Source organism: Leptinotarsa decemlineata, unplaced genomic scaffold (genome assembly GCF_025532065.1).
Source record: "Leptinotarsa decemlineata unplaced genomic scaffold, Ldec_3_MD MMD2_tig00026336_RagTag_RagTag, whole genome shotgun sequence".
In the NCBI taxonomy this organism is placed as follows: Eukaryota; Metazoa; Arthropoda; class Insecta; order Coleoptera; family Chrysomelidae; genus Leptinotarsa; species Leptinotarsa decemlineata.
The window spans coordinates 7,858,064-8,675,179 of NW_027412692.1; the positions used below are offsets into that span (position 1 = coordinate 7,858,064).

Consider the following 817,116-nt stretch of genomic DNA (forward strand, 5'->3'; position numbering starts at 1 on the left):
CTTGACGATACCTAAATCGTACATGAAACATATGAAATACAACTAGCAGTTTTAGAATATTTGCGACAAAGAATTGCAGACAAGAACCATCGAATCATTCCGAAAATGCTTCAAATTGTGTGAAAATGTTTCGACTGAAATCTTCATAACATTAAGATAACATATAGTCAGTGGTGTCAACATCAAGTAAGTAGTTTCAAGCAGCTATACACATTTTACAAGATATGTAATGGATTCGGCCGATACTTGATGAAAATCAATAACGTATTCAAGAAAAACTTCATTGTGATATTTTCACTAAAATGCAACACGTGTTTTGTTATGAAATAGTTTTTTCGGGCGTGTCTATACGTGTATAGACTCTCTCGAAGAAGCTATGATTCGCTATACGATAGCTTCTTCGGGCGTGTATATAAGTGTATAGGCTTGCCCGAAGAAGCTATTTTTCGCTATGACAATAGCTTCTTCGGGCATGTATATGAGTGTATAGATTCGCTCGAAGAGCTATGTGTCGCTATACAATAGCTTCTTTGGGCGTGTCTATAAGGGTATAGACAGACCAAAGAAATTATTGTGTAGCAAAGCACGTGTTGCATTTTTGTAAAACTATCAAGTGAAAATATCACGATGAAGTGTTTTTTGAATATATTTTTGAAGGTTTTTTAAATATGTCTATACGTGTATGAACTTGCTCAAAGAAGCTATGTTTCGCTATACAATAGCTTCTTCGGTCGTGTCTATAAGTGTATAGACACGACCAAACAAGCTATTGTATATCGAAACACGTATTGCGTTTTTGTAAAACTGTTTTGCGAAAATCTCACCATGAAGTGTTTTTGATTACATTTTCCAATGCTATTTTTCAAAAAAGTATTAAGCGGAATTATAAAATTCGAAAAGAATTTCAACAAATTCAGAATGAAATTTAATTCAACCTCTATGTATTTTACAAATTTGGGTCGGATTGCTATCAGAAACTATTAACATATTCATACAGAATATATTTTTTTTATATTCTAATTTCTACTAATTTTGAAATGGTCAGATACTTTCAACAGTAAACGACCAGATGGTAAGTTTCTCATACCATGGAAATACGGTAAACCTGTGGTATGGAACTTCACTTGCGTTGACACGGTAGCGGCTTCCCATCTAGCCGAAAGTTCCAAGTCTGCTGGAACTGCAGCATTGTCTGGGGAGAAATTGAAAAGAAAAAAATACCAAAATCTTGGAAACAACTAAGTGTTTCATCCAGTAGCGGTTGAAACTTTTGGTGTTTATGGCCCGTAGTCTCTGTTATTCGTTCATGAACTTGGAAAGAGAATAGGCCAAGCAACGAAAGATCACCGTTCTACCTCTTTTTGATAGAAAGAATTAGTATTGCTATTCAACGTGGCAATGCTGCTTCAGTACTTGGAACTATTCCTCCTTCTCATAAATTTGATGAGATCATGCATTGCCCTAATTTCAGTACGGAACTGAAACCTCTTCGAAACAAGCCGAGATATGTGGATATTCATCAGTCTCCTATCAAAGTTAATTCACAAGTGATTGATCCACCTTCGTCTTTTTCAGTGCTGTCAGTGGACTCAGGTCATTCTTGCCCCCCAAATATGAGTTGCATGTTCCAAGTGTTGTTCATGACGAAGAATTTTAAAAACGAAGTTTCAATGATGAACGAGAACGGGAATGTTTCCTACTTATTCATCAAACTGAAACACCTGTTCATGAAGCTGCAATTTCGTAAGAAGGTATCATCTTTCCCTCCAACCGATTTCCTGGAGTCTTTGAAGTCCACTAGATACTCGTTAGGACAACAAGAGGATTGTTCCGAATTCTTGGGGTTCTTGTTGAATACTCTTCGTGAGCAAAACAATAGCAAAATCAATACTCCTGACCGCTCTGGACTGAATGATTCCGTACAGCCCATCTCGTCTTGTGTTTGTAAATCTTTTGCTGGAAAAATCCTCACTTGTTTACTTTGTGGTAAATGCTCAAGAAGTACCGAAAACTTATGTTAATTTCTGGAACTTCATCTAGCTTTTCCTAATACGACTAATTACCAGTCCGTGCAAAGCTTATTGTTAAATCATCTGAAAATGGAATTTTTAACAGGTGATGATCGACTGTATTGTCAAACATGCGCCAAACTAACTCTCTGTTATAAGGAAACAAGTATAGCTGAGGCACCAGTCAATCTAATAATAACACTGATGATTTTCAAACAAGACTCAACCTCTAACAGAAGCAAGAAACTCTTTGGAAGGTTCGAAATAGATGAACATTTCAACCTAGCAGACCACTATTATAATATCCATGCAGTCATTGTTCACTGTGGTTCTGGCGTTGAATTTGGTCATTATTACGCCTTGGTCAAAGACGAAACGGACTGGTTTAAGTTTGACGATAGTCGTGTCACGAAGTGTTCTGGCGATGCATTGAACTTATTGGAGCCTCTTGAGACACCCTACATTTTGTTTTATTATAGAGAGGACATTGTTAGATCAAGATCTTCAGATGATGTGGTACTGCAGGTTTTTCCGAGTTTTCCTGCAGCTGAAAAAGCAAATGCGCCACTGGAATCAATGAAGTCGCCCCGGAGAGCCAATTAATTTTTATTGTTGTTTTTATTTCATTTTTATCTTTTAACAGATATTCCGTTAGCAATATCATTAATTTCGTGCTCTTTCAAACCTGAATGATGTTGAATATGACTCTTAGGTCTTTATATAATACAAAAATATGAATTTGAATTTGGATCTTCATCTATACATACAATTTCCAGAATGAATTATTCATAGTATACCTGAGAACATATCAAAAACTTATTACAAATATTGTCTTGTCTAAACATTTGATCAAACATTTGAAATAAACAAGTTAGAACATGTATCTGAAACCTCGTCGAAACCAGACAAATTCCAGAAGTAACTATGAAAATATACAGTAAAATTTAATAAGATATTCGAAGACCGTCATTTACAGTTTTAAGTGAATAAATGGAAAATACCAAAACTTGATTTTTGTGATACTCTAAAACATTGATAGTCAGAAACATATTTTGAATTTGAATTTCAATTATAGTCTGAATGAATTCCCTTTCCCTCAACTTTTAGATGAAATGACTTTCTGGAACCAATTGATACGTGATAGACCTTCAATCATAAATATTGATCAATTGAATACATTCATTAAGATATGGTGTACGAGTAGGTGATTCTTTGAATCTGAATATGATTCATTCTACTCTCTTTTTTCTATCTGGGTCATATATTCAATTTTCTCATAATCAGCTGACTGGTTTCCAAGAAATAATTCATATACCTTCCGTGGGAAAACTGAAGATTACTGCGAAAAACTGTAATTTATTCGTTGAATACATGTATTTAGACGAGTCTTTAGTTTTCTAAGGTATGTTTCCTCAGCAATTTTTTTAAAGAATACGAAGAGGAAATTGTGAGTTAGTCATGTCTCCAAATTTTTTTTTTCATATAAATTTTGTTATTTCATAAATTGATGGAATGAGTGATAAATGTTGCATTTGATAACATTATATCAAAATCATTTCATTTTAAAGTTGAGGATCGGGATTTTTTCGATTGCATTATGAATCTAGAAGTATATGCACAAAAAATGTATTTTGTGTGATTATTCGAAACAAACTTCATTGAATATATCAACCATCTTTTTAAAAAAATATCTTCAACGATTATGAATAATAATATAATCTTCATTTGTAAATAGGGAGTAGAATCTCAATGAGTACATTCAACAACGATTTGAGACAAATTTCTCAGCAAGAAAGTGGGGTATAATTCTAACATTAGATACAACTTTTCAACTATAGATTTATCGATATAGTACATTAATAAGCGTATAGGGAAATTGACAACCAATTATTAATCAATTCCAGAAAATTAAAACGTCTTTTTCTACTATCAAAAATTAAAAGGATCTGTAATGGGGTCACGTTGATCACATCAATCACACTCCTGCTATATTCACCAGGAATCCTATTAGCGCATAATTGAATTATTCACAAATGAAGTTGCCAAACGATATTTTACTGATTGTATTTAAGGAAGAGTATTTTACGAGTTTCGGAAAGCAACGATCGTTTTGGTTGTACAATTTATCTCTTACACATCATCAGTGATAATCCACTCTGAATCTCATGGATCTATTGGTTGCAATAGGCAATAAAGTGAAGCTGACTATTTTGCTCGATCACTATCAAGTGCTTAATGAACCACCCACAAGAGAAGTCAATGAGGGCATAATTCAAACTTAGCCCTTGGATTTTATGTATTGCGACATGATCGTATGAAATTTATATGGTACGCGCTGGAAAAAATGTCATATTTTGATATACAGTGTCACCATTAAAGTGCGCAACATATGGTAAACTTTTTTTCGAAAAGTTTGAATGAAGTTTAAATTCGGCACACGTTTGTGCTTTAAATTCAACTTAAAATGATGTGGCCAACTGCGACCCACTGACGTTCAGTGTTTGTCAAATTCAACTTTTATTTTGAAAAAAATTGAAAAAGTGCATTTCTAGATCGAATTCAACAAAAAGTTACTTGAAAAACTTGTAACTAAGGCAATTTTATATCCATATGCAAAATTTTATGCAACTAGGATAAAGTTAACGTTTTGCTTATTTTTGACAGATAACCCCTTTATTTTAAAAAACAAGTTCGGTTAATTGTCATCAATTCATGTATACATAACGAACTCATCATGGAGTTTAACTTTTCTGATAAATTTTTACTCATACGGACATTTTTAGAGAGAAATTAAAAATGTGCTATAAAAATTTTAACATGAGTGATGCAAAGTTTCAATCACTTGGCTATTTTCTTAAACAAACGTCAGTACCTTCAATATTGAAAAAGCAGACAACTCAAAAACTGCAATAAGTATTATTAAAATTACTAGAGTTGGGAATACATTAAAATTTCAATATTCAGTATTGACAGATTATTTATAAACACTAACTAGGGCGGTAAGGACGCTTAATCACGGTGAATAAAATTTTTAAGTAGGTCTTGACAAACAAAATGCATGCTATGGTAGTGTCAAGTTGTTGATTTACTTGTCAAATGTTTAACAGATATTGTTGCAATAATGTTGTCTCTTCAGGAAAGAAAAGAAATAGTTTTAATATGTGTTGAGAATACACCATAACGGCAAGTAGCTAACAGTTTTAATGAATGGTATCCAGGAAAAAATGTTCAACATACTACTGTTCAAGGGCAATATCGAAATTCAGAGAAACAGTATGCGTAGCAAATCAATTTAAGAAAAAGCACACTCCAAGAAAATATGATGAGGAGGCCCAACTTAACATTTGTTTAAAAGTTATTGATCACAGGCAAAGGAGCATAACCGATATTATAAAAAATACCGATTACAAGAGAGAAAGTGTTAAAAAAATTTCATTAAAGAATAAATTTTGGCCTTACAAGCCAAAATTTCTTAACACATTGAAAGAACGAGATTTTGATGTCCGTTTGGGGTTTCCATTCTGGTTTCAAGGAGAGAGAGAAGAAAATGTAAAGTTTCCGTATGCCGGTGGTGTGCCCAATAAAATCCCAATTTCACAGTTGAATGTGGTGATCAGTATTCCTTTAAAACTAATGTATGGTGTGAGATACTTAACGACCAAATAATTGGGCCATTTTTCTTTAGGGGAAATTTATCATCCGTCGGTTATCTCAACCATTTAAATAATGAAGTGGATTTAGATAATATGCCTTTAAATATTGAATACGACCTATGGTATAAGCTTGATGGCGCACCAATACATCACACGGTTGCTGTAAAACAGTCCCTCCAACAAATGTTCAGAGGCAAAGTTATTGGACGTAACTGGGAACATAATTGGTCACCTAGATCACCCGACTTGACGCCTTCAGACTTTTTCTTGTGGGATTACCTGAAACTAAAAGTGTACCGAAGTAGACCATTTACTGACATGCAACATCTGGAAAATACCATTCGCGAGTGCTGTGCAAATATAAATCCTCGATTTATTAAAAATGCAGTTACAGGTGTCAGTAGAAGGACCATAATTTGTATTGAATGTGGAGGACGACATACTGAAATGTAGGCTATAATTGTTTGACAACCTCATTTAGATCAATAAGTAATTTTTTGTACCCATTTGTATTTTCTATAATATTATTGTTGTTTAAAATTTATAATAATAATAATATTTCAATACAAATTATTTGCATTTTTTTAGTTGCCTCTGCTTTTTCGAAATCAAAGGTTTGTTTAAGAAAATAGCCAAGTGATTGAAACTTTGCACCAGTCATGTTAAAATTTTTATAACAAATTTTTAATTTCTCTCTAAAAATGTTCGTATAAGTAAAAATGTATCAGAAAAGTTAAAGTCCATGTTGAGTTCATTATGTATACATGAATTGATGACAATTAACTGAACTTGTTTTTTAAAATAAAGGGGATATCTGTCAAAAATAAGCAAAACGTTAACTTTATCCTAGTTGCATAAAATTTGTCATATGGATATAAAATTGCCGTAGACACAACTTTTTCAAGTAACTTTTTGTTGAATTCGATCTAGAAATGCACTTTTTCAATTTTTTTCAAAAAAAAAGTTGAATTTGACAAACACTGAACGTCAGTGGGTCGCAGTTGGCAGCATCATTTTAAGTTAAATTTAAAGCACAAACAAGTGCCAAAGTTAAACTTCATTGAAATTCTTCGAAAAAAAAGTTTCCCATATGGTACGCACTTTAATGGTGACACTGTATGAAGTAAATAATAAATTTTGAATTACCACTTGCCGATGTTTGCGTTGTTGAATACAAAGATGAGTCACAATATTAAAAGTTTAGTTTATAAAATGTAATTGTAATGTAATAACAAGGAGCTAATATGTATTAAACAGAAACTTATAATTTATAAAAATAAAAGGAAACTTATAACAAGTGTTCAAATAACCCGCCGTTATTTTCGCCGTTATGTTGTAACCAATGAATAAATGAACATTCCGCCTATTAAAAATGCCATTGTTGGTGATCTCAGTTTCATCAGACCAAATTATTTTGAAAGGGAAATTTTCATCGTCTTGGCATTTTCTAGTGTACCATTCACAAAAGGTTGCTAGTAACCTGAACTGAGTCCACGACCAATCCTGAAATTATATGGATATTTATTTTCTCTTAAAAAGAAGTGAGCGCTGGATTTGGCTACTCCAGTATTAAGTTCAATGGTGCGAGTGGATATCTCAGGATTTTCAACAACGGCCTGTAACACATAACGCTGACTTTCTTCATTAGATTGCTTTTGTCGAAAAACCACAGGTTTTTTAAATGATCCGTATTCTTTTAAATTGAAACGTCAAAATATTTTACCAAGTTGTCGCCTCTCCGGATACTTATTAGAGTACCCACGTTCAGCATCAACACAATTTGTTTGGTACAAAATGTAACATATCAAATATATCAAATTTTTCAGTATTCGAAAAGCTGCCTTTTTCCATTTTTAACACAAATTAGGTAGGTAATGAGATGTAAAAGTAGGAACAATAATATGTCAACAATGTTACCAAACAACAGTATTATTATGACAACACAACAGTATGTGTCTTTTTTCCAAGGCATACTATCTAAAATTGAAGAAAAGCAGGTTAAGTAATCACTTTTCATTTTGCGCGAGAAATAGTTATGAAATCATATTGTGTGATACGTTGCTGTATTCACAATGAAAAATGCAGTCGTCGCAGAAAAATTATGCTTACGTTATCGTGTAGTCCCCGTGGCAAGGTGCTATTTGTTTTACACTTCCTTTAAATATAAAGCTAGGAGAAAATAAAAACGAAATCCTCAAATTTCGGTTTTTCTCGGATATCTCCGAAACTACTCGGAATTTTGAAGTTTCTAAATGGCATATCATTATGCACATAAATGCGCTATTTTTCCCTGATGCAATCGACCCCGTATCCGATATCACCATGCTGTTCATTCTTATCTTGATCACAGTGTATATTCTTTGAATGAAATTGGAAGCCTCGAAACTTCTTATCATTACGATCTGAAAAATAAACAAAGCTGAATCAATAAAGATTATGCAGAAGTGTAATAAAGGGCAAACTGATAAGTTCAACCCGAAAAGTTACTGTGTAATATAAACCACTGCGTTATATAAACCAATTAGTAAGTAACATGTGTATTCATAAATTTGAAAAAATCAATAAAAAAATAAATATTTATACTTAGCCTTCTTTAGTGGTCTACGTTTCGACATAAAATCTTTTTCCGTTTTAAAAACATGAAATTCACTATGGAAGTTTCGCCTCAAATTGTGATAGCTCTAATTCCTTTGACATACGTCAAAAGAATTAAATGTCCAGATGTTATATCATGCCATAGTTTACATGAATAGATATACTGGATTTTTTAAGAATTCAGTTGAAGTTCATATTTCCGTTATCAACTTATCTTCTAAGTGATGCAATTCATTTGCACAGAGCTGTTTGAAATACAGTTTTAACCTGCTTAAAGAATATTTGCGGATTCTTTGGGTTTTCCAATTATTTCATGAGTTTCTTTGGTGATGATTTTCGTTTCACTCCATTCTATAACGTGACCAACAGTTGATTTTAGAATATGTTAAGCTATCCCCGATCTTGCCATCTATCTTCTTCTTCCGCGGTGTTCATTTTTTCACACATCGAGGGTTCTTGAGGTTTCACCTATACGACTTTCTCCACAGGAACAAGGTATATTGTGAATACGTTTTTGGAACCGTATTTTTGGGTCTAGTTTGTATCAAAAGAGACCTCAATGTGTTGGAAGATATAATGTAAGAGCAACTTTCTGAACTACCAAAACATTGATATATCTTTTGACATTGGACGTTGAAAAAAAAACGAAAGACTATATTTAGAATATATAAGATGTGAATATATAAGAAGAAGACAGATGGCTGGATTGGGGATACCGGGGATACTGTGAAATTACCTGATGATCACGCTATATAATGGAATGAAATGAAAATGATTACGTATTTTGAAGTATGTGAAAAGAAATAAATCAATTCACAATTTGAAGCGAAAATTTCGATGTAAATTTCAAAAATTATTTTTTGAAACGTCCACCACTAAAAAAAGCTTAGTATGAATATTGAATTTTTTTAAAATGACTTTTTCAACTTGTAGGCAAAAATTAATGATACAAGTTACTGACTAGGTTAGGTTAGGTCCAAAGTGAGTTGGTCTATTCGACCCTCCACCGCAACCCGCAAGGGTTTATTGTGGCTTACACCTATTCACACTCGACCAAATAAACCCAGCTTCTTAACGAAGCTGATTAGTTGATATTTTTCGGCTCTGCCAAACTCTATAAATCGGATTCAGTCCCCAGCGGGACAGACACAAAGTATATGCTCTGCTGTTTCATCATTAATGAGGTAGTCGGATAGTCAAGGTGCAAGATTCCCACCTTGACACTCGCGACAACCTTCCCATATGAGGGTTTTTGCACGTCAGCTATACCTGACGACGAGGCGAAAAAGCACTGTCGTGCAGTGCTTTTTCGCCTCTGGTTTTGTTAAATCATCTCTTGAGCGCAAACGTTTGCTAGCCTGCTCATGGGGGGTTTGTTCCTCCACCTGAGACAGATTCTACGTTCGCCGCTAAAGAATTTGGTGCGAGGCGGTTTCATAAGGTACCCCGCTCTTGAGGAGACGACTCAGTCGTCAAACCTTTTTCTCAGGTTCAGTTATTGGATTAGGAGTTGGAGAGTTGATAATCTTTCGCTCCTGATCTAAATTTACAGGGAGGTCAGTTGGAGTCGTTAGCTCGGCATCCATCTCCTCTGTAGACTCAGCGTCAGAAAGAATTTTTAAGTTTGCTCTGTCCATAAAAGTCCCACGAGTAGCTAGGGAAAGAAGGCATTACGGCAGAGCCCCGCATTACCGTGACAAGGCGATGCTACGACGAGGAGGCGCCCGGTATCTCGAAGGTTCCGTAGTGACAGTGTCAGTGTCATTCATCCTCTCGGTATGAATACACACACCTTAGGATTAAGCCATCGTTGGGATGCCATTTGGTTAGGGAATAACCTAACCACAAATGATTCATTCATTCTTGTATCCAGCGAGGCTACGTGGAAACAGGCATCCGATGGGAGGTTTGCTCAACCTCCACATCCCAAGCCAATGCACTCGCCAAAAACAGCATGCACAGTGATTCAGGCAGTGAAAGATGAACAAGGACAGCCAATCCCCCGACTAACTGGACTCTTCGGTGGTTCAGTAACTTTTCGAAGTGAACTTTACAGTTTTCCCTTTATTCCACTTCAGCAGATTCTTTATCGATTTTGCTTTGTTCATTTCTCAGACGAACTCTGAAGTATTTTTAAACCTTTCGAAAGTTCAAGTTGTCATTTAAATCGATATTCAGAGAATCATGACTTTCTAGTATTAACCAGACCATATATTGGTGTTCATTAAAGTCATTTCAATTTATCCGATATAATGTCCTTCATTCAGCTGTAATAATATTTGACCTTATTCTAATGAAGAGTTGAAAGTAACCTTCAATACTTCTTGCTTATTTTGACTCAACAAATGTTTGGTAACCCTGAAGACAAGTTGTTGGAAAATGAAAACTGGGGGATATAAGAAATATATCCAACAAATATATCGGTCAGACTAAGTGGGCCATTGAAAATCTTTTCAAAGAACACTCAGCTCACATCCGATTTCACCATATCCTAGTTTCACCGTTAATTAGACTGGTGAGTTTTTTGTTCATTCCCATTCGGTTTCGGGACAAGCTACCACCACGTAAAAATCTAGTTTTTGACATTATCAATATATCATCAAATGATATATAGTAATTGACAGATGTCAACGGCAATGGTGTTAACGGCATCGACTAATATGGCCATTATTCTCTTGTTCTCACCAGGCTATGGTAATATATATCTTCTCGATCTAAGAAGAATCATAGTATAGTTTCGCATTACTGTTTTGTTCAACGTTTCTATTGAAATACAGGAGAAATATAGAAATATCGTTACCATGCTATTCAGTTACCGAACTTTTCCTGTACTTTACCTGTGTAATTTTCTCACACACAGTTCCCTGAATCATAAACGTACAATAAATAGTTTCTGCAGCCCTGAAACCTTTTTATATATCAGTTTTAGAGAAAAAACGGACTGATTCACAATTTTCCATATTGTTGTAAACGGTATTAGATCTGAAAACAACCCCTGAAAACACCGTCAGCTAGACATCATCTCCATACTAAGTTTTTAGACATATGTTTCGAAATATAATTCCTTTCACCGATTTCCGCACATTAATGACCCCATTACTTGACACATAAAACCCTTGAAGAGAATTCTACACTCGTTGGTACCACCGTAGTGTGGTATTCCCTTCAAGTATTTGAGAACTGAACCAAATTATTTTGTTCCCTCAGATTCTGATATGAACATCCTCCTCAGATTTGAGAACCTCTTCTACTACTCAATACTGGAGACATTTGCAAATTATTATGTGTCACCGGTATCTGGTCGTTGATGTCGGGTTCATCTTTGGGTGGACTGTGTATTTGCACTTTGATGTTGCTTTCTTTCTCTTGGATTTTGTCTTCGATTTTTGGCATCCCATTTGCGGAGGCATTTTCTGACAGAGGTTTCAAAGTGAGCTTTTGGGGCGGAGTTAATAGAGGGCACTGTAGAGGCTCTTGATTTTCACTTGGTTGAAGATTATTGTGATTTTGGCTCGTGTTATTCGCTTGGGATGGTTCTGGTGAACCTGGTTGGTTCTTCTGCTTGCTTTCTGGGTCCACCATCCTGAACGATTCGAGAAATTCGTTCAGATCTACCAAACCGTCCTTGTTCAAGTCCATCAGTTTGCATATTTCTTCTAACTGTTCCGCAGTCATCGGACAAGGCATGTGTTCCTTTATTAGATTACAAGCATCAGAGAACTCATCAAGGCTTATATAACCTGCAAAAATTCAAATATATATTTGAAAAACCTGAATGAAGATTATTATCGAACAATGAAAATGTTGTGAGTCGACCTCTTTCCGTTATGAATGAAATATTGGTTATGATAGTTATTATTTCATGAAATAACAACAGAAAAAGCTTCACTATTTTACTGTGCACTCATACCATCGAAATACATTATGAGTATGTTTCATACCAGATTTAAGTATATGTTCAATTAAAACATTAGTTCTCTAGAGAGGGAAGATATATTTTTTGAAAGCGTAGACATGAAGGATGTCCCAGAATTACGAGTTATGCAAGATTTGATTCAAATATAAAACATAGTTTCTGTTGAAATGGAATTCATAGAAAAATAGATTGATCAAATTATCTCCACGACTTCGCTAGCACATACACAATTTTTTGTCGAAATTTTCAAAGGCCATTTTGCATGAAGAAGGTCGAATTTCGTTGAAGCAGTGTTGATTTTCCTCTTTCAATTTACAGATGGAGGTAGACTTGGGTTTCTTGACTTCGAATAACCCCATGAAAAAAATTGAAGGTGAAGAGAGAGAAAGAGAATAACCTGGAAATGTCTCATGCAGTATTTAAATTGTTTCATGTGCTATATGACATGTGGTACCATCTTATTGAAACCACATAAAAATCACATCAAAATCATTTGATTTCGGCACAAATAACTGTTACCATGTCGTGATATCGAGCACTAGTCACAGTCACTGCTTGATTAGTCACATTATTATCAAAAAGGTATGGTCCAATGGGCCTCCAGCCCAAAATCCACACCAAACAGTCTTACATTGTCTATGCATTTGTTTTTCGTCAGTCACATATGGGTTTTTCGAACTCCAAATGCAACAATGTTGTCGATTGTTGTTGTGGAATTGACCGCGGTGGTAGTGCGTCCGACTCACGATCGGAAGGTCATGTGTTCGATTCCCGCCCCGACCAGATATTTTTCTCGAGAGAATTCATCTGGTTGAAGCTGGAATGATTCTTCAACCGTGTTAGGAATCACACGTTAAAAGGTAAGACCTCATTAGTCCTTAGCTCGCACAAGTTTCTCAACTTCTGAGAGCTGTCGTTCGTATGGGGGCGGCAGCTGAATAACGGAAAAACAGATTTTAAACAGATTTTTTTTGAAACAGATTCACAAGTCATCAAGATGAAAATGTACTGCTTCATCGCTTACAAAGTCTGCTAAAAAACGAAGACATTCAGAGATCTGATGACACTGTTGAAGAAAAAGGAATCTTCCTTCCTGAATATCAAATAATATCAAATATTTTTTTGGGTTGGGTCCTACTCATCTTCTGGAAATCCTAACTTGGTCAGTGAAATGCACATCGACAGACACTGCTTTCAGTTCTGGTGTGGGAAAATTATTCTATTCAGATTGATTCCACCAGAGGAAAACTACTACTTGTTCAATTTTACATCTTTAAAATTAGTCACAACTAGAACGCTGAAGTCATAAACTCACACAAACAACTAAGCTCACCAAAAATACCCCAAAAAAAACTCACCTGAATTATCCTTATCTATGATACGAAATATTGCTTCTAGACTGGTTTTATTTCTGTATAGAGTTTCAACAACGGAATGGGCTCCTTGCACAGACTGAAACGTGTTAAATTTATTATTTTGTAGTATTGTGATTTGAAAGAACGGTACAGAAACAAATGAGATCAATTCCAGAATGTGCTTCATTTTGAAATGGTCACGAATATGAAATCATATGGGGATAAATACTGAAACAAAATTGTATGATTACAGGAGTGTTTCAGCAAAGGATTCCCATCCTATAATCCATAAAGGAAATCATTCTCGATTCTATACATTTACTTAGGGCAAACGATCTTTAGATCAAACGATGATTTATCCCAGGAGTCGTGGTTGTGGTTAATGTTGCAGGTGCAATATCCAGATGGTTTGGAGGTTCAAATAGTAATAATCATGTATGAAGAATGGACAGGGCTATCCTTCAAACAACTAAATGTTTTTTAGCAAAAGGTATACAACCGGGATGGTATTCCAGGTGCAACCAAATGGGAGAAATCTAGCACGCAGACCACAGGTCTAATGAGCTAACCTACCAACGATGTTTTCGAATTAGAAGTCAAAGGAAATATGGTGGTAGAACGATGATCAGACAATTAAAAGCAACTGTGACTCATAACAGATATTGAGGAAAGATAAATGATTTGGGGTGCAGATAATACCACACGGAATGTTGTGAAAAAACGAGAAGTTTGTCGCTACTTTCGATCAGAATCTGGAATTGGGCATTTTCGTTGACGAAGCTATGTGGATCAGCAGGATCAGCAAATTCACCAACGGTAACAGTGAAGAGTATCACAACCACAAAATTATGCTTCTGAGGCCACCAAAATTGTTTCGACTGTGACTCTCATCTATCAAATTTATACTTTCATGTAGTCCCCGAGACAGCACACTATTGGTATTGAATGTATGCCAGATTAAAAAAAAAGGTCCGGCGCGAGAAAAATGGTTTTAGGTTCCAGAACGAAATAGACTGAAGAAAACTGCTGAATACCCACAACCTATTGAACCTCCAGCTCGTATTTGTTAGGAATGTTCTAAATTTTACTCCATCGGTAGAAACTTCCTGAGATCACAGTTCTGATATAATCTTAGAGGTTTTTTTTACTGAACTGTGAAATCAGAGGAGGTTTCTTTTGTAAGACTTCACGAATAAATAAACAGAATGTTTGCTGAGGTTTGGCATGAAAATACAATCCACTGCATTCTCAACAATTCAAACTGCTTCGGAGTTTTTCGAACGTTCGAATAGAAAATGAGGAGACTATCGTCAATATCATCAGGGAAATAACTCATTTGTTTCTGTTGTCCGTTATTGGGATAACATGAGGCACTCACATTCAATTTTTCACTCTTAACATCAAATGTTGTTTGATATTTGACCAGATTTGTGTCCGGGTCTATAGTAACTAATTTGTCTTTGAGCATTCTCCAAGGAAGTTGCAATCCTGTAGCCTCTTGTAAAGCTACGCACCACTGGGTTATTGATATGTAACCTGAAAACAATCAATTATATATTTCGAATTAGTCAAATGAATCTTGATAGAAGGATAACTGATACAAAAAAAACACTCAGGTGTATAAAAATGAACACTTCATGTGATCATGTTGATATCAAAATTAGTTCCAAATTCATAAATTATTGACTGAAATATTGCATTTTTTCACGGATTCGTCATTTACAATCATCTATTGGGCATGCCTGGTATAATCTAGGTAAATGCCTGAAAAGTCGTTACAGGCTAGCTATCAACAAAAATGAACTTTGTGTTACGCGCTCATAGAGTAGTATACCCGAACGCTAACTGTTGGAATGCCTTGGAGAATGGAAGCTATTTTGTATTGTCAAAGATAAAGGGGACAACATCCGACATTGAAAAATTGGTTCATTATTACCGTTAACAGTTTGCTATCGTTTAGATGTCAATTTTTCCATAATTATTGTGAAGAACAAGAAACACGCAATGCTACATTCAATAATTCATAAAGTCAAAACAAATCGTGGTATCAATTGTGAAGAACAAAAAACACTCAATGCTCTATCCAATAACTCATAGATTTAAAACGAACCGTAGTATCAAAATCAAGAAAAATACATCATTTGGAGAATTAACTAATTCTCGATGGTTTTGAGTAACATCCAGAAGTTCTACTAGACAATTTAAATAACTTTCATGAAACTAACTAATTCGCTTACTCGACTTATATCAATCTCATAAAAAATTGAATGTATACTATATTACCGTAGTCACTACTACTCTAATGGATTAATGCGACTTTAAACATGACACAAAAAATAGATATTATAATCAAAACTTCATTTTCCCTCGTATACTGTTTAGAAATTGAGTCTCATTAGGAAATTTATTCGATGTGAATTGATCTGGGACAAAATTTTTTTCATTCATTAATAAAATTTTCAAAATTGGTTTGAAAATAAAGAAAAATATTCAAGATCATAACTTAATAACATTTCAAGGTGGTCGTTTTTGTATACCAGGATGTATGAAATGTGATGGTGCAAATGTAGATTCTTGTGAAAGATGATACTGAAAAAGTTGATTTGATTCATATCTAATCATTCTGAATATATATTCGACTATTGGCAACATTAAATTGCAACTTTTGTGGGATATGGAACTATGGTTAAGGAATAATATCATAATGAGAACTTTTTCTGACATATTTGATGATTACTTTGAATTCCTGTCTAATATTTTCATTCACTAATTACATCGGCTGTTGTGAGTGTAGATACACTTCCTTCGTGAATTCTACATCAAACTAGATTTTCGTTGGAATTGGAAAATGATAATTTTTGACACATAGCATAGTGATTTATATATTATATAGGACCTTATTTTTCATATTTCAAAACATTTCAAAAGATATAGCGTAAATCAGTAGGCCTTGAGAATCACCAATAGTACTCCAACAAAAATAAACCAAAGTATTGAAGCAGCGAATTCTGGCACTTTGGTGCCAGCTTCAATCCCAGAATAATGTTTTTCGTTCTGAAGATCCAACTTTACGTGAACATATGAGAAAATATAAGTTAATGTTGTAAACTAAAATAACTCACCTGTATCTTCAGGATCAGCTTTTGCAAAAGCTTCTTCTAGCTTCGTTTTATTATTCATGATTTGCATTTTCAGTTCTCTGGCAGCTCCAGATTCAACTAATCCCATTCTTTGATAAAAAGTCAATTTTCTCTTGCCGGAATTAGCCATGTATCGTACGTAGTGTGTGTCGAGTTCTGGACCGACTAGCTTCATGTATGCACCGTTATTTGACCCAACTTCATAGTAATTTGATGCAGAAAAAATTGTTATTACCTGCAAAAGTCATTTGTACATGCAAATAAATACGTTTTCAGGTTCTCGTTTTATTTGCACATGTACCCCAATGAAAATTGTACCCTCTGGAAACTGGGGAAATGAACACGTGTATTTGAAATTAAAAAGAATACGTCAATTTTTGTATCAAGAGGGTCCAATTTGAGATCCATACACGAAACTTTACATCCTCACAGGCAGGAGCTACTTCCATATACTCTTTAATGAAAGGGACATCGTTTTAAGATGAACATTTCAGCAAAGGGTTGTTATTCCATCTATTATCTATTCATTATTTTTTGGGTGCCTGTTTTGCTGGTTAGATTTTTATAGTACTGTTAACAGTATATGCCTAACGCAAACTAAACACTGATCGTCTGTCCGACGAGAGAGGGGGAGCCAACCTTCCGCTGACGTATGCGTGAGAGAAAGGGAAGCCAGACAAACTGGCGCCGTTACGTGTTGGGTAGGGAAGCGGTTTATCCTCTCACTCCAAAAATCCAGAAATAATTCAAGCTCTATTGGTGAAAACTTCATAACCCAAAGCCGATTCAAATTTCTAGTAACCTAATCGTTTCCTTCATGAAAAATTACGACTTTGAAGTGCTGTAGAGCTCAGAGTAATTTGTCAGTGTCTATCAAATTACACTCTGAGATATAATCTGTTGTTTCTTTAGGTCGTCCTATATGACGTATACAAATCCAGGAATAAAGGTGCTACACTTATATTTGATAATTTAATTAGGTTGTTGAATAAACACAATCCTCAACTGACGTCAATTTTTATATGGAAATCGCATGTCTCGTGTGTTATAAGCTCGCTGCGCCATAATTTCATTCTCATTATCCCGAGACTGAGAAATTACAATCAGTTTCAGCTACATGCCTATTAAGCCCATTGATTGTTTGGCTGAAGGATCAAGAGTCAGGATAAAGAGATTATGTTACCCTACATATTCTGTTGAGGAGGAAAGTGGAAATTTTGAATACCGAATTCAAGGCATGTAGTTCAGTAATAATGCAAACACTGTACAGTTCGTGAAGTTGTATTTCGCTACAAATCGTCTGAAATTTCATTAGCAAGTTAGGGTCGGATGAAATCCATCCGATATCTATTATCCCTTGAATTAGTTCGGCAAATTTGATTGGTACATTTAAAAAAAATTATGAACAACTCTTTTACTAGAAACATTAACTCATCGAAAGAATAGCCGAGTGGGGTTGAATACAATGTTTGACAAATTAATTCGTTCGTTTCTATTTCAAAATCGAGTACAGCTTGGCAAATTTGGGTGTGCCTCTAAATATTGGATGCCTGCGGCGAGAGCTCATTCACATCGAGGAACTCGTGTAGTGAACATCGTGTTAGTACAGCAAGTAGAGGAATTATTCTGTGTGATAATTTGCGGGTTATTCGTTTTCTTTGGAACTGCCTCTCAGTGGACAAAGCAAAGAAATTGTGAAGAACGTATAGAGATTTATGCAAGCGTGAGAAAAAACAGATTATCATAAGTAAAATTGTAACAAATGTTGTATTTTAACTTTGAAGGTTCAAGAACTAGTAGCTGAGAGGTTTTCGTGCGAACTATACGAAAAATCAAATCAAATATAATAAATTGGTGAGAAAACCACTTCCAGCTCCAAATGAAAAGAGGTGTATCAAACATTGCAGAATTGTGATGATTAATGCTGATTTGGCAATTTTACGACGATGCATAATTAATTTCCATATCAAAGAGGAAAGAGTTCTGACGCTTAGGCAAATTCATACAACTATCATCCGAGATATTGACTATCAAGTTCATTGAGAGTCTTTGCGGAAAGAAATTCATGAACTTGGATTTCTATGGAGAGAGGTGAAAAATGAAAGGACTACTTAGGATAGACTTCTTCAAGAAAATGCGAAATTATAGAGAAGAATGCCGACCTATTATTTATATGGAAAATTTTATAGAAACTGTATATAGTGGTATGCCTAAATTGGTCAATATATCAAGCAATGTTTTGAATATTATTTACCTGCTACCTAATCATTTCTAGTAGGTTAGGTTAGGTCCAAAGTGAGTGGGTCTATTCAATCCTCCACCGCAACCCGCAAGAGTTTATTGTGGTTCACACCTATTAATTCACACTCGACCAAACGAACCCAGCTTCTTAACGAAGCCGATTAGTTTGTATGGTGAGTGGTCCGAGTCTCTATATATCATGATTCAGATGACAATGACCTGTAAGAAGGCCTGTTAGATATCGAAGTTCATCCCTACTGTAGTCCAACAACTGTTTGGTATCAAGTTTTGAAGGGTGAATAAACGCCTTTAGAGTATGCCAATCCTGGAAGATTCTGCCAGAAGTCCATAAATCTTCTTGCCATCCAGGTGTTCAATCTTTGTTTGGCAAAACCAGGAGCGATGTCAATGACAGGTTCTCGTCCGATGAAGCTGCTTGCAGGTCCAGGCCAGTATGGCCAGAAATCCAGACCAGAAGCGATCTGTTAAGTCTTTCTATGGAGGAGAGTCGTTTTTGGCAAGTTATACGTTGCTCGATAAGAGCGAAGAGCTTCCAACGCCGCTTGACTGTCCGAGAAAATTTTTACTGACTTGTGTATGAGATTGGATTCTTTCAATCTCTCCGCACACAATTCAATAGCGTAAATTTCCGCTTGAAATACAGTCGCATAAGTTCCTAGGCAGGTTGATATCTCTATCCTGGGTCTGCGACTGAAAACAGCTGCACCAGAATCTACTCTCAAAATTTCCTTCTCCCGGAGGATCCAGTCCTCTCTACTCGGGAACAGTACTTGATAAGACAATTCGTAGTTGACAGTTGGAGGCATAAAGTCAGAGGTCATTTCCAGAATGCTGTGACTTCCCGTGTCAAACAACAGTCTGTTGCACTCTGTAATTGAATTGATTTGTGCAATTGGTAATGTGCACAAGTCTAAATGCAATCCATCTAGCCTCTCTCTTTCTCTCTCCAGAAAAATGTGGAGAGGAGGTAGATCTAGAAATATCCTCATGACCGCTGATGGTGTGGTACCGATGGCACCACTGACAGCCAGACAATTCTGTCTTTGTAAGCCAGAGAGCTCTGCTTGGGCCATTTTCTGTAAAACCTTCGGCCACTAGGCAATTGCACCTTAAGTGCTCATTGGTCTGTAACTATGCATTCAATTATCTATGAATTATCGGTTGTGAATTCATCCATTTTCTCTCAATCCATTCATCTCTTATGATAATGTACATATTCATTATTTGTAATTTCATCACTCATTATATCTTTCCATTATTTTCCACCTGCACAAAAGGAAGAATTAGGGTACCCGTTCCCAACTGTGTAGTTGTCAACAATTGATAAATGTATTCAAGCCAAAAATTTTTCCCCGATTGTACCTGCTGATGAAAGTTGGTAGTGGACAATTATCATATCTCTTTATCGTTCACGCATCTTAGAGTCACAGTTAGATTTGCCTAGCTCTAATAGCTGTCATCAGTCACCTATTTTTTCACAATATTGAATATCCCGCGACATACGAACTCGTTTTAATAATTTAAAACCTGACTTGCAGGAAATAAAAAAGAAGGTAATTAAAAATCAAGAAAAACAGACCACCTATTTCGGAGGTAGAGAAGATAAAAAATTTGAAGTAGGGGAGAAAGTTCTAGTAAAAGATTACAGAGAATTAAATAAATTCACGTGGATACCAGCAGTAGTGGAAAAAATCATAGGTAGATGCACGTATATTGTTAAAGTAGTAGATATTAATAAAACATGGAAACGACATACTAATCAGATGCGAAAAACCAAAGTTCAGACTAATTGGCCTGACAAAGAAATCTCTGCTGAGAATAGGGATATCCAAGATTCGCTTGAATTACCTATCAACGACCAACCCTGTACTTCATCTGTTGGAAGTAATGAAAATATATGTATTCCAGTTGGTAGACCCAAACGATTAATTAAACCACCTGATCGTTTAACTTATGAATAATGTACCTTTTAGTATTTAGTTACTGATATCTTAATTATAATGAAGCCTAAGTATATATTTTAATTTATTTGTTTGAATTGGTGGTGGTGACTGTGATATATTCACGGTAAAATTATCATTTAGATTTGTAAAAGTATTCCTAAATAAGCATTCGGTCGAGCTGATAACTTTTTATATGTATTTAAAGGAAGAAGTGTCGAGCAGTTTTTATACATGACTTTTTTAGGATAAGGGAATTTTGTAAAAAAATATAGGTTGTTGGCAGTTCCAATTCTCTGGCGAAACAATAAAAAGGATAAAATCCAAGCTGCGTATTTTTCCTCCCGAATCATTAAATATATTACAACAATGAAGATATAAATCTGTTTTGAAGGAAGAAAAAGGCTATTCCAAGTACGACAATTGCCTTTTTCCGATTCAATGTTAAAGTTTACAATAATGACATCGTATGGAGTATACAGCAAAAAATATCTCTAAGCTAGTTCTCCTCCCGAAGTTTTCGTTAAGATTTAGGTCTTTCGAAAAAAAGTTGTCCAAATAATTCTTCGATCAACAAAAATATCCACAAATACTAGAGAAAAAAATTTCAAGTAGTAGTTTTTATTTTACCAGTTTTGAAATGTTATTATGTCATCCTTATTTTCCTTTTTTTATATATGCCAGTATCAAGTAAGACATTGTTCGAAAGTAGAATAGATGTTTATTGAAATATGGAGCTACAAAAACACATGACATCAAAACGGACAAAACTTTTGGAACAACTCCCTACTTCTTAACACTCAACGCTAAATTGAATCAAATGAGGAATATTAAAATTCCTCTCAATGTTAATTTTCCTCTTGCAGATGATTACTTTTGTTTTCAAGGACAGAAAACAAGCACTACAGGAAAATCCTTAAGACGGTCTCAAAGCGGTGCCTGTGCGAAAATAGTAATGGATTTTAATCGCTGGAGATTAAATCCATTTGGAAGAACGTTCTCAGGAAGTTTATTCCACATAAACGCAGTTCTCCAGATGAGATAGTTAGAGGTGTACTGAGTTCAACCTCAAAACAATGAGCAGCGACAGTCCGTTGCGTATTTCTGATATGTACCGCTCTTGGTGGAATCAAATGTTCCAAGTCACTTGAACACCTCCCGGAGGGAGAATAATTTGGACATAAAAATTGACCTGTTGATTTTTTTTGCATTGAGGTGAGTACTGTAGTTTCCACCAACCAATAAATAACTATTATACACGATGGAACATCCGTTCCAACTTAACGTCGACGACAACGATGATATCGGAAGGATGACGACGATAACATTCGCCCGGCTTCTGTGGAAGAGCTGAAGGGTTATATCAGGGCCGCAAAAACCAAAAAAGCCCCAAGATACAACTCAACAACCAATAGGTTGTTGAAGAGGCTCCCAGACAACTGCATCGAAAGGCTACTGAGCATCATCAATAGCTCATTGGCCCTCAGATACTTCCCCAGAAGGTGGAAGCATGCGGTCGTCGTCATGATCCCAAAACAGGCTCAGTCTGCTTTCGTCGGCGGCTAAGCTGACTGAAAGAGTCGTTCTGCAAAGGCTCAACAAAGAAGTTGAGGACCGAAATGTTCTGCCTAACTAACAATTCGGATTTAGGAGAGAACACTCCGATGAGTTGTAGGCTCTGAGACTGGTCGAAAACACCATCGAGGAGCTAAACAATAATCGCAAAGTTCACGTTGTCCTACCAGACATTTCGAAGGCCTTGGACCGTGTATGGCACGAAGGCCTTTTTCAAAAATTACACGCGTTCGACCTGCCTCGGAGCCTGATCCGGTGGATTGGGTCTTTCCTGAAAAGCAGAACATTTCAGGTTAGAGTAGAGGGCTTCCTGACTGACAACAGGGACATCCTCGCTGGAGTGCCACAGGGAGCTGTGCTCTCTCCCACGCTATACTCGCTCTACAACATCGATCTTCCGAGATCCGAGCGTGTGAGAGTACATTTATGCGCCGATGATACGGCTTTCCTCTCATCGTTCATGGTTCGGGAGCTCAGGGTTATCTACATACAACGTGCAATGGGCGACCTCTAGCGCTGGTACCTCGAATGGAAGACCTGAGTGGACACGGCTAAGACTCAGGCGCGACAAGCGCGGGTAAAGTACCTCGGTCTTCTAATAGACCGTAGGCTCACCTGGAACCCGCACATCATAACCGTAAAGGCAAAGATCGAGGGTCGGATCAGAAGTCTGTACCCTCTGATCAATAGGAAATCCAAAATGGGTCTGAAAAATAAAATTACCATCTGCAACACGCTTCAGGCGTCTGGGGACAAGTAACATCCCCATTATGGAGAAACTACAAAATGAGTTAATACGGCTGCTTGTGAATGCTCTGTGGTTCGTGCGGAATGAAGCAATCCAGAGAGATTTGCAGCTGCCTTCCATTCAGCAGTCCATTCAGTCGGGGAATCGGCGAGTTTTCGATTGTGCGGAAACTCGTCAATACCCCTCCTGATTTAGAAAGCCCCGACACTCTGTGGAATGAGGCCCTAATAGGAATGGAGCGAGGCTCTATCCTGACAGAATTGAAGATGTGGGAATATCAGTTATTATTAACTACTCACAGAATTATTGTGGCAAAGTTCATATCCATCAGGTTTGCACTCATGTGATCTGATGATGTAAAGTAACTTGTTCTGTTCCAGAAACTTTTTTGTGACATCTGGACCGAAATAAGTACCTGCTCCACGTAAACTGTTTGGAACACAACCCTTGTTTTCTTGGGGATCCGACCACAGGATATCGAAAACCTGAAATAAATTGAAAACTTGTAATATCCATAACTGTAATTATTGTGGGAAGTTTCATAATGATTGCAATTCGGTGGATGATTATGACCCCAACTCTTTTGGTGTCGAAATTGAAATATTTCGCTTTCTTAGTGTCGCTATGAAATATATGGATGAATCATCTATGTACTTTGGGTACCAATTACACAATAAAGAAAGAGATTGTGATGTTTTGAACGCGTCTACCATTTCTTCAAGTATTATCTAGAATCACTGTAGGAAATGCCACAATATTGTTTTTTGCTAGAAACTGAGTTAGAAATTAAATTTAGTATAATAACCTGTACCCAAAACCACTAATTTTCTGATTATGTTGAAGTTCTCGTCTTTGTGAAGAAAAATCTTTATGGTCTTGAAGTTCGACTATTACGTTCTATGCTTTCTTTGGTAATAACTTTTGTAATCATAAATCAGATCAATCAATGCAAAGTCAATTGTGCAATCAGCCAGTGACATTTCTGGACTCAATTTTAACTATGGCTACGATTTCAGGTTACCATTGTGACGTGTGAAACAGAAAAGGAACTTTGGTAAAGTGAAAGACGAAATTGACTATTCATTCAGTTGACATTTGGATGTAATCAGACAGATCTAGCAGACCTGCTTTAAGACAATCGGATGCCTTTCGACTACAGCGTATTCAGAATAGCTGTCTACGTTTTATTCCGTTTGATATCCCGAAATATGACGATATATTCTCAGCCGAGCAAGAATCTGGATGGTAGAAAGTTAAAGAACTTATAACACTGCGTCTACCCACCAACACACATGAAGTTTTGAAATCTCGTCAACCTGCAATACAATACAGACCTTGGCAATACAAAAATGGAATTTCTACAGCGGTTGCATTAACTAATTTCCTGATCTTGTCATCACAATGATAAAATGATATATTGTTAACTCGACTTTTTTTTTCGTTATTGTTATTTAATCATTGCTATTCCCAGGTTGAGTTAAGAAACATCCTTGGCTGATACTCCGTTAATTCACTTTTATACTGAAAGTTGTATTTTTATTTTTGTCTTTCTCTTATTTTTGTCTGTAATTCTCATGGTGACTAAATACGTATTATTATTACGATCATTATCATTATTGATATTGAAAAGTATATAAAAAAGAACTGACATTTTTTGGATTGAGTCCTGAATGAGCTTGCTTGTTTGAGAACTCCTAGTTGGCTTTATAGTGGTCTAGAAGAATGTAACAAAAGTATCAATAATTGTTATTGTAGCGCTCTTATTCATATTGTCTTTGAACAAAAAGTTGATTATTTGCTACAAAATTTGCATCTCTTTCAGATCTGTGTGACATAAAAGTTCCTTTTCTATATCTACAAGTGAATAATATTCAATCAAATACACCAAGTTATTGATGAATAGATTTTTTTGTGTGAAAATACTTTGAATTTACGCAGTAGTGAACGCATAGTGGAGAACTACGCCATTTCTAAGCATATATAAAGTTTCCTATTGCAATATTTGTATCTTCCAGATTGTGGAAGGACGATAAAAAACTCTATTTCCTTAAAAAATGACTTTCGATTAATAGTTTATGACATATTGTACATTGAAACAACATTAATAACTTTCGTTCCTAATTATTTCTAATGAGGTTTTCTTCAAATCTCTAGTAATTATAGGTATCAGCACGTTTTCTTTTGGTGACTTTTCATGATTTCGCCCAAAATTACACATATGCACAGGCACATTCCTCTGAGAGTTTTGGAAGTGTTTGAGATCGAAATTATCCTGACAACAACGAGAAAATGCATGTTCAAATTGTGTCTCCATTGATTATGGCTCGAAAAAGTTCGTTAACCCTAAATTCCAATTAAGTAATGCTATCAAATTATAAATAACGTGTTACGGAATGTAATATGTAATATTAAGTAAAATAGGTCATAAACTATTTTTTTCTGAATGGGAGACCCGTAAATTTCCGCATGGAGAAAATTGCACAAATTTGCATTAAATGACATCCGCAACGTGCCACTAATATACCAGTGAATTATATACCAATAAGTAGCTTTTACGCGGAAACTACCATTTCTTTTATTTTTAGCTGAATGGAACTGAGTCTATTGTAATCAACTTGCACACAATGTAACGATCGTATCAAATTCACAAAAACCGAGTCGGAGTTCCATAGAATCGATATTCAATTCGCAAAAAGCTTTCATTTCACGTATGTTATTTATGCGAACTTTTGTGGACATTTTCAATGCATGAGCATTTGACACAGTCAAAGTGAGTGCGTCTATTCAACCCTACACCACAACCCGCAAGGGTTTATTGTGGGCTCATACCTATTCACACTCGACTAAATAAACCCAGCTTCTTAACGAAGCCGATTAGTTTGTATAGTGAGTGGTCTTTCAGGTCAGATGGTAAGAGTACGGCTCTGCCGAATTCTAAGAACCTGATTCGATCCCCAGCGAGGCAGGCACAAAGTATGTGCTCTGCTTTTTCATCATTTTCCAAACAGAGGCAACACATACTGTCTTCCGACAGTGCGAGTCTCTGTATATGATGATTCAAATGACAGTGACCTGTTGTTAGACATCGTAGTTCATTCCCACTGTAGTCCAATAACTGTTTGGTATCAAACTTCGAAGGGTGAATAAACGCCTTGGAGTGAGCCAATCCTGAAAGATTCTGCCAGAAGTCCATAAATCTTCTTGCCATCCAGGTGTAAAGTGTTTTGTTTGGCAAAGCCCAAAGTGATGCCAATGACAGGTTCTGGTCCAATGAAGCCGCTTGCAGCACCCTCCTTTGCAAGAGAGTCAGCAGCTTCATTGCCTTCCAGGCCAGTATGGTCAAGAATCCAGACCAGAGACAATCTATTTATTGACTATTTTTATTGATTTGTTGATGGGGTTGGATTTATCCAATCTCTCCGCACACAAATTAATAGCGTAAATTTCCGCTTGAAATACAGTCGCATAAGTTCCTAAGCAGGTAGATAACTCTGTTCTGGGTCTGCGACTGAAAATACCGGCACCAGAACCGGAAGGTGTTTTTGATCCATCTGTGAACCAACAACTATCTGCTCTTAATATTTCTTTCTCCCGCAGGATCCAGTCCTCTCTACTTGGGAATAGTACTTAATAAGGCAGTTCGTAGTTGACAGTTGGAGGCATAAAGTCAGAGGTCATTTCCAGAATGCTGTGTTTTCCAATGCCAACCAACAGTCTGTTGCACTCTGCATTGAACTGAATTGTGGGGATGAATATAATGCTACCCTCCTGATATGTCCGTCCTCTCAAGTCCTTTCAGCAGGAAGGATGTAAGGCTGATTGGTCGTACCGATTTGAGGTGTGGGTCTCTCCGGCCTACTTCAGGTATATATACCACCCTTGCTGCCAACCAACTGGGTGGTATATAGTTCCACGCCAGACTAGCTCTATACAATTTTGTGAGAATAGGTAAAATTATTTCCAGTCCGTTTTGAAGAAGAGCTGGAAATATACCATCCTCTCCGGAGATTTGAAGGCCTGAAGAGACTTGATAGCCCATTCAACTGCCGGTGCTGTGATAACCTTTTTTGCGACATCCCAGTCATTCTTTTTTTGGCGTTTAGCGCCCTTGAAGAGGTCAGATTTCCAGGAAAGTGGTTTTCTATCAAAAGCTCTAACGTTTCTTTACTAGAGGTCATAAATGTTCCATCGGGTCGTTTAAGCGACCCAATTTCAGCAGTCGGCTCTCTAGAGAGAATCTTGTGAATTGTTGCGCTGCGAGGTAAATCAGAGATACTCTCACAGAACTTCCTCCAAGACTCCGGATAATCCCCCGAGCCAACATTGAATATGGACTGCTACAATTTGAGAAAAAGAATACAAATCACAGGATGTTCAATGTAGCATTCAACCATCTTCTGGAGCAATACGAAGACTTCTTTCTAGTATACACTGATGCACCTAAAATGGAAGATGGAGTAGGGGCAGCTTTCACCAGCTCTGATTTCAGCTGTTCATTTAAATTATCGAAAGAAAACACAATACTCACAGGTGAATTATACGCTATTTGGAGAGCACTAAAGTACATGGAGGAAAAGAACATCCCAAAATTTCTGATTGTCACAGATTCACTGAACGCTCTCGAAACAATTGCACAACTATACACCAATCATCCCATCTTGCTTCGCATAAAACAGTCTCTCCACCTACTACATCAAAAACATATTTGCATCCGGTTTATGTGGGTCCCTTCACATATGGGCATAGTTGGAAATGAAAGAGCTGACAAACTAGCGAAAGAAGCAGTTACTAACCCGCTTACAGATACAGTGTTACTTGCTGTTCACACGGATCTGAAATCTCTATACAAGCAAACGATCATCAATAGTTGACAATCACAATCGAATAGTTCGTCAGCAAAACTTCATGAGATAAAACAGTCAGTATCTCCTTGGAAAAACAACCCCAATGAAAGAAAAGCCCAGGTCATTTTATCTCGTCTTCGTCTAGGCCACACTCTTCTCACCCATGGATACCTACTATCTGAAGAAAATCCCCCAGTATGTGAAGTGTGTGATAGTCCTCAAAGTCTTAAACATATTCTCACCGAGTGCGTGCTATATCACAATGAAAGACAAACTTATGGCTTCCCACCATCAATAAAGGACATATTAGGAGATGAATGTGATATTAATAATCTATTAGCTTTCCTTAGAAATACCAATTTGTTACATACTCTCTAAATTTTGTTTTTCCATGTAATATATCGACAAGTCGCTAATGACCCTAGAGGTCGATGAGATTGTAAATAAATAAATAAAAAAAAGACTTCCGTTTTGCCTTTCTAATTTCCTTGTTGTATGACGTTAGAGTGGTTTTATAAAGCTCCCAGTTACCTGACTCTTTAGCTCGATTGAATAGTCGTCGAACTTCTTTTCTTTTATTTTCAAGGCTTTTGTTCCACCAAGAAGAGTTGCGGTTATCTCTTTTGACCTTCAGTAGACAGTTCTCATGATAGGATGAGATCACTGCTTCGCGAAGTTGCGTCGCTACTGTATCCATATCATTACAACTGTGAATAGAACTGATTCCGTCCTCAAAGTACGATTGGAGGGAGTTTTTATACCCCCTTCAGTCAGTAGATTTTGAGTCACGATATTCCACTACTGGTCTTAGACCTGTTTCAATATTGAAAAGAATATATCTATGGTCTGAACAAGAAGGTACAGTGGATACATATGTCATATCACGTTTAAAAATGTATTTTGATTATTTCAACTCATTATTCAATGTTTGACAAAAAGACCAGAGTTGTCAACAATACTGTTTGTTCTCGTTCAAAATATTGAGATGATAATGTTATAAATCATCTCCTGAAAAAAAACTAACGCTGGCCGCCGCTGATCTTCTACAATCGATTTTGACATGGCCTGGAAGATTCTGCCAAAAGTCCATAAATCTTCTTGCCATCCAGGTGTTCAATGTTTGTTTGGCAAAGCCTGAAGCGATGCCAATGACAGGTTCTGGTCCGATGAAGCTGCTTGCAGCATCCTCCTCTGCAAGGAATCTAGACCAGAGACAATCTTTTAAGTCTTCCTATCGGAAAGAATCGTTTTGGGCAATTTGCTACCAATTTAGACGTTGCTCGGTAGGAGCCAAGAGCTTCCAACGCCGCTTGACTATCCGAGAAAATTTTTATTGACTTCTGTATGAGATTGGATTCTTCCAATCTCTCCGCACACATCTCAATAGCGTAAACTTCCATTCGAAATACAGTCACATAGGTTCCTTGACAAGTTGATATATATGTCCTGGGTCTGCGACTGAAAACACCTACACCAGAACCGGAAGGTATTTTTGATCCATCTGTGAACCATCAACTATCTGCTCTCAATATATCTTTCTCCCGGAGGATCCAGTCCTCTCTACTCGGCAGTTCGTAGTTGAAAGTTGGAGGCATGAAGTCAGAGGTCATTTCCAGAATGCTGTGACTTCCAGTGTCAACCAACAGTCTGTTTCACTCTGCATCAAATTGATTTGTGCGATTGGCAATGTGTGCAAGTCTATATGTATCCCATGTAGCCTCTCTCTCCAGAAAAACCTGGAGAGGAGATAGATCTAGAAAAATCTTCATGTCCGCTGACGGTGTGGTACTGATGGCACCACTGATGGCCAGACAAGCCTGTCTCTGTAAGCCTGGGCCGTTTTCATTGACATTGACATTGGGAGCAAATGATACTTGTTCGAATATGTCAAAATATCAATGAAAATGTATAATTATTATATGCATATCAAAAATTTACATTATAAAGCCCCAAAATTGAATGAGAGAATATTCATCATTTGTTTGTTTAAACACAATTTTCGTTACCTGTTTCCATTCTACTTTGTTGATAACGTCAGATCCTGGAGCTGAACTCTCGCTTAAAGGAGGGCGTAGCAGTGAAGCATACTGTAATAAACAATGTATCAATATTAAAACTGATGTAAAACAAATATTAGAGTGTTTTGGATGCCAATTGAAGTAACCATTCAGTGGTTATCATTAGATCTCATTTTGCCAATGACAACTAATGACAACTAGGTGACGATATGATGACGAATTTTTGATGTCACAACAATGATGTTGACAATAATTTTTTGATCCCAGTTTTTTCCATTTTCATTAGTTAAATCATTTATTCATCCAAATAACAAACTCAATTCAAGTTTTTCTGTTTACCGTTATTCATGCTATTTATTATTATAATTTTTCTCATGGGAGTTTTCAGTTTTCAGAATACAAACATGTTCGATTCCATTGATTATTTTGTGAGTTAGCGTAAGATTTGATTAATATAGTTTCATAGTTATATTCATCAATATGATATCCCAGTTTTTTTGCAGAGTACCTTAAAAACTTGTTTTCAATACTTCCAAACATATGAATATCCACATTATATGAAGGATACCAAATTGTGGAGTTCTATTCGATTACTGATGTAACGATTGAGCAATATACGCTTTTTATGGAAGTAACATTTGCAATATGTGGTTTGAATGACATTTTCGGCTCAATATCAATTCCTGAATCTTTGATTCTATTTGTTGTTTCCAGTTCCGATTCCTTAAATTTATATGAAATTTTTATGTGATTTTTGTAACGGAAAAAAGTAAATTCATGAAATTTGTCTATATTCAAATGCAATAAGTTTATATCACACCAGTGTACAAAGTTAAATTAATCGCACTGTAATATTTCAGTATCAACTGAGTCATGAATAACTTCAAACATCTTCAGATCATCAGCAAACAAAATGAATTCACTATAGTTAATAACAAGTATAAGCCATTGCATGGGGACTGAAAGTTCTACAAGCAACGGCCATCCAAATATTATATCAAATACAGCGACTGGCTTGTTTAAACATCACAGGAGCCATGAGAACAACACCAACCGCGGCAATGGAATTACTTACTGGTCTGACCCCTTTGGACCTGTACGTTAAGGAGGTTGCGTTTATGGCCATGTCACGATTGCGCACGGCTGATGTAAACCTTGAAGTAGGAATGAATCAATTGAGGCTGAGCCTATGGTGAGAAGCGCCTACTGCGCATCCTCTGCTGCAGGCAAACAGTAAAGCAATTGAAGCCAGGTTTGTGTTTAATAAACCTCACAAAATACAAATAGAATAGAATACCGAGTCAGATGCTACAAATGCAATACGCATATATACGCACGGCTCAAAAACCAAAGAAGGTTCAGGATGTGGAGTGTACTCCAGATCACTAAGCCTAAGGATTGAATGGGGGATCGGAGAAAATACCAGCGTGGTCCAAACAGAACTAGCTGGTATCTCAACCGCCACAAAAGAAATAACCAGGAAAGGGATTTTTGACAAAAACTTAACAATCAGCATTGATAGTGGACAAGCCTTATTAGCCTTGAACAGACAACGTGTTTCCTCAGGGCTAGAGTGCCACCAAGATTCAGCCAAAGCCTCAGTAGATAATAACATTATCCTGAGGTGGGTTGAAGGGGACGACAGGAGTAAAGGTAATCCCATTGCCGACTCTTCAGCCAAGGAAGCGGCTGGACTGAGAATTTTAGGACACTGTCACACCTACGGCCTGATGAATTCGACAATTGCGGGACCAGCCAAACGTCACACCCATGCTCAATCCCTAAAGAGATGGGATGAAATCAAAGGATGCAATCTTGCCAGGATCACCTTGGGTGACCCTGGGAAGCTGGCGCCGAGAAAATATCTGGCGATGACCAGGAAAAATCTACGCTTAACAGTAGGATTTCTGACTTGTCACTGTCAACTAAAAAAAATACCTCCACAATATGGGGCTAGTGGACATACCTCTATGCAGGATGTGTGAACAGAAAGATGAAATTGTCAGGCATGTCTTATGCAAATGTCAGGAGTTATCGTCAATACGAGAGTGTGTGTTCGGCGAGTTTTGGCCTACACCTGTCTACCAGCTACCTGTCCATCTTCCTGGAAAGGACAGGACGATGACCTAGGAGGACAACTTCTTGGGAGAATGTACAATGGGTCACATGTGGCCTACACTCACCCTCCCTACTCTACAGATACAGAACAAGTCATTAACGAATAGGTTGAAAAGTAATGGTCCCAAATGAGATCTTTGCGGCACACCAGATGATTGAGGAATATATTGGACTCTGCATGCAAAGTGTTCAGTTCATGCAAAAACTAACTGTGATTCTCGATCGAATGCCTTTGAGAAATATGTGTGAATAGAATCAACCTGGTGTCTATTTTCGAAGGCATTTATTTTGAAGTGTTAATAAATGAGCAGATTTGTGCTGGCAGATCTACCTCGACTGAACTCATGTTGCCGATTTATGATTGTATGTCTATAATCCCATGATAGCTTTCTTGTTACCAGACTATCTAATAATTTGAGTAATTCAAATTGATTGCAAACTACTCGATAATTTTTGATGTCATTGTGTGATTCAGTTCTATATATAGTTTTCAATAAACTGTTTTTCTAATCGTCTGGAATGATGGAAGATTTCAAAGGAATGTTGTACATCATAAGGATGGGTTTGGCCAGAGTAAAAATGCATCGAATGAAAAAATTTACTCCCGAATTTGTTTAGGTTTCTCAGAGGTTGCAGATATTCATTTCCATGAAATAAATGTCCTGCAGTATTAGCAATTTTGATGGTAGACCCTCTATTATTTAGTAGTGCTGAATTATTAATAAACATGAACCACGATAATTCTACTGACAACTTTAGGTACCATTCACGAAATTGTATATGCTCGCTCCCTTGGCAAGTCATCATTCTTCCGTTAAATATGATGTCAGGAATAATTGACCCTAGGAAGTGATTTATTACAAAACATCATGTGAAGTGATTGGATACCACTATGCTATCAAGCTGCCTAGCTCTTCCCAATTACCCTTAATTTCATATTATTAAAAACCAATCTCAACAAGTAATATGTAGTGAAAATCGGAGCTGAAAATTCGATTTCCTCGTCCGGAAATAACTTTATTGACACGGTGATGTCGTACACCGCTGTAATTCGTGTGATCCCGTCTAATAGCTGTTTAATTTGTCAGATCCGAAGCATGAGCGTCTGCATAAATTGGACGTTAGCTCATGTGATTATTGGTTCATAAAGTGCTGAAAAATAAATTGTTTTGACTCACTGTCATCAGGGGTGGATATGTAGCTTGGATAAAAAGGGTAACACTCTCCCTTTAGACCAGAGGTGTCAAAGTCGATTTGACAGAGGACCATATATTGAATTTAGAATGTGCAGGCGGCCAGATTCGAATGAAAAAAATGTACTGAATCATTTTAACATTTCATTTATTTCATTATTCAGTATATGTATAATATATGGTTGTTAAAAATTACATCAAAGTGAAAGGTTTTGATCTCTTCGCGATTTCTAATGCAATAATAAAATTTGATTTCAAGGCATCTTCGCTCTCAGTATTAGCTTTAGTAAATAAAAAACTCACCTGGAACGCTCACTTGGAAAAAGTTTTAAACAAATCAGACTGTCCCTATGGCCATGTAGAATGATTTTTGGTAAGACTTGGGGTTTAGGTCCCAAACAAATCCATTGAATTATGTGATGATCACTTATGGTGCAATTGCCTGGTTGCCGAAGGCTTTGCAGAAAACGGCTCAGGCGAAGCTCTCTGGCTTACAGAGACAGGCTTGTCCGGCCATCAGTGGTGTCATCAGAACCACACTATCAGCGGACATGGAGATCCTTCCAGATCTACCTCCTCTTCACATTTTTCTGGAGACAGAGGCTAGATGAACTGCATATAGACTTGTGCACATTGCCAGTTGCGCAAATCATTTTAATTCATAGTGCATACGAATGTCGGTTGACCCTGGAAGTCACAGCATTCTAGAAATGACCTCTGACTTTATGCCTCCAACTGTCAACTACTACGAACTTCCTTATAAAGTACTGTTTCCGAGTAGAGAGGACTGGATCCTCCGAGAGAAGGAAATATTAGGAGCAGATAGTTGTTGGTTCACGGATGGATCAAAAACACCTTCCGGTTCTGGTGCAGGTGTTTTCAGTCGCAGATCCAGGACAGATATATCAACGTGCCTAGGAACCTATGCGACTGTATTTCAAGCGGAAAATTACGCTATTGAATTGTGTGCGGAGAGATTGTAAGAATCCAACCTCATATACAAGTCAATGAAAATATTATCGGATAGACAAGCGACGTTGGAAGCTCTTGACTCCTACCGACCAACGTCTAAATTGGTAGTAAATTGCCAAAAACGACTCTCCTCAATAGGAAGACATAACAGATTATTTTTGGCCTGGATTCCTGGCCAAACTGGCCTGGAAGGCGATGGGGCTGCTGACTCCCTTGCAAAGGAGGGTGGTGCAAGCAGTTTCATCGGACCAGAACTTGTCATTGGCATCTCTTTAGGCTTTGCCAGACAAAGACTGAACACATGGATTGCAAGAAGATTTATAGACTTCTGGTAGAATTTTCCAGGATTGGCTCACTTCAAGGCGTTCATTCACCCTCCGAAGCTTGAAAGCAAACAGTTGTTGGACCACAGTAGGGATGAACTACGATGTCTAACAGGCCTTCTCATAGGGCACGGTCATTTGAATCATCATATGCAGAGACTCGGACTGTCCGAAGACAGTGTGTGTCGCCTCTGTTTGGAAAATGATGAAACAGCACAACACATACTTTATGCCTGCCCCGCTGCGAACCGAATTAGGTTTTCAGAGTCTGGCAGAGCTGCACTTATACCATCTGACCTGAAAGACTACTCACGAAACAAACTAATCGGCTTCGTTAAGAAGCTGGGTTTATTTGGTCGAGTTTGAATGAGTGTGAGCCACAATAAACCTGTGCGGGTCGAATAGACCCACTCACTTTGGATCTAACCTAACCTTACCTAGCTCAGTAAACATGTTGACCTTGAAGTTCAGATTTTAAAGATGACAATGTGTCTATTCTTATTTTTTCAGTGTAACAATCGAATAAATAATAGTGTTTTTCCGCTTGTTGCTAAGAGATGGCGTAACTGACTATGATTGAGTTGCTTACTAGAATTAAATAGGTACCTAATTAACACTCGCTTGTCTAGGCACGCGCTGCTCTTGAAATTACTTATGAATGTAATGTGCGCATTTTGAAACTTCTGTAGAGGATTCGAGTGAAGTCTGAAAGCTCTGAAAAACATTATTCTTCTTTCTCTGATACACTGCCATCGCGGGCCATAGTGATACGGCCCAAAGACCGGATGCGGGTCGTAACTTTGACACGACTGCTCTACACGTTAGGGTTATTTTAATGAAAGCAAAATCTTCCGAGGGAATCAAAATTTTGAGTAAATGAACACTTTTAGCCGTGAATTGGCTTGTAGTCACATGTATCTGAGTATTTAAATCTGGTATTTTTATTAACAAAACCTCTATTCATAAATTTACAGTAAGATCCTTAGGATTCAAATTCGCGTACTCCACAGGTACTGATAAACATTTTTAGTTCGATTATATCGTATTTCATCCCTTTCGATGTTTCAGATATTTATCACAAGAATTTCCATCAATCATTCAAATTGAACAGATGCTATCGCTGAATTGTCTGTCATTTGATATATGCCTATATTCGAATTTGATTATTCTCGATACATAAACGATGTGATCAAATTACACGTTCTAGTATGGTACGAATCTGAACAGAGTGAGTTACACTGCAGAAGTAACAGAAAAACGAAACAGAATTATGAGAATAGCGAGTATTTTTTGAAATTCTAGTGTGAGAATAATAATAAAAATACAAATAAGGGGAATATTCAAATTTCGTGGTTTAAGTACATTCGATTAGCATTTTTTTATGTTGGTAACCAGTCTAAGAGCGGCTTAAGGATTTTCCTGTAGTGCTTGTGTTCTGTCGAGGGGCACATTTTTTCATTACAAATTTTCAGGTGAAAATTTTCAAGATCTGAAACGATGAAAACCTGGAAAGATGCACACATAACGGGTATGGGATACACAAATTTTCAGAAACTGATGAATTTCCACATATGCTTGACATCAGAAAACTCTTAGTTAGATGATAGAAACATGAGGTCGGAAAATAATCTATGACACAAAAACGACATCACTATGTTGAAAATAAACCCCGTATTAGGAATCACACGTTAAAAGGTAAGACCTCATTAATCCTTAGCCCGCACAAGTTCCGACTTCTGAGGGTTGTCGTTCGTAGGGGTGCGACAGCTGGTTAACGGAAAAACAGATTTTAAACAGATTTTTTTTAAAACAGAAACTGATTCAAAAGTGGTTTCATCACGGCAAATTCTATCACAGAAATTATGTCTTCTCTTGGATATTCCGGGTATTTCAAATTCGATTCTCATCGTTAGGATTTCGAAAAGTGTAAAATATACGAAAACAGACGGTTGTGACGAACGTTTCGATCCTGATTAATACAAGAGGCTTTCGAAAGTTTATTCCAATCAGGAAATTGATTTTGTATTGATTTCGCAACGAACATTAGACGATCATCAAAGGCCAGATGGAAGCCATAATGAAGTCAGAAAGACTGGTAAATTCGCGATTAAAACTTCAAGATAATTGACAGTACCATCGATCTACAACTCAGTTTTCTATCCAGTTACCTAAAACAGAAAGTATAAGTACGTTGGATTCGTCGAGGAAATGGGAAAACCTGACGATTGAAAGAAGGAAAGTATGGCCAGAAGAATCTGAATTATCAAATAAACACCAAAAGCGAAAGGACACAGGCTTCAAGCTACAGAGAGGATGAGAGAGATTTGCCTAGTTTATAACTATAACACATGGAAAATAAATGTGTCATATTTAGTTGACTCCAAGTGGTTTTTCATGTAAGTTTTTTTTTAATTGATTTTGAGGAAAAAACTCCATATAAAGTATGTCTTGAAAGTCCTAACTATTGATTTTCAAGACTCTGACGTTTTAAAGAGAAAAATAGCCTTTAACAAAATTTATCTGGTATGACCCTAGATATTTTTGGGAAACGTAGAATTCATCTTCTATACAAGGAAATGGATGAATTTCACGGAGAAATTAGGTTTGCTGAGGTGGGAATGAGCTTTTCAGTTTTCCAGAAAATGCAATGTCCCTTTTCTCTTTTGAATAAGTCACTTCAAATTTCCCACGGGCGTCATTGACAAAGTCGTACAACAGAAAATACCTATTGATGCATAGAAGTTACGTTCTACGTTCCACAAATCAGTATGAAACCAGAAAATCATACCAGTTATCATAAAAAATCATTTTTTTAACTTCATCACGGTGCTGTTCAAAAGTCAGGATCTTTGGGATATATATTCATATTTGTATACACACAATACGTACCTTGCCCCTATCCAAACTCCTGATCATTTCCAAATCCGTACTATCCGAAATTCCTCCGTGAACTATCAGTACCTTATTGTTGACAATCGATCCCAAAGGAAGATACCTGTATACTCCTTCGATGAGTTTCAATAGTTTTTCATGATTTTTCTGTGGAAAACAAATGATTATATTAGTCTCACCTTGAACGGGGTGAAATTCTTTGGATTTGTAATCCGATTTTCTCAAGTAAATTTGAGTTTTTATAGAAATTATATTTTAAATCAACGAAAGTCATTTTTTGTGGAGGAAAAAATCAGTTTTTTATCGACCTTTTTTTTTGAGTAATTGTTACCTTCTACAATCTGAAAAAATATAAAAATTATAATGAAGAACTTTATACAAGTGTAGAAGGGCAAACTTTTTAGTTTACCCCGATAAGTTACTGCGTAAAAATCAAAGTATTTTTCACAAAGAAAAATCTTTTATTTATCAGTAACTTGTCGTATTTAACAATTTTGCCTATCAAAAATATTATTAAGAAATAATACTTATCTTTTACGTTTCGGGGGCCAAAATCTGCCTCCGTCTTCAGAAATGGATAAAAATTCGAATATATATGCAGTTATTCCTTTTTTGAGAGCTTATTTCTTTACTTCTTCGACAGATGTCAAAGAAGTTTTGAAATATGAAATTATGTCAATGTTGTTGATTGACAACTGAAATATTCGATGTAATACAAGGTACTCTCCGATATCAGTTTGTTGCCATTTCGCCACTATCCAAAGTTTTCTTCAAGATGGGTAGCCAAGTACGGTCTATTTCTAAGGAGCTATTCGAGATACAGTTCTCTCCAGACATGAGAATATACGCTGATTCTTTTAGCTTACGTCTCTTAGAATGAGGCTCATTGGTAATCTTTCTTGTCCTATTCCATTCCACCCGATGTTCACCGTCTGATTTTAAAATGTGTTCTGATAATTTTGATCCTATCAATTGTCTATTTTTTATATAATCTCGATGTTCATTCTCACGCACTTTCAATGGTCTTGAGGTTTCACCAATGTAACTTTTACCACAAGAACAAGGTATTTCATAAATACAATTTTTTGTTTTTTCTTCAGTGTTGTTGGGTTTTGTATGTATGAGTATAGATCTCAGCTTCACAAATTCAACAACATCCAACTCAACAATTACCGACTCAACATCCAACGACACCTTTTACAACTAACGTTATACCTTACATTCCAAGACTATCTGAAAAAATATGACGAATTGGAAATAGATATGATGTTAGAACTACTTTCAAAACAAAAAATACACTGAGATCTATACTCACACATACAAAACACAACAACACTGAAGAAAAAACAAAAAATTGTGGTAAAAGTTACATTGGTGAAACCTCAAGACCATTGAAAGTGCGTGAGAATGAACATCGAGATTATATAAAAAATAGACAATTGATAGGATCAAAATTATCAGAACACATTTAAAAATCAGACGGTGAACATCGGGTGGAATGGAATAGGACAAGAAAGATTACCAATGAGCCTCATTTTAAGAGACGTAAGCTAAAAGAATCAGCGTATATTCTCATGTCTGGAGAGAACTGTATCTCGAATAGCTCCTTAGAAATAGACCGTACTTGGCTACCCATCTTGAAGAAAACTTTGGATAGTGGCGAAATGGCAACAAACTGATATCGGAGAGTACCTTGTATTACATCGAATATTTCAGTTGTCAATCAATCATCTGTCGAAGAAGTAAAGAAATAAGCTCTCAAAAAAGGATAAACTGCATATATATTCGAATTTTTATCCATTTCTGAAGACGGAGGCAGATTTTGGCCTCCGAAACGTAAAAGATAAGTATTATTTCTTAATAATTTTTTTGATAGGCAAAATTGTTAAATACGACAAGTTACTGATAAATAGAAGATTTTTCTTTGTGAAAAATACTTTGATTTTTACGCAGTAACTTATCGGGGTAAACTGAAAAGTTTGCCCTTCTACACTTGTATAAAGTTCTCCATTATAATTTTTATATTTTTTCAGATTGTGGAAGGTAACAATTACCCAAAAAAAAGGTCGATAAAAAACTGATTTTAAATCAGTTCCATAAAGTTTTTAGAGGAATCTAGACGGATGAGTTAACTGTGCAAAAGAGGAATACGTACGCGACAAAGAAGAAGATGGCAAATAAAATACAAAATACAATATTTCTTGGATATCTCTAGATAATAGAACGAAAAAGTCCAGAAAATACTGTTTTTCTGGACGAGTAGACGGAATTCTACGACGAACCGTAGACGCGTCTTGGAAGTCTACAAATCCAAAAAACCTATTTTCGGGCGGGTTGCGAACATCATTTTTTCGATAACCGTGTAGAATAAGAAATCAATAAGACACCTATATTTCCTTATAAAACAAAATTTCGATCATTCTAATTCTCGTTTATATTGATATTCAAATGCAAATTCGAACAATTGCTGATATTGGAGAGATTCAATTTGTCTTAAATGCTTGGTATATTTAAATGCCTGTTGTTGAAGTCAGAACAAGAAGGTGAAGTTTCCGTTTCACATTGATTGTTTTCATCTGATAATCTTTGTATGATCTTGGAAATTTACATTTTTTTTAAGGTGAATTGTCTATATGTCTTTCATCAACATTTGTGGAATTCCAGCCACCATGTCTCTTCAAATTTGTGATGTTTCCACCATTATCAGCAAATAACGTCGCTTAAGTTCGATGAATGATATGGCTTCTGCACTTTTCAAGATTGGGTAAATTCAAACATTTTCCGATTTTCAATTGGAGATTCCCAGAGGTGTGGATAATAAGATAAATCGAATTTTTTTTTGTAATTCACGTAATATTCAGCTGCTGCATTGGAAATTTCGTGCTGTTTTCCATAGTTTATTGCGATAATTGTGATTAGAAACCGTGCATACTGTCAAAAATCAAATCAAACAAATTTCGTATTAAATAGTAGTCAGCCGTTATTTCGATGCTACAGTAATAATCATCTGCATTTATCAAAACCATACCTTCCAAGATTTTTAAATTTACAATAATAACAAAAATATGATTCTTTTCGAACTAGTCAGGGAAGTAGGTACTTTCTGGAGGGTTGCCGAAAAAAATATTTTCGACATACTTCTGCTTACAGCTGCTATGTCAAAGTTGTTCTAGTTTTGAGGAATTCATATCTTTCTAGCATTAGAAAGTATCATCTCTAATTCCAGATGAAATCAAGTTATTGTTTTCCGAAGGCCATGAATCAGAGTAGAGTAGAGTAGTTTATTTGACCATTTTACATACAGTTGTACATTTATGGCAAGTCACAAATACAGAAATCCCTGATCAGAGATAAAATTCATCTACTATGAAATATAAGTAAAGAATATAGGTATAAATAGAATCATGAATATAAAATCTTTGGAATATGTTGCTAAAATTAAAATCTAGGTATATTGATTTAATGAGGCCTTTCGTAAGTTAAAGATCCCGCAATTTCAATATATTCCGTTATATTATAGAAACAGTGTTGGAGGAGTGAGCTTTTTATAATAAATTTAAATTTAGTGAGGTTGAGTGACTTGAGATGAATGAAGATGATTTAAAGATTTAAGATCAGTGAATTCCTTCGACTGATAGTCAGATTATGTCTAGGCAGGTTCAATAAACTTGCGGATCTCGTTTCATATGCATGATTTTCACCATGTCTTTCAAATTTGTTAACATTTTCATGGATTTCCAGGTTCACTTTATATACATTCAGTGTGGGAAGTGGCATAATGCCGAGTTGAATAAAAAGAGGACGACAATGATCTTTGTAACCTGCTTTAGCTAGAATGCCTTTGGCCTTTTTCTGGTACCTAAACACACTCAACGAGTTACTTGAATGACTCCAAATGAGAATACCATGAGAAATAACTGCGTGAAATAATCCGTAGTAGGCTCTTTTCAGCGTCATCAAGGTGACCACATCGGTCAGTCGCCTCAAAATGAACAAAACAGTAGAAAGTTTGCTGAACATAGCTTTGATATAATCAGGTCAGCTCAATCTATGGTCAATAGTGAATTCTAAAAACTTAACACTTTTAGATTAGGGAATATTGCAATTGGAAGATACGATTATATCTTGAGTTTTATCTTTATTCAAGGTGAGCTTGTTAGCAGCAAACCAATTGTAAGCCAATGTTTTGCTATCTTCCATCATTAGTTGTGAGCTAGTTAAGTCTTTACTAGAACACATTAAAGTTGTATCATCTCCAAACAAGATACATTCTGCTGATTCCATGATACTACATATGTTTTTGATGTAGATCAAGAACAATAGTGGACCTAAATCGGATCCCTGAGGAACACCACACTTCATTTCTTTGAGGTCTCACTTTACGTTGTGTTAATTAGCTTATAGAGAATGGTATTTGCAATTAACTGAATATACCAGTTTTCGTATAATACAATGGTGGTGCCAAAAGTACCCGCCCAACAAAGAAAACACAACAATTTTGAAAAAAAATAATCATTTTTCAACATAATCTCCTTGCAGCTCTATACACTTTCCCCGGACGTTCAATGAAGTCGATAGCGTTTTTATAAGATTTATCATCTTAATGCTAACTTATTATAATTAATACTAAAATAAATTTTCTCATTTGTTAAATTAGAACTAATATTGTGAAAAATAATAGAGTTGAGTTCACTTTTATTTCTACATTTACTTTGAATTAATAATATGAATTATTTGTAATATTTCAGGTATGTATATTTATCCATGTAATTAGATCAGTAGGTCTGTTTGGACACAAATAAATAAATAAATAACTGTCTTGCTCCTCAATATAGCCATTAACTGCTGATACCATTACTTCATCGTTGGAAAATCTTTGACCACTGACCCATTTTTTCGAGTGTGGGAACAGAAAAGAATCAGTAGGTGCTAAATCTGGCAAATAGGATGCATGAGGTAGCAATTCAAACTTCAATTCGGTAATTTTGGTCAATGCGATAATGCACGTGCATTCCAAAAAAACCGATGCCATAACCTTGCCTGCAGATGAAACGGTATTTGCCTTCTTTGAAGCCTGTTCTACCTTTTGACTCCGCTGTTTTGATTGTTTTTCTGTCTTAGGTGTGAAGTGATGGACCTATATTTCATCCATGGTTATGAAACAACACAAGAATTCTGCTTTGTTGCTGTGGATCTTCGCTAAACACCCAATTGAAATATCTTCACGGCACTGTTTCTGCTCGAGTGTGAGCAAACGAGGAAACCATCTTGCATACAGCTTTCTCATATCAAAATTTTCAGATAATATACGATATACCGCACATTTCGAAATGCCTACTAAGTCTACTAGCTCGCGTACTTTAGTTCGACGATTTTCTTCACCATCTTCTGGAGTCGTACCTCATTTGGTCGGTAGAATTCAGTTCAGCTTTCATATTGGTTGGGCTGAGGCTTTTCAAATAAAAGTATTGTACCACCTAATGATGACCAATTTTCTCCATTTTTACAAATTCACCAAAAATGTTCGCTATTGATGGCTGCCACACAAATACTAAATAACGTAGCGTCTTCAAACTTGAAAAATATGCTTTATAGATTTTGTATATTCCAATACAGTGATATTTTTCAAACAACTAGCACCATCTACGTCAGACAGGGTACTTCTTGAACCACCCTCGTAATTGTTAATATTGAATTTTTGCTATAGAATCAATGGTTTGGCTCTATATATAATCGGAGATAACCCAACATCCCATTGTTCAAACTTGCTATTCAAACTATGAGAATTGTAAAACCATTTCGAAACTACTCACATGCACATGTTGGTAGGAAATAGTGTTCTAGAAATCATCAAGGAATTTGAAATTTAATAGTGAAATTGTTCAAATTCCACCATCAATTTTCAAACTTGTTGATGGAATAATTTATGCGAGGGTGGAAAATAACTTTGCCTCCCAAACAAATAAAACAGATTCAAGAATTTGGTTTCGGATATGTCTGATGGTTTTTCAATTCCAACTTATAATTGTTTAAAGTCAAAACACTAGCTGACCATGATGAAGACCATCTTCATATTATTAGCGTAACATTTCATTCAATGAAAATTATAAATGAAAATTTCCAATGAAACATAAACACAAATAATATATATATATATATATATATATATATATATATATATATATATTTCAATATTAAATTTTACAAAAAAGATTTGAAGCTTTATATCTTCTATTAATTATCTGCGAGCGCTTTCGACAGTTGGTAGTACTGTCATCTTCTAGGCACTCCTCAAACTGCAGTTTGTGGAAAGCCTTATATATATATATATATATATATATATATATATATACACATCGGAAAAGTCTAGGGATATTTTTAAAAATGGCAATAATATTTTTTTAGATCGCTTTAGGGAGAAAAAGTTGACGGGTTATTATTAAACGAATGTAACTTACAACAAATTATGGCCTCCACGCTGGTTTATTACGGCCCTACATCTATCGTGCATCGACAAAATGAGATTGTCAATGTCTTGTTGAGGTACATTTGCTCATTCAGCGATTGAAAGCTTTCTCAATTGAAACGTTGTGTGAATATTCCCCATATGCGGAGTAATTCTTCGTTGAAGCATGTCCCACACATGCTCGATGGGATTCAGGTCCGGTGATTGTGCTGGCCATGGTAATACGTCAACTCCTTCGTTGGTGAGCCAGTCAGTCACTAGACGCGCGACATGTGGACGAGCATTATCGTGCATTAGGTGGAAGTTTTCACCAACAGCACCAGCAAACGGACGGACGATAGGTAGAAGAATGGTGTCAAGGTACTGTCGAGCTGTGAGGGAGCGATTTGGAAAAACGAGATAGGTTCTGCCGCCGATCATGATTCCGCCCCATAGCATTACTGTACCACCTCTGTATGTGTGGACTTCCAGGACGTGTCTCAAACGTTCATTATTTCTAGGTCGTCTCCACAGTCTTACTCGACGAGAATCTGTATGAAATCCAAATCTGGATTCGTCTGTGAACAAAACTGTAGCCCAATCATTTGCATCCCAGTTTTGATGTTCTTGACACCACTCTAATCTTCTACAGCGATTGCCTCTCGACAAAGGTGGACATCTAAGTGGCCTTCTGTTGTGGAGATCTGCTTCATGCAGTCGATTTCTGACAGTATCACGACCAATGGTTACCTGGTGCGTCTGCTGCAACACGTTAACCAACTCAGGTGCTGTGATTATCGGTTGTCTTCTTGCGGTTAAAACCAAAAATCGGTCTTGAACTGCAGTTGTAGCGCGTCCTCGCCCTGGATGTTGTTCGGCTGGACTGCCAGTTTCACGGAAACGCCGCCACAATCGACTGATAACACTTTGGGAGACCCCCAAACGAAGAGCTACATCATTTTGTCGCATGCCACCTTGAAGAAGCCCTACAGCTCTATTCATCTCAGCCAATGGTAAGTGATGGCGTTCCATGTTAAAGCACAATATTTCCAGTTTAATTGCTGAGCAAGAACTGCATAGAATGTACAAACTTGACACTTTCAGATTATCCATTTTAGCCGAAAACCTACAGTTTGTATAAAACTTGATAAAAGATTAGTTACCGTTTTTGCAGGCTTTGTTCAACCCATAGAAATCTACAGGGTGGTCGAGTGTACCAATTTAATCGAAATTAAACGACCTCATGCATTTATTTTTACCCTAGACTTTTCCGATGTATATATATATATATATATATATATATATATATATATATATATATATATATATATATATATATATATATATATATACAGGGTCCTGCAACAGTGGCGCGGTGTTCCATATCTCTATATAGGAAGCAGATAGGAATCTAATTTTCTATAATATTACCTTATTGCTCGAGCTCGATAAAATAAAAATATTGGCGGTCACACAGGGTGTTCGATTTTTTCTGGGCGGATCCCAACTGTGTCTTTTTAAATGGCAACCTATATTTTTTATCGCTTTTTCGGTTTCTTCATAGAAAATAAAATAGACTTTATGTATATCTGCACTTCGAAAATATTGACGGTTTTCGAGATATCTAGCATGACAGGTTTTTTTTCCAATATTCGTCACTCAGAATATTTGAAATTATAAAGTGGTGCCAAGTCCAGTTGAAATTTTTTTTTGGTCGAATATTCTACATTGGTAACTCTCTCAAACGATATATCTGAAATCGACCTGTGATATACAGGGTATGAAAAACCGCTTGCCAAATATTGTAAATGAAAATTTGCAAAATCTTCCTTATATTAAATGGAACACCCTGTATATTATTGATCCATAAGAAGCGCCAACGAAACCTCTACAAATTTCATTAAGTATTCCCTATGGCTAAGTTCGATAGTTTTTCTTAAATGAGCATTTCTTTCGAAAAATGGTCATTTTTTCAAAGCGAAATCCATTTGACGACTGATAAGAATATACAAAAAATACCCTTTCCTTAAAATATCGCCCATTCCTAAAATTACCTGTTGCTAGATAAACAAGTTGCGAATTACACCACAAAATGGACGTTCTTGAATAGTTACAATAATTTCAAAAATCTCGGAATTTGTGCCATATTCTTTCGGTCTAAAACAACCTTTCAGCGAATGAAATATTTATTGGAAATCAACTAGTCTGGCAAATGACAGAACAAAATATTTGGCTGCAAATGAATATTGAAATTTTTAGTCAATCGTGAAGTTGAACTGTCGGTATAATTTCATCAGAATGTTGTTATCAAAAAGTGATTTGATTGATATGATTTTCATATTAGGTGAATCAGACAGGAATTGTTTATTGGCAAGTAGAATTTATTCTCAACGGTATCCAGATAGAAGGCATCCAGATGAAAGATCTTTCCGAAAGGTCTTGGGACGATTCGTTGAAACTGGATCTATTAATTATTCCAAACATGAGCGCATCAAGCCAGCTACTAATGAAGATAATGAATTGCAAGTTCTTCTTGCTGTTGAAGAAGATCCTAGTAGGAGTCAACGACAAATTGGGGAAATAGTGGATATAAGTGAGAGATCAGTGCAACGAGTAATGAAGAAACATCGCTTGCATCCATACCACGTTCAGTTACATCAAGAACTACTGTATGCTGATTTCGAGAAAAGAGTGAGATTTTGCAATTGGGCCATGAACAAAATTCGTCGAAACGAATATTTTTTCAATAATATTTTATGGTCGGATGAATCGACATTCCATAAAAATGGATTTGTAAATCGACATAATTACCATTATTATGCGACAGAAAATCCTCACTTATTGAGACAGGTGGATTATCAACATAGGTGGTCGATAAATGTCTGGGGAGGCATCATTGGAGAATATGTAATTGGTCCATACTTTTTTGAGGGACATATGAATGGTGCAATGTATCTCAATTTCTTACGAAATGATTTACAAGGTTTGTTAGATAATATTCCTCTTGACCTCCGCAATAGAATGTGGTTACAACATGATGGTGCACCTTCTCACTATTCGGCAGAAGTGAGAGATCATCTAAATGAAGTATTTCCCAATAAATGGATAGGACGGAATGGGCCTGTACGGTGGCCCACTAGATCACCAGATTTGACGAAACTAGATTTTTTCTTATGGGGATACATGAAAAATATGGTTTACGTTGAGCCACCAACTTCTCCCGAAAATATGCGACTTAGAATAACGAATGCTTTTCGCAGCATTACACCAGCTGTCTTGCGCAGGGTAGAACAGTCTTTCAAACATAGACTTCAGCTCTGCATTCAAGAAAATGGAAGACATGTTGAACATATTTTATAAAAGTTTCATTATCAACCTTAATTAAACTCTCCCTTTTGTAGTTTTGTAATTTGCCAGTTGACAAATTTGAATATCTAGAACTCAAGCTCTGAATGAATATAATAACATGAAAAAAATAGTTATTTATAATGTTTCTTTCTTTTAACTTGTTTGGTTTGATATTGCACGATTTATGAGTGAAATTCTGCATCCAATGAAAACATAATTTTCCATTTAGCAAAAAGTGATAGGTACATACATTTATTTCGTTAAAAAATATTTGTTTGGACACCTTCTAATGTACAAAATTGAAACAAGATATCTTTCGTATATTTTTATCAGTCGTCAAATGGATTTCGCTTTGAAAAAATGACCATTTTTCGAAAGAAATGCTCATTGAAGAAAAACTATTGAACTTAGCCATAGGGAATACTTAATGAAATTTGTAGAGGTTTCGTTGGCGCTTCTTATGGATCAATAATATACAGGGTGTTCCATTTAATCTAAGGAAGATTTTGCAAATTTTCATTTACAATATTTGGCAAGCGGTTTTTCATACCCTGTATATCACAGGTCGATTTCAGATATATCGTTTGAGAGAGTTACCAATGTAGAATATTCGACCAAAAAAAAATTTCAACTGGACTTGGCACCACTTTATAATTTCAAATATTTTGAGTGACGAATATTGGAAAAAAAAACCTGTCATGCTAGATATCTCGAAAACCGTCAATATTCTCGAAGTGCAGATATACATAAAGTTTATTTTATTTTCTATGAAGAAACCGAAAAAGCGATAAAAAATATAGGTTGCCATTTAAAAAGACACAGTTGGGATCCGCCCAGAAAAAATCGAACACCCTGTGTGACCGCCAATATTTTTATTTTGTCGAGCTCGAGCAATAAGGTAATATTATAGAAAATTAGATTCCTATCTGCTTCCTATATAGAGATATGGAACACCGCGCCACTGTTGCAGGACCCTGTATATATATATATATATATATATATATATATATATATATATATATATATATATATATAATAAAATATTGCCAACAAGAATCATTTATACTCACCCTGTACTTTGACTGAACTTCCCGTATGAAACCATATCTGGAAACAAATGGTGTATTCCAATCAATAACAATTAATCTGTCAAACAAATGAATACCAACGAAACTTTATGCCTCGATTGTTTTTATAATACTATTCTGGTGATGTGATTTGTATGTAGAATGGAGAACAATAAACGGAGGGCTATCAATCTGGAAACGGTAGAACGGATATTTGGAAATTAATGGAATAGCACTGAGTGAAAACTTCTGTTTACTGTACAATCGCATTTGTTTTTTATTACCTTTGAAATGGGGTCTGTTAAAAAGAATTCATTAATGCAATTAGGTTAACATTAATTCCTTGGGGAACAGATGCCATTCATTAAGGGATACACAACATATTACTCCAATCATAGGATACTTTATTATAATTGTTACTATACCATGGGTATTATCAGAACTTCATGAAGGTTTTACTTCTCCATATCAATAAAAAAAATGTGGCAAATTTTCATGAAATAAAATGATATTATTCCTCATGATGTCGCTTCAAATCAATCTTATTTTGATACAAAGCAAACTTGAACGTACTCAGCAAGAATCATTTTCCTTCAGTATTTTTAGATTCTCCTCAGTTTCAATTTGGTTTTGTATCAGACTATTCACAGAACCATGTCGATTATACTTCAAGAATACATCACTTTTATACTAAATAGTTTTTTTCCTTTCTTTTTGAATTTGTAGCATTAAAAAAATAAAATGTTTCATTACTGAAATGAGGGCACACAATGGTTTGAATCAAAGATGAAAGCAAAATTTTCTGAATTTATAGAATTCGAAAAAAGTTGACACTGGCGCCTTCACCAAAAACCGATTTATTCCATAACAAGTTGTAAAAATGTCAAGCCATTATCTAAAATATATTCAGTAGAAAGCACTATACACATTTTTTTCCCACTAAGACTTCTTTTGGTACATTTTCGTTTGTAGTAAGCATATGGAAGGTCTCTCTGAAGGGTCCAACATTAGTTAGCCATCATTGAGACACTTATCTTTCCTGGTATCTTTTTCTATCTCCTCAATGTCTTGGTCGAATCGCTCACCATTCTCTTCACTCAAATCTAAATTTTCTGGAAAGTACTCGAGGTGGAATCAAGAAAAGGGTATCGAGCGAGAATCATTAATTTTTTGTGGAGGAAACTCAGTTATGACGTTCTCCATTATATTTGTTATATTTTTCAAATTGTGAAAGGTGGAAATACCCTAAAAGAGGCGATAAAAAAGGGTATTTTCAAACTCATTAGACAATCTGAAGCATGTTTTCAACTTTTTTTTGACCGTTAGTTTGTAGTAAGGGTCTTTTTTATTGCTTAAACATTTCTCTGTGACCTATTCGAAGAAATCCACCGTTCTCTTTGAGGATCCGTCAAGGTTGTGATGAATTGTGGATCAGCCATAAACCGTCTGATTCTTCAACTTTGCCTCTGAAAGGTCTGGAAACTTTGATATCAGGTTTTCGAAGCTAATGACTACAAATGGCTCCATCAATCCCAGCTTTATGTGAAGTGGTGGCAGAAGAACTTTATGAAGAGGCACCAAAATTTCATGCAGGACGTTCTTTTAGCCAACGTTAAGCTCTCTCAGAGGCCAACACTTTTTGGTCCAGTGAATTGCTCAGTCTCTACTATCCCACAGACACAAAAAACAAGGGAATTTGGAAATCCCAGATTGATGTACGAGCAACATGCCCAAGATTTTTAAATCACTGCACACTTGCCAACCGTGGTCATTTTATTTTAATTTGTAAAGAACCGATTCCAGGTTTTTGTAGATTTCCTTGAGGTGTACGGAAAGCAGAACTGCTTTGAGACTTCATTTTGAAGCATCTATGGAAATAAGCTGGTGTGCTGGGTCATTTGAGACATTAAATGTATTCATAAACTTTCAATATTGGTACAATAAACCAACTTGTCCGGGCAAAGTAGGGCATAGGGCGTTCTTCATTTAGAAATTGATGATAGTTATGGCCTGTATGTATATATTTAGAAGCAGTAATACAAATAAAATTGTACTTTTTTATTGATGACTTCAAGTTAGTCCAAAAAATTTCTTTTCTATCAAATGACTTGACATTCTGGACATTTTTTTAGTTTTCACAACAACTACATCCATAAAAATCAGATGTCCGAAAAAATCCAGACAGCTTTTTTGTTGCAGACTTGTGTAGTGGAAGCAGAGAAGTATGAAATCTTTTACTGAAGTAACTGAATTGCTTTTTTTCTAACTGCTCCAATTGCTACGGTAACAGTAAAAAATGAATCTGAGGGTACGCATTTTACCTTTGGTTCATTATGATGTCTTCATGATTCCCTCTATTGAGATAAACTGCTCCGGGAATAGCCAGTAGGCAAAGCAAAAGTATCAGAAACACCTCCAGACCTCTTTTTCCTCTGTCCACGAAGTCTCCGTTGAACACATAAGGATTATCCACAGACGGAAGGCCATTCTGAAAAAAAAATAGTTTTGAGTGATTGTTAAATTGCTATATCATGAAGCTACATAACTCAAACGAGTCATACACTACAGATCCTTTTAGGAAATCCAAAAGACAGTCAAGAATTCGAAAAAGTCTGGAATTTATGAAATTCAATGTAAGGACTGCGATGCAAAATATTACGGACAGACAAAAATATCTTTTAAAATAAGATATAAGGAACACTGAGCACACTTAAAATATGGAAGACCTGAAACATCAGCAGTCGCCCATCATATTTTGCAACAAAACCATTCCATAGACTTTAGTTCATTAAGATTAGTTAGACAAGTTACCAACAACAGACATCTAGATGCCTATGAGAGTGTGAAAATGAGTAAACCTAATAATATTACGAATAATGATGGGGGACCAATACCTGATAGTTATACTATATAGCTTATTGAAATAATATTTTGATTATTAAATTTACCTATTACATAAGGACACATTGTAAAATTGATTTAAGACTAGTAGATAAGGCAATATCACGAAAATAATTTAAGACACAAGTACCTAGAAGAGGTATCTATGATATAAATAAGGATAACATTGTAAGTATGTTTAGTTTGATCTTCCTCTTGCAGATGATCACTTGGTAATCGAAACACGTGTCTAGGTGTTAAAATAACGGTTTGGTGTTCCAAAAAACTCCAGTGAAACTCAACCAATAAAAAATTCGCCAAAGTGCAATGAAGGTCAAACTGAAAAATCAACCCTGAGAAGTTACAGCGTAATATAAACCACTGATGAGCCCAATTAATCAGTACCGTGTCATATTTACGAATGTTAACTGGCTAACGTTTCCGAAGTATTCTTCTTCCGTTTTTGAAGCCGAAACTTGTTAAAACACGAAACAGGTATATTTTCTTCTACAAACGTCACATTGTATAGCAACCAAGTGGTATTCTTTCATGACAATTTTTCTACCCTCCATCTCATCACGTATTTACCAGTAGAATTCAGAATATGATAGTTGATCCTCTTACTGCGTCCTTTTTATAAATTCACGATGTTCATTTTTTCTTACATCTAAGGGTTTTCAAGTTTCACCTACATAACTCTCTCTACGGGAACAACCGTACTTTTGGGTTTCTGGTGTCAGAAAATATCCCAATACGCCTGTTACCATTATGAGTGAAATATAAGGTCGTTCAAATGTTCACTACGGCTTTTCTGGGTGAAGCGCAACCTAAAAGTCCAATTCTACATGATTCCGAGGCATAAATCGCGCTGAATGTGACCGATGGCATGGCTTATGTTGGCTTTGAGGACCGCTGTGGTTTGTGGTTGATTCGCATACACCTACGACTTAAGAAAACCACACAATAAAGTCTAACGGGGTCGAATCGCACGATCTCGTTGGCCAGATCCCATCATTTCCACGTGCAAAATAGCCAATGTAGCATAAGCTGTATGGACGTAGCGCCGTTTTGTCGAAACCAAATGTCGTTGGTGTCCAGATCATCCAATTCAGGCCGAAATAAGTTGATTATAATCGATCTGTAGTGCTCGGTGTTGACAGTGATGGCCTGGGCACCGTCGTATCTAAAAAATGTGGACCTATGACGCTGCCAGCCAAAAAGCCACACAAAACCGTGACTTTTTCGAAATGTATTGGACGCGCTTTCATCTCATGTGGATTGGTACAGTCCCAAATTCAATAATTTTGTTTGTTCACATACCTATTCATTCATCTAGAAATGGGCCTATTCGCTGAAGATGTTGCTAACTGCTCTATGGTCATTAACCTTCAGTTCCTGGGTCACTTGAATTTTGTACGGGTGCAGGCCCAAGTCACGATGCAAAATTCGCCAAGTTGTGGTCTGCGAAAAGCCGATTCCTTGTGAGCGATGTAAAATCCTCGGATTTTCCTGAAAATTCTCACAGACAGCAGCGATGTTATCGGCAGATCTTGCGTTACGTCGACGTACGGATGTTGGTCGATCGTTTACTGAACCACAGATGCAAATTTATCCATCACATTGCGAATAGTCCTCTCGGTAGGATGATTATAGCGATCGGAAAATGGGCGAAGCGCGCGGTACGCTGCCCGAACACCCATTTTGGTAAAAAAAATTATTATTTACACGTATTGTTGAATGCTACATCCGCCACGGTGATTTGACGAAACAGAATAAATAAATGATAACTAATTTGACAGAGGTAGCTTCAACAAGATGGCCGGAAGTCCCTGTTGGAAGACCCTACATGAAAGTGAAACTTCAAGACCTCTAGATGTTTATTCCAACAATTGTACAATCACGAATGCTCGACAAATTTTCCTCAAAATATTTTCGAATGTCATTTTCATATCTACAGTCCTATTTATTAGCCTCTGGCAGATTTGTGCTGTTGCCAAGTAAAATATTTTGAAGTAAATAATTGAAATTAGTTACGAACAGAAAAAATTCAGTGTGCCATTGATAAATATGAATTGTCAGTCGTGGATATTTGAATTTACATTAGATAAAACACAGAAAAATTGTTCAAGCCAGAAGATATTATCTTCGCTGCTTCAATAAACAATTTTATAATGGAGCACTCCCAATTCATTATCGGATGGTATAAATCAGGGATAACTTTCGAGGATAAAGCGAATTGTGGATAATCGTTTGAAGACGCTAATAAGTCGAATGAAATTCACAATAGCTTTCCATTCCCTGCGAAATATAAATCCTTTATAAATTGCTTTCTCGTATTTTCGTTTTCCTTGGGGATAACTTTCCTCTTAAGTGAGGCAGTGAATCCGAACATGAGGGTAATTATACAGTGTGCACCATTTTCCAACCCCAAAACAAAAATACTGTTTCTCGACGCGTGTTAGCCAAATTAGCATCTCTTGATGATGGTAACTTCTCCTTTGAAAGACAGTATTTCCTCATTGCAAACTAAATTCAATGAAGGGGAACAATTCAAATATATTTGATCATCGAGCAATTATCCCAAATTCTCAAATATATTGATTTCTAAGCATTCGAAAGAGTTGAGTTTTAAACCTTCCAAATGCGATATGTCATGATCGTGCTTGAACTCGTTGTCTTCTGTCAAAAAAAAGTTTGCAAATGTTGAATTGGCTTTCTCATTCAAAACAGTACTTTACTTTACTTCTTTTGGAGAAAGTTTTTTCGGTTTGGCCACAAGTCAACTTATATACTCCCGTTTTATCTTACATCATAATCGTGATTGAACTCGTGCCCATCTGTCAAATTACGTCATGACATCAGGAATTCCATGTCTAGAAAATACTTCCTTCAAGGAATTAATATTACTTGAATATTCAACCACTTTCATTTCACAATCTTGGAACTAAGCCAGATCTACTTCTAATACTGATCAACGTTTCAGAAAAGTTCTGCAATAACCGTGTGATTTGCATGATTGTGTTGCTGTAACTTGAAATGAAGCTAATATTCCTGAGAAACCTCATAATTTGTAACTGTGACGAAATTTCTTCAATCGAGAGGAACGCATGTGGCAATAATTTCATTCTGAAGATCAACTTTATCTCTGATAGGTTTTTCGTACACTTTTTTCCAAAATTTCCCACACGCAGAATCCATTCGGATCAGGTCGGGTGATCTCGCTAGCCATTCTAGTGGACCTTGTATTCCAATCCATTTTTTAAGAGGAGCTATATCCAACAATTCCCTAACAATTAATTCTGCCCATCACTAATGTAGCTGATAATTCTAATATCTTTCGCGGTTAAGGTTAACTTCTTAACTTTCGTCGAATAACGATTTTTCATTATTCAAAGAGTATATACTATTTGAGTGAAACTAAACTGATGATTTGAAAGAGTAAAGAAATTCAATCTCAGACCAGTGGCGTTGAATAATAATAATAATGTTTATTCAGATTCAAATCACGAAAAGAAATAACTAAAGTAATACATACAGTTGAATAAACATCGTAGAAACCTCAGAAGCATCAGATGTTGCTTGTATGTGGTGAAAAGGAGATCCAAAGGAAAAAAATATATGATGAATATTCAAGTATGAGAATGATTTTGAGATTCGAGAGTAGGAGAATTCCCGATATTTTATTCGTTTTCCTGCCTTTTTTCGGACGATATTCGTCTCGCCAGGAGCTGAAAACTTCACGACAAACATCGTCTTGCTCTGCTGGTCGAGGACTAGCAGAGCAAGACGATGCTCAACCAGCTTCAACCAAATAAATTACCTCGAGAAAAATATTTGGTCGAGGCAGGAATCGAACCCAAGGTCTTCCGATCGTGAGTCGGGCTCACTACCACCGCGGCCAATTCCACAATTAAATTAAAATTAATGAAATTAAAATCATGATGAGTGATAAATCGAATTTTTCATAAAGTGTACTACTTTACATTTCCACTATCTATTATTTCACGCTGTTTTTTGTATATTGGAAATATAAATATTTGTAATACTTGAATATAATAATAATAATAATAATAATAATAATAATAATAATAATAATAAATCGTCTTTGTTCATCTTTGGACACATATGTGAAGACATAACAATAATAGGTATTCGACAAAGATAAAGTGGCGAAGTGTCACCCGTGGGTGTTTTTCAACTCAAACATGGAAATACAATATTAATTTACAATTTTCTTAATCATCTTAGCTATAATATCTACGATGAGTATAATGCTATTACATTGTAGAATAATTTTGCTGCCTGAGATCTATCAAATTAATGAGTCCTTAAATTCATAAAGTGATTGACTGGTCATTATCCGTTTTGTAGATGCAGAGTTCGACATTTCTTAATTATATTGAGCTGATAATAGGGATTTCACCTTTTTTTTGAAGTTCATCAGAGTATATGTACTGTAATCATGCGGAAGTTGATTATAGAACTTACAGGCGTTGTACGTGAAAGATCGCTGAAAAATGGAGGTTTTATGTTGTACATTGCCAGTAACCCCGAGTTACGAGTGTTATAATCACTCAGATTCCCCATTTTAATTAGTTTGTCATATAGATATGTTGGTGTTCTATATTTCAGTACTTTATGGGTCATATTTAATAAATGTAATTTTCTCATATCTAACAATTTCAGTTTTCGCATTTCCCGATATTTATGACTTATGTGCTCATATTTACGTATTCCGAAGGAAAGTCTAATACAAGAGTTCTGTATTTTTTGAAGTCGACTACTGTCAACACTCAGAAGAGCGGGTCCATAAATGTAGTCACAGGAAGCCAGTTTCGATAATATGAGGGATTCACATACACGAATTTTCAGAGCGGAACTCATGAATTGTCTACTTGGATAAAGTTGTTTGAGTGTATTATATGAACCTCGGCAAAGTTGATTGACATGTTTTGTGAACCTCAATTCATTGTCTAACCAGAGTCCGAGATTTTTCGTTTCATTTTTTATGGGAATTTTTTCCCCACCCAAATATTCGATATTATTTTTCGTGAATTTTACACCCATTAGCTGACATGAAAATCAAATTTCAGCAAACACTCACACCCAAAGCTTTTTCAATTTCCATCGGCTGCACGCAATCTACATGGCAAAAAACCTCTCAACTCCACACTCCGCGATTTTCCAGGATTTTTATTAGATTTGTCTTCACATGGGTTTACAGTAAAATCCTTGCAGCCATACGGGAGTCGTCAGAGATAAGAAGTATTGTTGCTGTGTCGTTTTGGTACAACGAAGTTGAATCGTTTTATTACCCAGCTACGACTTGAGTTTTCTGTCAGTTTACAATTCTCAAAGCTTTCCACGAACAATGATTGTGTTGGAATATCCCAGAAATTTCAGAGAATGTTTCTATGACTGGGTTCAAAAATACCAATGAGTCTTTAAAACGTTGTTTTGGTTGAAAAATTCGACATCGGTAATACATACCGTACCCCTTTTCTAATAAAAGTACCACAGATTTTTCTGTACTTCCTCCATTCATTTTAAATTAATCCTGACAATGAATTGATGGATGTAGCCGTTACTACGTGTAGGAAATCATAATGAAGAAAAGAGAATTGAATCTTTCTATGCTTTTTACCACTTTTATTTGTAACTAACGTTACTGCAGTTTCGTTCTATGAGGACATTTTCAAACTTATATATTAAACTAACAATGATTGATACCACTACTGTAGGTAATAATAGAGGTGAAAAAAGAAATGAAAATTTCTATGTTTTTTTACCACTTATATTTGTAACTAACGTTACTGCAGTTTCGTCCTATATGGACATTTTCAAACTCAAACAATAAACTAAGAATGATTCATTACATTCGCTAATATATACCATTCAGGTACTTGATTGAGTACCTGTATTTACAGTTCACAATGCGCATGTGCCAATTTAAAAACCGGAGAGTAAACTAAATCGATTTGGTCATTTAACAGGTTGCACCCGCAATGTTTATGCTTGTGAATTTCCAAGGAATGCATGCCAAGGAATGGTTTGAAAACGTCGAATCATTTTTTCCCAGTCTGAAGGACCTTTCATGTTCAGCATACCGTTTTTGGAAATTTCGTCCGCATTGTCCCACATAAACACTATTACACTCCGGACACTTAAGCTTATAACCTCCAGATTTTTCCAACTTGTCGACCTTATCTTTGGCATTGAAAAGAAAATGAGATAACCTGGCATGTGGTCTGAATGCTACTTCCAGATTGTTTTTTCTGAAGAAACCTGCGATAATTTCTGTTCTTTTTCCAAAATATGTTAGCGTTACCCATTTCTTGATTTCTAGTTGTTTGACCTGAGGATATATTAATCTGCAAGTGAATTTCCGGCTTTGTTTCCTGACTAACTTCTGGATAGTATCTGCGTTGAAGTATTCAGTTCAACAACAAATTTTATAAACAGGATTTACTCTCAGTCCACTTTTAGCAGACATATTTATGAACAGCTTGGAGACCACATAAGTAAATTCCGACCTAGGTAAAAAACATATTCATTTTTGGTACAGATATGTAGACGATATTCTCGCCTGTTTCAAGGGTACTACACGACGGCTGAACCAATTTATGACATTCATGAATAATCTCAATAGCAACATTCAGTTCACACTCGAAACAGAGATAGAGAAACAGATACATTTTTAGACCTGACCATTACACACAATCAGAATAAATTCGAGTTCAATGTTTTCAGAAAACCTAGCTATACAGACATCACCATCCCAAGCGAGTCTTCCATCCAGACAGTCATAAATTAGCAGCCTATTATTAAATGTTGCACAGAGTATTCTCACTGCCTCTGTCTGCTAACAATCTAGCTAGGAAAATTGATATAATTACACAGATAGGTCATAATAATGGTTTCGATGGATACTATCCAGAAGTTAGTCAGAAAACAAAGCCCTAAGTTCACTTATGCATTAATATAACCTCAGGTCAAACGACCAGAAATCAAGAAATGGGTAACTGTAACATATTTTGGTAAAAGAAAAGAAATAATTGCAGGTTTCTTCAGAAAAAACATCGTGGAAGTGGCATTCAGAGCACATGCCAGGTTATCTGATTTCCTTTTCAATGCCAAAGATAAAGTGGATAATAAAGTTTATAGGCCTAAGTGTCCGAAGTGTAACAGTGTTTATGTGGGACAATGTGGTCGAAATTTCCAAAAACGGTATGCTGAACATGAAAGATCCTTCAGACTTGGTAAAAATGATTCGACGTCCTTATAAGACGAAACTGCAGTAACGTTAGTTACAAGTAAAAGTGGTAAAAAACATAGAAATTTTCAATTAGTCCTGATTTTTGTTGTAACAAACAAAAACAATAACAATAACAATAAACAAATGTCACAGCAACTTCAAAGTATCCCATATCAGAAGTTGCCAAAGTATTTATGAATTGTCTTTGTGAAAAACGTGTTCTGTAGAAAAATATAATATTCGATAAAATGCTTCATCGTCTTATACAGTGTGTAACAACAAAAACTTAACAGAGCCGTTTTTGAATATAAAAAGTAAGATTTATAAAAAGCTCGGACACGTCGATTTCCAATTAAAGGGAGACAGACACCTTTCAGACTAATCAGATTTTTTGTAGTAGGTACGCACCCCCTTGGAGGGGTGCGTCCGACGACCCTTATTTAGATAGGGAAAGTAGGTCGAGTGGCACCTTGTTTTAAAGGTCTTGCGAATACCTTCACATCTCTGTTGAAAGAAAATTTTTGTAACGATTAATTTTTGAGATAATTTGAAGATTTAAAGGTATTTTTATTGAGTTCATCTCTTTTTAAAATAAATCAAATTGTTTTTAAGGTACAATTTACGTTCAGAACTTTCATAAAAAAAAGTAAATTTTTGCTTTTTATGACAACCTGCTAATACGTGTCCATTTGATTTCGTAAAAAAGTAAGAATTATTTGTTTATTACGAGGAGATTTTTTTGGGGGATGGGGTTGGTTACCACCCTTACATTTCAGGTAAATTGAGTGGCACTTCCTTATGAAGGTTGCCTTTTGACGTGGATATTTTATGTTTCTGATAAAAAAGTGAATCATACTAAAAACTTACCTACACAACGAATACAACCTGCTGATTTTCTTGAATGCTGATGACACAGAAAAGTTTAAAAAACTCTTTTAGGGTTGATAAATCACAATAATTGTTTTTAAAGCACACACAAAATAGTAACACCTAATAAGGGTAACTCACATAGGAAATTTAGAGTAAATGTTCAAAATGTGTGCCATTTTGCTCCATGCAACAATAAAGATTTTGTTCGAATTTTGCTCTTACATTATTCAACATCCCAGGAGTTATAGTTCGGCATTCATCAATAATTCTACGATGTAATTCATCCAAATTGGCTGGCTGTGTAGCATAAACTTTAGACTTCAAATATCCCCACAAAAAGTAGTCCAGTGGTGTTAAATCTGGTGATCGGGCTGGCCAATCAATTGGACCTCTTATGCCAATCCATTGTCCTTCAAAATGATTATTCAAAAATTTCGAACCTGCTGGGCATAATGGGGTGGTGCACCGTCTTGTTGAAATGGATAAATTTATCTTGACATCTTGGACCCTGTTCAATTATTTCAACTATACGAGGTTGTATTGCCTCTTCAAGAAGTTGTAAATAAGAATCACCGGTTAAATTTTCATCAATGAAAAATGGACCTATACTATGATTGCCTAATATTCCGGCCCAGACATTCAACTCTTGGGGATGTTGGGTATGTATTTCTGCGTATTGTCTTGGGTTTTCGTCCGACCAATAACGGCAATTGTGACGGTTCTCGCAACCATTTAAATGAAATGAGCTTTCGTCCGAAAAACAGATGTTATAAAGCAGCTCGGAATTTTGCATTAGTCTCTCACTCATGCCCTCACAAAATTCCTGTCTTCGGTCAAAATCATCCTCATTGAGTTCATGGACAAGTTTAATTTTGTAAGGATGGAATTTGTGGTTTTTAAGGATTCTCCATGCGCTCATATGGCTTATTCCGGCCATTGCTGATAAACCTCTGGTACTTAACCTAGGATTGGCGATAACTTGACCAATCACTCCAATCGCATTATCGTCATTCACTACCCTTCTCTAAACATTTCTTTTCTTATTTAAAACCGAACCTGTCTCCCTGAATTTTGTGACCAAATCCAGAACGTGATTTCTGCTTAGGTGTTTACCAGGGTTTTGCTCGTTAAATGAAATTGATGTTCTATTAGTATTTTGGTCGTTGCCAAAAAATAAAGCAATAACTGAAACCCTTTCAGCAGTAGTGTAATGCATTTTTAAACAAATAACAATACACGACCCGTTTAAACAAAACAATCGAACGATGTACTAATGAAAACTGGAAGAAGAGGAGTGGGTATTGATTTTAAAAAAGGGATTTTATTTAATAAAAGACTGATAAGAAGAACTGCTCGAAATTTGTTTTATTCAAGCATACAAGTTACCAAGTGATCTGTCTAATGTATTATTAACAAGGCAATTTTAACTTCAAATTATCTCGAAAACTAATTGTTACAAAAATTTCCTTTTAAATGAGTTGTAAAGGTATTCGAAAGACCTTTTAAACAAGGTGCCACTCGACCTACTTTTCTTATCTAAATAAGGGTCGTCGGACGCACCCCTCCGAGGGGGTGCGTACTACAAAAAATCTGATTAGTCTGAAAGGTGTCTCCTTTAATTATAAATCGACGTGTCCGAGCTTTATTTAAAAAATCTTACTTTTTATATTCAAAAACGACTCTGATAAGTTTCCGTTGTTACACACTGTATATAAAATAACTATTGTTTGACACCAATTTTAAAATTTCCATTAAATGTCATAAGTATAACTAATATAATAAAATCAATATTGCGTTTGAAGAATCTGGTGTATTCCATTCATTCAAATATTTCAAGCAAATTTAGAGTGAATCATCATTGTTCGTGTATTTTATTGAACTGAGATCTTTCTTTTGCATCATTAGAAGTTATTCGAAGCTGATGGCGTTATTTGAATAATTGAAATGACCGATGTTTCGAGTTGTCAATTAAAAAACTGTCTTCTCAAGTCATAAGTAACAATTACTGGTTCACATTCAATACACATCTCATATTGAATATTTCAAGAAGTCATTCTACAGTATTATTGAAACAAAATACCTTATGTAGGATAACTAGAAGATCATCAAATTTTCCATGGAGGTCTCCACACACCGTCAATTGTTTTGAAATCCCCGTTGAGGCAATGTTGATGTTGGGTAGTTTTTTCAAGGATATGATGGATCTCTTCAGAATGTCTGCTACGTCTTTTGGTGGCAGTCGAAAATGCTGAAAAAATAATACAGTAGAATAATTCATTTGATGACCGACATATCATGAATAGTATTTGATAGTATCATGTGATCCAATAAATTATATGATTTTATTACATTAGGAAGAGAAAATTACATAATTATGATAGCTTATCGGTTACTTCTTGAAAATAGTTTTCCAATTATTCGATTTCACTTGCAATCAAAGGCTCTGGATATTTTGACTAGCTCAAGAAACTGTGGAAAATTCAAGCTGATATATTGTTTCGTTCGAGAGTTATCTGTTATTTCGAACGACACATAGACAGATAGGCGGGCAGAGGAAGTGACAGACAGGTAACAAAATAAAAATATCGAATTTGAACAACTGTTTCGAAGTATTCACTGGTCTATCTCTTCAAATAAAAAAGTTGGGGCTCGCTTCGGGGACTGTAGCATACTACTCCTAACGATCGTATCATTTCCGTAAAAAAAATTAACTAATAAATAACTCAATCAAATGTGAAACAAGCTAAAATTCACCAAGAGAGATTTTACTTGCGCCTCACAGTGACGAAAATCATTATTAATTTAAGAACATTTAATTTGAATTAATTTTTTGGATTTTGTTACTCCAAAAACAGACACACTCTTTTGTCGTTCTTTCCAAAATAATATACTCAGTACTATTCTATGTATCACTCAAATATTAATACTCACTCGATGTTTTCGAAATATCTCTATCAGTTGAAGGATAGCTTTTTCCGTATAGGGATACTCCAGAATGAAGTTTGATAATTTCCTCTTTTCTTCTGGTTCGTAATATTCTTCATCTGGAGATTCATCGTCAAATTGTAAATTAAGATTTTCTGAAAAAAAAAACTCATTTGAATGTTTCGAAGCCATTTCATCTTTCAGTATCAAAAATGTTAGCAGATAACAGTAAAACTCAAATTATTATTGATAATTTTTTGAAATAACTTCATAGTCATATTCAGTTGTAATAATGGAAGAATACACATGCGCCATCAATTTGTGCATCCGACATAAGTTGAAAAAGTAATGGAGACGAAACGAAACGGCTCCAAACAACCTGATATTTTCCAAACAAGTACTTTTTCCAATCACCAGAACCGCAATACATTTCTTGACTCACGTTTAATCAACCAAGTTGGCGTTTTCAGTTTTTCTCCAACTTCTGGAGACGGGGAAAGTGGTTGATGAAACTTGCGTCGAGAAAAGTATTGCATTTCCGTGATTGGAAAAAGTGCTTGTTTTGGATTTATTGTACGCCAAAGATCATTTATTTCATTTATTTATTTATTTTTATCCAAACAGACCTACTGGTCTCATTACATGGATAAATAATATTTATATATAAATATATATATATATATATATATATATATATATATATATGTATATTATGTGTTGTTTTTCCGGGTGTTCATCCGTTGTGTATTATTCGATAGTCGACGTTTAGCCATCATCTCAAATGGCATTATCAAGACGAGTTACTGCTTCGCTTCGAGAGGTGTAACTGATGTTAGGTGATGTTTCACATACAAAATGTATGTGAAACTTCCATGGAAGATATAAAAATATAACTCGACTAAAAACTCTTCATGAAGACATCTACAGCTGGCAAATAAGTTTCTTTCAGATACAATCAAGTAAAAAACCTTTTGAAACGAAAACTTTCACATAAACTTTGAACTTCATAAAAAGTTCTTTCGGAATAACTATATGGAAAAAGCGCCTGTAAACTAACTCTACTCTTCCCATATTGAGAAACGAAAAAACAAAATAACTATAATACAAACTCTTCATAAATATTTGTAGATAACGCATAGAAGTTTCTTTCAAATATAAACTGAACATTGACTTACATGAAAGGAAAGAGTCCTTTCGTCACAACTACTATCATATTGTTGTATGCAAACGATTTGTCAGAATATCTGAAAGATTGCCACCCTAACATGTTTGCGGATGATACCACTATCACAGTTACAGAGGGAAATATTGATGTACTTCTTAGTAACGTAAAATGCATAATCGATGGTTTTAGCTCCGGGTCTCAGCGAAATAGATTAATATTAAACTCCACAAAAACTGTAATAGTAAATTTTTATAATAGGAAAAATAATGTTCCAGATGATCTACAAATTATTGACGAAATAAAGATTAGTAGCGAAGTAAAATTTTTAGGAACTTACTTGGATGAAAGCTTGTCATGGGATCTGCAAATAATAGATGTCTGCAACAAACTAAACAAGACATTCTTTGCTTTAAGGCAAATGAAATCATGCATGGGCACAGCAGGTCTACTAGAAATCTATTTTGCTATGGCATATTCACATATATTGCTCAATATCATAGCATGGGGTTGCAGTAATGAATTCATCAGAGTATTCGTAGCACAAAAGCGCATAGTTAGACTAATTTTCAGCATTGAACACCAAGACAGCTGTAAACCAGTATTCGTTAGGTAAAAATTTTTATCGGCTCCCTCAGGTAATGATCAATTTCTTTTATTTCTTTCATAATGCAATGTTCATGGAGTATTTTCTTCTATAAACGATTTCTGAAATTACCTGCAGTTTTGAATCGTACGCTTCGCATCTAGAGGTGTCATATCGTGATCTAGTGTGCTCTTCTTAGGGAACATGTTTGCCTCTCTACTAGTTATGACAGTTGACGAACCGAAATGAGTTTTCCGTTGATGTTAGGTTTCAGCAAGAAGACGTGCCTTTTCATTACGACAGGCTGGCTCAAAAGTGACCAGTGAACAGGCAAACGTGGCTCGTTAGAGCACCTGATATGATGCCCTTAGATTTTCCTGTTGATGCAATCGACGAATATCAAAAATAAACGTGGTTCTCCAAGGCTCCACGATTCATACCATAAAAACTGAGTAAACATACTCGAAATTGTGAAATGTGTCTGTGATAAATACACAAAATTTTCAAAGGAAAACACAAATATAGTCGTTTCAAAAAATCGCCGAAGAGTGCTCATTTACGACTATATAACTCACAACAATTCCCACGAAAATTATAACTGAAATTTGCAAGTTTACACAGCAGTTGTACACTATGATTTGTGATAGTGGTATATGCAGGATGTTGAAATTAGGTTTTCAAGTATTATTTTGTACAAAGCCATATTGAAATTCTCAAAGAAGTTTTTTAAACAAGCAATATTAAGGTGAACGTAGTAAAGACAATATTTATTCATGAAAATTTATATATTGGAAAGGTTTTGTCATTGCTACTTTGAAATTTAATATTCGATAATGGATTATTATCAAAAAGCATCACAATAGCATTATACAGGCTGATTCACGGTGGATGACACATTAGATGTTTCTGGTGAACCAGACAACGGATCACTTTGAAAATTTAATGAAGGGCATATTCGGACATTCTCTAGCCAACTAAAATATTTTCGGCAATGCGGTGTTGCCGCTTCTATTAGAAAGCAGTAGCAACTTTGATTTTTCAAATGGAACACTCTGTATATAATATTATTTTTGGAATCTCCAACAATTGCCCGACAACTTTTCTTGATATTTCTCTATACCTATCTGTTACCGTTTTCGAAATAAAAATTAATTTCAATTTTTTTCTTCGAAAATCATGACTTCTAAAAATGCCGATATCTTTTAGTGAAGTACTATGATATCGAAATTTGGTTTGGAGTTAGGTGATACTTGGACACTTCCCACACGTCAGCCTAATCTCCGTTACTTCAATACAGGGTGGTAGAAAAATACAGTTTTTTCGTTTGCTTGAAAAAGTTGCTGAAATTTGATTATTTTAAATAGAATACCCCGTATATTATTGAAAATTCGGAAAGCTGCTGAAATTTGCTTTCTTTCTATGTATATCATACCTATACCTAACTAGTCAAGTTTCGGACTTGTGAACATTTATTTGTGAAAATGTCCCTTCAGAATGGTATTTCCATTCGGTATTTGGTAAGCAGGCCATGATTACTATTTGACAGTAGCGTTGTGACATTCTCCTAATAATTTCGACATTTTCGTCACTTCGGAAGTTGCAAATACCTTCAAAACGATGAAACAAAACTATTCAAACGAAGTTCTTATGAATTTGATTATTATTTTTGGACAGTGTGACAAAATTATCAGCAGAACATGTAGAAAGTTCAATGAAATGTATCCGAATCTACCGCCAATGAACCTCAAGAAATTTATACGAATTCAGAACAATTTCAATATGTTTGGATAAACTTTAAAAAAGCACCAAGAAACTTGAAATTGGAAATATTGATATGAAAAATTATAAAAAAGTAAAACAATCATGTGGAATATTTCAAAATATGTTCGAATCGCTGGCCGTTCACTTCCAAGCACTTTAAAATGCGGGTGTTGACTGCTTTCGTGGTGGCAGATCTGATTTCATTGGGATCCAAATCTTCAAATGTTTGGGCAATCCTTTCTAACAATTCATCTCTCGAACGCACGGGTATTTTGTAAACTTTTTCTTTAAACATTCCCCACAAATAAAAATCTAATGGATTAAGATCGGGTGATCTCGCTGGCCAATTCCATGGTACCAAGCGCCTCATCCACCGATCGTCAAATAGTCTATCCAGTTCTGCGCTCACTTCTCTTGTGCAATGTGCAGGAGCTCCGTCTAGTTGGTACCAACAGTTCCAATAATCTTCGAGTGGCAGATTATCCACGAAACTGTCTACAGTATTCTCCAAAATATTCAGGTAGCTTCTGGATGTTAATGACTCCTCGTATATCACGTACCTCAATTTGTTATCCATCAACATGCAGAAGACATTAAAACTAAATTTTTCTTGAAATCCGGCTTCTTTTGTGACGTGAGGATTTTCACTGGACCAATAATGACGATTTTTTCTATTGAAAATCCCTTCTCTCGAAAATTTCGATTCATCAGTCCAAATAATTTTATTTAAAAAAAGTGGATCTTCTTGAATGCGTGTCAACAACATTTCACCAAATTCTACTCTCTGTTGAGGATCTTGAGGCTTCATTGCTTGAATTTTGGTGAATTTATAATCATGCATTTTATGTCATCGCAAGATTCTTTGAACCGATGAATATTTTATACCCAAATCTTCTTCAGCACTTCTTATCGATGACTCGGGAAATGCGTGAAAATATGCTAAGACATTAATCTGGTTGTCTTCGAAAGTTACGGGTCGAGGCAAGTTTCTTGGTGCTTTTAAAGTTGATCCAAATGCATTGAAATTGTTCTGAATTCGTATAAATTTCTTGAGGTTCATTGGCGGTAGATTCGGATACATTTCATTGAACTTTCTACATGTTCTGCTGATAATTTTGTCACACTGTCCAAAAATAATGAACAAATGCATAAGAACTTCGTTTGAATAGTTTTGTTCCATCGTTTTGAAGGTATTTGCAACTTCTGAAGTGACGAAAATGTCGATATTATTAGGAGAATGTCACAACGCTACTGTCAAATAGTAATCATGGCCTGCTTACCAAATACCGAATGGAAATACCATTCTGAAGGGACATTTTCACAAATAAATGTTTATAAGTCCGAAACTTGACTAGTTAGGTATAGGTATGATATACATAGAAAGAAAGCAAATTTCAGCAGCTTTCCGAATTTTCAATAATATACAGGGTGTTCCATTTAAAATAATCAAATTTCAGCAACTTTTTCAAGCAAACGAAAAAACTGTATTTTTTTACCACCCTGTATTGAAGTAACGGAGATTAGGCTGACGTGTGGAAAGTGTCCAAGTATCACCTAACTCCAAACCAAATTTTGATATCATAGTACTTCTTAACTAAAAGATATCGGCATTTTTAGAAGTCATGATTTTCGAAGAAAAAAATTGAAATTAATTTTTATTTCAAAAACGGTAACAGATAGGTATAGGGAAATATCAAGAAAAGTTGTCGGGCAATTGTTGGAAATTCCAAAAATAATATTATATACAGAGTGTTCCATTTGAAAAATCAAAGTTGCTACTGCTTTCTAATAGAAGCGGCAACTCCGCATTGTCGAAAATATTTTAGTTGGCTAGAGAATGTCCGAATATGCCTTCCTTAAATTTTCAAAGTGATCCGTTGTCTGGTTCACCAGAAACGTCTAATGTGCCATCCACCGTGAATCAACCTGTATAGTATGTGCCCATCTGCATAGTATGTGCCCAAATATAATTTACGCATATTGTAACAAATCTTACAAATCGAATGTAATGGTGAAATGTTCAGTTTGCATGCGATTTTTCCGGCATGTATGTGTTAACCTCTCAGTAGGGGAAATTTAGATCCTGTGCGAACAGGATAAGGGTTATACATGGTCTTGTTCGGGCTGCAGGAATATTGGTAGTCGGATTAATGATTTGAGGAGTCTTATATTATCATTACAAGAGGATATTAGAGCTCTGAAAGCTGAAAATAGTACTTTGAAAACCACTACTGAACCTTCGCCTATTACAGAATTTGAAGATATTATGGAGGAATTAAGTAACTCTCGAAAGATGAATTTAATATTATTTTGTTTACCAGAACAAAATCAATCAGATCAGCCTCAAACTCGTTTAGATAAAGATGTTTCCGATGTATGTGAAGTACTGAAGACAGTTGATCCAAACTTCCAACAACAGAATTTGAAACCAATTAGACTGGGTGGATTTCATGAGAAAAAAAACGTCCTGTGAAAACAGTGCTGCAGAATGAATTACAGGTCCTTGATCTGATAAGAAAAGCAAAAAACCTGCAAAACATTCCATATAAGGGAATATCTATTTCGTTTGACCGCACCCGTAGACAAATTGAACATTACAGGAAGCTGAAGGAGGAAATTAATGCAAAAAATGCCGAGGGTCTACAGAAGTATATAATTAAGAATGTTGGTAACCCCAGAATAGTTGAAGCTTTAAACTAAATGCGTCCAGCAGTTATAGGGAACGAAACCAACGCAGTATCTTATGTTATTATCAGAATGTGAGGGGTCTCAACAGTAAAATTGACTCATTCAAGGCAGCTGACAGTGATTGTGAATTTGATTTGATAGTGTTAACTGAAACCTGGCTAAGTGAGGATTTTTCAAATTGTGAACTCTTCACAAGCGCTTTCTGTGTACATCGAAAAGATCGCAAACTGGAAACGGTGGATAAGGTAACAGGGGGAGGTGTATTAATTGCTGTAAGGGACTTCATATATTCAGAAGTAATGGATATTAATACATTTAATATACAGTTTCTTTTGATTGATAGTTAAATGTCATTTGGAGCATAAAACATTCTCCTTAATAGCTTTGTAAATATCTGATACGATTGGATTAGTTGAATTTGAATGTTTTTTTGATGCCTTGAAATAGTTAGATTATTCATATGAGGGTAATTCAATTTTTTTGTCAATTTCAATGTTCCGAAGTTCATCGAAAGGGATTTTAATGATCCAAAAACGCGTATAACCCTCAACTACTTTGACATGCTTGAGTATAAACAATCAAACTGTATAACTAATTACCTGAACAGAATGTTAGATCTAGTTTTTTCACCTTTTTCTCGTTATGTTACCCATGAAAATTTGCCTTTTGTACCTGAAGATAATCACCATCCTGTATTAAGTATCAAAATAGCTGATATACACATCAAAGAAAAGAATTTCAAGTTAAACCAATCAAACATCACATATAACTTTAGGAAAGCGAACTTTCCATCTTTGTATAGAGAGATAGAGGAAACTGATTGGAGTAATTTAGGCACGTCTAAGGACAATAATAAATTATTCGATAATCTATATTCAATTTTATATGGCATTTTCGAGGATCATATACCCAAATTCAAAAATGTTAGTCATGTTTATCCTAAATGGTTTCATTCTGATATCATAAAGAACATTAAACAGAAAACTAAATTCAGAAAAAAAATCAGGAAATTTAGACGTGATGAGGATATATTTCAATTCCAACGTTTGCGTGCTTTGATTAAAAGCCAAATAAAAACCGCACATAACTATCTTGCAAACATTCAAACAATGTTGTCTAGATATTTTAGCAGATTCTGGTCATATGTTCACTCTAAGAATAATAGCACAAGAATACCAGGATCAGTAACATACTTAGGAAACAAACTCGAGAATCCTCAAGATATTGTTGATGCCTTCAGTAATTTTTTCAGTGAGGTGTATTCAAAATCTGGCTCACTTTTGAACAAAGTTGGTACAGTGAATAATAATGTTCATATTCATTTTTACCCCATTCAAGAAAATGAGGCTGTATCTGCAACTAAAAAACTAAAGGACAAACTGACATCAGGCCCAGATATGATCCCTTCATTTTTGTTGAAGGATTGTGCAGCAGCATTAGCAAAACCTTTAACGAGAATTTCTAATTCATGTCTGATATGTGGAACATTCCCAGATATTTGGAAATTAGCTAAAGTATGTCCTGTATATAAAAGTGGTGAAAAATCATATATAGAGAATTACAGACCCATATCTATTTTATGTATGTTTTCTAAAATTTTTGAGATTATTTTATATAATCGCATATATGTTTCTGTTCAACGGCAACTATCTCAACAGCAACACGGATTTGTTACTAAGCGTTCTACTGTTACAAATCTAGTCATTATTACTCAATTTATTTCCGAGGCATAAGATAACAATGGCCAAGTTGATATACACGGAATTCTCTAAAGCATTTGATAGAATTGATCATGGTGTCTTGCTCAATAAACTGATGAGTTTTGGTTTTTCGAATATTGCCTGTCATCTGATGCAATCCTATCTGACATGTAGAAAACAATTCGTCTCCTATAAGGTTATAAATCTAAAACATATATATCTTCTTCTGGTGTACCTCAGGGTTCCAACCTAGGTCCTCTTTTGTTTTTATTGTTTATTAATGACTTATATGAGCGTGTAAATCTTCAATCTCAATTAGAATTTCTTGTTGCTTGGTGTAGCAACAATAAATTGAAACTCAATGTGGAGAAATGTAAAGTAGTGAGTTATAGTCGAAAAAAAGAGGTTTATACATTCCCGTATGTAATACAGGATTCAGATCTGCTGAGATGTAATGAGATCAAAGACCTAGGGGTAATATTCGATCATAAATTAACATTTGGTAGACATATTTCACAAAAAGTTTCAGAATCTTTCAGAGCTTATGGTTTCATTGTTAGAAATTGCAGAAACTTTCATACTATTAAAGCCATGAAGCTGTTGTATTTCACCTACGTACGTTCAAAGATAGAATATGCAAGTATCGTCTGGAGTCTATTCTATGAGATTCATAACATAGCCATTGAAAAAGTTCAAAGAAAGTTTTGTAAATTTCTAATTTTCAAAATAGATGGTTCTTACCCTCAGAGAGGTATCAGTAATGATGTAATATATGAACGTTTGGAACTTTTTAGTTTAGAGCATCGCAGAAAATGTGCGTCGCTCATATTTTTATTCAAGTTAGTGAATGAGAGAGTTGACTGTCCTGAAATTCTTGAACAAATTAACTTCAATGTACCACGGCCAGCTTCACGATCTCAATCCATTTTTAGACCTCTCTGAGCAAGAACTAACATTATGCTCAATTCCCCAATGTATGTTATGTGCACAATTTTCGATAGCATTTGTGCCCATGGTGATTTATTCTTCATTAACCTTCATACCATTATTAGAATTGCTAACATGCACTTCAAGTAGGTAATTAGAATTAGTTTTTCTTTTTTGTTCATTTTATTTTTCGTTTATAGTTAAATATTGTGAATAAAATTTTATATTGTCCTGTAAATGGGTAACTGTTGGACAATAAAGCTATGATAATATGTACTCGTATATTACGATCAATTATATTATCCTTGATTTTTCAAAAGCATTATAATTTTTTTAATCGATGTGGGTCAAGAAACTATAAAAAAAATTATTATAAAATATAAATATATTCAAAATTTTTTTCATCAACCAACTCCAAACCTGAGAAAATTGTGGAATCACAAACAATCAGAATTCAAAATTAAAAATCGTTCAATCAAGGGTGTTTTTTCTTTGAATAATTTTCTACCCTAATCGACCTAACGATAATCCGCATTACTCATTTTTCATTCCATAGCCCCTCGCCCATTGAAAATCAAGAATAATTATTCTGTAAAAAGACCAGGAATTCAAAGGATGTGAACCGCACGAAACCCAATAAACAGCATTCAAATTGCAAGAGCGATTAAAAGTAACGATGTCGTGTCGGTCTTGGAAAATTTATTAGTCTTCCTTCCGCTGAATGTAGGATAATGCGTCGTGGATTCTGATGTTTGTAAAAAAGTACTCAGTGCTGGGTTCATGATTATTTTAGAGAAGATTCCCACAATTTTTGTATCAAGACGGAGAAGTAGAGGGCCAAAAACTTTCTTTCCAAGAAATTAATCCCTCCTAAAAATATACCCTTTCAATTTAAACAAGATTCCTATGGCTGGGATTCATTCAAATAAGCGAACGAATGTTATTTACATACTGTCATCGATGACATGGATGGATTCAACACATTCCGTGAGAAAAAGTCGTAATTATGAACGAATCGAGTGTTTTTTCTCATAATGTTATCCGTATTTGCTACTGAAGAGCCGATAAGGCAAGTGTCTGACGGTGAAATATCGGATGTCTAGCAGTGAGAATGACAGTGTTTCATGTAAGTGAAATTTGACTTTTTTGAATAAGTATTGTGTGTAGAAATCCTGTGAATGATATCTGATTGGATTCTATTACGAATGATTGGAAAACAAATGGAATAGAGACAAGTGTTTTTCGTATAATTCAAGATTCATATGGAAGTATTTGATTTTTCATAAATCACTTTCAAATGGAAATTTCAAGATTTCTATACAATGAGGGTTGCCTCTTATATTTCGGGATTAGAGAACAAAAACAAATATTATTCATCAAAAATCACTTTATTGTTTTTCAAAATATTCCCCATTAAGATATATACACTTTTGCATGCGTTTGAACCAATTGTCGAAGCAATTTTGCCACTCTGATTGAGGTATCTCCAAAACATGCATTCTGAATGCAGCAACAGCTTTTTCAGGTGTCGAAAAACGTTGACCTCTCAGTTTGTTTTTTACGTGCGGGAATAAAAAGAAGTCATTCGGTGCCAAGTCAGGACTATACGGCGGATGACTCAACAAATCGATGTTTTGGATGCTCAAAAATGCAGTTGTTTGAGCCGATGTGTGAGAGCTCGCATTGTCGTGGTGAAGAGTGATCCGTCTTCGGCGGTTGGTTTTCCTGATTTTTTCGAAGAAAACTGGCAAACAAATGGTTGTGTACCACTCAGAATTGAGTGTTCTACGTTGATGTTGGATTTGGCTCTTCTTGAAACACCCATACAGTCGACTGATATTTACTTTCGGGCTCATACGCTTAAATCCAAGATTTATTATCTGTCGCGATGTCAAAGACGTGTTTGAAAGTACCGCAATCGTATTTTCTGAGCATTTCCTTCGACCAATCGACACGAGCCTTTCTTTGAGCGATTGAAAAATTGTATGGGATCCAACGCGAACGAATTTTTTTGACAGTCAAATGTTTATGCAATATTCAATGTATGCTGGTCCCACTAATGCCTAAGGTTGTCTTAATTTCACGATAGGTCACATGACGATCTTGCAATATCAGTTCGCGCACAGCATCAATGGTTTTCGGAACAACAACTGATTTTTGACGACCTTCACGAAATTCGTCTTGGAGTGAATTACGACCAGGATGGAATTCACCATACCATCGATAAACACTGGTCCTTGATGGAGCTTCATCGCCAAAAATTGAATTAAGTTCAACCATGCACTGTTGCTGAGTTAACCCACGTCGAAAGTTGTAAAAAATAATCGCACGAAAATGCTCACGATTCAATTCCATTTTTGGGCCGAGGTGCATCTTTTAGGTTATTGTAAACAACACAAATAACGCGCGTATATCAAAACGTTCTGGGTACGTATAAGATAAAAAATGTCCAACTTTACGATAGAGCTGTCACTTGCCAGATTGCAACACTAGGGTTGCCAAATCCCGAAACATAAAAGGCAACCTATCGTATATATCTCATCCAGGGCCGTCGCCATGGGGGGGATGGGGGGAGCTCTGCTTTTTTGACTTGGGAAAAAGTTGGGAAATTTTGGGCCGTGAAGATACAAAAAAAAATAATAGTAAAAATGAACAAAAATTAAAAAAATAAAAATCAGAGAAAAGAAAGGGAGATGTAATAAGAAAAGGGAAAGAACCGGGAGAAGGTTGGGATTTCCCAACATGCATAACTTGGAGATCCCATACTTTGAAATTCTGAGTTGTTTGAAAATTTCAAAAAAGTTTAATTTCTACCAAGTAAGAGAACAGTCCTGAACAGTCCACAAATTTTGAAGTGAAAATTTTACAAATTTCCCAAATTTTCGCTGTTTTTTCGACTTGAAAAAGTTGAAAAATTTCGGGCCGTGAAGATGGAAAAAATAATAGTAGAAAACAATAAGCACAATATTATTTAAGTGTTATTTCCTTTCATTTGTATTGAATATTCCTATACATGGTGGATATGGTGGATGACCAAGGACCTTGGTCCAAAGTAGAATAATTCCCATTATTATTTTTATAATAACCAAAATTTATTTTGGTTTGTGCATACCCTAACAGGCATAAGCATTCAGCCAATCTTTGGATAGCTAAGTGAGAAAATTAATATATTATAGTAGTAACTAATCTTTCGGCTTTAATTTTTTCGAAAGTTGGTAAATTTTGCTGGTGGGGTTGGGAAAATTTGGATTCCCTCCCCCCTGGGGAGGCCCCGCTAAGGCCCTGATCTCATCCAATATCACACTCGGTCATATTATTACTGATCCTGCAATGAACAATTGTAAAATTTTATGTTTGAGACAAATAACTAAGTATACAGTACCCACGTTTATATTGGCAAAAAATGTAAGTGGTTTCATTTGAGAATTTGAATCAGAAAAAGATATTTCATGAAATTGATTTTTGAAAACCATTCGTGCCCAGTATGTAAAGGATTAATGTAACTTACCTAAGGAAGAGCTTCTAGAAGTTTCAGTAGAATCGATCTCTCGATCCGACTGAGGAATGTGTGTCAATAATGCATTGAAGAAGTTGTACAACTGAAACAAAAACAACTGTCAATTGCCTGAAGTAATAAAATTCACGAAGTCTCATCACATTTTAAAAACAGTCAAAGATGTATAGGGTCTTCCAACGGGAACTTCTCCGTTGGTAGACCCATTTTGTTGAAGCTGCATCTGTCAAATTATTTGTCATTTATTCAGTCTGTTTTGTCAAATCACCATAAACGCATATAGCAGTCAACAACATGTGCAAATTATGAAACTGTTACATCAAATTAGGTGTTCAGGTCGAGCAACGTACCGCACGATTCGCCCATTTTACGACCGTCATTATCGTCCTACCAAAAAAACTATTCAAGTCCACTAATTTAGTAAACGATCGATCAACAACCCTATTTCGACGAAACGCAAGATCTGCCGGAAATATCGCCGCTGTCTGTGAGAGTAAGCAGCAGAATCCGAGGCACTCGATTTCGCATCGTTAACAGGAACTTGTCCTCACGCAGATCACAACTTGGTGAATGTTTGCGTTGTAATTTCGGCCTGCACCCGTACAAAATTCAACTGAGCTGGGAACTGAAGGTAAACGACCATAGACAACAACGTGTGTTCGCGGAATGGGCTCTGGAGCAGTTGGCAACTGGGCATCTCCAGCGATGAGGTGCATTTCTGGATGAATGGGTACTGATCTGATCATCAAAAAAGAGAGTCGGTAGTTTTGTCCATTGTTTTGGTGAATTTCGTTGTAGGTTCTCTGTTATTGATAGAATCGAGGAAAATATCCAATTCATCTATGTCACGTTACCAAATATATGAATATATAGAGTGGTCCAACGAGAAGTATGCACCTTGCTTTTGTCCTTTTTTGTAACTTAACGCAAACATGCTCGGACAGGTCAATTTTTCTTTTGAGGGGGACACATTTTAGATGTATTTTTCTACCTGTGCCTTCAACCCCCTAGCGAGGGTGAGTAACAACCCTAAAATTTTAAATGGAAAGTGGAGCCGAGTAATATATCATTTGAAAGGACACAAAATTATCTTTCCAATGATACCTAATTTATTGTATTCCACTCAAACATGTAGGTATTATGAAAAAAAAAACAACTACAAACCAGTACTTTGAAATGTGTAATTGACTTAGTAGAATCCTACTTCACCAAGTGCTGAAAATGTGACCAATTTGCTTCCATACAATAATACAGATTTTGTTCAAATCTATTCAGGTGTTATACTTCTGCACTCTGCTGTAATTCGTTGGCAGAGATCTTCTATGGACTCGGGCTGCGTAGCAAAACATTTATTTTTCAAGTGTCCCTAAAGGAAAAAGTCTAAAGGCGATAAATCAGGTGACCTGGCAGGCCATTCAATGAGGCCTCTCCTTCCAATCCACCGTCCAGGAAACCGGTCATCTAAAAACTCTCTTACCGGAGCAACATAGTGAGGAGGTGCTCCATCTTGCTGGAAATGAAGCCGATCATCATTATGATTTTGGTCATTTTCAATTATTTCTGTTATGAGAGGATCAATTGTATCTTCAAGCATGTTCAGGTAAATCTCACCAGTTAAATTCCCAGAAATAAAAAGTGGCCCTACGATATGACTACCTAATATGCCACACCAGACATTGATTTTTTGAGAGTACTGGGAATGGACCTCTCGAAATAAGTGTGGGTTACTATCATCCCAGTAACGGCAATTATGCCTATTCACAGCTCCATTCAAAAAAAATGTACTCTCATCGGAAAAGTACGTCTTGAATGATAGGTGCGGATCATCAATCAGTAGCTGGCTCAGTTGTTCACAAAATTGCAGCCTTCTATCGGGATCATCTTCATTGAGTTCCTGTACTAATTTAATTTTGTACGGATGAAATTTATAGGCTTTTAATATCCGTATTATGGACGAACGGGAGACACCTGAGGCTGAGGCTGATGACTGTTATTAAAGAGGCGAGCAGAAGTCTAGCACAACTATTATGTTGATAATAAAGTTTAACAATTTCAACTCGTTCAGGAATGGAATAAACCATTTTTACAGTAAAGTTGAAATAATTTCAAAAGCAACCGAACTAAATCAATGAACGTTTGCCTAAATTCTTTTTGTACACTTATCTGCTGTTATTATTTGAACCAAAAAACGCACGAGAGAAATTGAGGAATGTAGTAGTGATAAAAATGCCGTGTTTTCCGCATTTCCATTAACACCAAAAATATCGAGTAAATGTTCTTGCTTTTTTTATAACTATTCAAGTAAATACAACAAATTAGGTATCATTGGGAAGAGAATTTTGTGCCTTTTCAAATGATATATCACTCGACCCCACTTTCCATTTAAAATTTTAGGGTTGTTACTCACCCTCGCTAGGGAGTTGAAGGCACAGGTAGAAAAATACATCTAAAATGTGTCCCCCTCAAAAGCAAAATTGACCTGTCTGAGCATTTTTGCGTTAAGTTACAAAAAAAAGAGAAAAGCAAGGTGCATACTTTTCGTTGGACCACTCGATATGAAACCAATACATAGAAAACCCCATTTTGATAAATTAGTACAACGCCAAAATTCTAATGCCAGCGCTCAACGAACAGAGAAGAAAGGAAATGAAAATATGGCATCATGCTCAATAAACCTCATGCTCAAATGTAATCTCTTCTCCTGAGAAAAGAAGCTGAACTTCGAAAATTCCATGCCATGTGAAGTTATGAACAACCAGTATATGTGCAAACTTGTCATTCAATTTCGAAAGAGCTTAAATTCAAAATTTATAAAATTGTGTAACATTTCAAGAGACTTTTAGAAGAACTCGAGGAAGGGAATAGTTTGAGGTCATGAACGTCATCCGAAGAAAGTACATTTTGAATTATAATTCATGTTTATTCGTTCAAAATATGATATAACTAGTTGACTTGTAGCTCTTGTCCAAAATTCTATATCGGACAAACTGAAAGAACTCTTCCCAAAAGAATAAAAGAGTACAGGAGAGTGGTTTCTTAAATGGAAAGACCCATTTAACATTTGCGAATAATCTTGACAATGAGGCATTAGTTCAGTCACAATTATGACATATTGCATTTGGAAGAAAAAGGTTCAAAACTCAACCTTTTGAAGTACAGTAGAATCCGGATATAACGACCTTCAAGGGACCGGATATACTATGTCGTACTAATCGGACGACGCACAAAATGGATTAATATTATAGTAGTAGCGTGTATATTAGTTCATTAGTCTTTCATTCAGCTGAGCGACTGCTGATTGATACTTGAATAAAACATTTTATAGGAATCACATGCTTTATTTCAATAGTTCTTGAATATCCTAATGTACAAACATATGTACTTACATTATGTACTGTAATACAAAGAGATAAAATACACACGCAATGCACCAAAAAATGATGTTACTAACATAGAAAGTCTGTCATTTGAGTTTGTTTTTGACAAACTTTTGTTCGGTAGTAAGAATTTCGTACAGCATTATGAATTCGCGACATCATTGTTTTCATAACATCATCCTCCAAGTTAGTCTGAAGTGGTCTGACAAACACATTGAGCCTTTCCGCAGCCTTCAGAGCTTTAGACACACTCGAAGTTGGATAAATCTCCTCTGGCGCGTCATCATCACTGTCATTATCTTTGCTATTCGCGTCGTTGGCAATATATTTTCCACAATGTTTTTATCAGATGGTTCCTCACAAGTTGCGACAGCATCATCGATACACGCGTATTGTTCAAAATCCTCGTTTGTTATGGGTAACTGATGCATATCAACATCCCTCGCCCAAATGCTCAGTGGCACGTCATCTTCTTCGTTGAAATCATCTAGGTTTGAAGTTAGGCTACATTCTATATTGTTTCGCAATGCCTTATTCAACTGCTCACGAGTAGAAGTCCTTGCACGTTTGAATTTCAAAACATTGGCAATGAACAGCGACTCGATCTCAACTTTAGCCTTTTTAATTGTGGATATTGTAGAATAGGATACGTCAAACTCCTTTGCGAGGGCTGCATTTGATTTAACTGCTTCTAATCGGTGTAATATTTCACTTTTTTCTTCAATTGCAAAACACTTTCGCTTCACAGAATTCATTTTGTCGAACTTTATTATGGAACCTCTGGCGTAAAATCAATCTATTAGTATCTGTTAGTAGTATCTATCAATAGAGGTACCTAAGAAGAGGGAGTACGCTAACAAAACATTGCGCGACGTTTAAACCGGATGTATTATCATCGTCCATAGAGAATATCTATGGACGATGGTATTATCATGAAAAACGGTCGCTTTGCTTGGTTGCTTAAACCGGAGTCGCAATAAACGGTATAGTCTCTGTAAACGGATAGTCGTTATAAGCGGAGTCGTTACTTATGAATTCTACTTATTTAGAAAACAGTAGATGTTAAAATTGGGAATGAATTACTTAATGATCAAATAGATTTGAATTGTGCCCCTGTATTGAATTTAGTTTGGAAGGAGAAAGTTGGTAAATAGGACATATTTAAAAAGTAGTAGAAATGATAGCTCAGGAACTTTTTTATTCGTTATTGTCCAGTTTTATGAGTTGTTTCTAGATAGAGGAATAGTGTAGGTAATAATAAGTTCATTATGTAGAAATTTGGCAGATAGTAATAGTCATATTGACTCAAATTACTATAAAAGCACGACACAGAATTTGTATAAACACATATATGATGAAATTGGCCGATATTTGATGAAAATCCATAACTAACGTATTCAAAAAACACTTTATTGTGAGATTTTCACTAATTAATTTTACAAAAACGCAACACGTGTTTTGCCATACAATGGCTTCTTCATGTCTTTACATGTTACATGTGTCTTGTACAAACAGTATTGTGATCGAAACACTTGTTGCGGTTTTGTAAACTTTAAAGTGGAAATCTAACATCAAAATTTATGTTTAAAAAAATATGTCTATTTAAAATCTGTTCTTACGTTAACCAGCTGTCGCACCCCTCAGAAGTCGAAACTTGTGCGAGCTGAGGATTAACGAGGTCTTAACTTTTAAAATTGATCGTTCAGCCTGGGGCTGGAACCACCGACGAACACGGCAGTCGATTTGAGTGAGTGAACAAAGCACCCACGTCGAACCGACCGGCTACCGACCGACCAGGAAAAATTCATAATGAAAAGTGTTACTGGCAAGTTGGATAAATTCATTCTGAATATTAATTCAAAGGCAGTAACATTCACAGACGAATGGTAAGATGTTCTTTTCGTTTGATCAATTTCGTTTTATTCCAGGAGAGTGAAAACCAGTAAATACCAGAAATGTACCTACATACAGATAAAACTTTCAGGCAATTATTGAATGAAAGCTGTTTTCAACTGAGAAAAAAAAGTCACTCCAAAAATCTCGTCGTTTGATTGAAATATGTTTCAGCCATTAGATAAAAATCCGAAATTTCCATTTTCAGTCGAACAGTTTTATTGTTTGATGGATTATTTCCATGGTAGAACGCCGACTGGTCCCTCGAGGGCTTCATTGTGTAGCGTATGATTTATCATTTCATTTATTCTTATGAACAATACCCTGTTTCCATGTGAATGATGGAAGCGCGGTGAGAATCTTGTTTTTCAAAGGAGATTTTCGCGTATTTCATCCCATTTGAATTGTAAATTCTCCTCTGGCCGTGAATTTTAAAACACCAGGGACTTGTCGATTTATCATCCCACACGCATCATTTCGAAAATGCCGGAATGGAGTTGATAAAGTGAAAGAAAAAACTGTATTTGTAAATAAACCATCCGAAGGAAAAACGAAGGAAGAATATCCAATTCGAATCGGAAGTAGTATATTTTCAAGAGAGATTATTTTTTGGGAAAGAAAGTTTCTGGCTTTTCTCTCCGTCTTCATACAAAAAAAGTGGGAGAGATTTTCGCGTATTTCATCCCATTTGAATTGTAAATTCTCCTCTGGCCGTGAATTTTAAAACACCAGGGACTTGTCGATTTATCATCCCGCACACGCATCATTTCGAAAATGCCGGGATGGAGTTGATAAAGTGAAAGAAAACACTGTATTTGTAAATAAACCATCCGAAGGAAAAACGAAGGAAGAATATCCAATTCGAATCGGAAGTAGTATATTTTCAAGAAGGATTATTTTTTGGGAAAGCAAGTTTCTGGCTTTTCTCTCCGTCTTCATACAAAAAAATGTGGGAGACTTCCGAAGGAAAGAAGAAAGAAATTCATAAGATATTTTTGGGAATTAGCCGATACTTGATGGATAAAAACGCTTGATGATACTCTTGTATAGCGAAACACGTGTTGCGGTCTTATAAACTGTCTAGTGGAAATCTCACAGTGAAGTGTTTCTTTACAAAGATGTGTAGATCGTGCATAGAAGTTACTTTCAGATACAAACTGGAAAAAAGCCCTCTATAAACAACTACTTTCACATAAACATTGAATAACACGCAAGAAAAAGTAATATCGAAACAACTACTTCCATACATGTGATTCACGGTGGATGGCATATTAGACGTTTCTGGGGTAAATTTTCGTTTTGAGGACACCCGGCGATTTTGAAAAAATTTTTGACTGTACTTACGTATTTTGATGCGTAAATTACGAACCCGAAAAAAGAAAGCAGCGCTCTCCCTTATTTAAAAAGTTACGGCCCTTCAAAGTTCAGAAAAGAGCAACTTTTCAGCCTTCTTTTTCACCAAATAAACTATTTAAAAACACAAGCATTTATTCACTAGGTCACTTTTACACCTTATTCCTCCTTCTTTGACACTTTTCACTTCAATAATCAACATTTTTCTTATCAAAAACTTCATTCAAAAACGAATGCTTCTTCTGGTGACACTCTTCTATTCGTAGGTTAGTTACTAGTGACATTTCAGAAAAAAGCGGTTGGTATTTGTCGTCACCTTCTATTTCAAATGCGAAGATTTGAATTTTTAGTTTGACGTGAGAGAAAAATACAAAATGAATTTGAACGAAATTCATAATTGAGTGAAAGTAAGAAATAATTTAATTCTTTATTTACCTACTATTTACTACCAAAAACCAATTTACGAGCTAAAGAATGAAGGCCAAAAACATTTGAATTACTTTAGGAATATTGACTGCATCAGTCGTACCAACCATGTCATTAACCTTAAAAACGCAAAATACAGTGATATGTAACCAAAAAGCAGCTCCGTACATTTTTTAACATTTTTATAAGAAAAATGTTGATTATTGAAAAGTGTCAAAGAAGGAGGAATACGGTGCAAAGGTGACCTAGTGAATAAATGCTTGAGTTTGAATAAATGCTTTAGTTTATTTGGTGAAAAAGAAAGATGAAAAACTGCCCTTTTCTGAACTTTGAAGGGGCATAACTTTTTAAATAAGGTAGAGCGCCGCTTTTTTCTTTCGAATTCGTAATCTACGCATCAAAATACGTAAGTACAGTCAAACATTTTTTCAAAATCGCCGGGTGTTCTCAAAACGAAAATTTACCCCCTGTATATAATATTAAAAATTATTTTTGGAATCTACAAAAACCACACGACAACTTTCCTCGATATTTCGCTATACCTATCTGTTACCGTTTTCGAAATGTGAATTGATCTCAATTTTTTTCTTCGGAAATCATAACCTCTAAAAATGCTGATATATTCGAGTTAAGGAATACTATGTCACCAAAATTTGGTATGGAGCTGAAAGCTTCCCACACTCCAGCGTAATATCTGTTACTTCAATACAGGGTGGTTAAAAAATACATAAAAATACATAAAAAATAAATAAATTGATTATTTCAAATAGAACACCCTGTGTATCATTACAAATTAAAAAAGCTGTTGAAATTTGTTTCCTTTCTGTGATAATGAACTGATAAGTGCTGCAAATTTATCTTTTCACTTTTGTTCCACACAATGCCTTCCTTTCCTTTCAGAAAAGTTGTCGATTTCAATATTAGCCGATATCATCTGACGATTGGTCTGAAGAAAGTAGAGAAAATGTCAAACAAAAATATTTTCAGTTGACGTATTCTAGGAGTTTTTCAACAAATATCAGAAAAAAGTTTCACAGAATTTATTTAAATTCGTTTTTTCTCACTGTATATACTTTAAAACTGAATTTTAAATTACTTGTACAGCATTTTATATGTTGACATTCAAGAAATGCTCATGAAACTATTATGTTTCAGACAATGAAAATCTCATTTTGCATCACTCGAATAGTGGACTGTTCAAAAAATTAGATGAATTTACATCAAATGGAAATGGAAATAAGTGCTCAAAAAACACTAGAAATATTGACACTGGCATACGGTGACTGTACTCTGGATTAGAAAAATGTTTACAAGATGTGAATGACAACGCTCACCCTGGACGCTTCAGCACATCAACAACCGATGAAAATGTTGACAAAATAAAAGAAAATTTCAAAGGATAATCGTCGAATCACTACTCGGAAATTTTTGGACAAGAAGCGTATGGCAGCGGAGTTCGTTCCGAAATTGCTGAAATCTAACCACTCAGGAATTGTTGAATGACGTCGACGGAGACCCAGATTTACTTGAAAGGGTTTGGTATATGGTTATGATATCGAAACCAAAGTCCAATCGACCCAATGGAAATGCCCAGGACTCCCAGGAGCGCTAAAACCAAAGAAGCTAGCCGAGTTAGATGAAATGTCAAGGTTGTGCCCATCTTCAATTACCGAGCATCGGGAGTTATTACCAAATGGTCGTACGGTCAATGAAGAGTATTAACTTGAAGTTATGCGCCGCTTGCTAGAAGTATTACGAAGAAAACATCTGGTAATGTGAAAATACAATTCATAGCTGTCGCATCACGATAATACACACCGTAATCATGCCTTACCCACCATATTCACCAGATTTGGCCCCCTGTGACTTTTTCCTCTTTCCAAGACTGAAGAGATCCATGAAAAGACGGCGACGATTGGTGATATAAAAACTGAATCGCTAAGAGAGCTCAAGGACAACAAAAAGTGAATTTAAGAACTGCTTCAAGGATAGAAAAAACGCTGTCACAATTTTTTTATATCTGAGGGGGACTACTTTGAAGGGGACAAAATAAAACTCGATGAATGAATAAGTATTTTTTGAGAAAAATGAAAATTCGGCTTATTTTTTTAACAGACAGCGTATATTCATGTCGAGCGAACTTCAGTTAGTTGAAAGCAAAAAATAATCTCCAGTGAATGCACAACCGTGCATACCCGTTGAAGCATATTGCAGAAAATACTTGGCAAAGCCAGTCTTTGTGCCATATATCGCTATAATTTATCGCAGTTATTCATTGTTGAACTCCTACATACTTCAGTGATAAACTCCCATTTACAAACAGAAGTTGAGATAACATAACCAGTCTTGGAATGATATAGAGAACTGCACTACAATCAATATTTCTGGAATACTTAAGGAAGCCAATAAAAGAAGAAAACAAAGCCTAATGTTCACATTGCATGGAAAGCTGTTAACTGCATTAGTGCTGTCAGCAGTCATCACTTCATATAATATTTTTATTTGTTTCAGATTCATTTAAAAGGGTGCATTCATTTGAGATGCGTAGGAAGTTCCAAAAATAGTATGAATTCATTCAAACTATTACAATATATCGTTTATATGATTAATTTTCAACAGAAAAAGTATACATCGAAACAAACAGTTGGAGTTGGAGTTGGAGTTACTTTGAGACTGTTTTGTTGTACAATATACAAATATAGTACAAGTATATCAATCAAAATTTGTACTCACTTCAGATTTCATGAGGAAATGACTCTACTTTTGAATCTTAATTGAAATATTATTCAAGGTAAGGAAAGAACGTTCTCAGGAAGTTAATTCCACATAAACGCAATTCTCCAGTTGAAAAATTTCTTAAACAATGAAGTTTGAAGTTCTCTGAGTTGAACCTGAAAACGTTGAACAGCCACAATCCTTTTCGAAAGAGACAAATCTCCAACCTTTCTTCGATGTTCCAGACTATAATAATAATAATGAATCTTTATTTACCGTTGAAATAATCCAATTCGTTCATGAATTACGATTTTTCACTCACTTCACTTAAAGTTCTTGGTCTTTGCTTCCAGATAGGCGCATTTAGCCAGCTCGATTCGGGGGGCGCAGCTGTCTTGCATGCAGCAATGCTGCCACCCCTTTTTTGTCTAAATATTTTATTATATTAAAAAACACTTAATATTTTTTGGAGACTTCAAGACTTTTTACACATAATTAACACATTTATTTGGTAAAATCCTGTCTCCACGTGGAGACAGGATTTTACCGGCCGGTCCACCCCGGCCTCCAACCGGCGTGAATGGGAGTGCTGTTTCTCTATAACACTTATAGACTGTTCACAAAAACATTAATTTAATGATGGCACGTTCTATGACGGCAGACATTCACAACACAAACTGAGTTTCGTCCCCAACAATGGTGTCCGCGTGCCTTCTTTGTGGACGGTCGCTGTCGGCACGTCCGTCCACCATCACATCAGAAACGAAACTCCCAATTACGATTTTTAATGTCACGGAATGAGCTTGATCTGCTTATGTCATCGATGACATCGTAATGACATTCATTCACCTATTTGATTTAATTACATTTGTATTTTGTATTACTTTTTCATGTAGCTGACTAGTCCGATATATTTCTTGCAGGATGTAAGTAATTTCTATTGAATTGAAGGGGTTATATTTTTAGGAGTGATTAATTTTTTGGGAAAGAAAGTTTTTGGCTTTCTACATCGGTGTTTGCCAGTGAGGGTGACAGTGTTCCATGTGAGTACAATTTATTACCATTCATTCAAAGTAGAACTCATGTGAATGATATCTGATTCTTATTTCACAAAAAATGTTTGAAATACAAACTGAGTAGAGAAAAGTATCTTCTGTATAATTCAGTGTTCATATAGAAGTATTTGTTTCGAAAGAATTATTTTCTTTCGTGTAATTCAATGTTTATATGAAAGTAGCTGTTTCAGGAGGACTTCCTTTCAGTTTGTGTCTGAAAGTTACTTCTTTGCATGATCTACACATTCATGTATAGAGTTTCAAATTGATTACTTCCTTCCTTTCTTTGGAAGATTCTCTCATCCCTTTTTTTTGTATCAGATGGAGTAGTAGAAAGCCAAAAACTTTCTTTCCCAAATAATTTCTATTGTTTACATTTGTGTATGAATTTTGTGGATGAAATAAAAATTATGATTATGATTATGATCATACGATAGAAGATCGCCTGTTGATCTTTGTTTACTTTTCTTCAACAAACAATAATGGAGGTAATTATTTTCCGTAGGTACTATTTCCAAAATTACATTATTCATGCAATAAACTAATGTTCAATACCTTTCATTCGTTTTATATAGCTAGTTTTGAATTTCGCACTAAATTATTTGCAAGTGTCATAGCGCCCGCTTAAGAAGTAACCAATTTATATAACATATATTTTCCAACTGATCAAAAAATTGATTTTTAGTACCACTTGTAATGGATAACTTCATTCGCATAACACGAATACTAAGTGAATTGTAGTGGATTATTATAAAATTCCGACCCGGCTGCTTGTTATGCTGAAAAGTACATCTACTGTTCACCCCAGCCTATCGAAAACACTCGTTTCCATTCATTCCGTTTTGTTAAATAATACGCGAATAACTCATTCATTGTAATTGATGCCCTCACAGGTGTTAACAGTAAATTCCAACGGGTAATAATTCATACCTTCACTTGGTCCTGTTCTCCCGCGTATTCCAGAGTCTGGAAAATTGTCCAGGTGTAACGCCGTCTCACTTCCAGCCGTGCCATATATCTCCTGTACCATTTCTGGATGAGTAGCGAAGCTTTTATGGCTGAAACAGATGAAAAGGAATTTTTCAAAGGAGGTCGCATAATTCAGTTCAGATGGATGTGAGTTTGCAACCCGGAGGAAAACATAATAAGTGGAAAGTTTTTCTGGGTTCTTGTTGACACAAACATCTGAGTGTTGGAGAAATGAGAAAGGAAAGTATAACAAGCGCAGTATATCATTATCGAAAGGTTCAGTAATCAGTGCCCAAGCGATTTTTCAGTACCTGCTGTACGAAAAAATCGACTTTTGACAACAAATCCTCATCGATCATTAGGTTATTTATTAAGTCCTAGAGTCTCTAGTCTGTTTCTTACGTAAATATAATATAGAGTTGTTATTATTCGAATATACCTAAAGTCTCTACCTTGTCTCACTAAAATCCCAAGTATTTATTTTGTAGAGGAAATCATTTTGTACATATGTGCCATGAAAGTCAATTCATAATCAAGAATGATGCTCAAGTCTTTGCCCTCCCTACAGGTCTTGGTATTGGTGTTTCGAATATTACAGTCATGCTCAATCATCTCACACTTCTGATAATTATCTTGATAACACTGGAAATTTAAATCAATGTCACTCTGTCTATTGAGTTGAAAATTTTGAGGTAGTCGGTATAAAATCCATTTTTTACCGATCGCGAAAGAATAGCACCTAAAGGCTGATTTTCGACCAAAAGAGGTCAGATGTCAATCTTGCTGAAGTGCCCATCAGTAAGTTGAGGACCGCTCGGAGAGCGGGGGTGGATGGAGTGGGGTAGTAGGTTCTCCTCGCTAAATAGCTGGGGGGGAAAAAGCTTCTACTTCAGGGCACTCAACCGGGAGGTGGCATGTGGGGGGGGGGTATAAAATCAGTATGGAGAAACAATGATTCGGGAAATATCGTCAATGAACCAAGAGCAGTAGGTCAAGATGGGAACCCTGTGGCATCCATGGATATTCGTGGCTGTCAATTGTGCCAAATTTTGGCACTAGTCCATGACAAATATCTTCTTGTTTTTCAAATTAAAGAATACCAATGGAATGAAGGCTGACAGAATACGAACAGAACCAAACCATATCTGCAGCTCTGACAGAAAAAAAAACTCAATACAGATGAACTCCTCGAAAATCCGAAATAGAAAGGCACGTTTTATCGACTTAGGAATTTCTGGAAGAGGAAACCAGTGGGACCTTCACTAATAATGGGCATCAATAAAGTATTTTTTAGTTTATATCAAGTTTTCATTACCCTATAGAGATTAATGAACTGACACCCAATTATAAAAGTTTCTATAACGTTCAGACGTACTCAAAAGAAATGAAAATCCATCCTGAAGGAGTTTAAATTGAACAGAATCCGAAAACGAAGCACCCACATTCCTTAGACATAGAAAAACGTTGATATCAATCAATTTTTTTGGTATTTCCATCGAAATGTATGTCACTGGAACACTAGTTGTGTACAACTTGGCTGTGGAAACCTAGATTAAATAAATATAGTTTAAAGAAACTAAAAAACATGCTTTTGAAGAACATCGTATATTTTTCGATCGTTATTGTTTCAAGCTTATTGAAAAAAAAATTATTTTCAACCTCCTAGTTCGATGTTCTTTAAAAGCGTATTTTTTAGTTTTTTTTTAAACTATATTTATTTATTTTGATTTTCTTTTGAACAACCATGGAGGAGGTTGCGTACAGCGCCATCTGCCCGCGAATAGATCAAGCAATAATGTCGATAGTTACGTTCAGCGCCATCTGACCGCGAATAGATCAATACAGATCCCGAGCTTGAAAGTTACAAACACACAAACATACATACAAACAAACATACATACATACAGGTGAAGCTAATATAAAACGTGTAAAAACTATCATTGTTCTGGAAAAACAATACTCGCATACCGCGAAATATTTCCTGAAAGTCAACTGTGAATGCGAATAAACAGCCTTGGAGCTCACATAAGTCGGCAATTTCAGGTTATGTACTTCAGAGAAATACCCAACAAAACTTTCCAAAACTAATCAAACCCAAGTAAAACATGTTCGTGGCGTCCGGGAACGAGTAGAAATTTTTCTCGTTTTTCCACTGACTGCTCAGCATCCTTCGCTTGATTAGTCCCGTTTAAATGAATATCCAGCGGGTATTAGCATTTTGATGGAAAATCTGACGAAAGAGGTTATTGAAGTTCTCCATAAAATATAAATGTTGTCTCAGAATCTGGATTATTTTGTTTCCTATAATTCCGACAAAAATCTCAAAAAAGGAAAGTCAGTTCTATACAGTAGAGCATAAAATTCAATGTTCAGCATCTGTCTTCAAAAGGAGCAGTGGGAAAGTATCAACAACGAAAACGTTTTTAGTACTGTATTCAAAAAAAAAATCAAATTTATTCGACGCACGTTTGAGAAAGTTGTTGAAACAATCATGAGCTGACATCACAAAAGCATTCTCTGGAACTGAAACTAGGGATAAAAGAGAAATGAGACTTCACATATCTCTCGAAATAGAATTTATGACACGATTTTATGACATGATGAAAAATAAGGTAAAGGAATTTCTATCGACTCTCAACGACAAATTCCCATGTATCAAATTGATTTATGAAATCAAAAACAGCAAGGAGCTATCATCCGTACGAAAATCTTTTTTTCGTAGTTGTTGGTTCGTTTTTTATGTTGAAACCAGTCAAATATTTTGATTAGGTCTTCCCCAGTTTTTGTTTTTAGTTCGCTTCACGTTTTGACCATGTATATTATTGCTGGTCATTTTTATACAGAGAAAACAGAATCGATTCAGTAAAGCTACCGAACTGAGTCATGGTCGGTGAGAGAAATCGTATTTGCGTAAAGTTTCGGTCGGTGTCGGTGATGTCAAAGAAAGTATTAGGAAAAAAGGGATAGAAACTTTTGTTTGCAATTTAACGTTTACAGCTCGAATAATCTAACAGACTGATAACAGATTTCTGCACATCTACTGCGCACGTTGAGGAAGGGACTTCTTACCGGCTATAACTTTTTATAGTAAAACCAATAATGATTGAGAGTAAAGCGCGTTGTCATATCTAAATTTTACGTTACCAGTTTATAGCAGAATCAAAATATAGTAAGCAGTAGAGTTGTAGGTTGCGGCAAATTATAGATAATGCACAATACAAGTACGATTAAAAGGTATTATTTATGACAAAAATCAGTAATGAGCTTGTAATGAGTAATACTTATTCATTTCCTGATTACTGATCAGTTAAAAGTCATTATTTTCTGTATAGTGTTAGATATTTATTACAACTAGTGGCAACGCTGTACGCAACGATATTTCTGTCTTTGTCACTTTACCGTAACTTCCATCTCATCGTTGCAGTCCTCACTAATGTACTTGCAGCCATGAGCGTATCATTGGTTTGTGAATTATACAGCGTGAATTGTACGTTTTACAGTTAAGTTAGTCAGCAATCGACGTGTTGTGATAACAATTGGTGAAAATAATAGTGCTAATAAGTGTTTAAGCGTTACATAATTATATTTTTACACCGTTCTCAAACTACTCAAAAAATGGGAGACATGGTCGGGCCTTTCACGTCGAAAAAGGTAAAACGGTCGGAGTCTCGGTCAGTAAGAGAAAAAAAATGTACTGCGAGTATTTCACTGTCTTGAAAGAGATCATCAACCACCAAAAGATGACTTTGTGCACATGTGCTGTAATTCTACGTGTGTACCTCCGGGCATTTCTACATCAATAAGTTCCACAATTACAAAAGATAAAATTAGTTGGTATGTGCTCTGATTATACCGGTGTACCAAAATCATCGATTTACAAAATACTAAGAGAAGCAGAAATTCATGGGGACGTACAAACGCCAAAAATTAGTAGCGGACGAAAAAAATCACAGTTGTTGAAGAAGCCAAAACCAATATACGCAGAACTATTCAGTTTCTTTTTCAGAAATGAGCTGCCCACACTACAAACAGTTCTGGAGGCACTAAACGATCATGAATTGGTCCCAAAAATGGGTAAAAAACTTTTAGGAAACTTGTACACGAAATGAAATTTACGTACGGAAAAGTTGACAGGAAAAGCATTCTCATTGAACATCAAGAAATAATAGCATGGAGAAGAAACTATCTAAGAAAAATTGGCGAATTTCGGAAGCTCAAAAGAAAATTGTACTTCAAGGACGAGACATGGGTTAACCAAGGACATACGGTCAAAAAAGTATGGCAGGATGGTAATATAACAAGTGCACGACAAGTCTTTATTGAAGGTTTGTCAGTTGGGTTAAAACAGCCATCTGGAAAAGGTAGTCGTCTGATAGTTACGCATATAGGAAGCGACAGTGGATTTTTACCAAATGGTGAATTAATATTTAAATCTAAGAAAACAGGCGACTATCATGAAGAGATGAATGCGGACGTGTTTGAAAAATGGTTTGAAGGCATCATTCAACTTGTGGAACCTGGGTCTGTCATCGTCATAGACAATGCCCCATACCATAGTCGACATTTAGAACCATTACCGAAACAATCATGGAAAAAAGCAGCAATTCAAGAATGGTTAATTAATAAAAACATCCAATATAACAAAGATAGTTTAAAGGCAGAACTACTTCAGCTAACAAAATTACACACAGACAAATATAAAAAATTCGCAGTGGATGAAATGGCGTTAAGTCATGGAATTACAGTTTTAAGGTTACCACCATACCACTGCGAATTAAACCCAATAGAATTAATCTGGGCGCAAGTAAAAGGATATGTGGCACGAGAAAACAGAACATTTAAATTAGTGGACGTGCAACATCACCTACAAGAAGCTATTCGAACTATTTCTGCAGAAGACTGGAAGAAATGCATGCAGCATGTTTTTAAAGAGGAGCAAAAAATGTGGGACGTAGACAACCGTATTGAACACAATATTGAACCAATCATAATTCACTTTGATGCGGTAGCAACAGTGACGAATCTGAGGTTGAAGATTAGACGAAAATTTGTACATTTACACTTATATTATGTTCTATTATCAAAAATTTGTAATTTGTATTTTCTAGTACCCCTGACGATGAGTTTAAGTTACTCGAAAGCTTGAGAATAGTTATAAAGAGTTCACTCATCAATTGCTGCAACCCAATGGTGAAAAAAGTTATATATATATATATATATATATATATATATATATATATATATATATATATATTGTGTGTGTTGGTGAAAAAAAGTTATATATATATATATATATATATATATATATATATATATATATATATATATATATATATATATATATATATATATACAGGGTGTCCCTGGACTTCCTTTTTTCCTCTCGGGAATGTATAGATGGGGTCAAAATATCACCAGTACTTCATATAACTTTTTTTCCTAAAAGTCTTCGTAACCAAGTTACGGGCCCTCGAAGTTACAAAATGAAAAATGTTTTTCTTTGATAACTTTTCAAGTGAATATTCAAAATCATCCAAATTTTGGTAATTGACTAAACAAATGAATTCCGTCGATGAGCTTTCATCGACGTATGCTAAAGTATGCTAAAATGAAGTCGTAAACAAAGAGTTCAGTACCTATATGGAAGTTTAAGTCACAATTGTGATAGCAGATATTTTTTCAAAAGAAATATCAGGTTCTGTAGATTCGTGGTGTTTTTAAACTAACAAACTACTCTACTATGAAATATCGAATTCATTCCATATTTTGTATGTACATAATACGTGTGGAATAATCACGTTTCGTGTTGATCAGTTATCTGAATCTCATGAAACTCAACATTCGAATGTTTCAAATTCTTCTTCACAGCTAAACTGTTGAGGAGTTTCACTGATAATTATAATTTTATGGGAGAAATTCTTTAACACGAATCTAAATTTAGCTGAAAAAACGCACATCGGAAAAAATATTTACTATACTAATAAAAAGCAAACGAATGAACTACAAAAACGGCTGCACATGATCAGGTGAAAAATATCCAGGGAATAATATTTCTTTCACAGATGTTGACAAAAAAACCTTTTAGAAAGTTTTGATAAAAAATGAGAAACTGGAATGCGATTTTGTTTTGATGAGTGGTGCGTTGTCATATGACTATCATTGTATTGTCAATATTCTATAGGATATTTTGAATTTTTTTGATATGGCCGAACAGTTTATATTCAATGAATATGCAGATATGCATGTATTTTATGGACGAGCATTTTGTAATGCTGCAGAAGCTCGTCGTCTGTATTCCGAGCATTTTCCCAATCGAACGGTACCGTCAAGAGAAACATTCGAGCGTGTCGATCGCAGCTTGAGGGAGACAGGTATGTAATAATTGATAATTAATTTGAGCACGTTGTTTTATTTCGATATTATTGTAGGTACAGTTTTGCCAAAACGAGGTGGTGAGGGCGCTCCTAGGACTGTACGTACCGTTGTATTGAAGGAAAATATTTTGGAAGCCGTCGCTGATGATCCTTCAATGAGCATCAGAAATCTATCAGAACAGTTCCATACATCCAAGTCCACTATTCATAGAATAATTAGGGAACAACTGCTCCACCCATTTCACATCCAGAAAGTACATGCCATGACACCTCAAGATTTTCCAGCACGACTGGAATATGCCAATTGGTTCATGGATAGGCAAAGAGAGGATATGACTTTTATTAATCGAGTTTTATTCACTGATGAAGCAGGTTTCAGTAGAGATGGAGTTATCAACTCTTATAATCTCCATATATGGGCCGAAGAAAATCCCCATGGGATATTGCTAACCAAACACCAACGGAAATTCAACGTGAATGTTTGGGCTGGTATCATAGGAAACCATCTTATAGGACCATTCGTTCTACAGGACCGATTGAATGGAGAACGTTATTTGGAGTTCATTCAGAACGATTTGAATGGACTTTTGGAACATGTTCCATTGCAAACCCGAAGAGATATGTGGTTTATGCATGATGGTGCTACTCCTCATTTTAGTTTGATTGTGCGTGACCATCTGAACCATATTTTCCACAATAGATGGATTGGTAGAGGTGGGCCATATTCATGGCCATCGCGGTCTCCGGATTTAAATCCATTGGATTTCTTTCTGTGGGGGCATCTAAAAAGCCTTGTTTACGCTACACCTATTCACACAAGAGATGCATTGTTGAATAGAATGAATTACATTGTGAAGCCATACGAAACGACCCTGGAATGCTATTTCAAGTACAGAGAGGGTGTCTTCGCAGACTAAGAAAATGTATAGAGAGAGAAGGTGGTCATATCGAGCAGTTTCTGTAGCGGATTTTTCATTTCTGTTTGCTCTTGAGGCTCTTGAGTTTCGTTAGTTAAACGTGTTTGCATTATAAAAATTCGTTATGAACATTTTACCTATCATTTCCATTTTCCTTAAAAACTAATATTTTCGAATAATGGTAGACATCTCAGGATAAATGTTGTTGAATTAACGTTATCATTATTATTTCTGCTTTGATAATTATTCATTTCAAATAATGGTGGACGAGCGGGTTTGATGTCGTCGAGTGAAACTACATTTTTATCAAGACTCGTTGCTCCGATCGACTTTTCACACGAGTTCTTTTATTCATAAAATTGTCCAAGTAACCTCAATTTGTTGAAAAATATTGAAAAATATCTGTCATTTCAAAGTTTTGGGGTGTGGACCATCGGGGGTAGTCTGTTCCTGACTTTGTAGCAAAACAACTGACTCCTGCATGAAAGTTCATCGAAGGAATTCATTTGTTTAATCAATTACCAAAATTTGGATGATTTTGAATATTCACTAGAAAAGTTATCAAAGAAAAACATTTTTCATTTTGTAACTTCGAGGGCCCGTTACTTGGTAACGAAGGATTTTAGGAAAAAAAGTTATATGAAGTACTGGTGATATTTTGACCCCATCTATACATTCCCGAGAGGAAAAGAGGAAGTCCAGGGACACCCTGTATATATATATATATATATATATATATATATATATATATATATATATATATATATATATATATATATATATATATATAAAAGCGTGTTTTTCAGTTTTTAAACTATATTTATTTTATCTAAACTTTGGGATCAATCAGCCGTATATTGTTTAGAAAAAGGATCATTGATATTTTCGGTTACGTACAGCGCCATATGCCCACGAATAGATCAAGCAATAATGTCGATAATTCTATCGAATACAGATCCCGAGCTTGAACAAACTGACATACAAACGAACATACATATAGACAGATGAAGCTAATATAAAGCGTGTAAAAAAAACTTGATTTTCCTGTTGAAGATTATCACTTGGTGATCGAAACACGTGTCGAGGTGTTAAAACAACGGTTTGGTGTTGGGAATAATATGCTTTACTGTGTTCAACTCAATTTCGATATTCTTCATGACAAATAGATTTAATGAAAAAGTTGTTTTCAAAGCCAGTTCTTTTCTCAGTTTGAATAACCAAGGATATCATGATCAAGATAGAGCCATTTACGTTATTTACTTCATATTATTATTGTATACTGTAGTAAATTTCGTGAGACTCCAATATTCGCCCTCTAGACTCAAAAAAGCATAAAACGATTTTTTCTGGTAGTAATCATCAGAAAAAATGTGGTATACATTAATCTGATTTATGGGTTGTTTCATGATCAATAAATAATGAAACAACCTGATTATGAAATATTATGTAGCGTTATTAACCTATATTGAGAGAGTACATGCCTCATATCCTAACGATCACTAAATCATTGTACTATAACCCCCAAAGACCGATAGCAAGCTATAAATATAATATCACTAGGGCCCTTTTAGTTTCATTTTGAATTTTCGAAGGCTCATTATATATATCAACCCAGAACAATTAAGATCACGCCTGTCTCACTAAATTCTTTCTCGATGGTGAAACTAAATTGGCACTTTAAGTTTACTAAGGGGATTGACTTATAAATTTTCATTTATTTCCGTGTTCGCGTCAGCTTCGCCGCAATAACTTTAGAAACTTGGATCGAAGATTCCTACTTTATATTGATTACTTAGCAAATAATAGATGAAGTTCAGAAAAACAAAATTACAAATTAAATTTTGTCCGCCTACGCTACATTGTGACTTTCATTAGGTCTAGAAAAAGAAGGAATTTTCGAAAAATCTTCCGCCATAAACTAGACAAAGCGTGTTGATTATTACCCAAGCGGTTGGGAAAAGCAGAGGATGAAAATTATTCAGAAAGTAATTAATTTCTCTAAGAGTTTCTTTAAAGAAGTAAATTAATTAATTCAGTTCTTCATTAACTTGAACAAAAATACAATTCGAACGACTTTTTACTCTCCTTCAAAATAACATTCCAAACTCAACTCGCCGTCACCAAACTGATTCCCTGCGCATCCGGTAAAATGTATACGCCAGATTGAAACTTATAGAATATAACTAGTCTTTCTTATCCCACATCAACAATCTACAATCTGCTCGTACCACTTGTTTCATTCACAACACTAACCGCCGAAGACGAATCATTCTCCATCTTGACAATGTGAGCTCTCACACATCTCGTCAAACAGGTGAACTTTTGAGCAGTCAAAACATCGATTTGATGACTCATCCTCCATACAATGCTGATTTGGCACTTACTGACTTCTTCTTGTTATCGAATATCAATGGTAAACTGCGTGGTCAACGATTTACGAGCGCCGAAGAAGCAGTTGAAGCATTCAAAAACTATGTTATGGGGTGCTTTAAGAGAAATGGATAAACTGCATCGACAAATGTTTTGAACGAATGCAGAAGGTTATTTATCACCAATTGAAATATTTTGGAAAACAATACAGCCATTTTTATTAAAACATGTTTGTTATTGTTTGCTATTCCCAAAATATAATTAGTATCCCTAGTACTATCTGAAAAATGAGGGCTATGATTTTGATGTCAAAGGGTCCTCTTATTTGCGAAGAGATCCAGCAATAGGCGTCATCCATTAGGGCGTCGTGACACCGACGCTGATTTTTTTAAATGGTAACCTAGATTTTCCGATTCGTTTTTGGATTCTGCATTAAATTCTTCTGAATTCAGCCATATAGCACACTTGTAGTTTTTCTTGAATACTTATGAAAAAAGGCAATTTTATTGCATATTATAAAGAGGGCCATGAATCATAAAATGAATGCAATAATACGAGTTTAATAAAATGAATCCATCAGTTATGATTTCATTGTCTGTTCAACTTTATCTAGCTGCGTATTTCTGTACAAATTAAAATAAATGTTTCAAATGACCAAAAAAATAGGTTACTTTGACCATAACTCGACTAACATGATGATAACGAAATCAATTAGTGATAACAAGAATCATTTCAGTGCGTGTTCGAACTGCCTCCTTTCACGTAGAATACACATATTGCATCGTTTTAGTAATTCCCGATTCGTGACAGCTAAAAGCGTCTATCGCGTTATGGAAGCACAAACATTTGTGATACTATTTCTCAAGTCCTCTACATTTTATGGACGTCGCATATAAAGTATATTCGATATATAACCACAAAAAGAAATCTAGTGCAGTAATATCTGGACTTCAAGAGCTGGCCATGGTATTGGACCCTTATTTCCAATCCATTTCTCATTTAAAGTATCATCCAAATATTGGGTAACTATTCTATTATTATGCGGAGGTGCCCCATCTTATTGAAACCACAAATTCAGTCGAGTTTGTTTTGGTAAATTCTCCAAGAGATTCGGCAACACATGTTGTAGAAAAACCAAGTACCTCTCCCCATTGAGAATTCCTTCAAAAAAATGAGGTCCAATCAAATAACCATCAATGATTCCGCACCAAACATTAACCCCTTACACAGACTGAATTTTTTTTTTTGCACCCAATATGAGGGTTCACGTCAGACCAACTATGTTTCTTTATTATACCGTTGTTATGGAAACGGCTTTCATCACTCCATAATATTTTTTTCAGAAACTGATCATCATCATGAATACGGGTGGACAACCATGAAATGAAGTTCAATCTTCTTTCAGCAACTTCTGAATATGGGAATATATTTTAGTTGTTGAAAATGAAACATAAAGATTATTACCTGGATGTAGTCCTTGCATTGCTACTTGTCTGGTAGAACTATATGGTTTCAACACCATTTAGCGCATATTCTCACTGCTTCTTTTGAATTCCTTCTTGCTTCGCCATAAATACATATCATATCCAACTTTTGTGCATTTGAAAATTGAACCATTTTTCAATTTTACGAAAAATCAACACAAAACTGAATACACTTTCGTCAAATTTGACAGGTCTTCTGACAGATCTATAAATACATTATTGCATTTATTTTGACTTATCCATGGCCCTCTTTATGATACGCAATAAAATTGCGTTTTTTCATCAGTATTTAAGGAAAACTACAAGTGTGCTATATGGCTGAATTCAGAATTTAATGCAGAATTCAAAAACCGATTGAAAAAAGTGGGTTACCTTTTAAAAAAATTGGCGTCGGTGTCGTGACGACGCCCTAACAGATGACGCCTAGTGCTGGATCTCTCCAAAATCATCTGCTTTCACGAAATATGGATATTCTTTTTCATTTTTTCAGATATTTTCCCGCGGAGTTTTATATGGGACACCCTGTATAGAAATAATCTGATGAACAACACTCATTTTCGTGAAAGAAATCAAAGTTTTTACTTTGAGTATTTTTACCTTCCAAAATTTGAGAAAATGTAATTTGTAATATATAATGTTCTCCTTTGCATGTTAATTTTTTCAGTATGTGGATGGTGGAAATAACCAAAAGAAAAACATAAACCCATTCAAAAAGTTGAATGGGTTTATGTTTTTTACTAGGACTAGAAAACTTCGAATCGGTGTAAATTATATGCCCTCCGTCCAGCTGTCCATATTCTCTTCATCTAATATTTCAGAACACAAAATCAAAGCATTTACAAAAACCTACACTATCTACAAGTTTTCAATGGAATTCCAGTAGACACAAAGTTATCCAGTTCATTAATGTACATCACGTTGCTCAAATGGAATCCACTTTTCGAATGGGGTCGATTTCACGACTGAATACGCAAAACAACTATTCACCCCAACAAACACAAACATTCGCCTATTTTCCTCTCTGGGAGTCGTCTAGCCCTCATTTGTTACTCCGTTCTCGCATGATAGGAGTCGATAAAAACCACTTCGACACGAACGTGTCCGTCTCATCCCAGATCTGAGCGAAAATTCATTTAACGAGAACTTAGTCGCATCAATAAAATGTTCCATTCGGAAGTCTTCAGCAACGGTTCTTTCCCATTTTGGTAGTGAAGTAGAGATATAACTGATCATATTGCTCAAACAATATGCATATCTATATAGAAAATTCAGTTTTGCGTGATTTTTTATTCTCCTATGGGGTCTTCCAACGGAGACTTCCAAACTTTGACAATTGATAAGGGCGATCTTGTTAACCCATAGAAGGTGAATACCCATAGAAGCATCCACTGATAGTAGTGGTTACAGAGATACACGGTGTCAACAGATACCAGAAAAAATAAAAATTAATGAATTAATAAATTTCGTACATACTAATCACTTATTTTTGCTATGTGTTGAATATTCTCTTCATCGTTATTTTAAAGGAATTCAACCTAATAGAGAAACATTACTACAATATTTGTTGAAAGAATCACACATTCTAGTAATTGGGGAGTTTTACTCAAATTTGTGCTGAAATTCGGACTGGCAAGTAATTTTCTGTTACTAGTGTTCCTGTGAGAAACGTGACGAAAAATCACTGATACTAGATTGGGTGAGTCATACCAGTTCGTTTTAATTTTATAAATAAAAACTAAGTCGGTTATTATCCTTCGTTGTTCTAGAAGCTGTATTTTGAAGTGAGATTGAATTTCGCTAATGTCAAGTGTTACATAAGTCTTCGTTATTTTGAAATGCAAGAACCTTACAAATCTGTTCTGGAGCCTTTCTAATCGTAATTTATGTGTATTATAATGTGGGCTCCATATGATACTTCCGAAATTAAGTTTACTATAAACAAATGCATAGTAAATAGATTTGATTGCAGCCTCGTTGTTGAAATCTTTGCAGAAAAATCCTAAGGTTTTGCTGCAGGAATTTATTACATAATCCCAATGGGGATTGAAAGTCATTTTTGATAATATCTTCGCCCAGGGAGTATTGAAAATGTATCGATATGTTGTTTCTGCAAAAAGATATACATGCACATTTATTAATATTAAGTTTTAATTTATTGAGGTAGCAGTATTCTAAAAAAGCATTGAAGTGGGGTGGGAAAAATAAGTTCGTACACCAAGCAGAATAATTCGGCTTAAAAAGGTGTTATTCCCCGTTGATCGGTTGTATGACAGATTGCGTTGAAAATACGACTAAGTTTCTAGACCAAGCAGAAAAGTTCAAATTAATTCCCTTTCCAAATACCGCTAAGGATCCAGAAAAACTTATTTGCAGTTCCAATACACGAAATCTACTAGAACGAGTCCACTTGCAGATGGATCCAACGTTCCTGAACTTTTTACCAGATTACTTTTTCAAATAAAGACATGTGTAAGAAACACGAGTTCTAATTATACCTAGAAAGCTACTGACAGCGCCATCTCCGCGCGAATAGGCCAAGCCAAACTATGTTGACAATTCTGTCAATACAGATCCCTAATTCCTAGCATTTACACAGGAATGAAATGAAAAATAGGTTAACGTCGATAACGAAAAGATGTAAACAAACATGATACACTGAGTATAAATGACAAACGAGGACAAACTAAAAACGAAAACATATTACATTATGAAATCACGAGCGGTAGGGAAGTTACGCTACAGCATCAAGGTCTTCCTGAATTTTTGAGCAATCTCTAATCGTTGTTAGTTTTCTGAAGATTTTTAAGTCATCAGTATATAATAGTACTTGTGAATGCTTGAAACAATCTTTCAAATCATTTATATATACTAGAAACATTACTGGACCCAGATATGAACCTTGAGGGACTCCCGAGGTTACCACAAATAGTGCAGATCTGTATCTATTTACTCTCACTAGCTGACTGCGATTGTGAAGGTAGGATGAAGCTACATCTGTTAACTGTCATGTAAACTGTTTTGCCAAATCACCATGGACGGCTATAGCATTAAATAACACGTGCTAATCGTAAAATCGTTTTATTAGAATGGGTGTTCTGTTCGAGCAACGTTCTTACAAACGCAATTCCAAACACTGATAAATCACTTCGAGCACTGGTGCAACAAGTGGCGCATCAGAATAAACCTCTTCAAAATCCAAACCATCCTATTCAGATATTCTAATACTACTACTGACCCCAGACTTAGTACTAACAACTTGCGCTTCAGACTGTTAGGAGAGAACCTCCAACTTTAGGACTCGGTATCCTACTTGGGGGTTACTTACACGAGTACCCTCAACTGGGAGACCGACCATAGAGAAACTCTGGACAAAGTCCGGAAAAGATCCAATATCCTAAAGACTCTGATGGACTAGCTCGGTAGATGCGACAGTAAGACTCTTGGAATATCCCTGTATTCATCAAGCCAATCCTTGGCAACAAAAGTAATTTTTCGCCAAAAAGCAATGCTTTATTCACACATGAAATTAATTTCCAGCCATTGTCTTCAAACTATCAAAAGTTGCTTCACTTCAAATGTTCTATCCCACAAACTAATAGTCCGACAGCTGTGAAATTCGTACACATGTCTTTCGAAGGTTAGGGTTAACTAAAAATAATATGGATTCAATACTGGTAGCGCCATCTGTGTGGTAGCCGACGAACATTTCAGTCCACCTAATAGAGATAAATTCCACCACCACCACCACTGATATACAGGTGAACTAGACTATCACAACAAATTCGACAAACTTGCCAAACATACTTAGGTATTACCTACGTTTCTGTACCAGTATGAAAAGTTGTTAATGAACTGATGATTATGAATTTCATTCTCAAGTTTATCAATAACAATTTCAGCTAGCAAAGGAAGGAAGGCTATGATGGCAAATCCGGTTATTCTCATCATAGTATTTCACTACACGAATGAAATTTCTTGCCACAAACTTCATATTGGCCAAATGGGAAGAACCGTTTCCCCAAGAATAAAAGAACATAGGACTATTTTCTTGAATATGGAGACTAACTCAATATTTGCATACCATCCTCCAGTTGAGGTTGAGAAATTTGGAAGATTTAGTGAATGATCAACTAGAAATGAATTCATCCCTACTGTCGAATCTGTTTTTTGGTGTAGACATTGCTAATTGCTTTATTACATGTCTATTTGATGAGTTGGTAGAATTTATATTGTATTTCAATTCTATTTCTATTAGTTTTCACCTAAACTCTGGCAAAATTACCAATCATTAACTACTTGGAACCTTTGGAAGATCAAACTGTTTGATCATCTTCTTGAAGATGATCACTTGGTGATCGAATCACGTGTCGAGGTGTTGAAATAACGGTTTGGTGTTGGGATAAAACTCCATTAATATTTATTTAGACATTAACTAGATAAATAGTAAACTGATTCAAATTGCTGTATTATATAAAGCACTAGATAGAATTCAGTTATTATGAACACGTGTAAGGAAGCTATTGTATAGCAAAACAGAAAAATAATCTCTTCTTCATTTATGCATTCACTGAATGTGACACAATATCTTCGTTTCATAATGAAGATAGAAATGATTTTGTTTGAATTTCCAATAATGATCAGAAGTTAATTGCATTAATAACATTAGCTTCAAAGAACAAGAACTCAAAAAGCAGTTCCTTTCCTATGACAGAGGATCCAGTAAAACAACATATTCAAAGAGTTCACTTGAGAGTCCAACAATGAAAAAGTAATGATCCGATACCTCATAAAAATGGGGTGGACAAAAACATACTCACTTAAAATCCATATGAAGATATTTGGTGCCTATAGAAGTTTTCAAATCGTTTCGACCAATCTTGACTCTATTTTTGTCTTTTATCGTTGATCTTTTCTCTAGATAAACTCGAAACATTAATTCATGGAAGGATGTGTGATGATACTGATACTTCGATAAGGTTGATAAAGTTAGGGTAGCATTTTGGGGTTGAGTGGAAGAACATTTTAATGGAGGTCTTGTTTCAAATGAAATGAACTTCGCCTTTTTATCCTGTTAATTAGATTATGGTCACAAATATGAAGTGGAAAATTTATCTGGGAAATAAGGGCGATTATTATTATTACTACTATTATTATTCTATTCGTTTCGTTGATATGCAATAATAGTTTTCATTCCATACAAATGAAATAAAAACTATGGAATGTTTTCGTAAGACATTTTTCTATTCTGAAAGGTTTCTGATTTGAAATAATATAAATTGAAGTTGTTTTTGAGGACTTCCGAGGATTGCCTGTTTTACGTATTCACTGACGCGACTATGAGGGAAAATTCGCCTAGCGAGAATGTGAAGCCTATCCGCTTGCCGCTTGGCGTGTGAAATTGGTTCCATACAATACAGCAGTAAGGAAGATAATAAACCGATACTGTAGACGTCCTGACATTCTGCGTGATTAAGCCAATTTATGTTCTGCTGGAGGTATATTGACTCCCTGACGTTAATGTACCGCCTTCATTTTCGTAATCATGGGTTTTCCAGTTATCGCTAATAACGATCTCATAGAAATATTCAAAGCACCAAGGGCCGAATATATACTATGTGTATATACAGTGTCACACATAAAAGTTCGCGACATATAGGAGTTTTTTTATTAATAGATATAATGAATGTTTTACTCCGCAGTCAGTTTGTGCTTGAAAAGTGAGTAAAAACCAGCCTCTCTCATTTTGTCATGTGCTACTCTAAACCTGTCAGATTTGACATCTATTTCGAAATTTCTCAAAATATCAGTTTGTTTTTTTGGAAAGTTCGAAAAATGCCAAAGAAAAAATAGTTCAGTTTCCAATTTTATACCCTTGCTCGAAATTTAGACTCTCTACTGTCACTTCGACTTCTTTCCAATTTTTTAATTTTTCGAATCTTTCGCTCTATCGATTCGAACGAAACATGATTCAAATTTCATAATGTTGATGAACATGAGACTTCAATGTCGTATATTGTCCAGAAAATACCCGCGTTGGCCTGTTACCAGAAAGAGAAATAAATAAACCTACAGAAATTCGTCTTTGTTGTAGCAAAGTTCATCTAGTTTTTTCATTTCATTGTTGAACTGATATGGATTTTCAATGTAAGGACGTTAATATGTCAGTAATCGAATAAACGTATTTCTCTTCATTCTTATCACACTTGTATTCCTTTTCTTCAACAGATTTGTATCCCATTAGATGCAGATGAGTTCGAAATATTTTTTACAGCAACAGTATGACTGTTGAATGTAAACTGTTATATGTAGTTATCGAGCAGCTACTAATGTTCCAATAATCTTATAAAGAACCCGAATTCATCAGTCAGTATGCCGACCTTCCCGTTCTATACAAATTAATGTCCATTCATTCTCAGACTTTGTGGCATTTATAATAAATAGGGGATTAAGTCAGTACAATTCTCTCCAATGGTATTCTCTAAATGTTCTTTGTTTGGGAATGGTCTGTACTTATATACTTCTTGTTCCAGATAACCCCCTAGAAAAAAATCCATCGGAGATAAGTCTGGTGATCTTGGTGGCCAATAATATTCCCTATCTCGTCCTATTACTTTGTCCCTAAACATCTGACTAAGACACTGTTTCACTTCTACCGTTTGGTGGATCGGTGCCACGTCAAGCTGATACCACAAATTTCGTCTGACACTTAGAGACAGATTATCCAAAACTTCAGACAACTGATTCATAATTAAATTTCTGTACATGTCTGCGTTCAAATTTCCTCTGAAATAATATGGTTACGTAATAACCCACATCACATATTGTTTATAAAATGTATTTGTGAATCATAAATGTACGAAAATCTGTACACAAAACAACTCGATTCATTAAACGCAGTAATTTGACATTAACCAAAACTAAAAATATTTTTCAAAAGCCTTCTAAGGGAAAATTGTTTTTCGATTTGATCAGTAAATACTGTTTTCTTCCTGACATTATGTTGTTGTTATGTTCAAAATCACGAAATTTTATATCATGTTCAGTACAAATCGCTAGAACGAAAGGATTTAGAATAGTTATGAAACTGAAGGTCAATGTTCAGTTGACAATTTCGTGTTAGTTTCAAGAGGAAGATTGAAGATGATCACTTGGTTATTGAAACACGTGTTGAGTTGTTGAAAATAACGGTTTGGTGTTGGAATTAAACTCCAGTAATATTAGTTATAATAATATTCATATAAAAATTCGAGCAATTGCTAATCTTGAAGGGATTCAATTCGTTTGAAATGCTTAGTATATTCAAGTGCATTTTGTTGAAGTCAGAACAAGAAGGTATAGTTTTCGGTTTAAATTGATTGTTCTCATCTGATAATTTTTTTAGTGGTCTTTTCAATTTTAATTTTGTTTGTAAGTGAATTGTCTTTATATCCTTCAGCTACATTAGTAGACTTTCAGCCACCGTGTCTCTTCAAATTTGTGATGTTTCCACCATTATCAGCAAATAATGTCGCTGAAGTCTGACAGATGCTATGGTCTGTGTAATTGGATACATTTGAAAATTCTGTGACTGTTGATCCAAAACTCCCAAAACTATGGATACTAACAAACTGAATCGAAAATTACCTTTTTTTTTGTAATTCACGAATATTATCTGTTATGTGGAGTATGGAATGGCCATAAACATGAATATTGCCTATACAACAGTAGGTTTTTTTCCCAATTACAAGAAAATTTGTTTTTGATTATTTGAAGAATTTGTTGATCTCATTTCCTAACTCTATAATGAACATTCTTGCTTCAAATAAGCTGAAATTACATCCGCTGTAATAGTTTTACATTTTTTCGTATCCATTTCATCGAGAACAAATCATTAACGTTTTTCTTACCTGTTGTTCGATTTTTTCAGGTAATAATTATGCTGTAACAGCAGCTGCTGTATTGGAAATTTCGTAATATTTTCAAACTCACCATTGATGCTGCTTTCCATGGTTTATCGCGATAATTGCGAACAAAAACCATTTAAACTTTTAAAAATCAAAATGTCTACCAATTTCATGTCAAATAGCTGTCAGTCGTTATATCGCTGCTATGGTAATGATCAACTTTATTTATCAAAACCATACCAACCAAGTTGGTTTATAATCAAAACAGGGATGTGAATTTTCCCGGCCTTTCTCCCAGAAAAAACGTCCTGGAAATGGGTACTTTCTGAAATAATTTCCATTTAATTTTAGTATTCAGTTTTTTATTTCAACGTATTTTTGACGAAACATCTCGTTACTACGTTCCTTCCACATACTCATATAAAAATAGTCGGGCAAATTCAAAATTGAAATATTCAATGTTTAATTGAATTCAAATATAAGTCATTCAATACCATTCAACTTCATATTGATAATCTGAATTCCAACGTTATGTATCGGAATGTCCCTCATTGAACAAACAGGTTCATTAATTTTCGAGAACATTGAAATTTCACATCACCAACAGCAAATAATTAAACACTTCCATCGATTTCGGCTAGAGTCTCATCTGCTTTATTCGCGTATTGAAGTAAATAAACAAAATCATTCAGCTACATGGTGGACAAATGAAAGAAAAAACATTTGATGTCGAAGTAAGTTGAACTTTCACTGAAGGTTCCACCAAACTCATCAACGACAAACAACAAATCTATCTTTATTAATTCAAATAACTGTAACATTGCATTGGAATATGCCCTTCCAATTTTTTTAGTTGCATGGAGGGTCGAGTGATACTTCATTTGAAAAGTCTTTTGTCCCTCTATTACTTCTGTAATTTTTTTCGAAATTGGTTGATTCGTTATTGAGAAATTTAATGTTGAACGTTTTATTTAAGAAAAAACTGAAAATTCGCTGTCGTTCATTTCATTGAGGAAATCAACAAAAGTAATATCAATGGCAACCCAACCAACGGATAAAGTGTTCGAAATGACGTCCATCTAATTCCATTCGATAATACAGTCGAAAGCGTTCCTTACATTGTTGAAGATGTCCAGCAATTGACATTCCCGAACAATTATCTGTCGCAGGTCATCTAGATTTGTAGAATTCATTTAATTCGTAGTGAACATTTTGAGATAGATGACACTGTTAATTTTTTCTGCACTGGTAGTTTTTGTTGAATCTAGTTGTCGCAGAACAAATAGTACTTAGTTGGCCACTGTCACTTCTTCACGAATTAAATATTTAGTCATCCTGGTTCACCGTGTTCCAACATGGTTTATTCTACTGAAGAAAAAATAGAAATTGTTGCAACCTATTATCAATATAATAAATGTGCTAAAGCTGCTGCAAGAAGTTATAATATGAATCATCCAAAACACAACGTGAGCCGTCAGTACGTTAAACAGTTAATGGATAAGTTTCGAACTTTAGGTTCTATTCACAACAGAAAACATGAAGTATCTCGTCCTGTCAGAAATGACGGAGTTGAAGTTGCAGTTTTAGGACATGCACAAATGGATAATCGACAATCTATTAGACAAGTAGCTAGAGCGTCTGCTGTATCAGCTACTAGTGTTTTTCGGATTTTGAAAGCCTATAAACGCCATCCTTTCAAAATAAGGCTAGTTCAGGAATTAAACGAAGATGATCCTGATCGTCGACTTCAGTTTTGTGAGATGTTCAGCTGGGAATTGACCAATAACCCACACCTATTATAAAATACATGTTTTTCAGACGAAAGTTTTTTAAATTGAATGGTGAAGTAAACAGACGTTACTGAAGCGATGTGAATCCTCATTTGGTGATGGAAACACATTCACAAACTCCACAAGAATTGAATGTCTGGGCCGGCATTCTTGGTAATCATATTTTTGGACCATTCTTCATTGAAGGTAATCTCAATGGAGACACATACTTGAATCTATTACAAAACTGTGTAGATACTATCATTACACAAATTTTAGAAAATGATGACAATTTAGTAGAAAATGAAATAACATTCCAGCAGAATGGTGGTCCCCCACATTTTAATGTTCAGGTGAGACAGTTTTTGGAAGAACGTTTTCCAATGCGTTGGATCGGCAGAATGGGTCCAGTGGAATGGCCGGCTAGATCACCTGATCTCACACCGATGGACTTCTTTCTGTGGGGACACCTGAAGCCTACAAATCTAGAAGACCTGCGACAGGGAATTGTTCGGGAATGCCGATTGCTGACTCCGGACATCTTGAATAATGTACGGAACGCTTTCGGGAGAAGACTGTATTATTGTATGGAGCTAGATGAAGGTTATTTTGAACACTTCATCTGTTGACTGTGTTGCTATTGATATTACTTTCGTTGATTTCCTCAATAAAATGAGCCACAGCCAGTTTTCTGTTTCTTCTTAGATAAAACGTTCAACATTTAATTTCTCAATAACGAATAAACCAATTTCGAAAAAAAATACAAAAGTAATAGAGGGACAAAAGACCTTTCAAATGATGTATCACTCGACCCCCATATTATTGAAAAAATAGGAGGGGTAGTTGGTGACCGCAGGGGGATGAAGTTTCGAGTTTGATTTCCATGTCAGAATTAGTCCCCCTAGAAATAAAAATTGACGTGTTCTTTGAAATTTTCGAATACAGTTACAGGGGGGTGGAGTTTTCATTGGAAGGCCCTATACAGGGTGTAACTAAATAAGTGTAAAACATTCAAGAAGGTGATTCTTCATCGAAAAAAAAAGAGCTTTCATATAAAGAAATTTCATTGGAGCATCCCTTGTTAAGATACAGCCCCTTAAAGGGGAGGGGTACATAAAATTTGTATAACAATTTTTTTCACAAGCACTAAAAAAGTTACAATATTGAAATTAACCTGACGTTTTGTACTACCGAAAACACACTTAGCCAGAAATTTATTTGGTTCACCCCATGGTTGTAAGGGGTGGAAAACGCAACCCCTAAAATTTATTTCCAATGTAACTTTTTGTCTTATTTGTTTACCACTCAAAAATTTATTTCCGATAGCCTGTTTCATTCTAAACAAAAAATGTATCTTGAGTTTTTGCCCAAAATAAACCAGTTCGCAGCAAAAAATTATTATTTGAGCGAATACGTGGCTCAATGCGCCGAGCTCTAGACGCATGCGTAATGTCTGAAGGTAGACATATTGAACATTTACTATGATTTCTACAGGTAGTGTGTTTGGTTATTAATAAATTAGTTTTGTTTATTACCCTTCAACCGTTTAATGCAGGTACTAACTACAAAATAACAAAAAATTCAGTTCGCATTTATGACGATGTATCTCTGTAGTTGTTCGTAAAATAATTTTTTGCTACGAACTGGTTCATTTTGGGCAAAAACTCCAAGATACATTTTTTGTTTAGAATGAAACTGGCTATCGGAAATAAGTATTTAAATGGTAAACAAATAATAAGACAAAAAGTTACATTGGAAATAAATTTTAGGGGTTGCGTTTTCCACCTCTTACAGCCATGGGGTAAACCAAATAAATTACTGGCTGAGTGTCTTTTTGGTAGTACAAAACGTCAGGTTAATTTCAATATTGTAACGTTTCCAGTGATTGTGAAAAAAATGGTTATACAAATTTTATGTACCCCCTTTAACGTGTATCTCAACAAGGGATGCTCAAATGAAGTTTCTTTATATGAAAGATCCTGTCTTTTTTTTGATGAGGAATCACCTCCTTGAATGTTTTACACTTATTCAGTTACACCCTGTATATTTGAAGCCATCAGTGGATTTGTTTTATTTTGAATCCTTCATTCTTTAGCAAACTCAATATTATTTCGAAGCTCGTGATGTTTCACAATTCATGACTTGAATCTACATTGCTTTCTTAGTTTCAATTTCAATTCAATATTTCGTCTCCCAATGTTTCTAATTTCAAAATTAAGATATAGATACTTGATTGAAAAAAAATTGATTTTCTCTCTTTCCCTTTGTTGAATATTATTCAAGGCAATCAGTCACGGCATATCAGCTCAAAATGACTCCCCAATCATAACCCTTTGGCCGCTTGATCTCTTCCTTCACAAAATATAAAATATCACCAAGAGTCCGTATTATTCCATTCCTGTGGTCATTAATTAAACCACCAGAGTAAAACCACAAATCTACCTTCGACCCGTATCACGAGGACCCGGTTCATTGTCATTCTGCTCGCTGCAAATTCTAACGATATAAAGATGCATATAGAATGGAAATTAGAATTCAGAATCCTATAGGAGGATTTCCGAACTCAGCATAAATTTACATTGTATGTCCGACCTCGCTCACAATAAGGATGAGGAGTGGGTGGTACGAAAGCCAACATTTCTCTCGTTACTAGAACGAGAAAAATATTTGTTGAGGGAAATAGCGTTGAAAATGAAGAGCAGAAATGGAACGAAGCGAGTCTTTACGCCAACAACGTTTGGTTGGTTTAAACTTAGCAAACCACTTCTCAACGGTTGATTTTTCTGGTGAAAAGTCCGAATAATGTTTCTCAAGCCTGGTTTTAACAGTATCTTGTTTCACCAAAAGGCAATGCTTGATTAACATACGAAATTCCTTTTTATCCGTTTTCTTCAAACTAACAAAAGTTGCTCCACTCATATCTATCTATCCCACAAACTTATAGTCTTATAGCTGTGAAATTTGTACACGTATCTTTTGAAGCAAAACTTCACCTCAATTTCAACTCGTTCTTACACTATTACTATTTCTTTTGCCTTACATTGCTCGATTTTCGCTCGAGCACTTCATGATCTCCCTTACGACCGAATAAAAGAGTTTAAAACCGCGTCAACCGCCCGTTTTCAAATATTATACTCTTCACAGACTCAAGCCCAAAGTCCTCGCGAACACTTTTCAAAGTCCAGAAAGACTATCTTCCAAAATATTCCCTGAACAACTTACTCCAAAAAACCGCAAAGTAATGGTACATCGTCACAAGTTTTTCGAATCATTCCTTGTTCAATCGGGAGATGTTATTCTTTCTCCAAGTTGATCTCGATTGACCAAATTTGTAATCAATGAGCCTATCACCCACCTCAGTAAGATGGTTGCTAATTATCATGCCGTTTTCAGTAACCGTGGCCCACGCGCGATGAGATTAAACAGAAAAGATTTCAACGTTTGGAAACTGATATGGTTATGTCTGTCCGTTTGGTTGTATTCCGATAAGTGAGTAGTTTTCATGACGATGCGTCTAGCCAAGAACACGCAGATAACACGCTTTTATTAACTTCACCTTTATGTATGTATGTTTGTTTGTTTGTTTGTCTGTTTGTAACTCTCGGGATCTGTATTTGACAGAATTATCGACATTATTGCTTGATCTATTCGCGGGCAGATGACGTTGTACGTAACCTCCTTGATATATCGAAATTATTGCTTGATCTATTCGCGGACAGATAGCGCTGTACGTAATAATAATAATAATAATACTCACCGCAGTTGACCGAGGTCGAAGAGAGGAGTCGCTCGATGTAAAGAGAACATTCTCATCGATAAATGTCTAACGCAGGAGTCGATACAATATAAGCGTAACCTCTCTATGGTCTGGATCATTGAACAACTAATACCACTTTGGCGAACTCGCTTCACCATTACATCTAGTCAAGCAAGAGTCCAAACAGGGTGGGCCACTTTCAGAAGAGGTGTATTTCAGGGTGATTCCCTCAGTCCCCTTCTCTTCTGCATCTCACTATTGCCATTATCCGTCGCGCTCAGAAATACTCGATGGTATAACTGTGGCACCCCCGGAAATCGGAGGCACAAGGTCACCAATCTGTTTTATATGGATGATCTTAAACTTTATGCCTCTGGAGAAAAGGATCTACATCAGTGGTGACGGTGGTGGAAGAGTACACGCATGCTATCGGTATGAAATTCAGGATAGACAAATGTACAATGTTCCATTTCAAAATAGGACGATACGGGGACTACGGAGAGGATGTGCAGCTCGTAGATGGAAGCATCCTACACCATCTGGATGTCGGAGAGACGTATACTTACCTCGGGGTGGAACAACGCCACTCACAAGGGGTAACAGCAGTGGAAAACTCTCTCCGCGGCAACTATCAGCACAAACTTCGACAGATCTGGTCATCGGAACTGTCGGGGAAGAACAAAGTTGCTGCAACAAATATGCTTGCCGTTCCAATCTTACTCTACTCGTTTGGAGTAGTGAAGTGGACTCGGGAGGAGCTGTATCAACTCGACGTAAAGACCCGAAAAATGATGCATTTCTATAGGAGTTTGCATCCCAAATCGTCCGTTCCACGGTTTTACTTCCCCCGACAATAGGGAGGCCGTGGACTTTTGAGTTTGGAGTGTCTACATGTCAGAATGGTACTGGATACAGCCTGTAAAGTCGTCAGCAGTTCGGATCCCCTTCTCTGCATGGTCAGGGACCATGAGAGAGCAGGAATTGGAGCATTTCTCCTTAGGGCAGCTGCCCGAGCAGCTGATGAACTAGGTATAGTTTTTGACTGAACGAGGTGACCACAACTTTGTCACCGAGTTGGAACCCGTTCAGCAAAAAGCTCATATAAAAGACGAAGAGATCACCTCACTTCTGCGGAAACACAAGGATGAGCCAATGCATGGGATCTTCTTCAATAACATTGGAGACCTTGGCTTATCAAAGCGCCTGACGTTCGCTTTTCTCAGGTCGAGTGGGCTGAAGTCGGAAACTGAGGAGTTCATCATGGCTTGCCAGGAGGGCGTCTTCAACACCTTAGTCTACTGCAGTCACGTGATGGGTATAGAGGTTCCTAACACAAGGTGCAGGGCCTGCCGCGAGGCGCCCGAGACCCTAATGCACTTGCTATCAGCATGTCCAGCATATGCAGTCTCGGCCTATATCATACCATATACCATATACCATATACTATAATACCATACATGGCACTCTTACTGTATTGACGAGACACCGGTGTTGCCCTTCGCTCCGGGTGATATTGAATCCGTTGCGGGGAACGAAAAGTACCGAATTTATTTAAACTATTCGTTCAATACCCTCAGGCTCATACAAGCTAATAAGCCTGATGTAGTCCTTCTCGACCACCAGACCAAAACGATATTTGTCGTGGAGTTTTCAGCTCCTGTCGGGACGAATATCGTCAGAAAAGAGAAGGAAAACCGGATAAAATATCGAGATTTTCTCTTAGAATTCCGCAGACTCTATCCAGATCACTCTGTCAAAATGGTTGTTCTGATTATTGGAGTCCTTGGTGGAATGATGTCCTCTCTACTCTCGAATCATACCGGCTTGCCGCACTAAGGCAGAAATCTTAACCGCACAGATGCAGAAGGCTGTCATTCTTGGCTCACTGCGCTTGCTCAGGGCACATGATTCTCCGACCCAATGACCACTCCCCACGGTGTGGGGAGTGGTCATTGGTTGATAATGCTGGCGCGCCCTCCCGAATGTATCGGGGGCTTTGGGGGATAGGACCTGACCAGCGCACACTACGGTGACAAAAATATAATCTTCTTCATTACTACCACCACACAAAAAAAATCACAATATCAAGTTCTAACTACATTTATGAAGTTATGGTAAAAGGCGAAGCTCAATTTTCGCAGCTATGCAAATAACTGCTGAATTGTTCTTCCACTTAACCTAAAAAAGTCTCTGCATGGGTATTAAAGAAGCATAGCATTAACATAATCATATGAATACATGAATAAAGATCAGTGACTGGCGATTATATAAAACTAAGCAAACTATTATTGGTCAGGAATCGCTCAAAGAGGAAAAAAATAGAAGAAGATAGAGAAGCGGAATGATGAAACGTTCATAATGTTGAAAAATATGTAATTTCAATTTGATTTTACATTGAGAGGGTGGCAGTTTTTTTAAAAGTCCAGGAATCACATTGAATACTTTAGCTATCTGGTAACTGAAGGAGCGTTCAAATAACTGAGTTGTGACAATGGGAGATGTTAAAGAGCCTTTGAACCTGATGTTAATACTTTGAACATCGGTTCAAAACATCAGTTTCCTATGCAGGTACGAAGGGATTTTATAAAGGAGATATAATTCGATCTCACTTTACGTGTATTTATTCATTTGCAAAAAGTATTTTTTTCAATTAACACGCGCGCCTGCTGCCTTATTTGTAAACCTCTGCTGCCTTGGGCTTGGTAGCTGATTTTCAGGCTCTCTCTCCGGAATCGGAAAATATCAATGGTCATTTTTGTAAACAATATACGCCTGATTGATCCCAAAGTTTAAATGAAGTAAATATAGTTCAAAAAGACTAAAAAACACGCTTTTATAGCATATGAATCTGAAAAATGAAAAATAAATATAGTTAAAAAAAAACGCTCTCGATGAAAATCGAACTGAAAAGTTGAAAATATTTTTTTAAATAAGTTCAAAACAATAACGAACGAAAAATACTTGTATTATTGTGAAAAAAGCGTGCGCGTTTTGTGCCATATTTTGTGTATATCAAGCGCCCCTCATTTTTTTTTCACAATAATACTAGTATTTTTCGTTCGTTATCGTTTTGAGCTGATTTAAAAAAAATATTTTCAACTTTTTAGTTGGATGTTCTTGTTTTTTGTTTTTCAAACTATATTCATTTATAAACACTCTCACGGTCTGGCCGAAGCCCGTTAAATTGTATGAGGCACAAGACCGGGCGTTTGAAAATCTGAATTGAAAGTAATCTGTGTATTCCCGAAGCTAGAATGGATACTAATATACACAGCTTTTGCTAGGTATTACATTGAACAACAATAACAATACACACAAGCAGTCTATAAAACTGCATTTTAACGTCGCAAATATTTGTAACGAAATTATTATTAATTACATTCCATTTGTTTTTCCCTGAAATTTTTTTCAATATTATCTGCAATGCAACCTATTATAATATTATTTTAATTACACATCTCAGACGTGATGCCATTTCGAAAGATACTTCAAATATCGATCATGAGCAGAGCAGGTAAGAAAAGTGTATTGGATGAAGATATCAAATTTCAAGTAAAGTAATGAACTACGTAATCCACTTTCTTCGAAGATCTAATGAATTCATCCTGAATAGATATACGTGATGGAACTAATTCAGGTATATTTCCGTATAGTCAGATGAATTGCACTATTGACTGAATGGTACGATATAGTTTATGAAATTTATGATACGATATGACAATATAGATCCAGTTCTGAAGATGCAAGAGTTAAAAATCAATATTTCAGCCCAATAAAAACCAAGAAGATATCAACAAAGCAATTTTTCAACAAAGTTTTCTGAGAAAATTTTCTTTATTGATACCCTAGAGCGTCTCAATCCAAGGTAAGAAATCGATAGTTGCCAGAGAAAAGTTTTTATGGACAGGCCGACCGCTTTATTGGCTCTGAAATAAATTGAACTCACGCCATAGTAAATCCGTAAAAGTTAGCTCTTGAATTCGCGTCCGAATAGTTGCGGACGCACGGTTCTGAGACTACAAAATAAAAGCCTCAGTTTTTATGATTAAACCCGTCAACTTTCTAGTTCGATATCAATATGGATAGTCAAACTCATGGTCATGAGTTATATATTTATATTTTGGGGACTTCCGAACTTTAACAATTGATAACGGTCATCTTGTTGAAGCTACTTATGTCAAATCAGTTGTCATTTATTCACATGACCCTGGACCACAGACCACATGACACCGAAGTACACCTTTAACACAAACTGGTATACAGAGGGATCGAAGACCAAACATGGAACGGGAGCTGGAATATATCGGGCGGAAAGAAATTTAAACTACAGCTATCCGCTAGAACTATACACATTCGTCTTTCAGGAGGAAGTGTATGCTATCTTGCAGTGTGCAAGGCTCATTAAATTGAGACCTCAAAGAAATGAGCGGATCAATATTTTAACAGACAGCAAGAGCGCACTAGGGGCTCTGACAAATCCGAAGGTGTCATCAAAACTGGAAATGGAATGCGATGAAGAACTGAATGAACTTGCAAACAGGAACAAATTAACTTTGTACTGGGTGCCAGGGGCATTAAGGAATCACAGGTAATGATAAAGCTGACAAATGCGCTAGACGCGGATCATCAACTTCATATATAGGTCCCGAACCAGCTCTAGGGGTACCAAAATCATTGACCAGATTAGGACATGGACCAATAAGAAGCACACAGAGTACTGGACAAAAGTACCTGGCAACAAATACTGTAGAACCTTCATTAGAAAACCGTCCGAGAAAAGAACCGAAGAACTACTTCAATATAGTAAGGATCGGCTCAGAATAATTACCTAAAGGGTTACTAACCGGTCATTGTCCGCTTAGAGGACCTCAGCTGCAGATCATGCAACGAGGGGATAGAAACAGCTCTAAACATCTTATATGTGAGGCACTGAATCACAGGAGGCAGGCAATATATGGACGTACGAAATTCTGGACATATGACGAACATCCAACACGGAACCTGTACAAACTAGTACAGGGTGTCATGAGAAGATGGCAGAATAAACGCAATAAGCCCAAGAGGCTGCAGTGTTTTCTGGAGACTTGGACTAAATGAACAAGTCAGACAGCTCCCAAGGTACCAAAAAAAAATTCAGTCTGTTTTTCCAAATCATCATGGACGGATATCAGCATTAAACAACACATGCAAATAACAAAATTGTGATATCAAAATGGGTGGTCTGTTCGGGCAACGTACCACGCGCGTCGACCATTTTACGCTCGCCATAATCGTCCTACCTAGAGGATTATTTGCAATGTAGTGGATACATTTCAGTCCACTGGTTCAGTAAACGATCGACCAACACCCGTATGTCGACCAAACGTAAGATCTGCCGAAGAAATAGCCACTGTTTATGAGATTGCACGGGACAATTCGAGGCAGTTGATTTCACGTCGCTCACAAGAACTCGGCTTTTCCCAGACCATAACTTGGCTAACTTTGCGTCGTGACTTGGGCCTGCAGCCGTACAACTTCAACTGACCCAAGAACTGGAGTTAACCGACCATAGACCATAGTGTATTCGCCAAATGGGCTCTGGAGCAGTTGGCAACTGAGTCTAATTTTCATGGAAACATCATCTTCAGCGATGAGGACCATTTCTGGATGAATGGGTATGTGAAAAAACAAAATTGACAAATTTGGGACGATACCAATCCACATGAGATCCAAGAGCGTCCAGTGCATCCCGAAAAAGTCACTGTTTGGTGTAGATTTTGGCCTGGTGGCGTCATCAATTCATATTTCTTTGAGAGCGACGTTGTTATATTTCACACAATAGGTCTTTCAAACCAATAAAAAATGTTGATGATATATCACACACACTTTGTTTCATTCATATATTTAAAGATAGGAAAGGCTCAATGATAGGTTCTGCTGCTGGAATTGAGCTTTTGAAAGACCGGTCAGACAGACCAGTCTGACAGAGAAGTGCTGCAATAACTTATGCATACGACAGACAATGTTAAGGAGAGAGGTAGATGTCAAATATCAACAAAGATATCGTTTTTCACAATGACTCAGTCTTGTCTTCTGAGGACTGTTGACTCCAGCAATGCATTCGTAGTTCAGCCTAGCACCACTGATGAGACCTACAGCGAATCGAAACAACGCTGTCTGGTACTGAATCGCGAATACTTTGTTTTTGGGCACAGGTTTTAACATTAACAATGATATCTTCACTAGTTATCGTTACGATTGTTTTCACTTACAAACTTATTCATCAACAACAACACATATAAACAACAACAATATACATCTTTCAATACAGGTGAAAGTCAAATTAAATATCGTACATTTTTTTCGCGCATTGATTCACACTAGAAAACACTTGTTTTGAAAAATTTCAACTCAAAAACTTTTTTCCGTTTCGGTCTCGTTAGAAGTGCCCATCAGAAATCAAAATTAGTTGGCAAACGGTGACATTCACTCCTCCGAATGTTCCTACGCAGTGGAATCTGATAGATGCCTGATTCATATCAAGAAATTTAATCGGTTTCAGTGAGGTCCTGTTGGTGTACGAACAAGGAGCATTTATAGGGATTTCGTACGTGAAAAAAAGTTGTTTTATAATTCAATATCCATTGTGGTATGACCTAGGGAATCAGTACTTTGCTGCCAGGCATTTGCCAGATCATATGGTGTTGAGACAGGTGAATCTTTGGAATTTTCATTGGAACTCGAAATATCTAAATCAAAAATGCATTCTAATTCTTTATCGTTTTCTTTTCATTTTGATACTTCATGTACTTCTCAAGTTGTAAGAGAATTGGATCTCCTAAGAACCATGTTGCTTTGCAATAGCCCCCACAGAACGATTGCTTGAAACCGAATGTCATATTCATTCTGAACATTTTTTGATCACTCAATTTATCTTTGTCTGTCACTTGGAATAAGAAGCATGTCTCCCTCTTTTTCACTCAACAATTGCCTCTTTGTATCCCTATCTACCGCATAATAATAATAGTGATACCGTGCATTAGAAACTTGAGTTTCTAACAACTTAACAGTGCCACACAACCCTCTACGGCTCTGAAGAATGATTCTCTACAGCTCTACATTCTTTGGAGGAGTAAGGGGGGCTGTAGAGAATCATTTCTCAGAACCGTAGGGGGCTGTGTGGTTTGGTTGAGTTGTTAGAAACTCAAGTTTCTAAATGCAGAAAATGGAAGTTCCATTTACCGTAATCGGGGTACTACAAAGTTACCCCAAGTTAATTAGCAGAAGCTGATGTAATGCTTCTGGATACCTGAAGGAATACTGATAATGATTATTGGAGTCCTTGATGTCCTTGAGTCTCAAATCTCAAATTGAGTAGACTTGCCACCCTAAGGCAGGATAATTAGCCGAACAAATTCAGAAAGGCTTGGAGACTGGTCATTGGTTGATAATGATGTAGCGCCCGCCCTTTAGGAAACGACCAGGGCAACCCCATAATAATAATAATAATGAATGTATCTCCAACGGTTATAGGTCCTTTTGTTACAGAAAAAAACTAATATTTCAAAATTATAAAGTATTCTTAGTTGAAAGAAAAAATACATCAATGGAATACCTTAGATATAAGGCAGCGGCGGATATAATTGAGAGACTAATCACAAGTCTGCGACAAAATAGCTGCTTGAATATTTTCAACTGATTTATATGTATGTATGTATGAAAACTGAAAAAATACTCAAAAAATTCCATAACGTCAGGTCATTTTGCAAAACGCAAAATTGTATTACCACTGTTGGACGCTTCAGATAGACCTTTCAGATGCTTCTTACAAACGGAAATGTACCAAAAGAAGTCTCACTGAGGAAAGAAATATGTTTATTACTTACTACTGAATGTATTTCAGATATAAGAATAAGTTTTGTTACGCAATTAAGAGTAAAAAAAAATGTTTGTCTTTTATTTTAAGACAAACATTTCTTTATAGCGAGTGGCAGCTTATTGCATAATTTTGGGCCAAAATAAGTTACAAATTTCTGGTTATGACTCAATCTGCAGCGTGGTATTGTAATTACTTGGTTGGAGGTCATTCGCCCATTATATTTATGTGTTATGATGTTAATGGGGTTACTACAAATCCATAATAAACATTGATAAGCGTATGATTTTCTGACTTTGAACAAACCACTTTGTTCGTAGAGTAACTCTGTAGAATATATCATATCCTTCAAGGCGATTTTGATCAGTGTGTTTTATATTACATCAGGATCATGTAGTGATGTTTTGAATAAGTCACCCTATACTAAGATGTAGTATCTAATCATCGACTCCACCAAGGAACAGTACACCGTCAGTATGACATCTCTACTTAAAATAATTCTTACTTAGTAAAATTTCCGAATTAGTTTGCGGAGTTTTTTTACTATGTGATAATTCCATTGCCAAGACTTATGCATACTTAACGCCAGATTTGTGGAAGGAGATGCCTCTTACCGAGCCATCCTACTAGAAGTTTGCGGATTACCTGTACAAAAATCACCGCAATGAATCTGCCGCAGCTCGTACCGAAACTGGTTAGATCGTGTTTAACAACAATGCTGTAATTCCAGCGTAGGAATTGGTCGATCATGACGCCTAAATATCTGATAGTATTTGTTTTACATATTCGGGAACACCCACAGTTTTGGTTTTCAGTACACGTGTATTTGTGAATCATAATGAAGTTTGGGTCAGGTTAGTCTTTTCTTGTTGAAGGGAAAGTTTTATCTGTGTTGAAACTCAATAGATTATTACTCAATCAGTTATATATCGTTTTCATTCCTTTGTTTGCGTTTTCGTATGTTTCATTCCAAGTTAGTACCACAAATATTACAGCAGTATTATCAGCGTAGGATCATAGTTTTCCTTTGAAATTGCTGATATTAAAAATATTGTTTACATGGAGCAAAAATAAAATAGGGCCTATTACTGTTCCCTGAGGTACGCCCATGCTGACGGGTATCAGATTACTGTATGAATCAGTTTGCCAATTCAAAAACTGCTCCTTCAGTCGATAAATTTTCTCTGAATCCATATTGAGATTTGGAAAGAATCCCATTTATCGTACAATAATCAACCAGTCTATTTTTTTAAATCTTTTCTAAGACAACCTAATATCATAAACAATGGACTAACCTCTCATTCGAAAATAAAATCGATTGAATAGTTGATGAGGCTATGATTATAACGCTGGCCCAGCTGTTCATACCTGGCAACTTCATAGTTGTATTTTTTCAATTCCTCGTGTCATGTTTCTTTTTTATAAATAATAATCGAAGAAGTTCATCTGATGAATTTAATGATCATTTTCATCGTTAACTAACAAATGAAACTATCTCAGACTATATCTCGAACATAAATATGGATTTGCTCCTGCTCATTTAATATTCAGCGTTAAAGCTCATCTAGTCATTCAATTATACTGGAAACCGTTATCACCTCTCACCTCACACATCAGTACCTTTGGTCTCACATTTTCATCAATTTCCACCATTCAATACAGGTAAACAATGTGTGGATATGGCGATAAAATGTCCTAATCCATCCTAATCTTTCTCACAAATAAGAACAGAGCGAGTGGGACTGCAAAAACCTGACAGACCATTCGGCTTTTTAAATTGCCTTCTAGAAGATATATGAAAAAGTTTATCTCGTTATACGGCTATACCAAATGGGATTTACCGGTGGTCTCAGTCCTTTTTTATTGTTTCAGAATTTGTTGAGGGATGATATTCGTTTAGATTGTAGGTAGTATCAACCGCTCTTCAAGAAGTATTAGAAATAATATAATTTATGTTTCTTTGTAGCTTCAGATTATTTTCTAACTACCAATACTGGTATAGTACGGTTCAATGTACGGTTCAATTTTCTGCCCAATGAACAAAAAATGAATGTAAAGAATATACATTCTTGTCAAATGCTGAAAAAAAAAAATCAGAAACTACGTTCTTGACTTGAATCGAGATCTGGTTGGCTCTCTCATTGACTAACTGACCTTCTGAATCTTATGTTATTATTACATTTTATATGGATCAATATAATTTGTCAATTCTAATGATTCACAATTTGTTTATTCACTGTTATTGTTTATTGTTAACTTTATCGTAGTTATATCTGAAACAAGTGTCAAAATGTTAATAATCAATATAAAAATTAACAAAGTGAGACCAATTCAAACCAATATTGTAAATATCAAATAAGTAAATTTAATTGTACAAATCCCACGCGCAACTTCACTTTTTAGTGGGAATTCCATGTTAATTTACTTCCCAATAACAATTAATTCTAGTGTTGATTATGTAGTTAAATTTTTTTTGGTGATTGAACTTATTATTATTATTATTATTATTATTATTTCAGCGTAGTGTGCGCTGATAGCCCCGATACATTCGAGAGGGTGCGCCAGCATAATCAACCAATGACCACTCCCCACACCGTGGGGTAAGTGATCATTGGGTCCGAGAATCATGTGCCCTGAGCAAGCGCAGTGAGCCAAGAATGACAGCCTTCTGCATCTGTGCGGCTTAGATTTCTGCCTTACTGCGGCAAGCCGGTATAATTTTAAGATTCGAGAGTAGAGAGGACATCATTCCACCAAGGGTTCCAATAATCAGAACAACCATCTTCACAGAGTGATCTGGATAGAGTCTGCGGAGTTCGAAGAGAAAATCTCGATATTTTATCCGTTTTTCGCCCTCTTTTCTGACGATATTCTTCTCGCCAGGAGCAGAAAACTCCACGACAAATATCGTTTTGGTCTGGTGGTCGAGAAGGACTACATCAGGCTTATTAGCTTGTACGAGCCTGAGGGTGGAGAACGAATAGTTCCAATAAATTCGGCACTTCTCGTTCCCCACAACGAATTCAATATCCCCCGGAGCGTAGGGCAACACAGGTATCTCGTCAATACCGTAAGAGTGCCGTGGATGGTATTATAGCACTCTTAGGGCCGCGTTATGTCGACGGATATAGGCCGAGACCGCATATGCTGGACCTGCTGATAGCAAGTGCATATGGGTCTCGCGCGCCTGGCGGCAAGCCCTGCACCTTGTGTCAGGAACCTCTATACCCATCACGCGACTGCGGTAGACTGAGGTGTTGAAGACACCATCCTGGCAAGCCATGATAAGCCCCTCAGTTTCAGACTTCAGCCCACTCGACCTGAGAAAAGCGAACGTCAGGCGCTTTGATAAGCCAAGGTCTCCAATGTTATTGAAGAAGACCCCATGCATTGGCTTATCCTTGTGTCTCTGCAGAAGTAAAGTGATCTCTGCGACTTTTATCTGAGCTTTTTGCTGAACGGGTTCCAACTCGGTAACAGAGTTGTGGTCACCTCGATCAGAGTCGAAAAGTATACCGAGTTCATCAGCTGCCCTAAGGAGAAATGCTGCAATTCCTGCTCTCTCACGGTCACGGACCATGCAGAGAAGGGGATCCGAACTCCTGACGACTTTACGGGCTGTATCCAGCCTATATTATTATTATTATTATCATTATAATGTACATATTTAGTTCGTTGCGAACCGAACCGAACGAGGTACGACACAACGTCTCATGTAATAGGCAAAGATACACGCTACATATTATCAAATAAGACTAATAGTTCATAAGATACCACACAGATGGCGCCATTAGTGTTGAATCCATATCATTCTTAGGTAACCCTAACCTTCAAAAAAAGGTGTACAAATTTCACAGCTGTCGGATTATCAGTTAGTGAGATAGAACATTTTGGGATAAGTAACTTCCGTTAGTTTGGAAAAATGGATACTGTACATTGTAGCGTTTGAAAGATGAAATCGCGGAAATACGGCCACATTTGAAGAAAAAAAAGTGATTTTTCAAATACCTTCTTCAAGTACTACCTATGAATATAAGTGCTGTATCGCCTGCATATAATATGAGATGGTCTTCAAAGTTACTGGTGAAACAGGTACTATTGATGTAAACAAGAAATAATATGTGACCTAAAACTGTTCCCTGCGGTACTCTTGTTTCAACTTTCATTGTCTCACTCAGGTTATCATCAACTTCGACATTTTGTGTTCTATGTGATAGTCTTCCAAAATAATATGTTGAGCCACGTATAATATACCCATATAATAAGAATAATTGTTTTTATTGATAGGTAAGGAAAACAAAATATTGAATGGAATACAATACATACAATCCACCCACGTACCTATCAAAAGGCAGAATTCAATATATGATCTTGCACGAATGACTCAATCAGAAGTTGTTTTTCCATTCAACCTCGAAAAAAATGAATAAATAAAAAATATTGTAAATGCACAAAATACGTACTTCCTAGATATATATCAGTGCCAAATGTAGCAGGATCATTTCTGTTAGTACTAACAACAATAAAAAACTAACTGATGCAGATAAACGTAACGCTGGGCCATATATAATATCTTATATATTATATCTGCATAGTTGGCGTGAGAGAGAACTAGGGCATCGCATAATATTTTCTTAGATTTTTTATTCAATGGCTTCCTATTTGAGTATATTGATTTAAAATTACTATGGCCACGTTTTATAATTTGGGAGACATGAGAGTTGAACTCAAGGGATTGGTCAGTTATGAGACCAAAGATTTGTCGTAGATTCTGTCAAAGGCAACTGATTCTCGTCCAGAACGATATCGATATTTCTCTCATATCTATTCCTCATTGCTGTTCGAGAAAATAGCATTACTCCTGTCATGGAGGGACTAATTGTCAGGCAATACTTCTTTGAAGTTGTGAGTAAGGATTTTAAATCTGTATTCATTTCCTCCTATGCAAGTGCTACAGAAGATTTCGAAAATCGTTTATAAATTTGGGTGTCATCAGCGTAACTATGATATTCGGTGTGATGGAGAAACTTTGGAAATTGGGATGAGTAGATTACAAAAAGCTTAGGACTCAGAATTGAACCTTGAGGTACACCTGCAAATATATTCAAGAAACTTGACATAGTTTTATCCAAAGCTACGCATTGAGACCTTCCATTCAAATAGTTATGTAATGTTTTTATGTAACTTTATCGAAGTTCAGTTGAAATGAAGTTTACACCTGAATGAAACATCTGTGGATTCTTACGTCTGTACTGGCTTCGACAATTGATAAAACACACTTCGAGAAGTTGAATTAATAATAATAAGTTCATTCGCATTAGAATGTTTACAATAATGGCATGAAAAATATGGGTGTCATTTGCAAACAAACGGAGAAAACCCATTTAGGACCAAATGGTTGCGCATGGGTCACTATTTCCCGTCTGTTGTACAGAATGTTTCCCAAAGAAATAATTACATGTATCATTTAAGTAAAACAGTAATTTAAAGATTTAAAATCATCATGAAATTTAAAAATATTTTTACAAACACTTACATAGTAACACATACATTTACAGAGTAAAATATAAAAAATAGACAGCAGTATTCAATATTCGACAAGTTAATGTATTTTATGTCTATCTGTCACATGTACCTAAGTATCCTTTTATTATCATTTTCATCATTTCGAGGGAGTTTATACGGTGGATGTAGAATTTGTATATTTCTGGTAATTAATTGTAGATTCTAACGCCAAGGTAAGTATATGACCTTTGTCCTATTTGTTTTCTGGTGAGATTTGTTTTCACGACTTGCCTTGATTTAATGGGAGTATTGTATGTATGTTCGTTCTGTTTTTATAAGTACATATTATCACATTGTATCATCTGTCATAAGTCGAATGAATACCTTTGTTTTTTCGAAAATGTCATTGGAAGAATATGTATATACTTTATTATAAATTATTTTGAGAATTCGTTTTTGTAGGATACCTAATTTTTTCAAGTGCACTCTTGCTCCTGAGCCCCAAGATAAGAAAACGTTCCTCAAGCGTGATTGTATCAATGCATGATATAATATTTTGAGGTAAGTAATATCTAATATGTTTTTTAGAAATTTGAATTTGTAAAGCAATGGTCGAATATTTCTTGTGACTTCGTTTATGTGAGTATTCCATCGTATTTTTGAATCAATTGTTACTCCCTAGGTATTTATTGTTAAACTTAGTGTGTATTTGGGTTTTTTGAGTGTTTTTGATCACATCTGGTGTTTGGCAATTTGGCAGTTTGCTTTTGTAACTAGTAAACGGAATAACATTATTCTTTTCAAAGTTGACTGTGAGTTGTTCGTGTTGAAACCAGTCAAATATATTGACGAAATCTTTTTCTGTTACCACGTTTCAGCGGTATATAAAATGGATCTATCGTCAGCAAAGCTTATTATTTTTCCATTTGTCTCTAATAGAAATAATACATCATTACCAAAATGCCAAAACTTACTTTTTTCGATTTTCGTCATACTCATTTCGTCGTCTTGCCCTATCCATCTGAGAATTGTCCTCGGTATATGCCTCTTGATTTTCCAACAATTTCTCTTCTTCGGTAAAATGAGTTTTTTGGGTGGCTCGCTCGAAACCTTCAACTCGATGTCGGACACGGATTTTGAATCACTCTCTGAGTACTCGTAGTTGATGACCGGCCTCCTACGACCTTTCATGCAGGCACATTTCGACGAAAACCAATCCATCATATTCTGAAAATAAAAATCAGTTGTTTAGTTATTTCATTGGCAATGGTAATTTATGCTGATCAGTAACGCATTAAACTATTGTTTCTGACTTTGTTTCTGCTGAACACATAAATCAAAGGCGTAGATTTCTATTTGACATACGAGGGTGGTACCAGAAGTACCTGGCCCAACATAGAAAACACAAAAATGGTGGTATGGATCTGCCACACTATACACCTACACTAAAACCTGAAAGTGTTTTCGATTCAACTATAAACCAACAGCTATCTACTCGTAACAGTTTCTCCTCCCGGAGGATCAATTCCTCTCTACTAGGAATAAGAACTTATGAAACAGTTCTCAATTGACAGTTGGAGGCATTGAGTCCAAGCTTAATTGACAGTTGGAGACATTGAGTCCAAGGTCATTCTCAGAATGCTGTGACTTTCAGCCAGTAGACTACCAAAATCTGCATAAACCTGTTTCATAGAATTAACAGAATGCACAATTATTATGTAAGTTGTCCAGAAAGAGGTGGACAGAAGGTGGGTCTAGAAGTATTTCCATGGCCGCTGACGGTGTGATGCTGATGCCACCAAAGAAACCAAGGAACAGGTAAGCAACCAGAGACCTTTGGGCCTTCAAGCAATTGCTCTGTAAGTGGCCATTGGTCTGACAATAATCACCCATAACCAAATGAAGCAAGGTTTGAAGATTTGTTCGATTGGGGATAATAGAAAAGATAAGAAGCACACTAACTGAGAGCATGCTTTGCGGAAATTGTATACAGATGGACCTAAAACTAAACAAGGCAGTTTAACCTGTTTGGTCGTTACACATACATGTTTTAGGCGGAAGTGTATACAAGAGAAAACCTGGGTAAGAGTGAACCCCATATGTGAAATCCTGAGCCAGCCATGATGATACCAATCGTTATGGTTCGGAACCTTAACAGGAATTAAGCCAATCAAATACATAAAAAGTACTTAAAAAATATACCAAGAAACACATACGAGAAAATCTTTATGAATTGATCATCCAGGAAAAATTAGGCATGTGAGTTTTTATAGTAATTGTTGAGCGGAGCTCAGTTGGAGGATAAACTAGGCACCAATAAAATATTACGAATCAACACAGTAAATCTGTTTAAAATCTGTTTTTCCGTTAACCAGCTGTCGCACCCTTACGAACGACAACCCTCAGAAGTCGAAACTTGTGCGAGCTAACTATTAACGAGGTCTTACCTTTTAACGTGTGATTTCTAATACGGGTTGGACGATAGCAAGTGAAGATCGATCGACCAACACGGTAGGCAATTCGAGTGAGTGAACAAATCACCCACGCCGAACCGCTTGGCTACCGACCGACCAAATGAGTGAACACACGATGAAACCGATTTCAAGGATTCACTTTTGTGGCGTATGGCGTATGACCTATATAGGGTATACATTTAATTTACAGACAAACTCATTTCAGTGGATAATTAAATTATGATTATTTCAAACTTCGAAAGTTGAGGGATGAAAACTGTGGTAGTAACTTCATTATATGTAGTAGTTCCTGATTGGTGATGTATTAACTGAAACGTTCTAACATTACAGCTGATTGAAGGTGTTCTTCTTTATGTATATGTATGTATAGAATCATTAGCTAACAGATTCCGAGAAAGGGACAAACACAGAAGGCTAACGAAACAGAACCAAAGACCACCCCCGAGAGTCGCTGTCAGGCGGCTTTGGTAAGTATAAAAATTTCTCAACCAGTTCGAATTAAACTCTCTTTCAGACTCACTGAGAACCAACACTCGTAAGCGATTAAAAAGACACTCTTCTCCGGTTAGTTTTTGGGGACCCCATACAAAAATTCAGTTAGGAAAGTAATGACAAAACAATTCAATAGATTAGAAAGAATATCACCTAAAGGCTGACTTTCGATCAAAAACGGTCAGATGTCAATTTTGCTGAAGTGCTCATCAGTAGGATTGAAGACCGCTCGGAGAGCGGGGGTGAATGGAGTGGTGTATTCAGTTTTCCCCACAAAATGTTACATCCCCCATGCCCGGGAGGGGGCATGGGGGGTAACAGATTGCCACTTTCTGGATTTTGAATTCTGGGTTATCCTTCAAATTGACTCCATCCTGAATTAGATTTTTACTTGACTTTTTATCGGTTTAGATATCAGAAACCATAATGGCTTCATAGACAACTTCGGTGATACCTCTGAAACGTAATTGATATAGACAATAGCAGTAATAGAGATGACATTGCAGAGACCGGCAAATCTAGAATTGGAATATCTGATTTTTCAATCAAACTCAAAGTGCAAACAAATAGAATCTCATTCAATTCCATATCGATAACCTATACTCCTACCTTCTGTAGCAGAATGATCTTTATTGCAGGTTAATTATCGTTAACAAAAAAATTACACATCAGCAAATGCTTAAACACCTTCATTTAGTGAAGTGAAGGATCAAATTCATTGGGATACATGATGGATGAATGAAAGAAAAAACATTTTGATTTTGTTGTAACTTAAAACTCTCACCAAAAAAATCCAGGAAACTGATCAACACCAAACAACCAATCTAACCATATATGAGTTTAAATAATTGTTCCAAAAACGATGTCTGGATTTTGGTAACATTAGATTTTATTTGGTTTCCGTTATCCTAAACGGAATTTTCCAAAAGTCTTGATTCGCAATTAAAAAAAGTAGATACTGTATAGATCCCTGGGGAATACCGGCGTTGATTTACAAAATAATAATTCTCCACAACACAAAGATGAACCAATGCATGGGGTCTTCGCTAACAACGACTCTTCAGGTTGAGTGGACTGAAGTTGAAAACTGAGTAGGAAAATGAAACATTTCTGATTCGAGTTGAAACATTATTCTGAATAATAGCAATTTCATGAATATCGAAAATAATACACAACATACAGTTCATGCATCCAACCATGTCACTCGGGTACCGGCTCTGCGGTCTAAGTCAAGGCACGATAAATTTCAACAATGAAATCCTTCAGTCAGTCATTCACTTACTCTGTTTATATACATACCTGTCGGTTCTTCAGACGTGAAGAAGCTGTATAGTGAAACACGGGTCCTGGTTTTGTAAACTATCAAGTGTTATTCAGATACGTCTAACATTTGAATTCAATTTCTATAGCTCAGAAGGTTCAACAATATATTAAGCAGCTCTCTTATAGAACAGCAAACACATCATTCAATGTAATGGGAATATACGATTCAATGAATTGATTTGACTGTGATGAGTTTATTTCAATTGAGTTATTTCCAAAGTTAACAACTTCTTGAGGTTTAGACAACAAAACCAAAGTAGGCAAACTCTCTCCAGAACGGCAATCCAATATATGAACAACTTTTGCATCGATTGAAAACTCTCTCAAGTTTGCTATGATACATGATTGACGAGATTTGTATGCCAAGATTCATTAGCGTTCGTGAAAAGGATATCTCTCGTGGAAAATTTGGCAAGTAATCTGGACTTTCTTTTCTTCTCAGTTCGTTGAAACATGTCTCAGAATTTCCTTTGTATGAAATTTAATTACATCGGATCTTGAGATTCATAAAGTCCTTCATTATTCATAACAGTTTCACTTTGTGAAGTTTTGATTAAATTATAATTTAAAAAAAAGCTATAACGTAGCCGTGTGAAAAGACTCTGAAAGGAATTGTGTAAATTTGCCTGAAAACAAAACACGTCTTTGCGTTCTATAATATCTTTGTGAAGATTTTGTTCTCCATTGCTGGAAAATATTTTTCATTTAAATTTTTTTCAACAGGTTTGAAACCCAAATCAACTGTGAGCCGTCATGGGACGCCTGCCAGATGTAAAACATCAATGATTATTTACGATACAGAAAAACTCAAAGTTGTCTCGACAATTTATTATCACCCTTAAATGCTTTAACGGTAAAACCATCAATCAGTACATGTTTCGAACCTATATATGTTCATCATCAGATAATTATTTAAAAATTTCACAATAAAAGAAGAACAACATAACAATATCTAATAAAATGAAGTATAAAAATACTTGAATAGAACTGGCCGATACTTGATGAAAATCCATATTTGAAAAACTAATAAATACAGTTTATTCTATGATTTTCACTATAAGGGTTTTACAAAAACCGCGAGACGTGTTTCGCTATACAATAGCTATATACATAGAATAAACTCTATTTATTAGTTTTATAAAAATACCTACATGGAGAAGAAAATATGTATAATGCAGAAAAGAAAATTATCACAATGGTCACAATGATATGTTAATAGTAATGTAAATTTTTATATTCAGTAATATGAAGAAAGTTTATAACAACATTTTTTAAAATCAAAATCAAAAAACCCCACATGAAAACGAATTCTAATGAAAGATATTTGAACTGAATTGAACAAAAAAGGAGAATCAAGTATCAAAAATATATAAGGAAATAAGGTCGAGATGACATGGGACAGTAACAAGACATCTGCAAACACAGAACACAACAGAAGAAGGACCACCACATACATATCAACTCGTGTTCTGAGCAAACAGATCCCATACCATCTATAAACGACAGCTTGTTACAATAATTTGTAATTTTGATTACATTTATTTTTATGTTAAACATGTGACAGGGCGGTTCGTTGTAAAATTGTTGAATTTTGACCAAAAAAAGCCGTCGCATCAGCATCGCTCAGGAATTGTTTAATAACGTCAACGGTGATCCAGATTTGCTCAAAAGGTTCACAACTGGTAACGAATCATAGGTATCTGGTATCTGGTCTCTATGGAAGATCCCAGGAAAGTCGTATCTGTATCTAGAGAGTGAGTATAGACTCACAGCACTTAGGCCATATGTGACCCATTGTACATCCTTCCGAGGAGTTGTCCTCCTAGGTCATCGTCCATCCTGTCCTCTCCAGGAAGGTGAACAGGTCAATAGGAGACATCTCATATTGGCAGGTGTAGGCCAAGACTCGCTGAACACACACTCTCTTTGGCAACCTTAAGGTGTCTCACGGTGGCCTCCGTGAAGGTTTTGGAAGGTCCGTGGAGGTAAGGGAGCTTTCCTGCAGGGGCAGCCGGTTCCTTGCCTTTATTCAAGGCGGAGCTCTTGGCGCCTGCCTTGGATGGTGCAATTATAGTTGCTGCCTCCTTCGCTCCCTTTCTCCTTTTGGCTTCAGCGCCGCAAATGCGCTTACGCCTCGGCCTTTCTATTACATCACGAGGTGATCTGCTGTGTCCAGCCTTATTCCAAGCGGTAGAATGGGGTTGACATTTTTGTTCATCCCCAGCCACCGCCTTAGATTGAGGTCAGCACTTCTGTCCAGCCTCAGGATTGGTTTTTGTTTTTGTTGTTTCTGATGTTGTTTCATTCATGTGTGTTCCCACAAGTAGCAAGAAAAGAGTTGGTCACCTCTGGCAGAGCTCCGCATTACCAGAGGTAGGCTGATTACAATGAGGTTTCGCCCAGTTACCCAAAGGGATCGTTCGTGACCGCATATCACCCTGCGGCCATTCAGCTGTCGGCACGACTCCTGACACCTTAGCTTGGGTAGGCTGGTTCACGGTGGCATGTTCCGCAAAAGCTTTTTGGGGGGTTTCAGTTCCCCTCACCCTACTTATTTCTGCCACTGACCAGAAGTCCGGCGACCTCGTCCGTAAGACCACATAGGCTTTCCGGACAGGGCCTCCAGTCCCCTGGCCGTTCCCCTATCCGCCACCTAGGAACGCGCCCGATAGGTAGCCCAACCCATGGGCCACATAATCGTATGATCAAAAAGAAATATTATGCGCCGCTTGCAAGAAGCAAAACGAAGAAAACGTCCATTATTGTGAAAAAACAGTTAATGACTTGCACTTGCACACTGGTCATTACATCAGGCAAGTGACTCACTTTTCGCCACCTTGAAAAATCGTCCTTTCAATCAATGACTCCTACGATAACCAATGATCCGCATCATCCACGGGCTCAACCGCCTTCCGCGCATTGTTGAGTAGTCGACTGATGATACGCAAACATATGAACGATACATTCGTCAGCACTGATTATCGGTCTTTTGTAAAATGTAAGTAGCTCTGCACACGTGATAGGTCACTATATATATTGACGAATGAAAGAAATATTTTGATACACTACTTTTATATTAGATTATTGGAACATTTTTATGTAGGTACAACATATCATATATATATATATATATATATATATATATATATATATATATATATATATATATATATATATATATATATATATATATATAAATATATATATATATATATATATATATATATATATAAATATATATATATATATATATATATATTTTGTAGGAAACCTACACAAACAAGCTCTACCATACCCGCAAGTTCAAACCATCCACCATCACACAAAATGGCTGCCTATAACGCATTCATATATAGAATGTTAAGGTTACCACTCGGCAATGAAGTCCGAAACAAAGAACGGAAAATCATATACCAAATAGCGAACGAAAACGGATACACCCAAAAGACAATAGATAAACTAGAAAACAGAATCAAACAAAAAATACAGAACAAGGATCAAGCCACCCCAACAGACAAAACAACACAACGATGGACAGCTTTTACGTACGTAGGACACCAAACCAAAAAACTAACAAACATCTTCAAACCACTGAACATCAACATCACATACAAGCCGAACACGAAGATAACACAAAAAATAAACAACTATGAAAAAGAAGACGACAAAGATCAAAACGGGATATACAGTATACAATGCTCGGACTAAAACAAATTATATATCGGCCAAACCAAGAAAAAACTGATCCAAAGGTACAATGAGCACAAAAAGGCATACATAAATCCAACAGTATATAAATCAAACCTTGCAACACACGCCATACAAAACAAACATAATTTCCCCCCACCAGAGAACATAAAACTAATAAAACAAATCAACAAGGGAAACCGCATGGACATTTGGGAAAACTTGAACATCCATAAATTCAACAGTCATAAATCACTTATCGAGGAACAAGTACAAATCAAAACACAACAAGATCTCACATTCGATATATCAAACAAAACCATACACATTCCTAGAGAAGATCTAACACGAAGAAGAGTACCTGATACAGAACAAATACAGGTAAAGTACCTGAAATACCTGAGTTAAGACACTCTGACCGTATAAAGAGACAGACAACAAGATGACCAGTTCAGTTTGAGGAGTGCTAGAAGATGACAGTACTACCAACTGTCGAAAGCGCTCGTAGATAATTAATAGAAGATATAAAGCTTCAAATCCTTTTTGTAGAATATAATATTGAGAAACTCAAAATAAAGGAAAATTAGTTGCATCAATCAAATATATATATATATATATATATATATATATATATATATATATATATATATATATATATATATATCAATATATTGAATTGCGAGGTCACCTCAAGAAAAACATCTTCTGGAATTACACTGTTCATTTCGTAGGTGTACATCTGCTACAATTCCTACACTTTCAATTTCCTCTGATTCCACTGAGCCTCTGAACTCTCTCTATACTGAATCCGTTGCGATTTCATCCGTAATTATGGTCCATTCAGGAGATCTAGTTACAGTAATCCGCCTGAAATACGCTGAAAATTCACTGTGGAGACTCGACTTTCCTTTGTGGAACCCGGATTTCTTAAGGATACTTATGTGTAGATGGGGAACTTTAACGAAAAATACACGCAGAAAAAAGTTTTCTGGTTGAATCAAGTCATTAGGCATTCAATAGAAGTATATTGATAGGGATAATAGCAACTTCTACAGAATAAAGTATCGAAAAATGTAATTTTGCATCTGACGTACTCTTTGAATTGTCTAAAAGAACAATTCGTTCAGGCCATTTCCAAATTATAGTGGAAATATACGATATTGTGTACATTTTAAGGTGGCGGCACTCTCAAAGGGGAAAAAAACAATACATAGAAATGAACCGGCAGCGAACTTGTCCACATGAACTGTAGACATGGCGATTCGTATTGGGTAATTTTTACTAACCAAGTTTTATGATTGGCTGAAGAGTCATAAAATGAAATTTGAAATCATGTTACGGTGACGAATAGAAATCGGCGAAGGTTATCGCCGTCGTGTTCAATTCAGGAACTGATCGCGATTAGAGTGTTGAAATTCGATATTGGTGCAATTATAATCACCAAAAATTTAAAAAAAAGAAAGTCTTTGGCTTTCTACTACTCCATCTTGATACAAAAGAAAAAGTGGGAATCTTCCAAAGAAAGGAAGGAAGTAATCAATTTTGAAAGAAGTAACTGTATACATAGATGTGTAGATCATGTAAAGAAGTAACTTTCCAACACAAATATGGAAAAAAACCTTCTTGAAACATTTACTTTCATATAAACATTGAATTACACGAAAGAAAAATTCTTTTGTAACAAATACTTTCATATGAACACTGAATTATATGGAAAACACTTTTTTCTACTCAGGTTGTATGTGCAAGGGTATGAAAGGAAACTATAACAGATTTTGAACTTAGGTTCATTTTCGAAATAAAGGGGATATCTGTCAAAAATAAGCAAAAAGTTAACTTTTTCCTAGTTGCATAAAATTTGGCATATGGATATATAATTGCCGTAGACACAATTTTTTCAAGTAACCTTTCGTTAAACTCGATCTAGAAATGCACTTTTTCAATTTTTTTCAAAAAAAAAGTTGAATTTGACAAACACTGAACGTCAGTGGGTCGCAGTTGGCCGCATTATTAATTTAAAGCACAAACAAGTGCCGAAGTTAAACTTCATTGAAACTTTTCGAAAAAAAAGTTTCCCATATGGTGCGCACTTCAATGGTGACACTGTATATTTGAAAAGCAACTATAAAGATTCGAATTTTTGATCATGTATGAGGTCTATCCCTCATCTATTCCGGCTTCATATTCGCCAAAGTTCTGACGCTGGAAACTTTCAGAATTGAGAGGATAGTTTGGAAACTTCAATAGAAACATTTACATATAAGACATGTGGTAAACTAATAATTTAATTATGGAGTTTGGTGACGCGGAGAATATCAGTACAGATAGAGCAGGGTAAAGTTTTACAATACAATATTCACATGGTTACACAATTCAACTGTAAAAGCTATTGTATAGCGAATCACTTGGTAACTTTTGAATATTTTTCACAGAGTATTATTATCTTTACCGATATTCAATGTATAATTTGAAGTAGGTAAGTTGTGTGTTTGATATTTTCATGTCTCATGTCTTTCTATTTCCAAATAAAATGGAAAGGAATTCCTGATGTAAGAGAGTGTATATTATGATGATGCTACTACTTAATGTGAATGAGGCCAATATCAAACTGATCATGCAAAGTTTTTGTTATTCAGGTGTCACAATCAATTATAAATAAGTTTCGTCTTTTTAAGGAACGATTTGGGACACTGTGTGTATGTGTGTGATTAAAAAAAAAAGAATTATTTCCTAACAAATAACTGACTAAAACATAAACAAAACATATATATGTATACATTTTGTGTTGAAACATTGGCATCGAACAGATGGAGGAGAAATGAAGGTGTTGATTGAGGGGACATTTGAAAAAATAGGGCTGCAGTACGAAGGCCTTAGCTGCAGACTATGCAACAAAGTAACGGAGACAGCTATCATGTTTCATACAAAGGAGAGTCTAGACAATCATCTAACAAGAGACAGTACAACTATTACAGGAAACACCCATATTTTCATGCAAACAATTGCATGAAAATATGGGGAAACGCAATGAACCCATGAGGATTCTGTTTCCGGAGGCTTGAAAGACATACAGAAGTCAGACGGCTTTGAAGTAACAGAAAAAACTGCCATCACATATTTTCTATCGATTTAAATTTGTTTACAAACATGTATATTTCACTCAACTCACGTACAGTATATTGAATTTCTTTACCTACTTGACTCACGGTCATTATTCCACCGAGTATTAAGATTTTTCTCTTTTCCTGAGGGACATTCTTTCTCAACAAGAATCTGTGAGAAACTCCAATAGTCTCTGCCAAAAAAAGAACGCGAACACCCTTCTAGACACAACAGAGATGTTATCCCTTCCTTACGCCATCCCGACTTTCATTAAAAGCTGAGAGCCCGTAAAAAGGGTATTGTCTTTCTTGAAAGTGTTTCAACGAAGACCCGCGGATAGCATTGAAAATAAACAAAGAGATTAGTTTTGCAATGTTCTCTTTACGACAGTCACTATCTACATAAAAATATCATTATATTAATCATTCAGTTTGAAACAAGGTACAGCAAAGTGAACGAAAATAATGTCCGGTACTGTGGAGAAACAATTCATGGTTTTTGCATAACGATATTGCACCTGCTCACTGGTCATTGATTTTTCGTAACTCATGCCTCGGCCACCGTATTCACCAGATTTGGCCCCATGAGACTTTTTTCTGGTCCCAATATTGAATAGACCCATGAAAGAATGGCGGTCTGCGACAACTCAGGAAATAAAAACCGAATAGCTGAGAGGGCTTCAAGAATACCAAGAAGTGCATATCAGAACTGCTTCGATAACTGGAAAAAATTCTGGCACGAGTGTATTATATCTGAGGAGGACTACTTCGAAAGGAGCAAATGAGAAATTGATGAATAAACGAATATTTTTTGAGAAAAATGAAAATTCACCTAAATTTTTGAACAGAGGGCGTAAAAAACAACAAGATGAATTGTCAAATGTCTTTTGATGGTCATGAGGATGCAGTTTCACTTCTCTTTATTTTCACTTCAGATGATATAGGTAGGTAGGTGGGTAGGTAGGTCTGAAGTGAGTGGGTCTATTCGACCCTCCACTGCAACCCGCAAGGGTTTATTGTGGCTCACACCTATTCACACTCGGCCAAATAATATATTACTATTATATGCAAATTCAATTTTATTGCATCCATATCCTATTAACAATAAATAGATTCCATGATAGGTTGCAGTCGAATTGTGTCCCTAAGGACTTTACCATTATGGATGGCTCGACTGACACTCCTTCAAATGAGAGCGGTGAATGCGAAGGGGTTCTATGTTTGCTATAAAACTCTATATATTCCGTCTTATTATGATTAATCACGTACGTGAATTTCTGGAACTTCAACTAGCGTTTCCTATATGACTAATAACCAGTCCGCGCAAAGCTTATTGTTAAATCGTTTGAAAATGAAACTTTTAACAGATGATGATCGACTGTATTAAAATAATAATAATAATATACTTTATTGTCATTAGGAATGAATCTTGTGGACAAATCTTGTGAATAATACTTACAAATGTAATACATAAAATGTGAATATAAAAACACCTCACAAAAAAGTAAAGTTAGAACATACACTATAGTTCAACATCGAAATTTTGTCTCAACATGGTGGTGTATAGACTTGTTTACAAGTATTATCAACACTTATATAATAGACTTCACGGATAAAGTATGATGAGCTGTTTTCTCGGGTTTCGCTCCGTGTTCTGTGTATTTTATCCCCATAAGGATTATTTTCACAACGTTTCGGCAAAGTCTCATTTGTCATCTTCTGGTGATGTCTGGTTTTTTCAACTAGAGTGATTAGTTCGAACTCTGTGTCTCAATTTATAGGGATGGATGTTTTCCTTTACCTGCGTTGCTGCCACTACCTGTGTTTGCTCGACTACCTGTTTTGGTCTTATTACCTGAGCTGCCTCTCCTGTCTCTGTTATTGTACCTGTATTGTCATGTACCGAGTTTTGCTTCTGCTGATTTTATCAGCAGAATTCTTCACCGACATAACATATCAACTTCTTTCGTACCAGAACGGACAATAAGGTCCATGCTTCGTAATCCCAAGGATCAGATATCACTGGAGTCACAAGGAGTGTATGAAGTACCATGCCATGATTGTGACAGGACTCACATCGGCCAGACCAACAGAAGAATCAACATTCGCAGTGAAGGGAAAAGTCACCACGTCTTCTCTCTTCCAACACGTACTTCAAACAGGACATAACATCAATTTCGATAACACAAAAATGCTAGCAAGCAACGAAAACTTTTACTCACGAACAATCAGAGAGGCTATCGTCAACAACAGAAGCCAACCGCACATTTGTTAGATGTAGCCTGGGAATTCTAGGTCTTCTAACTGGAACCACAAATGTGCTTACTTATTTTCAAATTGATGTTTTTACTATTATTCTAAACATTTTGTTGGTCAAATTTGCCTGTCTTGACCCCATCTTGACCCCATGGTAATAAATAGAATTACTGACAAAATTTGTTAAAGGAATTGGCAATTTCAACGCGGTGGAACGGGTGCTATAAGAATGGCATGAAGCCTCAAATAGGGACCTATTTTTGTAAATGAGGCAAACCGTTTCCAAAATGAAGCAATCACTGTTAAAATATTTTTGCTCAGCGAATTTTTGTGGTTCTAGCGTTGAGTCTGGTCATTATTACGCCTTGGTCAAAGACGAAACGAACTGGTTTAAGTTTGACAATAGTCGTGTCACTAAGTGTTCTGGCGATGTATTGAATTTATTGGAACCTCTGGAGACACCCTACATTTTGTTTTATAAGAGAGAGGACATTGGCAGATCAAGATCATCAGATGATGTGATGCTGCAGGTTTTCCCGGGTTTTCCTGCAGCTGAAAAAGCAAATGCGCCACTGAAATCAATGAAATCGACCCGGAGCGCCAATTAATTTTTGTTGTTGTTTTATAATTCCATGATATATGTAAATTAATTTATCCTCTTGTTTCCGATTGCATATGGAAGCAATTCATCCAAATCCATTTAGACGTTTCGTCGGAACAAATGTCACTTCACTCTTTTGAATTTAACGAAGATAATCACGTGACTTCCGCACATCCTCCACAAAATCATTAATATATACGTTTCTTCATATCGTCATGATGTGAAGGTCAGTAAATATAATCCTTAATAAGATTTTCCCTCTTCGAGCAAATAAATCCAATTTCAGTAGAAAAGTAACTTTATTGACGTTTCACTTAAAAGTTTATGATTTGCGAAAGAAATTGAAACAAAATTAAATGTAGGACGCGATTTCATCAAACTTAATATGATTTTATAAAATTTGTTGATGAAGATATAGTTGATACTTGCAATATGACACTATTTGAGTTCCATAATTGGTTTGAAAACCCGTTAGTAAGCTAACAACTCTTAAAGGTCGAATTGAATAGTGAGGATGAAGAGAAGATTTTGTTCATGGCTAACTTAGTGGAGAAAAAAATACTATTTGTTTTTCCGAAATGCAGATGATTTCTACGGTACATCAAAGTGATGACAAGAGCAAGTAATGAATAGTAATTGATAGGTAGAATTGGCACCTCTGTCGTTGAATGAATATAATGAAAATACTTTTTCCACACACCAGAACTGGAACACTAATATTTCCTTGGTTGCTCAGGAATTTTATTCCATTTAAATGCAGTTCTCCAAATGAGAGAGTTCTTGAACAGTGAAGATCGAGGTGTACTGAGTTGAACCTCAGAACGATGAGCACAGTTCGTCGCGTATTTCTTATATGAACCGCTCTTGGCCAAGACATATTGCTGACCATTTCAACCCCCAAGAAACTTATCAAAGCAGAAAGTGGAATTGTCTGACCTGACATTATTATTTCCGGTTCGGAGACATTAATCTTTTTCGAAAAAACCGGTGCCTGGGTTTTTGTGGCATTGAATTGACCCTGGTTATTATCACCCCAATTCGAAACTGCTTCTAGATCCTCATTAAGATATTCAACCTCCTGCTGCCGGTGAAGATGTGCCTCCGTAGCCGATGTCCTGGAATCCAAATGGAATGACGAAACAAGTGTGTTGTCTTAGGCAAGCAATATATTGGATTCTTGGTTTTTTCCAATGAGTCCTTGATATACAATAGAAAGAGGGTTAGAGGGTGACATACGATACAAAGTCGCCTGTTGATCTCTGTTTCTGAAAGCAATTTTGATGATCGCTCAAGATGTTGAAGCCTTCCAAATATTTAAGGATATGGTGGTTTACGACTTTCTTCATGATTTTGATATCACTGATAGCGAAGCGATTGGTCTATAGTTATTTGGAATTTTTGTCTTGTCCTTTTTTGGAATAAGCTGAAAGCGAGCAATCTTCCAACAAGAAGGAAAAACCCCTTTCTTGTAAGACAGGTTGAAAAGTCTGCAAAATATTGACACGAGTTAATTTGCGCACTTTTCAAGTACGTTGACGGGCACTTCATCAGCACCAGACGCCTTGTTGATATTTACTGTTTCAAAATTCGCCTGACTAGACGCAGTCAAAAAGTAATTTTCGGCATTGTGGATTCTAGTGTGTGGATTCTTAGAACGATGAAGGCGCAACGTATACAGTTTTTTCATGTGACTCATAATATATTAATAGCGAAATGAGCCGTGCGGAACTGACAAAAGATATATTGGTCAAACTAAACGAGTTATGATAACTCGTTCCAAGAAACACGTTTCACTCATTAGTTTTTGTAGACCAGAAGAGATTAGTATCGCGCAACGTTTTTATAGTACGTCTAAATAATGAATGAGCAATGTTTGAACTTATTGAGGTCGGTACATGACAAGGTTCATAAGTTCATCATTCATAAATGTGGAATAAAATCTACTGACACATAAGTCCTATTCCAAACAAAACTTTCTCAGGCGGTACTCATAAGTGCAACACAAGAAAATAGTAGAAATCATAAAAAGTTGTCATTAACATGACAATTAGGAAGTATGATTCAACAAATCGTTTTGTATCAAGAATACATTCAATGACCCTCACTTTGAAAGATACAGAAGGTTCTAGAATGGTTAGAAAAGAACTTTGGTCCTGACGATGCTGATTGGTTAGGTAAATGGCTTCAAGAGAAAATTATTTTCATTAGGGAATGTACTTGTTCAAATAAAAATCTATCAATGTATAGTTTGGATTATTTTGCATAATAATACGGAAATTTTAGTTCAAATTGAAGCTACACGCTCTCTCCATTCACATTATAGTCACTTATGAAAATTTCTGCCATTTATTTTAAACTTCCAAGAAAAGTGCTATATTTCTGAGTCTGTACATTCCATAGAAAACATAATACTCAAATTTGCTTTTATCATTTAAAAAATCCACATTATTGAATCAAACCTGAAAGTGTTTAATGCGATAATTTGTTTTTAACATCATCACAGTAGATCTAGCACACAGTGTTTGTCAGTGGATTGCAGTTACGGCTAAAATGAAAACCTCTCAGGTACGTGAAAATTCAATTGCATTTCCAATAGATTATGCAAATTTCGTTGATTCTATTCAAATTGGCCTGCGTTAACTCTGAGTACAGTGAAACGGAAATCATTCAGGAGGCGGAATAATGTGGCGTCTGTGTACATAACCAATTTCCATCATTTTTACAATCAACTCTTTTCTGGTTGTTTTTTTTCTCGGTGTTTCCATCTGTATAAAATCGTGCAAAGCGCTTCCGGGTCGGAAATTGTGAAGTGGGGGTTTGAGAATTTTTTTTCACAACTCTAATTACCACTTCGAGACACCCGTTTTAAGTCAATAGATGATAAAAGAATATGCAGCGAGTACTGAAGTGAATTGGTGAAATAAAAAATGTTTCGATGATTAGTTTGCTCGCGTTAACGGAAGGCGATACAATAAATTCGATTGAACAATACATATTTTGCGTGTTATAGACCAATTTCTGCTATTTTTTTGACAAAGTAGTACTCCATACAGAGAATGAAGGACTTACATTGAATCTGCTGGAGTATCTGGAAATCAATAAGACAAACATTTAAAATCCCTATTGAGTGACCAACAAGAAGTTAACATTGGAATGTAGGGTTTCGACCATGCCACTGAAGATGACTGTTGCAGTTCAGTCTGATACCTAAAATAATGACATTTCTCAGATATATACTCGAGTTCCGTCCAGGAGTTAATTACGTATCCCTGAATTCCGCCTGTAGTCTTTCTCTACAGTCAAGAGAATGTCCCTACTCTTCACTCTCGTTGTCAGTAGTAGTAGGGATAATAGGGACCGAGCGTGAGACCTTTACGCCAACTAGTGGCAAAAATCTTAACTTTTTAAGCGTACTTAGAAAGCGTTAGGTTAGGTAAGGTCCAAAGTGAGTGGGTCTATTCAACCCTCCACCGCAACCCTCATGGGTTTATCGTGGCTCACACCTATTTACACTCGACCAAATAAACCCAGCTTCTTAACGAAGCCGATTAGTTTGTATGGTGTGGTCTTTCAGGTCAAATGGTAAGAGTACGGCTCTGCCGAACTCTAAAAACCTGATTCGGACCCCAGCAGGGTACACACAAAGTATGTGCTCTGCTATTTCATCATTTTCCAAACAGAGGCGACACACACCGTCTTCCGACAGTCCGAGTATCTGCGTATGATGATTATTGCGAATTGGAGCAACATCTTGTGAGCACAGTTTTTAAGCGTCAGTTATTTACATTTAAGTATGGAGAAGCTTGGATGGAGGTGCTAAAAATCCTCTTTAAGATGTTTCTAACTTTCTGCCGCTTCAAAAGGTGGTCAAAAAACTTCTGCACTGTTTGTAAATGCAAGCCAAACGTTGAATTGAATAGAACTGGCCGATACTTGATGAAAATCCATATTAAAAAAAACTAATCAATACAGTTTTTTCATGATTTTTCACTATAAAAGGGTTTTACAAAAACCGCGACACGTGTTTCGCTATTCAATAGCTTCCTAAAGCATGCTGGTTTCGAATGTTGAATTACGTGACAGAATCAGATGAGACGCAACTCAACGGTTCCATTGAAAGACTATGCACACTGCGACAGGACGACAACATGACGGGACAAGGGCTTCGAGCGGAGACAGCACGGCATTGGCCTGGCCCGTCCTGCCATGTGCATGTCCGTGGCCTGCCTTAAAGTCTAGGCACAATGCGACAGGATGGCACCGGACGGTAATAACGTGACATTTATGTTCCCTTTCTATAGTTTCTTATAGAGGAGCGCACACTAAAAGTCTACACACACTGCGACAGGACGACACAGGACGGGAACATGACGGGACATGGCCTTCGAGCGGAGACAGTACTGCAAAGGGCCTGGCCCGTCCTGTTCCCGTCTTGGCATATGCATGTCCGTTGCCTGCCTTGAAGTTTAGGCGCAATGCGACAGGACGACACAACGGCAACATGACGACGTTTATTTTCTCTTTCTATAGTTTCTTATGGAGGGGTGCACACTAAAAGTCTACACACACTGCGACAGGACGGCACAGGACAGGAACATGACGGGACATAGCCTTCGAGCGGACACAGCACGGCATTGGCCTGGCCCGTCCTGTTCCCGTCCTGCCATATGCATGTCCGTTACCTGACTTGAAGTCTAGGCACAATGCAATAGGACGACACAGAATGGCAACATGACGACGTTTATTTTTTTTCTTTCTATAGTTTCTTATAGAGGAGCGCACACTAAAAGTCTACACACACTGCGACAGGACGGCACAGGACGGAAACATGACGTGACATGGCCTTCAAGCGGAGACAGCACGGCATTGGCCTGACCCGTCCTGTTCCCGTCTTGCCATATGAATCTCCGTTACCCGACTTGAAGTCTAGGCATAATGCGACAGGACGACACAGAACGGCAATATGACTACGTTTATTTTCTCTTTCTATAATTTCTTATGGAAGGGTGCATACTAAAAGTCTACACACACTGCGACAGGACGGCACAGGACGGGAACATAATGGGACATGGCCTTCGAGCGGAGACATCACTGCATTGGCCTGGTCCGTCCTGTTCCCGTCTTGGCATATGCATATCCGTTGTCTGCCTTGAAGTTTAGGCGCAATGCGACAGGACGACACGAAACGGCAACATCACTACGTTTATTTTCTCTTTCTATAGTTTCTTATGGAGGGGTACACACTAAAAGTCTACACACACTGCGACAGGACGGCACAGGACGGGAACATGACGGGACGTGGCCTTCGAGCGGAGATAGCACAGCCTGCATGAAAGTCTAGGCACAATGCGACAGGACAGCAACATGACGTGAAGTTTATTTTCTCTTTCCATAGTTTCCTATGGAGGGGCGCACACTAAGGCCGGTAACGAACAGGCACATGCCAGGACAGGCCTGACCAATGCCGTGCTGTCTTTTCTCGAAGGCCACGTCCCGTCATGTTCCCGTCCTGTGCTGTCCTATCGCAGCGTGCGTAAATTTTCAGTGTGCGCCACTCCATAAGAAAATACATGCTCCCGTCACGGCATGTTCCCGTCCTGTGCCGTCCTGTTACAGTGTACTTAGACTTTAATGGGACCGAGACGAAACTTGGTGTACTAACTGTCCACCGGTCGGAACTCCTGTAGTTCAAGAACTGAGATTGTAATTGTCATATCGTTCATCATCAACCAATCAAGTGAGGTAACTAAGTACTACTGTTATATATGAGTGGTCCAATGTGTACTATTACTACCGATGAAGCTACGGTGTTGGCGAAACGCGTCTAGAATCAACTTTTTTTTTGTAAAAATTGTTTGATTATTATCATGGATAGTTTTATTAGTTTTCGTCGAGTAACGGGTCAGTTCATTCAAAATAGTAGTTGTCTATTTTTAAATTAGCTTGAATTTTCCACATTCCGCTACGGAAACCATGGCAACCAAGTAATGGTCATGAAAAAGCCTACTTTTTACAAATAAAGCGAATATGAGTATCATATTCAGGCTGTTGGAGAATAAGCTCATTTCTTTCATGAAAACAGTATACGAGTATTCACTACAAATTCGTTTCTTCACAGAATCATTACCGAATATCTACAGCTTTCAAAATGCAATTTCGGATAGTTTTATAGCGAAATAAAGTTACTTTCATCTGGTCAGCACCGGTTTCGTTAAAACGGGCAGAAGCGACAGAGAATAGATCCTCGTTAAATGTCACAAATCTGGTAATTCCTCGAAGGAAAATTGCCAAGCAACGAATATTATTGATATAACAATGTAATTAAATTTGATGGGGAACTTTATGGTGGGGGTGCTGAATTATTCGACGAGCATTCCTTGATGATTTCTGTAATTTATCTGATACCCAGAAATGGTTTTTTCTGAATGGCGGAGAGAAAACTCCGAAGAAGGATAATGTTCGTGATCTTCCAGGCTGTTATTCTAAAGCCCCAGTACTCAGTAGGCTTTCAAATTAATTACTATATCTATTATTCAACTGCTAATGTTAATCCCAACTACTTACGGAAAAAATATAATGTTGCAAACTAGGATAGGATCAAAGAGTATTAGAAGCAGTTTGAAAAGATCTCTTTGAGAACAATAACACTCCACAATTCATCCAATACGACCAACCTCCGGTGCGTATATTCTTCATATATTTTTATTCCCGTTTCGTTCCGCGATCGACTAATTATTTGAAAGTACATTCAACTGCTTCGATCTATATTCCAAAACGATAGCGGTGTTGCAGAAACTCAGTTTTATTTTTACCAAATAAATATGTAAATGCCTGAACAAAAACAGCCATAATATCTGACTGATACCCTTCTTTTTACTAGGTCAGGTCTACATATGGATATTTAGCAAAAGTACGAGGGTGGTGTGATACGTTTCCGGCCTAACAAAGATTCACGACATTTTTTCAAAATGTTTTTTTATTTTTCAACATAGTCTCCTTCAACTCTACACACTCTCTCCAAAAAATTATTAACAAAGGTGACTGCCTCTTCATTCGACAAAAATCTCTGTCCTCCAAGCGCCATTTTTAGCGGAGGGAACAAAAACAAGTCGCTTGGAGTTAGATCTGGTGAGTAAGGTGGATGGTCAAGCAGTTAAAACGGTAATTCGTGGATTTTCGCCATGGCGACCACTGAGGTGTGGGACGGTGCATTATTTTGGTGAAACAGGGTTTTTTTCTGCAAATGTGGCTATTTATTCGCCAGTTCTGCCTTCACGTTCCCAGCCGAAAAAACAGTTATTGCTTTTTTGAAGCCGGTTCCCCCTTTGCAGTCCACTGTTTGGACTGTATTTTTGTTTTCGTATAGTAATAGTAATTGATGTCACTCTTAGGTAGAAAACAGATTTCATTCTTACCTCTGCAATTCCCACTATTAGTCTGAAGAAATTCTGCTGCAATTGTAATACCTAGCGCAAGCTATGTATGGTAATATATATTCTAACTTCGGAAAGAGACATATTACTTTGAACGCCGGATCTGTCTCTCATACAATGTAAAATTATGATCGAGGGACCGAGAGTTTTTATATAAACACTATTCATCGGCGTGTTTTGAAAAGATGCACAGTCAAATAGTTATATTTGTCATGTAGCTCAGAATGTAAATATGGGCATATCAATATCCCAGCATTGAAAGTTTTATCAATTCAGCGATATAGGTTTGCGGGTGACCTCCCGCAAATCTAAGGTATTTGAAATATCGAAATTTTATTTTCTCTTGGGTAGAGAAAAATACCATATTCGTAGAGTAAGATGAAGTTGAACAAAAAAAAAAGATTAGAGATCTTGAAGTTAATCTAACGAGAAGAGAAAAGTAAGTGACAACTATTCTAATCGAGATTAAAATGCAGTTAGAGCATATTCGGAATCGTTTTGGAACCATATAATGAGAGAGAACTATAAGTATGTGTACCAAATGATCAGGTTTCAAAAAGACCTCTTTCTCGTGCAAGATGCCGAATTTGAGCCACTTTCAAATTTGCTTGATATCCAAAATTTGATATGGAGAAATTCGCATCTGGTGACAGCAGCTGCCAAAATTAATTCAAAAAGAATAAATAAATCAGAAAGGAGCATTTATTACACTGGTAACAGCTGAGTGGGATTTCTCGGTTAGGAAATCTAATTCCACAACTCAGATCCATTCAATATTTGTACGTTATTACACTGTTGACAGAAGATGCTAATACCCTAATTATTAGACAATAAGCTTATGTTCGATGTCAAAATCATTATTGTTAAAAACGGCCCCAATCTGAGATGAACGTTCCATATACGGGGTGGATAGAGTACCAGATAACACTGTTGTCTAAATGAAATATGTTCTATACTGATGAGGAGTACTCCGAAACATATTTGTGGTGATTGATTTCAGCTGTGTTCTGCTGCTAGACGAACGAAAAGTTGCTGAAAAATTTTTCTCTGGTCACAAATACCGGAACCGGAAATGTAGTTATTTCCTGCTGAGCATTTGCATGACCTCACTGTTGGGAGAGGTAATTTTGTCGACTTTCAATTCAAAATATTAATTTTGTTATGTATCTCTACTCAATACAGCCATCAGACTAATTAGATTTCTCCTCAATACTACTATTTTAATTTACGACCCTTTGTTATCAAAGTCCTCTCTGTAGAAATAATTATACAGTTGTAACGAACAATTAAACGTTTTGAATGTCGAAATCATCAAGTTTCGTTTACGCCACGTTCTCAGTTGAACGATTTGTTGAAAACTTAAAATCGTCATAAAAATCGAATAAATCGGCACCTTCGCCATAAACTTCCAATAAAATTCAACGGTGTTTCAGAACTAGTCATTTTATTGTTCGAACTATGATTTCGAAAATCGTAGACGGTTATATCTTTCTCAACGATGAAATCGTGACCTAACTTCTTTATGAATATTATCGCAGAAAGTATGAAAAAATTTACATAAGAAGTAATGATATGAGTGGATGTATTATAAATTTACCGTTGCACTAGATTAGGTACACCCATGTGAACGTAGTCATTTTTTTTCTGTGTTAAGAAAAACTCTTCTCGATACGAAATGAAAAAACACTGACTGTGATACATTTTTACGTGTCCAGTACAAAGGTTGAGAGAAATAAATTATTTATGTCCGCACTATATGAGAAACAATTTCATAGAATATTTTCCATTGCGTGAAAGTTTATCCGACATTTCAAGTTCTATTTTCTAATGAAGCATCAAGTTTGTAAAAGCTTCAAGGTAACCCTCGGATCATGTAACCTGGTAAACTTGACATGTTCTGAGAAATCCATCAAACTAGCTGATGTTTGCACAACAATGAAGGCTATGACGTTAAGATATTGAACAGACTCACGAAGTAAAAACATTATAATGAGAAAATTAGAATGGTTGACGCATTAAATAAGGTAAATGTAGTATAAACAATCATAAATCCACTATCAGTGCCTCGAAAAGCTCTATAGTTGAAGTTTTTAACATATTTCAAGAGATAATATGATGAGAAAATTATTTGAAGAACAAATTGGGAAATGAATTTCAAAAGGAAGCATTTGTCATTAGATATCTATATACATGTGAGATGTCAACAAGTGTACAATATAGTGAATCGATATCGAAACATACACACCTACATTTCTGTTCTTTTTTTTCGCCATAGTGTCGCCGCATTAAATTGTAATTGTAGCTGATTGGATGGAAGAGCAATATCTGCCATGATTTATCATGTGCAGATGTTGAATTCTGGAATTTTTTAGGTTGGTATAGTATATTTTATACTAAGTAACATTTCAATAGAAGCAATCATTATTACAATCATTATTACTATTATTAAAATAATGATCCAATTACCACGTTTGGCGGGTTAGACGTCCTTGTTCATCTTTCACTGCCTGAATCACTGTGAATGCTGTTTTTGGCAAGTGCATTGTTTTGGGATGTGGGGGTTGAGCAAATCGACCATCAGCTGCCTGCTTTCACGTAGCCCCGCTGGATACGGAAAGACCACTCACCATACAAACTAATCGTATTTGTTAAGAAGCTGGGTTCATTTAATCGAGTGTGAGTAGATGTGAGCCACAATAAACCCTTGCGGTGGAGGGTCGAAAAGACCTACTCACTTTGGACCTAATCTTAACTAATTACAACGTTACATGTGATTTTTTTTTTAATATAAATCTGTTTAGAATCTGTTTTTCCTTTAACCAGCTGTCGCACCCCTACGAACGACCACCCTCAGAAATCGAAACTTGTGCGAGCTAAGGACTAACGAGGTCTTACCTTTCAACGTGTGATTCCTAACACGGGTTGGACGATAGTGAATGAAAATCAACCGTTCAGCCTGGGGCTTGAACCACCGACCAACACGGCGGTCGATTTGAGTGTGTGAACAAAGCACCCACCTCGAATCGACCAGCTACCAACCGACCATGAATAAGTATAGCGAGCTATCCTCAAATAATAGATTAATGCCATTGTAGACCTATGAAGGTCTACAATGGCATTGTAGACCTTCATAGGTAGACCATTGTAGACCTATGAAGGTCTACAATGTAGAATTCATCGTACATCATTTTCGATAAAAGCTCCTTGACTTCGCATGGGTAGCACTACAACCTCAACTTTGTACTAATAACATCATCATATTTCAAACAATGTACATCAGAGGTGTCAAACTCAATATTGCAGAGGGCCGTACATTAAATTTAGAATGTGTAGGCAGGCCAACAGGTTTGTAGTCTTCAGCTTAGTTCGAGGAATGTTACTCTGACGGAATTCGATTTTCAATTCTGTTTAAAATCTGTTTTTCCGTTAACCAGCTGTCGCACCCCTACGAACGACAACCCTCAGAAGTCGAGACTTGTGCGAGCTAAGGATTAACGAGGTCTAACTTTTTAACGTGTGATTCCTTATCGGAAATCATCGACTTTATGTTGATGATAATCACTACCTTGCACTAACGAGTGGCCAAACAGCCCGAAATCGGTCTGCAAGCGTGTTCCAATAATTGAAAATCTATTGCGGCAGTTGTATCGCCAACAGCATATGCAGGAATAACGTCAGTGAAGAATCCAGCACTGACACCTGTCGGATATAATCCAACGACCTTCGTGGTATCAGCCAGGGGAGTAGTTGTTTTCTGATAGGTGTCAGTCCATTAACCTACTGTGTAGGGTGTTGAGACTGGCCTGAACGAATTGTTCTTTTAGATGATTTGATTTATAGCCAGTCTTCAAGTATGCCCACTGACTATACGTGAAAAAAAAAAGCTCATTAATGCCAGGTATCATAGTCGTCGTAATTATTCTGAGAATTGATTGGAGATGTTCATTCGTAAGTATTGTGCGATGTTCGTTCTTATTTATTTTCATGACGGAAAACATTCAGGCTGAAAAACTCTGCACTCACTATCAACTTCACGTTTTTGTGACATTACGCCAAACTCGTTACATTCCCTAGACTTCACAATCAATACTCCGCAGTACAACTAGAATCCTTCTCCGACCGTATCACTCCGATTACTCGACTCAACATGACGTCACGCCGACGCACTACTTTTTTATCGATAAGGAAGGTTCCAGTCTAGACTCGAAGCGCGTGAAAGATTCTATTGTTCTCGACAAAAATAATAGGTTATTCCCGCTTGTGGCCTAAAAGATGGCGTTACTGTCTACGATTGACTTGTTTATGAGTACTAAATTGGTACTAACATTCTCTTGCTTGTCTAGGCACACGCTTCTTTCTGTGATACATTGCGATCTTGGGCCGTAGTGGTACGGCCCGGGGGCCGTATCTTTGAGACTACTGTTGTACATGAACTAGTTCGATTGATGATTTATTTATTTTCTGGAAATTCATATTGAATATAGCATAGAGAAAACAACTTTTGTCTTTTGTACTAAGATTTTCATTTTTTACGAACGATTTTGGTTTATTAAACCATTCTCAAGTAAACTGACACAGTTTTACAAACAAATTCTCAAATATACAATGATATAGTCAATGCAAATTTAAGTAGGTTGATCAAACCTGTACCTGAAATAGCAAAAATGTTACCTGAATCATCAATATCTTATCTGAGGTACACTTCTTGTGGATTGCTCCAAATACCAATGGATCCTAAACTAGTAGTCAAAATTTACAAATTCAAAACTCCCCTTTTGTGAATTCTTCAATATGGTGATGTGAATTGTGATTCATTTCACAAAAAATAGTCAACTATATTCATAATATAATTATACAATTTTCATAAGTCTTCCAAATGTTCGTCATGGAATTGAATCAGATATCGTTCAAAGGATTGCTACAAAATATAGTATATGAAAGAGGTAAAATTTCACGATGTTTCCTCACGATGTTTTGGAATGAGATATTTGCCTTATTTCCTCTTCAGCACCAATTTGAATAACATTACGCCATAGGAATCTTGTTTAAATTGAATGTAGAACACCAAAACGTTTCCCAAAAATTAATCTTCCTCCTGAAAATAAACCCCGTTCAATCCCACCATTTCGTTGTTTTCCAAAACATGGAATTTCAATTCGATCAAAGTTGTATCGTTTTGTTTACCGAAAATAACATTTTCGTGTGCCATGAAGAACAGTATCTACGCGTTGTAATGATACACGTAACAAAAACACCAAATCTATCGAACCGAAACCAGCCCACAATCGACATTTCGCGTGTTTTGAATTGAGCTGAGTCCAACAAAAAATGTTCGATCCCGAAGTAATTCAAGAAACAAATTATCCCTTATTTCTTTGGTTTTTCTATGCATGTCGCAGCCATTGCTTGAGAAGATCGATGAACACGCTAATTGTATACAAACATTTGTTTACCAGGAATCATCGGGAGAATCGGAAAGAACAAAACGCAAATCATTTTTCACGATATGGATCTTAGTTCGGACACACCGCAACCCTTGATATATTATTTTAAAAACACAAACATTTGAGTGAGCTTATTCGACTTGTCAGCCAAAGATTTTGTTTTACATTCACCAAAAAAGTATAAGGGATATAGTGATTCGAAAAAATTCTCAGGAATAATAAATAGTTTCAATTTTTTGATTGATTCGACCATTACTTGATGAAGATTCATAGTAACTTCATGAACGGGACCTTACGATTTGATCTTCACAAACTTTATTTTCGTAATAGATCATATATATCATATAATATATCACATGTTTCGCTATTATAGTAGATATTTCGTAGTGAATAACATACTGAAACTCGGTTCCGTTATATACTCTAATTTTTAAATACTCCACGTAAAAATAAGTGAGATATACTTACACAGGTACTACTTCGATCATAACCAGGCCCAGAGGAGGCAAGGGAGGCTTAGCCTCCCTATAAAATTTGAGGCTATTCATCGCAATATTTTAAAAGATATTGATAAATAATAATGATTTTTTTTTAAATGCTTGCGTATCATTTATTTTAACATTAATCAGATGATGTGGTGCTGCAGGTTTTTCCGAATTTTCCTGCAGCTGAAAAAGCAAATGCGCCACTGGAATCAATGAAGTCGCCCCGGAGCGCCAATTAATTTTTATTGTTGTTTTAATTTTCATCGTTGTTTTAATAAATCATTTAGTCATTTTTTATATAAATACATAATGTACCCGAAAAAACACTATCACTCACTACGTAGTACGTACCACACTATATCCTGCATCAACAAAACTCAAACGCACCGCCCATGAACGAATAACGAATAAACCATCAACCCGAAATAATAAATGCCATACGTTGCAAGAGAGCCAAGCCTCTGACCGCTTTAAAAAACACAGGCTCCACGACACCGATCCAACCAGCGACATACGTCTCGATTTGTAATTTCAGTTGCAGAAATTATAGCGTTAGAGGAGGCTAGCCTCCGGTTGGTCTCCGTTAGTGTATGACTGCGTTTGTTTTTTATTTAACTATTCAGACGGGATGCCGTGACGTACCGGGACTGAAAAATATTTCGGTAAATCGTTTTAGTGTTTCTTGATAACAGTTGTTATTTGTGTATAAAACAGGCAGTATTGTATTATAGAGGTGCTTTTTGCTAATATTTTTAATGTGTTTTTAAAGTGTTTCCTTTCAATTTCAAGGTGTTTTCAGGTTTTCACTTTTCGATAAGTTTTTTTTTAATTTATTATGGATAAGTTGGACGAAATTAAAAAATCTGACGATATAGTCGATTGGTTGCTGACAAATAGTTTTAAGTCTTCATCTTATGATAATAAATTTTACATTAATAAAACTCTGGGAAGGCCTCAACTAAATTTGATTTCAATTGAAGCGTCAGATAATCGACAAAACCGAGGATTTAATATTAGTTGGTACGATAAATGCGATTGGTTAACCGGCTCCGTTAAACGAGAAAGACTTTTTTCTTAGCCCTGTGTTTTATTTTCCGTACAAACCGAATACCAAACGTGGTGTAAAATAGGATACTCCAATTAAAAAATTTACCTCGTTCTATAGAAAGACATTTTAAATCTAATGAGCACATATTTTCGTCTTGTAAATTAAAATTATTTAGCAAACATAATATAGCAACAGCTCCAGATACAGCTCAACAAGAGGTCATACTTTCTTTTAATAATCAGGTTAGGGAAAATCGATCGAATTCAAAAAGACTTATCGATATTACGATTTATTTGGTTTCCCAAGAATTAGCTTTTCGCGGACACGATGAAACCGAAGATTCGATTAATCGCGGCAATTACAAATGGCGCAAATATAATTCACAATTTGGCACTTTTTTAAACGGTAGCGTTTTTTCGGGCACCTCAAAAACCATCCAAAATGAGCTTATAGACAGTGCGTGGCATATATTATTAAGGAAAATATAAGCAAGGAGATTGAAAGTGTTTTTTTTTTGCATGGGAAATTGATTTAACTATCGATATTACCTGTACATCACAACTTTCAATCGTGTTTAGATAGCTTGCCTGGCTGCCACGGGCGCTATGAGAACCACTCCAACAGCCGCATTAGAAGTCTTGCTGAACCTAACGCCACTACATCTATATATTGAAGGGGAAGCCAGGTCAGTCATCAGTAGACTGACCAGAGGGCAAATGCCTATAAGCATGCTGCACGGTAAGAGGTACAACGAGCTAAATAAAGAGTTGGAAAACGACCCCATAATGGGAATGCCATCGGATGAGATGCTTCCCCAGTATAGCTTCGGAAAAAACTTCAAAACAATTATAACAGGCAGAGAGGCATGGAAGAGAGGACCTCCAATAAATACAGAGATTGCCTGTTACACAGACGGCTCAAAAACTGAAGAAGGTGTAGGAGCAGGAATAACTAAACCAAAGATAAAAGTCTCACTACGCTCAGGTAAAAAAGGGACGATATTCCAAGCAGAAACGGTAGCAATACGTCACTGCGCAAAAGAGTTACTAAGGCAAGAGTTTAAGGAAAATACTATTTCAATATACTCTGATAGCCAAGCAGCTATAAAAGCAATTAGCTCCATGCAGGTTAATTCCAAACTGGTCTGGAACTGCCTACAAGAACTAGGTAGTCAAAACAGACTGTCATTAGCCTGGGTACCAGGCCACACAGGATACAAGGGCAACGAAGAGGCTGATTCACTGGCACGAGAAGGAGCACGATGCTCCCCCATTGGCCCTGAATCCTTTTGTGGTACAGCAAAAGCGCTGCGAAAAACTTGTAACAGCAACTGGAAGGAAAACAATCTCAAAAATGGTGGAATAAGGCGCCGGATATGAGACAGGCCAAAGAGTTCATTAAAGAGCCATCGCCAAAATTCACGTCGTACCAACTAACTCTGAAGAGGCGATCAACTAGAGTTCTGGTCGGGCTATTGACGGGACACTGTAGACTCAACAAACACATGAACAACATCGGACTAGCAGACACAGTCCTATGCAGGCTTTGCCAAGAGGATGAGGAAACCTCCGTACACATACTATGCTATTGCGAAGGTCTGTCAAGGATAAAGTTTGCAACATTAGGGGAGGAAAAACCACAACTCTCTCAATATATGGGGAACTTGAGGTCTGACCTATGGAGTCTAATTACAAGGACGGGCCTAGACAAGGAACTCTAGCATACATGAGGGCACACACAATAGACCTGCAAAGGTCGCAGTGTAGTGGCTGTTCAGCACAGAAGCCCCATATGAATTTAATCTAATATAATCCTCAGCAACTTCTTTTATAGTGATTCAACGATTCTCAATCTTCTCAACATTTTCAGCGGTGGTTGATATGCTGGGACGTCCAGGGCGAGCGTCGTCATTTACATCTTCTCGACCTTCTGTGAAAAGCTTGTACCACTTATAAACATTTTTCTGACTCAGAGTACAATTATCATATGTCACTGTCAACATTCCATATGTTTTGAGCACATAAATCCATTTTTGCATTGTAGTGCAAAGAAAAAAAATTTTTGACTTCTTCTCCAACTTATCGTTAATTTACTATAAATCTGATCTGACCATTCCATTAGGTCTTCATTTCCTATTGGGTCAATATTTTGATTCAGATATCCAATGAACAAGTTTATAATATACGCAACTCTGCACTCGAGTTGCGTTTCTTCTCATTAGCGAAAGATACTGCTTCGGATAAAAAATCAAGTCCAAGTCAAAGTCAAATGCAATCAGCTTGACTACATAAAGATAAACCAATGCAAGGAGTATTCTATACCAACCAATCGCCCATCTCCAAACCATATGACCTATCTAAATGATTCATCATAACCTAAGAATGGATATAGAGTTTCACATGAGGAATATGGTTGCTATTATGGTTCAAGAGATATTGGATTCATTTCGAATAATGAGGAAGGCAGATAGAAGAAAACAAACTGAATTTGATTATCTTGCTATAAAAATCAGATTTTATGTTTTTGGATTCAGGTTAGACAAATATTGTAAGAAAAGGCCAGGAATAATAATGAATTATCGGTTATTTACCCCTTGAACTTTACTGGTTCTACTAGGACTACTCTGTGGGCACGCAATTCTTGGATCGAATGATCGCATCGTCGATTGGGGAATATTTCCTCCGACAGAATCGTAGCAACCAAGTATTTGTTTTGAAGATGATAATCAACTCGAAAACTCACTTTTCCTTCAGTTGTTCCGTTATCCTTTCATTTGTTAACTCTGGAAATACCACTTCAACAAAGTTACTCTTGACAAAGAATCCACTTAAGCTAAAAATCACCAGATAAACACAATTAAATATGTTTCTGAACTGAATGGAGTCACCTGAACGTAAATACTTTGATAACTTTTATAGCTCTCTATGATTATGTTTATCAAGTTGATCATAAACGACGCACCACGGTTCTGTTATCTGTTATTTTCGATTTATAATTTCTGTGGTTTATAAATCGAATGTTTGTGGTAGCTGGAGAAAGGTAGAAAATACTGTTTTTATGTTTTTTCGGTGATTGGGATTCTCCGGCTTCAAGCCCGCCATTATGATTTTAAATTCAGGAGTTGTTTCAGAACTGTTGACAACATAAAAAAAGTTACTTTTCATCAACTTCAAATGAAAGTATTGTTATGATATTTTGGTAGAAACGAGATCATTTTTTTCTAGCACAGTTTTGAGTTTTTGACCTGCCCTTGCAAAGAAGGCAAAGCATTCGAAATCGTTCACAATAGTAACCTCTAGCTTGAAAAGATCAATAAAGGTTAGCTCCAAAGAAAAGGAGAGATTGGAAAAATCCAACCTCATATACAAGTCAATAAAAATATTCTCGGACAGTCAAGCGGCGTTGGTAACTCTTGGCTCCTACCAAGCAACGTCTAAATTGGTAGCAAACTGCCAAAAACGACTCTCCTCGATAGGAAGACTTAACAGATTGCCTCTGGTCTGGATTCCTGGCCATACTGGCCTGGAAGGCAATGAAGCTCCTGACTCTCTTCCAAAGGAAGGTGCTGCAAGCGGCTTCATTAAACCAGAACCTGTCATTGGCATCGCTTTGGGTTTTGCCAAACAAACACTGAACACCTGGATGGCAAGAAGATGTATGGACTTCTGGCAGAATCTTCCAGGACTGGCTCACTCCAAGACGTTTATTCACCCTTCGGAGCCTGATACCAAACAGTTGTTGGACTACATTAGGGATGAACTACGATGTCTAACAAGCCTTCTTACAGGTCACTGCCATTTGAATCATCATATGCAGAGACTCGGACTGTCGGAAGACAGTGTGTGTCGCCTCTGTTTGGAAATTGATGAAACAGCAGAGAATATACTTTCTGCCTGCCCCACTGGGTTTATTTGGTTGAGTGTGAATAGATGTGAGCCACAATAAACCCTTGCGGGTTGAGGTGGAGGGTCGAATAGACCCACTCACTGTAGAGCTATCCTAATCATTGCTATTTTGGTAGAAACGAAATCCATTTTTCCTAGCACAGCTTTGAGTTTTTGACCTGACCTCACAAAGGAAGAACGCAATGAAAATAAATAACATTCAAAACCGTTCAATAGTAGTTACCTCTAACTTAAAAGATCAATAAAGTAATAAAGTTTTTCTCCAAAAAACATTCGGAAGTTCTGAAGCATTTCTTTTATAATGTTCCGACATTCACGTTGACGTGAATCTAGACATGCTATTTCAGTTTTATAACTTGTAGCCTTTTAGTGAACACACAAATCATCTGACTGGTATAATCAGGAGGTCTTATAATCTCTATTCTCGAGTAGAGAGGATTGGTTTGGGAAAGAGGAAACAATAAGAGCAACTGCTTCATAAATACTGCCTTATACATGAGTTAATTGAAAGAGTTTTGGACAGCCAAGCGGCCTCAGAAGTTCTTGGCTCACGCCGAACATCTTCTAGACCATCTCTGGTCTGGGTTCCTGACCACACTGGAAAATAATGAAGCTGCCAACTCTCTTGCAAGGGAGGAAGATGCAAGCTGTTTCATCGGACCAGAACCTGTCGTTGGCTTTGCTTCAGGCACTGCCAAACAAACACTGAACACCTGGTTTGCAGAAAGAGTTTCAGACTTCTGGTAAAATATGACTGATTATAATAACGTTTTCTTTATTTTTCCCTAAAAACATATTCCTTGTAAGGAAGTTTCGGTTTCGGTTTCGGCCAAAACTGAGATCGTTTCTGAAATTCGTTTTCGGTTTCGGTCGCAAAAACCAGTTTCGGTTGGACACTAATGGTACCAAGTAATTGTGTAACAAGCCCATTTACAGGTCACTGTCGTCTCAATCATGATATCCAAAATGCAGAGACTTGGATTGTCGGGAAGGGGTGCGTATCTTCTCTGTTGGCCTCGCTGTGGACTGAATCATAGATAGATTTATTAGTCCTTTGTGCTACATTATGTAGATGGGACAGGTCATATTTCTCAGGTATAATATAAATGTGAAATATCATAAACTATCATTTGAATGAAATAAATAATGTGACACACATTGTAAAACAAACACATACATATTAAAATATAAGTAAAAAATAGAAATAGATAAATAAACGAAATGTTACGATATATACGTCACAATGACAGTGATCTGACATTACCAACTTCAAGTATAAATTCATCTACTGTGTGGAAACCTTTTTCTGATAGAAACGCTTTCAACTGTTTTTTAAAAACTTGAGGTGGCAGTGTCTTCATATCACATGGCAGTATATCAAAGTGACGGATACCAGCAAACATTTTATACTTTGCGTGACAGTGTTTTTGGGTGATGAGCATATGGTTATTCCTAGTATGATAATTATGGACTTCCGATTTCGACTTTAGATGTCTTCTATTTTCATGGATATACGTCAATGTTTTTAGAATGAACAAACAGGCAACAGTGAGTATTTTATTTTGACGAAAATTCTCTTTATATGACGCTCTGTAATCTAGATTGAAAATGAGCCTCAGTAATGCTTTCTGTTTTATGGAATTTCTGTCCACCTCAGTTGCTAAACCCCAGACAGCAATGTTGTTGTAAATAATGGACTGAAACTTAGCGAAATCAATTGATATCAGTGCTTTGATATCTAATTTATTCTTAAGGGTCAATGAGATGATACAATTGATTCAATTTCTTGGATGTGCACTCTATATGTTCTTGTCAAGTGAAATGTGAGTCCATTATTCTTAAGAATTTTGTTGAGCTTGTTAATGCCAAGGATTCATTCCGTAAAATGAAATTGTAATCATGTAGGCTTCGAGATGAATTTGCAAATTCCATGCAGACATATTTTCAGAGTTTCTATAGGTGTGAGCCATAACAAACCCTTGTGAGTTGCAGAAAAGCGTCGAATAGATCCTCTCACTTTGGGCCTAACCTAACGTAACTGATGAAGATTTCTTATTCATTAATTAGGAAGAAAAAATATCAATACGTAGTTTTTGTCAATAGGATTTAAGTAGTTTGGTAGCAAGATAGGATTGGTATTCAACCGCAAAACAAAATTTATAAAAAAATCCTCTTCTATGAATTTGCATTTCCTTATACGTCTTCTTCCTCAGTAATGAACATCATATTTCCGATAATGCAATTACATCCAATCAAGTGTTCTTTGAAGAATAATGTAACATTTCCGTTTTGAATTGGAAACCCTGTTCTCAGTCCGGAGAAATTCATCCTGGAACTTCTTGATTGAAATGGAAAACACTCCGAATTCACTCAATTGCCGGAAAAGGCATTCAACCCATTTCCGAAACGTTAATGAGATTTCAGAAAATTCCTCTATACCTACCAAGAGCTATTTGTCAATTAGGCGGCTCGGTTCACATCTGGGTTTTCGCACCAGCCCGCTTGATCTTCCGAATTAGACTTGATTAATGAGTCTTTTTTCGATTGACGAATACACCGAAGTCCAAATATTTGTAAGACGAAAATCTCTCATGCTTATATGGGGTGTTCCAACATGGACTTTCGGAGAGTGAAGGTACATAAATTTACAACAAGCTGCAAATGCGTTTAATTGTTCAAAACATAGTTAAAAATCAGATTTAAAAATTCCGAATGATTGCGATGCCTAGAAAAAAGTTTATTCGAGGTCAAAAGTCAAAAATCTCGATTTTCACGAAAACGGTAAGTTTTATCATAAAATAACCTCAACTAAAAATTATAGATCATTAAATTCTCTACAAAAAGGTAACAGAACTTGTTTTCCTTAAAGCCACCGTTTCTGAGATACGACGAATCAAAAAGTTGTAAAAGTTTTATCGTCATTATATACACTTACTTTACGATAAACTCTATGTACTGAGTGTTATTTTCTTGAATGTAACAGTAACAATATACATTTTATTTATTCATTTTTAAAGAATGCAATGGTCGTTCAATTGTTACAAATTCATTTATTTATTATTAAACAGTTTTTTCTGAGGCAGTTGAAGTTGATTGTTTCCTTCAAACCGATGAATTAATAAAAAAAAATTGAAGGATAGGCCAGCAAAACAGTTTTACGGCAAGACCTCTCACTAAATCCAATATGACGGATAACCCAACATGGCAGACCAGTTTTTTAGGCACTGCCCATGATACAGTTATCAAAAGTAAGACTTTTCTGACGAACGCCCAAGATAGCGGAATAGTTTTTTCATGCACTTTCATAATATGGGCATCAAATGGTAATATCTTATGCCAATCTTTGCATGATCCACACATCATTGTATATACTGGGTGTCCCATATAAAACTTAGGGAGCAATTATCTGGAAAATTATAGAGAATATCCATATTTCGTTCATTGCTTTTTTTCAAAAGATATGTTGACGATATTGTTACTTCCATTCCAAAAAATGAAACTGAAATAATATTAACTACTTTTCATTGTTTTCATCCAAAACTGAAATTTACTCTTGAAATGGAAAAAAATCATTATCATTTCTAGATACTAAAATAACCAAAGATGCAAACCGCAAACCAACTTTTTCTGAAAGATTTATAAATTATTTTTCAAAATATAAATATCACAGTACAATTAAAATTGAAAGGAATTTGAATTCAAAAGCAATTGCCATTTCCAATTCTGAATTCCATAACAAAAATCTACAATTAATTGAGAATTATCTAGTAGAAAATAATTATCCTAGAGCCCTTATAACAAAAATTATTAAAGAAAAAAAGTTCCCCTTCCCAAATACAGGGTTAAAACCCAAATATCACAAAATTCAATCTGTAGAAAATGTATCTGATAAACTTGAAATGCTACTCAGTACCGAACAAATTAAAGTGGCCTTTTCGAATGAAAATCAATTGAAAAGCATTTTTTCTCGAACCAAAAAACAAAAACACCACAATATAGTGTACAAATTTAACTGTGAAAGCTGGCAGAAATGCTATGTTGGTCAAACCGGGCGGTATCTTAAAACACGAGTTTCAGTGTCGCCCTAACGGATGACGCCTAGAGCTGGATCTCTACGTAAATAAGAGGACCATTTGACATTAAAATCATCTGCTTTCACGAAATATGGATATTCTCTTTCATTTTCATATATTTGCCCGTGGAGTTTTATATGGGACACATATTGTTTGATTTTTCAAATTGATTTTTTCCTTCCTTTCTTGGAAGATTTCCATATTTTCTATATAAAGATGGGGAAGTAGAAAGCCAATTTTTTTTTCACAAAAATCAATCTCTCCTGGAAATATACCTCTTTTCATCATTATATCAGACCTATGTTTTTGATTTGGTTTTCGAACGAAATTTTCTACTTCAATTGCCACTATTTGTGTTGTTAAAAAGTTTTCCAACAGGCAATTCATCTAAATTTTCATTCTCTCTTTGCGAAAATTTACTTCAGCTGTGAAATGTCAGTGTCATTTGATGCCACTCATGTAGTTATTTATGTGGGCGACAAAAAAAGAGAATATATGAAAGTTAACAAACACATCCGTTATATCTTCTAACCGTCACCATCCAAATAAAAATGTGTTTCAGCTGACATAATCTTTTCAGAGGAAAATATTTCAAAACATTTCGTGAAAGAATTTCTGGTGGCATAATGTTATCATTTTATCTAACGGGAATTGCTGAAGCTGAAATAAAACAAAGGAATCGTCCTTTGTTTATTCCATTGTCTTTCCCACGAGACGTCAACCAATTTCCATGCAAATGAAAATCATTTTCGATCTAGCTGTGATAATTAAAATAGTAGTCCGGTTCTTTCCGACCTATGAGCTTTCAAATACCATGGCGAATATGCTAGCTAGTTTTTCATATCGATTTCTGAAATCCCATTTGGCAAACCCTCCTAATTGGGTCAGTGAATACTAATTTTATTCCATGTAGACAGCCTTTCACTCGATCCACAGTTGTTTCAACCATCCGTGAATGGTTATTGTGATGGCAATTTGTTGGAGAATGATTTACCTGTTGTCAGGTTTGTATGAAATCCGATAACGTTTTTATTCATTCATTTATTTATTGCTCGACTAGGAATAAAAACAGAATAAATCCAAAAAATATTCTCATTTTACATATGAAAGATAGTGAGTAAATATGTATTAACACTAAGTATATTTCACTAGTAACGAATATGAGAAAAAATTAATTAAACAATATACGAAGAACTAATTATGAATGAAAATAGATTTCACATAGTTTTCAAGACTAAGGAAAAGTAACCTCATATTTTCAATATCAATGCAAAAAGTATTGAAGGATCTGACAATCTATACTAATATTATAAATGTGAGAAATTGTGAGGATGGATAAATGTATATATGTATGTTTGTGGCTCTTCCACGCCTAAACGACTGAACAGATTCAGATGAAACTTCATATAAACACAGCTTTTACATCAGAATAACATATAGGCTACAATTTACAAAGGTTTTGTGTAATTTTGGTCATAATATAACGATAAGTATTAAGTGAGTTGGAATAATGATTGCTTCCTGATATCTGTTTTAGCGTGCGTTGCCTATACCGTTGGAGTTACATGCAGATAATGTACGTAAGAATGTTTATCTTAAATAGTTCTAAATGAAAGTCCGCGAAAGCATATGTCTTCCTCTTATGTGGTAGCCAGTATACGCAAAATACTGAGCCATAAATACAATTATATTGGCTACTTTTTTTACAATGCACATTTTAGAATATCTGTCAAATTCTTATAAACATTGATACAATTGTCGTTTTAAGTATTTGAAATAGATAAACTTTGTTTTTTACACTAAGTAATTTAGACCAGGGGTCTCCAAACTACGACCCGTGGGCCAAATCCGGCCCGCCAGTGTCATCAATCCGGCCCGCGACAGCCAATGATTTACTGTCATCAATCTGGCCCGCGACAGCCAATGATTACCTAATTGTTGTTATATTCCTGTGATAAGTTGAAGAAGAAAACACAGAATGATAATTACTCGGTTTTATTTACTTGCAAGGTAAAACTTAACGACAGAAATGGTGACAAAGAAAACTTAACTTAAGTATCTAAGTTTAAGCATATTAATAACTAACAAATAATTGAAATGAATCACAGTAGAATAAAAACACTAATGAGATTTATGATTGTGATTTTCCGCCGACAATACTTTGTAGTTGTGGATCAATTTCACTTGTACCAATTATCAAAAGAGATTTAAAATGCTCATCGGTTAATTGAGATCTGTAAACATTATTTGTGTACTTCATCTTGGAAAACGTTTTCTCACACAAGTAAGTAGTACCAAAAACAGAAAACAACCCACGAGCAAATTTATGCAAATTATCAAATTGTTCCAGTGGAAGACTCTCATAAAATTCCAACAAAGATGAATTTTGATATTTGTTCTGCACAGTAAATCAATAATTTCCATTTGGACTTCCGGAGCCAGGGTTTCAATGTCAGAATCAAAAGGATTTTGAAAAAGCTTAATTTCATTCGCAAAATGACATCAAAATCTGAAAAACGAATATCAAAATGTATCTTCAACGCACTCAAAGTTTCGATTGCAAAATTGACGGGAAATTCAGTCTCTGTAGTGTGGCTGAATATTTCACATGTTTCAAGATCTGTGAAACAATTTTCACGTAATTGCGATTGAAATATATAGTATTATTTTTCTCCTTGCAATCTCAAATTCAGTTCTTTCATATGATTTGTCAAATCGACATAGAAGGCTAACTTCCACATCCATTCACTATTTTCTAAATCGGCAAAAGGGCGCTGCTTCTCATTTAAAAAAAAATCGATCTCTGTTCGACGTTCAAAAAAGCGCTTAAGGACTTTTCCGCAACTAAGCCAGCGTACGGCAGTATGATATGGTAAATCATTTTCTCCAATCTGTTGAATAAACTCGCGGAATTGTCGGTAATTGAGCCCAGTGGATCTGATGAAGTTAACAACTGATATGACTGGTTTTAGAACTTCAGATATATCCAAACATTTTCCGCACAAGGACTGTTGATGAATGATACAATGTAAGACTAATGGTTTTGAACCACCATCATTTTCTACAGCCTTTGACACAAGTGCAACCACTCCTTTATTTTTACCATACATATTTTTGCCTCCATCAATTGTTATAGATTTCAAATTTCTCTATCGAAGGTTCTTTTTATTATTGGCATTTTCAACTCCCTTGAAAATATCTGCCCCAGTTGTCGTGCCGTGAATACTATCAATATCAAGAAGTTCTTCATACACTTCATAGCTTTTATCGACTCCGCGAATAAAAATCAACACCTGAGCAGTATCTGACACATCCGTTGACTCATCCAATGCTAGAGAAAACCACTCATGATGTCCATTTTTGTCAGACAGTTGAGATGATATATTTTCTGCGATGTCTTGCACCCTTCGAGCCACGGTGTTTGCTGACAAACTGACACTTTTAAATAAATTTACATTTTCGGGGAATATTTCTTCGGCTACTGCAATCAAGCATTCTTTTATCATTTCTCCATCGGTGAATGGTTTGCCACGTTTTCCGATTTCAAGAGCCACAAGAAAGCTGGCGCGAGTTGCAGACTCTTGTTCAATATTCACTTTGGTAAACAAAGATTGCTGCGATTTGAGTCCGCGTTTCAAAGCTTCGAATTTTTCCTTCCGCAAACTTCCTGTATACTTGGAGTAACTTTGAAGATGTTTCGATTCATAGGGTCGTTTAATGAAATATTCTTTGAGAACAGCTATGGTTTCATTACAAATTGAACATAGCGCCTTATTACTGGACTCAATCACAAAATACTGAAAGTTCCATTTTTCTTGGAACGTTCTGCATTCACTGTCGATTTTTCGCTTCTTTTCCATACTAACAAATCACACACAAAAACAATAAGTCAATTCAAAATACTTTTATTGACGGGTATTACTTTATTTCACAATAGACAGTTTCACTTCCTTCGCCTTTCCTACGCAGACTAACTCGCAGTTGTGCCGCTAGCCTTTTTATATGCAATTATTACTGCCATCTCGAGGTGATCGGAATACGCTAGCTAGAACCAGAACTTTCTCGAACCAACGCGGTAATTCCAAATATTTGATTACGCCTAATGCCACCTAGCGGGTAGCTGAAAAAGATAGTACATAGTACCACTACTTGCCACTAGATGTCGTTAAGTGTCACAATACACAATAATAATTGAAATGCAAAAAAAGCGTAAGTTTGCTTAGGTCACGCACTTTGCGACTATCCTAGTCTAGAAATATAGTTAAGGGCAGAAATTGGCCCTTGGAACAAACTGAAAAAATCATTATGGCCCGAAGGCTACAAAGTTTCGAGGCCCCTGATTTAGACGAATCGTTTAAAAATTGTCACGATAAGATTAACTTGACGCAGTAAGCCATTACACATATATGTTAGGGGATGACTAAAACTGAACGGCTCCGTGTGGTTGAGAATGTTCTAAGCTTCTTCAGTAAGTAATCAAGTTGACAAAATAGCAAAGCTATATGTGTGTTGGTGTGTAGATACAGTGTTTTAACTTTGTCAACCTTCAATCATCCTTATTCTTGCATGGCTGAGGATATATAGTCATATTTGAGGATAGCGAACGAAATACGTAGACAGTTATTCTGTAGTCGAAGAGCATCCGATTGTATTAAAGCAGGCCCACTAATACTGTCGCATAGTCTTAACTTTTAAGTTTGTATTGAGCAAATCGCGATTTGGAAACAGCTACCTAAGAACGTTATAAGAAGTTTGGTTCAAATAACTGACATGTTTAGTGAAGCAAAGTTCTGAATCAAATCGATGCGTATTCAAAAAGTGAAAGCTCTCTGTTCTTCTTAGGTCAAAACATCATTATTGCAGATTCATCAAAATGGAGCTTGAGCTTATTGGCCGTAGAAATGTCAAAAATGACTTGAAAATCGTTATTATATATGATTGAGCAGATGTAGAATCACGAGACGAAAAGGAGAAATATAACTGCGTGTCGTCTGCATTTTTTCACGAACAGATAAATATCACAGATATACAATCTGAGAAGCAAGGGATCAAGGATAGATCCTTGTGGCGCTCATTTTTCATTTTGATACCCGTACTCTTTGAGTACGATTTTTCAGATAGTTTGCCAAAAGTGAAACTGCTTTCCGAGGGAAACCAAAGTAGACAAGTTTGTTACACAATAACTCGTGATCAAGAGTGTCAAAAGCCTTGCTATAATCCAGAAGTACCAAACAGGTCAAATTCTAATTATTTAAAGCTTTAAAAATATTGTCGGTAAGTGTCAGAAGAGCCTTGGTCTGAATCCTAATCGTACAGATGCCATGATATGATTTTCATCGACATAATTATTAATCTTTGAGTATCAATTCCCCTAATTTATAGAGACACGGGAGAATTGTAATTTCTCTCAAGTCAGAAAGCACTGTAGGTGAGTTACACTCAGCCAGAAGGATAACCAACTAACTCAAAATTTTGGAAATTGACAACTGGTAATGATAGAGTTTATGAGAAAAGTGAATTGATTTATCAAAAAAGAATCAGAGTTTGATAATTTTGAGGAATATTCCGTCTTATTCCAAATCATTACTCTTGATGCCATCACCATGCCACAGTCACCATCTCACTAGTGACTGTGATAAAATTTCAGATTTTTCCAAATCCTTTCCTTGTGAGAAACGAGAATGATGTCAGTTAATCGGGTAGACTTTTCGATGAGCTGAAAGAGATCGAACGAGTTTATAAAATCTTTGATAAGTTGAGAACGTCGATTTATTCATTCTTGTTTATATTCGCTGAAGCTTTTGGAGAGCCATATCTGTACTCTCTGCTAAAGGCCAAACTATTGTTTTATGTGACTATTGAATGAAATGTAAATTATGTAACCGTTTCTTTCTAAAACGTCAAAATCAATCATGGAACTGACAGTTCGTTTTTAAATAAATAGTTTCTAACTAGAAACAAGAATAAAAACATCAACTCAGGATGTGAAAACAAGCGTGAATCAGTAGAAATTTATAATGTTGCGAAGAAATCGATATTTTTCACTAATAAAATGAGGGTTATTAAAAACTCAAATAGTTTTATGTCGAACTACTTTGTGAGCCAGCGTTGTGGAGTGGTTGATGAACTCAATAAATACTTAGTTAGGAGTTGTTTTTCAGCCTGGAGCCATTATAAAAATAGAATTTAAAGCATCCTACGCTTTTTTACAACAAAATCAATTTTTTTGTTAATAGTTTCATTCTGATTTCAGACTTATTAAAAGTCATTAGTTAAATCAAACCATAAGACTCATTATCGATGTTAAACACAATCTTGAATAAGTTTAAAATTATTTTTTATGTTTTATATTGTGTTGCTATTGAAGCGTATTTTTTTAGTGTTTTGAACTATTATTTATTATACTCTATTCTGTAATTGGGTTCATCCTGTAGAATAGTGTAACCGTAAATAAATAAAAGCAAAACATATTTCAAACTGAAATACACGATTTTCTGAAAAATTCCTGTTCCTAGGAACTTTATTTTCACTATACCTCCACTATAATCATGAATAAAAATATCTCACATGTGAGCGAGTCTGTATGCATATAGGTTTCCAAATTTTCTCAATAGGCATTTTATATTCTGTAGAAAAATGTCGGAGATTTAAGAATTTTTATCGCTTCTACTCTTTCGATAAGTTATAACGAAAATGCTATTACTGGAACATTCAATAATATATTAAGGAATGTGGGACGCTGACGGTATAATACATGGAATCTGAACTTGTTGAAATGGAATTTCTTAGTCAGTGCGAAATCAAAATGATACAAAAATTTATATTGATGGTCTGAAGCTATTTCTGTCATTATTTAATTATATCCATGAAGAAAGAAGATAAGACTTTTGATTCTGTTTTTTAGCAAATCACAGCTATCGAGATAAATGTAGTCCCTTTTAGATAGTAATGAGAGAATTGTAGAAAAATTAGACATAAGTACAATTTTCCTTGCAATTGAACTGATAAATTCAAATGATGAATGTATATCCTATCACTACTCGATTATATTTCAAAACTCCCTAGGAACAAAACAGAATTAGGAAGTTGACATGGAATTATTAAATTATTTTATTTATGAAAATGATCATTTTATCCGTATACCTACTCTGTGTTCAAATACTGTTCTATTTATAAAGTTGGGAAATATATTATAACTACAACGTATATTATATTTCCGAAAAAAGAAAAGTTCAGTGTAAAATTCAATGTCATTCAATGAAAACCCCGAGCAAGTTATTTGTGTTCGTCCCGTACAAGAAAGTCAACACAAAATCTGTGGCTAAAACTTGCAAGACGAGATTCAACGGGACTATTGCCCAGTAGCCAGCTTCATTTTTGTGGAAATTACATTGACATAAGTATTCAACCGAATTTTTATACAATAACCAGTATTATCTTGAACGAAGACTATATTCAATAATAAATAAACTTTTTTGAGGTTAGGTTTGATCTCTCGTTTCTTCCATCCTTATTATGTTACCTTTTATTTCGCACAGATTTCCTGAGCGTTTCAACTGTTCCTAATTCACTGCATCATTGCCATAAGATGCCCTGGAGAACCAAAAATGAAAGAATGAATGTGTAAGTGTGTGGTTAGTTTGTAATTTTAGAAATATCATTTCTATATAACCTCTAATATTAAACTACAAGTATCTTTCGAAGGCTTTGGACTTATTTTTATTATTTGCATGCAAAATATTGATATTGTACTCCCATGGAAATTTGAACATTTCTGAATTCTGCCGAACAAAAGACTTTGTTTGATGTCAGAAATTCTTCCAGCATCAACAAGTCGAATCTAGGCACATTACCGCTGAGTGCCATTATAATTCCTGGTTCCATGGCTCACTTTTGATTCAAAAGCATAACAAAAAAAAGGGAACTGTGAACAATATGAAGTCGTAAAGAAAACTATAAAACACTAGTGTGGAGAATTATTGTTGTATTATACAAGATATCATATTCCTTTGTTTACTCTAATGTGACGTAATTCGCTTCATTGGCGTTCAAGATATAATGGCGGTATGCCATATTTTTCAGTTTTATTTTATCAAAATATTAATAATATTGCTCATAATAATACCGTCCCCCATTAATAGGGTCTCAAAAACTAAATATATAATTTTAGTGATTTTTACTTATTGTCATCATGTCTGTTTTTAGAGTTTATTTCAATAACGTTTCAAAACTGCAGATTGAACGAAAATGGTGGCCATCTTTGAAATTTTCACTAAAAATTTGAACGTAAATCAAGTGAATCTTTTTTTGTTTCGGTTAATATTAAAGTGTTGTAGTTGGTGACGTTTTTTGAAGGCAAATTACCGTATGAAAAATCTGTAAACGCCACCTTATACAGTTTAAAAAGTGGCCAAGAGAAAATTATTTTTGTTTTTTTCAATATCTACTTGAATCCCGCCTGAAAAAAATTAAACCAAATTGGCAAGCTTTGTTTTTTCTTGAATATCCCCAGAACTAATCGGAATTTTCTGAATTTTAAAACGGCATGCGTAAAGGATCTCAAAAATGGGCAGCTTCTTTCTAGTTTAACCGACTCCGTTTTCAATTTTGCCATGCTAACTTTCCTTACCTTGGACACTTATATACATTCGAACATTCTCGAAAGCACTAAGGAGATCTCAATTCCTCTCTTGAGTCAATTCTATGCAGTATATTTTTTCAATAATTGAATAAAACATTCAAAAACAAGTTACTCGTTATTTCAAAAGTATGAGCAGAAATAAATCATCTACCGAGCTATTTTCTGTCGAAGGTAAATAACATATGTGCAATTACCATGGCTTCATTTATCAAAAGTAGTGTTGTTTTTGTTTTTCAAATGCGAACGTGTCACTCAAACTCAAGATTCCCCTAATAATTTAATAATGAACGAACCATCGTGCTCATTCTAACGAACGGAATAAAATTCGATCGTTATAAAAATTTACGAGTCGGTGAAATTTGTGCTTGCTCTCAATGAAACCTTGCATTTTCTGTTGATGGTGGTTAAAAATAGCAGCATCAGCTGATAGCGTTCGTTTATTTTAGAAATTCTACTTTATTTTAATGTATATGTTTCGCTTCAGATCGACTTCGCTTGCCTTCTTTCCTCACCTGATTACTTCCAACAAGATTATTTTTGTTCAACAGATTGGCATTCGACAAACACGTAATTCCTCAACAAATGTACACAACAGATAAAGATTTACAACAAATCCGACGGAGATGTTAAACTGTTATCTTCCTGATAAAGAAGAAATCATTTTTGCAAAATTTTCTTTAAAATGCTTTTCATTAGGCTGATAGTAATCACAATATAGAGTTTTCAAGGCAACGGGCAATGTTGGAAGTGCCAGAATTTCCAACACGTTTAAATAATATCCCAACTTTGGTGAGTGTTAGTAACATGACAAGAAGATTTAAATAACTGATTTTTATCAAGTCCAGTTTCACCTCCTTAGAGAAAACTGATCGTTCCGTCCACACCTTCTCTATTTTCGTATATATTGATTATAAGCAGTTAAATGAATGTGTTTGTCTAATTCATGGCTGAAATAACTCGCAGCTTGCTCTAAAATAGTGAATTTGTAACCTCTCTTGGACGAACAATCAGCCCTATACCCTTCCTGTTGAAAGGACTTGAGAGGATACTGGACGGATACATCAGGAGGGTGGCATTATATGCATCCCCCTGAATAACCACCAGTAGGACTATAGCACTACCTAAATCTATAGGATCGTCTCTGGCTAGGAAAGGTATAGAATCGACCATAACTGGCTGGATCTATGCCATGTTGGTGAACAGAACTCCAACTACGACTCTTCAAGGCGAGGCCATTAGGGTCAGGGTCAGGGTCACCAGGGACTGCCCTCAAGGGGGGGGGGTACTATCTCCCCTTCTATGGTCGCTCCTGATGCCTTTGACAGAAGAAAAGTAGATCTGCAAGTTCATGCAGATGACCTTGTCATCTTGGCAAGGTCCACGTCGGCAAGGGTTAGGTTGTAGTATCCTCCAAAGCACGTTGGACGTTGTTCACAGTTGGTGCCTGAGGGAGCAGATGTCTGTCAACCCCAGCAAAACTGCGATAATCCCCTTCACCAGGAGGAGAAAATTGGACGATATAACGCCACTTTCGCTCAATGGAGAGGTCATTCCATTTGGAACGGAGGTGAAATATCTTGGCATTATCCTTGATAAAAAACTCACCTGCTACGCTCACTTGGAAAAAGTTTAACACAAAGTTAGACTGACCCTAAGGACATGTCGAATGATTTGTGGTAAAATTTGGGGTTTAGGTCCCAAACAAATCCGTTAGATTTATGTGATGATTATCAGACCAATGATCACTTATGGAACAATTGTCTGGTGGCCGAAGGCTTTATAGAAAAAGACCCAGGCGAAGCTGTCTGGCTTACAGAGACAGGCTTGTCTGGCCATCAGTGGTGTCATTAGTACCACACCGTCAGCGGCCAAGAAGATCCTTCTAGATGGACATCCTCTCCACATTTTTCTGGAGAGAGAGGCTAGATGGACTGCATATAGACTTGTGCACATTGCCAATAGCACAAATCAATTCAATGCAGAGTACAGCAGCCTGTTGGTTGACACTGGAAGTCACAGCATTCTGGAAATGACCTCTGACTTCAACTGTCAACTACAAACTGCCTTATAAAGTACTCTTCTCGAGTAGAGAGGACTGGATCCTGTGGGAGAAAGAAATATTTAAGAGCAGACAGTTGTTGGTTCACAGATGGATCAAAAACACCTTCCGGTTCAGGTATTGGTGTTTTCAGTCGCAGACCCAGGACAGAGATATCAGCCTAGGGTCCTATGCGACTGTATTTTAAGCGGAAATTAATGCTATAGAATTGTGTGTGGAAAGATTGGAACAATTTAACCTCATACACAAGTCAATTAAAACATTCATTCTCGGACAGTCAAACGCCATTGAAAGCTCTTGGCTCCTACCGAGCAACGTCTTAATTGGTAGCAAATTGCCAAAAACGACTCTCTTTGATAGGAAGACTTAACATATTGTCTCTGGTCTGGATTCCTGGCCATACTGGCCTGGAAAGCAATGAAGCTGCTGACTCCCTTGCAGAAGAGGGTGCTCCAAGCAGCTTCATCGGACCAGAATCTGTCATTGGCAGAAACTTCCAGGATTGACTCGCTCCAAGGCGTTTATTCACCCTTCGAAGTTTGATACCAAACAGTTGTTGGACTACAGTAGGGATGAACTACGATGTCTAACAGGCCTTCTTACAGGTCACTGTTATTTGAATCATGATATGCAGATACTATGACTGTCGAAAGTCAGTGTGTGTCGCCTATGTTTGGAAAATGATGAAACAGCAGAGCACATACTTTGTGCCTGCCCCTCTGGGGAGCAAATCAGGTTTTTAGAGTTCGGCAGAGCCGTACTCTTACCATCTGACCTGAACGACCACTCACCATGCAAACTTAACTTCGTTTAGAAGCTGGGCCTATTTGGTTGATTGGGAATAGGTGTGAGCCACAATAAACCCTTGCGAGTTGCGGTGGAGGGTCGAATAGACCCACTCACCCTGGATCTCCATTTTAGAAATTAGTTTATCCTCACAATAAAGCGATCAAAAGAGAATTTTCATGTTACCAGAAGCGAATCACAGTTCACTATTTCATCAAAAATTTAATACTGACATCTGGGTTTCCTCAGCATTCAGTAAATTGAGATTTATAAAATTCACCTGTATATAAAAAAGTGGGGATCTTCTCAAGGAAGAAAGAAAGCAATTAATTTCGAAATAAAGTTTATACAACGTTTTTTTCGACAAAAATTATAGCTGAAATTTGAAAAATGTTCATATATATAAGAAATGAGATGGGTCCCAATACAGTTCCTTGGAGTACGCCCCGGGTAACTAGTAGTTGGACGCTGATAGGGTCGTTCACCCTGAAAATTTGTGTTCTATAAGTCAAATAGTCCTCAAATGAAAGTAGTTGTTTCGGAAGTTTTGTTTCGTGCAAATGAATGTTTATATGGAAGTAGTTGTTTCAAGGGGGCTTTTTCAATTGCCATTATATCATTTTATAAATAAAAATCGATCGTTTTAGATTTTTTCAAATCATCAGTAACGCAAGTAGTGTATTCATTCCTTACGTTTGGACCACACTGTATAGGGTATATAAAAAATAAATTAAATCCATGACTCATGGCGACTCGCCAGTAAACCAGGTTTTTTTTCTTCGGTGTCGGCGACATCGGTTACTATGCTGATTAGCTTCATGTTCTGTGTAGAATATGTTGATAATTTCACAAGCTGTCTCAGAACCATCCTGACTATTCGAATGCTAATTATATCCATTTCTCGTTTGGTACTGATGATTTGGAATTATCTGATTCAGATATATGGTCAACTTTGATACGCCTTTTGGTCAACAATCAATAAATACATTTAATCTCGATATATTCACAATTTCAGTCCAGTGGAAAAACACACTGGGAATATATTTCTCTTCCTTCGGTATTCACCAAGTATTTGAATGTTTTTTCTAACTAAATCTTGTGCGCGTTGTTTCAAATCCCAGATCAATAAATTCTGATAAAAGATATGTGGGTGTTGGAGGATTTATTGTAGTTAACTAATATATTTGTGAAACTATGTAGGTTGATTATTTAGATTTCCTTTATCATCCAAATATAATCTATAATTTACCTTCCCCCCATTAATACAGTAGAAAACTAGTTTTGGGACGAAACGGGATGTCGATTTGATATTTTAATGAAGTAAATTGGTCAAAGATGAAGATCTGTTCAAAATCGAATGAGTAGATACGTCAAGGAATGTGTAAACCAGGCAATCTTCGAATATATGATAGAAATGACCGATACTTGATACAAAATATACACTTTAATATAAGATTTCCACTTGAAATCTTCAGATACCCCCAAAAACAGGTTCAATTTTTTCTTCAAATTTTTGTTTTTTATTTCATTCAAATCGGAAACATTTTAAACAGAATTATTTATTTGGGAAAGAAATTTTGGGAAAGAAAGGTTAATTATCAATTTAATTTTTTCTACTAATGTGTTTCCTTCTGCGTGGAAAACATCTATAGTATCTCTAATTTCCAAATCTGAAAAGCATAGGCAATATCTGTTAAGTGTGCCCCAGCTAAATTATTTGAACATATTGTATACAACAGATTGTTGAAAAGTATATCAAGACAGAGTCAAACGGTTCTGTAAGAAATAAATCTATAGAGTCAAACTTGTAACTTTCACTCACAAAGCATACGAGGTACTTGAGAACAAATCTCAACTGGATGCTATCTACACAAACGTGCAAAAAGCTTTCGATAAAGTATATCATGATATTTTATTGTTGAAGTTGAGTCATTATGGGTTAACTGAAAATATTCTCAAATTGTTCCAAAGCTATTTGGAAAACAGAGATTCACTTGTAAAATATCATGGTTCATATTCAAGAAAATTTTAAGTTACTTCTGGAGTCCCACAAGGATCAAATTTAGGTCCCTCATTTTTTGTTTGCCAGCAGTGTTGGAATTCTCGGAGTGTCTAATGTTTGGTGATGACCTAAAAATTCATTAACTAGTACAATCAGTGAGAAGTAGTGTAATGCTAAAAAAAGATCTGGACAAGGTTTATGAGTGGATATTACTGGAGTTTTATCCCAACACGAAACTATTATTTTCAACACCTCGGCACGTGTTTCGATCACCAAGTGATCATCTTCAAGAGGAAAATTAAACATTGCATTAGTTCGGACTTCCATTGTCTAATAGATATAAATTGATTTGAAAGACCTGAAAAAAAATCTATAAAAATTAAAAAGAGATTAGCTGAAAAAGAACAATTATATCAAGCAAAAAAACAGAAATTATAATGAAATAAAATACAAGCGACAATCAAAAAAATTAAAAAAATTGAACTATTAACCCGAGATGAAAATTAAAAATTATTAACAAGAAATGAAAATTAAAAGATTTCAAGCCAAGTTACTTCACGACGTTTCGATTGTTAGTATCCACAATCGTCTTCGGGTGCTAACTGGACTTATTTCTTCGAGATCTGACTATTTATAGGTGATTCGAGTGCTTTCACCTATTCCCCCTTTTCGCTTCATCGATTTTAGCGGGAGCTGACCGCTTGGCGGGAGTTGGTCATGTTCCTTTTGATAGGTTTCCATATGTTACGTATCTCTACGCTAGCTTGGCTAAATGCGTTGTTGGACAACATATATGCGCCTTCTTTGAATTTTGTCCTAAACCAGTGTTCCTCCTTGTGGATGATTTCAGTTTGAAACCACTTGATGGTTATGTTGATGAGTCCAAACATGCTCTTCTATTCCTGATTTGCTGGTTTCTCCTCGTTGTGTGTTTCTTGTGCTCGGCAATGCGAACTTTCAATGACCTCTTAGTTTCATGATTCTACGCACTCGCAGGGTATCCGGTAAATGCAGTTCTTGGAATCGCAGTCCGCGTTTGGTGGCGTAGTTTTCATGAGGCTGCTACGGAAAGTGTTCTCAGATCTGAAGCGGGTTCTGATGTTATACTTGGACCCAATTCTTCTTAATCTTTCCGATAATCCTCTGATGTAGGAAAGTACAAGTACTGGTTGTGGCGGCTTCTCTTCCTTGAGAGGCTCTTGGTGTCTTCTAGCAAAAGTCTGTTCCACCATCATTTTGGAGTAACCATTGCGTTGAAAGTCATTTTTGATGTTGCCCAGTTTCTTTTCCAGGCCTTCCTTTGTATTACAGAACCCAAAAGCACGGTCTACTAGAATCTTGATGATTCCTCTCTTGATCTTTTGATGGTGGTTGGATTCCTGGTTCAGATACTGTTCCGTGCGAGTGGGTTTTTGGTATTCAGATGTTTCCCATGTAGTATCGGTCCTCTTCACCAATACGTCTGAGAATTACAATTCGTTGTGAACTTCCTTCTCCATTGTAAAAGTGATGGAAGGACTCACGTTGTTGATGTGCTTCAGGATGGTGTCTAGTTCTACATTCCCATGATTCCATATTATGAAGGTGTCGTCCACGTATATCAACCAGACTCAGGGTTTCTTATGGACTTCTTCAATGGCCAGAGTTTCAAAACACTCCATATATATGTTGGCTATAACCGGTGACACTGGCGATCCCATTGGTAGTCCCTCATCTTGCGTAAAGAATTCGTCCTTCAGTTGGCAGCATCCTAGTAATTCCATGATTATTTGTATCGGTAAGTTTGTTCTATCTTTCAGGTCTCCACCTTCGGATAGCTTCCCTCCAACGTTCCTTCGACAGGAACGTTGGCTTTCCACGTCGAAACTAATCAGTTGATCTTGCTATTTGACTTCGATTGCCCCTAGTAGATCGACCAAATGCCTTTGAATTCTTCACAAAAGATGATGTTTTTCTTTGCAGTGGTTTTATTATTGGTAGTAAAAATCTGGACAAGTTTTGAGTCGCAGAATCTCCGGAGCTAATGATCGGTCATAGCGATCTTGTGGATTTTGGGTAGTCCATACAAGTGGGGGGAGCTTACTGTGGTGCGGTGTTAACGATGATCTCTCTTTTTCCGAAATATCGACTTGGTGTTTTTTCAAAGTCTGATACAACTTCCTTTCAATTGATGCAGTAGGGTGCCTTACGATCTTCGTTCATTTTCCTTTCTGAAGCACTTCTTCGATCTTGTGTTCGTAGAGATAAGTATCCATCACAACAGTAGCGTTAACCTTATCTGCAGGTAAGATATTAATGATGTTATCTCCACGTATGTCGTTCAGAGAACTGGTTCGCAATCTAGCTGTTCTCCGATAATTTTTAATTTTCATCTCGTGTTAATAGTTCAATTTAATAAATTTTTTGATTGTTGTTTGTATTTCATCTCATTGTAATTTCAGTTTTTTGCTAAGTATTATTGTTCTTTTTCAGCTAATCTCTTTTTAATTTTTATAGATTTTTTCATATTAGACAATGGAAGTCCGAACTAATGAAATTCACCACGAAACATTGTCAACCACCTTTAAACAAAAGGAAGATTAAACTTACTCTTGAAGATGATCACTTGGTGATCGAAACACGTGTCTAGGTGTTGAAAATAAGGGTTCGATGTTGGGATAAAACTCCAGTAATATTCAATACTACACCAAAGGTTCCAAACAGTGCATTACAAGTTTATGAGTGAAGTTGTGAGAGTAGATTAATTTTCAATATTGATGAATGTTCATTAATGTCGGTCAATGTGCAAGAAAGGCCCCTTTTCTCTTCAGTCATGAACTGAATAAGGTCTCTCTTGAAAGAAATATAGAAATAAAAGATCTAGAATTTATACATTCAACAATACATTATCATTCAAGACTCACATAAGAAATATTACAAGAAATGCAAATAAAATGTTGGGGTTTATCATCAGGGAAACTAGAAATTTCAACAATATCCTTTGGATCAAACTGCTGTACTATACATTGTTTAGAAGTAAATTGGAATTTGGATCAAATATATGGTTTGGCGAGTATCACTCCACATTATAAGAATTGGGAAAACTTCAGAACAAATTTTTAATATATCTTCACTTCAAAATATACCACGTATGGCCAGACTACCGTTTAGTAAGAATATCTCATTTGAGGAATGAATTCAGGGTACTGTCTCTCCAGGCGCAAAATATGTGTAGTATCATTTCTTTACTTGCACAAGTTTCGACTTCTGAGGGTTGTCGTTCGTAGAGATTTTAAACAGACAGACAGATTTTACTGGCTTCTTAATAATAGACTAAACTCACCTCATTGATTTATCGTTAGTCAAATTTCACGTTCCAACCAGAATGACAAGATTAAATACGATGTTTTACATACAGAATTTCTGCCCCACTTAATCGTATGTTACGTCTCACAAATGAATTGAATGTAATAATCTATATAGATTGGACAAATTCCCTAACAGATTAAAGGAAAAAAGTCATTATACAGCTAGTGAAAATGTTTTTGTGAGATCATCACACTCATTAATCGACCCCGTCAGTAACTGAATTTTGCGTTTTTTAAGTGTATTATATTGTGAGTAATAAGATCATCCTTGTAATTAGACCTATGTGACCTGTTAGGGTGGATAAATAAATAAATAAATAAATAAATACTTTTAGTACCGTTCTCTTATTAGATCTCTTCTTGAATACCTACATCTCCAAACTTTGGCCACCTTTTTATTCAAATCAGATTTCAATTGTTCAGAATGAATTTCATCAAGCAGAAATATTGTTGAAACTGAACATTCACTCAATGGAAAACGAAAAGATTCATCTTTGACCACTGCGTTCTTCAAAAAATGTTTTCAGAAAAACACATTTTCCTGAAGCTTTAGGAGAGTTTGTATTGCTTTTCTTGTGAAATGGACTAGAAATTTACAAACTTTTTAAATAGTCATTTGTCACACTAATTATACCTTCCATGTTTCGCCGAACATTTGAAACAACATATAATTTTTTCAAAATCAATTTTTTAAGTCAGAACGGTTCAGAGCGTAACACTGCAATATCGCTTTCATGAATTTATTTACGTTGTATAGAGACTTTTTAGTTTTAGTGTATTTTCCGTTACATGAAAGGATAACTTGAAATTTGTAAAATGGGTTAGTAGTTGATAAACGAATAAATAATAAAAATTTGAATTGAAGGCCAGTACCTTGAAATTTTAGCATACCTTTCAATTCGTAAGAACTTCTCTGAAAATCATATCGATGTATTTTTCCGAATAAAAATACATTATTTTCGAACGAATTTGATACTGTCTGCATTTCAATTTTGATTGAGGGACGATTAAAAAAATTACATTTTGAGACCACGCTGCATATTGGCGAATTAATCTATAACTTTCATACGGAACGTTTTTCGATTATTTCGCTCACTGTTTCAGTGCCTGCTCGATGTGATACGCTCTGTATATAGAGCCTAAAAAAACAAAACACTTACTTTAAATTTTTCTCAAAATATGTTTAAGCCATTTCCGAGGAGGCGGGGCGATGGAAGTCGATCTGGAAACACGTTGATTTTTGTAGAAACGGACGCGAAACCTCGTTCACGACATAAGCGGCGATAAGTTACTAACTGCGAGCGTCGGGACGCCCGCAAACGATGCGTCGCGTCTTAGACGCAAGCGTGGGCTGACCAGGTGCTTAGATCCCTGTTTTTGAGGTGCGATTTTCACGCTGCTGTCTTTCGAAGTTAAACATTGTTTTCGGGTGGGAGTATTTTTCCACAAAGTGAGAGTACTCTTCCACGGGGGAGTTGATAAATTAGTTTCTCGATACTTCGAAACGATTGCCGTTTGTCTAGTTGGAGCTGTAGATTACTTAGATCAGTTGTGAGAGAGATAAAAATCGAAAATAATTACATAAATTAGTTTGCTGTTTTAATGGATTGAGTCACGATCTGTCACTGTCAGTGTCAATTAAATCTAGTGGGTTTTACAAGAATTGAACGATTTAATTTCATTAAATCCCTCAGAGTTTGTCTGAAAATATTAACAAAAACTACAAGTTATTTTATGTAGTGCTGAAATTTGTTGCATATACGTCGTCAATATTTTCTTGAATTTATAATTCTGTTTTTAAAGTCGTTCCAATCTGATCGACTGACTGTACAATTGTTGTGCTGATTTTTCGTACTTAAAAATCTCTAATACGTGGACTTTTCAAAAAATAAGGTGAATGATCAATTTTCGCGGGATACGTAAATTTGATTTGCGATTTTTTAATTTTTTCATGTTAGTACATTCGTCTCGAACAAATTTCCACAGTTTCAGCTGTTGAGCATGTTCAGTTTGTTGGTGAAAGACATGAAAGTTATAAGTTTTTAGCGTGCTAGGAAATTTTCTGCAATCGAAAAAATAGATCAAAGAATTTGCATCAAATTTTGTGTTACGATGGAATTAAGTGCTTAAAACACCTGAAATGTTGACAGTGGCATACGGTGATTGTACTTTGAGTTAGAAAAATGCTCACAAGTGGTACCTACAAAATTTTCACAGAAGATCGAAAAGATGTGAATTGCGACGTTCGCCCTGGACGCCACCACACATCAATAGTTGATGAGAATATTGAGAAAGTGGAGAAAATTGTTACGGAGATTTGTCGAATCACTATTACAGAAGTTGCTGATGATGTCGCCATATCGGTTGGCTCATGTCATGCAATTTTTTCGGAAATTTTAGACGTTTGAACCGGCAGGGAAGTTAGTTCAAAAATTGCTGAATTTTGACCAAAAGATTTGGTTCAAAGGGTCATAACTGGTGACGAATCATGAGAATATGGTTATGATATCGAAACCAAAGTACAATCGTCCCAATGGAAGAGTCCAGGAGAGCCAAGACCAAAAAAATTCGCCAAGTTCGATCGAATGTAAAGGTTTTGCACACTGTCTTCTTTGATTACCGTGGCTTAGTGGATCAGAAGGTCTTGGAACATGGTCGCACGGTCAATAAGGAATATTATCTTGAAGTTATGTGCCGCTTGAGAGGAGCAATACGAAGAAAATGTTCAGCATTGTGGAAAAAAATTCATGGTTTTTACACCACGATAATACAACAGCTCACTCGTTATTGCTTGTTCGTATTTTCTCAACAACAACACCGTAGCATGTCTCAGATACAGATACAGATACAGACTTATCAAACTAGTCAAAACATATTATAGTATTACAACTTATAAAAACACTATAGAGCTCACAAGAAAATAGGAAAAACTCACAGACAGTGCATCAAACAATGAGGTACTCCTCTATTGTATAAAAAATATTTTCATTAAGGTAATTGAATAATGTTGTTTTGAAAGTATTAAATTTTTTTATCTCACCAAAGATCCTATTGAAACGGTTTTAACATAGAATTCCTTGGTATTTTGTAGAATTCTGTCCCACACTAAGCCTAGAGAATGGTAAGCGAATGTCATTTTTATTCCGTGTTTGGTGTTGGTGAATTTCACTACTTTTCATGATGTAGCTATCTTGCTCTTTTTTAATATTCATAATTAGAATATAAATATAAAGTGACGGTAAAGTTAGAACAGTGACTTGAAATAAGCTTTACAAGATACATTATTTCGAACTCCCATCATGCATCTTATGATTTTCTTCTGAGGAATGAATACTCTATCAATATGTGTTGAATTACCCCAGAAGATCAATCCATATGTGAGTGCCGACGACACTAGACCATGATATGCCATTCTGAGAACCTCTATAGATACAGTGTCCTTCAGTTGTCTGATAATAAAATTTATACTACTCAATTTCCCTACCAGATTTTCGATATGAGTTCTCCATGTCAGTTTATTCTCATCAATTGTTACACCCAGAAATTTTATGTTTGATACTGGCTCAATTGACTTATGATTTATTATAACAAGAGGGCTTGCGTCACTGCTGATATTTTTTTGTCGAAAAACCATGAAGAATGTTTTGGAAGCATTTAAAATCAATCCATTATTCAGGCACCATTGAAAGAATTCCTCAGCGAATACATTGCTCAGATGAATGCTTTTGTCCAGATTATCTTGTGATATCATATGATATGTATCGTCGGCATAAATTATGGTTTTTTGCAAGGAACCACATGATAAAATCATGTCATTAATAAATAGGATAAAAAGCAGTGGACCAAGTATTGAGCCTTGTGGTACACCCATAGAAACATTGGTTGACTTTGATTTGAATGAATTCATCATGACAATCTGACTTCTATTTTGTAAATAGGAAGAAACCCATCTATTCGCTACTCCACGAACTCCAATACGGTTTAATTTTTGAAATAGAAGCTCATGATTAACAGTATCGAATGCTCTACTGAGATCAAAATATAGTGCAATAGGATATTCCTTAGTATTCAAGCTAGAATAAATCATATTACATAATTGGTTCATAGCTGATTCTGTAGATTTTCCATCCCGAAATCCGTGTTGAGATCCTTTCAATAAATCATTATTTCCCAAGAAATTTCTCAGACGGAAATTGAAGCAATAATCGATTATTTTTGCTAGTTGACTTTGTAAGCATACATTCCTGTAGTTGTTGATGTCTTCCTTGGAACCTTTCCTCTTATATATCAGTACTGACTTTGAAACTTTCAGTTTTTCAGGATATTTTCCTGTACTGAATGATTCATTGATTATGTGACACAAAGGATAACATACTGCATCACTAACAGCTCTCAAGCACTTACCATTTATCTCATCAATTCCAGCGGCTTCTTTAGAACACACTTTATGTATTGTCTCTTTTATCTCGAGTGGAGTTGTTGGAGTCATGAAGAAAGTAATGCTTGAGAAATGTTCTAATTTTACCTTATTGAAATTGGGGTCAATACTTTGTATATTCATGCAGCCACTGTATTTACCAGATTTGACTCCCTGCGACTTTTTTCTGTTACCAAGATTCAAGACACCCATGAAAATGAAGCGTGTTTCGAGATTATGCAATATTAAACAAAATTCATCGATAAGGTCGCTAATGTGTTCAGCATATAGTGAAATCAAACATTAAACAGCTAATCCATACATTTGAATGTGAAACTTAAGTTTCACAAAACTCATAATTATATCTTACCGATAAAACGTGTTTCAAATTTGTAAAATAAGGTAGGTGAAATAAAATACTTCTGCAAACGTGAAGCACACGAAAAATTGTACGATTTTTAAAAGATGAGTGAATTGACTTCGTTTTTTATTACCGTTTAATTTTATTCTGATATTCCTGATAGATGTATCTGGATGAAACTTCAGGTATTCTATATTCATTTCACAGAAGGCAATTTTGGAGAAATCTTTTTAAGAAAAACTTGTGGCAAGGATTATTTCGAACTTAAAATATCAACCTACATGAAAAAGATGAATAGCACAAGACGATTAAAGTCGCTGTCATCTGTCAGTAAAGTCACAGTGTCATTATTCATTAGAAAAGTCACTGTCACTACTGTCAGTGTCACTGTCAACAGTGTCTATGATAGGCGTTTTGTATTGTAAATACGCCACTTTCAATCACTTAATTATAGAAGTTTTTGTAAAATAAAATATAACGCAGGCCTATTTATATAATTTTTGATTCCAAAAGGTATTCGGTGTGAGTTATTCACTTGAAATAATCAAAAATGACGTAAGTGCACAACAAGTTTTGTCCCATAACCTCTTGAAACATATGTTTCATATTTCAGATCTAAAGTTACGTTCAAAATAACACTTACATCGGACCCGAAGCTTCCTTTCAAAGTGTAAGTCAAATTTGTATTAATTCTGATAAATTTTTGGTAGTTACTGTCAGAGTTTTTATTAATAAAATTGTTTTTGTTGACAGCTGAACCGAGCCAGGTATCAAACTGACAGTAGCTATCAAGAAGTGAATAATGAGCGAAAATGCGTCTTCAAACATCAACCAGATACTAACATCCTATGACACCTTCATAAATATTCTAGAGGATCCCAACTGGCCAAAGTCTGCGAAAGTTGAAGACATTAAGATGTCTTTCAAATTAGGCAGCTTCCTTGAAAAAACCATGAAACACTTCGAATCACAGAATAGTTCAGATGAGTTTTTAGATATTTTAGGAAAGTGGTGGAAAGAGAAAAACCGAACCAAAATTTATTCTACAAGTTTTTATTCCACTGCTTGTGACGAGTTACTCATGAAGTTTTTTCGTTGTGAAAATATCTCTGAAAATAATTTAGATGTGCCAGTTCGAATATTCACATCAATTTTTCCAAAGAATCGAATGGAAAATGTCATAAGCAAGCTCATTCTAACTGCTGGTTATCAGGAAGCTGTATCTGATTTTGTGAAAATCATATCAGATGATAAAAATTTTCACGATTTGCAGTATCATTTGAAATTACAAAACTGGAGTGAACTTATGGAAACTGGTAAAGAATCTTACATCAGAGAAGAAGTCAAAGAAATTTTGACTCTCTACAAAGTGGAGTCTTTACTTCATCTCATCATAGGTGTATTGACATTGAGTGATGTATCTGAGACGGAGAAACTTGTTCAAAAGATTGCACTGCAGAGTATTTTGGACAAAATGTTAGATCGAAGCATTCTCAGCAAACAGTTCTGGACTACATTATTTAAAAATGTTGATGTACGTCATGTTAGTATCGTTTGTCAAAATTTTAAAGACTTTCTAATCTCTCTGTTCAATTTCATTGTTTACACAGGGAGTATGATGAGAAAAGAAGGGAATTTGTGGCAAACTGACTCAGAAGTGTGTCTGTGTCCGGAATTGGGATACACAGATCTCATTCTACATATTCAAGATGTGTGTGGGATTAATTCTGAAATGAAGACATATGTAATCGATAGGTTAAATCAAGCAAAAGAATTTACCAACTCAGACATTTGGACACAAATTATTGAAGAAATTGGCTGAAGTTTTTGTATAGTGGAAACTTTTTAATATTTTATATATTGTATTTTTTCATTATATTTTTGTAATTTAGTTGAATAGTTTTTTCACATATACTTTCAACCAAAATTAGAATTTGAATTCCCATATCTTCCATTAAAACAGGAATAGGATTCTGATATTTGCAGATTGATGTACACAAAGACTGGAGAGCAATAAGTAGGTATAAAATAATACATAACTTTTTTTTCAAAAAGTATCGATTTAAGGTAAAGAAGAATTTATTGAATTAGGATTCTCTAATATATAGGTTAGCTAACTTAAAATATAGTATTATCAAGAAAATTTATATAAATAATACAACTTTATATACTGAACAAAAAATAATTTTTTAATTTCCATAATGGAGTAGATTTAATTGAATCAGGTAAATCATTGAAATGGACAAAACCTTTGAAGAATAAACTTCTCATACTATTTCTTGTATTTGTTCTATTTATATGAATGTGACTAATAGCATTGTGATGAATGTGCTTATTGAAAGTTATTAATGATAGCAAGTATGGGTGGGTCATTTCATTTAATATTTTATAAATGAAAACCATGGAACAATAGAATAATCTTTTGGATACTGAGAGCCATTGTAGAGCAGATAGCATGGTAGAAATTGGTGTATACCTATTACATTTTAAAATTATTCTCATTCCCCGATTTTGTAGTTTTTGTATTTGTTGCACTTTGTTCAAATTAAGAGAGAATAAAATAGATGCTCAGTAGTCAAAATGGGGTTGGATTACTGATTTATATACCATAATTTTTGTATCTGTTGATAAGTTATTGGCAATTCTTGAATCGCCAATAATTTATTGTCCAATCAGGACTTTCCACGCCGCAACAACAGCCTACGGCAACGTTATCAAGAACTGACAAGAATGACTTCAGTTTCAAAATTAGCTGTCAAGCAGAGCACATGACTATATGGCAAGTGGGATGTCGTGATAATGTCAAAGACGAATGGATGTACACACGGGATTGGATTTGATATGATCAGAAGCAGGGAAAATTCATGGACAAAGTACTATGAACATATGCAAATCACATACACGTGTTTCTGGCTCATTAATTGTCATCAGTAAGGTATAGCCAAGTGCAAGGTTAGGGAAAACTTGGTTGCAGAAACAACACAAATGCACGGAGTCATCAACAGAAACCAGTTGCTCTTTGTGGTTTCGGTTAGGTCACCACGGGTTAGAGATCTCACTAAAGTCACCGTGAGGCAGCTTTAGCTACCTGCGTGATATCGGGGTCCATTATTTGATATAGATGATAATTCAGCAAATCGATATATACTCACACATATAACTGTGCCCCTTTTAAAGGTGTTTTCATTACCAATATTGAAATATAGTAAAGTATGCAGCATTAATAAACTCTCTTAAAGTATATAACTGTCGTTAGAAATAAAAGATCCTTGAACTCATTTTACGTTGAACCAATATTTTTACAGTTTGAGTGTACCAGAGGCTACCCCTTTCACAGCAGTATTGAAATTCGCTGCTGAAGAATTCAAAGTGCCCCCAGCAACCTCAGCAATTATAACAGATGATGGTGTTGGCATAAATCCACAACAAACTGCAGGTATTTTAGACAGTCATATAATAATCATGAAAAAACCCACCAGTCTTTGTCAATTCATATATATTACCAGTCGTGTTTAAATTTCATTTACCGCGTACTTGCTTGATGTATCGATAATGCTAATGGATAAAAAAAGTTTCGAATGAAAGTTATGGCTCCAGAAAAAACACATTCTAAAGTAAGTTTCAGATGTACGGAATGTGACATTTTTTCGTGATCGCAAATAATATAAATGTTTTAAATCGAACAACCATTTAAAACAGTAACCATGCGCCGTTGCCAAGTTATTGATTTTTTATACAATTCAGAAGTGAAGTCGGCTGTGAACGGAATAATTGTAATTGAGATGTTTATCAAAGATCTGAAAAATGTCTGGTAAACCCCAAAGTAGCATGTAATGATCTGAGCACTTTTATTTTTATTCCGGGTGCTTCAAATGTTACTTTATCTTCAATAAGGCAAAGTTCAGCTTAATCTGTTAAACAACTCAACAATTATATTTTGAAGATTATGATATTTTTTTCAATTGAAACACCCTGTATGTTAGTATGTTTTCGCATTCTACATGAAATTACTTATCCGGGGATACCAACATGTTATTTCTTTGATTATTTGCGTTTTTGAAAATATTTTTAAAAGAATTCAGAAATAAGTAGGTACATGTTCAGCATTTTAAATTTAAAACAAAATAATAGCAGTAATCACAAATAATACATTCTCAAAATGTCTTCCACCTTGTGTGGAAGACATTTGTATGTGTGTCTTCCATTTTCTGAAAATATTTAAAAAGAGAGTTCTCGCGTGGTTTACATTTTCGTGTCCTCTTGTGTAGTAACAGCAGTACGATAAATCTCCAATTTAGCTAATTCTTATTGATGTTAGGTCCGGCGACTTCGGCGGCGAAGGAATAGGTCCTTCTCGTCCAATCCCCTGTCGTTTCTTTTGTTTCAAATATTGAAATATATATATTTTTAAAATCTTTCAAAAATATTTTGAAAAACGTGAATGATCATAGGACTGGCTGGGAATTGCCTAGTTGGTATCCTCGGATAGGCAATTTCATGTAGATTGCGCGAGGTGTTCCAAATGAAAAAATTGCATAACCAAAGTTGATGAAAATCAAAGTTACGGCGCATTATGACTGAAAACAAATTCAGTGCTGAGTGGGAAATTATGGGACCATTTCATTAACAGATAAATAAATTGATTGTCCATTTGAAAAATGTCATCAATTTGTTCTCACTGTTATATTATTGTTGATGAAAAAATATTTCAAAATTGAAGTTGAATTTTATTTATTTCAGGAAACATATTTCTCAAGCATGGTTCAGAACTAAGGATTATTCCAAGGGATCGAGTAGGTTGCACCTTCTAGGCTAGGGAATTTTATTAATTTAGCTTGAATTTTGTATAACCCTATTTCGAAATTATATATCAGTGTTTCTGTATATATACTTTGTTTGACTTGTAAAATAAAATTTCTTCATGAATTTTCCGCTGAAAGTGGAAGGTGAATCTAATAATTTTGGCAGTTCCTCAAACAAAACAGGAATTTTCAACAATTGAAACTACTTCAGTCTACTATCATTATTATTGTAAGTTATCCCCTGAAAAAAAATAACACCGGCCGTCGCTGGTAATCGACTGTGACTTGGCCAAGGTCACGCTCAACGAGACTGACGCTTTTTGATCGTTCCAGATGTCGTTTCGAGGTAATTTTCTGTCGGCTTCCATTAAGGTATATAAACACTACCAACAGGCAGATGCGGCAATTGTAGTTGAAAGTGCGTTACGAAGTGATCTAATAAGTCAATAGGCATTAACAATTTATCTGACGATTCAATTAGTGTTTGCATTGTATTGTCAATGTAGCAGTGAAAAATGAAGTTGAGTTTGATTGTACGGAATAGTGAATTATTGTCAAACCCACTGGGAAAACAATTGCTGTTCAACGTTTGTGTTTCTTTAACTCAACTGCTGCCATTAAATCAGTGTTGACATTATTCAGTTTGATCCCTCTATTTTTGAATGTGTTTCATACGGGGGTAATAACCACTAGTCAGTGATGATTGTCGTGACATTTCACTATCCCCAATAATGACGATATATTGACATGTGTCTATGAATTCATTTAGTAGACCTTTAATCTAATAATAACAACTCTTCCTGAACGACAGTTCACGACATAATTTCGCCTCGGTTTAGAGTTCCACTAAACTGCATATCAGCCTCTATCAGAAAAGCTTTCCCCCAAATAAGTGATAGGGTATCACTTCTATCATTCACTCGGTCAGAATCACAACGGCCGAATTGATGGGTTAAACTCAGATTTCCGATGTGCTTTCATAGGTTTTCACTTCAAGATATGTTACAGTAATCTAATATATTAAAAATGGATGTTTGTTGGTTGGTTGGTTGGTAAGTGATAAACTTCTACATCGCTCAACCGATCGTGATGAAACTTGACATGTGTAAGTAATTTTTCATAGAGAAGGTTTTTGGGTTATCAATTTTTCTGTAACTCGCCACCAGATGGCGCTGTAGAACAATTTTTTTAAAGCACTGTTCTATAACGCTGCGCGCGCCAAAGTTCGTTGATTCTGATTCTGTCAAAACATTGGAACAGCAGCGATACAGCAATATAGTACTAATTAGTATTACAACTACCAAATTCTACGCAGGCGAAGCCGCGGGCAACAACTAGTTTATCATAGAGTAGGATAATTGATCTTATATGAAGGCTATTTTGACTTGAGTAAATGAAATAGTTGCATGGGATGAACCTAAGTGATGCCCTTTTCGTAATAAATGAACAAAAAATGCAAAATCTCACAAACTGCAGAGTAACACATACTTTTTACAGAAATTTGGAGCTAGCATTCCAGAGGGGCAAAGAGGTACACTTCAACTTTAGTTTTAGCTCAGTTATTCAGTTTGAGGTGAGTTGCTTACATGGCTTGCCAAAAAAAATGTGGAACAGATATATGTAAGGACCCTTATTGCTGTTCACAGATCACATTTCTCCAATTTTAAACAATTTTCTCTCATTCTGTACCCACTCCCTAAGACATACTAAGCAACACTAGACTTTTTTGGTCTACAAAACCGAATATGCGAAATATGTTCCTTGAAAGGCGTGTTTATAGTTCACTTACTTTGACCAACATACTATTTGTCACAATCCAGATATATCATTTCATGAATGCCAGACTTTTCTTTTTTCAACATACCGTCTTTCAGGTTGTCCAACACCTGTTGAATTGTACAAACAGCTTTGTAAGCCACCTTTATGTTCAATTTTTCAAAAATTCAAATCATCCAATGAGTATTTTCGTTGCCTTATTAAGTATGTTTGAAAGATGCATTGGACAAAAAATGAAACCCTGCCATTTTATATGTTGTGGGAGCTGTTGGAGAGAATACTAACATCTGAAAGTGCATCAGTTGTAACTAGTACATCCAAAATTGTAACTTATTGTCATTTTCAATTTCATATGTAAACTTCATATTTGGGGATCTGTGTTGAGACAAGTCACAAAATCCTCCACCCCACTTCAATTTATGTCACATTACCAAGTTTATACATTTACTCAATAACTGTTTACATCATAAACAGACATGACTCTCGAAACGAGAAAGGATGTTCACAATCATAATATGGGACAGAAGGATATAATCAATTTAGGTTCCTGTAGGTTATCAATCGGGCAGGAAAATCCCAATTATATGGAAGCAAATATTAAAAAAAAAAACAGAAAATTTAGCACAAATTTATTCAAAAACAATCTAAAAAAGTTTTGTATAGATATGCCATTACTTAGTTCCGGAATTTTTAAACAAGAATTGTGACTCGGATCACATGAACCAGTAGTCTTTAGATTTAATTTTCAATTACTACCAATAAAATTATATCCCATTTATTAATTTTTATTTGAAGTGTATGTATATGTAGTTATTTATACTATTTACTATTGATGACGATTCCCATAATGCATGGTAACTTATAATATAAATAAAAAACTTATGAATAAATTGTCTTGTCTTGTGGAACTGTAATCAATTCTTTTTCTTACAAATTTGTTTGACCCAGATGTACTTAATGTTCGACTTTTCCAATCACATAGCTCATTAATTTTCAAAAGATCCCCCAAATGATCGATAATTTTCCTTATGGAGACACTCGGAAATAATGAAGATCCATCTTTCTGATTTTGAATATTTCAGACTCATTTGTAATGTGTCCTTGAGGTGAGTGTTTCAGTGTTACTTTGACTGTTGATAACTTGACATTACAGAACACTGCGGAACTTTTATAAAATGCAACATTTTTCCATTTTGTCAATAACATCTCTAGTTTGTTTACTTTTTTGCTTTGTGAAGGTTAAGCAAAGACGGTTGTTGGTGTCGTTTCTTCTTAAATTCAAAACATGTGAAATAAAAAACTGTATTAAAATAGATAAAATATTTTTAATTTCTGAGTAAAATTAAGTACACAGCAAAATAACAAAAGGGTTAGTCAAAAATCTTATATTAAAAAATATAATAATTATGTATAGATACAAAGTTCAAATTATCACAGAATCATTTATGTCAAAAAATACCATCCTAAAATTCACCTATACAGTGAGAAAACAATTTGTTTAATTACAACTTCATAATGAGTATTATCATAATCAAAAATTCATATTCCGTTACAGGGCACTTCTCTATAGATTATTTAAACAATATGACCCAGAAACTAAAAGTTTTATCGATACCCTGTATATTTTGGCACGAACTTTGCTTGAATCGGTGACAACTATTTCATTAAACAAATAACAAAAATTCTTGCATACATTATATATGAGGATTATTTAGTTTTCTGTTCTGTATAAATATAACAAGTTACGTCAATTTAGCAAAAATAGGAATTCCGAGTAGTTTGTCTCTGGCTCTCTCTTCAGGTTTTCACATTCCAGATTCTGCTATACCTTCATCATCTAAGGAAAAAAAAATAAACATTGTTGAGTGGCTAATTAAATCATAGAAACCAGTATCAGAAACGAAATTTTCAAATCATTCAGTTGTCATGCTCCCCAATCATTGAAGTTGGAAACTGGAGTAACAGACAAAACCAAAAAAGTGCATATGGTGTGTACATTCATAAACGCCCTACAAAAAAGCACCATCATTTCTGAAATGAATCTCTTCGCAGAAACAGCAAATTACACAACTTCAGTTTAATTCAAGGAATGACAGATCTCTTATAAATATTGTTGTATTCAGAAAATATTTTACATACTCGTTAATCAACTATAAAGGATCACACATTAAACACGTCTCTAAGTTGTTAATTTTTTTGAACTGCGAATGTCAAGCAAAGTAATATTTTATTATTATGATTTATCTACATGTCGCCTATTGATTTTCCAAGATCCCATTAGTGAGAAATGAAAATGTAATCACCTTCTAATTATGTTCATTACCAAAGATTTTCACACACAGCATATTTTGTAAGTTATGGTATTACTTCAATTTCCAAACCTATACTCCTAATTATCCCATGAACATAGTATCAGCAACTTGAAAATATTTCATTTTCTCTGGAAAATCAGGCATTTAGCTGTTAATCACACCAGAAAGATTCAGTAAGCTCAAATTCTCCAAGCAACGTTAGTACCAACTTAATTCAAAATAAACTAAAAATACACAAGCTCTCAAATCACAAATATAAAAGATAAATGAAGCCCTCCAAGGAGGTATGTTACAAAGCCAAGCCAAATGAGATTCATACTTTGTCTTACACTGCAAGGTAACTAATTGAAACCAGAACACAAAAACAAAACATCCGTGATCCAACAACAGACAGCGTTGTTTCGACCCACTAGTGGTGCCAGGCTAAACCACGAATGCATTGCTGAAGTCAACTGTTCTTAAAAGACAAGTCTTGATAAGTAGTGGCTGTGCCATCTTCCGAAGACCCAATTATCAAATATAAATGAGGCTTCTCAACGGACCACCTTGGGAAGCTTTGTTTATCTTTGATATTTGTGGATTGAGTCTTGTCGATTCCATATCTGGCGTCTTAGGTGTCATAACCACTACTGTCAAGACCAGACATTCACTATTTATTGAGTATTCAAAGATTCCAAATAGAGTCATGTGAAATCATATTCCCATTTGCACTATATTTAATGATGTTGTAAATGACTAATAAAGAGATCATTAAATACAACATGATCAGACATGACGGCTAAAACCAGATATGATACTTAATGGTAATTGAACCCAAATCATAGGCTGCCTTGGATTGGTGACCAAAAAGAAACGGATGACTGCTATATTGGTCATTTGAGAATTACACCAACAGCAGCATTGGAGGTACTTTCAAATCTACCCTCTTTTCATCTTGTAGAAACCAGGAAAGCAAGAGGAAGCTAATTCAGACTGGAATATGTGAAGGAATGAACATGAAACATTTTTATTGACCAAATGACATGTCAGATGCAACATAAGTTGAAAAAAAAATGATGTAAGGCCATCATTACTTATTTGTTTTTTTTAACTGATTATCAACTCAGAACTTTTGAGCCTCTTAGAGGCTTAAAAAAATTTGAAGTGTAGTAGATGCCTCTATAGTTGTTGCCTATCTGGTATTCATGAGTCACACCAGAAAATAATTTTCATCAGATCATTCTACGTCAGACATTCCAGATAAGATCAGATCAACAGAGTAATGGTTTGAAAAGCCCACTGATAGATTTCTTTGGCACGAGTACTTTTTGAAAATTATGATTATCCAAAATACACTGTCGTTCATTGAGATTATAAAAACAATCCTTTTTTCAAATGAAGAAATACATGTAAAGTGAGTTCCAATTATAGAACCTTCTTCAAAAAACATAATATTCTAACTATAAAAATAAAATAAAAACAACAATAAAAATTAATTGGCGCTCCGGGGCGACTTCATTGATTCCAAATACACTTATTAATTAAGGAAAAATGTTGAGTAAATCACAGGTATGAACAGAACTTCTTGATTAATTCTGTAAACGTTACCAAAATAACTCCTCCAAACCCCATTGTTTATTTGATAAAGTTATTTTTTATTGTAATGTTACTAAAGAAAAGTACCTAATCAACAAATATTAAAGAAGAGGAAAAGGATAATAATAAAGAACTGTGTAATAATGAGAGTAATGAACACCTAATAAAATCCAAGTTTTAAATATTACTGGAGTAATATAACACCAAACCATTATTTTCAACACCTCGATATGTGTTTCAATCACCACCAAACAGTGCATCACAAGTACATAATGACGTCTAAGTTTCAATTTGAATAATACGAATCACACTCCTGAGGCATGCACTAAATTCCCCTATCTTTGTACAAGCAATAATCATGCAAAAGATTTTCCCACATTCATTCAATTGTTGATTCCAACATGTCACATTTACGATGCGAAATAATAGAAAAAATTTACCAATATAAAAAAGAGAAAGCAGTGCAGGTTTTTCGCAAATCAACAGCGTGTTCAAATCTACCTCAGTTTTTCCCCTGGCGAGAAAGTGGCGTCAACTGTAGCACCAACACCTTTTCCTGAACCACAGAATAGCAGCTTTTTACAACGTCTTATAAACGCAGATACCATTTCTGCTACCACAAAAATGGAGCGTGTAGCATGAAGGAAGATTATTTACAGGGGGTTGTGCAATATACGATTCAATTTGACAAGTTCAATAATTTAGGAATTTAGAATCTCCAATTTTTCATAAATACAATTATGTTCTCAATGTAAATATAGGCGGGGGCGTTTCCTGAGGAGGACCAAAAAATTCTTGGGGAGTGTCTGTGTTCAAAAATAATGTCTGTTTCGTTAATAAACAGGGGAGGATCTCAAGACATTCGTTCAAAAATTATAATCCTTGAAATTTTAACAGTAAGTTTAAAATTTTCACTTTGTAGCTTTCGAAACAAGGCAAAGCATAACTGGTTCAAAAAACCTCGTTTGGAATCAAGGATTTTTACAAAACTTGTTGAATATGGCTTAGCACAAGGATTGTGCTAGTTACTTCTCAGTATTTTTTCAGAAAGGCCTGTCTATGTTGGTTGACTGGATGTCTCCTGATTCATTAATTATCATGTCCTATCCCAGGGTTCAAAACTAGTTTTGTATCTGTATCTGCTTATGATAATATTATTCTAACTCACTTAATTTCGATGGAGTATTTTATATTCACTTGATCGGTAAAGAATTTCAAGTATACATAAATTACAATATCGCAGAATAAGTATAATTTTGAGATGCAACCTATACACATACAATATTAGTTTCATGTCAGTGAAATGCAGAGTGCAACAGCATTCTGGAAATGACCTCTGACTTTATGCCTCCAACTGTCAACTGCGAACTGCCTTATAAAGTACTGTTCCCGAGTAGAGAGGACTGGATCCTCTGGTAGAAGGAAATATTAAGAGCAGATAGTTGTTGATTCACAGATGGATCAAAAATACCTTTCGGTTCTGGTGCAGGTGTTTTTACTCGCAGACCCAGGACAGAGATATCTACCTACCTAGGAAATTATGCGACTGTATTTCAAGCGGAAATTCACGCTATTGAATTGTGTGCAGAGAGTGGATAAATCCAACCTCACACACTAGTCAATAAAAATATTATCGGACCGTCAAGCGGCGTTGGAAGCTCTTGACTCCTACCGAGCAACGTCTAAATTGGTAGCAAATTGCCAAAAACGACTCTCTTTAATAGGAAGACTTAACAGATTGTCTCTGGTCTGGATTCCTGGCAATACTGGCCTGGAAGGTAATGAGGCTGCTGACTCTCTTGCAAAGAAGGGTGCTACCAAACAAACATTGAACACCTGGATGGCAAGAAGATTTATGGACTTCTGGCAGAATCTTCCAGGATTGGCTCAATCCAAAGCGTTTATCCACCCTTCGAAGCTTGATACCAAACAATTGTTAGACTACAGTAGGGATGAACTACGATGTCTAACAGGCCTTCTTACTGGTCAGTCATTTGAATCATCATATGCAGAGACTTGGACTGTCGGAAGACAGTGTGTGTCGCCTCTATTTGGAAAATGATGAAACAGCAGAGCATATACTTTGTGCCTGCCCGCTGGGGACCGAATCAGGTTCTTAGAGTTCGGCAGATCCGTACTCTTACCATCTGACCTGAAAGACCACTCACCATACAATCTAATCGGCTTCGTTAAGAAGCTGGGTTTATTTGTCCGAGTGTGAATAGGTGTGTGCCACAATAAACCCTTACGGGTTGCAGTGGAAGGTCGTATAGATAGACCCACTCACTTTGGACCTAACCTAACCTAGTTTTATGATCGACTCAGTATAACAGAAATTTTACTTGGCAAAAATGATTTATATTTTCAAAATTCAACATGTTTGCAAACCCACGTTTGTGTTATCAATGTCTTGATTCAATATAGATGATATTTCTTCCTTTCTTTATAATTTTCTAGAGTTAATAAATAAAGCTTCTGTTTATTAACAACACTGACCTTACTGTCAATCAAATAGCACAGCTTCAAAATTTTCACGCCTAAACGCCACAAAAAAAAATTGATAGGAAAATTGGCTAATTTCTCAAAGTATTTTTCAAATATCATTACACTTCAGCCATTTCTGGAATAAGTTGATTCACTCAGAAGGGGAAGAATTTCAAAAATTAATCTGTCCCATTCTTGGCAATCAAGACGGTAAAGTCATTACATGATCAGCAAGATGAATACAGGTATGAAGACATTGACTTGATGCTTTGTAGATTTCAAATAATGGATTATTTTAGGCAAGAGATTTCAATGTTTCCAAACATTTACCTCAATTTTATCAATAACTGCTTGCAAACAAACTTATATCAGAATCAACAGTTCTTCAATCGTCTTATGCACTTATAGTTATATATTTTCTAGAGATGAAAGTGATCAATTGTTTCTAGAGAATCAAAAAATTGTTGGTTTTCTCGTCTTGGGACACCCATGAATATGACTGACTGGTATAACTTCAATATAATTCTTCATTATACACTGAAATTTTCCTTTGTTGCTACTATTCAGAATTATTTCATTGTTTTTACAACATCGATTGAATGAAAATTTGTGGCAAACAGACACTTCATCTAAATTTCTCATGATATAAAAAGTAGAACTAATTATAAACCATTTCATGGCCCCCCTCTTAAGAAACTTCAAAAACAATTCTTACAACAAACCAAGTGATTTACAAATGAGAACCAGAAACAAAATTTTCTGATCTACAAGAATGAAACAATCACGTTGTATTACAACAATATCGGTATATTGCACAACAATTCAATATAGAAAGCTTCAAAATTCTAAATGCCTCAATCTCACCTTCAAATCCTTGATTATCATGGATCTCCCTTGTAGAGGAACTCAAATCTTTCCCCTCAAGTACGGCCAAAAGGCACTGATGTATGCAGATATACTGTTGTTCTGTCTGAACCATCCACACTCTTTCTTTCCTCATTGCAAAAACTATTCCAAAAATGTCGACGTAGTCACTCACTAGGATTTGCTGAAGGATACGATCCAAACATATAAATGTACCAGATCTACCCACTCCAGCACTGAAATAATGAAATAATTGCATTGAAGATATAGGTACTTCTTCTGTATAAGGTTGTTTAAAAGTTTTGTTTTAATGCTGTGTTTTTGTAGCTCCATAACTCAATAATTATTTATTCCACTGTGTCCTGGTATATACTGATCAATAGGGAATATTGTAATCTATACATTGATGCTGTTCATTTTTATATTGATACTGAATAATATATATGCTTGAAGACAAAAATAATGAAATGAGATTTTTTATAGAATATTGACCGTTTTTTTTGACTTTATTATTTGTTGGGCTAACATTAAATTGTATCAACACAATTAAAACTACTTTCTTCTAGGAATGATAATTTTCTCTAGCTTCTACTATATGTGCTTTGCTTGTTGAGTTCCAATTTCAATATAGGTGAGTTACAGTACAACTCAGTATCTTTTCAGTTTTTTAGGCACTGCTGACCAATTCGAAGCAATAACAAACCTTTCGTGTATTGGAAAACTAATTTTAAAGTAATAATTGAAAATCTGACACAAATATGTGTTAGTATACCATAAAAAATAATTAACATATTCATTCAAGAATCTAAATAAATTGAAAAACCGAATAGCAAGCAACAACACAACTACTTTGTTTCAAATATTTCGATATTGGAAAGTAACGATACCATGACTTATTTAAAAGTGAATTTACTCACCTACAATGGACAACTATTGGTCTTTGATCAGGTGGCACCCTTTCTCGGAATGCCCTAACAAACCTCACTAAGGTATGCGGTGGATTAGGCACTCCAAAATCAGGCCATGTAGAGAAATGGAAATGCCTAACGACCCTTTGAATGTCTCCCTGAAAATATTTCATTATACATTAAAATCATTTCCAAAAATTATGTTTCAAAATTATTCAAAGTTGTTTGTAATTTCAAATACATCACCACCACCACCAATATGAAAAAAACACCCAACTGATATAAAAAATAGTGTGCTACTTGTGATTTTTCTTAATAATAATTTGGATATTGAAATCAACGGGTTCTCAGCGAACTCTCTACGAACTCGAATTTAACCAAAGCGCTGCCAAAACAACTCAAAAAATTAACGAAGTATTTGGAAAAGAAAGTGTTAATAAATGCAGTTTCGTTACGAAGATTTTAGCATCGTAGATGAGCCCCTTTAATAATCCAGGACGTGGATTTGAGGACCCTGGTGGAGACTGACTCATCACAAAACTTTTGAAACAAACTAATAATTAAACAACAGTGACTTGAAAATGTTCAGAAGAAGTTGGTTATTTTTACACTTTTCAATGAATAGGTCGATTATTGTTGATAGCAAGTTGTTCAACAATTTTGTTCTGACCGATCATGAAGTTATCAGTGTTGAACATGAAAGAAGCAGTTATTAGATAAATTAAAACAGACAAGTTATTCTACAGGATCATTAAAAAGTTTTTTACTAGATATATGTTACTACAGTTGCAAAGAATTCCTCAATGTAACTGTCAAATGTCTCTTTATTGTGGGTTTGATACGTGTATGTCTGATATATAATTATTTTATTGTTAACTGTAAATAATATGATGTATATTATATATTGTTTACTGTAAAAATTATGACGTACAATTTTGTACCCAACTGGTCAATATAGAAATGAATTGAATTGAGCATTAAGATATGCCAAGTTCAACCTTTTCAGCTTTTTTGTCAGATAATCTCAATTAGAGCTGTTACAGAAGATGGACCATTACACAATACTATAGTTTCTCTCACTTATGAGTGAAAGAATATTGTATATGTAAATATATTGTCCAGACAAGTCAATTTCTGTAATGTATGAACTAAAACATACAGTACATGGTTCGCCGATTAGTAATACTGTTAAAAAAATCACTTCTCCAATGAAACATGATAGGATACTTTTAAAATTTCTTACAAATTAACCACTTTTGACTAACGACTGTGGAAAATGTGTCTTCACAAAAAACCAAAGATATGGGTTCGAGCTGGGATTTTAAAACAGAAACCTATAACAACATAAACATGTTAAGTAAATTATCGTAACAGATTATTGGAATTTATTTCTCTCGTTCAGAATGAGTCATGAAACATTTTTTTCTAATTTCGTAGCACGTAAAGAGACTTCGAGATATAACCTTTGTCCTCGCTGTCAACACAAATACCACTGATGATGTCTGCCGCAATAGCAGACGAAACTTTTGGTACTTCAGGTTTCATTCAACCACGACCTACCGTCCAGATTTTATTGCCTTCAATTATGACTCCGGCCGTAAAAGTAAATTTCATAACATATATGCTGTGTTCAACAATACATGAACAGCAGCCATTATGGTCAAATTCAGTCAAGATTGATATATAGGTTGTTCACGTTAAGAAGAGAATAACGTCACAAGATGACACGTTACGGCGTTGCCAACATGTGCACTATTTTAAACTTTCAAATTTTTTTGTACCGTTGATATGTTTTATTGCTATTATCCTTACTTAATTTTGTTATTTGTTGGTACTATTTCGACAATGCTTTAGGCATATTGAATATACGCAGGTCTTATCAAAAGAAATGATTATTTCTGAAAAGAAAAGAAAGACTGACAGTTTTCGAGTTTTTTTCGATTCGGCAACGTCTGAAATTCAACTATCAGTTGAGCAACTTACAAAATGAAATGTTACTAGTTTCATTGCTGTTGAACGCATTTCAGTGGGAATTTTAACGTTGTTATGTTGGATATACAAAATTACCAAAAATAACGACATTCTCTTCTTAACGCGAACAACCTATATATGACATTTTGATTTGGGTAACTCGTCTTATGAAGGATATTTTCATAACACAAAAAAGAATAATAAGAAACATTGCTAATGTATCTTCAAGAACTTCCTGCAGAAGTCTCAGAGAGTATAATATTCTTTATGGTTTATTTATCGTTGAACTATTGATGTATATACACAAAAATTTAGATAAGTTCATGAAAAATGAATCGGTACATCATTATAATACAAGAATAAAAAATGATCTACATATTCCAAGAAATCGTACAACATGGTGTCAAAAATCATAACAAATAATGGGCCTTAGGCTGTATAATATATTACCTGATAAATATAAAAGATTTACCAAGTTGGAAGATTTTGAATATATCAAGGTGCTTATGTTAGATATAAGTCCATACAATATTGATGAGTTCACTAATTTTTTTAAAACAGAGTCGTTTTGATGTGTTCAAGTTCTTAAATGTTCCTAAAAGTGCAATATATGTGTGTGTATATGTATACATATGTATATGTGTGTATATATACACATATGTATATATGTGTGTTTATATCAGTCTAAGTATATTCGTTTGTATATATTATGTTTTGAATCTGTTAAAGTGATAAATTTGTATCTTTTTACTTATATGAATTGTTTCATGACTTGTCCCATAACTTGTGAAAGTTCTTTTAAATGGACCAATAAAATATATCTATCTATCTATATCTATTCAGCGAAATTAAATGGAATGTGTCCAAGATAAAACTGCCTCTAACTTACCCTGCACACCATGAACTCGCTAATATTCCAGTCTTGATAGCGAGACTCATTCAGTATTTGTACGGATATATCTCCATAGTACACTGGCATGGTATCGTAGGGCCAGTAATGATCACACTTTTCTCTGCCCTTTTCTACACACCTCGTTAGCATTATGATGGCCCTTGAATTGGATTCCCAGACCATTCTCCAAAAATCATCTCGGGTCGAATGTAGGGGACCTTGAGTTACAATAAATTCTCTTGGGGAATTGTAACCCTGAAATGAAAAACGAAAATAAAATTGGAGTCTTTGTAGTTTAACACCTTCAAAACATGAGACGACGTGGGAATTTTGTCAACTTGATCCACAACACATTACTATTTAATGAATTTAACTTACTGGTACGTAGTTAGCATTGATATAATCTGAGCCTTCTTCATCATCTACAGGCTGAAGTTTGACCCGTGAATGATCATATGGTAAAATATTGGTAAACCGATTTTTGGGTCTATTACATGGAAGATCTGAGAAGGTACATGGTTGGTCTCTTCCTATATGTTTGAGTTCCTCAAATTCTTCACTAAACCTATTAAAAACAAAGAAAATATAAGAAAAGTTGTTCATCAACATATAAACTTGGAATTTTATGACAGAACAAATAAAATAAAAATGAGTGAATGTTGAAATTATTGAAATATTCAGTCAAATTAGTTAAAACAGAAGTAATGTCCAAATAAAAAAAAATCGAGCCAAAATTTATAGCAAAAAATTGTGAGAACCCTAATTTCCGAAAAAAAATCGTGATCTGAAATGAAATTTTTTGCCTTTCATTTTTGATCAATTTTTTTTTATATTATTGCTGTTTTAACTATTATTTTAAGTATTTCCAATAATTGACCATTTCATTCATTTTTCTTTTAGTTTTTCATCCACGGTTTTCAAATCTTTAGGTAAAGGAAATCTAAACTTCTAACATACACCAAGAAAACACTTTCAAATTTTAATTATACATGAATAATCTGCATTCTGTCCATTAAATACCATGTGATATTTTTATTAATTTTTACTTTTTCTTCTTTGTAAATAAAAACAAGGATTTTGCTACACCTATAAATTGTTAATTTGTAATTATTCATCTATATATAATAATATGATTTTGATAATAAAAATAATAGTTCATTTTTCCCAAAAAACATATTATGGAGAGAAAGAATAATATAACAAATGAAAGTTTAACTAATTCGTTTGAATAAAAATATGAAATATTGATGATAAGATAGTAATTTATATCACAAGATATTTTTTAGATTTTTTTAGAACATTTTTCAAAGAATTTGGCTGATTATTAATTAATATAAAACCACTCCAATAAATCGATTGTTTACAATATTTGATCTGATACTGAATTGTAACAATATGATTTATTAAACTTTGTACCTGTCATGTAAACTTATTGCAATTGAATATAAACAAAGGTCATGAATTAACTTTCTTCCAAAAGAAAAATATAAATCGTCCATATAATATCAAGCAATGGGAACTGGAAACAACAAATACGCTCAAAGATTTAGGACTCACTCTTGAGCCAAAAATGTCATTCAAACCCTATTTTGCAAATGTTACTTCTAGAGCACTAAAAATGTTAGGTTTGACTCTCAGATATCTCACTTGAAAAGCATATATTGTTTGTTCAATTGTTATATTGAACATTGTTGTGATGTCCTTCGTATTGATATTGATATGCTCAAAAGTGTTCAAAACAAGTTCTCAAGGTACTCTGCATATAAACTGGAATATCATATTGGTGAATACAACTATAAAATTATATTGAACACCCTTAACTTGAATACTCTGGCTCATAGAAGATTAGAATCAGATCTTACACTAATTCACAAAATAATCAATGGGAACATGTTACTTTTAAAAGTATAATAAAGAAATTTTCAAAGTACCCTTTTGTCATACCGACTACAGCCAGAATGAGTCTATAGTTATAATTTTGAGATTTGCAAACGAATACAATTTATATTTAGATTTTTTCAATTCTTCTTTGGAATCATTTAAAAATACTGTGAAAAAATCGTAATTGATTGGCTTATTTTTGCCTTTCTTTGATTTTTTCCCTCACATCTAGCTGATAGTTATAGATTATTGTTACAGTACATATGTACGAATTTGTATGCTTAGAGTCATGTTGATATTATTTATTTCGAAAATATAATTTGAATGTTTCAACTTGTTTTTTGCTCTAAATCATTTTCTCACCCCTTTGTTTCTTTTCTTTCTCTCAATTATTATTAGTTTATACCGGAATTTAATTTATATCAAAATTAGTGAAAAACGCTTCAAGCTGGTTACCTGAAATCAGAATCAGCAGACATGATTCTGTAGTGATTGGCAAAATTTTCAATTCTGACTGGTCTACTAGTCTCAATCACCGAGTCAGGCAGAGACATGTTGTCATTTGATCTGGATTCTGTAGCCTTTCTCTTTCCCGCAGACCTTCTCCTCCTTATAATTATAATGCTTATGAACAGAACTGCGATGAGAACAAGTGGGATGACTATGCCAAGTACAATAGGAGTGCTATCTTGATCTGCAACATGAAGTCACTGATTTGTACCAAAATTTAGGCTTAGAATTTTAATTATAATGACTAGAGAACATTTGAAAACTCACCCAGCCTAATCAATCCTTACGAATGCATGGAATATTTTCAATCAATATTTTTTTAATGTAAATATATACTACTTACCTGTTTGAATTGGGAAACTATAACTGGTGTCTGTGAATTTATCTGGAGCAGTGAAAGCTCTGATTTTAACTCTATAAGTGGATCCGGATTTCAAGGGACCATTACAGTACCCAACATGCCTTATATCACAAGACTGTCCTCCTATCGTGAAGTCTTCAACGGAACTATTCGAGAATGGGTAGTAAGGATCCATCACTTGATAGGGAGGCCACACCGAGTATGCTTGAACATCCCGCCAACTTGGCATTTCCAGACCAGAGGCATTTTTTGAATGGTCCTCTGCCACAATGATTGCATATAACTTCACCTTTAAATATGTTATAACAATGTTATTTATGAATGTTGAATGAAGTAGTGAGAAGTAGTGGCCATATACTGAAAATATAATTGGACTGCAGAAGCATTTAACGAATGGTTCACTTTATTTCGTCTAGGCTCGATAATGATAGATAGATAGATAGATACTACATTCATGTTGTTACACAAAAGTGTTTATACATACGTCACATAAAACAGTTACAACAGAAAGTAAATATGTGAAAATTACAGCGAATAATTAAGTTATTTAAAATCCATTACAATCAACACCATTTGTCAGACAATAAAAACATATTCAAACACAAATATGTATAGCTTTGTATACTTCATAAATACATAAATTCAGTTACTTGATTACAAATAGGGTATCGGATATGAAAAGTAATTGAAATACTCTTCAAAGGAGTAGAAACATTCCTCGATCAGAATACGCTTTACTTTCTTTTTGAAGTTGCTCAAACTCAACGTTTCGTTTTTCAGATTCTTAGGAAGAGCGTTAAAAAATTTTATCGATAGATACAGAGATGATTGTTTGATCTTAGTTGTTCTAGGCTTTGGCAGTCTTATATCACTTTTTCCTCTTGTGAAATATTCATGTACCTGCTCATATTTGACGGTATCACCACGAATATTTTTATTTTTTATATAAATCAAACATTCATATATGAAACAAGAGGGAAGTGTAAGTATCTTAAATTTTTTAAATAGTGGTTTGCAATGATCATTATAATCAACCCCTGCCATAATTCTTAGAACTCTTTTCTGCAAGACAAAAATTTTGGCTGTATGACTTGATGCACCCCAAACAACTATAGCATACGTCATTGCTGCGTGAAATATTGAAAAGTAAGATACCCTGATGAATTCTTCAGTTAGCTTGCCCTTCAATTGTCTAATAATAAAAGTTGCCGTCGATAACCGTTTGGATAAATGGCTAATGTGTGACAAAAAATTTAAACTGACGTCTAGATGCACTCCTAATAAGTTAATATCATTATTAGCTATCGTATTGTTCAGTGTGAAAGAGATTCTTTGTGTTTTGTCCAGATTTAATGTCAGATAGTTGCTTTTGTTCCATATTTTCAGTAATTCTTCAGATTCCATTATATTTTGTTCGACAATACATTTGTCCCTGTTACAATGTATGATGGAGACATCGTCAGCATAACTAGTTACATATATATTATTTGGTTTGGACAAATTGAACATCATATCATTAACATATATTATAAAAAGTAGAGGACCTAAAACAGAGCCCTGCGGAACTCCATGTTTCATTACAACAAAATCCGAGATATTGTCTTGCCACTTGACTCTTGATTTCCTATCCATAAGATAGGATTTGAATAATTCCAGTTCGTTTCCCCGCACTCCATAGTACTCCATTTTATTTATCAAAATTTTATGATTTACAGTATCAAATGCGCGGGAAAGGTCATAGAGATTTGCCATACAACATTGTTGATTCTCGAATGAGTCTAATATTTTTTCATAGGCTTCGCACAAAGCAGTAATTGTCGATCTGTTTGACCTATAACCGTGTTAGAATTTTGTTAGCAAGCTATTTGTTTCAAAATAATTTGTAAGTCTGTTTTTTAAAATAATTTCAAAAATTTTTGCTAATATTGGAATGATTGAGACTGGTCTATAGCTGCTTGTGTCCTCAAAGTTTCCCTTTTTATGTATAGGTGTTATTTGAGAAAGTTTGAAAATTTCTGGAAATAAACCCTGTTCTATACAGGAATTCATCAGGTTTGTCAGTGGCTCGATCAGAAAATCCCTTATCAGATTTAATAATATGCTGTTCAAATTAAACACATCCATTGCTGGTGATTTTTTGAGGTTACTAATAATATCTCTAGTTTCACTGACAGTAACAGGAAATAGGAAAAAAAATTTTTGTGTGGATGGGGCAAACTTCAAGAAATTTTGAAAATATTGATCATTTACACCAACGAAATCTGTTAAGAGTTCTTCAATAATATTAACAAAATATTCTGAAAATTCATCCGAAGTCACGTCCGATTTGTAGTTGCTAGTCCTTTTAGTCGCTCTGTTGGCATTTATTATATTCCAGGCAGCCTTCTGTTTATTTTTAGATTGATTGATATACTCCGAATTACTTTCAAGTTTAGACTGTTTTATTTTATTTTTATATATGCATTTCAGTTTTCTGTATGCTTCCAAATCTTCTTTATTTTGAGTCGAGTTAGCAATGACTTGTGTTGCCGCTAAAGAGTTTTGTAATTGCAATTGAATTGAATTAATGTGTATGAGAGGTAGGTTAGAACGTTGTAAATCGTAATAATCGATGATTGAAGATTTTTGAACGAATCTAAAGACACAGAAACATTGTACAGATGATTAAATATAACTGCATCCCTTCGTACAATTAGTTTTGGATTCGTAGGCCTGAACAAATTTTTTATTTTCATCACTCACTGGGCCACTTCATTATTTTTCAAAAATGTTTCAGGCAAACTTACCGTCCATTTATATCACTGAAATAATTTTTCCTGAATCTGATTTGAATGGTAGTGGAACTTTTGCAAACCTCTGTTGGTACAACTTGCATACTGGGTTTTGGAGGAGCCAGAATTGGCATCCGTTGTTTCCAAACTGTCTCCGGCCCAAAACCAACTCGAGTTTCTGCTTGGATTTTAAAAACATAAGTCTTTCCAGGAACCAGCTGTCTTATAACTCCTCTGAATTCGGTGGGGTTGAAATTCCGAGATAAAGTATGAGAAGATCCCTAAAATTAGAAAATGAGTTCTAATTCTCCCATAGAAATTGAAATTCCCTACTTCTAATCCATAGGTCACAGTAAACTTCCTTATAACTCCATTTTGTTCCGCCGTTGGAAGAGTCCACTCGAAAACAATATCACTAGGCTGAATATCAACTGGTTCGAATTTGTCAACTTTCCCTGGTACAGATTCTTTGGTAGTGAAAATAGCTGAAACTGGCAAAGATCTCCTCAGGATACTTGATTCTGTACCGCTTCTCACAATAACCGTAAACGTATAGTTTCGATGAGGTTTCAAGTCACTTATGTTGATGGAGTTGTGACGAGTCAGATTTTGGATAAAGATATTCTCAGTCGTAAGGTACTGTACCTCAAATGCATTATATTCTCCGCGAGGAAAAGACCAGCTTAGGGTTATTTCTGTGTCAGATACATAAGTTGAGTTAATACCGGTAATTGGTTCCGGATCTGAAAACAACAGTTACTGTATTTGTGTTTTTGAAGAAATGAAATACTTACATAACCTATCTTGTCTCTGCAAAGGTTGGCTAGCAACGTTGTTAGATACCGTCCAAACTGTGATATTGTAGAGCCTTCCTGGTACCAACCCAGTAAAAGTAACCAATCTATCGGAATCATTAGCAGTCTTTTCTTGGTCAGGAATGTTGGACTCGGAAAGTGAGAACCTGTAGATGTCGAATTTCGACGAACTTGGCGGTGTTGGAGTGTACCGCAGACTAATAGAGTCTGTCGACTGTTGGTTGTTGACCACAACTACTTCTGATTGAATAAGTGGCACTGAAAAAAATGTTTTTGGCGTTTATGAAAAAACATATTTTGTTATCTCTTGGAGTGTCATATTGTTACGAAACCAAACCAACAATTATACCATGATAAGCAGGTAATGTTTCTTTGTGCATAATAAAACGAATTCAAATGAACATTTGCAACTATGAAAATGTCTAGTAGCAGAATTCAGAGAATGAAACTGAAATAAAATTTTATGGAAGATTAAAATTATTGTAGAAATTAGGCACAAATTTTATTATATTTCGGATACTTCCGGACGATCGGACTTTGGTCCGTCATATGTCATAACACATGATTTGTCACTAGTTATGACCCTTTAAAGAAAATCTGGATTGCCGTTGACAACATTTTACATTTTACCAACATTTCCATCGGTTGTTGATGTTCTGGGGCTTTCAGGTCGAGTGTCATCATTCACATCTTCTTGATATTCTATGAAAAGCTCGTGCCACATGTAAACATTTTTCTTGAATCAGAGTACAATCATCATATGCCACTGTCAACACAAATTTGATGCAAATTCTTTGATCCATTAAAAAAAAGGTTCATTTTCTAACAGGAGTAATCCCAATTACAAGACAAATATAATTAAGTTTACAGTTATGACCAAGTATGAGTACAATGGAATATAACGAATAGAATATAAAATCAGCAGAGTAATAGAGTAGTATATTTTACAAACAGTGATACATTCATATAATATATCAAAAAAAAACATACACTGTAGAATTCTAATAGAATTGGCAGTGTGCAGAGAGTTGAAATACAGTATTTCACTTATGGGTTGTAATTAGATTTTAGTTCGACTTCCATAAAAAATAGCTTGTTACGAATTATATACTTGAAGCGTCCAAATGGAACAACAAAAATATCACATTCTGAATAGAAACTATTATACATTTGACAGATGTTATAAACTGGGGATTTTATTAACACGTTGATCCTAGGCAAAGGCAAATAGAAAAATATTTCGTTTCTACTACTTCGTCTCGCTACGTGAAAATCTAGTTGAGATAACAAATCTGGGCAGTCAACCAGATTATGAATCAATTTATATATGAAGATACAGGCATAATATGTTCTTCTGTTTTCTAAGGATGAGAGGGCAAATCTATTTAGCAACACTCTATTATCAATACTCTAATAGCAATTCCTTGGGATGGGTAAGCTCCATCCAGCTTGTAAGCCATGTATTTAATAAAGATTCTTTGACAAGATTCGAGTTGCTGTATACGCACATTGTATATAGGTGACCAGATTAGGGAGCCATATTCCAGACGAGATCGGACATATGCATTAAAAAGTGTTATAAAACATTCTTGGGTTTGAAAGTCTCTACACGTTCTGAAGATAAAGCCAATCATTTTTTTGCAGAAGATGCGATTTGATTAATTTGTGACGTGAAGCTAAGTTTCTTATCGAATATGATGCCCAGATCTTTAGTTTCTGTGCTTTGTTCTAATATGACGTCATTTATTGCATAGTCAAACTGTATATTGTTGTGGTTGAGGGTGTAATTCATAAATTTACATTTTTAAATATTCAGTGGAAGCTTGTTTAGTATGCACCATTCATGTATCAAATTAATTTCCTTCTGCAGAATAAGACAGTCCTCGGTTGATTTAATGGGTCTAAAAATCTTCAAGTCATTAGCAAAGAGTAATATGTTACTAGAGATATTTGAAACAATATCATTTATAAACAAAGAAAATAGAAGAGAAGCTAGATTACTTCCTTGAGGAACACCACTAGTTGAAGTGAATTATTTTGATTTGTGTCCTTTGTATTCTATAAATAGCGTACGATTCTGAAGATAAGACTATAATAAATTCAACAGTTGACTATCGAAACCAACAGAAAAAGTTTATTCAGTAGAATTTGGAGGTTCAATTTATCAAAGGACTTTGAAAAGTCTGTATAAATTGTATCATTTATCATTTCTTCTGATAACAAAAAATCGTCGAACATGCAAAACAGTTCAAACTTTTATGCCTCTCATCAACAAACTAAATATCTGAAACTGTGAACATATGTTCGAGACGAGTGTACCAACATAAAGAAATATCCCATCAAATGTACGTAACCCGCGAAATTTGAACATTCACCTTATTTTTTAACAGGCCCCGTATTTCTTATCTGAACAACTTACTTGTGCGTGTTTTTAAAACAGTAACATCACTCTCCAGGTCATTAGAAATAGCTTGGATTTCAAAAATGTACTCCACACCTGGCATCAAATCCCCGACAAGTAATCTCACAGGTCCAGTTCCATTTTGGCTTTGAGTTACGTTTCTCCTATTGAACTGGGTGGGAATGGCAGATTCTCTCCATTTTACTATGTAAGTTTCAACTCGACCTTCTGGTCTAGGCCATTCTAAAGTGACGTTGTTCGAATCAACTAAAGGTGCAATATTTGATACCGGATTGGGTCCTGCAAGTGTAAAATAGGAGCATAGTGTAAGAATTGGGGTAGCTTATTTCGAGTAGTTCATATGTTACTTACTGACTGTCAGATTCAACTGCTGAGGTTCATTACTTTCCAATCCGTAACTAACAGTATTAACCTGAATAGTATACCGTTCACCTGGCGTCATGTCTGTAACTTCAGCTTCAGTGTTGGGTACTGCTGGTAATCTCACCCAGAGGTTGTCGGAATCTGTTCTATAACGAATGGCATATTCCGAAATAAGAGAATCTGTTGGTGCTAACCATTGCACAATAACAGAGTTTGTTGTTGTTTTTTCAATGGACATATTCCTAGGGGGGCGTGGAACTGTAACGGAAAATAATATTTATATTTTCGCACTATTCAAAGTGATTTTCCATCCAAATTATAAAGTTATGAACATTAAATGATTAGCAGAGTCTGTACAAAGAAGGTCTCAGAAGCAAGCAGTAAATATCTACGAGCTATAAAGTTTTTTTAAATTCACGATTATATTGCTTCTAACGCAGATACAATTTTTGAAAGAGGAGAGCGAAAAAATTAGTCAAATAACACTAATTGTTACATTCATTAATGATATAAATACTGTCAACAATTTATAAAAATGAATGGAACTATCACTTACACACTGGTTGGAAGTACTCATGAGGTTCACTCCTCAAACCATGGGAAATGGCAAACACCTTCACCAAATAACCGGCTCCTGGATACAGATGGCTCAGAATAATCTTCGAATCAAAGGTAGTCCTGATATTCCTCTCATTGGTGTCATTCCTGATCCACTGTACTTCATACTTATCTTGCTTGGAATTGACATCAGATTTCCAGCTGATGTTGAGCCCATCAATCATGGGTCGTAAGTCCTCTATGATTGGGGCACTTGGTTTGGTGGCTACATAAATAGTTTCTTCCGAAGATTGTTGATCCTTGGACTCTGACTGAACAGTGACAGAATAGTTCCTGCCAGAAAGAAGAGCTTCGAGCTCTATTTCAGTCCTATTGGTGGTAACCATGTTGCTATCGCCTGTCGTACTCTCCACTTCGTGGTACGACACAAGATATCCTTCTTGTGTGCTATTTTTATCTGGATCCCAGAAGATAGTAGCCACACCAGTTTTGTCGTCAGATTTCGATCTAAGGTGTTTTACAGGTAGAGGTTCTGTAAAGAATTAGTTTGGGTACATTTTTTTTTTGAAAAATTAGGCAAAGGCTTACTTAGAGTAACATCACTGGTGACAGGCCATGAGGTAACTTTCCCAGAAACTGTTTTGATAACAACTGAATAAGTTTTTCCAGGTTCCAGGTTGTCTTTGAACTCCCAGAATGTCGGGTCTTCTCTTGATCTTGGTACTGGAGGTGGTTTTCTAACAGTACCCAAAGATATTTGATATTTATCAAATTCGCTGAAACATTCAAAAAACGCCCATTACTATTCACATATTCCTAAAGAATTTTATTATAACTTTTCAACTCTTAGTTTCATTTTGATTCAATTCTCTATATTAATTTGTAGACGTCCTTTATCCAAATCAGAAAAAATACATTCATCACTCCTGAACGAATATAAAAAGCATGCATGTTTTTTCAAAAACATTCATATACAAACATAAAATATATAACACACCTGAATGAATATTTTACATAAATATATATTTGAGTTATGAAAAAAGACATAACTTTGAATTTAAGAATTCCTCTGGAATACCCATACAAAATTGATTTGATGGAAGAATAGAAGAATAAAATAGAATTTATTCATCATTAAAAATATCACACATATAACATATACATTAGTGGTACAATATTTATCAGACTAGTCACACAAACAGAAGAAAAAGCAGCTTATACATTCAAATTTAAAAATTCTTCGACATTGTAAAAGGCATTTTCTAGGAGAAGATCTATCAAAGATTTTTTGAATGTATTGTAATTTTCAATATTTCCTAGTAACCTAGTTGCTTTGTTATAACATATGACTCCTTGATAGCTTGCCGGGTCTTGCCCAAGGGCTAATCGTGAGTAAGGTGTCTCAGTTCATTTCCTCTGCGAGTATTGTGATCATGTATCATACTGTTTTTTGTATGGTGTGATTCGTTTCTTTTGATATTCATAGTTATGAGCCAAATATATAATGACGGTAGTGTTAAAATAGCTAGATCTTTAAAAACTGTCTTGCATGATTGTCTACAATGTATGCCAGCGATACATCTTATTATTTTTTTTTTATAACAAACACTTTTGTTAGGTATGCTGAGTTTCCCCAGAATATTAACCCATTTGAGATATCAGTTTGTACTAATCCGAAATAGGCCAATTTGAGTACTTCTAGAGATACTGTTCCATGTAGTTGTCTTATTATGAAGCAGACTCTTACTCAGTTTTGTCATTAGATAATCTGTGTGTTTTCGCCAAGTTAACTTCTGATCAATTACTAATCCTAGATACTTATATCAATTCATCTGCTCTATAGATCTGTGATGTATTTTTAGTAGTGAACAATGATCATTAGTAAGATTCTTTTGTTGATAATTCATGAAAACAGTTTTATTTACATTAACAAGTAGACAAGTTTGAGATAATTTAAAATGTTGAAACAAAAAGTAAGATATTTCGGTTGTATCTGAGAATACTTCGCTAATTAACATGTCCTTGATCGAAGAGGCAATAGAAATGCAAAAACACAGGGATAATTTCAATAGAAAAAAAAGCAATGAACATTAATAAAATCTAGCTACCTGTCCATATAGGTACACAAACGAGGTCAGATACTCCAATTAAGAGAAACCCAGCCACGCCCACTAATAATGATATAAAACCAGAGTCAAATACCAGCATCATAGTTACTGCATTGAAAACAACGGAAACAACAACTCGAACAACAACTCAAGCACCAACACGTGCACTGCGACTGTTACCAATTCGCCTTTGATAATATCTACCGCAGTAGTAGACGAAACGTTATATAGGTAAGGACGTGTTCTATTGACAATAACTTTGTGAAATAATGTCGAAGCCAATTGGCTTTCTTAAGTGTATGAGAAATGGGTTCTCTTTTCTTGATACTGAACGAAAATCTCAAACAAGAGTTTTCAACTTTTTGAATTCGTTGTTGCTCATTTTTGTTCAGAAAAATAATGATACATTACGTCACAATGTTCGAAATTAGATAGTATCAACAAATCACAAATGAGTAATTTGGTTTTTGTGCCTATGAGGGTATGATATTTTCATTTTCTCAAATGCTGTTTCAATCATTATCTCGTTCCGTTTCCGGAATTCTTAGCCGTTCCTTACCTCTTTCCACTAGGAGCTTCCCAATGCACAACAAATGAATGTGTCGTAATCTTATCCCTATCAAATGAAATTTTTTGTGGCTTCAAGGGAACAGTTCGATATTGGGCAGTAGTAGGTGTCGAAATCTCATCCTCTGACATCGTCTGTACGGAAATATTGTAAGCTCTGCCGGGTACTAGACCTTTGAAAGCTGCCTGAGCCGGACCTGGTGGCTCACCCTCCTTCTCAACATAAAGTATGCTGTCGTTAGCATCTGGAGGATCTATAGATACCTTGTAGTGGGTATAGATGGCTGCAGGGTAGGGAGGCTGCCACAGGACTAGAAGTGTTGTTTCGTTTCGAAACCAAACAATGAATTTGCCAGGGGTGTTAGGTTCTGAAACACAAAATTTAAAAATTACTTTGCTGCAACAATAAACGATCACTTGATCACATTTTAATAAACAGTTTTTTTCAGAATAGGCATTGACTAGTTTAAAAATATTTGTGTATACAGGGCTGGATGACTTTTTCTTCTCTAACAAAGTTAGCAAAGTGATCCCCAAATATAATTGCAATATCTTTATTCTCAGATACGATTTTGGATTTATTAGTTCATTAGTTCATTTTTTTTTCAAATTTTTGTATTCTCTTTGTAGGGCCGGGTATTTCTGGGATCATCCACTAAATCACTGAGTTCTAACAAATTCATAAGTAAAATCAAAATCATCGTGCTCCAACATGGTTTTAATTCTGTGTAGAAATTTCCAAGCCTAGATGCCACAGCTTCAACTCATTGAAAAAAATTAGCTTACAGTTTCAATGATTTGGTGCTTTGATATTCCGTATAATGTGTACTGCATTATGTATGTCCACGATGTTTTTTACTAACTTGCTTGAAATGTAAATTATACTTCATGTAATGAGTGATTTTTTTGCTGTTTTTTTTATCAACACTGTTTTTGACAGATCAAGCGTGAATCGTGTCTTGTGTCATTGTAAAACTTGTTCAGTTTGAATCTAAAAAAATGAACTTTAAACGCTCAAGCCAGTTTCGAATATACTTACACAGTAGGTTGAATGGACTGACGCCTATCAGAAAACAACTACTCCCCTGGCTAATACCACGAAGGGCGTTGGATTATATCCAACAGGTGTCAGTACAGGAATCTTCACAGAAAATTTCCTGCATATACAATTGGCAATACAACTGATAGAGTTCAGTTTGGTCTATAATTTAACCATGAATCGACTTACGAATGAACAATGTTTGCAAATTATTGAATTTTATTATCAAAATTCATGCTCGGTGAAGAAAGTGCATCGTGCACTTCTTCTAATTTATGGGCAATTTCGTCGGCCTACTGAGGGAGCTATTCAGAAGCTTGTGAATACATTTCGAACCCAGTTTACATTATTGGACATTAAACCACCAACACGCATATGTAGAGTGAGAACCGAAGAAAATATTGCGGCTGTATCCGCCAGTGTTCATGATGACCGTGAAATGTCGATTCGCCGCCGTTCGCAGCAATTGTGCCTCTGTTACTCCACTACGTGGAAAATTTTGCGAAAGGATTTAGGTGTAAAACCTTATAAGATACAGCTGGTGCAAGAATTGAAGCCACGCGACCTCCCATAACGTCTAACATTTGGTGAATAGGCGCTGGCAAAGTTGGAGAAATATCCACATTTTTAGCGAAACATTGTGTCAGCGACGAGGCTCATTTTTGGTTGACTGGATACGTTAACAAGCAAAATTGCCGCATCTGGAGTGAAGACCAGCCACAAGCATTGCAAGAGCTACGGATGCATCCCGAAAAAGTCACTGTTTGGTGTGGATTATGGGTCGGTGGCATCATCGGGCCGTACTTCTTCAAAGACGACAATTGCCGGAACGTTACTGTGAATGGCGAGCGACCCGTGTGATGACTGACGACTTTTTGTTGCCTAAAATGAAAGAATTGGACATGCCTGACATGTGGTTTCAACAAGACGGTGCCATACGCGACACGGCACGCGAAACAATGGCCCAATTGAGAGCCGCCTTCGGTGAACAGTTTATCTCACGTTTGGAGCCTGTCAATTGGCCGCCTAGATCGTGTGATTTAACGCCTTTGGATTATTTCTTGTGGGGTCATGTTAGGCTCATGTCTACAGGGATAAACCAGCAACGACTGACGCTTTGGAAGCCAATATTGAAGCCTTTAAACGTGAAATACCAGGCGATATGTTAGACAGAGTGTGCCAAAATTGGACTTTGAGCATGGGCCATCTAAAGCGGAGCCGCGGACAACATTTGAATGAAATCATCTTCAAATATTAAATTATATTGATTGTTCTATCGATTCCAATCAAGATTTCATCAATTTTTTAAAATTTTTTGTGTTGATTTGAAAATCAAATCCTATACCTCTTACAAAATCACCCATTAGTTAAATGAATAAATATATCTATCTATCTACATATATTCATTCATTTTAGTTTATTCTAGCATGAATCAGAGATTTTCAAAAGTCAACTGTGGTTAATTTATAAATGAAAATATATTGAAAATGAGACTTTTCTAAATAGAAACGTGTATTATTTTAAAAGAGATAAGATTTTTGGGAAAAAATTATTTGGCTTCCACTCCCTTCCTTTCTTTTAAAGTTTCACATATTTTTTTGTATAAAAATAGAGAAGTGACAGCCAAAAAACCTTTTTTCCTCATTACTTTTGTCTTGTGATCGGTCTAGCATCATATTATTTTAAAAATACTTACTTGTAGTAAAATTTCTCGAGGTATAAGCAGCACTCTCTTTATTTTCAAAAACGGTGAACGCTTGTACTTGATATGTGGCTCCTGGTACAAGATCCTTCAGGACATACATGGGCTTATCGAAGTTATCAATGATGACGGTTTGCGGTTTCTGATCGGGGATGTGAACGAGCGGGTTGATTTTGAGCTTGAAACTGGTGAAGCTGCCTTGAGAAGGAGGGTCCCAAGTGATTATAGCAGTTTTGCCGCTACGGACGTTGACTGACAGACCAGAAGGTGGGTCCGGAACTGAAAGAAAAAAGTAACATTGTTGAGATACATTCATTCGTTATGAATGACTTCAGTGAAAGATTGAAGTTTTATCTGTATTCATTTTGAGAAATGAAGTTCGTTAATTTTAAAGGTTCTAGAAATGTTCTCCATTCAGTTACAAGCAAAAAGTATTTCTTTGAAAGGATAACTGTTTTTTTTTTTCAGAAATGTGTAGACCATGTTCAGCTGAGTTTATTGGGAAGAGAAGAAAACAAATAATCGTCTGCATTGTTGTTCAACGTGTTAGGAATCACACGTTAAAAGGTAAGATCTCTTTAGTCCTTAGTTCGCACAAGTTTCTCAACTTCTGAGAGTTGTCGTTCGTATGTGAGCGACAGCGGAAAACAGATTTTAAACAGATTTTTAAACAGATAAGTTGATAAGTAAGCCAATTATGTTAATCATGTATCACAAACATTAAAACGAATTGAAAGGGGTATATTTTTTAGGAAAAATTAGTTTTTGGAAAGTTTCGCACATTTTTCGTATAAAGATGGAGAAGCAGAAAGCCAGCAATCTTTTTTCCAAAAACTACTGGTTCCTAAAAATATACCCTTTTTAATTTAAACGAGATTCCTATGGTTGGGTCTGAATCACTGAATAACCGTATGAATGTAGACATGAGTAGATTTCTTTTGTTCAGCAATATAAGTCGTAATATTATGAATGGAACCAGTGCTTAGTCTCGTAATTTTATCCAATACGGCGCTGATGAGGGAGTGGCTTGATCTAAATCTTCGAAGTACGCAATTGGGGTAAGTGAAAAATTGTATTAATACTGTGTTATATATGTTTTAAACAAAACATTTTTTTTATATAAATGAGTTTGCATGCAAAATGTTGTGACTAAAAACATCATTCATGGGGGAGAAATTTCCAGAAAATAAAAAAAAATACAAAATAATCATATCCATTAGGAATTATGAAATCCTGAAAAAACTATTACACAGAATACACTTCAATAAACATGATTATATCAATTCAAAATTCAAAATCTTTATTGGTGCTAATACACAAGAGTGTTTACACAACTCATTTCAAGTTGTACATAAAACAATTACAAAAATAATATAGGTACAAAAGAGCTTGTGAAAGAAAATAATGGCGGACATTAAAAGTCTGACAGTCATAAAATTAGGTCAAAATTTGTATAATTGAGTTGTTCTGAAATGTAAGAGTACCATTGAAAAACTCATTAACATCATAAAAGACATATTGTAAAAGAAAATGTTTGAGTTTTGATTTGTACTAAAACCATATGTTCTGTTTTCGATTCATTGACTTTTAGTTTATTTGATAGGAACCATCGTTCTATTTGTTTTTTTTTTAATTTCAACCGTGGAAATCAGGTAACTTAAATTTTTTCCTGAATTTATGAACCGTGCACTTATCAGCAAATAGTATAAACTTTGATGGTGGAGATGAATAGAGCAGGTCATTTATAAACACACAAAAAAGCAGTTGTCCTAAAACGGACCCTCGGGGACACCATATTGTATATTGAGTAGAGGAGATTTTTTTGAATTGAAGGGGTTATATTTTTAGGAGTGATTAATTTTTGGGAAAGAAAGTTTTTTGGCTTTCTACTACTCCATCGTGATATAAAAAAAGGACGAGGGAATCTTCCAAAGAAAGAAAGGAAGTAATCAATTTGAAAATGAGTAACTTTATACATGGATGTGTAGATCATGCAAAGAAGTAACTTTCACAAACTGACACAAACTGAAAGAAAGTCCTCCTGAAACTGCTACTTTCATATAAACATTGAATTACACGAAAGAAAAAAAAATTCTTTCGAAACAAATACTTCTATATGAACACTGAATTATACAGAAGATACTTTTCTCTACTCAGTTTGTATTTCAAACATTCGTTGTGGAATGAAAATCAGATATCATTGACATGAATTCTACTTTAAATGAATGGTAACAAATTGCACTTACATGGAACACTGTCATCCTCACTGGTATACACCGATGTTTCGCCTTAAGACATTTGCCCCAAGGCTCTTCAGTACCGAATTGGATAACATTATAGAAAATACACACATTTCATTCATTAATTACGATTTTTTAATGTCACGGAATAAGCATGATCTGCTTATGTCATCGATGACATCGTAATGACATTTATTCACCTATTTGATTTAATCCCAGCCAAGAGGAATCTTATTTGAATTGAAGGGGAAGGACTTTCTTTCAGTTTGTGTCAGAAAGTTACTTCTTTGCATGATCTACACATCCATGTATGAAGTTACTCATTTTCAAATTGATTACTTCCTTCCTTTCTTTGGAAGATTTCCTTATACTTTTTTTGTATCAAGATGGAGTAGTAGAAAGCCAAAAACTTTCTTTCCCAGAGATTTTTTTATTTTGGAAGCGCACGAACTGGACTCGTTTCTCCAGCTAAGGTTTCATCAAGTTGATAATTTCTTTGTGAATATTATAATATTGAAGTTTTTTGAGTAATATATCATGTGAAACGCAGTCAAACGCCTTTGTCAAGTCCAATTAATTCGCTGAGATGAAATCATTGTTTTCGAAACATTTGTTCACTATTTGTGTCAGTCTACCAATAGCCGATGTGTTTGAATTATTTTTTCTGAAACCAAATTGTTCATGAACAAAGAGATTTTCTGATTCAAAATAAGATGTCATTAGGATTTTTAAGGTGGCTTCGCATAATTTGACAAAAATTGGAATAATCGAGATTGGTCTGTAATTTGATGACTCTTTGTGTATTTTTTGTGTATGGGCACCACTTTGGATATTTTCAGAACATCAGGAAACATTTCCAGAGAAATGCATTTGTTTATTAATTTCGTTAGAGGAATAAGTATGATATTCTTGATTGCTAGTACAACTCTGAGATTTAAAAAGTAAACGTCTTTGCTATTTGTTTTTCTCAGTTCATTGATCACATCTCAATTTTTTTGTTTCAAAACTCTATTATCTCAGTGAAATCTGATTGGCTGATGCATCACAATAAACGAACAAAACTTTTGAAACAACTTAACATATTATCATCATCCTACCTGTGGTGAAGTTAGCAGTCCAAGTAAGCGTGTTATGAGTAGCATTCGAATAGTACAGCCAAAAGTCATACTTGGTCCCGGGTAAGGCTTGAGAAAATTTTATCACATCTTTGATGTCCTTGGAAGCTATAGTCGTGTTTGGAGCTGGATATCCTAATGGTGGAAAGTAATCTAACCTATAAACCACGCCATCTTGCCCTAAGTTGCCTGGAATGTGGATGACCAGCTCGGCGCCGAAAGAAAACTGTAAAAAAACAAGGTGAAAAATATTTTACAATAGTTTCATTCGTGTAGTAAGAATAAAAACTCAATATCACACAATGTATCCCAAAAAAGAATGTTCGATGTTTCAATAATAGAAAAAATGATATTTCAAAAACATTGCGAATGTAGCATATAAAAGTCACCAAATTAATTGTCATTTAGAATTGTTACAGAAAATTGCAAGACAACAAATAATTTTTTAGAATAGTATTCTCAATGGCCTGATGTCCATCATCGACATAATCCCATAATTATCTATTCCCCCTGACATAACGACGCTGATTCCAGAATGGGCTTGTTTCATGATTTTCGGTTTACAGTTCATTTGGTAGTAATTTCAAATTGAAAAATAGTGTACTTTGTTTCAGCTCTGTAAATATCGTTGTTTTCCCGCAATTTCCCGCAAATTGGATTTTCTAGGCTCGTGACGTCACGGGCCTAGTCCCGCTTCTTGTTCGATTGACCAATAGAAATAATACAAATAATGAACATTGCCAAATTATACATGGGATCCAAATAACACAAAACGCAATAAAAATGTTATTCTTGAAATATCTCCGGCAGTAGACATTTTCATGTTGATATCACATAAATTTCAATAACGGAAGTGTATATGAACCAGTTAACGTTTAAATTCATGAAAAAATTCTCGATATGAAATGAAATGTACTCGAAAATCGTGGGTTTAAATAGAATTCAACGAGCTATATTTTTAAATGGTTCCCGAAGGCTCATGAACCCTAATAAAATAAATCAATTATGCATTCATGACACCCACCAAAAATAAGAAATTCAACGTTATATATTAGCCATATTGCCACTCAGTCAGCTATCTCTCTGGAATGTATGAGACAATGTACTCTTTGTAATGTTTCATAACATCGTATTTTTGTTAAAATAATTGGCACTTGGCAACACCGCTGTAGACAAGATCAAATTTATTGGTCAGCAGACACGCGGCCCATTTAAACTCTTATTTCTCGAATTTTTCTTTTTTCTGCAAATATAAAGAGGTACTAGGACCGATTAGGCTCGATAAGTATAATATACCCCTAACTAGATCAGTCTAAAAGCAAACGAGTATCATTTTCAATAGCATGAAACAAGCCCATTGTATCTCTCAGGCTTTGAAAACCCCAGAACTAAAAAAAAACGAAGTGAGTGTTGTAAAGGAAACTAGCAATGTCAATCCTAGATGGCATATGCTAGTCCAGGTCACGAAGAGATTATAAAGCTCAAAATTTGGGATTCAATTGACGTTTTCTAAGGAGTTAAAAATAGTCTTGATAGTCAACCATAATCATACACGTATCGTTGACATGAATTGATGTCTACATCGAGAAATATCTGTAAAAAACGATCCCAGCTATTTCTGTAATATCTGTGGTAAGTATACATTCAGAAATCGTAGACTAAGTGTGTTTCGTAGTTCGTGAATGTATCTTGGTTACTTTGGATTTCCTATGGACATCCGTAACAAGTACTGGGTGCCTAATACGGTATGGTGAATATGCGTGGAGTCTTTGAGATTATGGGCGAATAAGAAAATATCCCATTTCAAATATCAAACACCAATGATCTGGAGGGATCTCTCAACCCATTAGAATTATTGTTATTTCTGCGTGGTTGATATAAACGGGATTAATAAAACAAACCGGTTGGAATGGTTTCAACCTAACATGCTATGTATTACTCAACCAGTGCCAAAAACATCTTCATCTACACAAAATGATCACTTCTTCTTCAAGTGATGGAAGTGGAACAACTTATTTCAATCCAGGACCAGGAAAAGCTCAACGCATTGGTCAGAGATCTTGATCTTTCTAAGGAAGCCTCGGAGATTCTAACTTCTCGATTAAAACAAAAAAATCTTTCAGCTCAAGAATTTCTTACTATCGGCACAGAGAGAGATTAATGATCCGAATGCGTGGCTCAAAAATCAAATATAACGAACACAAGTGGCTCATATGTGTTGATCGGACAATGAGGGAGCTAAACAAAATATCCTTTTTTTATTTATCTGTACGGCAGCTGTGCGGCACCACCGGGTTCGAAAAAACTGACCTTCCAGGCAAGTTATGGTTTCGGGGAAACTAAATGTGATAAATGAACCATCAATACCTAGGGATCGCATGATACTGCCGTCTCTCCATGTCAAACTAGGGTTCATGAAACAATTTGTGAAAGCTCTGAGTAAGGATGGTGATTGTTTTTAATATATCTCTAAAAAGTTTCATAATATGAGTACAGAGAAACTGAAAACCGGAATTTTCGATGGGCCACAAATGAGAACGTTTCGTACTTCACTACGAAAAAGCTACTGTGTTAGCGAAACATGTGATATTTTTCAAAAATAAAGTTTGTGCAGATCAAATCGTACGGTGTAGTTTATGAATTTGAAAAAATGCCTGGAATAAATCCGTGGATTGCACAAAATTTTCTGTGAAACAAAAAGGATGAAAGCTATGCTCAGCAATGAATACTATGCTCAGCACATTCAAAATATTGTGTTAAATTATCCCCTAAAAAAATAACGCCAGGCCGCCGCTTGTCGTCATAAATCAATTGTGACGTGACCAAGGCCGCGCCCAACTCAACGAGCGCTCGCGACCGTTCTACCGGCTTCGATGAACTTTGAGGAATTCTCCACCGGTTTCGGGATAGTTCGTTTGCCGTATATAAGCGCGACCCAAACCGAGATCGTAGAAGTCAAGTTTAGCAGACAGTGTGGTACAGAGCGATCTAATAAGGCGCTAGACATTTGAATACTTATTGCAGTTTTAGTTGAAGTAGTTGGTTGTATTTACAGTGAAATACAGTCAAGTTTGATTATTGTACAGTGTCGTCAATTATTTTTAAACCCCCCGGGAAAACGTAGCATTTCGGTCGGTCGGTAGCCGGGAGGTTCGACGTAGGTGCCTTGTTCACTCAGTCAATCAGCCGATGTGTGGGTCGACGGTTCAAGCCCCTCAATTTTCACTTGCTATCGTACACATTTCATGTACCCCTTTAAGGGGCTGTATCTTAACAAGGGATGCTCCATTGGAATTTTTTTATATGAAAGATCCTATCTTTTTTTCGATGCAAAACTAAAGCTGGTACAAAAAATCCGACTTCAGATCTGAAATCAGCAACCCGAAAATGTATATTAGGCATAATATTTTATGCAACAAAAACTGTTTCCTTGTGTAATGAAAATAGAGTAACAATAACATTTTTTGATGGCATATATAGCGATGTAATTAACCTAAGTTATAAATGAATATGAACATAAATTTCAAATTTGAATAAATAAAAGAAACTTGTATTGGGTGTCAGACATCCTGATGTATTTCCAAAACCAGATTAAGACGCCTTAGGTATTATCAAACGTTAAATTAATACGGATTTCTCGAGACTTCTACACTCCTTTCACTCTGCTAAATTATGATACAAAACAGGTGATAACAAAAAACTGGCTGCTCGAAACTTCAAGATCAACCAATCTTGCAATCGGTTAAGCAACTTATTGCAAATTGTCCCCATGCCATAGAAATTATATTGAACGATCTGAGTTGTAAATAACTATATAGTGAGACAATTATTTCAAGGCGTTCCAATCAATGTATCCAAATACAGAGCGTGCCGCGGTAAATTTTCGTTTTGAGGACACCCGGCGATTTTGAAAAAATGTTTGCGTGTACTTACGTGTTTTGATGCGTAGATTACGAATCCGAAAGGAAAAAGCGGCGCTCTCCCTTATTTACAAAGTTACGGCCCTTCAAAATTCTGAAAAGGGCAACTTTTCAGCCTTCTTTTTCACAAAATAAACTATTTAAAAACACAAGCATCTATTCACTAGGTCACCTTTACACCTTATTCCTTCTTCTTTGGCACTTTTCACTTCAATAATGAACATTTTTCTTATAAAAAAACTCAATTCAAAAACGAATGCTTCTCCTGGTGACATTATTCTATTTTTAGGTTAGTTACTAGTGACATTTCAGAAAAAAGCGGTTGGTATTTGCCGTCGCCTACTATTTCAAATTCGTAATACACCACCAAAAACCAATTTACGATCTAAAGAATGAAGGTAAAAAACATTTTAATTACTTTAGGAATATGGACTGCATCAGTCGTACCAACCATGCCATTAACCTTAAAAACGTAAAATACAGAGATATGTAACCAAAAAGCAGCTCCGTACATTTTTTAACATTTTTATTGGAAAAAGGTTGATTATTGAAGTGAAAAGTGTCAAAGAAGGAGAAATGATGTGTAAAGGTGACCTAGTGAATGAATGCTTGTGTTTTAAAATAGTTCATTTTGTGAAAAAGAAGGCTGAAAAGTTGCCATTTTCAGAACTTTGAAGTGCCGTAACTTTGTAAATAAGGAAGAGCGCCGTTTTTTCCTTTCGGATTCGTAATCTACACATCAAAATACGTAAGTACACGCAAACATTTTTCAAAATCGCCGGGTGTCCTCAAAACGAAAATTTACCCTCGGTACTATTATTTCTACCAAAATAATAATATTAATAATAATAACGGAAAAACAGATAAAATATCGAGATGTTCTCTTCGAACTCCGCAGACTCTATCCAGACCACTCTAGTTGTTCTGATTATTGGAGTCCTTGGTGGAATGATGCCCTCTCTACTCCCGAATCTTAAAATCATACCGGCCTGCCACACTAAGGCAGAAATCTTAGTCGGACAGATGCAGAAGACTGTCATTCTTGGCTCACTGCGATTGTTCAGGGCACATGATTCTCGTTCCCAATGATCACTTACCCCACGGTGTGGGGAGTGGTCGTTGGTTGATAATGCTGGCGCGCCCTTCCGAATGTATCGGGGCTTCGCGGGATAGGGCCTTACCAGCGCATACTACGGTAAAAATAATAATAATAATATTTATTCAAGTAGGAAAGGAGAATACAGAACAATATGATGGGAAGATAAATATGAATAAATCAGTACACGATAAGTGTCTATCATAAGTGTTTCGAGAAAATACAATGCAATAAAACATAAATAATAAATATTCTGACTGACAATTGCGTGAATATGAAAAAATCCAATGAGTATCAAACTTGTCTCAATCTAAAAATAAATATTTACAAACTATTTGCACATACGCATATACATGTGTAACTATTAATCAATAATGGTAATGGTAATAACAATTTTGTTCATTCACAAATTTTTTACATTGATAAAAACGGATCACTCTTCACCACGACAATGCGAGCTCTCACACATCAGCTCAAACAACTGCATTTTTGAGCACCCAAAACATCTATTTGACGAGTCATCCGCAGTATAGTACTGACTTGGCACCGAATGACTTCTTTTTATTCCCGCACGTAAAAAACAAACTGAGAGGTCAACGTTGTTCGACACCTGAAGAAGCGGTTGCTGCATTCAGAATGCATGTTTTGGAGATACCTCAATTAGAGTAGCAAAAGTGCTTCGACAATTGGTTCAAACGCATGAAAAAGTTTATAGATCTCCATGGGGAATATTTTGAAAAGCAATAAAGTGATTTTCAATGATTAATATTTGTTATTGTTCTCTAATCCCGAAATATAAAAAGCAACCCTCGTACCTAAGTTTGTCATTAAAATTTGACTCTCAGATATAGCTATCAGTTGTCATCTAGTTTGAAAACAGGAGTTTCCCTTTAAAAGTGTTCAATTTGTCCCACTCTGTACACGACATGACACCATTGAACAGATTCGCCAGTTTCTTATCTAAAATCGGTAGTGTCCGATAACAAATTTGTGTTTTTTATATATACCTGTCGTGCTTAATGAACACGGACTTCGTGCCTAGTGCTGCAAAAGTGCAACGAGAGTTATGTAATAAAAAATTAGCGGATGCTAATAGGATAATGGAGAGGACATTAAATTTAATATAGGCAACTAAACTGTTGTTTCCTAATGAGTGCAAAACAAGGTAATTGCGTAGCACAGACCATAAATACGTGCTTGTACATTTAATTCAAACGTTTCCTTAACGGATTCGGTAGAATTTGGTTTGTCACGTTAAATTTCGTGACTGACCATTCAAAATAAATTTATATTTTTACTTTAAAAATACAGTAACTAAAAAAATTTGCTAACTGCACGAAGTAATGAATAGCTTCGAGAATCCAATTATGTTACCTATAAAGAAATTCTCAAAACTGACACAACCGTCAACGACGTGGGCCCTCACGCGTCTGCCCGCGTTCTCGGCGATAGCGCTTCATTGCTTAGACCGTCCCTCTACCCCCGCGCAAATAAGGGAGATTTGAATAACATACTGGTTCTCGGTGTTGGTGGGTATCTGTAGGGTAGGGAGGGTGAGTGTAGGGCCACAGCACTTAGGCCACATGTGACCCATTGTACATCCTCCCGAGGAGTTGTCCTCCGAGGTCATCGTCCATCCTGTCCTTTCCAGGAAGATTGACAGGTCACTAGGAGACATCTCCTTCATATCGGCAGGTGTAGGCCAAGACTCGCCGAACACACACTCTCTTATTGACGGACATTCACATAGGACATGCCTGACAGTTGAATCTTCCTATTCACACATCCTACATAGAGGTGTGTCCACTAGCCCCATAATATGGAGGTGCTTCCTTAGTTGACAGTGGCCAGTCAGAAATCCTACTGTAAGGCGTAGATTTTCCTGGTCATCGCCAGATATTTCTTCGGCGCCAGCTTCCCAGGGTCGCCCAGGGTGGTTCTGGCAAGACTGCATCCTTTGATTCCATGGTGGGTGAAACTTTGTTCAGTTTTACCACTGATGGCACATGAAACTCTAGTTGAGACAGAAAGGAAAAACAATGATAGAAACTCAAAAACCCTAGTTTCAAGATCCAAATTATAAGATTTATGTGATATATCTCAAAATTATTAAGTTCCGAAAATTATGATTACCATTAAATATTTATATTGATTGACCGCGTTTGAGTTTCGATTCATTCATTTTTATCGGTCGAATATCGCTGTATAAGCTGTAAAAGCTGCATAGCTTTCATTTTTTTTCATTTTAATGCATTGAGGAAAATAATTATAGTCAAAAGCGTAAAAATATTTCAGAACAGAAGATGAACGTTCGTTGCGCACAAACGCAACAACTACTTGACCGATTTTAAAAATTGTTTCACCTGTATTATGAATAGACTGACCCATTACTTGATGAAAATCAATGATAACAATTACACAATTTTCACAAATATTTTCATTTCTGGACGAGTGTCGTAACTTCCTCGGTAGAAATTAATATTACAAACTGGGCTTTAATTCTTATGTACACCAGTAGGTATACAACTGGCTAGTTAGGTCAGTTTCAAGCCACAATAAACTCTTGCGGGTTGCGGTGAAGGGTCGAATAGGCCCACTGACTTTGGACCTAGGTTAGTTTCACCCATAGAAAGCTAGTAGTAATGGATCTATTTCATTTTCAAAATGATTAGTGATCCCTAGGAAAATTGCAATGAGCCAAAGGTATTAAAAATGTGCCAATAAAAGTCAATTATTTGTCGCGTGTCGCGTGCACTGTCATACCAAACAAGGCAATCACAAATTCATGTATTTTAGCCTTGTGCGTAATTTAGAACTATAGTAAACAGAACATCCGTGGGCTGTTGAAAAAATAAGTTTACTGTTCAAATTTCGCAGGTTACGTACATTTCATTCGCAACTTTTTTTAATTCTTTATTGTTGTACGCTCGTCTGAAACATATGTTGACAGTTTCAGTTGTTAAGCATGTTTAGTTTGTTGATGAGAGGCATATGTGTACAAAATGGAATTCAGTGCCCAAAAACACTTGATATGTTGACAGTGGCATACAGTGATTGTACTCTGAGTCAGAAAATATTTACAAGCGATACAAGCTTTCCACAGAAGGTCGAGAAGATGTGGAAAACGACGCTCGCTCTGAACGCCCCAGCACATCAATAACCGATGAAAATGTCAAGATATTGAAGAAAATTGTTATGGAGAATCGTCGAATCACTAGTAGAGAAGTTGCTGAATATGTGGCATATCAGTTGGCTCATTCTGTGCAATTTTTTCGAAAATTTTGGTCATGAAGCGTGTGGCAGTTAAGTTGGACCGTCGCATAAGCATCGCCCAGGGATTGTTGAATGACGTCAACGGCAATCCAGATTTGCATAAAAGGGTCGGGTTCACATGTAGGTACTAGATTTAGCTCTTTTTGGTGACATTTTTCAGCCCTGTCCAAAAATTACGACCAAGGTGTCATTCGATTCGTATTTCTGCCTAGAAAGTTTAAGGAAAGGTCCGAAAAAGTTATAAACAATTAAGTGAAAAAAATGGGGCATTAGTTTCTTCTTAATATCTCGGAAAATTTTCAAAATTTTGGAAATTTGAAAAAAGATTTGGAAAGATCAATGAATTTGCGTAAAAAAAGTCCCAACTCCCGAAACTGTATCTCGATTATTTATAATTTTTACAGAGCCCTGAAAATAGAGCCAACAGCGGGTAGTCTGGCTTCCGCGCGCCTTTCGTCACTCTCGACATAAAAACAAAAAAAATATTCAAACATATTGAATGTAAATATCAAGGAATGAAAAAATTCATGTAATGTTGGGATACATCAATAAACAATAATTCGCAGCCAAAAAATTTTTATCCCAATTTTAACGTTAATTATAAATTTGTTAATTAATAACTTTTTCTGAATTGAAAGTTAATATAAAAATCCATATAATTATTAAACTAAAACCCTGGCATTTTTTCCTTTGGTGAAGTTATCCTTGATAGACAAAAAAATAGATTACCGTTGCCAAAATAAAAAAATTGTAATTTTTTTTTTATTGACAATTGAAACTTATAGGTCGTAATTTTTGGACAGGGCTGAAAAATATTACAAAAAAAAGTGAACTAGACTAGTGAACTAGACTATCATAACTGGTGACGAATCATAGATGCATCAGGAGGTCTTGCCACGAAGTCGTTTGGTCAATAAGGAGTATTATCTTGAGTTTGCGCCGCTTGCGAGAAGCAATACGAAGAAAACGTCAGGTATTATGGAAAAACAATTCAAGGCTTTGGCATCACGATAATGCACTTGCTCACTAGTCATTGCTTGTTCGTAATTTCTTGGACAAAAACAACTCACATGTCCTAGCCACTGTATTCACCAGATTTGACCCTGTGCGACTTTTTTATGTTCTCAAAATTGAAGACTCATGAAAGGACGGTATTCTGCGACGATTGAGTGGTTGAAAACCGAATCGCTAAGAGCTCAAGGACATACCAAAAAGTGCATATCAGAACTATTTCGAGGATTGGAAAAAACGCCGGCTCGTGTATTATATCTGAGGGGGGTTACTTTGAAGGGAACAAAATAGAAATTGATGAATGAATAAATATTTTTTGAGAAAAATGAAAATTGACTTTATTTTTTGAACAGAGAGCGTATAAGGAAATTTCCTCGTGGAGAAGATGATAGTAAAGCCAACAAACACAATTGAAAATTAACCTATTTCCAAAATATCACGAGCAATGTAGATCACTTCATTATAATTTATCAGATGGAAAACTGGGTAATATTGGCAATTATCTTATCATGGTTTGTAATTATGGCAATGCACAATGATTAGTCGCGATCCTTTGTTTGCAGGTATGTTAGGCGTACACATTCTGGAACCATCAGTCCACCCTTTCGTAACTGTGTCGTGAGTGACATACCAAGTTTCGTCCAAATAGAAAATTTGCCGTTGTTCTTGTTTATATTTAGATATTTGTTCTATGTATTTGTTACGCAATTCCACTATTCTTCTGCTTTCCATAAGTGCTTGACGTTTATTATTTTAAATTTAAATTCTAGTTTCTTTATCAAATTCTGAAGGGTTTTGTCACAGCAGCTCACGTTATGGCCGGAAGTATTCAATGTCTTCCTTATGATTTCAGTTGTAAGAATCTCATTGCTTTTGTAACAGTCGTGTATTGTTTTTTCAATGAATTTCGGTCAAATCTGATGTTGCTTGTAATAGTTTGTTTCCCTCGAAACCAAACTTGAGATGTAGATTTTTATATTCATTGAAACCTACTCTCTGTGTTTCAATATTCAAATGCATCCGGATCTTATTCACTGATATCTCATTTTATCATTGTTCACCATTGTTCTCATTGTTCACCATGTTCATCAAACTTGTTCAGTTTGGTCTATACCTAATTTAACCATGAATCGATTTACGAATGAACAACGCTTGCAAATTATTGAATTGAAGAAAGTGTATCGTGCACTTCTTCCATTTTATGGGCAGTTTCGTCGGCCTACTGAGGGAGCTATTCGGAAGCTTGTGACTAAATTTTGAACCCAGTTTACATTATTGGACATTAAACCACCACTATCACGCATACGTAGACTGAGGACTGAAGAAAATATTACAGCTGTATCCGCCAGTGTTCGTAATGACCGTGAAATGTCGATTCGCCGCCGTTCGCAGCAATTGGGCCTGTTACTCTACTACGTGGAAAATTTTGGGAAAGGTTTTGGGTGTAAAACCTTATAAGATACACCTGGTGCAATAATTGAAGCCACACGACCTCCCACAACGTCTACACTGGATAAGTCTGTGTTGTTATCACACTCGTTATTACTATTAGTACTTGTCCAAGGACGCCACGTTTTAAACAAATAACAAAAGTTTAAGTAAGTGCCACCAATATCGAATTGCAACACACAAATCGCGATCAGTTCCTGAACTAAACTTCGACAACACGACTTTTATAACCATCCTCGCATTCTATTCGTCACCGTAACATGACTTCAAATTTAATTTTATTACTCTTCAGCCAATTATAAATATCATTTAGTAAAAATTATCCAATACGAACCGCCAAGTCTACAGTCTACGTGGACTAGTGTGCTGCCGGTTCATTTCTATGTATTCGTTTTTTTTTGAGAGTGCCGGCAAATTTAATAGTGCACAATATCGTTTACTTTGACTATACAGTCAAGAGAATTGCCATACAACGTAATATATGAAATTATTGTATGGATTGTATCCTTAGGTGTACCACTAGTAGTTTTCAACTATCTTCTTTGGACGTTTCCCGCATTTTTTCTTATGAAGATGAAACAGTAGAAAGCCACACAACGTCCCAAAAACTCTTTACAATATGTTTGACATGAATTTTGAGGCCTGTCACTGCCTTAGTGAAATTTTAATAAACCCCCTTATCAGATTGCTCCAATAATCACATTCGATTACGATTGATCGTCGAGGTGAATAACCTAGTTAAGCTTTATTAGCTTCTATCTAATAGTGGCAGTATTCCGAACACTTGTCAAATAAAAATAAATTGATGACGCTATAAAACGTTATGATATTGTTTAACGTAAAACAGTCGTATAGTTTCTTACGATAAATAAAAAACATTAGCAAATGTTCAACTGAAAGGGGTATATTTTTAGGAGAGATTATTTTTTTGTATAAAAATGGAAAAGTAGAAAGCTAAAACCTTTCTTTTCCACTATCAAATTTCTTCCAATTAGAATAGATACAAAAAACAGGCAATCGAAATAGCTCAGAATTTTTCGAAATACACATAGATACAGTTGGGACAATGAAAGAATACACATGCGTCATCAATTTGTGCACTCGATATCTTTACGCTCCTTGTATAAGCTCCATTGATTTCAAACGAATTCAAAAGGTCCAAAATAGTTGCTTGAGGTTAATCTATGGCATCAAAAAATACGATAGGATTTCATACACATTGAAAACAAACAAATGGCTTAATATGAGTGATCGAAGGTTCCTTCACTCTGCCTACTTCTTTTACAAAGTTTTGAAATACCGAACCCCCCCCCCTATTTGTACAATGAGATAACATTCCGCTCTGATGTACATAATATTAACATTAGACGAAAAAGTCCTCAATGTTTCACACAGACTTTTACAGACGTTCATTTTCCTATCACCAAATGTATGAATGAAATACCACCAGACTTGAAAGAACTCTCGTTATCGACTTTCCGGACGCGTATCATCAGATTTCTCGATAGATAGTAAGTTGTATTTTTATGAAGAAAAGATCAATTAAACTTTCTCTGAGATCAAAGAAATAATATACTCTCTGAAAAACCGAAAATCGCCAGGACATGATGGTATCAGAGCAGAACAACTCAAAGAATTAGCAACTGAAATCACACCCTTACTAACACTTTTAATAATTAATATATTTCAAACCGGTCAATGTCCAAACACGTTCAAAAAATCGATAGTCACACCCATTTTTAAAAAAGGAAAACCGGAGGTAGTCAGTAACTACAGGCCAATATCTCTTGTAACAAGTTTCAATAATGTATTCGAAAAAGCACTGAATTCGAGGATAACTTCATACATTGATAAATATAGGCTCATTTCTTGCAAACAATATGGTTTTAGAAAAGGTCTCTCAACTAATGATGCAATTGCTGCACTAACAGGGGAAATAAACGGACACATAGATCAGAGACGGCCGGCATTATGTGTATTTTAGACTTAGCAAAAGCTTTCGACACTGTTGACCACGATCAGTTGTTGGAGGTATTACATAAATCAGGAATACGAGGCAAAACACAACTACTTTTCAGAAGTTATTTGAATAGCAGAAGGCAAATAGTGAAAGTAAACAATACTCTCAGTTCTTAAAGAGAAATTACTTATGGTATACCACAGGGTACTGTGATTGGACCTACATTATTTTCATTATATATCAACAGCCTACTTACCATGAAGATAGATGGTTCCATTTACAGTTTTGCAGATGATACGGCCATAATTTATACTGATGATAATTGGGAAAAATTGAAAATGAAAGTTGAAGCCCAAATTAATGTATTGGAAGACTGGTTTGATCATAAGTCACTCACAATCAATTTTGAAAAAACAAAATTTCTACCCTTTGCAAGTTACGAAAATCAACTACCCAACTATAATGAAAAAAATAGAAGTCCTAAGAACAGACCATATTAAATACCTGGGAGTCACAATTGATTAACATCTCAGATGGAATGAACATATTAAAGAAATAAGTAAATCATTGAGATGTTTATTGTATAAATTCAAGTACTTGAGATCCGTTCTCGATATCAACCACATCAAAATAATATACTACGCATTGGTACAATCTAGGCTCCAATATGCTATACTCAGTTAGGGTGGCATATTAGACATCCACCTGAAAAAAGCTGAGGTATTACAAAAAAAATAATAATTAAAATTATGTACAATAGAAAGAATGACTACCCCTCTAATTATATTTTTAAAGATTCAAAGCTACTTGATGTACGACAGTTGTATATGTATAATATAATATTGTATATCTTCAAAAATAAAACATCTCTTTAGCAAATCGGTCATGATTATAATACTCACACTAAAACAAAAGGTAATGTACAGTTAAACGCAACAAAAAAGTCAACACTCTTACAAATACCACAGTGCAAAAATTTTTAATTATTTACCTGATCTGAACAAAACATACATTCATAAAATAAATAATATTAACCTGATGAAAACCGTCTTCAAAAAGTATGTATATAATACTAATAGAGATATTGTTCGTGATATACTCATGAATAAATAAATAATCCTCGTTTGTACTAAAAAAATAAAATATCTATGTTGTCATTGTTCGTTCATACTCGTTTACTGCTAAATGTATTTTCATTTATATATAAAAGATACCTTTCTTTTTAAAAAATTATTCATTCGTTTGTGTCCTTTAGTCTTAGTTTAATATTACATTTTTGTCATCGCCTTGTTTAAATGTAAAATCAGTTCTGCACATCAGTTATGCATTGCGCAACTAAAGAATTCCCACGCACAACTTCGGTTTCAGTGGGTTTCTCCATGTTTGTTTATATTGCTTTGTTTACATGTTACTATCTTGTGCTGTTATATATTCATAAATAAACATTATTATTATAATATTATATTATTATGATTTTTACCACTTTTATTTGTAACTAACGTTACTGCAGTTTTGTCCTATACGGACATTTTCAAATTTATATAATAAACTAACAATGATTCATTACATTCGCTATTATAAAACAATTATTCATTACATTCGCCATTATATAGTTTATTGTATAAGTTTGAAAATGCCCGTATAAGACAAAACGGCAGTAACGTTAGTTACAAATAAAAGTGGTAAAAAACATAGAAAGTTTCATTTCTCTTTTCTTCATTATGATTTCCTACCACGTAGTAACTAACGGCTACATCCATCAATTTATTCTATTTTTATTTTTAAATTCTGTTCATTTTTCCAACTCTTCATCTTCAGTTCGATCTGAGAATTAATAATTAGTTCCATCTGAGAATTATTAATGTACCACTTACAATGTTTTAAAAAAATTATGTATATTTCTTTGACTAATCTTTGACTAATGTTTATATTCCTTGTAACATAGGTACATTTGAAAGTAATTAATGTTTTTTTTTGTGTTTGTTCTGATTTGCTATTTAGTAGTCTGTTTTGGGTTAGGTGGATGAACAGATGTCAGTCTGTACCTTCCAGTGCCGATTGCCATACTGAATCTCGCCCATTTACTTTGTAGTTCACATGTATGAATATAACTGAAAATTAATAAAATTCCTTTATTACTATTATTATTATTATATCACTCGACAAAGTACTGAAAACCAAATGACCTAGATACTAGACAGACGCTGGAATTGAAAAGGCTGCTTCTCAAAATTTTGGAACACTGTTCCGAACCAGAAAACGGTACACACCCCAGCCACTTTTGATGCTTTACAAAGCTCAGATCAGACCTTTTTTGGAGTATTGTTCTCATGTATAGAGCTTCGCCTCTAAGCATGTCCTGAAGCTGCTGGATTCCATACAGAAAAGAGCCATCCGCCTGATTGGAGACGCGAACATCACTTGCAACCTTGATAGTCTGGAACATTGAAGAAAGGTTGGACATGTGTCTCCACTTCTATATATATTTTCACGGAAAGTGTTCAAGTGACTTGGCACAATTGATTCCACCAGGAGCGGTACATATCAGAAATACACGACGGACTGTCGCTGCTCATCGTTTTGAGGTTCAACTCAGTACACCTCGAAATTTACTGTTCAAGAACTCTTTCATTTGGAGAACCGCGTTTATGTGGAATAAACTTTTTGAGAAAGTTTTCCCAAATGGATTTAATCTTCAGCGATTCAAATCCAATGTGAACCGCTACTTTCGCACAGGCACCGCTCGTAGAGCGCTTTAGGGATTTTCCTACAGTGCTTGTGTTCTGTCCTTGAAAAACAAACCTTTCAGTTTTTAAATCCTCGAAAAAGTATCCCCGTGTTAAGATTTCCAGAAATTCATAAAATAGATCAGCACTTATTCTGATGTATTATATTTTCCAACTCCAATATCTGGCAATTTAAATATTCCAGTATGCAGACCATTCAGCAGAATCATTTGGTGTTCAAGGTTGAAATGTATAGTTACTATATAAAATTTAGTTATCTTGAAATATAAAATGCATATAGTTTATTAGCTGTGAAAACAACTATTTGTGTAGTAGCAAAAATTGAAACCTTAGAAAATTTTCAATTAACAACATGTGGACAATAAAAACTATCAAACAATAGTAATACGTCATTAATTGGTCTCAAAATCTGAGAAATTGCCGAAGACACACGTTTTTATAACATTCTTTTTTCACTTGTAGAAAAAATAATTATAAAAGTATGTTTTATCGCGTATTTCATTTATGATGCACGTGCATTCTTTCGATGTCTCAACTGCAGGTTATCCAGTTGCAGTAATATTCTGCAACCATTTTATCGATTCGGACTCTCTAGCCAGACGATGTACAGACAACCGAGACGTCAATAACGGATATACAAAATGAAGTTGAATGGGTATTTGCCAACGTCGCCGGTTTTGCCATATGTTTGCTTTTAATGCCCGTCTCTTCATGTAATTATGGAAATCGGAGATGATTTAAGCAGAATAACTATGAAAGTTATTCGATTTGAAAGAGGTATATTATTCAGGAGAGATTAGTTTATGGAAAAATAAGCTTTTTGCCTTTCTATAATTAACTTTAATAAACTCTTAAAGAAAAAGGGCTTTCCAAATAACTTCTTTCCTATAAAACAAGTCATTTGTTTCGATCTATTATCCTTAATGGTGTACTCCGAAGTTTCGGAATAACACATGTCTTACTACCTCATTACGATAACCGCAACTGTATGGGTTACTTTTTCCAGTTTGTAAAGAGTTTATTTTGGATCCAGTTGCTTTCTTCTATCCTACGGAAGAAGAAAATCTTTTTTCCCAAAAGATATTCAATATTTTTCAGTCCTGTTCAGTCGATTATTCGAAGTTAGTTCCAGAACAGAACGTTCTTAAAGATTGTAAAATTAAAATATTTATTTTTTTCAAGTTATTTATCTTGACAATTTGCCGGCCAACATTCATTTCGTTAATTGATTTTTTTTATCCTGTTGACTTTCTGTCTCAAATATTCACCTCGCATTTCACACAGTATTCAAATTGTTTTAAAATATAAGGCAGTCAACAGGATTCGTCAAGAAAAATGGCATACTCTTGAATCGCTATAGTTGATGAACTATTACTATAAGGTCAATTCTCTTCTCAATACGTGTAATATCCCAAAGACCAAGTAATACATAGTAGAAGGAACAAAAATACGAGAAATAAGGCAAACCTGGCAGAAAAACACTAACGGTATGAAGTTAGCAGTCATTTTTCAGTCAAGACATCCATGGCTTCAGGAATAAATAAAAAATTATTTTCCTTCATAAATTCATATACAGTGTCACCATTAAAGTACGCACCATATGGGAAACTTTTTTTTCGAAAAGTTTCAATGAAGTTTAACTTCGGCACTTGTTTGTGCTTTAAATTTAACTTAAAATGATGCGGCCAACTGCGACCCACTGACGTTCAGTGTTTGTCAAATTCAACTTTTTTTTTATTGAAAAAGTGCATTTCTAAATCGAATTTAACAAAAAGTTACTTGAAAAAGTTGTGTCTACGGCAATTTTATATCCATATGCCAAATTTCATGCAACTAGGATAAAGTTAACGTTTTGCTTATTTTTGACAGATATCCCCTTTATTTTAAAAAACAAGTTCGGTTAATTGTCATCAATTCATGTATACATAACAAACTCATTATGGAGTTTAACTTTTCTGATACATTTTTACTTATACGGACATTTTTAGAGAGAAATTGAAAATTTGCTATAAAAATTTTAACATGACTGGTGCAAAGTTTCAATCACTTGGCTATTTTCTTAAACAAACGTCAGTACCTTCAATTGTGAAAAAGCAGACACAACTCAAAAACTGCAATACTTATTGATAAAATTACTAGAGTTGAAATTACTTACAATTTCAATATTCAGTATTTACAGATTATATTTCAATCGAGAATGACATTCTAAATCCAACAATACTCCACTTGTCAATATTTGACAAATGAAATCTTTTTTATTCCAATTTTTATTTTTTGATCTAGAATGCCATGGATCCTGTAAATGGCATCATTCTCGATCAAGTAACATGGGAAAACTACGACTTTCAGGCTTATGACTTCACAATCGTTTTAAGAATCATTTCAGAGTCGCAAATATGAATTTTTCCAGTTAACTTGATTTTTTCAAATGGAAAGGTGATGACTCGTCGGCTTTTTGTGAAAGATCATTTTCTTACGAATAATTTGATGCCAGACACTTTTACTTTATTTTCTCTATTTTTCTAAATAATTGCAAGAAACGATTCACCAACTTGGGTAATAATATTTATTTGACTACGTTACATAATACAATATGTTTGTAGCAAGTCATGTTTGGCTTTACATTTAAAATTCACAAGTTAAAATTTACATAACATTTACAAGTTTAAATTTACACAACAATCACATATGTAAAAACTTTAAAAGTCAAAAAGAAGTAGTGATTTGTTTGTTACCACAAAAATGTGTTCTGAAGTCATTGACATAATAAAAGCGATGCCTCAACAAATAATTTCTCAATTTTCTCTTGCATGTGTTTAGATTGAGTTCTTTGAAATCTTGGGGCAAAATATTGTACAGAGAGTAATCTATGGAATGTTTTTGCGATAAGTGAAGACGAAATCGATTTATTCTAATGTCGTGAGCGTTTCGTGTGTTATATTCGTGGATATGACATTGTTTCGTCAAGGATGGTTTCATCTTATGGATTTCATTCAAAACGTAATAAAGAAATAAAGTTGGCAATGGCATAATTCTGAGTTTTTTTAAATATTCGTGACAGTGATCCCTGTATCTAATATTAGCCAGCACTCTCAATGCCTTCTTTTGCATCCTAAATATTTGAATAGAATGGCTTGAATTTCCCCAAAGTTGTAGGTACACCATAACTAATATGACAGTGAAACAGTAAAAAATATGAGGTTTTTAATATATTTGCACTAGTGAAGTACTTCAATTGGTGAAGAACAAATAGTGAACCTGAGAGTTTTCTCTTCAGTTGAGAAATATGTGCAGACCAGTTGAGTCTATTAGCTAATGTAATGCCCAGTAATGTAACACTTTAAATCAAGTGTCATTTAAAATAGAACAAATTTTGCGAATAATCGTTTTTAATGTGTGCAACAAATGCCTGAATCAATTAAATTCAAAAAAATAAATTGTTATTTGAATAAATTGAGAAAAGAATATTTGTGACAATAAAAAGTGAAACGGCGTTCCATAGATTTACATGATCCATGGCATTCTAGATAAAAAATAAAAATTGGAATAAAATTGATTTTATTTGTCAAATTTCGACAAGTGAAAATTTGTTGAATTGAGAATGTCATTCTCAATCGAAATAAGTAAAAATATATAGGATGTTCCCTTTAAAAATCTAAAGTTGAGGTCATTTCCGGTCAAACCGGAAGTACGGCAAAGCAAGTAAATACGTCAAAAAATGTAAACTGAACTATATTCCGCAATCCCCAAATTTCGTTTTACAATCTCCAATAATAAAAAAGTTATAGGGGTGAGCCACCTTAGAGTTAAAAAACTGATAAGCGTCATACAACTAACTCATTTGTTACTGCTCCTGTCGCAAGGGTCTGGTCATTTGAAACTTTTCGAAGTATACCACACCTACAAGTTCACTCCTGATGAAATGCATTTCTATAATTATTTCCCGATTCAAGTATGCAGTTTGTTATGACATCTGGAAATTGGGGATTGGCCTAAACGATGGGTTAGCGTGACTGCTAGCATCGACTGTCTGGTTTCCCTATCTTGCAGGATGTGAAATATGGTATCGAAGGTCTGGCGGTGTTTGTATAAGAACTTCTTCAATGGGAATCAACTAATGAAACAAAAAATGAAATAGCCGACCGTTCCCGGTTTCCGGGGTTGAAGACGATGTGTTCAGGAAGTAGTTTTTGCGACCGTTCTCATGGGAATTAGAAAAGATTTATACGGATCATGATGTTTACATGATACAGGATACCGATAACGCACATTTGCTGGGCTGGCATGTCGAGATTTTCAGATAGGAAGTGAATTATTAGAACTTTCAAGTTTTTTTCACAACTGGAATATCTCTCGAGTAAAAACATTTGCAGTATCACCTCAGAGTATGAATAAGATGATTTATGGATAAAAAAGGTTTAGTTTCTTCTTGAAATATTTACTTTCATGTTCTTTTCTTATTCATATACTAGCTTGAGTAAAAGTCGGTCGATAGGAACTCAATTTTTAAATCGATTGAGATATCTTAGTAATCCCAAATCATCTCAGTTCCATTTATACTCGCAGTTTTTCTTGCAATGCCGCCAAGCTCTATAACCAATTGCCAAATGAATATAATTCGTTCATTTTGTTTGAAGGTGGTTGACAATGTTTCCTGGTGTATTTCATCAGTTCGAACTTCCATTGTCTAATATAATATAAATTGATTTGAAATTCCTGAAAAAATATTAAAAAGATTAACTGAAAAGAACAATTTTATTTGAACAAAAAACTGAAATTACAAAGAAATAACATAAAACCAAACAATAACCAAAAAATAAAAATTGAAATGATAATAAAAGCTGAAAATTAAAAATTATTGTTAACAAAAAATTAAAAATACAAATGAAAATTGAAAGATTTCAAACCAAGTTATGTCACATAACTATGTGACTATGTTATTTCTTTGTAATTTCAGTTTTTTGGTTCAAATAAAATTGTTATTTTCAGTTAATCTTTTTAATATTTTTTCAGGAATTTCAAATCAATTTATATTATATAGACAATGGAAGTCCGAACTGATGATAAATCGTTCATTCTACAGAATTTGAAGAAAAGATTGAAAATCAAATTTAAAGGAAATTCGGACTGATACTCTTGATAACCACACACATCTGTTCGATTGCCTTTATAGATTTCTGTATTACGATTATTCTTGTACACTCCCTTTCTCATGGTAGGGTTGAAAAACAGCCCAGGCTGAACCCCCGCCAATTCATCATATATTAAAATAGTAGTAGTGATATGTATTCTATTGTATATTATGATGAATAAAGCGATTTATTAGTTAGTATTATTATTATTTACCAAATTAACACAAATGTATTAACGAAAAGCTTATTAGGCCAACCACACATTGGCAACTTCAATCAAGCAATTTTTTAATTACACAAATACAATACTCCTTTGATTGAAGGTGATTGACAATGTTTCGTTGTGCATTTCATTAGTTCGGACTTACATTGTCTAATATGATATAAATTGATTTGAAATCCCTGAAAGAATCTGTAGAAAATTAAAAAGATTAGCTCAAAATAATTTTATTAAGTTATCACCCGAAGACGATTGTGGATACTAACGATCGAAACGTCGTAAAGTAACTTTGTTTGGAATCTTTTAGTTTTTAATTTTCATTTCTTAATTTTTTTTTAATTTTCAGCTCGTGTTAATACTTCACTTTTTTATTTTTTTGGTTGTGGCTTGTATGTTATTTTATTGTAATTTCAGTTTTTTGGTCAATAAAATTGTTATTCTCTAGCTAATCTTTTTAAATTTTGACAAATTCTTTTAGGTATTTCAAATCAATTTATATCATATTATATAAAATGATTTGAAATCCCTGAAACAAGTAAAAAAGAATAATTAAAAAAGAATAGTTGAAAATAACAATTATATTAAGCAACAATAAACCTGAAATGAAATGATAGTAAAATAACCTACAAGTAAAAATATAATAATTGAATAAATAAAAATTAAAGGAATGCAAAAAGAAAATAATAAAAATAAAAAAGTGTAGAGATTCCAAGTCACGTTAGTTCACGACGTTTCGATTGTTGGTATCTACAATCGAAGACGATTGTAGATACCAACAATCGAAACGTCGTGAACTAACGTGACTTGGAATCTCTACACTTTTTTATTTTTATTATTTTCTTTTTGCATTCCTTTAATTTTTATTTATTCAATTATTATATTTTTACTTGTAGGTTATTTTACTATCATTTCATTTCAGGTTTATTGTTGCTTAATATAATTGTTATTTTCAACTATTCTTTTTTAATTATTCTTTTTTACTTGTTTCAGGGATTTCAAATCATTTTATATAATAGACAATGGAAGTCCGAACTAGTGAAATTCATCACGAAACATTGTCAATCACCTTCAAACAAATTTATATCATAAATGGAAATCCGAACTAATCAAATACAACACTCCTTTTTATGAAATTTCACACATATAGGTAATTATTTAATAATAATAATAATGATTGCTTTTATGGATAAGGAAACAAAATACAAAATACAACAATGTGTAGAAATATTCACGACATTACAGAAAAGTTCAGATACAGAAGTACAGCGAGGACACTCTGTTTTGAAATTCACGGACTTGGCAGGAAACAAATACAAAAGAGTGGGAAATTTAAATTTCAAGATTTGTGCACCAAATTTCATTAAATTTAAAAAACAGATATAGGTTATAAATAAATGTCAGATGAAATCAAATTGATATCTGTTATGAAAAATTGGAAAAAACATAATAAACTAATTGTAATTATTTAGAAATGATGAAAAATTCGAAAATTATTGTTGTGAACCATTTCCTTAGATACGGACATCAAGTGATGCTTTTGAAGAATATTTATATTTAGACATAAGTGAGGTTGACCATTTCTGTACAAAATTATTAAGTAAAGATGTATCTAAATTTAAGAACAAATATGAAAATCATAGAATATATAGTTTTTCTGACATTGAAGTTGAAAATTTGTAGTTATAAAAACTGAGAGGTGGTAACCAAGGAGAGTAAGAGATTTTCAATTTTTTGTCAACAAGCAGATTCTTCTCAAGGCGACGAAGGTGAACGCCACGTTAAATTGTCTGTCTCCAGAAATTTGAAAAATATTTAAAAGAAAAGTAATAAATATAATATAATAGTATTGTATACGGATAATTAAAAGAAAATATAGTGAAGGACCAACATGATAAGCTAGTTCCAGTTAAATATGCATATATAAAAGAAATTGTCCAAGAATAAAATAACAGGACAATCAAAACAAACTTTGAATCCAGAAATTTAGTTTGCAAACAAATCACAGTGACCCTGAATAATCAACTGACATTTTACAGACAAAGAGTGCTTTCCGATATTCACACTAAATTAGTTCGGTGTAGGTTTAGAACATTTTTAGAATTAAGTAATTTTCTCTTTTGGTAATTTATATATTTTTGAATTCAACATTTTTACATTTATTATTAAAATTGTTCTACAATTTCTGAAATCACTTGTCTTTTTCAAATTTCTTCACAGGAACATCTGCAAGTAAGATCAAATTTGGGTAAGTAGTCGTTGTGTTTGTGTCTGAATCCACCTGAGGTGTTGAGAAAAATCTCTATACACTGAGTTATAGGATTTAAACTCAACATAAGAGTCTAGCCGAATCAATCCATGAAAATCAAAAAATAAATATATGAGTACTTTTTGATCATTTCCATATTGATTTCATGATTTCAATTTAAGAGCCACCGGTAGACAGCTGTTTCAGCCTATTGGGCATCGTCAGTACCGGGCAGGCGGTCCTCGATTGAAGACAAAATGAGAAAAACCAAGAAAGTACTTGATAAAAATTGATGCGTAAACGCAATCGTGAGTCGGGCGCACTACCACCGCGGCCAATTCCACAACAGGTGATTATATGCGGTTACTAAAAAATTCTAACACATTCGAATTTCCTGAAATTGTTTTGTGTTCATTTGGTGGAATCTATTTTCATTCGAAGAAACTTCAAACACGACAACTATTGACTGAATGCAATTTTTATTAAACCATTATCATAAGGTTAGTTAAGTAATATAAATGTAACATTCATGTTCAAGATAAGCAGGAAATTGAGTTAAGAATAGAATAAGTTGTTGCAATTGGAAAAAAGTTAATGTAGGAATAAACAGGGGTCACCAAATATCAGTATGTCATATGTATAATACAATACGTTAATTGTTAAATTCAAACGTTGAATCACTGCTTATGAACCCATTTTTATTATAAATAAAGTTGAGGCGATAGTAGCAACTCTTAAATTTCTTTTTAGGAATGTTGCTCTGGGATGGTTGCAACCGTATCCAAATAGGATCCATTAATAATGGGACTTCAAAATCCCAGTCAGTGACTTCTGGGGTTTCTCGGGGTTCTATTCTCGGTCCATTGTTGTTCCTGAAGTACATTGAAGACTTAGCCCTCATTGGTATCAAAGAAGAATTTACTATGTTTACTAAATACACGGTAGTACAGCTTTCAAGGAACAATGATGAACTCAATAATGATACTGATACCGATTTAAATAGAGTTAAAAAGTAGTGCGATGAAACAGACTATTCCTTGATACCACAATGACCTGTATTGCCACTTTTAGTAGTGTATGAATGGAATTAAGGTAACTATCATCGGGATGTTTTTCTATGAGAATTCGAATTTCGAAAGAATTGAGTATATCCACATCGAGAGCCGTCTATTTTGCGTCCATACAATCCATTGTATCACAAAAGAAAGCTGATAAATATATTCGAAAGGCGAAATTCAGAGAATTTGTACACCACAACACAGTGATAAAAATTCATTATATATTATGCCAAGAAAATGTTCAATCATTTGCCAGTGTATATTCCATCTATATCTAGTTATAAAAAATTGTTTACCGTTTACTATACATTACAGGAATTAAAAAAAATGTAAATAATGAAATTTTATTATCACTGTGGTTGGATCTGTAAATTTAACTATTTCACTATTATATAAAAATTTTGTGATGCAACTTCCATTATATTTCTACTTATAACTATTTTCGGCCGATAATTTTTTGTAATGATGCTGTAGATGAGTCAACTTTGTCAGCAAGATATTAGGGGATAATAAAGTTTTCTCTCTCCCCCTCTATAAAAAGAGGAAAAACGAGATTTGGGGTACCAACAAATGTAGGAAAATACTTTTTTCAACTCCTAGAGAGAGAGTTACAAAAAGTGGTTAATTGATAGGAACTCAATTTTGACAAATACCCTATTGTTTTATTACTTTAATTTGAAGCAGATTTAAAAATGAGTACTCTAAAAATCCAGTTTGCCAATATTGCCCGTGTGAATGAGACATGTTTAAAAAAAGCACAGAAAAATACAGATGATATTTGGCATTCATCAGACTTTTTTCGTGGCCGATACGTTCCTTACAAATAGTCATCCATTGATTCCTCCCGGATACCTTCAGCATCAATGCTAGTGTTCCTCAGAGATCCATATTGATCCAGAAATCCGAAACATTGCTCTTCTCTCGAAACCACTCTAATCTCCTCTTTTCATTTGAATGCTGAACATCAATTGTCGGTGTACACCTCAACTGACCAGAAGTTTTATACTTATCACAATAAAAAACTGAGGAAACTTTTGGCTCAGGGTGATAGTAACCAGGAAGACTTCAATGCTGAGGAAAACCATGCAACAGTTTTTTTTCAATAAGGTGAATTTTGCAGAACCGAGCACAATTTCTCTGCATCCATTAAGTTGATGTAAACCAAGGTCTTCTTAGAACTACGTTCCCTAAATAGCAAAATCAGTTTTCTTAGAACATTATTTCAAATTGGAAAAGTGTACACAGCTCAGTAACTTTGAACATTGTTCGTATAAATGAAGCTCCGCCCCTATGCCTCTAGTTTCTATCCAGAAAAGAGCAAGCCATCCGATGGGAGTCCCAAACAACACAAGCAAAATTGCTTGTGTTGGGAACTTGTTGCCTTTATACACACTTTCACAGGAAATATTCGACTGACTGACTGACTCATCCAGTCATTTGGCTTAAATAATTCCCCGCTGTGTTTGTTCATCTCCATCAACAGAGTGGTCTGGGTCTTTCGAGAAGATATCGTCTCACTCGGAGCTAAAATTTCTATGACCATTATGATGAATCACTTTAGTGTTCAAGGACAACAATAGAACAAGCAGGTTGTATATCATTTTCCACACTGATCTGAATATCCATCTGGAGTGGAAGTAAGCCAAGACTAGTGTCTCGTCAATATCGTTGGAATGTTGAAAACCATAATAACGTACTCGTAAGGGAGCTGGATAGGCGCATTCTGGCATACTAGTTTAGATTCTGGCCTAGTAGATAAGTGCTTGGTACACTTCGGCGTTCATAAACTTAGTTATTTGTCGACCATTTCACATTCAAGTCAACCGCTATCGCCACTATGTACCGATTATGATGGTCAAGGTTGCCGTGGTGTCATACCATCTCCTCAGTAAGTCTTTCACATCCAGTTCGTATCGACTGTAGCAACTGCGTACAGAAGTTGCTATCCAGGTTAACAGTGTATGTTTTGGCGCCACCATGTTGGTAGCCTAAGTACAGCAAATATAGTAACCTCAAGTTAGATTATATCAGATTAGAAAGAAAGACTTCACCCGAACAGGTTATGATAGGTTTTTCTGTCATCAACTTCAACTCGTTTGACCTGAACCTTTCGAGAAAATTACGGATTTTACCTCATTTCTGTGTAACCGTAGAATTGAAGTGATTTCTATAGATTTGATGTAGGCCTTTTGCTGAATAGTTCACCTCTAGACGCTGATATAAAAGAATATACGAGTTCAAGATATTTATGATATATCAATGGTTCTTGAGTACATTCACATTTCAAAACTGGTGCTTTCATTATAGCAATGACCTGTAATTCAACCACATAAACGACCTGAAAGTAAACAAATAATGCACTCGCCAAGTTTGAGCTCAAACTGTATATATGTCTTTAACTGATGAATTTCTTTTAAGACACCTCAAACATACATTGTAAACATAAACAACTATTCACATTTCTCACGAACTAAAATACAAATATAAATGATCATGGGGATTTTAGGAGATTACGGTATTTCATGGCATACTGCCAGATACGTCTAAGTAAACTGATAATGAACGTTTTGCCCTTACGTCACGGCCGTTAAGGTATTTTCATTTGTAACATGTTGCAATAACATGTTCAATCGTAAATTAATGTCACTAATGTCACAAGATTTATCGCTTCATTTGAAGATTGGATTTTCTTTTCCACTAGTTATGGTCGTGGCGACGTATCCAAACTCTCTAAAAAGGGATCGTCACATTCAAGTTACATGGTATTTTCATTAATTAATAAATCTCGTGTTCCAGGGGAAACACCTATACCGCTAGTATTAAAGAGAACAAAATCTAGGAAGATATGCCGAGGTCGAATGATACTGCTGCAGATATTATCAGTAGTATGTGCATCGATTGTGAGGGCAAATGTTATATCTCCAAGGCTCATCAACGACTAACTGGCGAGCTACATGTTCACTCGTATTTAAAATTTCAGAGGGTGGAGAAGGTGATGGTGGGAAGGATGGCGTGGCCGACGGTGGAACGGTGGAGGGGGGCGATGGCGGAGCGTCCATGCAAATGCTCACTCCTGACTGGTCCGAACTGTAACTAGGTTGTTCTGATTGGTACGAGTTGTTGACAGATATGCTACTGGTGGAATTTCGACACCGTAAGAAACGGTAGAAACTAATAACAAAACTGTCCTACAGGTACAAGTACAGGCAAAATATGGTAGACCACAATGGGGAAAAATTGTTGTGTTCGGGCAGAACCAAAATTGCACAACAACAACGTGTAGCAAAAACCTTTGTGTACTCAGGATAAATTCATTTTACAGTACTAAAAAGTTGAATCAACATTTTTAATTTCGAAAATCTGTTTGCTGGAGGTCATTTGAATGACAAAACTGCAAAATGATTGCAAAATTATTTTTCACGACATGATAATGACAATCTTTCTCGACATTAATTTGATAGATTCATTATTCGATTTATAATCATTATCTGAATATCATGTGCGTTATAAACAAGTGACCCGCTGTACACTTATGATTATGTTCATGTTTCTATATAGTTTGGACATATATATTACATTACAGTGCAAATCATAGTGCATCGGTTCAAGGGCATTGATTCAAATGGAGCTTATTTCGATTAAAATGAATAAGTATCACTAATATACAGGGTGATTCAAAAGTACTTTGACAAACTTCAGGAGGTGATTCCTCACAATATTCTAATATGAATTTTCCAAATAAATAAATGTCCGGAAACGCTTCGTTTCCAAGATACAGGATGTTGAAGTTTTATTTTTATTTTTGTTTTTTCAAATAACTTTCGAAATACTGAACTTAATTAAAGAAACTTGGTAATAGGAGGTTTTTGAGGTGTCGAATTCGAACCTGATGTTCTTATTGTTCTTACTCGTAGGGGGCGCCACCTACACGTCTTTTTCTTTTTTAAAGATTCATAACTTTTTTGGGCGTACTTCTAGCACATTTTTCAGTAGAAAAATCGATTCCTCCATCATATCTACGTAAATAAGCTACCCTTGTTACTAGTCGCTGTAAGCAACCGTTTTCTAAATATTTGGACTTGGAAAACTTCAAGTCGATTATTTGATAATCGATGCATGTTGAAGTTATTACGAATATTTTGCTTTTTTCACAAGAATGCTTTGGAAATGAATTTGACGTTTTACTCGTTTGAAGAGGTCATTACTGTTGGGTACGTTCCTTTATGACATCCTTAAGCGAAATAGTTATTTTTGTATCAAGGGTGCATAATCAGTATTTGTTTTACTAAAATTTGCAAGAAATGTCAAAATTTTATTTCAGGAAATTTTGAATATGTAGAATAAACTAAAATAAACGAAACTAAATTGTATTCAAATAAATTGTTGGAAGTGTCCACCTTCAGCGAAGATACAGGCAGTCAGTCGTCTAGTCATTGAATCTCGTACCCGCTCAAAAATTATTGGTGTATTTCTTATTGTTTCACAGGCGTCTACTATTCGGTTTCTTAGATCTTCCTCGTTCACTACTGGAGTGACTACTAGTGACTTCAAATGTCCCCAAAAATAAAAAACTATCGGGTTTAGATCTGGGGACCTTGGTGCCCACGCCTGGATAGGTTCTTCTACACCCCTACCGATCCATCGATTTGGATTGACTGTGTTAAGGAATTCCCTGGCTACAACGCTAAAATGGGCCGGAGCCCCATCATGCATAAACCACATGCGGATACGAATTTCTAATGGTACATTCTGAAGTAGTCCCGGCAATTCATTTTCTAAAAAGTGTCGTCTGTAAGTTGCGCCATTCAGTCGGAGCGGAAGAAAGAAAGGACCTATCAAGTAATTATCAATTATTGCCGCCCATACATTTACAGAAAATTGATACTGATAATGCCTTTCACTAACTGCGTGCGAATTTTCGAGAGCCCAAACATGGTTGTTATAAAAGTTTGTGATAACATTTTAGATAGAAGTTTGCCTCGTCCGTGAAGAGTACATATCTTAAATATTGAGGATTTCCAGCCAATTTTCTCAAAAACCATTGACACATAGTAATGCTTTGGGAAAGTCTCGTGGCAAAAGAGCTTGTACCCTTTGAATATGGTATGGATAAAACTGTTGATCGTGGATAATTCTCCAAACTGTAGACTGAGTAGAATTGACAGCTTCAGCAATTACTCTTGTGCTTGTTTCTGGATTCTCCTCGAGAGCGTTCAAAACAGCTTCTTCCAATTCTGGGGTTCGGACTGCTCGTGGTCTTTCAATAATATCAGCTGCCCTCTTAAAGCTACCTGTTTCTGCCAAACGACGGTGGAGACTAGCAAATGTTGGAGCTGAAGTCAGTACTCGATTAGGAAATCGCTCCTGGTAAATACGTCTTGCTTCGCGCGCATTGCCATCCGCAAGGCCATAAACGAAATGCATATCGGCTAAATGAGCATCATTGTTTAAATAATCCATTTTTTCAAAATAAGTGTTTTCTACTTCTACTTACGGAAACTTCAACAAAACGTCTAACTGTCACAAAATATGTAATTACCAAAACTACTCACAAACGTCAAATTTATTTCCAAAGCATTCTTGTGAAAAATGCAAAATATTCGTAATAACTTCAACATGCATCGATTATCAAATAATCGACTTGAAGTTTTCAAGTCCAAATATTTAGAAAACGGTTGCTTACAGCGACTAGTAACAAGGGTAGCTTATTTACGTAGATATGATAGAGGAATCGATTTTTTTACTGAAAAATGTGCTACAAGCACGCCTAAAAAAGTTATGAATCTTTAAAAAAGAAAAAGACGTGTAGGTGGCGCCCCCTACGAGTAAGAGCAATAAGAACATCAGGTTCGAATTCGACACCTCAAAAACCTCCTATTACCAAGTTTCGTTTAATTAAGTTCAGTATTTCAAAAGTTATTTGAAAAAAACGAAAATTAAAATAAAACTTCAACATCCTGTATCTTGGAAACGAAGCGTTTCCGGACATTTATTTATTTGGACAATTCATATTAGAATATTGTGAGGAATCACCTCCTGAAGTTTGTCAAAGTACTTTTGAATCACCCTGTATTACAGTTTGAAGTAAACTCATAAAAACCGGCAAAACTTTCGGGACAACCTAATAATAATGAAACAATTCCCATATTTTGCGGACTTTACTGGTCACATTGTATATAACTTGCCTTGTATCTACTGAATTTGTCCAATATTCTGACCTTCACAATGCTTTTGTGTAAAATTATAATGAATAATAATCTATTCAACTGCTATTTTAAGATCTATAATAAAAATGAAACCGGAGGATGAGGAAATCCCACAAAAAACGCTTTGGGAAAAACTGCAGTTTCGTAAAATTCCAATCACGTAATCTGAACGTGAACCAAACATAAATTTTTATTTCACTCCATTTGAATACCTACCTGAAGTGATGTTCGAATAAGAAAGTCAAACCTTTGTACATTGTGCAAATTAAAATCGATTCATCGTCACGTACAATAGCCTATTTCAATAGAAAAACAAACATTCAAATTCAGAAACATGACCGTAGTGTCAAACATTTTTTCTGAGAATTTGATGAATATATTCACAAATTGCCATGCGTGAATGTAACGGTGAATTTTTTGTCACTCTAATTGTTTCTACTGTCTCGAATTCATTACGAGTATAATCATTATGTGAAACGTATCTTACGTGGGTTGAATTACCGTTAAATGAAAAAGTAATGAGTGATTTTTTTGCTGGCATCTTTTTGGCAACACTGTTTTTGACAGATCACGCGTGAATCGTGTCCTGTCTATAATTTAACCATGAATCGACTTATGAATGAACAACCCTTGCAAATTATTGAATTTTATTATCAAAATTCATGTTCGGTGAAGAAAGTGCATCGTGCACTTCTTCTAATTTATGGGCAGTTTCGTCGGCCTACTGAGGGAGCTATTCGGAAGCTTGTGACTAAATTTCGTACCAAGTTTACATTATTGGACATTAAACCACCAAACGCATACGTAGAGTGAGGACCGAAGGAAATATTGCGGCTGTATCCGCCAGTGTTTGTGATGACCGTGAAATGTCGATTCACCGCCGTTCGCATCAATTGGGCCTCTGTATTCCACTACGTGGAAAATTTTGCGAAAGGATTTGAGTGTAAAACCTTATAAGATACAGCTGGTGCAAGAATTGAAGCCAGACGTCCTCCCACAACGTCTAACATTAGGTGAATAGGCGCTGGCAAATTTGGAGGAAGATCCACATTTTTATTGAAAAGTTGTGTTCAGCGACAAGGCTCATTTCTGGTTGAATGAATATGTTAACAAGCAAAATTGCCGCATCTGGAGTGAAGACCGCCCACAAGCATTGCAAGTACTACCGATACATCTCAAAAAAGTCATTGTTTGGTGTGGATTATGGGTCGGTGGCATCATCGGGCAGTACTTCTTCAATGACGACGATGGCCGGAACGTTACTGTAAATGACGAGCGCCACCGTGTGATGATTGACGACTTTTTGTTACCCAAAATGAAAGAATTGGACATGCCTGACATGTGGTTTCAACTAGACGGTGCCACATGCCACACGGCACGCGAAACAATGGCCCAATTAAGAGCCGCCAGTTTATCTCACGTTTGGGGCCGTCAATTGGCCGCCTAGATGGTGTGATTTAACGCCTCCGGTGGGGTTATGTTGAGGCTCATGTCTACAGTGATAAACCAGCAACGACTGATGCTCTAGAAGCCAATATTGAAGCATTTATACGTGAAATACCGGTCGATATGCTGGAGAGTGTGCCAAAATTGGACCTTGCACATGGGCCATCTAAAGCGGAGCCGCGGACAACATTTGCATAAAATCATCTTCAAACATTAAATTGTATTGACCGTTCTATTCCAATAAAGATTTCATCAATTTTTTCAAAATTTTTGTGTTGTTTTGAAAATCAAATCCTATACCTCTTAAAAAATCACCCGTTATATTATGAGTAACCCTAATTTCAGTTTTAATATCAGTTTTAATGGAATAACAAAATTTCAAACATAACATTAACTTACTGAAAATGCAGGGGTAATAAAAACATTATCTAAATTAGTGATTCCAGACGACTCTGGAACTCAATGATCTCTTACCATAGATACATATATCAGAACATTTGTGCGTTCTCCCTAAAGATCGGACTGATTGACAAAATTGAAATTTCATGTTTCTCAATTGGAGCAGTTTAGTAATTTCGAGTTATTAACCAAATAACCCTCTCCGCAAGTCTGAGCATGAGCTCTTCGCATTGAGGGTTTCTAATATTTTGCCACATTTTTCTGACGCGGTGTTTCTCGCGAATAAGTTCCTCAATGTTCTGTGGAAGAAGATACCAGTAATATAGCTACAAGAGTTCTGGCTCTTTCTGGGAAAACACGTGCAAATTTAGGTTCATTCTGGACCTTTTTGGACCTCAGACCCACTTCACACGGAAGGGGCAAAGGTCAGAGCCTCGTCTCTGCCAGACGTCCATTATGTGTAAACTGAGCCTTAGCGTTCAAAGCCCACTTCAGACCACCTCCACTTTTCCACTTTTACTGTCATTCAGTCAACCAATCAGCTATCGCGCATACAGCGGGAAATTCAAACCGTTGGTGTAGAGGCTAAGGACAATGTCTACCACGCGGACGTCCTGGGTTCGATTCTCATAACTATAAACTTTTTTAATTATAATCACGTGACTGGAATGAGACAAGGGGGCCGAGGGGTGAGGCGGAGTCCCTCAGGGGCCTGAAAGGTGATGCGGAGTCCCAAGGAGGCCGAGGGGCAGAGTTCCACGATTGAATCGCTACGAAACTCATTCCATCCTGCGTCGATGATGTCACACGTTTCTCCCACTCCTGTTTGAACCAAAAATTGCAAAAAGTTTAGCTCCATAAGAAAATACATGGAATTTTGAGCCAGGAACAAGTTTGTTCATCTACTGGTTTGAATTTCCCGCTGTATGCGCGATAGCTGATTGGTTGACAGTAAAAGTGGAGAAGTGGAGGTAGTCTGAAGTGGGCTTTGAACGCTAAGGCTCAGTTTACACATAATGGACGTCTGGCAGATCCGAGGCGCTGACCTTTGCCCCTTCCGTGTGAAGTGGGCCCGAGGCCCAAAAAGGTCCAGAATAGACCTGCTCTAAATTTGCACGTGTTTTCCCATAAGGAATGAGCCAGAACTCTTGCAGCTATATTACTGATACCTGTGACTTTTAACCACGATCAATCTTTGGACTTGTCTCTCGCAATCTGAATGTTTTTGATAAACGTTTCAGTTATCTCGTTTAGATTTTCGATTATAATTTGACTCTGAAGTGTGGCGAAGCCTGTTGATCTCGAACTTGAGCTTAGTCCAGTCCGTGGTCTTATAGTCATATTTTCTTTTCACACACTTAGGCAGTTCCCTGTTGAGACTAAAGACGACCGGACAGTGGTCCGAGCTCAACTCGTCCACCACCGTCAGGTCTGTTTATCACAAGATCGATTGTGGTTGGTGATGCGCCATTCCACGAGTAATGAGTTGCCTCATCAGAGTGCTGGATAACAATATCGTTATTGAGCGAATACTCCCATAAGGTCTTTCCGTTAGCGTTTGGATGATTGAAACAGTTCCACTCGGGTCTCCTGGCGTTCAGGTCTCCTACAAGGATGATCTTATTGCATACATCAAGCAGACTGTCTAAATCGCGAGAAGTCGATTGTACACAGCACACATGCAGGTACCATCAGCGAGCCTTATGTCAGCATGTTCAATGCTACTATAGGTGCTGTGGTATCTACGTGTATGCTATGCTTCTCCTTATCAGGATAGCAACTCCTCCGCTTCTCACTGCATTAAGGCGGTCTTCCCTGATCGTGACAAAACCCCTAAGACAACAACTTAACGAAACCCGTACAAAATTCAACTGATACAGGAACTGAAAGTAAACCACCATAGACGACGTGTGTTAGCTGAAGCAGGGTCAATTGGCAACTGACCCTAATTTTCATCAAAAAATCAAGGTCAAGGGCGAGCATTGCAGGTCGATGATTCTGTAACTGTATCTGTAGAGAAGGGAGGGTGAGTGTAGACCCACATGTGACCCATTGTACATCCTCTCGAAGAGTTGTCCTCCTAGGTCATTGTCCTTCCTGTCCTTTCCAGGAAGGTGGACAGGTCACTAGGATACATCTCCTTTAAATTGGCAGGTGTAGGCCAAGACTCGCCGAACACACACACTCTTTGGCCACCTTGAGGTGTCTCACGGTGGCCTTCGCGAAGGTTTTGAAAAGTGCAGCGACATTACTGTCGTTGCACGGCTCTTTAACGTTATAGGGGTTCCCCCCGTGGAGGTGCACAGGTGAGGGAGCTTTCCTGCAGGGGCAGCCGGTTCCTTGCCTTTATTCAAGGCGGAGCTCTTGGCGCCCGCACAGGAACTGCCCTTGCTGTTGGAGGTGGAGTGGAGGAGGACGAGGGTGCACTTATAGTTGCTGCCACTCCTGCCTCCTTCACTATCTTTCTCCTTTTGGCCTCGGCGCCTTGGCCTTTGTATTATATCACGAGATGATCTGCTATGTCCAGCCGCATTCCAAGCGGTAGCCACCGCCGTAGATTGATGTGAGCACTTCTGTCCAGTCTCAAGATTGGTTTTTATTTTTGTTGTTTCTGTTTTTGTTTCATTCACGTGTGTTCCCACGAGTAGCAAGAGAAGAGTTGGTCACCTCTGTCAGAGCCCCGCATTACCAGAGGTAGGCTGATCATGATGAGGTTTCGCCCAGTTCCCCAAGGGTATCATTCATAGCTGCATATCACCCTGCGACCAATCAGCTGTCGGCACGATTCCTTACACCTTAGCCTTGATAGGCTGGTCCACGGTGGCATGTTTTGCAAAGGCGTCTAGGGAGTTTTAGTTCCCCTCACCCTATTTGTTTCTGCCACTTACCAGGAGTCCGGCGACCCCGTCCGTAAGGCCACATTGGCTTCCCGGACAGGGCCTCCAGTCCCCTGGCCGTTTCCCTATCCGCCACCTGGGGACGCGCCTGATAGGTAGCCCAACCTACGGGCAGGTCCAAGTTTACCAACTTCTTTTGACCTGAATTGGATAATCTGGACACCAACAACATGTGGTTTGAACAGGACGGCGCTACGTGCCACATAGCTCATGCCACATTGGATATTCTGCACGATCAATTTGAGACAATAGTCATCTTACGTGGAGGTGATGTGAACTGTCCACTGAGATCGTGCAATTTGACCTCGTTAGACTTTTTCTAGTGGGGTTTTTTTAAGTCGCAGGTGCAATACGAAGAAAACGTCTGGTATAGTGAAAAACAATTCGTGGCTTTTGCATCACGATAATGTACCTGCTCACTTGTCATTGCTTGTTCGTTATATTTTGACCAAAAACAACACCGTTATCATGGCTCAGACACAGTATTCACCAGACGTGGTCCCCTGTGAATTTTGCCTGTTCCTGAGATTGAAGAGACCCACGAAAGGACGGCGTTTTGCGATGATTGAGGAGATAAAAACCGAAACGCTGAAGGAGCTCAAGGCCATACCAAAAATTGAATTTCAGATCTGTTTCGAGGATTAGAAAAACACTAGCACAAGTGTACTATATCTGAGAGGGACTACTTCGAAGGGGACAAAATAAAAATTGACGAATAAATAGATATTTCTTGAACAGACTCATTACTATGTACGACACATTTCAAATATCAACTAAAAATACTGTTTTCAATTTCTTCACGACAGAATATAACCTGCTATATATATATACTCAACGAAATTTTTGAAACCAATTTATTACTTCCTGGGCACCAGCTTCACTTCTCGGAAGTGAAGAAGACAATACACTGAATTTCAATTATTTCTCAAAGAACTTGAGGTCGCATGATGCATATTAAATTCAAGGAATGAGTTGACGCACTTTCAAAAGCCGTTCTGGTTTATGGTTTATTCGTTCAGTAATCGGTTACAACACAATGTACGGGTATTTCATCAAGGTACGGATCGATAGGTACTACCGATGATTTCATTTTGATTACTGATTGATTTCACCGATGAACATGCAATATTTATTTGTGTAATTAATTCGATTCACTCTGTTACTGATAGAGTGATGTTTGTGGTTCAATAACGGTCAATTTCATCGTAAAAACACTGTAATGGAGAAACACTGGGTATATCTATTTTTTATTTGAATAAAACATGGGTCAACGGGTGTAAAGTTATCCACATCCACAAAGTACACTGAGAAAAAAATATCGAATTATTATTTTTTCATTTACCGACCCTGTACTCCTAGTATTTTTCAATATGATAAGCTTATTGACTTATTTAGTGAAAAAAAAGAACCGTCCTAGTTTATCAAACTGTCTGAAGGGGTGAAAATAGGGTGGAAATATTTAAAAAATTCGTAACATGAAAAATCGACTTTGTACACATACAATAGTGAGACATGTTATTCCTGATGATGTATTCGACAGAAAAAACTTCACGTCATAGTTTTCCAGACCGTCTGGGGAGTGAAAATTGGGTAAAAATATTTAAAAAAATTCGTAACCTGAAAAATCGACCTCAGACGGCCTGGAAATTTATGGCGTGAAGTTTTTTTTTGTCGAATTGATAATCAGGAATAACATGTCTCAATTTTGTAGGTGTACAAGTCGATTTTTCATGTTACGAATTTTTTTAATATTTTCACCACATTTTCACCCTCTCAGACGGCCTGGAAAACTATGTCGTGGAGTTTTTTCTGTGGAAAAGATCATCAAATAACATGTCTCAATTTTGTAGATGTACAAAAACGATTTTTCATGTTTCGAAATTTAATATTTTCACCCAATTCACTCCCTCAGGCGGCCTGGAAAACTATTACGTGAAGTTTTTTCTGTCGAATAGATCATCATGGATAACATATCTCAAACTTGTAGGTGTACAAATTCAATTTTCGAAGATACGATTTTTTCAAATTTCCACCCCATTTTCACCTCCTCAGACGGCCTGAAAAACTATGACGTGAAGTGTTTTCTATCGAATAGATTATCATGGATAACATATCTCAAACTTGTAGGTGTACAAATTCAATTTTCGAAGATACGATTTTTTCAAGTTTCCACCCCATTTTCACCTCCTCAGACGGCCTGAAAAACTATGACGTGAAGTGTTTTCTATCGAATAGATTATCATGGATAACATATCTCAAACTTGTAGGTGTACAAATTCAATTTTCGAAGATACGATTTTTTCAAGTTTCCACCCCATTTTCACCTCCTCAGACGGACTGAAAAATTATGACGTGAAGTGTTTTCTATCGAATAGATTACCATGGATAACATATCTCAACCTTGAAGGTGTATACATTCAATTTTTGAAGATACGATTTTTTCAAGTTTCCACCCTATTTTCACCCCCTCAGACATCCAGGAAAACTATGACGTAAAGTTTTTTCTGTCGACTTCATTATTTAACGTCAGACTTTCGTTGGTGGTTTTGACTGATTGTGATAGCTACCAATTATAATAAAATAATGTCAAGATTAGGTTACAGTGATGAAGATTTCTTGAATTTATTAATAATTTATGGTGAGTGCAATAGAATTGCAAGTAGAACATGCCGAGTATTTCATGAAAGATATCCACAACTTCCGAAGCCGAATAATAATGTGATAAATCGACTACTAAAAAACTGTAGGTTGAATGGAACCTTCCGTCCAAAAATCATTCGTAAGAAGTATAACAGTTTTGGGATACTTTCATGCATTTCCAAATGCTTCTCTGCACGAGGCTGAAAGAGAGATAGGTATACCCTACGTGACAATTTGTCGAATTCTTAATAAGCATAAATGGCACCCCTATAAGTTCTACTGTGTCCAACATTTGAAAGAGACTGATTCACCTCGTAGAGTGGAATTCTTTGAATGGTTACTTGTCAAAACTCAAGAGGATGAACATTTCCTTGACAATATCATATGAACAGATGAGGCCAAGTTCACAAAAAATGGAGTTTTCAATAGACAAAACAGTCATTATTGGGCGCCAGAAAATCCCCATGTTGTCCGCCAAAGGGGTTTTCAAGAAAGATGGCAATTCAATGTATTTTGTGTCATAAAGAATAAGTCAATTTTTTATATCGAGTTTTATGATGATAATTTGAATGCATCAAAATATGAAGATTTACTGAGGAATGGAATTCAAATGATTTTAAATAATAGACCAGGAAGAGAACGTGTATGGTACCAAATGGATGGTGCTCCACCCCATAATTCATATTCAGTCAGCGAAGCTTTAACCGAAATCTTCGAAGACAGATGGATTGGTAATAATGGACCTTTTCGTTGACCTCCTAGAACACCAGATGGCAATCCATTAGATTATTTCGTGTGGGGTTTCATTAAAAATATGGTTTACTCTACTCCAATAAGAACAATGGAAGATATGAAATCGAGAGTTACAACTGCTTTCAATAGTTTCATTTATTGGTAAAATACAGTGATCAATACGTTGAAATCCGCGTCTTATCGTGTTTGATTATGTGATATTTAATTACTCTCAGTAAACAATTAGTATACAGCGCTTCTGATCAAGACTCCAGACTTGATCAGAAGCACTACACATGACAATCTTTTGAGAGATTACATGTTTGTTTAAGTAGAGGTGGAGATGTGTTTGAACATATTCTGAAATACACTGACGATTAATTTAACTCATTAATTTATGGGTTTATTATTTTCAGTTCGTGTTTCAGCGTGTTTCGTGTTTGTTTGAAGAGAAGTTTCATTCGATGGTTGAGGAGTATTTTAATAATTATCTTTTCATTGTATTATCTGTGACTAATTGAGAAACATCAAACGAAATCTGTTTTACAAAAATGAGTGATGAACAAGGAAACCATGTCAATTTCCGTTTGAAACAGTTTATCTCGGTTCAAAATAGACATAGTATTATCTGAACAAAGTTAATCTAAAATTGGATGTAGAGCTCAAAACTGTTGAAATATACAGGGTGTTCCATTTGAAAAAATTGAGTTCCACTCATTTTTTCATGATATCAAAGTATCTGCATTTTTTGAAGACCCTGTCTGAGGCAAATGAAAATATGACTCGGAGTGAAGATCCTCATAGTATCAGTCCACTCCATTTCAAATTTGATCGTTTTAGTGCAAGAGAGTTCAAGAATATCAGCATTTATAAAAGTTCATGTCTGGTAAAAAAAATATCGAAATTAATTTATATCTTCTAAAGGGTAATAGATAGGTATAGGGAAATAGTATATGAATTTGTTGACAAAAATATAATGAATCATAATATGATATTATATAGGGGGTGTTCCATTTGAAAAATCAAAGAAGCCGCTACTTTATAGTAGAAGCGACAACGCCGCTTCGTCTAAAATATTTTAGGCGTGTAGGTCATACTGACTTATGCATACTGTGAAATTTTCAGGTTGATCTGTTGAATAGTTTGCCAGAAACTTCTAATTAACTCTCATCAAGAAAAGCCATGTATATTGGCGAATGTAATGAATCATTGTTAGTTTATTGTCTATAAGTTTGAGAATGTCCATAAAGGACGAAACTGCAGTAACGTTAGTTACGAATAAAAGTGGTAAAATTATAGAAATTCAGTCCTTCCCAAAATTAAATAGTTAAACAAAATTAGTTTTCACGATATTTCAATTATTCTCACATATGCAGAATATATCATTGGAAAATTTATGTTAATAGCCCCAGCCCGACACCTATTAATACTGTCTTTAACGCAATATGACAAAAAATACGGCCACTATTATTAAAATGGCTCGTTAGCGGCGTCCTCAAGGAACTTTGTGGATGAATTGCAGTGCCATTCGCTTGATGTACCGGCGTGTTTGCATTCATGAAATTCTTTCACTCCCAGACAATACCGAATGTACTAAAGTGCCTGTACCCTTATACGATTCTCTCGAAAAATCCTTTTAAAAAACTTTTTTTTCACACGCATTCTTTTTCGAAACTTTGCCTATAGTATGCTATTGTGTATCGAATACTTCTTTGCTTCTCCTCTTTTAAAAATATGAAAACTTGGCAACAGTCCAGTATTCAAGATGTGTGTCTAGCAAGTATCTATTTACTGATGCAGTATTGTTCTTAAAAATGTGTTACTCAACATCACGGCTTCAGAATATCAAATATTTCCTGTATACTAATTGTTTACTGAGAGTAATTAAATATCACATAATCAAACACGATTAGACGCGAATTTCAACGTATTGATCACTGTATTTTACTAATAAATGAACAGCTTTCTCTATGTAAGTTTATGATTTCTAGAATATAATAATGGGTTTGACTGCATCAATCAATAACTTCGATATTTTCTGGAGAAAGAACCGAAGACGTTATGTAGACATAATATCACGCTCAGACATTGTTATTTTTAATGTTGTGTTCGAAATTTATGAATCTGGCTATATTTTCTGCTAAAATTGGAATCAAATGGAATCATATCAGTCCCGATCCCAACAGCTGAAATAATCGTTCCGCAGTTGTTGATACAATTTATGAGGTACATACTCGATCAGGCCCGGACTAGAGCCGGACTAGATCACGTATCAAACAAGTAAAAACATATTGGAACCGAATTTGGTCATGTATCTATTAACTTCTATTTTTCAACGAAAACTTTGTTATTCAGCAATTATTTATTTCCTAGAAACTATAATGATTTGTGAAGGAAAGTATTTATACAGAAATATTTGTAAATAAATATATAACTTTAAAGGAAACTATTTCAGAATTATTCTAATCAATAACAAAAAAACAAAACAGATACGATATTGTAGATTAATGAAACATATAGTTCTTTAATGCTAGTTTGAATTTGCCTGTGTTGGAAAATTGTTTGTCGTTTGCTAATTCACTCTATGCAATTATTGCTTTGTAAAATATAAATTGTTAACAGATTATTGAGCTGTCTTATTTGATGATCATGTAAATTTCTATGTTTTATATACCGGACTGAGTCATGGCCGGTAGGAGAAATCGTATCTGCGTAAAGTATACAGCTCCTTCATTTCAAAACTTCCCACCCCTACTACTTCGTTTAGCAGGGAGAATTTGCCGTAGGCAAAAAACACGTCAATTTAGATATCGAGGGGAAGTTCAAAACCAGTGCCAGTGGTATTTTAGGTTTAACCCCCTTACCCCTAGCTATCCCCACTTAATAATTTTAAATGGCACCCCTATCTTGTAACACATCATTTTAGAGATCTTAAAAATCCTCACTCAACCCCGTTTAGAAAACTGAAATTGGTTGATCCGTTCTTGTAAAATAGATCAGAAAGAAAATTATTTATAATAAAAAATTGAATAATAGCTATTGCAATTAAATAAATGTACCTTACTTTATTAGGTGTTCAAAATATTCACCATTGGTAGCTAAACAAAAGTACAATCTATTCTCGAATTCCTGTCGGACTTTTGTAAATGTTTCCTTAGTAATTTGTCTGCATGTGTCACTAATCCTGTGTCTTAGATCTTGAATGTCCTGCGGGGAAGTTTTGTATACCATTGTCTTCAAATAACCCCAGAGAAAGAAATCCAATGGCGTTAAATCCGGAGATCTCGCTGGCCATTCCACCGATCTTCTGCCAATCCATTTGTCAGGATACCGTTGATCGAGCCACTGCCGGACATGCAATGCGTAGTGTGGCGGTGCGCCGTCCTGTTGAAAATGTAAATTTTGTTCATCCAAGAGCGGGTTGCCTTCTTCATCAACTTGGCGTTCTAAGGACTGTGTTATGAGTGGATTGATTACATTTTCCAATAAGTTCAAATACAATTGACCGGTTACATTTTCTTCAATAAAAATAGGGCCAATTATTTCGTTTTCCAGAATTCCAGCCCAGACGTTTATTTTTTTTTAGACATTACGTATGATCCTTTCGAAACAAGTGTGGATTTTCATTATCTCAGTATCTACAGTTATGCTTATTTACAAACCTATTAAGAAAAAAAAATTGATTCATCACTGAAGCAAATATTTTTTATTAAATTCGGATCATTTTGAATTCTCGCAGTCATTATTTCACAAAATTCAATTCTCCTATCATAGTCATCCTCACTGAGTTGCTGAAGAATACTCATTTTGTAAGGAAAGAACTTACTTAGTTTTGAAACTTTGAGTATAGAACCAACTGAAATATTTACTAACTTAGCGACACTCGAAATTGAAGTAGTAGGCTCAACGGCGAATTGGCCTAAAATATCAATCTCTGCGGTTTCCGTAAAAATTCTCAGCTGCTTTACTGTTTTGATGCACACAGAACCGGTTTCTTCAAATTTTTGAACAAAGTCTAGAACATATCGGGCAACTGTGTGCCCTTATCTCACTTTAAGCTAAAGCAAAAAACTCTGTGTAAAAAAGAGACATAAACATACCGTTATTGAGTCAGTGGTAGTTGTTCCATGAATTTTTGCATTTTGTTATAATTCATTTTCTTTCTGCCCTATTTTACGAGAACAGATCAACCAATTTCAGTTTTCTAAACGGGGTTGAGTGAGGATTTTCAAGATCTTTAAAATGATGTGTTACAAGATAGGGGGTGCCATTTAAAATTATTAAGTGGAGGTAGCTAGGGGTAAGGGGGTTAAACCTAAAATACCACTGGCACTGGTTTTGAACTTCCCCTCGATATCTAAATTGACGTGTTTTTTGCCTACGGCAAATTCTTCCTGCTTAACGTAGTACTAGGGGTGGGAAGTTTTGAAATGAGGGCACTGTATAGAAATAAATTGCAAAGCTATAATTTGTTTTTCTTCAATATGGATCTTTTAATTATTCAAAGAGCGTGGTGAAAGTTCCGAGCAATAATTCTATTAGCCTTAGTGAAAACCTCGTGTTTGAAGTAAATGTAATGCCACGACTTTATCGACAGGTTCATTTTCATCCCTCAGAAAGTTTCTGTTTTCACACCGGCCATGTTCAGCCATTGCTGACACAACATTGTTGTTGGGTGAATTTTTATGGAAACACTTCAATAAAATACCCAAGAATGTGAAGTTAGAATTGAAACATCAGTGGATACATTATTCGAGTCTGCATCAAATGTTCACTTCCACTCGAGGTGAACCATGTGAGTCATATTTCCGAGCAGAAGATAAACTTGAAGATATAACAACGCAGCAAACTGAGTATACTGCATATATACAGATATCGTAAAATGAATGTTATGGCACATATGTTCGAATAAATAATGTAATCCTCAAGCCGCCCAGAATTCAGCACATTCTTTATACAACGAAATGGCGAGTCCTAGTTCAATGCCGCGAACTACTTTCTCTTTATTTTGTTCCAAATCCGGCCATTTTGTTTACTTCGGCCAAGCTACGCCTTGGTTTTTAATGAGGCAGTTTGTTGAAGGAATAGACGCATTTTCTTAAGAAGGTTCATTTGTATTAGATTTGTCAAAATACATTCGGCACGCCAAATATTCATACATTTGCGACTAAAAATGTTAGATTTATCAATAAAATGAAGTAATTTTACATGTAACTACCGGGTTAGGTGTTGTCCATTCGTAATTTTCAAAGAATTAACTATTTTATAGTAAGACAATTTGTAAAGTAAAGATTTTGCTCAAGAACTTTCACTTATATTACAAATAAATCTCTCATTAACCAATATTTTAATGGTTGTTTGTTATTTGAAAGTGGTCGACAATGTTTCTTGGTGAATATTAAAAGTTCAGACTTCCAATATCTATGAGAAGAGAAAAGAAATAAAGATGAATGAAACATTAGAAATACTTGGACTGACCTGTTAGAGGTAGCTTTCATAAATGTCCGTCGGATATAATTCAATATCCAGTCAACTTGAATAAACCAAAAAAACTATTAGATTTGTCATCCTTACATAAATTCTAATCATGTACCTTCATTCATTTGGCCAAAAATAAGCTAAAACATTCAAATTTGACTTTCAAAATCAATGGTGATTAACACAACCAATTGACAAGATATTCAGGCAAGGTATCAAATTTTACAATGAGCTATGGAATGCTTTAAAAAAATGAAATGAACACAAATTCAAGATTAATTTGAAAAAATATTTATATTTGGTATAGATATATTATCTGAAGAGTACATTTATGTTCATGTTGATAATAATGTATATGAAGAAAAGAGAATTGAAACTTTCTATGTTTTTTACCACTTTTATTTGTAACTAACGTTTTTGCAGTTTCGTCCTATAGGACGTCCTCATAGGACGAAACTGCAGTAACGTTAGTTACAAATAAAAGTGGTGAAAAACATGGAGTTTCAATTCTCTTTTCTTCATTATGATTTCCTACCATGTAGTAACGGCTACATCCATCAATTTATTGAAAAATGTATATGTGTGTATACGTATGTATATTTATATTTTTTTTCAAGTTTCAGTTCTGATTTATCTTTTTTTGTGTGTGCTCTGTTCATACTTAGTTATGTTATAGTTATTTTTTATGTTTCTTGGGAAAATAAATTGTTATTATTATTATATTCATTTTCTTAAATGTATGTATCTCTTCTCGATACAGTTTTGAGACACAAATATTAAGGATACTGAATAATTACTTATAGTATCGATGAGAATGGTTTCTAAAGATATTCATAAAAATGGAAAAATTATCTGCGAGCGCTTTCGACAGTTGATAGTACTGTCATCTTCTAGGCACTCCTCAAACTGAACTTGTCATCCTGTCGTCTGCCTCTTTATACGATCAGAGCGTCTCAACTCAGGTATTTCAGGTACTTTAGGTAAATTTGCCTGTATTTGTACTGCATCAGGTACTTTTCTTTGTGTTAGATCTTCTCTAGGAATGTGTATGGTTTTGTTTAATATATTTAATGTGAGGTCTTGTGTTTTGATTTGTACTTGTTCCTCGATAAGTGATTTATGACTGACAGTCATAAATCATTGTAGAATTTATTAATGAATTACTCAAAATAAAGGAAAATTAGTTGCATCAATCAAAAATATATACATATAAATTAAACAAAATATAATTATATTTATCTTATAACAAGAGAAAGAAATAAATGTCACTTGTATAATTTAAATCTTTTTTATTCGGATAATGGTCAAAAGAGATAAAAAAGTTATTTTGAGAAACAGCTTTGCAGTATTATGTGCCCTAGTCAGAATCTGGGTAGTATTATTGAAACTCATAGTTATCTACTGACTTATTCACGTGCTCAGTCAAAGCATATCTTTGTGGAGGTAACCTGCAATCGTTCTTATGAGAAGTAATGCGGTCTTTTAGAAAACTGGATGTTTGACCAATATCAGTTCGTATAGAGAATAAAGTGCTCCCATTCGACAACGATTAATAAACATATTTATACGATAACAATAATATTGTCAACTCGGCGCTTCACAAACAAATACAAGATGGACCATTTACTTGAATTCATTTTATTTTCAGAACGACAAATCCTAATTTCCAGATGTGCATTACTAATTTTCCTTCAATCTTTAAAAAGTTGCATTTCACCAATCAGACCGTTACAACCATGCTAAATTTACGCCCAAGGATGCGTATGAAAACTTGTAACCGAATCAACGTTCATCTAAGAATTATTTCACATTTTTCATCGCCACATTAGAAGAAATGTCTTTAGATCAGCGATGAGTAGAATCTTGGATATGTGAGACGATTTATGTTTACGAAACCTCATTGTTAAGTGTTATAATTATATTAATAGAAACAAACTGCAATTGTTGGTTGAAATTTTCCGATTTAGTAGTATAGAACCTCGAGACATTTTCATTTCTCGAACTGAGAATGTAATTTCAATGTGAATAAATTGTTTAATGTCTCTCCTTCGTTAGAATTTTGTATAAATTTGTATCAGATCAAGTTGTTCTTCTAAACAATAGTTCTCTCAAATTATTTATAATATATAGGAATAGGTATAGGAAATGACCAGTGTGAAGGTGGCCATGCGTTTTCATCCATGTGTTTGGTGAAAGAGAGGCGAGCGCGCTATTCCGCCATAGGTCGTTTCACCTCAATTATTCACATGGCTAGCCGTGGAAATTTTTACATTGATAGACTCATTGCTGGAAACGAACTGATGTGATTGGAAATGATTCAAATGATGATGAAAATCCTTTTTTTTATGAAATGAACCGCATTTTATTGAAATTGTACAACAACTGATAATAATAGAAGCAGAAAAATAATTCCAAATGGAAATTCGTTGCTAGGAATATTTTTTCTGTCAATTAATTAAATACACCCCCGAGTACCGTTAATTCAATTTTCATTAGAAAATATCATAACTCCTTGCAGAAACACATTGCTGGGAATTTTTTTTCATGAAACCATCGAATTTGGCATGTTTATCAACCCCAGAAGGGTCGCTGATTCAGTCTCGCGAGAGAACACCCCCAACTACCCCTAATTCACTTTTCATTAAAAAAGGCATAAGTCCTTGCAAAAACACATTGCTGGGAGTATTTTTTCAAGAAACCAATCGAATTTAGCAAGCTTGTTAACCCCAGATGGGTCGCTGATTTTGTCTCACGAAAATACATCCCCTTCTACCCTTTATTCAATTTTCATTAATCATAACTCCTTGCAGAAATACATTGCTGGGAATATTTTTCCATGCAACCATCGAATTTGGCATGCTTATTAACCCCAGAGGTGTCACTGATTTTGTCTCACGAAAATACACCCCCTTCTACCCTTAATTCAATTTTCATTAGAAAATATCATAACTCCTTGTAGAAACACATTGCTGGGAATTTTTTTTCATGAAACCATCGAATTTGGCATGTTTATCAACCCCAGGAGGGTCGCTGATTCAGTCTCGCGAGAGAACACCCCCAACTACCCCTAATTCACTTTTCATTAAAAAAGGCATAAGTCCTTGCAAAAACACATTGCTGGGAGTATTTTTTCAAGAAACCAATCGAATTTAGCAAGCTTGTTAACCCCAGATGGGTCGCTGATTTTGTCTCACGAAAATACATCCCCTTCTACCCTTTATTCAATTTTCATTAATCATAACTACTTGCAGAAATACATTGCTGGGAATATTTTTCCATGCAACCATCGAATTTGGCATGCTTATTAACCCCAGAGGTGTCACTGATTTTGTCTCACGAAAATACACCCCCTTCTACCCTTAATTCAATTTTCATTAGAAAAAATCATAACTCCTTGCAGAAACACATTGCTGGCAATATTTTTTCATGAAACCATCGAATTTGGCATGCTTATTAACCCCAGAGGGGTCACTGATTTTGTCTCACGAAAATACACCCCCTTCTACCATTAATTCAATTTCAATTAAAAAAATCATAACTCCTTGCAGAAACACATTGCTGGCAATATTTTTTCATGAAACCATCGAATTTGGCATGCTTATTAACCCCAGAGGGGTCACTGATTTTGTCTCACGAAAATACACCCCCTTCTACCCTTAATTCAATTTTCATTAGAAAAAATCATAACTCCTTGCAGAAACACATTGCTGGCAATATTTTTCCATGAAACCATCGAATTTGGCATGCTTATCAACCCCAGAAGGGTCGCTGATTTAGTCTCGCGAAAGAACACCCCCTTCTACCCTTAATTCAATTTTCATTAGGAAAATTCATAACTCCTTGCAGAAACACATTGCTGGGAATATTTTTTCATGAAACCATCGAATTTGGCATGCTCATTAACCCCAGATAGGTCACTGATTTTGTCTCACGAAAATACATCCCCTTCTACCCTTAATTCAATTTTATTTTTAAAAAAATCATAACTCCTTGCAGAAACACATTGCTGGGAGTAATTTTTCATGAAACCATCGAATTTTGCAAGCTTGTTAACCCCAGAAGGGTCGCTGATTTAGTCTCGCGAAAGAACACCCCCGACTACCCTTAATTCAATTTTCATTAATAAAAAAGCATAAGTCCTTGCAAAAACACATTGCTGAGAGTATTTTTTCATAAAACCATCGAATTTGGCATGCTTATTGACCCCAGAGGGGTCACTGATTTTGTCTCACGAAAATACACCCCCTTCTACCCTTAATTCAATTTTCATTAGAAAAAATCATAACTCCTTGCAGAAACACATTGCTGGGAATTTTTTTTCATGAAACCATCGAATTTGGCATGCTTATCAACCCAGAAGGGTCGCTGATTTAGTCTCGCGAAAGAACACCCCCTTCTACCCTTAATTCAATTTTCATTAGAAAAATTCATAACTCCTTGCAGAAACACATTGCTGGGAATATTTTTTCATGAAACCATCGAATTTGGCATGCTCATTAACCCCAGATGGGTCACTGATTTTGTCTCACGAAAATACACCCCCTTCTACCCTTAATTCAAATTTAATTAAAAAAAATCATAACTCCTTGCAGAAACACATTGCTGGGAATATTTTTTCATGAAACCATCGAATTTGGCATGCTCATTAACCCCAGAGGGGTCACTGATTTTGTCTCACGAAAATACACCCCCTTCTACCCTTAATTCAATTTTAATTAAAAAAAATCATAACTCCTTGCAGAAACACATTGCTGAGAATATTTTTTCATGAAACCATCGAATTTGGCATGCTCATTAACCCCAGAGGGGTCACTGATTTTGTCTCACGAAAATACACCCCCTTCTACCCTTAATTCAATTTTCATTAGACAAAATCATAACTCCTTGCAGAAACATATTGCTGGAATGATCTCCAAGAAAGTTAACTCAAACACCTTCTATCTACAAGTTGAAGAGCATAGTGGTTTCGAAATAGATGATTTTTTTCTACGTGTGAATACTACAACTAAAACTTAGATCAATGGATTTGGTTTTCGAAACTTATTCAACAATATCATTGGAAACCCATTGTGAATGCTGCGAATAATATGATTCTCGAAAAAATTGATAATCTGCTTCAGTTATTGACAGAAAGTTACGGTTATGAATGAACTTTCAATGTGTTTTCGCGAAGAGTTATAATTTTTTTTAATGAAAATTGAATTAAGGGTGGAAGGGCCTTCTGTGGTTAATAAGCATGCCAAATTGGATGGTTTCATGGAAAAATTTTCCCAGCAATGTATTTCTGCAAGGAGTTATGATTATTTTTAATGAAAATTGAATTAAGGGTAGAAGGGGGTGTATTTTCGTGAGACAAAATCAGTGACCCCTCTGGGGTGGATAAGCATGCCAAATTCGATGGTTTCATGAGAAAATATTCCCAGCAATGTCTTTCTGCAAGGAGTTATAATTTTTTCTAATGAAAATTGAATCAAGGGTAGAAGGGGGTGTATTTTCGTGAGACAAAATCAATGACCCCTCTGTGGTTAATAAGCATGCCAAATTCGATGGTTTCATGAAAAAGTACTCCCAGCAATGTGTTTTTGCAAGGACTTATGCTTTTTTATTAATGAAAATTGAATGAAGGGTAGTCGGGGGTGTTCTTTCGCGAGACTAAATCAGCGACCCTACTGGGGTTAACAAGCTTGCAAAATTCGATGGTTTCATGAAAAATTACTCTCCGCAATGTGTTTTTGCAAGGACTTATGCTTTTTTATTAATGAAAATTGAATTAGGGGTAGTCGGGGGGGTTTTTTCGCGAGACTAAATCAGCGACCCTTCTGGGGTTAACAAGCTCGCTGAATTCGATGATTTCATGAAAAAATACTCCCAGCAATGTGTTTCTGCAAGGAGTTATGATTTTTTTAATGAAAATTGAATTAAGGATAGAAGGGGGTGTATTTTCGTGAGACAAAATCAGTGACCCTTCTGGGGTTAACAAGCTTGATAAATTCGATGGTTTCTTGAAAAAATATTCCCAGCAATGTGTTTCTGCAAGGAGTTATGATTTTTTCTAATGAAAATTGAATTGAGGGTAGAAGGGGGTGTATTTTCGTGAGACAAAATCAGCGACCCTTCTGGGGTTAACAAGCTTGCAAAATTCGATGGTTTCATGAAAAAATACTCCCAGCAATGTGTATATGCAAGGACTTATGATTTTTTTTTAATGAAATGTGAATTAAGGGTAGTTGGGGGTGTTCTTTCGCGAGACTAAATCAGCGACCCTTCTGGGGTTAATGAGCATGCCAAATTCGATGGTTTCATGAAAAAATATTCCCAGCAATGTGTTTCTGCAAGGAGTTATGATTTTTTTAATTAAAATTGAATTAAGGGTAGAAGGGGGTGTATTTTCGTGAGACAAAATCAGTGACCCCTCTGGGGTCAATAAGCATGCCAAATTCGATGGTTTTATGAAAAAATACTCTCAGCAATGTGTTTTTGCAAGGACTTATGATTTTTTTTAATGAAAATTGAATTAAGGGTAGTCGGGGGTGTATTCAATTAATTGACAGAAAAAATATTCCTAGCAACGAATTTCTATTTGGAATTATTTTTCTGCTTCTATTATTATCAGTTGTTTGTACAATTTCAATAAAATGCGGTTCATTTCATAAAAAAAAAGGATTTTCATCATCATTTGAATCATTTCCAATCACATCAGTTCGTTTCCAGCAATGAGCAATGTAAAAATTTCCATGGCTAGCCATGTGAATAATTGCGGTGAAACGACCTATGGCGGAATAGCGCGCTCGCCTCTCTTTCACCAAACACATGGATGAAAACGCATGGCCACCTTCACACTGGTTAGGAAATGTAGGTATAAAAAATATATTTGAGTGTAATCTAGTGAGTTTTGAAAATGGTGTAATAACCAAAACTAGTCACCAAATATAGAACTATCGTGGAAAATAGACAAAAGTGTGTTTTATAGTGTATCCTCAGTGAACATAAATTTTCACAAAATAAACCAATCGTCAATCAAAGAAGGAATATGATTATCATGTACTGTTTTGTTCATATACACGATAGTTCTTAGTATTGAGCTAATATTTGAGAGAAAACTCCATATGGACTTATGACCTAAACGTTTTAAATTTTGAACTATGTGCTGGAGTTTTATTCAAGCTTCATTTCTTTTTTAGCAAATCCGGTCTGTAGAATTTTTTTTGTTCAATTTGCAGTTTTTGTATGAAAATTTTTGATCCCTTCAATTATACGTTGTTATGATATTGGGTATTATAACGGAATCAAAACGTATTTAGTAAATCGGCTGGACTTTTCATGACTTTTCATGATAATTGATTTGCTGCATTTTTCTCCGCCTGGAATAGCAAAATAGTTATCAACATAATCAAAAAATTAAGAAAAAAATAACGATCAAAATACCTGACGACGTTCGGCTTATTAGGTTATGTCAGTTGTCATGGAGCGCGCAAAGACAATTGAGTTTATTACATTAGTGTTTGGGCGCGTATGACTAATTGTCGTAGTAGAAGCAAAAGTCAGTAGTATCCATCACAGTATCATTCACAATGCCACAACGAAACCGTAATGCAATCAGGCCGCAGAATATTGCTAATCAATCCACTGCAGATGAAGAAGAGGGCACGAGAGGAGGGCCGTTTTCGGTGTTGCCAGGTCTACTATTTTTGCAGCAGATCTCTTGTTTTGCCTCCCGAGATCCACTATGTTGAGAGATACAAATGTTTCATCAAGTGAATTCTTTTTTTTTGTTCTCTTGAGACAATGTGTAGATCATTCACATATTGTTTAACAAACAAAACAGATGGAAGATTAAAAGTAATGTTTTCAAACTTCAATGCAACGGATCAAAGTAACGTCTTTGCGACATCTCTACTCATATGTCTGGCAAGCCGGCACTCAATTCAACCAAATTTATAATTAGGAACCGATATATCTAACGCAAACACAATTTGATAATGTGAAATAAAAATAGACGTGTAACATATGTGCTGCCGGTGTAACGAGCACTTGAAATTTGATAGGCATGATTTCTTTCAGCCAGCGGATGAAAAAAAAACGAATGGATATTTTTATGTAAGTCGCATGAGAAAACAGCAAAGCGTGACGTCATAACAAATATGACACCATACGTCAATGTCTCGGTCAATGGCTTGTCACAGCAACGGGATACAAGGAAAAGAAAAAAAAATTGACACTGGTGACAGAGTGATAGTAAACAGACTTTTCTTCGAAATCGTTTGATTTCTTACATCTCTCATATCTCTAAATGAATAAGAAAAAGCACATCATAGAAACAAATAGTTTCATTATTGATTTGTTATGTTCGCTGATGAATATACAGGGTAGTCCAAATAATAATATTCTTCGCCTCGTGTATCATTCATTTTTTATAGTTTTCGAGTTACGAATTTTTATGTTTTTTGGAAATGTTCAGTAGGATCGTCTTCAATTTTCCGTTGGGTGTCTCGGGATTTTTTTGTAGCAATCTTTACGAATTGTTCTTCCTCGCGTAAAATGAACAGTCCTGTAACATCTGTTTAAAATCTATTTGGATTATTCAGCGATTCCCAGGTAATTTCACAGGTAACTTTATAAACTAAGAAAAGCATCATAATCACCCAGAAAGGGTCCTGATATAGGCTATTATTCGCTGAAAGTATATGGTTTTTGAAAAATACCCAGGTGGATATTTTCTAGGTGGGTATTTTGATTAGAAAAAAATAATAATGTCAATTTTTGTCAAGTTCATAATTAATTTAGACGGAAAATACTCTGAAAGAAATGATAAAATTCCAAAAAATCCTTCAATTGACTTAGAAAATATTAAAACTCAAAATTGACTCAGTGGGGTATCATTTCATTATTACATTATTTTTTTAGTTATTATTCACAGAGTCATTTTGAAATAATGATAATACTCGTAAAATCATTAATATTTGAACCCAGTTGACTTTTTCATAACTGAGAATAACGAAGCAGTATTACCATAAAAACTACAGAAAACAATTTTTGCAAGATATGTTAATACCTCTGACTAAATTAAAGTTTATATTTTCTGTTCTAATCTGATCCTCAATTCAAATTTTCAAATTAATTAATTCAATTGAAGGTTCGCGAAAAACTATTTTTTTTTCATATCATGGTTTGTAGCGCCGTGTATATACTAACTGAAATATGACACATTAAAAAATTGCTGCCAACGACGTGGGTTATATGTCAAGTTGAGGTTATCACTCCATTACTTGATGATTAGTTTTCAGTCATCTCCTGATGATGCTAACTTGTCTAGCGAAACGCGCGTCGAAGACAGCGTTTTTGTTCTGTGAAACTAAAATATTTATATTTTTTTTAGTTTTAGACTTGTGGAAGTTTTGGGTGAAATTTTCTTTTCATTCTTCTGCGAGTTCTTCTGTATCGTCTGTTTTTATAAATTACGATAATCAAAAATGTTATATGTGAATTTGGAAAAAAGAGCGGTAATCCATTCAGAAAATGAAGAACGGAGCTTAATGAATGTAAGAATGAAAAAGGCCAACATTCCGTATTATTAAAAACTGCCTACCTTCTTGCCACTCATTAATTATTCACGTCATTTCAAACTCATTGAAGAGTTCTTAAGAAAAAGCATGAATCATGTCATCTTGTATCAACCACAAAGACGTTATAATTCGAAAAATTTAACGTGAAAATAGCCTTCAAAACTTCTTGCTCACTTCAACAAATGTTAGGTAACCCCAACGACAAGATGTTGGAAAGTAAAAGTTCAGGGATATATGGAATAAGCTATGAGGACTGTGCCAACAAATATATGGGTCAGACAAAGCGAACCATTAAAACTCGTTTCAAAGAAGACGCAGAGAAATCTAATGTCGCTCTGAAATTATCGGGATCGGTACATAAAACTAGATTTTTGAATGCTTAAGAAAGTCTGGAATTTGTGAAGTGTGGCATGAGAAATATGCACCGGGACAAAGGTCTTATTCCAAACATCCCATTGTTTACCTTCTCATGAATCACTCTATTGAAATTAGCGAGAACTTTCATGAGAAAATTTTCCGCAAATGTCCACCCGAAATCATTGGTGTACGAGGGAGGTCCCAGAAATACCCGGCCTGACCTAGAGATGGCGGTAGTTGTATTAGAAAGTACACAATCTATAAAGCATATGTTTCAAGTTTGAAGACGCTGCGTTGTTTAGCGTTGTTTGGCAGCCATCAATAGTGAACGTTTTCGGTGAACGGCAAAACCAACTAATCAGTTTCAACGTGGAAAGCCTTTAAACCAACGTTCCGGTCGAAGAAGCACTCCAAATCATACAGAGGAAGCTTTCCGAAGATAGAACGAATTTACTTGTAGAAGTGATTATGGAATTACTAGGATGCTGTGTACGAAACTGTTATTTCCAACTGTAGGACGAATTCTTTACACATGATAAGGTACTGTCAATGGGATCGCCACTTTCAACAGTGATAGCCAACACATATATGGAGTGGTTTGAAACTCTCGCCATTGAAGAAGCCCACAAGAAACCTCGTGTCTGGTTGAGATACGTTGACGACACCTTCATAATATGGAACCATGGGAATACTGAACTAGACGCCTTCCTGAAACACATCAATAGCGAAAGACCTTCCATCACTTTCACAATAGAGAAGGTCCACAACAAATTGTCATTCTTGAACGTATTGGTGAACAGGACCGACACTAAGTGGGAAACATCTGTATACCGAAAACCCACTCACATGGGACAATATCTGAACCACGAATCCAACCACCATCAATCGACTAAAAGAGTAACCATCAAGACTCTATTAGACCGTGCTTTAAGGCTATGTATTACGAAGGAAGGTCTTGAGAAGGAGCTAGACGTCATCAAAAATGATCTTCAACGGAATGGCTACTCCAAAGCGATGGTGGAACAGACTTTGGCTAAAAGACATCAGGAGCCTCCCAAGGAAGAGAAACCGTCACAGCCAGTGCTTTCACTTCCCTACATCAGAGGATTATCGGAAAGAATAAAAAGAATTGGATTCAAGTACACTATCCGTAGCAGCCTCACGAAAACCAGGCCACCAAACGCGGACTGCGATTCCAAGAATTGCATTTACCCAATACCCTGTGAGTGCGGAAAATCCTGTATCGGTAAAATGTTCGTGAATGTTCGCATTGTCGAACACAAGAAACACACACAGCGAGGGAAACCAGCAAATCAGGAATAGCAGATCATATTTGGAAGGAACATTGGTTTAGGAGAAAATTCAAAGAAGCCGCATACATGTTGCCAAGAATGTATTCAGCCAAGCTAGCGTAAAGATACGCAACTTATGGAAACCCATAATCAAGCGAAAAATGGCTAACTCCCGCCAAACGGTTATCTACCACTAAACCGGTGAAGCGGAAAAATAAAAGACCCATAAATAGTCATCTCTTGGAGGAATCAGTCCAGTCATCACCCGAAGACGATTGTGGATACTAACAATCGAAACGTCGTGAAGTAACTTGGAATCTCTCAACTTTATATTTATATTTTTATTTTTTTTCAATTGTTCTATTTTTAAATTGAAGGGGTTATATTTTTAGGAGTGATTAATTTTTGGGAAAGAAAGTTTTTGGCTTTCTACCACTCCATCTTGATACAAAAAAAAGGATGAGGGAATCTTACTTGTATTTTATTTCACTATTATTTCGTTTCAATTTTTTTTACTTAATATAACTATTCTTTTTAAATCTTCCTTTTTTTATTAGTTCTTTCAGAGATTTCAAATCATTTTATATAATATCAGACAATGGAAGTCCGAACTGATGAACTTGGTCAGAATAGCTTCCGATACGACTCAAATTTTACTGGCTTTTTACTTGCCTCAACATATATACACATGCGAAACATTATTGAAATATTTTCAATATAAATGGGTGTTTACCGTTTTTGTCACTTAGTATAATTGTAACAAACAATACTGAAATACTGTAGATATGGAGATATCTCGGGAGATGTATACCTACTGAAAGAGATGTTAACCTCTCGGTGATTACCAATTTGACGACAATCGCTATTCAGGAAAACGTACATGTGGCTGATGCAAACGACATATTTTTATGAGAAATTTTTTGGGCGAAAATTTTCACAATATTTGGATAAAAGTGGTAGTTACTTTACTTTCGAAATGAATTTCAGAATATTAACTCCCAACTACCTACACAGTAGGGTCTGGTAAACGTCTGACGGAATGTTCCTCTAGAACAATGCATTTCTTGCTATTGATTTTCAGCCAATGAGATATGAAAAATAAATACTCAAGCAAGTGAATTTTGTGAACGTAAGATTATTCATTTTTTTTTTTCATACATTGAATGTATAACAGGTGAGTAAGAAATGAAATTAGAAACATTCACCTCTCCCAGATCTGGAAAACGATTGACAGAAAGTAACCGATTCCCCGGCTAATACTCCGATGGACAATCAATTATATCCGACAGACATTCGTGCAAGTTTCTTCATAGAAGAAAGTCATGCAGATGACTCTCTCTGAAATGAATCGAATCATCGGAACATTACTCCTCGTCGGTGCAGGGCAGCAGTGTGTCCGAGACTCGACTGACTTCATCAATGGTCTATCGTATACACGAAACTTTCGTCTAAATTATGATTTGTATGAATTGCAGTAAAGTAGTAACTGCTCCATCTTTTGAACTGAGCCCCAAGACGGGAGTACATAAATTAATATCCGTCGTGGCATTAAACATAGTTTTCCAGTAGGTATTTGTCGTATACCACTGTCGTATACGATGAGAGAGAAAAATGTTTCAATTTCAATTATGAATATTATAAAACTGAAGACAAAACTATTATCTGGAGTAACGTCAATCGATTTTCTTTTTCTTCTATTTCATCGCTAGTCCCGAATTTTCTTTTAGAAAATTTCACAAAAGAATGTTTATGCATTATATTTTAGCAGATTTCTTAGTGAAATGACAAGTTGAGCTTTATCGCACGAAATGAAACGTTAATCTAAGTTGTTCAAATTATCAATAAGATCTTTCTTTTGTATTTTCCTTGATTTCTTTGGGCGGGACGACACCAAATTTATGTTTATCAAGGTCGCAAAAAGTTTTAAGGCCGACCCTGCTAGGAGTTATATCTATTAAGTTCTCAATACACTATAGTTGTTAATCATTTCAATCAGATGATATGATTTTTTCTAGATTTTTGCAGGCAACCTTCACTCTGAAGATGTAAATTTTAGAAATGAACTAGCTTACACTTGAAACGTCTGAAATTGACGTTCCAATTTCAGTATTTTCTTTTATAAATAAGCACAGTGATTGTAAAAATGATTTTATTACATTTGGATCTTTCACACTGTACAATAGAATGGACTTATTGTAGCAATAAATCCCCAACTGACTGAAAACTGTTTAATCCTCAGAAATCATATAATTAGGTATATAAAACATTATTTTGGACATGATATGGCAATTTGAGCTATTTCAGTCCTAGTCGGTAGTTGTTATTTGAGTGGCAAAAACTTTTTGATTAAAATAACGTCGTCTTTTGGTTCTTGGCAAATTTCTTGTGATGACTTTTGACTAGCTACCAGCTACTATGAATAGCATTTTAAAAAGACTGAAATAAAATTATTAACTACTTGCAAACGCTACACAACACGAACAAAACAAAATACGCTAACATAGTACACATACCTTAATGAAAGCAATAAACAAGACACAGAATAGCCAATGGGTCCCCATAATTGAAAAGAGACAGGTAGTCAGACGATACACAGGTACACAAATAACAATAAGACAATCACAAAAATATCAAGCTACACCATTCTCAGTGACTTCATTCTTGGTCGACTGACTGAGCACATTTTCTTAGTTTCCAGACCGGACTCGACACTAATTCACATCCATTTTATTAAAATAACTCGCTGGCAATTTCACGTTTAACGTGCAATGTACAATATGATGACAGACTCGAGTCGCACGATCTGGCTTTTACCTAGCCAGCGCGAAAGCCAGAGTCAGAGCAAGTTCTTTTCAAATACGATGACGTTGAATGGGTGGGTGGAGCAACAGGTGAATGGAGAGTGGAGAATAACAGATACAGATTCCAGAGGAACACAACCAGCAATGCAACCAATCTCATTCATGGTTGCTGGAAATTGAATCTTGCACCATGAGCTGCCTTGTTTAAGTAATTATTATCAAGAAATAATTCACTTGTTTCAAATAATGATTTGAAAATAACCCGTTGTGGACAACTTCAAAATGAGTAATATGAAAGAATAATGTGGATCATAGTATTTGTAATTGATTTTGTGATGAGAAGCTAGCATGGCCTTCAGTCGACCTTGGACCGTGTCTAATCTTACGTATCAGTGAAGTTATACTAATGTATGACTTGGAATAGATATTACCATATAATGCAGATATGTTTTGTGTTTATAATGTAAAAATTTTAAAATTCATGTGAAAAATTATAACGTACTATCCGCGTGATGGAGTCAAATGTAAAATAAGATATTGAAATACTCAGGAAAAAAATATTTCCGTGTTTGGATTCATTCATTATCTATTAGAAAGAAGGTTTTGGGTCAATCAATCATTCGATAATGGCAAAAACACACATTGTTGAAAAATCTTCACAACAAAATACTTTCCAAATCGATTTTCATTGAAAATATCGATTTCTCCACGTTATTTTCAGAATAATTTCTGCACGGCTTGGTATCTAGCCATTTAAGCTCATATTTTGTATTCTATGTTTCATTTTATTTGACAAAATGCGACTTTGATATGCCATGTTTCTACTGGGTATCCTGTATATTGTAGAATATACATATCAAATGAGCCTAATGTATTGTTATCCAAAACTTTTGAACGATACAATTTTTGATATATTCGCTCCTTTATCTCAATCTTCTATCAGAAGTTTGAGAAGTGACTCGTTTTTTTTCTTGTATCAATTTATATTTTACTTATTGCTGGACATGCTCCTTAATCTCTAATCTCTAATCTGTCATACCTCTAACTGGTATGACCAACTTGTTTTCCGTCATTTTCAATTCAGTCTCAAACCAGTTTATCTGATATACATATTATTGGGATGAAAAAAAAACAGTGTAACATCTTCAGGAGTTCGCCATACTGAATTTGGAGTGCCTTGTCATTCAATGTCCATATCATGAGAGTGAATAAGAAATACCTAGTCCGCCATTTTAGCCGATCCACCATATTGTATGTACAAAGTCACGCGTGTATGCAACGTGTATGCAAATTGAATAAAAGCTTGTAAAATAACAAACCCTTCATTCATTGACCACAAATTCAGTCGAGTTAATACATTGACAGAACATGTATCCATGAAAAATATACAGCTGGAATGATCTTCTTTTGACTGTAGAACCCAGAAGGCACTTACTATGTAGGGTAGGTACCTATAAGCATTTTTGTGATTGAGGTGAATTCAATTCAATTCAATGCCACAGAAAACCAGGTATCAGTATTATCCAAGAAGATAAATGTCTCCAAACCGGATATATTAACGTTAGGTCAGACAATTCCGCTTCCTGATTCACTAAGTTTGTTGGAGGTTCAAATGGACACCAATATGTCGGCACAATTATGTCGCTGGAATTGAAAATGCTGTTTCTCAAATTCTTGGACCTTTGTTCTGAACTTTTGATGCTTTATAAATCTCAGATCAGACCTTCTTTGGAGTATTTTTTTTCATATACGGAGCTCCGCATCCAAGCATACCCTGAAGCAGCTGGATTCCAATCAGAAAAGAGCCATCCGCCTAATTACGAACAAGAATATCACTTGCAACCTTAATAGTCTGGAACATCGAAGAAAGTTTGGAGATTTCTCTTTTCTATAGATACTATAACGGGGGGTGTTCAAGTGATTTGGCACATTTGATTCCACCAAGAGCGATACATATCTACCGGTCAGTCGGTAGCCAAGCGGTTCGGCGTGGGTGCTTTGTTCACTCACTCGAATTGACTGCCGTGTTGGTCGGTGGTTCAAACCCTAGTCTGAACGATCGATCTTCACTTGCTACCGTCCAACCCGTGTTAGGAATCACACGTTAAAAGGTAAGACCTCGTTAATCCTCAGCTCGCACAAGTTTCAACTTCTGAGGGTTGTCGTTCGTAGGGGTGCGACAGCTGGTTAACGGAAAAACAGATTTTAAACAGATTTTTTTTAAACAGATATCAGAAATACGCGACATACTGTGGCTGCTCATAGTTTTGAGTTCCAACTCAGTACACCTAGAACTTTACTTTTCAAGAACTCTTTCATTTGGGGAACAGCGTTTATGTGAGATAAACTTCCTGATAACGTTTTTCAAAATGAATTTATTCTCCATCAGCGACTCAAATCCAACGTGAATCGCTACTTTCACATAGGCACCGCTCTTAGATCACCTCAAGGATTTTCATGTAGTGCTTGTGTTCTGTCCTTAAAAAAACATGTACATTTCTTAGATTGAAAGAAAGTCGGTAATGGTGTTTTGATGTTTTCCTAGAAGAGTATGAAATACTTTCAATTTCAAAGGATATTTATGCAGCACCTCAAAAACTCAGAAAAAAAACTTAAGTTATTAGGAAAAATTTATTATTGAAGTGAACCGCGAAAATAAATGCATTCACAAAGTTCCAATTCTACTTCTCGTTGATATTTTTTTCATTTCTCAGTTATTTTTATTTAACTTTCTTAAAGTTTCGAAATTTGCGTGGGACATGATTATGTTTAACAGGTCGACAGTAGAAATCTGACATCCAATTTACTAAAAAGTCACGTTACCATGGTATTAGACACGGCTCATACGATACGTTTGCAAATGTTCGGCTAACATTTGACGGTCTGACATTCATCACGTGCTTCACGCTAAGTAAACAATGAAACATAGAATGGGAGATAGTAGATACCAGTAAGTGATAAGTTGACCGGGAATCGTTAGTGTAAGTAATTATCAATGAATTTTATCAGTAATTAATGTCCAAAATTATAGATAATAAAATATCAAATAGACTATCATTGATGAAAAAACGTGAGATAGGAAATGTAAATATTAATATATTTTATTGATTTGGTGAATTTATGATATACATCATGTGATCGCGAGTTGAAAATTATATTAGCTTATCATAAGATTTAAAAAATTTATTATCTGTTTCGAATAACAAAAAATCCAAAAAATAGATCCTACTTGTATATACATAGAAACTAATACTTGGGAAGTGTAGAAAATGCTTTTGTGATAAAGTTATTAAACATTTTTTCAATTGAGAATTCTTCATTGACATTGTTGAGTTAAAGACCTGTAATTTTTTTCCAGGGATTAATCCAATTATTAGGAATATAGTATTCACAAAAAGCACTAGTTCAAGTGTTTCTATAACGCTATAATTTTTTTGTAGCACATACCATAGTGAATTTTGTGTATCCATTTGAAATAAGTCGTCAATATTATCATGAGGCTTTTATATGTTCTCAATTAATGGGTATTATTGTGCTACTGTCTTTTCATTAACCACAATAAAAATCAATGAAGCGCACATCAATAATAATATCCCGAACTTCTTAACTGCAACATGTGATATATTTTCAACAAATCAATTTGCACTATCAGGAAATTTCAGCGAATATCAAAAATTGATGCAAATCTCCACGTGGAGGTATTTTTCTAAAAAATTCCCACAAGGAGTAAATTGAAAATATTGAAGAAATATTCTCCTGAAGTTTGTGACATTTTTAGAAATTACATGAGTTGATTTCCTCGTAACTGAATTTGATAGAGAGTGTTAGAGAAACAGGCCGCTGAAGATATTCTTTTAAATACTAGATAACGTTTTCTAAAAATTCTGCTGTTGATAAACCTAATCAAACCAAAAACTCATTAATTTTTGAATAAGTGATTGTAGATATATTTTCAACTGAACACGTCTGTTCAACGTCATTTCAAACTTTCAGATGTTTCTTTTTCAAACAAGACTTTTTCAAATAGGTATAAGGTTGTTTCAAAAGTTTCGTTCATTAAAACTGTAATATCTCGGTAAGTACTTATTCAATTTGATCGAAATAAACGCCATTTGATTAATATATTTTGCTTTGAGTGAAGTCCTTGAAGGCCATTTTTGTCTGGTCCTGATTGGCAAAGATTCTACTGAGGCTAGTCGGTTGGCGAGAGGTCTGAGAAGTATGGTAGGTGAGGCAGAACTTCGACGTTCAATTCTTTTAATTTTGTGAAACGTGCGGATGGGCGTTTTCGTGGAGCGAGTTCGAATCTTTTCTGTTGACCAGTGCTGACTACTGCTAATGCAGTAGTATTCTGGTGTAATGGTTTGGCTTGGTCGCAGAACTTTATAGTGAATAATCACATCATCCGCTGACCACCATACAATAATAGCCATTGTCTTTTTTGGTCGGTTTTTGCCCATAGGAAGTGCCTGGATGGCTCATCGGTGTCCTACCACTGTCCGGAACGTCTCTTGTGGAAAAGAAAAGAAGAACAGACCTCGAAACGTGACAATTTCTTTCTATACTATAGTTCGAATCGAGTTGCCCCCACTTTTCGAGCTCTCTGACTTTTCTCATACGTTTTAAACCATCAAAAACCGCATGGGAGCTGACATCCGGTTCATCCGCCTTTCCACACACCGTTTGTGATGGGTCAGGAGGTATAGAAAAATTGACTGAAAATCCTTCAATGACATCATATAGTAATGAGCTGAAAAGAGGCCAAAAATTAAAATTTGAGGAAAAAATAATCAACATCAATCCCAGTAAAAATTCTCTGTCGATCAGTATAAACCAGGACACAGTAGAATAAATATTAATTGAGATACGGAGCTAGAAAGACACATTAACACATTAAAACGGACAAAACTTCTGAAACAACCTAATTATCTTTATTCGGAATTTGGTTTTGGCATCAATCTCTGCTTTTATTATATTACTATTGCTCATTTACTGTATAACCTACAAGCCTTAGCTGAATATAAGTTAAGCATTGCAAATCATTAGAGCGAGTAATTACAATTTCTCCCGAAAGGAATACTATAGTTTTTCTGAGTCTTATATCAGGAATATTCAAATATAAAATTCATTTGAGAAGGATATTCCGAATCAGAGTAAAGTTAAGATAACCTAGACAACCGGGTTGTGGAAAAATTTAAAAAGTAAGCCATCAGTGCGATTTGAATATGTATACAAAAATGTAGTTGTTGAGACAGAAACTTTTTGAGTTTCAATTTACTCTCATTTTTCATTTTGTTATCAAGTGAAGAACTTTTGAAAAATATCACTTTCTTCGTTACATTATGAATTTCTGGTGGTGCATATCTATTGGTTTCCACTTCACAAGACCATGTTTTACTCTTGTTTTTCTTCAGAAATATTCTATTTCAAAATGAAATGTCACTTCAGTGATAAGTTTGACGTTTGAGCATATACCATTGCGTGAATTATTAACGCTTACTTAGAAATGAAGATGGTTGAAACATAACTGTTAATTTATTCATTTGGAGGTCACTTAATTGCCGTTTTTTTTTTCAATACTAACAAAAAATAAAGTATTTTCCATTAAATCTGTATGTCAAAAAATTTTCAATTGAATTCCTATAGTTTTTAGATAAATTTTGGGATGGAATTTTATTATATGTACCTAGAATCTGCATATGTAAACATTAACTATGACGAACTCATTACATTGATGTGAGATATGTCGGGATGTGTATTTTAGTATAAATTTTGTGTTACATCAGAAATTATGGGATATTATGAATACGAATTCTGTTTCTCTACTCAACTCTCTCGAATACATAGAACTGAGTAGTGACTAAATAAATTGCGATATTGCGATGGTATAATCCTTTCCCCATTCCACCCGGGGGGGAGGGAGATTGTACCGCATCTTAAAGTATATAGAAGGGCAAAAATCTTCAACTTGTCTTTGACCCTCTATTTGTCAGTCATTTGTCAATAAGGGAACAATACCAATATGAGGAAGCGTAGAAAGAGCTTTTGAAGAAGTGCTAGGAAAAATTACAAAAGTCATAAATTGATATCAGATTAAGATATATTTCGCTCATCTTTATGTTCTAGACGTGCTTTCTCATTATCTGACGATTATCTAGAGGGATTTGCCTAATCTGAGAAAATCTAAAAAAAAAAATTTTTTTTCAAATCATTAAAATTTAATTAATTGGGAAGTTCAGGAAATAGCATGCAAATAAATAAAAGTATGTTTTTAGGTAGAATACTTGTATTCATAATAAAATAATTTTAAAAAAATGCTCAAAAAAATTTAATTTTTTATAATCAATTGATTAATTAATCATCATCTTCATCACTTACGAGTCTCTGTGATCAGCTGTGATGGCGTCATGGCTCAGAGAGGGAGCGGAGTGAGAGAGTAATAGATAGAGAAAAAGTGAAAGAGGAATAGAAACTCGGAGAGAGAAATATAGGTATCATACAGCTGCACGCATTAAACTTTATCGACAAATTTTTGTTATTTCGGCTTGCGGAAATCGTCAGATTATATATATTTCGTTATCCTTGAATTATTTCCTTCAAAATAAAAAAAATCAGCTACGCTCGAGAATGTCGAAATAACGTTATTTTTTTCAACTTTGCTGCCCTTTTCTTTCTTTACGTCACTCTCAAACTGTCAGATTACTGGAATATACACTTTTCAGCATGTAATTAAATCACCCTACCTTAATCAGACCGCTTGGGCTTCCCTATTATTTGCTAATAGTGACGATGGTTACCTAAATCATTATTACTGGCCTCCACATTTTTATTGGTTATATTGTTCTTACAGGCCTTACTCAATATGATTCCATATCAAGTAGTAACAGGTACAACTGTGCTAGTAGGAGTAGCAACAGCGGTTGCGTTAGTATATCTCTATCAAAAGAAAAAGAAAGAAATTATTCCTTGGTCCTGGGAAGAAGTTGGCACTCTGAAGCAGTTATATTTATATCCTTTGAAAAGTGGACATCGTGTGGAATTGATAAAAGCCGAGTGTACAGAATTTGGTCTGAAGCAGACAGAAGATGATGAAAAATTATTACAGATGAGAGACAGGTGAGATGATTTTTTTTAAATTTTTCTCGATATTTTGAACACCTATCAGTTGTTCTGTGTTGGAAAGGGACTAAAATGTTTAGATATTTATTTGATGCCCAGTGAAGTCATGACTAGATTACAAATAATGCTCTCTCTTTTCCTCTCCTTTTCTCTACTACCATAATTGTTTTTTTTGTCATTTATTAACTTTGACAAATGAATTCAGCACATATTCTGGCCCTTCATTTCATGTATCATGGGAAATATACTGTCTTATTGTGACTGTGTTGTATGAACCTAATTGTATCAACCTATATTTCTAAGAAAAGTCTGTCTGTCAATTGTAGCAAATTTGGATCCTCGAATTATGTTGAATGATCGATATATTTATTCAAATTGATCAAATAATTAATTTTTTTTTTCAGAGGTTTGGTTGTCTACACAGAAAAAGATAAAGAATTCCGTTCGGCACGAACTTATCCGAAAATGGTGCTCATCGACGTTGGGGTCCATGATGAAAACCATTTGGCTGTAGATGCCGCCACTATGAGAACTTTGTATGTCGAAATACCCACCAAAAACGAAGGAAATGAAATCACGATCACGTTGGTTTTTTCATTGTTACAGACTTAAGTTCAATCTGCTAATTTGTATACATTTTAGGCTCCACAAAGGAGAAAAACTGCAAGCTATCGATTGTGGAGATGAAGCAGCTCTGTGGTTTTCGAGATATATTCTGGAGAAAGACACAGGATTACGTCTTGGTTACCACGATGGCAGTTACCGAAGGGACCTAACGAAAACCCACAAAACATTACTTGATTTTTATAAGAACCTTACAAATGACTCTACTGTGAGTAATATAATGAGTAGATTTTCATTGATGTGGTATATACACTCCTCAAAACAATTAAAGGATGACTACTTTCGAATGATCGTGTAGAAGAATAAGTTTTATGACCTAACCTAACCTAACCTAACTTTTGATAGTGGACAACTTTGATAAGAAATAACAGAGGTTGTTTTTGTCTCTTGGCTTTGGATAAGTATAGATAATTTTAATTTTTTTGTGGCATGAGGGCTTGCTAGTCAAACTTCCATGCTATGGCTATGACTAAAAGAACGTTCCTGCAAGTGGCCGTCGATGGATATCTCTCAATACTTTCACCATCAACGCTGGTGTTCCCCACGGATCCATATTGTCTACAAGCCTCTTTTTATAGTATATAAACGACTTATCGGAAAAAACCAAGAATCCAATATATTGCTTTGTTGACGACAGCACACTTGTCTCGTCATTCCATTTGGATTCTAGGATATCGGCTACGGAGGCACATCTTCACCAGCAGCAGGAGGTTACATATCTTGGAACACTGTTCCGAACCAGAAAATTATATACACCTTAGCAACTTTTGAAGCTTTATGAAGCTCAGATCAGACCTTCTTTGGAGTATAGTTTTCATGTATGGAGCTCTGCCCCAAAAAATACCCTGAAGTTGCTGGATTCTATCCAGGAAGTGTTCAAGTGACTCGGCACATTCGATTCCATCAAGGGCGGTACATATCAGAAATACGCGATGGACTGTGGCTGCTCATCGTTTTGAGGTTGAACTCAGTTCACCTCGAATATCATTGTGTAAGAACGCTTTCATCTGGAGAAGTGCGTTTATGAGGAATAACCTTCCTGAGAACGTTTTTGCAAATGGATTCAATCTCCAGCGATTCAAATCCAATGTGAATTGCTACTTTCGCACAGGCACCGCTCTGAGAGCGTCTTAAGGATTTTCCTTTAGTGCTGTTTACGTAACATGACAGGTGTTAGAAGATTTCTTTCTCACAATGATGCCAGTAGGGCTGTCACATGGTTAGAAGGTGGTGTTTCTCAACGTCAGGTGGGTCAAAGGTTAGGTGTAAATCAATTAGTGGTTTCAAAACTTTGGAACCGCTACCAACAACTGGAAACTGTCCATAGGAGGCCAGGTCAAGGGCGGCGGAGGTCCACTGCTTCAGCCCAAGAGGAGAGGTATTTACGTCTCAGATGCAGATTTTTAACAGCCAGGGATCTATAAAATGAGCTGAGATTTCCGATCAGACTGTGCGAAATCGACTTCGAAAAAGTGTATTTAGATCTAGATCTAGACGAACAGTCCAGGTGTAAGTCCGGCTTACAACACGTCACAAAAGAGAAAGAATGCAGTTCACTTGGACACACAGACGTTGGCAGCTAAATCATTGGGTTAAAGTACTCTTTTCTGATAACTCTAAAATTACTCTTTTTGGTAATGATGGTCGGGCTGGAGTTTACAGAAGAAGAAATGAACGTTTTACTCCCTGCGGAGTAAAACGCACACCCTGAGGTGTTGGATGTCCAGATACGTCACATAGCAGAAGCAGGAGAACACAATTTCATTTTTATGCACGATGCGGCCTGTCCCCAGGCTGCAGGGATCGTGCGTCAGTACCTACAAGCCCACAATATCACCGCTTTGGGGTGGCCCGCTTGCAGCCCGAACATGAATCCCATCGAACGCGTCTGGGATCTAATGGGAAGAAGCATTGAAGCCGTCAAAATCAACTCACCATTTTGGATGAGATGGAAATCGCTTGTCAAAAAAAGTGGAAGCGTTTGCATCAAGAAAACCTCAGAAGGCTCATAAAAACCATGCCCCGGCGAATCCTACCTGTGATTTCTGTCCGAGGAGGAAACACAAGATACTAGCCATCAATTGTAACACAAAAACAACTTTTTGTTTACTTTTGATTTCAATAATTAAAGGGTTTTCATTTTGATTTTGGTAGTTATTTAATTTTCTCACGTATACCCATACACAACAAACAATTATTCAATAATTTAGCATGGATTTAGTAGCCATTTGCATTGATTTTCAAAATAATATAACCATTAGTAAGTTTCTTTACAAGCTCATAAAGAAGTGATCCTTTAATTGTTTTGAGGACTGTATATTGTATGCATTAAAATTCGTTAATACAATATTTTAATAAAAATCCAGTATGTCTCATCCATAGGTCAGGATGTTGAATTAATATGAAGTTAGCCACAATTTCATGGCTACACTTTCTGACGTAGGGAAAATCATATGTAGGGGAGAAGGAGCAAACGGGAGCGGTGTTGTCAGATTTTCTACTTTCTCAACTCCCTTACAAACATTTCTGATGACTGAAATCCTTCGGCGTGCGGAATACCATAATTTTTTCAATGCAACAAAATCCTCGAGGAGACTATCGGAAATCTACCCAAAATATTTCGATTGCCAAATAGCTATTTATGATATGAGTGTTAAAAGTAAGGTTTTATTTTGTGAGTGAAAAAATGAAACTTACTTTCAACACAAATATCATACAGTTTTTTGTACAACTGTCCTGTGTTCATACTAAAATAGAATAATTTAATATTTCTATAAAAACAAATTTTGACATCTCTTGTCAGTTAACTATTTTATGTTATCACATTTGCTGTGAAGTAGCCGTGTCAGGTGACGCCAAATCACCTGGTTACCAACAATCAGTATTGTTTACAGCTCACGCGTTTTATTTAAAGTCACTTTTAAAGTTCTTGCTGGTGTTCAATGTCTTGTATAATGAAGAACAATAGTGAGGAATTGTGTATTCCTGACGATAGTGAAGAGGCTGCAAAAAGAGCATCAATTGAATTATTACAATAAAAATCGGCTCAGCAGTACGATATCGCATATTCAAATTTTCTTAGCTGGTGTAGATTTGAAAACTTCGAAAGAAATTTTAGCGAAAGCGTCTTCTCAGCCTAACTAGAAGAGAAATCAAAAATATGGAACTCGTCAACTTTTTGGAGCACGTTTCCAATGATAAAGTCGAGTGCTTTCGTTAAAAATAGTGTTTCAACAAGCAAATATTTCAAATTAATAGTATTCTTAAAGCGGAATGAATGAAAGTTATAGGCCCAAAAAATCAAGCACTCCTACAAGTCTAGAAGTTTATAAATGATGATATACGGATGATATACGGAGCCTGCCGGCGTGAAGGGCTATGCCATTTATTAATAGAAGACATTAAATTAATGGATAAATTATTGATTGTTCAAATTCCAAATACAAACACGAAAATAGGTCGTTATTTTTGCATGGTTGGGAAAACATTGACTATTTTAATAAATACGTTGCATTACGCCCTTCTGTTATCAGTCATCAACGTTTTTTTCTGAAATACTCAAATTATAAATGCAGTGCCAACCCAGTTGGAGTAAACACGTTTGGGAAAATGCCCTCTACCATTGCTGAGTTTGTGAACCTCCCGGAACCAAAGGAATATACAGGTCACTGTTTCAGAAAGTTTCCAAATGTGTGTAATAAGTTGGATATATTATATTTTTCGTTGAATTTTAGATATTAAAACACATGTGTTTTCGTATGAAAAGGGAACCTTATCATCTTTCAGAAATAACCTTAAGGCCAGCAGAGCCAAGCCATTTAAAGAAAAAGTCGTTAAAATTAACTGCTTGATGCTAAGAAATTCGATATTTTGAAACATTCAACCTCATAATTCATTTCATTGTCTTTCGTTAAGGGTCGAAAATATGTCATCCAGGCTGTATACCCCATTTAGAATAAAAGTCAGAAAGCACTCAAACGTATAATAAATATCGCAATTTATCTTATGAGCTCAAAATTTAACGACATGATATAAAATGAAGCCACCCAAGTTAATCTACATATGTTTTATTCAAGACAGCAAAAATATCAAAAATGACCCTTGCAGTGACATCTATATATCAGTAGTAGTAGACTCAAGACATTAGAAATGTCGAGAACTAGACGTGAATTCTTGCGGACTTATCCGCTGGACATGTAGAGGACGTTAAGAGTACCAGTTCCGGAAATAATTTCAGACTTTCTGATTGGTGGGAATTTTTATGAGATTATTTGAATTACATCCCCTAATAGAGTTAAGGTGGAAATTTTTGGGAGAGAATTAAACCAGTCGTGCGCGGACCCCAGGGTCGTTCAGGGGCTCTTGCCCGGGGCAGTTCGCCCCTTTGGGGAGGTTGCTGGGAAAGCTATTGAAGGGACTGAGATGCTAGGTGTTTTAAGATACTGGGTCGCGAGGGGATTTCAGTAGTGCAATGAATATTCACGGTTTATTTGACTAGCTGACTTGAGGTAAAATGTAAGGAGCGTACGAAATCAGAAATAGGCCGGTTGAATTTCCTCCAGAGTTTTGGGAAATACTCGAATAGAGTGAAATACGGTTTCGAGAAGTGATCTCGATATTTAGGAGTTATTCGCGTTTTATTTGGCTAGCTGACTTGAGGTATAAAGTCAGGAGCGTACGAACTCAGAAGTAGGTCGGTTGGACTTCCTACGAAGTTCTGAGTGACTTCTGGAGGTACTGAAATACGAGGTAGTTCAGGTCACCGTTTTGCGAGGTGTTTTGGAATTGATAAATAATCGAGGTTTCGTTGATTTGAAGTAAAGGCAGTGGTGCGCGGAGATTTGGTGAATCCAGTTGAATTTCCTACAGTAGCTGGAAATTCTAGAGGAAATTTTGAGTGAATTGAAATATTGAGATATTTCAAGTCACGGTTTAGAGAAGTGATACTAATTGGGTTTTGGAAGTATTCACGGGTTTATTCAATTTAGTGATTTAGAGATTTTTTCGAGTTCCTGGTAAGTGTTTTTGGGAAAATAGTGGCTTTTGTTGGAGTTTTCAGGGGAGTCCGTCTACGATAATTTTGGTGAGCGTATTTTGAACAATTCTGATATATAGTGTAGATGTTATTGCATACGTATGTGGATTATATTTTCGACTTGGCACCTAGAGTATTAATGAACATTTTCCATAATAATGTAGCTACGAAACGGGTTCCCTTTTTACTTTATTGGGTTATTATAGGTCATAGTAATTTCCTACGTTATACAGGGAGGAGCGATTAAGTGGGTCTCTTGATAGTTTCTCAGAGTTGTATTTTAGTTGGTTTTATAGCATAGCTAGTAGAATTCAGGCAAAGCATATCTATGCCCTGAGTGAAGTTACTCAATTTTCAAAGGAATACTCCTGTCATTTTGTTTTAGTAGTTTATCCATAGTTTGCTCATGGTTATAATTATATATTTCTTTTTCTTTTATATAGTGTAAATAAGGTTCAGTATTAATTTTTGTTCATTTAATTTTTTTTTATTGTTAATCCGATTATTCTGCCAACTTTACTCATCAATAAAGTTGGTTTGTGAAAACTCTGCTAATATTATTTCATTTCTTCAAACCCTTAAAAGACCACGCATTTAAGCCGTGGCCGAATCCAGTCTTTGAGGATATAATTGGTGGCATAACCAAGTCATTTCTCCACGAAGTTTAGAAGGTAGGAAAAATTCAGCTGTTGACCAAGTTGCCTACTAATTCTCAATCCGTGTGATCAGGACGGATTTCAAACTTTTTCTGATCTGGTGGCAGCAACTCTCACGCTACCAAACTAAATTAAGAAAATAAATACCTTTGGCTGAACGATCCCATATACAGGGGGGTGAATTTTTCTGGAGCGAGTAAACTGAAATGATTATTATATATTCATTAGTAGTACTTATATAGGGATCGCCAATTCAGACCCGACGGTCGTTTATTACATGTGCTAGCAGAATCAGGAGCAAATATAACGGATATTAAGAAGCACGGAGGATGGAAGTCCACAACAGTAGCTGAAAGTTACATCGATCAATTTAATTCTTATAAAAAAACTATTGCTGAAAGAATAATCGTTTTGTTCTTGCTATTTGATCGAAAAATATCGTATTTAAATTACTTTTAACACGATATTTTATCTGATACTTTCATCTAATACTCTTGACAACCGTTAAAAATGTCACTTTTAATGACAGTTGTACAAAAAATTCTATACAACTAAAAAGTTATACTGCCATATCTTTCGATGCTGTCACGATTACAGTTTCAAGTTAACAACTGCATGATTTTTGGATGGAAATATTCGATATTTATATAAAATTCAAAGTTTTGGAATTAATGATTGCGACAAAAATTTTCGATAAAAACTACTGCTTCACTCCCATACTATACTATAATTTTTTGACAGTTGCATTTCAATTTTAGGGGCTGTATTCTGACTTGACAAGTACGAACTTGATAAACCAAGCCTCGGTCAACGACCTGAATACAAAACTCACCAATTCGAATGTTACTGTAAATAATTTCCGACCAAATTTCGTAGTCGACGGCCCTTCCATCCAACCTTACGAAGAAGAGACGTGGCAATGGGTGAAAATTGGAGATGTTGTTTTGAGAAACGTCAAGGAGTGTACCAGATGTATCATGACAACCATTGATCCAGACAGCGGTGCCAAAAATTCTGAAAGGGAGCCTCTAGAAACTTTGGAAACGTAAGTCTTGATGATTCATTATCTTTCACAGTTTGAATAACTTACAACAATGAATTCATGCTTTTTCTTTTATTATATTTTTTACAGATACCACATAAGCAATGGACCATTTCCCTTACCGGTAATGGGTATAGGACTGGAAGTTAGAAAAACTGGATTCGTTTCCGTTGGAGATAAAGTGTTGGTGTCAAAATGATGTAAATGAATCATTGAGTTGATAGTCTAAGTTAGAAAAACAATCGAATGTCCTGGAACAGGTCTAAGGCTCAGAAACAAAATCGATCATTTGAACAAGAGTGGCATATTCCTATTAATTTCCATTGAAATTATTCAAATTAAGGAATATCGTAATTATATATTATTGTTATATATTTAAGCAGTCAATTGACATAAAAAATGTAATTTAAAATAAATAATTTAGTCAAAGTTGCGTAATAGTTAGATTTTCCAATGTGTTGACTTATTCTCTCCTGAAGGCTTACTGCTGAAAATTAACAAGAGTTGCTATAGATCGATTATAACAATATAACATACTTCATGGGCTGAAAACTCTCGGGCATAACACATAGATGACGCTAGAGAGTTAGTTGACATTGTAAAGGTATCAAAAGAACGTGTTGCATGAGCATTTGACTATGAGAAAGCTCTGTTTACTAAAAAAAAGAACATCTTGATTTCTGAGAAGTGTTTGGCCATGTTTAAACATAACAAACCGGAATTTTTGGGTCGATATGTGACAATGGATGAAACATGGATCCATCACCACACTCCGGAATCAAAACGATCGTCATCTGAGTAAAGAGCAGCTGGTGAACCTTTTCCAAAGCGCCCGAAAGCACAACAATCGGCTGGAAAAGTTATGGTCTCGGTATTCTGTGATGTGCGTGGTGTAATATTCATCGACTATTTGGAGAAGGGAAATATCATCAACAGTGAATATTATATAGCGTTATTGGAGTATTTGAAGGCCGAAATTGCGGAAAAACGACCCCATTTGAAGAAAAAGAAAGTGATGTTTCATCAAGACAAAGCACAGTGTTACAAGTCAATCAAAACAATGGCAAAACTACATGAATTGAACTTCGAATTGCTCCCATATCCACCGTACTCGCCAGATTTAGCTCCTAGCGACTACTGGCTGTTCGCAGACCTCAAAAAAATGCTCACCGGTAAGAAATTTTGCTCGAATGAAGCGGTTATTGATGAAACTGACGCCCACTTTGAGGCAAAAGAAGAATCGTTCTACAAAACTGGTATTGTGTGGCTCTTGATGAATAAAGCAAATTTTGAACAAAAAAAAAACGCGTTTTTTTTCTTAGGGTCGAGGCTTTTCAGTGCAGGTTTAACTCACATAAAAATGTTCCTTAGCTACGGTTTTTTCTCCTGTCTGTTGTAGGCGTCTTGATGTAGCATAATAAGTAATAAGTAAGTAATAATTTGTGATTCTACTCTTCTTAACAATCGTTGCAACTCACTATGATAATCATTACCAATACTTGCCTTTTACAGTTTTCTATGCCTGTAATTAGGACACAAAGTACATGTAGGGCGAATCTAGATAAAAAATGGCATCCTCCATGTGTTGACTAATCTTCAATACAGCATTGTATTAGTTCTAGCTGAGCCGTCAAAGACAGTTGATTACAAAACTCCGTTATGTGTTGAATAAAACGGTTTGAATACATTATTCGTTAAGGAATCAACTTCAATAGTACGACCCAACCTTATATATTTATCCATGAAACGAACATGAGTTTCCAAGTTGAATCAGATTGTTTCTAACTGCACCGTAGGTTTTGGTAATTGTCTGTCGGAAAACAACTACTTCCTCGGCTAACACCACGCTGGATATTGAATTATATCTGACAGACATTTCTGAAAGATACCTCAGAGGTTAGTCTCGCAGATGTTCCTCGTTTATGCAGCAGCAGGACCATGCTGTGGGAAAGATCCGACCCAAATAGCAAAGCGCTTGGAACTCAATTAACAGAAAGATGTTAAGTTATAACAGCTCCATCTCGTGAACAAAGCCCCAATCGGTGAATATAATTAATATTTCGAAATAAAATCTCGCTTGGTGCTTTGTTCACCAGATGGAGCAGTTACCCGCACTTTGCTGTTTGTCCCGGATCTTTTCTGCACTGATGAGGGGAATACCCCGAAATCGGTCTGTAGGTGATCTACTCGAAAAATTTTAGCATGGCCATCTGCCAATTAGAACCTACCGTGTAGGTAGTTGAAAAAGACGAATATTTCGAGATTTTATTTCAAGAAATATGTTCTAGTCTATTTATTTCTTTTTCTACCATTTTCTCATTCTCTTCCCTTATTACTCATACATTGCATTTCAGAATAATTCTCAATAACCACAACTTTTATAATTTCGTTCAAAGCTGAATTTGAAATTAATCTGCGGACCCTTTTGCTGATCTGGGGTGGTAATAAAAGTACCAAGTAGATACACAATCAAAGCTTATGTAGCATAAATCCTAGAGACTTTTGATTAAGCCAAATACACCAATTCAATATTTGTTGCTGTGAGCAAACCATTGGATTGCGTATCACACAGCATCCTATAGAAAAACTAAACCAGTATCGCTTCAAATGAGCTTTTTTTTAAAAAAAATTACTGCTGGCCTACCTCAAGGCTCAATACTTGGTCCATTGCTAATCTTGATTGAGATCAATGATCTACTATTACCCAATGATCTCTCGAAATATGCATTTATGTTAACATCACATTTTAAGTCGGGTTCGAAAAATACCAATACCTAAGCATGATGAGCGGAAATAGAAGGACTGGTTGAAATCAAATGATTCAGTTAGTAACGAAACAAAAACGAGTAAAAGAGAAAAACAGTTGGTCATGAAGAATAATGCATTTTTAAAGAACACAAAGTATATAATTAAGTTCCCAACCTAACCTAACCTACAACCACAATACAAAACAATAAGCAAATGTAACTACTTTCTACTACAGTTTAACACAAATAAAGAATAGCCAGAATATTTCATTATGACTTTGTTCAAAATATTGTCAGTTGCAGATACTGACTTAACACGTCAAAGGAACTCTTCAGGATTACCAAAGGGGCAGCCATTCCACAGTATTGGTGAATTCCTGGATGTTGACCGTGGTAGTATGTAGTTACCTCCTATTTCAGCGGCTGGCCTATACCATGAACCTTCCATCTTTTTGTATTTTTTAATCAATTTTGTATTTTTTATCGACTTTTATATGTATCAAGAATAAAGCTTGCATTTATATCCAGCGTAGCACTTCTCATAGATACAACAGTAGTTGATACTTAAAAGTGCACACACCAGTTTTCTCGTCGGATTTCGATTTGAGGAGTTATACAGGAAGAGATTCTGTAAGAAATAAGTTCATGTATATAATTTGTTTTCGAAAACCAGTCTAAAGCTTACTGAGAGTGACATCACTGGTCACAGGCAATGAGACTACTCTTCCGGAAACTGTTTTAATAACAACGGAATATGTTTTTCCAGGTTCCAAGTTATCTTTGAATTCCCAGAAAGTTGGATCTTCTTTTGATACTGTCACTGGAGGTAGCTCATTACCCAAAGATATTTGGTATTTATCAAAGTCGCTGAAAACGATAAAAAACGCATATTACCATTCACACATTCCTTATAAATTTCATCAGAACTACCGCATTCTCATTAATAAATTACTTCATGCCCTATCAAAAATCGTTACTTAGTGGTCTTGAAATAGATACGAATATACTAATTTGTCAGACAACAAAAGATCTCCTTATAGTTTTTGTTGATATTCTAATTATTTCGTGTCAACTGAAGTTAATGATCTCTAGGGTAAATTTCATAATGGTGTAAGAAGAATAATTGATATTGATTAAACGATATACATAAACATTATTCAATTCTAAACGTGTTTTGCTCAACACCGTATGATAAAATAGAAAGATTTCGCATCAATCTACTTCACGACGTTTGCCACGACGTTTAAATTGGGTGGTGACTCACCTACACTTCGAGATTATTCAAAAGTCAATTGAGTGTTATCTTTCTTTTTCTTTATTTTTCAATTCAATGTCCATTTTTACGATTGATTAAAGGTTTCTATACTAGAATGGCTAAATGTGTCGTTGCACCATGTACCCAACTTCCTTTCAAACGCGTTTGGTGGCTTGGTGTTTGTAAGACTGCTGTGCATGGCGGTCCCGGATCTGAGGTAGGTTCTAATATTCTACTTAGAACCAATTCTTTCTTTCTTTTTCGATAATGCCAAGGAAGGAATAGTACTATTGTGGGATAGTATTCATACTCAAGCCAATAAAAATATTCTCGGATAGTCAAGCGGCGTTGGAAGATCTTGGCTCCTACCGAGCAACGTTTAAATTGGTCACAAAAATGAATCTCCTCATTAGGAAGCCTTAACATACTGGCCAGGAAGGCAATGAGGCTGCTGACTTTCTTGCAAAGGAGGGTGCTGCAAGCAGATTCATTGGACCAGAAGCTGTCATTCTGGCAAAATCTTCCAGAATTGGCTCACTCCAAGGCGTTCATTCACCCTTCGAAGCTTCAAACCAAACAGTTGTAGGACTACAGTAGGGACGAACTACGATGTCTTATAGGCCATCTCACAGGTCACTGTCGTCTGAAGAATCATATACAGAGACTCAGACTGTCGGAAGACAGTGTGTGTCGCTTCTGTTTGGAAAATAATGAAACAACAGAGCACATATTTTGTGTTTGGCCTAGCCGCACGCTTACCATCTAACCTGAAAGATCACTCAAGATATAAACTAATCGGCTTCGTTGAGAAGCTGGGTTTATTTGATCGAGTGTAAATAGACGTGAGCCCCAAAACCCTTGCGAGTTGCGGTGGAGAGTCGAATAGACCCACTCACTTTTAACCTAGCCTAACCTAACCATTGTGATGGCTTCTCTTCCTTGCGGGGCTTTTGTTATCTTCTGGCCAGGGTTTGTTCCACCAGTCTTTTGGATTGGTAGATTGCTCCGAAAAAGGGGCGAAACAGATCCTAGTCTGAAGACATCAAGAGCCCAGCAAGAAAGAGGAAAAGTCACCACCAGCGTTATTCTTCGCCTGTGTCAGATGACTGTCGGAGAAAATAAAAAGATATGAGTCTAAGTATATATCCGGAATCACCATACGTAGAAGTTTCACAAAAACCAAAGCAACGACTTCAAGAATTGTAATTGGTCATTGGTTAGTGTGGTTCGAAGCCGACATTAGCGATGGGGAGAACCACTGATTTGAAAGAAAGTTCAAAGAAGCTGTGAGCACATTGAATAACGACGCATTCAACTATGCTAGTGTGGAGATCCGCAACGTATGGATACCTTCAATCGTCCAGGAAAACGGGCAACGGTGCACTGAACCGAAGAAGGAGGAGAAAGATCTCAATTGACCTCGAAACATTCTCCAATTAATAGGAATGGGCGAGTCATCACCCGAACACGATTGAAGTCACTAATACTTTCTAATTGAAACTGTAAGCAAATCCTTACCTCTCTCCACTAGGTGCTTCCCAATGAACAACAAAAGACTGTGTCGAAATCGCATCGAACGAAATGTTCTGAGGTTTCGAAGGAACAGTTCTAAACTGGACAGTAGTTGGCCTTGAAATCTTATCTCCTGACACGGTTTCAATGGAAATATTGTAAACTCTACCAGGAACTAGATCTTTGAAAGCTGCAACACCCGGACCAAGCGGCTCGTCACTTTTCTCGACATAAAGTATGCTGTTTTTCGCATCTGGAGGAGCTATAGATACTTTATACTGAGTGAAGATGGTTGTAGGATGGGGAGGCTTCCACAAGATAACCAGATTTGTTTCGTTTCGAAACCATACAATGACTTCTCCAGGGGCGTCAGGTTCTGCAATACAAAATTGAAATCATACACATGTATGCATTTCCTTTTTTTTACGGCATATTACAGAAATGTGATATTACTATTATTGTTTATTCTTTATGAAAAATTGAGTGTCCTTCAGTCATAATATCAAGATTCATTTATTTGTACAGCCAGTGTTTCAACTGAAAAAATGCTGGCAAAAACATAGTTACAATCATATTACAGATTTTTTATAATAAAAATAAAGTAACGCCATCAAAAAATGCAAGCAGAAATCTTAAGCCTTAGAGCCAAAGCCGCTTTGCTCAGAAATTGTGCAATTCTGTGATGCCAATCAATCTACTGGTCTTATGCTGGACCATGTCACCAGATTTGTCGTCTCTTGATTTCCTTGCTTATTGAAAGTGATTTTTCATTGGTTTCATTGGCCGCTTTACAAAATCAAACTAGAAATGAATGCGACGTAGATAAATTTATTAAAAATTAACGAAACAAAATCTATTTCTCCCATTCATGGTTTCTCACTTCTCTGGAATCAAAAAACTTTTTGGAATCGATCAAATATGACGGGAAAATTTCTAAATTTATCCAGGAATAAAAATTCAGTTATGAATTTATCCAACTTGTCACTTCTTATAATAAACTATTCATTCTGATCGGCATTCTGACGGCTTCGCTCGTGTAAAATGCATCAAGAACAAGAAACACAAGGTAAACAAAGGCTGTACAAAATATGTTTTCTTATAGTGATAAATCAGAAACAATATGTAGAAACACGAAACTTATGTTATCGAGACTTGTCCAGACTCCATATCCAAAGAAATGAAGAAAGCCAAATGAAGGTACAAGATCAATAAATCTCTTAATGTATCTCGCTAATTCTGGTCTGTGAGAAAGGCAATGAGTGAAAACGTTTCTGCAACTCTGCAACCAAAAGCCACGATTGCAACTTCCCAAAGAGAATGTTTTCCCAGCTTTAAAAACAAAAAATAAACCACATATACATGTTGAGTGTTCACATGTAAATCACATGTAGCTGCTTTGGTTATAAACAAACCGTTGCGACCAATTACATCAAAGCCGAACACAAAATAAAACAATCATTCATGTAGTCGTAGGTTGCACAATCTAAAAAAAGTTCAGTCCAGACACTTAGCAGAATCACTAATAACTTTCACACCGTAATCCGAACTCCACATGCCAATTACCATCACCATCAACACTTATGCTGACTCATTGACACTGCTCTCTCTGGGCATTCTATCATTTCGTCATTACTCAGTCATTCCGTCCTTCAGCAACATACATTGCTTCCAGAAGAGAACTTCCTCAAGCCCCTTCATTCTCGTTCAAATCTTTATCACACAATCTTTCATCACCAAGTCACGATTCCTGACCAGCACCTCAAGATAGAGGGAAAGGCATACCTCAGTACCGCCGCCAGCGTCGACCTGTATATTCAACAATAGGCAACCAGGAAGGGCATCTGCGCCACACTGAATTATCTGTGTACCCTGTTTTCCTTCGTCCTACTCCCCCATACTTACACTGACACAGATTTGGTCTATCGCTCATAAATCAACACATTCTCTCCAATGTGTGAAGTCTAATATTCTGACCGATCCATCTCCTCAGCTGCCCGTTCGTTTTCCGGCATATTCATCCTATTGTTTGACAGGTCAACCGTCACGACTGAGCCTGAGCCTACCCTCTCTCCCTCTTAGTTTTATTAATTCTCTTCAACATTTTATCCACTGTCATTATAGTGTCCACCTTCAATTTTAAAACCAAATTGGTTCGGCGAGAATTTCAACTCCCTTTCACTGATCGATCTAAGATTAACGTTTCTTCTTTGATATCTATCCACTTTGTCTGCTTCCACACCTCAGGGAAGTACCTACCTAGAAGCCAGGTAGGTACTGAGTAGTTTCAGTAGACCCATTCAATCACCCTCCAAACAATTTCGTTGGATATCCCCAAGTAGTTGGTGTGCTGTCGCTCGCAGTTTCCCGGCGGTCCTCATCCCACTCCTATTATTCACCAAAAGAAGTGGGATGAATTGTAATTTCGTGTGTTTGTTAACGGATTCCATTTATTATGTACTAGTTGTTGTCCGCGGCTTAGTCGGGGCAACAATTTAGTTTGTCAATTAAGTTTCGTGACAGACCATTTTAAACAAATAGTTACAATATTTTTCATGAACCCCAAACCTCAGGCTTCCAATTTCAAAACTGACGAAATTCAATACTATCTTTGAACCACTATATTTCCCCCTTGGGGATGGTGTCTTTCTTGATGTTTATTTACGCTATACAAAGAACCTACCTGAATATTTCAAGATTATAGGTTCAGTAGCTTCAGGTGTACGTTAATATAAAAGCGGGTAACAGCTAGAAATTTATATTTTACTTTAAAAATGCAGTAACTAAAAAAATGTGCCAACTGCACTAAGTAATGAATTATGTTGCCTATAAAGAAATTCGCAAAACTAACACAGCGACCGTCTACGACGTCTGCCCTCATGCGTCTGCCCGCGTTTGGGTCGCGTTCTCGGCGATGGCGCTTCATTGCTTAGATAGATAGATATATTACAAGTAGAAATACTCAATACCAAGTTATATTTGTTCTAGGTTATATATTTCTATTCTGTTCTGACCATCTCTGTTTCGTATACACACCAAAAAAATGTATGTAATTACTATTTTACTAAGAAACACAAATGTCAGCACATGTTGTCGATTTCTCAAAACCTTTCTGAATTGAATATATCGAATTGAATTTGATTTCCGTCAGTCAGAGTAATACAACCGATCCTGTTTGAAGAAAAAGCGTTCTTGACCCCCCAAGGAAAATTATTATGAGTAATGTCAATATCATCGTTCTACCTGTGGTGCCTGCTTCAGTGTGGATCCCGAGCTCTGAGCCGGAAGAAAACTGAAACAAAAACAAATATTGCAAAAAAACTGACTAACGTGCTGTGTATTACACTCAGTTACATAAAAAATAATAATAAAATAAATAACTTGGAAAAAAATTATTACGATAATTCATCGAAAAAGTATAAATTGGCGAAGTTTTGCTTAACGTTATTGCTTGCACTTTAAGCCTAGTTTATACATTACAAAACTAACAATATTATGAATGTAATAATAATATAGTCTTCATTTCATATGAACATTTATATATATATACAACACACTATATACATATATATGGTACATACAAACATTGAAAGAAAAAACGTCAAATAAAACCAATAATTTTAGAGATTTGGTTCAAAATATTATTTTCATTTATATGGTTCCAGATTCAATAGAAGCTTCTACCTACACCTTATTCTTGAAGACCCTATACATCCTGATAGACTTGAGATTTTTCGGTAATAGAGTCTGTTTATGGGGAAGTGAGAGAGTGAGAGTCTGTTTATGGGGAAGTTAATATATTGAGTGTTTGTGCATTGTAGTTTGGATTAATGTAATTTTCTGTGAAAACCTCCTTGTGCTTTTGTAAAAATGTTTAACATTCTAATAGATATAGTGCAGGGGCTGTTAAAATGTGTGTTTCTTTGAATAAACCTCTGGAGGATTATCTGAAGGGCATTTTATAGATAGTTCTCAAAACTCTTTTTCATGCAATGAATACTTATTTTTTGTAGATTCTGTTCTGTTCCCCAAAATATAATTCCATATCTAAACACTGACTGAAAATTTGTATGGTACAGACTTTTTACAGTTTTTTCATTCATGTATTTTGATGTCGTTCTGATTGCAATTTTGCAATCAATTGCAATTGCGTTCAATTTTTGATAAACGTACCCTGATTGCTTACTTCATTTCAGGAAATTATCTGTATATACTGCTAAAAATTTTGTGTATTCAGTGATTTTTGTTTCATCGCCCTGCCAATTTATAGTCACTGATTTCTCTTTTCTACACCTGTCGGTACTAAAAATCACCAAATTTGTTTTATTTGCATTCAACAGTAATTTATTTTTATCGAACCAATTCTTCGCACCTGGCTCATAAGGTCATCGTTTTCTTCTACACCAATTATTAAATTTGTGTCATCTACATAATTTACTACAGTTTCCACAGCGTTCTTTGCAATGGTGCATAAATCATTCAAGTAAATTATGAACAAAATCGGTCCTATAACACTACCCTGTGCAATTCCTGTTGTGTTAATCAATAAATCTGATATTTTTGAAACTCCACCCTGTGTGATTGTTACTCTTTGTTACTATTTACAACGAATCATATGCCTTTGATAAATCTGGGAAAATGGAGTGCTAGGTCATTATTATCAATTAAGGTTCAACTCAGTACACCTCGAACTTCACTATTTAAAAACTCTTTCATCTGGAGAACTGCGTTTATGTGAAAAACACTTTCTAAGGACGTTTTTCCGAAATGAATTTAATCTCCAACGTGAGCGTCTTAAGGATTCTTTAGTGCTTGTGTTTTGTCCTTAAAAAAACCGAACTCTCAACAATAACAAACGCTAAAAGTTCCCATAATTATCAGAATCTACAAAAGTGATATCATAAGATATCTACATATCTACATTTTTTAGTATTTATGGAAGATTTTTAACTTTTAAATGTGGTTGTAATGGTACTTCGCCTCCACATGGTTTTCAATAAAGTGCTAAGGGAGTTTTGTTTATGGAGGAGCGTGCCATTTTTTCGTATTTATAAATTTTGTCTGCGCATGAAGTGAATGATTGGAACTTTTCATGATAATAGGTATAAGAAATCGCCAAAATTTTGTAAACTAAATATTCATATTTTAATTGAAATTGGTATATTTTTAGGAGAAATTATCTTTTGGTAAAAAAAAGGTTTTGGCCCTCTACTTCTCCATCTCTATACAAAAGAAAATGTAAGAATCTTCCCAAGAAAGGGAGAAAGCCATCAATTTCAAATTAAACTCTTGACAAAGTGAGAATAATGCAAAGATGTAACTTTCAGACACAAACTGGAAGAAGAAGCCGTTTCTAAACAATTACTTTTATATAAACATTGAAATATACAAAAAAAGCATTAACCGACCTCATACCGTTTCCGAAATAGCAATAGTGGGAGTAGCTTAAAAAACGGCCTGTATAATTTTTCATTCAACGGTAACTCGCCTACCTAAAAATACAACTCCCATGAATTATAAATAACCGTCAACCAGTATTAATGTAATAAAAATTCACCATCACATTCAGGCATGTTAGTTTGTGAATATATTAATTAAATTCTAAGAAAAAAAAGTTGATTGACACCAAGGTCATGTTCCTGAAGTTGAATCTTTGTTTTTTTTATTGAACGAGGCTATTGTTCTTGGCGATCAATCGATTTGGGTATGCAAACAAGTTTAAAAGGTTTCACTTTATCATATTTACATTTTGGGTAGGTATTCAAATGGAGTCAATAGTTTACTTTTATTATACGTCATTGGCATTCTGTGAACCTGGGGATTTTTTGAAAGTTTCTCAGTGGGAAATCCCATCTCATATTATAAATTTGAACGCATTTGAAGTTCCAACCTTTCAAAGTTAGAACTGGAGCCTCTGGGGTAGAATAAATTCAAAATAAGCACTCCAGAACTCCAAAATTCTTCTACTAACCAAGTTCAACTTCTAGTGACTCCATCTTGGTTCGTAAAAAAATGTTTGACACAAGATGTTTCGTAATTGGCGATTTAATTTTTCAAAAATATCACTTAAATTATAATATATGTAAAGAATAAATCAATAATCAGACTCATACATTGAAATGAAATATAATGTCAGCTCAGTTAAAAATACCTATACGCAAAATGTTTCATACCGATAAAATGACTATTATGTCTCAGCTTAAAAAGAAAATGAAAACGAAGATATATGGAGGTAAAATAATGAAAGATAGACATTCCATGATAATACAAATTTGCGACCTTTTTGAATTCACCAATTAGTTGCATCGTCACAAAATAATGACGTTATTGTTTTGCTGGTATCTTTTTGGCAACACTGTTTTTGACAGATCACGCGTGAATCGTGTCTTGTGTCATTGGTTGGTCTATAATTTAACCGTAAATCGACTTACGCTTGCAAATTATTGAATTTCATTATCAAAATTCATGCTCGGTGAAGAAAGTGCATCATGCACTTCTTCTAATTTATGGGCAGTTTCGTCGGCCTATTGAGGGAACAATTCGGAAGCTTGTGGCTAAATTTCGTACCCAGTTTACATTATTGGACAGTAAACTACCAACACGCATACGTAGAGTGAGAACCGAAGAAAATATTGCGGCTGTATCCGCCAGTGTTCGTGATGATCGTAAAATGTTGATTCCCACCGTTCGCATCAATTGGACTCCTGTTACTTCACTACGTGGAAAATTTTGCGAAATGATTTGGTTGTAAAACCTTATAAGATACAGCTGGTGCAAGATTTGAAGCCACACGACCTCCCACAACGTCTAACATTTGGTAAATGAGCGCTGCCAAAGTTGAAGAAAGATCCACATTTTTATCGAAAAATTGTGTTCAGCGACAAGGCTCACTTCTGGTTTGATGGATACGTTGAGAAGTAAAATTGCCGCATCTGGAGTGAAAACCAGCCACAAGCATTGCAAGAGCTACCGATGCATCCCTGTTTGGTGTGGATTATGGGTCGGTGGCATCATTGGGCAGTACTTCTTCAAAGACGACAATGGCCGGAACGTTACTGTGAATGGCGAGCACTACCATGTGATGACTGACGACTTTTTGTTGCTCAAAATGGAAGAATTGGACATGCCTGACATGTGGTTTCAACAAGAATGTGCCACACGACACGCGAAACAATGGCCCAATTGAGAGTCGCCTTCGGTGAACAGTTTTTCTCACGTTTGGGACCTGTCAATTGGCCGCCTAGATCATGTGGTTTAACGTCTTTGGATTATTTTTTGTGGGGTCATGTCAAGGCTCATGTCTACAGGAATAAAACAGCAACGACTGAAAGTCACTATTGAAACATTTATACGTGACATACCGGTCGATATGTTAGAGAGAGTGTGCCAAAATTGGACTTTGCGCATGGGCCATTTAAAGCGGAGCCGCGGATAACATTTGCATTAAATCATCTTCAAACATTAAATTATATTGATCGTTCTATCGATTCCAATAAAGATTTCATTAATTTTTTCTTATTTTTTGTGTTGTTTTTGAAAATCAAATCCTATGCCTCTTAAAAAATAACCCGTTATTTGGAGGATTCAAAGTGGATTCCAAACCATTAAATCAGAGGGATGTAATTCGGTTATTGATAGCTAAGTTTGCGCATGATGCGATTTCTCCGTAGCATGGTAAGAAATTGAATCCATTTGATAGGTTATATTTTTGTTTATATACATATTTTCTTTGTATTTTGTTCCTATCAATAAAATCAATTATTATTAATATCATTATAGTATAATCGAAAATGTACAGCAAGAACGGTCAAGTGAATTACTTTTCACAAAAATTACGTCAAGTTTGTTTGTAAGAAGAACACGTTTTGCAAAACTACAACATGGGCTGAAAAGTCTGGGGCCTCACACATAGATGGCGCTAGTCTTATTGCATTCGCAATAACTAACCTTCAGAAAAAGCTGTTCAAATTTCATGATATTCTACTCATAACCGTGTGAGTTATTGTGCTGAGTGACACTACTTTTTAATTTTCAAAACAATGGATCAAAAACAATTTCGTGTTTTGATTTTACACTGCTTCTTGATGGCAAAAATACCGTTCGAACAAAGCCATAGCTCGAAAAGTGTTACAAAGACTCTGCTCGATCAGAAACAATTAAACGTTGGTTTGTTGACTTCAAACTTTCAAACATAATCGCAGAGACACCGACGATGCAGTGGACGTCCAAATTTGACAGTACCTAGCACAAGAAAACATAAAAAACCCACAAAATCGTTATGATGATGGAAAAGTGAAGTTGCATGAACTGGCTGACATTGTAAAGATATTAAAAGAACGTGTTGGCATGCTGAGAATTTGACTATGAGAAAGCTCTGATCAGTGAGCAAGCTCACTGTTGACAAAAAACAAGACTACATTAGAGATGAACTACGATGTCTAACAGGCTTTCTTACAGGTCACTGTCATTTGAATCATCATATGCAGAGACTTAGACTGTCGGAAGACAGTGTGTGTCGCCTCTGTTTGGAAATTGATGAAACAGCAGAACATATACTCTGTGCCTGCTCCGCTGAGAACCGAATCAGGTTCTTAAAGTTCGGCAGAGCCGTACTCTTACCATCTGACCTGAAATACCACTCACCATGAAAACTAATCGGCTTCGTTAAGAAGCTGGGTTTATTTGACCGAGTGTGAATAGGTGTGAGAGTCAAAAAAACGCGTTTTCTTTCTTAGGCCCGGGACTTTTCAGCCCAGGTGTTAACTGTTTGTGCTGGGGTATCAAGCTCTGAACTTGTTCGAATGGAAATAGAGGTCGAATGGAAATGGAGGTCGAGTGCAAAGTCGCGTCACTGGAAAAGATTCTCGATTCCCTATCCATTGTTGTTTGGCTCCTGAAAGAAATATGGAGCTTATAGAAATATGAAACAGATCCAGTGGTCAAGTAAATGCTGGAAATGTCCACCAAATTGTGTGTATCATCAATCCATTGTCATTCATTTTGGAGCACTTGCGGTTACTTTACGACATATTCGTAAATATGCATTAATGATTCATCCTCACAGGCCTTAGAATGAGCCAGATGAAGTGTGACATATCTCGTTTTTTATGTGTTCCCACGAAAAAATCTTAAGGCTCGAGTCGATTGACCGAGGAGGCCTAATGCACTCCTTCGAACGATCTTGCGACTTTGAAAATTATCGTTTGAATAATTATGAACGTTTTGTGAGTATAATGTGGAGAAGCATCGTTGTTGAGACATTATTTCCTTTTCAATGTATGCATGATAATTCTCTATCATACCAATAAGAACTGGGTCGATACCATTTTGGAATGAATTCAAGTACATATTATCTGTTGAATTTCTAGAAAGAGAAATGTTACCAAGAGAATTTACAAAAGTACCAGCCCACACGTGCAACTTTTGAGGGTTTTGCTTGTTATCTATGTGAATAACCCTAGGATTGCTATTGGAACAGTAATGACAAGAATGATGGATTCAATACACCCTTCATATATTGTGATGGAATCGTTGGATACTTGGTGAAACACTTCAAGAAACACTTTATTGTGAGATTTTACCTACACAGTTTTACAAAAGCAAAGCTTGTTTCACTAATCAATAGCTTCTTCAGGAGTGTCTTTACCCAATAAAGCGTTTCTTGAGTACACCGTTCTTCATTATTTCGCAACATTGCTTGGGATGATCAAAGTCGTCTTCATTAATCGAATCGCAGGTTACTTGTATGTTGTATGGCTCTCATCCGTTGTAGTGGAAAATTTCGTTGTACTAACCGTCCATTACAATTTGTTTCAATACTGCCTATATCTTCAATTAATTCCAATTCTATTTCCTTTATAACAAAGACAAAACTTCCGAACATGTTACAAAATATCAAGTAGCGCTACAAGCATTAACTCCATATGATTTTTAGTTGAATCTAACCTTCAAAATACACGTGTACAAATTCCACAGATGTCGAACTATTAGTCTGTGGCATAGAACATTTTGTGTGTAGCATCTTTTGTTAATAAAGCATCATACTGTTAATAAAGCATTGCTTTTAGGCGAAAAAATACTGTTGAAGCCAAAATCCCACAAAACAATTTTGGTTGACCGCAAAGTGAAGTTAATCGAGATAGCTGCGGCTCTAAAGACATCAACGAAACGTGTTGGACATATCGTGCATTAAAATTTGGTTGTGCGAAAGCTATGTTTAAAGAGGGCGTTGCACGAACTTATAATCGACCAAAAAAACTACAATGATTTGTCCGCCCACAAAGAAGATACGCGTTTGCCATGTGCCATCGTGAGGCTCCGTTTTGTGTTGTGCTAGTCCTTTGTGTTCATTACGGAAATGTGTGAGTGTCTCAAAAAAAAGTGATGAATAAAAGGCCCCCTTCATTCACGCTGGTATCCAGGCCGAGGTGGTTCGGATAACCACGTACAGGGGGCTGTATATGTGAAAAAAAACCAAAAGGTCTCCCAAGCGGGAGGCGACTTCATAAAAAACAAATTGTTTTTATTATTTAAAGAATTGTTTTTATAATTAAAATAAAGTTCGAAAAAAATGGGTGGCAGCATTGCTTCGTGCAAGACCGCTGCGCCCCCCAACGAAGCTCCTGTTAACCAACAGGAGGAGCATTGGTCATATGCTCCTGAAGATAGGAAGCAACGACCATCCAAAATAGAGAGAGAGGACAATGATTTGATGATTCTGAGCAGAATTTATGCGTCGATGTCTGAGATTGGATGAAACATGTTCCACAATTTCATAGCAGAATCAAAACGATCGTCATCTGAATGGACTGCACGTGGTGAACCGATTCCAAAACGTGCAAAGACGCAAGTCAACTGACGAGGTTATGGTATCACTATTTTAGTATGCGCATAGTATATTCATCGAATAAGGCGTATAAAGAGTGTTATCTGAGAGGACGGTCATTGTAAAGTTCGATGCCGACTTCATTCTTGAGGAATGGTCAACTAATCAATCCCTATTTTTAGTATTGAAACAACAGGGTAGGTATCAATGTTTTGTATGATATTAATCAGCTCAATAAAAATTATCAGAGAGAAAAAGGTCATTTATCCTCATCCCACTTCAATAAATAATAATTAGCGTCATAGAATGTTGACATACTCTGATGAACCCACCAATAATATCGCTCGTTCTCAAAAAAAAAAATGCTCGGACATTGTTTACAGAATAAATGATGATTTAGGCAAATTTACTAAAAACAATAAAGACAAGACTTCAGTGTCGAATAGATCAGGAGTAAATGAATTGACTTGTGGTTTTTGCCCATAATTTCAATATTGGCCAAACGGGAAGCACATTTTCCCAATGAATAAGAGAACAATAAATTGATGGATGTAGCCGTTACTACGTGATAGGAAATCATCATGAAAAATGAGAAATAAAACTTTCTTCTTTTTTTATCATATGTATTTGTATCTAACTAACGTTACTGTAAATATAAGCGGTGAAAACACAGATAGTTTCATTTCTCTTTTTTTTTAATATCCGAGTAGTTTCATGAATGTGAAGATCAATTCAACGTTTGCAAACCATGTTTTGACAGAGGGGCATTCGTTCCACCACAAATATGACGAGTTACATTTGAAAGAGAAGAGTTTGAAACTCAATCTTTTGGTTGCACGAAGATTATCAAGGCTTTGGAGTTTGAGTTCGTCTTGAAAGTTGATTCGATACTGATATCATTGAAAATACAGCCTCCAAAAGAGAAGCAGTACAAGCTATTCTCCGTGTTGTACCACGACGGCTAGTCGGCTTCAACTGTTGGTTGAGGCACAGAATATTGTTTCCTATTCTGTGGTTGAGGTACGATTCCTCGGTTGGCCAAGAATACGTGCTAAAGCCCCAGGGAACGTGAGTTACTTATTGATTAACACGCTTTTATTAGCTTCACCTGTAGGTATGTATGTATGTTTGTTTGTACTCTCAAGTTCGGGATCTGTATTTCACAGAATTATCGACATTATTGCTTGATCTATTCGCGGGCAAATGGCGCTGTACGTAACCTTCTTGATAAAATTCGAACTCACTTAACATGTATTTTTTCATTTGAAAAAAGTTTGTTTTTATTAACACGCGCGCCTGCTGTTTTATTTGTAACCCTCCTCTGCGCGCCCGCTGCCTTGGGCTTGGTAGCTGATTTTCAGGCCCCCTCTCCGGAATCGGGAAATATCAATGGTAATTTTCCTAAACAATATACTGCTGATTGATCCCAAAGTTTAGATAAAGTAAATATAGTTTAAAAAGTCTAAAAAACACGCTCTTATAGCATACGAAACTGAAAAATGAAAAATAAATATAGTTTAAAAAATACGCTTTTAAAGAACATCGAACTAAAAAGTTGATTTTTTTTAATAAGCTTAAAACAATAACGAATGAAAAATACTAGTACTATTGTGAAAAAAGCGGGGGCGCTTTGTGCCATATTTATTGTATATCAAGCGCCCATCGCTTTGGTTCGTTATTGTTTTAAGCTTATTTTTTTAAAAATATGTTTAACTTTTTAGTTCGATGTTCTTTAAAAGCGTGTTTTTTAGTTTTTTAAACTATATTATTTTGTATTCTACAGTCGCAGCGGAACGATCCGACCTGAAACGCCCTCTGTTGTAACGCAATTTCTTTTTGATTTCACAATACATATACTGGAATGCTTGGAAATTAATAGATTTAAGAATTCTGAAAATGTACTGAATTTCCAAATAGAAGTGAATTTTTCCATATATTGAATCCGTTTTCTAATGTGGAAATTATAGTTTATCAAATTTACACTTGATGAGTTGAAATTTCTTTAATGGTACGTGTTTGAATTTCAGATGAGTTTATACAAAAACTCTGGTTACCATGTTACTTAAATAGGTAGGTCATATATGATTCAAATTGTTATTACATAAAGCACTAAATTATATGAGCACGCATAAGTAATTTATCTGGCGAAAAATGTTTGACTCTAACAACGTCGCCTTTTCATTCTTGGTCATTTTTTCTTATAACTTGTGTTTGGCTATCAGCTACTATACTATGAATAACAAAACATAACATAATAACAAAAACTTCAGAACACAAAAATTGCTAGCATAACAAATATACATACCTTAATGAAAACAAACAAGACACAAAATACCCAATGGGTCCCCATAATTAAAAAGAGACAGGTGCTCAAACAATACACGGGTACACAAATAACGCTTAGACAAGCAATGCAAATATCAAGCTACACTATTCTCAGTGACTTGATGTTTGTTTGATTGACTGAGCACTAATGATGGTCAAAATCGAATGATGTGAATTTATTGTTTGCGAAAAGTTGTTAGCGATTAGCAATGACCAATTACCACGCGGCATGCATTCACATCTGTGATAATACATAACCCCACCTGAACTTCTTTTGAAATCGAGTTTCATTAGTCCAGTCATCTTAGTAAGTTCGCCTCGAAATTTGAGATACCCAGCTAAGAACTCGAATTCATTTGTATTTTGACATCCTTAAAGTTGTCTCAAAACCTCCATATGGTAGGATGTAAGCGACTATTGAAATCTAAAGTCAAAGGTCACAAAAATGGATTTTTGCACATATCTCGTTTCCTATAGGTATTAATAATCAATATTGAAGAGGAATGAATTCCCCAAAACTTTTGCTCCAAAAATGTTTTCATGCTTTGAATCGTTTTCGAGAAAGAGAGCGCGCAGTCAAATCATCGGTTAAGGTCAACCGGTAACCCAGGTCAAAAACACGCGATATGACGTATAAAGTGTATTAATTATTGATAAATACACAATTATTAATAATTTTCATTTCTTATCAACTATTACATTATATTCAATGATTATTTTACTAATGTATCTAGTTTTAATGAAGTAGGTATCACTTTATTTAATAAAACTTACCTGCCCATGTAGTTATAGAATTGTTAAGGAAAATACCTAAATTATATTTCAATTCTAATGTAATTTATATTGATAACTTCTTAAATGAATGAAAAAAAGAAAGAAATAATGATTTCATTAAAAAATATTCCATATATTTATGTTTGTGGAAATTGAAAATTTTAATAAAAATTACTGAGCTGCTACACTTGGTGAAATATTTGATAACTGCACAGGTTTGATAAATTTTATAGACTTGACATATTGTGCATAACGAAGATGAGCGATACTATCCCACCGATTTTGAAGCATTATAGACTGCCAACAAGATTTCGATTCCATTCTCAAATATTCTTTGAACCGGACACTGGACATTTTTCCCCCTCAAATGCTGCTGCAAGTTAATCCAACGACAAGTAAATCAATATTTTCTATTATAAGCACACAGTTTTTAAGGTTTTCATTCGTCAATTGCTGTTTCAATAATGAGTGCAGCCTAATCATCTCTGGCCTGTTTGGTAGTAATATTGACTGACTACCGGTTATTTACCTCGAAAACAATTCAACATGTAAAAAAATTGAAACAAAATTTGTAAGAAATGCATTTCTCTAAAATATTGTTGATGAATACATATTGCGAAGAACCCATAGGAAACGAAATATTTTAGGAAATGGGATGACCTTGGATTTTAATAGTGCCGTACACCTTATCATATGTAGGTTTTGAGACAACTTTTAAGATGTCAAAATACAAGCTTCTACGAGTTTATAGCTGGGTATATCAAATTACGAGGTACTTACCCAACTAATTTTTACTAAGATGACTGGACTACGTAGTAATTTGAAGTTGAATGGAATTCCTTGAAAACTATGGAAATTTTTTGTCGTATTTTGAATAGATTCGTAATGAGACAATGACCTTGATTTTTCAGTTTGGATTAAATATGTAGTTGCAGATTCAAAAGAAATTTCCCACCTAATGTATCATTATTATTGACTCATTTTCATTTGTTGATACCTGTTGTTCAATTTCCTGTTAATGCAAGGTGGGCCATCGAAAACGTTCCTCAAGGCATAACTGACAAGCAAATAACTTTTCGCTAACATTGAAAATTGTTATGAGGAGAAACGTTTTCTAAAACGAGCTCTTAACAACTATCGTTGCTAACATAATACATTTGATTAACCTGTCGCAAATTTGTCGTATGCGCTGTCAGAACCAGAAAACTGTACACATCTCAGCAACTTTTGATGCTCTACAAAGCTAAAGTATTCATTGCTCAGAAGAAAATCATCAGATGCATGATGGGAGTTCGAAATAGTGTATCTTGTAAAGCTTATTTTAAGTCATTGTCAATTCTAACTTTACCGTCACTTTATTTTCTAATTATGAATATTAAAAAAGAGCAAGATACCTACATGAAAAGTAGTGAAATTCACCAACACCAAACACAGAATAAAAATGATATTCGCTTACCATATTCTAGGCTTAGTGTGGGACAGAATTCTCCACAATACCAAGGAATTCTATGTTATAACCGTTTCAATAGAATCTTTGCCGGAATAAAAAATTGTAATACCTTCAAAACAACATTATTCAATTACCTTAATGAAAATACTTTTCATACCATAGAGGAGTACCTCACTGTTTGATGCATATATATATGCATGTATATATATATATATATATATATATATATATATATATATATATATATACATGCATATATATACACAGCACGACCAGCTGTCGAAAGCGCTTGCAGATAATCAAATAGAAGTCATAAAGCTTCAAATCCTTTTTGTAACTTACATTAATATATATATATATATATATATATATATATATATATATATATATATATATATATATATATATATATATATATATATATATATATATATATATATATATATATATGAAATCTGAAGTTTTCACGGATAGGAATATGCTGAACTGGTTTTTCCGGGTATTTGATCCGTGTATGTGATATTATCTCTAATTTCACCGACGTTTCGACAAAATCTCATTTGTCATTATCAAGGTGTGCTGTTACGTGTTCAGAAGTTTGTTGACCTTGCTCAACTCACTTCTTACTGAGTTCTTCTTCTTCTATATATATTCTATATATATATATATATATATATAATTCTATGTTTTTATGAGTAATATATGGTTTTGACTAGTCTGATAAGTCTTGTACCATTGTGTAAAAAACTTCAACGATGAATAAATTATCTGTATCTGACCTTCTTTAGAGTTTTGTTGTCGTGTATGGAGCTCTGCCCCTAGGGATGCCATTGAGCTCCTGGATTCCATCCAGAAAAGAACCATCCGCCTGATTGAAGACCCAAACATCACATACAACCTTGAATAGTCTTGAACATCGAAGAATGACTGGAGATTTGTCTCTCTTATAGATAACTAGTACTATGTTGCTTTATCGCTGCTATTCCAATGTTCCAATCAGAAAACATAGGCGTGTGCAGGGTAATAGAAGAGTGATTTAAAAAAATTGTTCCACAGCGCCATCTGGTGGCGAGTTACAGAAAAATTGATAGCCTAAAAACCTCTATGAAAAATTACTCATACATGTCAAGTTTCATCACAATCGGTTGAGCGATGTAGAAGTTTATCACTTACCAACAAACATCCATTTTTATATATATATGATTCAACAGGGGAGGTTCAAATGACTTGCCACCCTGAGCAGTACACAACAGAATTACGCGACGAACTGTGGCTGCTCATCGTTTTGAGGTTCAACTCAGTACACCCCGAACTCATTCATTTGGAGAACTGCGTTTATGTGGAATAAACTCTGAAAACGTTTTTCTAACTAAATTTAATCTCCAGCGATTTAAATCCAATGTGAATCGGTACTTTCGCACAGGCACCGCTCTTAGAGCGCCTTAAGGATTTTCCTGTAGTGCTTGTGTTTTGCTGCTCACTAATCATGCCTCAGCCACCGTATTCACCAGATTTGCCCCCCCGCGACTTTTTCCTGTCTCCAAGATGGAAGATACTCATGAAAGGGTGGGGTTTTGCAATAATTGAAGAGATAAATACCGAATCGCAGAGAGTGAGATCAGAGATATTCCAAAAATCGCATATCATAACTACTTTGAGGATTGGAAAAAAAGATGGCACAGATGTATATCTGAGGCTAACTACTTTAAAGGTGACAAAATAGAAATTTATGAATAAATATTTTTTTGAGAAAATAAAAATTCATGTTATTTTTATATTTATTATATGTTTCCACTGGAAATTTATATACGTTTTCGGTTCTTTCCATTCTTCAACCAGTTTACAGTGTCTTTATTAACTTGATATTATATGATATATTAATTCATATTTTACAAGCTTTGTCAATAAGAATGTACTTTCTTGGACCATAAAGCATATTCTCTCTCTCTTTCAATATGCTTTCTTGCCTGGTATTTCAGCACATGCATTTATCCATATATGACCTTATTTTGCCTACAAGAATGAAAAGTTGGAAATCGCCTTCAAAATAAAGATATTTTTATTTGATAAAAACAGAGATAACAAAATACTACTCCATAATCGTTGAGATAAATTACAAAAATGTAACAATACTGCCACGCCAAAGCCAAAGATGATAATCATTATAACCATCTCCGGTTTATTAAAAATTAATTATTATTTCTCTGTACAACCAATCACATTATAATTAACATCCATTCTGTAAAAATATCAACGTTTGTAAAAAAATAAATAGGTATTATTTACAACTAACTTTGGCAGTATAACACTCAGGAGTTTATCAAACCTAGAATAGTTGAAATGATTTTTTCTCCCTTATCGTGATGCAACAAATTCAATAGAGGATCCTTTATTTTCTCCTCAAGGAGGTCAAATAATTCCTGTCTTATTAACTTTACGAGTTCAGCAATCTTGTGTTCTTCCACTTGAAACAGTATCCATCCATCTTCCAGTACCACGTAAGTGTTTCCATTTTGAACTGATATATTAAGGTCGTATCCTGAGAAGAGAACTAACGGTATCACAGGAACCATGGTGCAGTCCCTAAAAAACACCTTACTAGTTTGCACTTTCTCTTGATAAACCATGTAGGGACTTGGGAAGTGTCTGACAGTGTAGTTTATAGAACTTGGATGCATGAAGACCTGAAACAGAAAAATAATACTAAATACTTTCACTGCTCATGGCGCACAAGAAAGCCCCACAGTGAATTACTTGGCGGTTGGCTTGCTTGCGAGTTACAGGCCCGTTGAAAACAAATATGTTAGAAGATATGATATAACTGACCAATAATTGATGAAAATCCATTATAACGTATTTGAGAAAACACTTTAATGTGATTTTTTCATTAGAAAGTTCACACGTTTGTCCGCAAACCATCTTACACAATTTATATTTACATCCATATCAAAATAAAGTAGCAGCATTCAATAGTATGATTTACAGACTGTTGAATGTTTCACTTTCAGACAGCAATTTTCAAAGAGAACTGATTTTCATCAAACAAATTGCTGTCAACAACAGTTGAGAGGTGGATGTTATTGAATCAATTCATTCTGAAAAATTGCAAAAATAGGCTCTGAACCAAGTCTATCCAGTTTTAAAAAATGATATTTATAATGTCACTCTGACTTACTTTTGTGATCCTACTAATATCGGTCGTTTTTTAAAAAACAAAGAATATTGCACATCTTACAGAAGCAATAGTACTTTGAGTAAATTCATTGAAAACAATAATGATAAAACTCCAGTGTCCAATAGATCGGGAGTATATAAATTGACTTGTGGTTCTTGTCCCAAAATTTATATTGGCCAAACCGGAAAAACTTTCTCCAAAATAATGAAAGAACATAAAAGTATTTTTTTGAATGGAAAGACATTTTCAAATCATCTTTTGACAGAGGGATTCCAATTCAATCACGTTTATGACGTATTGCATTTGGAAGACAAAGTTTCAATACTCAACCTATTGGAATGTTCAGAAATCAATACATTTAAAAACTTAGGATTATTTCTAAGTGATCAAATGCGTTTGATTTGTTCCCCTTTATTGAATTTACTTTGCAGTGAGAAAATTGGTAAAACTTGCATTCGTTATTCTCCAGCTTAAGGGGCTTTTCCTAGAATGTCAAAAAAAAGTGTTTTTTGTATACAAATATGTTATTATTTAATGAGCATCAGAAAATGCACTACACACAGCAAATATATTTATTCGTTACATAAAAACAGAATCAAACCAAATCAAAATATGCTTTATTACCCAAGATCTGAACATCTTATTGGCAAAGTCTAATAAAGTAAAACATGTATTTGGGACAATTAACAAATAAAAACTATAAAATGATGCTTAGAGACAAGAGCAGAGTATATAGACAGAACAATATTAAGCCCAGCTGAACAGATACAAATATAAGTACATGAATATATGAATATTAAGTAAATGTAAATATATAATGCTACGTAATGAATATTGATAGCCATTTCATGTTCATTTCAATAACTTGTTTACACAAATCTACATGCCAATTACTCGATAGAACCTTGGTAGAATTCGTCCACACTATAATAGGGCCTCCCAACAAGGAACTCTTTTACTTTCTTTCTGAATTTCTTGTCGTTATATATTCGCCTTAAATTGAAGGAAAGGTGATTAAATAACTTCTTGCTATTGAAAATAATAGAATTTTAAGGGATAAGGGATATCGTAGGTGTTGGAAGGGAAATGAAGTAATACTGACGTGTACTATAAGTTGAAGTGGTATTAAATTGATTTTTATATTTTTTGTGGATAAGACACACTGTTTCCAAAATAAAAAGACATACTAAGGTCAGAATTTTTTGCTTCACAAATAATGGGGGGCATGAATCCCTATAGCTAGCCTTGCATAAATATCTAATGGATCTTTTTTGTAGAGAGAATACCATATTGAAACGAAATTGTGCACAATTTCCTCAGAAACGAGTTCCATAACGTAAATAGGACTCAATTTGTGCAAAATAAACTGATCTTGTGATAGTAGTGTCTAACTCTCTTGCAACAACTCTCACTGCATGACATCCTGCTGCTAGTCTTTTACATAAGTAGTCGACATGGGAATATAATTTTAGATTTTCATCAATGAAGAGCCCTAAGAATTTGTTTTTCTCCAAATTTTCAATTTTTACATTTTCCAAGTGTACTTCCCCTATGTTACATCTAAGAGTGACCATATTTCTCATATCAACGACATGAAAATTAAGAACTTTAAAGGAAAAATTACTCATTTTATTATAAAAAGTAAGTCGAGCTGAAACAGTATATACATAAAGCAGCTTTATTTTGACGAAATTGACAAAATGCTTCAACACTGAGCCCAAAATAATGATTTACAAACAGAAAAATTTGCGCAAAAACTAACGTGGATGCTGTAAAAAAGAACAAGCATGAACACGAAATAGAATAAACCCGTCAAAAGAAACTAACTAAGTTGAAGATACCTAATAAGTATACGATTTTTATTGAATCTTTCATTCATTTCTACCGAGGAAGCTACTGTGTTAGCGAAACGCATATAGAAATTGAAGTGTGATTATTATCATCTGTTTTAAAATCTGTTTTTCCGTTGCCTAGTGTTACTAATTATCATCAAGGACTGGGTCAGTTCAATCATAATTAGAATCTATCTTTAACCTATAATGAAAAGTTTTTTCGCTGACAAAGTTGTCACTTACCCTTTCCTGTGCGGTAGTGAATTTCATATCTTTGGCTTCGTTCTCTTTAGGCACAGCCCCCGCCGCACTCATTATAAAAGATTTGGATGGTGTTAAGATTTTCACTACATTGGGATAGAGGGCAGCACAGAGAACAGATGTCAGAAGTCGAATGTTCTCTCCGTTCCGATTGAACTGAAATGACAATTTTAAATTATACAACATTTGGTTTCTAGCTACATTTCCTTACGTCGGGTCCTGTAATTTCATATACGTTATCGTAACCCAGCTTTCTTCGCCGTTCAAGATTCACGGAAACGAATCCAATGTCGACTAATAGTTCTAGAAATTGATGCTTAATGTCCCCGATGGTGGTGAGAGTTTTGAAGGAGAGATAATTCTCGGAAGCGAAATTTCTTGCTCCAACCCTGGTTTTCTTGTATACGTCTAGGAATTTCTGAAATAACATATAAATGAAAAAATAATGCCAAAAATGAAACTTGGAGACCCTACAGGCATTATGTAGGGAAAGAGCCGAAGGAGAACCATCCAAATTCAAATACCCGGAAAAAACTATTTGGGAAAACATGAAATCACTCTCATAATTTATAATTTTTTTTTGTCAGAAATTTAATGTATTATGTATCTAGTATGTATATATTAAGTATCCATTATGTAAGCATATGTAAAAATCACTGCAAATATTTTAAAATTGTACACTGGCTGAAGGACTTCGGTGGATGGCCCTTTGGTATTCACCAATAAATGACATTTATTATTATTATTATTTTAGAAAATAAATGGACATCATACAAATATGTGTACGAGTATCTTTTGTTAAATGGCAGATCTGACAATAGACACTAGAACATCCATTTCAAAACTCAACAGTTTGATCAGTTCTTGTTCAATGGTGACAACATTTGAACTATTAGTCTGTCAGTCGAGCACAGAAATAATCTCGTCAACACTATACAGGAATGGAGAGGAATGCTCCATTATAGTTGATATAGCTTAATGCTTTGCCAAACAAATACTGAATACCTTGGAGTTCAACAAGAAGAGTTTAAAAATTTGTTCACTTCACATCATTTGTAAATAATACCAGAATGCTGTGGTAAGAGAATTTTTTCTAGGAGGTTGTTTTCCACTTATTTCCTAAACGTCAAGAAAGCATTTCAGCAATAACGTTTACGATAGATATCTTCAAACTTCTTCTAAACTTAATCAAGTAACACTAAGTGTCGGCCAATTCCATCACATTTCATTTGTATTTTCCCAAGAAAAACGACCGTTTGTAATACAGAAATTCTAACTAGAAATTCTTTCACTCAATTTACACTGGTTGATATAACATATATACACAATACTTACATACATCAAAGTTAAGTTATGATTTTTAGCATGGGCAAGTCAACTGAATCTGCTACTACCCTTTTTGTTGATTTCATATCTAGGAATATGGACAATAGGAAGCACGTGGCAGGAATTTTCTTTGACTTGTCTAAAGCTTTCGACTGTATTGATAAAGTGTTTATGGCTTCCAAACTGTATAATATTGGCATTAGAGGAAATATTCTTGACTGGATCATTTCATTCCTATCAAATAGACAATTCTTTGTAGAAATAGATAGTGTTGAGTCAGAAAGATATTCAGTTGATGTTGGAGTAGCGCAAGGTTCAATTCTGGGACCATTGCTTTTCTTACTTTTTCTCAATGACCTCCCAATTAATATCGATAGGCGCTTTTATCTAATCAATTTTGCTGATGACACAACATTTGCTATAGCTGAGTCATCTATGGAGGATATGATTTTATCGGTCGAACTCTGTATTAGTGAAATGACAAAATATTGTCATTCCAATAAACTGATGCTAAATGCACAGAAAACAAAAATTATATATTTCAATAAGAACAATTTGATCGATAGTAAAGTCCTACAGACACACAACTCCACTAAGTTTCTGGGTGTAATGATTGATAAATCACTCTCATGGTCTGAGCATATTGAAGGTTTATCTAAAAAACTATCCAAATCATAATTCGCAATTCTGCAATTGAGGTATGAACTTCATGAGAATATACTTATCCAAGTTTATTATGCATTAGTATATTCTGCACTATCTTTTCACATCACGTTATGGGGAAATGCTACAGAAATAAATAGGATATTTGTTACTCAAAAACGAATTGTTAGAATGATGTTCAACATTAAGCCACGTGATTCTTGCAGGGAAATTTTTAAGAGTAAAAAGATTATGACAGTTTGCTGCATTTATATTTATAAAAGTGGCTTACACATTAAAAAGCATGAAAATGAGCTAATAATAAACAATTACCACCATCAATATTGCACTAGAAATGCTTCAAATTTAATAACAATGACTCACAGAACATCCACATTTGAAAAATCGCCAACTTATGCTGGGGTAAAAATATATAATAAACTCCCTAATCTAATGAAGGCCTGTAATATCGAATTAAAAAAATCACTGAAAGATTTCTTATTGGCTAAATCTTATTATACATTACAAGAGTATTTCGCTGATTGAGTTTTTGTGGATATCTGTGTGTAAATAATCTTATTCTTTTATGTTTTAATCTTACATTTTTACACTTGTACATCTATACGTTTTCACATTTTTATTTATACATATATGTATATACATCTGTATTTTATGGTCCTATGTTTATATGTATTAAATGTATATTTACATGTTTGTTTGTTTACATATTTATAAGTATAAGTTGACATGTTCGATACCATGTAGTTGGTCCATAAATGAATAAATGTATTTATTTCTTTCTTTATTCAATGAATCTCACTTTAAGTCTTACTTAAACAAGACAACTGGTCGAGTATCTACACAAACGATTTTACTGATTTACCTTTAGCTTTTATTTCATTTTCCATAGCTTAAAAATCTAAATGTTTATTCAATTATTTTTTTGAGTGTTCATTAGAAAAGATAAACCTTTCTAATAATATTCAATAATGTGAATTGAAAGTATTAACAAATTATTTTCTCATTACCTTGTAAGCCACTAGTGTAGTGATATGATCGCTGAATCCGGAAGCAAAAGACTGTTTTTTCTTATTGGCTTCTTCCCGTTTTCCAAAAGGCGATACAAAGGGGGATTTGGAGCTCAGACATGCAGCCATTGTAAGGGCGGCGTCTACACAACCAAATATGGCTCCATACAAGATCAGTTTTCCTGAAAAACACATAAGTAGGTAGGAAGGTTGGACTCTCTCCTGTAAGGCCTGCTCCGCCATCTATGGGATCGACAGAAGACTCTATAGGAATATCGAATGGGTTGACCACCGGCTTTGAGTTTGATTATTATAGAAATGTTTTTTCAAATACCATCTTTTCTTTAAAATACCGAAACTGCTGAATAATACACCTACCTATTCTTACGTCAACTGGCAATGCTGCTAAGTGATGACCCAGAGCAGTCAGATTATCTTCTTTATCCAAGGCTCCAACGTTTTTAAGCCTCTTTATAGCAGTTACTATATTCTCTTCAGAAGGTGGTTCAATAAATGACCCTGAAATAATATTTAATTTGATTCATTTTGTCAGATTTTCAATCTGAAGGAATTAATTGACTTCTGTTGCATTGGCAAAATTGTACTGATTCAAATGACACTTATTTTGAATAAATTTAATGAGTATTCACGGAGATGTTACAGTTTAAAGTAGCCTCATAAAAATGGACAAAACTATTGAAACAACTTAATATATCTTAGCACAACGTTAGTCACATTAAAAGTACAATTATATGAGGTAAATGAAAGTTATTGCATAATCAGTCCACACTGAGTTATGTTCTTATTGTTTGGGGCAATTCTGCACATATTCAAAAGGTGTTTATAATACAGAAAACAATTTTAAGATGTATGGTGAGAGCCAACCCTCGAGAGAGCTGTAGAGAAATCTGTGTTCGTTTGAGAATTCTAACTCTTTCATGCTTATATATATATTTAATAACTCTTGAGGTAAAAAAACGGCACTTCAGTCATGAGAGGGGTTTTATGATCCACAATTATATTACACGCAACGCTAATTGTATACGTTTGCCATTCTCTCGCTTATCACTGGGACAGAATTCATATATGTATCAGGGAATTATTTGCTATAATCACACAGTCACACTAATGGGTGAAATTGAGAGCTTTAAATTATTTAAATCAAAATTGTTTGATCTTTTATGTTCAAATGCCTTTTATTCAATGGACGAGTTCTTAGCATTCTGTTCATAGTATATATAAATTGGTATAGGGTAGCTTATGCTTTTATTTTTATACTAATTGTATTTGTTGTATGTCTGACTAGTCCGATAAGTTTTAGGGAGACAAGTTTATATGCTGTATCTTGTAAAACTTCAGTGATGAATAAACATATCTATCTATCTATCTATCATGTACGATCTTACGGTGGCCTAAAAGTATATTCGAGTGGATTTTAAGTGATGAACTTTGGTTTGTCTGAAGAAAAATTTTTTGATAGTTTGTTATGCTTCTTCTCTAAATTTTGACCTCATTATCAAATTAGAGACGAAAATTGCAAAAAATGTATTCATAAAATTTCTTCAAAATTCAATGAGTTCATCAAATATTGTCATTTATTTCACTGAAATCTCCTGAACATGAAAGAGAATTTTTTTATAAAAAAGCAATGTATTTACCCAACACGTCAGCCACATCCCTATTATCGAAATTGGGCAGGACCTTGATGTTCAATACCAACTGTTCCAAAGGAATCCTGTTAATTTCCGGCACAGGTTGTGGCAGGAAATGATGCTTGAACCTATGATTCGTATACAGATGGACACACACTCCGCTCATAACTCTTCCAGCACGTCCTTTTCTCTGGAGAGCATTAGCCCTGGTCACCCAGACCGTTTCCAGACTCTCCATATTTCTGTTCGGGTCGAAGTGCTTCTCTTTCATCTTGCCAGAGTCAATAACAAAGACACAGTCGTCGATAGTGATGGAAGTTTCAGCGAGATTGGTCGATAAAACGATTTTTCTTTGGCCAGGTTTGGGTTTTCTGGAAATTTGAGGATTGTACATTCATAAAATTGTTTTGTCCTTAATTGATGAACAAGCTCAGAAGAAGCTTCAAATTATAATATTTGTTGCTGGAAAATGAGTAGTGACATATATAATAATAATAATGTCTTTATTATCTTCTAATACATTTAAAGCGAATTAATCAGGTACAGTTTATTTATTATATGAAGATAAAAGGCGAAGTTCAATTTACATTAGGACGAGTATATGTGACTGATGACTTGTTTACTTTATGGTAATTCATGATCACTTAAATGAAATGAACAAAAAACACTTTTGTCTAAATACCACTGGTAGATTTTATTTATACTACCGATAATGGGGTTGAACCCGAAACCAGTCGTATAAATAAAATCTATAATAATAATAGTGGTATTTAGACAAAAGTGTTTTTTATTCATTTCATTTAAGTGATCATGACGAGTCATCATTCAATTGCTCTTCCGCTTAATCACAGTTCAAACAGAGAACCTCTGTTTCTTCAACTTGAAATTTTGACTTTAGTCTTGATATTAATTATTCAAGAGGACCACGGACCGTGCAGATGTTGTTCACAGAGTGGGCAACATCTATGTATTATAATTCTAAGGACAATATTGGCTACTGACATTAGGAACTGTAGTTACAAATATTACAACATCTATGTATTGTAATTCTAAGGACAACAACGGTTACTGACATAAGGAACTGTAGTTACAAACATTCAAATTCTCGTGACATCTATCTATTGAAATATTCCTGCTGAGAAATAAAAACGACAAGTAAAGTAATGTTATGTAACAGAAAATGTGAACATATATAGCTATCTCTAAGAACCCTAAATACATTTAAATATATACTCAGAATCAATCAACTGATGTATGTGTTTACACTTCAAACATATAACTCTCTCCCTTTCACTCTGTAATACAACCAACAGCCCACCTGGTCTTACTTGAATATAGCTGCCTGCTCCTCACTTGTCAAAGAAGAATGTAAGGGAAGCAGTACATATTTTCCAGATCTAGTTCCAAAATCTGGATGAACAGCCAACTGATCGTACAAAGTTGTGATTTCTGCAATTCCCGGTAGAAATACTAAGATAGTACCCGTCTTTGGATAGGAATTCTCCCGAGAAACTATCCAACACAGCACATGCTCTATCAATTCATAATTTATCTTCTCAACGTCCATCATAAATAAATTCTTGCAGGTTCTGGTGCTGAAACCTAAATCATCAATTGTATCAATATTTGTATTAGCCCTCAACAATGTAATGAAGACAAAGATTTTGGGGTTGTATTCAATACAAAATAAAACTTCCGCTCGCCACATTTGATCTAGAGCAGTCAGAAGTGAACATGAGTTGGGTTTCGTCTTAAGAACATGTAAACATGTATCGAAACTAATTATTACAGTTTATGGTTTGATTTTCACTATAAAGTTTACGCTTGAGAAATCTATTGTATAGCAAAACACGTGTCACGGTTTTCGTAAAACCCTTTATAGTGAAAATCATACAATAAACTGTATTAATTAGTTTTAATATGGATTTTCATCGAGTATCTGCCAGTTCTATTCAATTATTAAACACGTATCTTCTATCAATGCTCTCAAAACATTCTACTTTTCTTACATCTAGAGTAGAGTGATATATGTAGGTCAAAACTTCATAATCAAAGCATGGAAAATGTTTTTTATATTCAACGAAAGTCATTTTTGTGGAGGAAAAAACAGTTTTTTATCGACCTTTTTTGGGTATTTGTTACCTTCCACAATCTGAAAAATATAAAAATTATAATGTTTTTTATAATCTAATTTGATAGTTATCTGTTAGGTTATTGAATTTGGATTCATTTTATGAATTGGCAATTTTTACCTCCACAAAAATCGTTTCATACATAATAATCACATGAGAATATTTCAGAAATTACATCCATAGAGACCAAAAACAGAAATTGGGAAACGCTACATCTTGCATAATGGTGAAATAATTTATAACAAGCTGCCAGACAAGCTTAAAAATATAAAATTTGACATTTCAATTTTTGGACATGTTTATATATTTTTTATAGATATTTTGAGTTTGAATTTCCCTATCATATGGTGTCTGTTCAAAAATAAGACGAATTTTCATTTTTCTAACAAAATAGTTATTTATTCATCAATTTCTATTTTGTCTCCTTCAAAGTAGTTCCTCTCAGATATAAAACACTTTGGTTTTTATCTCCTAAATCGTCGTCTTTTCACGAGTCTCTTCAATCTTGGGAACAGAAAAAAGTCACGGGGGCCAAATCTAGTGATACAGTAGCTGAGACATGATAATGGTGTTGTTTTTGTCCAAAAAATTACGAACAAGCAATGACCACTTAGCAAGTGCATTCTGAGGCGTTAAGATAGTATGATTGTAATAAATGTTAAATTAATAATAAACTATTGAGAATTGAAACTTCCAAATTCTCAAGAAGTATTTGGTACAGTTACTGTGATGTATTTTGTTTTCAACCATGATTTTATGTGTGATATCTTATAAAGAGATCACATTCGTTGCGATATTTCCATTATCTATTTTTATTTTTTGGAATCTATTCACCTTTTTCTTTCCATTATTTGAAGAGAGCTGTTTCTATCCCTTCGTTGCATAATCTGCAGTTGAGGTCTCCGTTGTACAACCCCATTTTATTCAGGTGTCCTCTAAGCGGACCATGACCGGTTAGTAATCCTGTAATTATCCCTACTATATTGAAGTAGTTCTTCGGTTCTTTTCTCAGACGGTTCCCTAATGAAGGTTCTACTGTGTTTGTTGCCAGGTACTTTTTCCAGTACTTTGTGTGCTTCTTATTGGTACATGTCCTAATCTGGTTTCTTACCAATGATTTTGGTACCCCCAGAGCTGGTTCAGGACCTATATATGAAGTTGATGATCTGCGTCTAGCGCATTCATCAGCTTTATTATTACCTGTGATTCCTGAATGCCCTGGCACCCAGTACAAAGTTAATTTGTTCCTGTTTGCAAGTTCATTCAGTTCTTCATGGCATTCCCAGACCAGTTTTGATGTCACCTTCGGGTTTGTCAGAGCCCCTAGCGCGCTCTTGCTGTCTGTAAAAATAGTGATCCGCTCATTTCTTTGAGGTCTCAATTTAATAAGCCTTGCACACTGCAAGATAGCATACACTTCCGCCTGAAAGACGGATGTGTATAGTCCTAGCGGATAGCTGTAGTTAAAATTTATATCCGCTCGGTATATTCCAGCTCCCGTGCCATGTTTGGTCTTCGATTCATCTGTATACCAGGTGTTTTTTCCAAACATGTTTTTGGAATAACTAATGGTCTTCCACTCTTCACGGCCCTTGATTTTGTCCGTGAAGTTTGTGCTAAAGGTGTACTTCGGTGTCATGTAGTCCGTGCACATATTCAATATGTGCTCCTCCACTTGTTCCAAAATTTCTGTTCGGTCCTATCTTGTATAGTTCGGTGAGTTTTCCAGTCTGAATTGGTCCATCCTGGCCTCCCACAGTTACTGTGATGTATTTTGTTTTCAACCATGATTTTATGTGTGACATCTTATAAAAAGACCACATCCGTTGCGATATTTCCATTATCTATTTTTGTTTTATGGAATCCAGTCACCTTTTTCTTTCCATTGCTTAAAGAATTAGTGTAATGGATTTTGAATTCTGATGGTATACTTTTATATTAATATTTTTTTTTTAATGAAATGATCCAAATAGCTGTAGGCTTCGGGTCTGAAACTGTAATTTCCAAGTTTCAGAATGAAAAAAATTGTTTCTGAATATTACAATATATAAAATAGTTTTCCCACTGCTAAACATAGAGAATAGAAGCAATTCAATGCAATATTTATACCTACCCTCATATCTAGCCATAACTTGAGATATGGCCAAATTCTCATCTCTAATATTATTTCTAGGCATGGCATTGGCATAATTGATTTCACTAGAAGACATCATCGTGTCAATGTCCTCAGAACCCTGTTTGAACTTCTTGCAGTAATCCGAACCTTCCTCTAATACATAGCCCGTTGTCTCGAGTATATCTTCAAGGAAAAACTGATCGACTGGAAATGTTCTTCCCGGGATATTAATAATCGGGATTTCACCAAAATATTCAGAGAACAATGAAGCATTCATAGTAGCACTCATGAGAATCACTTTCAGGTCAGGTCTCACTTGAAGTAGTTCTTTCAGTATTAATAGTAGAAAATCACTAAAAAACAAAATACAATTTTATTAATGAGGAAAAAAACTTTTTGTGGATTTCTGAAAGTTGATGAAATTTTCAAATTTGATCTTTATTGCACCATTTGTAATGAGAAATTAGGTTTGATAAGTCATAAATATACTGATAAATTTATTTTCTGAGAAACATACGTTTAGTTTGAAGAAGGGATAATTTTTGAGATATGCGATGATCTCCATTTTTAAATTGTGGATCAATAATGTTGAATATGTTTATTCAACTTGTACTAACAAAAAAAGTTACTCATGTAACTCAAAGTGAATGAAATAATATTTATCTTTGACGCACCTCTCTTCACTTCGTTCGTGAACTTCATCAACAACAATATGAGTGACGTTCGGTAAAGTAGGTTCTCCTTCGAGTCTCCTAAGTAATATTCCAGTTGTACAAAACGTCAGTCGAGTGCTGGATGATATTTTACTTTCTAATCTGATCTGATACCCTACCGTATTGCCTATTCTATCAATTCTTTCGTCAGCGACTCTTTCTGCAACACCGATTGCTGATATCCTTCGTGGTTGTGTGCAAACAATTTCTATATGGTCATTATTTTCATTGTAATTTGTCATCCACTCGTCAAGGATGAACTGAGGCACTTGGGTGCTCTTACCACAGCCTGTTTCACCACTAACAACAACAACCTGAAAATATACTGAATGAATAATATAAATATAAGTGAAATTGGAAAATCTGGCATGAAATAAATCTAATGAAAATTCTTTTTCCACACCGGAACTAAAGCACTGTCTCTAGGGACAGTGTAAGGAATCGCACGTTAAAAGGTAAGACCTTGTTAATCTTTGAATTAACATGGAACAAGGCTTGACAGCGACAGAGCGACTGTTTGGTTAGTATACAAGTACATGACCAGAGATCTACCCATTGCAATGAGAAAATTATTATGTGAACTGTAGAGTGAAAATGAGCTGTAAGACTTTATTATGTCAGTACTGTGACTGACACGTACATAACTCTAACCATAAAAAAGCATGCAAGACCCCTTCAATATGTATTGAATAATAACTTCACATTATTAATTTACAGTTACAGGAACAACTTCATATTTTAAAAGCTGCTGTTCAAAAATATTTCAACAAAAATCAAAATAAAACCGCTTCAATACTCACTTGGGATCGGCTAATAGTATTTATTATATCTTTTTTCAAATTCCAGGCGGGTAAATTTTTTCGTCCTTGCATCATCAATCTGTATTTGTCCTCTTTCACCCTGGCGAGAAAAGCATCCACGATTTTTTTGTCTTCTTTTTTCAGTTCTTCCAGGCTCTGAACTTTTTTATTGGACCTGTAGAATATTTATATTTTGTCAAAGCGAAATTTGATTTAGACTGAAAAATAGAACTGGAACCTCTGGCATTGAATTTGATTGGTACAAAAACCTCCATTTGTTGTTCTTTATTTTTCTTATTTAGGTTTTCTTTGGTGCATAAAAATTCAGAGTAGATGTTCAGAATTTGATGAAATATATTTTATAAACTTTACTTTTAATCATTTTAGTAGTTTTGTTTTGGAAGGCAGAATACCAGATTCGACTTGCCTAATGAAAAATGAAGTAAACAGATAAATAAATGTTTTTGAAGGGACCAATGAAACATATATCAAAATTTTGTACAAAATAATTATGAGTGAAATAATTTTAGGTATCATTTCGAATAAACTTTTCCCATTCCAAGTCTCATCTATAAGAAATAATTTTTGCTTTCAACAAAGACAATATTATAGATTTTTTTGGAAATATTCATATAATATGAACTATAAAAATTGAACTCTGATGGATACAGTTGAAGTCAAATGAAAATAATCACTATATATACTATAATTCCAAAAAAGTAGGCATCAAATTAGCAGGAAGTTTCTTTAATGAATAAAACACATTGTCCATTATTCTATGAGCATTTAGCTGCCTGTGTATGATTTAAAAAGAAAGTGACACAATATACAGAATGACAACCTAACAAAAATGTTTTTGTTTGAATGTAATATTTCTGAGAATGTATTGCCTAGTGTTATGGAATGTTAGTATAGTTAAATAATTTTCAATAATTCATGGATAAGCTCAATATGTTTACTAAAAATTACTTATATTTTGGTAAGTCTTTTTTGGGGTTCATACGTTTCCATTATTTTAAAAACTCTCAAGAGGAATTAACTCGTTTTATTAGGGTTCATAAAGGATTCAAAATGAGTAAAAAAATATCTCACCTGTTTGTTATTCCTTTCTCATAGTGACTGGGCCTGATAGTTCTTTCTTTTTTTGGTTCCCTCCTATCAAATAATTTTTGATTATGTTTCAAAAAGTCTACATCTTCCTTCAGATGCTGTTTAATTGCTTCTTCGTTTTGAAGTAATTCAGTGATTGTATAAACACAAGGTATTCCATCCTCAGCTAATAATTTGGCTTCCTCATACAATCTTTTGCAGATATGAAGATTTAAAAGGGGAGGGAGGACAGCGTTTGTCTTCAGAAATATCAAAGGGGGTTCGTAAGGATATTTTGTATTATGAGGAAACCTAATCTCAAGATCAAACGAATAGTTGTTCAGATGAGCATTTGGAATGACTTCAACTTTTTCTATCTCATGAGAAAACCTACATTTATTGCCAAATTTACAGTTTCCTCTCAACAAGTTTCTACATTTTTCTTTCTTTTGTTGATTATTGTCTTTAGGTTTTTTTATTTCTATCTTGTGAAAGATACTTATGAGGTAATCCAATTTCATGGTCAGGATCCATACACTATTTGTTTTGGCTTTGAATGAATTCTCGTAGATTGATTCAAGGGAACTTCTTTCATCTACTCTCTGTTCTAATAATTCTTTTTCTGATAAACCATGATCTATTTCTTTTTGCGTTCCATCCCAGTTGAAATACTTGTGATATAACAAATAAAGACAATCTTCAATGTCACCTCTACAGTAGTTGAAAGCTTCTATGCAGTGATTTTTATGAAATCCATAACTAAAATGAAAGCAATGAGAGGTTACATTTAGTTTAGATTTTCGATAAAGTCATATCTAATAGTCAAATTCATAGAACGTTGAATTTTTCTGTCTATAAGTAACATAGCTATTTCTCAGAGCAGTTTCTCTGTAAAATAAAAAATATTCTCGTATAATTTGAAAATCCATAAAATAAATATTTATATATTTGGAGTGACAATTAGATAAATGGAAAAGCAATAGTTAAAAAATATTTTTACAACAATGCGTAACTTGCATGTCTAACTATTTTTGCTGAATTGCCAAAAAAACCTTCCATTTACCACAAAAAAGACATATGTTCACTTGCTTTTGCACACACACAGAATTTTACGTCACTTTAAAATGTTTTCACATGTCAGCTGCGGCGTTATCCATCATAACTAGTAGTCGTTGGTATTGTTGGATTTTCCAGTTTTGGGAATTATTTATATGGAGACCTAACAATTTTCTAGGACTGAACTAGTTCCATTGAGTTGACCACCCATTCATTATCCAATATTTATACAATTTATTATTTTCTTTACAAAGTGGACAACATAAAGTTTCAAAATTTGCTGAACCATACATTTCGTATTGATACTGTATTTATATTAAAATGACTATACTTTTTCAATAAGAAATTACTGTTTCTTTGCTAAATAAAGTTTTCCTCTCTATCTCTTGAAGAAATGTGGAATATGGATTCAAAATATCACCATCGGTTTCAAACACTTATCAATATCCAACCTTTCTAGCCTCATGAGTCCGAACTGTTTCAATCTGTCCGATTCATCAGTGGGCTCATCTTTACTTTGGGAAAAATCAAAACCTCCTTTAACAACCAAACTTCCTTGACCAACCCAATATTTTTTTAAAAGATTTGATGTTTCTTCTTCATAAGCTGATGCATCTTTAAGTTTGAATTCCTGAAAAAGAGAACAAATTATAGAAATCACTATATTCAAAATGAAGAATCCTCACAGGGCCATGAATGTATTTCAGAGTTTCCATTATTTTTTCTTGGATCCCCTCATTAAGCCTTAAAAATTGGAGTTCTTCCTTTACGACAGTTTTTTTTAAAGGGTAGTTATCACGGCTGGAAAATAAGAAAAGCAATATAGTTCAATTATTACACAATATTGAAAAATCGTACCTAATTTTCACATCTGGAATCTCTCTAAGAAAAAAATCAGATTTATTTATAGTGTTTTCTCCGTCCATTACTCCAAATTTATGATAATTTCTGTAAGCTATTAGGTATAAAGTAATTTTGCCTAAAATTGTCTAAAATTTAAAGCCTCAACTACAAGAAAACTAAAAATGAGGTTAGAAGTTGAAATCACAGAGATGTCATATATAGGTTTGTTCTGGTTCATCCGAAACTGTTTCGAAACTGCGCAAGACATGGTGCATACAAGCAAATAATCTCAAACAGTCCGAAATAGTCTCGGACACTTGTTTAAACCAGAACGCTTTTGAGGAGACCACTGTGCCACCTATCGTATATATGAAGAGATGAAGACAAGAAAATACTATTAATCATGTCCACTTTGTTATGTAGCGTATCCCTATAGTCAGTTCAAATGTTATCTACCCTCAATCATCAATTATTCAAATCAAATAAATAAAAAACATCCTAGCAAACAGCCCAAACAAATTTCCACACGAATGCGCATGAGCAACGGGAACAGTTCAGCCCCGAGAGCAAGTACGATTCGGGACGATTCAAAACAGTTTAGGATCATTTCGCAGTCGAAACCAGAACAGAGGATTCATCAGTCCGAAATTATCCTCAATAAACCAGAACGCTCTATATCAACTGCGCATGATTTTGACGTCCTAGAACCTGAATTTTGTAGAACCAGAACAAACCTATAGATGTCATTTTCTATTCTCTCTCTCTCACTGTTTTGTTCGGGTTTTGTGTTGACTGTGGTTTTTTTTATCAGAGGATGCAGTTTGTCCCGCCTTGCGCAGTCTGCTATTCTTATTTTCTTCTCCTCTTCTGTAATATACTCATTGATGATGTCACTTTCTTCCGTTCTCTTTTGTCTTGAGTTTTGTGTGGTGGCGGTTTATTAGTGGTTTCACATATCATAGGTAGAATTTAGGACATAAGGCACATACAAATTTATATGATAGGATCTGTTTTTTTTTTGAGGATAGAAAAATCTTTTTTCTTTTCTATAATTTTATTCAGTTATGAAACATAGTTCATGTTATTTCTTTAATCATTTTTGTATTTAGATTCCTGTTTTCTATGACTGAAATTTCACTGTCGCTGTCATTCATAGACAGAATGACTATTGGACCGGCCGTCCTGTCACTTTGGTACTGGATATTTCGCGAAACTTTAGAGAGAGAGAGATACTAATGATAAAAATAAGATGAGATAATACATGACTCAATTCAAAAAGTAACGATAGAGGCTAAATTCTCGTAAGCCACAAACTATCAAAAATGTCATTAGTATATAAAGCATACATGAAGTACAGCATAGAGTCTGTTTTTATTAGAGTTCCTACTTATTGTTTTTTATACTCATAATGAATATTTTCAAACTGTGGTAGACATAGATTTTATTTTTCAGTTATTTTATTTATCCGTTATTCCATAAAATATAAAGTATACATTTATCAACACTTGTATCGCCTAACATCGCAGTTTTGAAGGTCACTGGAACAGAGTAAGCTATATTTATTGTATTCGTTTGAAAATGCCCTGGTAGAATGAAACTTCAGTAACGTTAGTTACAAATACAAGTAGTATAAACACACAGGAAGTTTCATTTCTCATTTTTTATGATGACTTCTTACCACCAATTGCCAACTTGTCCACGCTGGCCTTCCTTTTTTTGGACACATAGAGTATTTCAAAACACAATGTAGAGTAAACGTTTTGAAGTAGATATATTCTCAAGGCTTGGCTTACTTGCGATTTGACATAATTGAAACACTCCTGCAAAGTTATGAATTTGCTCATCTGTAATTGGCATATGAGGTACTTAGTGATTATGTATCTGATTAACTATAATTGGCTCGAAGGTGAGAGTTACCTACTTATCCAACAAGAAGCGGTCACATAATTGATAGTTTCTTCAGTAATAATCGTATGTTTGTTATGTTGTTTTACAACTGAACTACGGCAAATTGAAAAAAAAAACATTTTTAAATGTTAGAGGAGATCAAATTGAATTCCTCAATCCAAATTTGTCGAAATCAGTGATGATAGATATGAATTTTGAAGGTCTCTGCTGCTATATGAATGTTTTGATTCCTAGTATATATAGTGAACCCTATGAAAATTAGAAGAAAATACATTTTTTCCTAACCAGAACAAAAATAATGTCTCTCGACGCGCGTTTCATCATCGTCATCAGGAGATGACAAAAACTACAACTTACAAGCTATGCTAATGTCTTTATATACATCTAGACAAATCATTACCTTGCATGATAAGTGAAGGGTTGGATTACTTTCCACGTACTCGGATACGATACAAATGAATGATGTATTTGCCATAGCACCGAGGAAGAGGATTTTGTGACTTGTGACTTATATCCTGCATAAATTCAGAGCTTGCAAAGGTCTTCAAATATCCATTTATTATGGTGATTTCCATACAACGGTAAGTACTGAGTACCAGAGAGTAATGGAAGATATTGTTTTTTATTTTCCTCAAATGTTTTGTTTGGAAAATTTCTCAGTTTAATGCCTGCCGATATCGAGGACATAAACATTCTGACCGATTTACTCGCATTATCATGCCACTGGTTTCTAACACGTTATTTACAGATTGTGTGCATGGATTTCTTTACACTTCACGATTTGTTTTTTACGGAACTCTGGGCGGAAAAATGACACAGAACTTGCAAAAAGCGCCTTTCATTGCTATATGAGTAAGGCAGCCACGAGTGACACATACTCAACCATTCGTGGTTAAATTTTCTTCTCAGATGTGTGGCATCAATAGCAAAGTTGTGATTTTTAGGTGGTAGAGAAAGTTCTTTGCGCAATTCCATCACCTGAGTCGACAGTAGTAAGAACCTACCTACGAACCGACCGATATCATTAATGTTGCTTTCATCGCTATCGGTAGCCGAAGGATCTGTACCTTCATTTTTTTTTCATTTCCCTCGGTGGATGAGCACGGCTTCGCTGTTTCGGGTGGAAACAAAGTTCATTTCCCTCGGTGAATGAGCACGGCGTCGCTGTTTCGGGTGGAAACAAAGAACCCGAAGTCACAGCTGGACCTGTTTTATTGCTATCATCGTCACTGCTACCACTAAGTGTAGTGGTACTAGTCATTAGCACTTAATGACTCTTTCCTTTTCGTCGTTCCTGTAATAAATAAAACAAAATTTTTTTGACCTAACCCTAAAATCCAACGCAGGTCGCTATTGATGTCATAAAAACAAAATGCCAAACTTGGTTTTTCTAGGTTGAGAAATATAAACAAATACATTTTTTTGACCCATCCTGAAATTTGACGCCCATGGTCAATCTTGCTTATTAAGGTACCAATTTTTTTTATTGGGTTGACAACGTATTCAAAATCATCGTGGACAGATTAAATTCACAGCCGCTGTCGACACAAAAATAAAAAGTAAAAATTGTATATAATACACAAATTATCATTGGTACTTACCGAGATTAAAGTTCTATTTTCGAATACCCAGAATAACGTTGCTTTCAGTCAGGCATAAGACTACTGAACTGAAGAACGAAACCATCGAAACCTTCCGTAACTCCCGCTTGATTAGGTACTGTGTATGGCCACAGTATACTTATATAAGTATGTTGGGGTATCGATTTGATGCTGTTGCAAGCGAGATCTTTTTTGAATGAAGAGGAACAGGCCTTGTGGAGCCGGCAATGGACTGTAAGAAGATGGAGTACCGGAGCGTCCGCAGTGCCCTCTCTCGTAGGTGCTAGGTTCGTCTCTTTTAGTGCTGCGTCGCTGTTTTGCTATGTTTTTTTAATTTTCTACTTCTACTACATTCTACCCGCTCCGTCACAAAAGTCTGGTTTTATTTGATAGGGATCGGGACTGACATGTTTTTTGTTCTGCCCAACAGCAGCGGCACGTGTGACTCTTCTTCTAGGGAGGGGCATCCGCCTTCCTACTTCTCACCCATGGACGCCCCTGATGAGGCAGACATGATATAATCTGGCTGTGAAATAGATAGGAATAGTAAATAATGGTGGCCATGTATTTTTTGGCATTTTATTCATGTTTCCTTAGTGAATGTTTTCATAATTTTCGTGCGGTATATGTAATCAATGGAAAACTGTTCCGAACCAGAAAACTTTAAACACCCCAGTAACTTTTGATGCTTTATTAATATCAGATCAGACCTTCTCTGGAGTATTATTCTCGTGTATGGAGTTCCGCCGCAATGAATACCTTGAAGCTGCTGGATTCCATCCAGAAAAGAGCCATCCGCCTGATTGGAGACGTGAACATCACTTGCAACCTTGATAGTCTGGAACATTGAAGAAAGGTTGGAGATTTCTGTCTTCTATAGATACATTCACGGGAAGTGTTCAAGTTAAAAAAAATCTGTTTTTCCGTTAATCAGCTGTCGCCCCCATACGAACGACAACTCTCAGAAGTTGAGAACTTGTGCGAGCTAAGGACTAACGAGGTCTTTCCTTTTAAGTGTGATTTCTAACACGGTTGCAGAATCATCCCAGCTTCAACCAGATAAATTTTCTCGAGAAAAATATCTGGTCGAGGCAGGAATCGGTCTTTCGATCGTGAGTCGGGCGCACTACCACCGCGGCCAATTCCACAACTTGGCACATTTGATTCCACCAAGAGCGGTACATATCAGAAATACGCGACGGACTGTGACTGCTCATCGTTTTGAGGTTCACCTCAGGACACCTCGAACTTCACTGTTCAAGAACTCTTTCATTTGGAGAACCACGTTTGTGTGAAATAAACTTCCTGAGAACGATTTTCCAAATGGATTTAATCTTCAGCGATTCAAATCCAATGTGAATCACTATTTTCGTACAAGCACCGCTCTTAGAGCGCCTTAAAGATTTTCCTGTAGTTCTTGTGTTTTGTCTTAATAGTGAAGTGGGTCACATGGCGATACATAGAAATATAGGACTTTTCGAGACATATTACCTACCAGAGATGAGCCTCATCGTATAAAATGGAAATGTAATACATGTAATGGGTGACCATACCATGAGAAACTAATTCATGTCTTTGTGGTTTCATTGTGAAACATTTCGAATTTGGAATGCATTTTCGAATTTGGAAAGCTGATTAAGTTTATGTGCAAAATTTGCTTCAATAAATATTTCTTGAGTAACTTTTTTTATTTGAAAAAAATTCTGTTCTCCAATTTTTTTTCATAACATCATTCCAATAATCATGTTTTCTGTACTAATTTGTATACAAAACCCTTCTGGGCTGGGTTGTCCATTAAATCGCCTGTATTCTGTGATATAGTGAGTCACATTCATGTGAAACATGACTAACTGCCATGTTTTTTCGCCTATAGCTGAGGTCTCTGTTATCATGGCCTATTTTGTTCAGTTACCCTCCATTTATTCTGAGTCCAACCCTGTTTTTTATTTAAGTAGTTCTTCAGTTAAATGGTGACACAGATGAAAGAGTCAATCGACCAACAATTAAACTAAATAAATAACAATAGAACTTGCAATGTTTTTATGACTATTACTTCGGGTCAAATTTTGTAACTGAATTTTGGTGCAGTTATTTTGGATGTACATTCAGTTTTGATGACAAGTGACGCCGGTCACTATTTGGCTTACCTTGTATTTATTAGGATCAACGCCGACTTTTCTGTGTTTACCTGACTTGTTTCGTTATACAATCACCATCGATCAATCAAATGATAACCGAAAATGCTCCGAGGATATCACGATATTATGAGGATTACGGAAAATCCTCCGTGCGTTGATATTTACGTCAAAGCTGGCAGTGGAGCGCGATTAGCGGCGCACTAGATCTGAGCAAGATACCCATGGGATAGAGAGTCGAGTGAACAGCTGACAGTTGTATTCGTACCTCCGTTTTGGTAGTATAGAAAAGTTTTGCTCCAGTCCGCATGCACAATAATGACAATATTTACATCGAATATAGCAATAAAATTGTTGAATAGTTCGTAGATGTCGGCGTGCGTTGAGTTGAATCACTAGCACTTTTAGTCATAAAATCTCAAAAATGGGCGAGCGCGAAAGGATAACGAAGAATCCTATTCGGGTCGGTTTCTATGATATCGAAAGGACTATTGGTAAGGGCAATTTTGCCGTGGTGAAGCTAGCTAAGCACAGGATTACTAAAACTGAGGTGAGCAGGTCATTTTTCGTCGTTTAATTTTTACCGAGCAATCATCTGCAGTTGTCATTGTTAACGAAAAAAAAAAATTAAGTTATTTTACTTTTTGAATCGTCAAATAAGTCAATAATTTCTAATTTAATACCATCATTAGTGCCATCAATATTATCTTTCCAAATTGTCATTAAACGCATGGGATATTTGGAATACTGTTTATTATTGTACAGTGTGACATCGACCTAATAGGTGCAACAAGAATATTATTACCGTCAAATTTCTCTTACAAATCGTTCAAAATATTGACACAGATGATTTTGATGTAATGCCAATAATGAACCACAATATATAAAGCAAACAATTCAGTTTCCGTTGCGGTAGAGAAGCAGGTAGTAAGTACCCAGTGCAAACTGAAAAAACTACCTGAAATAACTCTTTTCGATTGTGAACATGAAGGCCAGTTTTCCTTAGTCAGATTGTACAAAAAACATCCACAATGGAATTGAAACATATACCTGCTATGTATGCAGTTGAACATTTATTTACTTAAAAATAAATGTCTACACCTCTGTGAGATTTTAGCAATAAAACATTCTCAAATTTTTAATATCTATGTGATTACTTTTGATGTAGGTATTATGGAGTTGGATTTTTTAGGTGTATGATAAAATATTAGATGAAATAGGTTGTTGATATTAACATCCCCCAATCAGCAATTTACCTCCGAGAGAGCAATTATATACACGTTACATATAAAAGTATATATTATACGAGTATAACCCCTGATCAGTACCTTTTTGGACATCTTTAAAAGACGATTTACTCAATTCTGACAAAAAATCTGCTCCATAACAATGAACGTTTATTAAAAATATTAGTTCAACTAGATATTTCAATTTCAGCTATATAAACTTGTTTAGTTCTTGAATGTAAATGGGCTTTCCAAAAATCAGTTAAAAAATTTCTTGTCTCGTCTTGTCTTCTTGTCATTTTATAATGCATCTTTCAGTATTTTTTGCAGTAGTTTTCTTCAGCAATTAATACGGAGGGAGCTAAGCTAAGAGCCATCAGACATTCTATGATTTCTCGAAGATTTCAGAAGAGAATGGACACAAAAATGTGAAAACCTTATCTAAACAAATGTTATGAAGCAAAAAAGATGATTTGTTCTCAATGGTTTTAAAAAACTCTTCAACCTTTAAAAAGCTAAATAATCAGGGAGTGGGGGATGCGCTGAGGTGACTGATAGAATATGACCGAATTATTTTTGCTGTAACTCAATAAGTTTCTTCATTTTCCAGTCTTGAAAGCAAACAACGATTCAGATGTGTTTTCATAGTAGATGATCATTCAACACATACGGAAAACCTGGAAGTCATTTCTTTGTTCGGGACTATGGTGACTTAGGTACTTTTATATCTACTACCTCACTCTTCACCCCTATTGATGTACCTCTCTTCAAACTTCCAAGCTTATACCATGCAGATGAACTATAAAAGCTAGTCTGGAAAAGTTGTAATTTTCTGGTAGATTTTTCAATATTTCAATATGCCTTTATACGGGCAGCTACAATGAAGCCCACAATTAAACGATTTGAGAAGACGGGCATTTGGCAACCAAACTGAAATATATTTGGTCAGACTTTTTGTCTGCTGAAACACAAAAAAACTGGATCATTGAGTTGAATCCATAGAAGTTGTAGCAGAGCTAACAAATCAAACAATAGATCAACAAGTAAATAAGTCAGATTTCAGGACAAAAACGAAACAAAGTCATCTCACACAGATCAAATAAAAGATCAACAAGTAAACAAGTCAGATTTCAGGTAGTATTATTACTTCTTCCGAACAGTCAGTGTAAAAAAAGCTGAATACCCCTACAAAGCTGAGCTGAAATGAACGTGAAGGCGTAAAAAAGAAGATGAGAATCAAGAAATACCGTTTAGGGAAACATACGTGGGAAAAAAGATACATTATGAAGAGAAATAAAAAAGAAAAATTGAAGAATATAAAAAAGATGGGTAGAATATGAAGAAAGATGAAGGCTGTTTGAATGATTATCTTCAAAAAGTTGAGACACACTGCAGACAATAGTCTTATAATTCATGTGAAGGTATAGATAGCGATGAAGATAAAAGTATTCTTTAATGAAATGAATGATAACACTTTCGTCTAACTTTCTTTTAACAGCTCAGTTAGTTTTCATACTTGATGAACAAATAAATATCAGAACTTCTTACACGTATGATACAGAATAAATTGAATATATCATATACCCAAAACGTGAAATTATGAGTTCTTGGAAACTTACTCTAAGGGAAATATTTAATGGCGAGGTTACTGTAAAAAAGAATAAAATACGGCTGGTAGGCCGTGGTGGTATGAAACCTGAAGTACTAAACATTTCATCGGACATCAACAGTAGTATACGCGCTTAAACACCCCACGTAATTTATGGACGCCCCCTTCAAATCCCTATGTTGAAGATCATTTAGAGTTATTTTTATTTAAATTATATTCATTCATAACCAAAATAACTCCTAAATTAATTACTGGAAATTCTGAAGTCGATATTTTGAACCACAATTTTGAAAACGGTTCACTCGTAATGATTAGTTTTTTAAGCCACATCGTATAATTTCTCGACACAATTTTAAATGAATCACTTTATGTAACAGGTAACATTTTTCTTTGACGGATGAATAATGCATATGTATTTTTTACTTGTAAGAGGATACAAAATAAACAAATAAATATTTGACTGCGATTCAACTGAATCCTGTTGTTTATTTTCAGAAATAAACGTGATAATATTCTGATTATCATAATAAATGGATCTTCACAGCACTTTAAAACCGGCATTTTATTGTAATTGGTTATCAAGATGTTAATCATTATGGTGTAAGAAAATGCTCTTCAATTAGTTTTTTTTTATCAAAAGTTCATTATGTATATGTTAATCAACAAATAACGTGATTGTTCAGTCTAGAACTATCGTAGATATATACAGGGTGTTATTATTGATGCTATGAATTCGGTTAAATGGAAAAACTAGTAGACCTTCTTTAAGCGGAAAACAAAAAAATGACACCAGTGAGCTATTTGGTATTAATTTACAAAACGATAAATTCCATCTTCAAGCCATTCCACTAGCAGTATTTTTTTTGTGAATCAAAATATGTCTGCTATAATAATAACATTGAGGCCGTTATTGAACGGCTGGAGCGTCATATTAATGCGGTTGGAAAAATGTATTTGATTCGATAAAACAGAATTATTATGAGTAATCAAGTTGCCATGAAACTTTGTTGAAATACTATTTGTCAAATATTCTCAATTATATCAAGATAATGTCATAAATTATTGTTACTGTCAACTACTGTTCGAATATATGTCGAAATGCCGTTTTTCCATCAAGATAAATGTGAAGTTAGAATCCTACTTGGTTTGCCAGTCTTTTGGGTCTAGCTGATAACCAAGCTACACTTGATCTCGGTTAATATACCCGTAAAAGATGTTGATGAGCAGCCGCTGAGGTTGGAGGAAGACAAGCTAATCGCACTTTGTTTCATTTCAATTTTTTTAAACGGAACATGCATATCTAAACTTATCTAAGCCCGTAGTTTTTTTAGAAGTTTCATGCATAGAGAGAAGAGAGCGAATTCCGTTGGTGATAATTTCTTGTGGAGTGGAATTACTCTTTTTAAAAACGTCAGCACATTGAACTGAATCTTCTTTCTCAAACATTTTGAAAACCGTTTTTTAACCCCTCCTGAATAATGCAGATGTCTTATCACAGCCAGTTATTGCGTATAAAACTAGTACATGATTTTGACTCTACGCAAAAGAAGATAAACTTTTCGATGAAAATATTTTCGATTGATGTTGAGCTTTTTCAATTTAAAAAAAAATATTTTTATCGATTGGATTTCCAGAAGTGAGTAATACGAGTCTACATCTTCACCTACAACTGTAGTTGTATTTGTTAAATTGAATTGCTCTATTGCTGTTCCAATCAGCATTACATCAGCAGCATTTTAGCTTGTTTTACCAAAACAGTACGAAATAGATTGAAAAATATAGGTTAGAAATAACACTTGTTTTCACTCCGGAGTAGCGCTCAAGACTAATAGCACCAGCTCGGGTATTGCGACCGTTTACACATCGCCTTTGAAAATGTCTACCGCAGCAGTAGACGAAATGTCAGGCATAAAAACCTGCAGACCACGGCCAGAAAACCCGGAAAATATCCTTCATACAGTTATCTCCGCCCGTGAAAGTTTACATTCTTGGAAATGTAATTTGTTTGTGATTCAAATAAGGCTGTTTTTACTTCGCGATGCGATGCGATAGCATAGCACCACGAAAACAATTTTCTACACAAACAACAGAACGTAATCGTCTTTAGACTGAGACGAGTCAGTAGTAGATTACCCTGTATATTCTCAGGCCCCCGCTATTTTCATTTTCGATAATATAAATGCTCACAAAACAAAACATCCTTCATGCAGGTCAACTGTGAATATCTCTGTGTGCATGAGACATGCGAATGCTCTGTCTTATTAACTAATACTGGCTTACGTCAAACATTGACGTCAGATACCTTTGAAAGGCTGTTAATATTTTGCTCAACCAATTAGAGTTATAATGTTTCGTTGACGGTGAATTTTATCGGTGCGAGGAAATGGATTTTGAGGGCTCATTGTGATAAGGCGCAGACCGTAAAATTGATTTAAATATTTTATTTAGCGACCTACTTTGAACAATTCAATTGCTTTATTTATCCGATGACTGATTCATCCGGACACTGTGACATTTCCTCCCCTGGAAATAACATGCAGCCTACTTTCACTGCTTTAGAACAAGTCATATACAGGGTTGAATGTGAAGTATTTCTTTTGTTTGTTTTTAATATTTTTTTTTTTTAACAAATTATCGTTAATGACAAAGAAAATGAGAGCTATGGGAATTAATAGTTCCTATAGAAATGTGAATATTGTCGATATATTTCTTTGTTTTTTTAAGTAACGTAATATTCTATAATTGAAAAAAAAGAAAGTTATTAGAACATCTATAGGGTGTAACATAAGTACGTTAAAACTGACGTATTCCTGAGACAATTTTAAGAAAAAAATTCTATATGAACTTGTGTCTGAAAATGCTTCCTTTCGGAGATACGGGGTGTTGAAATTGAATTTTTTTGTTCACTTTTTGAAAATAACTCTTGCAAAAAATAAGTTATTTGGACGAAATTCGGTACCCGGAGTTTTTTTGACGTGGGAAATCATAATTTCGTATTAGTTTTCATGTAACATCTAGAGGGCGCTGCGTACGCTGTCATTATTTATTTCAAATTGCCCTAACTTTTTTGACAATAAACTTTTGATACTTTTCATGAAAAAACCTAATTCCCACCTCCAGCGTTGTTGAGGAGGTCTACCTTTTTTACTTGGAAAAGGTGTGGAAATTAGGGTTTTTCATGAAACGTACCAAAAGTTTACTGTCAAAAAAGTTAGGGCAAATTGAAATAAATAATGACAGCGTACGCAGCGCCCTCTATATGTTACATGACAATTAATACGAAATTATGATTTCCCACGTCAAAAAAACCCTGGGTACCGAATTTCCTGAAAATAACTTATTTTTTGCAAGAGTTATTTTCAAAAAGCGAACAAAAAATTAAATTTCAACACCTTTCGAAGCTTGATACCAAACAGTTGTTCGTCTACAAACACTAGGGATGAACTACGATGTCTAACAGGCCTTCTTACAGGTCACTGTCATTTGAATCATCATATGCAGAGACTTGGACTGTCGGAAGACAGTGTGTGTCGCCTCTGTTTGGAAAATGATACAACAGCAGAGCATATACTTTGTCCCTGCCCCGCTGGGGACCGAATCAGGTTCTTAGAGTTCGGCAGAGCCGTACTCTTACCATCTGACCTGAGAGACCACTCACCATACAAACTAATCGGCTTCGTTAAGAAGCTAGGTTTATTTGGCCGTGTGTGAAAAGGTGTGAGCCACAATAAACCCTTGCGGGTTGCGGCGAAAGGTCGAATAGACCCACTCAATTTAGACCTAACCTAACCTAACAGTTGGCTGAAAAGTTCGGTGACTAAAATAGAAAAAAAAATGATGAAGTTTGATTTTGTTATTCAGTACAGTTGCCTTCGAGAGCGATATAACGATTATACCGGTAATACAAATTTTCGATACCATTTTTATAGTATAACTTGCCTTTAGCCTCAGTTTCGACGGTTACTTCTTCATTGGCGCTAAATTTCTTTCCAGCGAGCATTCTCTAGAGGTCTGAGAACAGGAAAAAGTCGCTGGAGGCCAGATCTGGAGAATACGGTGGATGCGGAAGCAATTCGGAGCCCTATTCATGCAATTTCGCCAGTGATTTCATTGATTTGTGACACGGTGCACTATCCTTGATGAAACATCACTTTCTTTCCTTCAAATGGGGTCATTTTTCCGCGATTAGAGATTATAACCAAAGAAGACCACGGCGATGCCCGAAAACAATCCAAAACAATATTGATTTTGTCAAAAGATTACTTTTCTTGTTGTAACCAGTTGATAACGATCGTCACTGAAACTTACAGAACTTAACCACAGTCTAGAAGAATCTCAATCACAGTGGTTGGAGTTCTATAGTAAATGAACCCAAGAAATTGTGCATTGACAGAATTAGAAGTAAACTGCTTGCCAATCTCAACGGGTCTGAATCCTTCTGGGTGGTAGCTGAGCTGTTGATCAAAACTTTACAAAATCCACAATTTCACCACTAACACAAGCGGGTGGTTCAAATGCAACAACAGCCATAGAAAACGCAAATTAACTAGCTGAACAATTTGCGTCCCACTCGACATTCGATTTTCTGGGAAAGACACCACCCACTATTCCCGTACTAGAATCCACAATGCCGGAAATTGATTTTCGACAACGTCTAGTCAGGCGAATTTTGAAACAGCTCAATATCAACAAGGCGTCTGGTCCTGATGAAGTGCCCGTCATCCTACTTAAAAAGTGCGCCACCAGTATTTTGCAGACTTTTCAACTTGTCTTACGAGGAAGGGGTTTTTCCTTCTTGTTGGAAGATTGCTCGCGTTCAGCCTTTTGCCAAAAAGGTCAAGAAATATCTTCCAAACAACGATAGACCAGTCCCTTTGCTATCAGAGATATCATGGAGAATGCCGTAAAGCACCATATCCTCAAATATTTGGAAGGCTTCAACACCCTGAGCGATCATCAAAATGGCTTTCGGAAACAAAAATCAACAGGCGACCTGCTATCATATGTCACCCATATTTGGAATAACGCAATCGATAAATATGGAGTCATTGCACTCGATATTTCTAAAGCCTTTGACCGTGTGTGGCATGAGATTTTGATGACCAAACTTCGATACTATAGCTTGTCGAATCACAGTCAGTCGCAGTCAGATTGTGAAAACGATTAAATGTTCAAACAGTATTGAAATAAATACTGGTGTACCACAGGGATCGGTTCTCGGTCCCATATTGTTCTTGTTGTATATTAACGATTTGATGAATATAAGTATATCTGGAACATTCACTCTTTTCGCTGACGACACCACTATATTGTGGCATAGTAAAGGTATAGATATACTCAATGAGACAATAGCTCATGATATACAAAAAATCAAGTGTTGGTGAGTCCAATCTCCTCTCCCTTAATATTTCGAAAACAAATATTATGACTTTCAAATGTTCACTTCAGAATCTATCTGTAGCGAGCGGTATCACAGAACAGAGAGTGTACTAAATTTCTGTGGCTGTATATAGACGGTGGACTGAAATTTGACGCTCACATCAGAAAAATGAAAAGTGAAATTTCCACAGGCTATTATGCAGTGAGAGTTATTGCTTGAGAACAGAGAGTTTATACTGCAGCAACAGCATATCACGCTTTGGTAGAGTCTCACTTAAGGTACGGTATACCTTTTTGGGGTGTGTGTAGCCTTAATTTGCTGGAGTCTGTATTTGTATTACAGAAGAGAGCTATACGATACTTGTGCAAAGCTAAACCTCGTGACTCATACGGGCAACTGTTTATAGATAAAAAAAATTTGACGGTTGTAGCTCCTTTTATTCTGGAGACAGTGTGTTTGATTAAGAATCATCTTGTGAAACTTGAGGTTACCACCCATCACTATACAACTCGTCAGAGCGTGCAAAAAAAATCAAAATTACCTATTCCTTGCAACTCTCTGGTCAAGGACTCCTTATTTTACAATGGTGTGAAGATGTATAACCACCTGCCGAATTACACTGAAGAGATAAATATTGATACCAATCAGTACAGACTGAGTTCCATACCGATCATTTTTAACCTAGCATGTTTTATGTGTATGTATGCTTCAACCATTGTTAGTGGTTTTTTATACTTGAGTTTACATTATATTTCATCTATATTTTTATATTCATATGACATTTATGTATTCTTTTATATTTATTAACTAACTTTGTCAACAATATTTTTTCTTTGGACAATAAAGTATATATTAAATCAAATTAAATTTTTGTGTATGCCTCTCCAGCTTCCTGAAAGAACGTTCCCTGAAAGTGGCTGTCGATGGATATCTCTCAAGTACTTTTACCATCAACGCTGGTGTTTCCCAGGGATCCATATTGTCTCCAACCCTCTTTTTATTTATATCAACGACTTATTGGAAAAAAACAAGAATCCAATATATTGCTTTGCTGACGATAGTACACTTGTCTCGTCATTCCATTTGGATTCCAGGACATCGGCTACGGAGGCACATCTTCACCGGCAGCAGGAGGTTGCATATCTTAATGAGGATGTAGAAGTGATTTCAAATTGGGGTGAAAGTAATCAGGTTCAAATCGATGCCACGAAAACCCAGGCATCGGTTTTTTCCATAAAGATAAATGTCTCCCAACCAGATATAGTAATGTCAGGACAGACAATTCCGCTTTCTGATTCGGTAACTTTGTTGGGGTTTAAAATGGACACTAATATCTCTTGGCACAATCATATCATTGGAATTGCAAAGGCTGCTTCTCAAAAACTTGGAACACTGTTCCGAGCCTGAAAACTGTTCACAACTGCTCAGCAACTTTTGATGCTTTATAAAACTCAGATCCGACCTTCTTTGGAGTGTTTTTCTCATGTATGAAGTCCCGCCCCTAAGTATACCCTGAAGCTGCTGGATTCCATCCACAAAAGAGCCATCAGCCTGATTGGAGACTCAAAGATCACTTGCAACCTTGATAGTTCGGAATATTGAAGAAAGGTTGAAGATTTGTCTCTTTTATAGATACTTTCACGGGAAGTGTTCAGGTGACTTGGCACATTTGATTCCACCAAGAGCGGTACATATCAGAAATACGCGACGGACTGTGGCTGTTCATCTTTTTGAGGTTCAACTCAGTACACCTCGAACTTCACTGCTTGAGAACTCCACTCTTTCATTTGGAGAACTGTGTTTATGTGGAAAGAACTTCCTGAGAACGTTTTTCCAAATGAGTTTAATATCCAGCGATTCAAATCCAACATGAATCGCTACTTTCGTACAGGCACCGCTCTTAGAGCGCCTTAATGAGTTTTCTGTAGTGCTCGGGTTCTTTACTTGAAAAAATTGAAAGGAATTTTATTATTAACCGTTAACTCGTCACTGTTTGAATAATAGTAACAGTTTTCAAATAAATTGTCATTTTGTGATTACTCCAGACAAAAAAACTGTTTGTCCTGTCACATAATATTTATAATATTATATACCTACATAAATATTATTGATTCAAAATCTTCCTGAATGAACAATTTCATCATGAAAAAGTATGAATTTTCATTACTAGGAGTGAAAATTAGATTTATCGACAATTTTTGTCAATCATATCAATGCTGAAAATGACCTAAACCCTTCAAAAGAACATTTTAGTTTGCAAGCAGTAAAAATGTTTTGTTTTTATTAAATTTGGAAGGCTTTGTTTTCAAATATAAGTAGAATACGAAGAATTATTTTTCCGGCAATTCACCGAATCGGTATGTAGTGGAATTTACACAAACACAATATTGGTTAACAGGTTATAGATACCCACTGAATCAGCAATAATGATGAGGTACTGACGTTTCCTAGAAAGTTATTGTAGTGGTCAAGAATCTAATTAACCAGAAAACAAAGAGAATCATTATCGAGAAAGTGAAACAAAACACTACACCGATAACAGTAATTTTGCTAATAATGATGTTACAACCTACATTTTAAAAATTGTACCATCTTGGTAAAGAGCATTACATATTAGTATTGTGCAACAATTTTCATTCGTAATTCTAAACAATGCCATTTTCTTTCTAAAGGTGATGACTTGTTATTTCTTTCTTTGCAGGTTGCAATTAAAATAATCGATAAGTCGCAATTGGATGCCAGCAATCTTCAGAAGGTGTACAGAGAAGTAGACATAATGAAGAGATTAGATCATCCGCATATTATAAAACTTTATCAGGTTAGTAATTTGTTCCTTCTGAAGAACATATGGAATGATCTCTTATCTTCCATAAGTGGCTCTCGTACATACATTAAAGTTCGATTAGGTGAAATTATCATTGTCTGAATTATTCATTGTCACCGTTACGCTTCCACAGCATGGATACAAAATGTCAGATCTGTGAATCTGAAATAGCAACTGTTATTTGTAGATAATAATTTATATATACATGGTGTACCAATCAGCAATTCTAATCACCGCTAGAGCTGATGTTCTACCAGTCTTTGGTACACCAATTACGGTCTTTGATAGACGAATTGAGACCAAAGAATAACAAACATAAAACCTTGAACCGTTCAGTCCATGAAATGAGAGCTTAATGAAAGTTCCAACTTTTGGGTGTGTTTGACAGACAATACATTGCTTTGCTGACCTGTCTCGTCACTCCGTTTGTATTCCAGGACATCGGCCGTGAATGCACATCTTCACCGGTAGCAGGATGTTGTATATCTTGACGAGGATCTAGAGGTGATTTCGAATTGGGTGAAAGTAACCAGGTTCAATTCAATGCCACGAAGACCCAGGCATCGGTTTTCTCCAAGAATATAAATGTCTCTGAACCGAATATAATGTCAAGACAGAATCTGCCTCTCTTCCATTCCCGTTGCCATTCTTCCCTGACACTCTCTTTAATCCTCTTTCTCTCCCCGTTCTCATTATCTATTTTTCTCACATTCCATGTAACATTCTTCCTGTCCATACCCTTAGCGGCTTCTTCATGGGCTTTTTTTGTTACCTACGTTGTTGTTGTAATGCCCCGTTCGCCATATGATCTAGGTTCATACTCCCCTTGCACTGAATCACCGCCCCCTTTTATTCTTCACCCGTCCTGCTTTTATCAGTACCACAGCCATGGCAGAGGCACTAATTACAGTCACGCTCTCATCAATGCTCCACATATTGATCACTCTTTCGATCGCAATCAGCTCTGCCTCATTCACGCTGCCCTGTCAGGTGATCCTTTCATTTCTGTGTTACCCATTCACCCTCTCGCCTTTGTACGCCCATCATATTCCAAAAATTCTAGCCTCGCTCTGGCATCCCCATGCACTACAATCATTCCTTCGTCCTTCATCCCCTTCAGCAACATGCCTTACAACCAAGGGACTCTGTCCTCAATATTTCTCACCCCATTCACTCTCCATTTTTGGTATCTGGCCCACGTTTCTAGTGTGGTCACTCCTGAGATTACACTGAGCGCGGCCAACGGCGTCGTCCTTAATGCCCCACACGAGGCAATCAGGAGAGGCATCTGTGCTGCACTCCACTGTCTCCTCACCCTGCTATCATGCACCCTATTTCTCCACAATTGCACACCAGACCCATTTATATATCAACCTCACATATCTCATATCACACAATCTCTCCTCCGTTCAGTATTCCGCCCGGTCCACCTTCCCAGTTTCCCAGCCAGTTCGCCCAGTTCTTTCTGCACTTCCTTATGGTGATCTATAAAAAATAACCCTGAGTCCACTACAATTCCGAGTTATCTAATATTAATTTTCAGTTCTATCATCGCTGAATCATCATGGGCAAAAGTTTGGTCTGTTGGAAGACAGTTCTTCGAAGGGTGAATAAATGCCTTGGAGTGAGCCAATCCTGGAAGATTCCGCCAGAACTCCATAAATCTTCTTGCCATCCAGATGTTCAGTGTTTGTTTGACAAAGCCCAAAACGATGCCAATGACACGTTCTGGTCCTATGAAGCCGCTTGCAACACCCTCCTTTGCAAGAGAGTCAGCAGCTTCATTTCCTTCCAGGCCAGAGACAATCTGTCAAGTCTTCCTATCGAAGAGAGTCGTTTTTGGCAGTTTGCTACCAATTTAAACGTTACTCGGTAGGAGCCAAGAGCTTCTAACGCCGCTTGACTGTCCGAGAATACAGAGGTCATTTCCAGAATTCTGTGACTTCCAATGTCAACCAACAGTCTGTTGCACTTTGCATGGAATTGATTTGTGCGCAAGTCTATATGCAGTCCATCTAGCCCCTTTCTAGAAAAATATGGAGAGGAGGTAGATCTAGAAGGATCTCCATGGCCGCTGACGGTGTGATACTGATGAAACCACTGACAACCAGACAAGCCTGTCTCTGTAAACCAGAGAGCTTCGCTTGGGCCGTTTTCTGTAAAGCCTCCAGCCACCAAGCAATTGCACCATAAGTGATCATTGGTCTGACAATCATCACATAAATCCAATGGATTTGTTTGGGACCTAAACCCCATAAAGACAGTCTGGCTTTGTGTAAAACTTTTTCCAAGTGAGCGTTCCAAGTGAGTCTTTTATCAAGGATAATGCCAAGATATTTCACCTTCGTTCCAAATGGAAATACCACACCATTGAGGGAAAGTGGCGTTAGATCGTCCAATTTCCTCCTCTTGGTGAAGGGAATTAACACAGTTTTGCTGGGGTTCACAGACATCTGCTCCCTCAGGCATCAACTGTGAACAACTTCCAACGCGCTTTGGAGGATATTACAAGCTACCCTTTCCAACGTGGACCTTGCCAGGATGACAAGGTCATCTGCATAAGCATGCAGATCGACTTTTCTTCTGTCGAGGGCATCAAGCAGACTATCCACCAGGGGCGACCACAGAAGGGGAGATAGTACCCCACCAGGCAGCCCCTGGTGACCCTCAACCTGATAGCCTCGCCTTGAAGAGTCGTAGTTGCAGTTCTGTTTACTAGCGTGGGATAGTTCCAGCCAGTTATGGTCGATTCTATACCCTTCTTACCCAGAGACAATCCTGTAGATTTAGGTAGTGCATTGTCAAATGCTCCTTCAATATCAAGAAATACAGCAACCGCAATCTCCTTGTTGTCAAGGGATTGGGAGATTGATATGTAAGATCACTCACAAAACAAACTGATCACCTTCATTAAGAAGATAAATTTGTTTCTCCGAATTTAGACCTATCTACCTAGAATAGGCAAAAGTGAAGAACCGCGGAACTAGGCGTCTATAGAAAAGTTCTACCTGTACTTTGATTTTAAGAGTTGCCTGGCGATTTCCAGCGCTCTAAATCAGATGCATGTACCGTCAACGCTGGTGTTGACAGTAACAACTCTAGTATTGACCTATAACATAAACGTTGATGTTGGAATTATGACCGTAGTCTGGTCGTTCTAGAGATGGGTTTAGAAGTTCTAGAAATATGTAACACGTAGAATGTGAATGTAGTCAGTGTGTCTTGCCGTCTGCTGTTGAATGGATGAGGATTAGTTGAATAACTATCAAAAGGGTGGCTAGAATACAGACAATGATTGAGGAAAGCAAAGAATGAGAAAATAGAATGATGGGAGAATGAAGATAGATAGGGGCGGATAAAGAGATATCAAAGAAATTATGAGGTGGTAGGAAAAATAAGAGATAAGAAAAAAGAAGGGAAATAAGGAAGATTGTCACATTGGATATTCTGCACGAGCGATTAGAAATCATGTTCATCTTACTTGAAGGTGATGTGAACTGGCCAACGAGATCGTGTGATTCGACCCTGTTAGACTTTTTCCTGCGGGGTTTTCCCAAGTCGAAAGCGTATGCGAATAAAATACAAATCACAGTGATCCTCAAAGCCAACATTACTCATGTCGTTGGTCAAATTCAGCCTGATGTATGCGACAGAGCCATGGTGGGCGAAAAGTTGAGTTATTGTGAGCGAAGCGAAATCGACAGCTTCGGATTCTCCTGCACACTCTCACGTACAGTGTGTTTTCGGCAGATATTGCGTTTAGCCGACGTATGGGTATTAGTCGATCGTTTACTGAACAGTGGACTCAAATGTATACACCACATTGCGAATACTCCTCTCGGTAGGGCGATTATGACGATCGTAAAATGGGCGAAGCGCGCGGTACTTTGCCCGAATAGAACACCCATTTTATAAAACAATTTTATTGTTGAAAGCTATATTTGTCCATGGTGATTTGGCAAACTAGACAAATAATTTGACTGATGTAGCTAATAGAAGATGGCCGATATCAATCTATCTGTATCTGTAGACTAGGAAGGGTGAGTGTAAGCCCAAAGCACTTAGGCCACATGTGACCCATTGTACATCCTCCCGAGGAGTTGTCCTCCTAGGTCATCGTCCATTCTGTCCTTTCCAGGAAAGTGAACAGGTCTCTGAGATACATCTCCTTTATATCGGCAGGTGTAGGCCAAAACTCGCCGAGCACATACTCTCTTATTGACGATAACTCCGGACTTTCGCATAGGACATGCCTGACAGTTTCATCTTCCTGTTCACACATCCTGCATAGAGGTGTGTCCACTAGCAGCATATTGTGGAGGTGTTTCCAATCAGAAATCCTACTGTTAAGCGTAGATTTTTCTGTTCATCGCCAGATATTTCTTCGGCGCTAGCTTCCCAAGGTCGCCCAGGGTGATTCTGGCAAGATTGCATCCTTTGATTTCATCCCATCTCTTTAGGGATTGAGCATGGGTGTGACGTTTGGCTAGTTCCACAAGTGTCGAAGTCATCAGGCCGTAGATGCCACTGGGTCCTGAAATTCTTAGTCCAGCCACTTCCTTGACTAAAGAGTCGGCAATACGATTACCTTTACTCCTGTCGTGCCCTGTAACCCACCTCAGTATAATGTTATTATCTACCGAGGCTTCGGCTAAATCTTGGTGGTCCAGCCGTTTCCTTGGCTAAAGAGTCGGCAATGCGATTACCTTTACTCCTGTCGTGCCCTATAACCCACCTCAGTATAATGTTATTATCTACAGAGACTTCGGCTAAATCTTGGTGGCACTCTAGTACTAGCCCTGAGATAACACGTTGTCTGTTCAAGGCTAATAGAGCTTGTCCACTAACAGTACAGATTGTTATGTTTTTGCCAGAAATTCCTTTCCTAGTTATTTCTTTTGAGGCGATTGAGATACCAGACAGTTCTGTTTGGACCATCTCAGAGGAGATGTTTAAACAAGTCAGTCGCTCTATTTGATATAATTTTTGGATGGCCGTTGCTTGGAGAACTTTCGGTCCCCATGCAATGGCTCCGTACGTTACCATAGGTATCATTATTGCAGTGTAGATTCAGGTGACCACACAGGGTGAAAGACCCCATGTGCGTCCCACTGTCCTCCGACATTGCTCATAAGCCACATATGCTCTTTTTGCTTTACTCTGTAGGTGAGAATTCTATGTTAGCTTCATGTCCAGGATAGTACCAAGATAGTACCAAGATATTTCACTTCGTCAGATAAGTTTAGTTTGCTTTTGAAGATTTTGGGAGGTTTTAAGCCAGATAAACTTCTTTTCCTGGTGAAAAGGACCATCTCAGTCTTTTTTAAAGTCCTTGTTGGAAGACCTGTTCATAAGGGGTTGTTAGATTAAGGTTTATTTTTTGTTTTTATTGACAAATGCTTTCACTTGTTCTTGTCTTTGTGAAGAATAAAAAATGTGGTGAATAAATAAGTGAATTTGTAACTTGCAGATTGCCACTTGTTTCCAGCCATCCCATTTTTTTACAAAAACCAAAACTGTTGTATCGCCTAAAAATCCTAATATATTCATAATCAACTGAAACAAACACTACTTATATTCAAAATATTCCCAATTTTGAAAGCTGTTGGACAGGTTCCCTAAATGCTGAGGAGGAGAATCTGTCATCCTTCAGTTACAGTTGCACATTTCTCCTGGGAGACGTCGGAGACAATCTGATTTCCCGGGGCCATATGCTGACAGGCACAAAATTATTACAAACCACAATCCAAGATTTCATTTCTTTTGTTCGAGACTAATCGATCGTGCCATAGGCGCACTCAGAAGAAGGACTATTATAAATGCGCGAATAAATAGAGTCTTTTTATAATTCTCAACTCGCACAATTGTTTTAATTTTATGACTTTTGGTGTTTAGTATTTTATGCATTTTTCCAATCCAATACAAACCCTAATTACTCAGTAATCAGTTCAACGTTCTACCTTTGATTGCGAGCAGGAAAAATTATATCTTCGATTTTTCATTATTGATAATTTTCGTTTCCTCCTCATATTTTCAGTATATTAGTTTCGGTACGTCTTTTGTCCAATATTCGATATGCGTGCCTATATGAAAATCTACGGTAAAAAATAACAACCATTTATTGGGAAATTTTTGAAAAATAGTTTACAAAACATGTTTAACAAACAATAGCTTCTGTAATACTAAACTAAATCTTTCCTACTAGTCCCTAAATATATCGATAATTGAAGATGTAATCACTTTTACTAGGTATTCAATCACTTTTTAAAGCGGTTCTAAGAACAATCACATTTCATTTTTCACAATTTCTTTATGTGGTTTAGAGGCATCTACAACGATTTTCACATTTTAATATTACTTCTTGTATCAAAATTATATTATTATAGTATATTATTAATTTGGCAATAAATTTCACTATTAGAAAATATAGAAAATAATTCGAACAGAGGAGCATTATTTATTATTTTCTAGTTATTGTGCAGTTGATCTGAATTTTTGAATCTATTGGTTTCCAAATATTCTAAAAGAGCGAGTTTCATTCTCTCTTATTCTCTTCCGAATGTGATTGTCGTGATAGAACTCATGCCCTACTGCAAAAATCAACTTCTAATAGGTTGTTTCAAAAGTTTTGCCCGTTTTTATGAATCTACTTTAAACTGTCTCACTGAATACGTATTCAGGTTAAGAATAAGCGCCATTTTAATGAGTGCAGCATAAAATTTGGTTCATTGGGATTCGAAGAAGTCGACGAAGGCCGTTTTTGCCTTATCCCGATTGGCGATTGTTCTACCGGTGAGAAAGATATCGAAGTGCTTGAAAAAATAGTCGGTTGGCGCGGGGTTTGATTAGTGTGCTCACCATTATTAAACTTGTTTTTATAAAATTCGGAAAATTAATGGTTTTTAATCAATGTACCAGTTAAATTGAAGAAACTGCTGTGTAGTGAAACGCGTCTTCACGCGTTCACTGCGTGAACATTGTTTTATTATTATCATGGATAATTCAGGATACTTTTTGAGACGTAGGCAGAACAAAAATACTATCTCTTGATGAGCGTTTCGCTAATCAAGTTAGCATTATCAGAAAATGATTGAAACTAAATATGGTCAAAAAGTGTATGTGGATGTTCTCTAAAGTGACCTACACACATGGAAGCCTGGTTCGCTGAACTTGGTACGCAGAACCAAGTTCTTGGTTCGTCACCCACTATACACAGTGGAGGGGAATATGAACCACAGTTCGCAATTTCACCATTCTTGCAGTTGGGATGAGTTCTTTGAAGATTGCAGCGGGAATTGTTATATTATATGAGTTTGGGGGTTTTACAAGAAAGAAAACGAAGCATTGGCTTCGTGAGAGAGAACTGGTCTCACCTCATCTCAGAGAGACCAGTGCGAAAGATTACACCAGTTATTTAACAATGATCGAAACAGAATTCAGTTATTTATTGGAACTTGTGACACCTTACATATGAAAACAACGCACATGAAAGAGTCGATATCGGCCGCACATCGCCTCGTTTCTACAGATCGCTACCTAGCTACTGGAAGAAACTTGAAGGACTAAAAGTTTTCCTGCGCCATATCATCACCAGCACTGGGGAAAATGGCGAACAACGGTTCCCTTCCTCCACACCTAGACGAACTTGGTGCGCCCTGCCGGTAAACCGACCAAATGTTTTCCAACCCGATGGAAAACCAAGTTCGTGAGAAATTGTGGCGATCTTGGTTCGTTAAACACCACTCACAGGGAAACAAATGGTTCGCGCGAACCAAGTTTGGCGAACCAGGTTCCCATGTGTGTAGACCGCTAAAGGCATGTTGAGCAATACTGAACTTCTCTGATCTATAAAACCGATTATATGAAGTATGTTCCTTATATCTGTTTTGTATTTTCGGGTACAGAACAAATACTTTTAGATCAAACTTTATTACGAAGAATTGTCTGACATTACAACTTCATTCCTATTTGACAGTAAACTGACAGTTCTCCAAACCCGTTTTCTAATGTTTTGTAATATCTCTGAATGATATTGGCAACTCTTTTACTATTGAAAAATATTTTATAGTCTCTCCACTACTCTCAGATTTGAGTGGGAGCCTAGAAAGTGCATCTACATGCGGCAATTTTTTACTTTCCTTATGTTTGATTTCATAATCATACCCCGAAAGTATAACTGCCCAGCGTTGTACTCTGGCAGCAGTCAAAGGGGGTAATGGTTTGGAAGGTGAGAGTAAATACTGTAAAGGTTTATGATCATTGATTAATGTGAATTTTCTGCCATATAAATAATTGATACTTTTTTACACCATGGATTATACTAAGTGCTTCTTTTTCTAACTGACTATAATTTTTCTCTGCTGATGAAAGTGTAGCAGAAACATACATTACCGGTCTTTCACTACCATCAGGTAGTACATGAGCTAATATAGAGCCATATGAGGACGCATCACAAGTCAATGTAATTAGATATACCTATAGGATTGAAAGCCATTAAAATGTTCGAGCCCAATAAGAATTTTTTACTAGTCTCGAAACATGTATTAGTTTCCCGATTCCAATACCATGAAACGCCTTTTTGCAGTAGTTTATAAAGAGGTAATAATTTCTCTGATAACTTTGGTATAAAATTTGAATAACAATGCAACAACCCTAAATATGATTGTAACTGTTGAACATTTTCTGGTTTAGGAGCTTCCAAAATAGCTTTAATTTTTTGATCAATAAGTTCAATTCCCTTTTCTGATATTATGTGACCTAAAAGTGTAACCTTTTTCAGAAAGAAATTACTTTTATCTAAATTGATACGAACATTATATTTTTTGAACCTATCGAACACAAGATTTATTCTATTCTCCATTTCCTGATGATTTTCTGCAGTTATAAGACAATCATCTAAATAATAATGCACCCCAGATATATTCTTCAGAATTTGTTCTATTACCGATTGAAATATATGCGGTGCAGATTTAACACCAAATGCAAGTCGTGTATATGAGAATAAACCAGAAGGAGTATTTATCGTTAACAACCTTTTGCTTTCAACGCTAACCTCAATTTGGAAATATGCATTTTTCAAATCCACAACTTAGAACAATTTTCCCTCGGACAATGAAGCAAATATTTCCTCAGCTGTGGGTAAAGGATAATACTGGTTTTCGATGACTGGATTGATGGTAGATTTAAAATCTCCACAAATCCTGATTTTGCCAGTAGGTTTAGGAACCACCACTATCGGACTAGCCCATTCAGACATTTCAACTGGTTGTAAAATTCCTTCTTTGACTAAATTTTCTATTTCCTCTCGTACTCTATCTTTCAGGGCATACGGTATTCTGTATGGTTTATAGAATTTTGGCGTCACGTTATCTCTCACCTTTACATTCGCTATGACTCCTTTTATATATTCATTTTGATTGAACACATTCTCATACTCATTCTTCAATATCTTTATAAAATCTTCCACTTCATTGCTACAAACATTATTATTTACCATCATTGTATCATAACATTCAAACTTTTCTCGCCAGTTAGGCATCAGAACATTCAACCATGATCTTCCTAAAAACGAAACACCAGACTCAAAACAATCACTTTCAATTCTAGACTCTTACTGCACCCATTTTTCATACATTTGACATCAACGGTAGCTTTGAAAACCAAATCATTCACTTGACCAAATAATGTTTTAAGTTTCACATTGTCTTTAACTAATTCAACTGTAGGAAAAAACTTTTTGAACAGTTCCATAGAAACAATAGAACTATCAGAACCTGTATCTAATTCAAATTCAATAATTTTTCCTTCAACTGAAAGTTTGATCATGACCGGACTAGTTTTACCATTACTCGACTGATGAACTTCTTCAATGTCTTTGATTATGTAATAAAATACTTCTTCCTCTGCGTTATCTGAGTTTTCTTGCTTTGTCTTTAGGTTTTGATCTTCAAAATCACCCTCGAATTCTTCTACAAAATGAACACGATTCTTGCACATAGGGGATTTTGACGTATGTCCCATGGTATTGCAAGAAAAACATTTCCATTGCGTTGCAGGACATTTTGAATTATTCATATGTAATCGCAAACATCGTTTACACTTCATATTCATTGACTGCGATGAACCACTACTGACTGGACTTGAACTTGACTGTTTGAATCTTGACCTAAAATGACTTTGACTTTCAACTTTATTCACCAAATCAATTCCCATGATTTTGGCTTTGTTTTCAGCGAGTTCCATACTTTGAGCTATCTGACAGGCTTTACTGAAGGTCAAAATTTCCTCAGATAATAATTTTTTCTTGACGTTTTCTGATTTGAGGCCGCAGACTAACTTATCCCGAAGCGCATCATCTAAGAATTGTCCAAACTGACAATGTTTAGATAATTTTTTCAATTTGATTATGAACGCATTCATATCTTCAGAAGACTCTTGAGTACATATATAGAACTGGTACCGTTCAGCGATAATCAGCTTTTTTGGGCAATAATGTGCTAAGAGGACATTTTTGAGCTGCAGATATGTCCTTGAACTGGGTAATTCTGGTAAAATTAGATCTTTGATAACACTATAAGCCTCTCCACTAACCAAAGTAAGAAATAAAGGTACTTTCTTCTCTTCTTCCATATTATTACACAAAAATTACTGCTTCATTCTCTAGATATAGCTAGATATTTCCGACTCTCCAGGTTTGAAAGGTTCAATTGATCCCACCAAAGACATTTTTATAGTTCGACTTGACTCAGCTTCAGACTATTGACCAGTTTATTCTCGTCGCCAATTATGTTATGTATTTTCGGATACAGAACAAATACTTTTAGATCAAACTTTATTACAAAGAATTATCTGACATTACAACTTCATTCCTATTTGACAGTAAACCGACAGTTCTCCAAACCCGTATTCTAATGTTTTCTAAATATTGAAAGTTTAGTACTTTTCAGCTTACCTTACGTGATTATAATATATGACAATAGCGAGTTATTATAGTCCGCTTCCAACATACTTCTTATAGCATTTTTCACAGCTGAATCAAGGATTTGTCCTTTTCCAAAGGAAATGTTCGTCTATTTTAAATGCGTTGCGTTTTATGAGACAATAGTCTACATCAATTACTACGGATGTTGATATTGTTTTATCAGACCTATAAATAAATCACATACCTGCTTTTCAGTATATCGTAACAATGATAAGGAATTAATTTTTTCAATTAAGTTTTAATAAGCATTAATTAATCTTGTGTCGTGAAGATTCACGGCCGGATATAACTGTCAAACCTATTTTCCGGATTTGTCTTCCGACACTCCGAGTCTCTGCATATGATGATTCGTGAGAAGGCCTGTTATGCGTCGTATTTCATCTCCACTGTAGTCGAACAACTCTTTGGTATCAAGCTTCGAAGGGTAATTGAACGCTTTGGAGTGGGCCAATCCTGGAAGATTGTCCATAAATTTTCTTGCCATCCATGTGTTCAATGGTTTGTTTGGCAAAGTTCAAAGTGATATATGTATCGTTTATTTAGCACAAGCTAATGCAGTTACAATATTAGTCTTAGTCTAGGTTAAAAATTTAAATGTCACAATTAAAATTTAAAATTTAAAATCATGTACATTGAAACATATAAATAAAAACAGCACAATAAATAAAATAAAAAGAAGAAAAAAAAACTGTATTAGCAGGTTCCTATACTAAACACTTTGTAGGTCTAAAAGGTGCACTTTTAATTTTCTTTTAAATATATTTAGAGAGGTAGCATTCTTAATATCCTCCGGTAGTTCGTTGAATGCTTGAACTCCTTTAATGAAAACTGTATTATTTGAATTGACATTACTAGTCTGACGTATATGAAAGTTATTGCGACTTCTTGTATTGTATTCATGATATTCAAAGTTATACTTTAATTTGTCACGTAGATATACAGGAACATCACCAGTTTTAATTTTAAAAATAAATATTAATGCTAAATAACGAAAGTAATTTTTTACTGATAACCATTTTAATGTATTCAACATTAATGTTATATGTGTTCTTTTATCACAAGTGATGCCAATGACAGGTCCAATAAAGCTGCTTGAGGCAGCTTTATTGGACCTTGGACCTTGGACCTTTCCAAGGGAGTCAGCAGCCTCATTTTCTTCCAGGCCAGTATAGCCAGGAATCCAGACCAGAGACAATTTGTTGAGTCTTCTTATTGAGAAGAGTCGTTTTTGGCAATTTGCTTACAATTAAGACGTTGCTTGGTAGGAGCCAAGAGTTTCCAACGCCGCTCGACTGTCCGAGAATATTTTTATTGACTTGTGTGAGGTTGGATTTTGCCAATCTCTCCGCACACAATTCAATAGCATAGATTTTCGCTTGAAATACAGTCGCATAGGTCCCTAGGCAGGTTTATATCTCGGGTCTGCGACTGAAAACGCCTGCACCAGAACCTGAAGGTGTTTTTAATTCATCTGTGAACCATCAACTATCTGCTCTCAATATTTCTTCCTCCCGGAAAATCCAGTCCTCTCTACTCGGGAAAAGTACTGTTTAAGGCAGTTCGAAGCATAATGTCAGAGGTCATTCCCAGAATGCTGTGACTTACATTATCAATTGTACTCTGCGTTAGATTGATTTGTGCAATTGTCGATGTGCACAAGGCTAGATGCAGTCCATCTAGCCTCTCTCTAGAAAAATGTGAAGAGAAGGTAGATCTTGAAGGATATCCATGACCGCTGACGTTGTAGTACTGATGGCAACATAGATGGCTAGACAAGCCTGTCTCTCTGAGCCAGAGAGCTTCGCCTGAGTTGTTTTCTGTAAAGCCTTCGGTCACCAGGCAATTGCACCATAAGTGATCATTGGTATGACAATCTTGTCATAAATCAAATGGATTTGTTGGGGACCTAACCCCAAGTTTTACCACGAATCCATAGGGACACCTATATTATTCTGTAAGAAAATAAATCAGATGTTTTACACAATACTGTTGAATCACCTAAAAGAACAATTCGTTCAGGCCAGTCTCAACTCCCTACACAGTAGGTTAATGGTCTGACACCTATCAGAAAACAACTACTCCCCTGGCTAATACCACGAAGGGCGTTGGATTATAGCCAACAGGTGTCAGTGCAGGATTCTTCACTGAAGTTATTCCTGCATATGCTGTTGGCGATACAACTGCCGCAATAGATTTTCAATTATTGGAACACACTTGCAGACCGGTTTCGGGCTGTTTGGCCACTCGTCAGTGCAAGGTAGTGTATATCATCAACATAAAGTCGCTGATTTCAGATAATTGAAAATCGAATTCCGTCAGAGTATCATTCCTCGAACTAAGCTGAAGACTACAACAAACAACAGGTTTGTCATCGCCCCCTCTGCCTGTGAACGAGGTAACCAACTGCATATCCGAAATTTGCCCAATTCCACTGACTATACGTGAAACAATACTGTTGGTAAGTTTTTGATTTCAACGATGTGTTAACCGATTGATATTGTTCTAAAGGTCAGTATCCCTGAATGGAAAATATCAACAGTATCATGATACTTACATTCAAGTTAGAGAAATAAGATGTGAAAGTTCTGTCCTACCATATTTACGGCTGCCTATGAAGAATGATCGATATCTTTTTTCTTCTTCATTTTTTTTGTCTTCTCGTTTTTTGTTTCTGAATCTTAAATTATATATAAATGAGTAAATTGAATTTAAAAAGTTATTTTATGAAATTTCTAACATTTGCAGATATTCCTTCTATTCAAAAACTGAATCATGTTGAGTACTTGAATCGCAACCACAAGAATTGGACTTCAATATTTAGCAAATGACATCTCTGGTTTTCTCTTTTTCTGATTATTAATGGAAATTGGGACTATTGTCGAAAACTAGCGCCGGCGTCAACAAAAAACTGCGGAAAAATGAATGAATAAACTAGATATTTGCTGATACATAACTGCTAACACATGGTAAAAACATGGCTGCAAAAACAATTTAGTTCGCTAATCAATTCAATCAGCTATTTCCTGATCTTCTGGAAAGTAATCAATTTTCCAGGACATAATAATTAAGTATAGGTACTGGCTTACTTAACAATATTTTTTGAATCTACAAGTCATTGAAGAAGGCTTCAAACCAACCATTTGACTGGTTGTGACTGTAGTTCCTCACGGCAAAAGTCTGGTTTCTCTGAGTTTAATATGTGACTACTTTTTTTTCAATCTGACAAATAAATTTTTATTTGTGAAATTATAATTATTCTCAACTACTTATGTTACGCCTTACATATTCTTTAACGTTGTCAAAATTTATGACAAGTACCCGATAAGATCAAATCGAAAAATAAAAAAAATCGCATTATCTCGTTGTCAATTCTTATTTTGTCAGGCACATTTCTTGGAATTTCTGTCGATTCACTTTCGATATCAAAAGAAGTTCTTAGAAATTGATAAATTTTCTGAAATTGATAAAAGTATATCGAATTTCCAGAATTTTAAATTCACGTTAAATGACGATACAAGTGCCAAATCTTTTAAGATAACTGGAACTTTAATGAAAACGTTTCAATAGCCTCGCTCACAGTTAATTTAACTGATAATGGAATAAGTGGCATATTGCCAGACCCGCGGTAGCAAAATCTTTGTTTGATGATAAAATGTTATGTACAATTGAAGTTTTGATGAATAGCTATATTTTTAGTACAACATGTAGTATATCAAATGAGTCATCGTATTTGAGGTAGCACTGAAAATAATATCCATCAAAATGGCCCACATTACTAACGTCAGTGAAAAGTGATCCCTTTGACGCTACTGGGATTATTCTTTTTTCAAATAGCTGTGACGCGAATTGAACGGATTCAAGATATGACGTCCACTAGCAGTTGTAGAAATTTCAATAATAAGGAGCTACATTTTTTAAGGTTCTCAATAGGACGATGACTGTCCATATTACAGAGTCATCATTTAAATGATACATACATCATCTCCATTTAGAAGCAGGAGAATATGGCAAATACTGTAGGAAAGGTTTTTTAATTCAAAAGTAATGTATCCAAGTTATCGGCATGATTTCATTTCATCAACAACTATTCTTAACATTTGACAATCATAATAGTTGACACATTCAGAAAGTCTAGCAAGCTAAGAATCAACGAGGTTTTATATTTCAAAATGTCCCAACAGGGTCGGCCCTAGAACTTTAGATATTCAGGACACAAAATAAATTTCCCCGATTTTTTTTTAATATTTTATGTTCTCATAACCGAAAAAAGTTCAAAAACATCATTAAACAAATTTTTCGTTGAAAACTCAAAGAACTATGGTAACTATAGATAAACATTTTTTTTGAGCTTTTATGTCATTTGTTGAGTCTTCTTATTGAGAAAAGTCGTTTTTGGCAATTTGCTTATAAATTAAGCGTTGCTTGGTAGGAGCCAAGAGTTTCCAACGCCGCTCGACTGTCCGAGAATATTTTTATTGACTTGTGTGAGGTTGGATTTTGCCAATCTCTCCGCATACAATTCAATAGCATAGATTTTCGCTTGAAATATAGTCGCATAGGTCCCTAGGCAGGTTTATATTTCTGTCCTGGGTCTGCGACTGAAAACGCCTGCACTAGAACCTGAAGGTGTTTTTAATTCATCTGTGAACCAACAACTATCTGCTCTCAATATTTCTTCCTCCCGGAAAATCCAGTCCTCTCTACTCGGGAAAAGTACTGTTTAAGGCAGTTCGAAGCATAATGTCAGAGGTCATTCCCAGAATGCTGTGACTTACATTATCAATTGTACTCTGCGTTAGATTGATTTGTGCAATTGTCGATGTGCACAAGTCTTAATGCAGTCCATCTAGCCTCTCTCTAGAAAAATGTGAAGAGAAGGTAGATCTTGAAGGATATCCATGACCGCTGACGCTGTAGTACTAATGGCAACATAGATGGCTAGACAAGCCTGTCTCTCTGAGCCAGAGAGCTTCGCCTGAGTTGTTTTCTGTAAAGCCTTCGGTCACCAGGCAATTTCACCATTATTGGAACACACTTGCAGACCGGTTTCGGGCTGTTTGGACTTCAATATTTAGCAAATGACATCTCTGGTTTTCTCTTTTTCTGATTATTAGTGGAAATTGGGACTATTGTCAAAAACTAGCGCCGGCGTCAACAAAAAACTGCGGAAAAATGAATAAATAAACTAGATATTTGCTGATACATAACTGCTAACACATGGTAAAAACATGGCTGCAAAAACAATTTAGTTCGCTAATCAATTCAATCAGCTATTTCCTGATCTTCTGGAAAGTAATCAATTTTCCAGGACATAATAATTAAGTATAGGTACTGGCTTACTTAACAATATTTTTTGAATCTACAAGTCATTGAAGAAGGCTTCAAACCAACCATTTGACTGGTTGTGACTGTAGTTCCTCACGGCAAAAGTCTGGTTTCTCTGAGTTTAATATGCGAATTGGAAAATCAAGATTACACTTTGTGATTCGCCTGAATAGAAAAAAAGGAAAATTTACAAAAAAATCGTGGAAAACCTAACAAATATATATTCAAAATATACCTTTTCTACACTTTCTTGAATGTTTGTAGTTTACGAATGAAGAAGTGTAAAATCAAAAATTACTTTTTGATAGACTTTTCCTTGTTTCGGTCCAACATTCTTATTATTTTCAAAGTTGGCGTTTGGAAAGAACAACTCCAAATCAATAAAATTACTCATTTTAGAATTCCCAGAAACCTTTCTGGGTAACCTATTCATTTAAAATCAAATGACTGTACTATCTATGTAGGCTATTACCTACTCTCCATCCCAAACTCATAACCCCAATTGCTTATCGAAAAACTCGTTTTAAAAACTTCTTCCGATGTTTTAAATGCAGGTTCCGTGTTGTAAGTTTGTTAACACCACCTTCAACTTGACTGGCCCTGACGCCGGTGGATGTTGTGACGTCACGGCGTCGCTTGGCAACTGCACTGGCTGCCGTCGTCTCCGATCGTCGGTCTGTGAAAACTCGTTATACCGAGCAGACGGATACTTTGATTTTTTGTAGGTCGCCATTGCGAGCGAATTATGCGATATTGAAATGCCTTCCAGGGGGAAACGTCTTTCACGATATGTTTTTTTTTTCTGTTATTTGGAATGTCCCAATTATGTGACTATTTTTTGATAGATGATGTCTGTTTGTTTCTAACGCAAAGAAAGTCCTTTTATGCATCTTCACAACTCGTACCTTTCAAAAGAAAATGTATTTGTTACGGTAAATGTACACTCTTGGGAAATGTACACTTTTACCGTATAATGTGTACATTTTCCTGAATATAATGTATATGTACATTTTCCGGCAAATGTGTACTCTTGCCTGCACGTTTTGGTAAATGTATATATACCCTTAACTTCATGTTTTAAGAAAAGTTCATGAATACAATTTTCTTCTTAGTTTTTCAGGACCAATACGATTAGAATCAAACGAATAATAATAATAAGGAAAATGTTTCTTTACAAATGCATCTTTTAAAACCTTGTCCACCAGTAAGGGACTGCATTCCTATAATTTCTCTTACCGATTTCTCAACATCTTCAGGAATATTTTGATATGATATAAACTTTTGTTCGCAAATAGCGAATTCATGCCTAGAAAAAGATTGTTTTAAACTCCTTGTTCAGTTCCTAATTTATATAAATTTTTTTCGTCTTTTCGTCATCTCTAGACAAAACAACGCAAATCACATTTTTTGGATCAGTTTTACCACGATCAACGTCTGGAATGGAAACTCTAACATTGTCACCAATCACAGCAGCAGAAAATTTTTCTTTCGAAAGATTACACATTTTGATAGCTTGATTTTCTAAATTTTCCCTTGCTTTCTTTCAAGCATTATCAATTAAAATTTTCTTCTCGTTTAAAACAGAATTCAACCCAAAACTTCCATCTTTATCTTTACAAAAACTAAATATGTGGTGGATCTCGTCAAAGTAACCAAAACATCTGTTTAAAATATGTTTTTCCGTTAACCAGCTGGAGCACCCCTACGAACGACAACCCTCAGAAGTAGGAACTTGTGCGAGCTACGGATTAACGAGGTCTTGGCTTTTAACGTGTGATTCCTAACACCCCCTACTTAGTGTGTGGAATCCCCACACCCTAAGGTGTGGGAATTAGGTATTTTCATGAAAAGTACCAAAAGTTTACTGTCAAAAGAATTAGGGCAATTGTAAATAAGTAGTGACAGCGTACGAAGCGCCCTCTTGGTGTTACATGAAAATTAATACGAAATTATGATTTTCCACGTCAAAAAACCCCGTATACCAAATTTCGTGCAAATGACTTGTTTTTTGGAAGAATTATTTTGAAAAAACGAACAAAAAATTCAAGCATTTTCGGACACAAGTTTATATAGACTTTTTTATTTAATTGTCACTAGTACTACCACTAGAGGTCAAACTATTTCCGGAAAATGTTCGAGCTCAGACGAGGGAAATTTTCTAAAAATATTCATGAGCGAGAAAAAATTTCCGGATATTAATTTGACCTCGCGTGGTATTCGGTAAGAAAATTCTACACCGAATCGTGGTGGAAAATCAAATATTTTTAAAATTTATTTTTCCATTCTCAACAATGCGAATTGGTAATTTCCACTCATCGTAGTTGCATGGGAATACCAATCACCAATCAAGATAGAAAATAGTAAATTCTTCAATTTTACATAAGTTTTGAGTAACTAAAAGTGGCCAAAGCCAGTGAAACCAACAAAATTCTCTGTTTAAAGGTGAATCGATTTAAAAATCATACTATATGTAAAATATGCGTGAAATTGTCTGATGTAATGATCAATCATCGTATCATGACTTATTTACTTACATTAATTAATAGAGGATTGTGGCTCCAATTTGAAGAAAAAAATTGTTCCGAATTGTCCACGAATATTTGCATCTAAACTACGCAAAATTGAAAGTACTGAATGGGAAAAAGGTGAATAAACTAGTGTCTAAATATTATATATATTTAATTAGACATAGACACTTAATTGAAAACATTCCTGCATTTTCGCCATTAAGAAGAGGGTTGGTGTCTGAAGAACATAGAAAACATCTTAGCTTTGTAATCAAAATGTATCAAAACTAAATATTATGTGAACAAATAAAAACCAATCTGTAAAAATGGTCTGTTATTGTAAACGTCAAAAAATTTCCAGTATAATTCGCTGTTGAGTATCCCACGAGAAAAAAATTTCCACTAAAATACCTCCATTGCCAAAATAACGTATTTTGGTTGGTTCAAAATTATAGGTGCGGAAGTTTCACAGGAATACATCACCTCAATATCTAAACTACTTTTTTTTTCAATCTGACAAATAAATTTTTATTTGTGAAATTATAATTATTCTCAACTACTTATGTTACGCCTTACATATTCCTTAACGTTGTCAAAATTTATGACAAGTACCCGAAAAGATCAAACCGAAAAATAAAAAAAAATCGCATTATCTCGTTGTCAATTCTTATTTTGTCAGGCACATTTCTTGGAATTTCTGTCGATTTACTTTCGATATCAAAAGAAGTTCTTAGAAATTGATAAATTTTCTGAAATTGATAAAAGTATATCGAATTTCCGGAATTTTAAATTCACGTTAAATGACGACACAAGTGCCAAATCTTTTAAGATAACTGGAACTTTAATGAAAACGTTTCAATAGCCTCGCTCACAGTTAATTTAACTGATAATGGAATAAGTGGCATATTGCCAGACCCGCGGTAGCAACATCTTTGTTTGATGATAAAATGTTATGTACAATTGAAGTTTTGATGAATAGCTATATTTTTAGTACAACATGTAGTATATCAAATGAGTCATCGTATTTGAGGTAGCACTGAAAATAATATCCATAAAAATGGCCCACATTACTAACGTCAGTGAAAAGTGATCCCGTTGACGCTACTGGGATTATTCTTTTTTCAAAAAGTTGTGACGCGAATTGAACGGATTCAAGATATGACGTCAACTAGCAGTTGTAGAAATTTCAATAATTAGGAGCTACATTTTTTAAGGTTCTCAATAGGACGATGACTGTCCATATTACAGAGTCATCATTTAAATGATACATACATCATCTCCATTTAGAAGCAGAAGAATGTGACAAATACTGTAGGAAAGGTTTTTTAATTCAGAAGTAATGTATCCAGGTTATCCGCATGGTTTCATTTCATCAACAACTATTCTTAACATTTGACAATCATAATAGTTAAAACATTCAGAAAGTCTAGCAAGCTGAGAATCAACGAGGTCTTATATTTAAACATGCGTCAACAGGGTCGGCCCTAGAACTTTTGACATTCAGAGCACAACATAAATTTCCCCGATTTTTTTTTAATATGTTATGTTCTCATAACGGAAAAAAGTTCAAAAACATCATTGAACAAATTTTTCATTGAAAACTCAAAGAACTATGATAACTATAGATAAACATTTTTTTTGAGCTTTTATGTCATTGATTGAGCTCAATATACCATTTTAGAGAACCAAAAGTATATATAAATGTAGTGTCAAAAAGTGTGGAAGTTTTTTTAAATAAAAATTGGGATATGAGATTTGTGAGAATGTTCACTTGAAAATGATTTACAAAAATAAAAAAGACGCCACTGATTTAAGTTTCGACGTAAAATTAATTTTCTTAAAAAAGCAGAACTCCGACTGATATGATAATTTTCTGATATTAAATGTTAGCCATTGTAGGCTGAAAATGAGACATTTCTTGGATTAATCTCAAATTTAAATGAAAAATGAGAAAAGCACATTCTCAAACTAATTCAGTTTATGATATTAGTTTAAAAAGGGTCTAATAGGACGAAACGTAACATCTGTTACAAATAAAAGTGTTAAAAAAATAGAAAGTATTATTTCTCACAAGTTTCTTGATGCTTATTTATGCTATACAAAGAACCTACCTGCATATTTCAAGATTCTAGGTTCAGTAGCTTCGGCCGTACGTTGATATAAGAGTGTCAGTCAATCAATAGGTACCCACTGTAATGAATAGCTTCGAGAATCGAATTATGTTACCAATAAAGAAATTTCGTAAAACTAACACAACCGTCGAAGACGTCTGCCCTCACGCGTCTGCCAGCGTTCGGGTCGCATTCTCGGCGACGGCGCTTCATTGCTCAGATCGGCCATCTGCACCCGCGCATCGTCCCTCGTCGCCTTATAGTAGACGCGACGTGTAATGGCTTACTGCGTTGCGTCAAGTTGATTTTATTGTGATAAGCTTTAAATGATTCGTCCAAATTGCTCAATGTGAAAGACAAAGTTTATTTATATTAAATACTTCAAACGACAATCGTATCAATTTTTATAAGAATTTGACAGATATTCCAAAAAGTGCATTATAGAAAACATATCCAATTTAATTGTATTTATGGCTCAGTATTTTGCATTTAGTATTGTATTTTGGCATTTAGTATTTGCATAAAAGGGAGATATTCTGAATATTTTGATTGAAAAATAATACAGCATATTTATAATACAAAAATATTTTGCGAATCGAATGATTTGAAAATAAAATTGAAACCAATGAGCCAGAATTTCCAATTTTTCTCGAATAATTTCAGTGGACAAAGAGGTCATGGAAAGGAGTAGTTCTTCATTTTCTACAACTTTCGTATTCGTCTTTTTTTTTCATTAGGAAGTCTATTTTTATAGAAATCATGAAAAACTATTTTCCACTCTTGAAATTCATCCTACTTCATCCCCCTTACCTAGGATTGATTTTGATTTATTTTTCCTGCCGGGAGGTCAATATTTTGTAAAATGAGAAATGAAACTTTCTGTTTTCTAACCACTTTTATTTATAAAAGTGGAAAAAAAAACATAGAAAGTTTTATTTCTTATATTTTATGTAACAACGGTTACATCCATTAATTTAGATCAATTTTAGGATACTCTTTCTGACAATTTTCAAGTTGTTATTTGTCTCTATAACAGGTGTTTTGTTGGTCTATATATTAGTAACAACGGTAAAACCCATTTCTGTATGTCTAATTTTTTCATTGAATCCTGTTCGTTATACGATGGATTTTTTCATTCTTTGTGAACATACAAACTATACGAAACCGGCCGAAATTCCCATCTAATTTTCTCGGCATTACGTTTTTCGAGCCCATTTGTTGTTTATTTTAATTTTTCCATTCCCGAAATTAATTATACTCTGCATTTTGTGAAACGAGCTTCGTAATTAGGTAATTATAAGGATTAGTCTGTAAGCCCATCATCACTTCTTCCAACGAAAACAAACAGAAGCAATTATATGGAAACAATTTTTTTATCGATCTTTTTGGGTATTTTCATTTTCCACAACTTGAAAAAAAAACTGAAAATTAAATTGAAAAACTTTATACAGGTGTAGAAAATGAAAACTTTTCAAATCACTGTGATGTGATACTGTGTGAATGCAAAGTATTTTTCACAACGAGAAATGTTCTTTTCATCAGTAACTTGTAGGTAATAATTTTGCTTTTCATACAAAGAGCTAAGAAACTATACTGATACTTATTTCCCCGTTTCGGAAGCTAAAATGTTTCTCCGTCTTCAGAAAAAAAAAATATAATGATACTTTTTTCGTTAACTTAATTTTCAAATGTCCTTGATATATGTAGACGCAGTTTTAGAAATGTGAAATATTTCAATGTTGTCGATTGACTTCTGAAATATTCGTTGTTGTACAAGGTGTTTAAATTGATTTCACAAATTCGACACTATTCATATCTTCCGTTTAAGACGAATCGCCAAGTATGATACATTTCTACGGAGCTGTTCAAAAAGCTCTTCTCTCAGGATTACTCTGGTCCAGAAGTGCCGCGTCTGGAAAATATGAACAAGATGATTTTTGAAAAAATTCAAGTGTCGGTTGCAAAAATTGCAAAACTTATAAACCATCAACTGAAAAAAACGGAGTTTGGCTTTTAGTAAATATCTCAAAAACTATTTGGAATTTTTTTAATTCAAAAAATAACTTCTCAATGATATAAAATATTTTTAAAGAAGGTTAATATATTTTTTCGAAACTAAAATACTTGGACTATACGAAATCCCAGTTGTTATAACATGACGAAGAGTGGAGGTTGTTTTTCTAATGGAAATTATTGTTGAATTTCATCAATGTGAACCAGTATACACTTGCTCAAAATCAACTCGAAATTCGAAAAATAAACTAAATTTCAGCAATCTCGCCAATTACCACAAAAGAGAGGTCAAAATATTACCCCTTCTCTTATTCCATGCCACTGGAAAGGCGGAATAAAATCACCTCCACCTCAAAAACACCCTGTATTTTTGAAACGAAAGATTTGCCGGGAAAATTTCATTTCAAAGGTAATTTTTATTTATTAAGGGAAATTTCCAGTTTCAATTTGGCGATGAACTTACGAAAATCCTACCTATTTTTTATCTGGTTTCGAGTAAATAATTTTGTAAATTGAAAATTATATCAGTTTCAATTCCTGCCTTATTTTCATTCTGGAATATTCAAAGTCAAAATTATATGTACTAGTCATTCAAAACATAGGTATATCATAGCCAATGAATCTTATATCTGTTGATGAAATTTGAAATTATTTCAACATCGTAAGCAATCTAGATGACGTTATTGAATAGAGATTAATAGGTTCCAAAAAAATGTGTTTGAAGTGGGTTTCTTATCAACCAACTATCGTCTCCTCACGAAGGCCAACCCTCAGAAGTGAAAACGTGATAAAGAAAAAGGTCTCTCAGTATTATGACCTAGAATATAGCATTGACAACTGTTCAGGAACAAGCGACATTGTTCTTAAAGCCTATCGTTTTTTGCTGAACTAAATTCAATAAAAAGGGGATATATTCCATGTATCCCTCTTTCTTTATAATAATAGACAGAAGAAAGTCAAAAGTTTTTTTTGCTGGACTGAATCTATCTATTTGGAGAATTTGGGTCCCATACGTGAATTGGATTATTAGTTCATATAGGAAAGTCGCGGAAGAGACCAAAGTATTCCTTCAAAGTGTCCCCCTAGGTCTAGACTATAATATTGACTTGTTTTTTCGATTCCCCATATTATTTACTGGAAGAGAGATATTAAGGGTGGGGAGTTTTCAAATTGTCACTCTGTATATGTTCTGCTACCCTTACGACATTTCTCATTGTAATATTCCAGAGAGCTTGGGTTTGTTCTGCCGTCTGTACATTTATGGCTTTTCTGTGAACTATCGTTTTTTGCTGAACTAAATTAAATAAAAAGGGGATATATTCCATGTATCCCTCTTTCTTCATAATAATAGACAGAAGAAAGTCAAAAGGTTTTTTTGCTGGACTGAATCATTTGAATTTTTGCATCCAGTATATCTATTTGGACAATTTGGGTTACATACGTGAATTGGACCATTAGTTCATATAGGAAAGTCGCGGAAGAGACCAAAGTTCCTTCAAAGTGCCCCCTAGCCCTAGACTATAATATTGACCTGTTTTTTCGATTCCCCATATTATTTACTGGAAGAGAGATATTAAGGGTGGGAAGTTTTTAAATTGTCACTCTGTATATGTTCTGCTAGCGTTACGACATTTCTCATTGTAAATAATATTCCGGAGAGCTTGGGTTTGTACTGCCGTCTGTACATTAATGGCTTTTCTGTGAACTCTCCAATAAAATGGAAATACGACTGTAATATATGGCTTCCACATGGTTTTCTCTTCTGATATATTTTTTTTGTTGCAGGTGATGGAAACGAAAAATATGATATATTTGGTATCGGAATATGCGAGCCAGGGGGAAATATTCGGTGAGTAGGTTTCGTCCGATTTTTACACACATAGACGTAGAAAAAAAATTCAAAAGTAGATTCCAAAACTATTTTCATCGGGTAAAATATGATTTTCATTGAATTAAAAAAAATAATTGGTTATGTTGAATGCTTCAAGCTGACACTGAATTGAATTCAACGAATTTTACTGGTATAGTCGAAGTAACCTTTATTGTGAATACTTAAAGCTATCGGCATCTCAAAGGCCAATAAAACCAATACATAGAAATAATGCCGCTGCCAACTAGCCCACTTGAACTGAAAAATTGGTTCGTATTGGATAATTTTTACTAACCGAGTTTTATGATTGGCTGAAGAGTCATAAAATTAAACTTGAAGTCATATTACGGTGACGAATAGAATGTGGGGATACTTATATCGCCGTTGTGTCGTCAATGTTCAGTTCAGAAACTGATCGCAATTTGAGTGGTGAAATTCGATATTGGTGCAGTTATAATTATTTAAAATTTTGTTATCTGCTAAAAATGTGGCGTCCTTGGACAAGTACTAATAGTAATAACGAGTGTGATAACAACGCGGCCTTTTTCCTGTGTAGTGATTCCAATAGCGATGGTGAACAATGCGAGAAAGAGATACCAGTGAATAAGATTCGGATGCATTGGAATATTGAAACACAGAGAGTATGTTTGAATGTATATAAGAATCTACATCTCAAGTTTGGTTTCGAGGGAAACAAACTATTACAGGTAACATCAGATTTGACCTAAATTCCTTTCTCAACTGTACGTAAAATAGTCAAAAACAAACCTTATGAACGCAAGACGCGATGTGATATGGGATTACCAAAACCTTTAGATGTTCATCTGATAAAATATGAAAAAAAAAAACAATATGCGACTGTTACAAAAGTAATGAGATTCTTACAATTGAAATAATAAGGAAGAAATTGAATACTTCCGGCCATGTTTACTGGTACTAGTCAGTAGGTATATTTTAGTTTAAGTTTAGTTTGTAGTAAGGGTCTGAGTGGAAGACCAGTTTCTCTCTTCCTGGTGTTGAGAGAAAACTGAATTCTCACCTTTTCATTACCTAGTTTTTTTTTTATTGAAACTTAATATTGGTTGTGAATTTTTGGTAAATAATAAACGTATTATTATTATTATTATTATTATTATAACGTGAGCTGCTGTGACAAAACTCTTCAGAATTGAATAAAGAAACTAGGATTTAGATTTAAGATAATAAACAGACGTCAAGCAGTTATGGAAAGCAAAAGAATAGTGGAATTGCGTAAATAATACTAAGAACAAATAACTAAATATAGACAAGAATAACGGCAAATTTTCTATTCGAACGAAACTTGGTGTGACACTCACAAAACAGTTTTGAAAGGGTGGACTAATGGTTCGAGAATGTTTACGCCTAACATGCCTGCAAACAAAGAATCGCGACTAATCATTGTGCATTGCGGGGGAGGTAAAGGATGAGGGAAAAATTTATATATTTTATATTTCCAAGGGAGCTATTGACGATTTTATTAAAGAAACCCAAGAACACAAACTTTGTTCCGAAATTATGATCAGTACCTAAATCAACCTCCCGAAAGTCAGGACAAGAACTCAATACTGAAATCAAATTATATCAAATCTGAATAAAACAATGACATCACTGTATTCATAGATATGATAATATGCATTCTGTAGGAGTGGATATCTCTTTCTGTTATTAATAGCCGATGATGAATACCGTGAGTAATCAAACTTCACTTGATATCACCATTCTCATTCAATTTACTTCAAATTGCCACGCTGGGATCGAGAGAAACGTCCTTCTAATAATCCTCGATAGAGAAAATGGCCAATTTCTTCGCCCACGGCGATAATTGTCCTTATTGTCCCCGCGTGGCGTGTGATGCTGACGCCACTGCCTGCATACGCCTACGAGGACCTTGACGGTCTGACGTCATCAGAGATGAGAGAGCGCCGGGGCGCCAGGGGTCTCAGAATCGACGCACAACAAGGAACATTGCGACCCTGGACCTAGAAAATGATGCTGGATACTAAAATCCCGCAGCCACGCACTCTCTTGTGCAATCTTTCATGACTCTATTCGTGAACGTCAGTTTCAGGGTTTTGGGGTCTATAGTTCAAGAGTAAATTGGGCTGTTGGTTCAATGATTTGAGCACTTTGATCTATCTGAGATAGTATTTGATGATACATTGAACAGGTGACTGGTTTATCGGTTTTGATTGTTTTTTAATCTCAGTCAAGTATCATCTTTTGATTTCGATTATTTGTTACACTCGTTGAACTTGAGAAATATGCGTTATCCACATTGCAACCCTTTTTTACTCTATGGAACTATACACTTTATAAATTGATAGATGTAGCCGTTACTACGTGGTAGAAAATCATAATGAAGAAAAGAGAAATGAAACTTTCAATGTTTTTTACCACTTTTATTTGTAACTAACGTTACTGCAGTTTTGTCCTATACGGACATTTTCAAACTTATACAATAAGCTAACAATGATTCATTACATTAGCCCTGTAGGTTCTAATAGAGATACTTGGCTTGATTGAGTACCTGAATTTATAGTTCCCAATGCGGATCTGCCAATTAAAAAACCGGCGAGTATACTAAATCGATTTGATCATTTAACAGGTTGCGCCCATAATGTTTATGTTCGTGAATTTCCAAGGATTCTGAATAATTGAGTTTGTAACCCTTCCTTGCATAGTGCAGATTCAGAAACTTGTGGTTGCATACCAAAAAATGGTTTAAAAACGTCGAATCATTTTTTTATGTCCAACATAAACACCATTACACCCCGGACACTTTAGCTTATAAACTCCAGATTTCTCCAACTTGTCCACCTTATCTTTGGCATTGAAAAGGAAATGAGATAACCTGGCATGTGATCTGAATGCCACTTCCACATTGTTTTTTCTGAAGAAACCCGCAATTAGCTCTGTTCTTTTTCCAAAATATGTTAGCGTTACCAATTTCTTGATTTCTGGTTGTTTGACCTGAGGGTATGATAATCTGTAAGTGAATTTCCGGCTTTGTTTCCTGACCAACTTCTAGATAGTATCTGCGTTGAAACCATTATTATGACCTATCTGTGTAATTATATCAATTTCTCAACATTGAACCTAGCTATAGCAGACATCACCATCCCAAGCGATTCTTTCCATCAAGACAGTCATAAATTAGAAGCCTACAATTCAATTTTGCACAAAGCATTCTCTCTGCCTTTGTCTGCTAACAATCTAGATAGGGAAGTTGATATAATTACACAGATAGTCCATAATAATGGTTTCAACGCAGATACAATCCAGAAGTTAGTCAGAAAACAAAGCCGTAAATTTACTTACAGATTAATATACCCCCAGACATATTTTGGTAAAACAGAGATAATTGTGGGTTTATTCATAAAAAATAATGTGGAAGTGGTATTCAGACCACATGCCAGGTTATCTGATTTCCTTTTCAATGCCAAAGATAAAGTGGACGAGTTGGAAATGTCTGGAGTTCATAAGCTCAAGTGTCTGGAGTGTAATGGTGTTTATGTGGGACAATGTGGTCGAAATTTCTAAAAACGGTATGCTGGACATGAAAGGTCTTTCAGACTAGGAAAAAATGATTCGACGTTTTCAAACAATTCTTTGGCATGCAACCACAAGTTTCCGAATCTAAACGATACGGAAATTTCGCACTAGGCAAGGATGGGTTACAAATTCAATTATATAGAATCCTTAGAAATTCACAAGCATAAACAATGCGGGTGCAACCTGTTAAATGATGAAATCGATTTTATCTACTCGCCGGTTTTCAAATTGGCAGATTCGCATTGTGAACTATAAATTCAGGTACTCAATCAAGCCAAGTACCTCTATTAGTACCTACAGGGGTGGTATATAATGGCTAATGTAATATATCATCGTTAGTTTATTGTATAAGTTTGAAAATGACCGTATTGGACGAAACTGCAGTAACGTTAGTTACAAATAAAAGTGGTAAAAAACATAGAAAGTTTCATTTCTCTTTTTTTATTATAAATTTTATATTAATCATTTTATTTCATTCAATTAATGCCATTTTATATATTTTTTCTGCTCTCTCCATTCTAAACTGATCTTTATGTGTTTGACAGCTGGTAGGTGATGGCTCATTTAGAATACACCTGTAATCTAAATTAATTGCGGCCACTTCCTTAAGAAATTGGAAAAAATGATGATGTATATAACATTATGAAAAGAGAAATGAAAATTTCTATGTTTTTTAACACTTTTAACATCCATCAATTTATATAACATTCACTCTGATAAATATGATCTTATGAATACAATTGACCAAAAGCTAAAACCAGTGAATTTTATCTCCAAATTCTCTGTAAAATCGAAATAAAAATATATTTTCAGTAAATTTATTGTTCAATAGTTTGTGGTTTGGTAATGAATCTAATTATATCCGTGAATCAACAATCACTTGTTTTAATTATAATCTATCATTCAGTATCTCGTAAAAATTCAAAATGAGTGATAACGATCAAGAAATTCGTGCTACCCCACCAGATATTACCGAACATGCAAATATTGCGATGAATAATTTGCTGTCGGCAAAATCAAGAGAAAACTACGAATATAATTTCGAAAATTTTATGAGTTGTAGAACAGCAAATAAGGAACTTGCGTTCCCTGGAGCTTCAAAACGTATTCTTCCTGCACGGTTTTGACCGAATAATTGTCGTACCTTAGCCAACAATTGTAGCCAACGTGGAAGATATCCGTCATGTAGTGTCCAATATTGGTATCTTTACCGTCGTGGTAAACAACAGCGAATAGCGTGTTTCCGACGATACCAATGTCGAATCGATTTTCAAGTCAAATCCAAACTCCGAAGCCTTGATAATCTTGGTGCAACCGTCGTGGAAAACACGTCTGAAGCAATATGAGCATTATTTGCTCCCTCGCTTCTACCTGCTCGTTAATTTTCGCACAGTCAGCCTTTCTGAACTATTCTTGGAGACGAGTACCTCAAGCGCTTCAGTGACAGTCTTTACTTTCTCAATGTTGAGTGTTAGACTGACGAAAGATTGGATATTCTCAGTAATGTGGTCTCCGATACGATGAATGTTCGACTTCTGTTGTCCCCTAAAGATGTCGCTTGTCGGTGTACTGCTGAAGTAGATCCTTCTGGTTGAAAATCCTTTGTTTTTCGATCCCATTACGTTCCATTCATTACTTGAATCACTGCTCAAAGCAGATTCAACGAGCGGTTTTTCATCTTCAGTGTAATATTCAACCAACTCCATTAGCTCAAACATTTCATCATTGAGTCCATTCGAAAGAAAACCTGGAAACTCTTCCACATCTTGTCCATTCACGATCCGGTCGGTCCGCATGTTATGCAACATTTTATAAAACCACGTCGGACCGAAAGAGATGCCAGTGTTGATGATAACTGCTCTCTTTTCTTTCGGCCTAATGTAGGAAGGTAAGTAATGAAACTGCTCCACAAAATGACACATTCCAATTGATCAATATGATAGATTCAATTTTACCACCCTCCTTTCCATCAGATAACAATGTGAGCGAGGCCGAACAACTATGGATCTCACGAACTAATCTAGAAGTACCAAGAACCAGAAAAAATCTTCAACAAACCTGGGATATTCCTCTTGAAAAAATGCCTTAAATAATTTGTTAGACTTGGCTAAATCTCCTATAGATAAGGTACGTATAAAAGCAGTGTCGTCAAAACATGCAGGGGCTTGGTTGGATGCCTTACCAGTTTCATCCCTTGGTACATTATTGGACAATGAATCTTTTAGAGTTGCTGTAGGCCTTCGACTAGGTTCCAATATTTCTGTTTAACACAAATGCAAGTGTGGAGTGGAAGTAGACACCCGAGGATATCATGGATTGAGTTGTAGATATAGCGCCGTGCGCTTTTCCCGTCATCAAGCTGTAAATGATATCATCAAACGTGCCTTAGGTTCGGCAAATATACCTTCCATCTTAGAACCCCCAGGCACTTGCAGCGATGATGGGAAACGACCAGATGGCATGACTCTCATTCCTTGGCGGAAAGGAAAACCGGTTGTCTGGGATTTCACATGCGTCGATACTTTGGCTCCTTGTCACGTTCCTTCGACTTCTGTATCCAGCGGTGCAGCAGCTTCATCAACGGAATTGTCAAAAACACGGAAATACAATTATTTGGGAGATAATTTCATTTTTTATGCAATAGGAATCGAAACATTTGGTACCTTAGACCCCCAAGCATTGGAGTTCATTCGTGAAATCGGCATTAGGATATCCAAAGAGGCGAATGACGCAAGAGCTACCTCTTTCTTGATTCAAAAAATTAGCATTCTGTTTCAAAGAGGAAATGCAGCTCCATGTTTAGGTACAATTCCTCAATCAAAAACCCAAGTGAATTACCTATGTTTCCCATGAACAAAATATATCGGCATGTACAGACAGTGCAAGGAATGGAGTTGTGCAGTTTGGTGGAAGACTCGCAGCAAAACGGTAAAGCTTTGACAGAAAAGGAACTGGGAACTCTAAATGAGGCTGAGTTTGGTCCTCTGGCTGAGCCCTCACAGTCCCCAAAAGAACTAATATCTAATTCAGTTTTGAGCAGTTTTGCTTCGAATTCCTTATCCTACCAGGCCAATGAATGGGTGAATCATCGTATCCGTGTTTACTCAGAAGAAGATAGTAGTGACAAACGTAGTTGCAACAATAAATCGGTGATACATTCTTCAGTGAAAACTCTTGGGTTCAATGGGTTAAAAATATTGGAAACACCTGTTTCATGAACAGTATAATCCAATGTTTATCAAACATGGGATGGTTGCTGGAATACCTAAAAAAGGATACATGGAAGATATCAATACTAGTATTTCTAGTATGAAAGGTGTTTTAATCAAAGCGTTCGCAGAAGTTATCAAGGAATTGTGGTCAGAAGATTCATCTGATAGAGTAATCAACACAGTCTACTTCAAAAATCAGATTCAAAGATTTGCCCCTCGATTCATGGGTTCTGCCCATCAAGACGCCCACGAAATCCTTCGATATCTTTTAGAAGGTTTACATGAGGATCTCAACAGAATTACTGAGAAACCTGAACCGATCTTAACTGAGATTGACGAAAAATTGAGCGATAACGGAAAAGCACAAGAGTCCTGGCAGAGATATTTGAATATGAACAATTCCAAGATTGAAGACTCGTTGGTCAATTAAAATCCACTATGAAGTGCACACACTGTGGACACTCATCAGTAACCTTTGATCCTTTCTGGAATTTCTCTCTTCCCATACCACAAAGAACTGGCCAATTGAGTTTGTCACATTGCTTGGATTCTTTCACAAGAGAGGAAACTCTGGATGGAGATGAAAAACCAATGTGTTCGAGGTGCAAGCAAAAGAGAAAATGTACAAAGTCATTATCAATCTATAAGTTTCCTCGTATTTTAGTAATTCATTTGAAAAGATTCTCTCCAACGGAAAGATTCAGAGGCAAATTGAATGTTTCCATTGACTTTTCTTCAGATAGATTAGATATGAGCAGTTATGCAGCAGACAATGTGGCTCCTTGTCGTTATGATCTATATGCACTTTCAAATCACAGTGGGACTACTTACAACGGACATTACACAGCATATTGCAGACAGCCATATAGTGGCACGTGGCATGAATACAACGATTCACACGTGTTCCCAATTTCGCCAAAATCACTTGTGAGCGATGAGGCATATGTCCTTTTTTATGAACAGGAGGGAACGAAGCGGCACCTTTGATGTGATTTTTTTTATAATCTTAGTTCTTTGAATTGATTTGTATTTCATGATTGTTCCAAATTTCATAATTTATTGTAATATTAAATTGTAATTGATTTTATATATTAAAAAAATCCAACTATAACCAGGGTAGATTTCCTTCTCTCGTTCGACGAGATGTTTTTGCTCAGGCCGTTCAGTAAGTTGAAGAGTGGTTGACATGTGATCAGGGCTTGCAAAATAGAGTTGATGTAGTAGCAATTGGCATTTTTTGCGCATATATTTCAAATCTGTTAACACGTTTCAAGACAGTGGAAGTTCAAAGCTTTAACAGTTACCAAAAAACATTGTTAGTCATATTCAAACGAAGAGGTAAAGTTTATGCAATTCAAAGACTACTTATGCTTAAAATTTTATTTTGTTGTAGTCATAACGCGGACAGAGTTTGATCATGACGATGAAAATCTGCTATTTTATTATTTAGGTATGGTGTTTCCATACATTTCCGCGAAATACAGAATATACCCTTAAAAAATTAAAGTTTCTATACATATATCCTGACTCCTGTTCCACAGTATTTTTCATCATGTATCTACAGGATGTTCCAAATTAAGTCGGCATCATTGCTAACTCCGTTATTATTGATGCTACAAATTCGGCTAAATAGGCAAATTAGTAGAATTTTTAATGGCCTTCTCGACGCCGAAAACAAAAAAAATGACAGTCGCGTTTTCAAAATATTTCATAAAATGATATTTTTTCAATGGAACACCCTATATTTCATCATACATTTCGATTCGTAGAAACATTCTCAACAACAAGGCTCATATCAACTTTCTTCCTAAAGTTGAAAATGAGGGATTTATGTGGAAATATTTCTCTCTTTCACTATTCGGCCATCAAGTCTATTATTTATAGTTTCAATATATTTTTTCAGTTCATCTACATTATTATGTTTAATTTTGTGCCCCTCATCTTTCATAAATTACCAAAAATAAAAATCTTGAGGTGTCATGTCTGGTGAACGAGGAGGCCACTTACTAGGATCATTTGTAGCAATCCATCTGTTTCCAAAACAGTCTCGCAACATTCTTTTTACGCCACTGAAATGATGTGCTGGTGCTCCATCTTGCTGAAAATAGATCATCTGACGAGCCTCCAGATCAATATCATCGAAAAACTCTTGTTCTGCCTCTAAATAGACCATACCAAACATTAATACTAAATCGTCTTTGCGGATTGTGGGGATGGACTAGAAATGGAATATGTCTGTACAAAAACGGCTTCAATTATAGCCGACATATTTCGATTCACAAAATAAATCACGAATCGAAATGCATGACAAAATATAGAGTGTTCCATTTAAAAATATATCATTTTATGAAATATTTCGAAAACACGACTGTCAGTTTTTTTGTTTTCGGCGTCGAGAAGGCCAGTAACAATGCTATTAGTTTACCTATTCAACCGAATTCTTAGCATCAATAATAACGTAGTTGGCAATGGTGCTGACTTAACTTGGAACACCCTGTATATCTGCCTCACTAAAAAATATCTGATTACTTTCCACAGCTGCCTGTTCACATGTATCAACGCATACTTCCCATTGTGAGGAAGATTTCAAAGAGGCGCTTGATCTGGGTCGAATTAATTTTCGATCAAGAAGCGTTCCTTGGGGAAGGATAAACTGGCAAAAGGAAATAAAACTGTGAAGTATCATCGAGAACTCGTGAACGAAATTGGATGGTAAAATAAATCGAAATAGGGGAATATACGAAGAAGTAAAGACACCGTGAAAGTTGTCGATGAAGAGATTTCGGTGACTTATCACCGGATGAGAAGAATCTTGAAGCCTGAGCCGTATAACATCTCAAAACAAATGTCTTTCGGATGACAGTCATGAACACATAATGTATGAGATATTTCATGAATACATAATTTGTAGGTTTTCTCATGAAATAACAAAATATTTCGCCTTTTTTGCATTCTTGAAATAAAATCTTCAATGTGTACTTAAAATAACGTCATTTCGGATTCGTAGTAACGTCAATCTTCAAATATTTGTTTATTTTTTGTCTGTAACAATACAAAAATAAACATGACCGGTGGAACCTCTGATGTAGTATAAATCTAAAACAAGCACTGTTTTCAAACACCAGAACTGTAAAACTTTTTGACGCGCGTTTCACAAACCAAATTGGCGACAAGAGTGTTCCAGTTCTGGTGTTTTTGGAACCATTGTTCTTTCGTAAATAAACATATTTCTTATGTTTTCAATTCATCAATAAGATTGTTATTGGGTAATAAACCAATTATTTCATCAGCTCAAAGAAAATGATGTAATAATATGCGAGCTATTTATGATGTTCAATGCTTCATCAAATATTTCAATCACGAAAAAATGTATACCGACAATAAGAATTCCACAAGAAGCCCCGAGTCTGGTTGAGATACGTTGACGACACCTTCATAGTATGGAACCATGGGGATACAGAATTAGACACCTTTCTGAAGCACATCAGCAGCGTAAAACCTTCCATCATCTTCATGAATGAGAAAGAAGTCCACAACTAAGTAGGGAATATATGTATATCGAAAACCCACTCACACAGGGCAGTATCTCTATCACGTTTCTAACCACCATCAATATACCAAAAAAGGAATCATCAAGACTTTAGTGGATGGTGCTGTAATACGAAGGAAGGTCTCGAGAAGAAACTAGGCATCATCAAAAAAGATCTTCAACGGAATGGTTACTCCAAAGTGAAGATGGAAAAGACGGAAGATGGAAAAGACAGCAAGAGACTCACAAGGAATAGAAACCGTCACAACCAGTGCTTGCCCTTCTCTACCTCAGAGGCTTGTCGAAAAGGATGATAGGAATTGGGTTCAAGTACACCTGCTTCAGATCCGGAAACACCATCCGTAGCAGCATCACAAAAACCAGGCCACCAAACGCGGTCTGCGATTCCAAGAATTGCATTTACCAGATACCCTGTGAGTGCGACAAATCCTATAGAAAGTCCGCATTGCCAAGCACAAAGAAACATACATAGGAGAGAAACCAGCAAATCCGGAATAGCAGAGGATGTTTGGTCTCATAAACATAACATCAAGTAGTCCCAAGCTGAGATCATCCACAGGAAGGAACACTGGTGTAAGGGGAAGTTCAAAGAAGCAGCAAAGAAGCTGCATCACCCGAAGATGATTGTAGATAGTAACAATCGAAACGTCGTAAAGTAACTTGGTTTGAAATATTTTTCAATTTTTTAATAGTTCAATGTTTTGCTTCTTTTCATTTCTTTTAACTCCATGGTCGTTTTTATCATTTATCTTGATTATTTTATTCGTTTCATTGTAATTTCATTTCACGTTTTATTGCTCAATATAATTGATTTTTTACCTATTCAAATTGATTTAATTTGTTCTTTGATAGATTTAAAATCACCGAATTGGTAAAATTCATCATGAAACATACCTCTGTTCTGTCTATTTAAATTCTGTTTTTCCGTTAATCAGCTGTCGCCCCATACGAACGGCAACTCTCAGAAGTTGAGACACTTGTGCGAGCTAAGGACTAACGAGGTCTTACCTTTCAACGTGTGATTCCTAACACGGTTGCAGAATCATCTCAGCTTCAACCAGATAAATTCTCTCGAGAAAAATATCTGGTCGAGGCAGGAATCGGTCTTCCGATCGTGAGTCGGGCGCACTACCACCGCGGCCAATTCCACAACATATAAGATAACAACATATATAAGATGAGATAAGATGGCTTTCATATTATATCTCATTACGAATGTAATTATGACCGATATTTTGCATACATACTTATAGCTTGAGAGATCATTGGGTAAAGGAATGTTTTATCAGTACTCTGGTAAAAACAAAACTTTGTGTGTTGCCGAATTGAGATTCCTTTTTGTTACAGATTACATCGCCAAATATGGAAGAATGAGTGAAGATCAATCCAGGTCAAAATTTTGGCAAATTTTGTCCGCTGTAGAATACTGTCATAATCGTAATATAGTACACAGAGACTTAAAGGTAAGATTTATAATCTCTTCAATATAGAAACGAAAATGGAAGAGCAGAAGTCTCCTGGTTTTCAGCGAGAACAGTAAATGTCACATTTTAATTTGTACCCTTACCCACGATCATTTACATTTATTATTTAAATCCATACTTGAGTGTTACTGACGCAACAAGATGATAAAATACGGAAAGGAATGTTTTTTTCTTCTATAGGTACTTTCACGGATATTGCTGACTCGACCCACTTGATTCTCCCGAAGGCGGTGTGAGTTAGAAGTACGTGGAAAACTACAGATGGATATTGCTGCGAAGTTTTCCTTATTCTTATGGAACAAACTTTCCTAAATTGGAACTTATGCATCTCCATAAAAAAATCCTCTTTCCCGTTACTCATTGAAGAACACACTTACAATAAAGATTTTTGTGCCGTTGAAATATTTGAGATAAAAAAACAAAACAACAATCTCTGTGACGCAAAAGGCAATGAGGAAACAAAACATTCAACGAAATATTTTGTATTTATTGGTGCTATAGAACATTGTTTAAACAAGTCATAGTGATTAGGGATATTGTTCTAAAGATAATACAATTTTAACTACAGGCAATAAAACAATTATGAACCGACAAACTTGAAATGCTGATGATGATGCAACTTGTTCTTCTTTCTCCGTTATCCTTCTTTTTGACTTTACGATCAATCCCGATTCTTTTCTCATGCTCAACTCCCTTTTTCAAGAACTCTGTGAGTTTTTTTAACTGGCAACTTCTCATTGACAGATTTGAAAATAGCTGAAATCCGAATAACTGTGTGTTCACTCAAATTTGAAAGTATACACTACAAACGGAAACTATCTACATAGTCGTATATTTTTCAAAAGTGGCATCAAGCGTTTCCATTGCTCATAGTTGGAACGTAGGTGTGTCGAAAAGGCAGTTGAGTGAATCTATCATATTCTAGTTTTTCGACTTCAAGTTCAAGAGTTCTCCGACATAACCTCTGCTAGAATTTATTTTCTGCCAAAACGAGACTTTAGACCACCTTTGGTATTTCTCTGCATCAGAGGGTCAACCTTTAGGATAACAATAATAATAATAATACGTCTTCTGATATCTGTAAAGTAGGGAGGGTGAGTGTAGATCCACAGCACTTAGGCCACATGTGATCCATTGTACATCCTCCCGAGAAGTTATCCTCCTAGGTCATCGTCCATCCTGTCCTTTTCAGGAAGGTGGACAAGTCACTAGGAGACATCTTCTTTATATTGGCAGGTGTAGGCCAAGATTCGCCGAACACACACTCTCTTTGGCAACTTTGAGGTGTCTCACGGTGGCCTCCGCGAAGGTTTTGGAAGGTGCAGCGACATTACTGTCGTTGCGCGGCTTTTTCAACCATCTAGGGATTCCCTCCGTGGAGGTGCACAAGTGAGGAAGCTTTCCTGCAGGGGCAGCCGTTCTTGCCTTTATTCAAGGCGGAGCTCTTGGCGCCCGCCGCAGGAAGAGCCCTTGCTGTTGGAGGTGGAGTGGGGGAGGAGGAGGGTGCACTTATAGTTGCTGCCACTCCTGTCTCCTTTTTGTCTCGGCGCCGCAAATGCTCTTACGCCTTGGCCTTTGTATTACATCACGAGGAGATATGCTATGTCCAGCCTCATTCCAAACGGTAAATTGGGGGTAGAAATTTTTGTTCATCCCGAGCCACTGCCTTAGACTGGTGTAAGCACTTCTGTTCAGCCTCGGGATTAGTTTTTGTTGTTCCTGTTTTTGTGTTTGCTTCCTTCAATAATGTTCCCACGAGTAGCAAGGGAAGAGTTGGTCACCTCTAGCAGAGCCCCGCATTACCAGAGGTAAGCTGATTACAATGAGGTTTGGCTCACCCTGCGGCCATTTAGCTGTCGGCACGATTCCTTACACCTTAGCTTGGGTAGGCTGGTCCACGGTGGCGTGTTTTGCAAAGGCTTTTGGGGAGTTTAAGTACCCCTCACCCTACTTATTTCTGCCACTGACCAGGAGTCCGGCGACCCCATCCGTAAGGCCATATTGCCTTCCCGGACAGGGCCTCCAGTCCTCTGGTCGTTCCTTCATCCTCCACCTAGGGAATAATACGTCTTGATTCACCATAAAAAGTTCAATCAAAACAGACGAAAAGAAGAAAAAAACGACATTCATCATAACGGTGAATAGGCGGAATAGCAGCCAAGGCTGGTTTTCAGTTCAACCTGGAAATAGTAATAATTGAAAAATAACAAAAAAAAGTCGAGTTAACAGTGATACTGTGATGACAAGATCAAGAAATTATTTAATGTTACCGCTGTGGAAAATTCTTTTTTATATTGCCAAAGTCGGGGACGGACAAGAGACTAGACAGCTGAGTAGGTCTTTATTTTTTTTAAGTTTTCAATTATATAAGATCAAAACTTTGAGTGCATTATACGAGAATCAGAGGGTGAAGATGGAAGTTTTGTGTTTGGGGATGACTAAAACTGAAATTTTACAAACAGATTTTTACAGACAGATAAAAATCACAAATATACAAGTTGAAAAGCAAGAGCCCACAGATAGATTCTTGTGGCACCTCCTTTGATACCATCCACAACAACTCTTTGAGTACGATTCTTCAGACAGTTTCCTAAGAGTGACACTGATTTCCAAGAAAAATCAAAGTAGACAAGTTCGTCACACAATATCTCGCGATCAAGATTGTCAGAGGCTCTGTTAAAAGCCAGAAGTACTAACCAGGTCAAATTCACATCGTCTACAGTTTTATTAATATCGTCAGAAATAGACAGAAGAATCGTTGAGATACTATGAACATTACACATCTTGTTGGATTACACTTCTCCATCTTTATACGAAAAGTTGTAGGAAAACTCCCGAGGAAGGAAGAAACCAATGTTTATATGGACCCAAAAATTAATCTCTCCGAAAAATATACCCCTTTCAATTTGAGTATATTATAAACATCTCAGAACAATCTACTTCTCTGCAATTTCTCCTTTTCTTCCCTAGTCATATCGCACTCGCCAAAATAAATACAAACAACAGCCACTTTGTTTTGGTACCTCTAAACAGGGCCGGATTTGGAAGTCTGGAGGCCCTGGGGCAACTAAGGCGTGGGGCCCCTAATTATTAATTGTTTTCCAAACAAAAGAAATAATTTTTTTCTGTAAAGTCTTTCAAAAATTAATTGTCAGCAAATAAAATTATTTCAACAAAGAATGAGAAGTCGTTGATGATTTCGCTGAAATCTAGCTGAACCGTCAAAATTTGAAAATTTTTTATATTCCTTTATTGTGGGGCGCCCTTTCCTGTGGTGCAAAAATCAATTGTTTGAATGTAAACAATGAAAATATTTATAATGGGCTTGTTTCTTGATTTTTGGTTTATACTTCACTTGATATAAATTTTGAATTGAAAAACAGTGCACTTTGTTTCATCTCTCTAAATACTGTAGTTTTCCAGTAATTAATTATTAAAAATCGAATGTGGTAGGGTGGTGACGTCTCGACCCTATTCCTGCTTCTTGATCGATTGACCAATAAAAACAATAGAAATAATCAACATTGCGAAATCGTAAAATATACGGAGCCTATAATTATCAATTCAATTATGGAAGTGTATATGAACCCGTTAACGTTTCAATTAATGAAAAATTCTCCACATGGAATAAAATGTACACGATAAATCATGTTTCGAAATAAGTTCTATATCTAAAATCAGTACACAAAGTCGATAGATCACAAAATATTTACCTAAACAATGATTTATGCATTATTCAATAATATACAGTTATGAAAATCAAAAAATATAACAAACTGGATTAAAGAATCATTTCAAATATTCAATTTTTTCTATAATCCTCAATCTGTACAACTGCAATTTATTACAAAAAAAAACATTCCTACATACATACCTCTTTCTAATATAGCTACTAAATTTAAGCGTTATAGGCTCCCTTGGGTAATCTGTTGAATCCTCCAAAACTTGAGAGGAAGGTTGAATGAGGTTAAGTATAGACTGAATTGATTGTACTCGACCTGATCTTCAATTAGATAATTGTAACAGTTGTATTCAACTGAGTTAACAACAATAACAACAAAAATGGCGTCTGTCAAATTGGATCATCAGATCTGTGATTGGATATTAAAAACCAATACACTTGGCAACTCCGCTCTCGACACGTTCAATTTTATTGGTCAACAGACACGCGGCCAATTTAAATTCTTGCTTTTCGAATTATTCTTTTTTCTGCAAATATAGAGAGATTTTGCAACCGATTAGGCTTGATAAGTGTAATATACCCCTAACTCCATCAGTCTATAAACAAACCAGCATCATTTTCCATAGCATGAAACTAGCCCATTGGCGGAATGATCTTGTACAACCACAATTTCGTTTTTGAAGTATGAACCCATACATCTTTTATATGTATATGTATATAGAAGTAATTCAGGCTACTAACAAATATCCAGTGTCTGCATACAATTTCTAGACAAGTTAAATTCGCTTTTGTCTTCCATCTGCAAATTTGCCTGGGGTCGTCTGAGTATACCGAAAGCGAATATTTGAATTCGAATATAATTAGAAAACTTCGGTGATGTTTTGTAATTGAAATGAAGAGCGATACAGTTCAATTATTTCAAAGTGAAATCTGCCCTTGCGATAAGCTGATTATACATCTGCTCTATATCAAAGAAATTCAAGTATTTCGCGGAGTCACAAATATAATTTACGGGATACCCAATCCCATTCATTTTATTTGACAGAAAAACCTTTAGCAATTACGGCTTTCAGGTATCTTCAGGAATTACATTTTGTGAGGGACATTTGTAGATACAATTCTGATAGTTTCCAATGGCAACTAATGCCAACTGGAATATATTTTGAAAGCAATTTAAAATCGTCCTCAAATTACTGCTGAAGAGACCAACGACTGGCAAAACATTGCTTTGATGTGTTTAAAGGTGAACAAAGGATAGGAATCATTTCGTGTTTAGAACAGATTAGGGTTATGTTTTCCACTATATTCCTGTGAACATGAATGAAAATCATACGGGTACGTAAAACTATAAAATTCAATGAATTATAAAAGACATTCGGCAAAATTAAAATTCAGAAATATGTGAAAGAACGAACAATAAACACGTTCACGGACCACATGACAATGAAACTTTCAATACAAATTTCATGGTTTATGTAACAAACTGTAAAAGGTGAATAATAAACAGTCATCTCGAGAAGATATTTGGTAAAAACATCTGGTACACAGGCAGGTCGGAAACCGAACATGGGAGAAATTTACATTTCACGTACCTACATCGATCAACATATACGAGTTCTAAAGAAATGAACTTTTAACGTTCAAGCCAGTCTCGAATATACCTACAGTAGGTTGAATGGACTGACGCCTATCAGAAAACAACTACTCCCCTGGCTAATACCACGAGGGGCGTTGGATTATATACGACAGGCGTCAGTGCAGGAATCTTCACAGAAAATTTCCTGCATATGCAATTGACAATACAACTGAAAGAGTCGACCGTCAATTTTGGTGTGCCCCTTCCAAAATTGAAGGTCGACTCTTTCAGTTGTATTGCATCCGGATACACACACCATAGAATTAAGCCATGGATGGGATGCCTTTCAGTTAGGGAATCACAGAACCATAAGTGATTCTGTCATTCCCATATCCAGCGGGGCTACGTGGAAGCAGGCATCCGGTGGCCTTCAAATATACTTTATTGTCTGAAGAATAAATTCTTATTGACAAAGCCTTTTGCGAAATATAAATAACATAAATGAACTCACAAAAGTAAAATCACTAAAAGTAAGTGATAACATGAATTGAAAATAGACATGTAAATAACAATAACAATACAAACGTTCAAAATATAAAAACGTGGTCGATAAAATTAAATAAATCAATTTAAATTAAATTGAATCAAATCAATAAAATACGGTAGATATTACAGTTAGTGTACTCAATTAAAATTCTCATCGTAGAACTCTGCTAAGCTATAATAAGGTCTCACAGAAAACAAGTCTTTCAACTGTTTCTTAAGAGCTCTAAGGTCATTTATGATTCTTATAGCTTGAGGAAGGTGATTGAACATTTTGAGACCGTTGTAAATAATGGAATCTTCAACTAGGGTCGAAGAAGGCAGCGGTAATTTGACGCTAAATCTTGGCCTGGTTTGATTATTTGGCACGTCCAAGTTGTTAAACAAGACCCTATTTTTGAAGAGAAGACAGATTGTCTCATATATAAATAAGGAGACCACAGTTCTCTGTGAGAGGCAAAAAAAGGCCGACAAGAGTCCCTAGGCTTGGCTTTGCATATGCATCGTATTGCACGTTTTTGTATTAGTAATACTGATCGAAGGCATGTGGTAGAACACACACCCCAAAAGCAAATTCCATAACGAAGATAAGATTCAAAAAGGGAATGATGAACCATTCTAGCTTCTGCAGATCCGAGCTCAAATGCAGTTACTCATATTGTATAACATCCAGAGGAGAGCTTGGATTTCAAAGTATCTACATGTTTGTTGATATATGATGGAATCGGCCGATACTTGATGAAAATCCATAACAAACGTATTCCAAAAACACTTTATTGTGAGACTTTCACTAAATTGTTTTACAAAAACGCAACACGTGTTTCGCCATACAATGGCTTCATCTGGCGTGTCTTTCAACTAATTCTACACATTCAATACTAAATATATATATATAGTTTATGGAGTACCTGAAATCAAAGTACCTGTAAACGAAGTACCTGAATTTTAAGTAGTTGATATTTTACCCGAGTTTCTAACGAATTAAATTACCTGCACTTATATTCCATTTTCCACATTTGAAAAAACATTCAGTAACGGAGAGTTATTGAGTTCTAATTGATCATTCAGTAAATTACCCGAATTCCTGAATCTATTGATTTCTAAACATTCTAGAAGATTAAGTTTCAAACTCTTCTCTTCTAAATGTAACACCTCGTACTCATGATAGAACTCATGTCCTTCTGCTAAAAGATGGTTTGCAAATGTGGAATTGGTCTTTCTATTTACAAAACTACCCTATGTTCTTTAATTCGTTGGAAACACCAAAGTTTTGTCCTTATTGTTTTTAATAAATTTACTTAGGTTATTATTCGTTCTATAAGCTACGTTTACGCCTTCTTTCTTCAAAAAACGGGTAATATTCCTGTTTAGTTCACCCACATATGTCAATGTCTTATAACTAACGTTATCCCATCTTGAATATGGGTAGACCAGATCCATGGCTTGCTTTTGTCGTTTTTTGGAAAGAATGGAGCTTACAATATCTACCTTATAACCGTTATTAATCGCGATTTGTTTGATCAAATTCAGCTCTTTCTGGAAATCCCTATCAGACAGTGGAATATTCAATAATCTGTGAAGCATACTATTGAATGCAGCAACTTTATGCTGGTACGGGTGTGTGGAGGAATTATGTATGATAATGTCCGTGTACGATGGTTTGTGGAAAATTGCAAACTCATGTTTATTGTTGTTTTTCGTAATGGTTAAGTCCAGGTAATTTATTGAATTATTTACCTCCCTCTCAGTGGTGAATTTTATTGACGGGTGGATGGAATTTTTAGCCAACAATTTTTTGTACTGGTACAGATACGTAGATGATATCTTAGTATGTTTTACTGGTACAGATAGGCAATTAGGCAAGTTCATTGAATATGCCAATTCCATCCACCCGTCAATAAAATTCACCACTGAGAAGTAGGTAAATATTTCAATAAATTACCTGGACTTAACCATTACGAGAAACAACAATAAACATGAGTTTGCAATTTTCCACAAACCATCGTACACGGAAATTATCATACATAATTCCTCCACACACCCGTACCAGCATAAAGTTGCTGTATTCAATAGTATGCTTCACAGATTATTGAATATTATTCCACTGTCTGATAGGGATTTCCAGAAAGAGCTGAATTTGATCAAACAAATCGCGATTAATAACGGTTATAAGGTAGATATTGTAAGCTCCATTCTTCCCAAAAAACGACAAAAGCAAGCCATGGATCTGGTCTAACCATATTCAAGATGCGATAACGTTAGTTATAAGACATTGACATATGTGGGTGAACCAAACCCGAATACTGCCCGTTTTTTGAAGAAAGAAGGCGTAAACGTAGCTTATAGAATGAATAATAACCTAAGTAAATTTATTAAAAACCATAAGGACAAAACTTTGGTGTCGGATAGATCAGGAGTATATAAGCTGACTTGTGGTTCTTGTCCAACACTGTATATTGGCCAAACAGGAAGAACATTTTTCCAACGAATTAAAGAACATAGGAGTAGTTTTCTAAATAGAAAGGCCAATTCCACATTTGCAAACCATCTTTTAGCAGAAGGACATGAGTTCTATCATGAGTACGAGGTGTTGAATTTAGAAGAGAAGAGTTTGAAACTTAATCTTCTAGAATGTTTAGAAATCAATAGATTCAGGAATTCGGGTAATTTACTGAATGATCAATTAGAACTCAATAACTCTCCGTTACTGAATATTTTTTCAAATGTGGATAATGGAACATAAGTGCAGGTAATTTAATTCGTTAGAAACTCGGGTAAAATATCAGCTACTTAAAATTCAGGTACTTCGTTTACAGGTACTTTGATTTCAGGTACTCCATAAACTATATATATATTTAGTATTGAATGTGTAGAATTAGTTGAAAGACACGCCAGATGAAGCCATTGTATGGCGAAACACGTGTTGCGTTTTTGTAAAACAATTTAGTGAAAATCTCACAATAAAGTGTTTTTGGAATACGTTATGTTTGTTGAATTTTAAATCATTGTCAATGAACCAGCCAAGGAAATAAGAAGTTGGTACGTTGTCAATTTGAATATTATTTAGATGTACTGCTGAAATCTGGCAACGATAGGAAACTACTTTTCTTTTCGATAAATTCAAGAGATTTGAGTCAAACCAGTCTTTCACTTTCGTGATGTCATTCTCAATAACTTCATATAACATATGATTGTCAGGAGCATGTCATAAAATTGTGGTATCATCAGCAAATAAAGTAAAAAAAAATACTACTCGTGAAATACAGGTTGTAACTAAATAAGTGTAAAATATTTAAGGAGGTGATTCCTCATAAAAAAAAAGGATTTTTCATATAAAGAAATTTCATTGAAGTTACAATATTGAAATTAACCTGACGTCTTATACTACCAAAAAGATACTTAGCCAGAAATTTATTTGGTTTACCCCATGGTTGTAAGGGGTGAAAAACGCAACCCCTAAAATTTATTTCCAATGTAACTTTTTATCTTATTATTTGTTTACCATTTAAAAATTTATTTCCGATAGCCTGTTTCATTCTAAACAAAAAGTGTCTCTTGATTCATTTGTCCAAAATGAACCAGTTCGCAGCAAAAAATTATTTTAGGAACAACTACAGAGATACATCGCGTCATAAATGCGAAAATACGAAACTAATCTATCTAGTAGATCGCTATTAGCGATAGTGACAATTAAATGACGCTGTCAGTTATGACGCTGTCAGTTATGACGCTGTCAGTTTGTGAATTTTCAAAATTGAATTAATACTTATTGTGTGTTGTTGTTCTGTTCTTAATTTGTTACTTTAATAATTCACTTGTTATCAAAATGGCATACACAAATGAGGAAATGGCTAGTATGCATTACATTTACGGTCTGTCGCAGGGGAATGGGTTAGAAGCTTCTAGAAGATATGCTGAAATGTATCCTCAACGGCAGCATCCTTCACATAGAATATTTGCTCGACTTCATCAACGATTACGAGAATATGGTTCATTCGACAAAAGAACGCAGGATTGTAGTCGCCATCGAGAAGTACGAACACCACAGCTTGAGGAAGCAGTACTTAATTTGATTGAAGAACAACCTACTAACGGTACTAGACAGATTGCTTTCCAGCTAAATGTTATACCCTTACCATCTGTATCTTAACAAGGGATGCTCTAATGAAGTTTTTTTATATGAAAGATTCTACCTTTTTTTCGATGAGGAATCACCTCCTTAAATGTTTAACACTTATTCAGTTACACTCTCTATATTATTCAGTGATTTAGAGAAAGAAAAATGTTTTGGGAACAGTCACAAAAAATCGTTCACTCCAAAAAAATTGCTTTACACAGTTTCTCAGGAAACAAATTGATGATCCTTTATCGATCATGTTTCGTCTACCGCAATAAATACAGACTCGCAAAGCATCCACTTAACACGCCTCTTCGAGACGCTATACTCGTATTAAAGAGTGGTTTCAACCTTCTTTTTGCCCCTAATAGATTACTTTATAAAAAGCACTTGAGATTTTTGAGGAGGGACCTTTTCACGAGCTATCAAAGGGTATTTTCACAATGACGACAATGTGGTTGCGTCCGATCGATTGACGCCATGACGTCACGTGAATTGTGGGAGTCTGAAGTTTGGATTTTCAGGCCAGTGAATTTCGGGTGGCGGAAGTTTTGATAGGCCAATGATGATTTGTACCCCAGATGATAAACATATCTATAGAAGTTTAAAATTGAATTATTCAATTTCCCACGAAACATCTAACATATCTTATAATTAATTGCTCACCAATTATATGTAGTAACTGTGACATTAACCTCTGGCGGACAAGAGAATTAATTTTTGGAGAGAAAGAAATGTTGGAACAATATTTATAATTTCCCCAGAGGGGCCGAAAGTTCTACAAGCAACGGCCTTCCAAAAATTATATCAAATACAGCAATTGGCTTGTTCAAACATCACAGGAGCAACCGCGGCAATGAAAATAATTACTGGTCTGGCCCCTCTGGACGTATACATTAAGGAGGTTGCGTTAATGGCCGTGTTACGATTGCGCACGGCTGGTGTAAACCTCTAAGTAGGCAAAAACATAAAAATTTGCACTGATAGTAGACAAGCCCTACTAGCCTTGAACAGACGTGTCATCTCAGGGCTAGTACTAGAATGCCACCATGATTTAGCCAAAGCCTCGGTAGCTAATAACATTATCCTGAGGTGGGTTAAAGGGCACGACAGGAGTAAAGGTAATCGCATTGCCGACTATTTAACCAAGGAAATGGCTGGACTAAGAATTTTAGGACCTAAGGCCACCTACGGCCTAATGATTTCGACAATTGCGGAATTAGCCAAACGTCACACCCATGCTCAATCCCTCAAGAGATGGAATCAAAGGATGCAGTCTTGTCAGGATTACCCTGGGCGACCCTGGAAAGCTGGCGCCGAAGAAATATCTAGCGATGACCAGGAAAACCCTACGCTTAAAAGTGGGATTTCTAACTGTGAACAGGAAGATGAAACTGCTAGGCCAGTCTTATGCGAATGTTCGGAGTTATCGTCAATAAGAGAGTGTGTGTTCTTGGCCTACACCTGCCGATATAAAGGAGACGTTCCTAGTGACCTGTCCACCTTCCTAGAAAGGACAGGATGGACGATGACCTAGGAGGACAACTTCTCAGAAGGATGTACAAAAATTGAATTTAAATCAAGATTTTTTTATAAACAAATTTATGGAATAAATAATTTGGTAAGATTTTGAATTCTGGGCTAAATTTGTTCATTAATCAATAAAGAATAAATAAGTCACGAGTTTTTTCATCGTACCTCAATTAGTTATAATAAGTTCAAACATAAAAACCAGATGAAAATGATGAAGTAAAGAACATAATTTATAAAATTCGATATAAAATATAAATAATTTTTTTCTCAAGAAATAATACATGGTTGCTTTCGTTATATTGTGGAGAAAGATGAAAAATATAATTGTTCAAAACATTATTTAGTTATCAAAGAGCAAGATAGATTATGATTTTAAAAAATGTTTCCTTAATATCAATTATAAGTAGTTTAAAAAGTTGTTAATCAAAAGATCCGTTTTCAATCAATAACATTTTTCAAGAAACATTTTTTTAAAATCATAATTCTTGTCAAAAATTATGTGTATAACAATTGTTTAACCAATATCAGATTTTTTTTTATTATTTCATGTAGCTTATTATCATGAAATAAACAGAACAATAATGATATTAAAAACTATTAATTCTTAACACGAGTAAATTGTTGATAACAAATTGAAAAATTTTTCATTTTTCCAGCGAGAATCTATTCTTAGAAGTTTCAAAAATAGTTCCAATTTTTAACAATTAGTAACAATTATCACACTTGAAATGTAAGTAGAAAAAAATGGTTAATTAACTAATGCATAATGAACTGGAACGTCACGATAAAAAACTTTTGACCGCGAATTACTGTTCGTTTAGTTATTCAGTAGGTGCCTGAATTTTTTCAATTCTTAATTTTGATATTTATTAAGTTGAAATATATTTTGAAATGGTTTTACTGTTGCTGTTTGATAAAAGTGTTATCCAGGAAATAATATATCATTCCATATTCCATTAGGGAAAATGATTTACCATCAACATTTGTCTGCTCATTTTCGAAATTTGTAATTTTAATTGGTTTTTTGTCCTAATGAGAAGGAGAACTTTCTGTGTAATCTGTAATATATTCCATTCAAGAACCTGTTTATAAAAAAACTCCCTTTCTTGGTTCACTGGGGTTAGGAAATTATAATATGTAGCTTGTGAATCGTCGGAAGAGCTTTCTTAATTTCAATATGGTGTATGGAACATGCAGGTTGGATTAAAAAATAATGAATTTTGGACATAACATAACTTTCGAGTACTCGTACATTCACTTTAAAAATAAACGATGAATGATATACATTATGTCCATTGCGGAGCCGTAACTGATTATCATTTTTTTTGTTTCAGGCTGAAAATCTTCTTCTAGACTCGAACAATAACATTAAGATAGCCGATTTCGGATTTTCCAATTACTACACGTTAGGCGGTCAATTGTCCACTTGGTGTGGTTCTCCTCCTTACGCCGCCCCTGAAGTGTTCGAGGGAAAAAAGTATGTTGGACCTGAAATCGACATATGGGTGAGTCGTTTTTTCGGTTTCCCCATAACCTAGTTTTCTTTTTTCTTCTTGTCGTTCGTGAAAACTAACTTATGCATTAGATGTAATCTAAAATGAAGTGACTTATTTCTAGTGGTTGTTGAATTGGGAAGTATACAGGTTGAATACTATCGGGCCTAATATCGAACCTTGGGGTACAGCTTGGTTATCATGAAATTGTTCCGATAAGTACGTATCGTCATTAGATACGTTTCCTTTGAATGGTTATAATATATTTTGTTATGAAAAATTGATTTTGCATTTTAACGATCTGTTACGTTTTCCCGTGGGCTCGACAATAATTGGCTACACTGTACATTCAAACTGAACTTTATTTCACTACACTGCCAATATAACAGAAAAGATTTAACTGAACTTCAGGCTAATACTCGAATGTCTATCGCCTTATTAGACCACTTCGTACCGCACTTTCAACTAGATTTGCCCCATCTGCCTATTGCTAGAGTTCTTATATCGTAATGGATGTCTCTGGAAGCCGATACGGAAGTCTTTGGAAGTCTGTTGCAGCGACGCAACATCTAGAACGATCAGGAGCCGCGAATCGAATTGAGTGCTACCTTGGCCAAGTCACAGTCAATTGACGAAGACCAGTGGCGTCCGGCGTTATTTTTTTCAATGGATAATTCATAACAGTATGATTTTAGATGACGAAAATTCCCAGAATGTTCTGCTATTATATCTCGTTGAGAACCCATAATAAAGTATCGGGATATCGGCCCCAATTGAAAGACAAATCCCTTAATTGCTTTTTTTTCCAGAGTTTGGGCGTCGTTCTCTATGTACTCGTATGCGGCGCTCTACCCTTCGACGGATGTTCCTTGCAAGCCCTTCGTGATAGGGTGCTTTCCGGTAGATTTAGGATACCTTATTTTATGAGCTCAGGTGAGTACTACGTCTGATTCTGTATGAAGAAAGATTGGGAAATGGACTTGTCAAGGATAATTAACATAACTTGAATATATACTTTAGTATGATTAATATGTATACATATCAATAAGGGAGACAACTTCATAGCAATACGTCGATCTTAGCTCAAATTGAGGAGAGATTGAAAACGTTGAATGAAATTAGTAATTCTTGTTAAATAAACCGAATGAAAGAAAGAAAAAACTTAAAATTACAACAATTTTTTTCATCGGTGTCTATAAATGATAATTCCCTTCTCAATTCCCTACTCCAGGTTTTCCAGAATTCGTTCTGATACTTTTTAAATAAAATTGGTGAAAGGTACTGGACTTCACTTATTTAGAAAGACGATTCCATGTAGATTAGACCCTGTTAAACGAAGTAATACTGTTATTGGCTCTGAAATTTCAATTCAATTTATTCAATAGTATTATTTATATAAGTGACATTGAGTATAGCCACACGCAGTAGGTTAGGTCCAAAGTGAGTGGGTCTATTCGACCCTCCACCGCAACCCGCAAGGGTTTATTGTGGCTCACACCCCTTCACACTAGACCAAATAAACCCAGCTACTTAACAAAGACGATTAGTTTGTATGGTGAATGGTCTTTCAGTGAGTAGTCTGCCGAATTCTGAAAACCTGTTTCGGTTCCAAGCGGCACAGGCCATCTAGGTGTTCAATAAATGTTTGGCAAAGCCTGTTTCTGTATCTGTAGAGTAGGGAGGGTGAGTATAAGCCCACATAACTTATGCCACATGTGACCCATTGTACATCCTCCCGAGGAGTTGTCCTCCTAGGTCATCGTCCATCCTGTCCTTTCCAGGAAGGCAGACAGGTCACTAAGTGAAATCTCCTTTATATCAGCCGGTGTAGGCCAAGTCTCGCCGAACACACACTCTCTTATTGACGATAACTCCGGGCACTCGCATAGGACATGCCTGACTGTCTCATCTTCCTGTTCACACATTCTGCATAGAGGTGTGTCTACTAGCCCCATATTATAGAGGCGTTTCCTAAGTTGACAGTGGCCAGTCAGAAATCCTATTGTTAAGTGTAGATTTTTTATGGTCATCGCCGGATATTTCTTCGGCGCCAGCTTCCCAGGGTCGCCCAAGGTGATACTGGCAAGATTGCATCCTTTGATTCCATTCCATCTCTGTAGGGATTGAGCATGAGTGTAACATTTGGCTAGTTCCGCAATTGTCGAAGTCATCAGGCCGTAGGTGCCACTAGGTCCTAAAATTTTCAGTCCAGCCGCTTCCTTGGCTACAGAGTCGGCAATGTAATTACCTTTACTCCTGTCGTGCCCTTTAACCCATTTCAGGATAATGTTGTTATCTACCGAGGCTTTGGCTAAATCTTGGTGACATTCTAGTACTAGCCCTGAGGTTACACGCCGTCTGTTCAAGGCTAATAGGGCTTGTCTGCTGTCAGTGTAGATGTTATGTTTTTGCCAGAAATTCCTTTCCTGGTTATTTTTTTTTTGTGGCGATTGAGATACCAGCCAGTTCTGTTTGAACCATGCTGGTATTTTTTCCCATTCCCCACTTAATTCTTAGGCTTAGTGATCTGGAGTACACTCCACATCCCGAGCCTTCTTTGGTTTTTGAGCCGTCTGTATATATGCGTATTGCATTTGTAGCATCTGACTCTGTGTTCTGTTGTAGGCTGTTTGTAGGGTTTATCAAACACAAACCTGGGTTCAGTTGCATCACTGGTTGCCTGCAGCAGAGGTTGCGCAGTAATCGCCTCTCGCCATAGGCCCAGCCTCAATTGACCCATTCCTACTTCGAGGTTTACACCAGCCCTGCGCAATCGTACCTTGGCCATTAACGCAACGTCCAGAGGGTAAGACCCGTAATTAATCCCATTGGCAAAGCCTAAAGCGATGCCAATGACAGGTTCTGGTCCAATGAACCTTCTTTGCAAGGGAGTCAGCAGCCCCATTGCCTTCCAGGCCAGTACTACCACTTAGACGTTGCTTGGTAGGAGCCAAGAGCTTCCACCGTCGCTTGACTGCCGAGAATATTTTTTATTGACTTGTGTATGGGGTTAGATCTTTCCAACCCCTCCGCAGCCAGATGCAGTAAAGAAGTTAATTATAGAAAAAAAGAAAGATACAGAGTAACGGTTATTAGAAGCAAAATAATTCGGGGTTACTTAGGATATATATTCTTTGATTTTGTACTTTTTTATGTTGGATATTTCCCTCATATGAAGTGGTAGTCAATTGTAGAACTTTGGTCCATAGTAGAAAATGTATCTTTGCGGATGAGTCTTCTTGAAAAGTTGTGTGTCCAGTATTTTGGTTAACGTGTTTCTAGTAATTCCAGGTTTATCAGGCAAAGTTTCGGCCTCTTTAAACGTCCATAGAAGACACTAATGGTTATATAAGTTACGAATATTAAAAACTTTTGTATTTATGTAGATTTGCTGCGTAGAGAATAGACGGTCTTTATTCAATATTATCTTCAGGATAGAATTTTGCGTATATTGTAGACTTTTTATTACATTGTTGAAGCTACCACCCTATATAACTTTGCAATAACAAAGTAACTATTCCATTAGTGACTTGTAGACTAGTAATATATTATTTAGATTATATTAGATTCTGTAAGTAATTATGAGATCTCCTCTAACAAGTCTTTTATGAAGGGTAGGTAGGGCATTACTGCCAAATGAGATTTTATCCTCAGTTCTGTGATTACGTACTCAAAATTGTAATGGAACTGGATCCTGATGAAAATCTCTCATAACGTACTCATTCAAATAAAACTTTATTTTCATATTTTCACTTGATAGTACCTATACAATAAAGTATACAGTTTAGAAAGTTGATCATTTTTCCTCAGTAGCTCAATTATATTTTTCTGTTGTACACCATAGAAAGTATTAAGATACATTATAAATAAACATTTACTTGAAAATAAATTGAGCTCCATTTCGCGACTGCTCCCTTTTATTCATGCTTGAGGATTCTTTTGGTGAGTATCTTCAAAATACAGCCTATTCAGGGCATCAGTTCTCTCATGGCACTGGATTCTTTTCAGGAAATCAGGGTACCTAAAAGCGAGATATTGCACACGTTCGATGGCTTTTGTATCTTTCACATGAAAACGTGTCGCAGATTAGGAAAAAATCCAGAATGCGTGAATAATTGGGTGTTCATACTGAGTGGCTCGGTTCAAACGATTGTTTTCAATGGAATATCTCCTCATGGGGTTATTTCTACCTAGGTGTAGAGCAACACATTCAATTAGAAGGGGTTTGTTTTTTGCTCAATTGAACACAGTACTGTGTTTGTCAAAAATTGATAGCTGGTCAACTGCACTTTCAGGGTCTGCTTCATAGAAGCCAGAATTTTATCTGAGAATTGACTCGTAATACGTTAAACGTTACCAGCAAGTTAAGTTACAAGTTATCTTTTGAAAAAAAAACACCAGCTGCAACTTAAACCTTATCATTATGTTTTGAAAACTTGACAAGGTTAGATTTCGTGCTTTTCCTGTTATTCATGTTCTTGTTTTTTCCATCAGGTATTCTTATTATACAGAGTGTTAATTAAGTATGTACCATGAATTCAACAGACGATTCTTTAGGTAATTTTAAGACGAAATGTTCATATTAACATGGGTCCGCAAATCCTTCGTTCTCAAAATAGAGGGTGTTGAAATAAAAATGAAAAAAAGTTATTCGTGAATATTCTAAATATCCTTGGTATTCATAACATTAAGGAGCTAATTTAGCCCGAACGTGATTCAATTTATCCAGTGGCGTCTCGAGCGGGATTTGAACGAATATTTTACTTAAAAATGTACGCCACTGACTTTTGTGCAATTTTTATTATTTATTTGGATTAAGCAATTTGAGATACAACTTTTTTGTCTCTTGAAATTTTTTCGTATCTTGCTTAGTTTTTAAGGAAAACCTAATTGCATATTCCTGGACTTCACAAGGAATAATATGGGGAATTGAAAGTTTATTTTGGAAATTATTATTTTTACAATTTTTCATTACTAATTATGTAACAATAAAAACAAATATTAAATAACATTAAAATCTAGACTAACGAATTGCACTAAATTAAGTGTTGGAAATGGCCTCCTTCGGCTTCAATACAACCGTCTAGCCGCCGCATCATTGAATTTCGCACTCTTCTGAAAATACCATAAATAATAATCAAGGGTTGCCTTGGAAAACGATTGCAGCATTTAATGAACAACTTGACAGTTGTTGTCAACTTTATAAGCTATTAATTTATAATTGTTATAAAAAGTGTGTATAGTGGTTATTTTTTGAACCATTTTTGTAAAACATGGTTCAATTTACTAACAGTGAAATGGCAGATATGCATTTCTGTTATGGAATGGCTCACGGAAACTCGAACGCTGCTGAACGCATTTACCATGAAAGATTTCCTCAGCGTGTAGTGCCTAATAGAAGAACTTTTGTACGTCTCCATGCTCGGCTTTCTGAAACAGGCAGCTTTAAAAGATCGACGGTTGTCATTGGGAGGCCTGCAACGGTACGAACAGTTCAAATTGAAGAAGGTGTTTCAAATGACATTGAAGTAAATCCTCATACCAGTACTCGAAAAATAGCTGAAGAACTGAATATTACCCATGTCACAGTGTGGCAGATTTTAAGAGCCCAGCAGTTATATCCGTATCACATGCAACGTGTGCAAGCTCTATTGCCCAGAGATTTGCCTGTAAGACTAGCTTTTTCCAATTGGTTACGCGGTAAAATAAGAAGAAATCCAGGTTTCCTATGTCAAATATTGATTACAGATGAAGCTTGTTTTTCTCGCAATTCAATTATTAACTTCCACAACAATCACATTTGGGCCGAAAACAATCCACACGTCTTGATAGAAAATAATTTTCAACAACAGTTTTCTTTTAATATTTGGGTTGGAATTGTCGGTGACCATCTCATTGGGCCTCACTTCCTCCCACCTAGACTTAATGAAGAAGAATACCGAAGGTTTTTAGAATTTGTTTTACCTGGACTTTTAGAAGAAATTCCAGTCATGGAAAGACCACACTTTAGTGTAGTGGCACGGCAAATTTTGGATGAAAATTACCATAATCGCTGGATTGGGAGAGCAGGCCCACACCCATGGCCACCTCGCTCGCCCAAAATGAATCCCTTAGATTATTTTCTCTGGGGACACCTTAAAGCGTTGGTATACAAAACTGCTATTCAAAGTGAAGAAGAATCACAGAATAAAATCATTAATTCATGTGACATAAAAAAAATACGCCAAGTATTTTCAGAAGAGTGCGAAATTCAATGATGCGGCGGCTAGACGGTTGAATTGAAGCCGAAGGAGGTCATTTCCAACACTCAATTTAGTGCAATTCGTTAGTCTAGATGTTAATGTTATTTAATATTTGTTGTTATTGTTACATAATTAGTAATGAAAAATTGTAAAAATAATAATTTCCAGAAGAAACATTTAATTTCCCATATTATTCCTTGTGAGGTCCAGGGATAAGCAATTAGGTCGACTTTTTTTCTTTTTAAAAACTAAGCAAGATACGAAAAAAATTCAAGAGACAAAAAAGTTGTATTTCTAATTGCTTAGTCCAAAGAAATAATAAAAATATTCTTTCAAATCCCGCTCGGGACGCCACTGGACTTAATAAATTTAATCAAGTTGAGACTAAATTAGCTCCTTGATGTTTTAAATTTCATCGCCAAATTATAACAAAATTCGGTAAAGGATATTTGAAATATTTACGAATAACTTTTTTTTATTTTTATTTCAACACCCTGTATCTTGAGAACGAAGGATTTGCTTTATCCATGTTTATATGAACATTTCGTCGTAAATATTACCTAAAGAATCGTCTGTTAAATTTATGGTACATACTTAATTAATACCCTGTATAAAATACTAGTGACCGCTCCGGCTCTGAGGGTGTGCAATATAAATTCACCCACAGGAAATTTGGTGGCATAGAGAAACAGTGATGAAAAGGTAATTTTTCATTTGTAAACGCGCCCCTTTTATTCCCAGTGGGGGAGCTCCAGTTGGAATAGGTCTTTGTGCGAGGGACCCTGCTGGTTATATTGCCCCCCTACAGAGGAGATGGATGTCGAGCTTACGACTCCAACTGACCTCCCCGTATATCTAGATCAGGAGCGATAGCTTCTCAACTCTCCAACTACTGATTCAATAACTGAACCTAAGAAAACGGTTTGGTGGTACAGCCAGGAAACGACTGAGTCGTCTCCTCAAGAGCGGGGTACCTTATAAAACCGCCTTGCAGCAAATTCTTGAGTGGCGTACGCAGAATCTGTCTCAAGTGGAGGAACAAACCCCCCCGCGAGCAGGTGAGCAAAAGTTTGCGCTCAAGTGATGATTCACCGAAACCAGAGGCGAAAAAGCTTGCACGGTTGAATTTAACGCATCGTCAGGTGTAGCTGACGTGCAATAACGATCATATGGGAAGGTTGTCGCGGGTATCAAGGTGGGAATCTTTCACCTTGACTATCCGACTACCTCATTAATGATGAAACAGCAGAGCATATACTTTGTGCCTGCCCCGCTGGGGACCAAATCAGGTTTTTAGAGTTCGGTAGAGCCGAATCTTACCATCTGACCTAAAAGACCAATCACCATACAAACTAATCGGTTTCGTTAAGAAGCCTCGGTGCTACGCGCCTCAGGATATAAAAATGCTCGGTAAATAATAGCTTTCTCAACCGAGGTAGGTATATATGGAATTTTTTTCACTACTAACATTGATATATTAACAATTTTAATTTTGGCATTAGTAATTTTCTAAGAATTTGTTGAATATATCGGAATATCAAGTAGAGTGGAGCGTGTTTCTAATCAGACTGGCTTTATTTATGAAAAAGTTTGGCATGTGTCAAGTTTTTATATGAATCTAGGAAATATCTCATTGCATTTTTGATATATTTCAATGTTCCACTTGTCTCATCGCTTCTGTATGTTCAGAACTTAGGATTTCTCAATTCTGCATTATAGAGAAAAATATTTCCTTGGTTATATGATAACCCAAGGCAGCTATGAATTGTTGCATGTCAAATTGAAACGGTACAGTTTCCATGTCGAATACGCGATGTCGATCTCACTTCCCAGGTTCTGTCTTTCCTGGAACGGCGAACTGGACGGATGTACCAATAACACCCTCACAATATGACTGGCAATATGCTAGTACAGTAATTGATGAGTACAAAATAAGATGGGCTATATCGGGCTTTTCCCCCTTCAAGTCACCAGGGCCTGACGGTATAAGACCAGCCCTACTTCAGTGGGGACTGGACACTCTTATGCCACACCTGGTTGGAATATTCAGAGCCTCTCTAGCTCTGAGGTATATTCCCAGTAAGTGGAGAGAAGTGAGAGTAGTATTTATACCCAAACCAGGTAGGATGGACTACACCCTACCAAAAGCATTCCGACCAATTAGTCTCACATCGTTTTTCTTAAAAACCATGGAGAGGCTATGTGAGCGGTATATAAGAGATGAAGTACTTGTTAACAAACCACTTCATCCAAATCAGCATGCATATACCGCGGAAAGGTCTACTGATTCGGCCCTTCACCATGTGGTTGGCAGAATCGAGAGATCATTGGACAACAAAGAATCCACCCTAGGTATATTCATAGATATTGAGGGAGCGTTTGATAAAACAACCTTTCCAACAATTATCCAGCAACTACACTCCAGGAATGTACCCCTGGTAGTAGGAGAATGGATACTCCAGATGCTCTCTAGCAGAGCAATAAGTATTAATGTAGAAGACATCACAGTTAAAGGACTGGTCATGAGGGGATGTCCACACCCCTTCTCTGGAACATAGTTCTGGATACCCTAATTAATCACCTTAACAAAAATGGATTCTACACAATTGCATACGCAAATTTGCAGACCGGCAAATTTGTAAACACACTGTGCGATAGAGCGCAGGATGGGCTCAAATTGATAGAAACATGGTGTAAGGAACACTCACTGTCGATCAATCCCAAGAAGACTGAGATGGTCCTTTTCACCAGGAAAAGAAGTTTAACGGGCTTAAAACCTCCCGAAATCTTCAAAAGCCAACTAAACTTCTCTGAAGAGGTGAAATACCTTGGTATTATCCTCGACAAGAAGCTAACATGGAACTCTCATCTACAGAGTAGAGCAAAAAGAGCATACGTGGCTTATGAGCAATGTCGGAGGACAGTGGGACGCGCATGGGTCGTTTCACCCCGTGTAGTCGCCTGGATCTACACTGCAATAATAAGACCTATGTTAACGTATGGAGCCATTGCATGGGGACCGAAAGTTCTACAAGCAACGGCCATCCAAAAATTATATCAAATACAGCGACTGGCTTGTTTAAACATCACAGGAGCCATGAGAACAACACCAACCGCGGCAATGGAATTAATCACGGGTCTGACCCCTCTGGACCTGTACGTTAAGGAGGTTGCGTTAATGGCCATGGTACGATTGCACACGGCTGGTGTAAACCTAGAAGTAGGAATGGGTCGATTGAGGCTGGGCCTATGGCGGGAAGCGCTTACTGCGCAACCTCTGCTGCAGGCAACAAGTGATGCAATTGAACCCAGGTTTGTGTTTAATAAACCCTACAAAATACAAATTAAGCAGAACACAGAGTCAGATGCTACAAATGCAATACGGATTTATACAGATGGCTCAAAAATCAAAGAAGGTTCAGGATGTGGAGTATACTCCAGATCACTAAGCCTAAGGATTAAATGGGGAATGGGAAGAAATACCAGCGTGGTCCAAACAGAACTGGCTGGTATCTCAATCGCCACAAAAGAAATAACCAAGAAAAGAATTTCTGACAAGAACATAACATCTGCACTGATAGCAGACAAGCACTATTAGCCTTGAACAGACACCGTGTTACTTCAGGGCTAGCACTAGAGTGCCACCAAGATTTAGCCAAAGCCTCGGTAGATAATAACATTATCCTAAGGTGGGTTAAAGGGCACGAAAGGAGTAAAGGTAATCGCATTGCCGACTCTTTAGCCAAGGAAGCGGCTGGACTAAGAATTTTAGGACCAAGTGGCAGCCACGGCCTGATGACTTCGACAATTGCGGAACTAGTCAAATGTTACACCCATGCTCAATCTTTAAAGAGATGGGATGAAATCAAAGGATGTAATCTTGCCAGGATCACCTTGGGTGACCCTGGGAAGCTGGCGCCGAAGAAATATCTGGCGATGACCGGGAAAAATCTACGCCTTACAGTAGGATTTCTGGCTGGCCACTGTCAGCTAAGGAAACAGCTACATAATATGGGGCTAGTGGACACACCTCTATGCAGGATGTGTGAACAGGATGATGAGACTGTCAGGCATGTCCTGTGCGAGTGCCCGGAGTTATCGTCAATAAGAGAGTGTGTGTTCGGCGAGTCTTGGCCTACACCTACCGATATAAAGGAGATGTCTCCCAGCGACCTGTCCACCTTCCTGGAAAGGACAGGATGGACGACGACCTAGGAGGACAACTCCTCGGGAGGATGTACAATGGGTCACATGTGGCCTAAGTACGTGGGCTTACACTCACCCTCCCCACTCTACAGATACAGATACGCGATGTCGATGATAAGCGCGCAACATCTACTCAGGCCATGAAAACGTTTGCCGGCGTTTCCATGACAACCAAACACTGTACAATGATTATTATTGCTGTCAGTTTGCCAAATGCGGTTTTAATTCAAATTTAGATGGTCATTTTGAAGTAGTTAAAATATCTATATAAGTAAAACGTCAATATAATTAATTGAAAAATGAGTGAAAATTCAAGTGACGATGATTTAAAAATGATGTGTACCCCGCCTGTTTGTCACAATTGTACAATTAATTATAATTTCAAATAATTTTCAAGTGTATTTCCAATGTTTAATTTCCTACTTCTAGTTGATAATTAACAAATGTTTATGTGAATATCTTTAAAATTATAGAATTGTTCTCATCATTTATCTAGGTGTTTTTTTATTATCATTATTTACCAAGGGTGAGAAATATTAATTCTCGTTAGGGGAATGGAGTAAATAATAGCAATTTCTCGGGTTAGTAGTGAAGAAAGGTAATTTTCATATCTAAACGCGCCCCTTTTATTTCCAATGGAGGGTCCCCAGTTGGAATATTATTGCACATCTACAACATAAAACGAACCTTCATACAAAATTTCACAATTGCGTAGGTACAGTAGTTGATTTCACAAGGAAATGTTGAGGTTATTACAATTTTTTATTATTTCCGCATTCCTTCAACCATAAAGTAACAAAGAACAAATATAATAATTGTGATAAGAAAACCACTCCTGTGTATAATATAAATGTTGAAATAAATTCAAAAACTAATGGTGAAAACAAAACAAGGTGAGCACTTATCAACATTTACGTCAAAGATAAGTCAATGTTTATTCAGTCGGGTGTTTTGTTCGTCAATAATGAAATACAATATTTACTTTGCTTCTCTCTGTAATGATACACAATGATAGCTGACAGACTTTATATGAACGAATTATAGACCCGGATTGACGTCTTTGATTCTGCTCAAATTGAAATATTAATGATGTGATAATAAGATATCTTCTTTGTTTCAGTGATTTATGACTTACCGATTAAATTGTTTTTAACTGTAAATATATCTAATATTATAAAGATATCCAATGAACCTAGCTCGGGTAATTCAGTGAAATTTTATGGTAATATCTCAGGAACTTCAGAATAATGGTAACTCATTTGATGAACCTGTCATTGATCTATGGAAAATGTGCAGTTTCTTACTATATACTTACGCTATATACTATCTTACCCTATATATTACTTTATTCGGTAGTTAACCCACTCTACTCCCAATATGTACACTTTTTCAAAGTGGTTGTTGAAATAATGAAGAAAGCGATTAATTTCAACGACTAACAAACATATTCAATAATTAATAATAATAATAATGATAATTTCCTCAGTCCTCTCAGATATAACTGTTACACCCCCGAAAACCGGAGGTATAAGGTCACTCATTTGTTTTATATAGATGATCTCAAAGTAATCCATAGGTAACAGCAGTGAAGAACTCTCTCCGCGGCAAGTGTCAGCACCAACTCCGACAGATCTGGTCATGGTAACTGTCGGGGAAGAACAAAGTTGCTGCAACAAATATGCTTGCCGTTCCAATCTTACTCTACTCGTTTGGAGTAGTGAAGTGGACTCGGGAGGAGCTGTATCAACTCGGTATTAAGACCCGAAAAACTGATGCACCCCCATAGGAGTTTGCATCCTGAATCGTCTGTTCCATGGTTGTACTTCCCCCGACAAGGATGCCGTGGACTTTTGAATTTGGAGTGTTTACATGACTGAATGGATGGAACTTGTACAGTCGTCAAGAGTTGGGAGCCCCTTCTCTGCATGATCCGCGACCATAAGAGAGCAAAAATTGGAGCATTACTCATCAAGGCAGCTGCCTGAGCAATTCTCTCACGGAGTGGAACCCATTCCTCAAAAGACCCATATAAAAGCCGCAGAGACCACTTCATTCCTGCGGCATCACAAGAATAAGCCAAATGCATGGGGTCTTCTTCAACAACATTAAAGACCTTGGCTTATCAGAGCGTCTGATCTTCGCTTTCCTCAGGTTGAGTGGCCTGAAGTCGGATTTTGAGAGATTCATCATAGCCTGCCAGGATGCAGGGCCTGCCGAGAGGCGTCTGAGACCCAAATGTACTGGATGTCAGCATGTCCAGCATATGCGCAGAGAAATTAATAATTGATAACAAATTGTATTGACATTTTTACAACAGATCGCGACGGGCGACTTAAATACAATGTTGGTTCTTTCGGAACCTATTCCGAAATCCGTAGAAAAATGTTTATAGAATGTTTATAAAAAATGCCATCCAACATGTACAACTTTGGAATTTTGAATATGGATATGTATTTTCTGTTGAATTTTTTCGTGTTTTCTGCAGCAGAAACATATGAATTTTTGTGTTCAGTGAAACATTTAAAATTCTTTGGTTTCATCCATATAAATTGAAAATTGTTCATAGTGTCGGGACTGGTGATAGGTGAATTATCATGTAGACTAACACAGCGTTTATCAACAATAAAATTATTCAACAACAAAACTCAACGACAAACATGACACGAAGCAGAAAATTGCAGGGTAACGTCGAGGAGCTAACGCCAAGTCTTTTCTCGATCAGCGAAGAGACTCTAGAGCGGGTTAAGTTCTCGGCGGAAATCCTAGAATAACAAATAGTCGAAATCCCAGAAGAGAATGAATGCCTCGGCTAAAAAATGTGTTCGAAGTAACTTTCGAAAAATCATCACTGACAATTGTCGGGGTCATAAATATAGTCAAGAAGGGTCAACCACTTGGGTCCAAATTCTTTGTCATAATCCATAAGACTGTTAACAATGAGTACCTACTCGAAACATCCCAAATGATTCATCTGTTTTTCGGCAGTAAACTTTCGTTTCGAAAGAAGAGAGCATTTCAATGATATGCCATGAGAAAATACGAAAATGATAAGTAAATATAAAAATAAAAGAATTAACATAAACATCCAAGCAGGTGGATATTTTGGAGGACTGCTCGATAGTAGAGTTATGAAAAGTTAATTTCCTAACAAAAATTTATAATACAATATAAAAATCAATAAAGAAAAAAATGTTTCTGAACTAAGTAGTTGTAGGAAAAACACTACACTAGTTTTGTGGAAGATTTTATACCGTCAGGTGGTTTGAAACAGACTTTGTTTGGACTCTAGCTTCACCAGAATTCAAACTAGAATCCAAACAGATCAAGTCACCTTCAGAAGGGGTGTATTTATTCCATGGTGATTGTTTCAGTAACTTTCTCTTCTTCATCTCACTTTTGTCATTATTCATTATTTCTTTCATAAATACTCGTGGATAAGGCATCTTTGGAGATCGGAGGCTTAAGTTCACCTATATATTTTATGTGGACGATCTGAAACCTTTTGCCTCTAGTGAAAATGTTCCTGTTAGTCCCAAGTATGGTGCAAAAGTACACGCATGCTTTCGATATGGAAGAAGGCAATTGAGTTCAGAATAAACTCTTCACAAAGATGTGTAAATTATGTATAGAAGCTTCTTTCCTATTGAAACAACTTTCATATAAACATTGAATCACTCGAAAGAAAGTATTTTCGAAGCAAGTAGATCAATGTGACATTGAATTGTACAAATATTACTTTGAAATTTCACTTACAAGGAACACTGTCATCCTCAATGGCGGACAATGATGTTTCGGAACAAAATACTTACCTTATTACCTCATCAGCAATCTTGATGAAGCACCCGGTTCATTCATAACATGACAGTACATAAAGACAGACTTACTTTTAAATGAACTATTCATTGCTTGTTATAACAAACTTTCAGAACTTTTCAGTGCATTATTTCCTATGCAGAAAATTTAAAAAAAAGCGTAAAAAACCTTGGATAACACCTGGAATTTAGACGTCCTCATGAAATCTACGGTCCCTTAGTTATATGAGAAAGTTCGGCTTAAATCCAGATTTCCATGCCTACTTTAATTACTACCGTAGAATTTACCGAACTATTCTCAAGCTTGTTAAATCTAGCTATTTTCAAAATAGAATTTCAATCAGTGCAGACGAGATCAATGAGTTCTACTGTTCAATTGCTCGTAAGCTTAATAATAACAATTGTCCCTTACGACCCTCTTATCAATGTTCATAACTGTCACAGGAGATACTTTTATTTTATACGATACTAGTTTTGATGAAATCATCGAAGTGTTTAGGGATATATTTCAGAATCTTCCAAGAGTAGCGCTTAAAACTCTTGTCGCATTAATTAATCTTTCGTTTCGCAACGGTAAATTTCCTTCGTTCTTGAAAAAGTTTGTGATAATTCCCTTGCACAAAGGCGGTAGCTTAGATGATCCCTCTAACTATCGCCCAATATCAGTTATCCCGACCCTAGCAAAAATAATTGAAAAGCTAGTGAAAAAAAGGCTCAATGAATTCCTTATTGCTCATAAAATCATCAAAGAAAATCAATTCGGATTATAGGCTAAAAAGAACACCCAAGATTCAATTTTTTCCTTCCTGTATGAGGTATATTCAGATATAAACGCCGGAGATGTAGCTGCAGCAGTATTTTGCCTACACATGTAGCTGCAGCAGTATTTAGCCACAGTCAAAAGCCTAAAAAAGGCTTTTGACTGTGTATACCACAAAATACTTTTGCGGAAACTGCATTGCTATGGCTGTGAGGGAGTTACTTTGGATTGGTTCGACTCCTATCTAACTGGGCGCAGTCAAGTCGTAAAAAGTGATAAAACTTCAAAATATATTAATATAGATTATGGAGTGCCACAAGGATCGATTTTGGGACCCACTCTTTTTCTTGTATATATAAATGATTTACTAAGTATAAACACTTCTGGAAAAATTACCTTATTTGCAGACGACACCACCATTTTATGGCATAGTAAAACTGTTGAAGATCTGAATAATAAGATTATCAGAGACGTAAATGTAATCAAGTCTTCGTGCGACTCGAATCTTCTCTCTTTTAATATAAGAAAAACAAATATAGTTACTTTCAAATGTACTCTAGAAGATATGCCTCTAGAAAATGAGAAGATTGAAAATAAAGATTGCACAAAATTTTTGGGCCTTTATATTGACAGTAAATTGAAGTTTGAAGCACATGTCAACCAATTGAAGAATAAAATCTCCTCAGGGTGCTATGCAATGAGAATTATTTCAAGGGAACTTGGTACTGCCACGGCTATGAAGGCATATTATGCATTAATTGAATCTCAACCGAGATATGCCATTCCTTTCTGGGGGGTATGTATCTCTAGTCTGCTAGATTCAGTACTTAAACTGCAAAAGAGAGTCATAAGATATGTGTTCAAACAAGGTCCGCGCCATTCATGTAGGCAGTTATTTGCAGAGAGAAATATATTAACAGTTGTGGCTCTCTTTGTAATTAAACTGCGTGTCTTATACACAAACATAGGTCAAAATTTGAATATATTTCCTAGTGTCATAGCACTCGCCAAAAATCTAAAAATAATTTCAAATTACCATTGCCTTCTACATCCCTAGTAAAGGACTCCATTTTCTATAACGGTGTTAAAATGTATAAACACTTACCGTCTCATTTTAGAAATAGCAACGATAGTATTGACAGTTTTAGAAAATACACAAAAAACTTCTCGCGAGCAGACCCTATTATAGTTTGCAAGAATTGTACAATGACAACATCCAGTGAAATTCTGAACTGTCATCTGTAATTTATTGCGGGTACTGTATAGGATACTCGATTAGACTGTTAAATCATAAGTCGTAAAATTGACAAAATGTTCAAATGACATTTTATGATTGATAAGTGTTGTTCATGACGAAGAATTTCAAGAACGAAGTTTTAATGATGAACGATAACGGGAATGTTTCCTACTTATTCATCAAACTCAAACAACTGTTCATGCAGCTGCAGTTTCGTAAGAAGGTATCATCTTTCCCTCCAACCGATTTCCTGGAGTCTTTGAAGTCCACTAGATACTCGTTAGGACAACAAGAGGATTGTTCCGAATTCTTGGGGTTCTTGTTGAATACTCTTCGTGAGCAAAACAATAGCAAAATCAATACTCCTGACCGCTCTGGACTGAATGATTCCGTACAACCCATCTCGTCTTGTGTTTGTAAATCTTTTGCTGGAAAAAGCCTCACTTCTTTACTTTGTGGTAAATGTTCAAGAAGTACTGAAAACTTCTGTGAATTTCTGGAACTTCATCTAGCTTTTCCTAATACGACTAATTACCAGTCCGTGCAAAGCTTATTGTTAAATCATCTGAAAATGGAATTTTTAACAGGTGATGATCGACTGTATTGTCAAACATGCGCCAAACTAACTGACTGTTATAAGGAAACAAGTATAGCTGAGGCACCAGTCAATCTAATAATAACACTGATGATTTTCAAACAAAACTCAACCTCTAACGGAAGCAAGAAACTCTTTGGAAGGTTCGAAATAGATGAACATTTCAACCTAGCAGACCACTGTTATAATATTCATGCAGTCAATGTTCACTGTGGTTCTGGCGTTGAATTTGGTCATTATTACGCCTTGGTCAAAGAAGAAACGGACTGGTTTAAGTTTGACGATAGTCGTGTCACGAAGTGTTCTGGCGATGCATTGAATTTATTGGAGCCTCTGGAGACACCCTACATTTTGTTTTATAAGAGAGAGGACATTGTTAGATCAAGATCTTCAGATGATGTGGTGCTGCAGGTTTTTCCGGGTTTTCCTGCAGCTGAAAAAGCAAATGCGCCACTGGAATCAATGAAGTCGCCCCGGAGCGCCAATTATTTTTTATTGTTGTTTTTATTTTATTTTTATCGTTATTTGAAAATATCTCAAATTTTTATTTATTTGTTGACACTTATTCTATTGAATAAAACTTATAATTGATAAATGTATATGTTTATATACTGCTTGTTTATATAACAATTTTATTTTTATTTTATTTTTATTTTACATGATTTTGTGTATTTTGCCTAAATTTTATTTCTGTACGTGTATATTTTACTTTGTCAACAAAACAAGAGTTTTTTCGGAAATAAAGTATGATTTGATTTGATACGCTTACTAATAAGATTTGTTTTGATTTGCACTATAAAAGGTTTACAAAACCGTTACACGTGTTTCTCTATGCAATAGCTTTTCTGCAGCAAATTCTTCTTGAGAAGAAGATAGGTTTAAGATCGATAAAAACATTATTTATAATTACTTCAGATGAATTAATGGAAGCAGATTTTTTTCTTGTTGTTATTGTCGTCTTTTGACCTCGGCGAATAAGACTGAAGAACAATGTTATTTGAATGACGTTAGTTCTCGATAATCTCTAATCTTTTAGCAACAACTATTAATAAAAAAAATTGTTTGGGCTAGTGGAAAGCCGAAAAGATAAATCGGGAAACGATACACAATGCTTGCATGTCACCATATAATGATTCGATACTTGCCGACGATGACGCAAAAAGATATTTCAGGGTACTAATTTATTTTCATAAAGCCGTAAATAACGTTTTATCGGGAGAAAATAGATATCGCGTCGAAAATAATTTTTCGGGTAAATATCATGAAAATCTGCACTTTCAGCGTTTTGATACCGGCGTACTAATGCGAATAATGTATTTTTAGATTAGTGACGCATGATACACTTTTCAAATATTGTGAAAAAGTATGATTCTCTCTGCGAAATATTTCGGTTTAATCATGGCTGATAAGTAATATGATTGAGAGTTCTCATGTGAAAATAAAATACAGATTTCAATTTTAAAATAATTTGTGAGAAGTGAGTTACTATATGAGTTGATATTCGACGCTTTTCCTTGAAAAAAACTTATGATCTGGTTAATTTTTTTCACAATACGTAGAAACGTCATCATAGTACTCCCATTTGGGGCAATTTCAGGTACTGTATACATGTAAAATAACCTGATGAATCATATTTACGTCTTGGAAAATATGTACAAGATATGATGGAAATTTTGAGTCACATTGACATCATAAAAAATATACCTAAAAACGAAAGAAAGAATGTACAACACACATGTCATCAACTCGCGTCACTACTTCTTTTACTCATAGATTTAATTTTGCACAACCTCACAATGCACATAACCGATGCGATGGACATCATTTATTACTGAATAATTGAAGTTTAAAATAAAGTACATATAACATCCCAAAATAAACATCCTTCAGATGACGGTCATGAACACATACCACATAAGTTGTTTTATAAAATTATTTATGCATTTTTGAAATGTTTTCCAGGTGGCCTTAAAATTATAAAACGTTATTTTGGATTACCTATAACTTCAATCTTAAAATATCAACTTATTGTAAATCAGTAGAAATACAGGTTTTTTATTGACTAAAAAATACGTATTATCATCAGCTCCAAAAAATCCTTAGGATATGATATACTTAGGTATGATGTTTGGTGTTTAAACAAATCAATGCTGAAATATAATAGCTATTTTATGCATTTAGTCAGGAAACTCATGTAACCACTGCAATCTCAAGACAAAATGAAATTTCCATACTTATTGTATTCAATTTTTTTCTAATTCTGATAACAAGTGTATCGCTGTCATTGAAATTATCCTAGAAATTTCTCTATTATCGTTCGTCATACCGCTTATCTCTTTGACGTCTTATATGTAAAAGATGACAGGAGACGCTTTGCACCCTGTTATCCTCGAGAACTGCTTAAAAACGTATGATAACGCTTATGAGCATTCATTAATTGACAATTTGTATTCCAGTTGTGAAATACGTGATTTTCGTACCTGACTGATAACAAATGAACGTACTGGTTACAAAAAATTAAGACATTCGGACAGGTTTCCAAAAAAATTAAAAAGTGTCAAAATTATAAAGAAGATATAAATTTCAATCTCTACTTTATTTCACACTCATAAAAGACAACAGTCTTCTTTAGAAAACTCACTTCCAATATACAGGGTGTAACTGAATAAGTGTAAAACATTTAAGAAGGTGATTCCTCATCGAAAAAAAAATAGGATCTTTCATATAAAGAAACTTCATTGGAGCATCCCTTGTTGAGATACATCCCTTTAAAGGGGGTACATACAATTTGTATGACAATTTTTTTCACAAGCACTGAAAAAGTTACAATATTGAAATTAACCTGACGTTTTGTACTATCAAAAAGACACTTAGCCAGTAATTTATTTGGTTCACCCCATGGTTGTAAGGGGTAGAACACGCAATCCCTAAAATTTATTTCCAATGTAACTTTTTGTCTTATTATCTGTTTACCATTTAAAAATTTATTTCCGATAGCCTGTTTCGTTCTAAAATTAAAATGCCTTTTGGGTTTTTTGTCCAAAATAAACCAGTTCGCAGCAAAAAATTATTTTACGAACAACTACAGAAATACATCGTCATAAATGCGAACTGGATTTATTATTATTTTGTAGTTAGTACCTGCATTAAACGAATAAAGGGTAATGAACAAAGCTAATTTATTAATAACAAAACACACAACATGTAGAAATCATAGTAAATGTTCAATATGTCTACCTTCAGACATTACGCATGCGTCTAGACGTCGGCGCATTGAGCCACGTAGCTCCGGAACGAAATTTCACAAACCATCGTCGAACAGTTGCCTGAAAATTGCATAATCTAGAGGCAAAAAATAAAATTTGGAAAAAATGAACAGTGTCAATGTATGAGTACAAACTTTGCTATCGATCAGTATATACGGCGACACAGTAGAATAAATATTTATTGAGATATGGAGCTACAAAAACACATGACTTTAAAACGGACAAAACTTTTGAAACAACTGAATATTTATCGTTTGTTTGCAGATTCTTTAAATGAATATAAAACTGATGTATACTCGGAAACGACTGGTCTGATTTCCAAAAATGATACAGTGTTAGTACTGAATCATCAAACATTAAGAAAAAGTTGGTAACACCCTCTCGGCGACGAGCGATGTAAAACTATTTTTTTATAAAAACGTACTGAAAATGAAACTTTTTCAGTAAGTGTTATCGGACCTTCATATATTGACCCGTTCAAAACTTCACACTGTATATGAAAGTCAATTGACAGGTGTACTATGAAAAGTAAGCAGTTTAATTTTTGTTAACGATTTCAGATTTGATTCAGATTTCAGATCTATTCAGACTAAAGTGTACAAATAAAGATACATATCGATGATTATTATAAAGTTTCTGTTGGATGACGAGACTGCACTGAGCATTTTGTATGCTTGAGTCGTGCTTGTCTGCAACCCTCCAGAAACATTGTAATTGTACAGTAAATCATTGAATAATGAAAGTGTATAACCACCCAGTATATTATTCAATTGAAGGGAGAGTTAGACATTATTGAAGAGTGAGATAGTTTCAGGAACGTAGGATTAGGAAAAACCGAAAATTTATCAACTAATTTATTATTTTATAAATTTCTTTTGGATTTTCCAGAATGAAATGTTTTGTTTGTTGTTTGTACTTATGGAAATTGGTTATTATCTTCAGTTCATGAGGTAGAAGATTAGGTATACAGTTTCAGCTTAAAATAGAAAATGGTTCTTTTTGTGTGGCTCTTTTTGTACATTGGTATATACAGGGTGTCCCTGGACTTCCTCTTTTCCTCTCGGGAATGTATAGATGGGGTCAAAATATCACCAGTACTTCATATACCTTTTTTGCCTAAAATCATTCGTTACCAAGTAACGGGCCCTCGAAGTTTCAAAATGAAAAATGTTTTTCTTTGATAATATTTCGAGTGAATATTCAAAATCATCCAAATTTTGGTAATTGACTAAACAAATGAATTCCTTCGATGAGCTTTCATGCAGGAGTCAGTTGTTTTGCTACAAAGTCAGGAACGGACTACCCCCGATGGTCCACACCCCAAAACTTTGAAATGACAGATATTTTTCAATATTTTTCAACAAATTGAGGTTACTTGGACAATTTTATGAATAAAAGTACTCGTGTGGAAAGTCGATCGGAGCAACGAGTCTTGATAAAAATGTAGTTTCACTCGACGACATCAAACCCGCTCGTCCACCATTATTTGAAATGAATAATTATCAAAGCAGAAATAATAATGATAACGTTAATTCAACAACATTTATCCTGAGATGTCTACCATTATTCGAAAATATTAGTTTTTAAGGAAAATGGAAATGATAGGTAAAATGTTCATAACGAATTTTTATAATGCAAACACGTTTAACTAACGAAACTCACGAGCCTCAAGAGCAAACAGAAATGAAAAATCCGCTACAGAAACTGCTCGATATGACCACCTTCTCTCTCTATACATTTTCTTAGTCTGCGAAGACACCCTCTCTGTACTTGAAATAGCATTCCAGGGTCGTTTCGTATGGCTTCACAATGTAATGTTATTCTATTCAACAATGCATCTCTTGTGTGAATAGGTGTAGCGTAAACAAGGCTTTTTAGATGCCCCCACAGAAAGAAATCCAATGGATTTAAATCCGGAGACCGCGATGGCCATGAATATGGCCCACCTCTACCAATCCATCTATTGTGGAAAATATGGTTCAGATGGTCACGCACAATCAAACTAAAATGAAGAGGAGCGCCATCATGCATAAACCACATATCTCTTCGGGTTTGCAATGGAACATGTTCCAAAAGTCCATTCAAATCGTTCTGAATGAACTCCAAATAACGTTCTCCATTCAATCGGTCCTGTAGAACGAATGGTCCTATAAGATGGTTTCCTATGATACCAGCCCAAACATTCACGTTGAATTTCCGTTGGTGTTTGGTTTGCAATATCCCATGGGGATTTTCTTCGGCCCATATATGGAGATTATGAGAGTTGATAACTCCATCTCTACTGAAACCTGCTTCATCAGTGAATAAAACTCGATTAATAAAAGTCATATCCTCTCTTTGCCTATCCATGAACCAATTGGCATATTCCAGTCGTGCTGGAAAATCTTGAGGTGTCGTGGCATGTACCTTCTGGATGTGAAATGGGTGGAGCACATTCGAATGTTGAGTTTAATGAGATTCAGATAACTGATCAACACGAAACTGATTATTCCACACGTATTATGTACATACAAAATATGGAATGAATTCGATATTTCATAGTAGAGTAGCTTGTTAGTTTAAAAACACCACGAATCTACAGAACTTGATATTTCTTTTGAAAAAATATCTGCTATCACAATTGTGACTTAAACTTCCATATATGTACTGTACTTTTTGTTTACGACTTCATTTTAGCATACTTTGTATTATTCCTGTTATAAATGTTGTTGAATTAACGTTATCATTATTATTTCTGCTTTGATAATTATTCATTTCAAATAATGGTGGACGAGCGGGTTTGATGTCGTCGAGTAGAACTACATTTTTATCAAGACTCGTTGCTCCGATCGACTTTCCACACGAATACTTTTATTCATAAAATTGTCCAAGTAACCTTATTTTGTTGAAAAATATTGAAAAATATCTGTCATTTCAAAGTTTTGGGGTGTGGACCATCGGGAGTAGTCCGTTCCTGACTTTGTAGCAAAACAACTGACTCCTGCATGAAAGCTCATCGACGGAATTCATTTGTTTAGTCAATTACCAAAATTTGGATGATTTTGAATATTCACTTGAAAAGTTATCAAAGAAAAACATTTTTCATTTTGTAACTTCGAGGGCCCGTAACTTGGTTATGAAGACTTTTAGGAAAAAAAGTTATATGAAGTACTGGTGATATTTTGACCCCATCTATACATTCCCGAGAGGAAAAGAGGAAGTCCAGGGACACCCTGTATACTGTGATATTATCCAGTGATCTGGTATTATTTACAACTTCCATGGGGCGATTGAAACGATTTAGGTTATGAAACATCCATTCTAAGCATTGGTAGGCATACAAGCTTCTCATATCAAGGATCTGCCACTGCTCATATAGTTGTGCAGTTGAATGAAGTTTTGGTTTTGGTTTTCTGAATATTATTTTGAGGATTTTTGGAGTTTTGTTAAATTATTGCAAAATAAACCTCCCCATGCTTTTATACTATACCGTAATATGGATTCAGCTAATGAATAGTAAATTACTGTTACTGTTTTATCATTCAGAAATTCTCTCAATTCATACATTTTTCTAGTTAGCTGTCCGAGTCTGTTAGTCAAAGATACAACATGATTTTCCCACCTTCCGTTTTGGTCTATCATAACACCTAAATACTTGATACTATTACATTTCTCAATTTTCGGACAATTATATGTCCAATTATATGGCAATTATTCTCGTTTACATGAATACTATTCTTTACTATCGGTTGATCACCTGCAATCAGAGAAAAATAAATGTATTTAGTTTTTCTACATTCAAGCTAAGTAGGTTTTGGTCTAGATTGAAAGTTATTTCTCTACGCTCTTCGGATAATAATTCAAGTCAATAATAGAACAAACGCGGGGCACCTTTCAACTACGTGAAACAAAAAACATCTCGACGCCAAAAAGAAATCCTCGAAGGAATGCAGACATCGTGTGCGTACTTGGAAAGCGATCGCGTGCAACGCCGGACGACATATCCGTTCGTGCTTTTCCAAGTTTTTCATTTTTATCATTCCCTTACGTAAATGTGTCGAATTTTTAAGAAGCCCGTACGTGCAGAATTCGGCCGATGACGCACTACCGACGTCAAACGGGACGCCGCGGTTACTCCACGCGAGGGTTGGCCTGTCTACTCCTTCAAGATTAAAGAATGCCCCTGAATGTTTCGTAGGGGAAGAGGCGATTTGATTGGCACATAACGGGTAATGGTCTCCCGAAATTGGATTTATCGGATTCATTGATACGGTTCAGGGTTCAGAATCGGAGATTTCGTTCTTTGTCTGTATCGAAATATGACTTCGGCTGTTGGCGTAATGAAAGTTTAGATTGTTTTCCTATTTTAGTCAAAAATAGATATCCGTGTTATGTCCATTTCAGGTCCGGGATATTCTTGCGAAGAAAGGAATGTCCCAAGGATATTCGTGAACGACAGGCGTATGGATATGCTGAAAGAACGTTCCCTGCTTGAGGCCGACGACGAATATCGCTCGAATACTTTTACAATCAACGCCGGTGTTCCCCAGGGAACTATATTGGAATATATATGGTATATTAACGACTTATTGGAAAACAACAACAATCCAATATATTGCTTTGCTGACGACAGCACACTTGTCTCGTCATTCCATTTGGATTCCAGGACATCGGCAGCGGATACACATCTTCATCGGCATCAGGAAGTTGCATATCTTAATGAAGATCTAGAAGTAGTTTCGAATTGGGGTGAAAATAACCAGGTCCACAAAAACCCAGGCATCGGTTTTCTCCAAAAAGATAAATGTCTCCGAACCGGATATGATAATGTCAGGTCAGACAATTCCACTTTCTGCTTCGATAAGTTTGTTGGGGGTTAAAATGGACACCAATCATGGGCACAATCAAGTCGCTGGAATTGCAAAAGCCGCTTCTAAACAACTTTGAACACTGTTCCGAACCAAAAAACTGTACACACCTCGTACATACCCTGAAGCTGCTGGATTCCATCCAGAAAACAACCATCCGCCTGACTGGAGACGCGAACATCACTTGCAACCTTAACCGTCTGGAACATCGAAGAGAGGTTGGAGATTTATCTCTCTTCTACAGATACTTTCACGGGAAGTGTTCAAGTGACTTGGCATCTTTGATTCCACCAAGAGCGGTACATATCAGAAATATGCGATGGACTGTGGCTGCTCATAGTTTTGAGGTTCAACTTCACTGTTCAAGAACCCTTTCACTTGGAGAACTGCGTTTATGTGGAATAAACTTTCTGAGAACGTTTTTCCAAATGGATTTAATCTCCAGGGATTCAAATCCAATGTGAATCACTACATTCGTACAGACACCGCTCTTAGAGCGCCTTGAGGAATTTCCTATAGTGCTTGTGTGGTCCTTAAAAAAATATCTGTCGAAGTATATCTTATTGATATCAGTAGTTATACGAGAAGTAGATGCAATTTCATATCAGCTGAAATTCCACATGGATATTCTGTGGACGTACAAGTCAATGGCTTTCGAACATCCTATGGAAGTTTTAGTTCAACATTTCAGTTCAATAATTTAGTACAACAGCACTGACCCTTATCACTGATATTTTCAAGTCGTGGGATGAAAAAAAAATCACTTGTCTCGTTTTGCTTGATTACAGCAAGTCTTTTGACACAGTAGATTTTTATCTTGCGTAAAAAAATTTCAGTTTTAATAGCTGTACCTCGAACATTCATCATATTTTGCTTCATTCTATGTTGTTATTGTTTATTTCTCATCATGATGAGTTATTATTATTATCATTATAATTATATCCACATCAGGACGTATATGTAAGATACCCTATGGGGAGTTTTCTAAATAAAATAAGTGAGAATTGATTGGTTTTCTGTGCTGTGAGTAGATGTCAAAAAAGTGAAGTTGGACGGAATCACTTTTTAATTGAAAGCTTTTATTTGATTTGGCTTGTATGTATGTTAACAAATCTTGCAAGTTTAATTTGACCCACTTTCCGGTATCCGATTGATCTGAAATTTTGCATGCTGGTCCAGAACCGATGACAATGCATGTTAATCATAAACGTCACCTGATGCTGCTGCCAGCATCGGGTCCGTACGAGAGATCTCCTCGTCGGTAAATAGCAGGGACACGAATTTTTTATGCGCATTCGTTTATAATAGGCAGTTGGTAGGCCCACCTTGAAATAGATGCCACATCCAGGGTTTGCTTTAATAAAAAAATGTTTCTAGAAAAAAAAATTAAATCAAGCTTTTACCTTTAAATATTTATTTAAGTGCCCTAAAAAGATCAAAATAAAATTTTAAATCACATTAACCACATTCATTTTTGACTTTACAGAACTGTCGCTTGTCGCGACAAGCTTTTATTACAATTACAATTGGGAATGTTCCTCCTGATGAAAATAAAGTAGTTTTCATGAAAGAGCTCTAAAACAACGCATTTTAAACTTATGATTTCAACCTTTTTGTTTAAAAAATTATTCAAATACTTGAAAAAGAGGAATGAAATAATGCATTCAACAGTTAAAGGGATTCGTTTCTATTTCACCAGTTAGCAACATCGGTTATAGCTAATAAAAGACAATGAATCTGTTATCTGTATGAGACAAACAAAGATGACATATTTCAGAGGCGTGCTGTTCTGTTTACTTATGTTCCGAGACATTCTGTGACATATGACATTTTGTGCACCTAACCTATCTTCCTCTATATAAATAAATAACAAAACAACTGTTGTTTATGTGGCTTGTGGAGGTGGTATTGAACTATAATTTATATTTTGCCTTAATTGTTGATTTATAAAAATAATTTTCCTTTTTTAAAGTAGAATATCTAGGTACGTATAAATTCTAGGCGCTGTTACCAATATGTGAATTGGAAACAAATCCCTTTAAAAATCAAAACCCAATATTTGAAACATCAATTTGAATACTTTTCGAAGTGAATTTGAAAAACTCATGAATTGAACTCTGTTTTGTTCAAACTTGCATTTGCTGTAATAACCCAAATTGAGGAACATTCCCCATTCTGTAAAGTCATAAATGAATGTGGTTAATCTGATTTAAAATTTTATTTAAATTTCATCTGAATATGTAGAGATTTCTTCTAGGCATCTTCTATAATATCAATTCTGTAAAGTCATAAATGAATGTGGTTAATTTGAATTAAAATTTTATTTTAATCTTTTTAGGGCACTTGAATAAAAACTTGTTTTAAAAGTTTGTTTATAATTATTTTATTTGACTGAGCAACTTCACTTTTTTGACATCCACTCACAGCACAATCAATTAATTGAGTAACCAATCAATTCTCACTTTTTCTTCAAAAACTATTAATTCATGCTTGAAACGCAGCCTCAACGCACAGTTCCATAGTCAGATCTAACCTTCATATTTTTTGCCGAGTTTTGGGAATATGGTAGAAATGTTGGTGCAGGCGGTCCACCGAAACCAGCAAAATTTTGAAAGTGGTCTATGAAACGACAAGTTTGGGAACCTCTGCAATGAAAATCTTCTTACAATTTCTATAAAAACGGTTTATGTTACTTTATATGATTAAGTTGAAAAACTGAAATTGTTGACACTTTACCTTTTTATCTTGTTTACATACATATTTAATTTGTTATTCTTGGCAAAATGTTGAATACATTCGCTTCATATCATTATTGAATTGTTTTTTTCTCCCTGTTCATCGAAACAACTTTGAATATTATTGGAGTTTAGTCCCAACACCAAAACGTTATTTTCAACACCTCAACACGTGTTTCAATCACCAAGTGAACATTCTTCAAGAGAAAGTTCAATCTCTCTCTTGAAGATGATCACTTGGTGATTGAAACACGTGTCGAGATGTTGAAAATAACGGTTTGGTGTTAGGATAGACCTCCAGTAATATTCATTACTACACCAAAGGTTCCAAACAGTGCATTACAAATGTATGTATTTACTTTTTCGAAATTACTCTTTGACAATAACGTTCCATTTTTTTTCAGACTGCGAATCTCTCATAAGAAAAATGTTAGTATTAGAACCAAATAAGAGGTACAGCGTACAACAAATCAAGAAACATCGGTGGATGCAAATGGGCGTGCCTCCAGCGATGCCTCCAACCATTGTAGTTTCCAACTGCCAACCCAACGAACAGATCCTCCGACTGATGCAGAGCTTAGGAATTGATAGTTCAAAAACTAGAGAGGTGAGTACAATAAATGTCTTCTGAAATCCACACGAAGGTGTGAAAAATACTTTGACCTGCTGGATTTTTTGAGGTCCGTAGATATCATCTTTGAGATTAAGTTTCTGACATATGTGTACAGGACATTTCGACTCCGGGTAATGTTGTTTTGTTTTCGCCGCGGGTTTGACAATAATTAACTACACTGATGTACAATTAAACTCAATTTTATTTCACTGCTACACTGACAATATACAGTTTAATAAATCTAATACGATCTTATTAGACCTTACTTGGTCACTTTGTATCGCACTTTCAACTAAACTTCCCCATATGCCTGTTGGTAGTGTTTATATATCATTGAGGATACACTACAAAAACACACATTTGTCTATTTTCCACGATATTTTTTTATTGTTGACTAGTTTTGGCTATTACACCATTTTCAAAACTAACTGATTACATTTAAATCTGAGTAATTTATACCTAAGTTGCCTATCCTATCATAAATACTTTGGTACCTACATTTTGTATACCTGTAATATCCATGAACATAACAAAAAAAAGCTTGATACCATCGTTAATACAAGTCGTCAATCAAAGAAGTTTATATATCATAATGGAAATCTCTGGGAGCCGATAGAGAAGTCTCTGGAAGTCATTAGGAACAACCAGTAATAATAATAATAATTCTTCAATAACATTGGAGACCTTGGCTTATCAAAGCGCCTGACGTTCGATTTTCTCAGGTTGAGTGGGCTTGAAATCATACTGGCTTGCCGCACTAAGACAGAAATCTTAGCCGCACAGATGCAGAAGGCTATCATTCTTGGCTCAATGCCCTTGCTCAGGGCACATGATTCTCGGACCCAATGATCACTTACCCCACGGTGTGGGGAGTGGTCATTGGTTGATAATGCTGGCGCACCCTTCCGAATGTATGGGGGGATAGGGCCTGACTAGCACATACTACTGTGAAAAAAAAATTCCACATTCAAAAGAATACAATAAATATTAGAAATCAAGGTTCATACATGAAAATAACGGGCGAAGTTTATTTTCTGTTGTGTAAACACGACAGAAAATATTCTGTTTCTTTGTTTCTTAACAAAACTAATGTCACTATCGTAACCTTCATCCACTCACCCAAGATCTTCGACTGTTTTCCACAACCAAGTTATCGTTGAGGCAGTGGATAGCATAGCTAACTATGTTAGTATTGAATATGTTGTGCCAGTGTTCTGTTTCAGGGTCAGTGATATATTCTATGATAGGGCATTACCTACATTGATGACCTAAGAAATAAACTTTTAGTCTTAGTCAGTTATTCTTGCTGCTTAATGTCTTCATGTATCAAGTTATTTTTGAAATTCATGGGAGTAAAGAAAATGTTTAGTTTCATTCTGACATTGGGCTACTTGTGGAAGTAGTCAGACAAAGGTTGTTGAGGCTAATGAAGTATTTGTCTTTGATTTCACTGTTTTTTCAGTCTATCCGTTTGGGAAGCTATGATCACCATGCAGCTATCTACTATCTTCTCCTCGACAAACTAAGGAGTCAGTTAGTAGGCGGTGAAACCCAAACAGGTGTACGGGAGGTCCAGAGGCGGAGACCGTCAAACATTGCGGAGCAAGCTATGCGAAAAATCGGACGAGCGAGCACTAGCGAAGACTGCCGAAGGCTACTCCAGCATTCCATTACCGCTCCCACTGCCAGTAATAGTAAAATTTGCAGCATGCCAAGAAGTTGCGACACGCACGGTATCGATGCCGCTAGGTTACTGGCTGCCACCAACAGTGAGGATGCTTTGAAAATTTTAAACCAAGCTAGTAGCAAAACTACTTTCAGCATGTGCAACGAAGCCACCAAGCTAATGTCCACCCTCCAGATGTCAGCCATTTCCTCGGCTGCGGCCGATACGACCGTGTTCAAAGATTACAGTCACCAAGCACATCCATACTCATATGTTCCAGATACATTTTGTACCCAACAATTCCCGGTACCCGAGAACAGGGGTTCCATAGGGAGATTTTGTGCTAGGTGAGTTCATAATTATTTCTATCCCGATTTGTATTCATCTGTATCATATTTTTGCATTTATCTTGCTTTTTTTCAATAAGTATTTCTGTGAATCCTTTGGACCGTATTCCATTTTCCCCTTTCACATATTTACATCAGTAATTTGCCAATACTTTTTTCACAGTGGCTATCGGAGCGCCGAGATTCAAACTCAGTATTCCAGCTCAACAGACGAGGGAGTAGAGACTGATCTCGAGGAACACCAGCCTCGTTTAAGCTATGCATCGTCTAGTTCCTCAAGTGGCGTGATGACCAATTTCAACACATCGAAAAGTCTGAGCCAAAACTTAAGCTGTGATAGCAACTTCGAGAGCTTAGAATATCCCCTATCCGAATCCAGCGAATTGGCCAGTAGCTTGCCCAGCTGTACCTCGAGTGAAAACAAACCTGAGGTCACTGTGACCGGAACTCGAGCTTCCCATAACTACTCTCTGACCCCTAAAACTGCGGTGAACAAGCACAATCCGCTGGTGCACATGTCAAGTCTCAAGACCACGCGAGCCATCACAAGGTCGCCGGTAGATTTCAGAGAAGGTCGTAGAGCTAGCGACGGTCTTGTAGCCCAGCAGGTTGCGGATTCCTCTGGTAAAGTAGTTGCTTTCAACTCGCAGAAGTTTAGTGAGAAACGCAAGGCAAAAGGTGTATTGGATATGCATCTGGTACCACGAGAGACTCAAAGGCAGTATTCGCCTAGAGAAGCTGCTGAAGACATTTCTCAAAGACAGAACCAGCACAATCAGTACTTGCAACCGAGGCCAAACAAAAGGATTAGCCTTCCGGATAATTTCAATTACACGAATCCTGCCAGTGAGTCGGTTCAGCTACAAACTGCCATGCAGCATAGGTATGTATTTGATAATATTTTTTGTATGATAAAATGAGGTAGGTACACAATATTTTCTCTGAAATTTCTCATGATATTTCCTGAAGAATGGTATGGACTCATTTCCTAAATTTTTTTGCTGAGATTCCAGTTCTGTGTACTCAAGATGAAGATTGTATAACTGTTGGAGGCTTTGATTCAGAGGTCATTTCCAGAATGCTCTGACTTTCAAAGTCGACCAGTAGTCTGCTATGCTTCTATTTTATTCCTTCTTCAAACATATATGTTTCTTGGCATCATTGAATTTATAGGTTCATAGAACGTCTCACTTCAGTCTTGGAAAATATTTCAGATTGCTCCAGCAAAAGCGCCAAATCCTTCAGAAGCAGTGTGCAATGTCTCACCAACCCAGTCCCGCACCAAACTTAGATCCCAATCATTCCCTATCAAGAAGGCAGATGCTCCGACAGGCTAGTTACAAGATAGCTCAGCAACAGCCTGTGTTACCTCCTCTACCGCTCTCAGAAACAGAGAGTAAGGACTTGATGGCATTTCAAGCTCTGGTGGAGAATCCTGGTGAGTCGTGGAACTGCTTATCCAGTAATATTCCGAATGCCTGCCAGATTTCTGAACCTGTTTCTTTGCCGACTACATCTTGGCAAAATGCGGGCAACACTTGGAATCAGGTACAGGTGCAACGTTTGTAGTGCACCAAAATTTTTGTGTTAGTGCTTAGTTTTATAGGCATTAAATAGATGTTTTTATATACCACGTTCCAAAGACGTGAAAAAATATAGTTACATAAGTGAATCGTAGTTGTCTTGCTATATGATTGTAGCATGAAAATCCGGTAGGCATTGGTAGCAAATCACATCTGGCAAAAGTAATAAATTCATTCTGTATTACCAATGTTTCGAAAAGCATGAACAAATTGTAGGAAAATATTTCTTGAGAATTAAGTTAGAAAGGCATTGAAAGAAATCTACTAATTTATTTACTAATTGTTCGTTTAAGATTTATGAGACTTCAGGATCAGGGTCCCTTGCAAAGCCTAGCTTTGACATCAGCAGCCAAATGGAAATAGATTTCTGTCTCTCTGCAGCTTTCACTACAAAAACAACTAACTGGGTAAAACCCAAGAGCTTTGCGATTGTGATCGTTCGTATACTTGGAGTAATGAAAGAAAACAGATGCGTCAGCAATGTGTGTATTTTTGAAATCCACCAAAATGTAACCCATACTCCAATTCTGGACCAATTTTATCAAATTCATCAGCACTTTATACATTATTCCATAAATACATTATATTTTATATTCCATTTTTCAACTTCAATATCTAATCATTTAAATTCCCATAATAAGGTTGAAATTTATAATTTTGATATAAAAATTACTTAGTCTGAATCATCAGATGTTCACATTTGTATAGTTGTGAGGACAACAAACTATTTCGTTAGTATGAAAAAAATTGAAGCCGTAGAATCGATAGTACTGTCATCAATTTGGTCTCAAATTGCTCACGACTCTCTTTTCGATATACCGAGTATAAGCTATTATCCAAACAATAGCTCCAGCTGATCAAACACAAATGTTACTATTTTTTTATTGTCATGTTTCATTTGTGGAAAAAAATAGTGATTTATAAAGTATATTTTATTGATGAAGCTTGTGTATTCTTTCATTGCCTCAACTGTATTAATGAAAATACTGCATTGCCCCAAAAAAAACGTCTGCATAAGTTTTATCAACATGATTAATGAGTGAAAATGTGCTTTTTGTGATATCTCCCTGACATATCGAATATAAAGCAATCGGATCCGAGACACAGTAAAACGACTAGTCAACGCTTGTATCGATACTCGCAAATTTTTCTTCTTCTATGGTTCAATATTCTCGGGGATCACATGTATAATATGCTAAGCTGATCTATTGAATTGTAAATTGATATTAATCAAGAGTAAAACCTCTCTGTACTGCAAGCATTCAACACATTGGAATTGAAGGTACTTGTTTTAGACTTGACCGTGAGTTAAATGGAATACATTTAAAAAATGTCAAATAGCAGTTTTTCGAAACAAAAAATTGTAGCTGAAGAGAGATTAGCACTGCGAATCTAACATTAATCTATCATAATAAGAATCTAGAGACAGATCAGAAATTTGTGGCATGGAAAAAGAACATAGGTTAAAGTACAAGAAACCGACAATGATCAAATTTTGAGTTGAAAAAATACGTTCAAATCTTGTTTTTCTATAACCAGCTGTCGCCTCCCTCTCTCAGAAGTCGAAACTTGTGCGAGCTGATGATTAACGAAGTCTTACCTTTTAACATGCGTCGCACGCCAAAATACTAAACTGAAACATCTCATCTGTTCAAAAGTTATGAAATATTTTTATCACCTGTACATCCGCTCTCAGAAATGATTGTAAATTAACAAATTTGACGAAGTGAATGATCAAGTTATCAATAAATAAATTGTAGACACCAGTTGCACTGTTGTCTAAGTATTATAAACTAGTCCTTTTAGTTTGGTAGAAGTGAAAGTAAATGTTATTTATTAATTTTGTAGTTGATTTAAGTAGACAGTTGTATAGCTTGTTTTATTTGAATAAACTTTTTTCAAAAAATTTTGCTTTGTGTTATTTTTGTGTGATGTGTTTTGCATGTTAGTTTTGTAGGTAAGTTCTGGTCCACTTCTGCAAATTGACAAAATATCAAATTTCACTTGCTACTAAAAACGCTTTGAAACGTTCAACCATAATTTTACTTTAGATAAAAATAGGTAGAGTGAACAACCATTATTATTTACTCTACAATCAAAACAATAACTTCATCAGGGTTGGTATACATTTACACCAAGTGGATGAATGGAAAAAAAATCAGAGTTCCTGTCGATTTGTAGGGTAACATGAAAGTTTTTCACAAATTTTAAATTGCTACTGAATACATAATACTTCGAAAAATCTGGCTTTAATTTTTGTTGAATTCTGAAGAGTACCGCCAATGAAAGTATATGTAAAATAGGGAAAACGTCCAACTCTCTTGTGATGTACTAAATCTAGAGTCCTGACAGCTTTAACTTACTCAAGGATTGAAAATATATTCATTTTTATCGAAGCAATTTTACGAGTTTTTTGGCTGTGGCCTGTAGGTGTCTATGTCTGACATTTAATTTGCTACTTCAGTAGACATTATCAAAAGCGATATGATGTTGAAGTACTTGAGTTGTTAACATAGAAACAACAATGCTAATATTGTTGAAAGTGGTTTAGGACATGCTCGTGACGTGTTATATATAGACGAATATGAATCAGAAAGCAAATAAACTAATAGAGGAAATAAAAGGAAATCTCAGAAACTATTCAATTAAATATTTAATTCATTTCAGTTTTCTTGAATATTCTGTTCGATCTTCCAGGTACACTGTTGAAACAAAATTGATGGTATTATATCCCTGATCAAACCAAAGACGGACTATCATATCAATTTACTGGAGGGTCTCTCTTCAATGAGAGTCCATTAAAATGCATTTAATTCCAAAACAACCTTCAAATGCGAATTTGATTTTGTAAAAAAAATTTATCAATACGATAACTTATATGGTTTTACTTTACCTATTTTTGATACATCGCAAACAAGCCGCAAACTTTTCAGTATCATTGGTCAATAAGAAAGAGGAGATGATAATACATCAAAAGTAATGTCTTCAATGCATGAAGTGGACGTGTAGGCTAATTTTCCATCCCAATGATTCAAAAATAATTTCTTTTTTTCAATAGGGACCCCAATTTCCCGTTAATATATCCACCAGCGTATGGCCTCCATTAGTACCACTCAGGGAGAGTCCGATTTTGGAACTAACTGAACAAATGGAATCAATGTAATGATAAGTTTATTCAATTGGAATGTGAAGTACTCTTAAGATGATGAACAAAAGTATATTTGGTAGTGAATGAAATTTAAATTATTTTAGCCCTTTTAAATTATTTTTTATTGCAAGAATTATGCTTTTAGCCGTCTGTATAAATGGGGTCTGTATTTATAAATCTCTTCTGGACGAAAACCAACTAATTTATACAGAATGATTTATGCATGGACGTACTTTTTCGGAGAGATTTCAGAGAAGTGGAAGTAATGGGCATTTGCACCAAAATACAACAATAATACTAATAATCTTCATTTCGGTAGATTTGAAAAAAACAAGTATCGGATCCGTCACACGTCATATACATATATAATGGAAATTATTGTCAACAGTAACAATGGCTCTCAAAGAATAAAAAATTCTTAACAAATGCTTATATAAATATCACATTTCAAATGCTAAGTACTTAGACAGAGACTAAAAGAACTCCCTAAGAAGTTCCATCGCCTTATTTACAAAGGTTTTTGTATTCTGGATCAATTTCATTGAATTTGGTAACTTTTTGTATACTTAGTTTAATTGGTTTTTCGAATTCATGTATCTTTACGCTATAACAAAATCAAAGCATTACAAAGTACATTTTTCACTGACATAAATATTAGAATTATTCAAAAAGAAAATATGTAAGTATATAAAAAACAAAATGACGAGAAAACAATAGTGGGTATGATATTCAAAAAATAAGAACTCTAATTACTGAAGAAAATGAATCATTGTTAATATTATTCTGTGAGTTAAATAATAAGTATAAAGTCAATAAAACATACATAATTGAATAATTGAAAGAAAATGATGATGAAATGTAAAAATAATAAGAAAAAATATTTTAAACTAAGCAACTTCACGTTTTGATTGTTGGTATCCACAATCTACCTCTGGTGATAACTAAAATAGAAATAAGAACTCTACCTTCAACAATTTATATTTTTTCCGATACAAAATAAAATACCAGAGAAGGTTATTCATATTCCTTGAATAATTATGGTCGAATTGTTGTAACGGTAGTTCTTATTGTACCCAGTGAGTTCCATATCAGTTCTTGTATAATTCTCTGTATCCTTGAAGAAAAATGCCTTATTACTTGTCACTCTATATAAATTATTATTTTCATTCAGTATTTTAGTGGTAACTCCAGTCATTTAGAAAAAATTCAAAATTAGATATAAAATCTCTTCCATATAGTTATGTGTGGCGAAATTGTCAACCTTTTGAAAAATAAATCATAATGAGCCTTTTTCCTGAGAAAAGTACAGCGAACGTGTCACGAGAGGCAGCACAAGTAGTAGGGACAAACATAAATTATTCACATTTATAACACTGTTATTTACGTAATATTAATTTATTATTTAAAAATATAAATCTGTTATAAAAAATTATTTTGTGCTAGTATAATGCAAAAAAAGCATTGCTGTTTTGTGAATTGTACGTCGGATAATCGATATCCGGAAGAAAACGTGTTTTTTATACATACCATTTATAAAACCTCATATTAATACTATCAGATGTAAGAAATGGGTACATGCTTCGAGAAGAGTGCAAAAAATAAATAAATATTCATATGTATGCTCTAAATATGAAATGAATAGTAAACTTTTCATAGTTAATTACCATTGATTAGAATGAGATATAACCTCATTCGTTTATTAAACTATATTCTTTTATTATATTCAATTGAATTTATTTCATTACCATCTATATTTGATTCATATTTCACTCGGAAATAAATCTGAAATTCATAATTATTTTAAATTTCTTTTATTACAGTCTGAATCTACCGCTACTCTTTTACTAGAGTCTGTATACTAACCTGTCTATTGATTCAATTTTTTCCAGTTACTTTGAAATTACGGCATGCAAGCCATCGTTTTAATGTTACAACATTGTTATCCTTTACAGTTGCAAATTTCAGTTTTGCTCCAGTAACATTTTCTTGTGTTAAAAACATTCTTTTTTAATTGTACTTTATCATATGTTTATATGAGGATTAGGCAGTGTTTGTCCCTACCGAACTACTAGCGCTGCTACTAGTGTGATTTTTCGTACTTCAGGAAAAAGGTTCATTGACAGTGAAAAAGTGTTTTATGGAAGACAGGGTTGTTGCTTCTCTTTTTTATATATACGGGATGTCCTATAATTTCAATGCCATCCTACCTTAAAAAGTATCAAATGAAGATGACACAAAATGGGGGTCAAGACACTATTTACTAGTATTTATTATACCCTCAGAGGCCATTAAATGATTTCAGGAGTCTTTGTTTTGCAAAGTTGAACAATATTGGCCTGTCTAGAATTTAACCTCTCAACTAATGGATTTAGTTAGCAAAATAAAGCCTGTGGCGAAGTATTATCTGAATCTATTGAAATGAATCTTTAATATAGACTCCTTTCATTCACTACCAAATTACTGTCAAGCAGTATCTCATGTTTTTAGAAAGTTATTTTCATACAAAAATTGTTATATCAATGTATACCTACCGATGATGTATTCAGCAAATAAGTGGCATTAATTATTAGCGAATTAGAGAAACTCATGCAAAACGAATTTAACATTTTGGATTAAACCTAATTTACATCAGTTTCATGATTCAAATATCGATATAACTCAAAGTAAAATCAATAAGTTTTTTCTATATTTGAAATATATTATCCTAATTTTAACCAATGCCCAAAAATGTCGGAAAATAGTTCCTATGAACTTGTGAAAGGATATGAAATAATGGCAGTTTCTGAATTCAAGTGCTAATTATATGGGGCATAATTAAAAGATATTCGAAACAAAAAAATCTGAACATGTTGAGGATTATAAACTATATTTGAATCTTTTTCATTCTTTCTAATAACGTTTACTACGACCTAAATCTCTTCATTTTACATATAGTCAGTGGGCATACCTACTTGAAGACTGGCTATAAACCAAATCATCCAAAAGAACAATTCTTTCAGGCCATTCTCAACGTTGGATTATATCCGAAGAATCCTGCACTGACACCTGTCGGATATAATCCGACGCCCTTCGTGGTATAAGCCAGGGGAGTAGTTGTTTTCTGATAGGTGCCAGTCCATTAACCTACAGTGTAGGGAGTTGGGACTGGCCAAACAAATTGTTCTTTTAGATGATTTTTGATTTATTTTAAACATGTTAAAGAGCAAATTATTCATCGAGAAAAATGTAAACATTTTTGCAATATACTCTTGATGATTCGACATATGAATTTAGAAATACCGTGCAGATTTTGTTTATAGTCCAGTCTCAACAAACACTAAACAGTCACTCAATTGAATGTATTTTTTTAACTGTATGTTTAACTATGTTCCTAATATATTCAAAAATATTTGAAATTATTTTCTATTTTAACTAATACCTAAGCAACAAATTTTTGTTCAAAACGCTAATACTTGTCACGACACAATTGTGATGTCACATGTTCCCAAACAATGGTAACCTGGTAAAGCAATTTCATTCGTAATTTATTTGATGAAAGAATAGTCTTTAGTTTCATACTATAAGAATTGTAGGATAGCTCACTAATCAAGTACTTCAATTAACACCCCTGAAAATATCGTAAATAATAGTGACGTTTTCTTATTCCGCAGGGATTCCACTTTTTTGCCTACTAAATCTAAAATATATTCGTCTGAAGATTATTTCCATGTAAGTTAGTTACTTTCTCTATCACACGCCATTATTTTTCGAGTTGTGCAAGATGAAAATTGGATTGAAGGGGAGTGAATTCATGAATGAATTGTGTGTATTTTCTATGTTATCCAATTTGGTACTGAAGAGCCTTAAGGCAAGTGTCTTAAGACGAAACATCGATGTATACCAGTGAGGATGACAGTGTTCCATGTAAGGCAATTTGTTACTATTCATTTAAAGTAGAACTAATGTGAATGATATCTGATTTTTATTCCACAACGAATGTTTGAAATGCAAATTGAGTAGAGAAAAGTATCTTCTGTATAATTCAGTGTTCATATAGAAGTATTTGTTTCGAAAGGATTTTTCTCTTTCGTGTAATTCAATATTTATATGAAAGTAGCTGTTTCAAGAGGACTTTCTTTCAGTTTGTGTCTGAAAGTTACTTCTTTGCATGATATACACATCCATGTATAGAGTTACTTATTTTCAAATTGATTACTTCCTCCCTTTCTTTGGAAGATTCCCTCACATCCTTTTTTTGTATCAAGATGGGGTAGTAAAATGAAAATTGGATTTTTGAGGTTACAAAGAAAGTAGTCGGGCGGTTCGACGTGGGTGATTTGTTCACTCAGTCAATCGCCCGATGTGTGAGTCGATGGTTCAAGCCCCAGGCTGTACACTCGATTTTCACTTACTATCGTCCAACACATGTTAGGAATCACACGGTAAAAGGTAAAACCTCGTTAGTCCTTAGCTCGCACAAGTTTCAACTTGTGTTTTATAATGAAATGACTAGAAATGACTGTTTATCATGAAGAAATTGGTCACCGTAAAACAATCGTTTCCTAGAAAAATCGGATTTGAAATTGGTTTTAAATAATAATTCTAAGGATAATGTTAACCAGACAACGAAATCTTTAACAGCGATTATTTGTGAACAAGTTACGTCTTGCAATTCCATAAGAGTTAATTGTTACATGACTCTAATGATTTTTTATTGCACAACTTAATTACGTGAAAGTAGGATTTCCATTACGAAATCAATGATTTTGTATCAAAATTACATTTTTTTCGAATAGTTAACTGAACAGAATAACAGTTTTTACATTTCAAATATTGATAGCTGTTTCTACAACGGAAAACTTTTTCTGACCATTCATTCAATACGATACTTTGAAAGACTATCAAGTTTCACCTTTGTAAAAGTTTTGTTTAAATTAGAAAACTGTTCGTTTTGACTGGACTGCCTAGGAGTATTGATATTTCAATAACCAATATTTTCAACTCTCATTGTGAGGAAATCGACGAAATGTACCGAAAATTGCATCAGCAACAGCCGGCATTGGTCAACAGAAGAGGTCCGACCCTGTTCCACCACAATTCCCGTCCACACGTTTCACAAATCACCGTTCAAAAATCAAATGAATTGAGCGTCCAAGTTCTACCTCACCCACCATACCTATTCTCCAGACTTCTCCCCAATCGACTATCATCTTCTCAAGCACTTCGATAACTTTCTCACCTGTAGAACCTTCGTCAATAAGGACCTGGCAAAAACGGCCTTCGTCGATATCATCGAATCCTGAGCAATCAATTTTTATGCTAATTACAATCGTAGATTATCAAGCCTTTGATAAGCATTTTCACTAGAGTTGAAATGTAAAATGAAGCTCAACGTTTTAATAACTGAAAACTTAAGTTAGATACATGATCCCACTGACTAATGATCTTTCTCCCACTTTTTACTAAAAACTAAGACCTCTCTCTAGTTTGAAACTGCTCCATGTGAAGCTACTATGATTTCTAATCCTGAAAGATGGGTAACGACAGTATGAGTCAGATTTGTCCTCCACCATTTTTCCAATGCGGTGGATTATATATTCAACTGAATCAATAACTGCTACTCATTGTAATCATTTTTATTAATCGTCAACATTCCATTTTATGTGTATCGGAAAAAATATATTACCTCTAGTTGTTGAAACGATTTTTATAATGGACTCTCGTTCTTATATGGAATGCTTCAGCTAGCAAAACAGTTGTGAAACAACAAATCAGCATCATCAGTTGAAACATTAATTCATTATATTTTCAAATATGTCACTATGCTTTACACAAATGCACAACCAGGGATCAAAAAAATCAGCTGAAATCTTAAAGCTTGAAATTTGATATTAGTTTTTTTGAGAGTTTTTAATTTTAATTTTTATGAAAGTTGAACAATTGTTTGAAAATTACATTTTAAACTTTTCATGAACTCATTGTTACTATTTTCATTCGTGTTTGAAGGCCGCCGTAATTTGGAACAGCATCTTAACGTTTCGCCTGCACCAGTGGCTGGCTTTTTCAGAGGTTTATTCATCTGTATCTGTATGATTTACTGACCAAGCGTCTTCAGTTCATTCAGGTTGGAGCCCAGCTCCCTTACCCTTTTAGCTGAGTTTCGTCAAAAAGACTAATGAGTTCATGACTAAAGAGATAAACTGATGATTTCTAGTTTATAGGTAGTATTTATGTTGACTCAGGTAGTCCGCCTGTCTTGTTGGTGCGTTGCTATTGGCCGAAGTGTTATTTCCAGTTAATGACGTAACATTGCATTGCGATGTTGCCACTTTAGCGACTTTTAGTATGGCATTCCAAATCCGGTTAAGCGTTATCGTCTCCATCCAATACGGAGAACTACGCCATACAGAGAACTACAACAGAAAAGAGGAGGCGGTAATGCTTAACCGGATTTACTAAAAAAAGATGATAAAGTGGCAACAGCGCAATGCAATGTTACGTCATCAACAGGCAAGGCTTATTAAATTGAGACCTCAAAGAAATGAGCGGATCAATATTTTAACAGACAGCAAGAGCGCACTAGGGGCTCCCACAAACCCGAAGGTGACATCAAAACTGGTCTGGGAATGCCATGAAGAACTGAATGAACTTGCAAACAGAAACAAATTAACTTTGTACTGGGTGCCAGGGCATTCAGGAATCACAGGTAATGATAAAGCTGATGATGAATGCGCTAGACGCGGATCTCAATAACTTCATATATAGGTCCTGAACCAGCTCTGGGGGGACCAAAATCATTGGAAAGAAACCAGATTAGGACATGGACCAATAAGAAGCACACAAAGTACTGGAAAAAAATACCTGGTATCAAACACAGTAGAACCTTCATTAGGGAACCGTCCGAGAAAAGAACCGAAGAACTACTTCAATATAGAAGGTATCCGCTCAGAATAATTACAGGGTTACTAACCGGTGATTGCCCGCTTAGAGGACACCTGAATAAAATGGGGATGTACAACGGAGACCTCAGCTGCAGACTATGCAACGAAGGGATAGCCCAAGAGGGCTTATTGCGTTTATTCTCAGATACAGAACACTTCGGCCAATAGCGAAGCATCAAAGCGAAATACCTGAGTCGACATAAATACAACCTACAAACTGGAAATCACCAGTCATTGGTGAATAGTCAATATGCAGTTCCAAATAACAACGGCCTTTAAACCCGAATGAAAAGAGTAACACTGAAAGTCTCGGTCACGTAAGGCTTAACCAATTTTTCATGAACTACTATGAAGTATCACTACAAACGTTTAAATATAACAAATATAACTGACCTCGCTTGGAAAGTTCCAAGGAAATTAAACGAAATGTGTCAATTCTTTCATTACTATCGACATCGGTAATAATGAAAATATCAACTGTACTTTGCTGATTTGTTCTGAATACTGGCATAAACGAAGTAGCCCTGCCAATTGCTATGATTAGAAAAGGTAGAAAAAGTAGACCTCGATATTATGCAATCAAAGAATAATCATAACTCAGACTGTAATAATAAGATAATAAAAATTGTCAGGTAGGCCGTAGAAAATGGAGGTATCATTATAAGGAAGCTCATGTTCATGTTACAACTTGTATGTACCATGATGACATATCATTCGCATTTCAATTAAACTCGATGTGACTAGTGCAAGATGTAGAAAAGGACATTTTTTGTAGATACAGTTACGATGGCTTGGAAAGAGCATTGTGTAGATTAGCAATAAAATTTGTATATTTGTAATATGTATCGTTTTGTTTGAATCGCGGTTTTGTTAAATACATGTTTTTTTATTAAATATTATTACCTATATTATTGTTTCATTTTTTAACCAGCATCTTCGTAGACAATGAAAATCAGTCATAATCAAATCCATTGATTGCTCTGATGTTGTAAATGAAATATACTGTTTCTAAGTCATGGTTGGATTAAGAATGTGAAAAAGAAGAATTTATTGTGTGAAAGTAGCTAGTTTGATCTCACATTTGATGAAAATATATGGGGTCCCACTATAGTAACTCAATCTTGAAGTTATGGGCAAGATAACATACGACCATGTGGCAAGAACTTCTGATGCATGACACCACGATAATCGAAAAACTTAGTGAGCAAAACTTTGACATTTCATCGAACCTGGTGTGCTTTTTTGGTCTAGGCTCTTCCATTGGGTCGATTGGACTTTGATTTCGATCTCATAACCATACACCCATGATTTGTCACCAGTTATGACCCTTTTAAGCAAATCTGGGTCGCCGTTGACGTCATCCAACAATTCCTGAGTGATGCTCATGCAAAAGCTTGTTTGGTCAAAATTCAGCTTGTCATTAATTTCTGAAAAAATTGCATGGTATGGGCCAACTGATTTGCCGACATCCTCAGTAACTTCTCTTATAGTGATCAGACAATTCTCCATAGCAATTTTCTTCACTTTCTCAACATTTTCATTGGTTGTTGGTGTGTTGGGGCGTCTAGGAGGAGCGATTTCATTCATATCTTCTCGACCTTCTGTGTAAACATTTTTTCGACTCAGAGTTGGAGAGTTTTTCAATATCACGTGTAAATTTTGCTGAAATGAGCGTAGCAAACGTAAGGAGACAATTTTTAAAAGTAGATTTATTGGCAACACTTTCAACTGACAAGACATTTACTCAACTCATAACTAACTCATCATCAGAAAATACTGGAGTTTCAAGAATTTTAGTAAAGAAGTTACTCTATTATAGGTGGCGAAAGAAGGTGATTCTTTTGATGAATATCAGACAGGTATGTGTGTGAAGTGTTTTATGCACGCCAGAATAATTTATTCATTTATTCATTAATGGGTAACACTCAATTAAGTTTAAGAGATTTCACAATAAATTATGTGAATACAACAAATAATTATATCTAACTTACTTGCTAAAAGTAAAACTAATTTATTGATAAAAAAATAACAGTGAGAAAATTAATTTACTGAATTGAAATATTAATTAAATTAATGAATGATTAAGATAAGGAAAATTCAATAGTTGAGGATGTTTATGTTTATATTTACTACCATTTATAATTTATTTCTGAGCGAGCGTAATGCAAACTTAAATTTTGTTTCGTTCAATGAAAAGAAGTCCAGATCGATTTTATTACCACCAATAGCAACTCTAGACAGGGGAGAATGTTTACCATAGTTACAATGATGAAAATCTATTGCAAATGTTTCTGTATTCCTTGTACTTCTAGAAGGAACATGTAAGCCAATTTGTGCTAGCAATGTAGGGCAGTTAATAAGAAAATTTAATAATTGGAATAAGAGTTTTAAGTCAGTTTCCACTCTACGACTACTTAGCTTCATTATATCTGCAACCCTACGAATATCATCTAATGAATGGTCCTTCAAGGGCATTTTTAATTCGAACGCCAAAAATTTAAGAAATTTGTTCTGTACCCGTTCAATGTTAAGTGCAGATCTTTCATAGGTGGGTGACCATATGGAACTGCAATAATCTAAAACTGATCTTACCAGGGTGAAATACAGCATTTTTATACATTCAATATTAGAGAAGTCCTTGGAAGTATGACGAATGAAGCCTAGCATTTTTGTTGCTTTGTTTATAATATAATTATAATGTAGGTGAAAGTCCAGTTTTTTATCCATAACTACTCTTAAATCAGTTACAAATTCGACACGTGTCAAAAGTTCTCCCGATATGTAGTAATCATAGTTTACAGGTGTAAGTACTCGATAGTACGTCATACATTTACATTTATTCACGTTGAGATTCATATCATTTTGTGAACACCATTCACTAAATCTGTTTAAATCTGTCTGTAATACTAAGCAATCATCTGGTGTTTGAATTGTCTTAAACATTTTTAAATCATCTGCAAAAAGTATGATGTTAGTATATTTTAAGTTAACTCTGATATCATTAATGAAAATGTTGAAAAGAAACGGCCCTAGATGACTTCCTTGTGGTACACCTGATAAAACATTAATTTCGTGAGATATGTATTCCTTGACTTTTACATATTGAGATTTGTTACTGATATAGCTCATCAGCCATTTCAATAGTTTTCCACAAAATCCAATTGCTTTCAATTTCTCACATAAAATTGAATGGTTCACCGTGTCAAATGCTTTGGAAAAGTCAGTAAAAATGACATCAACTTGATATTTCTCCTCCAAAGCATTCAACACATACTGTGAAAATAACACTAGGCTGGAAGTTGTTGATCTGCCTCTGGTAAGCCCTGTTGTTCATCTATAAGAACTTGATTAACTGAATCTATGATTTCGTCACATACTGTGGACTCAAGCACTTTGGGTATAGCACTGATAATACTTATTGGGCAATAACAATAATGAACAAATCAGATGAAAACATTATAGTAATTATGCTGCCAAAAAAGCGTAGTACCTGCTATGTGGGTGTCATTAGTCTTTGTTCTGCAAAAAACTGGACTTGTTAATAAACCCCTTGAACATATACAAACTAATCTAAAGAGAATTGATTAACTTTGTTAGAAGCCTGAGCCTTTTCCCATTAAAAGATAAAATCAAAATTAAAAAAGCACTTTAGAAAGCATTTAAGAAACAGTTTAGTGCATAAACATAGAAGAGAACTTACCTCAATTGTCTCTCATTACACCACACGCCAGACACTAAATTTAAGTCTTCCCATACCTAACTCTACTTCAATTAAACATTCTATGTTGTATAATGGTTTCAAGATGTATAATCATCTTCCTAACTACCTGAAATGCGTAGTAAACTGTACTGACTTTCGAAAATCAACTAAGGATTTTCTTATCGAGAGGTTCTATTATAGTTTGCAAGAATTTTATGACGATACCGTTTAATCATATATCATACATATATTTGTGTTTTCATACATTATTTTGGAATTTTAAAAATTATTTTTGTGTGTATGTGCTTATGTGTTGTATGTATATATATGTTTATACATTCTTGTAGGTATGCTATTTTCTTTATATTGTATATTTCAGAAAATGTGACATTGAAAATTTTCATCTTCTAGCTTATTTTTTTCTCAAGAAAGCAATGTTCACCAAAGCTTTGTCTTTGGACAATAAAACATATTTATTATTATTATTATAATATCAGGGATATGTATAAAAGACCTCTGGTAGGTCATAGTAATGTGTGGAATTAAAGCATTTTTCAAGGTTGCAGGTAAAATAAAGAAAGAAAAAAACAACTTGTATAATAAAAATAAAGTGTATTATGACACTTCTCTATACATAAATAGATCAACAAAATGAGGATCATTAGCTGCACTGAGACACGGGGCGCTCTAGACATTGATCAACAAAAAATATATAACAACCTGTTTGTTCATTATACACGTGAACATTTGAGTGGAAGATATTTTTCCAGTTCCCCAAGTTTATGAATGGAGAAATAAACTGAAATTACTGTTAAAAAACATTTCAGACTTACAGAGTTTTGAGATATCTAAATTTTCATATCTTACAACTCCAATCTAGAAAGAAACAAATAGTTTATAAATTGTTAATCTTTTTTTATTCCTATTCAAACAAGGTATGTATAGAAGCTGCCTGGAAAAATATTCTCCAAACAAAAATATACTGACAGGGAACAGTGAGACGACACTTTTTTATGTCACATAATAATTATAGATCACAATTTCGATATGAAAAGTACTTTTCACCCATTAAAAACACTTTTCCTAAGCCAGAACAAAATACTGTCTCTGATGCACTTTTCGCTAAACGAGTCAGCATCATCAGCACTTCGTTAGTGAAACTTGCGTCGAGAAACAGCAATTTTGTTCAGGCACGGAAAAAAATGCTTTTAATACGCTATGGGTTCCAATTCCACCTACCAAGGTACTTTTTCTTGAAATTTGTTCAACATGAACCAATATACAATATTATTTCTGTCAAAAAAGTTGAAAGAGACCAAGCGTGTATATGAAGCCTAAAGGCACTATTCGGACGGTTTATAGACACATTAATACTGGTCGCTAGAGTAATCATGCAAGAAAGCAGAAAGGTATATTCATGAATTCTCACTACTACATAAGATTGTAAAGTGGGCAAAAAATAATAATCTTGGAATGGATTTTTCGAAAGCAATTATTCTAAAAATCTTGAAAGAAAATTCAAAAACATATGAGATAGTATGGAACATCAACATGAGCTGTCAATTTTTCAAACTGCCACTGAACAAGGCAATTTCAACATAATATTGAATAATATAACAGTTTGAATTTCTTGGCAGTTCAACTGAAAATCATATAAATTTACTGTAAGGGGTAAATTATTTACAAAAAAGTACACTTGATGTCTTTATACTTGGGGTGTTGAATACTTTAAATGACAGTGTGACCCAATCAGATTGAAAACATTCATTTTGATTCATAAACCGATTTCAACCTTCTTTTTTTGTCATTATCAAGTAATGAAATGTCTAGCATGCGACAAAATTTAAAATGTCTATTCCGATTGAACAATTATTATTTTCAAAAAACAAAATGGTTTTTTTGTGTCTATACTAAACACGGAAATGAAGAATTTTTATTACAAATTTTTTTATTAGATATTAGAATTAGATGTTATGAAATTTCATCACAAAAAATAAAATTTTCAAACACTCTGTTTGAATTATAAAGCTGCCTGAATACTGGTAGAAAAATAAGTAGTAGTTGAAATCAGATAAAAAATCAAATAGAAATTTCCTGTGTTTCCCCCAAAACGGATTAGGTAAATTGACATTGTCCCAATTTTCTCAGAAGATGCAGAGAAATTTGAACAAGTTCTCGAATTATCATTGTCTCACAAACTCGAAAAATCTACTATAAATATAACAAATTCAGTTTCAAGCAGTATAACTTCAAACTCCTCATACCGCCGATTCAATGATGGGGAGAATCATCACATCCGTGATTACTCGAAAAAAAACAGCAGTAGCGAACGTATCATCAACAGCTACAACAAAAAATAATGGCAACACCTGTTTCACGAACAGTATAATCTAATGTTTATCAAACACGAGATGGTTACTAGAATATTTGAAAAGGGCTGAACACATGAAAGATATCAATACTAGTATATCTAGTATGGAGGGTGCTTCAATCAAAGCATTCGCAGAAGTTATCAAGGAATTGTGGTTAGGAGATTCATCTGATAGAGTTGTGAACAGTTTCCTTAAAAAGTCAGATTCAGAGTTTTGCCCCTTGATTCATGTCTTATGCACATCAAGACACCCAGGAGTTCTTTCGTTATCTTTTAGAAGGGTAACATGATGACATTAACAGAATTAACCCTTTTGCTGTTCAAGACGAGTATTCTCGTTTGCCGTTCTATTGCTCCTGACGAGAAAACTCGCATTTTAAAGTAAAATAAGATCTGACTGCTCCAGCCGCAAATTCTCGCGGCAACTTATTTTGTAGTGTGGCGACGAGCCGGCAACGGCCCTTTTCGTGCAAATTGTCTACGGCGCGCCGATAACAACGTGGTACATATGTGAGCTTGCATTGCAGGGAAATAAATAATGCTCAACTTTAATTGTTATTTTAATAAATGATTCACTATCATAAAACATTGTTTCGGTGACGTAACATATTTAATTTCTCCCTAAGTTTCTCCAATTGGACTATACTGCTCCAGACGAGTATGTTCGCAAACGCCAGAAAAACTGTCAACTGTACGAGAGACGACTCTCGGTCTATGTGCAGCGAAAGGGTTAATGAGAAATCTAAACCTATCCTGATAGAGATTGACGAAAAATTGAGTGACAGTGGAAAACTACAAGAGTCATGGCCTTCATATTCTCTCTAACAGAAAGATTTAGAGGCAAGCTAATTGTTGCCATCCAATTTCCTCTGATGGATTAGATATGAACAATTATGCAGCGGACATACATACAGCATACTGCAGACGTCCTTATACTGGCACATGGCACAAATAGAAGATTCACATGTGTCACCAGTTTCACCCAAATCGCCTGTGAGTGGAGAGGCACACCTCCTCTTTCATGAAAAGGAGGAAACAAGTTTGCATAAGTGTTTGAAATGTTATTTTTGACATGTTAATTTTGTAAAATAAACAAACCTTTCATCATTCTTAAATACGACACTTATATTATCAGTTTAAAGTGTTTATTAAAACAAGTCTTCAAGACCCTAAAGATACAGAGGTGTTTCTAAAATTTTCTAAAAATAGGTCACACTGCATAAGTTAATATGAATAAACCCCATAAAATTGCAAACATTTTGATACTGAAAGTGTTAATGAAATGAAAATGATCAATATGAATAATTCGAAGGCAAACACAGCCCCTACTCACTAGAACTGCTTCTCTTTTCACGACAATAGTTTCACCAAACCAGCTGATGCTCATCAGGAGATGAACTATACTAAATTATCAGTAGTTCAGCTAGTTCAATCTCAACATAATAGCTCTTTCCTGACGTAACCAACTTGGTTGACTGGTGAAAAGCACGTTGGGAAAAGTATTGCAGTTCTAGTGAGTAGGAACGGTGTTTGTGTTACATTCAGTCTACGCAGAAGGTTTCCAGTTATACCTCTCAATATTAATCATATTGAGCTTACACAAGTTGAAGGAAAGTAATATTATTTTTTGCCCAATCAGAATATTGATTAAAGAAAATTAGAACTAAAAATATGACAAGCAGATCATGTAAATGAGTTAAAGTAGTATAATACATATAAAGCTAGTGTATAAGTTTGTAAAACGTGAGATAATAAAAACAAAAAATATCAACAGCCAACAGGTTTTATGATGAAATTTCGAGATCAAGTTGAAATTAGATAATAATTTCAGATCCACTGTTGATTAATTATATAGAAAAAAGGTTTTGGTTTTATTTGATCAAATTAAGTATAATATCATAATACGTTTGAAACTATTGATAATAATTTTGTAAGTATCAAATTACTATAAAAAGGTGTTTTTCAAATTATATACAAAAAATATTGTACTTTCAAAACAAAGGGTCCTCAAAATTTGAATGGTAATTATGAAATCATAGTAGCACGATTTAATTTTTATAAAACTCAATCAAAAATACGACAATTACTGCTGTACATGAAATATGATATTCTTGATATAACTTATCTAAACATTAGAGTGTCAACGAAAAATATAGTCATTTGATTTCAACTTCTTACGCTAAGATATCTAAAATTACATCAAAATATAATATTTGGCATTACAACTAAAGTAACCATTACAAGCTTACATCTAAGACTCACCTAGTTAAGTATTGACATATATGCAATGTTTACCGTAAGTACATCTCTATGAGTAATTCGTATGTTTCGCTCCTCGCATCAGGGGAACGAGCAGAGCAGGAGGGCCTGCCTGTCTCAAGAAGGGATGCGCTAGCAATTCTTGGGCAGAAGCACGCTGAGCGGGGTCTCTAACGAGCATCTTATCCAAAAACGATAGTAAACGAGGCGATACTTTGTGAGCGTTTTTCAGTTTCGGGGGAGGCATTTCTCGAATCCTTCTCATAGCTTGGAGGGGGGGTTCGTTGAAGAATGGCGGTTCTCCGTCCACCATCTCTATTACCATTATACCAAGTGACCAAATGTCAACCTTGAAGGAATAAAATATAGGTAAAGTTTTGATTTGTTCAAAGGCTGAACAGCATAGTATTTTCATAAATATACTGAATTGACATTTTAATCCTGCCAGCAGGAAATTACTCTATATGGTTTTGAAGTCAATTTTTTTACAACCTTCAATCAAAAGCCAATTAGGCATATGTCTGAAAACATTACATAATCTAACAACTCTATAATTGACTTAATAATTTATTATCTACAATCAAATATGAATGGTGACTTTTATTATTTGGAGGATGGATTACACCCCCTCATCCCTTTGCAAATGGATGGTATTAATCTGAAATGTTTTTAAGATTTCTCCCAGCACACCCTGCGAATTTCATGCAGGTAGTATTTTCATGAAAGGACTGTTACTATTTTGGGGGTGAACATGCACACACTCTTAAAAAGTAAACATTCCAAATTTGAAGATTCAGATAAAGTCAATAATATTATAAAAGTAAAGTATTAAACTTTAATATGGATTCATACAATCTGCTGCATTAAAAAGTTAAGGGTGGGAAATTAGAGGGCTATTCTTCTGAGGTATTCATCAAGGGAATAGTAATGAATACCTTTCATTAATTTGATTTGGTTTGCAAGTGTACTAAATACTTCAATTGCTCCGTATTCAGCTATTTTTTTCTTACAAATCAATTCTATAATTAGGTATATTATCATCTAATTATTACTATATCTGCCATATTCGTAGTAAAAAGAACCATGTTACATAAAGAAGGTTGAACTTGAACCTCTGGCATAAAAGAAATCCAGAACAAGTACTTTTCTCAAATACCAGAGCTGGAATACTTTTCTCGACACTTGTTTCACCAACCAAGTTGGCATCTTGAGGATAAATAAATATTACTGGAGTTTTTTCCCTCGACACGTCTTTCGATCACCAAGTGATCATCTTCAAAGAGGAAGATTAAAACAGTTTTAATCTTCCTCTTTCAAGATGATCACTTGGTGATCGCAACACGTGTTGAGGTGTTGAAAATAACGATTTGGTGTTGGAAAAAAACTCCAGTAATATTCATTACACTGTTTGGAACAAAGGTTCCAAACAGTGCATCATAAATCTTGAGGTTGAAAAATAAAAATAACGGATATATACCTTTCTCTCAATACACTGACCCGTTACTTTTGAAAAGCAGTATCCAGTCCAACAGAGGAAACAGTTGTATTGGAAAAGAAGTCTATATTGTGAAAATTATTAGTCTGTCCCATGAAAGCAAAGTTTTATTCTCCCCAAAGTATTCTTCCTCAAAATCAAATTAACAGTGCCCTTGAAGGAAAGAAGCCTTATGCTGTCCTCTCACCCTATCTACATATGAACGAACAATATAGTTCAACGCCTTCAAATATTTTAGCTAGCAATAAAGCTATTGTTACTTTACTCACCTCTGGACCATACGGCAATCTGGAAATTACTTCTGGGGACATCCAATAGGGGGTACCAACCAGAGATTTCCGCTTCGGTAGTTCCTGGGACACCTGAGCACAGAAACCAAAATCGGATAACTTCACCCTGCCATCCAGAGCCAACAGAATCGAATCAGATTTTATATCCCTGTGAATCACTCCCTGGGAATGCAAGTAGGCCAGCGCTTTGAGACACTGCTTACAAACAGTCGCTATCTGTTCCTCGTCCATTCTAGCATGTGTTACTATGTCAGTGAGAGCTCCTCCTTCTAGGAATTCCATAACAACCCACAGCTCGTCGTTCACCAAATAACTATCGAACATTTCGACAATGTTGGGATGATGGTAATCCCTCATGATTACTACCTCATTGAATAAAAGTTCTCTTCGTTGTTGTTTTCTCAGGTCCATTTTTTTGACTGCTACTTGTCTGCCAGTGTTTCTGTCATGGGCAATGCATACTGTGCCAGTGGAACCTTCTCCAATTTTAACAAATCTCTCGAGGTTTTCTCGGGGGTCTTTTGAAGAAACTACCATTTGAAGTGCTGCTCTGAACTGAAAAACAAACATCCTTATTGGTAACTACACAATTCCTGACATCAGACAAGCTATGATTTGAAACAATCATTTCTGAAGGAGTGTAACAAAAATAATACTCTATGTGATGAGGCTTGTTCAATTCCCAGTATGAATCTATTTTGAAAACACAACAGTAAATGCAAAGATAGGAATTAGATCGTAGTATCAAATAATAATAAGTCAAACAAAAAAAATCAATATGGGTGTTCTACAGGGTTCTATAGTGGGCCTGGTACTCTTCATTGTTTTCATGAATTACAATTCTTATCACAAAATAAGTATAGTCGAAGTAATCGATATTGAGAATATTCAAATATGGCGGCACTCACAAAAGCCAAAAAAACCAATACATAGAAATGAAGCAGCTGCGAAATAGTCCACAGGGACTGCAGAATAGGCGGTTCATATTGGATAATTTTTACTAACCGAGTTTTATAATTGCCTGAAGAGTCATAAAATTAAATTTGAAGTCATGTTATGATGAAGAATAGAAATCTGGAATGCGGGGATGGTTATCGCCGTCGTGTGCAGTTTAGGTAATGATCGATATTGGTGCAATTTTTGTTATCTGAATCTGAAATTCCTTTCTCAACTGTACGTAAAATAGTAAAAAACAAACCTTACGAACGCAAGACATGATGTGATACAGGATTACCAAAATCTTTAGATGTTCATCTAACAATATACGACTGTTACAAAAGCAATGAGATTTCTACAACTGAAATCATAAGGAAGAAATTGAATACTTCAGGTCATAAAGTGAGCTGCTGTGACGAAACTCTTTGGAATTGGTGAAATAAACTAGGATTTAGTTTTAAAATAATAAACAAACGTTAAGCAGTTATGGAAAGCAGAAGAATGGTGGAACTGCGTAACAAATACTTAAAACAAATAATATAGATAAGAACAACGGCAAATTTTCTATTTGGACGAAACTTGGTATGACACTCACGACACATTTACAAAAGGGTGGACTGATGATTCGAGAATGTGTACGCCTAACATGCGCAAAAAAAGGATTCCGAGTAATCATTGTGCATTACGGAGGGAGTAAAGGATGGGTTCCGAATTCTTTAAAATTATGTGAAAAAAAACTTTAGGACTGCAATGTTGACAGTCATAAGAACAGGGAAGCTAATATTTTTGAGGAATGGTTTGAAAACACATTGATCCCAAATTTGGATGCGAATAGTGTAATAGTTCTTGACAACGCTTCCTATCATTCGCGACAGCTCACCAAAATACCAAATAAAAATTCGAGGAAAGATGAAATATGAGTTTTTTAATGTATAACAATTTGTATTTTGAAGATTACTGTACCAAAAACCAACTACTTGAAGTTTAACAGACAAAAACATTTGAAAAAGTGTATGCCCTTGAGAGTATTGCTGAAAAGTATGGACACACCATACTGAGACTTCCCTCAATTAGTGTGTTTTCAATCCCATCGAGTTGAACAAAGCATAAGGCGTAAAAATAATTTTCCAAAACTTGAATAGAGCTAATTAAAGAATAATTATCTAATATAACCAAAGAAGACTGGCAGAAAAGGATTAAAAAAGTAATTTAAGTTGAAAAAGACTATATGGAGATTGGACACTTCCATATTAATGGTGGAAATAAATTCATTATTGATTTAAATGATGACAGTGATAGTGAAACAGAGAATATGGAAGAGGAATTATCAGAAGCATTCTAAGAAAGTTAGTGTTTTTGAAGCGATCGATGGTATATATATATATATATATATATATATATATATATATATACATATATATATATATATATATATATATATATATATATATAATTATAGTTATTGTGATTCTTATATAATCAGAAATGATTATTGAATAATGAAATTAGTAAGCTCCCTAACTATATTATTAAAGGGGAGCTGTTGGAAGATAGGTTGTTGCACTATATCGTTAACTTGAACTTGAATATTAGGAGCAAATGAATTCAAATATTGGTAACAATATACTATTGGGTTAAATTTAGAAAAAACGTGATTCATACAGTTTTCAAGCAGATGTTACTTGTTTTCTGGTATAATAATCTTCATGTTTCAATCTGATAAAGCTATCAATCTTACTTGTTCATGTGTGAGTCGTTGTTCATGGTGTTTGGTTACTGCTGATTGTCCGGCTGTACTAACAGGAACGTGCACAGGAGGGGGCTGCACACCGTTCTTAACATTTTGATTCTGATCAGCCCTTGGGGGATAAGTATGCTGCAAACTTTGGTGAGACCCGTGACTCAGGTGAGGTTGTGGGGCTAGGTGGGAGAGAGCCATTGGAGGTGGACCAGTAGATATCATAGAACCAGCTGGTGATATCTGTGGGTGATCTCTTGGAGGGAAACCCGCGTATGGTTCAGGTAGGTTACCATTTAATTGGGTATTTGGTACTTCATGGTTACTCAGTGATCTTTCTGCTGGGGATGTGTCTCTCACCTGCGGCTTACCTTGAAATAAAAAAATACCCAATATAACATTTTGTCTTCTTTTTCATTTCTACAACTCAGCTACAAGACGTTGATAATTCATACTTGAAGTCAATAAATAATTTACTGAAAAAGCATATTTCACCAGCAAAGCCACTGGTATGGCAACATTTTTAGTTCTTGAGCTACATAGCCTATAATTAGTTGCACGTAAAGCACCAAGAAACAATTTATCAGGCCTCTTCTTTTGAAAACACTGCAGTTAATAATTCTAGGTATTCATCCTTATTGCATATTGATGTACTAGATAATTTTCCATATTCCGAGCTATTCCACAGAAACAAATAAACAAAAGTTGCAGGGATTCTTCCAAAAATACATTTTTTCATTGATAACTCTCGCTTCAACTAGTTGTTCAGTTCAGAGACTTGGTCGATTCCGCCAATAAACAATAATGACAAAATGAAGTTCAATTTAATTTATCTGTAGAAACCCAATGATTTAAATCTGATCACAGTGACAAAATGACACATGTGAAGTTAAGGTATGTCAGATTGCAAACAGCCGTGCAAATCCCAATATTTGACTAATTTACTACCTCTCTTACAAATAGGATTCTACGAAGGATTCAACTAGATTTTCAGAAACGTGGAAAAGTTCTGAATGCTAAAGGCAAGCTAAGTATCATTTCAATTGGATTGGCAAAAGTTTGAAAACTTATTGGAATGAGATTAATCTTTTAAATACCCTTAGTAAATATGTCCAAGTAATAAGTCTGTGTTATTTACAAATAAATGAAATCGGGCTCATCACTAGGTTCTTTATGTTACCAGAAAAATTACACAATTTTTTAAATTTACTTTATATCCCTTCAAAACAATCAGAAAACCATTAGTTTCTTCTGGTGGACATGGACAATCATTGGAAAAACATCTACATAGAAAAATATACTACAAAGAAAAACTTCAATACTCACTTATACTAGGATCCCGTCTCATGGAAGAATATTGAATAATTTGTTCTTCTGGCACAGACGGAGGCACATTTGCATTGTTTCTGTTTTCACGGCGTAACCTTGGAGGGCTGGAGGACCTCAAAGAATTGGATCGGGCCACATTTGACATTTTTGGAAGAACAATTCCACTATTTGGCTTTGCCTGAGGAGCTCCAAGTCTGTTTTCATGTTTGTGATCACCTCGAACGATAGTTTTCAAGTCAAGGATCTCAGTCGGTGTTATTTCTGATGGGTCAACTAGAGGCAAAGGCCTGTTTGTTGATTTAAGTATCTGATTATTTCCAACGATCGAAGCCCACTGTAAAGGAAGCCCCACGTATTTTCCTTCTCGTTTGTCAAATCCTGTGTGCACCCTATGCTCGAAATTAATAGGCTGTGAAATCTGCGGTTTCTTCTTTTTTTTGCTGAACATGATGTTGCTCGTAGTTCTTTCTAGGTATGAGATGTTTCTCTGGAAGTATCAAGTAGGCTATCACGCCTCTTGGAAGAATTTTAGTAGCAACGGTAATTTTGTCAACAACATACGTGAGACATAACCTAATTAGGTTTTTTTGAATATCAACACATCCCAACACATTTTTCTATTTATAGTCACTCGCTTTATTGCTCCACTAATTGATGAAAATTTAATCGCGTTCATAAATGGAGCTAATGGAGAAACTGAAATAAACAAATTAGAAAACTTAACTTTTTATACACAACAACACACTAAATATAACACTTTAATCACAGAATCCTTTCTTTCTATGCTCTAGTATTTGGTAGTTTGGAACCCCTTGCGGAATGTTTATAAAACAACTGGGGAATGTATTTGACATAAAACTCTTTCTTGTTTTGTGGTGAGTAATTGGCGAAAGTAGTCAGGGAATGCAGTCAATGTTGGCACCTCGCTTTCGATTATGAACAGAAAGGAATGTACTACTCAGATTATTGGACTTCATAATTTGAAAAATTTGTTTTGGGAATTGAGCTTTCTAGCATTTCAATCATCCATAATTGAACAAAAAAATTTGGAAATTTGTATAGGGAAAAAATAACTTCAATTAAAATTCTTCATACAGATATTTATAGATCATACGCAGAAGTTTCTTTCAAATACAAACTGGAAAAAACCTTCAAAAACAAGTTTTTCCCATTCAGCTAGTATTAAAAATAATGTATATCAATACTCTTTCATGTTTTTTGTTACGTTGCGATGATATCTGTTTCAATGCGAAATTGAATGTTTGGAGTACGAAGCGAATGTTTTTCTGCAAATGAGATGGTCCCCTCGTTTCCTTACTCAGCACTGAATTAGAAGTAAAGCACTTAATTAGAAGATAATTCGTGAATTACTGAAAAAATAAATGTTCGATTCTGCCTGTTGGTATCTACAGTTTTGAGAATCTCAGAATAAGAATCACAGAATTTTGAGATTTTCTTTTACAAAGAATGACAAAGAAATGTGTCTCATTGATTTTGTTATTCTACACGGTTGCCGAAAAAATAGTGTACGTAACACGTCCGATGACAGTTATTTGGACTCGTAGACTTCCAGGACTCGCCTACGGCTCATGCCAGAATTTTGTCGACCCTAGTCAAAACAGAGAAGTCATCTCCACTGTAATGGAACGAGCTTGAAGAATGTGAACAGAGCTTCTGGAGGAAGAACTGAAACACCTTTAAATGACTTCGAGATCGAATGGATACAGTATACCCGACATAAACAAGGCCATGGAACTGAAGAGTTCTTCGGATCAAAATGGGCAGACGTCTCAGATGGTTGCACGTGCGTCTACCTTACATCTTTAGGGTTACAGACTGAATTAGAAGACTCTTGGAGAAACACAACCTTAAAACGGTCTCCCAACCTACCAAGAAATAACAAGAAAGTTACAGCTCCGCTAAATGCAGGAGAGACCCATTACCAGCAGGGGTGTATCGCATACCGTACACTTTTGGGAAGGTATACATCAAAACCACCAAATGATCTATTGGAACAACACTGAAGGAGCATGAAAGAAACTGCAGACTGGGCCAAACAGACAAGTCAGCTGTGGCGGAATATGCACTCAGTGAAGGAAACCAAATAATTCCGTTTGAAAACACGAAACTCGGCTATGATCAGTGGCGGCGCCACGGGGGGCAAGGGGGGGCAGTATGCCCCACCCGCCCTTTGCAAAATGTTGTTGTTAGCGCCCTTCCGATTTTAAATAGTTCACAAATCTATTGTTAGGTACATAACACGGAAAACCAATAAACGTGGCAACATTCGCTTTTAATACCTCGACTTCGATCAGTTGTGAAACACACTGGCAAATTGCCGAAAAGGCAGAGCCATAAGAAGAAGAAGAAGTTGTGAAACACATATCGCTCGCTGTCTAAAGGTGCTTACGAGCACGAGCGAGCAAGAGTGAACGAGCATTCTACATCAATAATCGTCTGGTGAGTATTGACAAGCGAGCGAGCCAACGTATGCTTGTTCGCGTTCAGAAAAGATCGAGAAGAAGGCGGTATTTCAAAAGGTACTCGCACAAAGTAGATAGATCAACTACGACTACAAACTTGAAGATATTCGCTCTGGTGTGGACGAAACATCAATATGTCGAGCAAACACGAGAGAACATGAGAGAACACGAGCAAATATACACGAATGCTCGCTTTTTTGGTGAATACGCACCTTAATGTGAATGTGATCATTTTCTGAAAGATTGGAAATTAATTGTATTTTGGCGTGACACTCGTAGCAGTAGTAGTAGTCTGGTTTGTTATTGTTACTTTGACGAATAAACAGTTTGTCGAGCAGATTATCGAAAGTTACGCGAAAAGAAGAAGTTAAAATATGCTGCTACATCACATTCTCAAACAAAATAAAATTTTTGTAAAACTTTCAATTCGTAAGTTCTTAATTTTCAGTTGAAGATCCGAAATCGTATTCATTATGGAAACTTATACATTTACAGAGAAACAAAAGAACAATTAATTCAAACTCAAAGTTGTGTAGAGGAATCGGTTCCAAATGAAACTGACACTACGGAGGTAACGGTCAGAACGGAGACAACATTTCTTGATGTTCCATCTAGATCAACGTATAAAGTAAGAACAAAATCCGATTTTTCATTAGGTTTTGCTGATTCAACATTCACGGAAGTAGATTTTAATTCGGATTTGGATAGTGATAGTACCTACTCAAGAACAAGACGGTTCTGATAAGATGTCTGCTGAGAATAAAGGTGGGAAAACATTTTGTTTTTACGTGGATCAATTTATAATTGATATTTTAATTGTGTCGTCGACCCATTTTCATTCAAAAATGCGTCAACTAATTCTAAAAGGACCTTGCCAACCTGCGTTATCAGATGACTTCTAAGACTTTCCAGTTTCCAATTACAAGAAATTTCACGTTTCGTGGTACAAACTCAAAAAAACGACTTTTGGACAGCTCAGCGTACGTGAATGGTTAGTTTACTCTCCAAGAGGTAATAAAATGTTTTATTTGTATGCTGGCTTTTTGATAGTGCGCATTGTTTATTATTGAAATATTTTTTCATTAGAGTTTTGTGATATTATTTCTTTTCCTAATGGGAAATACAGTATTACTTCAAATACCTGTGCCTTTTCACTGAATCTTGGCGCCTAGTTCTAGTGTGCCCCCTCGCCCTTGAGTTTTAGAATCGCCACTGGCTATGATATCCCAACCAGGGATATCATAGCCAGTGCGGATCATACAGAGATCCACAAGCACACGGATATTTTCCACAGAAAGGAAGAAGCTGCAAACCGAATATGAAATCCCATTTTAAGAAGTTCAAGAATAGCAAACAGCATAATAGTAGATAGAAAAGGGTCGACGAATGTTATTGTCAATTAACCTATTCCAGGTACAGGTATTAGCACACCAAACTACCTGAGTCAACATAAATACGCCTTACGCAGCCGTAATATCCAGTCATCGAAGATAACTCAGAAGCTAGCCAGTCGCGCCAGCGAAACTTCAGGAAGAATTTCTAAAAATCCAAGGCCTTCAAATCCGAAAAATAGTGAAAACCTCGGCCAGGAAAACCTTAACCATTTTGTATCAAATAACATACCGTTTTAACCGCTACGCACTGTATGCGCTTCATTACAATAGATAGGTAGATACCTATATTCAAAATTAGTATAATTGATCCAGTACTTGCAGAACCCCAGTATTTTCAAGATCATGTTAATTTCATTAATAACATGAACGCAATTTTTTATAGCCTAGCGAGGTTCGAACTATTCAAAAGGTACCGCCTACCAATCGGATTATTGCATTGCCAAAACGAATAACAACAAATAAATGTGGTGATTTCGCATCGCACCGTACACAGTACCGCAGTCGTATGCCGGAATGTTGTATGTGATTGTTCTGTCGATTTTTTTAGCGAAACATGTGCTCTCGTGGAAGTCGGGTACTGTTTTTGTGCCGGCAGGAATAAGAAACTCGAACATCTTGGGTTGAATTAGCAGGTATTTGATGTTTTAATATTTGAAATAATATGTTTTGTTCGGTGTCCTAACCTACGCAGGAGGGCTAATAAAGGATCACTGAAATTTTGAGAAGTCAGAGACAAGGAATGGTAAATATTCGTTTTGAGGACACCCGGCAATTTTGAAAATGTTTTTGAGTGTACTTACGTATTTTGATGCGTAGATTATGAATCCGAAAGAAAAAAGCGGCGCTCTCCCTTATTTACAAAGTTACGGCCCTTCAAAGTTCAGAAAAGGGCAACTTTTCAGCCTTCTTTTTCACAAGATGAACTATTTAAAAACACAAGCATTTATTCATTAGGTCACCTTTCCACCTAATTCCTCCTTCCTTGATACTTTTCACTGCAACAATCAACATTTTTCCAATAAAAATGTACGGAGATGCTTTTTGGTTATTAATTTCTGTATTTTACGTTTTTAAGATTAATGGCATAGTTGGTACGACTGATGCAAGCATTCGTTTTTAAATTAAGTTTTTTATAAGAAAAATGTTGATTGTTGAATTGAAAAGTGTCAATTAGGGAGGAATAAAGTGTAAAGGTCATCTGCTGAATAAATGCTTGTGTTTTAAAACAGTTTATCTTTTGAAAAAGAAAGCTGAAAAGTTGCCCTTTCCTGAACTTTGAAGGGCCATAACTTTGTAAATAAGGAAGAGCGCCGCTTTTTTTTTCGGATTCGTAATATACGCATCAAAATACGTAAATACACTCAAACAATTTTTCAAAACCGCCGGGTGCCCTTGAAACGAATATTTACCCAGATCTTACAACATACAGGGTGTAACAAAAATGTAGGTCACAAATTGAACCACATATTCTGGAGTCAAAAATAACTCGATTTGATATAACTTACTTTAAGGCAAATTTGAACACAAAAAAGTTCAGCCCTTGAAAAGTACTTAAAGAAAATAGATTTTTTCAATATTTCATGAACTGTTGAACATTATATGTAGGCAATGAAAATAGATCCATGGCTCTCTTATCGTAAGAGCGTTTCATATAAAACCACTAAATCTGTTCAGCCCATTTTAGGGGGGTATTGAACCCCTAAAACCCACAAAACGTTTCTATGCGTTACAAATAAATTATTACTGTGACACAAAGGTTTAATGCATCATTTTTAAAATTGTTTGCACTTCTGCACTTTTTCGAAAAGCCAGTTTTAATCGAGATGTATTCCCTTGATTACTGAACATTGGCAATCTTTTAATTACAAATGATAATATTGATAATTATATCCTTAGATACATCATTAGATACAAGTGTCAGTTGTAAATTAGATGGTTTTAAAAAAGATATAGCCCTTTCAACAATTGAGCTGTCTTCTCTCTGAGCTCTAACAGCCGAGTGGAAATCACAGTTAGTGTATCTGGGTTGAAGAGATGTGACAATTGATTCGCTTTCTTTTGCTGTAACACTGTTTATAATATGTTCACACCTCCGAAACAGAAAGCAGAAAATTGAATCAGTAGGTGTGACCCAGGGAAATGTTGCAGGTCCCCTGTTTTTAATAATTTATAGAGCGGACATATTGAAATCTATATATAACCAGGTGAGATGTTCAGGCATATGCGGATGATACTCAGCTAAAAGATAACCTCTTCGAGGCTCAAAAACAACTGGGATCTCGAGAAAATCGTCCACTTGAGTGCCTCGCATAATTTGAAACGAGATTCAGAAAAATTCAAGTTGATGATTTTTTCTCCTAAAACCCAATATATCTGAGCATTTCTTTGAACGGTACCCCGCTGGCATAACTTGAAACAACAAAAATTCAGGTTTAACATTCGATAAGGATCTCAGACTCAGAAGCCATGTGAAAAATGTCCTCAGAAGAGCGTTTTTCTTGTTCAAAACATCGTTCAAAATTCTTTGTGAATCTCTCGTCCTTATTTCACTTATTATGACTTCATATATGGGATTCAAAACATACAGTCTGCAACGCTGCGATCATGTTTCTGAAAAGCATTTAGCTTTGAAGTGGCTTACTATGGAATACATTTTAAAACTTCATATGTCTCTGTTCATTCAAGAATTATTTAAAAAAATATATGTTTTTCCATTAACCAGCTGTTGCGCTCCCACGAACGACAACCCTCAGAAGTCGAAACTTGTGCGAGCTGAGGACTAACGCGGTCTTACCTTTTAACGTGTGATTCCTAACACGGGTTGAACGATAGCGAGTGAAAATCGATCATTCAGCCTGCAGCCTGAACCACCGACTAACACGGTGGTCGATTGAGTGAGTGAACAAAGCCCCCACGTCGAACCGACTTGCTACCGATCGACCTGTCTATTACAACATTGATATGTTGCTGTCGAGGTCTGAAACGACATCTAGTTTCAAAAAGGCTTCACTTATATATGGCGTTGAAATTATTCAATGTAATCACAACACATGTCATAAAAATTAATTTAGGCGTCTACAAGAAATGTATCTTACCACTCTGCACCCTGCTAATACCCTTGAGGTCAGTAACTTTTTAGTTTTGTTTCTGTTACTGTCTTTTCTGCTTTATTTGCCTAACTGTTGTTTTACTTTCATCATGGCTGATCATTAGAAGGTTAGATATAAGAGCAGCCATAGGCTAAATCTCGCCTTTTATTGATCAAATATGGGGGTTACATCACAGTAAAGTGATTTATATCATGGGCATATAATCTACCTCTCCCTTTTGCTATTGTATCTCTTGTGGAAAATTTTAATTCCATAGGAAATGGCATCTGCAGAACGACAAGAAGCCTAATAATGAATGCATGAATTTGAAAACAGCATATATTCTGTAACGAATATTCTCTTTGGAATAGAACTGTTCTACATGAAGAAGTGAGAAACCACTGGAGACTTTAGAAAAATATTGAAAGCAATCGACTATGGTCGTCTTGAACGCATCTGCGCCAGCCCTAGCATTTTGATTACAAGTTTATTCTTTGCGCCTGGCCGAGGTTCATTCAAAACTTCCAACTACAGCCCTGGCCCCAATAACAACGAACTGTTAAATTGATGGACATATAAATAACCGGACACGTCGAAGAGTTATTCACTTAATTTCTTAGACATATACATCTACTCAATTTATTTGAACTTGTATTAACATTTAAATATGGCTACTGGGCTACAATTAAAACCATAAAATTAAACAGGTATCAGTAGTATTTGTTTCAATCAAAAATCATTATGCAAATGACGGTATTGCTACCTATTATAGATAATGCGGATACCATCTGGGGTTTTTGATGGCGATTTGATTTTTGATCACGAATTTGATATAATATAATGGGAATTGTGGGTGTCCTGCCAGAATCGTCCTACGAGTCACATAGTCAGAAGGTAGGCAATTAAACAATCTACTGAAAACATTTTTCCTACACCAGAACTAAAATATTGTCATCAGAATATGACAGTATGATAAGGATCATCAGGTCCTAGTTATCTCCTGATAATGCCAACGTGGTAAGCGAAACGCGCGTCGAAAGAAGTGTTTTCAATGAATTCATTTTTCAGAGAGAAGTTCCAAATTCTACATATCTAATCAAACAATTTTATTTTCTGTTGGTTTTGGTAAAATTGCTTAAGGTACTGATTGCCTTATCTAATCACTGAAGTGAAACAATAGTTTCGCAATTTCTCTGTTTGTCTCCAAAAGAGATTTGCAAAATTTCAGAAACTTTCCCTCTCAATACCGATAACAGTGTTGCCATTTCTTCAAATTTCCTACCAGAGAAACAAACGGGATCCTGGAGAAAGTTCTTTGAGAGTATTTCTGAAACTGGCAGATGAAAATTTAGTGGCACACTATTGCTATTTCGGTAACGTATCTTCGACGTTGGTTGAATTAGAAAAAAATGTACTTTTTAGAAATCAATGTTGAGAAATCCAGACTATCATGAACCCTTCTCCAAATAATATAGAAGGGAATAATAGTGAGTCTACTTTGAATTGTAATATCTCACTGAATACTTACGGCCGATTTCATAAAGAAACATAAATGTTACTTCAACTTTAAAGGATACTTCAATAAATATTTTTGATTTCATAACCAAGTTGAAGTATTCTTCAAGCCAAAAACGTCCTTCAGGGTTAAAGTGTTGATTTCTCTACACTCGCTAAAGTGTCATTTAACTACAACATAACCTCAATTTTTATAATTGTGATTTTTTGTGCTACTCGCTACGTTTGCTAGTTTTGTGTTCGTTTAGCCGTTGATTAAAATAATATGAATAATTTTGAAACGTCTATCTCAAGTTCATCTGATAAAGAATGTATTTATACTAGAAGACCAAAAGTGTATAGTAGGTATATGATGAGCTTGACTTTTACCAACGTTTTCACTTAAAAAACAAACTGTTTTGTATCTACTAGGTGAAATAAAAAAGCAAATTGAATTACCTACTAATAAGTAAGTTGTAAAATTTTTATTAATAATAGAATTATCAAAAACTTTTATTTAATTTTTAGAGGTGGGTGCATTACACCATTACTACAATTATTGTTGACTTTTAAGATTGTACGCATTAGGAAATATGCAAATAATAGTATCAGATTTAATGGGAGTTTCTAGAAGTTCAGCTAGCAGGATTATCAAAAAGGTGTCTATTGCTATTGCCTCACTAGCCAGACATCACATTCGCATGTATGAAAATAATCGAGAAATGGAAGAAGCAGTTGAAAAATGTTATGAAATAGCTTCATTTCCCAAATCCATTGAAGCAAATGATTGCACATTAGTTAAAATTGATTCTCCTGGTGGACATGATGCAAAAATATTCAGATGTAGAACACCTTATTTTGCATTAAATGTTTAGACAGTAAGTGATGCTAAATTGAAAATAAGAGATATTGTTGTGAGATAGCTAGGATCGGTGAATGACCAAACAATTTTTAATACTAGCAGTTTAAAGCAAAAATTTGAAAATGGTGTATTTGGTCAGTAAATGCTACTTGGTGACAGTGGATATTCTCTAAAGCCATATCTTATGACTAAGTTACAACAAACTAGGACACCTGCTGAAAATGTATACAATGAATCTGTAATAAGGACTCGAAATGTAGTAGAACGTCAATACGGTTTATGAAAAAGATGATATCCCGTTTTGAGGTTCAGTATGAGATTAAAACTAGAAACCACAATGGCTGTAATAGTTGCAACTGCAGTTCTTCATAACATTGCCATTGATATGAATGATAACTTTTCTGAAGAAGATGAAATAGAGGAAGACAATAAGGATGTATTACCCTCCGTGGAAAATAATCCAAATATTGCAGAAAACAAGGAATATGATGCAAAATGTTCATCATTTTGCTATATTGTAAATACTAATAATAATTAAAAATCACTTTTTTATGAGACATTTAATTATTTCAATTGTTTTTCTTTTAATTTTATTTCCAAATCCAATAAAATCATTTTTTTAATGTTCTTCTTCTTCTCTCTCCCTTCTCCTTGATCTCTCCTTTTTCTCTGCTTCTACTCTTTTTTCAAGAAGCTCCTTCTTCTTTTTATAATATTCTACTTTTTCATTTATGAAATCGCTATCCAAGCTATTATTTAAACCCACCACCGTTTTAATATTTATTACATTTTGGATTGCTTCTGTAACAGGATCTAATAAATTTTTTATTGCGGGACCACCCCCTGTTCCTGTCATGTATGATTATTGTTTTGCCATTTCCTTTCTGGCTTTTATTTTTAGATTATCAAACTGTGATTTAATCTGAGATATACTTCTTACTTGTAGATTTCTAGAGTTAAAGCTGGAAAGTACTTCGAGCCAAGCCTCTTCCTAAACCATATTCAAATTTATTATATGTTTAATTTATTATTACAAGTTGACACCATTCACCCTTGATGAAGTGTATATTCTACAATAGATAAAATACGCACAAAAAATTGGTTGTAGTTGTAATACATACCTTTTCTGCATTAGTTACTTTATTAGTAGTTTTGCATTCTAAAATATGCTTGAATTTTTCAATTTCTTGTATTAAATTCATTCCTTCCTCTCGAGAAAAATTTGACGAGCGAACTTTCTCATAATTTTTCAACATTTCCATTTCTGTTCAAATAAATCGTCCTCACAAATAACAAAAACACCAAACACCACAACTCTTAACCTTATTTATTTAAACACGGAACGGAAATACTCGCCAAATATGACAAATCTTGTCAAAATCCATGAATTCCAGGTTAACCAACATCTTGAAAATTACTTAAAAGATACTTTATGGAAAGAGCACTTTAATATTAATTATGAAACCAAATGATGGCAACACAGCTACTTTGAAGGGGACTTTAGTGTAAGTCTGCTTTCGGTAAAGTGAACTTTAGATATTGATTATGAAATCGGCCGTAATTCAATTTAATCGATCTCTATTGTCTCCGACCCCCCTTTCTATTATATACCCACGACTTGATGGAAAAAAAGAATCCAACATTTTGTTTTGCTGACGACAGCACACTTGTTTCGTCATTCCATTTGGCTTTTAGGACATCGGCGGTGGAGGCACATCTTCACCGACAGCAGGAGATTACATTTTTCAATGAGGATCTAGAAGTAATTTCGAATTGGGGTGAAACCTAGGCATCGGTTTTCTCCAGAAAGATAAATGCCTCCGAATCTGATATAATTATGTCAGGTCAGACAATTCCACTTTCTGCTTCGATAAGTTTGTTGGGGGTTAAAATGGACACCAATATGTTTTGGCACAATCATGGCGCTGGAATCGCAGATGTGTGTACAGCTTACTGTACACACCTCAGCAACTTTTGATGCTTTATGAAGCATAGATCAGACCTTCATTGGAGTATTGTTCTCATGTATGGAGCTCCGCCCCAAACATACCCAGAAGCTGCTGGATTCCATCCAGAAAAGAGCCATCCGCCTGATTGGAGACGCGAACTTCACTAGCAACTTTGATAGTCTGGAACATCGAAGAACGGTTGGAGATTTGTCTCTCTTCTATAAATACTTTCACGGAGAGTGTTCAAGTGGCTTAGCACATTTGATTCCGTCAGAACCTTCAGTACAACACTTATAAAATTAGGGTTACCAATCCTATAATTTTTCCTCTGAATAACTCACCAATAATTTGGAATAACGATGTCGTGCAGTTCCTTCTTTTCTCAAACTTTGAATCAATTGACTTGGTGGCTGAGTTATCTTCATTTCCACCAGGATTGGTTCAGCTCTTTTGGTCTCAAGCAAACCCTCAAGTAGGTATTGTAGGAGCTATTGAATATTTGGTCTGATGCCCACGAAAAAAACACTCTTCTAGGCAATCTAACAGTGAATTCTTGAACGGTTTCCTTCATAACTCCACGTGACCCCGTCATGAATTGAATACTTGGATTCCCTAATAGAAGCAGCAATGTTGATCCTGATTTATAGTTACAAAAATCAGCGACCGCAGGTATAAATATTGAACCTTTATACTTATTTGTTATGATAATGAAAACATAATCGATTTATAATAATTCCTGTAATTTATCAAAACATGACAACGAAATTCTCACCAGGTTATTCCAAACAAAAAAGTACTACCGTCAATAATTCCATAAAAGAGTTTAGTCATTTTGAGATGCCGACCTTCTAAAAGAAATCATAGTCTTTCGTTCATCCGGTCCTTTCAGTTATAATTATAATAATAGCGGTAATAACAGTCAGTGATACATTAACTACTCATGGAACAACGAGTCATTATACTTACCGTCATCAACACTGACACGTTAAAACACGTACCTTTTATTCAGCATAATTTCTTCTATAATTGAAAAATGAAGAGAACACAGTTATAGTTTGCCAAAAGAAATACCTGTATTAAAAATTGAAAGTCATCTCAGAACTTAAAAAAATTCAGAAGTATATGCCTACAGTGCCACTTGGCCAAAGATTCCCTCAAGGGTCAGTGCTTGGACCACTTATTGTCTTCTTGAATGACCTCACATACTCAAGAATTCAGAATGATCTCCAGAAATACCTAGATGAAATATAATTTGTCTCATATCTGAAAGAGAAGCCATTCTATTCACTGACTGAGTATCTAGACATATGAATATATATTTTATACTCAGATCATCCGATTTTTTGCAAATGTACTTCGAGTCCTCCGAGCTGTCTTGGAACATGTCGTGGTAAGTAAGTAAGTAAGACTAATGATAAAATACAAAAGAAATGAAGAAAGGTTATCAAAAGGTTGAAGGGGAAATGTTTAATACCTGAAAGTTAGAATACTATGAGAGAATTAATAATTTATTGGAAAACGGTCCTATAAATGATTACCAAGGAACCCATTGCCTGAGACGGTTTCGGAAGTGAAAAACACACTCAAGAAGTGTCAAAATTTGATCTCATCGGCTTTGAATATACCAACATTATGCGGAAGTTGGTTAGAACCTCGTGAATCTTCGAAGGAAACACATACAATAGGGCTGTGCACCATTTTCCATTCTTGCTCATTATGTTATTGGTTGCGGTTGTTTACTATTTATGAGTTTATGTTGTAAACATAAAACTAAAACCAAAAAAGTTTTTTGCTTGAGAAGAAGATGATTGCTTTCCAAATCGAATACAACGTTTCCTATGCATGTTATTTCACCAGTTCCATGTTTCGCCTACTACCGCAGTAGTAAGACGAAACGTCAGACACAAAAACCTGCAGACCACGGCCAAAAAAACCGGAAAATAGCACAAAGCCCCATTGTTCAATATTTCCTTTTTATCCAACAGTATGTTTAATAATTCAAAAACTATTTTTCTTTCTAACTTGAGTATAATTTTTCAGTATCCTCTATGTTGACAGTATTGGTGAAAATTAGTGACGTCTGTAATTGCCATTTAAAATGTTTAATTGATACTACTTTCAGTAATGACGTGGATCCATTACTAGTTTATGTATCAATTGTTAATTACTGTTTTCATTCAACTGGTTGATGTAATACTGACGACAAATTGTTGACCAAATCAACAATCATCAATTTTTCAAATATTATTTTGACATTAGAGTCCTTCAACGAATATTTATAGTCAATTTTCATTTATAGTTGATGACTCGGAAACTGATTATTTTTACATTTGTTACTACAAATGATAATATTTTCTGAAGCAACTATTTGACGAGGTCTGAGGATGATTATAAAACAAAATAGGGTGGTTCTGAGAACTAAACACGTCATGTGGGCTCTGATTTCAACTAGTTGCCTTGCAATGAAAGCTGCAGTGAGAAACAGAGAACGAATCTCGTTCGGCCCAATGTCGAGGCTTGTTATTGGAACGGATCTACTTTGTCTTTGATATCAGTGGAATGAGTCTTCTGTGGATATTATAGATTGCGTCTTTGTAAGCGGAGATGTCAGAGCCTTTACTCATGTCGAAATTATTGTGAAATAAAAAAAAGAAGTTGACCTTGCTGCGACTCCATTATAACTACTGGATTTTCTGTTCTTCCATTGTATTTGGTACATGCTCTGTGAAATTTCAAGAAATTATTATGTATTTTATTGAAGAAAACACAATGATGGACCATAGTGGAAAGAAAAAAAACATATGCGTATTCTAAAAACACTTTATCGTGTGATTTTCACTAGATAGTTTTACGAAAACGCAACACGTGTTTCGCCATACGTGTCCTTGGCCATACAAAAGCTTCCTCGGGCGTGTCTTAATGACACGCCCGAGGAAGCCATTGTATAGCGAAACACATGTTACGTTTTTGTAAAACTATGTAGTGCAAATCACACAATAAAGTGTTTAGAATACGTTAGTTATGGATTTTCATCAAGTATCGGCCGATTCCATAATATAACAAACATATGCTTTATCTAATGTCTCTTATCTAGATTCACCAGAAAAAACAAATTTGAAAAGAAAACAATGCATAATTTTTTAAACTTTATTCATTTCTCATACAAATTTAAAAATTCATAACTTGGTAAAAACTAAACTAAATATAGTGATTAATCAAAATAGTGAATATATCTTGAAAAAGATTATTTGATATTAACAAAATCAGTACAAATAATGTTTCAATGATCTAAAAAACTTGTTGGGGGTAAGCTCTAAGTTGAATTCAGAAGTTTGCAAAATATTTTTGGTGATTTTCAACATTGTGGTAACGGGTGAGCAAACATTAGTTGTAGAAGGAAGTGGTGTTTTTTCGAAGAACTTGAATGAGTTGAACGAGCTAGAACTCGCATCCTTAAAAAGGACAATTTGGGACAAATAATCAATAATTTCTATAAAGGTTATAATAAAAACGCAAACTGTCGCCTGTTTTCCAAGCTTATCGAATCGAATTCAAGATAGACATTATATTTTTTCTCTTCAAGAGTTGTTGATTCTGATTTTTTTCTAATGAGTGATAGTGATTTTTTAGTACGTAGCCTAGACTCTTCAGTGCTTCTTCACCAACTCGTTCAATATTTGATTTGAATAAAATTGCATAATTATACTCGACACCAAGATCTTTAACTTTGATAACAATCAGTAGTTTATCATTCGCAACGAAAAAAATCATTCTCTCTTTGTACTTGATAATATGAGACATTTTGATTTGTTGAGATGCAGATCATTTACCATTGAGACCATTCTATAATGAATCATTCTTATCTCTGATTCTTTTGGATACTTTCAGATCATTAGAAGCCAAAACCTTTCTTTCTCAAGAACTAATCTCTCCTAAAAATATAAACTCTCAATTCAAACAAGATTCCTATGGCTGGGATTGAATCAAATGAGCGAATGAATGTAATTAAGTACTGTCATCGTGAAATGGGTAGATTTAACTCATCCGTGACATGAATTCGTGCTTCATCTTGTAATTTTATTCTGATGGTTGCTGAAGAGACAATAAGACAAGTGTTTTATTCCGTAACATCGATGTTCGCCATCGAGGATGACAGTTTTCCATGAAGTGGATTTTTTTGTCTTTCATATACTATTTTGTGCAGCGTCCCTGTGAATGATATCTGATTCGATTCTATAATGAATGTTTGGAGAATAAACTGAATAGGAAAAAGTCATTTTGTACAATTCGATGTTCATATAAAAGTCTTTCGTCCCCAAAAAAAATCTCTCCTAAAATTATTAACCAATTCATTTAAAGAATAGAATATTCTTCAGATTCGGATGTTGGACTTGCAATTCTTTTGAAGCTTCTGTGAAGGCTTTCTATCCATTTCACTTCTCTATTATGTTCTACCAGCTTCTTGTAATATCTATTCAGCTGGAGATTTCTCTGTTTCTTGTTGACTCCTTTCTTCTTATTATAAAGATTGAATGGTCGGTAAATCAGTATTTTTATAATTTCCCGTCTTTGTTATTTTATGGTTGTTAAATATATAATTCAGGTATGGCAATTTATGTAAAGAAATGTTTCCTTCCTCACTTTCACTAGGAACCGAACTCATCATGGGATTCCCCCATTGTGAATTTCAAGGATAGTCCTGAGCTAATAAAGTGTTCTGCGTTTCCATTGTTTCAGTGTTCAACCAGTGTTGCCAAAGAAGTGAAAAATACTCAAAATCTGCGTATTTACAATAATATTGCGCCTTCGTTGCTCTTTCTGAATTTTGCCGATTTGCTGCACATTCACCCCCTACCGCATTGTTTTATCTCTTCTATCTCTTCGTATAAAAGTGAGAAAGAGAAAATATAGAACAAAACAGTAAACCAAATATTATTTGATAATATATTCCGTGGTTGCAGATAAAACGTCAGGCCAAATAACCTGCAAACCATGGTAATCAAACTGAAAATAGCACCGGCTGTGAAAGCCTACAGACCATTATTATCATTCGAACTATTCGTTTATTTTTGTTATTTTTTTCCTTGAATTGACTCTTGTCAAACTACAGGTAAAAAATGTATTTTCCAGCTTATGATTCAAGTATGTACCGTTTTTCCTTGGATTTATTTTTCGAGCTCTTTGATCGGATTTTCCAGACTTTTGACATCAACAGATGTATTTAGTTGGCTGCATTGTAAGGACTTGTCAACTACCCACTTTTAATAATAATAATAATAATAATAATACTTCACTTCACTACTCCTTTGGAGTAGTGAAGTGGACTCGGGAGGAGCTGTATCAACTCGACGTAAGGACCCGAAAAATGATGCATCTCTACAGGAGTTTGCATCCCAAATCGTCCGTTCCACGGTTGTACTTCCCCCGACAACAGGGAGGTCGTGGACTTTTGAGTTTGGAGTGTCTACATGACAGAATGGTACTGGATACAGCCTGTAAAGTCGTCAGGAGTTCGGATCCCCTTCTCTGCATGGTCCGTGACCATGAGAGAGCAGGAATTGGAGCATTTCTCCTTAGGGCAGCTGCTCGAGCAGCTGATGAACTCGGTATAGTTTTCGACTCTGAACGAGGTGACTACAACTCTGTCACCGAGTTGGAACCCGTTCAGTAAAAAGCTCAGATAAAAGCCGCAGAGATCACCTTACTTCTGCGGAGACACAGGGATAAGCCGATGCATGGGGTCTTCTTCAATAACATCGAAGACCTTGGCTTATCAAAGCGCCTGACGTTCGCTTTTCTCAGGTCGAGTGGGCTGAAGTCGGAAACTGAGGGGTTCATCATGGCTTGCCAGAATGGTGTCTTCAACACCTTAGTCTACCGCAGTCGCGTGATGGGTATAGAGGTTCCTGACACAAGGTGCAGGGCCTGCCGCGAGGCGCCCGAGACCCTAATGCACTTGCTATCAGCATGTCCAGCATATGCGGTCTCGGCCTATATCCATCGACATAACACGGCCCTAAGAGTGCTATATTACCATCTACGGCACTCTTACGGTATTGACGAGACACCGGTGTTGCCCTACGCTCCGGGGGATATTGAATCCGTTGTGGGGAACGAGAAGTGCCGAATTTATTGGAACTATTCGTTCCCCACCCTCAGGCTCATACAAGCTAATAAGCCTGATGTAGTCCTTTTCGACCACCAGAACAAAACGATATTTGTCGTGGAGTTTTCAGCTCCTGTCGGGACGAATATCGTCAGAAAAGAGGAGGAAAAATGGATAAAATATCGAGATTTTTTCTTCGAACTTGGCAGACTCTATCCAGATCTCTCTGTCAAGATGGTTGTTCTGATTATTGGAGTCCTTGGTGAAATGATGTCCTTTCTACTCTCGAATCTTAAAATCATACCGGCTTGCCGCACTAAGGCAAGCACACTACGGATTTGTTATTTACTATAACATAAAATATTCTTCAGATCACATAACGAGGTGAATAAATGCTAGGTCTCAGTACCAATTATTCCACATAAATCACAACGAAAATAAATAAACATTCCAGCTATAGTTACACCAGAATATAAATAGAATTCAAATATACTTAAGGAAATATTCTCAAAAAAAAAATCTTGTTTCATTGCTTCTCAAACAAATGTTTTTTGGCATTTCTTTGAAAGTGTGAATTGATGTAGAGAAATCGGGAACATCCAGGAGATTGCCGTGAAGAGATATCTGGTAGGTAAATGACCTTTTATAAATTTCTTTGTGTGCAGGAATATGGATCATATTTTTTCTCCAAAGATTGACGTTATACACTTATATCCTATATATAACTTTTCTATATAAATATTCAGTATTTTTGAATTTCAGTATTTTATAGTAAAAAGTGGGAGCGTGTAATTTGCGTCTGTTATACATACTCAACCATCACGCCGTCTTTTAGCTTATGAGAAATTCTTTCTTTCCTCTTGATGTGCTATATCATTCGAAGACAACAATTTTGAACTTTTTGGATTCGACGTATGTCAGTCACTGCAATCTATACATGAACCATACACAATGTCACAGTGATTGAAATGGGACAATATCATAGTATCGCTCAACATTTTCTTCACTTTCAAACTTAAATACATTATCTGCTGATATACCAACTTCAACGACGCGTAGGTCTTTCGAAATTTTTCCGTAACATGTGCTTTAAAACGTAATGTAGAATCTATGAGTAAATCTAAATTTTTGCAGCTGCCTCTGAAAGTTAGCATATCAGCCTCTAATATTATCTGCATTCCACTCAAAGCTTCATGTTTATGCGTATCGCTACCAAATAATACAGCAGAATATTTATTACAATTTATAGATGGAAGATGATCATTGGAAAGATTGAGGAGAATTTCTGAATCACGATTGATTTTTATATTAGCGTCCCTCATATTTTCCAATTTAAATGCACAATAAATTTGCGTGTCATCGGCAAACATGTGGTAATTGCAATATGTCAGATGATTATGAAAATTGGAGGTATACAATGTGTATAAAAGTGGTCCCAATACACTACCTTGTGGAACCCCTCGGTGAACCACTATGCTATTTGATATTTCGTTTTATATTTTGACACACTGAGTTCGGTTTGATAAATATGATTTGAGAAAAGAACAGCCAGCAAACTCAAACCAATACAATGTAAAATTGCAGTTAATATTATTGTCACTTGAACTCTTCGAGTGTGAACTTTCGATTTCCAATCAATGCTGATCCTCTTTTTTACAAAGAAGATTTCTCAGTATGAAAAAATTAATATTGACGCATTTATTAGCAGTTGTTTTGTTTGACGATATTTTAAGTTCCATTCTCAGTGTATTCTCTCCATGGTATTTGGCAATTGTATGAAGAAGATAACGTTGTTTGAGTGATTTATAAATTTATTTCGTGTTGCGAAAACAAATATTAATACTTCCATTTACAATCTTTTGTGAAACATTCGCGAATGAGCTCGAACAGTGTTCATAACTTTGGTGTTTTATTTGAATATTTGATGTAAGTATTATTTTTATTGTTTTAGGGTCAATTGAGGCAGCCTAGATCTCATTCGATGGAGTGGTAAGTCGATAATAAGTATTCTGAAATTATAGTTAACGAACGCTCTTAAGATGAGTGCTTTGAATCGGTCATCTGTTACTTTTGCAAGGCGTGGTTTTGAAAAGATTTTCAAACATGGTTGCACAAAAACACGTGTTTTGAATTTTCGACGATGATTTTCGAATCTAGAATTTATGAAGACATTGAAGATTCAAGTAAAATTCGCTTCATTCGAAATACAACAGACAAGATGCAGATATTTTTTATTGGCGAAAACTTTTTTACTCGATTTTTTTCTTATGCAAAATATTTTCTGAAGACACTTTTAGAAAGTGACAGAAACGATAGAAATTCACTATCCATGAAAATTATTGAAGAATTTTCACAATAAGTTTTATTTATGTCGCATTTTGCTAAACGGTAGCTTCATCAGTTAGACTGATGAAATAGAATAGAAATCCATCAGAAATAGTATACAAATTGAATAGAAATACAATAGGAATAGAAATAGAAATAGAATAGAAATAGAATAGAAATAGAATAGAAATAGAATAGAAATAGAATAGAAATAGAATAGAAATAGAATAGAAATAGAATAGAAATAGAATAGAAATAGAATAGAAATAGAATAGAAATAGAATAGAAATAGAATAGAAATAGAATAGAAATAGAATAGAAATAGAATAGAAATAGAATAGAAATAGAATAGAAATAGAATAGAAATAGAATAGAAATAGAATAGAAATAGAATAGAAATAGAATAGAAATAGAATAGAAATAGAATAGAAATAGAATAGAAATAGAATAGAAATAGAATAGAAATAGAATAGAAATAGAATAGAAATAGAATAGAAATAGAATAGAAATAGAATAGAAATAGAATAGAAATAGAATAGAAATAGAATAGAAATAGAATAGAAATAGAATAGAAATAGAATAGAAATAGAATAGAAATAGAATAGAAATAGAATAGAAATAGAATAGAAATAGAATAGAAATAGAATAGAAATAGAATAGAAATAGAATAGAAATAGAATAGAAATAGAATAGAAATAGAATAGAAATCGAATTGGAATGAAATGAGAATGGAATAGGAATAGAAATAAGACAGCACTCTTGCCTGGTCATTCCATTTGGATTCCAGGACATCGGCTGCGGATGCACATCTTCATCGGCAGCAGGATGTTGCATATCTTAATGAGGATCTAGAGGTGATTTCGAATTGGAGTGAAAGTAACCAGGTTCAATTCAATGCCACGTGTTTTGATCTTAAAAAAACTTTCGACTAGACAAATAGTTTCACAAACGCTATTTTTCTCAAGAGTACATATATAATTCAGATGAAAGCGGTCTGAAATAATCCGCATATATACTCGTATTTCGCAAAAAATATGCAACGAAATACGCTCTTCAAATTCAACTATAACGCCCCAGTTTCCATGAAAATAATCCTTATAGCATCTTGAAATAGGAGGAAAAAATCTCTCATGGGTCGTTCTGTTAACCTTGCTAAAATATCATTGGCCTCAATACGTGTAGCTTAATAAGGATAGTTCATAGTGTGGTATACCAATCTAGTACTCGAAATGTTCTGGTTATTCATCATAAATAATTTGAAAGGTTGTCTTGTTGCAGTTTAGATATACCGATAAATTTTGGTAATAACTTAAATCAATTAATAAGTGTCTACCTTATGCGTGTGAAAGTGAATTATGCATTATTGAGTCCATCTATCGTGTGTTTATACGAGGTCTAAAAAAATTAAGTGAATTTTAATTTTTCTCTAACACTATTTGTTTATTTATTCATTAATTTCTATTTTGTCCCTTTCAAAGTAGTCCCCTCAGATATAATACACCTGTGCCAGCGTTTTTCCAATCGCAGGGGATCAAATGTGGTAAATACGGTGACTGAGGTATGATTACGACGTTGTTTTTGGCCAGATAATTACGAAGAGTGCATTATCGTGTTACAAAAGCCATGAATAGTTTTTCAAAATACCGGACGTTTTCTTTGTATTGCTTTTCGCAAGCGGCGCATAACTTCAAGATAATACTCCTTGACCGTACGTGACCATGACAAGAACTCCTGTTGCACTACGTTACGGTGATCGATGAAACCAGTGAGCAAAACCTTTACATTTGATCAAACTTGGCGTGCTTTTTTGGTCTTGTCTCTTTTGGGCTTTTCCATTGGAACGATTGGAGTTTGGTTTCGATTTCATAACCATATACCCATGACCCTTTTGAGAAAATCTGGATCGACGTTAACGTCATTCAACAATTCCTGCGCGATGCTTATGCGACTTTTTTTGTATCAAAATTCAGCAATTCTGGAACGAACTTGGCTGCCACACGCTTCATGCCTGAACTGACCATTTTTTTTAAATTCAAAACGGGACGTCCATATAATATAACATACTTATATGTATGTATGTATGTATGGTCCATATAGTATGGACCATTCTCCATACTGCATGGACTCATTAAAGCACCTTTCAATAATAATAATTCGTCTTTATTATTTCCAATATTAGGTAATGAACAGTTTTATACAAAAATTTTTATTACAGGAAGCTAAAAGGCGAAGTTCAGTTTATTTTCATCTGAGGGCGATAAAAATAACCTGTTCTTACACTTAGCAGTAATTATTAAATTATATGCAACATATTATATTTTTTGTCGTATTTATATTTTTCGGAGGAACAAATTTGCTTCAATAAAGATGGTGATGATTTTAAATAAAAGTGAAATTCTTGGCACGTTTTGTTTATATTGATGTTCGTTATCAATACCTACGCCTTCAGAACTGAAACCTGCAAGTGATTTTCTTCAGACGTCCACAATTTATTTATTAAAGAAAATATTCCTTTTACTGGAGCATTTGCACCAGGTAGACATAAAATATATTCAATTAAAATACATAAATTTTCATGTTGCAGATTGTTGGTGAGAAAGTGTTTGAATACTTCCACCCAATGAGTTTGTTTGTGAACTTTAAAATTATTTCAGTCTGTAAATTTTGGTGGAGTTACGTAGTTTACAATTAATGAAAATTCGTCAAATACTTCTGTATCTTTAGTACTGTCAATATATCTCTTTTCAATCAATACATCCAATGCTTTTTGTACATCTTCCCACGCAGGTACTTTCCTTAAATCTGCCCAATAAAATATCTCCATTCCTCTAGTAAGAAAGTTAGTCCATTCTTCCAAATATTCACGACTTGTTTTATAAAATTCTGTAGCTGTTCTTTTCACAAAATCTTCATAAATATCATCTTTCAGTTTTATGATTAAATTACGAACAGTAAATGGAAGAAACTAATTGGTTTCTTTCTGAATCCAATTCTGAATGAGTTGATTGATTTCTTTTGCAGCGTCAATTGCCGATACAGTTTGACCTTCAAGTTGAAGGCTTCAACATTCAAAACATCTTGGCGAAAACTTGCTGACTGAGCGTGTAAAAAAAAAGCCATAATTCAGATGTAGGATCTTCAAAAAAGTCTTTTATTGATTTGGGACATTTTTTCCTTTAGAGCTTCAACTCCAACCGTATAAATATGAAAAATGAATATATTTTTACAATAATGCTTTCGTAATCTAAAGGTAGGTCGTCTGCAGCAGATTTTATAGCATTGTGAATTATATAGGCTCCACATCCGATACCTATTAACGGTTTTTTAGAGATGATTTTAGAAAACGGGACTATTTTACGTCCTAGATCATTATTTGGGGACAACGGGACAGATAGTCGAATAAAGAGACAGCCCCGTTAAAAACGAGACGTCTGGTCGCTTTATTCATGCATAAAATTTCAGAAAAAAGAGGAAGGCATGTGCCAACCAGTACGCCGACATCCTCAGCAACTCCTTTAATAGAGATTCGATAATCCCCCATAACAATTTTCTTCACTTTCTCAACATTTTCATTAGTTGTTGATGTGCTAGGGCGTCGGGGGGGTGTCGTTATTCACATTTTCTCGACTTTTTGTGAAGAGCTTTGTTGGGTCCCAAATTTGGTTTTTTGGGCTTGCTGGCCCCCGTGGACTGTATACTATTAAATAATGCGACGTAGGTACTTGAGTAAAACATTTTATTCTGTCACACCTTAGTTGAATAGAAACTTCTACCCAAAAATCATTCGTAAGAAGACTAAAGTGGATGATGATGACAATGGTATAACAGTTTTGGGATACTTTCATGCATTTCCAAATGCTTCTCTGAACGAGGCTGAAAGGGAGATAGGTATACCCTACGTGACAATTTGTCGAATTCTTAATAAGCATAAATGGCATCCCTATAAGTTCTACTGTGTCCAACATTTGAAAGAGACTGATTTACCTCGTAGAGTGGAATTCTTTGAATGGTTACTTGTCAAGACTCAAGAGGATGAACATTTCCTTGACAATATCATATGGACAGATGAGGCCAAGTTCACAAAAAATGGAGTTTTCAATAGACACAACAGTCATTATTGGGCGCCAGAAAATTCCCATGTTGTCCGCCAGAGGGGTTTTCAAGAAAGATGGCAATTCGATGTATTTTGTGCCATGAAGAATGAGTAAATTTTTTATATCGAGTTTTATGATGATAATTTGAATGCATCAAAATATGTAGATTTACTGAGGAATGGAATTCAAATTATTTTAAATAATAGACCAGGAAGAGAACGTGTATGGTACCAAATGGATGGTGCTCCACCCCATAATTCTCATTCAGTCAGCGAAGCTTTAACCGAAATCTTCGAAGACAGATGGATTGGTAATAATGGACCTTTTCGTTGGCCTCCTAGAACACCAGATGGCAATCCATTAGATTCTTTCGTGTGGGGTTTCATTAAAAATATGGTTCACTCTACTCCAATAAGAACAATGGAAGATATGAAATCGAGAGTTACAACTGTTTTCAATAGTTTGACTCCAGACTTGATCAGAAGCGCTACACATGACAATCTTTTGAACATATTACATGTTTGTTTAAGTAGAGGTGGAGATGTGTTTGAACATATTCTGAAATACACTAACGATTAAATTAACTCATTAATTTATGTGTTTATTATTTTCAGTTCGTGTTTCAGCGTTAATAAAACTATTGTTTGAAGAGAAGTTTAATTCGATGATTGAGGAGTATTTAAATAATTATCTTTTCATTGTAGTATCTGTGACTAATTGAGAAACATGAAACGAAATCTGTTTTACAAAAATGAATGATGAACAAGGAACCATGTCAATTTCCGTTTGAAACAGTTTATCTCGAAAACGGTTCAAAATAGAAATAGTATTATCTGAACAAAGTTAATCTAAAATTGGATGTGGAGCTCAAAAATGTTGAAATATACAGGGTGTTCCATTTGAAAAAATTGAGTTCCACTCATTTTTTCATGAGATCAAAGTATCTGCATTTTTTGAAGACCCTGTATGAGGCAAATGAAAATATGACTCGGAGTGAAGATCCTCATAGTTTCACTCCACTCCATTTCAAATTTGATCGTTTTAGTGCAAGAGAGTTCAAGATTATTAGCATTTATAAAAGTTCATGTTTGGTAAAAAAAATATCGAAATTAATTTATATCTTCTAAACGGTAATAGATAGGTATAGGGAAATAGTATATGAATTTGTTGACAAAGTGATAATAAATCATAATATGATATTATATACGGGGTGTTCCATTTGAAAAATCAAAGAAGCCGCTACTTTATAGTAGAAGCGACAACGCCGCTTCATCTAAAATATTTTAGGCGTAAAGGTCATATTGACTTATGCATACTGTGGAATTTTTAGGTTGATCCGTTGAATAGTTTGCCAGAAACGGCTAATTAACGCTCATTATGAAAAGCCCTGTATAAACATATTCTCAAATACTTGAGCTATATCATCAATGGATATTCATTAAAATTATAATTTTTTTTCTGATTGATTCGGCCGTTACGTAATGAAGATCCATAGTAATTTCAAAAACTACAACTCACGATTTGATCTTCACAAACTTTTGTGCAGATCAAATCGTGAGATGTAGTTTTTAAAATTATTAAAATCATGTTTACACAGTTTCCAATTATAATAAATAATCATTTATGAAAGGATTGTGTTTAAACTACTATCTTTGGCTCAAATTTAGTAATTGAAATATGACCCGGTTCCTGTTTTGACAGATTGATCTGATGATTGGTACACACATTCAGTTTTGATGACGGTACAATTGAACAAATTCTGATCATTGTAAATCCAAGATGGCCGCAGGTACAAAATGGCGGATTACATATTTTTCCACAACTACCTCGATATGGGTATCGAATGATAGGGCTTGACTAGTAGAATAGTAGTACACTTTGAAAAAGATGCAAATTCAAGATGGCCGCAGCTACAAAATGGCGGATGACGTATTATTTCACAACTACCTCAGTATGGGTATTACATATTTACTCAGGTCAACAGATACCGTAGATTGCTGAGGAGAGTGATGTGATGACTGCTACCTAGGATGTTCCAAATATTTTTTCAGATTTTAGTACATTATTTACATCATTTTCTTCTGTTTTCAATAAAACCGTTTGACGTAAAACATGTTTTACTTATTTCAATAAGTGTAAACTTGAGGAACTCCTACGTAGAGAATGCTTTTATACTATTGAAGAATTTGAATATTTTCTGTTTTGATGTAACATCAAAGTGTCTCACAATTTATGTTATTCATCATTGTAATAATTTTGCATTGTTTCGTTTTGTCTTGTTGTCGTTTTGTTCGTCAATTGAACCTTACATTGTTCTTCTAGGCAATTTAAAATTGTAACGAACATTGACTCCTATTTATTGTTATCGATAGTTGAAAGATGTTATAATCCAGGACATAGTTCCTTGACAGCGATGACATAAGATCACCCCTTCAGGGAAGCCACATGCTATCAATATTTCTCCGATAATATTTGCATGTTCTAGGCATATTAGTAAAAAAATGTGATTTTTAAACTTTTTGAGACGTATTCATGAATTTTATTTAAATTATTCACTATACTGCAAATTTTTAAAGACCAGGATTAACAGCAATTTTGAATAAACAAATGGAAACAGTTTGTTTTCAATAGGTACATGAAGTCATATACAAGTATTGAAAATGCAAGAATAAATTAACAAGAATAATTAGTTATTTACAAATTTCCTGGTAATTCTTGAAAAATGCCATTATTTTCCTTCAATTTCATTCATCTGAAATTCACTTATATTTTCAGAACTAGATTCAGTAATGCTTGAATAATATTAATTTTATGTTGAAAAGATTTGTTATCAACTGTTAAACAAGTAAATGCGTGGTATGTTGTAGGTGTTCCTTTTTTAAAATGTAAAATAATCCACCAGAGTCCTTGACGTCACGAATAGCCTGTTTGATTCAGTAAATCATGTTTCATGCATATTCACATGTTTTAATGTGCATTCGACTCGATATTTGCCTAATCCAAGGTTACGAGAAGAGTTTTATATGAAATGGAATGAAAGTGATCATGAACTAATATTAATCCCAATTTTCACATTACCTTGAATATAGATTAGAATGCTGGGAGAGTTTTATTAATAAATGGAATTTCTCTCATCGATCAACAAACAAATCAAAGTTTGATATACTATAAATAAGGTGAATTCTCATAGTATATTGGTACAGGATGTGCTAATTTTACAAAGTGTATCAGATTTCAGGAACAAAAATATTCTCATTGCTTCACTTAACATTTAATGAAATCAGTTCATTAAGCACAAAGTTAATAATAATAATAATTTTATTCCAGTGAGATCACAATTCAAATAATATTGAATAATATTGGAATAATATTGAATAATAGTAAAATAATAGTAATAAAAGGTAAAACTGAAACCTCTAATGTAGAATACGCATCCAAAACAAGAAAACCGGGACTACAGTTTTCTTCTCCATGCACCAACCAAGTTGGTGTCTTCACAAGAAATGAAGGAATCTCTTCTAGCACCATTTGGTGGACTTTGGCGATACTTTCGTTGGTAGTTGCAGTTTTTGAAGGACGTCCCGAACGTTTATCGTCTTACAAGCTATTATGGCCACGTTTGAATTCAGCTACCCAAAATTTCACTGTGGGAAATGATGACGAGAGATGACTATTTATAGGTATTCGAGCATTCTCACCTATCCCTTCTTTCCTCTCCCCGCTATACCGGTTAAGGGAGAGATGACGGTTTGGCGGGACTTGACTGTTTTCCGCTTTATTACAGATTTCCATATGTTTCGAATTTCTACGCTAGCTTGGCTGAACGCGTCATTGAGCAACATATATGCAGCTTCTTTGAACTTTTTCTCAAACCAGTCTCCTTCCTGTGGATGATCTCAGCTTGGGACCACTAACTGTTTTGTTGATGAGTCCAAACATGCTCTGCTATTCTCGATTTGCTGGTTTCTCGCGTGACCTGGTTTTTGTGAGGCTGCTACTGGTGGTGTTTCCGGATCTGAAGCAGGTTCTAATTTTGTACTTGGACCCAATTCTTCTTACCCTTTCCGACAACCCTCTGAGATAGGGAAGTACAAGCACTGGTTGTGACGGCTTCTCTTCCTTGCAAGGTTCTTGCTGTCTTCTAGCCAAAGTCTGTTCCACCATCACTTTGGAGTAACTATTCCGCTGAAGACCTTTTTTTGATGATGCCTAGTTCCGTCTCGAGACCTTCCTTCGTATTACAGAGACCTAAAGCGCGAACCACTAGAGTCTTGATGATTCATGTTTTGGTAGGTTGATGGTGGTTGGATTCGTGGTTCAGATACTGACCCGTGTGAGTGGGTTTTCGGTATACAGATGTTTCCCACTTAGTGTCGGTCCTCTTCACCAGTACGTCTAAGAATGTCAATTCGTTGTGAATTTTCATTTCCATTGTGAAGGTGATGGAAAGTCTTACGCTGTTGATGTGTTTCAGAAACGTGTCTAGTTCTGCATTCCCATAGTTCCATATTATGAAGGTGTCATCAACGTATCTGAACCAGACTCGGGGCTTCTTGTGGGCTTTTTCGATGGCCAGAGTTCCAAACCACTCCATATATATGTTGGCTATAACTGGTGGAAGTGGTGATCCCATTGGCCAGTTTCTCATCTTGCGTAAAGAATTCGTCCTTCAGTTGGAAAAAGCAGTTTGAATTTTGATAATTTTATAATCATTTCAAGTTTCATTGCCAAATATATTTGATATTTCAGCTACATTCATTTTAATTTTATTTGTTATTTCATAGATTTCGAATCATAGTGGAATCATATTAGACAATGGAAGTTCGAACTAATGAAATTCACTGTGAAGACTAATCAAAATAGTCCTCATTTTCTTTATCTGTCCGATTATTTTGAGATTTCGGAAGGTTCATTTTTTCGAAACTCTCTCTAGAATTTTTTTTAATATTCAAGGCATTCTGTAATGATTTTCAATATTTCTCGATGTAATAGCTGAGTTTGTTTATGAAAACTATGCAACGACGGAATTTTTAAATGAACTTTTTATGCTAAATTACTACATAATTTATTGCACATACCACGCACGTAGTGCTGATATTGGAACCTGTAATTAAAAATTATTGTAAATAGCTGTTGAATCGAATTAGGTTTCAATGTTTATTACATTTTACACGAAACATCATACCAAACATAATTAGTTGTAGTTCGTCAGAAATAAACAAAGTTAGGTCAATTCTCATTGGTGTAACAAATACTTACTTATGAAAAAGGTGTCACGTATTTGGATTTTGAGGTTTCAAATAATTATTCTGGCATTGAGAAAAACAGTGGCGGTTCTTATCTTTTATTATCGAAGTTACAGTTTGTCAAGAATAGGAAAAAGGGCGAAATTTTTGCGGCCTGCGCGTAACGAAGAGCTATAGTAAAACCAATAATGATTGAGAGTAAAGCGTATTGTCATATCTAAATTTTACGTTACCAGTTTATAGCAGAATCAAAATATAGTAAGCAGTAGAGTTGTAGGTTGTGGCAAATTATAGATAATACACAATACTAGTACGATTAAAAGGTATTATTTATGACAAAAATCAGTAATGAGCTTGTAATGAGTAATACTTATACATTTCCTGATTACTGATCAGTTAAAATTCATTAGTTTCTGTATAGTGTTAGATATTTATTACAACTAGTGGCAACGCTGTACGCAACGATATTTCTGTCTTTGTCACTTTACCGTAACTTCCATCTCATCGTTGCAGTCCTCACTAATATACTTGCAGCCATGAGCGTATCATTGGTTTGTGAATTATAAAGCGTGAATTTACGTTTTACAGTTAAGTTAGTCAGCAATCGACGTGTTGTGATAACAATTGGTGAAAATAATAGTGCTAATAAGTGTTTAAGCGTTACATAATTATTTCACTAGTTCGGACTTCCATTGTCTATTATATAAAATGATTTGAAATCCCTGAAACAAGTAAAAAAGAATAATTAAAAAAGAATAGTTGAAAATAACAATTATATTAAGCAACAATAAACCTGAAATGAAATGATAGTAAAATAACCTACAAGTAAAAATATAATAATTGAATGAATAAAAAATTAAAGGAATGCAAAAAGAAAATAATAAAAATAAAAAAGTGTAGAGATTCCAAGTCACGTTAGTTCACGACGTTTCGATTGTTGGTATCTACAATCGTCTTCGGGTGATGACTGTCACCCCGAAGACATCACCCGAAGACGATTGTAGATACCAACAATCGAAACGTCGTGAACTAACGTGACTTGGAATCTCTACACTTTTTTATTTTTATTATTTTCTTTTTGCATTCCTTTAATTTTTTATTTATTCAATTATTATATTTTTACTTGTAGGTTATTTTACTATCATTTCATTTCAGGTTTATTGTTGCTTAATATAATTGTTATTTTCAACTATTCTTTTTTAATTATTCTTTTTACTTGTTTCAGGGATTTCAAATCATTTTATATAATAGACAATGGAAGTCCGAACTAGTGAAATTCATCACGAAACATTGTCAATCACCTTCAAACAAACGTTACATAATTATATTTGTACACCGTTCTCAAACTACTCAAACAATGGGAGACATGGTCGGGCCTTCCACGTCGAAAAAGGTAAAATGGTCGGAGGCTCGGTCAGTAAGAGAAAAACAAATTGTACTGCGAGTATTTCACTGTCTTGAAAGAGATCATCAGCCACCAAAAGATGACTTTGTGCATATGTGCTGTAATTCTACGTGTGTACTTCCGAATAACCAACCGGGCATTTCTACATCATTAAGTTCCACAATTACAAAAGATAAATTATTTGATATGTGCTCTGATTATACCGGTGTACCAAAATCATCGATTTACAAAATACTAAGAGAAGCAGAAATTCATGGGGACGTACACACGCCAAAAACTAGTAGCGGACGAAAAAAAATCATAGTTGATGAAGAAGCCAAAACCAGTATACGCAGAACTATTCACAGTTTCTTTTTCAGAAATGAGCTGCCCACACTACAAACAGTTCTGGAGGCACTTAGCGATCATGAATTGGTCCCAAAAATGGGTAAAGAAACTTTTAGGAAACTTGTACACGAAATGAAATTTACGTACGGAAAAGTTGACAGGAAAAGCATTCTCATTGAACGTCAGGAAATAATAGCATGGAGAAGAAACTATCTAAGAAAAATTGACGAATTTCGGAAGCTCAAAAAAAAATTGTACTTCATGGACGAGACATGGGTTAACCAAGGACATACGGTCAAAAAAGTATGGCAGGATGGTAATATAACAAGTGCCCGACAAGCCTTTATTGAAGGTTTGTTAGTTGGGTTAAAACAGCCATCTGGAAAAGGTAGTCGTCTGATAGTTACGCATATAGGAAGCGACAGTGGATTTTTACCAAATGGTGAATTAATATTTAAATCTAAGAAAACATGCGACTATCATGAAGAGATGAATGCGGAGGTGTTTGAAAAATGGTTTGAAGGCATCATTCAACTTGTGGAACCTGGGTCTGTCATCGTCATGGACAATGCCCCATACCATAGTCGACATTTAGAACCATTACCGAAACAATCATGGAAAAAAGCAGCAATTCAAGAATATAACAATATATTCAATATAACAAAGATAGTTTAAAGGTAGAACTACTTCAGCTAACAAAATTACACACAGACAAATATAAAAAATTCGCAGTGGATGAAATGGCGTTAAGTCGTGGAATTACAGTTTTAAGGTTACCACCATACCACTGCGAATTAAACCCAATAGAATTAATCTGGGCGCAAGTAAAAGGATATGTGGCACGAAAAAACAGAACATTTAAATTAGTGGACGTGCAACATCACCTACAAGAAGCTATTCGAACTGTTTCTGCAGAAGACTGGAAGAAATGCACGCAGCATGTTTTAAAAGAGGAGCAAAAAATGTGGGAAGTAGACAACCATATTGAACACAATATTGAACCAATCATAATTCACTTTGATGATAGCGGTAGCAACAATGACGAATCTGAGGTAAAAGATTAGACGAAAATTTGTACATTTACATTTATATTATATTCTATTATCAAAAATTTGTAATTTGTATCTTCTAGTACCCCTGACGATGAGTTTAAGTTACTCGAAAACTTGAGAATAGTTATAAAGAGTTCACTTATCAATTGCTGCAACCCAATAGTGAAAAAAAGTTATATATATATATATATATATATATATATATATATATATATATATATATATATATATTGTGTTTTTTATTAATATTGTTAATTTATTTGGTACCTACTATAATTACCACGGTTATTACTCCGTTTTCATAAGGCCCACCTAATGACTACAACGATTAGGTAAATTACGATATTGCAAAGTTTTAATGAAATAAATGAAAAATGTGTATGAATATTTTAACTAATTGTACTAAGAATATTTCTTTCATTCTTAACCCTCTCAAAAATTAATAAGCACGCCCCCGATTTGCTGTCAACTGGGCTTACTTCTACTCTCAATCATTATTGGTTTTAGTATAGAAAGCATTCGGAGGAACATAGATGCATATATTTACGATTAAAGTTGTCTCTGCTTAGTGTAGATGTACAGTCTCCTGAATGAACTGTGAAACCAACGTACAAACTCCCCATTATTGGTCCATCTCATTATTGAATTCAAAATAATTTTGATCAAGACAGGAAATGAGGAATATGAAGATAACTTGTTTAATTATAGGATTAGTATTCTTTTGAGTTAGGAAATTATGAATAATGGTTATGCCATTAATCGGAGAAATGTTTGGAATGAATAAATAAAACTTGCTTTGAATTAGAAGGTTGCTTTTATTTTACTTTCAAATATGTACATTTTTTATACTTAAATTAAACGCAAAATACGGCGAGAAATTTCTAAGAACGTAACAATTACAAATAAAACAATACAAAGCAAAAACGCAAAAATTTAAATAAAAAAATATTTTATTTTAATCTTCGGAGGATGAATCTTCGCTAAGGTCTGAACTGATGTAATCTGGTTCAGTGTCACTATCTTCTTGCAAGTTGATTATCATATCGTCTACCATGAAATCTAATGTTGGTTCCTCTTCCATGAAAAACTGTTCAAAACTTTGAGCATACTCAAATCGTTTTTTCCATTCAGTTTCAGAAAACGTACTGAAAAATTCATCGCATAATCTTTCCACGGACTTTAAGCTTAAAATCTACATTTCTCTGTACAACATATTGCTTTTAAGACGCCCACACAACTCTAACAACTCTATAGGATTTAAGTCAGGGTGGTATGGAGGACGCCTTAGAACGGTATGCCCGTGGGCGCTTATAATTTCATCAATTTCATACATTTTATATCGCGGTTTATGAATTTTAATTAGACTATACAAATCAATTTTTAACATATCTTCTGTAAAAGGTATATTTCGTTGCCTTAGCCTTTCCATCATTTCGACCTTTCTATTACATAAAGTAGGAGACTTATTTACCTGCACTTTGTGATAGGGAGCATTGTCTATCACTAAGACACTCTTTGGTGGTAAATTAGGAATGAGCATCTCTTGTAGCCGTTTTATATAATTCGTGAAGTTCATCTCGTTATGATAATCACCTGACTTCGTATTTGATCTAAATTTCAATTAAGCATTTTTCACAAAACCATTTTCACTGCCCGCTTTCACTATTATTAGTCTTTGCCCTTTTTATACTGGTTTATTTAAACCTTTACTAGTGTTGTCATTCCAGGTTTTCATGTGGTTATGCGAGGAATGAATGTAGGTTTCATCTATGAAAATTATGGGTAAATAAGTCTCCTACATAAAGTAAGAGACTTATTCACCTGCACTTTGTGATAGGGAGCATTGTCTATCACTAAGACACTCTTTGGTGGTAAATTAGGAATGAGCATCTCTTGTAGCCGTTTTATATAATTCGTGAAGTTCATCTCGTTATGATAATCACCTTGACTTCATATTTGATCTAAATTTCAAATAAGTATTTTTCACAAAACCAATTTCACTGCCCGCTTTCACTATTATTAGTCTTTACCCTTTTGAAACTGGTTTATGTAAACCTTTACTAGTGTTGTCATTCCAGGTTTTTATGTGGTTATGCGAGGAATGAATGTAGGTTTCGTCCATGAAAATTATGGGTCGCTTTTCTTCTCGAAATGTTTTATACTTCACAAAAAATTTGTTCTCAACTGAACGATATCTGCCTTTTCCATTAATAATTTTCGATTATTTTTCGTTTTCCTCCAACGAAATCCCATGTCATGCATAACTTTTCTCAAGCTTTCCTAGGAACCAGCATAGTTATTTTCGGATTTAAATTTAAGATGTATACGCCGAAGAGTTGGAACCTTCTTATCGACAGTATAATAATTAATAATAAATCTTCGAAGCAATCCTTTATCAAAACTATCTAAGTTAGTTTTAGCTGCGGCTTTCTTCCTTTTTATATTTGATGTCAAAAAGGCAGCGGCTTCTCCATTCTCAATCGATTTCATTTCCTTCGAAATTTTCTGTATACTGATTAAACTGACGCCAGTTGCCATAGCAGTGAACTTTTTTACAGTCCTTTATATATTTATTTTCTGCCGCTTCTCGTTGCATACAAAAATTACATTGACTATAACTTCCCCCGTTTGACTTGTCAGCACGTCACGATTTAGGTTTGATTTGAAGTCCATCCTTTATTTCTGCTCGGACTGTACACTCGGTTAACCCGCGATGCTCACTGCACAACAGACAAATTCGACTGACTGGGCTATGGGCGTTTCCACTCCTATTTTCTGCGCACAGCTAAGGCGGTGTCAAATTGAGATTTTGATACTTTTTTCTATTCTTGACAAACTGTAGATCTGAAGTCGAAATCATAAAAGTTAATTGAATTGAGCATTGAGAATACTTGAGTATTGGCCAAAATGTCAAGAAACAGGAAATCAAATTCTAGTAATGGTCATCATATAGTTTTCGCGAAAGTTCCACACTCACAAGAACTGCAATACGCTTCTTGACCTGGAGAACATAAAACCGGAAGATCAATTTCAACCCACAGTAATATAGGGAATTAGAACAAAAATACTTGAATAATAATAAACAAAGTCGACTGAAAAAAGACATCCGCCTGATTGGAGACGCGAACATCACCTCCAAGAGCAGTACATATCAGAAATATGCGACGGACTGTGGCTGCTCAACGTTTTGAGGTTCAACTCAGTACACCTCGAACCTCACTGTTTAAGAACTCTTCCATTTGGAGAACTGCGTTTATGTGGCACAGGCACCGATCTTAGAGCGACTTAAGGGCTTTTCTGTAGTGCTTGTGTATTGTCCTTAAAAAAATTATTCAATAATTTTGAAGATTATTATGCTAATAGCAATTAAATTTCTGCAAGCTTCCCTAACAAATCTTTTCGAAGAGCCTGAGCCCGATGTGAGCCCTAAAAGTCTGACTTTAACATCTGTGAGTCTCATTTGAGAGACCACTTACTCTCGAGATCATTATTAAAAGATTGTCCCGAGCGATTCTCATTCTCTCCAACTCTGTTCAGTTCTATGTTCACGCGAGCTTTTTTTCTAATCAACTTCAAGTAAGAGAGAATAAAATCAAAACTGATCGAACCTGAGATATCGAACGTTTGGTCTAGAACAGTGGTTGTTCTTAACTTTATAGTCATGCGGGACCATTTGACAAAATTTCTGTCAGGTCATGGACCACCAAGTTGGTTAATTAGTTTGTAGTTAATATAAAGTACCTTACGATAACTACAAATAAATACAGTACAGTACAGTAAATAAATGGAATGGTTGTTCTAATTCATCTATAAATAAAATACGCATATTATTTAACGTCCCTTAATCATCAGGTAAAATCTGTAACTGTAACAAAAATTGCATTATAAATTAATACGATTTTTGTGATTGCATACTCTTTACTGAATTCTGAATCATAATGAAGAAAAGAGAAATGAAACTTTCTATGTTTTTTAGCACTTTTATTTGTAACTAACGTTGGTAGATTAACTGTGAGTTAGTTTATTGTATAAGTTTGAAAATGTCCGTATAGGACGAAACTGCAGTAACGTTAGTTGAAAATAAAAGTGGTAAAAAACATAGAAAGTTTCATTTCTCTTTTCTTCACTATGATTTTCTACCACGTAGGAATTTATTGAATTTATTGAAATTCTGAATCCTTGGTTCAGTGTTGCATAAACTTAAACGCATATCAGCAGTGGCATCCAACAGATTTCGGTGCTTGTTTTTAATAATCAGAAACGCCGAAAACATATATGTCGAAGAAAATAAAGTTAGGTAACGAATAGCTATGTCTCCAAGTTTTGGTAAAGAAATTGCCTTTTGGATCCAAAATTCTTCAAGATTAATTCCTGATTCGAATGTATCTTTTAAGTTGCTGTCGTGTAGCATTTCAATTACTTTTTCTTGAACTTCATCAGGCACTGTGTTAGGAATCCCACGTTAAAAGGTAAGACCTCGTTAGTCCTTAGCTCGCACATGTTTCTCAACTTCTGAGAGTTGTCGTTCGTATAGGGGCGAGAGCTGATTAACGGAGAAACAAATTTCAAACAGATTATTGAAACAGAAACCTCAGAAACGTTTACAATAAATGGATTGCGGATCAGTTTTTGAATAGTTTTGTTCCCGCGGTCGGGAAAATAGAGCTTGAATTCAATTTTTGAATTTTTTTAATGTAATATTTTTTTTTGTATTTCTCCTTTAATTTCAGCACTCTGTCCATCAATAATTTGATTAAGCTTATCAAACACAGAAAAGTTATTATTTTTGACTTTGTTGATCCATAGCTCGATTATAGCGATAAACGCACTGATTTTATCTTCATAAGCAAAAATATTGCTCATGCCTTGCAACTTCAGAGTTCCCGACCCCTGCAGTAAAAGGTTTGATTTATTCAGTTGCGCCAAATAAGCAAAATGTATTTGAAATTTGGACTCGCAGAACTGATGAAACAACTCTTTGTTTTCCTTGTTAGTTAAAATATTCTTACTTCCTCTCTTAGTTCGTACAATCTCAACAACATGTTTCCTTTGGAAAGCCAACGCACTTCCGTGTGGAAAAGCAAAGTTTCATTTTCAGAATTCATATCAGAACACAATTGTTTGAAGAGACGAGTATTAAGTGCATTCTTTTCAATGAAATTTACTCCTTTTATAGCTATTTTCATCGTCAAAGCAAAGCATTCTGGAAGCGCATTCTAGTGCTGCCAAGACGCAGTGCGTCGTAATTGCAAACGGATTTTTGGTTTCATCAATGGTGCAAGACCAGAGCGAGAACCAAGGATAGCAGGAGCATCGTCCGTACAAAATCCCGCAAACCGTTCCCACATAAGTCCATGTTTCTCCATAAATTGACTCATTGTATCCATAACAACTGCACCTTGCGACGTCGTTTCAAGTTCTTGAGAAAATAGTAACTCTCCTTCAAACATTTTAGCGGCGAGTCGCTTGTATCGTGTCGACTCATCTAACATATTTATTAGGATGGCTCCGCGGACCACTTGCGATGCTTCCAGGGACCATCAGCGGTCCGCTGACCACCGGTTGAGAACCACTGGTCTAGAAACTAGGCAGACATCATCAGTAGCATGTGCGTTGACTGCGAGGACGAAGGTTATATTTCGAAGTCTCAGCAATGACTGACTGGCGAGCTACATGTTCATTCATATTCATATTTTTAGAGGGTGTTGAGGTGGTGGTGATGATGGTGGGGCGTCCCCTGCGAATGCTCGCTCCGCATGATTGGTCTGCACTTCTGCTGAGTCGTTTTTATTGGTCCTCGTTGTTGATAGGAATGCTGCTGGTGGGATGTTTATCGAAGATGTATTCTAGTTCATTTCTGATCTGCCTAAGTACTACATACCCAGTTCTTTTGACCCGTATACCTGTTCTTGGGATGTTATAAATCTCAGTGGCCGCTGATGCTACTTGCCGCAGTAGCAAACGAAATGCGCAATGATGCAACTTAATTAGTTAACAGTGTTCGTGTTGAGTCCATTCTACTCCAGCGGTTTCAGTTCAAATTTTCTGTTTTCTATAACTGATAATAAATAATGATAAAATTTAGGAAAATAGATGTCTATCAAAATGCTAAAAATGAAAATAGAAAATTAAAAACAAATGAAAAATCTCAAAAACCAAATTGGAAGATCAATTTGAACCCACAGTAATATAGGGATTTGGAACAAGAATACTTGAATAATAATAAACAAGGTCGACTGGCCAATCTGTATTGTTACCGAAGGACATATTGTTATGGATAGTAAACGCGATATTATTATCAGTTTTAATGTTGTCGTAAAACAGCGTGCATGACTGAAATTAACCTAATATGTTAATGAGAAAGTTGTTTACCCCTTTTAGCCAGAATTGGGTTGAAATTTTGCTTCATGGTTCAAAAATAATAATTTAACGTGCAGTTTTTTCAGAAATCATCCTGGTACGCTAAATATTCCAGTATTATTTCGAGTAGCAAAATTTTATCAACAAGTAACCACACCTGAATTGAAAACTTTGCGCAATTCAAAATAATATATGGTTCCAGGCTTTAAGTAAACTGCCAGAGATGATGAATCTACTGGAGATCAGATATATAAAAAAATGATCAATTTTTACAGCTATATCGAAATTGCTGTGGACTACTTCCTTAGATAGTTGATTATTCGTATCCTCTTGAGGAGAAAAATCGGAGAAAAGGATTTTGCCTATGTGCTAACTGAATTATTCTGTTCAGAAGGAAAAACGTATTGTATCAATTCGAATCCGTTGAACACTAATAATTTAGTGAAGGCAATGACATCTCCCCTTACAAAGACGGCATCTAGGGTTTGACAGAAGACTCAATCCATGAATATCAAAGATAAACCAGACTCCCCAAATCCAACTTTCGACATCATCCGTCGAACGAGATTTGTCCGCTGTCTTTCACTGCAAGGCAGGTGTATGAAACCAGATTCCTAGAGCTCGTGACCCATCACCAGACTCGTTGTTTCGATCCGCCAAGGTCGCATCTAATACCAAACGATGTCAGCCTAGTATCACCTTGGCGCTGTCTAGTGTTGGATCATTACAGAGTATCTCGAGATCTGGTTTTGGGAATAATTTACTTGCATGAAAATGTAAAAGTAACGTGATATCTAAGTTTTGTTTCATTTATTTTGGTAAAAGAGTGTTGCAATACTTGAACAGCATTGCTCTCCAATGTCAAAGCTTTGGTACTATAAGTACTAGAATTTCCAAACACCATGACCAAAAGGAAATTATATTTCGGTGTAGAATCACACTAACGACTCTTTTACACATTTGAAATCTATCATGAATGGAGGATATTAATAACTATAAGAACCCTTGCAGGAGCATAGAGAGACATCAAAGAAATATTTAAAGATGATTTGAAGAATACCGAGATGCAGCAAATATTGGAGTTACGTTGGCATCAACGGTAAACTCTTTAGTAAATATTCTTGAAACAAATGAGTTCAGAAAGAAAAAATCTATAAGTATGGAAAATAAGGGCAGCTGTAATGAATGAATATACCAAACTGAGAAGCACCGAGTCTCTAGATCAAGGAACACTAGCTACTGACTCATTTAGAACCTATCAGATTTTGGGAATAGATAAGAGTTCGCCAATTCCCGAAATGAGATTAAGAGAGTCATAGTTACGACCGCACCGGGGGGCCTGGGGGGCCGGTTAGGCCCCCCAGACGCACCCTGGCGTTGGATGCGATCAGGTGTGGAGGGGTGGATTTTCGGGAAATCCTTGCGGGTACTGCCCCTCACCCCACACCAACAGAATTTCGCAGGGCTTCCTCCCGCTCACCGAACCCGGAATTGCTTCCTTACATCTACTTAGTGTGGCTAACCAAGAGACAGGACCATTGGCAGCGTTCGACCGAACGTTCGTACAAGTTAACTAAGCTCCTCTTTCGCCAGAGAGTGCTTGCGTCGCACACCTGCCCCCGCCAACCATGCCAAATCAATTGGGAATATGGTCCCGGAAGTGGCCGGCCGGGGTCCTAAGCTCGGATACTAGTAGCTCCGTCCAATCGGGTTCCGACACCTCAAGCGTCTGCCTTGGTGCCCTCCAAAGCTAGACTCGGATACTAGAGCCCGGAAGGACCGCGAGCTCCGACACCTCGAACGCTTGGATCCGTACAGAAGCAGGCGAGGATCACGGAACAGCATAGCCGTCCAGTGCCTCAGAATGGGGCTGCAATGCACCCATGAATGGATTACCGCAACCCTGTATCCCTTTAGCCGCTAGCGGAGCCGCTGCCCCTAAGAGGCCAACGCTAGTTGGAGATGAGGCTCACTAGCCTCCAGCCGCGAGCGGGCACTCACCTTCCCCCTAGAACTCATGTTAGGAAAGTTCCCTTTCCAACGTTTGATGAGTAACCGTCGAGGACTCTCGCGAGCATCCTCTACCACACATCATATGTCGAAGATGTCGCGCCCATTACCCGTATAGGTGCGGGATAGGGCGGTTCATCAACAACTTTTGGGTGTACGCCGTGTGGTCTGCATTACATACCCTTACGTTACCCCAAGGGGCACTCTTGTTAGGAAAGCTACCTTTCCAGCGTTGGGAATAGATAAGAGTTCGCCAATTCCCGAAATGAGATAGATTGTGGACGCCCTCCAAAAATACACGAAGAGCTCAAACGGAAAATGAAAATAGTACTGTGATCACTGAATATGGATAAGTTTGAAACTGGATAAGGCGATTTCATAATTGATAAAATGGATTCTGAAGTAGCCGAGCTTTGAATGATAGATGGAATAAGAAGCCGTCGGATAATAAATAACAGAAAGAAGTGTTTGAACCCGTGTCTTTGAACACAACAGAAATTATCGCCAGGGGCATATCTACAAGTCAGCAATGATCAAATATGCATTCAGAGAACGAATTAACGTTATCTGCTTGATAGAACTCAAATCTACTATCCAAGATTATAAAGGAAGAAACTCAGAAACATAAAGACAATTTCAACAAAAAGGAAGAGGGAATCAACAACAATGAATTGCTTCAACTTGCACTCAATACACGAATCAGACTAATTAACTCAACCGATAAAAACGAAACCACACTCGCCACCGATGAACTAAAACAGGAGACCTGTGTTATTATACCACTATGAAATTATGTTGAATGAACTAGAAATACACCGTCAAACTCAGGAAATATGATATGCCATTCAATTTATCGAGAAAAGAAATAAAACAGTATAAAAATCGTCAGGTAACACCCACTTTTACCGTCTCCGCCAATCAGCGCGCGTAACGGGGATACAAATTAAAACGAATTTCCACAACGAGAGCATCTCCACCGAGCTGCAGGCTCTGGGGCTGATCGAAAATTCCATCTCAGAGCTGAACAACAGAAACACAGTCTATCTCGTACTTCTGGACATTTCAAAGGCCTTCGACTGAGTCTGGCACGAAGGCCTACTGCATAAATTGCTCGATTTCGATCTGCCTCGGAGTCTGGTCCGGTGGATAAGATCCTTTTTAAAAGGTAGCACATTTCAAGTTCGAATTGAAGAAACCCTGTCTGCTGTCAGGGAAATCCAAGTTGGAGTGTAGAGTCTTTACGTGAGCGACCTTCCGAGGTTCGATCACGTGAAGGATTCCCTTTACGCCGATGATACGGCTCTCCTTGCCTCTTCCATGGGTCGGGCGTTGGCGGTCGTCTACATGCAACGTGCATTGGACTATCTCGAATTCTGGTACCTCGACTGGAAGATTCGATATGAATCCAGAAAAAACTCAGGCGTTAGACTTGGGGAAATGTAACGTTTCTCCAGACACAAGGGTCACGATCTCAGGCAGGGAGATCGAATGGCAAACGCGAGTCAGATACCTAGGTCTTTGGGTAGATCGCCGACTCACCTGGGCAAATCAAGGCAAGAGCAAGGTTCAGTCGAGGATAGCTAAACTCTATCCTCTGGTCAACAGACATTCAAAACTCAACCTTGAAAATAAGGTTTTACTATACAACACGATGTTCAAGCCTGTCATTATGTATGCTTCAGGTGCTTGGTGACAAACCGCCCCGTCAAATCTTTCCATTCTGGAAAGATTACAAAAAAAACTTCTCAGGATGCTGGTGGTTCGTACGGAATGAAGCCATCGCAGAGATTTGAAGCTGTTAACTATACGGCAGTCCATTCAGTCGAAGAATCAGAGAGTTTTCGAGTCAGCAAAAACTCATGATGACCCATTAGTTAGGTAAGCTGTAGACGAACCCACCCAATTCAGAAGGCCCCGCCGCACAATTGAGTGAAGGCCCCACGACGTCTGTTGAAATGAACAGTTTGTTCATCAAGTACCCCAGACAGAAAGGGGTACACAAGGCCAGAGAGGCATAGAGGTCACTGACCTTTATGTCGTCACCCAACACCTCCAGTCATGAACCATTTGTTCTCCTGATGCACCTCAATTGAAAGTTTAAGGGAACTATTTCCAACCTGATTTAAATGAAGATAATCTGCTGAACGAGAGCATTCGCTCGCTATTTGCCAGTCAGACTGTTGAGCTTGAGCATTCGCTGTTCACTAGTTGAACTTCGGTATTCAGAGCACGTTTGCACGTTGCTGTTTAAAATAGTAACGTTGAAGTCTGTTTGTTTCTCATCAAACAGATATATATGAAGTAGAATGATAAAGGAACTATTTCAATTTAGCATATTGTTGAGTCAACCAAATATAATACAAAGAACTCGTCATAACTTCAACTCTTCGTCAGAACAACAGAACATTATTCATTGAGAATAAATGAAGGAAAATTACCTGTGCCACATATTCTCAAATATTCCTGCCTCGAGGTGAAGAACTCTTGAAGTTACCAGGCCATTTGGACAGCGGTGACGTGAGGTTATGTTACTGCCCCAGGAGCCCGACGGAAGCTGTTGACTAATTTCGTCTTCGGGCAGAATTTGTCTCACAGGAACGCCTACTAGTGTTTGGATGATTGAATCCACGAAGAATCAACTATTGTAATGATATATTCCTCGTGGATTCTACCATCTACAGTGCTTAATGTACTGCACTGCGGCTGACAATGCATCTCACAACTTCGAAAATTGGTAACGTGTCTCGCAGGTCACTTGCGTGGATTTGTGTGCAGTGCTCAGCTAGGGAGCGTGGGGAACTTTTGCAGACCGGGTACCTATAAGCCAATGTAGTGTCACAAGAGGTTTTTTCGGTCAGATTCAGCAAATCATAGAGAATAATGATAATTTTATATATATTGCAACTCATCCAACTAGAGGTTTGATTCTGCAGGGATCAACTTCAACGAGTATTTGGCGATATATAGGAAAGCCTTTCCAACTGAATAGCATCGGGTGATAAACAATAATCTCGGTAGCCGAGGTACCAGATTCATGCCCCAATCATTAGATTCTCTTTTATCTAATGAACCGGAGTTGAAACAGAACACAACCCCGAAAAATGTATTATGCATTGTGACGACAATGTGTCCTTTCTCTTACCACTTTTGATAGTGACTCCTCGATTAGAGACGAAGTCTCAGGCATGGAGACATACAGACCACGGCCAACATCTACAGAAAATAGCTTTGATGAAGTCAGAAGTTGAAATAACTGTATCTTTTATGTACTCACGATGACTTCCTGAATACCAAGTGGTAGAGCCCAGACGAAATAACATAAGAGATTTCGTATAGTTCTTGTAATTTATCCAAACAAAACTTATCGCAATGTCCTCTGCTTCAAAAGATAAAAATGCATTGTACAAACCACCCAATTCAACACCATTTGAAGTAAAGGAAATCATTACTACATAATGGAGATCCACCCTGTATTAACAATACTAGCAATTATGTATGTGCGGCATTTCTAACTGTATAACCTTTCAGCATTTAGTTTATCAAAGAGAAGCACGGTGCTGCGTTATGGATGCAAGAATTCATTGATTCACATTGGTAAACAGCACTCGCTCTCGTGTTTAAATAAAACCCTGGTGTTAGTTGATAAATAATGATAACGAGAGTCGAGTAGTTGAATTAGTCGTTGGAAACCCACCGGGAATCGTAATGTCGGCTTCTAATTGGAATCGGTTGTTTACGGAGATTTTAAAAATTCGTGGTGTTGTGTTACTGTGGATAATCCGGGTGTTCTAGTTCTGTTGCACTGAAGATGGATTGTCAAGTAGAAACGTGGATGTTTTGGAATTGCGGTAATGTATTTTTCGCCACCGTTCATTTAGTTTCAATACTTGAGGCGAAAACGTAGTTACAAAGATAATGCTTTACAAAGTGGCCCACGTAAATCTTTCATGGACTGTCACAACAGAACAATTTGGTTTTGGTTCATGATAGCAAACTTTAAAAATGTCTAAGATTTTGAGGCCGCAAAATATCGTTTCCCACAGGATATGCACATAAATAATCATTATATATTTCAAGATCTATTTTTCACCTACAGGCCGTTTCTTTATCATTGCTATATTCTAAAACGTAACAGATACGAAGACTTTACATAGGAAAAAAGGTGACTGTCATCGGAAACAATACAATGGTCAAAGTAAATTTACGGGGAATGTCGCCTTCTCGAGTTATACGGGGAAAACTAAAAAACCAGTTTTTGGTTTTTTTCGAATGGAATTGTCATTTCGAAGAATATCAAAAAAATGTATTCGAAGGGTACTATGACTTTGTAATAAGAAATATTCGATGTTTCTTGTCAACATGGCCACCATCAACTTTTTTTTTCAAATACGAACCTGTCTTTCATTGCAGATATTGATGAAGCAATAAATTCACAATCCAAGGGTATATAACATTTCATAGCGTTTCATTTGAAATAACTACCATCATCAGTGACAACAATTTAAAATTACGGTCCTGTCGTTACTTTTTTGTAAATTGGTAGGATTTCTTCAAAATATAATTCAGACAATCCAATAAATTCGACAGGTAGGTACCCTAATACAATGAAAATTCATACTTTTTCGTTTTGTAAATTTTTGTATTGCCGTAATATTTGCTTACCAATAACATTTATTTGATTCCTCACACTTCCAGTAACCACACATTTTCTTGTTTTCTTTCTGTCAAATGCACCATAGTCCCTCAAATTTATTTCTAATCATCTAAACATGTGGATGTTCGGAATACGACGATTCGGGTATAGCTCAACATACATACTCCTTGCCAAAAGAAGATTTCTATTTGATTTTGCATAACTAAGTAGCATATCAGTCCTTTCATAGTTTGAATACATCTTTGATATGTTCATAAACGTCTTACAGTTCTCAACAGATTTCAACAACGCATTCATTTTTCCTGCCATAGAAACCAAGCAAAGCCTACGCGTTTAAGATGGTATTTGATCATACCAAATTATACAACAATCGAATTTTTTACTTTATTTACTTCCAGGATTGAGAATTATAAAAATATTTCGAATTATCATTGATTAGGGAGGAATAAGCCTTGAAAGAAGGATTACGGCAATACAAAAATGTTCAAAACGAAAAAGTACAAATTTTCATTGTATTATGGTACCTACATGTCGAATTCATTGGGTTGTCTGAATTATATTTTGAAGAAATCGAATCAATTTACATAAGAAGTAACGACAGGACCGTAATTTAAAATTGTTATCACTGATGATAGTAGTTAATTCAAATGAAACGCTATAAAAATATCAAATGTAATAATACCCTCGGATTGTGAATTTATTGCTTTATCAATATCTGTCAGGAAAAAGACATGCCCGTATTTAAAAAAAAGTTAATGTTGGCCTTGTTGACACGAAATATTGTATCGAATCTTATTACACCGTCATAGTAGGTACACGTCGAATACAGCATTTTTGGTTTTCCCCTTATAACTCGAGAAGGGCCAGAGTCCCCGCAAATTTTCTTCGATCATTCTATTGTTCCTGATGACAGTTATTTTTTCCCATTTAATCGTCTTCGTATCTGTCACGGTTTAGAATATAACAATGTTACCACATGATAAAAGAAACGATCTGTATATTAGATTGTTGGACATTTATGAAATTAATAATAATAATAAATATGCTTTATTGTCCAAAGAAAAGTTTTTATTGACAAAGCTTTGGTGAACATGGTCAAGTACATGAAATCAGAATATAAGCTAGTAGATTGATAAAAATATCTAGAGTCCTACCATAAATATGAAAATAAAAATTTTGAAAGTCGCATTTTCTGAAAAACATTGGATTATATATACAATATATATTACAATATATATGCAATATAAACAAAATAACATATCCATATGAATATATAAACATATATATATATATATATATATATATTCATATATATACAAACATACACATATACACACATATACATAAATATACAAAAACAAAAATAATAAAAAAAATGTATAGAGAGAAATGTGTATAAAATATGATCAAAAGGTATCGTCATAAAATTGGGTTGATATTCATCCACTTGAGTTAGCTTAACGAACTATTGTGTCTTTTTCCTGAATTCGTAATCAAATGGACCTCTACATAGACGATAAAAAGGGTAAAACCTATGATTTGTTATTTCTAGAAAAGGATTGTTCCTTCATCCGGAATTAAAGGGGTTGGGATAGCTTCAGTCATAGAAAAAAATCGAAAGGCGAGAAAAAGAAGGATAGTGAAAAGAAAATGAAAGGCATAGAATTTAAAATTCCAGTTCGCATGAATTTTTTTAAACTGTGAACTGTGTTTTGAATACATTTATCATGAGTGTTCACTTGGCAAAAGTTTAGAATATTTTGAACTTCCAAAGGCTACTTACTATATCAAAACACCTAAGTGTGAAAAGAACTGATTCAAATGAAGGAAATCGCACGTTAAAAGGTGAAACCTTGTTAATTCTTAACTCGCCCAAGTTTAGACTTTTGAGAGTTGTCGTTCGTAGGGGACGATAGCTGGTTAACGGAAAAACAGATTAAAAAAAATATTTCACACTCACCTTAAATATGATTAAAAGTTCAAAGAAAATCGGCCTTGCACTGTAACTCAAATAATGTGTCCGGAAAAATATAGTCAGACTTTCTTCTGAATTGAAGAACTCCAAGAAAATCTAATGTCTATGTCAAAAAAATATTCAACAGTTCCGATAACTAATATAATTTGAAGAACCTAGCTTTCATAATAACACAAAAAGTCTCACCTTAATAGGCGATTGTTCGCGGAAAGGACCTACAAAAATTCTGAGGTGAAAAATTTGTTGTTTGAATATTACATATTACAAGAATTTTATCGTATGTCAAATAAATATGAAAGATTTGTTTCATGGGCTTGCGGTCTATTATTTCTGCATATTGCGAATCAACTCTTTCATAAAAATATTTTTGTCTATTTTCATGTTGATATTCTTTGTTTATGTTCATTCATGTTCCTGCATATTGATTACTTCTAGTATTATTTCAATTCCTTTTATATCTTTAAATTTATCAATGGTAATTTATCTGTTAAGGCTTTGTGATTTTTCTAGTGTATAATGTACTAAAATATTTCAGAGAGCTCTGAAATATTTCAGTAAAAATTTAGTTTTTTTACAATTTTTCGAAAATTTGACATTTGCCGATTTCTCAAATTTAGCCAAACCTTAACAAAGTTAGTGCTTTATGCCTAACTTATCTTTCCAACGCATTTTTATTACCAATTGCAATTCTAAATACAACTTATTTCGCAAAAATTTAAAACACCAGAAAAAATTATGCCAAAAATGATGCAAAGTTGATACAGTTTTTAAAAACAGATGAATATTTCACTTTATTTCTATTTTTTGCGAAATAGCTTGATACATAAGCATAATTAAAAAACAATATCAATGAAAAGTCAATAATTTATTCTTTACTGCACTTTTCAAACAGTTAAACTTTGATTTACTAATCACGAAAAATTACAACGAAATTAAACTAAGGGTACTGTGGAAACAATTAAACTGAACTGAATAAGCAAAATATTTTATTGTCATATGACATTTGTTGAATAACTCAAAATAGTGTTTATCAGTTTTAGATTTAAAATAGTCTATTCGTTGTCTAGTGTGTTGTTAAAAATTCTGAATCTTCAAGAGAAAATTGAAATCGTTTTAATATGCGGCAAAATACCGGTCACCGACAAGTAGCTGATATTTTGAATGCCAGACATCCTGCAAGAAATATTCATCAGTCAACAGTTAGTAGGATAATAGCTAAGTTTAAATCTACTGGCTCGGTTGAGAGTAATTTTAGAAAAGCACATCAGCCTTCTAGACATACTGAAGAAGTAGAATTTGAAATATGTTCGAATGTCGTAGAACATAAAAAAACAAGTATTCAAGATATTGCAGATAAAACAGATGTTAACCGAGAGAGTGTACGACGTATTTTACACAAAAATAAATTTACGCCTTATAAACCGAAATTTATCAATACATTAAAAGAAAGGGACTTCGATATGCGCTTGTATTTTTCTTTTTGGTTTCAAGGGGAAAAAGAAGAAAATTATCATTTTCCTTATCAAATTTTATGGACAGATGAAGCGACCTTCTCTTCAAATGGCGTTGTGAGCTCGCAAAACTGCAGGTGGTGGGCAAAAGAAAACCCACATTTCGTAATAGAATGTCGAGATCAATATTCGTTTAAGACGAATGTATGGTGTGACATATTAAACGATCAAATTATAGGACCATACTTTTTTAGACATAATTTGAATTCTGCGGACTATCTACACTTTGTGAATAACGAACTATCTGATGTTTTGGATAATATGCCCCTTCAAGTAAAAAATGTTGTGTGGTATCAGTGTGATGGTGCACCTATTCATACTACAAGGGTGGTTAAAGAGCGTCTTTTGGAAATATTTAGGGGCAAAGTAATCAGTCGCAATATGGAACACTTTTGGCCGCCTAGATCTCCTGATATAACCCCACTAGATTTCTTCTTGTGGGGTTACTCAAAACAAAAGGTGTATAAGCGAAGACCTTTTTGAGATATAAACCATTTAGAGGCAGTTATTCGAGAATGTGTTGTAAGCACGAAACCCCGTAGTATAAAGGATGCAGTTAAAGATGTTTTAAAAAGGACAATTGATTGCATTGAACGTGGTGGAAGGCACACCGAAATGTAACTTTTTATTTTGTATTTCTATTGGTATTTACATAGGCATACGTTTCGATTTGATTTAGTGCTCTTAATTTAAATTATAACTTTATTTTAACAGATGTTTGTTAGGCAACAAAATCTAAATTGATTTCTGAAGTAATTTTGTTCATTCATACCTCATAAAAGATATTTAGTAAATGTGAAATTACTTTCGTATAATTCCTTCCCTTAGTTTAATTGCGTTGTAATTTTTCGTAATTAGTAAATCAAAGTTTTATTTGAAAAATGCAGTAAAGAATAAATTATTGACTTTTCATTGATATTGTTTTTTAATTATGCTTATGTATCAAGCTATTTCGCAAAAAGTAGAAATAAAGTGAAATATTTATCTGTTTTTGAAAACTGTATCAACTTTGCATCATTTTTGGCATAATTTTTTCTGGTGTTTTAAATTTTTGCGAAATAAGTTGTATTTAGAATTGCAGTTGGTAATAAAAATGCGTTGGAAAGATAAGTTAGGCATAAAGCACTAACTTTGTTGAGGTTTGGCTAAATTTGAGAAATCGGCAAATGTCAAATTTTCGAAAAACTGTAAAAAAACTAAATTTGTACTAGAGAGCTAAAAATTGGTATATGGGTAAAAAATGAAAAAACAATCATCTTTTCTCTCTACCGATTTTCGAAATTTCGAGCAATTACTGCTTTTCTGAACATTTTTTGGAAAAAATGTCAAATTTGACAGGGAATAAAAATCACTTGATCGGTCATATGCATGTCATTTGGCATCATTTTAAAAGCACAACCTAATGGAGATATCAAAAGTTGCTTGAAGAGATGAACAAAAAAAAATCCCATTTGATGCGGACTTTATGTGTGACACTGTATAGTATTTTTCTGAAAACTCATAATTCTAATAAATTTTTTAAAATATCTCTTTTATCGTCCATTGACAGAAAAAAAAACGTAAATTTCATTTTCAGATTGACACGTTCAGTATTTCTACTGTTACATATTACCTACTTAGACTTTTTATTCATCAGTACTTTGTACTGATGCTCTGTCTTTTTAGACAGAGCATCAGTACAAAGTTTATACTTCACCACTACTATATTGTGAGTTATTTAAGAAGCAAAAATGAAAACATGTTTGTGGCTCTTTTATGCTTTTAATATACCTGAAATTCAAACTTTAATTCAATTATTTTTTCCAGTTTCAGTGGATTTTGGTCCCGCCAGGGTGAGGACCCAACACCCTGGATATTCGGCAGGGTAGACGAAGCGTTATTCTCACCACGCAAAGAATTCGACAAATTTCATTCATCCAGAGCAAACGTTGTATATTTTCAAGAAATTATCGGCACCACCGGTATAATGCAAGACGAAGATTTACGCAAAGTTCTCGAAGAAAAAGCTAAGCGGCACCGCGATTATTACGAATCTTTACTAGGAAACGATAAATCGAAACACGTTACTTCTGCTACCGATCAAGAGATGGCGAATACTGTTACGCAGCGTGATGACATTACAAGCGATGGCGATGGTGTGAATTCTTCTGTTACCGATGATGAATCTAAGACAGGTAGTCAAGGGTCGCTTGAACGAAAATATAGGCAAAGACGACGGGGTGTCTATGAACTGACAGGCACCGTGGATGATTCTTTCACACGATTCCAAAGTGTGAAGCAACTTCGAGAAAATTACATGGCGATGCTGGAAAAGACGTACAAACAGTTATCAGTAGATGATAAGCAAACCGATTCCGTGGAAAAAGAAAAATCAGAACTGCTCGTACCACCTTCTAGTGGGTACTGCAGCTCGTCGGCTTCTGGAGCTAGTGATGACGAAAGGGAGAAAAATTGGGTTCAGAAAAAAATACCTGTAAGAAGGAGTGCAAGTTCGGATTCAGCTGTGCACAGTGATGAAGAGGGACCTATTGTTTTCAACTGGGGTGACAAAAAGGAAGAAGACGTGAGTATTGAAGGTGAGTTATTCTATCTTCTATAATTTTTTTCCACAGCAATACGGTTGCTGTGAAGTTTATGAAAGAGTATGGTCACATTTTTTTGAAACGTTTAAAGTTCAAAAAAGTGTTCTGAATGTTTATTTGCTACTTGATATTAAATACTCGGTAGTTTTATCAGTATATTTTTTTGTCCGTCCAACATTTGGAAATCAATTGCTTAATCGATTGATTAAAATAAAGTATGAGTATACTGACGACGTCATAGTGATGATAACCAGGGACTGGTACAAACCTGAATTCACTGAAATAGGTACATTCCAAGTAAAAACTGCGATATGCGCAATGCCATGCAACATTCTGTTTTTTAGTTCCGAATCTTCTGTTGGCAAATTTGATAATAATAGATACCAACACTATTGTTATTCATTAGTATGAATAATTTAGATCTGAATAATTTAGTATTATACCGAAAATTTCAACTTTATTCGTAAATCTCGCAATATGAAAGTTTCAATTTAATCCCGAAAGTTGTCTTCAGACAATGTCCCTTTTCTCTTTGTAAAGTTTTGTGACTCGTGTTAAATAAATCTCTCACTGAAGAAGTTTTTTCAGTGTGTTGGAAAAGTGTATTTTTGAAACCAATCCACAAATCTAGTGACACATCAGAATTGATCAATCACGGTTACTTTCATGATATACAAAATAATTTTGCTGCTTCAGAACAAAGAAATATTACAAGTTTCCAAAAAACACTGAAATCTTATGAGCTCACTCTCTTGCACCCGTGCTAGTAAAATAGGTATTTATTTAATTGAAGTGTACACGTGATTTTGCTCTAGGGAATAGTACCTAATACTGATAATAACCAATATGCCAACAATGCAGGCAGAGGCTTACAGTGAAACATATCTTGCTAAATTGTGTCCAATATGATGAAGCTAGACAACGATTTGAAATACCAAATTCTATGAAGGAATGTTTGAAAGATCATAATAAAAGTCTGGATAGAATTATAAAATTTATGAATGCTATTGGGCTATACTCAAAAATTTGAACAAGAAAGCAAATGATAAACAAACTAATAGTAGAAGGCCAATTACCTCGTAGTCGACGCCTTTAAACCACAAAAAAATAATGATAATAATAATGACATTTATTCGTGGTGAAAAGAAAAGCGATACAGATATATCAGATCTGGGTATGAAAATGAATAAACATAACAATATCCACAATAGTATTATACATACTAATTTGTGGAATCACAATACAGACAAACATGAATAAATAGGAATGAAACTAAGTGTAAAATAAATGTACACCAAATAAAATTATACTTTATTAAATTATATTGTTGTAAATCATGCCCTGAAAAGAATAACGCTGGCCGCCACTGGTAGCCATAGACCAATTGTGACGTAGCCAACAGCGCGCGCATGTACGATGTTCGCTGCCGCTCTAGATGTAGCGAGAATAATGCTACCGACTTCGATGGAATTCCGGCGAATTTTCTACGGCGTACTATTACGGTATTTAAACGCTAGCCTCGAGCATATCGAGACATTCAAGTGGAAGTTACAGTGCGGTACGCGAAGTGTACTAGTAAGGCGATACACATTCGAATAATAGTTGAAGTGTTTGTTGTATTTTAAGTGAAATAAAGTTGAGATGATTATTGCTCAGTGTAGTCAATTATTGGTCTACTCACGCGGAAAAACGTAACAATATCATACAGTATAAAGGAATATGAGTATACATACATTCATTTCAATAACTGTATAGATGTTATAGCTAATAAATAATGAGTCTATTTATAGGCTATTATTAATCATTTTAATCTGTGAAATGGACAATATATTTGGACAGTAGTTCAACTTTCGATCAGTTTTTGAATATCCATTCTTTCATTTTTCTCAACAAATGTTATTAATGGTTTTTTGAAAAGTTTCTGAGAAGTTTCATGCGTAATTTTTTTGGGTAAATAGTTGAATAGTATGGGAGCTAGATACCAGTAAATCCTCTGTCCTATAGATTTGGAAACCAGTGGTATACAATGGTGGTGCATATGAATTGTTTGGAGTGTTCGGTTTTGTTTTTGTATAGTTGGCATCCTATTTGAACGAAGTATAATTGTCTGATATCTAAAATTTGTGTTTCTATATACTGCAAATTACTAGCATATCTTGCAGGTTTGTTGAGCAATATTCGAAGAAATCGTCTTTGAGAGACTTCAAGAGCATATATATGAGTTTTTGATCTGAGCTGGTCGCTCAAAATTGGTAACTTCTTTATCTGCATTTTGAAGATACCTATATTTTTCATGTTTCATAGAAAAATTGTATGCAGGAAACGCCTAAATTGTTGATACCTCTTAAAGTGATTTCAATATAAAATGAATTTCAACTTGAGATAATTCTAAATTGGAAATTTATTCAACAATTTTATTTTTAAGAATTGATATTTTGTATTTGCAAAATTTATCAATAATAACAACTTCCAAGGTCTTCCATTTTTCATTTCCACCTTATCTATTCAGTTGAATTCATGGTCAAGATCAATGACAGCAAAGTCAAAATGAAGAAACGAGAGATAAGGCTTTGCATGTCTACATTATTCAAAATCATCCTATTCAATAAGCTTGCAGAAAAGATTGACGGATCATATCATTCGACTCGGTGTCATCATTGACCATAGATAATAAAACGTGAACTGTACAAGATATCCACAGGGTTACTTTTTTAGAATGTTTTCTGGGAACTCGATTGACGCAAATGGAATATTTTTATGAAACCACAGCGCAGGTGGTGTCAAGTCATGCGTTGAAATATACAAGGAGTTCCAGAATATAATTTTTTTTCACGATCATAAATTCGTCAAGTACTTCAGAAGTGTATACTTGGTTTTGGACGAGAATATGCTTCGTGAAAATTCTCATGATTCTGATTTAGATACATTAAACATTCCTGCCTTCTGTAAAATCGATATTGTTACTGCTTATTGCTTATTGCAATAAAGGCCTGTATCGACGTTCTCTCTATACCTCTAATAGGCATATTCCACTCAATTTCAACAAGTTGTGCCTTCCCTGAGCGGTGGAAAATGGCTCGAATTTGTCCTATATTGAAAAAAGGCGACTTCACAAACTACAGGGCAATTTCAATTTTATGTAACTTTTCTAAACTCTTCGAGACATATGTGCAATATGTGTCCCATATTCAAAAAGTTATTTCTCCTACTCAGCATAGTTTCGTACCTACAACAAAGATCTTGTACGACAAATATTGCATGTTTAAGTCAATATCTATCTACGTACCTGGACAAGCAAAAACAAGTCAATGTTGTTCATTTAGAGTTTCAAAAAGCCTTCGATCAAATAGACAATTATGTTCTAAGCAAATTGGCAAAATTGGGACTCTCTAACCACTGCTTACTCTAATTGAATCATATTTAGTTAACAGAAAACAATTCATCTAATATGAATCTTTCAAATCGGCTCAGTACGTAGTACCACAAGGGTCTAATCTTGGACCGCTTTTATTTTTAATTTTTATTAATGATTTGGCAACTTTTTTGAATATTCATAGCCTACTATTTACAGACGACCTTAAACTATATTATAAAATCGACGACATTAAAGACTGCCAATGTGTACAACATGAATTAGATGTAATCAAACTTTGGTGTCATGATATTCGTCTACAACTGAACGTATCCAAATGTAAAATAATATAATTTACAACAAATAAGCGAACTTTAATGTACGATTATTCAATCAACAATACTACAATCAACCAATCAACCGCGTACACGAAATAAAAGATCTTGGTATAACATACGAGAGTAAATTAACATTTACAACACATATAAGAAATATGACTGCTGATGCAAATAGGATGCTTGGATTCATTCATAGGAATGGCAAAAACTTCAAAGGAATTGCCACCTTAAAATTGCTATATTTTGCGTATGCCATATCTAAGTTAGAGTATGACTCTGTGTTATGGAATCCAGTTTACCACTACCAAAAAACATCAATTGAGAGCGCGGAGAGGAAGTTCCTAAAATACTTATATCTAAAAGTTGATGGACAATACCCCACGAGAGGCATCGATCATAACATTGTTGACACGATTTGATATGAAATCTGTGGAAAATAGGAGAGTTATCCTTGGTATAAAATTCCTGCATAAATAACTCAACAACAATATTGACAGTACAGTTCCTTTACCGGTGCAGCGATATTACTGTCATTGCGCGGCTTCTTCAACCTTCTTGGGGTTCTTTCTGTGGAGGTGCACAAGTGAGGGAGCTTTCCTGCAGGAGCAGTCGGTTCCTTGCCTTCATTCAAGGCGGAGCTCTTGGTGGCCGCCGCAGGAAGTGCCCTTGCTGTTGGAGGTGGAGTGGTGGACGCCTCCTTTGTTCTCTTTCTCCTTTTGGCCTTGGCGCTGCAAATGCACTTACGCCTTGGGGATCGTTTGTAACGACATATCACCCTGCCGCCATTCAGCTGTCGGCACGATTCCTTACACCTTAGCTTGGTTAGACTGGTCCACGGTGGCATGTTTAGCAAAGGCTTTTGGGTGTTTTAGTTCCCCTCACCCTACTTATTTCTGCCACTGACCAGGAGTCCGGCGACCTCGTCCGTAAGGCCACACTGTCTTCCCGGACAGGGCCTCCAGTCCCCTGGCCGTTCCTCTATCCGCCACCTGGGGACGCGCCCAACCCACGGATATTCAATATGTAATCGAGCACATAAACGTCTGACAGTTACTAACAGATATCAACAACTCATTCATTGTTCCTGTTATAGAAACCAAGCAAAGCTGCACATTGTTTCCGTAGTCCCCGCATCATCCTTTGAGATGGGCCATTGCACATTTGTCTATTCCGAGTGTAATACCGATAGCACCGATTTATTATTATTGTCATTTTTATTACACAAAGAATCAGTGAACTCTTTTTCAGCATACTATAAGAATGATTCTCTTTTCACCATTTTCGATTTTTATTTCAGTTTTTCGAAGGAGTCCCTACAGCCCACGATCGTCCATCGACCATTCCAATGTGCCCAGCAGGATGATCATCCCAGCTCAGTTTGTACCTCTACCCATCAATAGGAAGTTCAGTGTGGATTGTGTGAGTGTCGTGCATTCAGACGATGTTAGTGACAGTCGGAGACAAAGTTGTTTCAGTGAAGGTGATGAACAACCCCGGTATCGGTTTTGGAGAACCCCCTCCATCGTTGTAAGTGACTATTCGGACGACATCTTGGGCCTCACCTTAGAGGATATTGAATATATTCGCAGTAAGAGGAATTCTATTTCTCCGGATTCAAGTTTACACAGTTCCTGCAGTAATTTGAACTATTGTGGTTCTTCCATTAGCGGACTTGAAGGGGATTTTGTTTTGAGCAAGCCTTACAGAAAATCTTCGAATTGTTCGACTTGTTCTACTTTGAGCGACGAGGATGAAACAGGCCAGGAAGTGAATTTGCATCCACTGAGAAAAGAGGTGAGTTTATTTTGATGATCCATGAAAATAATTACACAGTTTTCACAATATTTCAATTTCTAGACCCGTTTCGCTAATACACTAGCTTGCTCGGTAGAAATTGATATTAATTACATTTGAAGCACTGTTTGGAACCTTTGGTGTAGTAATTAATATTACTGGAGTTCTTTCCCGACACCAAACCGTTATTTTCAACATCTCGACACGTGTTTCAATCACCAAGTGATGATCATCTTCCTCTTGAAGATGATCCCTTCAAGTGATCATCTTCCTCTTGAAGATGATCCCTTGGTGATTGAAACACGCGTGGGTGTGTTAAAAATAACGGTTTGGTGTTGGGGAAGAACTCCAGTAAGATTCATCAATATTATACACTGGGAAACAGTTTTTAAATACAACAATAATAGGTATCCAACTTGAGTGGTTATTAGTGAACGCGATCTCAGGTAGAATTTGTACACCAATTGCACTTTTAGTACTTGTACAACAGGTGAATTTCGAATATGAATAAACTTCTTGGTATTATGAAAAAAGATTGAACAATGGTGAGTGGTCCACCTTCTGTAGGTTGTTCATTACGGAACCCGAACGTTTACTCTTATTCATTCCCAGCAACTTCAGCAGGTTCCACTACTGTCTCTTAGCTTCTACATGGAGTATGTCGTACATAGTATTGAAATCGTGATTAGTCTTCTCCAGCTCAGAACTTCTTTTATGTCCTTAAATTCTCATTTTAACATTTATTTGAAGTCCTTCTTCCTACAAACACTTTTGGGCATGATCCACATGGTAGTTTGTAGACACCTGATTTATTATCTTCGTCTATTTGTAACTTGTTCTTATAGGTCTACCCAAAGAGTTACCAGTCTTATATGTTATGATAATATTTTGTTCATTTAGTGTGAGTGCATATCTTTACTGGCAGCAGAAGGTTGTATCTATCTCTGGTATGTGTACAGTAGGGAGGGTGAGTGTGACCCATTGTACATCCTTCCGAGGAGTTGTTCTCCCAGGTCATCGTCCATCCTGTCCTTTCCAGGAAGGAGAACAGGTCACTATTAGGAAACATCTCCTTTACATTGGCAGGTGTAGGCCAAGACTCGACGAACACACATTCTCTTTGGCAACCTTGAGGTGTCTCACGGTGGCCTCCGCGAAGATTTTGGAAGGTGCAGCGACATTACTGTTGTTGCGGGCTTCTTCAACCTTCTTGGGGTTCCTTCCGTGGAGGTGCACGGGTGAGGGAGCTTTCCTGCAGGGGCAGCCGGTTCTTTGCCTTTGTTCAAGGCGGAGCTCTTGGCGCCCGCCGTAGGAAGTGCCCTTGCTTTTGGAGGTGGAGTGGGGGAGGAGGAGGGCGCACTTATAGTTGCTGCCCACTCTCGCCCCTTTCGCTCTCTTTCTCCTTTTGGCATCGTCACCGCAAATTCGCTTACGCCTTGGCCTTTATATTACATCACGAGGTGATCTGATATGTACAGCCTCATTCCAAGCGGTAGATTGGTGTGGACATTTCTGTTCATCCCTAGCTACCGCCATAGATTGAGGTGGACACTTCTTTTCAGCCTCGGGATTGGTTTTTGTTTTTGTTGTTTCTGTTTCTGTGTTTGTTTTATTCATATGTGTTCCCACGAGTAGCAAGAAAAGGGTTGGTCACCTCTGGCAGAGCCTTGCATTACCAGAGGTAATGAGGTTTCGCCCAGTTCCCCAAGAGATTCGTTCGTGACCGCATATAACCCTGCGGCCATTCAGCTGTCGGCACTATTCCTTACACCTTACTTTGGGTAGGCTGGTCCACGGTGGCATGTTTTACAAAGGCTTTGGGGGAGTTTCAGTTCCCGTCACCCTACCTATTTCTGCCACTGACCAGGAGTCCGGCGACCCCGTTCGTAAGGCCACATTGGCTTCCCGCACAGGGCCTCCAGTCTCCTGGCCGTTCCCCTGCCCGCCACCTGGGAACGCGCCCCATAGGAAGCCCAACCCACGGGCAGGAGGTTGCATATTTTAATGAGGATCTGGAAGTGATTTCAAATTGGGGTGAAACTGAGCAGATTCATTTCAATGTCATAAACCCAGGCATCGGTTTTTTCCAAAAAGATGAATGTATCCGAACCGGACATAATAATGTCATGAGAGACAAATCCATTTTGTGCTTCGATAAGTTTGTGGGGGGTTAAAATGGACACTAATATGTCTTGGTACAATCATGTCGCTGCAATTGCAAAAGCTGCTTCTCAAAAGCCTGGAACATCGCAGAATGGTTGGAGATTTGCCTCTTTTCTATAAATACTTTCATGGAAGGTGTTCAAGTGACTTGGCACGTTTGATTCCACCAAGAGTGGTACATATCAGAAATACGCGACGGACTGTGGCTGTTCATCGTTTTGAGGTTTAACTCAATACACCTTGAACTGAACTGTTTGAAAACTCCTTCATGTGGAGAACTGTGGGTTTCTGGAATAAACTTCCTGAGAAGGTTTTTCCGAATGAACCTAATATCCAGCGACAGCGCATAGGCACCTCTCTTACAGCGCTTCAAGGATTTTTCTGTAGTGTTTGTGTTCTGTTCTTGAAACAATCTGATGTTTATTCAATAGATGTGAGTGTCTTGAAGGTGTGGGGGTATACTTGGTTAGTAGCTTGTGGAACGTATTTATGAATAATGTTCTAGATTCTATAAAAAACAACAAAATACCTCAATGAATTTTTTGCTCTTCTGTAAAATATACCCCAAAGAAAAAAACAATAATACAAACTCTTCTAGTTATTATGGGTTTTTCTTCATAGTTCAATTTGTCATCATTATACGCATCTTTCATTCCATTTAACGGACTCTCTATTCTTCACCGTTTGCCGAAAGATTAGTGTGCATAACAAATGGACGAATTATCTTTTCTATGAATACACCAGATCGTGCTGATATTCGTTAATTTGTCACTCTTCAAATTGAATTACTGCGTGTTCGGTCCTGTTACCTCGACATTGAGTTAGCACAACCTTGCTGAGCAATTTTGCTCAAAATCCAAGATTATCATCCATATTTTGTACGATCGATTCAACCTGCAACGGTAATCTCTGGACGGTTTCAACATTTTTTTCAAATCTGGGACCAAGTAAATTTATTTAATGAAAATATACGACAGTGTTGCAAGACCGACGTAAAAAGCTAATAATACCAGGAGGAACTCCAACAAGAGATGTAACTGCGGTTCCATTGTTCTTCATTTTGTTAGGATTAACTGATGATCCAAAACAAAAAGACCATTATTTTTGTCATTTACTTTTTTACTATTTTTCAAGTTAGTTTTTTGTACAAATATTTTCGTGCTATTTTCTCTATTTCTTGAACCGATACCTGTCTGTTTAAAATCTGTTTTTCCGTTAATCAGCTGTCGCCCCCATACGAACGACAACTCTCAGAAGTTGAGAAACTTGTGCGAGCTGAGGACTAACGAGGTCTTACCTTTTAACGTGTGATTCCTAACACCTGATTCGGAAAACTGAGTGTAGGTATCCGGAAAACTGTAGATGAAAAATTAATAATTCAGCTTAATGAATTACCAAAATATGTTTCCAGTTTCTAGTTTGATGTGTTGTTCAAGCGTTTTTTTATGTTTGAAAGTGGTTGACAATGTTTCATGACGAATTTAACTAGTTCGGACTTCCATTGTTTACTATGATTATAATTTGATAAGAAATCTATCGAAGAACAAATAAAATCAGAATCAAAATAGAAAAAAATAAAAATAAGCAAAAAAATAGGAATTTACTCACCGCTTTACTGGCTTAGCGGTAGTTGACCCTTTTTCCCGCTTGATGAAAGGATTCTATATATTGCGTATGTCTATGCTAGCTTGGCTGAATGCGTCGTTGTTCAACATATATGCTGCTTCTCTGAACTTCCTCTTAAACCAGTGTTGCTTCCTTTGGATGATCTCAGCTTGGGACCACGTGATGTTATGTTTGTGATATCAAACATGCTCTGCTGGTTTCTCCTCGCTATGAGTTTCTCTTGTGCTCGGCAATGGGACTTTCAACGGCCTCATTGTTTCACCGATAAATGATTTGCCGTACGCACTGCTAATTGCAGTTCTTGGAATCGCAGGTCGGGTTTGGTGGCCTCTTTTTTGTGAGGCTGCTACGGATGATGATTCCGGATCTGAAACGGGTTCTGATGTACTTGGACCCAATTCTTCTTATCCTTTCCGATAATCCTCTGATGTAGGGAAAGGCAAGCACTCTTTGTGATGGCTTCTCTTCCTTGCGAGGCTCTTGCTGTCTTCTAGCTGAAGTCTGTTCCACCATCACTTTGGAGTAACTATTTCGTTGAAGATCTTTTCTGATGATGCCTAGTTCCTTCTCGTTACAGAGTCCGAAAGCACGATCCACTAGAGCAGGAGTCTCCAAACTACGGCCCGCGGGCCAAATCCAAGTTGATAAGTTGAAGAAGAAAACACAGAATGATAATTACTCGGTTTTATTTACTTGCAAGGTAAAACTTAACGACAGAAATGATGAGAAAGAAAACTCAACTTAAGTATCAAAGTATCACTGCACCGTAAATCAATCATTTTCATTTGGACTTCCGGAGCCAGGGTTTCAATGTCAGAATCAAAAGGATTTTGAAAAAGCTTAATTTCATTCGCAATGACATCAAAATCCGAAAAACGAGTATCAAAATTTATCTTCAAAGCACTCAAAGTTTCGATTGCAAAATTGACGGGAAATTCAGTCTCTGTAATGTAGCTGAATATTTCACATGTTTCAAAATGTGTGAAACATTTTTTACGTAATTGCGATTGAAATTGTATTATTTTCTGCCTGAATGATTTGATATTGGTTTATAAATCAGGGAGAAGCTGATTTTCTCCTTGCAATCTCAAATTCAGTTCGTTCATATGATTTGTCAAATCGACATAGAAGGCTAACTTCCACGTCCATTCACTATTTTCTAAATCGGCAAAAGGGCGCTGCTTCTCATTTAAAAAAATTTCGAACTCTGCTCGAAGTTCAAAAAAGCGCTTAAGGACTTTTCCGCAACTAAGCCAGCGTACGGCAGTATGATACGGTAAATCATTTTCTCCAATCTGTTGAATAAACCAGCGGAATTGTCGGTGATTCAGCCCAGTGGATCTGATGAAGTTAACAACTGATATGATTGGTTTTAGAACTTCAGACATATCCAAACATTTTCCGCACAAAGACTGTTAATGAATGATACAATGTAAGACTAATGGTTTTGAACCACCATCAGTTTCTACAGCCTTTGACACAAATGCAACCACTCCTTTATTTTTACCATACTTATTTTTGCATCCATCAGTTGTTATAGATTTCAAATTTCCCCATCGAAGGTTCTTTTTATTAATGACATTTTCAACTCCCTTAAAAATATCTGCCCCAGTTGTCGTGCCGTGAATACTATCAATATCAAGAAGTTCTTCATACACTTCATAGCTTTTATCTACTCCGCGAATAAAAACAACACCTAAGTAGTATCTGACACATCCGTTGACTCATCCAATGCTAGAGAAAACCACTCATGATGTCCATTTTTGTCAGACAGTTGAGATGATATATTTTCTGCGATGTCTTGCACCCTCCGAGCCACGGTGTTTGCTGACAAACTGACACTTTTGAATTAATTTACTTTTTCGGGGCATATTTCTTTGGCTACTGCAATCAAGCATCGGTGAATGGTTTGCCACGTTTTCTGATTTCAAGAGCCACACAAAAGCTGGCGCGAGCTGCAGACTCTTGTTCAGTATTCGCTTTGGTAAACAAAGATTGCTGCGATTTGAGTCCGCGTTTCAAAGCTTCAAAATTTTCCTTCCGCAAACTTCCTGTATACTTGGAGTAACTTTGAAGATGTTTCGATTCATAGTGTCGTTTAATGTTATATTCTTTGAGAACAGCTATGGTTTCATTACAAATTAAACATAGCGCCTTATTACTGGACTCAATCACAAAATACTGAAAGTTCCATTTTTCTTGGAACGTTCTGCATTCACTGTCGATTTTTCACTTTTCTTCCATACTAACAAATCACACATAAAAACAATGAGTCAAATCAAAATACGTTTATTGACGGGTGTTACTTTATTTCAAAATAGACAGTTTCGCTTCCTTCGCCTTTTCTACGCAGACTAACTCGCAGTTGCGCCGCTAGCCTTTTTATATGCAATTATTACTACTATCTCGAGGTGATCGGAATACACTAGCTAGAACCAGAACTTTCTCGAACCACTGCGGTAATTCCAAATATTTAATTACGCCTAATGCCACCTAGCAGGTAGCTGAGAAATATAGTACATAGTTCCGCTACTCGCCACTAGATGTCGTTAAGTGTCACAATACACAATAATAAAAATTGGCCCTTGGAACAAACTGAAAAATCATTATGGCCCGAAGGCTTCAAAGTTTGGAGACCTCTGCACTAGAGTACCGATGATTCCTCTTTTGGTAGATTGATGATTACTTTTTGGCAATTCGTTGTGGGCTTCCTTTTCTATTTTACGTTGTTGATGTGCTTCAGAAAGTTGTCTAGTTCTCTAATCTCATGGTTCCATATTATGAAGGTGTCACTGTATATCAACCAGACTCGGGGCAGAGTTTCAACCACTCCATATATATGTTGGCTATAACCGGTAAAAGTGGCAATCCCATTGGCAATCCCTCATTAGCTTTTTTTTTACTCTGTGATCATTTCCATCTTTTATCTTGATTATTTGATTCTTTTTATTGTATTCTCATTTCAAGTTTCATTCCTTAATGTAATCGATATTTCAGCTATTCATTCTACTTTTACTTGTTTTTTCTCAGATTTCGTATCATAATAGAATCATATGAGACAATGTACTTCCGAACTAGTAAAGTTTTTTTTATATTAACAAAGTGTTTATTATTTCATGGCCACTCCTATTCATAATTGTTACTTTAATTCCCCGCCGTATCTTTAAAGTTGCGATAAGCTCTGGTGTGCAGTTCTCAGACTATGGTTGTATGTAAAATGTCAAATCGAATGCCTTATAAATTCCATGCAAATGACCTACACTTACTGAGATAATTCCGATATCCCATTGAATGTGTTCGGTTATGTAAGACATACTGTTAAAATATACGATATGGCATGTAACCTTATATGAGTCGAGTGGTCGAGCATGTTCTGCATCAGTTCTTCGAAAATTTATGGAATAAACCTCCACAAATGGAAGATCGGTTTATATGATCTTTGTTTTTAATATATTCCATGCGAACTCGGACTTTGACTGATTCAATTCGTACTTCGTTATCGGCAATTGGGACGTTAACTGATTGTGTTTTGTTCTAAGCGAAAATTAATCGAAAATAAACGGTTATCGATCATATAAATTACTGGTCATTTCACGGTTCGAGCGGTGCTGATACGAATTAATAGATATATAATTAAAAATACAATTACATGTTGGTATCATCGATTAATTAATTGTTTTTTTGTCAGTGCCGCTTAATTAAATGTCAAATGTCGTAAAAACCGGTTGCTTATAGGCTGTATTTGCATCTGGCTCTTGGCTCATTGATTTCACAATCAAAGGTGGTCAATACAAACGAAGAGTTACAGTGAAATTAAAGCAAAAGCAACAAAACTTACAATATTTATAATCTACAACAGACTTGCTTACAAGGAAGTTTATTGAAAAAAATATAAATGTGGAAAATCTATATTAATATTATGTGAGGATGGATGTATGTATGTATGTAGAGGGTTGCCTTTTATATTTCGGGATTAGAGAACGAAAACAAATATCAATCATCGAAAATTACTTTATTGTTTTTCAAAAACCCTCCATGAAAATCTATACAATTTTGCATGCGTTTGAACCAATTGTCGAAGCACTTTTGCCACTCTGATTGAGGCAATTTCCTGTAATAATCAGATCACGTTAGATAAGCATTGTAAATTGCTTGGGGTTGTTTTAGATGATCGTTTGAACTGGACTCCTCATATAGATATATTGAGTAAGAGACTATCCAGTCTCTTATTTTTGCTTAGACAGCTCTGGTACTGCCTCAATTCGAGTATGTTAAAAAATGTTTATTTTGGATTATTTCATTCTGTGATCAGCCATGGTGCGATTCTGTGGGGTAATGCTGTTGATTCCTCAAAAATATTCAGGTTACAAAAACGCGCAATAAGACTATTAGCTGGGGCTAGGTATAGAGACCACTGTCAACCACTGTTCAAAACAATGAGGATTCTACCACTCCCTTGTGTGTATATATACCAAAATTTACTAGAAATCTATTCAGAAAGGCAGAATATACAAAAAGTTTCTGGCCTGCATCATTACACTACCCGGGCTGCTACGGCTGATGATTTAGTATTGCCACGTTGCAGGTTGTTCAAATCTGAGAAAAATTCATTAGATTTTAAACTATATAATAAATTGCCCTGCGAATTTAGATCCATGAACGAGAAATTGTTCAAAATTAATGTAAAAAATTATCTTCTCGAACATTGTTTTTATTCTAGAGACGAGTTTATTCAGACAAAAATTCAATTTTGACGTGTATTACCCAATTTATGTGATTGTGATATATTTTATATTGTATACCTGAAGGCTTTTAGATAATGTTATTATATATTCATTCAATATGATATATTAATTGTGATTGACTTGCTATAAACCATATCATGTATGAGTTACATAGTTAAATAAACATCTATCTATCTATCTATATCTATCTATCTATCTATCTCCAAAACATGCACTCTGAATGCAGCAACCGCTTCTTCAGGTGTCGAAAAACGTTACCTCACAGTTTGTTTTTTACGTGCTAGTCTTATCAATAAGTTCAAAAACATAAAAAATAGAGATAAAGGTCCTAGAAATATGAGCGATGGCTCATTAGATTTGGACTCACCTCTAGAAAAATGATTTTGAAGGATTTTGGTGCAGGTAAAAATGGTAAAGAAAAATGGCATTTAGTTTTTCGTTAATAACTCAAAAAATATTAACATTTAAGCAATTTTGAAAGAAATTCGTTAAATAAGAGGAAATTTCCGATAAAAAAGTACTGACTCCCGAAACTCTATCTCCATTATTTATAATTTTAATTTGACGTTGAAAATAGGGTTCCGCGCGGCTGTTACGGCATGAGCGCGCTGCCGCGAAAGAGAGTTTATCAAAAGAAATAATTTTTTTATAACATAAAATGTCATTTTAAAAATTTGAAAAAAATCTTAACACTTGCGTGAGTCGAGTCTCGTAGAAAAAAAAGTTTTATCACCATTTTTCAAAAAGTTATTCAACTGTTAACTAACAAATTTGTTCCCAATCTCCGTTGGCATTAATAATGGGATAAAAGGTATAAATAATTGGCTTATAAATTTTAACTTGATATAAATATTCCATATGATCCTGCGATAAAAGTTCATAAAAATTTATTAATTTTTTAATTATGATTTTTTATAACCATTGCAAAATGAAATATCTAAAAATTGTCGATAAATTTTTTGTTCAATTGATATTTGCCTATGTCTGTTCTCACATTAAACAATGGCAGTTATTAACATAGGATATACATTTTTTACGTAATTTGTTTATTAAAAAGTTTTAAACAAATAGAGAAATTCAATAATTTTGAAAAAATTTGTTTGCTATTTTGTTGTCTAGAGATAATAATGATTAAAAAAATGTTTTTATCAATTTTAATTTTTTATTGTTTAAAATCGATTTTTTTATATTTCGATTGTTCAAATAATTAGTTAAGAAATAATTTTGCATTAAAAAATCGAAATTTACAATTTTAAATAGTTCAAAAAAAAATTATTCATTATTGAATTGTTTATTAGTTTAACAATTCGTTATAAACAAATATCGACCAACGTTATATTTTTTTTCTGAAGCAGAAAAAAATTATAAAAATAGCTATATATAAAAAAGTGCCATAAATTTTTTCGTTTATTATAATATTATAATTTAATTAATTATATAATTTTTTATGTCACTTTTTTATATATAGCTGTTTTTATAATTTTTTTCTGCTTCAGAAAAAAAATATAACGTTGGTCAATATTTGTTTATAACAAATTGTTAAACTAATAAACAGAAGGAATATATAATGTTGGTCAATATTTATCTATAACAAATTGTTAAACTAATAAATAATTGAATAATAAATAAAAAAATTTTTTTGACAAACTATTTAAAAGTGTAAATTATGATTTTTAAAAGCAAAATTATTTCTTAACTATTTAAATGACTCATCAAATGTTTTGGGTGCTCAAAAATGTAGTTGTTTGAGCCGAAGTGTGAGAGCTCGCATTGTCGTGGTGAAGAGTGATTCGTATTCGGCGGTTGGTTTTCCTGATTTCTTGGAAGACAACTGGCAAACAAATGTTTGTGTTCCACTCAGAATTGACTGTTCTGCGTTGTTCTAGTGGTACGGTTGCGATATGTTCAGTTTTTCCGAAAAAACAGGCGACCATTTGCTTGGAAGTGCTTCGTGCGCGAACAACTTTTGTTGGATTTGGCTCATCTTGAAACACCCATACAGTCGACTGCTGTTTACTTTCGGGCTCATACACGTAAATCCACTATTCATCACCTGTCACGATGTCATAGACGTGTTTCGAAGCACCGTGATCCTATTTTTTGAGCATTTTCTTCGACCAATCGACACGAGCCTTTTTTGAGCGATTGACAAATTGTGTGGGATCCAACGCGAACAAATTTTTTTGACAGTCAAATGTTTATGCAATATTGAATGTTTGCTGGTGATAGGTCACATGACGATCTTGCAATATCAATTCGCGCACAGCATCAATGGTTTTCGGAGCAACTACTGATTTTTGACGACCTTCACGAAATTCTTCTTGGAGTGAATTACGACCATGATTGAATTCACCATACCATCGATAAACACTGGTCCTTAATGGAGCTCGAGTACAAATTAGAAAAATATGAATAATCAGTTTTATAAGCATCTGTATTTCCTTTTGGATTTTAGTTAGGTTAATAACGAAAAAAGTGTGTATTTTCTATAATGTTATCCAATTTGGTACTGAAGAGCCTTAAGGCAAGTGTCTTAAGACGAAACATCGATGTATACCAGTGAGGATGACAATGTTCCATGTAAGTGCAATTTGTTACCATTTATTTAAAGTAGAACTCATGTGAATGATATCTGATTTTTATTCCACAACGAATGTTTGAAATACAAACTGAGTAGAGAAAAGTATCTTCTGTATAATTCAGTGTTCATATAGAAGTATTTGTTTCGAAAGAATTTTTTCTTTCGTATAATTCAATGTTTATATGAAAGTAGCTGTTTCAGGAGGACTTTCTTTCAGTTTGTGTCTGAAAGTTACTTCTTTGCATGATCTACACATCCATGTATAGAGTCACTCCCTTCCTTCCCTCATCCTTCTTTTTTTTTGTACCAAGATGGAGCAGTAGAAAGCCAAAAACTTTCTTTCCCAAAGATTTATCGTTATAAAAATAGAACTTTGCCTTTTGTTCCCAACTTATTCATATTTTTGTCCATACTGTTCATCAACTGTTGAACTTTATTTGTTGTAAACAATAAAGACATTTATTTTTTATTTTTTATTTTTTCACCGTAGTGTGCGCTGGTCAGGCCCTATCCCCCGAAGCCCCGATACATTCCGGAGGGCGCGCCAGCATAATCAACCAATGACCACTCCTCACACCGTGGGGTAAGTGATCATTGGGTCCGAGAATCATGTGCCCTGAGCAAACGCAGTGAGCCAAGATTGACATCAAGGACTCCAATAATCAGAACAACCATCTTGACAGAGTGATCTGGATTATTATTATTATTAATATATACTCTATTTTTACAAAAATAGCCCCTTTCTTTTGAGGGGAAACTTCGCATCCTAACACGTTTTGTTCAGGAATTCACTGCATTCTCTTCTTGGTGACTGAAGGTTTTGTGATTATTTTTGAAATGACGATTTTAGGATTTTGAAGCAGCATTTATCTTGTGGATCTAACAACCAATCTTCTTCGTATTGGCAGCACTGCTTAAGCCAAAAGAAGATTCAGCATTGTTCTCAGAACCATCCATGTGTTATTTCATATAAATAAATTATTCTGTAACTTTCAGTTCATACAAATATTTCTTTTGTCTTCGAAATAAACACCTGAATGAAAAAAAGCAATTTGGCTGCCATTCCCATTACAAACGAACACCCAACCGAGCGTAAATTGAAGCTGGAAATTACATTACACATACTTCATTTCTAGACACGGCTGTGAATGATTAAAAAACAGAACGTCCTATCCGTAATTTATTCTTATTTTTTGTTTCGAGATAAACATCAATAAAATATCACTGTATCTGGTATGTCGATCTGTTGGAAATACGGTTGATTACAACCTCACTTCAATGAATAAAATTGTTGAACTAATAATGTTTAATGGATGATGTTCCATTTGTGTCTGAAGTGTTGAGAACGATGTAAAAGTTCCGTATATGCTCAATAGTATGGAAGATAGCGTTACATTTTTTCTAGGAAATTTATCCCGAACGAATTTCATTTTCAGTTGTTTTTTGAATTCAACAAGTTCAATGATCAGAAAAATGTTGGAAATATTTATAAAATTCGTAACATGAAAAAGCGACTTTGTACACCTATCAAACTGGGATATGTTATTCCTGATGACCGAATCGATCAGAAAAACAGCTGAACTTTTATAAATTCAAAATATTCAAGAAAATAGTTAGTCGCACTTCATTTTGTACATAATAGCAGGGGAGCCCACGATGCAAAATGAGGATTTACTCGAACGTCATTGACACATATTAGGTTGCAAAGCTTAGATGATAAGAAGAAAAAAATGTTACATAATATATACCTTTTCATAGGTGGGGGAAGCGGCTATAGATTTTTAAATATGCAAAAATACTGTTGCATGGACATACTCGAGCGCGTCAGATATTCATAGCATAAATGTCCTATGTATTTTTAATAATGTTGGTATATTAATCTGATCATTTGCATGATGTGGGTGGTTGTACGTAAGGGTTAAAGTGAAAAGAAAAAAAAATTAATCGAGCGCGTCAGATTTTCTAAGGGGGTGTTAATTAAGTGCAACAAAAAAAAGCTCTCATTCAATAATCTGACGATTTCGATCTGACGCAAACTCGCGGTCATTATTATAATGTGCAAAAAAAATTCGCCATTTTGAAATGCTCAAGCGCGTCAGATTAAGATATATATGGTTCATCTTTATGTTTTAGACGTGCTATCTCATAATCTGACGATTATCTGGAGGGATTCGCTTAATCTGACCACAACAATATTTTTCAAAAAATGTTTTCAATTCATTGAACTTAATTAATTGAAAAGCTCAGGAAATAGCATGCAAATAAATAAGTGTATGTTTTTTAAGTAGAATACTTGTATTTATAAGAAAATAATTTTAAAAAATGCTCAAAAAAAATTAATATTTTATAATCAATTGATTAATTAATGAAGAAAAGAGAAATGAAACTTTCTATGTTTTTCACCACTTTTATTTGTAACTAACGTTACTGCAGTTTCGTCCTATAAGGACATTTCCAAACTTATATATTGTATAAGTTTAATTTCTCATTTCTTCATTATGATTTCCTACCACGTAGTAACGGCTACATTCATCAATTAATTGATTAATTAATCATCATCTTCATCTTCATCACGAACGAGTCTCTGTGATCAGCTGTGATGGCGTCATGGCAACAGAATTCAGAGTGGGAACGGACACAGTTGCACGCATTAAACTTTATCGACGAATTTTTGTTATTTCAGCTTGCGGAAATCGTCAGAATATATATTTTTCGTTATCCTTGAATTATTTCCTTCAAAATAAAAAAAATTTGCTACGCTCGAGAATGTCGAAATGGCGTTATTTTTTTAACTTTGCTGCCCTCCCCTTCCTTTACGTCACTCTCAAATTGTCAGATTAGTGGAATATATACTTTTCAGCAGGTAATTAACTCACCCTACCTTAATCTGACGCGCTCGAGAATTTCTGATGATCAATTTTTTTTACTAATCTGATCCTCTATCCCTCACATTCTGCCTTATATATGGGGCTCATATTCAATGGAGGTACTTAACCGGGTACAAGGTATCCCCATTATAATAACCTGCCGCGCTTTAGTAAATCCCGAAACCCCCGCTTGGGCCCCCTATTATAACGAGCTTTCAGAGGAAAGGAAATTTGTCTCAAGACAGCTTGTTTATCAAAACATAAAGTGGCATTATTTATTCCAGTAATACATTTTCGTAAGATTTTCATTGTACAGTTCACAAAGTCGCAAAACGTGTTGACCCATAACTTGAAATTTTTTAGGGTATATTCCCCTTTCCTACATACAATTGATTATTATGTCCCCTATTACTGCTGTGACAGCTTTTTACTCAAAAATCTTGGAGTACATTGAGGCTGGTGAATGCCCTGCTGGAATATTTTGTAATCTCAGTAGGGCATTCGACTGCGTCGCCCATACGACATTATTAAATAAATTATATTCATATGGAATAAAAGGAAATGCCCTTGGCTGGATAGAGTCTTCCACTAGAAACAGGAGTCAATTTGCTTCGGTGAAGCATAGATCTGAAAATAGTCATTATAAATGTATTTCAAATAATCAAGTTTTGACCATTGGAGTACCTCAAGGATCAGTGTTGGGACCGCTATTATTTATATTGTAATGATGTTGGGACCGCGGTTGCTGAGAATACGTGCGTTATGTTTGCAGATGACACATCACTTCTAATTTCGGACAAAGACGACACAATTTTGAAAGAAAATTGTAACATGGTGTCAAATCATTTGGTTTCATGGTGTGCCGCAAACTCACTTCATTTCAACTCTCGAAAAACTTTATTAATTAGTACGGTTTCATCACAGGCAAAAAATCTGTTCGAATCTAGAAATTAAAATCAATAAGAATGAAAACACACTTTCTTTATCCAATGAATGTAAATTTTTGGGACTCACGTTAGATAACTGTCTGAACTGGATGAGTCATTGTAATAAACTGATATCGAAACTAAGTTCTTTTTCGTATCTGATACGAAATCTTAAGCCGATATTAACCACTGAACAGTTAGTAAATTTTTACTATGCACATATAGAATCTAGAATCAGATATAGCATTTGTCTTTGGGGAAGCTCTTCATTGGCTCCAAATGCATTTATTGCCCAAAAAAAGATTATACGGATTTTAGCAGGCGTTAATCAGAGAATCTCCTACAGAGATGTACACAAACATTTGAAAATTCTAACTTTCCCGGATATTTTCATTTTTGAAATGTGTGTATTCATTCACACCACTATTAGGTCGAAATATGATCGCATTTCATTTTACCATAATATAAATACAAGAAAGTGCAGTGATTTTTACATGAATCCCGTCAAATATAATAATATATAACCGCTAATTCACCTTCTTACTTGGGGTTGAAACTTTATAACAAACTGCCCGACTCATTGAAAAGTACCAATATAATTCAGGTTTTCGAAACCACCCTTAAAAGGTTTTATTAGAATGTAATTTTCATACCATAGATAAATTTCTCGATCTTCCGTAATTTTATTTCTCTATCACATTAATTTAATGAAGCTGGAGTTGGATGAAGTTGATGTTTTTTGTATGCATGTGACAATCTTTCATGTATGTTTGGTTTAATTTTACTCTAAGTATTATTTTATGTAGGTATACGTACTTTTTGAACTCACTACTATTTTTCTTATTTTGTGCAAAAAGGTTGGTTGTTGGAAAGTGATACACAGAACACAAACAAAAGGTCCAAAAAGTTCAGTAGGGGAGGAGATACAGAAATAATCTCCCTCCCCATTTTACAATTTAATGTTATTATATTATATTATCATGAAGTGAATTATTATTTTTATAATAGGTATTTTAATTTTTTTTAGTACTATAAACATGTCCAAAGGAGCTGTAATGCCTGTATTAATGTATTTTTAATATATATCATATTCAGGGATAACGTTAATAGGGCATTCTTATCGTCACTAAAATAGCTGAGGTTGAAAGTTGTGAAGTATATACACAGGTAAAGTGTTTGTTTGAAGCACATGCATTTTTTTGTGTTGGCTACTCTGTGTATTTACTCTCAACTGTCATATATACTTTATGCCCAGTAAAATAATGACAATAATGACAAATGAATAGAGTATCCAACCAATGATAGCTACGATATGGCTGATTCAACCATATCGGAACTATCTTCTTCATTGCTATGATTTTCAGTCGATTTATACAAAATTACGCGTACATCTCCCGGGCTATAACGGTAGATAGGAAACGGGCGAATGCTTCAATTGTTGGATTAGATGCGCTGTTTTTTGTTATGTGTCGAGGAAACCGTTTAAAATTTTTGTTTATTTTGATAATAATTGACTCCAAATTGCTTTTACTGCAAAGAATGGTTTCCAATTTTCATCGGCTTTAATCAAAAGATGGTATTCATTTTAGAGATTTTCAAATCAAATAACGGTGCCTTTTTATGCTGGGTGATTCTTGTAACCTAAAACATTGCAATATTTCAAAAAATAAACATTTCCCATAATAATTTCCTGAAAAGTCATTATTTTGAAGTCTATCCACTGGTATTAATTCTGAATCTCTGTTGATCGTCGTTTACTGAAATTTTGAATAAGAACACCAATTACGCAGACGCATTTGTAAATAATAAAAAAATGTTGCTAGAAATAAAAAAACTACTTATAATTCTTGAGGTTGAAATAATTGTTTCAAATTCAACGTTTCATTGTTCTCTCATCCCTTAAAAAAACATTCAAAAGAAGAGAAAATACATAGTCCTTGAATATGGAAAAGTTCTATTGAAAGCACCGCCCTACAAGTCAAAATTTGAATAAATCTGTAATAACCTAAGAGGTGAAATGAAAACTCCACAGTGGATTATTTATAGCATACCTTTCTGAATTGAAGAGTGCTGACAAAAATTCCTCTGAATAAGTTCAATGCTTCAAGACACAACATTTTCATTGAACCTGGTTTAGCGAAAAGGGGTGTGACGTCATCAGAAATACGAAATAAGGAGCCGGCTGAGAATTGTCATTAATTTCAGACGTTTCTGTGTAAGCGGAGTGAAAGTTCTATTATTTTTTGATTGTTTGTATTCATCTCTCTGTGTTGTGAAAGTATGGAAAATGAACAGGCTCGTACTTAATTCAATAATTATACCAAGACATGCTTTTTTTTAAATCTATAATGAATAAAAATACAGTCTATGTAATATCTACGCCACTAGAAACATAATAGTGATGACACAATAATATTAGTAATAATGTACATGTAGGGTGCGGCCCAAAAATGGAATTGAATCGTGAACATTTTCGTGCGATTATTTTTTACAACTTTCGACGTGGATTAACTTAGCAACTTAATTCAATTTTTGGCGATGAAGCTCCATCAAGGACCAGTGTTTATCGATGGTATGGTGAATTCCATCCTGGTCGTAATTCACTCCAAGACGAATTTCGTGAAGGTCGTCAAAAATCAGTTGTTGTTCCGAAAACAATTGATGCTGTGCGCGAACTGATATTGCAAGATCGTCATGTGACCTATCGTGAGATTGAGACAACCTTAGGCATTAGTGGGACCAGTATACATTCAATATTGCATGAACATTTGACTTTCAGAAAAATTTGTTCGCGTTGGATCCCACACAATTTGTCAATATCTCAAAAAAAGGCTCGTGTCAGTCGAAGGAAATGCTCAAAAAATAGGATCGCGGTGCTTCGAAACTATGACAGGTGACAGGTGGCTTTACGCGTATGAGTCCGAAAGTAAACAGCAGAAATCAGGATAACCAACTGCCGAAGACGGATCACTCTCCACCACGACAATGCGAGCTCTCACACATCGGCTCAAACAACTGAATTTTTGAGCACCCAAAACATCGATATGATGAGTCATCCGCCGTATAGTCCTGACTTGGCACCAAATGACTTCTTTTATTCCCGCACGTAAAAAACAAACTGCATTCAGAATGCTTGTTTTGGAGATACCTCAATCAGAGTGGCAAAAGTGCTTCGACAATTGGGTCAAACGCATGCAAAAGTGTATAGATTTTCATGGGAAATATTTTGAAAAACAATAAAGTTATTTTCGATGATTAATATTTGTTTTTTGTTCTCTAATCCCGAAATATAGAAGGCAACCTATACTTATACAATTTCAACTCACACATTAATATATGAAAATAACAACAGGATTTGAATGGTTTCATGGAAAAACTATGGTGGCATTTAAAGGAGTACAAGTATTCCAAACGAAATATTTTTGTAGAGAAAGGGATTTTTGAATACAGTGATCAATAATTTTTGTGGTGATAACTCAACTTCGATCTATATATACCCAAATTTTCATGTTTCTTTATAATAAATCATAGATGAAGCCAATATTGACTGTAATAATTGCTAGGCTGAGGGTTTGCTGAATATGAAGTAGGTATAGAAGGACTAACCCGAGCGGGTGTTTTTTCTAATTAGTATTTCATCAGAAGGAAGAAGAAACCTGTATGCGTCAAATATTTGTAACCAAATCGCATCTTGAAGTGATAATAAAAAATGTGTGTGGAATATTCTCCTTCTTCCGTTTCTAGTTTCGAGAAATGAAAAATATCTGGGAATTTTTTATTTTTCCTTGATATTAAAGTCTGTCACCAACGAAATTTATTATTAATGCATTAACCTGTTGCTAACTTCATTCAGTAATATTTTTTTTGAATGTCGCACCAAACTCCCTGTTTTTGATTACCAGCACTAGCCATTTATAATTGCCAATTTTGATCAGTCACATGTCTACCATTCAACAACAAAGCCATTTCGTCTATAACGATGTCGGTTTAATGAGGAATTTTTATAAAAGAAATTCGCATTTCGCGGTAAATGAACAATACGGATAACTATGCATGATAAGGGTGTTAGTTTAATCCATGTGTTTACGTCAAACTATCGAATACTGCGCCGCAACTTATTTGACAGCCCCATTAGTCGAAGGTAAATCAAACATTAGTTTTTTTAATGATACGTAGGATATGTGGAAAATGTTTTCTCAGTGTAAAAAAATGTGTCAGTTCGCTGGATTTTCATTGACACTGATTTATAAGAAGCTATTTCTTATGGGGTGCAAGCTGACGGATTGTTTTTTCCCTTTTTGCCCATTTGCAGCCAACATAAGAACTGCCGTGGTGAGTTTTCACTTTTCTTTTTTTTATTTTTTATATGAAAGGAATTACTCCATTATTTCATAATTATATTTTGCAGAATCCTAGATTGAACTTTTTGTCCCATTTCTACTGTATTGGTAGAAGAAAGTCAATTTTTTGTTCCAATAAACTCTGCAGAAAATATTATAATTATAGATTAGCTGATAAATTCTTGAAATGATTAATGAAATCATCAGTAGTAATAACCTAAGGGCATAAATAATAATTATTCGAATATTTCATAAATGATTTCGAAAGCATGGGAATATACCCTGTTTCTAAGATAAGGAGTATGGAAAAATTTGATTTCGTGAGAAATACAAAGTCGGTTGAATTAGGAAAATGCCAAAAAGGCTAACTTATTATGAGTGTTTTTTTTCCGATCCATATAAAATAAAATTAGTGATGATTTCTTGGAGACCAAAAGCAGGAATGAAAATCTGTAAACGTCATCGAGTACAGCTTGACAAGTGGTGACAAGTGGTGATAAAGTGATTTTGTTTTTAAATATATTCTTAAATACTTTGGAAAAAATTAAATTAAACTGAATTAGAGATTTTTGGTTCTTTCCGAGTATCTCCGGAGTTTCCTAAACTTCAACACGCCTATAAGGGCAACTTTTTTCTAATTAAAACAACTTTTTATGCCTAACAATTCCCTCGTTATTGAACAGACAGTATATAGTCCAGGTAGTTAAGGCATTGGCGGCAGATTTTTCAGTGTCAGTATTTTTCGGATTTGAAGGCCGTCGACTTTTGGAATTTTTTCCTGACGTTTCGTTGGTACGAATGGCTAGCTTCTTCATTGGTTTATACATCCTGAGTTTTTCTCCAATGACTGGATATTACGGCTACGTGAAGCGTATTCATGTTGACTTCGGTAATTCAGTGTACTAATACCTGTACCTGAATTAGGTACATTCTTCTACCCTTTTCTACCGGCCGTCATGCTGTTTGCTATTCTTGAACTTCTTAGATTGGAATTCCATGTTTGGTTGAGGTTCACAGCTTCTGTTTTTCTGTGTTGGTTGGTTGATCGGCTATGGTTATGGCTATGGCTATGGTTTCCCTGGTTGGGGTTACTAAGATTGGTGTTTTCAAACAGAATCCTGTGGTTTCCTTCACTAAGTGCGGATTCAGCCACAGCCGACTTGTCCGTTTAGCCTATTCCGCAGTTTTTTTCGTGCTCCTTCAGCCCTGTTTCCATGGATCGTTTGGTGGTTCCGATGTATACTTTCTCACAAGTGCACGGTATGCAATAAACCCCTGCTGCTGACAGTGGATCTCTTTTATCTTTAGGCCGACCTGAAGCTTTGTTTTATCAGGACAGAGAAATCATACTTTTTTATCTAGTAAATTTTATAATTTTTTGCCGACGGACAAACATATATTACTTCAATAAAAAGACTAACTAAAAATTATATTCTTTCTTCAGAACGTAAGGCTGTCCATTCATTGTTTGAATATTAGAATATTCAATATATTTCATTCTTGTTGATTATTTATGTTCGTTACATATGTTATGATATTTATGTTTCAATAATTGTATGTAAAGCTCATTACCCTAATTTTATTACATTTACTATAATTTTATTATGTTACAACATTTTAGTGAATTATACATACTTTTATACATATAATTCTCATATAGAAATGCAACTGAACCCGATTTTAAAGTGTACTAATTATTGTCAATATTTGGAATAAGTAAATCACCCACGCTCAGGCACTGTCTTAGTGGATACTTGTTTATTCGAAAGTCTCCGAATGAAAGTGTACAATTATTATATTATTGTATTTCATTTTGAGAAACTTATTATTATTTTGAGAATAAACTTATTATTATTATCTCCTTGATTGTTTTAAAAACCGTTTAAATGTTATATTTTCCATCACTGTTGGGGAAACTCAACAACTCACACCAACAAAACGTCAGGAAGAAATCCTAAAAATCGACGGCCTTCAAACCCACAAAACATTTTCACTGAGTATGGTCCAGTTAATGAACTTTTACCCAAACAGCATCTAAGTTCATGAAAATTTTGGATTACGGTTTCACTTGAGATCTTCTTCAAAGTTGATCCTGTACCGAGGTTGCTTTTACCGTGGGCGTGGATACCACCCTTTCTCGGGGAAGTATGTTTAAATGATTACAATTATCTGAATTCGAGCAAGCTATTGAAAACTATGCATGAAGACCGTGCTCATGCTTTCTGTTTACATTCTACGATGGCGCTGAAAAGAGGTATTTTATTTCATAATCGATAGTTCGAATTGTTGACTAGCCATAGTCGATAGTGAAAAAGTCGATAGTACAACAATTCAACAGCAACATCAACTATGAGTATGAGTTCAAAGTATCGATTATTATTATTAATAGGCATGGTGGCAGATTTAGAAATATTGTTCTATAATGTTGGGAAATATATTATAATTACAACGTACCTATATCATATTCAAGCAAACAATCAAAGTTTAGTATAAAATAAATACAAGTTCACAAGTGTCATGGCGTCACTTCTGAAGTCACGTTCGATTAAACTAGATATAAACACTAAAATTTTTTACATAAATTTGGTAATAACTATTATTTAATGTGAATTCAAAAGTGTATCAGTATTGTGCAGTCCCTCAGTGGACAAATACATCAATAAAAACTCCGAACAAGTTATTTGTGTTCGTCCCGTACAAAAAAAGTACATGAAATAAGTGACTCTATCTCACAAAACGAGATTCAACAGGAATGTTGTCCCAAACTCAACTTTATTTTGTGAAGATCACTTTGACCTGGTATTCACCTGAATTTGTAGATTATAAACCAGTATTATCTTGATCGAGGATTGAATTAAAACACTTTTTTGAGGTTAGGTTTCATTTCTTGTATCTTTCACCCTTGTTATGTTCCCTTTTGGCGTGCACAGATTTCCGTCGCGTAGTCTATTGCATCATTGCCATAAGATGTCTTGAATGACCCAAAATGAATAACTCAATGTGTAAGTGTGTGGTAAGTATGCTGTTTTATAAATATAATTTCAATAGCATAACTTCTAATATTAAATTACAAGTATCTCTCAAAGGCTTTGGACTTATTTTTATTATTTGTTTCCGAAATACCTATTATTATTGTACTTACATGGAAGTTTCAACATTTCTAAATGCTGCTAAACAGAAGTTTTTGTTTGATGCCTGAAACTTTACCAGCATCAAAAGGTCGATTCTTGGCACTTTACCGCTGTTTGCATTTGTTAATCCTTGTTCCATGGCCCAAGTTATTTCACTTTTGATTCAACAACACCAACAAATGAAAACAGTCACTGTAAACAATATCAAGTCGTAAAGCAATTCAGATAAAATTAGCGTCGAATATTATTGTTGTATTATATAAGTATCATATTCGTTTGTTTACTCTAACGTGACGTAATTGGCTCTGATTGGCGTTCAAGAAATCATGGCGATTTGCTGTATTTTGTAGTTTTATTTCATCAAAATGTTATTGATCTTGCTCACGATAATACAAAAAATGCATGTTAATATTACATGAAATGATTTGAAAATCCTAAAAAAAACAATACAAATGAAAAATTAAATGCAACAGCTGAAAATAACAATTATGTTAAACAAAAAACCTTGAAATGAAATTATAGTGAAATAAAATAGGTAAAAAATAGAGCAGTTAATCAAAAAATAAAAAATTAAGAGAGCCAAGTTACTTCACGACAAAAGCACCTTCCGGTTCTGGTGCAGGTGTTTTCTGTCGCAGACCCAGGATAGAGATATCAACCTGCCTAGGAACTTATGCGACTGTATTTCAAGCGGAAATTTACACTATTGAATTGTGTGCGGAGAGATTGGAATAATCCAACCTCATACACAAGTCAATAAAAATTTCCTCGGACAGTCAAGCGGCGTTGGAAGCTCTTGGCTCCTACCGAGCAATGTCTAAATTGGTAGCAAATTGCCAAAAACCACTCTCCTCGATAGGAAGACTCAACAAATTGTCTCTGGTCTGGATTTCTGGCCATACTGGCCTGGAAGGCAATGAAGCTGCTGACTCTCTTGCAAAGGAGGGTGCTGCAAGCAGCTTCATTGGACCTGAACCTGTCATTGGTATCGCTTTAGGCTTTGCCAAACAAACATTGAACAGCTGGACTTCTGGCAGAATCCGGGATTGGCTCACTTCAAGGCGTTTATCCACCCTTCGGAGCTTGATACCAAACAGTTTTTGGACTACAGTAGGGGTGAATTATGATGTCTAACAGGCCTTCTTACAGGTCACTGTCATTTGAATCATCATATGCAGAGACTCGGACTGTCGGAAGACAGTGTTTGGAAAATGATGAAACAGCAGAGCATATACTTTGTGCCTGCCCGTTAGGGACCGAATCAGGTTTTTAGAGTTCGGCAGAGCCGTACTCTTACCATCTGACCTGAAAGACTACTCACCATACAAACTAATCGGCTTCGTTAAGAAGCTGGGTTTATTTGGTCGAGTGTGAAGGGGAGTGAGCTGCAATAAACCTTTGCGGGTTGCGGTGGAGGGTCGAATAGACCCACTCACTTTGGACCTAACATAACCTAACCTGCTTCACAACGTTTTGATTGTTAGTATCCACAATCGTATTCGGGTGATGACTATGTATATATGACTGATATAATATCAGACAATGGAAGTCCGAAGTGATAAAATTCACAGTAAATGCATTTTGTGATCTATCAATAGGGTTTCATTGAATGAAAACATCATTTTAGTGATTTGTACTTACTGTCATTATGTCAATTGTCGTTGATCATGTCCATTAGCCATACTCGACAGTCTGAACTGTAGATAATTGGTAATCGACAGTTCGTCCAATATGGTTGAAAGTGTAGTAGCTTTCGTTCGTAGGCTAACATAGAAAAAAAATCTATTTGAATTTGATGTTATTATTCGATATAATTGTCGAGGAGGGCGATACAATGATTGTAGCGGTCAATCAATTTTTCGAAACCATCAGTGCTAAATGTCTGTCCAGCGAGCATTCTCTTGAGGTCTGAGCACAAGAAAAAGTCGATGTGGGGCAGTTCTGGAGAATACGGTGGATGCGGAAGCAATTAGAAGCATAATTCATGCAATTTTGCCATTAGTTTTAATGAATTGTGAGACAGTGCATTATTTTGATGAAACATCATTATTCAATATCGCTTCGATATTGCTGTGTAATAGTAGCTGTCGATGGTTTTTCCCTTTTTAAGATAGTCAATGCATATTATAGCATGCGTATCCCAAAATACTGATACCATATCTTTGCTAGCCGTCTGTTGCGTCTTTGCACGCTTTGATTCTGGTATGAAATGATGGAGCCACGCTTCATCCATTGTCACAATATACAGCGTGACTCACGGTCGATGGTAAGTTAGACGTTTCTGGAAAACGCAAAGCATGATTTATATTTTCAGCATTACGGCGTTGCTACTTCTATCAAAAAGTCCTAGCAATTATATTTTTCAAATGGAACACCCCGTATATTAATATATGTTTGGAATCGCTTTAGTATTTTAATACTTTTTTGTTATTAATGTCCTATACCTATCTCTATCTGTTTTCGAAATAAAAAATAAATTGTGCTAAATATGGTCCAAAACATAGCCTTAATTGAGATTAAGTACATCAGTACTTTCTGAAACACATCAACAGCGTGAGACCTTCCATCACTTTCACAATGAAGAAGGAAATCCACAATGAATTGCCATTCTTAGACGTTTTGGTGAAGAGGACCGACACTAAGTGGGAAACATCTGTATACCGAAAACCCACTCATACGGGACAGTATCTGAACCACGAATCCAACCACCATCAATCGACAAAAAGAGGAATCATCAAGACTCTATTAGACCGTGCTTTTGGGCTCTGTAATACAAAGGAAGGTCTCGAGAAGGAACTAGACATCATCAAAAATGATCTTCAGCGGAATGGATACTCCAAAGCGATGGTAGAAAAGACTTTGGCTAAAAGACAGCAGGAGCCTCGCAAGGAAGAGAAGCCGTCACAACCAGTGCTTGCACTTCCCTACATCAGAGGATTATCGGAGAGGATAAGAAGAATTGGTTCCAAGTACAACATTAGAACCTGTTTCAGATCCGGTAACACTATCCGTAGCAGCCTCACGAAAACCAGGCCCCCAAACGCGGACTGCGATTCCAAGAATTGCATTTACCGGATACCCTGTGAGTGCGGAAAATCCTATATTGGTGAAACTAAGAGGCCATTGAATGTTCGCATTGCCGAGCACAAGAAGCACACACAGCGAGAAGAAACCAGCAAATCAGGAATAGCAGACCATGTTTGGACCCATCAACACAACATCGAGTGGTCCCAAGCTGAGATCTTGCACAGAGAGGAACATTGGTTCAGGAGAAAATTTAAGGAAGCCGCATACATGTTGTCCAACAACGTATTCAGCCAGGCCAGCGTAGATATACGAAACATATGGAAACCCACCATCAAACGAAAAATGACCAACTCCCGCCAAATCGGTCATCTCTCACGGAATCAGTGAAGCGGAAAATGGAAAGTAGAGAAAGTGAAAGTATTTCAACGACCTATAAAATAGTCTTCTCTCGGAGGAATCAGTCCAGTCATCACCCGAAGACGATTGTAGATACCAACAATCGAAACGTCGTGAACTAACGTGACTTGGAATCTCTACACTTTTTTATTATTTTCTTTTTTCATTCCTTTAATTTTTTTTTATTTATTCAATTATTATATTTTTACTTGTAGGTTATTTCACTATCATTTCATTTCAGGTTTATTGTTGTTTAATATAATTGTTATTTTCAACTATTCTTTTTAATTATTCTTTTTTACTTGTTTCAGGGATTTCAAATCATTTTATATAATAGACAATGGAAGTCCGAACTAGTGAAATTCATCACGAAACATTGTCAATCACCTTCAAACAAACATCAGTACTCTCAATTCATGAAAAGTTGATATTTTGATGATAATTTGGACATACTCGAAGTATTCAAATAACACCAAGAAATCGACTCCATATCATACAGGGCGTGCTGAAATTACTATTATTTCCATTGTGCGTGAAAGTAGTCGAAAGTTCATTATTTCAAATGAAACCCCCTGTATATTACTCGATAAATTGAAAGATGGTGAAAAATGCTTCACGATGATATACATGTCCCTATACCTAAATCGTCAAGTTTTCTTAATAAAGCCGTTTTTGTGGAAAAATAGTTATTTACGTTTTACCTACAAGTGTTGAAAGTGGCATTTTATTTTGTGAGTGGGGATTATTGCAAAACGAGCGTCAGCAAGTGGAGCAAACTCACGAGCAAAATAAAATCACTCTTAACAAATGTATCATACAATTTTTTTGTATTACGTTACTGCTGATAATAAAAAAATTATAGGGTCCATGGGATTTGAACACAGGATTGTGGATTACAAGGCATATGTTACAACTACATACGCCAACTCACGTTATTTTAAGGAGGATTATAAGTTCTTTTGAAATTATTCATTATACATGGACAGTGTGATCCAATCATTGCCAGAACTTGTAGAAAATTCAACCAAATGTATCCTGAATTAACACCAATGAACGAGAAGTAGTTTGTAAGATTACAAAATAATTTCCTTAACTATGGCTCCATGTTAAAAGCGCCTTCAACATTACCAAAACCTGTTACTTCAAATGAGGACAATACTGTTAACGTTTTGGCATATTTTATGCATATCCAGAAGCTTCCATTCGCATTGCAGAAAAAGATTTAGGTGTATCACCTGCTTCAGTACAACGAATTTTGAAAAATCACGGAATGTATCCGTATAAATTTACCAAAGTTCAAGCTCTAAAAGCAGAAGACTCCGAACGTAGAATGCATATTTGTGAATCACTTTTGATTCATATACAGGAAGATCGGGAATTTTTGTCAAAAATTATTTGGAACGACGAATCAAAATTTACGAGGGATGGTATTTTCAATAGAAGGAATAAACATTTTTGAGCTGATCATAATCCTCATGTTATAAAAGAAATGGGTTTTCAAGAAAAATTTGCCCTGAATGTTTTCTGTATTCTGAGAGATGTCTTCAAATATTAAGGACGACTGTAACCGATTTTCTTGAAAATTTGCCTTTAGAGGAATATAGGAACTCGTGGTTTCAACTGGATGGAGCGCCAGCTCATTCCACCCAGGAAGTTTCCAGGAAACTTGACCAACTCTTCGACGATCGTTAGTTTAGGCGTTTAGGGCCGTGGGACTGGCCACCGAGATCACCTGATCTCACGCCACTTGACTTTTTTCATGGGGTGTTTTAAAAGAAAGGGTATAAAGTACTCCAGTGCCTACCAAAGAAGAATTGCGACGGCGAATAGTGCGGAGTATTGAAGATTTGGATCCCCAGGAAATTGAAAAAGCAACCACAAGTCGCGTACAAAAAACATTTTAAAGTGTTTAGAATGTAATGGACAACATTTTCAGCATTTATTGTGAAAATGAGATATTTTGTTTACAATTTTGATATTTTGAATCATCCTATTCTGTTATTGTCTGTACTTTCACAAGTTTTAGCCCACAGAATCTCACTTTTTACCTAGAAATGACTGATTTTTGGTATAGTCGTTCCCTGGAAACTTTGAGCCATAGTTAAGGAAATTATTTTGTAACCTTACAAACTTCCTATCGTTCATTGGTGTTAATTCCGGATACATTTGGTTGAATTTTTTACACGTTCTGACAATGATTTTATCACTTTGTTCATGTGTATAATGAATAATTTCATAAGAACTTCGTTTGAATAATCGATATTTGCATTCATTTTGGAAGATGAATCGAAACACCTTCGATAACTCTTCGTAAATTACTTATAAAAGTAACCGAACTGTTATAAGCTTGATAATTCCACTGCTACCTAAATCCAAATTCTAAAAAAAAATAATGTTTCTAGAAAAAGCGACTTTATTGAGAAAACTTGACGATTCAGGTAAAGGAACATGATATATCATCTTGAAGCATTTTTCACTATCTTTCAATTTACCGAGTAATATACAGGGGGTTTCATTTGAAAAAATTTACTTTTGACTACTTTTATGCACAATGGAAATAATAGTAATTTTAGCACGCCCTGTATAATATGGAGTCGATTTCTTGGTGTTATTTGAATATTTCGAATTTGTTCAAACTATCATCAAAATATCAACTTTTCATGAATTGAGAGTACTGATGTACTTAATTTCAATTAAGGCTATGTTTTGGACAATATTTAGCACAATTTATTTTTTAACTCGAAAACAGATAGAGATGACAAAAAACCATTGAAATACCAGAGTGATTTCAAAAATGTATTAATGTACGGGGTGTTCCCCGTGGCAACGCCGCAATGCTGAAAATATTTTAGATCGATAGAATAGGTAAGGAAATGTGAGAGGTGAAATTTTCAGAAAAATAATGCTCAGAATCATCAGTTCGTTGTTGTTTTGGTCGATTGTGAGCTCGCGCGGCACCCACTTTGAACAGAGCTTTCGCATACCCAACAAGTTCCTTTGATATCTCTAGAGCCTCAGCTATCTTGATCAACTTCACTTTGCGGTCATCAAAAATTATTTTGTGGGCTTTTTTCGTCGATAACAACTTCTTTGAAGCGTCCATTGCGTGCATCTTCCTCGGTGCTTGTTTCACCAAGTTCACCTTCAGCAAAATACTTCTCAACGGTTGATTATCCTGGTGCAAAGTCCGACTAATGGATTCAATCATAGTAGCGACATCCGTGTGCTGGCCTACGAACTTTTCAGGACACTTAATATATGATCAACAGGTCGAATTTTAAATAATTGGTAATCGAGAGTTTGATCTAATGCGGCTAATGTGGCTAATCAACACTTCAAACTGTTTGAACCTAACATTATAGGACTAGGTATCCCTAGAAACATTTGAAACTGTTGATTGTCTATAATGCACATTCCAAACTGTCGGTTACCTATATTCGAGAGTCCAAACTTAAGATTAGCCATATTCGAAAGTTTCGACAGCCCAAAGTGTCGATTGAAGACAAACGCCAGTTCAAATTGTCAACATCAAAAATGCTATATGGCCCCTTTGCGTCTTCGTAGAAACCGTAGCACAAAACAACGCGGAAAAAATTGCGAATCGCCCGCTTGTTCTAAATGCCGCAGAGCCCTTCCATCGGCCCCAAACCGCCACACCAATTAGCCCGCTATCATAACGAGTTGTTTAATATTCGGTGTTGGGAAAACGGCGGTAAGTTAAACAGAAATGAGATAGGTAGGCCGTAGCATGTGTGGGAAGGCAGCTCAACGTTTAGTATTAACTTCAACTCGGCGTGGTCTGGACCGCAATTTCTCCCGATAGGTCCGGTACACGATAACTTTTCGATAAACCCTTTTCGCGAAACGGACATTGCGTCACTAGAAATTGTTTAATAATGTTTAATCGTTGACTTTGTAATTGTGTTCGTTCGTCTTTGTAATGTGTTTGTGAGCATCCGGTCGGAAATCGATTTTCCGGGGTGGTTTGGGTAGTTGCAATTGTTGATTAATGGCTTTATTTCAAACGGTTTCAGAGAAAATGAAGAAGTAAAATTAGGAAAATAATCCCTGCAAACACAATACTGGTTTGAAAATAATCCTTTTAAGAGGTTTGGACCCCTTTATGAAAAAGTAAAGACTTGAAACCTATGAGAAAATAAATGAACGAAATATAAAACACACGAATACTAGTACCGAAAGTTTCAGATGAAAAATAATTTTCAGGAAAGTAACAATGAACTCGAAATAAAGGGATGAAAATTGAAGAAAACGTATTATTGTGAAATAGAAAGCAAAAGACGAATGTGGGTTAGAAATGTCAGTAATATGGAAAAAAGATATTGATATTGCTTCACGATATTTCAATTGTTAGTGCTGGATTTTTACTATACTTATTTATTCGACAACTGGGCTCGTTCTAATTTTTTTGTCTTAAATAGAATAGCATTTTTTGACAATACAAAACAAGTAAAATCAAGTACAAAATAAATATTCACAAGACAAAATAAATACAATTACTTACTCACTTCACTTGTTGTTGAGGTTGATTATAGATCATAGATAATGAAAACGTAATGTTTCTAAAGAAAGAAAGAAAAAATACACATAACATTTAATAAAAGTATAAAAAGATATAGATTCATCATATCGACAATTATGATCAAAAGTAGTGAATATATAAGTAAAACATTAGTGGAGATCAAAAGACCAAAAGATTTTTGTTTTCTAGATGGATAAATCATGGATGGTTTTTGAAGGGGTATTTTTAATATATGCGTTATCATTTTTTTTGAATGAATTAGGTGACACATCGCCCTGGATGTCTTGAACTTGAATAATGAAAACTCTTTTGCCCAGTCGATTTCAATATTCGAGGATATTGAAATTGATTGTTACATCTTGTAACATACTTGTGGGTGAGTTTTATTAGTTCTTTCCTATTTTGCTATTGCCCGATGTTGCTGCTTTTGAAATAAAGTTTTCCAATGTCTAAAATGCCACTATCTTCATAAAGACCATCACTTGGAAATCACGAATCTTTTGACAGCATAAATTTGAGAAAACGCCTTTGTATTACTTCCAATGAATGGAGATAAGTTTTGGATATTCTTTTCCATCCGAGAAGTCCATAGATCGCTTCTTAGTGAAATACATTGAAAATTTGCCTTGTTGGTTTCATGGATCGTGAAAGGGATGAAAAATGTTTTGTCGATGTTTATGGTCATGAGTCGATGATTAAAATAACCTTTGATCATAGAAAATTAATTTTCCATTTCATATTTCAATTCAGTCCAAGTTTCACCTTTGTAACATCGGCGAAACTAATTATTCTCCCTTTACTTTGGATTATGAAGTGGTCATTTATGTAGATCAAGAAAAACATCGGTCCCAGAACTGAACTTTGAGGTACGCCCCACTGTATTACTTTACAATCACTAGAACTGTCATTTATTTTGACATATTGCATCCGATTTTGGAGATAGCTTTCAAAGAGTTTCAGGCAATTGTTTCTTATTCCAATAAATTCCAGTGTTGTTAGTAATAACATGTGACTCACGGCATCGAATGCCTTCGCAAGGTCTACAAAAACAGCAAGGCAAGGTTTGTTGATAACAAGGCACAAGCATCAACTCTTGAAGGTCCAAATTATCCATAAATCGATTAGTTCAAGTTCTTCGTATGGCAATGAAAACTCGTAGAAGCCACATTTTTACACAATCACATACAGAGGACCATTATTCATTTCTAAATTTACAATGTAGCCCAAAATGAATGATGAATGAAGTTATTTTCAATATTTACTTTTCTGCCTTCTTTTTGCAATATTTAGTATTTATGTCTCTAGATTTCAAATAACTCATGCATTCTTCACTGAAATAACGAAATGATTTTGAGCAGAATTGAAATATGGAGTAATATATAGGGTATTCTATTAAAGAAGAAGCACCTTTTTTTTTCAAGATTCTTTGACTGATCATGTATACTCATTTTTATGATCATGTATAATAATTTATTGGGATAGATTTCAAAAAAAACTAAAAATTTTGTATTTTAACATTCGCTAGCTATCTCAGTTTAATAGATAATCGACCGTTTACATATACAGTGCATTTCTTTAATGACCCCCCCCCTTTTATTTTTTGAACAGGTCAACTCAAAAAATTGTAAGTATTGTAAAGTATTCGTCAGGAGCTTCAAAATTATATGTCACAAGACCTTCCTTTCCATTTAATTTTTTTCCCAGATGGCGCCCAGTCACTATCTTGAAAGTTTTATCTATCAATTTCACTTCAAAATAAAGTATTCATGAATTAATTTCATTATTCCAAGTTTCAATTTTTTAAGTTGACCCGTTCAAAAAATAAATGGGGGGACATTAAAGAAATGCACTGTATAATGATTAATATTATTTTATTATTGTATTATTATTGTAATTATTTGAAAATGTCCTCATAGGACGAAATTGCAGTAACGTTAGTTACAAATAAAAGTGGTAAAAAACATAGAAAGTTATATTTCTCATTTTTCATGATGATCTTCTACCACATAGTAACGGCTACATCCATCAATTTATATTTCTTAATGTAAACACAAGATGGTAAATGTTTAAAACAAGAGGATTGGATGAGGCTTATTCGAAAGTATTCAAAGAACTCTAGATGAAGGTTATGTCATATGGTGTGGTGATTTTAATCTTCTTACAAAACTCAATCCATAGTCTGGCTTTCTAGATTGCGATGCACATGAGTTTTCCGGTCATTCACGGAAAGGCTTGTATGATGATGTGGAAAGAAATATGAAAGAATTTGAAAAAAATCTTACGGAATCAATGAACAGTAAAAAATGAGAAGATTGTGTAAATTTTGCTGGTGATCTAAAATCAACGATGTGTATACATTGTGGTCAATGTGCGACATATTTTGTAGAGTCACTTTTGAACTTTTCTGAGGTATTTACTTTACCGTAGATACGAAAAAGAATTTTACAATGGCGACGAAAAACAACCTTGGTCAAAGTGTGAAAGGAGAAAAGGATTCACGTTATTTTTGTCAATTCAACAATTCTAGAAAAATTTGGTAAACTGTTTTAAAATATTTACTCCGGTAAATTTTCCTTTCGAAGGTTTGCTTCGTGTTCAGATGCGGTAATGATTCTGCAAGAATGGATACCTATTTCTTTCTGTATTGTGTGTTGAACAACACTTTTAATAACATACTAATATTATTGGTTTGACTGTGACAACACCACAAACATTTATTATGCCAAGGGTTCAGTATGAATTCTCCAGGTTTCATTAGATTCATGAAATATGAACTGTTTACATCCTAGATCGCACTGTTGAAACATTTCCATTACGTTATTTATGTCAAGATAGATGAGAACTCATGAAGGTTCAAGAGCCATGCTGATAAATATGTATTGTTGTTGAACGGTTGGAACTCTTGATTAAAACCTAATTTTATTCACGTTTTTTCCATAGCCATATGATGAAATCTACATTACAATGATGAATTACATATATCTAACACTTCTGTTTCGATATCAGCCAATGATTTTATAAATAACTGAAATAACACTAATCTGAATTTGAATTGAAGGGGTTATATTTTTAGGAGTGATTAATTTTTTGGGAAAGAAAGTTTTTGGCTTTCTAGTACTCCATCTGATACAAAAAAAGGGATGAGAGAATCTTCCAAAGAAAGGAAGGAAGTAATCAATTTGAAACTCTATACATGAATGTGTAGATCATGCAAAGAAGTAACTTTCAGTCACAAATTGAAAGAAAGTCCTCCTGAAACAGCTACTTTCATATAAACATTGAATTACACGAAAGAAAATAATTCTTTCGAAACAAATACTTCTATATGAACACTGAATTATACAGAAGATACTTTTCTCTACTCAGTAGAGAGTTGAGTTGACGCTACTCAGTTAGGGTGACAGTGTTCCATGTGAGTACAATTTATTACCATTCATTCAAAGTAGAACTCATGTGAATGATATCTGATTCTTATTCCTCCACGAATGTTCGATATACAAACTGAATAGAGAAAAGTATCTTCTGTATAATTCAGTGTTCATATAGAAGTATTTGTTTCGAAATAATTTTTTCTTTCGTGTAATTCAATGTTTATATGAAAGTAGCTGTTTCAGGAGGACTTTCTTTCAGTTTGTATCTGAAAGTTACTTCTTTGCATGATCTACACATCCATGTATAGAGTTACTTATTTTCAAATTGAATAATCCTTCCTTTCTTTGGAAGATTCTCTCATCCATTTTTTTTTGTATCAGATGGAGTAGTAGAAAGCCAAAAACTTTCTTTCCCAAAAAATTAATCACTCCTAAAAATATAACCCTTTCAAATCTAACTGATATTAGTTCTACAACTTTTTGGAATACCTTTCGTCGATTCTCAAATTTTAATAGTCTCCATATTTATGATCTTCTGACAGCTATACTATTCGTCAGTAATTCATTACAAGATTCATTAATTTCTGCCATCTTTAACATATTTTCCACCGTTCTTCGTTTTCATATTACTCTGTATTATTTTTTTTTTCTCGACAACCAGAGTCTACGAATGATTTTCAATTTTCTGCCATATTTGTTTAAAAATCAACACCGTATCAAAATTTTCAAATTTTCCAACATCGTTTTTTTATTACCTCTCGAGCAGTTGATGAATATGAATTAACAAATATTATTCGGTCATTGTATGGAGTCTATCGAGAGATTTTCGAAAATCACTCAAAATATTTCATAAGAGAACCATGTGTACCATTTTGACAACATAATATGCACACAAAGTGTTGAAAAGATGATAGTCAGTTGGCGAAGGGTCTGGGGAGTATGGTGGGTGATGCAGAACTTCGACTATCAATTCGTCCAAGTTTTGGACGATGATTTGGTTGTGCGGACGGGCGTTGTCGTGGAGCAGGATCTGCTGACCAGTGCCGGGTGCTGATGACGCATTTTTCGGTATAGTCGAAGTAACCGATATAGTAATCTTAAAGGTGTCGGCGAAGTCGAAGGCCAAAAAAACCAATACAAAGGAATTATGCCGCTACGAATTAGTCCACGTGGACTGAAGAATTGGCGGTTCGTCATGTCATGTTACGGTGACCAACAGAATATAGCGATGAGTACCGCGTTGTTTGTGTTATTAAAGGGGAACTGCTGGAATGTAGGGGGCACTATATCTTTTACTTGAACTATACATTTCGTCAATTTACTCTCAATATAACTCTGCTGTGGTGGTATGGTCCGGTTGCCGAAAGTTATAGAGAATCACACCAGCCGCTCACCATCATACGGTGTCCATGGTCTTTTTTTTTTTGAGTATAGGCTTACTCTCTATTCAACCGGTTTCAACCTCTCAACGAAATTATCTACTGCTGCAAATAATCGCCCTAAGACATTATTTGCATACACGAAGCGGAGGTTTACCTCTTTCCGTAATTTTTTAATTTTTCGTTGTTTTCTTCCTTCTTTACAGAATATTATTTTTTATGGAATACATTTTTTTCAATGCAGAAAGTTTCAAGTCAACTTTAAACATTCTTGAAGGTTACATATCTACATTTATTCCAATTATACAAGAAATTAATGGTCGCAGTTAACAATATTCATGATATTATTATAATAACTTATTGTTTAAAGGCGAACTTCATAATTTTTCCAGTGTATGTTATTCTGTTCTGGCTAATTGTCTTGTGCATTGATTCACTCAAGTCGTTTTAAGTAATAAACTTCTTCAAGTGAACGAATAACATTGCAAAAACAAATAATTAACTATGGCAAGTTGTGCGTAACGTTGCTCAATCATCATTTACATCATTAGTTACGGACCAGATGATTCCCATAAAAGCTGAAAGATCATTTTCTTCTAAATGTTCCCTAATAAATAGCTTATGTTCACTTATTTGGTCACCGGAAATGTTTCATCAGAACCGAAAATAGTGGAAAGGTTCATTTCTTCAATGATTTGTTGTTTTAATTAATTTAATAATTTGAGATATTGGACAATTACTTCTTTCATTCTGTGGAAATATTATATATAATTTTTCTGTAATCACATTTGAGTCATACATGTTTTGGTGAAATATTGAAAATAATATTAAGATTAAAGACGAAGATTGAGTTTTAAGGAGGAAGATTAAAGAGGAAGATTGAGTTTTAATCTGAAGATGATCACTTGGTGATCGAAACACGTGTCGAGATGTTAAAAATAACGATTTGGTGTTGGGAAGAAACTCCAGTAATATTCATTACTACACCAAAGGTTCCAAACAGTGCATCATAAATTGAAAATAATACTTATGGAAAATGTCTCTTGAATTGTGCTTTACAAATACTGCTGATGAGGCTTTCATTTTCATCGAAATTGTGTTTTTATCCACGACATGCCTCCAGTTTGAGAGTTGAAGTGATAGCAGTCTTGTAAGTCAAAATTGTGACTAATAAGATTTCTGTTAACTAAGTATGTGGTGAAATTTCAAAAATATCGCGCAAAATATCTGTTTAAATATTAATTATTGCACATTCAAATTATTTGAAATTATCTAATTTAAAAAATACTTGTGAATATGGATATTATTAATAAATATGGGCCTTGTCAATTTTGTTTGAATTTTCTACGTACCAATAAACTGCGATGAAACTCATAGGCTCTGGGCGGAATACCATAACTTCGGATAATTTTTTCAACCTTGAATTTTGCGTAATTATAGTCAACGAGTTGCCTCCAAAAGTTGATGTACAATTTGCCTGTATAATTGCGAAAAGTTGAACGGCAATGGTTCCTCATCTATTGAAGAATATTCATCTGGTGAAAAATTAGCAGTATTTTCATCTAACCGCGAAAATTTCAATGGTTACGGATATAATTGGCACATACAGTGTGTGTCGGATTGAGCTCTCATTAGGAGTTTGAGATGTAGGAGGGAAGTTATAAGAAAATGTTTCGTATAAATGTTACAGTCTTCAATGCACTAGGCTTTTTTGAAATATTCTCTAGTATACAGGGTACTAATTAGAAGCGTGGCGTATGAAAGTTAGATTTTCTTAAATTTATTGAGATATATTGCTTTCGTACTTCATCTGAAAAATACGTTTGAATATAGGATTGCATGGGTATATTACAATTGGTCAATAAGTTGTGCTTGAATACAATTTTTTTCTTGATTTTTTCAACTGGAACATTCAATATTTTTTTACAGTTGTGTTGTTGTCTTCTTCTTAATAAGCTCTTTTAAAAATATGGGGTGATATAGGTAAAAAGGTCACTAAACCTTATCTTCGCTAATAATAGTCGCATCGTCACGAGTCTTTGCGAAAAAAAATTCATAAACTTAGATTTCGATGAAGGAATGTGAAAAATAATAGGAAAAATATTGATTTAGCGCTGCCTATTCAACTTCTTAGGATAGATAGAATTATTGAAGAAAATATGAACCTATAGCGAAGAATGTCTGCCTATTATTTATGTGAAGGTTAGAGTGATCATATCATAGATGAAGATCTATTCGGGATCTAAACACTGTCTGACGTAAACCATGTGTCAATAACAGGCGAAAAAGCGAAAATTTATATTATAATCCTGAAAATATATGAATTGTATTTATTAATATAGTGGTATGTTATTATTAATATTGCAAGCATTGTTTCGTAGATCATCTAGCTGCCATGTTTCATAATGATTTCTAGTAATTGTGCATTCAATTATCTATCAATTATCGGTTGTCAGTTTATCCATTTCTTTCTGAGTCATTCATCTCTAATGGTAATGTACGTATCTAATATTATTTGCAATTATATATCGTTCATTATCTTTCAATAATTATCATCCTGTACAAAAGAAAGAATGGGGGATTCCCGTTCCCTTCTGCTATATGTGTGCAATACTTGTCGAATTCATTTAAGTCAAAATTCGTTTCCTGATTGTACTTTGAAAAGTTGGTAGTGGCAGTTACCATCTCTTTTTATCGTTGGTGCATCTCAGAGATGTATTTTGAACGAATCTGTATCTGTAGAGTAGGGAGGGTGAGTGTAAACTCAGCACTTAGGCCACATGTGACCCATAAAACATCCTCCCGAGGAGTTGTCCTCCTTTATATTGGTAGGTGTAGGCCAAGACTCGCCGAACACACAGTCTCGTTGGCAACCTTTTACGGTGGCCCCCGCGAAGGTTTTAGTAGGTGCAGCGTCATTACTGCCGTTGCGCGGCTTCTTCAACCTTCTCGGGGTTCCCTCCGTGGAGGTGCACAAGTGAGAAAACTTTTCTGCAAGGGCAGCCGGTTCCTTGCCTTTATTCAAGGCGGATCTCTTTGCGCCTGCCGCAGAAAGTGCCCTTGCTGTTGGAGGTAGAGTGGGGGAGGAGGAGGGTGCACTTATAGTTGCAGCCACTCCTGCCTCTTTGGCTCTCTTGCTCCTTTTGGCCTCGGCGCCGCAAATGCACTTACGCCTAGGCCTTTGTATTACATCACTAGGTGATCTGCTATGAACAGCCTCATTCCAAGCGGTAGATTGGGGTGGACATTTCTGTTCATCCCCAGCCACCGCCTTAGATTGAGGTGAGCACTTCTGTCCAGCCTCGGGATTGGTTTTTATTTTTATTGTTTCTGTTTTTGTGTTTGTTTCATTCATGTGTGTTCCCACGAGAAGCAAGGAAAAAGTTGGTCACCTCTGGCAGAGCCCCGCATTACCAGAGGTTGGCTGGTTACAATGAGGTTTTGCACAGTTTTCCAAGGGAATCGTTCGTAATCGTTCCTCACACTTTAGCTTGGGTAGGCTGGTCCACGGTGGCATGTTTTAAAATCTGTTTAAAAAAAATCTGTTTAAAATCTGTTTTTCCGTTAACCAGCTGTCGGACCCTTACGAACGACAACCCTCAGAAGTCGAAACTTGTGCGAGCTAAGGATTAACGAGGTCTTACCTTTTAACGTGTGATTTCTAACACGGGTTGGACGATAGCAAGTGAAGATCGATCGTTCAGAGTAGGGCTTGAACCACCGACCAATACGGCAGTCAATTCGAATGAGTGAACAAATCACCCACGCCGAACCGCTTGGCTACCGACCGACCAAAGGCTTTTGGGGAGTTTTAGTTCCCCTCACCCTACTTATTTCTGCCACTGACCAGGAGTCCGGCGACATCGTCCGTAAGGCCACATTGGCATCCCGGACAGGGCCGTTCCCCTATCCGCCCGATAGGTAGTCCTTTCCACGGATATTTTGAAAGAAATTCAACTATTATTACAAAATATCTGCTGATCATAATGAATCACAAATACTATATATCAAATGCAAATAGAAAAAAGTGAAAATTGAGATCCGGTTTGGTATAGTTATCAAAATTTTTCCAAGATTCAACCAGTAATCATCCATAAATCATTTTATTTTTGGAAAACGAGAAGAAATTATGAACTTTATCTACCTATCCTCTCAGATTCGTTTGATAAATTGGAGTGTAATTTTAAGAAATTCAAAAAATTCAGTTTTAATAATTGTTCATGAAAATCGAAAAAAAAATTCTCGAATAACGAAAACCCAGTCATCAGTTTTCTCCAAAAACATAAATGCCTCCGAACCAGATATAATAATGTTAGGTCAGACAATTCTGCTTTCTGCTTCGATGAGTTTGTTGGGGGTTAAAATGGACACCAATATAATAATAATAATGATAATGATATCGTTTATTTTGCATGAAAATACGTTTATACATAAAAGGAAAAGGGTTAGCCAAAGGCTATCTTCCACCCCTCCCAAAAATTATACAGTGAGTATATAAAAATAATTATAAACATACTTATTTACTATAATACATCAAATAGTTGCTAATAACTCTTGATATTCTCATCATTATTTTGGTCAATTTAACAATTTCATTGTACTACCATACATTGAATTTTAAATTTTTTAAATTAGCACTGAGAAGTAAGCATCTGTGATTTCATTTCTTTCTTAAATTGATGAATATTATGATTTAAACGGGGTAAAATTTCATTCAGATAAAAAGGGGCTATATGAGAAAAACATCCTTGAAATTTGGAAGTACGGTGCCTAGGTATGTTGAATGAGTTAATTCTCAAATTGACCAAGTGTATGTCAGAATTCCTGCTTAATAAACTATATAAATAACAAGGTGTTTCAGTTTGAAGCAACTTAAACAAAAACATTTTTATCAAATATTGGACTCTGTACCTCACATTCAGCTCCTTAATTTCAAACAAAAATGGGGTGACATGTCCACCATATGGTATAAGTGGTTTACCATTGTAACTTCTGTTTGTTATATTGCGGCAATAAATTGTAATACACCGAACAACAATACTCGATATGGCGATAACCTGAGCTTCATTTCTTCTGATAACTGATACTTGAATTTATGTAGCGATTTGAGTTTGGAGAATAATACTTCGAAAATGTATGTCACATGTTCGTGGAAAGACAAAGAGCTATCTATGGTTACGCCAAGATTTTTAGCACTGTCTGCGTTATCGAGAGTGAGCCTAAAGCTACACTGAGTTTCTACTATTTGTCTTTGAGACCCTATGCATAAGGCCAAAGATTTATTTGGATTAATTTTCATTCCATGATTCTCCGAGTATACGAATGTTTTGTGCAAATCTGTGTTTATATTGGCCACGCAACTTTCTGTATCGGTGTTATGAAGACAAATATAACTGTATATCATCTGCGAATAGTTGTACTTGACAATGTGATAAGAAAGTGGGGTGATAAAAAATAAACACTGAAAACATCAAGGGTCCTAAAATACTTCCCTGTGGTACACCTGAGATTGTTTCTTTTAGGGATGACCATAAGTAGTCATCCAGTTTGACCATGTGTGATCGGCCTGTGAGATAGCTGGTCATCCATTTAAGAGAAATGTCATCGAATCCTATGAACTTGAGCTTGCTGATGAGTAAATCGAAATTAACTAGATCAAAAGCTTTACTTTGATCAAGCAGTACTAAAATGGTGACTTTTGATTGATCTCTGAATCTCGCAAGATCGTTGATTACTTTCAGACTGCTCGTACTGCTCAGATTATTCGATTTTCTTCAAGAAAAGCTCTTATTTGACGGAACACATTTTTCTCGAATATTTTAGACAGTGAGGGCAGAATGCTGATAAGGCGTAGGTTACTGAACGTGGTAGGTGAATTCTTTTTCGGAATTGAAGTTATATTAGCAACCTTCCAAACATCTGGAAAAATACCCTGTCTGAAGGACTCGTTGAAAATATATTTAACTTCATCAATAAAGTGTGGTATCACTAAAGGAATCATCTTGATATTTATATTGTCAATATCTAAAGCATTAGATTTTATTTCTTTGATAGCAGTCAAAATATCATCATCACATATATCGGTGAGGGAAACGTTCATAGGAGCGTTCAATTTATTATTATTGTAGAATGAAAGAGTGTCATTATTTACTATTGAATGTCCAACCACGTTTAAAAAATAGTCATTGATTTCTTCAGGCCTACGTAGTTCAATTGGCAGGATATTGGTTTGCAAGGATGATTTTGTGGTAACACCCTAATCTGCAAGATTTCTCCATGTCATTTTTGAATTGTTTTCATTTTTGTTCAAAACAAATTGTATGTATGCTGTTTTTTCAAGTTTTACTTCGTCATTGACGTAGTTGCGTAGAGTTACGTAGTACTGTCTAGCGGCTGATTTGTCCTGGCATAATCATCTAGCTGGGATTGTAAAAGCTGCTTCTGTTACGAACTGTTCCGAACCAGAAAACTGTACACACCTCAGCAACTTTTGATGCTTCATTAAGCTCAGGTCAGACTTTCTTTGGAGTATTGTTCCAATATATGGAGGTCCATCTCATATCCTGAAGCTGCTGGATTCCATCCAGAGTACAGCCATCCGTCTGATTGGAGACACGAACATAACTTGCAATCTTGACAGTCTGGAACATCGAAGGAAGGTTGGAGATTTGTCTACTACTTTCACGAGAGGTGTTCAAGCGACTTGGCACATTCGATTCCACCAAGAGCGGTACATATCAGAAATACGCGACGGAGTGTGGCTGCTCATCGTTTCGAAGTTCAACTTCTAGAACGTGAAGTTCGAGGTGTACTGAGTTGAACCTCGAACGTGAAGTTCGAGGTGTACTGGTGTTTAAAAACTCTTTTTAGTGTCCGACCAAAACTGATTTTTACGACCGAAACCGAAAACGAATTTCGGCAACGGTTTCAGTTTTGGCCGAAACCGAAACTTCCTTACAAGGATTATGTTTTGGGGGAAAAAATAAAGAAAACGTTATTATAATCAGTACGTCTTTATTGTTTTATCTTTAAATCATAACGTTATGGAGTCTTCGACATTATAATCAACATAACAAACCCTTATTTAAGAAAAAAATATTAATTGCACCTTAAAAATACTTAAAATAGGTGAGGTGTTTATTTGAGTAGGTATCGATCCTTCTTTTGAATATTATTAATGGTTTTTCAAAAATATAAAACATAAAATCACTTATTTAAGTTGTTACCTACTATCACAATAGGTATTTAATATTTATGTAATAAACAAAGTAAATCACAAAGTAATTCACGAGTCACAACACGATTAGGCACGTGGACGCGGCAAAATGTCTACGTCGCGTTGTTTGTATGAAATTCAACGCGCCGAACATGACCAACCACAGCGCGGGAACTCCCGAATGCAGTTTCGATTTCGGTCGTAGTTTCGGCAGGTTTGCCGCCGAAACCGAAAAGAAACCGAAACCAGTTTTTTCGCCGAAACTCGACCGAAACCGAACTTTCGGTCGGACACTTTACTCTTTTATTTGGAGAACTGCGTTTATGTGGAATAAACTTCCTGAGACCGTTTTTCCAAATCACTTGAAAATTATTACTTAATAAATAATGGCGTGTTTTGGAGTATAAATACCTGAAAATGTTTATTCTGAAATGATTTTATGAGGTACAAACATGTTTCACATTATATTTAGAACAGAAGCCTAAAATTTTATTGAAGCATTTTCACATTTGTTTCCGTTGAATAAGCCATCATCAAGTCTACCGTTATATAAGCCATTTTGAAGACTTCAGTTTCCCGAATGGTTCAACAGTCAGACACAAAAAACTAAACGTGAATGATTTTTCAACTGTTTCTTCATACAAACCCTTTATGAATAATTCTTCTAATATTTCGAACCGATTACAGTCTGATCATCGCTTCTAATTGAGAACCTGGACTATTCAAAATTCATTCAGCATATTTATACCACATTGAATGCGTAATGTTTCTTGTATACGGGTTATCGAAGAACATGCTGGTTCCGATGCAGGTATTGTCTTCTCATTATCATATTGCCTCGACCTCGACACTAGAGTACGAATCAATTATTCTTTTTTTTATTTAAGCATATTCGCATCAACCTAGTAGTTATTAGCGAGTAGTACATGCTCATAATTTTGTCATAATATCGATACATTTAAGAAATTTGATAATATTTGGAATATTACAGTTTCTGCCAATAGTGTTGTAGATATCTAGGGGAAAGTTAAAGTTGTTTCGCTGCACTCAGTATTTTGGACATTTGATGAAAATGTGTTCAACACTCAGGTTTGTTTCACATATGTCACACATTGGCTCTTTGGTGTGATTTAACAGATAACAACTGTGCGTGAGATTGGTATGACTTAAGCGTAGCCGATTGATGAGCACTTGATGCTTTCGGTTCTTTCTTTCGTCAGGCCACGGTTTCACATCATATTTGATTGTAGGTAGTTTTTCCCCGGACACTTGCACTGATTTTGCCATTTCTAGATTATCGCTGTTTTCACCATTGTTATAATGTTTGTAGATACTACTTTCGGCACTTCTTCGGATTCGGTAGAGGTAATTGCGCCAAATCAATTATTCCGATCTTCAACGAATCGCGATCTGTATTGTTTTGTGTCAAAGACTTATGAAACGATGAAGTCGTTATATAAATCGAAATTGGGTTGGAATCTTGAAAACATGTGACTTTCCATTAACTGGCAGTCGCTCACTTACGAACGACAACCCTTAGAAGCAAAGCTTGTGCTAGCTATGGATCAACGAGATATAACCTTCAACGTGCGATTCCTAGCATAGGTTGGATGTTACGCCGTAAAAATCGATCGTCCGTTAACGGCGATCCAAATTTGCTTAAAAAGTCATAACTAGTGACGAATCGTGGGTATATGGTTATGACATCGAAAGCCAAGAAAAGCACGCCAAGTTTTATCAAATGTCAGTGTTTTGTTCACTGTTTTCTTCAATTACCGTGGCGTAGTGCATCAAGAATTATTGCCAAATGGTCGTACGGTCAATAAGGAGTATCATCTTTCCAATCTGAAGCTTTAATGTTTTAAGGTATCATCAACCAGTTTGCTGTAATCGAAAATCAGCAGGTATCTTTCTCTGGTATGTCAATTACGTTTAGAATAGTCCAATCCTTTTATTCAAGCAAATGTAATTTTGATTGAACGAATGCTGAGAAACAAATCAGTCGTTATCTAACTCCGGAAAGCGTTGTCCCTACAGAAGAATCAATTCACGATGATCAAAGTTAAACGAGGCTCCCAAAAGGGCCTCAGTTGCAAAACCAAGCTTCGACACCAACAGCCGAACGAAATGTGTCCTCTATCTTTCACTGCTGTTTTCACTGCGACAGTGCTGGTATTGGAGCACGCCTTTTCAACCCACCAAGGTCTCATCAGTGGTACTCGGCTGAACTTATGAAACTCTGACAGGTAGGAACAGCGTTGTTGTGCTGCCCTTTTGGGCTCTAGTTTCAACTAATTGCCTTGCAGTTCAACTAATTGCCTTACAGTGAAAAGCATAGGATGAATCTCGTTCGACGGTCGATGAAGGAAACTTGACATTGCAACTGACCGCCTTGGGTAGACTCTTCTTTTAGTTCTGAGGACTGAGTGTTATGCCGATTTCTTCTTTTCCTGAATGCATTCTTAGCGGATCAAAGTTAACTTCAATCGCCAATTCAAACATTGTTATTCTAGAGTACTTGTACATCTTTAGTGAAAAATGTCCATAAGTTTATCTTCATCATTACGAGATTATTTCAAAATGGAAAGATTTGACAGGAACTTAACGAAATTGAAATATTTAGTTTACATAACATACTTGCTTCTTATGAAATTTCTATTCTTTCTATTCTTCCTACTCTGTCCAAAGTTCTAGAAAAAATTATGGAAATACAAATACGAGTCTTTGTTGAACGGTCTAAAATTCTACCTCAAAACCAATCGGGGTTCAGACCTGGTTACAGTTGTGTGAGTGCACTTGCAAATATAACGGATGACATTATCAAAGGTATTGATGAAAATAAAACAACTGTACTCATCCTACTTGACTTTTCAAAAGCATTTGATTTGATAAAACACGGAATTCTCCTATCTAAACTTCACTACTTGAAGTTTGACCAAAATGCTTGCAAACTTATTACTTCATATTTATCAAATAGACTTACTTCAACGTGTTACTATGAATGATAAAACTTCTAATTTTGCTCATGTATCATGCGGTGTTCCTCAGGGTAGTATTTTGGGTCCACTTCTGTTCACCTTGTTTACTGTAACATTTCATGAGGCTCTGCAGCACTGTAACTACCACATGTATGCTGATGACACACAGATATATAAAAGCTTTGAACCAGATAATGTCATGCAAACTAACAGAGAAATAAATATTGACTTACAATCTTTAAAAGACATATGTGATGAACATCTACTCAAAATAAATCCTCAAAAGTCATGTGCTATTTTGTTCTGTAATGACAATGTCAGGAATGACATATCTTATAATATTATACTGAGGATGGATAATGACACAATACCTTTTAGTGAGAGTGCAAAAAACTTGGGTTTGATACTAGATATAAAATTGAGATTCAAAGAACAGATTAATACCATGTTGAAAAGAAGTTACACTAGCTTGAAGATGATTTACCCACATAGACACTATTTAGGCCAAGATGTAAAAAAAATGCTGTGTGATTCATTAGTGCTCTCCCAATTCAACTATTGTGATATTGTATATGGACCATGTTTAGATGGCTTGGATAGTCAGCGTATTCAGAAAATCCAGAACTGCTGTTTGAGACTTATTTTTGGCATAAAAAGCAGGCAGAGAATCTCCCATAAAATTAAAGAAATTGAATGGTTCAATATGTCCAACAGGCGTAAACTACAGATCCTTTGCTACTTCTACAAACTTTTGAAATACAAGCAACCCAAATATCTCCATGATAAAGTCGTATATAGAAAAGACATACATGATAGAAATACTCGACACACTTTTTTTATCACCATTCCTCGACATAGAAAGGAAATTTTCAAACGTAGTTTTTCATATAATATTGCTAGTTACATGAATACGTACAAGATAACCGACTACAGTAGGTCGTGTTTCTCTTTGAAAAAATCAATGACTGTATGTTTGCGTGAACTACAAAAATGAATAAATAATTGAAAATATTTCCCAACTTAGAGCAAAACCATGCAACCTAGCGGTTTCACGACCTAAAGGAATCTCTGCCCTCACAAGTGAAAATAAATAATGAAAAGGGTTTCTATCTTCTCTCTCTCTCTCTCGTTTATTTTTTCCTTTTCTTTTCTCTCGTCTTCTTGTTTACTGATACTAGTCAGTAAGTGTATTTTAGTTTTAAGGTTAGTTAGTAGTAAGGGTCTGAGTCGAAGACACATAGTTTTTCTCTTCCTGGTGTTGAAAGAAAACTGAACTTTCAACTTTTATTTATCCAGTTTTTTTTATTGAAAGTTAATATTGTTTGTGGTAAATAATAAACGTATTAATTATTATTATTATTATATTATTGCATAATAGTGTTACACAGTACACCATGGATAATTCAAGTTCAAGAATTAATGTTTCTGGTGAAATTGAATTAATTTTCAATTGTGTATTCAAAATCTTTCTAAAGCGATCACGTGTGGGGTTCTAGTGGAAAAACAGATTTTTTTGTATACTTATCGAAAGAGCTGTCAACGAATTGTAATGTTTGGTGAAATAGATAACGGTATTCAAAAGATTACCCCGATGAAGAAGAAATAGTAAGAAAAGGAAACGGTTCAGAACCGTGTGTCGGGCCTTTCACAGAACTGACTTAATCCATAACTTTGCATCCTGTAAAGTGAACTTTAAGGAATGTCGGAATGCCATTTTATCAGTTAATAACCTCTAACATATTAACAACTTCTTACTGTATCAGAATTTCATGAATTCCATTGTCGTTGTTTGTAATTCTCAGTTGTCTATTCGTTAGATATTGTTTCACCATTTATCATTCTGTGTTCAAGTGTCACGATATAATCTGTATTCAACGAAATTAATATTCAATATTCCTCAGATTCTTCTCCTCACATTTGAATATTTTGAAAGCTGAAAGGTTAGAAACTCGTTATTAGTTTTTTAGAGATTGTTTAGAGTTTTCTAAGGAAGGTTTTCGGGCAACAAAGCTAAGTTTTTTATTTCCTCTAGTAAATTGAGTGGGTAAATACGATGGCTAATGTGAATTAATTACTTCTTCATGATAATACGTTTTCAGTATTGTGATTGGTGGATACATACATTTTTGGACTTTGGGTCGGCCAACTAAAAATATTTCTCTAAAAATGTGAACAAGGTTGCCGAATAGCTTTTCTTATATTAAGAAATCCGAAAAAATGAACTGTGAGGAATACACTTCATTGAATCATAACTCTGTCATTTTTTGATTGTCGGACCAGCCAATGACTAAATATATGGTCGGACAAATTGTTTTTCAATACTCTTAAATACTCTTCTTCGCATTGAATCAATGACTTTTCAGGGGTGCGAAAAACCCTGCTAACGAGAATTGTTATCTTCAAAAATTTGGATGACTCGGCGTAGAGAACAAACATATAGAATTTGTAGTGGATTATTATTTAAACGGCCTAAGGATCACTATTTAAACGGGGTTTTTGTCAAACCATCATCAAGATTTAATAATCCAACAATTCTAGGAGTCTATACCTTTAAACAAAGGCCGTCAGAATAAAAAGTTGTTTTCTCAAAATTTGTTGAACATGATATTTAACGGTGGCACACATCAACAAGTGTCCTTGTATACATTTCGTAATGGTGCAGGTGATGATAATGGCGCAGAATCAAAATCCCACAGAATTCTGTTGTCCCTGTTTACGAGGGTGGTCTGAAAAGTTCTGTTAAAAAAATCTGTTTTTCCGTTAATCAGCTGTCGCCCCCATATGAACGACAACTCTCAGAAGTTGAGAAACTTGTGCGAGCTAAGGACTAACGAGGTCTTACCTTTTAACGTGTGATTCCTAACACGGAACATGAAGATAGCAGCACTCCAAAATGAAAGCTGATGAATTTCGTTGAGCTTGATATTTCTAAGGTCTTTGACCGTGTGTGGCATGAGGGTTTGCTGGCCAAACTTCGATGATATGGCTTGTCAGATCATTTCTGTGTATGGCCTTTCAGCTTCCTGAAAGAACGTTCCCTGCAAGTGGCCGTCGATGGATATCTCTCGAATACTTTCACCTTCAACGCTGGTGTTCCCCAGGGATCCATATTGTCTTCAACTCTTTTTATTGTATATCAAAGACTTTTTGGAAAAAACCAAGAATCCAATATATTGCTTTGCTGACGACAGCACACTTGTCTCGTCATTGCATTTGAATTCCACGACATCGGGTAAGGAGGCACATCTTTACCGGGAGCAGGAGGTTGCATATCTTAATGAGGATCTTGAAGTGACTTCGAATTGGGTTGAAAGTAACCAGGTTTAATTCAATGCGACACAAACCCAGGCATCGGTTTTCTCCAAGAAGATAAATGACTCCGAATCGGATACAATAATGTCAGGTCAGACAATTCCGTTTTTTGCTTCTATAAGTTTGTTGAGGGTTAAGGCATTGCGTTTCTCGTTCCATGGGTGTTGTTGTCCTATCATAAAGTTCGACAAATGGCCCGAGTGCAGTAGCTGGTGGGTGGGTTTTGGTTCAGGTATAGGTGGGCCTGGGGTGGGAATGCGTGAATGAGTCGCGCTTTAGTGTGCTCCGGCCTGTGGGCTATCCACTATCTGGTCATCAGCGGGAACTCATTGAAGATGTCTTGAAATTGCTCCGGGTTATCCTTCTGGGCTCCTGGGAGCCTGGCAGGGGGAAACGGGATCTCCTTCTTTGGAATCTTTCTAGAGCATTTTGAGGCTTCCAGGACATTGGCGGCGGATGCACATCTTCACCGGCAGCAAGGAGTTGCATATCTTTTTGAGGATCTGCAAGTAATTTTGAGTTGGGGTGGAAGTAACCAGGTTCAATTCGAAGCCACAAAAACCCAGGCATCGGTTTTCTCCAAAAAGATGAATGTCTCCGAACCGGATATAATAATGTCAGGTCAGAAAATTCCATTTTCTGCTTCGATACGTCTTTTGGGGGTTGAAATGGACACCAATATTTCTTGGCCCAATCATGTCGCTTTATAAACCTCAGATCAGACCTTCTTTGGAGTATTGTTCTCATGTATGGAGCTCTGACCCTAAACATACCCTGAAGTTGCTGGATTCCATCCAGAAAAGAGCCTTCCGCCTGATTGGAGACGCGAACATCACGTGCAACTTTGATAGCCTGGAACATCGAAGAAAGGTTGGAGAGTTATCTCTCTTTCATAGATACTTTCACAGGAGGTGTTCAAGTGACTTGGCACATTTGATTCCACCAAGAGCGATACATATGAGAAATACGCGACAGATTGTGGCTGGAGAGAGGTGAGAGAGATAGCAGTGGTTATCAACATATCAAAGAATGTGTTTGTCACATACTGAATCAACATTTAAGCATGAGAAAGCTGTGTATTAAGTGCCGTGTTTGCTCACGTTATACAAAAAACGTGTTCAAATAAACATTTCCAACGCTCTGTTGGTGCAGTTTAGGTGCAATAAATTCGAGTTTTGGCGCCAATTCATAACTGTAGGTGAAACTTCGAGAGTAGAGAGGGCATCATTCCACCAAGGACTTCAACAATCAGAACAACCATCTTGACAAAGTGATTTTATCCGGTTTTCCTCCTCTTTTCTGACGATATTCGTCTCGCCAGGAGCTGAAAATTCCATGACAAATATCGTCTTGCTCTGGTGGTCGAGAAGGTCTACATCAGGCTATTTAGCTTGTATGAGCCTGAGGGTGGGAAACGAATAGTTCCAATAAATTTGGCACTTCTCGTTCCCCACGACGGATTCAATATCCCCCGGAGCGTAGGGCAACACCGGTGTCTCGTCAATACTGTAAGAGTGCCGTAGATGGTAATTTAGCACTCTTAGGGCCGCGTTATGTCGATGGATATAGGCCGAGACCCATATGCTGGACATGCTGATAGCAAGTGCATTAGGGTCTCGGGCGCCTCGCGGCAGACCCTGCACCTTGTGTCAGGAACCTCTATACCCATCACGCGACTGCGGTAGAATAAGGTGTTGAAGACACTATCCTGGCAAGCCATGATGAATCCCTCAGTTTCCGACTTCAGCCCACTCGACCTGAGAAAAGCGAACATCAGGCGCTTTGATAAGCCAAGGTCTCCAATGTTATTGAAGACGCCATGCATTGGCTTATCCTTGTGTCTCCGCAGAAGTAAGGTGATCTCTGCGCCTTTTATCTGAGCTTTTTGGTGAACGGGTTCCAACTCGGTGACAGAGTTGTGGTCACCTCGTTCAGAGTCGAAAAGTATACCGAGTTCATCAGCTGCCCTAAGGAGAAATTCTCCAATTCCTGCTCTCTCATGGTCACGGACCATGCAGAGGAGGGTATCCGAACTCCAGACGACTTTACAGGCTGTATCCAGTACCATTCTGTCATGTAGACACTCCAAACTCAAAAGTCCACGGCCTCCCTGTTGTCGGGGGAAGTACAACCTTAGAACGGACGATTTGGGATGCAAATTCCTATAGAGATGCATCATTTTTCGGGTCTTTACGTCGAGTTGATACGGCTCCTCCCGAGTCCACTTCACTACTCCAAACGAGTAGAGTAAGATTGGAACGGCAAGCATATTTGTTGCAGCAACTTTGTTCTTCCCCGACAGTTCCGATGACCAGATCTGTCGAAGTTTGTGATGATACTTGCCGCGGAGAGAGCTTTTCACTGCTGTTACCTCTTGTGAGTGACGTTGTTCCACCCCGAGGTAAGTATACGTCTCTCCGGCATTACTATTATTATTATTATTATTATTATATTTATTTTTGACAAGCTGAAAACAGAACTTGCGAGAAAACGGTCAAATAAAATATGTTTCACCAAAACAATGCACCGTCTCACACTTCAGCTGTTGCATGGCGAAAATTTACGAATTACGGTTTGAACTGCTTGACCATTCGCCCTACTCATCAGATCTTATCCCAAGCGACTTATTTTTGTTCCCTCATCTGAAAATTGCGCTCGGAGAATATAGATTCTCGTCAAATTGCAGAGAAAAACTCCGAGTAATATTAGGACGGGTAACAGAGATGAGACGATAGCTGGAAGGAGTCTGTAGAGTTAGAAGGAGACTATGTTGAAAAATAAAATCTGAAAAATATCTTGAATCTTTCTTAGTTCGGAAACTTTTCAAACCACCCTGGTATTCATATGAAGTCTGTTTCTCAATAATATCGTTATCAAACTCTCAGCAGATGTTCGGTTCATTTTCATTACCCGGTTTTTTTCGAGTATTTGCGTCAGTGGCGAATGTAAACTCACATGTTCCTGTTGACTTTATCTAACGATATAAGCAGTTACACATTGTTATTATTAACGTTCACGACCTGTCATTCAGGTCGTGAACACTTTTGCTTAAAGGAGACATGCGATTTCGTTGCAGGTGAATATTGCTTTTTATAAAAGAACCTGCACATTCCGTAACAATTGCCCCTGAAGATTTCAGAATATGTGGCATACTCCGAAATGCTCCCAATGGTTCAAAACGAATTTTTTCTGAAGAAATATCGATCCGGACTGAAGTGGATACTTGATTTTTTCTTTTTTGGGAGCCGTTTCAATTGTCCATCTCGCCGAAAAACTGCAGCTTTGGGCTTATTGCATTTTTTTTAACATCCTTTCAGGACACTTAATAATCTTGAACCCTTTTGTAATTCTGTGCCTTATATTTGCATAAAACATGACGACCTGTCTCTGTCTCCCTGTTGTTGCTTTTATTTATTTTTTCTTTAGAAACTATATTTTTCAAAACGAACTGTCAGTTTAATTAATAATGATGGCGTATGAAAACAATTTTCAGGTAAGACTGAAAATAATTCAGTTAGCATCATACTGTATCCTAGATTTCCAAACAAACAGTTATAAAGTCATAGAATAACAAATTCCCAACACAATCATGACATTTAATCACTGTTAGAAAGAGAGGGACACTCTCTTTGTCTTCTTAAATCACTGATGCCGACCAACATCTTTGAATGGAATGGTGAAATGTAAAATTTGTAGCAATTTTTAATATTTTTTTCCAAATTTGTTATTGCAAAACTATGCTGAAGAAACAATAGTATCTTGGGACATTGATTATTACTAAGGTATTTTGATGAATCGCACTCAGCCTTGGACATGCTACAATTGTGTTCCAGGCAGAAGTAGCGGCCCAAGTACCCAAAATAGGGTAACTCTGATCTCAATGAAAACTCTATTTTCTTCGAGGAAGTGTCGGAACCTGAGATACTAACGACGATGAATAACTTGAAAAATAAATCATCCAGTGGATTTGATGATATAACAGTGAAAGCTGTGAAATATGTTATCCCAACAGTATCGGGCATTCTAGTGAAGCCCATAAATAAATCAATATTTGAGGAAGTTTTTCCTGAAATCTGTAGAACTGCAAAGGTTACACCAATACATAAAAAAGTTTCCCAAATAGATATTGACAACTATCGCCAAATTTCATTATTAAGTGTGCCATCAAAACTACTAGAAAAAATAGTTGCAAATAGAATTGTTTTATTTCTTGAAGAATACAAAATCTTATCTGATCAGCATTATGGCTTTAGAAAAGCTAGATCGGTTGAAACAGCTATTGCTAGTAAATTTGAGTTCATTTACAATAACATTGATAAGGGAAAGTATATAGTCTCAATCTTATTTGATCTAGCGAAAGCTTTTGATTCAGTAAAAAATGAAATTATGATCAGTAAATTGTATGGATTAGGTAACTTTTATCTGACAGAAAAATGGTTGTGACTCTGAATAATGCTGCAACAAACATTCAAGATATTATGCTTGGTATACCACAAGGTTCAATATTAGGACCGCTGCTGTTTTCAATCTATATAAATGATCTCCCGAAATATATCAAACATGGTTACCCCGTGATATTCGCAGATGACACAACCATATCAGTGTCTGGTAACATAATAGATGAGTTAGAATTCAATATAAACTCAGTCATGGACGCTATGGTTTCTTGGTGTGACAGAAACCTACTGAAACTGAATGCAAATAAAATAATTCGCTTGGGTTTCTCCTTGAGAAAGACATTGAATCTTAATAACGTCCAACTATCTGATACAGCCAAACTCCTAGGTATGTACAACACAAGATTTTCTTGTCTTGGGAGCCTCATATTGATCATGTGTGTGAAAAATTGAATCAGGCAATATTTGCAATACGCCAGCTCAAAGAGTTGCGAGACTTAGATGGTATCAAGACGGTCTATTATTATTTGGCATATTCTCACATGGCTCTAAATATACTAATGTGGGGTATTTCTGCTGGTGCAAGACGTGTATTTATTCTACAAAAAAGAATCATGAGAATCATATTTGACATTGCACCGATATATAGCTTTATTTTCAAAATATAAAATATTAACTTTACCCTGTATCTATATTTATAAAGCTCTGCTTCATGTGAGATACAACATAGTTAATTTTAATCACGAGTCAGTCACTCATAATTATGAAACACGAACTAAACACTTGACCATCCCAAACACAAAATTTCGACATTCAAGGATTCTCTTAGGTATAACGACATCATACTTTTTAATTCATTGCCACATGATGTCAAGGACCTACACTTAGTAAGTTTCAAGAACCATATCAAAGAATTATTGACGATCGGGGGTTATTACAGCTTAGATGAGTTCTTGCGAAGGGATGTTTTGATATAACTTGTTCTCCCTGCTTTTCTTTCCTATTTTTATGTTAAACCTTTTAATTGTATATAATTATATTATGTTGTTTTATAATAAATTGTCTATGATTTTAAAATTTGCATCAGTATGTCGGTTGTAGTGTTTTGTATAGTGCCTGTTTTATTTGATAGGTATATATTTATTCATTTATATTTATACAGGGCTATTCAAATTCGTTTCTGTACATGGGGATCTCGTAAACGATAAGAGATAGAGTGTCGGTTAGATTTTGGCGAAGTTGCGTATTTTAGAGACCTAGTCAATGATGTAAAGAAATCGAATATAGCTCTTTTGGTTCTGGAGATATACAGGAAAAGCCAAAAAAACCCAAATTATTTTTTTGCCTATATCTTCTTTAATCGCAGACATATTGAAAATCTGTCCACATTTTGCTATTGGCACTTGATGTGGGCTCTCAGAATATATCCAATAATCTTTTATACAGGGTGTCATCTGGCTTGGGCCAACCCCATCTTTGAATTTTTAAATACGGACCTGTATTTTTGTTGTAGTTTTTGGTTCGTAGATGTTAATTTCATACTGAAAAATTAAATTAAATTTTATATTTCGGGATTTTTCGGTAATATTCGATTATAATTCTGTGAATTATTCCTTTTCAAATTACGGCCCTGGAAATTGGTTGACTGAGTAGAATAAAAACACAATAGCAACTTTCACGTCTCCCTATGTACCGTAGAGTTTTTCGAGAGTTTTTTTTCATTTTTAGGTACCTATTCATATTTTTTCCATTGCTCTGAGCGTTTTCTACAATGAACTTCGAATAAGAAAATCTTTTATGATTATCTGAAAACATATCTACATCAGTCTCTCCTTCCGTTGACTTACCGGGGCAGTATCCATGTTGATAGCTACTGATTATATTTTGTTTCACCAAAAAAGGAAATAATTTGTCACAGATACTTCTTTCAATTACCTGGGAATTACACACTGGGAATGGTTACTGGTCTATAATTATCGATTATAAGGAGATTATTTTTCTTGTATAAGGGAATTATTTTTCCAATTTCTAGTGGGTCTGGAAAAGTTCCTTCTTCAACAGATTTATTGATTATGAATGCCAGTGGTTCACAGATGAATTCAGTTATAGATTTGATTATTTTTGTGGTAAGGCAGTCCATTCCGGTGGAATTTTTATTCCTAATTTCAGTAATGACATTGAAGACCTCAGTTGGTGACTGCATTTGCTCTCATGGGATGTAATACGGTCTTTCAATAGTCTAGATTTTGATCAATGTAAATTCCGTCATATTGTATACAAGGAATTGAATATACTACTTCAGATTGGCAACTTACTGATGACTTGATAGTGTGTCATAGTGTGGTAAACGGATGAGTTTGAAGTTGGAAGTAAATCACGAAACATTTTTGCTAATGGTAACAATTGTTATATAACTGATCAATAATGAATACGAACTCCATAGACAACAAGCTCTGTCATGATATAATTTCAACTCTTTGGTTACTCACATTAACGTTACTAGCATTTGTTTATCATTATTCAATCGTTTACGGTATTTTGGAAACTATTTTCAATTGTTATCTTGTGAAATTGATAATTTCGATAGTCTTCGCTGTGGAAGAAATTCTTTCATTTCTATTAATGTAAATAGGTGCACGTAGGATATGCCAGTACTCATATAGTTGACATAACGAACGATCAGAAGTCTTTTTTGCAGTTTTGATATCAACAATGGATTCAGTAATATTTACTCTCGGAGATTCGTTCAAAGAAATCTATTTCGATCTGTAATCAATTTCTTTGTCTGAATATAAAATACGGTCAACCTTTCAAAGATGAATTAACATAATTTATTTCAATCTCAGTCAATCAATCAATTGTATGATGTAGATCCAAATATTAATTTCATTGTTCTCTCGCATTCCATAATGGTAACAGCCAATATTTAGGAAACTACTTGATGAATTTATATTAATTTTTGCTTCTTCTCTGAGAAGTTGAATATTTGGTGAACTAATTACAGATGATAAATTGGTGGATGTAGCCTTTACTACGTGGTAGGAAATCATTATGAAAGAAAGAGAATTGAAACTTTCTTTTTTTTTTAACACTTTTATTTGTAATTAACGTTACTGCAGTTTAGTCCTATAAGGATCTTGTTAAACTTATAAATTATACAGTTTAATGTATAAGTTTTGTCGCGTCTTCGAATACTTAAAAAATAATAAAAATGAAAACAAGAGTGGACTGTAAGAATTGTGGCATAAAGCGAACTCACCGAATTTCTAGCACAAATCCTTGCTTCTGAAAGGGCCCTTTCTTGGAGTGTTCTTTCTTCAGCTTCACTGGATTGTATAACAAAACGGGAAGTTAAAATGAGTTACCAAACAGTCGAAGATGACACAGAGTCTAGAGCACACACGGCGAAATAAAAAAATTAGCAAAATAATAGCGATTCACGTAGCGTACTTAGCATGAGATCGTAGGTAGGTCTCTATTCTTCTGGTTTAGATAGATAGGCATACTTCAATTGAGTTTTGAGCATGCGCCCTTAGAAGTCGCTCCATGCCAACAATAATAATAGTAATAAAAATAGAAAATTACAAATAAAGACGCAACAAGTTTGAAAATGTCCTTATAGGACGAAACTGCAATACATTAAACTTCAACGTATAAGTTTGAAAATGCCCTTATAGGACGAAACTGCAGTAACGTTAGTTACAAATGAAGGTGGTAAAAAACATAGACCGACTCTTTTCCCATTTTTCATAGTTTGGTTTGAAATGTTGAAGTGGGCATAACGGCCATAACGGCATTGAACAATGAACAAATCTTGTTGTCACACAAATCATGTGTCACTCTTGATATCAACTTCATTATAATTCACGGCTTTTGAGTCACAAATTCTCGATTAGTTCTTCGAGCAACCGCATCCTCTCACACCTTCTACCATACAATACATAGTGGTAACTTTGTGGTTGTAAAAACGAAACGTTATTCTCCAAGGTACGTGAAAGAATTCAATGACTTCTCCGAAGAACAAGGTTTCTTACCTTTTCATCTCCGTAATCGAAGCAATTTAATCTTCGATGTTAAGGTAGGCCGGATTTGTCGGAGCCTTGACATTGGTTCTTTCTACGAAATGGATTTGCATTATGTCATGGTTAAATAACCTGTAGTTACGCTGACGAGCAACATTGTTTTTTGCTGGTGAAAGGTTTGTTTTGATGTGCGATGGGAATTTTTCTATAATAGATATCATTTCGAATTGTGGTATTAAACCGAGGTTTGATTCGATTTGATTTCTTCAATGGGTGTTTCTAATCGAATCGATACCAAGCCCGCTGTGTGAAATTAACAAAAACTCATTTGACTCGTCTGATGTTCAACAAAAACCTTAAAATCCTTGTGAATGTCTTTGAGAGCATCAAATGAGTAGAATGAAGGAATAGGCGTAATACTCAGGCGAACAAAGAAATATTGACAAGTTTCTCTATACCAGTAATTTATTAGTAAAAGTCATAACATATTCTTTTACGAAGACGCCATATAAGTAATCGACCCTAAAGAAATGGGATGCCAGGATCACCCTTGCCGACCCTGGGAAGCTGGCGCCGAAGAAATATCTGGCTATGACCAGAAAAAAACTACGCTTAACAGTATAATTTCTGACTGACCACTATCAATTAAGGAAACATCTCCACAATATGGGGTTAGTGGACACACCTCTATGCAGGATATTGATTGACATTGAGGAATTCGAATATTCTAATAAGCATATTATTAATTTTTTTTGACAGCATTCGTTAAGCTGATATCGCTTGCTGTCAGCAAAGTGTCATCTGCAAAGAGGTTTATAAATTCGCAGTCCTGAATATGATTGATGTCATTTAGATATAAAATAAACAGTAACGGACCTAATACACTACCTTGTGGAACACCGGTATTGATGGCTTTTTTTGTTGAAATGTAGTTGTTTACTTGTGTGAACAGGAAGATGAAACTGTCAGGCATGTACTATGCGAATGTTCGGGGTTATCGTCAATAAGAGAGTGTGTGTTCGGCCAGTCTTGATCTACACCTGCCGATATAAAGGAGATGTCTCCCAGAGACCTGTCCACCTTCCTAGAAAGGACAGGATGGACGATGACCTACAGATACAGATATGTAATCGACAGAAGACTCAATTCTTGAATATTAAGACAACTAGATGAACTTATGACACAACACAAAACTGTTTCAACCAGCCATAGGCCTAATGAGTGGGCGCTAGAACGAACCACTGAACTGACCTAAAAAAAGAAAAGTATTGAGGTGCCTTGAAGTGAAAATCGACAGGAGACTCAATGCTCGAATATCAAGGCAACTAGATGTACTTGTGATTCAACACCAGACTGTTTCGACCCGCCATATGTCTCAGTGGTGCTAGAACGAACCACTAAACTGACCTAAAAAAAGACAAGCCTTGAGGTGCTGAATCAAAAGTACATCTGGTTGCCTTGATATAATAAAGTATGTCAGACAGTGCCACTTTCTGCTTCGATAAGTTTGTTGGAGGGTTAAAATGGACACCAATATGTTTTGGCACAATCATGTCGCTGGATCTGCAAAAGCCGCTACTCAAAAGCTGTTCCGAACCAGAAAACTATACACACCTCAGCAACGTTTGATGTTTTAGACCTTTCAGACCTTCTTTGGAGTATTATTCTCATGTATGGACTCCGCCTGTAAGCATTCCCTGAAGCTGCTGGAATCCATCCAAAGAAGAGCCATCCGCCTGATTGAAGACGCAAACATCACTTGCAACTTGATAGTCTGGAATAGACGGTAAGTGTTCAAATGACTTGGCACATTTTATTCCACCAAGAGCAGTACATATCAGAAATACGCGACAGACTGTGGCTGCTCATCGTTTTGTGGTTCAACTCAGTACACCTCGAACTCCACTGTTTAAGACCTCTTTCATTGGGAGAACACTGCGTTTATGTGGAATGAAGTTCCTGAGAACGTTTTTCCGAATGGATTTAATCTCCAGCGATTAAAATCCAATGTGAATCAATACTTTAGCACAGGCACCGCTCTTAGAGCGCCTCAATAATTTTCCTGTAGTGGTTGTGTTTTGTCCTTGAAAAAAGCTGCAGTGGAAAGCTGGGTATTTTAGCTTTCCGCAATCTGGAAAGTATGAAAATTGATACGAAGAACACGTGAAAAAACGGCAAACTTTTTAGTTTACCCGATAAGTTACTGCGTCCGTTGCATCACCGCAGTCGTAGACTAAATGTCAGGCATGGATACCTCTAGACCACGGCCAACAAACCTACAAAATAGCTTCAACACAGCTATTTCTATCTCTTCAAAGTCCATGATCAAAGTAAACAACCGAAACGCAGCAATAACACAGAAAGCGGGAGCAACAAAAGGAAGTTCTGTCCCACGGGCTCGAAATGTACGCGACTTTTCGTCAGAAAGGATGCAAAAAACTAACTATAGTATCTTCAGAAATAGGAGAAAATACAGCAATATATCTATCTATCATGTTGAAGGTTGCCCCTTTCCTCTCATGCAGATCTACGATTTTGTAGGTACGTGTGGCAGATACCCAACGGAAAAACAACTAACCTAGCTAATGCCGCGTAGAGAGTTGAAGTAAAACCATCAGGCATCTGTACAACGTCTTCGATTTGGAATATTCGTCGCAAGTTATTTCCCACTATGAAAAGCAGAAATTAATTTCTTTGGTCGGTACGACCAACCGATAGACCGGTTCTGACGGATTCGTCAGATTTGTTTACGTTAAGGAGCGTATTCACCAAAAAAGCGAGAACGAGCGAGCATTCGTGTATGTTTGCTCGTGTTCGCTCATGTTCGCTTTTTTGCTGAATACGCACCTGTAGTACCGCCTTCTTCTCGATCTCTCCTGAACGCGAACAAGCATACGTTCGCTCGCTTTCTAGACCGTACTCACCAGACGATTATTGATGTAGAATGCTCGTTCACTCTTGTTCGCTCTTGTTCGCACCTTTGAAAGTACGTATTCACCAAAAAAGCGAGCACGAGCTAACAAGAGCAAACAAGAGTGAACGAGCATTCTGCATCGATAATCAATAATGAGGAGCGAACACGAGCAAACATACACGAATGCTCGCTCATGCTCGCTCGTGCTCGCTTTTTTGTTGAATACCAAACATATCACCTACAGAAAAAACTTTTTGAGGAGCAATTTTTGATTATATAAGTTCATGTAATCACGATAAATTTTATTTAATATGTCTTTCCTAAATCCCCTCTATATTTCCAATGATAATCATATAACTACTTATCTTTGTGACTTTTCAAATCTTTATTCTTTAATCTTAGTTTGTATCCCAGGTTCCCGAGGAAGACCAGTCTTGACTGATCGGGCTCCTTTTAACCATACTATTATTTTGTTAGAATTCATACACATATGGTTAATGAAGGTTACTATTATTATTATTATTATTATACGTACCTTCAGACATATTTACCGCGCACGCACTACTCGCACAAAGTAGATGGATCAACTACGACTACGAATTTGAAGATATTCGCTCTGATGTGGATGAGACATCAATGTCGAGCAAATACGAGCGAACATGAGCGAACATGAGCAAACATACACGAATGCTCGCTCATGCTCGCTCGTGCCCGCTTTTTTAGTGAATACGCACCTTAATATTCTACTTTGATCATTAGCAACCCAGTTAAAGTCCCACTCAACAACTAAAATGAAACTGAATTCACGCTTTCCGCACTATATTTTCCCAGAATGCAGTTCACAACATTGAAATTTAAAGGTGCGTATTCACCAAAAAAGCGAGCACGGGCGAGCGAACTCTTAAAAGTTCGCATCCAGTGTAACCGTAGCTTTGGATTACCTTAAACCAAAATAGCCGACGTATCAGTTATTGGTGAGGTTTCATAATTATTGCAGTTTTGCAATATGAGTGAACTTTTTCAATATTTTGTTACTTTCGATCCAGAAAATAAAAATATTGACAAAGAATGCGGTCGGCGATCCCGTGTATCATTCACTTTTATTCATGTTCTGAAAACCTCATTTATCTTTCTGTCAGTAAATGTATTCAGTATATCATTGTACTGATCTGCATAAAATCTGAAAGTTTGATTATTTTTTGTCCTATCTTATCGTAGTGACTATAAAACCAGCTGCCACTATTGTATGAGACAAATTATAATCCAATAAAAAATGTTGAGCCGTCAATACACCGTCCATCAAGATTGGAATATTCAAGTCACCTACTTTACATAATCAAATATAGAACCAAAGAAGTGTTATTTGTAACGATGCTATCGCTACAGATTTTTTCTTCATTTTTTCCTCCAGTAATTCCTTCTGAAGACATGCAAATAGAATCGAGCGACAAAAAGTATGTATCTAAATTGATAAAAGAATACTGGCGAGATCAATTACTTTCAAGATAATAATTTACGTAATTAATTAATTTTTATACTTCGAAGACAGGGGGTCATTATTTATATGTTTAATTTTGTTGTGATAATTTTTTTTTAAAGTGTGTTGAAGAAATGAGTTCAAGGTTGACTATGAAATTACTGAAGCGTATTGGAAATTGAATATTGATGACATTTAATAATGTTGTGACTACTGTTTTTGCCGATAGTGGTGGGATAATATTTTGCTAACAACATTTGTTTTGACATAATTGAAATTGAGGATAGTGATTACATTACAAAGTTATTATACGATAATGATGTTTAAAATATATTGTGTCTCAATGAAACCTTGAGTCTTATTAACATGAAAAAGGAGAGCGAAAGAAGTCTGATATTTGGTATTTGTTGTTAGTAAATTTTGAGTTCTGATGTGAATATCGGAATGGAGGATACGTACAGTTCGTGTAAAAGCCAAATGGAATAAATTCATTATTTAGGTTACTGTACATATTTTAACAAAATCCAGAAACGCGTCAAATTTAAATTATAATTTGACATAATTCAACGGAAAAATGCTACCCCTACCTTCAACCCCCGTCGAATGACAGGTACAACCCCCAATTTTTTAAATGGAAAGTATAGGCATGTTATATATTGTTTAAAAGATATCTTCATTCTCTATTCAAAAATGTTAACGCTTTCAAGCTTATTGCAACAATTGAGATAAAATAAATCAAAATCATGTGGTTACCGAAATTCGATAAAATAAATACATTCAAAACTTATTGCAATACACTCAAAACTTATTTCATGTTAAGGTATTTATAATAAGAAAGTAAGCAAAAACCATAGCAATGTTCTTTTTAGATGATTACAACATTAGTTGTCAGTAGTTTAATTTAAGTTTGAAGTTCGTTAACTTCAAGTCTGACAAATGGTTAGATTATCGGAAATGCATAAAATAACAGTTTTACAAATGATTGGTTACGTGGATAAAACCCGAACATATCAGGAAGTAGCTCTCCCATTTCATGAGAAATTTCCTAATTTACAGGCAATATCTCAATGAACAATAAGCAAAATGGAGAAGCAGTGCAAGATAGTGACCATCATCGACCTAAAGTCAATGATATTCCACAATTGAAAATCGGAATTCCTTCAGAGTATTTCATTCCTCTTCCAACGTTGAAGCGAACATCACAGTTGTATTGCCAATTGCATATGCAGGACATTTTCTGTGAAAATTCCTGCACTGACGCCTGTCGGATATAATCCAACGCCCTTCGTGGTATTAGCCAGGGGAGTAGTTGCTTTCTGATAGGCGTCAGTCCATTAAACCTACTGTGTAGGTATATAGAGACTGGCTTGAACGTTTGAAGTTCCATTTACTTTAGAGTGAAATGTATTTTACCATTTGAAAATTCAAAAATACATTGTTAATATTATTGAAAAATAACAGATAATTATCGTGGGATCAATGTCGTGAAGGTCGACTCTTTCAGTTGTATTGCCAATTGCATATGCAGGACATTTTCTGTGGATATAATCCAACGCCCTTCGTGGTACCTACTGTGTAGGTATATAGAGACTGGCTTGAACGTTTGAAGTTCCATTTACTTTAGATTTGTTTACCCATAGCATAGCATAGCCCACTGACTAATAAGAAACATTTCACTCTGTTTGAAAAAGTCTGTTTTTCTGTTAACCAGCTGTCGCACCCCTCAGAAGTCGAAACTAAGAATTAACGAGGTCTTACCTTTCAACGGGTAATTCCTAACACGGGTTGACCGGCCCTAAAATCGTGAATACCTTTGTTGTTGATATGCTAAAAATAGATTATTGATCCCAACTGATCAACCGCGATTCCGAATATTTCAAAAAATCTGTTATGAGAAATTCATTTCAAAGGAGTTCGCCTATAATTAGGTTTTCAGCAACCGTCAACGAAGTACCTACCTATTTTCCGGACGCTTTTCCTTTGAGAAAGTAGCATTTTTTCAGCCTAGTCTAGAAAGTACGTAATTTGTTTACAAGAACAAAACACAAGCACTACAGGAAAATCCTCAAGTCGTTCCTAAAACGGTGCCTGTGCGAAATTAGTGATTCACGTTGGATTTGAATTGCTGGAGATTGGATCCATTTGGAAAAACGGTCTCAGGAAGTTCATTCCACATAAACACCATTCTCCAAATGAAAGAATTCCTAAACAGTGAAGTTCGAGGTGTACTGAGTTGAACCACAAAACGATGAGCAGCCACAGTCCGTCGCATATTTCTGATATGTACCGCTCTTCGTGGAATCAAATGTGTCAAGTCATTTGAACATTACCCGTGAAAGTATCTATATAAGACAGACAAATCTCCAACCTTTCTTCGATGTTCCAGACTATCAAGGTTGTAGTGATGTTTTTGTCTCCAATCAGGCGGATGGCTCTTTTCTGGATGAACTCCAGCAGCTTCAGGGTATATTTGGGGGCGGAGCCCATACGTGACGACAATACTCTAAAGAAGGTCTGATCAGAGCTTTATAAAGCATCAAAAGATGGTGAACTGTGTACAGTTTTCTGGTTCGGAACAATGTTCTAAGCTTTTGAGAGCCTTTGCAATTCCAGCGACATGACTGTGCCAAGACATATTGGTGTCCATTTTAACTTCTAACGAACTTATCGAAGCAGAAAGTGGAATTGTCTCAACGATTATGGACATACAGGATTGCTTACTTAGATATATCGCCACGTCAAACAAGCGCCGTGCAGATGTGACGTAACACTGGTGACACTTTTAGTAGCTGCCATAAGGATTATTTTCGGACAGTATTACATTGTTTTTGTTTATTCCGAATAAATTTTTTTTAACTATACAATTTTTTTAACTATACAATTTCTGAAACATTGAGTTTGTTATTGTGAAAGTCGTATTTTTTGTGCTTTTGGATATTTTTTAAACTGGTGTAACATATACGACTCTGTTATTTTCTTCCGTTTTGAGGTTTGTTTTTTGCCATTGTGAAACTTTTTTTTGTTTTTTGAACATTTTTAAATTAAATTTAGGTAAAAATTGGAAATATTCACATTTTGTAAATAATAGCAATAATTGTCTAATCATTAAATAACCTTGTAATTTTTAGTTAAAATGCCTGGTCGTATTTGTGCAGTGTCAACTTGCAAAAGCAATCAGATGACTTTAAAGAAAAGTGGTGTTACTGATGTAATGTAATATTTCACTATTTTCCTATTGCTAAGGATGTGGTTTTCATAACTTTGCAAAAAGAATGGATGTGTCGCTGCAAAAGAGGGGATAAATTCGCTCTCAAAAATGGATTTTCGCAAATTAGAAGCCGTGGTCCAAATGAAATTGAAATTAACGCAGACACGATTTTAGAGCAGACAATAGGATCATATTGCAATAGCTTATTTTCATCTAGTAGTTCTGATATTTCCACTAACATTCCTTCAACTTCAAATACAAATATTCCAGAAATAACAGAGGATTCTTTAGAATATATTGCTGGATATTCTGCTAAAAACACATAAAAAATGATCTACCTGGTTAGGGCGATTATACTTATAAAATAAAAGCAGAAGATCATAATTATAATATACCTTCTTGGGTCCAGTAACTTTCATTGGGAGGTTTCATTAAACCCACAGATAATTGGTTAGAAAAAATTGAAAAGTGGAACTAGCTTTTAAAAAACATCATTTGAATGAATTTAAAAAAGGGCCAGGAGTTGTAAAACCTCTTTCAAAGAAAATTGCAAAAAACGAAGATTTTCCTAATATTTTTGAATTTTGAACGACCAAAATAGGTCACTTGAAAAAATTTAAACAATTCTGATAACAGAAAAAAAAATTGAAAATTGAATAAAGTAATACATTAGTTCTTCAAATTTATTTTTCTGCATTCATGCAAAAAATTATATAAAATATATTTAGTAGGTAAAGTAGGTAATATATCAAATTGTAGATTTATTAATTTCATCATTTATGGAACAACGTTTAAGTTATTCCATCTAAATTTCTCATTTTCTTAATAAAAAATAAAAACGGTATCATGTATTCTCTGTCAGATGAATAAAAAAAAGTTAATACACCTATAAACAATTTATTACTTATATATTTTTGTTCATCAAGCGTTTATTATAAAAGATGGAACAAAAAGTTATGAAAAAATTTTTCAGATAATACTATTATCTAAAACAAAGTTCATTACAAAATTTTTGGGGGAGTTACAGTTTTCACGAAAATAATAAAAAACTGATGAATCCTCTTACTTTTGAAAAGGACAAAATACCTCGCCCTATCATCCACAAAAGAAAAATTTTTACTCATTATTAATCTATTTATATTAAGTATTCAGTCCTATAATATTCTAATAGGGGACTTGAAATTTGTTTATTTTAATTCAGAAGTGCAGTACTGAATCAATCCAGAGTCACTACTGTTACGTGCCTCCGCAGCCGGTGTCCAGGGATCCAAATTTAATGACGAGACAAGTGTGCTGTCGTCAGCAAAGCAATATATTGGATTCTTGGGTCCAATAAGTCGTTGATATATAATAATTTCTACAACTCTGAATGGTCAATTCTAGATTCCTGTTCATTATAATTTCATATACACCTGAACATTAATGTCATACGGGGTGTGAAATAAATCAGCTTTGATTAAGAGCAACCATATGCGTATAAATTCTAATGTGTCAAGAGTCGATCGAGTGAACCAAGAAATCAAATCAAAGTATAATGACTCTCATTTCGCTGACTTATGTGGTTTAATCGCCGGGTTTCAGTGCCAATTGACTTAATCGATTCACATTTATATGCAAATCTCATATCGTATGGTTCGGCTAGAACCTACCAATGAAGATTAATTAATTCTTATCGAACGATCAAACAGATTGAAATAGAATCTCCGGAGAATATCCATGACAGATGAAGCACATTTTTGCCGGAGGGGGCTGCAAGAATATTAATTTTTATTGGAGATTGATTGGCCGTTCTGAATGTTGAATTGTAACCTGATGATACTATAATATATGGTGGGGAAGTCGAACAAACGTGTTTGGGTATGACTGGTACAAATGAAAACCAATATATTTATGTCTTGCCAGACTTGTTTGATTGTTGAATAGTGTTACAAATACTCGTAGATGAAAATTGAAATATATTTCAACACCAAACACGGTCTGTTCATTATTCATCATTTACATCCAAAATAATTTGATTTCGAAATAATGAAACAGGAATATATATGCGGTGTATTTTTTGAAAAGCATCCACCTAAAGTACGAGGTCTGTTAAAAAAATAAGGTGAATGTTTAAATTTCGCGGCTACGTTCATTGGAATACCAATTTTTTTATGTTGGTACACGCGTTTCGAACATATGATCACAGTTTCAGCTGTCAAACATGTTTAGTTTGTTCGTTAGAGGCATGAAAGTTAGAAGTGTTTTGCGTCATCAAACAATTTGTACAAAATTGGTAGTAAGTGCCTAAAAAAGACTTGACATGTTGACAGTGGCATACGGCGATTGTACTCTGAGTCATAAAAATGTTAACATGTGGTATAAGCTTTTCACAGAAGGTCGAGAAGATGTGAAAGGCGACCCTCGCCCTGGAAGACGCAGCACGTCAAAAACCGGGTGAAGATGTTGAGTAAGTGAAGAAATGTGTAAAGAGAATCGTCGAATCACTATCAGAGAAGTTTCTGAGGATGTCGGCATATCGGTTGGCTCATACCACATACGATTTTTTCGATAATTTTGGGCATGAAACGTGTGGCAGCCAAGTTCGTTCCAAAATTGTCGAATTTTGACCAAAAAAAGTCATAACTGGTGACGAATAATGGGCATATGGTTATGACATCGACATCAAACAAGTAAATTCGTCCCAATGAGAGAACCCAGCACAGCCAAGACCAAAAAACAACGGCCAGTTCGATCAAATGTCGAAGTTTTCACTTTTGTTGGAAGGTGATTGACAATGTTTTATGATGAATGTCATTAGTTCGCACTTCCATTGTCTAATAAAAAAATGATTTGAAATCCCTAAAAGTACCAAAACAAAATAAAAATTAAAAAGAACAGCTGAAAGAAACAATTATATTGAGTGAAATACAAATAAAAAAAACAATTAAACAATAAGTAAAAATTAAGAGAATCCAAACCAAGTTACTTCACGATGTTTCGATTGTTGGTATCCACAATGGTCTTCGCGTGATGATTGGAATAAGTCCTCCGAGAGACAAGTATTTATGGGTCATTCGAGTACTTTCACTTATTTCTTCTTTCCGCTTCACCGGTTTAGCGGGAGATGACAGTTTGGCGGGAGTTGGCCATTTTTCGCTTGATTGTAGGTTTCCATATGTTGCATGTCTCTACGCTAGCTTTTTGAACAACATATATGCGGCTTCTTTGAATTTCCACTTGAACCAAGTGTTCCTCCCTGTGTATGATCTCAGCTTGGGACCACTCGATATTAATGGGCCCAAACATGCTCTGCTATTCCTGATTTGCTGGTTTCCCCTTGATGTGTGTGTTTCTTGTTCTTAGCAATGCGAAATTCCAATGGACTTTTTATTTTACCGATATAGGATTTTACGCACTCACACGGTATACTGTAAATGCAATTCTTGGAATCGCAGTCCGCGTTTGGTGACCTGGTTTTCGGGAGGCTGCTACGGATAGTGCTTCCGGAATCGAAGAAGGTTCTGATGGTGTACTTGGACCCAATTCTTGTTTCCTTTCCGATAATCCCCTAATGGAAGTGCACGCATTGGTTGTGACGGCTTTTCTTCAATGCGAGGCTCTTGCTGTATTCAGCCAAAGTCTCTTCCACCATCGCTTTGAAGATATCCAGTTTCTTCTCGTGACCTTCCTTCGTATTACAGAGCCCGAAAGCACGGCCTAATAGAGTCTTGATGATAACCTTGTTAGTCGATTCATGGTGGTTGGATTCGTAGTCCAGATACTCTCCCGTGTGGGTGGGTTTTCGGTATACCGATATGTCGGTCCTCTTCATCAATACGTCTAAGAATGGCAATTCGTTTTGGATTTCCTTCTCCATTGTGAAAGTGATGTGTTTCAGGAGGCCGTCTAGTTCAGTATTATGAAGGTGTCGTCAACGTATCTCAACCAGACTCGGGGTTTCTTCGATGGCCAGAGTTCCAAACCACTCATATATATATATATATATATATATTGGCTATATATATATATATATATATATATATATATATATATATATATATATATATATATATATATATATATATATATATTGGCTATAACCGGTGACAGTGGCGGTCCCATTGGCAGTCCCTCATTTTGTGTAAAGAATTCGTCCTTCAGTTGGAAATAACAACAGTTTCGTATACAGCATCCAAGTGATTCCATAATTACTTCTATAGGTAAGTACGTCCTATCTTTCAGGTTCCCGTCTTCGGATAGTTTCCTCTGAAGAAGTTTTCACTGTTTTGCTCTTGCTTGCTCACTCGTCATTGCTTGTTAGTCATTTTTGGCCAAAAACAACTCCGTAATCATGTCTCAGCCATCGTTCTCACCAGATTGGGCCCTCTATGACTTCATGTTCCCAAGATTGAAGAGGTCGAATGTATGTAGCCCGCGAAATTTGAACATTCAACGAATTTTTAGAACAGCCAACGTATATACGCAAATAATTATTTGTAACCCTTGCTGTACAACGTCAGGCTTCGTGAATTCTTTTTCGATGTCGTACCAGTTGAAACATGTTATTATCAACGAAAAAAACTGTGAAAGGAAAACTCTTGATGCAAATAGTACTTTTAATGCAATATCTTGTTTATATTAATAGCAACCAACTCTAATTATTTTGACACTGAATGTACTAAAACATGGAAACATTGAAATTTATAAAAAATCGCCAATATCAGTAACAAAATACTTCAGGTTTAACGGTACCAAAAATATTTTTGAAATATCCTCATATACGAACAAGTCTCTCAGAAAAAATGTATATAGTATTCATACAAAAATTCCACAGTCAACTCTCCACTCATTAGAGAGTCAATAATCTGCTATAAATATTTATCAAAAGCCTGGGAGAGAACCAAATTCAGATAAGACCACACACAGGTAACTCATAAGAACTAATATTAGTTAACGAGGTAATTTGGTTCTAATTCTCGAATTTTGATTAAATGTTATACATTAAATAGATCAACAGCCAGAACAAGATTTTCACATTATCTCTTCAAGAAAGAACGTGTATTATATCTAGAGAAATATTTTTCATCTGTCAGTTGAATGAAACTCAGAAACCAAAAAAACCGATTGAAAACGTTCATGATGTCTTTGAGTCGACCATTGATATCAGCCCCTACTGTTTGGTTTCTGATTTTCAGAACACACTCTGTATATCCATAACCATATTCCAACGTCGATAACATATTACTATACCGGAATCACTTCGTTCTTTAGTTCTTGTTCTTTCAGTTCATCTTTCAATCTTCTTTCTTATTCTTCCTATTCGCGTCTTTTCTTTTTCTTTCCTATTTTTGAAGTTAATACTGTATTGACGAAATGGTTAAGTCTTTCTCGGCCGTGGTTTTTAGTGTCACTATTTTTATTCGGGTTTGAAGGCCATCAATTTTTAAAATTTCTACCCGACGTTTCGCTGGTTTCGCTTCTTCAGAGCCAGCGAACAGAATCCTGTGATTTCCTTTATTAGGTGCGTGTTCTGCCACAGCCGACTCGTCCGTTTGGCCTATTCTGCAGTTTTTTCGTGCTCCTTCACCCTTGTTTCCATGGATCTTTTGGTGGTTCTGTTGTATACCGTGCAGTGCACGGTATGCGATAAAACCCTGCTGCTGATAGTGGGTCTCTTTTGTCTTTAGTCGACCCGGGGCTTTGTTGTATCTTCTGGGTTGGTTTGAAACTCATTTTGATGTTGTTTATCGCCAAGAGTTTTCCTTCAGGAACTCAAGGATATCTATCGCAATCTCGTTGTTACTATTTTTCCTTGTATTCATCATTCACCACTGAGTCTGTTTGAATTTTTTTTCTTCAGTTATATACCGTCACTGTCATCAATAGTACACCTACAGATTCTCAAATTTGTGGCAGACTTATCAATTACCCACCACAAAATTTCAACTTACACTAGTTACACTAATATTTTAGTATACTTTTGTAATGTAATGGTCTGCAGCGGTGCATTTATTTCATTGGTTCGAATATTTTTGAGCGATCGTTATCCTTCTACTCTTCTCCATCATTTTATAAATTTTCAAAATACGTTATACGTATAGATATTTCTAAATAATTCTTTCGTTAATGTTCGAAACAACAGCGCACTTTGCAATTATATAATGGGACAGAATAGAAAAATATCTTCAGTCTTACTGATTTTGACGAATTTATGGGATATAAAGTACTAAATCTATTGATGTCACATTTTGTGATATCGTAAATTATTTTAGAAGACTTCAAACTATGAACTTTCGAGTGATAACATTTCCCTTGACTAAAATTCCGAGTCAATCCTCTATTATCTCAAATCAGTCGTTTTCTTTGTGGAAACCAAAAAACAAGATAAAAAGAATGATATGCATTTGTTTGTGAGATTAAGTAAAACAGAAATGGTCCTAAAACTGCTCTTTGAGGCACAAAGAGAAGCTTTGGCATGTAGTTACTATAATTTTGTTGAACTTGATTTTATACAACTCGACACATTGCTAGACAATCTTAAACTAAATAATTTTCACACCGAAAACTATAAATAGGGTCGAATGCTCTCGTGAGTTGAAAGAATAGAGAGAGAGAGAGTTTGAAGGTGGTTGACAATGTTTCGTGATGTATTTCATCAGTTCGGACTTCCATTGTCTAATATAATATAAATTGATTTGAAATCCGCTGAAAAAAATAGAAGATTAACAGAAGATACCAATTTTATCAAAACAAAAAGCTGAAATTACAAGGAAAAAACATACAAGATACAACCAGAAATTAAAAAAAAAATGCTGGTTGTAGCTTGTATATTATTTCCTTGTAATTTCAGCGCTTTGTTTGAATAAAATTGTTATTTTCGGTTAATCTTTTATTCATTTGTAAATGTCCTCATAGGAAACTTTACTGTACTTTTATGAGGACATTTCCAAACTAATACTGTAAAATACAATACAATACAATGAATAATAATACAATAAATATTTCTATGTTTTTTTATTCCTTGTATTTGTAACTTACTTAACTGTCCCATAAAGACATTTTCAAACTAATACAATGAAATACAATGCAACAAAGTTAATTGTATTAGTTTCAAAGTGTCCTAATAGAAAACTTTACTGTACCTTTATTAGGACATTTTCAAACTAATACGATAAAATACAATACAATGCGATACAATAAATAATAATACAATAAAACTTTCTATGTTTTTCTACCCTTTGTATTTGTAATTTACTCTACTGCAGTTTCGTCCTATGAAGAACTAATACAATGAAATACAATAAAATGCAACAAAGTTTATTGTATGAGTTTGAAAATGTCCTCTTAGGAAACTTTACTATACCTTTATAGGGACATTTACAAACTAATACAATACAATACAATATAGTTTATTGTATTAGTTCGAAAATGTCTTTATAAGTCGAAACTGCAGTGAGGTTAGTTGGAGGTTCAATTTCTCATTTTCATGATGATCTCCCCCCACGTAGTAACGGCTACTACATCCATCAATCCTCCCAATGAGTGGGTTCTTCCTGAGTTATTCAATCATTTTGTTTCAAATGGTATTTTTACTTTTCCATATATTTCACAAAATACCTTTTGTGGATCACATTTTTTATGATTAAGAGTGACAGAGAGATGGCAAATTTATTACTGTATATCTCATATATCTTGACCACAAGAATTCCACTCAATGGGTGAATTATATTCTTTGATTTATAGTTCAGCAAGTTAATCGAGGATTTGGTTAGCTATACTAATTTCTGATTACATTACTGAGTTTGGCACCTAAGTGATTGAACACTTGTATTGTGCAACTCTATTATATATGCGGATTTCAAATAAGTCTTGTAACAAAATGGCTTAGGAATAATATTAAAACATAATGAAAACTTCATAAGCGTATGTCAGCAAAGAAGTGTAAATGTTGCATTAATTTATTCATTCAGTATTTTTAGAAAGGTGTTATAATTATGAAAAATATATTTTTTTGATAGAACACTGAATTTTTAAAAATTTTTTTTTCTTTTATACTGGATGGAAGAAGGTTGAATGCTTTAGGTAAAGTATATATTAAACATCTATGAACAATATTTTTGTTGCAGTTGGGAATTCTCAAGTGATGGTTTGTAGTACTTCTGGTTGTATAGTTATGTGAAGGATGGTTCTGATATTGCTTGTATTTGGAGGCATATATACATAGGCTATGAAAATATAGAGATCTTATGTCACCAACGTCTTCATTATAAAGTAGTGTTGTCTGATAACGTTTTGTTTTCCTATATATTATTTTTAATATATAATTTTGAATGACATTTAGTTTTTGTAGAGCATTTTTGTACATTCCTCCCCATACTAGAATACCATAACGAAAGAGTGACTCGGCCAGTGATTTGTAAATTAATAAAAGGATATTTTTAGAGAGGATATCTCGTAGTTGATAAAATTTATATATAAGCTTCCTCACTTTATTTGTTAGATAGTTAATATGGTTACTCCATTTTAAGTTTTTATCTATTATAACCCCTAAGTACTTGATTTCTTTCAACTCTGTGATTTCCTCCTTGATGTTCTTAATTTTTATACTACTGAAGGAGGGTCTATTAACATCTGTTGTTGAGAATGCAATATAGTGTGTTTTCTTGACATTCAGGGATAATTGGTACTTATCCAACCAGTTATTGGCAATTTCCATATCTCTTTGCAGAAAATCTTTTGTCTCAGTCCACGTATTGCCATTAAACAACATGACGGTATCATCCGCATACGATATTACTTTTGCATTTGTTGATGAAGATAAGAATGCGTTGATATATGTTAAAAAGAGAATAGGTCCAAGTACTGTGCCCTGAGGTACTCCTATTTTTATCGTTCTTGGATCACTTAAGGTGTCATTCAGTTTAACTATTTGTGTTCTATCTGAGAGATAACTGCGAATACTGTCCCACGTACTCCATAACATTCCAGTATATTGAGGAGCTTTTCATGATTCACGGTATCAAATGCTTTCGCTAAGTCAAGAAACACTGCGATACATTTCTTATTAGCATCTAATTTTTCAGTTACTTCTGTTATGACCGAGCACATTGCATCAGTGGTAGACTTACCATTTCTAAATCCAAACTGCTGTCGGTGGATTATATCGTTTGAGTCTAGAAAGTGTATTAACCGATCTTTCAAACATTTTTCAAATAATTTTCCAAAATTATTGATAACACTAATGGGTCTGTAGTTACATATATCAGTTTTATCCCCAGATTTATATATGGGTGATACAACTGATGATTTAAATTGCACTGGAACGATGTTTGTTTGGAATATGAGATTGAATATATGTACTAAAGGTGTGAGAATATGTAAATGATTTTTTTTTAATATATTTTAATATAAAATCGTATTTTCAGAAAGTAAAGTGATAGAGAATAAAACCGATGAAATAGTTTCTGTATGGGAGAGGCAAGTTTCGACTAAGATGAAATTTTGAATGCCGCTGAAAATAAATATTGGTATGCATGTTGTGGGCATGCACTTTTGGTGACTATGATGATATCTTAATTCTCTCTCGAATAAAATTATACAGTATTTTATGCAAATGAGCCTATGCATATGCACTTTAATCTCTTCAGGAATCAAGCACCGGCAAATTGCGACTCGCGATCGCTTCTGAAACTCCATGAATACGAGATTGGGAGCAATAACTTTCGACGAGATATTGCATAACGATAAAAGTGATATATCGATTCGTGTTACATGCAGCAATTCAATATATTTCTTTAATAGGCACGCATTCATTCCTGTACAACGGCGTACGCTCACAGAACTGCAGCATTCCGCGTCGTTATGATTTTATAGAATACTAGCGGACAGCATCCCGGCTCCGCACAGGTACAATGCTGATACTAAATATAAATTCACCCACCGGAAATTTGAGGGCATGGAGATATAGTGATGAAAAGATAATGTTGTCTTATGAACGTGGCATTTTTCACCCCGGCTGCCGCCCCTGTTGGAATATATAAAAACACTTTCTTACTGCACTTCTGCAACATAAAACGAACCTTTTTATAAAATTTCAGCCTCCGAAAATATATCGGTACAGAGAAACAGTGATGAAATTATATAGTGTACAACAAGTGAAAAAAACGACATATTTCTCACGCATTGTACACTGTACTTTTTCTAAGATTGCGTTGTTTTCAAGTATTGAAAATACATATATAATAATAATAATAATATCCTTCTGGAAGGATATCTATGAACACCCGCAGCCACTCAACTTAGACACTCCAGCCCTAGCGTAGTTCGAAGCTTTCAACAGAGAGCTTCGACAGCCTGAGCTCAATGAACTGCGCAACCCGATAACCCCGGATGACGTTCGAAGAGCCCTTGTGGGTTCCAAGAACTTTGCTGCTCCAGGCCCAGATGGGCTGAACACTTATTAGTGGAAAAAACTACCAAGCACCCACCCCCATCTGGCCAGAGTTTTCAACTCGTGGCTGGACGGAGAGCAACCGATTCCGGATTGGTTTGTCGAGGGGCAGACCTTTATTATCCCCAAAAGCGGGGATTTGTTGATTCCTAAGAATTACAGACCCATAACATGCTTGAATTCGTGTTATAAGTTGTTTACAAGCATCGTATATACACGAATACTCACCGCAGTTGTTCGAGTGTTTGAACGGATATATGAGCAGAGAGGGTCGAAGAGAGGAGTCGCTAGATGTAAAGAGAACCCGCTCATCGATAGATGTGTAACGCAGGACACTATACAATACAAGCGTAACCTCTCTATGGCCTGGATCGATTACCGTAAGGCATTTGATACAATTTCGCATGAGCTCATCTTGCATTTACTCAGATGCCTTGCGGTACCCGACAAAATAGTGAGATGCATTGAACACCTGATACCACTTTGGCGAACTCGCTTCACCATAACATCTGGTCAAGCAAGAGTTCAAACAGGGTGGGTCACTTTCAGAAAGGGTGTATTTCAGGGTGATTCCCTCAGCCCCCTTCTATTCTGCATCTCACTATTGCCATTATCCGTTGCGCTCAGAAACACTCGAGGATATAACTGTGGCACCCCCGGGAACCGGAGGCACAAGGTCACCCATTTGTTTTATAGTACACGCATGCTATCGGTATGAAATTCGGGATAGACAAATGTGCAACGGTCCATCTCAAAAGAGGACGATGCGGGGACTATGGAGAGGATGTGCAACTCGTAGAAGCATCCTACACCATCTGGATGCTGGAGAGACGTGTACTTACCTCGGGGGGTGGAACAACGCCACTCACAAGAGGTAACAACAGTGAAAAACTCTCTCCGCGGCAAGTATCAGCACAAACTTCGACAGATCTGGTCATCGGAACTGTCGGGGAAGAACAAAGTAGCTGCAACAAATATGCTTGCCGTTCCAATCTTACTCTACTCGTTTGGAGTAGTGAAGTGGACTCGGGAGGAGCTGTATCAAGTCGAAGTAAAGACCCGAAAAATGATGCATCTCTATAGGAGTTTGCTTTCCAAATCGTCCGTTCTTCCCCTTTTGAGTTTGGAGTGTCTACATGACAGAATGGTACTGGATACAGCCTGTTGAGTCGTCAGGAGTTCGGATCCCCTTCTCTGCATGGTCCGTGACCATGAGAGAGCAGGAATTAGAGCATTTCTCTTTAGGGCAGCTGCTCGAGAAGCTGATGAACTCGGTATAGTTTTCGATACTGAACGAGGTGACCACAACTCTGTCACCGAGTTGGAACCTGTTCAGCAAAAAGCTTAGATAAAAGCCGCAGAGATCACCTTATTTCTTTGGAAACACAAGGATAAGCCACTTCACTTCATGGGGTCTTCTTCAATAACATTGGAGACCTTGGCTTATCAAAGCGCCTGACCTTCGCTTTTCTCAGGTCGAGTGGGCTGAAGTCGGAAACTGAGGGGTTCATCATGGCTTGCCAGGATGGTGTCTTCGACACCTTAGTCTATCGCAGTCGCGTGATGGGTATAGAGGTTCCTGACATAAGGTGCAGGGCCTGCCGCGAGGCGCCCGAGACCCTAATGCATTTGCTATCAGCATGTCCAGCATATGGATCTCGGCCTATATCCATCGACATAACGCGGCCCTAAGAGTGCTATATCACCATCTACGGCACTCTTACGGTATTGACGAGACACCGGTGTTGCCCTACGCTCCGGGGATATTGAATCCGTTGTGGGGCACGATAAATTTATTGGAACTATTCGTTCCCCCCTCTTAGGCTCATACAAGCTAATAAGCCTGATGTGGTCCTTCTCGACCACCAGAGCAAAACGATATTTGTTGTGGAGTTTTCAGCTCCTGTCGAGAAGAATGTCGTCAGAAAAGAGGAGGAGAAACGGATAAAATATCGAGATTTTCTCTTCGAACTCCGCAGACTCTATCCAGATCACTCTGTCAAGATGGGTGTTCTGATTATTGGAGTCCTTGGTGGAATGACGTCCTCTTTACTCTCGAATCTTAAAATCATACCGGCTTGCCGCACTAAGGCAGAAATCTTAGCCGCACATATGCAAAAGGCTGTCATTCTTGGATCACTGCGCTTGCTCAGGGCACATGATTCTCTGACCCAATGATCACTTACCCCACGGTGTGGGGAGTGGTCATTGGTTGATAATGCTGGCCTGCCCACCCGAATGTATCGGGGCTTCGGGGGATAGGGCCTGATCAGCGCACACTACGGTGGAAAAAAAAAAAGATATTTATTTGAGATCCAAATACAATTATAAATGAAAAGTTCAAATTGAAAGTTCAAATAAATAACGAGATACTCGATAAGTAAGTGAATACTTGTATATCATTAACTCATTTTTATATTTTATTTAAAATGGTGTTTAACAGTTATATTTGAACAATTTTTTGGTAATTGAAATATTAGCTGCGGTCGAAGTTGAAGTTGATGGGGAAACGTACTGAGCTTCCACAGTATTGTTGTGTTCAGATTATGATGGCGCTGGAAGCTGAATGGATTCTAATATACTTTTTGAAACTTTCATTTCGTTAGCTATGGAGTTGTCGATATAAGATTCAGCAAAATTACTGGATTTCCAACCTCCACGGCGTTTTAAAGTTAAAAGATCTGCCCCTGTATTAACTGAAATAGTCGCAGCTGACATTCGGAAACAGTGGCCAGCATGTAATTCAGGGTTTAGTAATTGCAAAAATTTCGCTTTTTTTTCGCCATGGTGCCAAATTCATTTATCTCCACAGGCTGTTTCGTACATTTGCTATTTTTGTAATTTCAAAAAGACGTGTTTCATTGGTCGAAGCTTCGCATATTTTTTGTAAATTTGGTAGAGTTCTCCTGTGACTGTGAATTTTCTAGGAACCTTGGTTTTAGTATCGGGAAATTTTATTAAAAGGGCCGAATTAAGATCTTCCATGTCATTAATTTTTAATTTTCGAAGTTCATCACAACGGCATGCCCCTGTAAGGCCAATAGCTAAAGCAGCCTGAAATCAAAACCAAACATTCATTTTTCGATAACATTTTAAAAATTTTCAATTCATACCTTCATCAGCTGATAAAGGTATGAATGCTGATTGCATTTATTATTTCCGATGCTTATAAATATTCGATAGTACCAATGTTTCATGACATGAGTTTGACCACGTTTACACGGCATCTTGAAGTAACATTTCTAACAACCGATGTTAATGAAACCATCGTGTAAATGCCATTTTCATCGAAAGTTATCAAATCGTAATCAAGATGATTAGCGTTGAATGCAGTTTTGTTGTATCATGTAAACACTTACTTTGATCGTTTACCAATGTAGTGGCATGAGCAGTTCGTAGAGTGACAGAAAGTGAATTGAAGAATGTAAACTTTCACGGCTGAGAATGAAGAAATACGAGAGTCTGAGTGAGAGCCAGAAAAGTCCTTTACCACAGTACAACAGGCAAACCTCTCCTATCGGACACTTTCAGAAGACGAGTTCGCTAAAGATGGAAAGTTCGCCATAGCTCCAGCCAAGGTACCCTACGAGGATGTCATTGCCAATGTAGAATCAGGAATTTTTACTTTACCTAACGACATTGCTGATGAAATCTGCAGAAAAACGTCAATGATTCTAATGCGCGCAAAACTACCCAAAGCCAACAAAACCCGGCGCGAATGGGAGACGCAGAAAAATCTCAATACAGATGAGAATATCTTGGTATTGCTTGCTGACAAAGGAAACCTCACCGTCGTGATGAACACCAAGTATTAAATAAGTTAATGGCGCCTTACTCGATCCAGGGACATATAAAAGACCCGACCTTCAGGATTATGAAAAAAACAATCTTCTTATCCATCCATCAAGTCTTGGAGAGAACACGAAAAAGATCATACAAAAATCCGGAGCCTTTTTGCCATGCCATTATGGTCTACCAAAAGTTCATAAAGAGAATATGCCACTTAAACCTATCATAAATGCGATAGGTTCAGCAATTTATGAACTGGCCAAATAGTTGCCAACTCTACTGTAGCCGTTTATAGGAAAACCAGAAAAATGGGCCTTAGAGCAAGCGGCCGTGTAGCATATTGTTGCCTGCGTTGTGTTGATGATACGTTCTTGGTATGGCAAAATAGTGAGGAGACACTAAAAGAGTTTCGATTATATCTCTCTCGAGCCAAAAATCCAATTCACAATTGAATGAAAAACCAAAAGGAATGTAGCCTTCTTGGTTGTTCTTGTCACATGAAGAGGGTACGTAGAGGAAACCAACAAATACCTGAACAAAAACTCTAACCACCAGCCACAACAGAAGAGAGGGATAGTTAAAACGTTAGTTGAGAGATCAAGACGTATCTGTCATTCTGAGAGTCTTCCTGAGAAAAAAATAGATTCATATGCGTTCTTTGCATGTACCAAAAAATTTTGAAAAAACAAAACGGTTTCAGATATATTGAAAGATAAATGATTGTTTTGTTAAATTCCAATATACGGTATCTCAGAAATAAAGCTGTTGCGGACCTATGTGCATATGAAGGGTGTACATTCACAGGTATTAGCAATATTCTTCTTTGCCTTTTCAAGTATATACTCTAAACTCAAGTAGTCTTCTTACAGAAAGGAAAGTAAAACCACCTCCTTGCAGGTTCAGTAAGAATTCAATTAGAACTCGATTCGTTGGTGTAAATGTCCCTTATATCAACATGTTATTTTACAGAAAATACCAACAATGACTGATTTATAACTCGTGTTTCACGTTTCTTATGTTCGTGATTGCTGGGTGCTTGTATACTCAATTAAATTTATGATTGATGATTCAGTGAGATTGTAATGTCTTGCGACATTAATGCTCTTCAGACATGACTTTCAAGCAGTGATCCGCAAACCCTTATTTTTTTCAAGTAGTGGAATATCTCTATGAGTTATGAAGACTGCTTTAGGATTTCAAATATATATTGAACGTTGTTATACCAAGCTCAGCGTAACTGGATCGAAACGAAAAAATAAAAAAATTTTTACGTATCTCTGATTTCATAAGTATTTTATTTCTTCAAGATTATTCACGACTATTTCACGGATGGTGTCATTGAAAATTATTATCAGTTCAATCTCAAACCATACTGAACAAGTTTTAATATATGTAAAAAAGGGGCATCAAAAAGGCAGATACATTGACTTTTGAGTTTGTCCCGAAAATTGGAAATTTCGAGTTATCTTTCACGCTGGTACTTAAAGTAACTCTTTAGGAATAAGAGTGTATCCATGTGTATGATAGGTTAATAATGCTATTAATGAATGATTTTTTAGATAAATTGTCGGGGTTATATGAACAGAAGGAAATAAAATCGTACTTATACATAATAAAGATGTTCTAATTAGTAACATAGTTATTATATTTGTTGTAATGTTTCACATAATGTATGAAATTATTTATTTAACTTTCATGCGCCATCAGGATTGTGTTGATCTGAATGTGTAAAAGGCAGCATCATAGCTATTTGCCATGTAATGTCAGAATTCAAGTAGATACATTTTCGAATAGAACTGGCCGATACTTGATGAAAATCTTCATTAAAAAACCAATCAATAGAGTTTATTGTATGGTTTTCACTATAAGGGTTTTACAAAAACCGCGACACGTGTTTCGCTATTCAATAGCTTCTTCAAGCATAACAGTTATGCTTGAAACTTATGCTTCTTCAAGCATAACAGTAATGCTTGAAGCTTATGCTTCTTCAAGCATAACAGCATTACTCATGCTTGAAGCTTATGCTTCTTCAAGCATAACAGCATAATTGTTATGCTTGAAGAAGCTATAGTATAGCGAAACACGTGTCACGGTTTTTGTAAAACCCTTCTAGTGAAAATCATACAATAAACTCTATTGATTAGAGTTGATTGATTGATTGATTAGAGTGATATAATGTTTGTAACACTGGATATATGATAACCATAGCCACAATGAACCCTCGAGGGCCGAATAATCCCTCAGTGTGGAGTTGGATATTATGGATATAAAAATTCATTTTATCCAATGGATCTCTTGTATTAGTCATAGAAAACTCCAGTAGCAACATTGGAATACACAATTTTGTACAAAAACGTTTTGTGATTGTTTCGTTCATCAGTCATTCTTTTGATTTCTTCTGCTAGTTGTTTATTTCTCTGCCTTCGTTATGATTACAATTAACGATCCTTCAGATATATGGTTTATTGCATTTCATCCATATAGTCATCCATTCCTTCCTTCATTTTTTCTCCCGGCTCCTTCTTGTCTCTTCATATTCTCGATTTGACCCAATTGCTTCTTTCTAATCTGCTTATTCTATTCTTCGGTCATTACTTTCTATTGAAAACCAATTTTCTTCCCAATCCCAAATTGCTTTGAGCTACCTCTAGATTTTTGATGAGCATGTCACCGGTCACGGCATTACAGATTTCTGTTAGGTTATCATTCCGTGTTTGACGTTCCAGTTTCTGTTTCTGGCAACGTTTTTTCTGTCAAAGCTTTATTAAACTTCAAACAAGCAGCATGTATCTTTTTTCTACATTCCAGTTCTCTTGCTTATAGTTCTAGGGATCTTCAATCTCATTATATCAGTGCAGCGTTGTAAACATCTTCAGAATATTTTTTATCTGTTTCTTTCTTTTCTTTTTTTTCTCATGTGCTGGTCTACCCAAGCTCTTGTTTTCTTCTGCTAGTTGTTTGTTTCTCTGCCAATGTTTACATTCGAATTCACGATCCATTCGGCATCTTTTCTATCTTTCCCTGCATTTCCTTTCTCCCTCATGTGCTGGTCTAATCAACCTCTCTAACCAAGCTCTTGTTTTCTTATGCTAGTTGTTAGTTTACCTACATGTGTTTAGATTCCAAATTACGATTCATTAGATATATGGTTTATTGGATTCCATTCGCATATTCATCCATTTCTTCGGTCATTCTTTCTTCCAGCTCCTTTTTTCTTTATAACCTCGATTTGAGTCAGTGGCTTTTTTCTAATCTACTTATTCTGTTCTTTGGTCATCTCTTCATATAGAAACCCAATTTTTTTGTCAATCCCGAAATGCTTTAAACTACCTCTGGATTTTCGCTGAGTGTGTCACTAGTCATGGCATTACAGATTTCTGCTAGGATATCATTTCGTGTTTGACGTTCCGATTTCTGTTTCTAGCACAGCTTCTCTTCTGCCAAAGCAGTGCATCTTTTCTATCTTTCTTTGTCTTTTTTTCTCTCTCATGTGCTGGTCTAACCAAGTTCTTATTTTTTGTTTTGAATTCTGGCACGCTGGCCACTAGAGAGGTCTTCACCTTCAAACTTTTGACCAGATGAAGAGCCCAATCTCGTATCGTCATTTTTGATTCCACACGACAGCCTAGAGTTTGGATCATTCAGATCGAATTCCCGCCTGTCTTCTGTCTTCTAAATTGCTGTTTCATTAAAAATTAGTTCAATTATAATTATCTAACAACGAATTAATATTCGAATTACCTACTTCACTGATTCAAAATATTTCCGGAAAGTAATCACATGAAACCGCAGTACCTTCTTCGTCCCGTTTTTTTTTTCATTTCACACCACCGAAGATCAATAGAACATTCAGTTGGACAATACTTAGATATCTAATACCTAATTCTTTCACGGTTGATCGATTTTATTAATGGTCTTCCGAGACTGGTCGCTTGTAATCGATTCCTCTATGATCGAGATGCTTTGTGGAGAACCGCCCCTTCATCAAATACTCAACTACGTAGAACACAAACGGTGTCTATCAATCTGTCGTACATCGAATCGATTTGATTAGTTTGATTTTCTCGACTTCATGATGTTAGATATGCGGCAGAAAGAAAAAAGATGTGATTAATAGACAGTTCATAGTAGCGAAAAGGATGCCGATAATTACATAGTTATCTTGATTAACCACAAATATGTATATAAATTATTATAACTGTAGGTTGAGTTCACGAATGTTGTTTGTCTCATTGGAATCTGTGTTATTTTAAAAATGTACGTGCTCTGAGACATATTTTTTCAGTTTGATAAGAAGTAAATCAATATTTGAAAGTTTATGATTTTGAATGAATTAATGAATGAGAATCAGATATCATTCATATGATTGCTACAGAATATAGTATATGAAGGAGGTAAAATTTCACTTAGATGTTTTTATATTCCAATTTGTTTTTATCAAGATTTTAGTAAAATTAAGTAATTTTGGGAAAATTTGGTCTATTTGCATCATTTCTTAGTTTATGTTGAAGTTCTCTGGTATACTTTCGTGAAACAAAGGTACTTTTGAAGATGATTTCGCTATTTGGACTCTTCTATGATTTTTGTAGCATTTGTATGTTTGAAATATTTATGGCATGAATCGTTTTTCGTAGTCTCCAAGTTGTGATGCACTGTCTGGAACTTTTGGTGTAGTAATTAATATTACTGGAGTTTATCCCAACACCAAACTGTTATTTTCAATACCTCGAGACGTGTTTGTATACATTGAGGTATTGGTCTCTAACGTACAACAGTTCACATTAATATTTTTTAATAGTGTGCTTTGGAAAAATGATTAAACCAATTATTTAACGTCAGACTTTCGTTGGTGATTTTGACTGATTGTGATAGCTACCAATTATAATAGAATAATGTCAAGATTAGGTTACAGTAATGAAGATTTCTTGAATTTATTAATAATTTATGGTGAGTGCAATAGAATTGCAAGTAGAACATGCCGAGTATTTCATGAAAGATATCCACAATTTCCGAAGCTGAATAATAATGTGATGAATCGACTACTAAAAAACTGTAGGTTGAATGGAACCTTCCGTCCAAAAATCATTCGTAAGAAGACTAAAGTGGATGATGATGACAATGGTATAACAGTTTTGGGATACTTTCATGCATTTCCAAATGCTTCTCTGCACGAGGCTGAAAGGGAGATAGGGATACCTTACGTGACAATTTGTCGAATTCTTAATAAGCATAAATGGCATCCCTATAAGTTCTACTGTGTCCAACATTTGAACGAGACTAATTTACCTCGTAGAGTGGAATTCTTTGAATGGTTACTTGTCAAGACTCAAGAGGATGAACATTTTCTTGACAATATCATATGGACAGATGAGGCCAAGTTCACAAAAAATGGAGTTTTCAATAGACACAACAATCATTATTGGGCTCCAGAAAATCTCCATGTTGTCCGCCAAAGGGGTTTTCAAGAAAGATGGCAATTCAATGTATTTTGTGCCATAAAGAATGAGTCAATTTTTTATGATGATCATTTGAATGCATCAAAATATGAAGATTTACTGAGGAATGGAATTCAAATGATTTTAAATAATAGACCAGGAAGAGAAAGTGTATGGTACCAAATGGATGGTGCTCCACCCCATAATTCTCATTCAGTCAGCGAAGCTTTAACCGAAATCTTCGAAGACAGATGGATTGGTAATAATGGACCTTTTCGTTTGCCAGAAACGGCTAATTAACGCTCATCATGAAAAGCCCTGTATATTAATAAGTTGAAAAGAGGCAAAAAATTTAAATTTGTAAGGAAATGAACAGCATCAGTGTATACAGTACGACACTCTTCATCGAACAGTATATACCATGACACAGTAGAATAATTATTTATTGAATTATAGAGCTACAAAAATACATAACATTGAAACGGAACAACCTGATAAGAATGGTCTTCCTACCAAACACTAGAATTATAATTTATATACGGAAAATAACACTTTAATGTAACAATAGTTTCGCGAACATTTACTGGAACTGTTCGTCAGAAAGACCACTTCGTAGAAACGTGAATCGACCAGCTTTTTTTCAACCTGTTACCAATTCGGACGACTCTGCAGCTCGTTAACATAACGAGTAGAGGAAATTATTCATCCGACTTTTATTTACATAGTGTCGAGAGTCTGGATCTGCAGGAGAATTTGCGAATAAATTCTAACGATCCCGTCGTAAATACTGTTAGATGGTCTCTTAACGAACCAACGATTTATTACCCGATTTTATTAGATTTCCTCAATCAGCGGCCTATTTGAAGGTGTAACCAACATCGTAGTTAATAGCTCTAACTGATATGCCTTTTTTGTTACTCGGTTGTTATTAGCGGCAGATGAAAATTGTCGTTCGTGCTTGTCATACCTGAAAATACATTTGTCATCGAAACAGTTGATGAATCATTGTTTTTATGTGTTCGAATGATCAGAGTGTAAAAAATATTTGTTATCTTTGTGGTGTGAAATATTCAAATTCTTTTTGCTTCTTCTTCCACAGTTACTAGTTAGAAAACTACAAAAATCCCCAATTTTTTCTTTCTCTCTTTCGTGCATCAAAATGATACATGCTGCGCTCTTGATCACATCCCTAGGCAGCTGAATTCTATTCAAAAAAGAGTAATCCGCCTAATTGGTGACCCAAACCTCCTAGCCTGGAACATCGAAAAAAGGTTGGGGTCTTTTTTATACTATAATTGGAAGTGTTAGACTGACTCATTCCACTCAATTCCTTCCTGAAAGATATGTTTTAGAAGCACCCAACAAAATACAGCTGTTCTTTGCTAGGAGGTTGGAATCAGGGATGTTGCGGATGCCGATTTTTCACATCCGCGGATGTGAAAAATAAATATAGTTTATGAATAAATGATACAGTTGTTATAAACACTTAAAAATTAGTATTAAATATAATGCTTCTATTTTTTTTCAACTTCACTTAATAATTTTCATATTAGCAAGTGAAGTTAAAAATGGGAGCATTATACTCGATGAAGAATAATATTGCCGCCTTTTCTTCTGTGTCTGTAGAGTAGGGAGGGTGAGTGTAGATCCACAGCACTTAAGACACATGTGACCCATTGTACATCCTCCCGAGGAGTTGTCCTCCTAGGTCCATCCTGTCCTTTCCAGGAAGGTGGACAGGTCACTAGGAAACATCTCCTTAAATCGGAAGGTGTAGGCCAAGACTCGCCAAACACACCCTCTCTTTGGTAACCTTAAGGTATCTCACGGTGGCCTCCGCGAAGGTTTTGGAAGGTACAGCGACATTATTGTCGTTGCGCGGCTTCTTCAACCTTGTTGGGGTTCCCTTCGTGAAGGTGCACAAGTGAGGGAGCTTTCCTACAGGGGCAGCCGGTTCCTTGCCTTTATTCAAAGCGGGGCTTTTGGCGCCCGCCGCGCTTGCTGTTGGTGGTGTTGTGGGGAAGGAGGAGAGTAAACTTATAGTTGCTGTCTCTTTTTCGCCTCGACGCCGCAAATGCGCTTACGCCTCGGCCTTTGTATTATATCACGAGGTGATCTGCTATGTTCAGCCTCATTCCAAGCGGTAGATTGTGAAGAACATTTCTGTTCATCCCCAGCCACCGCTTCAGATTGAGGTGGGCATTTCTATCCAGCCTAGAGATTGGTTTTTGTTGTTTCTGTTGTTTCATTCATGTGTGTTCTCACGAGTAGCAGGGGAAGAGTTTGTCACTCTCGCAGAGCGTGGCATTACCAGAGGAAGGCTGATTACAATGAGGTTTCGTCCGTTTCCCCAAGGGGATCGCTCGTAACCGCATATCACCCTGCGGCCATTCAGCTGTCGGCACGATTCCTTACACCTTAGCTTGGGTAGGCTGGTACACGGAGGCATGTTTGCAAAGGCTTTTGGGGAGTTTGAGTTCCCCTCACCCTACTTATTTCTGCAACTGACCAAAAGTTCGGGCAGGGCCTCCAGTCCCCTGGCCGTCCCCTATCCGCCACCTGGAGACGCGCCCGCAGATATTCGTAAATCAAACCTGCGCTACTAAATAATTGCGGATAAAAATCTTTGTGTCTTCGGTGATGATATCTTACATTCCTCTCGATGAACACTCCACCACTCAAGAGGATTCTCATCCACATTTACTTTACTTTATTACTTTACCTTTTTAGGGCGATAAGACAGTAATTCCTTTCGAGTAAAGATTCAGTGCTACCATTTCCTGGTATTTCTTGAGTCTTATCTTCACTTGACGAATCCAACATCATAATAAGGTCGTTTTTTAAGCATGACTTTCTTACGCCACTTGATGTCCCTGGTCCTAGTTGTTCCATATCCTTTTCCGTGGAATCAATCAGTCTCATTAATGGAACTAAAAACGTCATTCTCAATATTTGTTATCATCAAAATATCGTTTTTAATCTTTTCCACAGGACCGGTGTAGAAACTTTGTGCTTATAGCTAGGATCTAAGTGGGTGTCTATGATATATAAATTGTTGCCTCCCAAGCTCAAAAACTTTGTTAAACTTCATTTTCCAAAGTCGTGACGGCATATCGAATCAGAAAAACTCTTGTGATCTTTGTATGAGTGGTGACATTGTTAATTAACTTGTCAGATAATCTATTCATAATGGAAACCACGCTGGAAAAATATAAAATATAAACGATAAACTTAACCTATAATAAAACGTATTACCGGTGTAATACGTATTACTAATGAGCAATTATTGACACACAATGATCACTATGTCACAATAACCCTCAAAATATTCGTCTTTGGAGTATTGTTCTCATGTATGAAGCTCCGCCCTAAGTATACCCTGAAGCTGCTGGATTCCATCCACAAAAGAGTCATCCACCTGATTGGAGACGCGGACATCACTGCGACCTTGATAGTCTGGAACATCAAAGAAAGGTTGGAGATTAAACTCTCTTCTACAGATACTTTCACGGGAAGTGTTCGAGTGTAGTTCAACCATCATGAAAGTTGACCAAAATCTTTTAATGATTTCAACTATTCCCATATTATTAACCAGTGCAGTTGGAGCACATCGGCCACCCATGGATTTCCTCTTAAAAACATCTTGCGAATAACTGTAATTAAGATAATAAAAAACTTGACTGATGACCACCTGAATTGCATATTTGGTACGCTAACTTGGCATAATTTTTAATTTCGCGAAGAGCGTTGATCATAATTAAATTAACAGTAAGACTGTTAAGTTACATGGTGAACATCTCTGCATTATCGTGACACCCTAAATAGAATATTTTCACAACCTATGGTATAAATCAAACATTAACTGAACCTAATAGAACACAATCATTAAAAGATTTGGTTTTGACTGATAACGTTAATATAGTTTCAAATGTTCATTTAACGCCAAAAATTACTGACCACTCAATTATTTCTGTCAATTTCCTCTTTAGTCAATCTAACAAAGAAAGCTCAATAAGAAAATACAGAAATCTTTGTGATAATAATTTGAGTATAATTAAGAATAAGCTCATTTCTTGTAATTGGTCTTTAAACTCTAAAGATGTTAATTTACTTTATGAAGAAGTTTTTATCAAAATTAAGAAACGGGATGATGTCTATAAAATATTTGTGACTACGGTGGGAGATGAAAATTTAAAAATAATCAGATGGGAAAATTTAAAAAAATTGAGAAACGATGTGGTTAACTCATTGAAAATAAAAAAAGTTCAGTATTATCATAACAAAATAGACAGATACAATAATAATTCTCATTTGATGTGGAAAACCTTAAAAACAATTGTTGATAGTAATGATCATACATTTGCTAACCTAATGCAATTTGAAGATGAAGGGGTAGTAAGTACTAAAAAAGGTGAACCTGACATGGCCGAAACTTCCAACCTATACTTTGTGAACAGCATCCAACATATAGCCCAAGGTATTGAGGATTCCGAACCATGGTTCAATTTGGATAATAATTTATATTTGTCCTTCAGCACCTTCAGATTGATTACCTTAAGAGATTTGAATGATATAATTGGGTCATTAGATAATAAATATAGTATCCATGAAATCTCCATCGCTCCAGAATGATCAATTGTCCGAATTATTGAAAATAAGTACCATTATACCCATACCTAAAGTTACAAACACTATAAAAGCAAGTGAATTTAGACCTATTAATACCTTACCGCCAATAGAGAAAGTTTTAGAAATAGTAGTATATAATCAATTATTAGAGTTTATTGACAAAAATCAAATCATGTTTAGCAATCAATCTGGTTTTCGAAAAAAACATTCTTGTGAAACAGCACTACAGTTATCATTAACTAAATTCACTAATGAAATAGATAAAGGTAAATATTTTGTAGCTGTCTTTTTATATTTCAAAAGAGCCTTTGAAACGATTGATAGAAGTATTTTGCTTCAGAACCTGAGAAGATATGGGCTTGAGGGGGTGGTTTCTGAATGGATAAGTAATTATTTATCAAATAGGAAACAGAGAGTACGTGTGAATGATTATTTCTCATCATATATAAAAAATCACACTGTAGTGCCACAAGGTAGTGTGCTTGGTCCCCTGTTATTCATTCTGTATCTGATTGATATTCAATTATTTACAGACTGTGAGTTCATCAACTTTTTTGGAGATGATACCTTATTGGTCTGTACTGGAGTAAATTTAGAAGAAATTCTTGGCAGAATGAATGAAGTCCTAGAGAAAGTAGAAAAATATCTGAAAACCGATATAATGAAACCTAACGTTGAAGAAACAAAAGCAATGATAATTACTACTAAATTCAAATATAATAAAATAAATACAAACAACATAAATATAAAAATTGAAGATGAACGTATAGAAATAGTAACATCAGTGAAGTATTTGGGATTTCAACTTGATAATTGCTTATCATCTATTTTATTCTCTTTTAAATTGAACAAAGTGCAACAAATACAAAAATTACAAAATTGAGGAATGAGACTAATTTTAAAATGTAATAGGTATAGATCAATGTCTATCATGCTATCTGCTCTACAATGGCTCTCAGTACCTATCCAAAAGATTATTCTATTGTTTCATGGTTTTCATTTATGAAATATTAAATAAAATGATCCCACCATAGTTGCTATCATTGATAACTTTCAATAAGGACATTCATCACCATTCTACTAGGCACAACAGTCACATTCATAAATAGAACTGCTCATACTATTTCTTGTATTTACAAGAAATAGTATGAGAAGTTTATTTTATAAAGGTTTTGTCCAATTCAGTTATTTACCTGATTCAATTAAATCTACTTTAGCTCTCTCCTCTTACAGACCCTCTCACTCTGGGAACTTAGAGAGTGTTAGATAATAATATTTTTTCACAATACAAATAAATATGGGTTCTTACAACCTACTACACTATTTATTGTTTCCTTTTTAGAGTCGGGAAGTAGGTATTTAAAGGTAAAAGCTTGGTTTAATTTTTTCCAGAAATATATTTTTTTATTGAAGCCAACCCTGAATGTGGCATCTATTTCATTTTGGGCCTACCAACTGCCTATCATAAACGAATGCGTATACAAAATGTCGTGTCCCTGCTATTTACCGCTGAGGAGATCTCTCGTACGGAGCCGATCCTGGCAGCAGCATCAGGTCACGTTTATGATTAACATGCATTGTCATCGGTTCTGGACCAGCATGCAAAATTCCAGGTCAATCGGATACCGGGAAGTGGGTCAAATTACACTTGTTTACATACATACAAGTCAAGTTAAAGAAAAGCTTTTAATTAAAAATCCTCTTTCAGAAATTAACACGATCACGAAATATTTATGATATTGATAGCAATATCCGATTCATGAACTGTTGTGATAAAATTGCAAAAACATGTAAACACTATATCCAAGATATTGATGAAGTTTGTATTTGTTGGATTGAATCATGAATGATACTCGCTCCATCTAGTAATTTTTGCTTGTTGCAAACCTCAGCTTTCATTATTATTTTCCTTTTAGTATACCTGATGAATGAAATTCACACCTAAATACAATTGGGTCGTTTTCTATATAAACCAAGTAAAAAAAATAAAAATTAACGATCCTGGCGCTTTCGCCAAACGTTAAAACAGCAGTTGGGTTACTTTTTATTCGAGATATTTGTTTCATAAATGTGAGGAGCTAAGAAATCAAGAGTGAGTAGCATTTAAATTTATAAAGTATTGAAAAAATACTTGCGATACTTGTTTCGCTATACAATAGCACCATCAGGCATCATAAAACTATTGTGGAAATCTAACGTTGAAATGTTTTTTTCAATACGTTTAAGTATTCGTTAGTTTTATTATATTTTTTAATTTACAATGGTGACCACAACACAAGTGTACAGCGGACTGTGTACGGACTCGTGTCCGTAATATTCCATGAAGATCCTTTTTTTATCTTTTGTGACATGCCATTTCTTTCTGAGAATTAATTTTCATTCTGAGTTTGGAAAGTTCCAAGAAAAATAAAATCTTAGCTTTGCTCAAAGCCATATATTGTTCGAAGTCGTTTTAATCGTCAATGTTGTTGTGTGTCCATATTGGCACTTCCTCTATAATTGATACTGTTACATGTTTGTTCGTATTGTATTGCATAATTAGATTAAAACTGTTTAGATAGGCCCACGCGTGTATTGAATTTCATATGGTGGCTACGTTTTTTCGTTGATTTGAATTTGCTTTGCATTATCATCAAGTATAAACATTATCATCATCATCATCACCTAAAGGGTTGGGGTGGTTGAACCCCGTTCCGTAACAACGACACATTTGAAGGTCGCACCTACATTACCAACCAATAACCACCCTCCAGAACGTGAGGTTACTGATCATTGTTACCGAGAATCGTGTGGTCTTAGTGGATGCAATGATCCAAGAATGATAGCTTTCTATATTTGTCCCACCAAAATTTCTGCCCAACTGCGTCCAGCCGACATGACCTTGACATTCGAGAGTAGTGAAGCCATCATTCCACCAAAGATTCCAATCTGAACAACCATGTTAGTTGAGTAGCCTATTTGTTTTTGTTTCATTTTTCGGATAATATTCCTCTCGCCCGGAGCCGAAAACTCAATCATCACCAACTTCATCAGGCGGAGTAGGGGAACGGATGGTTCCAATGAATTTGTTGGCACAGATTCCAATGAAATTGTTGGCACAGATTCCCTGATTATAAGGCAACACCGGTGTCTCGTCAATACCGTGAAAGTGCCGTAGTTGGTTATGAAACACTCTTAGTTGAGCATGGAGTTAGTAAGTACATTAGTGTCTCCGGAGCCCTGCGGCAGGACCTGCACCTGGTGTCAGGAACCTCTATATCTATCACGCGACTACGGTTAGACTAAGATGTTGGAGACACCATCCTGGCAGGCCATGATGCACTATTCAGTTCAGTTAGATAAAAGGAGACATTGAGAAAGGAAATGTCGGGTCATGTGTAACATGAAAATTTACTTTTTATTGAAACAGCTTACCTTTTCACTCTTACCAAATTGAAACTACACAATTCAGAAGTTTATTCAGAAAAATTTCACAAACCATTTTATCGAGTTGTACTATAATATAGTTGAGAACTGCAGATGGAAGTATATAAATACATATGAAAACTCTTCTCTTCGATAATCTGGAACAGAACAATGATATTTCTTGAAATTACAAGAAAGTTGACATACATTTTCTCTTTTCTCTTAGATTTTTTCACTGATGGTCTAGTCTGTCACAAAAATGAATGATTAGTGAAGAAGTACATTTTCTGAAAAGACTAGTTACTACTTACAAACCAATTCAGAATATTTTATTCACTAACTTTCAATATATCCTGTTGTTCAGCCCAAAACGAAACTTTACAATGGTAGATTCATTGACTTACTGTGTTTCGTATTTGCATTTTGCCGATTTCAAATATGATAATAATATGGCATACAACATTTGAAAGGTACAGTAGAAATTTGTGACTGGACAAGACTATGACCAGCGGAATGCTCAGTCAGTACGTATTTCAAAGTGAACTGAAACTATTCACGTAGTTTTTTATCGATTAATATTCGTCAGCATACCGCATTCCACAATACCGGACGATTTTTTCATATTTTTTCTCGCAAACGGCTCAGAACTTCAAGATAATACTCCTTATTGACCGTACGACCATGTGGTAAGATAGTCTAATCAACAAGTTCAAAAACATGAAAAATAGAGATAAAGGTCCTAAAAATATGAGCGATAGTTCATTCGATTCGGAGTCACCTCTAGAAAAATATTTTTGAAGGATTTTGGTGCAGGTAGAAAATTTCAATTGCTATTAACAAAATAAGATTTGAAAAAATGGTATTTAGTTTTTCGTTAATAATTCAAAAAATATCAATATTTAAGCAATTTTGAAAAAAACTCTTTAAAGAGGGGGAAATTTCCGATTAAAAAGTCCCAACTCCCGAAACTCTATCTCCATTATTTATAATTTTGATTTGACGTTGAAAATAGGGTTCCGCGTGGCTGTTACGGCATGAGCGCACTGCCGCTAAAGAGAGTTTATCAAAAGAAATAATTTTTTCATAACATAAAATGTCATTTTAAAAATTTGAAAAAATCTAGTATCTTCTCAACACTTGAAGGAATCGAGTCCCGTACAAAAAAAGTTTTATCACCATTTTTCGAAAAGTTGTTCAATTGTTAACTGACAAATTTTTTCCCAATCTCCATTGGCATAAATAATGGAATAAAAGGTATAAATACCTGCCCTGTAAATTTTAAACTTCGCGGAGCCCTTTCGATATATATACTTCATATGATCCTGCGATAAAAGTGCATAAAAATTTATTAATTTGTTAATTATGATTTTTTATAGCTATCGCAAAAGGAAATATCTAAAAATTGTTGATACATTTTTTTTTCAATTGATATTCAGTTATGTCTGTTTTCATATCAAACAATGGCAGTTATTAACATAGGATATGAATTTTTTACGTAATTTGTTTATTGAATTGTTTTAAACAAATAGAGAAATTAAATATTTTTAAAATATTTTTTTGCTATTTTGTTGTCTAGAGACAATTATGATTTGAAAAAACTTTTTTTCTCAATTTTGATTTTTAATTGTTTAAAATCGATTTTTTTATAATTCGATTGTTTAAATAATTAGTCAAGAAATAATTTTGCTTTTAAAAATCATAATTTACACTTTTAAATAGTTTGGCAAAAAAATGTTTTCTTTATTATTTAATTGTTTATTAGTTTAACAATTTGTTATAAACAAATATTGACCAACGTTATATTTTTTTCTGAAGCAGGAAAAAATTATAAAAATAGCTAGATATATAAAAAAGTGCCATAATTCTTTTTTATTTATTATAATACTCAATTATAATAAATAAAAACTTTCAAAATTTTTCTGACTCAGAGTACAATCACCGTATGCCACTGTCAACATTTCAAGTGTTTTTGAGCACATTATTCCACCTTCCACACATAATTTGATGCAAATTATTTGATAAATTTTTTTTCAAAAGTAGAATATCACATGCACAACATTTCTCTCACTACCTCTCACCAACAAACTGAACATGATAGTTCGTACTGGAACTGAACATGCTAAACAGCTGACACTGTGAACATAAGTTCGAGAAAAGTGTACCCACATAAAAAAAAATGAAACAAGCGCTAATTAAATGTACGTAGCCCGTGAAATTTGAATATTCATCTAATTTTTTGAACCTATCTACTCAACTAACCTTACTGAATGTGAATACCATGAAATTATAAAACTGACTTCAAATTACGTCTTTCTATACTATTTTGCTTAATCAAAATCAATAGTTTTTATTTCATCTGGACTTAAATCTATTGACACAGTTCAGGGACTTTTACTTGCAGAATAAATGTTTCTACCAACTTTAGTGAATAAAAAATATTGAGTAACTATGAAATGGACTACTAATTATTACCTGTCATATATTTTGCTTCCAGGAAATTGGTAATTTTCATTTTATGTGACCTTATATCTATTGATACCTGTCAATATGTAGAATTTACTATTTAATAGACTTCTAATTATAGTTTCGGTACTGAAATTGGTAATATTATTCCAAAGTGACAAATAAAATTTGTGATTCAATCATTTATAAAATATAGTGAAACGACAGAAAATACGTGAGATGATATCACATTTTTTTTTCAGATTTGTCAAAGGTGGAAATTTAGGGAGCACTTTGTATCCCTTTCAATTAGTTCATATAACAATGTAATAAATCTGAACAATATCCGTGAAATAACTTCCGTTATCAATTCTAGTTCTTCGCAGTTGTGAAACTTGGACGGAAAAATGATTATATTATTATTCTCCATTATTGTTTACGTGAGTTACTATCTTTACAACAGTTGTATGTCGGGAGCTGAACCTTAGTAAAATGTGTTTCCCTGGACATAATTCTCTGTGACGTACTGAATCTCATAATGCAGTTATGAACCAAAGTGTAAACATGACGGATCCTAAGCCACCCAAACGACCTACCGTCGATTGCAGTTTAAAGACGTCCAATGATATCTCCCCTAAAACACAGTCACCTAGTCCTTGCCCTCTATCTCCTTTACCATCTTCTTCAAGACCCAAGTCGCTGATGGAAACCCTACTCGTGGCCAAAATGGAACAGGTGACTTTGGGACATCCTGGCAGACAGTTAGTTAGAACTGATAGTGCTGATTCGGCTAGTTCCTTCGGATCCATCAGTTCTACCACGACTAGTGACGTGTGCAGGTGTGACGACTGTTTGTTGGGAATTGGAGATCTGTGGCAACAGGAGGGAGCTGAAGAGAAAAGAAAAAAGGTAAATTAATGATAATGATAATACATTCTCCATACAGTTACAAATATTGAAGCTTAACAACAAATAAAATATATGGAGCTTTTCTTAAACAATATCCCGAAATGTACATAGTCCTGAGTGACGAAGACAATGTTACTGTTGCTATGTATAAGCAGAATTACTTAGATAAATGTCAAAAACATTTTAGATTATCCACAATACTATACTAAACCAAGAGGTTACCCTGTTTGCACATCGCAACAAGTAGCTGAAGAATTAATGTCTGACTCGATTTACAAACAAATAATGGAAGACGAGATTGGCAGACACCGCTCCTAGATTTAATGCCCGTTTTAATTTCATGTGTTTTTGTAGCTCCATATGAATATAACTGGAGTTTTTTCTCAAAACCAAACCGTTATTTTAACACCTCGAGAAGTGTTTCGATCATTAAGTGATCCTCTTCAAGAGGAAGGCCAAACTAATCATAAGCTATCCTTATTCATACCATACAGGTATACCGTACATAGATACAGGTATCTACCTGTTCTAGGTACCTGCGGCTTGAGTGTCTTAAATTGATGTTATAATGTGTCCTTATACAGCGTGACCACGGTCGATGGTAGGTCAAACGTTTCTGGAAAACGCATGATTTTTCTGAAAATTTCATCTCTCACATTTCCTTACATGTTCTATCGATCTAAAATATTTTCAGCGTTGCGGCGTTGCCACTTCTATCAAAAAGTCCTAGCAATTATATTTTTTAAATGGAACACCCCGTGTATTAATACATTTTTGGAATCGCTCTAGTATTTTAATACTTTTTTGTTGATAATGTCCTATACCTATCTCTATCTGTTTTCGAGATAAAAAATAAATTGTGCTAAATATGGTCCAAAACATAGCCTTAATTGAAATTAAGTACATCAGTACTCTCAATTCATGAAAAGTTGATATTTTGATGATAGTTTGGACAAACTCGAAATATTCAAATAACACCAAGAAATCGACTCCATATCATACAGGGCGTGCTAAAATTACTATTATTTCCATTGTGCATAAAAGTAGTCAAAAGTTCATTTTTTCAAATGAAATCCCCTGTATATTACTTTGTAAATTGAAAGATGGTGAAAAATGCTTCAAGATGATATATCATGTTCCTATACCTAAATCGTCAAGTTTTCTCAATAAAGTCGCTTCTTCTAGAAACATTTTTTTTTTTTTTTTAGAATTTGGATTTTGGTAGCAGTGGAATTATCGAGCTTATAGCAGTTCGGTTACTTTTATAAGTAATTTACAAAGAGTTAACGACGGTGTTTCGAATCATCTTCCAAAATGAATGCAAATATCGATTATTCAAACGAAGTTCTTATGAAATTATTTATTATACACATGAACAAAGTGATCAAATCATTGTCAGGACGTGTAAAATATTCAACCAAATATATCCTGAATTAACAAAATTTCCTCAACTATGGCTCAAAGTTTCCAGGGAACAACTGTACCAAAAATCAGTCATTTCTAGGTGAAAAGTAAGATTTTGTGGGCTAAAACATGTGAAAGTACAGACAATAACAGAATAGGATAATTCAAAATAACAAAATTATAAACAAAGTATCACATTTTCACAATAAATGCTGAAAATGTTGTCCATTACATTCTAAACACTTCAAAATGTTTTTTCTACGCGACTTCTGGTTGCTTTTTCAATTTCCTGGAGATCCAGATATTCAATACTCCGCACTATTCGCCGTCGAATTCTTCTTTGGTAGGCACTGGATTACTGTATACCCTTTCTTTCAAAACACCCCATAAAAAAAGTCAAGTGGCGTGAGATCGGGTGATCTCGGTGGCCAATCCCACGGCCCTAAACGCCTAAACCAACGATCGTCGAAGAGTTCGTCAAGTTTCCTGGAAACTTCCTGGGTGGAATGAGCTGGCGCTCCGTCCAGTTGAAACCACGAATTCCTATATTCCTCTAAAGGCAAATTTTCAAGAAAATCGGGTTCAGTCGTCCTTAATATTTGAAGATATCTCTCTGCATTCAGTGTGTTTTCATAAATAAAAAAGCTAATTTTATTTTCTTCAGAATACAGAAAACATTCAGGTAAAATTTTTCTTGAAAACCCATTTCTTTTGTATCATGAGGATTATGATCAGCCCAAAAATGTTTATTCCTTCTATTGAAAATACCATCCCTCGTAAATTTTGATTCGTCGCTCCAAATTATTTTTGACAAAAATTCCCGATCTTCCTGTGTATGAATCAAAAGGGATTCACAAAAATGCATTATACGTTCGAAGTCTTCTGCTTTTAGCACTTGAACTTTGGTAAATTTATACGGATGCATTCCGTGATTTTTCAAAATTCGTTGTACTGAAGCATGTGATACACCTAAACCTTTTCCTGCACTGCGAATGGAAGATTCTGGATATGCATAAAAATATGCCAAAACCTTAACAGTATTGTCCTTATTTGAAGTAACAGGTTTTGGTAATGTTGAAGGCGCTTTTAACATGGAGCCATAGTTAAGGAAATTATTTTGTAATCTCACAAACTTCCTCCCGTTCATTAGTGTTAATTCAGGATACATTTGGTCCTGGCAATGATTTGATCACACTGTCCGTGTATAATAAATAATTTCATAAGAACTTCGTTTAAATAATCAATATTTGCATTCATTTTTGGCGATTTTTTGAAACACCGTCAATAACCATTTATCAATTACTTATAAAAGTCACCAAACAGTCATAAGCTTGATATTTCCACGGCTACCAAAAAATCATTTAGAAAAGTTCACACATGCAGTTCGTGCTATTGGTAATATTAAATCCCTGTGAAGTTACTGACGATGACGAAGTAGTATTCAGTCCAACTATAGAAAGTCCTTCATGACTAACCAATAATCCTCCTTAAAATAACGTGAGTTGGCGTATGTAGTTGTAACATATGCCTTGTAATCCAAAGATGGTGTGTTCAAATCCCATGGACCCTATAATTTTTTATTTTATCAGCAGTAACGTTATACAAAAAAATTTGTATGATACATTTGTTAAAAGTGATTTTATTTTGCTCGTGAGTTTGCTCCACTTGCTGACGCTTGTTTTGCAATAATCCCCACTCACAAAATAAAATGCCACTTTCAACACTTGTAGGTAAAACGTGAATAACTATTTTTCCACAAAAACGGCTTTATTAAAAAAACTTGATGATTTAGGTATAGGGACATGTATATCATTTTGAAGCATTTTTCACCATCTTTCAATTTATCGAGTAATATACAGGGAGTTTCATTTGAAAAAATGAACTTTCGACTACTTTTATGCACAATGGAAATAATAGTAATTTTAGCACGTCCTGTATGATATGGAGTCGACTTCTTGGTGTTATTTGAATATTTCGAGTTTGTCCAAACTATCATCAAAATATCAACTTTTCATGAATTGAGAGTACTGATGTACTTGATTTCAATTAAAGCTATGTTTTGGACCATATTTAGCACAATTTATTTTTTATCTCGGAAACAGATAGAGATAGGTATAGGACATTATTAACAAAAAAGTATTAGAATACTAGACTGATTCCAAAAATGTTATAATATACGGGGTGTTTCATAAAAAAAATTGCTAGGACTTTTTGATAGAAGTGGCAACGCCGCAATGCTGAAAATATTTTAGATCGATAGAACAGGTAAAGAAATGTGAGAGGTGAAATTTTCAGAAAAATCGTGCATTGCATTTTCCAGAAACGTCTAACCTACCATCGACCGTGAGTCACGCTGTATAATTGTCAAGTAAATCTAATAATTGAAATATTCCAAGCTATATAAAATCAATTTCACATTTTGCCTTATCTACTAATCTTAAATTAATTTTACAATGTGTCCTTATGTAATAGTTATAGGAGAATCTAATGATTGAAATATTATAAACTATATAAAGTTATTTTCTCAATTATTTGTGAAATTTTTAAAAAAATTTGTGATAAACTAATCATTTTGAATAAGAAACTAGAACACCGCTCTTTCCGATTTTCTTGAATAATGTTGGGTTATGTGAAAAGATGTTTCTACAAAAGTTTTAGAATTTTTTATTGTGAAGAAATTTTATATTTAACTTAGATTGATATCTGGGTAGCTAGCTGGAAATTGTGAAAAATAATTTTCCAACCCTATTCATTCCATTTCACCCTCGTAACTTGAATTGACTTTCCATTCTGGCCAATTTCTATAATACCCTACCATTCATTTGATCAATTAGACGCATTATGACTATTCATACTTATTCATCACTTAACTATAATGACATGTGTAAGCGTCTCAAGCGTAAATATTACTTGATTACCATTTCGAATCACGATATTCCAAAATTATTACAGACATTAACAAACCTGTTAGTTAACTTCACGTCCAATAAGCGTCGCCACACGACGGGTACGTTCATTTATAAAACAGTTCTCTATCAGACCAACTGTTCGAAGTTGTTTACCAGGGATGGTCGAAAAATAAGTTTACAGTGTGTCCTTAAGGTAGCGCTGAAGAATGATTTGCTTTTCATTTCTATCAAACTTCTCTCAAAGCTTCATATACACGTGAGTGATGTGAATTTCAGAAGTTTCAACTACCTCGTTTTCGATATATCAAAGCGACAAATGGTTGAGGCTTTGAAAAACTGAACAAACAAATTATTTGGAAAAATTAAATGGTGAAACTTGACGATGTATTATAATTACAGTATGGTATGGTGAGATTTCATTTCGTAATTCTTGAGACCTCTGATATAAATTCAAAAAATTCAAAAAACACGTGAGATTTTCACTAAAATGTGTTTCGCCATGCAATGGTTACTTCGGGCGTGTCTTTACTGCAAAGCTACGCCTGAAGGAGCCATTATATGGAGAAACACGGGTTGCATTCCGCATTCTGCTTCGATGAGTTTGTGAGGGGTTAAAATGGACACCAATGTGTCTTAGCACAATCATGTCTCTGGAAATGCAAAAGTCGCTTTTCAAAATTTCGGAACACTGTTTCGAACCAGAAAACTGTACACATCTCAGCAACTTATGATGCTTTATAAAGGTCAGATTAGACCTTATTTGGACTATTGTTCTCATGTATGGAGCTCCACCCCTAAGCATACCCTGAAGCTGCTGGATTTCATCCAGAAAAGAGCGATCCGTCTGATTGGAGACGCGAACATCACTCGAAACCTTGATCTGTTAAAAAAATCTGTTCAAAATCTGTTTTTCCGTTAATCAGCTGTCACCCCCATACGAACAACAACTCTCAGAAGTTGAGAAATTTGTGATCTTCCGATCGTGAGTCGGACGCACTACCACCGCGGCCAATTCCACAACTTGATAGTCCCAAACATCGAAGAAAGGTTGGGTTTATGTGGAATAAACTTCCTGAGAACGTTTTTCCAAATGGATTTAATTTCCAGCACAGGCACCGCTCTTAAAACGCCCCAAGGATTTTCCTGTAGTGCTTGTGTTTTGAACTTAAAATCATGCCCTAGAACAACTAGACCAATTTTCATGATTTTTGCCTTATTGAATATGTCTTTCCCAGCTAGCAATTTTATAATTTATAATGGTTGTGAAAATCTTTCTGAGAAAGAAATTATTTAACTGTATTTCTCTCAGAAATGTTTTCAATGTATTTATAAGCTATAAATAGGAAATTGGCACCGTTTTATAAAGCATTATAGTCTTTATTAATATTTTGTAAGGCCTTTCACAATCACTACTAACCAGTTTTATAAACATTTCGGCAGTTACTATAAATTTCTTCAACACTATTCGTAAAGAATCTTATAGAATAATTGAAATACAATTTTAATTAAACAATTTTTTAGTAATTCCAAGTAAGCTTCATAAAATATAATGCAGCCTAACACGATAACGATAAAATAAAAAAGTGTTCAAAATGTTTTCTTGAAGGCGCAAGAAGTAATTTTGTATTGGACAGTAGGAAAATATAATAGATATGTCAACAACTAAAAACTAACAAATAGAAAGGTAGGGGTCATTTTAATAATACCACTTTTGTACTTATAAAACTGTCAAAGACATTGTTTTAGAGATTGATATTTTAAAAATTTCATTGACAAATATGCCTATTATTAGTAAAATTTGAGCGCGCCACTCTTTTCTTAAAATTTTTGGAAAAAATTATAATTATACAAAAATCCACTTTGTCAACTTATTAATTTTCTATTCGCAAATTAACTGTGTTCGTTCTGAATAATATAATCTTATAATATCTATGTACTTTTCATTTGTAAATATCACTATGTGTGCAGTATTTCATATTTTCAACTCATCTCATCATCATCAATGTTCCGAATTGCTATCATTTTAAAATGGCGTCGTTCTATAAAATAATTTGTTATCAATAGCAAGAGTTTTCACGTATTTCAGCTTATATGTTACCCCTATAAAACTGTTAAAAAACACTTAGTTCTAGGAGTGATGGTATTACGACAGAGTCGGACTACTTTCAAAGCTGTAAATTTCTATAAAAATCAAGATAGGGTTTCTCACGTATTGTTTGTATAAATACTATCTGTTGGGATGTTTTAGCTAAGAAACTTCTTCCATCGATTATGAAGGCTGAATTTCGAAGGCGTTTTGAGCTAGTGATTAGAGTGTATGTGAACTTGGTGCTCCACTTATCATAATCACTTAATAACCGAAAATCGCTTGACATAGTAACAAGTTGAAAAGAGGCAAAAAATTAAAATCTGGAACAAATGAACAGCATTTTTAGGGGATATTTAAAGGGACAATACTTTTGAAACAACCAATACAATATCGCGAGCGGAAAAAGTATTTTACAACAAACCCGTAGTACAATTAGAATACGAAATATTGCACTGTAGTATGCAGTGTTGCCGGGTCTAGTGTTTCTGCAGTAGATCTCTTGTTTTGTCTCTCTAACGAAAAAAGTATAATCTCTGAAATATATAGCTTCGCCAAAAACTCGATGAATATGATCCCAACTTTGTGAAATTATGCAGGGTTTATATTGTGTATAAGCCTAATATACATTTCTTTGAAGAAGCATATTCCCCTATGAGTCTACCTAAGTGAATAACTGATTAGCAATATTCATTATAACTTATTGTTATGAGGAAAACCAAGAGTTTTCAAGGAATAAACGTGCCTGCGCCTATATTTTTCTAAACGCCAAGCAAAAGCACACGGAGGGAAGGGGTTTCGAAGGTCCCATCGCAATCATGTTATCATCAATAATTGAAAAAAAAAGAAAATGAAAGCTGCCCATTTTTTGAAATGTTTTGAAATGAACCCATTATGCCAATATGAATATTCGATGTTATGTTTGTCTCTTATAAAAAAAAAATCAAAAATGATATTGAAAAATCATCACGGGTGTATTTTCAGACAATGTGTGAATGTGTGAATTTTTTTATCAAAATTTCGACTTCTAAAATGAATAATTGAAGAAACAAGCGAATTTAAATCTGTGATATCCCCTAACTCAACTTTTCAATTGAAACGTTTCAAAAAACCTGTTAAGAGCTTAAAAAAGCATTGTTTGTTAGTTATAATACAGTACAGTACATACATTTTAAATGCATTACTCAAATATAGCAGACACAAATCACCTAGAAATTATGTTCTAAATTAGTGGAAAAGAAGTAACCAGAAACACATTTATTCACAATTAACATTTGAGAATTAGTGTATATCTGACTATCTGTGTTACTGAATCTTACTTGGGATTGACGTAAAATAGTAAATGTTTAATTAGTCATTCATTTATTAGTTTATAGCTATCGCAGTTTTCGTCAATATGGCAGTTTGTATCATATATTAACCGATGTGGAAACCGAAATGTTCTGATGAAGAAAATCTCTCTCGTAGATGAAGTCGTGATCTCAGATCCACTTGAAACACGGAAATCAAATGAATGTATGAACAAAACAGATAACCTATAGGATGGCAATTTAGTATATATATTGAAGATTTTTGCACTTCTGGTATTTATTCCAACGTTTCGTAAACTTTTTAAATTTTCAGCTTCTCTCAAACAAAATGACTCATAAATCAAATAAGGAAATAAGAATTATCATGACTATTCTTTGTTTAGAGAGATCTCTTCCGGTGACTTGAAGAAGTAATGTTATGAAAGAAATAGGTGCTTCGATGACTGAGAAATCTCCTGATTATACTTATATAATTTTTCTTCTGGTGAGAAAAAAGTGTTGTTAATGGATTCAAAGAGTTGGTATTGTAATTATTTTCTTTCTTTCTTGACTTTTAAACCGCTTCTGATCGGTGACAATCTAATATGGCTAATTAGACTGATCTGATAAACAATATGGTGAAAATCTAGGTACTTGCATATTAAACGTACTGAATTTAGTACAAAATGGCAACACTGGTTATTACCGGCAGGCAAGGTTTACAATCCTTTATGTCCTTTATTTCTGACGGAATTCATATGTGAAATGCAACATATGACATTTCATTTCGAAAAGACTGGCTTCGTGACTAGTTCGTGAATGTTTTGGAAAAGCTTAGAGCCTTCATAAACCACTGTTTCCCTTCAGACTTCTAACAGAAGCTCAATGTGAGAGTCATTGTCATTTATAAGATTCAACCAACACCTTTAATTGATCGTTGTAACATTACACTAAAATGTTTCAACATTGGTTTGAATGTTAGATCATTTTTCCATAAACTGCCTAATCAGCATCAATTAAAAACAAGAACAAAATATTCGATGAAAACTTTGAAATATCAAAGTGGTTCTATTTGAAACCTACTAACATCCTGACTCCACTCAATTGTTTCATTTATAATATTTTTCAAAATTCATTCCTTTTTTTTCAAATGCGCATTGAAAATATTGGATATATCATTATGTTCAAAATGAATTCTGCTTCAACTTAGAATGTTTATGGTGAACATAGGTGTCATCCTAGATTTTTATGTTGGTATACTGACTTGTATGTAACGCAAGTACTTAAAATGTCTTCTTTCCTCACCTCCATCATGTGAAATCGGTTATAGTGGTTGTCTCCTAAATGCAAGATCTTTCAACTGAAGCACAGCCATGAATCGGAGGTTCTCCGTTATAAAATGCTCCAGTAGCAAATGGCGTATGTGTTATAAATGGTTTTGATAAAATCACAAGAAGTCAGATTCGTAGAGAAAGTAACAAGAAATCATATGCAGACTGAGCTATGATTTCAATTCTATTTTTATCAGTTCTAGTGATAAAATCAAACCTGTAGATTGAAGATGATCCCTGAATTCTGTTCTGATTCTCAATTCCAAGTTTCAGTGATGGAAAAGGTACATTAAGAATTCTGTGAAACTAGTTTCTTCATATTCCCGTTTGTTCAATGGAAAGAGAAAAAAAGTGATTCAAATATCAATCAAACTATTAAACTATCTATAACCAAGGTGTGAAACTACAGAAAAACAATTCAATTTATATCATATGATATAAATCCCTGTGAAAAACTATAAAAAATTAAAAAGATAAGCTGAAAAATAACAATTGTATCAAGCAAAAAACCTGAAATTACAATGAAATTAAATACAAGCAACAATCGAAAAATCAAAAAATTGAACTATGAACACGAGATGAAAATTAAAAATTATTAACAAGAAATGAAAATTAAAAATCAAAAGATTCCAAGCCAAGTTACTTCAAGACGTTTCGATTGTACTGCAACGAAATTATGTTGAAAAATAAAACCATTTTTTCTCGAAATTTCTGTGTATTCCTTGTATAATGGCCATTACTACTGACAATCTATGGAAAATTTGAATATGGATCATGATTGTTGGTGTTGTTGAATTAACGGACTCCCCCTGTATAACTCGTTCCACCGTCACTTTTGAATGAGTTTATTGATGTGATTTTTTGCAGTTTCAAGGACGTATGGAATGTCACAACTCAACACGTTTATTTATCCATATGAACTTGAGGTAATTAGAAACAGATGTGTTGTAACATTACTCCTCAAGCTGTTCGATGATTAATATTTTAGCGATTCTTGAATGACGTCTGTCCTGATTGTTAACAATGAATCAATTATCTATTAATGACATTTTGTTTTCGTATTTATATGTATGTGACCTTATCTTTACTGGGTGCCAAACTTGTATCCTTAGGACTTACTGTTTTTTAATGAAAAGTTAACAGTGTCGAATATGTAAGCAAGTACCAGACTTCGTCTGCTTGGACTTCGAAATGGGGTGTAGAGAGTAGTGAAAAATGTGTGAGTAATGAAATTATTGAGATTGAAACCTTCACCCATCACTTTGCTTGCTCTCTAATAGAGAGCAGTTGCGCAATTTGGTAAATTTTTCGTTATGTGGACACCCGGCGATTTTGAACAAATTTTTGACTGTACTTACGTATTTTGATGCGTAGATTACGAATCCGCCACGAAAAGTGGCGTTCTCCCTTATTTAAAAAGTTACGGCCCTTCAAAGTTCAGAAAAGAGCAACTTTTCAGCCTTCTTTTTCACTAAATAAACTATTTAAAAACACAAGCATTTATTCACTAGGTCACCTTTACACCTTATTACTCCTTCTTTAACACTTTTCACTTCAATAATCAACATTTTTCTTATAAAAAACTTAATTTAAAAACGAATGCTTCTCCTGGTGACATAATTCTATTTTTAGGTTAGTTACTAGTGACATTTCAGAAAAAAGCGGTTGGTATTTGCCGTCGCCTACTATTTCAAATTCGTAATACACCACCAAAAACCAATTTACGATCTAAAGAATGAAGGTAAAAAACATTTGAATTACTTCAGGAATATGGACTGCATCAGTCGTACCAACCATGCCGTTAACCTTAAAAACGTAAAATACAGAGATATGTAACCAAAAAGCAGCTCCGTAAATTTTTTAATATCTTTATAAGAAAAATGTTGATTATTGAAGTGAAAAGTGTTAAAGAAGGAGGAATAAGGTGTAAAGGTGACCTAGTGAATAAATGCTTGTGTTTTTAAATAGTTTATTTAGTGAAAAAGAAGGCTGAAAAGTTGCCCTTTTCTGAACTTTGAAGGGCCGTAACTTTTTAAATAAGGGAGAGCGCCGCTTTTTTCTTTCGGATTCGTAATCTACGCATCAAAATACGTAAGAACAGTCAAAAATTTTTTCAAAATCGCCGGGTGTCCACATAACGAAGATTTACCCGCAATTTATATTATTTTTACTACTATGTATTGTACAGAACTCAAAAATTTTGCTAAAATTTACACTACGTGTTCTCTATCTGAAGTCAGGCACAGAGAAGACCGTTTCAAAATTTCATCCTTCACACATAGAATTTCTATCTGTTCAAAGTTCAGGCAATACTCCCACCTGTTCTATTAGTTCCGATTCTATGTATGACTGAAAGTAAATGTCTCTGTCTGTACCTCATTTCTCACTCTGCGTTATTCACTATGAAGAAGTACTCATCTATAACTGAATGAAAGAAGAAGAGCGTCAATTTTTATACCTAACCGTAACATGAATAAAAATAAACAAAATAAACAATATGCATTTTGAAAAGACTGCAGATTGCTCAGAGGAATCCCAGATCTGTGAAAATAGTAATTTTAAATTATTGTTATGTTTTAGTATACAATTCAAAATTGACAAAAAAGATTTTTTTGTGTTCAGATTGTTTCACAAACAGTATGAAATAAAAAGTTGAAAAATGGAATGTTACAGTATCAAACAACTATTTAATTAAAATTTGATTCTCATATTTTTCATCACCCAATAAGATTTATCAATAAAATTACATTTAATAAACCCTCAACGAATTCAACACAATTTTTTGAGAAAATCCAATTATTGGGAAAAATACATTAGTATTTCAACTTCATTTCTGAAAGCAACATTATGGTATAATCAAAATATATCTGTGTAGAAAACTAAGAATATAATAGGTGTCTTGATTTTGATATTATAAATAAAAAAAAGTTTCTTATAAAATATAGAAATCTCGTCACAAGTTAATGTGACTTAAGAATTTTGAAATGTAGTAAATTTTTGGGTTTCTTTTCAATGAAGTTTATTTTCTGTTTGTTTTTGGAAATGTTTCTTACCAGTAATTTATTTCTTTAAAAATGGCATTGCAAGAATATCGGTTGAAAGTTGATAAAAAACGTCTTTCTTCATGTTGACTCATAATATCATGTCTCGATATTGATTTCATCATATTAAAAAAATAGTGACACTGAGAGGCAAAGTGGGAGTATGAAAATATATTTGAAATATTTCTTATCCAAAATAAAATTCGACGACCTTGGTTTGTTTTCATTGACCCACTTTGTATACATGCATGTGCTGGTAAACGTAAAAATCTTCTGAATGATATAAGATTTAGCAGAGGCATAATTGAAGATATTACTGCAACATCTGCCAACAGCCCGCTCATCTTCAGTTTGGAAAAACTTGATGTTAAATACTAGATTTGTTACCACCTGTACATTTATCAGCTCATTTTTATCCTTCGAACAGTGAATTATAATGCATTATGCTAAATGTTTTTCTTTCATAAAAACAAACAGGATAGGTTTCGAAAGTACTTATAAGGTACTTATTTTCCAGAACAAGAACTATTAGTTTTCTCTTTATGACGACGGACGTAAACGATTACTTAATTACTTAAAATATTCAATAAAAATTGTCATCAATTAAGGCGAATGATGGCAAAACATAGAAATCGATTGTTTTTAAATCAGTGTCATGTTTTAGATCGCAGCAATAAAAGTATTTCTTTTTGAACACTGATGAATTTACTTCAGTTAGTTGATGATTATTATAAAAACCGAGTTTATTTACCTTACGGCCTCGTTCACTTGGCCAATTGTGAATGTTTTACGATAGATTTCAACAAGGTAAGAAAGACTTTCATAGATTTATTGTGAATACTGTATTGGCAATTGTGGTACTGATGATTCATGGAATAACAAAACCAAGAGATGACTTGTTTATTATTACGCTGCAGTAGTTGTAATAACAGTTGTGACAAAAAGCACGTAGGCTATTGTAGAAAAAAAATCCTCCATGAAATTTCATTTTATTATTCAATATTAAGATTCCTGCAAATGTTGTCCTCGGCTCCGCTTTAGATGGCCCATGCGCAAGGTCCAATTTTGGCACACTCTCTCTAACATAACGACCTATATTTCACGTATAAATGCTTCAATATTGGCTTCCAGAGCATCAATCGTTGCTGGTTTATCCCTGTAGACATGAGCCTTAACATGACCCCACAAGGAATAATCCAAAGGCGTTAAATCACACGATCTAGGCGGCCAAATGACGGGTCCCAAACGTGAGATAAACTGTTCACCGAAGGCGGCTCTTAATTGGGCCATTGTTTCGCGTGCCGTGTGGCATGTGGCACCGTCTTGTTGAAACCACATGTCAGGCATGTCAATTTCTTCCATTTTGGGCAACAAAAAGTCGTCAATCGTCACACGGTAGCGGTCCCCATTCACAGTAAGGTTCCGGTTATTTTGTCTTTGAAGAAGTACGGCCCGATGATGCCACCGACCCATAATCAACACCAAACATTGGCTTTTTCGGGATGCATCGGTAGCTCTTGCAATGCTTGTGGCTGGTATTCACTCCACATGCGGCAATGTTTCTTGCTAACGTATTAATTCAACCAGAAATGAGCCTCGTTGCTGAACAAAATTTATCGATAAAAATGTAGGTCTTCCTTCAACTTTGCCAGTGCCCATTCACCAAATGTTAGACCTTGTTGGGAGTCGGGTGGCTTCAATTCTTCCACCAGATGTATCTCATAAGATTTTACACCCAAATCCTTTCGCAAAATTTTCCACGTAGTGGAGTAACAGAGGTCCAATTGCTGTGAACGGCGGCGAATCGACATTTCACGGTCATCACGAACACTGGCGGATATAGCCGCAATATTTTCTTCGGTCCTCACTCTACGTATGCGTGTTGGTAGGTAAATGTTCAATAATGTAAAGTGGGTTCGAAATTTAGTCACAAGCTTCCTAATAGCTCCCTCAGTAGACCGACGAAACTGCACATAAATCGGAAGAAGTACACGATGCACTTTCTTCACCGAGCATGAATTTTGATGATAAAATTCAATAATTTGCAAGCGTTGTTCATTCGTAAGTCGATTCATGGTTAAATTATAGACCAAACTGGACAAGTTTGACAATGACACCAGACACGATTCACGCGTGATCTGTCAAAAACAGTGTTGCCAAAAAGATACCGGAAAAAAATCACTCATTAGTTGCCTTCGAGGGCGATACAATACAATAACATTTTTTGCACGATTTTTCATCGAGCATTTTGGAGATCTGAAAAGAGGAAAAAGTCGCTGAGTGCCAGATCTCGAAAATACAGTGTACGCTGAAGTATTTCCAAGCTCAATTCAAGCAATTTTGCCATTGTTTCCATTGATTTGTGGCACGGTGCATTGTCTTGATGAAACAGCACTTCCTGTTCCTTCAAATCAGGCCATTTTTCCGCGATTTCGTCTTTTAAGCCCTCCAATAACGCAGTTCAATTGTCGCTGTTGATGGTTTTCCCTTTTCAAGAAAGTCGATGAATATTATATCATGCCCATCCCAAAATTCTGCTATCACAACCTTGCCAGCCGACTGTTGCGTCTTTGCACGCTTTGGAATCGGTTCACCACGTGCAATCCACTCAGATGACGATCGTTTAGAATCTGGAATGAAATGATGGAGCCATGTTTTATCCATTGTCACATATCGATCCATAAATTCGGGTTTTTTTATAGTGGAACAGCTTCAAACGCTGCTCAGAATCATCAATTCGTTGTTGTTTTTGGTTGATTGTGATCTCGCGCAGTACCCAATTTGAATTGTCCGAATAACTAGATGAAACACTTATGTACCGACTCTGCTAAATTTACTAGTTGATACCATATAAAACCTCCTACATAAAAAATATGATTAGACCTCGTATAATATACCACACCGCACATGCAATACAAAGAAACTGCCGACGTTCGGTAACTATTCAGTTTTGGAAAATATGGTTAAGGCTTTCGCGGCCGAGGTTTTGGTGTCACTATTTTCCGGGTTTGAAGGCCGTTAATTTTTGGAATTTTTTTCTGATATTTTGCTGTTGCTAGTGATCAGCTTCATACATCCTGTATGAACCTTCATACATCAGGTTCATACATCCTGAGTTAATATCTTCGATGACTGGATATTACGGCTCCGTAACGCGTATTTATGGTGACTCCTCAGTCTGGTGTGATAATACCTGTACCAGGATTTGATAATATGCCAATAACCTGCCGTCATTCTTGTACTTCTTAGAATGGAATTCCATACTCGATTGATGTTCACAGCTTCTTTTTTTTTATTGAAATCATCAGTATGCTCGTGGATTTCTAATGCCTTCCATAGAAGTCGACAATGAGCACCTTCCCACAAGTGCACGGTATGAGATAACCCGCTGCTGCTGATAGTAGGTCTCTTTTGTCTTTAACCGACCTAAAGCTTTGTTGGTGGATATGAAAACCGTTTTAATGTTGTGTTTACCCAAGAGTTCTCCAGTTCTGTCTGTGACCCTAGGAACATGAGGTAGTTACGCGTGTGCAGCCATCTGAACCTGTCTCCCATTTTGACCGGTAGAAGTCTTCAGTTTCATGGCTTTGTTGATCTTTGGTACACCGTATCCATTCGATCTCGAAGTCATTTGAAGATGTGTCAGTTCTTCCCCCAGTGGCTCTGGTCCACATATTTTTAAGCTCGTTTCATTAGAGTGTAGATGACTCCTCTCTTTTGACTATGGTGGTGGTTCAATAGTGCGTGCAGGTACCTATCCGTGTGGGTTAGTCTAGCACCACATGCTAGCAAAGCTATCCGCTGCTCCTGTTCAGTCCCCATGGCGAACTTGATGTTTGGGTGTTGAGTTCAAGTGGTCTAGCAAAAAGTTCAGAGTGTCCCTTTCATGTTTTCAGATGACGAAGGTGTCATATGATCGTAACATAGTCACAAAGTCGGTTTTAATTCAAAGATGTTGATTGATTTCTCTGGCTATCTCTGGGCTGAGTGGAATTCCCATCGCCATGCCATCTACTTGCTCATAGAAATTTCCTCTCCATTGAAAGTAACTCCTCGTAAGACATGCTCTGAAGAGTCCGACGATATCACACGGAAACAAGTAGGCTATCCCTCTCAGAGAGTCTTCCTGTAAGACAAGGTGATAAACAAGGACACTACATCGAAGCTGACCAGAATATTCGTTAGCTACAGAGTTAAGTCCTTTATTTTACCAACGAAGCCTGTCAAATCCTTGACGTAAAAGTTTGTCTTTTCCTCATGATGCTGGAGGAGCGAGGTTAGATGCTTCGCCAGGGGGTAGGTTGGTTTAGTTTTAATGCCATTCGTATTGACTTTGTATATACTATACCCAAATATTCATGCAAGAAATATCCAACACATTCTTTTGATACCTTCAGAGTCTCAGCTTTCTTGATCAACTTCACTTCAAGGTCATCTGATTTCATTTTGTGGGCTTTTCTTATGTTTTCGTCGGTAACAGCCTCTTCAGGGCGTCCACTGCATGTATCGGCCTTGGTGCTCATTTTACCTCGTTTAAACTCAGCACACCACTTCTCAACAGTCGATATTCCTGGTGTGAAGTCCGACTATTGTTCATCAGGTCAAACCTTGACTTCAGCCGTATTTTTTATGCCAAAAACAATGCTTTATCAACACAAGAAGTTTCTCTTTATCCATTTCCTTCAAACTAACAAAAATTGCTTCACTCAAAATGTTCTATCCCACAAACTAATAGTCCGACTGCTGTGAAATGTGTACATGCATCTATTGAAGGTTAGGGCTAACTACAATTCATATGGATTCAATACTAGTATCGCCATCTGTGTGTTAGCCTACGGACTGAGTCCACATAATATTACAAGGAAGATAAACGTTGTAGATTATTCAAACAAATTGCCGACTGATCAGTCATTCGTAACGTGGTAAACTAATAGATATGATTTGAAAAAAATTTAATAAGATTCAAAAATACCAAATTCTCAGAATCTTTAGGATTGTGCCTGAAATTTACAAAGGAACCATATAGTTTCCAATGAATTTCTCCGACCACAAACACTTTTCAATTTGGAGTTGATCACGAATAAGTTTTGAATACAATCACAACCGCCCAATGAAGGAAAATTCGTGAATACTTGATGAAAAAATCTTCTAGACCATTTTTTTCTACCTTCACCATGGCTGGACATTTGTGTCAACTGATGTTTGATGTTCTTTTATAGATCATCTTTATACCATAAAATGTGGGAAACTTCTCGAAGAAAATAAAGGAAAAAAGAAAAAAACGCCTTTTTTCCAAGATAACTAATCTTTCATGAAAAATATCTCCTCTTCCAATCAGCGTGTATTTGTGAAGTGATTGAGGTTCGTTATTACATCTTTCAATTCAGTCTGGAATAAAAAATCAATATGAAGCATTATTTTTTAATGTTAATGTCTCAAACGTTCTTCTCCATCACTATCAATATGTTTTTGTTACTAATAATTGTTGATGATCAAAGTTTTCGTGATAATAGCTCAAGATGATGAATATTTTCAAATCTAACTCGCCCTGTCCGTCAATATAAATTCTTTAGAATTATTCACTTCAAGATGGCAAAAACTCACATACCTCCATTATTGAAAATATGACTACCTCTTAACTCGTAAAGTAGAATCTATTTTTATTTTAATAATTCACCCCGAAACTTTTTTTCTTACTTAAATAATGGAATTCATGAATTTGTTTATTTATTTATTTCGGAACAAACAGGCGGAGCCTAGCTATATGTTTCTTATCATCTACAAATACAGTTTTGAAACAACAAAAAGACTAAAAGGAAACCAAGTGAGCGGATATAAACGCAGTAGTGAACTAGTGAACTATAGGGGTACGTTCACACTCGTCAGCGGAATCAGGAATTGATAACCTCTCTTAGGTTAAATTTGAGTTTTGAATATGATACCTCGAAGATACCAAACCCAGGGCCATCGCCATGGGGGGGGCGGGGGAGCCTCCCCCCCTGCTTTTTCGACTTGGGAAAAAGTTGGTAAATTTTGGGCCGTGAAGATAGAAAAAAATAATAGTAAAAAAATAAAAAAAATAAAAAAATAAAAATGAGAGAAAAGAAAGGGAGAGGTGATAAGAAAATGGAAATAACCAGGAGACGGTTGGGATTTCCCAACATGCATAACTTGGAGACCCCATACTTTGAAATTCTGAGTTGTTTGAAAACTTCAAAAAAGTTCAATTGCTCCCAAGTAAGAGAACAGTCCTGAACAGTCCACAAATTATGAAGTGACAATTTTATAAAATTCCCAACTTTTCGCTGTTTTTTCACATCGAAAAGTTGGGAAATTTCGGGCCGTGAAGGTAGAAAAAATAATAGTAGGAAACAATAAGCACAATATTATTTAAGTATTGTTTCCTTTAATTTGTATTGAATATTCCTATGCATGGTGGAAGACCAAGTACCTTGGTCCAAAGTAGAATAATTCCCATTATTATTTTTATAATCACCAAAATTTATTTTTGTTTGTGCATACCCTAACAGGCATGATCATTCAGCCAATCTTTGGATAGCTAAGTAAGAAAATTAATATATTATGGTAGTATCTAATCCCTTGGCTTTCATTTTTCCGAAAGTTGGGAAATTTTGCTGGTGGGGTTGGAAAAATCTGGTATTTCTTTTCGCTACGGCCCTGGCCAAACCTAATGATATTTGCGTATTTATTATACATTGAATAAATTCTGTCAATCTGGGATTTATGTTGATTGACATGAAAAGTAGTTTGTCGCGGACGAATACCTGGCAGCAGACTCTGTTTTGATTTTCTTTGGTTTGATTCCCATATACTACTTGCATATTCTAGTTTACTTCGAATAATTGTTTTAAACAAATGTTTTATACTGTTTATGTTTTTGAATTCGTAAGTGGTACGTTTTAAAAAACCTAGTCTTTTATTAGCTTCATTAGTATCTAATATTTTGAATATGCCGGTTGAATTTCAGGTCACTTTGGAAAAGGACCCCGAGGTCATGTATTTCTTGAACTCTTTCTAAAACTTTCTAAAATAACTGAGAATTAACAAATTGTGAATGGTTTCAATTTATGAATATAGTTGTTTCTCATTTTATTTTCATTTTGGTAGAAAGTACGTATCCATCTATTATAATCTGCAGAATTCATTCTAATAGCAAAATTTTTGTTATAACTTATACTCATGTATGAAATACTTGTTTGTTGAGGAATGTTGCTTTCATGAAATTTCACTTTATCTTACCTGGTATTTCAAAACACTGCTGTAGATGTGGGTTATTACAATAAGTTTGAAATTGTATATACGCCTGGTACTTATTGCACTACTGAATATATTTTTCGTAGAAAATACCACATGATTATATATCAAAGTCAAAATAATATTTCACCACTTTTTATTGATATAGAACGAAGCAACAATAACAATAGAGAGAACATAATTAAAACTAACAGAATTTAGTCGAATCACATTTTGTTCGATGACCTTAATGTCCACCCTTCTTGTAGCCCCATTTCTTGTGGTCTTCGTGTCCGCCTTTCTTTCCGTATTTGGAGTCGTGGTGATAGTGGTCATCGTGTCCGGCAGCTTTCTTGTGTCCTGCTTCCTCATGGTAGTGGTCACCTTTCTCGTGATGGCCTTTCTTTCCGTAGTGGTCTTCGTGGTGTCCTCCTTTCTTGTGTCCTCCCTTCTTGTGGCCTCCCTTTTTGTATCCATCTTCGTGGTGGTATCCTCCGTGTTTCTCGTGGTGACCGGAGTCGTGGTCTTCATCGAAGAAGTGTTTTTCCTTCTTGTATTCGTCGAGTTTGTGTACATCGTGTCCTCCCTTGGTGCTGTGCCCCTTCTTGTATGATCCTTTCTCTCCGAATTTATGACCTTTCTCTCCTTTCTCTCCCTTGTGGTGCTCAGCGTGGTAGCCATCATCGTGGTGGTGCTTCTTCTTGTGACCTCCGTGTTCTTCGAAGTGCTTTTTGTGACCTTCTTTGTCGTGGTGGCCTTTTTCTCCTTTCTCGTGGTGGTGGTGTCCTTTGTAACCCTTGTCACCCTTCTCACCGTGGCTGCTGTGGTGGTCAGCATGATGTTCGTGGCCGCCTCCCTTTTTCCAGTGGTGTCCAGATGCAGCGGCTTCCAAGTCACTAACTTCGCGTTTGTCTCTCGATATTTCACGAGCTTGAGTTAACGAAACTCCGACTAAGGCCACTAGGGCAAGCACACAAAGCCCTTTGTAGGTATTCATTTTGAAGTGAATACTGAGATGAATGAGTTGATACTGGTTTGTTGGTAGCGGTTTTCGCTTTTATATGATTTTCAGCCGGTTTTTGTCCAAGTGTTCAGTGAAATGGACGATCTGTAATCGCAAATCGTTGGCAAATTATCTATTGCATCCTGTGGTAGACTTTCACTATTGTTGTTTTTTCTTAGTGATGTAATTCCAACAATCGGGCTAGCTCAAAATTTACTAATAATTTATCACTTGAACGGTTCGCGTTTTTTGTCTAGTTGCATTAGCCTATTTCATTTTCATAATCATCGATTTAGATTTGGAAGCTGATGCAGGTTTACTAGGTGATAGTCCGTAACAGCGTTGCAAATCGACGTTAATTATCAAAATGTCTGAGAATACCATCGAAATATGTCTAGTAAGATATTTTCTATTAGAACAAGTATTTTAGTTGTGAATATCTGGTTTGTTTCTTCATTATACATTTTTTGTTTCAGGTGAGTTCAACTGCGTTTTGATGAAAATCTTCTACAAACCAGGTATGATTTTGAAAAATATGTTCATAATTTATTTTGTTAGAGTATTTAAAAAAGATAACCGGGGTATAGTCAGTCCAAGTTTCATTTCGTTATTAACAAAATATGAGTTATTTCTGCTCAAAATTTAACCGTATCCATTAAATTGAACCTTTTTTTATTTTCCTTTCTTTCCATCACATAGACGCAGTTATTGAAATCAAATTTTCATGTTTGTCTTCTAAAATAATTGCAGATATCTACGTGAATATACAGGGTGTTCCTTAAACACATGCTAATATTTGAGGAGGTAATTCTTAGACCCATTTTAAGGAAAAAACGTCCTATGGACGTATGTCCTAAACGCTTTAACTTTTGAGATACAGGGTGGCAAAGTTTTCAAAAATGATCAGTTTTTTAATAATAACTGAGATAATTTTGTAGACATCTTTGACATATTTGGTACATATGTTCCATGCCTCAAGGCGCATTTTCTGATGTACAATTTTCTTAATTTTCTCTGCCAGTGGCGTACGTACGAGTTTTGAAATGTTTATTTTTGGCGAAAAAAATACTACGCCACTGCTTTATCTTGAAATAAAAATTATTTTTAAAATCTCCATACATTTTTGAGCACATTTGATTTGCTGGGTTTTCTTTGTCTGACGCATGGTTTTCGCTCAAAAAATTAAAAATCGCTTTACTTAAGGATAAATTCCTTAAGTAAATAAATCTGATGCGGTATCGTGCATCGACTGAAAGCAAACTAAGAGATCAGATTTGTTGCAAAATAATTGAGGATCTAAAAGGTATTTGTTTGTTGTCAGATGCACTGCTCTCAATTGAAATTACGTCATAACGCAGCACCGCTTAATAATTTTTGAAAACATAAATTTAGTTATCCTGGAATAAATGACGTGTAGCAGAATTTATTTACTGCACCTCTTGGAAATATGGAGTTTGTCGATATGTGATTTCTTTTAAAGATTAAAAGCAGAAAAAACAGCGTACCCACCATAGCAATAAAAAACGAATTCTCTGTATGTACAAACGTCAGTAGCTAATATTGATGGTTTAAAGTAAGGTGTTGGTGTTAAAAACTGTCACAGCGCGTTTTGATTGATTTTGAAGTATTATTGAAGTTATTTTGGTAGTCCGCTGTTTTTCTGAATATCAGTAAATATGGTAAATTATACGAATGCGGAAATGGCGCAAATGCATTACGTATATGGCCTTGCCGATGGTAATGCAACAAAAGCCAGGCGCATTTATCAAGAAAGATATCCTAATCATGCCTTACCAGATAGCCGAACCTTTTCAAATATTCATCGTCGACTTGGGGAAACTGGTAGTTTCAAGAAAAGGACTCCAGAAGGTAGACCTCGTGTAGTAAGAACTCCTGAAATTGAGGAAGCGGTGCTGCAAGAAATTGAGGAACATCCTGAGACGAGTACGAGGAAGATCGCTAGAACTCTGGATATTTGTCATCAAATTGTTTGGCGTATTTCGGTTGATTTTTTGGTATACCCATACCATATTTCAAGAGTGCAGGCATTACTTCCCAGAGATTTTCCACAGCGTGTGAACTTCAGTCAGTCAGGTATCTACAAAGTATTGCACTAAATCCGCAGTTTGAGACACAAATTTTGTTCACAGACGAAGCAAATTTTTCTCGGAATGCCATTCAAAATTTCCATAACAATCATGTGTGGGCTGAAGAAAATCCCCATGCAATAACCAAAACCCATTTCCAACACCAATTTTCGGTTAATGTATGGGCAGGAATTATAGGTGATCATCTAATAGGCCCATTTTTTCTACCAGGACGCCTTGATGATCGTTCTTATTTACACTTTCTCGAAGAAGACTTACCTGGGTTATTGGAAGATGTGCCACTTGCGTTAAGGAATCGAATATGGTACATGCGAAGTAAAGCGATTTTTAATTTTTTGAGCGAAAACCATGCGTCGGACAAAGAAAACCCAGCAAATCAAATGTGCTAAAAAATGTATGGAGATTTTAAAAATAATTTTCAATTCAAGATAAAGCAGTGGCGTAGTATTTTTTCGCCAAAAATATACATTTCAAAACTCGTACGTACGCCACTGGCAGAGAAAATTAAGAAAATTGTACATCAGAAAATGCGCCTTGAGGCATGGAACATATGTACCAAATATGTCAAAGATGTCTACAAAATTATCTCAGTTATTATTAAAAAACTGATTATTTTTGAAAACTTTGCCACCCTGTATCTCAAACGTTAAGGCGTTTAGGACATACGTCCATAGGAAGTTTTTTTCTTAAAATGGGTCCAAAAATTACCTCCTTAAATATTAGCATGTGTTTAAGGAACACCCTGTATATGTGATTTATCGTAATTTGTGGAAAAAAATTACGAAATCAGTTCAAACTTACAAAAAATTCAATGAAAATAATCTACATCTGAAATTATGTCATTGGTTGGAACCATAGTGACAAATAAATTGCCCTAGCAAATTTCCTGAAACTATTCGAAATAACGTCCGTATTAAAAAAAAACTAAAGTTGGTGATGAAATGTAATGAACGAAACATATCACTGCTAATTGGTTCATATCAGATTATAATAAATATGAAATAGTATTGACAGTTTCTCTGCCTTTTTTATCATTCTAAATGGAGGTGATAGAGGCAAAAACGAATTATACAATTATAGTTTTTTGCCGAATATTTCATAAACAACCACTAATATTCCTGACCTGAAAAGGTACTATTCTAATTCCACAAAGTAGGGAACTTTCGTCAGATTCAACCAACCTTGTAGGTCTTATCGTTTCCGAAATAGCAATAGTGGAATTAGCTAAAAACAGCCTGTATGGTAACCGTTACTACGTGGTAGGAAATCATAATGAAGAAAAGAGTAATGAAACTTTCTATGTTTTTTGTCACTTTTATTTGTAAAACTGCAATTTCGTCCTAAACGGACATTATACTTATATATAAGTTTGAAAATGTCACTTATATATAAGTTATATATTATTTTGAAAATGTCCGTATAGGACAAAACTGTAGTTACGTTGGTTAAAATTAAAAGTGGTGGAACACATGGAAAGTTTCATTTCTTTTTTCTTCATTGTATATTAATAAATGAAACAAGTGAACAGCCTTGACTCCAACAAGGGGGAGGCAAGTTTCCGAAGTATTGCGATCGCGTTTCGGAAAATTTTCACTCTATTGAAAATGAGTGATATATTGAGTTGTCCTCAATACAATACAAAAATACTTTCATGTGATTTTGCAGATTGTGTACCGTATAAAACACGAATCATATGTTTGTGAGCAAAATATATACAGGGCTTTTCATGATGAGCGTTAATTAGCCGTTTCTGGCAAACTATTCAACGGATCAACCTGAACATTCCACAGTATGCATAAGTCAATATGACCTACACGCCTAAAATATTTTAGATGAAGCGGCGTTGTCGCTTCTACTATAAAGTAGCGGCTTCTTTGATTTTTCAAATAGAACACCCCGTATATAATATCATATTATGATTCATTATCACTTTGTCAAAAAATTCATATACTATTTCCCTATACCTATCTATAACCGTTTAGAAGATATAAATTAATTTCGATATTTTTTTTACCAAACATGAACTTTTATAAATGCTGATAATCTTGAACTCTCTTGCACTAAAACGATCAAATTTGAAATGGAGTGGAGTGATACTATGAGGATCTTCACTCCGAGTCATATTTTCATTTGTCTCATACAGGGTCTTCAAAAAATGCAGATACTTTGATCTCATGAAAAAATGAGTGGAACTCAATTTTTTCAAATGGAACACCCTGTATATTTCAAAATTTTTGAGCTCTACATTCAATTTTAGATCAACTTTGTTCAGATAATACTATTTCTATTTTGAACCGTTTTCGAGATAAACTGTTTCAAACGGAAATTGACATGGTTTCCTTGTTCATCACTCATTTCTGTAAAACAGATTTCGTTTGATATTTCTCAATTAGTCACAGTAAAATCGAAGAAAGGTAGGAGATTTGTCTTTCTTTTATAGATACTTTTACGGGCGGTGTTCAAGTGACTTGGCACATTTGATTTCACCAAGAGCGGTACGTATTAGAAATACGCGACATTCTGTGGCTGCTCATCGTATTGAGGTTCAACTCAGTACACCTCGAATTTCACTGTTTGAGAAATCTTTCATTTGGAATAAACTTCCTAAGAACGTTTTCTGAGTGAATTCAATCTTTCGCACAGGTACCTCTCTTAAGCCTCAAATATTTTCCTGTAGTGCTTGTGTTCTGCCCTTATAAGAAAAGGAAAAACTGTAATTGTGACGATAATAATGTGTTTAAAAAAATTATGAAGTTATTACTATTGAAAAAGTGGCCTTAATTGTTTCTTTGTACTTGTATTAGTACTTAAATGAAATGAATAAAAGAACACTTTTGTCTAAATACCACTAGTAGATTTTATTTATACGACCGGTTTCGGATTTGACCCCATTAACAAGTATAAAATTGAAATATGAAGTTTGAAATATCGGTTATATTAGACTTTTCATGTATGCTGCAAGGACAGGTATTTGAGAGAAAGGTAGTTGGGCGAACCAAGATACCAACTTTTAAAATTCCACGCTGGAAATTGTGGGGGTTGTTAATCCCATAAATTCAACAGAGGAAAGCTACATAAATTGAGTTGCTCGTTTAGGGGTATATGTTTCCTGTTTTCAACAAATTAATTTTTCTCCTTTTATTACATATGTATAGGATTTTGAGATTATCTTCATTTATCTTGTGGTTTGCAGATTTTTTGTCCAAACAGACGTGTTCACGCAGTCTTATGTCAAAATTTCAACCGGTTTGGCCTGTATTTATTAGTATTCTCAAGGAATGGAAAAAAGTGTTCTTTCGAATATACTGGGAAAGTGCAGAGCAAAAATAGAGGCATATGTTTTTGTTCCGTCCCTGTTCGGAAGTCACACTTGAACGGAAATGATTCATCAAAATGGTAGTACTTCTTCTATAGTTGAAGACACTGTTTATACGGGAGTCAATAATTGCCTCCATATACTTCTCTTGGGTGGTCTAACAAGTTTGTCACTGAAGTAACATGATTTTCACAGTTGTTATCTTTTGTTATCTCCTAAAAAAGGGGTCATAAAATGAAGAGAAATGATTGTTATTGTGTTGATGGCTAGGCGAAATGGGTGCTTTGGGAGCGAAGGGTAATTTAATTTCAAACCATTACGCGTCCAAGTTATTCATTAGTGTCGTGATTCATTACTGAATCGTTTGAAACTAACCAAATCACCACCACACCAATTTTGAGGGTATTATAACAATAATACGTATCTATGTAATTCACTGAAACATTATTTTATTTCGGCCATCGGAAGATATTGAGAATTTTATGTACATGAAAGTAATGAAAACATGCGTCATAAAACAAAACTTGAGAGCGCTGACATACAATTTATCCTTGCTCTTCATGTATTGTTTTTTGTTAGCATTGCCTGCCATTTTAGTAAAATATTCTACAGATATCAAAATAACACTTCAATCAACTGTCCTGAATGTACCAAACAAAGTTTTTATCGCTAAGGGGGCCAATGTCCTCCACGGAATTGTAAATATCTAATTGTCTTACTGAATGACCTTGAATTCATTTCAAGTCAACACATTTTTTGTGATTTGAAAGATAAATGGAGAGATAGGCGAAATGAGTTTCGAAGAGTGAAGGATATTGAAGAAATATTACTGAAGATAAATTATGTGATTTATTTTACGGGGCAAACGAGATCCGGCTCGAAGGACCAAATGTTTTTTATTAAACGTAAAAACAAGGTGAAAATCGATTTTGCGAATCGATGGAAAACAAGCTGGGAATGCACTGACCTTTACTCCGTGATCTGCAGATTGCAGCTGCAAAATTCCATTGTTGTTTCCAAGCGGTGTGGGCTGTATGCGGTATATCTCCTGCCAGTTTATCACTATAAACTTTGTAAAAAAAGGTTAGCTTAAGTTAGGTTAGGTAAAAAGTGTGTGGGTCTATTCGACGCTCCACCGCAACCCGCAAAAGTTTATTGTGGCTCACACCTATTCACACTCGATCAAATAAACCCAGCTTTCTAAAGAAGCCGATTAGTTTATATGGTGAGTAATTTTTCAGGTCAGACGGTAATGGTACAGCTCTGAAAACCTGATTCGGTCTGCAGCGGGGCAGGCACAAAGTATGTGCTCTGTGTTTCATAATTTTTCAAACGGAGGCAACCACTGTCTTCCGACACTCCGAGTCTCTGCATACGATGATTCAGACGACAGTGACCTATGAGAAGACCTGTTATACATCGCAGTTCATCCCTACTGTAGTAGTCCAACAACTGTTCGGTTTCAAGCTCCGAATGGTGAATAAACGCCTGGGAGTGAGCAAATCCAGGAAGATTTTGCCAGAAATCCATAAATCTTTTCGCCAACCAGGTGTTCTATGTTTGTTTGGCAAAACCTAAAGCGATGCCAGTGACAGGTTCTGTTTCGATGAAGCTGCTTGTAGCACCCTCCTTTGCAAGGAAGTCATCAGCATGATTGCCTTTCAGGCTAATGTGGCCAGGAATCCAGACCAGAGACAATTTGTTAATTTTTTTCATTGAGGAGAGTCGTTTCTGGCAATTTGCTACCAATTCAGACGTTGCTCGGTGGAAGCCAAGAGCTTGCAATGCCGCTTGACTGTCCGAGAATATTTTTGTTGACTTGTGTATGAGGTTGGATTCTACCAATCTCTTGTCGCACAATTCAAAAGCATACATTTCCGCTTGAAATACAGTCGCACAAGTCCCTAGGCAGGTTGATATCTCTGCCCTGGGTCTGTGACTAAAAATACTTGCACCAAAACCTGAATGTGTTTTTATCCATCTGTAAACCAACAACTATCTGCTCTAAATATTTCTTTCTCTCATCTCCCAGTCCTCTTTACTCGAAAACAGTGCTGTATAAGGGAATTCGTAGTTGACACCTGGTGGCATAATGTCAGAGGTCATTTCGGGAATGCTGTGACTTCCACTGTCAGTCTATTGTACTCTGCATAAGATTGATTCGTGACTCGTGCAGTCCATCTAACCACTCCAGAAAAATGTGGAGAGAAGGTGGATCTAGAAGGGTCTTCATGGTTGCTGACGGTGTGGTACTGATGGCGTCACAGATGGCCATACAAGTCTGTAAGGCAGCGAGCTTCGAATGAACCGTTTCCTGTAAAGCTTTCGTCCACCAGGCAATTGTTCCATAAGTGATCATTGGACAATCATCACATAAATCCAATGGATTTGTTTGGGACCTAAGTCCCAAATTTTACCACATATCCTTCGACATGTCACTATTTCTCCTCCGTTCCAAATGGAATACTTCTTTTCTGTCGAGCACATCTAGCAGAATATCCATCAGGAGCGACCGCAGAAAGGGAGATAGTACGTCACCTTGCGGGCAGTCCCTGAACCCAATGGCCTAGTCTTGAATAGTTGTAGTTGCAGTTCTGTTTACCAGCATTGCATAGATCTAGCCAGTAGTTGTCCAAAAAGGTTAAAAGAAATTTTAACGAGTCTAAATAAAATTCAATTCAATTACGTAGATAAGTATTATTATTATTATAATAAGGAAGATTTGTTGATGAGGCATTTTTCATAAAATAGGCCCATTTGATGTGGTGAGAAAGCATTATTAATAACTCTTCTTGAGGTGAGGTCAGTGATCACAGCGTAAAATAATCGATGGAGAGCAGACGCAATTTTCATTGTCATATCATATCATAAATATATCTTAAGTTAAAATTGATGGAGTATATCAAATTAGCTAATCAGCTAACTTCACCATATCTGCTTTCATGCATGCGCTGGACTGAAAAAGTGCGAAATTCAACTCATACAGAGTATAGTCAAATAAAATGATGCACGCGCTTAAAATGAAGTAAAGTATTATTCCAACAATAATCAATGATTATTACTGTAGTTTAATCCCAACACCAAACTGTTATTTTTAACACGGGTTTCAATTACCAAGTGATCATCTTCAAGATGAAGAATAAAGTGTTCAATATTCATCTTGAAAATGAGCCCTTGGTGATCGAAACACGATCGAGGTATTGAAATAAAGGTTTGATGTTGGGATTGAACTCCAGTAATATTCATTACTACACCAAAGTTTCCAATCACAAGTAAATAATTAATGACATAAAATTAAAAAAAACAATACATAAAGAGCAAGGAGCGAACAGAGAAGTAGCATTCATTCGTTCATGAAGTGTTGAACCCAAATCGTTAATTTTAAAAAGGCAACAGCAAAGAGCTTGTATAGTATCGACGAAGTTTGGCACAATCAAGGAAAAGTTGAATTTTAGCTTTGTACACTTTGTATCACTGAACCACCAAATACTTATATACTTATATTATATAATATTGATATTTGTAATTAATCATAAAACTGACCTCTAATCTTTGCCCCCTCTCATTTATGAAGCCCTTATTCTTATTGAATTATTCTATAACATGTTGTAAATTGCTGAAAGTTTGCCTTAATTAACAAATCTTCATTAAAACCTCAAATATTGAATACTTCGCATGTATATTTTCATGGTAAACTAAAATTCCGTACTGACAATATTACATGAACTTTTCTTTCAACGAATTGTTTGTTAATCTATTCATCTGTGTTTGGGGAATGTTTGAAATTGTCTTGCAGACAGATATTCATTACTTCAAAATAATACCTCAAGTTGTAACAAAGTAGGACTACATATAAATGTCATTCAAATTTGTCAGGAAGTTGAATTGAATTAAACTCATGTGGGAAGATTCGAAAATCCGCATTAAATAACTTGGTTCTTGATTGCTAGAATCAAACAAGTTATTATATTTCAGTACATCATTTATAACAGTAAATTATTTTATGATGTGTTACACTAGATTATTTCACTACCACAATTTAAAATGATACTTTCTGGTTATAAATTTGAATAAATATTGAGCAACTCAAAAAATCCAAATGTTCATTCATTTCATGTACAACCTGTGTGAATGTTGTTTGTTCAGAAACGTTTGCGATAAAGATGGAAATAGACTCTTTTGGCATGTTTGTTCTCCACTTACAGCAGGTAAAAGTTTCTCGATATTTACTGACATTCAATAACCTGAAATCATGTTACTTATATAAAAAGAACTGTTAATTGATGAACATTCTCAAATTACTGGTTTCATTATTTGAAAATTCATACCTTCATCGCAAGTAAGTTCATATATTAAATAAATAAAGTTTAAAAAACTAAAGAACACGCTTTTGAAGAACATCGAACTAAAAAGTTAAAAAATATTTTTTTTTAAATAAGCTTGAAACAATAACGATCGAAAAATACTAGTAATATTATAAAAAAAGCATGGGCGCTAGATATACAGAAAATATGGCACAAAACGCCCACGTTTTTGTCAAAATAATACTAGTTAAAAGCGTGTTTTTTAGTTTTTTTAAGCTATATTTTTGTTTAATTTTAAGTTTCATATGCTATAAAAGCGTGTTTTTTAGTTTTTAAACTATATTTATTATTTTGATTTTCTTTCGTTCAACAATATCAAGTAAGTTACGTACAGAGCCATCTGCCCGCGAATAGATCAAGAAATATCAAGTAGGTTACGTACAGCGCCATCTGCCCGCGAATAGATCAAGCAATAATGCCGATAATTCTCTCTATACAGATCCCGAGCTTGAGAGTTACAAACAAACATGTATACAAACAAGCATACATACATACATACATACAGGTGAAGCTAATATGAGGCGTGTAAAAAGATGAAATTGATTTCATTTAGTCGGGACGACCACCGATAATCCGGTTTCGGCTTTCTTCAGCTTTCTGCGCGATATATGCTGAAGTGTTTTTTCGTGTTTTGCTCTGTGTTTTGTGTTTTTTATCCTTACAAGGATTATTTCCACAACGTTACGGCAGAGTCTAATTTGCCATCTTCTGGTGATGTCTCAAAATAATCCTTGTGAGGATAAAAAACACAGAACACGAAACGAAACCTGATAAAACAGCTTATTATACTTTGTCCGTGAGAACGCACGCTCAATTCGTTTGATTTTTGGACGCAGATTTGTGAAACGTGCGGACGGGCGTTGTCGTGTTTGTTTGTACTCTATACATTGATGCTGTTCATTCTTTACAAATTTTTATTCTTTGCGTCTTTTCGGCTTATTCCTATTTGATTTCTTAATGATTATCGGCAAATTTTTCTCTACGAATTCAAATTAAACCAAAGCGCTGCCGAATTATCAAACAGGCATGTGGCAATGATAGTGTTAATGTACGCACTGTTCGACGTTGGTTTGGGGTCGAAACGTAATGAAAAGCTCACGATTTGAACGATCGACAGTCTAATCTTCTTTGCTTTGGCGCAACCAAAAAAATTTTTTTGATGGGATCGCCACTTGTGATGAAAAGAGAAAAATGCCTCTACGGCAACAGGAAACGTTCATAATAGTGCTGAGACACCGATAAACCATCCAGGCATTTCCCAAAGACGAAAACCCCTCCGAAAATGGCCACGGTTACTGTATGGTGATCAGTGGCTGGTGTGTGATTCACCATCACAGCATGGTCCTATAGTGAGGAAATCGAGGGTACCGTCGGCAGTAGCAGGCACTGGTTGATAAAAAAAGTCCTATCCTGCTCCACGGCAACATATATACGCACGTTTCACAAATCATCACCACCGCCTCACCCACCATGCTTTCCAGACCTCTCGCCAATAGACTACCATCTCTTCGGCTAGGGCCGCACTGCAGGAAGTTTGGTAGGATGGTAGATATCTGCCTGGCGAACATCCTGCTATTTATAAACGTTAGTAACAGAACTACGGTAGCCGCAGTGGTCCTCCACTACCATCTAACCTCCAGAAACCATCCGAAGGTACGCCAGGCGTCTATCTAACCTAATCAGTCATGTTTGATATTCCAGCCAAGTAGCCTAGCTAGGGAGGAAAGCGTGATAAGTTCTGTTTACAAAAGAAGGGCAGTTTGGGATCAAATTTTGACGACACTGCTAATATAGCTTCTCTGAAGTTCGTTGAAGTTCTTTGAAATTTGCATTCAGTCAACTTCAAAAGTAGGTAAAAGTAAGGACATCCTTGAATACAAATAAAATTTGTCAGGATGTTGTCGTAATTTTTTTGTAGACTCTCACGAATTCTCCGTCCTGTTGACGCCTCAAATTGTAAGTATGCACCCACGATTTTTTATAACACTATTTGCCACTACAATTCTCGAATATGAACTTAGTAAAATTTTTTTCGCAACTTTAGAGAGAGGCATGATTGATACTTTTCCGCTGTCAGTTGGATACTGGCTAAATTTCACTGCGTCCAGGATGCATGGCCCTTCCACCATCCACCCTCCAAGCGACTCTCTAGCATCCTGCAGTGCAGCCCCGGGTTTCAAGCACTCTGATAATTTCCTCGCCGGTAAAACCTTCGCCAATCAAGACCAGACAAAAACAGCCTTCATCGACTTCATCGAATCCCGAGTACGCAATTTCTATGCTGACTGAAATATTACTGTTTAAAGTAGACTCATGAAAATGGGCAAAACTTTTGAAACAACTTGGTAATATGACCAGACAAGTTCTCTAAGCTCACTTTATGAATTTTCTGACGTATTTTCAATTTTTCGTTGTGGTCTGATTTGTGGTCTTCCTTGTATTGATATCTACTGTTAAAACCATTGAAATTGACTGCGTCGTGTTTACTAAATTATTGTTTGTGGTAAGGTAACCCGGAAAGTTAACTTGTGTGACATATTTCATTTCACTTGCGTAGTTGCTGACGTGAATGGGTGTGGAATCGTACCATCGTTCGTTAACAAGAAATGTATTGAGTTTCGTATGCCTTTCTAATTAGAACTCTTCTTTGGGGCTAGTGGCATTTTGTATTCAATGTACAGTTTCATTAAAATTTAAGTTTGTTCATGAACATATCGGAAACTGTGAGAGATAGAAGATAGGGTTGTGAAAAAGTAGCGTCTTTCAAAGTTTCCAACAACACATGGCCAAATTAGATTCAAACTAACAGCTTTTAATTTTTTATACGCATGTGAAATCCTGGATTAGAGAAGGCAACCAAGTGATAAACTACCCAAATCTTGTCTAGAAGAATATCACAAATATCCAACAAAAAAGCTGTCGAAATTAATACAATGGTTTTGAATGGTAGTCATAAAAAAATGGAAAGGAAAACGTAATGAGTGTATTCCGGAGATGGTTCCCAAATAGCAAAAAACTAAGCAATATACTTTCTTTTTTCGAATAATTTGGTTAATTTTCGTTTTACGAATTTATCACAACCCTTATTTCATCGTTGGAAGTACACAGTTACATAATTCATCTTTATCTTGATATTATTTCTTGGCCTTCCTTGTCTGTATTATCTAACTTTTTTATAACATCATGTGAATAGTGAGTTTCTTGACGTAGCGCAGTATTTTGTATACAGTGTATTTCTTTAATGCCCCTTCCTTTTATTATTTGAACGCTCAAAAAATTGAAATTTGGATAATGAAATTAATGCATGAATACTTTATTTTGAAGTGAAATTGAGATGAAACTTTCGAGATGGCGATTGCTTGCCATCTGGGAAAAAATTAAATGATAAGGGGGGTCTTGTGACACATCATTTTGAAGCTACTGACGAATACTTCACAACGCTAATATATGAAGTCAATATCTTTACCTACTACAAAATGGCGGAACATTTGATAATTTCCTGAAGACAAACACATTAATATCGATATTTCTAGGAATATTCCTTTTTATCTGCCATATGGCAATTCCAACAACCCGACAAGGTTTGTTGAGTTATTTTTCGTTCATAAAAATGTCAAAAAATGTCAATTCGACATTGTTCAGTTAGAATATTCTCATTTAGTTTTCGGTTTTACTAGTAGAAAGGTATCACGTCAACAATCTCCAAAATGGTCAATTCTCCTCCATTAAAAGAAAAAATTGAAGCGATTTTTATATACGGTGCGACGCGTAACTTCCACGAGACCGAAAGCATTTTCAATGAACGTTTTCCGAATCGTCCCATCTGTAGAAAATATTTGAGGGAACTTCCAAATTCACTATCCAAATTCACAACTACCGGTAGTGTAGATAACAAAAAGCTCCCAAGTCATCCGTCCATTTCGGAAGAACAGCAAGTGCAAATAATTGGTGAGATGGTAGTAAATCCTGAACAGTCTACTCATTCCGTCGCGTCGTTCCGTCATGTTTGTGAGGTGTCTCCTTCTACTGAGTGGAGACTTTTGAAGAGGAATAGGTATCCTACATACAAAATTAAAATGGAACACCAATTAACTGAAGATGACCCTGATCGAAGAACAGAATTCTGGGAAATCATGACGGAAACCATTGCAAGGCATCCTACCTATCTCGACAATATTTTAGTGACGATTGTACATTTTTTTCAAACGGCAATGTTCACAGACTCCGCTATTGGAGTGACATCAACCCTCACGTTTTCCGGGAAACACAAACCCAATATCCAGAAAAAATTACCATTTGGGCAGAAATATTGGGAAACCATATTGTACGACCTCTATTTATTGATCAAAATTTAACAGAGGAACTGTATTTGAATATGCTGGAAACTACTGTTGACCCTCTCATGACTGAAATCGTCGAAGCGAATCCTAATAAATTCGATATGGATACTGTATTCCGACAAGACGGAGCACCACCACATTACTCCAGACGAGTAAAAAACTATTTGGATACTACTTTTCCCGGTCGTCCCGTCCCGTCCCGGACCGTCGAGGTCCTACAGAATAGCCAGCCCGCTCACCATATTTAACACCTTTGGACTTTTTTTGGGGGGCTATTTGAAGCAAAAGGTGTACGAAACTGAACCTGCTTCAATATTGGATATACGGCGGGGAATAATGAATATTTGTAGAGATATTGACGTTACTGTGTTTGAAAATGTTCGGCGTGAAATATCGGACAGGTCAAGAAGTTCAAAGCAACCATTTCGAGCATCTTCTGAACTGACCTCAAGTTTATTACCTCATATTATGTAGTTAAATGTCAATGTATTCAGGCAATTATTAAAAGTTCCGCCATTTTGTAGTAGTTGAAGATATTGACATTATATTGTAGGGTTGTGAATCATTTGTCAGGAGCTTCAAAAGGATCTGTCATGATACCCCCTTTCCGTTTAATTTTTTTTTCCCAGGTGATGCCCAGTCGCCATCTTGAAAGTTTCATATATCAATTTCACTTCAAAATAAAGTATTCATGTATTAATTTTTTTGAGTTAACCCGTTCAAAAAATTAAAGGGAGGGGACACTAAAGAAAAGCCCTGTACACTTATTTTCGAACGCAATTGAATGACAAATTTGGAAAGGCCACTTCTCATCAATTCTGGTCAGTCGGATTCCAATTCGGAAACCACACATCTTTGGACTGTGACCGTGAAACCACCAATGTGCGATTGATAATTGCTATTTGCTAACAATATAATCATATTACAAATTGTTCGGTTTATGGTGACGCAAAACCATTTTTCCTAAAACGCAAAGGAGTTGTTGGAATTATAAACGAGGTGTAAATAATGAATATTATGGAATGATTCGAATACTAAAGTAATATAAAAGGATTATAGAAGTGAATAATATCAGTACCAGAAAATACTGGATGATGATAGTTATAGTTTTATGACGTATAGTAGGATAGTTCGAACAAACAAGTGATAGGATGGCGCTATACTGTCGAATAATATGTATTTGTTTGTGTCTTCTTTTTCTTCAAACAGTTGAGAACTAGATGAAATAGAATATCAACTTGAAATAAAAGAAAGAAAGGAAGTAATCAATTTTAAAAGAAGTAACTGTATAAATAGATGCAAAGTAGATCATGCAAAGAAGTAACTTTCAGCCCTCCTGAAACATATAAACATTGAATTACATGAAAGAAAAATTCTTTTGAAACAAATAATTTTATATGAACACTGAATGATACAGAAAATATTTTTTGTTACTCAGTTTGTACTCCAAACATTCGTTATGAAATTGAATCAGATATCATTCACAGAGTTTCTACACTATATACTAAATGAAGATAAAAATTTCACTTACATGGAACACTGTCATGCTCACTGGTAGACCTCGATGTTTCGCCTAAAGACACTTGCCTCAGGGCTCTTCAGTACCAATCTGGTACTTCAGTACCAGTACCAGAAAAAACACACATTTCATTTATAAATTACGATTTTTCATGTCATAGAATAAGTTTGATCTACTTATGACATCAATGCCATCGTAATGACATTCATTCACCTATTTGATTAAATCCCAGGCAAACCTGGATACCCTAATTAACCACCTCAACAAAAATGGATTCTACACAATTGCACACGCAGATGACATAGTTATCTTGCACTCCGGCAAATTTGTAAACACGCTGTGCGATAGAGCGCAGGATGGGCTCAAATTGATAGAAACATGATGTAAGGAGCACTCGCTGTCGATTAATTCAAAGAAGACTCAGATGGTCCTTTTTACCAAAAAAATAAGTTTAACGGGCTTAAAACCTCCCGAACTCTTCAAAGCAAACTAAACTTCTCTGAAGAGGTAAAATACCTTGGTACTATCCTCGACAGGAACTCTCATCTATAGAGTACAGCAAAATGAGCATACGTGGCTGATGAACAATGTCGGAGGACAGTGGGACGCGCATGGATCTGGATCTACACTGCAATAATAAGACCTATGTTAACGTATGGATCCAAAAAGTATACCAAATACAGCGATTGGCTTGTTTAAACATCACAGGAGCCATGAGAACAACACCAACCGCGGCAATGGAATTGATCACGGGTCTGACCCCTCTTGATCTGTACGTTAAGGAGGTTGCCTTGATGGGCATGGTACGATTTCGCACGGCTGGTGTAAACCTCGAAGTAGGAATGGGTCAATTGAGGCTGGGCCTGTAGCGGAAAGCGCTTTCTGCGCAACCTCTGCTGCAGGCAAGCGATGCAGTTGAACCCAGGTTTGTGTTTAATAAACCCTACAAAATACAAATGAAGCAGAACATAGAGTCAGATGCTACAAATGCAATTCGGATTTATACAGACGGCTCTAAAACCAAAGAAGGCTCAGGGTGTGGAGTGTACTCCAGATCACTAAGCCTAAGAATTAAGTGGGGAATGGGAAGAAATACCAGCGTGGTCCAAACAGAACTGGCTGGTATCTCAATCGCCACAAAAGAATTAACCAAGAAAGGAATTTCTGGCAAAAACATAACAATCTGCACTGACAGCAGACAAGCCCTATTAACCTTGAACAGACAACGTATAACCTCAGGGCTAGTACTAGAGTGTCACCACGATTTAGCCAAAGCCTCGGTAGATAATAACATTATCCTGAGGTGGGTTAAAGGGCACGACAGGAGTAAAGGTAATCGCACTCTCCGACTATTTAGCCAAGGAAGTGGCTGGACTAAGAATTTTAGGACCCAGTGGCACCTACGGCCTGATGACTTCGACTTTTTGCGGAACTAGTCAAGGGTTACACCCATGCTCAATCCTTAAAGAGATGGGACGAAACCAAAGGATGTAATCTTGCCTGGATCACCTTGGGTGACCCTGGGAAGCTGGCGCCGAAGAAATATATGGCAATGACTAGGAGAAATCTACGCCTAACAGTAAGATTTCAGACTTGTCACTTTCAACTAAGGAAACACCTCCATAATATGAGGCTGGTGGACACACCTCTATGCAAGATATGTGAACAGGAAGATGAGACTGTCAGGCATGTCCTGTGCGAGTGTCCGGAGTTATCGTCAATAAGAGAGTGTGTGTTCGGCGAGTCTTGGCCTACACCTGCCGATATAAAGGAGATGTCCCCCACCTTCCTGGAAAGGCAGGAATCTTGTTTAATTTGGAAGGGTATTTTTAGTAGTGACTTATTTTTGGTAAAGAAAGTTTTTGGATTTCTACTACTCTATCTTGATACAGAGAAATGTGGGAAACTTGCAAAGAAAAGAAGGAAGTATTTAATTTTAAAAGAAGTAACTGTATACATAGATGTGTAGATCATGCAAAGAAGTAACTTTCATACACAAATCTGAGAAAAAGGCCTCAAAATCAATCGATTTACATTAAAGTCAGTCACGAATTATTCTCCTATATACGACGAATCAATAGAAAAAGCAATATAAAAAATCAGATGATGGGGACAGTAGAGACATGGAGCCATTATTGTTTGTATATTTGATAGATTGTTTCAAAATTTTGAGTTTTCTCAGAAATAATTTCAGTTAGCTCTTATCGAATGGCCATGTTATTATATTTCAGTTCTCGCAGCGGATTTGTACTGTGAGACCTGTTTGGTTTCGGTCTTTTTTTTTCTTACGTTTTCAAAAGTGAAGTAAATGTGAGCCATAAAAAAGGAAAATGGTCCAAATCCGACTGATAGCTTCGGAGACATGTGAGGATAAACATATATAACAGTTGGGTCGATGAAACAATACACGTGGCTCCTCATTAATGAGACGTCTTTGTAGACTTTTTGATTTATGTGTTTGTTAATACATGAATAATTTTTTTACGTTGTGGCCATTAACCGATTGATCAGGTTTATTTTGGAGCTGACAAGAAACTCTTGAACAAAAATGCCGTTTTCATTTCATTTAAAAACGCTGTGATTTTTGTCGCAACGCGACCAACGACAAAAATCGCGTGCATAAAAGAGGCCTAATGATACAAATCTCTACAACACCGATTGAAGACTATAATAATGCTTTCGGTAGTGTAGCAAACTTTTCAATTATTGAAATAGATTATCTCCGCCCACGATTAATTGTTATAACACATGAACACATGTCGTTTCTCCAGAGGCGACTTTATGTAAACTCTACTCAGCTTTTCCATATATCATACGCATGCGTAAGATCCTCAGATATCGACGTAACGAATTCAAAAGTTGTTTATATGCATACTCATGTAAATGTAATAGTGTGTGTAGCACATTTCCAAACAAAATGATGTTCGGCCGGAAGAAAGTGGTTCGCTAGAGATATGAAAACGCGAACCGAGTAGGTTATGTTATGAATAAGCAGAACGTCACCGTCTTCTAGTCAAGTGAGTGAAATCTGTAGTTGTGTGGTGTGTAACTCAAAGACGAGCAAGCAATAATAGTGTTATTTATATTAAGACCGAGGGCCCGACGAAACTTCTTGTTGATCGACAAATTATGCAATTTCGACGTGGTCAGTGGATAGAATTGTATGGTCCGAAATATCGATTATTGATTCATACGTGATGTGACTGAGTGCGTCGAATAAGGATATTTATGGATTGTTGGTGAAAGTGGGTTGAAGTGCTCATTCAGAAATTGATTTTTAACTTTGGTAAATGCTGCGTTTAATACTGGTATCTTTTCATCTTGGTTGGCCTTGGTACGCACCTGAAGATGTTTGTTGCGATGACCTAAAATCGTTGTCGAATTTCACTTTGATTCAACACCCAATTCTAATGATTTTTAGCCACTGACAGTCGCTATTTTGCAGAGGTAGATAACCTAATTTCACGCTTGAATTAATAATTAAATGGAATATTCAATCGCGTTTAAAAAATCTGTTTCGAAATGTCATGTATTACAATACGCCGATAAGTTATAGAAAGGTAAAATTTTTGGTAGTAACTACCTTTAACGTCAAATTCGTGTTCACACCTTCATTGTCACACGTTGAAAACGTAACAATTTTTTTTCAAAATTTGTGAAAACAGGAGAGGATGCCACTGGCATACATATAATATACCTTTAACCTGTAAGTACTAAATGTATTGTTTAAAATCGGTATATATTTCTATTTTGTATAAGTTCTTTAAAACTATCTGTTGATCACTGGGGCAGTAACTCCATGGATTCCTAAAGGTCAACAGAAACTTCTTCGAATCATTGTCACATCTACGCATCCCTCCGTTTTAAGAGTAGTCCAGTCATCTTAGTAAGTTCAGCTCGGAATTTGAGAAACCCATCTGTTAACTTGTATTTTTACATCCTATAAGTTGTATCGAAAGATACGTATGGTACATAGTAAATAAGAAATGAAAATTATCAATAATTATGTATTCATCAATAATTAATACACTTCAAATGGCGTGTTTTTGACCGAGACTACCGGTCGATCTCAAGTTATGCTCTATCCGCGTGCTCTCCGTCCTCTGTCTCGAAAATGACTCAATATATAGAAAAAAATTTGAAGTTGTGGGAAATTTAATTCTCTACAATATTGTCGATCAATATAAATAGCGAAAAACCCATTGGAAACGAGATATTTGAAAAAAAAATATGCAAAAAAAACGATTTTTGTGACTTTGACTTCAGATTTTGATAGTCGGGTACACCCAACTACGGGAGAAGGAAATATTAAGAGCTGATAGTTGTTGGTTCACAGATGGATAAAATCCGGTTCTGGTGCAGGTGTTTTTAGTCGCAGACCCAGGACAGAGATCTACCTGCATGGGAACTTATGCGACTGTATTTCAAGCGGAAATGTACGCTATTGAATTATGTGCGGAGAAATTGGAAGAATCTAACCAAAATCCAAAAGTCAATGAAAGTATTCTCGGACAGTCAAGCGGCGTTGAAAGCTCTCGGCTCCTACCGAGCAATGTTTAAATTGGTAGCAAATTGCCAAAAACGACTCTCCTCGCTAGGAAGACTTAACAGATTGTCTCTAGTCTGGATTCCTGAAAGACCACTCACCATACAAACTAATCGGCTTCGTTAAGAAGCTGGGTTTATTTCGCCGAGTGTGAATAGGTGTGAGCCACAATAAACCCTTATGGGTTGCGGTGGAGGGTCGAATATACCCACTCACTTTAGACCCAACCTAACCTAACACCCAACTATATGTAAGTATTTTAGACAACATATAGAATGCCACAGAGTGGCAGTATACCACAGGGTTCAATTTTAGGCCCATTACTGTTCATTATATATATAAACGACCTGTTCTTCTATCTTTTTCCAAAAACTATAATTATGTTTGCAGACGACGCTACTTTGGTTAACTTTGACAAAGATATTTTGAGCCTAAATACTGTTATGGAAGAGGCAGAAAGCAAAGCCGAAACGTGGTACAATTCCAACATCCTCAAACTGAATAGAGAGAAAACCCAACATCTCACGATTTCTACAAACAACCACGTGGCAAATGGAAACCACGCAAAATTACTGGGTATAATTATAGATGATAAACTCAACTAGTCGGAACACGTATATCAGTTAAGCTCAAAAATATCTAGTTATATTTTCCTGTTACGATAACTTAAAAAGGTTATTGACACACTGCTCTCTAGTTACTATTCACTGGTGCACTCCCACCTAACATATGGTGTGATCCTTTGTGGAAACGCATCCACCGCCATCCAAATTTTTACACTGCAAAAAAAAGTGTCAGGGATAATATCTGGAGCAAATTTTAATAATCACTGCAAACCTTTGTTTGTTGAATATGGAATAATGCCATTACCGTGTTTGTTCATATACTATTCTATGATTGGTATTCACGAACACAAAACCAATTTTACACCAATGTCAGAGTCCCATACCTACAACACCCGTTCATCTAAGTCTTTTCGACTTACAAAATCAAAAAACAACTCCCCTTCTCTAGGGCTTTACAATAAAATACCGGAGAGAATAAGGCAGCTCCCACTACAGAATTCCAAAAAAAAACTAAAGTATTACCTTCTTAAAAATTGTTTCTACTCTGTGGAAGAATTTGCCTCTTCTCACATGGACATATAGAACACTGTACGTTGATATGCAGGACCCACTTATTCAAATTATATGAAGAATTTTTCTCTATTTTAAATATTGCTCTCGGCAATACTTCACGACTGTATGTACGTTTAGGTAATTTGTATTTTATTTATATACATTTCAGTCTGTATGTGTGTGCGAGTGCGTGGGCATATTTATTTGTATGATTCATTAATATAATTCATATTATGAAGGACTATAAACTGACACAGTCTTCCTAGTTTTACATTGTATAATGAATGACATGACTTGCTACAAATGTTTTCTTTTTACATAACGGAGTCAAATAAAATCTATCTATCTATGTATCTATCTATCTAATACAAGTTTATGCGAGTTTATAGCTGGGTATCTCAAATTCCGAGATACGTATCATATTTTCACTAAGATAACTGGACCGGAAGGGAAGAATCTTTTGAAGACAGGCATCCAATCACTAATACTCCTCTTTCTCACACGCGGATTTCATAGTTGAATAATTTCAGAACCCTGAAGCAGAATTTAGTTTTTCAATCAGTAGTTAGTCATTCACCAGGTTGTTTTGTTTTTAATTCTATTTTATTATCTATTATTGAGGCAATTTTATTTGAACTGAATACACTATGTGAATATACTATGTGATTAGTGTTTAATTCCTTTTCGTTATCAGATAAATATCATTGTATTTTCATAGTTAACATGCCTTCGATGTGTACACGCGAAAAATCCCTTACCTGAAAAACGTAGTTATCCGCTTTCCTACTGCTACTACTCAAAAACAACCTAAACTATGGTATTATGCATTTGAATCTTTATGTGAACCCTCGTGTATACCTCAACATTTCATGTCTCAGTTCACTCAATACTTTTTATAGCCCTGTTTTCCTATATAAGACACACATCATTCTGTTATCAGCTGTTTAATCTTCGTCAACTTCGTTCTATACGCTTTAGCGATCTCCCACAACATAATTATCTAAATATTTTGTCGTTTTTTCCCGTAACATTTATATTTCCTATTAAAAAGGAGGGTGTAGTGAACGAACTATCAAACCTATGACCAATTTTCCTTATACCAACTCTGTCGAAGCTTATAGAGGCACTCATTGAAAAGGGAATTACATTTTTTATAAAACATAACACATTGAGTAATTCCCAACTCGGCTTTCAAACATCTAAGCGTACAAGCGACACCATCTTCGACTTGCTGGACTTTAATCAGAACGAGGCGGCTGCAGCAGTTCTCAAGAATATTGTTGAATAAATTATTTGTTTATGCTATTAGGGGGCCCATTCTCGATATGTTCAGCTCCCAGTTCAGCTATTATCTCTCTGACAGAACTCAAAATGTCAAGGTAGCAAATAAAACATCCAACCTCTCCAAAATATGATGTTCACCAAAGATCTACGCTATTTACCCTTCTTCTTATATATGTGAATTATCTTTAAAATATGAATATTGATGAAGGAAATACAATATTTGTAGAGAACATCAAGTTGTTCTTTGAATAACACCGTCGATTCAGAAAAAGTTAAATATGAGTGTGACCAGAACTTATTAAGTTCTGACTTCAGCAAATATTAGGAGACGATAAGTAGGTCTTGTTTTCAAAAGAAGAGAACTCTGTAAATCCGAAATGACATACTTAACCCCTGGACATCACGATTTACCTTCAACCACTCTAACAACAACGTTAACCAAATATTTCGTGTTATTTTAGAGTCGTAAGATTTTCAATCATATTGTTTCGGTTTCTTCTGGTCAAAGCTCCAATTGGTTTATGATCTTTCTGCTTAGGGACTTATTTATTCGTATCGAGATATATGTGAATTGTTCTCTAAGTGTGAGGCTAACTAGTTGATGTGTGTGTCGATTTTCAGCTATAATATCCCAAGGACATTGATAACTAACGAAATAATTTTATCACAGTTTTCGAAAGCACATCCCTCCGAAGGCGGAGGGATGTTACCTAAAATAACGTGCTTGAGGAAGTTGTGATAAAATTATGAGTTATTTATCAATGTTCGAGGGATATTCGGTGAGAAAATTTTTTGCAATTCGAACAAAATTATTTATTGAACACACAGTTATTAAAAGAACAATTCGTATAATGATATTCCGTTGATCTTGCTGTATTTGCCTCGGTTACTGCATAGGTGTTTCCACGCATACTATTGATTATTTGGTTATGATGTTCCTGTTCAATACTCAAATAAGGTTTTATGGAATTTCCATTATTGTGCCCAGTAATTTTCAACAATTGCTGTTCTTGAACTCCACTCTTAGCTAGTTGAATGACTGCAGTTGCTCTATTAGAATGATTGGTTATTTTCCTCTGTTTCGTATCCAAGCCAATTGCTTCAGCAGAAGATTTCGTCCATCCGTTGATTATATTTCTACCCAGAGGCATATTGTCATACCAGTTATCGCTTCCTGTCTTCCAGTGACGATTTGGCCTTAAAAATAGTCTATTTGTCTTGATATATGTGCCTCGTTTTGATAATAATTTAATGAATAATCTGACAGAACAAGCATTGTTATCACTATTTTGAACTAACCATTTGCTAGAGGCGCAGTTCTTTGAACCCCCTTGGCAGGTTTTACTGAAAATTGGATTATATTCTATCCTATTAGTTGGAGATCCATTGTTGTCCTTTTCGATATGAAAATAATCAACTAAGCAAACAGCACCTTCACCACCTCTCCAAGCCAATTCCACCGCTGCTATGTGATAAAATTTGCGTAGGAGTCCTATAGGGGTATTTTCATCCCAAAAGTTTATAATTTTACTCATTTCATTTGAAGTTAATGGTACTGAGCTTGTTTTGCGTTTAGTGGGATCTGTTTGTAAATTTCTTCGTGCTGCGTCGCGTGCATTCCGCGCTTGTTTGAATGCAACACTTTTAAAGGGGTCTAGCATGATATTATACTCCTTGTAATACTTTTCTTGTAATAATTTGCTTGTTATATTCCATACGGTTTTAACAGTAGCCTCCTTAAACTCTGTGCTATCCTTTTTTCTCATATTAATCGCCCAATCCTTGAGTATTAATGCAAGCTCTTCGAGAGTACGATTTCCATCCAATTCATATTTTCTGGCGTCACAAAACTCCATAAATATTTTCCAAGTGTATTTTTTACTATTGACAGTATTTTTTGGTGTATTTTCTTCAATGATTTTGTCAATTGCCGCATCATTTTGAACACCAAAGCGAGGAAGTGACATTTTCGAAATAAATTGAATTACTGAAATGTCAAACAACTTTATTGTGTTGGTTGCTTAGCAATGTCATGACATAAGTGATAACTACCCGTGAAAACTATCCATGGGTAGTTATCAGTGTAATGATGGTTTCATTAGTTATTTCGACACACATGACTAGAAATAGACAAATTTGATAGGATAATTTTTTTGGCAAAAAATTTTCAGCTATAATATCCCAAGGACATTGATAACTAACGAAATAATTTTATCAGTTTTCGAAAGCACGTTATTTGGTAACATCCCGACGCCGAAGGCGGAGGGATGTTACCTAAAATAACGTGCTTGAGGAAGTTGTGATAAAATTATGAGTTATTTATCAATGTTCGAGGGATATTCGGTGAGAAAATTTTTTGCAATTCGAACAAAATTATTTATTGAACACACAGTTATTAAAAGAACAATTCGTATAATGATATTCCGTTGATCTTGCATGATATTATACTCCTTGTAATACTTTTCTTGTAATAATTTGCTTGTTATATTCCATACGGTTTTAACAGTAGCCTCCTTAAACTCTGTGCTATCCTTTTTTTTCATATTAATCGCCCAATCCTTGAGTATTAATGCAAGCTCTTCGAGAGTACGATTTCCATCCAATTCATATTTTCTGGCGTCACAAAACTCCATAAATATTTTCCAAGTGTATTTTTTACTATTGACAGTATTTTTTGGTGTATTTTCTTCAATGATTTTGTCAATTGCCGCATCATTTTGAACACCAAAGCGAGGAAGTGACATTTTCGAAATAAATTGAATTACTGAAATGTCAAACAACTTTATTGTGTTGGTTGCTTAGCAATGTCATGACATAAGTGATAACTACCCGTGAAAACTTTCCATGGATAGTTATCAGTGTAATGATGGTTTCATTGGTTATTTCGACACACATGACTAGAAATAGACAAATTTGATAGGATAATTTTTTTGGCAAAAAATTTTCACCATAAATGTAGCGTTCGAGACGATATGATCTTGAAAATTTAAAAAATGTTAAATTTTTTTGTATAGTTTCAAGCAAGTAACTTCAGGTGAATTTTGAGATTAGTAGTAATCGAATGACCTCATAAATATCAAATTATCATGTATCCGGTTTATAATCGTGGAATTGTTCTTCATATTCATACCAATTTATAATATCAACTGCTTTGCCTTTTCTTTATAGTATTTTAATGGTTAGTAGATTACAGTTGTTCTGTTTCCTGTGCTGGTTTCATTCAAGTTTGAAACTGATTAGTCGAACATATTTATAAAACAAATATTCCGAAAGTTGCTTCAACTGGCTAATCAATTATATATCTGTCAGGTTCGGAAATTTCACTAATTGTGTATGTGGGTTGAGAATATATTTCTTTAGTTCACATTGACTTATTTATTTTCGCAACATTACACTTCTCCGTATAATTTTTGATATCGTTGAGCGAAAAAATGAAATCTGACCAACAAACAAATTCTTGTGTAATTTATATTCGTTCAATGTTTAATTTGAAATGTATCTAATTACCACCTACTTATCGATATATGAGCAGCATACGAAACAACCAAGATGGAACGATGAACCAATAAGTTCTAACATTTGAGACTACGTTCCTACATGCAAGATCCTTGATAAATGTATGACACTTCGTGATATGTTTTTATATTCTAATCCCGAACTGTTAGATGCTTCAAAGGACCATGTGCTGATATAATTTCAATTGGCTGAATTTTGACTGAACGTTATATTTATTGCTTTATATTCCTACGAATGAAAAAATGTTTTGAAAATCAAAACAAAAATAGTTTTTTCAACTTGATATTAGTTAAAAAATCTTCTAATAATAAGAAGGTATGGGATACATCTGCAGTGTGACCAGTGTGAAGTACGCATCATGATACTTTTTGTTAGTAGCTCTATTCAAAAATTTACTTTAACATCAATTTCTGCTTAGATCGAGATGAAAAATAACCAAAAAATAGTTTAGTCACGTGATTCACATTATCTGTGGGTTTATTTCTGAAAATATGGAAAAAAGTTTTTCTTTTTTGTTTTAACGTTTGATGTTGTTTCTATTTCCAGGTCTATTTTCTTCAAAATAACGCCTTCGGAATAAGGTTGTAGAACTTCCGTCACGTGTAATGTAATGTTTATTTGTTTTCGAACCTACCATCAGCAGTCAACAAAGGTGGTAATTGTAGCCTTTTATAAAAAGTGTGATAAATTGGGTAACGGTTTTCTGACTGTTCAATCTGTTCAACAACCTGGGGCCTGAAGTTTTAGTCGTTCCAATTGTCTGTACCAGCACAATCACATTTTTTTTCAAGTATATTTCCACTGCACTAGAATCCTTGTTATTCGTTTGTGAATAGTTTTCTTTTATTTCCACCTGCCTTTCTACTTTCGAAACATTGAACTTTTCTTCCACACCATGTGGGTCTTAGATATACCTTATCTTCCTCATATTAGGTCTGGATCCTTATGATTTCTGAAAACTTTATTCTAGAAGATAGGTTTGCAATAGGGCTAATATCAGGTAAGGTTATGGCAACTATGGTGATGGCAACTCCCCCTCTCATGAAACCATTCAAGAGATCGACAGATACCTTCGGATATCAATGAAAATGATGAAAATGTTAGATATATTGAACATTTCTTGTGTCTGACCATTGCACATGGTCAAATATTTCGATCAAGTTCCTTGATTATTTCATTCCAAAGAAAAGTGGGATTTGAAAAGGGATTATCTGGTTAAGTTCACTTACTGAATCCCATAATGAATGTATCTCAAAACGTGGGTTTCCCCACATTCCACATTCACTAGGTTTTAATTAAAAAAAAACCTTCATCCCAATTACTTTTTTTTCGATTAAAAATTTTGATGATCATAAAATGTTTTACAGATATAGTTTACTTCAGTTTATGAACTGATCGATATTTAGGTTAACTTCAGCTATATATTTCCCTCTGTAGGTTTCTAGTAGGTGTACTATCTGCAAACTCGATGATACCTGAGTCCAAAAGCGTTGCATTATGCTATACCAGACAGTGTTCTTTCCATCTGCTGTAGATCTCATCATTGGTAATGATGAGATCTGGAAATGATACTGGAGTTTTGTGCTCCATTTGTAGAGAAAGGTGCAGAGAAAGACAAGTCGAATCTCATTGGGTGGTCTGTATATGTATCCGTAGAGTAGAGAGGGCGAGTGTAAGCCCACAGCACTTAAGCCACATGTGACCTATTGTACACCGTCCCGAGTAGTTGTCCTCCTAGGTCATCGTTCATCTTGTCCCTTCCAAAAAGCTGGCAGGTCACTGGGAGACATCTCCTTTATATCGGCAGGTGTAGGCCAAGGGTCGCCGAACACACACTCTCTTATTGACGATAACTCCGGGCACTCGCATAGGACATGCCTGATAGTCTCATCTTCCTGTTCACACATCCTGCATAGAGGTGTGTCCACTAGCCCCATATTATGGAGGTGTTCCCTTAGAAAGACAGTGGCCAGTCAGAAATCCTACTGTAAAGCGAATATTTTTCCTGGTCATCGCCAAATATTTCTTCTGCGCCAGTTTCCCAAGATCGCCCAGAGTGATCCTCGCAAGATTACATCCTTTGATTCCATCCCATCTCTTTAGGGATTGAGCATGGGTGTAACATTTGGCTAGTTCCTCAATTGTCGAAGTCATCAGGCCGTAGGTGCCACTGAGTCCTGAAATTCTTAGTTCAGCCGCTTCTTTGGCTGAAAAGTCGGCAATGCGATTACCTTTACTTCTGTCGTGCCCTTTAACCCAACTCAGGATAATGTTATTATCTACCGATGCTTTGGCTAAATCTTGGTGGCACACTCAATCGGTGGCCAATGACGAAGCTCTGCTTTTCAATGGACCGCCTTTGAGGCGTTAGTTTATTGCCGATATTCGCGATCTAAGTTCTCTACCGATTTCCCCGAAAGCTTCCTGCTTAGGAAAGATTTCATCGCATTTTCCTTATTCGCAAACGAGAAATGTCAGTTCTTCATTTGCTCAAACACTTGTCCTCCTTCTTTGTTCAATATATTCGTTAAAGTCGAAATTAGACGGAAACTAACCACATCTCAGCATGGGAAAGATGTTGGATGACAGAAAACTGGAATTCAATGATATGATAGAGAGTCAGAATAAAAATTAGTTGTCAACTGTAATATTAGTACCTCTTTAACTCTCACAGTAGATTGTCAGCCGATTTAAATTGGCGTTTTGTTTGAAAAGAATAAGGGTATTTGGTCAAAATGAATCAATATTATACTCGATATTGATTATTACTTGTAAAGCGGCTGTGATCAGGTTTTGAAGAAAACCAGAATAATAGTTTTTTTTCAAATGAGTTCAGCGCATGCTTTTCAGACAAAATTATTTATTGGCATCTGGTCACAAAGAGACTCATGGCCGGAAATTATTCAAGGATCTATGCAGAAGGGGAACTGTATGTCAAAATTTCACCACAAACATGAATAGATGTAAAAAACAAATTACTTTAGAGAATGTCGAACAAAAGTATCATCGTACACAACTCGACTACTATACTCAAGGACGTGAACGATTCGAGAGTGAATTCCTATGAAGATGTTGAGAAGAATGCTGTAGATTCCCTGACAATGCCAAAAAACCAGAATTGCCATTTGAATTCTCCGGAAATTCGATGTTCACCGTCACCGTGTGTATTCGACTGGGATGGAGATAATGTTAATAGATGTGGAGGTAAATAAATTCATAATCAACACATATTTTTTAGACAACTCAGTAGACTAGAATGAGATGTTTTTTCATAGATTATTTCATCAAGTTTCATAGGGTTGCTTGATACGTTTCTAGGGTTTCAAGCTTCAACACACTGGAAAGTAAACAAAGCTAAATCAAAGAGAATCTGCTGAAGTGTGATATAGGGTTGAGTGAAAAGTACACCCAAAGAGCTACTTTCAAATATAAACCACTGAAGAGTTCAGTTAGTCAGTAGCTTGGTCGTATTTATAAATTGTACCTACAAATTGAATCATCAATGGAAAAAATGAACTTAATATACCTCCTTTCTTCGTTCAGTTTGCATTTCAGAAAGAAATTCCTTTCCGTTCTCACTTATACATACAGAGTGGTCCAACGAAAAGTATGCACCTTGCACATACATTTTAGATGTATTTTTCTACCTGTGCCTTCAACCCCCTAGCGAGGGTGAGTAACAACCCTAAAATTTTAAATAGAAAGTGGGGTCGAGTGATATATCATTTGAAAGGGCACAAAATTATCCTTCCAATGATACCTAATTTGTTGTATTTCACTCAAACAAGTAGATATTATGAAGAAAAACAACTACAACCCAGTACTTTGAAATGTGTAATTGACTTAGAAGAATCCTACTTCAGCAAGTGCTAAAAATGTGACCCATTTGCTTCCATACAATAATACAGATTTTGTTCAAATCTATTCCTACATTCTGTAGCATATCAGGTGTTATACTTCTGCACTCTGCTGTAATTCGTTGGCGAAGATCTTCTATGGACTCGGGCTGCGTAGCGAAACATTTATTTTCAAGTGTCTCCAAAGGAAAAAGTCTAAAGGCGATAAATCAGATGACTTGCCAGGCCATTCGATGGGGCCTCTCCTTCCAATCCACCGTCCAGGAAACCGGTCATCTAAAAACTCTCTTACCGGAGCAACATAGTGAGGAGGTGCTCCATCTTGCTGGAAATGAAGCCGATCATCATTATGATTTTGGTCATTTTCAATTATTTCTGTTATGAGAGGATCAATTGAATCTTCAAGCATGTTCAGGTAGACCTCACCAGTTAAATTCCCAGGAATAAAAAGTGGCCATACGATATGACTACCTAATATACAACACCAGACATTGATTTTTTGAGGGTACTGGGTATGGACCTCTCGGAATAAGTGTGGGTTACTGTCATCCCAGTAACGGCAATTATGCCTATTCACAGCTCCATTAAAAAAAATGTACTCTCATCGGAAAAGCACGTTTTGAATGATAGGTGCGGATCATCAATTAGTAGCTGGCTCAGTTGTTCACAAAATTGCAGCCTTCTATCAAGATCATCTTCATTGAGTTCCTGTACTAGTTTAATTTTGAACGGATGAAATTTATAGGCTTTTAATATCCGTATTATGGACGAACGGGAGACACCTGAGGCTGCAGCAAGCTGACGGGTACTTTGAGTATGATCCAATTCAACATGTCCCAAAACAGCGACTTCCACTGCTTCATTTCTGATCGGTTTCCGTGGCTGGTGTTTCACATTACAGACAGAGCCGGTATCGACAAACTTTTGGACTAACTTGGCAACGTACGAATCATTCACAGTTTTCCCGGGATGACTGTTATTAAATAGGCGAGCAGTAAGTCTAGCACAACTATTATGTTTATGATAAAGTTTAACAATTTCAACTCGTTCAGGAATGGAATAAACCACTTTTACAGTAAAGTTGAAATGATTTCAAAAGCAACCGAACTGAATCAATGAACGTTTGCCTAAATTCTTTTTGTACACTTATCTGCTGTTGTTATTTGAACCATAAAACGCACGAGAGAAATTGAGGAATGTAGTAGTGATGAAAATGCCGTTTTTTCTGCATTTTCATTAACATAAAAAATATCGAGTAAATGTTATAACTATTCAAGTAAATACAACAAATTAGGTATCATTGGAAAGAGAATTTTGTGCCCTTTCAAATGATATATCACTCGACCCCACTTTCTATTTAAAATTTTAGGGTTGTTACTCACCCTCGCTAGGGGGTTGAAGGCACAGGTAGAAAAATACATCTAAAATGTGTCCCCCTCAAAAGCAAAATTGAAGTGTCTGAGCATTTTTGCGTTAAGTTACAAATAAAGGAGAAAAGCAAGGTGCATACTTTTTGTTGGACCACTCTATATATCGCCAAAATTCTTGGACACTCTTTGTAAATTGTAAATTAAATGCTAAATTTCACCTGTGCTAGGCACGCAAAAATGTTTACAAAAACAATTTCCTCGAATTTTAGATACCAATGTTCAAAAAGTGTTTCATATCGATTTAGCGTGTTTAAGTGATTGTTGAGTTCTTCTGCCTGGCAATAGAATTTCAGTGTTCTATAGAGCAAGAATAGTGGCTTTGCATGATGAGGGTCTGCCGAATCATCGAATCGCGAATAGACTATGGATTCCCCGCGCTTCAGTTATGCGAATAGTGTATTTGTACCAGGAAACTAACAGCGTTTACTGGAGATGTGGAACTGGGCGTCCAAGGGTAACTAATGCAAGAGAAGATCTGTATCTTACAGGATATGTACGTCGAAATCGAATGATAGCAGTCTCAGCAGTCCGATCCCATTCAAGAAGAACGTACCAGTACACGGAGCGGAGACTTACTATAGCCAATTGGCAATCCAGAAGACCATTAAGGGTACCCAAGCTAGTTGCCAGACACATAGCCGCTCGTCTACAGTGAACACAGGAACACAGAGACTGGATTTTAGCTCAGTGTCGAAATGTCCTTTTTTCGGACGAAACCAGATTTATTTTAGTTAGTGATAGTCGGCGACACAGAGTTTGGAGAGGGCCAGGGCGACGAGAAAGACTATCTTTTGCTATAGAAGTCATTCCATACAAAGGAGGATCAGTAATGTTTTGGGGAGGTATAATGCATAGTCGTCGTACGCATCTTATTCCCATCACAGATAGTATGGCAGGGGATATATATGTTGGATACATTATTGAACCCATTATTCATTCTCTCCGAAATGAAATTGGAGCCAATTTAATTTTCATGGATGACAGTGCTAGGCCCCATCGCACAAGAAGAGTACAAAGTGCACTAGAGATTGAGAATATTGAAAGAGTACCGTGGCCAGCAAATTCACCAGACATGAATCCCATTGAGCGCATGTGGGATTTTGTTGAACAAGCAATCTCAAACCGAATTGATTCTCCTAGCACCCTTCCGGATCTCACACTCGCGGCCCAAGAAGAATGGAAAAACATCCCAATGGATATCATTAACGCCCTTATTGTTTCCATGCACTGGCGAGTTAACACCTTACTATAAAACAGAGGAGGACACAGTGAATATGAATGCATTTTTGATTTCACTCTAAAATAGTTTTCTTCTACATTTCAGACTCTGGTTATCATTTTATTATGCACTATTTTTCGTTTGTATGTTTTTTTGTTCAGTTAAAATCAAATTTAGCCAATGTGCATTGGTTGCCCTCGAGCGGAAAAACCAACAGATAAAAAACGATGGTGGTCGAAGGAGTGGTACATGGTAATGATGCAGTTTTCTTGTTTCTGTTGTAATAGTCCTTGCTCTTCACTTTTAATAATTCCGGACAATCGCGATATAATTGAATCAGCAGGTTAATGAATTCCCGCTCAGAGTTTTGGGAAGCTCACTTTCCGTAGCGGACGCCATGGTTTCTACCTAGTGACTGACGCAATGCTTAATGAAAATTGTCCTAGACGGTCAACCTCCTCCTTCAACTGTCATTCAAAATATCTATCAATCACCAAGAAGCCTCGCTTCATGCGTCAAAGAGGTTCCTACACGGTCAAGCACGCTTGAGTCAATCGATTGACTCAAGCTTTTGTTCAAAATGATTTACCGTCTAGTACCTCCTTAATACACTTCTTGTCTTATGATACTATTGTCTTATTTAGACAAACGTCTAAAGAATTTTGGGTCCAAGAATTTAAGCGATGTGTGTATAAACGGCTCAATCGGAAATAGGCATTTTCCTTTGAAAAATGTCAAAATATTTAAATGTACAAGCGATACATTTGATAGTCTACATAACGTAGCCACCGTATTCACCACATTTCGCCCTCTTTGACTTTTTGTTTTTCCCAAGTACGAAGAGACCCATGAAAGGACGGTGTTTTGCGATGATTGAGGAGATAAAAACCGACTCGCCGAGAAAGCTCGAGTACATACCGAGTACATACCAAAAAGTGTATATCAGAACATTTTTGAAAGAAAAATATGTGATCTAATTGTTATTCTCTTATTCATCCTTCTGTTTTGTTATTTTTACAGTTCGATGTTCCACAATTTCATGATTGAAGCAGTATAGAATTTAAATCAACACTTATATTTAAATATTGATTACATTGGTTCATGATGTAACGTTTAATCTACAACATTCAATTAATGAATATAATTTTGATATTTTCAACCATTTTTCTGGAGATTTTCACCTTCAACATTCTGAAAAAATCAAAAATTGTAATGGAGTATTCTTATTCTATACAGATCTTGAAAGGACAAACTCGTGAAAGTGAAATATGCCAATGTTGCAATTTCGCCACTATCCATATCTTTTCTCAACAAAGATCGATAAAAAACCAACCTCAATTATATCATTTTGTCTAATTAAAAGTTAAATTTGTGTGTTTTGTACATTCAGAATATGTGTAAATTCATTTCAACTGAATGGGAAGGGTGAAAATAATACTTCAGAATTTACACAACACTAACATTTTACTATAACTCGCTTAGAAGATGACACAATGTGCCGAAACAACTGTTAGCATTGAATGTTGGTTTTGTGTAAATTGTGAAGTATTACTTTCACCCTACCCATTCAACTCCAAATTTGTGTTGGTTTTTCTTTCGTCGACAAGCATTCACAAAGTTTTAAATGAGTAATGAATCGTTTGTTGTGAAATATTTAATTTTTGATGAATTCGTATACCTTTTATAGATTATCTCCACGTGCGAGAATGTTTAAAATCTAGTTGGAAAGAAGGTGACATATTAATTGGGGGTTCGCGACAGTGGCACAAAAATTATGGTAAATATTCAATGTCGCATAGAGTTTCGAAAACTTGCATGTTGGCTTTGAGATTGCATTTTTTTAATTTTTACGTTTATGTATTTGATAATTTCAACAGTAGCTTTTTGTCAGCATTCTCAATACAAGTACAATCATGTTGCTTCATTGACAAATTTTTCATGTCAAATTGTATTAATTTATTAATGTCTCTTCATTCTCAGGAACCCACTTTTCATGAATTCATGAATTCAATTCTATGCCTTGACTATTTAATTTTTGTGGGGTCTCCTCTCCACTTTTTGTCTTTATCATTATGCATTTTTTTATTTGTTTTTATTTCATGTAAACTTTTTTTTGCTAGCAAGAAGTAACACTACCATATAAGTTAAGTCATTAGATTTTTTTCCTATAACTGGTACCTCATTATTAAGTACTTCATTTTGTTTTTGTTTGATTCTTTTCGATACCACAAATGTGATTATTTAGAACTATCAATAAAATATTAAAATATAGAATACTTATATTAAGACTGAACTTAATATATAAAGTATTCATTTGAAAACCCCCCCTTCCACGAAATAATATGGTAAAAAAACGTGTCAATTTCATTTTCAAGCTAGCTGTTATCAAAAAATATTCTCAGTCCTCGCGGTTCAATACCCTGCGAGAGGTAATTATTATCTTCCGAGTCTTCAATGGGAAAGAGGGCACATTATCTTCTTCAGCGGAAGAAGTGTACAGAGTAATAATTTTTTGAAGCATTGTTTCAATCTGGGGGAAGGGATAACCTTTCTTTTTCTTTTGAGCATCAAAAATCCCACGTAAACGTCACCGTAACGACTTCAGCAGTTTCAAAATATTTCAGAAAATACCCTGTACCCTAATCGGTCACCTTCAAGATCGCCGTCCCCATCATCCGATACTTCGCCTAGATTGGGAAGACGAGGCAGCAGTTTCAGAAGGAGTACTAGCCCATCGAGTCCTGTTTTCGGATCTAGAAGAGGTTCGGCCAGCGGATATGAGCAGTATCAAAGGAGTTTGTTGGAGGTTCCCATTTGCATCGATTATGGGGATCCATCTAGTGACGATTTGAGTTCTGAATGGGATTCGGACGCTCCCGAATCACGAAAAGAAACATCTTCGAAGGTATACCAGAATTAATGTTAAATGATAGTTGGAGGTTTGGGAGAATCACTTGAAGTTAATTATTAGTTACCATTTATCAAAAAAAGGTCGATATTTTCTAATTAACGTAATGTATTTTCAGAAATATACCCAATTGATATTTTGGCTAAAGCTTGCAAAAACGACAGGGTGCAAATCCTCCTAAGTACACCTATACCTAGAATGAATATTTTCATACATCGAGAGTTGCTTCGTTTCTGAGATACAGGGCGTTGAATTAAAAAAAAAACGGTATTTATACAATAAATATTAATTTCACATCGATTTGGTTGAAATTTGAACAAGATTGAAATTATAAGGTCCAGTGGCGTCTCAGTGGGCACCACAGTCAACACTATTGAGAAAAAAAGAGCGCCACTTTATTGTAGTTTCTCATTTTTTCAGATTAAGCAACTAAAAATACTACTTTTTCGTCGCTTGTATTTTCAATCACTTTTAAAACTACCCATGGACAACATAAAATAAAAACCAAAAGTAAATAAGTAAATGAGCAAAATGCCCATCTTCTGATAAAATACACGACTGCAATCTATTTGTCATTGATTGTTTGACACATTCAAAAATACCTGGAGTATTCCTTTTGACATTGCAATTTGTCAATTATTCGATTCCTCAAGTCATTCAAGTACAGAAGTTTTATGAAAAACATCATTCAGAAGACCCCATAAATAAAAATCTAGAAGATTTATATCAGGACTGCGAGCTGGCCAATTTTGAGGTCCTTCACATCCAATCCAGCAAATAGGGTAGGGAATGTCGAAATGTTGACAAGCAAGAACACTAAAATTAACTGCATAAACCACATGTTGCCTCTTACAAGTACCGGCACTTCTTCTAACAAAATGGGTGAATGATTCGTGTAGGATTCACCTGTTAATATTGCTGGTAGAAAAAATGGGCAAATTGGCCCATTCCTACCCAAACGTTCAGAGAAAATTGTTGCTGAAAATGACTTTCTCTAAAAATTATTATTATGTGTCATCGTATGAATCAACCACCTGCAAAACATTATTCTTGGGTGAAAATCCCGAGACAATAGGGCTTGGACCCGTTATATGTGATATTAGTATCGGATGTTTTATTTTGGAACTGTCCATACGGTTTTTGGGCGAACTTCCAGCTGGTACTAGTTGAAGGATCTTCTATTGCATCAAGTATAGCTTCTTCTAGACGTTATTACAGTTTTTGATCTTTCACCACCTGAATTTTTATTAAAACTCCCAATTTCACATAATCTTGCATGTAGCGTTCTGAATGTTTTAGTATATGGAATTACTTTCTTAAGTTTTTCGTACTGATACATTCTCCGTGCTTCTTCCGCATTTCCATTTGCCAATCCAGAAATATATGGGATGTCAGCCATTTCATTAAAATTGTTATTCATGATGAAATCCCTGCTAATTGGCAACTCACTAATATGACAACACTGTCACTGTCAGCTGATCTTCAAAGCAGGTGTTCATGATGTACAAAGTGGCTTAAATTTTTTTCTCGAAAATGAAGCTAGGTGTGAAGAGAACACAAACTACAAGTTGAATAATCTAAAAAAACAACAACAAGTCAGCTGTTGTACCGACTGAGACTCCACTGGACCTAATAATTTCAATCTAGGGCTAAATAAGCGCCTTATCACTTCAAATAACTGTAGCAAATTTCAACCAAATCGGTGTAAGGATATTAATTATTTTTATAAATACTTTTTTTAACTTTAATGCCCTGTATGTCAGAAACTAAGCAACTTCAGACATATGTTCATGAGAACTTTTTTTTTTAAACGACCTAACGAATTACCCTCTGAAGTTTTGTACCGTAGTTAGGAAACACCCTGTATAATGCGTTTTTAAAAAAACATCTGAGAATAGTGATTTTACTGTGGCTACTCGTGTAACCACTTCATGTATAATAATGGTTTCATGGTATTTCTGCAATTTGTTTTCGAATATAAAGATTACCTCAATACCTGCTATAATAACCATGAACGTCCTTATTATGCAAAATAAATTGCTTAAAATAATCCTTAGCCTGATCGTTTACAGTTGTATACTGAATGTTTCTGTTTTCTCTTTCTAGTTCAACCGTTTCGTGCAGAGTTCATAACATCTTTCATGTTTTGGCATTAACAACGGTTTGAAATTCTTCTTATTTTCCGACTAAATTGTTTAAAAGATGGGTAACGAATGAAAGGGGGTCACCTGTTTATTGAATTGATGAAATTGATTGACTGCTTACGTTCTTGAATTAAATTAATCTTTCTCGTCTGTGTTAAATTACTAGATGACTGTTGAAAACTAATGACTGCTTTGAAATGATTTCACTAGCCAATAAATGAGTAAATATTTTGACTTATAGTTATTTTTATTGTATACAAACATTTTCACATATTATAGGAAAATATAAGATTAAAACAAGAAACAAACCAATATATGTTGAGGATAACAGACTTTATTTACAATACACATGGAAAATCATTCAAATGAAGTCTTTTGTGCGTAATCTTTTTGCAAATGTTGACTTTATATGTTTCATCGTTTTCCCTCATAAGGAACCAACAATAATCCCCCATCATTGCTGCATCCCATCTGCCTTGGTAACGTTGCTCCATTGTCAGTATGTCTTGGTGGAACCTTTCCCCTCGTTCGTCACTGACAGTACCTAAATTTTCTGGAAAAAATTCAAATGGGAGTGCAAGAAATGGATTTTGAGAGACATGCGACATCCCATTCTGCAGTAGTTTTCAAGTAATTCTTCTACAAGTGTCTCGTAATTTTGTACTTTCTTGTTCCCTAAAAACTCCGAAACAATTCTTTTGAAAGAATTCAATATTACTTAATTTTTGATCTAACTTGTTGTAGTTTTCTAATTTGTGGTCCAACAAATATACCATCTTTTGAGTTTCGCATCACTTAATTTTTGAAAAACGTGTTAAAGGTATTTCAACGCATTACCTACTTTGTCTAATGCTTTTACAAATATATTTATCTCTCGGAGGCCATTCTTTCACTTGATAATGATTTTGTGTTGCCCTACTGTTCCAAAGGCAAAGAAAACAGCAAAAATTCGTAAATCTGCCCTGAAGACCTAGTAATAGTCCCATGACCTATGACTTTTAGGTCACCACGTATTTGTCACTTATACGTATTATAAATCAAATAGGTGAATGAATGTCATTACGATGTCATCGATGATGACATAAGCAGATCAAGCTTATTCTGTGACATTAAAAATCGTAATTCATGAATGAAGTGTGTGTATTTTCTATAATGTTATCCATCACATGAGTTCTACTTTGAATGAATGGTAATAAATTGTACTCACATAGAACACTGTCACCCTCACTGGTATACACCGATGTTTAGCCTTAAGACACTTGCCCTAAGGCTCTTCAGTGTGTGTATTTTCTATAATGTTATCCAATTTGGTACTGAAACTGAATATTACCCGTGTCACAGTGTGGCAGATTTTAAGAGCCCAGCAGCTATATCCCTATCACATGCAACGTGTGCAAGCTCTATTGCCTCGAGATTTGCCTGTAAGACTAGCTTTTTCTAATTGGTTACGCGGTAAAATAAGAAGAACTCCACGTTTTCTAAGTCGAATATTGTTCACAGATGAAGCTTGTTTTTCTCGCAATTTAATTATTAACTTCCACAACAATCCCATTTGGGCCAAAAACATTCCACACGCCTTGATAGAAAATCATTTTCAAGAACAGTTTTCTTTTAATATTTGACTCAATGGAGAAGAATACCGAAGGTTTTTAGAATTTGTTTTATCTGGACTTTTAGAAGAAACTCCAGTCATGGAAAGATTCCGTATGTGGTACATGCACGATGGTGCTTCACCACACCTTAGTGTAGTGGACGGCAATTTTTGGATGAAAATTACCATAATCGCTGGATTGGGAAAGCAGGCCCACACCCATGGCCACCTCGCTCGCCCGAAATGAATCCCTTAGACTATTTTCTCTGGGGACATCTTAAAGCGTTGGTATACAAAACTGCTATTCAAAGTGAAGAGGATTTACGGAATAAAATCATTAATTCATGTGACATAATAAAAAATACGCCAGGTATTCTCAGAAGAGTGCGAAATTCAATGATACGTCGGCTAGACGGTTGTATTGAAGCCGAAGGAGGCCATTTCCAACACTTAATTTAGTGCAATTCGTTAGTCTAGGTGTTAATGTTATTTAATATTTGTTGTTATTGTTATATAATCAGTAATGAAAAATTGTAAAAATAATAATTTCCAAAAGAAACATTTAATTCTTCATATTATTCCATGTGAGGTCCAGGGATATGCAATTAGGCCGACTTTTTTTTTTAATCAAGCAAGATGCTTAATCCAAAGAAATAATAAAAATTGCACAAAAGTCAGTGGCGTACATTTTTAAGTCAAAAATATTCGTTCAAATCCCGCTCGAGACGCCACTGGACTTAATATATACCATTGCCAAATTACAACAAAATTGGGTAAAGGATATTTAAGATATTTACAAATATCTTTTTTTTATTTTTATTTAAACACCCCTGTATCTTGAGAACGAAGGATTTGCGGACCCATGTTTAATGAACATTTCGTCTTAACATTTCGTCAGACCTAAAGACTCGTCTGTTAAATTTATGGTACATACTCAATTAACACCCTGTAATGACAACTTCTTCGTCAGAACTGCTAGTGAAAGACATATTTCTGTCATCGCTCGATGTCAACTGAAATTCCCTTGAAATCGAACAAACAGCACCTTCAATATGCTGGTGGTAGCTGGACAAGTGGGCGATGTTTCTATCCGTCGCCATCAGGCGACGCGACGGACAGCGCCATGCTGTGCTGTGCCGGACAAGTAGGCGACAAGCTTAATGTGTTAAGATAACAAATCACTTACAAACAATGGTATTCATACACGCAGCTCTGACGTTTAATAAACTGCAAATGGCACTCAAAGAAATCATAATAATAAAAATTACAAAGGAAACGACTTTCTGAAAAAACTGTCAATCGTTAATAATTTCTGTGACGTACTTTTGTGTTAAGTTTACTCGGTTAAGTTTACTTGACATATAACAAAGAGTTTTCTTTGTAACAGCCCAGCTATTGACTGCAACCTCACGAATTGAACCGATTTATATATATATATATATATATATATATATATATATATATATATATATATATATATATTACTTCCAGACGATTTATTGTTTCATATCTAGTAGGATGATAACACAATCTTTTGTAGAAATGCTGACAACTCAGTTTTATGAGCACCATAAATTTAGATGTTGCCAGCATTCTCTGAATAATATCTTTATTTTTAACTTGCCTTAGGTATTTTTGGAATAACTGTTTTGCTTGAATGGTTTCAAGTATACTCGAAAATCTTCTGTTACAGCGCTATATGTGAATTTAAATTATAATTTAGACGAACACAGCGTTTATCCATAACATAATGTATTAACAACAAAACACAACGACAAACAAAACACGGAAAATAATTAAAGGGTAACCTCAAGGAACTAACGCTAAGTCTTTTCTCGATCTGCGAGGAGACTGTAGAGCGGGTTTAGTTCTCGGCGGAAACCCCTGAATAAGAACTAGTTTTCGGCCTAAATCTCAGAACAGAATGAATGCCTCGGCTAAAAAATATGTCTGGCTTGCTTTTACGCAATTGTCTACCGGTGGCTCTTGAATTGAAATCAATATGGGAGTGATCAAAATAGTTCTTATCTATTTATCTTTTGGACGATGTCCAATAGGCTGTTTCAGCCTATTGGGCATCGTCAGTCCCGGGCAGGCGGTCCTCGATTGAAGAAAAAATGTGAAAAACCAAGGAAACTACCAAGGAAGTCCTCAACGGATTGCCTTTCTTGGTCATATTGGTGAAGAGGACCGACACTGAATAAGAAACATCTGTATATCGAAAACCAACTCACACAGGACAGTATCTGAACCCGAAATCCAACCACCATCACCATCAACACGGAAAATAATTAAAGGGTAACCTCAAGGAACTAACGCTAAGTCTTTTCTCGATCTGCGAGGAGACTGTAGAGCGGGTTTAGTTCTCGGCGGAAACCCCTGAATAAGAACTAGTTTTCGGCCTAAATCTCAGAACAGAATGAATGCCTCGGCTAAAAAATATGTCTGGCTTGCTTTTACGCAATTGTCTACCGGTGGCTCTTGAATTGAAATCAATATGGGAGTGATCAAAATAGTTCTTATCTATTTATCTTTTGGACGATGTCCAATAGGCTGTTTCAGCCTATTGGGCATCGTCAGTCCCGGGCAGGCGGTCCTCGATTGAAGAAAAAATGTGAAAAACCAAGGAAACTACCAAGGAAGTCCTCAACGGATTGCCTTTCTTGGTCATATTGGTGAAGAGGACCGACACTGAATAAGAAACATCTGTATATCGAAAACCAACTCACACAGGACAGTATCTGAACCCGAAATCCAACCACCATCAATCGACTAAGAGAGGAATCATCAAGACTCTACTAGACCGTTCCTTCGGGCTCTGTAATACAAAGGAAGGTCTCGAAAAGGAATTAGGCATCATCAAAAATGACCTTCAACGGAATGGTTACTTCAGAGTGATTGTAGAACAGGCTTCAGCTAGAAGACAGCAAGAGCTCCACAAGGAAGAGAAGCCGTCACAACCAGTACTTGTACTTCCCTACATCAGAGGATTATCGGAAAGGATAAGAAGGATTGGGTCCAAGTAAAACATCAGGACCTGCTTCAGATCTGGGAACACTATCCGTAGCAGCCTCACGAAAACCAGGCCACCAAACGCGGACTGCGATTCCGAAAATTGCTTTTACCGGATACCATGCGAGTGCGGAGAATCATACATTGGTGAAACTAAGAGGCCATTAAAAGTTCGCATTGCTGAGCACAAGAAACACACACAGCGAGGAGAAACCAGCAAATCAGGAATAGCAGAGCATGTTTGGACTCATCAACAAAATATCAAGTGGGCTCAAGCTGAATTCATCCACAAAGAGGAACAGTGGTTTAGGAGAAAATTCAAAGAATCCGCGTAAATGTTATCTAACAACGCATTTAGTAAAGCTAGCGTAGAAATACGTAACATATAGAAACCTCTAATCAAGCGAAAAACGAGCAACTCCCGCCAAACGGTCATCTCCCGCTAAAACCAATGAAGCGGAGAGAGGGAAGAGGGAATAAGTCCAGGTATCACCCGAAGACGATTGTGGATACTAACAATCGAAACGTCGTGACGTAATTTGGTTTGGAATCTTTTAATTTTAATTTTTCATTTTTTGTTTATAATATTTTTTAATTTTCAGCTTTAATTAATATTTAAATTTTTTATTTTATTTTCTGTTGCTTGTATGTTATTTCTTTGTAATTTCATTTTTTTGTTTGATAAAATGTTATTTTCGGTTAATCGTTTTAATTATTTTCAGGGATTTCAAATCAATTTATATCATATTAGACAATGGAAGTCCGAACTGATGGAATACAGAAGAATAAATAATCATTGAGTTATTGAGCTACAAAAACACATGACCCTAATACGGACAAAACTTTTGAAACAACGAAATATTTGCCAAAAACGAAACTCTTCAGTAATCTGTTTATTTCGCAATTTCATTGCAATGAACAACACATTTTTCCAAAAGTATCTATACAAGCCATTCCGAATCGAATGAAACCTCAGTCATAATTTTCAGTGAAGATGGTAGGATATTCAAAAGTTCTCAATGCCAATAAATATTGATATTCCACAAGACTTGTTTGTATTAGCATTAAAATGCAGTCCTCAGCAGACATCTGCGTCACAGTGATTGTTGAAAGCCGTACTGTCTATTACTTTTGACGTCAATAGACCCTGTTTGAAATCGATACCTACCTCATAAGAAACTGAAGTAGGTGCAAGACCTTCTTCAAGGTAATGAGAAATAAATCTTTGCACAGACAAGACTCTCACAATTCACCGTCATTAATTTTTGCAACCGTAGCACTCAGCTCGTAGTTAACTAATACATAAAAACATTGTGTGGAAAATGTCTCTGTTGTATTCTCAACCCATTCACAAATATGGATCTATTTTCCAGAATAAAATTGTATTCTTGAAATGTGTGTCCAATAGAAGTCAAAAGAAGTTTGTAATTTATTTATAGCGGTTTTTAATTTACCCATCTAAACATTGTTCTGCTCGTTCTTCTGCATATCATTGTTTCAATTTTTTTTGTTTTTATATATCCTGAATCTGCTTCAACAGGAAAATGAAAATTCCGTTATAGATATACCTATACAGTAGGTTGAATGGACTGACGTCTATCAGAAAACAACTACTCCACTGGCTAATACCACGAACGGCGTTGGATTATTTCCGACAAGCGTCAGTGCAGGAATCTTCACAGAAAATTTCCTGCATATGCAATTGGCAATACAACTGAAAGAGTCGACCCTCAATTTTGGAACGGGCACACTTGCAGACCGGTTTCGGGCTCCTTAGCCACTCGTCAGTGCAAGATAGTGGCCATAATCGACCTAAAGTCAATGTTATTCCATTATTGAAAATCGGAAATCTTTCAGAATATTTTATTCCTCTTCCTAAGTTGGAACGAACAACAAAATGTCACTCCATCTAGTGGACGAGGCACTAACCAACTACATATCCGAAATTTGTCCGATTCCTCTGAATAAGGAAGAAAAACTTTCTTATTAGTCAGTGGGCTATGCTTGACGACAGGCAGTAAACAAATCTAAAGAAATGAACTTCCTGCAAATGCAGGAAATTGAGGGTCGACTCTTTCAGTTGTATTGCCAATTGCATATGCAGGAAATTTTCTGTGAAGATTCCTGCACTGACGCCTGTCGGATATATTCCAACGCCGTTCGTGGTATTAGCCAGGGGTGTAGCTGTTTTCTGATAGGCATCAGTCCATTCAACCTACTGTGTAGGTATATCTGAGACTGGCTTGAACGGTTAAAGTTCATTTCCTCATATAGTGGTTAATTATATGAAAATGAACAATGGGTTGTTTTTTATGGTACCTTTGTCGCTAATCATAGTTCTCATGCTATATCCAGACTTTCGTCAGGTTACCCAACAAGTGCTTGAAGTAAACAAGCAATCTTTAAAGCTACTTCATGTTAAGTTTTTTGAAATTATGATCCAATTCATTACTATAACTCTCTGAATTAACTTACCATTTACTAACGACTCCACATGGGTAGCAAAAAATGTATGCTTACATATGAAGGAGTTTTCCATTAAGAAGTTTCCAGTTTTTACCTGTAAATTTCGCTCTCTAGAAAATTCCAGAATATTCCAGAACAGTCGGGAGAATTCGAAAGATTCCACAACATTTCGATACATTCTAGAATGTTGTGAAATGATGCTGTGATAGCTCTTTATCTACCATCCGTAAAGAAGATTTCTGTTTTTACTTTTAAAAATATGGGACCTAGAAAGTTCTAGAAGAGTCTAGAGCATTTCAGAGGGTTCTACAGCGTTCAACAATAAACCAGAACATCCCGGAACATTATGGAATATGGGGAAATATCCAGGTCATTGTTAAACATTCCAGAACAGTCTCGAGTGCTGTGGACCATTTTAAGCTATTTTTGACAAAATGGAGTTTCTTTCCGACGTTTCGCTGGCGAGAGGTGCTAGCTTCTTCAGAGGTTTATACATCCTGAGTTGATCTCCGATAACTGAGTATTATGCCTGCGTAAAGCGTGTAGGTAGTCTGGTATGATGATACATGTACCTGGATTAGGTAAATTTTACTTCTTCTTAGGTGGATTTCATATTCGGTTGAGGGTCACAGCTTCCTCTTTTCCGTTGAAATCGTCCCTGTGTTTATGGATCTCGATCGCCTCCCGTACCAGTCGGCTATGTTATCCCTGGTTGGAGTCAAGGTGTTTCAAATTTCGCAAAAAATCCGACATCTTCAGCAGTTTCTCTATTTATAAGTCATTCGAGTGCTTCCACCTATCCCCTCTCCGTGCTTCACCGGCTACATCAGCGGGAGATGACCGTTTGGCGTGAGTTGACCGTTTTCCGCATATATTTATGCTAGCTTGGCTGAATGCGTCATTGGACAACATATATGCTGCGTCTTTGAACTTCCTCTCAAACCAGTGTTCCTCCCTGTTGATGATCTCAGCTTGGGACCACTTGATGTTATGTTGATGAGTCCAAACATGATCTGCAAATCCCGAAATGCTAGTTTCTCCTTGCTGTGTATTTCTCTTGTCCTTGGGAATGCGAACTTTCAGTGGCCTTTTAGTTTCACCGATATAGGATTTGCCGCACTCACAAGGTGTCCGGCAATTCTTGAAATCGCACTTCGCGTTTGGTGGCCTGGTTTTCGTGGGCCTGCTACGGATGGTGTTTCCGTATTTGAAGCAGGTCCTAGACCCAATTCTACTTATCCTTTCCGACGATTCTCTGACGTAGGGAAAGGCAAGCACTGGTTGTGATGGTTTTCGGTCTCAACATCTTGCTATCAAAATTATTATGTTTTTCAAGTGAATCTTAATTTTTTAGTGTTTAGCCTAGAGTTGCCAGCTTTAAAATTTGTACAACAAAACAGATTGTTGTATGGCATTATTTTTATTTTATGTATTGTTAACTAATCTTGTTTAAGTTATTAAATTTTTCATTATTCCTAATCGGGGTTTTTCAGTTAGTTCTCTAATGTACGGGTCTTTTCTAATCCACTTATCCTCAAAAAATTCAATATTCCCGAGTATCTTTTCCTAGACAACCCCAATATTTCCATGTAAATATTGTAAACTACAAATAGCTACCTTTAAATTCCTTAATTGTTCCTTGTATCCCTTATATTGGGAATTGTCCGCTATTATAACCTTTAATACCTACCCAACCTATGTCTATCCCTACAACGACGAATCTGACCCCTTCTCTAACTACCGATGTGAAACATTGCCATTGAAATCATTCATTACGTTTCAAACCCTGTTAGAGTACAGTAAGAATTGGATCTTGTCTTGTCTACAGTACATCTTACCAGTTATTTTTCTCGTCCTATTTTTTCACAAGAGTTATTGTAATTCTTGTGTGCATTGAGCATTCATACTCACGACAAAACAATCGTGGGTCAAAACACGTGGCTTCTATTCCATGCCAAAGTCTGGTCCACCATTACTTTGGAGTAACCATTCCGTCGAAAATAACATTTTCATCGGTTGTTGATGTGGTGGGGCGTCCAGAGGGAGCGTCGTCATTCACATCTTCACGACCCTCTGTGAAAATAGTGATGCTTTTTTCGATAGCAGAAAATCGCCTAACACAACAAACTAACATGCTAACCAGCTGGAACTTTAAACACATGTTCAAGATGGGTGCACCAACATAAAAAAATTGAAAAAGCGCTAATCGAATGTACGTAGCTTGCGGAATTTGAACATTTACCTTATTTTTTGAACAGACTTCGTATATTGGTGACATCGTATGAGTGTTTCGTTCCCATTTCCGTTGGTATGCGTTGACGTCAATCGAGATACTGGTATCTGGAAATTTCACACACCAATTGAATTTTACCTCATTTGAATGATAAATTGCTCTCAGTTATACATTATGATCGAACGGTAACATCTCTATACAGGACGTTGTACAGGAAGTCAGAGAAATATTGTGCGTCAAAAAATATGAGGATCACGTGGGGATAGTTTCGTTTCAAAATATGGAACCGTGTTTGGGTATTCAAACTGGACTTTTCAGAAATATGTATACAGTTCTCAACAAGTTTAGGTGAAATCAAATGGGATTACGGCATTTGGAAATAAGAATGGTAATTTATTTTCATTCAGAAAAACTATAACCCATGCTTGTTTCTTGTAATTGATGTTAAGTTATGAAATCTAAAACGATTGTTGTTAAATCTGGATATTTGGGTTATCGGAAATGTTCGTTAATATCATTCAGCCGATGCCACTAATCACGATGTGTTACCAAAATAAGAGATGTTGAGCCTAAACTTACAGATCAACACGAAGTCTGAATATTTTTTGGATTGTGCAGCTATGACTTAAAATTGGTTACTAGAAAACCATCATTCATTCATTGAGATGAAAAAAAGAGATAGTGACAGCATCCATACTGACCTATCTATGCGCGACATATTCGATTATATAATAATAGATTTGGCGGGTCTGATCATAACAAAGCTGTGTGATTACATAATGTGATCAGCTTGATGAGGCATAAAAGAGCCTATCATGGATTAAATCATCTAAAAGAACAATTCATTCAGACCCGTCTCAACTCCCTACGCTGTAGGTTAATATACTGACACCTATCAGAAAACAACTACTCCCCTGGCTAATACCACGAAGGGCGTTGGATTATATCCGACAGGTGTCAGTGCAGGTTTCTTCACTGAAGTTATTCTTGCATATGCTGTTTGACGATATAACTGCCGCAATATATTTTCAATTATTGGAACACACTTGCAGACCGGTTTCAGGCTGTTTGGCCACTCGTCAGTGTAAGGTAGTGTCTATCATCAACATGAAGTCGATGATTTTCAATAATTGAAAATCGAATTCCTTCAGAGTATCATTTCTTGAACTAGGCTGAAGCGGACAATAAACAACAGGTTTGTCATCGCCTCATCTGCCTGTGAACGAGATAACAAACCGCATATCCGAAATTTGCCCATTTCCTCGTTTAAGGAAAGAAAATTTTTCACATGTAGTCAGTGGGCATCATACTTGAAGATTGGCTTTAATTCAAATCATCTGAAGGAACAATTCGTTCATTCCAGTATGAACTCCCTACACCGTGGCAGCTGTATCGCCAACAGCATATGCAGGAATAACTTCAATGAAGAATCCTGCACTGACACCTGTTGGATATAATACAACGCCCTTCGTGGTATTAGCCAGGGGAAAAGTTGTTTTCTGATAGGTGTCAGTCCATTAGCCTACAGTATAGAGATTTGATACCGTCCTAAACGAATTGTTTCTTCAGATGATTTGATTTATAGCCAGTCTTCAAGTATGACTATATGTGGAGAATATGGAATATTTCACTCAGTTATGTCATTCGGTATTCTGAATTGTGTGTGCCAGAAAAGGCCATAAGAATAATAACCAAAACAGGTTATAAAAGGCACTGTCGTCCTTTTTTTAATCAACTTCGGATTATGCCACTTCCAACATTGAATATCTATGAAGTTTTACTAGAGATTCACGAAAACTTTGATAAATATGACAGACACTGTGAAAATCATGCAAATCAAGTAACAATCAGTTCCTTCTTCAACACTGTTTTTATAACATTGAGGAATATATTGGCATGGTAGGGTCTTTAATTAACGTATTCCAAAAACACTTTATTGTGAGATTTTCACTAAATTGTTTTACAAAAACGCAACACGTGTTTGGCCATACAATGGCTTCATCTCATGTTGAAAGACACGCCAGATGAAGCCATTGTATGGCGAAACACGTGTTGCGTTTTTGTAAAACAATTTAGTGAAAATCTCACAATAAAGTGTTTTTGGAATACGTTAGTTATGGATTTTCATCAAGCATCGGCCGATTCCATCATATATGGGTCTTTAATTTGTGAAAGACCTCATTAAATCACAATTTTATTGATTTTTATATCTGTTCTTTTAATCAGCATATACTCCTTTATTTTTATTGTCTTATTTAATCTACACTCTTCACTTTTATTTTTTTTTAGTTGATGATTTTATCTTTGTAACTCTGAACAAGGATTTCTGTATTTGCAACTTGTGAAAGATGGTAAAATAAAGTACTCTACTCGTCATTGTGATGCATTCCAGTACGGAATTGGCTCCATCTATCGCAAAAAAGTCATATGTTATTTCAGTAGAACCTAGGGCATAGCCAACCGGAATTATTGCGTTATCAGAAAAGAGCTTCAAGCCATTTTGAGAAAAAGGAGGGAGCTTTCTTTTTCCTTGTGGATTCATTCGAAATATAAGCTCATGTTTTGAATGATTTGTTAGTTTATAAACGACCAATAGCAGAAAGAGCGAACTGTGAAGGAAAGCAGGAACCGAGCCCCTCCCTAGGACAGTATTGATATCCTGAAATATCTGGCTAGTTATATGTTGATATCGTGATGATGCAATATTCAGAACTTGGGATTTAATTTTCATTTATTACTTTTCCAAACTTCTATATTTTATTAGAGAAAAGCTATTCAGCTAACTAATTATCAAGTAGATACGAAAAGTTTTGTTTTATGTGTAGAGCAGTTTATGAGGAAAAATAATACGAATTGATATTTTTTTATGAGTTCCTTGCAAAATAATTTTTTATTATTTTCCGAACAAAGAAATTGTTGACTCCACGAATTTTTCTCATCGAGTATATGTCTATTGAAAACACTCTCCCAACACGATAACAAAAATTACGGTCTCCGGACGGGCGTTTCGCTGAACCAAGTTAGCGTCATCAGATCATTGTGACAGTCATAATGATCTTCTGAGATTGTTTTGTGACGTGAGAAAAAGTTTTCGTTCAATATCGAATTATAATCTCTTTTTTTTATTTGTAACGATTGTGAACAAGCCTTCGTTTTGCTGTTTGATTTGAATTTACTATTCTCGATAGACGTATCTGGACGTACAAACCTCAACAAATCTAACAAACCGTTGAAATGTGTGACCACAGTAAGCATGGCATTCGAGATTGCTTTATGGAAAATACATTTTTTCAAGAATTTCTGTTGCTGAAGGGTTTTTCAACCAAATCGTGATTTCAATTTCCAGGAAAAATCCTGAGCCAATAACCGCAAGAAATTTTATGACCTTGAAAACATTATCTTCTTGAGGCATGCTTCATGAACCTCCAGTATTTTATTTGTACTATTTAAAAGAGGAGTAACTTATAAACTCCAAGCGAAGAAAATTTCCGTTTCGAATACGCTTCGCCATGAAAAAACACAGAAAACAGTGAATAAAACATTCATTATTGACCCTAAAGAATAATATCACCATTGTCGTTGACATAGTAAAAGTGGATCAACTAATAAACACTAGTTTTTTGAGAGTGTATTTGTAAAAGTGGCTCAAACGAATAAACAGGTAAAAAAACCATTATTCAGAAAATTTTGGAACTTCAACTGCGTTGGCAAGGTGACTTGTAGCCTTTTTTTCTTCGACTTTGAACAACCTGCAGCAACGTCATATATAACTGATTTTGAGCGCTGGATGTGTTATTGATTGACCATGAATACCTAGTCCGTGGTGAAGAAATACCCCCCCTCCAATGTCTATAAATGTTCGAAGGATCACCATTTCATATCCATTTTGAATAACCCAACGTATTCGAATATATGAGTGAAAGTAGATAATTCAATGTTTATGTGGGATTAATTATTTTGAGAGGGCTTTCTTTCAGTTTGTAACTGAAAGTTACTTTTTTGCATGAAATACACAGCGTTGTCAAAAGTTTATTCTGAAATTAGATGCTTTCTTTTTTTTTAGGAAGATTCCCACTTGTTTTTGCATAAAAATGGAGAAGTAGAAAGATGAAAACCTTCTTTCCCAATTCTTTTTACGATATAAACTGTTAAGTTATCTAAAAAAGCCATCATTTAAGGACAAAAGTGGTCCTTTATGCCTAAGAAATCACCAAGCATGATGACAAAAAGCGATTCATTCATGTCCGGCGCTTCTGATACAGGAATTAGTGTCAATTATCGAAACAAATGTTGGATCTATGTGCAGAACTAACAACATTCAGGGAATCGAACTCGGTCAATGCATAATTTGTGTTATTTTTTTATTTCCAGATCGTTTGTAGTCTTCAAAGTCCCGCCCCTGATAAGATTTTATAGATTCATTAGGCTGCTTTCAATGATTCTTGCATTTATTTTTAGTCATTGTGTTTTTTAAAGTTATACACCAGATAGTGAAATATTCGTTTTTTATCACCCGAACAAAACAGTATACTAACGATTGTGGAGAATTTTAATTAGTGAAACTTTTTCACAATCATGACATACCTCCTTACTTTTTTTGCCGTACTCTGTTCTGACATTTGCATTTCAAACCTAGCTATTATTTTTACATTCGGTTCTCATAATAGCCAACTGTTTCCGAATGACAAGTCATAAAGTATCTATTCATACGGAACAACCTTGTTGCAATTTGTAATTTATTCAAACATTCAATTATTTAAATGAACACAAATACGCACATTCCTATCAATTATTTCTCAAATGCAATTTGCTAGATCAGATCAGTTGTGGTCAATATTTCGAAAAACACTGATGAAAAAAAAAATAATCGTGCCTATAATTTCATCTAATTCATTTGATAACGTCCGTTACGCAGTTGCACACACACCGATTTTGGACGGCCGACTTTGTACCGGTCATCCAAATACCAATAGCGAACCACATGTGGGAACGGGGCCTTGCACACACGCCGACCGGGGATCGTCGCCGGTAAAATACCGGTGAGCAGCCGTCCACTGGCGTACATGACTAAATACACTCTTGCATACTCACCGGTTTTTTACCGACCATTCCAGTCTCGAATGCTCGGTGAGATTGTAGTTACTACGCATTAACTTCGTTTTGGTAGTGCGTGCTAATTACGACAACAAAGCAGCTGATTGTTTGACCGATAAAAATCCGGTGAGTGTGCAAGCACCCGCTACCAATGAAATATCGGCCTATTTTATACTGGCCGTCCAATAACACACACCGCGTCCAAAATCTAGCTAGCGCTAGCGTAACTAGCGTTACGCTAGTTGCACACACACCGATTTTGGACGGCCAGTATAAAATAGGCCGATATTTCATTGGTAGCGGGTGCTTGCACACTCACCGAATTCTTATCGGTCAAACAATCAGTTGCTTTGTTGTCGTAATTAGCACGCACTACCAAAACGAAGTTAATGCGTAGTAACTACAATTTCACCGAGCTCAAGACTGGAATGGTCGGTAAAAAACCGGTGAGTATGTACGACCGGTACAAAGTCGGCCATCCAAAATCGGTGTGTTTGCAACTAGCGTTATCCGGGAAAAATACTGCTCCATTCAGTTCGTCAATTTATCTTTTGTCGTACTAGGAGGTGAACAAAAAAAAGGTACTAGATCGTATAAAACAGTACTAAAGAAGTGAACCCATGAATTATCCGTGAATTTTTTCTTGCTATAGTTTCGTGTTGATTTTAAATCTCAATTTGACATTATATAACATATAAATGAGTGTCAAGACAAAGACAAAGTGACAAAGACAAAGTGACAAATAATTTGAAAATTTTAAAGTAACCAGATTTGTTTTGTAATAATGACTGTGTGAGAATGTCGAAGATAATACATATGTGATGCGCTTCTTGAACGGTGACATTTTGGTATCGCCAGCTAGATTGATCTGACAAATATGGTGCAAAAGTACTAAAACATCAAAAGGATTACTAGAAGTATAGTCATAGGGATAAAGCCATTGTTTCATGATTCTCGTTCCATTTTTTTTTTCTGTTCAACTTTCACAGCACTGAGTTTCATTCGGAAGTTGCAATATAAATACATGGTGAGCCATCGAAAACTTGGCATGGAGGTTTTGGGTACTAATCTTGCAAATCCTAGAAAACGCTCAAACAGGGCGATTTTTATTGGGAGGAGAACAGTTTTTTTCCCCATTTACAGCGTCGTCACTTCAACCCCGAAGCAGAGGGGTGAACAACCCTTGGAATTTTAATAGGGAACTGGCGGTGGGTCGCATTTGAAAAATCTTGGAATTCTCTAAACAACGGTGTAAATTTTTTTTTTAATTGGACGAACCATATTAAATTTAGAGTTGAAGTTAGTTAATTTATTCTCATGTTAGCATATGCTCAAAATGGGCAGCTCCAGCTTCCATGCAATAATAGAGATTCTGCTGGAAACGTGGAACATTTCTGGAGTGATATGGTGACATTCATTTGTGATTCGTTGCCATAAATCTTCGAATGAAGCAGGAGGAGTACAGTACATTCTGCTTCTTCAAATGACCCCACAGAATGAAATTTAACGATGAAAGGTCTGGTTCGCGGTGGCCATTCGATAGTGTCCCGCCTCCCAATCCAGTGATCCGGAAAATACTCATCTAAATACTGTCGAACACGCAGAGCATAATGCGAGGGAGCCTTATCTTGTTGAAATATTAACAGATCCTCCCGATAATTGTGGTCATTTTCAATAATATCAGTGAGAAGGGGATTAATAATATCTTCCAGAAGCTGCAGATACATTTGTCCGGTTAAATTGCCTTCTAAAAACAAAGGGCCAACAATACGATTACCAAAAATTCCAGCCATACATTTAATTTTTGTGGGCGTTGAGTATGCACTTCATGAAAAATGTAAGGATGTGAATCAGCCCAATAGCGACAATTATGGCGATTAACTGTAGCATTTATAAAAAAAGAACATTCATCACCGAAGCAAATGTGGAAAACAAAATGTGGATTTTCCACCGCTCGTTCACTAACCAACTCGAAAAATTGCAAGCGTCGACCGAAATCATCTTCATTCAGTTCTTGCGTTAATTTAATCTTGTAAGGATGCATTTTGTGGGGTTTTAAAATACGCCGAATGCTAGTTCGTGACACCCCGGAAACAAATGCTAACTTTCTTGTGCTCAAAGTATGGTCAAGCTCAACATGGCCCAGAATTGCCACTTATGTCGCCTGATGGTTTGGTTTGCTGTTTTTTATTTGCTACAGATCCAGTTGCGCGAAATTTTGCAATTAAATCGAAAACATATTGTCGCGACACATTCTTTCCATGTTGTTGATTGAACGGTTCAGCGGCTCTCGCAGCACAACGTCTATTTCCATAGTACAGTTCAATCAACTCAACCCTCTCTGCAGTTGTGTAAACCATTGTTTCTTTAGCAACACTTTACTGCACTCACTACTAGTAATAATGTAGATAATGATAATAACTCAGTAGCACTTGTGCTAACTAAGTTGAACTTATGTTATGTCAGCAACTAGCTCTCTAATTTATTTAAATATTTGTATGTAACTACAGCTGGGTAACAATAAAGACGATTATTATTATTATTATTATATCACTTTTAAAATAAAAATGAGAAATAGAAACAGCATTTTCAGTTATTCCTCATTTGTAATAGTCCTCTTATCAGAGAAAAACTAAAAAATTATCAAAAAAGTAGCGTAAGAAACAAATGAAAGAGTTCCAAATACATTTCATATGAGCAGTGGCGTATAACAATTTGTTGCTATTAACAATATTGAAAAAGTTAATCATCGGAAAAAACTCTTTTAAATACGAGCAAATTTAAAAAAATGTACGCCATTGCTTAGAGAATTCCAAGATCTTTCAAACGAGGTGCGACTCGCCCCCTATTCCCTATTAAAATTCCAAGGATTGTTCACCCCTCTGCTCTGGGGTTGAAGTGACGAATCTGTAAATGGGAAAAAACTGTTTCCCCTCCCAATAAAAATCGACCTGTCTGAGCGGTTTTTCGGATTTGTAAGATTAGTACCCAAAACCTCCATGTCGAGTTTTCGATGGCCCACCCTGTATACACTTTGTTTTATTTAAATTTGAAGACCTTATATTAGTAAAAATAATTGTAAAAGGCAAATATTCGCTTCATTGTATTCTAAACGCACCAGTAAATCATGTTTTTAATCTTTGAGAATAATCCAATGAAACAGTCATTATGTAAATATTCCGGTATATTGAAGAATGTATTCACTCATATCGCCTTCTCGATCTATGACATATCAAACCACGTTTCCGTGAAATAAATGGCAAATGCGCAGTCCTGAATAATCTATTTTTTTTTGTAGCCATCAGGATGGAGGAAATTGAGGAATATAGTGCAATGGACACCGTTCTTCCAAACCTACAAGAAGCAAAGATATCCTTGGGTCCAGCTAGCAGGACATCAAGGAAACTTCAAGGCCGGTCCAGATCAAGGAACCATCCTGAAAAAACTTTGCGCGAAAGAAGAAAAATGTTTCAAGGTGAGGTATGAAGATGTTGAACAAGTGAAAAATGAAATTTAGTTGATGTTTTTAATAATAATCATTTAGATTCATGATAACCCTGGTATGAATACTTTTACGTGTATTTTTCTGAACTCTCGACATAAGGTCCCCTAGATTAGATGGCTAAATTGAGATTTTGTACCTCACTTAGCAAAATCACAAATATTATGATGTCATAGTGCTGCAAGTAGAGTATTGAATGTTCATCATTTGATTGAAATTTTAGAATTTGACTTGAAAAAAAAATGGAGAATAGAATGAGCTTCCCCCATTACTACCCTTCCATAAAATCGTCTTACATCAATATCACCATTCCACCAGTTGGAAAATAGCAAGGTTCAGCCAAATACTGGTTAATGAAACTTTTTTATAAATATTTGTCGTAGGTATATTATACTCAGTGAAATAACAAAAATCCTGACCAATTTTAATAAACTTGGTATCGAAAATAAAGTCGAAATGTATTATTAATTTTCGATAAACATTCCGTGACTTTAATTTTTCAATTGTGGTATCTTTCTGTAGATAATGATGCATAAAGGTATCTTTTCTTCTATAGAAAAAAGTGGCTAAAAGAATTTGTGTCAGTTTTCTGTGAAAAATGGAATAAATACGATTATTGTACTATGAGTCAGAAAAATGTTTACAAGTGGTACAAGCTTTTCACAGACGGTCGAGAAGATGTGAATGACGACGCTCGCCCTGGACGCCCCACCACATCAACAACCGATGAAAATGTTGGGAAAATGAAGAAAATTGTTATAGAGAATCGCCGAGGCATTATTAGAGAAGTTGCTGAGGATGTCGGCATATCACTGAGTTCATGCCATATAATTTTTTCGGAAATTTTGCGCATGTATCGAGTAGGGGCCTAAGACCGTTTGAGAACCTCCCCCACCACTCGACCTTGACCTTGACTGACGGCACACGACCTTCAGCTATGTGTAAAGTCATATGCATGTGGCAGGAAAACCGTCGCATGAGCAATGCTCAGGAATTATTGAATGATGTCAACAGTGACCCAGATTTGCTTAAAAGGGTCATAACTAGGGACAAGTCATGGGTATATAACATCGTTCCAATGGAAGAACCCAGGAAAGCCAAGACCAAAAAAACACTCCAAATTCGATTAAAATTCGAAGTTTATCTGACTGTTTCCTTCGATTATAGTGGCGTAATTCATCAGAACTTCTTGCCACATGATTGTACGGTCAATAAGGAGTATTATCTTACAGTTAGGCGCCGTTTGCGAGAAACAATACGAAGAAAACGTTCGGTATCATTGCGTTTGCCATAATGCACCTGCTCACTCGTCATTGCTTTCGACCAAACGCATCACCGTGAGCCTCCGTCAGCCACCGTTTTCAACAGAGTTGGCCCTATGTTACTTTTTTCTAGTACGAAAATTCACGAAACCCATGAAAGAACGGCGTTTTGCGACAATTGAGAAGATTAAAACTGAAGCGTTGAGAGATTAAGGACATACTCGAAAGTGCATGTCAGAACTTTTTCCAGGATTGGAAATATTTTTTTGATAAACATGAAAATTCACCTTATTTTTTGAATAGGCAGCGTATAGTCCGCTTAGTTTGACTAACATATTTTTTTATTACATCCCCACAGATTATTTCCTGAAAAACTTTTCCTTTTGCATCATCTTGTCTTTCGCGTTGCCAAAAGCTTGTTTAAGTGTATGGGCCGTTTTGAAAGATATTATAATATTGAATTTTTCAACAACATACAACCTCAGTTGGTATATTTTGATTAGTATTGAAGAATATAAATTTTGAGTCTCCGTCTTTCAGAAAAGTCTACTTTTCAGGTTCCATTGCTAACAGCTCTCTGTTCGTACTAATTCGCAATTACATGTTAAAAGCAGGTGAAGATTATGAATATTAGGAAATCATTTGATGACCCCCATTATGAGCGAAACACATATTTTCATTTCAAGAGATATAGTGTATTCGATGAAATGTTTGTTTTGACAAGTACTTTTCGCAGATTCTGATGAAAGATGTTCTAAGGCCTTATGTACCTGAATACAAAGGACTGGTAGCTAGTGACGACGGAGAGTGTTCCTATATACAACTACAAGACCTTCTGGGCGACTTCGTAACTCCCTGCGTGATGGACTGCAAGATTGGAGTAAGAACGTATCTGGAAGAAGAACTAGCAAAAGCGAAAGAAAAGCCCAAATTAAGAAAAGTAAGATTCTGAAATTGAAGAGTTACCATTAGTTACTTGACTCATTCGATTACAGTTTTCTATCATAAACTATTTGGAAATGTAGAAATAGATAATCAGTTTATTAGGAAAATAAGTTTCTTAAAACTTTGTTGAACTGTAGGTTACTCAAAGTATAGAAAAAACTGAAAACTGTTATTTTTTGCTATGTAGACGACGAAGCTTGATTTTCAAACAGACCCTCATTTATTTCGGGCCAGATCTTCTTAGGTATACTCTAGGTATATCTAAATAACAAAGAAATTTCAAACACGTCATGATGGTAAACTTTCAACTGTGTTATTTCAAATAGCATCCCCTGTGCTTTGTCAATCAATCTAATGTATAATATTATTTCAAATAGTGCCAGTAGGCGAGTACGGCCCTCATCAACAGCGAAATGATATCTGTTTGCTTGCTATGATTTTAAATATGGGTATAAGTAATTGCGAACGGGTAGAACATTCTAGTTGTTTCGACTAGTTACAGTTACCAGTTGAATGTTTATAGTAAACCAGAAACAGTAATACCGGAGTGAATTAAAGCAGACATCAATGAATGAAAGAGACATTGACGAGTATGGGGCAGATATTGAAAATTTAGACAAATTGGTCCACCCTCAATCCTCACACTTGCAATCTAACAAATTACGTTGTAGGGTTTGTAGCGTTAATTGAAGATGTAAAATATATCAATTGCCAAAAAAGACTCATATGCGTAACAATATTCTAATGCTTCAGAGAATTTACATTTTGAAGCTCTAATCGGATTGTTATCGGATTATTTGAAGGTTTTAATTCAACCAAGACAGTAGTGTGCCACATGAATCAGACCAAAAAAAAGTTTTTATAATTGAAACTAATCAGATATTCTCTCGTCATATCAGTGAGGGCTACAACTACTGAATGAAAGTAGCGATTTTTTTTTCAAAATGATGAAAATGGAAAATAATAATCATTAAACAAGAACAACGCTTCAACCGAGAAGTTTTATAAAAAGTTTTGATATAAAAGCGGGTACAATACAGACAAATTTCCAATATTCCACTGATGTTCCAGACTACTTGTGATATTATACAAATATTATAATATAGCCGTTTTTGCAACTAACAAAGGCAATAATTGACGTTAAGTGCAATTTTTCAATAACTAAGCAGACAGTCTGGTATATAATAATGAAGTAATATTTTATTGTCAAGAAAAAAATATTAAAAGATCCTCGTTTATACATTTCTTTATTTTATTATTATTTAAATGGTTAGTTGAGAAATTGTTTTCCCTTTTATTCAGATGAGAATTTTAAAAAATTGCACCTTATTACAGTAAAGCCACAACAACGCAACGCAACAAAAAAATATTTTTTAATATTTTTTGAAATGAATCTAAGATCAAGTTTGTCTATTATTCATCGGCTGTCAGAGCGAATTGTTTGCTCTGACGTAATTTTTATGACGATAATTTGTTGAATAATTTAAATACGTAGTGTTCGATGCTAGGTTTGGTGTTACGTTCCGGGGGCATTAGCCTCTATGGACATACGCCTCTGGAGTTTTTCTGATGCTGTTCGTTTCTAGGATATGTACGAGAAAATGTGCCAAATTGACCAGAATGCACCGACTGAAGAAGAACACAAAATGAAAGGAGTAACGAAGCCGCGGTACATGGTTTGGCGGGAAACCATTTCTTCAACAGCGACACTCGGTTTCAGAATAGAAGGAATCCGCAGTGCGGATGGTACTTCAACGAAAGATTTCAAAACTACCAAAACCAAAGAGCAAGTTATCGCTGCGTTCGAAAAGTTTACTGAAGGTTTTCCACATGCAATTGTAAGTTTGAATGTCTTTTTAGGTCCCAGAAGTACGCGACCCAACAAAGAAAACATAAAAATTCTTGAATAAAATTATTTATTTCTCAACATAATCTCCTTGTGACTCTATACACTTTTTACAGCAATAATTTCGATGTCATTTTTATAATGAGAACTGTCTTGCTCCTCAAAATAGCCATTAACTGCCGACAACACTTCTTCATCGTTGGAAAATTTTCGACACCGGGCCATTTTTTCAAATTTGGGAATGAAAAATAATCCGAGGGGGCTAAATCTGGCGAATAGGGTGCATGAGGTAGCAATTCAAACTTCCCGTTAATTTTGGTCATTGCAATAATGCTGATTTCTTTACTCGACCGATGCAGTGAGTTCGCATAATACTCACGGTAGATAGTTTCACCTTTTTCAGGATAGTCAATGAAAATTATTCCACGCGCATCCCAAAAACCGATGCCTTGACTTTGCATGTGAAGTGTGTAAAGTGATGGAGCCATGTTCCATCAATGGTTATTAAACAATGCAAAAATTCTGCCTGGTTGCTGTGAAACTTCATTAAATACTCAATTTCCTGTAGTGCAGAGTAGAATTCAGTTCAGCTTCTATATTGGTTGGACTGATGCCTTTCAAATAGAAGTTCCACATAACGATGACCAATTTTTACCATTTTCACAAATTCACTGAAAACGTTCGCTATTAATGTCTGGCAAATGAATACTAAACATCGCAGCGTCTTCAAACTTGAAACATATGCTTTATATATTATGTACTTTTCAATACAGTAATCTTTTTCGAACAACTACGGCCATCTCTGTGTCAGGCCGGATACTTCTGGGACCATCTTCGTATGTTATTCGCACAAGTCACTCTTTAAGTGCCATAATTCATTGACAAATAACTCATTTGTGTTAAAATTATCTTGATGAATTGAGATTGTGATTAGAGATTAAACATATATCCGGTAACTATTCAGTTTCTGGCTTATCCGGCGGCCTAAATGCTATCCGGCTGAGTTCCGGATAACTAGCGCCTATCTAGCCGAATATCGGTTAGAGGTAGCAAATGGTTTCGCTTGCTACCTCTTAATGCAGCTTCAGCGAAAAGTCTTTTGCTCTACGCATTGCCTCAAGGGTGCTGAAAGGTATATTCACTGCAATACAATAGGTAAATGAATGAAACAATTGTTAATATTACTCATAAACGGAAAGATCCGTATGTTTTTTGCGTATGCTTCTTGCGATGCACCAAATGGCAATGTTTCACCAGAAGGTTGGCCAAATATCTGGTTTCCAGATAAACTGCTATCCGTTTCATCTTTAGTTGTATTCATACAAATGTTCAATTATCAGAACTTTTATATACTTGGGGTTACCTTCAACTTTTAAGTTTTGAATACACACCTGTATTTTGGTGGCAATATTTTATTACGTAATTTTCATATAGTATCATATTCTGGGAGTATCTGTGATTTAATATATTCCTTGAATGAATTATTATATTTTTCATTGCTGTGCTGGTAATCGAAAACAATATGTATCACAGCTGATTCTAAAAAAATCATTGATACTTCGTTATTTTAATGAATGAAACTCCAAATATCCAAAATGTGGTGGTATATCAAGACTCTATTTCTAGTCAGGTTTTCTAGGAATTTGGAAAAAATGAAGAAGGTACATACAAGAAGTATCATTCAGTAATTTTCATTTTTTCCTTAGCAGCAACCCAGCCGCTATTCAACCGACTCTCTATATCTTCTTGGAGAACCATTTTATTTAATTTTTTTCTCTAACAGCCTTGGTAGTGTTACCAAAAAAGCATATGTGATAGTGAGATTGTGGCCTATATGTGGACCAACAACACAAACTCATATCACAAACACTATTTTACTACTCGAAGATTATTTCAATGATACGTTTTTTGTTCTAGCCTAAGTATATTCAAAGACTGAAAGCTATAAAAGCAACCCTGGAGACTTCAGATTTTTTCAATTCACATGAAGTAAGTACTTTCTTATCTATTGATTAAATGCTATTATAAAAATGGTGCATGTCTCGAATCTAGTCGTAAGAGCCGCTTTTATTTAGAAACGGAATGTTCTGTATTTGTTTTTTGTGATTTGATGAAAATCTTTAATGAAACAACGTATACCCAACAATGTGAAAGATGATCAAATTTCTTTATTGTTTGGGAAAAACATTCATTAACTCTTTTCTAACTGATGTCATGCTGTTTGCCATCCTTGAACTTCTTAGAACGGAATTCCATATTCGATTGAGGTTTACCGCTTCTTCTTTCCTCTTGAAATTATCCGTGTGTATGTGGATCTCTATTGCCTCCTGTACCGGTCGTCTTTGGTATCCTGGTTGTTGAAAATGAGTTCTATATTTTCAAACAGAATCCTGTGGTTTTCTTCACTGATTGCGTGTTCCGCCACAGCTGACTTGTCCGTCTGACCTAATCTGCAGTTTCTTTAATGCTCCTTCAGACTTATTCCCATATATCTTTTGGTGGTTCCGATATATGCAACACAAGTGCACGATATGCGATAGATCCCTGCTGCTGATTGTGGATTTCTTTTGTTTTTTGTCGACCTGAGGCTTTGTAGTAACTTCCTGCTGGGTTTGAAAACTGTTTCAATGTCGTGTTTCCCCAATAGTTTTCCAATTCCCTCTGTGATCATAGGGATATATGGTAGATACGCGCGTGCAACCATCTGGTCCTCCACCTCATTTAGAACTGTATGAATTTTCAATTTTATGGCTTTGCTGATCTCGGGTACACTGTATCCATTCGATCTCAAAGTCAATCGAAGATGTTCTAGTTCTTGCTCTAGATGATCTGGTTCACATATTCTTCAAGCCCTTTCCATTAGAGTGGAGATGACTCCTCTCTTCTGGCTAGGATGGTGGTTTGATAGTGCGTGTAGGTACCTATCCGTGTGCGTGGGTTTTCGGTACACTTTGTAGATCAGTCTAGCACCACATAGTTCGGTTAGTACATCTAGAAATGCTATCCGCTGATGATTCTCAGTTTCTATGATGAACTTGATGCTTGGGTGTTGATTGTTCAAATGGTCTAGGTCGCCACGCCATCTAGTTGCTAATAGAAGTTCACCCTCCATTGAAAGTAACTCCCTATGAGACATGCTCTAAAGAGTTCGACTATATCACTCGGAAACACGTGGGCTAGCCCTTTCAGAGAGTCTTTCAGTGGGATATTAGTAAACAAGGATACAACAGGATATCCATCACTTTGTAGATTAGTCTAGCACCACATCGTTCGGTTAGTACATCTAGAAATGCTATCCGCTGATGATTCTCAGTTACCATTTCGATCTTGATGCTTGAGCGTTCAAATGGTCTAGGAAAAGGTTCAGAGAGTCTCTTCCATGTTTCCAGATGACGAAGGTGTTATCCACGTAATGTAGCCACACGGTCGGTTTTAATTCAAATGTGTCGATTGCTTTCTCTTCAAAATGTTCCAGGAGGTAATTGGCTATCACTGAAATAAGTGTACTTTCCATCGCCACGCCATCTAGTTGCTAATAGAAGTTTACCCTCCATTGAAAGTAACTCCCTGTGAAACATGCTCTGAAGAGTTCGACTATATCACTGGGAAACACGTGGGCTAGCCCTCTCAGATAGTCTTTCAGTGGGACATTAGTAAAAAAGGATACAACAACAGGATATCCGTCAGCTCCAGCGTCAAGTCCCTAATTTTACCAACGAAATCCGTCTATTGGTTTCAGTGGCATGTTACTTTTATATACTTTAGGAACATGCCACTGAGAACAAATAGCAAAAATTTTAAATATGATTGATATTTTTTACTGAAAGATGATCGAAAAACACCGACAGTCAAAACAATCTATCTTCTTTGTATGAATCAAAAGTATACAATAAGTTAAAATCTATTTTAAATAGATCTTAAAATACAACAGCAGTTCAACAATTTATGAAAAAAATGAAATTCAGTTTTTTTAATATACATTTCATAATGAAGAAAATTCATACAACGGGTTACTTAATAACTTTGGTAACCTGTTGCTGCCCAGTGCGTCCATGAAGTAGTGCATTGGCAAAATTGGCTAAATAAACAATATCAATAAATATTACGTTTTTCAAAATGATGATTTGATACAAAAGGTGACCTACCTTCTTTGCTGTCTGTTAGTGGAACAACTACCGAACATTTCCGAAGTTATCTTGATGACTTGATTCCAAAAATGTATCACAAATCAAAAGTAAAAATTGCAGTAGAAAGTTAAACGTAAATGTATTCTTTTCGAAATAATTCATAAATAATATATACATAAAAATAATAATTTATTGAAATGCGACCATTGCATACACAACCAAAAAAATGTGCTTTCAACCGCTAAACAATGACCTACTCCAGTATCAAAATCCTATCTGGCATTTTGTAGCAAAACTGGGATTGTGTTCTACATTTGTTGCCTGATTCGGTCTTCTGAGTAACGAAAATTGTCCATTATGTTGACTCTAGATTGTAAACAACCCCATAAGTCTAAGGGCCTAAGATCAGATGATTTATGGCTACGTAGATCTACGTTTCTCGCCTACCTATCCACCGATCAGGGAAGGTTCTTTTGTATATTTGAATATCAGTAAGAGCCTGGATCAGAGAGGAATTTATTTATTTCGTGAGAAATAGACATACAAGTTGCTCCTGGTAATTTTCATTGGAAAAATATGGAACAATAATTGTATTATTGTTCCCACATCCAAAACATTAACCTTTTGTGGTCGCATGGTATACTCAAAAATGTTCGATAGTACTGAAGTCTTTCGAGTACTCAAATCCTCAGATGGTCCCCGCTCTGTATAGGGCAGATTCTCCACTGCCGACAAAATTGTATCGAATAGATAATATCTTCTCGACCAGTCCATTTTGTGCTACATTTTATTTTTCCAGGTAATTGGCAGTTCGCTCCTCTTCGTTCACGATCGTTACAACGCAAACGTTTGGTTGATCGACTTTGCAAAGACTATCGTTCTACCAGAGAATGTTAAAATCACTCACAACTCCAAGTGGAAAGTCGGAAATCACGAAGACGGATACCTCATCGGTATCAGTAACCTGATAAAAATATTCATGGCAATGCTGGAACAGCAGCCAATCACGATAAGTCCACCTTTGACCCTACATGAGCCGCCGGAAGTTGCCAAGGGGGCAGTAGAAAAGACTTGAAAGAGTTTGGTGACTCGGTAGAAAATTGTATATTCCAGAAATATCTACTACTGAGTTATATCAGAAATGTCTGGAGGGATCTGGACAATAAAATACTAGGATGCTGAATTTTGCAATGGCTATCTTTGAGTTTTAGAGAAACATAATAACTTGTGATTGGTATTCTTCAGTTGAGTCTCTGGAAAAGATATATAACCCATTTTCAAAAACATAAATTTCAGAAAACGCAAAATTTTCACTGCGTTGATAAATAGTTTGATTATCCAATCAGTTTGTTTTGTTTTAAGAACTGAATTTTCACAAAGAGTTAAACAACTTGCTCTTTATGCAACAACTGACATATTTATGGTAACCATCAAGAATATATGATTTTCAGGGATAAACTTTTATTTAGCATCCTATTATTTCGACTTTTGGTTCATTTTCGAACCAGTGAATAATTTTAAGACAGTTCCTTACCGTGTAGTAGGAAATAATTGTTATCTCAAGAGGGAGTTGATTACCTCACTAATAATTGTATATAAACATTGTATTTATTTTAATTTATCTTCTGAAAGTTCAATATATATTTGTTCATATCTGTGTGATTTCAATGCACTCATTTTATTGCCATTTTGATTTATAGAGTGTAATTTGAGGACTGGAACCTAAAAACTATAATATGCCATATAAAAATAATATTACACTATTATGATTGATGGTATGTAGTATTTAGCTCTGACGTCATTCAATATTTCTTTCACAAAGTGAAGTATGATTTTCTATTCACATTTCTCCCTGTGAAATGATGAATTCAGAAGTATTTTCAGCTTTATATAGCTTGAATGTTGAACACGTATGGTTTTTGTATTCTAAACTGTATAACGTTCACTTTCAGTCCATTTCAATAGTTAATACCAACCTATGCTGTGTGTTACACTTTGTGTGAAGAAATTTGAATTTGTAAATGAAAATTGATATGTTAATAAATTTGAGAACTTTGCACTTCATTTTCTTTATATTAATTATTTATTATGGCACAGTCAACTACAGAAACAAGTCGTGATGCGGCAATTGGAAATACCTCACATACAACAGTTGTGAGCATTATATCCAATAGAGAGAAGGGCAAGAACTTATATTTTTCCCAAAACATTGTCAACAATCAATTAGGCCTTTCTTCTTGCATGTCAACTTCAAATGAAATCTGTCGAAATAAATGAACCAATGAGTTGACATTATTCTCACAAACAAGTACGTCTCAATAAAAAAAGCCATGAACTGAATATTTTATGTCATAAATAAATGTCATATGAATGAAAAAAAAACGACAAAACATTTTTTCTTATTTTAATCGTATGTCGATAGCCTCTTTTGATGTGCAGTTGCTGCAAGGTTTGGAATTTGTTCTGCGTTTGAACTAAAAAAAAAATTATATCAACATAGGTATTATATTAACATACATATTCAGACAGAGCTGGCGACGTGATTCATAATCGTATGCATAAAAGCGCACATTCGAAACAATGAACTCTTGAATTACCTGTCGCGTCGCGTTTTGCGATTTCCCGGTGACAGAGTTGGAGAAAGCCGCGACACTGGTCACGTCCGACTGTTGCATGAAAACGCATATATAAGGCAATGCTTTCATGGTTTAATCACAGTAGAAAGCTAAATCATTTAGCTTAACGCGTCAGAATAGAAGCAAAAGCAAAAAATATAGAGAGGAGTCAACGCCTTTAGAAGTCACTAGTTTTGTTGCATCGCGACAAGACGACAATTATCACGCACGATGGAGGTCATATGTACGCGCCTTTATGCATCAGTCGCTCGTCATTGGTGTCACGTGCATGTACTTTGCGTTTCTTGTTCAGTCACGGAATAGTAAACAACCTGAGGTTCAGTTGAGTTGTTAGTATGGAGGGTAGAGATAAGAAGGACCATCTCTGTGTGTGAAAAAGTGTACGTTAAAATGTGCTAAATAAGGGTGACGCTACAGTAGCAACAGGATAAATTTAAAAAAGGCGCTGAAAGTTATGGCGAAAGAAATTCCGGCCCGTTATAGCGCACTTTTCAAAATAAGAATGAAATAATGTCGCAACTCAGTTCTCGCTTGGCTATTAACGAGAGGATTTTATTCGCTGTTTCACCCATTCATTCATTCATTCAAATAATAAAAGAACTCATTTAAAACTTAATTGAATGTTTATTGTAAAAGAAACGGAAAGAATACTTTAAATAAACTCACACTCAAATGTTAATAAGAAAAAATACATTAAAATAATCAAAAAACTTACATAATACTGCCACCCAGCAGGATTGAAGAAAAGGAGATGTGCTGCATTTCTGATGACCCAATCGATACGTAAATGAATACTGTCTGTTGACTGTTAACTGTTAACTCTTAACTCTGATGCATGATCTTGACCTCCCTCAATATTTATAAAGAATTATACGCTGACATTGCGACTTTGATCCGGTCACTGTACTGAAGTAAAATGCACAGCATGCAATCTGTGCCAAGTTTGCATATTTGGAGATTGTTTTATATTCCATATCCTGTGATCGGATCAATTTCGATGTCTATGAACTTGAAATATCAAAAGATGGATTTCTGAATACTGAGTGTTTTTGTGTTAAAATATTGAAGTGAGGTTGGAACATCTTTCAATTCATGTATTTACTTAAATGAATCTGAATAATTTCATGATTATCTTCTATATTTGACACATCTCCCCTCCACGTTAAAGCTGGCCCCCAGCTTTCTGGGTGGTAATGAAAAACAAAAAAAAACAAATTGAAATTCAAATGAAAACTCACAATTCAATAAAAATATTTTGAATAATAAAAAAAACAATCGGTTTAAAATATGATCATAAACATCAATTACAAACTACATGTCCTATAAAAGTTAGAAAAAACTATATTGTCCAATTGATTCTGCAACTATGAGTTCCCACACTTATATTGTCATAGTCCGGCACTGAACTTTATCTGTCTTTGTGTCACTCCACCAATCTGTCCGCACAGCGTTCCGTGTCTTGGTTCTGACTTTGTTTTGGTTGACGGCTGCTCGGCTACCACAACTCAACTGGATGGAAACATTGGCAACGTAACAGTGGACTGAATTGGACTGGATTATAATTACGTATTACGTTGTGCTTTGCGTTTTCTCGTATTACCAGAACATGTTTTTCTGGTTTCTGTGAAATGTATCTGTCATTCTGTTCCATGCCTATTCTCTCAATTGTGTATAGAGAAGAAGATTTACGATTTGACATGACATATGACATACATATAATTTGATGAATATGTGAATATTTAGCGCCATTTTTCGTTCACTGAAGTGATTTTGATTTTACACTTTGAAATATATTTATATCTGTGTGTTCATCGTGTAATAGTGTGATCAAGTTATTAGCTGCCCAGGAATATAGAAATTACCCCTTCGAGAGCTTTTGGGAAACTTCAAACATCATCGTCTGTGGTTCTGTTGTGTCAGCATTTATGAAACTAGCATTGTTTTCATAAATTACTTGCGAAATATTTTCTGTAGGCTGCTTGGGATTTGGATTATCCTGGTACTCAACGGTATGATGGTGATTCTGAATTGTTTTGAGTATTACAATTCTATTCACATATTATGTCTGTGGATGATGTCTGCCCACACAGGAACTGTTTATCAGCTACTCAGAACAACTGGTAACGCAACAACGTAAGTATTTGTTTCTGGTTGAATATGGCACTAGTGACTGCGATATTCCTATAGTCCATTCATTTGAGCCATGATGATTCAACTTCATGTTTCCCTAGGTCATCGTGCTGTCTATGGTACGATCTGCTGAATGTCCTGGAGTGGAAAACCGTAACAGTGGTGATGGAGTAGTGGAGTAGTGACTGCCTCGAAGTGCCTTGGGGTGTGGTGTTGCCTCCATTGCATGAAACAAGAGAGAAATTCGGCAGTAAGTTCTTTCATGATATACTTTTATTCTTATAGCTAGGTTATGTTACTATTAAATTCGATAATAAAAAAAAAATCAACAAAAATCACTGCATTCTATAGTTAACAATCATTTGACAGTTTAATCTAATTCGTTAGAGTACATATAATATACATTTAAGTTAATTTGACAATAACTTGCAGATACCTTACAAACTTTCTTTTCAACTTTGAAGCATACTTTTTGATTTATGCTTGAGCATACTTTCAAAATTCATTGGTTCTTTATGGCACACCCATTTCAACATCAATTTCTTTATGTACAATTTTTTTTTACTGATTCCTTACAGTCTTTGTCACCTGCCTATTCAATTGTCACCTCATGTGATATACATTTCACTGAATAATAGGAAATTGAAAATAGCAATAGCAATTTATTTTCTTTTCAATGAAAATAAACAGCTATTGGAAATATTTATCGAAAACAACTACTTTCCTGGCTAGTACCAACGACGAATATTGAATTATATCTGATAAATATATATTAGAAAACACATGTAAATTGCATCTCTCAGATTTTGCATATATTATTATTATTCTCTTTATACTCTTTCACCTTTTTTCATAATTACCATGATGTAGTAACTTTCTACATCTTTAAACATCATATTTGTCTTTTCTTAAGACAACTTTCTGTGTCGTACTTTCTACAACATCGTACCTGTCTTTCCTCCGAAGACCTCATATATGCGCATTTCATTTCATGCCTCATACAAAATTCATATTATAATCATCATTATTTCTCATGAACATCTAACATATTTTACACACCTTCAAAAATGAAAAGTTTCATGCAGTTTTGGGAGCGTCCTCCACAGTCTGCCTTTTCATCTTGTGTGTATAGTCTACCTATATAAATGATTCTTCTTCAATACATAATCATCAATTCTCACATTTTCAATATATCTATATGCTTCTTTTATTTCTCATAATATTACAAACTTCACTGTTTGTAGATCATCAGTCTGAGATGCTATTTCCTATTACTTTCCATACAAAATAAAAAAATTAAACTATGTGGTGACATTGAATTGTTTGTACTACTTCTGGCAAGGGGTGTGTCAATAATGCATTCATTATTATTATGTTTCTTTTCTTATGTAATTACAGCTTATTTTTCCTTAATTAATTGTATGTGAAATTTTATTTGAAAAATGCAACTGAAAAAATATTTTGTATCTGCATTTTCATTTAATTACTATTCTCTAATTATTATACCCTAATTATTCTGGATTCTTATATGTTTAAAATTGAATATTTTAATTTGACTCAGAATACTCATTCATAAAACAATTCACAGTTCTGCAATTTTTCCGTATACCTAACTAGATGAATTGATTTTTGTTTAATATTATATGTACTCTGAACATTTCTAACTACAAATTTCCATAAAGGATTTCATGTATTTGCAGAGCATAGTTTGACAATTTAATTTTGTTATAGGGAAGGCGCTTAAGATCATGCAACAAATAGTAAACAATAGTATTTGAAAACAAAACTTTTTGTGAAAGAGAGGTAAGTATGCTTGAAGTGTAACACTGCCATGTAAAACATGTTTTAATAAAATTTTTAAAGACCATCATCTTTTACTACCGCTTGATATCAGTCTCGCAATAACTACTTATAGGAAATGAATTATTACTCTTCAAACTCCAAGGAAAAAGTTTGAATATTTGGCGGTTATATTAAAATGAAACTATTTCCAGAATTCACTAAAAATAGTAAATCTGAGGGATTTTTTGAATATTTTACGTTGCGCTGTATCGAAAACAACATCATAAATCAATCGACAAGGGTTCATATTTATACTGTATGTCAAAAATGGGGATTTTTTCATGTTGGCGATCATGATGGCGTTCCTTATCTCAACAGTTTTCAAAAAGGTAGTAAAACTCAAAAATGGACCTTTTTCTTGTGTCAATATTCTTATTGATTATATTAAATATATTGATTACTTAATAAGCTGACGTTGATGACTACTATAATTTGTTTTCGAGTCATTACCAATAAAATGTTAAAGGATGATTGGAAACAAAGAATATATTATGAATCTAACTAATTGATACTACGATACACATTCCCAAGCTGATGAAACAGATATTGGTAGGTGTATCATTTATTTTTCAAAAAGTCAGATACATATGCAAAATTTCGAAATCATGTAATGGGTAATCGTACGGAGCTGGATGAACAGATATTCCATACGTTTAGCCAATTCAACTGTACAGTTCCAAGCTGATGAAACAGATATTGGAAAATGTACCGCTCATACTTTCGAAATTTACAGATGATAAATGAAATTTTTTTCAAATTATTCCATTGGCAATCTTAAGAAGCTGAATGAACAGATATTCTTTATGATTGCTCAACTTCAGTAATACTTTTCTTTCTAAGCTGATGGACAGTTATTAGAAAGTGTATTACTCATAATTTGAGGAGAAGGGAAACATGGAAAGTTGACTGAAATGATAGGTTATATTTGGATTAAAAAAAAAATGAAGCATAAGAACCAACATATTCAAAACTAATTATCAAACTATCAAAAAAAAACATTTATTTGAGGTATATTAAAAAGAAGGAAAAACTGTAATTTTACTCGATGAAACAGCTATTAAATTCTCTCATTATTGGAAAACAAAAGAAAAATACACTTTTCTGCTAATTATCACAAAATATTATTAATACTTGAACAATTCAACTTTTTGTATCAGAAAATTAGGCCCATTATGAAGAATGAAGCCCCCGAGAACGAGAGAGGCGCCTCCACCACGTGTCGCAACTCAGTTCTCGCTTGGCTATTAACGAGAGGATTTTATTCGCTGTTTCACCCATTCATTCATTCATTCAAATAATAAAAGAACTCATTTAAAACTTAATTGAATGTTTATTGTAAAAGAAACGGAAAGAATACTTTAAATAAACTCACACTCAAATGTTAATAAGAAAAAATACATTAAAATAATCAAAAAACTTACATAATACTGCCACCCAGCAGGATTGAAGAAAAGGAGATGTGCTGCATTTCTGATGACCCAATCGATACGTAAATGAATACTGTCTGTTGACTGTTAACTGTTAACTCTTAACTCTGATGCATGATCTTGACCTCCCTCAATATTTATAAAGAATTATACGCTGACATTGCGACTTTGATCCGGTCACTGTACTGAAGTAAAATGCACAGCATGCAATCTGTGCCAAGTTTGCATATTTGGAGATTGTTTTATATTCCATATCCTGTGATCGGATCAATTTCGATGTCTATGAACTTGAAATATCAAAAGATGGATTTCTGAATACTGAGTGTTTTTGTGTTAAAATATTGAAGTGAGGTTGGAACATCTTTCAATTCATGTATTTACTTAAATGAATCTGAATAATTTCATGATTATCTTCTATATTTGACAATAATAACCAAAGTTTGCTAATCAATTGTTTGCTTATCATTTCTTAAAGCTTGATCAATATTACATTTAGGAAGTAATACATAAATAAAATGACGTTAAAACTAAGAGAGATCCAATTTTTTTTCTACGAAGCAATTGAAAGAAAATTTTTCATTGGGGACTTTTTTCAAACTTCATTATATAAAATTGTTAAAAATTATTATACATACTTTTGGTTGGAAGTATGACAGAGACTGAAGTGGATTATTATTTATATTTTTCAAGTTACGCCCACTTGGACAACTTTTCAACACGCAAATTTGTCCATTATAGCTTACAATTCGTTTTAACAGAAAGCACAACAATATCACAAAAAGTATTATTCAAAGCTGATAAGAAAATTCAATCGATGTCTCCGCGTTTTACCACAGCAATACTTTTAAGTTATATTGATGAACTCAATTCATATCATACCCTGTGCTTATGCTAGGAGGATTCTTGAACTGTTATTTAGTGCTGAAAGTTGGACACTTTTTCAAGCTTCCTCTCATGTGAGAGTGCTCCTTATCTATACCCTCCATAGTTTTGTTAGTTCTATCTATTGACGTTATAATATGGACTGGTCGTTAAAGAGAATATATTGACGCCAACAACTAAAAAAGGATGTTGAGATTCACGTTTTGGCATTTACGTCACTCATATGTTCAACGTCAAATACGTCACGATGTTTTACGTGTTGCATATTTGCATTGTGAAAATTCTGAGATTCCATTTGTCACATGGTGCCTTATGCCCAACGATTATGGACATAAAAACATGTATGTCCATAATCGTTGCCTTGAGGCAGTGGCAATCGGCAGGTGAAATATATGCAAAAGTATCGTCACTCTCAGTCCATATTATTATGTATATGGTTCTATCTGTATATGTATGTTAGTGATAACATTTGTGCTGGTTCAGTTGCAATTCCTTGCACTAACTCAACATTTTCTAAAAGCTTTTACTTTTCTATTAGCTCCTCAAAAAAGCTATTGACTTCGTCTTAATTCATCATGTAGTATAATATAGTATGCGTCTCTAAATAGTTTTACAGAATTCAATGATTTAAGAGCCCAAAGCCTAATCGCTACTTTGTATTACATACACACAAACTGTAGTCGATGTGTACAAATAAACTTGCCTGATAGTGTATGGATGGCAGACAAGTCGCGGATACTAACTGCATATTTCACTTAACTTAGAGCCGGGTAACACTTGTTTCAACTCCCATCCACGCTCACAGCGTTCATTTAGGTTATCTGCCAAGTAGTTTACAGTGAGAGGATTGTTATGTGGTCACATCTATATTTGTAGCGACTAGCTTGGACTTTTTTCATTTACCAAACAATCAGATTCCTACTATAATCAATTATTTAATGTGTGCACCAAGATAATCGGTAATCATATAATGTGGTACTCAACGTAAATTGGCAAAATAAAAATGAACTTGAGCTACCTGTTTAACAAATAAAACATAGTAGATAAGATACGTAGGGAAATAAGTAAACTCAACATTGATTCATAATATTTAGAACTTTTCATTTCAGTCATGATTTGATAGGGGAATTGTGATTTTGTGCAAATTTATTTTCGGAGATTCAGAAAAACACTTTCTGTGTCTGTGGGAGAATATTAGTTACGATATCCTGTGATAGTCACTTAAAGTTTTTCGGAGAGACAGATATGTTCAAATACAATAAATAAAATTTTCCGAGTTTGTTCAACACTTTTGAACGACGAAACATTTCTCAAACTTCTACATGTTGTGTGAGAGAGTGGTGCATTGTAGGTCATAAAACGAATCTACCATACCTTTCCTCAGGAGGAAACAAAGATACAAACTAACACTAATCAGATTGAAAGTCAAAGCGCAAAGTCATCGCTTTCGTTTTCCATTATTAGCCAGCGATGATATTTGAGCAATCTATAGATTTCATCAGTGGTTTTCAGCTGATTAGATTTATACATAAAAAAGAAAATGATTTTTAGATCATGGGATTTCAATAGGTACAGATGAAAACTTTTTTAGATATTATTGGTTGTTATCAAATTACATAAGGTTATATAATTTTTACCCTTAGAATATATTAGTTTCTGGGAAAGAAAAAAAGAATACTTCTTCATCTTGATTTAATCAAATAGGCTAATGAATGTCATTACATAGTGTCATTGATGACATGAGTAAATTGAACTCATTTCCTGACATAAAGTCGTAATTTTATGTTCATATAAAAATATTTGTTTCAATAGTATTTTTCTTTCGTGTAATTCAATGTTTATATAAAAATAACAGTTTGGAGAGGGCCTTTTCTTTCAGTTTGTGTCTGAAAGTTAGTTGCATGATCTACACATCTTTGTTATAGAGTTACTTTTTCAATTATTGCTTCTTTCCTTTCTTCGGCAGGTTCCTACATTTTTTGTATCAAGATGGAGAAATAGAAAGCTAAATCCTTTTTCCCCGTTTTATACCCGTTTCAATTTATATCAGTTTCCTTATACCACAACATTTCGATTGCTGAAAAGATAATAATGCTTTTTTATCTAAATTAGGCAAAATTAATATTTCGAAATGCCTTCATCATTTTAATTGGTTTGATAACAATTGCTATACATTATCAGAAAATTGCATTTTTTCACAGTTCAAGAAAGTTTTTCAATTGAGGAACAACATCAGTAGTTTTGTGGATTTATTTTATAAAAATGTTCATTAATTAGCGGTGTCATCACAAAAACGTACACTGCTACCATTTACCAATAGAAAATTTGCAGTACAATCAGCCAATTCCATTTCACAAAAGAATAACGTTACATATTATTGTTTCACTACAGGTACATAAGTTGCTAGAAAGAAGGCATCAAAGGAATTGGACTCTTTTTTAATGAACCTCAAATAAATAGTTTCTTGCTTACATCCCTACCATTCATTTCCTAATCTTACTGGGGTGCTTATATTTAAAATAGGCACATTACTTAGAAATATATTTATAAATCACATGTACAGGAACGCCGGATAAAATCCTCAAGTAAAGCAACTGATTTCTCAGATTGAAATAAAAACAATCATTTTATCACCCCTAAAACAAACGAGTTTCATTGGATGTTAGTTTACGTTTTTCTCATTTTGAATGAAATACCGTAAGATGCATGCAATTGTTGGAGTTTTGAGAACAATATATTTCAAAAATCAATATAATTCATAACCTTATAATTCAAGGTCTAAGACTGTATTCATAGATTGAATAACCCGAACGTATATGTACATATAACAAATGTTTTGACAGTCCGAAAGTTGAATAAAATACAGTATCTGTATTTGGCCACTGTTATATGACATACCCTGTATGAATTCTTCTGTAGAAAAAGTACATGACTGAAAACTCCCGTAATGGAATTAATTTTATTTTGCTGATACACACTGTATATTTCGTTGCAGACTTTTCACTCCCTATCTCTAGCAATAATAAGTTCCCAATCAGTTCTTTTCAGAAGTCTAGTGCAATGTGTTTTGATTCCTAACTGAAAAATGCCGAACCCCTTTCCATTCAAGCTCAAAAGGTGGGCGCTAAATTATTTTGCGTTTGAAAGTGAACGCGAGTTCTGCTTCCCTCAGCTATCAAAGTTGTGAGTTAATTGAACTATAATAAAATGCATTTCAGAAAATACCCCTTACGAGTGTAGATAAGGCAGAAGTTAGGAAAAATTTAATTGGTGTTCGCGGAATCTTCCGTCAGTCTGGCAACACCGAAATTAACGGTTCAATATGTCAGATGTCAGTGTAGCCTAATCGTAACGAACAGATCGCGACAATAAGGAATAGATAAAGATGAAAAAATAAACATCTATAGATGTAGTTATTTAGCATAATTCTTATTTCAAATAAGTAGAAAGCTTTCTCGTTTATACTTTTTTGTGGAGATGGTGGCGGTGTGTCGCATATGGGCGCCGTGTGACTAAATTTTGTAACCACTATTTCAAATAAATGATAAGTGATAAGATATTCAAATTATTACCCACTTGAACCAACTTGATGATATTTCAATCTAAAATTCAGTTGCTAAACTTTATTAGGCACTACAAACGCCTATTTCGAATGTTATCCAACTCTGAATATTATCACAGTTATCGCCAATCACTATGAATAGGCAATTTTCCAGAATTACTTTCATCGTCAAAATGTGATACCACAGACTCATTCTATATACATTAGGAATCGTGTCGTTTTCGTCTATTCACTTGATTTTTCACTGGGCTGTTCACAAACGACACCAAATTGGAAGTGTTCGTAGGCTTCACTGAGAACCTTCTACCTGTCCTTCCGACACCGAATGAGTTCATTGCTTCCGATATGGGCGGGCACTGCTCACTAGGAAAGTTCAGGATATTTTCTTCTACCGGTCTCAAGGACAATCTTCTAGGTGTTGGAGTTATGTGGGAAGTTGGAATTAAAGATGTTCTTCTGTTGGAAATATGTGGCAGGATAGACATTTTCCTTGATTTCGGAGAATAATTCGGCGGAGTCAAACTTGCCGTGCCAAGTTTCCTCCTGGGTTGGTCCTCGGGTAAATTGTCCGACACTGTAATAGCACTAAGCGCTCTGATGAAATCAGCTATAGATGTTTGTTCTAAAACTTGTCCCTGCCGAATAGCCCTGATGGAGTTTCTTCGGGCGCTACTAACCTCAGGTGATACAATGGAAAATGCTCTACTCTTTTTCTCTGGGATATTTTCTTCGTTTTGCTTTTCGACATCCACATCTCTATCGTCTTTTCTGAAAACATTTTTCAGGCGTTGAATCCGTTGAAGGAATGTAGGTTTATCCTCCTCAACATTTGGTTTGGCAACAGACCATGCACGTTTGTTGCGATAGAAGTTGATGGCCTTTGCAGCGTCCTCTCCGTACCAAGTATTGAGTGTCTGTTGGCTCGAGTATTGGGGAAGGGGAGGTTTTATGTCGCTCATGGCGCGCCTTCTTTGTGGCTTGAAGTCTGGAGGATCGTCATACCGTTCGCTGGCAAGGATTTCCCTGTCTGAGAAGCAATGTATACCACCTTCGCCTGGAGTTCTGGTTGTTGCACTCAGAGCATCAACAACTTTAAGTAGAAGATCTTTTTGTTTCATAAATGCGTCAGAGGGTTTGAATGTTCTCTCTTTGTCGATTTTGTCTAATTCTGTTTCGGACTGGACCTTCTCCAATACGTTGTATTTGTAACATTCGGACATCGCTCTCTTCCTGGCCAAGGATGGAGAATCCTTCTTCCTCCAGATAGTCAAGTCAGGACAACTTTGACTTCTTTCTAGGATAGTCGGGGTGTATTCGAAATCTCCTTTGTATACAGGTTTCACTCTCATGAAAAGGAACTCGTGAAGAAGTGTACGTAATTCATGTCGGATTTTATGAGGGGTCCTTTTTATATTTTCTGATAGCATTTTTTCAATTTTTGCTATCTTTTTACTTCTCATACCTTGAGTAATAAAACCAATTACCATCAGGACGTAACCTATGCCTCCTATTACCCATACCAGTAAAAATATTTGATAACCAGCTTCTATTAATGGATCAAACCCGTGAACATTCTGAACACCTGAAATAAAAACGAATTGTCAAATAAAGCTGAGATAAATTGTTTTCAGAATAAAACACAATGAATTTTATTTAAGACGCGTTTCGACACACGGTAACGTCATCAATTGGACTGGTATATTTGAAATCTTTTTTCCGCACAGGTTTCACTCTAATGAAAAAAGAACTCGTGTAGAGAACCTAAATAAAAAAGTGTGAAAATTCTCTAATAGTTATCAAGGATAGTGTTATTATTTTTTACCAGGCCAGAGTATTCATAATAATACCTCCCAATGCATCATAAAATTGTATGGATGGAATAGAGATGGAATAGGATAGAATAGAGAGTTTTTCATTGAAAAATAACCATCCTTATTTGTTCTAAAATTCCCAATCCTCAAACTGGGTGATATGATATCTAAACAAAAGCTAACGATTCTACAAATTTTGAAGTTTTCAATAATTGAGTGTTTTCAGATTAAGAAGAGAGCCAAGACAGAATAGAACGAAACATTTTTTTCACTTCCTCAGAAAAAAATATTTTTGAATAATAGTTGACCAGGAAAAATTGAAATGCTTCTCTTCGATATTTGGAATAAAGTTATTTACAGATAAGTTCCAGGAAAATTGGTCAATTTGTTGATATGATGACATGATTTATCGTGAAAAAATAAAAATGTACAAAAGGTATCTTCAAAATGTCTCAAAAAAACTTTCACTCAGGTTTTTATGAACAGATTCCATTATATTCATATATTTCAGGGCCTGTTGACTGTTTAATGACAACATTTTTCAACGTTTCATCTACAATATGACATGCTCATCTTTTGAAAACGTGGTTATTCAACTACAAAGCTATACAGGCATGAATAGAAAAGAAAAGTTAATTCATTTCATAATCAATCAACTAGTGGCCCATTTTCTATCTGAATTTGAAATTTGACAGATGGCGAATGTATCAATTTCCATACCTGCAACATAATCTCCAAAGCCTATTGTTGTGAGGGTAACAAAAGCAAAATAAACTGCGACGTCATAGTTCCATCCTTCGAAAAAACTTATGATTGTTGATGGAAGGAAAATGAAGAAAGTTAGACCAGGCACAGCGTACAGGATGATTTGTCCAATCAGTCCTAATTTTGCAGAATTTTTCTCAATATTCAGACTCTTCCAACGGCGATACAACTTTTTGAACTGAAATGAAGAAGTAAATACTTTTGTTTGTAATTCAAGCGAAAATGTGTTTTTTCTACTCCCGTACGTGAAATAGTACTTTCACACACCGTTCACGAATCGTAAAATGTAATTTCACGCCCTTGTGCGTGAAATTATTTTTACGCCCTAGGGCGTGAAATAAACCCATAAGAATAACATGGTACATTCAAGTGTTTTTATTACCAGTGCGTGAAATATACTCATAAGAAATACATTGTGGTCTGTCTATAAGACCTAATACATGAATATTCCGCTGATAGTCGGCCTTAGTGCATCTTTTGTTTAAGAGCAGCAATAAATCATAAATAAACTGGAAAATAGCTTGATCATTATTGTTGTGAGCTCATTGTTGAGAGTTAGTTATTAATATTTTAACATTATATTATAATGGATTCTGATCATTCAGATATACGAAGTACCCCGCCGGATGTTATGGATGCAGCCAATGAGGCTAGTAAGACTTTATTACCCCAAAAATCATTGAGCGTGTAATCATGGAGGAAAACAAAGAATATCAATTCATTTTCTGAAAACGTAATATTGGCATATTAGTCAGAATTATCCAAGAACTTTAAGGCAGCAACACTTTGGAGTAATTTCTCAATGCTAAAAAGTACCATCAGCATTAAAAAAAAACATAAATATTGACTATCCTAAGGTACGTGCTTTTTTAAAAAGGAAGAGTGAGGGATACGTTCCCAAAAAATCCAGAGTTTTGGAGAAAGAACAAATACCTACTGAAGTTTATACAAGAAGCTCCTGACGAAAAATTTTTATTGACCAAGGTAAGTTTAATGTCTCACGGTAGTATTAAATAAATAGAAAATAATATCTATAAATAAAGTAGATCCTAATAAGTATAGTTGGCCAAATCAGATATATTATCTAAAACTATGTTAATGTGATATCTAACTATGATCTTCTAAATTATTTTGAATTGGGCGTTGAAAATCGCGTTTTCACACATATATTTGGTTCAGCGGTAGTGTGTCGGCCTCGCGCGCCCAAGGACCTGGGTTCGATTTCTGACAGCCATAATCTTTTTTTAGTTTCTATATTGTAATTTCTTTTTCTTTTAGGTTATACTAATATTTGGACTTGCTGGAGCTCTTAGAAGAGATGAACTGTATAAACTGAAATTAGATGATATTGAAGATTTAGGTACAATACTCATAGTAAACGTCCATGATACAAAAATCAAAATCTCAAGAAAATTTACCATCACGGAACATCTTGAATTATACCGAAAATATACGGCACTCCGTCCGCAAAAATACGCAGAAAAAAAATTATTTATTAATTATCAAGGTGGAAAATGTACCTGCCAGATCGTTGGTATAAATAAAATTGGTAAAGTTCCTTCGGTAATCGCAAAATACCTAAATTTACCTCATGCTGAACAATATACAGGCCACCGTTTTAGGCGGTCATCCGCCACGTTATTAGTAGACGCTGGAGGCGATTTGCTTACCTTAAAAAAACATGGAGTTTGGAAATCCTCTGCAGTGGCAGAGCATTATATAGAAAACTCAATTACTCAGAAAATTGATGTGGCAAATAAAATTTTATGGCCTCAAAATCAAATTTTCTCAGCCCCTATCGCCACTACTTCTATCATCTCAACTTCCAAGTCAAGAAACACACTAATAGAAAAATCAAATGCTGCAGGTGTAAGTTTTGGAATGGTCACAGGTTCCAATATCACTATTAATAATCATTATTATTCCACATCAGAATGAAAACCAAAAATAATAATCTCAGTATAAGAATTAATTGTTAATTTTATAATATAGGTACTTACTAATTATTCTGAAATTCAATAAAGCTCTTTAAACTAATGATGCCTAATTTTCTCTGTATGGTCGTAGAAAAAGTATAGTATGCAACATGTGCGTGAAGACTTTTTTACACTCGCGTTGTTTGCGACACTCGCCTGAGGGCTCGTGTCGCAAATTCCACGCTTGTGTAAAAAAGTCGATTTCACGCACTTGTTACACAATATACTATTCTAATACTGAAAAAAATTAATAAACGAGGGTGGCCCAAGAAGTACTCGGCCCAACAAAGAAAACACAAAAATTAAAAAAAAATAATCTATTTTTCAACATAATCTCCTTACAGCTCTATACACTTTTCCCAGCGACGTTCGATACCGTTTTCATAATAAAAACTGCTTTGCTCCTCAAAATAGCTATTGACTGGCGACATCAGTTCTTCATCGTTGGAAAATCTTTGACCACTGATCCATTTTTTCAAGTTTCTGTACAGAAAATAATCCGAGAGGACTAAATCTGGCGAATAGGGTACATGAGGTAGCAATTAAAACTACAATTCGTTGATTTTGTTTATTGATATGATGGATTCATGAGCTGATACATTGTCTTGATGAAACAACACTTATTCCTTAGCCAACTGCGGCAGTTTTTGCTTGATTTCTTCACTCAAACGTTGCAATAAGTTCGCATAAAAATCGCCGTTGATAGTTTTACTTTTTTTAAGATAGTGAATGAAAATTATCCGACGCGCATCTGAAAATACCGATGCCATGACCTTGCCTGCAAATAAAACGGTGTTCGCCTTCTCTGAAACCGATTCTCCCTTTTGAGTCCACTGTTTTGATTGTTCTTTTGTTTCCAATCTCTGATAGAGATTGGTAGAATCCAACCTCATATACAAGTCAATAAAAATTTTCTCGGGCAGTCAAACGGCGTTGGAAGCTCTTGGCTCTTACAGAGCAACGTCTAAATTGGTAGCAAATTGCCAAAAATTACTCTTCTCGATAGGAAGACGTAACAGATTGTCTCTGATCTGGTTTCATGGCCATACTGGCCTGGAAGGCAATGGAGCAATGCTGACTCTCTTGCAAAGGAGGGTGCTGCAAGAGGCTTCATTGGACCAGAACCTGTCATTGACATCGCTTTAGATGCCAAATAAAGATTGAACACCTGGATTGCAAGAGGATTTATAGACTTCTGGCAGAATATTCCAGGATTGGCTCACTCCAAGGCGTTTATTCATCCTTCGAAGCTAGATACCAAACAGTTGTTGGACTACGGTAGGGATGAACTACGATGTCTAACAGGCCTTCTTACAGGTCACCGTCATTTGAATCATCATATGCAGCGACACTCGGACTGTCGGAAGACATCTGACCTGAAAGACTACTCACCATACAAACTAATCGGCTTCGTTAAGAAGCTGGGTTTATTTGGTAGAGTGTGAATAGGTATGAGCCACAATTAACCCTTGCTTTGGACCTAACTTAACCTAACCACTGTTTTGATTGTTCTTTTGGCTCTGGTGTTACGTGATGGACTCATGTTTCTCCATGCTCGTGTGTGAGCAAACGCGGCACCCATCATGCACACAGCTTTGTCATGTCCACATCGCTCGCGCACTTTCAGTCGATGATCATTCAGTACCGCTTTGTGGATTTCCTTCACCGTTTACGGTCTTGTTTAAACTCCGCTATCCAATATTTTACTGTTGTAAACAAAGGAGCAGAGTCGCCCAGAGTAGAATCTAGTTCAGATTTTATATTGCTCGAGCTGCCGCCTTTCAAATAACGATGACCAATATTCTCCATATTCACAAACTCATCGAAATCGTTCGCTATTGATAGCTGCCAAACCAATACTGAACAACGCAGTGTCTTCAACCTTGAAACATATGCTTTATAGAATGTGTACTTTCCAATACAGTGATCTTTTTCAAACAACTGCCGCCATCTCTCGGTCAGGCCGGGTATTTCTGGGACCACCCTGATATGTGAAATCATTTCTCCTGCTTTATTGATTAAATAACAAAACAATAAATGCTCTGTGGTCTCAAGACTAGAAAAAAAATTCTCATGAAATTAAAACTCATGGAAATTGCGAGGATCTGTAAACTATTTCTGTAATTTCAATTTCCACAATGACTATTTGAAATATAATACTGCTTGGCTGGTGTCTTCGAAATCTTGGTTTACCGAAGGGAGTGATTCCTGACACTAAATACAGATGCCTGACACTCTTATATTCCAGAAAAGAAAGAATTGGCGCATGGGTACTGAATAGGAACCCACCTCAATTTTTTTCATGCGATCCTCTTGAAAGTACCCTACTGATGATATAAATGCATGCTGCCATGGGGCAACCCAGTGCCATATTGTTTAAACCAAAATTGTTCAAACAACTGCAAGTAATTGTTTTTTTTTTCAACCAGATAATTTTTTTATTCTGTATTGACTATGACTTTTCAAGATGAAGTTAATATTTTTAGAGATATGAATTTTTAAAGGTTCAAAAAATCTGAAATATGGGTACTTTCGACCCATGAAAAATATATAAACAAATAATCGGAACAGGTGATGTTTTTAGGGCTGTTACTATTAGGTTGTTTTCAAAGTTTTGTCCGTTGTAATGACTTGTATTTTTGTAACTTCTCATGTCAATAATCATTTATTCTACTGTATCGATAGATAATTTTGTACATTGTACTGTTTATTTTTTTCCAAATTTTAATTTTCTGCCTCTTTTCAGCTCGTGGAATGACGGAAGAATTGGGCGTCAACTACTAAGCAAAAGCAAACATTTTTTTATTGAAATAAACTATTTATATGTCCACATTCCATGAAAACCTCTATCTTAAGGAGCGAGAGCGTCTCAACTCCCCAACTCCTGATCCAATAACTGAACGTAAAAAAAAGGTTCGTTGGTGCAGCAGGGATTGACTGAGTCGTCTCCTCAAGAGCGGGGTACCTAATGAAACCGCCTTGCACCAAATTCTTGAGTGGCGTACGCAGAATCTGTCTCAGGTGGAGGAACAAAACCCCCATGAGCGGGTTTAGTCTGGTTCACATGTACTCAATGCAGCTCTTTTTGGTGACATTTTTCAGCCCTGTCCAAAAATTACGACCAAGGTGTCATTCGATTCGTATTTTTGCCTAAAAAGTTTAAGGAAAGGTCCGAAAACGCGCCGATAAAAATTAGGTGTCATTCGATTCGTATTTTTGCCTAAAAAGTTTCAGGGAAGATCCGAAAACGCGCCGATAAAAATTACAAAAGTTATAAACAATTAAGTGAAAAAAAAAATGGGTTTTAGTTTTTTCTTGAAATCTCGGAAAATTTTCAAAATTTTGGAAATTTGAAAAAAGATTTGAAAAGATCAATGAATTTGCTTAAAAAAAGTCCCGACTCCCGAAACTGTATCTCGATTATTTATAATTTTTACAAAGCCCTGAAAATAGAGCCAAAAGCGGGTAGTCTGGCTTTCGCGCGCCTTTCGTCACTCTGACATAAAAACAAAAAAAGATTCAAACATATTAAATGTAAATATTAAGGAATAGAGAAGTTCATGTAATGTTGGGATACATCAATAAACAATAATCCGTAGTCAAAAAATTTTTATCCCAATTTTAACGTTAATTATAAATTTGTTAATTAATAACTTTTTCTGAATTGAAAGTTAATATAAAAATCCCTATAATTATTAAACTAAAACCCAGGCATTTTTTCCATTGGTGAAGTTATCCTTAATAGGCAAAAAAATAGATTACCGTTGCCAAAATAAAAAAATTGTAATTTTCTATTTTTTTATCAACAATTGAAAATTATGATTTTATAAAAAATACATTACAATTTTTTTTCTCAATTTTTTATTGTTTCAATGTCTCATGGCTGAAAACTAATTAATATTTTTTTTTAATTTATAACAGCTATTGTTAATAAAATTATTATAAAACAAATACATTGTTTACAAGCAATTCCAAGTTTTTTTTTTGCATTATGTTAATGGAAAAAAATCATGATTTTTAGAAAAAAAATGGTTTCTTAAAAAAATTTCTAACTAAGTATTGAAATTAAAGAACCGTTTTTTTTTAATCATAAATTCCATTGTTCTTCAAGGTTTTGAAGAAACTTTTTTTAATTGTTTATTTGAAAAAAAAATTGTTATAAACAATTTTTTTTTAATACTTTGTTCTATAATAAAAGTAACTATGTGTTTTTTTAAAATTTATTCAATTTTTTATGAAACGTTTAATATTGTGATATTAAAAAAAACACATAGTTACTTTCATTATAGAACAAAGTATTGAAAAAAAATAATTTTGTTTATAACAATTTTTTTTAAATGAACAATTATAAAAAGAATGAAAAAAAATTGTTCAGAACCTTAAAGAACAATAGAATTTATGATTTGAAAAAAACCGGTCCCTTAATTTTGATATTTAGTTGCAAAAAACGATTGTTAATTAACAAACGCATTTTTTAGCAACAATGACATTTTTTCATGAAACCATTTTTCTTCTGAAAATCATGTTTTTTTTCAATTAACATAATACAAAAAAAAAATTTCGATTTGCTTATGAATGTATTTGTTTATAATGAATTTATTTACAATCGCTGTAAAAAATTTAAAATAAATATTATTAATTAGTTTTTAGCCATGAGATATTGGAACAATAAAAAATTAAAAAAAAATTGTAATGTATTTTTTATAAAATTATAATTTTCAATTGTTGATAAAAAAATAAAAAATAACAAATTTTTCACTTTAGCATTATTTTGGCAACAGTAATCTATTTTTTGCCTATTAAGGATAACTTCACCAAAGGAAAAAATGCCAGGGTTTTAGTTTAATGATTATAGGGATTTTTATATTAACTTTCAATTCAGAAAAAGTTATTAATTAACAAATTTATAATTAACGTTAAAATTGGGATGAAAATTTTTTGACTGCGGATTATTGTTTATTGATATATCCCAACATCACATGAATTTGTTCATTCCTTAATATTTACATTTAATATGTTTAAATAATTTTTTTTGTTTTTATGTCAGAGTGACGAAAGGCGCGCGGAAGCCAGACTATCCGCTTTTGTTTCTATTTTCAGGGCTCTGTAAAAATTATAAATAATCGAGATACAGTTTCGGGAGTCGTGACTTTTTTTACGCAAATCCATTGATCTTTTCAAATCTTTTTTCAAATTTCCAAAATTTTGAAAATTTTCCGAGATATTAAGAAAAAAACTAAAGCCTAATTTTTTTCACTTAATTGTTTATAACTTTTGTAATTTTTATCGGCGCGTTTCGGACCTTTCCTTAAACTTTCTGAGCAAAAATACGAATCGAATGACACCTTGGTCGTAATTTTTGGACAGGGCTGAAAATCGTCAGGTATAGCTGACGAATCAGGTTTTTAGAGTTCGGTGGAGCCGTACTCTTACCATCTAACCTGAAAGACCACTCACCATACGAACTAATCGGCTTCGTTAAGAAGCTGGGTTCATTTGGTCGAGTGTGACTAGGTGTGAGCCACCATAAACCGTTGCGGGTTGCGGTGGAGGTTTGATTAGACCCACACACTTTGGACCTAACCTAACCTTTACCTCAAGAGTAGAGTAGCAAAGTGACTTCTACTACAGACAAGCGCGCCCTCACGCCCCCGCCGAGAGGTGACGATGGGGACCACTCTCCGTGATATTAGCGGGTTGGGGCGTCAGCTATTATGCGATTTTTGGTTTAAAACGTACTGGAAAGTCCGCTCGAAAAGTGGGCGCCCCATGATTTGAACTATTGATAGAAATTGTCACGTTTCGAGATCTGTTCTTCTTTTTTGTATCGTATCGTTATGTGTGATGAAAAGTGGATCCGTTCGAAAATCAAACGAATTGAACGTTCGAGGTTCTGCATCTCCCACCATACTTCCTAGACCTCTCGCCAACCAACTACCATCTTTTGAAGCACTTCAATAACTTTGTCACCGGTAGAACCTTCGCCAACAGGTTCAAGCCAGAACGGCCTTCGTCGACTTCATCGAATCCCAGGCACTGCTGTTTGAGTTGGATCTTTCCTGTACTGATAAGAGGTAATACCTTGAAACCGATTGACTCCAGCGTAGTGTACTGCTGATGAAGAAACGAGAAACATCTGCAAGACTAACCTGTGAGAGGTATCTTTCATAAATGTGTGTCGGATTCAATTCAATGTACATCTGTACATCAGGTATTAGCCGGGGAAGTAGTAGTTTTTCCGTAGGAATTTACCAGAATCAACTGTGCAAGAATGTTGGGAGAGATGAATGTTTCGTTTCGAAATATCTATTTGTAATATCCCTCTGATAGTAAGATAGACCATTCACAATTGAAACAATGAATGTTTTCAAAGTATTGAAGTAAACAAGAGCTTATATTCCACATGATATTCGAAAAGTAATAAAATTCATAGTCTGTTATTCAAATTCAATGGTCTTTGGAAAATACTTTTATTCTACGTTATATTGAATTTTTTAATGCAATGGGGACTTCCCGTAGTTCATACACTGTGAGGAGTACTGGTGAATCATCAAGTATTGTAACTACTTATTCACGTAGTATACTCAAAGTTTCAAAGAAAAATTATTGGTTTTCCATATAGATACTTCAACCTCAGCGGCAAGGAATGTCAATATTGTAACATTTGCATTAAAGATTAGCTAACTGAATAAGTAATTGATGTCATTGATTGATAATTATCTAATGCACGACATATATTGCGTTATCGCAATATAAACTCGATACCTCATTGATTTCTGTGGGATAGAAACTTCTGTTTATAAATAGTAGTGTCCATTCAGTCGAACGGATTTAGCTACGCTCGTGTGGAAATATCAATAAGATCCAACTATACAGCCACAGCCTTGAAACGTGAATTATAATTGTATTATCAAAATAATAAAAAATCATACAGATTTATAATTACAAAATGGAGAGACCAGAAACCATACAGTGCATCTCAGTTGAAACGAGCTCATTTGATACTGATATTGTAACAAAGATTGTAAGAAAGAATGATATTTTTCAAAAACAACAGATACGCGAGTGATGCTCTCTATGAAGAACCTGAGATTTTTGATATTAGACAAATACTCTTTTACCACATCGCTACAACTCAGTTCTTCAATAAGACCGAATTTATTAAATCTTCTCAAACCTACACTACGAGACAAAAACATTATTATTTAGTACCTTTCGCTTCGAAATCAATAGGCCCAAAATGCTATCAATAGTTAGCACCAAAAGTATTTAATCTCCTTCCTGAAACACTGCAAAACGAAACGTCAGCATTCAGATTCAAAAAAGATTTAAAACTATTTGTAAAACAATCGTCATTATATACGGTCAATAATTGAAAATTGAAAGTAAATTTAGATATTCATAATGGTATCTTAAGTGCACTTAGTATTTGTATATCGGTATATTCGATTATTTTGAAATCCTAAAAGTTCATATTTTTTATTTCGATATTTATTATTCAACATTTTACATGTTCACACTTTTATATATATATATATATATATATATATATATATATATATATATATATATATATATATATATATATAAGAACACATTTGAAAGTCTTTTACATTACTAACACTTAGAAAGTTCAGAACCAATTGTATTATTTATATGCAGTATCTATAATTCGTAATTATATTACCTGCCATTAATTTAATGTGTATAAGCATACATAATATAATTATATTTATTTTGCTCTCACAATAATTGTATACTATTGTATTTGTATTTTATTGTTAGTTATTTTAGAATAGTATTCTCGAATATTTTGTTTGTATACTCATGGTATACACTGTGTCCGTAAAGTATGGAACAAATTCATTTTTAGCTAAACAGGTCATTTTAGGAAATAATCCTGAAACACGTCGATTTTTGATGTTAATTTACCGTAATTTAAAATAATGATCTAATATACAGGGTGAATTACGTTCGAGTAATGACGTCACCGTCATTTTTTTTAAATGGAACACCCCCGTTTTGTTTCAATTTTCGGATTACTCTAGCTGAGCTGATTCCAAAAATGTATCACATGTTGATTCCAATTGGTACAGGGTGGACAAAAATACAATAGTTGTGTGTGTGCTAATAAAGTAACGCGTAACATTCTTTATTAGGTAAATTAACAATATTATCAAAAATACTTATTGTCTAGCGGAAATTTGTTTAAATGTAACACCCCGTAGTTTGCTACATGTTTAGAGTAATAAAAATGAGCTGTTTCCAAACATGTTTGGTACTTGTGGTCTAGCAGTCAGAATATGAAAGAAATTATTTCTTAGCTACATTTAGTGTAAAACAAAGAATTGAAATACTTATGATGATTGGGTATGGAGACAGATCGCGAACTCAGATGGAAGTGTGAAATTTGTTTAATGATAAATATCCAGAAAGACCTATAACGCGTTCAACAGTCAGTAAGCTGGAAACGAAATTTCGAGAAACTGGTACGGTTGCAAATGTACGCAAATCAGGTCGTCCCCCTGCAAATGCTGATACAGCATTAGATGTTTTACTGAGTTTTGAAGAAGAAGCGCATACTTCTGTTCGTAAAGTTAGTCGCGAAATCGGTGTTGGCAAAACAACGGTACACAAACTATTGAAGCTTGAAAAATGGCATTCTTATAAAATCAAACTTGTGCAAGAATTAAACGAAGATGATCCCGATAGACGACTCCAATTTTGTGAAGAAATGATGGATAAATGTCACCGAGACCCTCTCTTGATACAAAACATTATTTTTTCTGATGAGTTCACTTTCACGTTAAATGGTGAGGTTAACCGTCAAAATTGTAGATACTGGGCAAAAGAAAACCCCCACTGGATGCGTGAGCATCATACACAATACCCTCAAAAGGTAAATGTATGGGCTGGAATTGTACGAAATCGAATCATTGGACCCTACTTTATCGAAGGTAATTTAAACGGGGCAAAGTACCTTGAGTTTTTAAGGGGGTATCTCGTACCTACTTTACGTAATTTATTTCCCAGCAGACGTAATCCTGGAGGCTTTGATGAAAGTTTATGGTTTCAACAGGATGGTGCACCTCCACATTATGCTGTAGATGTTAGAAGGTACGTAGATGAAATTTTTCCGAAAAGGTGGATTGGTAGACGTGGACCCACTGAATGGCCAGCGAAGTCACCAGATTTAAATCCTTTGGATTATTTTCTGTGGGGCCATCTGAAGAATGTTATTTATAAAACGAAACCAGCAAATATTGAAGATGTACAAGTGAAAATTCGAACAGAAATAAACAATATCACGCAAGAAACCATACACAAGGTTCAACAAGAATTTGTACACCGTTTGGGTTACTGTCAAATACAGCAAGGGCTGCAGTTCGAACATTTAATATAAGTCATGTATTCCAGCATATTCTGTCCGCTAGACAATAAGTATTTTTGATAATATTGTTAATTTACCTAATAAAGAATGTTACGCGTTACTTTATTAGCACACACACACAACTACTGTATTTTTGTCCACCCTGTACCAATTGGAATCATCATGTGATACATTTTTGGAATCAGCTCAGCTAGAGTAATCCGAAAATTGAGACAAAATGGGGGTGTTCCATTTGAAAAAAATGACGGTGACGTCATTATTCGAACGTAATTCACCCTGTATATTAGATCATTATTTTAAAATACGGTAAATTAACATCAAAAATCGACGTGTTTCAGGATTATTTCTTAAAATGACCTGTTTAGCTAAAAATGAATTTGTTCCATACTTTACGGACACAGTGTATAAGCCCACACACAAGCAGTATCTACTGCTGCATTCGTTTAATTATACTCTGTAATTATTATTCTTGTGTGAATAAATATTATTATATTATTATTATTATTCAAGAAACAAGTTTCGTTAGTTTTCAGGTCATCACATTTCTACAACCAACACTTATATTAACAACTTTCGAAATGCAAATAATAGTCCAGTGATACCTTATTGGAAAGGACTTCCAATTCTATATTCAATCCTGTAACATCTTTGACAATGCATTGATAAACAATGTAAAATATTTTTTAAAAATCCAAATTTTTTCGAATCCAAACTCGAAGATAAATTTGTAACACAATTTATATGTTGAAAATGTTCAAACTGAACATTGTTGAATGATATTGATGAAAATAACATGAATTCATCACCTAGTTACTGATTCTGAAATGATGACTGCATAGTTTTTTATTGATTGAAAATATCTGTTTTTCCGTTAACTAACTAACGAGGTCTTACCTTTTAACGTGTGATCCCTAATAAGGGTTGGACGATAGCAAATGAAAATAGATTGCCCGGCCTCGCGGCTTGAACTACCGTATCACACAGCTGAACTTATATTATTTCGTTTGTTATCATTTGTTATACAAAAAATTGTGTATGAATTTCAAGAGCGGACTGAAATAATGCGTTGGTACTACGAACCTTGAAAATTCTGCAAGGAGTACTGCTCGTGTTTTCAAATATATATAGCGTCACACAGATGTAGTAACACATGGATTTATTTTAGTAATAGATGAAATCGAAATGTCATTCCGCAGTAACTTTTTTCCTGCGAAATTAGTGAAAAACAGCCAAATTTTTTTGTCATGTACTTAGAGTACATGTAAAATTTGATATTCTTTTCGAAAATCCTCAATGAGCCACTTTTTTTAATTCAGAAAAATGACACGAACAAAAGTATCTCAGTTTTCCGTTCTTCACCTTTACTTCAAATTTGAACTGTCAGCTCGATTTTTTCTAATTTTTTCAATGTTTCCGCTCTACCAATCCGAACGAAACATAATTCAAAGTCTATTATGCTGATGAAAACGAGACTTTGATATCACATCTTGCCCAGAATGTATCTACATTGACCTCTTTTCAGACTTCTCGAAAAAAAATCAACTTTGACAAAAATTTACTGCGAGATCAAATTTTGAATGAACATGTTAATACAAAAACTACCAGTGCATCTAAAGATTTCAGTTGTTCGACGTTTTCGTGTTACACCGCCAGGTGGTTCCACTTATGTCTCTCTTGCGTTTAAGTAATGATTTTGATGAAGTACTCGTTTCGGATTTTCAAAGTTTGTCTTCAATCTAGGACTGCTTGCTTGATAAGGACGATACCCAACATGTTGAAACAGCATGCAGGTGGCTCTCAAATTGAAATCGAATTGAAGATAAGCAGAATAGTACTATTTTTATTAATTAGCATGCTTTTATTAGCTTCACCTGTACCTATGTATGTATGTTTGCTTGTTCGTAAGTCTCAAGCTCGGGATCTGTATTTGACAGAATTGATTTATTCGCGGGCAGATGGCGCTATACGTAGCCTCTTTGATATAATTCGAACTCACTTTACATGTATTTCTTCATTTGAAAAAAGTATTTTTTTGTATTAACACACGCTCCTGCTGCCTTATTTGATAGCAAAACGTCGACCTCTGAGAATAATCAACCGATGAACACCCGGTGAAGCAACTTCACTTATTCCACCTTCCGTGACTTTGAAACCATTTTCAAGGAGCTATGACTACACTGACGTCTTAATTTGCCTACACGCTGTAAGGGTTTTGTGACTTGACACCTGGGTCTCAATCTGCCTACTCCCTAGGTCTCGTCGTTGGTTTCTGTAAGGATTTCAATATGTATGCTCCCAAGCGTCAACTGTGTTACATTCTACGATTAGAGGTAGATAGATGTATTTTGCTGTATTTTACATGTTGAACGAAGGTGATTTCGACAGAAGAGTTTGATTTTGTGAGGTCCTCTAAGAACGTCAACCGTAATGCAACTTTATTGTATATTACATGTTTCATGGACAAATGAATATTTTATCCGAACCAGCCAGAAAATCGTCAAGATTTCTGATACTGGAGTGATCCAGATTTCAAATGACATGATGCCAAATTCTCAGATGATATCTCCAAAATCTGAATATCTGAACCGGAATTTTGGGTACACATATTAGAGGAATATTCTCTTTGGAAGCGAACCTTAATGGTTTCGTCATAAAACGGAGAAATATTGGCTGAAGAAATGCGGAAAACTGTCAATCTTTCACTGAAAAATCTATCAGTTAGACGCTCCTAAAGTTCTGGAAGATATTTTCACTCCTATGTTGGGATGTGTGATGAATTACAATTGTTTATCACTCTGTGTATTTTCATGTAATTGTTATTTAAGGAAGAACGGTTGTGGATTCAGTTAGCTCATCTAGTGTTATTCTGGCTGGTACAATAATTTCAATAATCAAGTTTAATGAAAGTATCTTAGTTCTACTGCGAAAATTTTTCTACTATTTAAGTGTAATCTATAATCTACTCACCGATTTTCCGAAGTATTCTCCTAGAGTCACCATAACTATACCATTCATTGATATTCCAATCAAACCATAAAAAATCATAAAAACTCTGGTGAACATCGTTGTAGGTGCTAAATTACCATATCCTGGAATTGAAAAGAAATCAGTTTGGTCTGTAGATATAAAAACAGGGCGGATTATAGTAGCTGTATGCCAAGTTCCAAAACGAAGTGAGATAAACAAATTAAAATCACTCGTTAAAATCTGTATGTGGGATTAACTTTGGATAATAGCACTCAAAGGATTGAAAATCTCAGATTATACAATAATCTGAATCAAATTTGATAGAGTGGAAATCCTGAGATGCTGTGATGTCATTTGTTTCTTTGATTTTTTTTTTTTGTTTTATGTACATAATTGCCACTGAGTAGTAATACAAAAAACTGATCTATTCGTTTTTCTTCCTATATATCAATGCATGTTTCTACTGAAATATCTAATCCACCTGGGAATTTTGATTACAATCTAATCGAATGTTCAAACTTCATAACACATTACATAAAATCCCACTTGAATGAAGAAAAATTAGTTCAATTCAACTTTCGCAAGAATCTTGATGAATACCAGTTCGAATAAAATTCATAGCAAGTTTGTACGATATTTATAATATTGAATCATTCTGTGCTGATTGCTCGTAATATTGAAGTCTAAATAAACTTCAATATTTGTTAACTTCAGTGAAGATTGGCAGGTATAACCGTTTTTCTGCTCATTATAGTATATATCGGACACAAAAAAACCAATTATGATGAAGTGAACAAAGAATAACTTGATAAAAACCCAATAACATAAGCTAAACCAACCGTTCTTCTCAAAAACTATTCATAGACAAAGTATAGTAGGTTAGATTAGTTAGCTTAGGTCCAAAGTGAGTGGGTCTGTTCAACCCTCCACCGCAACCCGCAGGAGTTCATTATGGCTCATACCTATTCACAGTCGACCAAATAAACCCAGCTTCTTAACGAAGCCGATTAGTTTTTATGATGAGTTGTCTTTCAGGTCAGATGGTAAGAGTACGGATCTGCCGAATTCTAAAAACATGATTTGGTCCCCAGCGGGGCAGGCACAAAGAATATGCTCTGCTGTTTCATCGTTAGTAGTTGAATAGTCAAGGTGCAAGATTCCCACCTTGATACCCGCGACAACCTTCCCATATAAGTGATTTTTGCACGTCAGCTACACCTGACGATGCCTTAGATTCAACAGTACTGGACTGCCAATGGAATCGCCACTGCCAATGGAATCGCCACTTTCACCTGTTATAGCCAATTTATATATGGAGTGGTTTGAACCTTTGGCCATTGAAGAAGCCCCGAGTGTGGTTGACATACGAAGACGACACCTTCATAATATGGAACCATGGGAATGCAGAACTAGACACTTTCCTGAAGCACATCAACAACGTAAAGCCTTCCATCACTTTCACAATGGAGAAGGAAATCCACAACGAATTGCCTTTCTTAGACGTATTGGTGAAGAGGACCGACACTAAATGGGAAACATCTGTATATCGAAAACCCACTCACACAGGACAGTATCTGAACCAGAAATCTAACCAACATCAATCGACTAAGAGAGGAATCATCAAGTCTCTACTGGACCGTGCTATTGGGCTCTGTAATACAAAAGAAGGTCTCGAAAAGGAACTAGGCATCATCAAAAATGCCCTTCAATGGAATGGTCACTCCAAAGTGATGGTAGAACAGGCCTTAGCTAGAATACAGCAAGAACTACACAAGGAAGAGAAGCCGTCACAACCAGTACTTGTACTTCCCTACATCAGAGGATTATCGTAAAGGATAAGACGGATTGGGTCCAAGTATAACATCAGGACCCGCTTCAGATCTTGGAACACTATCCGTTGCAGCCTCACGAAAACCAGGCTAGCAAACGCGGACTGCGATTCCAAAAATTGCATTTACAACCGTACAAGGCTTTTTTGCCTCTGGTTTTGGTGAATCATCACTTGAGCGCAAACGTTTGCTAACCTGCTCATGTTGGGTTTGTTCTTCCACCTGAGACAGATTCTGCGTACGCCGCTCAAGAATTTGGTGCAAGCCGGTTTCATAAGGTACCCCGCTCTTGAGGAGATGACTCGTTTCTTGGCTGCACCACCAAACCTTTTTTTAGATTCAGTTATTGGATCAGGAGTTGGGGAGTTGAGAAGCTCTCGCTCCTAATCTAAATTTACAGGGAGGTCAGTTGGAGTCGTAAGATCGACATCCATCTCCTCAGTTGACTCAAAGTCAGAAAGGTTTTTTAAGTTTACAAGGAATAGTATTCAACAAATTATCTCTGAAAATTATTCAGCTTTGATATCATTTTTACAGTTCAACCTGCTACTTATAACTTACCTATGGTACTAACAACAGTTATGACAAAAAACAATGAATGATAAAAGTCCCATTTATAGTTCGGTGGATCTTCACTCATGTTGTGGTGGACAGGTTTTCCGCAATATTTGGACAACCTATTGAATATGTAAAGTACGCTCTTGTTGTCCCCCTTGTAGTGCTTTCTGAGCATTTCTGAAACAAAAATATAATTAGGTAACGTATATACGAAAGATGTGATAAAACAACTTGACGAATTAGTTTGTAAAATTAGTTTGTAAAAGAGGCATGTTAAAGAAATATATGATATTCCGAAACATTTTACCTGATGATAAATTTCATCAGGATATTTAGCAGCACGCGTACAGGGAACGCGTACCTAGTGAACATGAGTTCCCACCCGCTCACGGACATAGAGGAATCTTTGTTGAGGAAAGGTCTAAACTTCGCCATCGCACTAACATCTGTGCCCACTTTGAAAATAATAACTGCAGTAGAATACACCAGTTCCCTTAATGATCGGATCGAGGCAGAAGAATTCAGATGGAAAATCAGAGAACAGCAATGGAAAACGAAGAGCCCTGAACGGGCCACATAGAGACAACACCATCAAGATCTTACCTGCAGATAAGGGAAACGCTACTGTTTTGATGGATACTGATCTTTACGAACAGAAGATCGAAGAGGTGCTTCAGAAAAAAAAATACACAAAGATCGTAAGATCAATTGAAAGGAAGTTGTACCAGACTTTGAAAAAATACCAAGTCTATTTTACGGAAAAAAAGAGATCATCGCTAACACCGCACCACAGTAAGCCCCCTCACTTGTATGGACTACCCAAAAACCACAAAAAGGGTGTTCCGCTCAGACCGATCATTAGCTCCAGAGATTCAGCCACTCAGAACTTGTCCAGATTTTTACTACCAATAATTAAGCCACTGCAAGGTAAAACAACATCTTTTGAGAAGAATTCAAGACATTTCATTGAACTACTAGGGGAAATCGAAGTAAAGAGCAGGATCAACTGATCAGTTTCTACGTAGAAAGCCTCTACACCAACGTTCCTGTCGAAGAAGCACTTCAAATCATACAGAAGAAGCTATCCGAAGATGGAGACCTGAAAGATACAACGAACTTACCGATACAAGTAATCATGGAATTACTAGGATGCTGTGTACGAAACTGCTACTTCCAACTGAAGGACGAATTCTTTACGCAAGATGAGGGACTGCCAATGGGATCGCCACTTTCACTTGTTATAGCCAACTTACATATGGAGTGGTTTGAAACCTTGGCCATTAAAGAAGCCCTGAGTGTGGTTGAGATACGTAGACGACACCTTCATAATATGGAACCATGGGAATGCAGAACTAGACACTTTCCTGAAGCACATCAATAACGTAAGTCCTTCCATCACTTTCACAATGGAGAAGGAAGTCCACAACAAATTGCCTTTCTTAAACGTATTGGTGAAGAGGACCGACAGTGAATGGGAAACATCTGTATATCGAAAAGCCACTCACACAGGACAGTATCTGAACCAGAAATCTAACCAGCATCAATCGACTAAGAGAGAAATCATCAACACTCTACTGGACCGTGCTTTTGGGCTCTGTAATACAAAGAAAGGTCTCGAAAAGGAACTAGGCATCATCAAAAATGACCTTCAACGGAATGGTTACTTCAAAGTGATGCAAGAACTCCACAAGGAAGAGAAGCCGCCACAACCAGTACTTCTCTACATCAAAGGAGTATCGGAAAGGATAAGACGGATTGGGTCCAAGTATAACATCAGGACCCGCTTCAGATCTGGAAACACTATCCGTAGCAGCCTCACGAAAACCAGGCCAGCAAACGCGGACTGCGATTCCAAGAATCGCATTTACCGGATACCCTGCGAGTGCGGAGAATCATACATCGGTGAAACTCCATTGAAAGTTCGCATTGCTGAGCACAAAAAACACACACAGCGAGGAGAAACCAGCAAATCCAGAATAGCAGAGCATGTTTGGACTCATCAACACACATCAAGTGGGCTCAAGCTGAAATCATCCACAAAGAGGAACACTGGTTTAGGAGAAAATTCAAAGAAGCCGCATATATGTTGTCCAACAACGCATTTAGTCAAGCTAGCGTAGAGATATGTAACATATGGAAACCTCTAATCAAGCGAAAAACGACCAACTCCAACCAATCCCGCCAAAACCAATGAAGCGTTAAGAGGGAAGAGGGAATAGGTGAAAGCACTCGAATGACCTATAAATAGTCAGATCTCGGAGAAATAAGTCCAGTTATCACCGATTGTGGGTACTAACAATCGGAACGTTGTGACATAACTTGGTTTGAAATCTTTTAATTTTTATTTCCTCATTTTTTGGTTAATAATATTTTAATTTTTTTAATTTTTTCAGCTTTTATTAATATTTCAATTTTTATTGCTTGTATGTTATTTCTTTGTAATTTCAGTTTTTTGTTTGATAAAATTGTTATTTTTGGTTAATCTTTTTGATTTTTCAGGGTTATCAAATCAATTTATATTATATTAGACAATGTAAGTCCGAACTGATGAAATACCCTTCACCTATACTCGAAGAATACACCGTTTCAGTCATCTCTTCTTGTGTATAAATCATTCATGATAAACAAATTTAGTTTCCAAGCAACAAGCAATTTAGTTTTTGATGATGTTCTAATGACATGGACAACTTGATTTGTTGCAAAATGGTGAAACATGTTCTGGTGTAGGAGAATTGTTTTCAATAGATTCACTTTACGATAATTCTCATTATCGAACTTATCTGAATCTTGTAATAATTTGTAGTGGATGAGATAAATCTAAAAAAGCTGATTTTCGAAGAACGATTCGACAGAAAATTTCTAGAGAATTTTAAACAAAATGATAAACAACAGCAATTCGAGGAGACATGCTGAAGAGGATGAAAGGATACAGAGTGAGATACCTTCGCTATTCATGTAAAAAAAAATTCACCTCAAAAAAATTTTGAGTGAACTTAAACGAAAGAAAAATCACGCACAGCGTTGCTTTTTGTTCTCCCATATGTTTTAAGAAGTATTTATATTCCAACTTCAGTTAAGGATATATATGTTTCTAGGATATGATACAAAAATAGTTAAATAACTGTTTGAATTCATATTTGGTCTGTCTGCCTTCTGATGCCCGATACTCCGTTAGATTAATGGCAATTCAACCATAAAAATATATTTTAATGACCTGTTAATTACCAGTAAACAGAATCGAAAGAGATGTTACTGAGAACGATTAAGAAAAGGATATCGTGACTAAACATTAACTTGAGAAACGTATGCATTTCTTGTTTCCGTTGATTTTCTATAATTTCAGGGAAATAAATATATCTGTGCAAGAAAGTCTCATACAGGACAAATGTTCATAATCTTAATTCGAGGAGAAAGAATCTTATTGATTTTCCAATGCATAAGAAAAAATTCAAATCCTCCTTCTCTCATCAGATTACTATAACTGCCTCTTACTGGATATTCCCAATTTTGCATTGTCTATGAATTCCTTAAAAAAAACAAAAAAAATTTGTACACTAACCAGTGATATAACCTAATGAATGAAATGCATCTTCATAGTTTATATTTGTTTAACCACTAGTATATTATAAGCAGGGCCGCAGTGATAAGAAATACCAGCAACCCCACCAGCAAAATTTTCCAAACAATAAACAATTTTTTATTATTATATATTATTAAATGACAATCAATTGAAAATTTATGAGAGATATGCAAAAGTTTCATCTCTGTTTTCTCAAATAACATTTCGAATATCCTCCTGCAAAAAAATGGCACCATACACAATATTTCTTTTATATATGTAATTGCTATTGACTGAATTGAGTGAAGTTTAGAAAATAGTCAATGTTTTGTCAAAAGATAATGCTCAATTTGAGTTATATTTGTGTTCATTTGTTATGCATCTATGTATCCCATATCTCTATTATGGCTATTGGCAAGCCGAGAAACGAATCAGCATTGTTTATAGGTAAATGTGTACAGAGTGGGCCAAATTGGACACTTTTGAAGGAAAACTTCTGTTTTCAAACTAGATTGATGAAAACTAATCGCTGGGTCAAATTTCATGATAAACTCAATGGTGAAAGCCACATATCGATATCTATCAACGTTTCTGAGTTACCTACTTCATGTTTTTCGAAAATGTGCATTTTCAAAAAGTTGCTGTAACTTTTTTCCTCTAACAAATGTCTTGTTGCTATAAAAACATTTCCAAAGCACTTTCTTACGTAGAATTCATAGTATAAAAAACGTATTTTTTCAAATGGGATATTGATAGTTATTTAATGAGACACCCTGTATATTCCTGCATATTTCAATAGAGCTTAAAATTTCCTTTCCAAAAATATATCTAGAATTGGTCTGACTGGAAAAAAAGAAATATTATTAGCATATATTATGGACAACTTTTACAGCCAAAAAAACAAATGGCCTACTGTAGGTTTGGAAACTGTCAAATTTCAAGGAACCACCTCCGAGTCAAGTCCAAGCTTAATTTTTTTATGTTGTCTTGAATCAACACGTTTATAAGGATAGTGATTTTGATCTAGCGATTGTTTTATTTGTAATTACTGACAATTGCCTCAATAATCTTTTTTTCTACAGAAACAATTAATATAATAATCGACTTACAGATAAGAAACAAATTATCAGTAAAAAATCGTAATGATAATCTCTGATACTCATGAAGATAACACCTCGAACACACTTGTTGTTTTCCTTGATCAGCATAAAGCAATTTTTTGTGAGACTTTTCGTATTGAAACATTCGTTTTTGATGGATATCTTGCGCTTGAGCGCAAGAGAAACAAGTATTCAAACATACATGATACTCCGAAGTTCTTAGGAGCAGAAATCATAATCACCATCAGCTACGAAAAGTAGAATTCAACATCCATTTGTAACGAATGACCCGTAACATAACATTAACCACCAACATGTTACGTTACGGCTGGTGGAGACTGGGTATGTTACTGATGTGATTCTGAATTAAAGATAATATGAAAATTAATAACACTATCCATGAAATACGAATTTGTGGTTCAGCCTAGTACCACTGAGGAGACCTTCGACATGTTGAAACAGCGGTGTCTGGTCTTGAATTACGAATGCGTTGTTTTTGACCTCCAGTGTTCACTGGATGTTTTACAGTGAAAGGTCCAGTGAAAGACAATGGACGATTCTCATTCGGCGATAGATATCTTTATGGCTTTTATGTTACAATTATATTTACAGACCATTTCCTAAAATGAATTGTTATTCGTGTGAAAACAATTTTCCCGGTTTTGTGTGGTCTGCAGGTTTCAAGCTATGACGTTTTATATTCTATATAGAAGCAGATTCAAATACCAGCAATCGTTGGTACTGCGTTAGGGACAACAACTCGAGCACCAATTCGGGCACTGCGACCGTTACCACATCGCCTTTGATACTGTATTCCGCAGTAGTAGACGAAACGTCAGGCATAAAAATCTTTAGACCACGGCCAAAAACCCGGAAAAAGCTTTCACACGGTTATCTCCGGTAGTGAAAGTTTACATTCTTTGAATTGTTATTTATTTTTATACCTTGACTATCAATACTCATAATAATGAAGTTATTTGGATTGTTTACATGTGAACGAACAAAAAGTTTTCGCGAAAAATAACAAAGTAAGACGATATAGAATTTGACAGAATTTCACCATCAGAAGTTTGAACAAAATACAAATTTAAAAAAAATTGGAGTGTCATATCTCAATTTAGCGGATTAGCGACAGTTGTCCTTCACTATATTCATTTCGAACTCGGTTTGTTTTGTTTTTCAACAGGTATTCCACATTCACAGGATATTCAAAATGATAATTCGCTAAGGTATTACGCTATCTATTCACAAACATTCCTGAAATGAATATTTAATAAATTTAAAAAAGTGAAAAAATAATACTTTACTACTATTTCCTGTATTTTTGAAAAGCATGGTTTCTTGCAGTTTTCCTTATGGAATCTGAGTAATATTAAATTGAAGTGGTAAATTTTCAAGAAAAGGAATACTTTTTGGGAAAGAAAGTGTTTGGTATTCTGCTTCTCCATCTTGATGCCTCAACATCTTGAGCGATCATCTTCGATGCTATGGCATGTCTGATCATTTTTGTGTATGGCTCTTCAGCTTCCTGAAAGAACGTTTCCTGCAAGTGGCCGTTGATGGATATCTCTCGAATACTTTCACCATCAACGCTGGTGTTCCTCAGGGATCCATATTGTATCCAATCCTCTTTTCATTGTATATCAACGACTTATTGGAAAAAACCAATAATCCAATATATTGCTCTGCTGACGACAGCGCACTTGTTGGTTTCCAGGATAACGGCTACGGAGACACATCTTCACCGACAGCAGGAGGATGCATATCCTAATGACTATCTAGAAGTGATTTCGAATTGGGCTGAAAGTAACCAGATTCAATTCAATGCCACAAAAAACACAGACATCGGTTTTCTTCAAGAAGATAAATGTCTTCGAACCGGATATAATAATGTAGGGTCAGACAACTCCGCTTTGTGTTTCGATAACTTGGGGGTTAAAATGGGCACCAATATGGCTTGGCACAATCATGTCGCTGGAATTGCAAAGGCAGTTTTGAAAATTGCAATAGTTTGGAACACAGTTCCGAACCAGAAAACTGTACACACATCTGCAACTTTTGATGCTTTATAAAGCTCAGATCAGACCTTCTTTGGAGTATTCTTCTCATGTATGGAGCTCCGCCCCAAACATACCCTATCCAGAAAAGAGCCATCCGCCTGATTGAAGACGCGAATATCACGTGCCACCTTGATAGTCTGGAACATCGAAGAAAGGATGGAGATTTGTCTCTCTTTTATAGATACTTCCAAGGGAAGTGTTCAAGTGACTTGGCACATTTGATTCCACCAAAAGCGATACATATCAGAAATACACGACGGACTGTGGCTGTTCCCCGTTTCAAGGTTCAACTCAGTACATCTCGAATTTCACTGTTTAAGAACTGTTTCATCTGGAGAACTGCGTTTATGTGGAATAAACTTCTTGAGAACGTTTTTCCAATGGGTTTAATCTCCACTGATTCAAATCCAATGTGAATCGCTACTTTCACACAGGCACCGCTCTGAGAGTGCCTTAAAGATTTTTCTGTAGTGCTTGTGTTTTTTTCTTGAAAAAAAGTAGGAGGCCAAAAACATTCTTTCCCAAAACTGAGTAATATTCTCTATGGACAATACAGGATGATTCATAACATTGTGAAGGAATTTCAATTAGACCAAAAATAAAATACTCAATATCAAAATGTTGAAGAAACACCAATTTCTAAATCGTCGACGTTTCGAAACTTTATTGTTTCATCTTCAGGACTCTGAAGTATAAGAACAAGACATACATATTAAAATGGAAATTTACAAAGCAGTTCTGTTAGAAACAAAATAAATTATGTAATGTAACAATCGTTAAAAATAATAAACGTTTCGAAAATTTTACAAAAAAAACAACGTTGATGAGTACTTACATTTAGGGCGACTTTCCGAGTTGAAGGGTGAAGTGAATAATTTCGACATGAAAAATAAATACGTACACAGGTTCCTGAAAGACGTTGGCACAGACACGAAGGGATTAACAATCTGAACTGTCTGTGAATCGTTCTTTATAATTCAAAAAAGGCCCATGAAAGAAATGAGAATTGTATTTGGAAAAAGCAGTCAGTTAATGATTCCAAAGTTAGTTATTGTTTGATTTTTTCCTATTAGATTGAAATATGAGGTGTGTAAGTTTTCAATATCCGACCTTTTGTTAACGGATTTTGTTCCATGTTTTGTTATTTCAATCATTTCGTTCAGGAGTCTTTTTTTTAGTATCGTTTGTTGTCCTATAATACTGACTGACTCAAAATCGAAAGTATGAAGGGACGATTTGCAATGTTCTGCAAGGCTAGTAGGATTCTTCATTGTTTTAGTGGGTTGTGTATATTTTTACAATCCCTGCTATGTTCAGTAATTCTTTGTTCGAGATACCTGCCTGTTTGCCCGATATATATTTTCTCACATTCAGTACATGGTATTTTATAGACAATATTGGATTTCAGGTCTTTTGGTGTTTTTGGTTTTATTCTCGTGAATAATTGTATTTTCAGATTTCATACTAATTTTAAAATTTTTATTTTCTAGAGTCTTGCATAGTTGTGGTGTCAGACCTGCTACATACGGTAATTTGAAATATTTAATGTTCAACGGTGTTTTTTCTGTTTATTTGTTCTGTCTGAGTATACTAATTTTTCAATTAAAGATTAATGATAGCAATTCTTAAGTAACATAGTTTTTATTAGTTTCTATTAGTTTCAGGTTTTGGTTTTTAAAATTCGCATGTGCTAAATATGTAGCCCTGTATTTGAGATTGTTGATGATGTTTAGTTTTTGTGTCATTGGGTGGATAAAGTGGTAGTTTATAAATCTTTCAGAGTATGTTGGTTTATGGTACCAATCAGTTATAATTTTGTTGTTAGATTTTATCAGCAAAACATCCAGAAAACCAATTCTATTATTCTTTTCTTCTTCAACGGTGAACTGAAGTTTGAGATGATAACTATTGAATGATTGTTATATTACATAATTTATTTTGTTTCTAACAGAACTGCTTTGTAAATTTCCATTTTAATATGTATGTCTTGTTCTTATACTTCAGAGTCCTGAAGATGAAACAACAAAGTTCCGAAGTGTCGACAATTCAGAAATTGGTTTTCTTCAACATTTTGACTTAATTTCCGCCAACTTGACAATCAAAATCATATTCAGAGGTTGCCATCCTATTCAAATATACTAATTTTTACTCAATACTCAAATACTTGTATGAGATTTTTTTCTGGATAGTTTTCTTTCCGCAGTTTCTCAAGTATCAGCGATTTGCAATCATCTCAGATGTCAAAGGGCGTTACCTCTCCTGCTTCATCATGAGTAACAAAGTGAAACGTAGCAATTTTCGGCGTCTAAATAAATTTCACATTGTTGAAGGTTATTAACCAGAAGATGATTATGAATACTAACAATAAAAATGAAGCTGTTAAAGTTCACTAACAAACTTTTTTTTAGAGTCACTACCCCAGTCTCCCCCATGTGTTGTGATAACTAGAGCTCTACGCCTCATTCACGCTGATAACGTCTGCCTCAGCAGTAGACAAAAAATCAGCCATAAACACCAGCAGACTACGGCAAACAAATCCGGAGAATAGAAAGAAATCTCACTATACGGAAATAATTCAAAAAATTTGTATAAGACGATTATACATATTGATGGTATTAACAAATAATTGTGACGAAGAAACTAGTTTTTTACCTATCACTACATTTAAACAATGGAATTCGGAACCTCCTACATTTAACAAAGAATTGTCAACCACTTTTAAACAAAAGATTTCGAAACGAATGTTTTTCATTTCATTACAATAATTGTTTAACCTTAAATTTTTTTCGTTGGGGAATGACTTGAAATTATTCAATGATTTTGTCATTTGAACTCACCGTACAATTTACCAAGAAATTTTCACGACATGTGTACTCATAGTTCAAAAATCATTTTATACTCTAGTCTAGAAACAATATAACATGGACTGAAAAGTCTCGGGCCTAACACATAGATGGCGCTAGCATTCACCGCGTTTTCAGTTAGTACTAACCTTCAAAAGAGAACTATTGAAACTTCATGATATTCTACTCATATGTTTGTAAGTTACTGTGCTAAGAGTGACATAACTTCATTATTTTCAAAACAATGGGTCAAAAACAATATGCTGCTACATCACATTCTCAAACAAAATAAAATGTTTGTAAAACTTTCAATTCGTGAGTTCTTAATTTTTTGTTGAAGATCTGAAATCGTATTCATCATGGAAACTTATACATTTACAGAGAAACAAAAGAACAATTAATTCAAACTCAAAGTTGTGTAGAGGAATCGGTTCCAAATAAACCTGACACTCTGAAAAGAACGGTCAGTACGGAGTCAACATTTCTTGATGTTCCATATACATCAACCTATAAAGTAAGAACAAAATCCGATTTTTCATTAGGTTTTGCTGATTTATCATTTACGGAAGTAGATTTTAATTCGGATTTGGATAGTGATAGTACTCAAGAACAAGACGATTCTGATAAGATGTCTGCTGGAAATGGGTAAAAGGTAAAACATTTTGTTTTTACATGGATCATTCTCTAATCGATATTTCAATTTTGTCGTCGACCCATTTTCATTCAAAAATACTATTTTGATCCCTGAAATAGTGCGTCAACTACTTCTAAAAGGACCTTGCCAACCTGGGTTATCAGATGACTTCCAAAACTTTCTAGTTTTCAATTACAGAAAATTTTACGTTTCTTGGTACAAACCTAAAAAAACGACTTTTGGACAGCGCAGCGTACGTGAATGGTTAGTTTTCTCTCCAAGAGGTAATAAAATGTTTTGTTATGTATGCTGGCTTTTTGATAGTGCACATTGTTCATTATTGAAATATTTTTTCATTAGAGTTTTGTGATATTATTTCTTTTCCTAATGGGAAATACAGTATTACTTCAAATACCTGTGCTTTTTTACTGAATCTTGGCGACTAGTTACAGTGTGCCACCCGCCCTTAAGTTTTACAATCGCCACTGGAAATATGGATTCATCACTGCACTTCGAAATCAAATGCTCGTCATCTGAGTGGTGATCAGCTAGTGAACCTCGTCCAAAGCGCACAGCAATTATTGGAGTGTTTAAAGTCCGAAATTGCAGAGAAACGACAGCAAATGGCAAAGAAAAAATTGCTGTTCATCAAGACTACGCACCGGTTCACAAGTCAATCTAAACAATGGCAAAACCACATGAATTGAACTTCGAATTGCTCCCACATCCACCGTATTCGCCAGATTTGGCTCCCAGCGACTATTGGCTGTTCGCAGTTCTCAAAAAATGTTCATCGGTAAAAATATCGCTCGAATGGAGGGGTTATTACCAAAAGTGAGGCATATGATGGAATCGATCGATACTTGATGAAAATCCATAACTAACGTATTCTAAAAACACTTTATTGCGTGATTCTCACTAGACAGTTTTACAAAAACGTAACACTTGTTTCGCCATACAATGGCTTCCTCGGGCATGTCTTAATAATTAAGATTAAGACACGCCCGAGGAAGCCATTGTATGGCGAAACACGTGAAAGTGTTTTTAGAATACGTTACAAAAGTAATATTGAAATGTTAGAGCAGTGCTGGAGTGGTCGTGTGGCTCTTGATGGATATTACGTTGACGAATGAAGACAATTTTGAACAAAAAAAAACCGATATCTTCCATAGACCCGGGAATTTTCAGCCCATGTTAGCTACTAACTATTTTTCACTCAGATTGTTACCTATAGACTAGAATCAACTACCTGAAAATATTGGATATGTAGTTGAATATTAGAAAAAATGTACATGAATTATTAAAGAAGTATTGATTGATTAACTGATTGATTGATATCACTTTATTTCCAACAGACATTCAGCCAATTACAGGAAATGTACAAAGGTGTTGATGAAAATATATGCAAAACAGTATAATTAGTTAAAAAAAAAGATTGTTACAACTGAAAGAAAAATAAATAGAAATAGAAATATATCACAAGAAGCGAAAAGAAAAAGTGATCACAGTTAAAAGGTTCTAGTGAGAATACATTTTAAAATAAAACCTTGAGAACTGTGGTTAATATCGCACATATCACATATTGAATTATAGTTGTTACAAAGTATTGACACTGGTGCTTTCAAACTGTTATTTGTTCTGACAAGATCACAGTAAAATGTCGTTTGATATCTGGAATTAAGGCGTGGGGTGCGGAAGTTGATCATTTGTGAAATAGTGGCACACGAGATCTTATTGTTTAACAGTTTGTGAAGAAAGGAGATTGTGACAAAAAGTCATCGTGTATTCAGAGATATTACATTAAATTGATTCAGAAGGATAGAATAGTCGGTTCCCCTCTGTGGATATCTTCCTGTGACCTTGAAAGACAGATATCTTTAAAAATTTTTTTTGAACAGCATCAATATGATGTATGTGGCAATTGTAAATTGGATACCATATTAACACGCCGAATTCTAGTTTAGACCTCACTAGGCATTAAACAGTGTTATAATCGTATTAATATTGTTGATGTATAATTACCTCTTGAGAACAAATTCATCAATGATGTAAGAATGTAATTTTACATTCTGAGAACGAATTCTATTATCTTTTATGCGTGCTTTGAAATGTTTTTCAGACGTATCCCGTCATCTTGTAAATTTGAAGAAAAATGTGAATTTGGAACACAACCACGTACAGGAACTAGTGTTAAAAACATCTTCTAAGGCCAATTGCCGACGCATTTCTTGTTATTGGAAAATCTGGTGACGTTTATCGACACCAGTTAGCGATGATAAAAGAATAATTCAACAAGTTTATTGCATTTCTTCAAATAACATCAATATTCAAGAAATGAAATCCTCATTATAATAGCGATGACATCCCAGTGACTAACAAAAGCTAAGTGTTTTCTATCACGTTTCAGTCATCGGGAAGTGAATAATTATGAGAAGCTCGAACTTTTTTCAGAGACTTTCCAGAATACGTTGATTTCGTACTGAGTCATTAAAAGAATTCAGAAAAGTATGAGAAGCTTTGCATATAATTATAGTTTTGTATCTGTAGAGTAGGGAGGGTGAGTATAGGCCCACAACACTTAGGCCACATGTGACCCACTTCCAAGGAGTTGTCCTCCTGGGTCATCGTCCATCCTGTCCTTCCCAGGAAGGTGGACAAGTCACTGGGAGACATCTCCTTTATATCGGCAGGTGTAGGCCAAGACTCGCCGAACACACACTCTCTTATTGAAGATAACTGCGGGCACTCGCATAGGACATGCCTGACAGTCTCATCTTCCTCTTCACACATTCTGCATAGAGGTGTGTAAACTAGTCCCATATTATGGAGGTGTTTTCTTAGTTGACAGTGGCCAGTCAGAAGTCCTACTGTTGAGCGTAGATAGATGATTAATGTTAATGCAATAAATGTATAGGTACTACTCTGTTCAAAAATAAGGTAAATTCACATTTTTCTCAAAAACTATTTATTTATACATGTATTTCTCTCTGTCTCTTCAAAGTGGTCCTCCTCAGATGTACACTTGTGCCAGCGTTTTTCCAATCCTCGAAGTAGTTCTAATATGCACTTGTTGGTATGTCCTTTAGCTCTCTCAGCAATTTTGTTTTAATGTCCTCAATCATCGTGAAACGCCGTTTTTTATAGTTCTCTTCAAACTCTGGAGCAAGAAAAAGTCTCAGGGGCCCAAATCTGGTGAATACAATGGCTGAGACATGTTTTCGGTCTTGTTTTTTTTGCCAAAAAATTACGAACAAGCGATGACGATAATGCAGGTGCATTATCACGATGCAAAAGTCGTGAATTGTTTTTCCACAGTACCGGATGTTTTTTTCGTATTGCTTCCCGCAAGCGGCGCATAACTTCAAGATAATATTCCTTATTGACCGTGCACGGATCGTCGTTGACGTCATTCAACAATTCCGTCATAAGACGTTTTTTTGGTCAAAATTTAGTAATTTTGGAACGAACTCCGTTGTCACACGCTCCGTGCCCAAAATTTTTAAAAAATTGCATGACATGAGCCAACTGATAAGGATTCAACAATTCTCCATAATAATTTTCTTCACTTCCACAACATTTTCATCGGTTGTTGATATGCGTCGTTATTCACATCTTCTTGACCTTCTGTGAAAAGCTTGTAACACTTGTGAACATTTTGCTGACTCAGAGTACAATCAACGTATGCCACTGGCAACATTCCAAATGCTTTTGAATACTCAATTTCATTTTTTACACAAAACTTGATGCACATTCTTTGATGATTTTTTTTCGATAGCAGAAAATCGACGAATTCGCCAAACACCGCAAACTCTTATGCATCTCGCCAACAAACTAAACAGCTGATAAACAGCTAAAACTATGACTATATATTCGAGATGACTGTACAATAAAAAAATCGCTAATCGAATGTACGTAGCCTGCGAAAATTAAACATTGACCTATTTGAGAGTGATAACAATTAAATATCTTTTAAAGATTTCCCATCTCATATATAGGGTGATTTTTTAAGAGGTATAGGATTTGATTTTCAAAACAACACAAAAATTTTTTAAAAATTGGAATCGATAGAACGATCAATATAATTTAATGTTTGCGCAAAGTCCAATTTTGGCACACTCTTTCTAACATATTCATCGGTATTTCACGTATAATTGCTTCAATATTGGCGTCCAGAGCGTCAGTCGTTGCTGGTTTATCCCTGTAGACATGAGCCTTTACATGAATCTACAAGAAATAATCCAAAGGTGTTAAATCACATGATGTAGGCGGCCAATTGGCGGGCCCCAAACGTGAGATAAACTGTTCACCGAAGGCGGCTCTTAACTGGGCCTTTGTTTCGCGTGCCGTGTGGCATGTGTCACTGTCTTGTTGAAACCACATGTCAGGCATGTCCAATTCTTCCATTTTGGACAACAAAAAGTCAAGAAGTACGACCCAATGATGCCACTGACCCATAATCCACACCAAACAGTGACTTTCTTGGGATGCATCGGTAGCTCTTGCTCTTTACTCCAGATGCGGCAATTTTGCTTGTTAACATATCCATTCAACCAGAAATGAGCCTCGTCGCTGAACACAATTTTTTGATAAAAATTCCTCCAGCTTTGCCAGCACCCATTCGCCAAATGTTAGACGTTGTGGCAGGTCGGGTGGCTTCAATTCTTGCACCAGCTGTATCTTATAAGGTTTTACATCCAAATCCTTTCGTAAAATTTTCCACGTAGTGGAGTAACAGAGGCCCAATCGCTGCGACCGGCGGCGAATCGACATTTCACGGTCATCATGAACACTGGCGGATACAGCTGCAATATATTCTTCAGTCCTCACTCTACGTATGATATGGTGGTTTAATGTCCAATAATGTAAACTGGGTTCGAAATTTAGTCACAAGCTTCCGAATAGCTCCCTCAGTAAGCCGACGAAGCTGCCCATGAATTGGAAGAAGTGCACGATGCACTTTCTTCACCGAGCATGAATTTTGATAATAAAATTCATAATTTGCGAGCGTTGTTCATTCGTAAGTCGATTCATGGTTAAATTATAGACCAAACTGAACAAGTTTGACAATGACACAAAACACGATTTACGCGTGATCTGTGAAAAACAGTGTTGCCAAAAAAATACCAGCAAAAACATCTGTCATAATTTCTTGTATAAATGAACCAAGAATGCATACTTCAGTGAAAAATGGTGTTTTCATCACAAAAATATTAGTTAAGGTATTGATTTGCCAAATTTAGAATTATTCAGATGTTTTACTAGATACTTTCTAGATACTCGCATATTTTTTTCTCATATCATAACTTTTCATTGAGACTTTGGATGATTCTGAGTGCTTTTCAACTTTTCTTATTGCCTTCTGAACCTTACCACAATCGAGGGTTCATTCTGCCTCTCAGCAGCTCATAAACGAAGGCAATTAATTTTGTTTTCAGAATTATCCATATCATTGTCATTAAAAAATTATAATGTTACAGAGATTTGTTTCTGAAAATCAATGACTTCTCTGCCATTTTCTAATTTCTTATAGTGCAGATACGGTAATGAACCTTGAAGAAAACTTTGTTCGGTGATGAAACACCTGCAAAATCATTTTTTGACCATATTTTTGTTTTGGATTAGTTCAAATTCAATTTGAATTATGTACGTTAAGATTTATATATTTCGTGTTTCGTTTTATATAATATTTTCGTTGTTTATCGCATCATTCATTTATATTTTGATATAATTTGACTTTTTATGTATTATAGCTATTTTTATAGCTATAGCTGTCTGGAAGTACTGCTTTGGTTCATTAAAACCTGTTGTAGTTTTTGGTTCGTCAGTTTGTTCAGTATAGCATGCACATTCCGTTGACCCCTTAATAGATAATTTGTTATTATAATCTACGCAGTAGAAAAGAGAATAATTTCGTCATCTATCGATATTCAAGTGTAACAAAATCATATACGTCAGTTTAGGATGAGATTTTTCCTATCTAGTCTATTGAGAAAAATATTGTTCAATTAGCGAAATAGTTATCTAGAATCTAGACCATTAACATGAAAATTCACTTCACTTCGAGTTGTGTCTCAAGTTTGTTTGACTACAATCAAAGCACATGATTCAGAACAATGATCGCTTCATTGAGTAACTTATTTGTTTGCAATGTATGAGCCAATAACAAGGAGTACATGCAACAAACAATTTACATCGCTCATGTTTTCTTCAGATCAGAAGTTTCATCAGATTGATTATCAATTCTCTCCGCTACATAAATCATACTGATTATTTCGTGTTACAGAATTTTTGAAAAGAACAATGAAACAGTTTTTTTTTTTGGTATATGAAGAATATGAACGAAAGTCATTTTTTTGTATAGGAAAATCAGTTTTTTATTCAAAAAACACTTCAATGCCAGATTTCCACACGTGTCGCGGTTTATAAAGATGTTCCTTCTAGGAACAACTCATTGAACTGGAGAATAATAAATACAAGTTTTATCTGAGATATCATTCAACCTACTTCTAAGATCTATCCTAATTATCAATTTACCCACTGCGAAGTGAATTCAATAAAGGGGGACAATACAAATATATTTGATCGTTGACCAATAATCCCGAATAATTCAGTTCAATTCAAATGTACTTTACTGTCTGAACAATAAAATCTTATTGACAAAGCTTGGTGCGAAATATTAATAACATAAATGAAATCATCAAAGTATCACAAAAGTAAAATCACCAAAAGTAAGTGATAACATGAACTGAAAAGAGACATGTATTAAATAACAATAACCTAAAACAAACGTACAGGATAGAAGAATATGGTCAATAAAATTAAATAAATCAATTTAAACTAAATTGAATCAAATAAATGAAATACCATTGATATTACAGTTAGTCTACTCAATTAAAATTATCATTGTAGAATTCTGCTAAGCTATAATAATGCTTTGGCTATCACAGAAGACCGCAGCCACTATTTCTTTGTCATTTGTGTTGGAATGAACATTGTGAAGAAATGAAAATATGGCATCGAAAGTGTTTTTTTGCTTTTGGAAACCAAACTGGCAATCACTTATTATTTTTTTTTCATTTAGAAAGCAAAGGAGTCTTGTTTTAACTAATTTTTCTATCAATTTAGCCATTGCAGAGATTAGAGAAATTGGCAGTGCTAACACAAACGACTTCTTAAAAAAACTGAAAAGATTTCTTCTCTAAATGAATTATTTATTATACCAATTAATATATCGAGTAGTCTTACAGGAATATTTTCTTAGAGGATTTTTATAGAGATTTCATCTGAGCCTAAGGAGTTTTTATTTTCAATGGAAAATAATGTTTCATGCAGTTCGGTAATATTTGTATCATATAATATAAAGGTGTTCGTATCTTCAATACTCACATAGGGGTCACTGGCTGCTTTTAAATTGAATGACTATTGTTAAAATAATACTTCACAGTTTACACAACACTAACATTTAGTGCTAATAGCTTTTTCGACACACTGTGTCATCCTCAAAGCGAAATATAAACTAACCCAGGTACTTGTGATACCTAACACAGCCATATGATGTCATCTCCTTGAATAATACTAAAAATTGTATTGGTAGGTAGACAGGGGCATATGGGAAATTACTACTAACATAATTATAATTATAAATTTATTGTTTAATTTGTGTGAGTATTTTCTATGAGATGATTGACATAATTGGAATCTTATGTATTCAATCTGTAACCTCTCCAATGCTCCTCGAATCTCTGATTAAAACTGCGGCCAGTCTAGCCTATGTATAAGGCATTGCAGTCGTCGCACTCGAGTTTGTAGACCTCAGATTTTTTGAATTTGAATGTTATTTGTGTAGATATTTTGTTTGTATAAAAACCGAGATATATTATACATGCAAAATGATGGTCATTATTTTCTTTGATTCGAGAGTAGTTGCGGTTTTATTTTCGTTTTATATTGTTTTCTACGATCTACCCTCGAATCGAAGAAAATAATGACCATCATTTTGCATGTCTAACATATCTCGGTTATTCTAAAAACAAAATATCTAATTTCTTGAGATGCAAGGCATAAATATAGCATTCAAGACAAACAACAATTTGCATTTATTTACGAATAATTGATTCAGAGTTAGCACGAGAAAAATTAAAAAATTTGAGAACTGAGCTCAAGTGCGTCGATTGCAATGCCTTATATGTAGGCCAGACTGGACGCAGTTTTAATGCGTGATTTGAGGAGCATTTGAGAAGTTACAGATTGGATAATACTCTCAATCTCCTATAAAATCCGAAAATTCCACACATTCAACCAAAAAGTCTGAAATTAAATATATTGGAATCTATAGTAATCAAAAAACCTCTTGCTTGAAAACAACATTGTTCTGAATGATCAGGAAGATATTTATAATTGATCAATTGTCAATAATGTTATTAGTAATCCTCCAAATTCCCCTTGATACCTCTCTTTACCCGCCAATGCAACTTTTAGTTCTTAAGGAGATGACATCATATACCTAGGTTACTTTATCACTTGCTCAGAAGATGATACAGTGTGACGAAACATTTATTAGCATTAAATGTAAGTGTTGTTTAAATTATGGAGTATTATTTTCACCCTGATTATTCAATTAAAATGAATTTACATATATTAGAAACCGAAACTGTAGAACAATAATCCCGAATTCTTAGATCTATTGATTCGTAAGCATTCCAAAAGGTTGGGCTCCAAACCTTCTTTTTCCAAATGCATGAATTGGTTTCCAAATGATGAATTGGTTCTACTGTGGAATGGAAATATGTTATAGTGGATTTTCATCAAATATCAGTCAGTTCTACCATTCTTGTGAAAATTTTTTCCAATTCTAAAACAATAAATAAAAAAAGAGTAATTTACTTTGAGCGATAATTAAAGACTATATTGCATTGAGCAATAAGACTGTTCAATGATAGAAGAATTTTTGCACTCCAATATGTAAATGACCCGAAAGTAATTTTTCTTTCGTGTTTATGAAAGTTTTGTTTCGAGAGGTCTTTTTCTTTCAGTTTATATTTGAAAGTAATGTTTGTCAAATCTAGGAAGCGACTTGTAACATATCACTACCTGTGTACAGTTATGCCCATACTAATTCAATTGGGTTCAAATCTGGATGATGAGGAGGCAATCTGAGTACAGTACGTCTATTATTTTTCATAATCCTATCAATTTCATGATGATGTAATAATTTTAATGATGTAATAGAGATACATTTTTAGCACATCATCCGTGAAATGAATGTTTCGTCGTCTTAACCATTATCTCATCTTATCTTTCCTCGAGGACATATTTGGGTACTTCTCATACTGATTGTACATTCTGGTACGGGGTATTGTCTATAACCAAAACGCTTTTTTCTGGAAGATTGGGAATTAACATTTCTTGCAACCACTTTTAGTAATTATCGTAATACATTTCCCTATGATATTCGCCCGAATTTTTGTTGGATTTGAATTTTAGATATAAATTTTTCACAAATCCATTTTCTCCTCCTGCATTCACAATTATAAGTCTCTGCCCTACCGAAATTGGTGACTCATGAGATCCCTTACAACCATTTTCGTTAATAGATTATTATGTATGCGGGGTAAGATGGGAATATTTTTCTCAGTAATGTAATAATTGATTATATATCGATTTTGATTTTGATGCTCTTCTATGTCTTTTTTATTAGACGAGCTATTTTTTAATGTTCCCCAAACTTACACCCGCCGCTATTGCACAACGCTCTTGAACTTTTTTCAGGTCATGCTCACGCCATTATCAATTTCTCGTTGCATGAAAAAAGTACATTAGCAATCATTTCTCTCGCTTGACCACATAAAACTTTTCGTTTCAATTTCGATTCGAATGCCATTTTCTTAGAGCACAGATTTTTGTCGCATACCATACTTCACCAAAGTGGACACTACAAGATTATCGTTAAGACTGAGCTTCGATCGTCTTTAAGGGTTTTCTACCACGAGCATCCTAGGGGAGGTCCTAAGCCGATATTTTGAAGTCGTTTCCTGGATTTGGCAAGCTGTAACTTCTATGCATGATCCATCTGCGAAGAGTTCATTTTTAAATATAAGGCTGTCTATTTCTTTCTCTGAAGAGTTCTCGAAGCGATTATTAATTCATTCGATTATACTGTACCCTACATATAGAAACGTTAAAATTGATATCCAGTCGTCCCCATAAAATCAAGTGTTGATTCAGTTTCCATTGACATAATATTTTGTATCATGCTAATTTTTCAGGTATAACAATATTTCAGTGTCAATTATACTTTTATGTAGTCGCTCTATTTATTTTTAATTAGATTAAAAATCCGTATTTGAATTACGTGTTGCTCAACATTTTTATTGCCCGTTTATAGCAAAAAACTAGTTTTATGAAGAACTTACTGCAAATATCTCGTCAACCTTAGTTGTTTCAGACAGTCGAAGATCTGCTGGGTCAATGAGATGACATCATTTTTTACATACATTTTTACATCAATTCTGTCAACTATAAACACTGAACAAGCATTGCGTTGTTTGCAAATCACAAATTTGTCACTCGAGATTATTCTTTCAAAACATGAGTTCCAGAATCAAAGTCGGTATTCGTTCAGAAACCTTTCAAAATTTTCAATTATTTTCGAAAGTCAAGCATTACATTTTAAACGTAACGGAATAAAAATTGTACTCGTTTGTGTACTTTCCACGTTACATGTCGTACATCAGTGTTATATTTAATAACACAAAATCTGACCTATTCAGAAATATATTGTACTATTGCAAACTTTTCAAGAATATAATAGCTCCTCGATAGTGAAATGTTAAATGAAACAAAATCTTAGTACAAAACACCTCTGGCTGTCTTAGTCTTCAGAAAAAACCAGGAAGAAGTCCAGTACTTTCAGGCATAATCCTGCCAACATTGCCCACACACGAAATGGCAGGTCTAAACATTCTTATTCATAGACTTGTTACGTTCTCCTTGGGTAATGAAGAACGATATGATATTGAGAAAAATGTTATCAGGAACATAGTTGAAAGCAATCTTCAAATAATAATAATAACACTAATAATATTTATTCACCAAATCTTCTTAGAATTATTACATTGATTATTGGAAAGCATAAAGGTATTCCAAGCACATTTATACAGGGTGTTCCTTAAACACATGCTAATATTCAAGGAGGTAATTCTTAGACCCATTTTAAGAAAAAACTTCCTATGGATGTATGTCCTAAACGCCTTAACTTTTGAGATAGAGGGTGGCAAAATTTTCAAAAATAATCAGTTTTTTAATAATAACTGAGATAATTTTGTAGACATCTTTGGCATATTTGGTACATATGTTCCATGCCTCAAGGCGCCTTTTCTGATGTACGCAAATTTGTATTTTTTCAAACAGTGGCATCCCTACAGGTTTCGCATTGAATATTTTTGGGGAAAAAGTACTACGCCAATGCTTTCTTTTCAAAATGAAATCATTTTTAAAATCCTCATTTATTTTTGAGAAAATTTGATCACCTGGTATTTCTTTGTCCGACGCATGATTTTCACTCAAAAAAATAAAAATCGACAGAATGCAAATTAAGAAATTAGATCAATTCTAAAATGAATGAGAATCTGAAAATTGCTTCATAACGCATTACCAATTCCCTAATAATATTTGAAAACATAATCTGCAAAAAAATAAATTTTTCACAAAAACGAGTTTTATTTTATTTTGTGACAGTAAGTCTAAAGGTATAGCACAAATTTGTTAATTAGTAAAAATACCAAAACTGATTATAAAAATTGTTGGAAGTGGCCACCTGCACTTAGTATGCATGTTTCCGCCCTTCTACGCATGGAATTACGCACCCGTTCAAATATTCCCGGCGTATTACGTATAGTTTCACACGAGGCAACTATTCGCTCTCTTAAATCTTCTAAAGTATTAACGGGAGTTTTATACACAAGAGTTTTAAGATGACCCCATAAAAAAAATCAAAACTGTTGAGATCGGGGGATCTTGCTGGCCATTGCTGAAGTCCCTCGCAACCTATCCAACGATTAGGATAAACTGTATTTGAATGGTTTCAGACAAGTACACTGAAATGAGGAGGGGCGCCATCGTGCATGTACCATATTCGATGTGCAAGTGGCACATCTTCCAATAACCCAGGTAAGTCTCCTTCGAGAAAGTGTAAATAAGAACGACCATCAAGGCGTCCTGGTAGAAAAAATGGGCCTATTAGATGATCACCTATAATTCCTGCCCATACATTAACCGAAAATTGGTGTTGGAAATGGGTTTCGGTTATTGCATGGGGATTTTCTTCAGCCCACACATGATTGTTATGGAAATTTTGAATGGCATTCCGAGAAAAATTTGCTTCGTCTGTGAACAAAATTCGTGTCTCAAACTGCGGATTTAGTGCAATACTTTGTAGATACCACTGACTAAAGTTCACACGCTGTGGAAAATCTCTGGGGAGTAATGACTGCACTCTTGAAATATGGTATGGGTATAACAAAAAATCAACCAAAATACGCCAAACAATTTGATGACAAATATCCAGAGTTCTAGCGATCTTCCTCGTACTCGTCTCAGGATGTTCCTCAATTTCTTGCAGCACCGCTTCCTCAATATCAGGAGTTCTTACTACACGAGGTCTACCTTCCGGAGTCCCTTTCTTGAAACTACCAGTTTCCCCAAGTCGACGATGAATATTTGAAAAGGTTCGGCTATCTGGTAAGGCACGATTAGGATATCTTTCCTGATAAATGCGCCTAGTTTCTGTGGCATTACCATAGGCAAGGCCATATACATAATGCATTTGCGCCATTTCCGCATTCGTATAATTTACCATATTTACTGATATTCAGAAAAACAGCGGACTACCAAAATAACTTCAATAACACTTCAAAATCAATCAAAACTCGCTGTGACAGTTTTTAACACCAACACCTTACTTTAAACCAACATCAATATTAGCTACTGACGTTTGTACATACAGAGAATTCGTTTTTTATTGCTATGGTGGGTACGCTGTTTTTTCTGCTTTTAATCTTTAAAAGAAATCACATATCGACAAACTCCATATTTCCAAGAGCTGCAGTAAATAAATTCTGCTACACGTCATTTATTCCAGGATAACTAAATTTATATTTTCAAAAATTATTAAGCGGTGCTGCGTTATGACGTAATTTTAATTGAGAACAGTGCATCTGACAACAAACAAATACCTTCTAGATCCTCATTTATTTTGCAACAAATCTGATCTCTTAGTTTGCTTTCAGTCGATGCACGATACCGCATCAGATTTTTAAGGAATTTATCCTTATGTAAAGCGATTTTTAATTTTTTGAGCGAAAACCATGCGTCGGACAAAGAAAACCCAGTAAATCAAATGTGCTCAAAAATGTATGGAGATTTTAAAAATAATTTTTAATTCAAGATGAAGCAGTGGCGTAGTATTTTTTTCGCCAAAAATATACATTTCAAAACTCGTACGTACGCCACTGGCAGAGAAAATTAAGAAAATTGTACATCAGAAAATGCGCCTTGAGGCATGGAACATACGTACCAAATATGCCAAAGATGTCTACAAAATTATCTACGGACGTACGTCCATAGGACGTTTTTTCCTTCAAATGGGTCTAAGAATTACCTCCTTAAATATTGGCATGTGTTTAAGGAACACCCTGTATATAGTGAACAAATACAAACAATTGCCACTTAGGTTTACATGGAACCTGTCTGTGGAAACAAATGTTTTTCTTTGTTTCGTCTTATGAGAATTATGATTTTTCTACCTCATCAGTTTATCAGTTTACAGCCTGTTATTGCGGAAATAATTAATTTTTAATTCTCTAATAAGCTTATAAGAGGAAATGAAAACTAATCAAGAAGAAAAGTAGATGAATTGATTAGATAACTAAAATTTAAAGAGACTCTTCGATTTTTCAAAAAGACATACATTCAAAGTTTACTATTTGGTACCTTTGGTTCCAAAGAGTAATGAATATCACTGAAGTTTTATCCCAACACCAAACTGTTATTTTTAACACCTCGACACTTGTTTCAATCACCAAGTGATCATCTTCAAGATGATCAAATGGTGATCGAAACATGTGTCGAGGTGTTGAAAAATAAAGGTTTGTTGTTGTAATATTCAACAAATGTTATTAAAGTAACCCTAAAGACAAGGCATGTTGATGTTATACACGCCTTTTGTTTATTTTTAACATTGCAGAATCACAAGTTTTGAGGACACTCTGTATGGAGTTGGGAATAAAATAGGGTTATAAATCTATATGACTTTCCAATTTTGGGTTGATTGCTCTCATTTTAGAAAATACATGGATATTCAGGGAAACTCTAAGACTGTTTACTTTTCATAAATTTTATATGACGAATGAACTTCATATTATTGTTGTGAGCATCATAACAGTTATTACAAATACTTGTCGTAATAGAACTATTTAGCTATCGTTCGAAAATTATTCTACAATTTCGAATATCAGCGCTAAATAATGACTCGATAAGAAACGAGTTATTTAAATAAAGTGGCAATAGATATATCAACAACACTCTGCAAGAGTTTGTTCAATATATCGTGTTGAGAATATGCTAATTGACTTATTTGTCACATATTTGGAAAGTGGCTTCGATGAACTTGATATCAAAAATTGCACCCGGAGATAGATTTATAATGTTTGACACCTATCAAAAAAACAACAGTATAGGAAGTTGAAACTGACCTGAACGAATTGTTCCTTTAGATGATTTGATTTATAGACAGACTTCAAGTGTGCCCACTGACTATATGTGAAAATTTTCGACTCATGCTACAGTCAACGCTCGCCTTCAGTATTGGCAATGATTTTGTCCAGGACTATTACCTGGAATGGAGTGTAAAGTAACGGCTCCCAACAAAACACCAATTATGGTTTCAAATCTTACGTGGTTTAAATATGAGAGATCACAAACCTTTTTGTTAACCTTCAAACTCTTTTGAATAATAATACTGATTTTGGAATTCATACAGCTGGTTCAGGACTTATATATAGAGTTGATGATCCGAGTCTGGCAGCTTTTTCGATGCCTGCGTTGCCTGATTGCCCTGGCACCCAGTATATAGTCAATTTGTTTCTGTCGTCTAGTAGGTATCCTTAGTACTTCACAGCTTGCCCAGGCCTGTTTGATGTCACTTTTGGAGTCGCCAGTGCCCGGCACAGTTAATTCCAGCTTTCGTTCCACGTTCAGTTGCGATCATTTGTATACTGGTTATCCCTGCAGAGCATGTTCTGAGCATGACTGTTCTTTCTCCACTCTTCGCAGTTTCAAACTTTGACTGCAAAGCTTTTGTCGAACATGTAAGATGTTCGTTCATACACATACTTTGGAATTTCTGTTTTGCCTGATCCCATAAAACTGGGTTAGTTTTCCAGTTTGAATTGGCTCACCTCTGCTTTTTCAATTGAGTTTTGGGAAAAGAGAAATATTTAAGAGTGTCTGTGATGATCCCCATTGCTTCCGTTATTCCCAAACATGCAAGTATCTGCACCCTGCCCAGTTTGTTGATGGAGGTCGTTTATTACATATTAGACCACCAGATCATTAATGTAGAGTAGAGTAAATACATCATGTCTTGTTTGAGCCCACATGTCTTTCCGTAGGTGTGTCTGGCCTACATCAGTGCTTTCTTTCAACTCTTTCTAGATTATGGTTCCAATTCAGTCTGGATTCCCATATCACTCTCAAATATTTGACTTCCCCCGAAAGATTTATCCCGTCACATCGAAGTTTCAGAGACATAAACTACGGACAATCCTTTCCTACCTCAGGACAACCCCTTGCTACCCGTACCACTACTGTTTCACCCATGATGGTTGTGTGAACCAATCTTCCTAAGCATTCAGTCTATCCACCTCGAGCTTGTGTTGTCGATACCTCTTCTCCTCGATACTTGAATGATTGATTCTAGGGGCGTGTTTTCAAATAGACCTTCGCCTCACCGCCTGAGAAGCGCCAATCCAGTTTTTATCAGGTTCTTTGCTCCTTCGGCTTAGGTTAGGTATTTTTTCGAATGCCGATGGCTGACTCTTGACATCTAGAAAGGCGATTCTACTATTGTATGGATCTTGTTAGAGGCTCATTTTGAACACTATATCCATCAATTTTGTCCTCTTCGACTGAAAGCCAAAACCCAAACACAATGAACTCAGTTATGATTCAAGCAGCGCTGTTTCAATCCCCTACAGATCTCATCAGTAGTGCTAGGCTAAACCATAAATTCATTGCTGAACTCAACTGACCTTAAAGGTTTTATCTGTTTAACTGCAGCTCTCACTGCAAGGCAACAACGCAATTGTTATTAAACATCAGCCATCGGTATTTCGACCCTCCAATGTAACATCAGTGGTGTTAGCTGGACTCAACTGTCATTAAAGAACAAGCCTGAATATTCAGGGCGACTACATCTCTTCGATTTATGTTGTTTTTTCCAGATAAAAAAACCTAACAGAATTTTTGGCTTTTTTGAACAACAAGTATTAAACATCGAATTTCTTGATAACAAATAAACCGATTTTGAAAAAAATATAAAGGAAAAAGAGGCCTTTCAAATGATTTATTAGTTGACCCCATATATGCCATGTAAAGATTATGGGGGGTATCTCCTGCCAATGAGGTGGTGAAGGTTGGGATATGAATTTTATTCTATCTCTATAATCAAAGCGGTCATATCCATGGTGCTATTCCATGATTCTAGCGATATCCTCAACCTCTACTCGATGGATAGTTGAACAATATACTAACTTCAAAATGGATACTTTTTTCAAAAACCAGAGCTGCGAAGCTCTTCTCGACGCGCGTGTCTTTAGCAGATGAAGTTTCAATCTACGCCAGAGGTTTAAGTTTTGTCTTCTATAACAGATTGTAGATGTGTCAGATGTGGAATATTTTTATTTTTTTTCCACGAACATTTCTTCCGCAGCTAAGTTACAATTATCTATTGAAAGGAAACCAAGTTGATTATTTTCTTATTCTGTAATTTTCTACTAACAATTTGCAAATGTCAGTAAAATTCAAATATAAAATAACGCATTTTGAATAATGTTGAAAATTATAATCTGTTTTCAGATCTATTTTTTTGAAACATATTTAAAAACATTGCATCGTCAAAGTAAAATAGCTACTTTTTTGGCAATATTTCAAATGACCTTCAAATATTCAAACTATTTCACTGAAACTCACTGAATTATTTTGAGCCATTCAACCATTCTATTCCAATATATTTATTTACCTTCAAAATGAATAAATCAATTCACACATTGTTCTGAAACCACACTAACGTTAAATTTAATAGTTTTTTCGTACTTTCCATTCAGTTCCGTTTCGTAATGAACTAAATAAATAACGAAATTAATAAAACATGCCCGCTTCAGGATTGTTGGATATGATATTTTAGAATTTCTATTTCATAGTGAGCGCAACAAGAATTGCGAATGAGTTTGTTTTTTCAATGGGCATTTCAGTCTTAGAAAAAACATATGAAGTAGTTTACAGACATGAATTCACCATTAGTCGGTGGTAGAGAACAGGAGTTGACAGAGAAATGTAATAAAATTTCTTCAAGTGACCAAAACTTGTTAATTGATTTACATATACTATACAGTGATGGCGTAAAATTTATTCAAAAATGTTTCATTTTCAGTCCACTTCGATGCTTCACACTTGTAAATATCTTGTGTTGTTTCTTGCACTATTGCCAAGTTAAAAAGTTAGAAAGCATGTCATTTATGGCTCGGAAGTAATCCATAAATACGTTTTGTTCATTTGAAATATTGCGAATCGCACTGATAAGAAAAAGTATAGCCTTGCAAAAGAGTAATGGTATGAAGAGGAATACAATTATGAGCCCGATAACCGTCACGCATCTAACAAAAGTCTTTGGATAAATTGATGGATGTAGCCGTTACTACGTGGTAGGAAATCATAATGAAGAAAAGAGAAATTAAACTTTCTATGTTTTTTACCACTTTTATTTGTAACTAACGTTACTGCAGTTTCGTCCTATACGGACATTTTCGAACTGCAGTATTGTTAGTTACATATAAAAGTGGTAAAAAACATAGAAGTCTTTGGCACTCTAGCCAAAATAAACATGTCTTTCCGAAACCTTCCTTCACAATAACTAAATGCGATAATGATAATGACGTTGGGACATTGTTTAGACTGAACATTTTTACCATCCATGTAGGTAGACTAATTGGACTAATATTTGTGGTATTATTTCTCATAATTAGCAAGGTTTGATTGGTTGTAAGAACTATAGGTGAAAAGTAAATACCATATCTCTAAATGGGATGATGTAACACATATCGACACATCATGAGACATGTTAACATATCGTCTATCACACGACTTATAAAATGGAAATTTTATCAATTATTGACGTTTCAGGTTCACAGAATGATTAAATATGGGTGTAGAGTATTTGTCACACTCTAAATCACTGCAAGGTGTTGATATTTCGGAAATTTGTAAAATAATGTACACATCTTCAATAATTAATATTGTCATGAATTTTACATAACCTCGAAATCGCGTTTTATGTTTATGATGAAACTTCTTCCAATTCAACGTGATAACGTAAGGACCTGTTTAGGCAACAAAAAAACAATAGAATATTTTTTGTAAAATATGTAAAAAATGTTCACCCTAAAGTGCTATTAAATGAACGATCAAATTTTCGAGATTTCAAAATATTGAATTCTATATATGAGTGTTTTGAATTTATTTTCAATTGTCTGTCTTTCAGAACTATATTTATCATTTCGACAAAATTTATTCATATGTAAAACACACAAATGCCACGACATCATTCTTGATCGCAGTTGAACAGTTGAACTTCAACATTCAGGTATAGCTAAAAAATGTTTCGGATTGGAGTAAAAAGCAGCATTTTCCAAACCTGCACATCATTATTGCAAAAGTTACAAACAATTAAAGAGTTCAGAAGGAGGTCCTATTTTTGTCAACGATGTGAAATAAATTTTGAAACAAGATTCTTGTAGAAAGGGAAATTTTCATCACTTTTTTAATAGTTATAATTTAATTTCGATAAACCAGATTTGTTTTTTAAATTTTGAGTCAATTTATTTATTGAATAAACAACTTGTTATGAATAATTATCGAATACATTTATAGTTTTGTTCATATTCAGAAAAAAATGTAAAAAACGGGTGATAGAAAAATAAAAAGTTTTTTCATAGTCTGCAAAAATTTATCGGAAATAAATTTCAAACGGTCATAATATTTCATCATAAGCGGAACGATTTTCAACTTGCGAACTAATCTAACAATGAAACTGATGACGGGATTTATATTCAATTTGGAAATGTGTTAACATCGGAATTTCATTGAAACATATTCGTTCAATATCATTGAATCACCAAAGTTTGTCAGCCCATAAAAAAAATTGAATAAAATCCAACCCTCAACAAGCTATAACTCCGTTTGTATTGCGTCTACAGACATTATAATCACACCATATTCTTTATAAGCTTCATTTTTACTAGGGATGGTTTTAACGATAAAATACTGACTTTTTGAGTTAATTGTTTGAAAGCTTGAGCTTATTGGTTGGTTCAGACCAGAGAGGGGCTGACATTCACTCCCAAAGCCTGGTAGAGGATCAAGTTTGAAGGAGAGGGTGCTGTTTGGCAAAATTATGAGAGAAAAATATCATTTACTGGTCTGGAATAAATTATTAGGTTCTTTAAAAAGGTTCGTCTGTTTTTATTAGTCTACTTTGAACTGTAATATCTCAGTAGATATTCATTCAAATTAATCGAAATAAGCGCCATTTGAATCACTTTTGCCAACGTGTGCTCGCGATTCGATGATGTCAACGAAGACCGTTTCTCTCTGCTCCTGATTGGTGAAGGTTCTACCGGTTCAGCCTGCGGCTTGAACCACCGACTCACACATCGGTCGATTGAGAGAATGAATAAAGCACCCACGTCGAACCGCGCGGTTACCGACCAACGTCGAACAGTGCGTTCATCAACACTATCATTGTCAAATAGCTGCTTAATTTTTCGGGCTGTACTGGCAGCTTTTTGTTTCATCGTTTATTTGAAAATGGTTGACAATGTTTCATGGTGAATTTCATTAGTTCGGAGTTCCATTGTCTAATATGATATAAAATGATTTGAAATCTCTTAAAAAGCCAATACAATTGAAAATTGAAATGAATAGCTGAAAAATAATAAATATATTAGGCAAAAAAATCCTGAAATGAAATAACAATAAAATAAATTCCAAACGAAAAAAAAATTAAAGTTAAACAATTGAACGAAAATCTTCTCCATCCGAAGATGGATACTAACAATCGAAACGTCGTAAAGTAACTTGGCTTGAAATCTTTTAATTTTTATTTCCTTTTTCTGTTTAATTGTTCAATTTTCTATTTTTTTTTTGCTTGCCTTCTATTTTATTGTAATTTCATTTCAGTTTATTTTCTCTTGCTCAATATAATTTATTTTATTTATTTATTTTAATTTTCAATTGTTTCGGTTCTTTCAGGAATTTCAAATAATCGTATTAAACAATGGGAGCCCGATCTAATTTTATACGCTTTGGAAAAAATGGCCGAAAATTGCTCAAGAACATCAAACAAGTTGCAAAAAAGCAAAAATTTCAAATTTGAAAAAAATTTAATAGAATCCATATATATAAAATTCTCTATCGATCTGTATATACAATATTCATTGAGAAATGGAACTACAAAAATTCATGTCATTAAAACCGAACTGTGAGCAAAATTAGTTCTATCTTTTGTATATTATAGTAATTAGCCTGCAAGCCAATCCCTGAAAGGGCAGTTCTATAGAATCACTATAGGAGAGGGTGGAAAATAATGTAAATAATTCAAAAATGTTTCTGAAATAAACATTTTCGAATTGATCGTTTCTGTTCATCAATGTAAAACTTACCTTCAATTATTTGTCTTTCATGGTAGTCTTCGGTAGTTCTTTTGATTTCCTCCTGAGATTCTACGTAAAAAAATATGGACGCTCCCAATAATAAATAAATAATAAATAGGCAAAGCAGCACAAACCACTGCTTCTTGGACATCATTCTCAAAAACGCTTTCTCCTAAAAAGTAATTGTTACTAGATAATATCATATTTAGAGATTGTCCGTAGTACATTTTCTGTGATTCTTGTGAATGATGCATTGAGACGTTGTTTCATTTATTTAGTTAATTAGTTTTTGAGCTAAATCCCATTATGTCTCGAAGTGAATTTTCCAAAAGTGGTTATAAAAAAAACAATATTTTACTAACAATATTTGAAAGATTTAACGAACACTTTTTATGGGGAATCTGATATATATGATCTGAACATACACAGAAATATTTTATAAATTTCCTATGCTTTAGATTATATTCGAGGAGTACTAAATTGAAAATATATATTATATTACCGATATATTTATATTTTTACGGATTTTCATGATTAATTTATGTTTTTCAACACTTCATAATTTTTATTGAAATCAAAAAATCAAATCAGGAAACCTAATGAGTGAGATACATGCAAATGTATCTTCAAGTGTCGTTTTTCATTATTAGATATAATTTTTATTACTCTACAACAATATTATAATGCTATTTCCTGAATTTCAAATAGCGACAAAGAGGAGACAAACAGAGAACCGGGAGACCAGGTTATCGGTTTATTTTCATTTTCCAAATTCCGTCATCAACTGATTTATAGTTTCAAATCAAATTAATTTAAAATAAAAATCTGAATTTTTCGCAATACTTTCTCGAATAGTAAAAACCATTAAATGATAAGTAGAAATCTCACAATTTACAGTTGAAGATTATGACATTTCTCAGAAATTCAAGCTTTATTGTCACATTGACGAACCATTCGAATAACTTAAAATGTGTCCCTCTAGACTTATGAAGTATTGATGTTAATAACAACGCGATAATCAAATATGGGAATTGATAGAGATATTCCAGCTTTCCAGCTAAAGTATTTATTTCAAATGAAACCAGTCATTGGAAAATAGATCTGAAAGACCAGAACATTTTGAAGTTCATCTGCAACTATTAGATATTCATAAAATCTATGAAATGATTGAATATAGAATAGGTCCTAGATGGGAACCCTGCAGCACTATAGTAGTTACTTCACTCAAATAAGTTATTTTATGAATTGATAATCAAAGTGTAAGTTTATAACACAAGAGAGAGTTATATATCCAAATGGAGAAGTAGAAAGCCGAAACCTTTCTTTCTCAAAAATTAATCTCTCCTTAACATATACCCCTTTCAATTGAGAGAGTAATGTGTTGTGAACTGTGTAAACGGTCCCATTTTTGGAGTAAAAATAATAATTCATTAATTTTTCCAAAGATGTAGGGTGCATATAGGTTTTGAGACTCAAATTTCTTTTGAAAGTTTGTTGAAAATGTTTTGCCCCAGTAGGTGAAGACTTTCAGACGAAACAATTTTCCTTATTAATAGTATACTTGTGTCTATTTGCATATATGTACACACAAACATTTCGAAAATAAAAATACTAACAGGTGTCAAAATTTGGAAATTTTCAAAAGTTGGTCTGTAGAAATCTACTAGAAGTATTAGTAATAATCCTCAATATACGTTTTTAGACAACGAATACGTCAGGTGTTCGAGTGGTTGAAATTTATGAATGATGAATAATCAAGTTGGCCAATTTTTTCGTTTTTTGGGAGCTGTTTTGTCGAGTTACTGGAATACACTGCAAGTCTCATGGGTTTACTGCGACTAAGTTAGCCGTATTTATGACTTTATCGTTTTCTTCAGTTAGGTATATCCTTTTCTTATTCAATAATGAGCTGCCTTCTGAAAGCAACTTGTTCAATAACAAACATATCATCTGATAATGCTCAACAAAATTATAAAAAAAATATATTTAAAAAAATAAACACGCGAAGGAGAATAGTTTTCAAGTGACACTGAAAACCTTGGCCGCGAGAGCTTAACCATTTTGATGTAGAAATCAATTGGAATATCGGGTATGAAACTCCTGATGCGGAATCTGACATTGACTTTGACATTGTCAGTGATGATAACTGGAAAATCGCGGTTTCATTTTTCCTTTTGCAGATGGATTAGGAATCGTAAATGCATATTCATTACCATTTGCATGTGGTTGAGTATCTCCACTTTTAATTTATTCCTGTGTCTTTTTATTTTCCATTCAAAACAAAATCACACAATATTTTCATTTGAACGAAATTATAATAATAGATCAGTTTTCAGTTTCAAAGTTTCATTTCCAAATGCAAGAAACTCCACCGGATATTTGATAGATAAGGAACACAAAACACAAGCACTGCAGGAAAGGCCTTAAGGCGCTTTAAGAGCGGTGTCTGTGCGAAAGTAGTGATTCACATTGGATTTGAATCACTGGAGATTAAATCCATTTAGAAAAACGTTCTCAGGAAGTTTATTCCACATAAACGCAGTTCTTCAGATGAAACAGTTCTTAAAGACTGAAGTTCGAGGTGTACCGAGTTGAACCTCAAAACGATAAGTAGCCACAGTCCGTCGCATATTTCTGATATTGTGAAATCAAATATGCCAAGTCACTTGAACACCTTCTGTGAAAGTATATATTGAAGAGAGGCAAATCTCCAACCTTTCTTCGATGTTATAGGCTATCAAGGTTGAAAGTGACTCCTATCAGGCGGATGGCTCTTTTCTGTATGGAATCCAGCAGCTTCAGGGTATGCTTAGGGGCGGAGCTCCATACATGAAAACAATACTTCAAAGAAGGTCTGATATAAGCTTTATAAAACTTCAAAAGTTGCTGGGGTGTGTACAGTTTTCTGATTCGGAACAGTGTTCCAAGTTTTTGAGAAGCAGCCTTTGCAATTCCAGCGACATGATTGTACCAAGACATATTGGTGTCAATTTTAACCACCAACAGACTTATTGAAGAAGTGTGTGTGTGTGTGTGGTTTAAATTTTTTGGCTTTGGGAGAACCAATTAGCCAGACTGTTTCAATAAAAAACTATTTGAAAGTAATATTGAGTAGTAGCTCAAACATGGTTTTTTTCCCTTCGTTTTTTGCTTTTTGAATTTTTATTTCTGTTTGTTTTTGTATTTATTTTTCCTTTTCTTTTTTTTGTTTTTTGCATTTTTATTTCATTTTTCTGTCTTTTTCCTTTTTAAATAACTGTTTTTTCTTAGTTTGTTTTATATTTTTGTTTCCCTTAATTTTTTTGTTAATATTTTTTTCTTTTTTTATTATTTTATGTAGATTTTTTTTAACTTTTTCAATGCATTTGTACATAATATGACTCAATTTCTGTTTACATTTGAATATATTGTTAGTAGTACTATAACTATATTTACAATCAATCATTCATACTTTAATTTTGCATCTTATTAGATGATTGTATAATAATTTGTATATATTTCTTTTGTTTGAAGTTAATATACAATTTAAGTTTATTGGAAAAAAGATACTATGAAATTTCAATTCATAGTTAAGGGTATTTATACTATGAATATGATGCGAACACTCCAACATGATGTGATAGAGATCGCCATAACGTCCACATGAACATAGAGGATTATCTGTTAATCCAATTTTGAATTTGTAAGCTGGGCAGATAGCGTGATTTGATCGTAAACGGTTTATTGTATTTATGTATTTTCTGTCGCTCTCTTGTTCAAATCATCTATTTCCCATAATCTTTGGGCAGAGTTGTTTGAAATTGTTGCCTATCTGAGATTCATTTATTTTGCCAAATTTCATTCAAATCTTTCTTGTAGATTCGATTCAAATCGGTATGTGGAATAAAAGTGTGAATGGACTCTTCTCCTGTTTCAGTGGCTTGCTTTGCTAATCTATCTACTACCTCTTTTCCTTTTATTCCGGAATGTTATTTTATTCAAATTATAGATATCTTCCTATTTTGTAAGAGAATTGATTAATGAGCTCTGGTGATTTCTATTTCCAATTCAGAAAATTGGTTAAGATTTCTAAAATTTTTCAGTCGATCCACGGCACTCTTGCTATCAGTGAAAATTATTGACTGAATGCTGTTTTGTGTATCGAATCGAAGAAGAAAGTGGGGGTGTTAATTCAGGTGAGTTGTGAGTCATTTTATTCCAATTAGACCATTTTCTACAGTAACACCCTATAAAATCATACTGACTTTAAAGAAAACATCATATTCAATCGATATGTGATAAATATTTGAAATTACTTGGGTAAAAGTGATATAAGTATCAATAAAAACGAGGAATTCCACTTTAATTTCAATAAATAGAACAACATTTCCAGGCTGACTAATCAGTTTGGTTTATTAATGCATATTTCTTTTTTCGTTTTTTACTATCTATTTCTAATTACAGTTCAGCTTGAACATTGACCTTCAATCAAACTGGGTGAAAAATGTATTGATTTACAGTGAGAATTATATTCAGTGAAAAATATCAATTAACGCAGTTGTTTGCTTCATACCGATGAACTGGTATTATTAAAATGGATTTCCACCAAACGGACTCGCTTGCAACTGGTTTCGTTTTCAAAAACAGAAACAAAAAACTTGTTTTAGTTTCGAAAACTAACTTTTATAATCGAATCTTTTGAGCGAAAGGAGGAAAAGCATACTAGGTGAGATCATTTATGTGAATTATGGATTCTAAGAATGTCCAATCACGAATTTGAGAACTTGTCAAATGTACCGGGACCAAAATTTTTCAAATAGAATACAAATTACAGTTATGTTATCTAAATAGTTGCATATTCTGTTTACAAAAACACAAACATATCCGAAACCTTTTGATCTTTCCGCCTGCCTACGGGACATTTTTTTGTTGACAAAAACAGTCGCCTGCGACAAAAAATCGTCTTCAAAATGTTTAATTCGACAACTCATGTTTTTGGTTCGTCAATATCGACACTGTTGCTGTTTCGTTGTAGTTTTGTCCGTTTAGTGAAAATCTGTCTTTAGAACGATCAAAATTCATTATTGTATCTGATTGAAATTCTATCTAAATACAGCAGATGAAACATTTTCCCAAAAAACGAGGAAATTTTTACAAAAATAAATTATGATAGTCGATCTAACATTTTCATAGATTCTGCATAGTATACATTCCGAACATACAGGATGCATATAAATGTTGGATCGACAGATCGCTTTTATGTGTCATAATAATAAAAATATAGTCGTATTATGTCGATGGATATAGACCGATGGCCATCGACATAGACATAACGCGGTCCTAAGAAGAGTGCTGTATTACCATCTACGGCACTCTTACGGTATTGACGAGACACCGGTGTTGCTCTACGCTCCGGGGGATATTTAATCCGTTGTGGGGAACGATAAGTGCCGAATTTATTGGAACTATTCGTTCCCCACCCTCAGGTTCATACAAGCTAATAAGCCTGATGTAGTCCTTCTCGACCACCAGAATGAAACGATATTTGTCGTGGAGTTTTCAGCTCCTGGCGAGACGAATATCGTCAGAAAAGAGGAAGAGAAACGGATACAATCAAGATTTTCTCTTTGAACTACGCAGACTCTATCCAGATCACTCTGTCAAGATGGTGTTGTATATGTTCATTTGTATTTCACACTGTATAGGTCATATTTTACCGATGTGTGTAGACAGTGAAGTCTGTCATTCCGTTATCACTTTTGTCATATGCATTTTTGTAATAAAGTATTACGTATTTCTTAACAAGAGTTTACATATACAATAGATGGTTGTTCTGATTATTTTAGTCCTTGGTGGAATGATTTCCTCTCTACTCTACCGGCTTACCGCACTAAAGCAGAAACCATAGCCGGACAAATGCAGAAGGATGTCATTCTCGGCGTGGAAAATCGGACATATTTACCTTGTTTAATCCATCTCTAGGAATAACATATCTCAATTTTGTAGCAACATAAATTCAATGTTCAATGATGTTTTTAATTTTTCACACCATTTCCATCGCCTTGGAAAACTCGGAGGAATAACATCTCAATCTGCACAGATGCAGAAGGCTGTCATTCTTGGTTCACTGCGATTGCTCTGGGCACATGATTCTCGGATCCAATTATCATTTACCCCACGGTGTGGGGAGTGGTCATTGGTTGATAATACAGGCGCGCCTCCCGAATGTATCGGGGCTTCGGGGGATAGGGCCTGACCACCGCACACTATGGTGGAACAAAAATAATAATGTCTGATGTAGTCCTTTTCGACCACCAGAGCAAGACGATATTTGTCGTGGAGTTTTCAGCTCCTGGCGAGAAGAATATCGTCTGAAAAGAGGAGGAAAAACGGATAAAATATCGAGATTTTCTAGTCGAACTTCGCAGACTCTATCCAGACCACTCTGTCAAGATGTTGTCCTGTTTTTTGAAGTCCTTGGTGAAGTGATGCCCTTTCTACTCTCGAATCTTAAAATCATACCGGCTTGCCGCACTAAGGCAGAAATCTTAGCCGGACAGATGCAGAAGGCTGTCATTCTTGGCTCACTGCGCTTGCTCGAGGCACATGATACTCGGATCCAATGATCACTTACCCCACGGTGTGGGAGTGGTCGTTGGTTGATAATGCTGGCGCGCCCTCCCGAACGTATCGGGGCTTAGGGGGATAGGGCATGACCAGCGCAAACTACAGTTGAAAAACAAATAATAATGATAACAGACAATGAAATAGATTCCATGATTTTTAAGAAAACTCTGATAACATTCTCTTTGATCTCTTCTTTTAGTCACAAAAAATAGTTGTTATGATTTCTCAAAAATTAGTGCGAGAAAATGCAGGAACTTTTCAATAATCCAGTATATAATATTAAAATCTTCTAAATGATAGGTGTTGACAAAATATATGTTTGAGATACAACATCCTGTAGAATATTGTTGAATCGATAATAAAAATTAGCAAACCCTAATTTTATTTTTTTTATACCTATAGTGATGAAGGAATACATGCAAACAATTACTGGAAAATTGTAATCGAAATGAATTCAGCAATTTGAATAACACGATCCAATTAAATAATTCCTGAACGAATTGTTTCAACAGTTATTCTTATCACATATGACGGTACGCTTCATTATGTAGGAATGAAGAGCCATTAAAATAACTTCTCGGTAATTTTGTTGCAAAAAATATTATGGGTAACAAAATATACTTGTTGAACTATATACGCTGTCTGTTCAAAAAATAAGGTGTATTTTCATTTTTCTCAAAAAATATTCATTTATTCATCTATTTTTATTTCGTCCCCTTCAAAGTATTCCCCCTCACTTGTGCCAGCGTTTTTTCAAATCCTCGAAGCAGTTCTGATATGCATTTTTTTATGTCCTTGAGATTTCTCAGCGATACGATTTTTATCTCCTTAATTTTCGCAGAATGCCGTCCTTTCATGTGTCTCTTCAATCTTGAGAATAAAAAAAGTCGCAGGGTTCAAATCTGGTGAATACGGTGGCTGAGGCATGATTTTTGTCCAAAAAATAACGAACAATCAATGATGAGTGAGCTGGTGCATTATCGTGATGCGAAAGTCATGAACTGTTTTTCCACAATATCAGATTTTTAAAACAGAGATATACCATGATTCTTCACCATTTATGACCCTTTTAAGCAAATCCGGATCGTCATTCAACAATTCCTGAGCGATGAACATGTGACGTTTTGGTTGGTAAAAATTTTGGAACGAACTTCGCTGCCACACGCTTCATGCCTGAAATTTACAAAAAACTGCATGGCGTGAACCAACCGAGAGAAATTCGACGATTTTCCATCCTCATCAACAGGTCAAACAAACATAAAAAAGATAGAAAAGTCAATATAAAACATACTTAAAAAAAAGTTAATAAACTACAATCAAATTAAGATTCAAGGAGAAACTCATCCACAGAGTAGTATGCTTCTTGCAATAGAAAAATCTTGAGTCGCCTTTTATCGATATTGATATTTGAGGATTTAATGTCTTCACTAAGCTTATTATATAGCTTAACCCCAATGCACATGGGGTGATTCTTTGATACTGTCAATCTACTATAAGGTTGATGTAGTTGAGAGTTATTTCTGGTGAAATGTTCATGGATTTGCTCATTTCTAGGAATAATTGAAGTATTGTTCTTTATATATATATATATATATATATATATATATATATATATATATATATATATATATATCAGTGTTTGGTAGACATACAAACTAGGCATTGTCAATAAACTATAACGAACGAATAATGGCATGCAGTGTTCAGTTGAAGATGCACCAGTCAGAATTCTGATTACCTTTTTCTGAATAACATAAACTTCCTCAGCTTTACCTAATAAGCCCCAATGTTCAAGGCAATAGGAAATTACTGACTGAATTAAACTGTGCTATAAAAGCTTGAGAACATCAAGAGAGACTGTAAATATATATGTTTACTGAACTTCAGTTTGACACTATCAACATGGAACTTCCAGGTAACTTTATTATCAATATCAACACCTGAGAATTTAGTACAATTAACTTGATGTAAAGTTTCATCATTTAATCTAACCAAATAGCTTTTATCAATTGTTGTATTTTTAGTAACAAAGTTGAGCATTTGAGATCTAGCAGAATTTAGCAGCAGGCCATTTATAGAACACCACTCAGAAACTTGATCAGTTACTTCATAAGCTTTGACAATTACTTCGGACTTGTCACGTATATGGTGACAAGTTCGATACGAAAACATTTTTTAAATGTAATAATTTGTGATGTTCAATTGTAACCTCAAACAATTGGCATTCGTATTCAAGTAGCGCCTCATTGTGCCTCTACCAGGCTATGATGAATCTAAGAAACACCAACTATACTGCTGAGCAGAGTCTAGGATCAGGTAGTTTGATAGATTAAGGTATTCGATAATGTATCCACAGAATAGAAGTAGTATCTGCGAAGGCATTGTGGGCTTTCTATAAATTCCATCATATAGATATTTTTTTCATAGGTCATTCGAATAGCTTCCTCAACGATAATGAATCTGATGAATCTGTAGTATCCCTACAGAACTCTACGTAGAAATTCCAATCTGAAAAATTCAAGATGTTGCTGTTGTCAGGGATGCAGAGAATATTTCGAGAGCTTTGCTAGAAATCGATTGTTGAAATGTGAAATCCTCGTTGATCCTCGGCTCACCCAAATTTTGACTTTCGAGGGTTGTCGTTTTTAAGGGGCCCACATCTGGTTAACGAAAAAACATATTCCAAACAGATTACTACCCTAAGAAGATTGACCCGGTGAGCATATTTTTAGCAGCAATTATGATCTCCAGATCAATATAATCCACAATAGAGTTCCTTCAAAGTGAAACATCGTTGGAAATGACCCATTGCACATTTATCGTGCCCGAATACCATACCAATAGCATAGATTTACTTTTTCATTATTCTCAGGAACTGAAGAAGACATTTAGAACCGAGTCCTACAGAGCGGCATCAGTTGTTCAAGGCCTCAAAGTCTCAGCCAATACATAATGGGTTGCATAAAATGTCTTACGTTAATCGGTTTAGACCATAAAGAAGTTACGATGCACTGAGAGCTAGGAGATCTGTTGGTAGGTAAGTTCGCGTTTCAAACAATCAATCACTTCATTATTTTTTTCTTTGGTGTCAACATCATCGACAAGTGTGGTCATTAGCCTCTGAGTCAGGGTAGGTTATGTTAATAGCTCCCTAAGACCCCTCGTCATCATGGATATTCACAGTCACGTCAGCTACGTCCGTTCTAGGAATCGTAAGACCTCGTTATTTCTTGTCTCGCACAAGTTAAGACTTATGAGTGTTGTTTGTCGTAGGGATGCGAAATCTTGCGAAAGCTGGTTAACAGAAGAACAGGTTTTGACAGAACAGCTCCCAACAGATGTTACATGGAAGAATCAATTCACATTCAACTGAACACGAGATTATCTGAACGAAGGCAGATTTGATCTCGTCACTTCAGAGTCGAGAGCACTGGGCCAATTCACTGTTGAATATTTCCATTGTCAAGAGATAATCCATAAGAATATCCAGAGATGGATCTCATTCTTACTTTTCAAATGACGGCATATTTTCAATGATAGTTTGAGTGCTTCATTTTTGTAGTTGAGGACGACTATTAATTTTCAAAATATGTTTAATACTTTTAGTGAACAATTATGACTAGGCGTCAAAAACGTATTTCAAAGATAATTATTTTCATTCCTATTTACCTACTTATTACACCGGGTATTGTTAAACTCCATATGCAGTATTTTTAATGGTTCACAATTCAACAATAATTCAAATTCTGAAGTAAACTTATATTTGAAAAAACTCTCAATAATTTACTACTCCTCGGATTTGATTCCTCCATAAAGACAAAAATCGATGAATAGTATCATATCAACGACTATTTAATACAAATTACTATTGCAAAACTTTTGTGGTCTTGTGAAATCCGAACACATTAAAGTTTGTTGAAATTGAAAATTAAAAAACACTGATATTCCCAATATAATTTTTAGGATTTTCACAAGTAGGCAACTTTACAAAGGGAACTAGCAACATTTGAACTGTTTTCTGGAACGACAATGATCAATATTCTCAAAACAAATATATTTGACTTTGAATTTGAAACGAAACATATTGCGATATAAAATCGAAAAGTAAATCAGGTGTACTCGAAAGAATCGAAAAAAAAATTGAACCGAATTTTGGAAATAGGAAACGTTCTTGTTCGATTTTAAGCACTGCCCAACAATTTTTTTCTAAATTTCCATTATCAACTGTTTAATCTAGAGATCAGAGACGACGAATGCATCAATTTTCCCATTCAGACTGCTGAAGGACATTGCCAACTGTTTTGGACTTCTATGTTTTTTTATAAATCACTAGAAACTGGTGAAAATTGAATAAAACTCAATGAAATGGAAATTTATATTATGTACTGTTGGGAGCATTATGCTAATGCATAATTCACAAGATTTGATTGGATAGAATAATAAATCGATTTTCATTTTCAGACTGCAGTTTTTAAAATATGAAAATGTGTTTTTTTCAGACTTCGCGTTGTCTAACACAGACGCTCATACCAGGACATTGCCAACTGTTTGGATTTCTGTATTTTTGATATATCACTGAAAACTAGAGGAAATTTTATCAATCTCAATCGAATGGAAATTTATTAAAATGAAATTGCAATAAATATCAAATTTTCTTCTATGTGTCGTTGGCTGATTTTTTTTCTAATACATAATTCACAAGATTCAATTGGATAGAATAAATAAAACGATTTTCATTTTCAAGACTGCTGTTTCTGAAATATGTGTATAGGTATGTTCTTTTTTAGACTCCACTTGTCTAACGATGACGCTTATATAAGAAAACTAAAATTTGATATTTATTGCACATTCTTTTTTAATAAATTTCCATTCAGTTACGATTTATTCAATTTTCATCAGTTTCCAGTGATATTGTTTTATGTGCCGTTGGCTAATTTTTTTTCTAATACATAATTCACAAGATTCGATTGGATAGAATAATAAATCGATTTTCATTTTAAGACTGTTGTTTTAAAAATATATGTTCTTTTTCAGATTTCCCTTGTCTAACGCTGACGGTCATACAAGGACATTGCCAACTGTTTTGGATTTCTTACTATATCTTTTGATATATCACTGAAAACTGATGAAAACTTAATGAATCTTAATTTAATAGGAATTTATTAAAAATAATGTGCAATGAATATTCAATTTTCCTTTATGTGCCGTTGGCTGATTTTTTTCTAATACATGATTCACAAGATTCATTTGGGTAGAATACGATACATATGAACCTTATATAAAATATAACTCATTTACAGAATAAACCGTAACACAAATTTAAATCATTCTATTTTTGTCGAAAGGACACTTCGACGCATCACTGATAATATTTAAAACGACAATTTGATAACGAATATATTACCTTCAAAACGATCCATTGTAACAATTTCATGTTTCCGAGCTTGAACACCACAATATCGACTTGAATATGTAACTGACAGAGTATATTGGGATTTTTCAGAACGTGTCTTTAATTAATTCAGCTACCATGGTGTTATTTAAATGGTGTTTAAGTATCGCCGGTTTCTAAAGAACTGTACAATTTTCCTGGTAATTCGTCATGTGGTGAGTGAACAGTGGTACCGGGTAAACAAAAGTATCCAATAATATTGCTGTGAAGATGAAAGTGAGTGACAGTCTCCTGTTTCGGAAGAACTCAATTCTTTTGGAATTCCTACACATAAAGAATTTCTTCAATTGATGAGAAAACGAGAAAAAACCCAGCGTGAATGATGTGAAATTTGCGTTTGTTTTCCGCAATGACACAGTTTTTTGAAAAAGGTCACGTGTTCTGGAGATATCAGGAACCAGTATGTTCAATTTATCACAGAAACAGCCCAGCAGAGCAATATAATTTTCACTGATAAGTTCACCAGGAACAGTTGAATTGTCATTTTCAAGTACACCGAACACTTAACTCAATAACCTGATTGTAATTCTTCAAACGTGCCACTGAACTCATTCACAAAATTATGTAAGCAACAACACAACTGTATTCCAAACTATTAAAAGTTCCTTGAACATTTTTGACAGATATATTTCATATTTATATCGCTTATATACAGGATGGATACTTTTCCAAAGAAAACTCTTAGAATTCTGGAAAATGTAAAGTAAGTGTAATATAGGGTCTTTCATTTCATTCATGTTGTGGAATTGGCCGCGGTGGTAGTGCGCCCGACTCACGATCGGAAGGTCGTGTGTTCGATTACCGCCTCGACCAGATATTTTTCTCGAGAGAATTTATCTGGTTGAAGCTGGGATGATTCTGCAACCGTGTTAGGAATCACACGTTGAAAGGGAAGACCTCGTTAGTCCTTAGTTCGCACAAGTTTCTCAACTTCTGAGAGTTGTTGTTCGTATGGGGGCGACAACTGATTAACGGAAAAACAGATTTTAAACAGAAACAGATTCATCTTTAAATCCCTATCCCTACTAATATTATGAATGCAAATGTAAGTTTGTTTGTTACGGTTTCACGCGAAAACTACTCAACTGATGATCATGAAATTTTGTACACATGCTCTTGGAAGTATTACAAGTAACAAAGGATACTTTTTATTAAAGAAAAATATTTTTTATATAAGATTTAAAAAAATCTGTCAAAAAAATCTCAAAATCTAGCTACTTTAACGTCATCTAGCTTTCTAGTAATGAAGTTCCAACCCTTAGTATCGTAATAAAGTCGCACTGTATTATTCAGTCACAACAATATCTAATCCAATCCAATTGACTATAATTTCAGCTATATTTATTTTTATTTTCTTATGTCATTTTTATTTTTAGGTTAGGTTAGGCTATCTTTTAAAATTTTAAGAATTGAAAATTATTTAGTTTTGTTATAGTGAAATATAATTCAACATTTGTTGTTGCAATTCAATGAAGCATGGCGGGTTCGCTACACTTGTTCATCTTTCACTGCCTGAACCACTGTGCATGTTGTTTTTGGTGAGTGTATTAGCTTGAGATGTGGGGGTTGAGCAAACTGGCCATAGGGTGCCTGCTTCCACGTAGCCCCGCTGGATACGGGAATGACAGAATCACTTGTGGTTCTGTTATTCTCTAACTGAATGGCATCCCAACGATAGTTTAATCGTAAGGTGTGTGTATCGGTCCCGAGGGGATTAATGACACTGAGCCTATCAACTGTCTCTACGGAACCTTCGAGATAACGGGCGCCCTCTCGTCGTAGCATCGCCTTGTCACGGTAATGCGGGGCTCTGCCGTGATTGACATTCTTTCCCTAGCTACTCGTGGGACTTTTATGGGCAGAATAAACTTAAAAATTTTTTCTGACGCTGAGTCTATAGAGGAGATGGATGTCGAGCTTACGACTCCAACTGACCTCCCTGTAAATTTAGATCAGTAGCGAATCTACAGAGGAGATGGATGTCGAGCTTACGACTCCAACTGATCTTCCTGTAAAATTTAATCCAGGAGCGAGTCTCCAGAGGAAATGGATGTCGAGTTTACGACTCCAACAGACCTCCCTGCCTCCCTGTAAATTTAGGTCAGGAGCGAGTCTACAGAGGAGATGAATGTCGAGTTTACGACTCCAACGGACCTCCCTGTGAATTTAGTTCAGGAGTTAATCTACAGAGGGGATGGAGCTTACGACTCCAACTAATTTTCCTGTAAAATTTAATCCAGGAGCGAGTCTACAGAGGAGATGGATGTCGAGTTTACGACTCCAACTGACCTCTCTGTAAATTTAATTTGGGAGCGAGTCTCCAGAGGAAATGGATGTCGAGTTTACGACTCCAACGGACCTCCCTGCCTCCCTGTAAATTTAGGTCAGGAGCGAGTCTACAGAGGAGATGAATGTCGAGTTTACGACTCCAACGGACCTTCCTGTGAATTTAGTTCAGGAGTTAATCTATAGAGGGGATGGAGCTTACGACTCCAACTGATCTTCCTGCAAAATTTAATCCAGGAGCGAGTCTACAGAGGAGATGGATGTCGAGTTTACGACTCCAACAAACCTCCCAGTGAATTTAGTTCAGGAGCGAATCTACAGAGGAGATGGATGTCGAGTTTACGACTCCAACGGACCTTCCTGTGAATTTAGTTCAGGAGTTAATCTACAGAGGAGATGGAGCTTACGACTCCAACTGATCTTCCTGTGAAATTTAATCCAGGAGCGAGTCTCCAGAGGAAATGGATGTCGAGTTTACGACTCCAATGGACCTCCCTGCCTCCCTGTAAATTTAGGTCAGGAGCGAGTCTACAGAGGAGATGAATGTCGAGTTTACGACTCCAACGGACTTCCCTGTGAATTTAGTTCAGGAGTTAATCTACAGAGAGGATGGAGCTTACGACTCCAACTGATCTTCCTGCAAAATTTAATCCAGGAGCGAGTCTACAGAGGAGATGGATGTTGAGTTTACGACTCCAACAAACCTCCCAGTAAATTTAGTTCAGGAGCGAATCTACAGAGGAGATGGATGTCGAGTTTACGACTCCAACGGACCTCCCTGTGAATTTAGTTCAGGAGGTAATCTACAGAGGGGATGGAGCTTACGACTCCAACTGATCTTCCTGTAAAATTTAATCCAGGAGCGAGTCTCCAGAGGAAATGGATGTCGATTTTATGACTCCAACGGACCTCCCTGCCTCCCTGTAAATTTAGGTCAGGAGCGAGTCTACAGAGGAGATGAATGTCGAGTTTACGACTCCAACGGACCTCCCTGTGAATTTAGTTCAGGAGTTAATCTACAGAGGGGATGGAGCTTACGACTCCAACTGATTTTCCTGTAAAATTTAATCCAGGAGCCAGTCTACAGAGGAGATGGATGTCGACTTTACGACTCCAACAAACCTCCCAGTAAATTTAGTTCAGGAGCGAATCTACAGAGGAGATGGATGTCGAGTTTACGACTCCAACAGACCTTCCTGTGAATTTAGTTCAGTAGTTAATCTACAGAGGAGATGGAGCTTACGACTCCAACTGATTTTCCTGTAAAATTTAATCCAGGAGCGAGTCTACAGAGGAGATGGATGTCGAGTTTACGACTCCAACTGACCTCTCTGTAAATTTAATTTGGGAGCGAGTCTCCAGAGGAAATGGATGTCGAGTTTACGACTCCAACGGACCTCCCTGCCTCCCTGTAAATTTAGGTCAGGAGCGAGTCTACAGAGGAGATGAATGTCGAGTTTACGACTCCAACGGACCTCCCTGTGAATTTAGTTCAGGAGTTAATCTACAGAGGGGATGGAGCTTACGACTCCAACTGATCTTCCTGCAAAATTCAATCCAGGAGCGAGTCTACAGAGGAGATGGATGTCGAGTTTACGACTCCAACAAACCTACCAGTAAATTTAGTTCAGGAGCGAATCTACAGAGGAGATGGATGTCGAGTTTACGACTCCAACGGACCTCACTATGAATTCAGTTCAGGAGAGAGTCTACAGAGGAGATGTATGTCGAGTTTACGACTCCAACGGACCTCCCTGTAAATTTAGTTCAGGAGTGAGAGTTGCGGCGTACGCAGAATCTGTCTCAGGTCGTGGAACTAACCCCCCATGAGCAGGTTAGCAAACGTTTGCGCTCAAGTGAGGTATCACCAAAACCAGAGGCGAAAAAGCCCTGCACGGCTGAATCTAAGGCATCGTCAGGTGTAGCTGACGTGCAAAAACCCTCATATGGGAAGGTTGTCGTGGGTATCAAGGTGGGAATCTTGCAACTTGACTATCCAACTACCTCATTAACAGAGCATATACTTTGTGCCTGCCCCGCAGGGGACCGAATCAGGTCTTTGGAGCTCGGCAGAGCCGTACTCCTACCATCTGACCTGAAAGACCACTCACCATACAAACTAATCGGCTTCATTAAGAAGCTGGGTTTGTTTGGCCGAGTGAGAGTAGGTGTGAGCCACAATTAACCCTTGCGGGTTGCGGTGGAGGGTCGAATAGACCCACTCACTTTGGACCTTACCTAACCAATGAAGCATATTTAAAATTTTCGAAACTTCCTTGTTTGTAATAATTTAAAAAAATTGATAATCCCAGTCAAGCATTAAAATATAGCTCTCATATTCATATTCATATATTCATTTCTATTGTACTGACACTTATTTAATGGCATAAATGCGAGCGAAGCCACGAGTAAAAGCTAGTATTAAATAAAACAAAGTGTGTTTGAGACATCATCAAACTTTTTACTCGTTTGAAAGATCTATTGATGCCTTTATGTGTGGAGTATAACATCTTTATATCCATTTGTGAGTAATATTTCAAAGTTTACCATGTCCGCCTATTTACTTCCAAAAGTCTGGAATCATTACGCACCACAATGGAGAGTCAACATATGAACTTCACGTTCTAGCTACCTACAATTCCAGCTACACGCTGGTGATACGAGTTATTAATACGGAATCATAACAGCCATTTCATCTTTTCTCATATAGGAAGTTACCTGCGAAGAGTCTTACAAATGGTTTGATTTCCACTTTTTACGCGGTATTAGCTTTGGTTGCATTGAGGTATATCCTCATTACGACAGGCTAGTTAGAAATTTGCTAGATGAAAATTATCCAAACAGGTCCATAGGTAAATGTGATCTTTGAGAATGGATCTCTAGTTCACCGGATATAAGGCCCTTTGATTTTTGTAGCGATTCATGTCTATTTCAGAGAATATGGATGATATAAAAGTTTGTTCTAACGAAGTTACTCCAGAAACATTTCTTGACATAAGAAATGCATTTGTAAAATAACTTCATTATTGTCAGGAAGTCTACGGTGAACATTTTCAATATTAATAAACTGGAGTGAGTTTTCAGTACATATTTTCTTGAAATAATGATATTTATCGTTTGTTGGCAGTTTCTCAAAACCAATATGAAACTGCTAATTATTCAGGAACGGCTCATCAGATTTCCAAAAATGAAACATGTTTGAATAGAAAATTGAAATATCTATCAAACTGGTTATTACAAGACCTCCTTTCCATTCCAATAAATAGTTGGCGGCGCCCTCTTGGTGACGAGTAGGGAAACACTATTTTCTCCTTTTTCAGAAAGTAATAAAAATTATATATTTTTATGTGAATTTTGTCCGATCATATTCTGATATATTGTCTGGTTTAGAAGTTACTTATGATGCACTGTTTGGAACCTTTGGTGTAGTAATGAATATTACTGGAGTTTTTTCCCAACACCAAATCCTTATTTTTAATACCTCGACACGTGTTTCGATCACCAAGTGAAGATTAAATCTTCCTCTTTGAAGATGATCACTTGGTGATCGAAACATGTGTCGAGGTGTTGAAAATAACGATTTGGTGTTGGGAAAAAACTCCAGTAATATTCATGGTTAAAAAGTGAAAAGGGGTGGGACTATCTACAATGCAGCATCCTGAAGTACTTCCTAAAGTACTACTTTCGGAAAGTGTAAAGTTCTATTTTTCAGTTGGGTTTGTGAATGTATCAAATAATTATTCTAAATACTGATTTTCTTCTTTATGACATAATCATCTTACTGGAGAGAAATTCAAAAAGTCGAAATCTATATCAGAGATGCCTGTATTTTCAACCACTCTCGTGTTTTCTTATTTTGAAAGGAATGAATTCGTATATATAATGTCTTTGTTGGTGGTGTCAACAGTTGACACGCCAGGAAGAGTACTTCGACACGGCACTGAAGATGACTGCCGCAGTTGCAGTTGAATTGTTTGGAGATTATAACCAAAAAAGATCACGGCAAAACCTGAAGCTGGGACATTTTCATTGTGAATTTCCTCCTTCTCCAGAGTCTTTCATTTTTATTTCCTGAATATTGATATTTTCTGAGGTATTAACGAAAAACTAACTGTCTCTTTTTTTCTTCATTTTATTTTGTTAAAAACAATTGCCCCGTATCTGTATCTGTAGAGTAGGAAGGGTAAGTGTAAGCACTTAGGCAACATGTGACCCATTGTACATCCTCCCGATGAGTTGTCTTCCTAGGTCATCTCCTTTATATCGGCAGGTGTAGGCCAAGGCTCGCCGAACACACACTCTCTTATTGACGATAACTCCGGGCACTCGCACAGGACATGCCTGACAGTCTAATCTTCCTGTTCACACATCCTGCATAGAGGTGCGTCCACTAGCCCCATATTATGGAGGCGTTTCCGTAGTTGACAGTGGCCAGTCAGAAATCCTACTATAAGGCGTAGATTTCTCCTGGTCATCGCCAGATATTTCTTCGGCGCCAGCTTCCCAGGGTCGCCCAGGGTGACCCTGGCAAGATTGCATTCTTCGATTTCATCCCATCTCTATAGGGATTGAGCATGGGTGTGGCGTTTGGCTAGTTCCGCAATTGTCGAAGTCATCAGGCCGTAGGTGCCACTGGGTCCTAAAATTCTTAGTCCAGCCGCTTCCTTGGCTAAAGAGTCGGCAATGCCAATACCTTTACTCCTGTCGTGCCCTTCAACCCACCTCAGGATAATGTTATTATCTACCGAGGCCTTGGCTAAATCTTGGTGGCACTCCAGTCTTGGGGTTACACGTTGTTTGTTCAAAGCTAATAGCTAATAGGGCTTGTCTGCCATCAGTGCAGATTGTTATGTTTTTGCCAGAAAGTTTTTCCTGGTTATTTTTTTAGTGGCGATTGAGATACCAACCAGTTCTGTTTGAACCACGCTGGTATTTTTTCCCATTCCCCACTTGATTCTTAGGCTTAGTGATTTGGAGTATACACTCCGCATTCTGAGCCTTCTTTGGTTTTTGAGCCGTCTGTATATATGCGTATTGCATTTCTAACATCTGACTCTGTGTTCTCTTTTATTTGTATTGCGTAGGGTTTATTAAAAACAAACCTGGATTCAATTGCATCACTTGTTGCCTGCAGCAGAGGTTGCGCAATAAGCGCATCTCGCCAACCTCAATTGACCCATTCCTACTTCGAGGTTCACACCAGCAATGCGCAATTGTAACACGGCCACTAACGCAACCTACAATTCCAGAGGGGTTAGACCAGTAATTAATTTTATTACCGTGGTTGGTGTTGTTCTCATGGCTCCTGTGATGTTAATTTTTGGATGGCCATTGCTTGTAGAATTTTCGGTCCCCATGCAATGGCTCCGTAAGTCAACGTAGGTCGTATTATTGCAGTGTAGATCCCGGTGACCACACGGGGTGAAAGACCCCATGCGCGTCCCACTGTCCTCCGACATTGCTCATAAGCCACATATGCTCTTTTTCCTCTACTCTGTAGGTGGGAGTTCCATGTTAGCTTCCTGTCGAGGATAGTAGGTACCAAGGTATTTCACCTCTTCAGAGAAATTTAGTTTCTTTTTAAAGATTTCGGGAGGTGTTAAGCCCGATAAACTTGTTTTCCTGGTGACAAGGACCATCTCAGTCTTCTTGGGATCGTTCCTTACACCATGTTACTATTAATTTGAGCCCATCCTGCGCTCTACCGCACAGTGTGTTCCCAAATTTTCCGGTCTGCATGATAACTATGTCATCTGAATATGCAATTGTGTAGAATCCATTATTATGAGGTGATTGATCAGGGTATCCAGAACAATTGCACTTTTTTGTGTGTAGCAAAATAATAGAAACTCATTTTTCTACATGTGAGTAAGAATTCAATTAGCTATCGCTTGTACTTTTAAGGACTTCATCTTTGTTGAATACGAATTTCAACTTGTGAACACTATTTTTTTAGAATCAGCTGAAAGATGAGAGAAAAATTGGGGCATGGAAACTGAGAATTAAAATGAGAAGGATTGGAAAAATGGACTGAATGATTTCACATGTTATACTTAAAATATAGTTCTTATTATTCTTGGAGGACGACTGAAAGAATTAAAGATTTATTTACAGGTATTACTAGACAAACAATTTTATTATTGTTGAATGTTCGTATACAACTGATAAAAATAATGTGGTTTCATGACGCTTGGTATTCTAACAATATAATATAATCACATCCGTTCGTGAATGATCACTGATAAGAGTTGAAAATATTTCATTGAAGAAGATTCAATAAAGCTATCAGTGGCTACTTCCATATATGCCACTCCTGGATAGTCTATGCCGTAAAATATTGATTCGAAGAAGTCTAGAGTTGATTTTCATGATTTCATATAGTACGATCAGTTGGGAAAGAAAAAGTAATCAGTTCGAGAAGACATACGAGTAGTTTTTTTCAGTACGGGTACTCTATATCGAATAGTTACCGCTATGAAGATTGATGAGTATATAATAATAGTAACATATTTCAACCCTGTCTTCTGACTAAACTAGAAAGAAATTTTAATGGGAGAATCTATTGATCGAAAATAATATTTTCTTTTTCAAATGGGTTTCTCAAGAGAATCCCAAGTCGAATAAGTTGCTGGAGAACTATTGGGTTAACCCTTTACTTCACAACAGGATTTGAATAGTATCTCTTATTCATAATGCACATCATGATATTGGATGAATGATGTGTTGAATTCCGTGACATCGTTTGGTTTTTCCCGGTATTTTTATTTCATTCTTTGAGGTGGGTATCCACACTAATTCACAAAATACACGTATGTTGATTTCGTACTGAGTTGGTTGAAGTTCCCCTTTATACAGGCCGTTTTTTAAGCTGATCCCACTAATGCTGTCTTGGAAACAGTAATAACAACAAGGTCGGTTGGGTTGGACAAAATAATTTTCCTATTCTGGGTAACTAGAATAATCTATTTTCAGACCAAGAATATCAATACCAGTCCATATTTAAAAAAATTAATTTGATGATGGAATCTAATGAACGAAACGTCGCATCGCAAATTGGTTTATATCAAATAATAACAAATATGGAACAGTATAGAAAGTCCATCTGTCTTTATTCGCATCATTCGAAATGGAGGCGGTAGAGCCAAAAAACAAAATTCGACAATTCTGGTCTGAAAAGAGAATTTTTATAACCCTCAAAAAAGAAAACTTTTTTATTTAACCTGATTTTTACCTAAGTGAATCAAATTACCTGAGCTTATGTTCCATTTTCCACATTCGAAAAAATATTCAATAACGGGGAGTTATTTAATTCTAATTGTTCATTCAGTAAATTATATATTTATTTATATATTATTATATATTATATATTATAAGTTAAATATTCTAGAAAATTGAGTTTCAAACTCTTCTCTTCTGAATGTAACACGTCGTATTCATGATTAAACTCGTGTCCTTCTGATAAAAGGTGGTTTGCAATTGTGGAATTGGTCTTTCTATTTAAAAAACTACTTCTAGCCTCTTTAATTCTTCGTGAAAATGTTCTACCTATTTGGCCAGTATACAGTTTTGTGCAAGAACCACAAGTCAGCATTTATACTCCTGATCTATCCGACACCAAACTTTTGTCTTTATTGTTTTTAAAAAAATTACTTAGACTGGTATTCGTTCTGTAAGCTACGTTTACGCATTTTTTCTTCAAAAAACGGGCAATATTATTGGTTAGTTCACCCAAATATGACAATGTCCTATAACTGACGTTATGCATCTTGAATTTGGGTAGACCTGGTCCATTGCTTTCTTTTGTAGTTTTTTGGAACGAATGGAGTTTACAATATCTACCTTATAACCGTTGTTGATCGCGATTTGTTTGATCAAACTCAGCTCTTTCTGGAAATCACTCTCAGACAGTGGAATATTCAACAGTCTGTGAAGCATACTATTGAATGTAGCAACTATATGCTGGTAAGGGTGTGTGGAGGAATTATTTAAGATAATGTCCGTGTAAGAAGGTTTGTGGAAAATTGCAAATTCATGTTTGTTGTTATTTTTCGTGACGTTAAGTCAAGGTAATTTACTGAATTATTTACCTCTCTCTCAGTGGTTAATTTTATTGACGGGTGGATGGAATTGACATATCCAATGAACTTGCCTAATTGCCTATCTGTACCAGTAAAACAGACTGACATATCATCTACGTATCTGTACCAGTACAAGAAACTTTTGTTCAACTGATTATTATGGATTTCATACTCTATGTTATCCATGAAAATTTCACAAGGGACTCAAAGGATTTCCCATCATTAGTCCTTCACTGCATGAATAAAATTTTTCGTCGAACTGGAAATAATTTTGACATAGACAAATAGTAAATAAATCTAAAATTTCCTGTTTTATCAGTGGATTCACGAGGTTTTTGTCTAAAAGACACTCAACCAGTCCAATTGTTTTAATTGGCGGAATACTGGGAAATAAATTTTGGGCATTTTGCTGGTATCACCAAAAAGAAAAGACTTATATGATTGCAATGACGATCGCTTATCAGTCGCTCCTACACCTCTATCAATTTTTTAAAAACTTCATTATTTCAGATTGTTTGAGATCATAATACATAAGAACTAACTTATCTCAAAACGTGTCATTTATTCAGTCATTAACCATTAAAATTGCTAGAATAGACGAACTTTAGATCACTGACTTAAAATTACTCAGAAAGTTGACTGGATCCTATTCATCATTCAAAAATCTAAACAGAAACTGTTCATAGGAAATAATGAAGTAATAAGTAATGTTTTCACATTTCAAACATAAAATGCTCATTTCAAAAAAAAATATTGAAAATTGTATTCGCTTTTTAATCAGAATATTATTAAAAACACAACTTCACCGTTTCATCGCTTTCGTTGACATTATTAAAATTTGCAATAATAGCTCCAGTAACATTATTCGGTAGCATAGGTCTCTTAGCATTTCAATTCGCATACAGAATTCACAATAACCAATAAAATGTACCACTTCATTTGTATATAGGTATAGAAAAGGCTGATGTACTTACCGAAACTATATCCTAAAAAATCAGCTCACGTATCGGACGTTTCGGTCCGTCAATACTTCCGCAATGTTAATTGAAAAATTATGCAAAGGACTTCTCGTTTCGTCCCTCAGAACCGACAGGCAAGCGATTGAACACAATTTTTCCGAAATAGCACACACATATCACTGAGTCGAAGGCAAATCATGTTGTTGCAGAATTAAAAACAAAACCACGATGAACACAATGGTGAAGGAGTGGAGCTTATATAAGGGAGCAGTCATCCTCTTCTCACTGACTATTATCAAAATTCTCAAAATTCAAAATACCGTGCATGGAGGTGTTCCCATGCACACCGATAACGATTACCGATTGTCGTCGACTTGCAAGTAAATCAAAATCAATAAGAAATCAATGTACAAACACTTCATCGAGCAATCGATGTCATCGAAAAAATACAATGCGATTATGATTTTGTTCGACGGATTACGAAGTAAAGAACCTCACACTCCATTTTCTACAATATATATATCTTTGTCCTTGCTCGAACGGTTAGCTACTTGAAAATTGGATCAAATAGAATGATGAGGTGTTAGATTTAGGTAGGAGATTTAATACTCGATATTTTTGCACTTCTGCAGTAAGGGGGCTAACCGTGACTTTGCTAAATTACTCTTCGTGGATTCGTTAAGTGCAGGGACAGCATGAAATTTATTTCGCTATAGTTCTGAGGATTGATTGAATATGGATTAATGCGGTAGATCTTTATTTGGAAAGTATATGATGTATTTGATGAGAGTGTGACAGATAATTTAGATTTGAATGTTAATGTCTGTTACAGCACATATCTAGGACAGCTATTATTTTACCTGAAAACAAGCTTTCATCGTATAATGTAATAATTTGATAGGTTTGGTTCAATTTTTACGTTATTTCCTTTGTTCAAGAACATAAGAATGAAAATTTTGAGTTTCTTCCATAGAAAAGAAGGAAGTAATCAATTTCAAGAAAGGTAACTCATACAAAGAGGTATAGATCATGGAAAGAAGTAACTATCAGACACAAACTGGAAAAGAAGCCCCCTCAAAACAGTTACTTTTATATAAACATTGAATTACACGAAAAAAAATATTGTCGAAACATACTTTTATATGAACAGTGGATTATACGAAAAACACTTTTCTCAGTTTGTATTCCAAACATTCGTCATGGAATTGAATCAGATATCATTCATAGGATTGCTACACAATAAAGTAAATGAAAAAGGTAAAATTTTACTTACGTGAAACACTGTCGTCCTCACTGGTAGACATCCGATGTTTCGCCGTAGACACTTGCCTTATCGGCCTTTCAGCACCACATCTGAATAACAGTGACATTTATTCGATCATTTGATTATATCCCAGCCATAGGAATCTTGTTATAATTGAAAGGGTTATATTTTTAGGAGAGATTTATTTGCGAAAAAGAAGGTTTTGGCTTGCCACTTCTCCATCTCCATACAAAAAAAATTGAAATAGAAAGGGGGATCTTGTGACACATCATTTTGAAGCTCCTGACGAATACTTCACTACCCTAAAATATGAAGTAAATATCTTCACCTACTACAAAATGGGGGAACATTAAAAAATTTCCTATTTCCTACATTGATATCGATATTTTCAGAAATATTCCTTTTCATCTGCCATATGGTAACTCCAACAACCCGATAGGGTTTGTTGAGTTATTTTTTGTTCATGAACACGTCAAAAAATGTCAGTACGACAATGAACATCATTGTTCAGTTAGAATATTCTCATTTAGTTTTCGGTTTTACTAGTAGAAAGGTACCACGTCAACAATCTCTGAAATGGTCAATTCTCATCCATTGGAAGAAAAAATTTAAGCGATTTTTATTTACGGTTCGACGAGTAACTTTCACGAGACCGAAAGGATTTTCAATGAACGTTCTCCGAATCGTCCTATCTGTAGAAAATATTTGAGGGAACTTGTATCCAAATTCACAACTACCGGTAGTGTACATAACAAAAAAACCCCAGGTCATCCGTCCATTCCAGAAAAACAGTAAGTGCAAATAATTGGTGAGGTGTCTCCTTCTACTGTATGGTAGCCTTTTGAAGAGGAGTAGGTATCATTAAAATGGTACACCAATTAACTGAAGATGACCCTGATCAAAGAACAGAATTCTGCGAAATCATGACGGAAACCATGCAAGGCATCCTACCTATCTCCACAATATTTGTTTTAGTGACGAATATACAAACGGCAATAATCACACACAAAATTGCCATTATTGGAGTGACACCAACCCTCACGTTTTCCGGGAAATACATACCCAACATCCAGAAAAAATTAACGTTTGGCGTTTGGGCAAGAATATTGGGAAACCATATTGTAGGACCTCTATTTATTGATCGAAATTCAACAGGGGAACTGTATTCGAATATGCTGGAAACTACTGTTGACTCTCTCTTCAGTGAAATCGTCGAAGCGAATCCTAATGAATTCGATATGGATATTGTATTCCAACAAGATGGAGCACCACCATATCACTCCAGACAAGTAAGAAACTGTTTGGATACTACTTTTCTCGGTCGTTGGATTGGCCGTCGAGGTCCTACAGAATGGCTAGCCCTCTCGCCAGATTTGACACCTTTAGACTTTTTTATGGGGCAATTTGAAGCAAAAGCTGTACGAAACTGCTTCAGTATTGGATATACGGCAGAGAATAATAAATATTTATAGAGATATTGACGTTACTGTGTTCGAAAATGTTCGGCGTTCATATGTCAAGAAGTTCGTTCGAGACAACCATTTCTAGCATCTTCTGAACCAACCTCAAGCTTATTACCTCATATTATGTAGTTAAATGTCAATGTATTCAGGGAATTATTTAAAGTTCCGCCATTTTGTAGTAGTTGAATATATTGACATTATATTCTATGATTGTGAAGCATTTGTTAGGAGATTCAAAAAGATGTATTACAAGACACTCCTTTCTATTCAATTTTTTTTCTAGATGGCGCTCAGTCGCCATCTTGAAAGTTTCATCTGTCAATTTTACTTCAAAATAAAGTATTCATGCATTAATTTGTGTATCCCAAATTTCAGTTTTTTGAGTTGACCCGTTAACAAAATAAATGGGGGGAGGGCATTAAAAGAATGCACTGTATACATAGTGCAAAGGACTAACTTTCAGACACAAACTGGAAGAAAAGCCCTCTCGTATAAAAGTATTTGCTTCAAAAGTATTTTTTTTTTGTTTAATTCAATGTTTAAATGAAAATATAACTGTTTCGGGAGGGTTTTTTCTTCCAGGTTGTGTCTTAAAGTTACTTCTTTGCATGATCCACACATCTTTGTATGGACTTTTTTTAAATTGATTGCTTCCTTCCTTTCTTTGGCAGATTTTCAAATTTTTTTGTATCAAGATGGACAATTAGAAAGCCAAAGTCATTTTTTTCCCAAAAATTATTCTCTCCCAAAAATATACCCCTTTCTATTTATAGAAATAAAATATTGTGTTCAAACATTTTTTTCTACCGATTCATTTTTCAGTTATTACTAGGCATATTTATTAGTCTGTTCCTTTCACTACCAAACTATCTCAGATATTTGCCAAATTGTAACTCTTTAAAATTGATGTCAGATTTATTTACGACATTAGCATACATACATTCATAACGAAATTTCCAGCATAATCGTGAAATTCTTCCTTGAATAAAATGATATGGGTGAAATCTAAGGAAGATTATTTTTTGATTCTCTTATGATATCAACCTCAACCCCCATAATGATCGTCGACGTAAAACTACATAAAGCTGATTGTCTCGAACCTACTTGAGAATAATTCCATTGAATTGAGCTCTGCCCTCCTGAGCGCCGGAGCGCTGAAGAAGTTAACACAGCAATAAAAAAGTAATGTTATACTGATAAATATAAATTGTAAGGGGATTTTTTTAGGAAAGATCAGTTTTAGGTTTTCTAACTTCGTGAAACTTCGGAGGGAAGGAGAAGAGCTATTACACAGAGCAAAATATACACAGACATGTGTGAACATTTGATTACATGAAAGAAAAAGTACTTTTGAAACAACTACTTCCATATGAACACTGAATTCTGCGAAAATAACTGTTTTTATTCAGTTTGTACTTTAAGCGTAAGTTAAAAATTGAAGTATCATCTATAGGAACGCTACACCACAGGTATGAAAGAGTAACGATATAAAATTTTACTTACATGGAACACTATCACCGATATTGGTTTACTTCGAAGTTTCGGAAAAGTTATCCAAAATGGTGCTGATAAGGTAACATTGTGTAGCAATCATGTGAATGATATCTGATTCAATTTCATAACGAATGTTTAGAGTACAAATCGAATAGAAACAAATGTTTCTCGTATAACTCAACGTGCATATGAGAGTAATTGTATCGCGAAAGTTCATTTTTATAACCGTGATAAAATATGTCACTCTTCAGAAAAAATAATAATAATTGCAGTTGTTGAACATGGAAAATATGTGAAGACAATAGTCCCTTCGAAAACAAAAGTTCTTGTAAACGATTCGCTTATACCATAATCAACGAACAAAAGGAGTGGTGGATCATCGTGTAATAATAACGTTGATTCTGCAGGTTTTCATTTTAATTTTGAAATCTCAGAAAAGGAATTTGAAAGATAAACAAAGACGCATCAGAGAAGGGTCTGCCAAACAACCATGATAACTGTATAGGAAAAAACCGAAAAGTGATCGACTCAAAATAATTATAGGCCAACAAACTAGACACTGTTCATTTAGAGGACATACACAAGAAATTAGTCTGTACTAAAGAGATTTCAACTACATCGATTGAACAACATTACGAGACCCTCGACATATCTTAATGGATTACTGAAGGTAATTCCAAAATAATATGACAGACATAAAACTCAGGGTTAGACAGGATCAGAACAGGTAATAAGATTGCTGGAATGGTTGTCATGGAAGGATGGTTGAATAAACGTAATGCGCCAGTGCTAAGGTTTTAAGACTTGAAATAAATGGACAAGTCAAGGGTCTCTACATGCATACTACATTCCAGCATTAGCAATTTGAAAATGTAGTACTTGACTTTATGCAAACTATTCAAAGAATTATCTATATTGCCCTCAGACCTTGGACGGGGTTGTCTTTCTTTGCTCTTAGTTTAACCAGTGAACTATCGCTTTCTGATTTTTGTTTCTGTGTTAGCTTGGACAAAGGAACGGTAAGCAAATTCAGCTACGGGGGTCTGCTTCCTTGTAGCACTCCTGGATTTGCAAATAACGGGATCATTCTTGGTATTGTTATTCCCTGGCATCTTAACGATGGCTTAATTCTCCATGTCAAAAGTATGATTTTGAGCTCATCAGTGATGCCAACGATACCTTTGGGATACTAGGCGCCCTCTCGTTATAGAAAGCCTTGTAACAATTTTGCTAGATACTCGCGGGATTCTTTATCAATCCCAAACCAACCAAAGAATCCATCCCAGAGTCTGCAGATGAGATGGACGTCGATTAAACGACATCAACTGTTTCCAATGTAACATTAGATCAAGAATCGAGCTTCCGATTGTCCAACTTCTGATCTCATCAAGAGACTAGGTGGTGCAGCTACACAGCGACTTAGACGCATTCTCAAGAATCTGCTCTGTACTTGATTCTCAAACAAAAGTAGAATATACAGGAGAAGATATGAACTATTCCAATCTAAGTTATTGTCAGCTATAGATGCGCTCATTTGGGAAGGTTGATGTGGATATTGAGGTGGGAATCTTGCGCCTGGAACTGCCAACAACCTCAATATCGATCAATCAACTGGAATATCTTCAGTACGCCATTGTGGCCGTTAAGGATATTCCAGAAGATAGTCCGTAGGTACGATTAGTAGTACCTACTTCTCAAGCCACACATCAGTTTTTGTTTACCTATTTGATGAAGGTAGTCGCAGATTGACCGATGATCGGGTCATCACTGGACTGAAAAAAATGTACCATGATCTGTCAACCTTGTGTGGGCTATTCACGAGGACCTGGTAGCACGGCACACATATGACGAGCCTGTCCAGATTACTCACCAAATGATCATTGTTGTCAACTGTAGCGGAATTCAGCTACCGTAGCGGAATTTACTCGACGATAGCGGCGTTGCGGATTCGAACATAATGTAGCGGAATTTTCTATAAATAATCAATATTGAAAAAAATATGGAAGAAGAAGAGGCAGCGGACTGCACTCGAAGCTGACAGCTGACAATTAAATGCAGTCAATACGTTATAGTCTCAGTAACTGAGGCCATTACATGATGATAAAGGATAAGAATATTTTTATTCATATAACCTCCAATATTTTGAAACTAAAAGTCTCTCGTATTATAAATTATATGGAACAAATCACAGTGGAAATGGAAGATAGTTCATCTAATTGTACCATCTACTGACTATGCGGTTGAAAGTGAGCATGATCCATGATCCTAATTCCTGACACTTTCAGTTTTATGTATCTGAACAGTACACAATTTAAGTTCTGTTGTATTTGAATTTGGATAGGGCGAATGCGCGAACTGATTTGCATCAGATATACAAGAGTAACAGAATATGAACCAGTGTAGCAGAATTTTGATTTATCTGTAGCGACTTTATAGTTCATCCAGTTGGCAACACTGCAAATGAGTATTCGGCTTCGTTGAGAAGCTGAGTCTATTTGTATAAATTTGAATAGATGTGCTCCACATGTGCAGTTTCTTTTATGCTACTTCAGCCTTGTTCATATGAATCTTTTGGTGCACAAGTGCATGGTATGCATAGACCCCTGCTGCAGATAGCCTTAATTAACTGAGGACTATTTATAAGAGAGTATGGCTGCACGTATGCACGACGATAAACCCCAACAAGATATAAATTCACAGCTATAAACTGAACTCAAATAAACGAACATTTTTGAATGCACACGTTTTATAGATGTCATCTCAATTCAATGTATTACTTCAGAAGAACATTCAAGTAAGAGGGTGAGTATCCACAGTGGGTGTTTCTAATAGCACATTGTTTGATGAAAGAAAGGAAGGAGAAGAAACATTTAACCGTTTTCGATTGGCATTGTGAACATTTATTTATTTATTTATTTATTTATTTATTCATTTAGTTATTTATTTATAATGCAATACTCTACAGGACATAGCCCAATTACAGAGCAGGAAATAACAGAGTAAAATAAATACATCACAAACCGGTGACTATAAAGACTACACATTTTATATTTATAATAGGTGACAAAACAATTATTTTAGGAAGCGAGATTTTATATCTGAAAGTTTGCAACTAACTATATCTAAATTATCGCTAACAAATTTTGTCACTTTACACATGGTATGGATCGGAAAATTCTCCAGAACATTTGTGCGAGATATTTTTATATAGAAAATACTCGGGTGTCTGGAACAGATTCTAGGAATGCAAATATTAAACATTTCCAGTAATGTTGGGCAGTCAACTGTGCTTTTGATAATTTTATAGGTTAGTACAACACTATAATATTCACGCCTTTTTTTCGAGACTGAAAAAGTTATGCTTTTGTAGCAATTCAGAGTGGGTTTTTCCTATTGGAGGATGAATGCCATCAGTTTTTAGGCTTGGCAGTTTTAAAATTCGTCGTTGAATTGCTTCTATTGTATCTATGTGATATTGTTAAAAGGGGCTCCACACAACTGACGCGTATTCTAACTTTCATCTAATGAAAGCATAGAATAGAGTTTTTAAGTTCGAAGTTTCTTTGAAATCACTACTGTTACGTGCAATTAATCCGTACAAACGACAGCAGGAGGTTACAACTTCATCGATATACCTATTAAATGATAGTGCAGTGTCAAATGTGACGCCAAGCTCAGTAAACGTGTCTGGTGTCACAAGGAAAACGTTTTCCATTGAATAATCAAAGATCAAAATGTTCGTTTTTAAACTGTAGGACATGACCTTACATTTATCCGGATTTAGCGACAAGTTATTTCGATAACACCATTCTACAACCCGTTCTAAGTTTGCTGAGAGGTCACACAATCATCTATGTTCTCAACGAGGCAGAATAGTTTTAGATCATCAGCATACAAGAGGAAATATACATCTATAACATCTGCAATATCGTTAATGAAGATATTGAAGAGCAGGGGTCCCAGATTTGACCCTTGTGGAACACCGGAAGAAGCCCTATATTCTGTAGATTTGAAACCATTGAGCTGAACATACTGTTTTCGATCTCGTAGATAGGACTGAAAGAGTGCAATTGAGGAAGTTGGTAATCCAAAGGCTACTAGTTTGTTTAGTAGAATGCCATGGTCAAGCCTGTCGAAGGCCTTAGAAAAGTATGTGTAAATAACATCAGTTTGGGCCCTATTGTCAATAGATTCAGCAATATGTTGGGTTACAGTCAGAAGGTTGGTGACCGTTGAACGATTTTTCGTAAAACTGTGTTGGTTTATACTTATATTGCAACTTACCTACATGCCGATATATAACTCGCTCCAGAACAATCTCAAAAAGCTTTGCAAAGTTGCAGATAATAGAGATAGGCCGATAATTTAAAATATCTTGTCTATCTCCTTTTTTGAAAATGTGACAGACTTTTGATGAAATCATCTAAAAGAACAATTCGTTCAGGCCAGTCTCAACCCCCTACACAGTAGGTTCATGGACTGACATCTATCAGAAAACAACTACTCCCCTGGCTAATACCACGAAGGGCGTTGGATTATATCCGACAGGTGTCGGTGCAGGATTCTTCACTGAAGTTATTCCTGCATATGCTGTTGGCGATACAACTGCCGCAATAGATTTTCAATTATTGGAACACACTTGCAGACCGGTTTCGGGCTGTTTGGCCACTCGTCAGTGCAAGGTAGTGTATATCCACATCAGTGTATCCACATAGTGTATATCCACATCAACATCATGCTTTATTATAATACTATAATCATTATTAATCAACTGCGGTTATTGAATGGCAACTTTGAATATTTGTCGACACTGTTGCCAAATGTGTTCTAATTATTACGTCACAAATATGACTGATGACTATAAATGCTCTGAATGTGAATCATAATTCATACAAAAACTATTGCAAAGAATAAGTGTCAATCTCCGTTTATACAATTACGCTACGCCAATGTCTCCCGCCCATTTAAAAAGAAATTTTTAAAAAGTGCAACAATATCTAGGAGTGTCATCGATTTCATGCATTTTAACCTTCCAATCGGTAAGTTGAGCCACAATATTGTCGCATCGTATTCAAATGAATATTGTTTGCGTGGGTTGTGAAAAATTACAGTAAACTACTTCTTGATAAAATAATGACATAACGCCGTTCCTCTTTTACTTATCCACTGATGATTTATTGAAATTTATTATGCGTGCACTATTTTAAGTGGAGACCCACTGTTAATGAACGTGTGATAATATACAAGACAGTAAGAAAATGTTGCGAAAACATGTATATGTCCACTGGCTAACTTGGAAGAATCATGCCGAAAAAAAATCTCCACTTCTACAGAATACATCAATATGTCCATATTGAATATCTATCAACATCATCAATATGTGATGAACTATAATTAGTTCATCACACATTTATTTAATGACTTGGTAAAATTCTCTTCATAATGTTCAAACATTTTCAATTAGTTTCGATTAATATCTAAGTTATTAAAAGTTGTACAAAATGTTTGTCAAATTACCATTCACTTTCGATCAATAATAATAATAATAATCTTTATTCAATCCTTACAGATCACATACAGCATGATATGGGATACGCCACAAATAAAAAAACAGCATGATGATAGACAAATTTACAATCAACAATATTAAAATATCATAATTCAATAGATTTGTTCACATATACATGAAAACATGTATAACATTTATATTCATACATATGAGCAAACGCATTTTCAGTTTGCATCAAGAAATTCTTTGGTACTGTAGTAACATTTGTCTTGCAAATATACTTTCAATTCTGATTTGAAGAAATTTTTATTCCTTGCTATCTCAGGTTTGCGGGAAGATGATTGAAAAACGTTATACCTCTATATGAGGGGCTTTTTCATAGAATGATGAGCTGTGTGCAGGAATTCTGATGAGGTCTCCGTTGCTAGTTGGGTAACCATGGCAATGAGAAATTGTTTGATACATCTCAACATGTTGCATAAATAACATTATACATTTGAAAACATAAATACATGGAACTATTAAAATTTTATATTTTCGAAAATATGGTGGACACGATTCATCTGGTTTTAGATTCAAAATGAGTCGAATAATTCTTTTTTGGGAGCATCCCCAAATGTTGATGATATAGGATATGTTGCAGTAGATTAGAGCATAATATACATTGATGAGCTGATTGGTATTGAACATATTTTTTAATTGCAACATAGCATAGTAAACTGTGTTCACTTTTTTGTTTATGGCATCAATATTATATTCCCAACTCATTCCACTATCTGAGTTCCAAGAAATTTCGTAACTTCAGACATATGAATAGTGCTATTTTTGACAACCACTTGAATATCAGTCACAGATCTCCACCTGGAAAGGAAATGCATACAGACTGTTTTCTCTGCATTCACTATCAAAAATTTTTTTTCACACCAATTCATGAATTCTCCTGCTGAATTATTTAGTTTTTTTTGTAAGTCTTCAGGACTATCTGCATCAATGGCCAATGTAATATCATTTGCATAGATAACTACTGAATTTGAACTGATAGTCACGTAGATCATTTATGATAACTGTTTCAACATTTTCATGTGCGCCACCTACAGGTGTCGGCATAAGGCTGAAACTATGTTTTCACAATTTTGGGAAATGTGTGATTCAGTTCAGTCGATTTTTTCATGAAGTCGCTGTTAGTTGACCTATTTTTTTCAAAATCAATCATACTTTATTGTTGATCGAAATATAAATCCATTTCCAATAGTTTATGTTCAATTACAATTATGATAATTTCATTTGAAGTTTTAATATAAAATATCAATACCTACATATACAAACAGGTTGTAGAAAGTATCTAATTCTTATTTATTCATTGGCATCAGCCATCATGAAAATTTGACACGACTGTACTACGTCGTATCGTAAAAAATCAAAATTTTAAAACACTAAATTGCCACGAGAAAAATCAATCAAAGCAATCATTTTCGGTTCGTTAGATTTATTGAATTGAATCAAACTTCTTTGAATGTTACAAATTGGGAAATGATATTCATAAGTTGGTTATTTTAAGGTTGATACTTGGAAGGCTATTGAAACCACAATTTTTTTCAGAAATTCAATATTCACTATCTGTTGTGTCATCAAGTGTTAGCAATTGGGTTTCATGATTTACGAGTATACTGCCGAACGGAGAAAGTCCCGTGAGTCAAGAAAATATTACCGAAGTTTATACGGTGCGTTCATGAAACTATGTACGTAAATCAAAAGATAAATAGATGATTTTGGCTTTCTACTACTCCATCTGATACAAAAAAATGGATTTTTTTTTGTATCAGATGGAGTAGTAGAAAGCCAAAAACTTTCTTTCCCAAAAAATTAATCACTCCTGAAAATATAACCCTTTCAAATCATAAATAGATGAGTACTATCCTGATCATTCCCATATTGATTTCAATTTAAGAGCCTCCGGTAGACAGCTGTTTCAGCCTGTTGCGCATCGTCAGTACCAGGCAGGCGGTCCTCGATTAAAGACAAAATGTGAAAACCAAGGAAAGTACCTGATGAAGATAATTGCGTGAACGCAAGCGGGACATAAGTGGAACCACCTGTTAGTGTGACAACCAAGTTAACTTGCCAAGTTTTTATGTCAGTGTTGGTGGTTTAACCAATCAACCGACAACTGCGGTAGTAGAAATTTGAGAAGCTATCCTGGAATGCCATCGTGAAACGAATCCACGTTTCTAAAAATCATATGAAATCGAGAAAGGTTAATGCAGTCAAGCTGCTAGAAAATAATTCCATGAAAATCAAAAGATAAATACTATTCAGGTCAGTCCCATATTGATTTCAATTTAGGAGCCACCGGTAGACAGCTGTTTCAGCCTGTTGGGCATCGTCAGTACCAAATAATAGGTTTGTTCTGGTTCTGCGAAATTCAGGTTCTAGAACGTCAGGATCATGCGCAGTTGATAAAGAGCGTTCTGGTTCATTGAGGATAATTTCAGACTGATGAATCCTCTGTTCTGGTTTTGACTGCGAAATGATCCTAAACTGTTTTGAACCGTCCCGAATCGTTCTTGCTCTCGAGGCTGAACTGTTGAGAACTGTTTCCGTTGCTCATGCGCATTCATGTGGAAATTTGTTTGGGCTATTTGCTAGGATGTTTTTTTATTTATTTGATTTGAAAAATTGATGATTGAGGGTAGATAACATTTGAGCTGACTATAGGGATACGCTACGTAACAAAATGGACATGATTAATAGTATTTTCACATCTTCCTCTCTTCATATATACGAAAGATGGCATAGTGGTCTCCTCAAAAGCGTTCTGGTTTAAACTAGTGTCCGAGACTATTCCGGACTGTTTGAGATTTTTTGTTTGTTCGCACCATGTCTTGCGCAGTTACCAAACGTTTTGGGATGTTAGAACCAGAACAAACCTAATGTCTGCTTCCGCAGTTGTCTGTTGATTGGTCAAACCACCAACACTGACATAAAAACTTGGCAAGTTGACTTGGGAGTTACACCAATAGGTGTTTCAACTTATGTCTTGCTTGCGTTCACCAACCACCATCGTTATTATAAAAGTACTGATTAATCAACTGTGATGTCATCTATGATACAGATATAGCAATATTTTTAAAACAATCTAGTGTTTTGACCGATTCGCTTTATGTCATGAACTCTCGACGGAAGCAAAGAAAACAAAGCCGATAGAAGCTCAAAAGTGGAATTTTCACATTACGTAAAATTTTTAGTACTTACCCTGACCACTAGAGGGCGATGGCAGTATGTCAGCATTTGATGAGAGAATCAACAGAATTGGGTAGATAACAGTCGCTGACAACCAGAAGGTCGGGTGATATGGAAGTCGAGATGTACGCCAAAATGAATTAAATTAAAAAGCCGACTGGTTTGTCAGCGACTGCTACCCATTTCTATTGATAATCACATTAAATACTGGCATCGTACTGCCGCCGCCCTCTTGTGGCCAGGATAAATACTAAAAATTTTACATGACACGAAATTGCCACTTCTGGGCTTCTATCTATGTATATAGATTAGCTTCAATGGGCTTTGTATTCTTTGACGGGAGAAATGAAGAAATGAAATTGGCTCAACTTTGTACATATGTTGATAGCAGGTGCAAAAATCGAATTTCATTGCGCGTACAATTTGGTTCTAAAAAATCATGGAATCACAGAACATATTATTTATGTCATTTTTCATTTACATTGGCTATAATTATGGAAGCCTATAGATATCATAATGTATATTCTTGTTATTATATCCGTGGATGTCAAGAATAACTTATTTCATTTTTTTCAAATACATCATCAAATAAAAAAAGGTTTAGTGTGTTCTTGAAATGTTCAAAAATCATGGAATACAGAAAGATTGCCAGAACCCACCAGAATCTTGAAAAATATAATTGGTAAATATCAATAAACAAAATGGTCTTCACCTAACGTGACGTAAGGTGTAACAGAATACTCATCCACTCAATCACATTGAGAAACATTAGAAAAAAGGCGTTTGATTCCATTATTTTAGGTTTTGTTGTAAAATAAATGAGTTTATGATTGTTGACTCTGAAATCCATTTCCAGTTCAATTTCAATTATTTTCGTATGATTTCCTTTCGATTTGACGAATTTTTGTTGAGAGTGTGGTTGAGATTGATATGATCGTTCAATATTACAGAACCCAAACCTCCTGCAGACAGACTTGGCTGTAACATTAGCATTAAGACATACTGAATCATTTTCCTGTTATTTTTGAAATTGAAATTGCCATAATTATTATCCAATTTACAAAAACTGGGGACATTCTGATCATTATGAACAAGCCCATAGGGTCGTATACATCAGATTCTGGAAATAGTGCACTGTTATATGAGTGAATGCACTTATGGGGACAAATGGGATTTTGAATTTAAGTGCATGTGCTGCAGATTTATTAAAAGTATTTCTTCATTGGACGTGAGGCATATCTCAAACAACATACATAATTGCTATGTGTCAAAGTAAAAAAATGTCATTCATCATAACTCATGGGAAGAGTGTACCGTCAAAGAATAGTAAATACTCTGTGATACCGTGACACTTGTAAGTTGGCTCCCATGTTTGGGCGAGGAAATTTTTGGCGGCTGTTGTGTCAGTTGTGTTGTTATACACAGACAGGGCCATCGAGAGGGATTAGAGGGGTTGGGGCCGAGTTTGAAGTAAGAAATACACCATTTGAAATAATTGCGAAACAAATTTAATTGATACAATGTATAAGTTATGCATTTATATAGTTACCACTAGTTTCTGTTTTGAATTTGTTGGGCTATAAACATAGATACTGGATATATATTATAATATCTTTGTTTATAAAGATTTGAGTTCTGTGATCCATGGTGTATAATTTTCTGTGATCAAATTAGGTGAACTCCCCCATCTGGGAAAAATTGTTTATCTCTTCCTGTATTATAAGTGAAACAGCGAGAAACATTCGATTTTCCTCCTCTTGATTAGAAAATCAAGATTTGAACCAAAGATACACCAACTACCAGATGTACTCCTTGATTGGAACTCACCTACTAATGCTGAACACTGACTTGACAGGTGACATGACTTTTGTGTCCCATATATTTTTGTACCTTTCTCCTTTCTAATAAATAATAAACATGAACATAGCCATCTGACGCTGGGCTGATCATCTGCTTTAAAAGGACATAGTAGAAACTTTGTTGCCGATAATTTGGAATATAAAAGTATATTATTACTATAAAGATGGATCATTTAGCCCAAGATCTCACAATTGCTTTGGAAGAATCAGAAACTTGTGGGCCTTTGATAACAAATGGTGGAAAATGGGGCATGAGACGTAGGACAAGATCTGCAGGAAATTTGCGTAAATATTCCCACTATCACAGTAGTACCTAATTGGATAAGATTGTATTTTAGATTTGTATGTAAACAAGCCAGGGGAGAATCATTCAGATGAGAGTTCTAGCAGTAATTCGGAAATAAAGGGTGACAAACATCGCAATAAATTGATTAGTTTCCATCAGTCCGACTCTGACGATATGTCATTCAGTATTACTGTAGCTAAAGCTTTAAATCAGAGGACATCATTGAGAATGAAACATCCCATACATAATTTTTTTCGAGGTAGGGTAGAGTACTGGAAATAGTATATAACAAGTAGCTTGGTACTAACATTTACTTACTTCAAGAAATACTTTTGGTATTGTCATGATATTGTCTGTTGAGAATCATAGTGGTAAGTCCAGTGTCTGACTGGGCTGGACGGGCCTGGGCAGTGAGTAAATTTTCACAAGCTTCTGATGAAGGGAAATGGAATATTATTGGATAGTTGTGGAGTGTCTGTGTTTCAACATTATAAATTATTAGAATAATGTAATTCTAATAAGGGTCATTACACATCCACGTAAAAGCTCTTGGAATTTTCTTTGCATATTCAATAAATACACTGTATAGACCCTATAGCTATGAGTAAACCAATTAAGTGGAAGAAAACCACATGAAATGTAAATATATTTTTGTGTAAAAATTTGATGAGGTAATAACAATTATCAGGTCAATTTGCCAACAATTAATTACATTATCATTTTTTGTTGATAATTTCTTATGCATATACATATTGAGAAATTTTATCAGTACTTTGCTTCATGAGTAAGGCATGTGTGGTTATTAAGCTGGAATGTTCCATTAAAGTATATAAATACATTATGTTAGTATCTCTTGATTTGTAGATGGTGAACAGTTCAAATGATTGACTGCAAAATCTCATCAGTTCTTTTCCTCTATAAACAACTTCAAAGGCTGCACAACCAATCAAAATTCTTTGATTTCTTCAAAAGTTATCTTCATTTAAATATTTCTAAAGTTTTTTTGAAATAACTTCATGACCAATTGACTTTTATGGACAATATTACTCAAAACCACGACAAATGCCTTTGAAATAGTTCAATTCACTTAGAAAATATTGTTATGAGAATTTTTCAATAAATTATCTCTTCAAAATAATTTTCAAATACTTTGATGAAGCAATATTTTTGAACGAACATCATTTCTTTCTCAAAGAAAAGCATTGAAAGCCCCAATACAGTTGATTTCTCAGTAAATATTGTCTTTCAAAACATAAAAAACACCATTATTATTTTTGGAGCTCAAGGAGGTCGAAAATTAGCCAAGTCATATTCTTCAGTTCGAAGAGCTCAAGAATTACAAGCAGAAATAATTTTGGGAGCTTTGAGCTTGAAAATAGTGGGAAGTTTTAGAGATGACCTCAGGGTCAACAATTTTTCTGTTTTTTTCATTTCATTTTCCTCCATGTATGTATGAACCATTTAACATGTAAGTCGCCAGCTAGGGGGTATGTAGGGTCAGGGATTCACGCAGGGCAAACACCATCTCCACTGTATGACCAGTCCGACACAGGATAAGTTCAAAGTTCATTACCTATGGAAAAAAACATAAAAATTTGAATTCAAACTAAATGACAGGACAACTGCTTAGTAATTTTATCATATGGACGTAAAACACAGTATGGATTCAGGTAGAATTTAGTGGTTTTTACTCTAAAAGTGAATTATGTATTTTCACTACTATGACTCTCAACAAGTTGATTTTCTTTAAATATTTTATAGGTCAAATACTTTTTCAGTGTTGTTGAAATGTTGCAATTCATTATGTAGTTATGTTTATTTTTGTGTGTTCATGGTGGTTGTATGTAGCTATTATTCATTTTATTTGATAATTTTACGAACCCAATAGCGCTCTGACACGGCTTCACACATATAGCAGAACAAATGTCTACCTTTTTTTTTTCGTCATAGTGTCATTAGCTTGTCCCTGAAGAAGATTCTTGTTTTTTCCGGAAGGGCGTGCTTTTGAAGATATAAGCACTAGAAATTTTGAATTTCACTAGTTCGGACTTCCATTGTCTATTATATAAAATGATTTGAAATCCCTGAAACATTTTATATAATAGACAATGGAAGTCCGAACTAGTGAAATTCATCACGAAACATTGTCAATCACCTTCAAACAAACTAGAAATTTTGCTTTACAAAAAGTTCTGTAACAGTCCAGAACATTCGAGAGTGTTCAAGAGCACTCCAGAACATTCCAGAACATCTCGGAAATTTGTGAATTGTTCGGCAAAACCCGGAACATCTTAGATCATTGAGGAATGATGAGTGATTTGTTAGCTCTCTATCCTCCATCCAAAAAGAAGGCTCCTGTTTTACCTGAAAACTGTGCTATTCAAGTTTTGGAATTTTTGCCCTCTAGAAAGTTCTAGAATTCGAAAGTGTAACAGCATTCCACAATATTCCAGAATATTCCAAAATGTTTTAAAATAGTCTGGAACATACAGGAACATCCTGTGGAATGATCAAATCTGTAACCCTCTACCCTCCATCCAAGAAGGTTTTTGATTTTACCTGAAGCGCGTGCTTTTGAAGATATAGGGGCTGGAAGTTTGACCTTCCAGAAATTTCTGAAACAGTCCAGACTATTTGAGAGTATTTGACAGCAAAATATTCGGGAATTTTCGAGAATAGTCTGAAATGTTCGGAAATCTTCTTGGTTATTATGAAACGTTCCAGAACAGTTCCGAGTGTTGTGGAATATTTTGGAACATTGTAGACAATTGTAGAAATCGATTATGCATTCAAAGCCTTTTTTTGCATAGGTGGGGCTACCCATTGGTAGTGGTTAATGGAGCAAGATCCGTCAACCTCTTATAATTTGGAGTTCCTTTCCTTGCTTCTACCACACAACTTCATATTAATTTCCTGGATGAAGACTGGTATCCCAACTAATAACTAGTAATAATGACCTTGGGAAAAATTCACTAAAACAAAAGTATATCCACAACTACCAATTTTAATTTTGTATTAGGTACGTACCTATCTTCCTGAAGACAACACAAAACAAATATACAACTTTTTCGTATTGGTTTGTCCGGCCACTTTATTTCCTCGCGCGATATTTTTAGTTTTGCCATAACTCCCAATATATTGATATAAATTATATGTTGTATATCTCGAACGGATTAGACAGCCTTTTCGATGAAAGCACCACTGTCTGAGGATACCATGAATTGCTTGAAGTATGAGGATACCAGACAATTAAAAAATCTCCATGAAATATTGAGATGCAGTTTCAACAACATATTCTAGGGAATCAAAATTAATGTCACACCAATTTGAGATTAAATTGAAATTATTGCAAATGCTAAAGATGGGTGACTTGAGGTACAAATTGGTTCTGGTCAGTCGGCTGTAAAAAGTTTTTGTACTCTTAGTTCTAAAATGAGGCACACATATATTTATAAGAGATAAACCTCCATAACATCCACATTGTTGTGCAGTAATTTATACAGAAAAATCTGCGCAATTCAAGATTTCAATATTGAATGTTATGGTAAGAGATTCATATAGGGATAGGATAGATAGCATAAGATTTGAAGTAAATGAAGCATATCTCCAGCTTGGAGCTCGAGTTGAAAATAGGGCCGTCAGAATTTTGACGTATGGAAAAGAGTATTTATTTATATTATATATCAATTTCTCTATAAAAATCATTCAGGTTTTAGATAGTATACCATGACTTGAGTCTTCATATTAGCCCTGTGGGATTGAGAACGTTATTCCAAATGATTTTATATTCAAAGCAAGCCTGTCTGTTCAAAAACTAATTTGAATATTCGAAATTCGCGGGCTGCGTACATTCGATTACCAATTTTTAATTTTTTATGTTGGTAGACTCCTCTCAAACATATGTTCACTTTCAGCTATTCAACATGTTTAGTTTGTTGGTGAGAGGCTTATGGAAAAGCTACTGTGTTAGTGAAACATGTCGTGATATCTTTTTAAAAGATAAAGTTTGTGGAGATCAAATCTTGAAGTGTAGTTTATGAAACTTTACTAATTGACGGAGCCGCTTTTTTCCGAAATGTCACTAGAATATAATCTTACAATGCCAATGATATTATTTTCTATATGAAGTATATCGTAGATAGTGTTCATTCAAATCGTGATTGTTCCCCAAAAGGTGGCACGCATAGGTGGAATTTGTCTTCTTCAGTTCGGAGATTCTCGTTTTAAATTTCTTGAAGTCCTTCCGATATAAACTCTTGGACACGACCCGCATGTTAGTTTCAAGATATCTGATCTGTTATCCTTGTCTATGTGACAAAGATAACATAGGAAGAATTTCAAGAAATTTTGAAACGAGAATATCGTTATACAAAAGAAGTTTTCAACTGAAGAAGACCACTTTCATCCATGCCTGCCACCTTTTGGAGAATAATCAGGATTTCACCATTAACTATGACATACTCCATACAGAAAATAAAGGAATTGAATTGAACCTGCTGGAGTCTCTTGAAATCAACAAGGGCAAACATTCATACTTCCTTTTTATTGAATGACCAAGAGTTTAACCACTCACCATTCTGTTAAAAAAAAACTGTTTTTCCGTTAATCAGCTGTCGCCCCCATACAAACGACAACTCTCAGAAGTTGAGAAACTTGTGCGAGCAAAGGACTAACAAGGTCTTACCTTTTAACGTGTGATTCCTAACACCATTGCCAAGCTTTGTTTTATAATGCCAAGAATTGAGCTTGTAATTGTCTTTCAAATTCTACCTGCTATCTCATATACCAGTAACCAATTAAGTGAGAGATAACTACAATTGTTGTATATGAGAATTGAAAAGTTTAATGCTAAAATTATTTTTAACAAGTGTACTCAGCATTATTTCAACATATCGACCTCAGATTTTAGATTGTAGCCAAATATAGGTCTCTTCTATATGCGCTACTTTGAGAAGTAGACAGATGAGTTTGAATTCTCGGCCATGTTGACAGAAAACCGTAATAACTCAAAAATGACTAGTATTAGGAGATATTCACGTGTCGAAGACCTTTTTTAGACTAAACGTTTTGCAGTGAGCTGAGTTGAACTAAGAAGCCCTCAACGACTTACAGGGGTAGCAATTGCTTTAATCATGTCTTTCGGACATACGACCTTCAGGCAGTACAAGAAAGATCAGCACTGCTCCAAAAAAGCCTGTTTCATTGTAATACAACATTTTTCTTGTTTACATAAACATTATTATGAATCAAAGTTTGTGGATATAGCCTATTTGTTTTCCATCTGTGAATTATCAGAAATGTCAGTCAATTTCCCACTTACCGCGCGTGCTTTTCTGTAACTATATTACCTATATTACTTAAATTATTCATTTTGAATTGGAATGGCAACTGAATTTTCAAATTTCAGATAAATGAAAGACATATACTCATAATATTACAAATATGAGTGACATTGTCTAATAAGTTCTGTAATGATGAGCATTTCTTTTCAATTTTCATCAGTATAATTCTGCTGTTTTTCGCCGAGACAACATTAGATCAAAGATCAAAGAGGAAGATCAAACTGTTTGATCTTCCTCTTGAAGTTGACCACTTGGTGATCGAAACACGTGCCGAGGTGTTAAAATAACGGTTTGGTGTTGGGAAAAAAATCCAGTAATATTCATTACTACACCAAACATTCCAAACAGTGCATCACAAGTGAGTAAAGTTTATTATTAAAAAGATTGAAGCCCTGACACTTGGAGGGTGCACCAGCATTCATAAGCAGTGACCACTGTCCAGTAAATGATCATTGGGTGTTGGTATCGTATGCCTTGGGAAGACAAGCATAATAGTTCTTCTGCATTTGTGCTGCCAAAATTTCGTCCGTAGTTCGATTGTAGCAAAAGCACTATGCCACCACGGACTCCAATAATCAGAACAATCATTTCAACTGAGTGGTTCTAAGAGTCTGTGAAGTGTGAAGAGGAAACCTCGTTATTTCATCTGTTTTTCGTTTTGCTCCCGGACGATAATCTTTGCAACTGGAGCTGAAAACTCCCCAAAGAATATCGTCCACCATTAAAGTAACACGGTAGAGCAGGCTCATTAGCTTGTACTAGATTGAGTCCTTCAAGATTTTTGCGATCAGAGAACTTTTTAACATTATCAGTTTGACATATTTATGTTTAGAGTTGAATAGTGTTAGAATTGTTTTCGCATGAAGTTGTTTACTTTTTTCTTTGGAACAATATCAGTATCAAATTCATAGCTTATTCATGACGGTGATTTACACCAGCTTATGAAATATTTTCTTCTAATACATTTTTTTAGTCATTGTTTTACAGTGAATTAATTGAAACATAAGGACAATTGCAGAATGACCATTTATGTAATTCTAACTTTGACTTTAATCTAGTTGTATTCCAATAGGTGTCAGTCATAGTCTTGAGAGTGACTCGGTGAATGAACATTCTCCGGCCAGACCAAACCTGAGACGGAAAAGGAAATTGAAACGAATGAGCATCGATGAAACACCTATCCCCCCATGCGGGAAAAGGAAGCGATCGCATAGATTAGAAGTTGTGGATAACGGCAGGTCTATAAGGCACAGCTCAAAGATTAGACCGTTGCATCAGAGTATTGTGGATAAAATTGAAAAGTTTTGTAATCCGTCTGGTGGAGTGGATGATGTGAGGGAATTTGAATTATACTTTTGGGACATTGAAATATTCATTGGCTTTTCAATTTCTATTCAAGGTCAATTTAATGGAAACTCAGAGTATCGATGAAAATTGTGACGCAGGAAGCGAGAGTAGTATTAGCTGGAGTGGCGGAGAGGGCCACGAGGGGGATGATGAACTCACTGATTGGGCTCCGTCTATCGATAACCCGTCTGTCATGGATCCAACTTCGTTCAACGAATCTGATTCTAGGGAAATGCGAGCAGGTGAGCACTTCAAGTTTTTTTATAACTTAACGATACTTTCATATCAAACTTTCATGGTGATTGTGACTTTCATGGTCAGTGAAGGAAAAGTTTCAATACTCGAGTATAAAGAAACAAAAATATGTTTTCAAATACAATGAACCCAAATTTATTTATAGGGTCAGTAGAGTTTGAGTAAATGTCCTAATCGTAAAGGAAATAAACGTAGGAAAGAATAAATATCACAATAATATTGACTACTTTGAGAGGACTCGCAATTTGTGATGAATTCTGATCATAAAAGTTGTTTAGGAAAACGTCTAATCTCTGTTACAAAAACACTTTTTCCTGTTTGTATAAAGCGATGTTAAAATAAAATTAGTTGTCTCGAAAGTATTTTTTCTTTTGTGAATTAAATGTTTATATGAAAGTAATTGTTTCTACAGGCTTTTTTTTCAGTTTGTGACTGAAAGTTACTTTTTTGCATGATCTACACATCTTTGTGAAGAGTTGTTTATTTTGAAATGAATGTCTTTCTTCGGTAGATACTCAAATTTTTTTGTATAAAGATGGAGAAGTAGAAAGTAAAAACTTTCTTTCTCAAAAATTAATTTCTCCTAAAAGTATACTTCTCTCAAGATTTTTATGGCTGGGGTTAAATCAAATAAGCGAATGAATGTCATTGATGATGTGAGTAGATTTAACTCACTCATGATATAAATTCTTAATTTTATGAATGAGTTGACTGCTTCATCTTATAATGTTATCCAGATTGATGCTGAAGAGGCAATTAAGCAAGTGTCTTATTCAGAAATATTGGATGTCCGCCATTGAGGATGACAGTGTACCATGTAAGTGAAATTTTACGCCTTTCATATACTATATTGTGTAGCAATCCTTTGAATGATATCTGATTCGATTCCATAACGAATGTTTGGAAGACAAACTGCATAGAAAAAAGTGTTTTTTGTATAATCCAATGTTCATAAAAAAGTAGTTGTTTCTAAAGTATTCTTTCCTTGGTTCTTGGTTCAATTCAATGTTTATATGAAAGAAGTGTTTTCAAGAGGACTTTTTCTTCCAGTTTGTGTCTGAAAGTTACTTCTTTGCATGAGCTACAAATCTTTTTAAAGAGTATATAATGAAATTTTTTTGCTTTCTTTCTTTCTTTGGAAGATTCCCACATTTTTTTTGTATAAAGATGGAGAAGTAGAAAGTCGAAACCTTTCTATCCAGCACTTAAATATAATGACTATTACCAAAGGATATTTTTAATCGATCATCAATATCATCCGTTAGTTTTTGAACGTAGATGAATTCTTTTACTTGATTATTTTTAATAATTGTTCACACAATACATTAATAAGTAATAATTTCACAATCCCATTAAGAATACTCGTAATGTAAGTAGAATGTACACTATGGTAGTTGCAGGAAAATATTATAAATCAACGATTATAATAAAACAGTGATGTAATATATGCAAAACACAAATAAGGAGTAAGTTAGCAAAATATTGAGTGGCAATAAGGTCTTTCAATCAACAGATTTTTTCACTGCTTTTCTGAAATCATTGAAAAATAATATATTTTTTATTCATCAGATATGTACAAATTAGATTATTCGTTTCGAGTATTTCAAACACTATATAAGTGTAAATAAGGGAAGTTTTCTCAAAATATTTCGAAATGTCTAGTACTTGAATATGAAAAACTCGTTTTTCTCAATTGTCATTTATGCTGAGGGTTTTCACATTTGCCCTCAATAAATCTGTTGGTCAATTTAACCATTCATCCAACAACAATAATCTTCAATCAACACAATAACAATGTCCAATCTATTTTCTAGATTTTTTGGCCATGGTCTGCAGGTTTTTATGCCTGAAGTTTCGTATATTACTGCGGTAGCAATTATCAAAGATGATGAGGTAACAGTCGAAGTGCAGTAGAAACTACAATGCTGGTTTCATATTATCATAGATGGGTGTGGCTTCGTTACTCCTAATTGTATTACCTGACCTTGTTTGTGTACATTTAAGGACAGGTAGCCAGATTTTGTTGATGTTCATTGCCTCTTTCTTTCTATTGAAATTATTCCATGTGTTTGTGAATGTCTATTGCCTATCGATATATTCTCGGATAGTAATTTTGACTACAACTACTTTCAAGGACACCATACGGCTAATTGGTTAAGTATTTCCAGCAGGTAACCGCCCTCTTCGCTCATTGTTTATCATCAACTTATTTCCAGTGGACTGGTGTTTTATACGAACAAACGGATGGTACTGCAATGACAGTCCATCAAGTCCGGCGGTGGCGAACTTTCATATGGGAAATTTCGAGAAACCCAAGGAACTATAATAGCCGTCTTGGATGATCTTGTTAACAGACGTGAAGATGGTACATTGAGCCATAGAGTGTACAGGAAATCAACACACAGGCAGGTACCTGAATGAAAACTCTATCCACAACTGAAGAGAGGAGTAAATAAAACGTTGGTTGAGAGGGTCTGACGCATTTGTGAACCTGAGAGTCTTCCTGAGAAACTAAATCACCTAATTACCTAAAAAAAAGATCTTCAAAGGGAATTGTTACAGCGAAATAGATTTCGAGCAGACCTGTTAACTGAAAAGTTTTCCTTCCCTAGGTTGAAAATGTTTAGGCCTACAAAAGTTATCAGAAAAAATCTAAGAACTTTCAGCAACACTCGGGGTATACTGGATTCCTTTTGGCTGCTGGGTATACCCGTTTCTCTGAACACAAGAGAAATTGTTGCATCGGAGAAACCGACAAATCAGGTAGTACATGCTCTCGAAAAAGACAGTCACAATAATAATAATAACGATCATAACATGATGACATAGAACAAGTCAATAATAAAAATAAGAAATAAATATGATAGATAAAATAAAATAAAATCTAAATATATAGATAGAAAACCTCGTTGATTGAAACAGTCGATTATATGATTGAAATCGTAGGTACATCAAAATTAAATATAATTATGAACTGAGCCACATTTGGTAATTGTGTTGGCATTCTAATCAACCCATGAAGGCATTAACCAATTATACATTACATAGGATCTTTCAAATACTCATCAACAGAGTAATAGGCTTTGTCAATTAAAAGTTGTTTCACATACTGTTTTGAATTCTCTCAGCTACATTTCTCTAACATGAGTTGACAATTTATTAAATAATTTGATACCCATAAAAAAAGGACTTGATTCGGTCCTGGCCAGTCTGTGAATTGGTATTTCCAATAAAGTTGAATTTCTTGTACTGTATTTGTTTCTATTCAATGGAGCAAACAATTGTCTGTCTGATTTTACAAACATCAGTATCTGGTAAATATAAATGCAAGGTAAGGTTAAAATTTTTAGGATTTTGAATAGTTCTTTACAGCTCGTGCGTCTACTTACTCTTTGAATAATTCTGACAGCTCTCTTTTGTAAAATAAACACCCTTTGCGCTTCACTAGATAAACCCCAAGCTGATATGCTATATGAGATTAAAGAGTGAACATGTGCATTATCTCATTCAAAGACACGAGGGTTGCCTTTTATATTTCGGGATCAGAGAACAAAAACAAATATTAATAATCGAAAATCACTTTATTGTTTTTCAAAATGTTTCCCATGAAGATCTATACACTTTTGTATGCGTTTGAACCAATTGTCGAAGCACTTTTGCCACTCTGATTGAGGTATCTCTAAAACATGCATTCTGAATGCAGCAACCGCTTCTTCAAGTGTCGAAAAACGTTGACCTCTCAGTTTTTTACGTGAGGGTCAGTGCGGTGCCAAGTCAGGACTATACGGCAGATGACTCATCAAATCGATGTTGTGGGTGCTCAAAAATGCAGTTGTTTGAGTCGATGTGTGAGAGCTCGCATTGTCGTGGTGAAGAGTGATTCGTCTTCGGCGGTTGGTTTTCCTGATTTCTTGGAAGATAACTGGCAAACAAATGTTTGTGTACCACTCAGAATTGACTGTTCTTCTTCTTTAGTTGTTTCAGGGATTTCAAATCATTTTATATAGTAGACAATGGGAGTCCGAACTAGTGAAATTCATCAGTTTTAAGTACGTATAAGCTCAAAATGTCCAATTTTTCGATAGAGCTGTCAGCTGCCAGATTGCAACACTAGGGTTGCCAAATCCCGAAACATAAAAGGCAATCCTCGTACAGTAATACTCAATAAAACAATAAAACTCAAAATTACTAACCAAGAATATTTTGAGAGGAAATAGAAATTCAGAAACACAGGGATAATTTCAATAGGAGGGAAGAGACAATGAACATCAATAAAATCTGGATACATGTCCCTAATTATACACAAACAAGGTCAGGTAATCCAATTAAGAGAAACGAAGCCAAGCGCACGGAGACAAATAGTTCCGGAATTGTACTTTTAGCGTTGAGAAAGAACTTCGACCGTTACCACATCGCCTTTGATAATATCTACCGCAGTAGTAGACAAAACGTAAGGCGGTATAAATTTTTTTGAAGGTGTTTGACAATGTTTCATGGTGCATTTCATCAGATTGGACTTCCATTGCTAATATGATATAAATCTATTTGAAATCCCTGAAAAAATCTGTAAAAAATGAAAAAGATAAGCTAAAAAACAATTGTATTAAGCAAAAAACTGAAATTACAATGAAATAACATACAAGCAACAGCCAAAAAAGAACCCCAAAAAAATTTGAACTATCAACACGAGCTGAAAAATTAAAAAAAAATATTAACAAAAAATGAAAATTGAAAATATAAAATTGAAAGATTCCAAACCAAGTTACTTCACAGCGTTTCGATTGTTAGTATCCACAATCGTCTTCGGGTTATCACCCGAAGTTATCACCCGAAGACAATTGTTGATACTAACAATCGAAACATCGTGAAGTAACTTGGTATGAAATTTTTTAATTTTATATTTTCAATTTTCATTTCTTGTTAATAATTTTTAATTTCTTCAACTCGTGTTAATAGTTTAATTCTTTGATTTCTTGATCGTTGCTTGTATTTTATTTCATTGTAATTTCAGTTTTTTGCTTTATTAAATTTTATTTTAGAGATTCAGGGATTTAAAATCAATTTATATCATATTAGACAATGGAAGTCCGAACTGATGAAATTACTCCAAATTGTTCCTAAACTGATTTTAGCATACCTACCTACTACTATTTTAGGATTATGTAGCATTGTGTTTCTAGTCACATGATCATACTTTGATGTTCTCTGTATACTCTCCGGGAGTGAGTTTGTGAACACAACCCAAGAACGGATATGGAAAAATTTTTGCATCAAATTTCCAATTTCACTGAAAATATTCGGTTCAGTTTCGAGCCCCGACCGATGGGTTTCCACTTATTCTTCTATAAATAATGAAATGTGATCATAATTTTCAAAACATTCCTTATACAGTTCATGTTTCTTCTATAAACTGCACCTAAAGTTATTCCAGGTTGTAGACGATTGGGAGAAGAGAGACGCGGTTTCAGCATAAGTACTGGCTCAAATGCGAGAGTTGCAAAATTTCTGCAGGATACCTCCAAGTCAGAGTTACGGTTATATGGAGCAGAGAGAGAAAAATTGGGACAGTTGGCAGCTTTGTATTCATTGGATTTGTGGTTCGAAAGTCCAAGCTCTTCGTTGCTACGAAAGACAGACAAAACTCCTGCTATGCAGCCTACTCAGAGGCACCATTCAGGTTTGAATGCAATACATAAGAGAATCAGAACACATAATAACCATGTAGTACAATGAGTTTCTTTGTCTATTCATCTGTATTGCTCAGATATGTGTTCAATAGCTGAAAATCATTTGTAACAAATGAACTGTAATTCCGGATATTCATGATAGGGTTTCATTGAATTTTTATACAGTGATATTGATTGGTACAACACCAGCAAATGCATTTTGAGTGAATTATACGAAGCATAATGTCAGTACAAATTGATCAAATAAAAATATTGCGGTAATTAATTTTAATCCTTCGTTATTAATCCATTACACTTGATTGAACTTTGTGAACAGTTTCCGTTTTGATTTTATATTTCTGTACTGTTTGTACAACAGAAAGGAATAACGTTTTTAGTTGATAATGATATGTATTGGTTTTGTATAACTCGGTAAACCCAGAGGAGTCTGTACGGGTATAGAATATTCATTATTAGATTTCAGTAGATTTGTACATAATTGATGTTATCTTTGATGTTAGTAATGATAATGGGTAGGGTATATTGTGAATGGGTGGGGTATAGTGTGAAATTTCCATTTGTTACTTTTTGGACCCGTATTCCATGTAGGGTCACAATCGGAAGAGTGATCTCACTAGCATTTGTAAATTCCCATTTAACCCATTTTGTCTCACTCACATAGTAATCCAATGTGTTGGTATCCGGTGTTTCTAACAATGCAATGCCCTAGTAATGTTATCAAACTTGTTTATTCTATTTTCATATATAGTACATATTGTTGCCGCTTTCCATTCTTCTGGTACCTTTTCCTCTTCCCAAATCTTTTTTATGGGGGCGTGTATTTGCCCCCATCATTTCATGCACTCCTCCTGCTTTCATCATTTTCGCTGTTATTGGTGTTGCTCCTGTATTTTTTATATTTTTGTCTTTTAATAATTCTTGGAAGTATGTTTTTCATATAAGTTACTGTTTATAATACTTAACCCTCCAAAGTTCTCTGTTACCAATACCAAAATTGCTAAGTGAATAAGTTCTGAAATAATGTGGTCTTCAAGTTTCATTATATAACTTTCTCTACAGATTTGAAAAAGTGTTATTATTCTATTCTATTCATAAAAAAATATGAATGATATGGAGGAATAATAAAAAATATAAATATTTTGTTACATACTGTAATATATAAAAAACCAAAAGTGATATCACTATTTCAAGAATAGCAGGGTTAGGCAATAATAGAAATGTAAAATGTTCCTTTTCACCTAAAACCAGTGGGTCCAAAATCAGTTTGAGACAATGATTGCTAGATCACTTTGCTAATTGTTGCTTCATTTTTGAAAAGAATGTGCTGCACGGACCCATGACCGCTAGTTTGGAAAAAAACTAAAAAATCGATTGATATTCACCATATACTCTTTGATGATACAAACATAGAGATTTTAATATTCATTGAATGAAAGTAATTTTTTGTGGAGATAAACCAGTTTTTTATCGGCCTTTTTTGGGTATTTTCATATTTTTCAGATTGTGGAAGGTGAAACTACCCAAAAAAGCTCGATAAAAATCCTAATATTCCTTTTAGCCAACTAAAATTTATTTGGTAAACTACTTCAATAACGTGATATGTTGATGGGGATACAATTTTTCGTTTTCTATAAAAACTATTGATTATTAAGTTGATGTTTTAGTAGATTAGCACTTGATCCTTTGACACGAATAGACACCTTTTTTGAATTCTTAGAAGGTGTCAGTGACTGTGTAACTGAAAAATTTAGTGTTCGTTTTTATGATTAATCTGAATTCATAGTTTAGCCCGTATTAAATCTTGTATATAGTATTTGTTGTTATGTCTAATAATTGTCGAATAAAGGGTTTTGAATCTAATTATGTTTGACTTTGGAGATCCTGTCCATTTTGTGTTTGTTGCAGGCAACTATTGCACAGTGTATGTGTGCTACTGGGACGAGCCTTGAAGTCAATCCTTAAAGCTATAAGATGAAGATGTCAACTATTTTTTCTCAATAATAATATTCTGACTTGATGTGGAATTTTTAACTGAACGACTGCTTCACAAATACATGTAGAGAAAAGTACATCAACTTTAATAATGTGAATATACTTGTCCCAAATTAACTGTAGGAACTGACAATGAGAGAGTTGAAACTATCATGATGATTTCCTGCTATTTCAATTATTTTACAAGCAAATTAGAAGTATATACACAAAATGGGCAAATAACTGAGAATTTCAACGCTAACTTCTTTGATTAGACAAATAATGAAAACCAGGTGCTGAAAGATATAAAGTTCTTTCTATCCACTAACTAGTTTGGATTCAGAGGAAATACTCAATAAGCAGTCCCAGTATTAACAACAAAAATTACTGACGCCCTGAATGAGAACAGTCCGTGTTTATGTATATTTGATGTGTCAAAAGTTTTTGACTTGCAGTCACTGGAATTTTTTCATAATTACTTGTATGTAGGATGTCAAACAGGGAGTGTGGATGAAGTATTAAGTGGTGGGAAAGTAATTGGTTATGGAATATTTCAGGGGAAAGTACTAGATTCCATACTATTCAATATATACATGTTTTCGCTGAAGTGTTCAGGGAAAATAATTTGATTTTTCAAAAATCTTTGTAGGAATTAGAAAAATAAAACGGTTATTCTGTCGAATGGTCGCTTAAAAACTAATACTTTATCCGCCAAATTAACAATTAAACTTTTTTGACTATGTAATAGAAACTTTCTCCTGACATTCGATTTGAAATTGTTGCAAGATTCCATTTTGAAGTGTTTTATCAAGTTCGGTATAATTTCTGAAAACGTTTTTTATGCATAAGGCTTGTATTGAATATTTCATGCTATTTTGCTATTTACTGAGCTGATTACTGAAGCAATAGTCTAAATTGATTAGAGCCTTGTATGCCAACGACTCGGATATTTATTTGTTTCCTTCATTAGTTTTTGGCATCCTACTATTTATATGAGTTGGAAGTTGAAAAATGTATTTCAACAAAATATATTCATATCTTTATGTTACATCATAGGATTACACATTATGCTACCCCAGTCACCTAATTTAGAAATTTTTAATTGCACACTACCACAGTGCATGAACCTATTGGTTCAACTTGTACGAATATTAAAATTGCCAGTCTCAATTCAGAAAATGAGAATCTGTTACAATCTTTATTTAAAAAAATGTGGTGTTTTGATTATTCCTTATGATTATTCATTTTTAACATTTCTAAACTTAATTTTTTGGAAGTCTCCCTTCTGAAAATATTCCAGGGAGGACAGATTTGTTGAATGTGAAAGTAAAGACTTGTTTGATAGTTCAAAATCTTATTTTTCATCGTCAAATCCGGTGGATGTCTTTTAGATTATTTTGAGATAATATAGATAATTATATAAACATCTGTTTGTGATAAAAATATATATCTATATACATACAATGTGACACACTCAAGATGAAGACACATCTCTATTTTAGTAATTTTGGAAACAGATTATTTGATTTTTCGTACAGGTATAGACCTTCATGGGCCGAACTTTTCGCAATTCATAGTCCTAGTGACAGCCTTAAACCTAACCTAGGTCAAATTTTTTGATAATTTGCTTCGCGATGATGAAACCGAAATAAGTTATTTGAAAAAGTTGTTTGGAAATCGATTTTGAGCCTACATACCGAATTCCAGCACAAAAGTCGAATTTCATATTCATAATTAACAGTTTCAAATAATAAGCTGCGAAAATAATAAATTCGTTTTAATGTAGGAATAAGAATGAAAAACTTAATATTCATTATGAATTCATTTATTTCGTTGATATTGACTATTTTATCATTTCCTAGGCTTCTTATTCGGAACCATCAATTGAAAATCTCGGACTTGAATATAAAAATAGAATTTTCCGTTGAAATTCTTAATGTAACCTCAAATTCGATTTCTAAGCACATTTTTCAAATAACTAAAGCGGCCTATACACGTTACGATTTTTCGTAATGCATGTTGAACTGCAAATTGTAAAGAATGGCATGCAGTACAGCCATCTTTCATCCACAGCTCGTACTGCCAAGGTTTAGATTTCAATCTTTCAAAAGTCACGTCTGAAGGAAGTTCTTATATTGTTTATTATCTTTTTCATTATTTCCTGAGATTCGTTTGGGAACAACTCATTAAATTTTGCAAATGAAATATCGTAACTTGAATTTCTTTTTATTTGATTCGAGTAATTTTTTGATTTTACATCCCACAGGCAGCTGTTTTCTTTACATACAGCAGAACGTCTTATTTTTCATATCCATTATAATGATATGAAATATATAAAATATTTTCCCTAAATGATTTGCTTTAAACGATATAAAATCGTAACTGCCGCAGCAATAAGCTCCACACGTTACAATTTGTCTACAACTCCACCCCAGACACGACCGTTGATACGATATTTTATGGAAGCTCCGTATTGTGAACAATTCGACGACTGCATACTGCAAATCACCCAATTTGCCTACACACGTTATGATTTATCGTTGCTGCGGCAATACCGATGCATATCGTACTGCAAGCAGTACGAAAAATCGTAACGTGTGTAGGCCGTTTTATTTCGGTATTTCAATGCGAAGCAAAATATCGAGAATTTGCTTTTTTCACGGGATCGCAGTAGGCTAGGTTTGGGGCCGTCACTCGGGCTAAGTATTGCAAAAAGTGCAGCCTATGAAAGTCTACGCCTGTACCAAAAATTTAATCTCTGCTTTCAACAATGACTAAAATACATTTCTAACTAGAAAGGTGTACAAACCTTAGTAAATTTTAACGCTTCATAAAGCTCAAATCAGACCTTTGAAATATCACTCTAACATTCAACATACCTGGAGGCTGTAAGATAATGCCCAAAAGAAGTATTAGCCTGGACTTGACTGGTTCTAGACTAGAACACCTAAGAAACGTAGGTATGAGTGATTTACACTAGACAGCCGTGTCTATGCAAACTAAGTTCGCAACGGACTACTCTTTTGAATAAATCTGCTTAACGGAAAAACAGATTTAGACAGATTTGAAAAATGCCTTTTATAAACTTTGCAACTGCAATAATTTAATCAACACCTTATTTATTGATATTTCTCGCAATGGGCCAGATTTTTCTTTATAAAAAATTGTCCTTTCTAAAAAAATGCAGTCAATTTACTGAAAGTAAGTGGTCAACAATATGCACCTATTCTGATCGAGGTAAATAGCTTGTGGTCAAATGCAAGCAATTGACCTAGATAAGACTACAAGATGCCAAGATGTGATGAGGAAGTGCAATAAGAATTCAAGAGTGACGCAATAGTAGATATAGGTACCAATAACTGAGTGAAAGCAAAATTAATCTCTTTGTGAGCGATAATCGGATGAATTCTACTGAATGATCAGTGAACCAGTAAACTCGATAAATAAACAAATGGAAAAAGCGTAAAAACGCAGATCGTAACCAATTCTATTTTACATTGAATTTGAAATCGATAAATTGATAAAATTGCAAGTAACCACCGTTCACTCTCAATTTGTCGCCTAATGAATTCCTATTACATGATTTGAATAAGTGTTTTCATTTTTTCATAATGTTCAGAGGAGGGATTACTATATAAACAAATTAACTAGGAGAAGATTATTTATATTTATTTTACAATCCATTGTCATTGACCAGCCCGTGGATGTTGAACAATTCACGGAAAACCAGCTTCAAGCTGGTCGCCATAACGTTGTTAGTAATTTTTCAAAAAAGTGAATCAAGAGTTGTTTTCTCCGGATTTTCGGTGAGAACGGCTTCAGAGGACCTTAGTGTCGCAGCTGCTGAACCTAGACCTATATTCGAAGAGGTTGCGCTTCCATTAATATCGGAAAAAGATGTAGTTAGTGAGGCAAGTGAAAAAGTGGAAAAAATACTGCAGAAGCCTATGGCGTTCTCTTATAGAAAATCTGTGCCAACGGCACTGCCAGATGCAGAAGTTAAAGAATCTCGTATCGATCAGGTGGACCAGAAACCCGATTCTGTGGATTATTACAAATATCTCAAAAGAGTCGAGTCGGAAAACGAAAATGATGGAGCAAACGAAGAAATTCGCCCAAAGATCCTAACTGATGGCGATAATGTTAATCACGATGAGCATCGAGAAGACAGTGAAGATTTGACAGCTACTCGTAGTCAGTCGAATTTAGAAGACGAAGATGATCATCAAGCCTTAAGAAACGATGAGGCTGAGCGTGACCTGGAAAACGAAAATGAGGATGTGGAATATCAGGTTGAAAACTATGAGGTACAGGAAAAAAGCCACGAAGGCGCAGGAAAAGGACATGGCGGAAAGGGTAAACATGGAGGCAGTAACCATGGTGGTGGCGGGCATGGGGGTGGTGGACATGGAGGAAGCAACCATGGAGGTAGTGGTCATAAAGGAAGTGGCCATGAGGGTGGTGGATCTGGTCATGGAGGAAGTGGCCATGGGGGCGGTAGTCATGGAGGAAGCGGTCATGGAGGTGGCGGTCATGGTGGAGGCGGTCATGGAGGTGGTGGCCATGGGGGCGGTGGTCATGGAGGAAGTGGTCATGGGACTGGTGGTCACGGAGGAAGCAGCCATGGGGGTGGTAGTCATGGAGGTGGTGGAAAAGGCGGGAGCGGTCATGGCGGTGGTGATCATGGCGGAAGTGGTAGTCATGGAGGCGGAGGTCATGAAGGAGGCGATTCTGGTAAGTTGATCTCTCAACTCTCAGACAAATATTCATCAATGATAGAAAAATGTAAATTGATGTAATGAAACTATTGAAGCGGCATAATTGGACTTCAATATTATTATTTTTTATTACCATTGCTTCAGTAAACTTTTAAGAAAGAGTTTTGTTTACATAAAATGAAAGGGTATTAATAATTATAATTAATCTTGTATTGAAAAAATATGTTTTGATCATAGTTGCTGAAATTGATATATGGCAGGTTACCTACTAGATATGAATATTACTGGAGTTTTTTCCCCAACACCAAATCGTATTTTTAACACCCCAACACGTGTTTCGATTACCAAGTGATCATCTTAAAGGAGAAGTACATAAGTACTAGATATGCATTGAATATTATAAAAATGATATTGATCTTGGACACGCATTTCAAATAATGCAGGTGACGAAATCTTTTCTTTATTGAATTCAATAAATGTAGAATGTCGTCACAATAATTAACAAGTGAACTCCAGCTTTCAGAGTAAACGGGGTGTAAACGGGTTGTAAGTCATTTTCAATTTTATTCAGCAATACATTCCGTTAAATTGTAGACATTCGAAAATACCGAAAAAAAATTTCCTCATCATCAACTAAATGTGTAAATAATGTTCAATATTCTCTTTCACTTTCTCGATATCTTGAAGAGTCGTGAATTCAATAGCATCGGGTCTTTTTTTGAGTTTCTGCTTCTTCATCGTCCAAAATGATACCTACCAATGCCAATTGTCGAGCAGATAATCTCATAGCCATATTCGTGTTGCTTACGGGCTTAGACTACGGTTGATCCATTACGGTGGGCAAGGTAGACCGTGTCGTGTTATTTTCCGTGTCTGATACGGTCCTAGCACGGCCATGGTTGGTACGGTATATAGTGGGCACAGACCTTTAAACCCAAGGAACATAAAGATTCGGAGAAAAAATGCATGTGAAGAAAATAAAAAAAAGTCATAATTGACTACAGTGTTCAGGTAAACATTTTTCAAAAATGATTTTTTCAACACCGGATGACAATGAACTATAATAGTACATGTTACCTGCCAATTTTTTTGGGTAAGCAATTTTAAATCCGAAACGAACGCATATTTCCTTAGAGCCGACATTTATAACGAAAAAAAAACAATGTAAAGCTATTTCTCTAGTTAGGAATTTTAAACAACCCTGTATATTTTTTACAATATTTGATGGAATTTAAAATAATTTTTTCAACGATATAACTAAAATGACCATTTTCCAATTTCAAGAACTTGATGTCGTGAAAAACAAATAATGAATATACTAACTCGTCACATCATTCCAACTGAAATTACTCAATTTATTCAAGTGGATCTGATAATAGTTTTTTGAGGAGAGAGCTGAATGTTCTTGAATATTCTTCCGGTACCGGCTCTTGGAGCGCCTTAATAATTTTCCTGTAGTGCTTCTGTTCAGTCTTAAAAAAATAATTCAATTGGTTTATATACACTTTGGATTAACCCAAAATCGTTGCGTTTATTTAAGGAACATATTTCACTAAAAAATTAAAAAATAATAGGTGATGGGACATTTGAGAAGGGTGGTGGCAAGGAATACCATTCCGAACACGAGGGATCCCACGGAGAAAAGAGCGAAAAGGGTTATGAAGGACATCATCATGATGAAAAAGGAAGTGAAGGGTATCACGACAAAGAACATCACCAAAGCGAACACGAAGAAATGGGAGGTCTTAAAGAGGAACACCACCATGAAGATGGATACGATAGCGAGAAGCATCATGAAGAAAAAGGGGAGAAGGGATCAAAGGTGACTATTGAATTACTATTATTAGATAGAAACTATTCATACTTCAGTTTTTTCACATCTGCTCTATTCTCCAACTATTTTTTTGATATATTCACATGACATTTTACAACTTTTCTTTTAACTGAATTCCAACTGAAGCCAAACTGACTTAACATGTGGTTGGAAGTTAATCTTCATATTTATCTATGCTTCAAGGAAAAAATGCTAATGAATGTTTATTTATAAAAACCAGAAAATAACAGTATTTACTCATTCAAATGATTGGTGAGTGTGACTGATTTTAGTTATACTCATTTACTCACCGCCATTTTGAACGTGGGACCGATTCTTACTCATCTGGAATAATATATCGTCTGACGAATGCTAACTAGGAACCCGCCGTTATCCTTACGGTTATCATTTGTATGGGAACGACAACTGATTAACGGAAAACCTCATTTCAATTCAACTCATATATTGGACTGCTTTGATAATTTGTTTTTCCGGTAACCAGCTGTCTAACCAATATTCCTTGATAATGTCAGATATTCTTTTATTATTGATTTGATTAACTTTTACAGTTTCACGAAGAAGGTGAACATTCCAAAGGACACAGTACAAAGGGAGAACATAATATACGTAAAAAGGAAGAGTATGAGAAGAAACAGGAATTTTTCGATGAAGACGGCGATGAAGGAGATTTTGAAAAACATGGAGAATATTACCATGAAGATGGCTTCCATAAAGTAAGTACATCAAGCAAGAAAAGATTGATGGGATAATAAGTCTCATAGTACGTTTACAAGTTCATTCATTATAATGCAGTAAAATCTGCCCCGATTCGTGAATATATAAAAATCGTGTAAATATTGCATTCTTATCAACATCAGGTTTTCAGAGTTTGGCAAATCCGCACTATTGCCGTCTGACCTGAAAGATCACACACCATATAAACTAATCGGCTTCGTTAAGAAGCTGGGTTTGTTTGTTCGAGTTTCAATATGTGTGAGCTACAATAAACCTTTGCGAGTTTGACCTGACCTACCCTCCATTCTGCCGACAGTTTTATATTACAATTGAGTCCAGCAATGTATTCATAGTACAGCATAGCACTACTAATGAAACCTAAGGCGGGTCGAAACTACGCTGTCTGGTGTTGAATCACGATTGCTTTGTTTTTGCTGCCCTTTAAGGACGGTCGAGTACAGCAATACAATCATGGCACAGCCTAGCACCACAAATATCCAGTCGGAACAACACGTTCACGATTATTTTATTTTTGGACTCCAACTGGTTGCCTCGCAGTGAAACCTGAAGAGGATCGACGTCTAAGCTTTGCTTAACTGCCATCGCCTCTACTTAATACGTGTTTACTTGAAATACCTCCAATATAAATCAAGAGTATAACACAGAAACATTTCTCTATAATTTTTTTTTCATGATTCGATATTTCAACTACCCAAATGTTATGTTTTAGGGAGGTTTTGAAAAAGGCGGAACTAAAAATGGAGGAGAAGAAAAAAGTCTCTACGGAAAGAAGCACCATCACGAAAAAGGAGGGCACTATAAGGATGTTAAAGGACACAAAGATGGTTCAGGTCATGACTCACATCATGATCACGTTACCAAGCATGGAAAGAAAGAAACTCATTCCGGAGGCAAGAAATGGGGGTACAAAGAAGGTACTGGTGATGGTGGACATGGGGGAGGAGGAGGGGGGCATAAACATGGGGGAGGAGGAGGTGGACATGGGCATGCCGGTGGAGGTAGTGGACATGGGGGAGGAGGAAGTGAACATGGGCATGCCGGTGGAGGTAGTGGACATGGCCAAGGAGGAGGTAGTGGTCATGGTAAAGGAGGTGGCGGACATGGACATGGCGGAGGCCATGAGGGTGGTAGTGGAGGAAATCATGGTGGACACAAGCACAGCTCAGGAGGAAGTGGAAAATATTCCGTACATGAAAAAGCTGAAGAAAACATACCAAGTGAACATATTGAATCTCTTACTTCTCTCGATGATTACAAAGATGACATTCAAGAAGATCTCTTGGATGATGTAAATGAAAGTGAAATAAATACCGAAGAGAAAGAAAGTGGTAGTATTCAAGAGGAGGCCGAACCAAATTCTGTTAAAGAAGAAAGTACCGCTCTTGAAAGCAACGATGAAGATTATGAGGAGGGACATGAAAGCAGAGGTTCGAAAGTGATAGCTGAGAGAAATCACTTGAAGAAATTGAAACCAGATGCTTCAGATAATGAAGCACTTGAAGATGAGAATTTTGAAGTGAGTGATGCAGGTGAAATAACGAAAGATGAGCAAGGTGCCTATAAAAAATATCTTCTCGGTGATTATAAAACTCGCAGAAGCCCAAACGTCCAAAGAAGTAAACCTAAGTCAATAAGCAACTCTGAACAGGAGGCAGAATCTCGAATTGGTAAGATATTACTATCCAATGACGTTTTCTCTTGAAATATGTTCAAAATATGATTGAAACAGGAATGCTTTTATTTATGATACCAGAAGTGTTCCTCATTTTGTGCTTAAACAGTTAAAAATAAGAGAATGACACGATGAGTATATGAAATTAGGAAATTTCCAAATGTCTTATCTAAAATTCAAGTAGTCTATGATGTAAATATATTCTAGTCAGAGCCGAATTTGAATAAAATATTTTTTATTTACTTGACATATTTGTGCGAACCTCAATTTGGTAGAGAAATGAATTCAAAAGGACCTACAATATTTTCAAAGAATTCTATATATTTTTGAAAATATTATAAATCATAAAATAATTGTTATTATATGATTATATTCAAACGGACAGGAATGCATTTATATTATCACATTGACAGTGTTTATATTGTGAATAGCTGCTATTTCTTAATGTTTTAACAGATTTCTGATGTTTTAACACATTTATCTTCTTCCTTAGTTGCACAAGCTGATAAGAACCCGGATAGTCAGGCTTCCGATGGTCTTGTTCAATACACTAAAGGCAAAATGGATCCCATAATTGTAGCAGACTTCAATAACGATGCTGATATTTGAAAACTGAAATTGTTTTATAACAAGTGACCAAAATGTGATGATATTGTTTTATGTTATTTATGTTTGTAATATTCGATATTGTTTATAAAAATAAATAAAAACACCTTGTTTAGTATTTAATATGATCTTCATAGTGTATGCTGATAAAACTACCTAAGATGGTAGGTAGTTTTAGTAACCTCCTGATGATGCTAATTTGTTTAGCGAAACGTGAGTGGAGAGACAGCATTTTTGTCCTGGCAAGAGAAAAGTGTTTTTAATAGATTCATTTGACGCCTGAGGTTCTAAATTTCACTTATCTTACAGTGGATACATAAGGAAAATGAATATAAGAAGCATAGCATACGTTTCCAGTAACTTCTGGGTTCATTTACACAATTACCAATAATATATGTTTATTACGGCTTTTTTTCAGATGTGTATTTAGCAACCAGCGGAGTTCCGCAAGGATCCAATATTGGTCCCTTATTGTTTTTAATATTTATTAATGATCCGTGCAACTCAATAACTTGTAATAAGTTAATTTTTGCTGATAATTTGAAACTGTATACATCTATAAACAGTTTAGATGATTGTAACATTATGGAAAAGGAGATTGATCTTTTACAAAATTGGTGTCTCAAGAATCGCCTCCATTTGAATATATCTAAATGAAAAATTGTTACATTCAGTAGAAAACTTAATACACTAGAATTTCCTTACCACATTATATTTTAAAGAGCTGAGAATATTAGGGATCTAGGAATCTATAATTATAATAAGGAACTGCAAACATTTTCATAATATGCTAACCTTGACCTCTCTGTATTTCAGTTTGGTGAGGCCAAAACTAGAATATGGTTCATTATATGGAATCCCATATACCATCAATACACATCAGCAATTGATAGAGTCCAAAAGAAGTTTTTAAAATTTCTTACTTTTAGAATGACCGGAACTTATCCTCCAAGAAATTGTGATTACCCTGATCTGCTATGCAGATTTGACATTGTAGCCTTAGAAAAAAGAAGAAATCGGCATCTGTTTTATTTCTATATAAGCTATTGAATGGCAAATTGGATTGTCCTGTATTATTATCAGAAATTGATATCTTTGTTTCAAGAATATCTTCTAGGCACATCAATACTTTTTTATGCAAAAAGATCTTATATCAAAAACCTAGTTGATTTCAAGATGTATTTTTGTCCGAACCTAAAAAAAATTAATAATAATAATTTATCAAGCACAACCATTAGTTGTTTCAAAAGTTTTGTCCGTTTGTAATATTTCAGTGAATACTTATTCATTTTAATAGGAATAAGAGACATTTGAATCTGTGCATCTAATAAAAGTCGATTAATCCCGTCTGCATGAAAATTAAGAGCTAGGGATTTGATGAAGTCGACGACGTTTATGCCTGGTTCTGATTGGCAACGGTTCTACCGGTAAGAAACTTATCAAAGTGTTTGAAAAAATGGTGGTCAGTTAGCGAGAGATCTGGGGAGTATAGTGGGCGAGGCAGACCTTCGATACCCAATTTGCTTAATTTTTGGACGGTGATTTGTCTAACGTGCGGACAGGCGTTGTCGTGGAGTGGCATCGAACCTCTTTTGTTGACCAGTGCCGGCTGCTGCTATTTTTGGTACATATCTTCGATTTCCTCACGATAAGTCTCTGCTGTGATGGTTTGGCCTGTTTGCAGAAGGTTATAGTGAATCACACCCAGCCGCTGACCACCATACAGTAACCAACAATAGGTTACCATAGGAGGAAACAGCTCACCATATTTAAATCTGATATGTGGAGTGCCACAGGGTTCTATTTTAGGACCCCTTTTGTTTGCTATCTACACATCTCAACTTGCAAAATGTTTAAAATTTTGTAATACACATTTGTATGCAGATGATTATAATTTCTCACCTGAAATGATAGATATAATGCGTGTACTCAAATCAAAAGTCACTTAAAATTATTTGTGAAAATTGCTTCTGATCACTGCCTAAATATTAATTGTAGTAGATCCAATGTTATTGTTTTCGGACCTGAAGGCTCTAGAAATGATATTTGCAAATCTGTGACAGTAGAAGTGAATGATCATGTACTTGGGGTTGTTCCAGAAGCCAAAAGCCTGGGCATCATTTTAGATAAAGACTTGAAATTCGAAAGTTAGGTTAATCAGTTTATTAGGCGTGCATATTATTCGCTTAAAATTATATATAGACACCGAAATTTCCTACCCATGAAGGTGAAGGCAAATTTGTGTGATTTGTTAGTTTTATCTATATTCAATTATGCTGATGTTTTGTATGGTCCATGTTTAACCAACAAATTCAAGAAAAAGATACAAAAAGTTCAGAATTCCTGCTCATGGTTAATTTTTTGTATTAGAAGAGAAATAATATCACATAAACTGAAGGATGCCAGCTGAACGATAGGAGAGTGTTACATGCTGCAACTTTGTTTCACAAAATAAATAATAGCAAAGTGCCGTCTTACTTACACCGGATGAATACTTTTAGAACTGATGTGCAAAAAATTAGTGTGAGGTATAAAGGCCGACTAACTCCGCCATCCTTTCGCACAAAGTTCTTTAGGAGTTTCATCTACCAGATTTGTGCAATTTATAATGACATTCCCGAGCCCATGAAACGAGATGACTTCAATCATTTTAATATCAATTTCAAACGATTCTTATTATCTTCAAACTATTAACGACCCAATAGCTACTTACCTATTACAAATCTA

General features: G+C 35.4%; 14 protein-coding genes and 1 long non-coding RNA gene across 35 annotated transcripts; 7 read left to right on the plus strand and 8 right to left on the minus strand.

The window, feature by feature from the left end:
- Positions 1 to 6,520: 6,520 nt before the first annotated feature.
- Positions 6,521 to 178,848, minus strand: rdgC (retinal degeneration C). 8 transcript variants are annotated; one of them, XR_012467417.1, is made up of 16 exons: positions 178,701 to 178,848; positions 125,358 to 125,610; positions 86,431 to 86,558; positions 74,676 to 74,766; positions 62,350 to 62,498; positions 61,499 to 61,666; positions 50,735 to 50,901; positions 48,417 to 48,453; positions 37,551 to 37,700; positions 30,044 to 30,124; positions 23,493 to 23,678; positions 16,651 to 16,903; positions 14,907 to 15,064; positions 13,532 to 13,625; positions 8,246 to 11,997; positions 6,521 to 8,064 (listed from the first exon to the last, which is right to left on the minus strand). XR_012467417.1 is itself a non-coding variant. In XM_023157508.2 (15 exons), exons 2-15 carry the CDS (start codon positions 125,605 to 125,607, stop codon positions 11,486 to 11,488), a joined length of 2,424 nt encoding a protein of 807 aa, XP_023013276.2. In that variant the 5' UTR covers positions 125,608 to 125,610; positions 178,701 to 178,848; the 3' UTR covers positions 6,521 to 11,485. The 8 variants fall into 8 exon arrangements, 3 of the variants coding, with proteins under 3 accessions (XP_023013276.2, XP_023013266.2, XP_023013284.2); XR_012467420.1 differs by having other exon boundaries at positions 6,521 to 7,165; positions 7,772 to 11,997; XR_012467419.1 differs by having other exon boundaries at positions 6,521 to 7,165; positions 7,386 to 11,997.
- On the plus strand, positions 153,444 to 154,106 carry LOC141485823 (ribonuclease H-like). The gene has a single exon (XM_074183367.1). The coding sequence runs from the start codon at positions 153,444 to 153,446 to the stop codon at positions 154,104 to 154,106; it is 663 nt and encodes a 220-aa protein (XP_074039468.1).
- A 3,819-nt stretch (positions 178,849 to 182,667) lies between the features above and the next one.
- Ufm1 (Ubiquitin-fold modifier 1) lies at positions 182,668 to 187,204 on the plus strand. Of its 4 annotated transcripts, XR_012467422.1 has the most exons (5): positions 182,673 to 182,873; positions 182,932 to 182,988; positions 183,072 to 183,861; positions 185,624 to 185,754; positions 187,059 to 187,204. XR_012467422.1 is itself a non-coding variant. In XM_074183186.1 (4 exons), the coding sequence occupies exons 3-4, from the start codon at positions 183,121 to 183,123 to the stop codon at positions 185,675 to 185,677; spliced, it is 795 nt and encodes a 264-aa protein (XP_074039287.1). In that variant the 5' UTR covers positions 182,668 to 182,873; positions 182,932 to 182,988; positions 183,072 to 183,120; the 3' UTR covers positions 185,678 to 185,755. The 4 variants fall into 4 exon arrangements, 3 of the variants coding, with proteins under 3 accessions (XP_074039287.1, XP_074039288.1, XP_023013302.2); XM_074183186.1 differs by lacking the exon at positions 187,059 to 187,204 and having other exon boundaries at positions 182,668 to 182,873; positions 185,624 to 185,755; XM_074183187.1 differs by lacking the exons at positions 185,624 to 185,754; positions 187,059 to 187,204 and adding an exon at positions 183,929 to 184,071 and having other exon boundaries at positions 182,668 to 182,873.
- Positions 187,205 to 190,201: 2,997 nt separating this feature from the next.
- Ptp10D (Protein tyrosine phosphatase 10D) lies at positions 190,202 to 276,316 on the minus strand. The gene is given in 18 exon segments (XM_074183188.1): positions 190,202 to 190,733; positions 196,132 to 196,367; positions 197,049 to 197,197; positions 199,900 to 200,157; positions 200,281 to 200,467; positions 202,240 to 202,477; positions 202,637 to 202,943; positions 205,437 to 205,706; positions 205,759 to 206,168; positions 206,220 to 206,498; positions 208,660 to 208,941; positions 209,014 to 209,283; positions 209,582 to 210,115; positions 210,172 to 210,359; positions 212,251 to 212,626; positions 214,994 to 215,278; positions 218,337 to 218,580; positions 275,989 to 276,316. Coding segments are annotated over 18 exon segments (4,593 nt in total). The 5' UTR covers positions 276,037 to 276,316; the 3' UTR covers positions 190,202 to 190,701.
- A 2,817-nt stretch (positions 276,317 to 279,133) lies between these two features.
- LOC111503303 (mitochondrial amidoxime-reducing component 1) lies at positions 279,134 to 291,185 on the plus strand. 2 transcript variants are annotated; one of them, XM_023157588.2, is made up of 6 exons: positions 279,134 to 279,261; positions 283,127 to 283,392; positions 283,800 to 283,979; positions 284,038 to 284,227; positions 290,469 to 290,755; positions 290,843 to 291,185. In XM_023157588.2, exons 2-6 carry the CDS (start codon positions 283,139 to 283,141, stop codon positions 290,949 to 290,951), a joined length of 1,020 nt encoding a protein of 339 aa, XP_023013356.2. In that variant the 5' UTR covers positions 279,134 to 279,261; positions 283,127 to 283,138; the 3' UTR covers positions 290,952 to 291,185. The 2 variants fall into 2 exon arrangements, with proteins under 2 accessions (XP_023013356.2, XP_023013346.2); XM_023157578.2 differs by having other exon boundaries at positions 279,134 to 279,257.
- A 2,434-nt stretch (positions 291,186 to 293,619) lies between these two features.
- On the minus strand, positions 293,620 to 309,628 carry LOC111503314 (tyrosine-protein phosphatase 10D). The gene is made up of 5 exons (XM_023157599.2): positions 309,394 to 309,628; positions 299,507 to 299,555; positions 296,273 to 296,642; positions 294,185 to 294,366; positions 293,620 to 294,127 (listed from the first exon to the last, which is right to left on the minus strand). The coding sequence occupies exons 1-5, from the start codon at positions 309,436 to 309,438 to the stop codon at positions 294,111 to 294,113; spliced, it is 663 nt and encodes a 220-aa protein (XP_023013367.2). The 5' UTR covers positions 309,439 to 309,628; the 3' UTR covers positions 293,620 to 294,110.
- A 4,045-nt stretch (positions 309,629 to 313,673) lies between these two features.
- LOC111503324 (putative ATP-dependent RNA helicase DHX57) lies at positions 313,674 to 336,103 on the minus strand. Of its 2 annotated transcripts, none has more exons than XM_023157610.2 (15): positions 335,959 to 336,103; positions 330,318 to 333,504; positions 330,146 to 330,260; positions 329,912 to 330,090; positions 328,407 to 329,162; positions 327,315 to 327,489; positions 326,476 to 326,828; positions 325,799 to 326,154; positions 322,882 to 323,155; positions 321,560 to 321,924; positions 320,280 to 320,420; positions 319,902 to 320,083; positions 317,117 to 317,323; positions 316,888 to 317,061; positions 313,674 to 314,321 (listed from the first exon to the last, which is right to left on the minus strand). In XM_023157610.2, exons 2-15 carry the CDS (start codon positions 330,383 to 330,385, stop codon positions 313,947 to 313,949), a joined length of 3,720 nt encoding a protein of 1,239 aa, XP_023013378.1. In that variant the 5' UTR covers positions 330,386 to 333,504; positions 335,959 to 336,103; the 3' UTR covers positions 313,674 to 313,946. The 2 variants fall into 2 exon arrangements, with proteins under 2 accessions (XP_023013378.1, XP_074039378.1); XM_074183277.1 differs by lacking the exon at positions 335,959 to 336,103 and adding an exon at positions 333,812 to 334,102.
- A 107-nt stretch (positions 336,104 to 336,210) lies between these two features.
- Positions 336,211 to 439,438, plus strand: LOC111509798 (uncharacterized). The gene is made up of 10 exons (XM_074183279.1): positions 336,211 to 336,496; positions 346,863 to 346,979; positions 371,708 to 371,771; positions 383,475 to 383,590; positions 396,397 to 396,567; positions 397,365 to 397,488; positions 424,660 to 424,862; positions 426,331 to 426,881; positions 427,045 to 427,764; positions 428,096 to 439,438. Exons 1-10 carry the CDS (start codon positions 336,371 to 336,373, stop codon positions 428,448 to 428,450), a joined length of 2,547 nt encoding a protein of 848 aa, XP_074039380.1. The 5' UTR covers positions 336,211 to 336,370; the 3' UTR covers positions 428,451 to 439,438.
- A 3,386-nt stretch (positions 439,439 to 442,824) lies between these two features.
- mbt (serine/threonine-protein kinase PAK mbt) lies at positions 442,825 to 453,460 on the minus strand. The gene is made up of 4 exons (XM_023165621.2): positions 452,648 to 453,460; positions 451,322 to 451,692; positions 448,627 to 449,202; positions 442,825 to 447,211 (listed from the first exon to the last, which is right to left on the minus strand). Exons 1-4 carry the CDS (start codon positions 453,096 to 453,098, stop codon positions 446,912 to 446,914), a joined length of 1,698 nt encoding a protein of 565 aa, XP_023021389.1. The 5' UTR covers positions 453,099 to 453,460; the 3' UTR covers positions 442,825 to 446,911.
- A 3,447-nt stretch (positions 453,461 to 456,907) lies between these two features.
- IP3K2 (Inositol 1,4,5-triphosphate kinase 2) lies at positions 456,908 to 690,834 on the plus strand. Of its 3 annotated transcripts, XM_074183204.1 has the most exons (9): positions 456,908 to 457,159; positions 471,979 to 472,016; positions 502,793 to 503,562; positions 508,556 to 509,052; positions 680,387 to 680,563; positions 682,589 to 682,792; positions 684,384 to 684,635; positions 686,561 to 686,632; positions 689,570 to 690,834. In XM_074183204.1, exons 2-9 carry the CDS (start codon positions 472,009 to 472,011, stop codon positions 689,843 to 689,845), a joined length of 2,256 nt encoding a protein of 751 aa, XP_074039305.1. In that variant the 5' UTR covers positions 456,908 to 457,159; positions 471,979 to 472,008; the 3' UTR covers positions 689,846 to 690,834. The 3 variants fall into 3 exon arrangements, with proteins under 3 accessions (XP_074039305.1, XP_074039304.1, XP_074039306.1); XM_074183203.1 differs by lacking the exons at positions 456,908 to 457,159; positions 471,979 to 472,016 and adding an exon at positions 471,803 to 471,953; XM_074183205.1 differs by lacking the exons at positions 456,908 to 457,159; positions 471,979 to 472,016 and adding an exon at positions 496,482 to 496,694.
- On the minus strand, positions 624,161 to 625,064 carry LOC111505460 (uncharacterized). Its single transcript, XM_023160270.2, has one exon. It carries the CDS (start codon positions 625,015 to 625,017, stop codon positions 624,268 to 624,270), a length of 750 nt encoding a protein of 249 aa, XP_023016038.1. The 5' UTR covers positions 625,018 to 625,064; the 3' UTR covers positions 624,161 to 624,267.
- Positions 690,835 to 691,101: 267 nt separating the features above from the next.
- LOC141485761 (uncharacterized) lies at positions 691,102 to 699,357 on the minus strand. Its single transcript, XR_012467430.1, has 2 exons — positions 697,685 to 699,357; positions 691,102 to 691,244 (listed from the first exon to the last, which is right to left on the minus strand). It is a non-coding gene; the product is annotated as an uncharacterized lncRNA (long non-coding RNA).
- A 566-nt stretch (positions 699,358 to 699,923) lies between these two features.
- On the minus strand, positions 699,924 to 775,644 carry Ork1 (Open rectifier K[+] channel 1). Of its 5 annotated transcripts, none has more exons than XM_074183209.1 (6): positions 775,123 to 775,644; positions 751,736 to 751,895; positions 720,550 to 720,723; positions 718,160 to 718,281; positions 703,781 to 704,003; positions 699,924 to 702,831 (listed from the first exon to the last, which is right to left on the minus strand). In XM_074183209.1, exons 2-6 carry the CDS (start codon positions 751,878 to 751,880, stop codon positions 701,453 to 701,455), a joined length of 2,043 nt encoding a protein of 680 aa, XP_074039310.1. In that variant the 5' UTR covers positions 751,881 to 751,895; positions 775,123 to 775,644; the 3' UTR covers positions 699,924 to 701,452. The 5 variants fall into 5 exon arrangements, with proteins under 5 accessions (XP_074039310.1, XP_074039309.1, XP_074039308.1 ...); XM_074183208.1 differs by having other exon boundaries at positions 751,736 to 751,898; positions 775,123 to 775,643; XM_074183207.1 differs by lacking the exon at positions 775,123 to 775,644 and adding an exon at positions 763,737 to 764,366 and having other exon boundaries at positions 751,736 to 751,898.
- Positions 775,645 to 789,906: 14,262 nt separating this feature from the next.
- LOC111502697 (uncharacterized) lies at positions 789,907 to 804,713 on the plus strand. Of its 3 annotated transcripts, none has more exons than XM_023156837.2 (5): positions 789,916 to 790,221; positions 790,275 to 790,481; positions 796,637 to 796,896; positions 796,964 to 797,153; positions 802,589 to 804,713. In XM_023156837.2, the coding sequence occupies exons 1-5, from the start codon at positions 790,101 to 790,103 to the stop codon at positions 802,897 to 802,899; spliced, it is 1,089 nt and encodes a 362-aa protein (XP_023012605.1). In that variant the 5' UTR covers positions 789,916 to 790,100; the 3' UTR covers positions 802,900 to 804,713. The 3 variants fall into 3 exon arrangements, with proteins under 3 accessions (XP_023012608.1, XP_023012605.1, XP_023012607.1); XM_023156839.2 differs by having other exon boundaries at positions 789,922 to 790,221; positions 802,598 to 804,713; XM_023156840.2 differs by lacking the exon at positions 790,275 to 790,481 and having other exon boundaries at positions 789,907 to 790,221.
- A 110-nt stretch (positions 804,714 to 804,823) lies between these two features.
- On the plus strand, positions 804,824 to 814,500 carry LOC111502694 (uncharacterized). The gene is made up of 5 exons (XM_023156835.2): positions 804,824 to 809,558; positions 811,117 to 811,364; positions 811,925 to 812,089; positions 812,821 to 813,778; positions 814,277 to 814,500. The coding sequence occupies exons 1-5, from the start codon at positions 808,529 to 808,531 to the stop codon at positions 814,390 to 814,392; spliced, it is 2,517 nt and encodes an 838-aa protein (XP_023012603.1). The 5' UTR covers positions 804,824 to 808,528; the 3' UTR covers positions 814,393 to 814,500.
- Positions 814,501 to 817,116: the final 2,616 nt, after the last annotated feature.

What these genes read in the sequence shown, in the direction of transcription:
- LOC111503303 (XM_023157588.2), top strand. Translation starts at nt 283,139, where the DNA reads ATGATTCCATATCAAGTAGTAACAGGTACAACTGTGCTAGTAGGAGTA. An exon ending in ACCTTACAAATGACTCTACT is followed by an intron (nt 284,228 to 290,468) that starts GTGAGTAATATA and finishes TTTCAATTTTAG; the next exon opens with GGGCTGTATTCTGACTTGAC. An exon ending in CCTCTAGAAACTTTGGAAAC is followed by an intron (nt 290,756 to 290,842) that starts GTAAGTCTTGAT and finishes TATTTTTTACAG; the next exon opens with ATACCACATAAGCAATGGAC.
- LOC111503314 (XM_023157599.2), bottom strand. Translation starts at nt 309,438, where the DNA reads ATGGGGACCCATTGGGTATTTTGTGTCTTGTTTGTTTTCATTAAG. An exon ending in TCTTGTTTGTTTTCATTAAG is followed by an intron (nt 299,556 to 309,393) that starts GTATGTATATTT and finishes TTTTTGTTTCAG; the next exon opens with TTTTCTTCCGGCTCAGAGCT. An exon ending in CACTGAAGCAGGCACCACAG is followed by an intron (nt 296,643 to 299,506) that starts GTAGAACGATGA and finishes TTTGTATTGCAG; the next exon opens with AACCTGACGCCCCTGGAGAA.
- LOC111509798 (XM_074183279.1), top strand. Translation starts at nt 336,371, where the DNA reads ATGGGCGAGCGCGAAAGGATAACGAAGAATCCTATTCGGGTCGGTTTC. An exon ending in GAGCCAGGGGGAAATATTCG is followed by an intron (nt 371,772 to 383,474) that starts GTGAGTAGGTTT and finishes TTTTTGTTACAG; the next exon opens with ATTACATCGCCAAATATGGA. An exon ending in TAGTACACAGAGACTTAAAG is followed by an intron (nt 383,591 to 396,396) that starts GTAAGATTTATA and finishes TTTTTGTTTCAG; the next exon opens with GCTGAAAATCTTCTTCTAGA.
- mbt (XM_023165621.2), bottom strand. Translation starts at nt 453,098, where the DNA reads ATGTTCAGCAAAAAAAAGAAGAAACCGCAGATTTCACAGCCTATTAAT. An exon ending in GAGACGGGATCCTAGTATAA is followed by an intron (nt 451,693 to 452,647) that starts GTGAGTATTGAA and finishes TTTTATTTCAAG; the next exon opens with GTAAGCCGCAGGTGAGAGAC. An exon ending in GATTGCCGTATGGTCCAGAG is followed by an intron (nt 447,212 to 448,626) that starts GTGAGTAAAGTA and finishes TATTCCTTCAAG; the next exon opens with GTTGACATTTGGTCACTTGG.
- IP3K2 (XM_074183203.1), top strand. Translation starts at nt 471,904, where the DNA reads ATGAGCTCGAACAGTGTTCATAACTTTGGTGTTTTATTTGAATATTTG. An exon ending in GTTTTATTTGAATATTTGAT is followed by an intron (nt 471,954 to 502,792) that starts GTAAGTATTATT and finishes TATTTTTTCCAG; the next exon opens with TTTCAGTGGATTTTGGTCCC. An exon ending in AGAAGACGTGAGTATTGAAG is followed by an intron (nt 503,563 to 508,555) that starts GTGAGTTATTCT and finishes TTTTTATTTCAG; the next exon opens with TTTTTCGAAGGAGTCCCTAC.
- rdgC (XM_023157508.2), bottom strand. Translation starts at nt 125,607, where the DNA reads ATGATGGATTGGTTTTCGTCGAAATGTGCCTGCATGAAAGGTCGTAGG. An exon ending in GACATCATAATGAACCAAAG is followed by an intron (nt 48,454 to 50,734) that starts GTAAAATGCGTA and finishes ATTTGTTTCCAG; the next exon opens with ATATGGTTTCATACGGGAAG. An exon ending in AAGTTCAGTCAAAGTACAGG is followed by an intron (nt 37,701 to 48,416) that starts GTGAGTATAAAT and finishes TGTTTTCCACAG; the next exon opens with AAAAATCATGAAAAACTATT.
- LOC111503324 (XM_023157610.2), bottom strand. Translation starts at nt 330,385, where the DNA reads ATGGACGGAGAAAACACTATAAATAAATCTGATTTTTTTCTTAGAGAG. An exon ending in GGACTCATGAGGCTAGAAAG is followed by an intron (nt 329,163 to 329,911) that starts GTTGGATATTGA and finishes CTTTCATTTTAG; the next exon opens with TTATGGATTTCATAAAAATC. An exon ending in ATGAAATTACAGGACCCGAC is followed by an intron (nt 317,062 to 317,116) that starts GTAAGGAAATGT and finishes TTGTCATTTCAG; the next exon opens with TTCAATCGGAACGGAGAGAA.
- LOC111502697 (XM_023156837.2), top strand. Translation starts at nt 790,101, where the DNA reads ATGGATCATTTAGCCCAAGATCTCACAATTGCTTTGGAAGAATCAGAA. An exon ending in AAGATCTGCAGGAAATTTGC is followed by an intron (nt 790,222 to 790,274) that starts GTAAATATTCCC and finishes ATTGTATTTTAG; the next exon opens with ATTTGTATGTAAACAAGCCA. An exon ending in TTCTAGGGAAATGCGAGCAG is followed by an intron (nt 797,154 to 802,588) that starts GTGAGCACTTCA and finishes CTGCACCTAAAG; the next exon opens with TTATTCCAGGTTGTAGACGA.
- LOC111505460 (XM_023160270.2), bottom strand. Translation starts at nt 625,017, where the DNA reads ATGAATACCTACAAAGGGCTTTGTGTGCTTGCCCTAGTGGCCTTAGTC.
- Ufm1 (XM_074183186.1), top strand. Translation starts at nt 183,121, where the DNA reads ATGAGCGAAAATGCGTCTTCAAACATCAACCAGATACTAACATCCTAT. An exon ending in AAAATGTTGATGTACGTCAT is followed by an intron (nt 183,862 to 185,623) that starts GTTAGTATCGTT and finishes ATATTTTTACAG; the next exon opens with TTTGAGTGTACCAGAGGCTA.
- LOC141485823 (XM_074183367.1), top strand. Translation starts at nt 153,444, where the DNA reads ATGCCTATAAGCATGCTGCACGGTAAGAGGTACAACGAGCTAAATAAA.
- LOC111502694 (XM_023156835.2), top strand. Translation starts at nt 808,529, where the DNA reads ATGTTGAACAATTCACGGAAAACCAGCTTCAAGCTGGTCGCCATAACG. An exon ending in TCATGAAGGAGGCGATTCTG is followed by an intron (nt 809,559 to 811,116) that starts GTAAGTTGATCT and finishes AAAAAATAATAG; the next exon opens with GTGATGGGACATTTGAGAAG. An exon ending in ATGAAGATGGCTTCCATAAA is followed by an intron (nt 812,090 to 812,820) that starts GTAAGTACATCA and finishes GTTATGTTTTAG; the next exon opens with GGAGGTTTTGAAAAAGGCGG.
- Ork1 (XM_074183207.1), bottom strand. Translation starts at nt 763,766, where the DNA reads ATGAAATTGTTACAATGGATCGTTTTGAAG. An exon ending in TGAAAGACAAATAATTGAAG is followed by an intron (nt 720,724 to 751,735) that starts GTAAGTTTTACA and finishes TTTTTGTTTCAG; the next exon opens with AAATGCTCAGAAAGCACTAC. An exon ending in CTTTGGAGATTATGTTGCAG is followed by an intron (nt 702,832 to 703,780) that starts GTATGGAAATTG and finishes TTTTTATTTCAG; the next exon opens with GTGTTCAGAATGTTCACGGG.